Genomic DNA, 1153433 nt, shown 5'->3' on the forward strand with positions numbered 1-1153433 from the left:
TCTATTGATTTATGTATAGTGAGTCTGAAAAAGTAACCTTGAACCCAGTGCATTGAGGAACGGCGCACATGGGCGATATACAATTGTTTTAAATTACACTGAAGAGGAATATGAATGCTTTTCCTATATTGGCAATGGGAATCTTTCCTGATGTTTCAAATGACTCATTTGATGGACTATGATTGGACAAGTAAACCTTCTGATTCATGTGGTGTGATGGATTGACAAATCATCATAGACTTTGGACTTTAATATACCGTCCCCCGGCTGGATTAGCAGCAAACCCCATCTGGACTTTGAGCATTCTTTTTTTGATACCCTTGGACTTTGAGAGGTACAGACCTCTTTGCTTCACCCTGCAACTTATTACTGAGATAAGAAGACTTCCATTTTCCTTTTGATCCATGAGAAGACTCTTGACCGAGCTTCTGACATTCTGACACCTTCCCTCTTTACTTACATTTTGCCAACTCTGGTTAACTTTATCCGGCCCCAGATATTTTTTTCCTAAAGTGTTTTTGTCCTTTCCTTTCTTTTCACTTTTTGTCCCCATGCCTTATAGTCCAGCACTAGGAGAAATTGTACTTTGTACCGTTAAGGTAGCCCCACCCGTTTTGAGACTTCATTGGACAAATTGAGATTTATTGCACATGCTTAGAACAACTTGTTAACGTTTATTCTCCGAACACCAGGTTCTGGTACTTAAGTATTGTATCACTTTGATGGATCTTTTAGTTTGTTGAATGTTCGTTAAGCTTCGGTTGTCTCCTAGACTCGAGTATCCAATGGTAATCCTGTACCTTTATAGCTTTGTTTTTTTGTGTGTTGTAATTCTTTAATTCTTTTATGTCTCAAATCAACATTCAAGAACAAAAGCATTAACATGGTACTTAGATCCCATTCGACATGAAATATGTACGTGTCTCTTATAAAGGCTCAGCATATACATAAATGAAGGAATCTATAGCCATGTAAAGGTAAGATGTGACCTGAGACGAACAAATGTCGGACATGACTTCAAAAACGAATGTCATACTTCCAGAATGCAATGCGACTGACAACACAACACGAGTAGTCTGATAAGAGAATAAGGATGAGTTCATGGCTCCAATCGTATCCCAGCGATAGTGTTCAGAATTGATCAGTATTTCGGGCAGACCCCCTCTACTAGTTTTCCCCTACCCCCCTCACTGCAGCAACCGCCACTGTGAGCGGGGGCAAAGGAAACAGCATGGGGAAGTTACCAACGGGGAGACCCGCAAAAAGAGATGAGTAGGTCTTGTAGGTCGTGGGGGCTAAAAGGCAGGGATAGTGGGCAAGAAGGAGAGATTAGAATAGGAAGAGGGGATATATGGTGTATAGATCAGGGAAATAAGAAAATATAGGTATGCTGGAGGGATGGGGAAGAAGAAGATAGGCGGGGGAATAACATAACTGGTCGCCCTTTTAATAACACGATGGAAAGTGCTAGGATGCCAAGGGCGTCTCAACACACTAAGCAGGTCTCCAAGCCGATATAAACCATGCCGACTAATAGGTGGGAGGGATAGATGCTAGACTTGGAGTACTAGGGATATCTGACAACTGATATGACTTGTTACTTATCAGATATTAGCTATGAGGTGTGAAGGCCGTAAATAGGAAGGGAAGTACAATAATAAAACAACGTTCATGGGAAAAGAGGAAGTAAGGTGGAAAAGAGAAGAGGAACTAAGGAAGGGATAGAAGGAAAAGGACAGGAAGAAAGCGGAAAGTTAGTAATAGAAATAGTGACAGTGACCAAGGGGGGGGATAGGATGGTAAGCGCAGTGGAAGGGTGAGGGGTGTGGTATCTGGGATAAGTAGGTATGGGGAAGTGGATGAGTCAAAGGGAAGGGGAGGCATTGGGGAGGGCGGGGGTAAAAGGGATGATAAGTAGATAAGTATATCTTATCCATAGCCAACTACTGCTTAGCCCAAATGGGAACGCTTGATAGAGCGCTGCCAGGACCAAGTGAGAAGATAGGGCAATACCCTAGTGCATGGCGCCTACATATGTCCGCTAACGCTCTGGCGCAGAGAGAAAGGGGGCCCACGTTTGCAGGAAGACGTCCAACTTGTCCTGGAGGCCATACATGAGCTTCTCATGTGTGGCCGTCTGGTACATAGCAGTAATCCATTCCCCATGAAGAGGGACAACAGCTGTGCGCCAGTGCCTGAGGATACACACCTTAGCCATAGAAAGCACTGTATGTAGCCGGCGTTGCTGTGGTTGTGAGAGGCAGCCTATCTCACTGGTATCATGCATTAACAATAGAGAAGTGGAGAGAGAGGGCGGCAGTGGTATTATCTCCCTGAGGGTGTGCCCCACCTTCCGCCAAAAGGTTTGTATATCTGTGCAGTCATGTAGGATGTGGGGCAGATCACAGCGGTCATGAGGGCATCTCCACCAGGAGGCGTGGGATAATAACCCCGCCAAACGTAAATTCTTGAAGAGACTAAATTTTATGTGAGCCTCTCTAGCTCCTCGATCTCTGCCCGCAATCATTTCTGCCCAATCCTCCAATTCATATTCAGTCTGGAGGTGTGCCAGCCACTTGGCCTTGGTGGAGAGCAAAAGTGGGAGGGAAACGAGGTGACTATTCAGCTGAAAGTGTAGCCCGGAAATTACGCCACAAAGGGATCCCCAGGTTTCCAACTAGTGGAGTATCGGTGATTGAGAGAGGTTTCAGGGGGGCTTTCCCAATCGCCCGTTTAAGCTGAACGAAGTGCCCTATATGGTGCTTCTGAAGATCAAATTCCGCCTTTAGTTCTGTGAAGGATTTCAAGGTGCCCCTATTCAGAAGTTGGTCAAGTCGGTGAAGGCCCTTCGAACGCCACTCCTTCCAGGAGATGTTTCTTTCCCTATGAGTAATTCCCCATTGCCCCACAATGGTGCTCTGTCGTGGATCTGGGGGTCAATTTTGAGCAATTGATGAGCTTGTCGCCATGAGTTGCGCATGTCTCTGATCATGGTGTTGGTGGTGCGCAAGGGAGCAGATCTTGCATTATATTTGTAGCCCCGACAGGGAGTGTGAAAGAGTCCTTTCCACCTCCACCCAAAGAGGTGGGTCCCACACTTTCAGTAGCAGGTATGTTAATTGTGAGAGGTGTAGCCCCAGTGTGTAATGTTCCACAGAGGGAAGGCCCAGTCCTCCGTACTCACGTCTGGCGAGTAATGCTGCCCTGGGTAGCCGCGGATGCATTGATCCCCATACAAAGGCCTGAATGCGATGGCGATGATCTATCTCTCGGAGAGTAGACAGAGGAACCTGTAAAGGTAACATACCCAGGACATATAAGAAGCGCGGTAGGGTTACCATCTGTGCCGCCTGGGCTCTACCCCACATGGAAAGTCCTAGATGTGTCCACTTGTCAAAGTCACGTTTCATACTGGTTAACAACAGGTCCAAATTATCCGTTACCATTTTCTCCAGCCCACTATTGATGTATATGCCAAGATATTGAAGACGCAACTGTTTCCATTTCACTGAGAGATCCAGGACTGATGCGCTCACCGTTACAGGGGACAGCGGTAATGCTTCGCTCTTATCCCAGTTGATTCTATATCCTGAAAGGAGCTCAAATTCAGAGGGTATGGCACGAAGAGCTGGTAAAGAGTTGGATAAATCAGTGAGGGTGAGTAGAATATCATTGGCATACAAATAAACAGTAGAACACCCACCAGGGATGGGTATCCCGGAGATGGTATTAGAGCCACGTATTGTGGCCGCCAAGGGTTCAACAGCTAAGACAAACAACAATGGCGGCAGGGGGCAGCCCTGGTGGGTCTCCCTACGCACCGGAAATGTGTAGGAGAGGAACCCACCACAGTTGACCTGTGCAGTCGGGGAGTCATATAGTAGGCGTACCATATAAATGAAGCTAGTTCCGAGGCCAAATCGTTCTAGTGTTTCAAAGAGGCACCACCACTCTATGCGGTCAAATGCCTTCTCGACATCTAGAGAGAGGACAAAAGCTTTCTCCCGTGAGTCCTGTGTTGCCCATATAGCATGGAGCAGTGTGCGGAGGTGATTCCTGGAAGAGCAGCCGGGCACAAAGCCAACCTGTGTGTGATGGACCTGAGAAGGTATAACCTTCTTAAGACGAGCCGCGAGTACCACTGCCAAGATTTTAACATCGCCGTTGAGGAGGAATATGGGATGGTAGCTACCACACATAAGGGGGTCCTTACCTGGTTTGGGCAGTACTGCTCTAGAGGCTTTGTTGGATAGTGGGTGAAGAGAGCCAGTTTGGGTAGCCCCGCGGAAGGCCTCATATAAAGTTTCCACCATATCCTCTCCTGCCCATTTATAAAATTCTGTTGGGTACCTGTCCTCGCCGGGTGCTTTATGATATGGTAGGTTAGCAATAGCCTGTCGAATCTCTTCTCTGCTGATGTCCCCTTCTAGAACAGCCCTGCCCTCCTCCGATAGGCGAGGCAGATTCACCTTCTCCAGAAAGGTGGACAACCTGACCCGGTCTTCCTCCGTTTACGGAGCATAGAGGGTCTGGTAGAAGTGACCAAACTCATTAGCAATTTCCTGGGGTTGTGTAATAAGTGAACCGTGGGTGTTGTACAGGGCCGGGATGGCCAACGTTGCCTCTCACTGGCAGAGTTGGGCAGCAAGCAGACGGCCTGCTTTCTCTCCATGTTCATAATGACGGTCTTTTAGTCTTTGTAGGGCATATTCTGCTTGTGACATAAAAAGGTTGTTGAGTTCCATTTTAGCGTGTTCTAAACAGTGATGAAGGGATGTGGAGGGGGCCGAGTATATTCATGTGTAGTTTGTGTAATACAGTCTTCCAGAGCTTTCTGCTGTTCACGCCTCTGGGCATTGGTAAGGGCTGCATCTCTCATTAGTTGTCCCCTTATCGCCGCCTTTGCCGTAGCCCACAGTAGCTGAGGTGAGGAGACCGAGCCCTTGTTATTATGAAGTTAATCGTGACATGGGATCCAAGCTGCTTTTTTTCCCTTCGGGGGGCGGTAGCGGGAGGTGTTGAGGCGCCATGGTTTACAACTGGGGGAAACTTGCCCGAGCCCTAGGGACAATAAACTGGAGTGTGATCCGACAAGGCTGGTGGTAGTATCTAAGACTCTCTAATAGCTTGCAAGAGCCGATGAGAAACTAGGAAGTAGTCCAGTCTGGATTGGGCACCATGGACTGGGGAGACGAAAGTGTAGTCACGGTCGGTGGGGTGTGAGAGACGCCAGTGATCTAGCAAACCGTGGTCTGGTAGGACGTACCCCAAAAGAGACCTGTCCGCATTGTTGCCCGTGTCATTACCCCTCGATCTAAGATAGCATCTGGTGCTATGTTCCAGTCCCCTCACAAAAGATATTGAGAAGCTCCGATCTCTGTCAATAGTCTGTTAAGAGAGATAAAAAAGGAACATTTGGAGCCCGTGGGAGCGTACCTAGATCATACGCTTACTGTGGAGTGGCCCAATACAAAATTGGCAAGGACATAGCATCCCTCTGTGTCACACCATGTCCTAAGAAGCCTAAACTGTAAGGATCGGCAGATGAGAATCACAACTCCACATCTCCGTCCTGTGCCCTGCGACCCATCTTGTACTGGCAGTGCCCCACTGTAGAGCACCTTGCCCAACCAATCCCTGGGCAGCTTCTCTGATTCTGATGGGGATAGATGGGTGTCCTGCAAGAGAGCAATGTCTGTGTTTTTGGATCGTAGATAAAATATAACTTTTTGTCGTTTAATGTAGTGAGTCATGCCATGAACGTTCCAGGAAAGGACCTTCAGTGGAGCTGTGGAACCCATTAGGAGATAGCAGTGATTTGGTTGTGAGAGGACTCAAGATCTCCTAAGGAGGAGTATTCTAAGTGGAGGGACAGTATGGGGTGGGGTGAGACTCTGAGTATGGGTACGGTGATAAAGGGCAGTCAAGGAGGGGGGAAAGCTATGAGGGAGCCTCAGACGAAAAATAGGAGAGGGTCAAGCCAGTAGGAATTGAGGGGTAAAGAAAAGAAATGAAAAGGGAGAGCAAATGCTAATCTAGAAATACAGAAAATAGGTCAGTATATAGAAAGGGAAAGGGGACAGAGCAAGGGATATAGCTGATAAAGAAAGGACCTGCACCTTGTGTCCCTGGAAGTAGAGGAAAGAGGAGAAAAAGGAGCACAGATCGGTGTCTGTGACAGGTAAGGAAATTCCTCATCACCGATAGCTCTGGTGAACTGCGGGTCAGGACCGGCATGGTCCGCGCGCCGAGCAAGCACAAAGAGGCAGAGGGGAAGGAGAGGAACGTGGAACATAAGGGCTGTCTACAAACGTCTAGTAAGGAATAGCGGTATAGGTCAGGACTACGGGAGGGGGGGGAACAGGATGGGGCACCTAATGTGACAAAGGACGAGATTCAGAAGATAGAGAGGGGATAGGGCCAAACATATAGCTCCAACAGCGTGTAGGGGGGCCAAAGAACCCGGATGGACCAAGACCAAGAGCACAGGGAGGTGGCAAGAATCCGGTGAATCGAGTGGACTGAGCATGTGAGCATATCTATGTTCAGGAGTCCTTGTCAGATCAAGGTTTCCGCAGGTGATATGTCCCATGGGGTCGGCACTGGGATATACCTGTGCATAGACATAGTGGACCCTTGTAACAACACTGAGACAAAACTATAACACTGTGACACTAGAGTGCCGACAAGTTAATCCCCCCGACCCTGACCCCCACGACAAAAAGGAGAGAGGGAAGGCAAGCAGTCATAGCACTTAGCTGTCCGATGTGGAGGGTCCCTCTGTTATGCTCTGCTTACAAATGGTCCAGGAAGGACGACATATATTAGTATTATGTGTGGTCAGTAGGTGATGGCTTCAGAGGAGAATGAGACTTGTCTCTGCCCTGGTCCTGGGTATGTGCAATCACTGCTTGTAGAGCATGATCGCGTCCATCCTGCGATTTAGGCGGGCAGTCATAGATCCTGCCTCTCTTCTGTGAAGCAGTATGATGTTGGGAGAAGGCAGGAGAGGCAGAGGGAATGTCCCCCTTGGCAGGAGAGTCCGGGCACAGGGACGCAGGGGCACAGTCCATGGGACGCTGAGCAAGGTCATCCAAAAACGAGCTAAGGTCCGTGGGGTCGATGAAGTCCCTCGATTTGCCGTTGTGTGTGATCCACAAATGAGCTGGTTCAAAGAGACCAAATTTGATGTCCAGTTTCCAGAGTTGTGGCCTGAGGGCCAGGAATGCCTTTCCCTTCTCATTCATAATCCTGGAGAAGTCCGCTGCCACTCTGACCTCGTGACCTTCCAACAAGAATGGATCCTGAGTCCGAGCCATCGAGAGAACCTGCCGAGCTTGCTCATGTCGGAGGAAGCACGCAATGACTGGACCGGGCTGCCCAGAGGTTGCTGCATGAAGAGGGCCGATCCTCTGCACTCTCTGGAACTCGAGCGGAGGTGAAAAGCTCAGGCAGGTAAGCTCGGGAGTAAACTCTTAAGGAAAGCTTTGATATCAGTGCCTTCTTTACATTCTGGTATGCCAAAGAAATGAACTTTGTCTCTCCGGCTCCTGTCTTGAAGGTCCATGATCTTTGCTTGCAGGGTCCGCAACTCGGCGTCATGTTCCGGCACCATCCCAAAGTGTTCTTCTACAGTTGTGATGCGTTGATTAAGATCCGCTACCTTCTCACTGAAACAGGCTATGTCCGTCCTAACAGAGGCAGAGGCTGTGGAAAGGTCTGAAATCTTTAAGTCCATTGCCTCCTACTGCTTTAATCTCCTGCAATATGCGGTCAGTGGCATCTACCACTCGGGGTCAGCCGGTATGGTCATAGGGATGGAGAGGGTTGGCTGAGTAGTCATGTTTTTCGGTTGAGCTATGGCCACTGAGAAGAGCAGTTGATGGGAATGTTTGCCAGAGGATTTCCCACTGGGCATCACCTCTGAAGATGGGAGGTGCTGGGAGGGTCAAATCGGGCACCCCTAACGATGAGATTATGTCTCAAATCGGTAAACTGGAGTATCTTCTCAGTAACGATTAGGATCCCCTATGTATAATCCGCTAGTGGGTATCTGGTGGGGCAAAGCTAGTACCTGTTAGAGAAGGTGGTCAGAATGGTGAAGTGGTAATAATCCCCGAATGGTAGGAGGGGGGTGACTTGACTTCTCGTTGAGGATGTGGAATGATTGGGCGCTAAGGGGCTCTCTGCCCTATCCTGCTGTGGCCTGTCGAAGGTGTGTCCTGGCGTTATAGGGATCCGCAGTTCTGGCCATGGGCAAGAGTTGGGAGGCGTACTGGCATTGCCCGCATGCTAAGATGGATTGTCCACAGCTGTCCCCAAAATGCACCTGAGTGGATACCAAAGTGAGGTAGGGACATGGTTGAGCCTGCTGTGTCGTAGCTTCATCCTCAATGCACTGAGGGCAGTGGTCATTGTCCTAGGTTGAGAATAGCCCGCTGCTGTATTGCGCTAAGTTCTGTTCACCTGGGCTAAAAGGGGGTGCGTCACCAACATGGGGCCTGGTTCCGAGCCCCTTTGAGTTTGTAGCGTAGAGGCCAGCCTCACTGGTAGGGGAGAGCCTCTCCCCTCCCTGGGTCTTTCCCCGTGGCGGTGAGGCGTATGGGAGCAGACGTCTCTGCGACACACCTGTGTCGTGGACTGGAGGGCAGTGTTCGCCCCGGTATAGGGTTTGAGCATCAAAGGGGATGTGACTCATCAGCCGTCGGCTCTCCGACCTCTCCAGGCATCTAGAGGTTAGTAGGGTATCATGTTGTAGGGTGTAGCTAAGTCCGACTTCTCAGCAGGCCCCATGGCAATCCTGCGGCCAGGTGCTGCGATGCTTGGCCCTATGGTGTTCTGCAATGATCCCTCAGGCGCTCCAGGCAAGGTCCCGGCACGTTGCGGTCTCGCGTGGCTCCTCCGCCACGCCACAGCACCATAGGTCAGGGAGGTCTGTCTGTCGTGTTTTCTGTGTCCGAGCCGCCAAAGGATCTGCGACTCAGACAGACCAGAATGCAGATTGTCGTTCCTGGGGGCAATCCCCTCAGCTGCTCGCCGCACCACACAGAGCACTGGGTCTTCGGCCGTAATGTAGGCCGCGGCCGTTAGTACTGATACAGACCGCGTCTCCTCTGCGGTCCTGCAGGCGCCAGGCAACAAGTTCCGACCCCGTTGGGTTCTGCCATCCAGTCAGGGCGAAGTAGAAGCCCCGGTGTTAGCCCCTCTGCAGCTGGGGTCCCCCTCCATGACCTCCGTCCCGCTTCGGCGCAGAGCATCCAAATTAGGCAGCCATGCTTCACAGCGGCCAGACCACGCCCCTCTATAGTTTTGTTTTGAAAATTGTCCATCTTAACTTGAGTCTAAGTTTGTAATAAAACCATTTAATTTTATTCCTGACTTTGGTTTTCCTTGTCGGGCCACATTGGCCATACTGTAAATTTAAATGTTTGATTTGATTTTGTATGTTGACTTTTACTACACCCCTTCTCTAGGGTGAAAAGACCAATTGCCTTCATTAAGAGCACACCTGAGATGCTCCATCACTGCTTTGTGTAATAATGCTTATATTGAACAATAAATGTACACTGTCTGAACCTTCATAAATGTTGAAGAAAGTGTTCTTCATACCTGTCAAGACCCAGACATGTGTGATACCTTGTATGTATGTGCCATATGTAGCTCTGAGCTACCTGCAAATAAAGTGGATGGGAGCAGAGGCGGACAACAGTTCCCCGTGAGTGCGCCTGTTGCACTCTTTAATTTCCTATCCACTGCTCCTGATTATTGTGCATTACATAAGGGGTTCTTGCCAGCGCAAAACAAGTTTTGTGCTGTAAAGTAAATCGCAAAAAACTGTGCAAAAGTTTACTACATGTACCTATGGTGTGTAAATTAAATGCTGCTCTAGGTCCTGCAGCACTAATTGTGCAACCCACTTGAGTAACCTTTTAAATTATGTTTCATACCTGCCATTGCAGCCTTTGATTGCTGTTTTAAACTGTCATTTTTTCGACCAGTCAAAATTAACCTCTAGCAGGCAAAACCTTAATTTTTAATACATATATGCCACCCCTAAGGGAGACCCTAAAAAACACCTACAGAGCACGGTGTGGTGTATTTAAAAAGCTGGATATGTGCTTTTAACATTTACCTGTCCTGGTAGTGGAAAACACTTTAAATTATGTTTTCACTCCTGGAAGGCCTATCTCTCCCATTGAATAACATTTGCTTCCCTCATGACATTTAAGTGGTAACTTTCAATTGGAATCAGTTTTGAATGTAGCGCTTGGTGTCTAAAAAAAATTAATTTAACACTCTCTGCAATGAGAAAGTCAGGTTTTATGTCACAATTCCAAGCATGTCACTTTCAGAAAGCTGACATTTTCTTGTCCTAACTATTTGGTTCCTGCAGCCTGCATCCTGGTTGACATCACTAGGTGTAGCTGGCAGTTGGACTTTGTGCATTGCTTCCAGTAAGTGGGACAAAGGAGAATAGTTGTTGCAGGATGGGCCATCTATGTCTTGATGAGGGGGTGGAGTTGTCACCTGACACACTTGCTCATCACAAATGCTCTGCCAGAGCACACTTACAAAGGGTTTGAGGCTACACTTTTGTGACCCCAGACAAGCTGGGGCCAGGGCAGGAAGGCAGGGAATTCAAAGCACCATTGTGGTTGGAATCCTCCAGAACCTTCTCCTATTTCAATGTGGGTACCTGGTATAAATAATGAAATCTCAGACCCAACACTTCCATACACCTCCCGACCTGGGGAAGACTCTGAAGTAGTGCTGTGCTCTTCTGCAAGGAGGACTGCTACTCCTTTGCTGTGCTGCCTCAATATGAAGGACTGGACCTGCATCTTGATACCAGGACCACCAGAGGGACTCCAAGGGCTAGTTGGCCTGCCTCCTGATAAGAGACTCAGAAGGCTCCAATCACCTTGTACCCAGCACCTGGACTCTCTCTGAATAAGTCATGTCCCCAAAGTAGAGCCAGCCAAGTCTCTGCCCTTTTGAAACGGACTTGAAGGTACTCTGCCAGCCAACCTGTAGTTCCATGAGCAGAACTGATGCAATACAATGTCTCACCTTGCAGCCTCGCCACAACTGCTTCTGTGCATTGCATCCCTGATTTAGGACCGCCGAGCTTTCTCTGAACTGACAGTGCCAATGCATCCCCCACGCAGACCTTTGAATCGTAATGTATCATTGACGGCATCCTCATTGAGGATGCTGGACTTTGCATTGCAGCCTGCAGATTCCTTGAAACCACCGCTGCACCACGCATCCTCGACGAGGGATCTCGCAGCGCACTGCAAACCAAGATTTTTTATACTTTTTTCAGTGGGCCTGTATCTGGCCTGTGCTCCTTTACTGTTAACCTGAGCCTGTGACTTTGTCCTGGTCATGTGCAAGCAAATAACCACAGATGGCCCTTTGCGCTTGTAGGTACTATTTTCACTTAAATCTTAAACAATTCTTATCGTAGATTCTACTGATTTGATTTTCATCATTTTGATCTCAAATAATTTATTAAATGTTATTCTATTTTTTTAAATTGGTGTGGGCGTTTTCTTTTGTTGTGTTTGATGTTTTGCATTTATACATTACGCACTGCCTCTAAGTTAAGCCTGACTGCTTGTGTCGAGCTAACAGAGGGTTAAATTAATTTGGGGTTGCTTGCTTCATATATCACATAGAAGAATGAATTATATATTTCAGATCTGAAACAGAGTAGTGTAATATAGTAATTTTACAGTAATTTTACTGTATTTTACATCGTACGTCATTTGACGTTTGAAGATAGTGGTGCCCGTTCACAAATTACAATTTATAGTATGTTTATTAGTATGACTGCAGAGATCTCCACACACATACGCCTAGGTTTAGTTGTAAATGTAGATAGATTGAATGGGGTTGAGTGGCTAGAAAATAGATAATCAATACAAATAAATAGGAGATGTTTATGGAGGAGTTCTGTGGGGGTCAGGGAGGTGTCATGTACCTATCCACAAAGGAATAAGCTCCTTCCCGTTCACAAACTGCTGTTTTAAAGTTAACTACTGCCAAAAAGGATCCAAAAAAGTAATGTTTGCACTCTAGCTCAGACGTGGAGTAAGACCAGCCAAAACCATGGCCACTCACAGGTAGTGCAACACCTTCTCCTTGAAAATAATGGAGGTAGGGGCTTACAATAAATCCTACAGAAAATAATGTTAAAATCAATTCATTCACACATATTTTTGAAAATACATAAAAATTTATTTTAATATTAAAAAATTACATATTTAGATTAATGTCAAAGCAATACAGACATGGACTGGAGTGGCTCTTACTGGGCCTAAACTTATATACAGTAGTAGAGGATGCCATCCATTAACTACCCTGGCACCACCAAGCACTGGCGGATGCACAGAATCTAATTAGCACACGAAAGAAGGAACAGAAGACATTCTACAAGTCTAGCAGCTGTGTGAGTATGGCTACGGTCAGATGCCAAGATGGTGGATGGGGCTGCTGGCAAGGATCAATAGAGAGATTTCCTAACTGGGGGCATCCCTCACAGGATCAATTTCAGCATTGAGCAGGAGGGCAAAGTAAGACTAGGTAAGACTAGGAATAAGGCATAGTAGTTCTCTGTATACCTCGGCACACAGACCTCAACCTCCCAAATATGTCAGCCTGCATATGGTGGCCTCTGAGAAACTGATGTGTAGACCAGCAAGAGAGGAACAACAGTGCACCAGAGGTCTGCTTTCACTGGGCAACAGCCTCCTAAGATAACACATGGAAGATGAGAAAAGATATCTCTGGAGGAAGCATGCACGGTGAGTGATAAGGAGGGGGTCACATGTGAGCTAATAGCTAGAATGAAAGAAACAATTATATAAGTTTTAAACCCAGTTGCAGCAATTGTTACCCACCCGGCAGAAAAGGACATGCAGTTGAACCCCTTGAGCCACTTGAGTAAGAGCTATATTTCTTTTAGGGGCTCTGGATGATGGCCCCTCATGTCGTATGTCCTTTGTTATACATTACGCTGTCACTGGCAGGGGTCCCTCTGGCCTGTGAAGTGGAAAATATTATTTGAGTCTGCACCACTTCCCCAAGCCACCTCAAAACACAACAGAACTGGATATCTAGCTACTTTACAACTGTTCTTGCCCAGGACTTGGAACTATATATATAACCCCACAGAGGGGGACAAACCTCAAACAATGCATGCCTCTCATGTGAGAGGACCACTTGGTAAGTCTTCAACAATTTAAGAAAGAATTGAGGAAAGATCTGAAAGTTGACCAAACACATTCACCAAGCGAAATTGAATCTGAAGCTAGTTTCAAAGTAGATGTGCTCCAGCAAGATGTGGGTTCAGTGGCATCAAGAATCCTTGACACAAAAGTTAAATCGAGTTGATGGAAAACAGAAATGAATATCAAGGAGAAACTAGTTGACAAGTTCAAGATCTTCTGCAAGCCACTCTCAAATGCAAAGATCTTGCAAATAGCGCCAAGCATCATAATATCCACATCCGAGACCTAGAGGAAGGGGTTGAGGGGACTAATTTGGGAGTATTTGTAAAAGACCCATTTTCCTCCATCTTGGGAGATGACCACAGTGAAGTTTAAATTGACCAAATGCACAAGCTCAGCTACCCATCCTTCGCAAAACCGGGGAGACCGAGGGACATCCTTGCTAAACTACATAGCTACAAAGTGAAAGAGGCCATGTTAGCTGTAGTCCAGAAATGGAGTCTATCTCCTTCTAAGAAGCCTTGTGCTCCCTATACCATGACTTAGAGTCAGCAGCTCTTATGTACTGTCATCAGTTTAGACCCATAACTGAGAACCTTTGAGGAGAAAACATTTGACACCTGTTCAGGTTGACTTTTGTCTTCAAACAAAAATTTGACTATTTCATGGAAGCTTAGAAAGCAGCCAAACTAAGAGTGTGGAAAACCACTAAAGTCATAGAGACCAGCCCTGGGATAGGAGATTGGGGAAGAGACATCTGACGAGGCTACCCACTGGAAAAACCCATCAATCGCACAGATGACAGGAGGAAAAAATCTCAAAAGAATATAAGAAAGAACTGCTGAAAGTTCTGCACAACATAGGTCCGGCATACTTCAACCACCACCTGGCCTTCTACGTATCCAACAGGCATCTCTGTTCTTCCCAGCTCACCCTTGCAGCCGACCCCAAGATCTAGAAAAGCACAGCAGGAGGAAGATCCTTCTCCTACCTAACAGCCCGGACATGTAACACACCACCTCTCAAGCTCAGGCAGACCGCATCACTGAAGCACTTCTGGAAGGACCTCAAGACCTGGCTCATCGACTGAGCAGCATGCCCACAAACAGTGCCTTTAGACCCTATGGGTGATTAGCCACACTCTACACATCTCTGATTGATTGATTGATTGAACATCATCACAAACTTTATCTTGTCTGACCGGAGCCCCCAGTCAAGTGGCTGGGCGGCATACATCCTCCCTATCCCTATCAGTTGGAATTCTCAAGGTGGCCCCATATAAGATCAGGAACCTCTATGAAATGTATTTTGCATTTTCTCTAGGGTTGTTTTTATGTAAGCTGGGTTTGCTACAGATAAGTGCATACTTCACCCTGAGGTTCAAACTGCCTCCTGGCTCCTAAGTTATAAGGACACTTTCCCAAGTGTGCTTGAAACCACCACCTTTTTTTAAATGAATGGTATCTCATACGTTCTATATATCTAATCATATTCTTAGTTTTTTAGTATTAATTCATGTTCTTTTTTTACTTTTCACTGGGAACCATTTACAGGTAACTGTTTTAAAGTAATATCCCTGTCCCATAATCCTGTTCCCCACATCTATAGCGGTCTCTGGAATAGCAGACCAAAAATGTTAGCACTACTAGAGATCTGTTTGAGAAAACAAAACAAACACCGTCTGAGACATTGAATGTTCCCACAAACCTTCATCCACACTAAGCTCAGAGGGGTGAAATGTTTTTAATAAATCCCTGGGTTTCAACCTACTGCTTGCAAATCAGAAAGAGAGGTTAGTTATGTTATGGTCACGGGCAACTTGCAGGGGTCACATCTCACAGTAGCTGCCCTATACACCCTGAAAACGGGCCAAGAGCAGTTCCTTTTTACAAATTCTGGGTGATTATGCAGTTGGATATATTATTCCAACAGATAATTTCGACATGGCCTGGGATGGGTTCAAATGATCTCAACCTGTCCAATAAGCAATGAACCTCTTTCCAGTGTCACATAAAAGCAATATCAGTGAACTGGGCCCTAGAGACACTTGGAGGACTTAACATTCCTCCACAATAGACTCCACAATGTTCTCCAACTTCCACCGCAGTCACTTCAGAATAAATTACATCTGTGAGAACAAATTGTTAATGGCTTTAATGAGCAGTGTGAAAATCCTCAGCATAAGCCTATCAGACCATGCTTCAGTCAAAACAGTGCTCTTATGGGGTACTCCTACCAACTTCACTAAAAGATGGTGCTTTCAGGGTTCTCTTTCATTGGGTAGAGTCCAATGTGATGTCATATCCAATTGTTCTCTGAGCTAAATAAGCACCACGAGACTAACCATTTGGTTAATTGGGATACTTATATGGGGTGGATGACTTCTTCGACTAAAAGCAAGAATGGGGAGAATAAACTCTTGGAGACAGAACTGCAAATAGCAGAGTCAACAAGCACGGCTCAACTTACTGGGCTCCTACTAAAAAAATAATATTCAATAGAGGTAAATTCAATGTAATTATGACTAATAAGGCAGAGCTAACCCTTCTACATCTTATACAAACTGCATGTGATCACAGGAATAAGGTGGGGAGATAATTGGCCTGACAAAAAAAGGGAAAGAGAATTTATTGGAGACATAAATGTCTTCCTTGAACACTGAAAAATTAGAAGCATTCCACTCATTCTACCACTCCCTACCACAAAAGATGCCCTAGTCTGTGAAAATCAAAATCAATATCTGAATGAGGTGGTCCCTCCACAACTCTAAAATGATCAACGGGATGTTGTGGAAGAACCCATTACAGATGAAAAAGTGAAATCTGCAATTAGAGAGACTGAAATGCAGAAGGCCCCTGGTACAAATGGCTCTGTGAGTAATTTTTATAAAGCTTATGTGATGGTATTGATTACACATTTCACAGCTTCATTTAACAATATCACACAGGTTAGCAGAGTATCCAAACCATGTCTAAGGCCCTCATTTAATTCAGAAGGCTGAGAAGCATGAAGAAAAATTGGCTGCACATGGATAGGGTGGTGATCGGAAGCTATATCTGGGACCTGATCTGAAATCCGAAATCCTCTTTAACAGTTCTGTTGATTTTTTTTTATACAATTTGACAATGCTACTTCTATCAAGTTGGCATTTTCCTTTCTTTACCCTTTGTGCCTACAGCCTGTCTTCTCCCAGACAGTCACACAATAGTGGGATTAGGTGTGCCTCAATTGCTACCCAACTGTCAAGAGGGGGATAAAGGGGTAGAGCTGAGCACAGTCCCACTTGTACCTGAATAGGCTGCGTCCTGTCTCCTCACAATAGGCCTAACAACCCTGTATTGTCACTGCAGCCAGCTCGGAGCCAGGGCAGGGGAGTCAGAAATTCCAAGAACTTCAAAGAACCTTTCCAGAAACGTCCCCTAGCTTCGAGGAGAAGGGCATCATGGTATAAAAATCAGACATTCAGACCCACACTTCAGTTCACTGCTGGACTTGCGGAGGGAATCCTAGAAGACTATCTGATGCTGTGACCTGCTCTACACTCTGCCAGACTGTTGCTGTACCTGGAAGGACTGCTTTCCTGCCTGGAGCCTGCGTTAAACCCTCAGAGGTCAGCCCTGCTGTTAAGCCCTGCATTCATACCTGCACCCATGAGTACCAGAAGTGACTTCAAGGGTTAGTTTTCCAGCCTCCTGTTCAGAGCCACAGGGACATAACAGGCTCCCACCATCTTGACCACGCACATGGACCCAGCCCGAGTGTGTCCTGAACCTGCAAGAGTCCTCCTTCCACTCCTGGACCCTTGGTTGTGGTGCTAAATGTGCCCAGATGGGCAAAATGGAGGACTTGGACATAATTTAGCCAAAACGTGCTCTAAGAATAAGGAGGAGACCTGGAGCAACCTGATTTCCTGTCTACCCAAGGTACATCACTGGTCAGTTTGAATTCACGGCTGCTCCTGCTATGTTCTTTGCAGCACAAATCTGTTTCACCAGTCCTTCGCCAAAGGGGTATCTGACTTTGTAGAACTGTCTTTGGGTTCATCCAGCTGCTATGTCCCGCTGGAGATTTTCAACTACCATTTTGGCAACTAAGGGGGGGTCATTATGAACACAGCGGAAACAACAGCCGTGTTCATGCTGGTGATCAAAACACTGACCGCCAGCGACCCCTGAAACCTGCCGGCCACATTATAAACTTTTCTGTGAGTCGGCTCACAGAAAGGCTCGGCCGGGACAAATGGAGCCGCCGGCAATGCCTCTGTGCAGCAGGTGCAGTTGCACCTGTCGCACAGATCACTGCCCGACCTGCACGATGGGGCTTTGCATTGGGGCCCCTGCACTGCCCATGCAAAGTGCATGGGCAGTGCAGGGGCCCCCAGGGGTGCCCCGTGGCACCCTCTCCACCAGCCTTTTCCTGGCAGGATATTCTGCCAGGAAAAGGCTGGCGGAAAAGGAAACATTATCTGCAGGGTAGCGCCGCTACCCTGGCGGATGGTGTTTCATCCTGCCGCCAGGTTGCCTGGTGGCGGGTGACGGCTGCCGCTGGCGGGCGTCACCATCTCCATTATATGGCGGTTCGGCCCGCCATGCCGGCTGGCGGCTTCAGCCGCCACTGCTGGCATGGCGGGCCAAACCGCCATGTTCCAAATGACGGCCTAAGTCTAAAGGTTAAAATCTTCATTGCAACCAACACTCCCTCATTGGACATGCCTACTTCCTTGCCCTGCTGAACTTCTACCTCCTTAGACATTTTCTTCAACATTTTTCTAAGTCTGAAGGTAAGCTCTAACCGGGCCCAATCCCTTTCTTGCATTCGAACTGCACTCCATCATGGTTGGCTTTAAGTTTCAACACGGAGCCAGTCTCGAGTGGCCAGTTGTCTGTGCTTTGATCTTTTGGGTGCTGTTTTTAACCTTAACTTTTAAAAATGCATAACTTTAATTCTGATGACTGGAATTTTGTTGTTTCGGTATCAAATAAAGTATTATTATTTACTCTATTACTTTATCATTCTGCATTGGTTTGAGATTTTTCTTGTTTTGAGTTTTCACTTTATTACTGTTTGTGTGCTGCATAAATGCTTTCCATGTTGCCTCTAAGTTGAGCCTGACTGCTTTTTGTGTCAAGCTACCCAGGGTTAAGCACAGCTTAATTTGGTGAGTTTTTGTAGCTAACCCTGGAATGAACTGTGGCAGTTGCACGGCTAGGGCTCACACCTGAGTCAACAAACATCCCAAATTCTCACAGAGATGTTGGGCAGAGGGTGAAAGGGAGAGTTAATCACTATGTATTAGTTCATGTATTAGTTGATGATGACCTTAACTTGAGGAGATTGATGGTATTGCGGTATCTTTAATGAGGATGATAATTTCTCCCCATTGATGTGAGGGTACTCAAAGTACTTTGTTAAAATGGCAATAAAAATGATTCAGTTAAAAAATTAGGTATAAATTAGAAATAAAGATTATTTTGGTATAACATTTTATTAACCTATTTTCAATTTAAACATACATTTAATTATATTTTTATTTAAAAAGATAAATTAGTTACAATTAATTATTTACATACCTTTTAAATATAATAACTACATATAAACATTTCAAATGAGCAGTTTTACAAATCTTTAAAAATGTTTGTATTTAAATTATACTTACATTGATTAAATATTTAAATACTTATTTGAAGCAGTTAATAGTGCTATAACATGTTTTTTTTAAATGATTCTTCATTTAAAGCACATATGTGAAATTCCTTTACATTAATACCTAAAACTAAAATTATTTTACACTTTAATAAACCTTTACAAATGTTCCTATACTTTACCATGGGAAATTCCTGTACCACCCATGTGGAGACATCTATCAATTGTGTGGAACATAACATCTGGTCATGAAGTCACTACTAGTACAAATCTACGATGAAATATGAAGTTTTTGATTGGCCTCCACCCCTGCTCTTCTGGGGGTGGGAGTTTGTAAGTGTCCACTTCGTAGTAACTTTGAATTCGGAAATGATGGTTAGGCTAAAGTAGTAAAGCCACTACAAAGTAGATGAGTAACTTTACATTTCTTTAATCACAAGGAAAGCTACTTTATGAATAGCTTCCAGAGGCTCGGTAAGTATTTAAACTGAATTCACAGTTGTAACGGACAAGATGAATCTTTAAACTTCTAGGGAGAGGGAAGGTCTGGATCGAAAACTGCACTGCAGACACACAGTTGGGTGTCAGCTGATATTCTTGTTAACCTCTTGACTAAGCTCCGAGCACAGAGTGAAAAACAAAGACAGTGCTCAGTAAGTAGATTTTAGGAAAACATCTTATGTTTGTGAGGCATGTGCAGGCCATTTTAACAAACTTCATATACTTTGATGTTTAACTTAGACCTATAAACCTGGGCAGGGATTTTCAGCATAGATTGTGTGAAATACCATTAAATATGTTGCCCTTTTTTTCATTTTTTTCAGTTATTACCGTAGCAATTCCGTTTATTTTGCTAATAACCCGTGCCCCCCTAATCTGCACTAGTTCAGTGCGTTAGTTATTAAAGCCTTGGAAACTGTGCAGTATGGACTCACCTTCAAATAATCCAGTAGTCTCACGTACTAGTCTTTGCCGAACACACATCTCTCCAAGACAGGGCAGAGTGTGGATTTTAGTGCATCAAAATAACTTTCTCATAACTATAATTTTGACAAAGTCTACTTGTTAAAAAGGGCCAGATTATCCATATGTGGGTGGCATTTGCCTTCTAAACTTTAACATAAATGTGTCAGGAGTAAATGCTTGATATTAGCTGATTTTGCAGTGTTCTTTTTCATGAATAATTTAACTTTTTTCACAACAAGGTTCCCTTGCATCCTAAACTAATCCTTAATTCAAACTGCAGTCCATGATCTGTTCAGAGGAGGGGAGCAGCTCTTTCCCAAATTCCTGTGTCATCTATGTTGTAAGTTTATGTTTTTAACGTGTCATTCTTCATATGCTCCTAAGTAAATATTTCTGCATCTTTTGACTAACTTTCTGTCACCTTCTCCTAAATCTACTGCCCACCTATTGTTTATTTTGCATCTTGTATTGATTGCCAGATATCCACTGTAGGAAAGCAGCCTTGGTTACCCCCACTTTTGGCCTATTTGTCAGTGTGTTTGACTGTATCTACTGGGAACCTGCTAATCAGGACCCCAGAAGTTATGCTCTCTCCCTTAAATCTGGTTATTGGCTACTGTTAACACAGTATTTCACCCACAATTGGCATACTGGTGCCCCCTTATAATTCCCTAGTATATTGTACCTAGGTAACCAGGGCACTGGGGTTCCCGGGGATCCCTACGGGCTGCAGCATATATTTTGCCACCCAAAGGGAGCCCATGCAAAGGCTTCTGCAGGAGTGCCATTGCACCCTGCATGAAAAGGTGCAAGTATCCTTTCAGTGCAATTCACACTGCACCAGGTCACTTATAAGTCAACCCTATAGCATGCCCTCCAGCCCCGAGGGCAGGGTGCAATGTACCTGTGTGTGAGGTCACTCCTACACTAGCAGAGGTGCCCCAACAAACTTCAGGACCATTTTCCCAGATTTTGTGAGTGCAGACATGCAATTTTAGGTGTGTACAGGAAATAGATCACTACCTATGTCCAGCTACATAATAGTAACTCTCAACATAGGCATGTTTGGTATCAAACATGTTGGAATCATACCCCAAGGCTTTTGCAAGCATTGGGTGTATGATTCCATGCACTCTGGGGGCTCCTTATATGACCCCCAGTATTGCTATTCCAGCCTTCTAAGGTTTTCCAGGCAGCCCCAGCTGCTGTCACCTCCCAGACATGTTTCTGTCCTCCTGTTGCTTGAGAAGCTCAATCCCAGAAAGGCATAACAAAGGATTTCCTTTGGGCGAGGGGTGTTACAATCCACTGGAAATGCTTTGAAGGGCAAATTTGGTGCCCTCCTTGCATAAACCAGTCTACACCGGTTCAGGGATCTCCAGTCCCTGCTCTGGCGCAAAACTGGACAAAGGAAACTGGAGTGAACGCTTCCCTGTCCATCACCACCCCAGGAGTGGTGCTCAGAGCTCCTCCAGAGGGTCCCTGGGTGTTGCGATCTTGGATTCCAAGTTGGAAGGGGAACTCTGGGAGCATCTGAGTGGCCAGTGCCAGCAGGTGATGTCATATCCCTCCCCTGATAGGTGACCAATCCCCCTTTCAGGGTTTATTAGGGTCTCTCCTTTGGGTGGTTTTCAGATTCGGATTACAAGACTCCAGAAGGAATCCTCTGCATCCTCCACTTCGACTTCTCACTGAATAACCTGCATCTGGTCCCTCCAGGAACTCTACAAGCTGCAAAACAAAGAAGCAAGACACTTTCTGCAACATTATGGTGGTCATTATGACCCTGGCAGTATTATAACCGCAGGACCAAAACAACGGGAGCACCGCTAACAGGCTGGCGGTGCCTCCCGGCGTATTTTGACCGCGGCGGTAGCACCGCGGTCGCACTGCCGGGGCCGGCGGTTTGCGGCCACAATGGCTCCGGCGGATGTAATCCGCCAGGCAGCGCTGCCCTGGGGATTACGACCCCCCTACCGCCAGCCTGTTTCTGGCGGTTTGCACCGCCAGGAAGAGACTGGCGGTAAGGGGTGTCCTGGGGCCCATGGGGGCCCCTGCACTGGGCAGTGCAGGGGCCCCCTAACAGGGCCCCGGACAGCTTTTCACTATCTGCATAGCAGACAGTGAAAAGTGCAACTGCACCCTTCGCACGGCCGCAACACCGCCGGCTCCATTAGGAGCCGGCTAAATATGTTGCGGCCTCATTCCCACTGGGCAGGCGGGCGCAAACCAAGTTTGCGCCCGCCGGCCCAGCGGGAATGTCATAATGGGGGCCGCCTGTAATGACCCCCTATATCTCCGACTCCTGCCTTCAACTGTTTCCTGGCTGTGCATCCTCTGACGACAGCCCCTCTTCAGCCTGCACCAGAAGAGCAAAGGAATCTCCTTTGGGATGAAGTAGTCATTCCCCTGCTTCAGCAGGCACCAACTGCAACAATGACCAGGTGCGTGGATCTCCTCTTCTGAAGAGCTGTGTGGATCCTGCATCACGGGTGGTAGACTGAAGTGGTCCTGACGGTCCTCACGTCCCGCTGTCCAACTTTGGTGGAGGTAAGAGCTTGCCTCCCCATGTGACAGTACCCCCTTGCACTGCATGTTTTGCACCTGCAAGGCTTGTTGGCATCCTTCCTCCATGCCCTTCATACATTTTGAAGCTCTAGACCCCAGCACTCTATCCTGCAACACACAGCTTCCTGAGTGGTTCTCCGGCGGCGTGGGAGCCTTTGACGTCATGCTGTGTGGGCCTATTTTTCACTTTCACTTCCCTTGTCCCCATGCTGTGGGACTCCTGTGCGTGCTGCCTGGTTTTCTGTGGGCTCCCTGAGTTTCTGAACGCCCCCTCTGATTCCCCCTTCTGCGTAGAGTCCACCTGGTCCTTTCTGGTCTTGGGCAAGCCCCATTTTCCGCTTACTGCGAGCTTTGCATGTGCCAAGGTTTGTTGGTGGTCTCCAGCAACGCAAACCAGACTGCCATTCTCCGTCTGGCGTGGGACATCACTTGCATCCTCCTGGAACCCGACTCCATCTTCTGGGGTGTAGTACTGACTGGTCTTCTTCACCGGTGGTTCTTCTTTTGCACCTTCATCGGGTGAGCAAGAGCTCCTGTTCTTCCTGGATTCTTCTGTGCTTCTTGGACTTGGTCCCCTTCTTCCACAGGTCCTCTGATCCAGGAATCTCCTGTTGGTGTTTTGTAGTCTCTTCTGCCTCTTGCATAATTCTTCTTTTCATTTCTGTGTGCGTCCCAGGAAACTTACTGTGATTTACTCCTGCTTTCCTAGTCACTGGGGTGGGTTCTAGTAGTTACCTTTGGGGTTTTCTAGTACTCCCATCTCCCCTCTACACACTACCCTTGCCTAGATGGGAGACCGACTTTCGCCTTCCACTTTCTTAGTATATGGTTTGTGCTCCTCCTAGGCCCATTTCTAACTACTCTGGATTTCACTAATTGCACTGTTTTCCAACAGTTTTTACACCTGTTTCTAGTGTATATAATTTGTGTATTACCTATCTCCTAAGGGAGTCTAGCCTCTATGGTATTTTTGGTATTTGTTTCACCAAAATAAAGTACCTTTATTTTTGTAACACTGAGTGTTCTCTTTCATGTGTGTGAGTAGTGGGTGACTACAGTGGCATTGCATGAGCTTTGCATGTCTCCTAGATAAGCCTTGGCTGCTAATCCACAGCTACCTCGAGAGAGCCTGGCTTCTAGACACTGACTATACTACACTAACAAGGGATAACTGAACCTGGTATAAGGTATAGGTACCATAGGTACCCACCACACACCAGGCCAGCCTCCTACACCCACAGCTTTCAGGGATTTGCTACAAGCCTGGGCACTGGTACCTAAATGACACTGCCGGCCACACTAGCTTGAAAGACTTCACCATAATTCAAAAATATATTATAATTTTCAGAACACTATGACCTATTCTCAGTTATATGAATTTGCAGAACCAAGTAAGATGCTGCATCCAACATCGGAAAACTGTCTGACAATTTCTGCAGAGATTGCTGTTCACCAAACTTATTTCAAGCATACATTGCACTCCTAAAAAAGAACATCACTTTTAGTATAGAAGTTTGATATAAACATGAAACTTTAAAGGTTTATGCTCCAACTCCATGCACCTCTATTAAAACTCTTGGGGGCATATTTACAATCCCGTTGTGTCTCCTTGTGCTACATTAGCATCATTTTTGTATGCAAATGTGGCATTAGGAAGGCATTTTTGCCATGCCGGATTTACAAAGTGGAGCAATGCATACATTGTGCCACTTTGCACCCCCTTTTACCACATTATGCCTGCGCCAGGCATAATGTATGCAAAGGGGGTGTTCTAGCGCAGGGAGGCCCAAAAAAGTGGCCCTGTGAAATCTACGAGCTGGCATTAAAATGACTCACCCTTTGGAATAAATTGGCCTCCCTGCACTTTGCTGCACTAGCTTAAAAAATGTTGACTCTACATCAGCTAAGTGGCACAATAGCATGAAAAATGTTGAGGGTATTGTCCTATCGCCATGCTGCGACATATTGTGTATCCATGGTGTTGTAAGGGGGGGTAGGGGTGGCGCAAGAAAATTAGCACATCAGTTTCTTGAAAATCTCCCCCTGGTGTTTTTTGATTCTCACTCTTCTTTTCTATTCAAGTGCAAAAAGTGGCATCTTACTGCTTTTTTTACATTTGTCTTCCTCTCAATATACTTTATTTGCTCCCTTTGTACTGCCATGAAACTGTAACCCAGGATCTTTTTTTAACCTGGACAACAGCAATTTTCAATATGGGGCACCATCTGATGTGGTGATACAGCTTCAGAAATTGTGTGAAATTACACTGGCTTCCAACTGAAATCTCACAAGTATCCATTTTAAAGTATGTTAGCTTTACTTAGAACCAGCACTCTCTCTTGTGTAATCACTTGCTTTATAAAGCTCCTAAACACTCAATCAGTCAACCAATCATTCATTTTATTGACGTCTTATCCTAATAATAGTAAAACGACCCAGATTTGGTCTGGTTCACTAGATAATTAATTGGTTCAATTGTCACATTATGATTGCTCATTAAAACCAGTGTGCATGAAGAGCAAATTATGTTGAAGTGCCAATGTTATGGTCACAGTTTAGACTGTTTATCTCTGCGGTACCGATATGGAGGAGGTAGAATTTAGGCTGTGTGGAGGTGGCAGTGTGGAGGAAGCAATGTCTCGGTCTTTTAAAAGGGAATCCTTTTGGCTCCACCAATGGTTGCTTAAATTTGGGGACGATTTACCCTGCTCCACAAATTCCATAAATGACCCTTAGGCAACAGTAGAGATTGTTCTGTATTACTTCCCTAGTCTTTCAAAGGAGTAGTAAGTAATTTCCAGTGACATGGAATCAGATGAGACCCACATTAATGGGGACTGTACTGGTCAAGAAAGTCATTCGCCCTTAACACAGCACATTGAGCTACTTCATTGAGAGCATATGTGAACATTTCAGAACTTCAGACCAATTAAACAGTGGTAGCACACAAAAGAAGGTGACTTTACAAACACTAAAATATTGAATGAAGTTTGCTGCTGACCATATTTATACATTATTTTTTTGTAGTTTATTCAGAATGTGCTTGTACTGTTTGAAATGAGATATGTGTAAAATATACCTTAAATGTTTCTACTTATTAAGGGAAACTAAAGCCCTGATTTAAAAGGGCCTAGTGCCACTTTAGTGCCACCGTAGTGTCATTTTTTTTTATGCTAAGGCGGCACTAAGGTGGCCTTTTCCGCATGCCGTATTTACAAAGTGGCACAATGGATGCATTGCATCACTTTGTAACCCTTTGCTCTACATTGTGCCTGTGGAGGCATAATGTATGGAAAGGAGGCATTTCCCCGTTAAGGGGGCCAGAAAAATGGTGCAAAGACATCTAAAAGATTTCTTTGTGTCATTTTGTTCGGCACTTTTAGCACCTGCTCAGAGCAGGCGTTAAAAGGGGGCACACCATTGTTTAGGATGGTCCTCCATGTACTGCTCAGGTTTAGCGGCAACATTTTGGCACTAATCCTGAACAGTAGATAAATGGCGTCAGAAATTCTGACGATATTGCCCCCTACCCGGTGCAACAATGTGCCATATTGTAAATGTGGCGCACACGTGGTGGCGGTAGGGGACAAAAGGGGCCGCAAGAAAAGTGTTGCTACATGCAATGTCCTAAGAATGCTAATGATGATTGTCTGCAAATCTTAGAGTTTGATATTTTCATGATGGAGATGTATCATGATTTTAGCAGGCTTCATAGGTGGAGGGATGAATGGCCTTCACTGACCATTTTGAATAAGCTGCTTAGATTGTTCAGTGAGTCAATGCTTCATCAGACGAGGGCAGTGGGCACAAAGGTGTTCGCAGACTTTATACCTGGATTCGTATCATGATGGGCTTCACTGGCTCAGAACTGCGCTACGCCCCCCTTATATACACCTGCAGTTTGTAAAGTGATTCAATTTAACTTGACATTTCTCCTACTTAGGACCTAATTACGAGCTTAGGTGCTATTTATTGCACCTGTAAACAAGGATACCATGGGGTATGTTATTTATCTGCTGTGATGAGTATCACCTATTATGAGTTACTGAGGAATAAAATACAGACATTGATGTTTAGCGCACTACAATGTGCATGGTGTGGTAAATACCGTATGATTTTACCCCCTTATATTTACCGACAGGTGAAGCAATTAACGCATCCGATAGCTATCAGACTCATAATTCTGACCCGTGTGTAAATTAGACCCACTTATAATCAGGCCCTTAACATTATATTATTTCAGACATCACAGCACAGAATAGGAAACGAGCAACCGTGTCTCAGAGTTTCCGAGCTGTGCTGTCTGGAAACGATGTGTATCAGTTCAATTCACTTTACCTACATAAGCACAGGCTCTTGGCTCTGTGTTGAGACAGCGAATCTCAACATGAGACAGCACCTAGTGGAGTGACTCAGCTTGTCATCCCAGCGAGGTTCTTAAAATCAGTTCCATTAGGTTTGAAAAGATAACACACGTTTTACCTATAGACGCTTGTGGCAAACATTGTGGTAACAAGATAAATCATCATCATCATAAAAAATCTTTATCCGGATATAAAAATATCCACAAAAGAAGCACAAACAAAAACATACACTATAAATACAAAAATGTAATTATGTTAACATATTGTCATTTTTATGAGAGCCTTCTGACATAACTGGACAATTCCTAGGGTGTGTGTTAAAAATTAGTTACCAGATGCCAGATGACAAATTTTGCATTGTATATTGTGGGTTGACATCTCTTTGTAGATCAACACAAATGTTTATATAAAAGCGCACTTAAGATGTAGATTTTTTTTAGATCAAAAAGCATTTCTCGAATTTGTTTGACTTGTGAATGTAAACATGTTTGAATGGCATTGCTGACTGTGAATAATTGCATAAGCAGCATAACTAATAGTACTTTTGTGTCAACATCCAAGGCGATGTTCGCTATCTTTTTCTAGCCTTTATTGTGCTTCGGGCAGCTACTGATAACGACATTCTGTTTTGTTTTTTAGGAATTGTACTCCTTGCCACCATCAGAAATACAAATTTATCTTGACAATCTTATTTCTAATGTAACTGCAGCTGAAGAAAGCATAACTACATTTGCAACTGTGAATGCATTAGTTGGCGTTTTGAAAACTCTTTCAGAAGTTGCCACAAGTGTAGACGTCACCATGATGCAAGTAAGCTACCACCATCTAGGCTTGGCGTGGAAAGACCTCTCCTTGGAAATTACATACCTGCACCCAATTTCCTTCCAGTGCCACTGTTGTTGTCTTTCACATCAAAGGGCCAACTTTCGTGAAAAGGACTATTGACTCCCTCAGCCTCTCATTTGAGATCCCTCGGCCACTGTTTAACTGTGCCTTTCTCTCTTCTCTCCACTGTCTATCGGGAAATATTTGAATGATCTCTTCTGGGCGGTGGGGTGAAGTGGGGGGTGAGGCCCTTCCATCACTCAGGTGGGGAGACCAGATTGAGATGTGGCACCAAGCATGACCAGGCAGGGTGGCAGTGGGTGGTTGGTTCCTTGAAGGTTATGTGTATTATATGCCAACGGAGCTCTGGGGGCAGGTGCTCACATGGCCGCAGCTCAGCTGGTGAACGCAAATAGGAGTGTGTCATGGAAGCCCTGTTCAAAAGGTGGCTTTCTTAACTAAAAACAACTAAAGCTGGGAGAGAAAAAACACAGAAACTTTTGCAGCATTCCTGTTTTCCCATGTAAGAAATTGTGTTACTGCTTGATTGGGGTGTGAGTCCTGGTCAAGCAGCAGCAACAATCCTTGTGAGGTTGAAGTCACAAGCAGATCCCGAATGAATCCCGACTTGACCCTCTGGTAACTTGGTAGAGAGCAGTCAGTCTGCACTTAGAAGCAATGACTAAAGCATTTGTAACACAATTGGGCAAACATACACAGAAAGATCCCAGACCAGGGTAGAAATATAGAGCACAATTTAATAAATAAAACAAGAGCAAATCAATGAAAATCTAATCAGTAAAGAATAGTGTGAAAATAGTGCCAAACAGCACAAATGCCATCTCTATATACATGGTTGCACTGGACCACGTCAAATTCAAGTTTAGCCAGACCGCGATGGAGCGCATGTCTCATACAGTCCCAGTTTAGTCTAACTTAAGGTTTACTTCCTCAAGTTCATGCCAAGAGTACCATTTCCCTCGCAGTGGGGCTGGGAGGAGCAGGAAGAGCTTCATGGGATGCCATTAGCAAAGCACGAGGAGCGGGCCTGACTAATGGGTGGGCTTTAGTGGAGGTTTGCTGTGGCTGTCCCTTCAAGTGGTCTATGCTGCAGAGTGAAGAGTTGGGCTGACAGAGATTTGCATTGATTTACAGTTCAAGAGATGAGGTCTCTGTGCAAATGGTTCTGTTTGCAGGCACTTAGAGCCCAAAGATTGATTTCAGCACCCTTTAGCCACATCAAGAGTCCAGGACCTGAGAGGCACCACTTGTGTCAGTGTTAGAAATGGGGTTTTTGGTTGGTAGTTAGGTTGCCCTCTGTCCAAGCAAGAACCCTCACTCTAGTCAGGGTAAGTCACACACAATCCAAAATCAGCCTGTGCTCACCCTCCGGTAGCTTGGCACGAGCAGTCAGGCTTAACTTAGAAGGCAATGTGTAAAGCATTTGTGCAATAAATCATACAACACCATAGCATAACACCACAAAAATACACCACACAGTATTTAGAAAAATATATAATATTTATCTGGGTATCTTCAGGTCAAAACGATCAAAGTTGCAATATGAATTTGTAAAGATATCACTGAAAAGTGATATTAAGTGTCTTTAAGTCTTTAAAAAGCAATAAAGTGTCTTTCAAGCACAGAGTACCTGGTTTCTGGTGGGAAATCTCCTCAGAGGGCCACAGGAGAAGAGATGCGTGGAAAAAGGGGTGTGTGCGTCGATTTCCTCTCAGCACACACAGACTTGCGTCGTTCTTTTCTACGCGGGGAAGTCGGGCGTCGTTTTCCGGCGCGCAGACAGTCTCTTTTTGTGGATCGCGGGGATTACCAGATGTCCCGGGTCTGTGCGTGGATTCTCCTGCTTATTTTCCGGCTGCGCGTCGTTCTGCGGGGCTGCGCGTCGAAGTTTCGATCTCACGGTAGGCGTCGCGTCGATTTCTCCTTGGAAGTCGGGCGGCGTTGTCCTTGCGAGGCCATGCGTCGAAATTTTGGTCTCACGGCAGGCGTCGCGTCGATTTCTCCTTGGAAGTCGGGCGGCGTTGTCCTTGCGAGGCCGTGCGTCAAAGTTTCGCACTCACGGTAGGCGTCGCGTCGATTTCTCCTGGAAAGTCGGGCGGCTTTGTCCTTGCGAGGTTGTGCGTCGAAGTCTCGATCGTCCCGAGGGCGTCGCGTTGATCAGCGTCGGTGTGCGGCGTTTTTCTCGCCGCGAAACAAGCTGTGCGTTGAAATTTTCGGCGCACGGAGCGTCCAAGTGAAAGGAAGAAGTCTTTTTGGTCCTGAGACTTCAAGGAACAGGAGGCAAGCTCTATCCAAGCCCTTGGAGAGCACTTTCACAGCCAGACAAGAGTTCAGCAAGGCAGCAGGGCAACAGCAAGACAGCAGTCCTTTGTAGAAAGCAGACAGGTGAGTCCTTTGAGCAGCCAGGCAGTTCTTCTTGGCAGGATGTAGTTTCTGGTTCAGGTTTCTTCTCCAGCAAGTGTCTGATGAGGTAGGGCAGAGGCCCTGTTTTATACTAAGTTGTGCCTTTGAAGTGGGGGTGACTTCAAAGAGTCTCTAAGAGATGTACCAAGTTCCCTTTCAGCTCAATCCTGTCTGCCAGAGTCCCAGTAGGGGGTGTGGCAGTCCTTTGTGTGAGGGCAGGCCCTCCACCCTCCCAGCCCAGGAAGACCCATTCAAAATGCAGATGTATGCAAGTGAGGCTGAGTACCCTGTGTTTGGGGTGTGTCTGAGTGAATGCACAAGGAGCTGTCAACTAAACCTAGCCAGACGTGGATTGAAGGGCACAACAAGATTTTAGTGCAAAGAAATGCTCACTTTCTAAAAGTGGCATTTCTAGAATAGTAATATTAAATCCGACTTCACCAGTCAGCAGGATTTTGTATTACCATTCTGGCCATACTAAATATGACCTTCCTGCTCCTTTCAGATCAGCAGCTGCCACTTCAACAGTGTATGAGGGCAGCCCCAATGTTAGCCTATGAAAGGAGCAGGCCTCACAGTAGTGTAAAAACGAATTTAGGAGTTTCACACTACCAGGACATATAACTACACAGGTACATGTCCTGCCTTTTACCTACACCGCACCCTGCTCTAGGGGTTACCTAGGGCACACATTAGGGATGACTTATATGTAGTAAAAGGGGAGTTCTAGGCTTGGCAAGTACTTTTAAATGCCAAGTCGAAGTGGCAGTGAAACTGCACACACAGGCCTTGCAATGGCAGGCCTGAGACAGGGTTAAGGGGCTACTGAGGTGGGTGGCACAACCAGTGCTGCAGGCCCACTAGTAGCATTTAATCTACCTGCCCTAGGCACATGTAGTGCACTCTACCAGGGACTTACAAGTAAATTAAATAGTCAATCATGGATAAACCAATCAGTAGTACAATTTACCCAGAGAGCATATGCACATTAGCACTGGTTAGCAGTGGTAAAGTGCCCAGAGGTCAAAAGCCAACAACAACAGGTCAGAAAAAATAGGAGGAAGGAGGCAAAAAGTTTGGGGATGTCCCTGTCAAAAAGCCAGGTCCAACATGACCCCCTACCAGCCTAAAGCCAGGGGAGAACAATCACTATCCTGATGTACTTCCCTGTTTGAGGCGACAGAACAAGGACCCAGGCCCACAACAGCAGGGGCATGCTCCAGTTCTTCGCCTTCCTGACTCCAATTGGATCACTCTGTCCATACTCTCAGGGCCCACTAAGCCAACCCATGGGGAACCTTTCTCCTTACCTGCGGATCCCATCTGTGCAGCACCTAACCTTACTTTGCTCACAGATGTATCCCAGGAGCAGGATAGTACCACCATGACCAACACAGTGGTGTTGCCCACTCTACCCCTGGGGTGTGACACTTGTCCCCTCCCCAGGGATAACTCTGTCCACCCGGACAGCAAGCCACAGTGATTACTGACAGCTGCCAGGGATGAGAGCCAGGCCCCAGGCCTCTCAAAGCTCTCCAACCACTGTGGCTGTGGAGAGTGGGGGGCGGTAGCCCCAGGTGCTGGGCACCCTTTAACCACTCTCCCTTCCACCAGGTCAGGGATGACAGCCTGAACCTAGTCCTCCCCTCTGGGGCTTTGTACCCTCCCTCCTGGAGCGGTACCCCCAGAGTCCAACATGGTCAGGGTGCTTACAGAAGTCACCCTGTACCATTCCTCCACCAGTGCAGGGCTGTTAACCTGCAACTGGCCCTCCAACCTGGGGCCTGTACCTTCAGGTTGGACTAGGGCCCGGGGTGAGGCTTCCCTCCCCCTGCCGTCCCTTCTGGGGTCCAGCACCCTCCAACTAGGAGTGGCCTCCTCAGAAGACAACAAGGTAGGGGCACTATTATCAGTAGCCCCTCCCTCCAGGTCCGGGGGGACACCCTGAACCTGGTCTTCCAGCCCAGGGTCTGTACCCTCAGACTGGATCACTGCCTGGCAAACCAGGACTTCCTGGGAGGCACACCTACCCCCCACTAGGTCAGAGTTTAACCTCTGCACCTGCCCATTCAACTCCGAGTCACCACCCTGAAGTTGAACAATTGCCTGGCACGCCAGGACTTCCTGGAGGGCACACTGACCCTCCACCAGGTCAGAGTTTAACCTCTGCACCTGACCATTCAACTCAGAGTCACCACCCTGAAGTTGAACAATTGCCTGGCACGCCAGGACTTCCTGGAGGGCACACTGACCCTCCACCAGGTCAGAGTTTAACCTCTGAACTTGGCCATTCAACTCAGAGTCATCACCCTGAAGTTGAACAATTGCCTGCCACACCAGGACTTCCTGGAGGGCACACTGACCCTCCACCAGGTCAGAGTTTAACCTCTGAACTGGGCCATTCAACTCAGAGTCACCACCCTGAAGTTGAACAATTGCCTGGCGCACCAGGACTTTCTGGGAGGCACACCTACCTCCCACCAGGTCAGAGTTTAACCTCTGAGCCTGGTTCCCCAACCCAGGGTCACCACCCTGAGGTTGGGCAATTGCCTGGCACAGCAGGGCTTCTTGGGAGGCACACCTACCTCCCACCAGGTCAGAGTTTAACCTCTGAACCTGGGTATCCAACCCAGAGTCACCACCCTGAGGTTGAACAATTGCCTGGCACGCCAGGACTTTCTGGGGGGCACACCTACCCCCCACCAGGTCAGAGTTTAACCTCTGAACCCGGTTATCCAACCCAGAGTCAGCACTCTGAGGTTGAACAATTGCCTGGCACGCCAGGACTTTCTGGGGGGCACACCTACCCCCCACCAGGTCAGAGTTTAACCTCTGAACCCGGTTATCCAACCCAGAGTCAGCACTCTGAGGTTGGACCACTGCCTGGTACACCAGGACTTTCTGGGGGGCACGCCTACCCCCCAACCGGTCAGAGCTTATCCCCTGAACCTGGTTAGCCAACCCAGAGTCACCACCCTGAGGTTGAACCATTGCCTGGCAGGCCAGGACTTCCAGGGAGGCACACCTACCTCCCACCAGGTCAGAGTTTAACCTCTGAGCCTGGTTCCCCAACCCAGGGTCACCACCCTGAGGTTGGGCAATTGCCTGGCACGCCAGGACTTTCTGGGGGGCACACCTACCCCCCACCAGGTCAGAGTTTAACCTCTGAACCTGGTCATCCAATCCAGAGTCAACACCCTGAGGTTGGACAATTGCCTGGCACAGCAGGACTTCTTGGGAGGCACATCTACCTCCCACCAGGTCAGAGTTTAACCTCTGAACCTGGGTATCCAACCCAGAGTCACCACCCTGAGGTTGAATCTTTGCCTGGCATGCCAGGACTTCCTGGGGGGCACTCTCACCCCCCACAAGGGACACACCGTCCCCAAGGGCCACACAAGAGTCTGGTTGGCGCAGGTCTCCCGACCTCTGCCCATCTGGCAGAGTCTGGGTTTCCCCCAAACCAGAAACGGTTTCACCTGGGTCATTCCTGGGGGGCTCTGCTCTCAGAGCTGTCCCCTGACTCTCAAGGTCCTCCACTGGGGTCTGCAACCCCCTCTCAACCCTATGTCTGGACTTCTGCACCCCCTCACTAGGAGGGGTACTGCCAGACACCAGAACTGTTGGGATGCTGGCTACAGTCACCCCCCCAAGTTCTTCTGACACTGCGGGGCTTCCCTCAAAAGGTGGCCCTACGGTACAGGCTAGGCTTCCCTCCTGGTGTTCCCTCATGGAACCCTCTAGGACCTGGGACCTACCTGGGACACTACAATCCTCTCCCACCACACTCGGTTGGGAACCACCTAGACCACTCCCTTCAGGAACACCCCCAAATGCCTCTTCAGACTCTCTGGTACTCACCCAGAAGTCTGCCTCCATTGTAAGTTCCCTGGGGTCAGAGAACTCACACTCCACCTGGTGTTGGCGTAGCTCTGGAAAATAAGGACCAGACATATGCTCTCCAGCAATTACATCACTCTGCCCTTCACATGTATTAACCACAGTACCCTTCCCCCAACCACCCAGTAACTCAACCTTGGAAAAGCACTCTACTTCACCCTCCTGAGACTGGTGAGACAGTATCTGTCTGTCCCTGACACTCAACCCAAACTCTTCTGGGATGTCTCTACACTCTATATCCAGGACGTCCACCAGGGGGGAACCCTTTTCTCTGTCACTCTCTGCTAGAGTCAGTAAAGTGTCCCTCACCCCAGTAGGAATATGACTCCCTGTGCCAGTTCCCCAATCCTTCTCAGGGACCCTGGGCATAACGGGAACTACCTCATACCCTTGAACTGCCTGGGGTGTGTCAACTCCCTTCTTCAAGTTGGGCACCACATCTCTGGGCTTGTGCCCTTCTTCAGCAGTACTAGATGCAAGATTTTTGCTGCCACCATCTGAACTGGACTCAGCCCTTCCGGCCTCCAGCTTCAGCTCTTTACAGCTCAGCTCTTGAGCTGCAATCTTTTCTTCTTCCAGGGCTAAGAGTCTTTTTGCCTCAACCTCTGCAAGATACTCCTCTAATTGTTGCTCCTGTCGCCTTTGACTTCGGAGCCATTCATCTATTTCTGGGTCACTGTCCAACTCTGAGTAGTCTTCCTCCTCATCTGAGTAGTCTTCATCCTCATGTGCTTAGTCCTCCTCCTCATCTGAGGGGTACTTAGTCATTTGGTTTCTTGCTGCCTCTCTCTCTGCCCATCTTTCCTCCCCCCAGACTATGTAGTGATGGAGCATCTCCGCTTTAGTAGATCTCCTTGCTACAGGAAGGCCCCATTGTCTGCAAAGCTTCCTTAGGTCCGCCTTAGTGAGGTGGTCAGTACGAACAAAGAATGAGTAGGTACACAATCCCATTTTGATAAGATCTTATCAGCAAAAACCAAAATCCAAAGTCCAAAATATCAATAGTATATCCAGGAGGACATCAGAGAACCAAGAGCCAAAAAAGATGAAAAATCAAGTTGACCTTCAACTGTGGGTAGGTAGTGAAATACTTAGCTACTGTATGTCACTGCACAAACACAAGTCCTATCCTCACCGCTGATCACCAATGTTAGAAATGGGGTTTTTGGTTGGTAGTTAGGTTGCCCTCTGTCCAAGCAAGAACCCTCACTCTAGTCAGGGTAAGTCACACACAATCCAAAATCAGCCTGTGCTCACCCTCCGGTAGCTTGGCACGAGCAGTCAGGCTTAACTTAGAAGGCAATGTGTAAAGCATTTGTGCAATAAATCATACAACACCATAGCATAACACCACAAAAATACACCACACAGTATTTAGAAAAATATATAATATTTATCTGGGTATCTTCAGGTCAAAACAATCAAAGTTGCAATATGAATTTGTAAAGATATCACTGAAAAGTGATATTAAGTGTCTTTAAGTCTTTAAAAAGCAATAAAGTGTCTTTCAAGCACAGAGTACCTGGTTTCTGGTGGGAAATCTCCTCAGAGGGCCACAGGAGAAGAGATGCGTGGAAAAAGGGGTGTGTGCGTCGATTTCCTCTCAGCACACACAGACTTGCGTCGTTCTTTTCTACGCGGGGAAGTCGGGCGTCGTTTTCCGGCGCGCAGACAGTCTCTTTTTGTGGATCGCGGGGATTACCAGATGTCCCGGGTCTGTGCGTGGATTCTCCTGCTTATTTTCCGGCTGCGCGTCGTTCTGCGGGGCTGCGCGTCGAAGTTTCGATCTCACGGTAGGCGTCGCGTCGATTTCTCCTTGGAAGTCGGGCGGCGTTGTCCTTGCGAGGCCGTGCGTCGAAATTTTGGTCTCACGGCAGGCGTTGCGTCGATTTCTCCTTGGAAGTCGGGCGGCGTTGTCCTTGCAAGGCCGTGCGTCAAAGTTTCGCACTCACGGTAGGCGTCGCGTCGATTTCTCCTGGAAAGTCGGGCGGCTTTGTCCTTGCGAGGTTGTGCGTCGAAGTCTCGATCGTCCCGAGGGCGTCGCGTCGATCAGCGTCGGTGTGCGGCGTTTTTCTCGCCGCGAAACAAGCTGTGCGTCGAAATTTTCGGCGCACGGAGCGTCCAAGTGAAAGGAAGAAGTCTTTTTGGTCCTGAGACTTCAAGGAACAGGAGGCAAGCTCTATCCAAGCCCTTGGAGAGCACTTTCACAGCCAGACAAGAGTTCAGCAAGGCAGCAGGGCAACAGCAAGACAGCAGTCCTTTGTAGAAAGCAGACAGGTGAGTCCTTTGAGCAGCCAGGCAGTTCTTCTTGGCAGGATGTAGTTTCTGGTTCAGGTTTCTTCTCCAGCAAGTGTCTGATGAGGTAGGGCAGAGGCCCTGTTTTATACTAAGTTGTGCCTTTGAAGTGGGGGTGACTTCAAAGAGTCTCTAAGAAATGCACCAAGTTCCCTTTCAGCTCAATCCTGTCTGCCAGAGTCCCAGTAGGGGGTGTGGCAGTCCTTTGTGTGAGGGCAGGCCCTCCACCCTCCCAGCCCAGGAAGACCCATTCAAAATGCAGATGTATGCAAGTGAGGCTGAGTACCCTGTGTTTGGGGTGTGTCTGAGTGAATGCACAAGGAGCTGTCAACTAAACCTAGCCAGACGTGGATTGAAGGGCACAACAAGATTTTAGTGCAAAGAAATGCTCACTTTCTAAAAGTGGCATTTCTAGAATAGTAATATTAAATCCGACTTCACCAGTCAGCAGGATTTTGTATTACCATTCTGGCCATACTAAATATGACCTTCCTGCTCCTTTCAGATCAGCAGCTGCCACTTCAACAGTGTATGAGGGCAGCCCCAATGTTAGCCTATGAAAGGAGCAGGCCTCACAGTAGTGTAAAAACGAATTTAGGAGTTTCACACTACCAGGACATATAACTACACAGGTACATGTCCTGCCTTTTACCTACACCGCACCCTGCTCTAGGGGTTACCTAGGGCACACATTAGGGATGACTTATATGTAGTAAAAGGGGAGTTCTAGGCTTGGCAAGTACTTTTAAATGCCAAGTCGAAGTGGCAGTGAAACTGCACACACAGGCCTTGCAATGGCAGGCCTGAGACAGGGTTAAGGGGCTACTGAGGTGGGTGGCACAACCAGTGCTGCAGGCCCACTAGTAGCATTTAATCTACCTGCCCTAGGCACATGTAGTGCACTCTACCAGGGACTTACAAGTAAATTAAATAGTCAATCATGGATAAACCAATCAGTAGTACAATTTACCCAGAGAGCATATGCACATTAGCACTGGTTAGCAGTGGTAAAGTGCCCAGAGGTCAAAAGCCAACAACAACAGGTCAGAAAAAATAGGAGGAAGGAGGCAAAAAGTTTGGGGATGTCCCTGTCAAAAAGCCAGGTCCAACAGTCAGGAACCTGCTACATCTAGATCCAGGGACAGGTTCAGGATGCTGGGGAGCCTTTTATGTCCCTGAGGCTCAGATCAGGAGGCCAGCATGCTAGCCCTTTGAGTCACTCTGGGGTCTTGGGTTCAAGATGACATTGGAGGTCCAGTTCTCCTATCCCAGGCAAAGGGCAGCAGGCAACAGGTCATTACAGCAGGGCAGCAGTTCCGTTAGATCAACAGTCCAGCAGAGTGACAGTCCTTGTAACAACACAGCAGTCCTTCTTCCTGGCAGAATATCCACAGGTTCAGAAGTGTACTGCCTTCCATGCCCGACTCCAGACTAACTACGGGGGGGGGTGCAGCTCTTTGTGTGAATGTAGGACACAACCTATTCAAGTATTAGTGAGGCTATGCCCACCTCCCACTTACCATTCTGCCAGCGATGCTAAGCTCCCTATTTTATGTGGCTGTCTAGAGGAAATACACAAAGCTCAACTGTCAGCTACACCAAGTCATGTGACCAGCAGCAGGCTACAGGCTCTAAATGGCAAAGGCAAAAAATTGCAATTTTGATTCCAGAGACACCAAACATAACTGATGACCTTTTCCCATTTGGAAATTACACTTATAAAATGTAATAAGGTAATTCCAATTTTATCATATGGAAAAAGTAGGCCACGCAGTAGTGAAAAAACAATTCTAAGATCGTTTCACTACCAGGACATGTAAAACTTAAAAGTACATCTCTTACTTTTTTAATACGTTCCACCCTTCCCTTGGGCTGTCTAAGGCCTCCCATACGGGTGGCATATGTATTAAAAAGCCAGGTTTGGGCCCGGCAAAAAGTTTATTTTGCCAGATTGAAATGGCAATTGAAACTACACACACAGGCTGCAATGTCAGGCCTGAGTCATGGTTAAGGGGCTATTTATGGGGGTGGCATAATCAGTGCTGCAGGCCACTAGTAGCATTTATTTTACAGGCCCTGGGCACATGTAGTGCACTTTGCTAGGGACTTATAAGTACATTAAATTTGCCAATTGTGTGTGAGCCAATGTTACCATGTTTTCAGGGAGAGCACATACACTTTAGCACTGGTTAGCAGAGGTAAAGCATCCAGAGTCCGAAAGCCAGCAAAAACGAGGTCAGAAAAAGAAGAGGATGAATGCAAAATGTTTGGGGTGACGTTTCAGAGAGACCATTTTACCAACATATCCCCCTTCCAGCCTAAAGCCAGGGAAGAATAATCAGTGCTTTGATGGACTTCCCTGCTTACGGCGATAGAACGTGGACAGTGACCAACTACTGCATGGGCACTTTCCAGTTCTACGCCTTTCTGAACTCAGTTTGGCTCCTCTGTCTATACTCTCTGGGGCCACTGAACTGGCCCATGGATAACATTTTTTCTTATCTATGGACCCCATCTGTGAAGCTCCTAACCTTAATTTGCTCATATATGCATCCCAGTAGGCAGACAGTACAACCATGGCCAACAAAGTGATGTGGCCCATTCCACTCCCTGGGTCTGACTTCTGACCCCAACACAGGGAAAACTCTGTCCACAAGGACAGCAACCAATAGATGCCACTGACAGCTGTCAATGTCAAGAGCCATGCCCCAGGCCATCCACTGTTAAGTGAATACCCTGAGTGGGGCCATTGGGTAAGCTTCTCATCCAGCCTTTGGGCCTGAGGTTTCCCTGACCTCTGAAGCATCTCAGAATGGGGGGCAGTAGCCCCGGGGGTCTTGTACCCTGTCTCCACTCTACCTCCCACCAATTCAGGGGGTATCCTGACACTGGCCCATCAACTCAGGGTCTGTACCCTGAGGCTGAACAGTGGGTAGGGATGAGTCCTCTCTCACCCTGCCCCTCGATCTGGGAACTTCTATCCCCCGCTTGGGAGTGGTACCCCTGGGACTCAGAATTGGAGCGGCATCTGTGTCAGCCGCTCCACCCAGCTCTCTTGACACTGTGGACCTCCCATCAGAGGGTGGTCTCTCAGTGCAGACTAGGTTACCCTGCTTGGGTCCCTTGTGGGAACAGTCCAAGATCTGGGGCTGGATATAGGGCACCCTGGCCCTCTGCCCACCCCACCTCTCCTCCTACCTTCAGAAGGGACATGGGACCCTTTTCACCCCTTACCTTACATTCTGGGACCTGTCTGGGTCACTTTGTACCTCCCGCCCACTCTGTTGAGGGGAACCTCAACCACCCTCCTTATGATCATTCCCTAATGCCTCTCCAGTCACTCTGGTACTTATCCAGAGGCCTGCCTCCTTTGCAAGCTCCCAGGGGTCAGAGAACTTACAATCAACCAGGTGTTGGCATTGCCCTGGAAAACAGTGACTGAACATGTGCTCCATGGCAATCAAATTGTACAGCCCCTCAAAAGTATTAACCTTCCACCCTTCACCCAACCATCCAGTGCCCTGCAAAAGTTTCCCACAAAATCCCCCCGGGGCTGGTGAGGGAGTTTCCTACTGCACTAATCTGGGGTGAAGCCATATCTCTTGACAAGGGTCTCCTTCATGGTGGGATACCTCAACTGGTCTCTCCCATCTAGGGCCAGAAGTGCATCTCTCCTATTTGATAAATCAAATTGCTGTACACACGGTTCCAAAAAAGTAAAGGCGGATTCTTTAGAACAAAGGTTTCCAAAAGAAGCAATATGCTTGAAGCACTGGCCCTCACTCACCTTCCGGTGACTTGCTTCATCATAGGGCCATGCTCCTCGTCAGGCCGGCGCTGCAATGCCTGACGGGCCCCACGAGGGAGCACTTTGCCGGAGATCTTTTGAAAGTGATGTGCAACCGGTCAAAAAATGAAAAAAGGATTGGTATAGGAATAGTTCAAAATGACTAGAGGTAAAATTTCACTGTTTATTCTGATATTAGTACCCCTGACATGATTAAAAACAATATATAGGGATACAGTAGGATAATGTCTACACTCCCCAAGCAAAAATATGTACAGTTCACTAAGTCTCGTGATGAGAAATAGTACAGAAGGAGAGGAAACAGGATCCCTGTGTTACTCAAGCCAATGGGTCAACATGTTTCTCGCTTTTGTTAGTCAGAAATGATCTTACGCGATTCATCAGGACCTTCGTACATACCTAATCCTATGCAAAAAGTTACTATGAAAAGATTTGTCAAATCCCCTACTAGGGAAGTCAGAAACCTAAAGAATAAAAAAGAAACCATCGTCAAACAATTATGCAAACATCAACAGTAGTGTATGCACATATTTATCTTAAATAGCTAACCAATCTATTCGTGGTGAGTCCCAAAAAGGTGCAACGTGCCAAAAGATACTGCGGTGCTCAATAAACCGAGTCAGTTAAATGTAGGTTCTTTAATGCTTACCCTCCAAAATTTTAATGGTAGGGCCCCATTCGGGACATGTCAGGCTTGGAACATCCAATTTGATCTAAATATATACATAAAGAGAAAATACTTTAGATGACATCCAAACTATGAAGGTATGTGTTTATTAAAAACTATAGCAGGCATGATATATTTTGTATTCCTGAACCCCTAAACATTCTTAAAAGAATGAAAAAAGGTCCTGGGGTGCTGCTAGGGAGGCGGTTACGAACAAAAGGCCAGATATTATGGACAGGATATCTAAAAAGGGTAAAGAAGCCAAAATAGTGCAGCATTTTTGTACTATTATCCAAGAAAATATGTTACAGGAGCCGATACTTCATCTCGTGTGCAAAAGTAGAGCCGCGTTTATCACCTCTATCGAGGAAAGTAATACTTGCACAATCGTTAAAACCGAGAAACCCCTTCAGAAAGGTAGACACAAAGAATATGCGTATAGGCTCCCCAGCATGCATCCAACATATTGTGCTGGCAGCCGGAGCTCCATTAGGTCAACGCGCTATCTCCACATCGGAGATAAAAAGGAGGTAAACAAGGGGTAAACAAAGGGGGGGGAGGGGAGTGGGTGGGAAGGAAGAAAAAGGGGGCCTGTCTGGGTATCGGAAGTTTAAACAAGGAGGGTGAACGAAGCAGCGGTGTACGGCAATCGCATAGCGTATCAACCTACTGCTTCAAAGATAAAAACACACCCACCTAATTGGGCCGGCCACGCGAGTGGTTGTGCAGTGAGCCGGTATCCAGTGCGAGCCGTGTCTCAGGGGAAACGGCTCGTCTTCCAAAATTACAGAGAGAGTGAGAGCAAGATTTAAGCATTGCTGGGTTAAAAGTACCTAACTTAGCACTTACTTGTCGTGGTGCTGTGCGTACTGGTCCACCTACAAGCGCTGTATATCCCCGGAACTCTGAGGAAGTTCGAGTGAGGGGCCATTTTAATGAAATTAAAAAGAGAAGAAGGACTCCTGAATTCAAGGGTGCACACAGGGAAAAAAAATAGAAAAAGGACAAAGACTATGTCGGCCATCTCTAAAGAGGTATTCAGAAGGCTATCGAGATTACCCTGTCGTATTCCAGGGGAAACATACCTAGAAGTGCTAAAAGAGGTCTACACTAGGAAGTCCGAAAATCAAGGGACACTGGTCATACATAATGTAAAAACTGATAATATAGTAAAACCGAAAAAGAGAGGGTTGTGAAGGCCTACAGGAACTAATTTATTGGTGGATAAAATTAGTCCACGGAATCTCATCATTTAATCCTGATATATGAGTCTTCAATCTAAAGACCCATCGTTGTCCCTTCTCAAAGAGTCTCTCTGCGCAATCTTTTCTGTCTCTGATAGTTTCCAGAATGATCCATCTAATGTCATCTGGAGTATGATGTGCCTCAATAAAGTGGTTAGTCAGTTTTGTGGTGGTTCTCTTGCATCTAATAGTACTACGGTGTTCGTTGATTCGTACTTTCACCATCCTAGTTGTCATACCTATGTACCTTAAGTTACACGGACAGGTAATCACATAAATACAGTCTTTTGTGCGGCAGTTGGTATGTGTTCTTAGTTGCCATTTCTTGGATTTGCCAAAGTCCACTTCATAAGTACTGCTAGTCATCGGGCAAATGTTACAACCACCACACGGGTGGTGACCTTTGACTTTTAACCACTGATTTCGGCTGAGGTTGTCGGTGGGTTGGTGAATAAAGGGTCTTGTGTGGACTACCATGTCTTTAATGTTGTGGGTTCTTTTAAAGGCGAATAAGGGACATTCTAATGCTTCGCCTGCACTATTAAGAATAGGCCACAGTCTCCGGATAACGCCCTTAATCCGGTTACTCAGAGGGGTAAATGTAGTCACACATGTAAGTCTGGATTGTTGTATACGAGTATTGCTGGTCAATAAACTATCCCTAGGGATGTTGCTGGCTCTCTTCTTTGCTACTCTCACATTCCTTGCTGGGTAGTTACGTTCACCAAGCTTCTGACACAAGGTACTAGCCTGGAGATGGAAGTCATTAGTATCTGAACAGTTGCGTCGTATCCGGAGGAACTGCCCAAAAGGGAGATTGTCTCGTAATGCCTTAGGATGATGGCTACTGTAGAGTAAGAGACTGTTCCTGTCTGTGGGCTTATGGAACACAGAAAAATGGAGGTAGCCGTCTCTAAGTGTGATCCGTAAATCAAGGAAGGACACTTCCTGGTCAGAGATGTTGGAACTGAAACGAAGATGGGTGTCTTACCCACTGGATAAAAGTCATTGCAAGTTCTATGCTGCCCTTCCAGATTACCAGTATGTCGTCAATATATCGACGCCATAGTCTAATGTTGGCAAAAAACGGTTGCCCAGGGGTCAATATGTAGCGCTGTTCAAAAGCAAACATGTATAAGCAAGCCAGGCTAGACGCGAAAGTGCTCCCCATGGAAGCACCCTGTATCTGATGGAATAGGCGTGTTTCAAACTGGAAGAAATTTTCTTTCAGGGCCATACTGGAACATTGCATAATGAAACTCACTGGAGTGTTATAGGTCCAAGTCTCGGCCAGGAGTAGTTCCTCTACTGCAGCAAGAGTTGCTTCTTGTGGAATATTTGTATATAAGGCTTCCACATCTAGACATATCAGTATTTCTGTGGTGTCTGCATCGTTGACATTATTGAGTAAAACCAGGGTGTCTTTAGTATCTTTAAGAAAAGTAGGTGTTTTCTGGACAATAGGTTGCAAAAAGAAGTCGCAGAATTTGGACAGGGGCTCCAAAAGTGAGCCGATCCCAGACACTATCGGGCGACCCGGGGGTGGGGTACCTTTATGGATTTTAGGAAGGCAGTAAAAGTACGGAATCTTGGGGTTCAAGGTGTCCAGAAACTCGGCTTCCTGTTGGGTAATCCACCCTGCTAACTCTGCTTCAATTATCATTCCGCGGATCTTGCGCTGAAGACGGGGAGTTGGATTGGTCGAGATGTGTTGGTAATAAGATTCATCACTAAGTAGTCTCAGTCATTCCTGTCTATAGTAAGTTGTGTCCATAACCACAATCGCACCTCCTTTATCTGCAGGCTTCAGAGTAATATTAGAATTGTGTGATAAAGAACGTATGGCTGCACGTTCCAATTTAGGCACATTTTGGAAAGTTCGAGGAGGTTCTAGAAGTTGAATTTCATGGCGGACCGCCTTCTCAAAAGTAAGTACCTCTATTGGGACCGAAGTCAGTGGGGGTGTGAAAGTGGAGGGATTCCTTAGATTGGTATCACCTCTAGATTCCTGTGGTGGCCGGTCCTTGAAGAAAAAGTGTAGTCTAATTTTGCGAAATAGAGCTGGCATCTCACAGTTCAGTCTAAACTGATCTTCCTTAGGTGTGGGCACAAAGCCCAGACCTTTCTCTAAGACCGCCATCTCCAAGGGAGTAAGGATGGAGCTAAAAAGATTGACAACTACTGTTTCTTTTGTGTTGTCACACTGCGGCTTCTGGTCACCATCTGTGGTTCTTCCTGTGCCCAGTGAACGGTTCTTCCTCTCCTTCTGTTTCTGCCTCTGCCTCTGCCCCGGCCTCTTCCTATTACCATGATTATGCCTCCATAGGACAGCCCCTCAATCCTCCACAGGGATTCTGTGCGCTACTAGAGTGGTCTCATACACCTCAAACCACCTCTCTATGTTATCCCCCTCACTGAAGTCAGGTACCAAATCTCCGGGTGTGTTGAGCTTTCCCTCAGCACTGGACATAGTAGTTTTGCTGCCACCACTGCACTCTACTTGCTGTGCTTTTAAGTCCAGTTCCTTCAGACTCAGTTCATGAGGGAATAAGATGTATCTTTCTGCTAAGGCCATTTCAGCCTTTGCTCTTCTCTCCTCCGCTACGGCTTTGTCAGCCTCAGCTCTTTCTCCTCTGCAGCCAGTTGAGCTAGCTACAGCCTCGGATCCCTCTCAGCATGTCTGTCCCACAGGTTCTCAGGGGACAGGGTGTGGAGGAGACACTGCTTTGTTCATATGATCAAGTAGGGGACCCCTGCTCCGTGGGCTCCCCTCTCTCCTCTGGAGCCACTGCTAAGTCATTTTCCATCTCCTCATTATCCTTCTCAGGGTCATCACCCTTTTCGTCCTCTGCAGCCTCCCTTAGCAAACATGCTTCTTCAAAAGCCAATAGGACATCCTGCAGGTCCTGCTTTGTGGACCTCTTTTTTATAGCCAGCCCTCTATCCTTGCAGAACATCTTCAGCCCAGCCTTGCTGAGGGCTTCAACAGGGACCAGGCCCTTCTTATTGTAGTCTGCTGGGACGTTGGAATCCATTTCCAATCTATTAAGGTATCACAGGCACAACACGAAGTCCTAAGTTTATAAAGGAGAGGTAGGATTCAAATTTGGAAAAATTACCAATGGAGAGAAAAAAGGAGAAACAACTTGTGATAATCTTTAGATGTGGGTGGTAGTGTACACAAGTCACTGTAAGCTTGGGACTGACTGAGCTGTCAGGCTTAATTTAGAAGGCAATGTGTAAAGTATTTGTGCAATAAAGCAAATAGTACCACAATGAAAATACCACGAAAATACATTACACAGGTTTAGAAAAATAGATAGTATTTATCTGAATAAAATAAGGTCAAAATGACAAAGATCCAATAAGCACAAGTTGAAATATCACTTTTCAAATGTTTAAAGTAGCCTTCATCCTTAGAAATAAACAGTTGTCTCTTTGTTATACACAGTACCAGGTATGCATCAAAAATAACAATGCACAGAGACCGCAGAGGAGGAGATGCGTGGAAAAATAAGGTGTTGCATCAAATTTCCTGATGCAGCACAGATGATGTGTCATTTCTTTCCACGCTGCCAGGGGTTCACATGGTTTTTCGGGATGCAATCTTGGTTCCTCACTGCAGTGCAGGGATATTTTGATGCCCAGGGACAATATGGTCGCTGGAAGAAGACACAGGTGCTACGTTGATTCAGAGATAATGCATCAAATTTTCCATTGCAAGGCAGGCGGTGCGTGAAATTTCCAGTCGGGAAGTCACGGCTGCTTCGTTCCGGTCAGCTATGCGGCAATTTCTTGGTCGCAATGCAGGCTTTGCGTCGATTTCATCAGGCTGTGCATCAATTTGTTACGCACAAGGAGTTTCCTGAAGAGATATTGGTCCTGAGACTTCAGAAACAGGAGGCAAGCTCAATTCAAGCCCTTGGAGAGCACTTTTGGGGAAGGCAGGGTCGTTCTCATAAAAGTCAGAGGCTAGCACAGCAGCAGGGAAACATCAGGGCAGCAGTCCTTCTCAGCAAAGCAGTCCAGATTAGTCCTTTGAGCAGCCAGGCAGCTCCTCTGACAGAGTGCAGGTGTAATCCTAGAAGTGTCAGAGTTGGTGGTGTCAGAGACCAGTTCATATACCCCAAAATGCCTTTGAAGTGAGGGAGACTTCAAAGAGTAGTTTTGAGGAGCACAAGATCCTCTTTCAGTCCAGTCTTGTCTGCTAGGGTCCCTGTGAGGGGTTGATCAGTCTGTTGTGTGAGGGCAGGCCACTGGCCTTTGAAATGTAAGTGTCAGTCCCTTCACCCCTCAAGCCCAGGAAGACCCATTCAATATGCAGATGAATACAGATGAGACTGAGTGTCCTGTGTTTGTGGTTGTCTCGGTGAAATGCACAAGGGAGCTGTCAACCAGCACTGACCAGACATTGATTAGAGGCAGGCTGTAAGGCACAGACGGGTTTGAGTGCAGAAAAATGCTCACTTTCTGAAAATAGGATTTCTAAAATAGTAATATGAATCCAACCTCACGAATAAGCAGGATTTTCCATTACCATTCTGGTCGTACTAAATACGACCTGGTTACCCCTTCAGTTTAGAATCTACCACTCAAAAAAGTATTTGAGGGCAATCCTAATGCTAGTCTATGAAAGGAGCAGGCCTCAGTAGTGGAAAACAAATGTAGGTGTTTTTCACTAGCAGGACATATAAAACACATATGGATATGTCCTATCTTTTGCCTACATTGCGTCCTGCCCTATGGGTTACCTAGGGTCTACCTTAGGGGTGACATATGTAGAAAAAGGAGAGCTTAAGGCTTGGCAAGTACTTTTGAATTCCAAGTTGAAGTGGCAGTGAAACTGCACACACAGGCCTTGCAATGACAGGCTTGGGCATGGTTAAGGGGCTACTTATGAGGGTGACACAATTAGTGCTGCAGGCCCACTAGTAGCATTAGTGCACTTTACCAAGGACTTACAAGTAAATTACATATGCATATCGGGTATGAGCTAATATTACCATGTTTTAGGGAGAGCACATGCAATTTAGCACTGGTTAGCAGTGATAAGGTGTCCAGAGTCCTAAAGCCAGCGAAAATGAGGTCAGAAAAAGAAGAGGAGGAAGGCAAAAAGTTTGGGGTGACCCTTCAGAGAGGCCATTTTCCAACACTGTGTATGCCATACAATAGTACAACAAGCCATAGTATTACAGTGTTGTATACTATGTAAATTCCATTTTTTAATTACTTATGCATAACCTGACTAATGAAATTCATTTGAAAATTTGTTGTATGAAGGGATATTTTGTTCAGCAGAATATTGTTTAGTTTATGTGTTTGAAACATTGCTAGTCCAACCCTGTTCTGTCACATCATACCATGAAATGTTTACACCATACCATGAAATGTGTGGCTTCTATACCCTGAAACATCTTTATTATTATGGGACACGTATTGGTCACCGAGGAGGGTATCCTGTCACCGGCAGGTGAGAGTCTAGCCTCTCCATGGGAGGTAGGGCAGGCTATTGGAAGGGCCAAGTCAGCTGAGCTAGTTGTTTTTGGGGTTTCTAACTGAGCAGAACGTGCTAGTCTGTTTATTGATTTATATTGATAGGCTTTTGCACATGCTTAGATAGCAGTCTCTATGTCTGACTTTTTAATGATTTGTCCTTGTCTTTCCTTGGGTTTTCTTTAGAGACACACCTCATGTTGGTTGTCTTGCAGAAATGCAATTTGTTTTCTAATATTTTTTATATTCTAATTTACTAACTACTTTGTTTTTGCTTTCTATAATTACAGCATTTTAGAATAAGCCCATGAGCTTTTAACCTGGAATATATCAACCTGGAGTATATCAAATCTCCTAATTAGTTAATTAGAGAATCAACAAGCTTAAAAGTCCCATAATGAAAGGCTTAGTTAAAACTTGGTACTTCCTGATGGTGCCACACATGTGACATGGGTCCTATTGGTAGATATATTATTCAGCTATGAATAAGAGTCCTTACCTATCTCTCAGTGTTGTGGGGAAGACGTTTCTGAGCTGACTTTGGTTAACCAAGACATCCCAGCTGTGAATGTGATGGTGAGTCCTGTGTTCACTGCTCTGGTTGAGGTCAAGCTATGTTGCAGTTATTTCAAAGTCACATCTACAACCTCGTGTTACACAAAGGGGGTCGCTTTTGAAACGTATCTCAGTACATAATCATAATTGCTTGGATCTGTTCACAAGAAAACGTCACTCAAATTGTCTCAGTTAAGACAATGAAATGTCACACGCATGCACACTGAAAACATAGAAATGCCACATGTAGGCATCCCGAGAACTTCCCAGCTATGTCTACAATGTTTGCATTTGTGCTGTGCGACTTTTCAGTGATTTCATGCCGCATTGCTATTTTTTTGTCTTTTTATTTCAGAATTTTCTTGATACAGCAGATGTGATTGGGAAGAAGCAAGGTACGTGGGGAACTGTGAGCGAAAGACAGAGGATTGAGGCCGGCTCTCGGCTGCTTGAGTCCATGGAGACATTTTCACAAGGGCTTCAGATAAACGAAAATATCACACAAGAGACCGAGACCATCACTTTGAAGGGAATTATTATAAACAACGATTCTAATAGCTACTATGAGGAGTTTGCTTTTGGAAACACATCAGGGAAGGTGCACATTTCTGCTGAGGGGTTGGCCACTAGTCGTAACTCCAGTTTGATCACCATTGCTTACTCCTCACTGAAGAACATTTTAACAGCAAACCAAATTCAGACTGTGAATGGGTTGGTGATGTCAGTGGTGGTCAGCAAACAAAACTCCGCTAATTTAAGTGATAATTTTAAGATATCAATGACGTTTGAGAAAATCAACCGCTCGCTATCAAACGCCTCCTGCGTCTTCTGGATGTTCAATGTTAAGGAATCAGGCGAGTGGGACACAGCAGGCTGCAGGGCCACCGAGGAAGAAGACCAAGTCCTTTGCACATGTGATCATTTGACAACGTTCTCAATGTTGATGTCTTCGTCACCATCCAGGCCTCCTAAACCCAATACAACAGAGAAAGGAAAAGAGAGCCAGACCTTACAGTACATCACTTACGTTGGTGTGGGCATTTCCATGGGAAGTTTAGCTATTTGCCTCATAATTGAGACACTTTCTTGGAAATCTGTTACCAAAAATAAAACCTCCTACATGCGGCATGTGTGCTTCGTGAACATCGCCGTATCGCTTCTGATTTCTCATATTTGGTTCATCGTTGGAGCAAGCCTCACACCTCAGGTGTCCAGTCACACTTACACCAATGCAACATCAAGCACAACACAAGCTTGTGATGCTGCTACATTTTTCACTCACTTTTTCTACCTTGCTCTGTTTTTTTGGATGCTCACTATGGGCCTCATTCTCTTTTATCGCCTGGTTTATGTTTTGCATTATATGACTAAGACGACTATGCTGGCCATAGCATTCTCTTTGGGGTACGGATGCCCCCTCATCATATCAGTTGTTACTATAGCTGTTACAAAACCACAGAGCTACTACAGAGAAAGTGGTAGCTGTTGGCTTAACATGTTGAATTCCAGGACATTCCTTGCATTTGTTGTACCCGCCTTAATCACTGTTGCTGTAAATTTGATCATCCTTATTCTAGTCATCATAACACTACTGAGACCTTCTGTTGGAGATACGCCAAGAAAAGAAGAGAAGAACGCGCTGGTCAAGATTGCTAAAAGCGTCGCCGTCTTGACACCTCTGCTAGGCCTGACCTGGGGATTTGGAATAGGAACATTGATAACAAACAACTTCGCGGTCAACGTAACATTTTGTCTTCTGAATTCGCTACAGGTTAGTATGCGATCTGCTGTCATGTCTTTAATATTTTATGTTATGCATTGGGTGGAAGTTTTGCTTGCTACAACACGCGTTTGCAAATTTGATACATTCTGTGTGAAGTGATGATAATGGTGCTTAAGAGCTACTTTATTCTAAGGGCTTTACAACAGCTCCAAGCATGGTACCAGTGATGTCAACAGGTATCGTCTCAGTCCCCTTTTAAACTGAAGTACAGCATATGAATAATTTATCGTGCCCAGCTTTTTTTCTTTGTATTCTGTAATTCGTAATCCTGTTTTCAGTGACGCTGGCACACATCGCTATGTTAAAGGTACTTTATTCAAAGTAAACTCCTGGTAGGCACCACATGTCACAACTCCAGTAGAATCCTAATGACATAACCACAACTGATATCTGGAACATGCTTTCAGTAATGAGACATCAGGCAGGAATAAGCAGAAACTCTACATCTCCTCACTTCACATTTCAAGAAACAACTGTATTCTACACATAGCAAAACTATGATAGCTGAAGTATTAAGAAAAAATACCAAAATGGAAACAAGCATTTGCTCTGCAATAGGTCTCGCATTTGCTTGAGTTTGAGCTATTGGCGTTGTAAATTGATAACTGGGCTTTTCTTGTCATAAATTGGTCAATCCTGCCTCATTTTTTGTGTTTTGCTGCCACATAATTCCGGTGGCCCTGTGTTACAAATGGGGTCTTTGGTTGGCAGTCAGGTTACCCCCTGTCCAAGCAAGGACCCTCACTCAAGTCAGGGTAAAAGATAATCACCCTCAGCTAACCCCCGCTCACCCCTTGGCACGAGCAGGCAGGCTTAACTTCAGAGTGCTCGTTGTAAAGTATTTGTACCAACACACACAGGGGGTCATTCCAACCCTGGCGGTCGGTGTTAAAGCGGCGGCCAACCCGCCAACAGGCAGGCGGTCAAAAAAATGGAATTCTGACCCTGGCGAGAACCACCAACACAGCCCGCCACTTTAACACTCCGACCGCCATGGCGGGGTAAACAAACAGCGCGGCGGTCACCGCCAACAGACAGGCGGCAGACAATGTACCGCCCACCCTATCACGACCCACCAATCCGCCACCTTTTGCGGGGCGGGAGCCCCGCCGATAAAAACACGGCGGAAACAGATCACGAACGGGAAAACGCTCACCTCTATGCACTCCACGAGGAATCTGGACAGCATGGAACCCGAATTAAACATCCTACCAGCGATTGTCTACCTGCTCCTCTACCAGGAGCACGAAGGCCGCCGCAGGAGACAACGGTGAGTACTGCACCTACGACACAGGGGAGGGGGGAGGAGAAAAGATTACGGGCACACACATACGCAAACCCCCCCCCCCAAATCCCCACACACCAATGCAGAGCAACAAGTCAGATTTACACCCCCCAAACCCCCCAGAATAATTCAAAGACAAAATAAAATGATCATTAAAATAGAAGTATAATAAAGCATATTTGAACTTAAGTGAAATATTAGATTATTAAAAAATAAATCACAACATGAAGAATATGAACATAGTCCAAAAGTCCGGCACATATTGGCTACATGCCATTGTCCGTGGGCCAATGTGCATAAACACATGGGCAAAGCCCACACACGAAACCCGATTCCATTGGAGAGAACACTGCTGGGGCATCAGATAATAAAACCACAGGCACCTCAGGGGGAAGGGAAGGGGGGGGCACCTCAGCCACATGAGTCCACGACGCCAGATCCACGAGGGGCCTCCATGCCCACTGTACCATCCTGGGGAGTGCAAAGCCACAGTCTCACAAGTCTTTTCAGTGGGTGGATTGCCCACTGTACCATCCTGGGGAGTGCAAAGCCACAGTCTCACAAGTCTCTACAGTGGGTGGATTGCCCACTGTACCACCCTGGGGAGTGCAAAGCCACAGTCTCACAAGTCTCTACAGTGGGTGGATTGCCCACTGTACCATTCTGGGGAGTGCAAAGCCACAGTCTCACAAGTCTTTTCAGTGGGTGGATTGCCCACTGAACCATCCTGGGGAGTGCAAAGCCACAGTCCATCTGGTGGATAACAGACTCCACTGGTTATGGAGGAGGCATGGTGCCCAGAGTGCTTCGTGAAGCCCTGCCCGACACAGATCCGGCCCTGCCAATGGGCCAGCGGTGCTTGAGATGAAGGCCCCAGCGGAGTGGTGCTTGAGAGGAAGGGCCCAGCGGAGCGGTGCTTGAGATGAAGGACCCAGCGGAGCGGTGCAGAGACGGCGGGGCCCAGCGGAGCGGTGCTTGAGATGAAGGGCCCAGCGGAGCGGTGCTTGAGATGAAGGGCCCAGCGGAGCGGTGCCTGACAGGAGACGGCGGGGCCCAGAGTAGCGGTGCTTGAGATGAAGGGCCCAGCAGAGCGGTGCAGAGACGGCGGGGCCCAGCGGAGCGGTGCTTGAGATGAAGGGCCCAGCGGAGCGGTGCTTGAGATGAAGGGCCCAGCGGAGCGGTGCAGAGACGGCGGGGCCCAGCGGAGCAGTGCTTGAGATGAAGGGCCCAGCGGAGCGGTGCTTGAGATGAAGGGCCCAGCGGAGCGGTGCCTGACAGGAGACGGCGGGGCCCAGCGGAGCGGTGCTTGAGATGAAGGGCCCAGCGGAGCGGTGCAGAGACGGCGGGGCCCAGCGGAGCGGTGCTTGAGATGAAGGGCCCAGCGGAGCGGTGCTTGAGATGAAGGGCCCAGCGGAGCGGTGCAGAGACGGCGGGGCCCAGCGGAGCGGTGCTTGAGATGAAGGGCCCAGCGGAGCGGTGCTTGACATGAAGGGCCCAGCGGAGCGGTGCTTGAGATGAAGGGCCCAGCGGAGCGGTGCCTGACAGGAGACGGCGGGGCCCAGCGGAGCGGTGCTTGAGATGAAGGGCCCAGCGGAGCGGTGCAGAGACGGCGGGGCCCAGCGGAGCAGTGCTTGAGATGAAGGGCCCAGCGGAGCGGTGCTTGAGATGAAGGGCCCAGCGGAGCGGTGCAGAGACGGCGGAGCCCTGTTCAGCGGTTCTTCTCACTGCGGGGCCCTGTTCAGCGGTTCTTCTCACGGCGGGGCCCAGCGGAGCGGTGCTTCTCACGGCGGGCCCTGTTCAGCGGTTCTTCTCACGGCGGGGCCCAGCGGAGCAGTTCTTCTCATGGCGGGGCCCAGCGGAGCGGTGCTTCTCACGGCGGGGCCCTGTTCAGCGGTTCTTCTCCTGGCGGGGCCCTGTTCAGCGGTTCTTCTCACGGCGGGGCCCTGTTCAGCGGTTCTTCTCACGGCAGGGCCCTGTTCAGCGGTTCTTCTCACGGCGGGGCCCTGTTCAGCGGTTCTTCTAACGGCGGGGCCCAGCGGAGCGGCGCTTCTCATGGCGGTGCCCTGTTCAGCGGTTCTTCTCACGGCAGGGCCCAGCGGAGCGGTGCTTCTCACGGCGGGGCCCTGTTCAGCGGTGCTTGTCTTGTGTTCCTAGGGAACCAGATCTGGGCAATCATTCCCGCTCAGTCGCCATCCGACCTATCGCTTGCGGGGCCCTCCTGTGCTGGACTCCTGGGCCCGTGGGTGTCCTCCGTCACACCCCAAATGGGGCTCGTGGGGCCCTCCTGGGCAGCTCGCCTGCTGCCGGACTTCTTCGCCCTGCTGCCCTTGCCCTCCTTGGACGAATCTCTGGGGCCCTTGCCTCCATTGGAAGTCTCTCTGGGGCCCTTACCCTCCTTGGACGAATCTCTGGGGCCCCTGCCTCTCTTGGAAGTATCTCTGGGGCCCTTGCCCTCCTTGGAAGAATCTCTGGGGCCCTTGCCTCCCTTGGTGGATGGGCCAGGTGACGGTGCAAGGCTGGTGTCCTTGGGGGCAGCCGTCTCAGGCCTGTGGCGCTGGCCCTTCACTTTTTTGCTTCTTTTCCCAGGGGGTGGGCTGGCTGTCCGCTTGCTGCTGGCCGATGTTCCTGCCCTAGGAGCTGGTGGACTCCAATAGCCCTGAACGATGGTCCTAGTAGGTGCAGGGCTTGTGGTGGCTGAGGTGCTGGTTGGACTCTTACGAGATGGAGGGGGTGGGTCAGTTGTTGGAAAGAGGTCAAGGTTGGAAAGGAAAATCAATTTAGAAAGACAGGGACGGGTAGTTGTAGTGGGTATGGGAGTGGAGGAAGAGGATGTGGTTGTAGGAGAGTCAAGTGTGCTGTCTTTGGGTGCAGGTGCTTGTGACGGAGGCTGTCGTGAGGTGGATGGCTTTTGGGTGGGTGGCTGCCTGCGTTTGTGTGGTTTGGAAGAGGGGGTGACAGACACACTGGGAGAGGACACAGGGGACGTGTAAATGGTAGTGGGGGTGGTGACTGCACGTGTGCGGACTGTTCTGGTGGGTGTGGTGGTGATGGACGTACTGGCTGATGGTGGTGTGCATGCAGGTGTGAGTGGAGATGTCACAGGGAGGGAGGAGGGAGACGAGGAGGAGGGAGACACAGTGGAGGCAGTGGGTGTTGCTGTGTCTGCATGTGGATGTTGCTTGGGTGAATGCTTGTGTGATCTGTGGTGCTTATGTCTGGATGAGCTGCCCTTGGGTGTTGATGTGTGTGCAGGCTGGTCTGTAGGTGTGTCTGGGATAGGCAGAGGAACAGGGGAGTGGGACTGGGTTGAGGAAGTTGGAGGGGGAGGCTAGACACAGGGACAATTGCTGCCGTCAGTGGTGAGGCCAGAGCGTTGAATGATCGCTGATGGGCAGCCTGACCCGAATGAATGCCCTCCAGGTATGCATTGCTCCGATGCACCTCCCTTTCCACCCCCTGGATGGCATTCAAAAGGGTAGACTGCCCAACAATGAGCGTCCGGAGGAGGTCAATGACCTCCTCACTGAGGGCAGCAGGGGTAACTGGGGCAGGACCTGAGGTGCCAGGGGCGAAGGAGATGGCCGGCTTCCTGGCCGAGCGGGCACAGGGCGAAAGCTGAGGGGCTGCTGGGAGGGCGGAGCTGGTGCGCTGGGTGGCGGCTGTACCTGTTTTTGTGGTGGGCACGGATGGTGCCGCCACCACAAGGGAGCTCCCTTCCGAGGACGTGTCGGTGTCGCTGACGTCTCCACGGGTCCCCGTTGTGGAGCCCCCCTCGCCCTCCGTCTCACTGGTTAAGTCTGAGTCAGTTGCAGGGCCCTCCGGGCCCATGTGAGATGCAGCTCCCTCGTGCGCTGATGCCACTTCTCCTCCGCCTGATGATGCTAATGCACACATGAGCAGGAAAACCAAAAAAAAGGGGGGGTGAGAAGAAAGAAAGACATGTTGAGTGCATGCATTGGCGGCACCGTTGGCGGAGAGGACAGACACAGAAGCCCCCTGCACTACGCCGCTCACTCGGGGTACACTACTCAATTATTGTGACTTGGCCTACAAGTCTATGGACGACAAATGCACACATAGGTGAGCCCGGGCCATGGATAGCTGTACTTAGCACCCTACAGAGGTGGGGGGCGGGCCCACAGGGCCATGTCTAACGGAGGGGCCTAGCCTACAGAAACCGCCCTGGCCTAGAGATAGCCACAGCCCTCCTCCCCCACCCAGACGCCTCCACTGGGCGCTAATATAGCAGAATGTGCTGATACTCACCCCCTTGTGTCTGCTGTGATGTCCTCACGCGCCCATCCAAATCGGGGTAGGCCACCGCCAGGATCCGGGACATCAGGGGGGTCAATTGACGACTGGCACCCCTCCTACGTTGGGAGGCCATCCCCAGCAGAGCCTCGGCGGTCTTTCTGCTCCCGCGGCGGATGTCCTCCCACCTCTTGCGGCAGTGGGTGCACCGTCTGTTGTGGACCCCCAGGGCCCGGACGTCCTTGGCGATGGCACGCCAAATGTCGATCTTCTGATGGGCGCTGACCTATGTGACATGGACAGGGTGGAAAAAGAAATATAATCACTTTTCTGCATGGTCGATGTGAGTGGCCCCCCCTCCCCAACCTTGCCATGTGGCACATGCTCTCATCTGTCGTGCGTTGCTATCCTCATACGCTCCCCTCCCCACCATCTTACATCCACCCCACTCAACACAGGCATAGCCCATACTACGTGCTCCCAGTGTACTTACCTGTTGGTCTGGAGGACCGTAGAGTAGCGCATACTGGGGGAGGACCCCATCAACGAGTTTATCCAATTCCTCAGATGTGAAGGCAGGGGCCCTTTCCCCAGTCGCAGCAGCCATTGTCTCTTCCAGACCGAGTTCACAGCAGCACTTGCAGTATAGGTCCTCTCCTGTGGATGATCAGGTCTCGAGTGATTAAGCAGTTAGAAAATGGCGGTCACGCCCGCTGCGGTGCGTATCGCGACCGCCGGCGCACATCGTCATTGGCTCCTGAGACCCATAGGGTTCTATGTTAACCAATGCTGCTTTGCGCCGCAGTCTTCGACCGCCTACTGCCACGGTGTGCCACGCCAGCGCATTGACCTCACATCCCATTGTCACACTTCATAGGTCAGGCAGCCGCCATTTCAAGGGCACACATGGCTGAATTTCTACGGCGTCACACAGGCCTAGGCCTTGCATTGCCACTCATACAAGCCATTCAATGCATAGCGAATCGTGTACTGTGCAAGCTGTGGTTACGTACCTGTGGGTTGCTTGACTCTGTGCTCCATGTTGTCCTTCCTAGGCACCGTCCGCTAGGACTTGCGAGGAGATGGAGGAATCCTCCCGTGTACAGACTGCTGGTGGACCTGTCGACAATGGAAGAAAGACATGTCATACTTACATACAGACTTGACCGAGCCACTATACAGGAACTGTGTGCCCAGCTGGAGCCAGACCTGATGTCCCCCATTCGCCAACCCACAGGGATTCCCCCTCTGGTGCAGGTTCTGTCAGTACTCCATTTTTTGGCAAGTGGATCATTCCAAACAACAGTGGCCATATCATCAGGGATGTCTCAGCCTATGTTTTCTAAGGTTTTGTCCAGAGTGTTGTCTGCCCTGCTGAAACACATGCGGAGCTACATTGTTTTCCCTGAGGTGGCCGATTTGGCTACAGTGAAGGGTGATTTCTATGCCCTTGGACATATCCCCAACATCATTGGTGCCATTGATGGGACACATGTGGCCTTGGTTCCCCCCAGTGGCAGTGAGCAGGTGTACAGGAACAGAAAAAGTTATCATTCTATGAATGTCCAGGTGGTCTGTTTGGCTGACCAGTACATCTCCCATGTAAATGCCAAGTTCCCTGGGTCAGTGCATGACGCGTACATCATGCGAAATAGCAGCATCCCTTATGTGATGGAACAGCTACAGAGACCCCGTGTGTGGCTAATAGGTGACTCTGGTTACCCCAACCTGACCTGGCTACTTACCCCAGTGAGGAATCCCAGGACAAGGGCAGAGGAACGCTACAATGAGGCCCATGGGCGAACTAGGAGGATTATAGAAAGAACCTTCGGCCTCCTGAAGGCCAGGTTTAGGTGCCTGCATATGACAGGGGGATCCCTAATGTACTCACCAAAGAAGGTGTGCCATATCATCGTGGCCTGCTGTATTCTTCACAACCTGGCTTTGCGACGCCAGGTGCCTTTCCTGCAGGAGGATGGTCCAGATGGTGGTGTTGTAGCAGCTGTGGAGCCTGTGGAGAGTGAAGAGGAGGAGGACGACGGGGACGACACAGACAACAGGGACACAGTGATACAACAGTATTTTCAGTAGCACACAGGTACGAATCAACCACGCCATTTTACATTTACTTAAAGTCTCCTGCCTCTCTACTGTCTGAGTTCCCCCCCAGTTCCTGTTAACTGAGTTGTGACTTTCCCTTCCGTTTTCATAGCTGTGGGCCACACTGCGTGACCTCTGCTTTGTTTGCCCATGGACTACAGCTGTGTGACAGTGATATGTTGTCATCACAATGTAACTGAACATTTTGGCACCGTTATGTCTAATACATTTGTTCAAATTACAAGCAGACTCCAGATTTTTTTAGTGCAAAAAGTGATTTATTTCAAGTGCAAAATTTATGGAACATGATTGAAAACGGGGATGGGTGATGGTGGAGTAATGTCCATGGCAGAGTCCAGTTCTCAGTCGCACAGGTGCATTGTCCATATGCCTGTGGAAGGATGGAGCAGGGGCAGTTCAAGGTTCGACAGGGTGACAATGTGGGACAGTGGGATGACATCAGGGGGTATCGTTTTCTGGCGGGGGTCTTGCAATCCTACTCTGTCTTCTTCTGAGATCTCAGGTTCCGCTTGCGGGGTGGTTCTTCTTCTGCAGGAGGTGGGGTTCTGGTGGCCTGTCATTGTGTGGGGGCCTCCTGTCCACTAGCGCCGGCGGAGGTGGTAGGCTGTTCCTGATCCAGGCTAGTGACAGGGGCCCTTTGTGGTGCCACATGGTCCCGCAATGTGGTGACTATCTGGGTTAGGGCGACAACGATGGTCCCCATTGCGGAACTAATGTTCCTCAGTTCCTCTCTGAACCCCATGTACTGTTGCTCCTGCATGACCTGGATCTCCTGGAACCTGGCCAGTACCGTAGCCATCGTCTCCTGGGAGTGGTGGTATGCTCCCATGATGGAGGAGAGGGCCTCTTGGAGAGTCGGTTCCCTGGGCCTGTCCCCCCCCTGTCGCACAGCAGCCCTCCCAGTTCCCCTGTTTCCCTGGGCCTCTGTCCCCTGGACGGTGTGCCCACTACCACTGCCCCCAGGTCCCTGTTGTTGTTGGGGTGGTGGGTCAACCTGGGTGCCCTGTAGTGGTGGACACACCGCTGATTGACGTGTCCTGGAGACAGAGGCATGGGCCCGCTGGGTGGGAGCTGTGCTGGTGTTCCCAGAGGGGGTTGGGTCTGATGTAGCCTGTGGCTGTCTGTGGGGAACCGACTGTCCCGAGGTCCCCGATGGGCCGGGCTGGTCATCAGGGTCCAGGGAGACAGAGCTGCTGTCATCACTGGGGGCCTCTTCTGGGGGTGGGATGGACATCTCTGGACCCTCCGTGGCGGTGTGGTGGCGTTCGGGTCCTGCAGGGGTATAAGAGTATGGTTATTGCTTCTGTGTGTGGCATTTCGTGTAATGGGTGGGTGGTCGTGTCCCCCAGTGCTGGCATTCCCTTGTGGGGGCTTTTGTGACGGTGGCTTGTGGGGGTGATGGGTGTGTGCAGTGGGCATGCTTTGGGGATGGGTGTCCATGCTTTGGGGAGGTATGCAGGGCTAGGTTTTAGGATGGGTGGGTTGTGATGGTGAGCCATTAGCAAGGTGTTGGTGTGATGGGGGTGGGGGTGAGGGTGGGGGTATGATTTGGCATGCAGGTGGGGTGGGGGGAATGAAGTAGTGAAGATTTGACTTACCAGAGTCCATTCCTCCGCCTACTCCTGCGAGGCCCTCAGGATGCAGGATGTGCAAGACTTCCTCCTCCCATGCTATGAATTCTGGGGGAGTAGGTGGGGGTCCGCCGCCAGTCTTCTGCACCGCAATGTTGTGCCTTGATACCATGGAACGCACCTTCCCCCGTAGGTCGTTCCACCGCTTCCTGATGTCGTCCCGATTGCGTGGATGCTGTCCCACAGCGTTGACCCTGTCCACTATTCTGCTCCATAGCTCCATCTTCCTGGCAATGGTGGTGTGCTGCACCTGTGCCCCGAAGAGCTGGGGCTCTACACGAACTATTTCCTCCACCATGACCCTGAGTTCTGCGTCAGAGAACCTGGGGTGTCTTTGGGGTGCCATGGGGTGGTGTGGATGAGGTGAGGGGTGGTGTATGTGTTGTAGAGTGTGGTGAGTGTGGTGGTGTATGGTGTTTTGTGCGTGGAAAGTGTGTGGGTGATGTTGTGATTTGCCTCTGTGTGATGGTGTTCTCTATGCTGTGCTCTCTCTCTCTGTCCTTCACTCGCAATTGTGGTCGTAGGGGTTTGTGGGTGATGTGGGTGTGTGTTTTATACTGGATTGGGTGTGTGGGAGTGGTGTGTGTATGTGTCTCAGGTGTGTGTATTTTGAATTATCCAATGTGGATGTGTTTTGTAAAGGTGTGTGTATTTTGACCGCGGTGGTGTGTACCGCCAATGGAATATCGCGGTTGAAAGACCGCTGCGGGGATTTGTGGGTCGGAATGGCATGGGCGTATATCTGTTGGCGTGACGGTGGAGGTTTGGTCATCGCCAGTTTCCCGCTGACCTTTGGTGTGGCGAATTATTGTGGATGTCGGGTTTTTGGCGGTTTGCCAGTTGCGGGTCAGAATGACCGTGGCGGTTTACCGCGGCCGCGGCGGTGTTGTGGCGGCCTTCTGGCCGGCGGTAAGTGACTTTTACCGCTGAGGTCAGAATGACCCCCACAGTAACTTAATGAAAACACTACAAAATGACACAACACAGGTTCAGAAAAATAGAAAATATTTATTTAACCAAAACAAGACCAAAATGACAAAAATTCACATTACACAAGTCAAGTTATCAATAAAAATGCAAAAGGAGTCTTCATGTAATTTGAAACACACACTAACACTGTTAGTGTGAAAATGTACCTTGAGCGTGTCAAAAATAACCCCGTACGGGCGAGTGTGCATTGAAAAGGGCTTGCAATGTGTCGATTTCACTCACGAGCGAGACCTTGAGTCATTTCTCCTTTAGTCAGGTCGGCGTGCGTCGTTTCTTTTGCCTGCTGGAAAGCAATGCGTTGATCCGGGCAGCACTCTCGGGTACAGGCAGGCCTTGCATCGTTTTTACACACCCTTTGGTGTTTGCGTCAGAAATCCAGCCGCACGATGATCCGAAAACCACGCAGCGCGGGTTGCGATCTCACCAGCCTCCGTCAGGAATGCTGTGTGTCATTTCTCCAGCCCCAGGCATCGATCTTCCGGTCGCGTTGCAGGCGAGCATTGATTTTCAGCCGCGAAGCTGGGGGTGCGTCGATTTTTCAGCCGCAGATCAGAGCTGTGTCAATCTTTTCCCCGCACGGCAGTCAGAGCGTGGATTTCTTACTTTTGTCCTGCCAACTTCTCCTTTTAGAATCCCAGGGACTGGATGGGCACCACTTGGCAGAGTAGGAGTCTCAGCAGAGACTCCAGGTGCTGGCAGAGAGAAGTCGTTGCTGTCCCTGAGACTTCAAATAACAGGAGGCAAGCTCTAAATCAAGCCCTTGGAGATCTTCACAAGACGGAAGGCAACACAAAGTCAAGTCTTTGTCCTCTTGCACCGGTCAGAAGCAGCAACTGCAGGATAGCTCCAAAAAGCACAGTCACAGGAAGGACAGCTCTTCTTCCTCAGCTCTTAAGCTCTTCTCCAGGCAGAGGTTCCTCTTGGGGTCCAAAAGTGTACCTAAAGTCTGTGGTTTTGGGTGCCCTTCTTATACCCATTTTGCCCTTTGAAGTAGGCTTACTTCAAAGGAAAGTCTCTTTTGACTGTGAAATCCTGCCTTGCTCAGTCCAGACCCCGGACACACAACAAGGGGTTGGAGACTGCATTGTGTGAGGGCAGGCACAGCCCTTTCAGGTGTGAGTGACCACTCCTCCCCTCCCTCCTAGCACAGATGGCTCATCAGGATAGTAGACTACACCCCAGCTCATCTTGTGTCACTGTCTAGTGAGAGGTGCAACCAGCCCAACTGTCAAACTGACCCAGACAGGGAATCCACAAACAGGCAGAGTCACAGAAATGGTTTAAGCAAGAAAGTGCTCACTTTCAAACACACAATTTTAAAATCAACTTTACTAAAGGATGTATTTTGAAATTGTCAATCAATCAATCAATCAATCACTTGCTAAGCTCGCTACTCACCCGTTGGGGTCTAAAGGCAATAGTGGGGAGGGTTGCTACTGCTCGAATAGCCAAGTCTTGAGTAGTTTCCTGAAGGTCATAAGGTCCTGGGTCAGACGTAGGTCGACGGGGAGGGAGTTCCAGGTTTTGGCGGCGAGGTAAGAAAAGGATCTGCCGCCGGCTGTAGTACTGTGGATGCGGGGAACGGTGGCAAGGGCGAGGTTGGCGGAGCAGAGCTGGCGGGTTGGTGCATGGAAGCTGAGACGCTCGTTGAGATAGGCAGGGCCTGCATTGTGTAGAGCCTTGTGAGCGTGCATGAGGAGTTTGAAGGTGATCCTCTTGTTGACGGGGAGCCAGTGTAGGTCTTTGAGGTGGGCTGAGATGTGTCGTGACGTGGGATGTTGAGGATGAGGCATGCGGAGGCATGCTGAATACGTGGAAGTTTGCTCTGGAGGCCATTTTTCCCCCGTAGAGTGCATTGCCGTGGTCCAGTCTGCTGCTGAAGAGGGTGTGGGTGACCATTCTTCTGGTTTCGATGGGGATCCATCTGAAGGTCTTGCGAAGCATGCGTAGGGTGTTGAAACATGAGGATGAGACGGTGTTGACTTGCTGGGTCATGGTGAGTGACGAGTCTAGGATGAAGCCAAGCTTGCGTGCGTGGGTGATGGGAGTTGGTGCGGTTCCTAGGGTGGCAGGCCACCAGGAGTCGTCCCATGTGGAGCGGTTGGAGCAGAGGATGAGGATCTCAGTCTTGTCCAAGTTCAGTTTGAGGAGGCTCATCTCCATCCAGTTGCCGATGGCATGCAGACCGTTGTGGAGATTGACATTAGCAGTGGCGGGGTCCTTGGTGAGTGAGAGGATCAGTTCGGTGTCGTCTGTGTAGGATACAATGTTGAGGCCGTGAGATCGGACGATGTTGGTGAGCGGCGCCATGTAGATGTTAAAAAGGGTTGGGCTGAGAGAGGAACCTTGGGGGACTCCGCAGATGGTCTTGGTGGCTTTCAAAAGGAACAGAGGGAGGCGGACTCTCTGAGAAGAAGGATGTGATCCAGTCCAGGGCCTTGTGGCAGGGGTCAGAGGGTGATCCGGAGTGTATGGTGCTCATGGTCTTGGTGGTGTCCTTGTTGTTGGTTTAGGTCCAGATGCTTAGGAGTTTAGTGTGGCTGGGTGCGTTGGGGTTTGTGGTGGCCGTGGTGGTCGTGGGGATCGGACAGGCGAAGCTGCTGTGGATGTCCATGATCTTGCGGTGAAAAAAGGTGGCGAGGGAGTCGCAGAGGTCTTGCGAAGGGGAGGTCGATGGAGCAGGGCTTGGGGTTGGCGCGTTCTTTGTTGATGCTGAAGAGTTCTTTGCTGTCCAGCGCGTTGTTGGCAATTCGGTCTTTGTAGAAGGATCTTTTGGTAGTCCGGATGAGCTGGTGATGCTTGCGGATGGCTATCTTGAGGGCAGCAAGGTTGCTCTCTGTTTGTTTGTGGCGCCATGTCTTCTCAATTTTCCGGCACTCCCGCTTGGAGGCCTGAAGGTCAGCGGTGAACCAGGGTGCTTTCGTGCTGGTGCGGTTGTTGGATGGTTTCCTGAGTGGGGCGAGGGTGTTGGTGCAGTTGTCTAACCACTGTTTGAGGTTGAGGGTGGCAGTGTTGGGGTTGCTGGTGCTGGGTGCCGGAGCATGGGTGAGGGTGGAGATCAGCTGGTCTTCAGAGATCTTGTTCCAGCTGCAGCGAGGGATCTGTTGCGGGTGGGGGCGAGCGATGGGTTTCTGGAAGGTGAAGTGGACACAGACGTGGTCGGTCCAATGTAGTTCGATGGTATGGGTGAATGTGATGTGGCTGCTGGTGGAGAAGATGGGGTCAAGCGTGTGGCCGGCTGAGTGGATGGGCGTTGAGACGAGTTGTTTGAGGCTGAGGTTGGTGAGGTTGTCGATCAAGGCAGAGGAGTTGCTGTTGTTGGCGTTCTCTAGGTGAAAATTCAGGTCGCCGAGGAGCATGTAGTCCATAGAGGCGAGGGCATGGGCACTGATTGTGTCGGTGATGGCGTCGTAGAACTGTGGACGGGGTCCTGGGGGTCTGTAGACAAGGGTTCCTCTGAGAGTGCTGTGGGTGTTGACATGAATCTGGAAGTGTAAGTGTTCGGCAGCATCAATTGTGTCATTGGTGTTGGTTGAGATCCTGATGTTGCTCCTGTGGACTATGGCAATTCCTCCTCCTGGTTTGTTGGTGCGGTCTTTGCGGGTAATCTTATAGGCTTCAGGGATGGCTAAGGCGATGTCGGGTTCTGAGGAGGGGTTCATCCAGGTTTCAGAGAGGAAGGCGATATCTGGGGAGGATGAGGTGAGTAGGTCCCAGAGTTAGACGGCGTGCTTGTGGATGGAGCGGGTGTTGAGGATGCAGCTGAAGTGGTTGTGTGTGGGGCTACTGTGGAGCTTGGTGGGTAGGCGCAGGTGAAGCTGCACATCCGACAGGAGAACAGTCCATGGGTGTGCTTCAGGGTGGCTTGGACACAGGCGGTGGAACAACCTGAGTTGAGGGCGTGGAGTTCGTTGGCCCTGTAGGAGTGTCCAGCGATGTGGGGGGTGCGGGGGACAGGGGGACTGGCGCTGGGCACTGTCCAGGTATGGAGGGGCTTGCCTTTTGCGCGCCAATGGAGCGGCCAGGCAGCGGCCACCATTAAGAAGGGGAGGTGGAAGGGAGGAGCAGCTGGGAGGCGGGAGGTGAGGGCGAATGTGGGTGCAAGGGGGGCAGGGCTGCAGGGACGCAGCAGCGGGAGCGAATGGCTCAGAAGAGCCGAAAATGGGCAGGAAGGGGAGCGCAAAACAGGCAAGAAGGCTAAGAAGCACAGAAAAACACAGAAATTGCAATAAAAAAGGATACGAGCAAAAACAAAAACACACTCACAGTACTTACAGACCCCACTAGACATCAGGGATGAGGTGCAGGTGGATGCCTGCGAGTGGTGGAGGGCCTCGAACTTGCGGCTGCAGCGAGGGTGGGGTGGAAGGCACGGGGACAGACTGGAGGAGCTGCGCAGCATTATGGGTGAGCCCAGACCCTAAAAGCAGGTCAGGGGTCACCTGACCTGCTTTTAGGGGAGCTCAGAGACCCCAAAGTCCACAGGTCTATCCGCTCCCAAAGGGAATCTACACTTTAAACATATTTAAAGGTAGCCCCTATGTTAACCTATGAGAGGGACAGGCCTTGCAACAATGAAAAACACATTTAGCAATATTTCTCTGTCAGGACATATAAAACACATTACTATATGTCCAACCTTAACCATACACTGCACCCTGCCCTTGGGGCTACCTAGGGCCTACCTTAGGGGTGTCTTACATGTAAGAAAAGGGAAGGTTTAGGCCTGGCAAGTGGGTACACTTGCCAAGTCGAATTTACAGTTAAAAACTGCACACACAGACACTGCAGAGGCAGGTCTGAGACATGATTACAGAGCTACTTTGGTGGGTGGCACAACCAGTGCTGCAGGCCCACTAGTAGCATTTGATTTACAGGCCCTGGGCACATCTAGTGCACTGTACTAGGGACTTCCTAGTAATTCAAATATGCAAATCATAAACCAATTACATGCAAATTACAAGCACTTTTCGGAAAGGAGCACTTGCACTTTAGCACTGGTTAACAGGGTAAAGTGCCCAGAGTAACAAAAACAGCAAAAACGGAGTCCAGCACACATCAAAAACCTGGGAAACAGAGGCAAAAAGTTAAGGGAGACCACGCCAAGGATGAAAAGTCTATCACCCTGCACATAACTAAAGCACTTCCATTTACCCTCAGAAGTGCTTGCGCGCTGCCATCCTCAACCTAAAAAGGCACCGCAGATGCAATGCAAAATTATTTGATACAAGCCCAGCTTTATAGTGTAATGCTGTAAACGTTGGTGGGCACCCCTTTTCATAATCATACCTTGAAAATTCAAGCACCAGACAAGCAGCATCAAAAAGTGATGCAGTTGCATCTGTTTATACATTAATGACCACAAGGCTGAGCTCAGCTTTCTCTTGTTGATACTACACAAGCATTGATAGTAAGCAAAAAAGCTTAAACGTAACCTAATGCACATAGTAAAGAGTGCCTGGTGCTCAGGTTTTCAAGCTCAAAGCATTTGAAACATATTTGGTGCTGACATCCAACATTATAGAATAATAATGTAGGTAGTACTACTATTATGACAGGTTCGGGGGTGGTCAGTCGTTGTTGTGACACCGTGGGGGTCATTCTGAGTTTGGCGGGCGGCGGTTGCCGCCCGCAAACTTCCCCCGTCGAAAGACCGCTCCGCGGTCAAAAGACCGCGGGGGCCATTTCGACTTTCCCGCTGGGCCGGCGGGCGACCGCCAAAAGAGCGCCCGCCGGCCCAGCGGGAAAGGCCCTGCAACATTGAAGCCGGCTCCGAATGGAGCCGGCGGTGTTGCAGGGGTGCGACGGGTGCAGTTGCACCCGTCGCGATTTTCACTGTCTGCAAAGCAGACAGTGAAAATCCTGCTGGGGCCCTGTTAGGGGGCCCCTGCATTGCCCATGCCAGTGGCATGGGCAGTGCAGGGGCCCCCAGGGGCCCCACGACACCCGTTCCCGCCATCCTGTTTCTGGCGGTGAAAACCGCCAGAAACAGGCTGGCGGGTAGGGGGTTGGAATCCCCATGGCGGCGCTGCAAGCAGCGCCGCCATGGAGGATTCTCCCAGCCGGGGGAAATCCGGCAGGAAACCGCCGGACCTGGCTGGGCGACCGCGGCTTTACAGCCGCGGTCGGAATAGCAAAGGAAGCACCGCCAGCCTGTTGGCGGTGCTTCCGTGGTCGTCGACCCTGGCGGTCGGTGACCGCCAGGGTCAGAATGACCCCTGTGTTTCTTATAGCAGGGAAACTACTTCCCTCAGTATAACCCCATTACACACAACCAAAACCTAGTCCTAACGTTGCTAAAACACAGACACACAACACTTTCTGTCAAACCAAGAGAGTCATTAGTTTACCACCTCAATGATGCTTGCATAAAGGCTGGTATCTTTCAAACACTGTCTCCCGATAAAAATGGTACTAGTACTCAAACGTTTCTCTGCCACTATAACCCCCAACTGAACAGCCTCTGCAATGTAGATATACCAACTTAAAAGCAGATTTTTAAAAACAAATCTTAACCCCTTCACCCTCCTGTACATTCTTGAATCCCAAGGGTTAAACATGGCTCCGCCGGAGCCCAACAAAAGAGCTTACATCGGTCCACTCCTCTTCAGCTCCGGCTGCTCCCATTCCAAAATCATCAGCTCGGAAAGAGAAACCCAAGCGCAAAGGACGCTGAGAGATCAAAGTGACAGCGTTGCAGCTGACTGCGTGTGCATATTTGATGATGTCAATGGCTGGCAGCATGGTTTGTAACGATTCTGCCAATCTTTTGAACGGAGGAGTGTTTATCAGAAATGCAATGGTAATTGTTGTTGGAAACAAGCAGCGGTGCAGGAAGGACTGGAGCAATGATGGGACGGAGGGGATGCAAGTGATGGCTAGAGGTGGTCAAACATATGTGACAAAGCTAAGCTGAGAGCAACACTGCTCCACAAATGAAAAGGGAAGCTTCGCCTAACACGAGCAGGAAGCAAAGAAAAAAAAGTCCTCCAAAGAACAGATGAATACAACAAAGCATAATTATCAATTAGTTGGTCCCTGCTACCAAAGATGAAAAAGAGAGACTAAGAGGCATAACTGACCACTAGCAAGCAAGGATTTGTAAATGACACTGAAACAAGCAAATGAAATAGCTTTAAGCCCACAGAAGAAGTATACTTAAAAATGTACAAGAGGTCGTATGCTTACGCTCAACCTAAAAATGAGAAGGGAAAAGAAATTGAAAAAAAAGAAACAATTACATACTTTGGTCTATGATTCCAGAATTAGACTTAGTGACTCTAATCCATACTACATACTAACAGCCTTTTGAGAGAATCTGCCACATGACCAGATTTAGGTGTGTGTCCTCCCAAAATCTCACACCACACACCCCACGGATTCAGACTAGGACAACCTCAATTCTTAATGATTGGCTTGCATTGCAACTTTGATGGATAGCAATGTTTGTTTCAGGGGTCTCAGTGACTTTCATACAAGGACAAGCTTCATCTTCCAAACACGTCCAATTGGAGCACATTGGCTTCCCCAGAAGGCCCACACTTCGAAACCACTGTTACTTGCACTAGGCAAATCTGCTGAAGTTCCAGACTTTGCCACACTTAGCATGGCTCAATATAAAGTTTTTATATTCTCCAGTGGATCATTCTGGGAACACAGTGTCTCAGCATCATGTTTTATTGCCACTTAGATAGCTCATCCTCAGGGGGTCCTACAAAGGATGTTTCACATGATGTGTCATTAGCATAAAGATTGAACGTGCATTCTATAGCTCAAACATTTCTGAGCTAATGAAGGTAATGAATGCACGTTTTCAGAGGGTATTTGTCTTTTCCTTAAGAACTATTTAAAAAATATATCAGCGGGCTCATAGACATATTATTGCACCCTGAAAATAGTATTCATCTCGGAAGCAATAGATCTTTATATATGTATTTATATGTAAATATGTGTGTGTAATAATATGTATATAGTGATATCGTCATATACAGTTCTCTAGAGATACATATATGTATATGTGTGTGTGTATCCATTGATGTTCTTATTACAAGAGCCTGACATACAACTAAATATCTTAGGCCCTTCTAAGAGAATCTAGGAAGTACTGTATATCAGCTGGTTCACTTTGTTCCCTTTTGTAAGAACATCATAGGGTGCATTATATTTTGTTTGCTAACTAAAACTAGTTTTGAGATTTATATCTTTTTCAGATGGTAATACATCAGAATTGATTTATTGCCAAAGAATATTGTACTGCCAGTGGTACATTCTCATAATGTGCGTGGATAATAAACATAAGTACGTTTGTGGATAATAATCACTTATGTGTCTTTTACTGTGCTACATAAAATTTACTCCTTCTTTCATCTACAATTTGATTCTTGTTCAATCTATTATTACTTACCAGGAAACTGCGTCTTGTTATTATATCCTGAACCACGTTATGTAACCTTAATATATGTTCTATTTTACATTTTAGGGATTTTTCATTCTGGTGTTTGGCTCGCTTGTGGATACCAAAGTAAGAATGTAGATGATTTTGGTAAAATGTGTATGAATTCTCACAGTACTGTAGCCTGTGTTCAGTGTGTGTTCATTTACAATAATGTTTTGTTTTCTTTTATTAAAACAGACACGGGAAGCACTAGTCTCTCTGTCAAGATCAGCTTCCCAAATCTCTAAGGTATGTTTAATGTAGTATCATAGTTATGCATAGATTGTATATTATGTGTCAAAGCATCCAGAATAGATGATGGACTGAATGCTGAACAAATCAAACATTCACCCAAGTCAAAGATCTGGGTTTAATCCATTGTTTTTTCACATGCCACATTATTCAAGTTTGGACCCAGCCATATGCAAATCCATCTTGACCCTGCTCCCAATGGGAACAGTCCTCTTTGGGCCAGAAACAAGCATCTTGGGGCCAGTTTTGGGGTATTACCTCTCATCAGCCAGGCTGACTTGAATACAGTGGTGTCGCAAGCACGGGTCTCAGCATACCTTTCCCACTTAGAGTGGCAAATGCAAAAAGAACAGATGATGGACAGAATGCTGAACAAATCAAACGTATACCCCCCAATCACAGATCTGTGTTTAATCTATCGCTTTTTGCACACAATGCCATTCCAGTTTGGACCCAGCCTATGCAAATCAGTCTTCACCCTGCTCCCCATGGGAACAGTCCAGACCGACCTGCCAAGCCAGGTCCTCTCAGTACCAGAAATAAGCATCCTAGGACTGGCTTTCGAGTATCGCCCCTCATCATCCAGACTAGCTTGACTCCAGTTGGACTGGGGGGGAATATTTGATTTGTTCAGCATTCCGTCCATCATCTGTTCTTTTTGATTTTAATAATAGACTATAAGTAACACAAGGTTACACATGGGTGGATGTAGTTGTACAGAGTCACCCCAAATGTCCGTAACTGTCAAGATCTACAAATTAGATAAAAACGTCTTGCATTCTTGATTCATAAAACTATCTTTAGTGACATTGTTTAGGTGGGGTGCTGATTACACTGTTAGTCTTTAAATTATATCCTTCGCATTGCTGAATCGCCTTTAAACTAAGAAGATTCTATGCAACACATATAGTTTTAGCACAGGTCTATTGACAACAAAGTAGTGAGCACTTATCCGATTACCTAACCAATTATGAAAACTCATGGACACAATGGGACTGATTACAGGTAGCATGACTCTGGTTGTTACAGTGTGGTAAAAGAGAACTTGTACTGTGCAATTATGAATTAAGCCCCATTGAAGGGAAAATTACCAGTGGCAGTTCCTCCTTTAGGGCAGAGGAGGGTCGCCCTGCCTTCTGCAAATGCTGCAGCTGCAGTTTTGATATAATGGTCAATAGACATGGCCATTTTAGTGAAGTGCAGTGTCTTGTGTCGGGACAGGGCTGTTCCTCCTGCTAATAGGAAGCAGGAATGACTTGTCCAAAGCCTAAAGTCGAATTGGCCATCTGTCTTGAGACGGCCAGCCCAACATGCGCACTTCAGCCTGCAGCAGTACTAGCTGGATAACATCCGGACAGACTGCAGGCACAGGCTCCTAGCCTGAAAAGGAGAGCTGTGTCAGCCCCTCCGACAAATCATAGCACTGCTCTCATAATGAAAATGGCATTAGAGCAGCTCCAGGATTGGTTAGGATCTTTGGCTTTTCACTTGAATATTAGTATCCCTCGATGGTCGATGCGCCGTACACATGCAACACTGCAGGTGCTCTATTTATGCATTTTACTGGGTGAACAGGTGACAGTGTAAGCTATCCAGGGAGTGAAATGGGTGAATACCAGTGCTGCCCTGCATTTCCATTTCAAAGCTCTGGGGAGAAAGGGAGCTCTTGGATGACCTGGCTGACAGCCATTCATCATCTTTATGGAATGCTGCTTGAGTGGTCAGTGGTGTGAGGGATCAGGGTCTTCTCTGTAGGGCTGTGCGAGGAGCAGACACCTCCAGCTGCTGCTGCGGATGCACCCTCCTCTCCATCCAACCAGAGAGCAATGCAGAGGCAGGTGAATGGGAGGTGCAGTGGGGCTAGGGATGTTTATCCAACAGCATCACCCATCAGAGAGCAAAAACATTTATCTTTGTGTAATTTTTCAAATGACCACTTCAGAGATCTACTTCTCATGGAACATCAATATTTTATCCATTTAAAGAAGGGACTGTTAAAAAAACAGACAGGCTCTTCACATGTCCAAAAGTTTATATAGTAGAAAGCCCAAATTGCCCCAAACATGAGAAGCCACTGTCCTCTTGTATTTCTTCAATTGTGGAGAGAAAAGCAAAAGGAAGGTATCAGCGAGCTGAGAAAAAACTCAGAACTTAAAACATACCATAAGCCAAATGGAGCTTGTTGCCTTAAATGAAACAGACACATTATATTTTGTATATAACAGGTTTCGCTTCAGAAAGCTTCTAAGAAGTCATAAGCTTGCACTCAGCCCCGTTTGTTGCAGTTGTGTTTTAACTGCACTTCAGCAGTGCTTTCAGCACCTTTATACTCTCATGAGTGATTAGCCTTTATAAATCCTGATTGATTGATTGAGTTCAGGCTTCATGGTTTTCTGGGAACAGTGGAGTTCCTTCCGTCTCTGAAGACACCAACAGGTGTCTCTAGGGTCTACCCTACAGACGTGAAACTGACTTTGGTAAGCACTTTTGTTTTTATTTATTTAAACAAAGTACATGGTTTTTCGAACTGCTAGTTACACTAATTTGATGAGGGTGTGGGGCTATTATTTATTTGCATTAGTTGTCCATGAGTCCCGAAACCTGCTATTTTTGATTTCCCCCACCACTTTCAATTTCACTAGCCGCCACTGAAAATTACCATCTGGGATTGGATTTACAGTAAAACCACAATGAACTTCCAATTCTGTGGGATTTACCAACTACAATTACAACCTGCTCCAAGAAGGTAATACATTTATGCTTTAGCCTCATCGAGGAAGAGGGTGCGTTGGGATTAGTGGATGGTACGGAAAGGTAATTTCCAGGGAGGAATATTGTATTTTTCTCCTTACCAAATAAGGGAGTGAGGCTAGGCTTCTACTTCATGCAAAATCTCATGCTGATGTTTCAGATGAAATTACCATCCAGAAAAATCAGGTCTGTTTGTTAACGCGTCCCTTTATGACTAATTTATACACATTGGGACTCGTTTGAGGCCAATGAATCTTTTGACCCTGATTGAAGACACCTTGGGACAAGATAACTAATCAACATGTCAATCAATACGTCAATAATGTCATCAATATTTACTATAACAATGCAATTCACTTTAGTTAAATACATTAATAAAACTCAGAAACCACCCTGACCTTCCAGTCATGAATAACCACACCAGTTTAGTAAGATTTTATGATATTTATTCCCTATTGGTTACAATTCTAATAGCAAATTTATTAATCTCAATAGCAAAACGCTCATCAACATTGTCATAATTTGGCAACTCGAATGTGACTTCATCAAAGCAAGAATCACAATTACTAGAACATAACACGGCGTCAACATAGGTTAACTTCAGCAGAGTATCATTAATGCGTCAGCTCAACAAAGCATGGATTCAGTCATTTGTCTGTTTGCGTCAGTTTGTGAACCCTCTTAACTAACCTCAAATTAGCATTGGCATGTTGGGCTTAATGCAAAACAATTTAGTAACACCAATTTGGAAAACATCTAGCTATGGTCTCTGTCAAAAGAAGCAGTTGGTACCTAGAAAGGAAAAGCAAACAGACAATCACAATACCATTGTCATATAGTTACCCTCCAAGTTTGGGTCAGCACTCAGGTTTGGTCTTCGTCTTCAGGACATCAGTTGGTTCACCATCAGTCAGGAACTCAGCTCCAGTAAAGGGGCACTTCCCTCTTAAGGAGGTAAAGTGTAAATGGGCAATCTAAGGACAAGGATGGTTCTGATCTAAAATTATCAAGTCAAAGTGACAAAGGGTCATAGCAAATTGCATCAGCATCTCCACTAGTCTCTCTCTCCTATTCCTCCAGTCCTGATTTACTTCCTGGTGTCAAGGGTTTTTATCCCATTTTTGTTGTACATTCCCCTAAAATCTAATTGGACAAGGAGTTGCACCCCTCTATCTTTAACCAATTACCTTTACATTAGGTCATTGAATTTGTCACCCCATAACAGTTCTCACGCATTTTATTGGTCCTTATGATTGACGTCTTTAGAGGTAGAATGTCCAGTATGATTTCATCCTTTTGCGATTCTTTGCGCATCTTCAGTCAGTGGCACCATTGTCTGTACCGGTTTAGGCGACCTTGTACCTAACACTAATCTACACTGTTGCATTTAGCTAAAATGTTTCTACAAGCAGGATGAACTTTATGAGAACGGATCTACTACAGTTACATTCAGCTTCTAGTTTGAAGAAAACAAGAGTTCATGTCCTTTAGCAAAGTCCGCACACTGCACGTTTAGAAAAACACATTTAATATGAGAGTCAGGCAGCTAGGCCTCGACTCATGCTAACTAAGGCCTAAAAGATTTATTAGCAAAACTTTAGTAACATAACCATTAATAATTATTGTCAAAACATCTTTTAATATAATATTTCATCAACATTAGTCATTTTCATTAGTCCCCGTATACATTGGTGGCCACTCCCCATGGGCACATTTCAAGCGCACGTTTTAGCAAAAACATATTAATACTTTTTCTATGCAGCATTATTGCACATTAGTTCATAAACATTTCATGTTAATATTGATTATATAAGCTACTCTCTCTCAGTCCCTCCTCTGATGCCCTTGTCATCACACAAACCTTTCCCTTTTCAACCTCTCACTTTCCTCATCACTCTCATTTCAACGTCTTGCCCTTTGTGTGAGCTTTCCCAAATTTCATTAAACATTTTCTCCCTTTCATTTTCTTCATTTCTTTTGTTTCGTTTTGTCAGATTTCTCTTTGTTCTTTCATTAACTTTGCATGATAACCATAAGCCCAATAAACAAATTAGAACAATCAATAGACCCCCTAATATTTTTGCAAGAACCCCATTTGAAATATTACTAAACCAATGCCCTACTCTTGTAATTCCTTTCCCAACTTTCTCCCAAACTCCAGGTTCTTTCAAGTCTTTCAAATTTGTACTATCTCTTGTTAGGTTAGTAAGCATACTTCTAATCTTTTTACTATTGTGAGGTATGAACGCACAACAATGGCGCTCGTTAAGCATCTTACAGACTCCGCCGCTCTTCGCTAAAAGAATGTCGAAAGCAAGCCGGTTTTGAAGAGTCATAGCTCTTTCCGCAGCAAGTTCAGTATCCATCAGGAGTATAGCCCCTGTGAAATTTGTCAGCATGTTATCCACAATAGGAGACAAACTTCGAATCTTTATGGAGTTTAAGATAACCCCTACTGAAGGAATTATGGCTCCAAATATGTCACCAAAGACAGCAGCCGCTGTCTCTCTCTTTTGTCTAGTATGTTGTAATTCAGACATTTTAGGAATTTGCTTTAAGTCATCAATCTGGTAGATCTTTGGGAAAACTATTCCCAAATAACATGACCCATACCATCCCTTAGGGAGACGGTAATAAGCATTAAGCCCACAAATATAGTAGATCCCAGGGATCGCTGGATCCTGTCCTTTTAACATGAATGTCCATTTACTCTGAAACAAAAACACATGCCTGCATTCACTCGTTCCCACAAATAAAGTGTCATGCTCAGATTTTGGCCTATATATACAAAGCCTACCCACATGTAACGCATCTATAGCTAATTTACCCTGTGTTTTTATTGCGGTGTAAGCATAATCATTTGCAATTGTGCGTTTTTCTAATCCCTTTTCTAGTCTTTCTTTTAATTCTTTGCGTCTATCATCAGTGTGATCTAAGAAGCTCTTCTCTACAGGTGTTAGTAAGCAGGTTAGATTATTGCGGTGCGCATAAGCTGTCCCAAATGTCAGTGTCGGCTCAAAGAAACCTCTAACTAATTTTATACTATGTTCTTTAGCTAGTTTGTTTAGAAACTCAATCACAGGCACAAAAGAAAACACTACATCCAAATTAGAATAAAAATATTGCACATGTTCTTGATTATAGAATCTTGTTAATAGCAGACTACAGCTTATCCCGCATGTTAGAAGAAGACTATGGTAAGTAACCCCTTCTTGCACTGACGAAGGAATCTTTGTGCACACATATCAGTTTCTTGCTTCCATAGTATCAACATACTCATTCAGCAAGCGATAGAAGATATTAGTAGATAGTTCCCCTTTTGAATTAGTTCCTGCATGTAAGTATTTTGCATACTGCTCAAATTTCTCCCATGGTGTTAATGTCGCAGAATTTGAAGCATTGTTAGTCACTTTCTTATCCAACCATGGCATTCCAACAATCACACCTAGAATTATTGTTGCACACACAATACCTAGAATGGCACTCAACCAAACACACATCCTACCCTTTCTACTCTTAGTGTAACCCATGATCTGTAAAGAATCAGATAGTAGAAAATATAAAGCAAACAATCAATTTAAGGACGATATAAAAGCCCTTTTTTTTTTTCACTGGAAAGTCTTTTTCTCTCAGCAAGTATTTACAGAGTTTCACTCACTCCAGGACCCCTTTTGTCAAATCAGGTTTAGCAGTTTGTCATAATCGGTTTTTCAAAGTCAATTCAGGTTTTCAGTGTCACATCCGGTAATTTATCAGTCTCTTTTCTCAGCTTTCAATTTCAATTTAAAATTTTAACACAGACTCTTTCTAAAGTTGAATTCAGGTGCCATAGTATTGACCTGGTACCTCTCGATCAAAACAGAACGCCAAGAACTCCTGTTGCCATTCAGCTGATGTTGCGTACACCCATTCAGGACCTGCGTACCTTCTGTTTGTGACTCTTTTTCTTTTCAGTCTGCGTTCACTCTGCAACTCTCCTTCACTGAGATCCACTTTTCTGGTTGTATCAACTTCTTCCTCTATTGTGCCTCCAGGGACCACTTTCTCTATTGCAGCTTGTGGCTCCGGCCAGTTATCTCCTCTTTGTGTTTTCTTCCTGCTTGGCCTTTCAGAACATTGAACAGCGCCCTCCTCTTGTGCTATAGTGTTTTCTCTTGATGGACCTGCAAGCGGCTTAGAAGGAGTCGGTGCACTTTGGCCTCCTTCAGCTTCTTCCCCCTCGCCTTCAGGGTCTGATACTGGCTCAACTTCAAACCTGTATTCGTCTGCTTCTGGGAGAACCTCTCTTTGCCTCGGATCCCCTGCTGCCACCTCTGAGATAGGCTCACTGTCACCTCTCTCGACCACTGTTCGAGGGACTAAACCGTCCTCAGAGGGCTCTCCTTCAGTCTCAGTTCCCCCTTGAATACTCTCCGGCCCTGAGACTTCCTTTTCTGCAGTTGTTTTGAACACTTCAAGTTCCTCATCAGTTGGACACGTCACCTTCTTTGTGTGGCTGGCATGCATCCAGTTTGGAACGCCTGCACATTTCACAGCAGTGGTTGTTGTCAGCATTACTTGATATGGCCCGTTCCAGCGTGGCTCCAAACACGACTTCCTCACGTGTTTCTTGACAACCACCCAGTTACCGGCTTTCAGGGTGTGACCTGGATCACTGATCGGTGGCAATGTGGTAGCCTCTACCTGGTGAGAAAAAGAGCGGACCACATCAGCCAGACCCTTGCAGTAGTCCAACACCATATCATCCGTGATATTCACAAGAGCATTTGCAGGCACTGCGGGTATTCTCATAGCTCAACCCATCAGTATCTCATGAGGAGACAGTCCTGTTTTCTTGTCAGGTGTATTTCTCATTGACATCAGCACTAAGGGCAATGCATCTGGCCACTTCAAATTGGTAGCTGCGCACATTTTTGCCATTCTCGACTTCAAGGTACCATCCATCTGTTCCACTAGTCCTGATGCTTCAGGGCGATAGCTACAATACAGCTTCTGCTCAATGTCCAATGCAGCACACAAGAGCTTAATCACCTCATTGTCGAAGCGTCTGCCCCTATCTGATTCTAAAGAGATCAGGAATCCAAAACGTGGTATTAACTCCCTAAGTAACAGCTTTGCTACTGTGAGGCTGTCCTTTCTACGTGTAGGGTAAGCTTCAATCCAATGACTGAAAAAACACACAATCACCAACACATACCTCAAGCCTCCACACACAGGCATCTCAATAAAATCAATTTGCATCTTGCTAAACGGACCTCCAGCTCTCCCTATGTGGCTCAAAGTCACCACGGTTCCTTTTCCTGCATTCATCCGTTGACATATGATGCACCTGTGACAGACAACCTCTGCAGCTTGTCTGAATTTCGGATTGAACCAATCGATTTTAAACAACCTGATCATTGCGTCTTTTCCAAGATGTGCTTGACCATGGTAAAACCTTGCAAATTGAGACAAGAGACTGTTTGGCAAAACCATTTTCTCCTCCTCCGAGACCCACAAGTCGTCAGACCTCTGTATACATTGCATTCCCTGACAGGAAAGTTTTTCCTTTCTGCTAGCACGACCCTGCAGTGATCTTAACTCATCTAATGTATCAACCACTCTTAATGCAAAGTTTAGACAGGTTTCATTTTCAGTTTCCGGTAACAATTCCCACTGATCCTTGAACAATATACAGTTCAATGCGCAAAACCTTGCGACTTGATCTGCATAGCCGTTTCCCATTGACACAAAGGGGGTCATTCCGACCCTGGCGGTCCGGGGACGGAGGAAGCACCGCCAACAGGCTGGCAGTGCTTCAGGGGCAATTCTGACCGCCGCGGTCAGAAAAGAGAAACCAGCAGTTTCCCGCCGGTTTTCCCCTGCCCCAGGGAATCCTCCACGCCGCCATGGGGATTCCGACCCCCTTCCCGCCAGCCTGTTCCTGGCGGTTTACACCGCCAGGAAGAGGCCGGTGGGAACGGGTGTCATGGAGCCCCTGGGGGCCCCTGCAGTGCCCATGTCACTGGCATGGGCACTGCAGGGGCCCCCTAACAGGGCCCCATTAAGATTTTCAGTGTCTGCAAAGCAGACACTGAAAATCGCGACGGGTGCCACTGCACTCGTCGCACACCAGCAACTCCGCCGGCTCCATTCGGAGCCGGCTTCATCGTTGCTGGGGCTTTCCCGCTGGGCGGGCGGGCGGCCTTTTGGCGGTTGCCCGCCTGCCCAGCGGGAAAGTAAAAATGACCGCTGCGGTCATTTGACCACGGTACGGTCTTTTGGCGGTCTCCGCCCGGCGGGCGGTGACCGCCGCCCGCCGGGGTCGGAATGACCCCCAAAGTCTTGTGACTTAACATGAGCATTGCATTTCACCACTGCAATTTCAAGAGGCAACTAAAACGCATGCAACAAGTCCTTAATCTTTTCGCCATATTTCACTGGTGAACCAGAAGAGGTCATGAAACCCCTATGTGACCAAAATTGGCCAAAATCATGCACAATTCCAAATCCGTATCTGCTGTCAGTATAGATGGTGACTTTCAGATTTTCAGCTGCGTGGCATGCGTTAGTAAGAGCAATTAATTCAGCCACTTGTGCAGAGTATACTCTTTCGATCCAGGAAGCTTCTAGAATACCGGTGATTGTACACACGGCATAACCAGCTCTCAGTACTCCTAATGAGTCTCTCAAGCATGAACCATCAAAATCATAATGTACTCATTTTCTTCTAATTGGGTATCTTTGATGTCAGGCCTTGGTTTGGTGCATAATTCTGTTACCTCAAGACAATCATGTTCTACTTCCTCAGCATTATTAATCTCAGCTTTTTCGATAGGAAGTAAAGTTGCTGGGTTCAATATAGTACATCTCTTCACACTGTGTGAGGCTTTTACCAACTGCTGCAACTGCACGCAAACAACCCAGTAAGGCTGCTGCGACTGGGTCCAAAGTAGCTGAAAAATATGCTACTGGGCGGTTTGGACCTCCATGGACATGCGTTAGGACAGACAAAGAACAAGAATCACGTTCATGACAAAACAGTAGAAAAGGCTTTGTGTAGTCAGGAATACCTAAAGCTGGTGCCCTGCACATACACTCTCTGAACTCCATGAATGCATCCATCTCTTTCTCGGACATGGTTATGGTACCCGGGTCATTCTGAACCTCTTTACCTGTCAGCTTCACTAATGGTTTAGAGATAATCAAAAAGTTGGGAATCCACTGACGACAGTAGCCTACCATCCCCAGAAACATTCTGACGTCTCTCTTAGTTGTTGGGGTATTCATCTGCAGTATGGCTGTCACCCTTTCTTTGGATATTCTCCTGGAGCCCTTCTCAATCAAGTGACCTAAGTACTTCACCTCTTTCTGACAGTATTGCAGCTTCTTTGGGGACACTTTCTGTCCGTTCTTTCACAAATGATTCAGTAAGGCAATTGTGTCATACCTACAGTCGTCTTTTGTTCTGGACGCAATCAACAAATCATCAATGTACTGCACTAGAGTCCAAGTCCTTCTTCAATATATGATTGAAGATGGAAGGTGACTCAGAAAACCCTTGAGGAATTCTGCACCAACTGTACACCTTATCCAGGAATTTGAAACTGAAAAGAAATTGGCTGTCCTCATGAAGAGGCACAGAAAAGAATGCTTGAGACAGGTCCACAACTGTGAACCACTCTGCATCACACAGAACCTGAAACATGATCACTTGATCACTGCTGGATTTGGCACTATGGGGCAGCATTGTACGACAATCTCATTTATTTTCCTCAAGTCTTGCACAGTTCAAACCTTCCCACAAGGCTTTTTCAAACCCATTATTGGTGAATTACACGGACTGCTCAACACCTCTTTCAGAACCCCTTGCTTCACAAAGTCCGCAATTATCTGTGATACCTGAATGAGGACACCTTGTGCCAGGTGGTACTGCGGTATTTGGGGAAACACTGCATTTGGCTTTACCTGTACTTTAACCGGTTCTACTCCTTTTATCAGTTCCACTTCTTTTCCTGTCAGGTCCCACACCTTCTCTGTCACTGTTCCCTGCAATTCAGATGGCAAGTCAGTCACTGTAAGCATTGGGAATAGGGTTATCAAAGGTTATTCCTCATTTGCAGCTTCCGTCTCTAACTCTAGAAATTGGCCATCGTCCCCTTCATCATCACTGTTTGTCTGCACCTCAATTCCCTCATTGGAACAGGTAATCGAACACCTCGTTTTGCACAGTAAGGGCCAGATGTACGAAGCCTTTTGCATGTCGCAAACTGCGAAAAACGCAGTTTGCGGCATGCAAAAGGCCGAACGCGATGCTCATTCCCAAATTGAGAATTTGGGAATGCGACTCGCAAATAGGAAGGGGTGTTCCCTTCCTATTTGCGACCGCATCGCAATTCAGAGTTGCTTTGTGACCGCAAGTGTCACACTGGTGGTAACTCATTTGGGACCCCTTCCCCTTTGTGAATGCCCCAAAAATATTTTTTCAGAGCAGGCCTATGGACCACTGCCTACTCTGAAAAAAACAAAAACAAATGGTTTCGGTTTAGTTTTCATTTTGCAGCTCATTTTCCTTAAAGGAAAACGGGCTGCAAAATGAAGAAAAAAAAACTGCTTTATTGAAAAAGCTACAGCAGGCCACCATCCCTGTGAGTGCAGGGACTCGCTATGGGGTCGCAAACTGCGACCCACCTCATGAATATTGATGAGGTGGGTCTTTGCGACCCCATAGCGAGTCGCAGAAGGTGTCTGAGACATCTTTCTCCATCCAGTTTTGCGACTTGCAAATTGCGAGTTGGTCAGACTCGCAATTTGCAACTCGCAAAATTGGAGTTTCCTACATCTGGCCCTAAGTCTCTTCCCAGTAGGGATACTTGACTAGAATCACAGACCACGAACTTATGCAGTCCCTGGAAGTTGCCAATCTCAACTTGGACCGGGTCTGTAATCGGATTTGTCAAATACTGATTTGCTACTCCTACCCCCCTTATGGTACGTCCTGAAAGTGGCAATTTTGGAACCTCTGCACTTCTGACTATAGAGCGTGTAGCTCCTGTGTCAACCAGGAATGAAACCTTGTGACCCATTACCTTTCCCTCCACATAGGGACCCCTCTGATCTACTTCTAAGGATGCTGCAAGCCTGCATTCCTCACTGTCTGAACAATCATCCAACCATTCATCGTTTATTCCATCCTCACCACGCAATGGGAACTGCTGTACTGTGTTATTTTGACTCATCATTTGGCCTGTGACCTGTTGAGGAAGCATCACCTGTTGCTGTCCCATTGGAGCCAATGGCATTTGCTGTCTAGGTACCATGGGAACCTGCTGTTGTACTTGCTGCATTTGTGCTGGTTGAACATGCGGCATCTGCATTTGCTGCATGGGCTGTAACCCCTGCATCTGAACCATGTTATTCTGAAAGTTTTGATTTTGGCCCCTCATCTTTGGACCCCTTACATTTTGAAATGTACTGACATCATTTCTTTGTTGAACAACACCATCCTGCACTACCATTGGGCATTCCCGCTTCCAATGCCCCACGCCCCGCACGCGTGACATGGTGACACCTTTTTCATCCCCTGCACATCATTTTTAACCACAACAGTATTTATGTCTGGACCACGGTTCACAAAACCTCGACCTCGGCCTCTCGGCTGTGTCTGAAACATGCCATTCCCTTGCGGTTGCTGCTGTACCATCTGCTGGATTCCGTTTCCCTGCATACCTGCCTGCGCTGCCTTAATCTGCATGACCATCACCTTCTCCTTCAACTTTCTCTGCTTCAACTCAATCTCGTCACTACAGTATTTCGCATACTGCAACACCTCATCAATCGGCTTCGCTTGCCAACAGATCAGATGAGTCTTAATCAGCTGGCTAATCTCCGGTCTCAGCCATTCAACAAATCAGAACACAAGATGATTCATGTCTTTCGGCTCTATGGTCTCAGTGCCACTGTAATGTTTGAACGCTTTCAACAGTCTCTCATAGTAAGCATGAATCGACTCTTTAGCCTCCTGTGAGGTTCGATCAATTTTCTGCCAATCAGTCACTTTCGGCGACACTTTCTGCTTCAAAAACTCAATCACTTTATGATAATACTTCATCACCTCCTCAGATGGTGCTCCAGTCACCTTATCCCTTGCCGGTTCCTGTGTCGGCCAATCCACACCTCTCTTGCACTCAAGCCATAAGTCGGGTGGCACAATAATCTCAAACAGGGTATTCAAATCCTCCCAGAGACATTTCGCAAGTTTCACAAACCTATCCGTCTGCTGGTACCATTCTATCGGCTTCTCCCTCAACCTGGGGTAATCATTTGTGAATGATAGGATGTCACCTCTAGACCACGGTACATGGACCAGCACCCCTCTGGCTGTCTCTCTCATTGGTAACATTTTTACTGTCCCTGTGTCCGGTGCGGCTTTAGCCTGCTTTGGTTCCGGACTGTCACCTTTCTCTTTATCTCTCTTCTTTGCCCATATGCCTTCCCATTTTAATAAGGCTCCCCAGATTTGCGCACTTTGCAGTATTTCTTTAAGATGCGCCTTCATTCCGGTAGACCTCATGTGGTCAAAATCTTTAGAATCAAAGTCTAATCTGTAGCTTCTTTTCAAATGTTTAGTATTCTCAATGTCTATGTCGTATTTGTCTGCCAGGTTTGCCAACCTCTGATGCACCTTGCTCACTTCTTTAATGATTTTGGGGCACAGATACCTCAATTCTGCTTCTGTGTATGACTCTAATCTGTTCACCCCCATTGTTCCTTCCACTATTTCTGCAGCTTCCATACCCAGTCTTACAAAATTTAAGTATTCATCCCTCTCTGACCTTTCTGCGGTCGCTGCAGTAATTTGTGAAGCTTTGGTCTTTTCTAACCACTCATTTAATTGTTGCATGGAAAGTCCTTTCAACAAAATGTTTCCTGACTGCATCAATGGTGACTGTGTCATATCTGTACTCAGTGTCTGTGGGGCTAGCACACTCAGCCGTGCTTGTCTCATTGCCTCTAAAGGAGCCCCAATCGGACTAAGGTCTAACAAAGATCTGAGCCCTTCTACTGCCTGTTCTCTTGGTGTCATTGGTTGGGGAGTTCCTATGAACCCTCCTCTTATTATCTCTTGGGTCCTCACTCCTTGATCGCATGTGCCAGGCATACTTTGCACATACAGCGGTACTGGTGGACCAACATAATTGGTAATGATATTTCTGCTGGTGTCTGACCTGGTCCCAAACCCCGTGGAGCACTAACTCCCAAAGCTTGACTCACCGTGGCTGGTGCAGGTACTGTCTGAGGTCCTGCCACTGGATTGTAACCTGGAATCAGCTGTTGCTGCGGCTGGGGCAGCAACTGCGGAGTTGGCTCAATCTGCACTAACTTTGATCTCATGTATATCGGATCAGGCGGCACCATCAGACTCGTATTTGTCTCAAGTACTGGGACGTCTGGATAGAGACTCTGTTTCGGCGGCGGTTGCAACTGTATCTGCACGTCTGGTGCAGTGGGTACACTCACACCATTTTGTATCAAAACTGTTTCACTTGTCTGCACTGTATTTGTAATTCCCTTACTTGATGCCGGGTTCTCAGGACTCGCAGTAGTGCTTGGAGCAGTGTCACTTATAGCATATGGTGGCGGGTGATCATGTAACAACTGAATAAGAAACTCCTCATCATCAGAATCATCCTCATCTACCCAAGATCTCTGAGTCTCCTTTTGCTTGCTAGAGCCCTTGTCTGTCTTACAGGTAGCTTTCTTTCACTGTGTCTCATCCTCCTGGGTTATTGCCGGAAACAATTTAAGCCCGTCAACTATTCCTTCTCTCCACATTCTGCTCTCATTGTCCCATCTAACCTCTGCTAGCGTCTTTTCTGCCCTTTTCATTCTCCTTTCAAGTCTTTACTGTCTTTGTCGTATGGCCATTAAATCCCAGACTGCTAATGCCTCGTACTTAGCTGATCTTGGAGGCGGCTTTTGCACACTTAACATCCACCTCAAGTTCTCTAAGATTCTTGTATTGAACGTTCCATGCATTGGAAATGCTAAACATCCCTCCTTCTCTGTTAATTTGCGCCACTGCTTCATCCAAAGACATGGTGCGACTCCCTTTTCCTCCATTACAATATAAGCTGCAGTACCCTCAGGTGGTGTGGGCTCCCCTTCACTCGCCCTAATATATGTATCTCCCTTCAGAGCACTCTTTAGTGCCTTGAAAAACTTAATTTTTGTGTCTTTTATTTTGCTTTGAATCTAATCAGGCATTGACTTTAATTCCCAGAACGCTCTTCACCCACCTATCTCAACCTGTTGCCTCTCACGGACGGCTGCCAATCCGTGCGCGACCCCTCTCGGCAACTGACCTATCCCAGCGCAGCACCACTGACCTCACACTCACATACACTGCAGCTGACAAAGTCTTGCGGCTTGTCCTCCTTACACTGGATTGACACCAAACTAATGCAATATATTGCGAGCACCTTTAACAACAACAACAACTCAAATTTGCCGGTTTACTACAGGAAGGGTACACAATTGCTTCAGAACTTTACAGAGATTTCACTTGAAGCCTCAGCGGGTACTCTCTCCTTCTCAGCTCCCGCATACGCAAGCAGAATTTGATCCGCAAATCCTACTCTCAACTTGTCAATGGTTCGTCCCAGTGCACTTTAGAACTTGCCAAATCTCCATCTAAGGTTTCAATCGCACACCTTGACTCAAACTCGACTTGTCAACCACGCCCGATTGACCTACTTAAACCGCACAAATTACAACATAAACCCAAGTGTCTCCTACACTTGTCAATATACTCCGGAGTCTTAGACCACGACGGGTCCGTACATCACCAACCAACCACGTGGATAATTTTTTAGCACTAAGCGCCACACTCACATGAAGTACACCGACTTCCCTACTCTCATACAGCGGAGTACGCCCACTCCTACTAAAACAACATTACCTGGCCTAAACACACAATCCTCACAAATCACCTGCAATATGCATAAGCTGAGCAAGTGCAAAATCTATCCCACACATGCTAAAACGCAGAGAACATTCCCAACTCCCTTAGGCAGGCTCTGAGATTCTGGGAAAGTCATGGGGAATTTAGAAACACATCATACCTCCAATTTGCATTATCTCGAAAAACAGAATTAAACAATGATTCTCCGTCCTAGGGCCCCAAAGGGCCAAACCGTCGCTCTGCTACCAGAACTGTTAATGCGTCCTTTTATGACTAATTTATACACATTGGGCTCATTTTAGGCCAAGGAATCTTTTGACCCTGATTGAAGACACCTTAGGACGAGATAACTAATCAACATGTCAATCAATACGTCAATAATGTCATCAATATTTACTATAACAATGCAATTCACTTTAGTCAAAGACATTAATAAAACTCAGAAACCACCCTGACCTTCCAGTCATGAATAACCACAACAGTTTAGTAAGATTTTATGATATGTATTCCCTATTGGTTACAATTCTAATAGCAAATTTATTAATCTCAATAGCAAAACGCTCATCAACATTGTCATAATTTGGCAGCTCGAATAAGACTTCATCAAAGCAAGAATCACAATTATTAGAACATAACACGGCGTCAACATAGGTTACCTTCAGCAGAGTATCATTAATGCGTCAGCTCAACAAAGCATGGATTCAGTCATTTGTCTGTTTGCGTCAGTTTGTGAACCCTCTTAACAAACCTCAAATTAGCATTGGCATGTTGGGCTTCATACAAAACAATTTAGTAACACCAATTTGGAAAACATCTAGCTATGGTCTCTGTCAAAAGAAGCAGTTGGTACCTAGAAAGGAAAAGAAAACAGAGAATCACAATTTCATGGTCATATAGTTACCCTCCAAGTTTGGGTCAGCACTCAGGTTCGGTCTTTGTCTTCAGGACATCAGTTGGTTCACCATCAATCAGGAACTCAGCTCCGGTAAAGGGGCACTTCCCTCTTAAGGAGGTAAAGTGTAAATGGGCAATATAAGGACAAGGATGGTTCTAATCTAAAATTATCAAGTCACTAGTCAAAGTGACAAAGTGTCTGGGTCATAGCAAATCGCTCCAGTTCTGATTTACTTCCTGGTGTCAAGGGTTTTTATCCCATTTTTGTTGTACATTCCCCTAACATCTAATTGGACAAGGGGTTGCACCCCACTATCTTTAACCAATTAACTTTACATTAGGTCATCAAATTTGTCACCCCATAACAGTTCTCACGCATTTTATTGGTCCTTATGATTGACGTCTTTAGAGGTAGGATGTCCGGTATGATTTCATCCTTTTGCGATTCTTTGCGCATCTTCAGTCAGTGGATCCATTATCTGTACCGGTTTAGGCAACCTTGTACCTAACATTAATCTACACTGTTGCATTTAGCTAAATTGTTTCTACAAGCAGGATGAACTTCATGAGAACGGATCTACTACAGTTACATTCAGCTTCTAGTTTCAAGAAAACAAGAGTTCATGTCCTTTAGCAAGTCCGCACACTGCACGTTTAGAAAAACCCATTTAATATGAGAGTCAGGCAGCTAGGCCTTGACTCATGCTAACTAGGGCCTAAAAGATTTATTAGCAAAACTTTAGTAACATAGCCATTAATAATTAGTGTAAAACCATCTTTTAATATAATATTTCAAAAACATTAGTCATTTTCATTAGTCCCCGTATACATTAGTGGCCAATCCTTTTGGGCACATTTCAAGCGCACGTTTTAGCAAAAACATATTAATACATTTTCTATGCAGCATTATTGCACATTAGTTCATAAACATTTAATGTAATATTGATTATATAAGCTACGCCCTCTCATGTTGTTACAGCACCTGAGAGAAACAGGTAAACAGGTGTGGAAACATGGCCTCCTTGGGTTCAACAATGGCAGAATTCGAAACAGTAATCTGCTCTCTCTAACTTTTAATCCTGAAAACTCTTCCCTCCTATATTTGGGATATTAAAGATATATTACAAAAATTGGACCACATTCCCTGTGAGGATGACTACATTCGGACAACTGTTGATGTTGTTAGCCTCAATGCCTCAAAAAGACATAAAGCTGGAATGCATGCAGTACATAAAGCACTGCCTATCAAATCAGTTCACTTCATGGAATCCAATCAAATGATCTTGGAAATGATTTTCTTTTGCCTAACAAATACGCACCACCACGGAAACTCTGACAGAAATCAGCTCTATAAAAGGAGACACCCACCTTCAGGAACACATACCTGTCTGGAGCCGCCATGGAACCTGAACTGCAGGTCCTCCCACTGCTCCTGCTTCCCAATGACTCGGAACTAGTGACAACAACGACAACCGTGAGTACACACACTTACATGACACTGTAGGGAAAAAGGAAAGTACCCCCACACACACAACATACACATCTGGGACGGGTGGTGAGGGTGACACACACACATTACCTCACACTGATACGCACATTCACACACAGCCACATACATGCACGCACACACATACTACACACACCATGGCCAACACACACTTACAAAACACACACCAACCAGCAGATGCACAGCACTGGCACAGTCGAACACAACAATACACAACACCACAAAATCACACAACCACATCACAACCGCAATATCTCAAATGCATCACCAAGCAACCACAAAGCACATCTTCACCTGACACTACATACATACAACAACACGTAACATCCAATACACATAATCACACAGCCATACAAGGAAGCATACACCATACCACGCAAACACACCATACAACGGATCTGATATATCAATCACCATGCACATGCATGGAGAAGTACAACCACAAAATGGCACACAACAATAGCAATAACACATGTGAACACAAACAATACACACAATAGCAACATACATCCATTCACCATACACAAACAACTCCAACACACAATACACAGCCATTAGAGCGGGACAAATGTTAGGGCCACATCCACACATGCTGTTCAGACACAATTGACAGCACAACCAGCATACACACAGACCAAAGCAGCTAAGACCAAAACAGCCATGTGGAAAGAGAGGCAGGACAAATATGTGACCATGCAACTGGTTGACCCAGATATATAGCAAAAATTAATATGCAAATAAATAAATAACTATGTACAATATAAAAGGCCATAGGCCAGTCCAAGCGACAATGTATACAATGCACCTAAGGCACATATGCACATATGGCACATCTGTGTGACCCTACATGATCCTGACTGCTAAATGACCTCCACAGAGTAGGGGTATCAAGGGGGCAGGCAGGCACCTCAAGCATTAGTGAGGTGGAGGGGGGGGTTGAGCTTTGGTTTGGGAGGAGGTCTTTGGGCTTGGGCTTGGGATTGAGGGCTTAGGGTGAGGTTTAGGGGAGGGCTGGGAGCACTTGGGAGGGGTCAACTTCTTGGCAGAGGGAGGGGCATGGGTACTAGCCAGGGGGGCAGGGGAGGACTTGGAGGTGTAAGGGCTGGACTTGGGGAGGAGCACAGACCACTTGGGGCTATCATGGTGTGGTAGAAGAGTGGGGAAGAGGGAGAACTCAAAGAGGAACACCTTTTTAGACACACGGGGACAGTCATGGCAAAAGGGTTTGGGAGTGAAGGTAGAGGGAGTGGTTGTAGGAGGTGTCACGTGGATGTCTTGGGTGCATGTTTGTGCGAGGTATGCTTGTGGATGCTGGGTGTCTGTTCGGTGGGTGAGTGTGGGCGTTTATGTGTCTTGGGAGGAGGGGGGGAGGTGCTGGGAGATGCCATGGCGGATGGGTGACTGTCTGTTGGGGTGGTGTCTGCAGGTTTGGATGATGTGCTGCATGTGGTTGTGTTGGTGTGTGGTGTCTGCAGATGTAGTGACTGTGGTGGATGGGTCTGCTATTGTGCTGACTGTGGGTAGAATTGGAGTGGTGGCAGTATCAGTGAATGTTGGTGTGGTGTGGTGAATGTAGGTATGTCCGGTGTAGTGTCTGTGAAGGGGGGGTGGTGGGCGAGTCTATGTAGGTAGTGGATGTTGGTGTGTCTGCAGGTGAGTGTTGCTTTTGTGCATGCCGTGGTGGGTCTTGTGGTGCATGTGTCTGTCAGCTGTAGTCTTGGATGTTGAGGTCGGTGCATGCTTGTCTGTCTGTGTGCTTTGGCTGGGAAGGGAAGAGGGGTCTGGGATTGGGAAGAGGTAGGTGGAAGGGGAACAGAAGACAAAGGGTGACTGGCTGCCAGCCAGTGCACTGTGAATGCCCTGCAGGAACACATTGCTCTGTTGGACTTGAGTTGCCAGTACCAGGATGGCATTCACAATGGTCCACTGACCCACAGTGGTCAACCTCAGGTGAATATCAGCCTCACTGAGGGTAGCAGGACTGCATGGGCAGGGGCAGATGTGCCTGCGGCGAATGAGACGCCCTCCCTCTTGGGTGAGTGGGCACGGACAACTGGATGGGGGGATAAAGGGAGGACGGTGGTAGTACGGGGGTGGCGGACTTAGATGGTGCTGGGGTGGACCCAGAGGGGTCCGCCACCGCCAGGGAGTGTCCGCTGGAGGAGGATTCCAAAGATGATGTTGAAGATACAGACTCCCCTGCGGCACTCCCTTCGCCCTCCGTGCCACTGGGTCCCTCGTTGTCGCTGGTAGCAGCAGTCCGGGTCCGTGACCTGCAGCATTCGCCTGTGCCCTGTCTCCTTCCCTTGCCAACGCTGATGTACACAAATAGAGAGAGAGAGAGGGAGGATGGGAGAGAGAGTGAGAGGAAGAGAGAGGGTTAACATATTCCTCACATACACACATGTAAACATGCACATCTGTAGGTAAACATCCCCTGGCTAGGCTATCTCTGGTGGCAATACCCATGTCCTACATCATGTCATAACATGTCACAACTAGCCACCCCCGTATGCTAACCCACACACCCACATCAAAATCAAAGTAAGTTAGCATGACTTATGCATGGCTGAAGCCTGATCATACCTCTCTATACTCCTGTCACCTATTGGAAGAGCAGATGACTGAACAAAACACATCAGGCCTGTACTGTAACTACACCTCATCAGTACATTTGTAATGTCCCTTGATAGTGAAGACTACTCCACTCACAGGCCAAATAGCACCTGCCTGTCACATATCATGGCTGACCTAACACTCTGTACAGAAGCTCCAATATAAATAAAATAACTGAAGTATCCACTACAAGTTGGACTCCCATACACGTGACATCTGATGTGTAAAATACAAGTCTGGTGTACAGCTATGTGATTAGTCTCACCCTTACACAGATTAAGATCTGCAGACACCAAACACATATATACCACAGCTATTCATACATGTAAGTGCATCTACAATGGCCTACATAGCACACATGACACATCCATAGTCAATCACTGAACGCAGTGTCACGTCTAATGAACTTCAGGAAGCCACATATTACACCAAAGGCCACATACCAATCCACCTGACACGCAGTTACAGTAGTTTGACTGCACAACATGATCAAACCACCATAATTCACACCATTCCTGACATTTGATTACCTGTACCTAAGCCCTGACAACACACGTCAGACAGAAGTTACATGTACACATACTGCACACATTGACCTACACAACTGCCATTGTACTGACAACATATCCCATTACTGCATAGGGCTGCTTCAGGAATGATGATACAACTGAAAGTTTACATCACCATCTCATAAGTCATACAAAAACCTATCCTGTCCAAATTACACACATCAGCTAAGCCAAGGGTAGAAGCCATTGCCCCACTTCATCAGAAGTGCCCCTAAGTAACCATTGAGACATGATGTAGGCAGCAACTAAGCTAACTTGCACTGTAATTGGTAGAGCATTGGCACACATGGCATTTACATTGTATAGTGTCAATGGTGAGATCTGCCTAGGCTTATCAGCTCTAGAACAGTCCTATTGGGTTGAAGGTAATGTTCCCACAAGACATGCACTTGAAAATGCATGATGAGTCCAATTTAACCATACCAGGCACCCAAATCATATTGTTCTACTGTTGATACCTTCACATAGCCCATTGATTGAAGATGAACAGACAATGGGGATACAACTGAAGCCAGGGGCCCTTTCACCTGCAGGACATGGCATGATGGCTCCCAGAGGCAGTACACGGCAGCTCACGTTGTGGAGGTCTTTCTAGCAACAGTGTCAGGAGTCAAGTGGGCACGTCCGCATAAAATGGCGGTCACGGCCACCACATACAAGACTGTCACCACCGGTGGTCATCGCCATTGGTCCCAATCTGCCACCGGCAGCAATGTTAACCAATGGCAAGCTGCATAGCAGTTTTGACCGCCAACTGCCATGACGACTTCCGCTATCGGACTTAGGCCACTTCCAACTGTCCACTCCATCAGGACAGGAGCCTGCCATTTTGTGCACGTATAATCGATGGATGTGCCTAAATAAGTGCGCCATACACATGCTCTACCAAATAGCAGTGTAACCCTATGTTGTGCCATCATGGTAGTGCTTCAATTTGTGACATTCTTGTCACAATGACGTGATGTGGCTGTATCATTGTTGATAGCCATGTTAACATACTCTGAGGCACATAGGCGATGGCTATCTATTGGTAGATTCAAATACATATTGTTTGATCAGTGCAGAACAGCTCAGTCAGCCACACATGTTCAATGACATATGTGACATATGCCCTATATGACTTGCATGTAAGCCAATGTGCAGCCATAAGGGTGACCAATGCGCATAAGCATGGTCATTATTGTATATGTCACCTGTGCAACGCATCTGCTACAGTGTTAGGTGTGTGCTAATGTGACATGTGCTGCTTACATGTGCCTACTGCTTTATTAATTGTACATTCTCTCCTCTCAACCTAGATATCTTGCCATGAGGAGATTGAGACAACCATCAGTGTACCGTCTACTAGTTGGCCTTTGAACCACGGAGGACAGGCATGTAATCCAGACATATAGTCTAAATCATCAGATCATCATGGATCTATGTACGCAGTTGGAGCCAGACCTGTTGCCAGCCATACGCAATCCCTATTACATCTCTCCCATAGTACAATTCTTGTCAGTGCTACACTTTTTTGCCACAGGTTCCGTTCAGAATACAGTGGCCTTAACAGTAGGGATGTCTCAGCCCATGTTCAGTCTGGTGTTGAAGGAATTACTGTGTGCTTTGTTAAGGCACCTGGGCACCTACATCAGGTTCCCCCAACGTGCGGACTTGGCCTTTGTGAAGGCAAGCTTTTATGATATGGGACACGTTCCTCATGTGGTAGGTGCCATTGATGACACCCATGTAGCCCTTGACTCTCCAGTGCCAATGAACAGGTGAATAGGAACAGGAAGAACTACCACTCCATAAGTGTTCAGGTGGTGTATCTGGCAGACCAGTACATTTCACAAGTCACGGCCAAGTTTCCTGATCTGTGCATGACTCCTACATTTTGAAGAACAGCAGTGTCACACACATGATGGCACCACTAAACAGAGAGGACCTAACTCCTTGTTATGAATGCATATTAATGTGTTTCACTGTTATGGCACCTGTCATCACCTTCTGCACAGTTGCTGTACCTGTCATTTCACTGGTCCTACATTTGTGCACACAGGTCACTCTGGCTATCCAAACCTTCCATGGCTGTTGACACCAGTTAGGTACCCTGCCACGGAAGGGGAACTCTGTTTCAATGAGGCCCACTGAAGGATGAGGCGTGTAATCGAGCGAACGTTTGGCCTACTGAAGGCCTGGTTCAGGTGCCTGAACCTATCTGGAGATGCCCTTCTCTACTCACTTCTAAAGGTATGCCAAATCATCGTTGCCTGATGCATGCTTCACAATCTAGCCCTGATAATTCAGATACCATTGCTAGCTGATGAGGGTGAGGCTGCTGGACCAGTGGCTGGAAATGCTGAAATGACAAGTGATGAGGAGCCAGAGGAAGAGGGTGCAGGTGACTCTAGGACTGAGTTCATCAAGCAATACTTCCACTGACATTCAGGTATGTTGAGTGGGATTTTTCAAGTCCTATAAGTCCAAATTCATTGGTGACAAAAGTCCTCCTGACGTGATTTATCAGTGGGGGTGTATGTGGTCCTATCCCTATGTATGAGTTGTGGAAGCTGGCTGGTAGAATGTAAGGTACAGAGTGAAAGTGGTTCAGATCAAACATGTGTTCTCAATGCAGTTTCCTACATCCTACATTCACTTCTCAAATGGACAGACCAGTAATGAACTATGGCCCTCATTAAGACCCTGGTGGTCTTTTGACCGCCAGGGTTAAAGTGGCAGTATCACCGCAAACAGGCTGGCAGTGTATATCGCCACACTATGAGTGTGGCGGGTTGGCCACTGTCAATCTGCCACATCTCCACTCATACTGCCATGGCGGTATGAACTGCCGGGACGGAGATGCACATCACTGACCCAGCGGTCCACAGCAGACCACCGGCGGAATTATGAGCCGGCCTACTGCCATGGTTTCTGCACCAGTAGCACTGCCACAAAAACCATGGCAGTAGGGCTACCAGTGACAGGGAACTCCTTCCCAGTCACCGGTAGATGGCTCCCCCCAGCAAGCACCTGACCCCCCACTCCCTACACACATAGCGCCTCTACCCATCTACACACATAGCGCCCCCATTCACATAGCCCATCCCACACCCACTCCCCTCATACATAAACACACACCCATATGCATACACCCACACCTCCACCTTCAGACACGCATCCACTCACACTCATCCATACATGCATTCACTCACATATACTCACACTCATCCATACACACATTCACTCACACATACTCACACGCATTCAGGCATGCATCCACACAAACATACTCACACGCATACATACTGACATGCAGACACGCACTCACTGCAACATTCCTACACGCATTCACTCACATGCATACAATGACTCATACACCACAACACTCACAGACTCATTCACACATTCACACATACATTCATACACACACGCAGACACCACACACTCACACACAACACCCCCACCCCCCCACCCCCTCCCCTGTCGGACACCCAACTTACCTTGTCCAGTGAGGAGGTCCCCCAGCAAGGAAGAGGCTCTGCTACTGCCGGCAGCGCCCCCCCCCCAGCAGAACACCGCCAGGCCGTATTAATGGTCTTAATACGGCTGCCGGCATTCTTCTTGCGGGGCAGTGCAGGTGGTAGCACCGCCCAGGTGCCTTCGACCACCAGCATGGATACTGCTGGATTTCTGCCCACAGTGTGGCGGAAATCCGGCAGTACCCATTATATGGCGGGCGGAAGACTGCCAGCACTGGTGGTCTTCTGGTGCCCGTGGCTTCGGCGGTGTTAAGAAAAGACCGCTGAATTCATAATGAGGGCCTCTGAGTCCTGCATTCTCCTGTTGTCGTCATTCCACCCACTGACTGTGGTATTTAAATCTGTGCCTCTGCTACCTCTGGTTTGAGGCAATCATAGTCATTAGCCATTGGTAAATGATTACAGAAATGAGGGTTGTATATGACAGATGGCTGGTAAGGTGGTTTGTGTGGATTTTCTGTAACTGGTGATGTATAGGTAATATCTGTGGGACCCCGCTTGGGAGGTATACTACAATGGGCATGACATCTATGACTTGCATATGTGCTTTGTGTGGCAGCATGCCTTCCATCCTGATGGTAATTTCTGTCATGCTCTTTTTGCAGGTTGGAATACTGACAATAATCTTGTGTGGGCCTGGATTTCAACCTCTCTGACATCTGTCCTGGGACATATCTGTTGTAATGTGTCTCCTGCTGAGAGTGCCTCCCTCTGCTGTCCATTGCACTGCCTGTTCTATGTAGGGGGGCACTACCAGACCACAGTTGGCAAGCATCACAATTGTTGATGTTTTATTAAAGACACATATACTGTAGCTGTGTTCAGTGGTGTTTATTGTGCATATCATGATTGTGAAAGGCAGTGAGGTCATGGTAGATGGAATCATCAGAGAAGTTGCTACAGCAGTTAGTTGCAAAGGCCCAGTGTCCAGGTGGCATTGGAAAATGGAGTAATGTCTCTAAACAGTCAACAAGGTGTCTCAGTGGCACACAGGAGAGACAATTCAGGTGAGGTTCACTACCTGGCAGTGGGTTTCTTCTTGGCATCTGCTCCAGCTGGATGTCTGGGTGAGATCTACGTTTGCTGGAGGGTTCTTCAGCTACAGAGGGATGGGTGTCTGAGGCCTGTGGTTCCCCTAGCAGGGCCTCCCTTTGACTAGCTGCCGCTGTTGTAGATAGCTCAGATGTTAGGTTGCTAGAGGAAGGGGCCTAATGGTGGGTCGAGGAACGCACACAGGGTGGTGTTGATGTCCCTCAGCATCCCTGCAATGGAGGCCATGATGGCATTGTGTGCCTGCCACTGCTGCATGACCTCCTGGTGGCATTCCCTCTGCAGCCTTTGTTTTTGCCCCAACATGGTGATAATCTGGCCCATACTGTTCTGGGATTCTTGGTATGCTCTCAGGACTTGAAGATGGTTTCCTGGTCAGTGGAGTCCCTTGGAGGCCCCATTCTCTGGCCCACAGCTTCCCTCCCACGTCCTTTGCCCACAGATGCCTATGCCCCTGGCACGGTGTGTCCACTCCCAGTGTCAGCAGGACCTTCATTGTCTGAGGTGTGAGGGGTCGATTCAGGTCTCTGTAGTATGGGACACACAATAGCTTGAACAGTCCTTGGGACACAGTTTTGGGGACGAAGGATTGGCTGGGAAGTTGTAGCCACATGGTTGGTGGGGATTGATGTGGGATGGGTGAGGCAGGGAGTTGTAGACCGACCAGGTGTCCCAGATGGGCCAGTTAGGTCATCAGTGTCCAGAAATCCAGGCATGTTGTCCTCACTGGAGCCTTCATCCTGAGGAGGACTGGCAGTCCCTGGTATCCACTCCATGGTAGCACTGGCAGGGATACCTGTGGATAGAGTGAGACACAAAGTTAAAGTTTGAAAGACTGTACAGTGGCTTGACATGATTCCTAGCTATGACAATGACAGATGCTCCACAGCATACCAATGGTGGTGACATGTTTTCCATACTCCATGTTGGGTCCTGTCATTCAGATCTGGTTCATATAGCACTGCAGATGGGTTCAGGTGCTGTCTGATAGTTCATATGACTGTTCAGCACTGTTACCTGATGAATAATCAGGCTTGCTAGATGTGACACAAAACGGTTGGACATTGCACCATGGTGTCCAAGTGGTAGGACAGTATGTGAGTATGCAAGGTTAAATGTCCTGTCTGTGCATGTTGTGCATGTGCATGGAGTTAGCCACCTTACTTTCCATACCATAGTGAGTCCATTTCAGGGTTGGAGATCTGGATGATTGGCCATTTGTATTTGGATTAATCACAGAGCTGTAGCTGTGTTTAGCCTTGGTTGGGCTCGCGTTGTGCCGTTGCATTGCTGTCATTGCTATGTAGTGGTCCTCAGTCGTACCATGTAATTGGTGTAGGGTGTGCAACAGTCATACATGCAAGAAATGTGAAATGCGCATTCCAGGTTTTAACATAGATGGGCTAGTGCATTGTGGGAGTCGTAGTGATAGTATTAGCCAAATGCTATCCATGTCTTTGCCAAGTTTTGTGTGAGCAGTTGGATTACCAAAGTTGGCAATGGAAAATTGACGTTCGATAGATCCAAGGATGGACTATTATACCCAGACCAGTTAAAGAACAGACAGCACTAGGATGTTGTGCTGTCCTCAAGAACTATTTAAAAAAAAAAAAATCTGATTGTGAAAGACTCTACAAAATCACCATATATAATAGAAGAATATATATATACAAAAAAATCTTCTATGTGGTTTATCTGAGTACATTATTTCATTATATTCAGTTGTTTATGTATATACATGTCATTGTGTCGCAGTAATTATTTGTTTGTTTTTTATATATCACGTTCTATTTGGTCTGGTGTATTGTCGGTGTTAGTCTGTGTTGTGTAGTTATATTATGTGTTATCTTTGTTGTGTGGTATTTGTCAGTCTGCAATTTTATGATTAGGCTGTTTGGCTTTTTTTTAGATCATTATAGGTGGTTGCTTTTTTGCTTGATTTGTATTATGTAATAAATAAACAATATAGGCCCTCATTACAACCCTGGCGGTCGGTGTTAAAGCGGTGGTAATACCTCAAACAGGCCGACTGAAAAATAAATGGAATCATGACCATGGCGGAAACCGCCAACATAGACAGCCACTTTAACACTCCGACCGCCACGGCGGTAGAAACAAACACCGCAGCGGTAACCACCAACAGACAGGTGGACACAATGTACCACCCACCCTATCACAAGAGGGCTATCTGCCACCTTTTCCGGGGCGGAACCAACGCGAACAAAAACACGGCAGAAATAGCACACAGAAGAGAAACTACTCACCTCTCCACACCCCACGAGGAACCAGGACGCCATGGAGCCCGAATTGCAGATACTGCTGATGCTGGCCTTCCTTCTCCTCTATCAGGAGCACCAAAGACGGTGGCGACGACCACAGTGAGTACTGCACCTACAACACAGGGGAGGGGGGAAGGAAAAGAGAGTGACACACACACGCAACAAGCAAAACCCCCACCCTCACCCACAACACCATACACACAAAAGCATTACATATACACTCCCCCCATCCCCCTGGAAGAACGCAAGGACAAAAGGAAATGAGATGAACAAATGGAATCATGTGAAATCTCATTATCATTATAAATTCAAAATCCAGTATATACAATTATGTACACCAACTACACAAGTCGGGAAAGTGCACCAATCATTGTCCGTGGACCACTGGGCCCAAAATGCATGGGTGAAGCCAACACATGATACCTGACTGGAAACGGAGAGAACACTGCAAGGGCATCAGATCGAAATGAAACAGGTACCTCAGTGGGAGGGGGCACCTCAGCCAGATGAACGCACAACGCCACTGCTGCACGAGGGGGCTCATGCCCATTGCAGTATCCTGGGGAGTGCAAAGCCACAGTCTCTCAAATCTCTCCAGTGGGTGGTTTGCCCACTGCATTATACTGGGGAGTGCAAAGCCACAGTCTCTCAAGTCTCTCCAGTGGGTGGTTTGCCCACTGCATTATCCTGGGGAGTGCAAAGCCACAGTCTCTCAAGTCTCTCCAGTGGGTGGTTTGCCCACTGCTTTTTCCTGGGGAGTGCATAGCCACAGTCTTGCAAGTCTCTCCAGTGGGTGGTTTGGCCACTGCTTCATCCTGGGAAGTGCAAAGCCACAGTCTCTCAAGTGGATAACAGTCTCCACTGGTTCTGGAAGGGGCCTGGTGCCCAGAATGCTTCGTCCTACCAAGGACTGAGGTAGTGGATGTGATACTCCCCTGGTTCTGGAGGGGGACTGGTGCCCAGAGTGCTTCATCCTGCCAAGGACTGAGGTAGTGGATGTGATACTCCACTGGTTCTAGAGGGGGCCTGGTGCCCAGTGTGCTCCACGTGCAGTGTGGCCAGTACAATTCACTCACATGGGTGTGCGTGGCACGACATTGGCGATGTACAGGTAGCATGATACGCCATGGAGGCAGTGACATACCCCACACTGCTGCGGCTTCGCCTTCCACCTGCAGGTGCCAACAGTGATGACAGTAATGCTTCATGGAAGCTGCCCAGGGTCCTGGAACACTCCTCCAGCCTCGGACGACTAACCACTGGGGATGGTAGGTATGTCAGCGGTGGTGCCAGTGTCCAAGGACGACGCGGGGCCACTGGCGGGGCTTGTGGCTGTGTCTGTGGTGGCGGTGCTGGCAGCGGGGTCTGTGGAGGTGGTGCTTGCGGCGGTGTCTGTAGTGGCGGTGCTGGCGGCGGGGTCTGTGGCAGCGGGGCTGGCGGCGGTGCATGTGTCAGCACCTGCTGAGGGAGAAAGCAGGATGTCTCCTGCAGCCTCGGACAGCTGCCCACCAGGGAAGAGGCTAGGGACTGTCACAGCAGCTGTAGACGTGCTGGAGGCGGTGCAGGTGGCGGTGCAGATGGGGGTGCAGGTGGCGGTGTTCGCCTCTGTACAGGTTGGCGTGGACGTGGTCAGAAGGTGTGACACTGGTCCCTCAGTCGGTGCCACCATTCCATCTCCTGACCTGACCTTCTGTTTTTGGCCCTTCCCCACCTTTGAAGGTGGCACAGTTGTCTTGCCACTATCCCCTTTCGTTTTCGCTGACCCCTTGGTGGCTGGTGGTTTTGGCTTCTCCCTCCTGGATGTGGGCACCTTTTTCAGCTTGGCAGGTGGCGGAATGTCCTAGCCCTTGCTACGTGGCACACTGGCAGCCCTGATTGTTGGCGCACTCCATGACCCCGCAGTTGCTGGCACCACTGTGCCTGGGGATGTGGTGGCTGAGGTGCTGGGCTGGAACCTGGAAAGCCTGGCCCTAGGGGAAGGTCGGGGGGGAGGTGTAGGGAAGAGGTCAATGTTAGCCAGGAAAAGTTTTTTAGACACACTGGGATGGGTAGATGGAGGGGGTTTGGGAGTGGAAGAAGAGGTAGTGGTTGTAGGAGATGTACGTCATCTGAATTTGGGTGAAGGTGCATGGGCTGGAGGCTGTTGTGAGGTGGATGGCTGTTGGGTGGGTGTGTGCCTGTGTTTGTGTACTTTGGGAGGAAAGCTCACAGACACACTTGTAGAGGACACTGGGCATATGTGAATGGTAGTGGGGGTGGTGATTGACGTGAGCGGTGTGTGGAGATGGGCGTGCTGGTGATGGAGAGGTAGTGGATGAGGATGTAGTGCATGCAGGTGTGAGTGGAGACGAGACTGGGAGGGAGGTGGGAGACGTGGAGGAGGGGGACACAGGGGAGGAAGTGGATGTTGGTATGTGTGCATGGGTATGTTGCTTGTGTGAGTGCCTGTGGGATGTGTGGTGCTTATGTTTGCCAGAGCCACTCTTGTGTGTTGATGTGTGTGCATGCTGGTCTGATGGTGTGCTTTGGATAGGCTGAGGTACAGGGGATTGGGTCTGGGTGGAGGAGGGAGGAGGCTTGACACAAGGACAATGGCTGTGATGGGTGCTGAGGCCAGAGCCTGAAATGCTCTCTGTTGGGCTGCCTGCCCAGAATGAATGCCCTCCAGGTATGCATTTGTTTGTGTCAGAATGGTAAATTCAGAATGGTAGACTGCACAACAGTGAGGGATCTCAGGAGGTCAATAGCCTCCTCACTGAGGGCAGCAGGGCTGACTGGGGCAGGGCCTGAGGTGCCGGGTCGAAGGAGATTCTCACCCTCATGGGTGAGCGGGCACGGGACAGACGCTGAGGGGCTGCTGGGAGGGTGGTGCTGGTAGGGGAGGTGGCGGCTATACCTGTTGATGCGGTGGGCACAGTGGGGCCCGCCACCGCAAGGGAGCTCCCATCAGAGGAGGAGTTGCTGTCGCTGGTCTCTGCTCCTGTCCCCGCCGTGGAGCTCCCCTTGCCCTCCATCCCACTGGTGGCTTCAGACTCCGTAGCTTCACCCACCAGGGCCAAGTGGGATGCAGCTCCCTCCTGCTCCGGTGCCAATGCTCCTCCGCCTGATGATGCTATTGCACACAAGAACAGGGAGACCACAAAAAGGAGGGGAGAGAGAAGAAAGACATGTTCAGTGCATGCAACACCACTACCGTTGGCGGACACAACAGACAGTGAGCAGCCCTCTGCACTATGCCATGCATTTATAGTTCCTAGATTTTTCACATGCCCATGGGGTACGAGGCCTAAGCCAAATTGCTGCACACCTGGAAGTCACAGGAGCCTGACTAGGTGTAGATGGCTCTAACCGCTAGTGGGGTTGGGGTGCCACATAGCCTGCCTCACACGGGACCTTGCCTACCAAGATCGCCCTGGCCTAGGGGAACCCACTGCCCACCTCCCCCGCCCAGACACCTTGTAATGCGCGCAGAGTCAGCTGAATGAGAGTGTACCCCCTTGTGGCTGCTGTGATGCCCTCAAGCGCCCATCGAACTCCGGATAGGCCAGGATCCGGAACATCAAGGGGGTCATGGTGCGACGGGCACCCCTTCCACGTTGGGAGGCCATCCCCAGCTGGGCCTCCGCCATCTTCTTGCTCCAGTGGCGCAGGTCCTCCCATCTTTCACGACAGTGGGTGCTCCGTCTGTGGTAGACCCCCAGGGTCCAGACGTCCTTGGCGATGGCACGCCAAATAGCCTTCTTCTGATGGGCGCTGACCTAGAGGAATGGCACAGGGGGAAAGGACATTACTCACCCGGCCGGACCGTCATACTCATTGCCCACCAGTTCCCACCCATGCCATGACGCACATACACTCACCATCTGCACATGTAGGCCTCTGCACCCCCCCCCGTTTCTTCCAGCCACACCACTGAAAGCAGGCATTGCCCATTCAGCATGCTCACAATGTACTCACCTGTTTGTCTGGAGGAACGTACAGTTGCGTGTACTGGGGGAGGACCCCATCCACTAGTTTCTCCAACTCCTCCGAAGTGAAGGCAGGGCCCCTTTCCCCAGACACTGTAGCCATCGTCGCTTCCAGACACAGGTCACAGCAGCACTTGCAGTGTAGGTCCTCTCCTGTTGAAGGTCAGGTATCAAGTGAGTGAACAGACAGAAAATGGTGGTCCCGTCCGCAGCGTTGCGTACCGTCACCGCCGGCATACATCGTCATTGGCTCCTCTGACTCATAGGGCCCAATGTTAACCAATGCTGAATTGCGCCGCGGACTTCGACCGCCCACTGCGACAGTGTACAACGCCAGCGCAGTTACCTCATATCCTCTTGTCCCACCTTACAGGTCAGGCAGCCGCCATTTCAGGGGGCCACATGGCATTAATATTAACTGTGTCACACCTATCTAGGCCTGGAATACACACAGTTACAGGCACATTGCGGATGAATACATTTTCTGCAAATTACATTTTGTGATACCTCAGTGTTGACTGACTCTCTGCTCACTGTTCTCCTCCATAGGGCATATCCGCTGGGACAGGTGATGATATGGCGGCATCCTCCGGTGTGCAGACCACTGGTGGACCTGTCGACAATGGAAGAGAGACACATCATAGTCAAATACAGACTTGATTGCGCAACTGTCCAGGAACTGTGTGCCCAGTTGGAGCCAGACTTGATGTCAGCTATCCGCCATCCCACAGGGATACCCCCTCTGGTGCAGGTCCTGTCAGTACTCCATTTCCTGGCCATTGCATCAGGGATGTCCCAGCCAATGTTCTCTAACGTGTTATCCAGAGTGTTGTCTGCCCTGCTGAAACACATGCGCAGCTACATCGTGTTCCCTCATGTGGAGGATTTACCCACAGTGAAAGGTGACTTCTATGCCATGGGACATATCCCCAACATCATTGGTGCCATTGATGGGACACATGTGGCATTAGTAACCCCACGCAGGAGTAAACAGGTGTACAGAAACTGGAAGAGCTACCATTCGATGAATGTGCAGATGGTGTGTTTGGCAGACCAGTACATCTCCCATGTGAATGCCAAGTTTCCTGGCTCAGTGCATGATGCTTACATTTTGAGGAATAGCAGCATCCCTTATGTGATGGGGCAACCCCAGAGGAACCGTGTGTGGCTAATAGGTGAGGCCAAGGACCCGATACAGTGTGAATAAGTGTCTGGGTATGGGGTTGTCCCTAAAGGTTAGGGTGTGTCTAACAGTCGTCCCTCGATATTTGCAGGTGACTCTGGTTACCCCAACCTATCATGGCTACTGACCCCAGTGAGAAATCCCAGGACAAGGGCTGAGGAACGCTACAATGAGGCACATGGGCGAACTAGGAGGGTGATCGAACGCACCTTCGGCCTCCTGAAGGCCAGATTCCGGTGCCTCCATATGACAGGTGGTTCCCTATACTACTTATCAAAGAAGGTGTGCCAGATCATAGTGTCCTGCTGTATGCTGCACAACCTGGCTATGCGACGGTAGGTGCCTTTTCTGCAGGAGGATGGGCCAGATGGTGGTCTTGTGGCAGCTGTGGAGCCTGTGGACAGTGAAAAAGAGGAGGCAGAAGAACAGGATATCGACAACCGAAAACAACATAATCATGCAATACTTCCAGTGAGACACAGGTAAGATGTCACTGCCTCCCACATCTCATACTATTGTTGGAGCTAGCATAAGTCTGTCATTTTCACTCAGTATATGGACCCTGACTTGTCACTTTGCCTTTTCATTTCACAGATGCGGGACCCACTTTGTGCCCTCTGCTTTGTTTCCTCCTGGCCTACAGCTGTGTTACATTGGTATGTGTACAAGTAAATTAATATTGCTATATTCAATGGTTATTGCAATTACACATTTGTGAAAGCACAGACTGACTCCAGATTGTTTTGTGATTGAAGTGTGTTTATTTCTGTGCTAATAAGCGGAGGGGGTTGTAAAATGGGCTGGGGTGATGGTGGGGGAATGTCCATGGCAGAGTCCAGTCTATTTGTTTCACAGGTGCATTGTCCAAAGGGGCATAGGAAGTTGAGCAATGGCAGTTTAAGGATGGATAGGGTGACATAGTGGGACAGAAGGGTGACATTCAGGGGGGTCTCATTCCCTGGCGGGGGTCTTGGCAATGTTCTCTGTCTTGTTCCTGGATCTCAGGGACTGTTTGCGGGGTGGTTCTCCATCTGCAGGGGGTGGGGTGCTGGTGTCGTGTTCCTGCGGCGGTGCCTCCTGTCCACTAGCACCGGCGGAGGTGGAGGGCTGTTCATCGTCCAGGCTAGTGTCAGGGGCCCCTTGTTGTGCCACTGTGTCCCTCCTGGTGTTGACAAGTCTGCCAGCATCCCTGCAATGGTGACCAGAGTGTTGTTAATGGGCTTCAAGTCCTTACTGATCCCAAGGTAGTGTTCCTACTGCAGCCGCTGGGTCTCCTGAAACTTGGCCAGTACAGTTGCCATCATCTCCTGGGAATGATGGTAAGCTCCCATGATGTTGAAGAGGGCCTCGTGGAGAGTGGGTTCCCTGGGCCTGTCCTCCCCTTGTCACACAGCAGTCCTCCCAGCTTCCCTGTTATCCTGTGCCTCTGTCCCCTGAACCATGTGCCCACTGACCTCTGGTCCCTGATTGTCTTGGGTTGGTGTGTTTGCCTTGGTTCCCTGTAGTGGTGGACACACTGCTGATTGACATGTCCTGGGGAAAGAGGGATGGGCCCGGTGGGTGGGTGCTGTGCTGGTGTTTCCTGAGGGTGGGTGGCTCTGTGGTGGCTTGTGACAGTGTCAGGGGAACCGACTGTCCCGAGGTCCCTGATGGGCCAGGCTGGTCATCTTGATCCAGTTGTGAAGAGCTGCTGTCATCACTGTGGGTCTCTTCTGTGGGGGGACTGGATAGGTCTGGCACCTCCTGTCTGGTGATGTTGGGTAGGGGTCTTGTAGGGGTGTAAAAGCATAATTATTGCATCTGTGTGTGCCATCGTGTGCAATGGGTGTTTGACCCTCTACTCCAGTGCTTGCATTATTGGCTTGGTCCTTGTGTGATAGTTGGTTTGGGGTCTGTGTGGGTATCTGTAGTGGACATGCTTTGGTGATGGGTGTCCATGCATTGGTGTTACATGCTTGTTTTTGGGATGTGTGGGTTGTGTTGGTGGGGTATCTGTGGGTTGTTGGGGTGATGGGTGTGAGGGTAAGGGTGGGGTATGTGATGGCATGCAGGTAGGGTGGGGGATAAAGTAGTAAAGATTTGCCTTACCAGAGTCCAGTCCTCCTGCTACTCCTGCAAGGCACTCATGATGCAGTATTGCCAAGACTTGCTCCTTCTATGTTGTTAGTTGTAGGGGAGGAGGTGGGGATCCACCGCCAGTCCTCTGTACAGCAATCTGGTGTCTGGAGACCACTGAACGCACCTTCCCCCGTAGGTCGTTCCACCTCTTCCTGATGTCATCCCGTGTTCTTGGATGCTGTCCCACTGCGTTGACCCTGTCGACAATTCTCCACCATAGCTCCATCTTCCTTGCAATGGAGGTGTGCTGCACCGGTGCTCCGAATAGCTGTGGCTCTACCCGGACGATGACCCTGAGCTCCTCCTCAGATAACCTGGGGGTGTCATTGAGGTACCATGATGTGGTGTGGGTGATGTGTGAGGTGTTGTGTGTTGTGATGTGTGAGGGGATGTGTTGGTGTGTGTTGTTTGAAGTGGTGGTGTTGTGTGTCTGTGGATTCTGCTGTTGTTTAAGGTAGTGTATCTCTCTGGCCTTTCAGATTTTTGGTTGTAAGGGTTTGTGGGTAATGTGGGTGTGTGTTTTATATTGGATTGGGTGTGTGGGTGTGGTGTGTGTATGTGTATGAGGTGTGTGTATTTCGAATTGTCCAATGTGGTGGTGTTTTGTATATGTATGTGTATTTTGAATGCGGCGGTGTGTACCGCCAATGGTTTACTGCGGTTGAAAGACCGCTGCATTGATTCATGGGTCGTGATAGTGTGGGTGTATTCTTGTTGGCTTGATGGTGTCGTTTTTGGTATCGCTAGTTTATCACTGACCTTTGGTGTGGCGGACTTGTGTGGGTGTCTGTATTGTGGCGGATTCCGAGCTGTGGGTCGTAATACCTGTAGCGGAATTCCGCAGCCGCAGCGGTATGTTGAGGGTCTTCTGCCACGGCGGTAAGCAGGATTTTCCACCAAGGTTGTAATGAGGGCCATAGTGTTTTTTGCTTATTCGATAGGAGAGTAATTTTCATTACTGTTCTGTATGTGTTGCCTTGGTTTTCTCTCCTCATCGCTTCAGGGATCCCTTTGTGTATTTTCTCCTCATGGCAGGTTCCAGTCAGCAAAGCAGGTCTGGCACAGCAGGTCACAGCAGTAGGCAGTCCTCTGAGAATCCTTCTACAGGTCCAGTAGTGAACTGAACAATAGGTCTGAGAGCACAATTTTTATGCCCTGGTGCCTTGCTCCTAAAAGATGGGAGAAGACTCCAAAAGGGGTATTTCCTGCCTCCTGTGCCCTGACTCCTACACAGGGTTATTATGCCTATTCTGTGGTGTCATATTCAGGTGTAAGTAGGGCTGTGCGCAGCTCTGACCTCCACACCCCATCGTGCCAGTGGAAAGGCCATTCAGGCCCTGGTAATCCCACTATTGTGTGACTCTCAGAGGTAAATTCACTAAGGCTTAACTATCTTTTACACAAAGTCATGTGACCTAAGTCAGGCTGTAGACACATAGGGCTAAAGCCAGAAAAATGCCAACCTTCTAAAAGTGTAATGGTAAATCTGACTTTACGATTAAAAGGGCTTATCATTACAAGTTCATAGATACCAAACACGACATATCTACCATCTCTGTTTTAGAAATTGCAGCTTATTAAATACAATAAGAAATCCCCAATGATATCCTATGGGAGAGGGTAGGTCGCACCATAGTGAAAAACAAATTTGGGGGGGGGTTTCAATGCTAGGGCAGGTAAAACTTAAAAGTACATGTCTTTTAATTACCCAGTCCCCTGTCCTATGGGCTACCTAGGGCCTACTTTAGGGGTGGCATATATAACAAAAGGGGAGTATAGGGCTTGGGAAGGGGTTTTAAATGAGATGTTAATGGGGCACTCTCAACAGGCTGCAGTGGCAAGCCTGGGACAGGTTTTAAAGTGCCACTTAAGTGGGTAGCTCAATAAGCGCTGCAGACCCACTTGCAGCATTTGATTTACAGGCCCTGGGTATATGGTATACCACTCTACAAGGGACTTATATGTAAATTCAATTTGCCAATCAGGTATATGCAAATCAAACAATGTTTAGGGGAGTGAGCACAAGTACTAACACTGGTTAGCAGTAGTAACTTGCACAGAGTCATAAGGCCATAAAGCAAAGATCCCCCCAAAATCATGGGAGGTGACCCTATAGAGAAGTCCATTTCCACCTCACATTTAAGGGCATTTGATAATTTGTTCACTAATACTTTTGGATCTACGATGCTGCCTCGTTTACTCCCTACCGAATTGACATTCCCCCTCCATTTTTGAAGTACATGCCCCTCGTACTTTTCTAACTGATTATTATTACCTTGCACACTGCCCTCTATACAACTCTCCTGTTTGACTGGGGTTCCATTAAATTTGATACTTTAGCCCCACATGCAATGTTTGTTTCGCATTGAGGTTATATTAATCTTTGCCGTTTAGGATGCGTGCCATGGTGGGCGCTTTTTGGATCTTGTGAATACATAACCGTCCCCCATGCAATCTTTGCTTCTCATTGGGATCACACTAATAATCTTTACCGATTAGGATGAGTTCCATGTTGCACAGGTTGTGGACCTGCACAAAAACTGGACTACTCCCTGTGGGCCGGCATTAGTGGGAGTGATTTCCTCATAATCTAAATATTTTTTCCATGTGCCTTTTCTTCTTTTTTCAAATATAGATTGAGTACTTCATCTATCACTGCCAAAGGCTAGGCATTGAGGGGGTCATTCTGACCCTGGCGGCCGGTGGCCGCCAGGGCCACCGACCACGGGAGCACCGCCAACAGGCTGGCGGTGCTCCCACGAGCATTCTGACCAGCCGCGGTCAGAAGCGGCAAGTCGGCGGGCTCCCGCCGACTTACCGCTGCTCGGGGGAATCCTTCATGGCGGCGGAGCGCGCTCCGCCGCCATGAGGATTCTGACAGCCCCTACCGCCATCCTGTTCATGGCGGGAAACCCGCCATGAACAGGATGGCGGTAGGGGGTGCCGCGGGGCCCCTGGGGGCCCCTGCCGTGCCCATGCCAATGGCATGGGCACGGCAGGGGCCCCCGTAAGAGGGCCCCGCAAAGTATTTCAGTGTCTGCCTTGCAGACACTGAAATACGCGACGGGTGCAACTGCACCCGTCGCACCCCTGCAACTACGCCGGCTCAATTCTGAGCCGGCGTCCTCGTTGCAGGGGCATTTCCTCTGGGCCGGCGGGCGCTCTTTTGGAGAGCGCCCGCCGGCCCAGAGGAAATGTCTGAATGGCCGCCGCGGTCTTTTGACCGCGGTGCGGTCATTTGGCGGCGGTACTATGGCGGACGGCCTCCGCCGTCCGCCATAGTCAGAATCACCCCCTGAGTGTCACCTTTCTAATCTGAATCGTTGTAACTTTTTCTCTCTACTATTCACCTTCTACCTTCTGGTCCTTAGGGTCACAATCTATATCTCACAAATGATTTCTTCTTTAGTGCCTACCTACCCACTGTTATCATTTGGCTTATAAAATGTTATTAGGATTTTTCAAGCCCCAATCATTGTATTCAACTGTGAACTGTGGTGAAATGGGTTCTGAAGATCTGTACTTCTAAAGTTAATTTGCCAGAAACTGATATGGTTTATACAGCTGGATTATGTTCTCCAAATATCTAGGTCTCTTGATGTCTCTTTCTTCTGTATGTTGTTTTACCTTATGATCCTGTATGTTATGTTATGCTCCATTTGGACCACCGTCTTTGGCTTCTTGATTATATGAAAATGTGTGTATGTATTTGTATGGTACTGTTATGTTTGTTCTATTTTGAAGATCTTTTTTGGCTCTTTGAACCTTGCATGCAAATATGTTTTTTTATTTCTATGTTTGTAATTTATGGAATATATTAGCCCTGAAAAAGCCGGTGAATGCCTGTCCCAAGGGCGAAATACGTGTTGGTTTTCTTTGTGTCTAACCTAAATTCCACCCTTCTGAATTGTATGTATTTTTGCATGTGGACATATTGGTGGCATCAGGTCTTCAACAGACAGCAACAGCTCCTTGTAGGAAAGACCTAAAAACTGCATTTGTTGTTTTACCCTTTTCTTTGTACAGCAAGAACATCCCCCATTAAGTATCAAACTAAACTGTGGGAGGGAGTAGAGTATAATAAGTAGGGTGTTGTACTGTCACTGAGGCAATGTGGGATGTGATTCCCCCACTCCTCAAATAAACACTGTGGTTGGTGGTATTTAACCCCTTCGCTGCCAGGCCTTTTCCCCCTCCTGTGCTGAGCCTTTTTTTGGCTATTTGGGGCAGTTCGCGCTTAGGCCCTCATAACTTTTTGTCCACATAAGCTAACCAAGCCAAATTTGCGTTCTTTTTTTCCAACATCCTAGGGATTCTAGAGGTACCCAGACTTTGTGGGTTCCCCTGAAGGAGGCCAAGAAATTAGCCAAAATACAGTGAAAAACTCGTTTTTTTAAAAAAAAATGGAAAAAGTGGCTGCAGAAGAAGGCTTGTGTTTTTTCCCCTGAAAAAAATGGCATTACCAAAGGGTTTGCAGTGCTAAACTCAGCAGCTTCCCAGCTTAAAGGAACAGGCAGACTTGAATCAGAAAACCCAATTTTTCTAAACAATTTTGGCATTTTACTGGGACATACCCCATTTTTGCAATTTTTTGTGCTTTCAGCCTCCTTCCAGTCAGTGACTGAAATGGGCATGAAACCAATGCTGGATCCCAGAAACCTAAACATTTCCGAAAAGTAGACAACATTCTGAATTCAGCAAGGGGTCATTTGTGTAGATCCTACAGGGGTTTCCTACAGAAAATAACAACTGAAAAAGAAAAATATTGAAATTGAGGTGAAAAAAACATACATTTTTCTCTACTTTTTACTCTGTAACTTTTCCCTGCAATGTCAGATTATCGAAAGCAATATACCGTTACGTCTGCTGGACTCCTCTGGTTGCGGGGATATATAGGGCTTGTAGGTTCATCAAGAACCCTAGGTACCCAGAGCCAATAAATGAGCTGCACCCTGCAGTGCGTTTTCATTCTATACCGGGTATACAGCAATTCATTTGCTGAAATATAAAGAGTAAAAAATAGCTATCAAGAAAACCTTTGTATTTCCAAAAAGGGCACAAGATAAGGTGTTGAGGAGCAGTGGTTATTTGCACATCTCTGAATTCCGGGGTGACCATACTAGCATGTGAATTACAGGGCATTTCTCAAATAGATGTCTTTTTTACACACTCTCCTATATTTGGAAGGTAAAAATGTAGAGAAAGACAAGGGGCAATAACACTTGTTTTGCTAATATATGTTCCCCCAAGTCTCCCGATAAAAATGATACCTCACTTGTGTGGGTTGGCCTAGCGCCCGCGACAGGAAACGCCTCAAAACGCAACGTGGACACATCCCATTTTTTTGAAAGAAAACAGAGGTGTTTTTTGCAAAGTGCCTACCTGTAGATTTTCACCTCTAGCTCAGCCGGCACCTAGGGAAACCTACCAACCCTGTGCATTTTTTAAAACTAGAGACCTAGGGGAATCCAAGATGCGGTGACTTGTGGGGCTCTGACCAGGTTCTGTTACCCAGAATCCATTGCAAACCTCAAAATTTGGCTAAAAAAACACATGTTCCTCACATTTCTGTGGCAGAAAGTTCTGGAATCTGAGAGGAGCAACAAATTTCCTTCCACCCAGCGTTCCCCCAAGTCTCCTGATAAAAATGATACCTCACTTGTGTGGGTAGCCCTAGCGCCCGCGACAGGAAATACCCCAAAGCGCAACATGGACACATCCAATTTTTTGAAAGAAAACAGAGGTGTTTTTTGCAAAGTGCCTACCTGTAGATTTTGGCCTCTAGCTCAGCCGGCACCTAGGGAAACCTACCAAACCTGTGCATTTCTGAAAACTCGAGACTTAGGGGAATCAAAGATGGGGTGACTTGTGGGGCTCTGACCAGGTTCTGTTACCCAGAATCCTTTGCAAACCTCAAAATTTGGCTAAAAAAACACATGTTCCTCACATTTCTGTGGTAGAAAGTTCTGAAATCTGAGAGGAGCCACAAATTTCCTTCCACCCAGCGTTCCCCCAAGTCTCCCGATAAAAATGATACCTCACTTGTGTGGGTAGGCCTAGCGCCCGCGACAGGAAATGCCCCAAAGCGCAACGTGGACACATCCAATTTTTTGAAAGAAAACCGAGGTGTTTTTTGCAAAGTGACTACCTGTAGATTTTGGCCTCTAGCTCAGCCGGCACCTAGGGAAACCTACCAAACCTGTGCATTTCTGAAAACTAGAGACGTAGGGGAATCCAAGATGGGGTGACTTGTGGGGCTCGCACCAGGTTCTGTTACCCAGAATCCTTTGCAAACCTCAAAATTTCGCTAAAAAAACACATGTTCTTCACATTTCTGTGGCAGAAAGTTCTGGAATCTGAGAGGAGCCACAAATTTCCTTCCACCCAGCGTTCCCCCAAGTCTCCCGATAAAAATGATACCTCACTTGTGTGGGTAGGCCTAGCGCCCGCGACAGGAAATGCCCCAAAGCGCAACGTGGACACATCCCATTTTTTTAAAAGAAAACAAAGGTGTTTTTTGCAAAGTGCCTACCTGTAGATTTTGGCCTCTAGGTCAGCCGGCACCTAGGGAAACCTACCAAAACTGTGCATTTTTGAAAACTTGAGACCTTGGGGAATCCAGGATGGGGTGACTTGTGTGGCTCGGACCAGGTTCTGTTACCCAGAATCCTTTGCAAACCTCAAAATTTGGCTAAAAAAACACATGTTCCTCACATTTCTGTGGCAGAATGTTCTGGAATCTGAGAGGAGCAACAAATTTCCTTCCACCCAGCGTTCCCCCAAGTCTCCAGATAAAAATTATACCTCACTTTTGTGGGTAGGCCTAGCGCCTGCGACAGGAAATACCCCAAAGCGCAACGTGGACACATCCAATTTTATTAAAGAAAACAGAGGTGTTTTTTGCAAAGTGCCTACCTGTAGATTTTGGCCTCTAGCTCAGCCGGCACCTAGGGGAACCTACCAAACCTGTGCATTTCTGAAAACTCGAGACCTAGGGGAATCCAAGATGGGGTGACTTGTGGTTCTCTGACCAGGTTCTGTTACCCAGAATCCTTTGCAAACCTCAAAATTTGGCTAAAAAAACACATGTTCCTCACATTTCTGGGGCAGAAAGTTCTGGAATCTGAGAGGAGCCACAAATTTCCTTCCACCCAGCATTCCCCCAAGTCTCCCGATAAAAATGATACCTCCCTTGTGTGGGTAGGCCTAGCGCCCGCGACAGGAAATGCCCCAAAGCGCAACGTGGACACATCCCATTTTTGGAAAGAAAACAGAGGTGTTTTTTGCAAAGTGCCTACCTGTAGATTTTGGCCTCTAGCTCAGCCGGCACCTAGGGAAACCTACCAAACCTGTGCATTTTTGAAAATTAGAGACCTAGGGGAATCCAGGATGGGGTGACTTGTGGGGCTCTGACCAGGTTCTGTTACCCAGAATCCTTTGCAAACCGCAAAATTTGGCTAAAAAAACACATGTTCCTCACATTTCTGTGGTAGAAAGTTCTGGAATCTGAGAGGAGCCACGAATTTCCTTCCACCCAGCGTTCCCCCAAGTCTCCCGATAAAAATTATACCTCACTTGTGTGGGTAGACCTAGCGCCCGCGACAGGAAATGCCCCAAAGCGCAACGTGGACACATCCAATTTTTTTAAAGAAAACAGAGGTGTTTTTTGCAAAGTGCCTACCTGTAGATTTTGGCCTCTAGCTCAGCCGGCACCTAGGGAAACCTACCAAACCTCTGCATTTCTGAAAAATAGAGACCTAGGGAAATCCAAGATGGGGTGACTTGTGGGGCTCTGACCAGGTTCTGTTACCCAGAATCCTTTGCAAACCTAAAAATTTGGCTGAAAAAACACATGTTCCTCACATTTCTGTGGCAGAAAGTTCTGGAATCTGAGAAGAGCCACAAATTTCCTTCCACTCAGCGTTCCCCCAAGTCTCCCGATAAAAATGATACCTCACTTGTGTGGGTAGGCCTAGCGCCCGCGACAGGAAATGGCCCAAAGCACAACGTGGACACTTCCCATTTTTTTTAAAGAAAACAAAGGTGTTTTTTGCAAAGTGCCTACCTGTAGATTTTGGCCTCTAGGTCAGCCGGCACCTAGGGAAACCTACCAAAACTGTGCATTTTTGAAAACTAGAGACCTTGGGGAATCCAGGATGGGGTGACTTGGGGGGCTCGGACCAGTTTCTGTTACCCAGAGTACTTTGCAAACCTCAAAATTTGGCTAAAAAAACACATGTTCCTCACCTTTCTGTGGTAGAAAGTTCTGGAATCTGAGAGGAGCCACAAATTTCCTTCCACCCAGCGTTCCCCCAAGTCTCCCGATAAAAATGATACCTCACTTGTGTGGGTAGGCCCAGCGCCCGCAACAGGAAATGCCCCAAAGCGCAACGTGGACACATCCAATTTTTTGAAAGAAAACAGAGGTGTTTTTTGCAAAGTGCCTACCTGTAGATTTTGGCCTCTACCTCAGCCGGCACCTAGGGAAACCTACCAAACCTGTGCATTTCTGAAAACTAGAGACCTAGGGGAATCCAAGATGGGGTGACTTGTGTGGCTCGGACCAGGTTCTGTTACCCAGAATCCTTTGCAAACCTCAAAATGTGGCTAAAAAAACACATGTTCCTCACATTTCTGTGGCAGAAAGTTCTGGAATCTGAGAGGAGGAACAAATTTCCTTCCACCCAGCGTTCCCCCAAGTCTCCTGATAAAAATGATACCTCACTTTTGTGGGTAGGCCTAGCGCCCGCGACAGGAAATACCCCAAAGCGCAACGTGGACACATCCAATTTTATTAAAGAAAACAGAGGTGTTTTTTGCAAAGTGCCTCCCTGTAGATTTTGGCCTCTAGCTCAGCCGGCACCTAGGGAAACCTACCAAACCTGTGCATTTCTGAAAACTCGAGACCTAGGGGAATCCAAGATGGGGTGACTTGTGGGGCTCTGACCAGGTTCTGTTACCCAGAATCCTTTGCAAACCTCAAAATTTGGCTAAAAAAACACATGTTCCTCACATTTCTGGGGCAGAAAGTTCTGGAATCTGAGAGGAGCCACAAATTTCCTTCCACCCAGCGTTCCCCCAAGTCTCCCGATAAAAATGATACCTCACTTGTGTGGGTAGGCCTAGCGCCCGCGACAGGAAATGCCCCAAAGCGCAACGTGGACACATCCAATTTTTGGAAAGAAAACAGAGGTGTTTTTTGCAAAGTGCCTACCTGTAGATTTTGGCCTCTAGCTCAGCCGGCACCTAGGGAAATCTACCAAACCTGTGCATTTTTGAAAATTAGAGACCTAGGGGAATCCAGGATGGGGTGACTTGTGGGGCTCTGACCAGGTTCTGTTACCCAGAATCCTTTGCAAATCTCAAAATTTGGCAAAAAAAACACATGTTCCTCACATTTCTGTGGCAGAAAGTTCTGGAATCTGAGAGGAGCAACAAATTTCCTTCCATTCAGCGTTCCCCCAAGTCTCCTGATAAAAATGATACCTCACTTGTGTTGGTAGTCCTAGCGCCCGCGACAGGAAATACCCCAAAGTTCAACGTGGACACATCCAATTTTTTGAAAGAAAACAGAGGTGTTTTTTGCAAAGTGCCTACCTGTAGATTTTGGTCTCTAGCTCAGCCGGCACCTAGGGAAACCTACCAAACCTGTGCATTTCTGAAAAATAGAGACCTAGGGAAATCCAAGATGGGGTGACTGGTGGGGCTCTGACCAGGTTCTGTTACCCAGAATCCTTTGCAAACCTCAAAATTTGGCTGAAAAAACACATGTTCCTCACATTTCTGTGGCAGAAAGTTCTGGAATCTGAGAAGAGCAACAAATTTCCTTCCACCCAGCGTTCCCCCAAGTCTCCCGATAAAAATGATACCTCACTTGTGTGGGTAGGCCTAGCGCCCGCGACAGGAAATGCCCCAAAGCGCAACGTGGACACATCCAATTTTTTGAAAAAAAACAGAGGTGTTTTTAGCAAAGTGCCTACCTGTAGATTTTGGCCTCTAGCTCAGCCGGCACCTAGGGAAACCTACCAAACCTGTGCATTTCTGAAAACTAGAGACCTAGGGGAATCCAAGATGGGGTGACTTGTGGGGCTCGGACAAGGTTCTGTTACCCAGAATCCTTTGCAAACCTCAAAATTTGGCAAAAAAAACACATGTTCCTCACATTTCTGTGGCAGAAAGTTCTGGAATCTGAGAGGAGCAACAAATTTCCTTCCACCCAGCGTTCCCCCAAGTCTCCTGATAAAAATGATACCTCACTTGTGTTGGTAGTCCTAGCGCCCGCGACAGGAAATACCCCAAAGCGCAACGTGGACACATCCAATTTTTTGAAAGAAAACAGAGGTGTTTTTTGCAAAGTGCCTACCTGTAGATTTTGGTCTCTAGCTCAGCCGGCACCTAGGGAAACCTACCAAACCTGTGCATTTCTGAAAAATAGAGACCTAGGGAAATCCAAGATGGGGTGACTTGTGGGGCTCTGACCAGGTTCTGTTACCCAGAATCCTTTGCAAACCTCAAAATTTGGCTGAAAAAACACATGTTCCTCACATTTCTGTGGCAGAAAGTTCTGGAATCTGAGAGGAGCAACAAATTTCCTTCCACCCAGCGTTCCCCCAAGTCTCCCGATAAAAATGATACCTCACTTGTGTGGGTAGGTCTAGCGCCCGCGACAGGAAATGCCCCAAAGCGCAACGTGGACACATCCAATTTTTTGAAAGAAAACAGAGGTGTTTTTAGCAAAGTGCCTACCTGTAGATTTTGGCCTCTAGCTCAGCCGGCACCTAGGGAAACCTACCAAACCTGTGCATTTCTGAAAACTAGAGACCTAGGGGAATCCAAGATGGGGTGACTTGTGGGGCTCTGACCAGGTTCTGTTACCCAGAATCCTTTGCAAATCTCAAAATTTGGCAAAAAAAACACATGTTCCTCACATTTCTGTGGCAGAAAGTTCTGGAATCTGAGAGGAGCAACAAATTTCCTTCCATTCAGCGTTCCCCCAAGTCTCCCGATAAAAATGATACCTCACTTGTGTTGGTAGTCCTAGCGCCCGCGACAGGAAATACCCCAAAGTTCAACGTGGACACATCCAATTTTTTGAAAGAAAACAGAGGTGTTTTTTTCAAAGTGCCTACCTGTAGATTTTGGTCTCTAGCTCAGCCGGCACCTAGGGAAACCTACCAAACCTGTGCATTTCTGAAAAATAGAGACCTAGGGAAATCCAAGATGGGGTGACTGGTGGGGCTCTGACCAGGTTCTGTTACCCAGAATCCTTTGCAAACCTCAAAATTTGGCTGAAAAAACACATGTTCCTCACATTTCTGTGGCAGAAAGTTCTGGAATCTGAGAAGAGCAACAAATTTCCTTCCACCCAGCGTTCCCCCAAGTCTCCCGATAAAAATGATACCTCACTTGTGTGGGTAGGCCTAGCGCCCGCGACAGGAAATGCCCCAAAGCGCAACGTGGACACATCCAATTTTTTGAAAAAAAACAGAGGTGTTTTTAGCAAAGTGCCTACCTGTAGATTTTGGCCTCTAGCTCAGCCGGCACCTAGGGAAACCTACCAAACCTGTGCATTTCTGAAAACTAGAGACCTAGGGGAATCCAAGATGGGGTGACTTGTGGGGCTCGGACAAGGTTCTGTTACCCAGAATCCTTTGCAAACCTCAAAATTTGGCAAAAAAAACACATGTTCCTCACATTTCTGTGGCAGAAAGTTCTGGAATCTGAGAGGAGCAACAAATTTCCTTCCACCCAGCGTTCCCCCAAGTCTCCTGATAAAAATGATACCTCACTTGTGTTGGTAGTCCTAGCGCCCGCGACAGGAAATACCCCAAAGCGCAACGTGGACACATTCAATTTTTTGAAAGAAAACAGAGGTGTTTTTTGCAAAGTGCCTACCTGTAGATTTTGGTCTCTAGCTCAGCCGGCACCTAGGGAAACCTACCAAACCTGTGCATTTCTGAAAAATAGAGACCTAGGGAAATCCAAGATGGGGTGACTTGTGGGGCTCTGACCAGGTTCTGTTACCCAGAATCCTTTGCAAACCTCAAAATTTGGCTGAAAAAACACATGTTCCTCACATTTCTGTGGCAGAAAGTTCTGGAATCTGAGAGGAGCAACAAATTTCCTTCCACCCAGCGTTCCCCCAAGTCTCCCGATAAAAATGATACCTCACTTGTGTGGGTAGGTCTAGCGCCCGCGACAGGAAATGCCCCAAAGCGCAACGTGGACACATCCAATTTTTTGAAAGAAAACAGAGGTGTTTTTAGCAAAGTGCCTACCTGTAGATTTTGGCCTCTAGCTCAGCCGGCACCTAGGGAAACCTACCAAACCTGTGCATTTCTGAAAACTAGAGACCTAGGGGAATCCAAGATTGGGTGACTTGTGGGGCTCTGACCAGGTTCTGTTACCCAGAATCCTTTGCAAACCTCAACATTTGGCTAAAAAAGCACATGTTCCTCACATTTCTATGGTAGAAAGTTCTGGAATCTGAGAGGAGCCACAAATTTCCATCCACCCAGCGTTCCCCCAAGTCTCCCGATAAAAATGATACCTCACTTGTGTGGGTAGGCCTAGCGCCCGCGACAGGAAATGCCCAAAAGCGCAACGTGGACACGTCCAATTTTTTGAAAGAAAACAGAGGTGTTTTTTTCAAAGTGCTTACCTGTAGATTTTGGCCTCTAGCTCAGCCGGCACCTAGGGAAACCAACCAAACCTGTGCATTTCTGAAAACTAGAGACCTAGGGGAATCCAAGATGGGGTGACTTGTGGGGCTCTGACCAGGTTCTGTTACCCAGAATCCTTTGCAAACCTCAAAATTTGGAAAAAAAACACATGTTCCTCACATTTCTGTGGTAGAAAGTTCTGGAATTTAAGAGGAGCCACAAATTTCCTTCCACACAGCGTTCCCCCAAGTCTCCCGATAAAAATGATACCTCACATGTGTGGGTAGGCATAGCGCCCGCGACAGGAAATGCCCCAAAGCGCAACGTGGACACATCCAATTTTTTGAAAGAAAACAGAGGTGTTTTTTGTAAAGTGCCTACCTGTAGATTTTGGCCTCTAGGTCAGCCGGCACCTAGGGAAACCTACCAAAACTGTGCATTTTTGAAAACTAGAGACCTTGGGGAATCCAGGATGGGGTGACTTGGGGGGCTCTGACCAGTTTCTGTTACCCAGAATCCTTTGCAAACCTCAAAATTTGGCAAAAAAAACACATGTTCCTCACATTTCTGTGGCAGAAAGTTCTGGAATCTGAGAGGAGCAACAAATTTCCTTCCACCCAGTGTTCCCCCAAGTCTCCTGATAAAAATGATACCTCACTTGTGTTGGTAGTCCTAGCGCCCGCGACAGGAAATACCCCAAAGCGCAACGTGGACACATCCAATTTTTTGAAAGAAAACAGAGGTGTTTTTTGCAAAGTGCCTACCTGTAGATTTTGGTCTCTAGCTCAGCCGGCACCTAGGGAAACCTACCAAGCCTGTGCATTTCTGAAAAATAGAGACCTAGGGAAATCCAAGATGGGGTGACTTGTGGGGCTCTGACCAGGTTCTGTTACCCAGAATCCTTTGCAAACCTCAAAATTTGGCTGAAAAAACACATGTTCCTCACATTTCTGTGGCAGAAAGTTCTGGAATCTGAGAGGAGCAACAAATTTCCTTCCACCCAGCGTTCCCCCAAGTCTCCCGATAAAAATGATACCTCACTTGTGTGGGTAGGTCTAGCGCCCGCGACAGGAAATGCCCCAAAGCGCAATGTGGACACATCCAATTTTTTGAAAGAAAACAGAGGTGTTTTTAGCAAAGTGCCTACCTGTAGATTTTGGCCTCTAGCTCAGCCGGCACCTAGGGAAACCTACCAAACCTGTGCATTTCTGAAAACTAGAGACCTAGGGGAATCCAAGATGGGGTGACTTGTGGGGCTCTGACCAGGTTCTGTTACCCAGAATCCTTTGCAAACCTCAAAATTTGGCAAAAAAAACACATGTTCCTCACATTTCTGTGGCAGAAAGTTCTGGAATCTGAGAGGAGCAACACATTTCCTTCCACCCAGCGTTCCCCCAAGTCACCTGATAAAAATGATACCTCACTTGTGTTGGTAGTCCTAGCGCCCGCGACAGGAAATACCCCAAAGCGCAACGTGGACACATCCAATTTTTTGAAAGAAAACAGAGGTGTTTTTTGCAAAGTGCCTACCTGTAGATTTTGGTCTCTAGCTCAGCCGGCACCTAGGGAAACCTACCAAACCTGTGCATTTCTGAAAAATAGAGACCTAGGGAAATCCAAGATGGGGTGACTTGTGGGGCTCTGACTAGGTTCTGTTACCCAGAATCCTTTGCAAACCTCAAAATTTGGCTGAAAAAACACATGTTCCTCACATTTCTGTGGCAGAAAGTTCTGGAATCTGAGAGGAGCAACAAATTTCCTTCCACCCAGCGTTCCCCCAAGTCTCCCGATAAAAATGATACCTCACTTGTGTGGGTAGGTCTAGCGCCCGCGACAGGAAATGCCCCAAAGCGCAACGTGGACACATCCAATTTTTTGAAAGAAAACTGAGGTGTTTTTAGCAAAGTGCCTACCTGTAGATTTTGGCCTCTAGCTCAGCCGGCACCTAGGGAAACCTACCAAACCTGTGCATTTCTGAAAACTAGAGACCTAGGGGAATCCAAGATGGGGTGACTTGTGGGGCTCTGACCAGGTTCTGTTACCCAGAATCCTTTGCAAACCTCAAAATTTGGCTAAAAAAGCACATGTTCCTCACATTTCTATGGTAGAAAGTTCTGGAACCTGAGAGGAGCCACAAATTTCCTTCCACCCAGTGTTCCCCCAAGTCTCCCGATAAAAATGATACCTCACTTGTGTGGGTAGGCCTAGCGCCCGCGACAGGAAATGCCCCAAAGCGCAACGTGGACACGTCCAATTTTTTGAAAGAAAACAGAGGTGTTTTTTTCAAAGTGCTTACCTGTAGATTTTGGCCTCTAGCTCAGCCGGCACCTAGGGAAACCTACCAAACCTGTGCATTTCTGAAAACTAGAGACCTAGGGGAATCCAAGATGGGGTGACTTGTGGGGCTCTGACCAGGTTCTGTTACCCAGAATCCTTTGCAAACCTCAAAATTTGGAAAAAAAACACATGTTCCTCACATTTCTGTGGTAGAAAGTTCTGGAATTTGAGAGGAGCCACAAATTTCCTTCCACCCAGCGTTCCCCCAAGTCTCCCGATAAAAATGATACCTCACATGTGTGGGTAGGCATAGCGCCCGCGACAGGAAATGCCCCAAAGCGCAACGTGGACACATCCAATTTTTTGAAAGAAAACAGAGGTGTTTTTTGTAAAGTGCCTACCTGTAGATTTTGACCTCTAGCTCAGCTTGCACCTAGGGAAACCTACCCAAGCTGTGCATTTTTGAACACAAGAGACCTAGGGGAATCCAGGATGGGGTGACTTGTGGGGCTCTGACCAGGTTCTGTTACCCAGAATCCTTTGCAAACCTCAAAATTTGGCTAAAAAAACACATGTTCCTCACATTTCTATGGTAGAAAGTTCTGGAATCTGAGAGGAGCCACAAATTTCCTTCCACCCAGCGTTCCCCCAAGTCTCCCGATAAAAATGATACCTCACTTGTGTGGGTAGGCCTAGCGCCCGCGACAGGAAATGCCCCAAAGCGCAACGTGGACACATCCCATTTATTTGAAAGAAAACAGAGGTGTTTTTTGCAAAGTGCCTACCTGTAGATTTTGGCCTCTAGCTCAGCCAGCACCTAGGGAAACCTATCAAACCTGTGCATTTCTGAAAACTAGAGACCTAGGGGAATCCAAGATGGGGTGACTTGTGGGGCTCGGAACAGGTTCTGTTACCCAGAATCCTTTGCAAACCTCAAAATTTGGCTAAAAAAACACATGTTCCTCACATTTCTATGGTAGAAAGTTCTGGAATCTGAGAGGAGCCACAAATTTCCTTCCACCCAGCGTTCCCCCAAGTCTCCTGATAAAAATGATACCTCACTTGTGTGGGTAGGCCTAGCGCCGTGACAGGAAATGCCCCAAAGCGCAACGTGGACACATCCAATTTTTTGAAAGAAAACAGAGGTGTTTTTTGCAAAGTGCCTACCTGTAGATTTTGGCCTCTTGCTCAGCCGGCACCTAGGGAAATCTACCAAACCTGTGCATTTCTGAAAACTAGAGACCTAGGGGAATCCAAGATGGGGTGACTTGTGGGGCTCGGAACAGGTTCTGTTACCCAGAATCCTTTGCAAACCTCATAATTTGGCTAAAAAAACACATGTTCCTCACATTTCTATGGTAGAAAGTTCTGGAATCTGAGAGGAGCCACAAATTTCCTTCCACCCAGCTTTCCCCTCAAGTCTCCCGATAAAAATGATACCTCACTTGTGTGGGTAGGCCCCAGCGCCCGCGACAGGAAATGCCCCAAAGCGCAACGTGGACACATCCAATTTTTTGAAAGAAAACAGAGGTGTTTTTTGCAAAGTGCCTACCTGTAGATTTTGGCCTCTTGCTCAGCCGGCACCTAGGGAAACCTACTAAACCTGTGCATTTCTGAAAACTAGTGACCTAGGGGAATCCAAGATGGGGTGACTTGTGGGGCTCGGACCAGGTTCTGTTACCCAGAATCCTTTGCAAACCTCAAAATTTGGCTAAAAAAACACATGTTCCTCACATTTCTGTGGTAGAAAGTTCTGGAATCTGAGAGGAGCCACAAATTTCCTTCCACCCAGCGTTCCCCCAAGTCTCCCGATAAAAATGATACCTCACTTGTGTGGGTAGGCCTAGCGCCCGCAACAGGAAATGCCCCAAAGGGCAACGTGGACACCTCCCATTTTTTTTAAAGAAAACAGAGGTGTTTTTTGCAAAGTGCCTACCTGTAGATTTTGGCCTCTAGCTCAGCGGGCACCTAGGGAAACCTACTAAACCTGTGCATTTCTGAAAACTAGAGACCTAGGGGAATCCAAGATGGGGTGACTTGTGGGGCTCAGACTAGGTTCTGTTACCCAGAATCCTTTGCAAACCTCAAAATTTGGCTAAAAAAGCACATGTTCCTCACATTTCTATGGTAGAAAGTTCTGGAATCTGAGAGGAGCCACAAATTCCCTTCCACCCAGCGTTCCCCCAAGTCTCCCGATAAAAATGATACCTCACTTGTGTGGGTAGGCCTAGCGCCCGCGACAGGAAACGCCCCAAAGCGCAACGTGGACACATCAAATTTTTTCATAGAAAACAGTGCCTACCTGTGGATTTTGGCCTGTAGCTCAGCCGGCACCTGGGGAAACCTAGCAAACCAGCGCATTTATGAAAACTAGAAACCCAGGGGAATCCAAGATGGGGTGACTTGCGGGGCTCTGACCAGGTTATGTTACCCAGAATCATTTGCAAACATCAAAATTTGGCCCAAAAACACTTTTTCCTCTCATTTCGGTGACAGAAAGTTCTGGAATCTGAGAGGAGCCACAAATTTCCTTCCACCCAGCGTTCCCCTAAGTCTCTCGATAAAAATGGTACTTCACTTGTGTGGGTAGCCCTAGCGCCCACGAAAGGAAATGGCCCAAAACACAACGTGGACACAACATATTTTTTCACAGAAAACAGAGATGTTTTTTGCAAAGTGCCTACCTGTGGATTTTGGCCTCTAGCTCAGCCGGCCCCAGGGGGGGGCAGAAATGCCCTAAAATCGGCCAATCTGCCCCCAAGGGGGGCAGAAATGGTCTAAATACAATTTGCCCCCCAGGGGAGCGACCCTTGCCTGATGGGTTGCTCCTCATCTCTAAAAAAACAAACAAACAAAAAATAAAACTAAATTTTTTTTTTTGCCCTGGCGCCTAGAGGTTTCTGCCCCCCCTGGGGGCAGATCGGCCTAATAATTGGCCGATCTGCCCCTGGGGGGGCAGAAATGGCCTAAAATAAATTTGCCCCCCCAAGCCCCCCCCACCCCACCCCCGGGAGCGACCCTTGCCTACGGGTTCGCTCCCACTGCGTGACATTGGCGCCAAAAAACAAATCCCCGGTGCCTAGTGGTTTCTGCCCCCTTGGGGGCAGATTGACCTAAAATCGACCAATCTGCCCCCAAGGGGGGCAGAAATGGTCTAAATACAATTTGCCCCCCAGGGGAGCAAACCTTGCCTGATGGGTCGCTCCCCATCTCTAAAAAAACAAACAAACAAAAAAAAAACACAAAAAAAAAAAGTGCCCTGGCGCCTAGAGGTTTCCGCCCCCCCTGGTGGCAGATCGGCCTAATAATAGGCCGATCTGCCCCTGGGGGGGCAGAAATGGCCTAAAATAAATTTGCCCCCCAACCCCCACCCCCGGGAGCGACCCTTGCCTACGGGTTCGCTCCCCCTGCGTGACATTGGCGCCAAAAAACAAATCCCCGGTGCCTAGTGGTTTCTGCCCCCGTGGGGGCAGATTGACATAAAATCGACCAATTTGCCCCCAAGGGGGGCAGAAATGGTCTAAATACAATTTGCCCCCCAGGGGAGCGACCCTTGCCTGATGGGTCACTCCCCATCTCTAAAAAAACAAACAAACCAAAAAAAAACCACACAAAAAAAAATTGCCCTGGTGCCTAGAGGTTTCTGCCCCCCCTGGGGGCAGAAATGGCCTAAAATAAATTTGCCCCCCCAACCCCCACCCCCGGGAGCGACCCTTGCCTACGGGGTCGCTCCCCCTGCGTGACATTGGCACCAAAAAACAAATCCCCGGTGCCTAGTGGTTTCTGCCCCCTTGGGGGCAGATTGACCTAAATGGTCTAAATACAATTTGCCCCCCAGGGGAGCGACCCTTGCCTGATGGGTCGCTCCCCATGTCTAAAAAAACAAACAAACAAAAAAAAAAAAAAACACAAAAAAAAAATTTGCCCTGGCGCCTAGAGCTTTCTGCCCCCCCTGGGGGCAGAAATGGCCTAAAATAAATTTGCCCCCAACCCCCACCCCCCACCCCAGGAGCGACCCTTGCCTACGGGGTCCTTCCCCCTGCGTGACATTGGCGCCAAAAAACAATTTCCCGGTGCCTATGGTTTCTGCCCCCTTGGGGGCAGATTGACCTAAAATCGACCAATCTGCCCCCAAGGGGGGCAGAAATGGTCTAAATACAATTTGCCCCCCAGGGGAGTGACCCTTGCCTGATGGGTCGCTCCCCATCTCTAAAAAAACAAACAAACAAAAAAAAACAGAAGAAAAAAAAATTGCCCTGGCGCCTAGAGGTTTCTCCCCCCCTGGGGGCAGATCGGCCTAATAATAGGTTGATCTGCCCCCAGGGGGGGCAGAGATGTCCTAAAATAAATTTGCCCCCCACACCCTCCCGGGGAGCGACCCTTGCCTACAAGGTCGCTCCCCTTACGTGACGGCGCAAAAAAAAAGATCCCTGGTGCCTAGTGGTTTCTGCCCCCCTTGGGGGCAGATTGACCTAAAATCGGCCGATCTGCCCCCAAAGCGGGCAGAAATGGCCTAAATACAATTTGCCCCTCCAGGGGAGCGACCCTTGTCCAAGGGGTCGCTCCCCATCTGTAAAACAAAAAAAACAAAAAATCCCTGGTGCCTAGTGGAGATCAGCCTAATCAAAATAGGCTGATCTACCCCCCAGGGGGGCAGAAATGGCCTAAAAAAATCCCCCCCCCCCCCACGGAGCGACCCTTGCCTAAGGGGTCGCTCCCCTTGCGTGAAATTCACGCAAAAGAAAAAACTCCCTGGTGTCTAATGGTTTCTGCCACCCTTGGGGGCAGATTGGCCTCATCAAAATAGGCAAATCTGCCCCCCTTGGCCTAAATATAATTTGCCCCCTAGGGGAGCGACCCTTGCCTAAGGGGTCGCTCCCCACCTAAAAAAAAAAAGAAAACATAACAAAAAGAAGAAAAAAAAAAAAAAAAGATCCCTGGAGCCTAGAGGTTTCTGCCCCCCCTGGGGGCAGATCAGCCTAATAATAGGCCGATCTGCCCCCAGTGGGGGCAGAAAAGGCCTTCCCAAAAAATGCCCCCCCTGGGAACGACCCTTGTCCAAGGGGTCGCTCCCTTTTGTCTGTATCAGTAAAAAAAGAAAAAAAAAAAAACCCTGGTGTCTAGTGGGGTTTCAAAAGCCGGATTGCAAGCAATCCGGCTTTTGAAACCCTGTGAGAGACTTCAAAGGGAAGGAAATACATTTCCTTCCCTTTGAAGCCCCTCCGGGCCTCCCCCATGGGATTGAAAGAGAAATGCTTTGCATTTCTCTCTGCTTCCAGCGCGATGGGGGAGACCCTGTGACTAATCAGCGCGCGCTCGCGTGCTGACGTCACAGGGGGGGGGAGGGGGGGGTCGGGGTGGAAGGGGAAGGGCTTCCCCTTCCATCCCTGACTTGGGGGGGTACCCCACAGAGGGAGCGCTAGTGCTCCCTCTGGGCTCTGTGCACAGGACGTAATGGTTACATCCTGGGCACAGCAGCACTGTGCCTCAGGACGTAACCATTACGTCCTGGGCACAGAACCGGTTAAAAGGTAAGGTGTTGTACTTCCAATGAAATAATTTGGGAAGTCATTTGGTGTCATATGTAAATCAGTAATGTAGTAATCCCCCACCTTCCAATTAGCAAGCCTAAGAGAAAGCTGTCACTGTGCCCCAGTGTTTTATGATCTGGATCACACTAAAACAGTGACTGACAAAATTCTCATACATACAATTCTTACTAGATACCAGGACAGAGGGGTGTGGGAGGCATAATGATAAGCACATCAAAAGGAACAGAGAAAGAGAAGTGTTGTAACAATAAAATGATGAAAAATAAAGAAAACAGAGAGAGATGGATGAATTGAAAATGGTCAACATGAGAGAGAAAGGTATGAAGGAAAAAGTAAGGATAACAGGCAAAAGACTGGTTGATATAAAGAGAAAAGAGGAGTAAGAAAGGGTGACAGGAAGAAAATTTGAAAAAAGAAAGAAGAAAAGGTGAAAGGTAGATTTCAAGGATAGAAAAATCAATGGATGGTTGGGAGGCCTGCAGAAACTAGAAAGTCTTTCTGCATATGAGTCTTATCTAGAAACGTCTGATCCCTGTTTTGGAGAGAAAACTCCAGCATCAGTAATTTATACTGAATGTAAGTTATTTATAGCAGTGTATGTCTAACACTGGTTTGAGACAGTACTAAGACTGACTCTTTGGATAGTGGCAGATTGGAAATTGGCCAAAACAGGTTGCCAAAAAATCTAGTGATGAGAGGGCGATTATGCCCTAAGACCACCCACTTATGTTTTTTAACCCTGTCCAGGGAATCCAGTAATAAAAATCAATTGATTGGGTATTCCGTGAAGCAGTGTTATATATTCTCTAAAAAAGACCCATATTTCTGATTAAGAACTAAAAACTATAATCAAGCTCCACCCCTGTATTTGATGGATCATGGTGTGTAGAAACATCCCCAATGATGTCACATGACAAAAAAGTGAAGACATATCTTCCTAGTCTAAAAGTGATTTGCACAGAAGGTAAATTGTTTTTCATCATCAATCGCTGAGTGTAGAACAACCTTAGAAGTGTCCTAGAGGAGTTGCTCCAGAAACCCTGAAAAGTTAGGACTTAGAACATCTTTGAACAGTCAAGACCTCCAGAGCCATCAATCGGACCTCATAGCAAATGTGTCCGATTTTGAATCAACTTCAAAAGGTACTGCTTCAGACTTGCCCTGCTCAATGATTTTTGATTTCCATAAATATAGAAGGCTGGCCTGGTTTGTATTGGGTACCAAAGGTACTTACACCTTACACCAGGTCCATCTATCCCTTATTAGTGAAATGTAGTCAGTGTCTAGAAACCAGACTGTCTAGGGGCAGCTGTAGCTGAGCAACCAAGGCTTATCTAGAAGGCATGCAAAGCTCACGCAATACCACTGTTGTCACACAGTACGTACACCCAAAGAAAATACTCAGTGTTACAAAACTAAAGGTAGTTTATTTTTAGTGACACAATGCCAAAAATACCTTAGAGACTATACTCCCTTAGGAGGTAAGTAATATACACAGTATATACAGTAGAATGCAGAAATACCTCTAAAAACAGTTAGAAAACAGTGTAAATAGTGAAAATCACAATAGGTTGCAATGGGCTTAGGGGAAAACAAACCATATACTAAAAAATTGGAATGCAAAAGTCGGTTTCCCACCTAGGCAAATGTAGTGTGTAGAGGGGTGCTGGGAGTGTAAGAAAACACCAAATGTAAGTAACAGAACCCACCCCAGAGCCCAAGAAAGCAGGAGTAAATCACAATAAGTTTCCTAGAATACACAAGAACATGTGATAGAAGATAATGCAAGAACCAGAAGAGACTGCAAGACACGAATGATGGATTTCTGGACCTGAATGCCCTGTGGAAGAAGGGACCAAGTCCAAGAAGCACTGAAGAGTCCAGGGAGAACAGGAGCCTCTGCTAACCCAGATGAAGGTGCAAAAGAAAAACCACTGGTGAAGAAGAAAAGTCAGTACTGCACCCAATAAGATGGACACAGGTTCCTGGGTGGTGCAGCTGATGTCCAAGGCTGGATGGAAGATTGCAGTCTTGCGTGCATTGCTGGATTCCGCCAACAAGCCTTGGCACATCCAAAACTCCTGGTTAGCCGAAAATGGCATTGCCTGGGACCAGGAGGGACCTGATGGCCTCTACCCAGCAGGGGGAGGTAGAGAGGGCTCTCAACAACTCAGAGAGCCCTCAGAAGACCAGGCAGCAAACACAGGAGTCCCACAGCACAAAGAAGGTGCAAATAGAGGCCCACTCAGCACAACCTAAAGGGATCCCACGCCTCTGCTCAGGAAGCTGTGCATCGCAGAAAGGAGTGCCGGAGGCCAGAGCAGTGCTGTGCATGAAGAACTATGTGGAAGATTGCACACAAGCCTTGCCAACTGCAGATCACGTTGTGCACAGGGGTACTGTCTTGCGTGGGGAGTCAATCTCTTACCTCCACCAAAGTTGGACAGCTTGACCTTACGACCGTCACCACAACTTCAGCCCACCACCTGTGTTGCTGGATCCACGCACTTCATCAAAAGAGGGGACCCACACCACTGGTCATTGCTGTAGAGGGGTGCCTGCTGAAGCAGGGAAGTGACTCCTTCACTTCAAGGGAGATTCATTTGCTTCTTCTGGTGCAGGCTGAAGACAGGCAGACCTGAAGCAGTTGCTGGCAGGAGATGAAGATACAATGTTGCAGAAGTCACCTTTGCTTCTTTCAATCAATCAATCAATCACAAAATTTGTAGAGCGCACTACGTACCCATTAGGGTTTCAAGGCACTGAGGGTGGGGGGGGGTGCTGCTACTGGTCGAAGAGCCAGGTCTTAAGAAGTCTCCTAAAGGCGAGTAGGTCCTGGGTCTGTCGCAGGATGGTCGGGAGGGCGTTCCAGGTCTTGGCGGAGAGGAAGGAGAAGGATCTGCCACCAGAGGTCTTACGCTGGATGTGGGGAACAATGGCGAGGGTGAGGTTGGCGGAGCGGAGTTGACGGGTGGGGGCGTAGAAGTTGAGTCTGTTGTTCAGGTAGGCTGGTCCGGTGTTGTGGAGAGCCTTGTGAGAGTGGGTCAGGAGCTTGAAGGTGGTCCTCTTGTCCACGGGGAGCCAGTGGAGGTCTCTCAGGTGGTGGGAGATGGGGCAGCGGCGGGGTACATCGAGGATCAGCCGGGCGGAGGCGTTTTGGATGCGTTGGAGGCGTCGTATGTCTTTTTCTGGGATGCCTGTGTAGAGTGCGTTGCCGTAGTCTAGCCTACTGCTGACGAGGGCATGGGTCACCGTTCTTCTTGTTTCTGTCGGGATCCATTTGTAGATCCTACGGAGCATGCGGAGGGTGTTGTAGCAGGAGGAAGAAACTGCGTTGACCTGCTTGGACATGGAGAGGGAGGAGTCGAGGATGAAGTCCAGGTTGCGTGCGTGGTCGGTGGGTGTTGGCGGGGCTCCCAGTGAGGTGGGCCACCAGGAGTCGTTCCAGGCGGAGGGGGTGCATCCGAGGACCTCCGTCTTGTCAGAGTTCGACTTCAAGCGGCTGCTTCTCATCCACTTGGCGATGGACTTCATTCCCTCGTGGAGGTTGGCTTTGGTGGTGGGCGGGTCTTTGGTGAGGGAGAGGATGAACTGGGTGTCGTCGGCGTAAGAGAGAATGTTGAGGTTGTGCTGACGGGCCAGTTGTGTGAGGGGGGCCATGTAGATGTTGAACAGCGTCGGGCTCAGCGAGGAGCCTTGGGGGACGCCGCAGATGATGTTGGTGGGTTCAGAGCGGAAGGGTGGGAGGCGGACTCTCTGGGTTCTGCCGGAGAGAAATGAGGAGATCCAGTTGAGGGCTTTTCCTTGTATTCCTACTTAGTGGAGGCGTGTTTTCAGGGTGCAGTGGCAGACCATGTCGAAGGCAGCGGATAGGTCCAGGAGGATGAGGGCTGATGTTTCGCCGTTGTCCATTTGCTGTCTGATGTCTGTGGCGGCGAGAAGGGCAGTCTCGGTGCTGTGGTTGCGTCTGAAACCGGACTGGGAGGGGTCCAGGATGGAGTTGTCCTCGAGGTGGTGGGTTAGCTGAGCGTTTACGATCTTCTCGGTGACCTTCGCCGGGAAGAGGAGCAGGGAGATCGGTCAGAAGTTTTTGAGGTCGTTGGGGTCTGCTTTGGGCTTCTTAAGGAGGGCGTGGATTTCGGCGTGCTTCCAGTTTTCCAGGAATGTCGCAGTTTCGAAGGATATGTTTATGACCTTTCGAAGTTGGGGGGCGATGGTAGAGTCGGCTTTGTTGTAAACGTGGTGGGGGCATGGGTCTGATGGAGATCCTGAGTGGATGGAATTCATGACCTTGCGTGTTTCTGTGTCGTCTACGTAGGTCCAGGCGGTCAAGCGGTTGGTGCAGGTGGAGTTTTCGGGGGTGGGGTCCATCATGGGCGTGGTGTTGAGGCTGTTGTGGATGTCAGCGATCTTCTGATAGAAAAAGGTGCACAAGGCGTTGCAGAGTTCTTGGGATGGTGGGATGTCGTTGACGCTGGGGTTGGAGAGCTCTTTCACGATGCAGAAGAGCTCTTTGCTGTTGTGTGCGTTGTTGTTCAAGCGTTCTGTGAAGTGGGAACACTTGGCTAGTCTGATTAGCTGGTGGTGCTTGCGGGTGGCATCCTTGTGGGCTGGAAGGCTTTCGGGTGTGTGTTCGAGGAGCCATTTCTTCTTTAGGTTCTGGCAGACGCGTTGGAAGGTGAGGAGTTTGTCTGTGAACCAGGCGGCTTTTTTTCTTTCTTGGTTGTTGTCGGTGGATCTCTTGAGTGGTGCGAGGGTGTTGGCGCAGTCGTTGATCCACCGTCGGAGGTTGAGTGCGGCGGTGTCTGGGTTGGTGGAGTCGGTGGGTGGGTTCTGGGCGAGGGTGCTGGCCAGCTGGTCCTCGGTGATTTTGCTCCAGCGACAGCGGGATGTTGTTGGGTGCGGTGGTGGTCGATATGCTTCTTGAATGTGAAGTGGATGCAGTGGTGGTCGGTCCAGTGAAGTTCGGTGGTGTGGTTGAAGGTGACGTGGGTGCTTGCGGAGAAGATCGGGTCAAGCGCGTGGCCGGCGATATGTGTGGGTGTGGTGACGAGTTGTCTGAGGCCGAGGTTGGAGAGGTTGTCGATCAGAGATGCGGTGTTGGCATCGTTGTTGTTCTCCAAGTGGAAGTTAAGGTCTCCAAGGAGGATGTAGTCCGTAGAAGAGAGCACGTGGGTGCTGGTGATGTCGGCGATGGAGTCGCTGAAGGGTGCTCGTGGTCCTGGGGGTCTGTAGATGAGCGTTCCTCTGAGAGTGGTGTTGGGGTCAGTGTGGATTCGGAAGTGCAGGTGTTCGGTGGTCTTGAGGGTGTCGTCCATGTGGGTGTGGATTTTGAGGGTGGATTTGGGGGCGAAGGCTATTCCTCCTCCGATTCCGTTGGCGCGATCCCTTCTGGTGATCTTGTAGCCGTCCGGGACGGCTATGGAAATGTCAGGTGCCGAAGAGTCGTTCCACCAGGTTTCGGTCAGGAAGGCCATGTCTGGGGCGGTGGTGTCGAGCAGGTCCCAGAGCTCAATGGCGTGCTTGCGTGCGGAGCGTGTGTTGAGGAGTATGCAGTGGAGGTGGTTGGCTCCGGATGTTGCCGGTTTCCTCGTTCTGTCGCAGGTAAAGTCGCAGGCGCGGCAGGAGAAGGGTCCTTTGGTGTTCTTCGGTGAGGCCTGGGAGCATGTTGTGAAGCGGCCGGGGTTGAGAGCGATGAGCTGGTTGGCCGTGTAGAGGCGTCTGGCGGTACGGGGGTCATGCGGACCAGCGGGGTTGGCGCTGGGCGCGGTCCATTAAGAAGGGAGGGGGGTGGAAGGGGAGGAGCAGCTGGGAGGTGGGAGGGAGCGGCGAAAGGGGGCGAGAGGGGGGCGGAGCTGCAGGGAGGCAGCGGCGGGGAGCGCGGCTCAGAGAGCCGGCAAGGGGAGCGCACAAGGGGCAAAAGCAGTCACAGAAGTGAAAAAAAGGCACAAATGGAAGCAGATGGAACAAAAGGCACAATACAGCAAGGCACAGAATACAGTCACAAATACGGTATAAATGGCACAATGCACACAAGTCTAGTGACGCTTACCAGAAGCCCACTAGACACCAGGAATGAGGCCCAGGAGGATGCCTGCGGGTGGAGGAGGGCCTCGAACACACGAGCAGCAGCGTGGGAGGGGGTCAAGGGACACGGACACAGCAAGGTGGTGCTGCGGACGTGGGGGAGTGAGCCCCTGACCAAAGGCAGGTCAGAGGTCGCTCACCCTCGACGTGCAGTGCCAGCCATTAAGAAGGGAGGGGGGAGGGAGGAGCAGCTGAGAGGTAGGAGGGAGTGGTGAATGGGGGCGTGAGGGGGGCGGGCCACAGGGAGGCAGCAGCGGGGAGCGCGGCTCAGAGAGCCGGCAAGGGGAGCGCACAAGGGGCAAAAGCAGTCACAGAAGTGAAAAAAGGCACAAATGGAAGCAGATGGAACAAAAGGCACAATAAAGCAAGGCACAGAATACAGTCAAAAATACGGTAAAAACGGCACAATGCACACGAGTCTAGCGACGCTTACCAGAAGCCCACTAGACACCAGGGATGAGGCGCAGGCGGATGCCTGCGGGTGGAGGAGGGCCTCGAACAAGCGAGCAGCAGCGTGGGCAGGGGTCAGGGACAGGGACACAGCAATGTGGTGCTGCAGACGTGGGGGAGCGAGCTCCTGACCTGTTGCAGTTTTTAGAGTTCCTGGATGGTCCAGATGCAGTTTCTTCGGTAGAAGATGAAGTAAAGGATGCAGAGGATTCCTGCTGGAGTCTTTCAATCTGAATCTGAGAAACACCCAGAGGAGAGGCCCTAAATAGCCCTGAAAGGGGGATTGGCTAGCTACACTGGTAGAAAGCTGCTAAAGTATTTAAATTCTGCACGGGCCAATGAACAGTCAATCGGCATGGCCTTGTCCAGGAAGTAATTAAGCCCTAATTGTATCCCTAGCAGGAGAAAATGAGCTAGGTGCACAGGAACAGCTGAAAGCCAACTAAGGGCAATATTTATACTTTTTGACGCAAAACTGCACCAACGCAGTGGACCATATGGAGGAGGTGGTGGTAGCTGTCATCCCAGAGTAGATCATCACAGGAATTCAAGGACAGCACAGACTATCAGGAAACAACACAGATGCAGGGTAAGTTATATGGGGGACAAAAATGCCTAAATTTAAACTGCAAGCAGGGGGAGGTACATACCTACTACATACTGCATGTCAGCCATGGAAATCAGACAGTGGAAAGGGCAAAGGGGCACAGCACGGGTACATGGGCTGTGCAGGGGAAACCAGGGGCACAGCACAACACTACACCAACAACCTTTGCATGGGGGTACTCTGCTATGCCAAGGCTGTTGGAAATGCAAAGCCAGTCCAGAAGGGTAGGGTAGAAATTAAAACTTGCCTGCTGTCACAGGACAGCTGGTATTGTCACAACATGAACTAGGTCTCAATTATCAATCTCAGGCCATATCCGCAAGTGGCTTGTACCATTGACAACAGTTGCCACTACCACCTGTGCTGTGTGTGCTGGTCAAGTAGCAAATGGCAGTTAGGTGCCCATGGATCAAACACACCCAAAATAGAGGGTTCAGGATGACAACGTTATCAATCCCCTGTAATTCCTAACAAAGTGTAAATCCTGTCAAATGCTCATGTCTATAGGCTCAATAAACATCAGGTATTGTTACTTACATTATGAAGTACACAGCAGTAATGTCATACCCATGCTGCACAATCCAGGGTGTACCCCTTGCCTGTGTTATATTAGCGGCAGTGCCACCTTGCAACATCCCAGCTGTCATACTGCTAAGACAACAGCATTGAGAGGGAGGACATATGTGTCTAGCTAGTTGAACACACACGTACAGTCATAAGAGGAAATGGAACACTGCCAGGCCCATCAGTGCAATCCAACGTAGCACACATTTGCCAACATCAACATGACACACTACTAATGCTGACACCTGTATCGTGCCATGCCAATGTTATACATAGTATATGCTTGGTCTCAGCAACATATAGGTGTATGTGAAATATCAGAGACTGGGTTAGTCCCATATTGTTAAGTGTGGTGCAAGTGAAATCTGAAATCAGAACACCCACAGCCATTGCAAGGCCTCACCATGCTAATGTAAGTAGAGGGAGGCTTGAGTAGGACAAGAAGGTGGCAACATACAATTTGGACAGAACCTACACCTAGAGGATGTGACGCAGACAATTCTGCAAATTGCCCACACTACATGTGACATGCAGGTGGGGCATAGGCCTGTGAGAATGCTAATATTAATGACAGGAACAATGAACAGGAACCAAGATTACAATGTCTCACTAATAGGAAGTCAGTGATGTCACATTACAACTGCCACAACACAGACACACTAATTGTACAATACCTCATTGCAGAGGACGATGGCTGTCCTGTGGATATGCCTGTTCTGGACTTCCCTGATGACATGTATGACGAGCTGACAAACATTAGCCAGCAGACCCTCCAAGATGTCCTTGGAACCCTCCAGACCTCACCTTCAGTTGCAAGGAGGAGTACATCTGCAGCAGCCATCTTAGAGGACCCACCCACCACCCCAATAGTATGACCTGCCAGCTCCAACCCAGCTGAGGACTCTGAGAACACTGGTACCCTCTTTGAGAGGACAGTAGTGGGAGTACAGCGGAAGCTGGCCAAGAAGGTGTGGGTGGGGATGCAAAATATGGCAGACAGCCTTGAGGGGATGCGCATGTGCATGATGTCATCTGCAGAACAGTTAGCAGCCATGCAAGCGCTACAATCCCTCCTGCAAGAACTACAACAATGTGTGAGGGATTTCACCACAGCAGTTAGGGAGTGTCCACAACACCTGGCATCCCAAAACTTTCACTGCATGCACAAATGAAACATGAGCCCCTCAGGGCTGACCTGGCTGCCTACCACGGTAATGTAGCTGCTATACTCAAGAACCAGCAGCTCCTCCTTGCTGCAGTAATGCCCTTAATAGCCCCACAGTTGGCAGCTACCCGGAATTCTCACTCCACGTCTTCAAACACTGATGTATAGTTGCCCCCTCAATCCCACCACCACCAAGGGCAGAAGAGAAGACACACACATCAGAAGATGAAGACATGGAACAGATCACCTTCACCCGTAGGAGTACCCGGTAGCACAAGTCCATGCCACATGGGCACTGATTTCCTTGGTCCTGTGCTTGTTAACATGCCAGTCTTGCTACAGTTGGTAACATGCACTGTTCTCCAGTACACTGTTTACCTTACCACTATGTACTGCAATTGTCTCTCACTACCTCATTGGCAATACATGTTCCTCTGCACTGAATGACACTTCACCACAGCATGTCTAATGACATGTCCCTCACCATTGCTCTTGTGTTGCATCACAATAGAAGGCGTCACACTAATGGACTTACAATCCTGGACTATGTAAATATTGCACTACAGCATTTTAAAATAAATAGCACTTACACAGCCACTTTGTCTCTGTGTAATGTGACTCATCAACTGAGTAGGAGATTTGTGATGTATTTAACATGTCAATGGCCATAGAATGTCAATCCAACAGTGTAGAAAGAACTATGCACTGGGGTATGGATTGTATCATCATCTGTGCTTCCTTGGGCTTATTTCTGAAGTTAAAAGATAACAAACAGTATAATGTTGTGTAGAACTGAAAAAGTCAGCTCCAAAGTATGTATAAGATGAAACTCAATGTGGCCAACATTCCCTTCAAGGCAATCTTTATGTACGTGACATCTGACTATAAACTTGAATCACACACCCGCCACACAGCAGGAATGGATGTGTACAAGTGTATGGACAATTATGTAACCTGGGAGTACAATGTAATAAATGATAGGTGTGAGTTGTGTATACAGAACTTTATAAGATTATAATATCACTCAGCTTATGAGGGTTCACATGAACATCAGGCTGCAGGCATACATCCCACAGTGGCCAAGAATCCAATACAGGACTCAAACGATGACAGATTTAAAAACACACCAACCTTTACAACACATGGGGAACCATAGTTACCTTGAGTGGTGGGTGCAATGTAGTGGCAGATGCATAGAGAAGTAGCTTTGTTTTAGCTGCCAATGTGACAGCTCATTTGGAATTGGGAATAACCATGTCAATAATAGGATTCTGATGCAGGATGGAACACAAATGCAAATACTAAATTGACACTGTACACCCATGCAAAGGCCCTGATCCCCAATCATATGACACATACTGTAAAGGAGTATCTAAAACTTTATTTTACAGTAATAAAGGAAACTTAAACTAGGGGAAACACCTTAACTAACCTAACCTATCCTAACTATACATTACCCACAACTGGCCCTAACTACCCTAAGCTAACCTTACTTACCACATTTAACTAAACACTCTAAACATCAACCCCATATCCCCCTAATATGAGGGGACACGTGTAGGACAACATATACTAACCTAAACACATACTAACTTATCCTAAACAAATATATATTTTTTTGTATTTTTTTATTTATTTTTATTTGTTTGTATTTTATTTCTATACACATAAACCCCAACACCATTCCCCACCCACAAACAAATGTAATAATATAACACCCTCCACCCCCAACCCACTTATACTAACTAAACTAACAGCCTATTCTAACCTAACACTAAGCCCCCTAAACCCACTAAAGAAAAGAACGAGGAAAGAGGAGGGAGGGGAGGGAATCATGGGTGAGGATCCAAAAGTCACAAATTTGTCCTCCACAGGATCTTCTTAATACCCCCCAGTCTCCTGCTATTGCGGGACACCTCCTGCTGCAGCCTGTCCATCCTGCGCAACATTCGTTGCATGTCACGTTTTTGTGTCTGTAAATCTTGACTGTCCACTACAGCAGCTGGAGTTGTCTGAGTACCACTTGTAGAAGCTGGTGCTGGTGCTGGTGCCGGTACTGTGGTTGGAGGGGGAGGTGCAGGAGGTGCTGCTTGTGGGCCCTGGGTTGACGAAGCTGAGGGACCTACTACAATGGCTGTCATCCCTGGGGCCACTTTGGTCTGAGCTGTGGTGGTGGTGGCAGTTGTGGGCAATGCTGGCCCCCCCTTGGGCAAATGCCCTCCATCCCCCTGTGGCTCTCTCATGGTGATATCTACATGCCATATTGCAGATCCCAGCCTCCACATCGAGTATGTGGCGGTAACGCACTGCCCGCCTCTGAAATTCCCATATCTCAGCGGGCATTCATGTTGGCAGCTGTAAAAATAGAGAAAGCCAAACATTAGTGACATCATTGTGTGATACATCTACAGATGATATTCTAACACTTCATCAAAAATAGCACATACAGTCCAAATCACAGTACAGATGATAGAATGTCCCTGAGGAATGACATGCCAACGCAGCCTACCCATCAACTATCTAAAAGCACAGCAATGCACAACAAGGTGTGTACTTAATTAAATGATCTGTGCATCTTTGTACTGCTATTAGTCACATAACAAATGCTGCAAGTACTCCACATATGCCAGGCTCACTAATAACTATCTTCAGGATCACAATCAAGGCACACAACCTGTGATTTGTATATGGAACTGCCAGGACGGTATGCAGTTGGTAATCATGAGGGGGCATTGTAGTTTGGAACACATGAATGCTTGAATTACATGTCTGTCATCGACACTGGGATCATCACACCTAGGTACACATATTTTCTAGATCAAACCTGTGCCTCAGGGGGTTGGACATGCAACACATACTTTCAAACATCAAGAACAACCACGAAGCTTTGGACAGCTGCCATGGGTTTAGTCAGTCCACCACAGGTAAGGAGGCCTGCCAACTAGGAATGAGTCAACCATTGGACAATTACATCTACATTTATTTTTTTAATTGCAGACAATTGTCAACATCATTAGATCTCACTGACACATTTCCAAAATCTAGCACATTGATGCAAGCACCCATCTGGCCTTGATCTGCATGCACGCCTATGACATTTCACTCAAGTGCCACATAAATGGAGTACAGCATTTGGAGCTAGATGCTGCCGGAAAGTCACCCATACAGTCCTACATGTTCATTTCTTAACAGGGATGCTCAGGTCTGTGTGTAAAACTTATGCATCACTGGTCTGTGTGACTCAGGGTATAACTTGCTGACTAAATTATGACATTGGCCACCTCCAAATTAATTATTGGCATACATGTAGCAACAAATCACTTAGTTCACCTGCCCATGCCTATAGCGCAGCACTCAACTCCCAATATATGACTCTCTGCCACAGAATGTCGTACTCTAACATGGAACAAAATGTCAACCTCCAGTCAAGTCACATATCAGATCACGTGCCAGCACATCATACCTTGCAATGAGTCCAACACACAGGAGTCAATCACACAATAGCTGCAAACACAAAACAGGGCAAACATATTGACACTTACTGAATACGTCTGGGTCCTCAAATCGAGCCACTTCCCAATTCTATAGAGGGCTGGTCCACCTGTAAAACATGGAAGGGTGATATGTGCTCAATGTCTGCTCACTGTACAAAACTTGGAACAACAAATTACTGTGTGTGACATTTTATATGATAGAGCTTCACATCGGGCATGTAGACATACCAACAGACATACTACTGCACACATGCATTGACACTGTCACTCCAGTGAGTGATAGACACACATATGCACACATGCACTGGTCCTAATAATCATTTGGTACCAAACTTGATTACTCAATTTTGTGCTTAATTAATTCTAGAGAGTACTCTATTTTATCATTTGTAATTATGAGAGACATGCAATGCCACATTCCTGGTGCACTGCAATACCAGTGACTCAGGTATTGTGGCTTGTGCATCAAGGGACAATGAGTTACTGTGTGATGCTCATGTGGGTTGATTTGCGTTCAGGAATTATTGTGCTTTCAATGGTCCATTATATGTGTGCCAGTGTTGTATGTAGGTTACATATGCCACATTGGCAGTGTACCCAGAGCCGTATTTGCCCCCTATGAGAACATGATGGCAGGGATCCTGTGTGTTACTTGATGACAATGTTCGCTAAACATGGATTGGCCATTTATCTGATTCAAAACAACAACAAAAACTGTATGCTGACAGTGTCTAATTTGATCATCTGTGACAGACTGCATGGGCACTGGTGTAGTCATTGCACATGAAGGCCCATATTTATACTTTTTTAGTGCCGCATTTGCATAAATTTTTTTTACGTAAAAGCAGCGCAAACTTACAAAATACAATTGTATTTTGTAAGTTTGCGCCAATTTTCCATCAAAAAGCAACACAAAAGCGGAGCCAAAAAAGTATAATTAGGCCCAAAATGTGTTACTCTGGGCCCTGTGTACCTATATCAGGTATTGTAAATCACACTTTGCTGCATTCATTAACTTAGAATTGCCAAGTTGGGTGATCTGTGGTAATACAACCAAACTGTCCTCTAATTAAAACTTGGGTTAACAAATGTCCTACTTCTGCAATCTTGATGAGGTAGGTCTCTATTTGAAAGCACCTTGGAAATGGCGGCACTCACAGGAATGCTGGCCTGCTGATCTTAGCATACCACCATGTCTGTGATAGCCTTCAGACTGAGAAGTTAATAATTGTACATATGCTGCACTATATCTGGAGGGGTGTACCAAAAGTAAAATAACAACATATTTTGTCACCTAAATGGTATAATGGAAGCAGTCAGTGGTCCCTTGCACAACATCATGTTAATAAATAGTTTGTTACCATGCATTCACAAAGAGCAGGGATCCCATAATGAGCCATTCACTTTACAAAATTGTTTGGCTATAAAGTGACACAGATGGTAACTGCACTGGCTCAGTACCAGCAATTGCGCCCAAGGCAAAAATGTTGTTGGGCCATGCTACTCAATGATAGGATTTCAACGCCTACTCTGAAAAGCCACGAGATTAACCTGTTTTATGCTACTGCAATCTGGTAGCATCCTGGCACAATTGGTTTTGGCCATGTGAAAGATTATCTGTCCAGACGTAAACACACAGAAACAATGAGCTTAGGGCCAGATGTTTTTTCTTTTTTTGTGTTGCATTCGCTTCATTTGTTTAGGCTACAGATATGGAAATTGGCAAAAAAAAATTGATTGTAGCAGGTTTGCTATACTTTTGCATCCAGAAATAATGCAAATGCTGCACTAATGAAGTAGAAATATTGGCCTAAGATATTAGCAGAGATTAGAAAGAGCTTTGTACTATAGCCATGAGTACTGCTCAGACATGGTTAAAAAAAACTGGGGGCTACCTTCGTTCCTTGTATTAGCATTTGAAATACATCCCATTCCTGGTACACTCACAGGCCCTGATTCATAATTTTGTTTGTGCTGTATTACCATCATCTATTGACGCCAAAGTGGCACTAATTTACAAGATTAAATGGTCTTTTGTAAGTTTGTGTGGCTTTTGCATCAACAATTGATGGTTATGCGTTGCAAAAGTTGTATAAATCAGGGCCACAATTTGTTCAACTTGCATTCCACACCTACACAAACATTGCATGTAGCATGTCACAAAAACTGCTATTGTCACTCCAGAGCATTGTACTGTACACAGTAGTCAAATTTGTACTCACCAACAGGGCCACCAATCACCACACCCAGGTGGTCCAGCAGGTCCTGCTCTTGGGCCACCAGGTCAGCCCAGCGATGCTTCAACTGGTGGTTGTTGCGCAGGCTGTTGAAGATTCTTCTTAGGTGGAACAGCACATTTGCCCACCTGAGCCTCCTTGCCTCTGTGTGATACCCCTGTATCACCCGGCCCCCAGCCTCCAACATCAGGAGGAAGTGGTACACCAGCCACACAAAAGCCCCTAACTCCTCACCCATTTGCCCCAGACGTGGCCTTCCCAACATCTAAAAAAAAATAGGATAGGAAAGGGTAAAGAGGGAAAAACAGGGATAGGAGGTATGAAAAGGAAAGTTAACTAACCCACAGACAGCCCAACAATGCCCCAACTAAAAATACACACAAACACACTCCAAACAGTACAAAGACAAATCTAATTACAATAAATGACAAAAAAACACTTACACGGATTAACACAGACACATACAAAACACCAGAATACAATAGCAATAGCACACAGGAGAACAAAGCACAATATTCACAGAGAGAACTCAAGACACAGCCACACAGTCTAGAATAATCACAAACTGCAAAGTAAAAGTGAAAGTACACCCACTGTACCATTTCTGTAAACAGGATATCCTCTTACATCACTTCCTGTCTTAATTGCGGGGCTTTTTTTTATATTGGGTGTAATTTTATGACACTTACGGGGTTTGCGTCAATATTTTTTTATGCATATGCATGAAAATTCCCCCGCATTCAAGGATCAATAAATTTTAAATGGATAACCAATTTCCTGGGGTGCGGTGTTGGAATTAACGCTAGGGACCAATCAATGCATTATGTGTGTGAGCATCATTTTTTAACGCATATGCGTTATATTTTGATGCATATGCGTCTTTTTTTACACATTTCCGTCAAAAAATCTGTCTTATACTCTGTTTGTGTGATTTTTCATTTTTTTACATGCATGCAGCCTATAACTGTACAAAGATAGGATGGTATGACCTGCTGTGTGTGTTCTACTGTTTGGGCACATGTGGCAGACCAAACTAATGCGGCCCATAATACTCATGTTCTTGTGCCGTATTAGCTCTCTTTACTGATGCAACAGCAACACAAACTTTTGAAATAAAATTGGTATTTCCTAGTTTGAGCAGGTGTTGCATCAATAGAGTACTGCAAGGCTATGCAACTAAACAAATAGACTCATGGCCTGTGTGTTTATGTCTGTGAATTGGCTCTTCAAATTGTTGTTGTGCCTCTGTGGGAACGTCCCGAGAACATTTTGGCGTAATGTGCAAGTATGAATGTGTTATAATTGTGTATAACCATCAGATGCCATTCATTGAGGTACATCAGTCATGATATGTGTTTGTTATATCTCTTGTGTCTTATGCTGTGTGTACTTCCTTGAATTTGGGGAAAAAACATTTCCCATGACAAACTATACACAGGATAGATAGAGGACGGTTGATAATGGCTACGTCAGATATGTTACCCATCACATGTAATGAATTGTTGAATACCACTTCATGGTCCCTTGTGTGTATACTACCCATGAGTCCATTATTTGAACATGCTAGGTAGGTATAGTGTTTGTGATGCAGAGTCTCAAATCCAATCCTAAAATTGTTAGGTACACCACAGTTTGAGTCATGTAAATGACCTATGTTTTTCCTGTGGCTGTGGAGGACCAGCAGACCATGCTGCATGTGTTCACATATGTCCAGTGGTTCATTGATCAAAGGTGTCCAGTTCAGGTGTGTGGCCATGTGTACCCTGTGTCAGTATTGGCTTCCGTGTTGTCACACTTACGTGCAGGTCAAGTCATGAGTCTGTGGAGCCAATCCTTGAATTAACAGAGTATCTTTCAAAGCAGAATTGACCAAAAGCCAAAGATCAACTAACGACACACATGGGGATAGTCCAGCTATGGCACTGCAGGACTTTTATAAGGCTGACGACAGAGCAACCTTGGTGTGCTCAAATACGTTATGGATCAGTAATAGGAAACAGGCAGGTTTCATCACAACATTTGTACATAGGGTGGGCTCTAAAATTCCCACTGCAACAGGGAACATCAGTGCCTCTGTGCTGACTAATCTCACAGCTAGTCACCACGCAAGCCCCATCAAAAGGTGGCGGCAGAAGTGAATCTGTGTGCGGACCGTCAGGGGACAAACATGTTTTGTCCTTCCATACACATTAGCAACCCTTGTTTGTTGTGCTGTAGGCACCGTACCAAATCCATGCATACAGCCATAGCACACTGTCACTGTTTGGCACTAATGAATACATGCAAAACCAGACAAGGGATGGGGGCTGGATTAGGCCTTTCAAATACATGTCCCAGAACAAAATACGATAAGTAAACTGATTAAACTATACTATACATTTGAGGATTCATCATAGACCTATGAGACACAATACCCCAGGAGGAAACAGAGGGCATGGAAAGCAGCTTTGAGACAAATGTAGCCACAGGGAACCTCTATGGTTAACGCAAAGACTGGAACCAGTCTGGCTAACCGGATGCAGGCTCTGTCAGGAACAAACATGAACAAGGCAAATACACAGTGAGCAGACTCTGACTGGGACAAGCAGGAACAACACTGTGGGAACTAAAAACAGTTTGTGCTGTGGTCTGCAATGTTACACAATCCCCCAGGGGGTCTGGTACACAAGTGATTTGTATGCCAATGCACAACAAGGAGATTCAGAAAATGGCAGCTTCTAAGCAGTTCTAGGCAGCAGCAAGGGCAGGGCAGGTTCAAATGGCTGGTCTGCATTGAAGTGCTCACAGGTGTGTGCACCTTCAGTCTCTCACAAGTCCTGAAGTTGAGAATCAAGTTCAAAGGGCCAACTGAACCTTTCACATGGGAAGCAATTGACAGCTGATTACAGGTCCTACCGACTACCAGACAGTGCATTATCGGACCTGAAGTCTATGCAGACTGATGAACCATGACTCTGGCATGCCATACTGAAGAGGGAAGCACACAGGAGTCAGAATGGGAGTCTGGGTATGTGTAGATGAATATTCTCAGGGTACAGATAGTCCATTGACAGGGCCCCCTAGAGAAGGGTGGGCAGAGACTTAAAACATGGCAGTGGCAGGACTTATTACTTGGGATGGACTGCGAAGGGCATGTCTTGTGAGCAATGCTTGTCATACCGGGGGCACGCGTGCTATCCATTTTCAGGTTTGATGCACTACTTGCCACACATGCTCCTCATAGAGATAGCTGATGTCACACTTACTGCTGTCAAAGGTCTGGTTATACATTCCTGTTACCAATGCAATAGCACATCCACTGCCTCATGTATGAAGCACCTTTTTCCTTATGATTGATGGTGTCTCAGTTGTGTGTCATATGCTACAATGGACCATGTTGACAACATGGATGTGACTCATAGCTGTGGTCCTCTGATATTGCCCTTCAAATGTGAAATAGACAGGATATATGTCATTAACACTGTGTGATGTTTGCTGTACATTCATACCCATCAAATGTGATGTGGCTTTTTCAGTATGCAAATTTGGATTTCTGCAGTGCTCCGTGAGGCAAAACTCTGATTATGATTCCTAGAGATCATCTGATGCATAAATAATTACACAGAGCATGATTGAGTGATGAAGTGAGGTGTTTAATTACATATGATAGCAAAGTGGTGATGGTGACTATAGTTAGAAGAAGTTGTGTATGATGTGTTGTCTCCGAAGCAATCCTACAGCTGTGTTTGGATGTTCCCCCTCATTTTCACGGACAGCATCCTACGCTTCCTCCTCTTCAGGTATTTGTTGATCCTGTTCATGGAGAGGAATGTTCCTCCTCACACAAATGTTGTGCAGGGTGGCACAGGTCAAAATGATCTTGCAGACCATTTCAGGGGAATATAGGAGGCTGCCTCCGGTGATGTCCAGGCACCTGAATCTGGACTTCAGGATGCCAAAAGTGCTCTCAACTATGGTGTGTGTCCTACGATGGGCCTCATTATAGGCACGTCTGCTGCTGTGCTTGGGTTGGCTATTGGGGTCATGATACATGGCTGGATCCCGTAACCCTGATCAGCTGAAAGAGAAAATGAGGGTAACTATTTGGTTGTTGGTTGTACCGTGATTGTCACTTTGCATGGCAGTTGTTATCTTGTGTCGTCTGTGACTCATCTGTGTTTGTGGTATTGTGTGGGATCCTAGGCTTCTGTGATGTTATTTCGGCATTGGATTGTTTACTATCAAAACTGGTGTTTGGCTGATTGACATGATATTTAGAAACTTGCAGTTCAGTGTGTATCTCCCATGAGTTATGTAATGTGAAAGAAGTGTCCGTGTGCCTTCACTGGAGGTGACATGATACTTTCACACACACAATCGATTCCACTGTGGTGGTAACATGGTTGCACTATATGGCCTGAACATCCCATCCAATTTGATATATATAATTGCAGGTGAAATGCAACAGTGAGGCCCTTTGATTTGGCTAGGTGACAATGCACAACACATCTCCATGAGAGCACTGAAGTGTTCACAATTGACTATGCACAATTATCCCATGTGTGACAAGTTCTCTGCAAACCTATTTTTGTGCCCTCACTGAGTTGGCTCATGTGCAAACGTTTACCTACACTACTGAACTTGCTACAGGTAAGCTGGCTAACTTGGTTGTGGGGGTGAAGGTTTTAGTGTCGGAAGGTCCATCTGCCTGTACATCTGTTATATATATGGGAAATTGTCTCAATCCGTATGTGTAGCAGTGTGCACTTTGCATTAGTGTCTGTGAGAGAACAGGGCTGATTGCAGTGGCCCCCTAACTTTTTCCCCTCATTTTTCACTTTTTTGCTGGCGTTTTCTTGACTCTGATGGTGCCCTGGGTACTGCTAACCAGTCCCAGGGCCTGTGCTCTGTGTAAAATCAGTATGCAAATTAGGCTAATTATAATTGGCTAAGTCAACCTACCTATAAGTCCCTAGTATATGGTAGGGCATGTAGGTTTAGGGACCCTAGCATAGGTAGTGCACCCTTATGTGCACTGCTGAGGTGCCCAGTGTCATTTTAAAGGCAGGACGGTCTTGCTGGCTGCTATTAAATTAAAGTTACATGCAAATTCAACTTTGGAATTAAAAGTAGTTCCAAAGTCTTAAACTACCTTATTGTTACATATAAGTCATGTCTAAGGTGTGCCCTATGTGCCCCTAGGGTTGGGTGCCATGTAACTATAAGCAGGGACCTTATAAAAATAGTTTTATAAGCCCTAGTGAGGTAAAACAGCCAAATTTGTTTTTCCCTCATTGTAGTGAATGACCGCCATAGGCTAGAATGGGGAAACTTTATTTTAATTTTAAAAATCCCCTCAAGTGATAGATACTACAAGTTCCAGTTGTTGTATCTAATATGACTTGTTCAGGTAAAGGGATTTAAATGTTACCTGTAAAGTTGCCAACTTCAGCCCTGCAGTGTTTTTGCTACTTTACCTGGTTGGCCAGCCTCTGGCAGCCTGGCCAGGCTGCCTTGATGAGGCGTGAAGTGGCCTGGCTCAACACAAAGAAATGTGCCCGGGGGAGGAGGTCTTCCCTCAGCAGGTGGGGAAGCAGGAAGGGGGTGGTCTTCAAAGGCAGAGAAGGACATTTGGAGCAACCCAGCAACACCCTCACATCCTGCAAACCCAGACAATTAGGTGCCCCCTTTATTAGATTAGGAGAGGGCAGGAGAGGGGTGTGTTTAGGATTTTTAGCCACACCAGTGGGTGGGCTCAGACAGATGTAACCTTCAAAAATCACTTACAGCCATGATGGATTTTTGAGGAATGTTGCTCCCTGGGATTGATTTTTACCACACTTCCCAGGAACTGGTCATCACAGGGGTAAGGACCCAGCCCCGATTGGAGAACCAGGACCCCCTTGTTTTTCACCAAGGATAAAACTGGCAGACCTGCACCCACACCTCAGATCCCTATCAGATTCCAACAAGGAAAAACTACAGAAGAAGAAGGACTGCCCTGCTGGACCCCTGGCCCGCATCTGGACACTGCACTCTGGAGGACTGCACCAGCTGCACACTTGTGCTTCACCACAAGAAGGACTTTGCCTGGCTTCAACTGGTTCAAGGAGGGACTCCCTGTTTTCAACAGGTGAAAACTTGCTAACCGGAGTCCTCTGCACAAACTCCTGAAGAAACCAACCATCTGACCACTGTCCAGTGGGCAAAAAGAAGTTTGCACCAGGTGCATTCTGGGAGTTGCGGCCCCCAAGGAGCATCTCAGAACTTCTGGAACTTTGGGGTGAACTGTGGACCTCAAAAGAACCTTAAAAGAGCATCTGGAAAAAGATCCAGAAGTTTGGAGAACTCTTTGAAAAAACTCCATAGAGGGACCGACCCGCCGTGGCAACTCTAGCTGGCTTGCCTCAACCGCAACCCGGCCTGACTTGCAGGTTCGTCCCGGTGGAAAAAATCTCCAAAAAAGAGACTAACGGCCTGATTACAACTTTGGAGGATGGTGTTAATCCGTCCCAAATGTGACGGAAATACCACCTACCGTATTACGAGTTCCATAGGATATAATGGACTCGTAATACGGTAGGTGGTATATCCGTCACATTTGGGACGGATTAACACCATCCTCCAAAGTTGTAATCAGGCCCTAAGTCCGAACGTAGGAAGTTGACCGGGACCTCCCAGACAGCGTTTCCAAAGAGGCCTCCAAGGACGTCTGATCAAGAGACAGGTTTGCCCCGGTTGAAGGATTTTTACCTCCAAAAAACAACTAAGTCCTAGGGTAAAAATCTCCACCGAGGGATCCCGTGATGCGTATCCGAGGGAGAGTTCCAGGAAGTCGGATTGGACTGGCAGGTTCGTCCCGCTGAAGAAAATCTCCAGAAAAACGACTAAGTCCCATGGTAATCTTTTGACTGAGGCCTCCCACGGGCTGTAGCCGAGCCGGGCTCCATCGCGGTCAGCCTTAAACTTTGACTTTGCCAAGGTCGCGGTGCGACCAGATGACCAGATTGATATCTCCGGTTCCCACTTATCCGATTTTATTCATTTTGGTGTCATATTAAAGCTAAAAATATTTCCTATATTTATAATTTGATTTTGGATTTTTAAACTGTTTCCTGGGTTTTATTTATTTACTGTTTTGTGATATTTTAATGCTTTACGCTTTGTCTCCTAAGTTAAGCCTTGTTGCTCGTTGCCAAGCTACCAAGGGTTGAGCTAGGTTTAATTTACTGAGACCTAACTGGACCTAAGTGGAGGTTAGTGGCCTATTGCTAAGTGTAGGTACTTACCTGCCCTTACCAATAACCCATTTTCCAACAGTGTCACATCCACATGTTTTAATAGCACATTTCACTTCCTTATTGCTAGCTGGCAATGTCATCCAAGTAGTGATGTGAGATGTTGGTAAAGCCTAATGATTCCATGTCACCTTCATTAGAGTCAGCGTCATCATGCTATCTGTCTCATGGTGTTTGACCTGCAGCAACACACATTACACACCCCTTCCACAGGACGTATTGCTTTGAAGAGTGTGGGATTGAGTGTTATTGATGTGATATTGAAAGGTTCCTCTTCCAAGTTGTACTGCCAGTTAAGGTCATGTCATTGTGTGGTTTTAAATGGGTCCTGTGTGGCTCTAGAGTGGCATCTCTTGTTATTTGCATCTGTCATTTGTCCATAGGTCTGTATCCCATTAGGTCAGGAACTCGAACATGACTGCCAGTGTCACACCTGAGTGTCTTCCTGGCCACGTGTCAATGTAGTGGTGCATGTGTTGGGTGTCCTACAGGGTTGCTATGCTGTATGTAAATAACTAGGTTTCTGTACTTACCAACAAGTAGGCCATTGTCATATCGTCCATCCTGGAAGTGCCGATTGATGGTGCTGTGGCGGAAGATGAATGAATCATGTACACTCCCAGGATACTTTGCCATGATATTGGTGAACAAACCACAGTGATCCACAATCGCCTGCACATTGCTGAAGTGTGTGCTTCCTGTTACAGTATAGGTGCTCAGTTGCAGCAGGTGGCACAATCTGAACATGTGTGCAGTCAATGGCACCAAGCATGTGCGGGAAGCCATGAAGTTGATAGGACCCCTGCTTAGTCTCCTGCTGCTTCTGCTGTGTGTTGGGGAAGCTGATGTGGCGGGGTGTGAGGGAGATGATGGCATCAATTACCTTGGGAAGAAAGGCAGAGGAGGAGGGCTGTGAGATCCCGGCAACCAGGGTACCAGTGGTTTGAAATGAGCCATTTGCCAACATGTGCAGGAAAGCTAGCAGCTTGGTCTCCGGTGGAATGATGTGGGGTGTCTGCAAGCTGCGTGCCAACTGTGGCTCAATGTGGCGCAGCAGCTGCTGTATGGCTTGCCAGTTTAATCTGTACCTCTGGATGATGTCATGTTCCCTGAGGCCCTGAAAGGTTGTCCTGGTCCTGAATATCCTCTCCTGCCTTCTGTGTTGCCTTTGGAGTCCATGCTGGTGTGGTTGTAGCTGCTGCTGTTGCTCCTGTGGTCTGCGTCTTCATGAATGCTGCATGAGTATCACCTCTATGTCTTCCTTTTTGAGCAATGTGAGAAACTGGGGCTGATTGCAAGGGCCCCATAACTTTTTGCCCCCATTTTCCACTTTATGCTGGTGTTTTCCTGACTCTGATGGTGCCCTGGGTACTGCTAACCAGTCCCAGGGCCTGTGCTCTGTGTAAAATGGATATGCAAATTAGGCTAATTATAATTGGCTAAGTTAACCTACCTATAAGTCCCTAGTATATGGTAGGGCATGTAGGTTTAGGGACCACAGCATAGGTGGTGCACACCTAGGTGCATTGCTGAGGTGCCCAGTGTCATTTTAAAAGCAAGCCTGCCTTGCTGGCTGCTTTTAAATTAAAGTTATATGCAAATTCGACTTTGGAATTAAAGGTACTTCCAAAGTCTTAAACTACCTTATTTTTACATATAAGTCACCCCTAAGGTGTGCCCTATGTGCCCCTAGGGCTGGGTGCCATGTAACTATAAGCAGGGACTTTATAAAAATAGATTTATAAGCCCTGGTGAGGTAAAAACAGCCAAATTCGTTTTTCCCTCATTGAAGTAAATGGCCTTCATAGGCTAGAATGGGCAGACTTTATTTTAAATTTTAAAGTCTCCTTAAATGTTACATACCAAGAATTTGGTATCAAATTGATTGTTATAATAAATCCCACAACTTCCAGTTGTTGGATTTAATATAACTAGTGCAGGTAAAAAGTTTAGACTTTACCTAAAAAGTTGCCAATTTCAGCTCTGCATTGTTTTTGCTCCTGTGCTCTGATTGGCCAGCCTGCAGCAGCTTCTGCCAGGCTACTTTAATGAGGTGTGAAGTGGCCTGACTTCACACAAAGGAATGTGCTTGGGGGAGAGAATCTCCCCTCAGCAGATGGGGAAGCAGGAAGGGGGAGGGCTGCCAAACTGGTCTTCAAAGGCAGAGAAGGACATCTGGAGCACCCAGCAACACCCCCACATCCTGCAACCCCAGACAGCTAGGTGCCCCCTTGATTAGATTAGGAGAGGGCAGGAGAGGGGTGTGTTTATGATTTTTAGCCACACCAGTGGGTGGGCTCAGCCAGATCTCTCCTCCAAAAATCAGATTCATCCATTTTGGATTTTTAGAGACTATTGCCTTCTGGGATGGATTTTTGCCACACTTCCCAGGAAGTGGTCATCACAGGGGGACGACCCTGTCCCTGATTGGAGGACCAGGGCCCCCCTGCTTTTCACCCAGGAGCAAGGATAAAACTGGCAGACCTGCACCCACGCCTCAGATCCCCACCAAATTTCAAGAAGAAAGAACTACAAGGAGAAGAAGGACTGCCCTGCTGGACCCCTGGCCTGCACCTGGACCCTGCACTCAGAAAGACTGCACCAGCTGCACACTTGGGCTTCATCACAAGAAGGACTTTGCCTGGCTTCCACTGGTTCAAGGAGGGACTCCCTGTTTGCTACAGGTGAAAAATTGCTAACCAGAGTCCCCTGCACCAACTCCTGAAAAAGTGACCAGCTGACCACTGTCCAGTGGCCAAAAAGGAGTCTGCGCCAGGTGCACTCTGGGAGTTGAAGTCCGCACTTCCCAAGGACCATCACAGAACTTCTGGACCCTTGGGGTGAGCTGTGGACCCCAAAAGAACCTTAAAAGAACATCTGGGTGAAGCCCCAGAAGTTTGGAAAAGATTGGAGAAATTTTAGAAAAAAGCTCCATAAAGTGACCGACTCGACGCGGAAATTCTAGCCGGCTTGCCTCAACCGCGACCCGGCCTGACTTCGTGGTTCGTCCCGGTCAAGAAAAACATCCGAAAAAAAGACTAAGTCCGAACGTAAAAAGTTGACCGGGACCTTCCAGCCATCGTATCCGAGAAGGGCTCCACGGACGTCGGATCAAGATCCAGGTTTACCCCGGTCGAAGGATTTTCGTCTCGAAAAAACGACTAAGTCCAAAGGTAAAAATCACCACCGAGGAAACCGACTTCGCGTATCCGGACAAGGGCTCCAGGAGGTCGGATCCAACTGGCAGGTTCGTCCCGGGGAAGAAAAACATCAAAAAAGAGACTAAGTCAGAAGGTAACTTTTTAACCGAGGCCTCCCGCGACTTGTAGCCGAGCAGGGCTCCATCGCGGTCGGCCTGAAATTTGACTTTGCCCCGGTCCTGGTGCAACCAGATGACCCGATTGGCGCTTTTTGTTTCTAAGCGCTAGAAAATAATAATACTTTAAAAATTCATATCTCCGGTTCCCCTGAACCGATTTTAATCGTTTTTGTGTCATTTTAAAGATAAAAATATAAGCTATTTTTATAAATTGGTTTTGGATTTTTAAACTGTTTCCTGTGTTTTATTTAATTACTGTTTTGTGATATTTGAATGCTTTACACTTTGTCTCCTAAGTTAAGCCTTGACGCTCGATGCTAAGCTACCAAGGGTAGAGCTGGGATTAATTTACTGAGACCTAACTGTACTTTTGTGGAGGTTTGTGGCTTGTTGCTAGGCGTAGGTACCTACCTGCCCTACCAATAACCCATTTTCCAACATAATTGGAAGCAGCGACGGGATCCTGTACTTGTGTTCAATATCACGTTACAGTTTTAGATAAAACAAATTAAAAATCCTTTAAATTGTCCTAGTGCAAAAAATTGTTTTTAATTTTTAATTTTAAATTTTTTTTTTAAATTAATTTGGATTAATTTCAATTATTGAATTTTTGTAATTTTTCAAAATTCTTGTTTCCAATTTTTGCAAAAAGTTTTTGTTGACACAAAACTAGGGAACCATGGAGCTTGATCTGGCTAGCCTACCCACACTGACAGTAGTCCAGCTTAGGGGGTTGTGTATTGAGAGGGGGTTGCCTGCAACCACTAATCTCAGGAAGGAAATCCTGATTAAATCCCTGACAGCATGGGCTGAGGCCCAAGAGGTAGAGACAGAGGAAGCTCCAGAGGAGGAACCAAAAGAGGATGATGCTAACTCTAACCACTCAGGGGAGGAAAGGCATCAGACCCCAAGTGAGGAAGAGGAGGAACGGTCCTCACTGGACACAGTCACTAGGGGCAGACCCAAAGCTAGTGGTAGGAAGAGGGTCCTTTCAGGAGGAGAGAACCCATCCATCAGGGAAAGAGAGCTGGAAGCCCAGCTAGCCTACATAGCTTTGGAAGCAGAGAAGCTGGCCCTAGAGAAGAAAAAGTGGGCATACAAAGAAAAAAGAGATGGAAGCAGCGATAAAGAAGCTGAGGTGTCCATGGGTGGGGGAGTTTGCCCCAGATTACCCAAGGGGGTAGTTCCTGCTTATATAGAGGGGGATGACATAGATAAGTGGCTAGGGGCCTTTGAGAGGGCACTCCAAATGAGAAGGGTTAAGCCTCAATACTGGGGTTCCCTTTTGTGGGAGTTGGTCCCCAACTCAGGGAGGGATAGGCTTCTGACCTTAAGGGGGGAGGAGGCAGATTCATACCCTAGTATGAAGAGGTGCTTAGTCAAGAAGTTTGGTCTGACCCCAGAGCAATATAGAATGAAGTTCAGGGACACCCAGAAGGTCAGTACCCAGTCTTGGGTTGACTTTGTGGACACCTCACTAAAGGCACTAGAGGGCTGGATTATTGGCAACAAAGTAAATACTTATGAGGGGTTATACAATCTGATCATGAGAGAGCACATCTTGACCAATTGTATCCAAGAAAGGTTACGCCAGCATCTAGTGGACTCTAAGCTGACCAACCCTAGAGAGCTAGGGGAGGCAGCTGATGAGTGGTTGAGAACCAGGGTGGTTGTCAAGTCCCAGGGGGGAGACTCCAAGAAGGGGGGGACAGGTCCCCAAAAACCTAAGGAGGGAGGTGGTAAGCCCACCACAGAGACTCCCTCTGTACCCCAGAACCCTAAGAAGGAGGAGAGTAAATCCCACTCCCAATCTGACATGCAGAGACAGGGAGACCCATGGTTAAAAAAGCTCTTGGACAGTAGGGCTTGCTTTGACTGTCAGCAGACAGGTCACTTCAGAGGAGATGCAGCCTGTCCAAAGAAGGTGGTTAGCACTGGGCTGTCCAGTGTAGCCATAGAGGAGGATTCCTCAGATGAGGAAGTCCTCCTAGCATTGTGCTGGGAGACAGGACCAGATGGTAAGCTGGTGATCCCTGAGGGTGGGAGTAGGCACTTCCACCACATTCAAGTGAATGGGATCCCTACCACTGGCCTGAGAGACACCTGTGCCAGTCACACTGTAGTGAGTGACCGGTTAGTGACCCCAGACATGTATGTCCCAGGAAAGACAAAGAAAGTCAGGATAGCCACAGGGGAGGTCACCTCCAAACCTGTAGCCATAGTGCCCCTAGAGAGGGAGGGTATCCTTGACTGGATTAGGGTGGTAGTCAGTGCTGACCTTCCCCTAGATTGTATCCTGGGCAATGACCTCCCAGAGGTGAGTCTGGTCACAGATGGGGTGGTCGCCCAGGGCGCCCCCCCAACCCAAAGTCCTGGGGAGTCAGTCCCTACAGTTAGGAGACAGGGGTCCCCAAGAAAAGGAAAGAAGAAAAGGAAGGGTAGGCCACTCTTAAAGAGAGTTCCAGGGAGCCAAAGGCCTTCTGCCCCAGTAGGGGGGGAGCCCAGAGTTGGCACTGGTGAGGCCTCACCTGACCCCAAGGAAGTCCTGAGTAGTCAGGCAGCTGTCCAGATGCAGGGTGTTGCCCCTGCACTGACAGAAGGGAGAGTGGAAGGAGGGTGTCTGCCACAGGACGTGGTAGCCCCCCACTCAAGACAGCAAGAGGGGTGCCAGGACCCCAAAGATGCCCCTAAAGCAGCTCAGCCACCTGTCAGTGGAGAGCTTAGGGTGTGGTTCTGGGTACTGACAGCTGTCAGTAGCCTCTGCTGGGTGCTAGCCTTCCTGGCAGCACTGTACTTGGCCTGGGAGGCAGACCCCAGGGCCAATAGCAAAGTAGGCCCCCTGACCCTGTTGGTCATGGTGGGGTTGCTCAAGTGTTGGGTGACCTCTTTGGGTAAGCTAGGTGTTGCCCTAGCAAAGTTTGGAGTAGGGGAGGTGGGCACCTCACTACCCAAGTTGGCAGAGAGAGAGGAGGAAGACCCCCCTAGAGGGAAGTTTCAGTTTGACTTGGGTCCTTTTACTGTTGGGATGGCTTCACTACCCAGAGGGAGTGACCCTGACAGGAGGATATAAGGCAGAGTAGGCCCTGCAAAGGGACAGCCAGTTTTCTTCACTGTCTTCCTCGCCTAACAAGCCAGGAAGACTCTCCCAGGGTTGGGCTGAGTCTCCTGGGCGTGTGGGCTGGGGGGGGGTTGTGTGAGAAACTGGGGCTGATTGCAAGGGCCCCATAACTTTTTGCCCCCATTTTCCACTTTATGCTGGTGTTTTCCTGACTCTGATGGTGCCCTGGGTACTGCTAACCAGTCCCAGGGCCTGTGCTCTGTGTAAAATGGATATGCAAATTAGGCTAATTATAATTGGCTAAGTTAACCTACCTATAAGTCCCTAGTATATGGTAGGGCATGTAGGTTTAGGGACCACAGCATAGGTGGTGCACACCTAGGTGCATTGCTGAGGTGCCCAGTGTCATTTTAAAAGCAAGCCTGCCTTGCTGGCTGCTTTTAAATTAAAGTTATATGCAAATTCGACTTTGGAATTAAAGGTACTTCCAAAGTCTTAAACTACCTTATTTTTACATATAAGTCACCCCTAAGGTGTGCCCTATGTGCCCCTAGGGCTGGGTGCCATGTAACTATAAGCAGGGACTTTATAAAAATAGATTTATAAGCCCTGGTGAGGTAAAAACAGCCAAATTCGTTTTTCCCTCATTGAAGTAAATGGCCTTCATAGGCTAGAATGGGCAGACTTTATTTTAAATTTTAAAGTCTCCTTAAATGTTACATACCAAGAATTTGGTATCAAATTGATTGTTATAATAAATCCCACAACTTCCAGTTGTTGGATTTAATATAACTAGTGCAGGTAAAAAGTTTAGACTTTACCTAAAAAGTTGCCAATTTCAGCTCTGCATTGTTTTTGCTCCTGTGCTCTGATTGGCCAGCCTGCAGCAGCTTCTGCCAGGCTACTTTAATGAGGTGTGAAGTGGCCTGACTTCACACAAAGGAATGTGCTTGGGGGAGAGAATCTCCCCTCAGCAGATGGGGAAGCAGGAAGGGGGAGGGCTGCCAAACTGGTCTTCAAAGGCAGAGAAGGACATCTGGAGCACCCAGCAACACCCCCACATCCTGCAACCCCAGACAGCTAGGTGCCCCCTTGATTAGATTAGGAGAGGGCAGGAGAGGGGTGTGTTTATGATTTTTAGCCACACCAGTGGGTGGGCTCAGCCAGATCTCTCCTCCAAAAATCAGATTCATCCATTTTGGATTTTTAGAGACTATTGCCTTCTGGGATGGATTTTTGCCACACTTCCCAGGAAGTGGTCATCACAGGGGGACGACCCTGTCCCTGATTGGAGGACCAGGGCCCCCCTGCTTTTCACCCAGGAGCAAGGATAAAACTGGCAGACCTGCACCCACGCCTCAGATCCCCACCAAATTTCAAGAAGAAAGAACTACAAGGAGAAGAAGGACTGCCCTGCTGGACCCCTGGCCTGCACCTGGACCCTGCACTCAGAAAGACTGCACCAGCTGCACACTTGGGCTTCACCACAAGAAGGACTTTGCCTGGCTTCCACTGGTTCAAGGAGGGACTCCCTGTTTGCTACAGGTGAAAAATTGCTAACCAGAGTCCCCTGCACCAACTCCTGAAAAAGTGACCAGCTGACCACTGTCCAGTGGCCAAAAAGGAGTCTGCGCCAGGTGCACTCTGGGAGTTGAAGTCCGCACTTCCCAAGGACCATCACAGAACTTCTGGACCCTTGGGGTGAGCTGTGGACCCCAAAAGAACCTTAAAAGAACATCTGGGTGAAGCCCCAGAAGTTTGGAAAAGATTGGAGAAATTTTAGAAAAAAGCTCCATAAAGTGACCGACTCGACGCGGAAATTCTAGCCGGCTTGCCTCAACCGCGACCCGGCCTGACTTCGTGGTTCGTCCCGGTTAAGAAAAACATCCGAAAAAAAGACTAAGTCCGAACGTAAAAAGTTGACCGGGACCTTCCAGCCATCGTATCCGAGAAGGGCTCCACGGACGTCGGATCAAGATCCAGGTTTACCCCGGTCGAAGGATTTTCGTCTCGAAAAAACGACTAAGTCCGAAGGTAAAAATCACCACCGAGGAAACCGACTTCGCGTATCCGGACAAGGGCTCCAGGAGGTCGGATCCAACTGGCAGGTTCGTCCCGGGGAAGAAAAACATCAAAAAAGAGACTAAGTCAGAAGGTAACTTTTTAACCGAGGCCTCCCGCGACTTGTAGCCGAGCAGGGCTCCATCGCGGTCGGCCTGAAATTTGACTTTGCCCCGGTCCTGGTGCAACCAGATGACCCGATTGGCGCTTTTTGTTTCTAAGCGCTAGAAAATAATAATACTTTAAAAATTCATATCTCCGGTTCCCCTGAACCGATTTTAATCGTTTTTGTGTCATTTTAAAGATAAAAATATAAGCTATTTTTATAAATTGGTTTTGGATTTTTAAACTGTTTCCTGTGTTTTATTTAATTACTGTTTTGTGATATTTGAAGGCTTTACACTTTGTCTCCTAAGTTAAGCCTTGACGCTCGATGCTAAGCTACCAAGGGTAGAGCTGGGATTAATTTACTGAGACCTAACTGTACTTTTGTGGAGGTTTGTGGCTTGTTGCTAGGCGTTGATGTTGTTTCTGTGAGTTTTCCTTAAGTAGTGGTGTGTTTGCCCCATTTTCATGCCTGCCCTGACCCAGGCGTTAAATTTTGGCACAAATTAGGATTTACGCCATTTTCCGTGTCCGCGTACCAGACATGCGCCATTTTTGTGCGGTTGGATAAATATGGCGCACAGGTGTTTAAGTAATTTTTTAGACGGGAACACCTACCTTGCATCTCATTGACACAAGGCGGTTTCACGCATCCAGAAAATCGTGCACACTGGGATATTTTGACATTAGACAGGTCTAGCGTCAAAGTATAAATATGGTGTTACATTTGCGCCGAATTACCGTAAAAAGAAATTACGCTAATCGGGCGCAAAGGGAGTATAAATATGGGCCTAAATGTCTGTCTTTTCTATCTCTGCCTCTTTCACCACCTCCTCGTCAACTCTTTATAGTTCACTGAACAGTCTTCTTTTTCAATGTTGTCATTCACTGACTCTCCTTCCATGATGTTTGATGTGTCATCTTGTATTCCTCAGCCTCTTCCATTAGTACCGTGCACAATGGAGATGTAATCAATGTTGGCATCATACTGTTCCTAAAATGGCTGCCATTCTACACTCCTGTATCTTCTCCTGTAACTTGGCTTGCACTATCTCCTCCATCCCTTTTACCGATTTCAGGTTGTCAGCCATCCGTCTCTGAATGCCGCTTTCAGATCTGCTGCAGCTTCTCTACTCTACTTTCAGTCATGGAGGAATGGCTCGATTCTAATTGGTATTTTGGCCCTTTTTCACAGACTCTTTTGGTCCTCTTCTATCATTCCCCCTCAGTTTAGTTCCTGCTCTACTGAACGTTGCACCAGACGGTGCCTCCTGCCACGTTTAGAAGATTCAGGTATAAGTCTGCACAGACACCTAAAGCAAGAGTGTTTTTTTCAGTTCGAGCATGCTCTCCCAGCATTGGTCTATGGCCCCACTTCCATGGTGGTCTTGCTTGAAAGAGAACATTGGTAAAGACAGTTCACTGGCCATGCGCAAAGTCAGTATTGGTCTATTTGGTGTTATATGTGTAGCACCAACCAAACCTTTGTGGTGTCCAATCTCTCCTCACTTTAACTACTTATCATTTACAAGGAAGGTTGAAGCGTGTCAAAAGGGATATTCTGACAGGTCGAATTTGTCATTTTAAAACTGTACAACCAACCTACAATGGTAGATCTGCGTTCATATTTGCACTGTGATTATAGTGGCGGCACAATGAGTGGCGCAGTCCACTAGTAACATCTAACGTACAGACTGTGGATAGACTTGGTTCTCTATACCTGGGACATATATGTAAATTAACTATGCCAAATAGGAGTATAGCCAATTATAACATGCTTTAAGGTTAGAACACATGCAGAGGAGCCCTGTTAGCAGAGTCCCATTGTATAAAGTTTAAAAGCCAGCAGCAGCCCGTGTGTAAAGAAATAGGCATGATCATGCATAAAGAGACATTTTGCTACACTACACGAGACAAGTTTGATCTACAGAGATTTGTTCACAAAAACATATTTCACTAAGAATACATGAAGCTAAAGCGCGTTCACTCATGAAAATATTGAATACCCTTTAAGAGTGCATAGTTACAAAATGCACATGTAAAATGAATGATAACTCACTAAGGGGAATATTTTGGGGGAATTGGCATAAGGCAGCACAAGTCCTCTTACTGTGCTGCCCTACCACAATGTGATAGGACAGGAATGCAGTGCATTTATGAAATACTGTTCATTCCTGTCCTTTCCCCCTGCACTGATGCAACATTGGTTTCCTAGCACCAGCGCAGGCACTTTTGCACCATGGTGCTAGTGTGCTTGTGTTGCATGCAGGATTGTTTTTGTGTAGAAAGGGACACCTTCCTCACCTCCTGCACAAAAACAATCCCAAGAGGCATTTCCTCTTTCTATGTCTGCTGGAGAATGCAACAGACATGGAAAGAGGAAATAAGAAGTAGAAATGAATTTATTTATTCTTGTTATGCCTGCTCTTGGGAGGTGTACGTTTTTGGTGCTGCCCCAGGATTAAGTGAGTAAGTAAATCGGAAACATCATCAAAATCCACTGCAATGTCCATGCAATGCCTCCCTGGCGCAGAGCAATGCAACGCAGCAACGTGCGCTGCTGTGCCTTACTCCATCTCTATGAGGCCATGAAAGGCCATGCAAACTGGCATTGTGTGGTCTCCTAGACTCGGTTCAGAGGCTTGCACTGCCAGAGCATCAACAAAAGTGATGCTCCGGCAGCGCAAGCTTCTCGTAAATATGCACCTAAATGTATATGACAGTGAAGAGGAAACTCTGCTGAGTTCTTTGAACTTTAGAAAAAGACAGCCATCAGAAAAATGTGGCATGTGGGGATTGGAATAAACTGTTTAAGTTAACATTTACAAACATAAAACAACCCATGCAGTTTAGCTGTTCTTCCTTTACCCCTACACTCTCACAAACGAAAAAGAAAATGCTGGACAAGCTTGAGAGCACTGTACCAGAATTAACCACTGAGAGAGAGCTCTGGGTGGCAAGATTCCTTCTAAAAATAAGAGAAAAATAAATAAATTAAAGTGATTGGGTGTATGAACTACTTTTAAATATTGACATTCTTGAAATGCTGTGGAATTATACCAATGCTGATGGACCGCCATGTTAGCAAATGACAAAAGGCACCTGAATGACAGTATCACTGGCTGAAACAAGCTGTTCAAAAGTATGACTGTACACAATTATAATTAGTTGTCATTTACTGTGCCTACATGGGAGGAAAGCCACACTTTTGTGGCTGAAAATGCCCCCTGCCTGCCCGCTGGTGCTGGTATGAATGATGGCCGCAGCAGGCTTTGGTCTCTGATCTGGGAAAGAGTGACCTTCTTGTGTCAAAGAAGGTTTAACTCCTTCTGCAGCCCATGGAATCAGTCCAGCTTTCCATGCTTTGGCATTAAACTACAACCTCAGATCAAACATAGAGACCCACTGAATTTAAGTACATTACTAAGCAGAGAAAAAGAAACTAACCAGGATTCCCTCAGTAACAGCCAGTAAAGGAAGAGAAGAGCTCAGCGCTAAATCCCTGCCTACTGCCAGACCCACAGTTGAGAAGAGGTGCGGGGCCCTAGGAGGCTACTTCCACCACTTGCACCACAGCACAAAGGCCTCTGCCTCCCGCCCTTTGCCCTTTGGTGTAGGGGTAAGGGTATGATCCCTTGCAAGCCAACAGGATGACCACATGGCTGCAGCAGACATGAAAGGAGTCACATGGAGGCAAGAAACCAGTGGGTGGCTTTAGTATGAAGACTCCTAAGTGATAGCCTTGTCATCGGCTTCTACCTTGGCACTCTAGTCACTAAGATTGTCCAAGCCATTTGCTCACCAGGCTGACCGACCAGATGACTAGTCATTGGCTGTCCAACCAAATGGTGGTGTTTGGCTGACCAGATGACAGATGGGGTGGCCAGCGCAGCTATCGCTGACTCTTCCACCCCAGGTTCTGTAAGCTTACACTTTGTGGGAGGCTTAATAGTTGAGGAAAAATGGCTTTCCAGTTAGGCCCATGTGGAGAGTGGGATTGGCCTAGGGCTTTACACTTCTTAGCTCCCCAGGCTTGGGCACCAGGAAAGTGGAAGGCACAGACCTAGGGCACCTGTAGCTGCTGGTCAAGGGGTACCGTCACTACCCAGGGCTTTGTGGCTGCAGATTGGGATGTGGAGTGGAAACAGGACCCTTATGAAGGCCCAGCTATAGAGCAGATCCCAGGGCACAGTTGTGCCAGATCGAAGAGGAGTCTGGTGCATATGCCAGCTGTAATCCCCAGTGAGAGGCAGGTAAAGCCATGGCTTTCCTACTTGAGGCAGGGTAGAGTCTGATCGAGGAGGAATCCTGTGCTCCTGCAGACTAAACAGCTCCTGTCACCCCCTGATAAAAGCTGGAGAAGCCATGTCTTATGGCTGGGATGTCCGGTCTTCGGAAGCCAGGGCTCTAGGCACCAGGCCAGGTCACCTTTCCTGCCAGCACAGGGATGCCTCATACGGCTAAGAGGTCTGAACAGCTCCTGTAATCCCTTGTGAGAGGTAAATGAGGCCATGGCTTTCCACAGAAAGCCTGTTCTCCAAAGGCCGATAGTGCCAGCCAGAATGGACTGCCCAAGGCAGGCTAGCTTTCCACCAAAGGGTTTGTCAAGTTTCAAGATATCCACCAGTTTGCTTTGTGACATTTCATTCTAAAGGCCTATGCAACCACTAGACAAGTATGGGTGTGCCAACTCAGTGAATTACGTTCAGGCCTGTTCAAAACCCACTTCTGTATCTGTGTGTACACCTAGGTGTATGTAGTGTGTGGTGGCATGAACTCCCACTGCGCAACTATAGCTAGTCTGTAGGCAACACATAAAATATAATATCAAGAAAATCTAATTTCTTTGAAGAGTTCAAATGGTGAAAAATCATGATATATGTGATTTGTTGGAAGTAAATCAAAACTGGTGGTGTTCGCAAAGTAGCATGTAAACCTACAATTCACAGACACACACCGAAGCTAAGCAGAGATTTCAACACTTTTTCCTATTCTCAAAATATCCAATAGTAGTTCTGGCATATGATTGTTAACCTGTTAATCCTAATGCTAAACAGATGCCTTAATTATGTATAATATATTTCTTGATCTGTTCTGATTCTTAGATGCACTAAATCTAGTATTACAAAAATACCATTTTCATTTTTCAAATGCATTTTCTTTTCATGTCTTTGTTATGAAGAGTTTTAAAGTTTCTTGTTTTTGTTTTGCAGTTGTCCACCCTCAGTAGTGAAACACAGCCAACTTCGACAAAATCAAAAGCACATTTTTGTGGCAGAGGCGGTATGTAAAAATGTTTTTTTCAAGTATTTAAGAGAAATATGTCCCTATTCTCTTAGTTATGCATCATAAAACAACATCTTGCTTGTAAAATGCCCATGTTCAGAAGTGATAGAGAAGGAGAAATAATTTTTTGGCTTTCACAGTCATCTGTGTTATACATGTCACTTTTATTAAATTACATATTGCCTTCATTCCACTGATTCACTCTAGGGCCATAGGTCCTCATCCTCTGGCTTCCACCTTGTATCCAAGTCTATACACCCACTCCTGTATCAATAATACCATGCCCGAGATTCTATTTTAGTCTACTTTTTTAATTGTTGCATTTTCCTGCCTTTGCCTAGTTTCAATACAGTTCTTAGGTGTGGCTTGAAACTAAACCCTAATACTATAGAAATACACGTCCTATTAATGGAATGCTACAGCATTCAACATTAAAATTTGGAGTGAATGAGTATAATTATTAAAGGGTTAAAACAGAGAATAAAGCATATAGTAAAACAGCCTAGCTTTGAAGCTGATAATAAATCACTGTGCTGACTGTTAAAAGTATAGGGAGTTAAGTTCTGATAGACCTGGCATACTTGGTGTGGTTTTCCCTGTCTTTTTGCCTCTGCTTCCTGTGTTTTGACTCTGTGCTGGACTTTGTTTTTGCTGGTTTTTGGTACTCTGGGCACTATACAACTGCTGACCAGTGCTAAAGTGCAAGTGCTCTATGTGTAAACTCCATGTGTAATTAGCTTTTCTATGATTCAATGTACTTGTAAGTCCCTAAAAAAGTGCACTAGAGGTGCCCAGGGTCCGTAAATCAAATGCTGCTAGTGGGCCTGCAACACTGTTTGTGCCATCCACATGACTAGCCCTGTAACCATGGCCAAACTGCCAATTTGACATGGTAAGTGTGACCACTTGCCAGGCCCAAATCATCCTGTTTTGTACATGTAAGTCGCCCCTAAGGTAGGCCCTAGGTAGGCCCATGGGCAGGGTACAGTGTTTGTTAAAGGTAGGACATATATTGATATGTTTTACATGTCCTGATAGGGAAATACTGCCAAATTCGTTTTTCACTATTGCAAGGCCTATCCCTCTCGTAGGTTAACATGGTGACTGCCTTTAAATATCTTTTGAGTCCATCTTCCCATTGGGAGCAGATGGAGAAATGGGGTTTGGTGTCTCTGAACTCACAATTTAAAAATACATCTTTTGGTAAAGTTGGTTTTTACATTGTCAGTTTGAAGATGCCACTTTTAGAAAGTGGGCATTTTCTTGCTTAATCATTCTGTGCCTGCTTGTGGAATCCACGTCCGGGTCACGCTGACAGTTGGGCTGTTTGAGAACTCCCTCTAGACAGTGACACAAAGTGAGCTGGGGTGTAGCCAGCATATCCTGGTGAGTCTCCTGGGCTAGAGTGGGGAGGGAGGAGCTGACACTTACATCTGAAAAGGCTGTGCCTGTCCTCACACAATGCAGTCTCCAACCCTCTGGTGGGTGTCTGGGGCCAGGCCTGGGAAAGGCAGGATCTTGTGATGTGAACAACAAAGATTTTCCTTTGAAGTTTGCCTACTTTAAAAGCGGAAAGGAGTATTATTAGTTGTTAGAAATTGGGTCTTTGTTTGGCAGTCAGGTTACCCCCTGTCCAAGCAAGGACCCTCACTCAGTCAGGGTAAGTCACACACAATCCAAATTATCCTGTGCCCACCCTCTGGTAGCTTGGGACTGAGCAGTCAGGCTTAACCTAGAAGGCAATGTGTAGAGTATTTGTGCAATAAATCATGCAATAACACAGTATAGCACCACAAACATACACCACACAGTGTTTAGAAAAATATATAATATTTATCTGGATAAATGCAGGTCAAAACGATTACGAAGCAATAAGTATAGGTTGAAAATATTACTGTTGAAATGATATAAAGGGCCAGATGTATGAAACATTTTTGCACTCGCAAACGGTGCGAATCGCAAAAATCGGCCGTTTGCAAATGCAAAAACGTGGTCTGCGATGCATGAAAGGCATTCGCAGACCAAAAATAAGAAATCACAAAAACTGCGATTTTTTGCGTTGCGACCTGGTTTTGCGAGTCGCATTTTGTGATTCGGTATTTCCAGTCGGAAATTGCGAGGCGCAAATTGTGAATCGCAAAATCCAAGTCGCAAAGAGATGCATCAAAAAATCGCAAATTGCGATTTTTCGCAGAATGGCATTTTGCACATGCAAAATACCATTAACTGAAACCAGGTGGTAACAAGGTGCAACCTATATAAAGAGGCCCAGAATGCCTCAAACTCTTTTCAACAATGGCTGCACTCTACGTCATGGCGAGGAGGATGAGGATCTTGGCAGGCTTGAGGAGAGGGATGAGGAGACAGGAGCGCATTTTCAGAGTGTGCATTACACTTTTTGACCTGACAGAGGAGGAAATATATGAGAGGTATAGGTTGAACTCAGCAATGATACTTGATCTGATAGCTGAGCTACAACCCATACTGCAGCGCAGAACACTAAGGAGTCACAGCATACCCACCCATGTGCAGGTATTATGCTCCCTCCACCTACTCGCCTCAGAGAGCTATCAAGGGGTCATAGCAGCAGCTGGAGGGGTCACACAGAGTACCCTCTGCAGATTTTTCAATGCATTCATCAACGCCATGCTGAGCAAACTACACCAGTACATCAGATTCCCTCACACCCCACAGGAATTACAGCAGACAAAAATAGAGTTTTACCAGATAGCACAGTTCCCCCACGTCCTAGGTGCCACAGATGGCACACATGTGGCAATCTGTCCACCATCAGCCACAGATTATGTGTATCACAACAGGAAATACCAACATTCCATGAATATACAGGTGATATGCAATGCCTCCTACATCATTACTGATCTTGTTGCCAGGTACCCAGGGAGCACACATGATTCGTACATCTTTCGCCACAGCGGGATTCACACAAGACTGCTAGCTGGGGAGTTTGGTGAAGGATATCTACTAGGTAATGTCCCTCTGTACACTGGTGCATTGATGGCATACCGATGTCATGTAAATGGGCCTCGCAAATCACAAATTGCGATTTTTAAGAAATCTCTATTTCCGAATCGCAATATTGTTACATGGCCAATTGCGACTCGGAAATAGCGATTTCTTAAAAATCGCTATTTGCAATTCGCAAGCTCCAGTTTTCATGCATATGACCCAATGTGTCTTTAGCCATTTAAAAGCTACAAATATCTCTTGCAAGCACAAAGTACCTGGTTTGCGTTCAAAATCTCCATAAGGAACAGCAGAGGAGGAGATGCGTGGAAAACATGGTGGAGTGCATCGATTTCTCAGGCTGCATACGGCGATGCGTCATTTATTTTCCACGCAGGGAAGGCTTTGCGTTGATTTCCGGGGCTTGGTCTTGGATCCTCTTCGGGTTGCAGGGTTTTCGGACGCCCCGGGGACGATGCGTTGAAATCCGGCACTTGCAGGACGAAGTCACAGGCGCTGTGTCGATCTGGTGGGCGTTGCGTGGAAATTTCTACCTCACGCCAGGCGCTGCGTCGATTCTTCTCAGGAAGTTGGGCTGCATCATTCTGGCTCAGCTTTGCGTCGATCCAGTGGGCCATGTGTCAAATTTCCAGTCACTACGCTGGCACTGCGTCAATCTTCTATTGCGAAGTCGGGCTGCGTCATTCTGGTTTGGCGTGCAGTGAATTTTTCACCGCGATGCAGGCTGTGTGTCATTTTCTGCAGGCTGTGCATCGATTTCTGCGGCACAGGGAGTTCTTCTTGCAGGAATGAAGTCTTTTTGTTCCTGAGACTTCAGGAAGCAGGGGGCAAGCTCTAGCCAAGCCCTTGGAGAGCACTTCTTCAGCATAGCCAGACAGCAGCAAGGCAGCAGCCCTTCTCAGAAAGCAATCAGGTGAGTCCTTTGGGCAGCCATGTAGTTCTTCTTGGCAGGTTGCAGGTTCTGGTTCAGGTTCTTCTCCAGGAAGTGTCTGAGTTGGTAGGGGCAGAGGCCCTGTTTAAATACCCAAATGTGCCTTTGAAGTGGGGGAGACTTCAAAGAGTGGCTTAGAAGTGCACAAGGTCCCCTTTCAGTTTAATCCTGTCTGCCAGTGTCCCAGTAGGGGGCGTGGCAGTCCTTTGTGTGAGGGCAGGCTATTGTCCTTTGACATGTAAGTGTCAGGCCCTCCACCCTCCCAGCCCAGTAAGACCCATTCACTATGCAGATGTATGCAAGTGAAGCTGAGCATCCTGTGTTTGGGGTTTGTCTGAGTTTCTCAAAAATATTACAGCTAGAAAAATAAACAGCAACACCACAGATGTCACAATTCCGATGGAGTAATTGCTGTTGCTGGCTACAACAGCATTAAGAGGCCAGTCATACCGAGGGCCTAAGACATTTAGGGCCTGATTTAGGTCTCAGTAGAGGGTAATACTCCATCACAAACATGACCGATATCTCACCTGCTTCATTACATTCCCATGATATCCTATGGAGATCATAATAAGGTGGACGGGATATCCATCACAATTGTGAGAGAGCACTCCCTTCACCAAGATCTAGATCAGGACCTTAGATATTTTGACTATAGTTTCATCACATGGCACAAGAAATACTAAAATACACTAGAGGGACAGGGAGATTTTAAAATGGTCCAGTGCACATCCTCCCAAAGTTAAGTACAAATACATAAGGTGCATTGTTCCAAAAGGGCTAGTCCAGATTATTAATACATCGAAGAAACTAGCAGACTCCATCATGATTGAGATTAACTTGGTAGAAAATACACTTAAGACTACCCTATCTCTGAGAGCATTTAAGGACTGGCTGGTCGAGATTAATTCTGAATTAAATGAGACCAAGAATACCTCACCCAACAAAAGATCACTAAATTGCAAAAGGACATCACTAAATTCAGCAGAGAAAAGGTATATCCCTACATCAAGGATGACTATGAGGTGGTTACACAATCATTGTTCTCAGATGATTCCAGACATTCTTATAGGAAACTGAGAACCTACAGCAGCAGTTCCTCATTGGATGGTTGGAGCACGGATGAGGGTATGCCACAACCGTACTACAATTTACCCCATTTCCAAATGCACAAGCCTCCACCATGGCAACCTCACTACCCTTTCTTCCAACACCCAATGATGCCCTTCCTGCCTTTCTTAGGCCCGAGGCCAGAGCAGAGGAAGAGGCAAATGCAGAGGAAGAAGAGGACATGTCCACTGGACAAAGGAGGAACCACAGATGGAGTTAGGGGTCTCTATTTGGCAGTCAGTTTGCACCCTGTCCAAGTAGGGACCCTCACTCTAGTCAGGATAAGGGAGATACCCACTCAGATAACCCCTGCTCACCCCCATTGTAGCTTGGCATGAGCAGTCAGGCTTATCTCAGAAGCAATGTGTAAAGCATTTGCACATAACACACAGTAACACAGTAAAAACACTATAAAAGGACACCACACCAGTTTTCGAAAAATAGCCAATATTTATCTGTGTAAAACAAGACCAAAACTATAAAAACCCAACATACAGTGTTAAAGATATGAATTTTGCAGGATTTACTCAAAAATATAGTTCCTTGAAATCGATAGCTCCAGCTGAGGCTATCACGGCATCCTGATCAACAGCTCAGGCCAACAGCGGCGTCGCGGGCCAGCTACGGTGTCGGGGAGACCTGCAAACAGTACACTTGGAATTTCAGGGCGTTGTGATCCTCGCAGTGAGCTCCGGAGAGCGGTATCACTGGCGTCGCGGTGTCAGCTCCGGAGTCGGTGGAGTGGTCATTGGGCCCTTGAAGTCACACACGTTGCAGATCGAACTCCGGGCTGAAGTCAGGAGCGCTGGTGTGGATGACATCGATGCTGCGGTGTGAAGGCATGGTGACGGCATCCAGCGGCGTCGGTGAGACCTGGGCTGCAGTGTGAAGCGGGGCGGTGCGACATGTGTTGTCACCAGGTCACAGTGCAGGCAGCAGCATGGTCGTTGCTGAAAGCGCTGTTGTCGGTAGGCACGCTCCGGCGGTGTGGGATGGGGCGGTGCTTCGTGTACCTCACAAGTGGTGTCCACAGGTGTCCACAGGCCACAGTGCAGGCAGTGGTGCCGGTGTCAGCAGGAACATCATCGCTAGGGATGCCCAGGTTGCGGTGTGAGCAGGGGATGCCGGAGTTCGGGCCCACAGGTCACGGTGTGAGCAGGGGCTCAGTAAAGTTGTCCAATGATGGTGTCTGTGAGACCAGGGTCATGGTGCAAAGCGGAACAGTGTGGCTCCATGCGGCGTCAGCAGGTCACAGTGCAGGCCAGCAGCCCAACTGCGAGACTGACCCAGACTGGGAATCCCCAAACAGGCAGAGTCACAGAATGGTTTAGGCCAGAAAAATGCCTACTTTCTAAAAGTGGCATTTTCAAACACACAATCTAAAAGGCAACTTCACCAGAATATGTATTTTAAAATTATGTGTTCCGAGACCCCAAACCCCTTATTTCTATCTGCTCTCAAGGGGAATCTGCGCTTTAAAGTTATTTAAAGGCCGCCCCCTTGTCAACCTATGAGGGAGATAAGCCTTACAACAGTGAAACCCAAATTTGGCAGTATTTCAATGTTGGGACATGTAAAACACACCCGTACATGCCCTACCTTTTAAATACACTGCCCCCTGCCCATGGGCTACCTAGGGCCTGTTTTAGGGTTGCCTTACATGTACCAAAAGGGAAGGTTTGGGCCTGGCTAGTTGGTACACTTGCCAGGTCGAATTGGCAGTTTAAAACTGCACACACAGACACTGCAGTGGCAGGTCTGAACCATGTTTACAGGGCTACTAATGGGGTGGCACAATTAGTGCTGCAGGCCACTAGTAGCATTTGATCCAGGCACTTCTAGTGCACTTTACTAGGGACTTACTAGTAAATCAGATATGCAAATCAGGAATAAACCGATCAACAATACAATTTACACAGAGAGCATATGCACTTTAGCACTGATTAGCAGTGGTAAAGTGCCCAGAGTGCCAAAGCCAACAAAAACTGGTCAGAAAATTAGGGGGAAGGAGGCAAAAATATTGGGGATGACCCTGCAAAAAGAGCAAGTGCAACACATGGTCACCAGGAGCCAGGGAAAGAATCAGAAAAAGACAACTTAGTGGTAAATCTGTCCCAAAGGCCCCTTTCTACTGATAAGTACAGGTCCTGAATAAAGAGCTGGGCTTTGTACCCACTCCAAGGGAAGATTATTCCAGTCTCAAATGTGAACTATCTCAATTTTTCAGGAAAATCCTCCTACATTTTTTCTTTAAGGATAGGCCCACAGAGTCTTTAAGGGAGGATACTTAGTCCTAAACATCCATTTATGAATATCCGATCGAGAGAGAATGATGCATTGAGAACTCTAGTACGAGATCCCAGCATAGTCATTAAGCCAGCAGACAAAGTAGGTGCTATAGTCATTTTAGATACACAGATGTATAGACAAGAGTGTCTATGTCTTCTGAGTGACACATGCTATTATGACCCAATATCACAGCATCCCACAGAGAGACTGCAATGTGCCATACATACTATGATCAATGAATCAGAGACCAACGTGTGGATAACCCACAAAGAGGCCGAATGTTTAGATACTCACCATGCTCGCAGACCATATTTCTACTGCCTCCCCACGATCCACAAGGACATCCAGCCACCCACTGGATGACCACTTGTCTCTGGGATAAGGTCTATTCTTGAACCCCTCTCTACTTTTTGTGATCATTTTCTTCAATGCCTTGTGAGGGAAACTCCTACATTCTGGAAAGACACAAAAGATGTACTCAACCTCATCAATTCTGTCAATGCAACTGAACAAGTGAATGCTTTGATTAGTTCTAATGTTGAAGCCCTTTATACTAATATACCTCAAGAAGCCACACTCAGGTTTGTCGAAATTATGCTAACAGCCAGTAATTGGTCGTCGCCTACGCCTATAAATTTTATCATGCAGTGCGCATCCTTGGCCCTTACAGAGAATTTCTTTCAGTTTGAGGATCAACTCTACCATGAAATACTCAAGACATTATTGGGAGCACCCTTGCTCCCAGCTTAGCTTATCTATACATGTTCCAATTTGGACAACTCTAATCCATTTGCCAACAACTTTAAACTATGGTGTTGCTATCTTAATGACATTTTGATCATATGGCACAGAAATACACAAAGAGTCTAAACGTTCACCAGTTAGATCAACAGTCTAGACCCTTTCCTTAGGTTCACTTCGACCACTTCAGACAACCAAATCTCGTTTCTGAACCTCATGATTTCCATCAACCAGGGTAAACTGGAGACTAGCACCTACCAAAAAACGACAGACCATAACAGCTTATTTCTGTATGAAAACCATCATCCTTGGGAGTTATGGGATAATTTACCTTATGGCCTATTTCTAATACTTCCTTGGAATTGCAGCAACAGTTCCACCTTGGAGGCTCAAGCAGATGGTCTCACACAGAAATTACGTGACTGACATCACCTACGACAGATCATCAAAGCAGCTGACCATTGTATTCCTGCTTTTTGTTGGAACTTATCAACACCCTCTATTTGTCCCGTGAACTCCTTGGCTATCCATGCCCCAACATCGAATCATCCTTTTTCCACGAGCAAATTCTTTGTTGGGACATCACATCATTCCTTTTCCACGAATAAATACTCTGTTGAGACATTTCTTGTTACGAGTCTCCTTTCTATGTCTAATATGGGTGACCTCGATTTGGCCTGTGAACTCCTCGGCCTCCTCCGCCCCGACATCGAATCATCCTTTTTCCACGAGCAAATGCTCTGTTAGGACATCGCATCATTCCTTTTTCACGAGTCAATACTCTGTTGGGACATGTCTTGTTACAAGTCTCCTTTATGTGTCTAATATGGGCGGCTCAACATTTCTCCTATAGATTCCCTGGCTTAGGTGACATTCTAATTGCTTTCTAATTGGTTGCTCTGTCCGTGACTAATATTTATACACAGCGGAGCACACAACCCCTTCACTTCCGGGTTTGCGGCTGCGGGGTATTACAAAAGAGGATTACAAAAGGCAACTGTAGGTATACAGTTTGCTTCTGTATGCTATGTCCTCACTTGCAGCAGAACCTGCTCTCACGGGCTAGTGTGCCCTTTAGTGAGCCTCTTTCTCTCCATTTTCCTTCTATTTTGGGTGTGTCACCGTCTACTGAGCAGGGTTACTTTTCAATTTTTCGGTCTTTTTCATGCACCGCATATTTACTAAAGTTAATCAGACATTTTCCATGCTTTGCTCTAAAACTAGTCCGCTCATGATGCATATTCATTCTCGGCGACGTCCGCAACCCTGGTATTTCCGTGGTTGAGGCCACCAAGTAGGTCTAAGTGCAGTGTTTGGAATATTAGCTGTGGTTATCTCTTGTGCTCTTCTATGCTATTTGTTCCTGTTCATTGGCACCTGCTCTCAGGCTGATGTCCCAAGTAGTGAGCTCCATACCCTGGTATCCCTTAACTCATAGTGGGCCGTCTCTAGTGCACCACCCTTCTTCTTCTAATGTGCCCTCTAGTGAGCTGCATACCCTTGTCTCCCTTTACTTATGGTGGGTCATCTCTACCGTACTACCCGTCTTCTTAACGTGGTTTGTTTTGAATATGGCGGATTTTATGATTTTGACACTCTACTTGTGTTATAATGTTTACAATGCACCCTGTTGCCTCACCCTCCTACCCAGCGGGGTCTAATGTCAGAATAGCAGCTTTTATTTTTTTGACACACTGCATTCGGATATAAGAGATTATGGCCCTCATTATGACATTGGTGGTAAATCCCACTTACCGTCATGCTGACTGCCGCCAACATACCGCCGCCACGTCGTATATCTGTTCACCATATTATGACACACACACCAATCCATCACTATTCAGCCACACACACAATTCCGTCCCACAAAAGGTCAGTGATAAACTGGCGGTATCCAAACCCACACCGTTACGCCAACAGAACAATGCCCATCACAGTATGACCCACGAATCACCACACCGGGCATTCAATGGTGGCAAACCATTGGCAGTACATGCCCCCGCGCTCAAAATGCACACACTCAAACAAAACAACACCACATTGGACAATTCAAACTACACACACCTGATACACAAACACACACCACGCCCACACCACTATAAAACACCCACCCACATTACCTACAAATCTTTACCATTACAAACAATTGCCACAAGATAGACACCACAGACAAGACCAGAGACACACAACACCATCACCCATACACCACCCACGCACCTCACAACACACACCCCAATACATCACCCTACATACCCTAACCCACACTACTCAACCAACACCCAGGGCACCACAACGACACACCAGATTCTCTGAGGAGGAGATAAGGGTCATGGTGGAGGAAATCATCCAGGTAGAACCACAGCTATTTGGAGCACAGGTGCAGCAGATATCCATTGCTGTGAAGATGGAGCTATGACGGAGGATCGTGGACAGGGTCAACGCCATGGGACAGCACCCCAGAACAAGGGATGATACCAGGAAGCGGTGGAACGACCCATGGGGGAAGGTACGTTCCATTGCAGCAAGACACCAGCTCGCTATCCAGAGGACTGGCGGTGGACCCCCACCTCCTCCCCCACAACTAACAACATGGGAGGAGCAAGTCTTGGCAATCATGCATCCTGAGGGCCTGGCTGGAGTAGGAGGAGGACTGGACTCTGGTAAGTCAATTCCCTACTATTATCACCCCACACCTGCATGCCATCACATTTCCCAACCCTCACTCCCACCACTCAATCACTTCCCACACACCCCACCATCACAACTCACTCATCCCAATGCCAAGCCCTGCATGCTCTACCAATGCATAGACACCACTCACAGACCTGCATGGACACCTATCACTAAAGCATGCACACTAGAGAGAATCAGCTAGCCCACCACATAACAGCTCACACAAGTTAAATCTTCCAGGACAAATACAAACAAAAAGGGCTACCCACCCATGCACAATATGTCACACACAGAAACAATAACACTGCATTTACATCCCCACAGGTATCCCAGCCAATGTCACCGGAGAAGAGGTGCCAGCACTATCCAGGCTCCCCACAGAAAAGGCCCAGACTGATGACCGCGACTCTGGTCGCCTAGATCTGGATGACCAACCTGGCCCATCAGGGACCTCCGGACAGTTGGTTACCCAGGCACAATCACACACCACCACAGAGCCTCCCCCCTCAGGAAACACCACCACAGCACCTCCATCCAGCGTACCCATACCTCTGTCCCCAGGACACATCAGTCAGCAGTGTGTCCACCTCTACAGGGAGCCCAGGGCACACCTCGCCTCCAAGACAATCAGGGACCTGGGGTCAGTGGCAGTGGGCACACGGTTCAGGGTCAGAGGCACAGGACAACCGGGAAGCTGGGAGTACTGCTGTGTACCAGGGGGAGGACAGGCCCAGGGAACCGACTCTCCAGGAGGCCCTCACTGAGATCCTGGGAGCATACTAACATTCCCAGGATTCTCTGGCCCAGATCCTGGACAATGTGCAGAAGAACAAGCAGCTGCAGGAGGGACAGTGCCAGGGGATCAGGGAGGACTTGAAGGCCATTAACACCAGCCTGGTCTCCATTGCAGAGGTGCTGGCAGACATGATCAACATTATGAGGGAGGCAGTCTTACAGCAGTGGGCCCCTGCCACTAGCCAGACTACTGAACAGCCTTCCACCTCGGCTGCCGCTAGTGGACAGAAGGCTCTGCCACAGGACCAACAGGCCACCAGCACCCCTCCCCCTGTAGAAGGAGAACCATCCCGCAAACATTCCCTGCAATCCAGGCAGAAGCCAGAGACTATTGCCAAGACCCCCGCCAGGAAATTAGACTTTTCTGATTGTCACCCTTGTGTCCCACTCAGTCACCCTGTCCTCCTTGAATTGTCATTGCTCCCCTTCCTATGCCCCCTTGGACAATGCACCTGTGCTTCAAACAGACTGGAACAATACCCTGGACCAAATCATCATCATCACCCCAGCCAAATCCACTTCCCCTTTTCTTTTTAGCACCGCAATAAACACACTTTGAAAAAATACAAGTATGGAGTATGTAAAATGATTTAAGTATGTATTCGTTTAACAAACATTGCAAATCAACTGTACAGTAATGTGCACATGGGATAGACCTGTAGTTGGCTGCAGCAAACACACCAGGAACAATAGTGGGGCACCAACATCTGCAAAAAGAGTTGCCAAAGGGTACAGTGAGTGGACACAGAAGTGGGAATTCACAGCCTGCCAGTGACAATGTTAAACAAAAAAATGACAATGAAATGTGAAGGTATACTGTCTTACCTGTGTGTCATTGGAAGTATTACTAATCGATGCAGTTCTGTTATCCTCATCCTCTGCCTCCTCATCTTCACTGTCCACAGGGTCCACTTCTGCCACACAGCCATCTCCAGCCTCCTCCTCCTGCAGAAAAGGCACATGGCATCTCAAGGCAAGGTTATGCAACATGCAGCATGCCATGATTATCTGGCAGACCTTCTTGGGTAAGTAGCACAGGGATCCACCTGTTAGATGGAGGCACCGAAACCTTGCCCTCATTGTAACGTTCCTCTGCACTTGTCCTGGGATTCCTCACAGAGGTCAGTAGCCATAATAGGTTGGGGTACCCAGAGTCAACTGCAAATTTGTAGGGACAACATTTAGCCACACACTATCCCTTATGGCCCACGCCATACCCATACACCAACATCCACTGGGTGGGAAACTGGGTTCACCTATTAGCCACACTCTTTTGCCTCTGTAGTTGGGCCATCACATTTGGGATGCTGCTATTCCTCAGGATAAAGACATCATGCACAGATCCAGGATACTTCACATTGATGTGGGAGATGTACTGGTCCACCAGGCACACCATCTGGACCTTCACAGAGTGAAAACTCTTTTGATTTCTGAACACCTGTTAATTTTGCCGCGGGGGTTGACAAATGCAATATGTGTGCCATCAGTCGCCCCAGTGATGTTGGGGATATGTCCCATTGCATAAAAGTCCACCTTCACTGTGGACAAATCCTCCACCTGGGGGAAAACAATGTAGCTGCACATGTGTTTAATCAAGGCAGACAACACTCTTGTTAGCACTATTGAGAACATTGGCTGTGACATTCCTGCTGCCAAGCCCACTGTCACTTGTAAAGAACCGGTTACCAAGAAATGGAGTACTGTAGGAAAGTCCTTTTTTTTGCCTGATCACCCCCACTCTTTCTGGAAAGGTACTGGTGGTTACTGACTCTTGGCTGTGCCCTGGGTACTGCTAACCAGTCCCAGGGCCTGTGCTCTGTGTAAAATGGATATGCAAATTAGGCTAATTATAATTGGCTAAGTTAACCTACCTATAAGTCCCTAGTATATGGTAGGGCATGTAGGTTTAGGGACCACAGCATAGGTGGTGCACACCTAGGTGCATTGCTGAGGTGCCCAGTGTCATTTTAAAAGCAAGCCTGCCTTGCTGGCTGCTTTTAAATTAAAGTTATATGCAAATTCGACTTTGGAATTAAAGGTACTTCCAAAGTCTTAAACTACCTTATTTTTACATATAAGTCACCCCTAAGGTGTGCCCTATGTGCCCCTAGGGCAGGGTGCCATGTAACTATAAGCAGGGATTTTATAAAAATAGATTTATAAGCCCTGGTGAGGTAAAAACAGCCAAATTCGTTTTTCCCTCATTGAAGTAAATGGCCTTCATAGGCTAGAATGGGCAGACTTTATTTTAAATTTTAAAGTCTCCTTAAATGTTACATACCAAGAATTTGGTATCAAATTGATTGTTATAATAAATCCCACAACTTCCAGTTGTTGGATTTAATATAACTAGTGCAGGTAAAAAGTTTAGACTTTACCTAAAAAGTTGCCAATTTCAGCTCTGCATTGTTTTTGCTGCTGTGCTCTGATTGGCCAGCCTGCAGCAGCTTCTGCCAGGCCACTTTAATGAGGTGTGAAGTGGCCTGGCTTTACACAAAGGAATGTGCTTGGGGGAGAGAATCTCCCCTCAGCAGATGGGGAAGCAGGAAGGGGGAGGGCTGCCAAACTGGTCTTCAAAGGCAGAGAAGGACATCTGGAGCACCCAGCAACACCCCCACATCCTGCAACCCCAGACAGCTAGGTGCCCCCTTGATTAGATTAGGAGAGGGCAGGAGAGGGGTGTGTTTATGATTTTTAGCCACACCAGTGGGTGGGCTCAGCCAGATCTCTCCTCCAAAAATCAGATTCATCCATTTTGGATTTTTAGAGACTATTGCCTTCTGGGATGGATTTTTGCCACACTTCCCAGGAAGTGGTCATCACAGGGGGACGACCCTGTCCCTGATTGGAGGACCAGGGCCCCCCTGCTTTTCACCCAGGAGCAAGGATAAAACTGGCAGACCTGCACCCACGCCTCAGATCCCCACCAAATTTCAAGAAGAAAGAACTACAAGGAGAAGAAGGACTGCCCTGCTGGACCCCTGGCCTGCACCTGGACCCTGCACTCAGAAAGACTGCACCAGCTGCACACTTGGGCTTCACCACAAGAAGGACTTTGCCTGGCTTCCACTGGTTCAAGGAGGGACTCCCTGTTTGCTACAGGTGAAAAATTGCTAACCAGAGTCCCCTGCACCAACTCCTGAAAAAGTGACCAGCTGACCACTGCCCAGTGGCCAAAAAGGAGTTTGCGCCAGGTGCACTCTGGGAGTTGAAGTCCGCACTTCCCAAGGACCATCACAGAACTTCTGGACCCTTGGGGTGAGCTGTGGACCCCAAAAGAACCTTAAAAGAACATCTGGGTGAAGCCCCAGAAGTTTGGAAAAGATTGGAGAAATTTTAGAAAAAAGCTCCATAAAGTGACCGACTCGACGCGGAAATTCTAGCCGGCTTGCCTCAACCGCGACCCGGCCTGACTTCGTGGTTCGTCCCGGTCAAGAAAAACATCCGAAAAAAAGACTAAGTCCGAACGTAAAAAGTTGACCGGGACCTTCCAGCCATCGTATCCGAGAAGGGCTCCACGGACGTCGGATCAAGATCCAGGTTTACCCCGGTCGAAGGATTTTCATCTCGAAAAAACGACTAAGTCCGAAGGTAGAAATCACCACCGAGGAAACCGACTTCGCGTATCCGGACAAGGGCTCCAGGAGGTCGGATCCAACTGGCAGGTTCGTCCCGGTGAAGAAAAACTTCAAAATAAAGACTAAGTCAGAAGGTAACTTTTTAACCGAGGCTTCCCGCGACCTGTAGCCGAGCAGGGCTCCATCGCGGTCGGCCTGAAAGTTTGACTTTGTCCCGGTCCTGGTGCAACCAGATGACCCGATTGGCGCTTTTTGTTTCTATGCGCTAGAAAATAATAATACTTTAAAAATTCATATCTCCGGTTCCCCTGAACCGATTTTAATCGTTTTTGTGTCATTTTAAAGATAAAAATATAAGCTATTTTTATAAATTGGTTTTGGATTTTTAAACTGTTTCCTGTGTTTTATTTAATTACTGTTTTGTGATATTTGAATGCTTTACACTTTGTCTCCTAAGTTAAGCCTTGACGCTCGATGCCAAGCTACCAAGGGTAGAGCTGGGATTAATTTACTGAGACCTAACTGTACTTTTGTGGAGGTTTGTGGCTTGTTGCTAGGTGTAGGTACCTACCTGCCCTACCAATAACCCATTTTCCAACATAATTGGAAGCAGCGACGGGATCCTGTACTTGTGTTCAATATCACGTTACAGTTTTAGATAAAACAAATTAAAAATCCTTTAAATTGTCCTAGTGCAAAAATTGTTTTTAATTTTTAATTTTAATTTTTTTTTTAATTAATTTGGATTAATTTCAATTATTGAATTTTTGTAATTTTTCTAAATTCTTGTTTCCAATTTTTGCAAAAAGCTTTTGTTGACACAAAACTAGGGAACCATGGAGCTTGATCTGGCTAGCCTACCCACACTGACAGTAGTCCAGCTTAGGGGGTTGTGTATTGAGAGGGGGTTGCCTGCAACCACTAATCTCAGGAAGGAAATCCTGATTAAATCCCTGACAGCATGGGCTGAGGCCCAAGAGGTAGAGACAGAGGAAGCTCCAGAGGAGGAACCAAAAGAGGATGATGCTAACTCTAACCACTCAGGGGAGGAAAGGCATCAGACCCCAAGTGAAGAAGAGGAGGAACGGTCCTCATTGGACACAGTCACTAGAGGCAGACCCAAAGCTAGTGGTAGGAAGAGGGTCCTTTCAGGAGGAGAAAACCCATCCATTAGGGAAAGAGAGCTGGAAGCCCAGCTAGCCTACATAGCTTTGGAGGCAGAGAAGCTTGCCCTAGAAAAAAAGAAGTGGGCAAGCAAAGAAAAAAAAGATGGAAGCAGCGAGAAAGAAACTGAGGTGTCCCTGGGTGGGGGTTTTGCCCCCAGATTACCCAAAGGGGTGGTTCCTGCCTATGTAGAGGGGGATGACATCGATAAGTGGCTGGGGGCCTTTGAGAGGGCCCTCCAGATGAGGAAAGTCAAGCCTCAGTACTGGGGTTCACTCCTTTGGGAGTTAGTTCCCAACTCTGGGAGGGATAGGCTCCTAACCATGAGTGGGGAGGATGCAGACTCATACCCCAGTATGAAGAGTTGCATGACTAAAAAGTTTGGTCTAACCCCAGAGCAGTATAGGCTTAAGTTTAGGGACACCCAAAAGACAAGCACCCAGTCCTGGGTGGACTTTGTGGACATTTCAGTAAAAGCACTGGAGGGCTGGATACAGGGCAACAGGGTAGGTACCTTTGAGGGGCTGTACAATTTGATTATGAGGGAGCACCTTCTAACTAATTGTGTCCAAGAGAGGCTCCGCCAGTATCTAGTAGACTCTAGGTTGACCAACCCCAGAGAGCTGGGGGAGGCAGCAGATGACTGGTTAAGAACTAGAGTTAACCAGAGACCCCCAGGGGGTGATCAGAAAAAGGGAGGACATGGTTCTTCTCAGGGGAAGAACCAAGGGAAAGATGACAAAAAACCCAAAGAGTCCTCACAAGAGTCCCCAAAAACTTCTCAGGGAGGGGGAGCCCCGAGCCAATTCACTTCTAAAGGGAAAGGGTATCAGGGAAAGAATTTTGATCCTGCTAAAGCAGGAAGGTTTCAGGAGCTTGCTAAGGCCGGCAAGTGTTTTGACTGTTATCAGCCAGGACATAAAAGAGGAGATGCTATCTGCACCAAGAAGCCCCCCACTGGTGGGCAATCCCAGGGGATTGCTAGTGTAGGGTTGGGGGTGGAAGTTGGCCCAGGGGTGGAATCAGGGTACACTGAAGTCACCTTAGTATCCGTGGGTGGGGTGGACATTGCAACTATGGCCACCTTACCTCCCATCATGCAGAGGTATAGGCAGAGGCCTAAAGTCAATGGGACTGAAGTGGAAGCTCTGAGAGATACAGGAGCCAGTGTGACAATGGTCACAGAAAAGCTGGTTTCTCCAGAGCAGGTCTTACCTGGTGTCTTCCTACAGGTGACTTATGCAGATAGCAGAACCAAACTCCATCCCATGGCTATGGTAAGTCTGGAATGGGGAGGTGTGACTGGCCCTAAAAAAGTAGCTGTAGCTCCTGCCCTCCCAGTAGAGTGTCTGCTGGGAAATGATCTTGAAGCATCTGAATGGTCAGAAGTGGAGAGAAGGGTCCATGCAAAGATGCTGGATCTCCCTGAATGGGTGTGTGCTGTGACCAGGTCACAGGCAGCACAACAGGGAAATGCTGGACACTTGGACCCTGGAACAATGGGCCAAGCCTCCAAGAAGAAGAGAAAGGGCACTGGGTCTGGCTTACCAGCCCCAACAAGTACAGAGGGTCAGGAAGAATCCAACCCTGAGGGGGAGGATCTGAACTCTGAGGGAGGGACACCTTCCCTGCAAACTCTGCCTGACTTGGCAGAACTGCAAGGGGCAGGTGGGCCCACCAGAGAAGATTTGTGCCAGGGACAAAGAGAGTGTCCCACTCTTGAGGGCCTGAGGCAGACTGCTGCCAGGCAAGAACAAGGGGATACCAGTGGTACCCACAAGGTTTACTGGGAGGATGGAGTTCTCTACACTGAGGCTAGGACCCTCAAAGAAGGGGCTACTAGGAGAGTAGTGGTCCCCCAAAAGTATAGAGAATTCCTCCTTACCTTAAGCCATGATATCCCCTTAGCTGGTCATTTGGGACAGACCAAGACCTGGAACAGGCTGGTCAACCATTTTCTTTGGCCAGAAATGTCAGAAAAAGTCAGGGAGTTTTGCAGCTCCTGTGTCACCTGTCAAGCCAGTGGCAAGACAGGGGGCAAGCCAAAGGCTCCCTTAATTCCACTGCCAGTGGTTGGGACTCCCTTTGAGAGGGTGGGGATTGACATTGTTGGTCCCCTAGACCCACCAACTGCTTCAGGTAACAGGTACATTGTGGTGGTAGTGGACCATGCCACCAGGTACCCTGAGGCAATACCCCTCCGGACAATCACTGCACCCACAGTGGCTAGGGCCCTACTTGGTGTGTTCACCAGAGTGTGATTCCCAAAGGAGGTGGTCTCAGATAGGGGCACAAACTTTATGTCAGCCTATCTGAAAGCCATGTGGGAGGAGTGTGGTGTTACTTATAAGTTCAGCACACCCTACCATCCACAGACCAATGGTCTGGTGGAAAGATTCAATAAGACCCTGAAGGGCATGATCATGGGTTTGTCTGACAAACTCAGGAGGAGATGGGATGTCCTCCTCCCATGCCTGCTGTTTGCCTACAGGGAGGTGCCACAGAAGGGGGTTGGATTCAGCCCCTTTGAGTTACTGTTTGGGCACCCTGTAAGAGGCCCATTGTGCTTGGTGAGAGAGTCTTGGGAAAAGCCTCTCAAGGAAGCCAAGGAGAATGTGCTGGATTATGTACTAGGCCTGCGGTCTCGCATGGCTGAGTATATGAAGAAGGCAAGCAGGAACCTGGAGGCCAGTCAGGAGCTCATGAAGCTCTGGCATGATCAAAAGGCTACCATGCCTGAGTATCACCCAGGACAGCTGGTGTGGGTTTTGGAGCCCATGGCTCCTAGGGCACTACAGGCCAAATGGACTGGGCCCTATCCAATCCTAGAGAAAAAAGGTGAGGTCACCTACTTGGTGGACCTTGGCACCCCCAGGAATCCTCACAGGATCCTGCATGTTAATAGGATGAAACCCCACCAGGACAGGGCAGACATGACCATGCTGATGGTCACTGATGAAGGGAAGGAGGAGGAGGGTGAACCTCTGCCAGACCTCCTGTCCTCAAAGGAAAAAGATGGGTCAGTGGAGGGAGTGGTACTCTCTCCCAAACTGACAGATCAGCAACAACAAGACTGTAAGCAAGTCTTGGGACAGTTTGCTAGTCTGTTCTCCCTGACCCCTGGACTCACCAATTGGTGTGTCCATGATGTTGACACTGGTGACAGCTTGCCTGTCAAGAACAAGCTGTACAGGCTGTCTGACCAGGTCAAGGCCAACATCAAAGCTGAAGTGGCTAAGATGTTGGATCTGAAGGTAATTGAGCACTCTGATAGTCCTTGGTCCAGTCCAGTGGTACTGGTGCCCAAAGCTAGTCCCCAAGGTGGGAAGAAAGAATTAAGATTCTGTGTGGACTACAGAGGTCTAAATGCAGTCACTAGGACTGATGCTCACCCCATACCTAGAGCTGATGAGCTCATTGACAGGTTGGGGGCTGCCAAATTCCTGAGCACATTTGATCTGACCTCAGGATATTGGCAGATTGCCTTAAGTCCAAGAGCTAAGGAGAGGTCAGCATTTTCCACACCAGAGGGCCACTTTCAGTTCAAGGTGATGCCCTTTGGGATGAAAAATGCTCCTGCCACCTTCCAACGGTTGGTGAATAGAGTCCTATCTGGGTTGGAATCTTTTAGTGCAGCTTATCTGGATGATATAGCTGTATTTAGTTCCACCTGGAGGGACCACCTGGTCCACCTGAAGGAAGTGCTTCAGGCCCTGCTTCAAGCAGGCCTGACTATCAAGGCAAGCAAGTGCCAGATAGGGCAAAGTTCTGTTGTGTACCTGGGCCACCTTGTTGGTGGAGGCCATGTACAACCTCTCCAGCCCAAGATCCAGACTATCCTGGATTGGGAGGCTCCAAAAACCCAGACTCAGGTCAGGGCCTTTCTTGGCCTGACTGGGTATTACAGGAGGTTTGTTCAGAATTTTGGGACCATAGTGGCCCCTCTGACTGAGCTTACCTCCAAGAAACAACCCAAGAAGGTCATTTGGACCCCAGAGTGTCAGAAAGCTTTTGACACCCTAAAACAGGCTATGTGTTCAGCACCAGTGTTACTGGCCCCTGACTATAGCAAGGAGTTTGTAGTGCAAACAGATGCTTCAGAGGAAGGGATTGGGGCAGTGTTAGCACAAGTTAATGAAGAGGGCCATGATCACCCAGTTGCCTTCATCAACAGGCGACTACTCCCCAGAGAGAAAAAATGGAGTGCCATTGAGAGGGAGGCCTTTGCTGTGGTTTGGTCCCTGAAGAAGTTGAGGCCTTACTTGTTTGGCACTCACTTCCGTGTACAAACTGACCACAGACCTCTCAGATGGTTGATGCAGATGAGGGGGGAGAACCCTAAACTGTTAAGGTGGTCCATTTCCCTACAGGGGATGGACTTCACAGTGGAGCACAGACCTGGGACTGCTCATGCCAATGCAGATGGCCTTTCCAGGTTTTTCCACTTAGCTGATGAGGACTACCAGGGTGTAGGTTAGTACCCATCACCTTTCATCTGGGGGGGGCAGTGTAGGAAAGTCCTTTTTTTTTTCTGATCACCCCCACTCTTTCTGGATAGGTACTGGTGGTTACTGACTCTTGGCTGTGCCCTGGGTACTGCTAACCAGTCCCAGGGCCTGTGCTCTGTGTAAAATGGATATGCAAATTAGGCTAATTATAATTGGCTAAGTTAACCTACCTATAAGTCCCTAGTATATGGTAGGGCATGTAGGTTTAGGGACCACAGCATAGGTGGTGCACACCTAGGTGCATTGCTGAGGTGCCCAGTGTCATTTTAAAAGCAAGCCTGCCTTGCTGGCTGCTTTTAAATTAAAGTTATATGCAAATTCGACTTTGGAATTAAAGGTACTTCCAAAGTCTTAAACTACCTTATTTTTACATATAAGTCACCCCTAAGGTGTGCCCTATGTGCCCCTAGGGCAGGGTGCCATGTAACTATAAGCAGGGATTTTATAAAAATAGATTTATAAGCCCTGGTGAGGTAAAAACAGCCAAATTCGTTTTTCCCTCATTGAAGTAAATGGCCTTCATAGGCTAGAATGGGCAGACTTTATTTTAAATTTTAAAGTCTCCTTAAATGTTACATACCAAGAATTTGGTATCAAATTGATTGTTATAATAAATCCCACAACTTCCAGTTGTTGGATTTAATATAACTAGTGCAGGTAAAAAGTTTAGACTTTACCTAAAAAGTTGCCAATTTCAGCTCTGCATTGTTTTTGCTGCTGTGCTCTGATTGGCCAGCCTGCAGCAGCTTCTGCCAGGCCACTTTAATGAGGTGTGAAGTGGCCTGGCTTTACACAAAGGAATGTGCTTGGGGGAGAGAATCTCCCCTCAGCAGATGGGGAAGCAGGAAGGGGGAGGGCTGCCAAACTGGTCTTCAAAGGCAGAGAAGGACATCTGGAGCACCCAGCAACACCCCCACATCCTGCAACCCCAGACAGCTAGGTGCCCCCTTGATTAGATTAGGAGAGGGCAGGAGAGGGGTGTGTTTATGATTTTTAGCCACACCAGTGGGTGGGCTCAGCCAGATCTCTCCTCCAAAAATCAGATTCATCCATTTTGGATTTTTAGAGACTATTGCCTTCTGGGATGGATTTTTGCCACACTTCCCAGGAAGTGGTCATCACAGGGGGACGACCCTGTCCCTGATTGGAGGACCAGGGCCCCCCTGCTTTTCACCCAGGAGCAAGGATAAAACTGGCAGACCTGCACCCACGCCTCAGATCCCCACCAAATTTCAAGAAGAAAGAACTACAAGGAGAAGAAGGACTGCCCTGCTGGACCCCTGGCCTGCACCTGGACCCTGCACTCAGAAAGACTGCACCAGCTGCACACTTGGGCTTCACCACAAGAAGGACTTTGCCTGGCTTCCACTGGTTCAAGGAGGGACTCCCTGTTTGCTACAGGTGAAAAATTGCTAACCAGAGTCCCCTGCACCAACTCCTGAAAAAGTGACCAGCTGACCACTGCCCAGTGGCCAAAAAGGAGTTTGCGCCAGGTGCACTCTGGGAGTTGAAGTCCGCACTTCCCAAGGACCATCACAGAACTTCTGGACCCTTGGGGTGAGCTGTGGACCCCAAAAGAACCTTAAAAGAACATCTGGGTGAAGCCCCAGAAGTTTGGAAAAGATTGGAGAAATTTTAGAAAAAAGCTCCATAAAGTGACCGACTCGACGCGGAAATTCTAGCCGGCTTGCCTCAACCGCGACCCGGCCTGACTTCGTGGTTCGTCCCGGTCAAGAAAAACATCCGAAAAAAAGACTAAGTCCGAACGTAAAAAGTTGACCGGGACCTTCCAGCCATCGTATCCGAGAAGGGCTCCACGGACGTCGGATCAAGATCCAGGTTTACCCCGGTCGAAGGATTTTCATCTCGAAAAAACGACTAAGTCCGAAGGTAGAAATCACCACCGAGGAAACCGACTTCGCGTATCCGGACAAGGGCTCCAGGAGGTCGGATCCAACTGGCAGGTTCGTCCCGGTGAAGAAAAACTTCAAAATAAAGACTAAGTCAGAAGGTAACTTTTTAACCGAGGCTTCCCGCGACCTGTAGCCGAGCAGGGCTCCATCGCGGTCGGCCTGAAAGTTTGACTTTGTCCCGGTCCTGGTGCAACCAGATGACCCGATTGGCGCTTTTTGTTTCTATGCGCTAGAAAATAATAATACTTTAAAAATTCATATCTCCGGTTCCCCTGAACCGATTTTAATCGTTTTTGTGTCATTTTAAAGATAAAAATATAAGCTATTTTTATAAATTGGTTTTGGATTTTTAAACTGTTTCCTGTGTTTTATTTAATTACTGTTTTGTGATATTTGAATGCTTTACACTTTGTCTCCTAAGTTAAGCCTTGACGCTCGATGCCAAGCTACCAAGGGTAGAGCTGGGATTAATTTACTGAGACCTAACTGTACTTTTGTGGAGGTTTGTGGCTTGTTGCTAGGTGTAGGTACCTACCTGCCCTACCAATAACCCATTTTCCAACATAATTGGAAGCAGCGACGGGATCCTGTACTTGTGTTCAATATCACGTTACAGTTTTAGATAAAACAAATTAAAAATCCTTTAAATTGTCCTAGTGCAAAAATTGTTTTTAATTTTTAATTTTAATTTTTTTTTTAATTAATTTGGATTAATTTCAATTATTGAATTTTTGTAATTTTTCTAAATTCTTGTTTCCAATTTTTGCAAAAAGCTTTTGTTGACACAAAACTAGGGAACCATGGAGCTTGATCTGGCTAGCCTACCCACACTGACAGTAGTCCAGCTTAGGGGGTTGTGTATTGAGAGGGGGTTGCCTGCAACCACTAATCTCAGGAAGGAAATCCTGATTAAATCCCTGACAGCATGGGCTGAGGCCCAAGAGGTAGAGACAGAGGAAGCTCCAGAGGAGGAACCAAAAGAGGATGATGCTAACTCTAACCACTCAGGGGAGGAAAGGCATCAGACCCCAAGTGAAGAAGAGGAGGAACGGTCCTCATTGGACACAGTCACTAGAGGCAGACCCAAAGCTAGTGGTAGGAAGAGGGTCCTTTCAGGAGGAGAAAACCCATCCATTAGGGAAAGAGAGCTGGAAGCCCAGCTAGCCTACATAGCTTTGGAGGCAGAGAAGCTTGCCCTAGAAAAAAAGAAGTGGGCAAGCAAAGAAAAAAAAGATGGAAGCAGCGAGAAAGAAACTGAGGTGTCCCTGGGTGGGGGTTTTGCCCCCAGATTACCCAAAGGGGTGGTTCCTGCCTATGTAGAGGGGGATGACATCGATAAGTGGCTGGGGGCCTTTGAGAGGGCCCTCCAGATGAGGAAAGTCAAGCCTCAGTACTGGGGTTCACTCCTTTGGGAGTTAGTTCCCAACTCTGGGAGGGATAGGCTCCTAACCATGAGTGGGGAGGATGCAGACTCATACCCCAGTATGAAGAGTTGCATGACTAAAAAGTTTGGTCTAACCCCAGAGCAGTATAGGCTTAAGTTTAGGGACACCCAAAAGACAAGCACCCAGTCCTGGGTGGACTTTGTGGACATTTCAGTAAAAGCACTGGAGGGCTGGATACAGGGCAACAGGGTAGGTACCTTTGAGGGGCTGTACAATTTGATTATGAGGGAGCACCTTCTAACTAATTGTGTCCAAGAGAGGCTCCGCCAGTATCTAGTAGACTCTAGGTTGACCAACCCCAGAGAGCTGGGGGAGGCAGCAGATGACTGGTTAAGAACTAGAGTTAACCAGAGACCCCCAGGGGGTGATCAGAAAAAGGGAGGACATGGTTCTTCTCAGGGGAAGAACCAAGGGAAAGATGACAAAAAACCCAAAGAGTCCTCACAAGAGTCCCCAAAAACTTCTCAGGGAGGGGGAGCCCCGAGCCAATTCACTTCTAAAGGGAAAGGGTATCAGGGAAAGAATTTTGATCCTGCTAAAGCAGGAAGGTTTCAGGAGCTTGCTAAGGCCGGCAAGTGTTTTGACTGTTATCAGCCAGGACATAAAAGAGGAGATGCTATCTGCACCAAGAAGCCCCCCACTGGTGGGCAATCCCAGGGGATTGCTAGTGTAGGGTTGGGGGTGGAAGTTGGCCCAGGGGTGGAATCAGGGTACACTGAAGTCACCTTAGTATCCGTGGGTGGGGTGGACATTGCAACTATGGCCACCTTACCTCCCATCATGCAGAGGTATAGGCAGAGGCCTAAAGTCAATGGGACTGAAGTGGAAGCTCTGAGAGATACAGGAGCCAGTGTGACAATGGTCACAGAAAAGCTGGTTTCTCCAGAGCAGGTCTTACCTGGTGTCTTCCTACAGGTGACTTATGCAGATAGCAGAACCAAACTCCATCCCATGGCTATGGTAAGTCTGGAATGGGGAGGTGTGACTGGCCCTAAAAAAGTAGCTGTAGCTCCTGCCCTCCCAGTAGAGTGTCTGCTGGGAAATGATCTTGAAGCATCTGAATGGTCAGAAGTGGAGAGAAGGGTCCATGCAAAGATGCTGGATCTCCCTGAATGGGTGTGTGCTGTGACCAGGTCACAGGCAGCACAACAGGGAAATGCTGGACACTTGGACCCTGGAACAATGGGCCAAGCCTCCAAGAAGAAGAGAAAGGGCACTGGGTCTGGCTTACCAGCCCCAACAAGTACAGAGGGTCAGGAAGAATCCAACCCTGAGGGGGAGGATCTGAACTCTGAGGGAGGGACACCTTCCCTGCAAACTCTGCCTGACTTGGCAGAACTGCAAGGGGCAGGTGGGCCCACCAGAGAAGATTTGTGCCAGGGACAAAGAGAGTGTCCCACTCTTGAGGGCCTGAGGCAGACTGCTGCCAGGCAAGAACAAGGGGATACCAGTGGTACCCACAAGGTTTACTGGGAGGATGGAGTTCTCTACACTGAGGCTAGGACCCTCAAAGAAGGGGCTACTAGGAGAGTAGTGGTCCCCCAAAAGTATAGAGAATTCCTCCTTACCTTAAGCCATGATATCCCCTTAGCTGGTCATTTGGGACAGACCAAGACCTGGAACAGGCTGGTCAACCATTTTCTTTGGCCAGAAATGTCAGAAAAAGTCAGGGAGTTTTGCAGCTCCTGTGTCACCTGTCAAGCCAGTGGCAAGACAGGGGGCAAGCCAAAGGCTCCCTTAATTCCACTGCCAGTGGTTGGGACTCCCTTTGAGAGGGTGGGGATTGACATTGTTGGTCCCCTAGACCCACCAACTGCTTCAGGTAACAGGTACATTGTGGTGGTAGTGGACCATGCCACCAGGTACCCTGAGGCAATACCCCTCCGGACAATCACTGCACCCACAGTGGCTAGGGCCCTACTTGGTGTGTTCACCAGAGTGTGATTCCCAAAGGAGGTGGTCTCAGATAGGGGCACAAACTTTATGTCAGCCTATCTGAAAGCCATGTGGGAGGAGTGTGGTGTTACTTATAAGTTCAGCACACCCTACCATCCACAGACCAATGGTCTGGTGGAAAGATTCAATAAGACCCTGAAGGGCATGATCATGGGTTTGTCTGACAAACTCAGGAGGAGATGGGATGTCCTCCTCCCATGCCTGCTGTTTGCCTACAGGGAGGTGCCACAGAAGGGGGTTGGATTCAGCCCCTTTGAGTTACTGTTTGGGCACCCTGTAAGAGGCCCATTGTGCTTGGTGAGAGAGTCTTGGGAAAAGCCTCTCAAGGAAGCCAAGGAGAATGTGCTGGATTATGTACTAGGCCTGCGGTCTCGCATGGCTGAGTATATGAAGAAGGCAAGCAGGAACCTGGAGGCCAGTCAGGAGCTCATGAAGCTCTGGCATGATCAAAAGGCTACCATGCCTGAGTATCACCCAGGACAGCTGGTGTGGGTTTTGGAGCCCATGGCTCCTAGGGCACTACAGGCCAAATGGACTGGGCCCTATCCAATCCTAGAGAAAAAAGGTGAGGTCACCTACTTGGTGGACCTTGGCACCCCCAGGAATCCTCACAGGATCCTGCATGTTAATAGGATGAAACCCCACCAGGACAGGGCAGACATGACCATGCTGATGGTCACTGATGAAGGGAAGGAGGAGGAGGGTGAACCTCTGCCAGACCTCCTGTCCTCAAAGGAAAAAGATGGGTCAGTGGAGGGAGTGGTACTCTCTCCCAAACTGACAGATCAGCAACAACAAGACTGTAAGCAAGTCTTGGGACAGTTTGCTAGTCTGTTCTCCCTGACCCCTGGACTCACCAATTGGTGTGTCCATGATGTTGACACTGGTGACAGCTTGCCTGTCAAGAACAAGCTGTACAGGCTGTCTGACCAGGTCAAGGCCAACATCAAAGCTGAAGTGGCTAAGATGTTGGATCTGAAGGTAATTGAGCACTCTGATAGTCCTTGGTCCAGTCCAGTGGTACTGGTGCCCAAAGCTAGTCCCCAAGGTGGGAAGAAAGAATTAAGATTCTGTGTGGACTACAGAGGTCTAAATGCAGTCACTAGGACTGATGCTCACCCCATACCTAGAGCTGATGAGCTCATTGACAGGTTGGGGGCTGCCAAATTCCTGAGCACATTTGATCTGACCTCAGGATATTGGCAGATTGCCTTAAGTCCAAGAGCTAAGGAGAGGTCAGCATTTTCCACACCAGAGGGCCACTTTCAGTTCAAGGTGATGCCCTTTGGGATGAAAAATGCTCCTGCCACCTTCCAACGGTTGGTGAATAGAGTCCTATCTGGGTTGGAATCTTTTAGTGCAGCTTATCTGGATGATATAGCTGTATTTAGTTCCACCTGGAGGGACCACCTGGTCCACCTGAAGGAAGTGCTTCAGGCCCTGCTTCAAGCAGGCCTGACTATCAAGGCAAGCAAGTGCCAGATAGGGCAAAGTTCTGTTGTGTACCTGGGCCACCTTGTTGGTGGAGGCCATGTACAACCTCTCCAGCCCAAGATCCAGACTATCCTGGATTGGGAGGCTCCAAAAACCCAGACTCAGGTCAGGGCCTTTCTTGGCCTGACTGGGTATTACAGGAGGTTTGTTCAGAATTTTGGGACCATAGTGGCCCCTCTGACTGAGCTTACCTCCAAGAAACAACCCAAGAAGGTCATTTGGACCCCAGAGTGTCAGAAAGCTTTTGACACCCTAAAACAGGCTATGTGTTCAGCACCAGTGTTACTGGCCCCTGACTATAGCAAGGAGTTTGTAGTGCAAACAGATGCTTCAGAGGAAGGGATTGGGGCAGTGTTAGCACAAGTTAATGAAGAGGGCCATGATCACCCAGTTGCCTTCATCAACAGGCGACTACTCCCCAGAGAGAAAAAATGGAGTGCCATTGAGAGGGAGGCCTTTGCTGTGGTTTGGTCCCTGAAGAAGTTGAGGCCTTACTTGTTTGGCACTCACTTCCGTGTACAAACTGACCACAGACCTCTCAGATGGTTGATGCAGATGAGGGGGGAGAACCCTAAACTGTTAAGGTGGTCCATTTCCCTACAGGGGATGGACTTCACAGTGGAGCACAGACCTGGGACTGCTCATGCCAATGCAGATGGCCTTTCCAGGTTTTTCCACTTAGCTGATGAGGACTACCAGGGTGTAGGTTAGTACCCATCACCTTTCATCTGGGGGGGGCAGTGTAGGAAAGTCCTTTTTTTTGCCTGATCACCCCCACTCTTTCTGGATAGGTACTGGTGGTTACTGACTCTTGGCTGTGCCCTGGGTACTGCTAACCAGTCCCAGGGCCTGTGCTCTGTGTAAAATGGATATGCAAATTAGGCTAATTATAATTGGCTAAGTTAACCTACCTATAAGTCCCTAGTATATGGTAGGGCATGTAGGTTTAGGGACCACAGCATAGGTGGTGCACACCTAGGTGCATTGCTGAGGTGCCCAGTGTCATTTTAAAAGCAAGCCTGCCTTGCTGGCTGCTTTTAAATTAAAGTTATATGCAAATTCGACTTTGGAATTAAAGGTACTTCCAAAGTCTTAAACTACCTTATTTTTACATATAAGTCACCCCTAAGGTGTGCCCTATGTGCCCCTAGGGCAGGGTGCCATGTAACTATAAGCAGGGATTTTATAAAAATAGATTTATAAGCCCTGGTGAGGTAAAAACAGCCAAATTCGTTTTTCCCTCATTGAAGTAAATGGCCTTCATAGGCTAGAATGGGCAGACTTTATTTTAAATTTTAAAGTCTCCTTAAATGTTACATACCAAGAATTTGGTATCAAATTGATTGTTATAATAAATCCCACAACTTCCAGTTGTTGGATTTAATATAACTAGTGCAGGTAAAAAGTTTAGACTTTACCTAAAAAGTTGCCAATTTCAGCTCTGCATTGTTTTTGCTGCTGTGCTCTGATTGGCCAGCCTGCAGCAGCTTCTGCCAGGCCACTTTAATGAGGTGTGAAGTGGCCTGGCTTTACACAAAGGAATGTGCTTGGGGGAGAGAATCTCCCCTCAGCAGATGGGGAAGCAGGAAGGGGGAGGGCTGCCAAACTGGTCTTCAAAGGCAGAGAAGGACATCTGGAGCACCCAGCAACACCCCCACATCCTGCAACCCCAGACAGCTAGGTGCCCCCTTGATTAGATTAGGAGAGGGCAGGAGAGGGGTGTGTTTATGATTTTTAGCCACACCAGTGGGTGGGCTCAGCCAGATCTCTCCTCCAAAAATCAGATTCATCCATTTTGGATTTTTAGAGACTATTGCCTTCTGGGATGGATTTTTGCCACACTTCCCAGGAAGTGGTCATCACAGGGGGACGACCCTGTCCCTGATTGGAGGACCAGGGCCCCCCTGCTTTTCACCCAGGAGCAAGGATAAAACTGGCAGACCTGCACCCACGCCTCAGATCCCCACCAAATTTCAAGAAGAAAGAACTACAAGGAGAAGAAGGACTGCCCTGCTGGACCCCTGGCCTGCACCTGGACCCTGCACTCAGAAAGACTGCACCAGCTGCACACTTGGGCTTCACCACAAGAAGGACTTTGCCTGGCTTCCACTGGTTCAAGGAGGGACTCCCTGTTTGCTACAGGTGAAAAATTGCTAACCAGAGTCCCCTGCACCAACTCCTGAAAAAGTGACCAGCTGACCACTGCCCAGTGGCCAAAAAGGAGTTTGCGCCAGGTGCACTCTGGGAGTTGAAGTCCGCACTTCCCAAGGACCATCACAGAACTTCTGGACCCTTGGGGTGAGCTGTGGACCCCAAAAGAACCTTAAAAGAACATCTGGGTGAAGCCCCAGAAGTTTGGAAAAGATTGGAGAAATTTTAGAAAAAAGCTCCATAAAGTGACCGACTCGACGCGGAAATTCTAGCCGGCTTGCCTCAACCGCGACCCGGCCTGACTTCGTGGTTCGTCCCGGTCAAGAAAAACATCCGAAAAAAAGACTAAGTCCGAACGTAAAAAGTTGACCGGGACCTTCCAGCCATCGTATCCGAGAAGGGCTCCACGGACGTCGGATCAAGATCCAGGTTTACCCCGGTCGAAGGATTTTCATCTCGAAAAAACGACTAAGTCCGAAGGTAGAAATCACCACCGAGGAAACCGACTTCGCGTATCCGGACAAGGGCTCCAGGAGGTCGGATCCAACTGGCAGGTTCGTCCCGGTGAAGAAAAACTTCAAAATAAAGACTAAGTCAGAAGGTAACTTTTTAACCGAGGCTTCCCGCGACCTGTAGCCGAGCAGGGCTCCATCGCGGTCGGCCTGAAAGTTTGACTTTGTCCCGGTCCTGGTGCAACCAGATGACCCGATTGGCGCTTTTTGTTTCTATGCGCTAGAAAATAATAATACTTTAAAAATTCATATCTCCGGTTCCCCTGAACCGATTTTAATCGTTTTTGTGTCATTTTAAAGATAAAAATATAAGCTATTTTTATAAATTGGTTTTGGATTTTTAAACTGTTTCCTGTGTTTTATTTAATTACTGTTTTGTGATATTTGAATGCTTTACACTTTGTCTCCTAAGTTAAGCCTTGACGCTCGATGCCAAGCTACCAAGGGTAGAGCTGGGATTAATTTACTGAGACCTAACTGTACTTTTGTGGAGGTTTGTGGCTTGTTGCTAGGTGTAGGTACCTACCTGCCCTACCAATAACCCATTTTCCAACAAGTACAGATAGCACTTGCACAAGATGGGGGATCCCAGTGGGGTGACGGATAGCAGATATCAGGGCAGGTTCCAGTTGGGCACACAGCTCTGTGATTGTGGCCCTGTCAAGTCTGTAGGTGAGGATAATGTGCCTGCCCTCCATTGTTGCCAAGTCTACCAGGTGTCTGTAAACAAGGGTATGTCTCCATCTCCTATTCATCCGCAGTGGTTGCAAACTATGGGGCAAAAGAATGAGGAGCCAGTCATAAACTGTACATTGTAGCCACAACAGTACAATGCATGTTGTTAATATGAAATATATAAGTGGCATTTGTCCTGTATGTACAGTTGTGAACTGTGACACAGTTATAATCCAGGGCCTGTCCCCCCCCTGAAATGGCGTTCACCTGTCCTGTGTGGAGGGATAGGTGGAAGTGAGGTAATTCTGCTGACGTTGTGTGCCGTTGCGGGAGGCGGTCGGGAACCGCCGTGCAACGCCTCATTGGATAATATTGGGGACTATGGGGTACAATGGCCAGTGGTTATTGTACGCCTGCGGTGACGGTATGTACCGCCGCGGATGTCACTGCCATTTTCATTCTATTCACTCACTTGCTACCTGATCTTCAATAGGAGAGGACCTACACTGCATGTGTTGCTGTGACCTGTGCCTGGAACCTACCATGGCGCGTGTGACTGGGGAAAGGGCCCCTGCCTTCCCTTCTGCGGAGTTGGGGAGACTGGTGGATGGGGTCCTACCCCAGTACGGACTGCTGTATGGGCCTCCAGACCAACAGGTGAATACACTGTCAGCACAATGCATGGGGCATGAGTGCATGGAGTGGTGTGAGTGAAGGCCTCGTGTGGGGGAGCTGGGTGGATGTCCCTTGGGCGGCGTGCAGCTTGTGTGCTGGGCCATGTCTGTGCAAATGGCGATGGGAAGGGGTACGGTGGGTCATGAGTGTAACAGGCAGGACGGTCTGACTAATACCTTTCCCTGTGTGTATTTCCTCTGTAGGTCAGCACCCATCAAAAGAAGGGTATATGGTGTGCCATCGCCAAGGACGTGCGGACCCGGGGGTTCTACTGCAGGCAGAGCACCCACTGTCAGGATCGGTGGAAGGACCTGTGACGCTGGGCATGGAAGACTGCGGAGGACCAGCTGGGGATGGCCTCCCAACAAGGAAGGGGTGCCTGTCGAACCCTGACCCCCCTGATGGCCTGCATACTGGCGGTGGCCTATCCGGAGCTGAATTGGCGCTTGAGGGCATCACAGCAGCCACAAGGGGGTGAGTACAGTGCCCATCATTACTACTTACGCGTGGTGGGGTGGTATCTGGGTGGGGGATGTGTGTCTGTGGTTGCCCCTAGGCCAGGCCTGACATTGCAGAGTAGGTCCCATGTTGGGCAGGATTCTGATTTGATTTTACTCCTACCTAGCTAGTAGGCATCCACTACTGGGCAGGGCTATGTGGGTCCCAGGTATGCTGCAGTTGGAGGTATGTGTCCCTCTCCATGCCCTGGTGACTAGCATTGTTACTGGTAGCGCATTGCATAGTGCGTAAGGCTGAACCCTGTGTGTGAGGGTGCTGTGTACGCCAACAGTGGTGTTGGTGCAGCCATTGACCAAGTGTATCCTTTGCCTATTCCCCCCCTTTTTGTTTTGTCACCCTGTCCTTATTAGCATTAGTCCACTGACGGTGAGGCCACCAGTGGGACGGAGGGCGAGGGGAGCACCACGGCGGAGACTGGAGGGGACAGTTCGGACACAAATACCTCCTCCGATGGAAGCTCCCTGGTGGTGGCGGACACCTCTGTGCCCACCCCAGCTACAGGTACAGCCGCCACCCCCGTACCAGCACCGCCCTCCCAGCAGCCCCTCAGTGAGTTGCCCATGCCCGCTCACCCAGGAGGGTGGGCATCTCCTTTGCCCCAGGCACCTCAGGCCCTCCCCCAGTTAGCCCTGCTGCCCTGAGTGAGGAGGCTATTGACCTCCTGAGATCCATCTCTGTTGGGCAGTCAACCATTGTGGATGCCATCCAGGGGCTATGCAACAAACCAATGCATTTCTGGAGGGCATTTACACTGGCTTGGTGGCCCAACAGAGATCAATCCAGGCTCTGGCCTCCTCTCTGATGGCAGCCATTGTCCCTGTTTCTCCTCTCCACCATTGACCTCTTCCCTACCCCCTATCCTTCACGTCTGGCCCGGGCTGGTAAAACCCAGGCAAGCACCTCAGCTTCCCAGTAGAGTCACCAGCAATTTGTGGTGGTAAATGATACAGGGCCCCAGGCAGCCTCACGGAAAGAGTGCCTGCCTCAAGTGGTGGCCGAAAGGGCAAAGAGCCATCCCCAGCTGCTGCCAGGAAGGGCAAGGAGCCATCCCCAGCTGCTGCCCGGAAGGGCAAGGAGCCTGCACCAGCTGCTGCCAGGAAGGGCAAGGAACCTGCACAAGCTGCTGTCAGGAAGGGCAAGGGGCCTGCATCAGTTGCTGCCCTGAAGAGCAAGGACCCATCCCCAGCTGCAGCCAGGACGGGCAAGGGGCTTGCACTAGCAAGCAGGAAGGACAAGGGGCCTGGTGCTGGAACTCAATCAGAGCCCCTACCACCAACCATGGTGGTGCAGCCATCTGAGGCTGCAGGGGATGGGCAGGAGCTTCCCCCCACCACCAGCAGCAGCACCACCACCAGTGGGCAGCCGTCTGAGGATGCAGGGGATGGGCAGGAGCTTCCCCCCACCACCGGCAGCAGCAGCACCAGTGCGCAGCCGTCTGAGGCTGCAGGGGATGGGCTGGAGCTTCCCCCCACCACCACCACCAGCATCAGCAGCACCACCACTGAGCAGCTGTCACCGCCGGTGTACAGTCTGTAGTCCTGCATTCATGGGCTGTTGTGCAGCCTGCCCCTTGCAAATCCTGTGGGTATGACACCCACGTGAGAGACTGTGACCTTGCAGTCACCAAGATCTGCATCACGGGACTCAATGCACCCTCCAGAACCAGTGGGTGTGGCACCCACTCACCCGATCCTCCCCAGGATGAAGATCACAGGGCACAATGTCCCCTCCAGAACCCGTGAGAAAAAACACCTACTCACCCCATCCTCCCCAGGATGAAGATCACAGGGCACGATGCCCCCTCCAGAACCAGTGGGTATGACACTAACTCACCCCATCCTCCCCAGGATGAAGATCACAAGGCACGATGCCCCCACAAGAACCAGAGGGGAAAACACCCACTCACCCCATCCTTCTCAGTATGAAGATCATAGGGCACGGTACCCCCTCCAGAACCAGTGGGGAAAACACCCACTCACCCCTTCCTCCCAGGATGAAGATCACAGGGCACGATGCCCCCGCCAGGACCAGTGGGTATGGCACCCACCCGAGAGACTGTGGCCTTGCACTCCCTGGGACCAAGCAGTGGGCAAATCACCCACTTGAGAGACTATGGCCTTGCACTCCCCAGGACCAAGCAGAGGGCAAATCACCCAATTGAGATACTGTGGCCTTGCACTCCCCAGGACCAAGCAGTGGGCAAATCACCCACCCGAGAGACTGTGGCCTTGCACACCCCAGGCCCAAGCACGGGGCATGTTGCCCCCTCCAGGACCAGTGGTGTTGTTCCATCTGCCGTCTGAGGTGCCCCCGTTCCCCGTCCCCCTGAGGTGCCTGCCTGTTTTCAAACTGATGCCCCTGCAGTGTTCTCTCCATGTTGTTGCAGGAGACAAGTGGGGCCTTGGACTTTGTCATGTGGCCCTGTGGCCCACGCACATTGAGGACTTGGCAGTGTCCCTTGATTTGTACATATGTATATACTAGTAGATTGGATGTACGTATTTTTGATGTATTTATATTATTACATTCACTTTCATCAATGCCTGTGGTCCTTGCATTATTCCTGAGGGGCATGAGGTATGTATGTTTTCTTACTGCATCTGATTGTGTGTATGGTGCTGGGGGTGGGAGGGGTGTGTGTTGCGTGCGTGTGTCACTCTCTTTTTCTCCCCCCCTCCCCTGTGTGCTAGGCGGCTGTACTCACCGTGGTCGTCTTCACCGTCGTTGGTGTTCGTGGTGGAGCAGGACGTAGAAGATCATTGGAAAAATCTGCAGCTCTTGCTCCATGGTGGCGTGGTTCTTCCCTGTGTCTCCAAAGGTGAGTGGTTTCCCTTCTGTGCAGTGTTTTGATGTTGTTGGTACCGCCCCGGAAAAAGTGGCGGTTTCCGGTGTTTTAATACGGTGGGTGGAACATTGGCTTCCACCTGGCTGTAGGCGGCTACCGCCGTGGTGGCTGTTGTTTCCGCCCTGGCGGTCGGTGTGGCAAAGAGGCTGTCTATCTGAGCTCTTTCCGCCATGGTCATAATTTTGCGGTATTTACCGCCAGCCTGTTGGCGGTATTACCGCCACTTTATCACGGACCTCCAGGGTTGTAATGAGGGCCTATGTATCACCTATAGGTTCATGCACTCACAGTAAAACTACGACATAGCATATTAAAACAACAACTTTTATCTTCTCACTGTGATACGTCATGCTGAATGTTTAAGGATGTCGTTAGGTGCCCCCTTACTAGAACTATGTTGTAGCCAGTGAGGTCTGCTGTTTAGTATGGTGGTTTACATACTTTTTTTTAAACATATCGCATATGTAGGGAAGAAACTATACATCTACCACATGGTTTGTCATCTATAGCAATACTGCGGTATATCATAAAAAAAAATCACATTTGAGTTTTTGTCTATTTCAGTGCCATGGTAGTCCCTCGGCTCGCATTGTCCCAAGGGGCCCATTCCATAATATGCGAGGGTAAGATACTGAGCTTATTACATTTAGTTTTTCATGGTGATTTACATATAGATTTGGTGGGTCTTAGGTGAGTCAGAATAGCAGTTTGGCTCACAGCATGTGTGCATGCAATCACTGAGTGTCATTGCACTATTTGGATGTTGAGGTTGTGATACAAGTAACTGTATATTTCTCTCTCCACTTATGATTTCCCAGATCCAAACCTATTTAGGTTTTTGTGCATCTCTTCATGTAAGTTATAAATTCTTTTCAGATACCTTATACTCACTTGAGTTCCTTAGTGAAACGTAGGAGGTTTTGAGTTGTTTTTTGGTCCTGAAGAAACGGCGACTGATCCGCAGAGAAATGTAGGCGTGAAACATGTCAACCGTCAATTAAGGTTGAAGGATTAATTCTCCTTTTCGCCACTACTTTTTTGGTAGAGTGGAGGAACATTATTTCCTCTATCACTCCCATTGTTTTTACCCTTGACCTAGACCCCTCGCATAGAATAAATATACTGATGGTAGGGTCTAGCGCCAATTTTAACACACCCTCTCCAGCTTTTCACTTCTCCTCGTAGGTTTGAATCTACTCCTATGTTTAACCACAGCACACATTCAAAAAGATCTCTGGCAAAGAGCCCCCTCAAGGGGTCCATCGACCGTTGCAGTGCCAGCTGGACTAGGAGCAGGCCCCATGGTGAAGCATGACTTCTACTTTCAATAGTACTTTTTCGACTTGTGGTCATCCCTTTTGCAACAGTGTACCTTATTTATTTGTACAAGAAATACTAATTCAAAGCTTTTTCGATTCTGTAACTGGGAATATTGGCCTCTTAAGCATAATATATGCATTTGATGAGGCTTGATTGCTATTATATTTTTTTACTTAAAAAAATGTCGAGACAAAATAATATACCCTCTATGACCAGAAGAATATATCTATTTTATTGTCGCATCATCTAGCAAAGTAGGTTGTATTGTCACTCAGAGGATGATTAGCCAGCAATCCCTTTTTTGATTCAAAATATTGGATTGTGGGGGCTGCTTCACACTGTTTAATTAAAATTGTCAACTTAAGTATGTGCTGTTTGAATTTTGGCCAAAGGAATAATTGTATTTAGAGGACTAATGCTAACTGAAGACTGGCCCAAAAAATATTTGTAATCGTTGTGCTGGATCTTATTGTTCCCTTGTGGTGAAAACTGTATTTTTTATTTCTGGACTCATGTAGGTCCATATAGGCCCATGGAGTTTGCTTTTTTTGTATATTTTTACACATTCGGTTTTGACCTGATGCTGATTAACTGTATCGTTCTTGTGATGTTTGTACTACAGCATGGTAGTAATCTTTATACCTACATTGGAATATACTTAATTGAACTAAACTATTTGTAACTAGAGAATATTTATTTTACCAGAATGCTTTAACTAGTTTGAAGGTATTCACAAACATTTATACTCTCCTAATTTCCACTTCGGTGTGCACAAAAACTATTTGTGATCATAACTTCTACAACAAGTTCAACTTAAAAGTGTACATGGCATGTCTTATGAATGCAAAATGTTTTACACCTGTGCGCTCCAACACCAATAAGGTTTAATTTTACAAAAGTGTAAATCTTCTACAACAAACTGGGGCACTTTATTCCGTGCTTTAGGTGCTCAATGTGTGTTTTCCTTCCATCCCTGGTGTGAGAAAACAGGGCTGATTGCAGAGGCCCCATAACTTTTTGCCCCCATTTTCCACTTTTTGCTGGTGTTTTCCTGACTTTAAAGGTGCCCTGGGTACTGCTAACTAGTCCCAGGGCCTGTGCTCTGTGTAAAATGGATATGCAAATTAGGCTAATTATAAGTGGCTAAGTTAACCTACCTATAAGTCCCTAGTATATGGTAGGGCATGTAGGTTTAGGGACCACAGCATAGGTGGTGCACACCTAGGTGCATTGCTGAGGTGCCCAGTGTCATTTTAAAAGCAAGCCTGCCTTGCTGGCTGCTTTTAATTAAAGTTATATGCAAATTCGACTTTGGAATTAAAGGTACTTCCAAAGTCTTAAACTACCTTATTTTTACATATAAGTCACCCCTAAGGTGTGCCCTATGTGCCCCTAGGGCTGGGTGCCATGTAACTATAAGCAGGGACTTTATAAAAATAGATTTATAAGCCCTGGTGAGGTAAAAACAGCCAAATTCGTTTTTCCCTCATTGAAGTAAATGGCCTTCATAGGCTAGAATGGGCAGACTTTATTTTAAATTTTAAAGTCTCCTTAAATGTTGCATACCAAGAATTTGGTATCAAATTAATTGTTGTAATAAATCCTACAACTTCCAGTTGTTGGATTTAATATAACTAGTTCAGGTAAAAAGTTTAGACTTTACCTAAAAAGTTGCCAATTTCAGCTCTGCATTGTTTTTGCTGCTGTGCTCTGATTGGCCAGCCTGCAGCAGCTTCTGCCAGGCTGCCTTGATGAGGTGTGAAGTGGCCAGGCTTCACACAAAGGAATGTGCTTGGGGGAGAGAATCTCCCCTCAGCAGATGGTGAGGCAGGAAGGGGGAGGGCTGCCAAACTGGTCTTCAAAGGCAGAGAAGGACATTTGCAGCACCCAGCAACACCCCCACATCCTGCAACCCCAGACAGCTAGGTGCCCCCTTGATTAGATTAGGAGAGGGCAGGAGAGGGGTGTGTTTATGATTTTTAGCCACACCAGTGGGTGGGCTCAGCCAGATGTAACCTCCAAAAATCAGATTCATCCATGTTGGATTTTTAGAGACTGTTGCCTTCTGGGATGGATTTTTGCCACACTTCCCAGGAAGTGGTCATCACAGGGGGACGACCCTGTCCCTGATTGGAGAACCAGGGCCCCCCTGCTTTTCACCCAGGAGCAAGGATAAAACTGGCAGACCTGCACCCACACCTCAGATCCCCTCCAGAATTCAACAAGAAAGGAACTTAAGGAGAAGAAGGACTGCCCTGCTGGACCCCTGGCCTGCACCTGGACCCTGCACTCAGAAGGACTGCACCAGCTGCACACTTGGGCTTCACCACAAGAAGGACTTTGCCTGGCTTCAATTGGTTCAAGGAGGGACTCCCTGTTTGCTACAGGTGAAAAATTGCTAAACCAGAGTCCCCTGCACCAACTCCTGAAGAAAGCGACCAGCTGACCACTGTCCAGTGGCCAAAAAGGAGTTTGCGCCAGGTGCATTCTGGGAGTTGAAGTCCGCACCCCCCAAGGACCATCACAGAACTTCTGGACCCTTGGGGTGAGCTGTGGACCCCAAAAGAACCTTAAAAGAACATCTGGGTGAAGCCCCAGAAGTTTGGAAAAGATTTGAGAATTTTTGGAAAAAAGCTCCAGAGAGGGACCGACCCGCCGCGGAAATTCTAGCCGGCTTGCCTCAACCGCGACCCGGCCTGACTTCGTGGTTCGTCCCGGTAAAGAAAAACATCCAAAAAAGAGACTAAGTCCGAACGTAAAAAGTTGACCGGGACCTCCCAGCCATCGTATCCGAGAAGGGCTCCATGGACGTCGGATCAAGATCCAGGTTTACCCCTGTCGAAGGATTTTCATCTCGAAAAAACGACTAAGTCCGAAGGTAAAAGTCTCCACCGAGGAAACCCACATCGCGTATCCGGACAAGGGCTCCAGGAGGTCGGATTCAACTGGCAGGTTCGTCCCGGTGAAGAAAAACTTCAAAATAAAGACTAAGTCAGAAGGTAACTTTTTAACCGAGGCCTCCCGCGACCTGTAGCCGAGCAGGGCTCCATTGCGGTCGGCCTGAAAGTTTGACTTTGCCCCGGTCGAGGTGCAACCAGATGACCCGATTGGCGCTTTTTGTTTCTAAGCGCTAGAAAAGTAATAATTCTTTAAAAATTCATATCTCCGGTTCCCCTGAACCGATTTTAATTGTTTTTGTGTCATTTTAAAGATAAAAATATAAACTATTTTTATAAATTGGTTTTGGATTTTTAAACTGTTTCCTGTGTTTTATTTAATTACTGTTTTGTGATATTTGAATGCTTTACACTTTGTCTCCTAAGTTAAGCCTTGACGCTCGTTGCCAAGCTACCAAGGGTTGAGCTGGGATTAATTTACTGAGACCTAACTGTACCTATGTGGAGGTTAGTGGCGTGTTGCTAGGTGTAGGTACCTACCTGCACTACCAATAACCCATTTTCCAACATAATTGGAAGCAGCGACGGGATCCTGTACTTGTGTTCAATATCACGTTACAGTTTTAGGTAAAACAAATTAAAAATCCTTTAAATTGTCCTAGTGCAAAAAATGTTTTTAATTTTTAATTTGGATTAATTTAAATTATTGAATTTTTGTAATTTTTCTAAATTCTTGTTTCCAATTTTTGCAAAAAGTTTTTGTTGACACAAAACTAGGGAACCATGGAGCTTGATCTGGCTAGCCTACCCACACTGACAGTAGTCCAGCTTAGGGGGTTGTGTATTGAAAGAGGGTTGCCTGCAACCACTGATCTCAGGAAGCAAATCCTGATCACATCCCTGACAGCATGGGCTGAGGCCCAAGAGGTAGAGTCAGAAGAAGCTCCAGAGGAGGGAGAAAGAAGGGAGGATGCAAGCTCTAACCACTCAGGGGAGGGAAGGCATCTGACCCTAAGTGAGGACGAGGAAGAACGGTCCTCAGTAAATACAGTCACTAGGGGCAGATCCAAAGCTAGTGGTGGGAAGGGGGTCCTTTCAGGAGGAGAGAGCCCATCCATCAGAGAAAGAGAGCTGGAGGCCCAGCTAGCATACATAGCTTTGGAAGCAGAGAAGCTGGCCCTAGAAAAGAAAAAGTGGGCATACAAAGAGAAAGGAGATGGAAGCAGCGACAAAGAAGCTGAGGTTTCCATGGGTGGGGGAGTTTGCCCCAGGTTACCCAAGGGGGTAGTTCCTGCTTATGTAGAGGGGGATGACATAGATAAGTGGCTGGGGGCCTTTGAGAGGGCACTCCAAATGAGAAGGGTTAGGCCTCAATACTGGGGTTCCCTTTTGTGGGAGTTGGTCCCCAACTCAGGGAGGGATAGGCTTCTGACCTTAAGGGGGGAGGAGGCAGATTCATACCCTAGTATGAAGAGGTGCTTAGCCAAGAAGTTTGGTCTGACCCCAGAGCAATATAGAATGAAGTTCAGGGACACCCAGAAGGTCAGTACCCAGTCTTGGGTTGACTTTGTGGACATTTCACTAAAGGCACTAGAGGGCTGGATTATTGGTAACAAAGTAGATACTTATGAGGGGTTATACAATCTGATCATGAGAGAGCACATCTTGACCAATTGTACCCAAGAAAGGTTACGCCAGCATCTAGTGGACTCTAAGCAGACCAACCCTAGAGAGCTAGGGGAGGCAGCTGATGAGTGGTTGAGAACCAGGGTGGTTGTCAAGTCCCAGGGGGGAGACTCCAAGAAGGGGTGGACAAGTCCCCAAAAACCTAAGGAGGGAGGTGGTAAGCCCACCACAGAGACTCCCTCTGTACCCCAGAACCCTAAGAAGGAGGAGAGTAAATCCCACTCCCACTCTGACAAGCAGAGACAGGGAGACCCAGGGTTAAAAAAACTCTTGGACAGTAGGGCTTGCTTTGACTGTCAGCAGACAGGTCACTTCAGAGGAGATGCAGCCTGTCCAAGGAAGGTGTTAGCACTGGGCTGTCCAGTGTAGCCATAGAGGAGGATTCCTCAGATGATGAAGTCCTCCTAGCATTGTGCTGGGAGACAGGACCAGATGGTAAGCTGGTGATCCCTGAGGGTGGGAGTAGGCACTTCCACCACATTCAAGTGAATGGGATCCCTACCACTGGCCTGAGGGACACCTGTGCCAGTCACACTATAGTGAATGACCGGTTAGTGACGCCAGACATGTATGTCCCAGGAAAGACAAAGAAAGTCAGGATAGCCACAGGGGAGGTCACCTCCAAACCTGTAGCCATAGTGCCCCTAGAGAGGGAGGGTATCCTTGACTGGATTAGGGTGGTAGTCAGTGCTGACCTCCCCCTAGATTGTATCCTGGGCAATGACCTCCCAGAGGTGAGTCTGGTCACAGATGGGGTGGTCGCCCAGGGCGCCCCCCCCAACCCAAAGTCCTGGGGAGTCAGTCCCTACAGTTAGGAGACAGGGGTCCCCAAGAAAAGGAAAGAAGAAAAGGAAGGGTAGGCCACTCTTAAAGAGAGTTCCAGGGAGCCAAGGGCCTTCTGCCCCAGTAGGGGGGGAGCCCAGAGTTGGCACTGGTGAGGCCTCACCTGACCCCAAGGAAGTCCTGAGTAGTCAGGCAGCTGTCCAGATGCAAGGTGTTGCCCCTGCACTGACAGAAGGGAGAGTGGAAGGAGGGTGTCTGCCACAGGAGGTGGTAGCCCCCCACTCTAGACAGCAAGAGGGGTGCCAGGACCCCAAAGATGCCCCTAAAGCAGCTCAGCCACCTGTCAGTGGAGAGCTTAGGGTGTGGTTCTGGGTACTGACAGCTGTCAGTAGCCTCTGCTGGGTGCTAGCCTTCCTGGCAGCACTGTACTTGGCCTGGGAGGCAGACCCCAGGGCCAATAGCAAAGTAGGCCCCCTGACCCTATTGGTCATGGTGGGGTTGCTCAAGTGTTGGGTGACCTCTTTGGGTAAGCTAGGTGTTGCCCTAGCAAAGTTTGGAGTAGGGGAGGTGGGCACCTCACTACCCAAGTTGTCAGAGAGAAAGGAGGAAGACCCCCCTAGAGGAAAGTTTCAGTTTGTGTTGGGTCCTTTTACTGTTGGGATGGCTTCACTACCCATAGGGAGTGACCCTGACAGGAGGATATAAGGCAGAGTAGGCCCTGCAAAGGGACAGCCAGTTTTCTTCACTGTCTTCCTCGCCTAACAAGCCAGGAAGACTCTCCCAGGGTTGGGCTGAGTCTTCTGGGCGTGTGGGCTGGGGGGGGTTGTGTGAGAAAACAGGGCTGATTGCAGAGGCCCCATAACTTTTTGCCCCCATTTTCCACTTTTTGCTGGTGTTTTCCTGACTTTAAAGGTGCCCTGGGTACTGCTAACCAGTCCCAGGGCCTGTGCTCTGTGTAAAATGGATATGCAAATTAGGCTAATTATAAGTGACTAAGTTAACCTACCTATAAGGCCCTAGTATATGGTAGGGCATGTAGGTTTAGGGACCACAGCATAGGTGGTGCACACCTAGGTGCATTGCTGAGGTGCCCAGTGTCATTTTAAAAGCAAGCCTGCCTTGCTGGCTGCTTTTAAATTAAAGTTATATGCAAATTCGACTTTGGAATTAAAGGTACTTCCAAAGTCTTAAACTACCTTATTTTTACATATAAGTCACCCCTAAGGTGTGCCCTATGTGCCCCTAGGGCTGGGTGCCATGTAACTATAAGCAGGGACTTTATAAAAATAGATTTATAAGCCCTGGTGAGGTAAAAACAGCCAAATTTGTTTTTCCCTCATTGAAGTAAATGGCCTTCATAGGCTAGAATGGGCAGACTTTATTTTAAATTTTAAAGTCTCCTTAAATGTTGCATACCAAGAATTTGGTATCAAATTAATTGTTGTAATAAATCCTACAACTTCCAGTTGTTGGATTTAATATAACTAGTTCAGGTAAAAAGTTTAGACTTTACCTAAAAAGTTGCCAATTTCAGCTCTGCATTGTTTTTGCTGCTGTGCTCTGATTGGCCAGCCTGCAGCAGCTTCTGCCAGGCTGCCTTGATGAGGTGTGAAGTGGCCAGGCTTCACACAAAGGAATGTGCTTGGGGGAGAGAATCTCCCCTCAGCAGATGGTGAGGCAGGAAGGGGGAGGGCTGCCAAACTGGTCTTCAAAGGCAGAGAAGGACATTTGCAGCACCCAGCAACACCCCCACATCCTGCAACCCCAGACAGCTAGGTGCCCCCTTGATTAGATTAGGAGAGGGCAGGAGAGGGGTGTGTTTATGATTTTTAGCCACACCAGTGGGTGGGCTCAGCCAGATGTAACCTCCAAAAATCAGATTCATCCATGTTGGATTTTTAGAGACTGTTGCCTTCTGGGATGGATTTTTGCCACACTTCCCAGGAAGTGGTCATCACAGGGGGACGACCCTGTCCCTGATTGGAGAACCAGGGCCCCCCTGCTTTTCACCCAGGAGCAAGGATAAAACTGGCAGACCTGCACCCACACCTCAGATCCCCTCCAGAATTCAACAAGAAAGGAACTAAAGAAGAAGAAGGACTGCCCTGCTGGACCCCTGGCCTGCACCTGGACCCTGCACTCAGAAGGACTGCACCAGCTGCACACTTGGGCTTCACCACAAGAAGGACTTTGCCTGGCTTCAATTGGTTCAAGGAGGGACTCCCTGTTTGCTACAGGTGAAAAATTGCTAAACCAGAGTCCCCTGCACCAACTCCTGAAGAAAGCGACCAGCTGACCTCTGCCCAGTGGCCAAAAAGGAGTTTGCGCCAGGTGCATTCTGGGAGTTGAAGTCCGCACCCCCCAAGGACCATCACAGAACTTCTGGACCCTTGGGGTGAGCTGTGGACCCCAAAAGAACCTTAAAAGAACATCTGGGTGAAGCCCCAGAAGTTTGGAAAAGATTTGAGAATTTTTGGAAAAAAGCTCCAGAGAGGGACCGACCCGCCGCGGAAATTCTAGCCGGCTTGCCTCAACCGCGACCCGGCCTGACTTCGTGGTTCGTCCCGGTAAAGAAAAACATCCAAAAAAGAGACTAAGTCCGAACGTAAAAAGTTGACCGGGACCTCCCAGCCATCGTATCCGAGAAGGGCTCCATGGACGTCGGATCAAGATCCAGGTTTACCCCGGTCGAAGGATTTTCATCTCGAAAAAACGACTAAGTCCGAAGGTAAAAGTCTCCACCGAGGAAACCCACATTGCGTATCCGGACAAGGGCTCCAGGAGGTCGGATTCAACTGGCAGGTTCGTCCCGGTGAAGAAAAACTTCAAAATAAAGACTAAGGGCCTGATTCTAACTTTGGAGGACGGTGTTAAACCGTCCCAAAAGTGGCGGATATACCACCTACCGTATTACGAGTCCATTATATCCTATGGAACTCGTAATACGGTAGGTGGTATATCCGCCACTTTTGGGACGGTTTAACACCGTCCTCCAAAGTTAGAATCAGGCCCTAAGTCAGAAGGTAACTTTTTAACCGAGGCCTCCCGCGACCTGTAGCCGAGCAGGGCTCCATTGCGGTCGGCCTGAAAGTTTGACTTTGCCCCGGTCGAGGTGCAACCAGATGACCCGATTGGCGCTTTTTGTTTCTAAGCGCTAGAAAAGTAATAATTCTTTAAAAATTCATATCTCCGGTTCCCCTGAACCGATTTTAATCGTTTTTGTGTCATTTTAAAGATAAAAATATAAACTATTTTTATAAATTGGTTTCGGATTTTTAAACTGTTTCCTGTGTTTTATTTAATTACTGTTTTGTGATATTTGAATGCTTTACACTTTGTCTCCTAAGTTAAGCCTTGACGCTCGTTGCCAAGCTACCAAGGGTTGAGCTGGGATTAATTTACTGAGACCTAACTGTACCTATGTGGAGGTTAGTGGCTTGTTGCTAGGTGTAGGTACCTACCTGCCCTACCAATAACCCATTTTCCAACACCTGGTATGTAATTTAGCCTGTAATCACAAAATGACTGGATTTAGAATTTACAGCCTTTGAAAATTAATTTAGTGGCCCCACCACTTCAAAAATCATTATTTACTGAAATGTATTTCAGAAGAGGTGGGGCTGAATCAAGAGTGTCTTACCTGTTGGTGTGCCCCTCAACCAATAACCCAGTTTCATACTGATCGTCTAATCAATCGACAGAAAAATGTTTCATGCTCCTCATTTACATACCTCAAGCACACAAACGGCTAAAGTTGAGTCGCCCTGTGCACTGCCTTTTGTGTATTGTGTCTTGGTACACTTGTTGGAGTGTAGCTTTTACAATCAAAATTAACATAAAATGTTTGCAAATTAATGTATAATGATGCCGCATAGAAAAGGTATTGCTGTGCTTTTACTAGACGCATGTTTGAAATGTGCCCAGGGGAATGGCCACCAATGTATACGATGATAAATGAAATTGACTAATAATGGATTATTAATGTACTAATGTGTGGTTCTGTATTAGCATTAAGAGTTATATGTTAAGACTTTGCTAAATTAATTACTAGGCCTGAGTCTGGGCCTAGCTGCCGGTCTCATATTAAATGTGTTTTTCTAACGTGCAATGTGCTGCCTTGCTGAAGGACATGTAGCTGTACTTTTCCAGAAGCTAGAAGATGTGTGTAACCGTAGTAAATTCTTTCTCATGAGACTCGACATGCTCAAGGAGACATTCTTGCTGAATTGAACAGTGTAAACTTGCAACAGGTACAAGGTCGCCTGAACTGGTAAAGACAATGGGACTACTGACTGAGCCCGCGAGAATAAAAGTTTGTACCTGACATTCTACCCGTTGGAGATGTCAATTACAGGAGCCAATAAACTACGTGAGAACTGTTCTAAAGTGAAAATCCTAATGAGGTGATGGGCCAATTATTGGTTGGAGATAATGATGCACCAAATTTTGCCCAATTAGAAATTAAGAGACTGTACTGCAAGAGTAATATAACCCCGTGTCACAAGGAGAAATCGGCCATTCTCTGCCATTTTCAAGCCATTACGTGCCATTCTTTGCTGTTACCTAGCCACTTTGTCACTCTGTCTTAAAGACTTTGCTGTTTGACTCTTCAAACCATTTTCATCCTTGCCTTGCCTGATTCATACTTCTTCTCCTTATGAGGGAAGTGTCCCTTATTACCTGTCTTGCTGGCATTTGCTGCGTTTCCTGGCTGATGGCGAATCAACTGATGTCCTGAGGACGAAGACTGACTCTGTATGCTGACCCATTTCGGAGGGTAACTGTATAATGATGAAATTGTAATTGTCTGTTTGCCTTTTCTTTCTAGGTACCAACTGCTTACTTTTGATAGAGACCATAGTTAGATGTTTTCTAAATTTGTGTTTCTAAACTGTTTTGCATGAAGCCCAACATGCCAATCATAATTCGGGGTTAGTTAACGGGTTCACTAAGACGGACGCAAATAGACAAATGACTAAATCGATGCTTTGTTGAATAATGCGCTAATGATACTCTGCTAAAGTTAATCCATGTTGACGTCGTGCTTTGTTCTAACGTTCATGATCTTTGCTTTGATGAAATCTTATTCGAGTTGCCATATCGTGACATTGTTGATGTGTTTCCTGGTATTGAGACCAATAAACTTGCTAGTAGAGTGTAACCAATAGGGAATAATTATCATAAATCTTACTAAATTCTGTGTGGTTATTCATGGCTGAAAGGTCATGGTGTGTTTTGATTTTTATTAATATTATTAACTAATTTGATGATTTGCTATTGTGATTATTGATGAGGTTATTGATCTATTGATTGACATGTTGATTAGTTATCTCGTCTTAAGGAGTCTCCAATCAGGGTAAAAACGAGTCCCAGACTAAGAAATTATCTAGGGCGGGACGCGTTATCACACTCCACAAAGCCTGCTGTGATAATTAGCTGTACTGCATTAGAAGACTGCACTGCCGTTTCTTAATTACTAATTTCACTCAAAGGTAGGGCAGTGCTAACCTGATGGTCCTCATCTACAGCACTGAAGAAAACATGGAGAGAAATCCATAGGAGCACTAAAGTACACTGAAGTACTAAACCCCCTTCTCTGCAGGGGTGTATCTTTAGGGAGTGTGTGTGGGGTGTAACACCACCCAATATATACAGTCTGGTAACATTCCACAGCTGACTGGATTGTCAGGTTGGCTCATATGTTCACTGTTCCCATGGCTACAGACCACAAAGTTGTAGCAGGGCCCATGACAGGATGCACATATGGTTCTGAAATTGATACTGTGTAAGGCTAGTTCTTGTCACAGTAATTCCAGTGACCAAGGACACACTAGACTTCTGTGCATAATGGGTACAAGTATATCTCTTTGCCAGAATACCTTTTATCTATGATGCATGTGGCTAGACCAGCATGAGGCATATGGAGATAGAGGTCAGAAACATAGGGCCATATTTATGACCTAGTTTGCGTCGCTCTTGCACCACGCAATGTGGTGCAAGGGTGACGCAAACCTCAAGTGAAATTTATGAGACCACGCAAGGCCACCTTGCATGGCTTCGTAAATCTTGAGTAATGCAACACAGAGCAAATCACTGCATTACATTAATCTTTGCCAGGTAAGTGTTTCCATGGGTGTTGAGTGACTGTTCACAAGCAACAACAATGTATTTTGACTCATTCCCAGATTTACAAAAGCATCAAAAGGATATTCCTCCTGTGGAGATGTGTAATGAGGAGAAATATGTTTATTTCTTGTTGTTTTTCCTCTTTCTATGTGTGATGCATTCTATAGAACACATTGAAAAAGGAAAAGGCCTCTCAGGATTGTTTTCGTGCAGGAAAATGTCCCTTCCTGCACCAAAACAATCCTGCATGCAATGCAAGCACCCTTGAACCATGGTGCAAGGGTGCCTGTGCTGGCAGTAGGCTGCCAAAACTGTACCAGCGCAGAGGGAAAGTACAGGAGTGTGCAGTATTGGATAAATATGTGCATTCCTGCCCTTTAGCATGTGACGTAGGGCAGTGCAGCAAGGTGACTTGCTGCATAGCCCATAAATATGGGCCATAGATTCTTATTTGAGTCAAATCTAAGGAGTCCTAGATTGAGGCACCCTGCTCCTTTGTTCCTGCAGCCCATTGATCCAGGGTTTAGTCGGGTCTATGCATTTTCAAGTTTCCAGCGGAGTTCAAGCAGTGTGAGCCTTTTTGGTGATGCTTGGGGACACCGAGGGACGCTGTTGCTTTGCTTCTGCAGATGAAGCATAACCGGTAAAGGAAGCAAAAAGAAAAGTTTTGAATGCTGATGGTGTGTGTGTGTGTACTTGAATGTGTGTGCTTGTAGGCATGTGCATATCCATTTGTCTGTATGTGTGAACATACAAGTGTGGTGCACATGCATGTGTCCACAGGTGAGTGAGGATGCACTATTGTGTATGTACGTCAGTGAGTGAACATGTGTGTGTATTAAAGTGAACACCTGCAAATCAGTGTGTGCACAAGTGTGTGTTTTTGCGAGCAAGTGCTCATATAACAGTCAAATCCTGAGGAGTTTTCTCAGCCATTCATCCTTCAGGGATCAATAAAACTAGTACTATTGAGCTTGGTAAAATTAAACATGTTATTCGGCACCAAGATATCTAAAAGTGTGCACATGCGCTTTCATAAATATATATATGTGTCCTTGTAAGTGTGTATTCGCAAGAATGCGTCCATATGAGTGTCTGTGTGTATCACAATGACTAGAGCACCACTGGGCAGTTCAGATTTGAGTGCGTTGGCAAAGGTTTTAATTTTCAGTCACAGATAGCTATCAAAATGGCTTCCCCAGGTAGTGGATTCACCATTATGGTACCTGTCATTACTGCGAGGTCTGATGGAGCCGTTCTTCCATCAGGTGTGGAATATTGGGCTGCTGGTGGTCACGGATGTATTGGAAGAGATGTAATTAGAATTTTATAGAGTGTATTATTCCGAATATATTATTAAGAAGATCCTATTGAAATATAGTGATACAGATGAATCTTTTTGGTCACTTATATCATATTCCATATATAAATCCCTTTCTTATCCTACTATGTGACAATAGATCCAAATACATCATTTGATGAAAGTGAATGTTCCAGCATATAGTCACTACATATAAGTGGTTTGTAGTAAAGCCAACATGGGTTTCACCCCCTGTTTGGCATGCAAGCCTGAGACTTTGTCAATGCTGGACATTTTCAGAAGCCTATTGCAATATCCACCGGTGTGCTCCTTAATAATGATTAACTCCAAAAATCCTTAACTATTAAAGTTAGGTTTGTTCACTAGTATTTATATCTCTCATATGAGCCAGGTGCAGCTTCGATGTAGTTTCTGTGGTCTGTGTGGTTGCGCACCCACATGGATATTGAAATAGGCTACTGGAACATTCAGTTTCATCAAATGATGTATTTGGAACTGTTGGCACATTTTGGGATAAGGACAGGATTTATATATAAAGCATTGATATAAGAGTTACCAGAAAGGAAAAATTGTAAAAGGAAATAAAAATCTTGTTTTTCCACCCAATTCTTCACAAGACTCATCCGCATTACTATAGTTCGAATCAATTGTAACTTATTAATGATTTATTAGGAATAATACACTATATAAAATTATATTCAACTAAAAGTGAGTGGTGTTAGGCCCTACCCACAACAAGTGTGGACATTCCATTGCAAAAGGATACCAAGGTGCCTCCAGGGCATTAATAAGTAGGTCTGGAGTGGATTAGGCCTTTGTTACCTAACAATATGTTGGTGGAGATGTGTGTGCTTGTAAGTGTAAGGCGAGAGAGACCTATCCTGCTGATGCAAGAAAGGGGTGAATGAGAGTGTACCAGCAGAGCAGTGTGTTTTATACCAAGAACAAAAGTGCTGAAGGTTGGATCTTATTTACACTAGTATTAAAAGTTGCATGTTAGCTGTCTGACCGGTGTGGGGTGCTGCAAACCAGGGGGGCCCGCACAGGTTTTTGTATCAATCTCGAGAGTGAGTGTATGCATGTGTGTACGCAAGAGAGTGTGTTTGTGTATTTAAGAGAGCAAAAGCTGGAGCTGCTGTAGGTCCGTAGCAGTACTGAGGTGCATTGGCAGAGTGATATGTTTCGCTCAACAATAGAACGGTATAAAATCCAGCAAGTTGTTGCTGATCGGGACGAAAGCCCATTGCCACAGCTGTGTTGCAGTGAGTGCTTGTAGATCAGGAATTAGTTTCATTGTGTGGGCCATGGGTCACAGTGCTGACAGTCAGAGGTTGCTTAATGTGAGGAAAGAGAGCTTGCAGGGCTGCGTTAGGGCTGAGTCGTATACCTAAATTTGAAGTCATGACAATACCTTGTCAGTTGTACTTTAACATACTTCATGTATGTGTGTGTATGTATGTATGTAGGTGTGTATGCATGTAGTATGTACATACTGCAAACCTAGCCATAATGCAGGAGAGCACTATAGAGGGGCAAAGGTACAGTCAACAAGTGACTGGAAGAATGGCTGGGTTTTCAGAGTAGAAACGGATTGTTACTGCATGTTGATGAGGTTTTCGCTAAAGAGATGCCTCTATAGTTCTGTTCTAAATTTGGGCAGGGTTGGTCTGGTCCTTTGGATACATGATTGACATACCACTTTTTCGCCCTTCTTTACAGTCCTGGCTGTGTGGTTGCCAAGCAACACCATCAATGGTGAGCTTTGTGAGGAATGTTTTTACTTTCTTAAGTAGGGAAAGCAAGTATAACATTTAAATCCTGTAAATACTGGTTTTTAATATGCCAACTTGAGCACGAGATGGTAAAATGGTCTTCCTCCTCAATAATCTAGGTGCCAAGATTTTTTGATGATGATCAGTACAGGATTGAACCTGCAGTATGCCTCAGGATTGACTTGTAGGAGGGACCTTTTCTGTCATCAGGACATACAAACTATATATGGTCCCACAGCTTCCAGTTGAAAAGCAGTTCTGCCTACAATGAATTGCCTGCTAAACTGTTGAATAGGGATCCTGAAATGACAGAAGCACACCCAACTTGAGGTGCAAAGTGTAGAATCCAAAAAAGCATACTCAATGCACCCTGGAGACTGCAGATATTGCAACAGTAAAACAAAGTTGTGGTGGTGGAGATGATCCAGTGGCCCAGGGGAGAAGACAACAATGATGTACACAAGTACAAGGTATGAGCTCTTATGTAGTGCCTCTGTCTGGTAATCTTGCTTCCCTGCATCAAAAGAAACATTGTAATTCACCTGAACAAGATTCCAATCATATGACACATCTTTCTTAGTTATCTTCATCATTCCTACGAGACACAGGGCCATATGTATGAACACATTTCCCCATAGACACAGAATGGGTAAAACGTTTTGATACATCTGGCCCAAAATCTTTCTCAGGGTGGACTTTTAGAAACCTGGTCCAAAGATACCAGGGATTTTGTAAAGACTTTCGAAGTGTAGGAAGTCCACAAGGAATTGCCACTGTGAACCTTGAACAAGAGATGTCAGATTCAATTCTGGTGGGTCCAGGTTCTATTGCTTTTGAGAAGGATGCCATAAACCCCTAAGGATCAACAGCAAGAACATTGTTTGTCTGTCTTTGAAAACTGGTTCCCAATTGTTTCCCTTAAAGATTCAACCTCTGCTGGTCACCTTCAAGATACTCAACTTAAATTTCAACCAGTATAATATACAGGATTAAAATTAATAGTATGTGTATCATGAAAAAGGCCTTCCATAGCAAGGGCTCATGCTACCTGCAGCGGTTGCCCTCCCTTTATGTACCTTCGATATAAGACCTCAACAATATGCCAACCAATGTTCAAATCACAAAAACATGGATATTTGTTAATCAAGTATACAAGGCTGGAGACTGTGGGTGTTCTTTGGACGGCATGCTTGTACCCCTGTAAGGACAATGCAAGCTTGACTGACTTTTCAACTAAAGTTTTTGCTACTCATTAGTACGATAGATTAGTCAGCAGAGACCCCCAGGCTTCCTAATGCTACAGACAAGATGAAAATTATTTCACTGTTGGGCCTCCTGACAAAAGATGAAAAACTGATATGGTGATTTTTTTTTCATGACAAAAGAAGCTATTGTTTAGAGGACTTGAGTTTATTTTGTAAAAATAAAAAGATTGCACTTGGAAGCAAAATATGTGAATTAAACTGAAAGGTTGGTGTTTGGTGGCAACTTTATTGCACTAGTACTGTTTGAAAACCTATTATGCGAACTGTGTGTAATCGGCCAAATGTAGATGCCTTGAAAGGTGTACTTGCAAGACTGTGTATTTTTTCTTTTTTTTCCCATTTCAAGAATATTCTCAGTTACAAACATATGGCTAAAAATCAGCTTGGACGGTGCAGAAAAGCAAACAAATTGTGTACATGTATTTAGATGCTAAGGTAAGTGGTAGACCAATGGACACTTCTTTTATGAACGCTATCACTTGCAGCTTTTACTAAATTGTGCTAAAAAGTGCAACATTTTTAACACACAGTTTTGAAAGCTTTCTTTGGATGAATTAATCTACTACACTTACAGGGAATGTCAGGCTTGCTTGGTAACTCCTTATAATTTTTGGAAAATTGTGCCACTTAAAAGGATATGACTTTTTAGCAAGTTGTGGTAAGTTAAACTTCCAATGTTATCCCTGGGGTTTTTGATGCCTTATCTACTACATGCTAATAGGTATTCAGTAGCATTTCCTGCTAGCTCACAATTTTTCAGCAAGCAGCATTTGTAACTGTTACTCTCCATTTAGCCCCTGAAAGCTCTTCCTGCAGCATAAATGTGCTACTGCTGTTGGGCCTGGTCTCCATGTGCTGCCATTCCCAGGATTGGTCTTTTGCTGGATTTGTCTGCTAGCAAGCATGACCTTTCTGCCCGACTGCTGGGGTTACTCTTTCTAGACTAAGGCTAGTGTTAGGTCTGCTCACCTTGATGTCTCCTTGTCCTACCATGCTGTGCTGCGTCGAGGAATGGGACTGGAATGAACGTCATTCACCCTCATCCACTACTCATTGTGGCTGTTTGCTGACTGGCTGGTCTACCATTAAACTAGGATCTTGGATGTCAGTTACCCATTAGCAGACTGAGTTTAGGGAAGAGACCAGTCCCCTTCACTGGCTGCAGTTACAGCTTATGACTACATCACTGAACGCCTAGGTCAATACACACCTTCTCTGCAGAAAATGATGGACGTATTGTGAGGGCATCAGAGAAAAGGTCCCATTTGTAAGTGCTGTCTTTCTTTAAGTTTGATCCAGTACACATCTGGATCTCCCAAATGCATTGTACAGTTATTTGGCCTGTGACCTTTCATGGCCATTTTTAGGGTCGAGCCTGCATTGCATGCGCTTGCGCATGAGTTTCGCTAGCGAGATGCATTAGGAATTAAAAAGGGCTCGGAGCCCCGTCCACGTCACGTCAATGTCTTTCATTGGTTCGTGGGCTTGCCTGTTAGAATCTGCTTGATTTCATTAGTGGAAGGCACGCATACCTCATGTCTTTTCTGGTGGTTAGCCCTCCTCGAGTGCATCGACCAAGTACAGAAAACATACAAGGCTCGCTGTTTTCCGTCCAGTTCGTGGACTACTTTTTCTTTATTTTCGCAGCGCGATCTCGCTTAACAGAAGTCGAGTGCTTTGCATAATATCGACCCTGTTACACAGTTAATTGCACTTTTTCCGGAGACGTATATAGTTTATGTGGCAAGAAAATTCTGGTTAGGAGTTTACAACGCTATTAGCTCTAACAGGAGCAAACGCAAGACCCGTTGCATTGCAAATGCTTGTTTAAACTAGGACTTGCTTTAAAAAACCCAGTTAAAAAAATACACAATTCAGTGACTTAAGCCAAGCACCTAACATAGTATCGAAAAGGCAAAAAGCCATGCCCTGTGTGAATTTATACTAGTGTATACCATGTCAATGTGGAATTTCATTGTGCTGCTTTGTAAACAAAGTACTGTGTCATTCGCTTAGCTTATTGTATTGTCTAGGATTTGTTTATTATTCAGCCGGGCTAACAGTTGTGTGAAGTTCCTTTGCCAGCAGCCAGTTCTAGCTATATGTTAATGCTACCAAGAATATTCCCTAATTTTCCAAGGGCCAAACTAATTTTCCTAACTCCCGCTATCCCAACCAATTCCACAGTCCATCGCATGTCCTTTTCAGCTGGGGACACTGTATGACTTGTTGGGTTATTTTAGGCTCACACACCTCTAACATTATTGACCAAGCTACGCCCCTACTTCTCAGATGTCAGTCCAGCCTCCCTTAACTCAAGAAAACCATGCAGACAGTCAATTCAAGAAAGTCTTTCTTAAGTTTAACCACTCTAGGGCTGCTCTCTCATATTGAAGAGACCAGACTGTGAAATCACACGAACAATCAGACCAGCCTCACCACCTCTTCTAACTTCAGTAACATGTGAGATGCCCCTAACAAGTTTCTGTATTAGTGCTCCAAAGTGACGTGGAGTTCATGTTTACACGATAGAAACTCCACATAGAAATAAGTATTGTTAATAGTGGCTGTGGTTGGAGGGGTAACAACAGCATTTGCAAGTGAATATTATGCTGAGACCTGTTTAGAAGGTTAAGATTCGGGGGCATGGCCCAGACACCGAACTGTGCAGTGCTGCTGTGAAGCTTCTCGGGAGGCTCCCGGGTGAATGACCGGAATTGGCCACCACAGCATTGATTCCTGACTAGGACGGTGGCAGAGCATCATGGAGGGGCAGAGGTCCCGGGAGGATGGTGGCTGACTGTTTGGTGGGGAGTATGGACACCGCTTCGGTTGCGGCCTGTGCCCATTTGGCTCAAGTGCCTTGTAGGCCGTGAGACGACAGGGGCCTCAGGCGAGCCTGAGGCGTGGTGCCGACTGGGCAGCTAAGTGCTGCCCGGCGGTTGGTCACCCCTCCCTCCTCACACCCAGTCTGACATTGGAGGATTGCCGGTGATCCTCCCCAGGGCCACAGTTGGTTACTTATGTGCGGTCAACACACCCACCCACACAGCCGGTCACACCCTTGACCCCATCTTCTCCACAAGCAACCACATCACCTTCAACCATACCACCGAACACTACTGGACCGACCACCACTGCATCCACTTCACCTTCAAGAAACAGACAGAACACCACCTCACCGAACAACCACCACGCCGTCGATGGGGCAAAGTCACCGAATTTCAACTAACCAACGCACTAGCCCAGAATCCACCCGTCAACCCCACCGACCCCGACATCGCAGCACACAACCTCAAGCTATGGATCAACAACTGCGCCAACCGCCTTGCTCCACTCAGAAAACCCTCCAACAACCACATCAACAAAAAAGCCACCTGGTTCACCGACGACCTCCAAGCCTCCAAACCCCACTGCCGAAAACTCAAGCAAATATGGCTACTCGAAGGCACTCTAGACAATCACACGGCACTCAAGGATGCCACACGCAAACACCACAAACTCACCAGGCTAGCAAAAAGATCCTCCTTCAAAACCCGCCTAGAAAACAATGCCCACGACTGCAAAGAACTTTTCAGTATCGTAAAAGAACTCTCCAACTCAAACACCACCGTCAACAACATCACCCCCTCCCAAGAACTATGCGACACCCTAGCTACCGCCCTCCACCAAAAAATCATGGACATCCACAACAGCTTCAACTCCCCTCACACTCCGGACGCTCACCCCACCCACCACGAACTCCACCCGCTCCAGCCGACTGACCTCCTGGACCAACATCAGCGATGACGATACCCTCAAGACCATGAACTCCATCCACTCTGGATCACCATCAGACCCCTGCCCACACCACATCTTCAACAAAGCAGACACAGCCATCGCACCACACCTACGGAAAGGTTGTTTGTTTAAATTATGGGCCTGCCGTGGAGAGACTCAGTGCCCAGGTGGACAGATGGGTGAAGCTACCACTGTCTATGGTGGGCCCCATTTCACTTATTAAAATGGTGGTTCTCCCACAATTCCTATATCCTTTTTTGAACATTCCTGTACCGCTCCCGAATTCCTTTTTTGTGACACTCTGTGGTTTGCTCATTCGGCTGGTGTGGGCGAACATGAATCCCCGTATTCGCTGGGAAATCCTTACCCTTCAGTACGAGCAGGGTGGTTTCAGGGTTCTCCATCTTCAGCTCTGCTATCTTGTTGAACAATGAAAGTATTCGCACTACTGGTACTACCCTGATGCTCGCCTACCCTATTCAATCCCCAAACGTGATCTGACAGCTTCTGTCCCCCTGGATGCCCTCCTGCCTCGGGGAATCCCCCTGCAAGGCAAAGCTATCCAAACTCTCTCCACAACTAGCTGGGTGTAGCGTAGACTGGTCTGCCTACTTCAATGCAACACACTATGGGGGTCGTTATGAGCCCAGTGGTCGGCGATGATGTGGCGGTAGTACCACCAACAGTCTGGTGGTACTTACCGCTACATTATGACATTGGCGGGTTAGCTTGGGACCACTCCGACCCCCATGGCGATAACAGCCGCTGGGCTGGAGATATCCATCTCCAGCCCAGTAGCAAACATTGTGCCACCTGAAGGATTTTGACCCTGCTTACCGCCATAGTTTTTGTGGCATTCATAACGCCACGAAAATCATGGCGGTAGGCCACATCAGTGACAGGGAATTCCTTCCCTGCTGTTGATAGGGGTCCCCCTACCTTTCCAGATACCCCCTACCTCTCCAAACCCTCCCACCCCCTACATCCACACCCCCTTCACACACACACACACGCAGACACACACTCATTCACACATACATCCAATCACAGACACATCCGCACACACTTCCAAACATACATGCAGACACGCATTCCCAATTCATGACATACACGCACTCACACGTCCGTACATTCACACACGCATTCAACACTCAACACACACCTGCATACACACACACACATACATTCACACACCCCCAATCACACACACAACACCCACCTCCCCTGTCAGAGACCCGACTTAGCTGGATTGAGGGGGTCCTCCGGCAGGAGATGGGATGGGATGGGGTGCTGCTACCACCAGCATCGCCCGCCACCAGAACACCCCCAGGCCGTATTATTTGTCATAATACGCCTGGTGGCGGTCTACTGGCATGGCACTGCTGGTGGGAACAGAGCCACATTACCGCCATCCGCCAGTATGGCCACAGCCAGATTTCCGCCATTCTTGTGGCATAAATCCGGCTGTGGTCATATTATGGCGGATGGCTAGTAGCCGCGGCAACGGTCTTTCGGTGGCCATCGCCGCAACGGTAGCCGTTTTTTACCGCCGATGTTGTAATGAGAGCCTATATTCCTCAGCACTGATATTGTTTAATAACCCATTTTTGCCTATTACACAGGAAGCGCGTGTTCAGCAAACATTACAAATGCTTAAACTTCAGACCCTGGGTAATGTCTTTCCAAATGACCACAAATTCTTCCACACAGCGGATACAAACTTTACAGATGCTACCCACTTACAACACTTCGTACTTGTCACATACAGAGTGCTTTGCATGCACGGTTCCCCATTTATCTACTGGTTCCGGACGATTTTGCACCACTTACCTTGGTCACTATAGCGGACTCAGAAGCAGGACTGGTCTCCAAACTAAATTGCGTCTGTATTGAGGCCTTTCTTGTCTCTGAATCATGACTCAGAGAGTCCTGGGAAAGGGTCTTGGGACGTCCCCTATCCCAAAAAATTTGGGAGGTGTGTGTTGTGCACAGGGCCAGTTTGTCTCCTTTAACCAGTGCCATAAGTTGATCCATTTCAGATTCCTGAGAAGAGCTTATTTTACCCCTAGTGACACGGTCCGCATTGATCAGAACCGCTCCCCCACTTTCCTCAAATGACTTGCACCGACCATTGACTTTCCACACATGACTTGGTCCTGTTCAAATCTCAGGCACTTTTGGTGTGAGGTGTTTGATGGACTATTGAGTATTGTGGGATGGCCTCTCCATCCTGATTTTCTCATGGCTCTTGTGGGTTACACTGAAGATATACCAAAAGATCTGAAGTGCTTCACAGCTATTTCACTTTTATTGGCCAAATGTGAGATAGCGCTTCTATGGGACACCAAACGTATGCCAACCTCCACTTCCTGGTTAACGAGTCTTACATAATCCGACACTAACAGTAAACTTTATGCATCGCTACAGCCTGTGATATCTAGGTCAAGAGATATTTGGTAGCCACTTAGGGACTACTTGTTTACACTGGTCACTACTTCACCATCCTCACAGTCCTCTATAGAACCATGATGCACCTGTGGTCCTGTCTTTCTTTTTTGGTACCCTTGTTCTGAACATGTTGACTCTACCTTTCTCTATGATACTGATTATGCTCCTGTTCTGATTAGTTATTTCAAATGCCATGAACCTGTTCACCCTGATTGTGTCATAAACAGTATGCCTGTGCTCAGGAATAATGACTTGCCATTTGCATGTGGAACAGGTTTCACTGGACCTGCATTGTCATGCGTTTGTTTTTTGCTGCATTTGAAGATGATGAAAAAGTGTTAAAAAAACATAGAAGGTTAAGATTCAAAATATGTAATTTGGTTTCTCACTGGAACTCACAGCAAAACTGTTGAAATATAGATGCCAAAACTGAAATCAATACCAAGGCCCTCAAGATTTTATTAAAAAAAAGAACTGCAGCACTAGTTAATAATTCTGTTCACTGAAAACAAGAATGTTTGCAAATTAGGTGAAACTAATACTCTAACACATGTGCATACTATTTTTATTAGATGGAATCTGTCAATGGAAGACAAAAACGTGATTACTCACAAGGGCTAAATGTAGATCCAGACTGGTCCCAAATAGGGATCACAAATTCCATGCCAACTTTTGGTGACCTACATGCTAATAAGTGATATGACAAGTAGATCTAGTTATAAGGGGGGTTTAGAACAATAGGACTAATAATTATTAGTTAAGCAGGTTGCTATTAATGACTCCCTGTTATTGGTTACAAACACAAGGATTGTGGCCTGCAAGGAGTAGCAGGCCACCATGTTTGCTTTTGCATTCCAAAATGGAAAATACTTTTTAAATTCAGCCTTTGTCCCCAAAAGGAACTGATGTTGATGTTAAAACAAATCTTTGCCATTTGAGAACACATCGGGGTAGCAGGCAGCACAATTACTGCCCGTTTTGTCAGCCTGCATGTATGGCAGTAATTGAGGACCTCCACATCTTGGGCTAGTTTCTGTATGGTGCCCCAGCTGTGGTTTAGAGTCTTCAGTTTTGTTTCCCCAGTTCACTTTCAGATGTACTTTGGCCTAATACTCTTCGATTTGCCTTCTGGGGACTAGTGGAGAGCTGTTCTTGTGGTGGAGTTTTGTCTTCTGATGGTGAGTCCTATACATCTCAATTTTCCATACTGATGGTGTCCATTCTCTTTTGCTTGCATCTGGTGAGCAATTTCTGGCTGAAGATGGTTCGTAGCCACTAAATGCACAGGATTCTGTTCAGATTACTAGTGTGAAAGGCTTAAAGTTTGAGGATATTGCTTTTTATCATCTGCCAGCATTCTGATCCATACTTGAGTAAAGCCTTAGCTTGGTGTTGGTGCTGGCCTGAGATGACCACCACACATTGTTCAGCATCCTGAAGGCATTCCTGGCCTTGTTCAGTCTACCTTGATGTCACTGCCTGCCCCTATACTTTGTCTGATAATACTGCCTAGGTAGGTGAACTCTTCATTCATGGCCATGTCCTGTCTATCCATCCTTGATTGGTGAAGGGTTTGGGATGCTGTGTGTCAGGACTTCTGTTTTGTTTGTGTTGATCTTCAGGCCCACTTGCTGTTCATAGCTGTTGAGGCGAGATGTCTTTTCCTGCTTATGCTGGTGTGTGAGAAAGCAAAGCTAGGTTCTCAATATAGTCAAAGTCCTCCAATGTAGAAAATAAGGCCCATCTGATGCCTCTGGCTAGTTGTCAGTTGTGCTTCACATCACCCAGTTAAGGACTAGTTTGAAAAGCAATGCTGACATTATATCTGTCTCAAACCAGTCATGACTGTGATTCCATTCTCACTGTCTCCTACCTTGCAGGTAAGATTATTTTAGTAACTGGTGATGAGGAGAAAACAAGCTTCTAAGTACATAAAATAGGTTTCAATGTGGATAGTGTCAAAGGCTTTCTCAAAATCAATTAAGTTGATGTATAGTTGACTCATTCACTCCGTGCACTGCTTTGTGGAGAATGGATAGATCTGCTCAACACTCTCTCTACCCATGCGGCACCCAGCCTGTTTGTTTCTCAACTGCTTGTCCAAGCCATTAGAGATGCACTGTGTAATGGTTTTTGTCAGGATTTTACAATATTTTTTGGGGGATCGATGGAAGGGTAATTCACCACTAGTTGTTACAGTTGGTTAAATATCTTTTCTTGGCGATGATGCCTTGGTTTGAGTACTCTAGTACTTTATTTCCTTCCCAATTCAATATAAACAGTGGATGAAGGATCTTGGTGGATGTTTCATGGTCTGCGTTAAACATTTCTGCAGGCTTTGACAGGAGCTTTTCCATTGTTGAGAGATTGGACAGCAGTAATGATTTTGTCTCTCTGCTTCGTTGATGCCCATTTTGCTTGTTGGTAGTGGTCTTTTCAAGGCTTTTTTGAAGTGCTCAGCCCAGCATGCTTCCTGTTCTATCTCTGTTGAGTTGTCTGCCCTGCTTGTCCATAATAGGAGTGTTGAATGCTGCACATGATTTACCACAGACTATCCTCCATATCTTGAAGACCTTCCCTTGTTCTCCTTTACTGGCTGCCTTCTCTGCTTCGCTGGGAAGGTTATCTATGTGTTTGCTCTTGTTATTCTGTTGACTGCTGTGTTTGCTTCCATGCACTGTTGCTTGTACTTCTCTTGCAGCCTTTCAAATTTGTCCTCCATGAGTATTTTTTGCTGCCCTCCTGCATTCAAGAAGTTATAGGTTATAATGTGTTTTGCCATATCCATTATTTCTTCCTCCTTGGCTTGGTTTCTAAGAATGTTTCATTGCTCTTCACATATTTTGAAGAGATCTGTTCCCATTTATTGTTCTGCCTCTGTCTCATACTGATCTTCCTTGCCTGCCATGTGTCTGAACCTGTTTTTAATTTGTTTGAAGATTGACTCCTCTGCATTGGGGCCCCGTAAATTTGCAACATGAAAGTGCTGCCATCATGATCTTTATGTTCTGTTTATCTGAGCTACAGCTTCTCCCAAAAATGATCACTAGATGGTGATCACTGCCCCTCCCCCACTCACTCTGATGTCTTGCAGTGAGCTTTTCCATGTAACTGGAGGCATAGTAGGCAGTGTAACTCAGAAATCAATATTGCTGCATCCTATCCCCAAGGCCACCCAACACATTTTCCAAAAGGGAGGCTGTTCAATAGAGATAGATTCCCCTTTGAGAATGGGTTACCACCTCATTTGAGGAGTCACTAAGGTGTCACTGGTTCCATGACTGAAATTCACATCACAAAACATTAATATATCTCTTTGCAATTTGAATAGTAGGAGAGGACTCCTCTGTTCTTGGTCCATCTTAATTGCGATTTGGAACGAGTCAGTAAATACCCTTTTCCAGTCAATAAGTTTTCTGAATCGCAAAATGAGGTTTAGAACATTGCAAACTCATTTTTTACTGGCAATTTAATTTAGAAGGGGTGGCGCTGAAACAACGCGTCTTAGCTGCTTGTATGGGCTTGTGACAATGGACAGAAAAATGTTTCATACTCATTTTACAGATGCAAACGCTGTGGTGTTGTATAACACACAGTTTGCAATTGCACAATCATTTTGTACTTATATCTCTAGCTACCATGGAAAATACTCAGTAAATAGGAAGATGAAATGTGACTTCCGTTAAGTACTCAGCATTGAACTGGAACAAAAGAGTTGTAAATAATATTCAGGAAGCATACAAAAAACTCCCCAAAACGGCTGCAAGCTGGTGAAGGTAGTCGGACAAACAAACAAAACATTGAGCTAAAAATCTCCGCAGCAACAAAAACAACAAAGAGCACTATCATGATTGATGAAAGTATTCAAATTAAAGGACTTTGAATATGTCTCTTTTGTCTCCTCTTTGCCAAATTTTTCTATGGGATACTATTAAGGATTCCTGAGTTCAAAGACCTAAGAAGTGATTGTTAATTGGAATTATAATTGGATTTTTAAATTTGGGGAATCTTTGCTTAAACATTTTTAAATACCTTTTTGAGGTTACATTTTGTGAAGTCTGTGCAAGAAAGGCCTCATGATTAAAGGTGTGTAACAAATCTACAATAATCTGTTCTTTTTCACAGCTTTTTAGTAATTGTGTAGAGAATATAGAGAGCTCTGTCAAAATGTATCATAACTCCTTGCCCTATCACACTTTTCTTCTGGTGCCTTACCTCTTCAACATTTGCAGGTACATAATTTTCAAACAAAGTCAGTGATGCTCTTCTACATGGCTATTCATAGGTATGGAATAAATGTATGATTTTTTTTTAATTCATGAAGAAATAAATTAGTATTCATGTGACGTACGTGCATATATTTTTACAGATTAGCAAACATAGATGGGATGAATTTCCAAAGTGAAAACCAGGAGTTCTGCATGAGCGACACTGGTTTGTCTATTCCCAAGTGAGCTATAGTCAGGGTACTGGAGAGAGTAACAACAGTATGGCTACAATTCAATAGAGTGACGGGGCACGGGAATAAAAAAATGAAACAGCACAGCCATTTACCTATTTCTAGGAGAAACAGCTTCTTCCTAAGGCTGGGTGTTTTAGACCTGTTCCAGATCTAATTCCTCTTGTTTATCTTCTGGCCAGAACTGCCTCACACTTAGGGAACATAACATGCTCACATTTAACCTCTTAGCTGCTGGGTTTTCCCCCCCACCACCACCGTGCTGAGCCCTTTTTTGTCTATTTGGGTAATTAATGCTTAGGCCTTCATAACTTTTTGTCCATTGAGCTATCCCTGCCACATTTGCGTCCTTTTTGTCCAACATCTTGGGGATTCTAAAGGTACCCAGCGTTTGTGGGTTACCCTGGAGTAGACCAAGAAATTAGCCAAAATACAGCTTACATTTTGTTTTTTTTTCAGAAAAATTGGAAACAATAGCTGCAGAAGAAAGCATGTGTTTTTTCCCTGAAAATAGCATCAACTAAGGGTTTGCGGTGCTAAAATCACCATCTTCCCAGCTTTCAGGAACAGGCAGACTTGAATCAGAAAACTACATTTCTCAACACAATTTTGGCATTTTACTGGGACATATCCCATTTTTACTATTTTTTGTGTGCTTTCAGCCTCCTTACAGTTAGTGACAGAAATGAGTGTGAAACTGATGCAGGATCCCAGACAGCTAAACATTTCTGAAAAGTAGACTACATTCTGAATTCAGCAAGGGATCATTTGTGTAGATCCTTCAAGGTTTTCCTACAGAAAGTAACAGCTAAAATGAAAAAAAAAAAATTGAAATTAAGGTGAAAAAAGAGCCATTCCTGTCCACGTTTTCTCCTATAACGTTTTCCATCTATGACCAATTTTTAAAATCAATATACTGTTACATCTGCTGGACTCTTCTGGTTGTCAGGATATATAGGAATTGTAGGTTCATCAAGAACCTAAGGTACCCTGAGCCAATAAATGAGATGCACCTTGTAATGGGTTTTAATTGCATACCGGGTATATAGCAATTAATTTGGTGAAATATAAAGAGTGAAAAATAGGTATCAAGGAAACCTGTGTATTTCGAAAATAGGTATAAGATGAGAAGCAGTGGTTAGTTGCACATCTCTGAATTCCGGGGTTCCCATACTAGCATGTGAAATACAGGGCATTTCTCATGTAGACTTCTTTTTACACACTGTCTTACATTTGGAAGGAAAAAATGTGGAGAAAGACAAGAGGCAATAACTCTTGTCCTTCTATTCTGTGTTCCCGAAGCCTTCGGATAAAAATGGTACCTCAATTGAGTGGGTAGGCCTAATGCCCCCGACAGGAAATTCAACATGGACACATCACATTTTTACATTGAAATCTGACTTGTTTTTTGGAAAGTGCCAAGCTGTGGATTTTGGCCTCTAGATTAGCCGGCACCTAGGAAAATGTTAAGCTCAGGACACAGGTAAGAGTGAATCAAGAGAGCTTTATTCAGTAACACCACCAACCCACGGCAGGCACCTCTTCTTGCCTCAACCAACTGCCGTGGAACCCCCACACAAACCCCTGACAACATTGCGTGGAACCTCCGTCGCGAGGAGACTCCGACATCATGTAGAAATTCCATAGCGAGGAGGTTCCAATGCATAAACATAACACATCTCCCTCCTTTACAATAAACACACTAAGGAATAGATAATAAAACAGTGGAACAAATAAAGTTGCCTGAATCAAATAAAGTTCCTTGCCATGCAATAAAGTGTATGCTACAAGATGACATAACAGTTAGCAAACATATTGTGTGATGCAAAATATCACAAAGTATTGGGATACATAGTCTCACAAAGTATTAAGGTACATAGTCCTCCAAACACCGCTGTTTGGAGCGTAGCCTGGAGGAACCCTTAGTACGTGACGGCTCCACAGTACTTCCTGGTTCTCCAGGGTGGTGGCATCTTCTGTCACATTGCTCCATTTCACAATCCGGGACATGCTCCACACATCTCCATTATCTAGAACCACCACATTTCTCTTAACCTCTTTGATGCAGAATGGACCCTTGAAGCTTGATCTTCCCTTTGTACTAAAACCAGGGCTTTTCACCAGTACCATTTCGCCTACCCTCCATTTAACATTAAAAACCCCACACTTGGAATCATACTGCAATTTATATCTACGCTGATAATTCTCTCTAAGATTAGGTGCTTCGTTGAACTTCCCATGGTCGAGACCCTTTTTCCCCAGTTTGTTTTTAATCCACGCTGGAAACATTTTGGTACATCCTGACCTTCCCCTCATATAATCAAATGGAGCAAAGTTAGTGATACTATTAGGGGTATTGCGATGTGCCCACCACATGTCTCAAAGAAGCTCAGCTAATGGGACTCTGGTCTCGACTGCCTCCTGAACACAGAATTTTACCATCCTATTCATGCGTTCTGCAAGACCATTGGCCTGAGGTAGATACAACGCTGTTTTCAAATGTTCGACGGCCAAGGATTCTAAAAACAACTTCATTTCCTGAGACGTTAACTGTACACCATTGTCAGTGACCAATTGACTAGGTACACCTTCCCTGGAGAACTCCTCTTTTAGAAACTCAATCATGGTTCTACAGAGCTCACACATTTAGTTACCACCCATTTAGACACATAGTCCACCAATAGCATGACATAGCGCTCATTGGAGGGTAAAAGGTGGAAAGGACCCATGAAATTAAGACCCAATTTCATCCAGGGTTCCTCAGGAATTCCTACGGGAGAAAGTGGAGCCCTCACTATGACTTTACTCTTGTCACTGTGTGCACAGTATACACAGTCCTTCACAACTATTTCAGCATCATGATCCATCCCCGGCCTCCAGTACACCGCTCTCAGTCTAGATTTGGTCAAATTCCTGCCCAAGTGACCTTTATGGGCCAGGTTTATTATTTTACTCCTCACGCCGGCAGGAGGTATGGATTTCGTACCTCTGAATAGTTCACCCTTATTTCTGTAAAGTTCATCCCTCACATTCCAGTACTTCTTCAGAGAGTCAGAAATATCTTTATACTCTGGCCAACCTCTCACCACAAATTCCTCAAGTTGTACCCTGTCATAGTCCTGTTCAGCTGCAGACTTCCACTCATCCTAAGTTATGGTCATTTCTCTCACCCAATTGATCACACAGTCATCATCAGAATCATCACCACTGTCAACTGAGGCTCGGGACAAGAAATCCGCCACTGTATTCTTAGGACCAGGTAAATATTCCACTGAGAAATTATATTCCATCAGTCCCTCTACCCATCTCTATATCCTAGGAGTTAGTTCATAATTTTTTTTAGAAGAAAAAATTTGGAGCAGTGGCCTATGGTCTGTCCTTACAACAAAAGGCAAGCCCCACAAGAAAAATTTGAAATGTTTGACTGCCCACATGCACGCAAGTGCTTCCCTCTCTATAACGGATTAGCGTTACTCGATTTCTTTGAGGGAACGAGAAGCAAGTGCAATCACCTTCTCCTCCTGGTCTGGTCTTTGGATTAAGACTTCTCCCAACCCTTTAACACTTGCATCTGTGTACAAGAAAGTTTTGGCAAATGCATTAAAATGTCCCAGGGTTGGCATCTTGCTAATACAATTATTGACAAAGGTGAAAGCAGCCTTGCAATCATCTGTCCAAATGAACTCACACCCTTTTTTTAGGAGAGCTCTTAAGGGCTGGACTACGCTTGCAAAGTTAGAAATGAATTTGGAATAATACTCTGCTAACCCCAGAAAGGATCTAATTCCATCCTTGTCTTTGGGCTCAAGTGCCTAAACAAGAGAACTAACTAGTTCCAATTTGAGTTTGATTCCTTCACCCGATATGGTGTGACCAAGGTAGGTCACCGAAGTGACCCTGAACTTGCATTTTTTTTTTTACCGTAAGGCTAGACCAGGCCAGCTTATTCAATACTTCCCTCAGGATCCCATCATGTTCATCCATGGTCTTACCATGGACCAGAATATCGTCCTGGAAGAACAAAACTCCAGAAATCCCTTCCAGGACTTTCTTCATTATACGCTGGAAGCAGGCAGCCACAGAGACCAGCCCAAAGGGCATTCTGAGGAATTGGTAAGCCCTCACTGGGGTCACAAACGAGGTGAGGTGCCTAGACTCAGGATGCAAGACAACCTGGTGATAAGCTGAGGACAAATCTAACACACTGAAGACCTTTGAACCACCCAAACACGATAATTCCTCTGAAATGTTGGGCAGAGGTTGGCAATCTACCCATATGTGACTATTAAGATCCCTAAGATCCACACACATGCAAATTTGTTTCCCATTATCTTTAGGTGCTAAGACTATAGGGGCCAACCATTCAGAGGATTCTATTTCCTCAATTACACCAGCATTCAGTAGTTTACTCAATTCTGCCTTGAGGGGTTCCATCATTAATTTTGGTACTCTCCTTACTTTGTGTACAGAAGGAACAGCATTTTTCTTAAGGGTTATTTTGTGCTCAAAGTTGGTAAGGCCTCCTAGTTTATCACTAAATACTTGAGGAAACTCCTCAAAGATTCCAAAGTCAGCATTATCATCATTCACCACCATGACTTGAGATTTGAGTTCGGGTCTAATTTAATCCCCAAATCGCGTTGATGACGCCAACCTAGAATATTGTTCCCACGCTTTGCCACATAAACTTTACCTATTGTAGTCCTGTTTTGAAATTGAATTTACATAACCCTGTATCTGATTACTTCTATCTTAGTACCACCATAACTGACTGGGTTAATATCTGGTTCAATTAAGGGATTATAATCCTCCCCGAAAACGATTTGCCAATTTTTGTCACCTATCATGGTATAAGGAGACCCTGAGTCTGCTAAAACTTTGACAACTCTACCATCAAGTTCTATACTGCATTCAGGCATGACAACTGGTCCCACATCCTCATTGCTTCCTCCTACCTGGTTAATACCAGGTTCCACATAAAAAAATCATTTTGTTGACATTCTCAGTAACTTCATCTACATTATATTGTTTGTCACTATTGCAAACCCTCGCATAGTGGCCTTTCTTTCCATAGTTTCTACATAGCGAGTTGCGTGCATAACAATTTAAACTGTTCGCCGTGTGTCCAGAATTGCCACAACGATAACAACGTGAACCCGAATGTCTAATCTCCTTCTTTTTCTCCTGTGAGGATGGAGTAGTTTTCTTGTCACTGCCAACTATCAGAACTTCTTCTTGAACTCGTGTTGACTGTACCGTACACAAACTGTCCCCTTCATGGTCATTCATTTCCTTGATCCAGTTATTGGTGCTTTCCATCCCCTCAACAATTGCAATAGCTTCTCTTAAATCTGGATTCTTCATTAGTAGTTTTTCCTGAACCCGTTTGCTGTTTCTTTGTGCAAATCTGTGATGTCTCCAAAATCACAAGTGCGTGCCAGGGTGCGTAGGGCAGCAACAAAGTTCCCAATAACCTCAGATTTACCTTGGGATCTTGCAAAAAATATATGCCTTTCTAGGACAACATTTAGTTTAGACTCAAAATGTGCTGCTAACATTGTTACGGACATCTCATAGATATCCCTGGGTTCACCATCCGCCCCCCCAATGGGTAACATTTCAAGACTGTCATAAATATTCCTGCCCTCAATCCCCAAATTATGTAAAAAAGGACCGCTTGTTTCCTTTCTGGAGAGAACTTTTCTCCTCCAATTGCTATCAAATAAGAATCAAAAAGGTTCTTCCAATGTTTCTAAGGCAGGATGGGTTCACCTTTATCAGACAAGAAAGGAGGTGGTTGAGACATTGTGGGACTACCCATCGTAAAATCGTCAGTAAAATACACAATAGTATTGTTGAGAAACAGAACAAAATCGTAATTACGACAGTGGTAATAACAGTTCCTCAGTGGCAGGTAGAGATCTAGTGAGCAATGAGGAATGAGCACAAAATTTAGCTTAGCGGCGTGCGATCCAGCCTTTAATCAGAGCATCTTAAACTAGAAGAATGGTGATCAGTCTAGTGTTTTTTTTAACAAAGGCCACAAGTACTATTGGTCTAGAAGCGGTGATACACTGTGTGCGGTCTAGTCTTTTAATGTGCAGAGGCTAGAATCCACGGGGTGCCAACTGCCGTGCACGAGGAAACAGAGGAACGCCCGTGGCACTCGAGGAGCAGCGTCTTGCGCGAAGATCAGAGGAACGCTCGTGGCACCTGAGGAGCAGCATCTCGAAGGATGAAATGAATGGGGCACAGCGTCTCACGCGTGAAGAAAAAAATGAATACTGCAGGGGAACGAGAAAAACAAAAATGGAATAACAAAAATACTTGAATAAAAGGACAGTTTCTGCTGCAGAATCCTCAACGCGTCCCGGGACGTGCCCTTGACCAGAGATGTTGCTATCAGCAAGTTCGGGTCAGACGCGCAGCATTAACACCACAAAAGAGGCCACAGGCATCTGCCGAAGAAGGCTAAAACAGGGGTCCACTTTGGTTCCAAAAGCAATTCCGACGAAGAAGGCCAAACAGAAAACAAGTGCATCGCGGTGCAAGAAGATCAGTGGGTCCAGGGTTGGTGGCAGCGCCTCGTCGCCAGTGTTAAGCTCAGGACACAGGTAAGAGTGAATCAAGAGAGCTTTATTCAGTAACACCACCAGCCCACGTCAGGCACCTCTTCTCGCCCCGACCAACTGCCGTGGAACCCCCACACAAACCCCTGACAACATTGCGTGGAACCTCCGTTGTGAGGAGACTCTGACATCATGTAGAATCTCCATAGCGAGGAGGTTCCAATGCATAAACATAACAGGAAACCTACCAATCCTGTGCATTGTTCAAAACTAGACACCTAGAGGAATCCAAGATAGGGAGACTTGTGGGGCTCTCACTAGGTTCTGTTACCCAGAATCCTTTGCAAACCTCAACATTTGTCAAAAAACACTTTTCCCTCAGATTTCCGTGCTGCAAAGTTCTGGAATCTGAGAGGAGCCACAAACTTCCTTCTACCCAGCATTCCCACAAGTCTCCCAATAAAAATGGTACCTCACTTGTGTGGGTAGGCCTAGTGCCCTTGACAGGAAACACCCCAAAACACAACATGGACACATCAAATTTTTACATTGACAACTGACGTGTTTTTTGGGAAGTGCCTAGCTGTGGATTTTGGTCTCTACTTCAGCAGGCACCTAGGAAAACCTACCAAATCCGTGCATTTTTTAAAAATAGACACTTAGGGGAATTTAGGATGGGGTAACTTTTGTGTTATATTTATACATATTTATATATATATATATATATATATATATATATATATATATATATATTTATTTATTTTTTTAAATAGTTGTATGGCCCCTAGGTCAAGCATACAACTATTAAAAATAAATTGCCCACAAAGTTGGTCGTCCTACCCATGGGCGACCCCCTGTCAATGTAATTTTTTTTTTAAAGATTTTTTTAAAACTTTTTTAACATCTGGGGGGGTGCAATTGTGAACCTCTAGGGGTAACCCCCCCAGTTTTTGTGTTTTTGAGTGTGAGCCCAGGGAAGGGGGCAGCCGGTTTCCAGAGGAGGCCGCTCCCCCGAGTGAAATCCCTGGTGTCTAATGGGGTTTCAGAAAGATTCTCCCCACTCAAACGAGGCCTTCCCGAACAGTAGGGAGGCCTAATTTGGGCCCGTTATCCCCACCGGAGTAGGAAGTGGACCTACCTGCTGCTTCCTGCTCCGATGGGGAAAAAATACTTGAATAAAAGGACAGTTTCTGCTGCAGAATCCTCAACGCGGCCCGGGACGCGCCCTTGACCAGAGATGTTGCTGTCAGCAAGTTTGGGTCAGACACGCAGCATTAACACCACAAAGGAGGCCACAGGCATCTGCCGAAGAAGGCTAAAACAGGGGTCCACTTTGGTTCCAAAAGCAATTCCGACGAAGAAGGGCAAACAGAAAACAAGTGTGTAGCGGTGCACGAAGATCAGTGGGTCCAGGGTTGGTGGCAGCGCCTCGTCGCAAGTGTTAAGCTCAGGACACAGGTAAGAGTGAATCAAGAGAGCTTTATTCAGTAACACCACCAGCCCACGTCAGGCACCTCTTCTCACCCGACCAACTGCTGTGGAACCCCCACACAAACCCCTGACAACATTGTGTGGAACCTCCGTCGTGAGGAGACTCCGACATCATGTAGAATCTCCATAGCGAGGAGGGTCCAATGCATAAACATAACAGGAAACCTACCAATCCTGTGCATTGTTCAAAACTAGACACCTAGAGGAATCCAAGATAGGGAGACTTGTGGGACTCTCACTAGGTTCTGTTACCCAGCATCCTTTGCAAACCTCAACATTTGTAAAAAAAAAAACTCTTTTCCCTCAGATTTCCGTGCTGCAAAGTTCTGGAATCTGAGAGGAGCCACACACTTCCTTCTACCCAGCATTCCCACAAGTCTCCCAATAAAAATGGTACCTCACTTGTGTGGGTAGGTCTAGTGCCCTTGACAGGAAACACCCCAAAACACAACATGGACACATCAAATTTTTACATTGACAACTGACGTGTTTTTTGGGAAGTGCCTAGCTGTGGATTTTGGTCTCTACTTCAGCAGGCACCTAGGAAAACCTACCAAATCCGTGCATTTTTGAAAAATAGACATTTAGGGGTACTTAGGATGGGGTAACTTTTGTGCTATATTTATACATATTTATATATATATATATATATGTTATCAAAAGGGGCGGGAGTGGGGGGAAGACACAGAAGCTCTTCCGTGTCTCCCGTTTAAAAAACAAAAAAAACAAAAATCCTGTACCAATGTACCAGAGGATTTTTTAATCCCCTCCCTAGTGTTGGCCACTGGTCGTGACCTACACCAGGGAGGTAGTATGAGCGTCAGCGAATAGCCGATGCCCGCACCGAAGTGGTTAATATTCAGTTCTTGTCTTAGCATTCATAATAGCAATGTAAGTGTTTCCTAGTGGCTTAAAACATAGTGATCAACAGATGCTGATCAATAACTTCTGGCTAGTCTGTTTCTTTTTAAACAAAATCGTAGCTTTTGAAAATATGACAAAAGAATAGTCCGCTCTTGTTATCTCATTGTCTACAAATATTCTGTGGTGTTTTTTCAAATATTTATTTTTTCCTCTCTTAACTTCATTCCCAAAGTTCAATAGGTCATCATTCACCACTTCTTTCAAAACAAATTTGTGCACTGATCTGTCTTGAAATGTCACAGGTAGAGTCTTTAATTTAAGGTATTGCATTTCTTTTGCTTGACTGACTGGGTTAATATCTGGTTCAATTAAGGGATTATAATCCTCCTTGAAAACGATTTGCCAATTTTTGTCACCTATCATGGTATAAGGAGACCCTGAGTCTGCTAAAACTTTGACAACTCTACCATCAAGTTCTATAGTGCATTCAGGCTTGACAACTGGTCCCACATCCTCATTGCTTCCTCCTACCTGGTTAATACCAGGTTCCACATAAAAAAATCATTTTGTTGACATTCTCAGTAACTACATCTACATTATATTGTTTGTCAGCATTCATAATAGTAATTTAAGGGTTTCCTAGTGGCTTAAAACATAGTGATCAACAGATTATGATCAATAACTTCTGGCTAGTCTGTTTCTTTTGAAACAAATTCGTAGCTTTTGAAAACATGACAAAAGAATAGTCCGCTCTTGTTATCTCCTTGTCTACAAATATTCTGTGGTGTTTTTTCAAATATTTCTTTCTTCCTCTCTTAACTTCATTCACAAAGTTCAATAGGTCATCATTCACCACTTCTTTCAAAACAAAGTTGTGCACTGATCTGTCTTGAAATGTCACAGGTAGAGTCTTTACTTTAAGGTATTGCATTTCTTTTGCTTCAGGGTTTATTAATGATTGCAGGAGACTCCCTGATGTAATTGTCACCAACCAGGTTCCAACAATCTATTGCAGCGAAAGCTCCATGCCCGGAACAGGTGAGTCTCTCTTCTTCTGTAATCCCATTGGGGGATTGGAAGCCAAGTAACAGTTGCCATGTAGGGTGTAATATTTAAAGTGCCTCACCCAAAATGACAGCTGAAATTTGGAGTGCTGAGATCTTGTGAGAACTTGAGCAAGATGATTCTTCTGAGATCTCACTAGAAGCAGGCCACTGAGGGTAGGAAAGGACCAGCAGCAAGTGTGTCAGACTAACCTTGTGCCAGGTGGTTCCACAGGGGCAGAATCCGAATCTGAATGCCCTCCAGAGATCACATGCACCCACACAATTAAACTCAGTCGCATTGTACTCATGAAGGGGAAAAGGGATTGGGAAGATACAAGAGAGACTGCCTCAGTAGTCTTAGATGCTGTCCTAGTGGAGTTCCATATCCACACCTCATTCCTGATTCAACTTTCTGTAGGGGGTGGGCAACTAGGTATTATTCAGCATCTAAATTCAAGCATAACAACAGAAATAATCATTTTTATTCTTAACAAGATCATTTGATTACTCAGTATTGCCGTATTGAAAATATTAAATTTGGTGTTCTCTTGCCTCTTTAAATGCATTATAGGTTACTCTGCTTAAGCAATTTATTTTTTGTGTTTCTTCTTACGTGGTTCATGGTCTTCTTCAACTTACTTCTCTCTCCAAAATCTTTCTTTCTTTTCCAATATCCAAAATAAACATTAGTGAATATCCTAAGAATTTCTTCACTGAAAAAATTGGGAAAACCATGGTATGCATAGCTGAAAAAAGGAATGGAGATACCTGGAAAATGGGGATTTAGTTGAAATATTTCGGTCAAGGAGCAGGTGGATACTGCTTTAGACAATGCTTGTTCTGTCAGGAAAACAGCTGAAGTATGAAGTTCTATATTTGAAGTATCTCAAGTGTGCGCTTAACTCCAGTAAAGACTGCGGACCTCAGTTTCAAGTTATGACGGCTGTCATATTCGAATTTCTTGCTCTGTATCCTCCACTAGACGTGAAGAATAATTTCTGGAAGGTCTTCAATAAAGGTTGTTTATGATTCCATTGGGGACATTTCTTGACTCTGTCATTTTGACTCTTTCCATTTTGTATATATCGTGCTGATTCTGTCTTTCATGGCAATGCTCTTAAACTGAACCCAATATAAACCACATTTCCTCTTTATCCCTGAAGGGAGGGGCACCATTGAAGTAACAGATTATACAAAAGTCTTATTTAAAGGGAAAAAAGGATTCTTTGTGTGGCTCTGACTTTGGATAAAACGGACCCTGAGTTACCCTAGAGGTTGACAATGGTTACTGCCAAATGGGGGTTCTCTTGGGACAGGCGTGAAGGTAGATGCTCTGCACAGACATGAAGGGTGATGCATTAGGCCTTACAGGAAGGATGGGCTGAAATTAGTTGAAGAGTGATGCAGAGCCTGACCCTTTACCAGGCCTGTCCTGACTCTGGTACAGACTTCTATGTCAACCACAAAACACATGCTGGTTCCTTTTGCACCTCTGCTAATACCGACCCCACCATCACAGGTAGAAGACCTAGTTCTGACACCCATGTCAGTTTCCAAACAGATGTTAGCTCAGGCTTGACTGATGTAATGTTATGAAATCACAAAATTGCAACTAGTTGTTATACTGCCGGACTCTACTTGCTACCTCTGAGACACAGCCATCAGCAGAGGTCCAACTTTCTTTTTGGTTCTTTCTGACCCTATATAAGAATCACACAGGGCACCTCAGGATACTGCTGCTGAAGAGGAAGTGGTTAAATGATTCCACCTCCTCCCCCCTCCACCTCGTATTTATGCTGATGATCCATTTTAATTGAATTTACATAATGCTTAAATCATCACATGGGCCTCCAAAAGAAGGAAGTGCCTCATTTGCAGGGGCGGTCCAGAAGACAGCAGAGGTGTTAGATGTGAAGTTGCCCTTCACTGAGACAAAAATCAGACAATGTCATCTGAGCCCTTACTACCAATCAATTAAGGTTGCTGTCACTGATGGCTTCATGATCCAAGCCTTGTTCTTGCCCACCAGCTAGCCAGTAGTCCATTGACCTACACCTCTATCCATTCATCTGAACTTCCTAACTAAATACCCTATACCTGAAAGCCTCATTGTGCTGAGTTCTACAAGCAAGGTCAATACTAGTCCCTTCCTAGCCAACCCTCCAGATAGGAAATCCAAAAGGCTTGACACACGTGGGAAAAGCATATTTTCTTCTGCAGGATACGTCTTTGGATCCAATAAAGCATTTTTTTATATAGTCACCCACTCCGCGACATGACCAGCAAGATTTTACTAGTGGTCCCAGATGACTGCATAGCTTCTCTGGCTCAAACAATACATGATAATTAAGATGCATTGAAGATTGTAATCTGTGTATCCCTGGATACTACCAATTGCAGTGGAGGGGGATTGGCGCCAGCATGGTGCTCAGATGGCATGCATGAATGAGTTTGACCAGATTTTCAGATGATGTGCCACCATCATTATTGGATTGCTTTGCAGACTCATTGAGGAAAAAGTGGATTTGGTGGTACTAAGATTTAAATGAAGATGAGCTTTTGTATGCTTTTAAGGTTATTGATAAATGGTTGTACATTAGAACAATGCAGGCATTTACCACATCTACCTTAACAACACGTCCTGAACCACAAATGTGTTTCTACAACGCATTCCTTTTCCACGCAAGTCAGTACAAGGACTTGCCTTGTTGACTTTGGAATAGTATAATTTACTATTCCAACTCCAGTCTGCACAACAATAGCTAAAGTGTTGGACCTAAAGTCCAACATCAGTCCAACAACACTTTCACTAAGGCAAGTCGTACTAATGATTTGCATGGTTACGAAAAGCATTGTGAAGATGCATTCATGGTTCAAGCTGCGTTGTAAATTCACAGCATGGTTTCAGCCACTTTGTTCAGGCTGTTTCCCTTAATAAAGGCAAAGTAATTCTCTCATCACTCATGAAAATTCAGAGGATATTCAGGGCCTAAGACCATAGTCATCACTCCTAATGTGTGGTACAACAGACAGTTCGTCCTTTTCAAGATCCTGCATTTGGCACTGGCAGACACCCTAAGGGGCAGTAGGGACATCAGCACTCCAATTCCTCTTGCTGTAAAGGCTACTAAGTAAGCCACTTTAGTTCATCCTCAACAGCTCACGCTAGGCTGGTGGGAGGCAGGATTCTAAAGTTCTTTTCTAGCTGAAAATCCATAACATCAGAAAAATGTGTCTTACATGTTAACCAAAGGGGTTATACCCTACCGTTCATGTCCTACCCACCTTCCGCTCAAGACAGAAATAATTTGAAGGTCTACTTGACAACTCTGATGCGGGAGACAAGAGTTTTACTTTCCAAAGGTACCACGTAACAGGTGCCAGACAGAGAAAGGCAAGGATTGGTAGTCACATTACTTCCTCATCCCAAAAAAGGATGAGGAAGTAACACCTATACTGATCTCTACCCATTGAATGTCTTCCTGTGGAAGCTCAAATTCAAAATATTTATGCTGGGATGGATCCTATGTTCTTTGGAGATTGGAAGGGGGCACTTAGCCAAGCAGGATGCTTATTTTGATATACCTCTCCAGAAGTCTCACAATCAAGGGGCACCTTCCTTCATAAAAACAATCCCTTGGGGTATACTCCTCTATTTATGTATGTTGCAGAATGCAGCAAAATAGAAAGACGAAGTAACAAGGAGAAATACATGTATTTCTCCTCACTACATCTCACCTGGGAAGCCGTAGCATTTTGGAGCACTCCCAGGTTTACCAGTTCTGGTAAATCTGGGAATACCTCAAAATCCATGGGAGTTGTGTAGGACACCCATACAATGCCCATAGAGCTCCTTCCCATGGCAGAGTAAGGCATTACAGTGACTTGTGTTGCCTTGCCCCAGAATTATGGAGTCACTCAGGGCTATGCAAAGTGGCCTTACATTGCTTCATAAATCCCAATTAGGGTTTGCATCGAGCATGTATCGCATTGTGTGGTGCGACCGAGAATCAAGCTTTCTCATAGATATGTCCCTGTGTGTTTTATTTGTTTTCATTATTCAAAGAACAGTAGAGAGTAATAATAATCAGGCCATTTTCTGCCAACTGTTTATCATAAAAGGTTCAACAATGTCTAAAGGGCAGGAGAGGAACCTTCAAGCCAGGAAACAATTAGACTTGCCATGCAGAACTATATAGCCCACTTTAACTAAATGCTTCAGGAGAGGCACTTCGTCTTCACTTGCTTAGCTTATCAGCATTGCAGACTCTACTTTTACATTAAACATAGGCTTTATTGTTTGTGCAGGTCTGCGGGTGGGGATGTCTGAACCTCTAAATAGACATACTTTTCTCTACTAAACTAAATGTATTTAAGTGAATAGAAATTGAATAGTTTGTGTATAATTGCTGTAAAATTATACATTAAAAGTGTTGGAGTTATTCCCTATTGTTTATACTCTTAGCAAAGTTTACTGCTACCATTCTATTTGGTTTTTTTTTAAATGACAATTAATATCATATGCACTAAAATAGGATTTTAGTTTTTAAAATAAATCTTTAAAATGAATCCTTTGTGTCCTGATGTCCTGAGTAAGTTACTTCTTAATGAAAAAAGGGTTTGGGAAGGCATTGGTTTTTCCCTGTAACTTCTGGTGGGATTGATCCTTACCTGTTCAGTAGTTTGGTGGGAAAAAGGGTTGTAGTCGAACTCTGTTTTTTTGTCTTCAGTAGGCACAGTGAGGCCTTGGTGGCAATGGGAAGGAGGGACTAGAAAACCGTAGTATCAAGAGCAGGGTCCTGTATCCAAATCTCCACAACCTACACCTTCATCCATGGAAATTGAATTGTGGTAGCTAGGTATGCGCGATGCAGACCAAGGTGGTGAATGTCATGCTTGCTACAAAATAACCTTCTATGGCTCGGAGCACCCACTGTAGGAGCGAGCAGGTGCAGTGAGCTGTCAATGAAGGTTACCAGCACTCTGTTAAGGACCTCAGAGGTCAAACTCTCACAAAATTCACAGATTACCATCACCCTTCAACTTTTCTCCACTGTCCCATCCCTGCCTTACTATTGTTGCTGCTCCTTCTACAGCAGCACCTAATTTCTGTGGGTGGGGTGGCAGTCACCACAAGCATTGAAGGCAGGGGTAAAGTTGCATGCAGACTTTCTCCTATTTGTAAGAAATGCTTCCTGTGATAACAAGTAATTTCAACTATGGCTGTTAAAAAGCTCAGAAACTAATCCAAGAGGCAACCTGTGGCCCTTCAAATCAAAGGAAGGCATAATAATTCCACACATATTGGCTCTCCAGATGGTTTTTCCACTGTCCATGCTTTTTGCCTTCACTCGGGATCTTTGGGTATAGATGAGTTAGCCCAGTATAAGAAGGATTGCCCCAAAGTTGTCCTCCACTTCAACTCTCCACAAGGAAAGGAGCCACCATTTACTCTTGCTAAACATCTCTACTAAGGTTATAGGTTTTATCACTAGAAGGCACACTCACAATTTGAGACTATTAAGAAAATGGAAGCAGATCTGCCTCTGGATTACACCCCCAGACATAAACTTGAGTTCACTTACTTTGGAAAGATGAGTATGTCTTCAAATAAAGCCAAAAAATAAACCTTGAAAACTGTTTAATAGTGCTCTGAGTGCAGAATAAGTTTGAACAAATGACCCCTCTTGCTCATCTGACCTTTCTTCAAATAATTCCTGTTACCACCCTCCCTGAGCTTACAGGCATTTCAGATGCTCTTCATGCTCTCAGAACAGTCCTGGAGTCAGTGATGCTCTGTTTGGAAAAACTACTCTTAACTCAGGTCATATTCTGGACATTTTAACAACAATTCTAAATGCTGTCACTTCGCATAAAGTGCTATTTTCACTCCCAAAGAACCTTGAGGAAGTTAGGCTTAATGTTCATATGAAGCCTCACAGTGAGGAAAATATTACTCTAAGAATTTAATACAAAGAAGGTCATGGGCTACCCAAGCAGAAAAGGCATGTGTGAGGTTTAAAAACAAAGAGGATGCTAACCTCTCAGGTCTTGCTTCCTCTTTGCTGTTTTCTGAAGAGCCATAGGCCCCACAATTGTCTCCACAACAACCAAGAAACCCAACCGCTTCTTTGTATTTCCCCATATTCAAAAAACAATCATTACTTAAGGATTTAGAAACCCAATCAAATATTGGACCTGAGACAGAGCCAATCCCAGTGAAAATCCCAGTTTAAGAGTAGTCCTCTAATAAATGTTGAAAAAAAGAAAAAAAACAAAGCACAGGGTTATTAGACGATAAGATTCAACTTAAAAAGAAGATAGCAGTGGAAATAGTGACATTCCTCCCCCAACTATTGTAGAAGTAAGCTTAGGTCAAGCTTCAGAATCTGCCCTAATTCCTTCTATCGTAATCAAGAATGGCTCTGGAAGACCTTTACATTCACAGGCTCCACAATGTAGAGTCAGTCTCCATACCTTTGAGGAAGTTGCACTTTCCTTTGAAGCACCCATAGTTGCCTCTAACTCTGAGACAAAAAGCACAGGAGAAGAAAACGCTCTTTCCTTTCAATGCTCCTCAATAATTGGAGTGAGATTTCTTTCTCAATGACAATAGCCCTTTAAATAGACAAAAGCCAGTGGGTCTTTTACACATATTTCCCAAATTCAATCTCTCTTTGCTCACCAAAACTTAAAGTAGTTTACTTCCTAGGGAAACACTATCTTTCCATTGTACGAGTTGAATTCTGGTCAATCCTGATCCCCTTGATAATCTTAAGAGAGTGCAAACCCTTACATAAATAAGTTTTCATGTTCGTAGCATCCCTCATTCAGCCTCAAAGAGTTCTCCTTCTCTCACCCATGACAATAATTCTGCTAAGTGGGCCTTTAAAACAAATTTACCTAGCATCTTAAATACTAAGGTGTACTCCAATTTCTCATACTATACATGTTAGTCCAAATGATGGACAAATCAGAGATTGCAATCACCTATACACAGAATTGAGGAGATCTCTTCATCCTGGATTTATAGTTCAGTTAACAAAAACAAAGTGAACAAAACTTCCAAACTTCAATTTTGGCAACAGCCTCAAAATATTGTACTATAATATAGCTGGTTTCCATCCTCCTTGCCCCTGCACGCCTACCCGCCCCCACCACGCACCTCAAGCTGCTACTGCTGGTTTCTCTGAAAAAAAAAGTGCCTCCCTCATTGAATTGAATCCTTCAATCAATTCTCTTCAGGGAACTTAACATACACAAAATATCACTCTAGATCCATACTTTATAGTAGATGTCACAGCTTAATATGCCCTCAAAGGACATGTGAAAAGAAGCCTTGCTATCCTGTTGTCTAGGAGCGTTCAGTGAGAATATGAGACCTTTACCCTGCCATTCAAAAACATACAAGGTATCCAAATAATTCTTCCTCCAGAGAAGCTATTCAAATCTTTTTTCTTTACAATGTTTCCATTTCTCCCAGTATGCTAAACAATCTACTTTTTAGTCAGCAATTTGAATTGATAGACTCTATTTCAAATGGCAGAAATGATGGAAGAATACTTTTGATGAAGGACTTTGATGCAAAAATCTCAAACACACTATTAATGTTGTTCAGGGATAAAGACCTAGAAGAAGCTTGGAACATTCCCAAAGCCTCCTTTCTCCTGAAAATTAAAGCAGATATGCACAGTAGACTCATCCTAGAATGTCTCCACAGAATTAATGCCGTAGTAACGAATGGGAGGGTAGATCCAAATATCCAGCATCTCCTAAAATACGAGGAAATACAGGTGTTTCCATCATTCATTATATAATCGCTAGTGACCTATATTCCTCATTTCTTGCTGTAGATGTCCTCCCCCATTAGGGCAGCGATCCCTCCATTCTACACATGACCTGGGACTTATGGCTTTGAGAAACAGCAAAGTGGTCCTAGGACTTTGGCAGTGGTAAAACAACCATCGACTTGAGGCATGATAAACTAGTCTGAGATTTCAGGGGATTCATTATCTAAATGGAACAGTTCTTCCTGCTTGTAATTTACACATGCCAAATCCAGTCAATCATTGTGGAACTCTGATAACAGCAGTAGAAAATGAGATACGAAATACTAATACAACGTTAAAAAAGGGAAGTCTCTACAAATGAGTCCACCTGTTAGGAACATTTCAGCAGAAATAAGTTATCTCACTCGCCTCCACTTTGTAAAATATTCTTCCTGCAGAAGTAAAGAAATCCAATTACACCAGAATAAAAGGATCTCCCTACCCTTAAAATGGAAAATAGCCCACAAAAATTAGATTCACCTACAGCAGGTGATCTCAGCCAAGAACTCTAAATTATTGTGGACTCCGATTTTTGTGCAAAGTGGAAGCGAAAAACCATCTACAGTCTCTCTCTCTGGTCGGATCGGGACTCAAAAATGCAGCCACTGAAAACAATCCAGGGACCTCACTTGTTTTCCAAAATGCAACAAACATCACTCTCCTTAGACATGCAGTCAGGTGGTAGCATATATAAAACAAGCATTTGCAATGCAATAGGTCTCACATATTTCGAACAAGTTAATTGTTATCTTTTGACAACAGTGCCACAAGGGAAAGCAAAAAAAAATGAGTAGAAAATGAGAAAAGACGAATTAAAGAAATAGAATAAAGCTAGCCAACTACAAATTTGTTTGTCCTGCTGGGAACTTTTTTGCCAGTCACAAGCCTTCTGTTTGCAGGGCACTGGAAGTTAGAACAAAATAGTACCTTGATCATGTCGGAAGCAGCGGAATGGCACTAGTTAAGTTGAAATCAATTAGTGCTTTACCCCTGCTCCACACAGAGGAACGGAAATTATGCCAGATGTGCCTTGACGAATTACGAGGCTGTAAAGAAGAGTGCCACCAAAACCAACAAATGTTGATCGACAGTCGGACTCCAAGCCCTTTATTGAACACAACAGAGTCTTGCAAACGAGACACATGTGCAAGTGCATGCACTCGCAGGCTCAACCCTAAAAAGCCTTTTCATCAATGGGTCCCTACAAAATTCCTGAAAAAGTTATACAAAAGGACCCTGAGACATGGGGAGAATTTCTATCTCCACTGTTTAAGTACTGTTTTCAGACCGGTCAGGTCTCTAACTCCTGGAAAGGGAGCATCATAACACCTGTGAATAAGCAAGGTTCAAGCTCACTACCTGGCAGTTTCTGTCATATGGCAGTGTTTGACGTTTGCAGCAAGCATCTTAGAGCAATGGGAGGACTGAGTCCTTGTTACAGTGATAATATTGCAAGAACAGTCAGGCTTCCGACCCAAACTTTCAGTCACTGATAGCATTGCTATCGTACAAACTTTAATCAGTATGTAGTTGAAAAGTCATAGACTTTGTACACTCCCTTTATTGACTTCCCCACCGCCTTGTATAAAGTTGATAGGCCTTACCTTTGGAAAAGTGCTGGGGCTGGAGATTCCACAGAATTTATTGAAAGTGATAGCACTTCACTCTTTGACATGGTGGTCATTGCTTATTGGGTTGGAATGAGTTACAAAAATAGAAAAAAATTATAACAAGCAAATGCTTTCTGTGGGGATAGTATTAAAGCAATCAAAATATTAGAATCTATTATATTAAATAATTTAAAAAAATAACAGCATCTGGTAGGTGTTACCTGGGTGGAGTATGGGCATGCCTGTGCACCCACGCATCTATTTTGGCATGGAAACAGACCCCTGAAGATCTTTGAGCCAGTTCAAACAGGGTTATGTTGGCATGAGGGATGCCTGTTCCAGAAGCGACATGGATGTCTGTTCATACATTCCCTGAAGCATTATAGCCTCTACAGATAGATCCTATGAGAAAGCCACTGCAGGACTTATTGATCTGAGTCCACTCTCAGACTCTTTACCTTTGGGAAATACTGCTTTGATGTCTATTCTAAAGAGTCAATGGTTATAAGTATAGAGAAGAGGAACAAGTTACTTATCTTCTGTAATGCTGTTTATTGTGGATATGCAATATACTCACAGATTCCTTAATGACCTCCTTCATCCACCTTCTGTGTGGCACTATTTTAATTTGTGGAAAAAGTCCCAAGTGAGTAATATGCACACAGTCAGGAATAATTGCTCTATGCTCTGTGTCTGAGGGTGTGGATATGGAAAGAGACAGGATACTAACATCAGTGCTCACATGAGATGTTACATATGGCTTGCTCCTACACTTCCAGGGTGGTACGGAGCCAATGCGACACCGCAAGATGCAACCTGCTGGTGCAGGGGCATTGCTATTGAAGTTCACTTGGGGAAATTCCAAAGATAAGGAATCTGTGGTTAGACAGAGTATCAAACAGAAAGGGTGTTATCAAAGGTAAGTAACTTAAGGCTTGCTTTAGAGTTTGGAGGACATAGTAATGTTAGTGAGAGTGAAGGAGTAAATTGTGTTAATCACTCTTTTGGCCTGGAGGACATACTACAACACAAATTATGAGATGCTTGATGGTCCCTCAGACATCAAACTGCCCACTTTGGATTTTGCAGACAGTTGTTTGGCTAACCCTACAGGCCGTGCGCTCCAGGCCATCAAAGGAATATGTTGGCAAAGGAGCAAGAGTAGGCTCCTTTGTCAACATGCTGTCAGTCTGCCTACCTGTAAATTGGGTGGGTGGACCTTGAGTTTGACAGAGAGGTACTCTGTTGGTGTTGCAACAAAGTACTCTCTCTGCTAAACTTTAAATCAGCACCTTGTTCATCGAAATCAAGACTGCAAAATAGAAAAAGTATGGAAGGCTTGTTCCACATTTTCTGCACCTGGTGTAGCTTTCCAGCCATTCTACTTGGAATGTTTCTGATTATGTAGAAAAAATAAATACATTTTAAAACTTTAGACAGACATGTAAATCTCTGCCCATACTATTATGGGTTTTGTTCTGACTAGACCCCTTAGACTTTTGTCATCTGCCACGCAATTTCATCTAAGGAGGGAGACTGAGTAAAAATGCTATAGGCTATACAAATGCCCAACTTATCAAGGCAGAAAGCTTAACTTATAGTGTGTGGATATATCTCTCATTCATTTTCAGCAGGTGAAAGGAACGCTATTTTACATTTGGCAATAACATGGTGGTTCATGTTTCACCTCACAATGCATGCATAAAGCGTGCCTTTAGCATGCGGAGGGGTTGATTTCAGAAAAGTGGCGCTGCACTTTTCTTGCACCCATTAGCGCTCACCTACCACTACCATATGGGTGCCGTATTTAAAATACAGCGCACCATGGTGCAGGGTAGGGGGCAATATCGTCAACATTTTGACTCTACTTATGCACTGTTCAGGGTTAGCACCAAAATGTTGGCGCTAACCCTGAACAGTAAGTAGGGGCCCATTTTAACCAATGTTGTGTTCCCTTTTGGCGCCTGCTATGAGCAGGCATTAAAAGTAGCCGCAAAAATGACGCAGTGGAATCTCTTAGATTCCCCTGCACCATTTTTGCGGTCCCCCTAAAGGGGGAACGTCCCCTTTGCATATATTATGCATGGCGCATGCATAATGTGGCCCAAGGGGTTACAAAGTGTCGCAATGCACGCATTGCGCTACTTTGTAAATATGCCATAGCGGTTTTTGAAGCCTAATGCCACATTAGTGTCAAAAAAGGGATGCTAATGTGTCACTAGTGCTTCCTAAATCTGGGCCTGTATGTTTTGGCAGTTACAAATGCAATGCTAGTTTTGAAGATTCCATTTATTATGGTATTCATCATTTAGGGCCTGATTTAGAACTCGGCGGAGGGGTCATCACAATGGTGGCGGATAATCCGTCCTCAGAAAACTAAATCCAATCATCGTCAATGGGATTTAGATTTCGGCGGATGGAATGTCCGTCACCGTTGTGACAAAGTAACCCATCGGCGTAGTTTTAAATCAGGCCCTTAATCCTTCTGAAATAGGAGTTTTGTAGATTTGTGTCTTATATTTAGCAAATTATTTTTTAGGAAAATCGTCTAAAATAGCCACAAAGCAAATAACTGTATAGTCAGGAAGGTATCTTAAAGCCTCGTGTACTGGGGTACCAAAATAAACTTTTGTTTTTGTTTTCCCTTTGTGCAGGTGCCTTTAACAAAACAGGACATTGGAGTCCTAATTAAGTGAAGACGCACCACATTTGTATTCAACACTGGAGTGACAAACAGAATTATCGATATTTCAATTGAGAGGTGTCGAAGAGACTTCGAATAAAGTCTTTTCTGGACCACACGCTACGTTTTATCATGAATAGCCGGTGTACATATGAATACAGATAGTGCATATATGTGAAAAAGTAATAAACGCGTGTTCCCTAGTACTTCTTTGATGTGTGACGTAGTAAGGCACTGTCAGTGGGGACATCAGTTTCAGGTATTCCAATGAAAGAAGAATTTATTGTGGGCATAATTCGGCCATTTTTTACAAACTGGGCTAGTGAGACGAAAAGGGACTCTCCCAAGTTAATTTTTGTTGAGCTTCTTGAACAGAACGAACTTTGGACGCTAAGGCCCTCACATTATGAGTTCCCCGTTAATTCAGCAAGGAGGTAGGATGGTCTTCAATTTTCGGACGGCATCTCCACCGGAGTTAACACGAATTGTGATTTGTTTCTAACGGAATTGGGAATTACATAGGTACCAGAAAATAATGGGTCCAGTTCTGCATGTTTTCCCCCTTTTGGGAGAATTAAGGAGACATGGTCCACACACTCTGCCATCTGCTTGGAGCCCCATAACATTTAGCACCTGCACCAAGCAGATGGTAAATGTGAGGGATTCTTTCTCCTTTGCCCCCAGGTGAACAGGAAGTGAAATGGAGTTTGGGGCCGTGGTAAAGTATTTTTTTTCTCAGGAGGTGTTCTGCTCCCTCCTTGCTGAAGGATGCGGGCAGGTGGGGGCCTACAGCCTCCACAGCTCCACTGATGAGTCTGTTGTCTTTGGGACTATAATTATCGAATCTGGAGGTTGAGCAATCAATATTTCTGGGCTCGTAGATACCCGCACAATTGTAGTTGCATTGAACGGAATCCTCCCGAAGATACCACTGGCCACCCCTTTATGAGGGCCTGAGTTGATGAGCTACATCTACCATCCTATATAGGCAGTGACACATGGTGTAGATGTTTACCTGGGAATAGGTAAGCAAAGCATAGGGTCAGAAGGTACTATGAGAAGCTATCCATTTCAATTCTAGCCTGGGAAAGAGATTTGGGGGTGAAATCATTCTTGAAAGTAAGAAACATATTTTTTTGAGTTTGTTGGATACTCAAGCTAACAGACCTTCATCTCAGGCTTTTACGCAGATCAGAGCTAGTTAAATCTTACATTCACATGTTGCAGGCAACACATGAATGCAATGTCCAGATTAGATCATTATATTCTCAGAGAGACCCAACTCAGAACCTTCTGTGAAGCTGTGGGGGCTCTAGGCCCCCACCTGCCCACATTCTTCATCACGGAGGGAGAAGAAGAGGCTCCAGGACCACACCCCAGTTTCTGCAACACCCTTCTCAACTTCATCGCCTGCTTGACATTTACTCCAAAAATGTAATCTACCTCGGAGACCTCAATTTCCACCTCAGTGACCCGAATGACACCATTACCACAACCTCCTCAAAAGCATGAGCAACACCGGCCTCACCCAATTAGTCACCAGCCCTTCACACAATGCTGGACACATACTTGACCCCATTTTCACAACCAGCGACAGAGTCAAGTTCAGTCATGTCACCGAGGTCGCCAGGACGGACCATGCCATCGCCCATTTCACTATCACAGGACACCCCCCGCATCACCCTAAGCCACCCAGCACCTCCTACTACACCTGGAAGAAAGTGTCAGAGAGCCCATTGACCAATGCCCTCAACACCTCCCACCCTGACACCACAACCAACCTTAAACAAGCTGTCAAGAAGTTCTCCACATGGATCACCGACTGCGCCAAATAACCCACCAAACAGGCTAGTTGATACACCATGGAACTAAGAACCATGGAACACAACTGGAAGAAACTTGAAAGGAAATAGCGCACCAGCAAGGATCCCACAGACAGAGCCACCTTCAAAACAGCCCTCAGTCAATTCCATCAACTCCTGGAAGAGAAGTAAATGAGTGCACTGGCCGACTGCATCAAAGCTGGTTCTAACCACAGCAAACTCTTCATCATTGTCTGAGAGCTCTCCAACACTCCAACCAAAACCATCATCACCCACTCCCAGGACTTGAGCGGCACCCTGGGGGACTTGTTCCATGGCAAGATCCCCACCATCTACAAGAATTGTGACCTCCTCTGACCTCTACAGCCTCCTCGCTCACACAGATGCATACCCTGACCACCTACTCACCTCCTGTGACCAGCTCACCACATAGAACACAACAGCTATCATGTACTCCATCCACTCAGGAGCACCCACAGACCCCTGTCTGTACTACATCTTCAACCTCAGGAGCAAGAAGATCATTAGCAAGCTCGCCACCATTTTTAACGCATCCATCATCACATCCACTTTACCCAATTAATAGAAAAGCACAGAAGTCAAACCCCTTCTTAAGAAACCATCCACCAAGCCCAGCGAACTCAAGAACTACCGTCCCATCTCTCTGCTCCTCTTTTCTGCCAAAGTCCTTGAAAAGGCCATCAACTGCCAACTCACTCAACAATTGGAGAACAAAAATCTTCTTGACACCTCCCAATCTGGATTCTGCACTAACCGCTGCACCAAAACTTACCTGATTGCTGCCACTGATGACATCAGAACTCTCCTGGATCAGAAGAAATGGCCGCCTTGATCCTCAACCTCTCAGCAGCGTTTGACACCATATCCTAACACACCCTTACCAAGAGGTTTCATCACATCGGAATCCGAAGAGACGCCCTCAAATGGATCGCCTCCTTCCTCACCGGAACCACCCAGAGAATCCACCCACCACTGTTTACCTTTGAACCCAAGAACATCATCTTCTGAGTCCCTCAAGGCTCGTCCCTTAGTCACACTCTTTTCAACACCTACATGACCCACTTGGTCAACATCATAAGAACTCATAGAATAAGCATCATATCCAATGCAGAAAACAACCAGTTTATCCTCACTCTATCAGACGACCTTCTCCATCACAAGGGCTAACTTTCACAGATGCAGGATAAGCATTGCTGACTGGCTGAAAAGCAGATGCCTAAAACTCAACCCAGACAAAACTGAAGTGTTGATCTTCGAAAACAACAGCTCCCCCTGGAAGGGGCCCCTTTGAACTAGGACCCTCACCCACTCTGACAGACCAAGTCCACAACCTCAGCATTATCCTGAACAGCAAGCTCACTATGAGAAGTCAGATCAACGCAGTCTCTTCCACCTGCTTCCTCAGTCTCAGCATGCTCCTGAAAATCTTCAAATGGCTACACGTCAACACCAGATGAGCTGCTACTCAAGCCCTGGTCACCAGCGGTTGGACTACAGCAACACACTCTACGTCAGAATCACCACTCACCTCCTGGAGAGTCTGTAGTCCATAAAGAACTCAGTGGCCAAACTCATCCCTAGATGTTCCCATATGAACCTACATCACCCCTCCCTTGAAGAAACTCCATTGGCTCCCTATTCAGAAGAGGTGCTAAATCAAGATGCTCATCCACACCTACAAAGCCCTATGCAACCAATGACCAGGTTACATTAACCACCGCCTGAACTTCCACTAACCCTCCAGACTTCTGCCCTCCTTTTCCCTCTGCCTCACAGACCTGCCCAACGTCTGCTGCAGCAACAGTGGAGGACGCTTCTTCTACTGCCTCGCTGCAAAATCATGGAACTACCTCCCTCTTCCCCTCCAGAAGTCATCCTCTGTATTAGAATTCCGGAAAGGACTGAAGACCTGGCTGTTCAAATGAACACACTCACAGCAGCAAGGCCCTCAAGCACCTGGATACCATAGCAAGTTATTATTAGCCCCGTTTTATACATTATGTTTGATTGACTGAACTCTGTTTTGACAATCATTGTCTTATGACTCCAGCCCTAAATGCTTTTAGTTACTAATAGATTTTAAAAATATACTCAGGCGTATAGGGGAATATCCCTCTCTGTTTTTTTCCCTTCTCTATTTGGATTTGATCTAGCTCATATTGACATTGCTTTCAAAGAGGCGTCACTTGATCTGTTATTCAAATTACAATGTGCCTGCTGATATTTGAAAACCTAAAATTGATGTTCCAGCTTTTGTCAGAGCTTTTTGCATGTAACCTTTGAGTTACCTCAGGTCATCATTGAGTCACCCTGTGGAGACTAGGAGAGCCTCTTTAGCTATTGAAGAAGGGAGGAAGACTATCATATGAGCATGTGGAGAGGCTCCCAAATATTTCTTAAAAACCTGAGACAGGCTAAGAGGAAATGTGAATTGCCTTTTATTAGGACTTTGAAGTATGTATTTCAAAAGGGTCCTCTCCTTCTGAATGGATATATGCTTAAAAGCATTTATCAGTGTGACAGGGCCCTCTGCTAGCTCTCCCACCACGGTGGCATTAGTAGATAGTACTAGCCCAAATGTTAGTTTGCATTCCTTGGCTAACTCTACTTTCATAAACATAAAAAAACAACCTTAAATGTTATCACTTGTTGATGTGCATCCCCAATGTGTTGATTCTCCAATGTATGCCTTAAATAGCTTTAACGAAAGCAGGAGGAAAAATAAATGCTTAAATGGGGTTGAAAACATCAGTTTTGCATGTGTAGGGGCTATTTAGTTGATCCGTAGGCACATGTATGTGGCATATGCCAGGGAAGGAATATACGTCAGGGGAAGTTTGAAAGGGGGCAAAATTGGCAAGTACAAAGTTGAAGTTTCTGTGAGGTAGGATTGAAAGGCATAAAAGGCGACATATATGTTACTTGGAGGGTTGGTAGGTCAGAATCACTGTGTCACTGGACACAGATAACTAAGTATGTAGGTTTGAAGGTATAACACTGTTATGGTTAGTCAGTGCTCTAAATCATAGGAGGGTGTAGTACAAGTTAGTCATGTGCATAGATGTCTGTGCAATAAAATTCAGACTATTTTGTTCTGGCTTGACAAAATAACTGTCTGCAAGACCTATAGCTACCATTTGTTTGCAAATGCTGTTAGCTGAATCAGTTGACCTCCTCCGGAGTGCTAGTGGTGCATAAGGGGCTATTTTATATCTAAAATGTTCATATAATCAGCACAATTTAAATCCTTTGTCATATTTGCAATGTGTACAGAAAACTATACTTTTTTGTTGGTATTTTTCAGTGTTGTACACCTTTAGAGCATGTTTTAATCAGTTATCGCATTTTGTCTGCTGGAACAACGACAGGCAAAGCCATCAGAGGCTTGCACAAAAGCTTCTTGCACACTTCAGCATTTTAAACCCAGACATATTGCCATTGCCAAAAACTTGTTCTTTAAATGTTGGATATCACTTTCAGTTCTGAATACAAATGCAGCTCACAATTTGGAAGCTTAAGAAGACAAACAGCTTAAAATGTTTGAAAAATAGGTATAGATAATGACAATAAGACTCTATGGAAGTCAGAACTATTTGAGTTAGAATGTACGTTTTTCTTGGAAAACGATGTATTCTTAAAAAACAAAATAGTGTGAAACCTTTATTAGTATTTATTTTACTTCTACTTCCACAGAAACATCTTGCTGTAATGAAATACCTATTTTTGATTTTGGAGTCCTTGACAATGATCCAACTCTGTGTTTAAGGAATTAATAACTTTGCCATGCTACTCCTTCCTTACTCAGGCTCCAGATAAAGCATAGTTTGAGGATAACCATTTGACTCATGCCCATATTTAAGAAAAAGGATGCATCAGTTATGACACACCACTTTTCTTGCTCCCCCCCCTCCACTGGCACCTAACGACACCATGGTTGCGCCGTATTTATAATACGGCGCACCATGGTGGCTGTTAGCACAATAGCATCAACATTTCTGATGCTATTGTGGCGCTTTGCTACACTAGTGTCAAAATTGATGCTAGTTATAGGTTACTATGGGAGCATCATTTTAATGCCTGCTCTGAGCAGGCGTTAAAAATGACGCCAAAAATGACTCTGTGATATATTTTAAATTTCACTGCACCATTTGTTTGCGGGCCTCTAGCGTCTGAACTCCCCCCTTGCATACATTATGCCTGGCGCAGGCATAGTATGGCGCAAGGGGTTACAAAGTGGGGCTATGCATGCATTGCCAAACTTTGTAAATATGGCTTGGCAGAAAAGCCACTTTAACACTGCCTTAGCGTAAAAAAAAAAGACAGTATGGCGGCGCTAAGGTGGCGCAAGCGGCTCTTAAACATGCCCCATACTTTCTTGCACAAACCTTTTGACATGACAGCACAGGTCTATCTTTTTATGTGTGGAGTTCTCTGCCCTGACTGTAGAGCTTCCACAGTTGTAAAATTACTTTTACCTTGCAGTTTCTGAATAGCAAAAGAAATAGTAAACGTACACAAAAGTGTAAGTTTACCTTTGTGAATCAGGCCATTCATATTAAAGTACCTCTGTGTATATTGGCTTAAGATCATTTGGCGTAGCTTGCATCTTTGTTTTATTTTGATCGTGTTGCTTTCACAATTAATTGTATTCACTCTTTCTGCCTAAATGTTTGATTTATGGGTTTGGTTCACCTACAATATAATAAACACTCTTTGGGGAATGTGATAGCATCTCCTGGTTTATAGATAAAGGGGATTCATATTGTATGTTTGCAATTACATTAGATTTTTCCAGTAGATGTGCATTGTTACTAACAGTTTGCAAATGAAAATGAAAGTAGAAATTGTAGCTTTTAATGAAATGAATAAATACAAATTATAGTAAAAATATAGACACATTAGATATGGTGCAAGGATAATGATCACAGTTATCTGTAACACTGCATGATTTATGAAGTTTGATGTCTTGTTTTCTCAGTCTTTGGGCAAAAAGTATTGTATTCAGTATCTAAAAGAGTGCCTGTTTTGCCACAGTAATAATACTTTCCTTAAATCCAAGAATATGAATTGCAATATTGATGGCTGAATATATAAAGACAACAAATAACATACAAATAAAATTGCTTTCCTCAGACCAAACATTTCATTTTTCCTTTTATGTGGATTCACTTTTAGTGTCACTATCAGTCTACTTTGTTTTTTATTTTGCATTTCTTTCTTTCATTTACCGACAAAACTCATTGTGAGACAAAGCATGCACACTCTGAGGCTGAAACTAGATTAACTAGAATAATGTTCACATTATAAACATAGGCGTTTTTATACTTTCACAAAATGGATGATGGAGGGTGCATTCTGAAGATAACTTTCTACACTTAGTCCGCAAATTTCGGATGGAAGACCAGTTCCTCACCATAGGATTTCCTCTGATATTCATAAATAGTAGAATATCTTGTTATATGTCTGAGATTCAAGAAATTCTACCTTTTATGCATAGGGTACCCATGCTGAAGAACTTGCATCAGACGTAAATATCTTTTGTTTCTTCTGTCATTGTCATCAACAAGAAGACATCTTTGGATTTCACTGCACTTAGATCATCAGGAAATTACATCACTGAATACCAGCATCAGGAATGACATCGCTGCATTTGCCGTTGCTCAACCCTCAAAAGCAAACCCCTAGGGTGTACCTCGCCTGGGTTTCTCAACCTAAGTTGACTGAACAATGGCATCACCTAACTGGACATGAACAAGCTAGAGCCAGCATCCCCTTGCAACCAAGGTAACTTACTCATGATCATGTGCCTCTCAAATACACCCCATACCCACTCTCATACAAAGACCACAAAAACACATTCACACATTTGTCACCAGCAACGTCATCAACATATCACAAGCTAGAATACACTCACCTCCCGCATCACACCATCTTTCTCTGTTGCTCATCAATGCACACTCAGCCATAAATCATGCCTCAAAATTGCTGATAGCAACGCATGAACTAGGTACACACCCTCTTCCACACAGATTCTTGACATACTCCTCCCCTCAGGATATAGTTCCCACCACATAAATTACACATGCAAAATTGGAGGGGACTCGCAATCAAATATAAGTCACTGTGGCCCTGCACCATTTTCAACATGGCGACACCAAAGTCTCTTGAGCATCTCTCCGGCAACTTTGCTCTCTCAGCCTACCAAGCAGCCTCTTATCATATCATTTATATACCCACAAGGCCTTCATAGAAGAAGCAGCATACCTCCTCACCGCTGCCACCACATCACATTCCCACCCCATCTCCAGCTGCCTGTTTTCTCCAGCACCAAACCCATGATGGAATCCCTTGATGACCCTATCTTAGAAATAAAAGTGTCTCTCACCAAACCAACTCACTCCCAGACTCTCAGGGCAACACATTGGACCTCATGCTCTCTGTGGAATGCTATGCTCTTCTGAAAACATGAACCTCCAAGCCTATGCGGACAGTACACTAGTACACCCAACATTTTATGAAAACATATATGCCAGGATAAGAAATGGAGAAGAGGGAATTGCCAGTATGACCTTATCCTTCTACAAGCATTTCACTCAAACCGTTGTAGAACACCACCGAAACGGAGCAAAGAACAGAAGAAAGGCCTTGTTTAAGGCTGTCAAACCCTGTATCAGACTCAACCCATAATCCACAATCCTATTATAACCTGAAAGCTGCATCACTATCAACCTCTTTTTCACAGAGAAAATAGTTCTATCACCAATACCAAGCAACCACACCAGTAACTGGTCCCCCTAAATGCTACAAACACCTCTTCAATGTTCTGAATTCATTCAAACCCATCTCCAATAAACAGAACACATTTGCATTCACCATCTATAGTTTTTTTGTAATGAAAAGCTCTTGTAGAAGACTAATAAACATAAACAAATATTTAGTGAGATTTGAAAGAATATTTCAAGTACATTTTATTAGACTCAGGAGTTTTTATAGCCTTTTGATGCATTTCTCGCCATTAGCACACCCAATCAGGGCATTTTACCCTGCATAAGGAGGTGGGGTGTCCAAACATTTATCCAGTTCAAAAACAAAAACAGACGTTAAACCCTCTTAGTACATGATATTATTATGTGTTGGAACTGTAGCAAAGCAACAGTATAACACATACAGCATAATACTCAATAGTTCCATCATTCCCCAGGGCCTAGCTGTTACTGCAAGGTGAGCACATGTCAAAACGTTCTCAGAAATTTTGCAAGCTCCACATTTAGGGGCATATTTAACCCCTTAGCTGCTGGGCCGTTTCCCCCCCCCAGTGCTGAGCCCTTTTTTGGCTATTTGGGGTAGTTCGCGCTTAGGCCTTCATAACTTTTTGTGCACATAAGCTATCCACGCCAAATTTGCGTCCTTTTTTTCCAACATCCTAGGGATTCTAATGGTACCCAGAGTTTGTGGTTTCCCCTGGAGGAGACCAAGAAATTAGCCAAAATACAGTGAAAATTTATTTTTTTCCAAAAAAATGGGAAGAAAGGGCTGCCGAAGAAGGCTTGTGGTTTTTTCCCTGAAAATGCCATCAACAAAGGGTTTCTGGTTCTGAAATCACCATCTTCCCACCTTTCAGGAACGGGCAGACTTGAATCAGAAAACCACATTTTTCAACACAAATTTGGCATTTTACTGGGACATACCCCATTTTTACTATTTTTGGTGCTTTCAGCCTCCTTCCAGTTAGTGACAGGAATGGGTGTGAAACCAATGCTGGATCCCGGAAAGATAAACATTTCTGAAAACTAGACAAAATTCTGAATTCAGCAAGGGGTCATTTGTGTAGATTCTACAAGGTTTTCCTACAGAAAATAACAGCTGAAATAAAAAAATATTGAAATTGAGCTGAAAACAACAGCCATTTTTCTTTATGTTTTACTCTGTAACTTATTCCTGCTATGTCAGATTTCTGAAAGCAATATACCATTTTGTCTGCTGGACTCTTCTGGTTGCGGGGATATAAAGGGCTTGTAGATTCATCAAGAACCCTAGGTACCCAGAGCCAATAAATGAGCTGCACCCTGCAGTTGGTTTTCATTCTATACTGGGTATACAGCAATTCATTTGCTGAAATATGAAGAGTGAAAAATAGGTATCAAGAAAACCTTTGCATTTCCAAAATGGGCTCAAGATAAGATTTTGAGGAGCAGTGGTTATTTGCACATCTCTGAATTCTGGGGTGCCCATACTAGCATGTGAATTGCAGGGCATTTCTCAAATAGACGTCTTTTTTACACACTCTCATATATTTGGAAGGAAAAAATGTAGAGAAAGATAAGGGGCAATAACACTTGTTTTGCTATTCTATGTTCCCCCAAGTCTCCCGATAAAAATGATACCTCACTTGTGTGGGTAGGCCTAGCGCCCGCGACAGGAAATGCACCAAAACACAACATGGACACATCCCATTTTTGGACAGAAAACAGAGCTGTTTTTTGCAAAGTGCCTACCTGTAGATTTTGGCCTCTAGCTCAGCCGGCACATAGGGAAACCTACCAAACCTGTGCATTTTGAAAACTAGAGACATAAGGGAATCCAAGATGGGGTGACTTGTGGGGCTCTGACCAGGTTCTGTTACCTAGAATCCTTTGCAAACCTCAAAACGTGGCTAAAAAAACATGTTTTCCTCACATTTCAGTGACAGAAAGTTCTGGAATCTGAGAGGAGCCACAAATGTCCTTCCACCCAGCGTACCCCCAAGTCTCCCGATAAAATGATTCCTCACTTGTGTGGGTAGGCCTAGCGCCCGCAACAGGAAATGCCCTAAAACACAACGTGGACACATCCCATTTTTTGACAGAAAACAGAGCTGTTTTTTGCAAAGTGCCTACCTGTAGATTTTGGCCTCTAGCTCAGCCGGCACATAGGGAAACCTACCAAACCTGTGCATTTTGAAAACTAGAGACCTAGGGCAATCCAAGATGGGGTGACTTGTGGGGCTCTGACCAGGTTCTGTTACCCAGAATCCTTTGCAAACCTCAAAACGTGGCTAAAAAAACACGTTTTCCTCACATTTCAGTGCCAGAAAGTTCTGGATTCTGAGAGGAGCCACAAATGTCCTTCCACCCAGCGTTCCCCCCAGTCTCCCGATAAAAATGATACCTCACTTGTGTGGGTAGGCCTAGCGCCCGCAACAGAAAATGCCCCAAAACACAACGTGGACACATCACATTTTTTCATAGAAAACAGTGCCTAACTGTGGATTTTGGCCTCTAGCTCAGCCGACACCTGGGGAAACCTAGCAAACCAGCGCATTTTTGAAAACTAGAAACCCACGGGAATCCAAGATGAGGTGACTTGTGGGGCTCTGACCAGGTTCTGTTACCCAGAATCCTTTGCAAACCTCAAAATGTGGCTAAAATAACACGTTTTCCTCACATTTCGGTGACAGAAAGTTCTGGAATCTGAGAGGAGCCACAAATTTCCTTCCACCCAGCGTTCCCCCAAGTCTCCCGATAACAATGATACCTCACTTGTGTGGGTAGGCCTGGTGCCCGCAACAGGAATAGATCACACAACGGTCAATGTTGGTCCTTACATGAGGCAGCTGTTGACCCTGGGGTGATCCATTCCTGACGCAGGTACTAGGTGTAGGCACTCAAGTGGGGTAGTGTTTTTATCAGGACAGGTGAGGAGTCACTGGGTGGTAGGAATTTTGTGGATCCCAGCATATTCCTGTAGTTTGTGTGACAGAAATGCGAGAAAAATAGAGTTTCAGCTTTGCAGGGTATTCTGGGTAAGAAAACTTTGGGGAATCCACACAAGTTACACCTCTGTGGACTCCCCTGAATGTCTAGTTTCCAGAAATGTTTGGGTTTAGTGTGTTTCTCTATATGGCCGCCGAACCAGGACCATAAACACAGGTGCCTGCCTTACAAAACCAGTTTGTTTTGCCATAGATAATTTTGATGTCTCCACAATACGATTTGGGTGGTGGAATTTGGGGCTGAACTAAATTGGGGAGCTCCCAAGAGAGCACTCTCTCTCTCTCTGCTTGCCGCCGCATTCACCTGCTCTCTGGGTTGGGCTAACCCACTATTACCCAGTTGCACAAACAGCTTGCGAAGGGACAGCAGGACTGTCCTCATCACCTCCCTCATAATGTACTGGAAGAGGAGTTATCGAATGGGACTCCTCCGACTGAAAAATCACTCCCAGAGTCTGCGCCATTGTCCTATCCCTCAGATGCTGTCTCAGTATCTGATGTCTCAGTCTCTGATTCTATGTCAGAGCTGTCCTCTATAACCCGAGTGCCGGCAGCAGTCATCCATCAAGATGTCATCTATGCTATTGGCTAAACTGTTGCTCTAAAACACTAGCCTACGTAGACAGGCCACCTTACCTGCGCTTCTTCCCTCAATCAGCACGTTCTTTCAAGACACTCAAAAAACACCTTGTCACATACTATTCGTCACAGTCTTTAGCACCTCCTGCGCCCAGTCCAACAATCATTATTGGTGCTCCCACTCCCTCCTCCTCGGATTCCCTCATTATCACCCAGCAAAAGTGCCCTTCATCTCTCCATAGCCGCCCTCCACCCTGCACATACATTTCATTGGTATTATAGCGCAGGTAATGGCTGACTTTACTAATGTACTCAGCTATTTACATAAAATACAGAATTGCTCTTTGCAGTAGGCATATAAACCTTCTGCGCTTCTTTATGGCACTAAAACTGCCACTAGACAAGTCTGACCCTTTTCCCCCCATGGAAACCACACACATATTGACAAAAGTGATATATATATGACAGTCAACCACCTGAAACTCAACTCAAGCAAAACCGAAATAATCCTCTTTGGCCCACACAAAAACACCTGGGACCCCTCATGGTAGCCCACCACGCTAGGCCCTGCACCCACCCCCGCCAACCATGCACGCAACTTTGGCATCATCCTAGACTCCTCCTCGATGACCCAACAAATCAACGCTCTCACCTCCTCATGCTTCAACACACTCCGTATACTGAAAAAAACATTCAAATGGATCCCCACAGAGACCAGAAAAACTGTCACTCACGCACTCATCAGCAGCAGACTTGATTACGGAAACGCCCTCTACGCCGGCACCACTCTAAAACTCAAGCGCAAACTACACATCCTCGACCTCCCCCGACACGAACACATCTCTCCACACCTCAAATCCCTCCACTGGCTCCTCATTGACAAAAGGATCACCTTCAAGATCCTCATCCTCGCACACAAATCACTCCACAACACAGGCCATGCCTACCTCAATGAGAGTCACCTTCCACACCCCCACACAAAACCTCCGCTCAGCTGACCTCTCTCTCGCCTCTGTCCCCCGCATCAAACACACCACCACCGGGGGCAGATCCTTCTCCTACCTTGCACCCAAACCCTGGAACGCCCTCCCAACCCACCTTCGCAAGACCCAAAACCTACTTCTTTTCAGGAAGGGCCTCAAAACCTGGCTTTTCGAACAGTGATCCTCCCAGCCCCTTCCCCCACCCCCGCCATCCCCCCAGCGCCTAGAGACCCTCACGGGTGAGTAGCGCACTTTATAAATCTCTTTGATTGATTGATTGATATATATATAGATCTATCTCTATATATATATCTATCTACATAGATATATCTATAGATATATCCATGTACATAGATATATCTACATAGATATATCTATCTATATATATAGATCTATATATAGATCTATTTTTTTTAGTTGTTGTATGGTTCCCTTGGGGGCCAAAATGGCCCCCAGGGAAAATGGCCCCCAGGGAAACCCTACAACATCTAAAAAAATATTGCCCCCCCCCCACGGGCGACCCCCTGTCCATTTTTTTTTATTTTTATTTTAAATACAAAACAAAAAAATTCCCCTGGGGGAGGCGCGATCGCACCCCCCCACCCCCCCAGGGGGCACCTACCTTTAAAAAAAAAAAATGTGCCCGGGGGGGGGGGGGGTCGATGGAGACTCTCCCCTTTCTCACGAGGCCTTCCCGAACGTGGGGAATGCCGCTTTCCCTATTGGAGCAGGAAGCGGCCGCAAGGCTGCTTCCTGCTCCGATGGGGGCGCTGACGTCACAAAGGGGCGGGTGGGGGACGGGGGGAGACACGGAAGCTTCCGTGTCTCCCGGGGTTATAAAAAAAATATAAATAAATCCTGATTTATTAACCCCCTCCCTGGTGTCGCCCAATGGTCGTGACCCGCACCAGGGAGGGAGTGTGGGCGTCGGCCAGTGGCCGACGCCCGCAGACAACAGGTTAAGAGCCCCAAGTGCCATTCAATGCCACATTAGCACCATTTCTTTCCGCTAATGTGGTGTTAGAAGGTCAAAAACGGCACACCATATTTACAAAGTGGCACAATACACCCATTGCGCCACTTTGTGCTACATTATGCCTATGCCAGGCATAATGTATGCAATGGGGGAAAAAGATTTCCTTGCATCATTTTTTTCGGCACTTTTACCGCCTGCTCAGAGCAGCATTGGTTACAATGGGACTCTGGGTGCTTTGCAGGATTAGCGTCAGAAGTTTTTATGTGAATCCTGCAAAGCGCTGGACTAGCATAAAAAATTCTGATGCTAGTCCCCTAACTGCTGCCATTTTAAATTTGGTGAACAGATGGTGGCATTAGGGGGGCGCTAAGGGGCACAAGAAAAGTGGCGCTGCACTGTGTGCAGCAACACTTGTCTTAAATATGACCTTAAGTGTCACAAACTCTAATCCAAAATAAATTAATTCAACATCCCATGCTCTGACAATTATTAGTGCCATTTAGTCATTTGTAATTGCCACTATTGCTCTGTCCTCCTGCTCAATAGTAGGTTTTGTCGCTATTTTCTTGGGAACCAGATAAATCAAATTCATTCCTACATATTGTCCTTCCATTTGCTGGGGTCTATGTGTAGTTGGGATGGAGGAGACCCACTGTGGTGCAACTTTCATGTCCTGTTAACGAAAGAAACATAGAAATATCAAAATACAAAGTCCCATCAGGACTGCCAACAGTATCCTTGTTTCCCGTTCACACTATCAGACACAAAAAGAGCTGCATAATCCTCCCCTTCATATATTTTGGACCTACGTGCCTATGAAGTGAAGCTCATTGTTTTGTCTGCCTAATGCTGTTACTGTTGTCTTGTATGTAAGTGCAACATTCTTTGCTCACTGTGACCTCCTTAGCAAGTAAAATATCTAGAGCCATACTACCCTCATTGCTGTTATTCCATCCATGATGTTCCCAAGGACTGCTATTATTTCAACAGACAGATACTCAATTTTGTCAATTCATTTATCCAATGACTGTGACAGGACACCCAGAGTGGCAGTATTATCACTCCTTAAACAATTAGCATATTATTACCCGAATTAGCCATTCTCTTGGGTGTCATCATTACTTTAGTTGCTCCATGCTGTACCTCAGCCAAATATTGGACGGGGAACATCCTCAAGAGATAAGTAACAGCTCCCATACCACCCCAAGGCAGATGAAAGTAAGCCAATTTTCCTCAAACACTCCTTTGTATCCAAGTACTTCTAGAGACAACCCCTTAACTTTCCCTTCATTCCCCTTGGAAATATGTAAAGGTATGTACTGTAGACAGATACTATTTCCCATATAAACATTGCTATTTGGGGGTAGCCTTCCTGTTAAGTGCATCAGGTAATCAACAATATTATATTTCTTCATTTCTTCCTCCAACTATTTTGAGCGCAGTTTGCAAATCAGATGGGTGGTAAATGAGGTGGCTTAGAATCACAGTGGTGCTACTGCTTCCTGTTCTATCATCAAAGTAAAGGTCATTTGTAGTCACACAGGCACTGTGTCTGCAACCTATTCTGATAGTTGGCTGCAAATGAGTAGACTTTCTTGACCTCAAGTTGTCATTTGTTGTTATGGTTAAAGGAACGGGTACCTCTTCTTTGGAGCTAGTGATCTCTTGGTACTGCTGGGTTAATTCTGCTTTGTGGGTGAGGCGGGTATGCAGGAGACCAATCCAGCACACATTTCCCTGTTCCTGTTAAGAGGACCTGAAGTGGCACTTTCCAATGTGGCTGAATGCAGTGGCATTAAGTATGTGCTTTCACAAGCACCCAATCATCAGGTTGCAAACAATGTCTTGGTATTACTAGCAGGTCTGTGAGAACCTGCAACACCTGCTGATGAGGAGAAGGTAATGTTTCTGTTAGTTCTTGAAATACTGTAATATCAAATATTCACTTATTGGCAAGGGAGCAATAGTCGTGTGGCCTGGAATGTGCATTGGCCTTCCAAAGAGTATTTCAGGTGAACTTAATGTGACAAATCAATCATTGTCAATAGGGCAAGTGACAGTGCATCAATCCAGGACATTTCAATGGATGAACATATTTTCCTAATTTTATCCTTCAGTACCCCAATCTGGAATTCTACTGCCCCTGCTGCTGTGTGGGTGGAGGCTCTTCTTCACTCACAACCTCTTGCAGATGCCCTCTATGACCTGGAAAACAAAGGCCGGTCCATTGTCTCAAGAAATAGATTTGGGTATCCCAAACAGTGGAACTCGTTCCTTCAGGAGGCATTTAGCCACAGTCAATGTATCTCTGCAGGATAGGCCTATTTCCATTTGCTAAACATTCATACAATAACAATAACATTCTTGAGTTTGTTGCTCGGTAATAGTTTCATGAAATTCAAGTAAAAACTTTCAAATTGCACCTGTGGAGGTCAAAACGTGGCCCGGAGAAGCGTACCCGTACCCGTATTGTATTTTGCACATGCAGTGCAACGTTTGAACAGTCTCTCAGTTCCCTGATGAAATCTTGGGTGATACCAATACTAAGACAAAAATCTAATTATTCCAATAGGTCCATGAAATAATTGTGCCATGGAAGGACGCAAAGCAATTGTTGAATATATTTTCCCACTTAGGCCAACCCATATCCCCATCTCTGTTTGCACGCATCAACCTTGGGACCAAGACTTTAATTCACATTCTGAAACTTGTTGCTGTACATGTTTTGGTTCAAAATACTTATCAAGTTTGCAATATTCCTCATGTAGTAGTATTTTTTCAAGCATATTCATAACACATCTGCAATTGCTAGCTCTTTTGCACTGCTATCTGTAAAAGGGATTAACTAGTGACATTTCATTATTTGATGCGATAGGAGCCGCACATTCCATAAAAGCAGTTTTGGATGGCAACAAAAGAGCTTACCAAAGGTCACACATCAACTCTGTTTGCTGTGTTTCGTGTTCTGTTGACATAAGAAACCCTCTCATGGGGCATGAGACCCAAGTCATGGGTGATCCCGAATACATATTGGCTGTGGGCATAAATGTTAGTCTTCATATCTTTTGGTATGCACCAGGCTCTATTTAAGGCTATCAGTTCAGCTGCCTGTGTGCTTCTAGTACCCTTCAATTGTGCACCTTCTATGAGCCTGAATGAAGTGTAAAGAACATAAGAAGCTTGCAGTGTCCCTTGCTTATCCCTCAGACAGGAGCCATCCAAAAAACAAATCCCATTCCATATCAGGAAGGGGAGTATAATGTAAGTCAGGTTGCACCTTAGTGTGATGCTCAATAGCCAGTATGCAATCATGAAAGGCATCATCACTCAACAACTGATTTTGCATTGTAGGCAACAGGGTAGCATGATTCAGAGGGGTACATCTTTTTATAACAATATGTGGTGCAAACACAGTAAATTCATGTCCTGTTGATCTGGCATTAGCCAGGTGCTGACTTTATTTTTGTTTTCAACACTATTTCTATAGCATGGTGAAAATGTAAAATCATTTGGTATGCTATGACAATACTTTCGGACTGCCCAGGGGTTATGGCTATGGCTGCTACCAAGCTAAAGTAAAGTGGCAAAGCCCCTGCAATTGGTTCCATTGTGGCAGAATGACAGACAACCAGTTGAATGTAACCACCATGTTTCTGAACTAGCACAGAAAATGAACAGCCTTCTTTTTCATGATAAAAGCAGTGAAACTCCTTAGAATAAGTAGCAAGCTGGTCCACACACAATTTGTTCTTTAAGACCATAATAGTATCTTCACACCACTGAGATTGTGAGACCGGATCTGGCAGGGAATGGGCTATCAATAAACATTGGGCATCCAATGGCGGCAATAGCCAGCAGTGCCATGAAAAGCTCTATCATCTTTCTGGGTGATGGGTCAAGGAATCTTTGTAATGGTAGAGATGGTATCCGGCAATAGTTTTCTAAACCCTTCAGATAATTCATGCCTCAAATGTTTCACAGAACTGGGAAAATACTGAAATGTATTAGGAGATACCCTGTAGCTCTTTATGTTGCTATATGACAGAGAATAGCAATAGTGTCTTGTTACAATCCTCTACTGATGGAGCAGCTAAAAGCACATAATTGATGTACGAAATCATAGTGGAGCATCCATGTAATATATGAATATGTAGGTAACTTTTTAAGGCCTGTGAAAAAATGAAAGGGCTTTCTGGATAGCCTTGCACTAAACATGTCCAACAATATAATTTATTGTTAAATTAGAATGTAAAAAATATTGACTGTCAGAGTGCAATGAGAATGTAAAAAAGTGGAACTATAAACTAGAACAGTGAAATATTTAGCATCAACTGGAATACTGGACAAGACTGTGGAAGAATTAGGCACACCCAAAAAGGAGGGCACCGCTATCATATTAATTTCTTTTGAAAACTGTTCAAAACAAAAGAAGATAGGCTTTCCGTATGGGCCTGGGGATACCTTTTTAACAAGAGGCATTGGAGTGTTATAGGGACTACATCTGATCTCTTTTAATATGCGTTGTTGAAGAAGGCCTCTAAGAACATACTTCATGCCAAATTCACTTACTTTTTGGTGCTGGGCCCACATACATGAAGGAACAGATCATTTTATTACTAATCTCAAAGCATGTCTCTCTCCCACAGGTTAACAGGGCAAGTATGTCTAAAAAGAAACTGTTGTTGTTCTGTTAAGGGACGTATGAATATTTAGAGGGGTGTGTTAGTTGTTCCCTAAACAGTTCTACTTAGAGATCAACTGTCTTTACTGTTGTTACCAAAAAGGCTACATGGGATGCTTCTGATGCATTCAGTGAAGCGTTTGTTGCTCCTATATCTAGTAAAAATGGTATGGTGTTATCCATTGTGATCCTGATAACGCAGGGGCCCTTTTGATATATTTCTATAGCTGGAGGTTGCAGTCAGACCTAAAGGGGTGTAGTACCCATCTATATCATCCAGGTCAGTGACCCACTGATTCCCTTGCTGTGCCAAGGGCTGATGTGCAGAAAGCTTGCTTGGGAAAGTGTCCTCTACCCAAGGGTGCGGTGGTGCAGGTGCATAATCATAACTATCAAGAGTATTGGGAGGATGGGGATTGGCTTCCTGATCAAGTGGAATTGGACCCCCTCCTCTGTGTTTCCTGTAGCATGGGGTACTGACCTCACCATTGTCTGGGCGGTTTGCAGTTGAAACAATTACTTCCTTGTCCTTATCCTCCTAGGGGACCTAAACACCTTCTCTTCCTCTGCCTCCTCTGTGCCCTCTTCCTTCCTCTACCAGGCACACCCATAGCAACATTTCCTGAACTGTGCCCATGGTAATACTGTGTGGGGGTTACCATTAATCTCTCCTTCCCCTTCTTCAACTTCCCTTCTTGCTTTCAGAAAGCCGTTCTTGATAATCTGCACAATATTTGACAGATACTAATATGTTTTCTGTTTGTTCTTGTTGCCAACATACGAATGCTGTTTGTAAATGTGTTCTAATATTGTGACACAATCCATGCACAAAAGTGGCAACAAAAGCAGGTAACCCTTCACCAACAGGATTTTTCATGCCACTGTGCTGTTGAAGTCTGTAGTAATCTCGCATAATATGCATGAACTCTCTGATCTTTTGTTTGAGTAGTGTGTATAATTTTAATTCAATCAACTTTTGTCCTTGGCTGCAACACTAGTATACCGAGCACCAGGACCATGCCCCAATTTCCCTAGTGACATCACAGACTTTGTTGCACGCCTCATCATCAATACCAGCACCATTATCCTCCTCAGAGACCTTAACTTTGACATAGAAGATTGCACTAACCAAACTCTATGGCCCTACGAGAAAACCTGGGAAACCTCAGCATCACCTAGCTCTTTACCGATGCCGCCCACGCAACTGGACTCCTGTTGGATTCGAATTTCTCCTCAAGCAGCAATATCATAGACAACAAGTGAGCAACTATGACCTGGACAGACCACACCCTCAACAGTTTCAGTATAACATCTCACAGCACCACAGAGGTACAATCAATGGGTCCACACGCTGCAGCTGGAAAAGCATCACAGAAGAGGAATGAGCTTCCATCCTCTCTGCACCTCAGCTTGAGCACACAAACAACTTGCTGAAAGCCACCAAGAACCTCAACAGCTGGATCACTGCATGCACCAACAAGCTGGCTCCTCTTGAGCACAATCCAATGGCAAGAAGCCCACCTCAGGTCAGTTGATACACAGAGGAACTCAGGCTGCTGAAATGCCACTCCAAGCAATTGGAGCGCAAATAGAGAACAAGTCAACACACCAGAGATGAAGACATTTTCAGTTCCACCCTACGAGGGTGGAATTTCAGCATCTTCAATACAGAACACCAAGCACACAGCTCTTGCAAACTGCATTGACTCTAGCAGAAACACCAGCAAGTAAGTATTCAATATCATCAAAGATTTCATGGCACCTCCTGCCTCCTCCAGCAACATCGAACCCTCACAAGACCTACGCCACAAGCTCTTGGAATTCTTCTGCAACAAAGCCACCTCCCTGTACAGCAACTGTGACCCTCAACCGGATCCCTTCATGACTCAACATCTCATCACAGCCAAACAATAAACCTTGACTTTGTGGCCCACTGTCACCACCATCACAACCACCACTACCAAACAGAGCATCCATTTGGACCCCTTCTGACCCTTGCACTCGCTACTCCTTCACCAAAGGACTCCTATCGATAAGTGAAGCAATAGCATCCACCCTCAATGCCTCCATCAACTTAGCCATATTGCTGGAGACCTTGAAAAAATGCCATCACACTCCTTGCTCAAGTAACCATAGGCTGACAAAGCCACGATCTCCAACTACAGACTTGTCTCCCTCCAAATATACCCAGCTAAAGATTTGAAGAAACTAATCATATGAAGCCTCACTGACCACCCTAAACACCACAAGCTCCTTGATGCCAAGCAATCCAGATTCTAGCCCAACCACAGTACAGAAACAGCACTCATTGCCGCCACAGATGACATACACATGAACCTTGAGAGAGGAGATAAACCAACCCCTATTATCCTGTACCTCTTAGCATCAAGTCTGACACCTCATCCTCATCAGCTTCCTGCAGAAGATTAGCATCCAAGGACCAGATCTACAGTAGATCTGCTCCTTCTTAACAGAAAAAACACAAGCTATCATCATTTCACATTACTCTTCACAAGCCCGCAAATTAATCTGCGTATTGCCTCGAAGTTCATCGCACAGCCCCACCCTATGCTTGATCCCTCCTGGCCAATGATATCAGTGCATACAATGTCAACCTCATCTTCTACGCCCTTGACACAAAATGAATTCCCTCCCTCTTGGACAAAAAATGGAATACAAGAAACAGGTTCACTGCTTGCATGACTAAAGACACCAACTGGATGAAAGCCAAGTGTCTTAAGCTCAACACTCGCAAGGGAGAAGTAGCGATCTTCGGCAAGAACACCTCACCGTAGGACTTCAACTGGTGGTCGGCCAAATTCAGACCCACACTCACAACCAGCACCCACACCAGGAACTTAAGAATTATCATTGACAGCAAACTGGACATTACCTCACTCGTCAATGCTGTCACTGCATCCTACTTCTTCCAGTGGAGTCTTGAACAACTCCAGAAAAAACATCAGTCAAGTGCTAGCTACCAAGATGTTGGCCTATGAGAACACCCTCTATGCAGGGTCACAAGGAGACTACAAACCATTGAGAACTCAGCAGCGAGACTCATCCTCAATCTCTCAATCAGAGCTCACATCACACCACTACTCAGGGAGTTCCACTGGCTCCCAATACACAAATATGTTAATTCCAAACTCCTCTCACACACAGTCATAGCACTACACAACATAGGCCTCACCTGCCTGAAGATTTGCATCTCACTCTTCCAACCAGCCAGAACCCTCTGCTCCATCCGCATCCAATGCACACATTGAACCAAATCAGGAGTATAGTTATTCTCTGACATTACTCCTAAAAGGACCTCCCTTTCCACATCACAGCCTCCTCCTCTCTTGAATTCTACAAGAATCTGAAGACCTGGCTTATCAAATAACCAACTTTCCCTAGACAGGAGTGGGCAACACATCTGCTCAGCACCAGGATACCCTTATGGGTGATAGTGTGCTTTACAAATACACATAACATAACCCTCTGCTGTGGCACCTTCTTCCTCTTAATATATGTTGGGACCTCCTGTAACTTTCTTGCTGTCCCAAACCCTGGGAGATTATAAGGAGCTCATGCCGGTCTTTGGGCTAATGTACACCATGCTAACCATCCTTTCACAAATCTTTAGGCACAATTATGTGAAAGAATATATATATATATATATATATATATATACACAAGACAAGATTGAGTGATAATTGTTATTGACATGATAGGATTACATCATTTTAAGTTGCGTTACGACTGTAGCCGAAAGAAGGAATGTTTATATTGAATTGCATTTAAATGTATTTGTAAGGTTAAAAAGTTTTATGTATGTCAATTGTTGTGGTATCACAATCTCATTGTCATGTCTTGTGTGGCACTCTCTTCTTGTGAGTAATTGTTGTTGTGTGTTTATGTATTTGTTTATTATTTGTATCTTGTGTATTGAATTGTTTTTTAATATTTATGTATGACTCAGGTTTATATGTGTTAACTTTCCTGTGCAGTATTTGTATATTTATAAAGTGATGATGTTTTGGTTTATTCTTATGTACATACACATTTAATAAATATCATATTTGAATTTATTTAATTGTTTTTTGCTTTGTATATTATTTTGATAGTGCTGAATATTGGTTGTAGCTCATTTTCATTGTTCTTGTACACAATTATGTGAAAGAATATATATAAGTCCTTTCAGAAGTGACCCTCCTTTGTCATTGGCTCAATCAATCAATCAGGGTTTATTGAGCATGGCTACTCACCCGTGAGGGTCTCAAGGCACTGGGGAGGGGGGTCATGTAGCATCCATCACTGAGGTGGTTCTTCAAAGAGCCATGTCTTCAGCTCCTTCATGAAGTTGAGGAGGGGGTGGTCTGTCTGAGGTGGAGCGGGAGGGCGTTCCAGGCTGTGGCTGCGATGTGGGAGAAGGAACGTCCCCCTGTTCTTGTTTTCCTGATGCTCAGCTCAGCTCTGTATAGCAAAAGTGAAGCTCCTCACTGTCACGGTTTCGGGCGGGTCTGATCAGGACTTTGGTTGGGACACCCCTTGAGGTCACTGAATAGTCTAAAGAGGTAGTATACTGGGGCAGAAGAGCAGCTAAAGGCGTACACAAAAAGACAGCTATGGACAGGCACAGGAAACAGGAAAGGAAAAGTAGAACAACCCTTGTGTGAACAAACAGGAAACGGATTACTAATGGACAAACATGCTGGGCTTGTACACAGAGTAAGGCGCAGAACCTCCCACAGTGACAGGGATTGTCAATGCCTCTGTGCAGTTTGCTCTTACAGATAGTCACCCTGCCAGCCCCATAGAAAGGAGGCAGCAGAAGTGATTCTGTCTCTGGACCCTAGAGCACAAACAAGGATAGTACTTACATACACAAGACACGCTCTTGTGGGTCCAGCTGGAAACACAGTGGCGATTCCTGAGAAAACAGCAATAGCACACTGTCACTGTTAGGCACGAAAGACAACGTATAACACTAGACAAGGATGGGGGCTGGAATTGCCTCCTGGAAACCAGGAGCCCACCCCAATACAAAGGAGGACACTTATACACTGGTGAAGACTGATAGAACACTTACCAGACACAAATACCGAGAGGAAACAGAAACAGAAGGGACAAACTAAGAGACAGAGGCAGGAACTGGGACAGGCTCAGGCTGAAGCAAAGGCAGGACTAGGACTGGAAAACAGGGTGCAAACTTCTGGCTGGGACAAACAGAGACAGGACTGGGAAACTGAGAGCAGGCTCTGGCTGGAAAAGGCAAGGACAGGGCTGGAATACAGGGAGGAGGAATAAGCAATAAACAGGACTGGGAAACAGAGAGCAGGTTTAGGCTGAAACAAGGCAGGAGCAGGGCAGAGAAATAGGGAGCAGGCTCTGGAAGAAACAAACAGGTACAAGGCTAAGAGAAAGGGAGCAGACTCTGGCTGGAACAATCAGGAGCAGGACAGAGAAACAGGAAACAGGATCAAGCTGGAACAGAACAGGAACAAGACTGGAACACCATCCAATAAGGGGTCTGTAACACAAAGGAATCGAACTCCAATGCACAACGGGGATCTTGAGGAAATGGCTGCTTATAAGCAGTTCCAAGCTGGGCTGCACAGGAGAGGTCTCAGGTGTGTGTAGTTTCAGACACTCGCAAGTCCTGGAGCAGAGGATCGGTGAAAAGGAGCAACTGGACTTCTCCCATAGAAAACAATGGGAAACAGAATCCAGGCTTTCCTGATGACCAGGCTGTGTATTATGGGATTTGCAGTCCCAGGAAGCAAATGTAGTACTACAAAAGTATACCATGGCCAAAAGAGAAACAAACCGGAGTCAGCAAGGGACTCTGGATAACTGTTCAAGGTGATTCCCAGGCTACCGAGAGTCCCCTTACAGCGCCCCCTAGAAATGGGATGACAGAGTCGTAACACTCACATAGTTTAGAAAAATCCACAGTGAATGAGCCTGTGACATAAGAAGTGGAACAACTGTCCTCTAACACACAGACTTCACTTAAGGTTTGAAGGATGAGGTATTGATGGGGCAGGGAGTACTGACTAAGCTTCAGTCTATTGAGATCTCTGGTAGCTGTATTAGTAAATGTGTGTCATACAGGAGTGTTTCAATAGTTCTGCTAAATCCCCTTTTATATTGCCAATCTTCTTAGAGCCACTTTTCTTGCACCCCTCAGTGCCCCCCTAATGCCACCATGTGTGCACCATATTTAAAATAAGACACACCATGGTGGTAGTCAGGGGTACTAGCACCATATTTTTTTACTCTGGTCCGGCACTTTGCAGGATTAGCGACAAAATGTTGATGCTTACCCTGCAAAGCATCCAGGGGCCCATTGAAAACAATGAGAGCCTCCCTTTAAAGCCTGCTTTTAGCAGGTGTTAAAAATGCTGATAAAAATGACTAAAACAAATCTTTTGTTGCAATATTTTTTCAGCCTCCCCCCAGCACCGGAATGGCCCCTTGCATATATTATACCTAGCACAGGTATAATGTGTCACCAGGGGTTACAAAATGGCGCAATGCAAGCACTGCACCATTTTGTAACTATGGCATGGCGTTTTTGGCCTTCCAACGTCACGTAGCGTTTAAAAAATGACACTAATGTGCCATTGGAATGGAGCTAGGCCCTCTTAAATCTGAGCCTAAGTATGCATGTCAGTTTGGCCGGCTGTCCATAGTGACATCCGCACTTAGGCTCTGATTTATACTTTCTCACGCAAAACTGCACTAAGCAAGCTTAGCGCCATTATTTAAGGCTCCCTTCCGCTGTGCGTGATTTTAGCATGGGGATAGATATGGCGCTAAGGCCATATTGTCATTTTTTGCATGGGAACGCCTACCTTGCATCTCATTGATGCAAGGTAGTTTCTCATTAGAAAAAATTACTTTAACTCCAAAACTTTGTTGCTAGATGAGTCTAGCACCAAAGTATAAATATGGAGTTAGGTTTGTGAAAAAATGTGAGTAAAACAAATGATGCAAAAGAGTATAAAATATGCCCCTTAGAACTCTCTAACCGAGCTGTATTTTACAGCTCAGTGGAGACCAAGCGCAGGCTCCCACCCCCTACCTGAGCTGCATTTCAGCCCGGTCAGGCAAATTCTGGTACTTCTCTCATGCTGTGTCTGGATTGGGTAGGGTGAGGAGCAGAGAAGCCCCAATGCAGCGGGAGCACCAAGGTAGTGTACGGCAGTGAAGGTAAGTGGTTTTTTAAATAATTTATTTTTCCTCCCCCTGCCACCCACCGCTCTGCGCGCTGCCCCTCTGGTCGTCCCTGAGAGCGGCCACCACTGACTGTCTGATTGGCTGTCTGGAGCTGTCTGGATAGGATACAGGGCATGATACATCCATCCTGGAAAAAAAATGGATGCCTTTATGGGAATAAGATGAGAATCCCGTTGCCACTAGACCCAAGTGGGTGCTGTCATAAACAACTCCCAAAAAGTGAAAAAAACTAATTTATATCAGGTTTGTGGGACATAATTGTCTCCTTATTGCCTCATTTCAATTCTTTCAAATATTGGTAAATTACAGGCTCTTTTGCGTTTATCATTAAATATTATAAAACTACTCATAAATGAAGACCTGATCTGCTTTTGCTTATGTGTGCTAATCAGAGACTGGCTAAATTGAGTTGCCTTATGGGTTTTTGGAACTATATGCAGTAGTTCAGTTAGGATGGGTGTGTGTTGTGTCATGCTTTGTTTTTGTGGTTTAGTGGCTCAAATTGTGGGTGCTACTGTATTTTGTGCCAGTTTGGTGTGATGTGAGATTGGTATTAGAAGTTGTGGACCTGTTTGCATTCTGTATTCTGAATGGTTTGAATATTTCTGGGAGTTGCTTGGTTATGCATTTGTAGATGGTGTTCTTTTGGTGCAGTTTGTTCGTGATGAGGTCTTGGGTGATGTTTTTCCTTTTGCAGAGGTAGTTGAACTTTATCCAGGTGGCCACTTCAGTCATGCAAATGTTGAAGTTGGTGAATATTTTGTTGCTGTGTGCATGGATGACATCAGCCAGCTCAGACACTTATGCCCGTATTTATACTTTTTTAGCGCCGCATTTGCGCAGCTTTTTTACGCAAAAACGGCACAGACATACAAAATATAATCGTATTTTGTACGTTTGCGCCGATTGTGCGTCAAAAAGCAACGCAAATGCGGCACTAAAAAAGTATAAATATGGGGCTTAGATTTTGGATGGATTGGTCTGAGATATGAACCCTGTGGAACTCCCATAAATGAGTTCCTGTGCCTATGATAACTATGGCGGCATGTTCTCTGTTTGTTTTCTCAATGTGATAAAGGTAAAAATAAAGATTCATTGGAGTGTGGGTCATTGGATGACAGCCTCATGGAGGCGTCTGACCATAATGCAATGGTAAACTTGTAATAGAGTTTGCAGAAGTCTGCAGAGACTTCAAGTTTGATGAGGGCTGCATTTTCCCCTTTGTTGGGGAGCATCCGGATGTCCTCAGTAGTTGTGATAAAGGTGGTCACTGTACTGTTGCTTGGTATGAAATCTATCCTGTGTTTTTGTTAGAAACAGGGTCTCAGTTAGCAGTGGTTTGCACCCTGTCCAAGTAGAGACACTCACTCTAGTCAGGGTAAGGGAGTCATACAGCTAAGATAACCCCTGATCACTACCTTGGTAGCTTGGCATGAGCAGTCCGGCTTATCTCAGAGGCAATGTGTAAAGTATTTCCAAAAACACACATTGAACACATTACAAAAGGACTCCATTCCAGTTTAGAAAAATAGCCAATATTTGTCTGACTAAAACAAGACCAAAACAACAAAAATCCCACATACACAAGTCAAGATATCATTTTTAAAAGTATAAGCAAGTCTTAATCCTTAGGAATCGATGAATGTATATTTTTAGCACAAAGTATCTGGGATGCGTCAAGTAAATCAAATATGCTAATCTTGCCTAAACCAATCACCAGTACAATTTAGACAGAGGGCATTTGCACGTTAGCACTGGTCAGCAGTGGTAAAGTGCCCAAAGTCGTAAATCCAGCAAAAATGAAATGCAGCACACATTGAGTGAGTTACTTGAAATAACTCTAACTATATCTGCGGAATTTCTATGGTTTTGTGTGAGTAAAATAGTAAACAGCAATATCCCAGGTGTATTCAGAGAAAACAGCTATGTCCAGGAGCTGTCCATGGTGGGGGCAGGACCAATATTGGCCCAACAAAGGGGGTCATGTGGCCCCCTCCAACATTCAATCATTCAATTTAACCCAGGGGAGGTGGTGCTCCCCAATGCCAGGGTCCGCAACGGGAACAGGTCCGCAATGGAAAACCGTTATCATGCTATTTCGACGCCAGGGAGCTGGGGTTGTGGGTGGCCAAATGAGCCCCCATACGTTTCATATTTAGCCCTGGGGAGCTGTGGTCCCTGGGGTACGGGGAACCACCTAGCCCCCTGCATATTTTAACATAATTACCCGGAGATTCTGTGGTCCCAGGGGATAATATGAGCCCTAGCGGGGGGCTCCAAGTGCCCCCTCCATATTTAAGCCCTCAGTGCCGCCAGGACATGGACCACCCAGGAGCAAAATAAATAAACAAAGGCATGAGAACACCTTTTATTTTTTTTAAAACTCTGAAAAAAATGTTTTCTAAAAGATTTTTTTTTTAGCCCTCAGGGTTCCGTGAGGGACCCCTAGACCAAGACCCTAACCTGGCCCTTTTTCTTTTTGTAACTTTGTTTCTTGAAGTGTTGGCAGCCAATCAGATATCAGCATCGGGACAGTAGTATCCGCGCTTCGAGATATATTTTTTGTTTTGCCTAATATCTATAAAACCATTGAACAAATTTACATCATATCACAAAAAGCATGATGTCAGGTCCAAGAGCTAGCTTTTTGCTAAGTTTGGTAATATTCCGTCCTGCGGCTTGGAAACTCCTGACCAATTGCGCCCTCCCCATCCACTGCTAACTACCCCAGACCTCATGACAACTTTTATAACATCAATAAAAATATCAATGAAACATTAGAAGTTGAATTATTAAAGAAAACATTCTGCATGGTGGGAGAGCGATTTATAATTATCTTGGGCCTCAACTTGAAATAACTCTTACTATAACTGCACAACTTCTCTGGTTTTGTGCAAGTAACTTGCACCCCTGCCATGAACACTTTTTCATAAAAAATATTACTGCAAATATGACATTGATAATATCAATGATTTTTTTAAACATGTCATGAGTGCCGCAATTTGAGGGGTAATTAGCAGGGCATGGCGAGGGCACAAGTTATAGTTAATTGAGGTAACTAACGATAACTGGTGAATTTCTATATATAAATGAAGATACATATAAAGAAATGATAGAAAACAAAACAAGCTTATATTGGGAAGTTGTTTGTAAGTGGGGGATTGTCCAGTGGAAGGCGCTCAGTCAAAACTCACTGATGTTCTTTATAGAGAAGCACATTGGCAAAATAAATGAAATGTAGCGATTGTGTGCTGCTTGGCTATCTTTTCAAAAAATATGGTGGCGCTGTAAATCATTGCTGTGGTGTGGCTGTTGGCAGTGGAATGAAGCTCACCGGTACTATGAGATTAATTGCATAGTCCCGGACATAATACAGCTAGCACGCTGAGACTAGTGTGCACATTTCAGATCAGGAGAATTTATAGGTGGCGAATTAACACGCAGCACTTTGCGGAGTCAAAAAAGAGGAACAAATCACCCGGTGAGACACAGCAGATCGGTAAGTGAGAGTTATGTAAACAAAGTGATAAATATATGTGTATCGTGCTCGCCTGGTTAATCTCACCCTAATGAATGGTTAGAAGGAGAGAACCAGCAAGCACCTAGTTTCTACATTCTGAACCTTTGGTAATTTGTGGAATTTGACTCAGCCACAGCAAGTACAGCAAGCAGTAAAAGGATTCAATAGAACTGTGCTTCCTCATAGTATTGTTGTTTCCACAAACATTTCTTGAAGTGTGATGGTGGACATTTAGAAATTAACCATTCACGTTGCTGTTGCCTAAAAGTAAAACATTACATCAAATAGCAAAGTTAAGCAAATTTCATCGGACTGAGATCGCACTAGTGAATGATAATGAATGAGACCCCCCTATATCTCCCGCCTGTAAAGATTTTGAGTAGGGTAATGACTTTGACGTGAATATTAGAATGACAGTATATCTGAAAGACTTTCCTAATAACACAACTTTAAAAAAAATGTTTTTTTTCTCCACCAACAATCTTAGAATCACAATATATCTGAATGACTTTCCTAATTACATAACTTTGAAAAAAATGTTTTATATCTCCACCAACAATATGGCTGATAGTCGAGCCCTATTGGAGAAAGCAGCATAAATATATTTGATAAAATTGACGGACAACAAAACGCAAGACAAATGCAGAGCCTTGGTTTGAGAAAATTAATCAGTATAATCAGAGAACTAGAAAAAGCATGTATCTCTGAATTAAAGAAATGGGTGGAAGTTACATCAATTATGAAGTACATTGAGGGTGGTAGAGTACCACGGGGTCTACGTATTTTAATACTACCAACATTTGGAGATACAGACTCTGACCTATTAGAAGAGTGGAGACATTGTATGGAGCAACAGACCAAAATTATTGGTGAATTGATAAAAGAGCTGGAAATGGGTCTCAATCAGGAGGAAGCAAAAATGATGTTAACCAAAATGGAAGAATGCATCCCGAAACTAGAAGAGGAAAAAGTGGCACATAAGTAACACAAGTTTAATTGTGATAGACTTGATTATGAGTATGGCAGTGTTGGAAAATGGGTTATTGGTATGGCAGGTAGGTACCTACACCTAGCAACAAGCCACAAACCTCCACATAAGTACAGTTAGGTCTCAGTAAATTAATCCCAGCTCTACCCTTGGTAGCTTGGCATCGAGCGTCAAGGCTTAACTTAGGAGACAAAGTGTAAGGCCTTCAAATATCACAAAACAGTAATTAAATAAAACACAGGAAACAGTTTAAAAATCCAAAACCAATTTATAAAAATAGCTTATATTTTTATCTTTAAAATGACACAAAAACGATTAAAATCGGTTCAGGGGAACCGGAGATATGAATTTTTAAAGTATTATTATTTTCTAGCGCTTAGAAACAAAAAGCGCCAATCGGGTCATCTGGTTGCACCAGGACCGGGGCAAAGTCAAACTTTCAGGCCGACCGTGATGGAGCCCTGCTCGGCTACAAGTCGCGGGAGGCCTCGGTTAAAAAGTTACCTTCTGACTTAGTCTCTTTTTTGATGTTTTTCTTCCCCGGGACGAACCTGCCAGTTGGATCCGACCTCCTGGAGCCCTTGTCCGGATACGCGAAGTCGGTTTCCTCGGTGGTGATTTTTACCTTCGGACTTAGTCGTTTTTTCGAGATGGAAATCCTTCGACCGGGGTAAACCTGGATCTTGATCCGACGTCCGTGGAGCCCTTCTCGGATACGATGGCTGGAAGGTCCCGGTCAACTTTTTACGTTCGGACTTAGTCTCTTTTTTGGATGTTTTTCTTTACCGGGACGAACCACGAAGTCAGGCCGGGTCGCGGTTGAGGCAAGCCGGCTAGAATTTCCGCGTCGGGTCGGTCACTTTATGGAGTTTTTTTTCAAAAATTCTCCAATCTTTTCCAAACTTCTCGGGCTTCACCCAGATGTTCTTTTAAGGTACTTTTGGGGTCCACAGCTCACCCCAAGGGTCCAGAAGTTCTGTGATGGTCCTTGGGAAGTGCGGACTTCAACTCCCAGAATGCACCTGGCGCAAACTCCTTTTTGGCCACTGGACAGTGGTCAGCTGGTCACTTTTTCAGGAGTTGGTGCAGGGGACTCTGGATAGCAATTTTTCACCTGTAGCAAACAGGGAGTCCCTCCTTGAACCAGTGGAAGCCAGGCAAAGTCCTTCTTGTGGTGAAGCCCAAGTGTGCAGCTGGTGCAGTCTTTCTGAGTGCAGGGTCCAGGTGCAGGCCAGGGGTCCAGCAGGGCAGTCCTTCTTCTTCTTTAGTTCCTTTCTTGTTGAATTCTGGAGGGGATCTGAGGCGTGGGTGCAGGTCTGCCAGTTTTATCCTTGCTCCTGGGTGAAAAGCAGGGGGGCCCTGGTTCTCCAATCAGGGACAGGGTCGTCCCCCTGTGATGACCACTTCCTGGGAAGTGTGGCAAAAATCCATCCCAGAAGGCAACAGTCTCTAAAAATCCAAAATGGATGAATCTGATTTTTGGAGGAGAGATCTGGCTGAGCCCACCCACTGGTGTGGCTAAAAATCATAAACACACCCCTCTCCTGCCCTCTCCTAATCTAATCAAGGGGGCACCTAGCTGTCTGGGGTTGCAGGATGTGGGGGTGTTGCTGGGTGCTCCAGATGTCCTTCTCTGCCTTTGAAGACCAGTTTGGCAGCCCTCCCCCTTCCTCACCATCTGCTGAGGGGAGATTCTCTCCCCCAAGCACATTCCTTTGTGTGAAGCCAGGCCACTTCACACCTCATTAAAGTAGCCTGGCAGAAGCTGCTGCAGGCTGACCAATCAGAGCACAGCAGCAAAAACAATGCAGAGCTGAAATTGGCAACTTTTTAGGTAAAGTCTAAACTTTTTACCTGTACTAGTTATATTAAATCCAACAACTGGAAGTTGTGGGATTTATTATAACAATTAATTTGATACCAAATTCTTGGTATGTAACATTTAAGGAGACTTTAAAATTTAAAATAAAGTCTGCCCATTCTAGCCTATGAAGGCCATTTACTTCAATGAGGGAAAAACGAATTTGGCTGTTTTTACCTCACCAGGGCTTATAAATCTATTTTTATAAAGTCCCTGCTTATAGTTACATGGCACCCAGCCCTAGGGGCACATAGGGCACACCTTAGGGGTGACTTATATGTACAAATAAGGTAGTTTAAGACTTTGGAAGTACCTTTAATTCCAAAGTCGAATTTGCATATAACTTTAATTTAAAAGCAGCCAGCAAGGCAGGCTTGCTTTTAAAATGACACTGGGCACCTCAGCAATGCACCTAGGTGTGCACCACCTATGCTGTGGTCCCTAAACCTACATGCCCTACCATATACTAGGGACTTATAGGTAGGTTAACTTAGCCAATTATAATTAGCCTAATTTGCATATCCATTTTACACAGAGCACAGGCCCTGGGACTGGTTAGCAGTACCCAGGGCACCATTAGAGTCAGGAAAACACCAGCATAAAGTGGAAAATGGGGGCAAAAAGTTATGGAGCCTCTGCAATCAGCCCTAGTTTCTCACAGGCAGGATCTACATTTTGCTCACAAATATGATACCCTGAGAGCTAAAGAAAAATTTAACACTGCAGGCAGATTAGATGCCGCCTTAAGCAAAGCAGATGTAAGATCGGATCCCAGATACTCAGCTGATGAAGTGCAACAACAAAAGTTTGATTTTCATGGAAAGATGAGACTGATGCAATTGGCCATGCCACAATCAACCAGAGGCAGAGGGCGATGCCATGGTGGTACAACATGAGGAGGGAAAAGAGGAAAAGGTTTCAAAGATTAGATGAATATTCTATCCTGCAGACAGAGTCTCTGGTCAATGCAAGAGTAGTACATATTTCTTAAGACAACATTAACTCACAATGACTGTGATAAATAAGACTGGGATCTATGGGTTTTGTCACTGATCTTTCTACTCTAAGTCACCTGAAACCATCTAGCAAATGTAATCCTCAAATACCAAGTGGCAATCTAGTTGACATTTTCCATGAAGTAGTGGTCAGAGGCATTGTCAAATAACGAACAAAGATATAAATTAAAGGACGTCGTCATTTCACTCAAGATGACTGGAATAAAATCAATGCTTCTATCATTCTAACACCATCAGATAATGGCGGCAACATCATGATTATGAATACTGTGGATTATATCAAGGAAGCTCAGAAAGAACTACAAAATTGTGATCATTATGAGAGGCTTAAAGGGGATGCCACCAATGTCCATCAGAAAAGTGATCATGATTTGTTGAAAGATTGGCCAAGTTGCAGGCTCATTGAGTTTGAGGAATACACCTATTTGAAGGTGAATCTACCAAGAATTCCCTGTATCTATTTTTTGCCAAAGGTTCATAAAAGCAAATGTCATCCTCCTGGCAGACCCATTGTCAGAATGGTTGGTCCCTTTTAGAAAACACATGCAGATATTTAGATCTTTTCCTATGTCCCTATGTCTCAGAGCTTCCGTCCTATCTACGTGACACAACAGACTTTCTATCTAACATTGATAACTTCCCTGTGCAAGACACATACCTCTTCATGACTATGAATGTAACAACTTTACATACATCAATCAAACATCAATTTGGTATGGAAGCATGCCGATATTTTCTAAAGACACGCTCCATAGAATTTGCACAACATACTGAAATGCTGCTGACCATGCTATCATTTTATTTGACACACAGTGTTTTTTTATTTAGTAATGAATAATACCTTCAAAAACAAGGAATGGTGATGGGAACCTAAGCCAACCTTTACATGGGACTGTGGGAGAAGGAGGTAGCATGGTCAGTTGAACTAAATGCATACATGGAAAGAGTGGTGCTATAAGTGCGCTTTATTGATTACTTGTTTCTCATATGAGATGGGCAAGAAAATACACTATAAGAATATATCGATAAATTGAACAAAAATAATTTCAATATACAACTTGTGGCAACTTGGAGTGACACCAAAATATGTTCTTCTTGGAAATCCAGCTAGAAGTGAGAAATGGACCATTTAAAACATGTATTTATTGGAAACCAACAGTGTGCAATTCGATTCTGCATGGCACCGCATGGCACAGCGGACATCCGAGGGCTTTAAAATGGAGCATTCAGTATATTCAAATTCTGTGAGCCCGTAGAATATGTTCATATGATGCAACATTTGAGAAAGAAATATCTGTGATGATAGAAAGATTTCATGAGAGAGGGGATCTGCACAAAGTTCTCTTGGATGCTTATGAAAGGGTAAAACGCAAGAAAAGAGAGAACTTGCTCTTTAAATCTCAACACTCAGCACAGGAAAATGTTGAGTCTTCCCAACTTAGATTCTTTCTGGAGTTTGAGAAAGAACACAAGGCACTAAAAACCATCCTGACACGTAATTTACATGTTTTACAACAAGACAAACACATAAGGACAAAGATTGGCACACACCGTTAGATCACATATTGAAAAGTGCAATTGTTGAGGGATATATTAACCAAACGTTTGCTTATGAAAAAGGATAACACAGCGTGGTTGGCAAAAAAGAGTCTGAGGTTTTGGAGCTGTGGCCATTACAAAGCATGCAAATATGCTGTAAACACACAGTTTTTTGTGACATTTGAGGGGAGAGTGTGCCACATTACAGAGAGGATCACATGTGATACTAAATTTGTAGTGTATGTCATACAATGTGAATGTTTAAAAAAGTAGGCTGGGATTACTATGCATAAGCTTAAGATATGATTCTTGCAACATCTTAGAGCCATTAAGAATCAAGATAGATCATATCGTACGGTAAAACATTTTTGGGATCTGTATGAAGGAGACTGCAAGAGTTTGACCTTTTATGGCATTGAGCATGTTAAGATAGATCCTAGAAAAGGAGACAGGGCACTGGAATTAAGATGAATGGAATCTAGGAAGATCTTATTGTTGGGGACAGAGAAACTATGGGGGCACAATTTAGATGCAAAATTACATGTGCACATTTAGTGACAGGATGGGAATCTGTTAGAATTGGATTAGGTTGGTAATGAGACAGTGATTTTTCCCTTTTGGTGGTTCCCCTACTTGGTTTTAGTTAATTTAACAACTTTTTCTATGGGTGTGTCCAACCAGAAATTAGTATTTCTGACAATATGAAATGAATTATATATATGGAGTAATACCAGCAAATAGTGTTATAATGAGGTATTTGTTTATGTGTGTATTAATGGGTTGTAAGTTTTGCACTTTGTTGGTTCCATATTGTAAGCAGTTGTCCTGGAATGTTACCCCCATCTCCTGTTTTATGACAGCACTTGGCATTTAATTTAATTAGCAATAGGTTATGGTTATGTGCAATTTAGCAACATTGACAACTGCTTTGATTGTCCTGAGCACAGCACATGTCACTTTAATATCTGGTAACATCGAGTTAGCACATAGAGATTCACAATTTGCATTTAATTTGTTACATTGTAGAACATGGCACTTGATAAAACAGGCAATGAGGTATGGTTATGTTATGTACAATCTCTGAACACTGACAACTGCCAAGATTTTGCAGTGCATAGCACAGGTCACTTTAATAGGTGGCAGCACTGAGGAGTTATGCATATATTAACTTGCTTTTTGCACTTCATTTGATATATGCTTTTCATTCTATGGTAGCACTTGACAGATTATACAACAGTTAATGAGGGATGGTTATGTGCAGTCTAAGAACATAAACAACAGCCAAGATTTTGCAGTGCGTAGCACATGTCACTTTGATATTGTGCAATTTCGAGGTGCCATATAGAGTCCTGTCTGTCATTTGGTATTTGATGGGACATTTGTGCTGGCGGATGTACACACAGTATTTATAAAGAAATTGGGTTTTGTTTACTGTAAACTATGGAGAAATTTGTGAACTTAGTAATGCAAGACTCTACCCTATACTTATCAGACTTTATGCATTTTAATTTGCAATAGTGCAGTTTGCATGGCACTAGTCACTTTATATATCTTTCCCCAGTAAGGGGTCATCCAAAGAGATGGATGCATTGCACAGCCATTGCATGGGCAGTATAGGTGTGATTTGATTTTGAAACCTTAACTTGTGTTTTGTAGTTTGTTCAGCATATGTCATGTTTGTAAACGGAGACATATGGTTGTTGTTTTGAGATGTCACAGAGCAATATAACATCAATCTGGATATTTGTTCTGGATATAGCAGATGAATAAATTCTATAGAATTGAAATTATATATATTTTACATTTTTTGCCCGATATTTTGGGAATTCGCTGCGACGTTACACAATGGGGCTGCCCTATATTTATGAATACCGTGTGGTGTTAAAAAATATTTTTAAGGCCGTAATTTGACCCTCATAAACTACATCACAGCCCTGGGGTCAGGCTATCTCCAACCTGACTCCTTATTCCACTTTTCATTTTATTTTTCAGCCCTGGGGACCATGTCCCATTACCTAAAATGGTGACCTCAACTCTCTTGTCAGGCAAGGCATTGCATGCATAGCTTTTTTGTCAAAAATTGTGCTTCAAATCCTACATTGATATTATCAATTACGTTATCAAAGGTGTCATGAGTGCAATAATTTGTGGGCTAATTAGCAGTGCATGGTGTGGGTGTGAGTTATAGTTACTGTAGGGCACGAGTTATAGTTTCTTTATATAATGTCCTTGTAACATTTTTTTTTAAAATTAATATCTATGTTTTTTTAATTTAAAGTAATTTTCATTACTATGGGCCTGATTACAACTTTGGAGGAAGGTGTTAATCCGTCCCAAAAGTGACGGATATACCACCAGCCGTATTACGAGTCCATTATATCCTATGGAACTCGTAATACGGCTGGTGGTATATCCGTCACATTTGGGACGGATTAACACTTCCTCCAAAGTTGTAATCAGGCCCTATATGTTAATCCAACCACTGCTAAGCATGGCTGGAGGTCGTGCTCAGTGGTGGTTGGCTGCATGGCCTGGCCTACGAGCAGGCCCCGTGGCTAGCCCCACGCTGTGCACGGCCCCAGCAGGCCAACCCCTATAACCACCCAACACTGTGCTGCACACAGCCTTTGTCCATGCACCATTTGGGTTGGCCACAGGGCATGCCCTGCGGCCAAGCCCTGTGGCTAACCTCTGATAACCACTGAAACCCACGCCACAATCAGCATTTGGCCATGTGCAGCGGGGATTGGCCAGAGGGCCTCCCAACTCCACACCATGCACAGCCGAACAGTCTGTCTCTCTTCATGTGAGAATAGGTGTGAGAGGGTGTCTCTAGGTGTGAGAGTGGGTGTGTGAGAGTCTGAGTGGTTCTGTGTGTGGGTGCATGAGAGTCTGAGTGGGTCTGCTACTGGGTGCGTCAGTGTCTGAGTGGGTGCATGAAGTCTGAGTGAGTCGGTGAGCACTGTAACTGAAATCGAAAGTGAGCTGACATGCCAACGTGCTGACGAGTTGCCGAGTTGCCGTACGTGCTTGCCTGATATGGAGTGGAGCGGCTCCCAGGCGTCCCGTCAGCTGCCAAATTTACCGGCTTTTCCACGAGTTTTGCTGTGCTGTGAGGTCAGGCCCTGCCAGTCTGGCTGTTCGAGTGCCAGAGTGCCAGTAGACCCGGTAGACCACCAGACAGGCAGGGCAGCATTGTGTAGTCCCGCAGAGTGGCGGATTGGAGGGTGGCCGTCGAGCGAAGGTGCTGCAAGGAGGAGCAGGGTGAGCAACAGTAAGTGACTGCAACAGGGCCCAACGGGGCCCACAACCGTCAAACTGATATAACTGTGTTGAGGGCTATGTACAGGGGCCACAACTGGGCAGACAAATTGACTGAGGAGGCCAGCCGCCGCCTGTCTCTGCCCGATGGTGCCCAACAGCAAATTGGCCCCAAAGCTTGGCCCCTGAGTGAGTGGAGTGGAGCACCCAAGGCTGTGGCTTGCCCTTGCTCCCTCGTGTCTGTCTGTGTTGGAAACTGCTGGAGAGACTGGTGGAGACTGTAGCTACGGCAGTGGAGTGGGTACACTGACCTGCTGAGTGAGGGGGTGTTAACTATTTACAACTTGAACTAAATTCCAGTGCCTGCTGCTTGGTGGTACCCAGAAGATCAAAAACCAGAAGACCAGAAGAAGTGGCACTTCCACTTTCCTATCTCTACTGATGCGGGCTCGTGCCCCTCAATTAACTGAGGCGTGGTGGCACATTTTAAACTCGGAAATTAGGGAAACGCTGAGGTCACTTAAGAGGCGTTCTGGGAAAGAAAGGGCTTTTGATCCGCTAATCAAGAGAAATAAGACAAAAAGTAAATCTTCCTCCTCGCCCCCAGCACTAAAGTGGAAAGCAAAAATGATTCGGGAACAACAGTCCATATTTTTCCCAAATTCCCCCATTTTTCAAATGTTTGAGAAATCGGTAAAAATACCCCACGAATTCGACTTCTTGAAGGACCAAGTGGAAGCTATTTTCTCAATACCTAAAGGCTCGGTGGCTCTCCCTCATCCTATCTCCCCTATAAAAAGTGAAAGTAGCTTGTTATTCAAGAAGGGGGGAACAAGTGGGCCCAAGGGGAAGGGGGTGATCGAAAAATCTGTCTCTTCCAATAATTTAAGATTAACGGATGATAAACATAAAGAAAATGCCTGGGGTCCTATCAGTGACTTAGAATTACTGATCCTAACGTCATCATCGCCATCCTCAGTCGCTTCCACGTGTCCACCCTTGAAGACTCAAACTGACCATCCAACAAAAAAAGGTATCCAACTCCTCTTGAGGTAAATGTAATTGTCAAAAGGGGTATGGATTCCATGATACGATCACCCGCTCGGGGACCTCAGGAGGTTGGTCCGATGTGGGATGAAAATAAAACTTTAAAAAACATTCATAACTCAGATAATATTAATAACATAGTTCTACTTAACCTTAATTCCAGTCTGTTTTCCCAAACCCACTCGGATATGAGCCCCATTATCCACATTTCTAAAAGTCCTGGCATAAAAGATATTGGGGGCAACTTACAGGAAGCACAAGCCTTCGCTTCAGACATCCATCTGGATACCTCTGTTCTTGACCATAGATCCCAAAGTGTTTCGGACTCGTCAATTGCAAGGAGGTTACTAACGAGAATCCACTGCTCCCCCGAAATGCTTCTAATGAACTAGATCAAAATGCTGTTTGGGATATTTTCTTCAAGACCTCACAATTATCTCTCAACGTCTTGTCCTATCAGGCCACAAAAATGGATGTTCAGGTGGATCTACTGAATGTTATGGCAAAATCAGTATCTGGGACATGAAGCTGGCCGATTTAAAGGCCTTGACTAAGCGAGCTCAGAACACTGCAGAGAAGTCACAATTGTGAACCCAAAATTAATAAGCTGGCCACACTCCCAGAGGCTTTAAATACATTGATGGTAGATCTTAAGGAGAGCCTTAACAGGGTAAAAGTCGGAGAAACTGTAGCCCCAGTAAATGCCCTGAAATGGTAGGGTGTGAGCCTAAATGGTAGTATGGGTAGTATAGCTAGTGATTACTCTGAAAGGAGGACCGATAAGCAAATACGATGTTTTGAAGAGACGGGGTGGGGCAAGGCGGGAGGACCCAGGGAAACTGCCTGCTCACTGAAATCTCCTGAGAGGGGGATAAGTTTATATTCTGGTATTTCAAATGAAGAATTCTCTCCCTCCTCTCTGAACTTGGCGGTTCACCCAATACTTTCAAAGAAGCTGGTTACGAAATGACAAAAGAAAAAAAAATGGAAGGCTAGAAATAAAATAAGGGGCGTCTTGATGGCCCCCCACCAAATAAAGACATGCACACTTCTTTTTCTCCCAATACAGGAAAAGGGAATAGAAAGAACTATGACTCAAGTATTATTAAAAAGTATTCCAATGGCGAATAAGCTGTTCCCAGTATTCAACACGCATAAACCGGGGCATACTCACCACGATTACAGGGATCAGAATGAATCTAACTTGGAGAAAATAAAAAGTAAGGAACGACAAGATCCTCTGAACTTAAACGGTAAGAGAACAGCAAAACAGGAACCACCAAATAACAAACCATGCCAAAGGGAGTTGAATCCCAAAATGAATGTTAATCAAAAGGTACATAGAAAGACAATTGAAGAAGAGGGTCCAGACATTATACTAACTAAAACTGAAAACGTTGAAGGCCAAGGGGATTATATGTTTGAGCCCGGGTAGAAAAGAGTAGTTGTTATGCAATCGATCAGTTGGAAACTGAGAGATCAGGGGTCAAGAAAACAGATGAATTCTCCAGGTCACTCTTGGAGGCAGAGCTTCTAAATAGATCAGAGAAGAGGATTAATGTATTAACTCAGGGACAGCTTGATGGGGAATTTACTCCCCAGTCCCCAGGTGGGGAACAGGATAATTCTATGGGAGGCTACAACCATAGTTCCCCAGTGGGCTGTAAACAGTTAATTCTTGAACCACAATATAAGACCAGGAGCCCACACAATATACTCAACAAGGTAATATTCTAAAACTTTTACAAGTTATTCCTGCTCTCAAGGGTACCCAGTCCACTTATATTGTTTCCATAACATTTTTACCAGGGGTCAAGACTGATGAAGTCAGTTCTAAAGAATCTACCCTGGTAATCTGGATGACATCCCAGTTCGTTAAAAGGGTTCTAAAAGAAAAAAAGTACCTTTCTAAACTGGGAAATTAGAGTTATAATACTTCAACAAACAGGTAACCCTGACTCTTTAGTAGCTCAAAATGTAATAATACAATAGTTTTGACACAACCTTTCTCTGTTCTTAGATTGGAAATGGGGAACCAAAGCACTGCTGATCACCATCACACAGGGTACAAAGTAACTAAGAGATACCATTCTCAACAGTTAGACCTAGGGTGACTGTCGGCAGCACTTCATTAAAAAATCATCAATAACTTTTGCGCAGACCGGCATGACCCAGTTTGGCAACTCCTTATGATAAACCTCTTCAAGTTTGCTCCTGGAACATAAACAGGATTAGTTCAGACTATCAACAAAAAGACTTGACAAGTCTTTTAAATAAATTCCAAATTATTTTTTTACAGGAGACCTGGGCTATAAAGCCCTTTACAATTGATGGATTTACGGGCTTTTTTCCCCAGCGCAAAGGGAAAAAAGGTTTGGACACTCAAGGGGGAGGGCTTGGGGGGTTCTTGGTAATCTTTATTTTAGCAGGATTGAACATATCATGACAAAGAGGAATTTCTGACAGTAAAGCTAGAAGATTGGAATAAAGCGTATACTAGTCCACTCTTACTAATAGATGTGTATATTCATCTAGACACACATTATAGGAAACATGCATCTTCCAAATTGGTAGATATAATATTATCTAGTTATCAAGATCTGGGATCTCCGGAGTTTTTAGTAATTGGGGACTTTAATATGAAACTATTATATCCTTGTGAAAGGGAGGCCCAGATTATCTTGCAAGATCATTTATGGGTGGTCCCGCAGCAATTCCCGGGGTCCTTAGGGTTAGGCAAACTCGACACCAAGGCAATCTCCTTTGTAAAATACTTGGCCCTTGTGCTCAGGTTTTTAAATGGGAGGTTTCCCCAAGATATGCGACCGGCAGCTACTTGTTATGTTACTGGAACCCAAGCAACAATTGACTATACTGTGGTCTCCCTGTCCTTACTTACCCTAATAACTAAGTATTATATTATTAAAATAGATAAGAGTGACAACGGACAACAATGCATGGAGGTTGGTTATGGCTTCCCCACGTTTAATCCTGCTTCTACTTTACCAGGGGGTGTTATTACTATGAAATATAAGAAACTTTGATGGAGTGACAATTCAATGGAATCCATTGGTGAACTTACAATTGCGTTATTCAACCAATGCTGGAATGACATGCCTAGCTACCCAGTAACGTTATGGTCAACATTCTTGGAAAGGTGTGCAACTAGACTCCTTACAGACAGCCGCAAAGGACTTATCAGAGCCAGGGGTGGGTTAAAACGAAAAAGAAAAGAAAATGTTCAGCTTCCATTATCAACTTAAGAGGGCAATGGAATAGACTTTTAAGGTTATCTAGGAAAAACTCAACTGACTGTCAAATTAAAGCTGATTTAAATAACTTTAACAATATTTATCGGAAACAAATATGGAATCATAAATTACAGTAAAGTCATGATTTTTGGGCTAAGGTAATATTCTTAAGTAAAAAAAACAAATTCACAGAGATTCTGGAAAATGGTTAATAAATTAAATAGAGCTCCAATAACTAACTAGTTCAAATGTTTCCGAATCTTCATGGATTGATTACTTAGTTCATCACTTCAACTGATGTAGTGAAATTAAAAGAGACATTAATATCTTGGAAGTGGTAATGAATGAGTTAATCTTATGAGGGGTTACGATTATGCCCCCCATTGTCCAAAAGGATGTTGTCAAATTAACCTTTTTGGTGGCGGAGGTCACTAATCGAATAAAAATAGCAGGAGCACAGGTGTCCAAATGGGATCCCAAACACCCTATTTAAATTGAATCAGGCATTCTGGGCAGGGTCTTGATTTTTAACTATTCTATGGAACTGAAAAATATTCCAAGCTCTTGGAGAGGTGCAATAATCCACCCAATTTTAAAAGGAGATAACCAATTTCACTGAGAGAATTATCGTCTGATCACTTTAATGGATTCAGAGGCCAAATATTATGCTGGTTTACTACTGGAGCATCTTCAGACCTGGTGACTGAGAACAATATTATTCCTCCCAATCAGTCAGGTTTTTGTAAAGGGCCCTGGAACGGCTATTAACATTTTAACTCTTTCCACTATTATTGATAAATGAAAACAAAAAAAATCAACCCTTGTATTTGTGCTTTGTAGATTTCAAATCAGCCTTTGACTTGGTACAGTGAAGTCACCTGTGGGAAAAGCTAGCCACTTGGGGCATACCCGAGCAATTATTAAAAGTTGTTATACACAGACAAATGGGTTAGAGTAAAGATAGGGGATGGATCCTTTCTATCAAGGAAAATTGAGCCAAAGCAAGGATTGAATCAAGCCTGCGCATTAGCACCGTATCTTTATAATCTTTTTCTATCAGATTTGACAGTTAAACTAAACAAGGTGAATCCCCATCCCCCAAAGGTTGGGGATATGCCCATTTCTAACCTGCTTATGCTGCTGACATAGTCCTTCGAAGTCAAACTAAAGTTGGATTACATTGGCTCATTGTTAATTTAATTGAATTTGCCAAGCAGAACGGAATGAAAATAAACCAGAAAAAAGCAAAGTGGTAGAAGTTAGTATAAAAATGTGCAAAGAGAATAAGTGGTATATACAAGGGAAAGAATTAGAGCTAGTCAAATATTATAGATACTTGGGCGTATTATTTGATAAGTGGGGCTCTTTTCTTCCTCAGAAACGGGACTTACTGAGAAAAGGAAATGCCTTATTGCTTGCTTTTCATACTCTGAAAAGGTCCCATGATGGCCCAAGCTACCGTCCCTTGCTACAAGTTATCGCTGCCAGAGTAACGTCAACCATAGGATACAGCAGTGAAGCTCTTCTAGGAAGAGATGCCTACATTTTGAATAGAATAATTGAGAAAGTGTTTAGGTCCTTATTCCAACTACCAGGTTACTCTTCCCAAGCCCCAATTAAGCTAGAGTTTGGGTATTTAAATCAAAGTATAGCCGGAAAGTGCAGCTATATTAAAATCTCGAAACACATACATTCAATTAGAGGGAACCAGCTTTGTCAGGCGCTCTGGAAGGAGATCCGTTCAAACCCCACATGTGATTATAGACAGCATTTAGACCAGGCTATGGAAGATCTTGAGGTACGAGAATTGTGGGATGAAAATATCTCCTACCCTGCTTTAAAAAAAATCTTAAATCGCATAGCGAAGAAGAAATCAGTGGTTATGGATAAGTCCTTGTTAGCAGTCAGATCACATTCATGGATGGTTTTGAATGAGTATAAAACCCTAAAATATCAGCCATACTTGGAGGCCGGGAGGTCAAAAGTTGATAAAGACTTATTTATCAAATAGAATGTCGGTCTTATTCCAGGAAGTGCCCACTCAGCCCCATGGGAATGTACTGCATCAATTCCCCAGTGTAGGTTGTGTGGTATTGGGGAGAAGATATCACCGATCTGTTCTGTATCTGTAGTGGATTACTGAATGAGTGCAGAACCTTATTAAATTCAGCCTTCAAGCAGAGGGGCATACGGTCATGTAGAGACGCAGTGGTTGCTTGTTTTAAACCATCTCATTATATTTTGAATGCTAGATTTACAAAGTTGTTATGTTTGACATCAAGAAAACTATTGCATACTTAGTAATTAGCACAAAAAAACATGTGGCTGCTCAAGAATTGACTTAAGTTGACAGAAGCTGACCTATGATTCCTATTTATTGAGGTTGGTTATAGTGACAAATATGCAAAAAATAGCTAGGCTATAGGCCAAAATATTGTAATTCTTCCTTTTTTTTTGTTACTGGGATGGGTACATGCTGTTAGCTATTAAGGGGAACCCTTCTAGCTAACCTAAGTAAATTATTTCAATCTGGTAAACATGTAAAGTCTTCTTATATTAACAGGTCCTGTCGGTCATAAGTTGGGAAATTCTGAAGATCATCGCCGATTAAGGTTTCCCGTATAGTATCCTTCGAAGTACTCCAGTAACTCTAAGCTCTAACTTAACTGTTAACGACCCTGGAGTATATAAAATAGTATTCATAAACATGACAGGAAGATGATGATAAAACTTCTGCACTTAATGATATTTCGAAAAGAAATCTGGATAAGCATAGAACAAGAGGAGCTGGAAATTGGTTGCATTTTAATGCTTACATTTATGAGAGTCTCGATTATAATGTGAAATAAGGAAATAGTTAGTAACGACAAATAATAGTGGGTCATATTTCTATTATGTATAATATGTAGATAACCTTGGTAATTTGTACTGTACATTTATGTAATAATTTATCATGAAGGATTTTAGCTGCTTACACATAGTACTTCTTTGTATGGAGTTGAATTCATTTTATTATACAATGAATTGGTTTTATTTAACTATGCATTTAATAATAATAAACTTGAGTGAGTCTGCGAGTGGATGCATGAGTGTCTGAGTAGGTCTGTAAGTCGGTACAGCAGTGTCTGAGAGGGTCTGTGAGTGGTTGCATTAGTGTTTAGGTGGGTCTGTGTGTGGCTGCATGAAGGTCTGAGTGGACTGTGAGTGTGTGCCTGAGTGTCTAAATGGGTCTGTGACAGGGCGTGTGAGGGTCTGCGAGTAGGTGCATCAGTGTCTGAGTGGGTCTTTGAGTGGGTGCGCCACAGTCTGCGTGGGTCTGTGAGAGGGAGAGAGAGAGAGATAGTGGTGAACAAAATTTATTTTTGACATACATTTTTATTCACACAGAAATAAATAAAACATGCAATACTACCTAAAATAATCTACCATCTAAATACTTTCAATAAATGTACACCTACTTCTTTTCTACTAAATCTAATAACCCAATACAACAACCCTCTCCACCTCACAGTTGAAAAACATTTATTTATCCTACAGATATTAAGTTCTGCATGTAATTTATCTACTAAAACTTATTAAAACCGTTACACTGTATAGTAAAACATGAACCTCCTCCCACTAGTGCACACATATAAAATCTAGTAAATACAAATAAAATATATCTTTTACAACCCATTACTAATCCTACTCTAAGGCCTGATTAACGATACTGGTGCGATAAATAACACACCAAAATTTGTGTGACTCTGCAAATAACCATTTCCCCGTTAAATTTTGGGTTATTTAAAGTTAATCATATCAGTTGATAATTGTAGACTATTATTGCTGGAGATATGAATTTTTTTTTATATTTTTCAGATTTGTTTATCTTTTTTGTTGGAAAGCGGTTTATTAGTACTCGCAGGTAGATAAATATATTTAGTAATAACGTCACAATTAAAATTAAGGTCCAGTTAAGGTCTCAATAAGTTAACCCTTGCTCAACCCTGGGTAGCATGGCCCACTAGCAGTCAGGCTTAACTTAGGAGACAGATGTGTAAAGCATTTAATATAACATAAGTAAAACACAACACATAATGAAAATCCAACACCAATTCAAAAAAAGTAAATATTTGTATCTTTAAAATTACACCAAAATGACAAAAATTAAATGTAGGGAATTGGAGATATGGTTTTTTAAAGAATACAGTTTAAAAAGTACTTTCTGGTCCCTAAAAAATAAAAACTGGCAGTCACATCCATCTGGTCACACTCCAGTGGGTCAAAATTTAAGGCTGACTGCGATGGAGCCCACTTTTGATACTTTGGGTGGTAGGCATCTGTCAAAATTTTACCTTCGCACTTAGTCATTTTTTTGTTCCTTTTTCCTCAGTGTTGCGCGGGTCTCCTAGGCTTGCCAGCTTTTAAGCTGAAGATGGTGGCTTGCTTCAGAGCGAGGCCTCAGTGAAGTCCTGGAGGTCCTGGAGCTCCGGAATCTTCAGTGGGACAAACCTGAAATCCAGGCTGCGTCATGGTTCGATGTTGGCAGCTTGACTCTCAATGACAGGTCCGTCACCTTATATAGCTTTTTTCCAAAAATGCTCCAAATGTCACCAAACGTCTGTAGATTCTTCCAGAAAGTCTTTTTGTGGTCTTGAAGGGTCCACAATACCAGCCAAGGTTCCAGAAGCTCTGAGTTCCTCCTTGGAGAGTTGGGACAACAATTTCCACAATGCACCTAGTCAAATCCTTAAAAGTCCAATGGATGTCGGTCTTGCAGCAGTTCATGCAGGAACTCCTGGTAGCGCCTATGTATGTGTTTACAGAGAGTCTACTCTTGGATCTTGGTAGCAAGGCAAAGTCCTCTTTGTGGTGAAGCCCAAAGTGTGCAGCAGGTGCAGTTCTTCAGAATGCAGTCTTTCTTGCAGCCCCCACGTGTCCGGGGCAAATTTATGAAAAGTGGCGCTGCACCTAGTGTAGCGCCAGTTTTCTTGCGTCCCTTAGCACCCCCTATAGCCTCCCTGTGTGTGCCTTATTTAAAATATGGTGCACCATGGCAGTAGTCAAAGGTACCAGTGTCATAATTTTTTACACTAGTCCGGCGCTTTGCAGGATTACCGTCAAAAATGTTGACGCTAATCCTGCAAAGCACCCAGAGGCCCATTGAAATCAACAGGAGCCTCCCTTTAATACCTGCTCTTAGCAGGTGTTAAAAATGCTGATACAAATGATGCAAAGAAATCTCTTCGATTTCTTTGCACCCGTATTGCAGTCCCCCTAACACGGAATGCCCCTTTACACATATTATGCTGGCGCAGGCATAATGTGGCGTATGGGGCTACAAAGTGGCACAATGCAAGCATTGTGACACTTTGTATATATGGTGCAGCATTTTTGGCATTCTAACGCCACATTAGCATCTAAAAATGACGCTAATGTGGCATCCGAAAGGAGCTAGCCCCACTTAAATCTGGGCCTAAGCTTGCATGTCAGTTTGGCCAGCTGTCCAAGGTCGGCCATACTGCCATGCTCACTTAGAACTCTCCACTCCAGCTATATTTTACAGCTGGGTATAGGAAGCTCAGGCTCCCACTACCTCCCTGAGCTGCATTTCAGGCCACTCAGGCCACTGCCAGCACTCCTCTCATGCTGAGCAACAGCATGAGAGAAGCATCTGGATTGGGTAGGGAGAGGAGCAGAGAAGCACCAAGGCAGCAGGAACACCAAGGCAGCATCCGTCAGCGAAGGTAAGTGTTTTTTTTTAATGTATTTTTCTTCTCCCCGCCACCCAACACTCTGCATGCTGCCCCTCTGGTCATCCCTGGGAGCGGCCAACACTGATTATCTGATTTGCTGGCTAGCGCTGTTTCAATAGGATACAGGGCGCGATCCATGCATCCTGAAGACCAAAATGGATGCCTTTGCGGGACAAAGATGAGAATCCTGTGGCCACTAGATCCAAGTGGGCGCTGTCATAAACAACTCCTAAAAAGTGAAAAAAACTAATTTACATCAGGTTCAGCCTCGAAATGTCACCAAACGTCTGTAGATTCTTCCAGAAAGTCTTTTTGTGGTCTTGAAGGGTCCACAATACCAGCCAAGGTTCCAGAAGCTCTGAGTTCCTCCTTGGAGAGTTGGGACAACAATTTCCACAATGCACCTAGTCAAATCCTTAAAAGTCCAATGGATGTCGGTCTTGCAGCAGTTCATGCAGGAACTCCTGGTAGCGCCTATGTATGTGTTTACAGAGAGTCTACTCTTGGATCTTGGAAGCAAGGCAAAGTCCTCTTTGTGGTGAAGCCCAAAGTGTGCAGCAGGTGCAGTTCTTCAGAATGCAGTCTTTCTTGCAGCCCCCACGTGTCCGGGGCAAATTTATGAAAAGTGGCGCTGCACCTAGTGTAGCGCCAGTTTTCTTGCGTCCCTTAGCACCCCCTATAGCCTCCCTGTGTGTGCCTTATTTAAAATATGGTGCACCATGACAGTAGTCAAAGGTACCAGTGTCATAATTTTTTACACTGGTCCGGCGCTTTGCAGGATTACCGTCAAAAATGTTGACGCTAATCCTGCAAAGCACCCAGAGGCCCATTGAAATCAACAGGAGCCTCCCTTTAATACCTGCTCTTAGCAGGTGTTAAAAATGCTGATACAAATGATGCAAAGAAATCTCTTCGATTTCTTTGCACCCGTATTGCAGTCCCCCTAACACGGAATGCCCCTTTACACATATTATGCTGGCGCAGGCATAATGTGGCGTATGGGGCTACAAAGTGGCACAATGCAAGCATTGTGACACTTTGTATATATGGTGCAGCATTTTTGGCATTCTAACGCCACATTAGCATCTAAAAATGACGCTAATGTGGCATCCGAAAGGAGCTAGCCCCACTTAAATCTGGGCCTAAGCTTGCATGTCAGTTTGGCCAGCTGTCCAAGGTCGGCCATACTGCCATGCTCACTTAGAACTCTCCACTCCAGCTATATTTTACAGCTGGGTATAGGAAGCTCAGGCTCCCACTACCTCCCTGAGCTGCATTTCAGGCCACTCAGGTCACTGCCAGCACTCCTCTCATGCTGAGCAACAGCATGAGAGAAGCATCTGGATTGGGTAGGGAGAGGAGCAGAGAAGCACCAAGGCAGCAGGAACACCAAGGCAGCATCCGTCAGCGAAGGTAAGTGTTTTTTTTAAATGTATTTTTCTTCTCCCCGCCACCCAACACTCTGCATGCTGCCCCTCTGGTCATCCCTGGGAGCGGCCAACACTGATTATCTGATTTGCTGGCTAGCGCTGTTTCAATAGGATACAGGGCGCGATCCATGCATCCTGAAGACCAAAATGGATGCCTTTGCGGGACAAAGATGAGAATCCTGTGGCCACTAGATCCAAGTGGGCGCTGTTATAAACAACTCCTAAAAAGTGAAAAAAACAAATTTACATCAGGTTCGTGAGACATAATTGTCTCATTATTGCCTCATTTCAATTCTTTCAAATATTGTCATTCATTAAATATTATACAACTACTCATAAATGAAGTCCTGATCTGCTTTTCCTGATGTGTGGGATGTGTTTAATCAAAGTCTGGCTAAATGGAGTTGACTTATGGCTTTTTGGAACTATATACAGCAGTTCAGTTAGGCTGGGTCTGTGTTGTGTCATGCTTTGTTTTTGTGGGTTAGTGGCTCAAATTGTGGGTGCTAATGTATTTTTTGACAGTTTCCTTAGGTGTGGTGTGATGTGAGATTGGTGTTGGAAGTTGTGGACCCGTTTACATTCTGTATTCTGGACAGTCTGAATGTTTTTGGGAGTTGCCTGGTTATTCATTTGTAGAAGGTGTTCTTTCGGTGCAGTTTGTTGGTGATGATGTCTTGGGTGATGTTTTTCCTGGTGCAGAAGTAGTTGAACATTATCCAGGTGCCCACTTCAGTCATGCACATGTTGAAGTTTGTGAATGTTTTGTTGTTGTGTGCATGGATGACATCAGCCAGCAGAGTCACTTAGATTTTGAAGAGGATTGGTCTGAGGTATGAACCCTGTGGAACTCCCATGAATGAGCTCCTGTGCTTATGATGACTATGGTGGCCTGTTCACTGTTTTTTTCTCCCAGTGATAAAGTTCAAAATACAGATTCATTGGAGTGTGACAGCCTCATGGAGTTTTATGACCATGATGAAATGGTAAACTGGTAGAGGACTTTGCAAAAGTCTGCAGAGACTTTGCGTTTGATGACAGCTGCATTTTCCCCTCTGTTGGGGAGCATCCGGGTGTCATCGGTAATTGTGATAAAGGTGGTTACTGTACTGTTGATTGGTCTGAAACCTATTCTGTTTTGTTGTAAGAAATGGGGTCTCAGTTAGCAGTAGTTTGCACCCTGTCCAAATAGGGACCCTCACTCTCGTCAGTGTAAGGGAGTCACAGTTAAGATAACTCCTGTTCACTCCCTTGGTAGTGTGGCATGAGCAGTATGGCTTATCTCAGACGCTATGTGTGCAGTATTTGCAAACACACAGTAACACAGTAAAAACAAACAAAAGGACTCCACCCCAGTTTAGGATAACAGCTAATATTTGTCTGAGTAAAACAAAGACCAAGACAACAAAAATCCCACAAACACATGTCAAGATATCTTTTTTAAAAGGTTAAGCAAGTGTTAATCTGTAGGAATCAATGGACAAATCTTTTTAGCACAAAGTACCTGGGATGTGTCAAAAACAAAGACAATTTATGCCCAGCTGAGATGAAGTGCTGGAAAAGCAAAGCAACACGTTGGTTCCTTTCTGCGCAAGGGAGTTGATACATCAATTCTTTCCTCGCAGGAAAGGTGATGCGTCAATTTCCAGATATGCAGCCTCAGTTCCTTATTGTTGTGCGAGGTCAATGAAAAACTGGCACTCAGGGACAAGGCTTGGGAAATCCAGCATTTGATTTACAGGCCCTGGGCACACGTAGTGCACTTTAGTTGGGATCAAATATGCCACTCTTAAATAAACCAATCACTGATACAATTTAGATAGGGCACTGGTTAGTAAAGTGCCCAGAGTCTTAAAGCCAGCAAAAATAAATTGCAGCACACATTGAGTGAGTTACCTGAAATAACTGATGAATTTCTAAGCTTTCGTGTGAGTAAATTGAAGACCTCACTATAACGTCACTGTCACCTTTGTTTTTTTTCGGTGAATTTCTGTGTTTTTTAAAATTATATTTCCTAACTATAATGTTCCTGTAACCTTCGCTTTTTCAGTGAGTTTCTATGTTTCTTTTAACGTGAAGTACTTTTAATTACTATTCGTTAATACAACCACCGCTGCACATGGTCTTTGGCCATGTGCGGTAAGGGTTGGCCGCAGGGACTGTCTCTCTGGGTGTGAGAGTAGGTGTGAGAGGGTGTCTCTGGGTGTGAAAGTGGGTGTGGCAGTGTCTGCCTGGGTGTGAGAGTGGATGTGAGAGGGTCTATGTGGATGTGAGAGTGGGTGAGAGAGAGTCTATCTGGGTGTGAAACTAGGTGTGAGAGGGAGTCTCTGGATGTGAGAGTGCATGTAAGGTGTCTCTGCAACTGTGTGTGTGAGTGTCTGTGTGGGTATGTGAGTGGATGGGTGAGTGTCTGAGTGGGTCTGTGAGTGGGTGCATGAATGTCTTAGTGGGTCTGCAAGAGGACACACAAGTGTCTAAGTGGGTCTGTGAGTCAGTGAGTGTCTGAGTGGGTCTGTGAGTTGGTGCGTGAGTGGGTGTGAGTGGATGCGTGAGTCTCTGAGTGGGTCTGTGAGTGAATGTTCGAGTCTCTGAATGAACCTGTCAGTGGGTGATTGAGTATTTGCGAGAGTATCTGAGTGGGTGCATGAGTGTCTGAGTGGGTCTGTGAGTGGGTGTGTAAATGTCTAAGTGGGTCTGTGAGTAGGTGCATAAGTGACTGAGTAGGTCTGAGAGTGGGTACATGAGTCTCTGAGAGCGTCTGTGAGTGGGTGCATGAGCCTGAGTGGGTCTATGAGTGTCTGTGTGGGTGTGTCAGTAGCTGCATGAGTGATTCAGCCATAAAGGAAAGGCACCTGCCTGTTTATCCAACAAGAGTCCACAGTTTTGCACAAAATGTATCTACTGGTTAGTTAGTAAGTGCTACCTCTTTGGGTAAATGTCCAAAGTGTATTCAACACTAGAGCTGCATAATGGACCACAATGAAATGTCTCCAGGCGACCTTGTGTGAATTTAGCAATGTTTAGTAACGTGATTGACCACTCCGGGTCTTTCTCCAGAATTATGTGATGATATGAATCCTGCTATAGAGAGGCCAACGAGGCTACAAAGATGTAAATCTCCACCAAACTAGGCCTCTTATCTATTTGATTGAAGTGCTTCTTTGTTTTTTAGAGAAGTCCTCATATTCCTCGGCATCAAGAAAGCACCACCACAATCAGTGGTAAACCCACTAGGGGGCCTCTTGGTAAGCTGTACATCATCCTGGCAAAAGACATGAAAACCTTTGCATACTACTAAGGTGTACAGTGCAGGGCCAAGTGGGCGGAGCTTTCAGGTGATTTGCACATTTGCATACTTCTAGCAATTTAAAGGGAGACCAATGAACTCTAGGGTAGAGGGGCACACGCACCCACCTTGGCAGATTTTGGCCCCATGGGTCCCCATCCCCCAGGGCCTGAACTCCATTTGATAAGCAAGGGGGCTGTGCAAGGACCTCACACAGCCAAATTTGGCTCCAGTGATCCCATCCCACCTGCCCTGGCATTCATATAAAGGGAAGGGGGGGCCACGCAGTCCCCTCTAATGGCTGATGTTGGCTCCATGGACCCCATCCCCTGGGTCCCAGTCCTAAATAATGGATGACCGTGGCATCATAGCCCCCCTCCCTGGGCTGATTTTGGCCCCATGGACCACATCCTCTAGGACCCAGCTATGTCTCCCTGGGGGGCACCAGTCTGCAATGGAACACTGGGGAGAGTGTTGAGGCCCTGCGGTCCCAGCTGGATCCCCACCTCCTGCAAGAGCTGGCATTGCTGTTGCACAAAGGTAGCTGCTGCTGCTAAACATGCAGCTCCCTGTGTGCAAGAGCAATTGTTTCATCTCTTTCCCTGCCCACATCTGTGTGGGCAGAGAAAGAGATAAAACTTCCGCTTTCAGCGGGTGAGAGCACTTTGACATATCTCGCCCGCTGGAAGCTGAGTGTTTGCTCTGACTTGGCGGGAGCTGTGAAAGCTCCTGCCAAGTCAGAGTAAACATCTATGTTCTGGGTGTGTTCAGAGAAAACAGCTATGTCCAGGAGCTGGCCCTCGGGGGGCCCAGGGCCAATATTGGCTCCAACCTTTAATTTAACCCATGGGAGGTGGTGCTCCACAGGGCTGGGACAGGCCGCAATGGAAACCCTTCATCATGATATTTCTACCCTGGGGAGCTGACAGTCCCCGGGGCTGTGGGCAGCTGCACTGGCCCCCCACATACATTCATATTTTGCCCCAGGATCTGTGGTCCCCGGGGTGTGGGCGGCCACATAGCCCCCCTTCATATTTTAACATAATTTCACGGGAGGTTGTGGTCCCTGGGGCTAACATAAGCCCAAGTAGGGGAGCTCTAAGTGCCCCCTCCATTTTTAAGCCCCCAGTGCCCCTAGGACATGGCCCACCCAGGGGAAAAAAAGTGCAGGTGAACACCCTTTATTTTTAAAAAATCTCTGAAATATCCACAGATCAATGAATTTTTCTAAGGTTTATTAAAAAAAAAGGTTGTTTTAGCCCTGGCAGGGTCCATGGGGGACCCTACCCTGGCCCCTTTTCTTTTTTTAACTCATTTTTTTGAAGCGTTGGCAGCCAATCAGATATCAGCATGGGGACAGTAGGAGCAGCATTCTGAGATATCTATAATTTTTGCACTTTAGTATCTCTAAAACCACTGAACGGATTTACACCATATCACAAAAAGAATGCTTTCTGGTCCAAGAGCTAGCTTTTGGCAAAATTTGGCATTATTTCATCCTGCGGCTTGGACACTCTTGGCCCAAGGTGAATATAAATTGCACCCTCCCCATGGGCTGCTAATTACCCCAGACCTCATAACAACTTTTATAACATCAATAAAAATATCAGTGAAAAATTTGAAGTTAAAATTATTCAAGAAAACATTCTGTATGGTGGTGGCGTGAGTTATCGTTATCTTGGGCTGCAAGTTATAGTTACTTGTATTAACTCTAACTATAACTGATGAACTTCTCTGGTTTTACACAAGTAATCTGCGCCCCGCCATGAACATTTTCATCAAAAAGTTTACTGCAAATATTACATTGATATTATCAATGATGTTTTCAAAGATGTCATGAATGCCGTAATTTGTGGGGTAATTAGCAAGTTATAGTTACCTTAGTGCACAAGTTATAGTTAATTGAGGTAACTCTAACTATAAGAGGTGAATTTCTATGGTATTATACATTTAAAATGGGAGCCTAACTATAACGTCCCTGTAACCTTTGTTTTTTTTAAGTGAATTTCTATGTGTTTTTTCATTCTATTTCTTAAATATAACGTCCCGCTAGCCTTTGGTTTTTTCACTGACTCTATATATATCTATATATATATATACATATATATATAGATATATATAGCTATATATAAAGAAACAATAGAAAAAGAAAGATCTACAACAAGCTGATATTGGGAAGTTTTTTACATGTGGGGGATTGTCCAGTGGAAGGCGCTCAGCCGAAACGCGTTGATGTTCTGTATGGGGAAGCACTTTGACAAAATAAATTAAATGGATTGATCATGTGCTGCTTGGCGATCCTTTTAACAACTATGGTGGTGTGGTGCGACTGTCCTCAGTGGGAGGAAGCTCACCGGTTCTATGATATGTGTGTGTTAAAAATGGGGTCTCTGGTTGTCAGTCAGTCTGCACTCTGTCCAAGAAGGGACCCTCAATCTAGACAGTGCAATGGATAAACACACTTAGATAACCTCTGCTTATCCCCTTGGTAGCTTGACACAAGCAGTCAAGCTACTGTCAGAAGCAATGTGTAAAGTATTTGTACCAACACACACAGTAATACAGTGCAGACACTACAAAATGGACACCACACCAGTTTAGAAGAATAGGCAATATTTATCTAAATCAAACAAGACCAAAATGACAAAATGCCAACATACACAAAACTTTCCCTGCACTACTTTCTGTGCGTGGATTTCAGCTCTTGTACTGCCAACTTCACCTTTTAAGGGCCCCTGAACTGTATAGGGCACCACTTGGCAGGGCAGGAGTCTCAGCAGAGAGTCCAGATGCTGACAGACGAAGTCTTTGATGGCCTTGAGACTTCAAAGCAGGAGGCAAGCTCAGTCCAAGCCCTTGGAGATCCTTCTTAAGCAGGAACACACAACAACGTCCAGTCTTTGTCCCCTTTCACAGGCAGAAACAGCAACTCCAGGATAGCCCAACAAAGTATAGTCACAGGCAGGGGCAGCACTTCTCTTCAGCTCTTCAGTTCTTCTCCTTGGCAGAGGTACTTCTTGGTTCCAGAAGTGATCTAAAGTCAGGGGTTTTGGGTCCAATATATAAACCCCATTCTTCCTTTGAATTAGGCAAACTTCAAAGGGGAGTCTCTGTTGTTTACAGGATCCTGCCTTGCCCATGCCATGCCCCAGACACGCTCCAGGTGATTGTAGACTGCATTGTGTGAGGGCAGGCACAGCCCTTTCAGGTGTAAATGACCACTCCTCCCTCCACTCCAACTCAGATGGCTCATCAGGATATGCAGGCTCCACCCCAGCTCCCTTTCCGGAACTGTCTAGAGGAGATTCACAAACAGCCCAACTGTCAGACTGGCTCAGACAGGAAATCCACAAAGAGGCAGAGTCACAGAATGGTTAAAGCAAGAAAATGCCCAAATTCTAAAACTGGCATTTTCCAAACTAAGGGGCATATTTATTCCCCATTTGTGCCGAATTTACATCATTTTTTTTACACAAATTTGGTGCAAAATTAAATCCATATTTATATTTTGACATTAGACCAGTCTAACATCAAAATGATTGCACCATTTTTTAGATGCGTGAACCTATCTTGCATCAATGAGATGCAAGGTAGGTGTTCCCATCTAACAAATTGTGCTAACCCTATAGCCCCATATTTATCCATCCGTGCTAAAATGATGCATGGATGGGAGGAGGGGCTAAATAATTGTGCAAAGCTTGCACATGAGTCAGATCAGGTGTTAAGGGACCTGTGGACCAATTTCTATGGTTAAAATGCCTCCTCAAGCCCCAGGAACACCCCCACCCACACCAGAGGGACACTGGAGGATGGGGGACCCCATCCCAGGTAAGTAGGATAAGTTTAGGTAAGTACATATTTTTTTTAATTAAAGTGTCATTGGGGGCCCAACTTGGGGACCACTGTATGGCACAGGGTGCAATGGCCACGCCGAGGGGACACTGGTCCCCTGTGCTGGCCGTTGGGGTGGTTGTCATGGCTCCTGTCTTTTCTGGATGGTTTTGCATCAGAAATTGATGTTAGGCTGGTTAGAGTCATCTTTTGTTACTCTAACCAGCCTAAAGTCATTTTTTGGTGCAAAACCCCCTTCTCCCATACCGCCAGCCCCACCTAGCTAACGTCTTTTTTTTTTAATGCTAGCCCACCCATTGCACCAGCTTGCACCATTCCATAAATATGGTGCCCATCTGTTGCTTAGTAATGGCGCAAGCCAGTGCTAAACTTTTTGCCCCAAAAGTGCGTTAGTGCAGTTTTGCATCAAAAAGTATAAATATGCCCCTAATTATCTAAAAACCAACTTCAATAACAGATGTATTTTTAATTGTGAGTTGAGACACCCCAAACTCCACATTTCTATCTGCTCTTAAAGGGAAACTGTACTTTAAAGATATTTAAAGGCAGCCCCCATGTTAACCTATGAGAGAGATAGGCCTTGCAACAGTGAAAACTGAATTTAGCAGTATTTCACTGTTAGGACATGTAACACACATCAGTACATGTCCCACCTTTAACATACACTGCACCCTGCCCATGGTGATACCCAGGGACTATCTTAGGGGTGCCTTACATGTATAAAAAGATAAGGTTTAGACCTGGCAAGTGGGTACACCTGCCAGGTCAAATTTGCAGTTTAAAACTGCACACACAGACTCTGCAGTGGCAGGTCTGAGCCATGCTTATAGGGCTACTAATGTGGGTGGCACAACCAGTGCTGCAGGCCCACTAATAGCATTTGATTTACAGCCCCTGGGCACCTCTAGTGCACTTTACTAGGGACTTACCAGTAAATCAAATATGCAATCATGGAAAAGCCAAGTACACCTACCCTTCACCGAGGAGCACTTGCACTTTAGCACTGATCAGCAGTAGTAAATTGCCCAGAGTACCAAAAACAGCAAAAACAAAGTCCAGCACACAGTCAAAACATGAAAAGCAGAGGCAAAACAGACAGGGATGACCACACCAAGGATGCCTGGTCTAACAAAATATATATATATATATATATATATATATATATATATATATATATATATATATATATATATATATATATATATAAATAAATGTTATAGTTAGGTTCTGAATTTACTTGTACAAAACCCTAGAAATTCATCAGTTAGAGTTAATTCAAGTAACTATAACTAGCACCCTAAGGTAACTATAATTCGTGCCCCCTAGCATGCACAGTTTTTTCTTCATTATTATCTCTCTAATGCTTCATTTATACTTTTAATAATGTTATAGAAGTTGTCATGAGTGTTGTAATATCTGGGGTAATTAGCATTGCAAGGTGAGGGTGTGAGTTCTAGTTACCTTAGAGCTGCGAAAGTTATAGTTACTTAAAATAACTCTCACTATAACTGCTTAATTTTTTAGGTTTTATATGAGTAAACTCAGAACTGAATTATAACGTCCCTGGAACATTTGTTTTTTCAGTGAATTTCTATGTTTTGTCTGAGGGTCTAACTGGGTCAGTGAGTGAGTGTGTCAGGGTCTGATTGGGTCTGTCAGTGGGTGCATGAGTGTCTTAGTGGGTCTGTGAGTGGGTGCGTGAGGGTCTGAGTGGGTGCATGAGGTCTGAGTGGGTCTGTGAGGGAATGCATGAGTGTCTAAGTGGGTCTGTGACTGGGTGTGTGAGGGTCTAAGTGGGTCTGTGAGTGGGTGCATCAGTGTCTGAGTGGGTCTGTGAGTGAGTGCACAAGGTCTGAGTGGGTGTGATATATATATATATATATATATATATATAGAGAGAGAGAGAGAGTGAGAGAGAGAGAGAGAGAGAGAGAACGAGAGAGATATTGGTGAACAAAATTTATTTTTTACCTACATTTTTATTCACACAGAAAGAAAGAAATCATGCAATACTACCTAAACTAATCTACCATCTAAATACTTTCTATAAATGTAGCTTTATTTAATGCATGGGTCAGATCAGGGGTTAGGGTGCAAGTAGGCCCATTTCCATGGTGGAACACCATGGAATGGGCACAGAGATGCCCACCCCCAAGTCCCAGGAACACCACCACTCACACTACAGGGACACTACAGGAGGGGTACCCCATCCCAGGTAAGTTGAGGTAAGTAAAGGTTATTTTTTTTTTTTTTAGCTACCATTGGGGACCCCTTACATGGGACCCCCTGTCTGGCATAGGGTATGTTGGGATTGCCCAGGGACACTAGTCCCCCTGTGGTGGGCATTGTGGTAGTGGTAATGACTCCTGTCTTCACTTTGACAGGAGACATTTTTTGCCTGCTTGGGCATCAGAAAACGAGACTAGGCTGGTTACTGGCATATTTTTTGCCACTAACTAGCCCAATGTAATTTCCGACCCACTAGCACCATTTTCCCTAACACCATCCCTGACCGGCTCGCGTCTTTTTCAGATGCTAGCCATTCCTTAGCACCATCTTGCATCATTTAATAAATATGGTGCTAAGATGGCTCTAAGGAATGGCATTAGATGGCATTTGGACAAATGATACAAAACTACATTTTGCATCATTCCTATTTTAAATATACCCCTTAATATCAGCAAAACAGTAAATAAGTTTAAAAAAACACACAATAAAAATCCAACACCAATTTTAAGAAAAGGAAATATTTTTATCTTTAAAATTACCCCAAAGGGACCAAAATCTAATGTAGGGAATTGGAGATATGATTTTTAATAGAATACATTTAAAAAAGTATTTTCTTGTTCCTAAACACAAAAAGTGCCAATTGTGTTCATCTGGTCGCACCTGAGTGGGTCAAAGTTTAAGGCTGACTGTGATGGAGAACACGTCTGATACTTTGAGTGGTGGGCATTGGTCAAAACGTTACCTTTGCACTTAGTCATTTTTTTGGTTCCTTTTTCCTCAATGTTGAGTGGGTCTCCTAGGCTTGCCAGCTTTTGAGTTGAAGATGGTGGTTTGCTTCAGAGCGAGGCCTCAGTGAAGTCCTAGAGGTCCTGGAGCTCCAGAACCTTCAGGGGGACAAACCTGAAATCCAGACAGCATCACGGTTCGATGTCGGCAGTTTGACTCTCAATGACAGGTCAGTCACCATATGCAGCTTTTTTACAAAAATGCTCCAAATGTCACCAAACGTCTGTAGCTTCTTCCAGAAAGTTGTTTTGTGGTCTTGAAGGGTCCACAATACCAGCCAAGGTTTCATAAGCTCTGAGTTCCTCCTTGGAGAGTTGGGACTACAATTTCCACAATGCACCTTGTCAAATCCTTAAAAGTCCAATGGATGTCGGTCTTGCAGAAGTTGATGCAGGGACTTTTGGTAGCACCTATGTATGTGTTTATAGGGAGTCAACTCCTGGATCTTGAAAGCAAGGCAAAGTCCTCTTTGCAGCAGGTGTAGTCCTTCGGAATGCAGTCTTTCTTGGTGTAGACCAGGTCAGTCCTTCTTCTTCTGATTTCTTCCAGCAGGGATCTCAGATGCCTGGCAGGTCTCCCACTTTTATCCAGGTTTCTGGTATGGCAAGTAAGCATTGGAGTACAAGGTGCCACCCTCTCTTATGATCATTTAAATGTGTGGCACATTTATGTCCCAGAAAGCACTGTTTCTAAAAAATTCAAGAAGGAGAAAATCTGTCCTGGAGGCTCAGGTCTGGCTAACTTTTCCCTCCCATCTCTTTCCAGTCCTTCTCCTAATCTAATTAGAGAGGCTCCCACCTGGCTATGGGTGCGTGAAGTGGGGCAGGTCTGGTTTCTGTCTCAAATAACTTTCCCCCATTTGAAGGTGAGCTTGCCTACCCTGCCCCCTTCCTGCTCCTCCATTTGCTGCTGAAATTCTCCTCCCACCAGATGGTTTCTTTGTCTCAGCCCAGGCAACTTCAACCTCCATCAGAGCAGCCTAGCCAGCCTGTCAAAGGCTGACCAATCAAGAGAAGCTGCTACGGGGCTAACTTTAGATATCTTTAGGAAAGAGTTATAACACTCTTTACCTGTAATAGTTATGATAAGTCCAACATTGACACCTTGTTCAATTAATTTCAACTATTATTTTGACACTTTGAATGAGATTTTTAGTTCACTCCTATCAAAAGACGGACTTTATTAGTTTTAAATAAATCCTTCACATGTTAGCCTATGGAGCTAATGTACCACAATAGGGAAAAACAAAATTGGCAGTTGTACCTTTACCAGGGCATATAAAACATCTTTTATAATGGCTCAGCTGATAATTACAAGGCACCCTATCCTTGGGGCACTTAGGGAAGACCTTAGATTTGATTTATATGTAAAAATAAGGTAGTTTGAGATATGGGAAGTACGTTTAATTCCAAAGTCGAATTTGGTCTTCATTTTATTTAAAAAGTAGACTGCAAGGCAGGGCTGCCTTTAAAATTACGCAGTGACCAGAGCAGTGCACCCATATGTGCCTTTATTTCACTGGGGTCCCTAAAACTACATGTCCTAACATATACTAGTGACTTACAGGAAGGTTGCCAGAGCCAATTATAATTATGCAATTGAAAAATGGGTGTGATCAGGGCAAAAGGAATGCCTTTCTCCGAGTGCCCTCCCCCCAGACAAAAGGTAATGGGTAACTAACCTACACCCTGGTTGTCCTCATCAGCCAAGTTGAAAAACATGGAAAGTCCATCTGCATTGGCCTAGGTACTCCCAGGTTTGTGTTCCACTGTGAAGTCTATCCCTTGTAGGAAAATAGACCACCTCAGCAGTTTTGGATCCCCCCCTCATCTGCATGAGCCATCTGAGAGGTCTGTGGTCAATTTGAACATGGAAGTAAGCCCTAAACAGGTAGGGCCTCAATGGACCATACCACAGCAAAGACTTCCCTCTCTAGGGCACTCCATCTTTGCTTTCTGGAGAGCAGTCCCCTGCTAATGAAGGCAACAGGCTGATCCTGGCCCTGATTATTATTGTTATTTACCTGTGCTAACACTGCTTCAGTCTCTTGCTCAGAAGCTTTTGTTTGTACAATAAACTCCTTATTGTATTCAAAGGCCAGAGATCTGTCTGAGGCTCACTTTCCTACTCTCTCCTTTAATCTGTTACCATCAGCATGGTCAGGTATGTCCTGTGTGGTTTCAGTTTATTGACATGAAGAATCCGGTGGGAATACCTGGGGGTTCTGAAACCCATCAAGTAAGTTATCACAGCTTTTTTATCCAAAATGGGTAGGACCCAGTCCATTTCTTCTTCAGGGCCCTGGGAGCCACAGGATTCAACATACACACCAACTGACCTGGCTGGTAGTCAGGGATAGTAGCCTTCTGGATATGGCAGAGATTCATGAGCTCTTGGCTCACCTCAAGGTTGCTGCTTGCCTTCCTCATGTACTCTTCCATACAAGACAGCAGGCCTAGCACATAGTCAAGCATGTTCTGCTTAGATTCATTGAGAGGCTTCTTCCAGGACTCTCTCACCAAACACCATGGCCCTCTTACAGGTTTCCCAAATACTAACTCGAGGGGGCTGAAGTAAACCCCTTTCAGTGGCACCTCCCTGTATTCAAACAACAGGCACAAGAGTAGAATATCCCATGCCCTTTAGGGTCTTGTTAAATCTATCCACCGGACCATTGGTCTGTGGATGATATGGGGTGGTGAACTTGAAGGTAACACCATAGTTAATCCCACATTACCTTCAGATAGGCAGGGGCACAAATCTTATGTCTGCCTGAGACCACCTCCTTTGGGAACCCACGCCGGTGAACTCACCAAGTAGGGCCCTGGCCTCTGTGAGAGCACTAAGGCCCATATTTATACTTTTTGATGCAAACCAGCGCCAGCAATGCAGCAGTAGGGAAGACTGGGGGTTGTGCGTCAAAAAATGGTGCAAGTCAGGTTAGAGTAAAAAATCATGGCTCTAACCGGACTTGCGCCATTTTTTGATGCACAAACCCCATTGAAATGACTCCTGTCTTACTAGAGACAGGAGTCATGCCCCCTACCCCCTGCCCAATGTCCCCTGGGCCTGGTCATTGGGCACAGTGGCATATGGGGGGCCAAGTTAGGCCCCCCATGACACTTAAAAAAAAAGTAAAAAATTCTTACCTCTACTTACCTGTACTTACCTGGGATGGGTCTCCCCATCCAAGGGTGTCCTCCAGGGGTGGACGAGGCTGGCAGGGGGTGTCCCTGGGGACAGGGAAGGGCACCTGTGGACTGCTTCCATGGTCAGAGACCATGGAAATGATCCCACAGGTCCCTTAATGCCTGCCCTCAACCAGGCGGTAAAAAACGGCGCAAATTAGGCTGGGTGCCATTTTTTAAGGTCCGCCCCCTCCAGTGCGTCAAAATGACACAGGAGTATAAATAAGGGGCACATGCCTTAAAGTCATTTTTTGGACGGGAACGCCTACCTTGCATGTCATTAACGCAAGGCGGTTTCACACATCCAGAAAATGACACACACTGCTGAATTTTGATGCTCGCGGGGTCGGGTGTCAAAGTATAAATATGGTGTTAGGTTTGCACCGAATCTGCATCAAAAATGTTGACGCAAATTTGGCACAGAGTATAAATATGCCCCTAAAAGACTCTGGATATCTGGTGGCATGATCCGCCACCACCAAGCTCTACCTATTAACTGAGGCAGTTGGTGAGTCTAGGGGACCAACAATATCGATCCCCACCCTCTCAAAGTGACTCCCAATCACTGGCAGTGGAATTAAGGGAGCCTTTGACTTGCCCCCTGTCTTGCCACAGGCCTAGCAAGCGACATAGGTGCTACAGGACTTCTTTGCTTTGGCAGACATGTTGGGCCAAAAGAAATGGTTGATCACCCAACTCCTTGTCTTGGTCTGACCCAAATGTCCTGCCCAGAGGGTGTTGTGGCTCAAAGTGAGGAGGAATTCTCAATACTTCTGGGGGATAGGACTCTCCTGCTTGCCCCAGGTTTTTGACTCCTGAGCTCAGTATAGAGGACTCATCATCCCACTAGACCCTGAGGATTCCATCACCCCTCTAACTCTGTGGAATCCATTGACATCACCCTGCTGTTGTTTGGAGGCAGTCTGCCTCAGGCCTTCAAGTACTGGACACTCCCTTTTCCCATGACACAACTCCTCCCTGTTGTGTCAGGTGCAAAGGCTACCCAGCCCACTTCCTGCTCTTGCATCTGCTGCGTCAGTTCTCCTCCCACCAGATGTTTCATTTGTCTCAGCCCAGGCCACTTCACACTTCAGTAGAGCAGTCTGGCCAGCCTGTCAAAGGCTGGCAAATCAGGAGAGGCTTCTAAAGGGTTAACTTTAGGTAACTTTATGAAAGAGTTCTAAAATTCTTTCCATCTTTTAGTTATGATAAATTCAACATTGGCATGTTGTTAGATTTAGCTTAAGTATTTGAATGAGATTTGTAGCTCACTCCTATCAAACAATAAACTGTATTAGTCTTTAATATGGGAAGCTTATGGAGATAAAGTACTACAATAGGTCAATACAACATTTGCAGTTTTTCCCTCACCAGGGCATATAAACCATCTTTTATAATGTCCCTGTTTTTAGCTACAAGACACCCTATCCTTGGGGCACCTAGAGCAGACATTACGGGTGACATACGTCAAAATAATGTAGTTTGAGATTTGGAAGTAGTTTTAACTCCAAAGTCGAATTTGGGCTTACTTTTATTTGAAAAAACAGTCTCCAGGGGTGCCTTAAAAATGAATGACAGAAGACACAATGGCAGTGCACCCATAAGTGCCTTAACTCCCCTGAGCTTCCTAAACCTACATGCTCTAGCATATACTAGGGGCATACAAGTAGGTTTTCGGAGCCAATTATAATTATGCCTAATTACTATATACGTTTTAAACAGAGCACTGGCCCTGGGCTAGGGCACAGTCTGTCAATAATTACTAGTATCAGTCAAAACAATTGGGGTGATCAGGGCAAAAGGGATGACTTTCTCACATGTTTGATTTAGGAAAGCAACAAGTTACAGTAGCTGATGTAATTTGTCTATTTAGAAAATTGACATTACTTTTAGCCAAAAGTCAGGAATCACTGAATAATAATTTGCCATACACAACAGACAAAAATGAGAGGCACATATAACAACAAATCATCCAGCTCAACACAGTAAAGCAAATGGCTGCACTGCATAGCGTGAAATGGAAACAACAGAAATGGGCCATATCTACAAAGCTATGATCTATTTCTGCTGACTCCCAGCGCTTGTGGACTTGTGACTGCCTAGTGTCAACACAGGCGCTCTTCTGCCATCATACAAGGGTGTCTCTGTTATAAGCAGGATAGGCTTTATGCTGGACAATATTCCTTCCGGCAAAACAATAAGGCATATTCTGCTTATATGTGTGCTGCAGAATGTAGCATGCATGAATAGGACTTTTCAAGGAGATACACTTATAGTCGCCTTTGTTACACCTCTGCACAAAATTTTTGCACAAACCCAGGTTTACAAATCTTTGAAACTCTGGGTTCATGTCAAAATGCATGGTTGGATGCACAGAAACAACCTTGTTCCACCCATGTAGTGCCTACACAATGCAAAGTAATGCAAGCAGCACATTGTTGTATGAAATTAGCAAATCAGTTATTTATAGATGTTCATTTTACAAAAATAAATTATTATGTTCAAATAACGGTAACCTTGTTTTCCCCTAACATTTCATCTCTGTTGGAAAGTGGATTATTGGTAAGGGCAGATAAGTACCTACACTTAGCAACAGGCCACTAACCTCCACATAGGTCCAGTTAGGTCTCAATAAATTAAACCCAGCTCAACCCTTGGTAGCTTGGCAATGAGCCACAAGGCTTAACTTAGGAGACAAGTGTGTAAAGCATTTAAAAATAACAAAACAGTAAATAAGTAAAACACAATAAAAATTCAACAGCATTTATAAAAATAGATTATATCTTTACCTTTAAAATGACACCAAAATGATTAAAATCGCATAAGAGGAGCCGGAGATATGAATTTTTGAAGAATTAATGTTTTCTAGCGCATAGAAGCAACTAGCGCTATAAGGGTTAAAAAGGTCACACTGGAAAAGGACAACGTCCAGAGTTCAGGCCACCCATGAGGTACACTGTTACATTAACTTTCAGAAGTGTTTCTTGATTCAGGAAAGTAGTTCACAGGATCAGCCAAGGGTTCAGAGGCTCTGGTTTGCCTCTTAGGGTCAAGGACTACAACTCCCACAATGCAACTCTTCAACTTATGGAGTCTCTCCAAACATCTCCAAACTTCTGGTTCTTCTTCCAAAGGTCATTTTGTGGTCCTTGAAGGGTCCACAACTTGATCCAAGGTTCCAGAAGCTCTGAGTTGCTCCTTGGGAGTTGGGACTACAATTCCCACAATGCACGTTGTCAGAATCCTCAAATGGCCACTGGACGCTGGTCAGCTGGGCTCTGCTTGCATGAGTTGATGCAGGAGACACTGGGCAGCTCCTTTGTACCTGTAGCAAACAGGGAGTCCCTTCTTGAAGCAGTAGAAGACAGGCAAAGTCCTTTTAGTGGTGAAGCCCAAGAGTGCAGCTGCCAAAGACCCAAAGTGCATGGGCCAGGTGCAGGTCAGGGGTCCAGCAGGGCAGTCCTTCTTCTTTGTCTTGTTTCTTGTAGGAATCTGAGTTGTGGGTGCAGCTCTGCCATATTTATCCTTCCTCATGGGTGAACAACAGGGGGGTCCTGGGTATCCAATCACAGGTATGCTCCTTTCCCCTTTGATGACCACCTCCTGGGAAGTGTGCCAAACATCAATCCCAGGGAGCAACATTCCTCAAAAGTCCAACATGTTTGAAAGTGATTTTTGGAAGTTAGATCCGGCTGAGCCCACCCACTAGTGTGGCTAAAAATCCTAAACACCCTCCACTCCTGCCCCCTCCTAATCTAATCAAGAGGGCACCTAATTATCTGGTGTTGCGGGATGTGTGGGAGGTGCTGGGCTGCTCCAAATGTCCTTCCCTGCCTTTGAAGACCAGTTTGGCCATCCTCCCCCGTCCTGCTTCCCCATCTGCTGAGGCAGATCTCCTCCCCCAGGCACACCCTTAGTGTTTAGCCTAGACCACTTCACACCTCATCAAGGCAGCTTGGCCAGGCTGCCAGAGGCTGGCCAATCAGAGAAGGGCACTACAGAGCTGAAGTTGGCATCTTTAAGGTAGAGTTTTAAAACTCTTTACCTGAACTAGGTATATTAAATCCAAGAATTGTAAGTTATGGGATTTATTATAACAAAAAATGTGATACCTAACTCAAGGTATCTGACACTTAATGGGACTTTATTAATTAAAATAAAGGCTCCCCATTTTAGCCTATGGAAGCCATTCACTACAGTGAGGGACAAAACTAATTTGGCTATTTTACCTCATCAGGGCTTACAAAACAATTTGTATGAGGTCCCTGCTTACAGTTACATGGCACCCAACCCTAGGGGCACATAGGGCACACCTTAGGGGTGGTTTATATGTAAAAATAAGGTCTGCCTTTAAAATTACACTGGGCACCTCAGCAGTGCCCCTATGGGTGCACCACCAATGCTGGGGTCCCTAAACCTACATGTCCTACCATATACTAGGGACTTATAGGTAGGTTGATACTGCTAATTATAATTGGCCTAATTGGCACACTCATTTTACCCAGAGCACAGGCTTTGGGACTGATTAGTAGTAAACAGGGCACCATCAGAGTCAGGAAAAAAACAGCAAAAAGTGAAAAATTGAGGCACAAAGTTAGGGGGCCTTAGCAATCAGCCTTGTTTTCTCACAATTTCGGAATGCTATCTGTTATATACTGATAGTGTTTAGCAAAACTATTATATATAATAATCATATATGTGATTCAACAGTACACAAACTTATCTTGTGTTGCATATATGCTTATATATTTACACTTACTACCAGCTGCAGGATACTGAAGGTTATTTCAGCATTATCAAGAGGCCAGTGTCTATTCACGAAACATAAAGTATATATACATTAAAGTTTTACTCTGAACTAAAAAGTGTATTGAGTGTTGATTTTCATAATAATTAAACATTGCAAATGCCAATAATTTCATTTTAAAAAATAATTACATTTTTAATTTAATATTTTAGAACATTCAGAAATAAAACAAAAAAATAATAATTTTGCAAACTGGCTTGACCAGGCCCAATGTCAATGTTACAGGTGTCTATTCAAGCTGCCCGCCTGTATTGCACAAGCACAAATCCGGTTGGTTTTTAACCTGGCGTGTCAAAACTTTGTTTTATCTGCCAGCTTTTTATCCATGTGCTTCAAGTTGGCAACAGCTGAGCTGGGATATCACGCAGGATCCGAATCAGATCTACACAAGCTTGGCTAGGCAGCCACTGACCAACTTGCTGCCAGAGATCTTTTTTAGACTGCACTGATCCAGAAAAACCTTTCTAAGCATCTGATGAAACAAGCAAGGCTATAGTCAGATAAATAGGACTTAGATATCATTAATACTAAGAAGCACGCAGATATGAAAACTGTTTTATATCACCCAGTGTCTCTTCCAGTGTACTTATCACTTCATATAAATTTTAAAGTAAAGTCACAAGTACTGCACTTGAGACTTGTCTTAATACCTCTCAAAGCATACAAGTATGGCCGCATGACTGGCGCCTTGAAAGCATCTTGTAGGGGCTATCATCTTAAACAAGATTCACTTATACAAGTTTTTTGTTTCTGCCCCTTTTTATCTATTTTCAGACATTATTATCTCTTTCCAATGGCAATCGAGCATCAGAGCCTATAAGAAAGTTGTACTTGAATGTCTGAAAGGTGACTCGAGCCAATTAATTGCAATATTTGTTAAGGTCATGGAGATTGTCTTGTCTATGCTTAAAAAATGTGGCACCTTTAAAGTAAAGTTTAACATCCAATGTTTACTTCACAAGGCACTAGGACCCTTGCCCAATCCGGCAAGCTCTTGATAGCCTGCATGGTCCTCCTGAGTTGGTACTGCATAGCCATGATACCCACTCGCACCTTTTATACCCCATCTGCGACTTCTGAAGTGCTGCTATTATGAATGCGTGTTGTCTACTGCTATTTTACATACTTTTAACGTACAATAACATTAATTTTTTCGTACTTTGTGCTATTTCATATAAGTGGTAGGGTACAGGTTTTTAGAATTCTTGTGCATTTCTATGTTGTAATGCCTGCTATGATTTTAATTAATTGTGCAATTAAAATAAAATGTGAACTATTCTGCAAAATGATTTAAAAGTATACACACTGTAGGTCTCATTAGGAGTTCGTCTGCCAAACATTTGACAGGTAGGTTGCCATCACAATGGCTACCTCCCCCCCCGGACCCATTAAGACTTTCCCAATAGGCTGACTGGGGGAAATCGAGGTTTCCGACAGTCAGCCTAGTGGGAAGGTGACATCAGCATTGTCTCTGGCTTGTAATCGAGCCAGTGGCAATGCTTTTGCCTGCAGGGTGCACCAGCACCCACGCAATGTTCACTGTCTGCACAGCATACAGTGAACACTTCAAAGATGTTGGGCAGGAGGACCCCTGCACTGCCCATACCATGGGGCCCCCTGCACTTGTTCTCCACCAGAATCTCATAGCGGTGATATTGGCATGAAAAGACTGGCAGAGAACTATGTCGTAATAAGCAGGGCAGCGCTGCATGCAGCCGACCCTGGCTGATTCAGACCTGCACCCACCCTCAACCTGCAGTATCACCGCAGAATCGGCGGAACCCTGGTCTGACTGCCATGGGCTTAATGTTGCGGTCCGACCACTACAGCAGGAGCGTTCCTGACCGCCACCACGATGCTGGCAGTATCAAGACCACCAGCCTCAAATGAGGCCATATGTCACCGATTATTTGCCTAAAATAAGGATATATACTGACCACAGTATAGTTACTGACCAAAATATATTTTTGGTATTATTTCAACAATATATTTATAATATTTGCAATTGTTTGTAATATTATTCTAGGGCCATAAAAAAAAAACATTAAATACCATACTATTAAAATGTATTTCCTTACCAACTAGGTCAGTAACCTCAAGTTCAAGATGGTCCAGCAAGGGAGCTTCCCAGAAAACTATATCCACCACCCGGTGTTACAGTTGCTAGATTATGCGTTCTACCAAAGTGACAGGGAATAAGCATGTGATGATTCTCTGCCAACACACTTGACTTTCCCATAGTAGGTAGCCCTTGCTGACTCTCCCGCCAGCACCCTACATATGGGGAAAGCAGTGCATAATTAACCAAATTAAGGCACTTACCTCCCTTTCATCAAAATTTCAACCCTCCCCATGACATAGTCCTAAAAATATAATAAAACCTACAAAACTCTAACACCCCAGGAAACCCCAAAAGACCTAAACAGTTAAACCCAATTAGACACCAAACAGATACACAATCTAGATCACAGCACACAAACTGTCACAATTCACAACAAAACTAACAAAACAATGTACAAAGATTACACAATAGCAAACTACTACAAGAACAGTCACAAAAGTACACAGCAATTATTTCATAATTCACCAAACACTCTCCAAAATCTCCAACATCAGCAACTCGCAAGCACACCAGGGAGAACCTGAAATAAGCATACAAAAATGTATTCTAATGCAGTCACGCCCTTTCCGTCATTTCTAGGATATGGCATAATGAGTTGTGTCGTACTGTACTCATTTTTCTACGCAATGCCATGCAATACATAGTTGCATGATGCTGTATTGTCAAAAACATATTTCGTCGTGCAAACTACAAGAAATGTTGCGCAAATGCACTAATATGATTACAGTCAAATGTGAAAACACTCATTTTAAAACATGTGAATTGTACGTCTCTGCTTATTTGTTTATTAAAAACAATTACTGTACCATTTGCAAGTTCAAATATTTGTTCGTATATGTAAATATGGGAATATTTGCATTTTCTTTTTCATAAAAGAATAAAACCTTAAATACTTTTATAACAAAATGTACACGTTTTGCAAATGTATTGATTATATAGCTGTTAATTGAATTAGGTTCTTTCTAGTAGTATTAATGAGCTTTATTTTGGATAATAAAATCATAAAAGCACAAATACAATTGTAAAATAAATATGAGGTTAAAACAACACATAGAATCAAATAAAAAGCCAATGTATAGGAACATATTCATTCACCCAAAGAAAATCAACTGCTTAAATAGACAATACATGAGACCCTCGAAAAGATTAAAATAACAGTAATCTTGGGGCAAACCTTTGGGGTGGCACAACCCTTACCCATCTGAGCTTAAGCAACTTAGCAATGCAGCCAGAATAAAAACAGCTAAGATTCAGTACTGACTCCTTGCTTCCTGTGGATAATCAAACATTTAGCAAGCCCAAGAATGACCACCTCATACGTATTAGCTTATAGCAGCCTAAGGGCTGGGCCAAAGGATCTTACACCCAGGAGCTTACACATTGTAACAGCCCTTTTCCTCCTTGGGGCCCTGTATGCCTCACAGAAAAAAAGGTGCAGAAGAGTCTCAGGGGCACTGCCACAAATTGGGCAGATGTTACTCACGGTGTTAGTACCCCTCCATCTAGCAACAAAGTTTTTGGAGCTAACCCACAGATCTTCTAATGCAAGTAATGTCAGCATTTTCCCGATGCATGAAAGCCATGAAATCCTTGAATGATCAGCAATACTCAGAACCTCTCTAAGAGGAGATCTACAAGCTTCAAGCTCTGGAGTAGTCCATGATCTATGGCAGAAAAGCAGTGGTCTCATCTGTACTGTGATCAGACAGCAAAAGGAAGGTTGGGGTACTAAATGGAAGGTTAGTCAAATACTTGACAAACTTACTGTCAATTACGCTAAGTTCATCAGTGGCAAGTGCCCCCAAAGCTCAGCCCCATACATGGTTGAACATTCTGCCTTAACCCTGCACATCTCTAACGCAGGCAATAACGTAGCCAACCTCATTTTCTTCACCATCTTTATTATTGCTCCTGTCTCCTGTTGAAATTTCAACACACTTCTCACTATTTCAGCCTTCCAGATGAAGTTTGTAGAGAGAGTTACCCCCAAGTACACAAATAGGAGAATTGCTCTAGGGCAGTGGTCTCCAAATTGTGTAATGCGCACCCCCCAGTTGGAAAATAAAAATCCTTGCCCCCCCACAGAATTTTTCACAATTATTTTATAAGTATGGCAATGGTTAAATATGTCTAGGCCTATTTAAACATTGCAGTTAAGTACTGTTACCTTTTTTTAAATGCAATAACATGCATCGGCTTAAAACAAAGGCCTGTTATCTGTGTAATGCTTCTTTTGGCCAGAGTCTGCCACCCCCCCTAGGATCACTTGGGGCCCTCCTAGAGGGGCCCGCTCCCCAGATTGAAGACCTCTGCTCTAGAGGCATGTGATAATCACAAATCCTAGGCTGTAGCGATTAAACACCATATATTTGGTCTTGCTTGCATTCAACTCTAGACTGCAATCATCACAAAAGGATAGAAAGCGGTCCAAAATTGCCTGCAAGCCTCTCAGGGATTTTGATATAAGGAGAGTATTGTCCGCAAATAGCAATGTTGGAACTTTCAACCCACCTATCATGGGAGTGTCATTGTTTGGAAAGTTAGGAATTCCACCAAGATCATTAATAAAGAGGGAGAAAAGGGTCAGGCCACAACACAGTCCTGTCGTACTCCCCCCTCAATACCAGAATTCTCTGTTTACTCCCCATTCATCACAAAACTCACTCTGGCTTGGCTGTTCTCATGCAGTCTTATCAAAACATCCAAGATGGATGGTGGTACTCCCATAGTCTCCAAAACCGAAAAAAAACATACATGCAAATTAAACTAAATGTTGCCCAAATGCACTAATATGATTATAGTCAAATGTGAAACCACTCATTTTGAAACATGTGGAACTGTAAGCTCTGCTTCTTTGTTTACTACTATTTGTTAACATATGTAAGGAGGGATTTGATAAAAAAATACAACTTTAATTACTTTTAGAACAAAATAATTTTTTTTGCAAATGTATTGATTATATATTTATTAATTGAATTAAATACTTTCTGAATATCAAACAAAATCATACTTAGATTTGTAAATATACAATAAACGTTTTAAAATATAATAACATTATACCAATGCAATAATCCTAAAATATTTCAATTTAAAAATGTCCTAGTGAAGCTATTGTGTGTTAAGTTTGACGTTATTGTACTTGTAACTAAAAGAATGTCAAGTAAAATGATACACATGGTGATTTTGTTTTCTTTATAAACATTGCATTGTACCTAAATAGAATATATTTTCTTCATTTAAAATAATTTAAATAACATTTGATATATTGAGAAGGTTATTCATTTTCAATTGTTTGTTATCATCAAGAAATACTTGAGTGATTTGAAGTAGTATAAGAAATACGTTTTGTGGTTCTCGTTGTGTAATTATCATCTTTGACTAAATAATCAATATTGGCATCCATATTATAATAATGTCTATAAATAAATTGACCAAACGGTATCAAATATTTGAAACATATTGACTCAATGACATAACCTATTTTTATGAATGAGTCAAATTGACAACTAAACATTGTTGACATTAATGTTGCAGCAAAACCAACTTGTAATCATGTTATAAGGAGCATATAAGTATTCAAAGAAAAATATTACGAGCTAATGACAAACATCAAGCCAATCTTGGCACAGCTTTTGAATATTAGAATCAAAACAACAAACATAAGTATTTTGCAACCTGTGAAAAACGTAGCAGGTAGGGTAACAAGGTCCTTGCATGTTGAGCTGCTCAACTACAGGTATATTGTTTTAAACCTATATAACCTGTAGTGCAGAATGTAAAAACTAATTGCTAAGGCTACAAGTTATATAATTCTCATTTAAAACCTGCATTGAATCTAAAAGTCATGCATGGACATGTATAAATTGCCAAGCTTGGCACACTACGCCTGCATTCATTTAAGACCTAAATTCAGACAACAGCCATTTTGTATTTATCATGGATTCCGTGACTGTGAAAAGAACTGTGGCTAGACCAGTATCTCACAGAATAATCCCTTGCACTTACTTCTGTAAACAACTGTACTGTGTATAGCAAAAATACCCTGCAAAATACACTTGCATTGAATTAGACAAGAGCCATGCCCTGAGTGTGGAGGTTTTGGGAGTATTTGTTTTGTGCAAAAATGTTGGTGCAAATAACCAACCACGGTTCATAGCTGTGTCAAAGATTGATTATTAGTTAGGTCGGAAGTGAGACAACATGTGCTATCTGCATGGTAGTAGAGCTCTACTCCCCTTACCTGAAGTGGAGTAGGTCTAGTGCATTTTGAGTAAAATATCACTTTTGCAGTAAAGGCACTAAAAGGATCGTGAGTCCTCCTTGCCCGTGACATGTGAGTTTGCAGGCTCATCACAAGCTATGTTAGTATTTCTTAATCTAAATATTTGACTACATCCGGACATTTTTTATATGGGGTGAAATGTATATATGCCAGGGTTAACCTTTTTATGTTCATCAGTAAGGATGCATGTTTGTCTGTAAATGTAAACACGCATAGAGTCATTTTGTCACATATTACAAGTCGCTGACGTTGCATGAGGAACATATGGAGGATGATGAGCACCTCTTACAGATTTGTAGATAAATAAATTCCAGAGAGATGTGTAGGAAGCGGACGGTTGGTAGCAATAGGATGGATCTTTAAACTGTGTTTTGAAATATGAAATATTTTTCTGGTTAAAGATAGCTCTAAACATTTCAGGAAGGAGACGTGGCTGATAAATGAATCATATAAACTAGAAATGAAGACAACATTGAAATGAGATATACAACTGAGTGAGGCTGACATCCTGGTGTATGCCTCTCATCACTCACATGACCTTTGCTGTGCCCTATAAAACTTGGAGGCACTGCTGTGATACACATGATTTTTTAAAGTGAGATAGAGTACACACATGCCCGGAGGGCATATGGGTTCTCTACATGTTCACCACTATTTTTGGGGTGCATCATGGGTGCCCTTATGCCTAAAGCCATCCTTGGTTTAGCATTTCCAAAATAGAGATGAGTATGTGATAAGACAGAGATTTCATTAATGTTGCAAGGTCCAAAGTGTATTATGACAAGTAGAATTTGGGAGCAAATTGTTATATTAAGTACCATCAGGAATGCCAGAGCAATTGTTCGGTCTGTGCAATCAAAAACACCACTTTGAGGTGTGGACCAAGTTGAACAGATATGTCAAGCAAAATAGTGCTGTCCCAGATGAAGAAGATTAAACATAATCCATGCAAAGCACAACCCTGAATGTGTATTTGCTAGTATTGTGCTGGTACAAGACCATGTATTTCTGGAAGGGTGTGTGGACTACAAAAAGTGGTGTTGCTTAGCGCCAGTGCAGATGTCACAAAGAAATGTTGCCTGACCCATGAAGGATGAGAAATTATTCAGCAATTTGAGTCTTGGAGCTATCAAGAGCTGCTTACAGACTCAACATGAGACTTACCTCATGAGTGGAGGAGCACCCTGGAGGCCTGCTGTCTGAACTTCTGAATCCATACATCTATTCAGTGGCAGTCAGCAGATAAACAGCTTGAACATTTTAGAGCCAATTATATTATGAGTGGGTAAGACTGTACATCATACCATTGTGCCTCGTGGTGGAATGGCTCTGAGTAAGACAGTATGGCTCATAAACACTTCGGCTTTATTTAGAAGAGGACTGCACAGCTGGAACATCACTTTTTTGGACGCTCTGGTGGCACAGGCCTCTCAATCATATCTATGAGGCAACGCAAACTACCCTGCGTGACTTTGCATGGCCTCAAAGATATGGAGTAAGGCAAGGCTGAGCAAAGCATCAAGGAGGTGTTCCATGGGAGTTGTGGTGGGTGTTCCCACGCAACACCTATGGATTTTGACGCTGACCCAGAAGTTGAGGCAGTGCCAAAACCTCATGCCTCCCCAGATCAAGCGTAATGAGGAGAAATGTTTTTATTTCTCCTCATTTTTTCATCTTTCCATGTGTGCTGCAGAATGCAGCACACATAGAACGAGGAGAACTCCTCCATGGGTTGTTTTTGTGCAGGAAGGTCCCACTTCCTGCACAAAAACCATCCTCACAGCAACGCGCAAGGCACCAAATTGTGTGCCAGCCCTGGCTTAAAGGACAGTAAGTCGTAAATAAGGTACAACCTGGTCCTTTGGATTTGGCGTGGGACAGCACAGCAGAAAGTCTTGCAGCACTGCCCTATGGCAAATCTTTGTAAATGAGGTCCTCTGTATGTCACAGGCCCATGGTTACAATTGTAAGACTTGACAACAATTGGTGTTTGTAGCTTGGATGTTCACACACATACAAGTGGACTAACCACAGTCCATAGAGGGGGAGTTGATAGTCAAGAATTACCCAGGAAAGTTAGTGTACCTGCCTTATGAATAAATTGTATGTCATTTGTGTTATTAAATATTGACATTAGTGTAGCTATTTATATCATGTATGTGAAACAGTAGGCTAATATTTGTGGCAGAGGTGAGTCCTCACCAGTTATTAATCTCACTATTTTGTAGTTTTATTCACTAATTTTACAGCATAAACTCAACCCTTAGTAGCTCTACCACAGAGGTTGAGCTAATTTAGGAGATATGTTTAAAGCATCTATGAGTCAGAAAATAATTACAGTTTACAAAACACTACACAACATAAAGTATACTCTAAACATTTACCGTTAAGGAACAAATAAACGAAAATAAATGAACAAATACTGTTATACAGAGATATATTTTTTACAATTACTCATTTTAGCACCAAATACCACAAAAAACTAATTGGGATTATGAGGTTGTGCCAGACCTGATCAAAGTAAATACTTTATGCTGACCAATCAGCAGTTGTGTACAAGGATCAGGTTTCTACTGGTTTTAAGTTTACCTTTGACTAAGTGAAGATATGTAGTGTAGAAATGTTTCTTCCAACAAGGCCATTGGACGGTCAGCGTGCAGGCTGCTTCTGAAGAGGAGGCCATCCTTTGCTGGCAGCTGAAGTGCATAATTTTGAATGGAGGACCTTGGATTGCTATGGAGGAAGTTTGAGGCTCTTCACCTACAGCAGTGGAAATCCTCCTAGAGGTCAATATACAAAGTTACAGCCCTTCGAAGGCATTCATCATTGTCAGGGTACTGCTAGGCATCAGTTCTGGTGAAGCCCAGTGCATTTAAACTTAACAACTTTTCAGGAAGTCAGGATACTTACAGCGGCATGAACCTGCAAGCTGAGTCCGGCAGTTGGTGGCTACGGCTCAGTGACAGTCCAGTGCTAGCCTCTGCTTCTTTGCGAGAAGTTATGAGAATGCTTTTAAGTGTCCAGTATCGCAATTCTGTAGGTGGAAGAATACACTATAACAGCCAAGTATCCACAAACATTTTGTCACCACTTAGAACCCTATATCTTAGAACAAACCAGCAGGTTAATTGGCAAATCCATTTTAAACTGATCAGATGTACTCAGAAGAATATTGTGCTTCCAACACTCTATGGCCCAGGTTTAAGAAGCACTAGCACCACATTAGCGTCATTTTTTAAATACTAATATGGCACTAGGCTTCAAAAATCGCTGCACCGTATTTACAAAGTGGCACAATTCATGCATTGCACCACTTTGTAACCCTTTGCCCAGATTATGCATGCTCCATGCATAATGTATGCAAAGGGGGCAGTCCCCAATTAGAGGGACCACAAAAAGGGATCAGAGCAAGCATTAAAAGGAGGCACACCATTTGTTACAATGGGCCCCTATTTACTATTAAGGGTTAGCGCCAAACTTTTGGCGCTAACCCTGAACAGTACACCAATAGCATAAAAAATGTTGATGCTATTACAACCGACCCTGCGGCACGGTGCATTGTATTTTGAATATGGCTCACACATGGTGGTGGTAGGGGGTGCAAAGGGAGGCAGGAAAAGTGGTGCTGCACTGGGTTCAGCGCCACTTATCTTACATCTGCCCCTATGCGTTCCTGCAGTTCAACAGAGGGATAGCCAACTCAGAGTGGACAGAAGAGTCTACTCTTCTGGCTTAGTTACAAGCAGGAGTATCTCCACCCTTTCATGATTATATTCATAGAGTTAACAGCAGGTGCAGTCACTGTTCTGTCTTACACAAGTCCTGTAGTGTTCTAATAAAGGTACCTAAGGCTTCCAAATGTCTTTAGCCTGTGAGTGTGGTAGATTTCCTGAACAATATAGGGAGACATCCCAGACATTAATATCACTTTCTTGGAGTCTGACTAAAAACAATGACACACTACAATACTCTGCCCAAATTTAAGATGGCATAACACTTCCCCCTCTGTGCAGGGCACCTGTTTCCACCCTAAAGGCATGGCTAGTAAAACGGCCATTCCCTCCACCATGATCAGTGTAATTCAGTTTTGGGCCAACTTCCCTCTATTGGAGGGAGGAGTGGGGGGGGGGGTTGTCCAAATGACTACTACAACAAAGGGAAGCAGCAGGACCGTTGTCAGCTAACACAGAATTGTGACTGGGTAGGAGTCTTGAATTTTATTTATGTTCCTGGCCCTGGTCCAGGAATCATATTTCGAGTTAGTCAAAGATATACACACACTCAAAGGACTTTTTTATTGCCCTGGGCGAATCAATTTACACCTCCTTTAGAAGTATAATGAGCCTGCTAAAAGACAGTTGAAATTTCAAGTAAATGGTCTTCTGTTAGCTTTATCATTTCCTTATTATTTACATAACATTTAATTTCACCATTAACTGTGATTAGAAATAACTAGTGAATGTGTTATTGTTTAATTTCCTTACCTAATCTCAAACTGAAATAGTAGCTATTTATTGTAGCAGTCCATGCCAGTGTTAGGCTATGAGACTTGCAGCCACAGTAAAAACAAATCAGGGTTGCTCAGTGATAGGTCATGTTTAAAAGTCCTTTTACAAGGGCAACTTTTAAATACCATGCACCTTGCCTTAAGGCTAGTAAGGGCTACATTTGGTTTACTTTATAATTAAAAAATATAAGGCTCATGCCTTTGCAAGCTTTCACTTTTACAGGTTGAAATTGCATTTTAATACTGCATCAGGCAGTCTATAATGCTAGTCCTGCAGTCAAGTTTGGACTGTCACTGTAGAGGGTAAATGCTGGAGACCACTAGTCACACTGAACCCATATGCCATTAGTTAGCATATACTATAGTGGGTAAAGGCTGGAGACCACTAGTCACACTGAACCTATATGCCATTAGTTAACAGATATTAGGGGATTACAGGTAAAAAATATGGCAGTTATTATCAATAGAATATTAAACATTGTTTGATAACTCAGAACACACAAGCTTGTATCTGCATGTCAGCAGGCCAGTGTGCAGACTTTCTTTGTCACAACAACCAAATAATGCAGCGAGAAGTGGGTGCCGATCATGCAAAAAGAGTATCTCCACACAAGGCAATAATAATTCACAAGAAAATTATAAATTATAAATCATTTATAATAGTTGTTGGTTATGTGTTATAGTAGTGTTATTTTCCTTACAACTACCTACGCCCTTGGATTGCTAGACACACACTACAAATTTTATTCCACTGCTGAAGTTGTACTGGGTCAAGTTACGCAGAGTCCACAGTAGGCAGCTCATACTGTTATCAGGTGTGAAAGAACTGACCCACCATTCACATTTCATATGAGGTTAATGAATAAGAGTAGAAATCTATGTTTCTGGACAAATATGAATTTACATATTTGTGATACATAATGTTTCATATATATATGGTAATAGCTATACAAATATGAGAGAGATGCTGTTCTATTAATGGTATTATTAACAGTTGTCAATTAAACTTAATTCAGGATTTGCTCATTCTGACTCTTTTAACAATAACATTTCACACACACATTATAAAAATTATTATCAAAATAAAGTAGATGAAGCTTTGTGTTGAGGCCTACCGCAAGAAAACTCCAGCCAATGTATGAAAAATCACTCTTGTTTTGAGTATGAATAAAAACACTGACGAAATATTTGATAGTAAGGAAGAGTTTTGTACAATGTTGATTTATGTAATTTGTCATTGTTTACACACAAATAGTCAATTTTACAGAAGTGGAAAACCATTGCATAATACAAAATGTTTAAAAATACAAAACATTTGTTTTAATCAATAAAAAAAGATGGGCCGATTTATACATTGGCAGTAAGGATACTACATCACTACAGCAACAGAGTACCCTGACCGCCAAGATAGGGGTCTGCACACCCAAAGTGTATGCATGGAGACCATAGGGGTAACCATGGTGGAGACTATTCTGTCTCTTCTATAGTTAGATCCCCTTTGACAATTTGTCCGAGTCTGACCTTTAGGTCAACTCCCCTAATTTAGATGGGGGGACATAGAGTACAGTTTACACTGTGCGTCACCACCAGGAAAATCCTGGTGTAAAAGAGCAGTGAAAACTGCTAAATGCGCTCCTCGCCAAGTGATAACTCCGATAGCGAGGGGAGCATTTGTTATTTGAAAATAACATTTAAAAAGTGATCAGCAGCTCCATCATGTTGACAGAGCTGTCCATCAAACTTTCAATAGAATTGGTAAAAGTTCTGTGTTAGCAGTTATATTTATCGGGCCCTAAGATTTTTTACAAATTAGTCTTATCTAATAAGGATGCTTTCAGACAAAAACATATGACCAAAATAAACACCATAGCACCAACACTGTACTGCAGAAAAAATTTAAAAGGATGGTATGATGTCAAACTCAGGACTAAGGACCTAACTGGTCAAGAGAGAGTGAACCATTGTTCATCCACCAGACTTATGTCTCAAAGTGGTGAAAGCTTCATCTTCATCCAATGACTATTTAACAGGCTCCTCATGTTACAATGGTGGAAGAGAATGAAGAGCAAGCATGATAGGGCATGGGCCCACTGCTAAATCAACAGAGAAAGAAGCTGTAGAGTGCAAGGTAAACCTAACATTAGTAAGCACAATGCACGATGCATGAAATTCACTAGCAAGGGTCTGCTGACTTTGTATCTCATCAACTACATTGCTTTTGGGGACATTTAAGGTGGCAATGAAGTAGTCCATCTTGGATTACATTTCCTGATAGAGTGGATGAAGGAATTGATGTGACCTAACTGCATGACAACATCACTTGTGCATGAAGAAAAAGGCTGTTGTTTTTCAGTCTTATCCCTCATGACACCGACAATGCCAGCTAAAGATTCATCAATTTTACTGAGTGAAGAATGGGTGTCTCGAATAGTCTATTTCAAGCCCCTGTAGCGGCTTAGTCACCTCTGGACTGCTTCTTGAATTTCAACCAATGTCTCCATTGCCAAATTGACTTATTTCATTAGCCAGTGTTGTAATGCCAAACACTTTTCGCTCATGCCTGATTACAGCATCAGCCTCAGAGTCTGTTGAGTTAGTTAGCAACAATGATTGATATGTACCATAGCTGAAGCATGCACATTCTCATGTATTCATTGCTTTGAGCAAAAAGTAATAACTATAAATCGATGCAAGCAGAAATAATTGACAAAAACCAGGATCTCTTAAAGTCATATATAAATTGGAGCCATTTTAACATTATTCCAAACGTAAGGCCAAAAGCAGAAAACAAGGGTAGTAAGGGTGAAAGATGCTGCACGTCTGTGGAGTAACAACCAGTGTAGTTAATGAATGTCAATGAAGTTAGAGACTGGTGCCAGGTGGTCAGGTGCCTTACTACCCAGTAGGCACAAACTTGTGTACCAAAGTTCACAGTAACATCAAAAACAATGTGACCACAGCACACAGAAATGTACAGTCCAATCACGTAATGAGGATATGTATCCCTGGTAGTATAGTCGAGGATGGAAAGAACAAAACGGGAAGATCCCAAATTGGTAATGAACAGTGTCTTTAATCGTAGGCACAGTTTGCCTCAGGATTATGCAGTCTTCAAGATACAGCCAACACGTGTTTCGTCACTCAGGTGACTTCATCAAGGCTGCAAAACAGTAATAAATGCAAACTTGTATGTAATAGTACCCATAATTGAGTGAGGCCTAATGTGTGTCTATGTTAGATTAATATCCGTGTTTACTAAAGAAAAGTGATGGGAAACGTGCAAGACCATGTGAGTTGAAAGAAGATGGGCATGGCAATAAGAAATGGTAAAAGGGAACACTAGTTGATCGTGCAAAAGAAAGAGAAAATGAGAGAGAAAAAGAAGAAAAGAAAAGGAAAAAGACACCTCGCCGTGGACGCGTGAAAAAGTGTACAAGTGGAAAATCCATACTCTAAGTGTCACACACGTGAAAAAAGTGTTCCATAGAGTCAAAGTCGGGCCTACATATAAGGTAAGGCACAAAGTATTAAAGAGTGAGCATAGGAGAAGAAAAGATTGAACATAGAGAGAGTAACCAAATACGACTCATGGTAAAGAGAAAGTAGAGCATATAGAGAGAGCAACAGAAAAAGAGAAAAAGAAAAAGGAGGGGGTTTTATTTGAGTCATACCTGGGCCGTCGGGCCAAGGAAACGAAACTTGAAAGAAACCTATGATAAGGCAAGTGGGCCTTATGCAGTAGGTGGAAATCTGAAAAAATTGGACCAAAGGGAAATAAGTGGTCAGTCGTGACAAGTAAAAGTAATCATGTAAAGAGAAAAATCGTTAAACTGCAGAATAAGACATGCAAGTTAAGTTTGACATTACCTTGTAGTATAGAATGTATATATGCAAAACCCTGCGTAAGTTAAAAGCTTGAATTGGGAAAGCGTACCATAAAAGTTGAGGCGGTAAGCGTTGGGGTTAAGAAAAATTAGCCATGGACAGTGAGTGGAAGGAAACCCAAAAATTACGAGGGCAACCTGTTTGTGTTAAGGCGGTACACGTAAAGACGGGGAATAGTTAATAAAAATAAGGACTGAAGAGAGGAAGGCAGTCCCAAACTGAAATAGCTGGTACAAGTCAGTAAACTAGTGTAAAACGTGTCTGAACTCCACTTAAAAGAATACATACATGGGAAATCTCGACATGTTTAGAAGTCTCGTAAGTAAGTAACAGCGTGCAAGAAAAAAGTGAATCCAAAACGTACATAGGCATAAAAGATAAGGCGGTAAGCGTTGGGGTTAAGAAAAATTAGCTATGAAAAGTGAGTGGAAGAAAACCCAGAATTTACGAGGGCAACCTGTTTATGTAAAGGCGGTATGCGTAAAGACGGGGAATAGTTGATGGGAATAAAGACTGAAGAGAGGGAGGCAGTCCCAATCTGAAATGGCTGGCACAAGTCAATAAACTGATGTAAAAAGTGTCTAAACTCCACATCAAAGAATATATAAATGCGAAAACCCCGGCATGTTAAAAGTCTCGTGAGTAAGTAACAGCGTACAAGAAAAAAGCGAGTCCAAAACGTACCTCCGTACGAGGCCGGAATGTGTGCAAGATCGAAGAGGGGACTGCTAAGGGTTGGGAGAGAGACACAATAACACAAGAAAGGGGAGTAAGAACGGAATAGGAATAAGTGAGAAAAGCAGAGACTATGATAGGGGAAAATAGATAGTAATAGGGACAGGTTATGAACAAAGTTGTGCAGAGAAAACATGAACAATCAGAAGCCCATCAGGGAAAATATCCTGTTTGGTAGAAGCGTGATAACAGCCATCATGGAAATATGTAGTGAGTAAAGTAAAGATGTTACAGTGAGATGGACATGCTAGTGAATCAGAAAAATACCAACAACAATAATATATTACATATCTCAATAGTATGAAAGGGGCAGTAATATGGTCCAAGAAAGTAGAAGGGTAAATTGAGCAACCCCTTGGAGGCATGATACAATGGGAACTGATGATGGACAAAAACATACAGTAAGATGTTGAACGTACAGGAATGGTTCATAGTCATAAAAAAACAGTAGATTAGTGACTAGATAGTTTTGATCGAGGAATGAACAGTAGGGATCCTGTCCAGACTAACAACTGGTAGTTATTGATTTTAGGCACATACATGAACAAACTAATGGGTGATGCAATGAAAGAATATTGTAATAATCAAAGACCTCGTAGTAATAGTATTGTTACATTTATGTGAGGAAAAAATGTAATTTGCGATCGGTATTCAGTCCTTGTTCTACTGCGCGAAGTTTTAGAATCCATTTAGCCTCACATTTGCGAAGGTCTTTAGTTCTATCACCCCATCTGGGTGAGCTAGATATCTGAGCAATGCCATGAAACCTAATGTTCAGAAGATCTTTCTCCCCATGTAGAGTGTTGAAATGCACAGCAAGGGGATAGGTTGTATTGAAATTCCTGATGGCTCTCACGTGTTCCTGGATACGTTCTTTAAGTGGACGTATTGTACTTCCAACATAAATCAAGCCACATACACAAATAACACAATAAACTGTGTATCTGGTGTTGCAGTTCATGAAATCTTTGATGTGGTAAATAACTTTGGTGTTGTAGGATACAGTTTTATTGAGGGCTAGTTGTCTGGATATACAGCAGCCACATTTGAAAAAGCCTTTAGGTTTTTCTGGAATCCAAGATGGTGGATGTGTCTGTGGGTGAGGGGCAAGAAAGCTAGGGCACAGAATGTTTCTAAGAGTGCACCCCCTACTGTGTGTGATGGTTGGTGACATGTTTATATAGTCTTTTCAGACACGAGTCCAACAGCAACAAGTGCCAGTGTCTTTTGAGAATGCGAAGCACCGTCTTACTGCCAGGACTGTATTGGGTGATGAAGGAGACAGGCTGCTTTTTGGACCCATTGGTGCGAGGTTTTTTGGGGCCTCTAATGAGTAAAGAATGTTGGTCTTTGGAGGATATGCGCCTACTGGCCGCCAAGATGAGTTTGCCCGTGTACCCCTGTACTCGGAAGCGGTGTGTCAGATTTTTGTTTGAAGATGCCAGTGTCAGTGCAGTTGCATCATACCCTAACCATTTCCCTGTAGGGAATGGCCCTAATTTGTGTGAGGGGATGAGCACTCTGCGCATGGAGAATAGAGTTACAGGCCGTCAGTTTTCTGTGCAGTCTGGAAGTGATCTTGTTGCCAGTAATGTACAGAAGTAAGTCCAAGAACTCAATTTGGGCACAGTCCACCTTGTGGGTGAATACTAGATTGAATTCATTCTTGTTTAAGTGGTGTATGAGTGTGTTGAGTTCGGAAATGTTGCCAGTCCAGATCGCTAGAATATTATCAATATACCTCCCCAGTACAGAATGTGTTGGGTGATGTGTGTTGGGCAGTTGGACCATAGGTGTATCTTCTCAAATTGCCCCTTGTAAAGATTTGCAAAAGAGGGAGAGAATTTGGCTCCCATTGCTACCCCCTGGCATTGCCGATACCAGTTCCCATTGTGTAGGAATACGTTGTTTTCAAGTACTAGACGTGTAAAATCAAGAAGCATAAGAGTTTATTCGTAAAGAGTGCCATCACGAACACTGAGAGTCGCCGAGAGCATCTCTAGACCCATCTCAAGAGGAATAGAAGTGTAAAGAGAGCTGACATCAAGACTGACAAACATGCATTCATCCGTCCACTCAATTTCTTCTAGTTGACATAACTAGTCCCTGGTGTCCTGAATGTATGATGGTAGGTTATGTACCATGGGTTGAAGGAAAGAATCAATGTATTCAGAGATATGTTCTGTTGGTGAGCCAATACCCGAAATGATGGGTCACCCTGGTGGAAAACTCCCTGCTTTGTGAACCTTAGGTAAAATGTAAATGCAAGGTGCCCGGGGAGCCACAACATATAGATATCTGTATTCCAAATCGGGCAAAAGACAAAGATTTTTCCAATATGTCAATTTGTTTTTGATCAAGATGGTGATGGCAGGGAGGGGGTTGGTCTGAATCAATGTGTAAGCCTGTGTGTCGTCAAGTTGCCTATTGATTTCCAGTAAGTAGTCAGATCTGTTCATAACAACGACGTTGCCCCCTTTGTCAGCCTCTCTGATGACTATGTCTGTGCACTTTGAAAGTCTCTGCAAGGCCAGAAGTTTATTCTGGTTGAGAATATTGTTAAGTCTGTGTGTATGGGTCCTAGATTTGTCCTCAAGATGATATAATTCAGCACTGACCGCTTTGTAAAAGACATCAATGTAGTTGTCAGGAGGTAATGTTGGGCCAAAAGTAGATTTAGGTTTGAGCCCGCTGTCAACTTTACCTCGTCACCACTGGGACCCTCTACACTTATTGCCGTGAGGTTATCACCTCATATATACATTCTATACTACAAGGTAATGTCAAACTTGACTTGCATGTCTTATCCTGCAGTTTAAATATTTTTCTCTTTACATGATTACTTTTACTTGTCACGGCTGGCCACTTATCTCCCTCTGGTCCAATTTTGTCAGATTTCCACCTACTGCATAAGGCCCACTTGCCTTATCATAGGTTTCTTTCAAGTTTCGTTTCCTTGGCCCGACGGCCCAGGTATGACTCAAATAAAACACCCTCCTTTTTCTTTTTCTCTTTTTCTGTTGCTCTTTCTATATGCTCTACTTTGTCTTTACCATGAGTCGTATTTGGTTACTCTCTCTATGTTCAATCTTTTCTTCTCCTATGCTCACTCTTTAATACTTTGTGCCTTACCTTATACTAAGGCCCGACTTTGACTCTATGGAACACTTTTTTCACGTGGGTGACACTTAGAGTATGGATTTTCCACTTGTACACTTTTTCACGCGTCCACGGCGAGGTGTCTTTTTCCTTTTCTTTTCTTCTTTTTCTCTCTCATTTTCTCTTTCTTTTGCACGATTAACTAGGGTTTCCTTTTACCATTTATTATTGCCATGCCCATCTTCTTTCAACTCACATGGTCTTGCACGTTTCCCATCACTTTTCTTTAGTGAACACGGATATTAATCCAACATAGACACACATAAGGCCTCACTCAATTATGGGGACTATTACGTACAAGTTAGCATTTATTACTGTTTTGCAGCCTTGATGAAGTCACCTGAGTGACAAAACACGTGTTGGCTGTATCTTGAAGACTGCATAATCCTGAGGCAAACTGTGCCTATGATTAAAGACACTGTTCATTACCAACTTGGGATCTTCACGTTTTGTTCTCTCCATCCTCGACAATACTACCAGGGATACATATCCTCATTACGTGATTGGACTGTACATTTCTGTGTGCTGTGGTCACATTGTTTTTATTATTCCAAACGCATAATTCATTTCATGTTAGCCGCATTGGACTCCACACATACAAAGAGGAAAACACCATTATTAATATGTTTAAGACAGAAAGGTGCATCTTTATGTATCCAAAGTATGTTCAACACACAGCAAACAGTCTTGCATTATAATGGTAGGTTGTGTGCATAGTCACATGGCAACATAAAATTCTACAACACAAGGACACAGGACTACAACACTATCTGTTAACACCTATGTTAAAACTCTGTACACTCATGTTCAGATATCACACCACGCAGCACGCAGTTTGCTGAACCATGTTGCATTATTTGATCATGCACATTTGTTTCCCATATTTGGAAATAATAAAGAAACCACAATTAATAGGATCAAAAAATGACTTTGCTTTAGAGTTTATATTCAATCACATTCAAAAAAGTATCATTCAAACATATATATTTTTTGAAGAGAAATACAGAACATTTGATGTATGTAGTCTTTTTGTGTCTGCATATTTACATTCAGTAATATCTACACAAATCCACATCAACTTACACTTGTCAACAGGAACCAGATGTTAACTGGTGATCTAGGGGTAATGCATAATAAGTATAGATTTAATTTTTAATGTTCAATTTATGCTGCATCAGGAATAATACAAGATATGCAACCTTGGTCCATGGCACAAGGGTCACTGCTTTGTAACTAGTCAAGTACAAATGCATCACTGTAGTACATGATAAGAAAACACATATTCTGCTTTGAACGTCCAGCCCAGCTTTCTCACTTTCACACAGTACCGCTACAAATATACACTTGTCTATGTGTTGTATTTTAATAATTTTAAAAAACTAATGCTTCACAGTGTACTAAAAACAGCAATCATTTAGGACCACTTTCAAACTGAATATCCATATGTAGGCTGATTTTGCTTGAGGGTTCCATATTTTTTGTGGTACAGACCCAACACTCATTCCAAGTAACCATTTACTAAACCATTCAAAGTAGATTTGCGTGGCTTTGTGTAGTTTTCTAAATGCTAATTAATGGGAACCAGCACATAGAGCTGATTTGGATTAACTTGCATCATGGAGGTGTCCTGTAGCTGGAGAATTACATTTCTCATGCATCCAACCATTGATTTTTTCATAATCCCAGATTTACGAAGTCCAGATAATTTGGGATTGTGTCAAAATGATGGGTTGCCCCAACCCAAGCAGAACAAGGAGAATTATCTTTATTTCACCTTCTTACTTTCTCTTTCTATGTGTGATGTATTCAGCAAGACACACAGAATGAGGAAAATGCATTCAAAATCTGATTTTTGCAGGAAGATATCTCTTGAGGTAGTAAAGCAATGCTGCGTGTAACGCTAGTAAGCTTGCTACAAGGTGTAAGAGTACCTGTGCAGTTGCTAGGCTACACACAGTGCACCAGCACATGTAGTGAGCAAAAGTTCACCACATCTTAGTAGATATGGCACACTTCTACTCTCTGTTTTATCCAATGCAATTCAGCACAGCAAAATCACTTGCTGCTTGCCGTTGCACGACCCTTAGTGAATCTGCCCCTTTATATATTTAAATCCAAAAAGTTTGAAATGTCTCAAGCTCCACGGTGTCAGGATCCCCAACTCTGGGGACCAAGCCTGATGATATTAGTGATGCGACCTACTCCTTCCTGGGATCCAACTCCTCCTGAACTTTGTGTCTTCCTCCTGTGGTCAATGAAGCCTTCAGGTTCCTGATCAGCTTTTATTTTGTCCTGTATTTGTAATCATGCCTCCTTTTCTTACATTCAATTATGTGTCTTCTTGTTTGTGCTGCAGCATTTACTTTTGTGCACACTGTTTATTGCCGCTAAGCTTCCTTATTGGATGAGCATAATGTGGAGGTAATAACCTCAGTAATCAATATCTACTTTTCCTCCTCTGTAAAGTAGACTTTTCCTTTTGTATTTTCTCCCCAAACCAGCATCTCAATCCCTGCTTGAGGGTTCCTGGCTGGTATCATTGGTAGCCATTTTTTTTTAGGTTGGAAAAATGATGCAATAGTCAGCATCACAACGCATTCATCTCGTGAGTGATGCAAAGCCAATGTGGGTCACACATATATGCCTCATGTGATGCAATTCATCTTTGCGACACAGAAGACAGAGATGAATCATGGCTCTTTACAGCAGAACTGCAATTTTGTGTCATGCTGTGTTGTGCTTGTGTTGCACTTGTGTTGTGGTGCACCATTTAGTAAATACACCACATCTATGAGGAAAAAACACAGCACAATGCAGCTCACCCATTTTTCACACATTGTTACTCAAGGGAGCACTGAGTGATTTTTAGTAAATTTGCCTTTCAATATTTGAGATTGCTACACAGTTTTTCTTTAGAGGTCAGCCAACCTTCCTCCAGTGAAAACAGCTTTCATATGATAGTTATTGCAAAGAAATATTAACAAATGTTGACATGTCCTGCTTTCAAACACCTTGCACCTTGAATTGTGGTCTTCTATGCCTACATAATATTTCAAAGGAAAGTGTTCTTATTTCTAAAATGGTTATTTTGACAGGTCACACTGGATTTATACTGCAACAGCTTGTCTGCACTGCCACAGTAAAGGAAGGCATATTGGGTACTGAGACACAAATGACATTTTTAACATCCAGTACTGGGTGCACTTTCTATATCAGATAATAGGGAGCTAAAGGGCAAGTTAGTTGCACCAATCAGAAAAAAGCCAATATCAGCTAAGCATATAGGGCAAAAAACTGAGGAACATCCAGCAAAAGATGGTATTTTCCTGTAGTAAGTATGTGTTAATTCATATTTAGGTAATTTTATTGCACACAATGCACAATTGTAAAACCTCACATTCCCCAAGGACCTGTGAAATATGGAAAATATTTCATGGATTTTTGTTAGATGTTGGTTGCATCATTAAAATGATAGCTCACAACCAACTCTTAGAGCTTTACCATTGTCAGGTCCACGAGGATTATGTGTCAATGGAGAGAAAAATATGTAGAATGTGTACCTAAATTAAGCTGTCATATTACTAACATGTAACCCACTTGGACTGGAGTAAGCATAAATATATGTAAACAAAAGTCCAGTGGCAAAGTTACTGATCACACAGTACAATGAACTATCACATGTGTGATAGTCAATTCATGAGTGCACACAGAAAACCAAGTATGCCTGTCTCTTTCCTTACATGTTACATTGATTTCTAATACACAATACAAAAGGTGCTGTACAAATGATTGAGAGAAGTCCAGACAATGCAATGCTTAATAACATGTGAATTTGGTAGATCTTATAAATCAAACAGCCTGTCCCATCTAGCAAAAGGATGTGGATAAACAATATATTCTGCTTAACAGTGAAAAGTAGGCTTCCCAGTCATGCAAAGGGAATCTATCCAAACTAGAGTCTCAAAGATCAATATTTTGCCTGTAATAAATGCAGAACACTGTAAAGAAAAGAAATGGTCTGCCATTAGGTTTGTCCATCCTGTCATGGTCCCTCCTAATAAAACCTCCATATACTTCTACTGAACCAATGTCTAAGCAAGGAGTGACAATAGAGAGGCGAAACCAATCCTGGATGCTTGTGCTCCCATTCAGGAAGGGCCTGGCTAGGCATTTTGGGCTGGACTGATCCCATTGGAGCAGGATCAAGACTGATTGCATACTGCTGGGTTCAAACTGAGATTGTATGGAATATAAAGATGGATTGGAATGTGGCCGGAAGTAATTACCAGTGGCTTAATTAATTCAAGCATCCATCGCTTTTTGTATACTTTTCAAAGTTGAATATACTGCATGTGTAGCTGTTAATAGAAATCAACCACATGGGAGCATGCACAGTTTTAATGGAATATTCACATCATGCAAGTATATAAGAAAAAGTGCAATTTGTTTAAACATGTCATTAGAAATGTATTGGTGTGTCAACAACCAGCATACATTTAATAACTCCTAACTACTTTGTGGGAGCCTGAAAATCATACAAGTGTGAAGGCTCAATATTCATAGTGATCATATCAACAAGCACCATAAATATACTAGTTACAAACCCGAAACAGCAAGCTGAGACAACAACTAATGCATTAATGGTTGTCGTACCAATAACAATATTTACTAAAAACCCACTTCAATAGTAATGTTGGATTTTTATGAAATATTAAGGAAAGGGTTCTTTAAGAAAGTTACCACTTCCCTGACTGAGTTGCATTAGCCCTCTAACAGTCACCCAACTGATGAACAGCTGCAATGAGATGTGAAAACTGTTCCCATAGCAAAGACAATGTGAGGAGGTATTTTTGTTTAACTGACAAGAAGACTAGTTAGGCGATGTCCACAAAGGTAATGTATTCATAGGGGCCTCCCTGTCAGATGGCACTTGAATAGCTTTTGCCCTCACAATTATGGAGGTAACAAATCCCGTGGGATGAAAGCTGCCCTCAACACTGGTTTGGAGTGACCACAGAGAAGGAGGTTATTCATTACCATGGCCACAACTCTGTGTGAGCACACATGCTCTGTACAAAGGAAAAAGGGATTCTCCATCTTAGATTTAGAGAGTGAGAGGCTCCGTGGGATTATTTGCAATAGGACACACAGGAAATGCTGCAAAAGTGGGCAGGAATGCCCCTGTGACTCCCTGTCCCATAGAACTTAGTTAGGAAGAGGCCCGGATTCACCCACATCTACTAGCTGGTGCCAGGCATAAATGTGTAATCCCCAGTTCTGGACATGACAAAGAACAGAAGAGGAATGAATTGACCTGCTGACTGTCACCTCAGAGGAGCTGGGCCTACTCCCTCTTATACCCAGGACAAAGAAGCGGACCATTTTTCAAGCTACAGGGACAATACAAAGAACAAGAAGCCTGTTCCTCTCTCTTTCAACTGATCAGTTTTACCTAGACCTGACCCGGAACCTGCTGGTGGCCTTTGATGCATTGAGTCTTGACCCACAAGTGACGTTCCCGAGGTCTTGGAGCTCATGGCTGTGTCTGGCTGGACTTTTCATGCCACCACTGAGAACCAGGACTTAGAAACTTTTTGGACTTGAAGACTTCCAGAGGATCAGGACAAACTTCCAAAGCCAGTCAATCAAAGGTGGCTTTCTGCTAGCCTGAAGAAGCAGATTTCTCCCACACAGAGCTTCTTTGCAGCAGAAAATGTGATTCAGCTTGATCTCGCGAAGATGGTATTCGGCTTAACGGAGCCCTCGTCGGATTTGCAGACTTTCCTCAGTGTAAGATTCTGAGGTCTGAAAAAATGTGTGTAAAGATGTCAAAAGTATCTGAGGACTCCTGTGCACAAAATTTCAGCTCTAAGAAATAGGCCACTAACCCCCACCAGGTCCAGTCAGATCTCAATAAATTAATCCCAGCTCAACCCTTGGTAGCTTGGCAATGAGCAACAAGGCTTAACTAAGGAGACAAGTGTGTAATGCATTTCAAAGTCACAAAACAGTAAACAAGTAAAACAAAAAAACAAAATAAAAATTGAACACAAAATCATTGCAATAGATTTTATTTTTATCTTTAAAATGAAACCAAAACAATTAAAATTGGATGAGGGGAACTGGATATGTGATTTTTTAAAGGATTAATGTTTTCTAGCACATAGAAACTAAAAGTGCCAATCTGGTCATCTGGTTGCACTGGACTGGGGCAAAATCAAACTTTGAGGCCGATCGCGATGGAGCCCTGCTTGGTAACAGCAAGTGGGAGACCTTGGTCAAACGTTTACCTTTGGAATTGGGGCAGATTTAAAAGCCCCATGTGCCTTCTTGTGCCACATTAGCGTATTTTCTTTTATGCTACTGTGACCCAATGTGGCCAAAATCACTATGCTAAATTTATAAAGTGGGACAATGCATGTATTGCACCACTTTGCAACCCTTTGCACTACATTATGTCTGTGCCAGGTATAATGTATGCAAAGGGGGCATTTTCCCTTTGGGGGTACGAAAAAATGGTGCAAAGAAATCTAAAAGATTGATTTCAATGAGCCTCCGGGTGCTTTGCAGGATTAGCGTCAGAAGCCGGCTTGACTCACCATAGCGGGTTAGTCCCTTTATGGAGCTTTTTACCAAAAGTTCTCCAGACATCTGGATCTTCTTTCAGAAGGTTATTTAGGAGTCCACAGCTCACCCTAACGTTCCAGAAGGTCTGAGTTGCTCCTAGGGGGTTAGGACTCAAACTCCAAGAATGCACTGTCTCATACTCCAAAATGACCAGTGGACAGTGGTCAGCTGGTCAGTTCCTTCAGAATTTGATGCACGGGACACTGGCAAGGTATTTTCTACCTGTAGCAAGCAGGTAGTCCCTTCATGAACCAGCTGAAACCAGGCAAAATCATCTTTGTGGTGAAGCTAAAGTGTGCAGCTGATGCAGTCCTTCAGAGTGTAGTGTCTAGTTGCAGGTTAGAGGTCCAGCAGGGCAATCCTACTTCTTCTTGTTCCTGTTAAGGTTCTGAGGTGTGGGTACAGCTCTGCCAGATTTATCCTTGCTGCTAGTTTGGAAAGCAGAGAGGGCAACTATCTAATCATGGACAGGCCACCACCCTCTTGGATGACCACTTGCTTGGAATTGTGGCAAAAATCAATCCCAGGGAGCAACATTCCTTAAAGATTCAAAATCGCAGAATCTGAATTTTGGAGGTTAGGTCTGGCTGAGTCCACCCACTGGTGTGGCTAAAATTCCTTAACACACCCCTTTCCCGCCCTCTACTAATTTAATGAAGGGGGTACCTGGTTGTCTGAAGTTTTCAGGAAATGGGGGAGGTCCTGAGCTGCTCCAAATGTCTTTTCCTCCTTTTGGCTGCTCTCCCCCATCCTGTTTCACCATCTGCTGAGGCAGATATCCTCCCCCAGGCACTTCCTTTGTCTTCAGCCCAGGCCACTTCAGACCTCATCAATGCAGCCTGGCCAGGCTGCCAGAGGCTGGCCAATCAGAGATGGGCACAACAGAGCTGAAGTTGTCAACTTACAGGTAGAGTTCTAAAACTCTTTCCCTGAACTAGTGATAATAAATTCAACAATGTCAAGTTGTTGGATTTATTATAACAATAAGGTTGATAGAAAACTTGATATATCTATTGCCTTTTTGAGACTTTATTAGTTAAAATGAAGTCTCCCCATTTTTGCCTAAGGAGCCTATTCACTACAATGAAGGAAAAATGTATTTGGCTATTTTTCCTCACAAGGGCTTATAAAACATATTTTATAAGGTTCCTGTTCATGGTTATACTGCACCCAACACAGGGGGCACCTAGGGCACACCTTAGGGGTGACTTATATGTAAATATAAGGTAGTTTAAGACTTTGGCATTACTTTTGATTCCAAAGTAAAATTTGCATGTACCTTTTATTTAAAAGCAGCCAGCACGGCAGGCCTGCTTTTAAAATGACACTGGGCACCTCAGCAGTGCACCTATGGGTGCACTACCTATGCTGGGCTCCCTAAACCGACAGGCCCTACCATATACTAGGGAGTTATAGGTACGTTGGCATAGCCAATTATAATTAGTCTAATTTGCATAATCATTTTAATCAGAACACAGGCCCTGGGACTGTTCAGCAGTGCCCAGGGCACCCTCAGAGTCAGGTAAGCACCAGCAAAAAGTGAAAAATGGGGACAAAATATTGGGGGCTTCTGCAATCAGCCCAGTTTTTTCACAGCAGTGAAACCACCATGAAAATGCTGGCAGAGAACTAGTTTGTAATCAGCTCTGCTCTTGCTCATTCCAACCTGGACTGCCGTCAGCCCATCGGCAACATTGTCCCCTGTGGAAACAGCAGTCATTTGGTGGTCCAACTGCCAAACTCTTAATGTAGCAGTCAGACCGTCAAACTGGCAGCGGTCAGGAACGCCACCACGAGGCTGGCAGTCTCAAGACCGTCAGCCTCATAATGAGATCCTAAGTCTGGAAACCTTCACCTGGTAAAATGTGCTCAAGTGGTGTTTTCAGTGTTGCCACCACAACATACTTGATAGGGAAACCCCTCAACTGTTTCATGAAGCCTGTGCATTAAATTCAAATACAAGCATAACCCATTCTCTAACCCAGGCTCAGTCCCAATGCAGAAAATTATGAAAGGTTGATGCTGGCATTATTAAAGAAGGACCAGCATGGCTGTTTTACATAAGTTACAGCAGAGCCACTTGTAAAGCACGCCCCGCAAATTAGTAATGTTCATATGGTAAAAGAGAACTGCTCATTGACGCTATGGCCCTCATTATGAGATTGGCGGTAAAGCCTGCCCACCGCCATGGTGACAGCCGCCAACATATCGCTGAGGAGGCGAACATTTGTTCGCTATATTATGATACACACACACTAAACCAACAGAATACTGTCACAAACACAAATCCGCCAGATCAAAGGTAAGTGGTAAAGTGTCGGTATGAACACACACACTGTCACGCCAACAAAACAACGCCCTCCACATTATGACCCACGAATCACCATGGCAGACATTCAACGGCGTTAAACCATTGGCAGTACACACCAGCGTGGTCAGAATGGCCTCCCAAAAACAAAAAAACACAACATTGGCTAATACCAAAAACACACACCTGACACAAATACACACACCACACCCACCCACCCCCCCACAGCACTATAAAACCCACACCCATATTACCCACAACCCATTATGAATGTGAAAAATAGCCAAGAGATGGACATGCCAATCACAGGCACAAGTACACATACCACTAACACACAGCCATCCATCATGCACCCCACACCCCACCACATCTTTCAACACCCACTGCACAACACACACCACACAACATCCACGTCCCCACAAAGGCACCCTCCTTTCACAGATGCGGGGTTGTGGGTCATGGTAGAGGAAGTAGTCAGGGTAGAGGCACTGCTGTTTGGAGCACAGGTACAGCAAATATCTATAGCAATGAAAATTGAGCAATGGCAGAGATTTATGGACTGGGTGAACACTGTGGGACAGCATCCAAGAACAAGGGATGACATCAAGAAGTGGTGGAATGACCTATGGGGGAAGGTACATTCCATGGCAGCAAGGCACCATCTCGGCATCCAAAGAACTGGCGGTGGATCCCTGCCTCCTCCCCCACAGCTGACAGCATGGGAGGAGCAAGTCTTGGTAATACTGCATCCTGAGGGACTCACTGCAGTAGCTGGAGTACTGGACACTGGTGAGTCAAAATCTATGACCTATCACCCCCTCATCCCTGCATGCCATCTCACCCCCTCACCCTGACTCCCAGCACTCTACTACATCCCATACAGTGCACCTACACATATGACTAACCCCAATGCCAAGCCCTGAATGCCATATCCACTGCATGTACAGCCCTCCCAGCCATGCAAGTACACCCAGCACCTATGCATGCACAGCATGGAGAACTAACAATCCCACAGTCCATCACCATACACAAACAAAGGTGGCAATGCAACAGCAATGATGTAGGGGAAGCTAGGGATGTAGAATATGTCACAGATATGATGCATAATACATCATTTACATCCCCGCAGGTGCCCCAGCCAATCCCAGCGGCGAGGAGGTGCCACGGCTACCCAGTCCCCCACCAGAAGATTTCCCCAGTGATGACAGTAACTCTGGACATCTGGATCTGGATGAACTTCTTGGCCCATCAGGGACCACTGGTCAGTCGGCCACTCCAGCCCACTCCCAGTCCACCACAGAGCCTCCCCCCTCAGTATCCAACACCACAGCATCCACCCAACATCCCCACACCTCTGTCCCCAGGACACATCAGTCAGCTGTGTCCCCACCTGTACAGGGACTCCAGTGCACACCTCACAGCCAAGACAATCAGGGTCCTGGGGTCAGTGGCAATGGGCACACCGTTCAGGGGACACAGGCACAGTGGGACAGGGACACTCAGAGGACAGCTGTGTGCCTGTATGAGGACAGGCTCAGGGAACCGACTGTCCTGGAGGCACTCACTAATGTCCTGGGGGCTTACCAACAATCCCAGGACAAGATGGGCCAGATTCTTGACATCATGCAGGAGAACCAGCGGCTGCAGGAGGTACACCATCAAGAGATCAGGAAAGACTTGCAGGCCCTCAACACCACCATGGTCTCCATAACAGGGGTGCTGGCTGATATTGCCAACATAATGAGGGAATATACAGCAAACCAGCGGCCCATTCCACTAACCAGTCAACTGAACAGCCCACCACATCTACTGCAGCTAGTGGACAGGGGGCCCTGCCACAGATCCCACAGGCCAGCAGCACCACTCCCCCTGCAGAAGGTGAACCACCCAGCAAACGTTCCCTGAGACCCAGACAGATGCCAGAGACACTTGCCAAGACCAAGACCACCGCCAGGAAATGAGACCCTCCTTAATGTCCCTCTTGTGTTCGACTTTGTCACCTTGTCCACTTTGAACTGCCTTCACACCTCTTCCTATGGCCCCTTGGTCACTGGACCTGTGCTACAAACAGACTGGACCAAAACCCTGGACTTACCTCTACCAGCACCCCATTCTCTTGCACTATTCTGTCGAGAAATTGCTCTACAATAAACACCCTTGAACACAACTTGAGTGATAGTGCTTTATGTGATGTAAATGTGCAATTATGGTAACAGTTAAATCTTGTGCAAATTACCTGAACTCTGTGATAGCATACGAATAATGACCTGCAGCTGTCTGTAGTCATCACATCAGTACACAGTAGTCATAACACCAACATCTGCACAATTAGAAGGCATAGGTGACAGTCAGTTGAGATGCAAAGGAAGTGAATGACATCCTGCTACAGCCACACTGAAAACTAAAATAATCAGAGGTATGGTCAGTTCCACTGTCCCAGCTGAGTGTCATTGGAAGTAGAGCAGTATAACTGATGTTCTGTTGTCCACATGCTCATCCTCTGTCTCCTCATCCTCACTGTCCACAGGGTCCACTGCTGACACAGGGGCATTTTCAATCTCCTCCTCCTGTAGGTAAGGCACATGTCATCTGAGGGCCTGATTGTGCAACATGCAGCATGCTACAACTATCTGGCAAACCTTCTCAGAGGAGTACCAGAGGGATCCACCTGTCAGATGGAGGCATCTGAACCTGGCCTTCAGGAGGTCGAAGGTACGTTATATGATCTGCCTGGTTCACCCATGTACATCATTATACCGAATCTCAGCCCCTGCCCTGGCATTCCTCACAGGGGTCAGGAGCCATGATAGGTTTGGGTAGCCAGAGTTACCCTCAAGTATTGAGGGACAAACATTAGCCTTACACAATGCTATGGGGGATGACTCCTAAATGCATACACTGGGTGTGGACTCTGGATCACCTATTAGCCACACCCTGTGCCTCTGTAGTTGTGCCATCACATTTGGGATGCTGCTATTCCTCAGGATGAAGGCGTCATGCACCGACCCAGGATACTTGGCAGTGACGTGGGAGATGTTCTGGTCAGCCAGGCACATCCTTTGCACATTGAGTGAGTGGAAACTCTTCCTATTCCTGAATTCCTGTTCATTGTGCTGGGGGTGGGAGGAACAAACGCGATATGTGTTCCGTCAATCGCCCCAATAATTTTCGGTATATGTCCCATTGCATAGAATCCAGCCTTCCCAGTGGCCAAATCTTCAACTTGGGGGAATGCAATGAAGCTGCACTTGTGTTTGAACAAGGCAGACAAAACCCTTGCCAGCACAATTGAGAACATTGGCTGTGACATTCCTCCTGCCAAGCCCACTGTCACTTAGAAAGAACCAGTTGCCAGGAAATGCAGCACTGATAGAACTTGCACAAGAGGGGGGATCCCAGTGGGATGACGGATAGCTGATACCAGATCAGGCTCCAATTGTGCACACAGCTCTGTGATTGTGGCCCTGTCCAGTCTACAGGTTAGGATAATGTGCCTGTCCTCCAGTGTAGCCAAGTCGACAAGGAGTCTGTGCCCAGGGTCTTGCCTCCTCCTCCTATTCCTCCGCAGTGGTAGGTATCTAAGGAACACAAGAGTTAGTAGGGTGTCACAAATTGAACAAAGGAACCACCACCTCAGTGTATATAGAGCATAAATGTAATCAGACAATGTGAATGGCAATGTATGTACAATTGACAGCAATGAAGCAGTTTCCAACTTCTGAATATTGTCCACTACCATAAATTTGCGACTGCCTGTCCTGTAAGTATGGGCAGGTGGAAGTGAGCTAACTCCACCGGCATTGTGTGACATGGCGGAAGACGGTCTTGCACCGCTATGCTATTCCTAATAGGCTAAAATGGGGCTCTATGGAGTACAGTGTCCGATGTGGATCACCGGCGGTGGTGACGACGTGACCACCATTTTCTGTCTAGAACCTCACTTGATTCCTGACTTTCCACTGGACAACACCTCCACTGCGTGTGCGGCACCTGCTGTAATACAGCTGACACAGTTCTTCTCGTCTCCTCTTTAGGATGACCCATATTCTGTGTAGACGAGAAGAGTGCGTGAGAGAAATTTGGGTGTTGGTTGAGGGGGCTGTGAACTGTCTTCTATCAACAGCCACAATCTCCATCAGGGTGAACCACTAAAGTCACTAAATTAACTGGTGCTTACCCCTCTGGTAGCTTGGCACAAAAGCAGTCACGCTTAACCTAGAGGCAATGTACTAAGTATTTATGCAGGTCAAAAACAGTGATAAAGTGGAGATGCATCAACGTCGACGATGAGATGCATCGAGCTGACCAGTGGCGAGCTATGTTGAACTGCTCTGAGATGCAAAGAGTTGAATCAACGTCAAAAAAGCCTGTTATGTTGCTGTGGCTTGAACAGAGGCCAGCCATCTGACCCATGGAGATTTCCTGGAATCTTGGGTCCACACAGGTAGGCTGGTCTCAGCAGGGCAGGTCACAGAAGCAGAAGAGTCATAGTGCAGCAACAGCAGGCCTTGGGTAGCAAAGCAGCCTTGGACAACAAAGCAGGGCTTGAGTAGCAGGGCAGACTTCCCAGCTAGGCAGTCCATCTTCCTGGCAGAGTGAACAGGTCTAGAAGTGATCCGAAGAGAGAATCTGAGGGTCCAGTATTTATACCTGGTACCCTCTTCCAAGCGGATGAAATTTCTGGAGTTTCCCCTTACAGAGATGTCTTGAATTTCCTGCCTCCCTGCCCTGGTCGCAGTCTGTCTGGGGGGCAAAATAGGCCAAGGTGAACTCCCATGTGTGTGACCTGACCCTTTAAAGTGCAAGTGTGGTAGGTGACAGCTTAGCTCCCCTATCAAGTCAGAGATGTGCCATTCTGCCAACACCCAGACCCTCTACTGTGTGCCCATCTACGAGAAATATACAAAGACTAACAACCACTCACACCTAGTCACATGACCCATGAAACAGTCACCAAATGGTTTGGGACGAGAAAATGTCAACTTTCTAAAAGTGGAATTGTCAGAATAGTAACAAAGTCTGACTTTACCATTAAAGGGGATTTTAACTTACAATTCCTCAGATATCAAACAAAACTTTCCTACCTCTTCTCAATCAAAAACTAGCACTCATTTAATATAACAAGATAATGTAATGGAACAGAGGGGAAGAGGTAGGCTTCATACTAGGGAGAAGCAAATTTGTGGGTTTTTCTCTATCAGGAGATGTAAAATTTGAAAAGTACACGTCTAGCTTTCTAATCACAATGCACCTTGCCCTATAGGCTGTCTAGGGCCTACCTTAGGGGTGACTTATCTGTGATAAAAAGGGAGTTTTAGGCCTGGTCAGTATATTGCCAAGTTGTGCAGACAGTTTAAGACTGCATACAGGTTGCAATGGCAAACCTGGGGCATGTATTAAGGGGTTCCTTGAGTGGTTAGCACAATAAGGGTTGCTGGACCACCAGTATCATTTAATTTACAAGCCCTGGGTACATGGTATAACACTTTACTAGGAACTTATAAGTAAATTAAATATGTCCATCAGGTGTGAGCCAATTTTACCATGTTTTAGGGAGTGAGCACAATCACCTTTGACTTGTAGGCAGAGGTATATTACACAGAGTCCTAAGGCCAACAAAAACAAATTCTGAAAAATACGAGGGTGAAGACAAAAGGTTTGGGGGAAGACCACCCTAAGGCTGACAGGTTTAACAGTGCACAAAAGCGGGCCAGTTTACCCCTTGTAGTTCGATTTTGGCATGGCAGCACAAACTAAGAAATGGCCTGATCAGTCTCAAATAAGCCAAAGGCGGGTCCAATGAATTTCCGGTCACCCAGGAGAGGGAGAACCTAACTCATATTCAACAATGTTTTTTTCTTTAAATTTTAACATTGTTGCATTAAGGTCATGATCATATCATTATCAAGTATCTGTATGCACCTTGTCTCTTGTAGGAAAACGGAAACTGTGCACAGCAAACAGTAATACATTTAAATAGAAACGAAGAGGTTAAGTCGCAGAGTTCTGCAACGAGTCCCTCAATTGCTCAGACCGTGTTGGATCCCGTTACTGGAAAATTCAATTACCTAAAATTGGTACTGGTTTAAATATTGGCAGAAACAAAATAACTAAAATGGAATGTGGATGGAGATTGGTTATCGTTAGTGTGACAATTACTGCTTGACTTCTGTGGTGACAGTAATTCCATCCCTGCAAACATAGTTTACAAAAAAAAATAGAAAGAACATAACGCCAGCCAGACATCCAGTAATGTATAGTGAAGGGATTGGGAATGCTTCTCTTCAGTTGGCAAGATGACTTGGGGTCTCTCTGAAAGTGCTGCCACATTTGAAGAGTGAAATGTTGTAGAACAATATGCCATTGACCTATGCTAACTCGAGCACTATAATAATTAATGTTGTTATTTATTTAGAAATTTAAAAAGTATTAATGACAATCTAGACTACTTTATAAGTACACTTTTGTTAATGTGTCCCTGCAGAAGTCTTTTCAAATATTATTATTTTTATATATTCTAATACTGATTTACGCCCACGCAAGGGGGTGCAAAGGTAACACCAAACATAAGTCACATTTATCAAGCCACGCAAGGCCACATTGCGAGGCGCTGAGTGGCTTGATAGATCTGGGGTAACACAAGGCAGTGCAAATCTCTGCCTCGTTTTCACCTGCCCGAGGAAGATGTTCCATGGGTGGAGTGTGAGTGTTCACACCAGTAAACCTGGGAATGCGTCAAAATATTAAACTTTCCCAAGGGAGGTGCAACCTTTAATTCTCCCCATTGTTTCCTCTTTATGAGTGTTCTGCATTGTGCACTTAGAAAGAGGAAAATGCCTCTGAGAATTGTTTTTGTGCAGCAAGGTGCCCCTTCCTGCACAAAATAATCCTACCTGCAAACACAGGTACTCTTGCATCATGGTGCAAGGATGCCTGCATTGGCGCAAGGCAGCACATTGTGCACCATCACAATGAAAGGACAGGAATGTGCAGTCTCATGTTAAATATGGCATATTCCTGCCCTTTCCTGGGGCAGCTAGGTGGCTTGTTGTGCTGATGCATGAATTAATGATAAATCTGCTCCTTATTTTGAAATGGTAGTGTAAAACTTTTAATTTTTATTCCATACATTTTGCAGATAACAAAAGACACCAGGGGTTTATCTCAGTTGTCAAGGGTTTTCCTGGAAGAGAATCTTCTAGGCAATGTTTGTCAACAAAAGGGGATTTCCTGGGTGTGTACCACTTCATCATCGAAATGAAGCTGAGGGGTTTAAGCAAGGGCGGACCAAGAACAAAACGTTTTGTGTTATCGTGTGTTGCTATATTGAATGTGAAGAAAAAAAAATGCCAAGCACAGATACAAAAAATATGAATTAAAGGTATAATATGGCACTAATGAAGAATCTGTGACTTTTATGAAAACAAAAGAAAGCCAAGAACGTAAAGTAACTCAAATCACAACTGGTATCGGAGTTTTGTTCACCATGTACTTCTCGCCTAGGATTGCCACCTGACCAGTTTCCTACCACACTGTCCCGGCCAGTACAAAAATAAGCAAAATCTTCTAGCATTTCCAGCCCTTATCTGTACACACATGAACCCCTTGGGCGCCAAGGATGTAATGGTTACATTCGGTGGCGCATCGCTTAGGAACCACGGACGTAACCATTACGTCCTTGTACTGGCCCTCGGGGAAGCGCAAGGCAGGGATGGAAGGGGAATTGCTTTCCCTTCAACTCCTGCCCCCCCAAGTGATGTCAGATGACATCAGTGCGCGATCCCACGCTGACCTCTTTAAGAGGCTACCTCCCATCGCAGTTCCGATCGGGGGTGGGGGAGGTCAGAGAGGCATGAAAAGGGAAGGAAAGGCATTTCCTTCCCTTTTCATGTCTCTCTGAGCACTCCAGCAGCACGATCGCATATCGATCGTGCTGCGGGAATGTCACTAGACACCAGGGATGTTTTTTTTTTTTTTTTTTTTTTTAAAAGGGGAGTGACTCCTTAGCAAGGCAAGGCTTTTCTGTCCCCCCCAGAGGCTAATTGGCCTATATTGATTAAGCCGATCTGCTCCCGGGGGGGCAGAACCCCCTAGACACCAGGGATTTTTTTATTTTTATGAAACTGGCATAAGGAGAGCAACCCCTTTGGCAAGGGTCGCTCCCCAAGGGCAATTTTTTTATTAGGTCTTTTCTGCCCTTAAGAGGGGCAGAAACCACTAGGCACCAGGGATTATTATTTTTTTTTGTTAGTTTTTTAGAGATGGGGAGCGACCCTTAGGCAAGGGTTGTTCCCATGGGGGCAAATTTATTTTAGGTCATTTCTGCCCACTTTGGAAGCAGATCGGCCTATTTTTCTTAAGCCAATCTGCCCCCGGGGGCCGGAAACCACTAGACACCAGGGATTTTGTTTTTGCGCCAATTGTACGCAAGGGAGAAACCCCTTAGGCAAGGGTCGCTCCCCTGGGGGGCAAACATATTTTAGGCCATTTCTGCCCCCCAGCAGATCAGCCTATTTTTGTAAGGCTCATCTGCCCCCCAGGGTGGAAGAAACCCCACCAGACACCAAGGAAGAATTTGTTTAAAAAAAAGAGGGCGTGGGTATGGCCATACCCCCACCCCAAATAAATGGGGACAGAATTGTTTTGCCCACCAGTGGGCAGATGGGGTAATTACCCTGATCCACTCCTGGAGGGGGGGAGAAAGCCTACTAGATGCCAGGGATTTAAAAAAAAATAATAATACAGGGGTGGTAGCTACTAACCAGTATGGGCATGGTTATGCCCCCTACCCCAACTGAAGGGGGTAACAGTCTCTCAGCTCTCCCCCAGCACGCTAAAACATCTTACCCCACAGCAAGCAAGAAGACATTTGATTATTTTGGGTTTTGGTTTTACATTTGCCATGAGAGCTTGTCTGACTCTCAAAATCAACCCAATTGGAATGGTGATGGCTGCACTTTTTGGATGCTGCCATGTAGGAAAATCTACAAGACCTAGACACATCTGAAAACTAAACAGCTGAGTGAGTCCAGGGCAGTGTGCTTCACATGCACCCCGAACCATTTTCTTACCCACAATGGCCTGCAAACCTCTAACTTTGCTGGAAATCACACATTTTTCTCACATTTTTGTAATGAAACCTTCCGGAATCTGCAGGAATCCTCAAACCTCCTACCACCCAGCATTGTCGCATCTATACTGATAAAAATTCTGCCCAACTTGTCAACCTAAAAACTTTTTGTTTTTCAAACTGCCCTTTTGGACCCGCTTTGGTTCCCCCTGATTTTCAAGATGTTTTTGGCTCTTCCCTGTCACAGGCACTTGGCCCACGTACACAAGTGAGGTATCAGTTTTACTGGGAGACTGAGGGGAATGTTGGGTGGTAGGAAATTTGTGCTGGTGCCATGATCCCACACAGAAATGTGGGAAAAATGTGATTTTTTAGCTAAATTTGAGGTTTGCTGAGGATTGTGGGTAAGAAAATACTGGGGGATCCATGCAAGTCACCCTCCCTGGACTCCCTTGGGTGTCTAGTTTTCAGAAATGTTTGGGTTTGGTAGGTTTCACTATATGGGTGCTGAGCCCAGGACCAAAAACGCAGGTCCCCCCCGCAAAAACAGGAAGTTTTGTATTTGATCATTTTGATGTATCCACATAGTGTTTTGGGGCATTTCCTTTCGCGGGTACTAGGCCTACCCACACAAGTGAGGTACCATTTTTATCGGGTGAACCACAAGTCACCCCATCTTAGATTCCCCTAGGTGTCTAGTTTTAAAAAATGCACAGGTTTGGTAGATTTCCCTATGTGCCGGCTGAGTTAGAGACCAAGATACACAGCTAGGCACTTTGCCAAACAGCTCTGTTTTCTTTGGGAAAATGTGATGTGTCCATGTTGTGTTTTGGGGCATATCCTGTCGCGGGCACTAGGCCTATCCATACAAGTGAGGTACTAATTTTATCAGGAGACTTGAGGGAATGCTGGGTGCCTTTCTCTACATTTGTTCCTTCCAAATGTAAGACAGTGTGTAAAAAAGACGTCTATTTGAGAAATGCACTGTAATTTTCATGCTAATATGGGGATCCTGGAATTCAGAGATGTTCAAATAACCACTGCTTCTCAACACCTTGGTGGTCATTCTGACCCTGGCGGTCTTTGACCGCCAGGGCGGAGGACCGCGGGAGCACCGCCGACAGACCGGCGGTGCTCCAATGGGGATTCCGACCGCGGCGGTAAAGCCGCGGTCGGACCGGCACCACTGGCGGGGTCCCGCCAGTGTACCGCGGCCCCATTGAATCCTCCGCGGCGGCGCAGCTTGCTGCACCGCCGCGGGGATTCCGACCCCCCCTACCGCCATCCAGATCCCGGCGGTCGGACCGCCGAGATCCGGATGGCGGTAGGGGGGGTCGCGGGGCCCCTGGGGGCCCCTGCAGTGCCCATGCCACTGGCATGGGCATTGCAGGGGCCCCCGTAAGAGGGCCCCTACATGTATTTCACTGTCTGCTGCGCAGACAGTGAAATACGCGACGGGTGCAACTGCACCCGTCGCACAGCTTCCTCTCCGCCGGCTCGATTCCGAGCCGGCTTCATCGTGGAAGCCTCTTTCCCGCTGGGCTGGCTGGCGGTCTGAAGGCGACCGCCCGCCAGCCCAGCGGGAAAGTCAGAATTACCGCCGCGGTCTTTCGACCGCGGAACGGTAACCTCACGGCGGGACTTTGGCGGGCGGCCTCCGCCGCCCGCCAAGGTCAGAATGAGGGCCCTTATCTTGTGCCTATTTTGGAAATACAAAGGTTTCCTTGATACCTATTTTTTACTCTTCATATTTCTGCAAATTAATTGCTGAATACCCGGTATACAATGAAAACTCATTGCAAGGTGGAACTCATTTACTGGATCTGGGTACCTAGTGTTCTTGATGAACCTACAAGCCCCATATATCCCCGCAACTAGATGAGTCCAGCAGACGTAACGGTACATTGTTTTAAAAAATCTGACATCGCAGGAAAAAGTTACAGAGTTTTCTCCTCAATTTCAATATTATTTTATTTCAGCTGTTATTTTCTGTACGAAAACCTTGTAGGATCTACACAAATGACCCCTTGCTGAATTCAGAATTTTGTCTACTTTTTGGAACTTTTTAGCTTTCCAGGATCCAGCATTGGTTTCACACCCAGTTTTGTCACTAACTGGAAGGAGGCTAAAAGCACAAAATATAGTCAAAATGGGGTATGTCCCAGTAAAATGTGAAAATTGTGTTGAAAAATGTGATTTTCTGATTTAAATCTGTTTGTTCCTGAAAGCTGGGAAGATTGTGATTTTAGCACAGCAAACCCTTTGTTGATGCTATTTCCAGGGTAAAAAACACAATCCTTCTTCTGCAGCCCTTTTTTCCCATTTTTTTGCTGTATTTTGGCAAATTTCTTGGTCTCCTCCAGGGGAACCCACAAAGTCAGGGTACCTCTAGAATCCCTAGGATGTTGGGGAAAAAAACGCAAATTTGGCGTGTGTAGCTTATGTGGACAAAAAGTTATGAGGGCCTAAACGCAAACTGCTCCAAATAGGCAAAAAAGGCCTGCCACCTGAGGGGGAAAAGGCCTGGCAGCGAAGGGGTTAAACAGCAAATATAAACAGAACGCCCTTTTCAAAGTTCTAGATTTGCGTTAACAATCTCTGACAAGGGGGGCATCAGTCACATGCCAGAGGGGGAAGCATCAAAGTGATGGCAAGGGAGTGCACCCCGGGAAGGTGTCTCCAAATACGAACAGCACGGCCCTTGTGTATGACTAGTGGCTAGGTCGTTGCTGCTCTGTGACAGTATGGTCAAAAAGGGGCAAGTGGACCACGGAGAGCTCAACGAAGAAATGAGTCCCATGCAGCATCAAATACATCATGTTCCTGATCATTCAGCCTATGTATCAGACACTTATGTGTGCCCATCACAGCACCACTCTCAAGCCAGTCATCCCGGGTGGGGCTGTGAGTGTAGACAATCTGCAGAATATGCACAGCTAAGCCTCAGTCAGTGCCGAGGCTAGCCAGCGATTCTCATGGTTTTTGAGCTCCAGCTTTCCCTGGGTGTCATGGCAGACTGTCAACAGGTTGTCGACCAGAGAGAACTAGCACAGGGCAGGCCCAAAAGATGCGTAATATGTTGCAGTCGGCTTGGGGACACCATCAGGAGGTGAATGTGGGTTCTAGCTTGGCTCTATACAACTTAGCCGGCGATCAGTGCCAGTGCCAGTCTTGTAGAACCTTGAAATAGCAGAACTTCATTCAGGCCTCCTCTAGCCTCCTTGTTGAGTTGAGACCAGGCCTTTGGGGTGAATTCAATCTGTAGACAGTCCTGCCATGGAGTCCTGAGAAGATGTTCCAGGGGTTCTGACAACAGGTTTGCCATCAGAAGACTGTAGAGGCCAGAAATCAATTTTTTATGTTGACCTGATTGCACTAGGTAGGATTGGAGTGATGAGAGGGGTGAGGATGAGTCTCCTGCATGCTTCTGGATTTGGAGACAGTGTCTAAGCAGGAGGTATCACCAGAAATGTAATTGCAGGAGACAAGACTCCATAGCTAGGTCTTCGAAGGAATGAATGTCTCCAGGATCTTAGCCCAAATCTAGTCTGGCCAAGACTGTTTTGAGGGGGCAATGATGATGGACCCACTATGCCACAGGGGTCCTTTAGGATGTGGGCAGCCATTTTCTTGCAAAAGGGTATGGGTTGATTTCCAGATCACATCCATTTCAATCAGCATCGGGTTGTATGGATCGGCCAATGCTCAAGGGCCCACACAGAGGACTGAGAGGCCCTGGGTTCCATTATGGAGCTGGCATTCTATTTTGACCCACAGAGGCATTCACTGTATGAGCTCAGATGGTAGGCCATCGGTGACAGGTGATGGGCCCTGCAGTAGGGCCAGAAATGAGGGAGGCAAAGGCTACTGGAGGTCGTGGCAGCATAAAGTTTATCAGATGCCAATCTCGGAGGTGTTGAGCTTCATACATCTTTGCAGACAGCCACACCAATCTGTGGGAGGATTTTGACAGGAATATTGAAAGGGAGCATACTGTATAAATAGTTGAATCTGGAGGCGGTCACCATCTTAAGGTCTGGACACTACCCCATTAAACGGAGAGCTGACCCTTTAGCAAAGTCCACTTTTGTGGTCTCTAGTATGGGTAAGATGGTGTCCCTAATCATATACTGCGATGCCCCAATTCACTAAGCTACTTCAGGCAAATCCCTATCCATCATACTGGGAAGTGCGACAGGGAGCTTTCCAAAGTCTGAGTTGTCCATGGCATAGTCTCCATCTTACTCCAGTTGTCTGATAGCCAGAGAAGTGAGTAAAGGAATCAACCAAATCCGAAAGTGCTGGAATCGACACTCAGAGGATCCTGCACATACCTTAAACACTGGGAATCGAGTAACTTATCAAGGAGGTCACGGTTGCTACTTTAGCTAGAGGTTTTGGGAGATTATGGAGCGGGCGTTTCTTCAAAGGGACCATCGGTTATCTGTATTCATACGGGGCGACCGCCTTGATTAGTTAGGTGGTTCCCAGTGTTTGCAGTACGTGTAGGAACGAGTCTACACTACTTTTTATGTATTTTATACATACAGTACAATGGATATCAGCCATATGATGTGCCCTGTTCTGCACAATAAGTATGAGATGGATTGATATTAGTAGAGATTGACTTAATGGACCGAACCTCTCTTTCTTTACATTTTGACAAGCCTTCGACAATATATTTGTGCTCTGAAGAAGGTGTGTGACCTGCTGGCCACATTACACCGAAACGTACGTCGGCACATTATTTCACTAGGAGGTGTTTGGAAGTTCCGGGACTGTGAATTTGATGTAGAAGACGTCTACAATTTATACAGCAAAGGACTCTACAAAGAGGAAACAATGAAAGAAATCTTCAAGGATTAGTTGGAATTGGAGATGTATTCCGGTCATTGGATGACATTTATTTATATTCAATTTATCTTATACACAAATTATATGATGGACAACAGTGCCCTCTCTAGTGGAACATCTTAATGATATATGTATTGACTAAGCAATGTTTCTATTTTATTTCTTTTTTATTGATGTATGTGTGTGGTATACTTGGGTATCAATGATGGTAGAGAGAGAGTTTTCGATTTTGTCCCTAGAGCACTTTTGCAAATATATATTAGTGATTAATAATAAAATCATTCTATACATCATTTGAAATAGTTTAGTTTTTACGTATGTGTTTCATGCTCAACGTTGATTATCTTTTCCATGATTCTGTTTGGAACTTTGTACCTAAATCAAGGTAGGTATCCTAATGTAATTTTAGGTAAAGGGGATAACACAAATCCAGCAGTAGAAGATTTAGTAAAAAGATTTCAGACTACCTTAGTGAGAGCCAAGAAAAACATAACCCAGGCAAAAATTTCATATAAAACTCAGGCAGATAAAAAAAGAAGGGAGAGTCCTATTTTTACAAAAGGTGACAAGGTTTGGTTATCTACACATCATTTACACCTCAAAGGAAATCGCAAGTTCCAGCCTCGAATCATTGGTCCATTCAAAGTGGACAAAATGATCAATCCAGTGGCAGTTAAATTGCAGTAACCCTCACAGTTGAAAATACATCCAGTTTTTCATGTTTCATTGTTGAAGAACAGTCCTCCAGGTTTATGAGTAAATACTCCTCCAACTCCAATTCAGATTAACTCTACAGACGAGTATGAGGTACATCAGATCATGGATTCCAAAATAAGAAAGGGCAAATTGTACTATTTAATTGACTGGAAAGGATATGGGCCTGAAAGATCTTGGGAACCTCATAACAATGTGCATGCCTCAAGATTAATCAATAATTTTCACAAGATGCATCCAGACAAACCCAAACTGTTGGACCGTTCTTTGAGGGGGAGTACTGTCAAGAACCCTCAAAGTTGCTATGCCCTGACTCCTGTAGGGTATGATAGAAAAACGAAAAGCCTACCAGTCAAGAAATATCTGCAGTGGAAAAGACAATGGGCCTGATTCTAACTTCGGAGGACGGTGTTAAACCGTCCCAAAAGTGGCGGATATACCACCTACCGTATTACGAGTTCCATAGGATATAATGGACTCGTAATACGGTAGGTGGTATATCCGCCACTTTTGGGACGGTTTAACACCGTCCTCCAAAGTTAGAATCAGGCCCAATGTCCTTTTGGCAGATTGTTCTTCGAGTTGTTTTGCAGACATTACAAGGGAAGAACTGGGAGAGAAATCCAAGATGGCTGCCAGGTAATCAAACTACTAGTTTGCAGGTCTAGTGTTTTCATTAATTGAGATTGAGTTGATAATACACTCGCGCGGCTCAGGCACCGCACACTTCAACTGTGTTTTGACAGGGATATGGAGGTGTCTGAGGAGAGTGCATTTCATGAGGTAGAGTTTCCAGTGCTGTTCTGTATCACAGAAACAGAATAATTTGTCAGGTAAGCCATTAATATTACAGTATACAGGTTAAAGGTTCACAGTTTGTTCACAACGATATACAGTAGAGACAGATTCTGCAAGGTCCCTGTAATGCAGAAAATATAAGAAAATCCAAGTTTAACACAGTAAATAAATATTACGACCGCTCAAAGACTATAACTGTATTATTCTCGATATAGAGAAGTTTCTGCCATGATTTCAGTAATGCGAAAACTGCAAGGACCATTCTTATAATCTACAAACTATATTTCTGTGACAGTTGAAGATGACAAAGTTTTGGAGTTCATTCGGCGATACTTAATACAACACTAGTGTTTGAGACCTAAGGATATAACAACTAAAAAAGGATTTCTGACAAAAGACACTCAATTAAATTGCATTCTCACAAGTCTTAAGGCCTTATTTAACTCTTATATATATATATATATGCATATGTATACAGTGTTAATTCGATCAAAAGGAAGTAAAGCAAAACCAATTGATGAAACATACTTGAAAAGAGACAGAGGCCCTCATTATGACATTGGCAGTAAATCCCACTTATCGCCATGCTGACTGCCGCCAACACACCGCCGCCGCAGCGGATATCCACTAGCTATATTATGACACACACACACCAATCCGTCAATATTCGAACACACACACAAATCCCCCAGCCCAAAGGTCAGTGATAAACTGGCGGTTGCAAAACCTACACCGTTACGCTAACAGAACAACGCCCACAACATTATTACCCACGAATCACCACAGTGGACATTCAATGACGGTAAACCACTGGCGGTACAGACCACCGCGCTCAAAATACACACACACAAACAAAACAACACCACATTGGACAGTTCAAACTACACACACCTGACACACATAAACACACCACACCTACACCACAATAAAACACACACCCACATTACCCACAAGCCTTTACGAATAGAAACAATTGCCAGCAGACAGAGACAGCAAGAACACTCACCACAACCAGAGCCACATACCACCATCACCTATACATCACATACGCACCCCACACACATCACCCTACACATCCTCACCCACACCACTCACACTACACCCATGGCACCACAACGACACCCCAGATTCTCTGAGGAGGAACTAAGGGTTATGATGGAAGAAATCATCCTGGTAGAGCCACAGCTATTTGGACCACAGGTGCAGCAGACATTCATTGCTAGGAAGATGGATCTATGGCGAAGAATCGTGGACAGGGTCCATTCAAAACTCTAACATGGACTTTCCTCCATCATCACCCCAGCCCATTGCACTTCCCCCTTTTCTTCAGAGCACTGCAATAAACACACTTTGAAAAAATACAAGTATGGAGTATGTCAAAGGATTTAAGTATTCATTTAACAAGGTTTAAACATTACAATTCAACTGTACAGTAATGTTTACCTAGGAAAGGCCTGTAGCTGGCTGCAGTGAACACACCAGAAGCAATAGTGGGGCACCAAAATCTGCAAAAAGAGATGCAAATGGGTACAGTGAGTGGGCACAGACGTAGGAATTCATAGCCTGCCAGTGACAATGTCACACATCAAACTGTCAATGAAATGTGAAATAACACTGTCTTACCTGTGTGTCATTGGAAGTATTGACAAAGGACTGCACTTCTGTTTTCCTCATCCTCATCCTCTTCCTCCTCATCTTCACTGTCCACAGGGTCCACTGCTTCCACACGGTCATCTTGAGCCTCCTCCTCTTGCAGAAAAGGCACATGGCGTCTCAAGATAAGGTTATGCAACATGCAGCATGCCACGATTATCTGGCAGACCTTCTTGGGTGAGTAGCACAGGGATCCACCTGTTAGATGAAGGCACCGAAACCTGGCCTTCAGGAGGCTGAAGGTACATTCAATAATCCTTCTTGTTCGCCCATGTGCCTCATTGTAACGTTCCTCAGCCCTTGTCCTGGGATTCCTCACAGGGGTCAGTAGCCATGATAGGTTGTGGTAACCAGAGTCATTGAGTGATAACTTTTTCGATTTCTGAAGACCTGTTCATTTTTCTGTGGGAGAACACATGCAATATGTGTCCCATCAATTGCCCCAATGATGTTGGGGATATGTCCCATTGCGTAGAATTCAGCCTTCACTGTGGCCAAATCCTCCACCTAGGGGGAAACGATGTAGTTGCACATGTGTTTAATCAGGGCAGACAATAATCTGGTCAGCACTATTGAGAACATTGGCTGTGACATTCCTGCTGCCAAGCCCACTGTCACTTGGAAAGAACCTGTTGCCAAAAAATGGAGCACTCATAGCACTTCCACAAGAGGGGGGATCCCAGTGAGGTGACGGATAGCAGATATCCGGTCAGGCTCCAATTGGGCACACAGCTCTGTGATTGTGGCCCTGTCAAGTCAGTAGGTGAGGATAATGTGCCGGTCCTCCATTGTTGCCAAGTCCATAAGGGGTCTGTACATGGGGGGATGTCTCCATCTCCTATTCATCCGCAGCGGTTGCAATCTATGGGGCAAAAGAGTGAGCAGCTGGTCATTATCTGTACATTGTCATCACTACAGTTCAATGCATTTTGTGATTGTTACAATATTTAGGTGGCATATGTCCAGACTGTGAAATTGTGACCTGCGACACAGTTAGGATCCATGGCCTGCCCCCTGAAATGGCATCCCACTGTCCAGTATGGAGGGACAGGTGGAAATGAGGTCATTCCGCTGACGTTGTGCGCTGTTGCGGGAGGCAGTCGGGAACCGCCATGCAACTCCTCATTGGTTATCATTGGGCCCTATGGGGTACTGTGGCCAATGTTGATGTATGCCGGTGGTGACGGTATGCACCGCCGCGGACGTCACCGCCATTTTCTATCTGTTCACTCACTTGCAACCTGAACAGGACCTACGCTGCATGTGCTGCTGTGACCTGTGTCTGGAACCTACCATGGCGCGTGTGACTGGGGAAAGGGCCCCTGCCTTCACCTCGGGGGAGTCGGTGCAACTATGGATGGGGTCCTACGCCAGTACCGAGTGCTGTATGGGCCTCCAGACCAACAGGTGAGTACACTGTGAGTACGATGCATGGGGCATGAATGCATGGAGTGCTGTGTGTGGAGGCCTCGTGTAGGGGGGGTTTGTGGATGGGCCCTGGGCAGCGTGCAGCATGTATGCTGGGCCATGTCTGTGCTAATGGGGATGGGAAGGGGCATGGTGGGCCATGAGTGTAACAGGCAGGACAGTCGGACTAATACCTTTCCCTTTGTCTATTTCCTCTGCAGGTCAGCATCCATCAACAGAAGGGTTTATGGCGTGCCATAGCCAAGGATGTGCAGACCCTAGGGGTCTATGGCAGGCGGAGCACCCACTGTCGCAAACCGTGGAAGGACCTGAGGCGCTGGGCACGGAAGACGGCCTAGCTGGGGATGGCCTCCCAATGAGGAAGGTGTGCTCGTCAAACCCTGACCCCCCTGATGGCCCGCATACTGGCGGTGGCCTATCCGGAGATGGATGGGCGCTTGGGGGCATCACAGCAGCAACAAGGGGGTGAGTACCATGCCCTTCATTATTATTTACGCCTGGTGGGGTGGTATCTGGGTAGGAGATGTGGGCCTGTGGGTTCCCCTAGGCCAGGCCTGACATTGCAGAGTAGGTCCCATGTTGGGCAGGGTTCTGATGTGAAATTCCTCCAACCTAGCTAGTAGGCATCCACTACTGGGCAGGGGTGTGTGGGCTCAGGTATGCTGCAGTTGGCGGTATGTATCCCTACCCACGGCCTGGTGACTAGCATTGTAACTGGTAGTGCATTGCCCTGTGCGTAGGGCTGTTCCCTGTGTGTGAGTGTGTTGTGTATGAAACAGTGGTGTTGGTGCCGCCATTGACCAAGTTTATCCTTTGTCTCTCCCCCCCTTTTTGTTTTGTCACCCTGTCCTTCTGTGCATTAGCATTATCTGGCGGAGGAGCAGAGGCACCAATGAAGTAGGGAGCTGCATCCCACAGGACCCAGGAGTTAGAGTCCACTGACGGTGAGGGCACCAGTGGGATGGAGGGCGAGGGGAGCATCACGGCAGAGACTGGAGGGGACAGTTCGGACATGGATACCTCCTCCCATGGAAGCTCCCTGGCGGTGGCGGACACCTCTGTGCCCACCCCAGCTACAGGTACAGCTGCCACCCCGTACCAGCACCACCCTCCAAGCAGCCCCTCATCGAGTTTCCCATGCCTGCTCACCCAGGAGGGTGGGTATCTACTTCACCCCAGGCACCTCAGGCCCTGCCCTAGTTAGCCCTGCTGCCATGAGTGATGAGGCCATTGACCTCCTGAGATCCATCTCTGTAGGGCAGTCAACCGTTGTGAATTCCATCCAGGGGTTGGCAGCCCAAATGCAAGAGTCCAATGCATTTCTGGAGGGCATTCACACTGGCTTGGCAGCCCAACAGAGATCAATCCAGGCTCTGGCCTCCTCTCTGATGGCAGCCATTGTCCCTGTTTCCACCGTCCCCCCTCCAACTTCCCCTACCCAATCCCATTCCCCTCAAGCCCAACCTATCCCAAGCACACAGGCAGACGAGCATGCACACAGGACAACACACAGGAGTGGACATGGCAAACACAAGCACCACACTTCATCCCACAGGCACTCACACAAACACCATCCAGATGCAGACATACCAACATCCACTGCCTCCACTGTGGCCCCCTCCTCCTCGCAGTCCACCTCCCTCCCAGTTGCTTCTCCACTCACACCTGCATGCACTACATCTTCATCCACCATCACCAGCACAACTATCAGAACACACACCTCACTGGCAGTCACCACCCCCACATCCATGTACACATCCCCTGTGTCCTCTCCCACTGTGTCTGTGCCCCCTCCTCCCAAAGTACACAAACGCAAGCACTCAGACACCCAACAGCCATCCACCTTACAACAGCATCCAGCCCATGCACCTGCACCCAAACACAGCAGACTGACACCTCCTACAACAACTCCCTCTTTCTCCACACCTAAACTGTTTCCCTCTTCCCACCCCAATGTCTCTAAGAAGCTTTTCCTCTCTACCATTAATCTCTTCCCTACCCTTCCCCCGTCCTTCACGTCAGGCTAGAGTGGTCAAAACCCAGGCAAGCACCTCAGCCACCCAGTCCACGGGCACAGCAGCGTCCCCAGCAACTCCAGGTGGGAAAGGATCCCGGCCACCAGCCAACCACACGGAAAGGGTGCCTGCTCCAAGTGCTTCTAGGAAGGGCAAGGAGCCAGCCTCAGCTGCAGGAAGGAAGGGCAAGGAGCCAGCCCCAACTGCAGGAAGGAAGGGCAAGGAGCCAGCCCTAACTGCAGGAAGGAAGGGCAAGGAGCCAGCCCCAGCTGCAGCAAGGAAGGGCAAGGAGCCACACACAGCTGCTGCCAAAAGGAGCAAGGAGCCACCCCCAGCTGCTGGCAAGAAGGGCAAGGGGCCTGCACCAGCAGACAGTAAAGACAAGGGGCCTGGTGCTGGGACTCATTTGGAGCCCCAACCATCATCGATGGTGGTGCAGCCACCCGAGGCTGCAAGGGATGAGCTGGAGCATCCCCCCACCACCACCACCAGCTCCGCCAGAAGCACGGCCACCAGCACCACCACCAGCAGCAGCAGCACCAGTGGGCAGTCGTCTGAGGTGGCAGCGGATGGACTGGAGCCTCCCCCCACAACTAGCACCAGCAGCAGCAGCACCAGTGGGCAGCCGTCCAAGCCTGCAGGGGATGGGCTGGAGCCTCCCCGCACCACTACCAGCAGCAGCAGCACCACTGCCACTACTGAGCAGCCGTCACCGCCGGCGGACATTCTGTAGACCTGCCTCCATTGGCTGTTGTGCGGCCTGCCCCTGCAAATCCTTTGGGTATGACACCCACTTGAGAGACTGTGACCTTGAACTCCCCAAGATCTGCATCACAGGGCACGATGCCCCGTCCAGAACCAGTGGAGATGCCATCCACTCACCCCGTCCGCCCCAGGAGGGAGCTCACTGGGCACGATGCCCCCTTCAGAACCAGTGGGCAAGTCACCCACTTGAGAGACTGTGGCCTTGCACTCCCCAGGACAAAGCACAAGGCATGTTGCCCCCTCCAGAGCCAGTGGGCAAGTCACCCACTTGAGAGACTGTGGCCTTGCACTCCCCAAGACAGAGTAATGGGCATGTTGCCCCCTCCAGGACCAGTGGCGTTGTACCATCTCCTGGCTGAGGTGACCCCCGTTCCCAGTCCCCCTGAGGTGCCTGCCTATTTTCTACTTGATGCCCCTGCAGTATTCTATCCATGTTGTTGCAGGAGTAAAGTGGGGCCTTGGATTTTGTAATGTGGCCCTGTGGCCCACGATCATTGAGGACTGGGCAGTGTCCCTTCATCTGTACATATGTATATACTTTTTGATTTGGATGCATGTATTGTTACTATTTTAGCTTATTACACTCACTTTTATCTATTGGAGTTGTCCTTGAATTAACCTGAGGGGCACAGGGTAAATATGTTTTGTTGCTGCATCTGCTTGTGTGTATGGTGTTGGGAGTGGGGGTGCTGTGTGTTGTGTGTGTGTGTCACTCTCTTTTTCCTCCCCCCCTCCCCTGTGTGCTAGGCGGCTGTACTCACTATGGTCGTCTTCGCGGTCGTTGGTATTCGCAGTGGAGCAGGACGTAAATCAACATTGGGAATATGTGCAGCTCGGGCTCCATGGCAGTGTGGTTCTTCCCTGAGTCTCCACCGGTGAGTCCTTTGACTTCTGAGATCTGTTTCCACCAGGCTTTTGATGTTGTTGATATTTTATCTTATTACGCTAACTTTTATCTATTGGAGTTGTCCTTGCATTATTCCTGAGGGTCACTGGGTAAATATGTTTTGTTGCTGCATCTGCTTGTGTGTATGGTGTTGGGAGTGGGGGTGCTGTGTGTTGCGTGTGTGTGTCACTCTCTTTTTCCTCCTCCCCTCCCCTGTGTGCTAGGCGGCTGTACTCACCGTGGTCGTCTTCACCGTCATTGGTGTTCACAGTGGAGTAGGACATAAATCAACATTGGGAATATGTGCAGCTCAGGCTCCATGGAGGTTTAGTTCTTCCCTGAGTCTCCACAGGTGAGTCCTTTGACTTCTGAGATCTGTTTCCACCAGGCTTTTGATGTTGTTGGCACCGCCCCAGAAAAGGTAGCGTTTTCCTGTGTCTTAATACAGTTTGTGGAACATAGTCTTCCGCCTGGCTGTAGGCGGTTACTGTCGTGGTGCCTGTTGATTCCGCCCTGGTGGTTGGTGTGTTAAAGTGGCTGTCTGTCTGAGCCCTTTCCGCCATGGTCATAATTTGGCTGTATTTACCGCCAGTCTGTTGGCGGCTATACCGCCACTTTAACACCAACCCCCGGGTTGTAATGACGGCCAGGATTATTCCTAAAGAAAATATCTAATTAACTTAACTTCAATTCCAAGAACAACCTAGGCTTAAGTGTATATAAAATTAACACCTATCAAATAATAGAGAGAAGCAAATTCCTCAGAAGATTCAGGAAAAGGGCTCAGCAGTAAATATTATTATTTACTAGTCAAATGCTGTCGATTGTATATAGAAGAGTGTCCCTAGTAATTGTGGTTGTATGCTTTCAGGTGTCGCTTCAAGAGTTTGACTGACTGAATTGAAGAAAAAGCAGACCTCTGAGGCAGTCTCTCTTTGTCCCATTCCCCTTCCCCCCTCTAGAGTGCCCGACATGGAGAACTTCATTCATCGCGAGTAGCCTGGCTTGGGATTGAAGATCTTTCTTCTGCTCCTGAGGGAGTCAAATCAAAGAACCGTGACAGGAATCCTCTGCATCCTTTACTTCACCTTCTCACCAAAGAAACTGCATCTGAACCCTCCAGGAACTCTACAAACTGCAACAAAGAAACAAAGATGACTTCTGCAACATTGTGTTATCAGCTCCTGCCAGCAACTACAACTGTTTCCTGGTCGTGCATCCTCAGAGGACATCCTGTCTTCAGCCTGCACCAGAAGAACGAAGTAATCTCCCTTGCAGTGAAGGAGTCACTCCCCTGTTTCAGCAGGCACCTCTCTGCAATGATGACTGGCTGCGTGGGTCCCCTCTCCTGATGTGTTGTGTTGATCCTGCATCACGGGTGGTGGACTGAAGTGGTCCTGATGGTCCTGACGTCCTACTGTCCAACTTTGGTGGAGGTAAGAGCTTGCCTCCCCACATAAAACAGAAACCCTGTGCTCCACATGTTTTGCAGTTGCCACGACTTGTTGGCATCCTTCCATGAAGTTCTTCATGCACCGTGCAGCTCCGGCCCCCAGCACTCCTTCCTCCAATGCACAGCTTCCTGAGTGGATCTCCGGCGGAATGGGATCCTTTGTTGTCGTGCTGTATGGGCCTCATTTTGCACCTTCTTTGTCCCCATGCTGCGGGACTCCTGGGCATGCTGCCTGGTCTTCTGTGGGCTCTCTAAGTTGCTGAGAGCCCCTTCTGCCTCTCCCTCCTGGGTAGACTCCACCAGGTCCCTCCTGGTCCCAGGCAGCGCCATTTTCTGCTAACCGCGTGTTTTGGGTGTGCCAAGGATACATCATCTGCTCCAACCAGGAACCTGCTCCCATCTTCTTGGGTGCAGTACTGGCTGTTGTTCTTCACTGGTGGGTCTTCTTTTGTACCTTCATCCGGGTTAGCAGGGACTCCTGTTCCCCCTGGACTCTTCTGTGCATCTTGGACTTGGTCCCCTTATTCCACAGGTATTCAGGTCCAGGAATCCACTGTTGGTGTCTCGCAGTCTCTTCTGGGTCTTGCATTATCTTCTTTCTCGTGTTCTTGTGTGTTCTAGGAAAGTTACTGTGATTTACTCCTGCTTTCCTGGGCTCTGGGCTGGGTTCTATTACTTAACTTTGGTGTTTTCTAATACTTCCAGCGCTGCTCTACACACTGCACTTGCCTGCGTGGGAAACCGACATTCGCATTACACTTTCTTAGTATATGGTTTGTGTACCCCCTAGGTCCATTTATAACTATTGTGATTTTGACTAATTGCACTTTTTTTTAACTGTTTTTATTGCTATTTTTGTGCCCTAGTGTATATAACTTGTGTATTACTTACCTCCTAAGGGTCTCTATGGCATTTTTGGCATTTGTGTCACAAAATAAAGTATCTTTATTTTTGTAACACTGAGTATTTTCTTTCATGTGTCTGAGTACTGTATGACTACAGTGGTATTGCATGAGCGTTGCATGTCTCCTAGATTAGCCTTGGCTGCTCAGCTACATCTACCGCTAGAGAGCCTGGCTTCTAGACACTGCCTACATTTCACTAATAAGGGATAACTGGACCTGGTATAAGGTGTAAGTACACCACAAACCAGGCCACCCTCCTACACCTAGTGGTTGCTACTCTTGATGCTCAAAAAGCTGGAATGAATTGGGAATTTATGTTTCATACCCTTAAATGGTTTTGTTTTGACCCCAAAATTACTCACTTATAATCTCTTTAATACTCAGCACCAAAAGCTGTCATTTTGGTTAATGGTAAGTGTTAGAACAGTCAGCCCTATGGGGGGTCCTCCCCCAAACTTGCCTACTTACCTCCAATTTTTTCTGAAATGTGTTTAGGACTTTGTGCACTTTACATCTGCTAACTAGTGCTAAAGTGCTTGTGCTCACTCTCTAAAACATGGTCAAATTGGCATGTACCTAATTGGCATATTCAATTTACCCACACATCCCTTGTAGAATGGTATACCATATACCAAGGGTCTGCAAATTAAATGCTACTAGTGGGCTTGCATCACTCATTGTGCCAACCAATTAAATAGTATCTTAAAACATGTCCCAGGTCTGTCATGGCAACCTGAATGCTGTTTTAAATTGCAATGTCAACATAGCATTTAAACTGCTTTGCCCTGCCTTAAACTCTCCTTTTATTGCATATGTCACTCCTAAGGTAGGCTCTAGGTATCCGATAGGGCAGGCGGTTGTGTAATTAAAGGTTAGATATGTAGGTTTTACATGTCCTGGTAATGAAAAACTCCCAAATTTGTTTTTCACTACTGTGAGATATACCTCTCTATTGGGATATCATTGGGGATTCCATAAAATATTTAATATGTTGTAAATTTCAACTGGGAGCTGGTAGATATTGTATGTTTGGTATCTATGACATTGTAATGATAAACCCTTTTCAATGTTAAATTCAGATTTTTTATTACAATTTTGAAAAAGTTGCTTTTAGAAAGTATGCATTTTCCTGCTACAAGCCCTTTGTGCCTGCCACCTGCCCTGGGTCACATGACTGGGTGCAACTGACAGTTAGACTTTGTGAATTTCTCCAAGACAGTCTCATAGCAGAGGAATTAGACAGAGGAATTAGGTTTTCCTCAATGGGCCATCTGCTGGCAAGATGGGGGCTGCGGGTGGAGCTGAACACAGCCCCACTTACATCTGAACAGCCTTTGTTTTGCTTTCACATAAAAGACCTAACGACCCTGCATTGTCACTGCAGCCAGCTTGGAGCCAGGGCAGCGAAGTCAGGAAATGACATGCACATCAAAGAATCCTTCCCATAAGCTCCTTCCACTTTCTAGAGCAAGGGCACTGGGATATAAAAAGTAAGACCTTCAGACCTATTCTTCAGTTCACTACTACACCTTCGGAAGTACCCTCTGAGGTCTGCCTGCTGCTGTGACCTGCTGTGCACTGAGACAGACTGGTGCTATACCTGGAAGGAAATCTTTGCAGCCTGAAGCCTGCATAGAACCCCCAGAGGCCAGCTCTTCTGTTGAGCTCTACAACTTCATCTGCACCCAGAAATACCAGAAGTGACTTCAAGGGCTAGTTTTCTGGCCTCCTGGTCAGAGCCACAGGAACATATGGGCTCCCACCATCTTGAACCTGCACCTCTATGCAGCCTTATTGAGCCCTGAACCCCCAAGAGGTGTCGCACAAATCCCTGAACCCTTGGTTGTGGTGCTAAGGGTGCCCAGATGGCCAATTTCCAAAACTGAAGACTTTAAAAAATCTTGGCCAAAAACTGCTCTGAGAACCAGAAGGAGACCAGGCTCAACCTGCTAGCCTATCTGCTTAGGGTGCCTATCTGCTTAAGGTGCATCACCCCTTGGATTGAATTTGTGGCTTCTCCCTCTATGTTCTTCTCTGCAGCAGCAAATCCTTTTTAGTGGTCCACCAAAGAGGTATTCAACCTTGTGGAATTGTCTTCAGCTACAGCTCTCTGCCTCATCCCGCTGGAGATTTTTGACTTTCACTTCAGCTACTCGGTCCAAACAAAGACATCTTCACTGCAGCTTTGACCCAAGGCCATCTGGAGATGACACTCCCTCCTTGGGCACCTCCTGCAGCGTCCCTGCCTCCACACCCTTCACATGTACTGCAAGATCTTCAGGTGGCACCAGAAGGACCATCATGCAGGACCTTATCATCATCAGCAGACTGGACAACAGAAACACGCTCTAAGTAGGAATCACATCACGCCTCCTGAAGAGTCTTCAGACAACACAGAACTCAGCAGCAAGACTCATACTCCACCTCCCCAGAAGCACCCATATCACAACCCATCTCAAGAAACTACACTGGCTCCTGATTCAGAAGACATCCCTTTTCAAGATGCTGACCCACGCCTACAAGGCCTTGCATAATGAAGTACCAGCATATATCAATGAACACCTGACCTTCCACCAACCGACAAGAAACCTCTGATCAGCTTCCCTTTCCTTTGAAGACACACCATGGATCCACTGAGCCAACATTGGAAGACGCTCCTTCTCGCACCTGGCAGCCAAGGCCTGGAACAACCTCCCCCTGTACCTCAGGACCCCACCATCACTCCAGTGATTCAGAAGAGAACTAAAGACCAGGATGTTTGAAAGATTATACCACAACACAGCTGCATACAGCTCCAGTGCCTCATGACCCTCACGCGTAATTTGCTGCACTGCACACTACAAATGTTTGATAGAAATGTTTTATTGATTTCCCTGCTGAACTGTACCTTTTCAGACATTTTTTCTTAGAATTTCATCTAAGTTCAGAAATAAGCACTGACCTGGCCCTATCTACTTCTTGTATCGGACCTACACTCCATGGCGGTCAGCCTTAACTTTTGACTTTGACCCGATCTCACACGACTAGATGTCTGCGGTTTAATCAATCACAGGGATTTGTGGAGTGTGAACTTGTCACTCCGGGGGGGTCTCCAGATGCAGGGGGAATCTGCGAGAAGATGAAGGTAGATGAGCCATGTCTTGAGCTGTCTTTTAAAGTCTTCCAGGGAAGGGGCTCAGGTGGAGAAGATGGTAGTTCCAGGACTTGGTGGTGAGGTGGGAAAAGGAGCAGCCTTCGAGGCATTCCTGATGAATGCGGTGGATGTAGGCCAGGCTGAGGTTGGTTGAGCAGAGCTCTCTTGTAGGTCAATGTAATGTGATGCATCTGTTGATATAAGCAGGTCTGGCATTGTGGAGGGTCTTGTAAGGGTGTGTGAGGAGCTTGAAGTGGCACCTCTGCTGGACAGGAAGCCAGTGGAGGGCCCTGACATGGGGAGAGCTGCTGGTTCTTCTGGGGAGGTCGAGGATGAGTCTTGCTGTCGTGCTCTGGATGGTCTGGAGATGGTTGAAGAGCTTCTTCATGGTTTAAGTGTAGAGTGCATTATCATAGTCAAGAAGGCTGGAGACGAGGGCCTGGGTGACTTGACTGTCTTCCTGGTCACCATGGGGATCCATTGGAATATCTTGCGGAGCATGCGGATGGTGTGGAAGCAGGCAGAGAAGACGTGTTGATCTGTTGTTTCATGGTGAGTTGGGTGTCCAGGATAATGCTGTAATTGTGTGCATGGTTGGTAGGGGTGGGAAGGGGGCCTACGGCTGCGGGCCACCAAGTTTCATCCCATGGGGAGGGCTTGTTCCCAAAGATGAGGATCTCTGTCTTGTCCGAATTTAGCTTAAGGCAGTTGGTCCTAATCCAGGTGGTGACTTCGGTCATGGTGTGTTGGAAGTTCATTCATGTGGTGTTTCAATCATCAGTGAGGGATAGGATGAGCTGGGTATCATCAGCGTAGGAGATGATGTTAAGGCTCTGGGTGCGTGCGATGTCAGCCAGTGAAGTCATGTAGGTTTTGAAGAGGGTGGGGCTGAGGGAGGACCTCTAGGGAACATTGCAGATTATGTCTTTGGGTGCAGAGATAAAGGGTGGAAGGAGGATACTCTGTGTTCGGCCAGAGAGGAAGGAGGCGATCAGGTTGAGTGTGTTGTCTTGGATGCCATTGCTGTGGAGTCTGGTGATGAGGGTGTGGCGGGAGACAGTGTTGAAAGCCACCGACAGGTTGAGGAGGATGAGTGCCGCTGCTCCTCCTAGATCTAGAAGGTATCTGATGTCGTCAGTTGGTGCGATCAGGGCGGTCTTGGTACTGTGGTTGGGCCAGAAGCCAGATTGGGATGGTCGAGCAAGCTGTTGTCTTCAAGGAAGTCAGTGAGCTGGTGGTTGATGGCCGTTTCCAAGACTTTGGTGAGGACAGGGAGGGGCGAGATAGGGCAGTAGCTCTTGAGCTTGTTAGGGTCAGCTGAGGGTTTCTTCAGGAGGGGCTTGATCTTGGCATGCTCCAGGCAGGGCAGGCTTTAGAGCTGGTGGCACCTAGTGCAACAGTCTTTATTGGCACCCCCACCCCATGACCACCTCCTTGGATTCCCTTACTAACACCAGGTAAATGTGATCCTCATCTCTCCATAGCCCCCCTTTCACATACATTCATTTGTTTTAAAGGGCTTGTAAAAGCTGGCTTTCCTAATCCACTCAGCTATCCACATAAAATATAGTTCTGCTCTTTACAGCAGGCATATTAACCCTATGTTCTACCTTATGGCGAGTCAAAGCTGCTGATACACAAAACTCCCATCTCTCTCCCTAGCAGTAACATTAATCACAAGAAGTATCTTGACATTTTCATTGTTTCCTGAAAGCTGGACGCACAAGAACCTTTTCAGGAGGTGCTTTTAAATCGCTGGTTTTCTAAGTTATTGCTAAACACAGCGCCCCCTGAGGTCACCGCCCCCCAATTCAGGTCAGCACCATTTGCATGCCCTAAAGGCGGCCCTGCTTTCAAGCATCAGGGATGGTGGCTGTGGAGATGGAGGAGTTGAGGATTTCTGTTAGGGAGGCTCCGATTATTTCTCGCGTTTGGTGGTTCGATCTTTTAGCTCCTAGTTTTCACTAAAAACTTTAAAAAATTCTGGTCTTTCTAATTAGATTTTTGTTGTTATGGTATCAACTATTGTATTAAAATGTACTCTGTTTTTCTAAATTGGATTGGGATTTTTCTTGCATTCTGTATTCACTTTATTGCTGTTTGTGTGCTGTATAAATACTTTACACAAAGTTAAGCCTGACTGCTTTTTGTGCCAAGTTACCAGGGTGAAGCACAGGTTAATTTAGTGACTTTTTGTGGTTCAACCTGCAAGGAATTGTGGCTGTTGCTTGACTAGGGCTCACACACCAGTCAACCAACAACCCCGTTTCTCACACTGGTGTTCAGTGGTGTGGATCAGGACTTATGTTTGTGCAATACCATACAGTAACTTCCTTTTAAATCCCACACACTAGACACAACAACAAACTTCATGGCAAGGTCTTGCCACACACCAAGGAAAACCATCTTTGTCACATACCACATCTGACATATGCTTCCCTCCTCACGAACAGTCTATTGCATTTCCTCTTTCCAGTAGGTAAGGGCTAATAACTTATTTACTCCCCAAAAATATAAAAAAGAAATTCAACAATGTTATTTAACAAAGCAAAAAAGTACATGATCAGTGGGATTTGTACTGACCACATAACAGGTCTGAAACAACAAATCATGTTGTGCAATACTTTGGCGTGCTTTTCAGATCACCACTATTACCACACATAGCGACTTCACTGGTGACTACGTTATAATGCCTTTCGAGCTCTCTCGAAATCCCATAGCGCCTTCAGTTCAAAAAAGACTCTGTAAAAAATTAACGCTGTGAAACAGCGCGTGTGAAACTCCAAAACCCGATTTTCTTGTTGTCTTTTGTGAATTGCTTTGCCCTTTCTTCAGAAAAGAGCAGGGACACACTCACCAAACGGGTTAGACTACCCGGCATGGTACTTGAAAACACGCAGTGCGACACAAAGCTCAGGCTTGCAACGGCAGAGCCAGCAAGTGATCTTTTTCCCGGTATGAGGAAATACCACCTCGAAAAAAATGATCACGAGACAGTGGTTTTTAAAAACATGTCAAGGCTTGGAGGGCAAAAAGAAGTCAGAGCCTGTACCACGCACCCAGAAGTCAGGTGTGCAGGTGAGGAGAGGGTTCCATCCGAGGGAGCTGAACAGGTGTAGAAAGGAGGGTACCTTAAAACGACAATGCTCTAAAGGACCCACGCCCCTGTATCCTTAGGATTCTCCACAGGTGAGTGTGTGTTGCTTTAGATGATTTCATGCATGGGGTCTGTATGGTGTCCCCTAAAACATACTAATGAATTTACAAAGCCATTTACGTTTCCGGTTGCAAATGGCCCCATTTAGGACTTTCTAGTATCCACAAAAAGATACCTGACAGGCGTACGTAGTTACTACTACAGAATAGTACACCACCGTGCGTACGTGTGTGCAGTAAGTAGTAAACCACACACAAGCAGTAAGAAATGGGAGGTGTGCTTCACCTTATAACTTGTGTGAACACCCACACATTTTCGAGCTTCTGAACACCCATAAACGTCTCCCAACCCTTTCTTACCTTAGAAATGGGCTATCCCCGCGCAGAGCTGCTGTGTGCGTACAACACTGTATTGGGGAAGTAGCAAATGTCACCTGGCATTCCCAGAAGTGCAGCTGGAAAGTTGTGGCGCAGCGTGCAAGGTTCCCACTAGGAATATTTGCTAATATGGAAAAAGCATAAATCTGCACCCATGCGCAGGAATTAATTTACGGGTGTTTGATTGTCGATTCCTTATGTCATGTGGCCCCGCCACCTCTACGGATCGCACACATTTGCGTTATGTAACAGTGATTTTTTAAGTTTACTGCTGCATTAGTATGGCTTCTTAGTGCTGGTGGAATATGGGTATATTCACTCACTGATCTTGAAGAGCACCGACTAGAATCTTTTTGCGAGTGGTCAAGCTGGCTCATGAGCAATATGATGGTTTGTGTGTATGATTTTGTGTATGTGCTTTGTAATATTTGTGTTGTTTAATGGGTGCAGCTAGGCGTCTTGTGATGCAGGTATGTTCCAGATCTGTGAGTTCATAGCCCGGCCTTAAGTAATGGATTTTGACGTCATATTCTAAGAAAATTGTTTAGGTAACTTTCTTCGAGCATTATAACATTGTGATAAATATATACGATTTTGAATCCGGCCATAAATTGCGGTTTCATTAATAGGACTGTGCTTGACTGGGGGTAAGGAGGCTGGTTCCATAGAAACTGGACAGATGCTATGGAATCAGCCGCCCCTTGCATTCATGCAGCTACGATTTTTGAGAGTCTTTAATGAGAGCAAATTCACCTCTTTTGCACCAAAGCCCACTTAGCTACCAGTACAAAACCTGCTTCCTGGGTGTTTTAGTGGAGCAGACTGTGCTACCTGTATTGGTTATTGTGTACCGATGGTAAATATCGGTGGCATGCACTGCACATTTCATGTGCCTTATTATCATCATTTGTAAATAAGGATAACTATTTTCTGTTTTAAATTGTTGTTTTCAAATTTCAGAGTCCATTGAGTAAGATATCATGGGGGCTGTTCATACTGTGCATTTTATAGCTGCCCTTATAATGTTCAATATATATGTACTTCATCTGTTTTTCTTGTTATCAGTAATGCTTCTTGATATTTGATTTATTATGTGTCATCACATTATTCAAATAAGCGAAGACTCGTGTGATTTAGATAAATGATTAATAGTTTGCACTTTACTTTAGCTTCCATGGAATGTGTTTAATGTTTAATTGTGCTCTAAAGGGTATTCATAGACACAATTCTAGCTTTCCAGATGTAGATGGTTTTTACTGAATTCATTTGTTGGTTGGTTGGATTTATGGCATGTTCCATACATTTCAATGTGGAACATACCACAGCTGCAGATTTACATTGTATTTTTTAACTAGTTTTACGCCCAAGGCAGGTGTTAAAGTGACGCTCCTATTGTTGCCAATGGGCCTTCCCACTCATTGCTGGACGAGCGCCATAATTTGTGGCACTAGTCAACCAATGAGCCACAGTAGCATCAAAAATGTTGACACTATTATGTTAATGAGTGCCATTGTTCACCGTATTCTAAATACTGCCAAGGTGCCATTAGGAGGGCGCAGGGGCGTGCAAGAAAAGTGACACATCATAGCTGATGCGTCACTTTCTTGTAAATATGCACCTAAGTTTCTATTTTCATTCAAGCAGTACAAACCATTTTCACCTGGTCAGTGAAAATTGTCATCAGGATCACATTGGCTTGAGCAACAAGGGGGGCAGTCCAGGTAGAACTTTTCCACCTAAGGTGGCAATTTTATTTGTAATCTGTTTGTAATCATGCTTGTTTTTCAACAAATTGATTTGGGCATTTACTTTGGGGGCACAAAAGCGCAAATTGGTTATTGTGCTTGGCCGTCACATTTTTTTTTAATCCATGTTATTTACTGTATTGCTATTTAAAGCATCTCCCTGCTTGCTGGGGCCTTAAGTTATCTGCTGTTCCACCTTGTGAAGTTATCTTATGAAGATGCCTGACAAACAATCACACTGGCAAAGTTACAGACACATAGGTCACTGAAGACATTTTCACAGCGTTCTTTACCCAGCTGTAGTTTAGGAGATGCACTATTGCTGTCTTACTATCACTTTTCATATGCTATTGTATGACCATGGAAGGGGCAGTCCCTAGGGCTAGGGGGGTCTCCAGGACCTCTCTAATGTTTTAATTTTCTAGCCCCAGGGAGGTGTCAGTCTCCAGGGCCTGGAGGATTGCCCAGCTCCCTGCATTGCTGTATTTTCGTGCTTGAGGGGGGCATGTGGCACCACCACATTTCTGTTCATTCTTGCCCTGGGGAGTTGGTGGTCCCCAGGGCTAGGGGCCCATGTGGCAAAATTCATGATTATTCAAAAATATTGCTTTGAATTGAAAAAAATAGCTCTTTCTGCCAGGGGATACCTCTACACCAAGGCTGAGGGGCTAGGGTAAGCGTCCCTTTTTCAAGCTGAGTCTTAAAATGACTGCCAACACTTCCTGATTGAAGTGTTGGAGCCAATCAGATCTTTGCACAAGATCAGGGGTATTTGTGAAGCCTTTGCACCTCTAGATATGCAAACCTTTTTTTTTTAATAGTTCAAAAACTACAGAACGGATTTACACCAAATAACAAAAAGCACTCTTTCTGGACCAAGAACTACCTTCCTGCCAAATTTGATGCAATTCTGTCCAGCAATTTGGGCTGTAATTGTGTCTAAAATCTCTACTTGAATTAAAATGGGAAATGCACTTTTTTTAACTCCTCCTTTGTCTCTGCCCCCCTCTTGATGGATCACCCAAAAATTCCCATGCTCAACAAGATTCTTGGGCACATTAATTTGGAAAGATTTTGTGAAGATTCGTCAAACAGTACAAAAGGTATGGCCTAGTGAAAAGTGGTGTGTTCACAAAATTTCTCAGACATGAGGCAGTAGTTATAACTATTGAAGCAGTGGCATTGGGGAGCAGGGATGTGAGGGACCTAATGAACCCTGATATAGTTCTCTTTTTATACCTAATGTAACATCATGAGGACTGACACTGTGTTTATGGAGTGCATAACTTCTATCTGGTCTCATGTCATGAGGGTGACTTTCATCCACAATCAGGAAGCATACGGATACTCTAGTTTATTCTTCCTCTTGATAAGTATAATCGTCCAGATCCTAGCATGCTTTGTACTTATCACTCAAAATAAAGGAGTGTTGGGAGTTCACCACATGACACTGGGTCAACTAGCAACTCTACCTGTGTGAGATAATTAAACATATGGCCCACGCTAATGACTTTTGGCTCGGAGTGTGTCCTTGGCGCTCCTATTTGGAAGATCACCCATTAAAGTTTGTAGCTTCTTTCTTCAGGTCATCATTCACTGCTGAGCATGTTTGTCAAGGGACCTGTGTAAATTGCCAATTTTTCCCGTGTACACAGGACACCATGTTTCCAGGGCTAAGCTTCACTTTTAGAGGATACTGATATTGGGTCAATTGAAGTAAACCAAGACTACAGCTCTCATAATGCTTTGATGTGTTAAATGTTTCCTCAGATGCCAAATTCCACAAAATAGCGCAGTGCATGGAAAAGTTACCTTGGTGTTTGTGATGAGTAACGAAAGCAAAAATAACAATTGCATTTGCAAAATAGTGTAAAAACAGCTAATACACTGCTCAGCTGAAGTAGATGTAATTTTGCAGTGGATTCAGTCCACTTGTCATTTTGCACTATTCAGTCATTGCAAATGGTGGTTTAAATGTGCTTTGCACCAGTGCAAATGTACATAATCTTGCTCCCGGGTTAATATTGTAGTGTGTTGATGAAGTGTAGTTATGTGGCAACCGTACAGGCACAAACTGTGAATTTCAACAGAGTAGTCGTTCAGCTTTCCTGCATGAGTTAGGCACTGAGGGAAGGGTAGATCATTTCTTTGATGCCTTATTGAATGGACGTCCACATGAACACTCACATTGAGCAGAACTTTAGTACTTTAGGTACTAGAAACAACTGGTACTCGCAGTGCTATGAAACAGTATTGTAGCAATAACCTCTGAAGGAAAACACAAGTGTTTGAAAACGTGGAGGCCATGTGGCAGGTGCTCTTTACCTGAGTGAAACCGGATCTTGCTAGCTTAAGATGTTTGTTATATACAAGCAACAAAGCATGAATGTGTGGTCCCTGCTTGTGGGGCTGCTGTGTTTTGACAGATGGTGTGTGGCTTGTAGTTGCAAAAGTAGCTCAGTGGGCTAAACACTTGCAGAGAGACGTGCGTGACTTCCACTCGGCAAACAGCATTTCATCTTTTCAAGCATGGCAGAAGTGTCCTGGTAGATCTGGGTGGTAATAATACTGGTAATTAGAATCCTCGTTAATAGTTCTGTTTTGGAGTTGGTCTATAACTTGCCCATTCCTAAAACCTAGGTTCTTGGGGGTAGGCTCAAAGAGTAGGGCTTTGAACTAAATGCATGAACAGCAAACCACACCAGTGTTCTCTACCTTCTATTTTTCAGTTTGGGCTTTCTGTATTCCACAGAGTAGAATTGCAAATCTTCTGATGTCCAGTGGAGGGAGTATCCAGTATGGGCTGGGGAATGAGAAGTGTAATTGCTGGTTTTTCGCCCGGGTAGAACTGCCAGTATCATACTGAAGAATTAGATGTTTGCTTCTTCTCTTCATCTTCTCACCAGTTTGTCGCTGATGGGAAAGAAATAAGGCTTCACGGAAATCATTTGAGTGAGGCAGCGTATTGCCTGCAGGTAACAAGGTTCATCCACCCAGCCTCCGATATCTTTCAGATCGCCAAATATAATTAATTACTTTCTGGGGCCCTTAACACCAGGAGCAAACCTGGTTGTACGGCATTCCACGGACCATCCCTTCATCATCACGGTAACCTTTTAGTGTAATTTACCACTACCTCAACTCCACTACTTCCGCCTTGCCCCATACATATTTTCTAACCGACTTTGATTGCTAGTAATCATAATAATAACTTTTCTTTTTTTTTAAATAATTTTTTTTATGGTTCATACTCTACACTTTACGATTTCCGATTTCTCGAACAAGGACTCATGACTTCACTCCTCTGGAAAGAAATGGGCGAAACGTCTTGTTTCAATCGAGGGAAAGTGTGTTATCTGAGTTTTTTCTTTACTTGCGTGGTTCACTTTTATAGCCTCGGAGACCTGGGAGCAAGTCACCGAGTGAGGCCACTGCACAGGGCACACAACAGAAATACGTCGCCTCTAGGCGCTGAACCTAACTAGACTTGTCGGATAATTACTGACAGAAATAAAAGTTGGAAGGAATGAGAAAACACTGAGGTATTCAAAGACATCTGAAGGTTCGATTTCTTAAGCCTGGAGGAACAATAAAAGGACAAATATTACAATGCTTGAGAGTCAAACAGGCGAAAAGATACTCTCGGAAACTCTGGCTCACATGTTAAATGCCAGGGGGAAGACAGAGTATGTAATCGTGCACAGTGAAACTGAAGTGCTGCACTAAGTCATCGCTATTGCTCTGTCACAACTACATTTGAGGTGTATCAATTAAATTGCAACATATATACAGCACTCGGAGCCTCTACATGGTGTACTGAAGCGCTAGCCTACATGGACAGCATGCAACTCCGCGTAGGATCTGTGGTTGGAAGGATGTGGCCCATTTTTTGTTCCTGTGTGGGAAGTGTTTCCAAGCTGTGTATGATGACCGTAGAGACTAGGTTATCGTTGTAGTGTCGTCACCGGTGCTGGACTGCACCACTACATGGACCCGGAAGTGGTGAGTGTGATATTACCCCTACCATCAGGGCGGGATGGACTGCACCGTGACGAGGAGTGGGAGGGGATAAATAGACCAGGGAAAGGGCACGAAGGGCAGTGCGAATGTAGGAGTTAAATAAACAAGCTGTAGACCAAACCTTAGTGCTTCCGCGTCGTTACTTGGGGCCCACGCAGAACCCGACAATTGGCGACGAAGGTGGGCCTACCACCATTGGTAGTGCCAACACCCGCGACCGCGGTGCACCAGACTAGGGGCCTCGACATCAGGCAGACTGAAAAGCCGGCGCGCCCTGCGGAGCTTCGCTTACCTGCAAGGGAAGCTGACTGTCTGTCCCGGAAAGCGGCGGATTCCCCACGGCAGACGCCGCTGGAAGTGTTGTGCCGAGTCGACGCGGCACCGAGTGGCTGCAAACCCCCAAAAGACACACCCTCTCCAGCGACGCAACTCAAGAGGAAAGGCAGCCGCTGTGCTGCCGCGAAAAAGGTACCCGCCCCCCTCCCTGCAGGAACACGCGATTCTCAGCGCGAGTGCGGCAGGCACTCCAACAACACGTGCTGATCAGCGCAAGCGCAGCAGGCACCAGGGAAGTGCCCCACCCCTCCCGGGAGGCTACCAGTTCTGAGGTGCCCACCCGCTGGGCTGCCCTAGGCGCCGCACAACAAGTCGGGAAAAAAAAAAAGAAGGGGGAATAAAAAAAATATATATATAAAAAGAAAAGACTGTGACACACACATAGGCCAGCTCCAGCATCGTGCACCTGGAGGAAAAGAAAAATAAGGGGAGACACCTGGCAGAAAACTTTCCTTTGTCTGTCCCTCACTAAAAAAAAAAAAAAAAGAACAGTGAAGTAAAACAATTAACCCGGCTCATCAGGAAGGCACAGAAATAAGCCCTATCCTTGCAGGAGTCCCTTTTGCCTCACAGTCCAAGACACAAGTGCCCAAACCAAACGTATCCTGCATTCTCCCCCCTCAACCAGACACTGTTCACGATGGCTGGTGTACCACCATTGGAGCCCTTCACCATCACAGGTGCCCCCCCACCCAAGCGGCAAGGTGGAAAGTCTGGGTGGAATGCCTGGAGACATATTTTGAAGCCCTAGACATCCAACCAGAATGGCGCAGACCTCTCCTTCTCCACATTGGTGAAGCAGATAGCCACAAAGTATTCAAGTCGGTCACGGAAGCGCGACCACGCACGTATGAAACACTAAAAGGTGCGATTACCGCACATTTTGAGCCATACGCCAACCCTGACTATGAAAGGTTCCTATTATGCCAAGCCCGCCAAATCACAGATGAGTCCGTCTATGTCTTTTATGCCAGGCTGAAGGAACTAGCCAGCACCTGCACTCTGCCCGACGAAGAGGACGAAATCCGAGCACAATTTATACAGGGATGCTCCTCGTCAAAACTCAGAAAACACATTCTCCAGCAACCCAACATGCTGATGAAGGATATCCTCACACTAGGACGCTCCCAAGAATTGTCACGGGTTCGAGCAGCCCACATGGAACAGGCACCGGCAACCCAGGTAAAGGCAGAGGCAGCCAACGCAGTGACAACAAACACACCACAACAAAAAGGGGAACCATATAAAGGAAGGCCACCGGCAGACCATGCAAGTGGTGCGTTGGCCCAGCACCACATCCGACCACCTGCCCAGCGTGGGGCAAAATATGCAGCGCATGTGGTAAACTCAATCTTTTTGCCAAAGTCTGCAAATCAGCACCGAAGCAAGCAACCAACGCCACAAGGAAGACCGTCAAAATGGTGGAAACCATGTTGTGCCAAGACTCAGACAGCAACATGGACAATGACCAACACACAATCCATGTAATTCACGCCGTCGGAGGCCGACGCTTACCCACATGCACCGTCATAGTCAAAGGCTCTCCAACACCGGCACTGGTGGACACAGGTGCGTCCATAAACTTAATGGCAATGGACATATATAAACCTACTACAACCGCTACCAGCGCTCCGACCCACGAACATACAGATATTCACGTTTGGAAACAGCCGATCCCTAGACATAGCAGGGGTTTTCACAACCGACATCACCCATGACAGCACAGAAACAGCCACAAAAGTCTATGGGGGTGATTCTGACCCCGGCGGTCCAGGGTCGGCGGGAGCACCGCCAACAGGCTGGCGGTGCCCCGCAGGGCATTCTGACCGCGACAGTTTGGCCGCGGTCAGAACAGGAAAACCGGCGGTCTCCCGCCGGTTTTCCGCTGCCCTCATGAATCCTCCATGGCGGCGCAGCTTGCTGCGCCGCCATGGGGATTCCAACACCCCATACCGCCATCCTGTTCCTGGCGGTTCGCCCGCCAGGAACAGGATGGCGGTATGGGGTGTCGTGGGGCCCCTGGGGGCCCCACAAATAATTTCAGTGTCTGCTTAGCAGACACTGAAATTCGCGACGGGTGCAACTGCACCCGTCGCACCTTCCCACTCCGACGGCTCCATTCGGAGCCGGCTTCCTCGTGGGAAGGGGGTTTCCCGCTGAGCTGGTGGGCGGCCTTCTGGCGGTCGCCCGCCAGCCCAGCGGGAAAGCCAGAATGGCCTCCGCGGTCTTTCGACCGCGGAGCGGCCATATGGCGGCTCCCGCCAGGCGGGCGGCAGCCTCAGAATGAGGCCCTATGTTTCCAAAGATGGCACAGGATTCCTCCTCGGCTGCCGAACTGCTCAAGATCTAAACCTAGTACATTTCGCTTTCGCCATCCATGTAAATACACTCCAAGACTTAACGCAAGAGTTTAAGACGCTATTTGAGGGCATCGGATGCCTCAAAGGACCGCCGCTACGACTACATATTGACAAATAGGTCACCCCCACAGCGCTCAGACATCGTCGAGTGGCATTTCATCTGCACCCCACAGTTGAGCAAGAACTGCGAATTTTGGAACAGGCGGGAGTCATTGAAAAGGTATCCGGCCCAACACCGTGGGTCTCCCCCATTGTAGTCGCTTGGAAGCCCAAACAACTGGATGCCGTCAGAATCTGCGTCGACATGCGCATACCCAACCTGGCAATTAAAAGGGAGCGACACTTAACTCCAACGATAGACGACATCCTCAGTGAACTGTCAGGGTCTTACTGGTTCTCCAAAATGGACCTCCGGTCAGGATACCATCAAATCATGCTGCATCCAGAGTTACGGCCCATTACCACCTTTTCCACCCACAATGGTCTCTGGAGATACAAGAGGCTAAACTTCGGCATCTCTAGTGCAGTGGAAGTCTTCCAGCATGTCATTAAAGAGGTCTTGCAAGGACTCCCGGGAGTCCTCAACATGAGTGATGATATCCTGGTCCACGCACCCACCGTTGAAACACACTTGAAGAGGTTGCGAGCAGTGTTTGCCAGACTACAAAGCAGAGGACTGACACTACACAAGGACAAGTGTGAGTTCCTGAAACAAGAAATTTGTTTCTTCGGCTATCGCTTCTCAAAAAACGGAGTCGGGCCAGATCCCCTGAAAGTCAGAGACATCCAAGAGGCACCAGCCCCCACCTCGGTTTCAGGGGTAAGGAGTTTCCTGGGTATGGTCACATACTGCAGTCGATTCATGCAAAACCTGGCAGATATAACGGGACCTCTGCGGCAGCTCACACAAGCAAATCACCAATGGCAATGGGGCGAGAAACAATAGAATGCACTCTAAGCCACAAAAGGAGCACTCTCTGCAGAGACCGCACTGGTGTTTTTTGACCCGCAACGCCACTCACAGTTAGTCGTCTATGCCAGCCCCACAGGAGCGGTGCTGGCACAGAAACAAGATTGCGGAGAGTGGGCCCCCATCGCTTTTGCCAGCCGCACACTGATGCCAACGGAGCAGGGGTACTCGCCTACAGAACGAGAAGCCATCGCCATACATTGGGGGTGCCGTCACTATCACCTTTACCTATACGGAAAACCGTTCTCGGTGGTGACAGACCACAAACCCCTATTACCACTGTTCAAAGGCTCATCCTCAAAACCACCACCGAGGATAGAGAAATGGATCCTGCAGCTCCAAGGGTACGACTTCACACTGGAGTACCAACTGGGCACAAAGAACCCGGCTGACTTCCTGTCCCGACATGCCCGCACAGCCACGCCCCAGGAAGTGGAAGAAGCAAGGGAAACAGAAGAATACATCAGGATGGTAGTAAAGCACGCCAGACCCCTACCCATACCACTCATCGAAGTTATCACGGCAACTGCTCAGGACGAGTGTCTGCAGATAACCATAGCAGCCACCAGGACAGGAAACTGGCGGTCCCTCCAACGCCGGACACCTTCCGAACACAAGAAGCTCAAGCCCGGTTGCACGCGCTATTTAATGTACGGCAGGAACTCTCAGTGAGCGAAGACGGCTGCCTGTTGAGAGGTCTCCGTTTAGTTATTCCATCTAACCTGGTGGCTACAACAGTATCCCTAGCGCATGGAGCACACCAAGGCATCGTGAAGTCAAAAGCCCGCCTCAGGGACAAAGTGTGGTTCCCTGGTTTGGACAAGCTGGTGGAAGATACAGTCATGCGGTGCCTAGTATGCCAGCCAGCGGTAACCCTGACCCTCCAGCGCCAATTCTTACAGAGGAAGGGCCCACAGCACCGTGGCAACGAGTCAGTGCAGACTTCGGGAGCCTCCCCGATGGCTCACATATGGTCATAGGGATGGACAACTACTCGCGCTATCCAGAAGTCGAAGTAGCACACTCCACATCTGCCCACACAGTCATCCCCAAGTTCGAAAAACTGATGGCCACCCACGGACTCTTCGGAGAGGTGCGCACAGATAATGGGCCCCCTTTCAACAGCCACGAATGGGCGGAGTTCCTAGCGTCAACGAAAACCAAACATCGGCGCATCACACCGCGATGGCCACAAGCAGATGGAGAGGTGGAGAGGTTCGTAAAAACACTAAACAAAGTAATTTGCATAGCGGTGGCAGAAGGCGAGAACCCGGAGAGAGCGATATATACCTTTTTGAGAGAATACAGAGTCACCCCACACGCCACCACAGGAGCCAGTCCCAGGCAACTCTGTTTCGGGAGAGCAGTGACTGATGCCATCCCCCATCATCCATCGTGGGCAGTGAGGTCACTGCCGCCAGACAAGTCAACAGCAAGAAGAGCCAGCACCAACACGCAGGCTTCCAAAAATCGGAGAACCCGCGAAGTGACGATACAAATAGGTGATACCGTCCTGGTAAAGGACCGCCACCCAGGAAGTAAATTCTGTCTCCCGTTCAAGGCACGACCGTGGACTGTGACTGCAGTGAAAGGCACCATGATAACAGCCCGACGAGGACCGGAGACAGTAACGCGCAACGCAGCATTCTTCAAACGTTTACCCCAAGCAATATCCGTTGAGGGAGACATGGATAGCTCTGACGAGTGGGCAGATTTAGATGTGGACACTGAAAGCCCAGAGTCCACAAGAAGAGAAGCGGAAGGTGACCCCGAACATGGTATAGCCCACCCAGCGGTGGAGCAAAGGCGGAGGCAACCTACTGGAGCGACAACACCCAACGAGAGGACATAAGAGATCCATGTGTCGGACTGGTCAGGGAGTGGTAGATACATGTTAAGACACAACCCAGGCCCCTCCCGACGATACGAGGACTATGCCTGTGATTGACTAACCTAAGGGCACCCTCCAGAAGAGGAGAGAACCGTTCTACTGAAAAGAGCCACAAAGGCCAAGTAAACGCTTTACCCCGTTGTTTCTGTTTATTCATGTTAAATCGTTCCCTTCCCCGTTGGGGAGGGATGTAGTGTCGTCACTGGTGCTGGACTGCACCACTACGCGGATGAGGAAGTGGTGAGTGTGATATTACCCCTACCATCAGGGCGGGATGGACTGCACCGTGACGAGGAGTGGGAGGGGATAAATAGACCAGGGAAAGGGCGCGAAGAGCAGTGCGAATGTAGGAGTTAAATAAACAAGCTGTAGACCAAACCTTAGTGCTTCTGCGTCGTTACTTGGGGCCCACGCCGAACCCGACAATCGTATATAATACAGCGCTTAGCAATGTGGTGGATGAAGAAGTGTGAGAGACAGGTGTGCACTTTATGGTTTTCAGTAAATAACTCTGAAGGTCCCTTTCTGGTATTTATTATGCTCAAAGCCTACTTTGCTAGTTAGTGCACTGGCTTGTTCAACCTGATATTTTGTTTAAAGTCTATTTTGCTGAATTGACATTAGCAACAGTTTAGCTTTAACAAAAATGGATTGTGTTTATGGGGCTCCATATTAGAGAAACCAGAAAGACAGCTAATGCTGTGATACTAAGGGTGCCTCACAGTACTCATACACAGACCTTCATATATATGTGTTTTTAAACTAAAGGCATTGTATTTTTCAATAAAATCAGTGAAATATGTTTTAGGTCTGGACAGGGATAGCTTTTGCTATCTTGCCAACCACATGTAATTAAAAATGTATTCCTATATACCTACAAAGGGGGGATTTGGGTGAGCTCTCTTCATCCACTGGTCTGTTCAACTGCAGGTCACATATTGCTTTTGCGCAATACAACTTATAGTGTGAAGCAATGGCTCACCCACTTCACCCATTCGTTCTCATGCACTGTGGTGACAGCATTTTTCCTGGAAATGTGCATACCTGCTGTTAGAAATGGGGTCTTTGGTTGACAGTCAGGTTACCCCCTGTTCAAGCAAAGACCCTCACTCTAGTCAGGGTAAAAGAGAATCACCCTCAGCTAACCCCTGCTTACCCCCTTGGTAGCTTGGCAGAGCAGTAGGCTTAACCTCAGAGTGCTAGGTGTAAAGTATTTGTACCAACACACACAGTAACTTAATGAAAACACTACAAAATGACACAACACCAGTTTAGAAAAATAGGAAATATTTATCTAAACAAAACAAGACCAAAACGACAAAAATCCGACATACACAAGTCAAGTTATGAATTTTTAAAGATTAAACTCAAAAATAGCGCTTAGAAACAAAAATGCTTCAATGAGATGTTAACACGGCGTCGTGACAGAGTCGTTCCCAACAAGCCGACACCAGCGGCGCCGGACACAGAGTCGTGTAGACCCCCAAGTACAGTACCTTTGGTGAAGAGTGAAAACAAGCCGAGGCGCGAAGTCGGGAATCGTGGCGTCTGTGCGAAACGTTGAATCCGTGCACTTCAAGCGGCGTCGGTCAAGACGTGGTGCGGCGACTTCCACGGAGTCGCGAACTTCAGCGGGGCTGCTGCGGCGTCGGGCCTGCGAAGAGCGTTGCGGTCCAGCGAAGGTCACGGCGTCAGGTGCAGGCGGTGTTACCGGTTTCAGCAGCGGCGTCGGTCTGAAGTCGTCCGAAGTCGATTTCCTTGGATTCCACCAGCTTTCCTTTCAAGGGCCCAGGGACTGGATAGGGCACCACTTGTCAGAGCAGGAGTCTCTCCAGAGACTCCAGGTGCTGGCAGAGAGAAGTCTTTGCTGTCCCTGAGACTTCAAACAACAGGAGGCATGCTCTAAATCAAGCCCTTGGAGATTTCTTCACAAGATGGAAGGCACACAAAGTCCAGTCTTTGCCCTCTTACTCTGGCAGAAGCAGCACTGCAGGAAAGCTCCACAAAGCACAGTCACAGGCAGGGCAGCACTTCTTCCTCAGCTATCAGCTCTTCTCCAGGCAGAGGTTCCTCTTGGTTCCAGAAGTGTTTCTAAAGTCTGTAGATTTGGGTGCCCTTCTTATATCCATTTTAGTCTTTGAAGTCACCTTTCTTCAAAGGGGACTCACACCTACTTGTGAAATCCTGCCTTGCCCAGGCAAGTCATCAGACACACAGCAGGGGGTTGGAGCCGGCATTGTCAGAGGCAGGCACAGTCCTTTCAGATGAGAGTGACCACTCCACCCCTCCCTCCTAGCAGAGATGGCTAATCAGGAAATGCAGGTTACACCCCAGCCCCCTTTGTGTCACTGTCTGGTGTGAGGTGAAAAACAACCCAACTGTCAAACTGACCCAGACAGGGAATCCACAAACACGGCAGAGTCACAGAATGGTTTAAGCAAGAAAATGCTCACTTTCTAAAAGTGTCATTTTCAAACGCACAATCTTAAAATCAACTTTACTAAAAGATGTATTTTTAAATTGTGAGTTCAGGGACCCCAAACTCCACATGTCCATCTACTCTCTAGGGGAATCTACACTTTAATCATATTTAAAGGTAGCCCCCATGTTATCCTATGAGAGAGACAGGCCTTGCAACAGTGAAAAACGAAGTTGGCAGTATTTCACTGTCAGGACATATAAACCACATTACTATATGTCCTACCTTATCCATACACTGCACCCTGCCTTCGGGGCTACCTAGGGCCTACCTTAGGGGTGCCTTATATGTAAGAAAAGGGAAGGTTTAGGCCTGGCAAGTGGGTACACTTGCCAAGTCGAATTTACATAGTAAAAATACACACACAGACACTGCAGTGGCAGGTGTGAGACATGATTACAGGGTTACTTGTGTGGGTGGCACAACCAGTGCTGCAGGCCCACTAGTAACATTTGATTTACAGGCCCTGGGCACCTCTAGTGCACTTTACTAGGGACTTAACAGTAAAACAAATATGCCAATCATGGAGAATCAATTACGTACACATTTTAAACAGGAGCACTTGCACTTTAGCACTGGTTAGCAGTGGTAAAGTGCCCAGAGTAACAAAAACAATAAAATCAGAGTCCAGCACCCATCAACAACCTGGGGAACAGAGGCAAAAAGTTAAGGGAGACCACGCCAAGGATGAAAAGTCTAACACATGTCCCCCCCAGCTAAAAGTGGGGAGCAACTACCCAACCTCATGGGAGTTCTCATCACTAAGGCGGAAGAACCTGGACAGACCATCAGCATTGTCGTGCTCTGTACCAGGACGATGTTCCACCGTAAAGTCCATCCCCTGTAGGGAAATGGACCACCTCAACAGTTTTGGATTCTCACCCCTCATCTGCATTAACCATCTGAGGGGCCTGTGGTCGGTCTGAACTCGGAAGTGAGCCCCAAACAAGTAGGGTCTTAGCTTCTTCAGTGCCCAGACCACAGCAAACGCTTCGCGTTCTATGGCACTCCACCTACGTTCCCTGGGGGGTAACCTCCTGCTAATGAAGGCTACGGGTTGATCTAGGCCCTCTTCATTAAGCTGTGAGAGTACTGCTCCAATACCATGCTCTGAGGCGTCTGTTTGCACAACAAACTCCTTGGAGTAGTCAGGTGCCTGCAGCACAGGTGCTGTGCACATGGCAGCCTTCAGGGCATCAAAAGCGTTCTGGCAAGTCTCTGTCCAGATCACTTTCTTGGGTTGCTTCTTAGAAGTCAACTCCGTTAAGGGGGTAACAATGGTACCATATCCCTTAACAAACCTCCTGTAATATCCTGTGAGACCTAAAAAGGCTCTCACTTCAGTCTGGGTCTTGGGAGGCTCCCAAGCCAGAATCGTGTCAATCTTAGGCTGTAGGGGTGCCACCTGGCCACTCCCAACCTGGTGTCCTAAGTACACCACAGAACCCTGCCCTATTTGGCACTTGCTCGCCTTAATAGTGAGGCCTGCCTTCTGCAGGGCCTCTAACACTCTCCAGAGGTGTTGCAGGTGTTCCTCCCATGTGGAACTAAACACAGCAATGTCATCCAGGTAGGCGGCACTGAACTCATCCAGTCCTGCCAACACCTGGTTGACCAACCTCTGAAAGGTGGCAGGGGCATTCTTCATCCCAAAGGGCATCACATTGAAGTGGAAGTGCCCATCTGGGGTAGAGAATGCTGACCTCTCCTTTGCCCCCTCAGTTAAGGCAATCTGCCAGTACCCAGATGTTAAATCAAACGTACTGAGGTACTTGGCAGCTCCTAACCGATCAATGAGCTCATCAGCTCGGGGGATGGGGTGTGCGTCAGTCTTGCTGACCGCATTGAGACCCCGGTAGTCCACACAGAACCTAAGTTCTGGAGTGGCACCAAGAGCAGCAGCCTTTGGGACCAAGACCACTGGGCTGGCCCAAGGACTGCTGGAGTGCTCAATAACCCCTAGGGTTAACATTTTGGAGACTTCCTCCTTAATGCAAGCCCTGACCCTGTCAGTCACCCTGTAAACCTTATGTTTAACAGGTGTACTGTCCCCAGTGTCCACATCATGTGTGCACAGGTGTGTGACTCCTGGGATCAGGGAAAACAGCGAGGCGAACTGTCCCAGCACGTGGCGACAGTCCCTCTGCTGTTCCTCAGTCAGGGAGGAGGAGAGGATCACTCCCTCCACAGACCCATCTTTCTCTCCTGCAGACAGGAGGTCAGGAAGAGGCTCACTCTCTTCCTCCACCCCGTCATCTGTCGCTAGGAGCATGGATAGCTCAGTTCGCTCAAAGTGTGGTTTGAGGCAGTTGACATGTAGGACCCTCAAAGGGTTTCTGGGGGATTGCAAGTCTACCAGATAGGTGACCTCGCTCTTTCTTTCCACCACCTCAAAAGGCCCAATCCACTTATCTTGGAGAGCCCTAGGCTCCACTGGTGCCATGACCCACACTTTTTGTCCAGGCTGAAACTCAACCAGAGTGGCATTCTGGTCGTACCATCGTTTCATATCCTCCTGGCTTGCTTCCAGGTTCTCCTGAGCGAGACTCCTGAAGCGGGCAGTCTGGTTTCTTGCCAGCATGTAGCTAAATACATCCAGGGGTGGTTTACTAGGAGCTTTCTCCAAAGCCTCCTTCACCAGACTGAGCGGTCCCCTCACAGGGTGGCCATAGATGAGCTCAAAGGGGCTAAAGCCAAGTCCCTTTTGAGGCACCTCCCTGTAAGCGAACAGAAGGCATGGCAAGAGAACGTCCCACGTACGCCTCAAGGGCTCTGACAGGCCCTGAATCATGCCTTTCAAGGTGCGGTTGAATCTCTCAACCAGACCATTACTTTGGGGGTGGTAAGGGGTGGTGAACTTGTAGGTTACCCCACACACCTTCCACAGAGACTTCATATAAGTGGATATGAAGTTTGTACCTCTATCAGATACCACCTCCTTGGGGAACCCCATGCGGGTAAAAACCCCCATCAAGGCACGTCCCACCACGGGGCAGTGACCGTCCTTAGAGGAATGGCTTCTGGGTACCGTGTGGCATGGTCCGCCAAGACCAGGATGAACCTGTTGCCCATGGCTGTCTTGGGATCCAGAGGCCCCACAATGTCAATTCCTACCCTTTCAAAGGGAGTACTGACTACAGGTAAAGGTTGGAGGGGAGCTTTGCATTTCCCCCCACTCTTGCCACTTGACTGACAAGTCTGACAAGACCTACAATAAGCAGCTGACTGCTTGTGCATCAAGGGCCAGTAAAAGTGGGAGACAAGCCTCTTATAGGTCTTGTCCTGCCCTAGATGTCCTGCCAAAGGCACATCATGAGCCAAACCCAGTAGGAAGGCCCTGAAGCACTGGGGTACCACCAGCATACGAGCTGACCCAGGCTCAGGAACCTTAGGCTCACTGTACAGGAGGCCATCCTCCCAATAAATCAGGTGAGTACCTGGCGCCTCGCCAGCCGCCTGGGCTGCAGCCTGCTGCCGCAGCCCCTCAAGAGTAGGGCACTCCTTCTGCGCTGTGCAGAATGCTTCCCTGGTGGGTCCCCCTTCCTGCTGCCACTGCGACAGCTCAGGGACCTCCCCCAGTTCAGCCACCTGTTCCCCTGTAGGCTCCGGGGCATCACCCTCAGGCTCTGCCTCCTCCCGGACCGTGGGAACTTCTGGGGCCGGTTTCCCGTGCCCCCTGCCTTTCCTCTTCTTGGCGGTCCCCTGGGCCACTGTTTCAGGCTCCAGGGGCTCTTGACTACCCTGATTGGCTGCCATAGACCGGGTGGATACGCATACCCACCCAGGCAGACCCAACATCTCCAAATGAGACCTGTGTTCCACCTCCTTCCAAGGGGAATCCTCCAGGTCGTTACCTAGCAAACAATCAACAGGCATGGTTGGACTCACAGCTACTTTCCAGGAACCTGAGACCCCCCCCCATTCAAAGGAAACCTGCGCCACTCTGCAGAGGCGCTCAGAGTTGTCTATCGCAACTACTTGGTGAAGTATCCGGGGATCAATCTGCTCTTCAGACACCAGGTGACTCCTCACTGTAGTCACACTGGCTCCTGTGTCTCTCAGAGCCTCTACCCTCTGTCCATTGATGGTCACCCATTGCCTGTACGTCTTAGTGTTATCAGGCACTAGGTTTCTCTGGACCATCTCACTGTCCCCTAATGAGACAAGGGTCATTTCTGCTGGTTCCCACCCACCTGAAACCAACTCCTCCCCAAGCGCTACACTGGCCAAACCCTGGCACGGTGCACCAGTGGGTGCCGGTGTACTTTTGGGGCCCCCCTCACATGACCCACCTGGTCACATGCATAGCACTTACGTGGGGGACCACCTGCCACTGGCTTCCCTTTAGACAACCATAGCTTCTTTTCACTGGGGGGTTGGGAATCCTTACCCTGGGAATCAGTTTGGGGCCCTTTAGAGAACTCCCCCTGTTTGCCCTTACCCCCTCTTTCTTCTGAGAGGGACCCTGCCCACCCTTGGCGTGGTCTCCCCCATACCTCTTTTGGACCCTGGTGCTCTCCCAGCGGTCCGCTTCCTGCGCAAGCTTCCTGGGGTCAGTCAGCTTGCTGTCAATGAGGTGCTGGCGCAGCTCTGGAAAACATAAACTGTACAAGTGCTCCCAAGCAATTAAATTGTAAAGCCCCTCATACGTGTTTACCTTACTGCCCTTCACCCAACCATCCAGTGACCTGCAAAAAGAATCAACACATTCCAACCATGTTTGGGATTCCTTTCTCTTGTAGGATCTAAACTTCTCCTTGTACTGCTCAGGGGTGAGACCATACCTGGTGAGTAAGGCCTCCTTCATGACAGGGTAGGTGAGATCCTGAGCATCCCCTAAGGCTGTCAGTGTGCCCCTCCCCTCTGCCTCAAAATGCTTCCATAGGGCTGCCCCCCAATGAGCTTCAGGGACCAGGTTCATGTGGAGAGCTGACTCATAACCCTTGAACCACAAGTAGATATCATCCTCCCTCTTATAATCCCTCACAAGGTCTTTTGGGATGTGTATCCTTCTCTCAGGCTGCACTGTAGGATTGCTGCCACCATCCCTACTGGGCTGACTCCTCTGATCTATCTCTTTTAAACTGAGCTCATGAGCCATTGCTAACTTCCTTTCCTCAATGGCCAGCCTTCTCTGTTCCATCTCTAGACTGAGCTTTTTCAGCTCCAATTGGTACTCCCTCTCTGCCTGTCTGTCCTGTAACTCTCCAGGTGTCAGACCCTTGGAGGATACACTTCTACTTGCCCTAGAGACTCTTTCCCTGGGAATAACAGGTCCCCCCAATATACCATTATGTACTGATTGCTCTCCCTCCTGATCCTCATCCTCCTCCTCATCCTCAGTGTGCCCTCCAGTGCTTCTGGTTGTCACCCAGGCCCTCAGCACCTTTTTCAGCTCATCCTTCTTGGAAGAGCTCTTAATGGGACAACCAAATTTTTTACAAAACTGCTTTAGCTGAGCCTTGTTATAACTATCCAATTGCTTCAGGTCAAAAACAGCTTCAACTGATGCATCTCCAAGTAGAGACATGATAAAAGGTTAAAAGAGTGCAAAGTTCCAAATGCAGAAAAGCAAGTTCTCAAATGAAGTTCCAGAAAAGTCAATCACCGGATCAGCGAAAAAAGAAACTGAATGCAGAGCAAAAACAGTCCAAATAGAAAAAAACAAAAATCACAAGACTAGTAGTATGTGGTCACGTAGTGGTCTGAACTCAAACAGTAGTGTACACTTAATTACTGTATGTCAAGCACAAATACAAGTCCAAATCCCAACCGCTGATCACCAATGTTAGAAATGGGGTCTTTGGTTGACAGTCAGGTTACCCCCTGTTCAAGCAAAGACCCTCACTCTAGTCAGGGTAAAAGAGAATCACCCTCAGCTAACCCCTGCTTACCCCCTTGGTAGCTTGGCAGAGCAGTAGGCTTAACCTCAGAGTGCTAGGTGTAAAGTATTTGTACCAACACACACAGTAACTTAATGAAAACACTACAAAATGACACAACACCGGTTTAGAATAATAGGGAATATTTATCTAAACAAAACAAGACCAAAACGACAAAAATCCGACATACACAAGTCAAGTTATGAATTTTTAAAGATTAAACTCAAAAATAGCGCTTAGAAACAAAAATGCTTCAATGAGATGTTAACACGGCGTCGTGACAGAGTCGTTCCGAACAAGCCGACACCAGCGGTGCCAGACACGGAGTCGTGTAGACCCCCAAGTACAGTACCTTTGGTGAAGAGTGAAAACAAGCCGAGGCGCGAAGTCGGGAATCGTGGCGTCTGTGCGAAACGTTGAATCCGTGCACTTCAAGCGGCGTCGGTCAAGACGTGGTGCGGCGACTTCCACGGAGTCGCGAACTTCAGCGGGGCTGCTGCAGCGTCGGGCCTGCGAAGAGCGTTGCGGTCCAGCGAAGGTCACGACGTCAGGTGCAGGCGGCGTTACCGGTTTCAGCAGCGGCGTCGGTCCGAAGTCGTCCGAAGTCGATTTCCTTGGATTCCACCAGCTTTCCTTTCAAGGGCCCAGAGACGGGATAGGGCACCACTTGTCAGAGCAGGAGTCTCTCCAGAGACTCCAGGTAATGGCAGAGAGAAGTCTTTGCTGTCCCTGAGACTTCAAACAACAGGAGGCAAGCTCTAAATCAAGCCCTTGGAGATTTCTTCACAAGATGGAAGGCACACAAAGTCCAGTCTTTGCCCTCTTACTCGGGCAGAAGCAGCACTGCAGGAAAGCTCCACAAAGCACAGTCACAGGCAGGGCAGCACTTCTTCCTCAGCTATCAGCTCTTCTCCAGGCAGAGGTTCCTCTTGGTTCCAGAAGTGTTTCTAAAGTCTGTAGATTTGGGTGCCCTTCTTATACCCATTTTAGTCTTTGAAGTCACCTTTCTTCAAAGGGGACTCACACCTACTTGTGAAATCCTGCCTTGCCCAGGCAAGTCATCAGACACACAGCAGGGGGTTGCATTGTCAGAGGCAGGCACAGTCCTTTCAGATGAGAGTGACCACTCTACCCCTCCCTCCTAGCAGAGATGGCTAATCAGGAAATGCAGGTTACACCCCAGCCCCCTTTGTGTCACTGTCTGGTGTGAGGTGAAAAACAACCCAACTGTCAAACTGACCCAGACAGGGAATCCACAAACACGACAGAGTCACAGAATGGTTTAAGCAAGAAAATGCTCACTTTCTAAAAGTGGCATTTTCAAACGCACAATCTTAAAATCAACTTTACTAAAAGATGTATTTTTAAATTGTGAGTTCAGGGACCCCAAACTCCACATGTCCATCTACTCTCTAGGGGAATCTACACTTTAATCATATTTAAAGGTAGCCCCCATGTTATCCTATGAGAGAGACAGGCCTTGCAACAGTGAAAAACGAAGTTGGCAGTATTTCACTGTCAGGACATATAAACCACATTACTATATGTCCTACCTTATCCATACACTGCACCCTGCCCTTGGGGCTACCTAGGGCCTACCTTAGGGGTGCCTTATATGTAAGAAAAGGGAAGGTTTAGGCCTGGCAAGTGGGTACACTTGCCAAGTCGAATTTACAGAGTAAAAATACACACACAGACACTGCAGTGGCAGGTGTGAGACATGATTACAGGGTTACTTGTGTGGGTGGCACAACCAGTGCTGCAGGCCCACTAGTAACATTTGATTTACAGGCCCTGGGCACCTCTAGTGCACTTTACTAGGGGCTTAACAGTAAAACAAATATGCCAATCATGGAGAATCAATTACGTACACATTTTAAACAGGAGCACTTGCACTTTAGCACTGGTTAGCAGTGGTAAAGTGCCCAGAGTAACAAAAACAATAAAATCAGAGTCCAGCACCCATCAACAACCTGGGGAACAGAGGCAAAAAGTTAAGGGAGACCACGCCAAGGATGAAAAGTCTAACACCTTCATACAAATAAGTACACTTCAATGGGTAAGCTGTTGAGCTACTACTTAAATTTGGTAATGTATTTTCCATTTCTGTTTTGTCATCCTTATCTGTTTAAACTGTTTGTTCATGTTACTTCAATTCATTGCCGAGAGCACCTTTTCTCTGCACCAAAGGAAATCATATTTTTGTGTGATGTGTATTAAAACTAAAACGTTTTTTTTTCCTGTTTTAAGTACACCTACCTAGTACGCACCCATAAACTCCTTTTACGATTATAATCATTGTGTTGTATATGTTCAAATTTGAAAAAATGTATTGCAAGCATATGGCCACCATGTTTATGCAGCAACATAATTTTCGTCTATTTCATGTGCCATAAGTTTGCTATAAAAATGTAAATAGAAAACTAACCTACACATCATATTGCAAAGGCCAGGCCTATTGCCTTTCCCAAAACCTGATATACTAGTAGAGCGTTCACAATACACCTCTATCATGATATCCTTTATGCACTGCTTTGTCAGTCTTGAGATATGTGCAGAGCCCCCAAAATGCACCTCTTTCCTTATCTATGTCACGTTGTACTGTCTCATTGTAGAGACACCCCCAGGGTTCTCACAAGGCACCTTTGTCCAGACTTGAATTTTGCACCGCGGTCCTGGTCTGACCCATTCCCGGTTCAAAGACACAGATTGTATTTGCAGTCTAGACTTGCATTAGTCACAACTAATGCACGCTGAGGCACACTTCCACTGAGATTTAAAAGTCTGGTGGATGAAATTAACATTCAGTTAGAGTTACTTGATGCTCTGAGATAAGATGAGCACTTTGTGACAAGTCTTAGGTTTTCAGCGACTAGCGCGGTGCATTCTGGGAGTTGTAGCTTTGATTCATTTCAACTGAATCAATTCAGCAAACACACCATAAAAATTATGTGTAAAAGGACAGTACTAGAATTGATGGTTGTGTCTTGGGTATGTGGAGTGAATCTGGTAACCCCATACTCAGTCTACACTGCATTTAATGCTTTGGGAGTTCAGTCTATGAAGAAAGTCAGTTACCAAACGTTCTCAAATTGACAACTCAGCAATCCTACAGCCTTCATGTACAGTCCCAATTGAATGCTGGCAGCCCTTCGTGTATACTGCAAGCAATCTTAGAAGTTTTGTTTAGGGTGGATGCATATTCATTATGCAATGGGATAGATGCAAGAATTGTCCATCATCTGAGTCACGTGTCTGTTTACATCAAAAATTTGGCTTTATTACTGTATACTAGTGTTTGATGGCCGTGTTTTGGATTTCAGACTCTCAATTATGGCCCTCATTCTGACCCTGGCGGTCAAAGACCGCCAGGGCGGAGGACCGCGGGAGCACCGCCGACAGGCCGGCGGTGCTCCAATGGGGATTCCGACCGCGGCGGTAAAGCCGCGGTCGGACCGGCACCACTGGCAGGCTCCCGCCAGTGTACCGCCGCCCCATTGAATCCTCCACGGCGGCGCAGCTTGCTGCACCGCCGCGGGGATTCCGACCCCCCCTACCGCCATCCAGATCCCGGCGGTCCGACCGCCGGGATCCGGATGGCGGAAGGGGGGGTCGCGGGGCCCCTGGGGGCCCCTGCAGTGCCCATGCCACTGGCATGGGCATTGCAGGGGCCCCCGTAAGAGGGCCCCTACATGTATTTCACTGTCTGCTGCGCAGACAGTGAAATACGCGACAGGTGCAACTGCACCCGTCGCACAGCTTCCACTCCGCCGGCTCGATTCCGAGCCGGCTTCATCGTGGAAGCCTCTTTCCCGCTGGGCTGGCGGGCGGTCTGAAGGCGACCGCCCGCCAGCCCAGCGGGAAAGTCAGAATTACCGCCGCGGTCTTTCGACCGCGGAACGGTAACCTGACGGCGGGACTTTGGCGGGCGGCCTCCGCCGCCCGCCAAGGTCAGAATGAGGGCCTATGTATTTTGAATGGCCTGGTGGTGCCTGCCTTCTGCCATAGACGATATACATTGACATTTTTAGTTCTGGGTAAAGGTTGTGGAATTGTTGAGTAGGCCTGAAACATCTTGAACAATTGTAGTTCAGAAGTAAGGCTGAAATAATCAGATGACCAATTTGCTCTAAGGGTCACAAAGCCCATAAGCAGGCATTTCTTTCAAGAGTTAGTGCCTTCTGAGAGTTACGCTTTTGGTTCATAACAACGGAACCAATTAGACTGAAGAACCAGGTAACAATGATTTTACCTATTTCCTCACTGCCTAATTTGAGCCGCTGGTTTGTGTTGGGTGCACCAACACTTATTTTTGAGGGCAGGCACTTAGTTTTCTGCATCAGGTATTTATTGCGAGCAAAAGACACATATGGGAAAGACGGAGGAAGAGAAAAACAAAAAAGTGTCACAAAGGGAAAAGGAGAAAGCTTCAAGAATGAGCTGAAGGGGCAGGGGGTGACTGTAGATGAATTAAAGAGGCCCGAGACGGCCTCAGGATTACGCTTCCTCAGTATTTAGTGCTCACACATTAAAGTGTTTCAATGGAGATTTGGGCACCAGTACATTTTTATTTACAAATTAAGCACTGTATTTCCCTCCCACCCCCCAGAAAAAAAGAGAGTAATTTGCATGTCCAAGCTGCAAAAAAATCTCCACCAACTCCGACGACTTCAAGTCTGTCGAGTACCTCCACTTCACAATCTACGTAAACGCCAACAACACACTCAGAGGAACACTGGTCTACAGACTCCTTGGTCCGAGACCACAGTTCTGTGACGATATCGCCAACACCAACAGCTCCCAAGCCCTCGCCTCAACGGACTACATCCTCCTAGGTGACCTGAACTTCCACCTGGAAAATAACAACAATACCAACACCACCACCCTAATCGACAACCTCGCCAACCTCGGCCTCAAGCAACTTGTCACCTCACCAAACCACTCCGCAGGCCACACACTCGATCCCATCTTCACAACCAGAAACCACGTCGCCTTCAGCCACACCACCAAATTCTACTGGACAGATCACCGCTGCATCCATTTTTCCTACCAGAAACCAGTCACTCACTACCACCGCACACAGCCACGCCGATGTAACTGGAGCAAAATATCCCCGGACAAACTGATCTCGACCCTCACCCAGAACCCCCCCACCCCCGGGCCTTTGACCCCAACACAGCTGCCACCAACCTGCACCACTGGTTAGAAGACTGCGCCAACACCCTCTCACCGCTCAAAAAACACCCACACACCCCACGCAGAATCAAGGCCAGCTGGTTCACCCCAGATTTATAGGAATCCAAACGATGCTGCCGCAGAATGGAAAAAAAACTGGCGCCGTGACCCCACCACCTCCAATCGGTTCGCCTTATGCACTGCCAAAAGGACCCACTTCAAAAACCGCATAGACACCAACGCTCACAACATCAAAGAACTCTTCGGCATCATCCAAGAGCTACCCACCCCGAAGGCATGCTCCAATGAACCCCCGACATCACAAGAGCTCTGCAACTCATCCGCATCCCACTTCCGTTGAAAGATAGAAGAAATCCACAACAGCTTCAACTCCAAATTCCACCAGCTAACTGCAAACACCCTCGAACCCTACGCTCCAAGAAACACCCACCTCCTCCACACCTGGATCCCTGTCAACACAGAAGACACTGCGAACACCATGGTCACCATCCACTCCGGATCTCCATCGGACCCCTGTCCATACCACGTCTTCAACAAAGCCAACACCATCATCGCCCCCCATCTCTGCCACACCATCAACAGTTCTTTCGAATCAGCCACGTTCCCAGAGAGATGGAAGCATGCAGGAATCAACGCCTTGCTAAAGAAACCTAAGGCAGACCCTGACGACCCCAAGAACTACCGACCGATCTCCCTCCTCCCCTTCACAGCCAAGGGCATCGAAAAAATCATGAACAATCAACTATCCCGGTTCCTGGAAGACAACAAGGCACTTGACACCTCCCAATCCGAATTCCGCAAAAACCACAGTATCGAGACCGCACTCATTGATGCAACAGACGACATCAGGACCATGCTAGACAAAGGAGAAACAGCAGCACTCATCCACTTGGATCTATCCGAAGCTTTCGACACGGTATGCCATCACACTCTCCGCACATGCCTCCACAACGCTGGGATCCACGTCAAGGCCCTGGACTGGATCTCGTCATTTCTCACGGACAGAACCCAAAGAGTTCGCCTCCCACCTTTCCTATCAGAAGCCTCCAATATCACCTGTGGCGTCCCTCAAGGATCTTCACTCAGCCCCACACTTTTCAACTTATATATGGCCCCCCTCAGCAATATCGCACGAACACACCACGTCAACATAATCTCCTACGCCGACGACACTCAGCTCATCATCTCCCTCACGAAAGATCCCACCACTGCAAAGGACAACCTCCACAACAGACTCCACGCCATAGCCAGCTGGATGGAATCAAGCCACCTCAGGCTAAACACAGACAAGACATAACTACTCATCTTTGGCACCAACCCCTCAGCCTGGAACGACTCCTGGTGGCCCACCTCCCTAGGATCTGCACCCTCACCCACCACCCACGCACGCAACTTGGGCTTCATCTTGGATTCCACACTCAGCATGGCCCAGCAGGTAAATATCATCTCCTCTTCTTGCTACAACAACCTCTGCCTGCTCCGCAGAATCTTCAAATGGATTCCCATTGAAACCAGGAAAACTGTCACCCACGCTTTGGTCAGTAGCCGATTGGATTACAGAAACACCCTATATGCAGGAATAACCAACAAACTCCAAACAAAGCTGCAAAGAATCCAGAACGCATTCGCCCGCATCATTCTGGACATCCCACGTTGCGACCACATCTCACCCCACCTCAGAGACCTATACTGGCTACCAGTATCAAAGAGGATCACCTTCAAAATCCTCATCCACGCACACAAGGCCCTCCACAACACAGGTCCCACATACCTCAACGACAGACTCACCTTTCACACTCCCACCCGCAACCTTGGCTCCGCCAGCCACGCCCTCGCCTACGGTCCTCGCATCCGCTGTACGACTGCTGGAGGAAGATCATCCTCCCACCTTGCCGCAAAGACCTGGAACTCCCTACCACTCCACCTCCGCCTGACCAATGACCTTCCATCTTTCAGGAAACACCGCAAGACTTGGCTTTTCGACCAGTAGCTCCAGCTCCCCCTAGCGCCTTGAATCCCACTGGGTGAGTAGTGCGCTTTACAAATCCCTGATTGATTGATTGATTGATTGAATGTCACAATATTTGCAGTCTTCTGCAGTTAACAAAGTCATACTACTTAGCTGCTTGTGTTATAGAACCACTGGCTTTGCTTGGATTTCTCGATATGATTAGAATGCATATTTCAACTGAAGCACCAGCACGTGGTATCAAGTTGACCTATTCTTGGGCATGCAGAGTGCTCAAGTATTCCGGTTCCATGCCTTAAAAACTCATCCAGTCCAATATTTTATTTGAATTCTGAAACTTGCACTCCTGGTTTAATAATGCATAAATGGGAATACGAATACCAGCATGCAATGAAAATATTGGACTGGATGAGCTCTTCACGCATGGAACTGGATAACCTGAGATCTCAAGGCATGCTCCCCCAGCAATATGGCAGAGTGTCTAGACCCTATGATTCTTACTTTTGCTCTTTTCCATCTACCCTCAGCTGCTCCCGACACCTACATTTTTTTTAACCCGATAGTTAAGTATAGGTTAATTGCTAGATACGAACTAGTGGATGTCCAATTTGCTAGCTCTCTAGAAAATCTGTTGCAGCCCTACCAAATTTCCCAGGTCCATGCCTGATGTATTTCTCCAGTCCAGTTTTTTTTTTACATCCGGTACTTGTTTATTTCATTTTGAAACAAGGCTCTAAGTCCCAGAATTCAAGGTAAACCTTGACTGGGCAGCAACCATGCATAGACCCGGAGAATTTGGCAGCTATGCCGTTGTCACATTGGCAGCCTTCACAAGGCAGCACCTGTGGCAAATGCTACACCATTGCAAGACAGGGTGCATGCATGTGCATGCATACATGTGCCATTTGTAGGAGCACCAGTTAAATCACACCAACTTCTAGAGGTTAGGTATGAGCTCAGGAAGAGGGGTGCCAGCACATTTATTTTTAGGTCACAGCCTACAGACAGCAGAGGTTTCTCGTTTGCTAAAGACATCCTGGGGACATTATGAAAGTTAACCAAAGAATGCATTCTGTCCATTGCCTGCCATTGGCTTTATAACTCACATTTTCCTGCTTTCCATTTGATTGCTAAATTTGTTTTAGGAAGTCAAGCTTGAGTTTGGTCCTTCTCTTGCCAAAACCTTATTTACAGAATCATTCTGAGTGCTCTCTTTGTGTAATCAGGCCTGTAAATCATGTTCTTATGTTCTTATCTTGTCACATTTGCTGTGCAATCAAAACAATTGAGGTCAAATGATAGGCCTTCTGAGGGTGCATGTTTACTTTTCTTTGTCTAACTTCAAAGAGAGATGTTTTATGTGATACCTTTGCTAGATACTGAGGGAAGAAAAACGTTTTTTCTAGCACATGACAGCTAAATGAACTGTGGAAGTATTTCAGAATATATCCGAATTATAAATACACAAATGAAGCACATTTTTGTTATTTCTTAAGCATGTTGGAAGCAAATACTTTAATATAATCAACACCAATTACTAAACTAGGTGATGCAATTTCAACACATTTTTTTGTCTGTGCACTGTATAGGTTTATTAGTAAAACTGTGTGCCTATGCAAATGTAATGGTCATTTAAATTGAAAATGTGTTGCTTGTAATTGGAGTGTGTAACCACACCATGAATACTCCATTCTACACCTCTCCACTCTACTCTGTACCACTCCGTGCCACTACACTTTGCAACACTCCACTATACGTCATTGCACTATATGCCACTTCATGCTATGCCTCTCTACTCTACCCTGTACAACTCTACTTTATGCCAATGCACTTTTCACCACTCTACACCACTGCACCTTTTGCCATTGCACTGTACATCAGTCAAGGCTAGGCCAAACCAATCTACCCTGCAGAACTCCACTCTGTGCCACCATTTTCATTCTACTCTATGACACTTTAGTGCATGCCACTCTACGAGACTCCAGACTCTGCCAATCCAATACATGACACTCACTGCTACTTTACTCTATGACACTCTAATCCACTCTTCGCCATCCTACTCTATGACACTCCATGCCACTCTCATTTATGTTACTAACGTTTAGCCGTGCTAAACAGCAGCCACGCTGGTGTACAACATGGCTAAAACACACTAGCAAAGCCAATAGGTCTTGTGTAGGCATGACCTATTGGTGATGCCAATGCTTGTCTAGCCTCGTGTCTCTCTAGGCTGATTCGGTTTGCATGTTTCTGGTAAAAAATGGCTTTTGTGCATGCAGGTTTCTTTTTTCAAGGGATAGTATTGCTAGCCTGTTAGCAGTGAGATGCTCACATCTGCATTTGAAAGGAGATCCCTGCCCTTTCACATACTGCACTGTTTAGCCCTTGACTGCCTGCAATAAACAGGGCAGTCGTTCAGGGTCTACATTTTATATTGCATTCTATACGTTTGCCAAATAGCACTATGGCATTTGATACAGTAACCATTCCTGGCTTGTCAGCCACCAGCATGTAGGAAGGTGAAACTTGTAGTTCTGCTTTTACCCCTATAATTTTCAGCTCGAAACCCCAGGATGCAGGTGCTGTCGGCTAAATTGCTAGAACTAGACAAAGGTGCAGTGGTATCATAAGTCACAAGGAGTCACTTTTCAGCTGATTTTTTTCAGATTTACAATATCTAGTCCACTGCAAAAAAAATCTTGTTCGTCATGCCAAACCAAAAGTAAACTCTGCTCACATATATTGTGAGGTTTGTGTCTTTCATTTGCATCATGCATTTAAAAAACATTGGCCATGTTGCCTGGCTGCACTGCATTACTTGAAAGATTAGTAAATCTGACCCTTAGTGTGGTACTTTCCATCAGTCGGTTCCACATGTCGCACTGGAAAACATCTGTGAGTACAGTTGGTCACTTGTTGCAAAGTGTTCTAGCTAGGGGTTCCCTAGTTTTGTTGAGGTTATGCCCCTTATATCGCAAATTATGTTCTCCTTATGTTAAACTACCAGATCTATAATAAAAGTGTGTGTGGGTGAACTAGAAATGTTTTACTGGTTTTTCCCTATCACAACATTAAAGCAGGAGGGCCTGGCAATGGACACTCCTTTTCTTTTTCTTTGACATGTTTTGGTGCTCAAATATTGCACCTCACGGTCAGGTGTCTTCTTCAGGACTATAGATCTCAGTATTACGCATTAAATGCTGTAAAAAAATGATAGGTTATGCAAGCACATTCAGTATATCATTCATTTAATTTGATAAAAGATGGGACAATGGCAATGAAAACACCACGTTTTCATAGATACACATTTAAACAAGCATTTGCAATACAATGGGTCTTGCGTATGCTTGAGTTAAAGCTATTAGTGATGTAAATTCCTAACTGGCTCTTTCTTGCAAATACATTGAAAATGAAAAGCAAAACAGTTGACAAAATCAAGCAGATTCAAAGCGCCAACGCCACCATGAGCGTGACCGTGAGAGTTATTGGCTCCCTGAGAAAGGATTGCGGGTGGGACGAAAGGCAAACCGAAACCGGAGGAGGGGCAATCGCACACTGTAACAGGAGGAAGCCTGACGTAGTGCGGTGGCCAACAGAAATGTTCACTTAGTTAAATCGACTGAAGAGGGAACTCAGCACACTAAGGAGGGACATTTCACAAAATGCACGAATAAAAATTAAGCATTTAAGACAAGAACAATAAAGAATGAATTGCAATAGTAGGCGTGGTTGAAAGCCCACAGAGATATTACAGCAGGGTAGAGTGCTTTCGCACTCAACCATAAAAACAGTACAATATTTCCTCCTTCAGAGGACAGGTACAGCGAAGGCAGCACCTGCACAAACTTTTCCCAACACAGTAGACATACAGATCAGGCAGCAGCAGCGCAAGCTTTGGTTCTTCACAGGACAGGTACAGCATGGAAGGGGCAAAGCAAGCTCCCTCTCTCACTCAAGGCGCATGTGCAATCTTGCATTCTCTGCTGAACATATTCAGCAGTGCAGACTAGCACAAGTATCATTGTTCAAATACCATTAACAGTACAGGCATGAGTAACATATCAGTTACTGTAGGAAGTTAGCCTCTTTCTAGTCTTGTTACCCCCACTTTTGGCCTGTTTGTGAGTATATGTCAGTGTGTTTGATATGTGTCACTGGGATCCTGCTAGCCAGGACCCCAGTGCTCATATGTTTGTGGCCTATATGTGTTCTCTGTGTGGTTCCTAACTGTATCACTGAGGCACTGTTTACAAGAACCTCAGTGTTTATGCTCTCTCTGCTTTCTAAAATTGTCACTGCAGGCTAGTGACTAATTTTACCAATTCTCATTGGCACATTGGTACACCCATATAAATCCCCTGTATATGGTACCTAGGTACCCAGGGTATTGGGGTTCCAGGAGATCCCTATGGGCTGCAGCATTTCTTTTGCCACCCATAGGGAGCTCAGACAATTCTTACACAGGACTGCCACTACAGCCTGAGTGAAATAACGTCCACGTTATTTCACAGCCATTTTCACTGCACATAAGTAACTTATAAGTCACCTATATGTCTAACCCTCACTTGGTGAAGGTTAGGTGGCAAGTTACTTAGTGTGTGGGCACCCTGGCACTAGCCAGGGTGCCCCCACATTGTTCAGGGCAAATTCCCCGAACTTTGTGAGTGCGGGGACACCATTACACGCGTGCACTACACATAGGTCACTACCTATGTGTAACGTCACAAAGGTAACTCCGAACATGGCCATGTAACATGTCTAAGATCATGGAATTTTCCCCCCAATACCCATTCTGGTATTGGGGGGACAATTCCATGATCCCCCGGGTCTCTAGCACAGAACCCGGGTACTGCCAAACTGCCTTTTCGGGGCTCCACAGCAGCTGCTGCCAACCCCTCAGACAGGATTCTGCTCTCCTGGGGTCTGGGCAGCCCCGGCCCAGGAATGCAGAACAAAGGATTTCCTCTGAGAGAGGGTGTTACACCCTCTCCCTTTGGAAATAGGTGTGAAGGGCTGGGGAGGATTAGCTTCCCCCAGCCTCTGGAAATACTTTGATGGGCACAGAGGTTGCCCATCTATGCATAAGCCAGTCTACACCGGTTCAGGGATCTCCCAGCCCTGCTCTGACACAAAACTGGACAAAGGAAAGGGGAGTGACCACTCCCCTGACAAGAACCTCCCAGGGGAGGTGGCCAGAGCTCCTCTAGTGTGTCCCACACCTCTGCTATCTTGGATTCAGAGGTGTTGGGGGTACACTGGACTGCTCTGAGTGGCCAGTGCCAGAAGGTGACGTCAGAGACCCCTTCTGATAGGTTCTTACCTCTCTTGGTAGACAAACCTCCTTTCTTGGTAGCCAAACCTCCTTTTCCGGCTATTTAGGGTCTCTCCTCTGGGGTATTCTTCAGATAACGAATGCAAGAGCTCACCAGAGTTCCTCTTCACTTCCCTCTTCAACTTCTGCCAAGGATCCACCGCTGATTGCTCCAGGACGCCTGCAAAACCGCAACAAAGTAGCAAGATGACTACCAGCAACATTGTAGCACCTCATCCTGCCAGCTTTCTCAACTGTTTCCTGGTGGTGCATGCTCTGAGGGCTGTCTGCCTTCACCCTGCACTGGAAGCCAAGAAGAAATCTCCCGTGGGTCAGCGGAATCTTCCCCCTGCTAACGCAGGCATCAAAAGACTGCATCACCGGTCCTCTGGGTCCCCTCTCATCCTGATGAGCGTGGTCGCTGGAACACAGGAGCTGGATCCAAGTGTCTCCCACAGTCCTGTGGCCCTTCTGTCCAAATTTGGTGGAGGTAAGTCCTTGCCTCCCCACACCAGACAGCAAACCTGTGTACTGCGTGATTTGCAGCTGCTCCGGCTTATGTGCACTTCTCCAAGGATTCCTTTGTGCACAGCCTAGCCTGGGTCCCCAGCACTCCGTCCTGGAGCGCTCAACACGCTGAGCTGGACTCCGACGTCGTGGGATCCTCCGTTTGTGACTCTGAGTTCACAGAATTTCCAAGTGCCTGCTCTGGTACTTCTGCGGGTGCTGCCTGCTTCTGCGGGGGCTCTCTGAGTTGCTGAGCACCCCCCCTGTCTCCTCTTCCAAGGGGTGAAATCCTGGTCCTTCCTGGTCCCCAGCAGCACCCAAAAATCTCTACCGCGACCCTTGCAGCTAGCAAGGCTTGTTTGCAGTATTTCTGTGTGAAAACATTTCTGCAACATCCAGCATGCCGTGGGACATCTTCCATCCAAAGGAGAAGTTCCTAGCCCTTTTCGTTGTTGCAGAATCTTCTGCTTCTTCCACCCGGAGGCAGCCCTTTTTCACCTCCATTTTCTGGGCTCCTGCCGCCCCTGGACACTATCGCAACTCTTGGACTTGGTCCCCTTGCCTTGCAGGTCCTCACGTCCAGGAATCTGTCTTCAGTGTTTTGCTGGTGGTTGTGGTTCTTGCAGAATCCCCTATCTCGACTATACTGTCTTTCTGGGGCAGTAGGGTAACTTTACTCCTACTTTCTAGGGTCTTGGGGTGGGGTATCGTGGACACCCTGACTGTTTTCTTACAGTCTCAGTGACCCTCTACAAGCTTGCATAAGTCTGGGGTCCATTCGTGATACGCATTCCACTTTTGGAGTATATGGTTCGTGTTGCCCCTAGACCAATGTTCAATTATTGCACCCTATTGTGATTCTACATTGTTTGCACTACTTTTCTTACTGTTACTTACCTGTTTTGGGTTTGTGTACATATAACTTGTGTATATTACTTACCTCCTAGTATGGGTATTCTCTGAGATACTTTTGGCATATTGTCACTAAAATAAAGTACCTTTATTTTTAGTAACTCTGAGTATTGTGGTTTCTTATGATATTGTGCTATATGATATAAGTGGTATAGTAGGAGCTTTGCATGTCTCCTAGTTCAGCCTAAGCTGCTAGAAACACCTCTATTCTACTAATAAGGGATAACTCTACCTGCCATAGGATGTAAGTACCACAAGATACCCACTATAAGCCAGGCCAGCCTCCTACAGTTACAGACAGATTTCTGGAACTAATGATTAAATCACTAACAGTAATACAAGGGTGAGTAGTGAGTAAATGTATGCGTTCTAACACCAATCTCACATATCTGACAATCTACGTCGGCATCCTGAAAGTATTTGTATTTTATTCAAACACATGTTCGGTCAATGAAGACCATTACACGAAAAGTGAGAAAAAGAGAAAAAAAAAAAGAAAACAAGGAATCATAAATACAGTGATAAAATTGATTTGAGTTAAAATGTTTCAGCTAAGTTACGGAGTGTGCACGTTTGTCTTGCTTGTTCAGTCTCTTGAAGAAGGTGCCATAAATTTGTCCAAGAATTTGGCCAGTCTGCAGCTGTGCTGTACGTCGTCCCCTTCAAAGCCTGCCAATATTGCCGGTCTGCATCTATGCAGCCCCCTTTGAAGCCAAACTGGTCATAGGAGCCTGTTGCGGTCTGTTGTGATGCTTTTGCATATGCATATCTGATGGATCAGCATTTCCGAAGCCAGCAAACATAATCGACAGGTGTCAGTCATGTTGACTCTTGTCCACCTGGGCAGGTGGACATATGTTGGAAGGCAGCCCATTCAATACTTCATAAAGGCTGCTTTAATCTGTGGATTAATTGCTGCTCCCAGATATAGTTGTGGAATTAGAGAGCCGTATGATGATGAAACCAGCCAGGCATGGTTTTGTATTGATAAAGCCTCTTTGTCCTGAAGATGGGAGAGAGAACTGACGCTTACTTTCGTTGCATGTTTGACAAGCTGATGTGAGCTGAGTTGGAGTAGTTGATCTTCAAGGCCCAGTGTTGTCAAGGCAGACTCAAGGTAGAGGTGGAAGGCGGAAGTTGGGTTCGAAATCATTTCCACCCTCTTAGTGAGCCTTCTTTTGCTACCTTGAGCTTGTGGCTTAGGTTGATAAATCAATTAATCAATCAGGTAATTTATAAAGCGCGCTACTCACCCGTCAGGATCTCAAGGCGCTGGTAGGGGGAGCGACTGGTCGAATAGCCATGTCTTGAGGCGTTTCCTGAAAGAAAGGAGGTCCTGGGTCTGGTGTAGATGGAGTGATAGGGAGTTCAAGATCTTGGCGGCAAGGTGAGAGAAGGATCGTCTTCCGGCGGTGGTGCGGCGAATGCGGGGGACGGAGCCGATGGCGAGGCTGGTGGAGCGGAGCTGGCGGACCGGGGTGTGGAAGGTGAGTCTGTCGTTAAGGTAGGCCGGACCTGTGTTGTGGAGGGCTTTGTGTGCGTGGGTGAGTAGTTTGAAGGTAATCCTCTTCGATATGGGCAGCCAGTGTAGGTCTCTGAGGTGGGCAGAGATGTGGTTGCAGCGTGGGATGTTAAGGATGAGTCGGGTGGAGGAGTTTTGGATATGTTGTGTTTTCTTTTGTAGTCTGGCTGTGCTTCCTGCATAGAGTGCGTTGCTGAAGTCCAGTCGGCTGCTGACTAGGGCGTGGGCGACTGTCTTTCTGGTTTTGACGGGAATCCACTTGAAGAACTTGCGGAGCATGCGGAGGGTGTTGTAGCAGGAAGAGGAGACTGCGTTGGCCTGCTGCGTCATGCTGAGTGCAGAGTCCAGGATGATTCCCAGGTTTTGTACTTGGGTGGTGGGGGTGGGCGCGGCTCCAAGGGAGGTACTCCACCAGGAGTCGTTCCAGGCGGACGGGTTGCTGCTGAGGATGAGGATCTCTGTTTTGTCTGTGTTTAGCTTGAGGCGGCTTGATTCCATCCAGTTTGCAATGGCGTGAAGTCCATTGTGGAGGTTATTTCTTGCAGTTGTGGGGTCTTTCGTGAGGGAGATGATCAGCTGGGTGTCGTCTGCGTAGGATACTATGTTGATGTGGTGGGCTTGTGCGATATTGGCGATAGGAGCCATGTAAATGTTGAAGAGTGTTGGGCTAAGGGAGGAACCCGGGGGGACGCCACAGATGGTTTTGGAGGATTCGGACAGGTAGGGTGGAAGGCGAACTCTCTGGGTTCTGCCGGAGAGAAAAGAAGAGATCCCGTCGAGGGCCTTACCGCGGATCCCGGCGTTGTGGAGGCGTGTTCGAAGGGTGTGGTGACAGACGGTGTTGAAGGCTGCGTAGAGGTCCAGAAGGATGAGCGCTGCGGTTTCTCCTTCGTCGAGCATGCTCCTTTCCTTGCTAGAGACTGCCTTACCAAGCCAAGTTCTAGGCGAAATTGGGCTGGTGAAACATAATTTTTACTTTGCTGCCATATGTTATTGTTGATATTAATTTGGCTTGTATAACCTTTAATAACTGAAAATAGGTTGAAGAACCAGTTGCTTTTTTAATGCTGTTAAACATGAATGCAAGCGAGGTGGATTTCCGACTGAGGGACTCCAGATGGGGTTTTGAAGGAGCCGTTGTAATCAATAAGAACCCCTAGATATTTATATTCACGCACTGTTTCAACCTTATTGTTACCTAAGTACCACTGATGCTGCAGACGCCCAGTTGTCCTAAAGGGCATGATTTTTTATTTGTCCAAGTTAGTAAGGAAAGCATTTTTTCCAGAGAATTTAGCTGTTGCGTTAAGTAGCCTCTGCAGGCCTATTCTAGCGTGGCTGAAAAGGATAAGATCATCGGCGTACATCAAGCTTGTCATGGTAGTTTGCCCCAGTCTTGGTGAATGTGAGTTCACCTTGTCCAGTTCTGCCGGTAGGTCAGACAAAAATAAATTGAAAAGAAGGGGTGCAAGTACACATCCCTGACGCAGACCCTGAAAAGCGGGAATTTTTCTGGAAATGTGCGTCCCACCACCCACTTTGACCTACACCCAAATATCTGTGTGGAGAAGGACTGTTGTTTTCAGCAACTGGTAGGGAATGCCCCAACGTGCGAGTTTAAACCAGAGTTTCCCTCTTTCTACTCAATCAAATGCAGCTTGATAGTCTAAATGAAAGAAAGAGGGACTTCTTGGCACGTTGGCATTGGTCAAATAATAGCGCGACGGCCATGAGGTTGGCAGACGTGCCCACCCCTTTTGAGAATCCAGTTTAATTGAACGGGATCAGGTTATTAACGTTAGCCCAGGTTTCGAGCTCTTCTAGGAGAATTCCTGCAAAGATATTTGATTCGACATCTAGGAGTGCTATTAATTTGTAATTTTCTGGGTCATTAGTTGCTCCCCCTTTATAGATGGGGGTGATAGTTAAGCCTCCCCATGCTTGTGGGATGATGTTGGTAGCAAGAATGCCATTGTAGAGTGTGGAAAGATGGCTTGCCCAGAAATCTGGGTCCTCTTTGTACAGGGCGGCAGGGATACCATTGGGTCCCGATGCTCACTCATTCCGGCACTTAATAATTCTCATCCTCGCTGTTTCTGAGGGAACAAAAAAACAGCTGCATTGTTGTTTTGGAGAGCCGGTGGAGGTGCAGGTTGATGCTTTTGCCTCGCTTACTGAGCACTTAGTCGAAAGGCCAAAATGGTATGAGAGATACTGATACCAGGTGGAGTCAGAGATATTAATTGTGGTGGAGGAATGTGTTGCAGAGTTTAAGCAGTTTATAAGCTTCCAAAACTGTGCATGATGATTTGTCTTTGATGCATGCAAGAGTTTTGCTGCTAGCACAGCTGCCTTGTCTCTTCGATGTGTCCATAGGTGGCCTCTGTAGGCCTGTGTAGAGGTAGATACCAGCGCTCTCAAGGCTTAATTCCTAGGTTCTTCCAGTAGGCGGTGGAGGGCAGAATTTAAGTTCTGTTTAAGTGTCTTTGTGTACCTTCTTGATGAGGGCCTTTGTAAGCTGTAGAGTTTTGTTCCTTGAAGCTGCTGATGGTAGGATGCCAAAAGCTCTACTACAAACTCATCCCAGGTTGTTTGTGATGCTTGCTCAGGGTCTGCGAGGTTCAATTTAAGGGACCATAGTCGCTTGGCTGTCTCTGCCAGTGCAGGAGTGGTCTTAGAGGACCACTTAATTCTCCTCCCATTAGATATATGTGTGGCTCGCTGCGGCACATCCAAAGGTTTGTGATGTTTAATTCGGTGAGTAAAATGCAGCTCTTGTGGTAAGTGGTTACTCTCCCCTCTGCTTGTTACCTGAAATTTCAAAATTTGGCCAAACAAGGGTAGGGATAAAATTGTATAGTCTATTAATGATCATGCTTTTTGGTTAAACAATTTAAATGAGGGGGGTTGATCCGTGCAGTAGCGGCTGTTGGTCGATCGAAGTCCCATTGCTTCAAGATCTTTTATTAGTTGTTTCCCTAGCTTGTCCCCCTTTCAAGTCCCAGGTAGAGCTTGGTCCGGTATCTGCCAAAGAACGTTCTGCGCCATAGTGGCTTTGTCAGAAGAATCAGATCCCAGCAGGTTCATGTTGAAATCGCCGCTTAGGATCAATTGGGGGCATGGAACGTTATTGACTAGTTCTTTACTATTCTCTTTCAGCTGACATACAGCTTTTAGTTTGTAAGTTTTCCCCGGTGGGATATAGACATTCATTAGGGCTAAGTGAAGGGTAGAGGGGCCTTGAGTCACTGTAAGAAGAACTGTCAGCAAATTGCTGCACGTTACTGGAGACATATAATGGCGCCCCTTCATTGTTGAACTGAGATACGTGATGAGTCTCCCACTCAAGAGCCGAAAGCGAGCCCTCCTTCTTGCCGGGACATGATAGCTCACAAATCCTGTAGTTGAGTAGGCACTTGTCCTTCAGTTTGTCCAGCAGCCCATTGATATTCCAGGAACATATTGCAAAATTTGACTTGTCCTCTTCGTTGCTGATGTTTAGCATGTCCTATCATGATTGCCTTGATCCTGTGATCAGTACGCTGAGTAACCATCTCCAATCGTTAGAGAAGGATGGTGTCCCAGAGCAGGGCAGGGATGCTGAACTGGGCCATGCAATGCCGTGGGAGTTCCTTGAATTCCATGAGGCCTTGTTTGAAGCACCGGGTGATGGTTGAGACCCTCACCACCCTGCCACTTTAATAGAGGTTTTGGATAAGCAGGGTGTGTTGCTGGGGTTATATGTATCCCCCAGATCCTGAGTGTTGTGCCTACTCCAAGCACTTGTTCTGCTACTTCTGCCATAGTCCAGTTAACTTTGGTTACTTCATTCGTCAGGGGTGCCAAGGGAGGAATAAATGCCACTGAGACCATGTCCGGCGAGGTGAGATTTGCGGTTTCGGGGAACTGTCCTAACAACCATAGGATATTCCCATGGTTCAGCAGGTCAAATGCGCCTCTTGATCTATATTCCGTATACAGCAAGGTTATTGTGGAGCTTGGGTCATTGTTTAGCGGGATCCTCAGAGAGCTCGTAGGGGATATTTGCAGTGGGAGCATCATGTGGCTGGACCTACTTTGAGGTCAGGTAGCCTCAAAAGTTGTTGGCACTGACGATGTAGAGTCGCTCTCCTGCGCCCTCTCTGTGAGCTTTTCTTGACTCACTAAGTTCTGGGGCAGTTGGACCTGGCGAGATCTTTTATCAAAATTTGCTGTAACAATAAGAGACACATTTGATGAAGTACATTTGTCAGGGCATTTGAGGTTCCCGGGGAAGGTGTCCGGGATATACCTCCTTTGGTAATGATGTTACTACTGGAGTTACCAACGGAGGTGCCTTCTCGCAATTGGCTTGGTAGGGAGGTGGAAATGGAGCGGGGCGTCGGTTTGAGAGTGCTAGATGACCCACTCTTAGTTTCTGATGGGGATGTAGGTGCTTGAGTCTGAAGCCCTGAAGGAGAGCAGGATGATTTTTGGGACCCCCCCTACCTGGCTACTGAAGAAGGAAATTATGTTATTGTTATTGGATGGTCTTTGCGTGTGTTTCCTCCCTTCCTTTTGGCATTCCTTCCAGAGTGGGGTGGTGAGAATTATTTAGCTGGGTGTCAATTGTGGCATGAGAAAAGTGGGCCTCAATGCTGGGAGGGGGCCCTGAGCTGCTCTGTGAATCTGAGTTCTGCAAGAAGGTTCCAGGGAGCTGTGCAGCTTGGTTGTTCACTAGCGGTCGTTGGCCATCTGTAAGGTGCTGTAAATAGGGCTTGGAAGGTTCAGAGGATGTGTCCTGCAGACACATTGTTGAGGGCTGCAGAGGGTTGTTGCTCATGGGGTTGGAGGCAAGTCTGAGAGCAACCGCCTCGTTTTGAGCCAGTGTTCTTTTCAAGTCCTCAAAGATGTTGCTTAAAGCTCCTGGTAGAGAGCTTAGTTTATCCAAGATTGAAGAGCAGGTACAGGGACAGGCAGGTAACCATAAATCTGCAGAGTTCTGAGCTCTGACTATCAAGTTATTGAGGTCTGCATTTTTTAGTCAATTCCTGAAGTAAAAACTGCTAGTGTGTTTAGCAATTTAATTTGAGTTTCCATTTTGGTGGACTGGAGGTTCAAGGCTTCAATAGTACGCTGTAGGGTGCTCTGTATGATATTCAAAATTGTTGGTATATCTGTAGCAATGGCAAGCTCAGAAGGTATGTCTACCCCCAATTGGGGCCTAGCCTTAAGGCATGTTGCTACAGTTGAGCACGGAGTAGAACAAGACTGACTCTGTCCTAAGGCACCAACCCCATCATTGTCACCGTATACTGCCACCATTGCTTCCCATTCCAAGGAGGTAAGTGATGACGGATTCTGCTGCAAGAATCTTGCTGGTTTATCACAGGGAGCAGAGCAGCTGAAGGGTGCAGAGCTACCAAGGGGTAGATCGAGGCAGGGTCCATCCACTGGGTGCTTTGGGCGCTTTAACGTGTCCTGGCCCAGTTTTGGGTCTGCTTGTACTGCGCTAGGGAGACTATTGCAAGGGCAGACTTTCGGTAGATGGTGCGGGCTTAAGCCTGATAAGTCTAAGGGGCATGACTGAATTAAGCTGGGATACTGGAATAACTGCCTTGGTGGTGATGCCAGCGGAGAGGTGGGGGAAAGATGGTTGAAGCCCGCTGAATTCAGTTTGTCTATGTAGCCGTTACAGTTGACAGTTTCGTCTGCGGATGGAGACTCCAGTCCGGTGCAATGCAAATGGACCTGAGCCTCTGTAAAGGGTTTAGCCCTTGTTTGCAGAGAGGATGACCCCGGAGGCAGGGAGACTAGTGGAAGAGATGGAATAGATGGAAGCTCCACAGTTTTAAAAAAATTTGGGGGTGCACTCTGAGTTTGGAGCTAAACCAAGAGCTGCTACTTGGCTGATAATAATCGGTTCCAAAGCGAATGGTAGGCCAGGAGTACTTGAATTTGCTGCGTAAATAGCTGAAGCCGGGTCCTTAAGAAGAAGAAATGTTGCGTTGATTTTGGGCTGGCACTTTGCAGCTGTAAGAATGTCTTGCACAGTCCACAAGCCCCTTGAGCAAATCATGCCATGGGGCTTTGTCTGGTTGACTGAATTGATCATGTTAGAGCTGTTGTTCCGTTGAGGTGGTAACTGATCAGTTATGTCATTAGTGTCAGTGACACTGACCAGGATTCCAGATGAATCAGCCTTCCCTTTTCGGTTTGACTTCTTTCTTCAGCTGGAAGTAGGGAGATGTCTGGTTCTCCCAGAGCGCATTTTTAGGGCTGCAACTCTCTCACTCGCTCTCTTGTTCCCCTTTCTACACTCCTGCTGCACTCTTGTTGCACTTTCAGTGCGCTAACACAGGATGATCACAGTGGCAGCTTGGTTCCCGGCAGTCTCTTTTCTCTAAATATGTGCCCTGTAAAGGGGCTCGGTGATGATACAGGGTACTGTCAGCAGGCCGTCAGCAGGGAGAGGGTGATTGAAGAGGATGGGCTGCAAGCGTATCTCACCGGGGTCTCGCAGGCCGCACCGAGCCTAGCTGGCCCGGTTCCACGAGAACCCCATGGCGTGCACTCAGCAGTGGCTAGCCACAGCGCTCGTAGACCTCCTTGCGATGCAGCAGCTGTCCTAGGGATCTTCCGGAGGAGAACCAGGAAAGCAGGGGGAAGCGTGATAGAGGGAGGGAGGGGCTAGGACCTGCAGGGACTAAGGGGGGCTGGGTAAAGCCTGCGAAGATCCGAAGGAGTGGGAAGAGCAGGAGGGAAGGGATAGGGTGAAACGAGGGGCAGACGAAGCCAATAGGTGGCAACCAGGAACGGCAGCAGCAGCAGCGAGAGGACAACCAGATGGAGGAGGGCGGGGGAAGGAGTGGGAGTGGAGGGGCAAAGAACCAAGAACTAAGACCGGGAAGAGCGGAGCTGGAGCAGAGATAGGGCAAGGAGGCAGGGAAGGAAAGCATCACAATGGCCTTCGCTCGCGCTCACACTCTCCCCGCCGTAGCTCCTCCAAAATTCCTCTATCCCCGCCTCCCTGTCTTCGACCCTCAGCCCCTAGCCCTCAGCCCTCAGCTCAAGCTTAGCCCAAGCCCAAAACCCAACCAGGCCTCACCCGACCATGCCCAGTAGTCTTGCAGAAGCAGCCTGTGATTGCTCCTTGGTGCCAATCCTGCATCACCCAGGCGCCCCTCTACTCCAACCCAGCCCAGCACTCACTGGGGGATCTCTGCGGCTGCTTCCGCCACCAACCACTGGCCACCCGAGCTCCCAACTCCGAACGCGAGACACGCAGATCCGGTATGAGCCAGTTACTCACATCTGCCGCCGTCTACTTGCGTCACTCTGTATTTGCAGTATAGGGCCTCTTCATTGAAAGGAGCAGCAGCAATGAACGCCAGCACGAGGAAAAGGTGAATATCCTGAAAATATTGTCGTTGTCACTCGGAGACCTTCTATTTGTGGTGATTCTCTGATCTTCCATATATTGAAAAGGTGGTGTTACCCAATAAGTAATTATTATTTGGAGCACGCTAGACACAGGATAAGTAACTATGCTCTAAACAAAAAGATTTTGAGTGCCTGTGCACGTGACAATGTTAAACCTAACTTATGTGCTGCACCTGTTTAAAATGTTGACGGACACCACTGTAGTGTCACACAAAGGAACCCCATGTTTACTTCTGTGCTCACCCTTATTAGGGACGAGGGCAAAGCGCTTTGTCCCCTGATGTAATCTCTCTTTGGGCTTCTAACCATGCCCTTGTCACGTCAGTCCCTTACATTGGTTCATGGGCTTGCCTTTTAAAATCCGCTTGTTTTCATTTGTGAAAGGCATGCATATGTCATGCCTGTTCCGGTGTTTAGCCCTCGAACGCATAGACCAACTACTGGAAACATACTATGCTCCATGTTTTCCGTATGGTTTCTGGACTACTTTTTCTCTTTATTTAGCAGCTCGATCGCGCTCATTTTTTTTCCATTTAATCAGGGGCAGCTGGTGTTCAAGGGCTAAGGGGCTGCGCCCCTAGCCTTTTCTAGCCTCTCTGAAGCACATATTTAAATACATGATGAAAGTAAAACATTTTCTGCACAACATTTTCTGAGTGAAATTTGTGCACTTTCAAAAGTACCACTGCGCCTGCGTGAGTATGTGGCTGAACGCTGCACAGTAGGGCTGACAGGGCTTGCCGAAGCAAAGCCCTTACATTTTCGCAGAACGCAGTGACGTCCCTGGCTTATCTCCTTCTCAACCAAGAGCCCTGATAGTAAACAGCCTGGAGCGTTTTTCTGTTCAGCCCGATATTATTACTCCACCCTTTCCTATATACTCAAATGGTGGGGTGTGATCAGAAGGCCTTTCTGACCATGCCCCTCTCTATGACACAATGGTTAAGGGTGGGTTGAGAAGCATGTTACCAGAGGTCACATTTTATTAAGAGAAAGTGGCATTGCGCAAAAGAAATCCCCTTAAATGGCATAAATACAATAAATTACTTCATCCAGGGCTCTATGAGAGACAGGAGTGTGACCTGAAGATCTCAAGTCATAAAGATGCCAAAGATAACCCTGCACACAAGTAAGTTGGAGCTCTATCTGTTTTACAGACAATAAGAAAAAAATCTGTTCTCTCACCTTTCCTCTCCGTTTCCTCCTCCGTAGGTGATTTCGTCTCTCAAAGGCCGTAATGGTTCCAGTTATTTAGCATGGCTAGTTATGCTTGTTTTATTTCTTCTACAGACTTTTGACGTGATATGTCAATTTAAACATGTAATCTGCAGCTCAAATAAAAGTGTATCTTTAATCACTGAAACTGCTGGATACTGGATGTGTGTGGCGATTTGTGTTTGTTTGAATAAGTGTTTGCAGGGCTTGACTGATGGTTGAGAAAATGTGTGTGTCTGTATATAAGAGTTGTGTGAATGGCAGTGGATGACAATGTGGATGAGTGAATGGGTAGGCGACCAAAGGCAGTGGGTGAGTAGGTGAATGGAAATAAGTGGGTAGTGAGGCTCACTCACAAGGTGCAATTCCGTCTTGTATTTGTGCCCCACCACTGATTTCAGTCACCAGCCACCACTGAATTTAATGTGGCGAAGAAAGTCCGGTTAGGAGTTTATAACGCTAATAGCTCTAACTCAGCGAAATGCGAGACCCGTTTCATGTGATCATGTGATCATGTGATTTCATGTGATCACTCCATGGATTACCTTCCTCCCTTTAGGCAAAGGACACACGACGACGGAGTAAAAAACACAAACGCACAAATACATCCCACATTTGTATGTATGGCAACCAGGTGGTTCTATCTGATAAAGTAAAAACTTTTATAATTGTGCACTCTGACTGGAGTAGCTAGTCAAACATGAATCTGGGAAATATGACAGGACTGTTCAAAACCCCACGGCATGCTTGCTCGCTAGCCTTTAAAAATGACTCATTTTACGTGTCTTTGTTCTTTTATATGGTCAAGCGATACTTCTAGGTAGCTGGATCACAAATTACCAGTCATGATATTTCTGAAATGCTTGTTTTCAGATTTGTCAGCCCAATTCATTTCATCCAGTCAAACCTACAGTTCAACATATCTAATCCAGGTTCTGCAGCCCTATCGGAGCCTTTCTACAATCAGGACTACGAGTACCAGAATGCAAATGGGTAAATATATAGCATTGCCCAAATAAGTTATTCACACTTGGGCTTATGGCACGTGAGAGATCTACATACGTCACCTTGCAGCCACGCCCATATCACTGGGCGTTACTCCTGCCCAGGGATATTGAACATCCCTTTTGGTTAGTCCGAATTTTGCCCTACACACTCTGCCTGTGCAATAGTCGAACGCTATTTGTTGTAGACATCTGTATTTAGATTTCCAGCCCTAGTCGCTTTTAAAAGGACACAAGTTATGGGTGGGGTTGCATAATGTTCCCTTAGAGTCCGACATAAGCTCCTTTGGTGGTGTGGTTTGTGTTTGCTGAGTGTTTTCGTTACATGGGTTGCGGTTGTGTTAGCAGACATTCCTTTTATCTTGTAGAAGCTCAGTGCCTTCTAATCTTCGCTATCTTTAGGGCAAGGCGTTTTCATGGTAAAGAGAATTAACATAAGCACATTTGTTTACATCTGACAAGGCAAGCCACTGTTATGGTAGCAAGGCGACGCTGGTCTTTTATTCCATGGGCATTTCCCCGGTGTCCTGGCAGTGCTTAATTTGTGCTTTTTGTTTCCGGTGCTGAGCACCGGCACTTATTTTTGAGGGCCTGGGCTTATTCTTCTGCCTCAAGCATTTGCTGCGAGCAAAAGACACATATGGGAAAGATGGAGGAAGGGAAAAACGAAAAAGCGTCACAAAGAGATAAAGTAGAAAGCTGCAAGAGTGGCTTCAGGATTATGCTGCCTCAGTATTCCGTGTTAATGCATTTAATTGCAGTAGCTGCGTGTTTAAAAGGAGGACTTTGGGCACCGGCACCTTTTTATTGACAAATTAAGCACTGTGGCCTGGAGCCGTTACCGGCTGTTTTTAAAGCCCAAAGCCGCTGCCGGCATCTCTTTCCCTTTCCGCAGTTCCCCAAGTTGATTTGCAACAGACACAGGGGTCTGAGAGAGCGAGGGGTTGGAGACAAATTTGGGACAGAGAAAGAATCAATGGAAAGAAACTGAGCAAGGAGAGGAAATGAGCTGGGCTGGTTAGAACTCTTTTATCCAGGGCTCCTTTTGGTTCCCAAGCGCGACGCTGTTTGTTAGGGACTGTAGCCTTTCTATAAGGTCACCAGCCGACCCCATGCCACAAAGGACACCGTCGTCCAGTCGTAGGCACAATGAGACTCCTGTAATGTAAGATACATTTAACCTCGTGGAATATGTCTAGATAAATGTACTGCTAGCAATCACACCCCGAGGTCCTGAACCAACTTGTACCTAGTTTTTTTGGGGAACATCGCTGTCTTAATAAAACCTGGCGAGCAAATTTCAGCTTCCTGCATCATTTTATCAATGAAAAAGAGATCAACCGTCCTTCTTCCGCTCAATGTTCATTCCAAAGTACCTAAAAACGCCGCCTCGTAATACGTCTCAACACGGAGAAGGACCTACCCTCTCCGCGCAATATCTAATAGAAGCACTGAGTATTTTACAATGGGTGGCTTCCTGTTCCAGATAAAGTGTCTAAATTGTTGATCTAAGTCCCTAAAATAGCCCTTACTATGATAGGGATATTAGCCAAAAGAAATAGAAGCACTGGTACAATGGACATTTTAATAAAAGCTACCCTGCCAACCCATGTCAGGGGAAGAAGTGCTCATCTATCATGTACCCCCATGATTTTTTTCAACTTTGCTACATAATTCAGTTGAAAGAGCTGGGGGTATTTATTTGTGACGACCCCAAATAATGCATTGGGAGCGAACTTGCTGCTGCAGAGAAACAGGAATAATACTAGCTGAATTATTGAAAAGGAGCAGCTCAGTTTTATTTTGATTAATTTCATAGACCCCGATCCTTTTAAGCTGATAACACTCATCCAGTACTCTCTGGACATTCTCCTTATCAGGCTTCAAATAGAAGATAATGTCATCAGTGAACATCTTTAATTGGGCCATCCCAGACACGGGAGATTACTCGGAATCCTAGCAGCCAGGAGCTCTATAAAGAAAGTAAATAGAACTGAGGACAGAGGACACCCCAGAAGAATTCCCCTCTTGATAGCCACTGTTCCCATGAGGTTGGAATTCACCAAAATCTTTGCTTGTGCCCCTTGATAAAGTTTCCCCAGCATTAAGATGATTTGAGCATGAAAACCAAACATCTTGACACCGTAAAAGAACGTGTCCCAGTTAACCAGATTAAATGCTTTCTCCGCATTGGCCATTATTACTGCTGCTCTAATCTTGTTAACTGACAAATAGTCCAGCATGTGTATTAGAAAACCCGTATTCATGACCATCAAATGACTAGCCACAAAGCCCGTCTGATCTATATGAAGAAGAGCCTGGGCAACCATGGTAATGTGACCAGCCCATATTATCATTAAGAACTTGTAGTCAGCACTCTGTAAACTGATGGATCTATGTGAATTGACAAAACTAGGATTTTTATCTTTCTTCAGAAAACTGAAAATTGTGGATTCATCTTAGGACGATGAAACATCCCCACCCTCCTTAACAAAGTTAAACAAATCAGTGAAGAAATGTACAACTTTGGTAGGAAATGTTTTTATATATTTTGACTGGGAGGCCGTCATTGCCACCTGCCTTTCCATTAGGTATGGTGGCAAGAGCTTCCTGTACTTCTGCCGCTGATATTGTAAAAATAACCTTTTCAACCTGAGAGTGTGCCAGGTGGGGTAGCCTAATAGATAATAGGATATGCTTGACTGCCGGATCATATAACATGTTTCATAAGAGTTCTATAATGCAGCAGAAAAGCCTGGGAAATTTCAGCCTTCTCTGAAAACTAATTCTCCCCTAACTTGTTTCTGTAACTTCCTTACAAACACAGCATCCCGCTTAACCCCTGTTGACCAAGCCAGGAGTTTCCCAATTTGTTGGCTCTCTTCTTATAGTTTTTGCTGAAATGCTCTAGAGTTATTCATTTATTCTGTAATAAAGAAGTCCATCAAATTTTGCTTACCCTTTCCCAGATGGTTGAACCTGGTAATCTTGAGGCTGTTCTTGAACTAAAGGCTTGAAATACTGCCAGTTCCAACTGTGCTATTGGATCTGCACAGACTTTTCATTGCTGAGCCTTAAAAGCAATAATCTGCCCGAGCTGAAGCTTTAAAGGCACCCCATACTGAAAACAAAAATGCTGCATCCCTAGTTAACCGGAAAAAATACTGAATACATTCTAGCAGTTCTATAAACCAATCTGGATTAGCGAGAGGCTTCTGGTCCAGCTGCCCTCCAGGCTTATCCACTCTAGTTGTATTGAGTTCTATAACAACAGAGGTCAAAGAATGGTTGGAAAAGGAGTTGGCCTAAATATCCAAACATGCACTTTTAATAGAATGAGAAATTACGAAAAATCAATACAGGAGGCAGGGTGAAATCGGTGTGAGAAGCAAATATATTTAAAATCCCTGGATGGTCGCCATACAAAAGATCAATTAATTGGAAATCCTGCTTCAACGTGTTGATCACTCTTCTAGTTTGGGGCTTTAATTGTTTTTTGACTTTATTCAATGAAACAAAGGCTAAGACCTGGATATAATTAAAATCACCCCCTAAAACAATTGGTCCCACTGCACCCATAGCAATATTATAGATCTGTAATAGTGAAACTACCTCATCCAAAACTAGGGTGTAATAGTTGACCAAATATAGAGTGGTCCCATTAATGAAAACTTTAAGCAATAGCCATCTTCCATGAGGATCTCTAATTACATCACTTACCAGCCTGTCAAGCCCACTGCCTAAACAAGATCACAACAACCCTTACTACCACCCTGGCTGATGCAAAATAAGCATGTGGGTTCTGCTTCGGTATGAACACATCTGAACAGTTATTCTTGAGATGGGTATCCTGTAAAAATAACACTTGTGGGGCAAAAGAAACCAACCATCGAATCTACCGTTAACATTACACAGAATAAATCTAACTTTTAGACCCACTGCGTAGGAACCACTTCCTCACTAATAATGCTCCTATGTCACTAATCTTGAAAAAATAACGTCCGCTAGCTACCACAGCTTTTGTGTACATGACCACCAGTTCTTCAAACTCTACTACAATTCTGCTCTTTTTTGCTTTAAGTTACCCCCCTACGCTGACTCCCACCCTCAAGACCCCAGTGACCCTCAAGACCACTCCAGAGTGTGGGGATATTGCCCACAGTGCCCCCTCCCACACTCACCCAAAAAAAGTGCCTTGGAGTTGCACCCAAGTGCACATGTGACCCTCAGAAACACCCCCACCCCTGAAAGTAACTAGTGTAATAATATGCAAACACATCATTATTAAATCAAAATCTTCTGAAGAAACTCTTGAGCCTCGCCAAAGCTAAGGAAACCAATGAAATTGCCATGTTACCAGCATCTTCAACTTGGACTGTTGCACTATAGATGCCTGGGCACCCTGAGCTCTAAATGAGTCCAGCATCCTTGCAAAGTCTCTTCGACAGTGAGCCACGGATGCCAACATATCTGAAAAAATTTGACAATGAGGTATCTCAGAGTAGAAAAATATTTCTTCTCAATTGCTCTGGCCAAGATGCGCTTCTTTATTCGATAGTAAAAGAATTCGACCACAATAGCGCATAGAAATTTGGAGCTAGGAAGACAATGGCCCCAGAACTCTGTGGGACCTTTTTATGGTTAAATCTCCTGAGTACTCAGGCAGTACATTGGTCTTGATGGACAAGTCCGCCCATTGGGGAACCTGCCGACCTTCGCACCCCTCTGGTACTCCCACTATGTGCAGGTTTGTACATTGTGAGTGGTTTTCAACCGCCTCAATCTTTTATTCCAAAAGACACCTTTACTTTTCAAATTGGCTGACTTCCTTCTGCATAGTAACAACTGTCTTCGAGTTCAGATATTCTAGACTTCAGTCTTTCTGGAAGTTGTGCTACACTTTCTTCAATCTTAGACAATCTCTCATGTAAAACAGCTATCTCAAGAGCCTGCAATACCTTGAACTCCCTTATCTCAGCCAAAACAATGTTAAGCATGCTTTTAACATCCCGTTCCATGTTATCTCTATTTCATCCAAATTTCTTTTCTTGGTCCTGAGGCTGGCCCTGCTGCTCCAGTGCCTGAAGTCCCACAATTGTCTCGGATTGCAGCTGATCTTGTACACCGCTAAAACTCTCTGCACTCAAGGGCACTGGTACACACAGGGCAGAAAGTTGTAGAGCCTGGGGTTGCTGTAAGTTAAGGAGTCTGTGCCTTCGTCAGAAATGGGGTTCCTGGCTGGCTAAGGTAGCCACGTCGGACAGGCAGGGACCACCACTCTAGTCAGGGCAAGGGAGCTACACACCCAAGATAACCCCACCTCACCCCCTTGTTAATTTGGCACAAGCATTCAGGCTTATCCCAGATGCAATGTGTAAAGCATTTGGACAACACACCCAACACCCTTAACACAATAAATACACCACAAGGAAAACACAACAGCAAGTTCTATAAAAATAAACTGTATTGCATAAAACATAATTAGACCAAAACAACATGAATCAGTAGTAATCTGCTACGCAGGCAGTTATCAGAGCAACACATAAATCTCTAGTATTCGGCAAAACAAGTAGGTGTGAGATCATCACATAAATCACAAGTAGTCTGTTAAACAAGCATTTGTGAGATAATCATTATCACCCAAAATAGGCATGTAGCATCAAACATTACTAAAAGGCAGATCAGCATTGTCACCAAGATAAATGCACATATCATGAAAACATTTCCTTAGGACATATGTTGTACACAAACATTACCCTCCAATGCCTGCAATACCAAAACCTGGAATCTGTATGTCCCCCCAACATAGCAAGAATGACATATCTCATAAAATCAGATGATGAGCTGCAGGAAAAAGTCTGAGGGCAAAACGTGTCGCTGGGATAGGAAAACAACCCTAGGAGTATTTGCACTTCTATTTCCAAGAATGGAGAATTAAAGACGGCTCAAGAGCAATGGCCTCCACTGAGGGTTCCCTTCCCATCCTGTTAGCCGAGTCACTAATGCACCCAAAAGTATGCCACAAAAAGAAGGGGCACAACCCTGTTGTTAAATTCAGCTGGGAAACTTTGTGGGATCCACCAGTATGTGGGAAAACAATAGCCAGCCGAGGTGCGACTGCCACTTTCTGCAGCCTCCTCTCCAGCCGCCCTGACCCTGACTTTCCACCAAGTATGGAGGGAAAGGAACTCTCAACTCCCACTTTGGCGAGGAGGCCTTTCCAGATCTTACATGCATGGAAGGAAACCTTTTAGCAACCCCCTGCATACCTGCACGGCAGCCCCTCACATCCGTGGCATTTCTTCTGTGTCCCATGCCCTCCATCGCCTGGGGAGTAGCCTAGGTCCTCAGCTGCAGTATGGCTCCTCTATTCCATGAGGCTGCAGCTTTCAGGGAACTCCTGGGCCCGGTGGTGAAGTGGCTCCAATGTGGATATATCTGCTTGTGCCCGGGGAGCACCACAGAAAGATTGCAGAGTCATTGCTTCGCATGAGGCTGGCAATAGCCTCCTCATCACCTGAAAAGGGGGGGGGCACCTCAGCCCTAGGCATGTTGAGCAGGCTCCACTCGCACCAAAGCTAGCACAAACAATGCTTTTCACACGCTGTTTTAGAATAACACAAATAAAGTGCCCTTTGTACGCTTGGACAGACCAACAATCCAACGCTCTTCACGCGCATGTGTGAACTAAATAAATGAAGTGCCTTTCATGTGCTGGAGAGACACAAATGCAGAGGGAAGGGGGTACAACACCCAGTACCTGAAGACAACTATAGAGGCACCGGACTGCAGGACTCAGGGAAGCAGGCCAGCACAGGGGCCCAGAGAAAAAGCAGGGGCAGTCCTTCTAGTGACCTAGCAGACCAGAGGTCAGCCAATCAGCAGAGCAGTCCCAACGGGGTTCCTGGCGAGTCACTTCAGTAGCATCTAGTGTCCAGTCCACACAGTGTTCATCAATGTCTAAAACCCACTGGGAACCACCCTTATACTTATACTCCTTTTGCCCAACTTCTAGAAGTGGGGAGAAGGTTCCAACCAGCTCTAACAAGTTCCAGGATTGCCACTTCTCTTCCACACTGGCTCCAGTCATCAGTAGGGCATAAACAATCCTTTTGTGTCAGGGCAGGGCACAGCCTATACAAATGTAAGTGTGGCACACCTCTCCCTCTCTCAGCCCAGTGTAGGTGGCTGGCCTGGTTTTTAGTGGGTACCTTGGGTACGTACAACTTATACCAGGTCCAGTTATCCCTTATTAGTAAAGTAGTAATGTTCTAGCAGCTTAGGCTGATAGAGGTAGCTATAGCAGAGCAGCTTAGGCTCAACTAGGAGACATGCAAAGCTCATGCAATACCACTTATAGTTACACACTACTTATACACAAGACAATACTCAGTGTTACCAAAATAAAGGTATTTATTTGGGTGACACAGTACCAAAAATATCTTAGAGACAATACTCCTTCTAGAGGTAAGTATTATACACAATATATACACTAGAGAACCCAATTAGACAAGTAAATAGTCATAGAACAATGCAAACAGTAGGGAATCCTATAGAATGCAATGGGAGACAATAGGTCTAGGGGCAACAAAAACCATATACTAAAAAAGTGGAATATGAATCACAAATTCCCACCAGACAAGTGTAGTGTGTGCAGAATCGCTGGGAGAGTAAAAATACAGGAAGGGTAAGTAAATTACCCCGCCCCAGAGCCCAGAAAAGCAGGAGTAAAGTACTGCAAGTTTCCTTAGGACACACTACACCTCGTTTTTGGGATGTTGCAGCAGCCAACTAAGTCTGAAAAGACCAACTGCTGGATTGTTGGACCTGAAGACCTGAAAAGGAAGGGGACCAAGTCCAGAAGTAGAAAGAAGTTCCAGGAGGGACAGGAGGCCCTACCAACCCAGAAAAGGGTGCAAAGGAAGAGTCCCTGGTTAGTAGAAGACTTCAGAAATGCACCCTAAGAAGATGCCAGCGGGCTTCTGCATAATGCAAAAGATGTCCCACGGAGTGAAGATCGTTGCAGATGAGATTTTATGTTGAAAGGCACCAGCAAGCCTTGGCTACGACAAAGTGTGTTTTTCATCAAAATGGCACTGGATGGATCCAGGAGGGACCTGGGGGCCTCAACTCTGCATGAGGGGGAAAAGGGGGCTATCAGCACTTTAGAGAGCCCTCAGGATGCCAGACAGCACCCCCAGAAGCCACAAGATCTGGGTTCAAAGGAGGTGCAAAACACGGTTTATGCAGCACAACAAAAGAAGGTCCCACGCCGCCGGAGAACAACTCAGCGAGTTGGGCATTGCAGGGTGGAGTGCCAGGGACCTGGGCCAGGCTGTGCACAAAGGAATTTTGCAAATAGTGCACAGAGGCCTCAGGAGGCGAAGAAGGCACAATACTCAGGGGTACCATTGTTTTTGGGGAAGGCTAGGTCTTACCTCCTCCAAATTGCATCAGCAGGACCTCAGGACAGTCTATGTCGATGACGTCCACCCTCTGTATCCCTAGAAGCACGCTTGTCACCGTAAGAGGAGTCCCAGGGTACCGGTTGTCCCCTTCGAAGGTGCCTACTTGGAGCAGGGGAGTGACTCTGTCACACCACAGGAGATTTCTTCGGTCCAGCTAGTGCAGAATGAAGACAGGGAATCCCCAGAGCATGCACACCGTGGAAACTGTTGCAATTGCTGACTTGGAGCTGATGTTGCTGAAGAAAAGTGTCTCATATAGACTCTTTGTTGCAGTTACAGCGTTTCTTGGAGCAGGCTGTGGTTGATCCAAGGTCAGAAGAGTCTCAAGTTGTTGCAGAGGATTCCTGAGGGAAACTTGCAAGCGGAATCTAAAGAGAACCAACGGGAGAGACCCTAAATAGCCTTGAGAGGGGGATTGGCTACCTTATCAGGTATGGACCTATCAGGAGGGGTCTCTTACGTCACCTGCTGGCACTGGCCACTCAGAGCCCTCCAGAGTGCCCCACACCTTATAAAGCAAGATGGCTAAAGTCTAGGACACACTGGAGGAGCTCTGGGCACCACCCCTGGGGTGGTGATGGACAGGGGAGTGGTCGCTCCCCTTTCCTTTGTCCAGTTTCCCACCAGAGCAGGGGAGAAGGGGACCCTGAACCAGTGTAGACTGGTTTATGCAAGGAGGGTACCAGCTGTGCCCTTCAAAGCATTTCCAGAGGCTGGGGGAGGCTACCCCTCCCCTGGCCTGTAACACCTATTTCCAAAGGTAGAGGGTGTAACACCCTGCTCTCAGAGGAAATGCTTTGTTCTGCCTTCCTGGGACCGGTCTGCCCACACCCCAGGAGGGCAGGTTGCAGGAATATGATTGCCTGGGTTCAGGCTCACCCCTAAATACTAAATGTAGGGGTGTGTTTAGGTCAGGGGGGAAGTAGCCAATGGCTACTTTCCTGGAGGGTGGCTACACCCTCTTTGTGCCTCCTCCCTGAGGGGAGGGGGCACATCCCTATTCCTATTGGGGGAATCCACCAAACTCAAGATGGAGGATTTTTAAAGGTAGGGGTCACCTCAGCTCAGGGCAACTTAGGGGCTGTACTGACTGGTGGGTGATTCCTCCTTGTTTTCCTCATTATCTCCTCCAGCCTTGCTGCCAAAAGTGTGGGCAGTGGCCGGAGTAGCGGGCATCTCCACTAGCTGGGACGCACAGGGGTGCTGTAACAAAAGGCATGAGCCTTTGAGGCTCATCGCCAGGTGCTACAGTTCCTGCAGGGGGAGGTGAGAAGCATCTCCACCCAGTACAGGCTTTGTTCCTGGCCACAGAGTGACAAAGGCACTCTCCCCATGTGGCCAGAAACTCGTATGGTTGTGGCAAGCTGGCAGAAACTGGTCAGCCTAGCACTAGGAGTCAGACTGGTATTCCGGGGGGGGGGCATCTCTAAGATGCCCTCTGGGTGTATTTTACAATAAGTCCCACACTGGCATCAGTGTGCATTTATTGTGCTGAGAAGTTTGATACCAAACTTACCAGATTTCAGTGTAGCCATTATGGAACTGTGGAGTTCATAGACCATATACTCTTTATGGCTACTGTGCACTTACAATGTCTAAGGTTTTTCTTAGACACTGTAGGGGCATAGTGCTCATGCAACTGTGCCCTCACCCGTGGTATAGTGCACCCTGCCTTAGGGCTGTAAGGCCTGCTAGAGGGGTGCCTTACCTATGCCACAGGCAGTGAGATCAGAGTGCCATGTCGACTTAGTCATTTTCTCCCCACCTGCACACACAAGCTGTGAGGCAGTGTGCATGTGCTGAGTGAGGGGTCCCCAGGGTGGCATACGACATGCTACAGCCCTTAGAGACCTTCACTGGCCACAGGGCCCTTGGTACCAGGGGTACCATTTACAAGGGACTTATCTGTGTGCCAGGGCTGTGCCAATTGTGGGAACAAAGGTACAGTTTAGGGAAAGAACACTGGTGCTGTGGACTGGTGGTTAGCAGGGTCCCAGCACACTTTCAATCATAACTGGCACCAACAAAAGGCAAAAAGTTAGGGGGTAACCATGCCAAGGAAGGCATTTCCTTATACAACCCCCCCCCTCAAACGAAAGAGGAGTAGACTAACCTTTCCCAAGAGAGTCTTCGTTTTCTAATTGGAAGAACCTGGAAAGGCCATATGCACAGGCATGGGCAGTCCCAGGTCTGTGTTCCACTACAAAGTCCATTCCCTGTAGGGATATTGACCACCTCAACAGTTTAGTGTTTTCTCCTTTCCTTTGCATCAGCCATCTGAGAGGTATGTGGTCAGTTTGAACTGTGAAGTGAGTACCAAAAAGGCATGGTCTCAACTTCTTCAGGGACCAAACCACAGCAAAGGCCTCCCTCTCAATGGCACTCCATCGGTACTCCATGGGGAGTAACTTCCTGCTAATAAAAGCAACAGGCTGGTCAAGGCCGTCATCATTTGTTTGGGACAGGACTGCTCCTATACCATGCTCAGAGGCATAAGTCTGCACTATGAACTGCTTAGAATAATCTGGAGCTTTCAAAACTGGTGCTGTACACATAGCTTGCTTCACGGTGTCAAAGGCCTTTTGACAGTCCACGGTAGCGCGTTGCTGCCAGGAGACCAGGAACTTGGTTGGAGGGCAGGAGCCCTTTAAATCACTATCGCGCTCCCGCCGTCGTGGGAAGCGCGTTGCTGCCAGGAGACCGGGAACTTGGTTGGAGGGCAGGAGCCCTTTAAATCACTATTGCGCTCCCGCCGTCGCGGGAAGCGCGTTGCTGCCAGGAGACCGGGAACTTGGTTGGAGGGCAGGAGCCCTTTAAATCACTATCGCGCTCCCGCAGCGCGGGACCCGCGCGGGCGGCGCCCGGGCCAAGGGCGGGCCCGTCCTTGCCCGTCATTGCCAGGAAGAGCCAGGGCAGGGCCACCCCCCTTACATTTTGAACTAGGCAGCTTCAAGTGCAAGGCTCCCTGAAGGTACTGTGTCGGGGTTTAAACAAGCAAAAATAACTTTACCCTTATTGCGCTACCTTTTAACCAGGGCTTACCGGCTTCTGGAACATATTAGTCACGGTACTTATAATTACCCCTTCTTTCTTCTGTCATAACGTGCCCGAGGATAATATCTTACCAAGATGGGGAAAAGGAAAGCTACTAGCAACCCTACCGAGCAGGGAAGGGCAAAAAGAGCACCTCGACATGCGGCCGAAAATTGCACGCTTACCCAAATTGATGATCTTATAGAGGAAGTGGAGAGTTTGTTAGCCACTAAGCCCTCAAAATCTCGTAGGAAAGATGCTTTTGCCACCTCTAATGATATAAAATCTTTTTTTGCTCCTGCGAATAGAGACTCGCAGATATCTATACCCCAGGGCACCAGCGTAGAACTTAATAAGTTAGAAATTCTTAAGAATCCAACAGAGAGCCCTAAATTAAACCCGCATAGTCAGCAAGATGGTGCATCCCCTCTGCCAAATTGCAATAACCGCTTCTTACCCCTTGCTCTACTATCGCCACCTGAACTAGAGAGAACTACGCCAAGGGGAACTGAGGAGCCAGCATCAGTTATAATCACTCAGAAGGAACATCTAGCTGGCTTACAGTTAGCACAGATAAGAATTGAAATTTTAAGTCTTAGAGAGCATCTTACATCTTTTACCCACATGATATATGAGAAGCTGGACGGTATATCTGCGATAATTGGGGACATAAGGAAGTCATCACAAAAATCTGACCCTAACTCCTTGGCAAAGCCAGTTGTAATACTGGAGACATTCATGTCACAGAGGTGTAGGGGCCAAAAGGCTGAAATGGTAACACAGACCACCCAGGGGGGCAATAGTGTACTTCCTGTAGCGTGTGCCCACAATAAATGCGATACACTCTTGGACATAGGGTCTAACTGGAAGACGCACAGAGAAGGACACCTAGATAAAAGCTCCAAACGCTTCTCGGGAAATATCCCTCTAAGTCAGATTAGACATGGTGGCTATGATATTTACATGACAAATGTTCCTAAGCTAAGTAATGGCCAATTAGAGCAAGGGGAATCTCTCAAAAACAAAGTCATACATTGGATAAGAGGGACAAAGAAGTGTAGGTCCATCATAAGGGACGACATAGTTATCGCTCAGAGACTCACAAGAATAGGTTTAACATCAGATCTCATAGGGATAAAATTGACCAGTCAGAATCTAGCTAAGGGCCTTTTGGCACTCGAGGAAAGAGTAAGACCGGGTGCCTCATCCCAAGTGACACTTGTCCATAAATTTCCCCAATCATTGATAAACCTGCTTCCACAAGAGAGAAATAATACTACAATGGCCCAGCATCTTTGTCCCCAGAGAAGGGTTCAAAACCATAGCCCAACTTCGGCCATAAACTGACGCGAAGCCCCCGTGACTGAAGTTGGGAGTGACGGCATACCCAGCCTCGACTCTCATATGCCAAAAAACAACTTATTTGATACCCTGGGAGCGGAGCCAAAAACACATTGCAGTGGCTTGCTAAAGGAGAAGCCCCAGCGAGCAATAGCTTGCTTAAATGAGACTAGGGAGAAACTGCCAGAAAATGGGGATGACCATGACTTACCGATTAAGATCTTATCTCGGAATGTGGCAGGGCTGACCCAGAAGACAGATAACCCTGACTGGTGCAGATTTATAGATCAACACCATATTATTTTATTACAGGAGACATGGGCTCCATCTGTAGTAAATAGAGAAGGTTATTGGACCTTCCAGAAGACTGCACTCCCATCATCATCAGGCAGGGCTTCAGGCGGCCTGATAATTTGGCTAAAACACGATCTGTTCCCAAAGGTAAAAGAGATAGTAACCCCTACGAGGGATTCATTAGCGGTTGCGGTTGAAATCAGTACTGCTAGATGTCTTGTTAGCATAATAATTGTAAACATATACATTAGACCTGGCACCCAAAGGACCCAGATTGTTCAGATGAGTACATTAACAGATTTTTTTAACTGCCTTCCTGACGGGCGGGGCTTAATTGTTGCGGGCGATTTCAATATGCAATTGAACTGCAGAGATGGCAATCAGCAAGAAGGATCTCAGCTTGCAGACTCATGGGATAGATCGGGGCCGGTGCAAGCCACACCCAAGAAAGAAGGAGGAGCTTTAGAACTACTCGAAGACTTAATAAAAATAAAGGGATTAAGAATAATAAATGGGAATACCAGATCAGATAACCCGGCGTCACCTACATATAGGAGAGGCTTATATTCTAGCCACCTGTATTATGTTTTAGTAGATGACGCCCTCTGGAAATCCCTAATTGACATGATAGTTCTCCCTCGTACTGACAGTGATCACCTAGCTTTAAGTACCTCCTTCTCTACTATCTTATTCAGTTCTAAGACACTGACAACATGGACCCTAAATAGTGCCCTGATTGTAAAAATGTGAAATGGGAACGGGTTGAAGGTGATGTACATTTTCAGCTATTGATCTATAGAATAGTCGCAACAACACTTTCCCCACTGAAACATACAAATATCAAATTGGTAGATTTGGTCCATCTCCATAGTACCCTGACCACCCGATTAAAACCACACTTCCAGACGGTAAGGAGGCGGACAGAGATTGGGATTAGAACATCAAGGTGGTTTTCCAACTCCTGCCGTCAAGCTAAAATACAGCTATTGGGAGCACTTAAGGAAGGGAACTGTCGAGAGATAAGGAAAAACAGGATTGTATATAAAGATGTACTTAAAAAAGCAAAAAAAGAGTGGGCGACTAGGCATTGGAATAGGATGGTTGAGGCGCTCCAGGAGAAGGATCTCAATTTATTCTGGAAACTAGTGGCAGATAAAAGTAGCTCTCAAGGAATGGAAAATTACCCTGTAATCCAGCCAGAAACTTGGATGACGCATTTCTCAAATGTATACAGAAAACCACATATCAGTAGTACTATTACACCTCTCCGAAAACCTAATGACTTTTTTGTCAATACCTTAACGTGGGGGAGTACAACACCGCCCAAATTTGATCTGGACCTTTTTTCCCTAAAAGAAACAACAGAGGCTCTCCAATCAATACGTAAAGGGAAGGCCCCTGGTCTTGACGGTATTCCAGGGGATTTATATCTCTCCCGACCGATAACATGGTCATTGTATCTAAATGCGCTTAGTAATGAGATACTGAGGGGGGGAGGACTTCCTACTACGTGGCAAGGAGCAATTATAGTCCCTATTTGCAAGAAAGGGCCAAGGGAACAACCTATCAACTATAGGCCTATCAGTCTTATTGATGTTAGCCAAAAGATATTCACTAAGCAGGTACTGAATAGATTACAGACATGGATAGAGGATTCCCAAATTCTCTCCGATTCTCAGGCAGGCTTCAGAAGAGGGCTGAGCACAATAGACCAGGCATTCAGGTTTAACCTTCTTTTTGGAAATACCTGTCACTTAATAAAAGCCATTTGTATGTAGCTTTTATCGATTTAAAAGCTGCCTTCGACATGGTACCTCTGGATACATTATGGAAAGTCATGGAGAGTTATCAACCCAATAGTGAACTACTAAGACTGATTAGGTATTTACATGAAGGGACTTATGCTCACGTGCGCTGGTCAGATAGTGGCGATCTAACGGAAGCTATACCTGTCGATAGAGGGGTTAGGCAGGGGTGCATTTTGGCACCAACTCTGTTCAATCTTTACATTAACAGTGCTGCGGACCAATTGCTACATTGTAACCATGATGCCCCAAAGTTAGCTGGAACCCCTGTTCCTATTTTAATGTTCGCCGATGACACTTTATTAATTTCAAGAACACCCATGGGCTTACAAAATGAATTGGACACTTTTTATAATTTTTGCTCTAACAGAGGACTTGAAATTAACCCAACAAAATCTAAGTTCATGGTTTTTAACCAGCATAAACTATTTAGGGGAAAAATGATGATAGCAGGTCAACCAGTGGAGAGAGTCAGTCAATTAGATTATTTGGGGATTAGGTTAAGTGACGACCAACGTTGGTCGGCACAGAGCAGGAAGAGTCTGACAGCACTTAGGCAAAGGTCAACAGTGATAGCGAGGAAAATAACCAATACTTGTGAAGGGGAGATAACACCTGCCATCACCGTTTAAAAAGCAGTGGCAGTAGCAGCCTCAATTTATGGTGCTGAGCTTTGGGGACATACTAATTCTAGGTGTCTGACCACGGTAGAAAACCGCTTTATACGAAAGTTTCTGAAGTTGCCGATGAGCACCCCTCTTACCCCGCTCAGATTTGACTTAGCCCTAAATGAAATACATAATGAAATTGCATTAAGACCACTAATGTATTGGATTCGTCTTTGGACCTCAGAATATCGGTCCACCCTCCATATAGCATTAGATGAATTTCTGTGACAGCGTATTAAAGATTCCTTGGTTCAGACACATTAGAGATACGTGTAAATTCCTTAAGATGGAGGAGGTGTGGAGTGCTCCTCATAATTTGACCAAGGAAATAAAGGAGCGTGTAAAAAGGTGCTATTGGGAGAACATTTTGGCCCAAATTTGGTTAAAAAATCATGTTAGTCTGACTCTACAGTTCTTAGACCATAAATACATCCACAAATTTGAGGCCTATATGGATAACGTAATTCCTCCCTATACTAAAACATTATTAATCAAGTTTAGACTAGGGACCCTCCCGCTTAAGTCATTTACAGCGCAATGGAGAGCGGAGGACTGTAATTCAATATACTGCCATCATTGTCAAAAGACAAAAGAGTCACTCGCGCACTTTATGTTTTTCTGCCCTAGATATCTGGTACCTAGGAAAAAGTGGATTGTTCCATTATGTAGGGCAGCTGGGATAAGAGAATGGAATACAGCATTACGATTTTTAACAACTGACACAAATGATAAAATATTTTTTTCTGTTGCGGGATACTTGCGAAGTGCATGGGCCATAAGAACAAGAGAATTATTATAAACATGTATTTCTAACACATTGGTTTTAGATTATATTTATTTTACATAAGAGGTCTTAACTGGCTGAAGCTAAAGACACAATGGTCTGGATCTTCAGATTTAAAGAATAATGATGATTTGCTTGTTGAACATAGGGGAGATATGAACTAGAGAATTGTTATAATTACGTGTTTTTAATAATTCGGTTTTAGATTATATTTATTTAGTTTTGTAAGTTTTAATTGATTGGAGTCAAATTATAATGACCTAATATTTTTATATCTTTTGGGATATCGTAAAAATTTCAAAAATAATGCTATCCATATATCCTAATAATTGTTAACTGATATGTTCCCTAAGCATGTTATGTTTTGTATTGTCTACTTTTATGGCTTCTAGCCGAAATAAAGTTATTAAAGTAGACAGTCCACGGTCCAGTTAACTTTCTTGGGCATTTTCATAGAGGTCAGTTCTGTGATGTGAGGGGTGTCACTATTGATTCATATCCCTTCACAAACCTCCTATAATACCCAGTCAAGCCAAGGAATGCCCTGACTTAAGTCTGGGTTTTTGGAGCTACCCAGTCCAGAATAGTCTGGATCTTGGGTTGGAGCGGCTGAACTTGGTCTCCACCTACAAGGTGCCCCAAGTAAAGTACAGTTCCCTGCCCTATCTGACATTTAGATGCCTTGCTAGAGAGTCCTGCTGCTTGCAGGGCCTGCAAAACCTTTTTCAAGTAGACCAGGTGATCCTGCCAGTTGGAGCTAAAGACAGCAATATCATCAAGATAAGCTGCAATAAAGGACTCCAAGCCAGCAAGGACTTGATTCACCAACCTTTTGAAGGTGGCAGGGGCATTCTTTAAGTCAAAGGGCATCACAGTAAACTGGTAGTTCCCCTCAGGTGTAGGGAATGCTGTTTTCTCTTTTGCTCCTGGTGCCATTTTATTTTGCCAGTACCCTGCTGTCAAGTCAAAGGTACTTAAGTATTTGGCTGCACCTAATTTGTCTATGAGCTCCTCTGCCCTTGGGATGGAGTGAGCATCTGTCTTAGTGACAGAGTTGAGCCCTCTGTAGTTCATACAAAACCTCATCTCTTTCTTGCCATCTTTGGTGTGAGGTTTGGGGACCAAGACCACTGGGCTAGCCCAGGGACTATCAGAGTGCTCAATCACACCCAACTCCAGCATCTTGTGGACTTCCACCTTGATGCTTTCATTGACTTGGTCAGACTGTCTGAATATTTCATTCTTGACAGGCATACTGACCTCTGTGTCCACATCATGGGTACACAGGTGTGTCTGACCAGGGATCAAGGAAAAGAGCTCAGCAAACTGCCGGAGGACTGGCCTGCAGTCAGCTTGCTGTTGGCCAGAGAGGGTGTCTGAATAGATCACTCCATCTACTGTGACATCTTTAGGGTCAGTGGAGAGATCAGGGAGAGGTTCACTCTCTGCTTCCTGGTCCTCATCTGTAACCATTAACATGTGTACATCTGCCCTGTCATGGAAGAGTTTAAGGCGGTTAACATGGATCACCCTCTTGGGGGTCCTGCTAGGGCATAGGTCCACGTGGTAGGTGACCTGACTCTTTTTCTTTAGTACTGGGTAAGGGCCACTCCATTTGTCCTGAAGTGCCCTGGGAGCCACAGGCTCCAGAACCCAGACTTTCTGCCCTGGCTGAAACTCAACCATGGCAGCCTTTTGGTCATACCATAACATCTGGAGTTGATGGCTGGTCTCAAGGTTTTTGCTTGCATTTTCCATGTTCTCTGTCATCCTTGAATGCAGGCCTAGTACATAGTCCACCACAACTTGTTTAGGCTCATGGAGAGGTCTCTCCGAAACCTTATTTTACAAGTGCCAGTGGTCCCCTAACAGGATGGCCAAACAGAAGCTCAAAGGGGGAAAACCCTACTCCCTTCTGTGGCACCTCTCTGTAGGCGAAAAGCAGGCATGGCAAGAGTGCCTTTTGCACTCTGGTCGAGGATAGGAGAAGACTTCAGAATACAAGCGAAAATTGCTGTTTTCTAATATTTTACAGCTGCTTGCGAGTAAATTCACAAAGTTCCTTTGCTGCAGTCGTGCCTTCAGTACCCAAGGCTCCCCCAACTCCATCAATGTCTATCACTGTCCATCGCTACTTGCTATTTTTGCTCGCCCTCACCCACGAGGTAAGCAGCATTCAGGGGAAGAGATAAGCGTTATAATGCTTTTTCTCCATATCTGGCACTAAGGGGCATATTTATAGTTTTTTGACCCAGGTCGGTCAGCACCACATGCCCTCTTGGCACGCTGCGTTGCATCAAAAGAAAAGGGCAGGAATGCGCCGCATCTACAAGATACGGCACAGTCCTGTTCTTTTTCATCTGTGCTGGCACACAATGGGCTGCCATGCGCCAATGCAGGCACCCTTGCACCACGGTGCAAGCGTATTTGCCTTGCTGGGATGATTGTTTTTGAACAGGAGGGGACAACTTCCGGCAGTAAAGCATTCAAAAGAGGCATTTTCCTCTTTCTATGTGTGTTGAAAAATGCAGCATACATAGAAAAATGAATAAACAAGGATACATAAAGATATTTTTCTTCATTGCGCCTACCTTACACCTCCCGTGGAGAGGCATTGGCTTTTGATGCATCCCCAGGTTTACAAATCCTTGTAAATCTGAGAATGCATCAAAATCCATGGGTGTTGTGCTGGGTGTTTCCTCTTTGATGCAGAATAAGGGAATGCAGCGACTTGTGCTGCATTGCCTTACTCTATATCTACAAGGCCATGTAAAGCAGCACAAAGTGGCTTTGGAAGGCCATGTTAATATAGGCCTGCAGACTGAGCCGCTGGGGCATCAAAAAAGTGATTCACCGGCAGCGCAAGCTCTTGTAAATATGGCACTAAGACTGTAGAGGATCCACAACGAAGCTTTGTGCCAAATCTTCAACAGGCCTTTGCCACCTCCCCTCCACACTTCCTTCCTCAGAACTTGCACACCTGCTGCTATCCAACACACAACACCAGAGGCGCCAGGCTAGCCCGCCAGACTACTCGCGGATGGCAGCCCCCACCTCTGTCCGCGATAGCCATGCTGTTCGTGCAGATTCATTGAGGGGAGTGAGCGAGTGAGAATTTCAACATCTCTATCTCGTCACGTTGCATGCACCCCAGTTCTCATTCTCCTGCAGATGTACGGGCAAGTTTCCGCAGGTTCTGGCACTTTTTTGCCTCAGTGCAGGGGCTTTAGCAGTAAACCCCTGTTGCAGCCATGTTGCAGCACGATCTGCAGTGAAGCCGGTGGATGGTTGAGTCACGTATGGGAGCGGCAGAGCATGTGGGCTACACCTGTCACCTCCATAAGGACATTTGAAGATGTCAGTTACCACACTTTTTTAGTTCTATTGGCTCATTTATGTGGAGTTACTGGAACACTAGCGGAAAGATGTACAACCGGAATATGGAACTATTACCTGTGAACTTAACAGCACCGTGTCTAGAACATTGACCATTCTATATGTTGCTCTGTCAAGATTCCTACCACTAATGCCTATTGGAGTGGCTACCTTTCAAGGAGGAGAACAAGTGATGCTCGCACTACCACTTTCATCATTCCTCAGCCTCCAAACTGAGAAATAAGTGAATTATTTCAAAAATCAAACCAGAATCTTTGCTAATTTGCAGCTGTTGGTTTGTAACGTTGCATCACTGCAGATGTTTGACCTTAACTTTGTTTAAAATCGTAGCACAAAAAGGAAATACATTGATTTCTGATCTGTTTAATATATGAAGCACAATAGATCTCCCTTTCTAAGCATTAAAATTTCCCAATAACATTATTTTGCTTTCTTTGGCTGTTATGTCACATCCGTGTCAATGACTATTTCCAATACCAGAACACAATTCAGCAGCGCCTTCACATTGTCAGCATTCCATTTGGAGCAGCAACTTACAGGCAGCGAGAGGGCTTTTGTCCTTTAATATCACCTGGGCCCAAAACAAAGGCTTGATTTAAAAGGCCATCAGCCCTTCTTTTATTCAAGTATCATCCTGAATGGAAGGCATTTGGATCCTAACACCTAGATGCCAATGCAATGTAAGAAAACAAAGGTGCACAGCTTGTTATCACTTTACAAGTTCTTGAAGAGGTAATATTGGAAATTAGCTTTTAATTTTGTTAATCTTCTGATGTAAGCGATGTGCATGGAATGTAAGAATGCAAAATATATCTGTATTAGTACCAACCTGAATATTTATTTAAATGGCTGTTAGACCTGGCATCCTTGATGTGGTCTCCCCTGTATATTTTGCCTCTGCTTCCTAGGTTTTGACTGTGTGCTGGACTCTACTTTTGCTGTTATTGATACCATGGGCACTATACCACTGGTGACCAGTGCTAAAGTGCAAGTGCTCCCTATGTAAATTATATGTGTAATTGGCTTTTCCTTGATTGGCATATTTAATTTACAAGTAAGTCCCTAGTAAGGTGCACTAGAGGTGCCCAGGGCTTCTAAATCAAATGCTAGTAGTGGGTCTGCAGTACTGGTTATGCCACCCACATGAGTAGCCCTGTAAACATGGCTCAGACCTGCCCTGAAGTGTGTCTTTGTGTGCAGTTTAAACTGCCAACTCGACCTGACAAATGTACCCACTTGCCAGGCCTAAACCTTCCCTTTTTTATACATGTGAGGCAACCATAAGGTAGGCCCTAGGTAGCCCATGGGCAGGGTGCAGTGTATGTTAAAGGTGGGGCATGTACTGATGTGTTTTACAAGTCCCAACACTGAAATACTGCCAAATTCAGTTTTCACTGTTGCAAGGCCTCTCTCATAGGTTAACATGGGGGCTGCCTTTAAATATCTTTAAATATCTTTTAAGTGCAGTTTACCCTTGAGAGAGATAGAAAATTGGAGTTTGGTGTCTCTGAACTCACAATTTAAAAATACATCTTTTGGTAAGGTTGGTTTTTGAATTGTTAGTTTGAAAATGCCACTTTTGGAAAGTGGGCATTTTCTTGCTTAAAACATTCTGTGACACTATCTTGTTTGTGTATTCCCTGCCTGAGTCATACTGACAGTTTGGCTGTTTGTGAATCCCCTCTAGACAGTGACACAAAGGGAGCTGGGTTGTAGCCTGCATATCCTGAGAGGCCATCTGAGCTAGAGTGGAGGGAGAAGTGGTCACTTACACCTGAATGGGCTGTGCCAGCCCTCACGTAATGCAACCCACGAGTGAGTGTCTGGGGCCAGGCCTGGGCAAGGCAGGATCTTATGAACAACAGAAACGTTCCTTTTAAGTTTTCCTACTTCAAAGGCAGAAAGAGGTATAAATAGTGGACCCAAAAGCCCAGATTTTTAGATTACTTCTGGAACCAAGAGGAACCTCTGCCAAGGAGAAGAGCTGGAGGAGGAGTACTGCCCCTTTGCTTGTGACTGGGCTTTGCTGGGTTGGCCTGTTGTTGCTGCTTCTGCCTGAAAGAGAACAACGACTGGACTTTGTGGTATATTCCTGCTTTTGAAGAATCTCCAAGGGCTTGGACTGAGCTTGCCCCCTGTTTTGAAATCTCAGGGCCATCAAAGACTTCCTCTGCCAGCACCTGGACTCTCTGCTGAGACTCCATCCCTGCCAAGTGGTGCCCTATCTAGTCCCTGGGCCCTTGAGAGGTAAAGTTGGCAGAACAAGGACTAACATCCACGCACAGACCACCGTGCGGGGAAAATTTTGACGCACCACCTGCAACGTGGCTGAAAAACGATGCACCACCAACTTCGCGGCTACAATCAACGCTCTACCTGCATCGCGGCTGGGAGATCGATGCACTGTGGTTGGAGAAACAATGCAACACCCACTTGGAGCTGCTGATAACGACACAAACCCCATGCAAAACGGCTTTCCAACACCGTGTGGCTGGATTTCTCACGCATCATCGCTGGGTGTCAAAAATCAACACAAGCCTGTGCAGATCCGAGGTGCCCCATCTGGAAATTGACCCATCGCCCTCTTGCAGGAGAGAAAAATTATGCATCCCCTACCAGACCGAAGAACAATTACACACAGCCTCACTTGCGAGTAAGGAATTAACGTATTGCTGACTCTTTTTATTTTAACAAATTCATATCTTGACTTGTGTAATTTGGATTTTTGTCATTTTGGTCTTGTTTGATTTAGATAAATATTACCTATTTTTCTAAACTGGTGTGGTGTTAATTTTGTAATGTTTTCACTGTACTACTGTGTGTGTACAAATACTTTACACACTGCCTTTGAGATAAGCCTGACTGCTTTGCCAAGCTGCCAAGGGGGTGAGCAGGGGTTATCTAAGTGTGTGTCTACTTTGCCCTGATTAGAGTCAGGGTCCCTGCTTGGACAGGGTGCAAACTGACTGTCAACCAGAGACCCCATTTCTAACAATGACATGAACATTTTATTTTATTTAATTTGTTTATAGCGCTGCTCATCCCAGTGTATGGTGTAAGAGCACCTGACATCACACACAGGCACAATATACGTGTATAAATCAATAAATAGGAAATGTTACATCAGATAATGAGGGTTATGAGGTGTAGGAATCACATATCATCCATACTTATAGAGATTAAGGCCCTCATTATGACTTCAGCGGTCTTTTTAGAAGGCCGCCGAAGCCACAGGTGCCAGAAGACCGCCAGTGCTGGTGGTCTCCTGACCACCATAATATGAGTACTGCTGGATTTCTGTCACATTTTGGGTGAAAATCCAGCAGTAGTCATGCGGGCGGTCGGAGGCACAGGGGCGGTTCCACTACCAGCCCCGCCCCACCAGTAGGACACCGCCTGCCGTATTATGTGCAGTGATATGGCCAGGCAGTGTCCTGATAGTGGGGTGCTTCCATTCCCTGCCGGACTACCTAGTCCTGGACCAGGTAAGTTGATAGTCCAACAGGGGAGGGGAGTAGGAGGATGGTGGGTGTTGTGTTGTGTGTGCATGTGTGAGTGGGTGTTGCCTGCGTGTGTGAATGTAAGTGTGTATGCATGTGTGAATGGGTGTTTGAATGGGTGTTTTAATGCGTATGTACGTGTTGAAGTGAGTGCTTGTTGGAATGTTTGTGTGAATGCGTGTATGAATGCGGGTTGGTGAATGTGTGTATGCGGAGTGCGTGTGGGTGTGTGTGTGTTTGTGCATGCATGTGGTTGTGAATGAGAGTATGAGTGCCGAAGTGAATGCGTGTATGGATGCATGTGAGTGAATGCGTGTATGTCAGTGTTGGTGAATGTGTATGTGCAGTGAGTGTGGGTGTCTGTGTGCGTGTGCATGTATTAGGTGAGGGGATGCTGTATTTGGTAGGGGGCGCTGTACTTGGTGGGGGTGGGGGGAATTTCGCCTGCTATGGGGCCTTGGGGAGTCATCTACCGGTGACAGGGAAGGAATTCCCTATCACTGGTAGCCTTTCTGCTGCAAAAACCCTGGTGGAAAGGCAGCTCCTAATACCACCGGCGGTCTCCTATGGACCGCCGGGTTGGAGATGTTAGTCTCCAGCCCAGCTGTCCAACCGCCCTGGTGGTACAGGTGGGGATGTGGCAGATTGGCAGAGGCCAATCTGCCACAGTCATGATGTGGCGGTCTTCAGCGCTAGTCTGTCAGCAGTGAAACCGCCACGTTTGCCTTGGCGGTTAGGAGACCACCAGGGTCATAATGTCTGTAGGAAAGTAACATCTTGCCTGGCATGTTACCCCCATTTTTCACTGTATATATGTTGTTTTAGTTGTATGTGTCACTGGGACCCTGTTCACCAGGGCCCCAGTGCTCATAAGTATGCCTGAATGTGTTACCTGTGTAGTGACTAACTGTCTCACTGAGGCTCTGCTAATCAGAACCTCAGTGGTTATGCTCTCTCATTTCTTTCCAAATTGTCACTAACAGGCTAGTGACCAATTTTACCAATTTACATTGGCTTACTGGAACACCCTTATAATTCCCTAGTTTATGGTACTGAGGTACCCAGGGTATTGGGGTTCCAGGAGATCCATATGGGCTGCAGCATTTCTTTTGCCACCCATAGGGAGCTCTGACAATTCTTACACAGGACTGCCACTGCAGCCTGAGTGAAATAACGTCCACGTTATCTCACAGCCATTGTACACTGCACTTAAGTAACTTATAAGTCACCTATATGTCTAACCTTTACCTGGTAAAGGTTAGGTGCAAAGTTACTTAGTGGGATGGCACCCTGGCACTAGCCAAGGTGCCCCCACATTGTTCAGAGCCAATTCCCTGAACTTTGTGAGTGCAGGGACACCATTACACGCGTGCACTACATATAGGTCACTACCTATATGCAGCTTCACAATGGTAACTCCGAATATGGCCATGTAACATGTCTAAGATCATGGAATTGCCCCCTCTATGCCATCCTGGCATTGTTGGCACAATTCGATGATCCCAGTGGTCTGTAGCACAGACCCTGGTACTGCCAAACTGCCCTTCCTGGGGTTTCACTGCAGCTGCTGCTGCTGCCAACCCCTCAGACAGGCATCTGCCCTCCTGGGGTCAAGCCAGGCTTGTCCCAGGATGGCAGAACAAAGGACTTCCTCTGAGAGAGGGTGTTACACCCTCTCCCTTTGGAAAATGGTGTGAAGGCAGGGGAGGGGTAGCCTCCCCCAGCCTCTGGAAATGCTTTCTTGGGCACAGATGTGCCCAATTCTGCATAAGCCAGTCTACACCGGTTCAGGGACCCCTTAGCCCCTGCTCTGGCGCGAAACTGGACAAAGGAAAGGGGAGTGACCACTCCCCTAACCTGCACCTACCCTGGGAGGTTTCCAGAGCTCCTCCAGTGTGCTCCAGACCTCTGCCATCTTGGAAACAGAGGTGCTGCTGGCACACTGGACTGCTCTGAGTGGCCAGTGCCACCAGGTGACGTCAGAGACTCCTGCTGATAGGCTCCTTCAGGTGTTAGTAGCCTATCCTCTCTCCTAAGTAGCCAAACCCTCTTTTCTGGCTATTTAGGGTCTCTGTCTCTGGGGAAACTTTAGATAACGAATGCAAGAGCTCAGCCGAGTTCCTCTGCATCTCTCTCTTCACCTTCTGATAAGGAATCGACTGCTGACCGCGCTAGAAGCCTGCAAACCTGCAACAAAGTAGCTAAGACGACTACTGCAACTCTGTAACGCTGATCCTGCCGCCTTCTCGACTGTTTTCCTGTCTGTGCATGCTGTGGGGGTAGTCTGCCTCCTCTCTGCACCAGAAGCTCTGAAGAAATCTCCCGTGGGTCAACGGAATCTTCCCCCTGCAACCGCAGGCACCAAAAAGCTGCATTACCGGTCCCTTGGGTCTCCTTCCAGCACGACGAGCGAGGTCCCTCGAATCCAGCAACTCTGTCCAAGTGGCCCCCACGGTCCAGTGACTCTTCAGTCCAAGTTTGGTGGAGGTAAGTCCTTGCCTCACCTCGCTGGGCTGCATTGCTGGGAACCACGACTTTTGCAGCTACTCCGGCCCCTGTGCACTTCCGGCGGAAATCCTTCGTGCACAGCCAAGCCTGGGTCCACGGCACTCTAACCTGCATTGCACGACTTTCCAAGTTGGTCTCCGGCGACGTGGGACTCCTTTGTGTAACTTCGGGTGAGCACCGTTTCACGCATCCTCGTAGTGCCTGTTTCTGGCACTTCTCCGGGTGCTACCTGCTGCTGAGAGGGCTCCTTGTCTTGCTCGATGTCCCCTCTCACTCCCGGTCCAATTTGCGACCTCCTGGTCCCTCCAGGGCCACAGCAGCATCCAAAAACGCTAACCACATGATTTGCAGCTAGCAAGGCTTGTTGGCATTCTTTCGGCGGGAAAACACTTCTGCACGACTCTCCACGGCGAGAGGGATCAGTCCACCAAAGGGGAAGTCTCTAGCCCTTTTCGTTCCTGCAGAAACCACAGCTTCTTCTGTCCAGTAGAAGCTTCTTTGCACCCGCAGCTGGCATTTCCTGGGCATCTGCCCATCTCCGACTTGCTTGTGACTTTTGGACTTGGTCTCCTTGTTCCACAGGTACCCTAGATTGGAAATCCACAGTTGTTGCATTGTTGGTTTGTGTCTTTCCTGCATTATTCCTCTAACACGACTTCTTTGTCCTTAGGGGAACTTTAGTGCACTTTGCACTCACTTTTCAGGGTCTTGGGGAGGGTTATTTTTCTAATTCTCACTATTTTCTAATAGTCCCAGCGACCCTCTACAAGGTCACGTAGGTTTGGGGTCCATTCGTGGTTCGCATTCCACTTTTGGAGTATATGGTTTGTGTTGCCCCTATCCCTATGTTTCCCCATTGCATCCTATTGTAACTATACATTGTTTGCACTGTTTTCTAAGACTATACTGCATATTTTTGCTATTGTGTATATATATCTTGTGTATATTTCCTATCCTCTCACTGAGGGTACACTCTAAGATACTTTGGCATATTGTCATAAAAATAAAGTACCTTTATTTTTAGTATAACTGTGTATTGTGTTTTCTTATGATATTGTGCAAGTGACACTTGTGGTACTGTAGTAGCTTCACACGTCTCCTAGTTCAGCCTAAGCTGCTCTGCTAAGCTACCATTATCTATCAGCCTAAGCTGCTAGACACCCTATACACTAATAAGGGATAACTGGGCCTGGTGCAAGGTGCAAGTACCCCTTGGTACTCACTACAAGCCAGTCCAGCCTCCTACAATGTCCCCCTATATGTTTAAAATTATTGGCCTGGAGAAACACAAAGTCAGGTCATTACAGCTCTAAGCCCATGAGTTACAGATTGCATGGAGCTCTTGATGCTGGTAAATGGATCACTGTGCTATATTACAAGGCTTGCAACTTATGAACTGGAACAAAAGAATTTCCATCTGAAAGACATTAGCCCACTTCCCTATCTAAAAATACAAATCTGTTTTCTGCATGCTACATCTGTACTTTGCAGCATGCATATTACCCATCTGTGCTAATTAATAGTCAAAACTGTGATTGGACAAAGCATAGAACTCTGCCAGAAGTGTGTTAAACATTAGAGTTATCTTACTACTAATATATTGCCCTCAAATTGTTTGGAATAACTCTGTAAGATATTTTCAAATGCAGCCTACTTTGTGACTCTGTAATCTGCAATAGATTTACTGTCACCTATGCCCTGCTTGCCAATTTCTTTGCAGCAGATTATTTTAAATAAATGCATAGGTTGAGGGGCATTTTAAGCCCCTCTTGTGACTCTACCCCCTGCATTTTAAGCCCCCTTGTAACTCCACCCCCTTTTTTCTGCCACTCATTGACCCCCAATGTATGGGTTCCTGGAGTACATGGTTTCCACTTCTAGCACTGCTTGCAAGGGGTTCATACAATCTTAACTCACACATTTGTATGCTTCCATTGTAGGTTGAGATTGGGGTCATCTGAAAAGAGTATGGAAGGCTCAGAGATTCTGATCTTAACTACTTTTCAAATAATCCCACAATTCAGCTTCACGCTGCCTTGCTTAATATTACAACTGTTCTAGTTTGCTTTTCCATCCTGAAAAAAGTCTGGGATCAACTAGTAAAGGCATGTAAGCGTATATAAAAGAAAGTATTCATGTAGTACTACTTACGATACTCATAACTGCCTTTGCTTAGTAGCCGTGTGTAATTAACTTTCTATGTTGGGTCACTGGGGGGATTAGAGGCCAACCTTTTATAATATAACATAACAATGATGGCAGACTCTGAAGCTGCACTCCACCTTGTGTTCACCGCACATTGCAAAGTAGGCTAGAGGAGGTAGAGGACAAGCTGTAGATGAAATAAATCGTTAGGAGAGAATGAAGAAGAGTTTATGACAAAAACTGTGAGACTGGTTTTTAAACAGCCCAACAAATGGTATCCAAACTACTTCACTAAATTGCAATTTAGCAGCAGTTTTCCTTTGTTAAACTAAAAATGATTTTTCTTTATCATTCTAAGCAATGAACAGCCATTGTGTGCTCCACAAAGCCATCTCACATCTCCCTAGATGTATACGAGTAATGATTACTTGGCTGTTCCTCAGAATGATTCTTTACACAAATAATGATGATCTGCCTCCAATCTAGTTTTGCCACCTGGAAAAACATAGGTTTGTGCTCACCTCAACCCTATGCCCCACTGCAGCCTCCTTTCTGTATGCAAATTATGGTAATATATCTCCAATATCCAACTCTGGCCCACCTTGTCTACACTTACGTAGTTCTGAATTTATGCCAGTGTTTAAAGTGCTTGCAGGTGATGGGCACCATCACTCATTTTTAGGGACCAGGTTTTGTTTTCAGCCCTTGACCAAAAAAAACGGACAGAAATGCAGAAAAGGAGGAAAATGAGATGAAGAAAAAGATATGAAAACCATTACAAAGGGAGAAAGCATGGATGACAAGTACCTGCAAGACTGAGATAAAGAGGAAGGAAGTGTAGGGTGGTGAGAAAAAGAGGCATGAGTTCGAATCAGGACTAGTCTGCTTTGGTAATCATAAAACCCAGCTTTGATGTATTCAGTTTCCATTGTTGGCAAAGCTGCTAGTAGGCAACAATGGAAACTTTAACATAGTCGTGGGTGGTGCAGGGGCCACCCTGTGGCCTCAACTTTGCCTTTATGCCAGCCTTTTCATGAAAGGGACTCCGCCATGAAAAGGCTGGTGGAAAGGAAAGTTGTGATCAGCACAGCAGTGCTGAACTCCTCACCTCCATTGCTGACCACGACTTTCACCATCACCAACCCGTTGGGATCTCTGATCCTGGTGGTCTGACTGCCAGCATCAAAATGTGGAGGTCGGCCCTTTAAAGTTGTGGCAGTCTGACCGCCACCATGAGTACAGTGGTCCATTGTTCGCTGTACTCCTAATAGGCTCTGAGTAATTGCATAAAAACACATGGAGTAATGTGCATTATACAAGATTGGTTAATAACATTTAGGTTTAAGTTCACACATTTCTTGTTTTCATAAGTTCAGAAGAAGGATAATGTACAATACTGCTGAACAAATAACATTAAAAAGTCAAGACCCAGCAAGGAAACTAAAGACCATCAACAGACGAAATCCCAAAAGAAACAGTACCACTTCACTCCAGTCACCCTTACAAATTTCTTCAGAATACATAAAGGCAATAACTTGCAACTTCACTTCAGAGCATCCAAGATTCCTTTTACAGGTCCTGGCATTATAAACACAAACAACAAATCAAAGGAGGGCAAAATACTCTCAAGTAATGTATAGAAAGTAGAGAGATCATATGTATCTGTGTTTCTTTAATAAAATCAGGACTTCGCTAACCAGCTAGGAAAATATGTTTTTTTTCTCTCAAGGCCAGATGCATTATTATAGTAGTTTAAAGAACATTTAAGGCTACCAAAAAAAGGCTGAGCTAGTGGCTTGCAATTCTGATGAAGGGAGATCCTCTGGACTAATCATCCAATCTATGGATGTCCTCTAACTGCTGTCTTGGTGAAATAAATTGGGTTATTTGTTTGGGGGCATGGGAGGTAAACCCTTCTCAAGCCACAGCTACAATCATTGTCAGGTTGAACCACAAAAGTCACTAAATAAACCTGTCCTTAACAATTATAATTCACTGCATGTTCCAAATACTTGTGGGTTTGCAGTCATGATATTACGAAAATGTGCATACTTACAACTCTAGCACAAATACTACTACCTTGATTTTGTAACTGTGTCATAGTCAGTGACTAGTACTTAAAGTCACACAATAGGCGGTTGATGATATCCTACCACAACCCAACAACTAGCGCAGAGCAAGAAAAGGCATTTTGAACCATGCTGAGGATGGTGCCTTCATATGATGTGGACTGGAAAGGTGTCGGGAGGCCAAACATGTTAGAAGGAGAAATGATAAACCTATGAACAGAGTAGTTTCCCTATTTTTCATGTTTAGTAAGGGCACCTCTTTTGTATGGTTGGATTATTATTATTATTATAGCTGTTACCATCCCCACTCACCATCTACACCGCCACTGCATTTGATATGGTCATTAATTGGAGATGTAGCAAACATGGGAGTGGGTCAAGGGTACACCCTGACTCCTGTCTTATTTAGTTACATTTGTTTCTGGAAAACTATCTTAGCACCTAAGAGTTGATACCATGAAAGTGGGGAGCAATGGGGAAAGATTATTACTGTATCCTGCTGATGATGTCCTTATGATTGTCAGTAACTGGCAATGCACTGAGTGATCCAGAAGACTGTCATACATTGCAACAAGACTGTTTGATTTTCTTAGACTTTAATGTTTAAAGAGAAAGTAAGACATCCTCAATCCTACACAATTATGATATGTGTACCAATATGAAGCATTGAGTGAGACTGTGAAACTGTCTGCAAAGCTCTTTTTTTGTGCCACAGAGATGAAGGCCATGCCATTGCACTTCTCTGCAAACAAAAGAGACCTTTCATTTTTCTGTATTTACACCACTTCCTGGAGTGAAGCTTACCATGCACTGCAGCTGTCAGATTGCAAAGACATATTGAGGACAGGCTGAAAGCTTCTCTAAGAATGCATTGCTCATACTTTTTATCATTGGCTTTGTGATTTGTAACTCAAATTAGCTTATTTTTAATTTGCTGGCTTTATTTGTTTTAAGCTGTCCAGCATGTCTTTGCCTTCCGTGGAGAATAGCTTCTTTACCACCTCCCTGACTGGCTCCTTGTATTTTTCCATGGGTTCACCTGAACCCTCTGTTGAGACCCTGCCCTGTCAAGTGGTGCCGCATACAGTTCCTGACCCTTTGAAAGGTGAAACTTATAGGCAAAGCCTGAAAATCTAAGCACAGACTGCTGTGCAGGGAAATTGTCGACACACCTTCCGTGACACGGCTGATAACCGTCGCACTGGCGGATTAGCATCTGAAATCAACACTCCACCTGCATTGTGGCTGGAAGATCGACGCAACGTGGCTGGAGAAACGATGCACAATGCCCGCTAACGGAGGCTGATAACGAGGCAAACCCCACGCAGGATGGTTTTGGGATACTGTGTGACCGGATTTTTAATGCAGCCTCGCTGGGCACGGAAAATCAATGCAAAGCGTTCCAGGACCAGAGGTGCCTGTCCGGATCAATACATTGCTCTCTTGAGGGAGAGAAGAAACGATGCACGTCGACCCGAACAATAGCTCAGCGGGAAGCTTACAGACCTTCACACTGAGCACTGAGGGTTCAATTCAAGTTGGACTTGTTTTCCTCTCTTTTGTTTTAAACTACAGATGTTTAAGGGTAAAATAAAAGGTGATTAGTATATTATACATTGAAGCCTAAAAAAGTCTCTATCTCCCTCCCTCTCACTCTCTTTAGCTCTCTCTTTCAGTCTTTTTCTCCCACTCACACACCCATTGAGACACTTGCACACCCACTCAGACATTTACGCACACACTCACAGACCCACTGAGATCCTTGTGCACCTACTCACAGCCCCAGTCAGATCCTCACACACCCACTCACAGACCCACTCAGATAGTTACACATCTACCCACAAACCCACTCCAACTCTCACACACACACTCACAGACCCACTGACACCCTCATGCACCCACTCACAGACACGCTCACACACTGACGCACCCACTAAAACACTGATGTATGCACTCTCACACCCAGACAGACACTCTCACAGCCACTCTCATCCCCAAATACACCCTCTCACACCTATTCTGACACCCAGAGAGGCAACTGCCAACATCTGCCACACTCCACCAAAGGGCCGTACACAGCATGGGGTCGGGTTTGTGGGGGGGGTTGGCCGCTTGGACTGGCTGTAGGCCAGCCCCTGTGGGCAACCCCTACTGTGCACAGGCAAAGGCTGTGCACAGTGAAAGGTTGGATGCTTATTGAGAGTTGGCGCAGGGCCTTGCCGCTGTGCACTGGGGTGGTTGGATTAGCATATAGTAATGAAAATAACTATCCATTAAAATACATAGAAATTCACGGAAGAAAACAAAGATTACAGGGACGTTAGAGTTACAAAATAGCCTCAAGTAACTTTAACTTGTGCCTTAAGGTAGCTATAACTCGTGCCCCCGCCATGCACAATTTTTCGTCAAAAATGGTAAAGCAAATATCACATTGATAGTATCAATGATGTTTTCAAAGATGTTATGAGTGCCATAATTTGTGGGCTAATTAGCAGTGCATGGCGAGGACAGGAGTTATAGTCACCTTAGGGCACGAATTACAGCTACTTGAGGTAACTCTAACTATAACTGGTGAATTTCTAGGGTTTTGTATGTTTAAAATGTGACCCTAACTATAACGTCTCTGTAACCATTGTTTTTAAAGTGAATTTCAATGTTTTTTTAAAAATTATATTGCCTAACTATAACGGCACTGTAACCTTTGGCTTTTTCACTGAATATTTATATATATATATATATATATATATATATATATATATATATATATATATATATCAACCTGAACACATCAAAACAACCAGGCGAACCATCCTCACTCGCCTCGGACGTAAAGAATGAGTCTCCATCACAAAGGATAGCTGAAGTAGGTGAACAAGGAAACTTAGTTTCTGAAACACGTTGGGCTCTACTACGCCAATAGAATCCCGACTTCAGTTATCCTTTGTGACGGAGACTCATTCTTTATGCCCGAGGTGAGTGAGGATGGTTCGTCTTGTTGTTTTGATGTGTTCAGTTTGATTTATTGGGGGGTCGCAACCCCGTCTATGTCTGCCGCGTTGTTGGTGAGAGACACAGCAACTTTTTTCCTTCTTTATATATCTATAAATATATATACACCCATAGATACAAAAAGTATATACACATATATGTGTTGTGAGAAACCAGAACTTTTTGCAATTCCCCCAAATTTTTGCCTCCATTTTGAATACTAGATACTTCTTTTATGACTCTGATTGTGCCCTGGCCTCTTCTAACCAGACCCAGCACATGTGCTCTAATTAAAAGTACATGGTAATTAAGTGTAGTTAGTTGGCACTAACAAACTACCTGTAACTCCCTAGTATATGGTAGTGCCTGTAGGTTTAGAGGCCCACTAGATTTAATGCACTAAAGTGTGCTCTGCTGTGGTGCCTGCTGTCATTTTAAAGGTAACCCTGCTTTGCAGGCTTCTATTAAAAGTAAATAATATGCAAATTCTACTTTGGAATTAAAGGTACTCACAAAGTCTTAAACTACCTTATTTTTACATAGAAGTCATCCCTATGGTCTCCCCTAGGTTCCCAAGGGTAGAGTGCCTTGTAGGTATACGCGGGGACATGATAACATATGTTTTATATGCCCTTGTGAACAGTTTAGGGAAAGAGCTCTGACCAAGGGAACCTGGTTAGCACGGGCCCTGGGGGACTAACAACTTCCAGGCTACATCACATACCAGGCAAAAAATGTGGGCTAATCATGTCAGAAAGAGCGCCCTTTTCTCACACGCAGCAGGTATAGTCATTCAGAGTGCAGTCCTTTGGGGTGCAGACCAGGGTTCCAGCAGGGCAGTCCTTCTTGTCTTTGTATTTTCAGGCATGGATCTGAGTTGCTGGTCAACTCTCCCATAATTATACATTATTTCTGGGTGACAAGCAAGGGGGCACCATTGACCAAAGGGGTGCAGGGTGACACCCAGAAGTATCACAACTTCCTCCAACGTGTGGCATATTTTTGTCCCAGAAAACACTATTCTTCCAAAATCCACAATGGAGAAACTCTTTCTGGGAGATTAAGATCTGGCTTTTCTTTAGTAACCCCATTACTAGCCCCTCTGCAAAATTAATTACTCAGGCTTATATCTGGCTGGGAATGAAGGAAATAGGGTGTCAGCCTGTGTCCTGTCACTACCTCTTTGAAGACCAGTTTGGCTACACAGCCCCCCTTATGCCTTTTGCTCTGCAGTTTGCAGATCTCCAACCACCGGATGCCCTTTGTCTTATTGCAGGCCAATACACACCGCATTAAGACAGCTTGGCTCAGCCTGGCAGAGGCTGGCCAATATGAGAAGGACTGCTGGAAGGCTGGATTTTGTCTCATCAGAGAAGCAAGTCCTATAACATCTTTTCTGTGATTGGTATAATAAACCTAACCGTGGCAGGTTGTTGGATTTATTGTAACTATCATTTTAAGCCTTTGAGTGATATACTTAGATCATCCCTATCAATAGTTAAACTTTAATATAGTATTCCCATTTTAGCCTGTGGTGCTAATGCACTACTATGGTGAAAAAGGAAATGGGCAGGTTTTCCTGTGATGCATTGGCATAATTGGCAACACATTTAGCTGTCACTATAAGTCTCTAGTACATGGTACCTACGTACCCAGGGCATCAGGTACTAAGGGTAGGCCCGTGAGGGCAACAGCACTGATTGTGCTGCCCTTTAGGGCCATGCATCCAGATGCACCCAGTCCTACCATAGTAGCTTGAGTGCTCTGGTGCAAACATAAAACACAAACTCGGCATAGCACACTGCCTGTGTGCCCTGTCTACTGTACACTGCATGAAGTATGGGTAAAACAGCCCTCTGGCAGGCCTTTCAGCCCTAAGGCAGGGTGCACTATCATGTATGTGAGGGCATGGGTGCATGAGCAATATGACCCCACTGTGTCTTTGCCAAACCTGAGAAATAGTAAGTAAACAGAGCAGCCATTTTAAATACATGTCCTGGACACTTGTCAATGCGAGTTTCAGCGGTACATGATGTCCACTGTGAACCCTGGGTTGTTTGGTGTCCAATAGCTCAGAATGATGAATCCAAACTGGTACCAGTATTGCCTTTATAACCAAATGTACCCAAGGGTCAACTTAGAAGTGCCCCCTGCAAAAGCTAGCTACCCTGGCATGATTACTGACTGGTCCTGACCAGCCTGCCAACGCCAGAAGCAAATCTGCACCCCTGAGGTGAGAGAGCTTCCTCTCTGTGATACAGAACAAAGCGCTCCCCTCCTACCTTAAGAATGTGCACTGCCCTGTTGGCAAGCTTTAGCATTATTGCACAAACAGAAGCAGACCTGGACATTGCCAGGCTGACCAAAAGACTGGCCTTTGAGAGTCAGCTTTTGGAAATTGAGAAACAGAGAAAAGAGGTGGGCCTAGAACTAATCTCTGGTGGCAGAATGCAAGTATTGAGGGAGAAATCCTTCAACATCAAACTCCCAAAATGAGTTTTCCCTCTCTTCACTGAAGGTGGTTGTTAGAAATGGGGTTTTTGGTTGGCAGTCAGGTTGCCCTCTGTCCAAGCAAGAACCCTCGCTCTAGTCAGGGTAAGTCACACACAATCCAAAATCAGCCTGTGCTCACCCTCCGGTAGCTTGGCACGAGCAGTCAGGCTTAACTTAGAAGGCAATGTGTAAAGCATTTGTGCAATAAATCACACCATAGCATAACACCACAAAAATACACCACACAGTGTTTAGAAAAATATATAATATTTATCTGGGTATCTTCAGGTCAAAACGATCAAAGTTTCAAACACAAAGTACCTGGTTTCTGGTGGAAAATCTCCTCAGAGGGCCACAAAGGAAGAGGTGCGTGGAAAAGGGGTGTGTGCGTCGATTTCTCCCCAGCACACACGGACTTGCGTCGTTATTTTCCACGCGGGGAAGTCGGCGTTGTTTTCCGGCGCGTGGACAGTCTCTTTCTGTGGATCGCGGGGATTACCAGATGTCCCGGGTCTGTGCGTGGATTTTCCTGCTTGTTCTCCGTCTGCGCGTCGGTCTGCGGGGCTGCGCGTCGAAATTACGATCTCACGGCAGGCGTCGCGTCGATTTCTCCTCTAGACTTCAATCTGCGGGGCTGCGCGTTGAAATGACGATCTCACGGCAGGCGTCGCGTCGATTTCTCCTCTAGAGGTTGGGCGGCGTTGTCCTTGCGAGGCCGTGCGTCGGATCTTCGATCGTCCCCAGAGCGTTGCGTCGATCAGCGTCGGAGTGCGGCGTTTTTCTCGCCGCGAAACAAGCTGTGCGTCGAAATTTTCGGCACACGGAGCGTCCAAGTAAAAGAGAGAAGTCTTTTTGGCCCTGAGACTTCAAGGAACAGGAGGCAAGCTCTATCCAAGCCCTTGGAGAGCACTTTCACAGCCAGACAAGAGTTCAGCAAGGCAGCAGGGCAACAGCAAGGCAGCAGTCCTTTGTAGAAAGCAGACAGGTGAGTCCTTTGAGCAGCCAGGCAGTTCTTCTTGGCAGGATGTAGTTTCTGGTTCAGGTTTCTTCTCCAGCAAGTGTCTGATGAGGTAGGGCAGAGGCCCTGTTTTATACTAAGTTGTGCCTTTGAAGTGGGGGTGACTTCAAAGAGTCTCTAAGAAATGCACCAAGCCCCCTTTCAGCTCAATCCTGTCTGCCAGAGTCCCAGTAGGGGGTGTGGCAGTCCTTTGTGTGAGGGCAGGCTCTCCACCCTCCCAGCCCAGGAAGACCCATTCAAAATGCAGATGTATGCAAGTGAGGCTGAGTACCCTGTGTTTGGGGTGTGTCTGAGTGAATGCACAAGGAGCTGTCAACTAAACCTAGCCAGACGTGGATTGAAGGGCACAAGAAGTGCAAAGAAATGCAAACTTTCTAAAAGTGGCATTTCTAGAATAGTAATATTAAATCCGACTTCACCAGTCAGCAGGATTTTATATTACCATTCTGGCCATACTAAATATGACCTTCCTGCTCCTTTCAGATCAGCAGCTGCAACTTTAACAATGTATGAGAGCAGCCCCAATGTTAGCCTATGAAGGGAGCAGGCCTCACAGTAGTGCAACAACGAATTTAGGAGTTTTACACTACCAGGACATATAACCACACAAGTACATGTCCTGCCTTTTACCCACACAGCACCCTGCTCTAGGGGTTACCTAGGGCACACATTAGGGGTGACTTATGTATAGAAAAAGGGGAGTTCTAGGCTTGGCAAATACCTTTAAATGCCAAGTCGAAGTGGCAGTGAAGCTGCCCACACAGGCCTTGCAATGGCAGGCCTGAGACAAGGTTAAGGGGCTACTGAGGTGGGTGGCACAACCAGTGCTGCAGGCCCACTAGTAGCATTTAATCTACCTGCCCTAGGCACATGTAGTGCACTCTACTGGGGACTTACAAGTAAATTAAATAGTCAATCATGGAAAAACCAATCAGTAGTACAATTTACACAGAGAGCATATGCACTTCAGCACTGGTTAGCAGTGGTAAAGTGCCCAGAGGTCAAAAGCCAACAACAACAGGTCAGAAAAAATAGGAGGAGGGAGGCAAAACGTTTGGGGATGTCCCTGTCAAAAAGCCAGGTCCAACATGACCCCCTACCAGCCTAAAGCCAGGGGAGAACAATCACTATCCTGATGTACTTCCCTGTTTGAGGCGACAGAAGAAGGACCCAGGCCCACAACAGTAGGGGCATGCTCCAGTTCTTCGCCTTCCTGACTCCAATTGGATCACTCTGTCCATACTCTCCGGGCCCACTAAGCCAACCCATGGGGAACCTTTCTCCTTACCTGCGGATCCCATCTGTGCAGCACCTAACCTTACTTTGCTCACAGATGTATCCCAGGAGCAGGATAGTACCACCATGCCCAACACAGTGGTGTTGCCCACTCTACCCCCGGGGTGTGACACTTGTCCCCTCCCCAGGGATAACTCTGTCCACCCGGACAGCAAGCCACAGTGATTACTGACAGCTGCCAGGGATGAGAGCCAGGCCCCAGGCCTCTCAAAGCTCTCCAACCACTGTGGCTGTGGAGAGTGGGGGGCGGTAGCCCCAGGTGCTGGGCACCCTTTAACCACTCTCCCCTTTACCAGGTCAGCGATGACAGCCTGAACCTGGTCCTCCCCTCTGGGGCTCTGTACCCTCCCTCCTGGAGCGGTACCCCCAGAGTCCAACATGGTCAGGGTGCTTACAGAAGTCGCCCTGTACCATTCCTCTACCAGTGCAGGGCTGTTAACCTGCAACTGGCCCTCCAACCTGGGGTCTGTACCTTCAGGTTGGACTAGGGCCCGGGGTGAGGCTTCCCTCCCCCTGCCCTCCCTTCTGGGGTCCAGCACCCTCCAACTAGGAGTGGCCTCCTCAGAAGACAACATGGTAGGGGCACTGTTATCAGTAGCCCCTCCCTCCAGGTCCGGGGGGACACCCTGAACCTGGTCTTCCAGCCCAGGATCTGTACTCTCAGACTGGATCACTGCCTGGCAAACCAGGACTTCCTGGGAGGCACACCTACCCCCCACCAGGTCAGAGTTTAACCTCCGCACCTGACCGTTCAACTCAGAGTCACCACCCTGAAGTTGAACAATTGCCTGGCACGCCAGGACTTCCTGGAGGGCACACTGACCCTCCACCAGGTCAGAGTTTAACCTCTGAACTGGGCCATTCAACTCAGAGTCACCACCCTGAAGTTGAACAATTGCCTGGCGCACCAGGACTTTCTGGGAGGCACACCTACCTCCCACCAGGTCAGAGTTTAACCTCTGAGCCTGGTTCCCCAACCCAGGGTCACCACCCTGAGGTTGGGCAATTGCCTGGCACGCCAGGACTTTCTGGGGGGCCCACCTACCCCCCACCAGGTCAGAGTTTAACCTCTGGACCTGGTCATCCAACCCAGAGTCAACACCCTGAGGTTGGACAATTGCCTGGCACAGCAGGACTTCTTGGGAGGCACACCTACCTCCCACCAGGTCAGAGTTTAACCTCTGAACCTGGGTATCCAACCCAGAGTCAACGCTCTGAGGTTGGCCAACTGCCTGGCACACCAGGACTTTCTGGGAGGCACGCCTACCTCCCACCAGGTCAGAGGTTAACCTCTGAACCTGGTTCTCCAACCCAGGGTCACCACCCTGAGGTTGAACAATTGCCTGGCACGCCAGGACTTTCTGGGGGGCACACCTACCCCCCCCACCAGGTCAGAGTTTAGCCTCTGAACCCGGTTGTCCAACCCAGAGTCAGCACTCTGAGGTTGGACCACTGCCTGGTACACCAGGACTTTCTGGGGGGCACACCTACCCCCCAACAGGTCAGAGTTTATCCCCTGAACCTGGTTAGCCAACCCAGAGTCACCACCCTGAAGTTGAACCATTGCCTGGCAGGCCAGGACTTCCAGGGAGGCACACCTACCTCCCACCAGGTCAGAGTTTACCCTCTGAGCCTGGTTCCCCAACCCAGGGTCACCACCCTGAGGTTGGGCAATTGCCTGGCACGCCAGGACTTTCTGGGGGGCACACCTACCCCCCACCAGGTCAGAGTTTAACCTCTGAAACTGGTCATCCAACCTAGAGTCAACACCCTGAGGTTGGACAATTGCCTGACACAGCAGGACTTCTTGGGTGGCACATCTACCTCCCACCAGGTCAGAGTTTAACCTCTGAACCTGGGTATCCAACCCAGAGTCACCACCCTGAGGTTGAATCTTTGCCTGGCATGCCAGGACTTCCTGGGGGGCACTCTCACCCCCCACCAGGGACACACCGTCCCCAAGGGCCACACAAGAGTCTGGTTGGCGCAGGTCTCCCGACCTCTGCCAATCCGGCAGAGTCTGGGTTTCCCTCAAACCAGAAACGGTTTCACCTGGGTCATTCCTGGGGGGCTCTGCTCTCAGAGCTGTCCCCTGACTCTCAAGGTCCTCCACTGGGGTCTGCAACCCCCTCTCAACCCTATGTCTGGACTTCTGCACCCCCTCACTAGGAGGAGTACTGCCAGACACCAGAACTGTTGGGATGCTCCTACAGTCACCCCCCCAAGTTCTTCTGACACTGCGGGGCTTCCCTCAAAAGGTGGCCCTACGGTACAGGCTAGGCTTCCCTCAAGGTGTTCCCTCATGGAACCCTCTAGGACCTGGGACCTACCTGGGACACTACAATCCTTTCCCACCACACTCGGTTGGGAACCACCTAGACCACTCCCTTCAGGAGCACCCCCAAATGCCTCTTCAGACTCTCTGGTACTCACCCAGAAGTCTGCCTCCATTGTAAGTTCCCTGGGGTCAGAGAACTCACACTCCACCTGGTGTTGGCGTAGCTCTGGAAAATAAGGACCAGACATATGCTCTCCAGCAATTACATCACTCTGCCCTTCACATGTATTAACCACAGTACCCTTCACCCAACCACCCAGTAACTCAACCTTGGAAAAGCACTCTACTTCACCCTCCTGAGACGGGTGAGACAGTATCTGTCTGTCCCTGACACTCAACCCATACTCTTCTGGGATGTCTCTACACTCTATATCCAGGACGTCCACCAGGGGGGAACCCTTTTCTCTGTCACTGTCTGCTAGAGTCAGTAAAGTGTCCCTCCCCCCAGTAGGAATATGACTCCCTGTGCCAGTTCCCCAATCCTTCTCAGGGACCCTGTGCATAACGGGAACTACCTCATACCCTTGAACCGCCTGGGGTGTGTCAACTCCCTTCTTTAAATTGGGCACCACATCTCTGGGCTTGTGCCCTTCTTCAGCAGTACCAGATGCAAGATTTTTGCTGCCACCATCTGAACTGGACTCAGCCCTTCCGGCCTCCAGTTTCAGCTCTTTACAGCTCAGCTCTTGAGCTGCAATCTTTTCTTCTTCCAGGGCTAAGAGTCTTTTTGCCTCAACCTCTGCAAGATACTCCTCTAATTGTTGCTCCTGTCGCCTTTGACCTCTGAGCCATTCATCTATTTCTGGGTCACTGTCCAACTCTGAGTAGTCTTCCTCCTCATCTGAGTAGTCTTCCTCCTCATGTGTGTAGTCCTCCTCCTCATATGAGGGGTACTTAGTCATTTGGTTTCTTGCTGCCTCTCTCTCTGCCCATCTTTCCTCCCCCCAGACTATGTAGGCATGTAGCATCTCCGCTTTAGTAGATCTCCTTGCTGCAGGAAGGCCCCATTGTCTGCAAAGCTTCCTTAGGTCCGCCTTAGTGAGGTGGTCAGTACGAACAAAGAATGAGTAGGTAAGCAATCCCATTCTGATAAGATCTAACTAGCAAAAACCAAAATCCAAAGTCCAAAATATCAATAGTATATCCAGGAGGACATCAGAGAACCAAAAGCCAAAAAAAGATGAAAAATCAAGTTGACCTTCAACTGTGGGTAGGTAGTAAAATACTTAGCTACTGTATGTCACTGCACAAACACAAGTCCTATCCTCACTGCTGATCACCAATGTTAGAAATGGGGTTTTTGGTTGGCAGTCAGGTTGCCCTCTGTCCAAGCAAGAACCCTCACTCTAGTCAGGGTAAGTCACACACAATCCAAAATCAGCCTGTGCTCACCCTCCGGTAGCTTGGCACAAGCAGTCAGGCTTAACTTAGAAGGCAATGTGTAAAGCATTTGTGCAATAAATCATACAACACCATAGCATAACACCACAAAAATACACCACACAGTGTTTAGAAAAACATATAATATTTATCTGGGTATCTTCAGGTCAAAACGATCAAAGTTGCAATATGAATTTGTAAAGATATCACTGAAAAGTGATATAAAGTGTCTTAAGTCTTTAGAAAGTAAACAGAGTCTCTTTCAAACACAAAGTACCTGGTTTCTGGTGGAAAATCTCCTCAGAGGGCCACAAAGGAAGAGGTGCGTGGAAAAGGGGTGTGTGCGTCGATTTCTCCCCAGCACACACGGACTTGCGTCGTTATTTTCCACGCGGGGAAGTCGGCGTCGTTTTCCGGCGCGTGGACAGTCTCTTTCTGTGGATCGCGGGGATTACCAGATGTCCCGGGTCTGTGCGTGGATTTTCCTGCTTGTTCTCCGGCTGCGCGTCGGTCTGCGGGGCTGCGTGTCGAAATTACGATCTCACGGCAGGCGTCGCGTCGATTTCTCCTCTAGACTTCGATCTGCGGGGCTGCGCGTTGAAATGACGATCTCACGGCAGGCGTCGCGTCGATTTCTCCTCTAGAGGTCGGGCGGCGTTGTCCTTGCGAGGCCGTGCATCGGATCTTCGATCGTCCCCAGAGCGTTGCATCGATCAGCGTCGGAGTGCGGCGTTTTTCTCGCCGCGAAACAAGCTGTGCGTCAAAATTGTCGGCGCACGGAGCGTCAAAGTAAAAGAGAGAAGTCTTTTTGGCCCTGAGACTTCAAGGAACAGGAGGCAAGCTCTATCCAAGCCCTTGGAGAGCACTTTCACAGCCAGACAAGAGTTCAGCAAGGCAGCAGGGCAACAGCAAGGCAGCAGTCCTTTGTAGAAAGCAGACAGGTGAGTCCTTTGAGCAGCCAGGCAGTTCTTCTTGGCAGGATGTAGTTTCTGGTTCAGGTTTCTTCTCCAGCAAGTGTCTGATGAGGTAGGGCAGAGGCCCTGTTTTATACTAAGTTGTGCCTTTGAAGTGGGGGTGACTTCAAAGAGTCACTAAGAAATGCACCAAGCCCCCTTTCAGCTCAATCCTGTCTGCCAGAGTCCCAGTAGGCGGTGTTGCAGTCCTTTGTGTGAGGGCAGGCCCTCCACCCTCCCAGCCCAGGAAGACCCATTCAAAATGCAGATGTATGCAAGTGAGGCTGAGTACCCTGTGTTTGGGGTGTGTCTGAGTGAATGCACAAGGAGCTGTCAACTAAACCTAGCCAGACGTGGATTGAAGGGCACAACAAGATTTTAGTGCAAAGAAATGCTCACTTTCTAAAAGTGGCATTTCTAGAATAGTAATATTAAATCCGACTTCACCAGTCAGCAGGATTTTATATTACCATTCTGGCCATACTAAATATGACCTTCCTGCTCCTTTCAGATCAGCAGCTGCCACTTCAACAATGTATGAGAGCAGCCCCAATGTTAGCCTATGAAGGGAGCAGGCCTCACAGTAGTGCAACAACGAATTTAGGAGTTTTACACTACCAGGACATATAACCACACAAGTACATGTCCTGCCTTTTACCCACACAGCACCCTGCTCTAGGGGTTACCTAGGGCACACATTAGGGGTGACTTATGTATAGAAAAAGGGGAGTTCTAGGCTTGGCAAATACCTTTAAATGCCAAGTCGAAGTGGCAGTGAAGCTGCCCACACAGGCCTTGCAATGGCAGGCCTGAGACAAGGTTAAGGGGCTACTGAGGTGGGTGGCACAACCAGTGCTGCAGGCCCACTAGTAGCATTTAATCTACCTGCCCTAGGCACATGTAGTGCACTCTACTGGGGACTTACAAGTAAATTAAATAGTCAATCATGGAAAAACCAATCAGTAGTACAATTTACACAGAGAGCATATGCACTTCAGCACTGGTTAGCAGTGGTAAAGTGCCCAGAGGTCAAAAGCCAACAACAACAGGTCAGAAAAAATAGTAGGAGGGAGGCAAAAAGTTTGGGGATGTCCCTGTCAAAAAGCCAGGTCCAACAGTGGTGATATAGTCAGATGCCTTTGAAGCAGCCTGTGTTGGGTGGGAAATTGAGAAAAAGCATTGGGACACACTGTTGTGGGAAGTATTGTCAGGAAAGTGCAGAGATAGGCTCTTGACACTGAATGAGACATATTCTAAATCTTACAACCTCATGAAGGGTACACTGTTTGAGAGCTTTGGATGTACAACTGAGGAGTACAGTATAAAGTTCAGAGAGGCTTGAAAAACCCAGACCCAAACTTGGGTAGACTTTGTGGGCTATTTAGTAAAAACGCTGGGTGGTTGGTTACCTGGGAACACGGTACAAGAATATGATGGGCTGTACAGCTTATTCATGAAAGAGCACCTGCTAAGTAATTGTTTCAATGATAGGCTACATCATCACCTGGTAGACTTGTGTCCACTTTCCCCTCAAGAACTGGGGAGGAAGGCAGACCATTGGGTCAAAACCAGGGTAACCAAAACTACCACTGGTGGGGGAGAAGCCATCCCCCCCAAGGGAATGATGGGAGCCAAAGCAAAAATAACAAAGAGTCTTCTAAAGGCCCCCCTAAATCTGCACAGCAGGGTGGGCTCAGAGACTCCTGTCTAGGGGTGGGTACAAAGGAAAGTACTGTGATCCCAACAAGGCTTGGTGCCATGACTTCAAAACTAAAGGGCACCAAACTAGAGACTCTAGCTGTAAAAACAAAACAAATGCCTCTAACCAACCTGCAGCAAATGCAGTTGCTAATCTCCAGATGGGATCAGAGGGGTGGCCTGACCATGTCAATGATCCCACAGAGACAAGATTAGTCACTGAGGGTGGGGTAGAATTATCCTATGTTGCCTGGACATGCAAAAATACAGGCAACACGCTTTGATTAATAGGGAGAAAGAGAAAGAACTGAGGGACACAGGGGGTAGTGTTACAATGGTAACTCAGCACTTGGTCCACTCAAATCAGTTCCTGGTAGGTAAGTCTTATTCTGTCACCAATACTGACAATGAGACAAAGTTCCATCCCATGATTAGGCTAACCTTTGATAGAGTGGTGGGGTAGTAGGGCACAAAGATGTGGTTGTGTCCTCATCCATCCCAGTAGATTTCCTGCTTGGAAATGACCTGGAGCATTCCCCTGGGCTAAAGTAGAACTGAAGACCCATGCAGCAATGCTTGGGATCCCAGAATGGGCATGTGTCAAGACTAGGGCACATTTCAAACTTCAGAAGGAAAAAGGAGAGCTGTATCCTGAAACTGTGGACCAGCCTCCCAAGAGAAAAGGCAAGAAGACTGGGGAACCAGCTTAAAAACAGATCCCAGATCAGGGCCCCTCTTCTCAGGAGGGAACTGAGCCTGCAGATCTTGGGCCTTACCATCCAGAGCTCTTGGGCCCAGGGGGACCCTCCAGGGAAAATCTATGTCACGGCAGATGACCAGTCCCACTCTGGAAGGCTGAGGCTGCAAGCTGCACAGGAAAAGCTAGGAAATGTCAGTGGTACCCACAGGAAAACTGGCTGCTTTACACTGAGAGCAGATATCTAAAACCTGGTGTGACCAGGAGGGTAGTAGTACCCCAGCAGTTCAGAGAACGTCTCCCCACTCTAACCCATGACATTCCCCTAGCTGGGCATCCGGGCCAAAATAGAAATTGGAGTAGGTTAGTTATCCACTTTTATTGGTCAGGAATGTCACAAAAACTGAAGGACTTTTGTCAGTCCTGCACTACCTGCTAAGCCAGTTGCAATACAGGTGGACACTTGAAGGCCCCCTTATTGCCATTATCTGTGGTTTGGGCACCCTTTGAAAGGATAGGGGTCGACATTGTTGGCCCCCTTTACCCTCAAACAGCTTCAGGACACAGATACATACTAGTTATAGTGGAGTATGCCACTAGATATCCTGAGGCTATACCCCTTAGTCCCATTACTGCTCCTACAGTTGCAAAAGCCCTCCTGGGTATTTTTACCAGGGTACGGTTCCCTAAGACGGTAGTATCAGACAGGTGTTCAAACATCATGTCTGCATACTTGAAACACATGTGGAAGGAATGTGGTGTGGCCTATACGTTCACAACCCCATACCATTCTCAAACAAATGCGTTGGTTGAAAGATTTAACCAAACTCTAAATGTCATGATTGGAGGACTCCCTGAAAAGCTCAGAAGGAGATGAGATGTCCTGCTTCCTTGCCTGCTGTTTGCCTACAGGGAAGTGCCACAAAAGAGAGTAGGTTTCTCTCCATTTGAGCTTTTGTTTGTGTACCCTGTTAGGGGACCACTGAGTCTTGTTAGGGAAGGCTGGGAGAAGCCTCTCAAAGAGCCCAAGCAAGATATTATGGACTATGTGCTTGGGGTGCCCATGATGTGGACACTGGAAACAACTTGCCTGTCAAAAACAAAATTTATAGACAGTCAGACAATGTCTGGGAGTGTGTCTAAGCAGTAGTCAAAGGGTTGCTGGATTTGGGTGTCAGTTAACCATCCGAGAGTCCCTGGGATAGCCCAGTAGTTTTAGTCCCTAAAACTCACTCCAAAACAGAGAAAAAGGAAATTAGGTTTTGTGTGGACTAAAGGGGGCTCAACTCTGTTACAACAACTGATGCACACCTAATCCCAAAAACCCGATGAGCTAATGGACAGACTAGGGGCAGCCAAATATCTGAGTACCTTTGATTTGATATCTGGGTACTGGCAAATTAGTCTGACCCCAGGAGAAAAAGAGAGGTATGCTCTACTCCTAGTGGGCATTATCAGTTCACTGTTATGCCCTATGGGCTAAAGAATGCACCTGCCACCTTCCAAAAGTTGGTGAACCAAGTCCGTGCTGGACTGGAATCCTTTAGTGCAGCTTATCTGAATGACATAGCTATCCATAGTTCCACCTGGCAGTATCACCTGACCCAGTTTGGGAAGGCCCTTGAGGCTCTGCCGAAGGCAGACCGCACTATCAAGGCCAGTAAGCGCCAGATGGGCAGGGGAAAGTTTATTACTTGGGCCACCTAGTTGGTGGAGGCCAAGTGCAACCCCTCCAACCCAAGATCCAGACCATTATGGCTTGGGAAGCTCCTACAACCCAGACACAGATCAGGCATTCCTTGAATTAACTGGATACTACAGAAGATCTATGAAGGATTATGGCACCATAGTTCCCCCCCCTCACACAACTTACCTCAAAGAAAAATGCCCAAAAGGTTACCTGGACAGTGAGTTGTCAAAGGATCTTTGACACTCTGAAGAATGCCATATGCTCTGCTCCAGTCCTACAAGCACCAAGATACTCCAGGCAATTCATAGTCAAAACAGATGCTTCTGAAATGGGGATAGGAGCAGTCCTTTCCCAGAAAAATGATGCTGGACTTGACCAGCCAGTTGCTTTTACAAGCAAGAAACTACTCACTAGGGAACAAAACTGGAGTACCATAGAGAGGGACACGTTTCAAGTGGTTTGGGCCCTGAAGAAGCTGAGGCCATTTCTAGTTGGCTCTCACTTCATAGTTCAGACTAACCACAGGCCTCTCAGATGGCTACAACAGATGAAGGGTGAAATCCCAAACTGTTTAGGTGGGCTGTTACCCTACACTGAATGGACTTCCAAGTGGAACACAGACCTACGGACTGCCTATACCAATGCAGATGGGCTTTCCATGTTCTTCCACTTAGATGATGAAGACTCTCTAGGGAAAGGGAAGTCTCATTCTCTTTCATTTGAGGGGAGGGATCTGTGTGAGAAAAGACCTCTTTTGACATGGTTAGCCCCAACTTCTTGCCTGGCATATGATGCAACCTAGAACTTGTTAGTGTCAAAGGTCCTTGCTAACCAGGTTCCCTGGGTCAGAGATCTTTCCCTAAACTGTTATGATGCATTGCCACAATAGGCAACACCATTAGCTGGCACTATAAGTCCCTAGTAAATGGTACCTAGGGCATGGGGTATTAAAGGTAGGCCCCTGAGGGAAGCCACACTGATTGTGCCACCCTTAAGGGCCATGCATCCAGTTGCACCCAGTCTTACCATTGTAGGTTGAGTGCTCTGGTGCAAACCTAAATCACAAGCTCGACATGGCACACTGTCTGTGTGCCCTGTCCACTATAAATTGCATGCACTATGGGATGCCTTCCAGCCCTAAGGCAGGGTGCACTATACTGTATGTGAGAGCATAGCTGCATAAGCAATATGCCCCCAGTGTGTCCTTCCCAACTCTGGGACATAGAGAGTAAACAGAGCAGCCATTTTAATTACATGTGCTGGGCACTGGTCAATGCGAGTTTCACAGCTACATGATAGCAACTCTGAACCCTCTGTTGTTTGGTATCAAACAACTCACAATGATCATTCCAAACTGGTATCAGTATTGGATTTATTACCAAATGTACCCTGGGGTCAACTTAGAGGTGCCCACTGCAAAAGCTAACTGTCCTGGCAAGGTTGCTGACCGGTCCTGACCAGCCTGCCACCCCCAGACACAAACCTGCACCCCCGGGTGAGAGATCCTTCTCTCTGGGATGCAGAACAAAGCGCTTCCTGGGTGGAGGTGCTAACCCCCCTCCCTCAGGAATGTGCACTTCTATGTTGGCGAGCTTCAAATGGCTTACCGCCTTTGAAACTTAACCTCCAGGCCTGCTCCTAGCAGCATATGGCCGCCCCCTTTGCAAATCCCCACTTTTGGTGGGAGCAATGGCAGGAAATTCAAACAAAGGTCAGCAGGAGTGGTCCACCTAGCATGCACCACCCTAAGGTGTTGCATATGAAGTGGACTCTCCATTTCATTTTCCTCCATCTTGGATGAAAGGAAAATAGCCAATCAGGTTTAGGGACATGGCCTCTGCCCACAGGAAGTGGTCACTTAGTGGGTGTAGCCACCCTACGGTTGATGACCCATTGGTCACCACCAGGTTCCCCCTAAAATGGCCATCAAATACAGTATTTAGTGGGCATCCCTAGACTAAGAAATCAGATTTGATAGACAGAAGAAGACCAGCCTCAAGAAGATCCAAGGCACTGTGGACCTGCTGCACCAAGAAAAGGAGCCAAAGCCTGCCTGCTGCACCCAGGACCCAACAATTGCCACTGAGGAGCTGCTGAACAACTGGAAAAACTCTAAAGAATTCCAGAGGACCTCCAGGCTTTGCAAATTGCCAGAGAACTCCCTCCAGAGTGGAGGTACCACTTCAAATCCACAAGCCAGTGAGGTCCACTTCACTGTCAAGACACTAACTCCGGACGCTGCGGCCAGACCAAACGAAACACCAAAAATTGCAAGGGCAAACCCTGCCAGTGTGCCAAGTGTGGTGGCACTGTGCCCTCCAGCAGCTGAATAATACCAATACCCTGGGTATTTGTCACCTGACTTCGGACATTAAGAAAAACAGTCCACTCAGACTGTAAAAGGACCAGGAGGAAGCTCCACTAAAGGGACTTCAGAAACAACCCAGACCTCCTGCCAGAGTGCCCCCATTGTCCTAGAAATGACCTTTGAACCAACCTACCTCCTGCTTCTAAGGTCCTCTTTGCGCACAGCTCCTGGAACCGATTTGCACTGCACCCAGATATCTTGTGCTCTTCACCGAAGATCCAGCTGTGATTTAAGGGTCTCCCATCCCTTGTTACCTTGACATTCGAAGGGGACCACCAGGATTCATATTTAAACTTACCTGTGTAGTGCTTTTTTCAAGTGGTTCCCTGCAGTGGTCCTGCACCACCTCCAGAGACCTTTTCCCACTGCTCCCACCAGAACCGGGAGCCACCCGAACTTCTCCAGCTGGCACAAGAAGAACTTGTTAAACCTACTGTCTGATTTGATATGCATTTTTAAAGGTTATCCTCCAATGATTTTTATGGTGCGCAGTTACGCATAAAAAGACTATTTTTATTAAACTTCAAAAAGTCATATCATGAAAAGTACTTAACCAATTTTGATGATCTTCGTCTTAATATTTGCATAAAAATAATCTGAAGTATTAATATAAATTGGTCTCAAGTTATTTCTTTGAGTGTGTGAGTTGCTAGATTGATATTGTGATTACAACAAATGCTTTGCACTTCTCCAAGATTGGGCTAACTGCTCGAACAAGCTGCCATAAAAATTAGAGCATTAGGTGGTCTAGTTTTTACCCCTTTATACCAATGTGTGGTTACCTGACCCTCTGCAGAGTATGGCTAGCTTTGCACACCACATAGTTAGCCAGCCTCCTCCACTGTATACACTGGGTTTCATAAAAGAGGACTTCGTCTGGCTTCTAAAGGACTCAGGAGTGGTCACTGAAAGCGACAGGCATAACGTAGCTACCTGTATCAAATTCTGCCAGAAGAGCCCAGCTGGACAGCGTTCAATAGACTTTTAATGATTTGGCTAGGTGCATTGTGGAAATTGTAGTTCCAATGTTCTAAGGAGCAACTCAGAAATTCTGGAACCTTGTATCGTTGTTTGTGGACCCCAACGACCCAAAAGAAACACCTGGAGAAGGAGGAAGGTCCTGTTTGAGCCTTGGACTGCACTCATAAGGACGGCACCTGCTGCACTCACAAGGCTTCCCAACAAAAGGACATTGCCTTGTGTTAAAGGATAAGGAGTAGACTCCCTGATCAGCAACAGGTGGAAAGGTTCTGGAAGGGCTACCTGCAACATCAACAACAAGGACAACTCCAGCTGACAAGCTTCACCAGGGTTTTACTTGGATTAACCAGGTGCATTGTGGGGGTTGTATTCACAGACCCTAAGAGGCACACCAGATCATCTGAACCCTAAGTTTGTGCTGGGGACCACTTTTCTGCATCAAGAAACACTTCGGGAAGGAAGTGTAAATGTGTTACATTAAGGGTGCCTGGAATTCTTGACTTTGTCATGGTCCAGCGCAACCTTTTTTAACCCTTTGACTGCTTTTTGCTTCTAAGGGCTATTTTTACTATTAAGCTTTGAAAATGTAGATCTCTGGTTCCCTTTTTGTCATTTTGGTGTAATTTTACACTTAGAAATATATCCTATTTTTATAAATTGCTGGATTTTTATTTTGTGCTGTGTGTTACCTATTTAACGTATTGGTGTTTTCAAATGCTTCACACACCTGTCTCCAAGTTAAGCCTGCCTGTCTGTTCCTTGCCAGCTACCTGGACCTTATATTGTCATTGTGGTGATATTACTAGTGTTGGGTACCTACCAACCCCTATCAAAAAACGGTATATATAGATATATATATATATATATATATATATATATATATATATATATATATATATATATATATATGTGTGTGTGTGTGTATATATATATATATATATATAACTGTATTACACACAGCCCATAACCTAAACCCATACCCACCCTAAACCATAATAATACATTTGCCACCTAAAACACATACCAAACCCTTGACTCTAAAAATGCACTTACCACCCAAAAACTCATACCTAACCTAAACCCTAATAAGACCTTCGGCATCCACAAACCCATACATATAATAAACGCCGCAAATACTCGTGCCACCTGAAATACATACCATCTCCAAACCCTAAAAATACCCTTGCCACCAAAAGAAGCATAAACCATACCCACCCTAAACCCTACAAATGCCCTCGACATCCCTAAACCCTAAAAATATATTTTATAGCCAAAAATCCACACCCACCCTAAACCCTAAAAATGCTCTCACCACCCTTAAATGCATACCTACCCTTTCCCCAACATACATATATCTATATAAAACTCTCTCTCTCTCTCTCTCTCTCTCTCTCTATATATATATATATATATATATATATCACACACTAAATACATTTACCTGCAAAGAAAGAAATTGTTACATTTTTGTTGTCAAGGCGTATGTTGTAAATGCAAATTCGCAGAAAAAATATGTGTGGTAAACCCATGCGTGGTAAACACACATGCATTGTAATGGAGGCATGGTAATGGTATTGAGTGGTTTGGGCCGCTTTGTACATACTGTTTCCCTTCTAGTTCACATAGATTACAACCAGGAGATCAAAGAGCTGACAAATGTAACACTTGGATGTATCTCTCATAAAAAATTTGAAATTACTAGACAATCCTCATAAAAATTTGACAGCAACATAAAGTTGGAGAATAACATATTTGACAAACATTTTGGGCCAAATTTATCAAGGTTTTGTGTCACCCCTGAACGCCACGCAAGGGAGTGCAAGGGCAATGCAAAACCTAAGTGAGATTTATCAAGCCCTGATTGGTTTGATAAATCTAGAGTAACATAAGGCAGCACAAATCACTGCCTTGCATTACTCTTCCCCAGGAAGGCATTCCATGGGTGAAATGTGGGTGTTCCCATGCATCCATCCATCCATGGATTTTGCCTCCCCGATTTACCACTAGGTGTAGACCTGGGAATAAGTCAAAATGCTATGCCTCGCCAGGTGAGGTGTAACAAGGAGAATTATCTTTATTTTTCCTCATTTGTTTTCTCTTCCTACATGTGCTGCATTCTACAGCACACATACAAAGAGAAAAATGCCTCTCAGGATTGTTTTTGTGCAGGAAGTGTCCCTTCCTCCACAAAAAATCATACCTGCATCACAGATACCCTTGTAACATGACACAAGGGTGCATGCAATGGCACTAGACAGGCAAAAGTGCACAGCTGCTAGGAAAGGACAGGAACGCACACCAACACCACATATGTTGCACAGTGCAGCTTTGTTATTTGCTGGGAAAGGACAGGAATGTGCCATTTAATGTTAAATAGGGCGCCTTCCTCCCCTCTTTTTGCAATGCAACAAGGTGAATTGCTGTGTTGCACGGTATGGAAGATGGAAAAAATATGCCCCATAGTGTTCCACTTGCAAGACAATCACAAACTCAGCAGCTTGAAGTGTGCACAAGGGGGTTGGGAACTCTGCCTAAAAGAGTATACCGATTGCAAATGTTTAAAAAAAAGTTACGAAAAACAGTTTAGTTGTAGCTGTGTGCTACGGGCCACAATAAGTGATCAGCGGATCACTTGGTTACGACTGACAGCATTAAAGCTGCAATGATGCCCCTCTGCCTCCTCATTGGAACAATATCTATGTCTTCAATTGCACTTTGGATTAAGATTATCTTGATTCCATATGTATGTGTTGCATTTTGTTTTAGACGGTTTTCTAACAGTTACCACTACCTTGCATTCAGAGCACATATGACTGCCAAAGGTGCACGAAGCAGTCTAAAAGCGAGATATTCAATTTTTTTGATTGTGAAGTGAGAGCAATACAAATTTATGTAGGAGCCTTTATGATAACATTCAGTCATATTGCCTAACATGGGTCTGTCTAGCAAAATGTTAATTGCACACCAACACCACATATGTTGCACAGTGCAGCTTTGGTATTTGAGTAATCAATGTGCACGCCCTATGGGTAATTACTTGACTATGGTATTAAATATTGTGCTTCTGTTGCCGAGAAAACCTCTTAAGACAAGATTGCAGTAACTTGAGTGACTTGGAATTTCTAAATATTCCATAAAATGACACATCAATGTATTGCAAAATGTGCTTCTTCGGTCTCTGGCCTGACCCCCATACTAGACACTTTTCACCAGCAATCTCCCCATTTCACTCATGGTGTCCTGAGCGAAGTCTCCGGGACTAGTGGTGGTTGTCTTGTGCTGCTGCCCAAGGCTATAGGTCTCTGGCTTCTAACAATGAAGTCTTTTCTCTTGGAGGCCAATCCTGGTGCTAGAGAATGCAGACATTTTGGCAGCAGAGGAAGCTGGTCATGTCTCAGTCTTGCAGTAAAAAGCAGCTCATGTATTGACCCAAGAGAACGCATGCAGCTCCCGCCTTACAATGCCGACACCATCTGGCTAGTTGAGCCCTTTGCTGTTTCCAAAAGTGATCAAAGTACGCAGATTCTACCAGGCATGGCTGGCACTTGGCAAAGGGGTTGGCACTTAGTATTAGTGTGTCCTGCCCCCTAATGCTGACACTGGGTGAGTGTCAAATGGAAAAACTGATGTGCAGAGGTATGTCCAGTGGACGTCATAGTCTAACTTCATCTTAGCTTAGTCCATCAAGGCACCCCAGTGTTGAAGAGCCAATGCTACTCCTCCTACTTTGCACAATGCTGGGACCATTGCTTGGAGTCACTGACAAAAAATAGCAACCTGCAGGCTATCGTGTTCTCCTCCAAGCCTGTTTTGATATGCGTGGCAGTATCACTGACCCCAACCAAAGATAGGCACTTGTAAACTACGAACATAACATGGAAGTGGTTGTTCCTGCGTTTGGGTACAGATTTAGGGCTCGAGTGTTCTGCTGAATGCACTGTCCTTCTGACTGGATACTTGTTCCACTTGTTCTGGAATAGAGCAATTGAACTTTGGATTTATTGCTATTCCGATCTGGCCTGCCACATTGCCATGTATTTGAGATGTCATGGGGAAGGCTTCAGGGAAGCTTCTGTCAGCATCAGGATAGAGTATACATTTTCTTTATTACCTGACAGGACAGCGTCTGGCCCATCATTCGTACTCCATATTAATCTAGAAAGGCATTCACCTACACAGTATATTCATCAACCTGCCATGTTATCATAAGGTGGCTTTGTGGGTTGTTTTGGTGACATCGTACCATCAGTTCCCCCAAGTCCTTGTTGCATCTGAAGGTGATTTTCCTAGTGGGGCACCAGCGATCTATTTACAACTGGCTATTTCTTCTGCTCACGTCAGAGAACTTCTCTTGTGGGATTACACGGTATAGAAGGTCCTGTGGACAGAGGAAACTACTGCAGAGAAATCCTGGGGTCGGTGTCATCTGGATATTATGCAGTAGGCCTGCATTGGGGTTGTTGGGAAGTCATCTGCAACTGGAAACTAATCCTGGAGTCAGAATAAATAGCCAGGAAGAGAAAAAGCTTTTTCACAATGGCAGCAGTGCTACACAAGTTTTGCAAAGCTGGAGTCCTAGAAAAATGTCACCTTTAGAGCAGCAGTTGAAGAGTCCAAGCTTTCTCAAATATGTGTCTTCCACAGATTAAGTTTAGCGCTTTTTTTTCACTTCTAACTTTTTGGCTGGAAATAAAAGATTTTAAAGAGACCAAAATAATAGAGTTGTCTGACCTCCTGGAGCCCTTCTCAGTTGCAACTTCAAACCATGTCCCATTAAAGACATTTGGCATCTGGAAAGCTTTCTAAATAATAGAGGAATACTACTGACTGAGAAAACCACCCGTGTTTTAACACAGTCCGTTGTGAGTCGGCTGTGTAGGCTGCCTAACACTGGTCTCTTTGGATGACATTGGGTGTTTGGAATCCTATTGTTGTTTTTGTATTAACTTTTGATATCAAAGATGATTTTCTTTTCATGTTTGCGGTATTTCACACATTACATTTTTCTCTTTGTATTTAAAGGAGTTACACAAATTGCACGATTTCATTTGGCTGCTTTACTTTCACCTCTATAAGGCCACATAGTAGCTCTATCCAATATAATTCTAAACGATCTGCAGACGAAATAAAAAAAACACACTTTGTAGATCCGTGAGTGTTGTGTAATTATGTGATGATGATGTACACCAGTGAGTAATCTGTGTGGCAGCTAAGCAGTCTTTTGTTCTCATTGAGGCATTGAGCGCCAGAGAAAACACAAGGCGAATTAGCGTTGACATGACCCATCCTATTTAAATATTGTGATTGGTTGGGTTTTCTTTCATTGTGTAATATTGTTAAAGGTGAGATCCTCCCAGTAATGTCTGAAGTAATCATATGTGACATGTCCTGAAAGGCATACCTTATCATGTTCTGACGTGGGTATTATCTTACACGAGTCACACCTGCTTGTGTGCTTGTTCTGGGACTGTGGACAGGTTGGATATACTGATGCTGGAAGACTGAGGTCTCATTCCACCACTACACCAAATCTTTATTGGTCGGCCCACTAACACTTGCACCCAAGTCTGCATTTTAACCGCTGCAGTAATAGTGTTCCCTGCGAGTCCTTTTTCACCAGCATCCTGCAGTTTGTGTCAACAAACACTACAGATTCAGTGTTTGTGCTTCTCGGAGTGGGAATACGTGCAGTTAGTGCTTCACTCGCTGTTTGGTGTTTAAATCGTGCAATGGTGCAGTAAGTGTACCAGAGATGCTTTAAGACATGGGCGAAGTGGGCTGGGGCCAGGGCCCTATTTCTTTCATACTCTGTGGTGGGGCCTGTGAAGTTGGCCCGCGGAATGGCAGGCACTGTACTAGAGACGCTGCTGTATAGGCAAAGACCCCGAACGGATTTCAGCCCTTTTGTTTAACACCTCCGTATAGGTGCCAAGATTTCAAATTGCTTATCTGTGACATTTTAATAATTTCTGTGTAATTATGAGTGACATTCAACGACTATGAGTGACACTTTCTGGCGAGCAAAGTCAAGCAATGAAGACGAGGGAAACATATAAATATCAGAAATTACCAGCATCTGAGCAACTAGAAACTCTAAGAAGATCTTAAAATTGCTGCAAAGCACCGGAAATGGATGGACACTAACCTAGTACAAAGCAGTAACTCACAGCTATTCTCATGAAGTACAGTTTTGTGAATGTGCATGGTTCATGCTCGTTTCTGAAAACTGCCACTAGATAAAACGCTGATTTTGATCCAGCACTCCATTGTTCACCTGAGTCATCTTGTCATTTTTAGTGATGCATGAAAACTCCTGGGCACACAAAGAATTCAGCCCCACTGCCAGTTGGTTGTATACCCATGTTAATTAAAAAAGCACCCAGCACCCCTCAGGTGAGCCACAGGTGCAGTGTGTGACAGAAGTTCTACAAGTAAACTAATGGATCTCATCTGTGTGAGAAAAGCAGTAACTCCCAGCTAACCTCATGAAATACACAATTCTGTGAATGTGTGGTTTATGTTCTTTGCAGCAAGGATATTAACCCTCTGCGCTGTGCGCTGAAAACTACCACTAGACAAAACACTGATCTCACAAGGAACATTTATATTCACTGACTTATCTTGACATTTTAATTTTTATGTGAACCAAGTTAGTTGGGCAACTAAACAAAAGCAGGATTTGTGAGAATTTGTAAGTGGTAATTGACAACTAGTCTCCTCATAAATAGTTTTCGGAATATTCACTGATATAGTGATATCCTTTCAACAGTGATATTAACCATTCTCTGTGCTAGAACATACTGCCAGAACATTCACATTTAAAACATTGTGCTATCGTTAGTTTAATGAATTATCTTGACTCTAACTCAGAGTCGCAGTAGTGTTACTAGTGCTGTCAAAAGAAAATTAAAAATTATGAAGAATAATCAATATATACCAGCGAATCAGTCAGTGACACTTATTCTGTGTCTTCTAGTGAGCACGATGGGCCAGCCTTGACGACTCCCTGAGTGCACCGGCAGCGTCCGCACTGGTCCAGGACTCAACTCGAGCCACACAGCATTCATGGCTGCCCTGGAGTCTGCAGTGCACAATGCAGGCTCGCAGCTGCTGACTCAGTAATCACCGCTCCGGCCGCGGTCTGAGTCAGTCGTGGGCCTGAATCATCCCGCCGTGCCAGAACACAATTCAGTGCGAGAAGTGGCAGGCAGCTCTGCGCTGCGAAACTTAAACTGCGCTGCAGTGACGCGCCAACCCTCTCACACCACAAGCAGCTCACCTTTGTGTGTGTGTGTGTGTGTGTGTGTGCGTGTGTGTAAGACACATGAGTGTTTCTGTCCTGACTGTCCCGGCGGGACTGACTCGTGACATCAATGGACCTATGCCACAGTATCACATGAATGTTAATGTTACATTGTAGCCACAGAGCCAGCCTCCCCCCCCCCCCCCCCCCAAACCCTGCCGCAAGCAGAGCAGACGGGATTGCGCACAGCCAGTTTAGTTTGCTCAGTCGCAGTGGTGCTAGACAGCTGAGGAGGTGCTATAAATGCATGAACTTCCATTTCAGTAAAGTGATGCGACCACCACACTGAAATGTGTTAGTCTAACACCAGATGTTTGGCACTTGGCAGAGCTGCCTCTGCCGTGCCGGGCCTGGAAGGTATGATGTGGTGCATGCGGGATTAGAGGTCGAGGGGAATAGTGATTTGGTTGCTCACTACATCCGTCACAAAAGTACATCCAAGCACCAGTCTAAAATAGCTTTTGAGCGCCTAAGAATTGCAGGTAACACAAAAAATTTAGAGTACTCTACAGAGAATATTGATGTTCACCTTTGCACCCCAATTAATAATGTGAGAATGGGGACTTCCCAGCTTTCGGTGCAGGGCTCATCAGTATTTCTCGAACCGGTGTTTTTGTTCAGGAGTTTGTGCAAATTACTACCTTTCCTATTTTCACTAATTTAGTGGCATCAGGCTTTTTCAAGTATTGAATAAGTCACAGAATCTATGAAGTTGATTTTTCTTAAACAACAATAAAGATTGTACTTGCTACATACTGCCATTCATTTGATCTAGGGAGTGTTTGAAATGCAGGAAATTCAACATCTGTTCTGTACTAATCGATATAAAGAACCCAGAATGTTAAAAGATAATTTTTTTTTACTTTTTTGACATTTACTTGTTGCTTAATCCCTAGGGTGCCCTCCTAGAGAGGAAATGAAAGGTTTCAGAGTACCTCCACAGGACTCTGCACCCCCAACCCCAATGAGAGGTTCGAGCTGTCAGTAATGAAGGATAGAATAGTGGTCTGATCCATTACTCCATGTTCTACTGCTACGCACCATGCTCTAAAGAGAGCACATTTTCCCTGTGGTCAGGTGTATGGTCCCTGCTGAGAATACTAGTGCCATACGAATAGTTTATGATATGGAACCCCTTTTCTTCAGAGCTGAAAGCACGCCTGAGAGATTAGGGCCCATATTTATACTTTTTTAGTGCTGCATTTGCATCATTTTATGACGCAAAAGCGGCGCAAACTTGCAATATATAATTATATTTTGTGAGTTTGTGCCGTTTTTGCGTCAAAAAGCGGCGTGAATGCGGCGCTGAAAAATTTATAAATATGGGCCTAGTTATCTCTCTCAGTCACAAATGTATAGAGGAGTTACAAGATGCAATTGGTGCATTCCGTATCAATCTAAAGCAGTTATTTTAAATGTAAATATGTGTGTGTGGGTAAAGTATTTGAGGCAGAAAAGTGCTTCACATGGTCAAACAAAAACATAGCTGGGTTGTGTACAGTTAATGCATTGGGATATAGTGTTCTTTAAAGATGTGAGTCTAACTATTTTCTATATTGGAGCAGCCTTGGGGCAGTCCTGGTGGATATGAGGATGTTGTTCCAGATCCTGGGTGCGCTGATGCAAAATGACTGCTGCTGTGCATTTTTGTTTTCTTTTTCACACTTCTTTGTCAGCAGTTTGATGGTGTCCTATGGGCTGGTGTGCTCAGAGACAACATACAGTAAGGTTGTCTGCATGATCCGCAGGTGTTCTGGAAAATGGCATTATCTCCATCCATATGCAAAGGTATGAGGACTTGAACAGCAGTTCTGACATCACTGTCTGGAAGGAATGGTTTCTGTTGGAAAAGGGGTTATTGGTAGGGCAGGTAGGTACCTACACCTAGCAACAAGCCACTAACCTCCACATAGGTACAGTTAGGTCTCAGTAAATTAATCCCAGCTCAATCCTTGGTAGCTTGGCAACGAGCGTCAAGGCTTAATTTAGGAGACAAAGTGTAAAGCATTCAAATATCACAAAACAGTAATTAAATAAAACACAGGAAACAGTTTAAAAATCCAAAACTAATTTATAAAAATAGTTTATATTTTTATCTTTAAAATGACACAAAAACGATTAAAATCGGTTCAGGGGAACCGGAGATATGAATTTTTAAAGAATTATTACTTTTCTAGCGCTTAGAAACAAAAAGCGCCAATCGGGTCATCTGGTTGCACCTCGACCGGGGCAAAGTCAAACTTTCAGGCCGACCGCGATGGAGCCCTGCTCGGCTACAGGTCGCGGGAGGCCTCGGTTAAAAAGTTACCTTCTGACTTAGTCTTTATTTTGAAGTTTTTCTTCACCGGGACGAACCTGCCAGTTGAATCCGACCTCCTGGAGCCCTTGTCCGGATACGCGATGTGGGTTTCCTCGGTGGAGACTTTTACCTTCGGACTTAGTCGTTTTTTCGAGATGAAAATCCTTCGACCGGGGTAAACCTGGATCTTGATCCGACGTCCATGGAGCCCTTCTCGCATACGATGGCTGGGAGGTCCCGGTCAACTTTTTACCTTCGGACTTAGTCTCTTTTTTGGATGTTTTTCTTTACCGGGACGAACCACGAAGTCAGGCCGGGTCGCGGTTGAGGCAAGCCGGCTAGAATTTCCGCGGCGGGTCGGTCCCTCTCTGGAGCTTTTTTCCAAAAATTCTCAAATCTTTTCCAAACTTCTGGGGCTTCACCCAGATGTTCTTTTAAGGTTCTTTTGGGGTCCACAGCTCACCCCAAGGGTCCAGAAGTTCTGTGATGGTCCTTGGGGTGTGCGGACTTCAACTCCCAGAATGCACCTGGCGCAAACTCCTTTTTGGCCACTGGACAGTGGTCAGCTGGTCGCTTTCTTCAGGAGTTGGTGCAGGGGACTCTGGTTTAGCAATTTTTCACCTGTAGCAAACAGGGAGTCCCTCCTTGAACCAGTTGAAGCCAGGCAAAGTCCTTCTTGTGGTGAAGCCCAAGTGTGCAGCTGGTGCAGTCCTTCTGAGTGCAGGTTCCAGGTGCAGGCCAGGGGTCCAGCAGGGCAGTCCTTCTTCTCCTTAAGTTCCTTTCTTGTTGAATTCTGGAGGGGATCTGAGGTGTGGGTGCAGGTCTGCCAGTTTTATCCTTGCTCCTGGGTGAAAAGCAGGGGGGCCCTGGTTCTCCAATCAGGGACAGGGTCGTCCCCCTGTGATGACCACTTCCTGGGAAGTGTGGCAAAAATCCATCCCAGAAGGCAACAGTCTCTAAAAATCCAACATGGATGAATCTGATTTTTGGAGGTTACATCTGGCTGAGCCCACCCACTGGTGTGGCTAAAAATCATAAACACACCCCTCTCCTGCCCTCTCCTAATCTAATCAAGGGGGCACCTAGCTGTCTGGGGTTGCAGGATGTGGGGGTGTTGCTGGGTGCTGCAAATGTCCTTCTCTGCCTTTGAAGACCAGTTTGGCAGCCCTCCCCCTTCCTGCCTCACCATCTGCTGAGGGGAGATTCTCTCCCCCAAGCACATTCCTTTGTGTGAAGCCTGGCCACTTCACACCTCATCAAGGCAGCCTGGCAGAAGCTGCTGCAGGCTGGCCAATCAGAGCACAGCAGCAAAAACAATGCAGAGCTGAAATTGGCAACTTTTTAGGTAAAGTCTAAACTTTTTACCTGAACTAGTTATATTAAATCCAACAACTGGAAGTTGTAGGATTTATTACAACAATTAATTTGATACCAAATTCTTGGTATGCAACATTTAAGGAGACTTTAAAATTTAAAATAAAGTCTGCCCATTCTAGCCTATGAAGGCCATTTACTTCAATGAGGGAAAAACGAATTTGGCTGTTTTTACCTCACCAGGGCTTATAAATCTATTTTTATAAAGTCCCTGCTTATAGTTACATGGCACCCAGCCCTAGGGGCACATAGGGCACACCTTAGGGGTGACTTATATGTAAAAATAGGGTAGTTTAAGACTTTGGAAGTACCTTTAATTCCAAAGTCGAATTTGCATATAACTTTAATTTAAAAGCAGCCAGCAAGGCAGGCTTGCTTTTAAAATGACACTGGGCACCTCAGCAATGCACCTAGGTGTGCACCACCTATGCTGTGGTCCCTAAACCTACATGCCCTACCATATACTAGGGACTTATAGATAGGTTAACTTAGCCACTTATAATTAGCCTAATTTGCATATCCATTTTACGCAGAGCACAGGCCCTGGGACTGGTTAGCAGTACCCAGGGCACCTTTAAAGCCAGGAAAACACCAGCAAAAAGTGGAAAATGGGGGCAAAAAGTTATGGGGCCTCTGCAATCAGCCCTGGTTTCTCACACAACCCCCCCCCAGCCCACACGCCCAGGAGACTCAGCCCAACCCTGGGAGAGTCTTCCTGGCTTGTTTGGCGAGGAAGACAGTGAAGAAAACTGGCTGTCCCTTTGCAGGGCCTACTCTGCCTTATATCCTCCTGTCAGGGTCACTCCCTATGGGTAGTGAAGCCATCCCAACAGTAAAAGGACCCAACACAAACTGAAACTTTCCTCTAGGGGGGTCTTCCTCCTTTCTCTCTGCCAACTTGGGTAGTGAGGTGCCCACCTCCCCTACTCCAAACTTTGCTAGGGCAACACCTAGCTTACCCAAAGAGGTCACCCAACACTTGAGCAACCCCACCATGACCAATAGGGTCAGGGGGCCTACTTTGCTATTGGCCCTGGGGTCTGCCTCCCAGGCCAAGTACAGTGCTGCCAGGAAGGCTAGCACCCAGCAGAGGCTTCTGACAGCTGTCAGTACCCAGAACCACACCCTAAGCTCTCCACTGACAGGTGGCTGAGCTGCTTTAGGGGCATCTTTGGGGTCCTGGCACCCCTCTTGCTGTCTAGAGTGGGGGGCTACCACCTCCTGTGGCAGACATCCTCCTTCCACTCTCCCTTCTGTCAGTGCAGGGGCAACACCTTGCATCTGGACAGCTGCCTGACTACTCAGGACTTCCTTGGGGTCAGGTGAGGCCTCACCAGTGCCAACTCTGGGCTCCCCCCTTACTGGGGCAGAAGGCCCTTGGCTCCCTGGATCTCTCTTTAAGAGTGGCCTACCCTTCCTTTTCTTCTTTCCTTTTCTTGGGGACCCCTGTCTCCTAACTGTAGGGACTGACTCCCCAGGACTTTGGGTTGGGGGGGCGCCCTGGGCGACCACCCCATCTGTGACCAGACTCACCTCTGGGAGGTCATTGCCCAGGATACAATCTAGGGGGAGGTCAGCACTGACTACCACCCTAATCCAGTCAAGGATACCCTCCCTCTCTAGGGGCACTATGGCTACAGGTTTGGAGGCGACCTCCCCTGTGGCTATCCTGACTTTCTTTGTCTTTCCTGGGACATACATGTCTGGCGTCACTAACCGGTCACTCACTATAGTGTGACTGGCACAGGTGTCCCTCAGGCCAGTCGTAGGGATCCCATTCACTTGAATGTGGTGGAAGTGCCTACTCCCACCCTCAGGGATCACCAGCTTACCATCTGGTCCTGTCTCCCAGCACAATGCTAGGAGGACTTCATCGTCTGAGGAATCCTCCTCTATGGCTACACTGGACAGCCCAGTGCTAACCACCTTCCTTGGACAGGCTGCATCTCCTCTGAAGTGACCTGTCTGCTGACAGTCAAAGCAAGCCCTACTGTCCAAGAGTTTTTTTAACCCTGGGTCTCCCTGTCTCTGCTTGTCAGAGTGGGAGTGGGATTTACTCTCCTCCTTCTTAGGGTTCTGGGGTCCAGAGGGAGTCTCTGTGGTGGGCTTACCACCTCCCTCCTTAGGTTTTTGGGGACCTGTCCCCCCCTTCTTGGAGTCTCCCCCCTGGGACTTGACAACCACCCTGGTTCTCAACCACTCATCAGCTGCCTCCCCTAGCTCTCTAGGGTTGGTCTGCTTAGAGTCCACTAGATGCTGGCGTAACCTTTCTTGGATACAATTGGTCAAGATGTGCTCTCTCATGATCAGATTGTATAACCCCTCATAAGTATCTACTTCGTTACCAATAATCCAGCCCTCTAGTGCCTTTAGTGAAATGTCCACAAAGTCAACCCAAGACTGGGTACTGACCTTCTGGGTGTCCCTGAACTTCATTCTATATTGCTCTGGGGTCAGACCAAACTTCTTGGCTAAGCACCTCTTCATACTAGGGTATGAATCTGCCTCCTCCCCCTTAAGGTCAGAAGCCTATCCCTCCCTGAGTTGGGGACCAACTCCCACAAAAGGGAACCCCAGTATTGAGGCCTAACCCTTCTCATTTGGAGTGCCCTCTCAAAGGCCCCTAGCCACTTATCTATGTCACCCCCCTCTACATAAGCAGGAACTACCCCCTTGGGTAATCTGGGGCAAACTCCCCCACCCATGGACACCTCAGCTTCTTTATCGCTGCTTCCATCTCTTTTCTCTTTGTATGCCCACTTTTTCTTTTCTAGGGCCAGCTTCTCTGCTTCCAAAGCTATGTATGCTAGCTGGGCCTCCAGCTCTCTTTCTCTGATGGATGGGTTCTCTCCTCCTGAAAGGACCCCCTTCCCACCACTAGCTTTGGTTCTGCCCCTAGTGACTGTATTTACTGAGGACCTTTCTTCCTCATCCTCACTTAGGCTCAGATGCCTTCCCTCCCCTGAGTGGTTAGAGCTTGCATCCTCCCTTCTTTCTCCCTCCTCTGGAGCTTCTTCTGACTCTACCTCTTGGGCCTCAGCCCATGCTGTCAGGGATGTGATCAGGATTTGCTTCCTGAGATCAGTGGTTGCAGGCAACCCTCTTTCAATACACAACCCCCTAAGCTGGACTACTGTCAGTGTGGGTAGGCTAGCCAGATCAAGCTCCATGGTTCCCTAGTTTTGTGTCAACAAAAACTTTTTGCAAAAATTGGAAACAAGAATTTAGAAAAATTACAAAAATTCAATAATTGAAATTAATCCAAATTAGAAATTAAAAACAATTTTTGCACTAGGACAATTTAAAGGATTTTTAATTTGTTTTACCCAAAACTGTAACGTGATATTGAACACAAGTACAGGATCCCGTCGCTGCTTCCAATTATGTTGGAAAAGGGGTTATTGGTAGGGCAGGTAGGTACCTACACCTAGCAACAAGCCACTAACCTCCAAATAGGTACAGTTAGGTCTCAGTAAATTAATCCCAGCTCAACCCTTGGTAGCTTGGCAACGAGCGTCAAGGCTTAATTTAGGAGACAAAGTGTAAAGCATTCAAATATCACAAAACAGTAATTAAATAAAACACAGGAAACAGTTTAAAAATCCAAAACCAATTTATAAAAATAGTTTATATTTTTATCTTTAAAATGACACAAAAACGATTAAAATCGGTTCGGGGAACCGGAGATATGAATTTTTAAAGAATTATTACTTTTCTAGCGCTTAGAAACAAAAAGCGCCAATCGGGTCATCTGGTTGCACCTCGACAGGGGCAAAGTCAAACTTTCAGGCCGACCGCGATGGAGCCCTGCTCGGCTACAGGTCGCGGGAGGCCTCGGTTAAAAAGTTACCTTCCGACTTAGTCTTTATTTTGAAGTTTTTCTTCACCGGGACGAACCTGCCAGTTGAATTCGACCTCCTGGAGCCCTTGTCCGGATACGCGATGTGGGTTTCCTCGGTGGAGACTTTTACCTTCGGACTTAGTCGTTTTTTCGAGATAAAAATCCTTCGACCGGGGTAAACCTGGATCTTGATCTGACGTCCATGGAGCCCTTCTCGGATACGATGGCTGGGAGGTCCCGGTCAACTTTTTACCTTCGGACTTAGTCTCTTTTTTGGATGTTTTTCTTTACCGGGACGAACCACGAAGTCAGGCCGGGTCGCGGTTGAGGCAAGCCGGCTAGAATTTCCGCGGCGGGTCGGTCCCTCTCTGGAGCTTTTTTCCAAAAATTCTCAAATCTTTTCCAAACTTCTGGGGCTTCACCCAGATGTTCTTTTAAGGTTCTTTTGGGGTCCACAGCTCACCCCAAGGGTCCAGAAGTTCTGTGATGGTCCTTGGGGTGTGCGGACTTCAACTCCCAGAATGCACCTGGCGCAAACTCCTTTTTGGCCACTGGACAGTGGTCAGCTGGTCGCTTTCTTCAGGAGTTGGTGCAGGGGACTCTGGTTTAGCAATTTTTCACCTGTAGCAAACAGGGAGTCCCTCCTTGAACCAGTTGAAGCCAGGCAAAGTCCTTCTTGTGGTGAAGCCCAAGTGTGCAGCTGGTGCAGTCCTTCTGAGTGCAGGTTCCAGGTGCAGGCCAGGGGTCCAGCAGGGCAGTCCTTCTTCTCCTTAAGTTCCTTTCTTGTTGAATTCTGGAGGGGATCTGAGGTGTGGGTGCAGGTCTGCCAGTTTTATCCTTGCTCCTGGGTGAAAAGCAGGGGGGCCCTGGTTCTCCAATCAGGGACAGGGTCGTCCCCCTGTGATGACCACTTCCTGGGAAGTGTGGCAAAAATCCATCCCAGAAGGCAACAGTCTCTAAAAATCCAACATGGATGAATCTGATTTTTGGAGGTTACATCTGGCTGAGCCCACCCACTGGTGTGGCTAAAAATCATAAACACACCCCTCTCCTGCCCTCTCCTAATCTAATCAAGGGGGCACCTAGCTGTCTGGGGTTGCAGGATGTGGGGGTGTTGCTGGGTGCTGCAAATGTCCTTCTCTGCCTTTGAAGACCAGTTTGGCAGCCCTCCCCCTTCCTGCCTCACCATCTGCTGAGGGGAGATTCTCTCCCCCAAGCACATTCCTTTGTGTGAAGCCTGGCCACTTCACACCTCATCAAGGCAGCCTGGCAGAAGCTGCTGCAGGCTGGCCAATCAGAGCACAGCAGCAAAAACAATGCAGAGCTGAAATTGGCAACTTTTTAGGTAAAGTCTAAACTTTTTACCTGAACTAGTTATATTAAATCCAACAACTGGAAGTTGTAGGATTTATTACAACAATGAATTTGATACCAAATTCTTGGTATGCAACATTTAAGGAGACTTTAAAATGTAAAATAAAGTCTGCCCATTCTAGCCTATGAAGGCCATTTACTTCAATGAGGGAAAAACGAATTTGGCTGTTTTTACCTCACCAGGGCTTATAAATCTATTTTTATAAAGTCCCTGCTTATAGTTACATGGCACCCAGCCCTAGGGGCACATAGGGCACACCTTATGGGTGACTTATATGTAAAAATAAGGTAGTTTAAGACTTTGGAAGTACCTTTAATTCCAAAGTCGAAGTTGCATATAACTTTAATTTAAAAGCAGCCAGCAAGGCAGGCTTGCTTTTAAAATGACACTGGACACCTCAGCAATGCACCTAGGTGTGCACCACCTATGCTGTGGTCCCTAAACCTACATGCCCTACCATATACTAGGGACTTATAGGTAGGTTAACTTAGCCACTTATAATTAGCCTAATTTGCATATCCATTTTACACAGAGCACAGGCCCTGGGACTGGTTAGCAGTACCCAGGGCACCTTTAAAGCCAGGAAAACACCAGCAAAAAGTGGAAAATGGGGGCAAAAAGTTATGGGGCCTCTGCAATCAGCCCTGGTTTCTCACAGTTTCCCTTAGTTTAGAATAGAGATCTGGTACCAGGTCATCTATTTTTTGGCAATGTGTTCCTTGTGGGTGAGGTTAGTGTCCAGGTTGAATCCAATTGACTTAGGATTCAATGAAAGTTGGGGCTCAAAGCTCACAACGTTTCTGTCTTTGAGTTGGATTTGTACTGATTCTTGTCTATTGTCTTTGACAAATAACAGGAATTTCGTCTTAGTTGGGTTGACGTTGGGCATTCAAGGCTGGATGATGTGCAGAGTTTGAGGCATTAGACGTCTGAAGCAGAGGAGACTTTCATGTAGAGTGTTGTATCATCAACATATTGGTGAATCGTGATGCTGTTGTCTGCAAACAGACCACTAATTGGCTCCATGTAGAGTTTAAAGCTGACAGGATAGGTAATAGAACTCTGGGGGACTTTGCTGGTTATAGGGATATTTTGAGACTTGTAGGTGCCCATTTGAACACAATCTTTTTCATTTTAAAGAGGCTATAACCTTCATAGCTAATGCACCCGCAGCAGGCAATCCCCAGAGTGCACATTAAGTTCAAGCAATATGGACAATCTTAAAGTAAAGAGCACAGCATAATAAAATTGCCAAAACTATTTAGAAAAATGTAACGAGCAAAGTGACACCAAGCTCATCAAATCAGATTAAGGTGAATCAGCGATACATATTTCAAAACATTTTTGAGCAAAAAGCACTTAGAAAAAGTAGAGCATCAGTCCAAAGACTGTTTTAACTGACTGGGACCAAAGTGGGATTTCAGGCTGACTTTGATACAGCAAAGGTCAGATACGTCAAGTAGGTCCGCCCAGTCAAAGTTTTTATCTTCTGTCTTAGGGTATTTTTAGGGCTCGACAGATGGGATTTTCCATCAAGACATGATATCTTGTCCACCATGACAAGTGTCGTGGGCTATAATGAACGTGTAATACAGAGGATGGGACATCCACCATGTTTGTGGTGGAGTATTCCATCCACCAAACTCCAAAAAAAGGTCTTAAGTCTTTCATATTGGAAGTCAAAAGCTTCCAGCAATAAAAGAACTAAGCCTTTGACCAGTGACTGTCCTGAAAAGTAAATACATCTTTGTCAAGTTCTCGCTATAGCTGTAGTTTTGGTGCAAAAGCTCAGACTAGGACAAACCTGGATTTCATAACCTGCAAGTTTGCTTTTCCGGTCGGATAGATTTGCCACTTTGCAACAGAAATGTCTAAGCTGAACGAACCTGGATTTGTGGCCCACCTTGGGTGTGACCTCCTTGTTGCACACTTCAGCACATAGTTACCATGCTCCAGAGGTAAGCTGAATGATGAAACCCCAACTTCTTCAGAGGTCTGGGAAAAGGTCCTCCTGGTCATTTCTGCAGCCGCCAGCTCTTCATGTCCACCTTCTAGACAGCAGATCTCCAGCAGGGTCCAGTACTGAGTTGTCAGCAGGACAGTCTTGGATCAGGAATGCTTTTTGTATCCCTGAAGTAGCAAAACAGGATGCCAGCCACTTGAGCCTTGGAGAGTAGCTCCAGTCCCTGCATGCCAGCAGGATTTAGGAGTCCTTAAGTCCTTGTGTAAGCCCACCTTTTCTTGCAGGTTTCAGTAGGGTTTCTTCTTCAGATGGTGCCTTCTCACATCCAGGAATGTTCTGAGGTGTGGTGGTAGAGGTGCCAAATATACCCTGTGCACTAGGAAGTGATTGGAGAAATCCTACCACCCAATCATAGCTATTTTCTCACAGTCTTGCCACCTCCTTTTACAGCACGTCCTCTTTCCTCACTGTGAAATTACTCAGGAGCTCCTATTTCAAGATGATGAAATCCAGCTGCCATCAGGCAGGCCTGCCATCAACTTCTAATCTACTACATTGTTTAGATCCCAACTGTCAGGGGCAAATCTGATCTCCCCCTCAGCTGTAACTGGAGCCTACTTTTTTGGGATGGGTCTGAGAATGAATAGGAGAAGCCATCATTTGTGTCTCCAAGTCAAACGAGGTTTGAAAGCTACCCTTTGCTCTGCAAACTGTCCCTTCCACTCCCAGATAATCCCTCCCAAGTGGTCAGCACCCATTGGCCCTACCTGGACTCAGAGACAGGCCATTGTCCTCTGAGATTTTAATCCCATCTAAGCTTACTTAGAGAAAAGTCAACAAGATCTGTACAGTGAATAGTGTTTGGCTTTTTTTCACTGTGATGGCATCATATCTTCAATTTGTAGTGTGCCCTATTTTGAATTAGTATCTCCATGTCCGGTGGTCTTACAAGGCATGCTTAAGGGGTGAACTGAATATAGAAAAACATACCGTTTTCGTATCGCAAAAAAGGTTTTGCTGACATGCACCACTACATTGCATTTGACTGCAGCCCAGTTACAGCAGAATGGTTTTCCTGGCAAGCATATATTTTTGTCACATATCCGAGTGGTGTAAAATGCACATGGTAGCCTACATATGACATTTAACTATCCATGTCATGGGTTCACTTTAGGAACCTTTTACGTTGAATTTACTGGGAAGATGAATAAGACTAAAATTCCAATAGAAAGCATATGTTTTATAAGAGATGCACTGCCACTTTTTTACTATTCCTACAGATTCCTAAAGCCAGCAAACATAGGGACCAGAAAACAATAAAAAATCTGTAGTGCTCATGTAGAAAAGGCTACACATATGAGCCACAGGATTTGTTAAGTCTTTGTACATTGGCATGAAAGAATAATCTCCAAGAAAGGTAGACAAAACCTGATGGGCACTGGTGAATTCTACGTTTTTCAGAATAAGCATATTAAATGTTAAATATTGTGAGAGAATCAACCTTGTTGGAGGGCCCCAGAGATTTATGGAAAAATTATAATTGGCTGTGGTTATACCATTAAGAATGATTGCTGTGAACATGCTCAATCTTTCAGCGGGATTTTGTGAAGAGAGTGACTCAGTGCATTATGCAGGAAATCGGTTTCTGTTCCACTTTATTTTCAAAATAAAATGTTAAGCATTGCAACAATGATCACCTATGATTTTTTTTAAAAGTTGATTTTGAGAAAACAATTTCTGGTTTTATTAATCAATTATGAAGTTGGCAGCTCCAGGCATAACTTGTTGATGCCTATCAAAGAAGCACGTATCCGATTGGGCCAATCAGCTATACACCTCTGGTCTTTTTCATGGGATGCTGGCAGACAGTTAATGGAAGCTTAAAGATCTACTTTGGTGCTGTTTAGGTGGCATTCTACTCAATTGATGACTTTTCATTTTAGCCCAGACTGAAGAGTTGGACTATCGACCCTGGTCTTTTAACTTTTCAATTACTGCACTCGGACAACTGGACTAAGGTAGACGTTTGCCTGAATGGCAACCTAACAAGCATCTGACCTCTGCTCCATGCAGTCAGCCTGAATTCGTACCACTGTCTCAGTCAGTCATAAACCGTAACTTTGGATTGGTGCTTTACTTTTTCTTAGTGCTTTTGCCTTAAAAGTTGAAAAATATAGATCTCTGATTCTCCTTATCCCATTTCAATGATCTTAGTGTCCTTATGCTTATTATATCTTTCTGTAGTTTTCTGAATTGATTTGATGATTTCATTGTTTTGTGCTCTTTAATTTAAAATTGTCTGTACTGCTTGAACTTAAAGCACTCTCTGAGGATTGCCTGCATGTGCATTAGCTGTGAGAAATGGACTAAGGCAGGGTGATTTTTAGCCCTAATGTTATTCTGTTTTATCTTAGCAAAAAAGCAGGCATAATTGCCCAATCAAATTCTTTTTCTCCCAAATGAGGAGTTATCCATCTAGTCACCCTTGTTTCCCAGATAACCTGACCATTCCCGACCACACAATAGCTGGCCTTCAAAGGAAAATCCATGCCTTGAATTTACACTGAGTGACTAACAAACTAACTATCAATACAGATAAAACTAAATCAGGAGTTTTGAGAAAAGAATATTCTCTTGGTGGTTACATGGTATGGAACTAGAAGTTGTACATGGATATCAATATTTGGGAATGACTTACTGATATCATGACCGTACATTGTTCAAAGACGAATAATACCCTCACAGCATTGCTTCATTTTAATAAAATGATTTGTGAATTCACCTTAAACCTTCTTTTTCAAACAATCATTGGAAATATCATTCCCAGTGTCTTATATGGTTGTGAAATTCTGATATCTGATGGGGGAGTTATATGGTTCCTATGCATTAAGTAGGACAGTGTATCAGGTCAACACAAACTTCAGGATATATGGACTTAGTCCATCTATACCATCAGGAAATATTGACACAGTTGATAACGAGCTCAATGTGCCCCATCTGAACTCCTAAACTTACCAGAATTCCAGATGGTTTTGACAAACTCAAACATGACTCTTCTGATTCCTAAGGAAATCGTGCAAACAAATCTACCCTTTTATTCTTACGTTGCACACCCACAGTAAAACACAAGAAAAATACCAAACTGTCTTTTCAAACATTTACTGAAACAATTGTATTTGTGGTATAGAAAGCATGAGCTGCGATTATTAGGCAGATGAAAGAAAGCATGGTAACCAGCATTATAAGAATGGTAAAAAGATAAACAATTCAACAATGATAATGTTACTGAATTGCTAACACTCCTATCTGTCACTACCTACACTATTGAGAGAATAGTGAGAATACCCTCTGCCAGATCAATTAGGATAGCCTGCCCCCCCCATACCTGGGTAAGATGTACCGGGAAGTGAGGAAGCTTGTCTGATGTAGTGCAGGCTATCATCCTGTGCTGGATGGTGGACATAGTCAGCAGGGGTGCATCTCAGTCACAGTGCACCACGTTACAGGATAATCCCAACAGATGTGCTCCTCTGCCAAATGTAGGCCAAATTACACATATATAATGAAAGCACTATTCATATCTCACCATGTCAGGGGTGCAGACTCAGAGCTGATGCAATGATGCGTCTGGAGCTTCGGGGCTTTCTCCAATGGACAATGATGATACGAGGGCATTGAGTTCTGTGTACCTAGCCTTGGACGAGGAGTACAGACTTCATGGCAGCAACGCCTACAAGGAGTAGGCTGCATGTACAGTGTCTTCTCAGTACAATATCACATTAGTATACAACAATGTAAAAGTCACCATCAGAAAAAGATGCTGAGCTGAAATGTGCAATCTAAAATATAGACTCAACCAGACCCTAATGTGCTTTACAACAGGGATCCTGCTCCAAAGGCACCACTTGCATTCAACTATTTCTGGTCCAAGGAATTTAGGGCATGGTGACAGAGAGAGAGAACATGTCTAGAGAGCTGAACTGTAATACGATTAAGGAAGCTATGTTAGTGGTTTATTGATGTACTATAAAGGAAATTAAAAATAATGTTGTTGTAAAGATTTCAGACTCCATTTTGAGCATGTTAATTTAGGCTGTCTAGCTTTGGCCATGTACCGCATGTAATTGTCTGTTGCTGAACTTATGAAAGTGTCAAATCATACAAACAATGACTTTTCTAACACCTGAGGTGATACAAGTTTGTTCCACATTACCTTACATCTACATCTCAAGGTCTGAGAGTGAAGTGCAAAATATATGTGTCGTCAGGGTTGACATAGTTTCATCATGCTTGCTCATGCCGGTTATGTCTTGGACTATATGGAAAGTCCTCCATTCTAGGGTAAAAGGTTAAAAGTCAGAGGTGAACCCTACAGAAACTCTATGACTTGACCACTGACAGAGAGAGGTCTTAGCCTCAGGTTATCGCAAGAGTCGTACCAGATTGCTGTACTGTGGCAGTATCCATTTCTGTGCTAAGAGCTAATACAGAGAGGAGAGAAGCTGAGCCAGGCTGATGTGTGTTTTCCTTTTGACCGAGCTCCCTCTCCTGGCCAAAGTCTGCTCACCACAGCTTCTACACTATGAACAGGTAGTCAGTGAGCTGAATAACAAGAAAACCTAGACGCAAGTTAAATACTCCGCGCTCTCATAGTGTAGAGTATAAAAGTAGTGTTTTGAATGTTAAGTTGCTAGGAACATTCTAGTCATTGTAGAAATGTTCATATTATTCTTGCAGTTAATGACATGCATTAGTGCTGTTCTAATTATATTCTGTGTGGTAATTATTCATGTACTAAACAACAAGATGAAACTGTTGAAGTAAACACTTTTAAAACATATATAGCCTATTTTCTTAGTGCAGTAACTGTGTATGCTTTCTAAAGAAGAAAATTGGGTTTGAATTACAATGCATTCCTGACCCTTTTATGGGATGGTTAGTCACCACAAAGCATGGAAACTACACCAACAAGTATGTCAGATGGGGTTGTACAGGGCTACAATAACCTGGACTTTAACTTTCAAGCACTGGTGCACTAACTTACATTTAGGCACCTATAGGTGGCAAAGCCAACAGTATATTCCCTTTTCCTTCTTATCAAAAAGTGTCTAATTTACAAAACCAAGTTCAAAAGTTTGAACCGTACATCTCTAGGTTTCTTACTATGTTTACAGAAGGTTTCAGAATTTTTTTGTAATTCAAACACATTACAAATACTCCAAGAAATTGTATTTGGGTAGCATATATTGATAGAGATTCTTCACAGGGAAAAAAAATCCACATTATTTATTTTGGCAAATGAATGAATTTGCACTGTCCACAAGGCCAATGTGTTTCCCAGTGAATAACATGTTATCATTCCCTTCTTACAAAGGACCTCATTACAAGTGTTCCAAAAGTGGTGTATGTAATGAGTGTGATCCTCCGGGCTCCCTTAGAACAGGGAAATACAGAGGATTTAGGGATACTGCATTTGATCACTTCCTTTTTGCCTAGGTTTTCACCCAGACATTTTTGTTTCTTTAAGCAGCAGAAGCAGTGCTTAATTTGACCTGGTGGTTTCCCCTGGGGGCCATCAGCACTTATTTGTGAGGACCAGCACTTATTTTGCAGCATTAGATAATTACCTAAAGCAAGGGAGAGCAAAGCACACAAATCAGAAAGACGAAGGAATAGAAAGATGGCAAAATCGTCAAAAAGGAACCTGCAAGAGCAAGATAAATGGGCATGAAAGGTCTGGTAGTGGATTGAGGAGGCATGAGGTGGCTATAAGACTACCTGTGTTAGTGTTAGGAGCACCACCTTTTAATTTCACATCTCACAGCTTCTGGGCAAAGCTTTGGGCACCAGCACTAATTTTTTCTAAGAGTGGAACATGAGGGATCTGCAGCAAATCCCTGGATCTTGTAAGTGCAAAAGAACAAGTAATTCCTGTTACTGACCCTTGAGAACTTAAAGGTTATTCATAATGTGGCCCAAATAACCTTTTGGAAAGATTTAAATCCCAATGTTGGGCAACGTGAGGCTGTTTTAACAGCTTTTTACTGCCACGTTATTTTAGCCATAGCCCTGCAGCTTATGCCCTTTAGCCTATTAATAATTCAATGTTTATTCAATTTATTTTATGAGTAGAGGGTTCATTCTGCAGTGATATTTTATTTCTTTTATCTATTATACTTTTAAATCAGAAACTTTTTTAATTCTTTTAGTCTGACATTTCGTTCTGTGCTTATCTTAACACTGTACACAACATTGTTGTCACTACAAAGAAGAACACCACTTCACGGAAACATACATGTTATTACGTTAGGGCAGTCTTATTAGAACACAAGCTGTTTTATTATAAAACAGCTCTATGCCCCCCTATACGTTAGAGGGAAAAATTCCAGCCAGAAATTGCTACCACATGCTGTTGCATACTGCAGCTCTCTGCTGAGACCTGACTTCTTTTCCGCCTACATGGGAGAGTCCAACAGTCCTCTTTGCTACTACCATAATTCAGTTTTGGGGGATGGTGCCTTCCCAGGGGTCCTGAAGGGTGGATTAGGGCTAACACTGCTGTGCTCTAATATAGTATTTTAGGTAGGAATTCCAACACTTAGTATTGGAACACTATGGTGGGACTTTTCTTATGTTTCACTTTCCTTGTCACCACTCTGCTTTTATTATGTTACATTAACCTAATCATTTCAGTACATGCCATTTTATCTAGAACACAGTTGATCAATAAAATACATTGAACCAATTCCTGCTTCTGCATGTGTGAGATGGATGGAACTGAGAGAAAAGGATGAAATCTGTTCTGCCACAATTTCCCTGAAAAATCAGAATATCATGTTCACAGCTGCCACAAATCAACACCACTTTCGGGTGCTGGTGAGTTACTGCTAGTTGGTCGGAAGGTTTAGTCCGACAGTTGTCACACGGTGTGGGATTGGACTCAGTTCCCCACAATCCAGTGGTGCTGCTGCCTGAATCCAGCAGTCTCATTGGTACAATGAGAGCCAACAGAACAAGGCACTTGTAAAATGGACAATAAGTAATAAGTAATAAGTTTAGGAATAGAAATTAGCTTGAAATCTTTACTGGGTACGATGAGGACTTTGTGAGCATTTACAACATTTTTAATGACCACCGATAATCCACTGTCCTATTCTAAATAAATGATGATGTAAAAATCAGCCACACTGCAGATTTTCCACTGCTTTTTATGATTGAAAATTATGCTTATCCTGATTCTTTGACCAAACAATGGTGCAGATTTATTAATAATTGTACCGGGTTTGCAGCACAAACGTGACACAAATTGGTATAAACTATTAATTTGATATTTACTTTACAACACAAAACTTTATTAGTGCATCAATGTTGTCCTATCACAAAGTATTGCTAGCATTTCTTTGCATTAATGGAGTGTACTATGGGCGGTAGATGAACATTGTCATGCACCAACCCTTGTTTTTTGATGCAAGCCCTAACTACTAACATTTCTACACAGGGGTTTGTGCCAAAAGATAATACCTCTTTAAGACTGGTGTAATGTTTTCATTTCTTCAAACCTCTCCAGTATTGCAGGTGTGCAGTGTTGACCTTCACACATACAAAGTGGGAAAACTACTAGACTGTAGGATATTATTTTGTACTGGAAGGGTACACTTCATGGGCGACATCCCACAACATTTAACCTTTACTTTGACAAACACATGCTTACACACACAGACACATTCACACACTCTCTCTCACATAAACAGACTCTCACCTGCAAGCATGCATACAAAATACACTTGCTAGCATTTTTACTTAGCTTAGCTGCCAAATAATGTCATATTCCAGCTAATTGTACTCTATTTTGTATTACGCTAATAGTGAATAATAATATTCACTATTTTGCCACCTCTGAGGCTCGTAAGGGCAGTGCCAGGGGCTGCAAGGGGCTGGCCAGGGGTCACAAATGCAACCCCTGGGGACACCTTAATGACGCCCATGATGCACTTCCAGTAGGAAAACTATGGGGGTCATTCTGACCCCGGCGGTCATGGACCGCCGGGGCCAGGGTTGGCGGGAGCACCGCCAACAGGCTGGCGGTGCCCCGCAGGGCATTCTGACCGCGGCGGTTCTGCCACGGTCAGAAGTGGAAAACCGGCGGTCTCCCGCCGGTTTTCTGCTGCCCTTAAGAATCCTCCATGGCGGCGCAGCTTGCTGCGCCGCAATGGGGATTCTGACAGCCCATACCGCCATCCTGTTCCTGGCGGTTCGCCCGCCAGGAACAGGATGGCGGTATGGGTTGTCGTGGGGCCCCTGGGGGCCCCTGCAGTGCCCATGCCAGTGGCATGGGCACTGCAGGGGCCCCTGTAAGAGGGCCCCACTTTGTATTTCAGTGTCTGCTTTGCAGACACTGAAATACGCGACGGGTGCCACTACACCCGTCGCACCTTCCCACTCCGCCGGCTCAATTCTGAGCCGGCGTCCTCGTGGGAAGGGTGTTTTGCACTGGGCTGGCGGGCGGCCTTTTGGCGGTCGCCCGCCAGCCCAGTGCAAAACCCAAAATACCCTCAGCGGTCTTTCGACCGCGGAGCGGTATTTTGGAGGGGGGAACTCTGGCGGGCGGCCTCCGCCGCCCACCAGGGTGAGAATCACCCCCTATATCTGATATAACAATAACACACACATCCTTGGGCGGGTTTTGGCTCATAGCAGCCTAAAGTGCCGCAGCTCAGAGAGAAAGGAAAACAGTGCTATTTCTTATTAAATAGTGCACTGTTCTGGTCTCTCTCTTTTACGGAACACAGCACACCGATGTTAGTTGCTGTGCTGTTTTGTGTAAAAAGGAAGTAGATCTGCACCTTAGAATCAAACATAGAACAAACAAGTTACATTTAGATATATGCAAAGATGTATGTGAATTGGGTTTTAATGTTGTCTTTTCCCCTTCCTAATTGTACATTTTGGGGCAATTTGTTGCTTCTTTCTTTGTCTCTCACGTGAATGTTGTCTGTCCTTCCGCTAATAAAGAGTTTATATTACTCACTCACCCACAATACTGTCTGTGTTCTCTTTATAAGTGTATACTTTCATACTGTGCTTGTACTACTCTTTCCCCTTTAGTATGTGGTATGATGCTCACCAAACTACCCCTTATTGGATGTACCTCTAGCCCTTCAATAATGAGTACTCATTTACTGCTATGTTGTTTCGTTTTTTTGTGCAGGAATCCACATTGCTTTAAAGAGCCATTATAATATATCTACTTAGCTTGTACTAAACTATGTCTCTTGAGGTTTGGAGGGTATCCTCCTAATTCCTTATTTGTAGCTAGGGTACCTTTTGCCTACTGTTGTGCTCTGCTTTAATACCATGAAGCTTGGGCATGAATGCACTGCACAAAAAAATTAATAAATTAATATAGCTCAAGACTGTGTTGAAACTGAACAGTTAAACTCTTGGTAAAAACGTTTTCTATTATTTTCCAGTCAATAAACAAAAATACATATTTCTCTCAGATTGTTGACCTGAATGAAGACAACTGGTTCTTGCTCAAAAGGTTGCCCTGGTTAACGCTAAGTGAAACTGCAGTGTGTCTTCACTCAGACACTCTGGGGTCATTACGACTCTGCCAGGATCGCTGTGGCAGTCTGACCGCCATCAAAGCGGTGGTCCGACCGCTTTGGTGGCACTCTGACCACCAAATTATTACTGTTGTGGTTGCGCCATGGTCGGACCGCCAGCACCACCACCAGTTTCCCTCACACGAGGGACTGGTGGTGCTGGCAGTCTGAATCCTTCAGGGCAGCGCTGCATGTAGCGCCGTCCTGGGGATTACGACCCCGCCTCTCCGCCAGCTTTTACATAGTGGTAGCACAGCCATGTAAAGGCTGTCAGGGACGGCATGGGCAGTGCACGGGCCCCATGGCCAGCCTAAGATTATATCAAAGGCTTCTTAGCCTTCAGTGTAGTCCTGGTTTCATTTATTTGTGAAAAGAAGTTTGGAGGGCACAGGAGTCATCTTTTTAGACCTGTGTTTTTGCAGAACCATAACAAATGCAAGTCAGCCTTTAGTACATTTCTGTTTTCTTTCTGTGTGAAGCGAAGATCAGATAACAAGAGAGCCTGTATTATAGTTCTGAAATTACTAATAAGGAATCAAAACTGATGGTTGAATACATTTAAGGTGCTGATGCTGGACCCCAGCATGAGTGATTAAATTTGCCGTGAGCTTAAGTTAAAGGAAAAAAAGAATCGGCAAAAGGCAATATTAAGGAAAAGCCACCAGGAGCTGAAAGTTAAAAGATACTCAGCCTCACCTGCGATGAAGGTTCAGGGAGCTGATATTTAAAAAAATGATCTACCCTCGCAACAATGACGAGAAGCTGCTGAGACTTCACAATTTAAATAAACACATTAATGCAAACTCAGCCCATTGGCAACCATCTGGGAAAAATAGAATTTTCAGCTTTTTTATTATCATCTCTAGCTACGCCAAAGATTGCTGGAATGAGCTGAATAATAAAAAATACTGAAGACGGCCATGTTGAGATCAGGCTTATGTGTGACAGCAATAATAATGAGAGTAAAAAATAATGATTTAGTGAAAAATAACAAAATAGATTGCTTTAAGGATATGATGCAATGTGATGTAATTGGACACAACAGGGTCAGCCCAAACAGTACTCGGAACCAGAGGCAGTACTATACAGATATACAATAGTGGTTCCATGTAGTGAAATGTAGGAATGTTACAAGTCACAGTTTCGATCAATGATAAAAAACCAAATGGCTTAGACAAATAAAATCTGGAAAAAAACAGGACAGTTATATTTTTTAAATGGAGCATGTTATATTTACATTACTCATCAGCAAAATAGAAGTAATATAAAATTGCAGTGAAAAAGTCCTCAGTGCCCAAGGTATCATACAGTGAATATAGGTTATACATTACACAGTGTGTAAAACAAGAAAGCAACAATGGAGTATGTGATTAGACTTTTCAAGACATGCACTAATTTGATTTCCAAAGTTGTATCATCAGGACATGCATAGGTAAATGAGGGTTAGAAATGGGGTCTTTAGTTGGTAGTGGTATGCACCCAGTCCAACAAGGGACCACCAATCTAGTCAGGATAAGTCAGATACCCACTGAAAGATAACCTGTGCTCGTCTTCTGGTAGCTTGACACAGAGCACTCTGGCTTATCTAAAGAGGTAATGTGTAAAGAATTTGTGGAACAAACACACAGTAACACAATTAAATCTTTACTAAAGAACTCCACACAGGTTTGGTAAAATAGATTATGATTCCATAAATAATTTAAGACCAGAGCAACAAGAATCCAATGAGTAGAAGTCAAAATATGAACTTTAGAAGAATAAAAAAAGTTCTAGCACTTAAAAAGCAAATAATGCTTTTGTGGTTACTTGAAGTCACGCTGGACCGTGGCAAAGTGAACAGTTCAAATCAATCACGATGGATCCCGGGCTGGGTACAAGAGCCACGCAGGGCTGGGGAACATAGTATCCTGATCCCAAGCACGAGATGCAGGGACAATGAGTCAATAGATATGTCGATATTACTACCACAGTTGAGAGGATGCATTGAGTTTTTCCATGTGTTGATGGTGATGAACTTGTTTCTGAAGACAAGTGTCAAAGCTGTGATGCATTGATCTGGAAACTGATGTGCCAGATTTCTCCACGCTGTTGAAGGGATGCGTTGATTGTCCTTCAGCAATGGTGGCAATGCCGATCCAGCAGACAGGGGAGGCATCAGTTGATGTGGCAGTTCTAGGGGTGCTGCATTGTCCCCAACTGTGATGCACTGATTTTACTCATGCAACAGGGTCGATGTGTCTGTTGCCGCTTCCAGCAAGCAAGAGATATGTTGATTTCACTAGGGCAATTATCTGGGCTGATTTCCAATAAACCAGCCTCAGGAGCAGGCATAAGACGTTGATATCCATGAGACTCTAGCAACAGCAGACAAGTCAACAAGCCCTTGGGGATCACTTTGAGGTGCAAGGCAGAGTCTAGCTCTCCCTCAGCAAGGTAATTGAGCAGCAGGCAGCAGGGCAGCACAGCAGAAAAGCAGCCTTTCCAGGTCAGCAGTTTAGCAGAGTGACAGTCCTTATTGCAGCACAGCAGTCCTTCTGAAAAGTCCAGTAGTAGGTCCAGAAGTGCCTGATTTGGTGGGGTCAGAGACCCAGTACTTATACTTAAATGTGCCTTGAAGTGAGGGTGAATTCAAAGACGGGTCTTTGAAGTGTACAAGTGACCTTTCTTCCTCAGCCCTGGCTCCATAGTATTAGCTTTGGGTAATCAGCTTTTTGTGTGGCATCATCTCCTGCCCCTCCTGCCCTTCCTGCCCGGGAAGAGTCATCAAAATGCAGATGAATGCAGATGTGCACTGTTAGAAATTGAGTTTCTGGTTGGCTAGCGTATTCACCTCAACCAGGCAGAACACACCACTCTAGTCAGGGCAAGTAAGTTACACACAAATATAACCTGTGCTCACCCCCTAATACCTTGGCACAGAGCAGTCAGACATATCCCCAGAGGCTGTGTGTAAAATGTTTGTGCAACACATTAACACCAGTAACACAATAAATACACCAAAAAAGAGACTCTACGCAATATTATACATATAAATATGTTTGCATGACATGCACCAGGTCATGGAAAAGGAAGACACATAAATCACCACATTAGTGTGAGTAATGCAATTTGGTTTAAAGACTGGACACGCACAGCATTATTTTACACTCATCTTGCAGTGGCAATCGGGGCCTCTGTAGAGGATCCGCATGTTTGGTGAACTCACAAAACAAGTGCTCCCAAGCACAGCATCCAAAATCCCGGTGGAAAAGCACCAATCAACGCTATCTGTGAGAGACCTCAATGGGTCTCCAACGCTCTGGGTGTCCCAACGCAGCTGCGCGTGATCACGCGGTGCAGCTGCCAAAAATACAGTGACTCAGCCACACACTCTGGCAAGTCTTAAGCCCTACGAGTCCCCTCAGACTCCAGCTTGGTCAACATAGGAACATGGGACAGCTTTACCGCTCCAGCAGTAGATCCAGCAGTTTCTGGTTACAAGTTACACACAGTCTCTAAAAATCAAGGGGTCAAGGCCCCTGTACCTATACAGAAAATGTCTTTGATCTAAGGGTGACTTCAAAGGAACCCTTTCAAGTTTACAGCACACCCTTTCTAAGCCAGCCCTGGCTTCAGACATCAGTAGGGGGCAGATCAGCCTTTGTGTGAGGGCATAACACAACCTATTGTCATGTAAGATGTGAACAACCTCTCCCAGCCCCCTCTCCCTCTCGCTGCCCAGGAAGGCCATCAGTATTCAGATGAATGCAGATGTATCTCATGCCACACTCAGCCCTTCCTGTATTGTGGCTATCTGGAAAGTATGTACAAAGTGTAACTGTCAATCAGCCCTAGTCATGGATTGGAGTCAGATTGCACAGCACATAAAGATATAGCACAGAGAAATGCCCACTTTCTAAAAGTGGCATTTCTAAAATGTAATACAAAATCCAACTACATCTGTAAGCAGGATTTTTCACTACCATTCCAAACATAGCAAACATGCCAAATCGGCTCCTTTGAGTTCAGAAATCATCGCTTAAAACTATATAAGGGAATTCCCAATGCTAACCTGTGTGAGGAGCAGCCCTCACAGTAGTGAAAAACGAAATAGGCTGCTTGTCACTACTAGGACTTGCAAAACATAACAGTAGATGTCTTACCTTTTACAGACACAGAAGCAAGCTGATAGGGGTGACTTAGGTGTAGGAAAAGGGGAGTTTAGGCCTTAGCAAGTAGTTTGAAATGCCAAGGTGGTAGTAACCAGTCCATGCATGGACTACAGTGGCAGGCTTGAGACAGGGTTGAAAGCCTACTTCTGTGGGTAGCACAAGCAGTGCCGCAGCCCCACTACTAGCATTTAATTTACAGGCCCTGGGTATATGGTATACCACTTTATAAGGGACGTACAGGTAAATTAGGTATGCCAATCCAGTGGAATCAAAATCATACAATGTTTTAAGGGAGAGAGCACATGCACTCTAGCACTGATTAGCAGTGGTAAATTACCCAGATTCATAAGCCAACAAAAGAAGGTGAGAAAAAGAGGAAGAAGAGGAAGGAAAAACATTTGGAGATAACTCTGCAGAAAGGGCCATTTCCAATAAGCCGTCAGGCACACCTAACCCTCCTGTGTTTGCACCTGTCTAGAGAGAATGCACTAAGGGCCTGATTACGACTTCGGCAGAGGGGATTACTCCGTCCCAAATATGACGGATATCCCGCCTGCCGAATTACAAGACCATTATATCCTTTGGAACTCATAATATGGCTGGTGGGATATGACGGAGTAATCACCTCAGCCGAAGTCATAATCAGGCCCTAAGTCTAGCTGTCACCCTAGCACAGATGTGTACTGGAGACAAGCTGCAGGCACACAGACCTGTAAGACCAAAGGAATGCCCACTTTCTAAAAGTGGCATTTCCAAAATAGTAATGTTAAATCCGACTTTGCCAGTGAAGATGATTTATCATTCCAATGATGTGAAACGTGAAATAACTGTTCTTTCTCAATCAGGAATTACAGCTTAAAAGTGTATTAAAGAATTCCCTTTGTTAACTTATGAGAGGGGTAGGCCTCACAGTAGTAAAAAATGACTTTGTGAGATTTTCTTTACCATGACTTGTAAAACTTAAAAGCACATTCCTAACTTTTACTTACATAGCACCCTGCCCTATGGGATATCTAAGGTCTACTTTAGGGGTGCATATGTAATAAAAGGGAAGTTTAAGGCTTGGCAAGGTGTTTTAAATGGCAAGACGAAGAGGCAGTGAAACTGCACACACAGGCTCTGCAGTGGCAGGCCTGAGAAATGTTTTAAAGGGCTACTTGTGTGGGTGGCACAATCAGTACTGAGCACTCACTAGTAGCATTTAATTTACAGGCCCTTGGCACATGTACTGCACTGTGAATGGTCTTACAGGTAATTTAAATAGGTCAATTGGATATGAGCGAATATTACCTTGTTGAAAGTGGAGAGCACATTCACTTTAGCATTGGTTAGCAGTGGTAAAGTGCTCATAGTCCTAAAGCCAAAAAAAATAGGTGAGAAAAAGAGGAGGAGGAAGGCAAAATGTTTGGGGTGACCTTCAGGGAAGGCCATTTTCCAACACTGAGCAGATGCATGGCTCAGCACTTAGGAAGATCATTTGCTTCTCCCAGTGTACAGCAGTCCTCCGACTGATACAGACACTCCAAAATAGCTGATTTTACAGACATCAAGGGTTATCTTTGGAACCGGTCTGTTACAGGCCCAAATTATACAGGCCTTCACTCTAGGTTTTCAGTTTGATTGATCTTTTGAAGTGCTAAGCTAACCCTTTGTTCATCTAATTATCCCTGTCCTGTTGATGACCTGTTCATTCCCCTAGGTGGAAACACCGTCTAGGCTTCTGACAATTGGAAGGGAGTTATACCTTTGGAAATCAAATTATTACATTTGTTGAAAACCTTAACAATATATTCAATTTTCACTGTCTTGTTTCACGCACAAGAGGTAGGTCTGTTTATTAAATGTTTATTTATAGCGTGCATACTTACACTCACATGTAGTTCTTCTGTGACGTTTGTTTGATCTTTGTTAATTTCTATCCAGCACACAAACCGAGGTCAGCACCATCCAAACTTAAAAACATACACTCTCATACCCCAATTGACATCATACACAAACACACATTCCCAATCATGCAAAAACCTAAAAAAACATACACTCTCATACCCCAATTGACATCATACACAAACACACATTCCCAATCATGCAAAAACCTAAAAAAACATCAATCACTCATGTCCATTTCTCTGCAAATAGTGATAACTATATGTGCATGGCACTAGCACATATACAAGATCAACCACTGAACACACAGACATGTGCACAAAGATTCCATCTTTCAACAGCAAAGTGATGAGACACACCATGGCAGATAGAGCTCATAACATTTGATGAGTTCCCACATTGAATATGAATTCAATTTAGTAGATCAAAGTCACTATCAAACCTACTTAAAAAAATGAGTGCAATCTCCAGGGTCCAATACTCTTTTTCTCTTTTAGGGACTGTCGCCGCACGCTGGTCACAAGTTTTTCCGAGTCCTCTCAAAGCATTCTGTTGTCAATGTCTGCACAGCTCTGGCTGTGTTTCAACACTGAAACAACAACAAACTACCTTGAACTGCATTTACCAGAATACACTGGGGAGGACTGGGACCAAGTGTGGGTTTTCACCCCCTAATAATGATGAGCAGGCTTCCAGAGCCATACGTCTCCTCTGGATGAGTGCTGCTTGGCACTGATCCACTGAGCAGCAGGTCATGGACCCCTAAGAGAATATGTGCCCTTCTTTTTTTGTGTAGAAGAACTTTATTAGGTTGGAGCAAGTACGGATAGAACAATGCATTCAAATAAATACAGAGGTTTAAAAAATGAAGGGGATGAGAGTGAGGGTAAAAGGAATAAAGTACAATAGTGTGACAATGTGAGAAAAATATTACAATGGCAAAATACATGCTCATGAATAATTGAAACAATGTAAGGTTACAAAAAATAATACATTAACTGTGAAACCAAAAGGAGAATATCAAGGGGATTTAGAAACCTCATCTCTAATAGGATGACTGTCAATAAAGTTTGTAATGAGACTCCATAAAATAGAATGTTTACCACCATGCTTGGAAAGACAGTTTGGAAAAATCCTTCCAATTTTTGGTGAGTTGTTGAGATGTGACTGCTAAAAGAAAGTCAATGATGAGTCATATGATTTACCTGATTAGAGGAGAGTTGTGATAAGAAGAGAGAGTTGAGGAAGGAGTAATTTGGGGAAAAGCAAGAAAAATTAGCAGTGAATCCGTCTCCTCCAGGCACCTTACTCACCCTTAAGGGAAGATAAGGCAGTGTGAAGTTCAGACAGGGTGATAGCCTTTGCTATTTCAGGCAATTCTAGAGTTTTGTCAAAATCGTTGTGTGAGTTAGAGAGGTAAGTATTAATGTCAGCATCAGTGGGAGTTTGATCAGGAGCATATAGTCATTTGTAAAATTGTACAAACTGTTCTAAGCTTTCTTAATTTTTGTGTAATAGATTAGAGTGGTTATCAATGATAGAATTAATTTAGCTCCTATTCTTTTTAATTTTGAGATAGTTGGCTAATTATGTCCTAGATTTGTTTTGGCTGCTGTGATACTTGGCATAGGACTTAAAAGGAAGGAGCATGCAACATCAGAGGAGAATATATTACGCTGACGTTTGGCATTAATGAGATCTTGAAGGCAATATTTGGACTTAGAGGTATTACATGAATGTTCTAATTGTTTGATGTGATGAAGTAGTTCAGTGTTTTTTTAAGAGAAAGTCTTTTCTTTTTGGGAACATGTCTGATAATAAAATCACAGACAGCAGTTTAGAAAGTGCCCCAAATGCAGTGAAAATCAATTTTGTCTGTGTGATTTAGTGGAGAAAGCAGAAATGAAAGAAGTGTGTAGAAATAGGGCATTATTACATTTCCATCTGTTAAATTTGTCCATGTTGGGTAAAATGTCTAAATGAATATAAACAGGGGCATGGTCTGAAATTAGAATAGAGCCTATGTCAGCAGAATGTACGTTTTGTGATTGGGAGTGTGAAATAAATCTATAATCGATTTATGGTTGCTACTGGTGTGTGGGAGAATAGTAAGTGTGTTCACTCAAGGTGGGGTTGGAAAGTCCTCAAGCATCTATAAATGAGCGCTGTGAAATCGTTTGGGTAAATAGTTTCTGAGATTTGTTTGGTACAAAGGAAGAGATAGGGAATCTGTTGATAAAATGGTCAACAATCTGATTACAATCTCCTGCAAAAATACAATGCTCATCAGGGCATTGTAAAAGTTTTTTGAGTGATATCCGACCAAAATCTACTATCAGGACTAGTAGGGTCATATAGATAAAAAATAGAAACTGGGCCACTATCAATCAAAAAACAAGTGAGTAACAATCTCTGCTCTGAGTCAAATTTCAGTGAAAATTAAACGAACATTAAGTGATTCGTGACATACCATTACACCATTTTTCTTACCATTACCTGGTGAAAGGAAAACATTATCCATCCACCCTCTTTTGAATATTATAGATTCAACTTTGGTGAAGTGCATTTCTTGGATAAGAGCTATGTCAGATAAATGGGGCAACACCCTCTAATGTTTAATTGGTGAACCAAAGCCCTTGACATTCTAAGATACAGTTTTAATGCCATAAAAAAAAAAGTTGAATATGATTTATTGAACATGGAGGAAGATCAGATATGATGGACCAAGTAGGAAGCAAAAGGAAACAACAAGGGACGTAAAGGAGGATGAGGGAAAGGCAAAAATATCTCATAAAAAAGAAGGAAAGTATGCACAGAGAGAATGAGGTGGTAGAGAAGCTTAGGCTCACAGAAAGGCAAAAGAGAGTAAAAATAGAATGAAGAACACAAGTGAGAGAGAACGTACCTAAAGATATTTTCAAAGAAGACTGGGGGTGTTGAGACCACAGCAAAGGATGACACATCCAAGCTCCAGGGAGACAACCAGAAGGGAGAAGGTTAATGATGAAGGAGACGTACTAGGGTGTTCATAAGATAATATTGGAAATACAAACCTGCAAAGAGAAAAGTAATGTAAGTATAATATAAAAGTAAATATACAGATAAGAAAAGAGAAGTAAAAAGACTAATGTAACTTCATGCATATAACGAGCAAAAAATATGCCTCAAGAAAGGAATTACAGGCTGCAACTGCAAAAACAGAATACATCTGAAGTCTTAGTAGATTTCGAAGTATCCATGAAGTCAACTGTGAATTCCTGAAGAAAAGCTCTCAGATGGGCAGGGTCCTCATAGGTGTAAGTTTTAATATTATAGGTAGCCTTGAACAAGCATGGATGAAATAGACTGAAACGAGCTCCCAGAGAATAGAGTACAGGCTTCAAGGAAAGAAATTATTTATGTCTGTCTGACAATTTTTTTGCATAATCATGGCCGAAGTACAGATTATTGCCAGTACATAAAATCTGTTTCTTAGACCTGGCAGCTGACAAAACATTTAGCAGATCTGTTTTTTCAAGAAAATAAAGTGTGACACCATGAGGCCTTTTGGAAGTGGATGCTATCACCAACTTCACTCGGTCAGCTTCACTGAAAGTCCTCTCCCTGATAAAGTAACCTAGATCTGCCCCACAAAAAACACTGCTATCTGACCACAACTTTGGGAAGGGAGAATCTTGTTGATGTTAGCAGTTCTGTGGGCTGCAGTAGAAAGAATGGGATAGGTGATCCTGGCCCATCTTGAAGTCAGTAGATGCTGCTAGCAGGGTAAAGTGATGGGGCAGTGCAGGAGACAATAAATAAAAAACAAAAAGAAAACTTACCTGTCTACTGCCACCTCACTACCTCAATGCTGTTCTGGTCCTGATGCACAGGCTCCCGGACTCCCCTGCGCCAATCCAGACCCTGCTGACATGCTGATTATACTATTACCCAGAATGAGAGAAGCACCGGGATTGGGCGGACCGGACTGGTTTTACGCTCCCACAGGGACTGGGTGCCTGTGGCTCCTGTTCTCTATGCAACAGCCTGGAGATATCTAAGTGTGCATGTTGTTTTGGCCATCCTAAGACAGCTGGCCCAACCAAAATGCTCACTTGCATTGCCCACCACTCCTCCTCCTCTATGCTTGCTGCTGTCAGAGGATGGCACCACCCTCAAGTCTTGGCTCCATCATGACAAATAAAATGATAATAAATTTGCTCTATCATCGTTTTATTTAGCATGTTTTCATCTGCTGGCTCCAGCAGTGGGGCGACGCTCCTGTGCTATAATGGAGTCACTGCCTCTGCTTGAAGTCATTATGGCTCAGGATACAATTTGACTGGAGTCATATTCTCAAGTGGGGTACCAGTCTGCCTAATCACTAGTTTCCTGTTGTCCTGTACCCAGATTTCATGAGTGCGGGAACATCATACCTGATTTTTCAGACTACAGTATCGCTTTAGGGTGGATCTGCAAGTAGAGCCCAGCCTGGTCCCCACCCCTTTCAACTCCCTTCTAAGTCACCATAAGAGCATATAATGCTCAACCCACCAAGCCACATCCCTTCTTCCCACAGCATGCACCTTGCTTCTAACTGGCTCCTACTCTCATTTAGCATCAGAGTTACCCCCACATAAAATGGAATACCATGTGGATTTTTGCCTGAAAAATCAGAGCCCAAACAGTAATTCCCCATTATGCATAGATTAACTTGTAATAGATGGATTTAGGTGCTGCAATTTCAGCCTGATTTTGTAGAATCTGGCCACCATGTATCTCTGCATCTAAACCTACCCTACCCACAACTGGCACCTAGGAAATAACTATTTTTTGCAAACATAATGCATTTGCCTTTACATTGCTTTCTTGCGATGGCTACACTTTGGCAGCAAATACTAAAGATGGATATAAAAATCCAAACAGGAACTTTCATTTAATATTATTTTGCTTTCTTGTGTTTCAGTGTCATCAATATTAATACTTTGTGGGATAAAAATAAGTAAAGAAATGTGGATCCTTTGGATTGTGGTGCCCTGCCCTGTATTTCTTCTCATGATGACATCATCTGCAAGTGCTTTAGAATGGAGTCTAGAATCCCTTTTCTATCCTATGGTGAGTGAAATAAATTATTAATGATATCAGCAATACTGCAAACTATATTTGTTGCTTGTGCCATTTTATCAATGTTCTTTCACATTACCTAACAAATCATTCACCAACACAAATAGGATCAGTGAGCAGTGGGTTTTTACATAAGGATTTTCATAGTATTTCTTGTAAACAATCTGGTGTTATAAACAAAATGACTCATGTCTGAATGCTTAGGAAGAGAAAATAAATTAAACAGCAATATCCCAGTGTACCTCAGTGTGCAGTAGATGAAGCCACCATACAGGGTCCTTACCAAGTCTAGTCAGCACTTTCACTGTCACTTAACAACCTGTTGTGTATGCTTTGTGGGGTTCAAGCCCACCATTGCTTGTCATTTGTCTATGTCAGTGTCCTTTAAAAATCCTTCCTCTTTGTCCCTCCTTTTTTACTTTTGCTTACACCTAAGGAGCAGGCACCAACTTCTGTATCTTTGCGCTTTGAAGCTTTATCTGTTTCTTGGATTAACTATTTTATTATTTATATCTTGCTTGTGTTACACCGTAGGGGCGTGTTCCAGAGCAGCTACGCTCCCTCCGGGACTGGTCGAGCAAGTCCTCGAACAGATCTCCCTTCCCCCACCACACCCTTTCATGCACCTTTGGCTCCACTCTGTTTCCATAAACAAGGCTATACATCTTGTTCTTTTTCTGCCACATTTGCTGAACATTTAGCCCTGCTCACCCAAGTGGGGCTTCACGGCCTGTCAAAAAATGTTATTTCCAAAGTTTACATTTCTCTCGGTCGCCCGCTCTGTTTTTACTCTCACTAACTCCTGCCCCCCACCAAAAACATATTTTACTGAATTAAATTTGATGACATATAACAGAGACATTTTGTTAATATCTCCTTGTACATACATTTTTTTAACTTTCTGAAGGATAATAAATACGTGGTTTCCAAGATGGTGGCTTCTTTTGTTACACCCCGGTGCCGTTTTAAGGCAGAATTTTGTCTTCGATTCTCATCTTTGAACGCTGGCTCGTAATACAAAGGAAATGAAGGGGCTGCCTTCTTTGCCCGGCAAAACAACTCTCACCAATCCGTGCCATTCAAGGTGACTTCAGCGTTGCCAGGTGATGAGGGTAATTTTAATGCTGTATAACATTATTCAGCTGCTAGATTTCACATCACTGCTTCTTGCAGGCAGAACAGCTTGTGAGCTGACTTTTTTCCACAAGCCATTAATATCTTCCAGTGTAGAAGAGTCTCTTTCCTCACAGTGGCTGCAGCAATGAGACCTGCAGTCAGCAGGGTATTGTGTGAAATAATGCTTTGAAAATACACATGCTGAGAAATATGTCTGCAATATATTTATTTTCTTTTAAAGAGTTCACACTATGGTCCTTCATCGAGCCTTAAAGCTGTGGGGCTAAGGGTGCAGAAAATATGAATTTTCTCCTTCCTTGATTAAATGTGCATTTTTTAAAATCAAATGAATCGATCATTTGTGTGGATTTGTGCCACTATACTCTGCACCACGTTACTCTACACCATTACACTCTACTACACTTTACTCTGCACCAATGTATGTCACTGCAATCTACACCAATGCATTCAAGGCCTTTATACTCTATACCACTGCACTCTCTGCCACTGAACTCTATGCCACTCTACTCTGCACCACTGCACTTTACTCTGTACCACTCTATGCCACTCCACTGCACTCTACATCAGTGCATTCTATACCAATCTAATCTATTGTGCACCACTGGACACTTGGACTGCACTCAATGCCTCTTCACTCTACTATGCTAGTGCACTCTGCCCCTCTCTACTATCCACCACTGCTCTCTGCGCCACTGTACTCCACACTACTCCAGTCTAGGCCACTCTACTCTGCACCACTCCACTTTAGCCACTTCACTCTACTCTGAAACAATCTACTCTATGCCACTGCACTATAGGCCATTGCACTTTACATCACACTACTCCACCCTTGCACCACTCTACACCACTGCAATAAATTCTATGCAACTCTACTCTGTGCCACTACAATCAACGTTGCACATCTCCATGCCACTACACTCTGTGTTACTGCTTTATACTACTTTACTTTACCCTGCACCACTCCACTCCACTCTGAACCAATCTGCTCTCTGCCACTGCACTCTATGCTGCATTTCCAGCAGGCAGAGATTTTACAGTATGTGATTGGGGGTAGTAGTAGACACTCATTTTCACTGGTCATGTTTGAAATGCATAGTTAGCAAGTGTTATGTGTGCAGTATGTGTGACATTTCCAGTAATTTAATGTGTTTATGTATACTATTTCAGTGCTTTACATGTGATGTTTTAAAAAACAATTCACTCCGAAATAGCGGTACCTAGTAAGAGCCATTTACTGTTGGTTCTTCATCTCTACTGTCTGTCTTCTTTGTCTAGTCCAATTCAAATCATCTTTCTTCCTCACTGATGGCATGAGAGGGAGCTGGAAAGACACAAAACAACCATGGCTTCTGTGGTGCCTGGTGGACCACAAAAGGGAAACCAGCATGCTTTAATGTTTGCCATGTCGTCTAATGTGTGATATAGTTAACCTTTCCTTACAGTTTTTACCTTTATTGTTTTGGCCACAGCAGCTTCAGTGCCCATTTCGATTTATACTTAGAAATATGGTCTGCTGTCAAATTATATTTTCCCTTCCTTGTACGACGTTAAACTGAATATTTTGTTCTCTGCAGTTGTCCTTCTTTTGAGCCTTTGTGTAAGTGTTGTGGCCTCTGGCTTCCAAATTTACTCACCCACAATTGTGTGTCGGTCAGTCCTTTGGAGCTAAATGGAGTGGCAAAAGAGGGTAGAATTAGAACAAATGCAAGTCATATTTGCATCTTTTTAGTCTTAAAGCGTACCTTTTGGCCCCCTCTTTATTCCCTTTCCCTCACTCAGCGATGGTGTCCATAGTGTGCAACTCTTTTGTAATACAGTTTCTAGTACTTTGGTGCGGTGGCTCACATCACATCTGTTTCCTGATCCAGAGGTTGACTGCAGTCAAAGTACCTTGATGTTAACAAACTATTCACAAATGTTTTGCACAGTTCAGACTCTCCTATAATCGTGGCACATGGCTTAAGCCTGGTTTACTATAATGGCATGGGTTGGTCACTCTAATGGGATAGATCTATTAACATCCTTAAGGGCAAATGGTCTCCCCACACTTTTATAACAGCTTTCAAGGGGGTTTCAGATTGAGTAATGCATCAGACACTACATGAGCCGTCCCAGTGTTTATCATAATGCCTAACAATTCCAATCCGACCCACATAATTCCACTCCACACCACATACCTCCACAGCACTCCAAGCAAAAACACATGGGTAAAAGACATTGTCATTTACAATGCCAATAGCTCTAACTCTTACAAATGCAAGACCTATTGCACTTCTAATGCTTGTAAATCCAATTTCACCCACTGCCCCCCTGATATCCTGTTAAGATTCCACATGTGCAAAAAATATTCTATGGCTTGCAAACTTCCCCAAGTACAAAAACCATAAAATAAAAAATTTCAGCATACTAGTGACAACAATGTAATTTACAGATTTGCTGCTATGGAAAACATCTTGCTTTATCCTTCTACTTAACTGATCACGTCAAAAAATCTACCACTGCTAAAACCTCATATCCTATTCCACTTAATTAAACTTCATCCCAAAATATAACAGTATACCGTATAAATGAAATAAAACACAGCATACCATGTTACACCATGCCACACCACTACTATTTCACACTATATAACAGGATCCCACACCGTAGAACACACAACAAACCATGCAAAAAATACATTACACCCTTTGATATCACAGTGTACTATGATCGAGGACACATGCGTCAATCCCCACCACATCACACTATATGACATTACACACCCCATCAATCCAAAGCATCCCATATCACAGAATACCACATCGCGCCATGCCACACTGTAACAAACACACCAGCACTCTAAATTGCAAAACAATCATAAAATACCACATTCCTCCGCAACAGAAAAGATCACCTACACACTATAACATGCATTTCTTAAGTGCAGCTTCTCTGTCTGGGGTATCACAATGCTGACTAACTACTATCCAACTAAATGGTACTCATTTGTAACATGAGATCAAACACACATTCCTGGAATGGATGCATCAGTCCAGTGAGACACCAACATGCATCTCACTCTTTCATAATTTCTCACCAATTCACAACACCCTTCACTGCACGCCACCATATCTTACCATTTGAGAAGTCATGAAATCACACTATACCTATCAATATCATACCACTGCACACCCTGCCCAAAATACTACACCATATCATAGCAAATAGGCAACCTGCACTTGTTATGTTACTACACTACACACCTACATCATCATGCCTTCCTTCACAAGACACTGCACCAGCACTCCACAACATAACACACCCAACTAGACCTTACCACAAGATACAACACCAGATGTCACGAAACCATAAGTGTGACACAGCATGTAACCATTAAGCAACACTACACAATAGCAATTTGTCACATGCACTTTGAATTTTAGCATGGTTCTTCTCCAAGGCTGCAAACTTGCTTGTAACCTCCTCTGTCAGTGCCAATAAGAGAGAAGTTATATTTGCCTGATCAAGTGTCTTTCCCTCCTCACATAGTGTTCCTTGTGAAACCTCATTACTTTTCGGGGGGTCCCAATTAAGGGGCTGATACTTGTTAAGGAGCGATAAGTGTGTATCCTCTGTCGGGTTGGTTGCGTCATTTCTAAATCAGATGCTATTATAGTTGCTTCTGGTTGATTAGGGCTCAAGTGCACCCCCCTTCCCTCCCTTTACTCTTTAGCGCTTTTGTCTGGGGTTTTAAAAAAAAGATCTTAGTGAGGGGGCAGTTCTGGTTCTGCCGCTTAATTTAGCTGTGTCTCTTTGACACTGTGAGGAGTCAACACTCGCTCTCTCCCCTGTTAGTTTGTCAGATAAATCAGAGAAAGATGTATGTTTCAGTCCAGTATATTGACTATTCCCTTATTCTGTGACAACCCCAACCTGGTCTGTTTCCTGCTCCCTGAGTACCTGATTTCCCCAGCTTGAGGAGCTATGGAGTGAGCTGAAAGCACATCACATTTTACATTGCCAGGCTCACCTCTAGACGCGGGTCTACTCCTGCTGGTAGCTCTCATTGAGAGTGTCTTTAGGGGATAAGAGGGCACCTCGTTTTTAGAGCCTGGCACTGTCTTTTTAAGTGTCTTCATAGAATTCCCTCCCCTCCAGGCGTCCATGATCGTGGCATGTGCCAGAAATGTCTGCGGCTGCCAGCGGCTTCTGGCTTTGCCACCGATGCCCCAGAAGCAGACCCATGCAGCCACTTGACGCCCTCTGCACAGTTCCTGGGCCGTCCGTGGTGTGGGCCTTCTGCTACCACCCGCTCTCACCCTGTTACTTGGCTTGGCATTACCAATCTCTTGCATTTTCCTGCGGTTGACTCAGTGGTCAGAACGAGACCCTAAGCTCACAAAGAACAAATTCACAAGATCCCCGAAAGGTAAGCAGTGCTAGTTCACAACTCTCTATTACATATTAGGTATCTGGCACCGGAAGAGCTCGGAGCTCATTGCCAGCTGGCTGCCATGTTCCTCACTACCGCAACCATCTTCCAATCCAGCACCTTCTCACACCATACAAAATCACACCTACCTAACTCTGCAGCCTTGTACTACACCACACAAAGCCACTCCCAGTCAGTCCATGTCATACCATACCAAGCAACAAGATACAAAAATACCCACACCATTTCTAACTATACTACTTTGCTGCTCACTTCCTCACACGACACAAACTACATTACACTACCCCATACAGTAAGCCCAGATAGCATTATATCAAACTACACAACACAGAATCAGAAACCATAACACCTCAACATTCCATCCAACACTTAATCGCTGCGCATTTCACAAAATCCAACAATATCATTTTGCACCCTTACCAGCATGCAGAATAGGGCTGATAGCACTCTCAGTCATGCTTCCTTAGAAGGAGGCTCCAAGCCAGTTTATGGATTTTAAACTTATATTCCAATTCAACCAAAAGAGATGGATTTTCTGCTTATGTTAGTGCAATTGTATTCCAACAGGCTTGCTGCTAGAATGATTCTCAGCAAGAATTCTCTTATATGTAAACTTAGGAGGGAGCCCTTTTAGCCAAGTTAATACATATTGTTTGTTACTACTGGTTAGGAGGGTTGATCCCGTTATGCAACTTTATAAAGAATATGAGCTAATGTTAACCTTTGGCATTTCCAGCCTGAATTCCAGCGGCAGGCTCTTTCTTGTACATGCCCTTACCATTATGCCTTATGCCCATTATGCCTTCAACCCGCCACGTATTGGCCCCTTGTTGTGACAGGGCATACTGTCTTTTACATGTCCTTACCATTATGCCATTGACCACCACATATTGGTCTCTTGTTTGGACAGGTCATACTGGTGCTGTGTCAAAGGTGCTCTTTTGTCTAGGAGAAGGTACCTCAGGAAAGTTCCTCTATATAAATGGCAAAACACCTAGAGAGATTTAGGGTGAGAGGCAAGAGCTAGCAATAGCATTATGTATAGGGAGGAAGGTATGGGGAAGGGAGTTTTGAGAGATAAGTTGAATGTCAGAATATTGTTTTAGCAATATGGTTGAAATAAATATTATGTCCTTAATATTGTTTACAAAAATATTGTTACATACAGTTCTCAAGCAGCTACAAGTCAATCAGTGAATTTGACTACTGTAGAATTCTACCACTTTTAATCCTCCCTTTTTGCTCCTCCAATGTCATTGACTACAGCCCCACTATAAACCTAAATTTGCTGAAAAAATACCACCCCTCCTAATTACATTTATCTATATCCTACTGGGCACACACCTATTTGGGCTTCCAACCATGAAGCAGAATTGGAACAGGCAAGTTGGATGTCAGTGATGACACATGCTCCAGTGCTTGTCTTCCAGTGCTGCATGACGTCTCAGCAACACTAGACATAAAGAAAGGTTGATTCTTCTTCTTCAACACATCAAGGGGCTTATTTTGAGCGTGTTAGAGTCCTACGGGGGACTCAATTAACACCCACATTTGCCTTACTCCTAATACACTGGTTTTCACTGCAGGTGACTCTGGCCTTTGAATGAACATAGTCTTCACTTAAGGGCCTGCAGTTGATGTCTGCAAACTGCTGCAGATGGGTCGAGAAGTGCTTGGGCTCCATGTATCCCACTTAGCAAAGTGATTACCCAACCAAAGGCTTTTAAAAAAAAATATTAATGAATGTTAAGTATTAACACACTTCAATAATTGTAAGAGAAAGTTGTGCAATGATTGGGAGTCTTACTGACAGTCCATAACTTTGCTACTCAGACTTGTACCCTACAGTACCAAAAGTAGTTAGTATGGGGCATGAAAGGGACATCCCTTCCAGATTGAGAGTCAGGATGCCGTGTATTAGTGGCTTGTGGTTGCAATTGCGAGTCATTGGTCAGTTCCTGACAACTGAAAGGAGAGGGTAACATATTGACAAATGGGATGGTGAATCATGTTGAGTGGCATCCAGGGTGGAACGGTGGTTCAGCCGTCCACTAACTTCTTCCTCTAATGTGGCCCCAAGCATAAAGGAATTGTTTCAAAAGCAACCCCAATTCATTTAAGGAGCAGTAAAGCTTTTTAAAAAGTTTCCTATTTTAGAGTTCAAACATAGGGTATGTGGACTGTTCTTTGCAGGCCTGTAACCAAACACAGGGAGTCACAAATAAATACCGGCCAATGTAATTTTCATTGGACACGTCTTTCTGCGACTCCCCTGTGACAGGAGAATTTGCAGAGCAACCTATTTAGTACAGAGGTTACATAACAGGTCGCAAAATGTGCGCAATCTGCCACCCTTTTTTGAGGCTTGACTTTTGGTGCATAAGTGCTATTGTTCCTAAAAATTATAAACATAGCTATTTGCTCCAGTTAGTATTATGTAATCACAGCAATTTGAGCCAATTCCCTCTAGTTAATAGGTAATCGATATATGATTAGAAACAACGTTATCTTACTTGTTATATAAGCAAAAGCAGACCATGATTCAAAATGCATTTTCTCCAAAATAAGTGCCAATGAATAATATAAGTAATATGACGGTCTGAACCAATTTATCTAAGGTTTCCTTAAAAATCTTTACTGTCCTCAACGTTTATCAGGCTTTGTGTGGAACCCAGGCAGAGAATCAAAAAACGCAGGTGAATTCCCTGGCACTGATAGTGCCTACTGCCATGGTTTCTGTGGCAGTACAGAAACCACGGAAACCATGGCAGTAGGCACTATCAGTGCCAGGGAATTCCTACCCTAGCACTGATAGTGGTCCCCCTGCCCCTCTCTCCCTCCCAACCCCTTTGTCCACATATACACACATACACGCACATACATACACACCCATACATACACGCATACACATATTCACCCACTCATGCATACATACACTCAATGACACAACACAACATGCACATACACACAACACACTCATGCACACACGCATTACACACACATGCACGCATTCAAACACAGTCACACACACCCCCGCACACGCACACAACACCCCTCACCCCCCTCTCCTGTCGGAGAACCTGACTTACCTGCTTGCAGGGGGTCCTCCGGCAGGAGACAGGACGCAGCACTGCTGCCAGCAGCAGCGTGCGCCAGCAAAACACCGCCAGGCCGTATCATGAAACATGATAGGATAGGCAGTGTTTTGCTGGCGTGGCGGAATTCCATCTTCAGTCATAATGGTATGGACGGTCGGTAGCCATGGCAACGGTATGTTGGCAGCAGTCGCCGTGGCAGTAGGCCGCATTTGCCGCCAATCTCATAATGAGGGCCTAAGTCTCTTGTTCTCTGTATCAAAGCAGCTCTTTACTCCTGCAACTCAAGCCACTGGTATTCAGGAAATACAGTTTGCATGTGTCAAGAAATTAGTTATACAATATTCTCGTCTCTCGACATTATCTGTTTTATTAGTGTCATTTCCTCTAAACGTTGCTTATGGATCAAAGCACGCTGATCTGCGATGTGTTTTGTTTAATTTTTTAGACATACATTGGAAACAACATCGAAAATACTTTCTCAAAAAGCCTATCACGACACAAGCGTGCAGGTAAAACGTTTCTGATTGTTCATGAACATTTCAATTTTCTATTGTTTTTTTCCAGCTACAGAAATTTAAAACTCAACATCAGACTAAACAATCCCAATGTAGAATCAGACATGTCACTAAATTCTTAGTATGGTAGGATTATCATTATTGTTTTATGGCGGAAATTACATTCAGTGGTCAAAGTTCAGAAGCTAAAGCCGGTTTGGCACATTGAAACCGTAATTGAATGTATTCATAAAGATATTTTAGACATGATTCATTAGTGTTGTCTAATGTTAGCCTCAGTGGATGGATCTATGCTAGGTTTTTAGGAAATCTTTATAGGATACATTTGAATATAATGAATCTTAAGATGACACATTTCCATTGTAAATATGCTGAAGCTCTGTCAGGACTCCAACTCTCACAGATCAAGTTTGTCCTACATAATTTTGGGATGAGTAATGTATTTCGCAAATAAATATTGCTCTTATATTAATTGAATTGAACAGGTATTTACATTTGAGTTTACAGCATAAAGTCACATCATGAACTTACATGATCTAAATACAGAAGACAGCCATCCTACTCTCCCTTATGTTTGTTCCAGAAATGTCATGTAAAACACCATAGGAGGTGTCAGTGCTTGAAGCTCCTGGAATTTTTCCCCTGAACATCAGGAACATTGAATCTTTTTCCTATTTGCGACCAGCACATTGGCCAGGGGAATGAAGCACCTGAAGTTCCAAGGCGGACCTTTGACAATGTAACCCTGTAGGCCTTGCGGGCTTCTGCTAATGAACTTCCAATGGCAAAGACAACTGAGGCTCTGCCATCAGAAATCCAGATTTTCTTTGAACTCTAAATAAGGCAATGAAACAGAGAGGTGGGCAGAACAGGACATCCACAATTTGTATGACAGATTTACCACTTCTGCCCACCAATAAAGAGGCCCTTAATAAGGTATTTAGTGTTGGGTCCATCAGTAACTACATTGTGGGATGTAAACTTGCATTTAGTTTGAATTTGTTCTCCAATGATGCAGACACCAATGAAAGATTCTCTTACGTCTAGTGCCGTTGCAAGGCATGTCTCATTTAGAGAAATCCATAAAAATATTGGCAGCCAACCTTATAAATCTTGTCATCCTTCTTACTGGTAAGCACCTTATCCAATTTGATAATTCCTATTCGGTCAGACTGTTTGAATGCTATTGATTGATTAACGAATGTCAAAAGATGTCCCACCCAATTTTTTCATCCCACATCACTTTCAGCTTCCCTCCAGAACCCTTTCCCATGCTAGTGTTAACTTTTCAATTTTCAAAAAATTATTCTTCCACTTAGTGCATGTAAAAATATAGTGTACTTTTATTTTCAGGGGCTTTATCAATTCCTTAGAGTCCCTTAACCAATCTGCATACTGCTAAAAGCAAGGTGCGTGGAATGCTGATTCGTAGACAAATATGTATAGTTGTGTTCCAGTCTCGTTTATGTTATGCACCCCCTGCTGCAAACACAAAAGGAGCTATTGGATATCAGTGTTGCTTTCTTTAGCACATTTTATTTAACAGGGCCCTATTTAGTTGTTCATTGTTTGTCATGCTATGCCACTTTTATGTACTTTAGAGTTTGGCAATATTTCATTGTAGCACTTCAAGTAGCGGCTTAATGTCTGTAAAATGCTGGTTTAGATACGCCAACACTTAGGGCCTTATTACGACCTTGGCAGTCCAAAGACCGTCAGGTTCGCGGTGGCGGTCAGACCTCCACCAATGTGGCAGTCTGACCACCACATTATGACTGTGGCGGTAGCGCCGCAGTCGGACTGCCAGCACTGCCACTTTTCATCACAATGCACAGGCACAATGGTGTGGCGGTACTGGTGGTCATAATCTGCCAGGGCAGCGCTGCAAGCAGTGCTGCCTTGGGGATTACGACTCCCTTCTCCGCCAGTGGTTTCATGACGGTAGCACTGCCATGAAATGGCTGGCAGAGATGGAGTGCAGAGGGCCTGAGGGGGGCCCTTGCACTGCCCATGCACTTGGCACAGGCAGTGCAGGGGCCCCCCTGGACAGCCCCATCGCAATGTTCACTGTCTGCTTTGCAGATACTGAACATTGCGATGGATCCTGTGCACCCTACGTACTACAGCGTTGCTGTCTACTCTATTCCGAGCTGAAGACAATGCTGTAGGCTGTTTCCCGCTGGGCCAGAGAGCAAAAACTCTGTTTCTGCCTGCTGACCCAGCGGGTAACGCGTAATGGGGCCGGCGGGGAGGCGTCCATAGTGGTGGAAATCACCTGTCGGGACTTCGGCAGATGGACACTGTTCTCTTTTAAGGCCCTAGTTAGTGTAGTATGGGCTGACCTTGGATCTACCCTAAGTGAGTATGACTTACATTGTAGGTTGTGTCTGCAGGTTTGTGTCACAGTGCAGCCTTCTATGTAACACTTGTTTGCTAGGGCAGGGTTACCCTTTAATTAATGGATACTGTTTGTCCAATGTAAGAATGCCAGGAAAGATGTATTTCAATATGACCTAGTTGAGTGCATATTAGAGGACTAGTGTGGTCTTTGAAACTCCACAGTTTCCTTGTCCGGGACAATTCCTTCTGTTGCACTATATAGCACTCAACAATAAGTAATACGGGATGCATCTTCATCTCAGAGGCAAGTTACAACAGATACCAAACCAACAGAGTTACAGCATTGTAATCAAAAGCCACCCTGGTGAAGTGTTGTGGTAGATCAAGTCTTGAGCTCCCCTGTCCTGCTGTGTGGTCAATCACTCAGTACTCCTATAAATGACCCATCCTCCCCAGATTTTCTCCCACTTCTTTGGGCATCCCCTGCTCTGTTAAATTACTCTTTCCGAACCCCAGCACTATTCCAAGTCTGACTGTCATTCCTGTACATTGGGTGGTGACTCAGCACCCCAAGCATGCGCTATGTTACGTTTGGCCACTACAGCTGCCAATGCCAACCATAACCCCTAATTCCTTGGCCAGGTTTCCTCCCGATATATGGTGGAGGAACAGCTTGGGGTCAAAGGGGGGCTTCTTTCCAAGTCACGGATTGCCACCTCCGAAATTCTCTGCCAGAAACCCTGCACCACGAGGCAGGTCCATAAGATATGGTAGAAGGTGCCTTCCTGCCCACACCATCTCAAACACTGCGAGGTCTTGGTCCTACCCACTTTGCACAGTATCCCCTGTGCAGAATTCGCAACTGGACTAGTCTGAACTGGGCCTGAATGGCGACCACCCTCCGACCCTGCTTCGCCTCTGCCCAGTCTTCATCTTGCAGCGTTTGCAAGTCTACCTCCCATGTAGTGTGGATGGGAGTCACTAGGTCAGGGGAATTATTAATCAGTTTCCTATAGATCACACAAATGGCCTTTGCCTCCAGCGGTTCAGAAAGGAGATGGTCCTCGGGGGGCTGGTTCCGGCAATTGCTCACCCTCCAGCACATGCCCGCTCAGAGCATGCCTTCATTGCAGGTATCTGAAATGTTCAGCGTCCTCCATATAGTTTCTTGTCGAAGGACATCGAATGTTGGCGGGCACCTAACCCCTCCACATATCGTCAAGGTGGTCTATTCCCGATAGAGACCATCTCCAAAACTCACCAAGTGCCCCGAGTTCCCCCAGTAGGTCGCTGCACCATAATTGGGTTTGGGCAGTCAAAGTAGACACCCATTCCAAAAAATGTGTGTCAACGTTCCATGCCCTCAGTACTTTTCCTGTGTGCACTGGCAACGTTCTCACACTTGAGCGGGTGTACAAGCAGACCCAGAGCCCTTCCTTCCCATCATGTCTCGGTCCACTGGGAATGCTGGTTCCCCCTGATCTGCGAAGGCCCAGTCATTAATGGTCACCAATTGCATTGCCCAATAATAACGTAGGGAATCCAGGACAGCCAAGCCTCCCTCGTATACCCCTTGCTTCAACTTTTGTAATGCTATGCAGAGGTGGCCTCCATCCCAGAGCAGCAAACTTCCTGATCCAGCTGTTGAAACACTGCCACCGGTATCCTTTAAAGAGTATTTTGAAAATCATATAGGAGCCACAGTAATATCATCATTTTGTAGCGCACAGCCATTCCCATCAAGGAGAGCGATAAGGGCCTCCAGTGCCCCACAACTCTATGGAATGTATTTAACTGTGATTGCAGGTTCCTCTGGAGGAAGCTTTCCTGACTCCTGGTGACATACATCCCCAGGTGCATAAAGTCCTTGTGGCTGAGCAGTGCAGTACAATCCAGGGGCACACAGGGGAGTCCCCACCAGGGGAAAGACCAGTGACTTGTCCCAATTAATGGTAACCAGAATGCTCCCCAAAGCTGCCAAAATCTGTACTATTCTTTCAATGGACCATCGGGCTGCTGGGAATCCATTTGGCACCCCTGCCTTTCCTGACTGTAGACCATGCAGCACCAAGGCGACCTCCTCCGCAGTCAGCTCCCCATCAAGAGTTTCTCTGTCCTCCTCTGAAAGCGCTGGAGTTTGAATGTCTTGCAGGAGGTCCACACAATCATCTTTGGTCACTAGGGTCACTGATGTGTATACCTCCTCGTAATGTGTCGGGAAGGCCACCGCAATGGTGTCATTTGACGCACATAGAATTCCCTCCCTATTCTGTACCTCCCTGACCCAGGACCCTTCCCATTCCCTCTTCTTCAGCCATGCAAGCATTTTATTGGCTTTGTCATTCACATCATACAGACGTCATTGGGAAGCCAATGATTAAGCACGGGCGTGTTGTCCTTCCTGCTCACACAGCTCCTGTCTCTTGAGCTGCAGCTGGTGTAGGAGACCACTATTCTCCCCCATCTTGCTGACAGACGGCCTCAAGCGTTTCAATTTCCTGTCCAATCGCCACACCCTGCAGTCTGTGCTCCTTTTTCTTGGCCCCTATCAGGTCCTGACTCCTGAGCGTGACTCCTAACAACTATTTACAGGCTGAGTCTACTGAACCTTATTTTTCCTTAAAATATAGTTCAGTCCTCTCACTGATTTATTCCTTAAACGCCTTGTCTTTCAGGATCAAGGGGTCTAGTCTAACCGACAGGGAATGTGATTGTGTGGGGCTCAGCAGTGTAACACCCATGGGGGAGTGATCTGAGATCCCTCTTAGGTAGTGCTTGCCCTCCTGGACCTCCCAACATGTGCCCATGTGGTGAACAGATAATCCAGCCACGAAGAGTTGCCTTGAGGTAGAGAGTAGTGAGTGAAGCGCCTCTTCCAAGGACTGTGTTCCCTCCACAGGTCTGCTAAGCAGAATGAGCCTTGAAAAGAATGCAGCTTCTCCAAGGTATCGGGTGCCCTGGCTCATGAAACTCTGTTCAACCCTGGTTCAACTACAAGGTTCAGGTCACCCCCCCAAAATGAGGAGCCCCAGCGGCAGGTCCAAAAGAAAGACACTGGGGTCTGTGAGAACAAGCCCTTGGGTCCTCGGTAAGGCATAGACTGAGCATATGTTGAGCATGTGACCCTCCCATAATCCAGAGATTGCCAAATATCATCCCGATGTGTACCACCACGTGAGATTCAGAATGAATAATATTGATTTTTTAAGGAGAATACCCACTCCCCTAGAATCTATGGTGTAGCCTGATTGTACCACAAGCTGATACCCAAACCTGTCCAAACCTTTGTAGTTGTTCCGCTTTAGGTGCATTTCCTGTAACAGAATTATGTCTGGGCCATGTCGGAGCAAATACTGGAGTAGTATGGTGCACTAAATTCTGCAACCCAGCCTATTCACATTCCATGTCATCACCCTAAGGGTACATGCTAGTGTGGTTGCCATTGGGGAATATTTCTATAATTGAGGGGATGCTACGTCTACCCTCCCTCACTCTCCTCCCTTCCAGTGTACCTCCTCCCCCCAAGCCCTATAGCAGGTTGGTGTATGCCTGTGCAATAGCAAAAGAACAGGTTAAAACAAAAAATTGCAGTTTAACAATCCCAAACTATGAACTTCCCCAACAGCGCTACCCCGCAAAGCAGGCTTTGAATTGTCACCCATAGCAATGCAAACTCATGCATGGGTGGGCTTGCACCATCATTTTCAATCTGCATAAAACAATGAACTCAAACGCCCAAGACTATCAGTGTCCTGCATCACCTGTTAGATCTAGCCGGTCTATGGTCTTTGAACTAGTCACCTTTCCAAATGTCCGAGGGGCTGCCATCTGCTCCCAACAGTCAGCACTAACATGAGGTTCATCTGGTCGTGAAGTCCGGAGGTCCTGGCGGCTGGACATTTTCCATGCAGGGCAGAGAATACATTTGTCACCCAGACTCTACAATAACCGTGGCAGCAGTATAGCGAATTACACCATCTATGGTGTTGTTGACTGTGCTGCAGCTGGTCCAGGATCCTGCTTATGCGTAAGGCGGTTTGCCCTCACTCCACCGCCAGATCCATCCGTCTCTTTGCTGACTCACATGGCCTGGGTCTCGTGACCCCTCAAGCCACTCCCAGGCCTCCTCCAGTGTGGCAAAGTGCTATGACTTACCCTCTGAGATCACACAAAGGCGTGCTGGAAAGAGCATCATATATTTAAGCTTGCGCTTAAGGAGGGCTTTTTGACATCTTGGAAGCTTTGTCCTTGTCGTTGGACTTTGAGTGTGAAATCCGTGAAGAACCGGAGTGTGGTGTTCTTGTACTGGCGGTCACCTCGGGATCTAGCAGCCTGCAGGATTGCGTCTCTGTCCTGGAAGTTAAATACTCTTATGTTGATTGTCCTCGGGGGAGGGGAGCTCCCAGTCACGAAGGAAGCACTGGCTCCCTGTGTGCCCTTTCAATGGTAAAAAACGTGAATAGTCTCTTAGGGCGAAGGGTCTCAGTAATTAGAGTCTCAAAAAAAAAAAAAGAACACACTGGGGCCATCGGCAACTCTCCTGTACTCCGACCACTCTAATATTATTCCCTCATGACTGCCTCTTGTGATCTTCCAAGCTCACCATGATTCTTTTGTGCTCTGTGGTAAGGTATCAAACCTGGCTCATGAGTCTCTTGAATGTGGACTGTAGATGATCAATATCCATTTCAGCGTTTGTGACCTTTTCTGTAACTTTCTTAAGGTCTGCACGAAGAAGAGAAATGTCCATCATTACTGTGTCCAGTTTAGGCTGCAGCAAACCCTTAACATCTTGAATGGCTGCCATTATTATGCCCAGTGAGGGCTCCTCTGGGAGCTCACGGTCTGCGCTGGCCTCCCCTTGGCATCCTTCCCCGCTTGGGACTCCTCTGTCTACTTCGGGACTGCATATTTGTCCATTTTATTATTCCTCGGGGGGAGCTGCCCCCTTTTCCTGACCATGCTGAAGGAGTGCCCCCTCAACAGACCTCAGAGGGCCCATCTATAGGTCTCCATCAATTACCACACTAATTGCGAGCCACACAATTCCCAGTGGTCATCACCTCTCACCACCTCTCCTCGATCGGCCCTGGTGCAGTTGCCAGCAGTCCCCCCCATGGTGTGCAATAGTCTCTTACAACTGGAGAGTGGACCTCTGACCCGTCAACTCCCTCCATTCTCACTCTGGGGATGCGCTTCACCTCCAGCGCCGCAGACAGACGAGTGTCAGCCGTCCCAGTCACTAGGTCCCCGCACCGCAGTCCCCGGGGCCACTCATCCAACCCGACAGTCCCAATGGGACTGATCTCCAAATTGCTGTGCCAATGAGTAATCCACGGTCCTTGTCACCACCGGGCCTGCCCAGCAGCTGTGTCCCATGTCCAGGGGACCCAGCCACCCTCCTCTGGGCCAGGTGTCAAGTTTGACTGTGGCTCACGGGCCTCTCATTGATCGCCTGCCCCTCCACTGGTCCCATGTCAAAGCCTTCCTCTCCAGGGCTGTAAGGCAAGCAGGCCGCTATTCGCAGTGCACCTTCACTGGCAATCATATCCCCAAGGCCCTGGCCCCCCTGGATTCATCCAGCAGTCATGACTTAGCCTCAGGGGACTGCTCAGTCTCCACTGGGCTGGGGGGGCAGGGCCACTGCTCCGCTTCCAGGCTCGGGTCTAACCGCGGCCTGTGACTCCTCCTTCTCCGGGGCTCTGCCTGCCTCCAGCCTGCTCTCCGCTCACCGCCAGAGCACCAGCAGCCATGGGGCCAGTCTGCCTCCACCAGGTACGAGACGAAGGCAGGCAGCACCTCTTCACATGTCAGCACCAAGTCTCCGTACCAGGCAGCTTGTCCGATCATGGGACTCCCCACATCTCCTAACGCACGCTGTGTGTCCCGGGGCGGCGAGGCCACCCACCGCAGGCCGCACATGACAATCAGTGGAATCTGAGGGGACTAAGCTCCTAGGAATCTCTTGATCGGGCCCCTCGCTGCTCTGGCAATCCACACAGCACTAGTTTTGGAGTGCAGAATGGATGGATGAATGGATATTGGTGGGAATGGATAATCAGTTACGGAGCTACTCTAAAAGGTGGGCATCTTAGCTGGTGCTTATCCACGCCTCCAGGGCAACTCATTCTTGAGCTGCCCTACAAGAGATTTACCTGAAAATGTGATTTCTCCTACTTTCACTTGTACAATACACTTGTACAATGATCTTTCGATATATTATTTACTTTAACTCTCTTCTCAAGTTGAAAGGCAACTAATGACAGTGTGTTACAAAATGTTTTTCAGTTAGGTATGGCATGAGGAAGTGAAACCTTTTCACACGCTTTATCAGATGGGTTTTTCCATGGTGACAGATTCGTATACACAAACACAAGGCAGATACAATCATTTGCCTGGGCATATACGTCAGGATTCCCGCTTGGCCACCCCTGTTTAGATTCAGGTTTTTAGTTTGCTAATAACTTTGGCCTTGTTTGAAAAGTCTTCATGAAACTTTCCCAAAAAAATGTAATCATCCTCACATCCTTCATGAAAATTTGTGGGGGGATTGGTCCAGTGAGGGCCAAGAGTAAAGGGTGGTCCCAAAACATAAAATCCCCATGCATTTGTTCACATACTTCTTTAAGACTAGTTACAGCAAAAACTGCTGAACAGAATTGCACCGAATTTAGCAGAAAGTTAGATTTCGGTCCACAGATTGTGATGTTTGTGGTGTGGTGTAAATCCATTCAGTATTTTTTGAGAAATTAAGGGTAAAAAAATATATATTTTGGCAGATGCACTAGTAAAACCCTCACAGCCCCCCCAATAGAGAGCACATATTAATACATGGAAGCCTGTGATTGGTCAAGAGGCCTATTTTACCCGCGAGCCTTCACACTCTCGGGGAGGCACAGATCTCTGGTTGGCCGACTGACCCTCTGATAGATTGGCACAAAGCAGGCAGGCTTAACTTAAGGGGCAATGTATAAGGGATTTGTGAACAAAACGAGACCAAAATGAAAAAATCCAATAAGTAGGAGTGGAGATATGACTTTTTATAGAATAAACTTCGTTGTAGTGCTTAGAAACATAAAACAGTAGCCAGGGCATCTGGATGCGCTAGAATGGGTCAAATCTGAAATGTTAAGCCGACTGTGATGGAGCATGGGTCGGATACAGGGACCATCCTTTGACAACAGTCCCTTGGTTTGGAGATGTGTTAATGTAGAGAACAAGATGCAAGGATGGTGATGCACTGACACAATTCCCGAAGATGTAGGCGATGCATCGACGCTGAGCCACACAAAGTCAGAGATGCATAAGGAATGAAGGTGATGCATTATGCAGTCAGCAATGCAATGCTCCTGATACTGCCGCCAGGGGTGATGCAGTGTCCTTGATCCTCACAGCAGCGATGGATCAGTGTCAATGGAGATGGAGATACTCCGGTTTCAATCGTTGCACTTTATGCCTATTTCCAAGGACAGAGGGTTGGATAGGCACCGTTTGGTAGGGCAATACTTGCATCAAGCAATGGCCAGATGCTGTTGATGATGAAGTGGAATAATTTTGTGTCCCGGTGACTAAAGAATAAAAGAAGGCAAGCCAGCAAGCCCTTGGAGTCACTCGGGTTCAATTGAGATGGCTCCAGTCTTTCCTCAGCAGGGCAGAGGGCAGCAGGTAGCAGGACAGCACAGCAGAAAAGCAGTTCTTCCTGAGCAGCAGTGCAGAGTGGCAGTCCTTTTAGCAGCACAGCAGTCCTTCTTCCTGGCAGATTTCTTCACAGGTCCAGTAGTGTACTGATTTGGTAAGATCAGGGTTCCAGTACTTGTACCCAATTGTGCTTTTGAAGTGGGGGTGATTTAAAAGAAGGTTCTTTAAAGTGCACAAAGGTATTTTCTTCCTGCCATCACACTAGACTCACTACAAGAGCATATGCTGCCATTTCAGGTATAAGTGTCAGTTCCTCGCTACCATCCTACCCAGGATGGACCATCAGTATCTTGATGAACCATCAGTCACATCTAAGCTCACTTTGTGTGTGGCCATCCTTGGGGAATGCACAAAGTCCAGCTGTCACCCAGCCCAAACTTGGATTGGAAACATGCTGCAGACACACAAGGCTAAGAGCAGGAAAATGCCAACTTTCTAAAAGTGGCATTTTCAAAATTGTAACAATAAATCTGACTTTGCCATTAAAGATAATTTAGTATTACAATTCCCTTGGTACTAAATGTGCCATGTTTTCTCCTTCTCAGTTAGGAATTGCAGCTTACTAAAGGTAATAAGGAATCCCCAATGTTAACCTATGAGAGGGGTAGGCCTCACAGTAGTGAAAAACAATTCTTTTTTTTTCTTTTTTTTTTTACTACCAGGACATGTAAAACGTAATAGTATATGGGGTAACTTCAGATCACCTTGCCCTATGGGTTACCTAGGGCCTACATTATGGGTGACTTATGTGTCAGAAAAGGGGAGTTTAAGGCTTGGCAAAAGGATTTAAATGCCACGTTGCATGGGAGTGTAACTGCACATATAGGCCCTGCAATGGCAGTCCAGAGGCATGTTTAAGGGCTACTTGAATGGGTGGCACAGGCAGTGCTGCAGTCCCACTAGTAGCACTTAATTTACAGTCCCTAAGCACATGTAGTCTACTTTACCAGGGTCTCAAAAGTAAATTAAACAGGCCAATTGTGGAGTAAGCCATTAAACCATGTTTAGGGGAGAAAGCACATGCACTTTACCCCTGATCAGTAGGGGTAAAGTGCTCTGAGTCCTATGGTCAAAAAAGTAAATCAGCAAAAATGTGACGCAAATGGGCTAAAGGTTTGAGGGGAAACCATCCTAAAGCTGCCAGGTCAAACAATACACCCTACTAAGTACACTCATCATTTGAGAAAGAGGTTTTAAGGAGAGGCCAGTCCATCCGTGTTCCCTACTATGCATACCCGTCTTCTGAGAGAAAGGTCTGAAAGGAGAGGCCAGTCTGTCCACACAGCCTACTATGCACACCAGTCATCTGAGAGAGAAGTCTGACAGGAGAGGGCAGTCCCTCCCCACACACTGTAGGAAAGTACCATCTTGCCTAGCATGTTACCCCCATTTTTCACTGTATATATGTTGTTTTAGTTGTATGTGTCACTGGGACCCTGCCAGCCAGGGCCCCAGTGCTCATAAGTGTGCCTGACTGTGTTACCTGTGTTATGACTAACTGTCTCACTGAGGCTCTGCTATCCAGAACCTCAGTGGTTATGCTCCCTCATTTCTTTCCAAATTGTCACTAACAGGCTAGTGACCAATTTCACCAATTCACATTGGCATACTGGAACACCCTTATAATTCCCTAGTATATGGTACTGAGGTACCCAGGGTATTGGGGTTCCAGGAGATCCCTATGGGCTGCAGCATTTCTTTTGCCACCCATAGGGAGCTCAGACAATTCTTACACAGGCCTGCCACTGCAGCCTGAGTGAAATAACATCCACGTTATTTCACAGCCATTTACCACTGCACTTAAGTAACTTATAAGTCACCTATATGTCTAACCTTTACCTGGTAAAGGTTAGGTGCAAAGTTACTTAGTGTGAGGGCACCCTGGCACTAGCCAAGGTGCCCCCACATTGTTCAGGGCAAATTCCCCGGACTTTGTGAGTGCGGGGACACCATTACACGCGTGCACTACACATAGGTCACTACCTATGTGTAGCTTCACAATGGTAACTCAGAATATTGTATTGTATTGTATTGTAATCGTATTTATATAGCGCTTACTACCCCTGACGAGGCGTCGGAGCGCTTTTCGATGAGTAGCACGCTACTCCGGTACCCAACAAGAATTAGTGATGGATTAGTATAATTTAATAAGGAGTACAGTTTTAGTATTATTATGAGTTAATTTGAGTTGCGGATATGAGAGTTTGTTAGTTAGATTGACTGGAGTAATGGAGGGGTGGAGGAGGAAAGAAATCCAGAAGTGTTAATTGGGAGTTTATCCTTCATTTGCTCAATCCAAAGGCTTGAGATGAATAAAAGGGGGGCGGAGGGGAAAGAGGATGTGGAAGGGTTAGGGAGAGCATAGTAGCAGGGTGAGATGAATGCAGGAGAATTTAGTAGGGTTGTGTGGGAGGTCACAGAGGTAGAGTGAGGTTTGGTGAGTTAGATGTGGGGGTGGAGGGATGAGCTTAGGCAGAGATATTTAGGAGATGGAAGTGGTCGAAGGGATTTGGGATGAGTCCGAGTGAGAATGGAGGATAGTTTGATAGAGACATGACATAAGAGCGATGAGTAGATAAGTGTGATAAAAAGAGAGCAGAAATTCATAGAAACATGCCAGGCACAGAAACAACATATACACAAATATATATATATTTATACACACACACACACACATGACTATACACACACATCTGCACATACAATACATAATTAGAAACATGGGTAAAAATACTTAGTCCCCATCCATCATCCTGGTAAAAAGGCGGGAACTCCCCCACCTACCTCGAGGGTGGACGGGGCGCGGCCCAGCGGGCGGAGCCCACAGGTGCTCCACAAAGGGAGAAACCCTCCACTCTGTGTCTATGGCCATGACAATATGGCCATGTAACATGTCTATGATCATGGAATTGCCCCCTCTATGCCATCCTCGCATAGTTGGCACAATCCCATGATCCCAGTGGTCTGTAGCACAGACCCTGGTACTGCCAAACTGCCTTTTCAGGGGTTTCACTGCAGCTGCTGCTGCTGCCAACCCCTCAGACAGGTTTCTGCCCTCCTGGGGTCCAGCCAGGCCTGGCCCAGGATGGCAGAACAAAGGACTTCCTCAGAGAGAGGGTGTTACACCCTCTCCCTTTGGAAAATGGTGTGAAGGCAGGGGAGGAGTAGCCTCCCCCAGCCTCTGGAAATGCTTTCATGGGCACAGATGGTGCCCATTTCTGCATAAGCCAGTCTGCACCGGTTCAGGGACCCCTCAGCCCTGCTCTGGCGCAAAACTGGACAAAGGAAAGGGGAGTGACCACTCCCCTGACCTGCACCTCCCCTGGGAGGTGCCCAGAGCTCCTCCAGTGTGCTCCAGACCTCTGCCATCTTGGAAACAGAGGTGCTGCTGGCACACTGGACTGCTCTGAGTGGCCAGGGCCAGCAGGTGACGTCAGAGACTCCTTCTGATAGGCTCCTTCAGGTGTTGCTAGCCTATCCTCTCTCCTAAGTAGCCAAACCCTCTTTTCTGGCTATTTAGGGTCTCTGCTTTGGGGAGTTCCTCAGATAACGAATGCAAGAGCTCATCAGAGTTCCTCTGCATCTCTCTCTTCACCTTCTGCCAAGGAATCGACTGCTGACCGCGCTGGAAGCCTGCAAAACTGCAACAAAGTAGCAAAGATGACTACTGCAACTCTGTAACGCTGATCCTGCCACCTTCTCGACTGTTTTCCTGGTGGTGCATGCTGTGGGGGTAGTCTGCCTCCTCTCTGCACTAGAAGCTCTGAAGAAATCTCCCGTGGGTCGACGGAATCTTCCCCCTGCTACCGCAGGCACCAAAGAACTGCATCACCGGTCCCCTGGGTCTCCTCTCAGCACGACGAGCGAGGTCCCTTGAATCCAGCAACTGTGTCCAAGTGACTCCCACAGTCCAGTGACTCTTCAGTCCAAGTTTGGTGGACGTAAGTCCTTGCCTCCCCACGCCAGACTGCATTGCTGGGAACCGCAACTTTTGCAGTTACTCCGGCCTCTGTGCACTTCCGGCGGAAATCCTTTGTGCACAGCCAAGCCTGGGTCCACGGCACTCTAACCTGCATTGCATGACTTTCTAAGTTGTTCCACCGGCGGCGTGGGACTCCTTTGTGCAACTTCGGGTGAGCACCGTTTCACTCCTCTTTGTAGTGCCTGTTCCGGCACTTCTGTGGATGCTGCCTACTTCTGAGAGGGCTCCTTGTCTTGGACGATGCCCCCTCTGTCCCCAGACGCAATTGGCAACATCCTGGTCCCTCCTGAGCCACAGCAGCATCCAAAAACCCTAACTGCACGATTTGCAGCTAGCAAGGCTTGTTGGCGGTCTTTTGGCGGGAAAAGACTTCTGCACGACTCTCCACGGCGTGGGGGATTCATCCTCTAAAGGGAAAGTCTCTAGCCCTTGTCGTTCCTGCAGAATCCTCAGCTTCTACTGTCCAGTAGTAGCTTCTTTGCACCCACAGCTGGCATTTCCTGGGCATCTGCCCATCTCCGACTTGCTTGTGACTTTTGGACTTGGTCCCCTTGTTCCACAGGTACCCTCGACTGGAAATCCATTGTTGTTGCATTGCTGGTTTGTGTCTTTCCTGCAGAATTCCCCTATCACGACTTCTATGCCCTTTGGGGAACTTTAGGGCACTTTGCACTCACTTTTCAGGGTCTTGGGGTGGGCTATTTTTCTAACCCTTACTATTTTCTAATAGTCCCAGCGACCCTCTACAAGGTCACATAGGTTTGGGGTCCATTCGTGGTTCGCATTCCACTTTTGGAGTATATGGTTTGTGTTGCCCCTATCCCTATGTGTCCCCATTACATCCTATTGTAACTATACATTGTTTGCACTGTTTTCTAAGACTATACTGCATATTTTTGGTATTGTGTACATATATCTTGTGTATATTTGCTATCCTCATACTGAGGGTACACTCTGAGATACTTTGGCATATTGTCATAAAAATAAAGTACCTTTATTTTTAGTATATCTGTGTATTGTGTTTTCTTATGATATTGTGCAAGTGACACTAGTGGTACTGTAGGAGCTTCACTCGTCTCCTAGTTCAGCCTAAGCTGCTCTGCTAAGCTACCATTATCTATCAGCCTATGCTGCTAGACACCCTATACACTAATAAGGGATAACTGGGCCTGGTGCAAGGTGCAAGTACCCCTTGGTACTCACTACAAGCCAGTCCAGCCTCCTACATTGGTTGTGCAGCGGTGGGATAAGTGCTTTGAGACTACTTACCACTCTTGTCATTGTACTTTTCATAAGAGAAAAATATACAAAACAAGTTCAGTGTGTGTACACATAACTAAAAAGTTTTGCATTTCCTCTTTTCACTCTTTTCTAAGTGCTGAAAAGTACTTCCAAACTTTCTAAAAGTTCTTAAAAAGTTTAAAAAGTTTTTTTCTGTCTTTCTAAAAGTTCTGAAAAACCTTTTTTCTCTTTTTCTGTCACTTAAACTCTTTCTAAAATGTCTGGCACAGGCCAAAATGTTGATCTGTCCAAACTTGCATATGATCACCTTAGCTGGAAAGGAGCAAGGAGTCTCTGCATAGAAAGAGGTTTGAATGTAGAGAAGAATCCTTCCTTGGAATTGTTACTTAACATGCTTAGAGAACAAGATAAGGCCAAAAGGGCCCCATCTGTTGAAAAAGTAGCTAATGGTTCCCAATCTGATCCAGGGACACCCCTAGGAAAAGATTCAGGAAAGAAACTTCAGAGCCTGCCCATTACTAGACAGTCTGGCATAGTTGGTACTGATGTTGAGTCACACCATACAGATAGTGTTGTCTCACATCATAGCAAGAGCATTCATTCTCACCACAGTAGAAGTGATGTTTCTGTTAACCAAGCTGTTAGGGTGCCTTCTGTAAGGGATAGGTCTCCTTCTGTCCATTCTCACCATACTTCTGTTTCAAGGCATGTCCCTCCCACCCACCCTGATGACAGATTGTTAGAAAGGGAGCTCAATAGATTGAGAGTGGAACAAACCAGACTGAAGCTCAAGAAGCAACAGCTGGATTTGGATAGACAGACCTTAGAAGTAGATAAGGAGAGACAGAAACTGGGTTTAGAAACCAATGGTGGCAGCAGCAGTATTCCCCATAGTCATCCTGCAAAAGAGCATGATTCCAGGAATCTGCACAAGATAGTTCCCCCTTATAAGGAGGGGGATGACATTAACAAGTGGTTTGCTGCACTTGAGAGGGCCTGTGCTGTACAGGATGTCCCTCAAAGGCAGTGGGCTGCTATCCTATGGCTATCATTTAGTGGAAAAGGTAGGGATAGGCTCCTTACTGTGAAAGAAAGTGAAGCCAATGATTACAAAGTTCTTAAGAATGCACTCCTGGATGGTTATGGCTTAACCACTGAACAATACAGGATAAAGTTCAGAGAGACCAAAAAGGAGTCTTCACAAGACTGGGTTGATTTCATTGACCATTCAGTGAAGGCCTTGGAGGGGTGGTTACATGGCAGTAAAGTTACTGATTATGACAGCCTGTATAACTTGATCCTGAGAGAGCATATTCTTAATAATTGTGTGTCTGATTTGTTGCACCAGTACTTGGTGGACTCTGATCTGACGTCTCCCCAAGAATTGGGAAAGAAGGCAGACAAATGGGTCAGAACAAGGGTGAACAGAAAAGTTCATACAGGGGGTGACAAAGATGGCAACAAGAAGAAGGATGGTAAGTCTTCTGACAAGGGTGGGGACAAATCTAAAAATGAGTCTTCATCAGGCCCACAAAAAAACTCTGGTGGGGGTGGTGGGCCCAAATCCTCTTCTAATCAAAACAAAGAAAAGAAACCATGGTGCTATTTATGTAAAATAAAAGGCCATTGGACAACAGATCCCAGTTGTCCAAAGAAAAGCACCAAGCCTCCTACCACTACAACCCCTACTGCTACACCTAGTGTCCCTATTAATAGCAGTGGTGGTGGGAGCAAACCTACTAATAGCCAAGCCAAGGGAGTAGCTGGGCTCACTTTTGGTAACTTAGTTGGGGTTGGTCTGATTAGGGAGACCACAGAGGCTGTGTTAGTCTCTGAGGGGGCTATTGATTTAGCCACCTTGGTTGCTTGTCCCCTTAACATGGATAAGTACAAGCAACTACCCCTAATAAATGGTGTTGAGGTTCAGGCCTACAGGGACACAGGTGCCAGTGTCACAATGGTGATAGAGAAACTGGTCCACCCTGAACAACACCTACTTGGTCACCAGTATCAAGTAACCGATGCTCACAACAACACACTTAGCCACCCCATGGCTGTTGTAAATCTCAACTGGGGGGGGGGTTACTGGTCCAAAGAAAGTTGTGGTAGCCACAGATTTACCTGTAGACTGTCTACTAGGAAATGATTTGGAGACATCAGCTTGGTCAGATGTGGAGTTAGAGGCCCATGCAGCAATGCTGGGCATTCCAGGGCATATTTTTGCTTTAACCAGGGCTCAGGCCAAAAAGCAAAAAGGACAGGGAAACTTGGATCCTGGAACAATGGACCAAGTGCTCCCTAAAGCTAGGGCTAGTAGAAGTAAACCACTTCCTACTATCCCTCCCTCTACAGAGGATTCTACTTCTGAGGAAGAAGAATTTCCACCCTGTGCAGAACCTACACTAGAGGAGCTGGAAGCAGACACTGCTGAACTTTTGGGTGAAGGGGGCCTGCCAGGGAGGAGCTGAGTGTGGCACAGCAAACCTGTCCCACACTAGAGGGTCTAAGACAGCAAGCTGTCAAACAGGCTAATGGGGATGTCAGTGACACTCACAGAGTTTACTGGGAGGATAACCTCTTGTACACTGAAGCAAGGGATCCTAAACCTGGAACTGCCAGGAGGTTAGTGATTCCTCAGGAGTACAGAAAGTTCCTCCTAACTCTAGCCCACGACATTCCCCTAGCTGGACATCTGGGACAAATGAAAACTTGGGACAGGCTTGTTCCCTTGTTTCATTGGCCTAGAATGTCTGAGGACACAAAAGAGTTTTGTAAGTCCTGTGAAACCTGTCAAGCCAGTGGCAAGACAGGTGGCACACCAAAGGCACCCCTTATTCCACTGCCTGTGGTTGGGGTTCCCTTTAAAAGGGTAGGGGTTGACATAGTTGGCCCCCTTGACCCTCCTACTGCTTCAGGCAATAGGTTTATCTTGGTGGTAGTGGACCATGCCACAAGATATCCTGAAGCAATTCCTTTAAGGACCACTACAGCACCTGCAGTGGCAAAGGCCCTCCTGGGAATATTTTCCAGGGTGGGCTTCCCAAAGGAAGTAGTATCAGACAGGGGAAGCAATTTCATGTCTGCATACTTAAAGGCCATGTGGAAGGAGTGTGGTGTGACTTACAAGTTCACTACACCCTATCATCCACAAACAAATGGACTGGTGGAGAGATTTAACAAAACTCTCAAAGGCATGATTATGGGTCTCCCTGAAAAACTCCGCAGGAGATGGGATATCCTGTTACCATGCCTCCTTTTTGCCTACAGGGAGGTACCCCAGAAAGGAGTGGGCTTCAGCCCCTTCGAACTCCTCTTTTGACACCCTGTTAGGGGTCCACTAACACTTGTCAAGGAGGGTTGGGAACAACCTTTAAAAGCTCCAAAACAAGATATTGTGGATTTAGTACTTGGCCTCAGATCAAGGATGGCTGAGTATATGAAAAAGGCCAGTAAAAACCTTCAGGCCAGCCAAGAGCTCCAGAAGCAATGGCATGACCAGAAGACTGTTTTGGTTCAGTACCAACCAGGGCAGAAAGTGTGGGTCTTGGAGCCTGTGGCCCCAAGAGCACTCCAAGATAAATGGAGTGGACCCCACACAATTGTTGAGAAAAAGGGTGAAGTCACCTATTTAGTTGACTTAGGCACTGCCAGGAGTTCCCTTAGGGTGCTCCATGTCAATCGCCTGAAACCCTACTATGACAGGGCTGATCTCACCCTGCTCATGGCAACTGATGAGGGACAGGAAGAAGACAGTGATCCTCTACCTGATCTCTTCTCTTCCACAGAACAAGATGCTCTATTGGAAGGTGTAGTTTTGGCTGATTGTCTTACTGCTGAGCAGAAAGACCATTGCATAAATCTCCTGGGTCAGTTTTCTGAACTCTTCTCTACTGTGCCAGGTACCACTTCTTGGTGTGAGCACACTATAGATACTGGAGACAGCTTGCCTGTCAAAAGTAAGATCTATAGGCAACCTGACCATGTCAGGGACTGCATAAAGCAAGAAGTGCAGAAAATGTTAGAACTGGGAGTAGTTGAGCACTCTGAAAGTCCATGGGCTTCTCCTGTGGTACTTGTACCAAAACCTCATTCCAAGGATGGAAAGAAAGAAATGCGGTTTTGTGTAGACTACAGAAGTCTCAACCAGGTAACCAAAACTGATGCTCACCCTATACCCAGGGCAGATGAGCTCATAGATACACTGGCATCTGCCAAGTATCTAAGCACTTTTGATTTGACTGCAGGGTATTGGCAGATCAAATTATCAGAAGATGCTAAACCTAAAACTGCATTTTCAACCATTGGAGGCCATTACCAATTTACAGTAATGCCTTTTGGATTGCAAAATGCACCTGCCACTTTTCAGAGGTTGGTGAACACAGTCCTGCAAGGGCTGGAAGCTTTTAGTGCAGCATATTTGGATGATATAGCTGTCTTTAGCTCCAGCTGGGATGATCACCTGGTCCACCTATGGAAAGTTTTAGAGGCCCTGCAAAAGGCAGGCCTCACTATCAAGGCTTCAAAGTGCCAGATAGGGCAGGGAAAGGTGGTTTATCTGGGACACCTTGTTGGTGGGGAACAGATTGCACCACTTCAGAGGAAAATCCAAACTATTATAGATTGGGTTCCCCCTACTACTCAGACACAGGTGAGAGCCTTCCTAGGCCTCACTGGGTATTACAGGAGGTTCATTAAGAACTATGGCTCCATTGCAGGCCCTCTTAATGACCTCACATCCAAGAAAATGCCTAAAAAGGTATTATGGACAGCAAACTGTCAGAAAGCTTTTGAGGAGCTGAAGCAGGCCATGTGCTCTGCACCTGTCCTGAAAAGCCCTTGTTACTCTAAAAAATTCTATGTCCAAACTGATGCATCTGAATTAGGAGTAGGGGCAGTCCTATCACAACTTAATTCTGAGGGCCAGGATCAACCTGTTGCTTTTATTAGTAGAAGGTTGACCCCTAGAGAAAAGCGTTGGTCTGCCATTGAGAGGGAGGCCTTTGCTGTGGTCTGGGCACTGAAGAAGTTGAGGCCATACCTGTTTGGCACTCACTTCATTGTTCAGACAGACCACAAACCTCTACTTTGGCTAAAACAAATGAAAGGTGAAAATCCTAAATTGTTGAGGTGGTCCATATCCCTACAGGGAATGGACTATACAGTGGAACATAGACCTGGGAGTAGCCACTCCAATGCAGATGGACTCTCCAGATATTTCCACTTAGACAATGAAGACTCATCAGGTCATGGCTAGTCTTATTGTCCTTCGTTTGGGGGGGGGGGTTGTGTAGGAAAGTACCATCTTGCCTGGCATGTTACCCCCATTTTTCACTGTATATATGTTGTTTTAGTTGTATGTGTCACTGGGACCCTGCCAGCCAGGGCCCCAGTGCTCAAAAGTGTGCCTGACTGTGTTATCTGTTTTATGACTAACTGTCTCACTGAGGCTCTGCTATCCAGAACCTCAGTGGTTATGCTCTCTCATTTCTTTCCAAATTGTCACTAACAGGCTACTGACCAATTTCACCAATTCACATTGGCATACTGGAACACCCTTATAATTCCCTAGTATATGGTACTGAGGTACCCAGGGTATTGGTGTTCTAGGAGATCCCTATGGGCTGCAGCATTTCTTTTGCCACCCATAGGGAGCTCAGACAATTCTTACACAGGCCTGCCACTGCAGCCTGAGTGAAATAACGTCCACGTTATTTCACAGCCATTTACCACTGCACTTAAGTAACTTATAAGTCACCTATATGTCTAACCTTTACCTGGTAAAGGTTAGGTGCAAAGTTACTTAGTGTGAGGGCACCCTGGCACTAGCCAAGGTGCCCCCACATTGTTCAGGGCAAATTCCCAGGACTTTGTGAGTGCGGGGACACCATTACACGCGTGCACTACATATAGGTCACTACCTATGTGTAGCTTCACAATAGTAACTCCGAATATGGCCATGTAACATGTCTATGATCATGGAATTGCCCCCTCTATGCCATCCTGGCATAGTTGGCACAATCCCATGATCCCAGTGGTCTGTAGCACAGACCCTGGTACTGCCAAACTGCCTTTTCAGGGGTTTCACTGCAGCTGCTGCTGCTGCCAACCCCTCAGACAGGTTTCTGCCCTCCTGGGGTCCAGCCAGGCCTGGCCCAGGATGGCAGAACAAAGGACTTCCTCAGAGAAAGGGTGTTACACCCTCTCCCTTTGGAAAATGGTGTGAAGGCAGAGGAGGAGTAGCCTCCCCCAGCCTCTGGAAATGCTTTCATGGGCACAGATGGTGCCCATTTCTGCATAAGCCAGTCTACACTGGTTCAGGGACCCCTCAGCCCTGCTCTGGCGCGAAACTGGACAAAGGAAAGGGGAGTGACCACTCCCCTGACCTGCACCTCCCCTGGGAAGTGCCCAGAGCTCCTCCAGTGTGCTCCAGACCTCTGCCATCTTGGAAACAGAGGTGCTGCTGGCACACTGGACTGCTCTGAGTGGCCAGGGCCAGCAGGTGACGTCAGAGACTCCTTCTGATAGGCTCCTTCAGGTGTTGCTAGCCTATCCTCTCTCCTAAGTAGCCAAACCCTCTTTTCTGGCTATTTAGGGTCTCTGCTTTGGGGAATTCCTCAGATAACGAATGCAAGAGCTCATCAGAGTTCCTCTGCATCTCTCTCTTCACCTTCTGCCAAGGAATCGACTCCTGACTGCGCTGGAAGCCTGCAAAACTGCAACAAAGTAGCAAAGACGACTACTACAACTCTGTAACGCTGATCCTGCCGCCTTCTCGACTGTTTTCCTGGTGGTGCATGCTGTGGGGGTAGTCTGCCTCCTCTCTGCACTAGAAGCTCCGAAGAAATCTCCAGTGGGTCGACGGAATCTTCCCCCTGCTACCGCAGGCACCAAAGAACTGCATCACCGGTCCCCTGGGTCTCCTCTCAGCACGACGAGCGAGGTCCCTTGAATCCAGCAACTTTGTCCAAGTGACTCACACAGTCCAGTGACTCTTCAGTCCAAGTTTGGTGGAGGTAAGTCCTTGCCTCCCCACGCCAGACTGCATTGCTGGGAACTGCAACTTTTGCAGTTACTCGGGCCTCTGTGCACTTCCGGCGGAAATCCTTTGTGCACAGCCAAGCCTGGGTCCACGGCACTCTAACCTGCATTGCACGACTTTCTAAGTTGTCCTCCGGCGGCGTGGGTCTCCTTTGTGCAACTTCGAGTGAGCACCATTTTACTCCTCTTTGTAGTGACTGTTCGGGCACTTGTGTGGGTGCTGTCTGCTTCTGAGAGGGCTCCTTGTCTTGCTCGATGCCCCCTCTGTCCCCAGACACAATTGGCAACATCCTGGTCTCTCCTGGGCCACAGCAGCATCCAAAAACCCTAACCGCATGATTTGCAGCTAGCAAGGCTTGTTGGCGGTCTTTCGGCGGGAAAATACTTCTGCACAACTCTCCACGGTGTGGGGGAACCATCCTCTAAAGGGGAAGTCTCTAGCCCTTGTCGTCCCTGCAGAATCCTCAGCTTCTACTGTCCAGTAATGCTTCTTTGCACCCACAGCTGGCATTTCCTGGGCATCTGCCCATCTCCGACTTGCTTGTGACTTTTGGACTTGGTCCCCTTGTTCCACAGGTACCCTCGACTGGAAATCCATCGTTGTTGCATTGCTGGTTTGTGTCTTTCCTGCAGAATTCCCCTATCACGACTTCTATGCCCTTTGGGGAACTTTAGGGCACTTTGCACTCACTTTTCAGGGTCTTGGGGTGGGCTATTTTTCTAACCCTTACTATTTTCTAATAGTCCCAGCGACCCTCTACAAGGTCACATAGGTTTGGGGTCCATTCGTGGTTCGCATTCCACTTTTGGAGTATATGGTTTGTGTTGCCCCTATCCCTATGTGTCCCCATTGCATCCTATTGTAACTATACATTGTTTGCACTGTTTTCTAAGACTATACTGCATATTTTTGGTATTGTGTACATATATCTTGTGTATATTTGCTATCCTCATACTGAGGGTACACTCTGAGATACTTTGGCATATTGTCATAAAAATAAAGTACCTTTATTTTTAGTATATCTGTGTATTGTGTTTTCTTATGATATTGTGCAAGTGACACTAGTGGTACTGTAGGAGCTTCACTCGTCTCCTAGTTCAGCCTAAGCTGCTCTGCTAAGCTACCATTATCTATGAGCCTATGCTGCTGAACAACCTATACACTAATAAGGGATAACTGGGCCTGGTGCAAGGTGCAAGTACCCCTTGGTACTCACTACAAGCCAGTCCAGCCTCCTACATTGGTTGTGCAGCGGTGGGATAAGTGCTTTGAGACTACTTACCACTCTTGTCATTGTACTTTTCATAAGAGAAAAATATACAAAACAAGTTCAGTGTGTGTACACATAACTAAAAAGTTTTGCATTTCCTCTTTTCACTCTTTTCTAAGTGCTGAAAAGTACTTCCAAACTTTCTAAAAGTTCTTAAAAAGTTTAAAAAGTTTTTTTCTGTCTTTCTAAAAGTTCTGAAAAACCTTTTCTCTCTTTTTCTGTCACTTAAACTCTTTCTAAAATGTCTGGCACAGGCCAAAATGTTGATCTGTCCAAACTTGCATATGATCACCTTAGCTGGAAAGGAGCAAGGAGTCTCTGCATAGAAAGAGGTTTGAGTGTAGGGAAGAATCCTTCCTTGGAATTGTTACTTAACATGCTTAGAGAACAAGATAAGGCCAAAAGGGCCCCATCTGTTGAAAAAGTAGCTAATGGTTCCCAATCTGATCCAGGGACACCCCTAGGAAAAGATTCAGGAAAGAAACTTCAGAGCCTGCCCATTACTAGACAGTCTAGCATAGTTGGTACTGATGTTGAGTCACACCATACAGATAGTGTTGTCTCACATCATAGCAAGAGCATTCATTCTCACCACAGTAGAAGTGATGTTTCTGTTAACCAAGCTGTTAGGGTGCCTTCTGTAAGGGATAGGTCTCCTTCTGTCCATTCTCACCATACTTCTGTTTCAAGGCATGTCCCTCCCACCCACCCTGATGACAGATTGTTAGAAAGGGAGCTCAATAGATTGAGAGTGGAACAAACCAGACTGAAGCTCAAGAAGCAACAGCTGGATTTGGATAGACAGACCTTAGAAGTAGAGAAGGAGAGACAGAAACTGGGTTTAGAAACCCATGGTGGCAGCAGCAGTATTCCCCATAGTCATCCTGCAAAAGAGCATGATTCCAGGAATCTGCACAAGATAGTTCCCCCTTATAAGGAGGGGGGTGACATTAACAAGTGGTTTGCTGCACTTGAGAGGGCCTGTGCTGTACAGGATGTCCCTCAAAGGCAGTGGGCTGCTATCCTATGGCTATCATTTAGTGGAAAAGGTAGGGATAGGCTCCTTACTGTGAAAGAAAGTGAAGCCAATGATTACAAAGTTCTTAAGAATGCACTCCTGGATGGTTATGGCTTAACCACTGAACAATACAGGATAAAGTTCAGAGAGACCAAAAAGGAGTCTTCACAAGACTGGGTTGATTTCATTGACCATTCAGTGAAGGCCTTGGAGGGGTGGTTACATGGCAGTAAAGTTACTGATTATGACAGCCTGTATAACTTGATCCTGAGAGAGCATATTCTTAATAATTGTGTGTCTGATTTGTTGCACCAGTACTTGGTGGACTCTGATCTGACCTCTCCCCAAGAATTGGGAAAGAAGGCAGACAAATGGGTCAGAACAAGGGTGAACAGAAAAGTTCATACAGGGGGTGACAAAGATGGCAACAAGAAGAAGGATGGTAAGTCTTCTGACAAGGGTGGGGACAAATCTAAAAATGAGTCTTCATCAGGCCCACAAAAAAACTCTGGTGGGGGTGGTGGGCCCAAATCCTCTTCTAATCAAAACAAAGAAAAGAAACCATGGTGCTATTTATGTAAAATAAAAGGCCATTGGACAACAGATCCCAGTTGTCCAAAGAAAAGTACCAAGCCTCCTAACACAACCCCTACTGCTACACCTAGTGTCCCTATTAATAGCAGTGGTGGTGGGAGCAAACCTACTAATAGCCAAGCCAAGGGAGTAGCTGGGCTCACTTTTGGTAACTTAGTTGGGGTTGGTCTGATTAGGGAGACCACAGAGGCTGTGTTAGTCTCTGAGGGGGCTATTGATTTAGCCACCTTGGTTGCTTGTCCCCTTAACATGGATAAGTACAAGCAACTACCCCTAATAAATTGTGTTGAGGTTCAGGCCTACAGGGACACAGGTGCCAGTGTCACAATGGTGATAGAGAAACTGGTCCACCCTGAACAACACCTACTTGGTCACCAGTATCAAGTAACCGATGCTCACAACAACACACTTAGCCACCCCATGGCTGTTGTAAATCTCAACTGGGGGGAGGGGGGTTTACTGGTCCAAAGAAAGTTGTGGTAGCCACAGATTTACCTGTAGACTGTCTACTAGGAAATGATTTGGAGACATCAGCTTGGTCAGATGTGGAGTTAGAGGCCCATGCAGCAATGCTGGGCATCCCAGGGCATATTTATGCTTTAACGAGGGCTCAGGCCAAAAAGCAAAAAGGACAGGGAAACTTGGATCCTGGAACAATGGACCAAGTGCTCCCTAACGCTAGGGCTAGTAGAAGTAAACCATTTCCTACTATCCCTCCCTCTACAGTGGATTCTACTTCTGAGGAAGAAGAATTTCCACCCTGTGCAGAACCTACACCAGAGGAGCTGGAAGCAGACACTGCTGAGCTTTTGGGTGAAGGGGGGCCTGCCAGGGAGGAGCTGAGTGTGGCACAGCAAACCTGTCCCACACTAGAGGGTCTAAGACAGCAAGCTGTCAAACAGGCTAATGGGGATGTCAGTGACACTCACAGAGTTTACTGGGAGGACAACCTCTTGTACACTGAAGCAAGGGATCCTAAACCTGGAACTGCCAGGAGGTTAGTGATTCCTCAGGAGTACAGAAAGTTCCTCCTAACTCTAGCCCACGACATTCCCCTAGCTGGACATCTGGGACAAATGACAACTTGGGACAGGCTTGTTCCCTTGTTTCATTGGCCTAGAATGTCTGAGGACACAAAAGAGTTTTGTAAGTCCTCTGAAACCTGTCAAGCCAGTGGCAAGACAGGTGGCACACCAAAGGCACCCCTTATTCCACTGCCTGTGGTTGGGGTTCCCTTTAAAGGGGTAGGGGTTGACATAGTTGGCCCCCTTGACCCTCCTACTGCTTCAGGCAATAGGTTTATCTTGGTGGTAGTGGACCATGCCACAAGATATCCTGAAGCAATTCCTTTAAGGACCACTACAGCACCTGCAGTGGCAAAGGCCCTCCTGGGAATATTTTCCAGGGTGGGCTTCCCAAAGGAAGTAGTATCAGACAGGGGAAGCAATTTCATGTCTGCATACTTAAAGGCCATGTGGAAAGAGTGTGGTGTGACTTACAAGTTCACTACACCCTATCATCCACAAACAAATGGACTGGTGGAGAGATTTAACAAAACTCTCAAAGGAATGATTATGGGTCTCCCTGAAAAACTCCGCAGAAGATGGGATATCCTGTTACCATGCCTCCTTTTTGCCTACAGGGAGGTACCCCAGAAAGGAGTGGGCTTCAGCCCCTTCGAACTCCTCTTTGGACACCCTGTTAGGGGTCCACTAACACTTGTCAAGGAGGGTTGGGAACAACCTTTAAAAGCTCCAAAACAAGATATTGTGGATTATGTACTTGGCCTCAGATCAAGGATGGCTGAGTATATGAAAAAGGCCAGTAAAAACCTTCAGGCCAGCCAAGAGCTCCAGAAGCAATGGCATGACCAGAAGGCTGTTTTGGTTCAGTACCAAGCAGGGCAGAAAGTGTGGGTCTTGGAGCCTGTGGCCCCAAGAGCACTCCAAGATAAATGGAGTGGACCCCACACAATTGTTGAGAAAAAGGGTGAAGTCACCTATTTAGTTGACTTAGGCACTGCCAGGAGTCCCCTTAGGGTGCTCCATGTCAATCGCCTGAAACCCTACTATGACAGGGCTGATCTCACCCTGCTCATGGCAACTGATGAGGGACAGGAAGAAGACAGTGATCCTCTACCTGATCACTTCTCTTCCACAGAACAAGATGCTCTAGTGGAAGGTGTAGTTTTGGCTAATTGTCTTACTGCTGAGCAGAAAGACCATTGCATAAATCTCCTGGGTCAGTTTTCTGAACTCTTCTCTACTGTGCCAGGTACCACTTCTTGGTGTGAGCACACTATAGATACTGGAGACAGCTTGCCTGTCAAAAGTAAGATCTATAGGCAACCTGACCATGTCAGGGACTGCATAAAGCAAGAAGTGCAGAAAATGTTAGAACTGGGAGTGGTTGAGCACTCTGAAAGTCCATGGGCTTCTCCTGTGGTACTTGTACCAAAACCTCATTCCAAGGATGGAAAGAAAGAAATGCGGTTTTGTGTAGACTACAGAGGTCTCAACCAGGTAACCAAAACTGATGCTCACCCTATACCCAGGGCAGATGAGCTCATAGATACACTGGCATCTGCCAAGTATCTAAGCACTTTTGATTTGACTGCAGGGTATTGGCAGATCAACTTATCAGAAGATGCTAAACCTAAAACTGCATTTTCAACCATTGGAGGCCATTACCAATTTACAGTAATGCCTTTTGGATTGAAAAATGCACCTGCCACTTTTCAGAGGTTGGTGAACACAGTCCTGCAAGGGCTGGAAGCTTTTAGTGCAGCATATTTGAACGATATAGCTGTCTTTAGCTCCAGCTGGGATGATCACCTGGTCCACCTATGGAAAGTTTTGGAGGCCCTGCAAAAGGCAGGCCTCACTATCAAGGCTTCAAAGTGCCAGATAGGGCAGGGAAAGGTGGTTTATCTGGGACACCTTGTTGGTGGGGAACAGATTGCACCACTTCAGGGGAAAATCCAAACTATTATAGATTGGGTTCCCCCTACTACTCAGACTCAGGTGAGAGCCTTCCTAGGCCTCACTGGGTATTACAGGAGGTTCATTAAGAACTATGGCTCCATTGCAGCCCCTCTTAATGACCTCACATCCAAGAAAATGCCTAAAAAGGTATTATGGACAGCAAACTGTCAGAAAGCTTTTGAGGAGCTGAAGCAGGCCATGTGCTCTGCACCTGTCCTGAAAAGCCCTTGTTACTCTAAAAAATTCTATGTCCTAACTGATGCATCTGAATTAGGAGTAGGGGCAGTCCTATCACAACTTAATTCTGAGGGCCAGGATCAACCTGTTGCTTTTATTAGTAGAAGGTTGACCCCTAGAGAAAAGCGTTGGTCTGCCATTGAGAGGGAGGCCTTTGCTGTGGTCTGGGCACTGAAGAAGTTGAGGCCATACCTGTTTGGCACTCACTTCATTGTTCAGACAGACCACAAACCTCTACTTTGGCTAAAACAAATGAAAGGTGAAAATCCTAAATTATTGAGGTGGTCCATATCCCTACAGGGAATGGACTATACAGTGGAACATAGACCTGGGAGTAGCCACTCCAATGCAGATGGACTCTCCAGATATTTCCACTTAGACAATTAAGACTCATCAGGTCATGGCTAGTCTTATTGTCCTTCGTTTGGGCGGGGGTTGTGTAGGAAAGTACCATCTTGCCTGGCATGTTACCCCCATTTTTCACTGTATATATGTTGTTTGAGTTGTATGTGTCACTGGGACCCTGCCAGCCAGGGCCCCAGTGCTCATAAGTGTGCCTGACTGTGTTACCTGTGTTATGACTAACTGTCTCACTGAGGCTCTGCTATCCAGAACCTCAGTGGTTATGCTCTCTCATTTCTTTCCAAATTGTCACTAACAGGCTAGTGACCAATTTCACCAATTTACATTGGCATACTGGAACACCCTTATAATTCCCTAGTATATGGTACTGAGGTACCCAGGGTATTGGGGTTCTAGGAGATCCCTATGGGCTGCAGCATTTCTTTTGCCACCCATAGGGAGCTCAGACAATTCTTACACAGGCCTGCCACTGCAGCCTGAGTGAAATAACGTCCACGTTATTTCACAGCCATTTACCACTGCACTTAAGTAACTTATAAGTCACCTATATGTCTAACCTTTACCTGGTAAAGGTTAGGTGCAAAGTTACTTACTGTGAGGGCACCCTGGCACTAGCCAAGGTGCCCCCACATTGTTCAGGGCAAATTCCCCGGACTTTGTGAGTGCTGGGACACCATTACATACGTGCACTACACATAGGTCACTACCTATGTGTAGCTTCACAATGGTAACTCCGAATATGGCCATGTAACATGTCTATGATCATGGAATTGCCCCCTCTATGCCATCCTGGCATAGTTGGCACAATCCCATGATCCCAGTGGTCTGTAGCACAGACCCTGGTACTGCCAAACTGCCTTTTCAGGGGTTTCACTGCAGCTGCTTCTGCTGCCAACCCCTCAGACAGGTTTCTGCCCTCCTGGGGTCCAGCCAGGCCTGGCCCAGGATGGCAGAACAAAGGACTTCCTCAGAGAGAGGGTGTTACACCCTCTCCCTTTGGAAAATGGTGTGAAGGCAGGGGAGGAGTAGCCTCCCCAGCCTCTGGAAATGCTTTCATGGGCACAGATGGTGCCCATTTCCGCATAAGCCAGTCTACACCGGTTCAGGGACCCCTCAGCCCTGCTCTGGCGTGAAACTGGACAAAGGAAAGGGGAGTGACCACTCCCCTGACCTGCACCTCCCCTGGGAGGTGCCCAGAGCTCCTCCAGTGTGCTCCAGACCTCTGCCATCTTGGAAACAGAGGTGCTGCTGGCACACTGGACTGCTCTGAGTGGCCAGGGCCAGCAGGTGACGTCAGAGACTCCTTCTGATAGGCTCCTTCAGGTGTTGCTAGCCTATCCTCTCTCCTAAGTAGCCAAACCCTCTTTTCTGGCTATTTAGGGTCTCTGCTTTGGGGAATTCCTCAGATAACGAATGCAAGAGCTCATCAGAGTTCCTCTGCATCTCTTGCTTCACCTTCTGCCAAGGAATCGACTGCTGACCGCGCTGGAAGCCTGCAAAACTGCAACAAAGTAGCAAAGACGACTACTGCAACTCTGTAACGCTGATCCTGCCGCCTTCTCGACTGTTTTCCTGGTGGTGCATGCTGTGGGGGTAGTCTGCCTCCTCTCTGCACTAGAAGCTCCGAAGAAATCTCCCGTGGGTCGACGGAATCTTCCCCCTGCTACCGCAGGCACCAAAGAACTGCATCACCGGTCCCCTGGGTCTCCTCTCAGCACGACGAGCGAGGTCCCTTGAATCCAGCAACTGTGTCCAAGTGACTCCCATAGTCCAGTGACTCTTCAGTCCAAGTTTGGTGGAGGTAAGTCTTTGCCTCCCCACACCAGACTGCATTGCTGGGAACCACAACTTTTGCAGTTACTCCGGCCTCTGTGCACTTCCGGTGGAAATCCTTTGTGCACACCCAAGCCTGGGTCCACGGCACTCTAACCTGCATTGCACGACTTTCTAAGTTGTCCTCCGGCGGCGTGGGACTCCTTTGTGCAACTTCGGGTGAGCACCATTTCACTCCTCTTTGTAGTGCCTGTTCCAGCACTTCTGCGGGTGCTGCCTGCTTCTGAGAGGGCTCCTTTTCTTGCTCGACGCCCCTTCTGTCCCCAGACGCAATTGGCAACATCCTGGTCCCTCCTGGGCCACAGCAGCATCCAAAAACCCTAACCGCACGATTTGCAGCTAGCAAGACTTGTTGGCAGTCTTTCGGCGGGAAAGTACTTCTGCACGACTCTCCACGGCGTGGGGGATCCATCCTCTAAAGGGGAAGTCTCTAGCACTTGTCGTTCCTGCAGAATCCTCAGCTTCTACTGTCCAGTAGTAGCTTCTTTGCACCCACAGCTGGCATTTCCTGGGCATCTGCCCATCTCCGACTTGCTTGTAACTTTTGGACTTGGTCCCCTTGTTCCACAGGTACCCTCGACTGGAAATCCATCATTGTTGCATTGCTGGTTTGTGTCTTTCCTGCAGAATTCCCCTATCACGACTTCTATGCCCTTTGGGGAACTTTAGGGCACTTTGCACTCACTTTTCAGGGTCTTGGGGTGGGCTATTTTTCTAACCCTTACTATTTTCTAATAGTCCCAGCGACCCTCTACAAGGTCACATAGGTTTGGGGTCCATTCGTGGTTCGCATTCCACTTTTGGAGTATATGGTTTGTGTTGCCCCTATCCCTATGTGTCCCCATTGCATCCTATTGTAACTATACATTGTTTGCACTGTTTTCTAAGACTATACTGCATATTTTTGGTATTGTGTACATATATCTTGTGTATATTTGCTATCCTCATACTGAGGGTACACTCTGAGATACTTTGGCATATTGTCATAAAAATAAAGTACCTTTATTTTTAGTATATCTGTGTATTGTGTTTTCTTATGATATTGTGCAAGTGACACTAGTGGTACTGTAGGAGCTTCACTCGTCTCCTAGTTCAGCCTAAGCTGCTCTGCTAAGCTACCATTATCTATCAGCCTATGCTGCTAGACACCCTATACACTAATAAGGGATAACTGGGCCTGGTGCAAGGTGCAAGTACCCCTTGGTACTCACTACAAGCCAGTCCAGCCTCCTACACACACTACTATGAATATTCATTATCTGAGAGAAACATCAGACAGGGGAGGGCAGTCCCTCTCCACACACTGCTACGCACACTAGTCTTTGAGAGTGAGCAGTCTCAAAGGAGAGGCAAGTCCATATATGTACCCTACTACACACACTCGTCATCTGAGAGAGAGCTCTCAAAGGAGAAGACAGTTACTCCTTACACCCTGCTATTCACACCTGTCATGTAAGATATAGGTTTCAAGGGAGAGTCCAGTCCCTCCACACATCCTACTCTGCATACCCGTTATCCAAGAGAGAGGTTTGAAAGAAGAGTGCAGTCCATCCACAAACCCTACTATGCCCAACTGTCATATTTTACTCTACAAAACCCTACAAATTCACTGAAAAAAACAAAGTATAAAGTATTGTTATAGATAGATGTTATAAAAATGTTTATTGTTTAAAAAATACTTAGAAATTAACAGAAAAAAACAAAGGTTAAAGTAACGGTATAGGAAGGTGATATAAAAAGATCTAGTTTTGATTAAAAGGCACCTTAGAAATTCACTGATAAAACCAAAGGACAAAGTAATGTTAGGTCAATTTGTCAGTGACAACAATAATGTTTTCAACTTAAAAATCATAAACATTCACCAGCTGTAGCTAGCATTGATAAGTATAACTTGGCTTCTCCTTCCAGGCACTGCATATGACCTCACATATGACATCACTCATGACACATTCTATGAGTTCAATTGTGACATCAATGGACATCTGAAATTGCATCATTGATGAAATCACTGATGACATTACTGATGACATCATCAAAGCTTCTTTGGTACATTTTGATCTATAAATGGATATGCCATTAAAGCTATGAAAGTGCAAAATAGCTCAGAATATGAAGAGTTGTTACTGCTATCATGCATACGGCCACCACAGGTAAAGCAAGCTTGTGTTATTTACAACATTAACCCTATACTATACACTTAATGGGGAGTTGAGTTCATGTTGACTATTAACCACAGATGAAATGGTAACCTATTGTGCATACAGTATTCAGTCTGTATTCAACTGCTGAGGTAAAACCACGTTCCTCCAGATACTAATGCCCAATTACGGACACTCGTTACCACTATCAAACCGTTGACAGTCACTGAACCTCCAATGAGAACGGAAGTGGATATGAATAGAAAAGTAGGTACTGTTAACACCATTTACTCTCTGGAGAGCATTTACTCTGCACCACACTGTTTTCAGACAGTGAAACTATCATGAGAAATACACCACATAATATTAAAAAACATCTACTGTGCACAGTGTACATTCTATGCAGAATTTGATTTGATCAAAGAGACACTATTCACTTAAAGTAAGCAAGGTCTGAAGGTGCTAAAGATCATACTGCTTTCACTCTTCATACAGTGGTGAAAGCTTTACAGATACCCATCTTCTGAGGCAATATAAAGATATGCACATATGCTTGATACTTGGCATACACTTCTTCTATGTTATATATAAATTGTCGTGCTGACACTATTCTGTCTACTAACTCTATGGTTCTTACAATGGGTAGTATGCTATATGTAGAATCTTTTCCCTGTTGCGAACGTTTTCTGCAGAGCCTGAAAACATTTGTGGAAAATAATGAGCACAAGTTGTTCACTGTCACTGCCATGCAGGGTTACTCTTCAATGCAAACATATCCCTCAATACGCCTATGATGCATTAGCAGCACATGCATTTTGTAAACAATTACACCCATTAGCTGGACCCTGGCTGTATAAAAATCGGTAGAAAAGTTATTTGGAAGTTACTTACCACTATGTAAACTATAAAACAAACTAACACAATCAGTGGATGATTTCATCAGTGATGCATCAATTATGTCATTTGAGATATCATCAGTGATGCCATCAATAATGTCATAGAACATCATAAGTAATATAATATGTGAGGTCATAACGAGTGCATGGTTGGTGCGCAAGTCATAGTTAGTGCTGCTAAGTATATCTGGCGAATTTGTATGTTTTATTAGTTCAATATATATATATATATATATATATATATATATATATATATATATATATATATATATGCAAAAAAAAAAAGAGAGAACTCTGGGTAGTTCCCAAGTTTAGGTGGAGAGCAGCTCTAGTAAGGAGCACCCTGCAACACCAGCGACACTCTAGATTTGCACAGCTCAAATGTCTGTTTATCTAGCAAAGTTTTTAACCATTGGATCAGCACAGTGCTATCCACGCTGAGCTAGATAGTGACAAAGTCTTAGCTACTGACACAGTGCCAACCTTGCAGAGCTGTAAAATGACAAAAGCCATTTACCACTCCAGGCACAATATTACAGCTTTGGACTGGTAAAGTATCGTCCAAGCCAACCCTTCATTGCATGGAGTTGGCCCACAGGGCTTGCAGCTAGGTCCTCCTGTGGCCAACTCACTGCAAGCAACAACCCAGATGCAGCCAACCCCACACCGTCCACAGCCTTTGGTCGTGCATAGCTCCAGGGCATATCTTGCAGCCAGGCCCTGCTTCCAATTCCCTGCAATGGAGCCAACCCCATGCTGCACATAGTTTTTGGCTGCATATAGCAGGGGTATGTCCACAGGACTTGGCCTGCCTCCATGCCCTGATGCCAAACCCCCAGCAGACTGCCAACCCTACACTGTGCATAGCATTTGGCATGTGCAGCTTAGGGTTTGCCTTCGGGCCCCATCCCCTGAGGCAAAAACATGTATATTAAGGGGAGGGGGTGCCCATCCCCTGAGGCCAAAACAAATATGTTAAGGGTGAGGGGGGACGTTTTCATTGGAACTGGCCTTTGTCTCCCAGATCCAGTCTCAAAGAAAATGAGAGAAGGGCCGTGTGGCCTCCCACTCCAAGCCTTAAATGGATGGATCCCCAGGGCCAAATACAATGTAACAGGGTAGAAGGACATGCAGCCCCCCTCCTTGAGCCTTAATAGGCCCCAGGGACAACATCCATTTTATGCTCCTAATGGTCACATTAGGAGTTTAAATAGTTACAGTGCTGGAGTAAGGCCTTTCCATCAAGAGAATCCCACTGGTGGGCTGGGCAGTTTGCCAGATGTTTTCTCCATATGCAGAATTTCTACAGATCTTTATTTTTGTACACAGATTCATGAACGTTATTGATGTGCAGTTACAGGCTGATAGGTGCCACAGCAATAGAGAAAGCCACACAAAGCTATTAATTAATTTTGCCAAACCCACTGTTCTACTCACAGCCTTCTGTAGATTGGGAAGCCTGCAGTCATAACCTGCACCCATTGTGACAGGTAAGGAAATAAAATATAAATTTAGACTGAAAGTAACAATCTTTACAATTTATCAGAGAACAGATATGTATTAAACAACTTTGAAATTCATACAAATTAAACATTTTTATGGTTCTTTGCTTACTCCACAATTTAGGAAGCCAACTCCCGACAAGTCTTATTAATTTCACAAATGGTCAACAAACAAAAAGCCTCATGCCACACATATGTAGTTCATTAACTGTGTGTTAAAATAGCAGGTATTTTAGCATTTGTCATTTTTCTGTTTATTTTCTGTCAAACCTTTTTTTGGGAAAATCGAGGCAGTAGCATCATTAGTCAAAAGTACTGGTCCCAGCTAGCAGAAGCACCCTTAAGCATGTGTCCAGGCCTGCAGCACCTGATAAAATAAAATAAAAGCAAACTTTTAAATCTTCATTATGGATTGTGGACACATGAAGAGTCTAAGGGCCGTATTTATACTTTTTGACGCTAAACTGCGCTAACGCAGTTTAGCGTCAAAAAGTTTAGCGCCGGCTAACGCCATTCTGAAGCGCCATGCGGGCGCCGTATTTATTGAATGGCGTTAGCTGGCGCTAGCAGACCGGCGCTGCCTGGTGTGCGTGGAAAAAAACCACGTACACCAGGCAGCGCCGGCGTTGGGGAAAATGGCGTTAGGGCGTCTTAAAAATGGTGCAAGTCAGGTTGACGCTAAAAAATCGCCTCCACCCGATTTGCGCCATTTTTAACGACGCCCAGACGCCATTTACATGACTCCTGTCTTAGTAAAGACAGGAGTCATGCCCCCTTTCCCAATGGCCATGCCCAGGGGACTTATGTCCCCTGGGCATGGTCATTGAGCATTGTGGCATGTAGGGGGGCGTGATTTTTGCCCGGGAGTATAAATACGACGCATTTGCGTCGCAGTCATTTTTTGGGACGGGAACGCCTACCTTGCATCTCATTAACGCAAGGAAGGCGTTCACGCAAAAAAATTACGCTCTTTACTCATACTTTGGCACTAGACGCGTCTAACGTCAAAGTATAAATATGGCGTTAGTTTTGCGCCGAATTTGCGTCGAAAAAAACGACGCAAATTTGGCGCAAACGGAGTATAAATATGCCCCTAAATGCCTTCAGTTGACCCAAAATATGAATACAAATCTCAATGCAGTCAATCTCTCATTGTCATTACCCTCTTCAAGCATGTTGCCCTGTGGGTTGAACAGATATGTGACTGACATTTAAACTAGCAATGGCTGAAGGAGGTTGACCCAAAGCCCTATCAGTGCTTATAACACAATGTATAATGTATTTATTTTTTATTGATAATGTAAGCCTGCAGAAACAGCAAAAGCTGTCTCTAGCCCAGACCTAATGACCCACTGTCAGAATTTGTTTTGAAACCTTGTCTTTGAGTTTGTCAGATCCATTTTGACATACTGTGAACTGAATTAAACTCAGATACAAAGCTCTATATCAGCAGATCTTAATTCTTTGACTTCTGCGGACCCCCAACAAATGACTACTGGACACAGGGGACCCCCAACATAAGCAACTGATATGATTTCAACCTCAAAACACAGAACTACAAAAGCAAGTATACACTAAACAAATGCATACATTATTTTTAAAAAATGATTTCATTCACAGACAAAAGATATGTAAAAACCCACACTTTTGTTTTCATGAGACGGTTGGAGCGTTTCAATATTTGGATTTGTCTTTGAAAGACAAATCGATACGACAGACTCTAGAATATTGCTTTACATTTTTTCTCCTAAAATATACTCTTCTTTTGTCTGTGCACACTAGTGCTGATGTCACCAGTTATCCATACTACTGTTTTATGTACTTGAGTTGCTCCCAGGAATCAAGCTAAGGATACCAACCTAATTTGTAACTTTCCTTCACATTGACAGAATGTTTTAGCATGTCTAACTTTACATTTATCTTCTTATGTATGCATCCTTTATTCATCTGCTAATATTATTATTATTTTTTTTAAGCAGCTGTGGACTCCCTTAGTAGGTATCACAAACTCCCAGTGGTCTATGGACCCCAGGTTAAGAAACACTGCCCTATACTTATGTTGTACTAAACAATGTTTTGTTGTTTTCTTTGTCACATTAGATCATTCAACTCCAAAGAATGAAGCATACACAAAAACAATTGACAGAAGCAAAGTCACAATATGGTTGCTGGACAATTAACTAAAAACTACTTTTATGTACTTCCAAATATGCATTTAAAAAAACTGTGTCATACTAATAGTGTTCACAAGCTGTTGTTAGGTTAACTAATGAAAAAAGCACAAATGATGAACCAAATGCTGAACAATGTCAAACATTCACCCCCAGTTGAATATCTGGGCCTAAATCAATGTTTTTTTTGCTCACCACACCATTTAAGTTTGGACCCAGCTAGATGAGCATCCTGTGACCAGTTTCAGGGTATCACCTCTCATCAGCCCGGCTAGTTTGAATCCAGTGGCATGGCGAGCAGAGGCCTCATGTCTGAGCATACCCGTCCAACTTAGGATGGAGAATGCAAAAAGAAGAGATGATGGACAGAATGCTGAACAATTCAAACATTTACCCCCCCCCCCAGTCAGAGAAGAGATCTGGGCCTAAATACATACATTTCTGGCTCACCACACCATTCCAGTTTGAACCCAGCCATATGCAAATTAGTCTTGACCATGCAGAACAGTCCAGCCCTAACTGTCAGACATGAGTCCCGGGCTCACTGTGTGTAGGAAGTTGGCTCTGTATATACTATTTCATAGTAAGAAATAGTGTGCACAGAGTCCAAGGGTTCCCCTTAGAGGTAAGGTATTGGCAAAAGTAGATAATTCTAATGTTCTATTTTGTGGTAGTGTGTTCGAGCATTAGGCTTATCAGAGGGTAGTGTTAAGCATTTGTTGTACACACACAGGCAATAAATGAGGAACACACACTCAAAGACTTACTCCAGGCCAATAGGTTTTTATATTGAAAAATATATTTTCTTCGTTTATTTTAAGAACCACAGGTTCAAGATTTGCAATTAATACTTTAAATGTAAGGTACTTCACTTAGATACTTTAGGAACTTTGAATGAAAGCAATATCACATACAGTCTTTGTAAAAATGGCAATAAGCTATTTTCAAAGAGGACACAGTGCAAAAATCAACAGTTCCTGGGGGAGGTAAGTAAAGGTTAGTTTTGAAGGTAAGTAAAACATTTACAAGTCTCAAGTTTGGGGCATATTCAGACCACCATTGGGGGTTCAAGGCAACCCCAAAGTTACCACACCAGCAGCTTTGGGCCGGTCAGGTGCAGAGGTCAAAGAGGTGCCCAAAACACATAGGCGCCTATGGAGAATAGGGGTGCTTCGGTTCCAGTCTGCCAGCAGGTAAGTACTTGCGTCCTCGGGGGGCAGACCAGGGGGGTTTGGTAGAGCACCGGGGGGGACACAAGAAGGCACAGAAAGTACACCCTCAGCTGCACAGGGGTGGCAGGGTGCAGTGTGCAAACAGGTGTGGGGTTTTAGATTGAAAACAATGGAGAGACCCGGGGGTCACTTCAACGATGCAGGCAGGCACGGGGGGATCCTTGGGGCAACCACCACCTGGGCTAGGCAGAGGGTCGCCTGGGGGCCGCTCTTGCACTGGAGTTCGGTTCCTTCAGGTCCTGGGGGCTGCGGGTGCAGTGTTGGTTCCAGGCATCGGGTGCCTTGTTACAGGCAGTCGCGATCAGGGGAGCCTCTGGATTCTCTCTGCAGGCGTCGCTGTGGAGGCTCAGGGGGGTGTCGTCTCTGGTTTCTCACGGGCTCCCAGTCGCCGGGGAGTCCTCCCTGAGGTGTTGGTTTTCTGCAGGTCGAGCTGGGGGCGTCGGGTGCAGAGTGTGAAGTCTCACGCTTCCGGCGGGAAACGCGAAGTCTTTAAAGTTGTTGAAAAGTTGCACGTTTTTTGCAGATTGTTGAGCAGAGCCGCTGCTCACCAGAGTTTCTTGGTCCTGGGGGTCAGGGCAGTCCTCTGAGGCTTCAGAGGTCGCAGGTCCCTGTCGGATGGGTCGCTGGTCCCTGTCGGATTTGTCGCTGGAGCAGGTTTTCGAAGTTGGAGACAGGCTGGTAGGGCTGGGGCCAAATCAGTTGTCTTCTTCCTCCTTCTCTGCAGGCTTGTAGGTCAGCAGTCCTTCTTCTTTCTTCAGGTTGCAGAAATCTGATTTCCTGGGATCTGGAGAGACCCTAAATACTGAATTTAGGGGTGTGTTTAGGTCTGGGAGGGCAGTAGCCAATGGCTACTGTCCTTGAGGGTGGCTACACCCTCTTTGTGCCTCCTCCCTGTGGGGAGGGGGGCACATCCCTAATCCTATTGGGGGAATCCTGCAAACTCAAGATGGAGGATTTCTTAAGGCAGGGGTCACCTCAGCTCAGGACACCTTAGGGCTGTCGACTGGTGGGTGACTCCTCCTTCTTTTTCTCATTATCTCCTCCAGCCTTGCCGCCAAAAGTGGGGGCAGTGGCCTAAGGGGCGGGCATCTCCACTAGCTGGGATGCCCTGGGGCGCTGTAACAAAAGGGATGAGCCTTTGAGGCTCACTGCTAGGTGTTACAGTTCCTGCAGGGGGAGGTGAGAAGCACCTCCACACAGTACAGGCTTTGTTCCTGGCCACTGAGTGACAAAGGCACTCTCCCCATGTGGCCAGCAACATGTCTGGTATGTGGCAGGCTGGCAGGGACTGGTCAGCCTACACTAGAAGTCGGGTATGGTTTCAGGGGGCATCTCTAAGATGCCCTCTGGGAGTATTTTACAATAAATTGCACACTGGCATCAGCATGCATTTATTGTGCTGAGAAGTTTGATACCAAACTTCCCAGTTTTCAGTGTAGCCATTATGGAACTGTGGAGTTCGTGTTTGACAAACTCCCTGACCATATACTCTTATGGCTACCCTGCACTTACAATGTCTAAGGTTTTGCTTAGACTCTGTAGAAGCATAGTGCTCATGCACATATGCCCTCACCTGTGGTATAGTGCACCCTGCCTTAGGGCTGTAAGGCCTGCTAGAGGGGTGACTTACCTATGCCTCAGGCAGTGTGAGGTTGGCATGGCACTCTGAGGGGAGTGCCATGTCGACTTAGTCATTTTCTCCCCACCAGCACACACAAGCCGTGAAGCAGTGTGCATGTCCTGAATGAGTGGTACCTAGGGTGGCATAAAACATGCTGCAGCCCTTAGAGACCTTCCCTGGCATCAGGGCCCTCAGTACCAGGGGTACTATTTACAAGGGACTTACCTGAGTGCCAGGGTTGTGCCAATTGTGGAGACAAAAGTACTGTTTAGGGAAAGAACACTGTTGCTGGGGCCTGGTTAGCAGGGTCCCAGCACACTTTCAAATCATAACTTAACATCAGCAAAGGCAAAATGTTAGGGGGTAACCATGCCAAAGAGGCATTTCCTCACACTGTGCCACTGAAAAGAAGCTGTGCATTTCCTGAAGTTGCTCGTGTTCTGGTTCAGAGAGGAGCTGGTCTGGCAGTTCGGGCTAGAGTGTTGCCTAGAGTGATTTGTATACAGCTGGGTCCAAACTGAGGTGTCATGGTGGGCAAAAATGATGGATTGGGATGCCGCCCAAGCGATCGCCAGTGGGTGAGATTAATTCAAGCATCCCATCCATCACCTTGTTGTTTTTGCTTTTGCTCAGGGAGACAGGGGTGCTGGGTAGTCACCATGTGTCCTTTCGTAGACACTATTTGGAAAGATTCAGCATCGTAAGGAGCATCAGATTTTCTTTTGCTTAACTGTTGACCTATCACGGAATCTCCTTTTCTGAATGAGAGGTCTTTTGAATGTCACTCTTGTCTGCATGAACTTTCATTTTCTGTTTGTGAACCAAGTCCCTTGCATGAATCATGCTTTCACATCTGCCTCTTTCTGTGGTCCATTGACATAACTTGGTTGCCATCGCTCTTCGAACTTCAAAGTTGTGATTGAGTTGGGGGTCAAACAATAAGCTTGCAAAGTAGAATTTTATACTTTCTTGAAGCTGAGCTTCACAAGAGTTGCATGCTGTACTGTTTTCTTTAGAGTCCTCATAAAACACTCAACGAGTCCATTGGCCCTATGGATATAAGGGTGTGATCGTTTGATGCTTTATGTTCAGATGCTCCAGAAATTCTTTCAATTATTTACTGTTGAACAGTGAACAATTGTCAGACTTTACAACAGCTGGTAGGCCCATGTTGCAAAATGCCATCAAGTTTATGATTACTCACTCGTGTCCTGGATTAAAGCTCTTCGACCAAAGGAAAATGTGAATATTTATCTACACCATTAAATTATGTTCATTTTTAAGGGACCAAAGATCTCCCCCAGGCCTGGTTTTTCTCTCCCAGGCTTGTTTAGGGAGTTCAGTCATGTTCAGAGTATGATGAGTAACTGGTTGACAGGCAAGTGCATATTTGGCAGGCTTTGAGTTCCTTTTCAACTCTTTCATCTAAGTATGGAAAGCAAATGTTGTCTTAGAGAGCTCTCTTTGAGCAACAATACTACGATGTCCTTCATGAGCCACCTTGATCACCTTTAGTCATAGACTCTCTGGAATCAGGATCCTTAACATTTTTGTATTTTTGATATCCACCATCATTACTAAGAGGTCGAAAGTGTTAATTTCACAACTGATGTGTAATTATGCCTTTTAACTTCAGCAGGTCACTATCATCAATAAATCAATCAATCAGTTTTTGTAGAGTGCAACTACTCACCAGTGAGGGTCTTAAGGTGCTGGGTTGTGAGGGGAAGGGGAGGGGGAGGGTGGACAGATCCTCATCCGAAGAACCATGACTGAGGCTGATTCCTGAAGATAGTGAGCGATGGGCTATGTCTGAGGTGCATGGGAAGGTGGTTCCAGCTCTTTGCTGCGAGGCGGGTGAAGGACCTTCCTCCACAGGGTTTTCCATAAGAGTGGGAAGTGGCCAGTGCTTCTGGGTGGGAATAGAGGATGGCCTGGGGACCAGGCTTTGCTGCGGCCACCATTAAGAATGAGAGGGAGAGGAGGGAGCAAAAAGGAGTACAGAGGCGTAAAAGAAGAGTAAAAATGAGTTAAAAAAGGAATAAAGAAGGAGTAAAAAGAGGAGAGAAAGAGTGAGAGCGGAGATAATTACTGTAGACGGCCAGTGGGCCACAAGGGATGAGGCGCAGGCAGGAGCCTACGGGTGGCGGATGACCTCGAACTTAGAGTTAGCAGGCTCTCAGTCCGATCTTTGGAGGCAGAGGAGGAGCAGCAACGACAGCAGCAAGAGGAGCTGGGGAGGGCAACAGACTGACCAAAGGTCAGCGGAGTCACCCTTTCTCAGCACTGCTGCTGCCATTAAGAAGGGGAGGGAGGCAAGGGGTTTGGTCAGTTTGGAGGCGGGAGGGTGGGAAAGGCACTTCACCAGGGGGAGAGCCCAGGGGCAGCAGTGGCACAGGAGGGTGAGGGCTGAGTAGGAGGCGAAAGGGTAGGAGAAAAGGAGAAAGGAGTACAAAGGAGAAAAGGAGTACAGAGGAGTACAAAGGAGAAAAGGGGTAAAAAGGAATACAAAGGGGTAAACTGAGGAAAAAAAAGTAAAAAGGAGTACAAAGGAGTGAAAGGAGAAAGGGAGTAAAAAGGAGTTTGAAAAGTAGTAAAGAAGGAGTAAAAAGAGGAGAGAAAGAGTGAAAGGGCGGAGATTCTTACTGTAGATGGCCACTGGGCCACCAGGTATGAGGTGTAGGCAGGACCCTGTGCGTGGAGGAGGGCCTCGAAATGAGAGTCAGCAGGCCCTCAGTCTGAACCTTGAAGGCAGAGGAGCAGCAGCACTCGCAGCAGCAGAAGGAGCTGGGGAGGGCAACAGACTCTGACCAGAGGTCAGAGTTCTGGCAGTGACAATCTGGGCCAAGGACACAGCAACTGGTGTACTGCACTTGACAAGTAAAGTGATGTAGCCTCAGCCGTCTTGGATGGAGTACCTTGACGTTGGATAGGCACTCTCGAAAAGTAGTTAGCAGGATGTTGATCCTTTCCTGGTCAGTGCACAATAATATAATCCTACTCTTGCAATCGTAATCCCCTTTGTTCAGTTCAAAAAGGCATCTTGGCTTTTAGATTACCAAAGATGGTCAGCATCAATGGCTTTCTGTTTAGAAATAAATAGAAATGTTCCCAAGCCCATACTACAGTCAAACTTTCCTTCTCAGGCTATGAATAAGGATGTTCTGTTTGAGACAAACGTCTACTAGCACAGGCCACAATAGGTCATCTAGCATTTGGGCTTCCACTCTGGTATGCAATTATAGCACACAACTAGGCCGCACAGTAGTGAAAATCAAATTTCGGGAGTTTTTTCACTACTAGGACATCTAAAACTAAAAAGTACATATCCTACCTTTTAATTAAAAGCACCCTGCCCTACGACTACCTAGGGCTTTCCTTAGTGGTGGGATATATAATAAAAGGGGAGTTTAAGGCTTGGTAAAGGGTTTTAAATGCCAAGGCCACAGGGCAGTGGGGCACTGCCTTCAGGCTGCAATGGCAGACCTCGGTCAGGTTTTAAGGTGCTACTTAAGTGGGTGGCACCATTTTTGCTCCCCCTCAGTATATGGTATACCACTCTACAAGAGACTTACGGGTAAATTAAATATGCCAATTGGGTATATGCCAGTCAAACCATGTTTTAGGGGGATACAACAAACACTTTAGCACTGTGTAGCAGTGGTAAAGTGCACAGAGTCCTAAGGCCAAGAAGCTAAAATCCAGCAAAAAGTAGGAGGAGAAAGGCAAAAAGTTTGGTGGTGACCCTATAGAGAGGAAGGGGTGGGCAGTAACCTCTGCTTTGGTGGTGGAGTTGCCAGAGTTTTGCCCACTCAGCGCTCCATTTAGAGTGCAGAGCGTGGCAAAAACTCCACAACTGCTGTGTGGCAGAATTTTCGTCCATGTCTATTTTAATGCTGTGTTAAACTGTTGAAGGAGCGCCAACCACTGCAGATAAATATCTGCGTATGGTCTGTCAGAATGACCGTCGACAGCTGAGCTGACTGAGAACTGGAAAAAATTAACGTGCAACTCGTTCAGGCACCGGACGATTCACTGCACTGAAGCGCATATGGAGCTGCTGTTGCTGATGTCAGATGGCTGAGAAAAAATGCAGGAAAGGCTGAGAACTGAAATTAGCACCTTTCCATAGATGAATGAGCAGGAAGCTTAACTTTAAGTCTGCTAGAGCGGTAACTATAATGTTCCATTGTATTTGAGAATGATGAGCGAAGATCTCAACACAACAGGAATGCTTCCTGCCTCTGCCCGTTTGTCTAAGTGAGCTGGTGCTCAGTACCGAGGCAACCGGAAGAGTCCAGTGGCCTGTGTCAATGAAATCGGTACTCATGACTAAACCCCGTCCATCCCCCACCCATAAAAAAAAGTACACTGACTCCTCCACCCCTAAAACAAACATACCCCGACCCCCACTCCCAAAAACAAAAGTACCCTGACCCCCCACCCCTGCCCCTAAAAACAAAACTAACCTGACCTCCCACCCCTAAAAACAAAACTACCCTGACCCCAAGACCTAAACACAAAACGACCCCGACCTCCCACACCTCCCTAAAAAACAAACGACCCCAATCCCAATACCCCCACCTTTAAAAACAAAACTAACCTGACCCCACCCCACCCCTAAAATCAAAACTACCTCAGCCCCCTCTCCCCCAAAAAACTACCCGATCACCCACCCAAAACTAAAAGTACTACGACTCCCCACCCCGCCCCTAAAAACAAAACTACCCTGACCCCCACCCCTAAAAACAAAACTACCCTGACCCCAAGACCTAAACACAAAACGACCCCGATCTCCCACCCTTAAAAACAAAACTACTTTACCCCCAAAAACAAAACTACCCCGCCCCTCAAAACAAAACGTCCCTGACTCCCCACCCTGCCTCTAAAAACAAAATTGCCCCACCCTCCACACCACCCCTAAAACAGAACTACCTCACCCCAACAACAAAACTACCCTAACCCCCCACCCCGCCCATAAAAAGAGAACTCCCCCGACCCCCCACCCCACCCCTAAAAACTAAACTACCCCTCCCTCCCCACCCCCAAAAACAAAACGACCCAACCCCTGCCCCTAAAAACAGAACTACCCCGTTCCTCCCACCTCGCTCCTAAAAACCAAACTACCCTAATCCCCCAACCCACTCCTAAAAGCCAAACTACCCCCACCCGGGCCCTAAAAAACAAACTTCCCCAACTCCCCCACCCCTAAAAACAAAACTACCCCAACTCACGCACCGTGCCCCTAAAAACCAAACTACCCTGATACTCCCACCCCTAAAACCAAAACTACCTTAATCCCCCACCTGTAATAAACTAAACTACATTGAACCCCCACTACACCCCTAAAATCCAAACCACCCTGATTCCCCACCCCGCAAACTAAAAACTAAACTACCCCATCTCCCAGAAACCCGCCCCTAAAAACAAAACTACCCTGACCCCCACCCCAAAAACAAAAGTATCTGGACCCCCCACCCACCCCAAAAACAAAACTACCCTGCCCTAAAAACAGAACAACCCCGAACCCCCCACCCCACCCCTAAAAACAAAACTACCCCGACCCCCGCACCCTGCCCCTAAAAACCAGACTACCCCGATCAGCCCACCCCTAAAAACATATCTACCTCAATCCCCCACCTGTAAAAAATGAAACTACCCCGCCCCTAAAAAATGAACTCCCCCTGACCCTACCACCCCAAAAACAAAGGTATCCTGACCCCCACCCCACCCCTAAAAACAGAACTACCCCAACCCCTGCCCCCAAAAACAAAACTAACCCAAACCTCCATCCCCACTCCAAAAAATAAAACTATCCTGATTCCCCCACCCCACCCCTAAAAACAAAATTACCCTGAACCCTGCCCCTAAAACCGAAACCACCCCGACCCACCACCCCTGCTCCAAGCCCGTAATCCACCCCACCCCTAAAAACTACCCCGCAACCCCACTTACCTCACTGGGTCATCTCCCAATCCACTCTGCCTTAACTACGCATATGCATTGTTCAGCACATTCATGGTTAAGACAGAGATAAAGGCAGTTGTTGTTCTGGCAAACGTGGTTACGCTTGCATTGTTCATGGGATCGTTCTTCCGGATTCGTCGTTGAGGACATTTCCCCTCCATAGTAGCCTGCCTGGGTCTCACCCCGTGCCAGTACAGCGGATTAGCCCTTGCGCAATTACAGCTTTATCTGTGTCTCACATTTGAAGTGTCCCGCTCTTGTTGTAACACCCACCTGAAGTCCTCTTCCTGCCGTTAGTCGCGCTGTGTGTACTGAAAGTGTGACTTTAGATAGGGCAGATCCATCTCCTTGGAAGAATGGGCTGCACCCAGGTCTCCACATCAGTGCCGAAAGACTGGACTGCTCACCTCCTGAACTGTGCACTCACCACAGATGGAGAGATGTGATTTTTTAAAACTTAATTCTATCCAGTGTTTCGGCAAATGCATTGTGGTGTGAACTGTCTGCATTACAAAACAATAGTTTTACTTATATCCTTGCTTTGGGTACTAGATAATTACATATGTAGAAGTGGCCTTTCATGTGATATCTTCATCCAATGTAAGAGTTGGGGATTGGATTCTGCATAGTTTTTAAAAGCTGCTTATTTATTAATTTTGTATTGCCATAGTACACATTTTGATTTCTGTACATATTTAGCACTACATTCAAACTGCAATCCCTACGCTGTATTTGGCATTACGTGTACTCTCAAAATCAATGTGATGATTTCTCACTTGATGCCAGGCTGGGTGCTTGTGGTATCTTGGTTGTGGCACTGTTGTTTACTTTTTACCTCTTTGCTATCCAGGGATTTGAGGAGAGTTTATTTGTTGTGTGTGAAATGTAATGTTGATTCTTTACCCTGTGTTGAACGTTATCCTTTTGCAGGGTATGCTTGTCATTAACTATATTCAAAGTTATTTTCACATTTGTTATTTCAGTGTTTACAGATTTCAAGGACTGTTAGCTTGTTAACACATCCCTTTATGATAATTTATTACACATCAGGACTCGTTTTAGGCCAATGAATCTTTTGACCCAGTTTAGAGACACCTTAGGACGAGATAGCTAATCAATATGTCAATCAATACGTCAATAATGTCGTCAATATTTATTAAAACAATGCATTTCACTTTAGTCAAATACATTAATCAATTCAAGACACCACCATGACAGGGCAGTCATGAATAACCACTCCAGTTTAGTCGAATTTTATGAGTTTTATTCCCTATTAGTTACAATTCTAAAAGCAAATATGTTAAACTCAAAACCAATACACTCAGTAACATTGTCATAATTTGGCAACTCGAATAAGACTTAAACAACGCAAGGAACGCAATTATTAGAACATAACACAGCGTCAACATAAGTCAATTTTAGCAGAGTGTCATTTATGCGTCGGTTCAACATAGCATAGATTCAGTCGTTTGTCTATTTGCGTCAGTTTAGTGAACACCTGTCCTAACCACTGATTAGAATTGGCATGTTGGGCTTCATGCAAAACGATTTAGAAACACCAATTTGGAAAACATCTAGCTTTGGTCTCTGTCAAAAGTAAGCAGTTGGTACCTAGAAAGACAGACAAATTACAATTTCATTGTCATAGTTACCCTCCAAGGTTTAGGTCAGTGCACAGGTTCAGTCTTCGTCTTCAGGACATCAGTCAAATCGCCATCAGTCAGAATTCAGCTCCGGGGCAAAAAGGGGCACTTCCCTCATAAGGAGGTAAAGTGTAATTGGGCAATCTAAGAAAAGGATGGTTCAAATAAAACCAAAGTAAGTCACCAAACAGAGTGACAGAGTTTCTGGATAAAAACAATAGCATTCCCTAACCCACTTCTCTTGGTTCTCTGTATCATGGGTTTTTTATCCCTTTTTCGTTGTACATTCCCCTAAAATGTCATTGGTCTGTAGTTATGCCCCACTGTCTTTACCCAGTCAGAAAACAGATTGTCATTAATCTTTCACCCCATATTAGTTTACAGACTTTTTATTGGTCCATATGATTGACGTCTTCAGAGGTAGCACGTCCGGTATGATTTCATCCTTCTGTAATTGCACATTTTTTGGTCAGTAGCTCCATTGTCTTCACTGGTTTGAACAACCTTGTACATTACATTAATCTAATTTTCATGAGAACTATCTACTATGGTTACATTCAGCTTCTAGTTTGAAGGAAAAAAAAACAAGAGGTCATGTCCTTTTGTGAGTCAGCACACTGCACGTTAGGAAAAATACATTTAGTATGAGAGCCAGGCAGCTAAGCTTCGGCTCATGCTAACTTAAGGCCTACAATGATTTTAGCACAATTTCAGTGATACAATCATTAATAATTAGTATGAAACTTATTCTATTTATAATAATTCATAACATTAGTCATTTTTATTAGTCCACGTATACATTAGCAGCCACTCCCCGTGGTCACATTTCAGGTGCACGTTTAAGCAAAAATTAATTACTACAGTTAATATGCGGTATCATCACACATTAATTCATAAGCATTTTATGTTAATATAGATTATACGGTATAAGCTACGCTCTCTCAAGCTAAATTAATTGCTAAAATCCTGCACGTGCATAAAGCAGCATTGATGTACCACTCAATAATAGGGATTACCCTTTCAGCCTCTCTTAATGACTCCTGAGAGGGGCTCATTTTACCAGTCTTTAATAGATGAGTGGCCGAGCCAGCAAGGATCCCCACTTCGGTTCAGAGTACTGCAGTTTGCACACAGACTCCGCCAGCAGCAGGTGCTCAGATGGCTGAGTTATCTTATCATCTCGAGGTGTGGCCATAGACAGATTCTTCAGCTTGCACCCTCTGCCTCAGGGAGAACGCCTGAGCTCCTCCCGGCATTACCTTGAGCTCCATGACTGCTGATAAGGTTTAATGTGAAAACCTGCAGTGCAGCTACATTCTTTCGAGATAAAGAAAGATCCATCTAAAGGAGGTAAATAACAGCCCAAAGTCAGTGAGTATACATTTCAACCAGTGGCGCGAGCAGAAGTAGACTAATAGATGCATTTCCGCTTTAATATACAGCCCAGGCAGGCAACTTACATGTGCCTTTAGATCACAATGCATTTATTTTATTTTATGATTTATTTTGTTACAGTTTTTGTAAAGCGCCGCATATCCCTTAAGACAGTCTCAGTGCGCTGTGACAGTGAATATTCAAATATTCATATTCATCTTTGAATATGCAGTATGCACTGGAGTCAGAGCTCGCAGCTCTGACTCACAGAATACAAACACCTCAGCGCTGGCTTTGGTGCATGGTGCATGCGTTGGGGGTGCACAGAGGACTGTCTTTCTATCTGGCAGAAGGATGAGCAGATATTAGATGTAGAACCCCCCGGTGCGTTTCTGCTTATAAATTGTCAATGTTATTTGTAGGCGTACATTATCCATATTAGGTGTTTTATTTGGAGGAGACGTATCTCCATTTAACGAGTAATTGTCACCGTCTCTCTCTCTTGAAAACCGTGTTTTAAAACCACGGATCCTTACAGTTATCCGTTTACCCGCTTGTTGTTTATGGCGCTGTCTGTAAATTTTGAATATTTGAACAAATACGCAACAAATATGCAACAGATCTTTGCATTGTTGCCTCTTTTTTAGGTCGAGTATTCGAGAGACCTCTTGTATATACTTTAGTATATACTTCTATGTGGGCTCTCTGCTTTTTCACTGGTTTGTTTCAGTGTCCTTAAAAAATCCTTGCTTGCTAGTGGTCAATCCTTGCTCTTTGTCCCACCTTTTCCACAGTTATACACTCCCCTAGAGCATGGCCTCAGTACTTGTAGCTTTCCACCTGTGCCTATGTTGCATGTGCATAGGGATTACTTTTTTCTTAGGCTAATAGCATTTGACCAGAGCGCTGGATGTTTCAGTGCCTCCAGTCTGTTTCTTTTAACATGACTCTAGTCTATCACTTATTTTCATCTGCAGTCATGTGTGACTTTGTTTATTCCAGTCCTTACTCTCCCTCGCGCATTTTCTGTGCTTGGTTGTCACTTAATCTGCCGAGCCGTCCCTGCCCCCAGCCGTTGCTGCTTGTTAGTTTCAGAGTCTGGCTGTTGTCACCATTTGCAGACTTCTGTCACTGGCCTCTGACATACAGCACATGGCTAACACAGTGTTACAATGGAGGATATCGGAGGCGGGGGCTTTCCTTCTATACGCCTCTTGAAGCTCTCATGTCCGACGTTCATGCTTGCGTATCACTCGATCACAAGGTTTGAATGATTTGAAATTGGAATGCTCTCTAGGCCCATACAGGAGAGCAGTGTCCTGCAGCATGGGTGCCTCCTACAAGCACTCTGCGCATACTCAGCAGACAGGTTCCTCCTTCCAGGGGGGCAGGAGTACCAAGCCCCTGATACCCAAGGCACACGTATGAAAACCTGTAAATGGAGGTTCATAAACCTTCTCAGGGATTCGCTCAGAGGGGAAGGATGTGACATCGATGTACCCTGCAGTGGGCTTCTCTGGGGCAAGGGGAGCACTGCCTTTTTAATAACATTTACCAGCCAGCGCCTCCGATGTGTGGCAGCCATTCTCCCTTCTTAGGCAATGCTCCCCGGTGTTCCCATCCCTTATACGCTTCCATTTAATTTAGAAATCACTCGCTCTGCCACCCTTGCGCAATACTCCACAGTAGTTACGTGCAAACTCGTTTCAAGAGCACGTGTGTGACTGGGAATAAAGCTGGAGTGTCAACAACAACTGCCCACTGTTGCTAGTCTTGTAAGAACAGGCTAGCCAAGGGCAGTGGCGACGTCAACGAGGAGGCAGCAGTGCAAAGGAACAAGGAGAATAGTTAGAGTGTTGTATGCACCGGGGTACTGCTCCGACTGAGAGCTCACCCTAGTGATTTTTCTCTCTTTTTTGTAATATCCGAAATCTTTTGATGGCTTTTCTCCCAGACATTGCAGCCTCTGTACGAAGAGGAGTGGAGCAAACTGCTGCACTCTCTTTGGGGTAGATCACGTCTTCACTCCAGCAGGCTGCCCCTTCCCCACCCCTCGCCCCATGGCAACAGTTTCTAAGAAAGCAGCATGGAGGGCAGAGGGTGATTTTGCACAAATGCAATGATAAACTCGCCCACCACTCTTCAGCTCCACATCGCTTCTCATCAAAGTATGTTCCCGGTTACCACAGATTGCACGAATAACAGCTCGGGTCATTCATGCAACAGCGGTCATTCAGTAGCCGGAAGAGAGGGTGCGGCATAACGATCCGCGCTGCCGCCTTTCGCAACGTGGCCAACAGTTCGTATTTGCCCGGAAAGCCCTAGTTTTTTCATCAGTTGTCCGGCAGATTTCTGGAAATTTAACTCATGTCCCAAATTTTAGAGAGGGTCGAATGAAAACGGTGGGAGGTGCCTTTTTATGTTATCCAAATCAGAGATAGTTAGCAGCTGCTACAAAACAATGTAATTTGACTAACAGGCTTGATAGTGGCTTTAAAAATTGCATTGTAGTTTGGTTTTTAGTACCTCTACTGTGAATGTATGCTGCTGAGCACTGTCATTCTACGTGCTCGGTTGAAGTACAATTATAGCTCTTTTTTCTATTTTTATGAAATGTACCTGTTTTTTACTTTACAGTTCTGGTCACCCTAGGCTTTGGGACTGGAAAACTAGGTTCCAGGCGCAGCGCGTCAGCTGAACATCCTGTGAGTCTGGTCATATCACTTAAACTCACGGTGCATACAAAATGCAAAGCGACAATGAAGATGTCCTGTTGTCAAATAATTTGTGTTCATGTAAAGCGCCAAGTGCTACAATTAGGACTGAGGTGGCACTATATAAAACTACTGGACAAAATAAAGACAGTTTACTATCTGTGTGAGTGAGCAAGGCTGTGTCTGAGAACATGATACTCCACGCTCACCCTGCTGCAGGAGGCCACATGCAGAACGGTCTCATTAATCAAATACAAAAAATAATACACACCGCTCCTCACAGGAAAATTCAACCCAATCTCCCAATCATTACATTCGTATTTTATCATTTCAGGTGGGTAGGACCGGCTCCTGCATCCAGGTTCCTCAGTCCAAGACTTGCATAGCGTCAAGCACTCTGCTGAGTTTACTGTTTAAAACCCTTCTCTTTTCCCGGCACCCTGGCATTCTTCTCTGGCCCCACTAGGTTTGGTACCACAGACGAGATTTAAGAAAGAGGTCATGCATTAGGACCATGAAAGCCGACTTTAGAACTGGAGTTCAAGTCCCGGCAATGGCTCGGCATCCTGTGATTTTGAGCACATCGCTTGCTCTCCCCATGACATGTATAAACATTATTGCCGGCTTGTGTAATGTAACCGGCGTGTGTAATGTAACTGGTGGTCATGTACAGTGCCTACGTAAAAGGCGCCGCTGCCGGAAGATGGCTTCTGTTTCCGACTCCCTTCTATTCCAGCTACAAAGTAATCATGTTTTGTAGCCACTCCAGACTCTGGCGGTATTTTTTGGTGGGGGGGGGGGGGCTGCTTCAAAGGTGAAAAGAGTATTTTTATCAAGTCTTTGGCATGCTTTGTTGCAAGCTGATTGTCAGGCGCTCACGCCTTCCTTGTTCTGAAAGTGAGAAGGGCGCGATAATTAGTTTGGAGTGGCCTGAGAAGAAGGTACTTGTTTTTAGAAAGGTGATCCCAACCGTACATGAAAGAGAAAATTAGCATAGCTGTAAAGATCTATATGGCTGGTCCGACTTCCAAATATGTTTTGGTTTTCAACATTGCATGGATTGCCTTAAATTACCAGATGTGAAGCTTGTCACAAAAAAGTTGTTAATCTTTTAAAAATTTCTGGGCTATCTCAAACCCCAAGTGTGTAGGGCAGAGATAGTTCTTCAAAATGAATTTTGACCACAGTAAATTATCCATTTAAGTGTTATATTTCCTTCAACAACTAGAACTACTTTAAAAAACACAGATTGAGACATTAAAGATGGTATGCAAAGTTGCAAAAAGTTTTGCGGTAAAATAAAGAAAGTATATTGGGGTATTGTGCAGAGTTGCACTAAAGTGTAGTTTCTTAATGTTACATCAAACTGAGAGAAGCCATGTTTACAGATTGCGTGTGCACCACTGCCTTTTACAGGCGCCACCTTTGGAAGCTACTGATGCCCTTGTGGACACAAATGACGATAGACTTAGAACACGCTGAATATTTCAGAATTATCGTTAGATCACAAAGCTTCAAGCACACACACTTAAAAACATTGTCCAGCACAACTACCACTGTCACAAAAAATGTGACCGGTTGCCCTATTTTCTAATGTTTGTAAACTCGTAGCGATGTGCTGCACGGCTAAACACTTATAAGGTTCCAAAGGCAAGACCTGTTGGCTATGCCAATGCTTGTTTCATTTACGAGCCAAATAAACGTCCAAGAGTCCAGAGGCAACTCTGTTGTTGGAGATTCTCACTGGGTGCACTTCGTTTTCTCCTTTTCTAGTTTCTGTGCAGACACTTGCCCTTTCAAGGTCCTGATTATCAAGTGACAGATGCAATTACCTCACTTTAATACCCCTGCAATGACATCCTATAACGAAAAAGTTCAAGAGTGTGGATGGTGAAACAGAATTCCACCACTTATGGAATTTCACAGAAACTCACAGCTTTCAGGTAACTCAGCGGAATTTCACAGAGTACAATTCCAGGAGTTCCGCCAGCCCCTATAGAGAGGGTCAATTCCAACACAACACCCCCCCCCCCAGACTAATAACAGGATAGACTAATCAATACTTTGATGTACTTCCCTGCTTAGGCAATAGAATGTGGGCAATGGCCCTCTACTGCAGGGACACTTGTCCATTCTACACCTCTCTGAATTAATTTGGACCCCTCTGTCTAGACTTTCCTGAATCACAGAACCCATAGAGAACCCACCTGAGCAGAACATAACCTTTACTTGCTCACAGATGTATCCCAGTAGGCAGACAGTACCACTATGATCAACAAAGTGATTTGGCCCATTCCACTCTTTGGATCAGACTTCTATCCCCCCCAAAGGAAAACTCTGTCCATAAGAGCGTCAACCAACAGAGGCAACTGACAGCTGTCAGTATCCAGGGTCAGGCCCCAGTCCTCCTTGGGGTCTCCAACCTCTGTGGTTTCTCAGAGTGGGGGGAAGTAGCCCCAGGTGTTAGGTACCCTTTCTCTACTCTCTCTCTCACCAGTTCAGGAGTGGCAACCTGAGATTTGACACTCAGCCCAGGAGCTTTACCCTGAGGCTGAACAGGAGTCAGTGGTGAGTCCTTCCTCCCCCTGCTCCTCTGTCTGGGGTTTTGCACTCTCTGCTGTGGAGTGGTATCCCCAGAAAACTGAACTGGTATGGCACTTTTGGCAGCCGCCCCATCCAGTTCTCCTGACACCGGGGGCAACTCATTGCCCAGAATGCAGTCTGTTGGTATCTGGGGACTAACTGTGACCCTTCTCTGGGTCACTTCCCCACCCCACTCCTCTTTCTTTTCCCAATATCCTGAGACTGTATGGGTCTCCCTTGATCTCCCTGTCCTTCAGCTGGAGGGAACCTGAACCACCCTTCTTGGAATCCCTCACAGTTACCTTTTTGGACACTCTGGTGCTGACATAGAGGTCCCCCCCTAAGCAGGCTGCCTAGAGTCAGCAAGCTTGCTATCTACCAGGTGTTGGCACAGCTCTGTGAAGCAGGTACTGAATATGTGCTCCCTCATAATCAGGCTGTACAACTCATTGAAATCATCTACCTTTCTGCCCTTTACCCCACCCTTCAGTGCCATGCTGCCATAATCTATGAAGTCCACCCAAGACTTGTTTGGAAGTTTGTGGCTGGCACTGAACCTTTGCCTATATTCCTCAGAGGGCAACACAAACTTGGAAAGAAGAATGGGGCATTCTTGGTTTTGTCCTCTACCTCAAGTGTTAGGAGTGTGTCCCTCACAACAGTGGTCATGTACCTTCTCAAGCCATCTCCCCATACACCTCTGGAACCCTGTGAACCCCTAGGGCTACCTCATAGGCTGAAAATCATTTATCTATACTATGTATCTATATTTTTGGATATGCAGACTCTCACCTCTCCAGTAGACTCTGCTGATTCGCTGCAAACATTGCTGCTAGACTCCAATTGCTTGGCTTTAATGTCCAGCTCCTTAAGTTTGAGTTCATGTTCCATCCTCGTCTCCTCCAAGGCTCTTTCACTCTTAGCTTTCTCCCTCTCCAACTTTAGTTTGGCCAACTCCAGCCTGAACTTCCTTTCCTCCCTCCTGTCCTCCAACTCCAATTGTGACAGGACTCTGGGAGACACACTGCTCCCTGCTCCCATCCTCGGTATCCTGATTATCTTCTTGGGTGCCGGAGGGTTCTCCCTGCTTCTCTGGGTCCATAGTCTCATCCTTTATTGGTCCAAGGGCCTCCTCTGGATCATCCCCTCTGCTAGTGCTTGCAGCCTCTTGACCTCCTGATAGGGTCGAAATTTTTCTTGCTCACATTCAGCATCCTCTCTGTTCAGAGCTTTTGCACCTCAGCTTTAGTGAGCTTGTCAATAATAACCAGTTTAATCTCCATGGTAGTAGAGTAATGTTAGGGTACTTAAATTTAGAAAACAAAAACAGATACTATGGACAACATACACTCTAAAAAGGAAAGGGAATTTTTTAAGGAAGGAGTGGAGCATGTACCAGAGAGTGCCTGTAGTCTAGGGGCGAGGACTGATCTGTAGCTGAACCTGAAAAAGCTGTGAAAGACGTACAAGCTGGAACTTGCTGGGATGTGCGGGTGGGACTAGAACACGGTAGGATCCAAGGGTGGGATTGAACTGGAATGTAAAACCTGAAGAGAGAATAAGTCATACGTGGAGTGGGAAAAACAAGAGAGTATACACATATACACAACAAAAACCTAGTTATGTAATGGATTGGTGATGTAAAGAGTAGGGCAGTAGCAGAAGCATTAGGAAAGTAGTAATAATGATAAAGGTATGTAATGTGAAAAATAATTTATCTTTTCGAAAATCTATCATGATAAATCATGTAGCAGTTATTCACCGATTCTTAGTAGACACTCAGTTGTTCTTCTAGAAGAAGATATAGAAAGTGCAAAACATTTACACAATTACAATAGAAGAGAAAGGGACCAAAGCAGGAGGAACATGTACATGGAGCTCTGCCGCAAGAGTGAAGGTTGCCCTTAGAAACAAGGAAACAAGGAAGGGATGAGAAAGGTGACAGAGAAACTAAAATAAAGAATACATAAGAACAAAGTTGGATGAACATCTAGAGTGTGTATGTTTTATTATCTGTACTGTTCAGAAAAAATGATAGCAGTGGTAGGGCTATACCCCTTCAAGGGTTGAAGAAAGTGGGCAAAACATGCACCAGAATGCATCATTGTGGTACTGTGAAAACCAGAACTTCTGCGAACAATGGACCAAAGTTGTAAGTGTGCCTGGGAGTCTTCTGTAGTAAAAGGAACGGAGTCAGGACCCCACGGGACCTTCAGGAGCACCACTTGATGGCAGAAGGTCAAAACTTTGGCTTAGTGTAAGATGAAAAATTGCTAACAAAAGAAACCATTTACTAATCATCTGGAGGTTACTTTGGGGAGGACTCACAGTACCCTTTCTGATGTTGCCATAATAACTATTCCACCATGGAACATTCTTCATGCATCACATGCCTAATACCTGTTGTTGGAAAATGGCCCTCTCTGAAGGGTCACCCCAAACTTTTTGCCTTCCGCCTTCTCTTTTTCTGACCTTGTTTTTGTTGGCTTTTGGACACTGAGCACTTTTCCACTGCTAACTAGTGCTGCAGTGCATGTTCTCTCGTATTTAAACATGGTAAAATTGGCTCATACTCAACTGATCTACTGTAAATCCCCTGGACTGTGCACTGCGTGTGTCTGGGGCCTGTAAATTCCTTCAACAGCATGGGGAACCCCGATGCACTGGCTTTGTAATCAACGCATCACGCTTCCGCGCTCGTCTTTGGAAACCAATGCATCACAATTAACGCAGGGAAAAATCAACGCATCTCTTGACTGTGGGGGTGACAATGATGCATCAACCACACGTTTCATGTTGCAACCATGACCAAGGTACTCTGTTCCCTGGTCCTGCATGGCTCCTGTACCCAGCCCATGCTCCATCGTGGTCAGCTTGAACTATTGACTTTTACCTGGTCCAGCGTGACCTGAAGTAATCACTAAAGGGATATTTCCTTCTAAGCGCTAGAATTCCTTATTGTTCTTAGATTCATATCTCAACTTCTCCTAATTGGATTTCTTTCATTGTGGTCTTAAATTATTTAGAAAATCATAATCTATTTTTCTATCCTGGTATGGAGTCTTTTGTGGTGTTTTCATTGTATTACTATGGGGGTCATTACGACCTCGGAGGTACTGCAGTGCTGAAGACCACCAGTGGTGGTGGTCTTCCGCTCGGCGTATTATGACCTTTGGCAGCCCGCCGTCCTTGTTCCGACAGTGAGCTGCCAACAGCCATCCTGGCGGGAGGCGGGGAAGTGGAGGTTGCTCCACCTCCACTGCCACGCCATCAGAACACCGCCCAGCGAATCACGTCCTGTGCTTCACCGTGGTGGTGTTCTGTTGGCGGTGTGGTGTCGGCGGAGCTGCCCCCATGGGTCCCGTCCCCTCCCGGAGGATCGTCAGACCAGGTAAGTTGATCGTCCGTGAGGGAAGGGGGGTGGGGGGGCATTGTGTGCCTTGCATGGGGGTGTGCGTGTGTGTATGTAGAGGGGGTGTGTGAGTGCGTGTATGTCTGTGGGTATGTCTGTATGGATGTGTGCATGTATGTTTGAATGTGGGTGTGCGTATATGACTGTGTGTGTGGATGTAGGCATGTATGTTGGCGTGTGTGCGTGCAAGTATGTAAGTATGTAGGTGGTGCCTGCGTGCGTGCGTGTCGCGTGTGAGTGAGTGATGTGATGTTTCGGGTCGGGGTGGGGAGGGGGGCCCTGCCACCTTTGGGGGGTGGCAGGGGTGGTGGGGGGTCTAGGGGAGGGAGTCAAGGTGGGGGTGGGGGGTGGGGGAGACCCCTATCAGCGCCAGGGAAGGAATTCCCTGGCACTGATAGTGCTTACCGCCATGGTTTTCATGGCGGTTCAGACCGCTGGAAAACCGCGGCGGTAAGCCGGGTCGAAATACCGCTGGCGGTATAGTGACGGACGCTGGGCTGGAGACCAAGATCTCCAGCCCAGCGGTCGTCTCCGCCCTGGCTGGCGGAACGGAGAACCGGCGGATGCGCCATGGTCATAGTACGCTGGGGTAAGACCGCCAGCCTGTTGGCGGTCTTACCGCTGGTTCTCCGCCTTCCGCCAGGGTTGTAATGACCCCCTATGTGTGTTACACAAGTACTTGACACACTTCCTTTTGAGATAGACCTGACTGCTCTGTGTCAAGCTCCTGAGAGTGATCACAGGTTATCTTTTAGTGTGTATCTGACTTACACTGACTAGAGGGGTGGTCCCTACTTGGACTGGGTGCATACCCCTGTCAACTAGAGACTCCATTTCTAACACTTGTCTCAAAGATGTCTAACAAGAAAGTATTCTTGATTTTGCTGTAAGTAGATTTAAGAAGAGTGAACACAGTAATTGTTTTTGCTTCAGTGGTTGTTTATCCTATTTACTAACAGCGATATACACAGAAAACCTGACTGTATACATTTTGTTCAACGTATAAAATTTATTTTTTTCACAGATACCGCATCTCAATATATTATTGATATTGAGGTAACTGTTCTTAATTCAAGCTTCATAAATGCTCTTCGAACGCTTGCAAATGAACTGGAACTACCAATTGAGGTAATGCTCAATGGAACACATTTAAATATCACAAGCCTAGAGGTGACTGCTGGTAAGTGTCCAAATAATGTCTTTCCATTTCATGTTAATATTCAATGTGGAATAAATTGTGTTTTTTCCATACCTGTGCCTGAGTGGCGGGCAGAGTCACATATTGAGGAAATTATTTTTTCAGTTTATTAGGCTAAGTGAAGTCAAATTAAAACCTAGATCTGAGTTTATCCACTATTTAAAGACGCATTGTTCTCCAGTCCTAACTCTAGCTCCACACTCTGGAGAAGATCTCATACACCCCCATCTAAGCCAGTCAGTGGGCTTTGTCAAATGAAGTGTGTGGGTGGTGGCTTGGTAGGCCAGCCAATAGAGAAGGCAGTTGTGATGTTTCAGAGAGCTAGACCCTGAAGTAGCTAAACCCCTGATGAAGGACGGAAGTACTGACATTAACTAAAAGCAGCATGACTGGGAAATGATGGTTTAAATCTTCACCTTTAACTCTCCCTGACGACTCCTGCTTTTGCTCTTATCCTCACCTTTATGAACAGTAGGCAATACATTTCCTGACAATGCCTGTAATGCAAGACTCATAACTATGATGAATTTGTCTATGACAGCCAGTTCTTGGGCTCAGTACTTTAAATATTCTGTCCAAATAACTGCTAATTCAGAAGGAAAAGGAGGGTTAAAATGTCTTAAGCAGAATGGGTATGGATTGTGCTCTTTATTTGAAAGATTACGTTCTGGACAGCGGGGGCTCTTTCCTCACCCGATTAACCCAAAAGAGCAAATATAGCTATAGAAGCATCCTGATTGAATTTATTGCTCTGGAGACATGTTGAAGGAACCATTTATCTTGAAACAAATAAGGATGATTCTTCAGGTGGTCTGACCAGAAATTGATAGGGCTATTTGTGCTATGAAAGTTATATTTGCAGGCATGGTGTCCTCAGCTTATGAAACTCACTCAATGATTATGGCAGAGAATTTGAGAATATTATCACTCTCTAGCCCTGTCAAAAAACTGAGGGAACTCACAAGGACTGCATCTTGGGATCTTTCAGCACAAAGGCCTGAACCAGAGTTTATATGTACGAAGACAGTTTTTGACACAATAATATTTAGTTTAATAGTTGTAGTTGTGCTACTGAAGAGAGTAATGATGACTTGATGAGCTTTATGGTTATGTTTTAGAGAAAGTGCTGAAATCATGGACCTAATGGAATAAAAATCAAGCACTTTATAAGCAATCAAGCTTTGGCCATCACCAGATAAGAGAGGTCAATCAGTAAACACAAGTGAACTTTTCCATTGTTGTACTATTGAGAAGCTCGGTAGCACAAAAAATAATTTTGATAGAACAATGTCTATCAAAGTGGACAGATAAGTGAAACCGGAAGCTGAAGGTCCATATAGACAATTTTAAATTCATTTTTTTCTCAGGGAAAAAGAGGAAATACTCATCTCTTCCTCTTTAGTTTTGTTTTACCAGAGTGGAGTAGGGAGGGAAAATGAATAATAAGCAGCTGAGTAAAAGCTAGATATAAGAACGCTCATGCCCATTAGCCTCACACAAGTAGAACACATGACATTGCCCAAAAAGTATCTAGATGACGTGTATACTTTTTGTGGCATTTAAGTTGATTTTCAGGAGTTTAGTCAGGTTGATATGTACTCAGGGCATAGTGGTGTCACCTGGAGAGAAGGGAGTTGGAACTGAGGAATATAGAGTGAAGAGAGCAAGCTACACAAAGAAGAACATGGTAAAATGTGTCCTTTTCAAAAACAATTGACAAGAAAAATGTTTACTGTCACTCTCAAGACAATAAGAAGAGGACAGAGAAATTAACAATTAAACAATAGGCTCTGCCCATTTAATCCACCTGGATGTTTTGCTTTTTGATCAACTGGTTTTTGACCTTTTTTGTGGGGGAGCCTTGAATCTGTGACTCACCCACGGTCAACTCATGGTAAATATATTGTGCTTATTTGCCACCAGTGTCCGTCTTTTAAAACAAGGCTGCTGTGACTCAGCAAGGATAAGGAGCACTGGGCTGTATACTCTGGAACACAGTTGTGCACACATGTGAGGGCTGCACATAGAAGTCTCCTGTCATGCGCAGCCCAGTAATTGTGCACATGTAGCCTGGTGCAGAGGGGACTTTGCAGGATGCGATATAGACCTGGAGTAGTGCTCATAATGTTAGTGTATACTCACAGGGAAAATCAGTGTGCTTTACTACCTTGTCTGCAGTGACACTCCATTATACACCTAAGGAAAGGGCTGCCTTAGTGTGCAACTCTGCTTCCCTTTGGCAGACCGAGATCAGAGTCATATTGAATTGGGGCGTAACCTGTTTGGAAACATCTATTCTGCAGGCTCCAAAGAGATATCTGTGTAGTCTACAAACAATTAACAGTGCTTATCCCAGCTCCTGAGGAGGAAAGGGGTGGCCCGGAATGCTTTACATCAATCAACCAGATATCATACTGTGCCAGGGATGTGCCTACCAAAACTCATTAAGCAAAGGAGGGAGACCAGAACTCTGGAGCCAACATAGGAGGGGGCTCCTTTTGACGATTTTCCAGGATTGGCCCTGGCAGTGATGTCAGCATGGGGTGGAGCTGAGACTCCCAGAGCAGATGGGGCAAGTGACTCCTATGTGTCATCCTTTTAAAATGTTCCAGCAAGCTTGCAGGCAGTTTAGAATGGGGGAGAGGTGATGTGGCACCCTAGGATAGGCAAGAGGTGCATCCCGCCCCACTTAAAAGGTTGTGCACAGGGGGGAAGAGCTCTCTCTTGGTTGTGACTTTCTGCTGGAGGCAGCCATCATGAATAGTTGGAAAGACCACCTGATGGTCATATGGACTAAGCACTCTGACTTCAGTTGACCCCAGGGCCAGTGGCTCTCTCCCCAGGACCAGTGAAACTGATGCCCTTACATCCCCCTGTGGACTAGTTGGGGGAAAGACTGGGCTTCTGGGCCAAGGAGGAGAGAGGCCCAGAGGAGCACAAGGAGAAGACTGGCACAGGAAGGCAGTGAAAGCAGCTCCCTGCAAAGTTTGTGACCTTTGAGGCCAGGAGCTTACCACCAGGAGCAAAACTAAGTAATATGGCCCAACGGGCCCAAGATATAAACTTGGAAAAGATTTTACCTTTGACCCCTAGCAAGGCCCGGAGAACTTAGAGGGCTGCTACTGGAGCCTTTCTCACCCCCGTGGAGGCAAGGGCCCATGGGTTGCTGAAAGGAGGATTCCAAATTTTCCTTATCGCTATGGAGTGTGCGTGGGGCACCCTCCCTAGCGTTCCAAGCGCCCCTGGACCCCGTTCCTTAGGCCAGGTTCACCATCGAGGGCCTTGGACCCCAACTCTGAGTCACAGGCAGCAAAGATAGGAGGGCACCATTGTGCTTCCCACTCATGGGAAGAGGGCAAGGGAGGGATCCAGGACCCCATCCCTGGGCTACAGAAAGGAGAACGTCAGAAGTGATTGCGGCATGTCATCAATAGGTACTTCTAACAGCCTTCTGTATATTTGTAAATTACTGAATATTATTGAGTAGTGGGTGTGTGATAAATTTATTTTTCCTTTTGCAAAAGGAAAATCCCAGACTAGACAATCATTTACAGAGTGTTATTCTTGTGTGCCAGCGAATGGTGGTTACTAGCCCATACCACCTCTCTAGAGTAGGCCTCACACTGCTCTGCTTTAATGCTCTGAAAGAGTCAAGCGCTACAGTGAGGTGTTGGGTTCCCAGTGGAAGACAAATGTGGATCCATTACTTGTACAGTCCACACAATTAATGGCCCATTTTCTTACATGAATGATCTACTGAACAATAGAAAAGGGAAAATACATTAGGTGATCCGGAGGATAAAAGTTAGACATCAGTCTGCATCAGAAGATGCATATTCTCTCTGGATTGGGTTAGCTGTAGAAACCACCCTTGCTGAGAATATCACTACATCGAAGGGTGAGATCCTGATTACAAATGGTATAGATTGGGTCATTAGGAAACATAGATGGGATTCATGGCAATATTTGATATATCCCTAGGTTAGAGAATGGATGATGATGTTCTCTGGTTGTGTTCCATTTTAATCAATCAATCATTCGGTATTTGTAGAGTACGCGCTGTCACCTCTAGTGATCTCTGGGCTCTTAGATGCTGTGTCTCTGTCGAAACACCAGGTCTTGAGCATTTTCCTGAACGCTTTTAGGGAGGGCGCTGTTTGGAGGTAGAGGGGTAGGGGATTCCAGGTTTTGGCGGTGATGTAGAAGAACAAGCGGCCTCAGGTGCGGCTGTGATGGTTGTGGGAGGTGTGTGCGAGGGCGAGTTAAGCAGAGTGCAGGTGTCATCCGGGCAGGTGGAAGTTCAGTCAGTGGTTAATGTAAGATGGTTCTTGGTTGTGCAGTGCTTTCTAGGTGTGTGTGATGACCTTGAGCTGCCACCTCTTCTGGATTGAACCCAGTGGAGCTCTCTGAGGTGGGGGATAATGTGAGTCTGTTTGGGGAGTTCCAGGATGAGTCTGGCTGCAGTGTTCTGTATGGATTGGAGTCTTTTGAAAAGTTGGGTGGGAGTCCAGTGTAGAGAGTATTGCAGTAGTCTAGGCGACTAGAGAAGAGGTCCTAGGTGATGATTTTTCTGGGGTTGCGGAAGATCCATCTGAAGATTCTGCAGAGCATGCAGAGGGTGTGGAAGCAAGAGGAGGTAACTCCATAGATTTTTTATTTGTCAGTTGGCTGTTGAGGATGATTCTGAAGTTGCACACATGGTCTGCTGGTGTGGGTGTAGTTCTGACTTCTGCTGGCCACCAGCTGTGGTCCCATATGGAGGAGTTCTTACTGAAGTTCAGTACTTCTGTTTTGTCAGAGTTAATCTTGAGGCAACTGTCTCCCATCCATTTTGTAATGTCTGTCGTGGCACTGCAGAAGTTCGTTTTGGCATTGGTTGGGTCCTCAGTGAGTGAGAGGATGGGTTGAGTGTTGTCAGCATAGGAGATTATGCTGAGGTTGTAGGCTCTGACGATGTTTGGTAGAAGGGTCATGTAAATGTTGAAGCGGGTGGGTCTGAGGGAGGATCCTTGGTGAGCACTGCAGGTGTTGTCATTGGGTGCGTAGGAGAAGGTAGGCAGTTGAATGCTCTGTGTGTGTCCTGAGAAAAAAGAGGTGATCCGTTTGAGGGTGTTTTGTTGTATGCTGACGGTGTTGACAGGTCAAGGAGGATCAGGTCCACAGTTTCTCCGTGGTCAAAGAGAGCTCTGATGTCGTCGGAGGTGACAGTTAGCACTGTACCGGTGCTGTGATTAGCACAGAATCCAGATTGTGATGTGTCAAGAAGTTGGTTGAGTTCCAGATATTCAGTGAGTTGTTTGTTGATGGCTTGATTGAGAACTCTGGCTGAGAAATGGAGTAGGGAGATTGGTTGGTAGCTTTTGAGGTCGCTGGGGTCGGCCAAGGGCTTTTTTAGGAAGGGTCTGATTTCTGTGTGTTTCCATTTATCTGGGAAGGCTGACATGGAGATGGATGTGTGCAGGATGTTGGTGAGTTCCTTGCTGCTAGTGTTGGTGCTGAGGTTGAAGAGGTAGTAGGGGCAAGGGACAGTAGCTGCCCCAGGGTGGATGGATGGCATGATGGTCAAGGTGGACTGCGCATTGAGTGGGGACCATGTGGTGAGCATTCAGTCATTGCTTCCTAGTTACTTGGGTTTGTCGAAACAGGGTGGACAGTTGAATGACGAAGATTTTGTAGATAGTGGTTATCTTGTTATGGAAGTAGTCCAAGAGGGAGTCACAGAGTTCATGGGAGGGGTGAATGGAATTCTCTGTGGCAAGAGGGTTGCCCAAATCCTTGACAATCTTGAATAGTTTCTTTGTGTGGTTGCCCGCGGTGTTGATGCAGTTGGTGATGGCTCTCTTAGCTTCCTTGATGTGCCGGTGGCAGTCAGTGAGCACTGCTTTGAAGGCGGCTCTTTCAGAGGGGTCCTTGGAGGCTCACCATTACCTCTCAAGTTGGTAGCAGCTGTGTTTGGTGGTTCTTAGCTCTGTGTTATGCCAGTTGGCTAATTTCGAGGTTTTGTTGGTTTTGGTTAGTTTCAGTGGGGCAACTTTGTCGGCGCAGTTGGTGATCCAAGTGGCAAAGTTCCGGATGACCTGGTTAAGGTCTGCTGAGGTTTCGGGTTGTGAAGTACTGAGGGATTGGGCCCATTGTGTCTTGGTAATTTTTCCCCAGCTGCAGTGGGTGACCCTGTGGGGCATGGTGGATGCGTGTTGGTCTCTGCCTAAGATAGTAAAGTGGACAATGGCGTGGTCGGTCAAGGTGAGCTCTGTGGTGCGGGTAAATTTGAGTCTGTTGCTGGAGGTTAAGATGGCGTCAAGTGTGGTTCCGACTTTGTGCATGGGTGCAGTGACTAGTAGGGTGAGGCTGATGTTGTTGAGGTTCTCTAGGTGGGGAGGCAGTGTTGGTGTTGTTGGGGTCGTCGATGTGGAAGTTGAGATTGCCGGGCAATAGTTGTAATACAGATTGAAAATAGACTTAATAATGGTGGCTATAGAACAATTTAGTTCAACTTATGGTGGGCATTTAATAAACATCATGAGGAACCTGGTTATAGATTTGATTCATCTGCTATCATTCACGCTCTTGTCTTGATTATTTTAAATGTTCCTAGTATGTACATGGTCCAAATAGCTCATTGAGGTTTCTGTCAATGTTGCTGATTAAAATTAAAACCAACTCTAAAGAGGGGATGCAATTACTCCAGGGACATTCAAAAATAAATCACTGCATTTTAGTCTCTTCAGTAATTGTATTGTACCTAATATTTCTCTGTATTTCTTCTGCTCTGGGCTCAGCTGATTCTTGCCCAGTGAGGGACACTTTTAAGGTATATCTTCATGGTACAAAACCCAGAACATGCTCTGTAAGTACTGTTGTATAGCTTTTAGTCATGTTTTTTAGACACGTTATTTTAGCAACAAGGCCTGCCGCTCGTGCACTTTAGCCCGGTTGCATTTTATTCAGCTTCTTTTTATTATTCTAGCATAGGCCACATTTGCGGTGCTGTTTTATTTTCGTTATCTAGCTGTTCTTTCGCCTAGGAAAGCATTGAGTTTCTAGCGAGACATATTTTTCACTTTGTGCTTTCCTCAAGACTGCAGCAAGATAGCGTTCCCAGCAAAGTGCTAAGCTGTGTCTCCAACATTCACAGAAACATACACATCCTTACGTTGAGACATTTTCTCAGAACATCACCTACTTTATTATAAAAACACTTCTCTGCCCAATACACATTGGAGGGAGATTCCAGCCAGATGACCACGATTGCATGCTGATTGTTGATTGCCTTTGCTACAGCTGCTTGCTTAGAGTACTGGATTCCTGGCTTAGATGGGGATGGTGTCTTGCTAGACAACAGGCTTCCTTGCTCTGGTATGGGGGATGATGCCTTCCCAGGGGGGAGACTTGAAGGGTGGACTAGAGCTTATCATACTGTGCTATAACATAGCTTGGGTAGGAACCACACATATTACTCCTAGTGACAGTATGGTGGGACTTTTTCTGTGTTTCACTCTTCTTATTACCATTTTGCTTCTAGCATGTTTTATCATCCACATTATTGCAATTTATGCCATTTTATCTAAGATGGAGCTAATTCAATAAACCCTATTGAACTATTCTCTGCATCTGTTTGTCTTTGCAAATGTGAGACTAATGTAACTGAGAGAAAAGGATGAGATCTGATCAACCACGATATCCCTGAGGAGTCATTTCTGTCAAGCGCCCGGTTGCCTCAACCATCTCTGCTCTTGGGCTGAGGTGAGGCGCTGCTAGTTAGCTGGCAACCCGGAATAGGCCAACATTTGTCACATGGCGTGGGATTGGACTCAATTCCCCACAATTCAGGTGATTCTGTTGCTCAAAGCTAGCAGCCTCATTAGGATCGTGAGAGCCTATGTGACATGGCTATTTTTATATACACAGACATTCGTGGTATTGAGGATTTCCTCCTCAGCTGGATAGGTAGTACCTATCCAACACTGTAGGTTGTTCAAGCTTGAACCTTAAAAGGTTCAATCCCCACTTAGTGTCCTTATGTCTGAACAGGTATATCCACCATGGCGAACCCAAAATGGGTGGCAATTGCAGTAAAAATGTGACAACCCCTCACTGCTCATGTGCTAGCAAATGGCCTCACAGCCCGGTGGGGTCCTGTAACATTTGAAGTCGAGGCTCGTCCAGCCTACAGAACAGAAATATTTTATTCTTGGGTCATCTTTCCAGCAGTTGATGAGAACACTAATACATTTCATCACTACATATGTGCTAACATACCTGCACAACACAGGGCTTATGCATACTTAGAAATACCTCTATCTTATCAAGACCATAATAGCTGGCTTAATGGTGCCCTACCACATACAGAATTACACCTTAGGTTAGGTCCTATGAGCAATGATGGTCCTACCTGGCCTTTATTGGCCGCATATATACTGCATCCTGATGCAGCAACCTTGGCTGTACCTGAGGTTTGCTGCTTATTTACTGAACTTACCGCAATATACAGAATGATAGTCCAGTTTATAATGTAGACATTAAATACTAAACCCAGCACATGCTGCCCCAGCACAACCACTTGCAGTCACGCCAGTTATTAATCCTCAGACTGTACATCCTATCATGGGTAAGGTACCTGCCAAACAGGAGGAGATTCCGTTTTGGTTAGCTCAAAAAATAAATGCGCTGGAAGCAGTTTTTCCTTATGCAGGACCTCAGGATAAAGATAGAATCCTCACTATGTGCTTGCCATTTGGGATGGTTCCCACAGCAGATAACTGCAATATTAAGACACCGTATTTGCCACTCTCTACACTACCGCACACGGTACACCGACACTTGTCAATCTTCCAAAAGTCTTAAAACAGATTCAAGATGAATACAGGCCTGCCCCTGCTCTGTATTTGGGGATGCAATTAATGGGCAATTTTGCCTCTGTATCTTCAATGATATTAAGTGATCTTAAAGGGGAAGCAGTTGCACTAGCAGTGCATATACAGCTCTGGAGCATTCCTGCACAGGATCAAGAACAAAGATTATTGCTAAAACCTACTCCAGTATTGGTCGAGATAGTCTGGGGGCTCGACCCATTAAACTACAATTACAGGGTAAATCTAATAAAGATTCTACCAAGCACGTACCTAAGGGTTCTAAGACATGCTGGGTTAAACAAAAACAAACACACAAAAAAGAAAGGGGAGACTCCCCGCATTTGGAGAGCCCTCAAAATCTCTATAATCTTAGAAATAGATATAATATAAAAAACCCTGACAGATATCAATATACTAATACAAGTCAATCTCATTCCTTTCAGGATTCACCAGAAAAAAACACAGCTGAGGAGTACAGAATATGCCTAAAGGATAAGAATTACAGACTGACAATTGGAGCCTATCAATGTGTTTTAAATTATAGTTGGGCTGCCTTTTTGGGACACAAGCTGAAACTAGTATCACCTGCCAGAATTCAGTGGATACGTGGTTATTACACAAACCAATAGGTATGATAAAAAATGGAGAATAAGGTGAAAGGCAAGTTGGTTATATCATATAAGGGTTCTATAAGCCTTTCATTGATTCCTTATACAAGCTATATAAATCTATTCATATTTTGCAGCCAAACTTTCTGGATATTTATTCTAGCTATTTTAAACTATGCAAATTAACTTAGAAGCACAATACCAGAAAAGTCAAGACCATGAAAGGAATTCCATTAGTTTTATAAGGAGTTGTTGAGTGAAATAAATTCACTGAAGCTAGTCTAAAATCATTGTCTGAATAAAAACAATCCTCGTAAAGAAGTACATAAACATGTATGGCTTATAAACTTATATGGCATATTTCAAAATTATGTCACAGTAGATTCATTCACCTCACATGCACTCATTATGAGCTGCCCATTAATTGATGTGAGATTTATCGCACCAGGTGAAATCTGACTTTGCAGAGTCTGACTTTATGGAGTGTGATAAATACCATCCAATTACACGTTTTTGGAAAATAATGTGCATATTTTGGTGCTTATTGCACCAAAATCAACATGTTCTGTTAATCCATTATCCCCTTCGGTGCCAGGCCTTTTCCCACTCAGGTGCCAGGCCTGCTCTTGGCTATGTGGGGCAGTTTTTGCTTAGGCTCTCATAACGTTTTGTCCATATAAGCTACACACGCTAAATTTGCGTCTTTTTTTCCAACATCCTAGGGATTCTAGAGATACCTAGAGTTTGGAGACCAAGACATTAGGCAAAATATAGAAAAAAAATCATTAAAAAAAAAATGGGAAAAAAGAGCTGCAGAAGAAAGCTTGTGGTTGTTTCCCTGAAAATGTCAATAACAAAGGTTTTATGGTGCTAAAATCACCATCTTCCCAGCTTTCAGGAACAGGCAGACTTGAATCAGAAAATACATTTTTCAACACAATTTTGGCATTTTAATGGGACATAGCCCATTTTTACTATTTTTTGTGCTTCCTTCCTGTTAGTGACAGAAATGGGTGTGAAACCAATACTGGGTCCCAGACAGCTCAACATTTCTGAAAAGTAGACAAAATTTTGAATTCACCAGGGGGTAATTTGTGTAGATTCTTCAAGGTTTTCCTACATAAAGTAACAGCTAAAATAAAAAAAATATTGAAATTGAGGTAAAAGAATAGAGCCATTTCTGTCCAAGTTTTCTTCTATAACTTTTTCCAGCTATGGCAACAAAATATACTGTTACATTTGCTGAACTCTTCTGATTGCGGGGATATATAGGGTTTGTAGGTTCATCAAGGACCCTAGGTACCCAGAGCCAATAAAGGAGCTGCACCCTGCAATGAGTTTTCATTGTGTACTGGGTATAAAGCAATTCATATGGTGAAATATAAAGAGTGAAAAATAGGTATCAAGGATGCCTTTTTACTTCCAAAATGTATTTTTTACACACTGTCTTACATTTGGAAGGGAAAATGTAGAGAAAGACAAGGGGCAATAATACTTGTTCTTCTATTCCCTGTTCCCCCACGTCTCCCAATAAAAACTTCACTTGTGTGGGAAGGCCTAATGCCCGCGACAGGAAATGCAACATGGACACATCACATTTTTACATTGAAATCTGACATGTTTTTTGGACAGTGCCCAGCTGTGGATTTTGGCCTCTAGCTCAGCTGGCACCTAGGGAAACCTACCAAACCTGTTCATTTTTAAAAACTAGACACCAAGGAGAATGCAGGATGGGGTGACTTGTGAGGCTCTCACCAGGTTCTGTTACCCAGAATCCTTTACAAACATCAAAACTTGGCAAAAAAACACGTTTTCCTCACATTTCGGTGCTGCAAAGTTCTGGAGTCTAAGTGAAGCGACAAACTGCCTTCCACCCAGCATTCTCCCACATCTTCTGATAAAAATGGTACCTCACTTGTGTGGGTAGGCCTAGTGCCCATGACAGGAAATGCCCCAAAACCCTATGTTGACACATCAAAATTATCAAATACAAACATACCTGTTTTTGTGGGGGAGGGGCAATTTGATTTTTTTTAAAAACAGCTTTCCCTCACATTTCAGTGATAGAAAGTTTTGTTATCTGAGAGGCGCCACAAATTTCCTTCCACCCAGATTTGCCCTAAGTCTCCCGATAAAAATGATACCTCACTTGGGTGGGTAGGCCTAGAGTTCGCAACAGAAAATGTCCCAAAACCCTACGTGGACACATCAAAATTATCAAATAAAAAACTACTGGTTTTTGCGGGGGGAGGGGCACCTGCATTTTTGGTCCTGGACTCAGCAGCCATCTAGGGAAACCTACCAAACCCAGACATTTCCGAAAACTAGGCACCCGAGGGAGTCCAGGGAGGTGTGACATGCGTGGATCCCCCAGTGTTTTATTACCCAGAATCCTCAGCAAACCTCAAATTTAGATTTTAAAAAATCTCATTTTGTTCCCACATTTGTGTGTGGGATCACCGCATCGGCACAAATTTCCCACCACCCAACGTTCCCCTCAGTCTTCCGATAAACATGAAACCTCACTTGTGTAGATGGGCCAAGTGCCTGTGACAGGGAAGAGCCAAAAGCATGTTGAAATTGAGGGGGAACCAAAGCGGGTCCAAAAGGGAAGTTTCGAAAAAAACATTTTTAGGCTGACAAGCGGCGCAGAATATTGATATAGATTTGACAAATATCAACTCATACCTACTCACCTTGTGTCCAATTGACAAATGTTTTAGGATTACATCCTATAACATGGCATGAATGATTATTGTGATACGTTATCTGATAGAGACTTCTAGCTGCAAATTCCTTACCTTTGAATTTCTCCCAGGCGTCAGGCTGGATCTGGAAGATTTCTCTTTAGCAGTACCCCTGTGTGCCGGTAGGTTGCATCGATTGGCTCAGCATGCATCATCAGCAGTATCCATGCCAGAAGTGATGTCAATGTACATATATAGGTGCCACCTAGGCGCACCAATGTCAGTTCTGTTCTTCTCTTCTTTTCCACGCTAGCCAACGCTAATAGGAAGAAGAGCTATCCCTCAGTTAATCAATCAAGCAGTCATTTGTAGAGCATGCCACTGTCACCCCTGCCGGGCGGGGGGGTCTGGGTGCAATGTCTCTGTCGAAGATCTACAAATAGGTTACTATGTAGCTGGTGAGGGGCATAATAAATTAATATTGTGTTTTAATTTTCATTAATATGATGAATCGCTATCCAGTGTAATAAACGTAACTCACTGGTTAAAACCGTGTTGCTTAAATAGGAAAATGAATGTATTCAAGAGCAGTGGAGACAATTTATTTTGAATTTTGAATATTAAGTACCAGTGTTTCTGTTTGAGATGGGTAATCTTTTTGTTCTATAACAGACCTATGCCTTGCCATGTACTGCACATGAATTGCTCGATTTTCTTGCAAAATGTATGCATCCAGTAAAACAGATTAATCATGAGGCAAAATGAAAACTAAAGAAAGCAAACAAATACAAGAACTGTGTTGTACTTAGATAGCATGTCAACAAAACACTGCAGCCTTAGGCAGAAATGATCATAGCTCACAATTTCCCATTGCAAGGTGCATCCCACTTAAAGGTATGTTTGATGATCCTTTGACACGTTTGAACTACCAGGGAACAGCAAACATTTGAGATATGTGATCACGAACTAGCCAGAGATTCATGTGTTTCCATCAAGGGATATTTAGGATAAGGTCTCAAACTGAAGCAATAATAACCTCTCTATCTGTGACATCACAGGTGATCTATACCTAGACCTACCCTATGTTCCACTCTTGCACGCCTGCCTGTACTCACTGTATACCATTATTCATATCCTTCTCTACTGGGGTCTCCACATTTGCACCATTTCCCCTAAACACACTACCTATGCCAAGGATAATTCTGTCCTACAAATTAACAACCTAACCCTGACATTCCGTGACCAGTCAGTTTGAATCAGAGACAAGATGACTAATGGTTGACTTCAGCAATGGCTGCTGTTGATAAAGGGTCTTTCCTGCTAACCTAGCTATCTAAAGTCCTCCTTCAGGGCACAATCATTAAATATTGCACTGAAAACATACTAATGACTGCCGCAAGTCTAATACTTTAATGGGTTGCATGGAAAATCCCTTGCCATCCCTGGCCACAAGATGTCCTCATTTTATAAAACATTGGGAATTGAGTGGTGGAAATATCAGTGAATTATGTGTTCATGGCCCTCTTTCAGCCTCTTCACCCCCCAAAAAAAGTGTGGCATTTTTGCAAAACTGTTGATTTTGCAAATTGTTTTCAAATTGTGGAATTCTGGAGGGCCTCTCTATATCCTCCTACCTTTCACTACCTTTACTCTTAGAGCATAGCTGGGGTGCCCGCTGCCTTTACCCGATCTAGAATGATAGGATCCATGCCTGAAGAGCTCAGCCAATGGATTGGAGTTGGCAATCCTTCTCTGAAAGATGGAAGATCAGTCTTAGCAGAGCTGCATGTTGAACACCGGATTTGACCGGGACAGTAGTGGCTGGAGTGCTCCTCTGACCCCTGTAGGTCAGTGCATCATTTATATAATCAAAACCCACGTTGTTTTAGAAGCACAGCTTTGATGCAATGATATGTCTAGATGTTAGAATCTGTCTCTGAACGGGCAACGCAAGCACTATAATATCATGTTCTGTGTTCCTAGCCTTGAACAGAGTATACAGATTATCTAGCTAGAAAAGGCTTTCTAAAACAAGTAACATGTACAATGTCTTCGAAGAATAATATTGTGCAAGCTTAAAAAGCATTAAAATGTCATTGATAAAAAGCAATGGCAGCCTAATTTGTGTAAAATGTAAAATATAAAGCTAAGGTAAGACTGAGAACCAGAATGGGCCCAAGAAGGCCCCATGAGAAGATTACCAGATTAACAATGAATGTCCTATCTATTGCTGGTTATATGAATAGATATAAGTAGTAAAATAAAGCAGACACAATGAAAGTGATTAATAAATCATATATTAAAAGAATTGCAACATTGTGATGGTATTCAATACATTATTGCATCAAATGATGATATCAATCTTTGGTGACAACCCTTAGCTACTGTCCCCTCCCTAAACCCTCTAAGCACCAGAGTGCCATCTGAGGTTTTAGTTGGCCTCTTACCAGCATAACTTAGCTGAATAACACATTTACCTTAGTCCAGTTTCTAGTTTGCTGCCTACCTGGTCCTGCTATATTAGCTTCTAGTTGCCTTGTGTCGTTTGGTACTCGCTTTATGCCAAGTGTGCCCTTTGTTTTCCCTTCTTTCCTCTCAAGCACTTCTTGCTAGCTTCTTGTCTAACACGGCTGTGTACTTAGTTCTATATCCCTGTTGTTACCGCCCTGCGTGTTCCTGTTTGATTGCCATGATCAGTAGGCACAGCTGACAGCCTAGGTGCTGTTCCTTGTCCACTGTGACTTATGTTTTTGAGTTACTCTTATAACATTACCATAGGCACCATCTTCACAGACCCTGCGTTTGCATCTGTATCCCACATGTGGGTATTTGCAGTCAGTATGTATAACAGCAACTGTGGGTGAGGAAATTACTGAGCTTCAGTCTTACTGCATTTTGCTCCTGAGTGATTAACACTATTTTCCTTGTAATGTTAATGTTGTTAAATATATGTCTTGCACATGAGGGTGTTAGTCTGAATGCCAAATTGCCTCGAGTATTTTTTCTTTCTGAGACTTAACGTTCTTGTTCCAATGTGCAGAACTTCATCGTTGTATCCTCTTTCGCCTCTGACTCTCTGTGTGATCTTGGGCAGTTCTGTACCCAATATTCTGCTTAATTCTTTTACCCTGCCTCCAGTCCTTGTCTGAGTCCCTGACAGGATCTGTACAAAAAAAACGTACATAGAGGAAAGCACTTTCAGCAAAATAATCTGATGATTGACTATCCTTTTCTTACAACGGATGTCCTGTGTCAAAAACAAAAGTTTATCCTCGCTGGAAACTTTGGCTCCCGACCTCGATTTCATTGCTATTTCTGATGAGAGTAGACCCATTACACCCATTTTAGTATCAGTTATCAGTATAGTATATTAATGATTAATAAAATCCTAAGCATTCTCCTAGTTGTTTATTTAATGGTGCATTGAACCACTGCACCAGCTGGTGATGCATAAGAGAGACACATCAGATATATACAAGACAAGACATGTGTGGGTTTTCAGTTAAACTCATTTCAAACATTTTCAATGAGAACAAAATGAGGGAAAGATTTAAACGGACCTTCCAGGGTAGAAAAAAATGGTTTCTTTAACCAGGCCTTTATCTCTAAAAGTCTACAAAAATGGGCATTCAAAGTGTCCTTTTGTTTGATGTTTCTGCATGCATTTTGAGGACTATTGTGTCATCAAGTGATGTCACAATGACCCACTTGGCAGTTGTACTAGTAAGTGATCAAAAGCAAGTGTTTATTTCTGGTTATATTTTGCTACTTGTATTAAAAAGTTGGCTAAATATCTCTGATTTCCAAGCTTGTGTTGAAGCTTGGGAGAGCACCATGAAGAACATAATCGTAAAGTAGCTTTAGGGGATTTTTAGCAGCCTCATGAATGGACTTACTGTGGCTCAATTTACCTTTGAAGATGTCTGAATTGTAGTTTCTCCTGCTGTTCCTGATAATAGTAAGATTGAAGGTGAGGGTGCTTGTTTCAAAATTGATTGAGATTTCGCAGATGACTTCTGAGTACATTGAAAACTTGCTTCTAAAACATGCAATATTCTGAAAATCACGAGTCTGAATCCCAGCAAGTATGGCCCACCCTTCCATTGTCAGAAAATTGGGAGCTATTAAAGTGGGTGCTTCGAACCTCTTACTTACAGCTCAAGGATGCTATGAAGTTCTGATCTATATGAAAAACAAGTTAATGTTACTTCCAAATGTGTGCACAGCACTCTTTTTTGGATCACTCATATCTCAAATAAGACTGCAACACACAGCAATCGCGTTTCACAGTTTATTCTTGGACTTGTAGACTGGCTTTTAGAATATATGCCACTACATGGCTAGGATCCAAAGTAACAAGAGGTCTGGATAAACTCACACCTTACTTAGGAAATTAATGAGGATGAGGGCGAGGGCGAGGGCGTAGATTAAAGAACTACTAATTACACAGAAAAATGTGCCCCACAATCAATCATGAAAATGAATATCGTTTTCCATGGCTTTATAAAGACATCCTGCCAGCAACCTCATGTCTCTATATGATTAGGAAACTCTTCTATTGGCTATTGTAATGCATCATATTTGGAAATTCAGAAGCATTAACAACTCAAGCTCCTATCACTGCAAAATGTGGAGGCTTGCACACTTCTAAAAATACCCAAATTTAGTTCTGTATCAAAGAGCATTTCTAGCCTTCATCGGCTACCACTTTGCGAGAGGGTCACATTTAAGGCCTTGTGCATGGTCTATAGGCCCTGTACAATACTGCCCCCTCTATTTTCATAGGCTTTTTCTTGGCATACCCCCATTGTAATCTTAGATCAGGAATAGCCAAATTAGTGTCCATCCCAAGGATAAAGAAAGCATTGTGAGGGTGGTAGAAGATTCTCTTACTCAGCAAGTAAACTTTGGAATTCTCTGCCTTTCACTCTGAGATACCAACCAAGTATGGTTCTATTCAGGAAATCTTTACAAATGTGACTTCTTACCTCATGTAAGAAATATTTTCCTGGTATGTTCTTGCTATGGGACGCTAGTGCCAGGACGCCTCAGTCTTGGCACTAGCGTCCAAAGCAAACGTCTTTAAGCATCTTAAAAGATGTTTACTTACTTTTCTGTGACTTGCAATATCCTTATAATAAATAGTTGGAGTACATTGTCCAATATATCTGAAGTATTGTAAATTATAGTATTTCAATTAATCAGCATTAAATTAACTATTTTGCAAAGGAATTACGTAAACTTAAAACATCAACCTATGCCAAAAGAATTTGGGTGACGACAGTCCACCTTTTCAGGAACTACTGATAGTAACATGTTAACTTTAATGCAGAGTGAAATAAAACAATTCTCAGCTGCTGCTGAAGGTTGCCACTAATCCTCGGGTAACAGACAGAGACAAGGTAAGGGTGCTAGGGCCTAAAACTCGGAAGCCTAGAGAGCATTGGTGACAGGGGCATCTCAAGGATTTTGGGGGCCCTCGGCCAAACGTATTTTGGGGGCCCCTGTTGGGAACATCCTTGAATTTATGATGACATTTTAACTCTTTCATGCTCTCTTTGGCCATGTAACTGACAGTGCACAGGTGCACTCGTCCAAATTCTAAATATGTTTACACCTAATATTGAGGGATAGTTATGTGTGTTTTCAATATTGTAACAGCAGCAGCTCACTAATATTACTAAAATAAATGATCTGTATGACACCCTCCCATTTCTCATATATGAGGGCCTGTTTTGATCTAAAAAGAAACTTTTTTATGGAATTTGCATGCAACAAACAGTATTTCACTGCAACATGTCTGTAATAGATTCTCACATATCACTCATATTAGAAATAAATTAAAGGAAAACGGTATATAAAACAATTTGACCTTGAATTATTGAGTGAATTATTCAAGGTCATTAGGGCAAGACTCCCTGCACAACAGAACTGACTCTATCAGGGGACCCCTGAAAGGCTGGGGCTTGGGCCAGAGCCCACTTTGCTCATGCATTAAAACAGCTCTGGATGGTGCTAGTATAGACGCTGGTGATATTGTAATGAATGTAGAAGGCAGTGAAAAAGTGGAAGGATACAATTCACCCAATCAAAGCATTGATAGATCGAAATACTCCTGGGTCCAGCTCAAACACAAGATTAGGGTGGAAAACCATCCAAAGCAGGAGCTGAAACGGACAGAAAATCCATTGAGCGATGAGCATGATGGAGACCTAAATGCAACTCTGTGTATATCTTAAGGTATTGTTAATGATAAGTATGCCAGGCAATAAGGCTGTCAGCAGAAAGAATTTTAAAAAATCGAGGCTTTGTAAAAGGTTTCAAGTAACCTGACATTTCAAGATGATACATTAAAAAGTGTTTATTAATGAATGAATAGGTTTTATTAACACTTGGTGAGGAGAGATAGCGTGGATTGGTCAAAGGTGAAGTCCATAGACAGAACTGCAGCAAAATCTTGCCACCAGTCCCCACTGGAGATAAAAACCGAGGTACAGACTAAACTAAATGTTTGGTTATTCTTATTACAACACATGGATTCCATACAGACATTGTATTTGGGTAAACTGCTAGACAAGGAAGGTAAAGACGTACAAACAAGAACATTTCTGGCCATGGGCTTCCGAGACTAGGAGGGCAAGTCAGTCTTCTCTGGGGGATCTACTGTCACAATTTTTTATATTCAAACCATATTCTGGTTTATGCAGCTCTTAAAAGCTGTATAAAGATAGGTCTGGGTGGCAATGTTCTTGGGTATATTTGACTATGCAGGAGAAATTATGTTGCACGTAAAGAAGTGTGCAAATTGACAATTTATGATATACTTTCACCTAGGACTCAACCTCTGTTTGGTCAAAGTGCACCTGACACTAGGTATTATAGTTTTTACCCCATTACTTCTCTATTACATTTTAATATGTGACTATTAGTTTTCAGAAATGTATATATTTTGGCATATTTGTTTGAAATGCATTGAAGTGCACACTAAATAAAGACACCGTGAAACTTGAAAGAGAATTAACAACTAGTTGCTGGAGGCATCAATGTTATCGAATCATTTTGCAGACTTTTAATCTAAATAAACTTATTTTGTGTGTTTTGTTGTTAGTCTGCACCGCGAAGGAAAGAGCAGTAAGTTGTTCCTGTGAAAGTGGTTACGTCTGGCCAAGTAACGTTTGTCCTGCATCTCCTACATGTGTCAGCTCCTCAACAACATGTGATTGCCTTACCACATATCCCTCCCAAGGATGTGAGCGCTATCAGCCTCCAGGTATGGAACTATTTTGCTATAAATAAAGTTTGTGGCCCTTCATTTTCAGGTTTACAATTACTGTTGGAAGTCTGGCGGAAGAGTGGCTACTCTTTAACCTGATAGGTAGTGATAGCCACCTATTAGCATTGATATAAACTACATAAATATTAGGATTGGTCAAAAGGCCAAGACAGGGTGGGGAGCCAATAGCAGCCCTGGAAATAAATCTCACTCTAGTCCCATGTTTTGCTCAGCCTGCATAGTGAGGGGGTCACTGAGTTTTGATGCAGCAGGAAAATATTTCTTTGCCACAAGAGCATTCAGTACTTGATATCAAATGCTGGGTGCACCGCAGCAGAATGTGTGCCACAGCAGAAGCACTGCATATGATACAGTGTGCCCCAATGGAAACGTGTTCATTGACAAACCTCTGATACAAGAAAAAAGTATCATTTGAAAATACTGATGCTGTGCCAAAACATAATGCCTTTCATGATTCTTGTGCCAAAAAATGAACCATCAGAACTGATGCTGATATTTGTTGATAAATGCAGGTTATTCATTCAATCGTTCCATCAGTTTCCATAGCAGACCAGTCTCAGGTCCCTGTTGTGTTATAACAGAACCATGGAGACATAAAAGGCCTCATTACAAGGCCGACGGCCCGTGGTGATGGTCGGAGCGCCGCACTCCAGGGGGTCTGACTGCCATCTTACAACCCTGGCAGTCGGATCACCATGGGACCTCCACCACCACCAGGAACAAGGTTCCCAACGGGCTGATAGCGTGTGACCTCATGGTTAGCCACAGTGGCACTGCTGATCTCGATTCCTGTTTTCATCAGCCTTTTCATGGCGGGGACCCTTCCAAGTGCCCACGTGGCATGAACAGTGCAGCCCCCCCCGACCAGCACCCTTGGAATACACACTATGGCATATTTAAACACACATGTTCATTACTGAAACTATATTTTCAGCCTCATATTCTTTCTAGAGATTCCTTTTTACAATCTCCTCTTTGATTCAGTCATCTTATCACTATAAATAATAGACCTGGGTGTTGGTAGACCTGGAGACAAAGAGGTATAATATGGGTATATGATTTTTCTCACCTGAGGTCTCTTAAGCTAAATCAAAGACAGAACTTAATCGAGAATCGGATTTGCGTTGTGTTTGGCCGATCTCTTTCAGGAATAGAATCTGGTCTAGAATATTAAACATCTCTAGAACAGCTGCTACCACTCAATCCCTTTTCTTTGTACACCATAGATTGTACTACACATCTGTTTCTCTAGCCACTTTCTCCAACAGAAACAACAGAGCCTGTTGGTCATGCAGTCATCCTTACAGTGCCTTGTTGTATCTTCTTTTTTTATTCCCATTTACTGTTTCATTCTGGCAAATGTCTGGTCCGAACATACCAGAATGTTTAAGTTACAATGCTCCATGTCAGGAAGTTTATCAGATGTTGTCAAGTTAAATTCACATAATAAAGCCTTAGCTTTTCAGCAAATTACTATTAACTGACTATTTTTCTCTAATATTTTATTTAAAGCTTGGTGGTTTAATGTTTGTCATTATCATACACTGGATGTAACCTTTACTTCTTCTTTTAAACCTCATTTTAATAGAGATTTATTCTGGTTGTCTAACACATTTTTAGACAAAGCTGCTAAGCATCAATTAATTCTATAACATCAGAAAATGTAAAATCCCTGTAAAGTGTACACGTCTCTGCTTATTACAGTGATACTTTATTTATCATTCACATATTATTATGGTTTATATTTCTTAACAATTGTTATATTGGATTACTCAGCCTTCAGTTGTTGGTTCATACTTCCCCCCTTCCTTAGACTCTATTGTTTTGCAAATTATTAATATTGTTATTGATTATGTACTCATGTTATATTGATGTTTTATCTTTGTGTAATTTTATTTTCAATAAAGCTGATTAAACATGTACTAACTTCATGAATTTGGCCCATTTTACAAGGCGAGCCGAGGCCAATGCTGTAGCACAGCGCCCCTCGGAATACACACTGTCTGCCATAGCGTGGTGAAGAAGTAGTAATGGTTTTGGAAGAGAAAGAAAGGACTTCTTTAGGAGAGAATGGTGCTATTGAAGTGTGTTCATTATCCAGACATGAGGGCGTAAATAGAGAACATAATATGAGAAGCCATTTGGAGGTTTGTCGCAAACAGAATGCTTCATTATAAGTTTGAAAATCCAAATTTTTACAATTGTTGAGCAACAATAGGGAAATTTGTGCTCTTTTATTGTTCCAAAAGAATTTGGATGGATGGGAATCTATTCTTTAAAAATATGTGAGCAGTTTATGAAATTGAATCATGGACAACATTTATAGCAATATAGGTGTAAGCATCATTATGGTAGAATCCAGATGACCCAAACAGGACAAAAATAGTCAATTTCATAAAGAAATAAGGTTCTCAATTCTTTTTAATCCTTCTTTCATATTTATTGTAACAGACTGTGTAATAGAATTGGTGAACTAGATACCTAAATATTTAATTTTAGGATAATTCCAATGAAAACCAGTAGGCTTGAATGGTTGTTTAGTACAGAATTTAGTAATGGGCAAAACCTCTACTTTTTCAGAATGTATTTTATAACCTGAAACTAAAGAAAACTTGAAAGGCCAGGATTAGAATGAAAAAGAAGTATATCATCTACATATGCAAAGAGTTTCAAGTGTTTATCTTCGCAATGGAAACCTGGAATATGATCACTTTTGCGGAAACAAGAGAAAAAAACATTCATGTGCACGGACAAACAATAGGGGAGATAAATCACCCTTGACAGACTCCATGTTGTAGAGGAAAATATTGGGAAACTTGTCCATTAACCAAAACAGAGGACATCGGGGCTTTATAAAGTGAAGATATCAGCAAAATAATATTAGGAGCAAATTTATGCAACAGATTTAAGTAAGAAGGTCCAGTCAATTCTGTCAAATGCCTTTTCTGCATCTATAGAAATAGAAGCTGAGGAATAAGAGAGGTATGAAGCCTTATTTAATACAGTGAAAACTAATTTAGAGTTGTCTGAGGCAAGTCAACCTTTAACAAACCCAGATTATTCCTTACCTATCAATTTAGGGAGAAATGAATCAAGCTGTAAAGCTAATAATTTAGCAAAAATGTTATAATCAACATTAACAAGAGAGATAGGATGATCGTTTTTTACATTGTCGCAGATCACAACCCTCTTTTTGGATGAGGTAAATTGTTGCTTCTTGAAAAGTACCTCCCACAGCACCGGTACTAAAAAAACTATTGAAAAAGTTGCAAAAGTTTAGGGAGTAATACATTTTAGAAGTGTAAGTACAATTCCACAGTAAAACCATCTGGACCTGGAGTTTTGGTTTTTTATGAGAATTGAGAGCATTTAGTATTTCTTGTAATTAAATTTCAATTTCAATGGACATGAAATTAAGAGAATCATGAGCAGGTGGAGAGCTTCCTTTTAGAATATGCATTGGTTAGGGAAGACTATGAGGAAGATTCAGGAGTGTACAAATTTTGATAAAAAAATATTGAATTCTAATAAAATATCTTGATGTTTAAATAATTATTTCCCGCCAAGTGTATGAATAGATTCAATAGTAGTGTGTTGTATTCAAATTTTGAGTAAATTAGCTAGGAGTGTCTCATCTTTATTATGTCCTCCATAACAGCAAGCACTGCAATGTAATAATATAAATGAACGCATTGCCTGTAGTTAATTTATTAAAGTGTAATTTTGTTCATGCAAAGTAGAGTCAGAAGCGGAAGAATACAATTGGTGTTCTAGGATTAGATAGTAACGACACATGCTGTTTGGCAAAATGTTTCTTCTTTTTTTAAACAAAGTCAATAATAAATCCTTGAGTCATAGCTTTAAAGATATCCCACAGTAATTAGGGTGGTGTATTGGAGTCTTGATCAAGCATATAGGGATCTTCAGCAAAGGAAGCAAATGAGGTTGAAAAACTGGGTCCACTAACAGGGAATTATGAAATCTCCATCTATTAGACATGGGATTTGTTGGCTTTAGATGTAGATCAGCAATAACTGGGGCATGGTCAGATATAACAATGGGTTCTATAGTAGAATTAAGGAGATTCTGCACTAGAGGTTTACTAAGAAAGATATAATCCAAGCGTGTGAGAGAACCATGGGAAGGGGAATAATAAGAAAACTCTTTTTAAGTTGCATTACACGATCTCCCTGCATCTACTAGGATGTTTTGAGAAATAGTGGAATTCATTGTTTATGGGCTGTATGTTAACATGTGATTGACGATCTATGAATGGATCCATAATTTGATTGCAGTCACCACCTAGGATAAAAAATATATCAATATGTTGTAGTGAGTTTTTAGTTATATGGGGCCAAAATAAATAAACTGGTTGGGTTGGACCATAAACATTGAAAACAGTTAGATTTCTTTGCCAAGCAATCTAACCAACAGCTATCTACCTCCCGAGTCAATATCTTGAGTAACAATAGAACATGTTAACATTTTGAGATATAAAATACTTACCCCATTTCCTTGCTAAATGTAGGAGATGGAAATACTGAGCCCACCCAATTATGATTAAGCTTAAAAGCTTCTGCTACTGTAAGGTGAGTTTCTTGCAATAGAACTAGGGCTTGATTACAACATTGGCAGTCCAAGGATCGCCAATTCTGCGGTGGCAGTCGGACTGCCACATTACGAGGTTGGTGGACAGACCAACCAACATACTGCCGCCCGGCCATGATCTTTGATCCCAATGAGCTGATGGTGGGCGCAGGTTGGAATCAGCCATGGCGGTGCTGAAAGCAGATTACAACCTCGATCTCTGCCAGCCTTTTCATGGCGGTATCACCACCATGAAAAGGCTGGTGGACAACAGGTGCAGGGAGTCACGGGGGCCTTGCACTGCCCATGCCAGTGGCAGGTGTCACCCTGCCCAGCACCCTCAAAATAATGCACATTTTGAGGGTGCTGGTGCCTCCTGCTTATAGCGGCATTGCCGCTGGCTCAATTATGAGTTGGCGACAATGCTACCTCCACTTTCCCACTGGTGAGCACAGTGGGAAAGTCTTAATGGGGCCAGCGGGGAGATCACAAGCATGGCGGCGACCACCCCATCAGAAGTTTGGCAGACGGATGTTCCCATAATAGGGACCTAGGTCGGGGTTGTAGGTAGCTAGGTGAGTTTGAATTCTTCGTCTTTTTAAAGGGTTAATAAAACCTTTCACATTCCAAGAAACAACTCTGAATGAGAAAAACTGTTAATAAATATAAACCTAAACAGTCAACAATGTCTATGATCTATAACGTGATTATAAAGTGAAGAAAAAAGAAAATCCAAGAAGAGAATGAGATATATCAAAGGGGGAGGAAAGAGGAAGATCAGGAAAATAGAGAAAAAGAGAAAAGAGAACATATATAGCAAAAGAGGACAGTACATGTCAGGAACTGACGACTGAAGAAACATACCTTATGAGTGAATAAGAGGAGTATTGTGGTGGAGACACACAAGTATAGACGGCACAACTAACATAGGACAATGCACCACATCAGAATGACTTAATTAGAATGAGTAGCAAACTGACAGGAAGAGATCCTAGCTACCTGTAAAAGGAGCAAAGGAGAGGATGACTAACAAAAAGAAATACCTGACATTATTCATTAACACTAGTTAAATTAATAACCTGCAGAAAAATCAAGAAAAAAACTATGAGATTATAAAACATTGTAATTATGTCAAGGAAGAAGGACCATCAATGTCTATTGAAAAGTTAGAGTTTGTAGAAGTTCAGTTGGATCTTCATATGAAGTGGTGTTATTATGAAACGTAACATCCAGAGAAATGAATATTTTTGCTCTAGACCAAGTAATTTGATTCTTAACTTTAGCTGCATCGATGACCTTCAAGAGGTCTATGAATTCCAGGAACAGGATGATTATTCCACACTGCTTGGATGGATTGTTTGTAGATGACAATCGAGGACCTTCTTTGGTGGTTGAAGCTAAATCAAGTAACTTCGGTAGAAATGTGGTGAAGAAAGATAGAGTCCTCCCCCTTAGTGCATTCAGGAAGACCATATAAATGTAGATTATTATGTCTATTTTTTTTTTTTTAGGTCTCCTGCAAGTTTCTTCAACATCAAAACATCCTTTTCCTGTACTACGGTTTTAGCAGATTCCTCTTGAATGTCACTAACATGTTGTTCCACCATGCAATTCTAGATTCCATATTAAACTATTTATCATCGAGACTGTGGATGAGACTATTAGTTTATTCAAAAAACTGTCTTAGTGCATAGATTTCCTTTAAAACAGTTTCTAAGGAAATAGGTGACATTTAATTTTCTGAAGAAGGAGGGTCCTGCTTGAATTTTTTATTAGTGGAGGAAGGGGAGGAGTTTGACTTTAAGGATGAGGTAGCTAAACCTACGGAGCGGGGTGAACCAGACTGAGCCATGTCAAGATTTGTATTCAGATCATCCATTAAGGGTGATGAAGAGGAGAGGGCAGAATCAAAAATAGTAATAGAATGCTGTTTATTTGAAGATAATGTTTTCTTTATTCTGCCCACATATGGATGATATAGATGAAAATGAGTAACTATTCTGAGGAGAATAGTCAGAAAGTAAGCCCAACGTCTTCTTCTGTTCACAAAGAAAAAGTATAGCTAATGACCAGCAATATGCACTTTTGGGATTTTAGGTGCTGCTGTTATCTCTGCATCATGACTGAGTCATTTCCAACACTTCAGCACCACTCGCAAAGGAGTGCAGCATTGGGCAAGGAGTCACACGGACCTCAGGAACAATATCTTAGAAGCGAGGCAGAGTTAATAATGTAGCTCAGAGTTAGGGAGAGCTGGTGGTGTCGCTTCCGTGCAGCTGAATAGGAGGTGAAGTGTTGGTTCCTTGTGGAGGTGAGGCATCAGTTCCTTGCAGAGGTAGTAGAGGTGAGGAGGCATCAGTGGTGAGGTGGTGGTGGCGGTTCCTTATGATTTGGTGGGGTTGATGAGTCCAATGGTTCAAGATGCGATGAGGCGACTTTGCAGGAGTCAAGGTCACACCACAGGGCCATAGGTACCACGGCTGAGTGCAGTGTCACGGACGTCGGTGACACTGCACTTTGGACTCCTGCTGTTGCGGGACTTCAGCGGTGCTGCAGTGGCATTGGGCCTGCTGTATTGAGTGGGGTCATTGCATTTCAGTGGGGACCATGGCTTCGGGTTGCAGGCAGAGGTGCAGAGTAGTGCAGGGGTGCCTATTCTGCAGTCGTCCAGAGTCGGTATGCCTGTTTTTCTTGTTTTTCGGCCAGCTTTCAGTCTTAAGGGCCCAGGAACTGGATTGGGCACCTCTTGGCAAGTCAGGGTCCACAGCAAGAACACCTAGGTGCCAGCAGGTGAAGTCTTTGATTTCTCTGAGTCTTCTTCACAGGCTCAGTCCAAGCCCTTGGAGAAACTTCACAGGCAGGATACACAGCAAAGTCCAGTCTTTTTTCTCTCCAAAGCAGAAGCAGCAACTGCAGTTCAGCTCAGCAAAGCACACACAGCAAATGGACAGTACTCCTCCTCACATCTCATTAGCTCTTCTCTTTGGCAAAGGTTGATCTTGAATCAGAAGTGTTCTAAAATTGTGGGGTCAGCCGTCCAATACTAAGACTCATTTCTGCCTTTGAATTAGGCAAACTTCAAAGGAAAGTCCTTGTAGTGCACAAGACCCTGCCTCTTCCTTGCTCTGCCCTAGACACACAGCAGGGGTTTAGAGACTGCATTGTGTGACAACAGGCACAGCCCTTTGAGGTGCAGGTGTCAGCTCCTTCCTCCCACTCTGGCCCAGGTAAACCCATCAGGATATGCAGGACACGTCTAAGATCTTTTTCTTTCACTGTCTAGAGTGAATTCACAAACAACTCAACTGTCAGTCTGACCCAGACATGGATTCAGCAGTCAAGCAAAGGCACAGAATGGTTAAGCAAGGAAATGCCCACTTTCTAAAAGTGTCATTCTCAAACTGACAATCTAACAACAACCGTAAAATAAAATATGTATTTTTAAATTGTGAGTTCGGAGACCCCAACCTCCATCCCTCTATCTACTCCCAATGGGAAACTGGACTTAAAAGATGTTTCGAGGCAATCCCCATACTAACGTACGGGAGAGATATTCTTTGCAATAGTGAAAAACAACTTTGGCAGTATTTCACTAATAGGACATGTAAAACATACTGATGCCTGTCCTGCCTTTTAAACACACTGCACCCTGCCCATGGGGCTTCCCTGGGCCTACCATAGGGGTGACTTACATGCAGTAAAAGGGAAGGTTTGGGCCTGCCAAGTGGGTTCACTTGCCAGGTCGACGTGACAGTAAAAACTGGACAAACAGACACTGCAATGGCAGGTCTGAGACATGTTTACAGGGCTACTTAATTGGGTGGCACAATCAGTGCTGCAGGCCCACTAGTAACATTTGATTTACATGCCCTGGGCATAGATGGTGCACTATACAAGGAACTTACTAGTAAATCTAATATGCCAATCAGGAATAACCAATCATCATCACAAGTTACACAGAGAGCATATGCATTTTAGCACCGGTTAGCAGTAGCAGTGGTAGAGTGTCCAGAGTTCTAAAGCCAACAACAACAGGTCAGAAAAATAGGAGGAAGGAGGCAAAAAGTCTGCGGAGGACCCTGCAAAAAGGACTAAGTCCATCAGCTGCTATTACATTAATATGTCTGCATGCCGTGTGACCGCATGGAGCTACCCATGAGACTGCGCTACCCACAACAAATAGCAATGGAGTGTACATCCAGCATTATTTTTAATATTAACCCATCCAATTGATTCATTTCTTTGAAGATGGTCTTGTCAAATATTATTTGCCATATAGCACATCTCCTCTTTCATATTCCCTCACTAATCAATAGATCAGGCTGTTTGCCATTTTACACCAAACCAACAAAATCAATATTGCTCAAAGCATTTCATGTAGACGGTACTCTTTGCCAGAAAGCTGATTTATGTAAGCAATGTGGTATATCCCTGGGAAAATGGAGATGGGAGAAATTCAATAATTCCTATTCTATTATCATGACAATAAATGGTAATTATTGGTTCTGTGGTTATTTCCAAATACCTGTACATTCAGCAGTGAGTATCACCCTGGGTTATTGGCAATACTGGCAGTGATGCGGGCATAAAGTCTTCCTGCATAGCCTTGCTCAACCGCCCTTGAGTGAGGAGCATCAAATAAAAATACTAAGGGGCGCTCATACCCTGCCCTCATGGTTTGATGTGACTTGCCTTATGTGGAATGCCTCTCCTACAGATCTGTCATCGTGCCTTATTGAGCCTACCACCTTTAATGATGACTGTGACAGCATAGTTGGAGGGTGTAGTTGAGGTGTCATATGTCACATATAGCTAGTCCATGATTATTTAGTATACAAAGGGCCTGATTCTAACTTTGGAGGACGGTGTTAAACCGTCCCAAAAGTGGCGGATATACCACCTACCGTATTACGAGTTCCATAGGATATAATGGACTCGTAATACGGTCGGTGGTATATCCGCCACTTTTGGGACGGTTTAACACCGTCCTCAAAAGTTAGAATCAGGCCCAAAGTGTTGCTACACAGCTAATGCTGTAGTAACTACATTCCTTCCAGCATTTTTCATTTTTACCTGTCCTGTATCCCTCCTAAAATGTGCTTTCTTATTCTGTGTGTTTGTCACCTAAGCAAATCCATGTGATCAGTTTTGGAAAGCATTGCAGGGGCACCCTTGCTTTTTATGGAACAGTCTCAAGTGGCATTTGTGTGCTTGATAGCAATGGAATGTGACATCCGAAACTAAATATTCATTTCCTGAAACGTGTTTTAATTTCTGTTTATGGGAAATGGTGCAAATCACTAGGAGGGGAGTGAATGCAGCTGGGCAGAGCTGTCCTCTTGAGTTTTTCTGCTGCTTCTACCATATTTTAGGTTGGGCTTGACAGTGCAGATGTCTGCTTGACTTATTATTAGCAATTCTTTAAAATGTTCATAGAGTGGAGCAAGAGGTGTGCTATTCTCCTACCGCATGGTATTGGCTTTATGGTGTTTCCTTTCCGCAGTGCTGTAATAAAGCTTGAGGGCCTCCCCCTCTAAAGTCAATGAAGTGGGCCCTTCCTCGCTGTCCCACCACATACCAGTTTTGCTGATAGGTATGAGCGTGTCAGACCTTACTAATTAAACTTACAAAGCAGACACGTATAGGCCGATTGACCTTTTGAATGCGATTCAAGTAGTTCCCACCATATAACCCCATACCAATACAGATCAATCAAGACAACAGTCAGTAATTTCCAAACACCATGACCTCTCAGCCATGAATAACCACACCTTTATGTAAAATTTAGAATGTTTACTTCCCTCTATTAACAGTGCTAATGTCACATAACTTAGTCTCAAAATCAAATGATAAACATACAAAAGCAATACTGGCTGACCAAAGCGGTGAAAGAATCGCAATCTAATCAAAGTTACCACACATTCTAGAGTTACAGTACAAATTAACAGCATGAATAACTGTGCAAACAATATAACATACTTTAGGTTCAGCAAAGAAAAGACATCAACTGTTACTACATGGAGCAAACTTCATCAGTGAGAACCCTAACTAACATAATATTAGATTAGCATGTTTGGACTTCATCCAAAACAATTTAGTCACACAAGTTTGGAAAACATCTAACTATGGCTCTATCAAAATTAGCGGTTGGTACCGAGAAATAAAAGCAAATAGATATAACAATCAGTAACATCGTCTCATACCTGCCTCAGTGTGGTTCAGCAAGCTGCAACATCTTCGTCAATAGGATACCAGTTCGGTCAGCAAGACATCAGGATTCAGCATCAAAGTTCAGAAAAGCAAAATCTCTTTATGCAGTTCAGAAGAGAATAGAGCTAAACTCTCAAGAAGAAAGGGGAGAATGGCGTAAATGGCTTCTCTCCTCTCGGTGCAGTCCGGCTAAGTCAGATTTCCCAAAACTTGTTGCAGCTTATACTCCAGTCAGTGCATCCATTGTCTTCTCCTTGGAAGGTCAGTCTTACACATACTACAATATACAATGTGTCTCTAGCTAGCACAGCATCTTCTAGCAAGCAGTTGGTTTCTCATGAGAACGAACTTCAGCTATGAGCACAGGGTCAGTAAAGCGAAAAATCACAATTTAATTCTCTAAGCAGCCAAATTTTAAAACACCTTAGAAAATGTAGCTTGACATGAGGCCGTACGACTAGGCCAAGACCTGGCTAAGTTTAGGCCTATGATTAATAAAGATATTACATAATGCATAACCCTTAATCAAACATAATCTCAACATTTTACATTCATAAACCATTAATAAGTAAACTTCGTAAACGTTGATGGCCACTCAAGTGGGTGCAACTTCAAATGTGTGCATTATTTCTCTAAGTTAATACATTTTCTATGCAAATTCAACGCTCAAAATACACGAATGTTCATTAGTAAAATTCAGCGTTAACAGAGGCACCCTACATTTTATACCGCTCCCCGCACTGCAGGTATTATTGGTGCTTTTGTTACACCACTGCATTCCCATGCTTCCACTGGAATGTATGAGGGCTATTTTACATCTCGAAAGTACATCCAATCATCACCCTGTTCGTTACGCTCAGCTCTTTCTCCTTTGTGTGCATTCTGTACAAAAGAAATCCTTTTTGCTGGATTTTTCTACTGTTGACAAAACTATTAGGAAAGCATTTAATGTGATAAAATGCAATGCATGTAAACCGTTTTGGTGAATGCCTGTGTTTACACACATTGGTACATGACAACTCGTTTTAATGACTGCCAATTCTTGTTTACCTTCTTTTAGACACAGGCTTGAGTCCAACAACTGAGTGCAGGTGCGTGCCCTGATAGGTCACTGCTACTAACACCTCATCGATGTCCTCCTTTGATAGGCTTTAATTCTGATATGATCACAAGGTACTAACTGGGTGAACTTGTTTGAGCCGTAGAAGGACCTTTTTAAGTACTGGTCTTAATCTTACAGAATTTTGAGTAAAGAGCAAATCCCAATTCTCCATTTACCAATAGGAGGGTGGGATTAGAAAAAAATAAACGAAGATATTTGGAGATTTCTATCTGTAATCCACATCTGGGAACTTCATTTGTGGGATCAAAAGACTTTGGCATTTCGGATTATGTAAAACAATACAGATACACTTTTACGTACCACTATGATTTGCCCCAGGAACGTCTAAAATGAGATTAAAATGTGAATATTCAGCGAATATTCATATAAAGTTAGTACAAATAGAAGCGGCTATGCCCCGTTTGCACTTTTGCTAACTGGGAGGTGGATGTTAATGGACTGATCCGCAAAGGCACTAAAGAGTAAAGGACTCCTGCAAAACTACTTTCCGTAATCCTAAAACATCCTGTTTGCTTGATGAGACGTCAGTATCCTATACAAGGTTGAAACGTCGCAGACAACTTCCAACCTCGGAATCTAAGGCCAGATGTACGAAGCATTTTTCAAGTCGCAAACGGCAAATCTGGCCGTTTGCGACTTGAAAATGCTATATGGGATGTACAATGCCCAAACAGCGATTCGGTAACTTGTTTCCAAATCGCAGTTTGGGTTTTGTGATTCGGTATTAGGAAGGGGCGTGACAAGGGCGTCCCTTCCTAATACCGAATCGATATGGTATGTATGATTGTTTTGTGACCGCGAATGCGGTTGCAAAACAATCACAGTTAGCACCAGTTTCAAACTGGTGCTAACCTATTCGCAAATGGGAAGGGGTCCCCATGCATTCACTTTGTGAATGGCAGCGAAAATAATTTTTTCAGTGGAGGCAGTGGTCCGACGGACCACTGCCTGCTCTGAAAAAATGAAAAGAAAACTTTTCATTTTTGATTTTGAAATGCATCTTTTTTTCCTTTAAGGAAAATAGGCTGCATTTAAAAAAAAAAACTGCTTTATTCAAAAGCATTCACAGACATAGTGGTCTGCTGTCTCCAGCAGGTCACCATCACTGTGAGGGTGGCCATTCCCAATGGGGTCGCAAGTTGCGACCTACCTCATGAATATTGACACTGTTGTACATCAGGTTTTGCGACTCACAAATTGCGAGTCGCTATGATTCATAATTTGCCAATCACAAAACCTGAATTTCGTACATGTGGCCCTTAATGTCTCCAAATAAACACCAAGCAAAAAAAGTCCCTGGCACACTAATGAGTATGACCTGGCTGTGTTCTGAATATAGGGTTAGCCAGGGTCAGCACCGCTAGCTGCCACACCTAGCTTGCTATTTACCACTCCTTGCGCTGCCCATACTTCCCCTGTGTTAAAGTTCTTGAAGGCAGCAGTAGGTGCAGAGAGTATTCAGCAGTCCGAGAATCCTGCACAAGGTGTGATATTTATTTTTACAGGGACGGTTCCTTCGCAATGGTGAAGTAGCATTGACCCCCTAGCTAAGAGCCTGGAGCTATAAAATAAAATATTTAATTATCGTTTTATTTTACAGTTGCTGGCTCAGCCAGCAGCAAGTGCAGGAGGGGTGGAGCTGTGCCACAGGAGGGGAGGAAGGGAGGTTGAGTGGAGTCTGTGCACTATGTGCGCATGTGTGTTTGGTCGGCCATCTCAGGCAGGCCAAACGCACATGCACACTTAGGTTTCTCCAAACCAATTGTGCTACACAGCTGGGCTGGAGAAACTACACAGATCCCAGAGCACTGTCTGAGCCACAGAACAAGCTGCTCAGACCAATCCTAGTGCTGCTCTCATGCTAGGCTTAGCATGAGAGCAGCACCGGGATTTCTGGGGAGTTGGTGCTGGTGTCCCAATAAATGCTAGGACACCAGAACAGCAGGGGAGTGAGGCAGCAGGCAGTGATGAGAACAGGTAAGTTCTTTATTTATTTTTTATCACCCCTCGTCCCTATCCCTCCACCCGTCCACCCTCCCGTGAGATTTGCAGCGGCCGTCGCAGATTTATAACCCTGTGAGGTCACTCGCTCAGGAACCTAGTGATTCAAATTGTCACTTTTGCTAACCCCTGCCATTTAGGTTTCTCAACATTCATGCACTGCTTTACAAGAATAATAACGTTTTAAAATGTGCCAGCTTTACCTGTACTGCAGATTATTGTATATTATGGTATAATTGAAATACTTATAAATAATTGCAATGCCTTTTTACAGGTCCAACGGTGACCAGAAAAATGACAATGAGAATTCAAAAAGAATACGACCTAAATATGGCTAACCCATCATCCAAAGAATACCAAGAGCTTAAAAAACTGCTGAATGACTCAGTATGTATCGTGTTTGTTTCACTTCTACTTTGCAGGGAGCATATAGTACTTTAGCATCAAGGATTAACACTAGGATTTGATCTAACATACATGTTTTTTCTTGCCCAATCCAGGGACAATTCACTAGTTTTATGACATTAAATTAATTTTCTTGCACAAGTGACACCTGGGTGTCTTTCAAAGTTCAATCTTCCAAATTATATCAACACTGGGTACTCGTAATTGACAACTAATTATGGTGAATTAAAGGGCAGCATAGCAATACAAGAATTGTCTGCCAGGTCTGCCACAAGGGAGGATTTATTTTGGTAAAATATAAAAGCAGTGTTCCTCTGGGTATTTGGGAGACACCAGTTAATTTTCCACCTGCAGCCCACCATCCTGTGCATGGCTGTCCTGGGTTGGAAACAGTAAGGTTGTATGGCATGCATTTATATTTGTGAAGCTTGTGCTTTTATTCTGCTTTCATGATTTTCTATTAATGACATTGCATTTCAAATTGTGTTTTTTTCTTTTCAGTACCTTGTAGCCTACAGATCCCTATCAGACTTTCAATATGCAAATGTTACTGGCTTTAGGTAAGAATAGAACTAATGTGATAATATGCAAAGTAGGCTAAAGAGCAAGCACAACATGTAAGTAAACGCATTCTGAATCTCTGCACGTGACCCATCAGTTACGAGCACAGATTACATTTTGTCTTTTAAAATGGTATTTGATCTATAGAAATTATGGACATACTAACCAGTTGTGGCAATATGGGTTACCCAATAAATAACGTTCTCCTCGCGGGTACATTCTTTTTTAGGTGTAATAAGTATGGCCTATTCCAATTTTTGAAGAATAACGTGAATTTGCACCAAAATCCACATGGTATGATAAGTACTGAAATCTTTTGCCGTGTTAAATTTCAGCAGACTTGACCTTCCAAAATTTAATGAAGGCTGACGTATTATTTCGGGTGTAGCCAGTAAGATTGGAGGGGTGTGAGCTTCAGATTTCCCAACAATCACACTGGCACATTAAGTTAAAATACATTATACTTTTAGCAGGGTTCACGAGATGCGCTTAAGGGGCAGTAAAAAGGGAGAGGAATGCAGATTGGTGGGTGTGCTAAGTGACAGAAAGCACATTATTTTGTGAAACAACCAACAATATTGAACTCTTTCCAAATGGAGTGTGTACATTTTTGTCTGCGTGTGTAAAAAAAAAAAAAAAAAAAGATTACATCCGAAAGACACCTCACTACTACCCGACTGAAAGCACTTGTTACCAAATGTTCCTCACAAAATGCATTTGTTATAGGGGTGTAAGACCCCAAACACTGTTTCCCCCCCAAAGCTACACCCCTGGTTACATGCCACCCAACGCAGAGTTCTGAGCGCTGCACAAAGAAGAGTTGGAAAACACTGACCCACACATAATGCGGACATATGTGTTTCTTAATTTACGTGTGAGTTTTTATAATAGAAAACCTATGCTCCTGGGGGTGCATAAATGTATTCTAAAAGTCGATAAAGCATTACTTACCCATGTAGCTTTTCTGCACCTTTTCCAACACCCACCGAGTCAACAAATGCAATATTTACTGAAACGCGATTTCCATACAGTTTCCTTTGTGTGCTGTGTAGTTTCATCAGTAAAACTGTCTGTGCTTCTGTAGCATCCATTCATCTGCAAACTGCTGTCAGTAATTAACAATGCACTACCATACAATGCTTTAGTTATATTAAAAAATGACCCCATATCATGCACATTTAAGGTAGACCAGCTGTGAAAGACTGTTGTTAAAATTGGGTTGTGGTTCTAAAAAGTTTGGGAAGCACTGATCTAATGTGTATATGCACCTTCAATTATATGCTCAGGGCAACTAAACTACTTTTAATTTGAGAATAGATCTAAAAAACAAACAGCACCGCCTGTTTGAACCATATCTTCTTCTGGTTGAAAGTTTACTATGTTTGAATGAGGCATGATGTGTCATCCGGGTGCTTGACTTAATAAAATTAAGAATATATTTTACCACCCTTCAAATGCCTGCCAGCTGTAGCATGCAACTGTGCACCTTCACTCCGGTGTCCATGCAGAGGTCCAAGTCATCAATTTACAACCTTCTTTCCCAGGAGAGTTATTCCATTTCCTCATAATGCTATTAGATGGAACTTTCAAGAGCCTTTCTAATAGCATACTTGGAATACTGTAACATTGTTTACCCTGGACTCCCAAAGAAAATGTTATTAGGCTGCGAAGATTGCAAAATCAGGCAGCCAGAATGCAGTTGGACCTGTGGTCCCACAAGACCATAAAAGTGGTACACTGGCCCACAGTGGACGTGAGGACCTCGCACAGATTCCTCTGCATACTCCGCTATGCCTGCCTGAGAAAGAGCCTTCGTACCTATAAAATCTTGCAATTCAGCTTTTTCTTAATAGAACATGTTGGTTGCCAATGACCTATCTCATTATTTAACAGGGCTTCAAACAACAGGGACGTCGAGTAGCAGCAGAGAGGAGTTATGTGCAATTTAGAAAAGTGAACTACTCTGAAACGCTCACAACTGAAGTCTATGTAGTTAAGCATAATGATCAAAGAAAATTATATGTACTATTGCCACCACCTTTACACCCTCGGCCAAGTTTGCCATTGTGCATGATACAATAGACCTATGTACCACCACACATATATATCTAAACCTTGTAGTTCACTTACTTTGCTGTGCATTAACCTGTTATACATAGAATAAATGCCTAATCTGCACTCTTAGAGTGTCTCTGGAACCCATGTCCAGAATACCTTTCACAACCAACTCACACCTAGGTATTTAACATGCATGGGTATCCCTGTCTGTATTCGGGCCAGTTATGCTTAGCAGGGAATACTTTTGTGCAGAACCCACATGAATGACATCGGGCATCTACCATCCCTCAGATCTTGTATTCTTCCATGACCCCTACTTTCTCATGGGAACAGAGGTCAAATATAAGGGTTAGGAGGTACATTTCCTCGAGGGGAGGAGAAATAAACTGAAAGCCCTGGCAGAGCATACCACTGTAAGGTCCAATGACGTATGTATATATTACCTGTCCTCTACCTGATGACATCTCCAAGAATTTACTGTACACCCTCAACATCCTCCAGCCCAATCACTTCTTAACTTCCTTCCTCATCTCAGACAATACACTTAAACATAACAGGGGACATCTTCAAGAAGAACACTTCCCAGTGGGACTCCACCTGGTGAGCAGCCGAACTAGGACCTACAGGCAGCACACATAGAAAGCGGAAAGTAATAAAGAGAAATAAAGATATTTATCCTTGTTACACCTCACCTCGGGAGGTTTAGGATTTTGATGCATTCCCACATCTACTAGTATTGGTAAATCGCAGAACGCACCAAATTCATGGGTATTGTATGGGGACATTGATATTCCACTCATTGAACGCCTTCCAGGGCAGAATAACGCGATGCTTCGATATGTGATGTGCTGCATTACTCTAGATTTACCAAGCCAGGCAAAGCCACCTTGCATGGCCTTGCTTAGCTTGATAAATCTAACTTAAGAGTTGCTTTGCTCTTGCACCCTGTTGCATGGCACAAAAGCGATGCAACTCTTTGATAAATATGCCCCTAAGTGAAAACTCTCAGGAAATGAAAGGGGGATTTAGCCTCCTCAGAAGTCTAAGACAGGAGTGTAACGCAAGCCCTTGGAGCCCCAGGAGTGCAGAGTAGTCCATAAGCATCCAAGGGCCCCTAAATCCTTCATAGGGGCCCCTTTCCACTCCAAGGCCAATGAGTATCTGTGAGATACAGGGGACTCAGGAGCCCCCTCTTCATATTCTATAGGGGACCTCGTCATTTGTGCTATGCCATTGATCCAAGACATGGAGGACACATTACAACAGGTTTCAACAATGAGCTTCTTCCAGTTCAAGCCATTTTGCTGGTTTACTGATGTCACATACGAGTGCTACTTCAAGCCTGATCTGCATGTTTGGACTGAGTGGCAATCTAAATATTTGAAGAGCTCAAGCAGTATTTTCCCACCTTACATAGTGGTAACTAGTTGTTTATCGCTAGGAAATTTAAATAAATGTGCTGATTTTGGTTCGAAATGTAGCAGTATTTATTGACATCTTTAAGATAGCTATAGAGCATAACAAAATGTAACACAATAACATATATTGTAAAGTGAAAATGCAAAAGAAACAACCAAGCACAAGACAGCAAAACAGTCAGAAGACAAAGCAACACAGCAATAGCACAATGCAATAATGCAACACAAAAACAACAGCACAAAAAACAATACATCATATACTCAACACAACAAAATGCATCACAACAAATAGACAAAATCATTTTTGGCATTTACTAAGCGATGCAAAGTGATTATGTAGTTTAGTAAATACAGAGTAATTCAAGGGAGCACAATGTGCTGCCTTGCCCTATGTTGCTTGGGGAAGACATTCCAGCTGGTGCTCCAAAGGCGTTCCCATGCATCCACCAATGGATTTTGTGCATTACCAGATTTACTAAGACTTGTGATTCTGGGAATCAGTCATTAAGCTATGACTCCCTGAAGCAGATGTAACAAGGCGAAACATCTTTATTTCTTCTTGTTACTTCTGCTTTCCATGCGTGCTGCATTCTTTAGCACACATAGAAAGAGGAATATGACTCTTTGCATTATTTTTCTGCAAAGGGTGTCCCTTCCTGCAGAAAAACAATCCTGCTTGTAATGCAGGCACCTTTGCACCCTCTGTTAGTGCTAGGCAGAACACAATGTGACAGTGTTAGGTGACAGCAAAAATGTGTAATATCTTCGTTGATATGCACAATTCTGCTGTCTTCCTTTCCCCATTGCGGAACAACAACCTTGCTTATTGTCCTGCATTGCATGAAACGTAAATAGATTTGCCCTGTAATGTTTTGTGACATGGCTCTATATTTCAGCAGCAAGGTGAGACACTCACTCATCTACCTCATAAATTAATGTGAATGGCAAATGAGGAATATTAGAGTTCATCAGCATAAATGGAAAAAAATAAAAAGACAAACATGAGAAAGAAGGAGGGAGACATAAGTAATAAAGAGTAGGATGGCACTGAAAAAAGGAGGACTCTTAAAAATACTTTTATTAGCATTTTATATTCTGAAAAACATTGTAGCTCATAGAAGTGTAGTCATAATGAACAGATTCAATGTACACATTTTGTGATTAAGCCATACATAAAAGAAAATAAAGGCAACTTGTCAGCGGTTATGACATTTTTATGGTTTTCCGTCTTAGGGTGCACATTGTGTATTTGCTTAGTCTGCTATCCACTTTGAACATATAACAGGTCACTATCTGAAACCCTTTAAAGTCATAAGGGTAGTGCCTTCATTCTAGATTAGAGGGAGTTCATTGATATTGGATTTAGGACTGTATCATTTTAGGTCAGTCAATAGAGTGGACTTTGATCCTCTCCTTCCAACCACTGGCTTTTTCTATGAGCTGTGTTCAGCAAATGTCTTGGGATTTTGTCAGTCACATCTTGGTTCAGGCGAGTGTAGTATTCAGCTATCACCTAATACTATTGGCTGGTTTGGGTGTATGCTTCTACTTCCACTCTTACTTTGAACAACATGAAAGAGTACTTGCATTGAACCACATGAAGGACTACTTTACAACATTAGCCCTCTTTTTCTACTCTTGCTGGGTCCCTTCTCTATGCTTTGCATTGGCACATTGTAGCCATACCACTTTGCTTCACCAATGCTGGTTTATGAGTATGAGCTGTGTCAAATCTTTCATTATAGTGTACATTTCCCAATAGCAGTATTGCAGTTTAGAGTGTACCATGTTTGGGGTCCATTCCTGTCCAGTTTCTCTCTGAATCCTGGTATTCAAGGAGCTCTGTTGTTGTCTTTCACTGCCGGATAAATTTAGCTATATTGTGACAAAGCAATCTTTTTTTAGTTCTTTTACAGCGTGACCTTGGCCCAAAGGACATTAGAGCACTTCCTATCAGCACTAGATTATTTTACACAAGGTCAAACTTCTTCTTTTTTTTTAAGACACAGCACACTAGAGTAATTAGCCCAGATGCACACACTATTGAGCCAATACCAAGATCAACTGCTCTGGCCATTATTTTTTTTAGCACAAACTGTATTGCTTTTATTGATGATCATTACAATTTTCTGCATATGTTTTATGCGATACATTTCACATCATTACAGATAAACAGTAATACCTCATCTTGTAGTCTCGCAGGTTGTCAGTTCGAAGATATTTTCTCACAGAACAAGTTTTACATTCTATAAACTAACCCCCCCTTCTGCCCCTTTTAACTTATAGAACATGTCACCTAGCATCAAACACAAAAAAGAAGGTGGTGTATGTTTTCTGGAGGTGTGCAAAAGGTAAGTCACAAAGCAGGTGGATTGTTTGTGGGGGGTCTGTACTGTGTACCCATGGGGCTAAGGGGTGGCAAGGGCTCCATTGTGTTAGTGGGGTCTGTAGGCATATTTGTCTAGTCCACTCCAGCAGGGACCTCAATATGAGCTTTAAGACTCCCCATTATGGCATCCCATTCTAGTGAATTTTTTTTTTTTTTTGCAAAGGCCTCTATTTTCCTCCCTTCACATGGCTGTGCTCTCAGCCAGTCCTCAGCGCCCCTTCCCCCAGTGGTCCGTTCGAGGAGCCAATGGGGATTTCCAGTTCCTCCTTAACTGTCTTTTTGCTTAGGGTAGGGCCAAGTTAGTAAATCTGGCAATCACTCTGTGATGTCTACCAGGGCCTCAGCAATGCCTGCCCAGTAAGGGGTTAGAACACGGCAGGCCCATAACATGTGGATCAGATCAACATCCAGTCTTTTACAGCAGGGACAGGCAGAGGTGTTGATGAAAAACATGGTATTGATCCTGTGTGGTGTCATACATGCTCTGTGTAAAATACAGAGTTGAATAAACTTGAATCTGTCATTATGTGTTACAATTTTGGGGTATTCAAGAGTTCTGGTACAGACCTGAAAATTCAAGATTCAGGTCAGCCTCCCAATAGAGCTTTAATGAGTGAAGTGAAGTGAGGTCCCAGAATGGGCCTGGATACAGGCAACAGATGAAGTGTCTGACATTGCCCATGCTGTGTAATGCTTGGGGAAGTTCATGCATAGGCGTTTCAGACCAGTTGGATGTCAGGAGCCTTCGTACCTAACATAGTATGATCACATGTGTGAGGAAGAGAGTTGCAGGGAGTCCATGCTCTTGTACAGAGTCAAAAGGCAACATTAGTATGCCTTCATGGAACGAAGAACCCAACGTCAGTTCTTCTCCCTGCTCCTCAGGAGCCAGCCATTGTGTCATCAATATGCCAGTGGCTGCGGGGAGGCCATGCAATGAGACAATTGCTGCATAAGGTTGGGTGGTGGTGGTATATTTCTACACCATCCTCCAATAGGTGAGGGCCACCTGCAGTAAAAGAGGGGGATTGTGGGGCCAGGCCTTGCCCGGACATAACAGACTCTGTAGTTGGCCTCTGATCAAGTGTTCTGGCTAGTATCCAATCTCTGAAAATTTGCCCCCATCCAACCAATACCCCCAGCCACTGTAATTGTCCTGCGATACAATAAGCCCTGAAGTCTGGAGCCCCTATACCACCGCCGTCTGAGGGTAACTGTAGGTTAGGGAGGGGAGGCCCACCCTAAGGCATCCGGACTCCCTGGCCAGTTCCTCTAGCATGGTGTTCAGCACTCTAAACACCCATGCCAGTATCAACACAGGAAGATTCATAAAATAATATAATAGTCTTGGCAGCATGACCATTATGGTGATGAAGAGGCGACCCGTCATGGATAGAGGCAAGGTGATCCAGATTACAGAGTTTTTCAATCTTATGAGGTTGCCCTCAGGATATATCGTGTGTTTCACAGTACACCTGGATCCCCAAATATCGTAATGTATGGGAGACACCTGGAGGTCTGTACAACAGAAGAACAGTTTAGGACCTATAGGAGCAGATGGGAAGGAAAATGCACAGGATTATCCATATTAATGTGGAATCCAACAGGCTTCCAAAATTATTCAATAATTGTTCAATTCCATCCAACCCACTCAGTGATCTGTAAGATACAAGATCATATCATCTGTGTACAATGATATGGAAGGGATTATTTGATCTCTGGGTATTTCCCACCATGCGGAATCCTGACGGATTTTCTGCGCTACGGTTTCAGTCGCCAGCACGAATTGGAGCAGCGATAGAGGCCAACCTTGTCATGAGACCCTTAATATGGTTCTGAGATAAGACGGCCAGTTCTCGCTCTTGCCATAGGCTGCATATATAAAGGGCAACCCCAAAACATATAAATCTGGGGTATACCATATTGGGCTAGCATTTCCATCATAAAGTCCCAACCCAGGGTATCAAATGCTTGATGCACATCTAATAATATACAGCCTGCATATGAGTATAGTACCCGTGTCACGTCCATTGTGGCCAAAAGTCAGCGTATGTTAGTGAGGTGTTGAGATTGGGGACAAAGCCATTTTGATCTGTGTGTAACAGACTTGGGAGCAGAGGGTGGAGTCTCTGAGCAAGAGTTCTATTTAAAATTTTGATAAACAATGGTCTATATGAGATAAGCTCGGAGAGGGGCTTTCCTGGCTCCAGCAGGGACGTTACTAGTGCCTCCCTAGTGGTAGGGAATATTAAGCCTTCCTCCATGAAAGCAATGTAGAGCATTCCCAATTTTGGGACTATTTGTGATGAGTATGTAGAGTAAAACTCGAATGAGATGCTATCTGAAACCAGTGTCTTATTTCTAGCTACTTCCCTGATGGCCCCACATATCTTGCCAGCTGAGATAAGAGCCCATAGGGCCTACCTGTCCCCCATTGGTACTCTGGGGAGTGTTATCTGATCTGAAAACATGGTGATGTCTGCAGGGTCCAGAGGGTCCGTGGCAGTGTAAAGAGTAGAGTAGAACTCCTTAAATGCCCCATTGATTCCGTTTTGTGTATCAGTCATTCCCTGGGGTTGATTGCTAATGGATAGGATTGCAGTAGGGGAGACGTCCGGACAAATGAAATGTAGTACCAGTGCCCCTCTTTTGTCCACTTCAATGCATGTTCTCTGCACATAAGTTCAAAAGTCGTTCACACTGAGGCGCTCTAGGATCTCAATATGTGTAATCCATGCTTCCTGTACATCGTGTGCTGCCTCTTCACAGCTGCCTTTTCAAGTTAATTCAATGAGTCTTCTATACATGTATGCTCCCATTCAACTTCATGCCTGGCTCACACCACTGCAGCTATAGAAGTGCCCCTAATTACCACCTTATAGGCATCCGACTCCACTAGTGGAGAGGAGGCGGTTCCTGCATCTTTGGTGAAATATGTATCTATTGTGTTAGCAAGTGTCTCTCTAAACACAGAATCTTCCAAGAGGACCATCTGTAATCTACAGGTGTATATCGGCGTCAGTATATGACTCCATGTGAGTGTTATTTCCAGAGGGTTATGGTCTGAAATTCTCTTATCCAGGTATGTTGTACTTGTAATGCTGGGTAGTAGGTGTGTAGGGCATAAAATTCTGCCAAGGTGTGAATGCAGAGAATGTGGGAGAGAGTAAAAGGAATATTCTCTCTCCCTTATACGTTGTTCACGCCAAACATCTGATAGACCCCAGCCCTCCATCCATTGCCTCAATTGTGAGAAAGTAGCCTCTTTATAGCCTTGTTACCCCCACTTTTGGCCTGTTTGTGAGTATATGTCAGGGTATTTTCACTGTCTCACTGGGATCCTGCTAGCCAGGGCCCAGTGCTCATAGTGAAAACCCTATGTTGTCAGTATGTTTGTTATGTGTCACTGGGACCCTGCTAGCCAGGACCCCAGTGCTCATAAGTTTATGGCCTATATATGTTCCCTGTGTGATGCCTAACTGTCTCACTGAGGCTCAGCTAACTAGAATCTCAGTGGTTATGCTCTCTCTGCTTTCCAAATTTGTCACTAACAGGCTATTGACTAAATTTACCAATTCACATTGGCATACTGGTACACCCATATAATTTCCTAGTATATGGTTCTGAGGTACCCAGGGTATTGGGGTTCAGGAAGATCCCTATGGGCTGCAGCTTTTCTTTTGCCACCCATAGGGAGCTCTGACAATTCTTACACAGGCCTGCCAGTGCAGCCTGCGTGAAATAACATCCACGTTATTTCACAGCCATTTACCACTGCACCTAAGTAACTTATAAGTCACCTATATGTCTAACCTTCACCTGGTGAAGGTTGGGTGCAAAGTTACTTAGTGTGTGGGCACCCTGGCACTAGCCAAGGTGCCCCCACATCGTTCAGGGCAAATTCCCCGGACTTTGTGAGTGCGGGGACACCATTACACGCGTGCACTGTACATAGGTCACAATGGTAACTCCGAACATGGCCATGTAACATGTCTAAGATCATGGAATTGTCACCCCAATGCCATTCTGGCATTGGGGTGACAATTCCATGATCCCCCGGGTCTCTAGCATAGTACCCGGGTACTGCCAAACTGCCTTCCCGGGGTCTCCACTGCAGCTGCTGCTGCTGCCAACCCCTCAGACAGGTTTCTGCCCTCATGGGGTCCAGGCAGCCCTGGCCCAGGAAGGCAGAACAAAGGACTTCCTCTTAGAGAGGGTGTAACAGCCTCTCCCTTTGGAAATAGGTGTGAGGGCTGGGGAGGAGTAGCCTCCCCCAGCCTCTGGAAATGCTTTGATGGGCACAGATGGTGCCCATCTCTGTATAAGCCAGTCTACACCGGTTCAGGGATCCCCCATCCCTGCTCTGGCGTGAAACTGGACAAAGGAAAGGGGAGTGACCACTCCCCTGACCTGCACCTCCTAGGAGAGGTGCCCAGAGCTCCTCCAGTGTGTCCCAGACCTCTGCCATCTTGGAAACAGAGGTGTTGGGGGCACACTGGACTGCTCTGAGTGGCCAGTGCCAGCAGGTGACGTCAGAGGCTCCTTCTGATAGGCTCTTACCTCTTTTGGTAGCCAATCCTCCTTCCTAGGTAGCCAAACCTACTTTTCTGGCTATTTAGGGTCTCTGTTTTGTTGAATTCTTTAGATAACGAATGCAAGAGCTCATCAGAGTTCCTCTGCATCTCCCTCTTCACCTTCTACCAAAGGATTGACCGCTGACTGCTCAGGACGCCTGCAAAACTGCAACAAAGTACCAAGACGACTACTAGCAACCTTGTATCGCTTCATCCTGCCCGCTTTCTCGACTGTTTCCGGATGGTGCATGCCCTGGGGGTAGCATGCCTCCTCTCTGCACTAGGAGCTCTGAAGAAATCTCCCGTGGGTCGACAGAATCTTCCCCTTGCAACCGCAGGCACCAAAAGACTGCAACACTGGTCCTCTGGGTCCCCTCTCAGGATGACGAGTGTGGTCCCTGGAACTCAGCAACTCTGTCCAAGTGACTCCCACAGTCCAGTGACTCTTCAGTCCAAGTTTGGTGGAGGTAAGTCCTTGCCTCCCCACGCTAGACTGCATTGCTGGGTACCGCGTGATTTGCAGCTGCTTCGGCTCCTGTGCACTCTTCCAGGATTTCCTTCGTGCACAGCCAAGCCTGGGTCCCCGACATTCTAACCTGCAGTGCACAACCTTCTGAGTTGTACTCCGGCGTCGTGGGACTCCCTTTTGTGACTTCGCATAGACTCTGATTCACTCTTCTTCCAAGTGCCTGTTCAGGTACTTCTGCGGGTGCTGCCTGCTTCTGTGAGGGCTCCCTGAGTTGCTGGGTGCCCCCTCTGTCTCCTCCTCCAAGTGGCAACATCCTGGTCCCTCCTGGGCCACAGCACCACCCAAAATCCTCTACTGCAACCCTTGCAAGGCTTGTTTGCGGTCTTTCTGCATGGGAACACCTCTGCACGTTTCATCGCGACGTGGGACATCCATCCTCCAAAGGGGAAGTTCCTAGTCCTCTTCTTTCTTGCAGAACTCCAAGCTTCTTCCAACCAGTGGCAGCTTCCTTGCACCCTCAGCTGGCATTTCCTGGGCTCCTGCCCACTCTCGACACTGTCGTGACTATTGGACTTGGTCCCCTTGTCTTACAGGTACTCAGGTCTGGAAATCCACTGTTCTTCCTGCAGAATCCCCCTATCACAACTTCTGTGCTCTCTGGGGGTAGTAGGTGCACTTTACACCTACCTTTCAGGGTCTTGGGGTGGGCTATTTTTCTAACCCACACTGTTTTCTTACAGCCCCAGCGACCCTCTACAAGCTCACATAGGTTTGGGGTCCATTCGTGGTTCGCATTCCACTTTTGGAGTATATGGTTTGTGTTGCCCCTATACCTATGTGCTCCTATTGCAATCTATTGTAACTTTACACTGCTTGCATTACTTTTCTTGCTATTACCTGCATAATTTTGGTTTGTGTACATATATCTTGTGTATATATCTTATCCTTATACTGAGGGTACTCACTGAGATACTTTTGGCATATTGTCATAAAAAAAAAGTACCTTTATTTTTAGTACTTCTGTGTATTGTGTTTTCTTATTATATTGTGCCTATGACACCAGTAGTATAGTAGGAGCTTTACATGTCTCCTAGTTCAGCCTAAGCTGCTTTTCCATAGCTACCTTCTATCAGCCTAAGCTGCTAGAAACACCTCTTCTACACTAATAAGGGATAACTGGACCTGGCACAAGGTGTAAGTACCTCTGGTACCCACTACAAGCCAGGCCAGCCTCCTACATCAATGTATTGGCTTGTAAGAACGAGGCTGTACCTGGTATGTCAATGACATCATTGAAATAACCTCCTTGCACCCAGAGATACATCATCCATTCTGATAGCATGGAGGACAACCAAGGTAGGTACACTTCTTGTTCTGAATTGGGTGCATATATGCAGCCCAGCACAATGGGTTCACTATCTGGGTTACCTCGCAGTAGGACATATCATCCCTTCCCTATGTTTCTATTCTTCATTCCAGCATAGTGAACGTAACACCGGCACGTAGCCAGAGTAGGGCATGTTAAACAGCTGTCCTCGCCATTTTCTGCAAACTTCAAGGCCTTGTGTGTGGTAAAATGCATCTCCTGTATGAAGGCTATTTGCACTTGCCATCTATTTAGTTGTGCCAGGACCCTGTAGATTCTAAGTCACAATTCTGTAAATCCCACTTTCAGAAAATTAGCATTTTCTTGTCCTATGCATTTGATGCCTGCTAAGTGTCTTTGGTCACATGAGCCTCCTGTTAAACTTTGTCTATTCCTCTCAGACAGTGAGACAAAGGGGTTTAGGTGTGGGCATGACAGGCCACCCTGACAGGATAGGTGGTGGGGAGCTGTTCCCTGCCTCACTTTTACTTTAAAGTAGCTTGTCTCCAGCCCACATAAAGAAGTATAACACTAGTCCTTTGTGACCCAAGTCTTCCTGTGGCCTATGTTTCTATTCTTCATTCCAGCATAGTGAATGTAACACCGGCACGTAGCCAGAGTAGGGCATGTTAAACAGCTGTCCTCGCCATTTTCTGCAAACTTCAAGGCCTTGTGTGTGGTAAAATGCATCTCCTGTATGAAGGCTATTTGCACTTGCCATCTATTTAGTTGTGCCAGGACCCTGTAGATTCTAAGTCACAATTCTGTAAATCCCACTTTCAGAAAATTAGCATTTTCTTGTCCTATGCATTTGATGCCTGCTAAGTGTCTTTGGTCACATGAGCCTCCTGTTAAACTTTGTCTATTCCTCTCAGACAGTGAGACAAAGGGGTTTAGGTGTGGGCATGACAGGCCACCCTGACAGGATAGGTGGTGGGGAGCTGTTCCCTGCCTCACTTTTACTTTAAAGTAGCTTGTCTCCAGCCCACATAAAGAAGTATAACACTAGTCCTTTGTGACCCAAGTCTTCCTGTGGCCTATGTTTCTATTCTTCATTCCAGCATAGTGAACGTAACACCGGCACGTAGCCAGAGTAGGGCATGTTAAACAGCTGTCCTCGCCATTTTCTGCAAACTTCAAGGCCTTGTGTGTGGTAAAATGCATCTCCTGTATGAAGGCTATTTGCACTTGCCATCTATTTAGTTGTGCCACGACCCTGTAGATTCTAAGTCACAATTCTGTAAATCCCACTTTCAGAAAATTAGCATTTTCTTGTCCTATGCATTTGATGCCTGCTAAGTGTCTTTGGTCACATGAGCCTCCTGTTAAACTTTGTCTATTCCTCTCAGACAGTGAGACAAAGGGGTTTAGGTGTGGGCATGACAGGCCACCCTGACAGGATAGGTGGTGGGGAGCTGTTCCCTGCCTCACTTTTACTTCAAAGTAGCTTGTCTCCAGCCCACATAAAGAAGTATAACACTAGTCCTTTGTGACCCAAGTCTTCCTGTGGCCTTTGCAGGGGAAGGAAGGAACGTCCCAGACTCAGATGTGGGGGGTAGCGTAGATGATTCTCCCAATTCAAAGGCTGAAACCAGGTATAAATATTGGACCGTTAGAGTCACTGCTCAGCACACTCCTGGACCTGTGAAAGACTTCAGAAGGAATGCTTTGGTCCCAAGAGGACTGCCCTACTATTTGAAGCCTGCCTTGATCCCAGAATGACTGCATGAAGCCAGGATTACCAGAGTGATTCCAAGAGCTATTTGGCTGGTCTGTGTCAGCTTCACGGACATAACAAGCTCCAGAGAACTTGAGCCCTGCACCTGGCCTTTCCTAGAGGGAGGCCGGACCACCCCAGCCAGAACCCTTCCAGTCCTGGACCCTTGAAAGTGGTGATAAATATAGTGCTCCTGTCTAACCCTAAAACCTGGAACTTGAAATCTTTTTCACCAAAATGTGCTCTGAGAACAGACAGGAGACAGGGTCCTGACTGCCAGCTGGTTTGGTGCAATGCTGGTTGGCTTAACTCCCTGGTAGCTTCCTCTATGTTATTCTCCACAGCAGCACATCCTTCTCAGTGGAACCTCTCAGCCTTATGGAGCACTAATCGGCTATGGCTTACCGCTTCAGGCCACAGGAGATCTTCAACTTCCCAAAAAGTGACAAAGGGCCATATTTAGAACTTGAAAGACAGGTTCCTCTGTCAGCACTGCTTCATATGAACTTTTCTCCTCAATTTAAATATGCCACTTCTTATGGCAAGGCCTGTTTTGTCTTGAAAATTCAATCCAGTATTGCCTCTTTGTCTGTTAAAATACAATCACCAGCACCTACTAGAAAAAAAAAAGTGTTTCTTCAGAGTCATTTCTTGTTTTCGCAACAAGATACATTTCCCTTGTTTCTTATGTTTTCACCTCCACTCAAAATGTAAACGTTAGAGCCTGATTCACAATGATGTTGCTTTTCTGGTAGACCTGTAATTCACAAGTTATACAGGTGTAGTCACCTCCTCATACAGAATTCTTTGTGACTTGAGAGCATGATATATCTGAAATCTTATATAATAAGCATTTGCTCAATTTTTCTACCAATGTGCTAAGAAAATCTGACATTCACTGCCTCACTCTTACTGCATTATTCCCAGGGCCACTGGAATTACATTACAGAGGATGACCAAATTATGTGGCAGGATTAACTAATGTATGCAGCAAAAAAAGACAAATTGTGCAACATAATGGTGCACATTTTGTGACAGTATCACTGCATTTTTTGTCTTTTTTGAACACGTTAATACAGTCTCAGGAACAGTTCCACCTCTTTAGTAAAGTTTAACACTCAGATGCAGAAATAGGCAATTGAAAGGTGGCCAGAAGACTTTTGTGAATGGCCTTCCACTCCACAGCAACAAGTGCTGCAACGATTTTAGTAACATTTGATCCATTTGACCTAGAAACCAAACTTTTATTCGTAAATTTAGCAAAATGTGTAGCCAATGAACCCCACTATTCCACTGCAGGTTAACAGTGGCAAGAGGCTCCCCTCCCTCTCTCATAACAATATTAATATTGGCTTAATCAACATAAGACTTCTCTCAAAACATAAAACCTACATTTGGGACTTACTAAATGACAACAACTGGGATATCCTCTTCCTAACTGAAACCTGGCTCATCTTCCACTCACCCCCTGGTATTGTCCTTACCATCGCAGAAGGCTATTTGATGACCCACATTGATCTAGCCCCCGGTATTGGGGGGTGGGATTACTATTTACTGCTCCTAATTTAGCTGCACTTCTACAAAGCTTGATGACATAGACCTTATTGAGGGACTGTTTTTGTTTCCCTCTAGATAATGCCTAATTTCTCCCTTTCAGTAACTTTAGTTTAGCACCCTCCAACAACCTCTGCCTCAGCTCTTGACACACTTATCACTGCACTTACTCTTTTTTACCTACAATATTCTAACGTTGAAGTACTTGGTGATGTCAATGTCCACATGGACGATCCTTACTGTAGATCAGTAGAGCAATTCAGAGAAGCCATGGGTGGCCTTAACCTTCCCCAGTTGGTAACCGGGGCTACCCACAGTGCTGGGCACTCTCTGGATCCGATATTCTATAACTACCCCTCCCTGACAGTCGATTCCCCTTTACCACTAGTTTGGACAGACCATTTTCTAGGGTAAATTCATGTTTCATTCTCTGCTGCTTTGTCAAGCCATACTAGACGCACACAAGAGCATCTTCAGACCCTGGCGAAACATTCCTGAGTCCAGCCTATCACATATGTTCTCTCACATCGAGGTGACCACCTTGGAAGGATTAGAGAATGCAATTAATTCCTTCAGTGACTCCCTGGTACACAGATCTGGCATTCTGGCTCCCTCCAAAACCTTTTCTAGTTAGCAGGTAGAAAAACTCAAATACAAACAACTGAAATGAAAGTAGAGTAGGAACTATGAGATCGAGGGCAAGTGGGCTTATTACACTGCCCTCAAACAGATCTGGAGAACTATTTTAAAACATAAAATTATTTTCTTCACAAATTGCAGCAGTGGAGAGCGCCACCAGAACAGTTAGCCTGCAAACAAATTGTACCTGCATTACAATTCCTGGCAGAAGGCCTCTCCCTCTTCTTCCACTCAAAAGTGGAAAAAATCTACTCCAAGTTCAGCAACTTGCCTTACATCTCCACCCACAAATTAAACTCAGAGACAAGCTGAGGGCATGACTTCTTTCATTTGAGTCAAACACACTAGTGGATTCAGAGCAAATAATCCATAAAATCAAATTGGGCTTGCCCTTATACCCCTGCCCACCCTTCATGATCGCCAAGGGTGCCTCAGTCATTAATCCGCAAATCAATGAAACCTGTCGCTTAAATGCGGAATGGTACTGCAAGGTTGGAAAAATACACTAGTGATTTCTTTGTTAAAGATAGCAAACGATGACCTGCACACCCTACGTAACTATAGACTAGTCTCATTCCTCCCACACCTTGGCAAGATGGTAGAATCCCTGGTGAATTGACAGATCACTACTTATGTGGAACAGAATAATATTCTTCATCCTACTCAGTCGGGGTTCTGCACGGGCCTTTGTATAGAACTAGCCCTTCCTGGAGTCACTGAATATATCAGAGGCAACCTTGACTCTGGTCAGAAGGTGGCAGTCATTGTAGAAGACTTTTCTGCTGCCTTCGATATGGTGTCTCACTTGATCCTGCTTCAAAGGCTGGAGTAGGCGGATATTACGGACCATGCAGTGGAATGGTTCCAGTCCTTTCTAGCTGATAGACAACATGCAGTCTTTTTCTCACCCTTTCCCTCCCAGTTGACAGCCGTAATCTGTGGTGTCTCTCAGGCGTCATCACTAAGCCCAATGCTCTTCAAAATGTATCTGGCCCCACTAGCGTTAGTTGTGCAAAGGTTGGGTAGGAACATTGTCTCCTACTTGACGACATAGTAATTGGAGACTTTCAGGGCTGTCTTAAGTCCTTTGCTCAATAGATGGATATCAACTGTCCTCCCCAGGATGCTTTGCACCTTTGGCCTTCTGACATTGGACCGGCCACCGCTCCCTCCACAGTTGTCAGGGAGGTCATGATGCACACAGCACTCTCCTTCAAACGCCACGTCAAGGCCACAGCAGCTACCTGTTTCTGTCTGTTAAAATCCCTGAGAAAGCTTTTAAAATACAAACACACATGACCTCCATGGCTTACTTCAACATAATAAGCTGTCTCAACTGCAGCGTGTTCAGAATGTGGCAGCCAGACTTATTCTGTGTATCCCCAAACCCAGTTGATCAAACAGGGGCTCAAAGATCTGCAGTGGCTAGCAATCAATTACAGGATAAAATTGAAGACATCATGATATCTCACAGAGCATGCCACCAAAGGGGTGCCAGCTACATACAAGACAGGCTTAAACACAACTCTTTGTTCTTCCAACCACATCCTCGTGTGCATCCCCAGATTTCACAGAGCGAGATCTGCAGGCAGGTCCTTCATTGATCTGGCTCCAGGTCTTTGGAACACTGTTCCTCTCTCCCTCAGTTGCATGTCCTCCAAAAGCCTGCTCAAAAGCACAGCAGAAAAAAGTGCCGTTCATAAATTTTAACCTCCCTGATCCTACCGGCCATATGGAAGCACCAGGGTGCTTCTTCTGAAGCTTTACAAATATTACTTCATTCATTCATTCATTTTGTAGATGGATTGTGTGGCTAATGTTGTAAATTATGCAGAAAATACAGTGGCCGCAGAATCGCATAATTCCAATGTCTCTGATACCCATAGATAAATATACACAATGGCAATGTAAATAGGATTTGTATACATACTTAGGCCCGTATTTATACTTTTTGACGCTAAACTGCGCTAACCCAGTTTAGCGTCAAAAATATTAGCGCCGGATTACGCCATTCTGAAGCGCCATGCGGGCGCCGGATTTATTGAATGGCGTTAGCCGGCGCTAGCAGACCGGCGCTACCTGGTGTGCGTGGAAAAAAACCACGTACACCAGGCAGCGCCGGCGTAGGGGAAAATGGCGTTAGGGCGTCTTAAAATGGGGCAAGTCAGGTTGAGGCAAAAAAATCGCCTCAACCCGATTTGCGCCATTTTTTAACGACGCCCAGACGCCATTTACATGACTCCTGTCTTAGTAAAGACAGGAGTCATGCCCCCTTGCCCAATGGCCATGCCCAGGGGACTTATGTCCCCTGGGCATGGTCATTGGGCATTGTGGCATGTAGGGGGGCACAAATAAGGCCCCCCTATGCCACAAAAAAAAAATATATATATATATATATATATATACTTACCTGAACTTACCTGAATGTCCCTGGGGTGGGTCCCTCCATCCTTGGGGGTCCTCCTGGGGTGGGCAAGGGTGGCAGGGGGGGTCCCTGGGGGCAGGGGAGGGCAGCTGTGGGCTCATTCTGAGCCCACAGGTCCCTTAACGCCTACCCTGACCCAGACGTTAAAAAGAGGCGCAAATGCGGGTTTTTTTGACCCGCCCACTCCCGGGTGTGATTTTTGCCCGGGAGTATAAATACGACGCATATGCGTCGGAGTAATTTTTTAAGACGGGAACGCCTACCTTGCATCTCATTAACGCAAGGAAGGCGTTCACGCCAAAAAATGACGCTAACTCCGTGCACTTTGGCGCTACACGCGTCTAATGCCAAAGTATAAATATGGCGTTAGTTTTGCATCGAATTTGCGTCAAAAAAACCGACGCAAATTCGGCGCAAACGGAGTATAAATATGCCCCTTAGTACTTATCTTTTAAATATGTCATATAACAGCCCCTCATGGATCAACATGCAACCACCATGTAAAAATCAGTGGCAAAATTGAGGGATGAACCTTTGTCACATAGATCATTGTTTGACAATCAAGTTATCCTACCAGAAAATACAGATGTATCTTTTGTGGCAATTAGATTATATGGAAAGGTCATAGAGCTAACCTTGAATATGTAGCATTTAGGGGTTTGCCAAATCGTCCTTCCACCCACGGAATTGTCAGAGTTTGGCAACTCTGCGTTACTCTTATAGCATGGACTTCTGGCCAAAATCCGCTAATCGCCATGTGTGGAATGTAATTTCCTGCAAGGCTCCAGAGATGCGAGCTGGAGAAAGGGTGCAGGATTGGACCTCTATCACGATTTTGTAATGCAGGTGGTTATGATCAGTCAAAGTAAGAGGGTTGATTCGCCAGTAGATTTGCTGCCTCCTGAGTAGATTGTTTACTTGGGTGGGAGCAAAATCACCTCGAATGGCTGTGCACTCTTCGGCAGCGCATGGCACAGTTTGCGCTGATGTTTCAGCACTGCTGTCTCCATCGGTGTCAATTTGCAGCTCAGTAGCACAACATGCATATTTCCCCCCCATTGGAAGAACTCTGCAGAATCACACAGAGCTTTTTATGTAGCTCTAAGGAATACCTAGGAGGGAAACTCTGCGAGGTGTACCCACCCCGGTAGCTTTTGGAGATTTGTTAATAGCAGCTCCTTTGAGAAGTCTTTCAGATATGTTGCTGTTCGTATGATCTGATTCACCTTTTTCTGGTTATTTGTTGTAATGTAGAGCCCTCGTGTGGCCATTTGTGATAGTGTTGTAAGAAAGTTGCATACAATTCTAGCACACAAAATGAAAGGGCTTGAAATGAAAGTACCAGGGGTGGCCCCTGTGATGCAGAGGAGGAGTGTCACCCCATTGCTGAAATGCAGCAGAAAGCAGAAAAATAAATGATAATTAAAGCATTCCACTTAGCCAGTCCGCTGAGTCTAGGGCAGGAGGGGGCCATACTCTGCATCAGCAGCAGGAGGGGGAGTAGTCAGTGCACTGTAAGTGGGCATGTCAGTTTGGTAGGCCATCTTAGGCTGGCCAAACCGAAATGCGCACTTAAAAATCTCCACCCAAGCTGTGTTGCACAGCAGGGTGGAGTACTCCCAGTCCCTAACTGAGTGGCATTTCAGCCCAGTAAGGCCAATCCTTGCACTTCTCTCATACTGGGTAATAGCATGAGAGAAGTGTCTGGATTGAGTGGGGAGTGAAGCAAGCAAAGAAGCACCAAGGCAGCGGGAGAAGAGGAACAGGGAGGGCCGTCAGCAGCAGGTAAGTTTCTTTTATTTCTTTTATTCCCCCCCCGCTCTGAATGCTGCTCTACCAAACCTGTTAGCAACTGCCACTGGAAAACACCTTTTTCCCACACATATACAGTTCAGTCTTTTTGGGTCTGTCTGTGCCTGATTTTCAAAGTTAGGGGCAGATTTATGGAAAGTAGCTCTGCACCGAGTGCAGCACCACTTTCCCTGCGCCCCTTAGCACCCCCTACTACCATCATGTGTGAGCTATGTTTAAAATATGGTGCATCATGACGTAGGGTGGGAGCAATAGCGTAATTTCTCATGATGCTATTGATGTACTCTGCAGGGATAGCACCACAATATTGATGCTACTCTTGCAGAGTACATATGGCCCCATTCTAAAGAATGAAAGCCCCCTTTTAATGCCCCTTGAGAAGGCATTAAAAGTGCCATAAAAAATGGTGCAAGGAAATCTCATACATTTCCTTACCCCATTTTTCCACCCCCTTTGGATAGATTATGCCTCGCTTAGACATACTGTAGCTCAAATGGTTATAGAGTGGCGCAATGCATGCGTGGCGCCACTCTGTAAATACGGCGCAGGGATTTTGGCCTTGTTGGGCCACATTAACTTAAAAAATAATGGGTTGATGTTGCGCAAGGTGACGCTAGGGCATTATAAATATGCCCCTTAATGTGCAAGGGACTATTTAACAAAAAACACACTGTAATTTTGGTTATTTCTTCTCTTTAGAAATGGAAGCATCATTGTCGATTACATAATTGTGGCCGGGCAGGTCTCAGACAGCAACATTACATCAGCAAACAGTGAAGTGGTTAGTTACTTAAGAGCACAAAATGTGACAGTGGATACAAGTGGATTCAAAACTATTGTAGATGGTAAGCTGTTGATCGTACCTAAAGTTTTTACCTCTCTCAATACTTGCTGTAATACAACACACATATTCAGTGCATTTTACTATGGTAATACTACATGTTTTCCACACCTCCAATCTGCATAAAAGTCGAATGGCATGGTGTTTTCTTGAAGATTCCATCAGCATTTATTTTGATAGATTTCTGCTGGAGAAAGAATGTAGTATTTTCACTTTATTTGTAATCCCACATCAAGTGCCTCGGTTGGTGCCTGAAATTGGATTGTCAGGCCCAACAAATATTGGCCAAGTTGATTACAGTGAGCATCACCGTATATGTGATTCACTTTCTCTGACCACCATCTACATTAACACGTTGTACTGATGAAAAGCTCATTAATGTACTTTTGTGGAGAAAGAAGTGGTGTAGGACTAGGAATGAGGAGCATTAAGGCAAGAGATTATAAGTAAAAACACCCCTTACATTTCTTGTGAAGTCTCTCTACTTAGCCTTGTGAGACCTAAGACTTGGAAAGAGGTAGGATCTGGGGTCTATTTGGGGGGTTTCCTTATACAAAAGGAAGCACTTGCTCTTTTTTAAAGGGATCTGAGACACGTTTGTGAATGTATATCTTAAGATTCAGGTGGCAGCTAACTCTTGAAGGAGCCACACTGGAGGGCAAATGTAGAATCAGTAGACTTCAGTGATGACAGCATTGTGTAGGTTGGCTATAAAACAAGCATTGGAAAAGCCAAAAGGGCTCGGAATTCAAGAGTTATTGGTGTTGTCAATGTATTTTAGCCATGTTGAATAGCGTCACAGTTGTTGTTCAGCATGGCTGAAAGTCATTTTAAAATGTGCTATGACCTAGCCTGTACTATATATACAACTAGGATGTGATGAGATATTATGTGAGATATTCTGTTACAGGTGCCAGAGGGACCCATTACACTATAATGCCTCTCTAAAAACGGAGGCACAAAGACCACAAGAAGCAACAAACAAGAATAAATAATTGAAGGAGAGTGAGGAGATGTCACCAATGTGAGAGGCAATGGAGGTAGTATTGCGGCCCAACTGTGATCGATGAAGAGATCGCAAGAGAATAAAGGAATTAAATGCAAAATGAAAACCAGCTGCAGTTTCATTATTTGGCAAAGTGGATTGTCCGTGTGAGCAGCGGTCAGGCTGCAAAAGAGGCACAAGGGGAGGAAGATGAGGGTCATGTTTATTGCTTTAAGATTGATTCATTGCACTATAAACCCAAATGAAACAGCATTCAGATACAAGGGCGATCTGGCTGGGGTTAGGATGAGGAGGGAGGGAGGGGGACAAAGGCAACAGGATACAGAGCACAGAGAAAGTGAAAACCCAAGCACTTGTGTGGAGTGCTCAAACACAAATAAAAAAGTAGCTCCTAAAATGGGAGCAGTGAATGGACACTGTACAAGTACTTGGTCCATGATCTGGGGGGATGACTGAACAGAAGAAGAGGCATGGCACATGAATGCCATGGACAAATGGGAGCAAAGGATATGAAAGTGATGATGGAAAGAGTAAATGGTAATCCTATGGGTGGGTTGAAGCCCACAGATTGAACACAACACGTCTCTTCAAGACAGCATATGTGCTGCCTAGCTGAGACCTAAAATGCAAACAGGTGTGCTAAAATAGAGAGATAAACTTTGCCAGTCTTGGCCATCACTTGTTATGTTTTGTATATTTTGTCCTTGCTTACTTGTGTCAAGGGCTGCACTCCTGCTATGCAACAGAAAATAGACATTCACTCAGAAACCAACACACAGAGCTGTCTGGGGCACCATTTGACTTCAACAGTACCTTTGAGCCAAAGTCCTGTTTTGCCTTCACAGTGGTTATTTGGATTCACTGAGATTGTTACTACACAGCCCTTTTATCAGTTGGTTGGTGATGTTTCCTCTAGAGTAACTCTAAACTGTGATTGGCCTGTTTAATTTTTGTTAATTGGATATCATACCATGAACCACATAGGATTGTACCCTGGATATGTAATTGATGATCTAGATGCTAAGTAATTAGTATATGTGCTAGTAACAGGTCAAATACTTAGTTAGATACTCCAACAAAGTTAGTTATGGCATCTATCTACTAGATGGTGTAGCTGCTGATTCAATCAGATAGCAGAAATATTATTTGAACACCTCATTGGCAGAGAATTAAAGAGTGTAGGTGGTCTAGATAGAGCAAGCAGCCATTAGCCCATCTAGAAATGGCCTGCCTAAATGCATTGAGTAGATAATCTAGAATGGTGATGTGCAATTCTGTTTTTTTTTTTTAAATATAGCACCCACCATGCACCCTTTGCAGTGAGTGGGACAATTTTTTTTTGATTAAGTAATATTTCTTTCAAGCTAATTGGGAAACAAGGCTCATTTGTTTCTGTGGGTGTTTATTCAAAGTAAGAAACCTCCAAGGAGGAAAAGAGTGGGTGGAGTGCTAGTTCTGCAATGTATGTACGAGTGTATGTGATATATAAATAACAAGACCCTCTTCAATAGGAATTGGAGCGATATACAGGGTCAAAGGCAAGGATACAGTCAGTGAGTGATTAGTTAGGTACCTGTGTTCTGGGAGCAGAAGTTGACTTTTATTGCATTGTGATGTCATGTTCTTTAAAGAGGTGCATCTTCAGCTCTCTTCCTAAACTGGAGCAGGATTGGGTGTATGTTTGTAAATTGGAAAATAAGTTGGAACATCAGCAGGTTGGTTGAGGAGCTGGTGTTGCTCAGTACATTAGAACCCAAGTGCTGTAGCTTATACCTGGGTCTGACAATGTCCAGCAGTAAATGGAATCTAGCTGCTTGTTCTTTCCCATGGTCCTTCATTGGACAGCCTCTGTTGCATGCCTAGTGGGGCTCTTAACAGCCTTGTAGAAAAGAAGGCTTACCCATATGCTGGTTAAAGATGTCAGCATGCTAGAGGGTGATGAACATTCGGGTAACCTGGCTGGGTAGTTTCACTGTGGAATGCTCTGCAATGAGTAGGGTCAGGTACTGAAAGGGCTAGTGAAACAGACCCTGAGACAGGAGGTTCTCTGATTATCTAAAGGACTGTTGGTCGGTCTGCAACTGGCACATTAATCTTTGTGGATGGCAGCACAACTGGAGTTAATGCCCTCTGTTGTCTTGAGATAAGATTGTCATGCCAGTTATGACAGGTGACTGGTTGAGGATCCTACCACAGTCTGAGGATCTTACTATTGCTTCCTGTCTCACCCTGGTATCATAAAGATGAAAGATTTATGTGTAGATCCTGTTATACTTGTGGCTTGGTTCTATCACCCCCTTTCTGGGCTTACAGGTACATCTCAGGTTATACAACTGGTAGCCTTTTTAGTTGTGTGATGGTGATGGCAGTTGTCTACGTGGGATCAGAGTTGAAGGTGTACCTCAATTTCATCCTCTCCTGACCTCAGGAGCAGTCTGTGGTGCCTCCAAAAACCTGCTGCTCATTCAATACGGCAACGGGGAACCCACTAGGAAGTGTCAAAGGACAGTAGTGATCCTTTATCCATGAATGTAGGAGCAATGGGTAATACAGAGGATTATAGTTCCTTTGTGAACAGGACAAGCTCACTGTCCTTCGGAAAACCCTGGATCTATTACATTCAGGCACAGCACTCCCAAGAAAATCTCACCATTTCCCACATTGCTAATGTGTGAAATAGGCATAGAGATTTTCAGGAAATCTCCCCATAAGTACATTGCAGGAATGGATCATTAATGTACCAAGGACCTCAGGATTCACTGTGAAACTGAAATGGTGTTTGTTTAGGACTGCCTGATGGAAAGGAATACAAGCCTAGTGGTCACTCCATGTCCATGCGGAGGTCCACAACACCCTACCATCACCAATTTATAAACTTACCCGGAGTGGCGCATCTGCTCAAATCTAAATATGAGCATGAACAGGAAAACAACAGGGGTGTTCCTGCTCTGCATTAATTGAAAGGTGCAAAAGGCAGTGACAGCCCTTCACCAAAAAACAGATATAGGGGCTGAACTACTAGGAATGACAACCGTCTGTTTTGTCTGCAATGGATGAAACTCCTACAGACGAAGGAGGGTTTACTTCAAGGTTCCCACCTCTAGTGGCCCTGCTAAATTGCACAATTAAACCTCAATTATTTACACTGAATACTACGAGTCCAAGAGGACTACATAGTACCAAGAGAATTTAGTCTTCATTCTGTTGGCCTTTTAAGTATGATATGAACATTCTTCAACACTTGTGAGGCTCTTAAGGTCTCCTTACAGTTATCATGCATTCAAATGGAACAGGAATGGAGCTTTATCTTACACCAGCACTATCTATGGTGGTGGGACTTTATGTTATGTGTTAACGTGGTGGAGTTATCATAGTATTGCTTGGCAGGGGAAAGAGTATCGAACTTTAGAAGCATCTCGGGTAACCTCTTGTAGCATGTTTGAGAGTACACTTTGTCTTACAGTTGGGTAGCTATATTATCCCCTAGATTTTTACAGAAGGGTTGTATTTTGCATTAGAACCCAACCTACCATGGAGCTTAAACCTCACCACCCTAGAGTCCATATTCTCAGTGCCAAGCCACATGATCAAGACTTGGGTGGCACTATTTAAGATGATCATGCTCACACTTCCTTCCTGTGGGTGGATAAACCGACTTGAGTGGTGTAAGGTAACTGTATTCACTCTACATACAATGGTGGACTTGGCATGGTGGGAGTGCATCTGTACTACTTGCTGCACAACTTCTAGTTGTGAACGACTGGTAAGACCAGGTGTTCTTTTTCGATGTGGCACAAATCAGACAGGGATAAATACTCAACATACTAAATGAAGGCCTGATACCCCAGTCCTTACTTTACATTAAAAGAGCGATCTTTGGTGATCAACCCTGAAGTGGATGGACTGGCACTTGAAACTAACACTTAAAAGCTGATGGACAGGTAATTGGCTACAGCATACTGGTCAACTACAGGGCTTTAGAAGGTAGGATCTCATTGGGATCATCAATCTGGGCGATACGTGTAAGAGGATTCTCTTAAAGTCCTTTTGTGAACTCCAAGACAAATACTTCTTACATAAATCTCAATTTTATGGATATCTGGCAAATGGGAAGAGTGGGTGGGCCCCCTTGACTACCCAGACTGGAGGGATGAGTGTATGTCCCCTAGGGTGTTGATGATTCCTTCCATACTCCAGCTCATTCGATTCAGTTATTTGCACAGGACCTATATCACAACTCCGTTCCCATGGTGGTCTAACAAACTGTCTGCAGCACAGGATCACTGCCAAGGTGCATTTCTATCACAGCATAGGAATGTCCGCTAATCAATGGATACTAGAGGAGGGTATTTACAGAGATTTCTGAGGTACTGAGAGTAGCCGTCAGACCCTCCCCAAGGATAACACTGCTTAATACTATATTAGCAGGGATTTTGCTGGTTTGAGGGGGATAAGACCCTCCTTGGTATTGGAACAGTACTGGCCACATGTGACATTGATAAACACTGGCCCTCCCCGATCTCCCCATCACTGATGAGCTGGAGAGTGGCAAAAGACTGGTGTCCTGGACTCGAAAAATTGGTTTATAAGTCAGAAGGTTAACCAAAGAAATACGAGACGGTGTGGGGGAAATATTTGGCCCATCATGGCTAGGCTGAAAAGCTGTAGAAAATGCTCTATCTATAGGTGTGATGTAAAATCTGATGCTGTTCCGTCGTCTGTTATGTTATGGTATAAAATGGCAAAACTGAATAAAATGTTCAGTATAAAGAAGACAGTATAACTGGGCATGTTTTCAGTGTCTGTTTATATATGAAGGATTCTATTTATTCACTTCTCTGTTATTCTGATGCTTCTTTCAGATAAAACAAGCTTTACAGCTCTGCCAGTGACGGTCTTTCAAGGAGATGCAGTTAACCTCACGTGTACAACGACATCAAGTTCTACCGCAATCACTTGGTCACACAATGGAACAAAAGTTACTGCGAATGGATATAAATATGTTTCTTCCAACATTTACAGTGATGGAACTTCGATATCAACTCTGACAATATCTCAGCTTGGCTTGTCTGATGGTGGTATGTTTACTTTATCTGACTCCCTTTTCCTAAGGATACCTGTGCTTTAAAGGGGGTTTACATATGTGTGCTTGCAGCAACTACAATTCATCCAACTGAGCTACTGTGCGAGGAACCCTTTGATTATGAGCTGTCAAATAACATGAGCCTCTTAAAAGGGTCTATACCTCTCACCCCTACACAAAGACAGCAGAGTGCACCCATGGATATACAATAGATGGGCCTGCCATGTGTTGCCCATGACATCACTCATGACATCACATAAGAGACTGGTGATTGCATTGCTGATGGCATCTCAAATTCCTTTATTGTTGACATCACTGATGATATCACAGTTGAATGCTGTTTTATTGATCAATCTGTTTTATTGATCATGCCAAAGTGTACCAATGGCTAGGACTCGGAGAGGTGTAGTCCCGAAATGGACCATGGTGCTCCATGATTGGACCTGTCAGTAATTGATTTAAGGTCAAGTGCAATAATCAGTATTGAAACATTCTCAATTATATAAGTAATAATTTATAGGTAAGATAAATAGAATATACCATTAAAATGTTAAACAGTACATTTGAGGGTTGTCTCATTTTAGCACTGCATTGCTTTTAGTCATTCTCCCTTGTTTATTCAAGCAAGCTAGTTGATACATTGTATAAACAGTTCCTGGAACAGTTGGGATGGCCTTGGTCAGGGACAGTGTAGTGGAAAGTTTCTGTGAACTCTCTCTGTTTAATAGTGAAAAGCTTGCAATTCGTTTTGATGACGTCGTTGTTTTGCTAAGTTAATGTGCGATGCAAGGTGAGTACAAAAGAAGAGGGCACTAAAATGGCTTGAAGCCTCAGACTGTCTCTCAATGACACAAAATATGGGGCCAGATGAAGCAAGCCGTTTGCATATCGCAGTTTGCGCCATGCAAACGGCCTCACGTGATGCTTATTCCCAAATTGCGAGTCGGTACCGACTTGCAATTTGGGAATGCGACTCGCAAATAGGAAGGGGTGTTCCCTTTCTATTTGAGACTCGCATCGCAATTCAGAGTTGCTTTGTGACCGCGAATGCGGTCGCAAAGCAACTCACAGTTACCACCAGTGTCACACTGGTGGTAACTCATTCGCAAAAGGGAAGGGGCCCCCATGGGACCCCTTCCCCTTTGTGAATGTCGACAAAAATATTTTTTCAGAGCAGGCAGTGGTCCTATGGACCACTGCCTACTCTGAAAAAAACTAAACCAAATGGTTTCGGTATTTTTTTCATTTTGCAACTCGTTTTCCTTTAAGAAAAACAGGCTGCAAAATGAAAAAAAAAAAACTGCTTTATTCAAAAAGCAGTCACAGACATGGAGGTCTACTGACTACAGCAGGCCACCATCAATATTGATGAGGTGGGTCTTTGCGACCCCATAGCGAGTCGCAGAAGGTGTCTGAGACACCATTCTGCATCCGTTTTTGCGACTTGCAAATTGCGAGTCGCTCAGACTCGCAATTTGCAAGTCGCAAAAATGGGATTTTGCTACATCTGGCCCATAGTCCTACAGAGTATGCATGGTTGATTCTGGGTGGATGGTTTCAGATCATAGATTGAACGATATACTTCTTGCATAGCATTCACCAGGCACAAATAGAGCCCATGTGCTTATGATGCATGGATAAGCTCAACGTGATTGGGCAGTGCTTACATTTGACACGTGCTACCGACCAGGCACTGACACAATGGACTGTCTTTTCTAACGTATTACAGGTACTGTACTGTGTTTCCTGTTGCATGATTCAAGCAAGTTGAAGTTGAGCTTAAGACAGGTTGTCTTAATGTTAAAAACATAATTACCCATCCACTATCTGAAGTTGAAATCCTTTAACACAACCTTCTAGAATTCCTTAAGAATATCCCTGTGCGAAATACCAACCACATGTTCTATGGGCCATGATATATACCACCTAAGAAGCGCTCTGTTAGCTCTCCTTTGTTGTGCTAATACTACATTTTATGGTGTTGATAAAGTATATAAGAACGGAAATAATAATTAAATGCTTGTCAATGTTAGTCAGTGTTTGTCATAACCACGTTAATTGGGCCTACACTTTCTGATATAATTGTGTGTGCAAAGCTGAAGGGGTTTTCTTCCACATACCTTGTAAAAGACTTTTTATAAAGTGGGTAGATTTCTGTAACTGTCCTTTACATTTTTTAAAAGGGATCAAAAGTAAGAAAAAAGAGGATTTGGGGCTAAAACAAATCTGTGGATTGATTTCTCTTGATATTTGTGTTTTTCAAAATAAGCGAAAACAGCCTTCAGAATGTTTCACCTATTTTGCTCCGTTTCCAGGAAATTGGCATGTTGTAGAAGGCATATGAATCATCCTCAAGAGTTTACTCTCCCATTTTACCGAAAACAAGCAAATTGTGCTAAATAGTTGTTAATTGTGTGCCCTCAGAATAGGGAAAATACTTTCAATTATTTAAGTGATGATAATACTTTATTTAAATACATCTAATTCACTGAAAACATGCTGCACATTGGCTTTTTTTGGAAGAATTTTCTCTACAAAATTTAGAGAATGTTGCCAGCAATATAACTGAAATTGCAAAGTTATACTTGGGTAAGCTGGTGGAATTGTAAACTTGAAGACACATTTTCCTAAGTACTATCTCAAAAGCAACCTGTAGCCTTATATGGTTGAGCCATCTGAAATCCATTTGTATGTTGAAGTTTATTGTTAAATGTTACTGGAAATACTGCCCACAAACAAAGATGTTTCAAAATGCTTTGAAATCTTAGGGGCATATTTAAAAGCCCCTAGCGTCACAAGAGAGTCACTTTTTGTGATGCTCCGTGGCACTGTGCACTAGACCGTATTAACAAGGTGGCGTTAAGCCACTTTTTGTGGCTTAATGCCATCTTGTAAATATAGCCCCTTCCCATGCAGCACTTTTTGTGGAAGAGGTGTGAAATTGGTGTTGCTGTGGGCGTTCCACAACAACACCAATTGCATTTTGATGCTGCCCCAGATTTAGAAGAATTCATCAATCTGTGGCAGTGCCGAAATCTAAAGCCACCCTAGGGGTGGCATAAGTATGGCACAATGAGGAGAAATGCTTTTATTTCTCCTCAATTTTTGCCGTCTGCAGCTCACATAGAAAGAGCAAATCTGCAATGAAGATTGTTTTTTGTACACAAAGGTGTCCCTTCCCCTGCAACACAGTCATCCTTGCACCATGGTGCATTGGTTGGCAAATTCCAGCACCATAGTTGAGAACTGAAAAATATTTCCTCTTTTAAACTTCCAAGAGGGGGGCAATGAATGTTGAATTGAATGCGTGTATGTGTGTTGAAGTGAATGCGTGTATGGATGCATGTGAGTGAATGCGTGTATGTAGGTGCTGGTGAATAAGTGTATGCGTGGTGTTTGTGGGTGTCTGTGTGCATGTGCATGTAGGCAGGGAGGGGGTGGGGCAGGTGGGTGCTGTACCTGAAGGGAGGTAGGGGTGGGGGAGAGGGAGGGGGAGGTGGGCGCTGCACCTGAAATGGGGGTGGGAAAGGTGGGCACTGTACCTGAAGGGGGGTTGCGGGGAGGGGGAGGTGGGCGCTGTACCTGAAGGGGGTGGGGGTAGGGGGAAGTGGGTGCTGTACCTGAAGGGGGTGGCAAAGGTGGGCACTGTACCTGAAGGGGGGTGGGGGTTTCTGGTATGGAGCGGGTCTGAGGTGGGTATTGTGCTTGCTGGGTGGGATGTGGGAGTCATCTACCAGTGACAGTGCCGCAAAAAACCCTAGTGGAACGCCGGCTCATAATGCCGCTGGCAGTCTTCATTGGACCGCCGGGTCGGAGATGCTCATCTCCGGCCTGGCGTGTCCAAGTGGCCTGGCGTCTGAGTGGGGATGTAGTGGGTTGACAGATGCCAACCCGCCACATTCATAATGTGGCAGTCTTCACCACCAGTCCGTCGGCGGTGAGACCATCAATGTGGCCCTAATGGGGCCTATGTATGTTAGTTGGCTGAGACAATCACATACCAGAGGTAAATGTAATGAGCAAAGTCTGGACAGAACAGTATTCATATTCGTATTTTTCCAGGCCAAGTGTAAACTGGTAGCTGTTGAGAGGGTAACTTGCTGACAAACCTCAATGATGTTCACCATCCCCAGTGACATGATTAGCAGCAACAAGGCATGACCCCTCCAGTCTCTATGCAAGTGGCCAGGCTTTGCCCCATAGTCAATGCTAATGCCAAAGTCCTCTTCCAACTGTGTCAGTCCAAATTTAGCATTAAATCATATCCTAGAATAACATCATACCCTTTATGCAAATAGGCAAGTTTAAACTCCAGACCCTCAATAAAATCACTGCCCAGATTAAAATTTGCAAAACAGTCAGACTCAAAAAACCATTATAGAAATTAATATAAACAATATTAATATTATCTGGCCGCATAAAGAGGAATGCTTGAAATAGAGAGTAATTAGTAGGGATCTCATTAACTCTCCAGTCCAAGGTATTAATCCAGGTCATGAGCCCCACCCTGGCTTAGCCGGACTATGAAGGGACTGCAGGGACAGAGTAGGGGCAATACCCATCAAGGCCCAGATTATCAGTGGCCCACGTCTCCTGGGAGAATATTATATGTCACAGACATAGTTGACCCAGTCCCCCAAAGCCATCTTGGTGGCAAGCCCCACAATATTCCAAAAGAGGGCCTTGACAACATGGGCACATTTGACAGGATTTCCAGGGTTTGCCTTATAACTTAACATAGAAGATTTTGGGGGATTTAACTCAAACTGGCCCACTTTTACATGCAGATCATGAGAAATTATAAGACCATGAACATACACTCACTACACCCGATCTCCTCTAGGGGCCGGTGCTTAGCCTCCTCACAGGAAACCAGTTATTCATTATTCAACAGAACCCCAGGGTGAGAAATTATTTTGCACTGGCAAATTAAGAGGATGGCTACACTATTTTGGGGAAGGGGACTTCTGCCCGCACTCCTGGCCATGACTGTATAAAAATAACCTAACGGAAATAATTGTATCCTACTTTGATTAATGTACCCTTCTCTAGAAGCCTGAATTAGCTCCCCAGCTCCCCTGCAATCCTGGAATGTCCGAAGTTGAAAATAATGCTGTCTCCATCGAGTTCTTTAGGCATCTTCTCCACCCACCCCCCTCCCCTGGCCATAATAATCTCTTGAAAAAGATTACCTCTACATCTGACATTCCCATGAAACCAATGAGAGGCCTTATTCATTACATTTGCCAGACTCCCTGGCTTTAGGGGATAACCTCGGGACATCAGCAAGAATGATCACATGTGGGCAGAAAGCAGATGGTAGGTCACAACAGGAAGAATTTTTATAGACAGGAGCCTCCTTGTTAGGGATTAACAAAGAGAGGCATGGGGTGTTTGGGCCACCTGTATGTGAGCCCCCAAACTCAGACTGGGGTGCAGGTAAAGGGGCAGTGGGAGCTAAAGTTAGAGCTGGGGCAGAAGAACAATAAATAACCCCAACAGTTAGTATGGCGGTTACAGAAGTGACATCGCTTGATACAGCACCCACCCCTGCTTCTTTGCCCACCTCTGAAGAGATATTCCTTTTGGGTTGATGGCACTCGTCTGGGGGGGTAGACAGTTTAACTTGGTTTCAATAGCCCCTTGGCGAGCAAAGATAGAACCAAATTTACAAGAGAAAGAGACTTTGAGGTCATTAAGCAGCATTGTAATGTTCCCCATGAGTAAATCTTTATTGTGAGGCCCATTAAGCAGTCTAGGGATGAGGCTAGACATACAAGGCCTCCTAGTTTACAACCAGTAAGAGCTTTCTTGTGGTTTCCTGCCAGGGCCCAGAGGCAACCCCAATCTGTTTGGTATTAAGCAAATCTCCCTGCCCCTGACCAGGTGAAATTGCCTCCTCTAACACTGCTTTATCTGCCGCTGGACTAGAAACCACTGCTTGTGCACTCACCTCCCTACATGCTTCCCACAATCGAGTGCCTGCGGAGACAGATACAGAGCTAGGAGATGTACCAGGAGAAGAAGAAGAGACAAGCGTCGTTCTGCCAGTTCAACCTCTTTCGAAATTACCCCAACTGCCCGTAATAAAAAACATCAACAGTAGAACCAGAAAGAAGCAGCTGAGGTGGCCGTTGCAGTTTTTTGCTTTCACATACTGCCCAAGTGATCAGTCCGGCCAAACAGATCAGGCAAAGGGAAGGACAGTACCTTTGAGGGAGCAGAAGAAAGAGGGGGTGCTCACCCCAGCCTCATCTGGCCTCGGAAGGGTGCAGACAGGCCCACTTTTTGCCTGGTCATCACCCAGGCATACGCCGGTCATGTCCTGCGCTGCAGGAACCAAGAGTGCAATTCAAAGCTCCTCTAGGCGCAAAGGTGAGTGACGTTAGCGACCCTACTAGCCGAAATACAAATTGGGGCATGTAGTCTCAAGGTCCCTGCTTCAACATCACTAGCAGTGCGTCCCACGCTGCAGGAACCAAGAGTGCAATTTAAAGCACCTGCGGGAGCGAGGGTGAGTCATTTTAGCGGCCCTCATGGCCACAATATAATTTGGGCATGTAGTCTGAAGGCCCCCGCTCTAGCACCACTAGCAGCACATCCCAGGCCAGTCTGTGCAACAGTAAGGAACGTGTTGGACTCGGGAGGGGTAAAATGTACTATTCCCACTCCAGTCCGTCCAACAGTAGGTAAAATATTGGAGTCAGGAGGGGTAAAATGTACTAATCCCACTCCAGTCTGTATAGAGTAAAAGTGTTGGACTCTGGAGAGGTTAAATTAACTATTCCCACTCCAGTCTGGACAACAGTAGGGAAAGTACTTCATTTCAAAGACATATCTTATTTTAATACAAGTATTAGTTTCATAAAATGTTATAACTACTAACATGCATTAAATATATACATTAAATAAACAAACAAATAAAATAATTATAAATTGTTTAAATAACTTATCTAAGACAAAATTGTGACTCAATAATTATTTCATTAAATTCCCACACTATGGTCGCACATTAAACATATATCTAAATTAAAAAAATACAACATTTGCACACTTTACATAATTAAATAACAATTAATAAGAAAGAAATAATAATGAATACATTCAACTTCCCACCCTATACCCCTACAATCCAACAACCCACACCTATAATGTAGACTATAAAAAGATAATAATTACGAAATGTACATATTTTATTAACAATTAAGTAATTAATCATAGATGAAAAATAAATAATGATAATATATTATACAAATATCTTCCCACCCTATACCCCTACTATCCCAACAACCCACACCTAAAATATAAATTACAACATTATAATAATTACACAGTTTACAAGCTTAATTAACAAATAATTAATAAATAATTTACCAATAATGAATAATTTATTATTTAATTAACTTCCTACCCTATCCCCTACAAAACCAACAAACCACAGCTAAAATGCCACCTAAAAAATGTTATTTACCCAATTTACATACTTAATAATAAAATAAATAATATACATTTAAATATATATATATATATATAAATTAACTATACATAATTAACTTCCCATCGTGTATCCCTACAAACCTCACAAACTCCTACAACTCTCTATATATATAGATATATATATATTACAATTACATTAAAAATATAAATAACTTAAAATGTCAAACTATATTTAAAAAATAGCAGCAATTACACAAACAATATGAAATGTAGACAATAAAAAAATTATTTATGCACATAAAGAAACTCAAAAAACTATGGCGGTCATTCTGACCCTGGCGGTCAAAGACCGCCAGGGCGGAGGACCGCGGGAGCACCGCCGACAGGCCGGCGGTGCTCCAATGGGGATTCCGACCGCGGCGGTAAAGCCGCGGTCGGACCGGCACCACTGGCGGGCTCCCGCCAGTGTACCGCCGCCCCATTGAATCCTCCACGGTGGCGCAGCTTGCTGCGCCGCCGAGGGGATTCCGACCCCCCCTACCGCCATCCAGATCCCGGCGGTCCGACCGCCGGGATCCGGATGGCGGTAGGGGGGGTCGTGGGGCCCCAGTAAGAGGGCCCCTAAATGTATTTCACTGTCTGCTGCGCAGACGGTGAAATACGCGACGGGTGCAACTGCACCCGTCGCACAGCTTCCACTCCGCCGGCTCGATTCCGAGCCGGCTTCATCGTGGAAGCCTCTTTCCCGCTGGGCTGGCGGGCGGCCTGAAGGCGACCGCCCGCCAGCCCAGCGGGAAAGTCAGAATTACCGCCGCGGTCTTTCGACCGCGGAACGGTAAGCTGACGGCGGGACTTTGGCGGGCGGCCTCCGCCGCCCGCCAAGGTCAGAATGAGGGCCTATATTTCTTACAATAGAACATCAATTTTTCTGTCAACGATATTTTTGCACATTATATTTCTGTGTCATGATATTAAAAAACTCGATATTTCTTTAACTTAATATTTTCGATTTGATATTTTTTCCAAAAACCTTTTTATTTATTATGGAAGGTTTGGGGTTTTCTAACTTGCTGTGGGATCCTATTGTGTGGTGTTTTACTTTAATATTGTTTGAAGTGCTGCACAAATATTTTACACATTGCTTCTAGTTAAGCCTTACTGCTCTGTGCTAAGCTACCAAAGGTTGGAGCACAGGTTAATTTGTGATTGGCTTGTGCCTTGTGCCTCACCCTGACAAGAATTATAGTTGCTGCTCAACCAGGGCTCAGACCATGGTCAACCAACAACTCACAAAGGGTAAGCCCGGTGAAAGGAAAAAGATGGAGAAGATGATAAAACTGTGTACATGCAAACCATGCTCCATTGTCAGCATATGTTAAATCAATAATACCTAATTGTCAGCCAAGAGAGATTCACACATAGCCCTGCAAGAAAACTGGCATTGATTTGCCAACAGGAAATACATCTATGTCTATGTACAGGCAAAAACTGTCATCACTATTGAACAATGTTCAGCATAAGCTATTGATCACTGCCTTCCCTTTACCATTGATCTCACTATCTTCACTATTCATATGGCTTGATTGGTTGCTAATATTTTATATTCACAATGGGTGCGATCCAAGAAGGGAACAGCACTCAGTACAATTCTTCACGGGTGGGTAGTTGCAATATTTTCTCTAATTCTCAAATATGGCAATAGCACATCTGAACATTTGTTCATTGTTTTCTTTTTTTCCATAGAACACATATTTTTCATATGTGAAGAAATACAATCCCTTATACCTCCACCCATTTGGAGATAACCCATTCTGCTTTCCCCATGGAAGGTAAATTACTCCATCTCTTTGCTGAAGTGAAACTCTGACCCAGGGGCAGTAGTATGTGTATGTTTTTTGGGTATCTGTGTTTATTTGTGTGTTTTGTTCATGGACGAAGGTTGGCTTGAGATTAGAGGACGTTGACACTGTGTGCAGAGATTTTGGGGTGTGGAGTGAGGAGTGAGGCAGCAGGGACTCTAGGTCGGTGGCCGCTGAGCCGTTGAGCTGCTGCGAAGCCAGGAACAGCAGCGGCCTGGTGAGTGCCTGGAGTGAGGTGCTGGGTCCTGGCTGGGTCGCGTCAGAAGAGCCGAGGGGCCACAGCCAAGGAGGAGCAGAAGAGAGGAGCTGAGGGGTCAAGAGCCCACTGGGAGCCCGCCATGTGGAGACACTCCCGAGATCCAGGATCCAGAAACCCGGGAGGGAACGCAGAGGTTCATGGAGGTACACTGAGGAGGAGAATGGTAGAGGAAGAAAGTGAGCAGCTTCGTCCGATTCGTCTCTGCAAAGTCACAGGAGTCTTGATTGCGCTGCCCAAGTTGGGCCACATGTACTTCATTCTACCTCTCCCTCTGTTTGCCTACTAACCTGCCTGTCTACCACCGGCTACTCGACCAACCGGTCTGCCTTCTTGCCTGCTTGCCTGCTATTCCACCCAGCGTGGCCTGTTGTTCCATTTTCCATTCTGCTCTGCCCTGCTGCTGGAAGTTGAGTTAGGTGCGGAAACCGTCGCCCTACCCAGGCCTCGCCTTCCATTGTGCCACCTAAAGTAGGGAGTAAAATAAGTGAGTTCCATCTGCCCCACGGCTCCTCGGAGCATTGCTCCTGGACTCTTTACATCTTTGCTGTCCTTTTAGATTAAAGCCCTTCAGATTAAAGCCAGCTCTATATTGTGTTGCCACCGGCACCCTGCATCAAGCCTGCATTACTGGATCAAGGAGGAGGGGGTTGAAGAACCAAAGGTTTGTGGAGAACCAACGGCGAAACATGCAATGGCCCTCATGGTAAGCCCTAAGTGAGTGGCAGAGCACCCTGTGCCTCTAGAGCTTGGAGCTTGGCGTTTAGCGTGTTTGTAGCAAGCAGGATGTACTAGGCAGCGGGCAGCTTGTTAAGAGCAGAAGTGGCTGGCATTAGGCCAGAATGACCTGCCACACTTTGCTGTCCTGCTCCGCTCAACCCAGGACTTTGATGAACATAATGGACAGACGCAATGCAGTGGAGCTCTTTGGAAGTGCTCTGGGAGTGCATTGTCTGCGGTTTACCCTGTTTTTAGAGAACAGCAATTTGGGACCTCTTCGGAGAGGAGAAAAGCTCAGGTGGACGGGCCCCGTAAGTCCCTACTGGAACTATTACCCTTCAATAAAGTGGGAACCCACGTCTTCTTCCCTCTGCTTTGATTTGGTCCCAGTGGTTCGCCGAAGAAGCAAAATTATGACCTTTAAGAAATTACTTTCAGGGCGTTTACTCCCAGGAAGGTCATGTGTAAAAACTAAATCTAACCCCCTTCGAAATAAGGTCAATCTGTGCTTTCAGTTGAAGGGCCAGAATCAAATATTCACTCTGTGGGAAAAAGAAAAAAATTGCTCACGAGGAGTCAAAGCAAGTCACCCCCCTCTGGCATGACAGATGTTATGGAGCTAAGTGGAACCTTGCCCAAGGGGGTCTCAAAGGAGGACTACTCCGCTGATAAAAGACTGGAGGAAGGAGTCGAAGAATTAGCTCTCCTGGAGTTTCCCCTATAGAGCATTCAGAACACTCAGAACATTCAGAGTCTGTCCAGGACACAGCCTCATTCCCCTTCTCCCTCCTCTCCCCTTCTGCTAGTCAGCCTTTCTCTGCCAGTAGAGTCCATCGGAAGACTTCTTAAGTTCTCCAAGAATCCTGCATCCGCATAAGGGCTACAGAGACTCTGGTTACCAGTCCCCAAGACTTTACCTTGCCTGATTTGGATTTAGATCTCTGTTGGATAGATCAGTATCAGGCTAAAGATCAATCTCCGTCTCCTGGGGATTCCATGCCTATGCTTCCATCCACAGGTCTCATCTGTTTAATAGTACTCCCTCCTCACAGGACTCTGTGCACTCTCACCTATCTGTGACTCCAGCTCAAGAAGTAACGGGTATCCTGTCTAGTCAACCTCCAGCCCAGGAGGTCAGGCTTGCTTCCTCCTTGAACAGCTTGGAAAATCTACTCTCATCAATTTTAAAACTTCTCGAGAAATTCATAGGAGGATGTGACTGTATCCCTTACTCAGTGATAGCCATTTTAAAGGAATTGACTAAAGATAACAAAAATAGGAGTCTGGTCCTAGGCCCCTCGGGGACACGGGCTGCCCCCCCATTGTTATTAAATGATCGGGTGACCCCCACGGTGTGCTCTAGATTGGAGGTGAGCACACAAGCTGGTAAACCCCAGTGTAATAAGACATGTGATAAAAGTGCACCGTTTGATTGCAAAGTGGACTTTATTCGATTTATTTTTGACATCCCTCCAGTCATATGTAAACGATGTGCAAAAACTAAGCCTGCACAAAATTTCGTCTAATCAAAAGAATTGTCCCACGGAGTCACCTGCTCCCTCGCTAAGAGTAGGAGAGAAAAATAAGAAAAATAAGAGGAAAAAATCTAAAGGTGTGAAAAGACTGAAGAGACCAACTCGAAGGATCAACAAGAAAGGCAGAGGAAAGTACATTTCCCTAAGATGACAGATTCCTCACAAATATGTCCGGAGTCACCGAACTTGACCTCTCATCCTACCCTGGTGCCACGACCTACACCTGGGTCAATTGGTGCATCATCCAGGAAGTTTGGAAGGGAGCACAAGAATGAGCTTCTCCCCATGCATTCCCTCTGGGTTGTCTTCAGCCCTGAACCCAACAGATCTGATATTTCTGCCTCCCAGGCCATTAGGAGACTCTAATGACCTCATTTCTTTGGAGGGTGTCTCTGAAATAGAACACAATGTGGACAATCATACAGTACACTTTATTCCAAACTTTGATGCAGATTTAATTGTGACAGATCTACTTTGCTAAACCTCTTTTCAGAATCCAGTCTGTTGAAGTCAATTAAAAGCCATGACATTGTCCTTGTTTCTCTATTGGACTCTAATGCAGGCCTCAAGTCAAGGATCACATTTCGCTTTAAGCATTTGGTGAATTTGGTACTTCAAAATGCTGATTTTCTGCAATGTTGGGGGATTGATGTGGTTCCTTTCTTGGGTTCAAATCAGGCTGGTGCTGGTGGGGAGAGGGTAGTGGAAAAGTTTATAGATTGTTACTCATATCCTGAGTCTTCCAATTATACTGACCAGTATGAGTTTAGGCCCGGGATAGATTTGCAGGCCATCAAAGTTTCCCTAGTAGGGAATGGTAGGCAGGTGCTACTGCGGGAAATACGATCCATCCCTGAGCAAAAAAATATTAATGATCTGGATGGGTGGAGTTGGCTCCCGAGTGTCCTAAATCAGGTGGGCGGTCTTATGGAAAAGGGGTAAAACATAGTAGGGAAAAATTATCCTGTCTTAGTCCTTCAAATCCCCATTTGATCTGTCTTCAGGTCTGATGAGGATTTATTGTGGGATGACAATGATGTTATTGACTGTAAGGCCACCCCCTCCAGGGAAAATGCTAAAGGGGGACTTGCTTGTTTGTTGTCAACTAAACTTAAGTGGAATTATGATTGCTTTAAAAGATCCCAGCAACCTCTTTAATGCCTTAACCCTTCAGATGCATAATATTGCTCGGGGCTCCACCCCTCTGTTACTGGTCAATGCTTATATTCTTCCTGAAGCGGCTTATGATGCCTTGTTATAGAAGTCTTCACTGATATAAAAAACACTCTAGATAGTGAGTTCCCTCCCTTTATAGTATTAGTAGGACATCTAAATTGTAAGATGTCGAACCATGCTCTGCGCCAAGTTCACAAGGCTGAGGGAGAGGCAGCCTTGCAAATTCCAGCCTGTGTCTTCCCCCCCTCGATAAGAACAAAAAAAAGAGGGAAACTCCTGCTTAATCTTCTTAGGAAAAACAATTGTATTATTGCAAACAGAAAGCCTCCCTCTGATTCTCCCGGCTCCTTTATGCATTTTATTTGGTGGGAAAGGCAGTATTAGATTATTTGGTGTTAGGTTACTCCGCTTATTTTCTGCTAGATGATTTAAAGATCATAAATACTTCTTTCAGTGACCATAACCTGCTTTTCTTCACATTAGAAAATAATTTGTCAATGACGGGGTCTCGGGAGTTGGCTGGGTTAATCCTGATCTTCGATAAAAAGACAGGGAGGTCCCAGTGGGATCTCAGAAGGATTTCAGGTGTATTGGAGACTTTCGAGCTTGCAGTCCCAGACCTGGATAACTTGGAGGGGAATGAATTGCAAAACTATACAAAATTTATGAAGCAGCTGTTAATTAATTCTTCTTCCAGAGTTCCTAAAAGCAGCCAGAGGGTGATTCCTCGCCCATTACTTAACTTGAATAGGGAAATAAATAATTTGGTTAGGATCCATTATTTAGACTATTCAACTGAAAGGAATTCCAGGGTGGCTTTCTTAAAAAAGGAGAAGGAGGCCTTTGATGGCCCGCCTTGCAAGAGACTCTTGGGGTAGGCTTTTGGATCCACCTCAGGGAAGTAGCGGTAAAGGGTCAGTCCAGACGTTATTGGGCATTGATGGGTGAAGGCTGCAGTCCTAGAGTTCGATCATCCCCCGTTGCCATAGCTGAAGCTCGTTGTTCTGAATTTTTCACCTCCCTGTATGCTTCAAATGGGGTAGAATTGTTTCAGCTCCACAAAAGTAATGGGATACATTCCATCACCTACTGCTCAGTAAAGGAGATAGAACTCTCCATTCACTCTATGCTCTGCCGCAAAGGGTCCTGAGGAACTTCCCATTTCTGTAATAAAACAAGATATCAGTTCCTGGAGTAAGATCTTGTTTGTGGTCGTTAGAAGGGGCTTCCTCTCCAGAAGCATCCCCCCCTCTTGGGTTGCCAGTATTATTGTGCCTTTATATAAGAACACTCCACTCCTCTAGAATTCTTCAGAGATATCCACTCTGAATGGATTAAAGCAAGGATGTCTCCTGGCGCCTTTGCTTTTCTCCCTATACATCTCAGATTTTCCCTCTTTCTTTTCTCAGAGCAAGAACTTTTCCCCGCAAATAGGCAGGCAGTCTGTTTGTTCTTTACTATATGCCAATGACATTATAAACTTTGACTTAACCCCTAAAGGCTTACAGAACCATCTCCAGTCTTTGTCAAAGTACCATGTTTTAAAGGTTAATGTCTTGAAAAGCAAGGTTATGTGCTTCCATGGAAATAAAACAATGAATTTCACTAATTTCCATTGGTCATTAGGTAATCAAAAGTTGGAAATCGTGAACTTGTATACTTCCTTAGGGAAAATAGTCTGCAGGAATCTTAGTCACACAGCTCACATAACATCCAACAAATCTAAAGCTGGTTGTCAAGCATGAGGATTAGGGGCCCTGTACATGGTCATGGGAAGAAGACATTTGGCACACCTCTTAGCAGTCTACCGAGCTAAAATTCCTGTTTCCCTTCTTTACGGTTTAGAATTAATTGACACCTCTAAATGGGGGTTTCTGAATCTGTTGGAAGGAAAAATCCTTAGAAAGTTTTTTTTCTGTTAATACAGCTGTTCTGGTGTCAGCCTTAAGGCTGGAAATTGGCCAAGAAGTGTGTTCGTCCAGGGATTAGCTGGGGTTATACGTTGGCCCGTTTCCCTCACAAGCAGTGAGGATAATACTCCAAGGGCCTTGCTAAGGAAAAATATATTCTCAAACAATAATAACGCCAGGTATTCCTTTTGCAAGAACTTTTCTTATGCCCTACAAAGGCTGGATTTAGACTGTAATCAGGTCTTGGCTATATCCCCCTCGAAATTGAAAATTGGCCTGAAACAGGCAACGTGGTCCTTAAGCCATCAACTGGACTTAGAGAGTTGTGTAAAAAGAGATCCTTTTCAATTTTAGCAAATTCCTTAACAGTAAAAAAGACACAGCCTTACATTACATGCAATATACCACATAGGGTTAGGCGTTTTTGGTTGTAGCTTCGCCAGGGATTGTAACCCTTGAATCGTTATTCTGGCGAAATGGCATGGTTGGGGTAAAGAGTGTAACTTCTGCCTTGCCGAAACCTAAGACTTAAACCATGTTTTATTTGTTTGTCCATCCCTTGCCCCACTTCGGCGTAAGCGGCTAAAACCCATTTGTCTCCAGCTTTCTTTGCTGTCCGCACCCAAGTTTCTTCGATCCTTGTATGACCCTCCCAATGTATTGTTTTTAGAATTTTTTATATTTTTAATGTTTCTTATATTTATTCTAAGAATATGCATTGTAAAGATGGTGCGTTGTTTTCTAAAGGAAGTTGGGTAAGTGGTGTTGTACGAACTCTTTCAATGCAAGTGGGTGGATCTCTTACTATGATGCACTTTATTATAATTGCACTTTATGGGCAGACGGGCAAGGTATGTGAGTGCTTTTCTATATATTTAATTCTATGTTTTTATGGGCATATTGGTAAAGTATTTATGTTTATATTTAATCTTTTTTGTCTTTTATACGTGGACCTCGCTTTGATGCACTTTATTATAATGCACTTTATGGGAGGATGGGCTAGGTATGGGAGTGCTTTTCTATATATTTAATTCTATGTTTTTATGGGTGGATGGGTAAAGTATTTGATTGCACATGTACTTATGTTATGTTTTTTGTCTTTTATGTGTAGACCTCGTTTTGAGCTCCTAATCATAAAATAAACTTAAAGTTGAAACTTGGAAATAGTATAATAAATGTTTGTATGTAGTAATAAACATAAATGGCTGTGGGTTTTCTCAAATGTGCAACGGAAAATAAGCAAAGTTCTGTCCATTCCCTTCCTTTGGGTTGGGTTTAATGCTGCATAATTTCATGTGATTATCACACAGAATTACAAAGTAGTAAAATCAGACAGATAGATAGCTAGCGGGCATAACGAGTCATTCAGGGCTTTAAACGTTAGCATAAAACTGTAAATGTTTTTTTTTTTTTTAATTGCGCCCAAAGTCTCTTGCATGTTCAATATGCTTTCTATCTCCTGGACTTATAACCAACCAATTTACACAATTTCATCTGAGCCCACAGATTATTTTCCTGTCCACCATTTTACCCTCAAAACTCTCCGATTGGCAAAATGGGCAGGCTATCATCTATAACTTAAATAATTTCAGTAAAGTATCTGATGTCAAATGTGTTATGGTAGCATATTTAAAACCTTTCAAGATCACCTGGTAGCAGATGTCCACTTGCATTGAGCTCCTGCCACATTTGCCAAAATGTGACATTTAAAAAAGAACATTCTAACGAAACCATCAGTAAACCAATCATGCTGGTCTAGGAGAACTGCAGAGCATCATGATAAGGCATGCGTTATGGAGACTAGCTTTAAAACAGGTTTATCTAAACAATGACAAGTTAGCATTTGGCCTCAAGCCCCTACCCAAAGTAGGTTGATAAAATATTTAGGGCCCTATTATGAGTTTGGCAGAGAGGAAGGCCCATCCACCAAACTTCAGACAGAGTGGCCGCCGCCAAAGCACTGAGCTCACGCCCGTGGTATTAAGAGTTTTCTGCTATGTCTGCAGGCGGAAACCTGAGTTTCCACCTGCTGGCTTAGCAGGAAACAGGCTACAGCATTGTCTTTGGCTCGTAATCGATCCAGTGGCAATGCTGAAGCCTGCAAGGTGCACCAGCACCCTCACAATGTTCACTGTCTGCTAATCAGACAGTGAACATTACAAGGGTGCTGGCTGGGGTGGGGGCCTCCTACACCTGTTCTCCGCCAGCCTGTTTATGGCTGTGCTGCCACCATGAAACCGCTGGTAGAGAAGGGAGTCTCAGCACTGCCCTGGTGGAATAGGACTGCCACCAAACTCCAGACCACCGGGATTGCAATGTGGCAGTCAGACCACCGCATTGGGGGCGGTTCAGACCACCACCGCGAGTGTGGTGGTCTAGAAACTGCCACACTCGTAATCAGGCCTTTAGTCACTACGTAAGTGGATTCGAGAGCAATATTGTGAACCTTCTCTAGCTGCACAAATCATCAGCCGGCTGTTTGCAGTCTGTTCTTAAAAGCCGTTATTTGACAGCTTGCTTATCCAGAAATGGTAGAAACTACTCAGTCTCTACTTCAACAAAAGTGGAGAACAAAATGCAAGTAGAGGAATGCTATTTAGCACTGCTGGTATTATTGTTGTTTTTGGTATTTTTAATGCAAACGTGTACCTTGATGTTCACTATTAGAGGTTGATCTCAGGTATATTAATACCAAAGCCATCCTATTGATGTAAATATGATTAACATTGTTAGCATCTGGAACATGCGTGGTAAGATACAGCTCTAGGGGCAAATTTATAAAAGGGTTGAACTGCTTTTGCACCAAGCAACAGGATGCAAAAGTGATGCAACCCTTAAACAATGAGATCTATCAAGGCACAAAAGGCCATCTTGTGTGGCTCTGAGTGGCTTGATAAATCTGGAGTAACGCACACAATGCAAATCTCTGAATTGCATTACCCTGCCCAAGGGAGGCATCTCATGGGTGCTGCATGGGGTTCCCCTTGCAACACTATGTATTTTGCCACGCTGCGGCTGGGAAATGGCAGAGGAGCATCACACCACTGGCTAAGAGCCAGCAGCTGAAAAAATAAAACAATATTTTATTATGTTTTATTTTTCAGCTGCTGGCTAAACCAGCGTGTGCAGGGAGGGGCAGGGCCAGGCCATGGGAGGGGGGAGGAGGGATAGAATGCACTTAAAAGTGTGCATGTCAGTTTCACCGGCTGTCTTAGGCCAGCTAAACTGAAACACGCACTTAGGTTTCTCCAACCTAGCTGTGTTGCTTAGCCGGGTTGGAGAAACAACACAGACTCCCATGTACTGTTTGAGCGGCAAACCAAGCCGCTCAGCCGAATCCTGGTGCTGCTCTCACACTAGGTATAAGCATGAGAGAAACTCTAGGATTACATGGGGAGCTTGTGATGGTGTCCCGGGGACTGCTGGGACACCATCAGGAGCCGGAGAGAAGTGGAGCGAGGTGGGCAGCAGCTTTGGCAGCAGGACATGTACCTTTTTTCCCACTGATTTTGACAAATTCCCAGAATTACCACAAGTGGTAGACCTGGGAATGTGGCAACACTGCAACAGCCCCCCAAGAGAGGCATAAGGGTGAAAATATGTTTATTTCTGCTCATTTATTCCTCTTACTATGTCTGCTGCAGATTGAAAGAAGAAAATGCCTTGGGGAATTGTTAAAAACAATCATGCTTACAACACAGGCACCCTTTCACGATGGTGCCTGCATTGGCCCAGGGCAGCACTTTGTGCACCAGCGCGGGGAAAAAACAGGAATGCGTCTTATGTCGTTAGATACAGTGCATTTCTGCCCTTTCCCTGTCAAGTCCTGCACCTGTTCTCTGCCAGATTTTTGATAAATATGCCCCTAATTTATATAGCCATGGCTAAGAGTGCAGCTAAAAATCGACCTCAATTTACAAACATCATCTAGTCTGAGACCACCCTAACTATGAAAAAATATTTTCATATTTATGATGAGCTTGCAATTTAAAGTGCATTTATAAATTATATGTACCAAATCTGTATTTACATAAGCATGTAGCAATATTGTTTACTAAAGATATTATTAGATGTACGGAAAACGTATAGAGTACTAATATTTTACTATACAGAAAAATAATACTTGCATTGTATTTGCTGCACAAGATATGTGGTGAATGTTTAACTATTTGGACACCAAAACTTAATTTGGCCATTTGTGTTGTAGATGACCATTACTTCTCAATTTACTTCTTCCTTCAATCATTGTCCAAACATACTAATACATTATAAATCTTAGAAGCCTTTGTAGGTTGTAAACATTTCCCAAAGAAAATATATTAATTATGTTCACGATCATAGAGGGTTTGTAGAAAATCTCTTGGTTTTATATTACACTTGTGATTCATTTAGAATATTTTCCTAATGTAAGCAGCGCTGCCCTGGAGGATGTGAAACCACTGGGACTGCCAGGCTGCCAGCTTGCGGCAGCCTGACATTCTCTGTGGTCTGACCATGGCGGCTTCGCTACGGTCATAATGTGGCAGTCCCACCACCAGTCTGTTGGCGATGGGACCGCCACCGCGTGTCTGGCGGTCAGGCGACCGCCAGACTGATAATTACCACCTTAGGCTCCAAAAGCAATAATTTTGATCTTTCTGGTTGCAAACAAACTTTGATAGGGAACAATTAACCGTTTTAAAAAAGGACCTTAGTATATTAATTGGCAACATGGATAATGACTAAATAACAATAGAAACTAGAATCACCATAACTGTTTCCAAAGTGCCCCATTAAGATACATATAAAGAAGAAGGTTTCTCTGTCAAACCTATGATTTTTTTGTAACATATTCTTCATTTAATTTAATTTGTAAATGAGTTAGAAAACCAAAATACCCAAATATTTGATGTTAAAAATATTCCAAATCCAAATATAATATCCATCCATAGAACACAGTTAATGTATTAATGGTAGGTAGAATTTATGATTCTATTTATACTTAATTTAAATGTGACTTTGGCCTTTTGAACTTAGTGGCTGACAAAATAATGCACCTAATAGATCATGTGAAACAAGATATTCAGCGCTGGCTGTCGCTACAACTTTCTTTTTTGGGGTAGAACACACATTGCAAAGATGAATTTTGCACCCTGATTTATTTAAATACCTTTTTGAGATGCTGCCACTAACAATACCACAAACACTTTTGTGTAGTATAGATGCTGCTATAAAACAATTTGTGTGGGATAATCAATGTACCCCGTCTTACAGAGTCAAAATTACATGCTGACATAAAAAGGTATCTTACTTGGAGTTATCACCTGGCACACTAGTTGGCCTTTGCAACCCATTTCTGCCTACCCATAAGGAAATTCTGAGGTGGGCCAGGATTGAAACTCACTTAACATTGGCTCATAATTGTCTGGGACTACAGTAATCCCAATGCCCCAAGGGCGAGATGGTAAAAATATCCTATACTGAGAACATTGCAATATGTGTGGCAAGTGTAACTCTGCTTAGTTAAGGTTTTAGCATGCTTTTGCTTAACCGCACCCTTATGGTATAAAAAAGGTGGTGCAAATAGAGCAGGGTATTGGCCAGCATGAGACAGTAAATGGATAACTCACATGGACCATTTGAGAGAGGGCGATAACGTAAAATCCTTTAAATCATTACACACTGACTTTGTACCCATGAGATCCGAAAACTGTCATTATTTGCAGTTGGCATAGTGCTTGTGGAAAGCCTTAAAGACGCTTGGCATGCCTACCCAGAAATCACCAGTTGTACACTACTTGAATACATAGAAAGAGTCACAGTGACTGGATTATATTAATTGGCTATGGACCACCTCTTTTCTTCTTCAACATCACCAGCCCTTAAACCTTTGTGGGGAACAGACTGGAGCCACGGTTGCCTGACAATGAATGAGTGGAGCTATGGACAATCATGACAAACTCCTGAGGGAGGCCTTCCTAAAATACTAAATCTTGCACTGAGGTGGTGTTGGACCTTGCAAAAATTATATAAAGTGGTAGTGATTCCCAAATCAGAGTGCTAAAGATATGGAGGTGACAACTGAGACATGGAGCTACATGTACGAAACTTTGAAATAGTGAGTTCCTAATTGCATTTTCTGCAAATCACAGTTAATAAATCATTTGCAAATCCCAGTTGGTCGCTAATAGACATACCTCATGAATATTAATGAATTAGGTCTAGGAGGGCGACCCATTGTGAATCGCTAAAATAACAGGGATGGTGGCCTGCTGGGGTCAGCAGAACACAGTGAGGGTCATTCTGACCCTGGCGGCCGGTGGCCGCCAGGGCCACCGACCACGGGAGCACCGCCAACAGGCTGGCGGTGCTCCAATGAGCATTCTGACCGCGGCGGTTCAGCCGCGGTCAGAAGCGGAAAGTCAGCGGTCTCCCGCTGACTTTCCGCTGCTCTTTGGAATCCGCTCCGCAGCCATGAGGATTCTGACCCCCCCTACCGCCATCCAGTTCATGGCGGGAAAGCCGCCATGAACAGGATGGCGGTAGGGGGGGTCGCGGGGCCCCTGGGGGCCCCTGCCGTGCCCATGCCAATGGCATGGGCACGGCAGGGGCCCCCGTAAGAGGGCCCCGAAAAGTATTTCAGTGTCTGCCTTGCAGACACTGAAATACGCGACGGGTGCCACTGCACCCGTCGCACCTTCCCACTCCGCCGGCTCGATTACGAGCCAGCATCCTCGTGGGAAGGTCGTTTTCCCCTGGGCTGGCGGGCGGTTTTACTGGAACCGCCCGCCAGCCCAGGGGAAAACTCGTAATACCCGCCGCGGTCTTTTGACCGCGGCGCGGTAATTTGGAGGGCGGGATCCTGGCGGGCGGCCTCCGCCGCCCGCCAGGGTCATAATGAGGCCCAGTGACTGTGACTGCTTTTAAATACAGCAATTTTTTTTAATGCAGCCCTTTTTCCTTAAAGGAAAACGGGATGCATCTAAGAGAAAAAATTGAAAGTTGTCTTATAATTTTTAAAGAGTAGGCAGGGCCCCATTGGACCACTGCCTGCCTTACAAAGATAATTTAACAAACATTCACAAAGGTGAAGGGGTCCCCTGGAAACCCTTTTCTATTGATGAATGGGTTACCACCAATTTTTAATTGGCAGTATATTCTGAATGTTTTATGACCGCATTTCGGTCACAAAATATTCACACCTAACCTCTGCAATTCTGTATTAGAAAGGGACTCCCAAAACTAATATCAAATCGCAAATCCAATTTTCGATTCAGTAATAGGTTACCAAATCACAAATAAGGGTCCTACATTCCAAAGAGCCTTTTCACATTAGCAAATGGGCTGATTCTGTGAATCGTCCCATTTGCAACCACTAAAAAGGTACATGTGACCCATAGTTCACATACTAGAAATGCCTGTGGCGCCATAATTGTAATGCGGCATGAGTAGAAATCAGGTTTCTTCTAAATATTCAGTTACAATAATCTATTCAACTGGCTGTCCTACATGAAATGTGCAGAACATGCTTATATACCACTGTTGACAGTTGGCAATAGTGCTGGCAACTGTTAAAATGGCCATTCTACTGTTATGGAAATCAAAAACTATTCCATCAAGGGTCACATGTTGTGATGACATGCACATGCTGGCATCCTTTGAAATTGTGGTATATAAAATGGATGATAAGATGGCCCAGTTTGATGAGCTTTGGTGGACAATTTGTGAGAATCACCAACTCTTAGTAGAAGTGGGGTTTGATCTTGTGAATACTGATGGCTAATATGTAAATGGAGATTGTACATTTAACTAGAGATCAGAGATTGCTGTCAGAGTTGCTGGAGGGGAGGGAAACATGGACATTTCTGCACAAAGTATTTCTTGAACTGTCAAGAATTCACATGTATAGCTGGACACTACACCTTGGAGGTTAACTGCCTTGAGATTGCTTATGTGTTTATTGATTGCTTATGTGTTTATTGCTTTAATTTTTAGTTTTTCTATGTGGCTAATGGGTGGCGGGGGGCTTCTGGTTATGGAAGATATGTCTGGAAACTATTGATATGACCACGAGGATGATTTTGAGAGATCACTTTCATATATAGACCACATTTGTACGTTCACTAAGAAGTGCTATTGATATTTGGGGCTTCTCTGTATTCTAGTCCATTCAATAAAGACTTTTCCCCCAAAAAAAGAAACTTGGTGACAATAAGACAGAAGCACTGGCAGGTATCTATAAAAGTGACCACTGGCTGTACAGTTTTGGGTCCTCTCAGATGGGCCTGCCACCTTCTCCAGCCAAATTGGTTGACATTTTTAAAAGATGTGAAAGTGAACATTCCCTGGCGGTCCATATGCCTTCCGCGGTCTCCACCAGTTTATTTACCATAGAATTTTGAGAAACATTCAGCCTTTCTTGTCCTTTGATGGACAGCGCTTGATTATTTTGGCAATTATTGACTCTCACATGGATTATGCCAATCCACAGGATCTAATTCAGATCCTACATGTCGGTCAGTACACAGGAGCAGGTTTATTAATAGGTGCACACCATTCTGGGCATGTTAGCATTTCTCCTTTTCATCTACACTGACTTCCTGTTCAATACAGAATCCTTTTACAATCTCTTGCATTGTCTACAATGCTTTCTATTACAATTATCCAGTGTAGGAAGTTGGCTCTGTATGTACTATTTCAAAGTAAGAAATATCATGCACAGGGTCCAAGGGTTCCCCTTAGAGGTAAGATAGTGGCAAAAATAAATAATTCTAATGCTCTATTTTCTGGTAGTGTGGTCGAGCAGTAGGATTATTAGAGGGTACTGTTAAGCATTTGTTGTACACACACAGGCAATAAATGAGGAACACACACTCAAAAGACAATTCCAGGCCAATAGGTTTTTATGTAGAAAAATATATTTTCTTAGTTTATTTTAAGAAGAAGTTGGGTCCAAGACAGCCCACAGTTGGGGGTTCAGGGGAACCCCAAAGTTACCACACCAGCAGCTCAGGGCCGGTCAGGTGCAGAGGTCAAAGTGGTGCCCAAAACGCATAGGCTTCAATGGGGATAGGGGTGCCTCGGTTCTAGTCTGCCAGCAGGTAAGTACCTGCGACTTCGGAGGGCGGACCAGGGGGGTTTTGTAGGGCACCGGGGGGGACACAAGTCAGCACAGAAAGTACACCCTCAGCATCACAGGGGCGGCCGGGTGCAGAGTGCAAACAGGCGTCGGGTTCGCAATAGATTTCAATGGGAGACCCAGGGGTCTCTTCAGCGATGCAGGCAGGCAAGAGGGGGGCTCCTCGGGGTAGCCACCCCCTGGGCTAGGAAGAGGGCCGCCTGGGGGTCACTCCTGCACTGGAGGTCAGATCCTTCAGGTCCTGGGGGCTGCGGGTGCAGTCTGTTTACCAGGCGTCGGTTTCTTTGAAGCATGCAGTCGCGGTCAGGGGGAGCCTCTAGATTCCCTCTGCAGGCGTTGCTGTGGGGGGTCAGGGGGGTCAACTCTGGCTACTCATGGGCTCGCAGTCACCGGGAGTCCTCCCTGTAGTGTTGGTTTTCCGCAGGTCGAGCCGGGGGCGTCGGGTGCAGAGTGGAAAGTCTCACGCTTCCGGCGGGAAACGTGTGGTCTTTAAAAGTTGCTTCTTTGTTGCAAAGTCGCAGTTTCTTTGGAACAAGGCCGCTGTCCTCAGGAGTTCTTGGTCCTTTTAGATGCAGGGTAGTTTCCTGAGGCTTCAGAGGTTGCTGGACCCTGGAGGACGCGTCGCTGTTGCAGTTTTTCTCGAAGTGGGGAGACAGGCTGGTAGGGCTGGGGCCAAAGCAGTTGGTGTCTCCGTCTTCTCTGCAGGGCTTCAGGTCAGCAGTCCTTCTTCATCTTCAGGTTGCAGGAATCTATCTTCCTAGGTTCTGGGGGGGCCTAAATACTCAATTAGGGTGTTTAGGTATGGAAGGTTAGTAGCCAATGGCTACTAGCCCTGAGGGTGGCTACACCCTCTTTGTGCCTCCTCCCGGTGGGGAGGGGGTCACATCCCTAATCCTATTGGGGGAATCCTCCATCTGCAAGATGGAGGATTTCTAAAAGTCAGAGTCGCCTCAGCTCAGGACACCTTAGGAGTTGTCCTGACTGGCCAGTGACTCCTCCTTGTATCTCCTCCGGCCTTGCCGCCAAAAGTGGGGGCTGTGGCCGGAGGGGCGGGCATCTCCACTAGCTGGGATGCCCTGTGGCGCTGTAACAAAGGGGGTGAGCCTTTGAGGCTCACCGCCAGGTGTTACAGTTCCTGCAGGGGGAGGTGAGAAGCTCCTCCACACAGTACAGGCTTTGTTCCTGGCCACAGAGTGTCAAAGGCACTCTCCCCATGTGGCCAGCAACATGTCTGGTGTGTGGCAGGCTGGTAGAACTAGTCAGCCCACACTGGAAGTCGGGTATGTTTTCAGGGGGCATCTCTCAGTGTGCATTTATTGTGCTGAGAAGTTTGATACCAAACTTCCCAGTTTTCAGTGTAGTCATTATGGTGCTGTGGAGTTCGTGTTTGACAGACTCCCAGACCATATATTCTTACGGCTACCCTGCACTTACAATGTCTAAGGTTTTGCTTAGACACTGTAGGGGCATAGTGCTCATGCACCTATGCCCTCACCTGTGGTATAGTGCACCCTGCCTTAGGGCTGTAAGGCCTGCTAGAGGGGTGACTTATCTATGCCATAGGCAGTGTGAGGTTGGCATGGCACCCTGAGGGGAGTGCCATGTCGACTTAGTCATGTTCTCCCCACCAGCACACACAAGCTGGCAAGCAGTGTGTCTGTGCTGAGTGAGGGGTCCCCAGGGTGGCATAAGACATGCTGTAGCCCTTAGAGACCTTCACTGGCATCAGGGCCCTTGGTACCAGGGGTACCAGTTACAAGGGACTTACCTGGATGCCAGGGTGTGCCAATTGTGGAGACAAAGGTACAGGTTAGGGAAAGAACACTGGTCTGGTTAGCAGGCCTCAGCACACTTTCAAATCATAACTTGGCATCATCAAAGGCAAAAAGTCAGGGGGTAACCATGCCAAGGAGGCATTTCCTTACATCCAGCTTTTATGAAGTCTAATTTTGCAGTAACATCCGAGGAGCACTCTGAATAGGCCTTTGATTCAGTGGAGTGGGATTCTCTGTTCACACTCTGGAAGATAATTAATTTTGGGCCTAAATCTTTCAGTATTTGCAACTCTTGTAAAACAAAATCTATCATCAAGAGTGCAAGTGAGTTGGATGGTATCTGATGTCTTTCCAGTTTGCAAAGCTACCAGGCATTTATTGCTGGCCTCTTTTCTTTCTCATATTCACCATTGTATTTGATTCTCTGGTAGAGTGGGCCTGCAGGGATGTCCTCTTCTGGGTATTTGAGTGGGCATCAGATGTTGCTCAAGAGCACTACAGATACTTTGCATCTTTGGGTATCATAGTGACCTGGTGATTAACCAGGAAATGTCAGTGGTCTTCCCTGTGGGCACAGTACATCTGGATCTATGATGGGCCATGAGACTTACAATCGCAAGAGTCAGACTCAATGCTCTGAGGTTTACATCACTAAAAACAGAGCATGGCATGATGGTGTTTTGGACCCAGGTTTCTCGGTTCTTAATTCATCATATGCCTGACTCCTTTGCTACTTTGCCTGGCAGTGGGATGTCGGGCTTCGGTAGATGAAGACTGGGCAGAAGCTAGCGCATCCCCGAGGGTCTCAGCTGTTGCATCCCAGGTACACCTCAGACAGCTAAAATACCTCCATCACACATACTTTATAAATTATGGACCTCTGGTGATGGGAAGGGCTGCCTACCATTCTTGTCTTCACTGTTCAGAATTGGAAGGTACCTATTGCACATTTTGTAGTAATACAGGCCTACTAGACTCAAATCCTAAATTGTCTGGGTCGTGTGTTGGGATGGCTCGTTCTTCAAGATCCAAAGTTGATCCTTCTCCCCATATCAGCTAACTTTAAGGATGACAGATACATGATCATCTTTCTCCGGCCCAGCCTTACCATGGCTAAAAGGGTATAGCTTGCCACTGTGAGAAAGCTGCAACACCCCCGATCGCAAAATGGAGGCAAGGTTTAGACTGGTGGTTAAACAGAGAATAGCCAGTGTATAAGGCTGAGGGGATGTCCCCAAAATACATTAAAAATTGGCAGCAATGAGCTGATTATAGAGGTGGGGGTCTTCATTGCACAGCCACCAGACTGCAGACCCAGCCTGGTTGTGGAATTTGAAACATATGGTGGCTTGACCTACCTACGCAGCTTCAGGCATGACTCTGAGTCTTACCTTCTTCTTCATTTGGGGGACCCTTGACCCATTGGTGGGTGGGTGGGTATTATGCGATAAGCATTGCGCCTTGTTCATAACCATTCACCACATTGTGGAGTGTTGTAACGTTACTTGGTTATTGCCCTCATATCAGAAAGATAATAAAATATGTTTTAGAAAAAGATGCTATTTTGGGCCTCCTTCCTCTTTCCCAGCTGGGCAGCACTGCCATTTTTAACATGGTGACCTTGACCCCATTGCTATATTATGTGTAGAACCTTCTATTGGAATTACCCCACAGCTTTTCCAGTCATCTTAACTCCCTGGTTAGGGGATTTGTGAGGAGCTCTCCCTAGAATAGCCCTGACAACATTTTTAAATCCTCATATGACGGGGGATGAAGTTGTCTGATATTACTTCAAACTGTAGGTCAGCCCACCTGATGATTGTACATGAATAGATGCACGACAAACAACCAGACCCAGAATATGCAACAGAGAAATGTGCTATGGGGGACCCATGTACTACATCTACTATATGGCACAAGACCTGACCTGCCCCTTCCTTTGGCCACACAGATTATCTTCAGGACTTTACGAGGGACCTGGGGTTTGGGAGGCAAACTTACAAAAGAAATTCTACTGTAGTGGGGTGAATTGTGGGAACAGATGTCCAAATTACAGAGTTTTAGAGGATAGGTGTTGCATCAAAGTATTAAACTGCAGCCGAATATTTACATCCATGGAAAGGGCAGCTACTCCACTAAGTGCTGCAATCTCTTCTTCTGTCACCAGCTAACCATCCTCCTCACACCACCAACATTTGCATTCTCAAATGCTGCGAGAAGTCATGTTACATCATGAAACAAGGTAAAAGAACAAAACACACTTTCACTTCACATTTACACACAATAAAATTAAACACATTAACACACAAAACAAATCGGAAAAATGTTGCAGACAAAGTAATAACAATTCTAAAGTCCTACTAGCTATGAGAATATGGTGCAACTAGATTTAAAAGAAATAGCTAACTTTTTTTTTGCAGTCAACACTATACTGCTGTCCAGACTAATTATGACGGCCATTCAAATTGGGCGAACATTAAGACCCTCATTATGAGTTTGGCGGTCACTGGACCGCCACATTGGCGGCACCTGTTGTTCCGCTCATTGCCCGGTGGTGAGGACCACCAAATTATGACCATGGCAGTCTTCCCAACAGAACACAGCCAAACTACTGCCAGTGCGGTCAGACCGCCACGAATGGGGGTTGGTACCTTCAGACCGGCAGCGACCATGTTTCACTGGACACATTACGAGGCTGCACACCGTCAGTGTTTCTGCCGTGGGCGCACCACCACCAAAATACTGGCGGAAACCAACTCTGTAAAAGTAAACACCTACCTTCAGGAATACAGACGTAGCCGATACTGCCATGGAGCCAGAACTCGAAGTCCTCCCACTGCTGCTGCTTGCACAACAACTCCGGAACCAGCAATGGTGATGAAGACCATAAGTACACACACCTAGCACAAACTGAAGGGAAAGGCATTAGTGCACACCCACACACATCTGTGACGGCTTGAGATGGACACACACACACGTAACCACACACCCATATGAACACACACACACAATTACATACAGACATGCACACACATACCACACACACATACACCCAAACAACACATACCACGGCCAACACACATGTGCCGTTTTCACACCAACCTGCACACACAGCACTGCCACTGTCCAAAACAATCATGCACAACTCCACCGACTCACACAACCACATTACAACCGCAACTACACAAAAGCTTTGCAAAGCACTCTCACTGCACACCTCCACATGACAACACATACATACAACAACATGTAACACCACCACAATACCAATCAACACAATCACACTGCCATTCAACGAACAATTCGGCACACCACGCCCACACCACACACAACGCATGGGACAGAGCCAGCACCACACACAACAACCACACATGGACACACAACACCACCATCACATATACCAACAATTACTATACACAATTTGGCTACACACATGCATGGAACAAACACAACCATATTCAACACACAAAACACAGCAATGACAGTGGGCCCAATGGCTGGGTGACACACACACACATGCATCCCAGGCACAACAGCAAGCACAACAAACACACACACACACATAAACCAAAGCCCACATACACTAAACAGCCATGTAGAAAGAAAGACAGGACAAGCATGTTACCATCAAATTCAACAACAGGTTGGCCCAGATGTATTCAGAAGGTTAAATGGATTAAAAATGATCAACTATTTACAATCATAAAGCTACTGGTCAGTCCAATGTCCATGCTTCCAGAGGCACAAATTACACTGCACTGTGCCCCTACTTGACACTTGACTGCAAAATGACCTCCTCAGGGTAGGGATGTCAAGGGGGCAGGCAGGCACTTCAGAGATTGGGGGGACTGGTGGAGGGTCTGGGCTTGGGAGGGGGTCCTTGGGCTTGGGTCTGGACTTAAGAGGGGGGTCCTTGGGCTTGGGTCTAGGCTTGGGAGGGGGGGTCCTTGGCCTTGGGAGGGGCAGACTTCTTGGCAGGAGGAGAGGCATGGGCACTAGCGGGGGAGCAGGAGAGATCTTGGAGGTGGAAGGACTGGACTTGATGAGGGACACAGAGTGCTTGGGGGTTTCACAGGGTGGGAGAGGGGTAGGGAACAGGGCAAACTATCAGAATAAATGTTTCTTAGATACACAGGGTGGTCATGGTAAAAGGGTTTGGGAGTGGAGGGAGTGGGAGTGATTGTCAGATGTGTCTTGGTTACAGGTGTGTGTGTGGAATGCTTGTGGGTGCAGGTGTCTGTTGGGTGGGTGAGTGCAGGCGTTTAGGTGTTTTGGGAGGAGGTGGGAGGAGATGGTGTGAGATTCTGTGGTGGATGGGTGACTGTCTGTTGGGGTGGTGTCTGCAGTTATGGAACATGTGCTGCATGTGGGGGTGCCAGTGGTTGTGGTGGATGCAGATGTGGTGACTGGAGTGGATGTCTGTAGGTCTGTTATTGTGCAGACTGTGATAAAGATGGGACTGGTGTCTGGATCTATAAATGATGGTGTGGTGGCTGCAGGTGTGTCTGATGTAGTGTCTGTGAGGGAGTGGGGGACAGGGGACTCAGTACAGGGAGCGGATGTTGTGTCTGCAGGTGCCTGTTGCTTGTGTGCATGTGAGTGGTAGGTCTTGTGGTGCTTATGTTTTCTTGTGAATCCCTTGTATGTTGAGGTGGATGCATGCCTCTGAGAACGTGTGCTTTGGATGGGTATTGGGAGAGGGGTTTGTGTTTGGGAAGAGGTAGTTGGAGGGGTGACAGTAGGCAAAGAGACACTAGCTGCCATCAGAGTGGAGGCCAGAGCCTGAAAGAATCTCTGTAGGCAAGCCATGGCACTGTGAATGCCCTCCTGGTACACATTGCTCTGTTGGACTTGAGCTGTCAGTAGCTGGATGGTGTAAAGAAATGGCTCCCTGTTGCAGTTACCCCCCACTTTTTGCCTGATACTGATGCTGACTTGACTGAGAAGAGTGCTGGGACCCTGCTAACCAGGCCCCAGCACCAGTGTTCCTTCACCTAAAATGTACTTTTGTATCCACAACTGGCAGACCCTGGCATCCAGATAAGTCCCTTGTAACTGGTACTTCTAGTACCAAGGGCCCTGATGCCAAGGAAGGTCTCTAAGGGCTGCAGCATGTCTATGCCACCCTGGAGACCTCTCACTCAGCACAGACACCCTGCTTGCCAGCTTGTGTGTGCTAGTGAGGACAAAAACGAGTAAGTCGACATGGCACTCCCCTCAGGGTGCCATGCCAGCCTCTCACTGCCTATGCAGTATAGGTAAGACACCCCTCTAGCAGGCCTTACAGCCCTAAGGCAGGGTGCACTATACCATAGGTGAGGGTACCAGTGCATGAGCATGGTACCCCTACAGTGTCTAAACAAAACCTTAGACATTGTAAGTGCAGGGTAGCCATAAGAGTATATGGTCTGGGAGTTTGTCAAACACGAACTCCACAGCACCATAATGGCTACACTGAAAACTGGGAAGTTTGGTATCAAACTTCTCAGCACAATAAATGCACACTGATGCCAGTGTACATTTTATTGTAAAATACACCCCAGAGGGCACCTTAGAGGTGCCCCCTGAAACTTAACCGACTATCTGTGTAGGCTGACTAGTTTTAGCAGCCTGCCACAAACCGAGACATGTTGCTGGCCCCATGGGGAGAGTGCCTTTGTCACTCTGAGGCCAGTAACAAAGCCTGCACTGGGTGGAGATGCTAACACCTCCCCCAGGCAGGAATTGTCACACCTGGCGGTGAGCCTCAAAGGCTCACCTCCTTTGTGCCAACCCAGCAGGACACTCCAGCTAGTGGAGTTGCCCGCCCCCTCCGGCCAGGCCCCACTTTTGGCGGCAAGGCCGGAGAAAATAATGAGAAAAACAAGGAGGAGTCACTGGCCAGTCAGGACAGCCCCTAAGGTGTCCTGAGCTGAAGTGACTCTAACTTTTAGAAATCCTCCATCTTGCAGATGGAGGATTCCCCCAATAGGGTTAGGATTGTGACCCCCTCCCCTTGGGAGGAGGCACAAAGAGGGTGTACCCACCCTCAGGGCTAGTAGCCATTGGCTACTAACCCCCCAGACCTAAACACGCCCTTAAATTTAGTATTTAAGGGCTACCCTGAACCCTAGAAAATTAGATTCCTGCAACTACAAGAAGAAGGACTGCCCAGCTGAAAACCCCTGCAGCGGAAGACCAGAAGACGACAACTGCCTTGGCTCCAGAAACTCACCGGCCTGTCTCCTGCCTTCCAAAGATCCTGCTCCAGCGACGCCTTCCAAAGGGACCAGCGACCTCGACATCCTCTGAGGACTGCCCCTGCTTCGAAAAGACAAGAAACTCCCGAGGACAGCGGACCTGCTCCAAGAAAAGCTGCAACTTTGTTTCCAGCAGCTTTAAAGAACCCTGCAAGCTCCCCGCAAGAAGCGTGAGACTTGCAACACTGCACCCGGCGACCCCGACTCGGCTGGTGGAGATCCGACACCTCAGGAGGGACCCCAGGACTACTCTGATACTGTGAGTACCAAAACCTGTCCCCCCTGAGCCCCCACAGCGCCGCCTGCAGAGGGAATCCCGAGGCTTCCCCTGACCGCGACTCTTTGAACCTAAAGTCCCGACGCCTGGGAGAGACCCTGCACCCGCAGCCCCCAGGACCTGAAGGACCGGACTTTCACTGGAGAAGTAACCCCCAGGAGTCCCTCTCCCTTGCCCAAGTGGAGGTTTCCCCGAGGAACCCCCCCCTTGCCTGCCTGCAGCGCTGAAGAGATCCCGAGATCTCTCATAGACTAACATTGAAAACCCGACGCTTGTTTCTACACTGCACCCGGCCGCCCCCGCGCTGCTGAGGGTGAAATTTCTGTGTGGGTTTGTGTCCCCCCCGGTGCCCTACAAAACCCCCCTGGTCTGCCCTCCGAAGACGCGGGTACTTACCTGCAAGCAGACCGGAACCGGGGCACCCCCTTCTCTCCATTCTAGCCTATGTGTTTTGGGCACCACTTTGAACTCTGCACCTGACCGGCCCTGAGCTGCTGGTGTGGTGACTTTGGGGTTGCTCTGAACCCCCAACGGTGGGCTACCTTGGACCAAGAACTAAGCCCTGTAAGTGTCTTACTTACCTGGTTAACCTAACAAATACTTACCTCCCCTAGGAACTGTGAAAATTGCACTGTGTCCACTTTTAAAACAGCTATTTGTGAATAACTTGAAAAGTATACATGCAATTTTGATGATTTGAAGTTCCTAAAGTACTTACCTGCAATACCTTTCGAATGAGATATTACATGTAGAATTTGAACCTGTGGTTCTTAAAATAAACTAAGAAAAGATATTTTTCTATATAAAAACCTATTGGCTGGATTTGTCTCTGAGTGTGTGTACCTCATTTATTGTCTATGTGTATGTACAACAAATGCTTAACACTACTCCTTGGATAAGCCTACTGCTCGACCACACTACCACAAAATAGAGCATTAGTATTATCTCTTTTTGCCACTATCTTACCTCTAAGGGGAACCCTTGGACTCTGTGCATGCTATTCCTTACTTTGAAATAGCACATACAGAGCCAACTTCCTACAGATGGCATTCATGATGGTCGACCGACCCACAGAGATGGACCTCAGGAGGTCAATAGCCTGCTAACTGAGGGCAGCAGGGCTGGGGCTGGGGCTGGGACTGGGGGAGAGAGAGGGGGAGAGAGGGGGAGAGAGGGGGAGAGAGAGAGAGAGAGAGAGAGAGAGAGAGAGAGAGAGAGAGAAAAAAAAAAAAAAAAAAAAATGGTTAACATATACCTTCCATGGACACAGGTAAACTTGTAAATCTGTCACAATACATATCATGGCTAGGCAATCGCATTTGCCAATACACATTACTTACATCATGTCATGACACGTCACCACTTCCCGCACCTGTCTGCCAACCCTCACACACACAGCAATACCTATGTAGGACAGCACTACTACACCAATCCCCATGATACCAACCAATGCCCTTTGAAGCTGGCACAGCATGCCCTGGATGCAGTATCAATGCTATGCCTGAAGACACATCTTACCTCTCCATACCCCATCACACATTGGATGTGCAGCTGACACAACAAAACACAGCAGGCCTCTACAGTGACAACACCTGATTAGTCCATGTCCTCTGTAACATCTTCATTACAGTGAAGACAACTCCACTCACATACCTCACACCACCTACTTGTCCTTAGACATGACTGCCCCTAGGTATATTGATGCCATTATGATGGACAACTCATGTTTAGCCAGTACGAGTAAGACACCCAGACACTTCACAACAGATGTGCACTATGTGAACCTTTGGTATAACCATGTGAGTAGTCAGACCCTATCACAGAGCCAGAGCTGCTGACACAAAACATGTCAAGTACATCTACAATGGGCCATGTACCACATGTTTACCATCCTAACACATCCACTGAGTGCAGTGTCGCAACAGATGATACCCTGGAACTCACATACCACATCATGAACCACTTCTCATGCAACCGCACATGCTGGTACACCAGTTGGAATAGGCATCAGGACAACTCCACCATCAAACACACCATTCTACAAATGGCAAAACCTGTCACTGAACCCAGACAACACACATCACATGGGGTAAATACTTGCATGCACTAGGCACACATTGACAAACAACAGTACACCTAATACACATCCACTAATACATAAGCAGCCTGAGGAGATAGAATACAAATACAAAATTACCTTCACCTCAACATTCCATGTGTCATGCAATACCCAAACCAACCCTAATCTGCCACTACCTTATAGCCAAGACAAGCTGTAAGAGTCACAGGCCATCATAACTGTCCCCAGATATCCATGTCAATATTATGTAGGCAGTCAGCCAGTAAAGCAGCATAGGACTAGCCAGGGCCTTGCCAGACTTCCCATATCTGCAGCATGGTGACAGATGAGGGTCCTCCCAGGGCACTTACCACCTCCAATACTAAAACATAGTTTGCAAGGCCACATCCCCACAAGTATTGCTCCTAGTAATGCATTTTCTGAGCAATCAGACTTCATCATTTCAATATGTTTCAGTATCTCACGTTGCCTACCTATTTATTCCTTACAACCAGCAGATCACCTATATATGCCCAGTCAGCCATCAGGCCAATACTCCTGTCCCATGAATGCCAGTTTTTTGGTAGAACTGTGACGCCAGGCCCACACTCTGTCAATACCAGTACCAGCACATGGTTTCTTTAGTCCCAGTGATAAAGGAGTGTCACACAGTTGAAGATGCAGGTAGGCTACACAGATGGCAGTGGACTGACACCTCAGTGCCACTGATGCAGACGGCAGGAGCTGGTCATACACAAAGCTCAGGGCGAGACTGATACTCACATCCATTATATGGCGAGGAAGTAGTCACACATGTGCCTATGTCATTAGTGCATCACCACAATACTGACATGAAAAGGTGTGGAACAGGGAGATTTACATCCAATGACTGTCATGCATGGAGACACATCTACACAATATACTGTGCCAGGGTGCCAATTCACCATTTCCTAATGTTGATACACATGTAGCATGAGCCACAATGCCAGGCAAGTCCCAGGGTACAGTGATTACTCATCCCCTTCTGGCTGCTGTGCTATCCTCAAACGCCCATCCACCTCAGGGTAGGTAGAAGACATGTGTATTCTTTTGTTGTCCTGTGACAAAATTGCCAATACAAGCAATGAAGACACATGCACCATGACTTGTGATAGGTGGTGTTTAATAAGTGTTGACAATCACAGTCCTGAGGAGTGGTGTAATGCTCTAGGTGATGATCAAAGTGAGTGGTACAGCTGTTTGGTTCACAGTTCCTTTATCCATTTGCCTCAGAAAGATGTGACCTTGGTATTGGCCAGCCAACAGGGTTTAACAGTGGCACACAGGGGTGATAGTTCAGAAGGGGGATCACTTCCTCGTAGAGGGGCTTGGTATTGGGCTGAGGTCCTGCAGGATGTCTCTATGGGTGACCTCTTTTGCGGGGTGTTCCTCAGCTGCAGGGGTAGGGGTGCTAGTGGCCTGTGGGTCCTCCTGCTGGGCCTTCATTCCAGAAGCAGGTGCTGATGTTGAGGGCAGTGGTGTTGACTGACTACTGGATGGGGCCTACTGTTGGGTGGAGAATGTCCGCAGGATGTTATTGAGTTCCCTGAACTCCCCCAATTTGGAGACCATGGTGGCATTGAGTGCCTGCCACTGCTGGCTTGCCTCCTGGTGGTATTTCCCCTGCAGACTCAGGGTGTCCTGCAAGGTGGTCACTATCTGGCCCATCTTGTCATTTTTTGCTGGTAGGCTCCCAGTACTCTGGTGATGGCCTTCTAGCCAGTCGTGTCCTCTACTTGCCTCGTCCCTTGGCCCACAATTGCCCTCCCACTAGCCCTTGCCCCCTGTGCCCCTGGTGCAGTGTGCCCCCTCCGACTGACACCAGGACCGTCATTGTCTTGTGTTATCCCCGTTGACTCCTGCCCCTGTGGGGTACACTGATGATTGATGTGACCTTGGGACACAGGTATGGGAAGGTGGGCTCTGCTGTGCACTGACTGCCACAGGGGAGGTGGTTTGAGTAATGGGGAGGGTAAGTCTGGTGGTGGTGGACTGACCACTCATGCTTGATTGGCCAGGTTTGTCGTCCGAATCCAGATTTCCCTGGGACCTGTAGGACCTGCTTCCTGGCCTGGGCTCTCTGTCACTGGCCTCCTCTGCTGTGTATCAGTACGTGGGAGACCTGTGTAATGAGAGGTATTATGTCAGATGATGGTTTGGTTGCAGTGACACACATGGCTGTATGCCGTCATTAACTGTTTTTGCAGATCATTAATGGCATTGACAGTTACCAGTCCACTGCTTGTGTTACTATCAGTGGAAAGTTGCAATGGGCCTATTTTGGGGTACATTCATTATTTGTCGTGCTGTCATTGCCATTAACTGATGTGCATTCCTACTACTTATTGGTGATGGGGATGGTATGACGTGCAATTGCAGAGCAGTGATCTGGATGTAGCAGTAATGCAAGGGTAGGGAGTGTTGCATTGTGGTAGTTGTGGTACTTGCTGCTGTGTGAGGCATACATGCACTAGGTGGGGCTGTGAGGGAATGGTGTCAGTGGGGGGGCTGTGGCATGCATGTTTGGGTATAGGGTCCATGGTGGGTTTATGCACGTTAGGGTGGTGTGAGGGGGTGAGAGGGTGGTGGGGGTACATGCTGTGCACATGGACATGTTAGCCGGTGGATACAGAGGACCTACCAGTGTCCAGTCCAGTAGGTATTCCTGTCAGCCCTTCCAGGTGTAGAATGGCCAGGACCATCTCCTCCCACTGTGCCATTTCTGGGGGAGGTGGTAGGGGTCCTCCACCAGTCCTCATGATGGCTACTTGATGCCTGGAAGCCATGGCCCGTACCTTCCCCCTAAGGTTGTTCCACCTCTTCCTTATGACCTCCCTTGTGCGTGGATGGTTCCCCACTGCATTCACCCTGTTGACTATCCTCTGCCATAAGTCGTTCTTCCGGGCTATCAATCAATCAATCAAACAGGGGATTTGTAAAGCGCACTACTCACCCGTGAGGGTCTCAAGGCACTAAGGAGGGGAGGGGAAGAAGGAGGGGGGAGGTGCTGCTAATGCTCGAACAGCCAGGTCTTGAAAAGTTTCCTGAAGGTAAGGAGGTCTTTGGTCTGGCGCAGGTGGGTGGGATCTACCACCGGTTGTGGTTCTGCGTGGGACGGTTGTGAGGGAGTGGTCAGCTGAGCGGAGATGCCGGGTTGGGGTGTAGAAGGAGAGTTGTTTGTTGAGGTATTTTGGTCCGGTATTGTGCAGTGCTTTGTGAGAGTGGGAGAGGAGTTTGAAGGTGATTCTCTTGTTAACTGGGAGCCAGTGCAGGCCTTTCAGGTGGTCTGTAATGTGGCAGTGGCGGGGGATGTCCAGGATGAGGCGTGCAGAGGGGTTCTGGATGCGTTGCAGCCTCTTCTGGAGTTTGGATGTGGTTCCTGCGTAGAGGGCATTGCCGTAGTCCAGTTTGCTGCCTACGAGGGCTTGGGTGACTGTTCTTCTGTTTTCAGTGGGTATGCATTTGTAGATCTTTCGGAGCATGTGGAGGGTGTTGAAGCAGGAGGAGGAGGTGGCATTGACTTGCTGGGTCATGAATAGTGAGGGGTCCAAGATGAATCCTAGGTTGAGTGCTTGGTCGGTGGGAGTCGGAGCGGTTCCGAGAGTGGCAGGCCACCAGGAGTCATCCCACGCAGAGGGGGTGGAGCCGAAGTCTTCCGTCTTGTCCGAAGTGAGTTTGAGGCAGCTGCTCTTCATCCATTCGGCCATGGCCTTCATTCCTTTGTGGAGGTAGGTCTTGGCAGAGTCTTTGGTGAAGGAGAGGATCAGCTGAGTGTCGTCGGCATATGAGATGACGTTGAGGTTGTGGGATCGGGCGATGTTAGCGAGCAGGGCCATGTAGACGTTGAAGAGGGTCGGGCTGAGGGAGTACGCCGCAGATGATTTTTGGTGGCCTTCGAGTGGAATGGGGGGAGGCCGACTCTCTGTGTTCTGCCGGTGAGAAAGGAGGTGACCCAGTCCAGTGCTCTGTTGTGGATTCCAGCATTGCTGAGGCGTGAGCGTAGGGTGTGGTGGCAGAAGGTGTTGAACACGGCCGAGAGGTCCAGAAGGATGAGAGCTGTGGTTTTGCCGCTGTTCAGTCTGGTTCTGATGTCGGTAGCGGCGAAGAGGGCAGTTTTGGTGCTGTGGTTGCTGCGGAATCTGGATTGGGAAGGGTCCAGAGTGCAGTTCTCCTCTAGGAAGCGGGTTAGTTGTCTGTTGACGGCCTTCTTGATGACTTTTGCCGGGAAGGGGAGCAGGGAGATAGGCCAGAAGTTCTTGGGGTCCTTTGGGTCCGCCTTGGTTTTTTTAAGGAGGGTGTTGATCTTGGTGTGTTTACAGCTCTCCAAGCAGGTGGCAGACTCGAAGGAGCTGTTAATGATCTTCCGTAGTTGGGGTGCAATGACGGAGCTTGCTTTGTTGAGGATGTGGTGAGGGCAGGGGTTAGATGGAGAGCCGGAGTGGATGGTGTTCATGATTTCGATGGTGTCGTTGTCGTTGACGGGGGTCCAGGAGAGCAGGAGGTTGGTAAGAGGTGGATCTGTGGTGTTGGTGGTTGCCGGTGGAGTCTGGGTGCTGAAGCTGTCTTGGATGTCTGCAATCTTGCAGTGGAAGTAGGAGGCTAGGGAGTCGCAGAAGTCTTGGGATGGCGGGATGTAGTTGACGTTGGAGCTGGGGTTGAAGAGTTCCTTCACGACATTGAAGAGCTCCTTGTGGCTGTGTGTGTTGTTGTGGATTTGGTCTTTGAAGGTAGTTCTTTGGGCGGCTCGGATGAGTTGGTGGTGTCTGTGGATGGCGTTTTTGAAGGCTGTGTGGTTGTCCAGAGTCTGATCTTGGTGCCACTTTCTTTCAAGTCTGCGGCAGCTTTGCTTAGATTCGTGGAAGTCGGCAGTAAACCAGAAGGCCTTTCTGGCAGTGCGTCTATTGAAGGGATTCTTGATAGGGGCAAGATTATTTGTACAGGTGTTGATCCATTGCCTGAAGTTACGGGCAGCTGCATCAGTGTCGGTGGTGTCAATGGGTGGGTTCTGGGAGAGGGTCGCGATAAGTTGGTCTTCGGTGACCTTGTTCGGTGGGGGATCCGTTGTGGGTGGTGGTGTGTTGTGGGTTTCTTGAAGGAGAAGTGGATGCAGCGGTGGTCTGTCCAGTGGAGTTCAGTGGTGTGGCTAAAAGAGACGTGATTGCTGGCGAAGAAAATAGGGTCGAGTGTGTGTCCTGCGGAGTGGGTTGGTGTTGTGACGAGCTGTTTGAGGCCCAGGTTGGAGAGGTTGTCGAGCAGGTTGGCGGCGTTGTTTGTCATTGGTGTTCTTGAGGTGGAAGTTTAAGTCTCCATGGAGTATGTAATTAGTGGATACGAGAGCGTGCGTGCTGATGATGTCGGTAATGGAGTCACTGAACTGCTGACGCGGGCCGGGGGGCCTGTAGAAGATGGTCCCTTGAAGGGTGGTGTTTGGGTCAGTGTGGATTTGGAAGTGCAGGAGTTCGGCAGTGCTGAGGGTGTCTTCGGTGTTGGTCGTGATCCTAAGGGTGTTCTTGTGGATGATGGTGATGCCTCCTCCTGGTTTGTTGGAGCGGCCCCTGCGGGTGATCTTGTAGCCGTCTGGGATGGCTATGACGATGTCAGGCGCGGAGGAGGAGTTCATCCGGGTCTCGGTCAGGAAGGCAGAGTCTAGTGGATGTCTGCTGGACCTGTGCTCCAAACAGTCACGGCTCCATTTTAACTATTACTTCGACCATTATCCTGAGCTCCTCTTCTGTGAATTTGTTTTTTTTTATGGTGCCAAGGTGGTTGTGTTATGGGTGGGGATGTATGTTGGGTAGGGATTATGGGTGTGCTTTTTGTGTTTGTGAATTTGTGTGGTGGTTTGTGCGTGTGTTCTGTGGTGTTTGTGTGCAGGGGTGTGTTGTGCGATGCGTGCGCAGTATGTAGTTGCCTGTGGTATCTAGGTGCAGTGTCCCCTTTCAGTGTGCTCTTCTCTTGCTCTGTCACAGTTTCTAGTTGCAAAGGGTTCTGGGTATGCGTGGGGGTGTGTTTTGTAGTGCTGTCACTAGGTGTATGTATATGTCTCAGGTGTTGGGTATTGGTGTTGTCCACTCTGGTGCAGTGTTAATGCAGTGGTGCATTTCTTTTCACGTGGCGGTTTGGGCCGCCAATGGATTGCCACCGTGTTGGGATCCGCGATGCTGATTTATGACTCATAATTTGGCGGCCGGTATGATCTCGGCCTGGCGGTGGTAGTGGTACAACCACCTCCTTCCCACCGTCATCTGGGCGGACGGTGTTGTATTTTTGACGGTGTTGTATGGGTTACTTGTAATGAGGCAGTCTTCGCTCCGCCATTGCTGGCGGTGTTTTGCGGCCATTTGCACGGCGGTCTTCGGTAGTGACCGCCAAACTCGGAATGACCACCTGAGTATTCAATGACTATGTTCATTACCAGGTCCTTCACAATAACTTTCCTCCACCACTCCTCACTAACACTTTTACCATCACCATTGCTCCAAAGCACACTGGCCACCAAACAATCCACAGCTTGTGACTCTGTTTCGCCATTACCATCTGTTTCTTCACAAGAACATGGAGGGTGTGAGAGAAAGTCCGCTCTTTTGTTTCTCCACCCAGGAATATATTCAACATCAAAATGAGCTCTAGTACTTTTGCACTTAGGGGCATATTTATAATGCCCTAGTGCCAACTTGCGCCACATTAATGTCATTATTTTTTATGTTAATGTGGTCCAACGAGGCCCTTAAATTCCAGCGCCTGCGCTAGCCATAATGTATGTAATGGGGGCATTCCCCCATTAGGGGAGCCGGAAAAATGGTGCAAGGAAATCTATGAGATTTCCTTGCGCCATTTTCCATGGCACTTTTAATGCCTGCTCAAGAGCAGGCATTAAAAAGGGGATTCCATTTTTAGAATGGGCCCCTATGTACTCTGCAGGAGTAGCGCCAACATTTTGGCGCTACTCCTGCAGAGTACATCAATAGCGTCCTGAAAAATGGTGCTATTGCCCACTACCCTGGGCCATGGTGCGCTGTATTTTAAATACGGCACACACATGGTGGCAGTAGGGGGGTGCTAAGCGGCTCAAGGAAAGTGGTGCTGCACTCGGGGTAGCACCACTTTCCATAAATCTACCCCTAAGTCTGACTAACCTGGCTGTTGCTTTGGTGGAATGCATGTATGCCCATTAAGAATTAGAACTAACAATGCCCCTCACAAAGGTTTTGAACTGCTCTACAGCCCAGGTACCTGCAAGCATTTTCTATTCAGTGATAGAATATGTTAATTATTAACTACAGTGCTTCTTACCAGGTGAAAAGAGGCGTAATAATGGCACTACACTAAATTCTGTCTTCATGTTGTTGAATGCTAAGGCCTGCTTCTCCTTCTACACAAAAGTTGCATTCTTCCTAAGTAATAGGTGCAGAGGTTTATGGTCAAAATAGAAATTTCTCCTGGAGAAATAATGACTGGAACAGTCAAACGCTCATTTGGAGACATACAGGAAGAATATGAGTTACATAAAGGCCAATTTTTCCAGTACCTCCAAATGTGGCATGAGTTGACCCCATTTATTGCAAAATTGTTCAAGCTCCCTGATTACTATCCACCGGAAGGCATAGTAAGGTCTGCAAAGTGTCACGAATATACCATTCACTAGTGTTCAACACCTGAAACTCCTTTGGGAAATTGCGGATGGCATGGAAGGGAGATGTTTGGAAGCTGGAGTGCTGGAAGACTGTGAATGGTGAGAGGCCAGAATTGCCCCATGTGCGTCTGTTCTCGCCTTTCAATTTCACAGGATTCAGTAAAAGTACTTGCACCACACGTATCTCACACTCTTTAAGCTTTGGCAGTATAGATATATATATTGTTTTTCCTGTGAGCCTTAAATGCAAGTTCCACACAGGCAGTTTGTTGCACAGAATATGGCCATGTAGCATCATTCAGCCATTCTAGGAGGGTTTTATGACAGACGATCCAAGGTTGGTGCTACTAAAAATAACAACTGACATTGACTTAAACCGTTACAAAACGTGTTTGCTGTAAGTGGAATTGCTTGCTTGCTAATGGGAGAAGCAGGGAAAAGCCATGATTAGTATGCAAATTGTAACTTTTAACTAGGACACAACTACCAGAGCTGCCCTCACTGGAACTGGGTTTGAGTCTCGGGATTGGCTCAAATCTTTGGGCTGATCACTTAGGGCCTGTTTCAGATTTCTGCAAATGGGCTTCTCTGTCACAACAGTGACGGATAGCCTGTCCACCGGGATATAAATTCATAGGATATAATGGGATTTTTATTTTGGCGGATGGGCTGTTTGTCACCCTTGTGACAGAGTAACCCGTTCCCTGAAATCTAAATCAGCCCATAATCACTCTGTGCTTAAAAATGAATTGTTCCTTGTGTAATGTATGTAGTGCTCAGACGTTTCTGTAATACAAAACTTCAAAGAAAAAACTTCTGAATTTTGTATTGGGGGTCAGGCTGCGTGACAGGGTAGGAAGGGAGTCACTGTGTACCCAGTTTCTTTTTCCTTTGTTGGATTGCATGGGGAAAGATACAAATCCAATAAAATGTTTCATTAAAAAGTGGTATGTGAATGTCAACGTTCTACTGCTGTAAAGGCTCCACTGAAGAGAAGTGGGGAGACTTTGGTGGTGTTTTTCCAGAATTGCTAGTTCTATATGAGTGTAAAAATGTCACTGTGATAATTGCAGCATAGCAAATATTTGGCAGTCTCCATATGACAAAATGCTCATTATTTCCACATTCAGACCCACCCAGTGTATTTTCCAATGGAGGATGCTCGTGTCACATGTCCTCTGACAAGTGCTCCACATTATGTTGTCTGTTGCTCACCAACAAAAGGGTGATAAAGGTTCATCAATGTGGTGATTGTTCTAACATGGGTGGTCAGCCATGCAGCAGCTTATGCTTTTTGAAGGAAGTTGACAACAGAAAAATCAAAAGATTACTGCACATTGCTATAGTACAGAGTATTGTTAAGGTGCTCATACATTCAAAACATGCCTGTTGTCAAGCATGTGTGTCGGAACAAGATACCTTGTACCAGCAAGTTAATTCTATAGAAAAAAGAGAATGGAGCACACAAATAATAATATCATCCTATGAGTAGTGTTCAGATAGTCATGACTCATTGAATGTATGAGAGAAACATAGTATAAAGATCCCCACGAAAATGGTATCAGTGCACTGTGAATTAATTTAAGAAGTTACAGAAAAAAGAGAATTATATGGGGTTAGATAAATCATATATATTGATTTTAATAATGTGTAAACAGAAGAATTTACATGATTCCAAAAAAAAAAGGTAATAAACAATATAATTACAGTGTCATAACAAAAAGCCTATCCATATAAAAATAGAATCACTAACAAATATATGTATTACATCAACCAACGGGTGGTTCATCCCCTGAAAGTGATCATATACAGTCCCATGAATTGATGAGAGGGATGAAATTATCCACTCGGAAGATTAAGAAGCGGAAGGATTTCTCTTCATCCAATCGAAAGAAGGATAGTTCAGTTCATCCAAATTCAGCCGACACGTGTTTCGTCCTCTAAGGGACTTTCTCAAGGCTGACAAAAACAAAATTCAAATGGTTTGTTTATACCTCTAGCATCGTTAATGTCCAAGCTGATATAAACATGAATATTGGAAGTGTCCTGCAATATATCGGCATAATAGTGACGATATGTGTGTCATAAGATTCCAAAATCCCCAGTGTGAAAACCACCATGATACCACAGATAGATGTTAACAGTTCCTAAGTGTGAAAAACAAACAGAAACCATGCTTCCAGAAAGTATTGCTTAGTATAAAAAAATGTATTAAAATCAAAAGAAGTGATAAAAGGAAATGAGGAAGGTGAAAAACCAAAATTAAATAAGAGGAGCATCAATAGGCAGCAAGAGCCTCATGCATATTTATTTTACTCTATTCCAGCGATCCAAAACGTTGTGATAATTGCCCCAGAAGGTTGAAAGTTGTGCATAATTATTTATTAGTTTCAAGACTATGTACCCAAACGGGTGTATTGACAACTGAAAAGATATATTAGATTTTATACCTTAGGGTTTTTATAACTTTTCAAAGCAATTAGAGTCTTCATAATTTAGAGTAGAAAATGTTGGTCCAAAGTGTTTCAATGGTCACGGAGAGTCTGTAAAAGAGGGAATCATGACTATCCCTTGGTTCAAACAATAGAAATTCCTATGGGAACAGATTTATAAAATGTGTTTGGTCCAATTGTTCCACTGACCTGTGATAAAAATCTCCTATATTAGAATTGAGTAAATATCAGTCCAACGTGGTCCTGGCATCCCAAAATAAGGCGCCCGAAGCAAACAAAAACGAAAGAAGGTTTATTATATTAATCCAAAAGGGAGAGATGAATTGACGGAAATTCCACAAAAATTTGTCTATAGAATCCCGAGGATCAGAAACAGACATTAATCATAAGTATCTTCTGAAGTGTGAGTAACTATCGGGGAATGCTCCTGTATAGCCTATCCCCCCTCGTTACATAGTTCAAACAATAGAAATTACTATGTGAACAGATTTGTATAATGTGTTTGGTCCAATCGTTACCACTGACCTGTGATAAAAATCTCCTATATTAGAATTGAGTAAATATCAGTCCAACGTGGTCCTGGCATCCCAAAATAAGGCGCCCGAAGCAAACAAAAAAGGAAGATGGTTTATTTTATTAATCCAAAAGGGAGAGATGAATAGACGGAAACTCCCCAAAACTTGTCTATAGAGTCCTGAGGATCAGAAACAGACATTAATCATAAGTATCTTCTGAAGTGTGAATAACTGTCGGGGAATGCTCACATATAGCCTATCCCCCCTCGTTACTTTTGAAAGTGATACGTTGTCCTAGGTCAGTCCTTCGGTGGCGGTTTCCAAAAATCGGCTGCCTGTGAGACTCGTTTTAAACGTGAGAGAATGCAATAGAAAGAGGACTCTTCCTTTTGAAAAAGCACCTCCATGTTGGGATAGTCATCATAAGTGACCGCCATCTTGGGATAACCAACCGGCAATTGAGTATAATGCCAGGTTGGTAGGGTATCGATATAAAGTGAATATAATAGTACTCCTAAAAAAGAGAATTGTAACAAGGGGCAATTGTCCCCAGCAAATCTCCGAAAGTAGCGACCGCCGATAAAGACCGCGGCGCAAACGCCAGTTCGCATTCTGAGTGTAAAGCTAAAAGCAAATAATATTAAAAAACATGGCGATTCATCAAAACTGAACCACCCTAATCAATGTTATAATTGTTGGTAAACATACAACCAGTCCCCCTAAAAGAGGGTGATGTATGTCTAAGATCAGTTTACCTGAGAGAGTACAGAAAAATGACTAGTCCGCAGTCAAAATATCATGAAATTAATGGACGCCATCTTGAACAGTCTATGGAACGATAGATCACAGTGGTATTCGTCAAAGATGCTGTGGTTAGAACGCGTGTGTAGTAATATATGATTAAACGGTCGCCATCCTACAGTGTAGGTGACTGGATTAGTATTAGTAACATATCGGTCAAAAAACAGGTCAGCTCAAATATGAACCTGATGTTCCTAGTGAGTACGGGCAAAAAAGAAAAAGTAGAAAGTTGCCTTAATGGCACCCCTGAGGTCATGTTGGAATGGTAATGAGAGTATTAAGGTCATGATGAGAAATAGGTGACTATAACTATCATAGTATCTACTGACTGGGATGGTTGAGTCATGTGAAATAGTGACGAAAAATACTTGTCGATGTCAACCACATATCCAATATATCTGTTCATAGTTGTCAATAAGAAAGGATGATATAGTGTGCATATAGAAGACTCAGATATTCATGCAATATATTGCTATTCATCGGTGGACTGTAGGGCGAATAGAAATTCCCTGTGCGGTAAGAAGATATCGTATGTGGGGAAATCATGGGATCCAAGAGGTGATACATTGTACAGGTTATGTAACATATATTCGTACGTATAAATATCTGATCAGTAGATTGTTGACAGGTACATCCATTATTCATATAACACTTCACAAAACAGTTCTGACAGATTTCTAGACAACATATGGAATCATAGAAAATAGTGCAGTTCATGATCAATATTCATTCCCATTCTTATGCTCTTAAGCCTGAGTATCCATTTCGCCTCGTTTCTTCTAAGTTCCAACTCACGATTTCCTCCTCTAGGATGTATCTGTGTCTGACTAATGCCCATGTATTTCAGCATCGGGACCTCTATTCCAGAATGTTCCCTATTGATATGGCGTACTATGGGTGACAGAGGGTCGTTATTCCTTAAAGCACATATATGTTCTTGAATCCTTTCCTTTAAGGATCTGATCGTACTTCCCACATAGATTTTTCCACATTCGCATATTAGTATATAGACTACATATTTAGTATTGCAATTGATAAACTCTTGAATTTTGTATGTTTTGCTACCATTAAAGTTAAAACTGAAAGTCTTGTGCAGCGCAAGATTACATACATTGCATCTACTACAGTTAAAAAAAACCTTAGGTTTGTTAGGTAACCAGGTAGTTGATTTATTCTTGGACAATGGTATATAACTTTTACATACAAGATCTCGAACTGTAGTCCCTCTCTTGTGAATCATTGTGGGTTTGGTCAGCAATAGATGTTTGAGAGTATTATCAGTGTGTAAGATGCCCCAGTTTTTACAGAGGATTTTTGTAGATGTCCTGACTGTTCTGACTAAACGGGGTACAGAATGTCACCAGTCCTTTTGATGATCGACTCTTATTAATACTCTTTTTTAGGAGGGAAGACCTTTGAATTTTGTTTATTTTCTTTCTAGCCTTGCTTATGGTTTGTGCAGAGTATCCTCTCTGGAGAAATCTGTTCTCTAGTTTGTTTAATTCATGATCACATAATTTGCTATTGCTGCAGTTTCTTTTTACCCGAATCATTTCCCCAAATGGGATGGCATTCTTTTGAGCGGTGGGGTGAGTACTTCCAGCATGTAGTAATGCATTACAAGCAGTGGATTTTCGGTATAGGTTAGAATGTACACAGTTGTTCTTAACATATATTTCCAGATCTAAAAATTGGATACGATCCTTATTATGTTCATAGGTCATCTTGATGTTAAAGTCATTTGCATTGACGTGATCTATGAATTCCAACAACTGTGGCTCATCACTAGTCCAAATCATGAGTACATCATCGATGTACCTTCCCCAAAAAAATATATGTTCTGTCAGATGGGGGGGGACCATTCAAACACATGTGTTTTTTCAAAGAGGCCCATGTATAGATTAGCATATGAAGGCGAAAAATGTGAGCCCATCGCAACTCCCTGTGCCTGTCTATACCATTTGCCTTCATGGGTAAATACATTATTGTCCAGTATGAATTTGATCATATTCACTAGCATGTTAGTATGTTTGCAAGAAAGTGTCGAATTGCTTCTAGACCTTTGTTTTTAGGTATGCAAGCATATATATGCAGCAGCTTATGGTTGGTGAGATATGATTGCACAGTAGGAGCCAACACCTTTAGTATGGAGCCCTCAGGAGCCACAGTGATATCACTGCACATAACTTTCACCACTAGGAGGCCCCTGATCCCACTCCTTTGCCTCCTCTAAGCACAAAGATGGAGTTGATGGTGATTGGCAAATGCAAGACAGAAACACAAGAACACAAATAGTAAAGTCATCCTAGTAATCAAGTATACAACATGAACAATGAATGGTGAAGTGTCTTGTCTGAGGTAATGGTTATGTCAAGTATTAAGTCACACAAATAATGATCTTTGGTAGTTTTGTTTTTTAATTACGCTTATTTCACCCACAGGAAGCTACACTTGCTCATTGGACGATGGTCTTAATTTATATGTACAGAGTACACATCTTGTGGTTCAGCTGCTGACAGTTCACAGTAATGCCAACATTGTGTGTGGTAATGACAAGGTAGACGTATTCAAATGCTGCACTGATGGCAACATTGGAAGCCTTAAAGCAACATGCAGTGTTGGAGCGGGAGGCATTTCTGGTAAGTAGTGTCAGCATTTCCTTATGTATGCCTGAATCACAATGACAGGATGTCTAATATTTTTTTTTTTTACTTGGGGACTGACACAACTATTTTTTAAAGACAGAAATCTTATATTGTAGGTTTTCACCTATAACCAGTTTAGGTTTCTAACTAAGGACATTCAAAAACCTCCAATGGAAATTAACACTAAACCAACAACATCTCCTTGTTCAGTTCTGACAGGTACTCACTCCTTCGTATTGTCCAGATTGCAAATAATCTGCGGTTGTAAATATTTTTTGTCTTATCTTTCTCCTCCTGGAAACTAGTCTTCAGCATTGAGAATCCCCTTCTCCTGCACTACATATAGATATTGGAAATGTACACATCCACACCATTTATGAAAATACTATTACTGATAGATGTAATGGTGTGGCCAGAGTGGCCACTGAGACAAGGATGAGAAATGTTTGAGGACAACCACAAATTCTTTCTGTGTCGGAATTCTAAGCCCAGACACTCACCAGAATTCCCCATCGACCACCCCATTCTATACTTACTGAAAATCTGCTGTGGATTTTTCCCAAATATGAATCTGCTTGGCCATCTGAGTGACAACTTTTGTCGGATAGTCAACTTTTTATGCAATTAATAACACTTACAGGAGAAAAATGTATACTGAATTGGACTATTAAAAGAGGTAATGTGGCAGCTGTAAAAACATACCTGACAATGTAGAACGTCCTTTAAGTTGTACTGAAGTGTAAGCTTTTTGGGCTGTGAATTCTTCTATGTTTCCAATAACCAAGCAACGGCTGATCTTTACCCAGTTGTAAATTCTCTTTCTTCTTCAGACATTTATTATATTCTGTGCATATAATATTGTCATGACCGATCTCTCACTAGTTTTAGACACCAGAATGCAATGTGCCAAAACTTACATTTTAACCATATTCATTGCAATACAAACATTGTCATATGTGCCAAATGCAAGGATAATTAAAATTAAACTAAAGGTTCAGGATCAGGAAATCTTGGACAACAAAAATGGATTACCTCATTCTACCCAATTCTTATATTACCTTAAGTAAATAGGACGTTAAGAAAGTTTTACAGGGCCATTTGCGGACATGTGCGAGTTCACAGCCATTGTCGTGTACCCCAAAATACATACACATTAAACTTTACCAAACTAGCTACATTAGACAGAAAACAGACAAAAAACGATTCTATAATCCACTAACAACAAAGCACTCTGGCCCATAGTTATGGGTTTTGTAGCGCGGGGCAGTGCAGCAAGTCACCTTGCTGTGCTGCCTTGTGTAACAGGGAAATCACGCATGGCACATCCCTGTCCTTTCCCCCTGCAGTGGCACCTTTTTGGCAGCCTAGCATCTATGCAGGCACCCTTGCACCATGGTGCAAAGGTGCCCGTGTTGCATGCATGATTGCTTTAGTGCAGGAAGAGGCAACTCCCTGCACAAAAACAACCCTGTGAGGCTGTTTTCCAGAATGCAGCACACATAGCAAGAGGGAAAAAAAACAAAGAGAAATAAAGATATTTCTACTCATTACGCCTGTCAAGGGGAGCGTATCTTTATGACGCATTCCCAGGTTTACCATGTTTGGTAAATCTGGAAATGCATAAAAACCCAGGGGGAGTTGTGTTGAAACACCAACACAACACCCATGGAATGCCTTCCTTGCGCATAGCGCAGCAATGCAGAGATTTGCACTGCCTTCCCTTACTCCATATTTTGAAGCTATTCAAAGCCACACAAAATGGGCTGCAGAAATCCAAAGAAGTTGAGTTTTTCTCTATGAATTCAACGTTTTCCTCAAAAATCAAGGCTTCCTGTAAACTCTTTAACATCAAGGCTTCTGTAAACTGAAATTAAAGAGAAATCTCTAAGTTATATTTCCTTCTTATTTCTTCAATTTAACTATTGAAGGGACAACAGCATTCTCATATCATTCAAGTATTACACCATCAATACTGGGACCTACCTACTTTCTTAGATTGGGCTCTTGCTTGATTGAAGAATGGCTTTCTATCTCTCTATCTAACACTTATAGAACGCATAGCTGCCCGTAGGCGTCCCAGCACTAATTAGTGTGATGCCAGCTGGGCAAGGGAGAACTAGGGGGTGCAGTTGAAAAGCCAACATTTCAGAGATTTGTGGAATGGGAGTTCCAATTTGACTGTCTACAGGGAAGGGTGAGGGGAGTTCCAGAGTTTTGCGGCATTTTATCTCAGAGTCAGGCCCCCGATTCTGGCTTTTCTGATTGCCTGAATGACAGCCCAACAGGTTGCAATGGATAACTGGTATACAAGGTGCAATCAAATATGAGGAGATCTCAAGACCTTTATTGAGGGAAGACATTTGGGCTATACAGATGGCTTTAAATTTAATCCTCTGAGCCACTGGTAAAATTAGTTTCCATAGTCCAGGAGAGAGAGAATAAGTGCCTGGACCACAATTTTTTTAGAAGGAGGAGGAAACAAGTGCAAACCTTCCTGAGCTTGCTTTATTGCCTGCATTTCCATAGTCAAGGATTTTTCTAGCCAAACCCCCATTAGGCTATATTCCCAGATGGCTTGACCATCCCAGGTTCATGTGTGGATTCGGGAGATTGCAGAGAATCATGAGTTCAGTTTTGTCCCCATTTCATTTCAAGTGTCGCATAGGCTCTCATTATTCTAATGAGACTACTGGATTTGAGCTGCAGAATTGCCTAAGGTGTGGGAGACTGAGTCTTTACCCACTACAGGTGACACCTGTTGCCTTAATCCTGGTTTTGCTCTGGCTAACTATTAGTGCCTCACCTCTACCCGAGAGCAGGGATGATTGGGCAGCCGAGCGCATGACACAATTGACTTTTCAAGGAAATCGTGGTTACTCAGGTCTCATCCGTTTCTCTCAGTTACATTAGTCTCACATACACAATGACAAACAGAGGCAGTATATTTTTCAATAAGGTTTTAATGAAGCGACTGCACCTTAGATAACAAAGCATGTACTGCAATAACCAGGATGATACAGCATGACAGAATTAGAATTGTGACGAGGAGAGTGAAGCATAGAAATAATGCTACCATATTGTCACTAGAGTAAAATAGACTAATTCCTACTTAGGCTATGATAGAGCACAGCATGTTAAGCACTAATTCTGCCCTTCAGGTTCATGAGTCAACTGGGATGTCCTTAAGCAGACAATAAACATCCTTTTCTCCAGGACACTTCAACAACACACACCTTCAGAGGTTGCAGACTTACGACAGCAGACTAAGGGTCCAGTAATCCCAGTAGCCTTTCCAGAAAATTGTTTTCCACAGTTGTGGATCATGTGCCAGTAAGGACTGATTCCTCTAATTTGTTAAGAGAACTCTTCTGGTAATTCCTCTAATGTAAAGCAGTGAATCTTACATCTTAGCACCTTTTGTGCCCTGTTAAAGCATATTTATTTCAATAAAGGCATTGTGAAAAAGCCATTATGCCATAGGCATATGTAATAGCCATGAGTCACAAAATTGCCCGCGCGATATTACTACCAGGTCTGTGCAAATAGTGTAGAATGCATCAATTACAAATAGGTGGATTAACTATAAAATATGAAAGCAACAGAAATGTGATTTTAACTTTGAGAGTATTGACCAAAATAGCATAAATCTTTCCAAAATTATCAGCATGGCTGCTCTCAAGGATAAGACATTAATTCAGGAAAATAATACAATTTTAATGCAGGTAAGAGTAAAGTAGCATATAAACACCTCATGACGCATTTTGGTGCAGCTGAAAATGTTAATGCACCACAATAATATAACTTCACATGCCAAATGGTATAATATGGATAGTCCTGTACCCAGACAGTCAAACTATAGTTAAAATACTTGAGCACTTCCAGTCTCAGCTTGTAAATTGGGCTTGGAGTAAAGGGAACTATTTGAAAAACAACATTTAGCACCAGATTTTTTTTTTTTCATGCACTGCCTTATACCAAGCAAATGTTCTATGCTGCATTGTGCAAGGACAAAAACATTACTAAGAATGGCCTGCTGCTACTGACATCCTATGCACTCTAAGAAGCCTCCTACCAATGAGCAGATGTGAGTGTGCTCTGTCATAGGACCTGTATTGAAAGCATATCTTTCTAGTATAAGTTTCTATGCCTCGGAAATTTCACAAAAAATCCCAAGCATTAAATGTGTGCTGTGCACTTAAGCACTCATTCAATCTTGTGAATTTCTGGAGAAATTAACACATTTTCCCTTGTTAACACTTGTTTCAAGGAGGCATACATTTGGTTGATGCAAAACCTTGTCTGACTATGTGAGTAGAGTGGGGTTTTCGTCAAAACGTATGCTCCCTTGATGAAAAACAGTGATAAGAGCTTTTTACACGCAGGAAAGAGCACATTTTGAGACTAAAATACCTGTGCCAAAAAGTAAAAACCAATGCATTACTTTACGTCACTTTGTGACAGAGTAAAGCCATAATAAACCTGGGCCATATTGTGGGAATGGCAGTCTTCAAACATCTAGAACTCCTAAAGACCATCTTAACAACTTGGGAACATATAATTCAATAGGTAGAGAAATAGTGGTTGGAAGAAGAGAAAACAATTGAAAGGGAAAGAGCAACGTTTGGGTTAAGATGAGTGTGATGTTGGGTTTGCCACCAAAGTAAAACTTCGTCAGAAAGCAGGGTAAGTAGATATTTGTCATTGAACCTCACTCACCAACTTAACTCCTTTCACCCAACTGTCTCTTCCGGAAATCCCAGAGTGAGCGTTCCAAATATTACCTGGGAATATCAAATCACCATCTTAGCTATCAGAATTACCACACATCTTCTCCCAAAACAATGAACGAAAATTAAAGACTACCTTGAGACAACATTGCAATAATGTTATAATCTTGCTGAAGGAAGGAAAACATACAATAAAACTAAAACTTGAAGGTACATCAACAGATTAAATGAAAAGGTCTCTTCACTACTCCTTTGCTTCTTCTATCCCAAAACATATTTCATCTTCATTTGCATATTTCATGTGGTTTCAAATTCCGCCGTCTGTGGTCTTAATGAGATTTTTGAAAAGTTTAATAACTTTTCTGGATTCTGTACGCTTTGAATTTTCACAGTTCCGAACAGGTTCCTGTATTTTGACTAAATGGGCATTATGAAATTGGCTGGTTTGGGGTGGTTTCCACATATTTTTCCCCTCTTTGTTACAGACTCCTTCTCTTTCAATCTCCAATTATCTTTTGTGGAGACTGCCCCCCTAACCTTTCCTCCAACCCATCTACCCTGGAACCAATTTATTATGAGGTCATCTACCTCTAAAAAGCTCAAAAGGAGTTTTGCTGGTTGTCAATCGATAAGCAAGTAGTTTTTCCTGTAATTCTTTTTTCCAGTCCAACTGATTTACTTTGGCAAATAACAGTGCGTTATTGAAACACTCAACCATGCTGTTGGTCTCTGAGGGATACAAAGCACAATTTTTATGAAGGATACCGCACTTTATTTAACAAAAATCTGTTTTTTGGAACAAAACTTCTTTCCAGTTGCAACTGTCTGGGAGACCCTTTCTGTGAAAGAGCTCTTCTGAGAATCAGATCACCATAGGCAATGTAATGCTTTTGACACAGATGACCTCAGGCAACATATCCACCACCACAATTAAGAAAGTTAAACTGTTTTCACCTCTCAACAATCCTACAATATCTATAGATCAATTTCCCCATGGCCTACTTGGTAGTCTCCTGCACACCATGGGAGGAACATATGTTTTCAGAGATTTATCACTGGCCAAAAACTCAGAACAAACTCTAGCAAACCAGTCAACCGCCAAATCTCCTCCCAGCTACCAAACATCTGCACAGGAGCATTTGCTAGTTTTGTAAATACTAAAATACCCCTCATGAGCAATGTCCGCTACTTCTCCACTCAATTTGGAAGGAACGAACAATGTGGTACCAAGGAACATTACATTTCCACTGCAAGATAATAAGTGTCTAAATTCATAAAACTGCTGTAGGTTTTCCTCTAAGAATTTTTTTTCAGGCCAACCTTCATTTATAAACACTTTGGCCCTCATTACGAGTGTGGCTGTCTCAGGACCGCCACACTTGCGATGGCGGTCTGACCGCTGCAGACAGGGTGATCCCACTGCCCTATTATGAGGTGGCAGATGGGCCACAGTCTGACCGATGGCACCACCAGGTTGCCACCTGTTGACAGCCTGGTGGTCTCGGTGGTCGCAATCCACCAGGGCAGCGCTGCAAGCAGCGCTGCCCTGGGGATTACGAGTCCCCTTTCCGCCAGCCTTTGCATGGCGGTCCCGCGGACATTCAAAGGCTGGCGGTAAATGGGCATTGGTGGCCCAATGGGGGCCGCTGCACTGCCCAGGGGCTTAGCATGGGCAGTGCAGGGGCCCCCATGGACAGCCCCTTCACACATTTCACTACCCGAATTACGGGCAGTGAAATGTGCGAAGGGTGTTGTTGCAGGGTGTGGAGAAGTGTGGCTCAATGGTTAGAGCGGCAGATCCTGAAGCAGAGATCTGGCTCAAGACCAGGGTTCAAGTCCCGCTTCGGCAGGTCTTGGGCTCAATTCCCCTTGACCAGATCATTCTCGCCTCGGTGCCTAATCTAATGCATGGGTCCTACTCTGCAACTCTGGGCAATAGCTTGCTTAATCTCCACAACGGCCCCAACAGTGCTTGGATGCCTGGCTTCACCCTGGGGGTGCTCAGGAGTGGGCACCTCACCGGGAAAAGCCAGGAGGGGTTCCATAGCGGTATGAATACAGCGCCTTGAGACCCTAACGGGTGAGTAGTGCGCTATACAAGTGCTAATTTACATTTGCACCCGACACACCACAACATTGCCGCTGGCTCGATTACAAGCCGGCGGCAATGTGGTGAGTTTTCCACTGGGCCAGCTGGCGGAAATGCTGTTTTCGTCAGCTGGCCCATCGGAAAACTCCTAATATGGCAGGCAAAAGACCTCCATTACTGGTGGCCTTTTGCCTGATGCAGCTTCGGCGGTCCTATGAAAGGACCTCTGAAGTCGTAATGAGGCCCTTTGTATTTACTCAGAAGGGACTCCTGTGAAATGTCACTTTCTTCTTCAGGTTTATTTCCATCACTGACCACACACACATTCTCTTCCAACCACATATCATCATCTAGAACTTCCTCTTTGACCTCACATCCTTTTTGCACAAGTCTTGAAAAATAAACTGAACACAATTAACCTTTCCAGAGATATACTCCATTTCAAAAGTGTGTCATGTAACTCCACAACCCACTTTCTAATACTTGTTGATATTGAACCCAAACCCTTTTTCATAAAAAATTCCTTCGGTGGCTTATGGTTTGACCTTACTAAAAGGTACTGCCCACAGGAAATCTGAATATCTTAACCGCTCTACAGACAGCCAATACTTTCTTTTCTATAACTGAATAAATAAGTCCAGCTCCTTTCAACATATGTGAGGCAAAATAAATTACGCTTTCTGCCTCAACGTTCTCCTGCAAAATAACTGCTCCAATCCCTGTCATGCTGGCATCAGTGATGTGAGAGAACAGGGCTGATTGCAGACGCCTCCTAACTTTTTGCCCCCATTTTCCACTTTTTGCTGGTGTTTTTCTGACTCTGATGGTGCCCGTGCTCTGTGTAAAATCAGTATGCAAATTAGGCTAATTATAATTGGCTAAATCAACCTTATATGGTAGGGCATGTAGGTTTAGGGACCCTAGCATAGGTAGTGCACCCATAAGTCCACTGTTGCGGTGCCCAGTGTCATTTTAAAGGCAGGCCTGCCTTGCTGGCTGCTTTTAAATTAAAGTTACATGAAAATTCGACTTTGGAATTAAAAGTAGTTCCAAAGTCTTAAACTAACTTACTTTTACATATTTGTCACCCCTAAGGTGTCCCCTATGTGCCCCTAGGGCTGGGTGCAATGTAACTATAAGCAGGGACCTTATAAAAATAATTTTATAAGCCCTGGTGCGGTAAAACAGCCAAATTCATTTTTCCCTCATTGTAGTGAATGGCCTCCATGGGCTAGAATGGGGAGACTTTATTTTAATTTTAAAAATCCCCTTAAGTAACAGATACCAGAAGATTGGTATCAAATTAATTGTTATATTAATTCCCACAACTTCCAATTGTTGGATTTAATATAACTTGCTCAGGTAAAGAATTTTAAACTTTACCTGAAAAGTTGCGAACTTCAGCCCTGCAGTGTTTTTTCTGCTGTGCTCTGATTGGCCAGCTTCTGGCAGCCTGGCCAGGCTGCATTGATGAGATGTGAAGTGACCTGGCTCAGCACAAAGAGATGTGCCTGGGGGAGGAGATCTCCCCTCAGAGGATGGGGAAGCAGGAAGGGGGAGGGCTGCCAAACTGGTCTTTAAAGGCAGAGAAGGACATTTGGAGCAACCCAGAAACACCCTCACATCCTGCAAACCTAGACAATTAGGTGCCCCCTTGACTAGATTAGGAGAGGGCAGGAGAGGGGTGTGTTTAGGATTGTTAGCCACACCAGTGGGTGAGCTCGGCCAGACGTAACCTCCAAAAATCACTTTCAGCCATGATGGATTTTTGAGGAATGTTGCTCCCTGGGACTGATTTTTGCCACACTTCCCAGGAAGTGGTCATCACAGGGGGAAGGACCCTGACCCTGATTGGAGAATCAGGAACCCCCTGTTTTTCACCCAGGTGAAAGGATAAAACTGGCAGACCTGCACCCACACCTGAGATCCCTATCAGAATTCAACAAGGAAGAACTACAGAAGAAGAAGGACTGCCCTGCTGGACCCCTGGCCTGCACCTGGACACTGCACTCTAGAGGACTGCACCAGCTGCACACTTGGGCTTCACCACAAGAAGGACTTTGCCTGGCTTCAAGTGGTTCAAGGAGGGACTCCCTGTTTGCTACAGGTGAAAACGTGCTAACCAGAGTCCCCTACACCAACTCCTGAAGAAACCAACCAGCTGACCACTGTCCAGTGGCCAAAAAGGAGTTTGTGCCAGGTGCATTCTGGGAGTTGTAGTCCACACCCCCAAGGAGCATCTCAGAGCTTCTGGAACCTTGGGGGGAACTGTGGACCTCAAAAGAACCTTAAAAGAACATCTGGAAGACGATCCAGAAGTTTGGAGAAAATTTCCAAAAAAGAGACTAAGTCCGAACGTAGGAAGTTGACCGGGACCTCCCAGCCAGCGTATCCAAGGAGGGCTCCAAGGACATCGCACCAAGATTCAGGTTTGCCCCGGTCAAAGGATTTTCACCCCAAAAAAACGACTAAGCCTGAAGGTAAAAATCTCCACCAAGGGCTCCCGCGACGCGTATCTGAGGAAGAGTTGCAGGAGGTCGGATTGGACTGGCAGGTTCTTCCCGCTGAAGAAAATCTTCAGAAAAACGACTAAGTCCTCGGGTAAACTTTTGACCGTGGCCTCCTGCGGGCTGTAGCCGAGCCGGGCTCCATCACGGTCGGCCTTAAACTTTGACTTTGCCCCGGTGGAGGTGCGATCAGTTGACCAGATTGGTGCTTTTTGTTTCTACAGTATGTGCTAGAAAGCAATAATTCTTTAAAAATTCATATCTCATATTCATTTCATTCATTTTGGTGTAATTCTAAAGCTAAAAATAGTTCCTATGTTTATAAATTGATTTTGGATTTTTCAACTGTTTCCTGTGTTTTATTTAATTACTGTTTTGTGATATTTGAATGCTTTACGCTTTGTCTCCTAAGTTAAGCCTTGTCTCTCATTGCCAAGCTACTAAGAGTTGAGCTAGGTTTAATTTACTGAGACTTGACTGGACCTGAGTGGAGGTTAGTGGCCTATTGCTAAGTGTAGGTACTTACCTGCCCTTACCAATAACCTATTTTCCAATAAGTGACTACTGTAGTCTTTTCCCCAGTACAAAAACCTAAACCTAAATCATTTTAATAGGGCCACCCAAAAATGTTATCATCCTATGCAATAGCAGAAACCTGCAACTGTGCCAGTTTTATCTACCAGCTACACATCCTCTCCCGTCATGTTGAGGTTTAGTCCCGTGATGTTAAGATTGCAACCAAAGAAGAACTTATTGACACAGCAGGGTAAGTAGGTATCCTTAATTGAACCTCATCTACCAACTGAACTCCTTTCTCCCAACTGTCTCTCATAGAAATCTCTGAGTGAGCATTCCGGCTTTCACCTAACAATATCAAATCACCGTCCATAGCAAACCAGAATTCTCACAGTGAGCCTGACAAAAAGGGGTGAAGAAATAAAATAAAAGAATTCACACAGCGAGGCTGGCAAAAAAAGGGTGAAGAAATAAAGTAAAAGAGAAGGAGGGTAATTGGGAAGAGGGTAAGATAAATGGGATTTTTTTTTTTTGCCAAAACACAGATTACAAAAATGTAATTAAAGAGAGATAACAGGAAAGAGAAACGTGAGGAAAGGGGCAAAAACAAGAACAACTGAAATGCAATTAATGTGGATGAAAAGAGAAAAGAAAAACACCAGTAGTACACAAAAGTGAAAAGGACAAGAAGGGAAAAAACAGGAAGAGGGAATTAGGTAGAGCCATGAAGGATAAGAACTCAGGAGTCAGAGGGAAGAGGAGAAAAGGAGAATGAGCGATGATTCTAGAGACAAAATGCAAAATAGATTGAGAACAGTATGTGCACTATTATATTCTCTCAGTAGCTGTCATCATTCTACAACTTCGCTATTGCAGTGCATGGTATCATTCTTACACTATGGCCCTCTTTACAACTTCAGTAGATTTTGTAATAGGGATGACAGACGGACAGGGTTTCTGCATCCAAATCTGCCAATTACGCACTGTATTCCGGAAATGGGAAATAAGTAAAGGGACCTAAAAATACCAGGTGCTTTTCAATTCAGTTTTTTCTCTAATTCCAGGGAGAAAATAGCTGATATTTTAGGAAGAAAGTGTCAATGGGGGCACTGATGGAGATGAAGCGGTATTGTGGTGATCAGTAGGTCAGGACAGGCTTCACTGTGTTGCGTGGAAGCATTTTTCTGCTTCCCTCTCCTGCTTCAGGTGTTGGACGAGGAAGGTCTATGTTGCTACTCACAGCCATCAACCTGCAGCCTTAAAAATGATCCGGTGTCTCTGGGCCCTGAATTATCAGATTAGGAGTTTATAGACCCAATACATTTCTAGACACTTGGAATTGGGGTGGTGGAACTTCACCCTGAGTTATCGCTCTGGGTGAAATTCTCCTTCTTGTAATGAAAGTCTCCATTGCATGCCCCTCGGCACAGATATTTCTCCTTTATGTGGCTAAGAACAAAATTTGATTGCTTGCTATCTAATGTTCAACCTGTATGAGCCAAAATGCATACCTACTTACATACACAAATGTCTACTGTCTTCCATGAGTTACATGTAATTCAGCACCCCTTTAATCAGTTTTATTTGAGTAATGGTGTCATTCATAGACCTTCTCTTTAATTCTAGTCTTTCATTTTAAAAGAAATATATAGCTCTGCAAATAACAGGGATTATAATAAGCCTTCTCTGTGGAATTTGCTCATTTGATCTCTGTATAATGAGAATTCAAACTCTCTGACAATTTAGTGTGTAACCCTCCTCCTTGCACCAGCTACATATTTTAAAAGGATTATCCTACTAAAGTGAGCTAAGCGTTAAGGTGTCTATTTTTGCACATCCTGTACCACTCCTACTGGCCATCACCCTGACCCTGCTTCCCAACATCAGCAGCTTTCAAAGTAGAAGATTTGAAGTGAAAAGTAGAAAAAGCCTTTACTCCTCCGTAAGATTTCATTTAAATCTCCATATTTTCAGGGTGAAGTATAACCACAAAAATCACTAAATGTCAGCATCCTTCTATGGTCCGTCTGCATTTGCAGCTAGCTAGTTACAGAAGAGCAGCTACCCAACACATACACACTGAATCTATAGAGATTTTAAAAATTGGAGGTAGATCTCCTCATGTACAGGGTTCTTCTCTCTGAAACACCTGCCAGGTTCATCAAAAACTAGAAGGAGGCTCATCAAGTCCTACAAGGGTCTATAGGCCCACTAACCTAGTTAAGTCATACTTTTTTTTGCAACTGACAAATAACTTTTAAATATTATGTATTACTGTCCCAAGTTATCTGTCAACCCACTGACCTGTACACTGAAATTGATGGCTCTCTTCACCAAAGCTTCACTACCTTGCAGCCCTTTGCCAGGTCATATCATGGAGCTACGAGTAAGGCCAACATTAGATTCCAAATGAACCATAAGAACACTTGGGAAATTTGCACACTTGCTCCTTTAACAATCTAATTTAGAGCCACAACAACTGGCTTCGAATGGTAGACTTAGAATCACAGTATCTTCTGATGACTTTGCTCTGACAATTCTACCTTTATGTGATACCCTACCATTGACACAAGCTGTGTGTAGCATTATAAAATAGAGGAAAAGAGTGATCATTTTAAAACATACATTTTACACATTTTTTATAGGTTTACAAGCTATATCATGGTATGTTTTTGTGTGCATGTGGCTCTTACATAAAAGTGATTTCTCATCCGTGGGTGTTCATCAGGGTTGGGCTTCTTACATGGCACATGGGGAAATTCCTTGTTAGTTTGGTGAACAGGGATCTGCACTTTGTATTGTCATCTATTTATTCACTGCTGCAGAAAAATGATGTTCCTGGGTACTATTCTGAACTCTGAAGTATTGGACTATTTAATGGGTTTCTCTTCAGAAATGTCTCACAAATCTGTGTATTCTAGCCGATATATTTAGAAATCTTTAAACATATTTCTCGAAGTGAGAAATTCCTTCCGAATGCTCCTAGAAATGGCGAGGTTTGTCTGCTAGCACAATCCAGTGTGAGCTGAAATGAAAACATGCTCCTTATCTATGTAGGGTACCATTTCACCAGCCTTTGTGAGCAGTGTAGTGTCCTTATTATCATGTATTTCATACATCACTCCATTTCTTTATTTTTCAGGTGACACAACACCCTATACATCATGTGTTGCTTACTCTATCCAGCCAGACGTTTCCAAATGTCCATTTGGTAGTACAGTAGCAAACTACAACTGTGAGTGTCATACAGGATCTGGTGCCAAGGAGGAAAGGACTATTCCAGTAACATTCACAAGGGCTGGTAAGAAGTGCAGCATAAATTGTACTTTTACAATTACTAGTGAATGCATGACAGAGGGTAATGCCCAGGGATCGACTGGGAATCGAAAGCAGACCTGGCAATTTTGTCAGACCAGCCCACGGGTCGGAGTGGTGCTCTGTGGGGGATGGGGCCATGTGCAAAGTACTGCTGCTTTTGTTACTGGGGGCCAAGTGCACAGCACTGCTGCAAAACCGGCCCCCAGTAACAAAATCAGCCACACTGCTGCAAGACCGGCCCCCACTCTTCCAGCCTCCCGGGGAAATGCCAGATGTCTGCTATGTCCAGTATGGCCCTGGTAATTCAGGCGCCGAAGATCACAGAGTGAGGCCCTTCTCTTTTCATACATGTTTCTAATGTCAACAGTTGGGACATGCACTACAGTAATGGAACATTCAAACCTGCTATCTGTTTTTCTCTTCCACCCAGAGACCTCTAGCAAACTACCTTTTGCCTTAAACATTTAGGTTCACATGTGGGAGACTTACTAAATAAACATTGGGGTGCTGTCAATTCCTCCAATTCCAAGTTTCCCACGACTAGGTGATACATTTTATGCAATTGGGACAACTAATAAAAGTGAAATTCACATTTTTGAATTTTTTTTTTTCACAGGGGTTTTACCTAGTCAAATATGTCAAGGGAAAACAATGGGGATGTGAAAGTTATTGCAAAACATAGGGGCCTATTCCCAGACTACATAAGGTAGAAGGTTTTTTAACTACTACTATAGTACCACAAACATACTAGAAACTGTAATTCTCAAATTTACATGCAGAGTTTCCAATTCCTCTCTTATCTTTTTCTCTGTGGAGACTTCACCTTGAAGGCAGAGCCTCTGTCACGCATACGTTTTAGTTGTAAATGTGGGAGGGAAGGGGAGAGTGGCTGGAGAACGGGGAAAACTTGCAGCTAAATGGGATGGGGGAAGAGAGGAGTAAGGAGGTGTTTAGGGGGGATCAGGCAGGGGTTTACAAAGGGACGTGTACCCACCCACAGATGAGTAAGAATATTTCTATGCACAAACTGCAATTGAAACTAATTAAACAACAACCAATTACCACCAGGTTGACCACATAAAAAGGTGCCCACACACCAAACCTGAGCCACTATGTTGGTAAACATCTTTGTAGGATTGCACCTTTGACGAAGGAGGAATTATTTGAGGAGAAGATTGAGGGTTTAGAAGCAAACATTTTTGACGTCCAGTGAAGCTGGCATTGACAGATACTTCATCTCACCTGGGGTGAGCATGGACATGGCTGGTGACTGGGAGCAGGAGCTTGATTACGTACAGTCTGCTTCTAGAATATCCCAACCTATGTCATAATACTGGCTGCACTCTACATTGGTGTGGCACTGTGGAACATCACCAGCAGGGTACCACAGTATGTGGTATGTCATGGTGTGATTATAAAATACAAGGACCTTTCTAAATGATGATAAAACCTAGGTGAATTAAAGACGCACAAAACTACTAGGCGAAGAAACGTAAAGCCGACACAGTACAGTAAACAAAATGTGACTACATTGGGAACAGGCCAGAGGCTACAGGACGGACTGCTTTGGTATGACAACCACAATTGTGAGTGAAATAAATCATGACTGTGCATAAGTTTTGAGAAATGTATGTTACTGGGTGAACAATGGTGTACTGCAATGTAGAAAAGTAGTGCTGCAAAGTGAACAACAACATGGGAAACATACTATAAAGTACATCAGTCATTTTGAAAATAGCCACAATGACTGCTGCTATAGAATTACACCACAAGTATAGAAGGCCATAGCCTCGTTGCATGACACGAGGGAATTAGTGATTACATGACTAAGCTACAAAGGATATGGAGAGTTGGCAATGGACCTATACCACATACTACATTTAGGGCCAGATGTAGGAAAGCATTTGCGAGTCGCAAACGGCAAAAATTGCCGTATGCGACTCGCAAATTGCATTTTCCTATTCAGAAATGCATATTGCGAGTCGGGACCGACTCGCAATATGCATTTCAGAATCGCAAATAGGAAGGGGTGTTCACTTCCTATTTGCGATTCGGTGTGGTATGCAATACCATTTGCGACCGCATATGCGGTCGCAAATGGTGTCGCAGTTACCATCCACTTCAAGTGGATGGTAACCCACTCGCAAATTGGAAGGGGTCCCCATGGGACCCCTTCCACTTTGTGAATGGACCCAAAACTATTTGTTCAGGGCAGGTAGTGGTCCAAGGGACCACTACCTGCCCTGAAAAAATACCGAAACTAAAGGTTTCGTTTTTTTTTTTTAAGTGCAGCTCGTTTTCCTTTAAGGAAAACGGGCTACACTTAAAAAAAAAAAAAACTGCTTTATTGATAAAGCAGTCACGAAAATGGAGGTCTGCTGACTACAGCAGGCCTCCATGTTTGCGAGTGCCTAGACTCGCTATGGGGCCGCAATTTGCGACCCACCTCATTAATATTCATGAGGTGGGTCATTGCGACCCCATAGGGAGTCGCAGACGGTGTCTGAGACACCGTTCTGCATTGGAAATTGCAAGTCGCAATTTCCAAGTTTGCTACATCTGGCCCCTAGAGAGTAGACTGTGGTCTTAGTTCATGGCGCCATTGGCAGTATGGCACCACCAGTTTAGAATGGAAAGAAAAGAAATCAAACATTGAAGGTCACAAACGTACACGTCATAAACCGAACAAGATGTGAAGAAACACTGCCCGTGTTCTGCAGCCGAAAGAACCAAACATGATTCTGCACCTTGTAAAAACCACTTGCGAGTCAGTGGATATTTTCCATCTTCTCACAGAAGGTGGAAAAGTCAGCAGGAATCTGCATGTAGTAAAACCATTCGGTAATCCCGAGTCCACATGTTATGGACAAATCACAATATCTGGAGTCAGGGATAGACGTAGCAGGACAGCAATAACGATCCTCAACCAGGTGTCTCACCAGACCCAAATTCTTCTTTTCACATTTTTTTTCCTGTCCTTGATTGATTCTTTTTATCATAGGTAAAAACTATATTATACTCATTCATTGTGAATTGTACTTTCATTGTATGTTTCCATTTTTTTTTCTTTTGTAAATTTTGTGTGTCTGTCTTCCTGTTTTCCAGTATCTATAGAAATCATACCGCCCACCGTACAGATTTCTACCTCCCTTACGTTTAATCTAACATGCTCTACCAATGCTACTGGTGATGGAACCATCAGCTGGTGGATAGGCAGGGAGGTAGATGGCAAATTTTACACAGTAACAGGGACTTCATCTGTCCTCCGTGCAACCGCAACTATGGACTGGGAAGGTAAGTTTTGTACTACGACATAATTATGCTAAGCATATTCAGTATATAGTTTTGCAAAATGAAATCTCAATAATACTAATACAGCTTAGTGTACAGTTAGTGTATTTTTCCACTAACACATTGCTCACACAATTATACATTCTTCTAGAAGTGAACTTTGAACACAGATACAAGACAAGCTTTGTGAACACTTTTTTCATTCTAGCTCTGCATTCAATAAAGTAGGGATGAAAAAGTAAAATATGATTTCACAATTAGATTACTCCTACATTTGGATTAAATTCAGACTTTTTCAATATTTAAAGGATCCTATAAGTAGTTGAAGAGGATTGAGGAAACTCCACTTTGGAAAATGTCAAACTAATGTGCAATTAATTCATCTTTTAAATTGTTTTCGGTTTTCCACAGCAAATGCCCCTTTCCTTACATTCTCATTACACATAGAGGTGTTTCACTACCCCATCAAAACTCACTGCTGGCCTTGAGAGGCGAATAACTCTGTGTGTTTCCTCAGAGTGGGAAATTACTTGCACAAGAACTGTGTATTCCTACAGTATTGCACCTAACCTTAAATTGTTGATTTTCGAAATTAGACTATTCATACCAATGTCTGCATTTTGGAAAAGCTATTTTGCCAACATTAGGACTGGAAATCAGGACTGGAAAAGTGCCCTGGCAAAAGGGAGTGCCACACTTAAGTTAAAATAAGGTGTACAGAAAGCTTTTAAGATGTGGCCGTAAATAAATAGCAGTTTACATTTCTGTAAAGAGCTCCAAGAGAGCTCCAATATATAATTGTCTGTACCCTCGATTCTGACCTCCTTTGAAGACTGAGGTGGTCATTCCGACCCTGGCCACAGTGGCGGTCTTCGCCACCAACGGGCCAGCGGTGAAGACCACCAGATTATAAGTGTGGCGGTCTGGCCTGTGCCAAACCTCCACTCACCCATTCCTACCGCCAGGGTGGTTGGACCCGGTGGTCCATCCAATACCGCCGGCAGTATCACAAGTCCCCTTTCTGCCAGGGATTTCATGGCAGTAGCACTGCCACGAAATCCCTGGTGGAAAGGCTATCGGTGACAGGAAGTTGCATTCCTGTCACCAGCAGATGACTCCACCACCTTCCTATCTACCCATGAGCCCCGCTACCCCCGCTACCCCCGCTTCCATTACAACATTCCCACCTCTCACCTCCCTGAACCACCCAGTAACCCCCCACCCCTCTGCTCCCAGTAGTGACCCCCCCACCCCTCCCGATTCCCGTACTTAGCCCCCACCCCTCCTGATCCCCGTACTTACCAAGCCGCATCCACGCATGCACCCACACCCAACACCCCTCAAATCCATACACACTTACACGCACAACACCCCAACTCACACATGCACTCACTACAGTCACCCCCATTTATACGCATACTCACTCAATCCTCCCACCCCTCCATTCCTCAATTCACGTTTGCTACATGATTTTCTAATGCATATTATCACTCCAGGAGATCAGGAGTCAATCCCAAATTTCTGGACACTTTAATATGTCAGGCCTGTTCTTAGAAAACTGTAGGTTTTTATTGTATAAACATCACGTAGACCTAAAGGGGGCAGAGGGCATTCCAGTCATGGCTGTCCTGGGGCACACATCATTCCAATGACTGCTTTGCTGATCCTGGCGCTGACTGTTCGAGATGATTGCCATCCAGACAACAGGCAGACCCTTGCCAACCATTTCAGATATGTTGTCAGGGTCACTCCCTTAGACAGGGACAAGCAGAAGGGTTATCACTGCTTTCCTTTCAGATTTTAGACATAGAGTGTAGACAGGAATATCTAGGCTTTTAGGATCATGCAAAGATGGTGGGGTTGTTTCTCTCCTTCATACTGACTTTAATGATGATCACTGTATTATGTTTCATCTGACTAATTATCTCAGCTCATGCTTTTTATAATAGGATGCAATCGCTGCAATAAATGCATTGAAATCCATTTTGCATCTCGTGTTCTGCCTTGGCATGGGAAAGTCTCTGAGAAACTGAGCGAAAGGGGTATGATCTCTTTCACCACAACTTTCCTGAGGTCAGGTTTATGTCGCCACAAATTACCCTTCCTTTCCAGGGTTGGGTAAGGCACTGCATGCCAACCAGGAGTTAGGTTGACAGGTCGCAGACGGTGTGGGACTGACTCAGTCAACCACACTTGGTGGGGCTGCAGCAGCTCTAAAACATGCAGTCTTATTATTGTAATAGGAACCACATGATATGTTGCTACCAACATTGGACAGGCACAAATTTAATGGATCTCCTGAGTAAAACTCTTTCGCATCTCAAAGGTACTCTAATCACTTTTATACTGCTACGTCCATGGTATTAGGGAAAAATCCTTGACAGCTAAATAGGTAGTACCTATCTTAGCCTGTAGGTTGTTCAAGCTTGAACCTTAAAAGGATACCCCATTTGGTGTTTCTATTTCTAAATTTACAGTTTAAAATATGGCACAACCAGTAGTGATTCCAGTAAAAATGAGACAACCTCTCAAACAACATTTACTTGCTGATTGGTTTGCTAATAGGGGTGGTGATGTTAAGTTTGTGGTAGAGGCACACAATGCATATAAAGCAGAAATGTTCTATTCATGATTCACCTTTCCTCCAGCCGATGTAAATGCAAACACTTTTCATACACATACTCTAGCAAACCCACCTGCACAATACAAAGCATATTCATGTCTAGAAATACCACTTACATATCAAAAACACCATGATTGGCTTAAAGGCACCCTTCCACACATTTGTTATAATGTTAAAGTAAGCCCCTGATGTAATGATGGACCTACATCACTAGAATTGGCTACACATACAGCATTCCCCTACATACAAAATTTATAGGCAGCAGATATGCATACAATATATAATATTTTAGTTAGGATATACAGACGCTTTTAAAAATTCATAATGTGGACTCTAAATACTGCCCCAGCAAGGGCTGCTCCACAATTGGCTACACCTGGGATACACCTGGCAACTGTTCATTCAATAATAAGTTAGGTTCCCGCCAAACGTAAAGATATTCTTTTTTTGATAGCACAAAAAACGAATCAGCTGGAAACAGTGTTTCCCCATACAGGACCCCAAGATAAACATAGAACTCTCACAATCTTCTTAGCATTTGTTTCCCTATCTAGATTACTGTGACACTTGGGGCATAGTATTTGCTGCAGTTTATACTATCATGCATGGTACACCAACACTTGCGTCTCTTCTGGAAGTGTTAAAACAAATACCCTATTAATATACAGCAGCTGGATTTGGGGATGAAATCAATGGGCAATTTTGCAGCCGTATCCTCAATTATTCTAAGTAATATGAAAGGGGAGGCAGCAGCATTGGCAGTACGCCCGCACCTCAGAGATGTTCCTAAACAAGATCAGGAAAGCAAGCTGCCAAAGATTATTCCCGAAATGTATACTAGTATAGGTCAGGATAGTCTGGGGGCCAGACCGAATAAGCCACAGCTTCAAGGTCATTCCAGTAAGTATAATACCAAGCAAGTGCAGGAGGGTTCTAAAAAATACTGGGATAAACCACAATCTAAAAAAGATAAATAAAACTAATTTCCACATTCGGAGACCTCAGAGAAACAATATAATCTTAGAAATCGTAACAATTTGAAACTTCCTGACATATACCTACATACTGATACATATACCTTTTGACACTCATCCAACAAAAGGACTAGAAGAGTTGGGTTGTTAGAGCACAGAAATAAGTATGTGAAATTGAAGAATGAGTCACAGAGCTCCTCAGACATCACAATAAAAAAAGAAGAAAAACTTCCACAATTCAAACCTCAATTTAAAAAGAAGATGTTTTCAGCACTTTAGGGCTACATATGACACTCATATTAAGAACATTACTGAAGAACAGGCTGTGTGCAGTGAGCCTGCTAGACAGTGTGGCAGAAGTCACAATAGTTTACCAGAATCTTCAAAAGTTTCTGGAGGTGACAGCAACTAACAACTACCTTGAAGTCAAAACACCAGCTAAGCACATCGGCCCACCCGACAGGGTACATAAATGTAAAATTCAAATTGAGGGGGACATTAAGCGCACAATTAAAATAAGTTTTGGGGAAAGATCAATGCTAAGCTATAAAATCCTACTGGCAAAGAAAGATTGGCCGGCAGAGTTTGTAAGAACGCTCTCACAAGGGGAAGATGTCATTTTGCCTTCTTTCTCAGTCCTTGTTCCTGATTCAGCAAAAGAAGCCCATGCTGCAGATTGGGCTCTGGGGCAGGCCCCAGCTCTGTACCACAACCATGTGGGTTGGGATAGGGACTCTCCCTATCATGTCATGCCAATATGGTCCAATCTACAAATGCATCCTCAGTATCCAATAAAACATGACGTTAAAACCCCAGTGAGGGAAATTTTCTCACAGCGTAAGTACCAGGGAATAACTGGAATCTGTGTATCACCTATGAATAACTACTGGTTTCCAGTTGCTAAGCCGGATCATTCAAATAGAATAGTCTTAGATTACTGACATTTAAACAGTCACACAAACACATCACTTATGAACAATATAGGCAGAACAAATACAAAACAACTCTGGATATTTCCAGCTGCTTTTTCTGCCAAAATCTAGCAACTAAAAGCCGGGATTTAAGCGCATTAGCTGCATTAGGCTCTCAGTGCTGTTTTTGCTGACTTCCCCAGAGGTATAAGAACAATGCAGGATTGTTCTCAGACAGTGTGACATCAGGATTGCATGATATTGAACCTGAGGCATTGTCCGATGTAGATAATATTTATCTGACAGATGATGACCTCCACACACACAGCCAGGGTCGATCGCATTGTTTTGTGATGTGCCGAATCATGACTATAAATTTAATTTTAAGTAAACTAAAATTGTCTTTCTCAGTGACCTGTTTCTGGATTACAAGCTCTCAAGTGAGGGGAAAAGTCTGGCACCACGGGTCCTAGAGAAGTCTGCTCAACTACAACCACTGTATATCATCAAGAAACTGCACTCTTTGTTAGGTTTCTTTAATGTTGGCAGAACTTACGTTCCAAATTAGGCACAACACGTTAAACCACTTTATCATTTAATCCATCCTGACTTCTCAAGCAAACACTGGACATCACAACATACACAAATTCTCAGATCACCACAGACTGACATGCTTGAAGCAAATTATCTGCACACACTTGTAAACAAAACAAACGTAGTCATTCGGGTCATTTCAGGTGCCATCGGATTCACATATGTCACATCCAATTAAGGTGTTTCAGTGACCTTAGCGTATAAATAACACTTTTACTCCAATGCAGAAATGTGTCTTGAACCCACAGAAAAAATACTGAGTTCAGATGGTGGTCATCAAGGAGTGAACACTAGCCTAGGGTAAACGCATCATTGTTGTATTACCAAAGCCAGTGTTCCTAATACAAAAGCATTACTTCCATGTTGAATACAATGGGATACAGATTACAGACCCAAGAATTTCTTCCATATGAAATTGAGTACCCCACGCCGACTGATGTCATGCATCTTGTCCTTCATAGATTCTTCATTTACACTGATGGTTCATCCCAGCCAGCTGTAGGTACTAAGGGGCATAGTTAAGAGCCCCTAGTGCCACTGGAGCGTCACTTTTCATGCCCTGCACTGTATTTACAAGGTGGTGTTAAGCTACTTTTTGTAGCTTTTTGTAGCTTAATGGCACCTTGTAAATACGGCCCCTTCACACGCAGCACTTTGTGTAGAAGTGGCGTGCAATGGGTGTTGCTGTGGGCGTGCCGCAGCAACATCCATTGCATTTTGACGCTGGCTCAGATTTATGAGTTTTCATAAACCTGAGGCAGTGCCAAAATGCAACACCACCCTATGGGTGGTGTTAGAGTGGCACAACGAGGGGAAATGCTTTCATTTCTCCTTGCTTTTTGTTCTTTCTATGTGGGCTTCATTTTGCAGCACACATAGAAAGAGCAAATCACCATTTAAGATTGTTTTTGTGTAGGAAGGTGTTCCTTTCTGCAGAAAAACAATCTCCCCCTCAATACAGCCATCCTTGCAGTACGGTGCAAGGGTGGCTGATTTGATGCACAGCAGCAAATTTAGCGCTGGCGTGGGGGAAAACACAGGGGTGCACAGTATTCTATTAAATACAGCACATACCTGCATTTTGAAAATTACAGTGCATGACGCAGCCAAATTTGGCGCATCGCCGTACACCATCATTTTCCAGTACATATGGTCCTAAATACCAATACTCCACAGCTTGCACAGCCAGTTGTGAAGTACAAACCTACCTACATGAAATCCCTAGGGGATTGCACAGCACAACTTGCAGAGCTTAAAGCATTGCTCTTGGCACTGGAACATACAGATCCTGAGCTTCCCACATTTATTGTGTGTAATTCGTATTGTTGTGTCCAGTCTTTTAATGAAAACTTGCACTACTGGTGCCTTAATAGGTTCGGCGATTCAAAAGGAGACACCATAAAACACACATTTTTGTGGGGAAAGGTCACGTTTCTTAAAGACACACTGCCATGGGCTCATGTAGTACACACACTGGGCCACCAAAGAGTTGAAATACATGTTGTATGAAACTCATTGACGGATGGAGCTGCCAAATCTGCAGTTGCTACAGCATCTGTAACTGTAAGAACTCATTCTCATAAGAGGGTGGATGATGACATTTTGGCTGCTATGAATGCGTTGGCTAATGGCAAGCCTCTAACAAAAGCACATCCTACCAAATATTACTGCCACTTAAGTGCCGAAAATATTCCCCTATGTTACAATACCAGGAGTGGGTAATCGTGTGATACCCAACCAAGATCATAGGCTAGATCTGATTAATGTAGTGCATGACGGTGTTGCTTCTGCCATGCTGATGTTGTGGCTATCATCTCCCTACTACAAAAACGATATTGATGGCACAGTCTATACTAACAGGCCAAGCAGTATGTCCTTAGTTGTGATATTTGTCAGCAAATTAAAAGTTCCAACATAAAATGCCCACTGCAGACACCCCTCCTAATAGCAAAGAAGCATATACCGTGTGTTTACCTGGACCATTGTTGCCCCTTAAATTTAAATGGTGTATACAAATACATTCTACTTGCTGTGGATTCTTGCTCAGGATTCCTAAGGGTGTGGCCACAACGATCAGCTGACACTCAAACTGCTATTAAAGAGTTGCAAGTCTTCATTGGGATATATTCAGTTGCAGCATTCCACTCAGACCAAGGTCCTGCTTTTGCCTCTAGGGCATACAGGGTTGGCACGGGAACAATAGGTGTTATAGTGCACACCTTGATAACCTGCAGTCCTTGGTGTACCATTGGGCCACTTTGATCCGTTTGGGGTAGGACTCTTTCATGAAAAATGTTTAAGGGAGCAAAACAAGGAATTGTATATGGCTGAGTAATCCTCCCAAGAGGCTACTATGAGAAGACTCCCTCCTTGGGCCAATACTGTCTCAGGGAAATAGAAATCACCGCATATCTGAAGCTGAATGACCGGGGAGGCTGCTATTGCCCCCCCATTTTCACCTGCAACAATTGTTAGAAGACACTAGCCTCCTATCAAATGGTTCATGTTCCAGGGAGGAGATTGGAGGGTGAGGTTCAGGGCATTATGGTCACTGTCCTGCAGAGGAACCACCACCCTGTCCACTATTTGCAGCCTCATCCTGATGTCTAACAATATATAATCTATGTGGCTGGTCGATTAAAGGTGTGCTTCCCTTATTTTTCAGATGGGGTTCTCCCATCACACTCTGTCAACCCATTGTTGAGTGTAAACACATTTAGTTGCAAGGCGGCAGCCGGCCATTTTTTTACCAGTTTGAGAGACAACTCAGGAATACCTCATTCGTCATTTTCCTCCCTAGTAAGAGGGTCAGTGGCAAGGCCAAGAGGTTCAATATTGCAATTAAAATTCCCTGCCACAATCCTTAATGCACCATCTGGAAGATTAGACAAGTGAGCATCTCAATGGTAGCTAGATTTGACTTGCTCTCTTCATGCCTGCAATATACATTAGACATAGCAGTAGCCCATCATAGAATTGCAAAGTAACACACAGCATGTCAGAAGACCATAAGTCAATAAATTTAGAAGTGCAGGTCAGAGTAGTTTTTAGCCAGATTGCAAGGCCCCCCGATAGTTGAACTTTAACTGAAGAACGGGCAGGTTGGTCAAAATAAACAAACCCAGGCTGAAACTGGAGGCTACAGACCAAGGTGGTCATTCTGACCCTGGCGGTCTTTGACCGCCAGGGCGGAGGACCGCGGGAGCACCGCCGACAGGCCGGCGGTGCTCCAATGGGGATTCCGACCGCGGCGGTAAAGCCGCGGTCGGACCGGCACCACTGGCGGGGTCCCGCCAGTGTACCGCGCCCCATTGAATCCTCCGCGGCGGCGCAGCTTGCTGCACCGCCGCGGGGATTCCGACCCCCCCTACCGCCATCCAGATCCCGGCGGTCGGACCGCCGAGATCCGGATGGCGGTAGGGGGGGTCGCGGGGCCCCTGGGGGCCCCTGCAGTGCCCATGCCACTGGCATGGGCATTGCAGGGGCCCCCGTAAGAGGGCCCCTACATGTATTTCACTGTCTGCTGCGCAGACAGTGAAATACGCGACGGGTGCAACTGCACCCGTCGCACAGCTTCCACTCCGCCGGCTCGATTCCGAGCCGGCTTCATCGTGGAAGCCTCTTTCCCGCTGGGCTGGCTGGCGGTCTGAAGGCGACCGCCCGCCAGCCCAGCGGGAAAGTCAGAATTACCGCCGTGGTCTTTCGACCGCGGAACGGTAACCTGACGGCGGGACTTTGGCGGGCGGCCTCCGCCGCCCGCCAAGGTCAGAATGAGGGCCCAAGTCTCCAGTAGCATACATATGTTGAAGCCATCCACAAAATTGCACCTATCCAGGTGGGCCAGCTTGTTTTAGATACCGGTCAGGTTCCAGGAGACAAACTTAGTGAAGGAATCGACCTTTGTCGGGGCAACACAGTTAATATTCAAACAGATATCAACAAGTCCTGAGGGACTGTTTACCAAACAATATGCCAAGTCTGGATACCTACAATTTATGACCACCAAATCACACTATTGGTTTTGATGTTGGACCAATCCACCCAGTTGTCCTCACCATTAATATATCATCATACTCATGAATGGCGAAGGCACTGTTCAGTGTCAGCCAGTGGTGATTTTTTTTTCAGTTCCAAATAGGATTCCTCCATGTGGGATGGAAGAGGTAGCACTCCATACCAGAACCACCACGTAGGGACAACATTCGGATTGCAAATTCAATCCTATATAGTCATAGCCAGCGACTTTGATAGTTGACGTCGGCCTTTCCTCTAGTTCTGAAGTGGCTGTGTTACAGTTAAAGCAAGTGTTACCACTGGGAGTGTAGGCCTCAGGGCCGGATTACCAATGGCACTACTTGCACTTGGACCCTTATTAGGAGAGGTTTGCTCACACGATTGCTTGGGAGCTACAGGTGGCAACAAAGTGTCCGATATGAACGATTACTTCCGGATAGTCCCTTCCAATGAGCCTGTCCTATCCACCAGGTGAGTGACTGCAGATGCCACAAGGGTGTTACCACATTCCAGGATGCTTTCCCAGGATAAGTTAGTCTTCCCTTCATCCTCTTCGGTATTGGAGATATGGTCTAGATCCACCTGCAGGGTTCTCGGGCCTGCAGGATTTCTCCCGCTAGTAATTAAGCCCAGTGACTTGGAGTTGCCTGGTGTGGACTCTGTTTTCATTTTCCTCCTCTTCTTTGCTGTCATCTCCTAGCTGGTGGCTCACAACAGCTGCTAGCCACTGGCTATACAATCAGATCCAAAGCTGACTCTCTGACTGACTCCATAACTGGCTGTCTTTCGAGGGACATCGGGGAAGCATGCAGTGGGGCCTCAGGGTGTGTGGAGCCCGAGCAACTCACTGGGGCTATCTCAGGGATTCCAGACTGCAATGAGTCCATACTTGAAGAAACAATGCAAGGCCTTTCCCCCACTTCGAGGGGCAAGCATGTCTCTAACAGCACTCGCCCTTTGGAAACTACACTTACCGTTCTGCCCAGGAAAGAATCCAATGAAGTGCCAGGTTGTGAGTTGTTAGTGGCACTATCCTTTGCTGCAACCAATTTATGCTTGCCTATAGTTGACAATGATTCACAGTTCATAGATTACAAATGAAAACTCACTAACAATATAAAATGAAGCATAAAGCAAGTTGTAGAACCAAATGGGGTGGCCCATCACAGCCTCTTTCATGCAGTGACGAGCGAAGCCAGGCCCGCCCTGCAGGTTTGGAGCAGCACTTATAGCACATCATAGTGTCTTTGGCCCTGACCCTCTGGGGAGATGGTGACACTGGCTGTCTTTCCAGGGACATCGGGGAAGCATGTCTTGGGCCTCACGAAGTGTGGAGTCTGAGCAACTCACTGGGGCTATCTCAGGGATGCCAGACTGCAATGAGTCCAAACTTGAAGAAACAATGCAAGGCCTTTCCCCCACTTTGAGTGGCAAGCATGTCTCTAACAGCACTAGCCCTTTGGAAACTACACTTACCGTTCTGCCCAGGAAATAATCCAATGAAGTGCCACGTTGTGAGTTGTTAGTGGCACTATCCTTTGCTGCAACCAATTTATGCTTGCCCATAGTTGACAATGGTTCACAGTTGATAGATTACAAATGAAAACTCATTAACGATTCAAAATGAAGCATAAAGCAAGTTGTAGAACCAACAGGGTGGCCCAGCACATGCTGCAGGTTTGGAGCAACACTTATAGCACGTCATGGTATCTTTGGCCCTGACCCTCTCGGTAGATGGTGACACTGGTGGACGTGGTCCCACTCCAGCAGTTGTGGCAGCAAAGCAAAGAGTGCAGGCAGGGAACCATGGAATCAAAGCACCCATGCTGTGGCTTCGGAGCACCGCTTATGGTGGTTTTGGTGTCTTTGCCCCTCCCTTCTCAGGTGATGGTGTCGCTGAGGGATGTGGTCCAACCCCATCAGTCATGGCAGCAAAGCAAACAGTGTATACAGCGAACTACTGAATCAAAACACCCCAGAGTTATGGTTCATTATTTTTCTCCATACCTTCCAGAATGAAATTGGGTGGGGAGAGAAAATATTAAGGCTTAAGGCAATCCTTAACAGCTAGCCCTGTAGGTTCAGGTGGTAGTTAGACCCATCACTTGTGTGGAGTCCAGAGATCATTAAATAATCTCCCTAGATGAACCTTGGAAAGCAATACCCCCTATGAAGTCCTGTTCAGCAACCCTAAGTACTACCCACACCTTGATGGCCCTGATGCGTTGGCAGCAGAAGCATCTTTTGACATAAATAAACAAATCACTGTCTTGCCAAAATTACAGCAGTTCCAAGATGAACATTCCAAACACATGCCACCACTTTGGTAATGAGGGACTCAACAACATCCACAGGCTGCATTCCAAAAATCTGGTTCACAAAAAGATACAAGCACTCTGTACTTTTGTCCAAGGTTGTCATGTACAGTACATGATATGCTAACTTGTATTGCAAGCCCAGGAGACAGTTTCTATCCTAAAGACACATTATTACGTCAGGCCCATTCTCCAAACACTGTATGAGCTATTTTATAAACAACATATAGGCCTAAGGATGTCATTCCGGTCATGACCGCCCAGGGACACGTACTACACATCAGACAGCTTTGCTGATCCTGACTCTTTTCAGCTTCCCAAGAGGTCTGCCATCTAGACAACAGTCAGACCCATGCCATTATATTCACATATGGAGCTGGGGCTACTCCCTTAGGTCGGCCCAGACAGAAGGGTTATAACCACTAAGCTCTCAGATCTAGACATAGGGTTTAGTAGGAATCTCTAGATCCTCTATGCTAGTGGGGTTGTTCATCCTCTTCACTTTGGTTGTAATGATGATTACCGTGTTATGTTTCATCCACCTTATTATCGGAGCACATGCCTTTTACACTAGGATCAAATTGCTTCAATAAATGCAATGAAATCCAGTTTTGCATCTCGTGTCTTGCTTAGACATGCATGAGTAACTGAGTAACCAAATTAAAGGCGTTTGAGCCGTTTGCATGACTTCCCTGAGGAGTCAAAGTGTCAGGCTCAAGTTGCTACAAACTATGTCTTAACCTGAGAGGGTTAAGTGATGCACTGCCAGCTAGCCAGGAGTTATGCCAACAGCTACAAAGTGGTTTGGGGTTGGCTCAGTCTTCCACGCTCGGTGGTACTCCCATCCTAAACATGCAGTCTTATTACCAAAATAGGAACTGCATACCACTGGATCCATTACCCATACTCTCTAGGCAGGTTGAAAGCATCAGATTATCCATCTGGTCATACCAGAGATTCATGGCTTCTTGGCTTGCCTCAGGATTGCTTTTTGCCTTATTCCAGAAGTGGTGCATCTGGTTTTCGGAGGGCCAGCATGTACCTGACCACATCCTGGGGTAGTTTTCTTACTCCCACCCTGCCCTGACCAGGCTCAGAGGTCCCCTGAGATGGTGGTCATAGAGGAGTTCAATGGGGCTAATCCTTACTCCTTTCTGTGGCACCTCCCTGTAGGTGGAGATAAGGCATGAGGACATCCTACTTATGCCATATGAGCTGAGGCAGGCCCATAATAATAACCTTCAGGTCTTGTTGAATCACTACTCAAGCCCATTGGTTTGGGGATGATAGGGTTTTGTGAACTTGTAGATTACCACACACTCATCCCACATGGACTTCATGTATGCAGATAGTAAGTTAGTGCCTCTGTCAGACACCACCTCCATGGGGAACCCCTTAAGGGTAAAGATCCCCATCAGAGCTCTGGCCACCACAGGCGCAGTCACTGACCTCAGAGGGATGGCCTCTGGATAGCCGGTGGCATGATCTACTAAGACCAGGACAAACATGTTGCCTAAGGCTGTTTTGGACTCCAAGGGCCCATAATGTTGATGCTCACCCTTTCAAAGAAAGTGTCAATCACTGGTAATTAGGTCAAGGGAGCTTTGTGCTTCTTCTCTGACTTCCCACTGGCGTGGCATGTGGGACAGGACCTGCAGAACACATCTGAGGTTGTCTTCATCCAGGTCCACTTAAAGTGGGAAACACGCCTGGCAAGGGTCATATCTTGCACTAGATTTCCTGCCAGGGGCATATCATGAGCCAACCTAGTAGGAAGGCCCTGTCACTGGGGGGCCACCTAAGGCTCACTATGTAGGAGACTGTTCTCCCAATAGATTAAGTGATTCCCAGAGAATGTCCCTGCTGCCTGGGCCTCAGCTTGCTGCCTCAAGTCCTCTTGAGTGAGACATTCCTTCTGCACTCAGCAGAATGCTTTCCATGTGGCCCTCCTTCTACGTGCCATCTGGCAATTTAAGGCAGGTCAACCAGGGTAGCAATGTCCTCTCCAGTTGGGTCAGGGGACTCCTCCTCAGGGGCCACAGCAACCTCAACCGTAGGAACTTCAGGGGCTGGTTTCCCACGCCCTGTGCCCCTCTCTTTGGCATTTGTGTGGGCAATGGCTCCAGGCTCTAAATGCCCTTGACTGCCTTCACAGGCAGCCATGGACCGTGTGGTCACACAGACCCACTCAGGCAATCCCCACATCTCCAAGTGTGACCTTAGCTCTATCTCCTTCCAGACAGCATGTTCTAAGTCATTATCTAGCAAACGACAGGCAAGGCAGGACACATAGCTACTTTCAGAGAACCTGAGACCCCGTTCCACTCAATGGGAACCAGAACTTCCTGTAGATGACTCTCACAATTGTCAGCGACTATAACTTGATGGAATGTGCTCTGCAGACACCAGCTGATACCTCACAGTGGTCATTCTGGCTCCTGTGTCTTGTAGACCCTCCACCCATTGCACATTCATTGTGACCCAAAGCCTATATTTGGAAGTATTAGCAGAACTATCACCTTTTGGCACCATTTCCATTCCCCAAAGCTAACTGGCTCTGTTCCTCCCCAACCTCTATTCTTGCCAAGCCAGATGTCCTCTTGGGACATTTGAAGTCACCCTAGGAGTGGGCATACATGCACTGATGTACAAATCTCCTTGTTTGCTTATCAAACAACCCCTTATTTTTAGAGTCAGACTGGAAATGGTTACCACTACTCCCTTGAGAATTAATTTGGGGTCCTTTTGAGAGCTCCTTCTTTCAAGTTTTTGTCTCCGTTCTTTCTTCTGGGTGGAACCCTTGCCACCTTTGTGGGAGTCCCCCCAGACACCTTTTTGGACACCCTGGTACTGGCCCAGAGATCTAGCTCCTCAGCAAGCTTCCTGGGGTCAGTCAGCTTTCTGTCAACTAGGTGCTGGCCCAACTCTGTAAAACAGATATTGCATGTCCTCTCTCTCATGAGCAAATTGTACAACCCAACATAATCATTAACCTTGCTGCCTCACACCCACCCGTTTAATGCCTTGCTGGAGTAGTCCACAAAATCTACCCAATACTGGTTGAGGAGCTTCTTGTTGTTCCTGAATCTTAGCTAGAAATCTTTGGGATATACTTGGTTTGGTTCCCAATCTTTAATGTGAGAAAGGTGTTCCGCCACACAGTAGACATGTGTTTCTACAGACCACCCCCCAATGCTCTTCAGAAACCTTATGCACTCTCAGTGCTACCTCATAGGCAGAATACCACTTGTCTATGTAATCTGCCACCACATAACTGGGCACCAGATCCTTGGGTATGCAAACCCTTTTTTCCCCCTTCAGGTACTGCAGGTATGCTGCCACCATCACTGCTGGAGTCTGCCTGCTTGGCCTTGATGTCCAGGTCTTTCAAACTCAGTTCATGAGCCAACACAACTTTCTTTTTTTCCGAGACCCTTTCAGCCTGTTTCTCTTCTAAGGCCCTTGCCACCTTTTACTCCTCTGACTCTATTGCTATTATGGCCATCTATACCTCGAATTCCCTCTCCTCCCTCCTCTCATCCAATTTTTCTGGGGATAGACTTCAGGAGAGACACTGCTCCCTGCCCTGGCAGGAAGCTCCAATGTATTACTCCTCTGCTACAGGTGATTCCTATGAAGGAACCCCTTCAGGGTACTCCATCTCCTCATCCTCTTCCGTGTTTACACCCAGTGCAGAGCGAGCATCTTTCCAAGCCCTCAGTGCCTTTGGCATCTCCACCTTCCTGGTGGTGGTTTTGGCAGGAAGTCCAAATCCTTTGCAGACATCTTTGAGCTGGGCCACAGTGTAAACCTCAAGGTTCACCTGCTCAAAATTAATTTTTGCAGGTGCGGATGTAAATCTACCAGAGACACGATGTAGGGAAAAATAAAAATGCTAATTAAGGAGAATTGAAAATAATTCAAATTGGTCTTAGGAGGAGCAGGGAAAGCATTGCAGATGGTCACCAATGTAACTCAAAAGCAGTCCAGGCATTACAGACGGTCGTCACTGCAGCCTAAAGATCCTGTCTGGCGTCACAGACGGTTGTTGCTGGAGCTTCGCATTGGCAGTCCCTGTCAACTGTCAATGTTATAGCGAGAAGTGCAGATCTCATGTTGACGGGCATAACTGACAGTCACTGTGGCGCGAAAAGTCAGGCTCACTGGAGCTGCGTGTTGACAAGTGGCGCTGGTGGCAAGATCTAGACGTGAAAAGCCCAAAACCTCAGGAGTCCTCCTTTTCTTGAGGAGATCAGGGTCTCACTCCAGCATAGACCAGCAGGGCACAGGCATGGCTAATTGTAGGTCTGGGCAGTAGGTCAGCTGTGCAGTTGCAGTGATCCTCTGGAGCTTGTTTTATCCCTGTAGCTCAGAACAGGAGGTCAGCTGGCTGACCCTTGGAGTCGCTACAGCCTGGGATGAAAGTTGAAAGTCCAGTCTTCTGTCTAAGCCAGGAGTGCAGCAGGCACCATATCAGCAGAGTAGCAGTGCAGCAAAGGAGCACAGCAGTTCTTCTATAGTATACAAAGCTCCAGGAGTGGAGTGAAGAATAGGTCTGAGTGTCCTATTTTTATACATGTGCCTTCTTTAAAATAGTAGAAGGTTCTAGAGAATTTCTTTTGAAGTCCTTGACATTTTCTGACTCCCCTGCTCTGGTTCAAACCTGGCTGCATGAACAATGCATGTCCTGTGTGACAGGGTATGGCACAGCCTATTCTGTTTCAAGTAAGACTGTGCCCATTTCCGCCCCCTCATCTTGCCAGTTGATGAGCCAATCAGGCACACCTTATCCCTCTACTGTGTGGCTGTCTGGGCATAATTAACAAAGTCCAGCTGCAAACTACACCCAGTCATGTGACCTAGGAAAGTTTGCAGGCACCAAATGGTGAAGGCAACAAAATGCCAACTTTATAAAAGTGGCATTTTCACAATTGTATCTTAAAATCCGGCTGTACCATTAAAGACGATTTTATTTACAATTTATCAAACACCAAACATGATTGTCCTACTTGCTTCCAATCTAAAGTTAGCACCTATTAAATGTAATAACACAACCCTATGTTACCCTATGTGAGAGATAGGCCTCACAGTTGTGAAAAACAAATGTAGGAGTTATTCACTATCAGGACATGTAAACGTTAAAAGTGCATGGGCCTAGCCTAAGGGTGACATATGTATTCAAAAGGAGAGTTTAGGTCTAGCAAAAGGTTTATTTTGCCAAGTCAAAATGGCAGTTTAGAAACTGCACACACTCTTCTGCTCCACTGGTCCACTGGAGTTTCCTTAGAGAGGGAAAGTCTTATGAACTGTTGAACCTTGGGCTCCATACAGGAAGTCCAATAGAAACAAATGCAAGAAATATCTAGTTCCATCTAATACCATTAAAAGTCTTCGAGGAAGACTGCCACTTTCTTGTTTTACTACCTTCTGAGCACACCAAGAAACTATTTTTAAAAAGACACACAGGCTTCTCGTTTAGGACATTACCTGACCCACTACTGTCCTGTGGATCAGCAGGAGACAGGTGGCACCAGTCCAGGAGCTAAGTTCTTCTGGGGCAGATGTTTACAAAAAAACTAAGGACACTCTTTCCAATTCTAAGAAAATAGACAAAACTGTATCATTCTGTAAGCAGGTATTTTCTCCTTTACAATAGATTCTCTCCTCAAATTGGTGGAGTGGAGTATTTTAAAAGTTAAGCCAGTCTGTCATGTGTAAGGCTCAGGCAAATCATAATAAACATCCCAGACCTCCAACTTGTGTGGCCCCTGAACTTCAAATGAAGTCTCCCTTCCTTGGTGCAGCCCTTCTCTGAGGCCTGGCTCCACTGAGTCCAGTGGTATCTCTGGCTTCTCTGATTGGATATTGTGTGGTCAATTTGTTGTAATGGCAGTTGGCAAGCAGAGCAATAGTTCACGTTCCTTATCTGCTGTAAGCGTATTTATGGGCTTTAACTTATTTGACTAATTCTACATGTACCTTTCCCCCCAGAATTGGGGAAACCCACATGGAAAATAAAGTGATATCCCTGGGGCTGTGGTTATTCCCTATTCAGGAATAAAATGTGTGATTGACAGAGCTTGCTATGGGGGATACTGGTCAGAATTGGAAATTCCAACCCTCCTCCCCCAGGGTTAATACAGCAATTTCCGTCAATCTCAAAATGAGAACCTTAGCATGAGTGCTGGAACTAGAGATATGAGGGGTGCTACAGCACCCCCAAATAATCATACTGAAATTCAGAAGGTGAATGAGCAATACAGATGCCTTTACATTGTGTTTTTCTCTTCTCACACCTTCTGTGGTTTCAAATACACAGGACAAATGTCAAGTTATGGCTTCTGTCAAATTGATGCTTATTTGTTAGGTCTGGCAATAGCCAAGACCTTTAGTTGTTCCCCAAATATGTCATTGAGAATGCATAGATAGAGGCGGCCTTCAGTCAGTTCTCTCTATCCATTTGTCTATTGTAGTGCCAATTACATTAAATTCCAGCCGCAAAAGCAGACAAAGTGGGCGTGGGGGTCAGCCTAATTCATACTTCATCCATTAGATATAACAGTGTGAGTGACAGCATTTTGTCACTTCACCCTGCATCCAACTTAAGACTGACAAACAACAGCCAGACATGCATGAGTCCCTTTCTATAAATCCTGAAGTAACTTCCCTGTCCAATAGAGTTGCTTTTGGCGCTGCTCCTAGGGGTGTTGTATGTGATATAATTGCTGATCAAGTTGCAAGTCTGCAGACTGTAGCAGTAGGTAGCTTTGCCAAGCGCCTTAGAGCATTTATTTACTTTTGAGCTTTGGGGAACTATGTGATGCCTTGTGCCATCCAGCCCACACATACATCATGAGCTGTTCATTTCCACACGAGTTCTGAAAGTCTAAGACATACTGATAGACTGGGAGAATATTAATGACAGGGTATTAAAATATACTCACTGAAAACATAAGTTGTTAAATGTTTTAAAAGTAAAAAAACCCTATTCTCTTGGTTATTGCATCTAAAGATTCCTTAATGAAGAGACACAGGCAGGCAGACATGGCGTGGTATGCTAGCAGGCCTAAATTATGCAGGCACGGCCATTGCAGAGGCAGGACATGCTCTTCCCCTCTCCTCGCTTGTCAGTGCAGGAAGGGATAGCCCCTTTTTATTCCCTCACTTTTGACCTCCAATGTGGGATGAAGATGTGCATGCGTGTCTGCATCACAGCAGCAAGTATAACCTTGCGCTGCATTACATTCCTTCAAAACCTTCAACTAAAAAAAAAAAAAAGGGAAACATTTATATCAGTGTTATTCTGGCAGGTACTGTTGTTGAAGGTACATTCATATCAGTCACATTCATAGTCCTTAAACCTCTTGGGTATCGTAATGATGTGACTCAGAGGGTATAGGAGACCCTGAGTTGTTAGGGGCCTGTTGTGATGTTCGAGTGGGGTTGCATGTTTGACCCATCTTTAATTCGGCTGATGCCACTTGGTAAAAGTGGATAGATTTCTCATGACATAGTCTGAATTGTTTTTGGCTGTCACCATTGTGCCTGTTCTGGCAACAATTTGGAAGGCTCTTGTTTCGAAGGGGAGCCAGAACTTTCCACTGGGTCATCGATCTCATACAAGAAGCCAATTACCTACACAAATGTTTGTCTCCTTTTCTACCCTGGAAGAGGTTCTTCCACATTCTGTTTTGCTTTGTGGCTACTACATCTCAGGGTTCAGGAGTCCAGACACAAAAATATTGCAAAGACCATGGTCGTGTGTAAATGGTGGGGAATTTAAAAAATCCACCAGAGACAGCCAGCCTGTGGCATATACTAGGTAGAGCACCAAAATCCACAATGTTGTCACACCAGAGGCCATCACTCGGAACTGGCAGGGGCTGTTGTTGCAATTAGCTGACTTGACACTAGTGGCACTTAGCAACCATGTTATAGACATCAGCATCTCAAGCAGGGAACCAGACATTCTTCCTCAGACGTGTGTAGGAAATTAGGTTATTAGTTGTGTGGCCTGCACAAGTAATAGGCCCACAATTTCCTTTTTCTGAGAAGCAAGCACCCCATTGTAGCACTTGACCCTCACAGGGTAGGGAACCAGAGCAGTCCAAGGCCTACTCAGGGAAGGTGGTGTGGCCAGTAATCTCCGTTGTCTGGCACACAATAATAGCACTCAATAAATTATTGTCTAGTCAGTGATTTTTCTTTAGAAAAAGGAAAAGTACATTTATTACACACACACTACTAAATACTGCATTTTAATTTACAAATATGTACATTAGACAGAAAAATCATACCATAGATGGCATTGCATAATCACCCTTGAGCCCCTGAAGGGTCATACAAGCATATAAGGTAGGTCTATTCCCTTCAAGATCATCAAATCACATGTTAAACCATCATCCTTTTACATGTAAATGCAATCATTAATAGTAATTGTGGAAATGGACTTATTAATGTCAATTATGCATATGCAATTTGATCAGTAAACACTGTCAGTATTACTATATCAATAAAGCATTAATCAAATAACCTTATATGTGTCTGTGTGCTTTTTATGTACTTTCAAACCTTGAAAATGCAACCCTAAAAACAGCCCCTAGAAGGCATCACTATCTGATCACATAATATGCAATCATAGACTTAACCCCTAGAGGGTGCTGTACCACATGCACCTTCTTTAAACATCTTCAGGCCACAATAAAAGCAGCCATAGAATCAGCCCCTAGAGAGCGCTGCATTCCCAGGTGTAGAACAGAAGCTCCAGCCCTGTGAGTGTGTTGAAATATTAAGAACATCCCTGAAATGTCCAGAAATCTATGTCCCTGGAACCATACGATCAGTACTTTTAAAAACCTCTTTAGGGGGAAGCTGCTGTACTCCTACAGCCCCCCATGCCTCCTTTATAACATTGGTGGTGCCCCTGCTGTCCTAGGGCCACCACAAGAGGAAAAGGACGTGCAAATTAGGACGCCCGCAGGGCAGAATGGGATGCTCCAGGTGGGAGCAGTGAATATGTGATGAACGGCTCTCCCACTGCATTGGAGAGAACGGCTATCTTTTTCCTTGCCCCACAGCCTCGCACCAGCAGCTTCTTTGTTATTTTGTCCATCACCCTATGCTGCCCAAACACCTCCCCCGTGACCCAGACCTCCGCGTGTGACCGCCAGAGCTGGCAGCTTTTCCTTCCCTGTCTGCTCTTGATGGCAAGGATCTTTGCAGATGTGGTGGCTGTCTGCTCCACCAAGACAGGGGCACAGGAAGTGGGGCAGGCCCACTATTACTCGAAGTTGTGCGACAGCACTCCCCCCTTCCTCCTGCTCTTTGAGGGTCAGGGATGGGGTCCCATCTCCCTCCTTTGCAGATACAGCCAGGGAATGGGACGCCCGGGCCAATGGAGAGTTGGGGAAGGGGTCCCATGCATGCCCCCTACCTGGAAAAATTAAATACAGCATCATGCACCGGCCCCTGGGTTGATTTTGGAAAAGGGCAGTCAAGGCCCACAAGCTCCATAGTTAAAAAGGTTGCCAAGTTTCAAAATGCCATAACTCGGGCCCCGTTGGGCCTGACTGGATGATCTTGTGCTCATTTTGTGCCGTGTGGCCTGCTCTAGCCACCAGGGCCAGTTTTAGCAGACTTCCTCACCTCCAAAGCTGTGTAATATACCGGGAGCTGGTTTTCCTGGCTCCCTGTGCCAGCCTTCCTTAAGGTCTTTGTTTCTGGGCATCAGGGGGGTTCCTCTTCCAGTTTCCCATGACAGTCCCAGGGTCCAGCAGCATTGAGCGAAAAAACACCAACCAAGAAAGAGACTCCCTTTTATGCAAGAGTTTTTAAGGGGAGTGGAAGGTTCCAGAAGCCAGGCATCCCTGGCTAATCCTAGGGTGTCATTTCACCTCTCCACCCCTATCCCAACCCTCCTGCACAGCATGCTGGGACAGTTCAAGGTGGTATCATCCAGAAGTCTCTAGTCACAACTCCTCTGGGGGCTTTAGCTCCTCCTTCACTGACATCATTGCCAGGGCCTTACTCACAAACTCTTCAAAGGGGTGCCCCCTTGTGTTTTGGCTCAAGAGGTCTGGGCTACCTCCTTTGTTTAGTTGGCTTGGGCTGGCCCATCCCTGGTAGAGTGTGATAGCGGCATGATTGATGCAGAGCCTTCATCCCCACTCCATTTCACCTCAGGAGCTCCCTTTGTGTGGGAAGGCCTTTCTTCCTGCTGCTGGAGAGAAATTTAATTAACCTGACACAGGAGGGTGACAAAAGGCCTGGACTCTGATCCTGAGCTGAGCCAGATAAATATGACAATTCTGGATGACCCATAAGTTGTAAATATATATCTTTTAGAAACTTGCAGATTTCGTTTTTTCACATCTTACATCCCATTTTGATATATCACTGTATTGTGTAGGCCAAAGGGAAAAGAAACTGCACTCTAAGGCAGTTATCCCCCATATGTATAATGAAGTGTCGCTACAGATAAAACAGTACATCACACTGACTTTCCCTATAAGTGTTTGTTGACATTATAAGGCCTACTACCCCAGGTCAATTTCTAATCCTGTAGAGATCCTCTGCCTTAGGCTACCTCTATGCAGTTTCCAGGCTGCACACAACAGTAGTCTCCAATGCACAGCCTGTAGACTTCTTCACACATGCGAACACGTGTGAACACGTTTTCACATGTAACCAGCCGAGGGTCCCTTACACTAGCTGCACTGCAGTGGCCTTATTTTAAAAGGTTGACACTGCCAGTAAACATGTGCAGTCCAGTTGCCATGTGATTACCATGCGTCAGGCACATGTAGTGAGACTCACCACAGTAACTGTCCAAAACCCGGTGATCCAAACAGCATAAAATCCAGATGTACTGAATTGGCAAAACCAAATTGCAACACAGTGCCTCTGTTTTGGTTGACCCTTGATGGCCTGTGCATGCTAAGGCTATCATGATTGCTCGTAGCAAGCAATGAATGACAATTCAATGGTCCTGCAGGAAGAGGCTTGATATGTTGGTGGTACTGGGTTCATGACAAACATTCTACAGGGCAGAGAGGGCTCAGTGAATGATACTGTCATATTTTCCTATGTCTCATAGGAAGTCCTTCCACTTTCAAAATGTAGTTGCTGCCCAAGCTTTTGAGATGCACGGATCTGAGGTGGTGGATTTAGCAATGTCATGAAGGGTAATGGTCTTGGGTCAGCCAAGTTCAGCAACTCATCAGCGTCGGAGAAGGGGCCTGAGGGGCCATCTGCCAGCAGGTGTGGGTGTTTTGGAAAGTTAATGGGCAGGTTTAATGCACCCTGGTTTGTACCCCACTGCCCGCTGATATTTCTGGAACTTCACTGCCCCCTTCTCAGTTTGGGGTGGTGGATGTGCCATGGTGATGGCAAAGAGTGGGTTCAATGATTTATGGTTTGTGATGACTCTGAAGGGATGACCATAGAGATAAAGAAAAAAATGGTGGCAGCCCCACTTGATGGCAAGAGGTCCTTTCTTGATGTTGGCATATCACTTTTCTGTATCTGTGAGGGCCTTGCTGCCAAATGTGGCAGGTGCCTACTGGTTGTTTCCTGCATGCTGCATCAGAACAGATCCAATTCCACTGGGGCTGGCATTGACCACTAGCTTGTAGTTCTTTGCAGGGTCGAAGTAGGCCATTACTGTGTCTTTGAGGAGTACCTTTTTGATGGCTTTGAATGCATAGTCCTTGAGTGCCTCTTACACCCATGGTGTCAATGCTTTAGTAAGGCATTTCAGCGGGCCTGTCAGCTTCACCATGTTGGGTATGAATCTCTCACAGTATGTTGCTAGGCCAAGGAAACTCCTAACTTCAGCTGCGGAGTAGGGCATAGTTGTTTCCTTGATGTTGATGCATTTGGATAGGTCAACTTAGATGCCTTTGTGGGAAAAATACATCCAAAAAACTCTAGTCCTCATCGAAGAATTGGCACTTTTATCAGATCTATTATTAATATTCTAAACATAGGTTTTTTTCTGTTGTAGCTGGGAGTTAGTATTTTTATTCAAAAATACATAATTTTTTCAGTTGCAGATTTGCTTATCGCAATTTTTGCAGACAGTTTTGTACAAGGGGACTAGCACTTTGACTCTAGAAAGGGTATGATCTTTTGTTTCATGCTGCTGCTCCAAAGGTCTGGGGCTCCTATTTCAAGCCTTAGCATATCTTGCTTTCACCCTTCTTATTGATGTAATAAAAATAGCAATATGAGTACTTAGCGCTGCTCCAACAGTGGCAGTTAGTTATAAGTCCCCCTTGTAGTGCAGTGTGCTTGATGTCACCTCAGTGGGCATGCAGTGACCTCATTGCTATCTGGGGATGAAGATGGAAAATGAAAACTTACCTTCTGAGAAAATTGCAAACTGCTTTGTGTGAGCTATGTACAAATTATGACAAATACTTTAGATTTTGAAGATGTATAATGTGTGTGCCTTCTAAATAGGCCTGCCTTACTGATAAGGAGTTTGGATCTTAATTGTGCATGCATGTGAACAAGTATCTATCTATATTTGCAAGCCAATCTATTTATCTATCCTTCGAACCATCTTTATCTATTTTATCTATGTGTAATGAAGATTTACAAAAAGATCACAAACAAAGCATTAGCAAAGACAAGAGGCTGGCAGCCAATGCCAGGCCAATTGCCTTTTTAGGTCTGTTGTTAGCTAAGATCTTTTGATTTTACTAAAATTATGTGTATAACAGAATTAGTTATAGGGGTTTTACCAGACTTAAACCATTAGTCTGTTGTATCATTCACATTGTTCTTCTACGACCTCCAACATGCATCATGTGGCAATGGGTCCATCCCATCAGAAACTGGCTATCTTCACTGAGAGTTACTGCATGCTACCCTTTTGCAAGGAGCACATCCACACACATAGTAGTTCCCTTCAGTGTTAGGGACAACTATGGTAATGAGTGTTGTGTGGGGACCACAATAATATTGTTGCAGTTGTCAGTGTTGTTTAAGATAAATGAGATCCCAGCAGCTTCCACAACAATAAAGGTATGCAAAAATCAAAACAGAACTAAACAAGAATTGCCAAAGACAAAAGGCTGACTGTCAGCATCAAACCTACTGGCTTTGCCAAAGATTGTTTATGAATGAGATTGGTGTATTTTTCTCTGACTGCAAAGTGTGAGCATTTTTGTAACTTGAACTATGTGACAATCTTGCTAGGGTACAGGGAATGTGAAAGGAAAGGCTATAGTATGTCAATTATCTTCCACACAACATAATTTAGATATCTGCAAATGTACAAATAATTCCAAATATATCAGCAGTTAAGAAAGCACAAATTAAGCACTTTTTGTTAAAATTCTGATGTTTGATGGAAACGTAGATTTTAATATGCAAAAAAGAAATTTACTTTATTTGGTAATGATTAACATTTGTGAAATCTCATTTCCGTACTTCATCATCATTTGTATGTAATATATTTGTATTGATAAAACTGCATATCTATGCAAATTTAGTGACATTTCAATGGAAAATGTGTTGATTGTGAATGATTGTGTGCTACCACACCATGATTTAGTAATATATGTGTGGCTGTGTGCTCCAAAATGCACCACCAGCTATATACCACCCCGCACTCTCCTGCAAACGGGTGTGGTTCATATGCTGAATTTGTTAATGTTTTGACACTTGAATTTCCCACAAAGCCTATGACTTCAGTGATGTGAAATTGATGACAGCACACCTACTGTTGAAATTATTCCAGCACAACTTGGCCTTAGTCTGTCTTAACTATCACCGGTCAATCAGAGATACTACAGGACCAGGTGGGCAGAGAAACAATAAAGGTGTCACTAACAGAATACATGGAACAGAACTCGATGACCACACAGAGTTTTGCAACGGAATGGGAGGCCCTGAAAGCAGTAGTTCCGGGTAGATGTGTGGGTCTCACATGTGGAGTGCAACATACACTGCAGGCCGAACTACGCCACAAGGAAGAAGCTTTGGCACCCTTTCAGAAGGGGCCAGTGGGTGGGGAATGTAGACAGAGAGGCAAAACAGAGTTGTTGAGATAGTTGACGAATGCCAGAGACAGACTAGAACATTACACCTTGAAATCTTTTCAACAATTGCTCCACAGTGAGGGAGATAGATCGGGAAGGCTCCTGGCATGGTTCCTTCACCGAGAACTGGCCGGCATGTCAGTACTCCACCTAACAAACCCCCAAGCAGGGGAGACGAGAACACAGAGAGACATACTGGGGGTGTTTCAAAACCACCTGGAGCAGGTTTACACCAGCCTGGGTGACCCAGAACATGAACAACTGATGGAATATTTGACCAGGTTACAAATCATGCAGATCGGTAAGGTCACAGAACAGGCACTGGACTCTTAAATTACCTTAGAGGAAGTTAAAGCTGCCATTAAATCTCTTCCAACAGGGAAGAACCCTGATAATGATGGCTTCACTGCTGAATTTTGGTGCAGTGGTAACCCCTGTATTACTCAAGGTATATACAGAAGCCCTAGCTAAGAAAATACTTCCATTATCAATGCATGAAGGTATCATAGCAATGATCCTGAAACATGGTGCCGCAGCATCTGACCCAGCCTCCTATTACTATGATAAATCTGGACACAAAGATCCTGTGCAATATTCTTGGAATATGGTTAGGTTCAGAAATAGTATGATTGGTCTATCTGGACCAATGTGGGTTTATTCCCAGACGGAATATGACCACAAACATTCACAGGTTAATGCATGTGCTCCATGTAGTTGAAGACAGGGAGGAAGAATTAGCCTTGGTTTCATAGACATTGCCAAGGCGTTTGATACTGTGAACTGGAGGTACCTCCTTTCGTTAATGGAGGCAATGGGGCTTGGTCTACAATTCCGAAATTGGGTGCAATCACTTTACACAGAACCCACGGCCAGGGTCAGGCTGGATAGTCCGTGCTCAGATCTGTTCAAGATTGGGAGGGGAACACGCCAGGGGTGTCCATTGTTGCCCCTGTTATCTGTGATGGCTTTGGAGCCACTTGCTCTGAGGCTTTGCCAGGATATGGAGAGGTTGGGCATCTGACTGGGTGTGGCAAACTATCTGATCCCACTCTATGTGGATGACACTCTGTTTTACCTGACATCTCCGAGTGACGAGCTTTGGGGGACCTCTCAGGTTTAGGTATCAACATGAACACATCGCTGATTTTCCCACTGGACCGTCTAGCTGCACACCCCCCCAATGCTTTACTGGATTTGAAGTTAAAATGGGAAACTGACCATGTTAGAAATGGGGTATTGGGTTGGCAGTCAGGTTACCCCCTGTCCAAACAAGGACCCTCACTCTAGTCAGGGTAAAAGAGAATTAACCTCAGCTAACCCCTGCTTACCCTCTTGGTGACTTGGCACAAGCAGTAGGCTTAACTTCAGAGTGCTCGGTGTAAAGTATTTGTACCCACACAAACAGTAACTCAATGAAAATACTACAAAATGACACAACACAGGTTTAGAAAAATAGAAAATATTTATCTAAACAAGACCAAAATGACAAAAATCCACAATACACAAGTCAAGATATCAATAAAAATGCAAAAAGAGTCTTCATGTAATTTTAAACACACACTAACGCTGTTAGCGTGAAAAAGTACCTTGGGCGTGTCAAAAATAACCCCGCACGGGCAAGTGTGCGTCGAAAAGGGCTTGCGATGCATCGATTTCACTCATGAGCGAGACCTTGCATCATTTCTCCTTTAGTCAGGTCGGCGTGTGTCGTTTCTTCTCTCCGCAGGAGAGCGATGTGTCGATCCCGTCAGCACTCTCAGGTCCAGGCAGGCATTGCATTGTTTTTACATTCCCGTTGGTGTTTCCATCAGGAATCCAGCCACACGATGATCTGAAAACAAAGCTGCACGGGTTGCGATCTCACCAGCTTCTGTCAGCGATGCTGTGCGTCGTTTCTCCAGCCCCGGGCGTTGATTTTCCGTTCGCGTTGCAGGTGAGCGTCGATTTTCAGCCACAAAGCCGGCGGCGCGTCCATTTTTCAGCCGCAGATCTGAGTCACATCGATCTTTTCCCCACACGGCGGTCGGTGCGTGGATTTCTCACTCTTGGGCTGCCAGCTTCTCCTTTCAGGGTCCCAGAAACTGGATGCGCACCACTTGGCAGAGTAGGAGTCTCTCCAGAGACTCCAGGAGCTGGCAGAGAGAAGTCTTTGCTGTCCCTGAGACTTCAAACAACAGTAGGCAAGCTCTAAATCAAGCCCTTGGAGAGTTCTTTACATGGGAGAAGGCAACACAAAGTCCAGTCATTGTCCTCTTACTCTGGCAGAAGCAGCAACTGCAGGATAGCTACGCAAAGCACAGTCACAGGCAGGGCAGCTCTTCTCCAGGCAGAGGTTCCTCTTGGTTTCCAGAGGTGTTCTAAAGTCTGTGGTTTTGGGTGCCCTTCTTATTTACATTTTCCCCTTTGAAGTAGGCCTACTTCCAAGCAAAATCTCTCTTGATTGTGAAATCCTGCCTTGCCCAGCCCAGGCCCCAGACACACATCAGGAGGTTGGAGGCTGCATTGCAGTCACAGCCCTTTCAGGTGTGAGTGACCACTCCGTCCCTCCCTCCTAGTACAAATGGCTCATCAGGAAATGCAGACTACACCCCAGCTCCCCTTGTGTCACTGTCTAGAGAGGTGCAACCAGCCCAACTGTCAAACTGACCCAGACAGGGAATCCACAAACAGGCAGAGTCACTGAAATGGTATAAGCAAGAAAATGCTCACTTTCTAAAAGTGGCATTTTCAAACACACAATCTTAAAATAAACTTTACTAAAAGATGTATTTTTAAATTGTGAGCTCAGAGACCCCAAACTCCACATGTCTATCCGCTCCCAAGGGAATCTACACGTATTTTAAAAGGTAGCCCCCATGTCAACCTATGAGAGGGACAAGCCTTGCAACAGTGAAAAACACATTTAGCAATATTTCACTGTCAGGACATATAAAACACATTACTATATGTCCTACCTTAAACATACACTGCACCCTACCCTTGAGGCTCCCTAGGGCCTACCTTAGGGATGTCTTACATGTAAGAAAAGGGAAGGTTTGGGCCTGGCAGGTGGGTACACTTGCCAAGTTAAATTTACAGTTAAAACTGCACACAAAGACACTGCAGTGGCAGGTCTGAGACATGATTACATAGCTACTAATGTGGGTGGCACAACCAGTACTGCAGACCCACTAGTCACATTTGATTTACAGGCCCTTGGCACCTCTAGGGCACTTTACTAGGGACTTACTTAGTAAATCAAATATGCCAATCATGGATTAGCCAATTACATACACATTTTGTAAAGGAGCACTTGCAGTTTAGCACTTGTTAGCAGTGGCAAAGTGCCCAGAGTTACAAAAAATAACAAAAACACTGATTCCAGCAAACCTCAACAACCTGGGAAACAGAGGCAAAAGTTAAGGGAGACCACGCCAAGGATGAAAAGTCTAACAAGTGTCCCACTCAGCTGAAAGTGGGGAGCAACTACCCAACCTCATAGGAGTTCTCATCACTAGGGCGGAAGAACCTGGACAGACCATCAGTATTGCTGTGTTCTGTACCAGGACAGTGTTCCACTGTAAAGTCCATCCCCTGTAGGGAAATGCACCACCTCAACAGTTTTGGAGTCTCACCCCTGATCTGCATTAACCATCTGAGGGGCCTGTGGTCAGTCTGAACCTGGAAATGAGTCACAAACAAGTAGGGTCTTAGCTTCTTCAGCGCCCAGACCACAGCAAACACTTCACGTTCTCTGGCACTCCACATACGTTCCCTGGGAAGTAACCTCCTGCTAATGAGGGCTACGGGTTGATCTAGGCCCTCTTCATTAAGCTGTGAGAGTACTGCTTCAGTACCATTCTCTGAGGTGTCTGTTTGCATAACAAACTCCTTGGAGTAGTCAGGTGCCTTCAGCACAGGTGCCGTGCCCATGGCAGCCTTCAGGGCATCAAAAGCATTCTGGCAAGCCTCTGTCCAGATCACTTTCCTGGGTTGCTGCTTAGAAGTCAAGTCAGTCAAGGGGGTAACAATGGTACCATACCCCTTGACAAACCTCCTGTTGTATCCCGGGAGACCTAAGAAGGTTCTCACTTCAGTCTGGGTCTTGGGATCTCCCAAGCCAGAATGGTATCAATCTTTGGCTGTTGGGGTGCCACGTGGCCACTCCCCACCTGGTATCCCAAGTACACCACAGAACCCTGCCCTATTTGGCACGTGCTCGACTTAATAGTGAGGCCTGCCTTCTGCATGGCCTCTAACACTCTTCAGAGATGTTGCAGGTATTCTTTCCATGTGGAACTAAACACAGCAGTATCATCCAGGTAGGCGGCACTGAACTTACCCAGCCCAGCCAACACCTGGTTGACCAACCTCTGAAAGGTGGCAGGGGCATTCTTTATCTCAAATGGCATGACTTTACATTGAAAGTTTCCATCTGGGGTAGAAAATGCTGACCTCTCCTTGGCCCCCTCAGTTAAGGCAATCTGCCAGTACCCAGATGTTAAGTCAAATGTACTGAGGTACTTAGCAGCTCCCAACCGGTCAATGAGCTCATCAGCTCGGGGCATGGGGTGTGCATCAGTCTTGCTGACTGAATTGAGTTCCCAGTAGTCTACACAGAGCCTGAGTCCTGGAGTGGCACCAGGTGCAGCAGCCTTTGGGACCAATACCACTGGGCTGGCCCTAAGGACTGCTAGAGTGCTCAATAACCCCTAGGGTTAACATTTTGGATACTTCATCCTTAATGCAAGCCCGGACCCTGTTAGTCATCCTGTAAACCTTCTGTTTAATGGGTGGACTTTCCCCAGTGTCCACATCATGTATGCACAAGTGTGTGACACCTGGGATCAGGAAAAACAGTGAGGCGAACTGTCCCAACACTTGGCGACAGTCACTCTGCTGCTCTTCAGTCAGGGAGGGGGAGAGGATCACTCCCTCCACAGACCCATCTTTCTCTCCTGCTGATAGGAGGTCAGGAAGAGGCTCACTCTCCTCCTCCACACCATCATCTGTTGCAAGGAGCATGGACAGTTCAGTCCACTCAAAGTGCGGCTTGAGGCGGTTGACATGCAGGACCCTTAAAGGGTTCCTTGGAGACTGCAAGTCCACCAGGTAGGTGACTTCACTCTTGAGCTCCACCACCTCAATTGGCCCAGTCCACTTGTCCTGGAGTGCCCTAGGCTCCACTGGTGCCATCACCCACACTTTTTGTCCAGGTTAAAACTCGACCAGAGTGGCAATGTGGTCATACCAGCATTTCATGTCCTCCTGGCCTGCTTCCAGGTTCTCCTGTGCGAGACTCCTGAAGCGGGCAGTCTGGTTTCTCAGAGCCAGCATGTATCTAAATACATCCTGGGGGGTTTACTAGGAGCTTTTTCCAAAGCCTCCTTGACCAGACCTAAAGGTCCCCTCAGAGGGTGGCCATAGATGAGCTCAAAGGGACTAAACCCAAGTCTCTTTTGAGGCACCTCCCTGTAGGCGAAGAGAAGGCATGGCAAGAGGACGTCCCACTCCTGCCTCAAGGACTCAGACAGGCCCATGATCATGCCTTTCAAGGTGCGGTTGAATCTCTCAACCAGACCATTACTTTGGGGGTGGTAAGGGATGGTGAATTTGTAGATTACCCCACACTCCTTCCACAGAGACTTCATATACGTGGATTTGAAGTTGGTACCCCTAACAGATACCACTTCCTTTGGGAATCCCATGTGGGTAAAACCCCCCATTAAAGCACGACCCACCACAGGGGAAGTGATTGATCTCAAAGGAATGGCTTCTGGGTACCGGGTGGCATGGTCCACCAAGACCAGGATAAACCTGTTGCCCATGGCTGTCTTGGGATCCAGAGGCCCCACAATGTCAATACCTACCCTCTCAAAGGGAGTACTGACAACAGGTAAAGGTTGGAGGGAAGCCTTACATTTTCCCCCACTCTTGCCACTTGACTGACAAGTCTGGCAAGACCTTCAATGTGCATCTGAGTGGCTGCGCATTAGGGGCCAGTAAAAGTGGGTGACAAGCCTCTCAAAGGTCTTTTCCTGCACCAAATGTCCAGCTTAAGGCACATCATGAGCCAACCCCAGTAGGAAGGCCCTGAAACACTGGGCTACCACCAGCACATGGGCTGACCCAGGCTCAGAAACCTTAGGCTCACTATACAGGTGGTCATCCTCCCAATAGATCAAGTGTGTTACTGGCTCCTTGTCAGCCGCCAGGTCTGCAGCCTGCTGCCGCAAACCCTCCAGAGTAGGGCATGTCTTCTGTGCTGCAAAGAATGCTTCCCTGGGGGCCCCCATTCCTGCTGTCACTGCGACAGCTCAGGGACCACACCCAGTTCAGCCACCTGTTCCTCTGTAGGCTCCGGGGTGTCACCCTCAGGATCTGCCTCCTCCTGGACCATGGGAACTTCTGGGGCCGGTGTCCCGCGCCCCCTGCCCTTCCTCTTCGTGGTGGTCCCCTGGGACACTGTTTCAGGCTCCAGGGGCTCTTGACCACCCTGACAGGCTGCCATTGACCGGGTGGATATGCATACCCACCCAGGCAGACCCATCATCTCCAAGTGAGACCTGTGTTCTACCTCCTTCCAAGGGGAATCCTCCAGGTCATTGCCTAGCAAACAATCAACAGGCATGGTTGGACTCACAGCTACTTTCAAGGAACCGGAGATCTGCCCCCTATTCAAAAGGAACCTGTGCCACTCTGCACAGGCGCTCTCAGTTGTCCACTGCAACTACTTGGTGAAGTACCCGGGGATCATTCTGCTCTTCAGACAGCAGCTGACTCCTCACTTTAGCCACACTGGCTCCTGTGTCTCTCAGAGCCTCCACCTTCTGTCCATTGATGGTCACCCACTGCCTATACTTTTTAGCGTTCTCATGCACAAGGGTTCTTTGGACCATCTCACTGTCCACTGGTGAGACAAGGGTCATCTCAGCTGGCTCCCACCCACCTGGACCAACTCCTCTCCAAGCGCTACACTGGCTAAAACCTGGGACGGCACACCAGTGGGTGCCGGTGTACTTTTGGGGTATTTGGGGTTCTTCCTCACATGACCCACCTGGTCACATGCATAACACTTATGTGGGGGTCCCCCTGCCACTGGCTTCCCTTTGGAGAACCATGGCTTCTTCTCACTGTGGGGTTGGGAATCCTTACCTTGGGAATCAGTCTGGGGCCCATTAGAGAACTCCTCCTTTTTACCCTTACCCCCCTTTCTTCTGAGAGGGACCCTGCCCACCGTTGGCATGGTCTCCCCCACACCCCTTTGGGACCCTGGTGCTCTCCCATCGGTCGGCTTCCTGTGCAAGCTTCCTGGGATCAGTCAGCTTGCTGTCAATCAGGTGCTGGCACAGCTCTGGAAAACATTAACTGTACAACTGCTCCCAAGCAATCAGATTGCAAAGCCCCTCATACGTAGTTACCTTACTGCCGTCACCCAACCATCCAGGGACCTGCAGTAAGAATGAACACATTCTAACCATGTTTGGGATTCCTTCTTCTTGTAGGACCTAAACTTGTCTTTATACTGCTCAGGGGTGAGACCACACCTTGTAAGTCGGGTATCCTTCATAATAGTGTAGGTGAGATTCTGTGCATCCCCTAAGGCTTTCAGTGTATCCCTCCCCTCTACCTCAAAGTACTTCCACAGACCCGCCCCCCAGTGAGCCTCAGGGACCAGATTCATATGGAGAGCAGACTCATACCCCTTAAACCACAAGTATATATTGTCCTCCCTTTTGTAATCCTTCACAAGATCTTTAGGAATTTATACCCTCCTCTCAGGTTGCACTGTGATGTGGCTGCCACCACCCCTACTAGACTGGCTCCTCTGATGCAGCTACCTCAAGCTGAGCTCATGAGCCAATAACAACTTTTTCTTCTTTATGGCCATCCTCAATTTCTCCAACTCCATCTAGTGTTCCCTCTCTGCCTGTCTGTCCTGCAATTCTTCAGGGGTCAGAAGCTTAGATAAAACACTGCTACCTGCCCTGGAGACCCTCTCCTTGGACATAACAGGCCCACCCACAATCCCATTGTGTATGGAATGCTCTTCCTCCTCCTCATCTTCTGTGTGCCCTTCAGTGCTCTTGGGTGTCACCCAAGCCCTAAGTGCCTTTTGCAGCTCCTCTTTTGGATGAGCTCTTAATGGGACAGTCAAAACTTATACAGAACTGCTTCAACTGAACCTTTGTATATCTCTCTAATTTCTCTAGATCAAAAGCAGCTCCAACTGATGCATCTCCAGATTGGGACATGATGTTAAGTCAAAAAAAGTGCAAAGTTCCAAAAGGCAGAAAACAAGTTCCCAATGAAGTTCAGAAGCCAATTAAAGATTACCACAAAAATGGATGTAGGGAAAAATCCAAGCAAAAGAGAAAAAGCAAAAATCACGAGACAAGTAGTATGTGGTCATGTAGTGGTCTCCACTCAAAACAGTAGTGTACACTTAATCACTGAATGTCAAGTACAATTACAAGTCCAATCCCATCTGCTGATCACCAGTGTTAGAAATGGGGTATTGGGTTGGCAGTCAGTTTACCCACTTTCCAAGCACGGACCCTCACTCTAGTCAGGGTAAAAGAGAATCACCCTCTGTTAACCCCTGCTCACCCCCTTGGTAGCTTGCCTGGAGCAGTACGCTTAACTTCAGAGTGCTAGGTGTAAAGTATTTGTACCCACACACACACAGTACCTTAATGGAAACACTACAAAATGACACAACACAGGTTTGGAAAAATAGAAAATATTTATCTTAACAAAACAAGACCAAAACGACAAAAATCCAGAATACACAAGTCAAGATATCAATAAAAATGCAAAAAGAATCTTCATGTAATTTTAAACACACACTAACGCTGTTAGCCTGAAAATGTACCTTGGGCGCGTCAAAAATAACCCCGCATGAGTTAGTGTGCATCGAAAAGGGCTTGCGATGCGTCGATTTCACTCACGAGCGAGACCTTGTGTCGTTTCTCCTTCAGTCGGGTCGGTGTGCGTCGTTTCTTCTCTCCACAGGAGAGCGATGCGTCGATCCCGTCAGCACTCTCGGGTCCGGGCAGGCCTTGTATCGTTCTTACATGCCCAGCGGTGTTTGCGTCAGAAATCCAGCTGCATGATGATCCGAAAACCACGCAGCACGAGCTGCGATCTCACCAGCCTCCATCAACGATGCTGTGCATAGTTTCTCCAGCCCGGGGCGTCGACCTTCCAGTCGCGTTGAAGGCAAGCATCGATTTTCAGCCGCGAAGCCGGCGGCGCGTTGATTTTTCATCCGCAGATCGGAGTTGCGTCAATCTTTTCCCACACGGAGATCGGTGCGTGGATTTCCCACTCTTGGGCTGCTAGCTTCTCCTTTCGGGGTCCCAGGAACTGGTTGTGCACCACTTGGCAGAGTAGGTGTCTCTCCAGAGAGAAGTCTTTGCTGTCCCTAAGACTTCAAACAACAGGAGGCAAGCTCTAAATCAAGCCCTTGGAGAGTTCTTCACAAGGAGGAAGGCAACACAAAGTCCAGTCTTTGTCCTCTTACTCCGGCAGAAGCACCAACTGCAGGATAGCTCCACAAAGCACAGTCACAGGCAGGGCAGCTCTTCTTCCTCAGCTCTTCAGCTCTTCACCAGGCAGAGGTTCCTCTTGGTTCTAAAGTCTGTGGTTTTGGGTGCACTTCTTATATCCATTTTCCCCTTTAAGTAGGCCTACTTCAAAGCAAAGTCTCTCTTGATTGTGAAACCTGCCTTGCCCAGCTCAGGCCCCAGACACACACCAGGGGGTTGCAGACTGCATTGTGTGAGGGCAGGCACAGCCCTTTCAGGTGTGAGTGACCACTCCACCCCTCCCTCCTAGCCCAGATGGCTCATCAGGAAATGCAGACTACACCCCAGCTCCCTTTGTGTCACTGTCTAGTGAGAGATGCAACCAGCCCAACTGTCAAACTGACCCAGACAGGGAATCACAAACAGGCAGAGTCACAGAAATGGTATAAGCAAGGAAATGCTCACTTTCTAAAAGTGACATTTTCAAACACACAATCTTAAAATCAACTTTACTAAAAGATGTATTTTGAAATTGTGATCTCAGAGACCCTAAACTCCATGTCTATCCATTCCAAAAGGGAATCTACACTTTAATGAGATTTAAAGGTAGCCCCTACATTAACCTATGAGAGGGATAGACCTTGCAACAGTGAAAAACAAATGTATCAATATTTCACTGTCAGGACATATAAAACACATTACTAAATGTCCTACCTTAACCATACGCTGCACCCTGCCCTTGGGGCTCCCTAGGGCCTACCTTAGGGGTGTCTTACATGTACGAATAGGGAAGGTTTAGGCCTGGCAAGTGGGTACACTTGCCAAGTACAATTCACAGTTAAAACTGCACACACAGACACTGCAGTGGCAGGTCTGGGACATGATTACAGAGCTAGTAATGTGGGTGGCACAACCACTGCTGCAGGCCCACTAGTAGCATTTGTTTTACAGGCCCTAGGCACCTCTAGGGCACTGTACTAGGGACTTATTGGTAAATCAAATATGCCATTCATTGATAAGCCAATTAGATACACATTTTGTAAGGCAGCACTTGCACTTTAGTACTGGTTAGCAATGGTAAAGTGCCCAGAGTAACAAAAACAGCAAAAACAGAGTCCAGCATACATCATCAACCTGGGAAACAGAGGCAAAAAGTTAAGGGAGACCACACCAAGGATGAAAAGTCTAACAGACCACCTCCGATATTTTTGAGTAATGGTGGCCCATATGGTCCAGCAGAGAAACCAGCATAACATTGAGCTTGTAATACTGGGTCTATCTAAGTCAAAGCAATTTAGGAACACCCTCCCACTGTTTCTTACGGGGCATGTGGTGAGGTGGCAAAGATGGTATTCTTACCAAGATGCACCCTGCAGCATTCTCTCAACACACTTCCTAGGTCAGTCTTTAAGCACTTACACTCCTTATTAATAACATTAGTTTGGGTGGGAGGAAGTAGTAGAGTGGCCGGTGAAACCTTGTACCTACCTTTACAAGAAGGGGACTGGTATTACATAATCTGGAGTTCTATTATCTAGCATCACAGTTGCAACATGCAGCACAGTGGCTGGCAGAGGGGGACAACTGGGAGAAGTCCCTGATTAGGGCCGATTCTTGTGAGGATATGCTGCTTCATGCAGGTGGAAGAGGTGATTCCACAGTACACGATAAAACAAATAGCATCACAATACAAAAGAGCGGTGAAGGTGATGTTAAGGCGTGCCACTTTCGCACAAGTGTAAGGGATCTGGGACCTTCCAGCGTTTTGCTGGTTGACCACTGTGGTGGACGTCAGTGCTTGGAGGGATGGGCAATGGGAGATCTTTATCCCAATGAGATGTTCATAACGTTTGAAGTGGCACAGGAGACCTTTGGGGTGGGCCAGGGCCACTTCATAATATATGCAACTATTGTTAATATAGTACGTGAAATCTGGCTCACATACCCAGAAATCCCAGCCTCATTGGCACTGTTTAGGATACTCTTGGAATATGGGGGAGGTAGACACTAAGGCCCTGATTTATACTTTTTTTGCACCACATTAGCGTCATTTTTTGACACAAAAGCTGCGCAAATACAATTGTATTTTGTAAGTTTGCGCCGCTTTTGCATCAAAAAATGATGCTAATGCAGTGCAAAAAAAAGTATATAAGTCACGGCCTAAGTTTCCCACATATATAGAGCCATGCATGCAGATACTCCTAGGGGTGCATTTAGGGCCTGGGCCGCTTGGAAAGAAGAACTGGGTACACCTCTATAGGATGCACAATTGAAGGGGATCTGTGCTTTGGTTAAGCAGGGGTCGTGCAATGCTCGGTTTAAACTGATACATTTTAATTATATACACCGCATATCTGTGACCCTGGTGCTACTACATAGAACAGACCCCATCAAAACAGATAAATGCCACCAGTGTCAAAGTAGACCTGCAACCTTCCTTCACTTAGCCTGGTACTGTCCCTCTGTGCACATTTATTGGGACTTTGTGGTCTGGAGTTTCGAGTGTATTGAGGGGGTGACGGTGGATGTGAATACTATTGGGTACATCAAGAAAACATTTTCCAGGAGTAGAGTGGTCAATCAAGGCTGCCTTTGGCTCCACTCCTGATTTCTCTCTTTATAAATGACCTGTATCAAGAAGTCCCTTCTTTGTGCCGATGATTCTATCCTGATAGAAAAAAAAACCAAAGGTCTGCAAGCACTACTTCTAGCCATAGAGAAATATTACAAAGCAAAAAATCTAGCAATCAAGTCGGAAACCCAAGATAATAACTTTCAGGAGCAAGTATATTCATTCTTCGAGTAAGACTGGAAGAAGTTGCTACTTTTAAATATATAGGTGTAACAATTGATAGGTCAGTAAAATAAAAAACCCATATACAAACATCTATGGGAAAATCCGAGGCTGCCACAAAAGCCATCCTGAGGATGGTGAGCAAACACAGTCATGAATTTTCCAATTTTATTCAGAGTCTTCCAGGCAAAAGTTGGAAGTCAGCTTTCATATGGAGGAGAGTTTTGGGAGTTGATTAAGTCTACACACAAGAGAAATGTCTGGAAATTACTTCTCAAACTGCCATCAAGCTTTCCTACTTCTCGACTGTGGCACTGGAATTGGAAGTTGGCTAGTTCTCCATTGAGGCCAGATGGCCCCTCTTAAGCCCAGGCTAACAAGACTGAGAGGTGCAGTTTAGTCAATCAAGCTTGGAAAGAACACGCTACAAAATCACCATATGAAATTCCGTGGGAAAAGGAAGCCAAGAGAGTGGCCTTGTCTATGTCTTTGAATGTGAATCTGCTAACAGAAGAGCACAAATGTCATTGTTACTAAAAGAGAATTCTCAGCCTAAGTCTAAATTAAAAAAACGGCTTTGGTCATTTACACCACAGGGGCCACGCTAGCTTGTTCAATCCATCGCAGAATGCCCAACAATATCTTGTCCTGCTAGTGAACCAGAGAGAAACAGAAGTCTTTGCAATGGCAAGGGGTGGTTGCTTGTTATTAAATGCAACTTCAAATAGAAGAAACCCTGTGATTTCAGACAAATGCTTGTGTGGTGAAAGGGAGGACATGGAGCACTTATGCTGTTTTGAAAGTTGTACAACAAGGTCAGACCTAATTCAATAGCCAGGATCCTTCCAATGTGCAGCTTGAAAACCCAGAGGAGCAAATATTTTATCTGTTGCGTGTCCTCGTAGTTCACACAACAAAGCATTTTTTTAAAAAAAGCTGGGACATTCACACAACATTTCAAGGCACACAGCAGTCGAGCAGGTTACAGGAACATTTATATATTTTTATTAAGACATTCTATGAGATTCAAGGGTGTTAAATACAGGGAGTGCAGAATTATTAGGCAAGTTGTATTTTTGAGGATTAATTTTATTATTGAACAACAACCATGTTCTCAATGAACCCAAAAAACTCATTAATATCAAAACTGAATATTTTTGGAAGTAGTTTTTAGTTTGTTTTTAGTTTTAGCTATGTTAGGGGGATATCTGTGTGTGCAGGTGACTATCACTGTGCATAATTATTAGGCAACTTAACAAAAAAAAATATATACCCATTTCAATTATTTATCATTACCAGTGAAACCAATATAACATCTCAACATTCACAAATATACATTTCTGACATTGAAAAACAAAACAAAAACAAATCAGTGACCAATATAGCCACCTTTCTTTGCAAGGACACTCAAAAGCCTGCCATCCATGGATTCTGTCAGTGTTTTGATATGTTCACCATCAACATTGCGTGCAGCAGCAACCACAGCCTCCCAGACACTGTTCAGAGAGGTGTACTGTTTTCCCTCCTTGTAAATCTCACATTTGATGATGGACCACAGGTTCTCAATGGGGTTCAGATCAGGTGAACAAGGAGGCCATGTCATTAGATTTCCTTCTTTTATACCCTTTCTTGCCAGCCACGCTGTGGAGTACTTGGACGCGTGTGATGGAGCATTGTCCTGCATGAAAATCATGTTTTTCTTGAAGGATGCAGACTTCTTCCTGTACCACTGCTTGAAGAAGGTGTCTTCCAGGAACTGGCAGTAGGACTGGGAGTTGAGCTTGACTCCATCCTCAACCCGAAAAGGCCCCACAAGCTCATCTTTGATGATACCAGCCCAAACCAGTACTCCACCTCCACCTTGCTGGCGTCTGAGTCGGACTGGAGCTCTCTGCCCTTTACCAATCCAGCCACGGGCCCATCCATCTGGCCCATCAAGACTCACTCTCATTTCATCAGTCCATAAAACCTTAGAAAAATCAGTCTTGAGATATTTCTTGGCCCAGTCTTGACGTTTCAGCTTGTGTGTCTTGTTCAGTGGTGGTCGTCTTTCAGCCTTTCTTACCTTGGCCATGTCTCTGAGTATTGCACACCTTGTGCTTTTGGGCACTCCAGTGATGTTGCAGCTCTGAAATATGGCCAAACTGGTGGCAAGTGGCATCGTGGCAGCTGCACGCTTGACTTTTCTCAGTTCATGGGCAGTTATTTTGCGCCTTGGTTTTTCCACACGCTTCTTGCGACCCTGTTGACTATTTTGAATGAAACGCTTGATTGTTCGATGATCACGCTTCAGAAGCTTTGCAATTTTAAGAGTGCTGCATCCCTCTGCAAGATATCTCACTATTTTTGACTTTTCTGAGCCTGTCAAGTCCTTCTTTTGACCCATTTTGCCAAAGGAAAGGAAGTTGCCTAATAATTATGCACACCTGATATAGGGTGTTGATGTCATTAGACCACACCCCTTCTCATTACAGAGATGCACATCACCTAATATGCTTAATTGGTAGTAGGCTTTCGAGCCTATACAGCTTGGAGTAAGACAACATGCATAAAGAGGATGATGTGGTCAAAATACTCATTTGCCTAATAATTCTGCACTCCCTGTATTAAAGCATTTTAATGTATAATATGTCACAATCTGTGTTTTAATGTACTTTGCAAAACACTGTGGACTGAAAGCACTTCAATAAAATGGAAAAAGAAAATCTCACTGCCCTTATAACATGGTCCATTCTATATTCAATACTTAAACAAAATGTCTCAAGACAATTTGCTCATGTTTTTTTCTGTTCAAAATATAGTCTATTTCCAAAAGTGAAACTGAAAGGCCGGAACTAGAAAAGTTTGGAGAAGCAGTTATTATTTTGAAATGAAGGCTAGCCCACTTGCATAGGAAACCTGAAAGGATTTCGGGAACAGTAATATTTTCTGAATGAGGTGGTGCGTTAAGTGGTTTAGGATGATATGGATAGACGCTGCACTAGAAATAGATAATTGTGAGAAAACTGGGCTGATTGCAGAAGGCCCCTAACTTTTTGCACCCCTTTTTACACTTTTTGCTGGTGCATTCCTGACTCTGATGGTGCCCTTGGTACTGCTAACCTATGCAAATTAGGCTAATTATAAGTGGCAGTATCAACCTACCAATAAGTCCCTAGTATATGGTAGGGCATGTAGGTTTAGGGACCCCAGCATAGGTAGTGCCCCTATAGGTGCACCGCTGAGGTGTCCAGGGTCATTAAAGGCAGGCCTGACTTGCGGGCTGCTTTTAAATTAAAGTTACATGCAAATTCGACTTTGGAATTAAAAGTACTTTCAAAGTCTTAAGCTACCTAATTTTTACATATAAGTCACCTTTAAGGTGTGCCCTAGGTGCCCCCAGGGTTGGGTGCAGTGTAACTATAATCAGGGATCTTATACAATTTGTTTTATAAGCCCTGGTGAGGAAAAATAGCCAAATTCGTTTTTCCCCTCATTGTAGTGAATAGGCTCCATAGGCTAAAACGGTGAGACTTTATTTTAATTAATAACATTTTCAAAGGAGCTAGATATGGCAAGCTTGGTCTCAAACTGATTGTTATAATAAATGCAACAACTTGTCATTGTTGGATTTAATATAACTAGTTCGGGGAAAGAGCTTTAGAACTCTTCCTAAACGTTGCCAGTTTTAGCTCTGTAGTGCCTTTCTCTGATTGGCAAGCATCTGGCAGCCTCGCCAGGCTGTCGTGGTGAGGTGTGAAGTGTCCTGGGTTAAACACAAAGGAAGTGCCTGGAGGAGGAGATCTGCCTCAGCACATGGTGAAACAGAATGGGGGGTGGGCAGGCAAACTGGTCTTCGAAGTAGGGAAGCAAATTTGAGCAGCTCAGGACCTACCCCATTTCCTGCAAACCCAGACAACCAGGTGCCCTTTTGATTAGATTAGGAGAGGGCAGAAGAAGGGTGTGTTAAGATTTTTTAGCCACACCAGTGGGTGGGCTCAACCAGACCTAACCTCCAAAATTCAGTTTCTGCCATTTTGGATTTTTAAGGAACGTTGCACCTTGGGATTGATTTTTGCCACACTTCCCAGGAAATGGTCATCCAAGAGGCTGGTGTCCTGTCTGTGACTGGACAGAGGGCCCCTTGCTTTTCATCCCACGAGCAAGGATACATTTGGCAGATCTGCGCTCACACCTCAGATCCCTGCTGGAAGAAGATACCGGAGAAGAAGGACTGCCATGTTGGACCCCTGGCCTGTACCTGGACACTGTACTCACAAGGACTGCACCAGCTGCACACTTTGGGCTTCAACAAGAAATGCACTTTGCCTTGCTTCTGCAAATCCAGGAGTGGACTCCCTGTAAGCTACAGGTACAAAGGAGCTACCCACAGTCCCCTGCATCAAGTCCTGCAAGAGGAGGTCAGCTGACCAGTGCCCAGTGGCCACTTGAGGATTCTAGATGCATTCTGGGAATTGTAGTCCCAACACCCAAGGAGCAACTCAGAGCTTTTGAAACCTTGGAACAAGTTATGGACACTTCAAGGACCCAGAAATAACCTCTGAAACAATATTCAGAAGTTGGGAAACATTTGGAACAACTGTTGTAAACCGCTCCATAAGTTGAAGAGGTGCATTGTGGGAGTCCCAGACACAAGAGGCAAACCAGACCCTCTGAACCCTTTGCTGGTGCTGTGGACCACTTTCCTGTGTCAAGAAACACTTCTGAAAATAGGTGTAACAATGTTACTCCATGGATAGCCTGAACTCTGGACTTTGTCCCTGTCCAATTTGACCTTTTTTTTAACCCTTTTAGTGCTATTTGCTTCTAAGCGCTAGAATTACTTTTAATCTTTACAAAATCATATCTTTGGTTCGCTACATTGGAATTTTGTTTTTTTAGTGTCATTTTAAAGGTACAAATATACTCCATTCTTATACATTGGTGTTGGATTTTTATTGTGCTTTGTGTTTTTCTTATTTACTGTTTTGTGATTTTTAAATGGTAACGCGCCTGTCTCCTAAATTAAGCCTAACTGCTCGTTGACAAGCTACCAAAGATTGAGCTTGGATTAATTTATTGAGACCTAACTGGACATGGTGGGGGTTAGTGGTCTATTGCTAAGTGTAGGTACTTTCCTGCCCTCACCAATAATCCACTTTCCAACAATAATCTACTCAGTCTTGCTTCTAGGATATGGGTTTACTAACCTGCTAACCTGTCCTAAATCTAAAGTCTTATAGTAAGTGTGGAGATTCTGTATTTGTAAAAGTGTTAAGAGAAGAAAACCTAATATAGTTAAAACAAAAGGCTGCGTTTTGAGGTGTTACAGTGAGTTGAGATATTGACAGTGACAATTGTCTTGAGCCCTCGTCCGATCTCAGAAAAGAGGGATAATGGAAATGCAGCAAATATTTATACCACCATGAATCATATGCTAAAGGTTTAGTCAAACCACAGCAGAAATAACACTAGCATGCACATCATGCAAACCAAACATAAAACAACTCTGGTAAAAACAAAAAGAGAAATGATGGGTTTACATTATGTCAGTAGCTGACTTGCATGGCCTAGAGACCACTTTAACTGCCTCAGCCTCCTGTCTTCAAACAAATCCCAAATAAAAATACATATTGTTGGAAAATGGGTTATTGGTAAGGGCAGGTAGGTACCTACACCTAGCAACAAGCCACTAACCTCCACTTAGGTACAGTTAGGTCTCAGTAAATTAATCCCAGCTCAACCCTTGGTAGCTTGGCAACAAGCGTCAAGGCTTAACTTAGGAGACAGTGTGTAAAGCATTCAAATATCACAAAACGGTAATTAAATAAAAAACAGGAAACAGTTTAAAAATCCAAAACCAATTTATAAAAATAGTTTATATTTTTATCTTTAAAATGACACAAAAACGAATAAAATTGGTTAAGGGGAACCGGAGATATGAATTTTTAAAGAACTATTATTTTTCTAGCGCTTAGAAACAAAAAGCGCCAATCGGGTCATCTGGTTGCACCTCGACCGGGGCAAAGTCAAAGTTTCAGGCCGACCGCGATGGAGCCCTGCTCGGCTACAAGTCGCGGGAGGCCTCGGTTAAAAAGTTACCTTCTGACTTAGTCTTTATTTTGAAGATTTTCTTCAGCGGGACGAACCTGCCAGTTGAATCCGACCTCCTGGAGCCCTTGTCCGGATACGCGATGTGAGTTTCCTCGGTGGAGATTTTTACCTTCGGACTTAGTCGTTTTTTCGAGGTGAAAATCCTTCGACCGGGGTAAACCTGGATCTTGATCCGACGTCCATGGAGCCCTTCTCGGATACAATGGCTGGGAGGTCCCGGTCAACTTTTTACCTTCGGACTTAGTCTCTTTTTCAGAGGTTTTTCTTTACCGGGACGAACCATGAAGTCAGGCCGGGTTGCGGTTGAGGCAAGCCAGCTAGAATTTCCGCGGCGAGTCGGTCCCTCTCTGGAGCTTTTTTACAAAAATTCTAAAATCTTCTCCAAACTTCTGGGGCTTCACCCAGATGTTCTATTAAGGTTCTTTTGGGGTCCACAGCTCACCCCAAGGGTCCAGAAGTTCTGAGATGGTCCTTGGGGGGGTGCGGACTTCAACTCCCAGAATGCACCTGGCGCAAACTCCTTTTTGGCCACTGGACAGTGGTCAGCTGGTCACTTTCCTCAGGAGTTGGTGCAGGGGACTCTGGATAGCAATTTTTCACCTGTAGCAAACAGGGAGTTCCTCCTTGAACCAGTTGAAGCCAGGCAAAGTCCTTCTTGTGGTGAAGCCCAAGTGTGCAGCTGGTGCAGTCCTTCTGAGTGCAGGTTCCAGGTGCAGGCCAGGGGTCCAGCAGGGCAGTCCTTCTTCTCCTTTAGTTCTTTTCTTCTTGAAATCTGGTGGGGATCTGAGGTGTGGGTGCAGGTCTGCCAGTTTTATCCTTGCTCCTGGGTGAAAAGCAGGGGGGTCCTGGTTCTCCAATCAGGTACAGGGTCGTCCCCCTGTGATGACCACTTCCTGGGAAGTGTGGCAAAAATCCATCCCAGAAGGCAACATTCTCTAAAAATCCAACATGGTGGAATCTGATTTTTGGAGGTTACATCTGGCTCAGCCCACCCACTGGTGTGGCTAAAAATCATAAACACACCCCTCTCCTGCCCTCTCCTAATCTAATCAAGGGGGCACCTAGTTGTCTGGGGTTGCAGGATGTGGGGGTGTTACTGGGTGCTCCAAATGTCCTTCTCTGCATTTGAAGACCAGTTTGGCAGCCCTCCCCCTTCCTGCCTCACCATCTGCTGAGGGGAGATTCTCTCCCACAAGCACATTCCTTTGTGTGAAGCCAGGCCACTTCACACCTCATCAAGGCAGCTTGGCTAAGCTGCTGCAGGCTGGCGAATCAGAGCACAGCAGCAAAAACAATGCAGGGCTGAAATTGGCAACTTTTTAGATAAAGTCTAAAACTTTTTACCTGAACAAGTTATATTAAATCCAATAACTGGAAGTTGTGGGATTTATTACAACAATTAATTTGATACCAAATTCTTGGTATGCAACATTTAAGGAGACTTTAAAATTTAAAATAAAGTCTCCCCATTCTAGCCTATGAAGGCCATTTACTTCAATGAGGGAAAAACTAATTTGGCTGTTTTTACCTCACCAGGGTTTATAAACCTATTTTTATAAAGTCCCTGCTTATAGTTACATGGCACCCAGCCCTAGGGGCACATAGGGCACACCTTAGGGGTGACTTATATGTAAAAATAAGGTAGTTTAAGACTTTGGAACTACTTTTAATTCCAAAGTCGAATTTGCATATAACTTTAATTTAAAAGCAGCCAGCAAGGCAGGCCTGCCTTTAAAATGACACTGGGCACCTCAGCAGTGCACCTAGGTGTGCACCACCTATGCTGTGGTCCCTAAACCTACATGCCCTACCATATACTAGGGACTTATAGGTAGGTTAACTTAGCCAATTATAATTAGCCTAATTTGCATATCCATTTTACACAGAGCACTGGCCCTGGGACTGGTAAGCAGTACCCAGAGCACAGCCAAGAGTCAGTAACCACCAGTACCTGTCCAAAAAGTGTGGGGGTGACCAGGGCAAAAAGGAGGACTTTCCTACACATATATATATATATATATATATATATATATATATATATATATATTAAAAGAAAGGAAAACGTCGCACTCCCAAAGGCTGTCGAAATAATGTCCATTTATTACCAGATAAAAGCATCAGAACCCCACTGACACGTTTCGACGTATAGTCTTTCTCAAAGTGGTTTGGTTCATGAAAGCAATTTTCTCCTTACATCAACGTTTAAATAGGGCATTTTTAAGTGATTATTCCATGAGTCTCCACACCTGTTTGGAACTTTCCATCTCTCCTCCTATAATGCACGTGATATTACTCTTGTATCTGCTCATGATAGGCCGTGCCAAAAACATGGTCAATAATTTCAAAAGTGAATCTTGTTGTCAGCACTGCGCAGTATTCACAAATGTACTAACAATTAACACAACGTGTCAGGAAATGTCTGCTCATATCGGCAACTTTTAAAGAGATCAAGAGATTTGATTCATGTCATGATAGATCCATATGCGGCATTATGGGATTTATAGTTCATTGCCAATTACGACCTCTCTCGACACCTCAGATGTTAATTTCGCCTCCAATATAGTAAGAAATATCCGTCCTGAAAATATTTCTTGAAACACTTAAACCAACATTTTCATGCTTCGCAGTGCTATTTACATATAGAAATCGATGTTCACTGAATCCGTTTCAGGCACTCAAAACTGTGCCCAATTGTCACACACGATATATGTAAATGGGCCGTGCCACTCCCAGTCCAGCTCCAACGTGTTTAAAAACTCAACATTTCTTCCTCGGATGCTTTCCCCAATATAAATATCAATTAAAAAGACAGTCTTCGGACCCCATTCATGAAGCATGAGAAGCATGAAAATGTTGGTTTAAGTGTTTCAAGAAATATTTTCAGGACGGATATTTCTTAAAATATTGGAGGCGAAATTAACATCTGAGGTGTCGAGAGAGGTCGTAATTGGCAATGAACTATAAATCCCATAATGCCGCATATGGATCTATCATGACATGAATCAAATCTCTTGATCTCTTTAAAAGTTGCCGATATGAGCAGACATTTCCTGACACGTTGTGTTAATTGTTAGTACATTTGTGAATACTGCGCAGTGCTGACAACAAGATTCACTTTTGAAATGATTGACCATGTTTTTGGCACGGCCTATCATGAGCAGATACAAGAGTAATATCACGTGCATTATAGGAGGAGAGATGGAAAGTTCCAAACAGGTGTGGAGACTCATGGAATAATCACTTAACAATGCCCTATTTAAACGTTGATGTAAGGAGAAAATTGCTTTCATGAACCAAACCACTTTGAGAAAGACTATACGTCGAAACGCGTCAGTGGGGTTCTGATGCTTTTATCTGGTAATAAATGGACATTATTTCGACAGCCTTTGGGAGTGCGACGTTTTCCTTTCTTTTAATATATGAGGGTTGCTGGTCTTTACCCTGACGTCTGCACCGGCAGAAAGGCGCGTTGCTTTTCAAGACCAGAGTTCCATGGATATATATATATATATATATATATGTACACACACATACATAGAGGAACTTGGTTCAGCCAGGTTTTATGTCAGAATGTCACCTGATTTAAATATTCAAAACATTTGTTGTATTGGGTATAAATTAACTTCAATGGGGAGATAGTTTTGTCAGATGATATTCTGGTTCCATACCAGGTTAGTTCTATTCATCTGCACAGCCACCATTCATGTTTTGTCAATGCCCACATTGCACTGTGAACAATTGCATTTTGCCTGAAAGGTATTTGCCTAAAAAGGCTAGTGAACTACCATGTTTTCATTACTTTGCCAATGCTTTTTTATTTCCATTATTTATCCTTCATTTTGTTTCCTCACCCCTCTCTATGTAAACTATGTTTTCAGGTTACACTATTAAAAAGCAATTGCATTTTTAACTGCAAAAAGAATCATATTTTCCTGTGATGTGCATTATATCTTAAAAGGGGTTGCGCTACAACTTCTTGATAGACCTTCATGCTGGGAAATACTTGTACTTTTATAATCTGATTATATACAATAGTTACTTTGAATTTAATGTTTTTTGTTTATTACAAGCATATTACCACAACATTTAGGAGCATCATGTTTTCTTTCCTGTGCTGGAAGCAATGAATGTAGATCAGAACACCATAGACAGACTCATCCTTCTTGAGATTCAGGCAAGTTTTAGCATCCTGACTCTGGAATCCTTGTAGCTATTTCACTTGAGATTTGTATAGGCCGGTAAAGGAGCGGAGATCTCAGTTAAGTTATCGGTTCACAAGAAAATATTATTCATGTATGGACATCTCCACTGTGTTTAGCCGACTGGATCTTTGACATTGGCTGAGACTAATCAGGAACTGTACATCGCATTAAAATTACACCAGAATATCTAAAATCTATTTTGAGCCAATGAAGAGAGTAGTTGTGAGTTTAAAAGGTTTTATTAATAAATCCTTCTAGTAATTGACATTCATTAGAGTAATCATATATCAATCATTAGTATGCTAACCATCAAATAAGCAATTAATAATCAAAAATAAAAATGGATTAATGCATTCCATAAAGGAAAGAATCCTTTTTCTCAGAAGTGGGAAAGTAATGGTATCAATCAGACCCTGCAAAGGGTTCTGAACTGGAGAGATGTAAGCATAAAGCTTCAGCAGTAATATAAATGCAAACTGAAAATAACTGAAGTACAACTTCTCATAAAGAGACAGTCAAGAAACCCTGTAGAGTCTCAGTTCAAGCAAAGGCAAGGGAAATGGCATGAATGGTAACCTACTCTAGGAACACACACTATTATAGACTAGACATCTCAATTGTTGCCTGTCAATGTTTTTTCTTTCTCCAGTCAGCCAGTCATCTTTCGATGTTGTCCTAGTAACGGAATGGCTCCTTGTCTTCTCACCGAGAATACAATGGACTCCAACAGTAGTGTTCATGAAAAGAAATTCTTACCATGCACAGAGTTAGTTTAGAATGGGTTCTAACGTTTGAGAAAGCTGTACAGTTGTATATGAAATTCCACATTACTTTACTAAATATACATTTTATTCATTAGTGATACAATGGACTATATATAATTAGAAACAATTTGCAGAGTTAACCTAATACATTTTCCAGTGAGCATTTATTTCTTTAGTAAAAGTCAGAAATTAGCATATTAAGATGGCTCTGCAATTCTAATTCTTGTCAACATGTTAAGCAATGCAACTTCATTTATTCGGTCCTGGCAGGGTTAAATCCGTTAGCCTGGTATGGAAAAACAATCTATGCATTTAAAAAGCATTTTGAGTCATTAAAATTCATGTTAAGTTTGCACTTTATTGCATTAATTTAAAATTATTTAAAATGTGTTATCAACAGCATAGTCAGTGTTGCAGTGTTAATCCAAACTTAAACGTTCTAAGGGCCTGATTACGACCTTGGCGGAGGGAATTACTCCAGCACAAACGTGACTGATATCCCATACACCGTATTACAAGTTCCATAAGATATAATCAAACTTGTAATATGGCGGGCGGGATATCCACCATGTTTGTGATGGAGTAATCCCATCGGCCGAGGTCGTAATCAGGCCCTAAGTGCCTGAGTTAGAGTTCGGCTGACGTGTTACTCCTTCACAAATGAGGTGGATATCCCATCCGCTGATTTACAAGTGCCCTAGGGTATAATACACAAGTAATTCAGTGGGTAGGATATTGGTGACATTTCTGATAGAGTAACCCATCTGCCATACTTTAAATCAGGCCGTAAGTCACTTGTTAAGTAGACAAGATTGATGGTCGATAGAAGAAGCTGAATTTTTCCAAGAATGGCATTAATGTAAACATAAGAAGACATGTTACTATTGAAGAGGACTCCACATGTTTTGCTTTGTTTGTCAGAATTAGGGCTTTCCCCAACATGGAAGAGCTGTTGACTTCCTCAAAAGTTGCTATGGATATCCTTTAAAAAACCTCGTCCCCTCTCTATCTACACAACCAAGGGAAAGGCAAAATACCAATACACAAATCAACAACACCATTGAGCAGCCTTCTGAAGCCTCGAAGTCCGATGCAGCAGTTAGCATGATTCAAATCATCTTCTCCCATGGTTGCAGCCTCGGGCTGAGCTTTTCCCATATCAGTGGTGTCTGATATTCCTTCTGGTGGTCTTCTCTGAGTGCCCTGACAAGTTTTTTTAAGTAACTGAATCTTTTCCTGCAGACCTTTGTGTCCCTTGGTGCTGGAATAACAACATTGATTTTGTGCAAGGTGCTGTCCCGTGTTTGTGCTGATAGTCGTGCTGGCCACCATGTATCCCAAAGGATGGTTACACTCATTCTTAACCTCTTTGGCCAAGATAGCAATGTGGGCCTAATTAGTCTGAGTTTGCTCTGCTTTGTTGATACTATGCAGTCAGCAAAGGGTTGGGGGGGCAGGTCATCATATTGTCCCTAGCCCTTCACATGGTATTAGGTTAGATCCTGTGCACATTGTCTAAAATTATTCTCTCCTTTTCCTCTTTGGGTGTTCCATGCCTGGTATGTTTGCTTATGTCAGAGATTATAGCATGAATGTGCTGCTGTTAGGCATACGTGGAAGTCTATTTCTTCATGCTTCACTCTGCTCAAGGCCTTAAGGAAATTACTGGACATTCTTCCAGGCGATTGTACGAAATGCTGCCAGACTTACCTTGACCACACCCAAACATTCTATTGCCTCTCAGCTCAGAGCCCTTTGCTGGCTGCCCAACCACAAAAGAATGAATCTCAAATCAATAGTACTTACTTTTTGTTCCTTTTCCAACAAGGGCCAAAAATATCTCTAAAGCTTAATTTACCAATATGCCCCCATAAAACCTCTTACATCCTTCAGGGCATGACTTGTGGTTATCCTTCGGTTTACGAGCTAGTGTCACCTTCTCACTTGTAGCGGCAAAAGCTTTGGAACACTCTCCCTCAAGAACTTTGTTAGGCAGCCTTGGAAGCTTCCTTTAGAAAACAGTTGAAAACAGGGCTCTTTCATTCCAACAAACTCTGCAACCTGTGCATTTGCCAGAATCTCTTAAAGCGAGAACACATTGGTTTTGGGTAGCTGCCACACTATACAAATCTGCATTAATTCATTAATTCCTCAAAGCACCTATGCAGAATCCTCGCACATAGCAGTTTTAATGCTGCTACCTCTGCCTGCACCTAAAAAACGAAATTGAATGGGGCAATCAAAGACATCACGCTGAAGCAAAATTAATTCCGCTTTAAAGTACTGGTAAATACTTGACTTAATTTCCATATGTTCGGGCCTAGGAAATATATTGGTATGCACTCAATGTATGTTCTCATTTACTTTCTTTTCCTTAATGAAATAAGCAGGAACATGTGAATAAATCTATGATTTCAGGATGTCTGTTGATTCCCATTATGTTCTTCCTTTTTTAAAAACATGTTTACATTTTTACTTTGTTGAGTTACTATGAATGTGTGACATTTGCTCCATCTTTTAATTGTTTATCAAATTATTGTGTTAGTTATTTGTAATTGTATCTTCTTTAATGCAACAATTTTCCTAATAGTTTTGAGATCCGATAAATAAATTTGATGCAACTATGCATTCCTAACATTCTTAAATACCATACTTTAATACGTATATAAGAGATTTGAAACTTCCTTTGTTCAACTGATGTGTTTGTATTTTTTTCAGGATCAATCTATTGTGTTTTCACTCAAAATAATAATGTTTATAATCAGATCAATGCAAGCGCTACAATTGAGGTCGTCGATCTACCCACCAAAGATAGCATCATTATAGACCCCATTCAGAAAAGTGTTCACTGTAACAGCACATCCATTCCAGCAGTACCAATAAAATGCTGCTATGAGGGAGCTGGGAAGTATGACGTTGCATTCAGAACACCAGACACAGGTAAAATGTCTTTCAATACGTTCTCTGGTCAAGACTGAGATGCTGTTTTATAGTAATGTAAATTATTATAACACAATGAAATGCAGGCATTTATGAAATGCATATATAAACCAACATATATGGTTCACTTGGGAGAGCATCTACTTAAAGTGATGCTAAAGAGGAAAAAGGAAGCAATACATGATGTCAGGTAAGCCTACCACAAAACAAAAATATCTACTGAAGCACTGATAGAGATCTCTTATACTATAAATAAACACACGAAAATATTGTAAAATATTAATTGAATTTAATAAAAGAAATAAAGCATGAAAAACAAATCAACAAAATACACCAAATAATCAACTTTGCATTCAAATTGAGAAGAAAATATATCTTTATGTTGGACTTACCCATCCTTGGTAACTATAGAAAATATGCTTGCAAAATGGATGGTCACCTTGTTTAACACATCTTTATCATACATTATTGCCATAAAACTGTGGTGCCTAACATAGGCCCGAGGTGAACAACTAAAGATTATCATGATATCCACAAAAGATACATTTACAATCAGTGGACACTATAGACAAAAATCATACATTTTGGCCCACAGATTTCAACCTATTCCTTGGTGTAGATTTACACATTTTCGGATTCTTAAAGAATGCCAAGAGTACTCCGGGAAGCTGTGTTACTCACAGCTTTCAAGGAGTACTCTCAAGCATAAGCAGTTACACATTTTTAATTATACACAATTATGTGCGTGTAAAGTCTTATCAGAAGTGCAATTACATTTGCTAACTTTCTTTTTTTCTCTTCATCAAACATGTTTCTCTGCATAAAACCACTTTCTTTACACCCCATCAATGTTAGAGGTGTTCCTTCCTGCACATTCCCACAACAGAAAGTGGCTTACTCCTGTTCTTTACAGGAATAGCTCTATAATAATTTCGAGGGGTTGAAGGAATCAAGAATACATTTGCAAATACCCTCATAATTGTGTTTGCACTTGTGCACACATTTTTCAAAGCATCCCTATCCAGTAATGCCTCCTTATGACCATATGGAGGCATGTTTAACCTACCTACTAAAACTCAGTAGTATGACTACATAGGTTGCTGATTGTTAATGAAATGAATTGAATATTTCTTGGTAAATTTACAAATTTGATGTGCATGCGTAATGTGCATATGCAAATGACGGTGGATTGGGCGTATTGAAATGTAATTGTACTTATACAGAGGCTCTAATTGTCTCTGTAATTTATCACCAGGAGGGTCACATCTATATTAGATTTTCAGGATATTCGCATACAAACAATTTACTTTAAATTACTTTAATTTATAAAATATTTACATAACCAGTGACATATGGAGTACCTCATTTTATTTTTATTATGAATAAATGGCTAATTGCCGCTCAAATATCTTCAAAAAAGTTTGTTTTATTGTATTTGAATATAGGAAGTATTAATTGTAATTTCATGTGCAAAACTGAAACTTCGCTTTGCCACCTACTGCATGATGTATAGTTTACATTTTTGCATTTCTAGCATTTGCTATGACGACCTTTGCATATAATAACTATCCCATTAAAAAGGAGATGGAGAGGGAATACTTAATGAGAGAATCACACTTATTGTGCATGAGATGGGAGTTAAGGTAGAGGTGAGGGAGGCTCTAGGAATGATTTGATGCAAATATACAGAATGCTCCTTCACACAAAGAAAATCCTATTAATTAAGTGGCTAAAGTTACCTAGCAAAAGGGCAAACTAAGCAGTATCTGAAAAAAGCCAGGGGTCCGATTCACAAAGAGCATCTGTATTTGTGGCGGAGGCTCCACTTTCGAGGTGGGATCTCTGCACTCATGGGGGATCTCTGCACTACAGTCTCTCATTGCGGAGATCCTGCTACGAGTGCAGAGATGCCTCCAAGACTGCAGAGCCTTCGCTATGACTGCAGAGAATCTTTGTGAATCAGGCCCCAGGTCTTCCAAAGCTGCCAGTATCCTAGGGGATTATCCTGAAGGTGCAGGGTAGGAGTTCGTTGATTTCAATGTTTACCTATAAAAAAATGAAAATACCAACCACACATGCTGACCCTAAGGATTTGAGGGACTACAACGGGTGAAATTTAGAAGACCGGCGAGATCAGATTGGACTATGGCGACAAATTTTGGATGGAAAATAGAGAAGGCCTTTGTGAACCTGGGGTACATAATAAAGGCTATTAAAAACCATCTTATTCACTGGTGAGGATCAGAGTAAACATTGAAGATGCAGAGAAGCATGTGTCCAACTTTGCAAATTAAAAAATAGGTATGCATTCACATTCCTTATTAACAGTAACCTTGATAGCAAATAACACAGGGCCCCAAATTACAGCAAAAGATGGCAGTAACGGTAGGTTTTATGAATGATTTTCATGAAGAAGAAACAGAAGGATATTACTTTATTCACCCGAGTGGAAAGCACCAGATCCTGATATCTCCAGAAATGCAAATTTCTTACTGTAGGCAATGTTGCAGAAGGAACTCCTAATTACTAAGGGGATCATTTGAGAAACCCATGTGAAGAATCTCCACGAGCAACCAGCACTATGGTTTTATTTGCATTTTGTAACGTTAGGACATTGTTATTCATCAAGTTATCCACAGTTTGAAAACATTTTTAAAGAAGGACATGGGTATCTTCAGCATTTGTCAGAAGTGTAAGGCCAAATGAGCAAATCAATTGAGCCATGCTCATTGACCATTATTCCCAGATTATCAATATTGCTGAAAAGTTGATTATTTCTAAACAGAGTCCGGAGCAAATTGCAATGTATCAGGGGTTTCCAGAAATAAAGACAGTTGTCTTCCATTATGTTTTTTAATTGGAAATGGGTGTTTTGAAAGGTGCCTAACATTGGCTAATATTTCTGGATCTGCAGGTGGCCTGTTCCTTGGCCACACCACTGATCACAATAAAATAGATTGATTACAAAGATTAATAAATTCAGAAACTGATTCAACAGCTAAATGGAAAATTGACACTATACATGGGTCATCAGGAAATCCTAATTCAACTAAGTGATATTAGTCTCCTCATTTTCACAGACTGTTAGAGCACACATTTGGATAACCATGGTCCTACCTTCACACCACCTGGCTGCTGAGAGAAAACAAATTAATTGGTAGATCAAGGTGAAATACATTTGTTGTTTTTTCCATAAAAGAAATGAGGCAAGGAACTGCATAATTCTTGATAAAGAAATAGACTAAGGTTTGAGCAATTGGGAGTTAAAAGAATCTGAATGATATTAAAAATCCCTTGAGATGATTTATTAGCCTATTCGGTCCATGATCCATAGAAAGATGTCCAGCAGAACTTACAGGTTGATCTAATATATTCATATTTCTGAGGTGGCAGAAAAACAGCCTTTTTCTTCCTTTCAGGCCTCTAACTTGCAGAGTGCCTCAGGGCTCTTGCTCAGTCTTTACAGGGCTCCTATAGCTAGGCTGATCAGATCTTTCAGCTTCCCATTGATACACAGATCATTTTTCGATTGAAAGGCTATCTTGATTGAGCCATGACTTGCTTTAGCAACTGTTTATCTGCTGTAAAAAACTGGATGAAAGACTAATCAACTTTAAGAAGACCAATCTACTTATAGAAGATTTCAGTCCATTTGGTCCTTTCCATGGTGGCTGTCGAATCTGGGCCAATGCCGGTGCCCACTATGTGCATTCTTGGGTTCACTTTAAAAAAAGATCTTTCTCTCAAACATCAAGTATCAAACACTTCAGCCAAATGCTTTCACCTTTAGAAAGGCCTGGAAATGACTCTCACAATTCTTCCTCTGGAGGCCCAATTCATGTCATCTTGGGAGGGTGCAGCTCATGTCTCAACTGATCAACTTTTTATGTCTCTAAGTCATATCTGACAGGCAATACTTTCATGACAAATAGAAAAAGTGTGTTAACATCGCAATTTTGAGAGTTGATTTTGTATTCATATCTGAAGCTAGTACACAATGTTGTCCCTCTTTTACTGCAACTTCCTTGCTAAAATGTATTCCTCACAATTTGAAGAAGCTACACTGACTATCAATTACTCAGGAATCCTTCTTTAAGAACCTTTCATTTGTAAAATGACACTACTTACTCTAAAGCTCAAAAACATCTGAAAGTCATTTCCTTTTAAATGCCTAGCCATGCACTGTGTTCCTCCTCTGCCCATTTTTAGAATCTCCCTAAAATCAGGAAAAACTTCAAGGGGATTTATCCTTTTCCTTTCAAAGGACAAAATATTGAAACTCATAATCTATGCGCTTACAAGATTTACGTTGCTTTTGGAACGCTGTTAAAAACCTAGACATTCTGCCTGTAATTACATACCTAATGTTTTCTTCAGTGACTTCTAGCACCTAGATGTCCTATATGTCCTATATGTTATTGCATGAGTCAGAAAAATTCCAAATGAAAAATAAATAAGAAATGTCTAGATTATTGGTTCAATCTAGCTCAGAGTGAGTACTCATAAAGTTTGCTTGAAAAATCATAGCAAGCCCACCTCTCATTTTCTGTGGTGACCTGCGTGTAAGTTTTTGATGCCAGGTCATTCTGGTAATGGTATATCGTGACATTTGATCCATCTCACAGCCTCCCAAATGCGCACAATTCAATTCAGTGTGACATTCCATGTATGGTACTTAAGGTAAATCTTCCTTTAGGTTACCAACTATTTGAACCAAGGAGTCTCTTCTTCAGGATGCACTGACCCTCACCCCATTATTTGGCATGCTTCATGATAGAGTCGTGCTCCACATTGGGTGGGATGTCTTTTCGAAGATCTCTTAGGGCTTATGTAAGTGTTTTAAAATAACTTGTGGTTAATTTTGAGGGGTTTATTAGTTTTTAATTTCCAGTATCCATTGTAAGGTTAAAAACAAAGGATGGACTTGTGGGGAATTATGACCCCAAATGTCCACATGTAGGAGTTTGTTAACATGTTTCAGCCTTCCTGCACTAATGGGTCATTGGCAGTCCTCAGGACTTCTGTTTCTTGAGTATTTAGACAAGTGTATATAATGGGGCTCAACGGTTCATGGACAAATATCCTTATAAAATCAATAGCACATCTACACATGTAAATGTATGTTGCACTGAACCTGATACTTACAAATCTCTTTTGGTCCTGTAAAAAACGTCATGCAATCATATTAGAAATGTCTCATGCAACAACCACAATTGGACTGCTTTAGTAGTCATGAAAAATCACTTGCCATACTTGGCTTCATACACTTGTGAGGACCCATCAAGGACTTAGTGAACAGACAAACAGACATTTACCTTTGGCATTATTCAGGCTTCTAATGAGCGTGTAGGGTTGGTTTACCCTTACCCTGAGATTTTGGGACCTATGGTGAACAAATTGTCTTATTAGTCACACTCTGTAGAAAGGCAGTGAAACATACAGGCATCAATGATTGAAAATGATATGGCCAAGTATAATCATTAGCTTGCTCGATAGGTCTGCCAGGAGTAATCACTGCCTCACAAGCGTTCCAAAGGTTTCGTTTTGCTTCTGTCCCCAGCAGGCATAGTCCTGTTGGAGTTTCCTCCCATTGAGAAGGGAAAGAGTGCTGCTGACAGGAGCCTTCATGGAGCCCAGGTGTGTGCATGTGATATCACTGCATGATGTATCATGTCCCAGTGTATGACTTCACCACATAGCAAGGCTGTATGCAGCACCTCTATGCTTCATATCCTGAAGCTCATAGCTCTGGATATCATCCTTAATGTATTTCATTAGCCAATGCAAGACTCTGTGTTTTTTTTAAAAACTATATTTAGATTAATTTCTTCCCTACGAAAATTGCTCATTCGTATCTTTTTAGAGCAGGAATATCTTCTATGTCTTGGAAATATATTTTTTAACATGACACATCTCGTGTATAATATTAATTTGTTAAGTGACAAATTTCATTGTGTTTGTACAGCTGAGTTTATGCCAGGGGCAATTGTTTCTTTCTGTATTTATAATGGGATCCAATACATGAAGATAGAAATCCCTATACATGATCAAATAGGATGTTCATTGGTGGATTCTAAGTGGGTGTTAAAAAACAAAGTGAACAAGGAGATGTCAGAGATGTCACTTAATCTTGCATCCCACTGGTCAACATGTTTAAGACATATTATTTGCTCCAAAAAGGGTCTCCGACTTTCTTCAGGACCAGGATCCCAATATGGAATATAGACTGATGAGGCTGTATGCTCTGTAGTAGTCAGGGTTGATGCCTACACATGCACACAACGGATGCACACATTCATGCACAATATAGAATTATGTTTGTGTGAAAAGGTGATATTTTCTTTATTACAGAAACTGTAGGGACATACTTGACAACTTATGGGACACACATGGAAATATATAGTTCCTGTACATGAGAAGTAGGAGTGCTCCGTGTAGATGCTATTGAGTTGAACATGTTCGTGCTCCATAGACAAATACGATCTATCACTGCAAGCAAATATATTAAAGATAATAACATATAAACACCCCGCTCAGTGTTCATCATGTGAGACAGAATCACACTCATTGTAGCACGAGGTCTATTCATGATACATGTATGCCCCCATGGAGGGAGTATTTTGGGAGCTTGCTGTATCCACACACTAAAAAAACTTAGACAGGTGTATGGGTTTGCTATACAGATGAAACTGTGGCTTAGCCAGAGTAGCGAAATGGGTCAGGGCTAACACTGCCAAGAGAGCTTTCCAGCAAAGTACCTATTAACCGTACCACATCTGAAGGCTATTTTCATGAGATTACAGGTCTGCTTTTACTGAGCAAGGTGGCTCCAGTTCGTGCCATCCTGTGAGCGTGACGTCAGATGACAAGCAGGATGATGTCATACTCCGGGAAAGCATCAGTAACCATGGGGAACAGATGCAGCAGGTCCTCTTCCGGGCCTGGAGTACAGGAGAGTGACAGGACGTCCATGCATGGGGTTTGTACTGTCTCTTGGAATAGTTGATATAAAGTAAAAGACCAATGCTCGCAGTAACCCAATTGGTAATTAAAAAGTTAATTACTTCCCAGGAGTGGATCGTGGGGCTTTGTTGGGGAGGGGCAGCATGGGGGATGGGGGTGAAATGATTTAAAAAAAAAAAAAATGTTTTAATCACTTACCTGTTTCTCCGCTGCCACTGCAGCTGCCGCGCCGCTCCTCTCCTGCACGGCAGGCACAGGCTCAAAGCAGTGTTCGGATTGGCTAGGAGCCTGTGCCTTCTTTTAGCTTTAAAAAATAAAACTTTACAAATTTGTTTGTCCTGCTGTGCACGTTTTTGCAAGCCACAAGCATGGAAGTTAGAACAAATTAGTACCTGATCCCATTGAGAGCAGCGGACGGGCACTAATTAAGTTGAAATTAATTAGTGCTTGATCCTTGCTCCTCACAGAGGAATGGAAATGATGCCAGACATGCCTTGACGAATTACGAAGAAGAGTGCCAGCAAACCAACAAATGGTGAGCGACAGGCGGACCTAAGCCCTTTGACTGAACACAACATCTTGCATACGAGATCGCATGCACAAGCACATGTACTCGCAGGCTCGACCCTAAAAAGTGGGCAGTAATTCTCTTGATGGTGGCATCTAATAATACTTTGATGTTCCGCTGTTCATAAGCAGATTTTGCTGGATGGTATACCTATATAGCGAAGACCGCATGGGCATGTGACCATATAAATCACATTGTCAGTGTTGCAATTTGTATTTGCTCTAATGTGCCATCTTCTGTTTGTCCCCATGGCACATTAGAAAATTTGAACTTCAAAAATAGCAAACGGGCCCCTGGAATAATAAGGAGACAACACCCAGGAAAACACAAACCATATGTAAGTAATTAGTCTCCCCCAAATTAATTAATGTGGGTGCACGTACCTTGTATCATAGTTTATATAGAATGTTCTGGAAACCCTAAATGAAACAAAAATACATATTAGATATAAATCAAAGGAATATAAATTTATTATAAACATGTCAAAAATATCTCCAATTTATAAATAATTAGAAAAAGTAAAGAATTAAATCAATAGTATTGTTATAACAAACTGCTGAAGGTCCAAAATAAAAAACACTGCTCTCACTCTATCACTTATACAGGGCAGCAACCAACGTCAACACTATCCATAAAAGCTTCTAAAATAGAACGATAAACGTGAATGATAATAATTAAAGACATAAACATCAAAACATATAAACAATCTGAACATAAAAATCTAGATCCTGAGATTTTTAAGATCATTGAAGTGCAGGCTTGGTTTCTGAAGGAGTGGAGTGAACAGTCCTGTTTTCTGAGCAGATAAAAAACACTCTTGTCAAGCGATATGTTGTCTGAATAGGAGATATCTTGTTTTGTTTCTTTTTAGCAAATCTGCAGATATTGGGTCATATTTGAGGTACTTCCGTAAGGCAGTTAGGCAGAGAGTGGAGATAATCGTAAACATGTCTTGGATTTTGAACTTTTTTAATGCAGAACACATATGAGAGCGCTCATCTTGAGTGAAACATTTTTTTTAGGTTTTAGAAATGTCCTTGTTAATTTTCATTATTTTTGGGTAAAAAAGTTGGTGATGTTATTAACTAGGATTGCAAATTGGTGGGGGGGGGGATTTATCAAGGTTTTTCACCAGTCTGAATTCATGCAAAAGGATGCAAGCAGGTCAAAGTATTTGTTAAGTGTTTCATTTTCCAGAGTAAAACTTTCTTTTTTGCACTGTAAAGCCGTAAGTAAACAAATAGCGTTTTGCTCTCATGGTCATTATCACGCTTCTACCAGATGTTTTTGAAGCAAAACCCCCTCTACTAAAATTGGAAGACAGAACTTTGTGTCACAATAATAGTATCTCGAGGAAGTGTTTTTTTTTCGCCTAACTTTTCGTAAATTGCATGTATACTGCAGTGTACAGCACACATTCAATGTGTGAAAAGTTTTATTGTTAGTCTAAACCAATATGATGCAAAGGTGTGTGCATGGTGCTAGGCATCCTTAAAGGACATCAGCACTGAAGAGGACAGCAGGACAGCCATATCTTTGTAGGTGTGAGTCTGTGCTGCTCTCTCCCTCTAGCACAATTCAGCGCAATGCAGCAATTTTACTTGCTGCACTGCTCTATTGTGTAATAAACTTGCCCTGAGTATTTTTGTTGCAGCAATGGAGTTAGGATAGTGTTTTATAACGTTGAACAGAGAGTTGTGATGGTGTAGCGCAGTTAATCTTTGACTTTTTAAATATATAATTGTTATTGTTTTATGAGGTTTTTATGGGTGTTTTCCTGTAGTTTGAGTGCTAACAAAGAATATGCTGAATTGTCTCTCTTCCAGAACATTTCAGTTAGAAATGGGGTCTCTGGTTGGCAGTCAGTTTGCACTCTGTTCAAGCAGGGACCTTCACTCTAGTCAGGGTAAGGGAGTTACACTCCTAAGACAATCCCTGCTGACCCCCTTGGCAGCTTGGAACAAGCAGTCAGGCTTATCTCAAAGGCAAGGTGTAAAGTATTTGTACAAACACACACAGTAATACAGTGAAAACACTACAAAATGGACACCATACCAGGTTAGAAAAACAGGCAGTATTTATCTAAATCAAACAAGACCAAAAGGACAAAAATCCAACATACACAAGTCAAGATATGAATTTTCAAAAGAATAAGAGTCTTCCTCCATAGAAATGTTGTTGTTACACAAAGTACCTGGTCTGAGCATGGCAGGCATGCATTGGAAAAGTCAGCGATGCGTCGATTCCTTAGACGCAAGTGAGGCCTTGCGTTGTTTCTTCACTGGTCGGGTAGGCGATGCATCGCTTTTCTCTCCCACAAGAGAACGATGTGTCGCTCTTCAGAAGGGGCACCTTGGATCTGCACAGGTTCATGATGATTTTGACGCTCAGCAATGATGCGTTCGAGATCCAGCCGCACAGTGATGGAAACCTACGCTGCATGGGGTTTACGTTGTTTTCAGCAGCCGAAGCGGGTGTTGCATCGTTTCTCCAGTCGCGATGAAGGTGATGCTTTGATTTCCCAGCTGTTATGCAGGTGGTGTGTCGGTTTCAGCCGTGTGGCGTGTTGTTTTTACAACTGTGTGCAAATTGTGTGTCAAAATCTTCCCCGCACGGCTCCCTGTGTGAGGATTTCAGTCCTTGTTCTACCAGCTTCACCTTTCAAGGGCCCAGGGACTGGAGGGGCACCACATGGCAGGGCAGACGTCTCAGCAGAGAGTCCAGGTGCAGGAAGACGGCCCTGAGACTTCAAAACAGTCCACGCCCTTCTTCACAAGCAAGAATATACCACAAAGTCCAATTTGTCCTCTTCAGGCAGAAGCAGCAACTGCAGGCCAACCCAGCAAAGCACAGTCACAGGCAAAGGGGAAGTACTCCTCCTCCAGCTCTTCAGCTCTTCTCCTTGGCAGAGGCTCCTCTTGGTTCCAGAAGTAATCCAAAAATCTGTTGTTTTGGATCCACTGCGTATACCCCTTTCTGCCTTTCAAACAAGCAAACGTCAAAGGAAAGTCTCTGTTGTTCACAAGATCCTGCTTTGCCCAGGCCTGACCCCAACCACAAATCAGGGGTTGGAGACTGCAGTGTGTGAGGGCAAGCACATCCCATTCAGGTATAAGTGACCACTCCTCCCTCCACTCTAGCCCAGATGGCGCATCAGGATATGCAGGCTACACCCCAGCACCATTTGTGTCACTGTCTAGTGGAGATTCACAAACAGTCCAACTGTCAGGAAATGCACAAGCAAGCAGAGTAACAGAATGGTTTAAGCAAGAAAATTCCCACTTTCTAAAAATGGCATTTTCAAACTATCAATCTAAAAACCAACTTCTTTAAAAGATTTATTTTCAAATTGTGAATTCAGAGACACCATAATCTGAATCTCCATCTACTCCCAAAGGGAAACTGCATGTAAAAGTTATTTAAAGGTAAACCCCATGTTAACCTATGAGAGAGATAGGTCCCACCTTTAATATACACTGTATCTTGCCCATGGGACTACCTAGGGCCTTCCTTAGAGGTGCCTTACATGTGTAAAAAGAGAAGGTTTGGGCATGGCAAGTGGGTACACTTGCCAGGTCGAATTGGCAGGGGAGAGTACACATACAGACACTGCAGTGGCAGGTCTGGGACATGTATACAGGACTACTCATGTGGGTGGCACAATAAGTGCCGCAGGCCCACTAGTATCATTTGTTTTATATGCCCTTGGCACTTCTAGTGCACATTACTAGAGACTTACTGTTAGATCAGATATGCCAATCAGGGATAAACCAATCACCAATACAATTTACACAGAGAGCATATGCACTTCAGCACTGGTTAGCAGTGGTAAAGTGCCCAGAGTCCTAAAGCCAACAAAAACTAGAAATAAATGGGAGGAAGGAGGCAAAAGGTTTGGGGATGACCCTGCAAAAAGGGCCAGGTCTAACAGTTTCCATTTTTAAACCTTTTCATTTGCTGTTATTAGGCTCAGTTGAGTTCTATGGTGCACAGGTCTTTGTTTGTTGTCTTTTAGTGTTAGTGGTGTATGGATACTTACAATGGCTATATGATTTAGTGTAATATTTTGTTAGGGAGTAAGCAGTAGTGGACCAATTCAGAGAGGAGTTGATGTTTGTTTGTTTCTCCGAAACTTGTTGGGCAGGTATTGCAGCAACTGTTCTTTTCTAGAATTGGAAGTATTTTGGTTGCCTATAAAGACTCTTTGCTTCTATTTTTAAGTGGAAGTGGTTAGCAAAATGGTCAGACCCATCTAAGTTGAATGGGTTGTTTGGTGAGGCAAGGTTTGGTAGAGAAACGTTAAAGGGTCTGATTTAAAGTTTGGCGGCTCAGTAGTCCGCCACAAATCGGACAAATATCTTCGGCACCTTATTAAAAGTTCCATAGAAAATAAGGCACCTTTGATAAAGCAGTTGAGATATCTGTCAAATTTGTGACAGAGTAGCACTTCCTTTAAACCCAAAATCAGGCATTTGTCAATTGTGTTATGCTTCTTGAGCTTGTGTGTCACATAGTGGAGGGTGGACCTCTACATAGGTTTTTTTGTTTTTTTATTATCTGAATTTTTTTTATTCTATGTGTGGGATTCCAGGAAAAAAGTTGTTGGTTTGGACCCATTATTTTGATGAATTCTTCAAATTGTTCAGAGAAAGCTTGATTGTGGCAAGCGGGCAGAAATAGTATGAAAACAGAATGATTCATTGAGATTGAAAAGAGTGCAAAAAAGGAAAGCATGGGGAATTCTAACATTGAAAGTTTCAAATGGTTCTTGGACATAACTTTTGTGGCACTTCTTTTTTTTGTAGATCTTATAGGGTGATTGAGTAGTCTGACGCTAGTTGAATGTCAAAGAAGGTTGGCGATTGAGCTAGTTTTCGGGCATGAAATGTAGGTCTAAGTCTCATGAGCTTAGTAGATCACAGATTTCATATGCATGAGCATGTGCAGAATTTTCATTTGATACCTGAAGTGACACATTGAGGCCCATTATTTATCGGGTGCAATAAATAACACTAATTTTGAGTTTCTGGAGAATAACATTTGGATGTTGGCGTTTAACGCACCAAATTCCACATGATAGAGTAAATACCATATGCTTAACCCCTGTTCAGCAGGTTTGACCTGCCCAAATGTAACAAAGGGTAGCTATTTAACACTTCCAATAATTATTGGATGCATTAAATAACACTCAACTTGTAATTCCAACTCGTGCACAAACAGAGTATTTAGGGGTCTGAAAATAGCGACCCACTCATAATTAGGCAATGAGTGTCCCGTCAATCAGTGGTAGTTGTTTGAGATTTGCATTCATTGCCATGTTTTCCTGTATGGTCAGTAGCTTGTATTAGAATGTCTGAGGATTGGGATGGTTAACATTGAATTGAGAAGCAAATTTGTTGTTGTACGTATTAATGCAGAAAAGGTTATTTAGAAGGATAAACAGGAGTTTCATTCCATACCTAGGAAAAAGGAAGGGGAGAAGGGGAGAAGGGGATTTGTGTGTGTTTTACTGTGCTTGTGCGACTGTGAACGCGGGAAAAACACAGTGTTTGTACTTCAAGAGATGGGCAATTTGTGTATTAGTACTGTACTCGATTTTGTCCCACAAGTGGCAGAAGCCCACAATGCAAGAATGGGGAAAATATATAATTTCCTTAATTTGATGCCAGATTGCATTGGCAGATTCTTATGATATTCAGTGACAGGTGTGGCCGGTCATATCTTCCAAATTGTGTTTATGTACATGCATGCAGGGAGGTCGGTTTGTTTCAGTGTCTGTGCTCTCAATGATTAGAGTTTACTGTGACAAAGAAGGGTCTATTGAACTCATTTGAAAACAAGAGGGTGGTGATCAAAGCTATTAGTGGGCACCTTTGATGATGTCAATCACATAGCTGCCCAGTTTTCAGTTGGCTTACGTGAAACATTTTTATAGTTTAGTGTGCTTTTTTGTGACATTCCAATGCCTTATGTGTGATGATTGTAGTGACAGTTTACTGCTAGCAGAACAAAGCAGATATCTTCACATAATGAGATACATTTCAGAAATGTCCAAATTAATGTTGCAGAGGTCAGAATGCTTAGGCTAGGTGTTAGACCAGACACCCTTTTAGTGGTTCTCCCCCCACCAATTTGCCTTCCTTCTCCCCTGTTTCTGACCTCGTGTTTGCTGATATTAAGACTTTGCACACTTTACCACTCCTAAACTGTGCTATAGTGCTTGTGCTCTCTCCTCTACACATGGTAAAATTGGCTCATCCCCAATTGGCATATTTAATTTACTTATAGGTCCCTTGTAAAGTGGTACTACCTGTACCCAGGGCCAGTAAATTAAATGGTACTAATGGGCCTGTAGCGCTGATGTGCCACCCTGTTAAGTAGTCTTTTAAGCATGCCTCAGGTCTGCCATTGCAGAGTCTGTGTCTGCAGCTTTAAACTGCAATTTCAACCTTTGCAAAATAAACCTTTTGCCAGGCCCTAACATTCCCTTTCTATACATATAAGCTACCCCAGGGCAGGTCCTGGACAGCCCCGAGTGCGTGGTGCAATGCATGTAAAAAGCAGGACATGTCAGTTTAAGTTTTGCATGTCCTGGTAGTGAAAAACTTCTACATTCCTTTTTCACTACTCCAAGACATATTTTTCCAATAAGATACTTCTGGAATTAACTTATTACATTTTATTTATAAGTGTAATGTCCAATTTGTCTTGTTGGGTAGGTTCTTATTATATGAATGAGGCTACTGGATTTGGGCGGTAGGATCGCTTGGTCTGTGTGTACTAAGTATAATTCCACACCAGGTGACACCTGTCTGCCTAATCCGGGGTTTCTGGCTAACTAACAGCGCCTTCATCTCTGACCGAGATGATTGTGGCAACCGACACATTGTAAGATAGACTCCTCAGGGAATTGTGGTACATCAGATCGCATCCCTCCTTTCTCTCAGTTACCAAAATCTTACTCAGGCAAAGACAACAGAGGCAGAATATAGTTCAATAAGCATTTATTGAAGTAACTGCATCTTAGATAAAAGCGTGTATATAGCAATAACTAGGATGATAAAACACAATAAAATCAAGTATGTGACGGGAAGTGTAAAACACAAAAACAGTCCTACCATACTGTCAGAAAAGGGGGGATGGATCTATAATCCTCCTGCCTATGCTAAGTGTGAGCACAGCATACTAAACCCAATCTGCCCTCCTGGTTCCCCCCTGGGAGAACCTCATCCCTCATACCTGGAGAAGAGGCCTGAAGTTTAGAAAGACACGGTCCCGTATGGATCAGGGGTTCGGCCGTCTAAGCAGGTAGCTGTAGCGAAGCATTCAGCAATCAGCATACAGTCATGGTTATCTGGCTGGAATCTCCCTCTAACGTGTCTCGGACAAAGGGGTGTTTTAAAATAAAACAGCTGGCATTCTAAGAAATAGTCCCCGGGTATGAATGTGTGTTTTTCTGTGAATGTTGGAGACACAGCATACCGCGTTTGTCGGCAATCCTATCTGACCGTAGCCTTGTAGAGAGAACAAAATGTCTACTAAGAGCGCATGGTTTTCCTAGGCTAAAGGACAGTGTGATAGTACTAATATCACAGCACCAGGAAAATGGCTCACTGCTGGAAAAATAAAACCATACTGAGGAAAATGGTTCTAGGTGAAAAGGCGCGCCTGCAGGCTGCATGGCTAAAATAGCTATACAACAGTCTCTGGGATCCTAATTTAAAATCTGAAGTTATGGTGAAGTCAGATTTTAAATTACATTTCTAAAAATGCCACTTTTAGAAAGTTGCCATTTTCTTGCCTTAGCCATTTAGTGCTAGTAGCCTGTCTCTGGTCACATGACTGGGTGTAGTTCTTAGTTGGGTTCTGTGTATTCCTCGTAGATAGCCACACACAATGGGAAATTACTTGATGGGCCATTAGGGGTACGATGGGAGGGTGGAGCTGGGCACACCCCCTTTAATTATTCTGGAACCAAAGCAGGAAAGGCAGGGCATCTGCACACTTCAAAGGCCTGTCTTGAGAAGTCCCTCCTACTTCAAAAGCACAAATGGGTATAAATACAGGACCTGATACACCACCACTTCAGTACATTTCTGGGCCTACAGATACTCTACCAGGAAGGACTGCTGTGCCACTGAAGGACTGTCACTCTGCTGGACTGCTGCTTTGTTATGTTGAACTGCTGCCCCCTTGGTGGGGGAGAAGGACTCGATCTTCCTCTCTCTTGAACCCACAACCCTGAGTGACTCCAAGGGTTAGTTGGCTGGCCTCCTGATCTGAAGTCTTAGGGACATAAACGACTTTAAATAACCCTGCTTCTGCGCCTGGACTCTGCCTTCTGTGAGTCCTCCTTGCCAAGTGCTACCACTCCAGCCCTGGACCCTTAAAAGTGGGTCTAAGGTGTCCTGACTGCTGGTAGTCTCAACAGAACTGACGCGTTCTCTCTGCTTTGTAGTGCAGCCCCCAGCAGAATAAATGCATTCTTGTCACTGTGTGTATTGGACCCATTGCAAAGACTTGCATCGCCTTCAGAACTGCCACTACCCAATGATTTACCAGAGACGATCCTCGCATCACTTTTCAACTGCAGCCTCAAGTACACAGAAATCCACATCGTAGGTTCACAGCTCTGCGGTAAGTGATGCATCGCCATGAATACGCCTCACATCCGCAACATCGGACTTTGCATTGGCGGCTCCTTCGACGTGACCCCCAAGGTCAAAGCAACAGAACCTCACATCGCATCCTCGCTGTATCTCTGAACTGACGCATCGTCTTGGCTGCATGATGCATCTTCAATGCAGATCCAGACAACACTCTACAATCCAAGATTAAAGGCACTTTTGTTCAGCGGGCCTAACTGGGTCTCTGTTGCCGGCCCGTGCTCCATTGCGGTCTGCCTGAGTGTATGACTTTGTCTCGGACCAGCATGAGCAGATATCCACAGCTGGCGCTTTATGCTTTTTTGATGCAAATTTACCTAAAAACCTTGAAATTCAATATCTCCGGTTCTACCAATTGGATGTTGGTCATTTTAGTCTTCTTTTATTTATTAAATTAAGAGCTATTTTTTCTAATCTGGTGTGGGAATCTATTTTGTGGTGTTTTTACTGTTGCACTGTTTGAGGTGTTGCTCAAATACTTTACACATTGCCTATAAGTTAAGCCTGACTGCTCTGTGCCAAGCTATCAGAGGGTTGAACACAGGATAATTTGGGGGTTACATGTGCTGTACCCTGATGAGTATTATGGTTGCTGCTTGACCAGGGCTTATATCCAAGTCAACCAGTAACCCAGTTTCTAACTCTAGATCTCTCACCTATTTCGATTTTCCAACAGAATAGTCCTAGAAACATATGTGGGGGGGGTCATAATAAACAACAGTCAAGCAATTTGGTTACTTTTTTAAATGCATGTAGACTCCGTTGTTTTCTTTTTATGGTGGCACCTTGCGTCGAATAGCGACAATGATATAGAAGGTAGGCGTTCCCTTCCTAAAAATGATGCTAGCCCCCAGTGCCATATTTACCTCCGGACGCTAAAACGACACGCACCTAGGAGGCGGACCTAAAGAATGGCGCTACAGTGGATTAGTGTCAAAAATTAACGCTTGGTCAGACCAGGCATTAAAGTGCTAGTAGGCTCATTTCCGTGGGGAAACACAATGGAATGGGCACATAGATGCCCACCCCAACCCCCAGCATCACCACCACCCACACCACAGGGACACTACTGGAGGAGGGAGCCCTTCCCAGGTAAGTTGACGTGTGTAACTATTGTGGGCCACTGGGAGCCCCTTACTTGGGGCCCACTGGCTGGCACTGGGTCTGTTGGTGTTGTCCCAGGGACACTGGTCCCCTGTAGTGGGCATTGGGGTTGTGGTAATGACTACTGTCTATACTTAGACAGTAGTCATTTTTTGGCTACTTGTGCAGCAGATTTTTTGCCGCTAATCAGTCTAGCGACATTTTTGTCCCACTAGCACAATTGTCACTAATGCCATTCCGCACCGGCTAGCGTCGTTTGTTCAGACGCTAGCCAGACATTAGTGTCATTGTGCATCTTTTTTAAAGCCATAGCGGAGGAGCTGCCACTGGTCGTAGGACCTGATTTAGATTTTGGTGGGCAGGGTACTCTGTCACAATATTGTCATAGGATATTATGGGATTTCTATTTGGGCAGACGGGCTATCCGTTACTGTTGTGATGGTATAACCCATCCACTGAAATCTAAATCAGGCCAAGAATTATTATTAAGCCACTCTGTGTCATGGATGCAACCGAAAAGGTCATATAAAAAAAAGGAGCTGAAGGATACTTGGACTGTTAACCATAGTGTCACTCTTGACAACAATACATTCAAAATGAAAAATAACAGAAAAATAGCAAAAACTGCTACTGAACAAGGTCTTGGGGCCATATTTATACTTTTTTTAGCGCCGCATTTGCGCCGCTTTTTGACGCAAAACGGCGCAAACCTACAAAATACAATGGCATTTTGCAAGTTTGCGCCGTTTTTGCGTCAAAAAACGACGCAAATGCGGTGCAAAAAAAGTGTAAATACGGGCCTTGGTATTTTTGAGACAGCAAAGCATTCTGTCTGAAATTGTACCTTGAATTTGTCACTTTTCCGCACAGCAGTGGACCTAAACTGAGAGATATCTGAGATCTCTGGCTTGATTTGGTGATGACTCATTCACCTGTGGGGCTTAATTTACACTCTGCTAGTTCTTGGAATCCTTGTTAAAGTAACTAGAGCTCTTACTGACAACCCACATCACATCACTCGCTTGATGACACATTGGGGGAGATTTACAAACATTGTGCACTGGTCAGAGTCACAAAAGTGATGCTAACCAGCACAAAATGTTTTTTTCCTAATTTGCTTTCCAGCGCAAAACTTGTTTACTGTACTGTACTGGAAAATATTCTAAAAGAAACACAAAGCAGCGCAAAGCACTGCTTTGCATTACTTAGCGCTGAGGGGGCGTTAAATGGGTGGTACATGGACGTTCCCTGCAACAACTCATGCCTTTTGACACAAAACCGTATCTACAAACAGTTGTAGACAGAGTTTTGTGCCAAAAGTTAACACCATTTCAAAGCAGGTGTTAAAAGGAGACTTTTTTTTATTTCTTCTTTCTTTTCTGGCTTTGCAAGTGTGCTGCACTGTGCAGCACGCATACAAAATAGGAAAAGTTTTAAAGTGTGTCTAAGCATAGTATTTTGTACAAGCACAAAACCTATGCTAGACTCATGCACACACCCTTGCACTATGGCCCAAAGGTGTGTGTGTGGCGCACAGCAGCTGATATCAGTGTCGGCCCTACAGAGAAGGGGGGGAATGCCATATCTTTGTAGATATGGCGCTCTCCTGCTCACTCCCTGTCATGCATCACAGAATTGTTCATTGCTGTTCTGTGCTGGATGACAGTTTTGTAAATCTGCCCCATTGTCTTCATCAGCTATGGCCTCTCCATTAGGCTTTTGGGAAAAGGTCAGTCACCCCTAAGGCAGGCCTCCTAAAGCCCAGGAGGCAGGTGCAGGCAGAGTTCCTTTACTATCCGTAGTGCAGGTCAGTCACCCCTAAGGAAGGACTCCTTTAGCCCAGAGGCAAGGTGCACTGTACTATGAGTGAGGACATATATGCAGTGAGTGAGGCCTCCACTCACGATCTCTCCTTCCTTAGCTCTACTCTCGACTCCATTCAAAACTGGATGGTAACTCATCAACTGATCCTGAATCCCTCCAAAACAGAATTCCTCCTCCTCTCCTCCTCACTTTCTCATCTCCCAGTGCAAACATGGATGGATCAGATCAATCTAATGAACAATAAGCCCATCATTGTCGAGAGCGCAAAATCCCTTGGTGTCACTCTCGACAAAAAACTCAATCTACTCTCCCACATCGACTCTATTGCAAAGTCTGCTCGACACCAACTGCGCCTTCTTTGGGGGATTCGTCGCTTCTTCCCGGAGCACGACCTTAAAACCCTGGTCCAATCGCTGGTTCTCTCCAGATTGGACTACTGCAACTCTCTTCTTACTGGCCTTCCCAAATCCCACCTTTCCCCCCTGAAGTCTATTCTCCATTCAGCAGCTCGTTTCATATATGGGGCCAAAAGAAGCGACCACATCACACCCATTTTATCCACCCTCCGTTGGCTTCCCATAGAGGCAAGATCTATCTACAAAACTGCATGTATCACCCACAAAGCCTTGCACTCCTCCTCCCCTCGCTACCTGGTGAATAAACTGAAACTCTCTGGGGGCTCCAGACCATCACGTAATGCAGAAAAGTTACTGCTTGAACCTCCCATTTTCAAGAAGGAAAGATCGATGGCCCAATCCTTTTCAGGCAACGCGGTGAGAATCTGGAACTCACTTCCGCCTCAGCTTCGGACCACCACCTCTTCCCAGGCCTTCAAAACTGACCTCAAAGCTCTCCTCCTTCAAAGACACTTCCAAATTTAATTCTAGTTCTCTGTTTCCTGAAGGAAGTCCTTCCATTATAGGAAATTCTGTTCTCCACGCCTATAGAAGTGCCTTCCCAGGGTGTTTTTGTGTTTTGAGTGGCTGCCATTTAGTGCAGTTTTATACCTCTACCTGTATTTTGTACTCTTTTGTATCTTGCACACGGCACCCTTCCTTTTACAACGTATCATTTGCTACCTCTTATATCCTGTTTACTTTTGATACATGCACAACGGCCACCACTGCCTCATGTAACGGAACTATTGTTTGAGTGTTTTGAGTGTCTACCATTTATTGCAATTTTTTACCTTTACTCGTACTTTATGTGCTCTTGTAACCTGCACACGTCACTTTTTCCTTTTGTAACGTATCGTTTGCTACCTCGTGGACTTTTTTGCTCTTGATACTTGCACAATTTTCACTATTGCCTCATGTAATGTAACGTTTGTTTTTGTAACAGGCTCGTAACGTTTGTTTTTGTAACAGGCTCACTTGTAATTCTTCTCCTCTTGTATCTCTACTTTGCCTATTGTGAAGCGCTCTGACACCCTCGGGTATAGTCCGCGCTATATAAAAACACATTAAATAAATAAAATAAATAAAAATGCATGAGCTTATATGACCCCATGATGGCATTTAAAACATAATGATACCACAAGTAACCAGCAGTCCATAGAATACCATGGATTTGTCAAACAGTGCCAAAGATATAAAATGCTTTTCCTATGAAAACATGGTCCAAACTATAACTGTAATAAATAAATATATATATATATATATATATATATATATATATATATATATATATATATATATATATCACTGCATGGTGAGGGCGCAAGTTATAGCTACCTTAGGGTGTGAGTTATAATTACTTGAAAGAACTCTAACTATAACTGCTGAATTTCTGTGGATTTGTGTGAGTAAATGCAGAACCCATATAGCGTTCCTGCAACCTTTGTTTTTTCTCAGTGAATTTCTAAGGTGTTTTTAATTCTGTTTCCTAATTATAATGCCATAATTAAATCTGCTGAGCAGCCAGGCAGTTGGCCTTTGAAAAAGCAAGGAAATGTTTGTTCTCTGCTGATGGAGGGATGAAGCCAGAAACATGTGTCCATAGATGTTTGAAAATATAAGGCCTGAAATACTGAAAATGCCAAAGAATTCTCTGTAAGTTGCTGACTTTGCTACATTCCATAATGACCTGTTGTGAGTGCGCTTTCGTTCAGGACAACTCTTTATTTGTATATATATATATATATAACACATACCTTCTCCCACCAGTGTGAACTATAATTGTCCTGATGTTAGGATGCATGCAAGGGCAGAAAATGTGCGGATAGGTAAAATAGATGGGTACTTTGGCATCCTATACCTATGGAACAAAAGCAATCTCTTTTCAGGCTTTAAAATGTTGTGTTTCTGTCTGACCACAACCCAAAAAAGTAGTGGAAGACTCAGCCTCTGGGGGCACAATAGGCATGTGTGCCCTCTTTGTGCGCACTCAGGGCAATTTAGTAATACAAAAGGGGCTGCAGATGCTTCTGCTGCCCCTTCTGTAACACCCATAGTGCTGATGCACATTTAGCACCAGCACTATCATTAGAGGGCATTTCTTCATTTGCATAGGGGCATGGCCAGATGCAAATGAGAGAATCACTTTGCCTCTGTGCCCGTGCTGTATTATGGACATGGACCCAGAGACAAAAATGACTGAAAGTGCACCACAAAACGATTGTTTCAGTGTGCCTCCTAAAGGCAGCCTTCTAGAGGGGAGAAAGGGGGCCACATGGACCCTCCAAATCCACTTGAAGGCAGGTGCAGTCACTCACTGCACCCGCCTGCAAGGGGATCTCTCTTCCCACTTTAAAGAGCAAGGGGGTTGCTGCCTGCAAAGGGAAACAGAGAGTGGCTTTGAAGCAGCCGCTCCGTATTTCACTTGAATGTGCTGTGCCAAGGGCAGCGCAAGTTTGTGGCTGCCCTGGGAGCAGCACATTCATAGTAATACAATGCACTTTCCAGGGTAACTGCGCTCAGTGCTTAATTTGTAAATAAAAACGTGCCAGTGCCAAAAGCCTTCCTCTTAAACACGTGCCTGCTGCAATTAAATGTATGAGCACGGAATACTGAGGCGGTGTAATCCTGAAGCCATCTCGGGCCTCTTCAATCCCTTCAAAGTCACTCCCTGTCCCTTCAGCTCACTCTAGCAGCTTTCTGCTTTCTCCCTTTGTGACGCTTTTTAATTTTTCCCTTCCTCAGTCTTTCCCATATGTGTCTTTTGCTCGCAGCAAATGCTTCAGGCAGAAGAATAAGCCCGGCCCTCAAAAATAAGTGCTGATGCTCAGCACCGGAAACAACAAGCACAAATTAAGCACTGACTGCGCTGTGTATGTAAACAGCCCTTGATCTTCCTAACACAGGGTGCGGTATTAGCAACCTCTAACTCTGGGTCACTCATAATGAGGGCCTCCCAACCCATCTTTCATGTACACATTGAAAAGATAAATTTCATGAGGTGAGGAGGCAGGGGTGGTCCCTCCATAAGAGCGGAGGAGAGCCACCTGATAAAAAAAATGCCCCAGGACGGAAAAATGAAATGGTAATACATTTTGAGTATTACCATTTTATTTTTCAACACCCTGTCCTGAACCAAGTGTCAAAACGCGGCGGGGCAATTGCTGCCGAGTGGCAGCAGGGAGCTGTGCACTTGTTTAAAATGCGCATGTTCTCTTGGCCGGCCGTCTTGCGATGGCCAGTCTGACATGTGCACATTAAACATATCTAACCCAGCTGTTTTACGGCGACTGGAGTAGAGAAAGCACAGGTCTCAAGCACGCTTATGAGCTCTGAGAGAGGCCGCTCTCACTAACCCTGATGCTTCCTTCATGCTGGTTACTAGCATGAAACAGCATAAGGATTAGCTTGTGCAGTTTCCTGGCTCCTGACACGCGTCGGAGCCAGGAGAGACGACGAGAAGAGAGAAGATCGTCCTCAGGTAAGTGCCTTTTTTTAAAAATATTATCAATATTGTACCCCATCTCTAACTCCCCATTGTAAATACGAGCAAGCAGCCACTGTGAGAAGGGCAAGTCGACCTGTAACAATGGAAATCTGGAAAATGCAGAAACTGGTGTGTGCACGGGGATCCCCCACCCAGAGTGACAGCCCCACGCAGGGACCAATGAAGTTCAGCCAAAGTGCTTCTTAGTCCGATTGCATTCATGAATTACTGATACCCAGGCAGCCCGGGGCAGAGCCTCTTGTTTCTCCATTTTTTTCATTAAGCACGTCAATGTGCACAATGGTGCGCGTGCTCTTCGGATGTACTTTCACAAGTGCCTTTAATGATTTCACATCCTGCTCAGTTCCTAAACATGTTTGCTTAATTCAAAGTGCAATTTACGCCAGGGGAAATGAAAGTAAATGCGTCTTAACATGATTGTAAGTAATTTTGGCTTTGTTTGTGCACGTTCTTCCTATAATAATTCATCATATCACTATTATTCTGTGTTCATTCAGTTTGATGTTTCCTGAGATGTGTATAATTGTTCGCATTTTAAAAGATCAGTGTGTTTTTTTTGCATTCGGAATCCCAGTAACTGCTTTGGCGTGGTATGTATTTTAAACACAACTGATCAAATGAGACAAGTACATATTTATGATAATTCTAAACGAGAATACGAAATTTCCTAGCTATCGTGAAGGAAAGTTTCAATTCTATTAAGGACACGGAGGCGAGGATTATGCAAATCTTTCTTCACTCTTTATTCAACAGCAAGTTCAAAGTTAAACAAAACATGAACAGAAAAACTACAAGTTCCATGAGCCCGCCGCCATGGTAACGAGTATCCAATGAGGTGCCCTCCTTCACGTCAGTATAAATGGCCCGAGACACGTCACACTTCCTCGACTTCACTGCGGAAGGAATCCTGGTAGAGTCAATTGGTCGTAGTTTCGGAACCTAAAAAATAGGTGTAATTAGATGCAAGTCCGATAAAACACAGGAAACCTACCAAAGGCAACAAAGTTATGAACTCTAAAACACATATAAATGAAAATATATCTGAATCAAGTGTTTACCTGAAAAATTAAAATATGAGCAGAATAACCAATAAACAAAGGCATAAACGCAAGTATACCACCTTGCTACGCAGATAGATGTAATCGGGAGGGAACATATCCGCGAAATGTATGTGGGTGGGATAATCCTCGCCTCCGTGTCCTTAATAGAATTGAAACTTTCCTTCACGATAGCTAGGAAATTTCGTATTCTATCACAGGACCGGAGGCGAGGATTATGCAAGTTCAAAGCTTACTTACCACCAGTGCGGCTGCGTCGTGAATTGGTTTAAAGTAAAACTTTTTAAAAGTAGATTCAGAAGACCAATCCGCAGCATGCATGATGTCCTCCAATCTACCCCCCCACTTGTATGGCCTTAGAGGCCATGGCTCCCTGTGTACAATGGGCGCCAAAAACCTGAATATCGATACCTGCCTCAGACAGAATGCATCGGATCCATCTGGCAATGGAAGGAGAAGAAACCGCCTTAAACGGTCTTTTTATGGAAATCAATAATTGATCTTCACCTGGAGGTCTATGATCCACGGTTATTTCCTCATAGACCTTGAGACATCTAACCACGCATAATTTTGGGGAATCAGGAAAAGCTGGATAGGATACTGACCTGGTAATATTCTTTGTTCTCCTAGAAATAGTAAACGTGACTCCTTCTGGAGTAAAGACACGAGCTGATACATCCAGAGCTCTGATATCTGACACACGTTTACATGAAATGAGGCATAAAAGCATGGCTAATTTGGCAGACAACTCCTTCCGTGACAAATACTGATTACCCTGTCATGAGGCTAAAAGATTAAGGACTATGTTTACATCCCAGAGATTCGCATAACTGGGTTGTGGAGGTCTGGAGAGTCTAATACCCTTGAGAAGTTTACACATCCAGGGATGTTCGCCGACCGGGAGGTTGTTCAGAGGGGGGTGACCCGCAGATATAGCTGAACGAAAAGAGTTAATCGTACAATAAGCGAGACCAGATTCCGCTAATTCTGCAAGGAAATTTATGATGTCTGTAATACTGGCCCCCATGGGATCACGGTGTTTGCCCACACACCAACGAGACCATCTGTTCCATGCTGAACTGTATCGTTTGCATGTCCCAGGGGCCCAGGCCTGCGCAATTGAGTTTTTAGCTTCCTGTGAAAGTCGGTCGTCTTGCCAACGATGCCTGAAATCATCCAAGCTATGAGAGAGATGACCCTGAAGGACCAGGGGGTGAAAAAATCCCGACGGGTCCCGGAGGAGCGAGGAAAAAACTGGGAGACGAAGGGGGCACTCGCAGGAGAGTTCCAGCAGAGTCGGGAACCAAGCCTGAGACCTCCACCAGGGGGTGATAAGAACTATTGTCGCCTCGTGACGGCGAACCTGAGCTGCGACCCACGGGATAAGAAGAAACGGTGGGAAAGCATAACCTTGAAGTGTCCCCCAATGTTGGAGAAACGCATCTACTGCCGCCACTCCCGGATCCGGGCGCCAGCTGAAGTATAGGGGAAGATGAGCATTCCACCTGGACGCAAAGAGGTCTACGGTGCAGGGACCCCAATGGGTCATGATCGCCTGAAAAATCGGTCGATGTAACTGCCAATCGCTGGAATCCATGAGAAAACGGGATTTCCAATCTGCCCAAGTATTCTATATTGGATAAAAGTTGAGACCTGGATTGATCCAATAAAAGGATGTCGTCCAGGTAAATGATGAGCCGTATGCCCTGCAACCTCAGTGTTTCCACCACTGGTTTGAGGAGTTTGGTAAAGCACCACGGTGCCGACGAGAGACCGAACAGGAGAGTGGTAAATTCGAATACCTGATCGTTCCAGATGAATTGAAGGAATCCGCGATGAGGGGGAAAAATAGGGGCGGTGAGGTATGCGTCCTTGAGATCTAGGCGCACCATCCAGTCCCCCTGAAGAAGGAGGTCGCGGAGCAAATGAATACCTTCCATTTTGAAATGCCTGTAAACAACCCATTCGTTGAATGCACGAAGAATGATAACAGGCCGAAAACCCTTGTCCTTTTTTTTTTTTTTTTTTACTAAGAAGATGTTGCTTACAAAACCCCTGGGGTGCCGGGAAGTTAAGGCTATGGCGCCCTTGTCCAGAAGATCCTGAACTTCAAAATCCATGAGTTCGCAGTCTGCTGCAGAAAACACTATCGGTGGTGGCAGTTTCCCTTGAATTGGGGTACCCCAGAATTCTATTTGAAACCCCGACACTGTCTGTAGCACCCAAGCGTCTGATGTAATACGTCTACAGTTGGCCTTGAAATACCGCAATCTCCCTCCGAAATTTCGAGGGGAAAAAGGGATAAGCCTTACCAGAGGGACCTCCTGGGGCATTGGCTGCCCTACGTGCGGTTCTGGAAGCTCTGCCTTTTCCCCTTCCTCTGTTGGGGAAGAACATTCCCTGTCGGCCATCATGCCAACCGTTGTTTCGGAAGGAACCGGGGCCTTGTTGGTAAGGACGGCCGGAAGAGCGACCCCTGCCTCGTCCGGCCCTGCCCAAAAACCTTACTGGGAAAAATCTTTTTAATGGATGACTGAGCCTTATCCAGAGCCGAAAAAGTAGCAACGAATTTACCCGAGTCTTTTACAAAAGGGTCTATATCCGAAGTAAAAGCGACCTTATCTGATAAAGATGGGCGTGGGCATTCGGCCCGTAAACGAGCACGCACTTCCTTGTCCAAGGGTTGCCTAATTTTACTGGCGACATACTCCGCAACCTTGAGGTCCGGCCGCCACTCAGAGGAACGTGGATGGTAGATACCCTCCGGTTCAAACATATCTGAGTCAGAATCCCCAGGGTCAGAAGGATCCGGTAGGGTAGCATTAGGACGCCAAGGGCGACCTGAGTCACCGTCCAAAGATGAGGAATCCTCGTCTGAACCACCCATGATGCCTTTAGGTGAACCCGAATCAGGGTTCCATAGATGGTGAAGCATGTCACCCATTATTCCGGGCAATCGACCCTCCCGGGAGGGTAAACGCGTATGCGCGCGCGCACTCTTGGAGTGTGATAAAAAATCGCCATCCTCCAGGTGCCCCGCGTCGCGCTTGCGCCTATTCTTGGGAGCTGGAAGGGTAGATGTATCACCCTCCGCTCCCGTCACGCCAAACATGCCCGTATCCTTGGACACCTGTTCTGTGACTTCAGCTACGGTCTCCCTAAGAGGGGCCAAAGCGTGCGAAAACGCTTGCGAGAACAAAGCGTCCACCCCAGGGGGAATGGTACGGTGAGAGGGACCCTCACCTGGGGACATGTTGGCAAAAGACCCATGTTCCTGAGAGGATTGCATGCTGAGGTTCAGACGAAGCACAATAATGTGACAGAGAATTACACCCTATAAAAAATATATAAAGGGTAATTCCCTACCCCCTCTGTCAAGAAAATCACAATTATAAACAAAAAATGTCTTCCCCTCGGGGGTATTACCGACCAACAGGTGTCACGGGGTAGGGAACAGCAAAAAACACAGAGGTGTTGAAATATATGGAAGAAATAAATCCACAAACCGAGCGCCCAGTGTTCAGAACACCCGAGCGCTAAAACACGCTTTAAACAACCACTGCGCGCCCTCAGTCGAGTGCGACGCGTGCGTAGAAGACTGAAAGTAATGAAAAATAAAGGCGCTCGAGCGGAACGCGTGTTCCGAGCACCTTCGTAGCAACGCTCGTTGCCACAACAGCTGAAACGGAAAAAGTGTAAAAGTCAAAGCGCTCGAGCGGAACGCGTGTTCCGAGTCGAGCACACTCCCGTAGCAACACTCGTTGCTACCACAGTCGAAACAAAAGGCAATAACGCGCCAAGCAAAGCAAACACAAAGCCAAGAGCAAATTTAAACGGAGGCAGTAAAGGCACTTATCTGACGGAGCAGTGAAGAAAGAGGAAGTGTGACGTGTCTCGGGCCATTTATACTGACGTGAAGGAGGGCACCTCATTGGATACTCGTTACCATGGCGGCGGGCTCATGGAACTTGTAGTTTTTCTGTTCATGTTTTGTTTAACTTTGAACTTGCTGTTGAATAAAGAGTGAAGAAAGATTTGCATAATCCTCGCCTCCGGTCCTGTGATAGAATTTCATATACAAATGTAGCAATTCAAAGCTTTCTCTTTACGGCTTGCTTTTCAGTTCCCGCAAAACAAGAAGGCACCTGCTACAGATTAGACTACAGACACAGCACCTGTCCCGCAGAGCGTGACACTGTGGGGATATATTGCAAATTCACAAACACACTGAAAAGTGAAGTCTCAAGTAAAGAAATCCAATTGGTATACTTCACAGGTAGCTATGTCGTTCACATTTTTCAAGCTGAATACTTGTACATGAAACTGTTGTCAGGGAAGTGTTCTCCTTTTGGCTCTAAAATGGGGGGGGGGGGGGGGGGGGCTCACGTTTTGCAGGTATGCAGGGGGTTAACTAAGAAAGAGGGGAGGGGCTAGAGGAAATATTCACAAGTGCCGTCTTACTGAACTGTATTACAATATTAATGCATAGTAAAACATGAAAATAACTATTTGTTATGTATAAACCACAGTTTTATTGTTACTAATTAAACATGGGAAGAAGTGTGCTCTAATGTGTACCACAACTTTTGTCAGTTTCTGTTTCATATTACCAGTTTCAGCCTGCAATTTGAGATGAACAAAAAAGGCTGTTGGTGTTTTTTAAAAGTGGTTGGGTCAGTATATCGCCCCAAATTGTACAGCGCGGCCAAGCAAAGTAATGAACTGGAGTTCCCTCCAGGGTGGTTTGTCCCATCAAGAAATGTTTATAAAATCGAGCTCAGTTTAATGAAGACATGGATAGCCTATCTCCTAAATATCTGTGTGTGTGTGTTGTTAAATCAACGCTTAATTATCAAAACGATATCTTCTAAGGAACATTCACCGTAGTCACAAAATATTCAGAACCTGGTTCACCCCGTGGCGGAAACCCCGCAGTTGTGGCGGGACCTGCGCACTGCAGTTTCTCACTGGGGCATTTCTCAGCTACGAGTGTGGGGCCCCGTTACAATTGCAGAGGCCCTTTGTGAAACAGGCCCTTAGTGATTATATGTGGAACACAAGAAACCTGTGTTTTTCACTAAAGTAAGGAAGGTTTTCAATGTACTTAATATAAAGAATTACTGATTTTTTTAGCGTCTTATCAAACCTCTGTTCTTCCGAGTGTTTGAGAGGAATACGCATTGGTTAACACAATGGATCAGGCTTTAACCCCTTAACTGCTAAGGTTCTTCCACCTCCAGTCCCGAGCTTTGTTTTTATCTCATCTGATCTCGCTTGCATCGTGTTTTACTGGGCTTGGAGACTACCCACTGCTTGCCATTCACTGGCTTCACTGTCATTCTCATTTGTTGCCTTCTAATTTGGCAGTGCAGACCTCTTACTTCCTCATCTTTCTGCAGAAGCACGGACCAAGTACTGATTACTTCATCTGAATTGCTCTTTCCACTGTAATTAAGGTACTTTTTTTCTTGTTGCTTATTCCACTTCCTCCCTCTTGTTCCTGTTGCCTCTTCCCACCAGTCACCCACTGTTGTCTTTGTTGCCTCACCTATTACACCCCCCCATGCTTCCGTTGTCTGTGTAGCCCCCCGCCCCATCCCATAAGAAAACAAAAGTGCTATGACATGGCATCATAGCACTTATTTCTTTGTTTCCTGATGGTGTTGCCTCTTCCGTTGCACCCACCACCATCCACTTGTCTGGGTTGCCCCCCATCCCAACCCACACCCACCATAAGAAAAAGAAAAGCGGCATGACACGGGCACACTTGCCGCATCATATCACTTTTTTTTTTACCTTTTCCTTGTTCCCACTTTGCTTCGACCTTTGAGAAGGTGTGATCGGAAAGCAAGTTTTGCATTTTGTTACATATTTATTGTCAGGTTTGTCATATCTCACTGCCAAATCCACCATAATGGCTAAAACCCTATTCCCAAAAGAGCTGACTTTCAGATTTAAGCCGTTTAATGGGATGGACCTCATGGTAGTCTATTTCTTACCTCACAAAGGTATTTCACCTGTCTCTTCTATGCAGAGCACACTTTTAATTTTTATTCCAGCCTGCAGGCCTCTTTAATTGCCGCCTTCACTTAGACAGTTTCAGAGAATTCCTACGACTTTCATTTACTTTGAGAGGTGTGCAGCATTTTAAATGATGAACACCGAAGGAAAGAATAACAAGCAACATTGGTGTGTTGTTTAAACAAAGCACAATATTGTAGCTCTTTTGTCCAGGCCCAGAATCCATCTGGAGTTGACTTTACAGCAATGAATAAATATGCATTGGCAAAGCCAATATGCCTAGAATATGAAAACGATTGGCTTTGGCAATGATTTGTAGCCATGCTTTACAGCAGCATGGATGCTTTCCAGTGAGGCTAAAGCTTAATTTAAAAAGCAAGATTAAGCAGCAAGGGCAAATGTGTTTTTTTTCAAGTGCATTAGTGTTGGATGCATCATAGATCTTTTTTAGGTTTCATCATAGGCAGGGCATGAATTGTCTCTGCAAGAATTTAGTTTACATTTGTGGGCTTACAGCCCACCCAGAGCGTACCATTTGTTAGCTTTAGCATTACTCATTTGTTTTGCTCCCATTTTTCACTGCATGCATGGGTCCTGTCATCTTCTTCTGTTTGGACCTCCCCTGGAGCATGGACCAAGTACTTGTGTCCATCTACTGCTCCTGTTTTAGGAGCTGCTTGTTTTTTTGTGTTCAAGTGCTCCATATGAGTGCTTGTGTTTTCAGTCTGTCTCCTATATCCCCATCCACATGGCTTCTGTTCTCAATCACCCACCCCCTTCCATGTTGCTTCTTTCCTCTCCCACCCCTCTACTCTACACCACTGCACTCTACATCAGTACACTCTGTACCATAGCACTCTTCCGTACACCACTGCACTCTAGGGCACTTCACTCAATGCCACTGCACTCTATGCCACTCTACTGTACACCACTCTATGTGACACTACTGCATTCTATGTCACATCACTCTATGCCATATGCTCTGCACCACTCTACTCTATGCCACTCTACTCTACTATGCACCACTCTTCTGTATGCCCCTACGCCAGTGTACTGTATGCCTCGCACTCAATGCCACTCCACTCTACTCCACTGAATGCTACTCAGTACCACGCTACTCTACATCCATGCACTCTATGTCACTGCACTTCACACTACTCTACTTTTTACTACTTACTACTCAACTCTAGGCCACTGCACTCTATGCCACTCCACACAACTCTGCTGTATGTCGCTCCATGCCACTCCATGCCACTCTACTCTATGCCACTCCACACAGTGCTACTGTACACCTTTCTACCCCACTCTGCTCCATACATACATCTCTACTCTTTGCCACCCTACTCTATGCCACTTCACTCTCCTCCACTTCATTCTATGTCATTTAACTCAACACCACTCTACGCCCCTCCAAACCCCTCTATGCCACTTTACTCTGTTCGAGTCTATTGCACACCATGCCCCTCCACATTATGCCACTCCACTCTAGGCAACTCCTCTCTATGCCACTCTGTTAAACCATGCTCTGCACTACTTCAATCAACTCTGTGCAACTTCACTCTACACAAATGCATTCTACACTCTCCTCTCTTGTCTTGTCCTCTCCTCTCTTCACTTCTCCTCTCCCCTCCTTTATGCCAGTCCACTCCACTTTACACAAATCCACTTTATGCCACCTCACTCTACGCTACTCCACTCTATGTGACTTCACTCCACCCCTCTTAACTCTACGTCACTCCAGGTGAATCTTCTATACTCCACTCCATGCAGCCTCACTCTACAGCACTCCACTTCACACCACTATATACAGTGCCACTCCACTCTGCTCTCCTTTGCTCCACTTCATGCCGCTGTACAACATGGCTAAAATACAATGTTGAAGCCAATATCTCTCACGTAGGGAAACCTATTGGCTTTGCCAATGCTTGTTTATTAATATTTTTAGCTATGCTGCACAACAGCCACACTGCAAAACAGCATGGCTACAAATCATTGGCAAAGTGGGCAATACCCATGCTGTACACCAAGAACAAAAGACAATGGCAAAGCCAATAGTCTCAAAGTCAAAAACTATCCACTTTGCCAATGCTTGCTAGGTCTGGCTTGACAGTGCACCTGTTGTCAGACAATTATGCGAGAATCACTAGAAAGGTGCTTTGGCTCTAGTCACATGTTGCAATCTAGGAGTACATGTTTTGATTGGGCAGACGTTGTGTGCTTTCACAGAATGGTGCCTGCCATTCAAACAGCTGTGATCACTTTGTTTTTTAATCCAGCTGCATGAGCTTGAACTTTCAGGGGCACACACATGGCACTGTAATGCTATAAAAGTGTCTTAGATGATTATATCATATTTGGTGTTTTTCTCTGGAACAGCACAGATGGGAGGACTACAGTCATTAACCCACAGGGATTTTTAGGTCTAGATTGACAATGCAACTGTCATCTGACCTTTTACCCTACACCAATATTCTTCAGCAGTTCTTTGCTTCCACACAAATACATATCCATGCTCTTGTTATTTGCTTGTAATGCTTCACAATACCATACAACATTCCTTGAAAGCCAGACCTATTTTTACCTCCTGTAGGGGTTTCTAAGGGTAAAATGGGTCAAGATGGCCACAGCACACAGAATAAATAGTCCAACAGTGTGGCAAGGATAGAAGATCCCTGATAGTGTGTTGTCGGTTGAAGGAAGTAAGAGGTTGAAAAAAGTCTTAAGGCTTGGTTGTAGATGGTGTCTTTATTTGTAGGTGCTAGAAATCATAGTGCCATCATCAAGATACAGCCAACACGTGTTTCGTCACACAGGTGACTTCATCAAGGCTGGGCCGTCCGGCCAGAAATGGTAAGTAAAGTGGGTGCCCGGTGATCAGCTAAGTGGGCTATAGGAAATGAAATGGATCTATTCAAATACGTAGATCTGTAAGTAATATGGCTGCCCATGCAGCAACAGGTGAGTAAGGTAATGGGCACGTATGGTGTGAAAGGTATAGGAGACCCTGATAAGCCTGGAATCAAAACCTGTGAGAACCGGGTAGAGAAGTGTAGCAAGCGGTGTCCGGAGCGTGTTATGGAGACGTATTACTTACAGATCTACGTATTTGAATAGATCCATTTCATTTCCTATAGCCCACTTAGCTGATCACCGGGCACCCACTTTACTTACCATTTCTGGCCGGACGGCCCAGCCTTGATGAAGTCACCTGTGTGACGAAACACGTGTTGGCTGTATCTTGATGATGGCACTATGATTTCTAGCACCTACAAATAAAGACACCATCTACAACCAAGCCTTAAGACTTTTTTCAACCTCTTACTTCCTTCAACTGACAACACACTATCAGGGATCTTCTATCCTTGCCACACTGTTGGACTATTTATTCTGTGTGCTGTGGCCATCTTGACCCATTTTGTCCTTGGGTACTTCGGTACCCGTTGTGGTGCCTACTGGGTAGTAAGGCACTCGGCCAGGTTGCACCAGACGTTGCTTCAATTTATATACCTACTCAAGAAAAAATATTGTTTTACTACCTAGAGGTGCAGCACCTCTCACCCTTACTACCCTTGTGTTTTCTTTTTTCCGGGTTTCTAAGGGTACTCTGAGTGTATGGTTTTCCCAACCAAACTAATAATTGAAATAAAAAATAAGTAAACAAAATCAAAATAGGTAACATTTTCATCTGTAATGTTTTACCTCAATGGGCAATTTACAATGGTAAGATACTGTGACATCCGACAGATCCTTCTGGTTGCAACAGTATAAAGTGTTGGTTGATTGCCCAAACAGACAAATCTAAAAGCTAGCAACTGACCTGCAGCACGTAATGACTTTTCATATGTTGTCACTTTGCTTCAAATAATATAGTAAAATGAAAAATGGGTATGAGCCCAATATGCGGAGTTTAGAAATAGTATTTATGTGTACAGCTTTGAATTTAGGGCAATGCAATGTGATTTGTAGGGCATTTAGCAAGAAGTGTTATTGCTTACTGGCTTACATTTGGAAGCCACAAATGGAGAGAAATTCAATTGATAATAACAAATGTTCCGCTATTCTGCATTTCTCCCGATGAAAATGGCACCTCACTTGTGTGTGTTGTCCTATTGCATGCAAAAGGAAAGGTCCCAAACGCTACAGAAAGATATAAAAAATCATCCTTAAAAATGTACTGTTCCCTGCAATGTGAATAGCTCCCATATTTTGGTCCGCCACCCAGGGAAACATACCACACCTTGGCAGTTCTGAAAAGCAGACACCAAGGGGAGTCCAGGGCAGTGTGACTTGTGTGGATACCAGTACGTTTTCTTACTCAGATATTTATTTATTTACTTATTCATTTGCATGTATGAGAGTGATTTTCAGACTACCAGTTCACATGAGTATGCCAAAGATCACCGAAAATGAACGAGGGGAAGAGAGGCGGGGAGGTCAACCTCAGTAAAACAGCTGAATATAGTTCATGCGGTCTCTTCCAATATGACAGTAGGAAAACAACTGAGGGTGGTGTTGAAGGTGGTGTTTTGCTTGGGTCACTGAGAAGCTTGCACAATGCCCTGCAAACAACAAAGATTGTGGGAAAATTCTAAAAACGGTGGGAATCCACAACAGTCCTACCACTCAGCTTTCCCTTATTTCTCATGATTAAAATGCTACTCCGCTTGTGCACTGGGCCTATTGCCTGCAAAAGGAACAGATGAAAGCTCTCACTGTATGAAGCCAAGGGTCTATCATTGTGGTCTTTACATGGTCCATTGGTCTTTGAGCTGGCAATGTTCCTTCCTTGCCGGCTGACCCAGAGCCCAAATAGTGTGGCCAGTCTCAATGACCATTGGGAGGACATTTATATTTATCATCACTCTGCCAGCCTATGTATCATAACTATGCCCATAAAAATCCAAATTTCATTTTGCGTGCCATGTCTGTGGAAATGCTGTAGGCCTTGGAGGGGTGGGGGTTGAAAAACAGTTTGGGCTTTGGGGGTGGGGGTGTGGCCTTTTGTTATGATAGGCCTGCGCCACTAAATTATTTTTTCTTTTTTAAAATTATCTGGAATCCTGGTAAACCATCCAGTGTTCCCCCTCCACCTGCCCCTCGGCCGGTGAGAGGGGCAGAAACCTTAAGAGCTATAGGGTTGGGAAATATGGCTCTACCTAGTCATGCTCCCACACCATTCTTAAAGAAAAAAAAATAATTTCTGGGTCAAGTGGGCTTTCTGCCCCCCCCGCAGTGGCGGAGCAGAGGTAAACTCCCCCAGTCTGCCTTCAGAAAATGTTGTGGGGCCTTAAGGGTGATAATCAGACCTGATGCTTGGGAAGTCTGCCCCTAGACAGGTTTTATAATAGAAACATAACTAACTAAATGCTCTGCCCTGGATGTGCTGGAAGCTATTCCAGAAAGATACAGTATGATTTATAGGGATTGAGAAGAAAGTAAACCTAGAAGAGTATGGGGCTGTGGGCACACTGGTGCTATCACTTAGATAGTTTGCATGATAGTGGGGCCCAGATTGTGGCATCAGGGACAGAGTTGACCTCAAATAGAGGAGGCAATGTGTTCCTGAAGACCAGATTTAAAAGGCATTGCAAAAATACAGTCAGTAAAAGAAAGGACTGACTCAAAAAGGGAGTTTGAGATCAGTAATTTAATGAAAATCATGAAGGTTTTTTAAGTAATAAAACACAATACTGAGGACAAAATATAGCTCAGTTTAATGAATCAGTTGCAGAACATAAATTTATCAGTTTCCCTAAAGGGTCTAAACAGAAAATGAGCATAATCAGAAAAACAGCCTAAGGGCCTGTTTGAATTCTTGGTGAACGAGTTACTTTGTCACAACGGTGAAGGATATCCTATGGGATTTATATTTCTGCAGACCTGATATCCATCACCGTTGTGATGGAATAACTCATCCACCAAGATCTCAATCAGACCTTAAGTCCTAAATGTGCAGCATATCGACAGAGATTTGGGCAGCATCCCTAGTAAAGACCAAATAAGATCTTGCTCACCCCCAAGTCCAGGGATCTTTTATAATGAATGTTACCATAGAAAGCAATGAAGAACTGCACAGTCGACATTGGATGAGCAAATGTATCATTTAAATGACAAATCTCAGTTCAGAATTATTAAACACCATGTAAACCCACTATAACAGCACTAGCCCCTTACATGAGTATTGAGTCACCCCTTTTGACCTAATGTCATTGGAGTTAACTGAACAAATGTGTTTCAGTATACAATAGAAAGACTCATAGGTGTTCTGTCCACAGCTTGCAAGCAGGAAGAGCCTTGAGTGCAGAGAAGGCTTCTCCAGAGTTCTTCGAGAACAGCATTCCATTACAAAAGAAATAGTACACATTTTGCTGTGTGTGGTTTCAAAATGAGGAAAACAAACATCAAATTATTATTACGAGACAGCAGCCATCTTTTCAAAGATGGAGTTGAGGCCTAGTTAAGCATAGCCCAGAAAGTGTGTTTCTAAACTTCTCAGTGGTTTTGTTTCAATTGCATTAGATTCATGTTATTTTGCCCATTTGATTCTAATCAGAAAATATCTCTGACAGGTCATAGGAGAAATCATAAGCATCTCACCTCTGCCTGTGGACCCCATGAAAGATATGGAACGTTATTCTTTAGAGTGGAATTAAGCAACAGCTTTCAAAAAATCTGTTGTTTTACCAACCTCAAAACATGCCAGGATTTGCCAGATAGTTCTTATGAACTAGCCTGTTTATTGGCTAGTGGCTATTCTTGCCCAATTATCAATAATTCAAGGACCCACGCATGAAATGGGCCTCAAGTTAGATCCAATATGGTCTCAGAACCTAGAAACAACTGATTTCCCAATCCTGTGCATGCTCAGACCATTTTCCGATTCAATTTACTTTGCCTATCTTCAAACATATACCAAATCAATGAGAGTGAGATTACATTAGTGTATCATGGGTGCAAAATAAACAAAGGAAAGACCATTACTTCTCTTCAGTAGGCCACCGCAGTGTTGCTGGAGTAAGCCGAAACCCTCAATTCAATATACACCAATTAGGTAATGGTGCTTTACCTGAGCATGGTCCTGTCCATGGCAAAAAAGAGTAACCCTGGTACCTCTGTTTCCAGTTGATCTAGTTGATGCTAAAACCAGACTATGCCACAGTGAGCACAGACACTGTTGGGGCAAAGGAACATTTACACTAGGGATGGCTAGTTACATACATGAGCTATTTAACACTAAGCAGGACTTTTTCATTAACAGGGTGAAGAATGCCTCTAACACATAGGCAAGCCTCTAATCAATCATTTTGAGATTGGGTTAATAAAATGAAGTTAAAATATTTTTTATAGAGCATGCATATATCAGAGGGTGTGACAAACAGAAACAAGAAGGAAGGAAGAAACCCTGCTATCAACCATTAAAAAGCCACATTTTGAGCTTTTCCCTAACGCTGGAAATTGATGAGCAGTTCTTCAGATCGCCGGAAGAGAGTTCCACAGTCAGGAAGTCCCGCAGATAAAACTATCTCCACGTCAACGAGCTTCCTTGAACTGTGAGACCAACAAACTATGAACCAATGATGATCTCTGAGGTCTTGATGGAACATACCAAATGAATTTATCTGTTAGATATTGTGGTCCTAGTGAATGCAGTGCTTTAAACGCTATACACAGCACTTTAAAATAGATGCACTTGTGCAAAGGATGCCAATGCAATTGGACCAGGGTGCTAACCGTTGACTGGTATTTTTAGATTCCTAAAAAGGAGTCGAGTCGGGGCCTTTTGCATAATCTGCAATTTGATCAATAGCCGCTTCTGAAGATTTATGTAGGGCATTGCAGTAGCCCAATTTCAAAAGAATTAGTCCAGTGGTTACTAATTTTCTCAACTCTAAAGGAATGGAAGGAAGAACCTTTCTAAGGGTTTTCAAAGCGAGAAAGTGGGCAGAAGTGACTGAATTAATTTATTTATCAAAAGAAAGCTGCTCATTAAAGAGAACACCTAGATTTTTAACTTTGAAGACTGCCCAGATCAGGAGGCCACCAATCTGTAGACCAGAAAAATAATTGTTCCCCAAAAACAGCACTTCAGTTTTGCTAGAGTTTCAAACAGTTATTGGCCATCAAAAGAGTGATCTCGGGCATACAGCTGAAAAACTTGGGTGAGGCTTCTTGCTGATGGACTGAATGCTCGTTTCCTGAGCCTGAGACCACATTCTACATGTCGTCCACACAGCTGACTACAAAATATCCAAAGAATTTGATCAAAGATGCCAGCGGGGTCACATTCAAATTATAATGACTAGGGCTTAAGCAAGAGCCCTGGGGGACCCCTTAGGGAAAAGAAAAACGAACTAGAAGTGAAATTACCTAAGCCTACAAATTGCTGTCTCTCTCCAAAAGAAAAGACTTAAGGAGGTCTAAGGCAGAACCTTTGTGTAAGAAACTGGCACTTGTTGCAGTTATCCCCTCCCACACAAACTTTTTGCCTGATATTGTTGCTGACGTGACTGAGAATTTGCTGGGATTGTGCTAACCAGGCCCCAGGACCAGTGTTTTTTCCCTAAAAATGTACCATTGTTTCCACAACTGTCACACCTCGGGCACATAGATAAGTCCCTTGTAAAAGGTACCAGTGGTACCAAGGGCCCTGTGACCAGGGAAGGTCTCTAAGGGCTGCAGCATGTGTTTTGCCACCCTAAGGGACCCCTCACCTAACAGATGCACACTGCCATTGCAGATTGTGTGTGTTGGTGGGGAGAAAGAGGCAATGTCGACATGGTATCTACCTCAGGGTGCCATACCCACAAAACACTGCCTGAGGCATAGGTAAGTTGCCCCTCTAGCAGGCCTTACAGCCCTAAGGCTGGGTGCACTATACCACAGCTGAGGGCATAGCTGCAGGAGCAATATGCCCCTACAGTGTATAAGTCCATTCTTAGACATTGTAAGTAAAGTGTGGCCATGTTAAGTATATGGTCTGGGAGTTTGTCATTACGAACTCCACAGTTCCATAATGGCTTCACTGAATACTGGGAAGTTTGGCATCAGGCTGCTCAGTACAATAAATGCCCACTGGTGCCAGTGTGGGATTTATTAAACAAATGCACACAGAGGTCATCTTAGAGATAACCCCTGTATTTTACCTAATCCTCTAGTGTAGGACTGACTGGTCTGTGCCAGCCTGCCACTAGCAGATGAGGTTCTGACCCCATGGGGTGGGGGCCTTTGTGCTATCTGAGGCCAGAAACAAAGCTTGCTATGGGTGGAGGTACTTCACACCTCCCGCCCTGCAGGAACTGTAACACCTGGCGGTGGGTCTGAAATGGTCAGGCTTCGCGTTACAGTGCCCCAGGGCACTCCACTTTGGGCGGCCAGTTCGGTGGGAAACTTAGAGAAAAACAAGGAGGAGTGACCACCCCAGCCAGGACCCCCCCCCCTAAGGTGTCCAGAGCTAAGGTGATCCCCTCCCTGCAGAATCCTCCATCTTGGTTTGGAGGACAGGGACCAATTGGGATAGGAATGTGCCCCCTTACCCAAAGGGAGTGGGCACAAGGAGGGTGTAGCCACCCTCACGGACAGTAGGCACTGGCTACTGCCCTCTAACCCCCTACCACGCCCCTAAATCAAGGTGAACCCAGCTCACCAGATTCATGATGACCTCACAAAAAGAAGGACTGCTTAGCTGAAACCCCAGTAGAGAAGGATAGGAGACATCAACTGACTTGGCCCCAGCCCTACCTGCTTCAAAGAACCTGCAGAAGAAAGGCAACACCTCCTGCAGGTCCAGCGACCTCTGAAAAACCTCTAGAGGACTGCCTGCATCACAGAGGATCAAGAACTCCCATGGACAGCGGCCCTGTCCAAAGAAGAAAAGAAGAAGAAACCTCTTCCAAAGGACTCCCACCTCACTTCAGAAGCGTGAGTCCTAACCACTCTGCACCTGAAGCCCATGGCCCATTTCCAGGTGGTTCACCCTGCCAGAGAGGGTCCCCAGGCGATTCTGAGCAAGTGCTCACCCTGGGTTGACCCTTCCATCCCTACAAGACGATGCCTGCAGGGGGAATCCCGAGGACCCCCTGACTGCAAAAGCTCCAGACAAAGATATCCGACGCCAAAGGACCCACTGCACCTGCAGCCCCCAGGCCTTGGAGAAACTGACACACGGTGCAGCAGCAATCATCAGATGGTGCTGTTCCCTATCTGACTGGTGCTGTGCCGAGACACCCCCTTGGACCTTGCCTGCAGCCTCTGAGTGACCGCCCGGGATCCCTCATAGACCAGCATTGGAAGCCCGACGTCCTGTTTGCACCCTGCACCTGGCTGCCCCTGTGCCGCTGAGGGTGAGTGTTTGGTACCTACATGTGGCCCCTCCAGTGCTCTTCTAATCCCCCCTGGTCTGTCCTCCGAGCCGTGGGTACTTACCTGCTGGTAGACCTGATTCCGAGTACCCCGTCTCCATAGGAGCCCACGTTGAAAGTGCTCAACTTTGACCTCTGCTCCCAGCAGGCCCGTGTTGCTGGTGGTGGTTGTTTGGGGTTGACTTGAACCCCCAATGGTGGACTACCTATAACCCAGAGACTGGAACTGTAAGTCATGTACTTACCTCGAAAACTGTACTTTATTTTCTTCACCCAGGAACTGTTCAGAAAATGCAGTGTCCACTTTTAAAATAGATATTCTCTGTTTTCTTAAAAACTGTTTACTTGACTAAAGTGAAACCAAGTTACATTGATGTCTATGTTAAGTACTTACCTGCAACAATATTTACTTCTGAACTGAATCTTGTGGTTCTAGTAATAAAGTAACAAAAATATATTTGTCCTATTGGTCTGGAGTTAAGTGATTGAGTGTGTGCTTCTTCTGTTGCTTGTGTGTGTACAACAAATGCTTAACACTACCCTCCGATAAGCCTAACTGCTCGACCACACTACCACAAATAGAGCATTAGTATTATCTATTTTAGCCTTTGTCAAGCCTCTGGGGGACCCCTGGACTCTGTGCACACTATATCTCATTTTGATATAGTATATACAGAGCCAACTTCCTACACTTCGATACCAACGGGCTGGACACAGTCAATCACAATCTTGTGATTGACTGTGTCAAATGCAGCCGATAGATCAAGCATATTCAGTGCTGCAACACAACCCCTATCTAAGCTAGCCCTCTGTTCTTTAGCAGCTGTTAATAGACCAGTCTTGGTGCTGTGCTGGCTTCTGAAGCAAAATTGGGTGTGATCCAGTAAGCAATTAGATTTGATGAAGGACATCAGTTCTTCATTAATTGCCTTCTCCACAAGTTTGGAGGGGTAAGGAAGATGAGAAATGGGGAGATAATTATTACAGTCCAGAGGGAGGAGATGAGATTTTTTTAAAGCAGAGGCAGAATGGATACAACTTTTCAAACTTTGGAAAGTAGCCGTGATGGAACATTTAGTTAAAGATAGGGATCAGATGAGTGGCAATGGTTCTGGGAACTGACTGCAAGACCTTCGGGGGACAAGGGTCCAGCGGTGAACCCGATCGAATAGTTAGAATCATCTTGTGGACTTGATCTGTATTTAGTATGGAGGAATTGGAAAACCATATGGGTGCTGCATCAGGGGCATTGCCCTCACCCAGGTAGTATGAAGGCAGTACCTGGTTGTTGTTGAATGTGTTAAAAATATCCAGCACTTTCGATTGAAAAGCGGATGCGATATTGTCACAAAGAGATTGAGAGCTTGCGATCCTTCCCTCATCCTTGAAGTTGGCTAACTTCTTTAAGGTAGAAAATAGTTATTTAGGGGAGTTTATGGCTGCCATTATTTTGTGCATGAAGTAGGCAGATTTCTGGGCTAGTATTACGGTTCTATACACAGAGAGATTTTGTTTATACATCGATTTATCATTTGGGTTATAATGAAGCCTCCAGTGACGTTCCTGGCACCTGCAAACCTGTTTTCGAAACCTAAGGCCCTGATTTATACTTTTTGACGCAAACCTGCGGTAGCGCAGGTTTGCTTCAAAAAATATACCACTGCTAGCACCATTCCTGGACACCAGCTGGGCGTCATATTTAAGGAATGACGTTAGCCAGCAGTAGGGCCCGATTAGCATCAAAATAAATGATGCTAACTGGGTGGGGGAGGCGTAGGGGAAACAGGAGGTTGTGCGTGAAAGAATGACACCAGTGAGGTTAGAGTCAAAAAATGACTCTAACCTGACTTGTGTCATTTTTTTGACGCACAATCCCCATAGACATGACTCCTGTCTTAGTGAAGACAGGAGTCATGTCGCCAAGCACAATGGCCATGCCCAGGGAACTTGTGTCCCCTGGGCATGGCCATTGGGCACAGTGCCATGTAGGGAGGCCCAAGATAGGCCCCCCTATAAAACTCCAAAAAATAAAAAATAAATACTTACCTCGGAAGGGATCCCCCATCCTCCACTGTCCATCTGGTGTGGGTGGGGGTGTCCCTGGGGCCTGGGAAGGGCACCTGTGGACTCAATCCATGGAGTTCCACCATGGAAGTGAGCCCACAGGTCCCCTAACGCCTGCCCTGAACCAGGTGTTAAATAATGGTGCTAAGCAGACTCAGCGCCATTATTTAGGCCCGCGTACCTCCCGTGCGCCATTTTTGCATGGGATGATAAATAAGGCGCTAAGGTCTTAGAGTCATTCTTTGTCCGGGAACGCCTACCTTGCACCTCATTGATGCAGGTAGGTTTTAACTGTAAAAGAATGATGCTAACTCCATAACTTTGGTGCTAAACAGGTCTAGCGCCAAAGTATAAAGATGGAGTTAGGTTTGCGCCGGATTTGCGTGAAAAAAAAGATGCAAATCCAGCACAAACAGAGTATAAATATGCCCCTAAGTTCCTCCAAAAAACAGGGTTGGGAGGGAGATTGACTTTCGTAAGGGCCAAATGATTAATGGCTGAAGCGAACCAGCCATTAGTGAATAACTATTTTATTGATAAAATTGGCATACGTAAATAGACATTTTTGAAGCGACTTCCAGTCTGTTCATACTGAGGACATGTATAATGAAAGATATCTAAGTGATTTTCCTCAGCTGGATTCGGCATCTTTAGTTAAATTTGTCTGTATCATCAAATCTGGTAGTCCTTTAGATCCCTGCACCCCTGTTCTCAACCGGAACTATCGCAGCCCATGGGCAAGCACCTGAAAGCCATGCTTAATACTCCTTTTACTGAAGGGCTAATACGGCTGTCTTTTTTAGAAGAAACTTAGTGATGGCTCTGCTTTTATATCCTGAAAAGATGGTATTTTTGCAGGAAGGCACCCCTTTTCCACAAAACTATCCCGAGCTTCATGCAGACACCATTGCAGTATGGTGCTAGGATGCATGCATCGGTGTTAGGGAGCCACAAGTGTGCCAGTGTATGAAGAGAGCAAAACTGAGCAATTTCTTTGAAAGTACTGTACAGTTCTTCTCACTCCGGTTCACATAGCACAGTGCAGCAGCTTCACTTGCTTTGGAGTGGGGCAGATTGGAGTGGGGCCAATTGTTTTGGACTAGGTCTGGGGTAGATTGGAGTGGGGCAAATGTGAGCGGTGCTAATTGTTTTAGATTGGAGTGGGGCAGATTGTTTTGGATTGGAGTGGGTCAGATTGGAGTGTGGCAGATTGTTTTGGATTGGAGATGGGCAGATTTTTTTGGAATGGAGTGGGGCAGACTGGAGTGGGACAAATGTTTTAGATAGGAGTGGAGCAGATTGTTTTGGATTGGAGTGGAGCAGATAGTTTTGGATTGAATTGGAGCGGAGCAGATTTTTTGGATTGGAGTGGGGCATTGTTTCGGATTGGAGTGGGGCAGGTTGTTTTGGATTTGAGTGGGGCAGATTGTTTTGGATTGGAGAGGTGCAGATTGTTTTGTTTTGAAGTGGGGCTAATTGTTTTTGGTTTGAGTGGGCAGAAGAGTTTTGGATTGGAGCAGGGCAGATTGGAGTATGGCCAGTTATCTTGGATTTGGAGCCAGGCAGATAGGAGAGGGGCAGATTGTTTTGTGTTGGAGTGGAGCCGATTGTTTTGGATTGGAGTGGGGCAGATGATTGGAATGGGGCAGGTTGGAGTGGGGAAGATTGTTTTGAATTGTAGTGGGACAGTATTTGGATTGGGTGGGGCGGATTAGAGTGCGGCAGATTGCAATGGGGCAAATTGTTTTGGATTATATACAGGCAGATTGTTTTAGAGTGGGGCAGATTGTTTTGACTGGAGCGCAGCAAATTATTTTGGACTGGAGTGGCCAGGTTGTTTTGGATTGGAGTGTGGCAGAATATAGTGGGGCCAATAGTTTTTGATTGGAATTGGGGAAGACTAAAGTGGGACAAACTGGAGTGGGGAAGATTGTTTTGGAATGGAGTGGGGCAGATTGGAGTGGGACAGATTGGTTTGGATTGGACTGGGGGAGAATGGAGGGGGAAATTGTTTTAAATTGGGAGTTGGGCAGATTGGAGTGGACAAACTGGATTGGGACTGATTGTTTTAGATTGGGGCAGATTGTTTAGGATTGGAGTGAAGTAGATTGGAGTGGGACAGATTGTTTTACATTGGAATGAGGCAGGTTATTTTGGGTTGGAGTTGGGTGGATTTGAGTGTGATGGAATGGACTGGTTTGGGGTGGATTTAGTGGGGTGGATTGACGTGAGGTGAAGTGGGGGTAAATTGGCATTGATTGTCGAGTGGATTGGGTATAGTGCACGAGTATGTGTCAAAGCATAGTTTTGGAAATTACACATAACAAAGAAATGGTGTTGCTTTGAGGATCATCATCATTTGAGAATAGTGTCCACAAGCAAGAACAAAACAAAACATAACAAAACATGACTGCAAACTAACAATAGAAGACTTGGCAAAATAAACGAAAAACAACTATAGAAAATACAACTTAACAATTATGTTTGTCCTGTTGGGCATGTTTTTGCCAGTCACACGCCTTCTGTTTGCAGGGCACTAGAATTTAATAAGAACAAAATAGTACCTCGGTCACGTCAGTAGCAGCAGACGAGCACTGCTTAAGTTGAATCAATCAGTGCTTGGTCTCTGCTCCACAAAACGGAATGAAAATGATGGTAGGACTGCAGTGACCAATAACAAGCCTGTAAAGAAGAGTGTCACGCAAGTAAACAAATGGTAAGCAACGGGCCGGCTCCAAGCCCTTTTTTTTGTTAACATAAGTATTTTGCAATCAAAAGACATGCGCTAATGATGCTCATTGATTTTGGACCCTAAAAATTGGAATAGTGGTAAGAATATATTCTATTTTAGTGGAAAGGATATCTCCCCTCTTAGAACATTTTGTTACAGTATAAATTTCGTTTTTTTATTGCTCTAGATATTTTGCACTGAGTATGCAATTTACTGGTAAACGTTTTGGTTGGGGACAGATTATAATTAGGGCTCCTGAATTTATTTTAATATTTTTTTAACATTTCGTCTGCATTTATCCACATTTATTTTTCAGCCATCTTTTTGTAATTTATCCATTTTTATTATGTATTTTGAGAATAAATGGAGTCAGAAAATGTTGTATTTCCACATTTACTCCACTGATGAAAATGCTCTAATACTTTGATGCCTGTTGCGTTTTAGCAAACTGAGCAGCCACATACAATAAAACAAGACATCCATAGGTAAATATTATTACATATAAATATAGGGTAACATAAACCTGCATTTGAGAAACTCTCGTCCTATTTTGTAACTCTCCATATTGTCTAGCCGTTCAGCTGTTAGCCTGGATTTGTAATTCATGAATAGTCGCTCACAAAAAGCTTTTTCGGCCTTTAAATAATAAATACAGGCAGGAAACTCACTGTTTCTGTCTGTATTTGTCCGTAAAAATTCGTAAGAACGAAAAACTGTGAGACTTAATTATTAAAATGAAAAATAGATCTGTAGAAAGGATGTTCGAGGTGGGATCAGCCTCCGCAGACGTACATCAAATTATAGTATCACTGGAATTTATTGAGTGTAGTAAATAAGGATTTTTATATGTGAAAGCTTTAAAACTTTATAACCACATTTCATTTATTTGCCGTCTCATAAACACGTACCACACCAATAAACTCAATAAGTATTCGTTCCCCTCTCTCTGTGTTTGGGCAACATAATTTAAAATAAAGTGTTATTTTTCTAACGCGAGACTGTAATTATAATACTTTCATTTTTTATTCTAAATTCAATGCTGGTCTTTTCCTTGTGTTGGTTATCTGTATAAAAGGTAAGAAGTTCATTTCGTTTATAAATATAAGTATTGTAACAAGAGTGGGACCAAAATATGACATGAATAATAAATGTGCAACATTCAGGTGGATGAAGGGGCGAAGGTATGGAGGAGAATATGTTTTATTACGTAACAAGTGCAAGTTGTGAGGTGGGTCTTGGGGGGGGGGCACAGCGGCTAGAACAGAGTAAATCATGCATGCTCGTGCCATGCTTACCTACCTGTGTATATTTTCTATTTATTTTTGCATATAGCTAAAGAAACCGAAGTAACATGCAGACACAAGGATCTTGGAGAGGGGACAGAAGGAGCAACTGCAGTAATACAGTGCAACCGCGTGATCCCTTCAACGGTTGGATCCATAAACTACACCTGCAAGAAGGATGGATGGAGCAAGACGGAGAGCAACTGCGTCTCTTCAGTAATTAATGATCGTGTACTTCAGCTTGAGGTAAAAAAATTATGACAGGGTAGGGAGAGGACCATACTAGATACTAGATTTCAAAAGGCATTCATTGGCATGTGCACAATAGATAAGAATTTTTTTTTTAAAAAATAGCAAAAAATCACTATACGCAAACTCCCATCTCATTTTAACCCTACCTAGAATCAAGCCATCATATTTTTTATGTTGGTTTGTCTCCCACCCGGGTTAAGGTTAGGCGTCCGGTTAGACTGTGGTAGCTAATCCTAAACACTTGTTTCCAAAAATATCCAATCTCACAAGGGTGATATAAACCACTAGGGCGCAGATTTACTAGAAAATGAGGAGCGAATGCTCCGTATTTAATAGAATATGGGGCACCCCTGTGTTTTCCCCTGCGCCGGTGCTAAGTTTTGCTGCTGAGTGTCAACGCAGCCACCCTTGCGCCATGGTGCAAGGATGGTTGCGTTGAGGGGGAGATTGTTTTTGTACAGGAAGAGATACCTTCCTGCACAAAAACAATCTTAGATGGCAGAAGTCAGCACACATAGAAAGAGCAAAAAAACGAGGAGAAATGAAAGCAATTTTCCTCATTATGCCACTCTAGCGTCACCCCTGGGGTGGAGTTAGATTTTGGCGCTGCCTCAGGTTTATGAAATATTGTAAATCTGAGGCAGCGTCAAAATGCAATGGGTGTTGCTTTGGCACACCCACAGCAACACCCATTGCACACCTCTTCCATGCAAAGTGCTGTGTGTGAAGGGGCCATACTTGCAAGGTGACGTTAAGCCAGAAAAAGTGGCTTAAATCCGCCTTGTAAATAAGGCACAGGGCATTTCGCCACTGGAGCATCACAAAAAGTGATGTTCCGGTGGTGATAGGGCCTTGTAAATCATATTTACAAGGTGGTGTTAAGCCACTTTCTGTGGCTTAACGCCACCTTGTAAGTACGGCCCAGGGCATTTCGCCACTGGAGCGTCACAAAAAGTGATGCTCCGGTGGTGATAGGGCCTTGTAAATCTGGCCCTAGGTACCTTATTTCCATGTGTTCCCCCATGTAAGTTAGTGAGACAGTTTTCCAACCTTGGTTTGCGTTAAGGTCTAGCTTGTAAATTTATTTTAAACCAGAAAATTCCTGATAAGCAGGTAGCGCTTTCATTAGATCACTGCTAAGAAATGGATCATGCTTTGAGGACACCATTCACAAGCATGGTGATTTTAAAGTTGCCTGACCAATTTGGCCCATTACATTTTTAATGACCCCTCAATGCTGAGCTAAAGGTTCCACAGAGACTGAGAATAAGAGGAGTGAGAGAAGACAAGGTGTCGCTGCATAATCGGTGAAAGGGTACCAACTATTGTTAGACTTTTCATCCTTGGTGTGGTCTCCCTTAACTTTTTGCCTCTGTTCCCCAGGTTGTTGATGTGTGCTGTACTCTGTTTTTGCTGTTTTTGTTACTCTGGGCACTTTACCACTGCTAACCAGTGCTAAGGTGCAAGTGCTCCTATACAAAATGTGCATGCAATTGGTTGATCCATGATTGTCATATATGATTTATTAGTAAGTCCCTAGTAAAGTGCACTAGAGGTACCCAGGGCCTGTAAATCAAATGCTACTAAAGGGCCTGCAGTACTGGTTGTGCCACCCACATAAGTATCTCTGTAATCATGTCTCAGACCTGCCACTGCAGTGTCTGTGTGTGCAGTTTTATCTGTAAAATTCGACTTGGCAAGTGTGAATCTTCCCTTTTCTTATATCTAAGACACCCCTAAGGTAGGCCCTAGGTAGCCCCAAGGGCAGGGTGCAGTGTATGTTTAAGGTAGGACGTATAGTAATGTGTTGTATATGTTCTGACAGTGAAATACTGCTAAATTCGTTTTTCACTGTTGCAAGGCCTGTCTCTCTCATAGGTTAACATGGGGGCTACCTTTAAATAGGATTATAGTGTAGATTCCCTCTGGGAGCGGATGGACATGTGGAGTTTGGGGTCTCTGAACTCGCAATTTAAAAATGCATTTTTTAGTAAAGTTGATTTTAAGATTGTGTATTTGAAAACACCACTTTTAGAAAGTGAGCATTTTCTTGATTAAACCATTTCTTTGAACTCTGCCTGTTTGTGGATTCCCTGTCTGGGTCAGTTTGACAGTTGGGCTGGTTGCACCTCTCACTAGACAGTGACACAAAGGGAGCTGGGGTGGAGTCTGCATTCCCTGATGAGCCATCTGTGCTAGGAGGGAGGAGGGGAGTGGTCACTCACACCACAAAGGGCTGTGCCTGCCCTCACACAATGCAGTTTCCAACCCCCTGGTGTGTGTGGGGCCTGGCATGGGCAAGGCAGTATTTCACAAACTAGAGAGACTTTGCTTTTGAAGTAGGCCTACTTCAAACGGCAAAATGGGTATTCGAAGGGCACCGAAAACCATAGATTTTAGAACACTTCTGGAAACCAAGAGGAACCTCTGCCTGGAGAAGAGCTGAAGAGCTTAGGATGAAGAGCTGCCCTGCCTGTGACTGTGCTTTGTGGAGCTATCCTGCAGTTGCTGTTTCTGCCTGTGCTAGAGGACAAAGACTAGACTTTGTGTGCCTTCTTGTGAAGAACTCTCCAAGGGATTGATTTAGAGCTTGCCTCCTGTTGCTTGAAGTCTCAGGGACAGCAAAGACTTCTCTCTGCCAGCACCTGGAGCCTCTGCTGAGACTCCTACTCTGCCAAGTGGTGCCCATCCAGTTTCTGGGGCCCTGAAAGGAGAAGCTGACAGGGCAAGAGTGAGAAATCCATGCACATACCGCTGTGCGGGGAAAAGATCGACGCAACTCCGAGACGCGGCTGAAAAATTGACACGCCACCGGCTTTGCGGCTGAAATCAACGCTTGCTTGTTGTGTGGCTGGAAGATCGACGCACGCGGCTATAGAAACGACGCACAGCATCGCTGACGGTGGCTGGTGAGATCGTAACCCGCACTGCGTGCTTTTCAGATCATCGTCAGGCAGGATTTCTGACAGAAACACCGCTGGGCGTGTAAAAATGATGCAAGGCCTGCCCGGACCCAAGAGTGCTGTTCGGATCTACGCATCGCTCTCCTGCGGAGAGAAGAAACAGCACACGCTGACCTGATGGAAGGAGAAATGACGCAAGGTCTCGCTCAGGAGTGAGATCGATGCATCGCAAGCCCTTTTTGACGCACACTCGCCCCTGTGGAGTTATTTTTGACACGCCCAGGTACATTTTCATGCTAACGGTGTTAGCGTTGTGTTTAAAACTACTTGAAGACTCTTTTTAGTTTTTAAGTGATAACTCGACTTGTGTATTGTGGATTTTTTTCGTTTTGGTCTTGTTTTGTTTAGATAAATATTTTCTATTTTTCTAAACCTGTGTTGTGTCATTTTGTAGTGTTTTCATTAAGTTACTGTGTGTGTTGGTGCAAATACTTTACACCTAGCACTCTGAAGTTAAGCCTGCCTGCTCGTGCCAATCTACCAAGGGGTGAGCGGGGGGTAGCTGAAGGTGATTAATTTTTACCCTGACTAGAGTGAGGGTCCTTGCTTGGACAGGGGGTAACCTGACTGCCAACCAAAGACCCCATTTCTAACAACTATCTTAAGCAAGGCAATTATAGATCCTATGTCTTCCATTTGTTACAGCAATTAAGCCCTTAAGACGAGTACCCCAGTAGTTGGTTTGATTATTATGCACTGGGTGAAGTCAGTCTCCACTATCGGAATTTGTTGGGTGCAATGGATACCACACAATTATAACATTTTTGGGGAATAACAGGGGTTTTTTTGTGCTTACCACAACAAAATCCATGTTCTAATAAATGCCAGGCATTTTCCCACCATAATTATCAGCATGCCTGACCTACAAATGTACAAATATAGTAAATAACCATACCACTTTTAATGAGGGCTTAAATGTAGTCCCTTTTTTATTGTCACATGGGTATCCACTTATAATCCCTGCCTGACAAGAGACCTGGAATTATAGGGCCCTCCCCAGACACAAGAAGATGGTAAGTTCTAGATGTCAGGTTTGAGCAGTAAAGTTGATCAATGAGCTATAATTTGCTCTCTTTTTCTTAGCTTTAGGAATGATGGTGATAGTGTTACACACTTTAAATCTTTAAATTGGTTACTACCTTCAGCAGGGGTGGTAAAAAACTCCTAAAGAAGTGTATCACAATCCCGTCATCAGGTTTTGATTTTCCATAAAAAAGTTGCTTTTATTGATTTTCTTTATTTGAATGTTGAAAGGTGAGAAAATACATTTACAACCAGAGATTGTGAATGATTCTGTCTTTATAATATTGTAGTGTCTAAAGGTAATGCTTGCATCATACGGATATCACCATCTCGATCCCTACTCCCACCCTTCTGCCCACTTTACTAACTACTATGTCACTCAGGCATGCTGTAGCATTTTCGTACCCTGGGTACATTTGCTATGCGTGTGCAGAGTTATATGCTAAATGGGGAGCATTCATTCCTTTGTAGCAAAGATGAGGAGGAGCAACAACAAACTGCATCTCTAAAAGTGAACAGATTCAGGGATCCAAGTCTCATCAGGCATGAAAGAGCTGGGAGTCTCATCGACAGGTAGGTTAATAGAAGAATCCTTATTGTCTCAAAGTCTTAATGTTGGTCAGTCATGACTCTGGTGAGGCTTTCCATTGCCATTATGGTCCAAAGTCAATATGCCAATGTGTGATAGTTAGAGGATTCTTCCTCTTTTAGTGTGCCATGAGGATAATTTTCATAGACTTTGACAGTTCCACACGAGGATGTGGTTTTCCTAGTTATTTTGCATGTGGGTGCTGCAAATGGGGGCAATGAAATCTTTCTCTCTCATCTATGCCAAAGAGGCTCTTGCAGTGCTTGAACAATACGATCCTGCCTTCACAGAACAAGTCAGATATTGTGGTGCCATTTCACCGTCTCTGTGCATAAAAGGGTGACTTGTATGCAATACAAGGGTAGTTTAAGGTTAAGCCAGGGGGTTATTTTGCCAAGTCGAATTGGCGGCTTAAAACTGCCAACAGGCTGCAATGGAAGGGTGAGGCATGTTTTCAGGGGCTATTTAAGTAGGTGACACAACAAGAGCTGCAGGCCCTTTAGTAGCAATTAATTTACAATTTAACATGGTTTATCAATTTATTAGGGACTTATAAGTAAATTAAACGTGTCAGTCAGTTGTAAGCCAGTTTGACCATGTTTTAAGGAGTGAACACAAACTTTGTAGCACTGGTAGCAGTGGTAAACTGCACAGAGTCCTAAAAGCCAACCAAAATGAATTCAGCAGAAATAGGAAGGGTGAAGGCAAAAAGTTTGGGGATGCTCACCCTCAGACTAACAGGTATAACTTGTGTCTCAGAAAGTATGAAAAACTACTCAACTCCTGGGAGTTCTAATCATTAAGGAGCAAGTACCTGGACAGACCATCAGCATTGGAGTGGCCTGACCATGAAGTCCATTCCCTGTAGGGAGATCAACCACCTCAACAATTTGCAATTATCACCCCTCATCTGCATGAGCCATCTGAGGGGCCTGTGGTCTGTCTGAACCCAGAAGTGAGTCCCAAACAGGTATAGTCTCAACTTCTTTACTGCCAGCAACGGCTTCCCTTTCAATGGCACTCCTCCTCTGCTGCCTAGCAAACTACTTGCTACTGATGAAGGCTACAAGTTGGTCTAGGCCCTTATCATTTAACTGAGCTAAAACAGCCCCTATGCCATGCTCTAAGGTGTCAGTTTGAACAATAAACTCTTTAAGGAAGCTGAAGGCTTTGAGTACAGGTGCTGTACCTGTACACATGGCCTGTTAGAGAGATTCAAATGCTTTCTTGCCGGCCCCTATCCTGATCACCTTCTTGGGTTGCTTCTTGGAAGTCAGCTCAGTTAAGGAAGCAACAATGGTGCCATATACCTTAACAAACCACCTGTAGTACCTAGTGGGGCACAGAAAGGTCTTTCATTCTGTTTGGGTTTTGGGGTGGCTCACAGGCAAGGAGTGTCTCTATTTTGGCCTAGAGGGGCTAAACCTTGCTCCCCCACCCCCATGAGGTGTCCAAAGAACACCACAGAAACCTGGCCAAAGTAGCACTTGCTGATCTTGATAGTCAAGTCTGTCTGTTGCAATGCCTGAAGCAGTTCCTGGAGATGAAGTAAGTGGCCCTCCCTATTGCTTCTGTGGACAGCTATATCATCTAAGTAAGCAGCACTGAAGGCCTCCACCCTGGCTAAGACCTCATTCAGCAACCTCTGGAAGGTGGCAAGGGCATTTATTAATGCAAATGGCATTACCCTATAATGAAAGTGGCCCTCTGGGACAGACAATGCTGACCTTTCTATTGCCCTCTTACGGCGATCTGCCAGTACCCTGGAGTAAGGTCACACAGGTACTTAGGAACTTGGCAGGGATCAACCTATCTATGAGCACATCAACACTGGGGATGGTATGTGCATCAATCTGTGTGCCTGACTTGAGACCCCTGTAGTCCACACAGAACCTGAGTTCTGGCATCATGCCGAGCGAGGCAGCTTTGGATCCCAGTACCTCTATGCTGGAATATGAACTACTAGAGTGCCCAATCACCCCTAATTACGACATTTTGGAGACTTTCTCCTTCATGCTGGTCCTCACTTTGACAGCCTGCAGATTTTTCTTTGGACAGACAGGCAGTCTCCAGTATCTTTATTACGGGTATACAAGTGTGTAACTCCAGGAGTGAGGGAGAACAGTGAGGGAAGCTGTCCCAATAATTGGTGACAGTCTCACTGCTGTGCTGGGATCAGGGTAGGAGAGAGGTTAACACCTTCCACTGACCCATCTTTCTCTTTGTATGATAGGAGGTGAGGGAGAGGATCACTCTCCACTTCCACCTCAGTGTCTGTCACCAGCAGCCTGGTGACTTCAACCCTCTCATAGTGGGGTCTGAGGCAATTCACATGGAGTACCCTTAAGCGGTTTCTGGGGGTCTTGGGGCCCACCAACTTGATGACCTCCCCCTTTCTCTCCTTCACCTCATAGAGCCCTGTTCAAGAGGTCTCAGCTCCACTGGCTCCATTAGTTTCATGTCAGGCTGAAACACTAGCAGAGTGGCCTTCTGTTCATACCAGAGTTTCATTACTTCCTGCCTGGCATTTAAATTCTTAGAAGGCTTTTTCTGCAATTTCAGCATCCGGTTCCAGAAAGCCAGCATGTATCAGGAGATTACCCATTAAATCAAACTTCCACAGGAGCAGATGCCTTTTACCCAACTCCCTCCAACAGATACGTGCTCAGACTTTACTGATTATCTGAACCCTGCATCCGCTAGGGGAAAAGGGGAATGGGAATAGAAAAAGAGAGACCGCCTCCAGACCCAGTTCCAGCCTGCGTTTCCCACTTGAAGATAGGGTATTCAGTGTGTGCTTCTGTAACCTGCACCTTTCTTCTTTTTGGGATTTCTTTAAAGGAAGGACCTACAGTGGGGTGATAAGAGCATAGATAAGTACATTCCTACTGCACATTCAACTGTTCAGCCATTCACATTCACCCAATTCTACCGTTCTTCTAACCTGGATCTTTTGATAGACTAGCCTCTCTCTCTAAAAGAACAATGTTAACTTAATATCTTCTTTTCTCCAGGAGTCAGACCAATGCACCTTCGGGGGCTCGACAAGCAGCTTGGTCCCAGTCTCCTCTTAGTTCTCAGAGCACTTTTTGACCGCTATTTTTCTAAGTCCCAAGTTTTGGATTTGGGCTTTCTGGGCACCTTCAACACCACTTTCAAGGGTCCAAGACTGGATGGGCAGCACTTGGAGGGTCACTCAGGTTGGGTCCAGAAGAAGTTTCAAGATAGTGGAACCTTTTCTGTCCCTAAGGCGCTGATCAGGATGCCAGCCAATGAAATCACAAGCCATCAAACAGGCCCCCCGCACCTACTACAGTATCAGAGGTCTGCAGCTTCCTTGGAACTGCCACGTACTGTGGGCGATTCATCCCCAACCTAGCAATAATTGCTGGAACACTGCAAGCCTTCACGAAGGTGGATGTTGGCTGGAAATCAGAACAAATTAACGAACACTCCTACCAGAGTATCAAGGATGCCCTGTTCCCCAAAGCAACAATGGTGTACTTTGACCACACCTGGCAAACCAAACTACACGTTGACCCCAGCCCAATGAGCTTCGCGCAGTACTGACACAAGAAGTAGAACCCGGCAAATGGGTACCACTGGTATTCGCAAGCCAAGCATTCACGCTGACAGAGACTAGATATGTCCAATAGGGAGAGAAGCTTTGGCTATTAAGTTGTCTTGTACTCACTTCCACCTGTACCACTGCAGGAGCCCATTCACAGTTGTTACAGATCATCAGCCACTTGTACTGCTATTCAGAGACACAGCTCCTCACACACCTCCCCGGATAAAACGCTGGGCCATCCAACTTCAGTACTACAACTTTAACATCAAATACAGACAGGGAGCTAAAAACAATGTAGCTTTTCTATCATGTCAGCCTGCCACAGGAGCTAAAGACACTGACAATGATGCCAAATCACCATAATAATACGTTCACCTAGTGACGCAAAGTGCGTGCCTGAGAGCGATGAACCTGAGAGGTCAGAGAGACCACGAAGAGTGATGCTCTTCTGACCATAGTAGTTGACACCCTACAGCAGGAATTGTGATGAAACTTCCTCCAAGATGCCCTCCACTGGCAAGGGGTGGAATGAGAGAACCTCACATAAGCATGGAGGAACCGTGACAAACTCAGAGTCACTCCTGATGGCCTACTACTGCATGGCCACTCATTGGTGATTCCTGTGAACCTACAACAATGCATGGCGTTGCTGCCACATGGAGTGCACCAAGGTACGGCCAAAGTAAAATAATTCCTGTGAGCAAAGGTATGAAACCTTGAGGTGATCATCGGTGAACGAGTATGACGATGCCCTGCCTGTCAACTTACAAGCACTCAAGAGGCCCATGCCCATCATCATAGAAGGACCATGCACTGCCCCATGGTCCAAAGTGAGCCCAGACTTTTGGAGCTTCCCCAATTAGACAATAACACTGGTCCTGGTGGATGAATACTCCAAATATCCCATAGTCGATGTCCTGGATCTGACAGCATTCATCAATGTGGCCCCAGTGTTGGAGAAGGTATTCACGCTCTTTGGGCTGCCTGAGGAAATAAAAACAGACAAAAGGCCTCCTTTCCATAATACAGAATTCAAGGAGTTCCTTGAGCACCTCAGAATCTGACATCATTGCATCACTCCCCAATGGCCACCAGCAAATGGCAAGGCAAAACACTTCCTGTGTATTGTAAATAAGGCCATAAGGACTGCAGTCCTAGAAAAGACAGTCCCCACAGATTCCTGAAGGAATACAGAGGGACAACACACTGTACCACACAACAAGCTCCATGGACTATGATGCTGCAAGGGAGCCTGAGGGACATGATCCCAACTCACCCCAGATGGAACCCACCAAAGTATGACTAGCAGGAGGTACAAAACAGGAACACAAGAAATAACACATGCACAAGTAGGAAAGGACATGCTGTTACCCGAGACGTTGTGTGTGGTGACAAGGTAATACTCAGAGACCAAAAAACAGGATGGAAATTCTGGACATCATTTAAACCTGGGATCTGGAGAGTGGTCAAAGTTGATGGGACAATGGTGACTGCTTGCAAAGAACATGAAACTGTCACAAGAAATGTGTCCTAGTTCTGCAAGTTGATGACTTCCAACACCCCAGCACCAGAGGAGACAGAACAAGATGCAATGATGGGAAGTTTCTCCACAGAATGAGAAAACCACTGATCGACATCAGGAGAAAGCGCACCAAGGAAAGGACAAGAGGGTGAGCTCAGGAACAGAGATGTTCAGGAGAAAGCATACAGAGAGAGAGAAACTGGCCGGGCAGCTCACTCTTGATACCACCCTCGATACCACTTGTGACCTAATCGATACCACTTGTGACCTAATCAAGCCAGCGACTCAGAGACTATGGGCCTAATTATGATTGTGACAGTCCTCGGACCACCACACTTGTGGTGGCTGTTGGACCCGATACATTAAGAGGTTGGCAGGCAGCCCCGCCAACCTACTCCCATCTCCGCTGGTATCGGTGATCCCGACAGGGTGACAGCAGTGCAAGTTGGAATCAGCCAGGGTGGCGGTGAAGTCAGCTGCTGATTACAACCTGGTTCTCCGCCGCTGTGGGCCACAGGGGTCCCCCTGCCCAGCACCATTGTAATGTGAACATTCTGCTGTGCAGATAGTGGGCATTACAAGGGTATTAGTGCACCCTGCTGGTGGCAGCATTGCCACCGGCTCGATTACGAGCTGGTGACAGCCTTGCCACTGGCTCGATTACGAGCTTGTGACAATGCTGCTGCCACTTTCCAGTTGGGCTGACTAGCGGAAACCTTAATTTCCGTCGGTCAACCTAGCTGGAAAGTCTTAATGGGGCCGACGGGGAGGTAGCCAGCACTGTGGCAACCACTTCATCAGGGGTTTGGCAGACAGGTGTTCCCGTCTGCCAAACTCATAATCGGGCCCTCTGTGAGTAAGATTCAAGTTTGAGTGTTTACTACCACTTTGTGAAGTGATGTAGTGAGCAACTGAGACTGTGCAAACACTCTAGTGACCCTGATACGGCTTACACTTACCCTCTGGCCAGGCCTGGCATGAGGTTATAAATAAAAGGGTCGTAGACCGCTCGTGGTCTTACGCCCCTACCATATTGGTGTGTCCTGAATTTTTTTAATGCAGCGCATAGCAGAATATAAAGGCCCCACCGCAATTATGTCCCAGGGTACAGAAGGAATGTTTACAATAATAATATAAAAAATATCAACACTAGTAGTATTGGTAGTATTAGTCGTAATAATAATTGAAACTAATCATATATCTCATTTCTAATTTAGGTTTTGCTAAAAGGTCCTAATTTCCAGCAACAAATACCCAATTATCTTGCCAATTTGAGTTCTACAGTGATCGGAATAAAAGAAAACGTGTCCTCTTCACATGCTGACATTGTGGCCATTCTTGATATTTTACAAACCGTCTCTGACACCGTAAACACTGTTGCAGAGGACTCAATGAAGGTGAGTCATGAATTCTTCCTGGCGAAAAATAATATGCTCTAAATGCAGTGCACGAAGTACAGCTATATTTGGATCTATGTTATTTTTAAATATGTTATGTTTTGTTGTCTTATTTTATGTCCTGTTAATGATCATTTGTATAATACAGATGTGTGAGTTTCTTGGCATCTTGGTGTAGACTCGGGTCCAAGGGTGGCAGTAGGTAATTCCTTCCCACAGCACAGGCTAATGGGTGGCTTGGAGGATGTGAGCTGTCTTTCTGCAAGTGTCCCACAAGTATTACATCCTGCAAATCCAAGCTTCTCTCACAATAATTAGGTCAGATTCATACTCATCATTTATTAAATGATGTGACGTTTAAAAAATCTTTACCACTTTTCCTCCTTAACGGTTGTGTTGAACTTCCTGAAGCAAAATGATCATACAGTTTCTTTCATGGGGAAGGTCAGATTCTGTTCTCATCAGTGGAGCGGTGAGGGCATTTTCTGGAATTGTGAGGAAAGTGGGTTTTGGCACAAAGACCAAACCATGAAACTGGTCCCAAAACATAAGAGTAAGAGTGATGATAAGATTTAAATGTCACATATCTTTTATCTAATTGATAATAATGCTTATATCTACCCGGGGGAAGCATGAGGGGCTGTAAAATATGGTTCCCTTAAGTCAAAATAAAATTCCATTTCTTTCTGCAAGAAACCAACAATGTAGCTAAATTGTGAGAGATGTATTTATCAATTTATTAAAGGTACCTCTTTAGTTATAGTTACAGTGATCTATGTTGAGGCAATCCCACTTTTCCTCCTATAGTTTTGAAATTAGAACCCATTCACTCCCGAGAATAACTACTCAGAGCCACAAACCTTAACACATTTGAACAGCACAAACCACATTGATAGTTCTAAGCATTCAGAGGCCATCTCAAAATTGCAAAAAACTTTCAGAAAGGCCAGTTCTCTAATTTAGTCAGCAGATCAAACAGGAACCAAACAATATTGGTATAAGGACAAGTGTATTATGCCATTCAGTAGCATATCCCTTTCTTTAAAATGTTGATATTTTTATTATGTGTTGTACAGGGATCACCAACATATTATCAAAACTAACAATGTTGTAATCAAATATATGGATTACAAAAATATTGTTTTCTTATACCTATAATGGTAAGTACAAAATTACCAAAAAAAATATAGTTTAACTCTAATATTGGTAAAAAAACACAAAAAATATAGTTTTGCTATATATAGTTTACAATAGTAAATCTTACATATTTTAGGATACATTATTTTAATATACATTAGATACATTAAGTAAAATTAAATACTATATGAAAATATATACTTATATAAACACACGTGTGTGTAAATTTATATATAATATGTATAAAGTAACACTATCATTACAAACACATTTTACAATATATTTATTTTTCAATTATGTTTTAAATGTACTGTTATAAAAATATACATGTGTAAAATAGAACGAGCCAACAAATCAACAGCAAAAAACAATTACCAAATTAATAAGATGTAAAAAAGTTAAAATCCAAAAACAAACACTTACTGATAAAATAATAGAATGTATATATATATATATATATATATATATATATATACATATATATGTATATATATATATATATATATATTCACACACACATATATATATATAGAATTTAAAAGTGAAAAATGAAGCAATATTAGTAAAAAGTCTAACAATTATACATATACTATGCCAACTCCAGCCAGTGCAACATTAGGGAAATCGTTGGACTTCGGAGGTGTAAGATTCACTATTCCCACTCCAGTCTGAAAAATGGGAAAGCATTGGATTTCAAAGGTATTAAATTTACTATTCCCACTCCAGTCTATGCAACAGTAGGGAAAGCGTTGGGCTATGGACTGGTAAAATGTACTATTTCTTCTCCAGTCTGTGCAACTGCCAGGAAAGCATTAGACTTCCGAGGGAGTAAAATTTACTACTCCCACTCCAGTCTGTGAAGCAGTAGGAAAAGTGTTGGACTTCAGAGGTGTTAAATTTACTATTCCTATTCGAGTCTGTACAACACAAGGGAAAGTGTTGGACTTCCGAGTGTCAAATGAATTATTTCCACTCCAGTCTGTGCAACAGTAGGATAAGTGTGGGACTACGAAGGAGTTAAATGGACTATTCCCAATACAGTTTGTTTAACAGTAAGGAAAGCGTTGGACTTCAGAGGGATAAAATATGCTATTCGCTCTCCAGTCCATGCAACAGTAGGGAAAGCTTTGGATTCCAGAGCAGTAAAATTTACTATTCCCACTCTGGTCTATGCAACAGTAGGAAACATATGTCGTTTTAAACACAAAACATATCTAAATAAACCAAATAATTTGCCCAAAATAAAAAACTCTTAGTAGTAAAGCTATTAAATACCCCCCCAAAAAATTACATACATACAAAAAAATAAAATAACAATTAAAATGTTTAGCCCCTTCTGTGCCCAGGACGTAATGGTAATGTCCTGAGGCACAGTGCTGCTGTGCCCAGGACGTAACCATTACGTCCTGGGCACAGAGCCCAGAGGGAGTGCTAGCGCTCCCTCTGTGGGGTTACCCCCCACACCCACAAGACAGGGATGGAAGGGGAAGCCCTTCCCCTTCCACCCCGACACCCCCCACCGCCGTGACGTCAGCTCGTGATCGCACGCTGATTATCAGAGGGCCTCCTCCCATCGCACTGGAAGCTCAGCTTCCAACGCGATCGGAGGAGAAATGCTATGCATTTCTCTTCCGATCACGTGGGGGAGGCCCAGAGAGGCTTCAAAGGGAAGGGAAGAAAAGGAATTTCCTTCCCTTTGAAGTCTCTCTGAGCGTTTCAAAAGCCGGATTGCAAAGCAATCCGGCTTTTGAAACGCCCACTAGACAGCAGGGATTTATTTTAAAAAAGGAAACTGGCATGAGGGAGCGACCCCTTGGGCAAGGGTCGCTCCCAGGGGGGGCATTTTTTTTTAAAGGCCTTTTCTGCCCCCAGGAGGGGCAGAAACCTCTAGGCACCAGGGATATATATATTTGTTTTGTTTTGTTTTTGTTTTCTTTTTTATTTTAGAGGTGGGGAGCGACCCCTTAGGCAAGGGTCGCTTCCAGAGGGGGCAAATTATATTTAGGCCATTTCTGCACCCCAGGGGGGCAGATCAGCCTATTTTAATTAGGCCGATCTGCCTCCAAGGGGGGCAGAAACCACCAGGCACCGGGGATTTTTGTTGTTGTTTTACAGATGGGGAGCGATGCCTTAGGCAAGGGTCTCTCCCCTGGGCCAATTTTGGGTCAATCTGCCCCCAGGTGGGGCAGAAACCACTAGGCACCAGGGATCTTTTTTTTTGCGCTGTCATGCAAGGGGAGCGACCCTGTAGGCAAGGGTCGCTCCCTGGGCGGGGTGGGGGGTCAAATGTATTTGTTATTAGGGGGGGCAGAAACCTCTAGGCGCCAGGACTAATTCTTTTTTTTTGTGTTTTTGTTTTTTGTTTGTTTGTTTTTTTTAGAGATGGGGAGCGACCCATTAGGCAAGGGTCGCTCCCCTGGGGGGCAAATTGTATTTAGACCATTTCTGCCCCCCTTGGGGGCAGATCAGCGGATTTTAGGTCAATCTGCCCCCAATGGGGGCAGAAACAACTAGGCACCGGGGATTTAGTTTTTGCGCCAATGTCACGCAAGGGGTGCCACCCCGTAGGCATGGGTCGCTCCCCGGGAAGGGTTAGGGGCCAGGGGGGCAAATTTATTTTAGGCCATTTCTGCCCCCCCTGGGGGCAGATCGGCCTATTGTTATTATGCCGATCTGCCCCCTGGGGGGGACAGAAACCTCTAGGCGCCAGGGCTAATTTTGTTTTGTGTTTTTTTTAAATTTGTTTGTTTGTTTAGAGATGGCGAGTGACCCATTAGGCAAGTGTCGCTCCCCTTGGGGGCAAATTGTAATTAGACCATTTCTGCCCCCCTTGGGGGCAAATCGGCCGATTTTAGGTCAATCTGCCCCCAAGGGGGGCAGAAACAACTAGGCACCGGGGATCTTTTTTTTTGCGCCAATGTCACGCAGGTGCGACCCCGTAAACAAGGGTCGCTCCCCGGGGGGGTTGGGAGGGCACATTTATTTTAGGCCATTTCTGCCCCCCCCGGGGCCGGCTGAGCTAGAGGCCAAAATCCACAGGTAGGCACTTTGCAAAAAACACCTCTGTTTTCTGTGAAAAAATTTGATGTGTCCACGTTGTGTTTTGGGCCATTTCCTTTCGTGGGCGCTAGGCCTACCCACACAAGTGAGTTACCATTTTTATTGGGAGACTTGGGGGAACACTGGGTGGAAGGACATTTGTGGCTCCTCTCAGATTCCAGAACTTTCTGTCTCTGAAATGAGAGGAAAAAGTGTTTTTTGGGCCAAATTTTGAGGATCCAACATTTAGAGGGAAAATACTAATTGACGGCTCCACAATTGAACAGGTCAAACATTTTGATTACCTAGGAGTCCGATTGTCAGACTCAATGTCTTGGGTCCATCAGACAGAGAAGAGCAAAAATCTTCTTAACAAGAAGGCATACCTGATCAGTGGGAAACAGAAGAAAACTGGGGGGAGGGCAGTGTCCCCGTTCTTCAGATTTACAAAGCGACTGCCCTATCAGCAGCCACTTATGGGGCAGAGATATGGGGCTTTGTGGATGCTACCACCCTCTTAATGGCTGAGAATAACTTTGTCTGGGGCCTGTTTAAGTTACCTAAGAGCACGCTGCTGGTACCACTGAGGATGGACTTAGCACTCAACCCTACAAATTTGGTGGTGGTGTTAAAACCCCTGCTGTACTGGGTGAGGCTGTGGACAACTGAGGTACTGACACCGTATAGGGATTACCTGACTGATCTAATTTCCAGTGACTCACGGGTAATCACCCCTTGGGTGAACTATATTAAGACCCAGTGTGAGAAACTGAAAATGATAGATCTCTTTAACTCGCCTGCAGTGGTGCCCAAGGGTGTCAGCCGGACATTGAAAAGAGCTTACTTGAACAGACATGGTTGAATAATGGATATGAGAACCTGGCTGGGCAATTTCTAAATATAAAATGTTCCCTTTTGATAAAATCTTTCTGGATGAAATCCACCAGCCCATTGCTAAGCGCCTGTATCTCCACTTTAGGTACGGGTCCTTTTCAATAAAACATCTAATGGCTAAATGGGACAAGTGTGGCTCCTCTATGTTTTGCCGTTCTTGCCCTCAGAAAAAAGAAACTGAAGAGCATTTTCTCTTTTCTGTCCCCAATACGCACAACCATGCGGAAAATGGTTAATCCCTGTTTGTAAGCTCTTGGACATCAGACATTACTGGGAGGCTTTGAGAATTCTCAAATACGACTCAAAGACGGCGATAGTCTATGTATCTATGCTGTAGTCAAATACTTGGAGCAAGCATGCCACATTAGTTGGAGGGCTACTTTTTAAGGGAAATTCTTGGGTTGCCGATGTGGCTAGGGCGGCTACATTATGGTCTTGAATTGAACATTTTTTTTATTTATTTTTAATTATAAATTAACTTTTTATTCACATGTGGTACATGTTTTTAAGTGTCTAACATGTGTAAATAATGCATTTTTATAATCTGATCGCACTGGGAGATTTGTATTTTATGCTATTAATTTATGGATTTTTTATGGTTATACCGAAATAAAGGAATTACTACTACTACAATTATAATGGTATTTATATAGTGCTTACTACTCCTGACCAAGCGTTGAAGCGAGTAGCATCCAGGTTTAGTGGTGGATTAGTATAAGGAAATATAGGTTGTTCATTTGAGCGCTGGTCATGATAGTCTATTAGATCAACAGATTATGATAATGGAGGGATAGAGGAGGGAAGAGACTAGAAAGTGTCGTTTGGGAGATCATAGTAGTATGGTAATGTTTGGAATGAGTCAAAGAAAATATAGAGGAGAAAAGAGTCTAGAAATGGATTAGGGAGATCATAGTAGTAAAATGAAGTTTAGGATGAGTCAAACGAAGAATACATAAGAGATGAATCTAGAAAGTGTTATTTGGGAGATCACAGTAGTAGAATGAGGTTTGGAATGAGAGAGAACTTAGCAGTAGAGAACAGATTTAAAGTGATATAGGATGAGACATGAGTAGTACATTGGGGAGAGTAGAATTTATTTTCTTCAACAGAGTAAAGTAATGATTATATAGATGCATAACTACATAGAAAGGGTATACATGTGTATAAGGAAGATATAAAGTTGCATTGTGTAAAGTTCCATATGTGCATTTATGGAGAGATTGTTAGAAGCTCAAACTTTCAAGTGTTGCTGCAGTTGAAGCTAATTCATTTGTGTATGTTTGTAAAACACAGGCAAAATGTGAATAAGGCTTGACGAGCCAACCAATGAATAAAGAGGGGGTGACCAAAAGCCCCTGTATGTATTTTTATTATGATTTTCTTTAAAAAAACTAATGCTCTGCGCTCCTCATGTACTTATCAAGGACGTGTCACAAGTTGTTTCTTAAGATGTCCCCAAGATCCCAAATAACGTGGAGCCCCAGATATCGAAGCCCACAGGACACCGCTGCAGAAGGTACGGCCAATCAGCGGGAGGCCTCCATCAGGTCATTGGACACACCACTGGCTCTCACCATTGTATACGAACCCCAAGTATATGATGTATTTGTCCAGGATCTCAAGGGCCCTGAGAATGGAGGTAGTGGGTCAACCAAATGCAGCAACACGTTGTCCAGAAATAATGTACTCCCAATCCAAATCCTATCATAGTTCCCGAATCTGCACACACTCAGCAGGCAAGGGTTCCAAGGCCAGGATGAACAACAAGCCTTGGATCCTCAAACAGGGGACCAAGTGACCAACACCAAGAGAAAGGACCAGAAGTCCACTAAGGCAGCTTTTAAGAGGTCACAGGACCAGAGGGAGAGTTCTCCTGAGGGCGATGACCTGGGACCGGATGAGGGAATTGCAGCTGATAAAGTCTTGCCTGATCTGGTAGAACTCCTTAGTGCAGGGAGACCGTCTAGAAAGGGCATATGCCAAGGGCAAAAACAGTGCCCTACTCTTGAAGGCCTTAGGCAACAAGCTGCAAGGCAAGAAGAGGGAGATGTCAGTGGCACCCACAGGGTCTAATGGGAGGATGGACTTCTATATACTGCGGCCAGAGACCACAAATCAGGGACAGCTAGGAGAGAAGAGTGCCCCTAAAAGTACAGAGAAGTCTTCCTTCATTTGCCCATGACATCCCTCTAGCTGGATGTCAGTAACAAATCAAAACCTTGGACAGATTGGCTGCTTATGTTTATTGACCCTAGATGTCTGAAAAAGTGAAGGAGTTTTGTCAGTCCTTTGTGACTTCTCAAAACAGTGGCAAGACAGGCACACAATCAAAGGCTCCTTTAATCCCACTACAAATTGTTGGGACTCCCTTTGAGAGGGAAGGGATTGACATTGCTGGTACCCTTGACCTTCAAACTGCATCCGGGAATAGATTTATCCTAGATACCCCGAGGCAATTACCCTCAAGACTGCAACTGCTACCGCAGTAGCAAAGTCCCTCCTTGGAACCTTCACAAGGGTTGGGGTTCCTAAAGAGATAGTCACAGTGATAGATGGGCTAACTTCATGTGTGCATACCTAAAAGCTATGTGGGATGAATGTGGTTTGAGCTACCAGATCACTATCCCTAGACCAATGGGTTAGTTCAGGGTTCTGCAAAGTCGGTCCTCGAGAGCCGGGTCCATGCCAGATTTTTAGCATATCCACATTTAGAAACAAGATGTTTCAGAAATCTAAATTTTTCTAAATGTGGATATGCTAAAAATCTGCCATGGACCCGGTTACCCAGGACCGACTTTGCAGAACCCTGGTTTAGTTGAAAGGCATGATAATGTGCCTCCCTGAAAAACTCAGAAGGAGAGGGAATGTCCTGTATTGTTGCCTACTGTTAGCATATAGAAAGGTACCACAAAAAGGGGTTGGTTCAGCCTGTTTGTTGGCTGTCCAGTAAGGGAAGGACGAGAGAGACCTCTCAAAGAACCCAAGCAGCACACAGTGGGCTATGAACTAGGTCTATGTTCTCATATGGCAGAGTACATGAAGAAGGCAGTCAGGAACCTAGAGGCCAGCCAGAAGCTTATCAAGCACTTGCATGACCAGAGGACAGCACTGGTGGAGCACAAACCAGGTCAGATGGTATGAGTGTTAGAGCCTGTGGCCTCTGGGGCCCTCTGGGGCAAGTGGACTGGGCCCTATCCAATCTTGGAAAAGAAGGTTATGTCACCTACCTGGTTAACTGATGCATCCCAAAGAGTCATCATAGAATTCTCTGTGTAACTCTCTTAAAACCCCACCAGGACAGAGCTGACAGGACCATGCCCAAGATCACTGATGGACAGCAGGAGGAGGTAAGTGAACCGCTCCCTGACCTACTGTCAAACAACCCACGTGATTGGTCAGTAGAAGGTGTTGTCGTGTCTGATACCCCCATTGCAAAACAGCAATCTGACTGCAGACAAATTCTAGGTCGGGTTCCTGAAAATTGAAATAAAATGAAATTACATTTATAAAGCCCTTGAATGACCGGGGGCTTGTCACTGCCGTTACCTGATTCAGGCCCATATATATACTTTTTGACGCAAAACTGCGCTAACGCAGTTTTGGGTCAAAGAAATTAGCGCCGGCTAACGCCATTCTGAAGCGCCATGCGGGCGCCGTATTTATTGAATGACGTTAGCCGGCGTTAGCCGCCGCGCCGTCTGGTGTGCGTTAAAAAAAACGATGTACACCAGGCAGCGCCGGCGTAGGGGGATATGGGGCTTGGGCATCAAGAAATGGGGCAAGTCAGGTTGAGGCAATTTTTTCGCCTCAACCCGATTTGCACCATTTTTTTTCACTCCCAACCCCCATAGAAATGACTCCTGTCTTAGCAAAGACAGGAGTCATGCCCCCTTGCCCAATGGCCATGCCCAGGGGACTTCTGTCCCCTGGGCATGGTCATTGGGCATAGTGGCATGTAGGGGGGCACAAATCAGGCCCCCCTATGCCACAATTTTTTTTTTTTTTTTAAACACTTACCTGAACTTACCTGAATGTCCCTGGGATGGGTCCCTCCAGCCTTGGGTGTCCTCCTGGGGTGGGCAAGGGTGACAGGGGGTGTCCCTGGGGGCATGGGAGGGCACCTCTGGGCTCCTTCAGAGCCCACAGGTCCCTTAACGCCTGCCTTTTGCAGGCGCTAAAAAACGGCGCAAAAGCGGCCGTACGTCATTTTTTTTTACCCGCCCACTCCCGGGCGTGAATTTTGCCCGGGAGTATAAATCCGACGCACATGCCTCGGAGTCGATTTTTTAGACGGGAACGCCTACCTTGCATATAATTAACGCAAAGTAGGTGTCCACGCAAAAAAATGACGCTAACTCCATGGACTTTGGCGCTAGACGCGTCTAACGCCAAAGTATAAATATGGAGTTAGTTTTGCGTCGGAATTGCAATTCCGGCGCAAACGGAGTATAAATATGCCCCTCAGTGTGAGGAGAATAAATACATTTTATGAGGGGGACTGTCAAGACTATGACCAAACACTATTGGTTAAATAGCAAAGTTTTTAAGGCTTTCCTGAAGAGTGGAAGGTTTGTTATTTCCTTTAGTTTAAGAGGGAGGGTGTTCCATAGTCTGGCCGTACATGTGACAAAGTTTCTGCCTCTCCAGAAAGACTTCCTGAATTTAGGAATCATTGTTTTTTTAGCAGCAGAAGAGTGCAATGGCCTGGATAGATGTACCAAGAGAAACTATGTTTCAGATAATCAGGGCCTGAGTTGTGTAGTGCTTTAAATGCAATACATAGAGCCTTAAAAGAAATGTGCTTCTTTGTAGGTAGCCAATTTAACTTCTTAAGCACCAGAGATGCTGTCTGATGCTTGGGGATTGTAGATAGAAGCAAAGCTGCAGCTGCAGATTTCCTGAGCTCTTTTCTGTGACCCTTGGTCAGACAGCATTGTGTACCCATTATGTAGACACTGGTGACAGCCACCCTGTCAAAAGTAAAACTTACAGATTGTCAGACCAATTTAAGGTTTGCATTAAGACTGAGGTCAGCAATATGTTAGAGCTTTGGGTTATTGGACTTCCTGACAGTCTCTGGGCTAGCCCAGTGGTGCTGGTCCTCAAACATCATTCCAAAAGTAGGAAGCCTGAGATGAGGTTGCGTGTGGATTACAGGAGTCTCAATGCAGTTACCAAAACACATGCTCACCCCATTCCAAGAGCAAATTAATTGATTGATAAGCCAGCTGGGTCCAGCAAAATTCCTGAGTACCTTTGATTCAACATCAGGGTATTGGCAGATTGGAGACTTCCAGGGAGCAAAAGACAGGAAAGCATTTTCAACCCCAGAAGGCCATTACCAATTCAAAGCGCTGCCTTTTGGATTATAAAATGCACCTGCCACCTTCCAGAGTTTGGTGAATAGAGTTCTTTGAGGATTGGAAGACTTTAGTGCAGCATATCGAGATGATATAGCTCCACCTGGGAGGATCACCTGGTCTACCTCAAGGATGTGTTACTGACCCTGCATTAGGCAGCCCTAACTATCAAGGCCATCAAGTGCCAGATTTCTGTTGTGTACTTAGGCACCTTGTAGGGTGGAGACTAAGTCCAACCTCTCCAAAACAAGATGCAGACATTTCTGGGTTGGGAAGCTCTCAAACCCCAGACTCAAGTCAGACCCTTCCTTGGCTGGGAACTAAAGGAGGTTTGTGAAGGGTTATGAAACCATTGTGGCCCCACTTACTGAACTTACCTCCAGGAAACAACCTAAGAAGGTTGTCTGGATCACAGGATGAAAAAGGGCTTTGACACCCTAAAGGAGGCTGTTTGCTCAGCATCTGTACTAAAGGGACGTGAATTTGAAATGGAGTTCATTGTCCACACAGACACTAGTGAACATGAGATTGGAGAGTGTTGGCACAAACAAATAATGAGGGCCAGGATCAACCAGTTGCCTATATCATCAGTCAACTCATCCCTAGAGAGCAGCGTTGGAGTGCTATTGAGAGAAAAGCCTTTGCTGTGGTTCGGTCCCAGAAGAAGCTGAGACCCTACTTGTTTGGGACTCACTTCAAGGTTTAAACCCACCATAGGGATCACAGATGGCTGATGCATATGAGACGAGAAAACCTCAAATTGTCGAGGTGGTTGATTTCCCTACAGGGTATTGACTTTGCAGTGGAACACAGACCAGGGACTAACCATGCAGTTGCAGATGGCTTTCCAGGTTTTTCCACTTAAGACATGAGGATTACTAGGGGATAGGTTAGTTGCTTAGTTATCATCTTATGTCTGGGGGCATGTAGAAAAGTGACCCTTTGTATATGGTCACCCCCTACATTTTGCCCCAAATGCTTATGGTTTTGACTCTGACAGTACACTGCTAATAGATGCCAGTGTTTGTGCTCTCTTCTAAAAATGTTATGTTCAACTTGGTAAGTCCAAATAGGCAGAGACTTTACCCACTTATAAGCCCCCAGTGTATGGTACCAGGAGTACCCAGGGAGTAGGTGACAAAGGCGTCCCCAGGGCTGCAGCACGGTTTTATGCCACCCTGGGTGACTCAAGTAAACTACTGATTGCAGGCCTGCTATTACAGACTAAAGGTATGAACTGCTCGAAATTGACTGTGCGATCACCATGTATAGCACAGTCAAATGCACAGCATATATTATATCTCAGGAATCCCTGAGGTAGGGCTCGCCAGCCCAGGGGGAAGGGTGCATTATATTAAAGGTGTGGACATAGAAGTGCACACCCTGTACTGGTGTTGCCCATTGGAAATCACTGTAAGTGTTAGCAGCCCATAAGATCATGGGCTGCCAACCAGATACCCTTGAGATTGGCAGCTTGTGATGCTATTAATTGTGTTTGACCAATGACTTTGTGTTTCACCACTGCGCATATTAGTTGCTCAATGTTCACCAGTAACACATTACATGCTGTATTCATTTTAGCTGCCTATTGGCTTTAACATGGCATTAGACATTACATTTGGTATGTAGGTCAGCTGCCTATTGGCCTTAACATGGCATTAGACATTACATTTGGTATGTAGGTCAGCTGCCTATTGGCTTTAACATGGCATTAGACATTACATTTGGTATTTAGGTTAGCGGCATTTTGGCTTTAACGTGGAGTTAGACATTGCAGTTGAGACATTGCAGATGAGCTGTGTTTTTCCAAGCTGTGTTTTTCCACATGGTTGACCAAGCTGTGTTTTTCACGCCAAACCCTAGCTAATAAGAGCGCGTAGATTTTGTTTACCTCTCAATCCAGTCTGAGAACGAGTGAAGTTTGGAGAATTGGCCACTCTCCAGGTTTATTTGGTTCTCACACTGAGTTTACTTTTAACAATGGCCCTGGGCAACAGCGAGAGAGAAATATCTTGACTTCAGACAGGAACGGACGTCAGTTGCCTGTCTCCCGTTTGGGTAGAAAATCTCTTTCCCGCAGTTGAACCAGAGTCATCAACTTGCAGCCCCAGAAAGATGAAGCGGAATGATAGGCCCTACGGTGATGCAATTTTGACTTTTATGCTTTGCTTTGAAGTTATTCTATGATATAATCACATGTATTTGCTGTGTACATTGCAACTGAGAAGTACTTTGATATATTTTGCTTTCATTGCTGCGACTACTTTTGAACGCGTGCTTCCAACCTACTAATTTTGTCTTTCAGGAACCTCATGGTGAAGTGATAATAACAATAAATGTATTCTTTAAACTAAGAAGTGCATTCCAGAGAGGTTTTGTAAGCTCGGTCATAAGATAAGAGAAGGAAGACAGGACACATCTCCATTATGGTGCCGCTAAACTTTGTCATGCCTGGTATCTCATAACATGCCTTTTCACCCCCAACATGAATCTCGTTCCTTCGGTGACGTAGCATGCACCCAGGTGGCAACCTTAGAGGCAGCCCACCTGGTTGACTCAGGTTAATGGTGCTCAGGCTGAACAGCCTGCATTTTACCACCTAGACACGATTCTGACCTCCTCCCAGGCAGTGTGATCAGTCCCAAGAGTCAGGAACAAAGGCTTAGGCAGGAAGGAGGTTACATCTTCCTCCTCCCATGCAGGCTAATTGATGGGCACATCAAGGCTGTGAGCTTCAAAGGTAGCACTGGGTTTGATATGCATCACGACTGACTCCCAGTGGAGGAAACAGCCCCACCCCCTGCTTCAGGCACATCTGCTCTCAGCAAGGTGGGAAATTAGCTTTCCAAGGTGGTGTACAAACCCAGACGGTTGTCCACTCTTTAGGGTGAGCAGACCGGTTTGTACACTAAACATTGTTCTCTGCCATCTCTTGGAGGTTTCTGGGTAGAAAAAGTGGCCCACCCCACCAGATGGTTCTCCGCAGTGGAAGATTAGCTGCCAGAGCTAGCTGCCTGTTGGCTACTAGCCTCCACACCCCTAAATCTAGCATTTAATGGACACACCTGACCCAAGAACCTCAGATCAGAACAACTTACTTCAAGAAAGGATGAAGTCCCATGTTGCAGACAACAGGACATTGCCTGCAGCACCAAAGCAAAAGAAGGGATACTCTGTACCTGTGGCAACAACTTGGAACTGCGAAAACCATCCTTGTCCTTGGCACAAACCCTGTGGAACCGACAAGCACTCAGTTTCCCCTGGACTAGTGGCACTACTCCCCTGAAAATTTCAAGTAGAAATATCAACTGGTTCCAAAGAATTTCTGGGCATTGGGACATTTGTGGGATTGCTCAATCCAGGTGATCCAGTGCATTGTGGTAGTTGTAGTCTGACCTACCCTGAGGTCAGAGCTTTATGTCACTCTCCCAAACCCAGTGAAGTTCTAGAAGATTTTTGGGCTCCGCAGACAAGGATTGTTGGTCACCATCGGTAACTGACCCCCACATTTGATACTGCAACTACAGGGAACACCGTACAACCGGCATCTGACGTCAACAGCCAGGTCTCCTCTTAGTTTTTGCATCCTATTTCTTTCAGCACTTTGTAAACAGTAAAATCAGCACCACCCACAGTTTCAGTTCAGCACCAGAGGCAGCCAGGGCAACTCTGCACTCAGACTCCATATGCTAGGTAAAAGATAACTGACTGTCAAGGCCAGGGCCTAGAGCCCACTCAAACTTACCCCTGCAAGAGTTCCAATTTACTCAACCTCAAAATGATCGATTGTCACTAGTGTTTTTTGCCATTGACCGCAATGTTATATTTTTCATGTATTATTTTGCACTGATTTAATGCCGTTTCTAAAATCGAGAACTCTGGTTACATGTATGCTATTCGTTCATTTTAGTGTCTACATTAAGATAAAAATAAATTTTATTTTTATAAATTGGTGTCAGATTTCCATCAAGTCCTGTCAATTCCATATCATCCATGCTGGTGCTCTGAAATGCTTAACAGATGGTCCTCTGGTAAAGCCTGACCGCTCTTTGACATTCTACCAGGACTGAGCTAAGGATTTATTAGTTTGTATCCAAGGATCAACTTTGGGGTATTGTGATAATATTACATTGTGAGGCTACCCAGTCATACCACATAGTATTCCACTTTCTTACCGAATTAAGTAGGGTGTTAAGCCTGTAGGAGGCTGTTTTCTGGATTCTTACTATTCTTATGAATCAGGATGGTAGTGGTGGCCCATAAGGTCCCCAGCTGGACTGCCCGAACCCTTGGATGCATTCAACGTCTTTCATATAAGCTCAGCCACCAGTCTTCCCACAAATCAGCAGAACCAGGGGGAGGCCACCTGTCCCAGGATGTTCCCGCTGTGGAGTTGATGGATGGCCTCCCAGATCTCCTCAGTCCTAGTATGTCTGTCTATGGGCCAACAAGTCATCCCGCTTGAGCACTGGGGAGGGTAGGTCTCTCATAAAACCTCTAGAGGTTCACTCTGGACAGGTCAGCCCCAGGGTCATAGAGTTCTGCAAGGTGGACTGGGAAAGTGTTAGCAATTTCTTCCACTGTGTGTATTCTCATCCTGTTTCAGGCTAGAGGTTTCCCACTTCTTATAGCCTGTGTGGTTTCTTCCTCTACCAAGCATCAATACTTCTCTCTTATTAGAGTGATGTGGTGCAGAGTAGCAGGGGACAGTTGAAGGGCATATTCCCCCCTCCCACTCGACTGTGTGTCAGCCTACTCCTTCATTAGCCCAGACCTGTCAGTAGCTCCTAAAGGCTAGTTACCTCCCTTTATTTCTCTCTTCATTTTCTGTTTGTGTTGGATATCAGACTCCCCTTATAAATGCTGTCTAGGACTCAAAGGTCAAAGCCCCTAAGGGCACTAGTCCTACATTTTCCCCTAAAGTACACCTCTGTGGTAGAGGACAGGGGCTTCCTAGTATTCAAGTCTCCTAGCACCCTGGAGTCTGGATCCTTGCCCCCTTTGAGCCACCTTCCCATCCTGGTATAAACCAGAGAGTGATCTGAGGCTCCCCTTGCCACGTTGCAGGTATCTCAGTAGTGCCTCCCTTGTGTCCTGGGAATGAGGAAGTTGTCTAATCTAGACATAGAATGGGCAACGTAATAGGAATACTGCCGCTCCGTGATATGAGTGTCCCAACAAATAACCATCAGCACCATGGCCTCAGTGAATGCATGCAGAGTTGTGTCCCTCCCTAGTAGCGGCAGTCCCCACGTAAGCCTGTTCAACTCCAAGTTCAAGGTGAGATTAAGCTCCTCCCTATGATCATGGTTGTCTGAAGAGTCTGTATGAGGCAGTGCTCCAGCTTCTAGAGCATGTCAGGCTGCAGACCAGGCATGAATTACCAAGACGCAATCAACATCCACTGTCCAAACCAATTGACCAGGATCGCTGACAACCCCCCCTGGATCACTCTTTGTCTTGGAAGCCATCAGTGTTAGAAACTTTCTGACCAGTATGCCCACACAAACCTGAGGAAAACTCGAAGTGTGCCATGACCGTGTAAAGGCCCTTGCCCTGGAATGCATAGTTGTTACCCACAAGGTGGGTCTTCTTCAGCTAGATCAAGTTAAGGTTGTGCTGAAACAGAAAACGGGACAGCACCCTTCTCTTAAATCTTTTTCCCAGGCCGTTCAAGTTCCACGATGCATTCTACTCGCAAATTTGAACTCCTGAGGATGCAGAAGTTCAGCTTTAACTTACTGTCAGCAGGCTAACATCCACCAGACGTCAGTGAGGTTTCCCTTACCCCAACCAGAACCCTAACCCTAGTCTCTCTGAAAAGATACATAACAACACTTAGGGGCATATTTATGATGCCCCCAGCGGCACATTTCCATCATTTCTTTTGGTGCAAATGTGGAATTAGGTAGCATTCCCAATGCGCCATATTTACAAATTGGCGCAATGCAAGCATCACACCACTTTGTAAGCACTTGCGCTACATTATGCCTGTACCAGGGATAATGTATGCAAGGGGGTGTTCCAACATAGGGAGGCCCAGAAAAGTGGCGCAGTGAAATTTGTCTAGATTTCACTGCACCATTTTCACCATCATTATTAATGCCTGACTATGGCAGCCGTTAAGATGACGCTTCCATTGAAAACAATGATCCTCTGTGCTTTGCTGCATTTGCACCATAAATTATGACACTAATTCAGCAAAGCACTAAATTAGTGTCATAAATTATGATTCTAATGTGGACACGACCACCATGGTGCGCTGTACTGTAAATACGGCACACACATGGTGTCGTTAGGGGGATGTAATGGGGGGCTAGAAAAGTGGCACATCATGAATGATGCACTTAGACATGTTATTGACAAATTGGTTGCCTCCACTGATGTCAATGTGACCTCTATGATAAATCTATCTACTTCCATTTGGATGGTAAATTTTATTCTGACCCAGTCTGTTCTCTTTTACACTTCTTATAAATAATAATTTTCAGTCATTTATTTTTTCTTTTATTGTATTGCGCTTTGTGTGGACAACAGCTTTCCTTTTATTATAATTATTTCACATTTGCTCACCACTTTCTAGTTGTCTTTTTTGCAGGGATAAGCCCTGCGTCCCCAATATCAATAGAATGGTTAGCTCCGGTGTAATACAGTGCACTCTTTAACCTATCAATTCTTTATAATTGTTAATTTTATTCTAATAAATCTTTAAAACATGCTAGCAAGCAGTGTGCATGCCTCAAGTTAAATCTTCATTAATATTCATTATGCCTTAATATATGCTAGACAAATAATTATTTTAGTCCATAGTATATGTATAGAGATTTCTCGCTGCCACAGATTCATTAAAAATGCACTGGCTTGTCTAGCACACTAATATTTTCCATGAAGGAAAAACAACAGTATACCTCTACATAGTGAAAGAGGAAATTTAATGCCATTTCTTTAGTAGTTGCACATAAGCCACAAGTTTCTTCAGTCCTCAATTTACAGAAATGTCTAACCAAACCAAGCTGTTATCAATTTGTTGCAGTTGTCCAGGGATTAGTGGCTGGATAGATATGAATTTGACCAGATATTTCACACTTAAAATAAAATTGCCATGATATGTTAGGGTTTGCATATGTTTCATCTTGATTGAAATCCTCTGGTCTGCTTGTGTTTCCACAGAAACCTTGACAGTTCAGTATCCCGTTAGTAGTGTCATTACCATAGGCATAAATGGAATGTTAGTTATCTTGTCCTTATCCAATAAAATGCCTGAACATTTTTAGCTCAGCTTGTACAGTAGCAACAATTTGTATAAGTGATGAACTGGTTTATGCAGAATACTGTTTTTCTATAATTTGTCTTATAAAAAAACATATTCCCACAACTGTACAAAACACCATAAAGGCACAACATAGTCAATCGGTAGGTGTATAATGTATTCATACTGCAATGCAATGGAATATGGCCTCTAAAGGTAGATAAAACTGTGTGTTTTGCTACTTAAAACGCATAGTGTAGCTATTCGGTTTTCCTAAATTGCTCATGGTTAAATCTAGTTAATAATATTCATGCATTTGAAAAACTGACTGTAATAGTAAAATAGATAAAATGCAGAGATCACATTTCAGATTGAGGAAGTCACTGTCAAAAGACAAATATGTGTAGATCTTCACAAAAGGAGGACTTTATATGGAATACATCTCTCTTGTATTAATATCTTCACCAAGCTTCCTGCTTAACCCTTCGAGAAGTGCTGGGGGATTGTGAAAACAGACACACAATGCAAAACAGCTGAGATAAAAAAAATGGAGGTCTGAACAAGAGACTCTGTAAATAGCTTTGTAGTTAAGGGCTTATAATTAAGGCTTATACCAGAACTTTATGAAGTCTACGGCAAATAAAAACAGCTTGATGCAGTGGTCCTGGAACAATTTTCAGAGTAGGGGGTGTTGACATCAGTGTTGGATCACAATACTGGTAGGGATTTTAAAAATCCAAGAATCACAAAAAATAACAAGTGTTTCAAATGAGCCACACCCATTCAGAAAGAGAGTGGTAAGGGTTTAAACATGTAGCTGATGTTGCATTTTTAGGCACACCATCATAAAAGTATTACTAAAGCAGGGTGTGGTTATACACTATATAGACAGCACCTTTAATGGAAATTTCCACTAAATTTGCACAGACATGCAGTTTTATTGATAATCAATACAGCACATAAACATTAATATGTAGAAATCGGTTTTCAGTGAATATCATTTGTGCATCACCAAATAAACAGGCAGATGTAGGAGCCCCTACACCTCCTTCAGTCACAATAGCATATTTTTTTTATGCTAATGTGGCCCAACAAGGCCAAAATTGCCACACCAAATTTACAAAGTGTTGCAATGCATGCACTGTGCCACTTTTAACCCTTTGCACTACATTATCCCTGGGCCAGGCGTAATGAAAGCAAATGGGGCATTACCCCGTTGGGGTGCTGGGGGGAGCAAAAAAATGGAACAAAGAAATATTAGAGATTTATTTGCATCATTTGTTTTCGCATTTTTAATGCCTGATCAGAGCAGGTGCTAAAAAGAGACACATCAGTGTTTACAATGGGCCTAAATTGGCTTTGCTGGATTAGAGTCAACATTTTTAACACTAATCCTGCAAAGCTGCAAATTTCGACGCTAGCTCCCTAACTACCGCCATGGTGCACCGTATCTTAGATACGGCGCAGACATAGTGGCATTAGGGGTGCAGTAACTGGCGCAAGAAAAGTGGCGTTGCACTGGGTGCAGTGCTCTTTTCTTAAATCTTGCCCAAAGTGTCTTCATTTGTTATGATCCTATTCAAATCTTTGTTTCATCACTCTTCAGAACTACAAAAAAGAATTCTTCATGTGCTTTCCTAACTGCTTATTTTAAAATATGTGTATAATTCACTTATAGGAATTTAAATGTTGATGTGTGTTAGAGAAAACAACATCCTAAAGCCTTTCCTTTCACACCAGCAAGATTGTCACATAGTTCACTTTATAAAATCCTCTTACTTTGCACTCAGATTAAAGAATAAGTAGTAGTTTAATGCTAGTTCTCAAGGTATTAGCTCACTGTGCAGTCTCCTCCTACCCAGGACAACTGAGTAGTTGTACTTTCTGACCAAAATAAATCTAGGCACACATAAAGATTCAAGCATATATTCGTCAATCCAATATTGCAGGAACATTTCCTACTTTATAAGGTCTCCCCCATTTTTTTGCTTTTATTGCTGTTTATTAAGACCCTGCACACTGGTGCACTGTCATCCAATGCCCACTGTATGCGCTCTGACCCCTAAAACATGATGATATTGTCCAGTTCCTGATTGGTATATTTAACTTTCCCGTAAGGCGATATTATAGGTTGTAGTAATACACCCAGGCATGAATCATTAAAGTCACCTGTGGACTGCATCTCTTATTGTGCAATGTTTAGGCCTACCATTGTAGCCTTATGGCTGCAGTGTAAACCCTTCAGTGCAGCCTGCTAAAATACCCCCATTTGACCTGTTAAAAACTACACTTTCAAATATTATCAAGTTGCCCGTTAATAGGCCTTGTAGCCCAGAAGGTAGGGTGCATGGTATTTAAAGATGGGGCATTAGAATATTAAAGATATTTTTGCAATGTAGCAGGCCTAGCTGACCTATGTAGAAAATCAGAGTACAGATTAAAATACTAATACTATATACAAGGAATGGGACAAACTAGAAAAATAATTAGACCACTACTTTTAACAGTTATTAAACATCTAATCCAATGGTGAAGCTGGATTTTTATAATAGAATAAGGAGAAGTGCCATTTACAAATTAATCTTTTCATTGCTTAAAGTTCCTGAGGCTAATTTGAACTAACTGTCTAGCTTCCCACAGCCTGCGATTTTTAATATTCATTATGCCTTATACAGACAAACAATTCTTTACAAAGGTGTAAAAATTCCTGCCATGAGCTACACAATAGATCACTGTGACTGAGAGGTCGCCTGTATGGCCGCGTATACCTTTGAGCTCAGAAGGGTGGGGACTGAGCCACTACTGTTGGCACTGCAGTATCAAATCCTGAATGGCAGGTCTGTCATAGGCACGTGTAAAACCTTAAGCTTTTCAAAGACAGTAAACAGGATGTCAAGACAATTCCACTGTCTAGTAGCTAGAGGAAAACATGGCTTCAGGCCACCATTGTAGCATTACTGCTGCCTAACTGTTCTCTGTAGAAAATAAGAGTACAATTTAAAATACTGTTTGGGAATGGGAATGGGAAAAACTACAAAAATAATTAAATACTATTTTAAATAGTTATTAATAATTACATTAGTGCTAAAGTTGGATTTTAAATAAGTACGAAAAGAAAGTACCTTTCAAAACCTTGCTACCCAGTTTGAAGTTCCTCAATGATAATTTGCATTAAATCTCCAGCTTCTCCCAGCCTGAACATGGCCTAAATAAGGTGTGGATGAGGTGTGAAACTCTGCCTGGGAACTACACAATACGTAATGTGGATTGACAGCTCCACCTCAATGGACAGAGATAACTGCTTTGAGCTGAGCAGAAGGATGGGTACTGAGGCCGTCTTGTTGACACCACAGTGTCAAATCCTGCCTGACAGGTCTTTCTGAAATAATGTGGAACATTTATGTCCTCCCGTGGGAGCAAACAGGATGCTAGGACACTCCAGGTGTATCCAATGTCTTGGTGCTTAAGGACCCTCGTTTTGTCCTACTAGATTTCTGTCTCCTGTTTTCTTGTGGCTACATAGCCTACTTCATATTGGATTTTAGTGTTAGCTGTGGATGGACACTGGTGATTACCACAGTGCACTCCCTTATACACTCCCAGTCCTCAGAAATCAGGTTAATTGTGGCCCAAGCATGTTGCCATCTTGGACATATCCTGCCACATGGCATTATGGGGCATTTTGAAGTAAAGCAAACAGTAGCTATTGAAAAAGTAGGTAGGCTAGCATGAAGAATATTTTCTTCATTGGTCAGAGAGGAACTAGGAGTGTCTTAGGGGTCCCCCACACACAGGCTGGTGATACCTACAAAGCTAGACCCTCACTCTGCATTGACAGAATACTTTCTGGACCTGTAGAAGAACAGAAAAAGGACTGGAACTGCTCTTTGAGACCTATGTGGGGTCCTAAAGAACTGGAATTCCTCCCACTTCTATAGGATATAAAGAAGTGGACTCCAAGAGTCATCTGGCTGGCTTCCTATGTGGCTACAGAGGCATATCAAGCTGCAAGAAGCCTTTTTCCTAAAGTGCCTACCTTACCAGTAGCACCTGGACTGGACCTAGCTGCAGCCCTCTGCCAGATACACACAGCCATTAACTGTCATTGGTGCTTTAGTTTTTCTTGCAGCTTTTCCAACTTAAGTCCTTAAAAATGTGTACCCCGAGTTCCCCTTATTGGATTGTTGTTGTTTTTTCTCTATTGTTATAAATTAGAGTGGTATTTTACTGTGTTGTTTCTTTGACCTTTTAAATATTTTGGTACTTCTAAAAGCTTTCCACATGTTCTCTGTGTGTTAAGCCTGTCTGCTCTGTACCACTCCTACCAGGGGTTGAGCTGAGGTGTACAATAATGAAACCTTTGACTGGACCTGACAGATTACTGACTCTATTACTGGTGATGGACTACCATTCACCTATATTAATAATTCACTTTCCTGAAGCTATGTTGCAGCTTATCATTATTCTTCTGATTTGTTGAGGTTTAAAATACCATAACTGTTTCTCCTTTCATGCGTTATCAAATCTAATTCATTTACACAAAGTTGGCAATAGGCAATGCATTTTAAAACCGATATTTTGACAGCCTTTCTGCTGCCCCTTGAGGAAGCCCCATGTAACAGCATGATAGATATGACTCGGACACGGAAAGCTAAAAAATGTACAGGGGTTTTAATAGAAGTAAGCTTAGTCAGTATATGGTATGGTCCAAAGGTTATTCTGGAGTCTCTGGTATCTGTTCCGGCCCTTCTTTGGTTGCCCTGTCGATTTTTCATGGCAGACAGTATAATTGTACCCTCGGGCATAAACAAACATAAAGGCCTTTACTTATCAGGTCTTACTGAGCTATAAGGTTCCACCACCATACCGCAGGGTGAATACCAAGAATCAGTTTCCCATAGTTAATGGGTTTGAGTGAGAACAGTGCGACCCCATGTGATAAATACAACAGTCAATGTTCAACAGCTTCTTTGTGTGCCTTATACAAATACACCTGTGCACTTTCTATCTCACTCCACCCCTCAAGAGGGCTTTACAGTTCTAAGTGCAACCAAGGCAGACCCCATAAGCCCACCAGATACCCTGGTGCCACACCCACTGCATTTGTGCTCCTCCCAGCCACTCAATCAATCAGTAATTCAATCAATCAGTAATTTGTTAAGCGAGCTACTCACCCAGTAGGGTCTCAAGGCACTGGGGGAGGGTGCTACTGCTCGAAGAGCCAGGTCAGACGTAGGTTGACGGGGAGGGAGTTCCAGGTCTTGGTGGCAAGGTGGGAGAAGAATCTGCCACTGGCTGTGGTACGGTGGACGCGGGGAACGGTGGTGAGGGCGAGGTTGGTGGAGCGGAGCTGGCGTGTCGGGGTGTAGAGCTTTGTGGGTATGGATCAGGAGTTTGAAGGTGATCCTTTTGTTGACGGGGAGCCAGTAGAGATCTCTGAGGTGGGCTGAGATGTATTTGTGGTGATGGAGGTTGAGGATGAGTCGTGCTGAGGTGTTCTGGATACGGTGAAGTCTTCTCTGGAGCTTGGTAGTTGTTCCCGCGTAGAGTGCGTTACCGTAGTCCAGTCTTATGCTGACGAGGGCGTGGGTGACCGTTCTTCTGATTTCAATGGGGATCCCTCTGAAGGTCTTGCAAAGCAGGCGAAGGATGAGATGTTGTTGACTTGTTGGGTCATAGTGAGCGATGAGTCCAGTATGAAGCCGAGGTTGCGTGCGTGGGTGGTGGCCGTTGGAGCGGTTTCCAACGTGGCAGGCCACCAGGATTCATTCCATGCTGCTTTGTTGGAGCCGAAGATGATGGTCTCAGTCTTCTCCGAGTTTAGTTTGAGGCGTCTTGCCTCCATCCAGTTGGCGATGACGTGAAGTCCGGTGTGAAGGTTGGTCTTGGCTGTTGCGGTGTCCTTTATGAGAGAGTGGGTCAGCTGAGTGTCGTCTGCATAGGAGACGATGTTGAGGCTGTGGGATCGGACGATGTTGGCGAGCGGAGACATGTAGACATTGAAGAGGGTGGGGCTGAGTGAGGATCCCTGGGGGACTCCCCAGATGGTCTTGGTGGCTTTTGACAGGAACAGTGGGAGGCGGACTCTTTGGGTTCTGCCCGAGAGGAAGGATGTGAGCCAGTTTAGGGCTCTGTGGTGGATTCCAGCATCGTGGAGGCGTGTGCAAAGTGTGTGGTGACAGACGGTGTTGAAGGCTGTGGAAAGGTCAAGGAGGATGAGGGCAATGGTTTCATCTTTGTCGAGCCTGCTCCTGATGTCGTCGGTGGCAGGGATAAGGGCGGTCTTAGTGCTGTGGTTCTTGCGGAAGCCAGACTGGGAGATGTTGAGTAGGTTGTTGTCCTCCAGGAAACAAGATAGCTGGCTGTTGACTATCTTCTCATTGACCTTCGAAAGGGAAGGGGAGTAGGGAGATGGGCTGACAGTTTTTGAGGTCTTCGGGGTCAGCTTTGGGCTTTTTGAGCAGGGCGTTGACTTCGGCGTGTTTCCAGCTCTCTGGGAAAATGGCGGTTTCGAAGGAGCTGTTGATGATGGTCCGGAACTGGGCGGCGATGATTTGGCTGGCTTTATTGAAGATGTGGTGAGGGCATGGGTCGGCCGGTGATCCGGAGTGGATGGTGCTCATGGTTTTGGTAGTTTCTTCGGCGTTGGTGTGGGTCCAGTTATTCAGGGTTTTGGTGTGGATGGGTGAGTTGGGGTCGGCGTTGGCAGTGGTGGTGGTGGGAAGAGGCGTTGTGAAGCTTTCATGGATGTCTTTGATCTTGCGGTGAAAAAAGGTGTCGAGGGAGTTGCAGAGGTCTTGCGAGTGAGGGGGGTGGGCAGAGCAGGATTTGGGGTTGGTGAGTTCCTTGATGATGTTGAAGAGCTCCTTGCTGTTGTGTCAGTTGTTGCCAATTTGTTCTTTGTAGAAAGCTCTTTTGGTGGTCCGGAGGAGCTGGTGGTGTTTGCCTATGGCTGATTTGAGAGCGGCATGGTTTCCTTCTGTTTGCTCTTGCCTGAGGCCACGACTCTGAAGCAGACACGCAACACCCTCATCCGAAGAACCTCTCCTCAGGGACAACCGCTGCATGTCCCTCATGTCTACGTTAGCAGTCACTCTTACTCTTGCCTCAGAGACACTGGCTGCGGTGCCTTGCTTCTGTCCTGTGACTCCTCGCAGCTTACCTTAGCTTTCAGATTACTTCTTGCTGTTTGAACTTCCTCTTGCAGTTGACTGGTCTTATAGTGGTCCTTCAGGGTGTCCTGCCCCCTTTTGCTGTCTTCTGTGGTCTCCACAACTCGCCCCTTTTCATGCCATGCTTCCTCTGCATCCAGTGCTCCTTCATCTCCTCCATTCACGCCGTACGCCACTTCCTGGCCTCCCTTAAGCGGATTGGCCGAAGAGCTGAGTGTGCCCTAGAACATTAGCCAGAGTTTCTCAGGTACTCCTGGGGTTCTCGCTGGAGCATCTCGCCTGTTTCCCCAGCCTTTCCGCCACACCTCAGCAAAAGGTTTCCAAAATAATCAGGATTTTCTTGACAAACTAGGTCAGAACCTGCACTTGCATATTTTCAACTTCGTAATGGGTCAGATTGCTGACTTTTTAGAATTCACAAACGTTTCCAGGCTGTGCCATGAAATCTTCAGTAATTTAGGGCCTGATTTATGAGGATTTCACTGTGATGGCTTCTGTCTTAATCCTGAATTCAAACAGGAAGGTAGAGGTAGTATGCCACTGAAAAACCTAACCTTTATGTTTTGGGACTGTGGTTTCCAGGCATATATTTTTGCATGTAAACATGAGCAAAGTGTGTGCAAGTGTACTTCATTTTACTTATATTCCTATTTACTTATGTTTCCCACGCTTTATAATGCAAAGATCTCAGTCAAAACTGAAGTCTCCATATGTGAAAATATAGGGAAAAATACAAATGTTGACTAAACTCAGAAAAATATTCAACATTTTTCATAATAAATATTAATGTGAACTATCTGTATGTGTTTATTTTAAATATAGACCTACATAAAAAATGCTACAGCACTATTAACTTCATTTTGAAATACATCTTTAATTATTGCAAATATAATAAACTAAATTAAAAAAGCTTTTTAGAACTTTAAATAAAAAAAATCCTAAATGAACTAAAACAAGTTATTATTCATTAATAATTATTGAAAATGATGCATAGAATGTATTAATAGCATTTTATTTACATCTTAATTAAATGTATTCCTAAAATAATTTTTTCATGTGAAAAAGTTATTCCGCTTTTTTTTATTGAATTTAAAATATGTACTATACTTGCAAATTATATTAAACATTAAATTATTGTTATTTATGTTTTAAATATTTACAATAATTTACTTAAATGTTTTTGGGGATGGAAATGTCCCCTGCATGATTAGACACATGTACCCCTACCTTGAGTGCTGGTTGTTTTTATCCTGTGTCACAGAAGTTCTACCTACAGGCGCACTCACCGTTTTAAAGTCCTACTGCTTTATGCTTAAGTCACCCTTGGCCCACATTAGGTAGATGTGGAGTGCTGCGCAGAGGAGGACTAGGGACTCTACGCTGGATGTGCATGTGCCTTGGAAGGATCCAGTACAGGGACAGCATATGTGTTTGCACTGTCTGTGTTTGAAAATATCACACCCTGATAACAAATACTGAACATCTAAAGTGCTAAATAGTGTATGCAGAATGAATGTGTGTGCTGAATGTATGTGTGTCTGTGATGGAACAATGCATGTAAGTAACAGTGCTGGTCATAAGTGTGCTGTGAATGTACACCAAATACAACTGTGCCTGCAAGGGTACATTCCATGGAGGACCCTGGGTTCCATTTTAGGAAGCCCAAAACATAAAGAGTAGAGGAATCCCCCCAGACAGAAGCAAGGGGAAAAGAGACCCCCCCCATAACACTTCAAAAGGTTGCTCTTTGATTCAGTGATAGATCACTAGGAAAGGGTCTGGACACATAACAGGAAGGATGTGGGACTGATTAGGTGTAGGAAAGTACCCTCTTTCTTGGCATGGTTACTCCTATTTTCTGCCTGATGTCAGTGTGCTTGACTTTGTCTACTGGGATCATGCTAATCAGGACCCCAGTAGTTATGTTCTCTCCCTTCAAATTGATTGTTGGATACTGTTAACAAAGTATTTCATCCACAATTGGCATACTGGCACCCCTTTATAAGCCCCTAGTATGTGGTACCTAGGTACCCAGGGCATTGGGGTTCAAGGGGATCCCTATGGACTGCAGCATATATTTTGCCACCCATAGGGAGCCCATGCAAAGACTTCTGCAGGACTGCCATTGCAGCCTGTGTGAAAAGGTGCAAGCACCCTTTCACTGCCATTTACACTGCACCAGGTAATTTATAAGTCACCCCTATAGCAGGCCCTCCAGCCCTGAGGGCAAGGTGCAGAGTACCTGTGTGTGAGGGCACCCCTGCATTAGCAGAGGTGCCCCCACGACCTCCAGGAACATTTTCCCAGACTTTGTGAGTGCGGGGACGCAATTTTCTCATGTACTGGACATAGGTCACTACCTAAGTCCAGCTACAAAACGGTAACTCTGAACATATGCATGTTTGGTATCAAACATGTTGTAATCATACCCCCAGGCTTTTGCAAGCATTGGTTGTATGATCCCGCGCACTCTGGGGGCTCCTTAGAGGACCCGCAGTACTGCCATTACAGTCTTCTGTGGTTTTCCAGGCAGCCCCAGCTGCTGCGACCTCACAGACAGGTTTCAGCCCTCCTGTTTCTTGAAAAACTCGAGCCCAGGAAGGCAGAACAAAGGATTTCCTTTGGGAGAGGGGTGTTAGACCTTGGATAAAGGAAAGGGGAGTGACCACTCCCCTGTCCATCATCACCCCATGGGTGGTGCTCAGAGCTCCTACAGAGGGTCCCAGGGGTTTTCCAAGGTTGTCAGGGAACTCTAGGAGCATCTAAGTGGCCAGTGCCAGCAGGTGACGTCAGAGGCCTCCCCTGATAGGTGCATACCTGGTTAGCTGACCAATTCCCCTTTTAGGGCTATTTAGGGTCTCTCTTTTGGGTGGCTCCTCAGATTCAGATTGCAAGACTACAGCAGGAATCCTCTGCATCCTTCACTTCGACTTCTCATTGAAGAAACTGCATCTGGACTCTCCAGGAACTCTACAACCTGCAACAAAGAAGCAAGACGCCTTCTACAACATTGTAACTTCAGCTCCTGCCACCAACTGCAATTGCTTTCCGTGGTGCATCCTCTGAGGACAGACTGTCTTCAGCCTGCACCAGAAGAGCGAAGGAATCTCCCTTGGGGTGAAGGAGTCACTCCTCTGCTTCTGCAGGCACCTCCTGCAATGACGACCAGCTGTGTGGATCCCCTTTCTTGCTGAGCTGCGAGGATCCTGCATTCAGGGTGGTGGACTGAAGTCGTCCCGATGGTCCTCACGACCAACTGTCCAACTTTGGTGGAGGTAAGAGCTTCTTTCCCCACGCATGACAGTACCCTCGTGCACCACGTGTTTTACAGCTGCCAAGGTCTGTTGTCACCCTTTCACAAAGTTATTTGTGCATCTTGTAGCTCCGGCCCCCAGCACTCTACCCTGCGACGCACATCTTCCTGAGTGGTTCTCCGGCGACATGGCAGCCTTTGTCGTAGTGCTGCGTGGGCCTCTTTTCCACCTTCCTTGTCGCCATGCTGTGGGACTGCTGTGCGCACTACCTGGTCTTCTGAGGGCTCTCTGAGTTGCTGAGAACCCCCTTTGACTCCCCCTCCTGGGTAGAGTTCACCTGGTCCTTCCTAGTCCCGGGCAGCATCTTTTTCTGCTAACCACGTGCTTTGCATGTGCCAAGGCAGGTGGACTCCAGCGACGGAAACCAGACTGCAACCCGCCATCCGGTGTGGGACATCACTTGCACCAACCAGGAACCAGACTCCTTCTTGGGTGCAGTACTGACTGTTCTTCTTCACCGGTGTTTCTTCTTTTGCACCTTCATCCGGGTTAGCAGGGCCTCCTGTTCTGCCTGGAGTCATCTGTGCTTCTTGGACTTGGTCCCCTTCTTCCACAGGTCCTCAGGTCCAGGAATCCACTGTTGGTGTCTTGCAGTCTCTACTGGTTTTTGCATAATTCTTCTTTTCATTTCTGTGTGTGTTCTGGGAAAGTTACTGTGATTTACTCCTACTTTCCTGGGCACTGGGATGGGTTCTAGTACTTACCCATGGGCTTTTCTAGTGCTCACAGCTCACCTCTACACACTACATTTGCCTAGGTGGGAGACCGACTTTCGCATTCCACTTTCTTAGTATATGGTTTGTGCTCCTCCCAGGTCCATTTCTAACTATTGTGATTGTCACTAATTTCACTGTTTTCTAACTGTTTTTATGCCTATTTCTGCATACTAGTATATATAATTTGTATATTACTTACCTCCTAAGGGAGTATAGTCTCCATGGTATTTTTGGTATTTGTGTCACCTAAATAAAGTACCTTTATTTCTGTAACATTGAGTATTTTCTTTCATGCGTGTGAGTACTGTGTGACTACAGTGGTATTGCATGAGCGTTGCATGTCTCCTAGATAAGCCTTGGCTGCTCATCCACAGCTACCTCTAGAGAGCCTGGCTTCTAGACACTGCCTACATTTAACTAATAAGGGATAGCTAGACCTGGTATAAGGTGTAAGTACCCACCACAAACCAGGCCAGCCTCCCACATAAGGGACTCATGATCAGTAGGGCTGGCAGCGCGTAGTTAACCTTTTAATGCACATGTCAATGTGGCTGTCATCCAGGTGTGAACTATGGTCACTCTGGACTTTTCTTGCCACACAAATTAAAATATGTAAAACGCAGTGCAATCGCGCTGTAATTGAAAATGTAAAAAAACGAGTGCTATCGCACTATGTAAAAACCAGCACGATTGCGCTACGTGGAAAATAAAAAGATAAAGTTGTCCACTAACCATGCTGAAAACATGGAGCCTCGTATGTTTTCAGTAGCTGGCCGGTATGCTCGTGGAGGGCTAAACACCAGAAAAAGCATGGCTTATGCATGCCTTTCACTAATGAAATCAAGCAGATTTTAAAAGGCAAGTCCATGAACCAATTAAAGTAACAGGCGTGATATGGGCGTGGTTAAAAGCCCAAAGAGAGATTACAGCAGGGACAGAGCGCTTGTGCGCTCGACCCTAAAAAGGTAACAAACCCAGGCCTGTGGATGAGGTTGATGCTCCTGGTTTCCTGCCGGAGGCCTATATCAAAGAGACGAATAAATGACCCCTACTTGGGGTCGTCCAGCTTCGACCTGATCCCAGCAACTTTCCAGGATAACAAATGAATTGGTGCCCACACTTTAACATAGATGGCTGATTGAGAGAGAGAGACAGAAACCTCTGGCCTGGCACTGACATTAAAATCAGCAACCCCTGGGGCATGGGAGCTAAGGCCAGTAACCTCCCCACCCCACACCAGGGATTAGAAGGCCCTCAGCCTCTGAGAGGAGAAATACGGGGGTCACGACCCAGTCAGTCTCCCAGAGAGGTATGTGGAATAGTGTTTGGAAGGACGGACCAGCCTTATATGGATTTGATTTAAATTGAATAGTTGTACCAGCGGGGGTGATTTTGTGGGACCCTAGGCCAAGTAACCCCTCCGCAAGACTTCTTGTCTTCAGAGTTCGCTGAATCTGGTCAGACTGCCCTCGTGGCTATGAGATATTTCCAATGATCCTTGCAAACAAAATGTCAGAGCGTATAATCGAAGAACAACTATTAACATTAATTCCTACACAGTTTTATTTTAAGTCATTAACTCCATTACGCCATTATTTTCTATTTTCTGTATTACACGTGTATAACTTACCTTTATTACTATCGCTGATAATGTTTAGTGTCTTTTCAAAAACTGAAGATTTACCCTCTGTTTCTTATTTTATTTTAGAATGTTATCGACATTGTAAGCGTTATTGTGGAAAGCCGCACTGCATGGGAAGATCTAAGACCAGCTGAGAAAATCACAAAAAGCTCTCGATTGTTGAGAGCAACAGAGACATTTGCAAAAAAACTCGAAATCGTCAATAATTCCATAGATATCGAAGCTGAATCTCGGAATATAAGCGTAAAAGGAGCAAACATCACTGCAGATAATGGCATTTACAATACGAAATTCAACTTTAGTGATGCAGCCGGAGACGTGCTAATACCGTCGGGGTTTTTGTCTATTGATACAACTGTTGTCACCATAGCCTACAACTCCTTGGTGGATATTTTGCCCGGGGATAATAATAATACCGAAGTAAATAGCTTGGTTATGTCAACTGTTCTAAATAAGAACATTTCAAAAAATGATTTTAAAATTGTGATGACATTTCCAGTATTCAACAGGTCATTGGTGGAAGCCAGGTGCGTCTACTGGAACTTCAGTCAAGCCAATGGGACTGGCGGATGGGATACCAGAGGGTGTCAGGCAAATGGTACAGGAAATGCTGTTACGTGCACTTGTGATCACCTGACATCATTCTCAATTTTGATGTCATCGAGCAATAAGTTTACAAAGAGTGACAGGGACATGCTAAACTACATCACTTACATCGGCGTGGGCATATCCTTGGCAAGTCTGTTTCTTTGTATAGTAATTGAGGCTCTAGTTTGGAAATCTGTCACCAAAAATAAAACCTCCTACATGCGCCATGTCTGCTTAGTGAACATCGCTGTTTCGCTTCTGATCGCAGATATTTGGTTCCTCGTTGGTGCAAGGATGTCAGATATCCTTGAGGAAGCAGCTAAAAATAACACGTTTACTAACGCGGGTGACGCCTGCGTCGCTGCTACATTTTTTACACAGTTTTTCTACCTCTCGTTATTCTTTTGGATGCTCACTATGGGACTCATTCTCTTTTATCGCATGGTCTACGTTTTCCATGATATGAGCAAGTCGACCATGATGGCGATTTCTTTCTGTCTGGGCTACGGATGCCCCCTCATCATATCAGTTATTACCGTAGCTGTGACTCAGCCCCGGAACCTGTATCGAGAAGAGCTGACCTGTTGGCTCAACTTTACATCCACTAAGGCGTTCCTTGCATTTGTTGTGCCGGCCTTAATCATTGTTGGTGCAAACTTCATCATACTCATCGTGGTCATGGTGAAGCTCCTGCGTCCTTCCGTTGGGGATAAGCCAAAAAAGGAAGAAAAGAGCACGCTAATAAAAATTGCTAAAAGTGTCGCCGTCCTGACTCCGCTCTTAGGCCTGACCTGGGGATTTGGAATTGGAACAATGAGCTCAGGAGATAAAGTGATCCATGGAATATTCGCTGCCCTCAATTCTCTTCAGGTCAGTACATAAGAATTTGCACAACAGGAAATAGTTTAAGTGATGCTATCAGAAAAATAATTGCCTGTTTAGCCAATGCTTGGTGGTGGTTATTGAAGCATGTGCTGTGGTCAATGTACACTGATCTAAACACATGCTCTGGTAGACACAAAATCCTTTATTTCAGTAGTACTTTAGGTTACATGTTGATGCACTGTCTACACATTACCAGAAAAAGGATGGTCTTTCTAATTTACGTTTTAATTGCATGTTTGAGGAGAAAGATCCACAGAATTACAGAGAGCACTGTAGCCTTCACAGGGCAGGTAACACTACAGGGCACAACATATCTCCCATCTTCCACGCAGGTACAATGTAACACTCAATAAAACACACATAGGATCAAGGAATAGAGGGCATACCATGCCGAACATACATAGCAGCAGAAAGAACACAAATACATGCAAATACTGCTCAAAGATTCATAGCTGCAACAGAGATACCAGGAAGAAGATGCTTTCTGGCATACAGAAAACAAACTAAAAGACAACCATTAACAGATACGCTGATTATGGACATCCTACACACGCCTACCATAGTCTGGCATACTGGAAGCAAAGTAAGTATACGGACACACAACAGAAACAACACAAAGCTTTCTAGAATTAACTGCATTTCTTGAGCCCCACACAGTGCATTCTATACTCTGGGGCACAAAACTCAAAGAGGTTCACAGGCTGCCTCCAATTTCCTGAACACACAACATACAGCAACTGGTGATGATAAGCTGTACCTTATGCAGCATACATTGCATATATTGCAACGATTTACGTTTTAAAGAGCATGTAACTGCGAATTTGAAGTATATCAATTAATTACCTAAATCTGGCTCACAATACTACCCACGTTACATACAGATGTATTGAAATCAACTGCATTTTTTAATTTTTAATTGATCCACCATTAGAGTCTGCTGATACGCAACAGTAATTAGCAGACTAAGTGGTCCATAAAATGCATCACATTGAGCGAAAAAACAACCCAACGCCATAATGATCACATTTGATATTATCAGATCTAAGGTAACAGAGACCCAAAAATCTTGGGTAGAAAGAATGAGGTATACAAAAGCACTGGAGTGAGAATTCTCACACTGGTACCCGAAAAGGTATGAGTATTAGGATTAGGGTTATGTTGGTGTAATCTATGGGGTGGGTAGGATGCTAGAATTTAAGTGGGATGAGAAGTTTAGTATTAGGTCGTAGGGAAACCAGGGGAAATCAATACTCAGTGAGGCCATTTCAGATACATGCACACAGACAAACAGAAATGCCATCATACACAGCTTACACAGAGGTATACATATACGCACACACACATATGGTTAGAAAACACTCAAGTGGCTAGGCTGATGCCTGCAGTGAATATATGAATCAATGGATGCATAGCTGTGATTGTAAACAAGTATAAAGAGATGGATGCATTGTTTGTGTGTGCAATACCCACTACAGAAGCAGGCTGCATTGTTATCTTACTAACCCCTTTATGTCCTGTTTGCATCATAACATAGGTATACGGCTTGTGTGAGAAAAAGGGTGAGATCTATTGTTTGGGGGGGCTAGGGTTAGGGGTATTGACAGGCATAAACTACATGTCAGATTTTACAAAATATTACAGTTTATAAAACCAAGATTGTTTAGGGTTAATTTTAAGGTCTGATAAACCTAAAAGGTTGAAGGTTGAGAGTGCGGGGTTGGTAGAAATGGGGTCTTTGATTGACAGTCAGGTTACTCCCTGTTCAAGCAAGGACCCTCACTCTAGTCAGGGTAAAAGAGAATCACCCTTGGCTAACCCCTGCTTACCCCCTTGGTAGCTTGGCAGAGCAGTAGGCTTAACTTCAGAGTGCTAGGTGTAAAGTATTTGTACCAACACACACAGTAACTTAATGAAAACACTACAAAATGACACAACACAGGTTTAGAAAAATAGGAAATATTTATCTAAACAAAACAAGACCAAAATGACAAAAACCCACAATACACAAGTCCAGTTATCAATTAAAAAGCAAAAATAGTCTTTATGTAGTTAAAACACACACTAACACTGTTAGAGTGAAAATGTACCTTAGGTGCATGGGCGAGTGTGTGTCAGAAAGGGCTTACGATGTATCGATTCCACTCACTAGTGGGACCTTGCGTCGTTTCTCCTTTTGTCGGGTCGGGTGCGTCGTTTCTTCTCTCCGCAGGAGAGCGATGCATCGATCCGGTCAGCACTCTCGGGTCCGGGCTGGCCTTGCGTTGTTTTTACACGCCCAGCGGTACTTGCGCCAGAAATCCAGCTGCACGATGATCCGAAAACCACACAGTGCAGGTTGCGATCTCCCAGCCTCCGTTAGCAATGCTGCACGCCATTGCTCCAACATCGATTCTTCGGTCGCGTTTCCAGAGAGCGTCGATTTTCCGCCACAAAGTCGGTGGCGTGTCGTTTCTTCAGCAGCAGATTGGAGTCGCGTCAATCTTTTCCTCGCGTGGATTTCCTCCTCTTAGGCTGCCAGCTTCTCCTTTCAGGGTACCAGGAACTGGATGGGCACCACAGGGCAGAGTAGGAGTCTCACCAGAGACTCCAGGTGCTGGCAGAGAGAAGTCTTTGCTGTCCCTGAGACTTCAAACAACAGGAGGCAAGCTCTAAATCAAGCCCTTGGAGAGTTCTTCTCAAGTTGGAAGGCGCACAAAGTCCAGTCTTTGCCCTCTTACTCTGTCAGAATCAGCAACTGCAGGATAGCTCCACAAAGCACAGTCACAGGCAGGGCAGCTTTTCTTCCTCAGCTCTACTCCAGGCAGAGGTTCTTTTTAGTTTCCAGAAGTGTTCCAAAGTCTGTGGTTTCGTATTCCCTTCTTATACCCAATTTCTCCTTTGAAGTAGGTCCACTTCAAAGTAACGTCTCTTTTGAATGTGAAATCCTGCCTTGCCCAGGCCAGGCCCCAGACACTCACCAGGGGGTTGGAGACGGCATTGTGTGAGGGCAGGCACAGCCCTTTCAGGTGTGAATGACCACTCCTTCCCTCCCTCCTAGCACAGATGGCTCATCAGGATATGCAGGCTACACCCCAGCTCCCTTTGTGTCACTGTCTAGTGTGAGGTGCAACCAGCCCAACTGTCAAACTGACCCAGACAGGGAATCCACAAACAGGCAGAGTCACAGAAATGGTATAAGCAAGAAAATGCTCACTTTCTAAAAGTGGCATTTTCAAACACACAATCTTAAAATCAACTTTACTAAAAGATGTATTCTTACATTGTGAGCTCAGAGACCCCAAACTCCACATGTCCATCCGCTCCCAAATGGAATCTACACTTTAATCAGATTTAAAGGTAGCCCCCATGTTAACTTATGAGAGGGACAAGCCTTGCAACAGTGAAAAACGAATTTAGCAGTATTTCACTGTCAGGACATATAAAACACATTACTACATGTCCTACCTTAACCATACACTGCACCCTTCCCTTGGGGCTACCTATGGCCTAACCTAGGGGTGTCTTACATGTAGGAAAAGGGAAGGTTTAGGCCTGGCAAGTGGTACACCTGCCAAGTCGAATTTACAATTAAAACTGCACACACAGACACTGCAGTGGCAGGTCTGAGACATGATTATAGAGCTACTTATGTGGGTGGCACAACCAGTGCTGCAGGCCCACTAGTAGCATTTGATTTACAGGCCCTGGCACCTCTAGTGCACCTTACTAGGGACTTACCAGTAAATCAAATATGCCAATCATGGATAAACGAGTCACCAATACAATTTACACAGAGAGCATATTCACTTTAGCACTGGTTAGCAGTTGTAAAGAGCTCAGAGTTCAAAAGACAACAGCAACAGGTCAGAAAAAATAGGAGGCAGGAGGCAAAAAGATTGGGGATAACCCTGCATAAACTAAAAAGTTCAACAGGGTTTTAAACTAAAAAGATAAAACATGTAGTTCAGACATTGTGAATAGTGGGTCCAATATAGTGAACCTGAGTCTTTTCTTCCCAAGATTAATTATCCACTCTAATGGCCTGATTTAGGGACTGATATAGATCTTGGTGGTATTACCACCAAGCCTCTTTGGTGGCAGGGCCGAAAAGACCGTCACATCAGCGGTCTTCCGTCTGCTGTATTTAGATGTATTGCGGTTGAGCCGAACACTGCCACAACGGAGTGCTCATCCTAGACACCAGGCAGGTGGGTTCCAGCCGGCCATATTTAGATGTTACGGTTGTACAGGAGGTGTACTGACGACAGTTTGCTGATGGAGGGAAGACATCGCTGAACCCAATGGACATCAGATAATGCCAGTGGATGTGGAATAAAGGTAAGTCACGCACACACACTCTACCCTTTGCACATGCATGCCCGTACATCACACACAACACAACATTATCCATTGCCAGGACACCACAATACAACACCTAAATGCCGCAAACTCACATACATGTACATCCATCACACAACATACACACAATATTGACACTGCACCCACACACAGCACAATCAACACTCTCATCTACACAAACACAAGCACACACAAGCACAATTATACACACCACAACAGTGACCACCACCCAACAACATTCACCTGAATGTGGCACATAGCAACACAACAAACAATGCAACATACACAACAACATCCATGCCATATGCAAGTGTCACACATACTCACACAACCACATTACCCACTACATCTCCCGCTACCTCACCCAGCCAAGTGCATCACACTCACATATACATGTTCTGACTCACAAACACAACTCAAGCACAACATGACAGGTACATGTCCCCTTGCAATGTGCACACATTGACCATCATCCCGCCATCAGCCACTCTTTCCTATGGTGCCGTGGTGACAGATGGGATTCCTTGGTAGAGCTGACGGGACTTAGGCAGGTTAAAGTCTGTGGGACCGCCAACATCTAAATGCAGAGGGCGGACCGCCAAGGCAGCGGGCAACAGCTGACTGTTACTGCCAACATCTAAATCAGGCCCTTGGAGTTTGGCAGACAGATTAATCCGTAACAAACGTTACAGATATCCAATCTGCCGTATTACAATTCCCATAGGATATAATAAGATCGTAACAGGGCGGATGATATATACGTCATGTTTGTGGTGGAGAAACCCAATTCACCAAACTCTAAATCAGACCCTAATTTTTTAAGTCAAGATATAACACAATCACATTCAATGGACACAAAACGTCTTGAAATATACAACAAAGACATGCTTAAGAATTATGAGTTGATATGTCTGAGCATGCTTCTACTACCGGATGTCTAATTATAAACCTCTGTGGCCTTTTGGAGAGCAAATAAAAAAAGTGTCTTATTGGTCAGCCAGCAGGAGAGCATCATGCTGCTGGTAAGACTGTTCCAGACATGCAATTTGAAATTAATCCGCTCAGACATCTACAGGTTTGTACTCTTTTAATGGCCAGATTAAAGTGTCCCAAACTCTACACATCTATGTTACACTTTTGGCTACATTCTTATGGCAATGGGGAAAATAACTCAAACTATACATAAGCCACCCAACAGTTTCTCAGATATATGGCGCCTCCCAATAGACTATTTAACAAGTACCCTTATGACATGGTTGTGCCCACATGAGATGGGATGCCTATAGCTAATTTACTAGGAGTTTATAAGCCAGAGTAGCTTGGATGTAACATTGTATGATTCTGGGCTAATAAAAAAAAAACCAATTTGTGGGGGGCCAGGCCAGCATGCAAGTGGGGTAAGCCACACTTTAGGGGGGCTCTGGTCGCAGAGGACTCTATCCAGGCGCCATCCACCGCACCCGGACCGGGGTACACAAACTGATGACAGAGCGGTGCAGGAAAGAGGGCAAAAGTTGGGTGTCAGCCGGGAACCTGCCCACGTGCCTAGCAAAACAGAGGGGTGACTCGCTGTGGCCTTGCCAAGCCTAGCTGGAGGTGCCATCTTGCTTGCATTCACTGCGCTCGTGGATGACAGGCTGTGAGGCCTTTGCCTAGGTGGGGGAGCCCTGCATGCCACCGTGCACAGACCTGGTTGAAGGCCGTGACTCTTCCAGCCTCTGACTGGCGCTCCTGCCTGGGACACTGCAACAAGCGCACCTGGACCCTGTGCGGCCTGGATGGTAGCATGGACGGTGCGGACCCTGTCAATGACGCGGGTAGCAGAGGAAGAGGTAAGCTGGGGGAGTGCGATGAGGGCCCCATAAAACACACCACTGGAGCTGCAGTGCCTGCACTGCTGGCCATCCAAGCCTCCAGATGACATCTATTGTGGAACAGGCCTTTCGACAGACTGGTGCTGGTGGGCATTGCAGTGTCTGAATAAGGGGCGCCGCTGACTGAGTGGAGCTGGAGCAACATCCGTGGTGACAGTTGGTGCAAGGACAGGCTGCCCAGTCCCACGGCTGCTGGGGAGGATGGTAGGCCCCGGCTGGGCCCTACAAGGCTCCTCTCCACTGCAACTCTCTCTCATTGGGTAATTCCATGAGGCAGTAGGAACAGCACGCCTGACTTGGGCCCTCGCTGACCATTGAAAACCAGTTAGGGGAGCAATACAGCTGGACAGTGGTACCGCGCATCCTTCCCTTTGTCGAAAATCCCGGCCTTGTGGCCCCCGTGATTGAGTGGGGGGTGGTGAGGGGCGTCCTGTTGCTGCTGGGACTCCATGGGCATCTTGTGTGTATGGGCCCCCTGCTGACTCAGCCCATGAACTAACAAAATATACTGGCATCTAGGCTATCTGCCCAGCCTTAACAAACTGGACCAGGTGGGCTTTATCCGTAATCGGCAGGGAGTTGATAACATCCGTAGGGTAGCCCACCTGATTGAGAAAGCCCACTAGCACACAATCCATGCATGCCTTCAGTCATTGATACGGAGAAGGCAATCAACAGAGTTGACTGGACATTTCTCCACTCTGTCTTAGTAAAGGTGGGGCTGGGCCACAGCATGATATCCAAAATAATGGCATCATATGTGGCCCAAATGGCTACTATGTGGGTAAATGGAAGGCTCACAGACCCCATCGCCATAGGCCACAGCACTCACCAGGGATGTCCCTTATTGCCACTTCAGTTTGCCTTAGCAGTAGAACCATTGGCCATCGTGGTGAGTAGTGACAGGTGGATCGAAGGGACTCCTTTTTGGGGGCATAAGCATAAACTTAGTTTACTTCCAGATGATCTCCTCTTAATCTTAACCCAGCCTACCACCTCAATCCCAGCCGTGGTCTCCTGTTTGGAAGCCTTTGCTGCCATCTCAGGGTTCAAAATGAATCTTTGCAAATCGAGGGCACTGAATATTACCCTCCCATAGTCTGACGTTCTTGTGCTACAAGAGCTTGCCCCTTTTAGCTGGGCCTCGGGAAAGATTAGATACCTGGGGCTCTATCTCACACCCACGTTAGAAATTAGGATGAACGCAAACTGGCCGGTACTCAGGTGGGCGCTCCTTGAAGACATCAGAAGATGGCGGCCTCTCCACATATCTTGGCTGGGGTGCATTAACGTGGTTAAAATGAATATCCTCCTGTGGATGCTCTATCTGTTCTAATCCTTTTATTCTCTGATCCTGTGAGAGGACATAATGAAGCTGCAACTAGACTTGCAAACCTTCATTTGGAATTCAAAAGCTCCAAGCCTTTCCAACACTCTTTTGATGCAATCCCAGGAAAGGGGAGACTTGGGATGCCCTAATCTCTTGGATTACTACAGTTCAGCGCACCGCCGATATATGTCGACCTTGACAGCAAGAGAAAGTGTGAGAAAACAGGGCTGATTACAGAGGCCCCCTAACTTTTTTCCCCCATTATTCACTTTTTGCTGGTGTTTTGCTGACTATGATGGTGCCCTGGGTACTGCTAACCAGTCCCAGGGCCTGTGCTCTGCACAAAGTGGATATGCAAATTAGGGTAATTATAATTGGCTATGTCAACCTACCTATAAGTCCCTAGTATTTGGTAGAGCATATAGGTCGAGGGACCCCAGCATAGTTAGTGCACCCATAGGTGCACTGCTGAGGTGCCCAGCGTCATTCTAAAAGCAGGCCTGCCTTGCTGGCTGCTTTTAAATTAAAGTTAAATGCAAATTCGACTTTGGAATTAAAAGTACTTCCAAAGTCTTAAACTACCTTATTTTTACATATAAGTCACCCCTAAAGTGTGCCCTATGTTCCCCTAGGGTTGGGTGCAATGTAATTATAAGCAGGGACCTTACAAAAGTAGTTTTATAAGCCCTGGTGAGGTAAACAGCCAAATTTGTTTTTCCCTCAATGTAGTGAATGGCCTCCATAGGCTAAAATGGGGAGACTTTTTGTTAATTAACAAAGTGTCAGATACCTGGAGTTTGGTATCAAATTAATTGTAATAATAAATCCCTCAACTTTCAATTGTTGGATTTAATATAACTTAGATAAGAATTTTAAACTCTACCTAAAAGTTGCAAACGTCAGCTCTGTGGTGCCCTTCTTTGATTGGCCAGCCTCTGGCAGCCTGGCCAGGCTGCATGATGAGGTGTGAAGCAGCCTGGGCTGAACACAAAGGACGTGCCTGGGGGAGGAGAGCTGCCTCAGCAGATAGGGAAGCAGGAAGGGGGAGGGCTGCCAAACTGGTCTTCAAAGGAATGGAAGGACATTTGGAGCAACCCAACACATCCCTCGCATCCTGCAACCCCATACAATTAGGTGCCCCCTTGATTAGATTAAGTGAGGGCAGGAGAGGGGTGTGTTTAGGATTTTTAGCCACACCAGTGGCTGGGCTCAGCCAGAGGGTACTTCCAAAAATCAGTTACAGACATGATGGATTTTTGAAGAATGTAGCTACCTGGGATTGATTTTTGCCACACTTCCCAGGAAGTGGTCATCAAAGGGGGAAGGAGCCTGCCTGGTATTGGATACCCAGGACCCCCCTGTTTTTCACCCAGGAGCAAGTACAAATATGTCAGAGCTGCACCCACACCTCAAATCCCTACCAGATTCGTACAAGTAAGAACATCAGGAGAAGAAGGACTGCCCTGCTGGACCCCTGACCTGCACCTGGACACAGCACTCTGAAGGACTGCAGCAGCTGCACACTCGGGCTCCAGCACAATAAGGACTTTGCCTGGCTTCAACTGGTTGAAAGAGGGATTCCCTGTTTGCTACAGGTGAAAAATTGCTAACCAGTGTCCCCTGTCTCATATCCTGAAGAAACTGACCAGCTGACCACTGTCCAGTAGCCAATTTGGAGTTTAAGCCAGGTACATTCTGGGAGTTGTAGTCCGCACCCTTAAGGAGCAACTCGGAGCTTCTGGAACCTGGGGGTGAGCTGTAGATTCCAAAAGATCTTTAAAAAACCTTCTGGAAGAAGATCCAGAAGTTTAGAGAAGATTGGAGAACTGTTAGAAATGGGGTCTTTGGTTGGCAGTCAGATTACCCGTGGTCCAAGCAAGGACCCTCACTCTAGTCAGGGTAAAGGAGTATCACACTCAGTTAACACCCGCTCACCCCCTTGGTAGCTTGGCACGAGCAGGCAGGCTTAACTTCAGAAGCAATGTGTAAAGTATTTGTACCAACACACACAATAACATAGTGAAAACTCTGCAAATTACACAATTCAGGTTTAGAAAAATAGGTAATATTTATCTAAACAAAATGACAAATATCCAACATACACAAGTCAAGATATGAATTTTCAAAAGAATAAGAGTCTTAATCCTTAGTAAACAGTGGGAATGCTGTTGTTACACAAAGTACCTGGTTAGCGTAAAAAATAAAGCCACACAGACGAGCGTGCACCAAAAAAAGTCGGCGAGGCCGTGCGTTGTTTCCTTCTCCGGTTGGGTCGGTGATGCGTCGTTTTTCTCCTGCAAGATAGTGATGTATCGATTTCTGGACTGGGCACCTCGGATCCGTGCAGAGTTGGGTAGACTTGGACGCCCAGGGACGATTTGTGGAAAATCCAGTTGCACGGTATCAGAAAACCACGCTGCATGAGGTTTGCTTTGTTACCAGCCTCTGTTAGCAGGTGTTACGCGTCATTTCTCCAGCTGTGTTGCATCAATCTTCCAGCCGCCATGCAGGTGGAGTGTTGATTTCAGCCGCGAATCCGGCGGAGCATCGTATATCAGCTGCGTCATGGAAGGTGCGTCAAACATTTCTCCGCACAGCGGTATGTGCGTGGATTTTCAGTCCATACTTGCCAACTTCACTTTACAAGGGCCCAGGAACTGGATAGGGCATCACTTGGCAGTGTGACGCTGCGCTCTACCATGGAGTCCCTTTTTGGGCTGCGGTCGGGCTGCCGCTCCGACTATAGGAGCACCGGCATCGCCGCGGCTTGCATTTTTGTGTTCCTATTTTTGCGGCGTGGCCCAGAAAGCACATTTTGTGCTCTAGGTCGCACCGCTGCCCCAGCCTGCCTCCCTGATATTTACCATTACTTACCTCTGGGGAATATCCTCTTCTTTCCTCCTTTTTTCTTCTTCTTTTCTTCCAATTTCATTTCTTTCCTTGTTCTGGTGTCCATGTTGTCTTTTTTCTTGGTGTTCTTTTTCCCAGCATACCTTTTTCTTTTTCCTTTTCTACTGGTACTTTTTTCCTTTTCTTTTCTCTTCGGCCTTTCCCAATCCAAGATGGTGTTGCTCTTTCTTCCTGTTTGTCACTTCCTGTTTCTTGGTATATAAGTCCTTCAGTTCTTGTCTTGCTTCCGTTGCAAATACTTCCGCTTGGTGGTGATCATCGCTCCTGTTTCTCCGTGTTTTTTCCAGTTCCTGTTGCTCTTTGCAAGAGATTATTCAATTTTTTCCTTTTTTCATTATTTATTTTTCCTCTTTTTCAGGAGTTCCTGTGTAGAGGTTTTTCCCCACATTTTGGGGTTTTTCCTCTGGGACTCCTTTTGGAGGGTATGGTCTGCTTTGACGTTTCCAGTCAAGCAGCATCGTGGCTACTAGAAAGGGTCGCCTCTATCTTGGTCAGTCCAGAACTAGTAGAAGACCGGGGCTCCTTCAAGTGCTTCAGCCAACGGTGGCAAGCAACGTGCAGACCGTGACAGTCATGGCAGGAGTCTCAGCAGAAAGTCCAGGTGCTCGCAGGGTAAGCCTTTGATGGCCCAGAGACTTCAACAACAGGAGGCAAGCTCAGTTCAAGCCCTTGGAGATTCTTCTCAAGCAGGAATGCACAACAAAGCCCAGTCTTTGTCCCCTTTTACAGGCAGAAGCAACAACTGCAGGATAGCCCAACAAAGCACAGTCACTGTCAGGGGCAGCACTTCTCCTCAGCTCTTCAGCTTCTCTCCTTGGCAGAGGTTCCTCTTGATTCCAGAAGTGATCTGATTTTTAGGGGTTTTGGGTGCTCTTCTTATACCCCTTTCTGCCTTTGAAGTAGGCCTACTTCAATGAGAAGTCTCTGTTGCTTTCAAGATCCTTCCTTGGCCAGGCCCCAGAAACACACCAAGGGGCTGGAGACTGCATTGTGTGAGGGCAGGCACAGCCCTTTCAGGTGTAAGTGACCACTCCTCCCCTGAGCCCAGGTGGCCCATAAGGATATGCAGGCTACACCCCAGCTCCCTTTTTGTCTCTGTCTAGAAAGAGGTGCAAACAGCCCAACTGTCAAACTAACCCAGACAGGGAATCCACAAACAGACATAGTCACAGATTGTTTAAGCAAGAAAATGCCCACTTTCTAAAAGTGGCATTTTCAAACACACAATCTAAAAACAAACTTTACTAAAAGATGTATTCAGGGACCCTAAACTCCATATTTCTTTCTTCTCCCGAAGGGAATCTAAACTTTAATAATATTTAAAGGCAGCTCCCATGTTAACCTATGAGAGAGATAGGCCTTGAAACAGTGAAAACCGCATTTGGCAGTATTTCACTGGTAGGACATGCACAACACATAAGTATATGTCCCACTTTTTACATACACTGCACCCTGCCCATTTGGCTACCCTGGGCCTACCTTAGGGGTGCCTTACATATATTAAAAGGGAAGGTTTAGGCCTGCCTGGCAAGTGGGTACAGTTACCAAGTCAAATTGGCCGTTTGAAACTGAACACACAGACACTGCAGTGGCAGGTTTGAGCCATGTTTACCGGGCTACTAATGTGGGTGGCACAACCAGTGCTGGATGCCCACTAGTAGCATTTGAATTACAGGACCTGGATACCTCTAGTGCACTGTACTAGGGACTTATTAGTAAATCAAATATGCCAATCATGGAAAGTCAATTACACATACATTTTACATAGGAGCACTTGCACTTTAGCACTGGATAGCAGTGGTAAAGTGCCCAGAGTAACAAAAACAGAGTCCAGCACACATAAACAACCTGGGAAACAGCAGCAGAAAGTTAGGGGAGACCACACCAAGGATGCCAAATCTAACACGTGTACCCCCCAGCTGAAAGTAGGGAGCAACTACCCAACCTCATGGGAGATCTCATCACTAAGTCGTAAGAATCTGGACAGACCATCAGCATTGGCTTGTTCTGTACCAGGGCGGTGGTCAACAGTAAAGTCCATCCCCTGTAGGGAAATGAACCACCTCAACCATTTTGGATTCTCACTCCTCATCTGCATTAACCATCTGAGGGGCCTGTGGTTGGTCTGAACCCGGATGTAAGTCCCAAACAAGAAGGGTCTTAGCTTCTTCAGCACCCAGACCACAGCAAAAGCTTCACGCTCTATTGCACTCCACCTACGTTCCCTGGGAAGTAACCTCCTGCTATTGAAGGCTACAGGTTGATCCAGGCCTTCCTCACTATGCTATGAAAGCACTGCTCCTATACCATGCGCTGAGGCGTCTGTTTGCACAACAAACTCATTGGAGTAGTCAGGTGTCTCAGCACAGGGACCACCAGCTGCCAAGGGCAAGGAGGCACCACCAGCTGCCAAGGGCAAGGAACAACCACCAGCTGCCAAGGGCAAGAATGCACCACCAGTGGCGTGGCCGGACCGAGATCGAAGATGGCCGCTTAACCCCGGAGCTCCGTGTCGGGTCGGACACGAGGGGGTGGCGGGGGCCGAACAGTGGCAGCTGAGAACATGCATCGCCCTCCGGGGGCTTCCTGAGACACCAGTGCCTCAAATGTCTCCGCGACCAGAATCGGAGGAGATAAGGCAGAGCCAGAGGGGGAGATCCGAGGCCGTAACGCGACCGGGACTACGAGGCCTGCGCCAGGGGCGGAGTCGCATCTTGGCATCCGGCAAGGCCCAGCGAGAGTCGGCCTAGCAAGGAGACCCGCCTCACCGCTCCGCCGAGACCGCAACAGGACCGGACCAAGAGGTACGGAGCGGAGGGGCGGCGGGAGGACCCGCTGCGTGTTTCTGCAGACGGGGTCTGCTCTGCCCCGAAGACGGAGGAGCGTCTCCCAGGGCCAGAGGAGCGCGGCCCGGCGGGGTGAGGGCGGCGCCCCCCCTGCCCGTTTACGAGGGCCTTCACGAAGCTTTGTGAAGCCACACAGCACGATCCCCCTGGACACAGAATTTCCCTCCCCCCCTTTCCTCTCTTGTCGGCGGCTCGCTCTCTCCTTCTGGTGCTGCTCCCCCGCCGGGAGCTTGCCAATCAACGCCAGTTGGAGAGCAGAGGAAGATGGACTTACAGCAGACAGTAAAAACAATAGGACATCACCCCTGGTGCTCCCCCCCATACGCATAAGGCAATAGCTGGAAAATCTTACAGGAAAGGGGGAAAACTAAACAAAACAAAACAAACAAGGATAACTAAAACAACTAAGAACAACTAACAATGCTCACGGGGAGAGAGGAGGGAAGAAAGGCCCCTTCTATTTACATCCCATGAGGCTCTGTCCTCAAGAGAAGAGACAGACCCTGACCAGAAAGAGCCCTTGAGAGGAGAGGCTGGGAGTAAGGAAACTGCCACAATCCCAGAGACTGGAACAAATTTGCCCTCCAAGAATGGGGATCATTGCCCTCGCTCAGCATCAGTAAACTGCCCAGCAGCGTTGCATATCCCAGCACAACCATCAGATACTCCCCCCCCTCATCAGTGACTTGTAAAAGGCGCCCAGAGAGGGAAAAGATGTCCACCCTCACAGAGACCCAAAGGGGTGTCGGAGCCGCCAAGTTGAACATTGACCTCTCCTCACGGCGCTTCAGCCTTCCACGCAACTATAAGGGCACGAACATCACCCTGCGACCTGAGCCCTCGCACCTTGCCCTTGTTGTTATCGTCATGGCTTTTAAGCGGCGAGCAAAGCACTGTCCTTAAGGTTAACAAAAAGCGAGGCAAGAAGAGGACCTTCTGAATACCCCTGGGTTGCTGCACTCAGTAAAACATAAAAAACAAAAAAAACACTATTCAACACAGCCCCAATAAGGAGAATATAATTCTGCAACGCACACAGGGGGACTGAACACGGGTCAGGTCATGCTTCCTCACTCCCATCAATCGCCCAAAGAGACAGAACAGAAGGGACAAGGACCCCTGAATCTACAAGGCCTGCCCTACAGACTAACACTGAGATGCCCGGAGGTAAATCTGGTCAAAAACCCGTAGGTAAACCGGCACGTCAACTATTATTCTCAGAGGCGCTCCAACACAAATATACCGCGTCCCCAACAACAGAACCGGCCGCGGCCCCAAAGCTAAACCCACCTTCAGTGATGGCAGGCGGGGACCAGCCTGCGACTATGGAACGGATACTGCAGGAAATTACTGCTGTCAGCCGCAGGATAGAGGGAATGGATGCTTTCATCTCCTCTCGGACACTGGAAACTAAATCCATACGGACCGACATCGCAGGCTTTCATTCACGGGTGATGGGGCTGGAGAGCAGTGTGGAGACTCTGGAGACCCACATGTCCACAACACAGGATAGAGACCAAGACCTTTCTTATCTACGAAGTAAAGTGACTGACCTGGAAGACAGAAGCAGGAGGGACAATATCCGCCTCCTCAGAATCCCAGAGAATGAAGAAGGCACAGATGTACAGACCTTTCTCAGCTCAACTATACCCAAGCTAACATCACTAGAATTTGAACCACAGCTGGAATTTCAACGAGCACACAGAGTGGGCCCGAAGCGCCAGGAGGGGGCCCTGAGACCCCGACCGATCATCGCCTGTTTGTTGCGTCACTCCCAGACCCGTCAGATCCTTCAAGCTTCACGAACCCACAGGCCCTTTCGGATGGACAACCTTGAGGTCCGTATAACAGCCGACTTCTCTAAAGACACCACCAAGCGCAGGAAGGCCTTCTTATCCTTAAGGCCTCGACTTCGCCAACTGGAGGTCAAATACGATCTGTTCAACCCCGCGAAACAGAGGCCAAAAGTTAGGGGAGACCATGCCAAGGATACCAAGTCTAACAAGAACTTTTTGCAAAAAGCTTTATAGAGGGACAGACCTGCTGTGGCAACTCTAGCTGGCTTGCCTCAACTGGGACCCTGCAGGTTCGTCCCGCTGAAGAAAATCTCTGAAAAGGTGACCAGTCTAAACGTAAAAAGTTGACCAGGACCTCCAGAGCAGTGTATCCAAAGAGGGCTCCAGCGGCGTCGGATCAAGATTCAGGTTCGGCCCGGTCAAAAGTTTTTCATCTGGAAAAATCATCTAAGTTTGAAGATAGAAATCTTCAATGAGGGCTCCGGCGACGCGAATCCAAGGAAGGGCTCCAGGGTGGTTGGATCGGACTGGCTACTTCGTCCCGCTGAAGAAAATCTTCAAGCAAACGACTAAGTCCGAAGGTGAACTTTTGTCTGAGGCCTCCCGCTTGCTGTAGCCGATCAGGGCTCCATCGCTATCAACCTTAAACTTTGACTTTGCCCTGGTCGTGGTGCGACCAGATGACCTAATTGGTGCTATCCGTTACTATGCGCTAAAAAACAATAATTCTTTAAAAATTAATATCTCTGGTTCTCCTTATCCGGTTTTATTTGTTTTGGTGTCATTTTAAAAATAAAAAGATAATATATTATTGTAAATTGGTGTTGTGTTTTTATTGTGTTTTGTCTTTTACTTATTTACTGTTTTGTGATTTTTAAATGCTTTACATACTTGTCTCCTAAATTAAGCCTTGTCGCTCGTTGCCAAGCTACCAAGGGTTGAGCTTGGTTTAATTTATTGAGACCTAACTGGACCTAAGTGGAGGTTAAGGGCCTATTGATAAGTGCAGGTACTTATCTGCCCTTTCCAATAATCCACTTTCCAACAGAAAGCAAGTCATTGGCTTCATTTGGATAGGGTGGTGGCATGCTACCCCCTGTGGCACCTGGCTTGGCTCCCCCGCCACACTAAATCACGCAGCACCTACCTTGCCATGCCGACTAGGACAGTTCTGAATGTATGGGACAGACTGGTAACATCGAAGGGACTGACCATCTTCCCCTCGCCAAACAACCCATTAGCATGCAACCCTGCCTTCCCCCCGACACTTGCACCTCACACTTTTGGCACTTGGATAGACGCTGACTGTAGAACATTTCAAGACCTTTTCCAGGGTGATAACATGAAGATGTTTGAGCAATGTAAACACTGGGCCCTACATTCCTCCGTATACCCCAGAAGAGTCTGCCCATATACCCCCCTTTGAATCACTCATCAGGGCCTATGACAGCTCCTGGGGACCAATACATATCATACTCTACAACACTACACATCTCCCCAAACATACCCTTATCAGTGACAGTGGGTGACAGTGCCTGATAAAGACATCTCCCCTAAGTAATGGGACAGACTGTGGTGGTACATTCCTAAAACTTACTGCAGTCTTTTCCTTAGAGAAACCACATATAAGCTCCTGTATCAATGGTATTACACCCCTTCACAACTGTCTACTATCTATCCTGTCACTTTGGACTCTTGTTGGAGAAGCGACACGGAGCGTGGTGGCTTCCCCCACATTTAGTTCACCTGCTCTTTGATCTCTATACTCTGGAAAGAGGTCCTTAGTCATATCAAAGACACTGTAGGGTTCTTCCTACCAGTTACAGCAGTTCTTGGGCGATGGCCCACTCATTTGACAGCCATGACTAACACAGACTGGACTCTTTTTAGTTATATGTTGCATGCTTGCAGTCAACTAATTGTCCTACTTTGGAAGCAGAAAGCACCACCCTCTCTGACTCAGTGGTTTATCCGCCTTTGGCACCTGATGTCAATGGAGATGATCTCCTATAGCTTGTCCCTTACTGATGATATTTTTTAGGCAACCTGGCTGCCATTGATAAGTTAACTCTCCCGTGTAAAGTTTACCTGCTTCAACCCACCCCGACTGCAAGTGCTACAACTCTTCTTTTGACACCTCACCACCCGAACGTATGTCAGGAACCTGGATCGCCCCACCCTCGCAGCACATAGCTACACATCTATGTTAGTACATGATGATCTGCTAATGTTTATTGTTGACGATTACCTGCAATCCTTGGTGTACCCTTCCTGTGACTCTATGCAAGCACAGGAGGATATAATAAATGTTCAGCATTATATGGAATGGTTTTATCTATTAATGAGAATACACTAACCGAAGTTCATTGTACCCATGTACTACACGTCGTAAGGAGTGCTAGCGCGCCTTGTCCTTAGTAAGTAAAGTTACAAAGGGACGCGTATAGGTCGATGAATCTTTTGGATCACATAGGGTATCCTAGTTAAGTGTAGTGAGTAAGAAACATCCACAATAATAATTTTTATCAACACGTAATACCAAAGACTAATCTAATAAGAAAATACCATCACTCATAGGAAGGCTAGTTTGTTTCATTCCCTATTAATTACAATTCTAATCAAAAACCTTTATTCAACGAAACCATGATTACCAAACCTTATTAGCAACATGAGCAATGAATTATCAAGATTTTTATTAATATGCAACCAACATTAATCAAAGCATAGCAATTCATGAGCATTGAATAATTCAGCAATATGTCAGTCAGTTCAAGTCAAAGTCACCATTAGTCACCCTTGTCAGCCTACCTATCTCCAATTAGCATCAGCATGTGGGTCTTCATGCGAAAACAATTTAGTCAAAAATCATTATTTTGGAAAAGTCTAACTCAAAGAGAAAAACATTTTAAAACAGCGCAGTTGGTACCTTGAAAGAAAAATAATTAATTAGTCAGTCAAGTTATAGCTACCTATCCAAGATAGATCAGCAACGAGTCAGTCTTCGTCTCCAGGTCATCAGTCATCAGCAAGGCTCGGGCTCACAGGAAGCAAACCCAAGTTTTTCTTCGTTCTGATTTTTCCTTTCATGTCATGACTTTTTATTAGGGTCTCTCAGTCCGTCCCACAATTTGTCAATTGGTCAGCCTTATCAGGGGTTATGACTCTAACCTATAATTGTTGTTTACCACTTGTCTATGTTATTTTGAGAGTCAAGTTCCATTAACATGATTGGTTCTTCTGTTGATGAAAACATCATCCGGCTCTTCAGGTAACAAAATTGTTGCCCCCAGCTTTTAGTCAGTAGCTCCGTTGTTCAAGTCCTGGGAAAGTACATTTAGCCTACTCTACACATAATTGTATCAATTTGTTCTGATCGTCTCCTGTCTGCTGGTGAGTTTGCAGTTTTCTCTAGCAGAGCTCGTCAATGAACTCTGTACAGTTCAAGGTTCTTTTCTCCAGTTCCAGTCCTCGGCGGCTCATCGCGTCTCCACGTTTAAGCAAGCAAGGCCCAGCGCCGGCCAGGCCTCTGGTTTGGCTAAATTTAAGAACATGAAGCATCACAAACATAGATTATATCATCAGTTATAGTATATTAATATAAAGATTTTATGTTTTCGCATTATTTAGTACTGTTAACACAAATGATGACCACTCCCCGTGGGCACATTTTGCACATTACACGTTATTTTCATTTATTAGTTTTCAAATGTCATTTTTCTCATTAGTATTTATACGCAAATCATTAGAATATTTTCATATTAGCATATCTGCTGCAACAGGGGGAGCTGAGTGTCCTCAGCGCACAGCATTGTTTGTAATGATAACAATTAATAAAGAGATTCTAAATTGTGATTCTGATTGTTTTATGGTGGGGATGCCTTGAAAGTTTGTGCATGCTCATAAACTCGTGAGTTGGTGGGAAAACACAAATGGATTCTTGATTCATTCTTACCCTTGGGTGTAATGGGAAGGGATTAACCTATAAAATTCATGGGACCTTCAGGGTAGGAGTACGTGATCAGGGAATTTTGCACAAGCACATGTACATGGCAAATTGCTTGTGTAAAATGGGATTATTATCCTGCTGTAACAGTCCCAGCTTTACAAGCAAGTTGACAGAAACCTTTCTGAATGAGAAAAAAATAATGCATGTACTCCTAATGTAGGAGGACATCGTCTATTTGTAGTGAAATATAAATCTTATACAGTATAAGTATACAGCTACAGGGGCCCATAAAGCTATTAGAACTTTCCGCCCCATCAGGACAGAATGTTCTAATCAGTAAAATAAAGACCTAGCCCGAGGGGGTTGAAATCCCCTTGGGCTCTGTGAGAGCTTTCTTCACAGCAACAGCTGTGAAAAGACAAACATTGGAATGTTGGCGCTCTGGGCTTTTACCAGCCATTAGAAGCCCGTAGCTACTCCATTGTCTTCAATGTAGCTTCAGCATTCCAGTGTTCTAATCACCATTAGTAAATTGAGCTCTTGATACCAGTTGTTAGAGCTAAAATAATATAAAAAGGGGCGATAGTGGACCCAATGTATGATTTGTAAATTGATGGTTATCATATTAATTTGTAACGTTTAAGCTTGAAAAACCAAATAAATATTGCAGACTCTATTCAAAACTTAATACAGTATGCCTTTAAAAGATCATTAGTAATAGGCGAAAAATAGAAACGTGCAATGAAGACAAATCCATGTCAAAATTTTGAGTTAACCACTTGTCATGTCACTGAATTCCATTGAGGATAATTGCATGCAACTTTATCTTATGTGCGTAGACTGAAAAGCTGGCTTCAATCTGCACTCTTGAACTACTTTTGAAATCCTTATTTAAAATATGTTCAGATCTGTCCTCACTAACATTGGGGCAACAACTGGATCTTACTTAATTGGCGTCACTTTTAAAATGCAAGATGTTCACATTGTTTAACAGAAAACCTTAATGCCATGGCCTTGGTTCATTGTGATTTATATTCCATCTTTCACTTACCTCTGCTGTTGACACTGATTTGCGTAAGAACTAAACCTCTTTGATTTGGTTAGATTATGGCTGTATAGTAATTTAAAATACAAATATAGACATAGCGGAATTACTGAATTACATAAAAAGTAGGCCTCACATAGGGCCAGATTTACGAGCCCTAATGCCACCAGAGTATCTCTTTTTGTGACGCTCCGGTGGCGCTGTGCCATATTTACAAGGTGGCATTAAGCCACTTTTTGTGGCTTAACATCACCTTTTAAATATGGCCCCTTCACACGCAGCACTTTGCATGGAAGGGGATTACAATGGGTGTTGCTGTGGGCGTTCCACCGCAACACCCATTGCATTTTGATGCTATCCCAGATTTACGAGATTTCGTAAAATCTGATGCAGCGCCAAAATTTAACGCCACCCTAGGGGTGGCATTAGAGTGGCGCAATGAGGAGAAATGCTTTATCATCATTATTAGCTTTATTTCGGTAAATATAAATACCATAAAAGCACATCACACAAAAAAGGAACGGCAAGCTACATGATAAACAATTTAAGTCATAAAAGATTGAAAAGGAGAGAAAAAAGAAAAAATAAATATTTACACATAAGCAGTTCCCTCATGGAAAATCGCACCTTATAGTTATGTAAAAACACATTATAGGTAAAAGAATAAAATACAAGCCTGGCAAACCATATCAGATAAAAAGGACATTTCTATTTAAAAAATTACTAAGAAAAATAAAAACAGCAGGTAGGGAATGCATCTGAACCAATAAAAGTGATATGTGCATACAATGATAAATCCATCAATTGTTGTTTACCACATTCATTGTTAAATTTCCCTCTGCTTTTTTAAGCGTGTTCAGTCTGATACGCCAGATTGAGTCTAAATATTTTGACAAACAACAAACCACTAAAACCGATGAATCAGATTTAAAAATTCTCAAAGCTAGCAAGCAGTTTTTAAAACCCTTACTTCTGCACAGAGGAATAATCCAACGGGCTCTTTGTTTGGAGTATGCGGGGCATTGGAAGAGAATATGAGTTACTGATTCTTCTCTGGCACAGCCCATCGGACACATCTTAGAAGAACAACTAAAATTAGACCATTTATAAGTGAGGGAACGCAAAGGAAGAGAGCCCACCCTGAATCTAATGTATAATGAACGAGCAAACGGAGAAGATACTATATCCATATATTGTGCAAATTCATAATGGCATTTAAAATATAAAAAGTTTCCCGTCATGGATGATGACGAGACAGCGGACAATTGGGAAAGTTGAACGTGGAGCCAGAAAGCATCCTTTAGTGTCTGGGTTGCGTTCTTAGGGATAGATAATGGTTCCTTCCAATAGGACCCCAAACCAAGAAGCGAGAGGGTCCTTTCTACATATGCACACCACTTGATTTTGGAGCTAGTGTTGTTGGCCATCAAGTTAGCTAGCGCACATCTATAATGGACAAGAGAATCTGATGACCATAAGCGAATCCAGTACAACAGGGGCTTGAGTGCAACGATCTGGCTAATAGAAGGGAGATTTAGGTCCATGCGTATTGGGAGCAGTGGGGTACTGGAAGGAACTCTTAGCAATGACCTTAAGAAAGAGTTCTCCACTTTTATCAAATCATCCAGGCAACAGTGGCCCCACAGTTCAGCTCCATAGATTGCTCCCCCTCTTGCTTGTAGTTTATAAATTTCTACTGCGGGCGTCATGGCAAAGCTAGGAGATCTAGCTGCAAATCTTGCAATGCCACTCGCTCGCTGTTGCAATCGTAAAGTTGCCTTCTGGATGTGGCGCTGCCACTTGTGCGAGTCTTCTAGTTTCAGGCCTAAATAATCAAAATCGCTGACTCTTTCCAGCGCGGCACCCTCTAAATAGATAGGTCGTCTCATTCTGCCTTTCCTATCGCCAAACACCATGCACTTGGTTTTTAATCGGTTGATTTCGAGCCCATAATCATTGCAATAGTCAATGAATCTTGAAAGCAGGGTTGAAAGGCCTGTGGCTGTTTGAGAAACCAGCAGGGTGTCATCGGCAAAAAGAAGGCAGGGGATCTTCTGCCCTCCTATTTTAGGCGAGTCGTTAGAGCACTCCATAAGATAAGGGATGCATGCGTTTATGAAGAGAAGGAATAAGGTAGGGGCAAGAACACAACCTTGTCTTACACCTCGGGCAGTAAGGAATTTTTCTGTTAATTCACCTTGTGGGCCCCATCTAATTCTACCATAGTTGCCAGTGTAAAGATCCCTGATAATATTTAAAATAGAGCACGGGACTCCTATTTTAGACAGAACTTCCCACAGTTTGTGGCGGGGTACTAGATCAAAGGCCGATTTTAGATCTACAAATGCTACATATAGGTGGCCTAAGTCAACATCGACAACTTTCCATTTAATAGAAGTAAAACGAAATATCTGATCTAATGTGCTAATTTTTTCTCTGAAGCCCGCTTGTAGATGATTTAAGATTTGATTTTCAACTAGCCACTTGTTCAGCCTGCTCAACAACTGATAACAGAAATTTTTTTGAAGGTTGTCGAGGAGGCTGATGGGTCTATAATTACCCGGGTTGTTCCTCTCTCCTTTCTTATGGATGGGCACTATAATCGCCTCTTTCCATGAGTCAGGATAAATTCTGCTAGTCAAGATGGCATTAGAAAGTCTGTTAATATAATTGAATTACTGAATTACATAAAAAGTAGGCCTCACATAGGGCCAGATTTACGAGCCCTAATGCCACCAGAGTATCTCTTTTTGTGACGCTCCGGTGGCGCTGTGCCATATTTACAAGGTGGCATTAAGCCACTTTTTGTGGCTTAACATCACCTTTTAAATATGGCCCCTTCACACGCAGCACTTTGCATGGAAGGGGATTACAATGGGTGTTGCTGTGGGCGTTCCACCGCAACACCCATTGCATTTTGATGCTATCCCAGATTTACGAGATTTCGTAAAATCTGATGCAGCGCCAAAATTTAACGCCACCCTAGGGGTGGCATTAGAGTGGCGCAATGAGGAGAAATGCTTTAATTTATCTTAATTTTTTAGTTCTTTCTATGTGTGCTGCATTCTGTAGCACACATAGAAAGAGCACATCACCATAAAAGATTGTTTTTGTGCAGGAAGGTGTCTCTTCCTGCACAAATACAATCTCCGCCACAACGCAGCCATCCTTGCACCATGGAGCAAGGCTGGCTACGCTGGTGCTCGGCAGCAACTTTAGTGCCGGCGCAGTGGAAAACAGGTGTGTGCTATATTATTGTAATATGGTGCATCCCTGAGTTTTAGAAGTGACGCAGCGCGGCGCTGCAAATTTTGGTGCAGCAGCCGCACTGTGCCACTTCTTGTAAATCTGCCCCATAGTGTTTATCTGAACTTCCACAGTCAGCTGTTGAAACATATTTTTCAGGTATTCATTTTTTCTTCCCTCTCTAAGGATTGATCCTGAAATACTTATAAAAGGACAGACTAATTTCAATACTTTTTTGTTTTCAGTTAGTTAAAACCACTGCAATATTCTCATCTTCAATACAAAAACATCATTGAAATATTAGTAAATACGATAGCATAAAGATGTGGTTAAATTTTGCTGAGCACTTAAATACCTACGTTGTTACCTAATTTAAAACTGAAGGGACAACGCAGACCGCTCACAGTACTTGTTTATGGATTGAGAATGAAATATCACATGCCATTTTGTAATCTATTTCATTTCTGTGTGTTTGCAGGGTTTATTCATTTTGGTGTTTGCAACTCTTTGGGATTCAAAGGTAAGACTTTTGACGTTTTCTGTCATAGAAATTTCTTACATGGTCACTTTATAATAAGTTTATTTTTCTCGCTTGCTTTTAAAATGCAGGTCAGAGAAGCATTGCTCCATCGATTCTCGCTATCAAGTTGGGCTTCCCAGCAGACGAAGGTATGTCAGTCTGCACTACGTCATTTCTTTTGTCACATTGAGGTTTTCTAAAAAGTTCAGGAAATGAAGCAGGTTGCATGCCACCAATCCAGGATAGCTCTGGGTCATAACTGATGAGCTAATGTATCAATATTTGATGATGGAGCTAAGAGGTATTTTATATCTGCTTTCATGAGTGGGAGTATTTGTAAAAGCAAACTCTTATGCCCACCTAGGACCTGGGTAGCCTATGAGAAGTTATGTGACAAAGGTCTCCTGGGACTCACTTGTATCCTGCTGGCATCATGCAAAATGTTATACTGTTTAGGGTTTCTTATACCTTCGTTAGGAGTGGCCTGAAAAATATGCCAGTATTCTCCTCCCACCCGGAGTGACTGCTACACGTGGTACCTGTTGGGGAAAAGTACTCACAGTACAAGTCGTGTCCTGAGGGTTTGCTACGAAATGAGGAATTACCGAGCAGATCTTTAAATCCTTGTCTTCTTCCACCAGTAATGAAAATGTTTGCCCTGTGCTGTCACACAAGGCAGCTGAAATCTCAGTGCGAAAGGAAAGAGATCTGCAGGGCTCCAGGGCATCTCATAATTCTCATGAGGGCGGACAATGCATTTACCTGACCCATTGACATTAGCAGCCACTCGTAATTTATTTTCTCAGTCAAAGTTATCTTAAAGGCTCCAATTGTTTTCTCAGGCCAATTTGGGTCATACCACTGATATAGATCACCACTGTTCCTGAATAGACTGATATATAGCCAAATCACAAGGAACGCCTACCAGTTTAGGCAGAAATACTGAAATAAACATACAATGAATGGGCTCACATGAATGTGAAATGAATGCATATTTCTTTTAGTTTTTGTAGGTGTTACATGGGGATGTAGACATTTTATCTGGTGCAGCAGTTTTCGATAGAGCCAAAGCACTATATTCATTGCCATGATGGAAATAGGACATTGGGGGGGGGGGGTTAGAAAGGCAACAATGCAGCTTGCATTCTGTAGTGGGTATTGCACACACAAACAATGCACCCATCTCTTCATCCCTGTATACAATCATAGTTATACATTCACAGATCCATATATTCACTGCAGGCATCAGTCTAGCCACATACTTGTTTTCTGGCCATATGTATTTGCAGATAGGTGTATCTCTGTATATGCTGTATATGTGCATACTGGCATTTGGTCTTTGTGCGTGTATTTGTGATATCCTGGCTGTGTATTCATTTCCCTTCATTTGTTGAGCTATGTCATGTAAATGTGCTGTGTACATGAATGTGTAAATTTACTTACAGAGAAGGCTGTTGTTAGAGATAGGGTCTTTGGTTGGCAGTCAAGTTACCCCCTGTCCAAACAAGGATTCTCACTCTAGTCAGGGTAAAGGAGAATCACTCTCAGTTAACCCCCGCTCACCCTCTTGGTAGCTTGGCCCGAGCAGGCAGGCTTAATTTCAGAAGCAATGTGTAAAGTATTTGTACCAACACACACAGTAACCCAGTGAAAACAATACAAAATGCCACAACACAGGTTTACAAACATAGGTCATATTTATCTAAACAGAACAAGACCAAAACGACAAAAATCCAACATATACAAGTCAAGCTGTGAATTTTAAAAAGAATAAGAGTCTTAGGGCCAGATGTAGCAACTGACGAATTTGCGAGTTGCAAAGTGCGAGTCCATGCGACTCGCAATTTGCAACTCGCAAATTCGTATGCAGTACGGTGTCTCAGACACCGACTGCAACTCGCTATGGGGTCGCAATGACCCACCTCATGAATATTCATGAGGTGGGTCGCAAATTGCGGCCCCATAGCGAGTATAGGCACTCGCTAACATGGAGGCCTGCTGACGTCAGCAGACCTCCATGTTCGTGACCTGCTTTTAAATTAAGCAGTTTTTTTTTTTTAAGTGTAGCCCGTTTTCCTTACAGGAAAACGAGCTGCACTTAAAAAAAAAACGAAACCTTTAGTTTCGGTATTTTTTCAGGGCAGGGAGTGGTCCCTTGGACCACTCCCTGCCCTGAAAAAATATTTTTGGGTCCAGTCACAAACTGGAAGGGGTCCCATGGGGACCTCTTCCAATTTGCGAGTGGGTTACCATCCACTTGAAGTGGATGGTAACTGCGATGCCATTTGCGACCGCGTACGCGGTCGCAAATGGTATTGCATCCCACTGCGACTCGCAAATAGGAAGGGAACACCCCTTCCTATTTGCGAGTCGGAAATGCATATTGCGAGTCGGTAACGACTCGCAATATGCATTTCTGCATAGCAAACCCGCGTTTGCGACTCGCAAAGGGAGATTTTCGCCGTTTGCGAGTCGCAAATGGTTTGCTACATCTGGCCCTTAATCCTTAGAAAACAGTGAGAACACTGTTATTGCAAAAAAGTACCTGGGTAGTGTCAATGTAAAGCCGTATGGGGGAGTGTGTGTCGTAAAAGGCCAGCAATGTGTCGATTTCTTACTCACAAGTGAGACCGTGCGTTGTTCCTCCTCCGGTTGGGTTGGCGTGCGTCATTTTTTCTATCCTGCAAGAGAGCGATGCGTTGATTCCAGACGGGCACCTCAGGTCCGGACAGGCTTTGCGTTGATTTTCCACTTCCAGCGATGCTGCATTGAAATCTGGTCACACTGTGAAACCGCGCTATGTGGGGCTTGCGTCGTTAACAGCAGCCTCTGCTGGTGTTGTGCATCATTTCCCCAGCCGCGTTGCATCAATCTCCCAGCCGCCATGTAGGTGGAGCATGGATTTTAGCCGCATAGCCGGCAGCACATCGTTTAGCAGCTGCGAGGTGGGTGGTACGTCAAACGTTTCCCCGCACGGCGGTCTTTGCGTGGGATTTCTGTCCTTTTCTACCAGCTGCACCTTTCAAGGGCCTAGAGACAGGTTAGGGCACCACTTGGCAGGCAGGACACCAGAAAGCCCAAGTGCTGGCAGAGAGAAGTCTTTGTTCCTGAGATTTTAACAACAGAAGGCAAGCTCTGTTCAAGCCCTTGGATATTCTTCACCAGTGGGAAGTCACACAAAAGTCAGTCTTGGCCTCTCTCAGGTAGAAGCAGCTACTGCAGGCCAACCCAGCAAAGCACAGTCACAGGCAAAGGGGCAGTACTCCTCCTCCTTCAGTTTCTCCAGCTCTTCTCCCGGGCAGAGGTTCCTCTTGGTTCCAGGAGTAATCTGATTTTCAGGGGGTTTGGGTGCTCTTCTTATACCCCTTTCTGCCTTTGAAGTAGGCCTACTTCAAAGAGAAGTCTCTGTTGTTGTCAAGATCCTTCCTTGCCCAGGCCAGGCCCCAGACACACACCAAGGGGTTGGAGACTGTGTCCTGTGAGGCCAGCACAGTCCTTTCAGGTATAAGTGACCACTCCTCCCCTCAGCCCTGATGGCCCATCAGGATATGCAGTCTACTCCCCACCTCCCTCTGTGTCTAGAGGAGAGGTGCAAACAGCCCAACTGTAAAACTGACCCAGACAGCAAATCCACAAACAGGCAGAGTCACAGAATGGTTTAAGCAAGAAAAATGTCTACTTTCTAAAAGTGGCATTTTCAAACACACCATCTAAAAATAACCTTTACCAAAAGATGTATTTTTAAATTGTGAGTTCAGAGACCCTGAACTCTAAATTTCTATCTGCTCCCAAAGCGAATCTGCACTTTAATGATATTTAAAGGCAGCCCCCATGTTAACCTATGAGAGAGATAGGCCTTGCAACAGTGAAAAACGAATTTGGCAGTATTTCACTGTTAGGACATGTAAAACACATCAGTACATGTCCCACCTTTAACATACACTGCACCCTGCCCATGTGGCTACCTAGGGCCTACCTTAGCGGTGCCTTACATGTATAAGAAGGGAAGGTTTAGGCTTTGCAAATGGGTACATTTTTAAAGTTTAAAACTGCACACAGAGACACTGCACTGACAGTGCTGAGTCATGTTTACAGTGCTACTAATGTGGGTGGCACAAACAGTGCTGCAGGCTCACTAGCAGCATTTGATATACAGGCCCTGTGCATTTCTAGTGCACTTTACTGGGACTTACTAGTAAATCAAATATGCCAATCATGGATAAGTGTGAGAAAGTAGTCTCTTTCTAGCATGGTTACCCCTATTTTTGGCCTTTTTGTCAGTGTGTTTGATTGTGCCACTGGGATCCTGCTGTCCAGGAGCCCAGTGCTTATGCTCTCTCCCCTTTACGTTTGATTGTTGGATACTGCTATAACAGTATTCCACTCATAATTGGCATACTGGTCACCCCTTATCAGTCCCTAGTATATAGTACCTAGGTACCCAGGGCAGTGGGGCTCCAGGGAATCCCTGTGGGCTGCAGCATTGTTTTTGCCACCCATAGGGAGCCCATGCAAAGGCTTCTACAGGACTGTGTGAAATAGTGCATGCACCCTTTCACTGCCATTTACACTGCACCAGATCACTTATAAGTCACCTATATGGCAGGCCTTCCAACCCTGAAGGTTGGGTTCAAAGTACCTGTGTGTGAGGGCACCCCTGCACTAGCAGATGTGCTCCCATGACATCCAGGACCATTTTGCCGGACTTCGTGAGTGCAGGGAAGCCATTTTACGTGTGCACTGAACATAGGTCAATACCTATGTCCAGCTGCACAATGGTAACTCTGAATATGGCCATGTAAGGTGTCTAACTTCTTGGAATTATATCCCAATACTGATTACAGCATTGGTTGTATAATTCTATGCACTCTAGGGTATCCACAGTGGACCCTCAGTACTGCCATACCAGCCTTCTGAAGTTTTCCAGGTAGCCCCAGCTGCTGCCACCTCACAGACAGGTTTCTGCCCTCCTGTTGCTCAAGCAGCTCGAGCCCAGGAAAGCAGAGCAAAGCATTTTCTTTGGGAGAGGGGTGTTACACCCTTTCCCTTTGGAATTAGGTGTTACAGTTATGGGAGGGATAGCCTCCCAGAGCCTCTGGAAATGCTTCCAGGGCACAGATTGTGGCCTCCTTCCATAATCCAGTCTACACCGGTTCAGGAACCCCCAGTCCCTGCTCTGGTGCAAAACTGGACAAAGGAAAGGGGAGTGACCACTCCCCTGTCCGTCACCACCCTAGGGGTGGATCCCAGAGCTCATCCAGAGTGTCCCTGGGTTTTGCCATCTTGGAGTCCAAGGTGGTGGGGCACTCTGGGAGCATCTCAGTGACCAGTGCCTGCAGGCGATGTCAGAGCCCTCCCCTGATAAGTGCCTACCTGTGTAGATGACCAATCCCCCTTTGAGGGCTATTTAGGGTCTCTCTCTTGGGTGTTTCCTCAAATTCAGATTGCAAGACTCCAGCAGGGATCCTCTGCATCCTTTACCTTCAACCAGCGAAATTGCATCCAGCCCCTCCAGGAAATCTACAAACTGCAACAAAGAAGCAATGATTACTACTGCAACATTGTTTCTTCAGCTCCTGCCAGCAACTACAACCGTTTGCAGGTCATGCATCCTCTGAGGACTGCCTGTCTTCAGCCTGCACCAGAAAAATGAAGGAATCTCCCTTGAAGTGAAGGAGTGACTTCCCTCCTTCAGCAGACAGCCATCTGCAGCAATGACCAGTGGCGTGGGTCCCCTCTCCCAAAGAAGTGCATGGATCCAGCAACACAGGTGGTAGACTGAAGTGTTCCTGATGGTCCTCTCTTCCAGCTCTCCAACTTTGGTGGAAGAAAGAGCTTGCCCCCCCCACGCATGACAGTACCACTGTGCACCCCATTTTTTGCAGTTGCCAAGGCTTGTTGGCATCCTTCCAGGAAGTTCTTCATGCACTGTGCAGCTCACACCCCCAGCAATCTAACCTGCAATGCACAGCTTCCTGAGTGGTTCTCCGGTGGTGTGGGATCCCTCAGTATAGTGCTGCATGGGCCTTCTTTTGCACCTTCTTTGTCCCCATGCTGTGGGACTCCTGTGGGCGCTGCCTGGTCTTCTAAGGGCTCTCTGAGATGCTGAGAGCTCCCTCTGTCTCCCCCTCCTGGATCCCCGGCAGCGCCAATTTCCGCTAACTGTGTGCTTTGCCAGTTCCAAGGCTTGTTGGCGAAATCCAGCGATGCAAACCAGACTGCAATCATCCATCTGGCATGGGACATTAGCTGCACCAACCAGGAACCCGCATCCGTCTTCTTGAGTGTAGTACTGACTGTTCTTCTTCACCGGTGGTTCTTCTTTTGCACCTTTATCCGGGTTAGAAGGGGCTCCTGTTCCCCCTGGACTCTTCAGTGTTTCTTGGACTTGGTCCCCTTCTTCCGCAGTTCCTCAGGTCCAAGTATCCATTGTTGGTGTCTTGCAGTCTCTTCTGGTTCTTGCATAATCTTCTATCATGTGTTCTTGTGTAGTGTAGGAAGCTTAATGTGATTTACTCCTGCTTTCCTGGCCTCTGGGATGGGTTCTATTACTTACCTTTTGTGTTTTCTTACACTCCCAGCGCCCCTCTACACACTACAGTTGCCTAGGTGGGAAACCGACTTTCGCATTCCACTATTTTAGTATATGGTTGGTGTTTCCCCTAGGCCTCTTTTTAACTATTGTAATTTTCACTATTTGCACTGTTTCCTAAATATTTTTACAGCAATTTTGGCATTCTAGTGTATATTCTGTGTTTATTACTTACCTCTTAAGGGAGTATGGACCAGATGTAGCAAAGGGTTTTTTCCATTCTGTGTCAATGGGAAAATGTGTTCATACATATGGCCCTATATTCTCTAAGGTGTTTTTGGCATTTGTGTCACCAAAATAAAGTTCCTTTATTTTTGTAACACTGAGTATTTTCTTTCATGTGTGTAAGTACTGTGTGACTACAGTGGTATTGCATGAGCTTTGTATGACTCCTAGTTAGGCCGTGGCTGCTCACCCACACTATCCCTAGAGAGCCTGGCTTCTAGACACTGACTACATTTCACTAATAAGGGATAACTGGACCTGGTGTAAGGTGTAAGTACCATAGGTACCCACTACAAACCAAGCCAACCTCCTACAATAAGCCTATGGACACATATCATTTATACAGGGAACACTTACACTTTAGCATTGGTCAGTAGTGGTGAAGTGTCCAGAGCAAACAAAACAGCAAAAACAAAGTCTAGTACACAGAAGCAACCTGAGAAGTAGAGGCAAAAGGTTGGGGGAGACCAGGCTAATGATTCCAAGTCTAACACGTGTTCCCCCCAGCTAAAGTGGGGAGCAACTACCCAACCTCATGGGAGTTCTCATCACTAAGGCAGAAGAATCTGGACAGACCGTCAGCATTGGCGTGGTCGGTGCCAGGGTGGTGTTCCACCATAAAGTCCATTCCCTTTTGGGATTCTCACCCCTCATCTGCATTAACCATCTTGAGGGGCCTGTGGTCTGTCTGATCCCGCAAGTGAGTCCCAAATAAGTAGGGTCGCAGCTTCTTCAGTACCCAGACCACAGCAAAAGCTTGACACTCAATTGCACTCCACCTACGTTCCCTAATGAAGGCTACAGGTTGATCTAGGCCCTCGTCATTAAGCCGTGAGAGTACTGCTCTAATACCATGCTCTGAGACATCTGTTTGCACAACAAATTCCTTGGAATAGTCAGGTGCCACTAGCACAGGTGCTGTGCACATGGCAGCCTTCAGGGCATCAAAAGCGTTCTGGCAAGACACTGTCCAGATCGTATTTCTGGGCTGCTTTTTGGAAGTTAACTCAGTCAAGGGAGCAACAATTGTGCCATACCCCTTGACAAACCTCCTATAGTATTTAGTGAGACCTAAGAAGTCTCTCACCTCAGTCTGGGTCTTGGGGGGCTCCCAAGCCAGAATGGTTTCAATTTTTGGCTGTAGGGGTGTCACCTGGCCACTCCCCACCTTGTGTACCAAGTACACCTCAGAAACCTGCCCTATTTGGCACTTGCTTTCCTAAATAGTGAGCCCTGCCTTCTGCAGGGCCTCCAGCACTTTGCAGAGGTGTTGCAAGTGTTCCTCCCATGTGGAACTGAATACAGCAAGGTTGTCCCGGTAGGTGGCACTGAAATCATCCAGTCCAGCCAACTCCTGGTTGACTAACCTCTGAAAGGTGTCAGGGGCATTCTTTATCCCAAAGGGCATCACCCAAAACTGGTAGTGCCCATTTGCAGACCTCTCCTTAGCCCCCTCAGTCAGGACAATCTGCTAATCCCCAGAGGTAAGATCAAATGTTCTTAGGTATTTGGCAGCTCCCAACCGGTCAATGAGCTCATCAGCTCGGGATAGGGGGCGCGTCAGTCTTGGTGACTGCAATGAATCCCTGGTAATCCACAGAGAACCTGAGTTTCTAGAGTGGCACCAGGAGCATCAGCTTTGGGACCACAGGACTGGCCCAAGGGCTGCTAGAGAACTCAATAAACCCGAACGCTACCATTTTAGAAACTTCATCCTTAATGTTAGCCCGAACCCTGTCAGTTATTTTGTAAACTTTATGTTTAACAGGAGGACTGTCCCCCGTGTCCACAATGTGTGTACACAAGTGTGTGACCCTTGGGATCAGGGAGAACAGGGAGGCAAACTGACCCAACACCTGGTGACAGTCCCTCTGCTGCTCTGGGGTCAGGGAGGGAGAGAGGTTCACTCCCCCAACAGACCCAATCTTCTCTCCCGCAGACAGGATGTCAGGAAGAGGCTCACTCTCTTCCTCCACCCCATCATCTGTTGCTAGGAGCATGGACAATTCAGTCTTCTCAAAGTGTGGCTTGGGCTGGTTCACATGCAGGATCCTCAAGGGGTTCCTGGGAGTCCGTAAGTCCACCAGGTAGGTGACTTCACTCTTGCGCTCCACCACCTCAAATGGTCCAGTCGATTTGTCCTGGAGCGCCCTAGGCTTCACTGGTGCCATCACCCACACTTTCTGAGCAGGTTGAAACTCGACCAGAGTGCATTCTGGTCATATGAGCATTCCATGTCGTCCTGGCTTGCTTCCAGGTTCTCTTGTGCTAGACCCCTGAAGCGGGCACTCTGGTTTCTCAGAGCAAGCATGTAACTGAATACATCCTGGGGGGGTTTAGTGGGGCTTTCTCCAAAGCCTCCTTTACCAGACTCAAATGTCCCCTAACAGGGTGGCCATACAGCAGCTCAAAAGGACTAAATCCAAGCCCTTTTTGAGGCACCTCCCTGTAGGCGAACAGAAGGCAAGGCAAGAGGACGTCCCACTTACGCCTCAAGGGCTTTGACAGGCCCTTAATCATCCCCTTCAAGGTGCGGTTGAACCTCTCAAGAAGACCATTGCTTTGGTGGTGGTAAGGAGTGGTGAACTTGTACGTTACCCCACACTCCCTCCACAGAGATTTCATATAAGTTGATATGAAGTTGGTATCCCTATCGGACACCACTTCCTTCGGGAGCCCCATGCGGGTAAATACCCCCATCAATGCACGGCCCAGCACAGGGGCGGTAATCGATCTCAAAGGAATGACTTCTGGGTACTGGGTGCATTGGTCCATCACGACCAGGATAAAGCTGTTGCCCATGGCTGTCTTGGGATCCAGAGGCTCCACAATGTCAATACCAACCCTTTCAAAGTGAGTACTAACCAAAGGGAAAGGTTGGAGGGGAGCATTGTATTTCCTCCCACTCTTGTCACTTGCCTGACAAGTTGGGCAAGACTTACAATGAGCATACGAGTGCATGAGCATTAGGGGCCAGTTAACGTGGATGACAAGTCGTTCAAAGGTCTTGTCCTGCTCCAAATGACCAGCTAAAGACACATCATGAGCCAGACCCAGTAGGAAGGCTCTGAAGCGCTGGTGTACCACCAGCACACGGGATGACCCAGGCTCAGGACCTTGCTATATAGGAGGCCACACTCCCAGTAAACCAAATGTGATCCATGCTCCTTTCCAGATGCCTGGTCTGCAGACTGTCACCACAAACCCTCCAGAGTAGGGCATACTTTCAGTTCCTCACAGAATGCTTCCTTGGTGGGCCCCCCTTCCTGCTGCTACTGTAACAGCTCAGGGACCTCGCCCAGTTCAGCCACCTGTTCTTGTAGGGTCCAGGGCCTCCTGCTCAGGTTCAGCCTCCTCCTGGACCGTGGGAACTTCTGGGACCAGTTTCCCACGCCCCTTGCCCTTTCTCCTTCTGGCACACACCTGGGCCACTCTTTCAGGCTCTAGGGTCTCCTGATCACCGTGACAGGCTGCCCTAGACTGGGTAGAAACACACAGCCACCAAAGCAGACCCAACATTTTCAAGTGTGACCTGCGTTCCACCTTCTGCCAAGGGGAATCCTCCACATCATTGGCAAGCAAGCAATCTACGGGCATGGTGTGACTCACAGATACCTTCAAGGAACCTGAGACCCCCTTCCCATTCAAAGGGAGCCTGCGTCACTCTGCACAGGCGCTCTGAGTTGTCCACTGCAACTATTTGTTGAAGTATGCGGGATCTATCTGCTCTTCAGACACCAGGTGACTCCTCACTGTAGTCATACTGGCTCCTGTGTCTCTCAGAGGCTCCACCCTCTGTCCATTGATGGTCACCCACCGCCAGTACTACTTAGGATTTATTATCAGGCACAAGGGTCCTCTGGACCATCTCACTGTTCCCAAGTGGGAGAAGGGTCAGCTCAGCTGGCTTCCACCCACCCTGAACCAACTCCTCCCCAAGAGCTTCACTGGCTAAATGCTGTGACTGAGCACCAATGGGTGTCAGTGTCCACTTGGGACATTTAGGGTTCCCCCCTCATGTGACCCTCCTGATCACATGCAAAGCACTTGCAGGAACCCTCCACTGCAGGTTTCTCTGTAGAGACCCATGGTTTCTTTTCTACTGGAGGATGGGATTCTTTACCCTGGGAACTACGTTGGGGCCCTTTAGAGAACTCTCCCTGTTTACCCTTACCCCCCCACTTCTTCTGAAGGGGACCCTGCCCACCCTTGGCACGGTCTCCCCCATACCTCTTTTAGACCCTGGTGCTCTCCCAACGGTCCGCTTTCTGCGCAAGCTTCATAGGATCAGTCAGCTTGCTGTCAATTAGGTTCTGGCGCAGCTCTGGAAAACATAAACTGTCCAAGTGCTCCCAAGCAATTAAATTGGAAAGTCCCTCATACGTTGTTACCTTACTGCCCTTCACCCAACCATCCAGTGGCCTGCACAAAGAATCAACACACTAACCATGTTTGAGATTCCTTCTTCTTTTAGGACCTAATCTTGTCCTAATACTGATCGGGGTGATACCATTCCTTGTGAGTAGGGCGTCCTTTATGATAGAGTAAGTGAGCCCCTGAGGATCCCCTAAGGATGTCAGTGTATCCCTCCCCTCTACCTCAAAGTGCTTCCACAGACTTGCCCCCAATGAGCTTCAGGGACCAGATTCATATGGAGAGCAGACTCATACCCCTTGAAGCACAAGAATATGTTGTCCTCCCTTTTGTAATCCTTCACAAGGTATTTAGGAATGAGTACCCTCCTCTCAGGCTCCTCTTAGCCATCTTTGGACAGTAACGTATGTGGGCTGGGTGAGATCCAGGCCCTTCTAAATGAACTGTATCTATTAGAACATAATTTGCTTTATTATGTGCATAACTATAATTTACATAAATTATATGCCAAGGGTCAGCAATAGCTGCTGAAGAATCTAACCCATTGCTTAATTTGAGCTGGTGGTTGCCAACACTCATTTTAGGTACTGGTAGTAATTTTTCCTCATTGGCCGTTTCCAGAGAGTAAAAGAGGGAAAAGACACAAAGTAAAGAGGAGACAGAGAAAGACAGAAAACCCATCACCAAGGAAGAGAGTAGAAACCTCCAGGAGTGAGATAAAGGGGTTATGCAGTCATCATCATCGTCATCATAAATACATTATTCACTATACTAGAAGCTTAAAAGGTGGCATCATTCATAAACATCATAGCATACAATCAATCATAAAAACATTAAAATATTCTAAAATGGCAACTGTACATACATAAAAATAAGATAACATCATTGTTCATGGTTGTTTTGAATTTGGAGGGTGCTCAAGATAAAATTTAAGACAGCATGAATAATGGCTATGGCTCCCAGTTTTCTGTCTTTACTGATCATTACAGATAAATACAGAGAGAAAACAATGTGTTTCCTGTCTGTATTTATTTTTAAAAATGGAAAAATACTGAAAATTGTGATTCTTTTGAGTGACTCTCAATGCTGTCTTTCATGAATTCTAGGCCAATAGTAGATACGCATCAGGCACAGTTTTAAAAAACAGCATCAAATTTCGTTAAATGAAGGCATACGTTAACAAATATTTGTATTTAATGTTCATGCTTACCTGTGGTGGGTAGTATTTTGTTATATTTGGCTGCTTAATTTGCTAAAACCTGGCAGCTAAGAAAGTTAGTGTGCATGTTTAGCACTTGAATAAATGTAGAAAAATAAACATTTTTAGTCTCGATTTACTCTCAAAGCACAAAATAAAATATGGAAAAATACCAGTAAGATAGCTAAAAAACAAATATGGATAAATATATACGGAAATGTTAAAAACATAAGGGGCAGATATATGAAAAGTGGTGCTGCACCTTGCACACCTTAGCAATATAAAATACAGCACACCATGGCGGTAGTCAGGGGTTCTAGTGTCATAATTGTTGACGCTCATCCTGCAAAGCACCCAGAGGCACATTGAAAACAATGGGAGCCTCCCTTTAACATTGACATTTTTCATTGCCATTAGCTTGCCATTTTTTCAACCCCCCCTATTGCCAGAACATCCCCCATGCATACATTATGCCTGGTGCAGGCATAATGTGGTGCAAGGGGTTACAAAGTGGTGCAATGCAAGCATTGCACCACTTTGTAAATATGGTGCAGCATTTTTGACCTTTCAATGCCACATTAGCATTAAAAAATGACGCTAATGTGGCGTTTAAATGGCACCAGGCCCTCTTAAATCTGGATCTAAATACCATAAAACCAGAAGCCCTAATAATGACTTCACTGCCCAGATCATGCAGATAAGTGAGGGCCAAAGAACTAGATCTAAAACCTGAAACTAGGGAAACTGGGCATAGGAACTGCCTCCTCGGCACAACATACAAACTACAGAATAAAAAAAGGTGCATTACTCCATCACAAGGGCAAGGGGGGAGCGTTCAAACCCATGTAACCTGAACAGGAAATGCTACCAAACAATGTACAGTTTCCAAACAGACACTGGTCAATAAAAACGTATGCCTCTCACCTGAAATGATTTGCAGATACACAGCAGGATGTAGAAAAAGCTTCTGTAAATTTGTAGCCACCCGTAAGTCTCCACACTTAATACACACATCCTGGACATATTGAAAAAATAACTCCTTTATTTTTACTACAGCTGAAGCAGGTACGGAATCAGAGACAAGGAAGCACTTCTCAACACCCAGGCTGACAAAAATGTTTCTAACATAATTTAGCCAAGGTATGTCCAGATCTTGATCCAATGCCAGACAGTCTGTAAGCACTGCTCTACAGAAGTGGGCTTTGGGATTCCCCCAAATTTTAAGCCATAGAGGCAGGAGCTGCAATCTAATGTAGTCATCAATGGGCCTCAAACAACTTCTGTGTGTCAAACAGATGATGGAGTTTAGAGCGAGACAGCAAGCAGTCTTTTAAAAAAAATGTTTTCCACTATCTGAAGGCTTTTATTATTTGTGTACCCTCACACACCTGCCCCAAACGAAGCAATAGATAAACATTTACTTTTAAAAACACTAAGCAGTTCTTTCACCGGCTTATGGCCCAATCTTTTTGAAAACCTAAGGACAGCATATATGGATCTTTGAAATCGTAAAGTGCAGATGCTCATTAGAATCTTCCAATTAAGTTCCACACCTAAAGGCACACCCAGATATGTGAAATGGGGGACTTTTAAAATCTCCCGACCATGAAGCACAATTGTTTTTGTTTTGGTTTCCTTTGGGCCACATTTCATAATGAAACACTGAGACCTACCTGTCCTAAGGCCTAAATTCTCCATAAAATATGTTGAAGGCGTCCAGTAAAGATTAAAAGCCATTAGCTTTTCTTGTTATGGGGTTGGCATCATCTGCATAAAGTAACACTTGGATTTGGCCGTAAATTAATAATTGGTAGATGTTAGAAATGGGGTCTCTAGTTGGCAGAGGTAGACACCCTTGTTCAAATAGGGATGACAATCTGAGTCAGGGTAAGTCAAAACACGATCTTAATTATCTTGTGCCCACCCTTTGGTAGCTTGGTACTGAGCCATCAGGCTTAACTTAGAAGGCAATGTGTAAAGTATTTGTGCAATAAACCATACAGTAACACAGTGAAAACACCTCAAAAAACCAACACACAGGTTTAGAAAAATAGATGATATTTATCTGAATAAAATTGGATCAAAATGACAAAGATCCAAATAGCACAAGATGAAATATCACTTTTCAAAGGTTTAAAGAGTGTCAATCCTTAGAAATTAACAAGTGTTTCTTTGTTACACACAGTACCTGGGATGAGTCAAAAATGATGCATGGAAACCGCATAGGAGGACATGTGTGAAAAGCCTAAGGTGTTGCGTTAGGTTTTCCGGCGTGACACAGATGATGCATAGTAGTTTGAGTAGTTTTTTGCTTCATAGTCTTGGTTTTTCACTGCGATGTGGGTATATTTTGATGGACAGGCACGATGCGTTGAAAATCCTTGATGCGTTGGAAGAAGGAGCAGGCGCTGCATCAACTCGGTAGGCAATGCTTCGAATTTTCCGTCACAAGGCAGGTGCTGCATTGAATTTCCAGTCGCGAATCTGGTGCTGCATCGTTCCGGTCGCCTGTGCAGCGATTTCTCAGTCGTGATGCAGGCTTTGCATCGATTTCTGTAGATGCTGCGTTGATTTTCGACGCGCAAGAAGTTTTTTGAAGAGTTTAAGTCTTTGTTGGCCCTGATACTTCAGAAACAGCAGGCATGCTCAAACCAAGCCCTTGGAGAGCACTTTTGGGGAAGACAGAGTCCTTCCAGCAAAGTCAGAGCCCAGCAGGGCAGCAGCACAGCGATCCTTCTCAGCAAAGCAGACCAGATGAGTCCTTTTGGCAGCCAGGCAGCTCATCTAACAAAGTTCAGGTGTAAATGCAGAAGTCTCTGAGTTGCTGGGTTCAGATACCCAGTTTATATACCCAAAATGCCTTTGAAGTGGGGGAGACTTCAAAGAGTAGCTTTGAAGTGCAGAAGATCCCCTTTCAGCCCAGTCCTGTCTGCCAGGGTCTTTGTATTGGGTTATCAGTCCTTTGTGTGAGAGCAGACCACTGGCCTATGAAATTTAAGTGTCCCACCCTTCCAGCCCAGGGAGAACCATTCAGTATGCAGATGGATGCAGATGTGACTGAATGTTCTGTGTTTGTGGTTGTCTGGGTGAAATGCACAATGAAGCTCCCAACCAGCACAGACCAGATGTTGATTGGAGACAGGCTGTAAGGCACAGATGGTTTTAAGTGCAGAGAAATACTCACTTTCTAAAAGTTGCATTTCTAAAATAGTAATATAAAATCCAACCTCCTATTAAGCAGGATTTTCTATTACCATTCTGATTGTACTAAATATGACCTGGCTACCCTTTCAGCTCAGAATCTACAACTCAAAAAGTATATGAGGACAGTTGTAATGCTAGTCTATGAAAGGAGCAGGCCTCACGGTAATGGAAAAACAAATTTAGGAGTTTTTCACTACTAGGACATATAAAACACATGTGTACATGTCCTGCCTTTTACCTACATAGCACCCTGCCCTATGGGTTACTTAGGGTATTCATTAGGGGTGACTTATATGTAGAAAAGGGGAGTTAAAGCCTAGGCAAGTATTTTTAAATGCCAAGTCGAAGTGGCAGTGAAACTGCACACACAGGCCTTACAATGGCAAGCCTTAGACATGGTTAAGGGGCTTCTTATGTGGGTGGCACAATCAGGGCTGCAGGCCCACTAGTAGCATTTAATTTACAGGCCCGGGGCACATGTAGTGCACTTTACTAAGGACTTATAAGTAAACCTAATTGGCCAATTTGGGGTAAACCGATGTTGCCATGTTTAAGTGAGAGAGCATATGCACTTTAGCACTAGTTAGCAGTGGTAAAGTGCACAGAGTCCTAAAACCAGCAAAACAGTGTCAGAAAAGTGGACGGAGACAGGCACCATTTTGGAGGATGACCACCCAAAGGCTGTCAGGTTTAACAGTAGATCATTCCCTGGGCTACGCAGATGAACCTCCAGGCCTATTAGTATAAAAGGGAAACAGGAAGGGGGCTAGCACCCACCCTTGCCGCTCCCCCTTAACAGATGAAAACTCCTCCGTCAAGTCTCCCTCTTGACTAAGTCTGACTTTAGCAGAGGTGTGTGCATGGAGTCTGCTAGGAAGAGTTATAATACCACTGTCAACCCCCAGTTTATCCATAATGGCCCACAGCTTTGATCTATTCACTGTATCAAAGGTACATATTAAGAGGGCTATTAATTAAATGTTCCACTCATATATCAGCATTAGTTATGCTCAACCCATCATGATATGTACATGTTATATTGAGGATTACCTGTCTAGGGTGTCTCTCCCTACTCTTTCCCTAGAAGCCAGAAAGGGTATGGATCAGCCTATCTCCCGCAAAAAGATTTTCACAGCAGTCCTCACTTTAAAAACGTACAGGAACTACATGAGTATGTTTGTGGACAAATTGCTAGAGGTGTACAGCGAGTCCCTACAAAAAGGGGGTTTACCACCCATATGCAGGAAGCAATTATTATAATGGTTCCCAAACCAGGTCGTGACTCCACAGTACCCTCGCCGTATAGGCCCATCTCTCTTTTAAATATTGATGTTAAGATATTGAGCAGTATACTGGCTTCTCGCCTGTTTCCCTACCTTCCCTCTCTAGTGCATCCGGATCAGTCCGGGTATGTTCTTAAATGTAGTACCCTAAACAATCTAAGACAGCTCGCTCATGTCTATCACTCCTCACAACACCTTAATGATAACTTGGCTCTGGCATTTTTGGATATCAAACAGGCTTTTGATTCCTTAAAATGGTCTTAACTCTGGCAAGTTCTAGGGAGGTTTGGTATCGGACCCAAGTTTATTCAGTGGGTTCAGCCATTATACACAGCACCGTGTGCCCGAGTGAGAACTGGCAGGGAGATTTGTTCACCCTCAGTAGAGGCACACCTTCGGGGATGCCCCCTTTCCCCAGTCTTATTTGCATTGGTGATGGAACCTGTGGGAGCAAGACTTAATCGGACGCTGAACCCTTGGGGAATCACTATTGGAGAGACCACTCATGTGGTATCCCTATACGCGGATGATGCGTTATCTTACCTGAGCCAGTTACGTTATGTAGTACTTTTCCTCATGAATGTAATGTTGGAATTCAAAGAGGTGTCCGGTTGGAAGATGAATCCTGCTAAATCCAAACTATACCCTTTAGGGTCTCTGAGTGGACTACCGTGGGAGGCTCTCCCACCACTGGAAATCCCTTAGGTGATGAGAGATGTGTGATACCTAGGGATTCACTTAGCATCCATGGAAAAAAAAATTTGGGACCTTAATATTGGCAGGGTGGTACAGGGGCTTCAAACCTCTGTGAAGTTCTGGAGGGACTTACCCTTCCCTTTTATAAGGAGGGGTGCAGTTGTGAAGATGATATTGCTCTCACACTGCCTGTATGTACTCCAAGGATTGTTTTATAGCATACCCAGAGCATATTTCAAAATGATTGATAGTATCTTTATTGATCTACTATGGGTGGATGAACATAGATGGGTTGGTAGGTCTATGTTGAAGCGGACGTGGGAGAGGGATGGCATGGAAATACCAGCATAGAATTATAGTATATGGCAGCTCACATGTAGCCTGCCATGCACTGGCTGGACCCAGGAGATTCCTGGAAAAAAAAACATTGAACTGGTCTCATGGGGAGGGAGTGCTTCCGGTATTTTCAATGTGGGGCTCGGGATTTGCCAACAATACTCTTTACTTGATACAGGAGGTGGCAGAGGTCTAGGACGGGAGGTTAAGAAAGTGATACTCCAAGCACCATTCGTCCTGAACCTATCCCTATGAATCTTGCCACCATTTCATAAAATAGCGAAATCCATGGCGATTTGAAGGTGAAAAGACAGAGGATGCACCACTCTAGGGGACTTATACCCAGTGGGGTGCTTTATAACATTAGCTGCTGAAAATTACACATTCCAGCTTGGGTCTGGCTAATTCTTGCAATATAACAAAATCTCTGCAACAGCACAGGAGTTGTTAGAAATGGGGTCTCTAGTTGGCAGAGGTAGACACTTTTGTCCAAGTAGGGACCACAATCCTAGGCAGGGTAAGTCACAATACAATGTTAATTATCCTGTGCCCACCCTCTGGTGGCTTGATACTAAGCCATCAGGCTTAACTTAGAAGGCAATGTGTAAAGTATTTGTGCAATAAATCATACAGTAACAGAATGAAAACATCTCAAAAAGCACTACACAGGTTTAGAAAAATAGATTATATTTATCTGAATAAAATAAGACCAAAATGACAAATATCCAATAAGCACAAGTTGAAGTATCACTCTTAAAATATTTTAAGAGTCTTAATCCTTAGAAATTAACAGTTGTTTCTTGTTTCACACAGTACCTGGGATGCGTTAAAAATAAATAGGCATGGAGACCACAGAGGGGGAGTTTGTGAAAAAACAAGGTGTTGCGTCGGATTTTCCACTGTGACACAGATGATGCATCATTTCTTTCCATGCTGCAAGGGTTTGTGTAGTTTTTCGGTGCATAGTCTTGGTTTCTCACTGCGATGCAGGTATATTTTGATGCCCAGAGGGACAATGCGTTGAAAATCCTTGACACGCTGGAAGAACGAGCATGTGCTGGGTCAATCCAGTAGGTGATGTGTCAAATTTTCCATTGCAAGGCAGACGCTGCGTTAAATTTCCAGTTGACAAGCCGGTGCTGCATCATTCCGGTCGGCTGTGCGGTGATTTCTCAGCTGCAATGTAGGCTTTGCGTAAATTTCTGTAGACGTTGCATCGATTTTCGACGCGCAAGAAGTTTTTTGAAGAGGTGAAGTCCTTGTTGGCCCTGAGACTTCAGAAACAGGAGGCATGCTCAATCCAAGCCCTTAGAGAGCACTTTTGGGGGAAGGCAGAGTCGTTCCAGCAAAGGCAAAGGCCATCAGGGCAGTGATCCTTCTCAGAAAAGCAGACCAAATGAGTCTTTTCGGGCAGCCAGGCAGCTCCTCTGACAAAGTTCAGGTGTAAATCCAGAAGTCTATGAGTTGGTGGGGTCAGAGACCCAGTTTATATACCGAAAAATGCCTTTGAAGTGGGGGAGACTTCAAAGAGTGGCTTTGAAGTGCTGTAAGGGGTTATCAGTCATTTGTCTGCGGGCAGACCACTGACTTACGAAATGTAAGTGTCCGGCCCTCCACCCTTCCAGACCAAGAAGACTCATTAAATATGCAGATAAATGCAGATGTGACTGAATGTCCTGTGTTTGTGGTTGTTTGGGTGAAATGCACAAAGAAGCTAACAACCAGCACAGACCAGATGTTGATTGGAGACAGGCTGTAACGCACAGATGGTTTTAAGTGCAGAGAAATGCTCACTTTCTAAAAGTGGCATTTCTAAAATATTAATATAAAATCCTACCTCACCAATAAGCAGGGTTTTCTATTACCATTCTGTTCATACTAAATATGACCTGGTTACCCCTTTCAGATCAGAATCTACCACTCAGAAAGTATATGAGGGCAGTCCTAATGCTAGTCTATGAAAGGAGCAGGCCTCACAGTAGTGGAAAAATGAATTTAGAAGTTTTTCACTACCAGGACATATAAAACACATATGTACATGTCCTGCTTTTTACCAACATAGCACCCTGCCCTATACGGTACCTAGGGACTTCCTTAGGGGTGATTTATATGTAGAAAAGGGGGGTTTAAGGCTAGGCAAGTACTTTTAAATGCCAAGTCGAAGTGGCAGTGAAAGTGCACACACAGGCCTTGCACTGGCTGGAGGGAGACATGGTTAAGGGGCTTTTATGTGGGTGGCACAATCAGTGTTGCAGGCCCTCTATTAGCATTTAATTTCCAGGGGCACATGTAGTATACCTAAGTACGGACTTATAAGTAAATCAAATAGGACAACTTGGTATGAAACAATGTTACCATGTTTAAAGGGAGAGAGCATATGCACTTTAGCACTGGTTAGCAGTGGTAAAGTGTACAGAGTCCTAAAACAAGCAGAAACTGTGTCAAAAAGTGGAGGGAGACAGGCAACGTGTTGGGGGATGACCATCCTAAGGCTGTCAGGTCTAACAGTAGATCGTTCCCTGGGCTACGCAGATTAACCTCCAGGCCTATTAATATAAAGGAGAAATAGGAAGGGGGCTAGCACCCACCCTTGCCTCACCCCCTTAACAGATGAAAATTCCTCCGTCAAGTCGTCCTCTTGACTAAATCTGACTTTTGCAGAGGTGTGTGTATGGAGCCTGCTAAGGAGAGTTATAATGCCACTGTCAACCCCCAGTTGTTCCATAATGGCCCACAGCTTTGATCTATTCACTGTATCAAAGGCACATGTTAAGAGGGCTATTAATGAAATGCTCCACTCATACCTCAGCGTTAGTTATGCTCAACCCATCATGATATGTACAAGCAATATTGAGGATTACCTGTCTAGGGTGTCTCTCCCTACTCTTACCCCAGAAGCCAGAGAGCGTATGGATCAGCCTATCTCCCGCGAAGAGATTTTGACAGCAGTCTGCACTTTAAAAACGTATACGAACTACATGAGTAGCTTGGTAGACACATTTCTAGAGGTGTACAGTGAGTCCCTACAAAAGGGGTGTTTACCACCCACTTGCGGGAAGCCATTATTATAATGGTTCTGAAACCCGATCATTGCCCCACAGTGCCCTCACCGTAAAGGTCATCTCCCTTTTAAATATTGATGTTAAGATATTGAGCAGTATACTGACTTCTCGCCTGTTTCCTACCTTCCCTCTTTGGCGCATCCTGACCAGTCCGGGTTTGTTCTTAAACGTAGCTCCCTAAGTAATCTATGACAGCTCAATTATGTCTATCCCTCCTCACAACATCTTAATGATAAATTGCCTCTAGTGTTTTTGGATATCCAACAGGCTTTCAATTCCTTAAACTGGTCTTACCTCTGGCAAGTATCGTACCCATTATACACAGCACCCTGTGCCCGAGTGAGAACTGGCAGGGAGATTTGTTCACCCTCAGGTGAGGCACACAACAGGGATATCTCCTCTCCCCACTCTTATTTGCATTGGTGATGGAACCTGTGGGAGCGAGGCTTCATCGGACGCTGAACCCTTGGGGAATCACTATTGGGGAGACCACTCATGTGGTATCCCTATACGCGGATGATGCATTAATTTACCTGAGCCAGTCACGTTATGCAGTACTTTTCCTCATGAATGTAATGTTGGAATTCAAAGAGGTGTCCGATTTGAAGATTAATCCTGCTAAATCCAAACTATACCCTTTAGGGTCTCTGAGTGGACTACTGCGGGAGGACAACTAGATTTATGACAGATATTATTAAGCCTTATCCACTCCCCATCACGAAAAAGTTGAGCAGAAGGTTTGCCTTCTTTGGCCTTACTTTAGCGAAACAACAGATAGCCATATGTTGGTTAGACCCAGAGCCCCCCGAAGATAAAAGTGTGGCTACGGGATATTAGTGAATATCCTGTAGCTGAAGAGGTTTGAATGCACCATGTACGTGCAGACAACAAACTGGTGGATGAGCTGCAAGCCTGGGCAGCTATGTTGGGAGATCTTACAAATTCTTCCACTGAGAAGAGTGACAATGAAGGTAATGACAGACCATGCCTTAGTATGGACAATGTTCTGCACCCACTGTAGCATACATAATCATTCTCCCAATCTCATTTTCCTGATTTCTGACAGGAGGGCAGATAAATTAGGGTTTGTTTTGCATATGGTTTGTACTGCAAGACAAAGATGCTATGGATGTATGACACTGAAAAATAAATAAAGATTATTACAAAAAAGGCACATGTTAAATCAGTGAAGGCAAAGTGGACACAGCCTTTTCTTTGTCTTTGTGTACTTTTGCATCATGATGGTAAAATTCAAAGCCTGTTCTAATCTGTCTAAGCCCGGACAAAATCCAAATTGGACATCAGACAGACCTCTGGTTCTGCCACTCAGTCCTTTAGTTTGTCTAATATAACACAACCCACGATCTTAACAGAACTGTCCAGAAGAGAGACTGGATGATGGCAATAAGGTTGGCCCTTATCTCCCTTTTTAAAAATGGGGACATTAATCACCTCCTTCCAGGTCTTAACCTGGGGTCCAGTCACTTCAGATCTTATTACATTAATAATTCGTCCCCATAATTCTGGGAAGGCTTTGTTTACACCTGTGGGAATTCTATCTGGACCATGTTTCTTGCCCGGGGGCTACACTGGAAGGCCCAAATGACATCTGAGGCTTAATTTGCCCTACTAAAGGCTAAGGCCACAGCCAGGTTGTGACCTGGCAAGATTACCTCACCCTCTGGCTCGCGGTATACCTGATTATCAACACCAAAGATTTTAGATAAATATTCCACCCAGACCTGAGATGATATAACAGAGTCTATTTTGGGGACATCATTGCCTGGTGAGTTAGCGGAATTAACCACCTGTCAAAAAGCTTCTGTGTCTTTCATACAACTCCCTTCTGTGAGCTCCTCCCATGCCTTATCCCTCAGTTCCTTCCTTCTTGAAGCTATTGCTTATTTTTAGATCTTCCTCGCCAACCTAACACCAGCTTGAACCCAGGGGTGAGTTTGAAGGCCTTTTTTGGTGATTGGTGGGCAGGCGAACAAAGATGATTAAATCAGTGAGAGTTTTTATTTGGCCTTTTCATACCCATCCTTACTTTATTTACCATATAGCCTCTTATAGTGATGAAGGTTATGCAGTCTTGGTATTGGGTCCACCATAGTGTATTAGCACTGGCAACAGGCTTCTGAACGAAGCTTTGGGCTCCAATACTAATTCATTTACGCATTAAGCACTGGGCTAAACCTAGATGTTGTACTGGGTATGAGATAAGTAAGAGCACAGGTAATATCACAGGTAACTTGGGTCTCCCTGGAGATGGGATTCTATACCCCAAATGTGAAGGGAATCCGGCCATGCCAACACCCCCAACACTTACTCTAGTCAGGTTCACAAATCAGTATGGACAAAAGTGTAATCAGGCCACCTACTGGTCAAGCAAGGAAAATACTTTGGGTATCCAGTACCTCTATGAGTTCTGAAAGCAGACATGCAATTCATGAGGGTGTATGAGTTTCTAGAAAGGCTTGTAACTGACCTCAACCATTTCTTTTCAATAGTATGATTTCTAGCAGAGTGCTTATTTAAAAAAGTCGGGATAGATTCTGAGACGGGAGAGATTTCACAGACGGGATGGAAGCTGTGGCCACTTTGATAAGGGGAAGCTGCCTCAGACTGAACACCGATAAAACCAAGATCCTCGTCATGGGACCCTCACCGTCAGCCTGGGGCGACTCCTGGTGGCCCTCCACACTCGGCAAACCCCTCTCCCCAACAGACCACGCATGTAACCTCTGCGTCATCCGCGACTCAGCGCTCACCATGACCAGGCAGATCAACTCCGTTGCTTCCTCCTGCTTCCACATCCTTCGATAGATCATCAAATGGATTCTAACTGACTGCCGGAAAACCGTGACTCGACTATGCCAACGCCCTCTAAGATGGAACCTCGAAGAAGAACCGGAACAAACGGCAACTGATCCAGAACACCGCCACCAGACTCATCCTAGACACCCCCACTGAGAACACATTACAGAACACTTGAGAAACCTCCACTGGGTCACCATCGAGAAGACCCTCATACACGCCTACAGAGCCCTCCATGACAACGGACCCAATTACCTTAACAACCAAAACTGGTACGTCCCTTTCAGATCGCTCCACTCGTCCCAACAGCAGATGGAAAATTGTTTTCATACCTGGCAGCAAAAGGATGGAACTCCTTACCACAGCACCTCAGACAGTCGCCATTGCTTCCTCAGTTCAGGAATGACCTCAAGACCTGGCTCTTTGACTGATTCTTGAGGTACACCCTCAGTGCCTTGAAACTCTATGGGTGAGTAGTGCACTTTACAAGCTCATGATTGATTGATTGAAAAAGGATGACATGTTTCTGTAGTTGCACAGAGAGTATTACGTTGCTGGACAAATAAGCTATAAGTCTTCATCAGATCCAGCTTCTAATTTACGGTCACATTTAGACTGTGATGGTCTTTACTCTGTCATGGTAGCATAAAACATTGTCAACCATCCTGATGGAAAGAAGACTGCCATATTTAGAGATTACCACAAGCCCAGCAGTGATACCTGTACCATCAGAGGAAATACTGTCTTAGTGGTTCCTTAGAAGGTATTAACATTTTGGTGGACTCCAGCCATCTGTTTTGATGGCCATTCACCAAATATCCTGTTTTTCAAAAACAAACATCCATGATAGTTTTTTTTTGTTGAACAATTCTTTATTGAGAACATCAACAAAATACAGCATACGGCATAGAAGGGAAAAGAGCAGTCCTGGTTAAATGGGAGCAATCCACATTACATGTTCATCGCTCTGACATGGTCATGAGACATTATCAACTTTGTTCATTGGGGGATATGTATCCACTGTATGAATAAGATAGTGGTTGTTACTTTCCCTGCCAGGAATTTGATATCTCTGTTCTGGAGAGACATGGGTCTCATGCTCCTGCAGAACAGGGGATTCTTTCCCTGTTTGGGGAGGACTGCTATGGTCCCCTTGTTGGAGATGGAGCCTAAGGAATAATTGATTGCTGTTTCCCGAAAGGCCTCATACAGGGTATCAACCATGTCCTCGCCTGTCTATTTATAGAATTCCACAGGGAATCCATCCTCCCCTTGTGCTTTGTGATATGGAAGTTTAGAATTGGCCTGGGTGATTTAATATGATTTTGCCCTCCAGCAATGTCCTGCCTTCATCATTGAGCATGGGTATGTTGTCAAGGAAGGTGGTGAGTCGGGCAGGGTTTTCTGTAGTCTCCGGGGTGTAAAGGGTCCGGTAGAAGTCTGTGTATTCACAGACTATAACCTGGGGGCAGGTAAGGATGGCACTGCTCGAGGATTGGATGACTGGGATAATGAGTGCCTCTTCTTGTTGTCGCAGTTGTGCTGCCAAGAGGTGGTCTGCCTTCTCTCCATGTTCATAATGGCGTCCCTTAAGCCTTTGGAGGGTGTGTTTCGCCTTAGAGGTGCATAGGGCATTGAGATCCATTTTAACCTGTTCCAGGTGATGACAGGTGGAAGGATGGGGGTCCGTGGTGTAAAGCCAGGTAAGGTTCAAGATCACACCCTCCACGTCCTTCTGCTGAGAGCAGAGCTGAGTGTTGGCGAGAGCTGCATCCTTCATTAGCTGGCTTTATATAGTCACCTTTGCGACGGCCCTTGAGACTCTGTGGAAAGAGACAGGGCCTTTATTGTATTCTAAATAGGTGGAGATGTGGAGGACACATTTGGGCTTTGCTTTGGGGTGTGCAATATCGTGAGACGTTCAGGGGAAGTGAGTCCTAGGTCTAAAGCAAAGAGGATGGGGGAATGCTCTGACAGCACCACCTCTATGATTCAGGATTCCCTTATCAGGGCTACAGTCCTTTGGGAGATCAAAAATGTATCTAATCTGGATTGAGTGCCGTGGACCGGTGATAGGAAGGTGTATTCTCTGTCGGTTGGGTGGGAGAGACAGCAATGGTCCACTAAGCCATGATCTGCCATGACATCACCCAGGAGGGCCTTGTCGGCATTTTTACAGTGATCAAGGGGCCCAGTGCTGTCAAGCACACTGTTGCAGGCCAGGTTCCAATCTCCTCTAAGGAGGAAGTGTGTGGTTCCAATCCCAGTCAGGAAACGATTGAGCTAGAGAAGGAAAGAGTGTTTAGCACCCCTATCGGCATACACAACTCGATACACTCAGTGTGGTCACCGAATATGACTTTGGTCAGGTCCGTCCAGCATTGAGGGCGGTGAAGGACAATGAAGTTTGTATGAGGATCGCAGCGCTGCATTTTCTGGATGGACAAGATTCTGATGCTGAGTTTGCTGGGCAGCTATTGTGTATAGAGTCACTACGCAGTTTCTCAGATTCAGGATGGGAAAGGTGGGTTTCTTGCAGTAGGGCAATGTCTACATGAGGACAGTATTTTTTCTGTTTGATGTAATGTATAAGGCCATTGACATTCCGGGAGATAGCATGCAGTGGGGAGACTGTCTTGGGTCCTGTATGGGACCTCTAAGAAGTAGGTGGGACAATTCTTTAGGGTTGATTAGTCTCAGACTATGAGGCGGGAGCAGGGGTGAGGGATAAAGCAGGGGAAAGGAGGTGTAATGGGGGGTCCCTCCGTCACAGTGGGGATGGTGGTGTCCGCTACTGTGAGTGACATGGTCAAGAGTAAGGAGGGTGGTGAGGAGGGAACAGAGTACAGGGGAAGAAGGAAGGAGGGAAGGAGAGGGGGAAAAGGAGAGAACAACGAGATGGCCCTGAGGCAAGGGGAAACCATGGCAAGGGCTGGAAACAATGCACTTCAGGTCTAAACTTGCGCTGATCAAGTGCAGGAGGCCCCTAGGAGGTGGGTGAAGACAGTCAGAGAAAGATGGACGATGAAGAACTATAGCAGCAGTGGAGCTAAAGGGAGAGCTGGGGAGAGGTGAAGAGAGGAAAGACTGAGGATAGTTCAAGTCCTGTCTGGGTGGGGCTCAAAGAACCATGGGTGGTCCAATGAGGGCGGATTGAGTATAATCAGGTGGGTATGGCATGAGCAAGTGCCCCCCAGTGATCTGGCAATGTGACCGAGTGTGTCAGGACATTCAGGTGGTGCAAGGTAGTGGGCCAGTGGGGGCAGATATGGGGTACAGGGTATCTGGTGGGTGGGTTTGGCTCTCCCCATAGGGAGGGGGAGGCAGAGAGGGGGGTGGTGAAGTAGGTTAGACTGGATAGTGGCTGGGGTCAGCTAGACCAGAATATACAGCAGAGGACACAAGGCGATGCCACAGAAGGAAAACATCACTTTCAAGACCAGTTTACATATGTGCATAGGGTACCTAGTCACTTGGGGGCATTTGGCTCCATAGTAGTCCAAGGAGATTGTTATGCAGGGCTGCCTGTATCAGATATGAATGAACATTTGAGACAGGGTAATATATGCTGCAGGCTGGGGTGAAGTGCATTGGACAGGTGGTGGGTGAGCAATGACGGGCTAGTCCCCACATATGCCAGAGGTGCAGTGAGATGCCCAGTCTAGTAGGGGCAGCAGGCCCATAACAGCGTCAAGACAGTGTAGTGCAAAGCCGCATATGGTGGCGTGACTGGGAAGTATAGGGGTAGGACGAGTAGTGCGTGATTCAAACAATCAGATTCAAGTGAAGCAGTAGATGGTGCACATTGCAAGGGGTTAGTATTATATGGGGGACCAAGGTGGAGGGTCTAGCACTCGGACTGATCCCAAGATGCACACGGTTGCTTGTCCACTTTGTGGTATCAAGTTCCTCATCTATACTAGGGTTTTGTGTCAGAGGGTTGCATGTGGTAGCCTGATCTGTAGTTATACAGATAGGTTCTGTAATGCAGTGTCGGGAAAAGTCTTCCACAGACATGGTTACAGAAACTACAAGCTGCAATGAGGTAACACTGTGTAATGGGCTTGGGGTGACTCACGTGTGTGTACTGGCGTATATGTGGGACATCTGATCATTCAGCGAATAAGTAAGCCCCACCGCAGTGCAAGGCTATTGTGGTATAGGGCTGTATGTGGCTATACCCCTAAGAACCAGGTGAGCAGAGTCTGCAACATGATAATATGAACTTAATTCTTAAAAATTAATTTCAAACATGGTAGTGGGAGCTATTGACTGTGGTGGGGTAACAAGGCATAGGAGGTTAGGGTTAAGTTCAATGCATGTACGAAGGTCATTAGAGACATGGTCCAGCTATGTAGTAGGGTTGGTAGTAACTGCCATAGGTCCCCCTAAGCAGGGGATGACGGGGGGGCTGCACACAGGAATGGAACAGACAACATTTGTGTGGGTGCAGTGAGTATACTTACCTGTTCTTCGGGTGATCATCGAGGGGGCCTTGCCGTGGCAGCATGGCCCAGTGCAAGATGACTCTCAATGCTCTGTGGAAGAGGATTTTAGTGGGGATCTGGACTTGTCTCTGCTCTGGTCCTGAGTGGGGGCCACCACCGCCTGTGAAGCTGTGTCCCTGCCATCTTGTGACCTAGAGTGTCTCTCCTTGACTGCGCTTCGCTTCTGATTCCCGCTGGCGCCCCAGCGGCCAGTGGGGGAAGAGGGAGGAGAGGCTACATTCTGCAAGAGAGAGGCAGTCAGGGTGTCCAAGTGTATATGTTCCATTGTCCAAAGAAAGGGGCCATCCAGAAAGTGGTGAAATGCCGCTGGGTCATAAAAGTCTCTGGATCTTTCGTCCTTTGTTACCCACATGCGAACAGGCTAGAACAGGCTGAATTTAATGTCCAGTTGTCGTAGCTGCGGGTGAAGGGCCAGAAACTCCTTCCATTTGTTGTTAGTGTTGTGGGAAACATTGGGAGGAATACGAACGTCATGACCCTCATAGTCATTTGGACTATTGGAGAAGGGAGCAAACAGTAGTTGTTGTACTTCTTCATGCCGTAGGAAGCAGGCTATTGCAGGGCACGTTCTCTAGGCTTGGTCCCGATGTAAGGGTCCCATCATGTGTGCCTTCTGGAACTCCAAGAGAGGGGGAAAATTGAGCCCGGTGAGGGTAGGAAGGATGTCACTAGGGAAGGCTTTGATGTCTGCGCCCTCCGTCCATTCCAGAAATCCAAAGAAGTGGACATTGTCTCTGCGGCTTCTATCCTCAAGGTCTGTTTGTTCCGAAGATATTGTAGCTCCTACTCTCTGTCTGGTTTGGTGTTGTTTGTCCTCTATGATCATGAGGCGATGTTTCATCCCCGTCACCCTATTCTGGAATCCAGCAGTGTTCATGCGGATGGAGCAGGATTCCGCAGCAAGGTCTGAGATCTTGGTGTCCATGCCCTCTAACTGCCTGATGACTGGTGTGATTTCCTGGAGAATGTGTTCCATCGTGATGTCTGGTCTTGGCCCTGCAATTGTGTCTGGTGGGCCTGAGGCGGTTAGTGTCTGTTGAGAGGACAAAGAACATTGTTGTGAGAGGACCTTGAAATAAAGTAATTGGTGTGCAGGCTACGGTTGAATTTTCTGCAGGCATCGTCAGCTCAAGTTCTTGCGTTGGCTGAAAATGTGACCCTTATGGGGTGTGGGGGGCTGGCCTGGTGTGTGGTGGGTTCCTATGGTACTTACACCTTATACCAGGTGTCTCTTATTAATGTAGTGTAGTCAGTGTCTAGAAGCAGTACACAAAGGCGGTAACCATTTCAAGAAAGAGGGTACTTTCCTATAGAGGGGTGGGGGAGTCAAGAGCTGCATGTCACGTAGTAGCAGATATCGAAAAGTTGAGTCCGACCAGGTGTAGGAGCATGCCCCAATGATGTTAGGTGGTGGTGCAGAGCCTTGGTATCAGAGGCAGACTCATTAAGGGACGTGTGGGCCTAGTGCATTTCTGCATGAAGGATTATCCATGCCTTTTTGTTGTGGGTTGGTGCAGGGGGTGCCGTTAGATAGTAATCGTCTCGCATAGGTCCTAGCATGGAAGGGTGGTATTGGGTCTTGTGCCAGGCAGGCATCTGGCGCATTGGGGCCATACATAGGATTGGGCCCAGACAGACTGAGGCCGGTAGTCCGTTGATAGGGTGGAGTCCCCGGTACTCAGTGTGAAGCTGCAAGGCCTTCCTCTGTGCTCTGCGCTAGGCTGTTATGCTATCCGTAGCGTAGGTAGGTCTGGTTGTGCAAAGCAAGGGGGAGGACCTCCCCCCTTGTGGTACAATGTCTAGTGTTGTGGACAGGTGAGACAGGGCGAGATAGGACAGGTTCCAGTGCCCCCCTCTGGTACACCTTGTGGAGGAGGGGGTTTGAGGACAGGATACATGGTGGCCCCTGTTATTAGGTGGAGGCTCGTACGGGAGCGGGCCCTGACATGGATGCATCCCACAGTTAAGAGGCTGGGGTCTTCTGGCCTCGTCTGAGGTCTAGACCCCGGCTCTCTGCACCACCGTGTACTCAGGTTTGAGATGGCAGCCATTGGAACCATAGCTGGGTTTGCAGTGCTGCAGCTGTCCATATCTACTGGTTGGGATTCTGCCTTTGTCTCAGAGGGCGTGTGGTGAAGAGTCAGGACGTCCCCACTGCTGCTCGGGTTCCATCGTAGCAGGCGACCATCATCATTCACGGCCACACCCCCTGATACCTTGTTTTTAAAATAAAAGATAAATAACTAATGACCCCCACACCCACAGTATTTCCCTGGGTGGGGAGAATCATTATTTAAAGTGTTCTGTTTGTCACCATCAAGTTTTCCCTGGCTGTGACAAACTATAAAGGGCAGGCAATGTTTGTGATAAAAAAAATGAAGAAAATCAGTAGTGAAAACGGGCACACCACACCATAAAACAGGCCCACAAACAGCCAATAAAATGTCCTACTCATTAACCTATCAGACCAGCCCTTAAGGCACTGCCTGATTGCCCCATAGGCCAGTAAGTCCCTAAATCGAGCGAATAAGGACACTGTTGACAGAAATCTGATGGCCTGCTCTTAATAAGGCAGGTACACATAGCTATTAGAGGACAGAGCACTCAGTCACATATGTGTCGGAATACTCTGTTCACTAATCTCTAGATCAGGTCCTTAGTTTGTCGAAAAAGCAATATTGTAGCTCATTGCACTATTCTGGAGACCCTTTACAAGCAGTGAAAGACAGGCAGGAATATTTGAGGTTTTTAATAAATTTAAAATGTCTTGGATGAATCTTTTGTGGCTTCAGTGCTTTGTTGAATACCAACAAGAACACTTGTTAAATGCTCTTGCTCACCACCCCCCACCCCTGCACAGGGATTAGAACCTCTCTATTGCAAACATTCCTGTGGAGATTGCTACATATCTCTACACATTTGGGTCACTAGGGATAGACAAGCCAGTTAAATCATATAAAAATAGGAAAAGAGTGCTGCCCTTAGTCTGACTGCTCCAAGTTGGGAAGCCGGTCAAAGTATGGTTAAAATAAACATTGGTGTGGTGTCTATACTTGAAGAGTTCTAGGACCTTTTTAATCATAGTGACACCCACACCCCCATCTCCTATACGGCCGACTCATAGGATTTAAAGTTTGCAACCAAGGCTAAACTAAATTGTAAGACCAGAAGCTTGGTCCAGCTAGTTTTCAATGATAGCTACTACATCCAAAAGGCTATGCTCTGTAAAGTTGCAAAGATGAATGTTGTGAGCAGAAAGTGTGTGTGTATTGACCAAGCATGTTTCAGTAACTAAGGAATAAGGACTTTAACAGTAAAGCCTACTGAGACAGTAACAGCAGCATCAGGATTTTAGCATGGGCAATAGGTAGAATCAAGTTTAATGTACCTTCCCTTGGGTTCATGTCGATGGACACTACTAATACACTAAAATTATTTGAAATCATCATCCAGAATTTTAGATTATGGCACTTCAAGTACTGCAGATCTTGATATACTTAACAAGACTAGGACTGATAGATGTTGAGAGAAGATTTGACCCGAGGAAAGCATAGGGCTTCTTAGTTCAATTTTTAAAAAAGACTTGAGCATTTTTGACAAAAAATAGCTCAATGGAATTAATGGCATATAACAATGTCAGAGTTGCAGCAACACCGAAAGAAGTCTGGGAGATGTAGTCCACTATGCAATTAATCGCAAACCGAAGCAAAGTCCTAGCAACTAACCAAACAAAAAATAATCAGTTTGTAAACCAGCATCTTCCTATCTGGGCTCATTTGAACAATGAAGTAACTGCTTTACAACACAGTGGGACTGCTAAGGATTTGTATAATTTAAAACACTATTCTATGGCTGAATATACTTTTTAACAAAGCCATAAAAAAAACACAGGAACAGGCTGCAGAAACCAAATGGTTAGGACAAGGACATGCCAACTTTCAAGTCAATAGTGGAAAAGGGTACTCATTTAAGCAGTTGTGGGCTGAAATCTTAATAGTGTAGCGGTTAAAGGTGCCTACAAGGAATGTTATTGGAAAGAAAACATTTACATGAATTCAACTGAGTATTATGATGTAATCTAATGGCATCCTGCTTGCTTTATATATAGTTTAACATAAACCAAGTTATTTGAGAAGTGACAAAGTTGATTCACAAGGAAATAATAAGAAAAATCAGTAACAGCTTAGGTGTATCTTGTGAAATTATTATATTAGGAGTAGATTCTGGGAGTAACCATAAAATACAAATTAATGATTACAGAGGTTCAATCAATATAGTTTATAGTACATTGACATTGTCTATTATGATACAGAGATATGATTACAGCACAGTTCCAAGACAAATAGCAGTGTACTAAGAGCCCACTTTCTGAATATCGCAATGGTGACTGTTTTGGTAACAAAACATCAACAGAGCATAAAGGAAAAGTGGGTGAGGCGTCGACATTTCCGTCTCATATTGAGCTGATCCACGAGACCACCTTCAAGATGAAGCTGATTGTATGACAACATGAAAACCCCATCGCATTGGTAGAGGTCTTGTCAGGACGGAGAAATATTCAAATTGAAAGCATTTTTTAATGTGAGGTCCATGCAGTTGCTGTAATGATTCTATGACTTACCATTCGACCTGGATAAAATATAATTTAGGAGTATTGGCGTATTTCAAATCAAGGCTTCTGTGTTAGTCAGGCTCATGCCAAGGTACTAAGCGTGACTATCGTGGAAGCCTCATAAAATCATTACAGCAACTGGATGGACTTTACATTTAAAAATGTCTACAATTTGAATATTTCTCTGTTTTGACACGATCTCAACAAGTCCTATGGGGTCTTCATATTTTCATACAATCAGCTTCGTCCTGAAGGTGATCTCATGGATCAGCTCAATTTGAGACTGAAATGTGGACACATATTGGGGCATATTTATTTAAAAAATCATGCAGCTCTGCATATCACCTTGCTGCTCTATGTGATAGGGAATGGGCAGGAAAGCGCTGTACTGAATGTTGTACCGCGTATTCCTGCCATATCCCTGTGCTGGTGCACATTGTGCTGCCCAGAACCATTGCAGGCACCCTTGCACCATGGTGCAAGCGTGCTATGTTGTAAGCAAGATTGTTTTTGTGTATGAAGGGACACCTTTCTGAATAAAAACAATCCTAAGGGGAATTTCCTCTTTCTACGTGTGCTGCAGGATGCAGCACACGTAGAAAGAGAAAGTAACGAGGAGAACTAAATATATTTTTCCTTGTTACACCTCACCTGGGGAGGTGTATGATTTTGACACATTCCCAGGCCTGATAGTAATGATAAATCTAGGAATGTGCCAAAATCCATGGACGGACGTGTGAGAACGCCCATGGGACGCCTTCCCAGGGCACAGTAAAGCAATGCTGTGATTTGCGCTGTGTTGCTTTACTCTGGATGTATCAAGCCAGGTGGCCTTGCCTGACTTGATAAATCTAACTTATGAGTTGCATCGCCCTTGGCACCCCATTGTGAGGATGCAAGAGCGATGCAACTCTTTGATACATATGCCCATTGTTTGGTAAAACCAACCTATGGCACAGTGCCCTCACCAACAGCCTTGCTTTGAACAAACCATCAACCCACAACACCTGCACAATGTTTAGTGAATTATGCGCGAATTTTCTAAAACAACCAAAGAGCTACCCTAACTATATTAACTTTCATGACTGGACATAGCTGCTTCGTATTCAACACAATTATATCGTCCAGAATTGCTTGGTCTCAAAAGTAGCCAAAGACGGTATGATGGCGCTATACGAACATAAATAAATAGATCAATACATGGTCCAATTATTAGACGTAGTGAGTCAGCAGGGCTCATTTTATGGGGTACCACTCTGAAATTGAGAACTGCACCTCCTTTATTTGCCTGCAATGACAATGTGTAATGTGCTTGTACAGTACTGACAATTACAAAATGCCAACATTCATCCCTGCAATCTGTGTTGCCTTTTGTCTGGAGTTGTGCCACAGGACATGTAAATTACATATATATATATATATATATATATATATATATATATATATATATATATATATATATATATATAATTCACATAATGCGTCCAGTGATCTTAACATTGTTCCCTTCTTAAATCAAGCATATACGCCTCTTAATGTTTATTCATGCTTTGCAGTCAACAAAGACCACAACACTCAGTTCTTCAAGAACTAGAAGCTCGAAACCGAACATGAAACCGAAGATAAAGATGCCAAGTCTGCCAAAACCAGGTTACAATATCTTTGGAAACAGAGGTACAAACGTTTTTGCTGGATTGCTGTTTAAATAGTGTATGCGACTTCCTCTGCCACTTCATTGAAAAATATTTTAGACCTCAGTTTTTCAGCCCCAGTGCTTAATTTGGGCCTACGTTTGCTGATACTTGGCAGTGGAGCTTGTTTCTTGACTATGTTCATGTTTATGACAATCGACCACATGGTGGCACAGTTTATTTTTAAACATCGGCAGACAATTTAACACTATAAAATACATACAACAATAATACCATCATCTCCAAGCTATTCTTACAGATGTGAATAGCCAGGAATAGTCGATATTTCCACATTTGCAGGAGGGCGATCATAAATTGGTAGCACTGATACTGAAAGCTTCTGTAGCCTCCTGAGAAATATTTTTCTGCAAAGTGAGTACTGTAGTGCCCAGAGTGTTCCTGTTGTAAGCAGGATGAATCTGCGTGTGGAATCTCATTTGACATTGGTAAAAAATCTATAGCAATGGGCCCCGTAAGTACAAGTTCCGTATGATATTCCCAATTCAAGCCAATGCGGTGTTTGGGAAGAATTAACAACTGGAAATAGTGATTCCGATAAATCCTCCCTCCCATCACTGCTCCAAGCATAATCCACCCCTAACTGTTAGCTGTTTTACGCAAGGAGTACATATAATTTAACTAGTCCGGCAAATGTGTCCCTCCCATAGTGCATGGATTGACACAATTGCCTGCCATTTAGGTTATCAGATATTGTGCAATGATAAAACACTGAAAGTCTGTCTCAGAAAGTTAGAAATATACTCCTGTGACTACATTTCTCATTCTTTTTGTGGAAGAATTCCAGGAGTATTTCTGGGAACCTTTGACTGTTGCAGATTCGCAGGAGTGCACATGCATAAATATTTCCTTAAATATAATTGTACATGTGTAAATCGTGGCTTAGACAGTTGTCACAGTGCATTTTACAAACTTTTTTGTTTGTTTTTTTCCACTGGGTAGAAATTCCTTCCTCTTTCACCCTCATCATTTTGAGTTTTTCACTCCCCATTTCACGCTAAAAACGAATCTACAACTTCATTTGAATCTTTTATCTGGTTTAGTTTTAATTGTGAGTAAATTCATGTTTTGTCAATAACAAACATGAGCACACTTGCACCAAAATTGTTTCTTTATGCCTTTAAGGATCAGCTCAGCCAAAGCATTTCGTCCCCTAGATGGGACTTCATCAGGGTTCTTCATTCACTTTTTTACTGTTTCTCTGATGATTCTTCTTCTATAGCACGTGTCAAACAATGCTCATTTTCGTTTTCCGCAGTATGACCTGTGTGTGTTGCAAAGAAGGATGCGCTATCTCCTCTCTGCATGGGGAGGCTTCGAATCATCAGATAAACAGTAAAAAGATGAATAAAGAATCCTAGGGGACGAAATCCGTTGTCTGAGCTAATGCTGAATGATCATTTAAGGAGTAAAGAAAACATTTCGAATTGAAACACAATATCATGGCTCCCACTTCATTGGATTTTGAAGAAAGACTGTATTTTTATACAATAAGATTTATAAGAAATGTTCTAGTATTACTGGATTTTTTTAACACTCAAGGACATTCCTTTGGACTACCTTGGTTCTCCCTTTTATCTATGGATTTTGGTATAGGGGTTGTGGTCTCTGAGCAATAGGACCATTGAAAGGAATAGTGCTATACAGAGTGCTTACACTCTAAGCATTAATATCTGTGCAGCTGGTTGTTTGCGAATATTGCTCTTCCAGTGGTTTTGGAGTACACTTGTAAATGAACGAATTTCCACACTTGAATTTACTGCTGTAAAGTTTCAGCTTCCATAGAAATACTCACATGCATTAATATATATGCATATGGAAATGTGTGAAAATGAAGTGAGTGTACATGTACATATGTATTAATGCGAAAAATTACTTATTTTGTGTTTTTTGTTTCTGTATTGGAATAATGTTTTCCTCAGCAGATGTACCCTTTTCTTCCTTGGCTTTCTGTTGTCCAGCTAAAAGCTGATTTATTCCTGCCCACCACAGGAGTAAATCTCTGATTATTTGCAAGGGGGAAGGCTGTCTAAAAATACCTGCAAAATGTTTATAAATACCCAAAAACCTGAAATTTAGTGGGTGCTTGACAAGTTTTCCAGGCGTCCCCAACTCTGGATCACCCATAATTCTACCTGGGAAAAGTTACTGGTCCAGTTACATGTCAGCTATGTTTAATTTCTGTGAATTGCAAATTGTGAATGTGAGCTTGTGAGTGTTGCAAGAAAGTTAGTCTGAGGTTTGCACATAGATTTGTGAATTGGATCCTAACATTTTCACCATCTCGAAATTGTATCATGTCCCTTTTATGGTGCACTTTCTATGACTTGCTACATTTATATGGTGCAGTTTCTCTGACTTAAAAAATAGTTGTAGAAGGTTCTTGCGATTCCAAAGCCACACCGAAGCAAACTATCTACAGGATGGCTTTCTTTCAGGGAGTTCTGAGTGGGGAGCTCTCCACTGTCACTTTAGGATCTTTAAGTGGCTGGGGTAGAGAAGGATTAAAAGCTCCTACCAGCCTGCCTGGTTTCTTCTAGGGTTGTGAGCCCCTTCTGCCTCCTTAGTCTGAGTTAAGGCCCCCAGGTCCCTCCTGAGTCCAGGCAGCGCCATTTTGATGCAAACCGCAACATTGCTTGAACCAAGGCTTTTTGTATGAATCCAGTGCTGCAACTCACCTGCATCCAACATCTCAATGTGTGAAATCCTTTGCATCATGCAGGAACCCGCAGCTATCTTCCTTGGTGCTCTTCTGTAGACTTCTTCCAACCGGAGAATCCTCTTTTGCACCATCTTCTAAGTTGCCAGCGGCTCCTGTCCTTCCTGGAGTCTTCTGCGACTTCTGGACTTGGTCTCCTCTCTTTACATGTCTTCAGGTCCAGTAATCCATCATTTATTGCTTGCAATCTTGTTTGGTTCTTGCAATAACTCTAATCATGACTTGTAATGTGTCCTGAGGAAACTTGCAGTACTTTACTCATACTTTCCTGGGCTCTGCGGTGGGGTATTTTACTCACCTTCATGGTTTTCTTACACTCCCTGCAACCCTCTTCACACTACACTTGTCTAGGGGGGAATTTGTGATTCACATTCCACTTTCTTAGTATATGGTTTGTGTTGCCCCTAGACCTATTTCTTCCTATTGCATTCTATGGTATTTTGTATTGTTTGCACTATCCTATGACTATTTACTTACCTTATTTTGGTGTCTAGTGTATATATTGTGTATAATACTTACCTCCAGAAGGAGTATTGCCTCTCACTCAATCAATCAATCAAACATATCTACTTACCCGCTAGGGTTTCAAGACGCTGAAAGGGGGGAGGGAAGGACTGCTACTGCTACTGCTTGAATAACCAGGTCTTGAGTTGTTTCCTGAAGGTCAGGAGGTCCTGGTCTGTCGTAGGTGGGCAGGGAGGATGTTCCAGATCTTGGGAGCGAGGTGTGAGAAGGATCTGCCACTGGTTGTAGTTCGATGGATGCGAGGGATGGTGGCGAGGGCAAGGTTGGCGGAGCGGTGTTGGCGGGTGGGAGTGTGGAAGGTGAGTCGCTCGTTGAGGTAGGCCGGGCCCGTGTTATGAAGAGCTTTGTAGGCGTGGATGAGGAGTTTGAAGGTGATCCTCTTGGTTACGGGAAGCCATTGAAGGTCTTGGAGGTGGGCTGAGATGTGGTCGCGCATGGGATGTTATGGATGAGGCGTGCGGAGGCATTCTGTATACGTTGTAGTTTCTTCTGGAGCTTGGCTGTGGTTCCTGCGTAGAGCGCGTTGCTGTAGTCCAGTATGCTGCTGACGATGGCGTGCATGACCGTCCTTCTTGTTTCATTGGGGATCCATCTGAAGATCTTGCGAAGCATGTGGAGGGTGTTGAAGCAGGAAGATGAGATGGTGTTGACTTTCTGGGTCATGGTGAGTGATGAGTCTAGGATAAAACCTAGGTTGCGTGCATGGGTGCTGGGTGTTGGTGTCGTTCCTAGGGTGGCTGGCCACCAGGAGTTGTCCCACGCAGAGCGGTTGGAGCCGAGGATGAGGATCTCTGTCTTATCTGAGTTAAGTTTGAGGTGGCTCTTCTCCATCCAGTTGGCGATGGCATGCAGTCCGTCGTGGAGGTTGGTTTTGGTGGTGGCGGGGTCCTTGGTGAGTGAGAGGATCAGCTAAGTGTCATCGGTGTTGGAGACGATGTTGAGGCTGTGGGATCGGACAATGTTGGCGAGCGGTGCCATGTAGATGTTGAAAAGAGTTGGGCTGAGAGAAGACCCTTGGGGAATGCCTCAGATGGTTTTGGTAGCTCCCGACAGGAAGGGAGGGTGGCGAACTCTCTGCGTTCTGCCAGAGAGGAAGGATGTAATCAAGTCCAGAGCCTTGTGGCGGATCCCGGTGTCATAGAGGCGAGTGCAGAGGGTGTTGCGACAGACGGTGTCAAAAGCAGCCGAGAGGTCCAGGAGGATGAGGGCCGCGGTTTTGCCTTTGTCGAGCATGGTCCTGATGTTGTCGGTTGCGGTGATGAGGGCGGTCTCGGTGCTGTGGTTCCTACGGAATCCGGATTGGGAGATGTTCAGCGTGTTGTTGTCCTCCAGGAAGCGGGTCAGTTGGCTGTTGACGATCTTCTCGATGACCTTCGCCGGGAAGGGGAGGAGGGAGATGGGTTAGTCATTCTTGAGGTCTTCGGGGGTCCGCTTTTGGTTTCTTCAGCAGGGCATTGACTTCGGTGTGCTTCCAGCTCTCCGGGAAGGTGGTGGTCTCGAAGGAGCTATTGATGATCATACGGAGTTGGGGGGCAATGATGGGGCTCGCTTTGTTGGAGACATGGTGGGGGCAGGGGTCGGAGGGAGATCCGCAGTGGATGGTGCTTATGGTTTTGATGGTGTCCTTGTCATTGATGTGGGTCCAGGAGAGCAAGAGGTTGGTGTGGCTGGGTGCGTCGGGGTTGGTGGTGGCCGTGGTGGTAGTGGGGGGCGAGAAGTTGAAGCTGTCATGGATTTCCATGATCTTGCAATGGAAAAACGTGGAGAGGGAGTCGCAGAGGTCTTGCGATGGAGTGTGGTCAATGGAGCATTACCTGGGGTTGGTGAGTTCTTTGACAATGCTGAAGAACTCTTTGCTGTCGTGGGCGTTGTTGTCGATGCTATCTTTGTGGAAAGATCTTTTGGTGGTCCCGATGAGCTGGTGGTGCTTGCGGATGGCTGCCTTGAGGGCGGTGTGGTTGCTCTCTGTTGGTTCGTGGTGCCACTTCTTTTTGATTTTCCGGCACTCCCGCTTGGAGGCCTGAAGAACCAGATGGCCTTGGTCCTGGTGCGGTTGTTGGAGGATTTCCTGAGCAGAGCAAGGGTGTTGGCGCAGTCGTCTAGCCAATGTCTAAGGTTGAGGGTAGCTGTGCTGGGGTCGGTGGTGCTGGGTGGCGGGGCCCGGGCGAGGGTGGAGATCAGCTGGTCTTCCGAGATCTTGTTCCAGCTGTGGCGAGGGATCTGTTGTGGGCGGTGGTGAGTGGTGGGTTTCTGGAAGGTGAAATGGACACAGTGATGGTCGGTCCAGTGGAGTTCGGTGATATGGCTGAAGGTGATGTGGCTGCTGGCGGAGAAGACTGGGTTGAGCGTGTGGCCGGCGGAGTGGGTGGGCATCTTGACCAGTTATTTAAGACCGAGATTGGCGAGGTTGGCGATCAGAGCGGTGAAGTTGCTGTCGTTGGTGTTCTTGAGGTGAAAATTCAAGTCGCCGAGGAGAATGTAGTCTGTAGAGGCAAGGGCCTGGGTGCTAATTATGTCTGCGATGGAGTCACTGAACTGTGGTCAGGTGCTTGGGGGGCTGTAGACAAGGGTTCCTCTGAGGGTGGTGTTGGCGTTGATGTGAATCTGGAAGTGTAGGTGTTCGGCAGCGTTGAGGGTGTCATTGGTGTTAGTTGAGATTCTGAGGGTGTTCTTGTGGACTATGGCAATGTCTGGTTCCGAGAAGGGATTCATCTAGGTTTCAGTGAGGAAGGCGACATCTTGGGACGATGAGGTGAGTAGGTCCCAGAGTTCAACGGTGTGCTTGTGGACGGAGCGGATGTTGAGGAGGATGCAGCTGAGGTGGTTGTGTGTGGTTCTGGTGCGGTGCTTGGCGGCTTGGTGGCAGGTGAAGCTGCAGGTCCGACAGGAGAAAGGTCCATGGGTGTGCCCCAGGGTGGCTTGGACGCAGGCGGTGGAGCAGCCTGAGTTGAGGGCATGGAGTTTGTTGGCACTGTAGCGGCATCTGGTGGCGTGGGGAGTGTGCAGGCCAGGGGTTCTAGCGCTGGGCACGAACCAGGCGCGGACGGGCGCAGACAGGATTGCCTCTGGTGTGGCTCAGCCGCACAGTGGCCACCATTAAGAAGGAGAGGTGGGAGGGAGGAGCAGCTGGGAGGGGGGAGCAGGGGGCGAATGGGGGTGTGACGGGGGCAGGGACGCAGGGACGCAGCGGCGGGAAGGAACGGCTTAGAAAAGCTGGAAACAGGCAGGAGCGCAAAAAAAGAAACCAGTGAGTAAAAGGCACAGAAATTTGCACAGAACCACAGAAATGGCACATAACAAGAGCAACTGGTACAAAACAAGAGCAAATGGCACAAAACAAAGAGCAAATGGCACAAAACAAAGACAGATCCCAAAACAAACACACAATACTTACGGAAACCCACTAGACACCAGGGATGAGGCGCAGGTGGGTGCCTGGGGGTTGTGGAGGGCCTCAAACTTGCAGCAGCAGCGAGGGAGGGGGTAAAGGGCACGGCACAGTCTGGTGGAGCTGCGCGGCATGTGGAGTGAGCTCTGACCTTAATAGCAGGTCAGGGGTCACTCTGAGCACAGCGCAGCGGCTGCCATTAAGAAGGGGAGGTGGGAGGGAGGAGCAGCTGGGTTGCGGGAGCGGGGGGCGAATGGGGCCACGAGGAGGGTGGGGCCGCAGGGAAGCAGCGGTGGGAAGGTACAGCTAGGAAAAGCCGAAAACGGGCAGGAGCGTGAAAAAGAAAGCGCCGAGTAAAAGGCACAGAAGTTTGCACAGAAGCACAGAAATGGCACAAAACAAGAGCAAATGGCACAAAACAAAGAGCAAATGGCAGAAAACAAAGACAGATCCAAAAACAAACACACAATACTTACGGAAACCCACTAGACACCAGGGATGAGGCACAGGCGGGTGCCTGCGGGTGGTTGAGGGCCTCAAACTTGTGGCAGCAGCGAGGGAGGGGTGAAGGGCACGGGCACAGTCTGGTGGAGCTGCGCGGCGTGTGGATCGAGCTCTGACCTTAATAGCAGGTCAGGGGTCACTAAGATATTTTTGGCCTTGTGTCACTAAAATAAAGTACCTTTATTTTTGGTAACACTAAGTATTGCCTTTTATTGTGTAAGTACTATGTAACTGTAGTGATATTGCTGTAGCTTTGCATGTCTCCTGGTTCAGCCTAAGCTGCTCTGCTACAGCTATCTCTATCAGCCTAAGCTGCAAGAACACTATTAAATTTTACTACTAGGGGATAACTGGACCTGGTATGAGGTGGAAGTACTCAAGGTACAAACGGGCCAGCCTCCTACTGGGCCAACATAGCCTTTCATTCTTCTGATGTCCACACAATGGGTGTTATTAAATTGAAAGATAAATGTGACTCAAAATGAAGATGTGTGTGCTTTAAAATTGGCCAGCGTTACCATGCGAATGAGTTTGAGCCATTCTGTTTAGCTGATAGTTTTAAATGAAAGAACAAACAAATTATGCTTACCAATATTGTTTACTTTTACCTCCAATAGTTAACCTATAGAGCCATATTACAAGGGCCACTATGTAAATGGCAAAAGGCTTAGACAAAAGATCCTTATATTCAACTTTATTTATTTAATAATAAAGCCTCTAATCAAACAGCTATCTTTTGTACATTTTAAACCGGGGCTTAGATTCCAGTTTAGCTAAAAGTCATTCCATTCTGAGATAATCTGTTTTTCAGTGCCTAAATCTGTAAATATGTATAATATAAAAATGAACTGCACAGTGTGATGTTGACTAGTGATACAAATAGATCTTCCCACTCCTTCCTCACCTTCATGTGCTGGTTTTTCTGATTAGGTCACCACAAATGGCACTGTTCTTTACAAGCATTGACACTGCCAAAATATTTTACTCTTTCACAAGTAGAAAAGCTTCTTAATTGGTTGTTATGTTTGTGGATGTGTGAGTAGATAAATGTGAGAACATGGAGAAATAATTAGGTGGTCTTGATGTGCCTCCTTCTTGCTGTTGCATAGAGTGTCTACTCAGGTGACATACATTCACAGCCCACACCCAATGTTCTGGCATATGGTAACTGAGCTCTCAGACAACCTCAGCTTATCAAGGACAAAAGCTTGATCTAAGAATATGAAAGTTGAGGGGATAATGGCTATGCCTTTTTAGTTTTGGGAGACTCCTCCATTGCGTATGTGCCCCATTCATTAATCCTCACATGGAGAGAATAAAATGCTTCTTTGAATGTCATCAATGTGCACACCCACAGTGATCGCTACTCTAAGTATGACAACCTCCACCTGATGCAGGAAACCCTGCCTTAAACCTGTGACAGAGAGACTGATATGCTGCCTGTATTAGAAACCTATCACCATCATTGGGGTGCCTTCTGATAGCTCAGAAGCTGTTGGAGAGGTTATTGCTGTGCCCCATGCTTTACACCCAACACAAGTCTGACACCATGATAGTGCTTTTCCCCACAAGTTACTAGACATGTTCAGGGGCCCTCATTGTGACACCAGCTAATGCCTGACCTGTTCACAAGGCACTGTCACTGCTACTTTCTTGCAGTGCCACAATGTTCAGGCTTCTGGTATGCCCTACACTCTTACCCTTAGGATGGTAGCAAACATCCATATCTGACCTGGCTCATGTATTTTCCTTTTTCTGGCTGCTCATGCAGCAGGCAGTGAGATTAGAGGGTGTGATTCTAAAATTTCCCAACTACAAAAGCATAGGGCAGCTGGGTGAAACAGTGAGATGACCAAAGTCCGGGAGGAACTGTTCCCATGAGGAGCAGTGTTAGAAATGGGGGTCTCTAGTAGGCAGTGGTTTGTACCTTGTCCAAGTGGGGACTCTCACTCTAGTCAGGGTAAGGGAGTCACACACCTAAGATAACCCCTGCTCAACCCCTTGGTTGCTTGGCTCAAGCAGTCGGGTTTATCTCAAATGCAATGTGTTAAGTATTACGCACACACAGTAACACAGTAAAAACACCAGAAAAGTACTCCACACTGGTTTTAGAAAAATAGGCAATAATTATCTGAGTTAAAGAAAAATCCAACTTACACAAGCAAAGATACAATTTTTCAAAGATGAAATATCAGTAACAAGCTTAGAAAAACAATAGCTCCAACTAGGTGCTATCAAGGCGTCTTGACGGGGTCATTCCCAACAATTCGACGCTAGTCGCTAGGGAGTGTGGGCCAGTCATGAAGTCACATGGACCCCATGTACAGTACCTTTAAAAAATGAAGAAACACAGCCATTGCACAAAGTCGGGGAGGTGAGGTGTTGCTGGAGCAGGTGCAGCGTCAGTTACTTACTGCTACCGGAGAGGTGAGGCGTTGGTTCCTTGCTGCTAGGCAGGGGAGGTGAGGCATCAGTTCCTTATAGTTGCAGGGAAGGGGATGCAGTGTCAGTGGCGAAGCGCCGGTTCCTTAAGATCTAGTGGGGGGTCAATGAATTCAGCTTTGCAGCCAGTTCACTACTATGTTCAGAATATGGCGGTCTGGGCCCCCATACCATTGGCGGTAATGACCGCCACCGCCGATGTAGTGGACCAGACCACCATGTTAAAAATTACCACCCAAGTGTGTGACCGTCACCATCTCTGCATTTCCAAACTGCACCTCACAACTACCATCAGGTCCCTGTCACTCCACTGTATATAGCAGCCCATTTTCTGCTTATCATAGTGTGACCCAAAAGATGTCTGCCAAGGACACCACTGATACCCAGTACCTGCATTAATTGAAGGACCCCAGATAGCAGCTCCCATTTATCTATTCTGTTGGAGCTCTTCCTGGATCCACTGGGTTTCACTTGGCTGCCCAAGTTTTACAGAGACCTGTGTTGTGGTGAGGATATAGAGACCTGAGTTTATTAAATGATGCATGATGGCGCTAAGGAATGGCTAGCGTCACAAAAAAGACGCTAGCTGGTGGGGGATGGTATTAGGGGAAATAGCACTAGTGGTTCAGAAATTATGTTAGGCTGGTTAGTGGAAACACTTCTGCCACTAATAAGCCTAGCATCATTTTTTGATGCACAAGCAGCCAAAAATGACTCCTGTCTAAGCATTACCATCAACTGAATACCCACCACAGGGGACTAGTGTCCCCTGGGCAAGCCCTACCTACCCAGTGCCAGGGAGGGTTCCCCATGTAAGGTGCCCCCACTGGCACACCACATACATACACAAACACTTTCCTGCAACTTACCTGGGATGGGCTCCCTCTTCCTGTAGTGTCCCTGTGGTGAGGGTGGTGTTGTTGCTGGGGCTTGGGGTGGGCATATTTGTGCCCATTCCATGTTGTTTTCCCATGGAAATGGGCCTACCTGCACTTTAACGTCTGGTCTGACCAGGCGTTAAATAATGGCGCTAAGAAGGCTTAGCACCATTATTTAAGCCTGCCTCCCACCCGTGTGTTGTTTCTGTGCCAGGTGTTAAATACGGCACTGGGGGGCTAGCATCATTTTTAGGACAGGAACGTCGAACTTGCATCTCATTGACGCAAGGTGGGTTTGTGCATCCTAAAAATTGCACACATATTTTGAGGCTATACGGGTCTAGTGTCAAAATATAAATATGGAGTAAAGTTAGCGCTGCTTTAGCACCAAAATAAATGGCGCTAAGGCGACGCTAAGCTTCCATAAATATGGTTCTTAGTGACTAAACATGTGTTGTCTTATCAATTTCAGTGCATATATGGAATGGTAAATATTGTTCAATACCTAGAGGTCCAATTTGTAATAGTCAGAAAAAGTCATTATTAACATGTCAATGGTCCCAAGATTTGAGATGAGCAATAGACAGCAATGATTATTCTTTAAGTATGACTCACGTATGCCCTTGAAACAGATCATTTTAACTACAAGTGTAGGCAAGCACACAGGGTTGAAGTTGTTGCTCTCCTGCACCTAGTCTTTAGATTTTGATGACGGGGTCCATCTTAACCACAAATATCATAGGCCTTTTGAATATCCCCTAAATACTACACCTGTTACACAGCAGCTGTGTCTGGCTCTAGATCTCCGTGCCATTCAGAAAGGTCTATAAGCCAACCTAACGGTGAAGTCACCCACCTCACAAGGAGTGAGAAGACAAAGGTGATTTGTGGAATGCTTGCAAAAATCTCTGCCACTGGCAATCACTCAGGCTTCATTCCCTAAATACTTAAACCGTAGGATTACCACTCCTCTCTCCAAAAAGGCAATCCTGTGATATTGATTCCAGGCATTTACAATTCCAACATTTTATGAATTCTAACCCATGAAAAGTTTTTCATCACAGGTGACTGTAATATTTATGAATAACAGCTCATTTTAAACCCAAGAGAGAAATGTACAAATTACATAACTCCCACAATCTCCACACACCCTCCACTGTATCTGTGCATGGAAACGTTCACAAATGTATCATAGACCTCTCACCAAGTATATTTGCCACACTCCTAGATTCCCATCCTTCAGCTTTCCCTGATGATTTGTCCTTAACTTTCTCCATCAACCAAACCCTCCACCAACTCATCCTCTCCTAAACATCCCTACTTAGGATTTTCTGAATCCATGTCAAGCAACACTATTCTCCCCGCACCAGTGTCACTACACACAGAATATATTAAGGTAGTGCCCCATATTAAAGTTCACTGCTAATAGAGGGGGCTCCTATAGTCATTCACTGGGAGACCTCATAATCATTCATTTGCTTCACCCTCACATCACTGACCAAAAACATTGCTTAGAAGTGGCTTCACACAAATCCAGGAAGCCAATTGATAAAAATGCCCTTACTGGGGTTTGAACAACTAACTAAAAGCTATCTTGTCCATCAGAATAGATTTATTAGCTTACAAAATCACCTATGCCCTGTATAAATTCCATGAATTATATCAACCCTTTAAGAGCTAAACCTGACTGCATTTTATTACCATTCCATTCCTCCAAAGATGTGTGAGACAACCAGTCTGAAAACCTACCAAAGAACTGTACATCCTAGTTGGAATATAAGAAATACCCACAGATGCTGCATACTCTTTCACCAACAGCACACGTACTACCCAATTCTCCTTACTACCTCTGTTACAAGAGAATAAGAACCCATGTGGCTCCAGCTCCTGCCTCCCTTGGCAGTCCTTGCAAAGGTCTAGATTATCCTTGGGAGTGAAAACATAATAATTCATTTAAAATAGCCAACTGCTGTCAGACCTCACACAACAATTCCTGGAAACTTCCTGGACGTCACAACGATTACTTTTCATTTCAAGATTCTGGAACAAATCAGAATTCCACTAATTGCAGCACCTTCTCAATGCCCTCAATATTCTTAAACCATGCCAATCTGTCTTCAGTCCCAGACTGTAAGAAATTGGGTTATTAGTTTTGCAGGATGAGAGACTTTGGCAAGTAATAGGTACACAATTTTCCCTAACTGCAGATCTCTTCAAATGTTTGTGGTCTGAGTCCCCCAAAGAAATATATTTTGGAGTCAGGACTCTCATCCAAAGCTTTATGACAAGGATAAGACAAATAAGAGGGGCAGGGCTGAGCACAGGGGACAGGGCATATGAGATACTTTCGGCACAACTCTCTTTGTAGCTTATGATGGAAATACATGTGAGACATATAACAGAGCAGACCCATCAAACAAAAACCGAAATAGACCAAAAAAACTCTGCTCCCCCTAATTGGGGCTTGTGAACCTCTCACATTCCCTGGATGCAATTTAACTCCACTTGCTGCACTAATGATAGTGTCAGCCCTAAGCTGCAATCTACCTACTCTGCCTCTTTCACCCTTTCCCTACTATGCTTGCATATTGCTCCAGGCTTGAAACAGGCTCTTGCTCACTTTTTTAGTTTTATATTGTGCAAACTCTTACCAAGGGCATAGGAGTGCTTTACTTGAAGACCAGTTAAATTACACCAAGTCAGATTCATTGTTTTTTGTATTTTATAAACAATGATATTAATTGATTTGCCCAGAATCACAGGATGTTGAGCCAATGCTGAAACATGAACTTGGTCCCCAGCCCAAAGTTGGCAGGTCTCACTATTAGGCCACATCTCCTCCCTATCAGGAAAAAACACGAGCTTCCAGATTTCTCCTGCTTTTGCAGCAAAGGTGCCCCCAGCCCTAATGCTAGAAAGGAAAATTAGCCCCAATACCCTTTTTAAAAAAAAGAAAAACATTGAAAGTCATAGTTGTGATGCAGTCTTCCCCTTTGACCTTTGGACCTCAGTGCCACTGTTCCTGCTTCACTAATGGTAGTGGCTGCTTTGCAAATTTGGCTGTTTCCTCTGCCCTTTGTTAAAAACATGGGCTCCCATCTTACCTCTTTTCCCCATCCCTTTCATCTTGCTGACACCCAAACTGATGCTCTGCTTCAGTTTCCCCTCCCATGGGCCATTGCCACACATCTCAAAGCAGCACTTACATTGCAAGTGTGCACTGAGCCCAATAGAAGCAAGGAAAGATAGTACAACAGCCATAACTGGGGTTTTGTTGTCTCTTATGCTGCTGGTCCTAGAGCACCTGCAGCACTAATGATACCTACAGCTCTGAGATATGGACTGTCTGCTCTGCTCACTCCACTGGGTCATTAAAAAAATAAGGTCTCTGGTCCTTTGTGTAAAAATAAAAAAGTAAAAATCCTCACCTTTCAAGATCCATGTAGTTTGGGACTTGTTCCATGCACAGCAAGCATGACCTGGGTCCTAATTCTAGCAAATTGGCCTCTATTCCCCTTTCTTGTAGCAGGATAGCCATAAGTGGGGTGCAGTGGCCAAGAATACTTCTTACCCCAGTGCCACAGCACCTCTTGCACTAATAGTAGTGATAGCCCTTACAATAAAAAGACCATGGGGCATATTTATACTCCGTTTGCGCCGAATGTGCGTCGTTTTTTTCGACGCAAATTCGGCGCAAAACTAACGCCATATTTATACTTTGGCGTTAGACGCGTCTAGTGCCAAAGTATGGGCAAATAGCGTAATTTTTTTGCGTGAACGCCTTCCTTGCGTTAATGAGATGCAAGGAAGGCGTTCCCGTCTAAAAAAATGACGGCGACGCAAATGCGTCGTATTTATACTCCCGGGCAAAAATCACGCCCGGGAGTGGTCGGGTCAAAAAACCCCGCATTTGCCCCACTTTTTAACGCCTGGGTCAGGGTAGGCGTTAAGGGGCCTGTGGGCTCAAAATGAGCCCACAGGTGCCCTCCCCTGCCCCCAGGGACCCCCCCTGCCACCCTTGCCCACCCCAGGAGGACACCCAAGGATGGAGGGACCCATCCCAGGGACATTCAGGTAAGTTCAGGTAAGTATACATTTTTTTTTTTTTTTTTTTTGGGTGGCATGGGGGGCCTTATTTGTGCCCCCCTACATGCCACTATGCCCAATGACCATGCCCAGGGGACATAAGTCCCCTGGGCATGGCCATTGGGCAAGTGGGCATGACTCCTGTCTTTACTAAGACAGGAGTCATGTAAATGGCGTCTGGGCGTCGTTAAAAATGGCGCAAATCGGGTGGAGGCGATTTTTTGCGTCAACCTGACTTGCACCATTTTTAAGACGCCCTAGCGCCTCTTTTCCCAACGCCGGCGCTGCCTGGTGTACGTGGTTTTTTTCCACGCACACCAGGCAGCGCCGGTCTGCTTGCGCCGGCTAACGCCATTCAATAAATACGGCGCCCGCATGGCGCTTCAGAATGACGTTAGCCGGCGCAAATTTTTTTGACGATAAACTGCGTTAGCGCAGTTTAGCGTCAAAAAGTATAAATACGGGCCCATGTATTTTCCCCCCTTCCCTGGAGCATCTCCCAGACCAAGCTGTCACTGTCCATTTGTAAACAAAACATTAACCCCACATCTCTTTGACGCAATCCATGGAACTGCCTCCTTTCTCCTTTACCATAACTCTTAGACCTCATGGGTTCAGGGGATCAGGACTCTGCATCTGAATACAATTCTGCTGACCTGCTCCCTGCCACCCCCTGGACTCAACTTTTTTGAAAAACAACCATACCTTAAATGTTAAGTGTGTGGGACTCCTTTGCTGCAAAGCTGAGGGAAGACAGAAAGCTAAATAAGAAACAAGCCTTCCCCCAGGATTTAGTTTTGTGACTCTCTGGTCACAGATACCTTCAGTGATCACATTAGTCAACAGAGGTTTTGCACTGTAAAATAGTTCATTTTCTACTGATTAGTTCAACACACATTTAATTTTCATTTAACATGCACAAGTTGTTTTATATGTTGTTACCTGATAGGGCAAAGAAATAAAATAGTTACAGAATATTTTACTCTTTTTAGCCACATCTTTGTCCACTCTACCCCACTCACTGACCCCAACTCTGTTGCTCCCAGCGTCACAGTTCACATACTTTTTCAGTGTTTCAACTGCTGCATGTAAGTGAAGACAGCCTGGATATGCGCAAAATAAACAAAAGTCGAACCTCCAGGCCATCTTCTATTACAAGCAGGTACAGAGTCACATGAGCACACCTGGGAATGCAGCCACAGGCCCTCAGGAGGGCTTGCCCCACAGTTTGAAGATCTCTGCCTTACTGAGATTGCATCTCCATTGCAGCACATGACTTTATCAGGGGAGTGAAGCTGTGTAGTCAAAGGTCTACTCAGAGGTGGTGGTGTTGCTTAGTTATCACCATTCGCTGATGCGCAGGAATAACACTCAATAAATGAATGGCAAGTGCATTAATTTACAAATATATACATAAGGCAGATTGAAATACCTTGGTGACACTCTGTAATCAAATTTGACTCCCAAATCAAGTAACGCATCACAAAATAGGAGGAAAGCACTTCATCAAAAGGTCACCACATTAAATGAAAAATAATCCATATAATTCAACTGCAGTCAATAACTATGTGTAAATGAAATAAATAATATAAATAAAGAATTTCAACATTGACAAAAAAATCATTATCAGCATTAACTTAGCAATAAAGCATCTGACATACACATGCATGTGTCTTTTTTTCACACACCAACTAGCCACAGATAATGCAACCAACAAAAAAAAACAGCCCTAAAGAGCGACATGGAAAATCCTGGGAGTCATGCTTTTTATAACTCCAGAAGCTTAGGGTCAGTTTAGCAAAATATTTGGTGGGTGAGGGGGGACCCTGCAGCACTCCCTGAGCTCCCCCCTAAGTACTCATAATTAAGGTTGGTGGCGCCTCTGTCCTTCTGGGGCCACCACAAGAAGGAAATAAATTATGTAAATAAGTCCTGCATGGCGTTATGGGGCACAGTCAATAGCAACACTCCCGCTGTGCTGGGGAGCACTACATATCTTTTATCTATGGCTTTTCCTCCCTTTTATTGTTTTGGCCCATTGATTGGTCCCACCTAAGCACCCCAGACCCACCTCTACGTCGGGGTGGCTTGGGAAGTCAACCTCCAGCTGCCAGTCGCTGTTCCTCATCCGGCCAGCATCCTTCTCTGGCAGCACAGGAGATGGCAGCTTGCCTTTCCCCTGCCCATTTCATGTGGACAAGGTGTTTCTGTTGCTGTGTCCTGCTCTCTTCCTCACAGGCACTGGCACGTGGTGCAAGAGCAAGCTCACTGCCATGGGGGGAGGATACAATGGCACTCCACCAATATTCTTCTTTATTCGGGGCCCAGAGGTGAGGTCCCTGGCCCTTTTCTTCTTCTGTTGGGGGGCACAACAGTGCTCCTCCATTTTATTTCCTCCATGGAGGGCCATAGATGAGTTCTTTGCCTCTCTTGGAAGAAACCAGTCCAGGGGGTGGGACCCCAGGTCATGAAGAACTTGGGAAGGGGGCCCCATGCACGCCACTCGTGACCTCATCAAATATTTATGAGCTTGCACCGATGCCCGGGCCCTGGTTAACCCCTGAATGTTTTAAGAAAATACAGCAGAGCTTCGCGCACTCTGTTTCTCAGCGGGGGTTCAAAGGTCATATGTTTGAAGGCTTTTCCTCTTGCCTCATTCTTCTCCTGGTAGCGAGTTCCAGCTCCAGCCTCCTGGCCTGGAAAGAGCACACTTGCAGATATCTATTTCCACTGGCTCCTTGCACCAGCCTTGCTCCTTTTCCTTGTTCTCTGGTGCCTCTCGTGCTTGAGAACAGAATTCCAGATATTCTTCCTACTCCATTGTCCTCGGGAGCAGAGTGAATAACTGCTAATTGGTATACTTTTGTGTGGGGAGGCCTTTGTTCCTTCTGCTGCGGTACAGAATAAACTTGGTGCAGCATGATGACAAAAGGTCAAGGGTCAGATCATGAGCTGAGCCAGAGAAATATGAAAAATCTGGACGACCCATGAGATGTGCATATATCTGCTTGGGAGGTGCATGTTTCAACTGGGCACGCACTTTTCACCCCAGTTTGATACCTTGCTGGTTTTTGTTGGCCAAATTTAAAAGGCAAAACTGCACTCTAAGGCAGATTTCACCCTATGTGTATAATAAAGTGTCACTTCAGACAACACTCCACATATTCTCCTTCATTAGGGTCCAACAGTCCCCCCACTTTTCCTTTCTCGGAGGGGGCCGGAGATGGGATGCCTGGCCCCTCTTGGCAGGAACCATCCCAGGAAATGGGGTCCCTGGATCATGAGGAGCTTAGGGGAGGGCGCACTATTCACTCACTTCTTGAGCTCATTAAACATTTATACCCTTGCACCAACTCCCAGGCACTGGCCCATCACGGGGTGTTTAAAGAAAATGCAGCGGAGCCCCATGCTCTCCATTTCTTAGTTTCATGTAAGAGTGCCCACCAATATTATAAGGCCTATCTCAGGTCAACTTGGTGAGTCCTCTCTGTGCCAGGCGACCTGTGTGCAGTTACAGCCTGCGCACCATGCTAGTCTCCCATGTGCAACCTGCACTTGTATTCACGTGTAACTAGCCAAGTTCCCCTTTTCGTAGCTGTGTCACAGCAGCCTTACCTTAAAAGGCAGACCAGAAAATATATGTAGTCCATTTACCATGTGATTACCATGGGTGAGACAGAAGTAGTGAAACTCACCCTCAGTACAATATTGGATGATGAAAAAAAAGCAAAATATTGGGGCTTACTAAATGGGCGAATCCCAGTTGCAAAACAGAGATATCATTAAGTTATGAAGCATCCTCCCCTCAGCTTTAGAGAGTTTTATATTCTTGCTTATCCTCCAGGCAATTCAAGCAGCATTCCGTATTGCCATCATCATTGGTGAAAATGCTGTCCTTAGCCAGTGCTGCAGTTGTCAGTTTGTCTTATTGTTTCTCACCCAGTAAGTACAGATAGTTGCATTGGAACCTCTTTAATGCTCTCAAACACCTTTCTAATTGTGGGGTGCCCCATGCCTCATGCTTTCTCCTCCATCTTTTAATTCTTCATGTCCTCCTCATGATACTCATTAGCAAGCTAGACCTCACATTCTACTTTTTAATTGATGGCAATTGAATATTCTCCATAGTGACAGGCCTCAGAACTGCCTCCTTGCCAATTACCCTCAGCATAGGGGCATAGAAAACATAGCAAAACATAACACTACACACCAGAATGTGGCCCAGTTATAGTCTTCTTCTGTTGCTACAAGTTGCAACCAATTTGTTAATCTTCCACACCCACTAGGGGTGCTAAGTCCTGCGCAACTACGATCCAGGACTATGAGTGTAGCACCCAGCAGTCTATGGGGATGTGTGGCTGTGAGAGCACTCAGACAAGAATCTTCTCAGAGCAAGTACACTGTTTGGTAAGGTGGTTGATTGCAGAGTGCTGGGTACCTGTAGTTTAGTTCAAACAATCATGGTAGCACTCATGCAGGCTTTCGATATGCAGTTTCAGGACAAGACATTGAGCCAGATTTAAACTTTGATGGATGGGATACTCAATTACAAACATGACGGATATCCCATTTGCTGTATTAAAAATGCCATAGAATATATTATAATTATAATATGGAGGATGGGACATCCATCACATTTCTGAAGGGGTGTCCCAGCCACCAAAGTATAAATCAGGACCACAGTCTCTCAGACACTTTCTGCAGAGTGCCCCAAGGATCCTCAATAAACATGACGCTTTTCAACGTTCACTAAGATCACCAGACAACAGGAACTAAACATAGTCTCCCACGCTGACAACACTCAACTGATCCTCTCCCTGTCTGAGGACTCTGCGCAAGCCAAGATGAATTTCCATCACAGGATGAGAGCAATCACAGCTGGATGAAGGCCAGGTGCCTCAAGCTCAACTCGGACACAACAGAAATCCTCGTGTTCGGCTCCACCCCTTCTGCCTGGAACGACGTCTGGTGGCCCATTGCTCTGGGTAACACCCCCACCCCCATGGACCATGCGCGCACAACCTGGGCATTATCCTGGACCCCACTCTATCAATGACCTGCCAAGTTAACGCCATCTCTTCATCAAGCTTCCACACCCTCCGTCTCCTGCAGAAGATTTTTAAATGGATTCCCACCGACACCAGGAAGACAGTCACCCACGCACTCATCACCAGCAAACAGACAGACTCATCCTGGACATATCTCGACACAGCCAAATCTCCTCCCACCTCAGAGACCTATACTGGCTCCCAGTCAACAAGCGCACCACATACAGACATCTGATCCACACCTTCAAGGCACTGCACAACATAGGACCAGCATACCTCAACTACCGCCTCACCTTCTACATACCCAACAGACGTCTCTGTTCCTCCCAGCTCGCCCTTGCAGCCGTCCCCAAAGATCCGGAAGAGTACAGCAGGAGGAAGATCCTTCTCCTACCTAGCTGCCTAGACATGGAACACACTTCCCATCAAGCTCAGGCAGACCGCATCACTGAAGAAGTTCAGGAAGGACCTCTAAACCTGGCTCCTCGACTGAGCAGCACACCAACAAACAGAGCCTTGAGATCCTATGGGTGATTAGCCACGTTTTACAAATCCTTGATTGATTGATTAATCAGTCTCTCAAACATTACTTTGTGTTACCTATAGTGCGGAGTGCTGTTTGGTTTTGCTGTGGTCATGCTGTACTTTTCCCGATCACATAGCAGAGCCCTCCAGCAAGGGGAACATGGTCACTGCATCACTCCTGCCTCTCAGGTTGAGTTAGTCAGAATTTCAGTACAGAATGGCAGGAGTAAGCTGTTGTCTCTTCTTCGGCAGATGACCCCTCTCAGTTTGGTTGGGCAAATGGCATATTAAAAAATACAAGTCAGCTTCAGCTGTATGTTCCACACACCAAGACAACAGCTGTGCTTCTCTTTCTGGGCACAGTTCTCCTTCTACAGAGAAAGGCAATCCCATTCCCTTTCAGATCAGGCAGGCTTCTAGGCCCCAGGTAGTCCTCCAGCTTCTCCAGCAAGTTGTGTAGACCTCCGTGACTCCCATCACCTTTGCCAAACTGGCTGTCTTGAGGATACCAGCCCTGGTCTCACAGCATCTGAGTACTCTGTGGAATACTCTCTTTCTTGGTCACACTCTGTCATTTTCCAAACAGAGAATGTAGATCCACTGTCTAAGAACCTAGAACTGGTTTGTGATGTGTCCCCTTTAAATCTAAGTTTATGGCTGAAACACAGACACAGCCTTTCTGCAAGGTAATGGCTCTCACAGCTAAAAATCCTCACCAGGCGAAGGTGGCAAAAGTATCCAGCATACGAGCAACCTTCATTGGGCTCATTTAAAATTTCTCTGACTCCACGTTTTCCTAGCAAATGTCAACTGATTCATCTGGCCGTTGTCCAACAGTTATCTGGCCTTGATTTGCCCCTCTGAGAAGTTTAAGTGAGGATGTTGGTTCCAAGCAGGACTATGCAGGACATAGGCACAGTGAAGTGTGACTGACATTATCCTTCCTGGAGTAGCAACTAATGACAGACAAAATTGTAGGCCCTGCCTAGAAGCGTCCTCATCTTTAGCAGTGCAGCTTGCTGACTCAGCCTCTCTCCCATACCATTCTCCAAAACCAAAAAGCAGTGCTCAGGATAGGCTATACAGCAATGCGTTGCCAAAACATTTCCATTACTTTTCGAAAGGCAACCCTGTCTCACTTCTTCCACACTTCATTGGGTGATTCGTTCTTTCCAGTCAAACCACAGAAATGCTCCCCTCGGGAAGCTGTATACAAACTATATATCTTGCTGTGCTAAACAGGGCCAGGCAAAATGGATCCAACTAGGCCCAGCAGTTATACTCACAGTAGGAAAATTCCTGTTTTTTCATGATCACCTCCATTTTTGCGGACTGATGCTGCTGTTTTTTTACTCTTTGCACTAGGACTCTGCTAACCAGGCCCTAGTGCATGGGGTCTGATCCCTAAAACATGTCAAAATTGGCTTTACTGTTAATTGACATATTTAACTTACCTGTAAGTCCCTAATATATGGTGCAGAGTATACCCAGGGCTTGTAAGTTAAATGTCTTTCGTGGACTGCAGGACACATTGCAGTACCACTAGATAGATAGTGCAAAATATTGCTGCAAAACATTACTGCAGGCCTACCAATGTAGCCTGTCTGTGCGGTTTTAATACTGCAATTTTGACCTGCCAATATAACCCCTTTTGCCAGGCCTTAACCCTCCTTTTCAATATTAATAAGTCACCGCTAAGTAGGCTTGAAATGCCCATTCAGCAGATTGCACAGTATTTAAAAGTAGGACAATTAAAAGTCTAACATTAAATTGACATTACAATGACAAGTCTTCAAAAGCTATTTTCACTGTTGCAGGGTTAGCTGTTCTAAAAGTAAGCACTGGGAGATGATATTCAAATCATTTATGAAATAGCTACAAAGATCATTCTTAAGCTTTTATTAATTACAAACATAATTCACTGGTTAAGTCAGATGTGTACAAAAATATTTTCAAAGAGTTACTTTTAGGAAGTTACCTATTAACTGCCTCTAGAAACCAATGTGCAGGAGCTTCCAACTATCACCCAGAAGCTGAATAGCCTGTTGATGAGATTTGAGTGTGCTCCCAGACCTGAGACAAATGACGTGGGTGTGGGAATGTGTTCAGTTTCTCTGACAGGCTAAGCATCTGGGCTGTGCCCTAGAACTTGACCTGTCCCAGGCAGAAACTGCAGACACCAGGGCCTGCCTAATATATTTCCTTGCAGTCAGCTGGGCACTAATCACAATGGGAGAGGAGCTGCCCCGAGAACTGGTTTTGATTGACCACAGAGAAAGTGTTGCTCATTTCCCTAGCCACACCACTAGTATGTGCCCAGGTGCTCAGTGCAGGGAAAGAATGGTTCTGCCTTGTTGAGTTTAGGTAGAAAGGGTCATAGTGTGACAGTTTACTGTAAGGCACAGAGGAGCTACTCCAGAAGTGGGTAGGTTTACCCCAGGGAACTTTATTCCAATTGGTTAGAGAGGTGCCAGGAGTTATCCTCACCAACAGGCTAGTGCCAGTCACCACTTCAGAACACTGCTGGACCTGTGGAAAGCCAACGAAGACTGCATCTGCTGTTGAGACCTGTGGGGAGACCTGAAAGACTGGATCTGATCTCATTTGTACTCGGGGTATAGAAGTCGATTCCAAGGGTCAGTTGGTGACCTCCTGTTAAGCTACAGGGACACACTATGCTGATAGAATCCATTTTGCCAGAAGAGCCCGCCTGATCAGTTGCAAAGTAACCTAAACTTGACCCTGTAGGAGTCTTATGCCAGAGTGCATCTTGACCCCCAAGTGTCATTCTTGAGGTCCTGGATCTCTTGGCTGTGTAGTTCCTAACATCTAAAAAACTGGGATTTAGAATATTTTGGCTCCAAAGGTAACTGGAGGACCAGGACAAATGTGTGCCAGGTTAATCCAATGAAGGTGTGTTGCCATTGGGCCAAAGATTCAGGTGGCTCCTTGTTAGACTTGGCATCCTTGGCATTGTCTCCCCTAACTTTTTGCCTCTGTTTCCCAGGTTGTTGATGTGTGCTGGACTCTGGTTTTGCTGTTGTTGATACACTGGGCACTTTACCACTGCTATCCATTGCTAAAGTGCAAGTGCTCCTATGACAAATGTATGTGTAATTGGCTTTTCATGATTGGCATATTTGATTTACCAGTAGGTTCCTGGTACAGTGCAGTAGAGGTGCTCAGGGCCTGTAAATCAAATGTTACTGGTGGACCTATAGCACTGGTTGTGCCACCCACATTAGTAGCCCTGTAAACATGGCTCAGACCTGCCACTGCAGTGTCTGTATGTGCAGTTTTAAACTGCCAATTCGACTTGGCAAGTATACCCACTCACCAGGCCTAAACCTTCCCTTTTCTTACATGTAAGACACCCCTAAGGTAGGCCCTAGGGAGCCCCAGTGTATGTTTAAAATATGACATATAGGGGGTCATTCCAACCCTGGCGGTCAATGACCGCCGGGTTGGAGGACCGCGGGAGCACCGCCGACAGGCCGGCGGTGCTCCCAAGGGCATTCCGACCGCGGCGGTAAAGCCGCGGTCGGACCGGCAACACTGGCGGTCTCCCGCCACTGTACCGCCGCCCTTTGGAATCCTCCAAGGCGGCGCAGCTAGCTGCGCCGCCGAGGGGATTCCGACCCCCCCTACCGCCATCCAGTTCCCGGCGGTCCGCCCGCCGGGAACCGGATGGCGGTAGGGGGGGTCGCGGGGCCCCTGGGGGCCCCTGCAGTGCCCATGCCACTGGCATGGGCACTGCAGGGGCCCCCGTAAGAGGGCCCCTACAAGTATTTCACTGTCTGCTTGGCAGACAGTGAAATACGCGACGGGTGCAACAGCACCCGTCGCACCTTCCCACTCCGCCGGCTCGATTACGAGCCGGCATCCTCGTGGGAAGGGAGTTTTTCCCTGGGCTGGCGGGCGGTCTTTTGGCGACCGCCCGCCAGCCCAGGGAAAAACTTAGAATACCCTCCGCGGTCTTTTGACCGCGGAGCGGTAATTCGAAGGGGGGAAGTCTGGCCCATACTAATGTGTTTTATATGTCCTGACAGTGAAATACTGCCAAATTCGGTTTCACTGTGCAAGGCCTATCTCTCTCATAGGTTAACATGGGGGCTGCCTCTTAATATTATTAAAGTGCAGATTGCCTTTGGGAGCAGATTGAAATTGGGAGTTTAGGATCTCTGAACTCAGAATTTAAAATACATCTTTTAGTAAAATTTGTTTTTAGACTGTGGCCCTCATTACAACTTTGACGGGCGGCGGAGGCCGCCCGCCAAAGTTGCGCCGCAGGAATACCGCACCGCGGTCTGAAGACCGCGGCCGGCATTCTGAGTTTCCCGCTGGGCGGGCGGGCGGCCGCCTTAAGGCCGCCCGCCAGCCCAGCGGGAAACAACCTTCCCACGAGGACGCCGGCTCGGAATCGGAATCTATGCAGACAGTGAAATACAAGCGGGGCCCCCAGGGGCCCCGCGACACCCCCTACCGCCATCCTGTTCCTGGCGGGCGAACCGCCAGGAACAGGATGGCGGTAGGGGGTGTCAGAATCCCCAAGGCGGCGCAGCAAGCTGCGCCGCGTTGGAGGATTCCAACGGGCAGCAGAAAACCGGCGGGAGACCGCCGGTTTTCCTGCACTGACCGCGGCCAAAGCGCCGCGGTCAGAATGCCCTGCGGGGCACCGCCGGGCTGTCGGCGGTGCTCCCGCCAACCGCGAGCCTGGCGGTCACAGACCGCCAGGCTCGTAATGAGGGCCTGTGTGTTTGAAAATGTCACTTTTAGAAAGAAGGTATTTTCTTGCTTAAACCATTCTGTGACGCTGCCTGTTTCTGGATTTCCTGTCTGGGTCAGTTTGACAGTTGGGCTGTTTGCACCTCTCCTCTAGACAGTGACACAAAGGGAGCTGGGGTGTAGCCTGCATACCCTGATGAGCCATCTGTGCTGGGAGGGAGGGGAGGAGTGGTCATTCACACCTGAAAGGGCTGTGCCTGCCCTCACACAATGCAGTCTCCAACTCCCTGGTGTGTGTCTGGGGCCTGTCCTGGGCTAGGCAGAATCCTACAAACAAGAGAGACTTTCCTTTGAAGTAGGCCTACTTCAAAAGCAGAAAGGGTTATAAGTAGTTGTTAGACTTTTCATCCTTGGCGTGGTCTCCTTTAACTTTTTGCCTCTGTTTCCCTGGTTGTTGATGTGTGCTGGACTCTGTTTTTGCTCTTTTTGTTACTCTGGGCACTGTTACCACTGCTATACAGTGCTAAAGTGCTAGTGCTCCTCTGTAAAATGTATGTGTAATTGGATTTCCATGATTGGCATATTTGATTTACTGGTAAGTCCCTAGTACAGTGCCCTTGAGATGCCCAGGGCCTGTCAATCAAATGCTACTAGTGGTTGTGCCACCCGCATTTGTAGCCCTGTAAACATGGCTCAGACCTGCCACTTCATGTCTGTGTGTGTAGATTTTAACTCCCAATTGGATTTCCATGATTGGCATATTTGATTTACTTGTAAGTCCCTAGTACAGTGCACTGGAGGTGCCCAGGGTCTGTAAATCAAATGCAACTAGTGGGCCTGGAGCACTGGTTGTGCCACCGACATTAGTGGCCCTGTGAACATGGCTCAGACCTGCCACTGCAGTGTCTGTGTGTGCAGATTCTAACTCCAAATTCGACTTGGCAAGGGTACCCACTTGCCAGGCCTAAACCTGCCCTTTTCTTACATGTAAGACACCCCTAAGGTAGGCCCTAGGTAGCCCCATGGGCAGGGTGCAGTGCATGCTTAAGGTAGGACATATACCAATGTGTTTTATATGTCCTGACAGTGAAATACTGCTAAATTTGTTTTTTACTGTTGCAAGGCATATCGCTCTCTTAGGTTAACATGGGGGCTACCTTTGAAAATGATTAAAGCGTGGATTCCCTTTGGGAGCAGATAGACACGAGGGGTTCGGGGTCTCTGAGCACACAATTTAAAAACACATCTTTTTGTAAAGTAGGCATTAAGATTATGGTGCTCATTACAACCCTGGTGGACGGTGTTAAAGCGGCGGTAAGACCGCCAACAGGCCGGCAGAAATCTTTTTTGAATTACGACCGTGGCGGAAACCGCCAACAAAGACAGCCACTTTAACACTCAGACCGCCACGGCGGTACAAACAAACAGCTCGGCGATCACCGCCAACAGACAGGCGGAGGACAATGTACCGCCCACACTATTATGACAGGCCAATCCGCCACCTTTTCCGGGGTGGATTCACTGCGGATAAAAACACTGCGGAAACAGGAATTTCAAAGGGAAAACGCTCACCTCTACACACTCCACGAGGAGGGAGGACACCATGGACCCGGAACTCCATATTCTCCCTGCGATAGTCTTCCTGCTCCTGTACCAGGAGTACCAACGCTGGCGGCGAAGACAACGGTGAGTACTGCACCTACGACGCAGGGGAGGGGGAGGCAAAAAACAGGGACACACACACGCAACACCCCCACCCACTACAACACACACACTAATGCATATCTATACATTACAGTTACACCCCAACCCCCCCGGAAGAATGCAATGACAAAAGGAAATGAGTGTAATCATTGTAATATAATAAAATCCAGTACGCAAAAATATATATACACTATTCACAAATATATACACCAAGAATAGTAATCCAGGTATTGCTCCATTAAAGTCCGTGGAACACTGGGCCCACACGGCATGGGCGAGGCCCACACTCAATACCCAAACATGACGGAGAGAACACTGCAGGGGCATCAGACAGAAATACAACAGGCACCTCAGGGGGAAGGGAAGGTGGGGCACCTCAGCCGGATGAGTGCACAACGCCAGATCCACGAGGGGCCTCCATTCCCACTGTTCAATCCTGGGGAGTGCAAAGCCACAGTCTCACAAGTCTCTACAGTGGGTGGTTTGCCCACTGTTCAATCCTGGGGAGTGCAAAGCCACAGTCTCACAAGTCTCTACAGTGGGTGGTTTGCCCACTGTTCAATCCTGGGGAGTGCAAAGCCACAGTCTCTCAAGTGGATGACAGTCTCCACTGGTTCTGGAGGGGGCTTGGTGCCCAGAGTGCTTGATCCTGCCAAGGACAGACGTAGTGGATGCATGTCTCCACTGGTTCGGGAAGGGGCTTGGTGCCCAGAGTGCTTCATCCTGCCAAGGACAGACGTAGTGGATGCATGTCTCCACTGGTTCTGGAGGGGGACTGGTGCCCAGAGTGCATCACTCACCCCGTGACGGTCCCTGTTGCGTCAGTACCCCTGCCGCTCATGGGCTAGCGGTGCTTGACTTGGCGGTCCTTGCCCTGCTCAGCGATGCTTGACTTGGCGGTCCTTGCCCTGTTCAGCGGTGCTTGCCCTGTTCAGCGGTGCTTGACTTGGCGGTCCTTGCCCTGTTCAGAGGTGCTTGCCCTGTTCAGCGGTGCTTGACTTGGCGGTCCTTGCCCTGTTCAGTGGTGCTTGCCCTGTTCAGCGGTGCTTGACTTGGCGGTCCTTGCCCTGTTCGGCGGTGCTTGCCCTGTTCAGCGGTGCTTTACTTGGCGGTCCTTGCCCTGTTCAGCGGTGCTTGACTTGGCGGTCCTTGCCCTGTTCAGTGGTGCTTGACTTGGTGGTCCCTGCCCTGTTCAGCGGTGCTTGCCCTGTTCAGCGGTGCTTGACTTGGCGGTCCTTGCCCTGTTCAGCGGTGCTTGCCCTGTTCAGCGGTGCTTGACTTGGCGGTCCTTGCCCTGTTCAGCGGTGCTTGACTTGGTGGTCCTTGCCCTGTTCTGCGGTGCTTGCCCTGTTCACCGGTGCTTGACTTGGAGGTCCTTGCCCTGTTCAGCGGTGCTTGCCCTGTTCAGCGGTGCTTGACTTGGCGGTCCTTGCCCTGTTCAGCGGTGCTTGCCCTATTCAGTGGTGCTTGACTTGGCGGTCCTTGCCCTATTCAGCGGTGCTTGACTTGGCGGTCCTTGCCCTGTTCAGCGGTGCTTGCCCTGCTCAGCGGTGCTTGACTTGGCGGTCCTTGCCCTGTTCAGCGGTGCTTGACTTGGCGGTCCTTGCCCTGTTCAGCGGTGCTTGACCTGTTCAGCGGTGCTTGACTTGGCGGTCCTTCACTGCCCAGCTGGGCTGGGGCTGGAGGTCCTTCATTGGTCAGCTGGGCTGTGGCTGGCGGGGCCCTCCTGGGCAGCTGGGCTGTGGCTGGCGGGGCCCTCCTGGGCAGCGATGATGGGGCTGGCGGTGGCCTCCTGGGCAGCGACGATGGGGCTGGCGGTGGCCTCCTGGGCAGCAACGATGGGGCTGGCGGTGGCCTCCTGGGCAGCGACGATGGGGCTGGCGGGGCCCTCCTGGCCTGCGGGGATGGGGCTGGCGGTGGCCTCCTGGGCAGCGACGATGGGGCTGGCGCGGCCCTCCTGGCCAGCGGGGATGATGGCGGTCTTCTCCGCCATGCTGCTCCTCCCAGACTTGGCAGCTTTCTTCTGGGCCTTCCCCACCTTGGGAGGAGTCACAGCTGAGTCCACACTCCCACCGGGACCCCTGGGAGCGGCTTGGTGGCTGGAGTCTTCCCCCTCTCCCGCCGGGCACTGGCCAACTTCTGGTGCTTCACAGGGGGGGACTGGCTGTGCTGTGGCTCCGTGACACACTGGCTGTCCTGGTGGCCGGTGCACTCCACATACCTGTGACAACAGGCACCACTGGTCCCGGAGATTTTGTGGCTGAGGTGCTAGTTCGGGACCTATGAGTTGGACAGTGGGGGTGGTGGGAAATAGGTTAAGGGTGGACAGGAAAAGTTGTTTGGAGACAATGGGACGGGTAGCTGGAGGGGATTTGGGAGTGGAGGAAAAGGTGGTGGTTGTAGGAGATGTAAGTTTTGTGGCTTTGGGTGCAGGTGCATGCGCTGGGGGCTGTTGTGAGGTGGATGTATGTTGGGTGGGTGTGTGCCTGCGTTTGTGTATCTTCGGAGGGGGCGTCACAGACACACTGGGATAGGACACAGGGGGCGTGTGAATGGTAGTGGGGGTGGTGACTGCACGTGAGCGGGGTGTGCTGGTGGGTGTGCTGGTGCGGGACGTAGTGGCTATAGAGGTAGTGCATGCAGGTGTGAGTGTAGACGAGACTGGGAGGGAGGAGGTAGACAACGAGGAGGGGGACACAGTGGAGGCAGTGGATGTTGGTGTGTCTGTATGTGTGTGATGCTTGCGTGAGTGCCTGTGGGATGTCTGGTGCTTATGTTTTCCTGAGCTTCCCTTGTGTGGTGAGGTGTGTGCAGGCTGGTCTGATGGTGTGCTTAGGATAGGCAGAGGTACAGGGGATTGGGTCTGAGTGGAGGAAGTTGGAGGGAGGAGGCTAGACACAGGGACAATGGCTGCCATCAGTGCTGAGGCCAGAGTTTGAAAGGTTAGGTGAAGGGCAGCCTGACCAGAATGAATGCCCTCCAGGAATGCATTGGTTTGTTGCAACTGCCTTTCTACACCCTGGATGGCATTCAAAATGGTAGACTGCCCAACAGTGAGGGACCTGAGGAGGTCAATGGCCTCCTCACTGAGGGCAGCAGAGGTGACAGGGGCAGGGCCTGAGGTGCCTGGGGCGAAGGTGATGCCCACCCTCCTGGGTGAGCGGGCACGGGGCGAAGGCTGAGGGGCTGCTGGGAGGGCGGTGCTGGTAGGGGGGTTGGCGGCAGTACCTGTAGAAGTGGGGGGCACAGATGTTGCCGCCACCACAAGGGAGCTCCCATCGGAGGACGAGTCCGTGCTGCTGGTTTCAGCTCCTGTCACGCCTTGGTGCTCCCCTCACCCTCCGTCCCACTGGTGTATTCAGAGTCCGTAGTGTGGCCCTCCATGGCCATGTGGGATGCAGCTCCCTCGTGCTCCGGTGCCACTGCTCCTCCGCCTGATGATGCTAATGCACACAACAACAGGGAGACCGCAAAAAAGGGGGGGGGGGAACAGAAGAAAGACATGTTGAGTGCATGGCTTACCGCTACCGTTGGCGGACAAGACAGACACAGAAGCCCCCTGCACTACATCGCACTGTTGGGCTCTACAGTGCAATTCCTGGGAAATGGCCTCCAAGGCTATGGACGACATATGCACACATAGATGACACAGGGGCATGAATAGCTGTACTTGGCACTCTACAGAGGTGGTGTGGGGGGGCCACAGGGCCATGCCTTACGAAGGGGCCTAGCCTACGGAACTCGCCCTGGTTTAGGGAAACCCACAGCCCTCCTCCCCCACCCAGACCCCTCCACTGCGCGCTAAGTCAGCTGAATGAGAGTGTACTCACCCCCTTGTGTCTGCTGTGATGCCCTCAAGCGCCCATCCAAATCCGGGTAGGCCACTGCCAGGATCCTGAACATCAGGGGGGTCATGGTTTGACGGGCACCCCTCCCACGTTGGGAGGCCATCCCCAGCTGAGCCTCCACTGTCTTTTTGCTCCAGCGGCGAATGTCCTCCCATCTTTTATGGCAGTGGGTGCTCCGTCTGTGGTGGACCCCCAGGGCTAGGATGTCCTTGGCGATGGTACGCCAAATATCCTTCTTCTGGTGGGCGCTGACCTACATGAAATGTACAGGGGAAGAAGAGAAGTCATTACCAACTGTGCCGTCAAAGTGAGTGGCCCCCATCCCTACCATTGCCATGTGGCACATGCACCCACCGTCTTTCATGCACGCAGAACTATGCCCCCTTCCTTCTTACAACCAGCCCTCTCCACACAGGCATAGCCCATTCAACATGCTCCCTGTGTACTTACCTGTTGGTCTGGAGTACCGTAGAGTAGCGTGTACTGGGGGAGGACCCCATCGACGAGCTTCTCCAACTCCTCCGATGTGAAGGCAGGGGCCCTTTCCCCAGACGCACGAGCCATTGTCTCTTCCAGACCGAGGTCACAGCAGCACTTGCAGTGTAGGTCCTCTCCTGTCGAAGATCAGGTATCAAGTGATTCAACAGATAGAAAATGGCGGTCACGTCCGCGGCGGTCACGACCGCGGCGGTGCGTACCATCACCGCTGGCGTACATCGTCATTGGCTCCTGGGACCCATAGGGTCCAATGTTAACCAATGCAGCATTGCGCCACGGTCTTCGACTGCCTACCGCGACGGTGTACAACGCCAGCGCCCTTACCTCACATCCCATTGCCCCACTTTAGAGGTCAGGCAGCCGCCATTTCAGGGGCCCACATGGCCTAATTACCAACTGCGTCACACATACCTAGGCCTACTCTCAACACACATACAGGCCACATTTTGTGTATGAATGGTGTTCTGTGTAGACTGTGGGTACATACCTCTGAGTTGTTTGACTCTCTGCTCGCTGTTGTCCTTCATAGGCACCGTCCGCTGGGACATGTGAGGAGATGGCGGAATCCTCAGGTGTACCGACCGCTGGTGGACCTGTCGACAATGGAGGAAAGAAATTTGATTAGCACCTACAGGTTTGACCGTGCCACAATCCAGGAACTGTGTACACTGTTGGAGCCTGACCTGATGTCAGCAATCCGCCATCCCACAGGAATCCCCACTCAAGTGCAGGTGCTATCAGTGCTCCATTTCCTTGCAAGTGGGTCTTTTCAAACAACTGTGGCCATGGCATCAGGGATGTCCCAGCCTATGTTTTCCAACATATTGTCCAGAGTGTTGTCTGCCCTGCTGAAACACATGCGGAGCTACATCGTTTTCCCTCAGGTGGAGGATTTGCCTACAGTGAAAGGTGACTTCTATGCTCTTGGGCATATCCCCAACATCATAGGTGCCATTGATGGGACCCATGTGGCTTGGGTCCCCCCCACAGGAGTGAACAGATGTACAGGAACCGGAAGAGTTATCATTCCATGAATGTACAGATGGTATGTTTGGCAGACCAATACATCTCCCATGTGATTGCCATGTTCCCTGGATCAGTGCATGACGCCTACATCCTGTGGAATAGCAGCATCCCTTATGTGATGGGTCAACTCCAGAGGCACCGTGTGTGGCTATTAGGTGACTCTGGTTACCCCAACCTGTCATGGCTACTGACCCCAGTGAGGAATCCCAGGACAAGGGCAGAGGAACGCTACAATGAGGCACATGGGCGAACTAGGAGGGTGATCGAGCGGACCTTCGGCCTCCTGAAGGCCAGGTTCAGGTGCCTCCATATGACTGGTGGATCCCTATTCTACTCACCAAAGAAGGTGTGCCAGATCATCGTGGCCTGCTGTATGCTTCACAACTTGGCTTTGCGACGACAGGTGCCTTTTCTGCAGGAGGATGGCCCAGATGGCGGTGTTGTGGCAGCTGTGGAGCCTGTGGACAGTGATGAGGAGGAAGCAGAGGAAGAAGACATGCAGAACAGGGACTCAGTCATCCAGCAGTATTTCCAGTGAAGCACAGGTGAGAATACATTCCTGCCTACTACATGTACTTTTACACTTCTACCTCTCTCCTGTCAGTCGATTTCACCCAGTGTATGGTCACTGAGTTGTCACTTTCCCTTACGGTTTCACAGGTGTGGGTCCCAACGTGTGTCATCTGCTTAGATTCCTCATGGACTAGAGCTGTGTGACATAGGTATGTTGACATTACTATTTCATGTACATTTTGTCACTGTAATTGCAAATACACTATTTCGAAATCACAGACAGACTCCAGATTGTTTTGTGCTTTAAGTGTGTTTATTTAGGTGCTCAATATTGGAGGGGGTAGTAAAATGGTGAGGGGTGATGGCAGAGGAATGTCCATGGCAGAGTCCAGTCTATTAGTCTCACAGGTGCATTGCCCATATGGGCATAGGAAGTGGAGCTGGGGCAGTTTCAATATGGACAGGGTGACAAAGTGGGACAATGGGATGACAATCAGGCTGGTCTCATTTCTTGGCGGGGGTCTTGGCTTCGTGCTCTGTCTTGTTCCTGGCTCCAGGGACCGTTTGCGGGGTGGTTCTCCCTCTGCAGGGGGTGGGGTGCTGGTGTGGTGGTCCTGTGGCGGTGCCTCCTGTCCACTAGCGCCAGCGGAGGTGGTGGGCAGTTCATCGTCCATGCTAGTGTCAGGGGCCCCTTGCAGTGCCACAGTGTCCCTCCTGGTGTTGAGTACTTCCTTCAGCACCCCTACGATTGTGCCCAGGGCGGAGCTGAAGGTTCTGAGTTCCTCCCTGAACCCCAAATACTGTTCCTCCTGAATGCGCTGGGTCTCCTGAAACTTGGCCAGTACCGTTGCCATCGTCTCCTGGGAGTGGTGATAGGCTCCCATGATGGAGGAGAGGGCCTCGTGGAGAGTGGGTTCCCTTGGCCTGTCCGCCCCCTGTCGCACAGCAGCCCTCCCAGTTCCCCTGTGTTCCTGGGCCTCCGTCCCCTGGACGGTGTGCCCACTGCCAGTGCCCCCAGGTCCCTGTTGTTGTTGGGGTGGTGGGTTATCCTGGGTTCCCTGTGGTGGTGGACACACAGCTGATTGACGTGTCCTGGGGACGGAGGTATGGGCCCGCTGGGTGGGTGCTGTGCTGTTGTTTCCAGAGGGGGGAAGGTCTGTGGTGGCCTGTGCCTGTGTGAGGGGAACCGACTGTCCTGAGGCCCCCGATGGTCCGGGCTGGTCATCACTGTGGGCCTCTTATGTGGGTGGAGTGGAGATGTCTGAACCCTCCTGTCTGGTGACGTTGGGTAGTGGTCCTGCAGGGGTGGAAAGGCATGATTATTGCATCTGTGTGTGTCATGGTGTGCAATGAGTGGGTGACTGTGTACCCCAGTGCTGGCATTCCTGTGTGGGGGCTTGTGTGATGATGGTTTAGGGGGTTGTTTGAGTATGTGCAGTGGGCATGCTTTAGTGATGGGTGTCCATGCGTTGATGTTGCATGCAGGGCTTTGTGTTGGGATGAGTGGTTTGTGATATTGGTACATTTGTGAGGAGTTGGAGTGATAAGGGTGGGGGCGAGAGTGGGGGTATGTGATAGGATGCAGGTAGGGTGGGGGATATGGTAGTTAAAGGTTTAACTTACCAGAGTTCATTCCTCCACCGACTCCTGCGAGGCCCTCAGGATGCAGAATCGCCAAGACCTGCTCCTCCCATGTTGTTAGTTGTGGGGGAGGAGGTGGGAGTCCGCCGCCAGTCCGCTGAACCCCCTGGTGGTGTCTTGAGACCACGGAACGCACCTTCCCCCGTAGGTCATTCCACCTCTTCCTGATGTCCTCCCGATTTCTTGGGTGTTGTCCCACTGCGTTGACCCTGTCGACTATTCTTCGCCATAGCTCCATCTTCCTTGTAATTGAGGTGTGCTGCACCTGTGCTCCAAATAGCTGTGGCTCTACCCGGACGATTTCCTCCACCATGACCCTGAGCTCCTCCTCCGAGAACCTGGGGAGTCTTTGCCGTGCCATGGGGTGGTGTAGGTGATGTGTGGGGTGGTGTGTGTGATGATAAGTGTGGTGATATGTAGTGGTGTGTGGTGTTTTGTGCGTGGAAGTTGTGTGGGTGATGGTGTTGTGTGCCTGTGGATGCTAGTTTGTGGATGGTGGTGTCTCTCTCTGGCCTTCTCTCTGTAATAGTGGTCGTAGGGGTTTGTGGGTGATGTGGGTGTGTGTTTTATAGTGTATTGGGTGTGTGGGAGTGGTGTGTGTATGTGTATCAGGTGTGTGTATTTTGAATTGTCCAATGTGGTAGTGTTTTGTAAGAGTGTGTGTATTTTGAGTGCAGCGATGTGTACCGCCAAAGGAATACCACAGTTGAAAGACCACCGCGTGGATTCATGTGTCGTGATAGTGTTGGCGTATTTCAGTTGGCGTGACGGTGTCGGTTTTGTTTTCGCCAGTTTATCACAGACCTTTGGTGTGGCGGACTTGTGTGGGTGTCTGGATTTTGTCGGATTCCGAAATGTGGGTCATAATAGCTGTGGTGGAATTCCGCGGCCGCGGCGGTGTGTTGGCGGTCTTCTGCACGGCGGTAAGCGGCTTTTACCGCCAATGTTGTAATGACCCCCTATGTGTTTCAAAACGCCACTTTTAGAAAGTGGGCATTTTCTTGCTCAAACCATTCTGTGACTCTTCCTGTTTGTGGATTCCCTGTCTTGGCCAGTTTGACAGTCAGGCTGTTTGCACCTCTCTCTAGACAGTGAGGCAAAGAGAGCTGGGGTGTAGCCTGCATATCCTGATGAGCCATCTGTGCTAGGAGGGAGGGGAGGAGTGGTCATTCACACCTGAAAGGGCTGTGCCTGCCCTCACACAATGCAATCTCCAACCCCCTGGTGTGTGTCTGGGGCCTGGCGTGGGCAAGGCAGAACTTCACAAACAAGAGAGACTTCCCTTTGAAGTAAGCCTACTTCAAAGGCCAAAATGGGTATGAGAAGAGCACCCAAAACCACAGACTTTAGATCACTGCTGGACATCAAGAGGAACCTCTGCCTGGAGAAGAGCTGAAGAGCTGAGGAGAAGTGTTGCCCTGCCTGAGACTGTGCTTTGTGGAGCTATCCTGCAGTTGCTGCTTCTGCCTGTGCAAGGAGACAAAGACTGCACTTTGTGTGCCTTCCTGCTTGTGAAGAAATCTCCAAGGGGTTCTCCTGAGCTTGCCTCCTTTTGTTGAAGTCTCAGGGCCATCAAAGACTTCTCCTGCCAGCACCTGGACTCTCTGCTGAGACTCCTGCCCTGCCATGTGATGCACTATCCAGTTCCTGAGGCCTTGGAAGGTGAAGCTAGCAGACCAAGACTGAAAATCCATGCACAGACCTCCGTGCGGTGAAAATATCGACACACCTTCCGAGATGCGGCTGAAAAATGACTTGCTGCTGGCGTCACAGCAGAAATCAATGCTCCACCTGCATTGCGGCTGGGAGATCGATGCATTGCAGCTGGAGAAACGATGTGCAGCGCCTGCTTATGAAGGCTGATAACGAAGCAAAACCCACGCACCGTGGTTTTCTAACACCGTTAGACCGGATTTTCCACTCATCGTCCCTGGGCGTCCAAGTCAACCCGACCCTTGGGTGGATCCGAGGTACCCCCCCCCAGAAATCGATGCATCACTCTCTTGCGAGGGAGAAAAACGATTCATCGCCAACCTAATCAGAAAAGGAAGCGAAGCTCGGCCTCACTTGCGAGAAAGGATCCGACGCACAGCTTCCCTTTTCCAACTCACTCTCGCCCATGCAGCTTTATTTCTGACGCTAACCAGGTATTTTGCGTAACAACAGTGTTCTCACTGTCTTCTAAGGATTAAGACCCTTCTTTTTAAAATTTATTTCTTGATTATTGTGTGTGTTGGTACAAATACTTTACACATTGCTTCTGAAGTTAAGCCTGCTGAGCTGAGTTAACTGAGTGTGATTCTCCTTTACCCTAACTTGAGTGAGCGCCCTTGCTTGGACAGGGGGTAACCTGACTGCCAACCAAAGACCCAATTTCTAACACACCCGCTCTAAGGGGCATATTTATTCTCTGTTTGCGCCGGAATCGCGCCATTTTTTTTTTTACGCAGACCTGGCGCAAACTTAACTCCATATATTTATATTTTGATGCTAGACATGTCTAGCGCCAAAATATTGGAGTTAAAGTAATTTTTTGTCTGCGGAAAACTACCTTGCATCAATGAGATGCAAGGTAGGCATTCCTGGGCAAAAAAGGACTCAAAGGCCATAGAACCTTATTTATCCTCCCATGCAAAAACCACGCACGGGAAGAGGAGGGCCTTAAATATTGGCGCTAAGCCTGCATAGCATAATTATTTAACAACTGGGTATGGGCAGGCGTTAGGGTACCTGTGGGCCTTTTTTTCATGGTTATAGACCATGGAAACAGCCCACAGGTGCCCTTCCCTGCCCCCAGGGACACACCCACCCACCCGCTCCCACACCTGGAGGACACCTAAGGATGGGGGGACCCATCCCAGGTAAGTCCAGGTAAGTATATATTTTTTTTTTTGCAAAGTGACATAGGGGGGCCTAACTTGGGCCCCCCTACATGGCACTGTGCACAATGGCAATGCCCAGGGGACTTAGACAGGAGTCATGTCCATGGGGGTTGTGCGTGGAAATAATGATGCTAATCAGGTTAGAGTCATTTTTTTTACTCTAACCTGACTAGCACCGTTCTTTCACTACAAACTCTAGTTTCCCATACGCCCCCCCCACCCAGTTAGCGTCAATAATTTTGACGCCAACTGGGCTTTACCACCGGCTAGCATCATAGCTTAAATATGACGCTCAGCTGGCATCCAGGAATGGCGCTAGCCGGCCGTGTACTTTTTGATGCAAACCTGCGTTAACGCAGGTTTGCATCAAAAAGTATAAATCAGAGCCCAAGTATTTCCACAACAGCAAATCTGTTTCAGCGGAACAGGCAGGCTAGATGCAATGCCAACCCATGGAGTCATGTTTAGCTACAGCTTTCAGCCTTGCTCTGCTGGAGGAATATGAACTCCAAAAAAAGTGATTAAGTCTGAAGGCAGTAATCGTCTTACGGGTGAAGGCACCAAAGGTTTATTGCTAACGAAGGACCCTCCTTGGGCAGATTTTATGTTTCTCTCACTCTGAGCTTTCCTGGCAAAAATCAATAGCTTAATTAGGAACTTGGCGCAAGGCTGTATGGTCTCGAGGAGTTTTTGGCATCAGCCTGCTGCCTTGCGAAGCTGCGGATTTTCGAGTATAGAGACTAAGGCCCTCATTACAACATTGGCGGTATTGACCGCCTACCGCCACGGTGACGGCCGCCAACATACCGCTGGCGTGGCTACCAGCCGGCAATGCCTATCATGACCGCCGACGGTATTCCGCCAGAAATCTGTCGGAACACCGCTGATGGTCATGGCGGCGGACCAGCAGCACCGCCAGGCCAGCAAAACACCACTGACCGTATCATGAGCAATGATACGGCCTGGTGGTGTTTGCTGGTGGACGCTGCTGCTGACAGCAGTGCCGCGGGCGGTCTCCAGCCGGAGGACCCCCTGCAAGCAGGTAAGTCGGGTTCTCCGACCGGAGCGGGGGGTGGAGGGGTGTTGTGTGTATGTGGGGGCGGGGGTGTGTATGTTTTGGGATGTGTGCATGCGGGTGTGAGTCATGTTGGATGCATGCATGAATGAGTGATTGTGAGTGTTGTGTGCTGTGGATGCATGTTTGTGACAAGGTATGTTGGTGTGTGTTGTGGTGTGTGGGTATGCATGTGTGCATGCGTGGGTGGAGGTGGGTATGCATGTGTTCATGTGTGTATATGGGTGCGCGTGTGGGTGTGTATATGTGCGGGGGCTGGAGCAGGTGGGGGAGGACTCTGTGGAGAGGGAGGGGAGCGGGGGAGACCCCTATCACTGCCAGGGAAGGGATTCCCTTTGCACTGATAGTGCCTACCGCTATGGTTTTCGTGGCGGTACAAAAACCAGGAAAACCATGGCGGTAGGCCGGGTCATAATCCCGAGGGTGGGAATGTGACGGCCGCCGGGCTGGAGGCTGCAGTCTCCAGCCCAGCGGCTGTTACCACCCTGGCGGTCAGTCTGTTAAAGTGGCGGTGTTGGATAGCATTAACCGCCAGGGTCCAAATCCCATTTTTTTCCCGCCGGCCTGTTGGCGGTATTACCGCCGCTTTAACACCAACCGCCAGGGTTGTAATGAGGGCCTAAGTCAAAAGGTAAAACTTTCAACAGGGAAAAACTTGGTTTCTTTATCTGACCCCTGCTCCATCGCAGTTGGCCTTAAGTCGCACCCAGGTTCCAGTCAAGTGCATCCAGATGACCTTATTTGCGGCTATTGTTTTTTGGTGCTGTTTTCATTTAAAACTTTAAGAGTATGTATATCTGGTTCCCCTTATTGTCACTATGTTCATTAAATTATTCTCTGTTTTTATAAATTAGAGCAAGATATGTATTGTGTTGTAACTTGACTTTTTAACTGTTAGAGGCGGCACCTTGTGGTTGGCTGAGGTGAGGCCCTAGCCAGGCAGAAACTACCACTCCTGTTAGGGGTGGGTGATTACACTTACTGTATAACCTGCGCTCACCCTTGGGTAGCTTGGCACAGAGCAATATGTAAGCATTAACACAGCACGTCCACACAGAAAGTACACTGAACGTCACAAACAAGACTTCGCATGAGGTGTATGTAAATAAAATGTGTATTCAACACACACAAGAAGTAACACCACATGAATGTCATGTAAATCTGGGCATAAATCACATTCAGAAAGATCACTAGTAGTACGAAGCCCATCAGTGTTAATACGCCATGAGCAGTGAGAAAAAACAATACTTACCCTCCCTGCACCCACATGCTGTATCACCTTATTGGCAGCCCGAGAACCACCCCAGTGATCACGACAATTCGATATAAAATAGTTGTAGGATGCATTCCAGTTTCCAACAATAACAGCAATGTATACATACATGGAACTATAGCACTTTTGAAATATCTCAGCATCCTAGGCCACACCAGTAAATGTCAATGGCAACCGCTCTAGTAAACAACATGCACAGGATCAATGCTGCACAGTGAAATCAAGTCCTGCCACCCGCCACCACACTCTCACTATGCTATGTGGTGCCATGGGAATCAGTCATGCTAGCATACACTTGCTTTTAGCACACTAATGCAGTGCTCTGACAACTGACGAGTGGGGTATAAATGATTTTGCAGACCCCTCTTGGACCCAAACCTTCCTCTACCGTACAACCAGCTCTCGCCCCCATCAGAGTTAGAAATGAAGCAAACTTTTCCGGTATACTAGGCTGCTCTCAGCCAGTAGTTACACTTAGGATCTTGGGGGTAAAGGTATAGTGGAAGAAAGAGATAATGGCTGATCAGCCAACAGTCGGCAAATGGAGGTTTGGCCCCCCACTTGAGAAATTCACTCATATGTCTCCATATCTGCCTTCCAGTGCGGGCCCCAGTCTGCAAAGCACAGAGGGAGGCTTGCCTTGGAGCACACTGTTCACAGTGGCACCTAGCCAAGCCAGACACTCCACTTCACAGATAGTTACCAATCAGGCACCTCTCAGGAGAGGAGGCACCACATCTGGGGTGCAATGATTTAGACCTCCCCAGGTGTCCTGTTTGCACATGAAGAGTTCACCAAATTCTGTGCCCTCGGGTATGGGCACAAGGTCTGGTGTGCAATGACCTGAGTCGCACCAGACATTTCTGAATGCACAACCAAAATGCTGAATGCAGGGCCAACCTGGGATGAGGCCCAATGTCTGATGCGCCATGACTTGAGTTGCACCAGACAATTATGCTCATACACAAAAGGTCAGTGATACTGTGCCTCCCTGGAATGAGGCCCAGCATCTGGTGCGCAATGGCTTGAGTTGCACCAGACAATTCCGCTTGTACAGGAAAAGTTACCATTGCAGTGACTCCTGGGAATGAGACACCACTCCTGGTGCGCGATGATTTCTGTTGCATCTGGCGCATCTGAACATACAATCAGTTCTTGTTCTGTAGCTCCCCGAATTGAGGCACAATGGCCCTGATTCTGACCTTGGCGGACGGCGAAGGCCGTCCGCCAAGGTACCGCCGACAAATGACCGCACCGCGGTCAAAAGACCACGGCGGCCATTCTTACATTTCCGCTGGGCCGGCGGGCGCTCTCCAAAAGAGCGCCCGCCGGCCCAGCGGAAATGCCCCTGCAACGAGGACGCCGGCTCAGAATTGAGCCGGCGTAGTTGCAGGGGTGCGACGGGTGCAGTTGCACCCGTCGCGTATTTCAGTGTCTGCAAAGCAGACACTGAAATACTTTGTGGGGCCCTCTTACGGGGGCCCCGCGGCACCCCCTACCGCCATCCTGTTCATGGCGGGTTTCCCGCCATGAACAGAATGGCGGTAGGGGGTGTCTGAATCCCCATGGCGGCGGAGCGCGCTCCGCCGCCATGGAGGATTCAATGGGGCAGCAGTAAACCGGCGGGAGACCGCCGGTTTACCCTTTCTGACCGCGGCTGAACCGCCGCGGTCAGAATGCCCTTGGGAGCACCGCCAGCCTGTTGGCGGTGCTCCCGTGGTCGGTGACCCTGGCGGTCACCGGCCGCCAGGGTCAGAATGACCCCCAATGTCTGGTGCACAATGACTTGAGCCACATCAGACCAATCCGGTCACACACACACAGGTCTGTTCAGCAGTACTGCACAAGATAGAATGAGGCACTGTTCCAGGTACGCCCCCACCTCCAAGGGTCGCAACCAGTTACACAGACACAGCACACAATGAGCATGCAGTAGGGTGTTGCACAAGAGAATTGGGGCACACTCAACAACAGCGGGACTCACAGGGTCCCACACCCAGTAATCTGTTCACTGCCAACCAAAAGCTTATGCATGATGTGACCCCAGGATGAAGGGCCACACTCCTTGAAAAGAGGCAGTACTTCACAGGCTCCGTACAAGGAAAATTCAATCTCTAGGCACAATTTTTAGTTCTCCGCTCAAACTGCTGCTATCCTGCGGAATCCAGCAGATAACATAGATGCGAAGGAGGGCACCACTCTTCAGATGACACAGTAGAAGGTGTAGGTACCTCAAATGAGGTGTTTGATGTCCCTGAGACCTCCACACAAAACAGGAGCAAGCAAACAAGCCCTTGGGGAGCATACTTCAGAGTGTGACACTGCAGCAAGCGAAGAAGGGCACCACTCTCCAGATGTCACAGTAGAAAGTGTAGGTCCCTCAAATGAGGTTTTTGATGTCCCTGGCCCGCACATGGCAGAGGTCTGTCATTCCAGTTGCCTACATTCTTTAGCTGTCACTGGAGAATGCATAGATGTGTTTTACCCCCCTCGAAGTGTAATGAAGCTTGAATTAAAAAGGCACACAAAAGGGATTTTAGAACATGGAAATGACCACTTTCTAAGAGGCATTTCCAAGGTATTACTGACAAAACCACCCTTACCATTGGAAATGTTTTGTCTTTAGGAATCTAATGATAGTAAACATTATGAGACTGCTTCACTTCAATCCACTATTGCAGCTAGGATTAATTATAAAGTTTCCCCCATATTAATCTTTGGGCAGAGCAGCTCTCAATGGTAGTGAAACCACACATGGGCTCCGTGGGCACAGGTCCCCTGGGGTACACACAAGTCTGCTGGGGCAGGCTGGACACACACTTGAAAAAACCCACAAAGGTGCAAGTGTGGCCATAAAGGCCTGCTGTGTCAGACTCAGAATATATATCAAAGCATCCATGTGCAAGTGTGAACATACTGGCAGGCATGCCAAGTGTATACCCACTAAAACCCACTTGCAAGTGTGCACCTTTGGGCAAGCCATGCCAGGCTCAATATATACATGAAAATACCAATGTGCAAGTGCACAAATATAGGTATGCCATGCCAAGCTCAGTATATACTTGAAAACACCTATGTGCAAGTGTGCACATATCAGCCATGCCATGCTCAGTACATACATGGAAAACACCCATGTGCAAGTGTGCACATATAGGTATGCCATGTCAGGCTCAGTATATACATGAAAACACCCACGTGCAAGTGTGCACATAATGGTAGGTGCCATTTCCTAAGATTTGTAGGGTGTGCATGCATGCACTTTCACAATGTACCTAGGGTGGAAAAGTGTCAAGGCCCCTAAGGCCTATCAAACAGGATCAGAAAAGCCTCACGGAAGAGCCAATCTCCTCAGTAGGGAAACCCACGGGGGTTCTCCCCTACCAGAACAGGGGACACCCTTGCATACCACCCTTCTATACCTGTCCTTCCTTTTGCCTACCACCTGCTCTGCCCTCCGGGGGTGCTCCAGGTGTAGCAGAAGGCCTACTCAGGGCTGTCTCTAGTAGTGTAGATGCCACCCTGAGCATCGGTGCACCTGTGCGTCCTCAGGTCTACGCTACCAGGTCTATTACATGGTGATCAGTCTAATTTGGTGGATGGCACACTCAGTGCAATGTTTCACTAAAGGCCAGGGCCATACCCACCCTAGGTATGTAGTGCACCTTCTTATAGGGCACTGCTGTGTACAGCACCTCAAACTGTCACATAAGCACCTCTTCCTGGCATGAGTAGGAATGGTGCGTGCACTTTCCCTGCAGTACAGAAGGAAAGTGCCCAGAGTTCTGTAGCCACACCGAGAGTCAGCAAAAAGCAAAATGTTTCAGGGAAATCCCCTAAAAAGGGCCATGTCCAACATCAACTATTTTGGCATCACTAAATTATTTACACATTGTCTTCAGTTAAGCCTGTCTGCTCTGTGTCATAGATATCAGGGGTTGAGGTCAGATTTAAATGACTAAATACTTTACTCGATCTAACAAGAAAAGCAACATTGTTACTTGTGGTTGACTACCATCCACACCAACTAATAATCCACTTTCTATCACTCATACCACATACAGTCTCTTGCTGCCACACATGTGGCAAACATCAATCAGGTGTACACAGACTCCACACATCTCAGTAGAACTATATATGAATGGAGCCTGTAGGCCGACACCCCTTCAAAGAGAAACAACGCCTGCTGAGCTCTGTGAATCTCTAAAAATTGGCCCACTCCTCAGCGCACACACAGGTTTATCATGCTAGCTGGGCCAAAAGTAAGTCAAGGTATGCAGTCAGATCACTCAGGGCAGGGTACATGCCCTTTTAGCAGGCAAGCACCACTCCCATCCCAACACACAGTGAACAAGGAGCATAATAATGGATGCTGCAAAATGATGCTTCCCACCCAAACCATGAATTCATTTTGGGCACTTTGATCAGTTCCAAACTATGCTACATCAACATTCTGTAGTTAAACATTCCAAAATGATAGCTTTGCAGAAGCCAAAATGTTCAAACTGTGAACTTGAGAAAAGCCAAAGATCTAAATTTGGTAATCAAATCTCTCTTTCTCTGGCTAAGCTCTAGCTGCTCCCTTTTGTGAAGAAATGCACTTCAAAATCCTCTGTCCGATCTAAAAGTCCTATCAGGAACTTCAAGCTGTTGAAAAATCATCTGCTTTATATTAGTGCCTTGCCTCTTCTTCACTTCTGAAAAGTGATAACATCCTTGATTTATTCATGGCTTGAATAATCTGTATGAGACATGCTATCTTGTGAAATATCTGACATTAGAACATGCCATCACGAGCCCTAACTCTCCTCAAATGTTATCCATTGCCAAGATGTGACTTGAAATCAAACAACAAGCTACGTCCTAAATTTATAGTATGCAAATTACAAATGTAATAAATAAATGATAAAATAAAAACAATTGAGCAGATGCTGTGTGCATATTTTTTATTCTACTCATTCATGGTCAGTGGAAGGCATATTTTAATGAGGGGAAAACATATTTTCTTTCTTCTCTATTCTGAAACTTCATTTTCCCTAGGGTTTACCTTAAATATCTTATGTTTGTCTTACAGGACGATACAGTCTTTCATCCGCATTTAAAAGTACGTCACTTGAAGAAGGTTCTTATTATTCCACACTGGATTGATTGCGCATTCTTCATCAGTGAACTATTGGCTTCAGTGATGTGAAAGGAACCAGAAACACTTCTACCCGCTGTGTTAATACTCGGTAAATAAATGAGATGTTACAGTCCAAAGAGTTAATACCTCAGAATGTGCAAAGAGGCCAACCAGTCATGTTTCTTTGAGACAATTATGAATGGACATTATTCTATGATGAGTCAAACTGATCTTATTGAAGGTGGCTTGACAACTGGACTTTGCCACCAAAGTGGGTGGGTGAAGTGGACCCTCCTAACACACCCGACCCCAGCAGGATCCGGATTCAGTATTGAAAACTTCACACTTCGCTGTTTCTCATTTGAAGTACTTGTTGTTGTTCTTTTGTTTTCCATGTGCATGGTCACTGCTTGCTCTAAATGAACCATGTGCACTGGAGTGAAAAGATGCACAGAGCGATAGAGTGACCGATGTGGCATAGTTTTAAGATTTAAGGGCACCAAACCTCTAATTCAGTGATTCCCAATCTTTTGACTTTTGTGGGCCCCCACTTTATCATTACTGGAACTGCGGAATTCCACTGAATCATTTTTGGAATCCAGGGACCCCCAAGGACTCATTACTGTAAGCCAGGGACCCAAGCCTAAACATTTTCAATGACTTGAACCACAAAACAATACACATTTCATCAAACACATACACAAATGAGAACACATTTTATTTAATTTGCAAACAAATTACATAAAAAAATAATAAAAATGTAATTTTATTAGGAAGATTGGAGCTTTTCTAAATTCAATTTGATGCACCTGCACTTCTCCCACAAATCAGTATGAGGATACTAAGGAACCTAATTTAATTTTTAGCCTTCAATTTCATTGTCCCTAACATTTACAGTATATTTTAAAATGTTCAATTGTACATTTAGCAAATTTATTTATATACACTTTATTAATATGTTGATATAAATTTTCTAATCAGTCACTGACCCCCTGACGAGGCTTCGCCGACCCCCAGGGGTCCCCAGACTAAAGGCTGGGAACCAATGCTCTAATTGATTCACTCGCTTTACCCTGTGTGCGAAAGCGCTAGGTGAGAGAGAGCATCATACACAGCGACGCAAAAAATTTGATATAATTTCGAGATTTATTGTGGGAAAGGCCAGGCTTTGAATATTTCCCTGAACTTTGATTCCTCATTTAAAAGCTGCAACTCCTGAGGCAAGTTCCAAAGTTAGGAACTAGATACACAAATGATCTTCCTCCCCATCTAGTTCTATGAATCTTTGGAATATTTTGAAGATGAATCATAGTGGAGTGAAGAGATTTAGTTGGAAAATATGGGGAAATAAGATATAAGATCTCTTTTTCTCAGAGGGCCCTTCTTATTCAATGCTATATGTGCCAGGCATGGATATAAGTTTAATTCTGGCTTCTGTAGGTAGCCAGTGTAACATTGTAATCGCTTCTTTCACATCTAAGGATATTAAGAAGAGTTCTGGCAGATGTATTTTGAACTACCTGTAGTTTTTTTGTCACATATTTCAGTGAATGGAGGTAGAGAGAGTTCACGTAATCCAGGTGGGACAGCACCAGGGATTGGTTCACAATTCTTCTGGATTCCTTAGGAATCAAATCTAAAATCTTACACATGGTCTTTAGTCCAAAATGGGTAGCTGCAAGCTTTTTTGCTTGTGCATCCACAATCAGGGCTTTATCCAGCCACATTTCCAAATGCTTAACAGAAGAGTTTGGGTTTGGAGGAGCCCTCAGACAGTCAGGCCAGCCAGTCCTTGGGAACGGATCTGTTAGGTTCCCTAAAATCGTTAGTTCTGTTTTGTAACTATTTAATTTAAGGCACCACTTTGCCATCCAGCTGGCCACTTTTTTTCCAGATGTGGGGCGCGTTGGTGCAGATCTCCTTTCAGGCTGTCAGTGCGGGAAAGAACAAGTTGCATATCATCCACGTAGGATATTATGGATTACCCAAAGTCCTGAACGATGTCTGCCAGGGAACATAGATAAATATTAAAAAGTGTGGGACTGATATCTGCGCCCTGTGGTACCCCCCATCTAAGCAAGAATCTTCCATAATTTGTAAGGCTCTATCCTCTATAAAGGATGTCAACCAATTCAATGTCTTACCCTTCACTCCTGCCTCCTTCAGCCTCTCAATTATTATTGAGTGGTCAACACTGTCAAAGGCGGCACTTAAATCTAGTAATATAAGTGTGGCAGCACCTCCCTTGTCAAGTCGGTGTTTGAGTTCCTCCGTCATTGCTAGCCTTTTATATTGTGTTGCTTTTAAAATGTTGCTAATTGTGGAACCATTTGGCAGACATATTACATGTGCATGCACCGATCTGGACTGATTATCAGTGGAGTGAGGTAGCGTAGACATTGACTGTAATGCAAGCAAGGACAATTGGCCCTCCTGACCCAATTCAATAGTGAAAGACATTATTGGGGTGCACTGCCCAGCTGCCCATAGACAGTGCCACTACACCAGCTGCACCAATCATAGCTTGAGCCTTGGTGCTTGTCAAGATTCATGTCTTGTAGTTTTTTAATTTTAAAACACAACTAACACAGAGACACTTTATATGTGGTCAGCTGTGTCATAAGCAACGTCGAACTGAATAGGTGATGGCCTATAACACCAAAACAAAAAAAACTGCAATCATTCTTGTTTACAACAGAGGTTTTACTAACTTTGAAAAAATTGTGACCTGATCAGCACCAGTCCGTCTAGCATTGTTTCAGAGATTAAAAAAAAACAGAAAATGTATAACAAGTGTAATATGTATAATAAAATAAATACAATTGATCAGATGCAGTGTGCATAAGACAGGTTTGCTACTGTGACCCTGTTTTTGCATTGGTAGATCTAGACAATAAATGAGAGCTTGGTTATCTAAATAGGCCCTCTCCTCCATTGCTCATATCATAGTTTTAATTGCTAGTGTTACTATAAAAGGTTTTGTTTCTGTAAGATACAGACATCGACTCCTCAATAAGTAAAATCAGTTTGGGTATTATACATACCGATAACTATGCAAATTACTCAACTGAAAATCATTGTGTGCAAATTTGCCTGGTGCATATTCATTGTTGCAGCTGTTAAAAACTGTCAGTGTCGTAGCTTTAAGGGGGGCACTAATTACATTACTTCTACTTTTTTTTCTCAAAAGAGAGACGTTTTTACACGTTTATACTCTCTTTTCACAAGAGAGTATCTCTTCACAAGAGAGAATATTTTACATGTACTTACATACATGTAACAGCAAAACAGGCATCAGCGCTTGTACTAGTGATTCAAAGCATAAAAACTATGGTTTTAACAGTTATTGGTGTTTTTATTTTGAATTTTCGTTGGTAACGCACGTAAGCAAGGTATTTCTTTCAGGATTTTTTTTAGAAAACAAATATGTCTATGTACAAACTTGTTGGTAAAAGGGAATCACTTTCTAATACACACGACCCGGGAAAAGTGAAGGAGCTAGTTTGAAACCATCCGGGATTATTTATAAAAATATTTATGCCCCATGTGTAGCTAAGTGGCCCACTAGTGCCTTCAAAAAATGTGTACAAAGCTGTGAACGAAAACTGGCATAATGTCAGGGGTCTCCTAAAAGGTACTGCATTGAAGACTTGCTGATGTCCTATATGGCCATCATTTATGGACCTCCATCAACAGCTGTAATTACACGAGTGAAATGTGAACTCCTCTGTCAGTGTCACCCCTTCCCACATCAGGCCCATGTGTTATCTCACAGTAAAAGCATTCCCTCAATAGGTGGAGATGAAAAGATGAAAATGTTGTAGAGCTGTGCTTCTTTCCTTTGTACCTCAAGGGTCCGTTAGTTAGTTGTTCAGGCATTTAAGAAGAATGCAGATGGCAATGTATCGCTTACAATGACATTGGCGAATATATAAGCATGCCATTGTCAATGTAAAGTATAGACACATTGGACTACCAGAAAAGTATTTTCAATGTAAAATTATGGTTCAAGCTATCAATGATACCTGAGATTAGGAGCAGGATTCGCTTCACACCTAGCAGTGGAAAATCCTACCTGTAACCCCTGCCAGCAATGTACATGTTTAAACATTTAGTTAACCTAATGTTTTAGTTGCAAAAAAACATAAGTTCAAGCACTCACTCTTTACAAATGCTTTATCATTTTGATTTTTTCTTACTAACATTTTCTTATGTAACACACATTCATGCTTTCTCATTTATTTATTTATAAACTCAAGTCAAGTTTTAGAATTTCATCTTGTGAATTCCTGTATTAACAGAAGTTAATGTTAAGGTCAAATCTCAGGAAAGACACAAACCATACCTTAACTAGCCCCTAAATGAAGAATAAAAGCTATATGAGTTCCACTCGGTGCATCATTTTTTGTTGAGCATTTTCAGAGGGGTGTCTTTCTTTTGTATAAAAATATGTTGCACATTACAGTATTTTAGGGTTTTGTTCTTTTTTCTCATATTTTGTTTATTTGGTACTTTGGATTCTGTTGGTGGTTATTTTGAATATAATGTTTCAATATTTATTTTGTGATTTTGTCTTTCAATGATCCCTAACACTCTACAAAGCAAAGTATTTTTTTAATGTATTTTTGTATTTTTCTTTTAAGACTCACCTTTGAAAATTATATTTCTTAAAATAAATATCATTTATCAAAGTCTGTGAAATTATAAAGTTATTTTTAACACTTGTCCCTCTGAACAAGTACAGGCAACACAGCAACTCTGCAGGCCGGTGCAGTGAAGACAAACGGCCTGATTCACAAATGTAAACTTACAGCTTAGTCTAAGTTTATAATGTTTTGCTGTTAACAAACTAATTTTATTAGTAGTATCTTTACCACCGTGGAGGACAGGATAGGCCTGTCCTATTATTGTATGTGAAAATGCAGTCATGAAAATACTACTTGTAAAATTAGTTTGTGAGTTTAAATAAAATCAGAAATTTACATTAAAGTACCAGCATACCTTTGTGAATCAGGCCCATAGATCGTAAGATCTAGGGATTCAAGTGTGGGTCTCTGAAAGTGTATACTAGCTTCTTTGTGCAATTAGTGATGCTTGGAACAATTTTCAGAGTGGAAGTGCTGCCCAGTGACATCCTCTCACTAAAGTCCTGGGGTTGTTAAAAAAATTCAAGTTCTACTTCCAGTTCTACTTGAAGATCAAAGAAAAAAGTAAAACAAATTAGTGAACCCCGTTTACTGGAAGACTGGGGGAAATAGCAAGGATTCTGTATTTTGAGAATAGTTTCCAAAAATCTAAAGCTAAAACGTGGTAGGGTTTTGACATTTATAGAGATCACAATTTTCATAATAATGGCTGGTTTGCACAAATAAACCACTGGAAGCAGCCACTGTAGAACAAACTCTGACCAAGATTTGTGAAGTTCTCACACAACGCAGTGCAGCACCCATAGTTGCTGCACTGCTTTGCATGTGGGAAAGAGAGCAAGAAAGCACCAAGCCTACTGAGGTATGGATCCTCCCCTGCTCTCTCCTTAGCACTGATGCACAGTCAGGCCTCCTGAGCACCCGCATGAGTCTAGCACCGATTTCTATATTGGAAGGGTGCCTTTCCAATGCAAAATTCTATGCCTAGGCAAGTTTTAAAACGTTTCACTCTTGCGATTGTGTGCTGTACAGTGAAACACACATGCAAAGTGGGAAATGTTAGGAGAAAAAATAATGTCTTTTTTTAATACCTGCTTTAAAGTGCCATTGTTTTTGGGGGGTGAACCCCCATCTTCCATTTTTAGTAGGTAGGGTTTTGCATCTGAAACCATGGAGAGTTGCATGGGAACACCTAAGTACCATTCATGGAATGCCCCTTGACGCAGAGTAACACAAAGCAGCGCTTTCCTTGAGGCAGCCTTACAACGCAGTATAAGTTTGCACTGGAATTAAATCAAGCAAAAATTGTGTGCAGGTCTGTCTCACTTTTGTCATGTAACCCCTATACAACATGTTTGTAAATTTGGGCTTCTGTTTTGAGAGGGGAAGAGCGAGGGCAATGCACAATTGTGAAATAAATAAGGTGGTCTCTTTGAGTAATAATGTGCCCCATCACAGTTTTTGGTGTGGGAGAAAAGAGGCTAAGACATCTACCGGCCGTCTTTAGTAAGACTTCAATGCAAAACAAGGAAAGGACAACAAATCGTGGGGGATTCACTTGCCCTTCCTGTGGAGAGAGTGGAAATAGATTTACATGATTCTGTTGGTGGAATAGAAGTAACTCTCAAACTCTGATTTCCTCTCCCAGATAACCATTTAAATTTTGCACCATTCCTCAGCAGTTTCAAGCATCTTGTATTCAGTAGAAACTTTTTGCCCAGCTTGTCCAATTTCGAAAATTGACGAGCAATATTAATCTTTACTACAGAATGATAAATAATGGCTATCACGAATACTAAACCTGAAAAATACAGATCGAGCAAGTGCGGTGTGCTAATAGACGTACTTTCCACTGTTACTGCTCATCAGAATGATGTCTCTCAATACTGTCCCATACACTGTGAAACTGTGCTTCGTGCTACATTACATACAAAATGTTACGGACACCAGTTCTGCTCAAGCAGAGTTTTTTGCCAGTACTATTTGAGCTCTATAACTAGAAAGCATAAAAGTAACAAAATGCGTTTCAGGTGTTTTCGTTTGGTAAATAAATGTTTCCTGGTGTGTATATCCAACCGGTTTCATTAAAGGCAAATGAAGGTATCCTTAGAGCATTCACTGGTTTTCTAAATAAATATTAAAGATAGGAAACGTGCTGTACTGCTGACCTGGAGGGAGCTAGCAGCTGTACCCCAACCACTGAAAACTGCAGGGAGAGCTCTTTCAGCGGGTGCCCAGCCCTGTCCTCTCGGTACCTCCATTACGCTCGAGCCACGGTTGGTATCTACAAAAGTTATGTTGGATGTATTGGTGCAGAACACAGCAGTGAGAAGGTGAGGTGACCCCATCCTGCAAATTACAAAACAACTGAGCTTTCTCATTTTTTCAAATAAATAGTTATAAATATATATTAAAATGGTAACACAACTTTGTGTGATATTAATAGTACTCGAGGTTGTGTCATTAGTTTTATTATTTTATGCATAACAAACTTGGTAACGTTTGTCACCTAATATGTATGGTGTGATTGCGCTGTATGTTAAGGGTATAATTTTAAAAATATGTTTCTGTAAATTACTATAACCTAATCTCCCAAACAGAAGCACTAAAATGTTTAATTTTTGGGGACCCAATATTGTGTAGACGTTGGTCAACCTGCTTATGACAAAAAATCTAAAGTCATTTAAACATAGGATTGAAGGGCCTCGAGCCGGCTCTCAACCAGCGGTTGGGGATTAAGGAATGGCGCAGTCGTTCAGTGGGTTAAGGTGCCGGATGCGCAAATTGCACAATAGCTCATAAAAAAGAAAAATCCAGTACAATCGGCCAAGTGATAACATGTGATACTCTGAAATAATGTGGCCATACAAGTTCACAAAGCTAGAAGAAATACGAAGGTGCTCATTTCAACTACAGATTACACGGGCAGGTAAAGCCCAAAGTGAAAATAATGTTTTTATATGCTTTCCCTACTTTATGTATGATCATTGTGGGAAAAGTGATATGTAGTAACACCACTACTGAGTGCTTTGCTCAGTTTTACCTGCTTATTTTTACCTCATGTGTACGCTACTGGTGATAGGGCACGGTCTTTGCACACTGTGATACTGCTTTACTTTACTGATGTGGTAAAACTGCACCACACAAGTCATTTTATGTCAAAACCTATGACGTGCTGCTCTGCGAATAGTTTAAAAATATATTTTTTTCCCTACAACTGTGACACTACGAAGGCAGAAACGTATGAAGAGAAAATAAATCGAATTGTATGGCAATTATACTTTGGAGTTACCTTGTCGTGCAGTGTTTGTGGTTGCAATTGTCTCAAACTAGGGCATATTTCAAACAAAGAATTACTAAATTAGAGTAGATTAACCTTCTAATCATCACCCAAATTAAAATAATGTTTTTCCTTGCTTCTATACCTGATAACTTTGTGCTGAAATGAAGAGAAAGGGTGATTTCATTTTTACTGCTACACACATATCACTAAAGAGTTGTAACTTTTAGGCATGTATTTACTATCTGTCCACACAATGCAGCACAGCAACCAAAGATGCTGCGTTGCACAGAAGTGAGAGTGATGAAGAGTGTCCTATATGCTAAGATATGGCAGCATTTTCCACTGGCACACTTTAGGCTATCTTGCTCCAAAACGCACACCTTTGAATCAGTTATGTATTATTTGTATTATCTATCTGTTATCTAGGTTAGGGGCATTACAAGAAATACTGAGCGCAACAGTACAGTCAATGAGAAGTGAGCAAAAAAGCAGGATTGCTACATTTAAAAACATTGGTTATCTATGGATTATCATGAATAATGCCGAGATACACAATTTGTCTTAAATAAACTAATCAAATGAAATGAGCAGTTAAACTTTCAAAGAGATGTATTCATGGCAAAACTACACACAACTCTTCTTATAACATGGTAAAACTGATCTACAACGGATTGTCACATTTAACTTACTTGTAAGTCGTTAGTATATAGTACTACATGGTACTCAGGGCATGTAAATTAATGCTAAAAGTGAGCCTGTGGGACTCATTGTGCCACCCCCTAAAGTAATACCTTAAAACATGCCTCAGGCCTGCTATTGCAGCCTGTAATGTAGTTTTAAACTATAAAACTACATGATGAAATAAACCTTTTGCCAAGCCCAAACCTTCCTTTTAGTACATATAAATCACCTCTAAGGGAGCCCCTAAAGGGCAGGATGCATTCCATTTAAAACGTAGGACATTTGTTTCCACGTTTTACATGTCCTGATAGAGGGAACCTCCTAACTTTGTTTATCTGTATGATAAGGCCCCTTCCATAGGGTAAAATTAGGTTACCTTATTACATTTAATAAGTGCTAACGTTTGATTGGAAGTAGATAGAGATGTCAGTTTTAGACTCAAATGACTTGTAATTTTAAGTCGTCTTTAATGGTAAAGTCAGATTTTAAGTCACAGAAAATTCTACTTTTAGAAATTTGGCATTATCCTGCCCTAATTATTTTTGTGCCTGGTCACATGACTGTAAATAGCTGAGCTGTTGGGGCTTGTGTAGCCTCCCTGACAGAGAGACAAAGGGAACTGGATGGAGACAGGATGGGCCATCCTGCTTATATTACTGGGGGCAGGGCTATTCCCTGTGCCACTTACATTTCAAAAGGCTTCCTCCAGCACACCATAAAGGAACCTGACGCTAGTCTTTTGTCATCCCAGACATTTTGGAGCCTTGGCAAGGGAATGGATAAAGCTTTCCATAGTCACTAAATAATAATCACCGGACGACCCGGGTCGTCCGTCTCCGAGGTTAGGTCCAACAAGCTGGACCGGTGATTATTATTTAGTGTCACGTTGAGTCCTAGAGACGTACCACCCAAGGAACCTGGTCTCGATTAGGGGTCGAGTACCTGTGTTAACCAGTTAACTTAAGTAAGTGACCGGTTTCTATGTATCTTAATCTATGATACTTACTCCGAAGAGGTCTGATTATTTAGTTATGTAGGTCCTGATGAAGCGTCAATGGATCCGGATGGACCAATAGACGCGAAACATGTCGACCAAAATATAGAGGTTCTTTAAATGTTTAGGACTCTCTACAATATCTATCATTTTTTAAAGGTTTTTGAGCATAATCCTCAATTCTTCTTTCAAGTTTTTGATTTTAACCTTGGTCTTCATCCTTGTTATATCAGATTGATTAAATGATGGTGTCCAGTGGATGAATAACCAATTTTAACCTCTCTTTTTGTTTTTTGGTGGTGACTTGTATCATTACATTCTGTATAGCTGAACTTATCAGTCACTATCATAAGAGTCCGGCTGAGAGCCCCCACATCGGGGTGCCCACTAGGCATTGCAGAGCCGGCCTAGTGAGGAGCTTTTCCCGATGATGATGCTAGTCATCCAAAGTGATGCTTGAGGGTTCTAGCTCCTGAGATCACAGGTCTCCTGGTTTGACTTTTCTATTTGGAACAGTGTACCTATATTTAATTATCATTGATGGGAGACTGCACACTGGACCATTAACACTCCCGGTCCCTCCTTTCTTTGTTAAAGCTTTCCATAACCAGACACGGAAATAGCATAGAAGAAATCTGAAGCAAAGCTGAGATATGCTCCAATCCACTCCAAGGGTTTGCGCCAGTCTGTCTAGTGAAACAAAGGGCTAAAGGGTCCTGTGTAACCTACATTTGCCAATAACAGGGTAGGAATCTTCTGTGGTCAGGAGGGGCCTAGGGACAGCCCCTCAGGCTACCCTTTAAAGCTCAAGAAGGGGTTAAGTAAACCCCCTAGGCCACCCTGCTCAGGGGAGGGACACTCACTCCTCACCTAGATCCTTTGTGAATTGTCTTCGAGGAGTACACATCACACCACAGGAGAGCCTTTAAAAGTCATGTGACCCTGGACTGTAGCTGAAAGGGGCATTTGGTTTAGTCAGGAAAAAGTAAACTTTCTAAATTTAGCATTTTCAAGACAGTAAGCCAAAAGCCAACTTTACTGTTAAAAAGGAGTTTAAATTACAATTCAAATGAGTAAGAAGTATTTCTCTAGCTGCTCACAGACTGCCATTAGCACTTAATAAATGTAATAAGGTCATTCATTGTGAGTCTATGGGGGCTAGTTGTCATGACCACACAAACTTGTCAAGTCAAATCAAAGAAGTGCATGAGAAAAGCAAAGAGATATCCTCAGTGGAGACAGCAAAGCCCAAACTGGAAGAAGGTTTGCCGAGTAATCTTGCGCTTATTTCAAAGGAAGAATCAAGAAGAGAAGATCCAAGATGGCCGCTGTGAGTCCTGAAGGTTAGTTACAGTTCTAGTCTTGCAATCGGTTGGTTGCTAGGTTACGAGCTCTCCAGCTGGAAGCCTTGCACTTCAACTGAGGTCTGACAGGAATCAGCTGTGTGGAGAGAGAGCGCGCTTCAGAACAGAAACTCCTGTGAGGTAAAATTACATTTGAAGATTTATATTATAGAAAACGGATAAATATTGTCAAGGTTTATTCGAAGAGTTTGATAGTAGACCGTTCCCGTGGAAGTCGGCAAGGCTACAGAGTTAATGTATGAATTAACCTTATGTTTACAAGGTTCTTGTTTAAGATATTAAAGTCAAAGAAAAAACGAACTTTAAAAGAGCAAGTATCTACAAATGTCAAGGTTATAAACGAAGACCAAGTTTAAAGGAGAAACGAACTGTTAACAAATAAGCATTTACAAATTCAATGGTAATAAAACAAAATAGAGTTTAAAAGAGAAACAAACTTAAATAAACAAGCATTTACAACTGCAAGTTATCGACAGATGTCGAAGTAAGGAAGGAGAAACTAACTGTAATAAACAAGCATTTACAAATACAAGTTATCAACAAATGTCGAAGTAAGAAAGGAGAAACTAACTTTAATAAACAAGAATTTACAAATACAAGTATTGACAGAAGTCACAATAAGACAGGAGAAATTAAATAACATCAGCTGATTTGAAGAACACATTATCACCAACTATATATATATATATAGCAACATAAAACCAATCTCTAACAAAGGTTGAGAAGTTCTTCCAGAATCAGTAATAAGCATTTTTTTTAAGAAGAGCTATCATTTATAGAGAGAAGCAAGGCTACAGAGAACTCAGGGTGAGTGAAGAAATAATAGAATTAAAGAGAATTAAGTGTTGAGAGTAGAAAGTCAAAAACTGATGTTGTATGTCCCTAGTAATTGCGACTGTGACTCTTGCAGGTGCTGTATCCAATCTTAGATGTGAAGAGGCAGACCGAGTACTGGCGTTCATCATCTCTGTGGCAGTCTCTCTACCATCCCATTACCCTTTCCCCCTCCGGGGTACTCAGCACGAAGGATTAATATTCGTTGTGAGTAGCTCGGGTCGGGACTGAGGAGTTATCTTCTGCTTCTGAGGAAATCGAATTGAAGTATCCTGACAGATTGAAGTGCCTTCACCCTTTTTTAGGGAAAAAACAGATTTCCTCCTGAGCAGAATGGCAGAAGGAATTGATATAAAAGCATTAGCCACCGTTTTGGAAGGGTTACAGAAACAATTAAATAACACCATAGAAGAAACAGTCCAAATAAAACAGCGAATAAATGAGTTAGGGAACACCACTAAATCAAATGAATCTGTGTTTTCACAAATCCCTAGCCCTTCACAGTCTGCAGGTATATCCACTCAAGTAATTCATGCAGTTTCCCCTATTATTCCTTTGGCTCAACCCGAGCGCTTCGGTGGGGATCCAAATAAGGCGCAGATTTTTCTGACACAATGCTCATTGCATTTTTTATGTAGACCAGTCATTTTTTCCGAAGACCAGTCCAAAGTGGCATTTATATTGTCTTATCTGACAGGAGATGCGGCCGCATGATCCATGCCAATCATTTCCAGAAATTATCATGTTTTATATAATTTCCAAAATTTCAAGGAAGAGTTCTTAAGAATATTTGATCGGCGAACTGCAGCTCAAGCCACTGACAATGAACTACTGGAAATCAGGCAAGGTAATAAAGATCTAGTAGCCTATCTGGCTCATTTCAATAAACTCATTGTAGAGACTGCCTGGCCGGAGTCAAAAAGAGCCGCCATATTTTATCGTGGACTGAGAGATGAATTGAAAGATGCCTTAGCACAAGTTCCAAATAGTCCCACCGAAATTTCGGAGTTAATTGATCTTGTGTTACAGATTGACCACCGGTTAACTGAACGAAGAGCAGAAAAGAGAAGAGAGTATCGACCATTTCCCCTGAGAATTGATCGTGTAAGAAATGATCATACGAGACGCGGAGAAGGGATAACGATAGAAGAACCAATGCAAATTGGTTCCCTCCGAGGTCCTTTATCTAAGGAAGAAAAAGAGAAAAGAAGAGTGAATCAACTATGTTCATATTGCGGTGCATCTGGGCATTTTGTTAAAAAGTGTCCCAAGAAACCCAAAGCTCTTCAGTCGGGAAAAGGCCAGCTTCATCAGTAGAGGGAGTTGCCCTGATGAAAGCAGAACCCAAGACAACTCCTTTAGATCAACGAGTGGCGAATACCTTACAAACCGCAGCGCCACATTTGGTACAAACAGTATCAGTTAAGACCCTTGAGAAGGAAATTCAAGGGATCTCAGTTATGATAGACTCTGGAGCTACGGACAACTTCTGTGATATCAAATACGCTCGTAAAATGAGTATTCGATTTATCAAGAAATCTACTTTGGAAGCTGTGGATGGAACCAATCTTTCTTCAGGACCCATTTCCCATGAGACCGAACCAATTCAGATGCAAGGTTTTGGTGGACATCAGGAGCAGATAATCTTTAATTTTATAGATGCTCCACAATTTCAACTCATTTTGGGTCTGCCCTGGCTTACAGAACATAATCCACAAATTGATTGGAGCAAATGAACGATCAAGATGAATTCCTCTTACTGCAAAGAGAATTGCTTTCATGATGGAGTGGAAGTGTCCACCAAGTCCCAAGCGGCCTGTTTATCATCACACTCTTCAGTGATCTGTGCACTAAAGACAGCAGAAATCCCAAAAGAATATGAGGATTTAGTCGCCGTTTTTGAAGAAAAGGAGGCTGAGAAATTGCCACCACATCGACCCTACGACTGCAAAATTGAACTGGAGCCAGGTGCGATATTGCCATGTAGCAGAATATACGCATTGACCGAAGCAGAGAATCAACATTTAAAGGAGTATTTGGATCAATATCTTGCTAATGGTTTTATTCGTCCTTCTGAATCTCCAGTGTCATCCCCACTATTTTTCGTACCAAAGAAGGATGGGAGTCTTCGAACTTGCATTGATTATCGAGCCCTCAATCAGGTTACCATCAAGAATCGATACCCACTGCCTTTAGTGTCAGTTTTATTAGATCAAGTAAAGAATGCTAGAATCTACACCAAATTGGACCTGCGAGGAGCATAACATTTGATTCGAGTGGCTTCAGGGGATGAATGGAAAACCGCTTTTCGGACTCGATACGGATTATTTGAATATCAAGTGATGCCTTATGGGTTATGCAATGCTCCCGCTGCCTTCCAGCATTTCGTTAATGATATATTACGAGAATTCCTCGACCCGTTTGCTGTGGTTTATATAGATGACATTTTAATCTTTTCCGACAATCTACAGGAGCACATTTCCCATGTTCGATCCATCCTCACAAGGTTGCAAGAAAACCATCTCTATGTAAAACTGGAGAAGTGTGCATTTCATGTGGAACGAGTTGAGTTCTTAGGATTCATTTTGTCACCAGAAGGTGTTAGTATGGGTCCTGCCAAGATAAAGACAGTGCAACATTGGCCTTCTCCTTGCAATGTCAAAGAGATCCAGAGTTTCTTGGGTTTCGCTAATTTTTATCGAAGATTCATATCCAATTTTTCTCAAACAGTTACACCCATTACTCGATTGTTGAAGAAAGGAGTGAAGTTTGAGTGGACAAAAGAAGCTGAAAATGCTTTTAATTTTTTGAAGAATTCCTTCGTCTCAGCTCCAATCTTGCTCCACCCCAATCCAGATGAGCCATATTATGTGGAGGCAGATGCTTCAGATGTTGCCATAGGAGGTATCCTTTCCCAGCGTCATAAAGATACAGGTCAATTACATCCAGTGGCCTATTTCTCTCGAAAATTAACACCACCAGAGATAAATTATTCAATTGCGGATAAGGAGCTATTGGCAGTCAAAGAAACTTTTCGTGAGTGGAGGCATTACATTTTGGGAGCTAAGCATAAAGTGACCGTTTACACGGACCACCGAAATTTACAGTTTTTAAAACCAGCTCGAACTCTAACAGCTAGACAACTGCGTTGGTCCCTATATTTTGCAGACTTTGATTTTGTTATCACTTTCAGACCAGGAAAAGTAAATGGGAAGGCAGATGCTCTATCTCAAATTGATACCGGTGCAGTTAAAGAGGCTCCAGAAAAAGAATTGATTATTCCACAAGAGAAGTTCATATCTGCCATATTGTATGAAAATTTAACCAAAGAAATTCAAGAAAACTTAACATTCGAAAGAATGCTGAAGTGGTCCAAAGAAGGCCAAGGAAGAGAAATCAAAAAAGGTTTGCCATACTTTAAAGGTGCACTGTATGTTCCGACTGTGGAACTGCAAGAAAAAATTCTTCAGGCTTATCATGACGATCAATTGGCTGGACACAAAGGAATTCAAAAGACTCAAAATCTAATACAACAAGAATTTTGGTGGCCAAAAATGAAAACTCAGATAAGACAATATGTGTCAACTTGTGACAAATGTCAAAGAGGGAAATCAAATAGAACAGCTTCACAAGGTCTGTTAAGACCTTTGCCCACTGCACCCCATGCCTGGCATACTGTTACTATGGATCTTATAGTGGACCTCCCTAGTAGCCAAGGTTTTAACACTATCCTAGTTTTTGTAGACACTTTCACTAAAATGGCGCATTTCATTCCTTTGAAAGAAATCCCTCGAGCCCCACAGGTTGCACAGTTGTTTACACAACACATAGTACGCGCCCATGGTATCCCAAAAATTCTAGTTTCAGACAGGGGGTCCCAATTTGTTTCCCGCTTTTGGAAGGCCTTTAATAAAAGATTAGGAATTGGTTCTCGTTACTCTACCAGTTACCATCCTGAAACCGATGGGCAACCAGAGAGAGTGAATCAAGAGTTAGAACAGTATTGAAGACTCAATTTATTCGATAAAGAGAAGGAATGGCCCGAGTTGATGTGGGCAGCTGAATTTGCTTACAGTAATGCTGTTCATTCCACCACTGGGTTCACCCCCTTTTATCTGAACCATGGTAGACATCCTAATGTAATGTTGGGTAAAGAAGATGATTCAGTGCCTGCAGTAGAAGAGATGGTGAGGGATTTGCAGACCACGTTAGTTAGGGCTAGAAAAAACATCATTCAAGCAAAAGACTCATATAAGACTCGGGCTGATAGAAAAAGAAGAGAGAGCCCCATTTATTTGAAAGGAGACAAAGTTTGGTTATCCACTCGTCATTTACGTCTCAAAGGAAATCGCAAATTTCAGCCACGATTTATAGGCCCATTCAAAGTTGACAAGATGATCAATCCAGTGACAGTTAAATTGCAGTTGCCAGCTCATCTAAAGATACATCCTGTTTTCCATGTCTCCTTGTTAAAGAACAGTCCTCCAAATTTACGTCAAAACTCCCCTCTAATTCCTATCCAGATTAGCTCTGCAGAAGAGCATGAGGTCAATCAAATCTTAGATTCCAAAATCCGTAATGGCCAGCTTTATTATCTAATTGATTGGAAAGGTTATGGTCCAGAGGAACGATCCTGGGAGCCGCACGAGTATGTACATGCTTCAAGATTAGTGAGAAACTTTCATAGAACCTACCCAAGCAAACCTAAATTGGAGAACTGTTCCTTGAGGGGGAATACTTTCATGACCACACAAACTTGCCAAGTCAAATCAAAGAAGTGCATGAGAAAAGCAAAGCGATATCCTCAGTGGAGACAGCAAAGCCCAAACTGGAAGAAGGTTTGCAGAGTAATCTTGCGCTTATTTCAAAGGAAGAATCAAGAAGAGAAGATCCAAGATAGCCGCTGTGAGTCCTGAAGGTTAGTTACAGTTCTAGTCTTGCAATCGGTTGGTTACTAGGTTACGAGCTCTCCAGCTGGAAGCCTTGCACTTCAACTGAGGTCTGACAGGAATCAGCTGTGTGGAGAGAGAGCGCGCTTCAGAACAGAAACTCCTGTGAGGTAAAATTACATTTAAAGATTTATATTATAGAAAACGGATAAATATTGTCAAGGTTTATTCGAAGAGTTTGATAGTAGACCGTTCCCGTGGAAGTCGGCAAGGCTACAGAGTTAATGTATGAATTAACCTTATGTTTACAAGGTTCTTGTTTAAGATATTAAAGGCAAAGAAAAAACGAACTTTAAAAGAGCAAGTATCTACAAATATCAAGGTTATAAACGAAGGCCAAGTTTAAAGGAGAAACGAACTGTTAACAAATAAGCATTTACAAATTCAATGGTAATAAAACAAAATAGAGTTTAAAAGAGAAACAAACTTAAATAAACAAGCATTTACAACTGCAAGTTATCGACAGATGTCGAAGTAAGGAAGGAGAAACTAACTGTAATAAACAAGCATTTACAAATACAAGTTATCAACAAATGTCGAAGTAAGAAAGGAGAAACGAACTTTAATAAACAAGCATTTACAAATACAAGTATTGACAGAAGTCACAATAAGACAGGAGAAATTAAATAACATCAGCTGATTTGAAGAACACATTATCACCAACTATATATATATATATAGCAACATAAAACCAATCTCTAACAAAGGTTGAGAAGTTCTTCCAGAATCAGTAATAAGCATTTTGTGTAAGAAGAGCTATCATTTATAGAGAGAAGCAAGGCTACAGAGAACTCAGGGTGAGTGAAGAAATAATAGAATTAAAGAGAATTAAGTGTTGAGAGTAGAAAGTCAAAAACTGATGTTGTATGTCCCTAGTAATTGCGACTGTGACTCTTGCAGGTGCTGTATCCAATCTTAGATGTGAAGAGGCAGACCGAGTACTGGCGTTCATCATCTCTGTGGCAGTCTCTCTACCATCCCATTCCCCTTTCCCCCTCCGGGGTACTCAGCACAAAGGATTAATATTCATTGTGAGTAGCTCGGGTCGGGACTGAGGAGTTATCTTCTGCTTCTGAGGAAATCGAATTGAAGTATCCTGACACTAGTCTTACCACAGTGAAAAACAATTTGGGGCATTTTTCACTGGCAGAACATGTAAAATGTAAGGACATATGTTCTACTTTGTAAATACCATGCACCTATCCCTGTGAGCCATTAGGGCCCTACCTTAGGGGTGACATAACTATTTAAAAAAAAGGTTTATTTTGCCAATTCGGAATGGCAGTTCTAAACAAACACAGTTTTAAAACTCAGGCTACAGTGGCAGACCTGAACCATTGGAAATGGGGATAACAGTGCTCTACCAGCCCAGCTATTGTCCCCATCAGAACTGATGCAGTGCAACACAACCCAACACAGCCTTTGCAGGTCCTCATCAGAACTGACACAATGCAACTTGGCTCAGGATTTTGTATCACAGCTCTCCCAGCTCTTCATCGGAAACAACGCAGCATGAGGCAGCTTGAAATATGCCTCGCAGCCCACGTCATGCCACGTCCTCATTGGAACCGACACAGCATGATGTAACTCAACACAGGACTCTGCATCGCTCCTTGGAAACACCGCTGCGTTGTGCTGCTATGCACTATTCGTATTGTAAGCCTTTAAAATTGCATTTCTCTGGTTTTACTAATTGTATTTTTATCATTTTGGTGCCAATCTATTACTTTACTCTATGTTTCTAAACTGGTGTGGGATCTTTCTGTGCTGCGTTTTTAACTTTTAAAAGCCTGCGACCGTAAGGCATGGTAAATGTAAAAATAAAAGATGAAAAGAAGCAGAAGGAAGTAATATCACAAGTCATGCCTCTGCTATTTTGTTAGTGGAGAGGTGTTTTTAATGGTTGTGTTCTAAAGAATAGTCAGTAAAGTTTGGACTTTGGCTCCTGTTTCACAAAAGCCGTGTGAGCTCTGTTTTTACTGGTGTTTTGTAAGGCAGAATCCTTTTAATTTAGGTAGACATCTAAATCTGAATTACATTGGGTCAAAATCACAATACTTCAGAAAAAAGACACAGATTTACTCACATGGATGGTTTACTCCTGCATTTGGAGTACAATTACAAAACATCACCTTATGCACCACCAGGAAATATATACATTCTGCTGCACTTTGCAGCAATAAAGTAGAGCATCTCCAGAACATGTAGGTGCCATTCCAGGCTAAGTCAGTCTCCATCCTTCTAACGGACAGTGTGTTATGTATCAAAGGAAGTACATAGAACATTGGCCATGGCCGCTACTTTGGGTGTTTGCACCAGAACACTCACTGCTGGCCTGATAATGGATGTAGCCCTCTAGAGCCCTATCTTCTCAGTGGTCCCAGAGATTGCTAGAGAGGGAAACATGTGACCCTCTCACCCTCCTAGAAATCTGTGACTGGTGCAAAACCCAGCAAAAAATATTGGTACCCGTTTTTCACAAGTTTTGCCCTCCTAAATCTAGATGTAGTATGCTCTGTATTCTGTAAGCAGAGCATAGGAGCAATCTAGGTTTGTGTTCACTGCATAGTACAAACTAGACTTGGCTTCAGGCTATGCCCTATATTAAATGCGAACACCACCTGGCTGCACATGCTCGCAGCATATCTAAGAGATGATAAGCAACATTTCAAAGCTTCTAATTGCCACCAGCATCTGCATGAGAGTGCACATTTTTGCGTTCATACCAATTTCTGGCATAAGCATAGAGAAAACACAGTGGGGCTCATTTACGAGAAAGTGATTCAGTGGCCTACTGCACTGCACTGCATAACAGAAAAGGGCAGAAATGTACTATATTTAATGGAATACGTTGCATTCTTCTCCATTCCCATGTACTGGTGCACAATGGGCTGCCTAGTGCTAACACAGGCACCCTTACAACATATTGCAAGGGTGCCTGTGTTGCAATCAGGATTTGTTACTGTGCAAACAAACCTTCCTGCACAAAAACAACCCTGGGAGGCATATTCCCCTATCTGTGTGACACATTTCAGAAAGCAGCAGACACAGAAACAGGAAGAAACAAGGAGAAATAGAGATATTTCTCCTTGTTACGCCTCCCCCGGGATGGTGTAGGATTTTTATAAATTCTTGTAAATCTGGGGATGCATCAAACTCCACAGGAGTTTCCTGTGAACATCCACGCAATGCCAATGGAATACCTTTCCAGGGCAGGGTGGCGCAGTGCAGCGATTTGTGCTGCGTTATTCCAGATTTCTGGAGGCATTCTGAGCCACACAAATTGGCTGTGCATTGCTTCGAAAATCTGTCTTAAAGTTTGGATCACTCTTGAACCACATTGCCTGGTGCAAGAGCAACCCAAACTGCCTCATAAATTGGCTGCAGTGTTTTTACGCTGTTGTGGTATAGCACAACCCTTCCTATAAAAGAGCAAGACAGCTCAAAAATGTAATTGACTATTGTTATGAAAAATATTATGATTTTTGCTCTGTTAAACCTTTGTTTATTTAATTCTTTTGTAAAGCGATATAGCCATCAATGTCTGCTTCAAAGGTCTGTTTAAGTAGGGGAAAGAAGAGAAGAAACAACAGAAAGTAAAGAAGAAAAGAATGAAGTAAAGGATGAAAGAAGGAAAGTTCAAGAAAGAAGCAAGAAAAGAAAGGATAATGAAAGGAAATTAAGGGGAAAAGTAAGAAGGAAAGGTTGGAAGAAGGAATGAAAGATTAAAGGAAAGAAAGAAAGCAGGAAGGAAGAGATTGAAAGAAGGACAGCAATGAGAAAAAGAAAGAAAGAAAGAAAGAACGAAGAAAGAAGTAAGGAAAGATAGATAGAAAGAAAAAAGAATGCAGAAAAGGAAAGAAAGAAGGTATGGAAAGAAAAATAGAAAGAAGGAAGAAAATGAAAAATTAAGATAAAAAATAAAGAATGAAAGACGGTTAAGGTTGCAAAGGTAGAGCACAATGGTTATATTTTATTTGGAGTTTGTCTGAGCCTTGCAGCAGTCAGATAAACAAAGGCCATTCCAACAAGAGTTTACAACAGCATTATCAGGCGATGGGATCTGATAAAGCTGGAGACGCTCTGGGTTCTCAGCAGAAGTGCACTGCTATCACATCAGGCTCTACTACTCTAACACTAAAGTAAATATAAAGTAAAAACAAAAACATTGACCCTGAAGGGAACTGTCTAATGTGCACATGCGACTCAAAGTGAAGGTAACCAGTGGCTTAAGTAAACTGACCCATTGTCCCAGGCTCTATGCTGTAGTGGGCAGAAGCAAGATGTGAATCGCATAACAACAGTCCAAAAGAGAGGTGGCTTAAAATGCCTTTATGTAAGTATATTATGCATATAATTGTAGTAAAATCAAAAGGTCTTGGCCAACCCCAGATCTAACAAGCATTTACAATGCATCGGGTCTCGCGTTTGCTCATGTTAGAGCTGATCGCATTGTAAACTCCAAACCCGACTTTTCACCTATCGGGCAAAAGTGCATTTATGCACATAACCCGAAAAAGTGAAATCAAGTACGTAAAGCACTCGATTTCTGCCAAGCGAGATCGGGCTCGTAAATTAGAGAAAAAAAAGTCCACGAGCCCGATGGAAAACAGCGAGCCTCGCATGTTTTCTGTACTTGGTCGCTGCGCTGGAGGAGGGCTAGCCACCGGAAAAGGCATGCCATATGCGTGCCTTCAACTAATGAAAGCAAGCAGATTTTATTAGGGAAGCCCACCAACCAATAAAAAACACTGATGTGAAGTTGACAGGGCTCCGAGCCCTTTTATAAATACAAAAGAGTCTCCCTGCAAAACGCATGCGCGAGCGCATGCAACGCAGGCTCGACCCTAAAAAGGCCCACAATGTGAAGAGGCTTGGTGAGCAATTTGTAAACAGAGGACCCTTCATATTACAGCGACCTATCCCCAAATCATTTGTTTTTTAACGGGAGTAGTGTGAGATAGTGATGGGAGGCTGCCATTTTATGTAGAGTTGAGACAGATGGAGTAGATTATTTGGAAAATTGCCCCAAAGCGTTACTAATGCGAGTTTTTGACAAGAAAAGGTGTTTCACCCTATACCATATAGAATGCTGATAGCGAGTAGAGAGAGGCCAGAGCTGGCATGATGTGAACAGTTGTTCTCAAATAAGGAATTAGTTAGGCAGTGCAAGTTCTAGCTCTTTGAAGTTTACTCGTTGCAGCAGTTGATGCATGAGAGACCCAATGATAAGTTGTATTCCGTTCTGGGTCCACGGCAGATAGGGAAAGGCTCACTAGAATGTGACAAATATTAAAGGATATACTCCTGGATAACTTCTATACTTGTGTTCTTTAACAATAATTCTATGTTGAAAGTAATCCCAAGTTTTCTGATGAATTTTGTCAGAAGAGGGGACCACCGAGAGAGAGGGGCCATTTGTATCCCATGCTGTCTCTCCCTCAAAAGTGTTGTGCATACTGAAACATCTCATCTACAATAGCTATACAAACAGTCACACCGGAGAGCACCAGAGATGAGGAATTAAGCAAGCACTGGCAAAGCCAATAAACCTCTGTTCATTTTGCTAACAAAAAAACAGGTTGAGATGTATTGAAGTCCCCCTTGCCTTCAAAAAACCCCTCTTTATGTTTCTATTTCAAATAAAGATCTATTTCAAATAAAGTTTCACTTGAGCCTATCTTTATGTGACATAGAAAGAATGGAAGACTAAACTGAGTGCTCCTTTGCCACATGGCCTTCTTTAGACCTAGAAACAAAAACAGGATCGTAGTGAAGGTAAGATAGCCTTTATCGTAGTGCAATCCAGTGGGCGAGAAGGACCGTTGGGATGAACAACGAGCACAGGGGGAATAGAGGCAGGAGGAGACATGAGAGGCTGACGGGAAGGGGCGACGAACAACACACAGGGTAAGGAGGAAAGGTTAGGAGGAAGATAAGAAAGGGTGAAAGGCAAATGAAAAAGGAGATAATGTAAATGTACATTCCCTTGCGCCATTATGCTTGCTCATTTACTGGATACATAGCAAGTTTGCTGACACCACATACTTAACATTATCAGTGGTACTTACACCAACATTCTCAATGTTACATGCAAGCAGCATGCAAGAGGAAGGCTGAAAAACCATAGCTGACAGTGAAGTAAAGCACCAAAACATCACAAAACATTTAGGAATACATATGCAATTGTGGACAGAAGATTTATAAACTATTTTCAGCAGAGAGGAAGAACAGAGCAGAAAACACCAAAGGGAGCCAGAAAGACCAGAGTACAATAGCTGTAAAGTCGTCCGCTATGCAGCCCAATGCAAGTACATGCATGGAGGTGACATGATTCACTCAATGAGACAATGGATGAATACTCGATTGAGCTGAGCCAAGGCATGATTTACAAAGTCTAAAGCCAATAGCTGAAAGGGCTGGTCAAAGAAAGCCACTGATTGAAAGAGGAGGACCCAAACGTACAGTATTTTCTGATTTAGAAGTCTGTTTGATAGCTGCTCTGTCAAACCCCAGAGCTAAACAGGGATTTCACCAGCCAAGTTAAAGGTGGAGGACGGCACCCTGCTAAAAAAAAGAAACCAGATTTAGACCCATGAGATTTTAACAACTTTGGTAGCTCTTTTTCTACTAATTCCCTTTCTTCCCTAATTCCTCAAACGTTCAGCCTTAGGTCTACCACCGGATTTCGTAGAAAGTAGAATTCTTCTGTATCTTTCCCATGCCATTTTAAGACCTGCAGCAGTAATGAGTTATTGTTCCATCTCTGACGTGGATGGTCTGCCAAGGGAGGTTGATAGTACAAATATTGGGTGCTGAATCACTAACATTTGAAACAACTGCTAACCAGTTTTTGTTAGAGAAGCTCCATGACCTTGGGTCCCAGGAGTACAATTCAGATTGATTCAGATCTCTTCTTGTACTCAGAATCCAGTCAGGTTTACTTTCTTCTTAGATCTCCTCAACAAAGCAGTTCTTGTGGTATACGATAACTCCACTCCCTGCTTTTTAAAATCCATTTGCAGATTTTGAAAACCTGTCTGATTAAATGGAAGTAATGCTGTTTTTGTATGGAGATGACACCCAAGTACTGTTTGACCTCTCTAATGAGGGAACACCCTGGGGGAGTGGGGAATAATCTGCTCTTCTTTCCTCCTCTGGCCAGTCTTCTTTAGTGTATGTCCACAAAGTTCCTGAAATTAAATCAAAACATGGCTTCTGTTGAGGTTTTTTTCTGCGATCTGTGTTGTCTGCCTTGGACTGGTCTGGGCACCTGAGTGTTAAGCTCACTCCGTCTTTTTCATGTGCTATTTAGGTTTGATGAATTTAACTAAGCATTTCTGAAAGCTTAGGCCTGTGCAGTGGCTAGTATATGTTTTTTCTCACCTTAGGGTGCTTTGAAGAATCCTGCCTCCAATGAATCCCCATCTTCAGTATTGGCTTGAGTTTGGTAACAGTACCTGGCTGGACAGCACAGAGGCAATTCTAAAAATGATTACACTTGCTTCAAAATGTAGCTGGTTGTTTGCTATTTAGCGGCCAAGATTCGAACCACATGTCTTCAACCCAGATATTTCTTGAAAGCTGCCTTTTTGTAAAGGGGTGGAGTTCAGAGTTCTAAATATTGTACCACCAGTTTTTACCAGTGGAATGTTCAAGAACTAATCTTAGCTCGCACACTCCTAAAAGAGCTTTGTTAAGTGGCAACCTAGCTTTAGCAAAGATATTGGCCAGTAACTTAGAATGAATTACCAGGCTTTTATTGTCGCTGAAGCCAGGCTTCAAACTATTATTCCTGCTTCTTTGAGTAGGAAGCTTTCTTTTTCAAAGTTGGGAAATGTTCTCAAAATGTTTTTGTTTCCCAAGAATTAATATGGTTCCGTGTAGTGTGCTGTTATTCACTCTCAGGGCCAGATTCAAAAGGATTCCATGCAACTCAGCGCAGCACTCAAAAATGCTGCGCTGCACTGCGTGACATGGCGAGAGCAGGAGAGCACCGGATCTACAGAGATATGGCACTCCCTCCCCTCTCCCTAGCGCCGGTGCAGAATTGTGCTGCTGAACGTCGTACACACACCTTTAGGTCATAGTGCAAGGGTGTGTGCATCAGTTTAGGATACGTTTTACACCAGAGGGTAGCCCTCCAGTGCAAAATACTATAACTAAACAAGGTAAAAAATCTTTAGGTTTGTGTTAAAAAAGTAAAGCAAACTCAATGCAAAACCTTTGTGAATCTTGACCTGAGAGTTAGGATACCTCAGAGACAGTGCGCTTTATGCATTTTATATAATATAGTACAGCATAAGCAACAGATCTTTGTATGTCTTGTTCAGATGTGGGTCCTAAACTTACCAAAGTAGAGCTCCAACTTACATCCTATTGTAGTGGAAGGGCAAGCAGCCCATTCTGAACCAAATAGCAAAAGTGGTTTATACATTCAGTGCCAGCCAATGAGACTGAGGAAGACAATGACCACAATGTCATGAGGATTTGCTGGAAGAAGATTTATTCATGTCTAATCCAAAAAGCACCAGGAATCAACTGTCACTTTGATCAAGCAGAACATTCCATGACAGAACACACAGAATCCTTCTATCATGGACACTCCTAGATTTAACATCACCACAATATCTTCCCCCTTTTACATAAAATGTAAAATTTACAAAGTTGTACACAGTAATAAATACACAGAATTAAGTTCACATTAAATAACACGACATAAACTGTAATGAACATGCAGACACCTCGTTAGGAATTGGGTTTCTAGTTGGCAGAGGTATGTGCCCTGTCCAAGTAGGGACCACAATCCTTATCGGGGTAAATCAGTTACACACCATATATTAACCTATGCTCACCCTCTGGTATCTTGGCACAGAGCAGGCAGGCTTAAATTGCGAGACAATGTGTAAAGTATTTAAATCATCAAAATAGTGAAAAGACCACACAAAAATATACCACATACCTTGGTGGAAAACTAGAGCTTAGTTTAGTGACAAAACAAAAGATGAAAACAAAAAAATATCTAATAAGTCGAAGTCGAGATATGATTTTCAAAGAATACCTGCAGATGTAGTGCTTAGAAACCTAAAATGCCAACCGGACCTATCTGGTTGTGCTTGACCGGGTAAAATCTGAAAGTTCAGGCCAACTACCTGCGGGTAGGATACAGGGACCAACCTTGTCCTGCTGAGAAAGTACCTTAAGGTGGAGGATACATTGATGTCGGAAACCCGAGGAGCAGACGAGGCAATGCAATGGTGTTGAGCCCTTTGGATGCATGTGAAATGTCGGTTTTGATCTTCACAGTCAAAGATGCATCATCGATGAACCCTTTGTGATGAAGGCGATGTGTTGTCATTGATTTGCACAGCCAGCAATGTGAAGTCGTCGAGCAGCAATGCATTTCCAACCAGATCAAAGGCGGCAATGCATCAATTTTAGCAGTTGTAACACTTTATACCTACCTCTAAGGGCACTGTAGTGGATTGACACGATTTGGCAGGTTAAGACCTGCAGCAAGCAAAGCCCAGGTTGAAGTCTTTTGTGTACCTGGGACTTCAGAAGAACAGGAGGCAATCCAGCAGGCCCCTGGACTCACTTTGGGTTCAAGTGAGATGGGTGCAGACCTTCCTCAACAGGGCAGAGGGTAACAATCAGCAGGTCAGCACAAAAGAACAGCAGTTCCTTCAGAGTAGCAGTCCAGTGTGGCAGTCGTTGTAGCAGCACAGCAGTTCTTCACAGGTCTGGAAGTGTACTGAGTTGGAAGGGCCAGATGCCCAGTTCTTATACCGAGTGGTGCCTTTGAAGAGGTGTGACTTCAAAGAGGGCTTTGAAGTGCCCAGAGGTCCTTACTTTCTTCCTGGCTCCAGACTCACTACAAGGGGTTAGGCAGTCCTTTTGTGTGAGAGCTTGACACTGCCTATTCAGGTATACATGTTAGCTCATCCCTCCCACAGACACACTGGGTTCAGAGCAGGAAAATACCAACTTTCTATAGTTGTATTTTCAATTTGTAATAGTAAATCTAACTTTACCAATGAAGAGAATTTATAGTTACACTTCAATAGGCACTAAACATGACAGGTCTACTCTTTCTCAATCAGGAATTACACTTCATTAACTCTAATGAGGAATCCCCAATGTTATCCTACGAGAAGGGTAAGCCTCCCAGTAGTGAAAAACAAATTTGTTAGTTTTTTACTAACAGGACATGTGAAACTTAAACGTATATGTCCTGCCTTTTAATTTCATGGCACCCTGCCCTATGGCAAGGCCAAGGGCCTCCTTAAGGGGCGACTTAAGTTATATGTAATAAAAAGGGGGTCTAAGGCTTGCCATGATTTGAAAATGCTTCCCCAAGGTCGATGGGACCCTTTGACCCAGTAAAGAGTGTGGTGACCATACTCAACCCATTCAAACCCTAACAACAAATTTAAACACCATGACCCATGTGGCCATGCTTGAAAACTCGTGACGATGTAAAGTTTCAAAGCTTTATTTTATAACCGCAAAGTCAACGTCACGTAAAAGTGCACAAAATCAAATTGTAAAGGTAAATAAACACCATAGATTGACCAAGTCTGCAAAACAGGTTCAATCTATTGAACATCAGCACCATTCCACATACAAGAAGAGTAGTGCATTTTATTAATACAATCACTTGTGAGACAGAAACATGTTTCAAATCAGCCTGTGAATACATTAATCAAATCAGATTATAAAGCTTTAGAATTCAGGATTATGAACATAGGTTCTCCCTACGACTAGCCAAATCAGGAGACGCATGTGTTGGAGCAGGCTGAAATATGTGGGCAAAAGTCAAAAATAAAGACAAAAATAATTTGGAAAAACATTTAGCTCAGCCTGAGTTAACCTAATTTGAAAAATAAGATAGGCAGGTATCAGCATGCTAACTTCTACTTAAAAAAGTAGATCAAGAAAAATAACATTTGCATCAGAATATAGCTCTCCTAGGGTCAGCATTCAATTCAATTTTGTCAACAAAGCATGTAGATTATCAGCAAAGTCCATTAGGAGCACGATCAGGGGAAAGTATAGAACACAAACTAGACATGGAAATATCCAAGGGGCAAGTTAACAGAGCAATATTCTGAAAGGGACTGCTTGAAGTTTAGTAAGTACTTCCCTACAATTCTATTGGTCAATTTGATGAGTCCACATTACGCAAAAGGGGCAACATCCAATGGGAATTAAAGCACAAATCAAGATTGCAACATCATAGAATACTCACAGGCTTGGTATATCAAATTAATTTCTAATACTAGCAGTTACTCCAATGCATAAAATATACTTCAACATTATTTTAAACTTGTTAGCACATCGTCAGTTCTGGTAGGCACAACGTCCACCATAAATATAAAACGTGAACACTCTTAAAATACGTGTCAGTGCAGTTTTTCTCTGTTTAAGATTTAAACATTAATATAAATGTCACCTAATGCTGACATCTTGGTTACTAAAGCATTGCTAAACTTTTACGCTCCAACAGTCCCTCCTCCGACGGCATTCTATGCTGTCACAAAAAGGACACTCTCATTTCAATGAGACAACTCAAAAATGTGTGGTCTGATAACGTATAGGCCATGGTCTCCCGAAACTTTCAATTCTCTTCAGGTTCTTGTAATAAGCACTTCTTATTTTCTCCATTTCAATCTCTTCCCTCCTCTGTTTACTCTTAGCTCTTTGTACTTTCCAAAAATTGTAAAGTTTGTAAAATCCAAGTGCAACTATAGCACACAATGTCATAACCAACAAAGGTCTCAGGATCATCCTCACTATTCCCTTTCCCAAATCTCAAAACCAGGATCCAATGTCTGCAAATCAATTACCTATTGCCTTCCAGACACTTGCCTCCTTTTAGTCTTTCAGGTCGTTTTTCAGATTAATCATGTTAGAGATAAACATCCTTATGTCCTTACTGTTGTCCGGTAGAAATGTGCAACAATGTTGCACCTCTAAAACTTTACAGACTCCACCTCCCTCCGCCAATAAGATGTCTAACGCAAGACGATTCTAAAGACTTTGATCTCCTAGCAACCATTTTGTATCCACGAGCAACATTGCTCTATAATCAGTAGATATCTTGTCCACAGTTGTTGACAGCTTTATAGTTTTGATATCATTCAAGATCACACCAGTATATGGATAATGGCACCAAATATGTCACCTATAATCTCTGCTGCACTAGCTTGTCTCTTTGTTCTGGAATTCGGTTTCTTCTTTCAGACTCGATTGTCAAAATTGTCCACATGGTAGATTTTCAGACAACCTACCCCCTATGTAACATGTACCATACCATTTTTTTGGCAGGAGCTTGTATTAGACATTTTTCCCACAAATGAAATAAACACTTGGTTTAGCAGGGTTTCTATCCATTTAACATAAAATCCCAAACACTCCTGAACAAAAACACGTCTACATTCACTAGGCCTTACAAATGTTGTATCAGTCTTTTATTGCAGCCTATATATACATAGCTTCCTTACATGTTGCCATTCTAAAACTAAGCATCCTTGTGTATCACTACCTGCAAGACAGGTAGCATCCTTTTACCATTTCTGTAAAAGTACTCCTTTTTCTACTTTGGTTTTCATTTCCTTTCTCCTGTCATCCACTGGATTGATGAACTCTTTCTCAACTTGTGCGAAAATACAGGTTAAAATATTTTTCTGTGCATATGCAGTTCTAAACATCAGGGTCGGTTCGAAGAAAGCTCGAACAATGTCAATGTTTTTCACTCTAGCAATACTACGCAGTTGCTGGTTAATAGGCACAACAGAAAATGCTAAACCTGCTTTAGAATAGAAATATTGTATATACCCTTGGTTTTACAATTGGGTTAGTAAAAGACTGCAAGTTATGCCGTGCGTTATAGGTAAGCTGTGATATGTGATTGCTTCCTGCACTGATGAATGGATCTGTGTGCAAAGATAACAATCATGCACATCCATAGTTACAATGTATTTATACAGTAACCTGTAGTATATATTTAAAGACACATCTCCTTTTGAATAGTCAAGATGACGCAATCCCTCATCATCATATAGGGGATCTTGCTTTGTATGAAACTCTTCTAACACTGGTGTAATTGTGCTCTCAAATTTGTCTTTCACAGACAAACTCAAACCAGCACTAATTAAAATGCTCACAATCACACATTTTAGCTAATCTTACACACACATACTTACATTTACTCTGTTTACCTTGATCCAGACTCATGGCTTATCTAATGTCAGACCAAGATATCAAATCAAAAACTCAAAAATGAAATCAAAATGTAAAATCAAAAAATGTTGAGCGTTTTAAAAAAAAATCTTTAAGGGAGCAAATCAAAAAACAAATCAAAAATCTCTTCTTAAAGTCTTTTTGCACTTATTCACATAGTTTTTGATCTTCTAGAAAGTTCATCAAGTTTTCTCTACGTGCAAATGTTCAAAATGACTACTAAAAGTTCAAATGTCTCCATTAATAAAACATCTGGTAATCACGTATTAGCACTTCCAGCATATAATGGCCCTGCTCATCAGGCTGCAATGAAATTTAAAACTTCGGTTCTGAAGCAATTTCAAGTTCCAGAATATTCAGTTGAATCCGAATTGTCAGCACAAAAGGCAATTAATTCCTTCTCTCATTCATTAGCAGTCAAGTAAGTCCATTCAGGTGCTAGGTACCTGCAACTTGGCACTCCTTTTCTTTTTGATCTCTTTGCTGCACAATTTTCACTGTCACTTTGATCAGATTCTTCAGTTACTTTGGCAATAGTTGGAAACACATCTGATATAACTGTCTCTCACAGTTCTCATTTCAGGCACAACTTGGTTTTGAACATTCACTGAGCTAGCAGAAGTTGACTGATTCTGACTTGACCCTCCTACACCTTTGACATGCTCAGATTGTCACCAGTCTGTGCAGGTTCTGTGACAGCCTCTTGTCCAGTCCTCACAGTTTGGCTAACCTGGATCCCTTCACTCACTGATTCTGTATCTAGAGCAACAGGCACTGAACCTTCAGGAGAACTTAGAACTTTGAGTGTATGGCTAGCATGAACCCAGTTCGGAAGACCAGCACACTTCACAGTCCATAGTGTTTTTCTCCCTGTTGCAACAGTTAGTAAATATTGTCTTTGGCTTGCCAAGCAAAGGCTGTGTGGTTATTTGAGTTAGGAGCATTTTGCTATCCTGTAGCAGTTAGCAAGCCAGATTCCAGAAGATTCCTTTTCCCCCCCCACCTGACAGCTGGCACCGGAAGACCACGTAACCCCCCACCCCACTGCAGAAAGACCAATGCGCACTCTTTGATGAAGTAAGCAGAAGCCAAGTTTAAGCTGAAGTTCTACCTGTGCACTGGGAGGAGGGGAGTGGAAAGGATCTGGCGACTGCAGACTTTTTAAGGTGAGGACAAAGTGGATCACAACCCTTGTTTATGAATTAGCGTGTTCTTCTTGGCAATGTTAAACACAGATGTAGAATAGAATTTTTGTTGTGCCTGTCTTAACAAAGTCAAATATGTAAATGTCATGTGAATATAGGATTCATGGAAGTAAGAGACAGAAGGCTACCGCATTCATTTTTTTTTATACATTGGAGGATTGTATACATGTGTTACACAATCAACAAGGCGCCTACATAACTAGTAACCTGTGATTTTCAACAACGGGTTGGAAGTGGTCTACGTGGGAACTTTGAACTCAGGAGTGGTTGAGATGTGTTCCATTTGACACTGAAGGACAGCTGAAAAGCTGGTGTTGCTAAACTTTACCTCCAGTTAAACTCTTTACACTCAAATGTCCAATCCTGGACCTAATGTCCAGCAGTCTTTCCATGGTTTCTAAAACACACACTCTGAAAGGTTTCTCCTCTGGTGTATTGAGGAAGGCGGCTAGGGATTGCTAGTTGCATTTACAGAAAGTAGATTAGAGGTGTGATTATCACAATAGAATACAGTTTTGTGTTGTAGTTTTTTTTTCTTTACTATGACTGGAGGTGAGTGCATGCATATTTTAATGAAATGTGGCTACAGTGTGATGTTATTGTGTAGTATTGTATGAATGCGTACACAGTTGTTTTTCTATATATCTTCCATAAAACGAAACGTTTATAGTGTAATGTGCCCCTTACAATTGGTGAAGCAAGATTGCAAGTTGAAAAGTAGAAAAGATTTGATAAAGAGCAAAAAGATTTGTGCAAAGATCATTTGATCTGAGAGGAGAATAGAAACAAAAAACACACTTAATTATGGAGACCGCATCAGAGCATATGCAGAAGGTATTTCCCAGTGAAGAAATTACAAAAGTATAGCCTGGAGTACTTTAAAGCAACCCAAAAGCATACGTGTCCTTGGACATATGGACAAAAGAAGGCACATTCAACAAGAAGATATTTGAGCATGTTGTCATGTACCTTAAAAGTGCAGGAACCAAATTAAATAAAAGTGAAGCAACCATATCCTTATGGAGAATATTTTGTGAGAAGTCACAAGACTCCTCACAAGGAAATAGCCATAATACCTTGTCTGTTCCCCCACCCCCTATGACCCTCTGGGCACCCACAGTATCTAGCATCTACCCATTAGTGCAGCTGCAGGAAGCCACAGGAGGGTTTGAGAACCCTGAAATCAATACCTCCATACTCCCTGACAGCAACACCAAGGTAGCCCCACCAATACCAAAGCCAAAGAGTGCAAGCACCTCCTAGGCAGAAAACTAGGGTAGAGGACCCCCAATTTTCAATACAATTAGAGGTGCTGTTCATACAACATCTGGGGCCAGATGTATTAATCTGGCCCATTGCGATTCGGTAATTGCGATTTTTAAGAAATCGCAATTACCGACTCGCAAAGGGCCATGTATCACATTTGCGAGTCGGTAATTGCGATTTCTTAAAAATCGCAAATGCAGTTACCGAATCGCAAATTGCAATACTGGCCCCATTCGCAGCTATGGGCCTGCGAACTTTTTGCATTTCCTAAATTGCGATTTCTGAAACAGAAATCGCAATTTGGGAAAAGCAAAGGGCCAGGGTGCTGGGGGCCTAAGGCCCCCTCTCCTGCACCCCATTTTTTTTTTTTTGCACATGTAAATTACACACATGCCAAAAGGGCATGTGTGCTTTACATATCTAATTTAAAATGCAGAATTGCTTTGCGACCTGGATTGTGCGAATCGGTCGCAACGAAGAAAATCGCAATTTTTGCGATTTTCATTTTTTGGTCTGCGAATGCATTTGATGCATTGCAGACCCCGATTTTGCACTCGCAAACGGCCGATTTCGCAGTTTGCGAGTGCAAAATCAGTTGATACATCTGGCCCCTAGATCCAACCTTTCCCCAACAAGATAAGAACAAAGAACAGAGTTCAGGGGATAGTGGTGACTAATCACAGTTTTCATCAACCAGGTTGCGTTTACTTCCGAAAGAGATACTACAGGTAGACTAATTGAAGAACAGGTGTCTACCCAACAGCAAAGGGACATAGGGGATGCAGGGTGGAGTGACTATGGACAAAGGACTGTAGCTACAACACAACAGCCAATATCTCTAGGAAGGGAGCAGGAGCACAGAAGGACTGAAGGTAGTCTGCCTCTTGGCAGAAGGAGAAGGGGGTCATGGTAGTCTCACCAAAGTGTGTACGGGACTGGCTAGCATGCAGTGACAGTAGGAGAGAGATAAGTGATGTAAGGAGTTAAGGGTTTGACAATGACTTTGCAGGACAATCTCACAGAAGTTTTGGGAAATTAGCAGTCTGGATAGAATCCATACACCAGCATGTGGAGAGCATGGGTAAACTCCGTCAAAACCAAGAAGTGAGTCACCCTACTCCTAGTCTAGTCATTGACTTAGACTACACAAAAGGCGTGGGGAGACTGCCTAAACTAACTGATGCAAGAGAAAAAGAGTGAGATGTTCTCTCTATAAGTGGAAAACCCTGGGCTATAGTGCTTGAGCGGTTACAGTTTCAAAGCACTTATGGCCAGTGAGACCCCAGAAGTGATCCAGTGAGGGTAGGGGACAGGTGACACTCTGCAACAGACCAGCACAGGAGATGAGTGCCCAAACTAATTTGCACAGCACAGACATTACTCTCAGTGAGACCGTTGCTGAAGGGGAAAATAGCTGGCAGCCTGTTATACAATTTCTTGATAATTTAGCAGAGTGGACTGAGCGATTAGCTCCACAAATGAGTCCATGGCCACAAGATGGGTCCTTTGACCCACATGACATGATGAATGCTGAAGATTGCATTCTGCATGGTGAGGGTAATTTAGATGGGACTATCCTTATATGAGGAAATGTCTGCATATATGGCAGAAGTATGCCAGACAACACCATCCCCAGGGGGCCACCAACACTTTGCATGACATGCACCTGATACGTAAGGGACCTGCGGCATTCCATTATGTTCCATGGCCACAAATGGACAAGAAAAACCTCAGAAAACAGTTGCCGGTGCTCACAGAGTGAGCAGGGAAATAGATCAGGGCATCTGAAAAACAGACTGCAGCCACCACCCTGGCACTAAGGGATGTAAAAAGCCTGCTTAGTTCCCTCATAGGAGATGAAACAGACACAGTATTTCAAAAGGCTGGAGTTGAAAATATCACCCTAACTGATATCAGGGGTGATGGGGCTCCATTTACTCTGGTCAGATCTGTAGTGTGGGTTCAGCTGAGAAAAATGTACTCTAATAGAACAGACAACGGAAACCACATGAGTCAAGACAACAGAATGAGGATCCCGCACAATACATCAACAAGATGAAAGAACAATGGACCCAGGAAGGAGGCCAGGACTGGGAAGTGACAGTAAATAATGCAGTACTATTTTATATTGTCGTCAAGAAAGGGTTGCCCACTGACCTGCAGGACTGCCTAGATCACATAGTGGCACTGGAGGCCAAGCCCTGGACTGAAACTCTAGCACACATAATCCATTTTTGCAAGAAAAAGCAAGAAAAAGAAAAAGGCAAACAGGAAGTAGCAGAGAAAGCAGCAGCCAAGTTGGTACAGCTAAAATAAGCAAAGAAAGGAGCAGAGGAAGGTACTGTCGTGGCATCAGCCACTCAGATGACTGTAGTGTCTGCAGAAACAGTCCAAGAGACCCCCCAACGACAGTGCCCGCAACAGCATAATGATGTAAGGACACAGGAAAGTAAGAGAGAGGGAAGAGGAGGAGTAGGAATAAGTCAGCTGGGTCTTCTAAGAAGGGATCAGGCATTTGATTATTGTCAGAGATTTGGACAATCTCAATTGCAATATGAAGAGATGGAATGAACAAAATGGAAGATTGTGAAATTATGGTCAATCAGGGAATATGACAATACAGCCACAGCAAAGTCCACAAATATTATATGTGTCCCAGACGCCCTCACAAACTCTGCAGCTGCCAGCAGTGCTCGAAGCACAGCAGTGACTGCCTCAGCAGAATAACCAGGCACCCCACAGATATTCCACTCCAAAGTGCACAAGGAGGTGTAGTTATGGGGGGAGGAAATCCTTTACAGATCAACCCTGTCAGAGAATACAGACAATGGGGGGTGCCAACATAACATTTGTATATATGTCTCTCTTTTTTATAACCAAGGATGACACAGTCACCCATGGCCACCACATTGGGGAGGTAGTGACAAACAAGCCAAACAAAACCTCCCCGCTCATCTGCGATCATACGCCTTGCCCTTCCCTTCCCCGACATGTCCCACCCAAACTCGACTCACACCAACACCACACAACCTCTAAAAAGCACAGACTAAAAGGCTGTAAAGGGAAAATGAATGTAACTCCACTTTACCATGTTTGCAGCAAGAAAGTTCAATTTCTTCACTTCCTGAGCATATGCGTCACCTTTTTATGTGATGCACCATTTTTTTCACGCATGACAGCCATGCGCGTATTTTTGATGGAGGGCTGACAGGGCACTATGTATTATTTTTGACGCACAGATGCGTGCTTCATTATTTGAATACGCGATGGCAGAACTGCACACATAAGTCATTTTTGTTATGCAAACGCTGAAATGTGTTTCATTATGTATGTTGGTGTGTGGAATGCATAGGAGGAGTGACATGGACTGTAAGTGTGCAAGTGTATGATGCTATTTTCAACATTCATGTCTTCACATGTGTACAGTGTGTGTACTGTGAGTGTATATATGTGTGGAAACTTGCATTGTTGGTCTTACACTATGCATTTTTTACATTTTCTTTGTTTGTTAAGCCATACAGCTTAGGTTAGCTGGCCCATGTGCGGAACACATTCATGCATACCTTTGACAACTGTGTACCTGGGGATGCTGGTGACTTGGCCTGGTATGAGGTCAGCTAACCCAGACCTATGTAAGTGAATGTGTGTGTGACAATCTATGGTGTGTCCCATGTAAATGACAGCTTCTCATGCATGCAAGTTGTTGGGTATGGTGGACTGACATGTGTCATGGTTGGTTTGTGAGTTGTATCTGTCCTTCATGTTTGATCAGAAATGCCTACTTCAGTGGTGTGTTTAGGGGTGTAACTCCTGCAAATGTTTGAATACTTCATAAGTAATTGTGCACCATCAGAGCAAACGGTTTTGTTCATATCAGTGTCAAACATATTACCCTATGTAGATACATGTGTACTGTATCTAAATGTTTTATTTTCTTTCACATATACCATGCCAAATGTTGCAAGTTTTCATCTGTCCATGCACAAAGTTATAGGCCACACAAATCCTGGGGATCCTAAGGGGTACAAGTAGGATGAGTTTTGTATCAATTTTGTTTACACTTTGACTCACCATGTTGTTTTGAAATGACATCCCTTTTAGCACACAATCTGCATGGCAGGGCTGCTGTCAGATCAGACAGGGATAGCAGGCTATTCATCAGTGCACCAGTGTCATTTGAAACGCCCCTACATCCCGTTTGGTGCTGGTGTTGCCCTGAGCTCAAGGTGGCCCCCTCAGCACAGTTCACTGTGCACGGGCAGCAGGCCCCTGACTGTGTACAGAGTGGATGGAGCCCCCTCAGGGGAGTTTGTAAGGCACTGCAGTGAAAGGTCAACTGCTGAAATCCAACTGCACAAATAAAGTACCATGCCCTATTACGTACTGGGGGCTTACAAGTTGTTGATGCCAGCCTTGCCCTATTATGTACTAGGGACTTACAGGCTGTTGATATTAGCCTTGCCCTTTTATGTACTAGGGACTTACAGGCTGTAGATGTCAGCCTTGCCCTATTATGCACTAGGGACTTACAGGTTGTGTGTGTTGAACCTGTCTTATCATATACTAGGGATTGACATGACTATATTATATTATTTGGTATTTGTTCCTCTAATACATTGTTAGGTCATTGGTAGATGGTGGAACAGGGTCATGTCTTCAGACCCAGGGTAAAGATAGTGTCAGTTTCCACTTGCATCATACAAACTGGTTTGTGCTGGCCAAGCACACAGGTGGATTTGCTAGCAATGTGACTGGGATATTTACTGTCCTACACAATGTCTGTGATTATGTGCATGGACTTACATGGCATCAATGTTGATTTGTTAAGTGAGTATTTGACAATGAGTGATCATTCCCACACATGGAGGCCAGGTTGTTTACTGTAGGCTTCTAGGTCTATGTTGCTGGCAAAGTTTGTGCAGATATTCCTTGTTACACATCTTCCTTATCCTCACTGCCCAGTCCTTCATGCACATCATAGTAAATCACACATGTGAACTTTATCAATGGACATTGCTTTTTAAACAGGCTAAGCAATATTTGCCAAACCATTTCCATTGTTTACAAGATGAGATGACTGACCCACACATTTCTCAACATAAGCCAGAGCATGTGTGTAGTGTCTGAGACACCTCTACATATTGGAAGGCAAATGGAAGTAGAAGAGTAGCTCAGCTGTATTTCCACATTTGTTTGTTTGACATGAGCAGTCACACACAGCTGCATTCATAATCCTTGGTCACATGCACTATAAATGTGTTTGGATTGTGTGAACACTCCTGACAGCTATGAGTAGGGCATGCATGTTTCAACATGCTCGTGTCCTTATTCACACGTACAGTTTGCCAAGGGTTTGTGACTTTGCTTGACATGCATGCAAGATACCAACAGTTTAGAGTCTGACGGACCTAGACATTCAGGTGCATTGTCCTCTGTATTTAACTCTCCATTGGTCATGCATGTGAGGGCCACTGAGGGATATGTTGAAAGTTTTCACCTGTGACTGTGGCATTCAGACATTGAGTTCAACATAGCAGACACTGACGTACTGTTGTACGGTACTGACTACTATTGTCCTACCTACCTCAGACATCTGAACACCAGTCATTGCATATTTTTTCAATGTGGCTGCTGTCAAATGTCAACTAGACACACTTGTGTGGTATATGTGTTGCTATGTAAAATAATGTGTTCAACGAGCTGTGCATACATTTCACCCGCACATTCATTTATTAGTGCATTGTGTGTATTTGTTTGGAGTTCCTGATTTTGTTCCTAATTGATTTCCAACTGGTGGCCTGGTCATGTTTTCCAAGATGTGGGTGAGTTGACATTGCATGTAAAGGTTAAAAACATACTCTAAGACAAATCTGTGTTCAAGTGATTTATTTGAAAATGTGTGCTCAGTGATGATTAAAGTACAGTTTCTAAGTGAAGAAATGGTGCACAATATTGTCTCTTCTGCGTGCTCCAGCAGCAGAGTTGTATTCTTTCCCATCCTCCTGTCGTGTTTCATTGTCCTCATCCTCCTCCCTGGGGACCTCGATCTATTTCTCCCACGGGACATTGGTGTGAACACAGTTGTTGTGCAAAATTGAACGAACTAGGATTATTTTGCACACAATGGGTGGTACATATAATAGTCTTCCTCCAGATACATCTAGACACCTGAACCTGGATTTCAGGATGCCAATTGTCCTCTCCACCACATTTCTGGTCCTTTTGTGTACGTCATTGTAAGCCTTCTCGGCCTCTGTATGTGGGTTTTTATACGGGGTCATAAACCATGGCTGGATGCAGTAACCTTGGTCCGCTGCAATGGAAGGTGAGAATCAGTGTCTGACTTGCATTTGTGTTCTTTCTAACTGGCCTGGCGCAGCGTTTGTCATTCGAGTGGAGAATCTGACTAGCATCGGGCATTGTGTGAGTTCCTGTTTGCATGCATGTTTGTATTGTTGTGTGGCGGTCCACTTTTCAGTCAAGGGTTGAGCCTCAGGGGCAAGGTAATTGTAGAATTTGTGTGGCATGACAGTTCACCCATGCGGGATATGCGTAATGTTCTAAATCTTTGTATATTTGTCCTATAACTTTTGACCTGAAAAACAGCCATGTTGTGTGATTTTGGACCTATTGTGTGTGGTGTGTGCCATGAAACAGGTTTTCTGCCCTGTGTGCGTCATGATACATTTGTGTGCTCTATGTGCCCCCTTGGACATGGTACACCTCCCTTGCACACAGAGCATGTGTGTATATAGATGTCAGGCAAAGTGTGCCATCGTAGTTTGAGATGTATTGCTATGTATATGACTAGTTTACAAACACCTGTGGAAAAGGACAGAGCAAGAGAAGTTTTTTTGCAATGTCCTGAATTACCAGTAAAGGCCAGCAGTCTGCCATATCTCCGAGATATGCTGCATTTCTGACCTCTACCAGTAGTTCAGCTTCCAAGCTCCATTGTAGGCACCCTTGTAGCATGGTAGTAATATGGCGGCTTTGAGGGTTTTATTGTTTCTGTACAATAAGGTGTCCCTTCCTGCACATGATCAATCAATGATGGGAATTTCCAATCTCCATGTGTGCTGTACTATGCACCACAGATGTGAGAAATATACACACTGCTAGTATCAAGTATTTGTCTTCATAGGGCAATGGTGATGCTAATCCTGGGTGGCATCATTTGATGGTGCTGCCTCGGGTTTCCAGATTGTCGTAAGTGTGGGGCAGTGTCAATATGCAAGTTGTTTGACGGTGGCATGCCGACTGTAATACCCATTTCTGACAACTTCCAGATTAAGTGATGTGTGTGAAGGGGCCGTATTTTCAAGGCAGTGTTAGGACACATGTAGTGGCTTGACACCACCTTTTACATGCAGAGAGGGCATTGCTCCACCAGAGCTTCATTGAAAGTGACAGTCTGGTGTTGCAGGCGGCTTGTACATGTGGCTGTAAGTGAGGGTGATGTACATTGGATGTGTGGAGTGATGCATGTTGCATATGTGTTGCTTACCTTTCATCTATGTTTCCCTGTCCATGTGTGTGGAGTGTGGTGTTTTTATTGTTTGGCCCACATGTTTAGTATGTTCCATGTGTTATGTAGTGTGTGCTTGCTTGCCTACGAGTAGATCGTTGCTATATTGTCCAACCTGGAAATGTTTGTTTATTATTGAGTGCTGGAAGTTGTAGGCATCATGCACGCCGCCTGGATATTTAGCAGGGATGGTGTTGAATATCCCATGAAGGCCCACAATGGCCTGCACGTTTATAAAGTGTGTGTGTGTTTCCTATTTGTAAAAAGGTGTTCTGTTGCAGCAGGAGGGACAAGCTGGACATGCGTGCAGTCCATTGCAACCAGCACATTTGGGAACCCAGTGATCTGGTAGAATCCTTGTTTCGTCTCCTGCAGTAGTTGCTGGGTGTTGCGGGACAGAATGTGGGGGTAGTGAGGCAGATGATGGTGTGTAGTACCATGGGGAGGAAGACGGAAATGGATGGTTGTGAGATACCATCAACTTGTGCTGCAGTGGGTTGAAATGAGCCAGAGGCCAGCATGTGGAGCACAGCTAAGAGCTTGGTCATGGGTGGTATGGTTATTGGAATTTCCATTCTTGCAGTGATGTCGGGAGCAATGTGGTGGAGCAGACGTGCTATGGACTGCTGCTTCAGACAGTAGTGTCTGATGACTTCTTGTTTCTTGAGGCCAAGGATGGATGTTTGTTGGCAAAATGTTCAATCTCTCCTTCTGTGCTGCTTTTGTGACTGCTGTTGTGGTGGTTGAGGGTGCTGTGGTGGTTCTGGTGGCACTTGGCATCATCACTGTTGTCATCTCCAGCTGCTGAGCTGTAGCAATAACAGGTCCATGTTATCCTGCTGTGTGCCAGAGTTTTTTCTGTGAGTTTTCCTCATATAATTATGGCTGTGAGTCAATTCAATGCCTGATCTGACCAGGTGCTAAACTTTTGCCGCAAATCAGTGTTAGCGTCATTTTTCTTAGATGATTTTAGGCTGCGTAATTTTTCTGATGGCTTGTACATATGGTGCTAGTGGGCGAGCATAATTTTTTATGAGGGAACGCCTACATTGCATACAGCAGCACAAACTTTTCTTAAATATGGGCTTACATCTCTTCTGACCACTCATGCCCAGAGAGGATACAAAGTGGAGAGAAAGAAAATTCAGTACTGCCAGGATGAAGTTCAAAATTTAGAACAAATACTGTTGGCATCAAGGAGGTGTGTAACACCTGAAAGTGCAGCCTCCATCCAGCAAATGACAGAGCCTGAAACTGTCAAAGGAATGCAAGCTTCTGGATATCTCCACAACTATGTGAGAGAGTGGGTATTTGACTATAGAATGCTAACTGCCCCCTTGTTAGCTGCAATCAAACAGGCAAAAGACAGAGAGGACAGGATAATATGGATACCAGAAATGAAGGAAACTTTTCAGAAGCTAAAAAATGAGATAAGAAATGCTCTAGTCTTGGGGGCTCCATATTATACCAAGAAATTCTGTTTATTCGGCCACTGCAATGTCCGGTGAGACAGCTATCCTCACACAGAAGTATCTGCTAGGGTACAAACCAATTGCATACTTCAGCGGGCTGCTGGACTCAGTCATGAAAGGCATTATTATACCTGTGAGCAGGCTCTTGCCACTGCAGCCTTTGCAGTACAGAAGAGCACCCCCAAAGTTATGGGGGCACCCATGAGATTCTATGCAGAACAAGCTGTTTTTGCTATTATCCAGAAGGCCAAGCTCAGGACATAAAGTGATACTGCCACTACCATCTTTAAAGGTTATTAAGTGGCATACAGTGTATCCTGCAGCATTCTTTGTCCACCCAATGTTAGACCCTAAGGACGAAACGCACAGCTGTGCAGCACAATAAATGCAGTCAAGCTACAGAGGACCCTATACCAGGTAGGATTATCTGCTTTGTTGGTGGTTCCTCCACAATTGACCAAGAGCCAGGGATAAGATATACAGGGGCAGCAGTATTCAAAGTCCATCAGCATAGTTCCTTTGAACAATTAACATTACCAGCACAATATTCGACGTGGGCAGCAAAACTAACAGCATTAATAGCGGCCCTTAAATCAGGTGCAAGAGAAGTAATCGCCATATACTCAGGTTCAGCATATGTAACAACTACTGTACACTCAAGCATCATGAGATGTAGTAGGAGAGGGTTGATTTCTTAAGTCAGATGGTAATCCTGTGATGCATAAAAACCTCATGGAAACCCTAATCAAGGCACTTGCATTACCAGAGGCTTTGGTAGCGCACACAAATGGACAGGATTTTGTGCCACGGGGTGATACACTAGTAGACCAGGGAGCTAAGGATGCAGCTAGGCACCCCCCAAAGATATTATCAGACACACAACCTGCCCCTGGTGGCTCAGGCTGCCTCACTAACGGAGCCTGGACCCAGAATATCGCAGACAAGGACACACCTCATTACACTGAGACAGCAATATTTCACCTGACAGAACTGCAGGAAGCAGCTTCTTCACACAAAAAATAGTTATGGGAAGATAGATTGTACATCAGGTCAGGAGATGGCCTAGTGTACAGACAGCAGTCATTGGGAAAACCAGTAATGCCACAAACTTTGTTTTCAATCACACTGGATCAGATCCATTTGCTAGCCCACACCTCCAGGGACTATTTGGCAGCACAAATTCAACAGGACTGGTTCGCCCCCAATTCAAATCACATAAGTTTTCATTATGACATTGGCAGTGACTGTTAAAGTGGTGGAAATACCGCCAACCGGCTGCTGGTAAATGCCGCCAAATTGTGACGATGGCGGTGATACTTCCCATAGATAGCCAATGTAACACACCAACCGCCAGGGCGTTAAAATCATTGACCATGGCGGTAGCAATCAACAGCCAGGCAGAAACCAAGGCACCAACACCATCGAAAACCTGGCAAAAACACATTACAAAAAACAAAAGACTCACCTTCAGGGACACAGAGGACTCCGCCGCTGCCATGGGACCGGAACTTCAACTGTTCCCAATGCTCTACCATGCCATGGCCCTCCTGGAACACCAACTCCGCCGCCACTGACGACGATGAGTACCACCACCTAGTGCATAAAGGAGGGAGAGAGGAAAAGGAGAGTGACACACACATGCACAACACACACCATGCACACACACACACACACCATACACAGAACCAGCTGCAGAGTAAAACGAATGTCACAGGACCCACGTTAAATTAAAACAAGGATCACAATGAGAATGAACATACACTGTAATTTGATGCCAACAGCTACCATAATGTCAAATCGAAAGAAAATGCAGGCATCAATGTCCAGAATGGGCCAATGGCCAGTCCAAACTGTAAAAAAGGGCCACATGGCCACCGGACACAGTCCAAGGCCCAACCTGACTCCTGACACAATCCGGAACCACTGTTCAAGGGCCTCATGTTGGAAAAGGGCAGGCACCTCAGGGGGAATGGGGTTTGGGAGGAGCATCTCAGCTGAAGTGGGGGAACATGCCAACTGGTTCTGGAGGGGGCTCCTTGCCCAATTGTCTCTGGTGGGGAGTGAAAGACCACAGTCTCTGAAGTGGGGAACATGCCCACTGGTTCTAAAGGGGGCTCCTTGCCCAATTGTCTCTGGTGGGGAGTGAAAGGCCACAGTCTCTGAAGTGGTGAACATGCCCACTGGTTCTGGAGGGGGCTCCTTGCCCAATTATCTCTGGTGGGGAGTGAAATGCCACAGTCTCTGAAGTGGGGAACATGCCCACTGGTTCTAGAGGGGTCTCCTTGCCCAATTGTCTCTGGTGGGGAGTGAAAGGCCACAGTCTCTGAAGTGGGGAACATAATCACTGGTTCTGGAGAGGGCTCCTTGCTCAATTGTCTCTGGTGGGGAGCCTAAGGCCACAGTCTCTGAAGTGGGGAACATGCCCACTGGTTCTGGAGGGGACTCCTTTCCCAACAGTTTCTGGAGGGAGAGCTACATGCCCTCTGTTGGAGGTGAGGGCTCCTTGCCCTCTGCTGGTGGAGGTGATACCTTGGCTGCCCCTGCTGGAGGTGAGGGCTCTTGACCTCTGCGGGTGGAGGTGTGATCCTGGCTGCCTCTACTGGAGGTGAGGGCTCCTTGCCCTCAGCTGGTGGAGATGCAACCCCAGATGCTTCTGATGGAGGTGAGGGCTCGTTGACCTCTGCTGGTGGAGGTGTAACCCTGGCTGCCTCTGTTGGAGGTGAAGGCTCCTTCCCTCTGCTGATGGATGTGTAACTGTAGCTGCCTCTGTGGGAGGTGGGGGCTCCTTGGCCTCTGTTGGTGCAGGTGATACCTTGGCTGCCCCTGCTAGAGGTGAGGGCTCCTTGGACTTGGCTAGTGGTGGTGATACCTTGGCTGCCTCTGCTGGAGGTGAGAGTTCCTTGCCCTTTGCTGGTGGAGGGGCCCCCCTTGCCTTTCATTGGGGGTGGAGTGGGAACCTTGCCTCTCTTTGGTGGTGGAGTGGCAACCTTCCCTTTCTTTGGTGGTGGAGTGGGAACCTTGGCTCTCTTTGGTGTTGGAGGGGGATCCTTGGCACTCTTTGGGGGTGGAGGGGGATCCATGTCTCCCCTCTTGTGACTGGCCCCCTTGGCCTTTGACATGTGACTTGTGTCCTTGCCTCCAGGACTAGACTAGAAGGTACCTCCACTGTCCCCGTTTCTTGTCCCTTGGTTTTCACCACCCTAGTCCTCCCTTTCTGAGGCAGAGGTATGCTCTTCCTAAGAGTGGCAGCTGTCACATTCAGGGGGCCCTTTGTGCCAGCAGCTGATGATATGATGGGAGCAGTGGCAGACTGTTTGGCTGAGGTGCTGTGCTGGGTCGCTGGGACCCTGCTTTTACGGGCAGGACAGGGGAGTGGAGGGGGAGGGAAGAGGTCAAGATGTGCAAGGAAAAGCTTCTTAGGGACGTTGGGGCGGGATGTGGGAGGAGGGATGGGAGTGGAGGTTGAGGGAGTGGTTGTCGGAGGTGTTCAACTGCTGGATTTGGGTGCTGTGCATGGACAGTATGCGTGTGTGAGGTAGATGGCTTTTGGGAGTCTGAGTGCATGTTTTTGTGTCTCCTGGGAGGGGTCAGACAGGGTGGGAGAGGGCAAAGGTGATGCATGGATGATGTTGTGGAGTTGTTTGGAAGTGAGTTGTGTGTGCTGCATGATGTGGTGATGGTGGTGGTGGCTGTTGATGCAGTGCATGCAGGTGTGAGTGCAGATGTGACTGTGAGGGAGCATGAGGAGGGGGAGTCAGTGGAGGCAGTGGATGTTGTTGTGTGTGCAACTGTCTGTTGTTTGTGTGAGTGTTTGTGGCCTGAAGTGTGCTGCCTGTGTTTGTCTGTGCTACTCTTGTGTGCATGCTTGTCTGTATGTGTGCATGGGATGGGTTGGAGTTGAGGAGGCTGGGAATGAGAAGTGGTAGATGGAGGGGGGACGGTAGGAACAGGGACACTGGGTGCCATCAGAGAGGAGGCCAGAGCCTGAAACGATCTCTGTAGGGCCGCCAACCCACAGTGGATGCCCTCGTGGTAGGCATTGCATTGCTGCATCTGGAATGCCAGCCCCTGGATGGCATTCACTATGGTTGACTGCCCTAGAGAGATGGATCTCAGGATGTCAATAGCCTCCTCAATGAGGGCAGCAGGGCTCACTGGGGCAGGGCCGGGGTTGCCTGGGGCAAAGGAGATGCCCACCCTCCTGGGTGAGCGGGCACAGGCAACTCATTGGGGGGCTACTGGGGGGGGGGGGTGCTTGTACGGAGGATGGTGCCTGTACCTGTAGCTGGGTTGGTTCCAGAGGTGTCTGCCAACACCAGGGAGCTTCCATCGGAGGCAGAATCAGAGTCAGTGTTGTTACCTCCTGTCTCCGCCGTGATGCTTCCCTTGCCCTCCGTCACACTGGTCCCCTCCACGTTGGTGGACTCTGCCTCCTGGGTCCTGTGGGATGCAGCTCCCTCAGTCACTGGTGCCCCTGTTCCTTCGCCAGATGATGCTAATGCACACATGAACAGGATGACAAACAAAATAGGGTGGGGGAGAGAGAAAGGGAGCACTGGGTCAATTACAGCACCAACACCACAGATGGCATACACATTACCATCACACACAGGGATCAAGATTGAGCACTATGCATCGCACTGGCATTCCATTGGCTAAGTACCACAGCAAGATTATATCCAACCACCGCCAAATGCACCCCTCCTGGGACCCACTAAGCCCTGTTTGACATGGAATGTCACCTAGTTAGTATAAAAGGTTTTGCTATACACCCATTTACCTTGAACAGGACCATGCAGCAATGTCTGAGCTGCCCATTAACTGAAATTCACCACCAGGATCCCATGCCAGCAAACAAAGATGGTTGTTACGCTCACTGTACTCACCCCCTTGTGGCTGCTGTGCTGCCCTCAAACGCCCATCCAGCTCTGGATAGGCCACCACTAGTATGCAGGCCATCAAGGGGGTCAGTTTACGACGGACACCCCACCCTCATTGGGAGGCCATCCCCAGCTGGGCCTCTGCAGTCTTCCATGCCCAGCATCTCAGGTCCTCCCACCTTTTCCTGCAGTGGGTGCTCCGCCTGCTATAGACCCCCAGGGTCCACACCTCCTTCGCGATGGCACACCACAGTCCCTTCTTCTGATGGGTGCTGACCTGCAGAGGTAATACAGACAGATGGACACCATTAACCATACAATCCAGCGTGTCACACATATGGGCCAAAGATACCCTTCCTATCTCCACTGGCACACACATCACCTGGAGGCCTGCACGTACACGACCACCAGACATACCCCCCACCCAAATGACACACTGCCAGCACACACATCACCATGCAACCTTGTCGCATACATCATCCCCATGGTATACTCACCTGTTAGTCTGGAGGCCCATACAGCTGTCCATACAGGGGTAGCACCCCATCAAACAAGTTCTCTAACTCCTCCGAAGTGAAAGCAGGGGCCCTTTCCCCTGTCACACAGGCCATGGCAGGTTCCAGACATAGGTCACAGCAGCACATGCAGTGGAGGTGTTGTCCTGTGAAAAATCAGGAATCAAGGGACACTGTACTCCATAGAGACCCATTTAAGCCAATGAGGAATAGCATGGCAGTGCAAGGCCACCTTGCGCCATGACGCCCAACACCAGCGGAGTTACATCATTTCCACCTGCCCAGACATACAGGAAAGGCGGTCGCCATTTTATGGTGATGGACAACAATCTGAAATCAGAAACTGCGTCATTGCTGTAAATTGTACATACATTGCCATTTACATTGTCTGATTGCATATATGCTCAGTTACACTGAGGTGGTGGTTCCATCGTTCAGTTTGTGACACCCTTCTCACTCTTGTGCCTCTTAGATACCTACCACTGCAGAGGAATAGGAGGAGGAGACATGACCTCATGGACAGACCCCTTGTGGACTTTGCTACACTGGAGGACAGGCACATAATACTTACCTATAGACTGGACATGGCCACAGTCACAGAGCTGTGTACTCAATTGGAGCCTGATCTGATGTCAGCTATCCGTCATCCCACTGGGATCCCCCCTCTTGTGCAAGTTCTATCTGTGCTCCATTTCCTGGCAACTGGTTCTTTCCAAGTGAAAGTGGGCTTTGCAGCAGGAATGTAACAGCCAATTTTCTCAATAGTGCAGGCAAGGGTTTTGTCTGCCTTGCTCAAACGCATGTGCAGCTACATAGCTGTCTCTCAAGAGGAAGATTTGGCCACTGTGAAGGCTGGATTCTATGCAATGGGACATATTCCAAATATTATTGTGGTCATTGATGGAACACATATTGCATTTGTACCCCACAACACAATGAACAGGTGTACAGAAATCCACTCACTCAATGTGCAAGTGGTATGCCTGGCTGACCAGTACATCTCCAACGTCACTGCCAAGTATCCTGGGTCACTGCATGACACCTTCTTTATGAGGGATAGCAGCATCCCAAATGTGATGGCACAACTACAGAGGCGCAGGGTGTGGCTAATAGGTAAGCCTGAGTCCCCACCCAATGCATGTCAGTGTATGCTGTCAGGAGTCATCCCCTATACCATTGTTTAAGGCTAATGTTTGTACCTCAGTTCTATCAGGTGACTCTGGCAATCCACACCTGTCGTGGCTCCTGACCCCTGTAAATAAAGCCAGGACAGGGGCTGAGAATCGGTATAATGATGCACATGGGCGAACCAGACGGATAATTGAACGAACCTTCGGCCTCCTGAAGGCCAGGTTCAAATGTCTCCAACTGACAGGTGGAACCCTGTGCTACTCCCCTGAGAAGGTCTGTAAGATAGTTGTATTATGCTGCATGTTGCACAACCTGGCCCTCAGACGACATGTGCCCTATCTGCAGGAGGAGGAGGTTGGAAATGCTCCTGTGGCAGCAGTGGACCCTGAGGACAGTGAGAATGAGGATGTGGACAACAGAACATCAGTAATATGGCAGTACTTCCAATGACACAGGTAAGAGAGTAGAACTGACCATTCCTCTGATTATTTATCTTCTCAGTGTGGCTGTAGCAGGATGGCAGTCACTTCCTTTACATCTCAACTGACTGTCGCCTATGCCTTCACATTTTGCAGATGTTAGTGTTATTACAACTGTGTACTGATGTGATGACTAGAGACAGCCACAGCCCATTATTTGTATGCATTAACAAAGTTCAGGTCAATTGCACAAGATATACCTGTTAACATAATTGCACATTTTCATCACATAAAGCACTATCACTCAAGTTGTGGTCAAATGTGTTTATTGTTGTGAAATATATAGAAGGAATAGTGCAATGGAATGGGGTAATGGTAAAGTCCAAGGGTACTGGTCCAGTCTGTTTGTAGGACAGTTTCTGTGTCCAATGGGCCATAGGAAGGGGAGCAATGGCAGTTCAAAGTGGACAAGGTGACAGAGTGGAACACAAAGGAGACATTCAGGATGGTATCATTTCCTGGCGCTGGTCTTGGTCTTAGCAAGTGTCTCTGGCATCCGTCTGGGTCGCAGGAAACGTTTGCGGGGTGGTTCACCTTCTGCAGGGGGAGGAGTGCTGGTGGCCTGTGGGCCCTGTGGCAGGGCCTCCTGTCCACCACTGCAGCAGATGTGGAGGGGTGTTCAGTTGATTGGCTAGTGGAAGGGGCCCACTGGTGTGCTGTATATTCCCTCATGATATTGGCCATATCAGCCAGCACCCATGCTATGGAGACCATGGTGGTGTTGAGGGCCTGCAAATCTTTCCTGATCTCCTGATGGTGTACCTCCTGCAGCCGCTGGTTCTCCTGCATGATGTTTAGAATCTTGCCCATCTTGTTCTGTGATTGTTGGTAAGTCCCCAGGACATTAGTGAGTGTCTCGTGGACAGTTGGTCCCCTGGGCCAGTCTTCCAATTGTCCCCTGAACGTTGTTCCCACTGCCACTGACCCCAGAACCCTGATTGTCTTGGCTGTGAGGTGTGGACTGGGGTCCCTGTACAGGTGAGTCCACTGCTGATTGATGTGTCCTAGGGACAGAGGTGTGGGGACGTTGGGTGGGTGCTATGGTTTTGGAAACTGAGGGGCAAGGTCTGTGGTGGACTGGGAGTGGGCTGGGGTGGCCGGCTGACTAGTGGTCTCTGATGGGCCAGGAAGTTTATCCAGATGTCCAGAGTTACTGTCATCACTGGGTGCATCTTCTGTTGGGGGACTGGATAGCCGTGGCACCTCCTCGCCGCTGAGATTGGCTGGGGCACCTGTGGGGATGTAAGTGATGTATTATGCTACATGTATGTGACATATTCTACATCCTTGGCTTCCCCTCTACTATTGTTGTTGCCCTGCCACCTTTCTTTATGTGCGGTGATGTCTTGTGGGATTGTTAGTTCTCCATGCTGTGCATGCATTGGTGGTGGGTGTACATGCAGGGCTGGGAGGGATGTACATGCAGTGTGTATGTATGACATGCAGGGCTTGGGATTGGGGTTAGTCAATTGTGTTGGTGCACTGTGTGGGATGGAGTGGAGTGATGGGTGTCAGGATGAGGGGTGGTGGTGGCATGCGGGTATAGGGGGGTGATAGGTAGTAATCCCTGTAGGTCATTCCACCCCGTCCTGATGTCATCCCTTTTTCTTGGATGCTGTGTCACGGTGTGCACCCTGTCCACAATTCACCACCATAGCTCCATCTTCCTGGCAATGGAGATTTGCTGTACCTGTGCTACAAGCAGCTGTGGCTCTACCCTGACTATTTACTCCACCATGACCCGCATCTCCTCATCATTGAAACTGGGGTGCCTTTGTGGGGACATGGGTGTTGTGTAGTGTGTGTTGTGCAGTGGGTGTTGTATTGTGTGATGGGGTGTGGGGTGCGTGATGGATGGCTCGGTGTTAGTGGTGTGTGTAGTTGTTGCTTTGATTTGTGTGGCTGTCTCTTGTCTATATTTTGTGTTCGTAAAGGGTTGTGGGTAATGTGGTGTGTGTTTTATAGTGCTGTGAGTGGGAGGGTGTGGTGTGTGTATCAGTGTCAGGTGTGTGTTTTTAGTTTTGTCCAATGTTGTGCTGTTATATATTTCGGAGGCCATTCTGACCACGGCAGAGTGTACTGCCAATGGTTTACCGGAATTGAATTTCTGCCATGTTGTGTTGTTGGTCTGGCGGTATGGGTGTTCGTATCGACACTTTACCACTTACCTTTGGTCTGGCAGATATGTGTTTGTGGCAGTAGTCTGTTGGTTTTGTGTGTGTGTGTCATAATATGGCGAACAAATGTTCACCTCCGCAACGGTATGTTGGTGGCTATCACCACAGCGGTAAGCGGGATTTACCGCCAATGTCACAATGAGGGCCATAGTTACTATGTATCTACACAACTGTATGACCTGTCAGCAGTAGTCCCCTAAAAGTGATAAGTTTCACCATTCTACAACCACAGAGTCCCTTTAAAGACCTTCACTTGGACTTTGTGGATATGATCAATAGATGCAGTAACTACAGGTACCTCATCTTAATGGTCTGCCCCTTCTCTCGATGGATTGAAGCAGGACCATGTGTCCATTGCAATGCCAAGTCAGCTGCCACAGTCCTAGTTTGGGAAGTGATTCCATCATGGAGATCCCAGAAGAGATAAGACCTGACAATGGTACTCATTTTTCCAGTGCAATATTTGAACATTTCACAACACTGTTTGGGATAAAGCACAAGTTGTCCTCTGCGTACCACTACCAAATGAAGGAGTTGTGGATTGCCTGCATGCCTCTCAAAGAGCAAAATCAAGCTTTGCACCGCTTTAAACCAAAATTGGCTATACTGTTTGCCAATAGCACTGCTTTCCATGATGAATACACCAAGTTCAGACCATCACTTGACTCCCCATCAAATAGTGTCAAGAAGGTCCATCAGTATCCAAGTCCGTGCTACTAAAAGCAAACTTCAGGGAGAAAGTTTATCACAGGAAGTGAATAATGGATTGCATATGTACTTGTGTGAACTGATGAAGTGTGCAAAGTTCATCTCCAAACGGGTAACCAAGGGAAAAGAAAAGTGTTCCAAAGCTGAGGTGAACCTCACAGCTTCGAAAGTAGAAGATCAAGTGTTTATATGCAATTGGGTCCAGAAATGGAAGGAAACAAGTTTTGAGGGCCTCTACGGTCACCATGGTCACACCAACCGCCCTCAAGGTGAACAGTAAACAATGCAAATGGCCCAAGAGGGAGGACGAAGATTGTGACCTCAAAAGCAACCCCCTACCGCCCACCATATTAAGACCCTTTAATCTGCCACCTTTTCCGGGCAGAAACCAACACCATCAAAAGCCTGGCGGAAACACATCACAAAAGTGAAAGGACTCACCATTGGAGACAGATGAAAGAACCACACCGCCATTGAACCCAAACTGCATGTTTTCCCGATGATCTTCTATGTCATGCTCCACCATGAACACCAAAGCCGGCGAAGATGACGATGGTGAGTACAGCCACCTAGCACACAAGGGTGGGAGGAAAATGAGAGTGACACACACGTACAACACACACCCCCACACACACACAACATACACACAACCAGCTGCACAAGATAATCAATTTGTCCACGATAATCGGCAAAATAATGCAAGGACAACAGGAATTGACTACAGTGATTGTAATAAGATCAACATCAAAAATCATAAGTCGATGTGGCAATGATACACATATGTACAAATGTACAAAAAAGGGACACTGCCCAGCCCATAGTTCACAGGGGCCACATGGCCACAGGGCAAAGTCCAAGGCCCCACTCGATTCCTGCACCAATACAGAGAGAACACTGCAGGGGCATCAGTTGGCAAAAAAGCAGGCACCTCGGGGGGCACCTCAGCCGGATGCGGAAACAAGACCACTGGTTCTGGAGGGGGCAACATTCCCTGTGCTTTGTCCTGGGGATTGCAAGGCCACAGTCTCTCAGGTGGGTGACTTGTCCACTGGTTCTGGAGGGGGCAACCTGCCCTGTGCTTTGTCCTGGGGAGTGCAAGGCCACAGTGTCTCAAGTGGGTGTTTTCCCTGCTGGTTCTGGAGGGGGCAACATGCCCTGTGCCTTGTCCTGTGGGGTGCAAGGCCACAGTCTCTACGGTGGTTGACTTGCCCAATGGTTCTGGAGGGGACAACATGCCCTGTGCCTTGTCCTGGAGAGTGCAAGGCCGCAGTCTCTCAGGTGGGTGAATACCCACTGGTTCTGGTGGGGGCAGGCCACACAGCAGCCCATGGAGGCTGGACTATATGGCGTCTACCGGTGGTGACTGCTGCACTGTGATGGTGGTTGTGGGAGGCTCCTGCTCAGCCCCGATACCCTCCAATGGCTGCACTGTGGTGGTGGTGGTTGTGGGAGGCTACTGCTCAGCCCCTGCACCCTCAGATGGCTGCACTGTGGTGGTGATTGTGGGAGGCACCTGCTCAGCCCATGCATTCTCTGATGGCTGCATAACCACAGCTCGCGGTGGGGGCTCTGTGACAGCTGCTGGTGCAAGCTCCTTCCCCTCCTTGGTGGCTGGTGCAGGCTCCCTCCCCTTCTTGGTGGCTGGTGCAGGCTCCTTCCCCTTCAGTATTTGTGGCCTGGAATCCTTTCCACCACGAGTAGGTGCTGCTGATAATGGGCCAGTGGACTGTTTGGCTGAGGTGCTTAGCTGGGTCCTTGATACCTTGGTAGGGAAGAGGTCAATCTGGGAAAGGAAAAGCTTCTTAGGGACATTGGGGTGGGAAGAGGGAGAAGTAATGGGAGTAGAGGATGAGGGATTGTTTGTTGGAGATGTTTGTCTGCTGGATTTGGGTGCATGTGTTGTATGCTGTTGTGAGATGGATGGGTGTTGGGTGTCTGAGTGCTTTAGTTTGTGTACTTTAAGGGGGCGGACAGACGTGGTAGAGAGGACACAGGGAACGTGTGCATGGATGTTGTGGAGGTGTCTGCCAGTGAGGTGTGTGCTCTGCTTGCTGTGGTGATGATGCCGGTAGTGAATGATGATGTAGTGCATGCAGGTGTGAACATAACTGGGTGGGAGGTGAAGAATGAGGAGCAGGGAGAGACAGTGGAAATAGTGGATGTTGTTGTGTCTGCAACTGGATGGTGTTTGTGTGAGTAACTGTGGGATGAAGTGTGGTGCTTGTGTTTGCCTGTGACATTTTTGGGTGTTGTCTTATGTGCATGCTTGTCTGGCTGTGTGCTTGGGATGGGTTGGCATTGAGGAGAATGGGACTGGGAAGTGGTAGTTGGAGGGGGGGTGGTAGAAACAGGTACCATGGCTGCCATCAGAGAGGAGGCCAGAGCCTTGATCGATCTCTATTGGGCTGCTAATCCAGTGTGAATGCCCTCCAGGAAAGCATTAGATTGCTGCATCTGGGCTGCCAGCCCCTGAATGGCATTCACAGTGGTTGTTTGCCCTATAGAGATGGATCTCAGGAGGTCAATAGCCTCCTCACTCAGGGCAGCAGGGCTCACTGGGGCAGGGACTGAGTTGCCAGGGGCAAAGGAGATGCCCATCTTCCTGGGTGAGCGGGCATGGGCAACTCGTTGAGGGGCTGCTAGGAGGTCAGTGCTGGTATGGGGGTGGTGGCTGTAGCTGGGGTGGTCACAGCAGTGTCCACCACCACCAGGGATCTCCCATCAGAGGAGGTATCAGAGTCTGTGGTGTCCCCTCCAGTCTCTGCCGTGGTGCTCCCCTCGCCCTCCATCCCACTGGTGCCCTAAGCTTCAGTGGACTCTACCTCCAGGGTCGTGTGGGATGCAGCTCCTTCTGTCGCTGGTGCCTCTGTTCCTCCGCCAAATGATCCTAATGCACATAAGGACAGGATGGTAAAACAAGAAAGGTATGGAGAGAGACAAAGGACACACTGGGTCAATGACTGCACCAACACCACCGTTGGCGTACACAACACCCTCACACACAGGGTACAGGCCTACACACTATGCATTGTACTACCAGTGATATTGCTAGCCACCAAGCCATGAGGAGGAGCACACACCGCCAACTGCAGCACACCTGGGACCCACGCAGCCCTGTGGATGTTAACAAGCTAGATAGGCAGTATATGTCCTTCAGACCCTTAGCCAACAGAGGACCTACGCTGCTATGTCTGGCCTGGCCTAGGGGCACCCACTGACACTCAACCTCCCGGATACCACCCCTCCAGCCGTGAGCTACAATGATGGCCACTTACTCACCCCCTTGTGGTTGCTGTGATGCCCTCAAGCGCCCATCCAGCTCTGGATAGGCCACCACCAATATGTAGGCCATCAGGGGGATCAGGGTCTGACGGGCACACCTTCCTCGTTGGGAGGCCATCCCCAGTTGGGCCTCTGTGGTCTTCCGTGCCCGGCGTCCCAGGTCCTCCCACCATTTCCGATAGTGGGTGCTCCGCCTGCCATAGACCCCCAGGGTCCACACCTCCTTGGCGATGGCACGCCATATACCCTTTTTTTGATGGGTGCTGACCTGCAGAGGCAATACAGACAGGAGAACACCATTAGACGAATAGTCTAGCCAGTAACACGAATGGCCCACCATACCCGTTTCCATTACCATTGGCACACACATAGCCCAGCACAAAACGTGTACCCAGCCAAGAGGACATCCTCCCCCCTTACACAATGCCTTCCCACTCAACTTCATGCATTCATGCCACATGCATTGTGCCCACAGTGTACTCACCTGTTGGTCTGGAGGCTCATACAGCAGTGTATACTGGGTAGGACCCCATCCAACAGTTTCTCCAACTCCTCTGAGGTGAAGACTGGGACCCTTTCCCCGGTCACACGGGCCATGGTAGGTTCCCGACACAGGTCACAGCAGCACATGCAGTGTAGGTCCCCTCCTATGGAAGGTCAGGAAACAAGTGAGGAATATGATAGAAAATGGCAGTCACGTCCGCGGCGGTGCATACCGTCACCTCCGGCGTAGATCACCATTGGCCACTATACCCCATGGGGCACAATAATAACCAATGAGGAGTTGCACGGTGGTACCCGACCACCTACCGCCACAGCGCACAACGTCAGTGACATTACCTCACTTCCATCTGTCCCTCCACACAGGACAGGCGGACGCCATTTCGGAGGGGGGGGGGACAGGCCTACGGAATAATGCTGTGTCACAGGATAAATAGGCACATACTTGATAAATTGCACTGTCCCATTACATGTTTACAGACTGAGGACTACTGTTGTGGCTCCATTGTTCAGTTTGTGACAGCCTCCTTACTCTTTTGTCCCTTAGATACCTACCACTGTGGATGAATAGGGGATGGAGACATACCCCTGTGTACAGACCCCTGGTGGACTTAGCTACACTAGAGGACAGGCACACTATCCTCACCTATAGACTGGACAGGGCCACAGTCACAGAGCTGTGTACCCAATTGGAGCCTGACCTGTTATGTGCTATCCGTCACCCTACTTGGATACCCCCTCTTGTGCAAGTGCTATCAGTTCTCCATTTCCTGACAACTGGTTCATTCCAAGTGACAGTGGGGTTGGCAGCAGGAATGTCACAGCCAATGTTCTCAATAGTGCTGACAAGAGTGTTGTCAGCCCTGATAAAACACGTGCAGCTACATTGCATTACCCCAACTTGATGATTTGGCCACTGTGAAGGCCAGTTTCTATGCAATGGGACATATCCCCAATATAACTGGGGTGATTGATGGAGCACATATTGCATCATTGCATTTGTCCCCCCCCCACCCCCCGAATGAACAGGTTTTCAGGAATCATAAGAGTTTCCACTCCATGAATGTGCAGATGGTGTGCTCGGAGAACCAGTACATCTCCGATGTCAATGCTAAGTATCCTGGGTCGGTGCATGATGCCTTTATCTTGAGGAATAGCAGCATCCCAAATGTGATGGCTCAAGCAAAGAGGCACAGGGTGTGGCTAATAGGTAAGACCTGGTTCCCACATGTATATGTTGGTGTATGCCTATGGTGTGGGACATATAGGATAGTGTGTGGCTAAATGTTGTGACTCAATATTTACAGGTGACTTTGGTTACCCAAACCTATCATGGTTGCTGACCCCTGTGAGGAATGCCAGGACAAGGGCAGAGGAATGTTATAATGAGGCACATGGGTGAACCAGAAGGATCTTTGAAAGGATCTTTGGCCTCCTGAATTCCAGGTTCCGATGCCTCTATCTGAAAGACCCAAGAAGGTCTGCCAGATAGTCATGGCATCCCTTATGTTGCACAACCTGGCCCTCAGGTGCCATGTACCTTTTCTGCAGGAGGAGGAAACTGTAGATGCCCCGGTGGCAGCAGTGGATCCTGTGGACAGTGAAGGTGAGGAGGCAGAGGATGAGTATGTGAACAACAGAACATCTGTGGTCTGTCAGTACTTCCAATGATACACAGGTGAGACAGAGCAACTTTATATTTCTATGACTTTGGTTGTATTCTGTGTGGCATTGGCATGCTGCTATTTCCCACTTCTATGCCCACTTACCGTTACCTCTGGCTATTCATTTTGCAGATGTTGGTGATTTTACAAATACTCCTGGTGTGATCACAACAGCCAGCTACAGGTCATTGATTCTATGCTCATTCTATGTACAGTTCATTTGCAATGGTTGTACCTGTTTCAATCAATACATATTTGAAATGCATGACATACTCAAAATCGCTTTATATCAAAGGATGTTTATTGTAGTTCAAATGTATAGACGGGGAAGTACAATGGGATGGGGTGATGATGGAGGAAAGTCCAGGGTATTGTTCCAGTCTGTACGTAGCACAGGTGCATTGTCCAAGGGAACATAGGAAGGGGAGCAATGGCAGTTCAAGGTGGACAGGGTGACAGAGTGGGATACAAGGGGGACAATCAGGAAAGTCTAATTTCCTGGCGGGGTCTTGGCAAGTGTCTCTGGCTTCTGTCTGGATCGCAGTGAACATTTACAGCGTGGTTTACCTTCTGCAGGGAAAGGGGTGCTGGTGGCCTGTGCGTCCTTTAGTGGGGCCTCCTGACCACTAGCGGCAGCAGAAGTAGAAGGCTGTTCAGATGACTGGCTAGTGGCAAGGGCCCGCTGCTGTGACACTTCCTCCCTCATAATGTTGGCCATGTCTGCCAGCATCCCTGCTATGGAGATCAGGGTGTTGTTGATGGCCTGCAAATCCTCCCTCATCCCCTGATACTGTCCCTCCTGCAGCTGCCTGTATCCCTGCACCTTGTCTAGGATTTGGCCCATCGTGTCCTGAGAATGTTGATAGGCTCCCAGGATCTCAGAGAGCGCCTCCTGGAGAGTCGGTTCCCCGCTCCTGTCCGCCCCCTGGCTCACAGCACTCCTACCCGTGTCCCTGTTGGCCTGTGCCTCTGTCCTCTGAACCATGTGCCCACTGTCACTGACCCCAGGTCCCTGGTTGTCTTGGGGGGGTGTAGCCTGGGGTCCATGTACAGGTGGGCACACTGCTGATTGACGTGTCCTGGGGACAGAGGTTTTGGGTACGCTGGGTGGGTGCAGTGGTGTTGTTTCCTGATGGGGGAGGCTCTGTGGTGGTCTTTGACTGGGCTTGGGTAACCGGCTATATAGTGGTCCCTGATGGGCCATGTAGATCATCCAGATCCTGAAGACCAGAGTTACTCACCGTGGGCCTCTTCTGTTGGGGGACTGGATAGTGCTGGCACCTCCTCTCCAGTGACATTGGCAGGGGTACCTGTGGGGGTGTAAATTATGTGTTATGGTTATTGTGTATGACATATTGTACATCCCTGGCTTCCCCTCTATGGTGGGTGTTGCCCTGCCAGCTTTTACTGTATGGTGGGATTGTTAGTTTCCCTATGCTGTGCATGCTTTAGTGATGAGTGTCCACGCAGGGCTGTGAGGGTTGTCCATGCATTGGTACAGCATGCAGGGCTTGGCATTGGGATTAGTGGGATGTGACGGTGGAGTGTGTGGGATGGAGTGGAGTGATGGGAGTGAGGGTGAGGGTATGTGATGGCATGCAGGTATGGGGGTGATAATTGATGGAATTTGACTTACCAGAGTCCAGTCCTCCTCCAACTCCTGCCAGGCCTTCAGGATGCAGTATTGCCAAGTCTTGCTCCTCCCGTGCTGTGAGTTGTGGGGGAGGAGGTGGGGGTCCACCGCCAGTCCTCTGGATAGCGAGCTGGTGTCTTGCTGCTATGGAACGTACCTTCCCCCCGCAGACTGTTCCAACTCTTCCTGATGTCATCCAATGTTCTTGGGTGCTGTACCACGGCATTGACCCTGTCCACGATTCTCCATCATAACTCCATCTTCCTGGCTATTGATATTTGCTGCACCTGTGCTCCAAACAGCTGTGGTTCTACCCTGACTATTTCCTCCACCATGACCCTTAACTCCTACTCAGTGAAACAACGGTGCCTTTGTGGTGCCATGGGTGTTCTGTGATGTGTGTTGGTGAAGGTGTGTTTGTATTTGTTGGAATGTGTGAAGTGGGTGCGTGAGGGATGTATGGGTGTATGTGGTGTGTGTGTCTAGTTGTCGCAGTGGTCTTGGTGTCAGTCTTGTGCCAATGATTTATATTCATAAATGGTTGTGGGTAATGTGGGTGGGTGTTTTATAGTGGTGTGGCTGTGTAGGTGTGGTATGTGTGTGGGTGTGTGTTGTTTAAATTACCCAATGTAGAGTTGTTTTGTTTGTTGGTGTCCATTGTGAGCGCGGCAATATGTACCACCAATGGTTTACTGCCGTTGAGTGTCCGCCGTTGTGATTTGTGGGTCATAATTTGATGGGCGTTGTTCTGTTGGTTTAACAGTGTGGGTTTTGATACAGCCACTTTTGCGCTGACCTTCAGACTGTCAGATTTGTGTATGTGGCTGTATTATGTCGAATTGGTGTGTATGTGTCATAACATGGTGAACGGATATCCGCCGCCGCCGCGGTAAGTTGGCAGCTGCCGGTGTGGCGGTAAGCAGGATTTACCGCCAGGGTCATAATGAGGGCCTATATTTTGAAAAGACAATAAAAAGATACATACTTTTTTTGATGCTTCTATTTTGTCTTTTAATTCTATCCTTTTTTCTCTTTGCTAGCAAAGTACCCTCTAATTCTAATGTGTTTCACGTCTTGAGAGAGATCTCTAATAGCAATGTGACCTGTAATGCTCACGCTAAATTGTCAGATAACATGTGGTATCAACACAGACACCACTAATAAGTCAATCTTTGTGTGCCCCTAATTCCTCATGCTATTGGGTCAGGTAGACTACACTCCACAAAAGAAGTAGCCCTAAATATAGCTCACTGTTTATTGCATCTGAACTTGTGTAGAATTAAGGCAGAAATGCAGTTAACACATGTTAAACTAATAGGTTTCGTAGTTAATGCTACAAGATATGAAGCTTTACCAGAAGTGCTATACATTCTCACAGATAGGCAGGGCATCAGGGAAGAAATATCATGTATGAGAAAGACAGGTCACCAGACCACTGTAGATTGGACCCAGAGAATCCTAGATATAGGATTTCTAGGAATAACACACCCACCAACTGAATGTAAAAACTATTATTTGAACCCTTTACCCCGGATTGTGCCCGAAGGCCAGGGTTTAGAGTAGCAAGATTAGTCTTTGCCCATGATCAATGGTATTCCAACATTGAATTTTCCTGTAAAGCTATGTCATTATGGAATGGCACTGATGTTAGCCAGAATGCAATATAGAAATGTACACCCACCTGGGACAAGAATATACAACACTATACTTGAGTAGATTGTGCTGTAAGTTCCCAGACTGTCATAAAACTAACTTCTGTTTCCTCATGTTTCCGGGGAAATAGCACCATTTATGTAGGTCAAATTATTGGTTGGAAGGTCATGTCTGCCATGCTGACATGCAGGGGGCACCTCCGGCCTTATGGATTTATTGTGGCAGTGTGGAGAGCTGTTGAATGCACAGTTACCATCCAACTGGTGAGGGATCTGTTCCATAGTGACTTTGCACGGTTCAGTTTTGGTGATACCTGTAATAAACATATCTGCTTTGCACAAACAGTCCATGAGCCAGCCAACAACCTTTCTGCATCACAGCCGAAGGAAGAGAACTACAGAGTATTGTGGCACAAGCACCAGGAATGAGGCTCCCCATGAGTATCGCCTGTTAACAATGCTGAGCTTTTCTTTGGGACCACCTTACCATTTGTCGAAGGTAGAGCAACAGCTTCTTGGCTTCAAATCACAACGAGGGAACTCCTCAAGGTCATCAACACCACCAGTGATAGCTTCAATGCCCTCAAAGATGAACTGTGTGCTCTAAGAATGATAGTGCTGAAACATTGTTATGCACTGGACCTTAAGACAGCCATGCAAGGGGTGGTGTGCAGGAAGATAGATTCTGCATGCTACATGTTCATCCCAGAAAATGATGCAGAAAATAGAACTTTGTCAGACGCAATACAGACATTGCATAAATTACAAACTAAAATGATAGATGAAGGAGGTGTCCCAGATAGTTGGTTCATTGGTTGGTTTGCATCACTACCATCCTGGATGTCAGGACAGTTAGGGGCTTTGTTACCAACAACTGTGATCTTGTTACTGATATACTGTATGATACAAGTAATTTTAGCATCCATTAGAAGAATAGGTGTTAAGGCCGGAAGGATGTTTTCATTTCGAACAACAACACAGGAAGTAGATTCCCACTGCACTATGTATCACCAGGGGCCAAGGATAGACCAAGGACTCAACAAAATAGTTCAAATATCACCTGGAAGGGGGAATGCTGTGGGGAATGTAAAAAACAAACGCAATGTAGAAAATGTGAAACACGAAAATATCATGCAACATTAGTCCCAAGCAGAAACCACACAGCTGTTCATAGTTAAAAAATTGTTTAGTAGAACTCCCACACTGGCACGAACAAGGTGAAAAGTTCACTTAAGAATGTAGTAGGAAACTTGAAAGGTTTTTTAGTTAAAGGCCAACTCATGTCTAACTGACCCAAACGCATTTACAACATCGGCACACAAGTCCCCCGGCACACACTCCATGCCCTCAAACAGATTGTGGCCTGATTAGACAATAGGTTCATAATTGAATTAGCTCAGAGCACACACCTGTATGATTAAACAATGGGTGCAGGGAAAAAACTAAATTCTGATCACACTGAGGCCTTAGGCACACAATGCAGCCAGCACATACTCTAAAGAGCTTATATCTACTATAAAGCACTCCAGCATTCTTAGACCAAAGAATGCCCTGTCATAAAGCATTATCAAAAGTATAATGAAGAATGTGGTTCAGGAATTCAGGATTATGGGTTCACATGGTCTTAAGTGTTTTTCCCTCTTGAACTTCTAACTTGCAAATTACTTGTTCTTTACTATGTGTATTAAAGCATTGTATTGTATTGTATAAAAAGGCCTGCCTGGGAACAGGCATTTGCAAAAAAAAAACAGAGGTAGCTGAGGTGCAGTCCAGAGTGTTTTTCTCCCTGTCGCAACAGTTAGTCAATGCTGTCTATGGATTGCCAAGAAGAGCCCTGTGGTTATTTCATTTGGGAGCATTTTGCTCACCCCATCTCAGCTTCTGCTCAATCCTGCCTCTTGTGCTGGTTTGTTGTCTCTTGAGCTTCTCTCATTTTCTCTCTGTTCCTGTGTTAACTCTTGACTCTTGTGTTTCTCTTTTTTTCACCTTGTTTCGTTGTGATCTTTGTTCCTATGCTTATCCTTTGACTCTTGCGCTTCTCTCTGTTTTTATCAAATCTTAATTGCTGTGCTTGTTTCATAAAGTTTTGTGCCTTCTTGTTTTCTGCTTGTGCTACTGCCCATTTTTATCACCAAACTTCTCACCAGGGGCCAGATGTATCATCAAGGCCATTTGCGATTCGGAAATAGCGATTTTTAAGAAATTGTTATTTCCGACTCGCAAAGTGCCATATATCACATTTGCGAATCGGTAATAGCGATTTCTTAAAAATCGCAAATGCTATTACCGATTCGCAAATTGCGATACCGGCCCCATTTGCACCTATGGGCCTGTTGGCCCATATCTGCAAATTATTTGCATTTCCAAAATAGCGATTTCTGAACCAGAAATCGCAATTTTGGAAATGCAAAACCCCAGGGTGCTGAGGGCCTAAGGCCGCCTCTGCTGCACCCCAAAAAAATCTGTGGGGACATGTAAGATGCACACATGCCAAAAGGGCATGTGTGCTTTACATGTACAATTTAAAAATGCATTTCTGCAGCAATCACAGTACAGAGACTGCTCTGATCGCATCCACTGACAACATCCGAAACTCTCCTCGACCATGTAAAAACAGCAGATCTGATCCTCTTCGGCCTTCGGGCGGCCTTCAACACTGTATCCTACCCACTGCTGACCGAAAGACTTACAACGGCATTCAATGACACGTGCTCAGACGGATGACCTTCTTCCGCACCGGTACAACACAGAGGGTCTGCCTACCACTTTTCACCTCTGAATCCAAAGATATTGTCTGTGGTGTCCCCCAGGGCTGATCTTTCAGCCCCCTACTCTTCAACTCTCCACTGGCCAACATCGTCCAATCTCACAATCTCAACATAATATCCTATGCAGATGACCCCAACTCATTCTCTCACTCACCGATGACCCCCACACTTCTAGGTCTATCTTAGACAGATGAATGACAAGCATCGCCGACTGGATGAAAAACAACTGCGTGCAGCAGAACACAGACAGGTAGGAAGTTCTGATCTTCAGCAACCACAGCCCTTCATGGAAATACTCCTGGTAGCCAACAGACCTTAACCCACACTCACATTGACCGACCACACCAGAAACCTCGTAAACATCATTGAAAACAAGCTCACCATGAAATCACAATCAACACCGTCTCTTCATCCTGCTTTCTCACCCTGCGCAAGCTATGTAAGATCTTCGAATGGCTACCCCTGCACATAAGACACACTGTGACACAAGCCCTTCATCACAAGCCGACTAGACTGTGGCAACACTCTTTATGTAGGAATCACCACACACCTCCTACAGAGACTTCATACCATTCAGAATGCCACTGCCAGACTCGTCCGCAACCTCCCCCAACAAACCCACATAACACCCACCTCAGGCAACTACGATGGCTACCCATACAGAAGAGATGCCAATTCAAGCTGTTGACCCACACACACAAGGCTGTATACAACCAAGGACCTGAAAGTGCATTACTGCAAGCTCTGCACCTTTGTTGTATCATCTGAGTAGAAAAGCATATAAAGAAATTATCCTAAAATTATTCTGCTAGATCAAGCGTCTCCAACGAGTAGCTCGTGAGCTACCAGTAGCTATCCAGCTACCTGTGAGTAGCTCGCCTGTGTGCAGCTCAGCCTACTAACATGAAAGTCTTTGCTTGGATGAATTATTATCTGTATCCCAAAATTAAAAAAAACATGTATTTGAGACAGAAATGTGTGCATTTTCAGAACACATAAGCTAATGTTTGCAGAAACATGGTTCAGTTTCAGAACAAATTTAAAGCTATTGTTCGAGTTGGAGAGATTTTTTTTACTCACATTATTACCTTGGTGCTGGGGTATTGCAGCTATGGCTGTTATGTATTACCCATATAGATGCATTCCAAATTGGTAGTATTTTTTGTTTTTTTTCTTCACTGCCGGAAACCCTGCCTAATGCACTGATGTGATCATTGCTGTCAGTCTTGGGTGGACTATCACATCACTTATAGTAGCTCAGGATAATTTTCATTGAACATAATTATCTCTTATTACAGAAATGACTAGAGACCCCTGTGCTAGACAATAATAATGGAGAGCATCAGATAGGATATTTTATATTATGGATAGATCATCCCAATTTATTAATAGGAAAAAACTATTGGGGAATCACCTTAAGGACAGGCCTGTTCTCAATTCCTGACAAAAGCATTAAAAGTAAGCCTATTTACTTAAAAAAAACAAAAAAACTATTGCTTTATGATTACCATCCCTGCATGACATGAAGAATTCCAAGTGTGATGAGTGACACCTTTTTTAGATTTATATTGTAAGAAATTGACCCTTTTTGTAAGAAATATGGCTACCGATACGGGTGGGTGATATATTCTGATCCACCGGTGGGGTTGGCGGAGTTTTGGCCACTCTGCATCACGCTTGTAGAATGGAGGTCCATCCAAATTTAATCTACCCTAATGTAGGGGAGTTTTTTTCTCATGTGCAGCTCACAAACAGTGAGTTGGTTATCACAAGTGAGATTTAGCCTCCCTTAGAGAAATTTTCAGTCACTAAGATGGCACCCAGCAAGATTTCTCCAAAGTTGGAGGTTGCAGGAGTTTGTGACCATTCACAGTCAGAACACAGTTGCTCAAGTGGAAAATCTACTTGAGCGGCAGCAAAATCAACTTGAGAAGCTGCACTTTCTGGCCCACCGGTGGGGCCGTTTGCTCTGATTTTTCAGAACGGAATGAGCTCCCGGTGCTCAATTACCGCATAAGCAGCGCAACCTAGCTATTTCCTCCTGTTTATGGATTTTCATAGAATCTCGCAGAATTTTTCATAACTCCACAGAATTCCATAGAGTTAAATTCCAAAAGTTACACCCATACCTAGTATCTGGTTGAAGGGGATGAAATACCTACTCAAGCAGGAACCACAATTGTTGTCAGGGTGAAGTCACAAGCAAACCCTAAATTAACCTTTGCTTAACCCTTGGGTAGGTTGCACAGAAAATTCAGGCTTAACTCAGTCAATGTGTAAAATATTTGTGCTTCAAACAGTAACAAAGTGAAAACACACCACAAAAGAATCCCCCACACATTTAGAAAAAAAGAGTAATTTTAATGAATAAAACAAGACCAAAATAATACAAATCCAATCAGTAGAACAGGAGATTGCAGATATAAAGAATTCATGGAAAGTTGCGCCAAAAAGCACAAAGAACAAACTGTGGATGTATGGTGGTGACAGACCAGGAAAAAAGCACAAGTTCAGGACAATGACGATAAAGTGTGGGCTGGCTACAAGGATCCAGTTAGGCCCACTTACCTTAAATCCTGGCTCTCAAGCGTTGGAAGGTCTAGGGTCGAGGATACATCATGCAGCCGAGCTGATGCGTCCGTTTCAAGGAGCTGTGGAGCTGCAGTACAAGGCCCTGCATGGTCATTAAGGATCCCATTGATGAGGGCTTGCTGTTTGTAGTTCGGCCTTGAGGATGTATCTCGCAATCAAGGTGATGCCTAGGTTTAGAAGAGCTGTGAGGATGCAATGCAAGAACCTGCATCATTGTTAAGGCTACTATGGATGAGAGATTTGCAATATGAGGGCCTGCATCAGTGAAGCTTCACACAGCAATGGTCCCAAGGCAGGCTGCAATGTCAAAGCTGAGTCTTTGTGCTGGGAGAACCTCACAGCAGAGACAATGCATCAGTTCTGGATTGCACCTCAAATGGAGGAGATTGGTCAGTTCTGCTGGGTCCGCAAATGGGCTGGCAGATCACCCTCAGGACTACTTCCAAGGGTCCAGGCCAGGGGTGGCACCATTTGACAGGGTAGGATACAACGGATGGCAGAGTCCTGGTGCTGGGGTCAAGGGTGTTGGAGCCTTCTGTCCTGGAGGCTCAAGCCAGGAGGCCAGCCAACTAGCCCATGTAGTCAATTTGGGGTTCTGCGTTCAACAGATGCAGGTCCAATCCTTCTTACGCATGCACAAGGGCAGCAGGTAGCCAGTCAGAACAGCCTTTGGTGACACTGTTCAGCAGACTGGCAGTCCTATAAGCAGTACAGCAGTTCTTACTGGCAGAGTGTCCACAACTCCAGAAGTTTCCTGAAGGGGAGGCCTGGATGGCCTCTGAGTGAGAGCCCCTCACAGCAGAGGAGCTCCGCTGCCCAATTCATAATTCTCCAAATATCCAACCACTAATTTAGCATAGCTCACACTTAATTCGGGTGTTGGTGGCACTACCTATGCAGAACCTTTGGGTGGGAGCAAGAGGAGGAGCGAAGGAACCCACATTACTGCCGGAGTCGCTACTTGCTGGCCTGATCTATGTAGTCCGACACCAACTATTGGAGACCCGCTGCTCTGAGAGACGGCCCAAACTTAGGACTGGGCCCCAAGGGCTGCGTGAGCAGTAGACCTGTGGCCGATCAGGCATCCGAAAATAGTAGGCTGTGGGGAGAGAGGGTGAGGCAGTAGCCATTGTCTTGAACGGAGGGCATCGATTGGGGTGGCGGTGCAGTCCACTCAACTGCAAGATCCATGGTGAGTCACGGTGTGGGATAAAGCCACAGATGCGGCTGTCACTCTTTGTCTTTCCATGACCTCCCCTCTCCTGGTAATGCGAGGAGGGCACTGAAGGAGACCCCTCGTGCCACTGGTATTATCACACAGACTGAGAGGAACAGGCTAGACATCCGGGTAGGAGCCTGGCCAAAATGTGGAGTTGCCTCCAGGGACCTGACCCAGGCTTGGAGATCAAGGAGCCCATGCCTGAGAGAGGGGACAGGGTGAACAGATGAGAGCCCAATGAGAGGAAAAACTGACAGATTTTTAAACACAGTTGACCGGCCTGTAGACTAGAGGTTCATGAGGCCTATTATCCTAGTGAATAATAGCCAGTGAGGCATGGGTAGATGGTAAAGCTGACAGGCCACAGAGATGGCACATCAGGTGCTGATGCTCTTAACATGATTGTCTCCTGCCAGGTGGGGGTGATTGCTGCCCTGTGTAACCACATAGGCACTGTCGACCAGAAAACCCCACTGAACTCCCCTTTTGGAGGATGAAGATATTGGCTCAGGATGGTTTGCAACAAGGGGGGGTGGCCGGGCCACAAAGTCCAATGTAGAAGTTCACAGTTCCCAGGTCTTCCCTTTAGCTGCCAGTCACTGTGGAGGAAGAGGGGTGGTCCCCCAACAGGAGGCAACCAATGAAGTCCCCACCCTGAAAGACATAATGGAGGCAATATCAACATCAAATTGATTCCTTGACCATAGAAATTATTCTCCTTACAGTGGACCTGTGCAAAACCAGTGAGTAGTCACAGCAAATGGACAATTAACTTGCATCCTTGAAAGAGCGGTTTCAGAAACTAAAAGGGCAGGTGGGTGGCCTGTTAAAAGACAGTGAGGGCATGCAAACAAAACTGGAGGTCTATGAGGGATGCTCAAGAGGGAACAATATTCTGGTGGTGGGGATGCACGAGAGACTGGAGGGCCCCAGCAGGGAACTAGTTTTGGAGGACTTCATCCTTAATGGTCTAAAGCCCACAGGTCTCTCGAAGTAACTTTCCGTTGAACGTGTGCATAGGACACCCACCACACCTTAATGCACATCCGCACACAATCATTGTGCGCATCTTCAACCACAGGATCTGGATGTGATCCTCCAAGCTACAAGACAGAGAGATGGCCTCCCATGGGAGAATGCAACCATCCGGATTTTCCCAGACTTTACACTGAGGATGCAAAGATAACAACCCAGTTTTGATGAAGTGAAGCAATGCCTCAGGGATAGGGAATTGAAATATACAATGCTCTTTCTGGCATATTTGAAAGTGATAGCGTAAGTCAAAACATGCCACTTCATTGCGTCATCTGAGGTGTGAGAATGACTAGAAGGCTGTAGACCGGTGGGGGCAACACAACGAGATGCACGGCCGACTAAAGTGGAGGACTGAGAGCCTCGGAGACTTGCACACTGGCAAGAGTGTCAGCCCTCGCTTGATTTGCCACTTGGAGCCCACACCTCATGGGAGACCTCCTTGCATGCAGGGGGGACGAGGAGAGACCCAGGATGCTGGATGGAGGTCTGGCATGTCTGTTGAAGGGAGAGGAGTATGCAGCTTGGTGGAGTCCTGAAGAGATGACCCAAGATGACCCACTAATGGTTTAAGGGGTCCTGGCCTGAGTCAATTTATCTAACACAGAAGTGGCTGAGGGCCTCCTACAAGGTACTATGAGACTGCGATTCTGATTCTTCAATGAGAGAGACAGAGATGTCCAGTAAGACACTGGGGAGGATTGGGCAACGGAAGGAAAGCTGTATGCTGGGACCACTGACCCCTTTGTTTTTCACTACTTTTGGGGCTACAGATGCTCTGCAATGTAGGGAGGATGAGCAGTTCTAAGTCTGTCCTGGGGGGGTGGAAAAGGGAACTGTTCTTGTTGAGTTGGTTGTTGTTTTTTGTTTGTTTTCATGCACTGTCAATTCACACTGGGGAGAGTTCTGGAATGTTAGCGGGAAAAAATAAGAGGGGAGTGGTACTGCAGTGTCTTAAGCGACAATCTCCAGACATAGTTTTGTTATTAGGAGACGCACATGATGAGGAACATCTACCGAGCCCTTTGTAGGTGTACAAGACGGTGACTCATGCAGGATATACATTTGGCTCAAGAGGCGTAGGGGCTTTTTTGAAGTAGACAATCCATTTTATGGCATATGGGCAGACTCACACTGGAAGTGAGAAGCAATATCAGGATATGTGAGGGACAGACAATCAATGTATATGTTAATGATAATGTTTATAAAGTGTACAATTTCCCAGAGGCGTCTTGGTGGTGGTATCGGCTACATGTAGAATGTGTGAAAACTAAATGAGAAACATAGAAGGAAAAATCCAGGTTTTAAGTTGCTTTCTGAAACAGGTGTAGTTGGCCTGAGGTTTGAGATGCAGAGGCATTTTGTTCCAAAGTTTGCAAGTGCAGGAAATAGAGCGTTTGCTACCCATGCCGATTTATTTATTTTAGGTATTTCTACTGTCCCTGAGGTGACTGATCGAAGGGATCTTCTGGGTAGGTCTCTTTTAAATTTCTTCTTAGACTACTTAGGACCTATATTGTAAAGAGCTTTGTGAGCTGTGCATAAAGCCTTAAAATCTACTCTCTTTCAAATAGGAAGCCAGTGTAGTTCCAACAGTACTTGTGAGACATGTTTGAAATTTGAAATGTTCATTGAAAGACAGGCTGCTGTATTTTGTAAAATTTTAAGTATATTCAGAGATTGCTCATTGGTGCCAAAATACAGGGCATTGCAATAATCTAATCTGGAGAGCACCAGGACAATGATTACTGTTTTCTGCAGATCGAACGGAATGCATGGGAGAATCTTACTCAGAGATCTTGATCGAAAGAAACAGGACAAGCTTATTTATGTGATCTGAGAAGGTAAGTTTTGCATCAAAGACAACTCCCAGATTCCTAACTTTGTAAGGTGTTGTGAGGAGGTTACCCAGTTGTTAGGGCCACCAGAACAAATTTCAAAAGATAACTTCTTATACCAACAGCAGGACCTCAGTTGTCTCTGAATTTAATTTGAGGGAGTATTCTCTTATCCATCTAACTACTTTAGTCATGCAGTTATTAAAGCATTTGGCAGTGTCATCAACATCAGTTAAGATAGACACCATGATTTGTATATCATCTACATACAAGATTGTAGAGAAACCGAAGGAGCAAATCAACCTGGCCAGAGGGACACTGTAAATATTAAAGAGGGTGGGGCGCAAAGATGACGCCTGAGGTACACAGCAAGGAAGTGAAAAGGATTCTGAAATTAAATTCACCAAGGGAGACAGATTGTTCTCTATCTGAGAGAAAAGAGTGCAACAGCTTGAGAGCCAACCCTCCAATGCCCGTGCCATCAAGAAGGTCTACTAGGACCGTGTGGCTTAATTTGTCAGAGGCTGTGGATCGATCCAACAGGATAACCTTAGAATTCTCTTCATTATCCACAATTGATCTGACCTCTTCTGTAGCTACTATCAGAGCTTACTCCGTACTATGGATTCTCCTGAAGACATAATGTGCTCCGTCCAATACTTTGTTTTTATCTTTATCTAAAAGGATTGACTATTCAGAATTGAGGTGCCTTTACACGATTTTAACTGGCATTGGAAGACGTGAGATATGGTGGTAGTTTAGCCTTGTTGGGGTCAAGAGAGGGGTTTTTAAATCAAGAATAAATGCCCTTTTTCAAGCCTTGGGAAAGTGTTCTGTTAGAATGATAGAGTTAAATAACTTGGTAAGGGGGACTGCAACCATAGCTGCTATCTCAGAAGAATTTTAGGGAGGCAGGGATGAGAAGGAGCACAGAACTTGGTGATTTTGGTTTCTTTGATAACTTTCTCTACCTCCATAGGGCAAAACTTACTAAGTTAATTCTTCCTAGATCCAAGGGGATCAATTTTCAGCAGGAAGCTATTGTGATGTGATTCAAATTTGCAATAAACCTCCTCTACTTTAGCTTGTAGGAATTTGATAAGTTTATTGCATATAAATTGTCTGAGGGTCTTGGACTTAGTGATGTTGGACTGGAAAGGCTTTTTACTATTTTAAATAATTCTTTAGTACAATGTTTTGCTAATGTGATTTTCTCAGTAAAATAGTTTGTAGATTATCATATTTGTATATTCATGGATAAGTTGCTTATATATGTTTCTGTCATCAAGTCAGTAGTTTTTCATTCATTCTCTCTCCTGCCTTCTGCATTTTGTCTTAATGATCTTAACTTAGATGAAAACCAGGGAGCAGTGGGTTGATTTCTGTGATTTTTAAAAGTTTTAAGAGGGGCTAACTCCTTACCTGCTGAATTGATCCAATCAAAATAAATAACTGTAGCTAGGTCAGGGTTGTCAGCAAGGAAGGATTTTGCTGATTCCAGGATAGCAATGAGTTCTGTTTTATTAATTCAATTCCAGGCTCTGGTTTTAGTGACCAATGCAGTTGTTCTTTCTAGGTCAATTGAAGTGGGGAGATTTAGGGAGAACCTGATGGCATTATGGTCTGGCCATGTTGGCAGAAGCACAGCGATCAATATATGTGCCACCACATCTGCATACCTCCACATTCCCTGACTTGGGTATCCTGCTACTGAAACTGCCAAATGAATGGTGCTCAAGGAGGGCAACTTTAACTTAATGGTCAACAAAGAGGAGGATCACTGGCCCCCACAACACACGGGAACGGCCTGAAAACCACTGTCATAATTTTCTCACTGCCCCGGGGATGGTGGATTTTTGGCGAGCGCACAACCCGAGGGGGCTAAGCCATACGTTTCAGTCAAGTGCACATGGGAGCCTCTCCCATATCAAATACCCTCTCACATATCACCAACAGTTAAATCATTACTCACATGTATAACAATTAGCGAGAGGGATCTCAGATCACTCCCTATTATGGGCAATATGCGCCTCAATGATGACATTGGGGTACCCGAAGCAACGTGCTACACGAGCAGGTTTGATTGACAGCACAGACCGCTACTTTCAAGAGAAACTACGCTTGGCGCAAACCCTTTCACAGGCATATAAAACCATGGTCAGGAGATATCCCTTATTTCAGGTTTCAAAAGTGGCCAAGGTAGGTGAACTAGAAGAGGGTATACTGTCACAGGAGCAACTCCTCACAACATGAATAGACCAGAAGTATGACACACTTTAGCCCTAAAACAATGAGAATATAGGGCCTGATTACAACTTTGGCGGAGGGGATTAATCCGTCCCAAATATGATGGATATCCCACCCACCGTAGTACGAGTTCCATAGAATATAATAAAATAATGTAATACGGTGGACGGGATATCCGTCACATTTGGGACCGATTAACCCCCTCCACAAAAGTTGGAATCAGGCCCATAGTGACTTAGCCATGGAGGCCACCCGGTCATGAGCCATTGCCTCTGTAACGTAATGGATAAAACAGGCAAGCTTTTTACGTGGCTTGATAAGAGAGATCAGTCCAAAACCGATTGCTGGAGGTCAAGATGGGATGGGGGAGCTGGTTAGGGAAAGGAGCCATATAGCGGAAGGCTTCACAGATTACTATGCTCAACTATACTCCCCGGCTGTAACTACAACGGCTGATGATGTCAGAGCTTTCCTAGAGGATATACATCTGCCAAGGTTGGCAGAGGCGGATCAATAATTCTGGGTGGGGGAGATGTTACAGAAGAGGAACTGGTGGCAGTGATGAGGGAGATTAGCTCTGGCAAAGACTTGGGTCCCAACTGAGATGTACAAAATGCTGGCAACAAAGCTATCCCCCCCTCTGCTAATGATGTATAAGAAGGGTATAAACAGGGGCTCACTGATGCAAGATCAGAGGCTTTTCACCATAGTGACCATAAATAAAAAGGGGAAGCCGCCTAAAGACTGTGTCTCCTATAGGCCAAACTCCTTCTTAAATATGGAGGTTAAAATACAGGCCAAAGTGTTAGCTACAAGTCTATATACAGTGATCCAATCCCTGATCTACCCAGACCAGTCAGGATTTTCACCCCTCTGGAGCATCACACTTAGGCCCATATTTATACTTGGTTTGCGCTGAATTAGCATTTTTTTTTGTTTTCTAGCTAATTCAGCACAAACCAAACTTATGCCTTGGCGCTACACACGTCTATTGTTAAAGTTATGGAGTTTACATTGTTTTCTGGAGGGGAAAACCCACCTTGCGTCAATGAGATACAAGGTAGGCGTTCCCATCCAGAAAAGGACGATATGGCGTTTGCGCCATATTTATCCCTGTGCTAAAATCCAGCACAGGGGGAGGGGACCTGTATGCAGATTTTTATGGTCGGAGATCATGGAAATTGCCCACAGGTGCCCTTCCCTGTCCCCAGGGACCCCCCCTACCTACTGCTACCCATACCAGGAGGTCACCTACAGATGGGGGACCCATCCAAGGTAAGCACAGGTGAGTATATATATTTTTTTTCATCCAACGCGGCTTGGGGGCCTTGACTTGGAGCCCCCTGCACAGCACTGGCCCCAGCAGCCATGCCCAGGGGACATTTGTCCCCTGGGCATGGCCATTGGGGTGGTGGGCATGGCTCCTGTCTTTAGTAAGACAGGAGCCATGTCCATGGGGCATGTGTGCCAGAAAATGGTGCTACACTGCCTAGAGGCAATTTGTTTGCCTCTAAACAGTGCAGCAACATCATTTGGTGCACAAGCCCCGGCTCCCCCTACGCCTCCTTTGCCCTGTTAGAGTCCTTTCCAAGGACGCTAACAGTGCCTTAATTCTGGCTGGCTAGCACCATTACATAAATATGGCGCCCTGGCCGGCGTCTAGGAATGGCGCTAACCGGCGCTATACTTTTTGGCGCTAACCTGCATTAGCGTAGGTTTGCACCAAAAATTATAAATATGAGCCTTAATCTCTGGCGCCTTTACAGGGTAGTGGTACAGAGGGCCTGTTTACGAGCGCAACACCTGGTGCTGTGATTAGATGCCAAAATGGCATTTGATACAGTGGAATGGAACTATATATTTGAGGTGCTGGCAAAGGTGGGATTCGACACTCACTTTGTGCAACAGGTCCACCTCCTCTACTCTGAATCATTGGCAAAGGTTAGGGTTAATGGTGGGAACTCCTGAGCGTCAGGTAGAGTTTCCCTCTGTATCCACTGATTTTTGTTCCGGCCCTGAAACCCTTACCAGCATGGATCCATCAGGATCCACTGGTCAGAGGACTGCAATGGGGGGACAATGGGATGACAAAGTAGCATTGTATGTGAGACACAAGCTGCTTCACATGGGTGACCCAGAGTTAATGTTGGCTCAATTAATGCAAATACTACAAATTTTGGCAAATACTTGGGCTACACGATCAACTGGTACAAATGGTGTAGCCACTTAAGAGTGAGGTCCTGTGGCTGCTGCAGGACTCTGCTGTGGCAGTGGCATGGACGGGCTTCCGTTACTTATATTACACCAGATGCTGAAATCTTTTTTAAGAGCAACCTGATCCCATTACTAGATAGACTATGACAGGATGGACGACATTGGTGATCTTCGCAGCTCTTGTTACTAGGGAGAGAGGCAATATATAAAATGCTACTGTTGCTATGCTTTTTATATGCACTGCAGAGCACCCCATACAAGGTCCCCAGATCATACTTCAAAGAGATTGAGGCAAAAGTCCGATCACTGTTGGCAGGGAGGTGGTCCAAAGCGATTAGCACCATCTAAGGTCACAAGAGGTAAGTACAATGGGGTCATTGCTTTGCTGGATGTTCAGAAATCGTTTTGGGTAACACAGGTGAGTACAATTAATAACTGAGCTTTTCTGCCACAGACTGAACCTGCATTCTGTAGAGATATGTGATCACACCACAGGAATACCTGAATGCCCTCTACGATGGTGGGAGGTTGACGGACTAGCATTAACCCACCAGGGTGGTAGTGCACCTCTAGAAAATAGCCATGACATACCTGGGGTGGAAGGAAACGGTTACACAGGCGACCCTGCTCTGAGATGCTGGGATTCTAGGTACAATGAGGAAGCAACCCAGGTGTGAAAAATGGGACATCACTGAAATCTCCACAGTGGAAGATGCATGGATCCAGGAAGATATCTTTCCACTGCCTGACCTAAGAAAAGAATACCAACTTGTGCCTTCAGAAATCTGCAGATATATAAAACTCTGGAAAACACTCAGAGGGGACTGACACTACAGAATACCAAGGAGCAAGACGTAGGCTAGTGCATGTCAGCCGGAAAGATGGTTATGAGGGTAGAGGATGTCCATAAAAGTGGGGGAACATTTTGGAAAGGCTGAAATTCATATATGAGACTGCTTCAAGGAGACTTGGCTGAAGCTGGCGAAGATGCAGGAAATATGAGAGGGAATCAGTGGGAAACATACCACAAGCAAAGAAACTAAGGTGGGATTGAGGAACCTTAGACAAGGCTTGATAGTATTCACAGATGTATGACAGTGCTAATATTAAAGTTTGTTGATGTATGGCAAATTTCAATAAAAAGATCTGTAAAATACTGAAGAGTAGTCCAGGGTGGAACTTGCTAAATTTAACACTGGAGAATTCTATTGCACTACAAACAAAATCAGCGAGATTCTGTGGAATTCTACAACAGGGCAGAAAAATGCTTGTCCAGGTGCTCACACTGCTTTTTCAGGCCAGTAGTGTGTTCATGCTAAATAATCTGTGTGAATGGCACCACATGGTGTGCAAGGGTGCTGCCATTTTGTTTTGCCTACTTCTGATCCTCTCTCCTCCCTGGCTGCCATTTTCCTCTATCCATCCAAATCCAACCCCTTCTGCTCTACCCTAATCCCAATCCCAACTTTTTTGTACATTTGTCTCATTTTCCTTGTTTCTATTTTGAGTTTATTGACTTTTTGTACTTTGTTTTTTGTTTTCCTTTCCTGTCCTTTCCTCTGTCTATCGTCCTCCTGTGTCTCTTACTTTCCCTTCCAATTCCAATCCTATTACTCATGATGGCAAATATAGGCATAAGTCCCACCCACAACCCATGCATGAGATGCAGACAGAGTTGTATATTTCCCAATCTCCAGCAAGGCACTTGAGAGGTAGTGAGTTCCATGTACGGGTTGCTAGGTAGGAGAAGGATTTTCCTCCTGCTGTACTTTTCTGGATCTTGGGGACGGCTGCAAGGGGGAGCTGGACACAATGCAGATGTCTGTTGGGTATGTTGAAGGTGAGGTATTCTGTTCCTATGTTGTGAAGTGCCTTGTAGGTGTGGATCAAGAGTTTGTATGTGATGCGCTTGTTGACTGGGAGCCAGTGCAGATCTCTGAGGAGATGCAGCTGTATCAGGGGATGTCCAGGGTGAATCTGGATGCAACATTCTGGACTCTTTGTAGTCTTGATTGAAGTTTCTTGGTGATGCCCGCATAGAGTGCGTTGCCATAGACCAGTTTCCTGGTGATGAGTGCATGGGTGACTGTCTTCCTCATGTTGGGGAGAATCCATTTGAAAATCTTCCACAGGAGTCGGAGGGTGTAGAAGCATGACAAAGAGACAGTATTGACTTGGCGGGTCATCAATAGAGAGGAATCCAGGATGATGCGAGGTTGCGCACATGGTCAGTGGGGGTGGGGGCGTTACCCAGAGCGGTGGGCCACCAAGAGTTGTTTGAGGCAGAAGGGGTGGAGCCAATCACAAGGATCTATGTCTTGTCTGAGTTGAGCTTGAGGCAGCTGGCCTCCATCCAGGTGCAACTGCTCTCATCTCATTGTGGAAATTCCTTGTGGCTTGAGCAGAGTCCTTGGACAGGGAGAGGACAAAACTTGAGGGCCCCCCCTTGAACAGTACATAAGAAGCCCCCCCTCCAGACTCTTGCAGGAGCTCTCAGGCCTGAAAACTGTGCTGAGGAGGTCCCTGTAGCTTGGCCCCCCGCACCGCAGCAGCTGCAGGGGCCTTTGTTACGCCACTGAGCACTTTGTCATTTCTGGTAGGCACAATGTCCATCATAAATGTAAAACGTGTACACTTTTAAAATACTTGTCAGAGCAACTTTTTCTCTGTTAGGCTTTTTCAACGTGAATATAAATGTCACCAAATGCTGAAATCTGGTGCTGGCATCTGGTGCACTAAAAGCATTACTTAAAATGTATGCTTCAACACATGCCGAGCATTGTTAGAGCAGCTTCTAATTACAGATACAGCCAATAGACTGTGTTCATTATCATTTTATCATTGAACAAACTATTAATGGTCAAACGAAATTACTCATAGTTGAATATCTATGTTAGAATTCTTTGTAATTCATCCTAGCACATTTTGTTACACTCGTTATTGAATTCACATTGTCCATTAACTTATATAGAGAACCTCCTAATATGTACACATGAATATTTCATATATTTTATATTTCAATATTAACATCTAATTTGTTTTGCATTATACAGTGTGTCAATAATTGTATAAGATAATGTGCTTATATCGTTTGTACTCATTCAGACATCCTTATCTGCAAAGGTTCCTATGTCTCTACCAAAGAGTATTCAACAACTAACATATTTGCTCCCCTAAGAGAAAATATGCTAAAGAAGGAAAAGAAAAAGGAAAATATATCTCAGCTCTTTTGCATTTCATGTATCAATGTGACTGCCAATTTTTCTGATGCATGAGGAATGTTCCATCCCTTTTTCTATTTTTATGACCTTTGGGTCATATTTATACTCCGTTTGTGCTGCATTTGCATCATTTAGTTTTACGCAAATGCGGCGCAAACTTAACTCCATATTTATATTTTGATGCAAGACCTCTCTAGCGTCAAAATATTGGAGTTTGCATCATTTGTTGGATGTGTGAACCCACCTTGCGTCAATGAGGTCCATCCCAAAAATTGCGCTATCCCCATAGCACCATATTTATCCCCTGTGCTAAAATGACATACACATGCGAGGCGGACCCAAATAATGTCGTTAAGCCAATATTTAACGCCTAGCCAGACCAGGCATTATAGGACCTGCGGATCCATTTCTATGGTCAAACACCATGGAAAGGGTCCACAGGTGCCCACCCCAAGCCCCAGGAACACTCCCACCCACACCAGAGGGATACCAGAGAATGGGGGACCCCATCCTAGGTAAGTAGGGTAAGTATGGGTAAGTATTACAGTATTTTCTTAAAAAGTGCCATTGGGGTCCCTAACATGGGGCCCCCGGCGTGGCACTGGGTGCTAGGGCCAAGCCCAAGGACACTGGTCCCCTGTGCTGGCCATTGGGGTGGTGGGCATGACTCCTGTCTTTGCTAAAACAGGAGTCATGTTTTTGGATGGTTATGCATCTGGAAATGATCCAAGGCTGGTTAGTTGCATTTTTTGCCTCTAACCAGCCTAGCGTCATTTTTAGATGCAAAACCTCATTCACCCCAACCGCCACCCTCACCCTGCTAGCGTCTTTTTTTAGATGTTAGCTCAAGCTTAGAGCCGGCTTGCACCATTCTATTAATATGGCGCCAGCTGTCGTTGTAAAATGACGCAAGCTGGAGCTAAACTTTCTGTCGCAAAACTGCATTAGTACAGTTTTGCGGCAAAAAGTATAAATCTGGGCCTTTGTATTTTAATTGACACTGGTAACAGAACTGACTCACCCGTAATTTTAGTTTTCCTTCTTTACCATAATTTTCCTGGGGGAGCAAATGTGATAGATATTGAATACTCTTGTTTAGAGAAATAGGAATCTTTGTAGGTAAGGATGTTTGGATCAATAAAGACGACATAAGCAATTTGCTTACACAATTACTTACAAACTGTATAATGCAAAAATGTGAGATGCATTTTCTTTTTCTTTTTGTTCTTTTTCCTTTTCCTTGATTATGCCAGTTTGCTTGCACACTGGGGCACAGTTCTAGTACAAATATTCATGTGGACCTATTAGGGGTTTTTCTATATAAATCGATGAGCAATGAGGATTCTATAACAAGCACAATAAGATGTGCTAGGATGTACTGGACACATGAATTGAAAATAATTCCAACATGTAGATATTCAACTATGTGTAATTTCGTTTGACCATTAGTTGTTTATAGAATGGAAGAAAATAATCACAAACTGAGCCTAGTGGCCATATCTGTAATCAGAAGCTGCTCAGCATGTTATGTGAGAAGTCAATGTACATACATTTGGATTGGCACCCTTTAATTGGATTGAGCTGGCATTTTAGGCATCTATGACTCCTTGACACTATATGTGATTCTGATATTATTATGCGCAAGATCTTAATCTGGCCATCAAGCTCAGTTAGATTATGAGAAGGTATATTACCAAGAAGATTTTCATATTCTAACATTTTGATTGTGATTACGGACAGATTTATATATAAGAGAAGCCACTTCATATAAATGCACTGCAATTTTATGAGTTGTTTAAAATAGGGGTTAATTTTCATTACTGTGCATCTCGAAACTATGACATGTTATTGAATATACAGGCATAGAAGTGTTAATATGTGATTGTGGTGTTGGACCTGGCCCTTCCTGCAGGGTCACCCTAGACCTTATGCTTTCCTCCTCATTCTTTTTGCTGAATTCATTTTTGTTGGCTTTAAGACTCTGGGCACTTCACCACTGCTGGCCAGTCCTAAAGTGCAGGTGCTCAGTACTTTTATCAGGGTAACATTGACTTATCGCCAAATGGCATATTTAATTTACTTGTAAGTCTCTATTAAAATGCACAATATGTGCCCACGGCCTGTAAATTAACTGCTATTAGTGTGCCTGCAGCACTGATTGTGCCACCTACTACAGTAGCCCTGTAAACATCTCAGGCATGCCACTGTAGAGCCTGTGTGTGCAGTTTTAAACTGCCATTTTGGCCTGGCAAGTGTACCCACTTGCCAGGCCCAAACCTTCCTTTTTATTACATGTAAGTCACCCCTATGGTAAGCCCTAGTTAACCCCAAGGGCAAAGTGCATTTGTATTTAAAGAGTTGAACGTGTACTTTTAGGTTTAACATGTCCTGGTAGGAAAAAGTATCAAATTCATTTTTCACTACTGCAAGGCCTATCTCTCCTACAGGTTAACATTGGGATTGCCGTAAAACATATTTTAAGCGTAATTTCTAATTGGGCAAGATAGAAATGTGGAGTTTGGTGTCTATGGACTCACAATTTGAAATCACAACTTATGGTGAAGTCGGATTTTAAATTGTAAGTCTGAAAATGCCACTTTTAGAAAATTTGTATTTTCTTACTTTAACCATTCTGTGTTTCTGTCTGTCTCTGAATGCATGTCTGGGGTGGATGACAAATGGGCCTTTTGCATTTGCTCTACAGAGGCACACACAAAGGGAGCTGGGGTGTGACATTTGCATCCTGATGGCCAATCACCAGGTTGATGTGTCTCCCTGAGATAGATGAGAAGGACGATCTGACACTGACTACTGAATAGGGATGTATCTCCCCTAACGCAAAGGGCTGTATATCCCCTGTAGAGTGGCTGGAGCCAGGGTAAGAAGGGCAGGGACCTTGTGCAGTTCAAAGGCTTCTCATGAAATCCACCAGAACCAAGGATATTCTGCCAGGAAGAAGGACTACTGTGCGCCCAGGAGGGACTGCCACTGCTAACAACATAGCTGTGCTGGCCTACTGTTTGCTGTGCTGTAGAGGGACTGCCACTTTGCTACTTGCTTGCTGTGTTGGACTGCTGCCTGCTGCTTCTTGCCTGGAGTGAGAAGGTAAAACATCAGCTGGACTTGCCTGAAACTGTATCCAACCCACTCTCCATTGCCGTTATCCTGAAATGTTTAACTTACCCCAGTCTAGCGCAACCAATTGTGTATTTGAAAGTGAAGTCCACTAAATTGACTTTAACATCCAAAAATTATTTTTTCTGAATTTTTTTATTTTTCTAGTTGGGTTTTAAGGGTTCTGTGTAGACCCCCATTGCACTATACATTTAAAAAGACTCAGGGCCTGATTTTAGATGTTGATGTTAGACTTTTCGACTGGAAACCCGCCCGCCGCCTTTATGGTCCACCCAGCCTATTTAGATGTCAGCGGAAGCATAGGTTAAAGACGCTGATGGTCCATGGTCACCACCAAGAAACTTCACCCGTGGACACGACGCCATGGACAAAGTGGCTGGCAGTGGGACTAAAGCCCCTTTTACCACCGAGCCTATCACGATGTGCATTTCTGCCAATGCAACTGTGGCAGCTAAACCTCCACACTTGAGTTGGTATATTGGTAGCTATTTAAGGATGAAACTCACCTTCATAAGGCCTTCTCTGTATCCTGCCACAATGAATGCGCTGCTACCAGTTCTGCTGTTGCTCATGGGATAGATCCAAGAAGGAAATCCACTCCGTTGTCGCTGGAACAGTATGTAAGTCACAGGCATTCCTGTTATCCTCTGAGTTGTAGCCTAACATTGACACTGGACTTGTACATGGCTCAATATTTTGTGCACACACCACCAAAATGGCACACAATGCTGAAGTGTGTAATCTTGTAGTCAGAAAATGTATGGAAACAGACCTCCAGATATAGGTAGCACACACAAACTGGTATGGACTGCCTTCATGGCAATGAACACCTTCACAAAAAGTCTCAACAACTACAAATAGCAACGTGTTCACAAAGGTGTGTGCAATAATGCCCCCAAAATAGCGAAAGCATCATCTGAAAGAGAATACCCAATCTTAACCAAACAGCCAAACAATTTCATGATAACGTAGCAATTACATTACAACATGATACAGGTGGGTGTACACAAAATGTACTACAATTTCTACTGGTATAATGCAAACATGGCTGAGATGTATGAGGTCACATGTCCCCTTGATGTGTGCAATAAATCACAAATAAAAGATCCCTTGTAACCGTAAAGTGCCATGTTCCTTGTGTAATGCATATGTGCATGTTATTCAGAAATCGTGGCAAAATAAGCACACATGCATTCTCCATCACAAAAACAGAAACATATATATTTTTTGTGTAAGTGTCCAGTAACAACAGGAATGCTTGCACCAAAATTAATATGTCCTCCCAAATGAACAACATTAATGTATGTTTAGAAAAAAAAATCTAAAATATGTAAACTGTGCTTGTCATTGTCACAAATGAGAGCAAGTGCATGGCACACACATTAGCAGAAAGAACATCATCAGCAAACATTCAGTAGGAATCACACAATGAAGCCAGGACAAAGTCTCAAAATAAAAATGTTTCATGGAAATGAGATAGCTCTCTTTAGAGTCACTTAAATCAAACTGTACAGAAAAAAAAAAGGCACAAGGCCAGTACTCCATTGTGTGGGTAAATGCCCACAGCTTGCTTCCTAATGCACTGCCAATGTATATCTCCTCTGGAAGGGGCATCTAAGGGGTAGAGAGCAGGCACTCCAATTATCTCACTGTGGGCGAGGGGGTCCTTGGGTATGGGAGGGGTGGGTTAGGGTTTGGGAGGTGGAAGGGCTAGAAAAATGTTTGGGAGGGGTGGTTTTGGGTTTGACAGGCATTAGGGCTAGGACAAAAGGTAGAACCTCCTTATGAAAATGGGTACAGTGGTTTTCAGGGAGTTTAGGTTGGGAAATAGCGGGAGTGGTTTTGTCTGTGGTCTGGTGTGTGTTGAAGGTGTGGGTGCTTAAGGGACTGTTGTATCTGCTGTATCTTTTGATTTGTTGCTCTTACTGATTGTCTGTTGGGTGGGTGCATGTGGGATTTTGGATCCAATATGTATGTGTGTGTAGTGGATATGGTATGTGGCAGTCTGGTGTCTGTGGGTGTTCCGGTGCATGTGTGTGGTAGTGGGTGCACTGACTGGGGGGTGCCTGTGGTCTGTGTGGGCATTGGGGTAGTGGTGGGTATTGTGTCTGTGGCTGTGCTGGTGGTGGGGGATGTGTGTATCATGGTGAGTGCACTGAGTGGAGGTGTGCTTGTGGTGTATATGATTGTTGGCAATATGGTGTGTGTTGTGTCTGATGGTGTACTGGTTGTTGTGGTGTGTTTGTGCTGTGGTGGGTGTGATACCTGTGGGTATGCTTGTGGTGGTGGTTTGTGTGGTGCCTGCATGCGTGTGCTGTGCCTGTGTTTTTTGCTGTGATGGTTTTGGGATGTGCCTCTTGTGGTTGGTGTGAGTGCATGCATATGTTTGCTTGGTGAAGGGCTGGGTTGAGGGATTTAGGATGGGGAAGGGGTGGGAGTGTAGGCATGAGGTTGAAGTGGGTGGAATGCTGCTGCAACTAATGAGGAAGCCAGACCCTGGAATGACCGCTGTAGGCCAGACAAGGCACAGTGAATGCCTTCCAGGTAAGCCAGCATTCAGGTCTTCTGACCAGCCTACCTATGGATGACATTCAGAAATGTGGCCTGACGTACAGCGACCATTTGAAAAAGGTCTACAGCCTCCTGACTGAGCTCAGCCTGGGACATGGGGGCAAGGACAGAGGTGCCTGCAGCAAAAGAGACACTGCCCTTTTTTGGGGAGTGGCTATGGCCAACTGGGAGGGTACAAGAGGGAGGGTGGAAATTGGAATGAGGGTGTGGACGAAGATGCAGAAGTTACAGTCACTCCTGGATCCACCCCCTACTAGGGACTGGTCTTTATTGGAGGCCTCCGAGGAAGATGTTGAATCACTCGTGGCCTCCTGGCCAGTCCCCTCAACATTTGTGCCACTGGGTTCCTCAGTGTCTGTGGTGTCCACATCCAATCCCCAGTGGCTAGCTTCATCCCGCCGATGTGGCCACTGTGCAGTTGATGCTGAAAACACAGATACAACAGTTTTAGAGTATCTGTGAAAATACAATTGGACATCAATGTACATCGCACAACATTTGTAACAAGTTCAGTAATCCTCCATCTCAACTCCCATATCATTTATGCCTTTGTCAATTATATACTTGTAGTTCACTCCGTGACAAATGGTTCCAGCAGCATGAGTAAACACATAGGCCTGGAGACACCTCAGAACCACAACAGTACAGAGCTAAATTGATTCACTTCTTCCAAAAGCTAAGTTTTTGTAATAAAAAATGACTGCTCAAGATGGGACATCACAACATCTATGTGATCTAATCTTCCATATGCAAATGTCTCTTTCAGTATCACATTGCTCTCCATCATCAATTTCTCCTCTGGGCAGGACTAAGGACACAAACATGTTATCTGTGGGATGTACAACTCTCTCACCAATGTGGACACATTCCTGTCTGTTGCAATCAATGCAGTTTGGCAGACAAATTTGTGTTTGTAAGCACAGATTGACCTACATGCACATTTGTGAAGAACTAAGGTCCACCCTTACTGTCCACATTAACTTGTTATAGGTTTGCTGGACAAACTGATTTCAAAATATGTGTCAGATAAGGAATGATGCTACAGTACACAGAATACCAATACTTTTGGTGCAAATGCACATTCTCATAAAGTCATAGCACCAACTTAATGTCAACTCTGATATATCAGCTGCATTATAATTGTGCAGTTTGACACAGTTACAAGTAATGGAGCCTACATTCACTACACACATTTTTTAAGTACCATCCCACCTTACCCAATCTTGACATGGGGCATGTTTTGTGAAACTGTCCCTCATGCCATTGTGAAAATGTTGGCAATCCCTATGTTTACATACAACATTGTGTCTGCCCACAACAGTATTTGCCCTGTGAGGAAGAATAAAGGCCCTCATTACAACCCTGGCGGTCGGTGTTAAAGCGGCGCTGAGACCGCCAATAGGCCGGCGGAAAAAAAAGGAATCACGACCATGGCGGAAACCGCCAACATAGACAGACACTTTAACACTCCGACCGCCACGGCGGAAGAAACAAACACTGCGGCGGTCACCGCCAACAGACAAGTGGAAGACAATGTACCGCCCACACTATTATGAGAGGCCAATCCGCCACCTTTTCCGGATTGGAACCAACCCATACAAAAACACGGCGGAAACAGGACTTGGAAGGGAAAACACTCCCCTCTTCACATTCCACAAGGAACCAGGATGCCATAGAGCCAGAAGTCCAAATACTCCCTGCAATGGTGTTCCTGCTCCTCTACCAGGAGCACGAAAGACGGCAGCGACGACCACGGTGAGTACTGCACCAACAACACAGGGGGAAGAGAGTGACACACACATAAGCAAAACACAACACCCCCACCCTCACCCACAACACCATACACACAAATACATGCTGCAACATTACATTTACACCCCCCTTTCAAGAACACAAGGACAAAAGGAAATTAGTTGAACGATTGTAATAAATAAAAACCCACTAGTCAAAACTTGAAATACAGTATAAACAATTATGTACACCAACTACACAAGTCCGGATAGTGCACCATTCATAGTCCGTGGACCACTGGGCCCAAAATGCATGGGCGAGGCCCACACTCGATACCAGACATCAAACCGAGAGAACACTGCAGGGGCATCAGATCGAAATGAAACAGGCACCTCAGGAGGAAGGGAAGGGGGGCACCTCAGCCGGATGAGTGCACGACGCCAGCTCCACGAGGGGAACCCATGCCCAATGTTGTATCCTGGGGAGTGCAAAGCCATAGTCTCTCCAGTGGGTGGTTTGCCCACTGCATTATCCTGGGGAGTGCAAAGCCAAAGTCTCTCCAGTGGGTGGGTTGCCCACTGCATTATCCTGGGGAGTGCAAAGCCACAGTCTCTCAAATCTCTCCAGTGGGTGGTTTGCCCACTGCTTTATCCTGGGGAGTGCAAAGTCTCTCAAGTCTCTCCAGTGGGTGGGTTGCCCACTGCATTATCCTGGGGAGTGCAAAGCCACAGTATCTCAAGTCTCTCCAGTGGGTGGGTTGCCCACTGCATCATCCTGGGGAGTGCAATGCCACAGTCTCTCAAGTGGATAACAGTCTCCACTGGTTCTGGAGGGGGCTTGGTGCCCAGAGTGCTTCATCCTGACAAGGACTGAGGTAGTGGATGCCTTTCTCCACTGGTTCTGGAGGGGGCTTGGTGCCCAGAGTGCTTCATCCTGCCAAGGACTGAGGTAGTGGATGTGATACTCCACTGACGGTGGTGCAACATGCAAGCTGCCCAGGCTCCTGGAATGACCACCAGCCTCGTACAACTGACCACTGGGGATGGCAGCCATGTCTACGGTGGTGCCACTGGCTCAGGATGTTGCAGGGCCGCTGGCGTGCAGGTGGTGGTGTCAGTGGCATCGGTGCTTGCGGCCGACTCTGTGGCATCGGTGCTGGCGGCGGCCTCTGTGGCATTAGTGCTGGCAGCGGCCTCTGTGGCATCGGTGCTAGCGGCAGGCTCTGTGGCGGCGGTGCTGGTGGCGGTCTTTGTGGCGGTGGTGCTGGTGGCGGGCTCAGTGACTGCGGTGCTGGTGGCGGGATCAGTGGCGGCGGTGCTGGCGGCGGGCTCAGTGGCAGCGGTGCTGGCGGCGGGCTCAGTGACTGCGGTGCTGGCGGCGGGCTCAGTGAATGCGATGCTGGTGGCTGGTTCAGTGACTGCGGTGGCGGTCTTGTCCGCCGTGCAGGTTGCCGTCGACGTGGACCTGCCCTTGATTTTCTGGCCCTTCCCCACCTTGGAAGGTGGCACAGCTATCTTGTCACTATCCACTTTTGTTTTGCCTGAGCCCTTGGTGGCAGGTGTTTTCGCCTTCTCCCTCCGGGATGTGGGCAACTTTTTTACTTTTGGAGGTGGCAGAATGTCCTTGCCCTCGCTCAGTGGAACACTGGCAACCCTGTTGCTTGGCGCACTCCAAAAGCCCGCAGTTGCTGGCACCACTGTGCCCGGTGATGTGGTGGCTGAGGTGCTGGGTTGGGACCTGGAAAGGCGGGCCCAAGGGGACGGACGGGGGAGGTGTAGGGAAGAGGTCAATATTAGGCAGGAAAAGCTTTTTAGACACACTGGGACGTGTAGATGGAGAGGATTTGGGAGTGGAGGAAGAGGTAGTGGTTGTAGGAGGTGTACGTTTGCTGACTTTGGGTGAAGGTGCATGGGCTGGAGGATGTTGTGAGGTGGATGGCTGTTGGGTGGGTGTGTGGCTGCGTTTGTGTAGTTTGGGAGGAGGGCTCACAGACATACTGGGAGAGGACACATTGGATGTGTGAATGGAAGTGGGGGTGGTGAGTGCACGTGAGTGGTGTGTGGTGATGGGCATGCTGGTGATGGAGGTAGTGGCTGAAGATGTAGTACATGCAGGTGTGAGTGGAGACGAGACAGGGAGGGAGGAGGGCGACGTGGAGGATGGGGACACAGTGGAGGTAGTGGATGTTGGTATGTGTGCATGGGTATGATGCTTGTGTGAGTGCCTGTGGGATGTGTGATGCTTATGTTTGTCAAAGCCACCCTTGTGTGTTGAGGTGTGTGCATGCTGGTATGATGGTGTGCTTGGGATAGGCTGAGGTACAGGGGATTGGGTCTGGGTGGAGTAGGTTGGAGGGGGGAGGCTGGACACAGGGACAATGGCTGCCATCAGTGCTGAGGACAGAGCCTGAAATGCTCTCTGTTGGGCTGCCTGGCCAGAATGAATGCCCTCCAGGAATACATTTGTTTATTGCAAATGCCTCTCTACACCCTGGATTACATTCAGAATGGTAGACTGCCCAACAGTGAGGGATCTCAGGAGGTCAATAGCTTCCTCACTGAGGGCAGCAGGACTGACTGGGGCAGGGCCTGAGGTGCCTGGGGCGAAGGAGATCCCCACCCTCCTGGGTCGCTGAGTTGCTGTCGCCGAAGTCAACTCCTGTCCCCGCCGTGGAGCTCCCTTCGCCCTCCTTCCCACTGGTGGCTTCAGACTCCGTTGTCTCACCTTCCAGGGCCATGTGGGATGCAGCTCCCTCCTGCTCCGGTGCCACTGCTTCTCCGCCTGATGATGCTAATGCACAAAAGAACAGGGAGGCCACAAAAAGGGGGGGGAGAAAGATATGTTCAGTGCATGCAATACCACTACCGTTGGCGGACACTATAGACACAGCAGCCCTCTGCACTACGCCATGCACTTAGAGTTCCCTAATTAATCACAGGGACATGGGGTACAAGGCCTATGCCCACACATGGAAGTCACAGGAGCCTGACTAGGTGTAGTTGGCTCTTACCACTGGTGGGGTTGGGGTGCCACATAGCCTGCCTCATGAAGGGACCTTGCCTACAAAACTCACCCTGGCCTAGGGGAACCCACAGCCCACCTCCCCCACCCAGACACCTCGAAATGCACGCAGAGTCAGCTGAATGAGAGTGCACTCACCCCCTTGTGGCTGCTGTGATGCCCTCAAGCGCCAATCTAACTCCTGATAGGCCACCGCCAGGATCCGGAACATCAGGGGGGTCATGGTGTGACGGGCATCCCTCCCACGTTGGGAGGCCATCCCCAGCTGGGCCTCCGCCATCTTCTTGCTCCAGCGGCGAATGTCCTCCCATCTTTTCTGGCAGTGAGTGCTCCTTCTGTGGTGGACCCCCAGGGTCCAGACGTCCTTGGCGATGGCACGCCAAATATCCTTCTTCTGGTGGCCGCTGACCTAGAGGAATAGTACAGGGGAAAAGGAACATCTTTAAGTGTCCGGACCGTCACAGTCATTGACCCACGTTCCCACCCTTGCCCTGACGCACATACACTCACCGTCCGCTCATGCAGGCCTCAGTCCCCCCCGTATCTTCCATCCACACCACTCCAAACAGGCATTGCCCATACAGCATGCTCACAGTGTACTCACCTGTTTGTCTGGAGGACCGTAGAGTAGCGTGTACTGGGGGAGGACCCCATCCACTAACTTCTCCAACTCCTCCGAAGTGAAGGCAGGGGCCCTTTCCCCAGACACATGAGCCATTGTCGCTTCCAGACTGAGATCACAGCAGCACTTGCCGTTTAGGTCCTCTCCTGTCGAAGGTCAGGTATCAAGTGAGTGAACAGGCAGAAAATGGTGGTCACGTCCGCGGCAGTGCGTACCGTCACCACCGGCGTACATCGTCATTGGCTCCTGGGACCCATAGGTCTACCGCGACGGTGTACAACACCAGCGCAGTTACCTCATATCCCCTTGTCCCACCTTACAGGTCAGGCAGCTGCCATTTCAGGGGGCCACATGGCATTATTTTTAAATGCGTCACATCTATCTAGGCCTTGCATACACACAGTGACAGGCACATTGCGGATTGACAAATGTGTGCAATAATTTTTTTTTTAATACCTCAGTGTTGGCTGACTCTCTGCTCGCTATTCTCATCCATAGGGCACGTCCGCTGGGGCAGGTGAGGAGATGGCGCCATCCTCTGGTGTACAGACCGCTGGTGGACCTGTCGACAATGGAAGAGAGACACGTAATAGTCACCTACAGACTTGATCATCCAGCAATCCATGAACTGTGTGCCCAGTTGGAGCCAGACCTGATGTTAGCTATCTGCCATCCCACAGGAATCCCCCCTCCAGTGCAGGTCCTGTCAGTACTCCCTTTCCTGGCAAGTGGGTCTTTTCAAACTACAGTGGCCATTGCATCAGGGATGTCCCAGCCTATGTTCTCAAACGTGTTGTCCAGAGTGTTGTCTGCCCTGCTGAAACACATGCGCAGCTACATCGTTTTTCCTCAGGTGGAGGATTTGCCCACAGTGAAAGGTGACTTCTATGCCCTGGGACATATCCCCAACATCATAGGTGCCATTGATGGGACACATGTGGCATTGGTACCCCCCGCAGGATTGAACAGGTGTACAGAAACCGGAAGAGCTACCATTCAATGAATGTGCAGATGGTGTGTTTAGAAGACCAGTACATCTCCCATGTGAATGCCAAGTTTCCAGGCTCAGTGCATGACGCTTACATTTTGAGGAATAGCAGCATCCCTTATGTGATGTAGCAACTCCAGAGGCACTGTGTGTGGCTAACAGGTGAGGACAAGGACCCTATACTGTGTGAATAGTTGTCCGGGTCTGGGGTTGTCCCTAAGGGTTAGTGTGTGTCTAACAGTTGTCCCTCGACATTTGCAGGTGACTCTGGGTACCCCAACCTGTCATGGCTACTGACTCCATTGAGAAATCCCAGGACAAGGGCAGAGGAATGCTACAATGAGGCACATGGGTGAACTAGGAGAGTGATCAAAAGGACCTTCGGCCTCCTGAAGGCCAGGTTCTGGTGCCTCCATATGACAGGTGGTTCTCTCTACTACTCACCAAAGAAGGTGTGCCAGATCATCATGGCCTGCTGTATGCTGCATAACATGGCTTTGGGATGACAGGTGCCATTTCTGCAGGAGGATGGTCCAGAAGGAGGTCTTGTGGCAGCTGTGGAGCCCGTGAACAGTGAAGAAGAGGAGGTAGAAGAAGAGGATATCGACAACAGAAACAACGTTATCCAGCAATACTTCCAGTGAGACACAGGTAAGAAGATGTCACTGGCTCACACATCTCATACAATTGTTAGACCTATCATATGTCTGTCACTTTCACCCAGTGTATGGAGCTTGACTTGTCACTTTGCCTTTCCATTTAACAGATGTGGGTCCCACTGCATGACCTCTGCTATATTACCTCATGGACTAGAGCTATGTGATATAGGTATGTTGACAATACAATCGACATTGCTATTTTCCTTAGTTGTTGCAAATACACATTTGTGAAATCACAGACTGACTCCAGATTGTTCTGTGATTCAAGGGTGTTTATTTCAGTGCAAAATAGTGGATGGGGTTATAAAATGGGCAGGGGTGATGGTGGAGGAATGTCCATGGCAGAGTCCAGTCTATTTGTTTCACAGGTGCATTGTCCAAAGGGGCATAGGAAGTGGAGCTAGGGCAGTTGATGGATGGACAGGGTGACGAAGTGGGATAGAAGGATGACATTCAGGGCGGTCTCATTTCCTGGCGGTGGTCTTGACATTGTTCTCTGTCTTTGTCCTGGATCTCAGGGACTGTTTCTAGGGTGGTTCTCCATCTGCAGGGGGTGGGGTGCTGGTGTCGTGGTCCTGTGGCGGTGCCTCCTGTTCACTAGCGCCGGCGTAGGTGGTGGGCTGTTCATCATCCAGGCTAGTGTCAGGGGCCCCTTGTTGTGCCACAGAGTCCCTCCTGGTGTTCACAAGGTCCTTCAGCACCCCTACAATGGTGACCAGGGTGGTGTTGATGGACTTGAGTTCCTCCCTGATCCCCAAATACTGTTCCTCCTGCAGCCCCTGGGACTCCTGAAATTTGGCCAGTACCGTTGCCATCGTCTCCTGGGAATGATGGTACGCTTCCATGATGTTGGAGAGGGCCTCATGGAGAGTGGGTTCCCTAGGCCTGTCCTCCCCCTGTCGCACAGCAGTCCTCCCAGTTCCCCTGTTTTCCTGTTCCTCTGTCCCCTGAACCGTGTGCCCACTGCCACTGCCCCCAGGTCCCTGATTTTCTTGGGGTGGTGGGTTTGCCTGGGTTCCCTGTAGTGGTGGACACACTGCTGCTTGACGTGTCCTGGTGACAGAGCGATGGGCCCGCTGGGTGGGTGCTGTGCTGGTGTTTCCTGAGGGGGGAGGCTCTGAGGTGGCATGTGCCAGTGTCAGGGGAATGACTGTCCCGAGGTCCCAGATGGGCCGGGCTGGTCATCTTGATTCAGTTGGACAGAGCTGCCGTCATCACTGTGGACCTCTTCTGTGGGGGGAGTGGACATGTCTGGATCCTCCTGTCCGGTGACATTGGGTAGGGGTCCTGCAGGGGTGTAAAGGTATGATTATTGCATCTGTGTGTGCCATTGTGCGGAATGGGTGGGTGACCCTGTACTCCAGTGCTTGCATTCTTGTGTAGGACCTTGTTTGATAATTGGTTTGGGGTCTGTGTGGGTATCTGCAGTGGACATGTTTTGTTGATGGATGTCCATGCTTTGTTGTTGCATGCAGGGCATGGTATTGGGATGTGTGGGTTGTGATAGTGGGGCATATGTGAGGTGTTGGAGTGATGGGGTGAGGGTGAGGGTGGGGTATGTGATAGCATGATGGTAGGGTGGGGGATGTAATAGTCCAGCTCTTCCTGATGTCATCCCGTGTTCTTGGATGCTGTCCCCCTGCGTTGACCCTGTCGACGATTCTGCGCCATAGCTCCATCTTCCTAGCTATTGAGGTGTGCTTCATCTGTGATCCGAATAGCTGTGGCTCTACCCGGATGATTTCCTCCACCATGACCCTGAGCTCCTCCTCAGAGAACCTGGGGTGTCTTTGCGGGGCCATGGTGTGGTGTGGGTGATGTGTGGGGTGGTGTGTGTTGTGATGTGTGAGGGGATGTGTTTGTGTGTGTTGTCTGAGGTGCGTGGATGTTGTGTGAGTGACGGTGTTGTGTGCCTGTGGATGCTTGTATTGTTGATGGTGGTGTCTCTCTGTGTGCTTCTTTCTAAATTTTTTGTCATAGGGGTTTGTGGGTGGTGTGGGTGTGTGTTTTATATTGTATTGAGTGTGTGGGTGTGGTGTGTGTATGTGTATCAGGTGTGTGTATTTCGAATTGTCCAATGTGGTTGTGTTTTGTATATGTGTGTGTATTTTGAGTGTGGCGGTGTGTACCGCCAATGGAATATCGCGGTTGAAAGACCACTGCGTGGATTCGTGGGTCGTGATAGTGTGGGTGTATTCCTGTTGGCGTGACGGTGTCGGTTTTGTTATCAGCAGTTTATCACTGACCTTTGGTGGGACTTGTGTGGGTGTCTGGATTTTGGCAGATTCCGGCCTGTGGGTCATAATAGCTGTAGCGGAATTCCGACGCCCCAGCGGTGTGTTGGCGGTCTTCTGCACGGCGGTAAGCGGGATTTACCACCAATGTTGTAATGAGGGCCATAGTGTCATCTTTTAGCACAGAGCCATACACCACACATATCATCAGACACTGTATGATCAACTAACATCTCTAGAAATCCTGACGGGCATTGGATGTGTGCCAACCTTAATGTTAATGGAAGACAACATAGCTGGAAAGTAAAGAGGTCAGAACACCAAGACAATGACTTACCCCCTTGTTGGTGCTGTTGGGCCCTCACCTCCCCATCAAGTTGTGGGTGAGGCACTACAGGGATGTGGGCTATTAGGGGGTCAGGGTGTGGGGCACCCACCTTGATCACTGGGAGGATTACCTGACTTAGCTCTCATCAGACTTTCGTGTCACCCGATGAAGGTCCTCCTACAACTTCCTACAGTGCAGGCTGTGCCACTGGTGGACTCCCAGGGTCCGCACCTCCTTTGCAATCGCCTTCCAAATCTCCTGCTTCTAATGGGGATTGACCTATATGGATGACAGAAAGGAACAAGAAAAGAGAATTGAGTGTTTCTTTTTAGCAGTACTGCTTTGACATTACATTTTAGATATTGGCACATGCATTCACCAAACAGTGACTAGATTATTTTTCCCAGCAAAATGCTACAGGTAGCTTGGAAATACAGATATACAGTGATCTTATGCGCACCATCAATCCTTGCTAGCTCTTCATGTTACTTAATCAGGCCTCCAACAACATCTTGGGCAGAGCTTTGCAAGCTATCATATTGTGTGAGCCACCCTGATTACTCACAATCATTGTGAGCTACTAAAGGCCAAACCACCTGTGCAATCCTTGCACATAATTACACTCACAGATACATTGGCTTCCTGATTAAACTCCCAAGAGTCAGCACCCATGGTCTGCATCACATACATTGACTAAGGGCAAGATAGAAGAACTGCCATGTGTCAGTGAGAACGGGGATTTGTGGGTTGTATGAACAAGTGTGTGTTGGAATGGGACAGACTGGGATGGATGACTGCGAGCCAGTATCATCTGAACTTGTTGCACATATAGTAACTTAACCTATATGTGGCTCCATGACAGTTTTAAACCATACAGATCGATGTATTACACATTATGTGCTGTAATCACACATGAAAGTACAGCATCAGACAACTCCAGGCCCTCTACATTTTTCCCTCAAGGTCAGCATCATTCCAACATTGACTGTATGATACACACACACTGTCTACTGGCCACTGGTAGCCAGTGGCCTGCAGTTTGTATGATGAAATAGGATGGACACACGTTACAGCTTCTACTTTCAGGTGACTTAACATTGCCATGCACAGGCATTTCTGACAGTGGCAAAAAACAATCTGCCCCAGCTACATTATTCTGTTGACTCCAATCTCAACTTTACCTCTTTACCAAAAAGGAACAAAATAGCTTTTGTATCAGAAAGGAAGAGGTTAGTCACCCAGGCATTCCCCAATCAGACATGTACCTGTTCCTCTGGGGTCTAATAGAGCTGGCTGTACAGGGACAGAACATCCCTGGAAAGGAGCTCCATCTCCTCTGTGCTGAAAGCAGGGGTCCTGTCATCTGTTTTGCCCGGCATCCTAGCTAACAGGTAACAGCAGCAAAAAATTGAGGAGATGTTTTTTCCGAAAGCACCATACAAGTACACAGTGGGCGTGATCCGTGACGGAGGCGGACACAGCCATTGGCTTTTGTGCGTGGCTATCACACACATTAGCCTATGGCAGGGCCCGCCATGGAGGCTACCACCTATTATGCGGTCAACTTCTGCCGGCTGGTAGCCAATGTCCTGAGAGCAAAGTCTGGTAGCCACCACTTTTGGGTGTAAAGCTGCACATTTTTTGATTATTAGTGCATCACAAGCACTCAAAATGGAGGCTAGTGTATTTCTAAATGTCAGATATGACACAAAAAAATTTGAACCATGACTGTGTTTGACACTGATAGTGCTGCAGGGAAAGTATTACCTCTGTAGCTAGTATTTTTAAACTAAACTTTTAAAAACAAAATGTGCAAATAATACATTATTTATATATTATTTGCACATAAAGAAAAAATATCAAACTCAAGTGTAAATATTTTTTTAAGTCCAGAAATTTGATGTTAATGTGAGTACATGTATTATCCAATGACAATTCTACTGTTACTAAGAAGTCAGATGTGTATTAACATTAAAAGTATGGTGTGCCCATTTGAGTGGACATTTTCTTTACCATACATACAGATATCTAAACCCAGCCATGGATAGGAGGACATGGTCTTAGGTGTTCTGGCTCTATCCAGACCTTGCCACTATTGATGAAAAGGACATCATCAAAAAATTCCAACTAAATAGGCAAGATTTCCTTGGTTTGTGTCATCAGTTAGAGCCTGATCTCCTGCCCTACAATAGGAATCTAACAGTCATGACACCAATAGTGAAACTTGTGGCAGTACTGCATTTTATTGCCACTGGCCCTTTTCAATACAGTTTAGCTGCATCAAGGGTCATGTCCCAGCCAACTGTTGGTGGTGTGCTACAGGAAGTTCTTGCTTCCTTGATAAAACACATCAACAGCTACATCCATTGAACACCGTGGTCATTGACAGAGATTACCTGTGCTTGGGCTAAGGATGCATGCCCTCATGACTTGTCAATTGAGTTTGATTTAATGTGTGGTAACATTAACTTTCCCTTGTTATTTTGTTGGCAGGTCTTTCACCATGTCATCTTTAATCGGACATTTAAAAGATGTGACATTTTCAGTGCACAGGAAGTAGCAATTTCCCCATGCTGAGATGTTGTTGCAGCTATGGTGGGAGGTATAGGTGTGGGCTGAGTTTGATTCACTGGAGCTGTCTGGCCAGACAGTCCAGATGAACCACCTGGCTCCTGGTCATCTGGATTTGCATTAGTGGAGTCCTCACTGAAGGCTTGCTCCTGGTCTTGAGTGGAGGCGTTTTGCCTGGCAGACATGGTCCACTGGGCTGGGTGGTTGGACCTGTGAAGCTTCCAGAGAATGTGCAATTACTACATATTTTATGCATTTAGGGGGTCATTAAGACCCCAGCGGTTAGCGCTAATGTGTTGGTAGTACCTCCAACAGGTTGGCGGTACTTACTGCCACATTATGACATTGACGGGTTGGCTGGAGCCAATCTGCCAATGTACCACTCCAACCACCAGGGCGATAGCAGCCACCGGGCTGGAGATAACCATCTCCAGCCCAGGGGCCACCATTGTGCGGCCCGCGGGATTATGTCCCTACCTACCACCATGGTTTTTGTAGAATTCCTTCCCTGTCACTGATAGGAGCCCCCCCATTCCTCTTCCAATATCCCCCAAATCCTACTACATCCACGCCCCCAATCACACACACATGCAGACACACACTCATTCACACATACATGCACGCATGCATTCATCCATTCAAGCACTCATCCGCACACACATCAAAACATATACGCAGACACGCATTCCAATTTTCATACATACACGCACTTACACTTCCATACATACATGCACTCACATTTCCATACATACACTCACTCACACACATTCATACACGCACAAACACAACACGAAACACACACTTGCATTCACGCACACACTCACACATACATGCACATACTCCCACACACACCCACAACACCCCCCTCCCCTGTCTGAGACCCGACTTACCTGGATCCAGGGTGTCTTCCGGTAGGAGATGGGACGGGGCGCTGCTACCGCCAGCAGCGCCCGCCAGCAGAAAACTGGCAGGCCGTATTATTTGACATAATACAGCTAGCGGTGATCTACTGGCATGGCGCTGCTGGTGGTAGCAGCACCACCTTACCGCCATCTGCCAGTATGGCCACAGCCGGATTTCTGCCCTTCTTGTGGCTGAAATCCGGCTGTGTTCATAATATGGCGGATGGATGGTTGCCGCAGAAATGGTCTTTCGCCGCCCGTCGCCACGGCGGTAGGTGACATTTACCGCTAATCTTAAAATGAGGGCCTTAGTGTGTCTTATGCTACAAATGGGGCAACCCAAAAAAAGTAAAATCAAACTGATAGAAAGATTAGGCCTTTGTGTGATTTTCATTGTTTTACACATGCAGACTGATTGACACAGATGCTAACTCCAGTGCTGATGTTGTAGTGATGTCCTGAAATGCAAACATGTTATTTCAGAGTAGTATGTTGCATGTGACAGACATTCAACCCAACACAGTGGTGAGTAGATTGGAGGACTGGACCTTTCCAAGGCCTAGCAGGCAACAAAACATTGGACTCTAAGTGGTTCAACTTACAAATACAACTGTATTTGGTCATCGTATGGACAGTGCAAATGAACTTGTGTGTGGCTACTACTTCTATTCAGCATGCGAAAACACATTTTTTGAAAACTTGGATTCAAAAGACAATGTATTATATAAGCATTTTCATCAATTCAATGTCGCTATGAGCAGGTATCATCATGATTGTGATACACAAGTATTGACATTTTAATCCTTAGCATGACATGGTGACTGTCAAATGCACTAGAGTTTAAAGTGTGTGGGTACATACGGAAGTAAAGGACAGTGGAACAACATTACAATGCGGTACAATGCAGACCATCATTGTAGTTATAGTCATTCGCTGATCCAAAAAACAATACTTGCTTGAAAAATAAGTTACACAAATCACTTTCAATGACTATATTGGAGATGAACACATATTTGCAACATATACACACATATGGGTATGATATGACTAGAAGAAAATACCACTTGGAAACACTATACTTTCCAGTGAAAATGAATGTAGGTTTAGACCTGCTTTGGGAAGGAAGCACAACAACATACATTGATAGAAAGCAATAGGCAGAGCCAAGCCAAGGGATGATCCATGGTGAACAACACTCAATCCGACTTAACATGTTGCACATTGTTACAAAAGAGAGATACAACAATGATGCTAGTAATTTGTATGACACAATATATTTTAGGGAGTCAGGTTTACTTTAAACTGTTTTGATAAGAGTGTTGGAACATTCTAAACATCTAACGTAGGAACAGAACTCCATTTGTGATTGTGGTTGCATTGCTAAGTGCAACTTACTAGTCTCCCTTTCACCAGGGATTCCAGTCAACCTTTCAGGATGTAGGATCTGCAAGACCTTTTCCTCCCAGGAAAATAGTTGTAAAGGGGGGCTGGGAGAATCACCACCAGTCCTCTTGGCCTCCAGTTGATGCTTGGAGGCCAGGTAACAGATTTCCCCCAACAGGTCATTCCACCTCTTCCTACTCCCCTCCTGTGTGCACCAATTGTTGGCTACAACATTCACTCTGTCAACTATTCTGGTCCACAATTCTGGCAAATAGTAGCATTTTGGACTATGCTCCAAACAATTGTGGCTCTACTCTTATTATTTAATCCACCATGACAGACAACTCCACCTGTGAAAAACAGGGATTTCTCCTTCCTGCAATAGTTAATTATTTAAAAAAAAAACTAAACTGTGTCCATAAAGATGAGGGACAATCAATTAAATATAGTTTGAACAAAAAGAGAGAAAGTAACACAGAAAAAACCTGTCTCCTGTGAAGTAATTACGGGCATCCAAATAGACTGCTGCAGTGAGATGGCAAAGTATCATGGCCCGAAAAGGAAAGTGGTTCACAGTGTGTTTTGCAGGTGGTCACCATTATCCAATTTGCAACATGTGTGGGCTGCTAGCATCCAATCAATGGACACAGCCATAGTACTATGCCAGACGGATTCCGTGACGGACTCACGCCATTGTGGGCCCGCCGCTGACACATCCCCAGCACAACTGTGTGATCTAAAAAGGATCGGCCAGATCCTACTGTCAAGATGGTGATGGAGGGCCTACTCATCAGCATTGGAGTCTGCCCCTTTACTTCGGGATGCAGCTGGTGCAAGGGAGTACACTCTATCCTGGCGGTTTTTGACTTAGCCACAATACATCTAAATATGGCGGACGGATAGAAGCCACAGGCTCCAATGCCCACACCAGCTGTCTTGTTTGATACTCCATCAGTGCAAACCTCTGGACATACCAGTTTTTAATAGGCTCTTGGATGACCTTTAGGTTCTTGTCTGCTTTCTTCATGTCCTCTGCCATGTGTGAAAGTAGGCCTAGTACATGGTCCACTATGGCCTATTTGGGTTCAACCTCCCCTATCCTTCCCTCGCAAGAATTAATGGACCCCATGCAGGATGGCCATACAAAAGTTCAAAGGTTCTGAACCCAACCTCCTTTTGTGACACCTCTCTGTATGGAATCAGTAGGCAAGGTAACAGGAAATCCCATCTACTTCAGAGCTTGTTAGGGAGGCTCATAATCTGCCCTTCATGGTTTTGTTGAATCTCTCAACTAAACCATGTTTGTGCTGGTGATAGGGGTGGTGAACCTGCAGTTCACTTAACATTCATTCTACATAGCTTTTAGGTATGCAGACATGAAGTTTATTCCTCTATCAGAGACCAGCTGTATAGGAAACCCAATCCTGATGAAGATGCCAAGGAGGGCCTTTGCTATTGCAGAATCAGTTGCAGTCATGAGTGGAATTGCCTCTGGGTAACTTGTGGCATGGTCCACTACCACTACGATACAACTATTCCAAATTGCAGTTTGAGGGTGTAGTGGATCAACAATGTCAATCCCTACTCCCTGGAAGGGGTCCCAACCATTGGTAGAGGAATTAAGGGAGTCTTTGGGCGTGTGTCTGTCTTGGGCCCTATCCAATCTTGGAAAAGAAGGGGGATGTTAGGTACTTGGTTGACTTAGGCAGCCAAAGGAGTCCTCATAGATTTCTCTATATAAATTAGCTAAAACCCCACCGGGACAGACTTGACATGACCATGCTCATAGTCACTGATGAAGACCAGGAGGAGGAAAGTTAACCCCTCCCCGACCTCATGTCAAACAACCCTCAGGATGGGTCAGTAGAGAGTATGGTCTTATCTGATACCCTCACTGCCAAACAGCAAACTGACTGCAGGCATGTCATAGGACAGTTTTCTGAGGTCTTTTCCTTGACCCCTGGTCAGACAACATGTTATACCCATGATGTGGACACTGTGAAAGCCTCTCTGTCAAAAACAAGATTTACAGATTGTCAAACCAAGTTAAAGCTTGCATTAAGAGGGGTCAGCAAGATGTTAAATCGTAGAGTTACTAAGCCTTCTGACAGCCCCTTGGCTAGCCCAGTGGTGCTGGTCCCCAAATCTCACTCAGAAGGTGGAGAACCTGAGATACGGTTCTTTGTGGATTACAGGGGCCTCAATACAATTACTAAAACTGATGCTCATCCTATCCCCAGAGCAGAAGAGTTAATCAACAGACTGGGTGCAGCCAAATTCCTGAGTACCTTTAACTTAATATCAGGGTTTTGGCAGATTGGACTTATCCAGGGACCAAGGTCAGCATTTTTGACCCCTGAGGGCCTCTACCAGTTCACAGAGATGCCCTTTTGATTGAAAAATACACCTGTCACCTTGGTTGGTGATTCAAGTTATTTCAGGCGTAGAAGACTTTACTGAAGCATATCTAGGGGACATTACTGTCCTTAGCTCCACCTGGAAGCATCACCTGGTCCACCTGAAGGAAGTGTTAATGGCCCTGCAGCAGAAAGGCCTAACTATCAAGACCATTAAGTGTTAGATAAGATAGAGTTCTGTTGTGTAACTGGGCCACCTTGTAGGTGGAGGCCAGGTCCAACCTCTCTAACCCAAGATTCAGACTATTCTAGACTGGGAAGCTTGAAAAACCCAGATTCAAGTCAGAACCTTCCTTGGCTTGACTGGGTACAACAGGGGATTTGTAAAGAATTATGGGACCATTGTGCCCCCACTTGCTAAACTGGCCTCCAAATAGCAGCCTAAAATGGTCAAGTGGACCACAGAATGTCAAGAGGCTATGTGCTCATCACCTGAACTCAAAGCACCTGACTATGGAAAGGAGTTCATTGTTCACACAAACACTTCTGAACATGTGATTGGGGCAGTGTTGGCACAAACAATAAAGGCCAGGGTCAACAAGTTGCCTATATCAGCAGGTGACTACTCCCTAGTGAGCAGTGTTGGAGTGCCATTGAGAGGGAAGCCTTTGCTGGGGTTTGGTCCTTGACGAAGGTGAGATCAAACCTGTGTGGGACTCACTTCAAGGTTGAAACCAACCACAGGCCTCTCAGATGGCTGATGAAGATGAGAAAAGAAAACCCCAAACTGCTGAGGTGGTCCATTGCCTTATAGAGTATGGTCTTTGTAGTGGAACACAGACCAGAGACTGACCATGGCAGGTTTTATCACTTAGATGATAACTACAAGGGAGTATCTTTGTTGCTCATCGCCTTTTGTCTGGGGGTGGGCTGAGGGGTCATATAGGACAGTGCCCCTTTGTGAGTGGTCACCCCCCAGTTTTTGCCCCAATGCTGATGGTTATCAATCAATCAATCAATCAGGAATTTGTAAAGCACACTACTTACCTGTGAGGGTCTCAAGGTGCTGAGGAGGGGACAGGGGATAAGAAGTGGGGGAGGTGCTACTACTGCTCGAACAGCCAGGTCTTGAGAAGTATCCTGAAGGTAAAGAGGTCTTTGGTCTGTCGCAGGTGGGTGGGAAGAGTGTTCCACGTTTTGGCAGCGAGGTGCCAGAATGATCAACCGCCAGTTATAGTTCTGCGGACGCGTGGGACGGTTGCCAGGGCGAGGTCGGCAGAGTGGAGATGCTGGGTCGGGGTGCAGAAGGAGAGTCGTCTGTTGAGGTATTCTGGTCCGGTGTTGTGCAGTGCTTTGTGAGCCTGGGTGAGGAGTTTCAAGGTGATTCTCTTGTTGACTGGGAGCCAGTGCAGGTTTTTCAGGTGGTCTGTGATGCGGCAGTGGCAGAGAATGTCCAGGATGAGGCATGCTGAGGCATTCTGGATGCGTTGCAGCCTCTTCTGGAGTTTGGCCGTGATTCCTGTGTAGAGGGCATTGCCGTAGTCCAGACTGCTGCTTACGAGGGCTTGGGTGACGGTTCTTCTGCTTTCGGTGGGTATCCATTTGTAGATATTTAGGTGCATGCGGAGGGTGTTGAAGCAGGAGGAGGAGATGGAGGTGACTTGCTGGGTCATGGATAGTGTGGGGTCCAAGATGAATCCTAGGTTGCGTGCGTGGTCGGAGGGAGTCGAAGCGGTTCTGAGAGTGGCAGTCCACCATGAGTCATCCCATGCGGAGGGGGTGGAGCCGAAGATGAGGACTTCCGTCTTGTCAGAATTGAGTTTGTGGTAGCTGCTCTTCATCTGTTCGGCGATGGCCTTCATCCTTCATGGAGGTAGGTCTTGGTGGAGTCCTTGGTGAGGAAGAGGATCAGCTGGGTGTCGTCGGCATATGAGATGATGCTGAGGTTTTGGAATCAGGCGATGTTAGCGAGCGGGGCCATGTAGACATTGAAGAGGGCCGGGCTGAGGAACGAACCCTGGGGTACACCGCAGATGATTTTGGTGGCCTTCGAGTGGAATGGGGGGAGACGGACTCTGTGGGTTCTGCTGGTGAGAAAGGAGGTGACCTAGTCCATTGCTCTGTCGCAGATTCCAGCATTGCTGAGGTGTGAGCGTAGGGTGTGGTGGCAGACGGTGTTGAACGCGGCCGAGAGGTCAAGGAGGATGAGGTCCACGGTTTTGCCGCTGTCCAGTATGGTTCTGATGTTGTCGGTGATGGCGATGAGGGCGGTTTCGGTGTTGTGGTTGCTGGGGAATCCGGTTTGGGAAGTGTCCAGGGTATGGTTCTCCTCAAGGAAGCAGGTTAGTTGTCTGTTGACAGCCTTCTCGATGACTTTTGCCAGGAAGTGGCACAGGGAGATAGGCCGGAAGTGCTTGAGGTCCTTCGGGTCCACTTTGGGTTTTGAGGAGGGCGTTGATTTCGCCATTTCCAGCTCTTCAGGAAGGTGGCGGCTTGAAGGAGCTGTTGATGATCTTCTGTAGTTGGGGTCCGATGACGGAGCTTGCTTTATTGAGGATGTGGTGAGGTGAGGGGTCAGATTGAGAGCCAGAGTGGATGGTGTTCTTGATTGTCGTTGATGGGGGTCCAGGAGAGCAGGAGGTTAGTCGGAGGTGAATCTGTGGTGTTGGTGGTTGCCGGGGGGGGTCTGGGTGCTGAAGCTGTTGTGGATGTCTGCAATCTTGTGGTGGAAGCAGGAGGCTAGGGAGTCGCAGAGGTCTTGGGATGGCAGGATGTCGTTGGCTTTGGAGCTGGGGTTGCAGAGTTCCTTCACGATGTTGAAGAGCTCCTTATGGCTGTGTGCGTTGTTGTTGATTTGGTCTTTGAAGGCAGTTCTCTTGGTGGCCCGTATGAGTTGGTGGTGTCTGCAGATGGCATTTTTGAAGGCTGTGAGGTTGTCAAGAGTCTGATCTTGGCGTCACTTTCTTTCAAGTCTTCGGCAGCTTTGCTTAGATCGGCGGTAAACCAGAAGGCCTTTCTGTCGGTGCATTTGTTGAAGGGAATATTGATTGGGGCGAGAGTATTGGCACAGGTGTTGACCTATTGCCTGAAGTTGCGGGCAGCTGTATCAGTGTTGGTAGGTCGATGGGTGGGTTCTGGGAGAGGGTCGCGATACATTGGTCTTCAGTGACCTTGTTCCATCTGTGGTGGGGGATCCGTTGTGGGTGGTGGTGTGTTGTGGGTTTCTTGAAGGAGAAGGGGATGCAGCGGTGGTCTGTCCAGTGGAGCTCAGTGGTGTGGCTGAAAGAGACGTGATTGCTGGCGGAGAAAATAGGGTCAAGTATGTGTCCTGCAGAGTGGGTTGGTGTCATGACGAGCAGTTTGAGGCCGAGGTTGGTGAGGTTGTCGAGCAGGGTGGCGGTCTTGTTGTTGTTCTTGAGGTGGAAGTTAAGTCTCTGAGGAGTATGTAGTCAGTGGATGCGAGAGCGTGTGTGCTGATGATGTCAGTAATGGAGTTGCTGAACTGCTGTCATGGGCCGGGGGGCCTGTAGACGAGGGTCCCTCAGAGGGTGATGCTTGGGTCAGTGTGGATTTGGAAGTGCAGGTGTTCAGCTGTGCTGAGGGTGTCTTCGGTGTTGGTCGTGATCCTGAGGGTGTTCTTGTGGATGATGGCGATGCCTCCTCCTGGCTTCTTGAGCGGTCCCTATGGGTGATCTTGTAGCCGTCCGGGATGGCTATGGAGATGTCAGGTGCTGAGGAGGGGTTTATCCAGCTCTCGGTCAGGATGGCGACGTCTGGGGAGTCGAGTAGATTCCATAGCACTACTGCGTGCTTGTGGACGGAGCGGGTGTTAAGGAGGATACATCTGAGATGATTGTGTCCTGCATTGGTGGGTGGGTCGTTGGCATGGAGGCTGGTGAAGGTGCACTTCCAGGAGGAGAAGGGTCCGCGGGCGGTCTGCGGGAAGGCTTGAAGGTGGGAGAACGGCCGGTGTTGAGGGAGCGGAGGGTGGTGGCATCGTAGTGAAGATGTGCGTGGCAGTTGTGGGGGGGGGGAGGGAGCCAGGGGTTCTGCTGCTGGGCGCGGTCCAGGGGCGGACGGGTGCAGACGGGCTTGCCTTTGGTGTGCCAGCATCGCACCAGCGGCACGCGTCAGCTGAGCGGCCGCACAGCGGCCGCCATTAAGTGAGGAGGTGGAGAGGACAGCTGGGAGGCGGGAGGTGGGCAAAAAATGGCATAAAAAAGGGGCAGAGCTGAAAAAGGGTGCAGGCCGCCGGGGCAGCAGCAATGGGAGAGAGAGAGAGGAGGAGAGCGAAAGTTAGAGAGGGAGAGCGGAGTGAGAGAGAAACGTGGGAAAACGAGCACTAAGGGACAGTAGTGAAGTAGAGCAGAGAGCAAAGCAAAGCAAAAGAAGGAGAGAGGCAGAAGGTAGCCTAGTAGGAAAGCAGAGCTCTCCCACTGGACACCAGGGATGAGGCATAGGCAGAAGCCTGCGGGTGGAGGAGGACCTTGAACTCCTGACCGGGGTCAGGAGTTCAGAGGAGCCAGGGAAAGGGCTCTACTTACAGGGTGGAGCCACGGGAGGCAGAGCAATGCACTGACCAGGCCAGTGATATTGCTCAGCCTACCATGCAGCGGCTGCCATCATGTAGGGAGGTGGGGGGAGAAAAGGACACCTGGGAGGCGGGTGGGGGCCCAAAAACAGTGTAAAAAAGGGGGTGGAGCCAAAAAAGGGTCAGGGCAGCGGCGGGGGAGAGAGGCAGAGGGAGAATGGGGAGAATGAAAGTGAGAGAGAGAGCGAATTATGACTTTGTTAGTGCACTTTCGGCTGCTAGACAGGTCCCAAAACTGATTTGTTCCTCTTGGTAATTCTCAAATTGGCAAAGAGTTTACCCCTTTATAAGTCCCTAGCATATGGTACCTGGGGTACCCAGGGCATGGGTGGTAAAGGGATCCACAGGGCTCACAGTGTGTTGCACAGTCCAATGCTCTGTCTTTCATATATATCAGACACCCCTAAGGAAGGCCTCTTCAGCCTAGGAGGCAGGGTGTATTATATTTAAGGTATGCCCATGTAAGCACATGCTTATATGTCTCCATAATTTTTACCATAAAATTACACTATAAGTTTGTGGAGCTTTCGCATCCTTATATATACAAATTAGTTTTTTCTTTTTTCTCAAAAACTACTGAAAAGATTTATACCAAATAACAAAAGGGCACTTTATGGACCAAGTGCTACCTTTCTGCCTAGTATGGTGTAAATTTGTTCAGTGGTTCCACTACTATTTCTTTTCAAAATCTGCATGGAAAAATGCATGAGGAAAAAGTGTTTTGGGCTCCCTTGTTTTTCTCTGCCCCTGCTTGACCCTGAAATCACCCCGAAATTTTCCAGACAGCAGCTGAAGTGAGCGGCATATTCTTTTGGAAAATTTTGTGAAAATTCATCAAGCGGCGCCAATGTTATATTTTTCTATAGAAACTAGGTCTCAACTATACCTAGTGGTGATATATATATATATATATATATATACACATATATATATATATATATATATATATACATATATATATAAATTCAACTTGCACCCTAAGGTAACTATAACTCGCGCCCTTGCACAGTTTTCTTATCAATAATGTCATTGCAAACGTTGGAGTGATATCAAAGATGCCATACAAGATCTCATCAATGACATAATATGTGAAGTAATTAGCTGTGCCTGCCAAAGGCGCTAGTTATAGTTACCTTAGGGTGCGAGTTATAGTTACTTGAAAGAACTATAACTATAACTGCTGAATTTCTGGAGCAAAAAAGGGTGTTGGATTGAAGTAATGACAATAATAATAAGAAGAAGAAGAATAATAAGAATACGAATAATACACCAAGTATAGCAATACGGTGCTTAGTGCACCAGTGGCTGGGGACAAAAGTTATCAATATAACTTGCTGCACTGCCTCAAAGTGAGAGGGCAGGAATGTGACATTTATTTATTAAGATGTTTCTTTCCTGCTTTCTCTGTGCTGCCAAGCCGAGTGCTGCCTAGTTCACTAATGCAGGTACATATACGTCATGAGGATAAAAGGGTGCCATGTTACATTGTATAGCACCACTGATTGTTTTCTACAGGAAGGGACACTACCCTGCACAAAACTAATCCTTAGAGGTAAGGGCAACACAAACCTTGACAGAGCAGTGGTGTATGGTGCCAGCCTGATGGAGAGGATGTAGGAATTTAGGAACATGGGAGAGGAGTCGCTCACACTTACAATGGTAGTATCCTGGTCAGCATCTGCTTGCTCCCCTCTGCACAGCTCCAACTGTTGTTGCTGTCTCTGCTGCGATAAAACTGAGAGCCTGCCTGACTCTCAGTTCGAGGCCCACCTCCACCCGCAGGAACCCTCCTGCACCTCAACTCTGGTGTATTTTGCTATCCGTCATCTATAGTTCTTCCAGTCTCTTTTTCTTTTTCTTATTCGGCCTTGTTTTTTCCATTTTTCCCCTTTTTGCCTGATGTGTCTTTTCCCTCTCCCTGCGCTCCGTCCCTGCTGCTGCCTCTACAGCCCCTCACCCCTACTTGCAAAGTACTTTCCAGCCCTCCCACCTCTCTGCTGACCGGACCCTCCTGCCTCCCTCCCCTTCTTAATGGTGGCTGCTGCGCGGTTATGCAGCTGGCCTGCCGAAGGCAATCCCGCGTGCGCCCGTCCATGCCTAGTCCGTGCCCAGTGCCAGAAACCCTGGTCCTCTGACCATCCATCAATACGACGCGGAGACCCTCCATGCTTTGAACACAGGACACTCAACCTTGCATCAACCAGAGACACCCATGGTCCCTTCCCCTGCTTTAACTGCCACCACACCCTTACTCGATACCAAACGCCGGACCCTCCCACCATGGGACCAGCAAACACATTCTCCTCAATGTACGCTCCCTCCACAAACATGCAGTAGAACTCTGGGACCTACTAAAGTCCACCCGGCGAGACATTACCTTCCTCATCAAAACATGGACAAACCCAACTTCAGGACCGTACATCGTCATCCCCAGCGACTATACAACGCTCTGCAAAGACGGGCCCTTGCAGCCAGACGGTGGCCTGGCCATCATACACAAATCTACCCTCCGCCTGACAACCAATGCGGAAGAACATTCCCCACTCATGGAGCACCTCTACTTCAAGATCCACTTTACCCCCAAGTCCACCTTCCGCTGCATCCTGATCTACAGGTCACCAAGCCCCCGCTCAGCCTTCAGCAACTCGATCGTCGACATCATATCTCCCCATGAACTCGCCTCCACAAACTACCTTCTCCTTGGCGACCTCTACTACCACATCGACAATGTCAACAATCACAACACCGCTTCCCTGCTCGAGAACCTCTCCACTATCGGTCTCAAGCAACTGGTCACCTCGCCAACACACATCTACCCCATTTTCTACACAAGCAACATCATCACCGTTGACAACACCTCCATGCTACACTGGACCGATCACCACACCTACCATCCACCACTGCACCCTTCACTCCCTATGTAGGAAATAGAACCAGATTACTGAGGAACAGCTCACCAAGACCCTCAGCAGGTCACCTCCTCCCCTTGCCACTGATGCAAACATTTCAGCACAGAACTTCCACTAATGGCTCTCTGAATGTGCCAACACCCTAGCGCTGCTTCGAATTACCTCAGCTAAAGACAACCTCAAGAAGGCCAGCTGGTTCTACCCTGCACTCTAAGACTCCAGGTGCACCTGCAGGTGGCAAGAAAAAAAATGGAGAAACAGCAAGGTCCAAGAGGACCTCACAGCCTTCAAGTCCACCATCAAATCCCACCATTACCTCATCAGATCTGCTAGGAAGGCCGCCCTGCAGGACCGTATCAGCGCCACCACACACTATACCAAAGAGCTCTTCAACATGGTAAAAGAATTCACCAAACCCCAATGGGTAGCTACAAATAACCTTCCATCACAGGACCTCTGCAACAGACTAGCCAGCTTCTTCCATCACAAAATCAAGGACATCTATGATATCTTCGGCCCTCAAGACTCTCCAAGCCCACCAACAACCCCCCAGCTCGGATTCTCTGAACCTTCGTAGATCCTGCACTGCTGGACCACCCCGCTCCTGAAGAAACCCACGGCAGACCCCCTGGACCTCAAGTACTACCGCTCCAACTCTCTGCTGCTTTTCCCAGCCAAAGTGACTGAAAAGGCCATCAACACACAGCTCCAAAAATACATTGAGGATAACAACATCCAGGACATCTCCGAATCAGGTTTCAGGAGCAACCATAGCATGGATACCGCCCTCCTCTGCTCCGGGGATGCCATCCACTCCCTCCTCGACCGTGACCAAACAGCAGCCCTCATCATACTGGACACAGACTCCCATCACACCCTTTGTGTCAGACTCCACGAAGCTGGCATCCACGACAAGGCCCTACAGTGGATATGCTACTTCCTGACCGGCAAAGCACAGAGAGACAGACTCCCGCCATTCATGTCAGAACCTATGGAGATCACTGCGGAGTACAGCCAGGGCTCCGCCCTGAGGCCCACACTCTTCAACGGCTACATGGCCCCCCTTGCGTCCATCCTCAGAAGCCATGGACTGAACATTGTCTCCTATGCTGATGACACATAGCTGATCATCTCATTGACTAAAAACCCTACAACTGCCAAGAAGAACTTCCACAACGGGATGGAAGCCATCGCCACTTGGATGAAGGAGAGCTGCATCAAGCTCAACTCATGCAAGACCACGATCCTTATCTTGGGAGTCTCCACATCAGTCTGGGATCACTCCTGGGGCCTGCTTCACTTGGTGCCCCCCTCCCACCCCAATGAACCATGCACGCAACCTCAGCATCATCCTGGATTCATCGCTCACCATGACCTGACATTTCAACTCTGTAGCATCCTCCAGCTTCCATACACTCCGACTTCACCGTAAGATCTTCAAATGGATTTTCAACAACTGCTGCAAGACCGTAACCCTTACCCTGGTCACCAGCAAACTCAACTATGGAAACGCACTATATGCCAGCACCACCCGGAAAAATCAGAAGAAATTACAGCACAACCAAAATGCCTCCTCCAGACTCATCCAGGACGTCCCCTGTGCAAACACATCACCAGACACCTAAGAGACCTCCACTGGCTCCCCGTTGAGAAGTGGATCAACTTTAAACTCCTCGTCCATGCATGTAAGGTTCTCCATGACCTAGGACCCACCTACCTCAACCACTGCATCTCCTTCTACTCCCCCACCAGACCTCTCCGCTCCACTCAACAGTCACTTGCCACCTTACCCCACATATGGAAGACCTCGGCTGGAGGAAGATCCTTCACCTGGCTTGTGGCAAAGAGTTGGAACACCTTGACTCTTACCTCAGGCAGTAACCATCACTTCTTCAATTCAGGAAGGACCTTATGATCTGGATCTTCAACTGAAGCATGGAGGACCGACCACCACGGCGCCTTGAGACCGTTACGGTGAGTAGTATCAAATTCCTGATTGATTGATTGCATAACTTGCCTTCCTCTCTGTGGCTTTACACAGCTCACAGTCCCAATCACCTGAATGTGCAGTATAGAAAGAGGAACTAACATGACTCATCAAAAGGGGGCAGAGGAGCAGAGATCATTCTTTGGAATGCATGAGTAGTCAAAAATGTTATTGTTTGAGGTGTAGGATTATGAAAAAAGGAACAGGTTGTCTGATTTAAATAGGACAATGCTGTCCCTGTAAACATGTTTTTGTACAGAATACCACCAGTCATTGTTTTTTATCTTCTTTCTTAAGCACCCAAGGGCAAGAGGGCATCTCGGCCCATTGCCACCAGTGCAGCAGCGGGTGTAACTGATGCAATCACCACCAGTGCCAGGGCTGATGGTTCTGCTGCCCAATGTAAGTCATTTTTATTTCCCATTACTAAACGTATGACCTTGTACATCTTTACTAGTTTGTTCATGTTGGATACTGTTTTACTCCTTCTCCTGCTGATTTGCTCCTGTCGGTATCTTTCGTCTGCTCCCAGTTTTTGTAAGGCTTCACTTGCCCCTCTTTTACATGTCTTTTTGTGTTGTACTAAGAGGGGAAAAGATTTTTAGTAATGTAAAGAGGATTGCACAGCCAGGCCTCAGTATTACTCTAGTCAACAAACTTGTTGGTGGTTTTCGTGATCTAACATTCAGTAATTACAGGGGCAGAGTGGTCATCATGGCCATGCCTACCAATGTTATCTTATACTAGCAGTTTCCATAACAGTACAGCATGGCAGGTGTGAGATACCACAGCGAGTACCATATGTATTTTGCATACCTTCTATCCTTCATCGATTTGTAACCTAACCTTATGCCCTTCTCTTATTCCTGAATCCTAATCCTGATTCCTTTGCCTCCATTGGGAGGAAAGGTTTTCATTGTCTCAATGGCTACCTAGTTTTTATAATTGTATTGAGAAATAGCACAAAACTCCCAAAGTTATTGCTATCAATAGGAGTGTATACTGATAGATAGGAAACCTAATTGTAGTGTAGTATTACCGTTGTACTTTGTGAACAATAAATACTTAGGTGGCTATCTGGTATCTGAAATGGGTGCATTATGATTTTCACCAGGTGCACAGACCACCAGAAGTTCCACTGCAGCAGAGAAGTTGGTGCACCCATTCCAGGCAGAGGGAGAAATCCCATTGGTGGCCAAGACAAGTGGTTGGTCATCTTGCTTTCTAACTGACAATACTGTAGTGGTTCAGCAAGGCAGATATCCCTCCCATCACCTCCAGAGTCCATTCTCCGACCTCAGCATCTCATCATCTAAAACTGCAGTACATTGTAATCTGGTGCTGCTGCACTGAGTGCAGGTAGTAAAATCATATGCATCTGCTGTGGCACAGCAGCACCACATAACTAAGGGACAGATTTAAGAGCCCCCAGCGCCTCCTTGTACCACATTAGCATCATTTTTTTATGCCTATGTGGCCTAATAAGGCCAAAATTGCCACCCCAAATTTACAAAGTAATGCAATGCATGCATTGTGCCACTTTGTAACCCCTTGCGCTACATTATGCCTGAGCCAGGCATAATGTATGCAAAGGGGGTGTTCCCATGTGGGGGGGGGAACAAAAAAATGGTGCAAAGAAATCTAAGAGATTTCTTTGTGTCATTTTTTGGCACTTTTAAAACCTGCTTAGAGCAGGCTTTAAAAGGAGGCACGCCATTGCTTACAATGGGCCTCAATGGGCTTTGCAGGAATAGCGTCAACATTTTTTATGCTAATCCAGGAAAGCTTCGAACTGGGTTCAGTGCCACTTTTCTTAATTCAGTTTAATTCAGGCCCTAAGTGTGCAATGTACAAACCACAAACCTAAGACGAGGTGTGTTTCTCAGTGCCCACTCAGTTGCCTACTGGTGCTTCACTTCATCATTCTGTCTTTCTGTCTCAGCCTACCTAAAAAAGTAAATTCAATCTCATCATATGATGTAAATGCCACATTTCTCTGCCTAAGTGAACTTACATTTCCTGAAGGTATTTCTTGAGAATAATCTGTGCTAGAGGCCTGGAAGTAATGTGGGACTAAGGGTCTGATTTAGAGTTTGGCGATGGGATACCTTGTGACAAACAAAACATCCTGTCTGCTGTACTACAGTTCATAATATTCTTCTATGTACTATCTACTGTAATACTGCTGTTAGAATATGAGTTATCCACCAAATGTGTCCCATCTGTCAAAATCTTTCAGCCTAAGCCTATAATTACCTAGATTTGAACTTAGTGTAGTAATATTGAGGAAGAAGTTAGAGAAGAGCAGGGCCAGTGGCAATAAAAGTTCACAACATACTGCAACAGGGTTGCCCCACAAATCTGGGGCATAAGCAGGCCCGTAAGCATGGCTCTGTTAACGTTGCATACTCAAGTATTAATTGTGCAGAATATATGATATTTACATATCTAGGTATGATTTGCTCACTAAGCGCAGGTAGTTCATTCTTAACACACATGAAATACTTTAAAGAAAAATCATGTTTGATATTGATTATGTTGGTCTTTTGGCTTAATTATTCCTTGCAATCAGTGCTAAGATGAATTACCTAGCTATGATGTGATGCATGGGTGTGTCTTAACCAGCTCCCCACTGCTGCTGCACTTTCCAGGCTCCTCGTCCATGCTCCCGCGACACACCCCTGACACACCTAGGCATTTAGGAGCTAGACCCAAGGTCTCGAGGTGCCAGGGGCATCCCTTGACTACTGCCCATTCTCCTCCTGCATTCCTCTTTTTTCCTTCTTTCTGCTCTGTCCAATGCTTCCCGCCTCCCTACACGCCGCCCTCCAGCCCGCCAACCTATTTATAAAGGCTGCAGCATGGCCCAAGTGAACACGTCTTCGCCATCTCCATATTGCTGGTGCACTTGTCAGGCTCCTTGCCCAGACCCCTCCAACACATCTAGGCATCCAGGGGCCAGAACCAAGGCCTTCAGGGGCCAGGGTTACCCCTTGACCACAGTGCCGTTCTCCCCCTCCATTCCTGTTTTACCCACCCTTTGCTCCTGTGTTGTATTCTTCCCGCTCCCGTCCCGCACTTCCCGCCTACCTAGTACTCCACTCCAGCCCACCAACCTATTTACGAAGGCCTCAGAGTGGCAGCACTGAAGGCAAGTCTGTGGCTCTGCACACTCCTGCAGACACTCCGCTGCAGACGTCATCACTCTGAACCCAGGACAAAACAACAATTGCTACATCGCTTTGCCTCGCTGTAGGAAAGTATTCTCTTTTTGCCATGGTTACCCCCATTTCCTGCCTGATGTCAGTGTGCTTGACTGTGTTTACTGGGATCCTGTTAAATTGTCACACATTATACATCGACTTTTCCCCCTAGACATTTCCTACCTGAAGTCCCATGCTATGCATTCTTCAGTAGGTTACTTTCCTCTTCCTGCAGTCACCAATTAACCATGCCGCACTACCAGAGTTTCACTGTTGGGGCACAGAAAAGTGGTTCATTTAATTCTATTTTACTTGATGAGGTTTCATAACACCCATCCATCAATCAATTTGTAGTATCTGCCCTTGTTCTACCCTCTTGAACTATCTGCCCAGTAAAGGAGTCTGTCAACATACCCAAAAATGTAGTATTATTATCTCTCCCTCCCAAGGACAACATCACTGCTAAATGGCCAACTAGTTATTCAAGTCCTTACCTGAATTTAGTAACCAAAGGTTTCCGAAAAGAACCTTCCTATTAATGGTGTTGGTATTAGTGTTCTTGTCCTAACAGGGACGACAGCACAAACCGAGGCCCCACTCCACCAAGGTGAACTCCAACTATCAGATTATTCAGAAAGCTTCATCACAGGTAACTAGAGGGAAAGAAAACACATAGTTTGTGGGTTATCAAAGATTGAGACTAGATCACCAAGTCAAAAAGCGATTTGTTTTAAAAACTAGTAGGAGTAACTTCTAAGCAATCTGGTTGTGTAATGTATAAAAAAAAGAGTACAACGAAACTTACAAAATCTTAGAGTCAGGAGTCAAGACCTTGGAGGAGAAGGTTTTGTTACTTCATATTGCATACATTTTGTAAGGATCACATTGAAAGGGCCTGTTTCACAGAGGTAAATATACACGTTTGGTGTCAGTTTACTGATTCTTGCAGTATACGTTTATGACTGGTAATTTTTCCTTCAGTAATTTTTTTTTTCAAGTTTGTTGATTAGTTTTCAATATGTATGGAATACAGAACAATATGAAATTCCTTTTTTCAAATTGACATTTTTCCAGAGGATAACAAAGTACATATATTAATAGATGGTTTTGCCAGAAGTTCTTCAGGAAATGTCCTTGCAAAGTTATTTACAAACATTTGTTTTATGTATCAACAAAACTTTAAACTGGAAAAAACATAGGGGGTCATTCCAAGTAACCCCGTCGAAAGACCGCACCGCGGTCAAAAGACCGCCGGGGTCATTTCGACTTTCCCGCTGGGCTGGCGGGCGACCGCCAAAAGGGCGCCCGCCGGCCCAGCGGGAAAGACCCTGCAACAATGAAGCCGGCTCCGAATGGAGCCGGCGGAGTTGCAGGGGTGCGACGGGTGCAGTAGCACCCGTCGCAATTTTCACTGTCTGCGAAGCAGACAGTGAAAATCTTAATGGGGCCCTTTTAGGGGGCCCCTGCACAGCCCATGCCAGTGGCATGGGCAGTGCAGGGGCCCCCAGGGGCCCCACGACACCCGTTCCCGCCAGCCTGGTTCTGGCGGTGTAAACCGCCAGAAACAGGCTGGCGGGAAGGGGGTCGGAATCCCCATGGAGGGGCCAGGGGCCAGGGGAAAACCGGCGGGAAACCGCCAGTTCCCCTTTTCTGACCGCGGCTTTACCGCCGCGGTCAGAATGGCCCTGGAAGCACCGCCAGCCTGTTGGCGGTGCTTCCGTGGTCCCCGGCCCGGAATGACCCCCATAGTCTTGCTTACATGTGCTTCTATATGATATGATGGTATGAAATGAGTGTTGTGTGCAGTGCATTGTTGAGTGTCCGAAAAGAAAAGGGGTTTGCACTGTAGCTATCCACTGTAGGCATCTTGATGGGTGTACATATGGAACACAGTAATGCACATATCAGTGAGGACCTCGTATCTCAGAGAATTGTTTTTGGCTTCCACATTCAGAACCAGGGGGTCCCAGCATTCTACTCCTGCGTGGGTGATACAACAAGCTCGAAGCCAGCGGAGATAGTGGGCTTCTGCTTTGCCCCAAATTAGCAAATGTTTTAGCCATTGTGTTATGAGCAGAGGAGTCGAGGATTTCCATGACATAGCAATCCTGCGTTTAAATAATACAAATGCTAAATCAATGAACCTGTGGAGGTATTTAACTCCTTTTTTTTTTGCGAATGCCTAGTAAGCAAGAGGTCGGTGTTACGGGTAGGTGGTGGTTAGTCAGCTCCGATATCATCACAGTAATCTTATGCCAAGTGTTTTGTAACATTGGGCATTCCCACACCATATGATAGAAACCTACTAAGGGTGAGACGCAGCGTGGGCAAACCGGATTATGTGTGGGATACATGCGGTGGATGCGTAGGGGATCTAGATATGCGTGGTGTATGTAATTAAATTGTGTGAATCTGAACCTGGCGTTTCAGGATATTTCCTTTACCGACTACAGCGTCTTGCACCTGTTCCGCTTCAGTCAGCGGCTGTGGCAGCAATGCGTTCTACTTTTCGTGTGCAGTCTGTAGGAGGTTGCCTGCAGGTACGTGTAGTGCAGCATACAGGGAGGTAATAGTGCATTTAGTGCTTCTGGCTAATAAAATGGAGTGTAATGCTTGAGATGTAGTTGGGTCTGTATATATTGCACCCCAGAGACTGCACATGACCTGCAGTATAATATACTAAGTAATAAATTGCCCAGTTGCAATGTCGTGTTCTATAACCATTTCTTGAAAGGATCTAAGTTTACCATCCGAAAATAAATGTCCCAGGGGTGTAACCCCTTTTTCCATCCAGTGAGCGCGATCCTGAACTTGTGTTTTCTGTGTTATCCCAGGCATCTCCCAGATTGAGATCTCCGGTGAGTAGGGAATATAAGGGCCCTTTAAGTGTAGATAACGGTGCCAGCAAATATGTGCCACCTTCATTAGTTTGATCAGAGTGGTGCGAGGTCCTCTATTGTCTTTTAGCCAAGTGTATACTGCAACGCTCCGCAGATGGGTTTGTATAGCACGTGTTTCCGGGTATAGTGGTGAAAGTAATCAGGTGGTCGGCCATTGTAAATATGCCGCTGCGTAATACAACTCAAAATTTGGAGCTCCTAATCTGCCCTTCGTCAATGGCCTTTGGAGTTTAGAAAGGGCTATTCTACAGCGTCCGTCCTCCCAAATTAAGTCTAAAAGCAAGCTATCCAGTGTTTTAAAGATGGTGTGTGATGTCGTTATGGGTAATGCTGAGAAAAAATATCAAATTGCCACTGCAAACAGGATTCAGCCATGGTAATTCTGTCCGCGGAGGAGCACAGGGTTAGGGGAAACACACAGGACTTAGGCCAATTAACCTCGAGACCTGCGATCTCCCTAATGGTTGCCAGTAGTTGTCGAGCTCAGGAAGTGCGGTACGCACATCTCTAAGATAGATGAGAGCATCATCAGCATGGGGAAATACCACGTGGAACCGCTGTGAGTCCCATATCCCCCAAATCTCATCCCACTACCTCAAATAATGTGCCAGGGGTTCCATGGCCAAGGCACAGAGGAGCGGTGAAAGTGGGCAGCCCTAACGCATCCCTCGTTGTATGCTAGAGTGTGAGAAAACAGGGCTGATTGCAGAGGCCCCATAACTTTTTGCCCCCATTTTCCTCTTTTTGCTGGTGTTTTCCTGACTTTGATGGTGCCCTGGGTACTGCTAACCAGTCCCAGGGCCTGTGCTCTGTGTAAAATGGATATGCAAATTAGGCTAATTATAATTGGCTAAGTTAACCTACCTATAAGTCCCTAGTATATGGTAGGGCATGTAGGTTTAGGGACCACAGCATAGGTGGTGCACACCTAGGTGCACTGCTGAGGTGCCCAGTGTCATTTTAAAAGCAAGCCTGCCTTGCTGGCTGCTTTTAAATTAAAGTTATATGCAAATTCGACTTTGGAATTAAAGGTACTTCCAAAGTCTTAAACTACCTTATTTTTACATATAAGTCACCCCTAAGGTGTGCCCTATGTGCCCCTAGGGCTGGGTGCCATGTAACTATAAGCAGGGACTTTATAAAAATAGATTTATAAGCCCTGGTGAGGTAAAAACAGCCAAATTCGTTTTTCCCTCATTGAAGTAAATGGCCTTCATAGGCTAGAATGGGCAGACTTTATTTTAAATTTTAAAGTCTCCTTAAATGTTACATACCAAGAATTTGGTATCAAATTAATTGTTGTAATAAATCCCACAACTTCCAGTTATTGGATTTAATATAACTTGTTCAGGTAAAAAGTTTAGACTTTACCTAAAAAGTTGCCAATTTCAGCTCTGCATTGTTTTTGCTGCTGTGCTCTGATTAGCCAGCCTGCAGCAGCTTCTGCCAGGCTGCCTTGATGAGGTGTGAAGTGGCCAGGCTTCACACAAAGGAATGTGCTTGGGGGAGAGAATCTCCCCTCAGCAGATGGTGAGGCAGGAAGGGGGAGGGCTGCCAAACTGGTCTTCAAAGGCAGAGAAGGACATTTGCAGCACCCAGCAACACCCCCACATCCTGCAACCCCAGACAATTAGGTGCCCCCTTGATTAGATTAGGAGAGGGCAGGAGAGGGGTGTGTTTATGATTTTTAGCCACACCAGTGGGTGGGCTCAGCCAGATGTAACCTCCAAAAATCAGATTCATCCATGTTGGATTTTTAGAGACTGTTGCCTTCTGGGATGGATTTTTGCCACACTTCCCAGGAAGTGGTCATCACAGGGGGACGACCCTGTCCCTGATTGGAGAACCAGGGCCCCCCTGCTTTTCACCCAGGAGCAAGGATAAAACTGGCAGACCTGCACCCACGCCTCAGATCCCCTCCAGAATTCAACAAGAAAGGAACTAAAGAAGAAGAAGGACTGCCCTGCTGGACCCCTGGCCTGCACCTGGACCCTGCACTCAGAAGGACTGCACCAGCTGCACACTTGGGCTTCACCACAAGAAGGACTTTGCCTGGCTTCAACTGGTTCAAGGAGGGACTCCCTGTTTGCTACAGGTGAAAAATTGCTAACCAGAGTCCCCTGCACCAACTCCTGAAGAAAGCGACCAGCTGACCACTGTCCAGTGGCCAAAAAGGAGTTTGCGCCAGGTGCATTCTGGGAGTTGAAGTCCGCACCCCCCAAGGACCATCAGAGAACTTCTGGACCCTTGGGGTGAGCTGTGGACCCCAAAAGAACCTTAAAAGAACATCTGGGTGAAGCCCCAGAAGTTTGGAAAAGATTTGAGAATTTTTGGAAAAAAGCTCCAGAGAGGGACCGACCCGCCGCGGAAATTCTAGCCGGCTTGCCTCAACCGCGACCCGGCCTGACTTCGTGGTTCGTCCCGGTAAAGAAAAACATCCAAAAAAGAGACTAAGTCCGAACGTAAAAAGTTGACCGGGACCTCCCAGCCATCGTATCCGAGAAGGGCTCCATGGACGTCGGATCAAGATCCAGGTTTACCCCGGTCGAAGGATTTTCATCTCGAAAAAACGACTAAGTCCGAAGGTAAAAGTCTCCACCGAGGAAACCCACATCGCGTATCTGGACAAGGGCTCCAGGAGGTCGGATTCAACTGGCAGGTTCGTCCCGGTGAAGAAAAACTTCAAAATAAAGACTAAGTCAGAAGGTAACTTTTTAACCGAGGCCTCCCGCGACCTGTAGCCGAGCAGGGCTCCATCGCGGTCGGCCTGAAAGTTTGACTTTGCCCCGGTCGAGGTGCAACCAGATGACCCGATTGGCGCTTTTTGTTTCTAAGCGCTAGAAAAGAAATAATTCTTTAAAAATTCATATCTCCGGTTCCCCTGAACCGATTTTAATCGTTTTTGTGTCATTTTAAAGATAAAAATATAAACTATTTTTATAAATTGGTTTTGGATTTTTAAACAGTTTCCTGTGTTTTATTTAATTACTGTTTTGTGATATTTGAATGCTTTACACTTTGTCTCCTAAATTAAGCCTTGACGCTCGTTGCCAAGCTACCAAGGGTTGAGCTGGGATTAATTTACTGAGACCTAACTGTACCTATGTGGAGGTTAGTGGCTTGTTGCTAGGTGTAGGTACCTACCTGCCCTACCAATAACCCATTTTCCAACATAATTGGAAGCAGCAACGGGATCCTGTACTTGTGTTCAATATCACGTTACAGTTTTAGGTAAAACAAATTAAAAATCCTTTAAATTGTCCTAGTGCAAAAATTGTTTTTAATTTTTAATTTGGATTAATTTCAATTATTGAATTTTTGTAATTTTTCTAAATTCTTGTTTCCAATTTTTGCAAAAAGTTTTTGTTGACACAAAACTAGGGAACCATGGAGCTTGATCTGGCTAGCCTACCCACACTGACAGTAGTCCAGCTTAGGGGGTTGTGTATTGAAAGAGGGTTGCCTGCAACCACTGATCTCAGGAAGCAAATCCTGATCACATCCCTGACAGCATGGGCTGAGGCCCAAGAGGTAGAGTCAGAAGAAGCTCCAGAGGAGGGAGAAAGAAGGGAGGATGCAAGCTCTAACCACTCAGGGGAGGGAAGGCATCTGAGCCCAAGTGAGGATGAGGAAGAACGGTCCTCAGTAAACACAGTCACTAGGGGCAGATCCAAAGCTAGTGGTGGGAAGGGGGTCCTTTCAGGAGGAGAGAACCCATCCATCAGAGAAAGAGAGCTGGAGGCCCAGCTAGCATACATAGCTTTGGAAGCAGAGAAGCTGGCCCTAGAAAAGAAAAAGTGGGCATACAAAGAAAAAAGAGATGGAAGCAGCGATAAAGAAGCTGAGGTGTCCATGGGTGAGGGAGTTTGCCCCAGATTACCCAAGGGGGTAGTTCCTGCTTATGTAGAGGGGGATGACATAGATAAGTGGCTAGGGGCCTTTGAGAGGGCACTCCAAATGAGAAGGGTTAGGCCTCAATACTGGGGTTCCCTTTTGTGGGAGTTGGTCCCCAACTCAGGGAGGGATAGGCTTCTGACCTTAAGGGGGGAGGAGGCAGATTCATACCCTAGTATGAAGAGGTGCTTAGCCAAGAAGTTTGGTCTGACCCCAGAGCAATATAGAATGAAGTTCAGGGACACCCAGAAGGTCAGTACCCAGTCTTGGGTTGACTTTGTGGACATTTCATTAAAGGCACTAGAGGGCTGGATTATTGGTAACGAAGTAGATACTTATGAGGGGTTATACAATCTGATCATTAGAGAGCACATCTTGACCAATTGTATCCAAGAAAGGTTACGCCAGCATCTAGTGGACTCTAAGCAGACCAACCCTAGAGAGCTAGGGGAGGCAGCTGATGAGTGGTTGAGAACCAGGGTGGTTGTCAAGTCCCAGGGGGGAGACTCCAAGAAGGGGGGGGACAGGTCCCCAAAAACCTAAGGAGGGAGGTGGTAAGCCCACCACAGAGACTCCCTCTGTACCCCAGAACCCTAAGAAGGAGGAGAGTAAATCCCACTCCCACTCTGACAAGCAGAGACAGGGAGACCCAGGGTTAAAAAAAACTCTTGGACAGTAGGGCTTGCTTTGACTGTCAGCAGACAGGTCACTTCAGAGGAGATGCAGTCTGTCCAAGGAAGGTGGTTAGCACTGGGCTGTCCAGTGTAGCCATAGAGGAGGATTCCTCAGATGATGAAGTCCTCCTAGCATTGTGCTGAGAGACAGGACCAGATGGTAAGCTGGTGATCCCTGAGGGTGGGAGTAGGCACTTCCACCACATTCAAGTGAATGGGATCCCTCCCACTGGCCTGAGAGACACCTGTGCCAGTCACACCATAGTGAGTGACCGGTTAGTGACCCCAGACATGTATGTCCCAGGAAAGACAAAGAAAGTCAGGATAGCCACAGGGGAGGTCACCTCCAAACCTGTAGCCATAGTGCCCCTAGAGAGGGAGGGTATCCTTGACTGGATTAGGGTGGTAGTCAGTGCTGACCTTCCCCTAGATTGTATCCTGGGCAATGACCTCCCAGAGGTGAGTCTGGTCACAGATGGGGTGGTCGCCCAGGGCGCCCGCCCAACCCAAAGTCCTGGGGAGTCAGTCCCTACAGTTAGGAGACAGGGGTCCCCAAGAAAAGGAAAGAAGAAAAGGAAGGGTAGGCCACTCTTAAAGAGAGTTCCAGGGAGCCAAAGGCCTTCTGCCCCAGTAGGGGGGGAGCCCAGAGTTGGCACTGGTGAGGCCTCACCTGACCCCAAGGAAGTCCTGAGTAGTCAGGCAGCTGTCCAGATGCAAGGTGTTGCCCCTGCACTGACAGAAGGGAGAGTGGAAGGAGGGTGTCTGCCACAGGAGGTGGTAGCCCCCCACTCTAGACAGCAAGAGGGGTGCCAGGACCGCAAAGTTGCCCTTAAAGCAGCTCAGCCACCTGTCAGTGGAGAGCTTAGGGTGTGGTTCCTGGTACTGACAGCTGTCAGTAGCCTCTGCTGGGTGCTAGCCTTCCTGGCAGCACTGTACTTGGCCTGGGAGGCAGACCCCAGGGCCAATAGTAAAGTAGGCCCTCTGACCCTATTGGTCATGGTGGGGTTGCTCAAGTGTTGGGTGACCTCTTTGGGTAAGCTAGGTGTTGCCCTAGCAAAGTTGGGAGTAGGGGAGGTGGGCACCTCACTACCCATAGGGAGTGACCCTGACAGGAGGATATAAGGCAGAGTAGGCCCTGCAAAGGGACAGCCAGTTTTCTTCACTGTCTTCCTCGCCTAACAAGCCAGGAAGACTCTCCCAGGGTTGGGCTGAGTCTCCTGGGCGTGTGGGCTGGGGGGGGATTGTGTGAGAAAACAGGGCTGATTGCAGAGGCCCCATAACTTTTTGCCCCCATTTTCCTATTTTTGCTGGTGTTTTCCTGACTTTGATGGTGCCCTGGGTACTGCTAACCAGTCCCAGGGCCTGTGCTCTGTGTAAAATGGATATGCAAATTATAATTGGCTAAGTTAACCTACCTATAAGTCCCTAGTATATGGTAGGGCATGTAGGTTTAGGGACCACAGCATAGGTGGTGCACACCTAGGTGCACTGCTGAGGTGCCCAGTGTCATTTTAAAAGCAAGCCTGCCTTGCTGGCTGCTTTTAAATTAAAGTTATATGCAAATTCGACTTTGGAATTAAAGGTACTTCCAAAGTCTTAAACTACCTTATTTTTACATATAAGTCACCCCTAAGGTGTGCCCTATGTGCCCCTAGGGCTGGGTGCCATGTAACTATAAGCAGGGACTTTATAAAAATAGATTTATAAGCCCTGGTGAGGTAAAAACAGCCAAATTCGTTTTTCCCTCATTGAAGTAAATGGCCTTCATAGGCTAGAATGGGCAGACTTTATTTTAAATTTTAAAGTCTCCTTAAATGTTACATACCAAGAATTTGGTATCAAATTAATTGTTGTAATAAATCCCACAACTTCCAGTTATTGGATTTAATATAACTTGTTCAGGTAAAAAGTTTAGACTTTACCTAAAAAGTTGCCAATTTCAGCTCTGCATTGTTTTTGCTGCTGTGCTCTGATTGGCCAGCCTGCAGCAGCTTCTGCCAGGCTGCCTTGATGAGGTGTGAAGTGGCCAGGCTTCACACAAAGGAATGTGCTTGGGGGAGAGAATCTCCCCTCAGCAGATGGTGAGGCAGGAAGGGGGAGGGCTGCCAAACTGGTCTTCAAAGGCAGAGAAGGACATTTGCAGCACCCAGCAACACCCCCACATCCTGCAACCCCAGACAATTAGGTGCCCCCTTGATTAGATTAGGAGAGGGCAGGAGAGGGGTGTGTTTATGATTTTTAGCCACACCAGTGGGTGGGCTCAGCCAGATGTAACCTCCAAAAATCAGATTCATCCATGTTGGATTTTTAGAGACTGTTGCCTTCTGGGATGGATTTTTGCCACACTTCCCAGGAAGTGGTCATCACAGGGGGACGACCCTGTCCCTGATTGGAGAACCAGGGCCCCCCTGCTTTTCACCCAGGAGCAAGGATAAAACTGGCAGACCTGCACCCACGCCTCAGATCCCCTCCAGAATTCAACAAGAAAGGAACTAAAGAAGAAGAAGGACTGCCCTGCTGGACCCCTGGCTAGCACCTGGACCCTGCACTCAGAAGGACTGCACCAGCTGCACACTTGGGCTTCACCACAAGAAGGACTTTGCCTGGCTTCAACTGGTTCAAGGAGGGACTCCCTGTTTGCTACAGGTGAAAAATTGCTAACCAGAGTCCCCTGCACCAACTCCTGAAGAAAGCGACCAGCTGACCACTGTCCAGTGGCCAAAAAGGAGTTTGCGCCAGGTGCATTCTGGGAGTTGAAGTCCGCACCCCCCAAGGACCATCAGAGAACTTCTGGACCCTTGGGGTGAGCTGTGGACCCCAAAAGAACCTTAAAAGAACATCTGGGTGAAGCCCCAGAAGTTTGGAAAAGATTTGAGAATTTTTGGAAAAAAGCTCCAGAGAGGGACCGACCCGCCGCGGAAATTCTAGCCGGCTTGCCTCAACCGCGACCCGGCCTGACTTCGTGGTTCGTCCCGGTAAAGAAAAACATCCAAAAAAGAGACTAAGTCCGAAGGTAAAAAGTTGACCGGGACCTCCCAGCCATCGTATCCGAGAAGGGCTCCATGGACGTCGGATCAAGATCCAGGTTTACCCCGGTCGAAGGATTTTCATCTCGAAAAAACGACTAAGTCCGAAGGTAAAAGTCTCCACCGAGGAAACCCACATCGCGTATCTGGACAAGGGCTCCAGGAGGTCGGATTCAACTGGCAGGTTCGTCCCGGTGAAGAAAAACTTCAAAATAAAGACTAAGTCAGAAGGTAACTTTTTAACCGAGGCCTCCCGCGACCTGTAGCCGAGCAGGGCTCCATCGCGGTCGGCCTGAAAGTTTGACTTTGCCCCGGTCGAGGTGCAACCAGATGACCCGATTGGCGCTTTTTGTTTCTAAGCGCTAGAAAAGTAATAATTCTTTAAAAATTCATATCTCCGGTTCCCCTGAACCGATTTTAATCGTTTTTGTGTCATTTTAAAGATAAAAATATAAACTATTTTTATAAATTGGTTTTGGATTTTTAAACTGTTTCCTGTGTTTTATTTAATTACTGTTTTGTGATATTTGAATGCTTTACACTTTGTCTCCTAAGTTAAGCCTTGACGCTCGTTGCCAAGCTACCAAGGGTTGAGCTGGGATTAATTTACTGAGACCTAACTGTACCTATGTGGAGGTTAGTGGCTTGTTGCTAGGTGTAGGTACCTACCTGCCCTACCAATAACCCATTTTCCAACATAGAGCAATTAGATATAACCTGGCCCATCTTCACTCTTGCCAGTGGTTCCCCATACAACGTTTAACCCATCTGAGAAGATGAGGTCTGAATCCCATTGTTTCAAGACACACAAAGAGGAAATCCCATCTCAAAGTATCAAAGGCTTTTTCTATATCTAAGGAGACTGCCACTTGATGTGGATCTCCGGTTGATGCATTATGAATGATATGTAAAAGTCACCTTATACTGAGAAATGTGGTGCGGTCCGGTATGAAGCCAGATTGGTCATGGTGCACTAATGTTTGCATTACAGGGAGTAATCAGTTAGCTAGTACCTTACCTAGTATCTTGCAATCCAAGTTTAGCAAGGACAGGGGTATGACCGTAAATCCAGTGCATCACGCCCCGGTTTGGGTAGCATCACTTTCAGGGCCTCGGGTACGGATTGTGGTAATGAGCCCTGTTCAAAAGCCTCATGATAAACCTCCAACAAGCGTGAAGTGATGGCAATGGAGTAAGTGGCATAATATTCAATGGGCAAGCCATCTGCAGCTGGCGTTTTATTACGAACAATTTGCGATATGGCTTCTTTGATCTCCTCTATCTGAATAGGTTCTTCTATGGCATTGCGTTGTGTGGCAGTGAGACTAGGGAGGGATACGCCTTTTAGAAAATCCTGCATATGGCTCATGTATGAGGTGGTCGGGTTCTCATAGAGCTGATGGTAGTAAGCACAAAAGGTATCATTGATAGCTAGTTGTGATGTAGCTATTGCATTATCATTTATTCTAAGCAACATAGCCAGTGTAATATGGTGTACCTCGCGGAGAAGCCAGGCAAGCAACTTGCCTGAGCGATCTCCTTGGGCATGCTGTAGAGCCATCCGTGTACGATAGTCGTGATGACTAAAGGCAGATTCCACTTCGCTGCGACGGATACGGTACTGAAGGAGCTATGAGGGTGACACAGTCCGCCCCGTAGTATGTACTTCCACTTGACGTAAGTCTCTTTCCACCTTAGAGATATCCCGTAGCAACTGCCGTCAAACCCCTCAGGTAGTAGCCATACAGTGTCCTCAGATCTCTACCTTATCAGTTTCCCATTCTATCGCTAGAGAAGAGGCTAAGCCAGTATTCGTCACAAAGTATTGACGGATGACCTGCGACAGTGCCTCACAGAACAGATGGTCTGATAGAGCCTCTGCCTGTAGGTGCTAATTAGGTGTGGAGGGCCGTGGCAAACCCCAGGTCAGTACCGCTGTCAGTGGGTTATGGTCCGAGTGTGTCTTTGCTAGGTATTCTGAGTGGTCTAGGAAGGGCCTGTTGTCACTGGTGTTAAAAAGGATATCTATCCTGGTGTGTAGGTCATGTACGGGGGAAGAAAACGAATACTCGTGGTCTTGCGGTTGGCCCATGTGCCATATATCAGCAAGCCCCATATGAGTGCTCCAACTCTCGAAGTGGTGAGTAATGCGTTTGCTTGCTGCGGTAGGTAGTGGGGCATGAGAACGGTCTAATTGTGAATCCAAGATGCAGTTAAAATCTCCACCCCATATTGCCGGAGTTAGCGGGTCTTGGAAAAGCGGCAGTGTTAGAAAATCTAGGAATTGTGTTTGTTTCACATTAGGGGCATATATGGCCACTTAATTAATGGGTGTGCCATCTAGCCTGCCTTCAAGAATGACATAATGACCGTCTGGATCTATGTTTTGTGTCGTAAGGGCAAAGGGGACTCCAGGAGCCACCCAAATGAGAACTCCCCTGGCCTAAGCAGATGTAATAGTACCATATGTTTGTCCTCGTCACTGAGATCTTACTCGAACTAGTTCTGAGGCTGTAAGGTGTGTCTCCTGAAGCATTGCAATATGCACCTGACAGCGTTTGAGATATGAGCATACCCTATGGCGCTTGATGAACGATGCCATGCACCATACATTCCAGTTCAAGAATCTATATTGTGGATTCTGGGTCAGTGAGGGCGTGTTATACATCATTCCTCATGCTATGAGCGAGAGAGAATACCTTCCTAGTTACTAGTTGTATCTTGACACTCGATATCTCAGTATCCTCCCTGTAGTCACCACTCACGCTTATCCCTAGTGTTATTGTCCCATGCAAATAATAGCAATGCTGCATACAATAATACAATGTTAAGCACAGTAAAGCAAGCAGGTGATTCTAAGAACTGCCCAACTTTAGTAACAATCCTCCCAGGGCTGAAACTGGGTAGTGTACTGCCCAATGCACATATTAATTCGCAAAATAACATTCGCCATGATGACTTAGTGAACAACATGTCCAAAGATACATCGTATGGGGGCATGATCAGCATGTGTATTGTGGTGCCCTGCGTTAAGGCCCGTGTTGTATTGTAAGAGAGGACCCTGAATGAGTCAGTGTCTGCACAAAAGTTCTGCCGGCTGGCGAGAGATACAGTGAAAAAAAGGCAGCTGATGGACAGCAATGCAAAACGTATTGGTTGCATACCCTTAAATAATATCGTCTACTGAGCCGGGTGTAATGTGAGGGTCTCTATTACTGTCAATCGAGGAGATCTCTGATTCATCAGTTTCGGATCCCGATGTTTTTGTATGATCTGAACGGCAAAGGTGTTAGTTCGGTATTGTGTCGCTGCTACTACTGCTCGACCTGCTACGCTGCTGCTTGGTCTCAATCTGGGCAGGAGCCCGGTGGTTTCCTGCAATGTCGTTGGTGTTTAGGTGTCACCCATGTGTCTGTTTCTTTCTCCTCTCCAAGTGTCACTGCTAGGCCTTTGGCGTGAAGCCAAGTCCACACATCCTCTGGTGTCTGAAAGATGTGTGTTTTTTCATGGTCCATTACTTTAAGTTTCGCTGGGAAGAGGAGGGCGTACTTGATTTGTAGCTCGCGTAACTGCTGTTTAACCTTCATGTAGGACCAGCGTTTACGTTGTACCTCTATAGTATAGTCTGGGTAGGCTGAAATCGTGGTGTTGTCGAAGTGCCACGGGCCTTTGGTGCGAAATAATTGAAGGATGAGGTCACAGTCACGAAAGTTCAGTAGGTGGGCTATAAGAGGACGCGGTGGTGCTCCCGCTTTGGGTGTGCGTCCTGGTATGTGGTGAGCCCTCTATATGTAGAACAAAGGGGGTGTTTTATCCTTTAGCACTGTTGACAGAAGCCACTCCTCCAAGAACAGTTCGGCACAGGGAAGTTCTGAGCATTCAGGGAAGCTGATAAAGTGAATGTTGTTGCGCCGTGATTGTCCTTCTGCGTCTTCAGCTCTGTGTTGTAAAGCAGATATCTCTTCCTGCATGTTCGTTATTTGTGTTTGCATGGACTGGAGGGTCGGCGATATAGTTTGTGTGACCAATTTGGCTTGAGTAACCCGATCTGCTAGCTGAATCTGCTCTCAATAGGTTCACCTCAAGAGATACCAAGTCAATTTTAGCCTCCAGCGAGGTTTTAGTGTCCAGGATTACAGGTAAAATGTTCTCAAATCTCTCATAGGGGCTGTTAAGCGTGGATTCAAGATGTCAAAACTGATCGACGGCTGGTCTGATGAGAGAGTGTCAACTGTTTGCCTGGTGTCTCCTGTTGTCTTGGTGGGTCGTGGTTTCCCCATGACCTCACGCAGAAAAGATATGTGGTAACGAATGTGCTCTTGTGTTGCTGGTTCACCAATAGGATGGTCCTACGCTCCGTTTTGATTGCACCACTCGGTCAACACTGCCACGAGTAGGCCGTGCAATGCCAGGGCCCTGCGGAGCAGTGTGCCACGCAAATATTGGCACAATATAACTCAAAGACTGTAATGCAATGTGGTCAACAAGTGGATATTACGGTGTGGGCCTTTACACCATATGTGTTATCTCAGCATCTCACATGGCTAACAGTGGAGGGCAGTCAAACAACCAATTTACAGTGGTAGGCCCAATACCTCTCAACCTCATGCTTCACATAGCCACTTGCGGGATACCTCTGTGCAATCGTATCGACCCCTTGCAGGTTAGATTGTGACTGTGTAGTCAGCAGTTGCTCCCCAGCAGCCACCGCAGATAGCGCTGGCCTTCAAGTCAGCAGCAAGATGCAATTTTCGCCTCTTCCGCGGTCCTCATAGTGTCGGGTCATCCAAGCTCCACAACACTATGTGCGGTGCTGCTGCAGCCATCCGGGCCCCCACACACACGGACCAGGCTCAGGAGGTCCGCACATTATTTATGGGACCCCTCTGTTGACGAAATGCAGGATAGTGGCCAGGCCCTGCACGGAGCTCACTGATGTGGTCGCCATCTTGGACACTCCCCCCTCCATCAGTAACTTTACATGTAGTAATTTGGGAATAGTAAGAAGATCTCACAGTGATTTGGTGTTGCTTTCACCACATCTACCCCACCAAGTCTGTGATTAATTTATGGTGTAAATTTGTAAGTCCCTCCTCAATGTATCAACAGCCTGGAGGAAGAGGGTTAGGGGTTTGATGAATAGTTGGGAATGGGATTTGGGGAAAGGTGTGACAATGACAAACACTGCACAACAACAATATTCATCAGGTTGATGGGCACCACATCACCATCATGAAATCTATTGTGGAAGGAAATGAAGAAATTACACCTTTCAGTAAAATGCATTGCAAACAGTCCTTCAGCAACAAAGACCCAAGTTAGGATCTAATTGTTCTGTCATCTTGATTTGAAAAATACATATTAGGCTGGAGTGAACCCACACAGTTCTAAAGATTATGATTGTTGAAAGAAAAATAATATTGTATATAAATGCCAATTTGGGCAGTGCATCTGCATTCTTCTTGCAGTGTACGTTTTAGGTTCATGGCTGAACTTGCCTGGTAAGGTTAGCAGGAGTGTTATGGAGCTCTTCGTGCAGAGGAAGAGGAGGCCTGTGGATTGTAAAACAGTAAATGTCTCTATTATAGAGTCAAGAAGAAGGAATACAAGCTTAATGAGGAGGGGAGGACCATGAGGCAGATCAAGAGCATAGGCTGTTGCAACCATGACATGACTCATGTGTGATAAACTGAGAGGTGAGAACAATTTTACAACCAATCCCACACAAGTAGCTGCATGTACACTTGTCACTAATTGAGAGTGAGAGAATATCACTTAGTCACGTTCTCCTGAACAACACACTATACCACACAATAGTAACTAGGTTGTGGAAGTTTACTTGACTATCAGGACCATTTATCCAAATGGTTTTTTGAGCCTACCTCTCATTCGGTTAACCAGTTGGATTCTTCAAAGAATTGGAGAATTTGAGCATTTTGTGTAGTTTGTATTTGTTAACTGAACTGACTGGTCTGGTCTCTGAAGAACCCTTTAAAAATGGATTGGGCCATGCAAGTCAATCTAGCTAAGCGTGAAAGGGCTAATCACTTTCAGGCAGAATCACCTGTCAGCCCCCAAAAATTGCAAATCATCAAATTCAAGTTTACAAATATTAATTGAACAACACCCTCGCTTTCTGCCACCACATCAATCATCATCACTTACACTCACTTAATATACATTACTCATTGGTGCAGTAGTTACCAGTTCAAATCCAAGCATGGTGGTACACATTCATCTATTGTATCTCTTCTTTCCCTATGTAAGCAACACAATGACTGTCTTGTAAATTGGGGCACAACAGTTAGGGAATCAAAAAAGAAGGATAGGAATGGGATGGAGCCAGGCATTGTATTTAAGTTCTTTAAGTGAATGGGGAGGCTTTTTCTGTGCACAGTGGTCCAACTCCAATCCAGCCATACATGTGAATAAATGATGGGACTACATTTCAGTCAGACACCAAATATATAAATGTTCCTCTAGCTATATGCATTTTTTTGCAAAACAGTTCAATAATGATGTGAAAGTTCTATTGTAGCCTACTCAGTCAGGGAAGTAGAGTTCATCCTCAAACTCAGGGGGTTCACTCAAACATTGCTCAGCTAATGTGCTAGAGCCAGACCATGTGTCATCATCCTCCTCCTGTGCTATTTCAGGAACAGTGTAATCTTGTGGTATGAAGTATTGGTTCATTTTGAGCATGGTCAATCTCTACACGTTTTGAGGCAATAGACTGGTCTTTCTGACTATGACAACTATGGCAGCAGCACAAATCACATGCTAAACAGACACACTGGCTACCAGACAAGCCAGATATTTTGTGGCCAGCCTTCTGAGCTCTGGCCAGTGGTACATCTTTCCATACAAACAGACCAATGGGTTTGAATCCAGGTAGACCTCTTCTGGGCCATTCAGATACTCTTGGATCATCCTCTGAATTGTCATTGCTGCTGCCACTTGCTCGGTGTCTGTTGCCTTTGCCTCTGCACTTGACTGCCACTTCAAATCAAGCCATTGCAGAGGTTGGGTCTGATTTTTCTAGTACTATTGTTGTTGCTGATGTTGTTTCTGGTCTGCTGATGTTTGCTGCTATGAGACAACAGCACTGCCTTCTCTTGAGGTCGAAGCCAGCATGCCAGAAATTCTGGCTGGTATTCTAACTTCCAGCCATTCTTCTTCCAAGTCTCTCTCTTGCTCAACAATCCATGTCTTATATAGTGAAACATCCCCTTCTGGAAAAGAAATGAAAGTGGCTAGTACTTTTTTGTACCGTGAATCAAGTATTGTGGCAAAGATATACTCTTTGGAGGACACCATTTCTCTTTGTGGCCTTGGATTAATAGCCAAGTGAACGATTAAATTCTTAACCAACTGATTCACTTCTTTGTTCACCCTGGTGAACCTAGGCAACACCTTTTTTAACTGGTCCTGTAGCAGATGCAACAACGAGATTGCTTGCTCATCGTACTGTCCTCCTTGCTGTTGCTGATTTCCTATGTGAAAACCACAAAAGGAAGCAACATTTGTTTCTGGCTTTCAACTAGGCCCCATTTGTCTTTCTCCATGGCCTTGAATATATTACTTCCGTAGTCCGTGGAAACAAATCCAATTATTGAGACCTCGGGGTCTCAGCCATTCAAGTGCCTTGCTGTTAAATTCTTCCAAGATGTTTGCAGACATATGGAATTTCTACATGGTAAAAATTGCTATTGTTGCATGCTGCTGAACACCCTAAAATTGTGTTCAACACTGAGACCCACAGAAAGATGTTGCCTAACCCCCGTGAAAGAGAAACAATGTGCAGTAATACACATGTAACTAGTTGCTTTGCAACTGGTCCACATGTCTACCGTCAGGTGGACAGTGTGAACATCACTTTGCTGCAAAGCTTGTCCATCCAATTGCAGCACACTGTGATGGAGGCTTCCATTTCGGGCACATGGCTGCCACAAATTCTAAAAAATCCACTCCTTCCACAAAATAAAAAGGAAGGCGATTCATCGCTAACATTTTAGCCAGGTTCCCGTTGTACAAACGAGCCATTTGGAGGTTGCGTTCATAGGGCCTCTTGCCTAAACATGCCCATAATAGTAGCTTGGTTTTCTTTTGTGTTGCCACTGATGCTGGTGACTTCTGGAAAGAACCAGGAGGTGGTAGACTCAATGTGCGTCTTGGCAGAATCATCACTGTATGTGGTGGTCTCTGCATCTGATTCTTGGGCTTTTTGAAGGATGCTAATGCTTGTGATGTTGGCACACTCCTTGGGGTAGGGCTGCTTTGTGTAAACCTGTCTTCTTCCTCATCATCACCTATCATGGTGATCAAAGCTGATTCCCCTCTCTTATAACCACCACCACTAGCAGCTTTTTTGTAAGGTGCTCCTCCCACCGAATTGTGTGATGTATTTCATGTGGGTCATTTGCCCTCCAGTACCATAATGTGAACCACAGCATATTGCAATGTTATCCTCCTGCATGCTATTCATTAAGCCCCAAACCAGGGAGGAAAACTTTTTTAATGTTCCCCTGCCAATGCCTGCAGAACTGAAGGTAGGTGGGTATGTTGATTGCCTCTCTGCAGTACATACTTCAACTGGGGTAGTGGTGGATGCAGTCTCAGTAGGGGTCTTACAAATATGGAAGCTGACGGTGGTGGAACCAGTGCCACATCCATCTATGCAGGTGGAATTTTGGGGGGGTACTCTTGGTGTCCTCTGAGCTGACTTGTATACTAACATTCTCTAGTTCGTCTTTATCTCTGTCCCTTTCCATGATTCCAAGGCTTTCAGGAACTTTCCTTTTCCATGCTCTCTTGTGGCAGGACTCAGACTTGGCTGGAGTCCAGTCAGTGTCCATATCAACAGAAGAGGGGTTTGGAGAAGATGGTGGAGAATATATGTCCATATCAACAGAAGGGGGGTTTGGAGAAGATGGTGGAGTACCCTTTCTTTTTTGCTGGAAATCAGGAAGCCAATAGTTGGAGAGCTACATCTTCTTGCTCAGCAGTAAGCTCAACCTCCTGTTCTGCTCCTAATTCAGGAAGAACTGTAGCTGGCTGCGGCTCTTGTTGTCCACTTTGCTCGTTTCCTATGACGACCTGAAACATGACTAGAATGGTTTATTTCTTTTATTTTCCTTCACTGATTACTTCCTTAGTCAGTAACTTATTTTTCTCACTGACTGGGGTCATGATGCACTGACAGACATAAAATAATGATTATATACAAGTCCATCATTTATGTCATTCTAGAGGGACCAACACGAATATGGTGTGGAAAAGGGCAATCCAGTCCTTGTTGCATGCTTTATATTTGTTGTAAATTATGTGTGTCCTGGATGAACTAGCAGTTAGACTTGCATAGAATTAAAATTTACATTACACTGGGGCACACATTTTTTTATTGAAAAACAACCTAGGCCATTCTTTTGAGTAGAATAACAACTTGAAAAGGTAGTTTCTAGTTGCTTCAGCTGCTCATCGAATAGAAACTCCACTTGAGACACAGCTGCAGCCACTCACAAGTGACACAGTCACAAAATATTATCAAAAAGGGCTGCAGCAACCGAAAATCAAGAGCTAGCGGCTGGCAAATCTCACTTGCAAGCCTGTGTTACAAAGTTTCAAGTTGCTGCTGTAAACATCACTAGGCTTGAACAGCAGAATAACTCTGCAGCATGCGATTTGAGGAATTTGGCAGGAACTTCTCATTGCAAGTGTAACGAGGAGTGACCAAATTCTGCTGACCCAACAAGCGGAATTATATTTCCACTTAGGCCTATTTTTATCCTTAATACATAGGGGCAGTCATATGCACTGGGAACGTGTATGCATGTCACAGTTTTCGATACCCTTCCTCAGGTGTTGTGTAAGTTTGTATTCAAAGGGGAAAACCTCACACTGTTTCCACTGTATGATGTGAGCACAGCTCTAACTAAAAATTGCAGTGTTTCCCTCTTTATTGTGGCATCCTTTATGAAAATAAATATTTCCCTTGAGCATTAACACAGTTTTTTAGAGGCCTCTCCTGCAGCATGTAAACAGTCTGCCTCATGACCAAAGATCGAGAAGAAGCTGTGGTGGCTAAACTATTTTCCTTCAAACATCCAATGAAAAATTCAGACTAATGCATTTTCATATCAATGCTGAATATGGTTCTATCATCAAAAACAGGTCTGGCATCTTTCAAGGATATGCAATAATATGTATGTATTCACTTTACATAGACAACAGAAAATGTTCTGACGCAATAAATAACAAATGATCATGCTACATGTTGGATCAGACACTTTTTTGTAGGGTCACCCCCAAATTTTTGCCCTCTTTTGCTTAACATGTTTATGTTGGCATTAGGATTCTATGGGGCATATTTATACTCTGTTTGCGCCGGAATTGCGTCGTTTTTTTTTACGCAATTCTGACGCAAAACTAACTCCATATTTATACTTTGGCGTTAGACGCGTCTAGCGCCAAAGTCCATGGAGTTTGCGTCATTTTTTAGCGTGGACACCTACTTTGCGTTAATGATATGCAAGGTAGGCGTTCCCGTCTAAAAAATTGACTCCGAGGCATGTGCGCCGTATTTACACTCCCGGGCAAAATTCACGCCCGGGAGTGGGCGGGTCACAAAAAATGACGTACGGCCGCTTTTGCGCCGTTTTTTAGCGCCTGGACAAGGCAGGCGTTAAGGGACCTGTGGGCTCGGAAGGAGCCCAGAGGTGCCCTCCCATGCCCCCAGGGACACCCCCTGTCACCCTTGCCCACCCCAGGAGGACACCCAAGGCTGGAGGGACCCATCCCAGGGACATTAAGGTAAGTTCCGGTAAGTATTTTATTTTATTTTTTTGTGGCATAGGGGGGCCTAATTTATGCCCCCCTACATGCCACTATGCCCAATGACCATGCCCAGGGGACAGAAGTGCCCTGGGCATGGCCATTGGGAAAGGGGGCATGACTCCTGTCTTTGCTAAGACAGGAGTCATTTCTATGGGGGTTGGGAGTCGAAAAAAATGGCGCAAATCGGGTTGAGGCGAAACATTTGCCTCAGCCTGACTTGCCCCATTTTTTGGCGCCCAAGCTCCATATCCCCCTACGCCGGCGCTGCCTGGTGTACGTTGTTTTTTTCCACGCACACCAGGCAGCGCCGGCGGCTAACTCCGGCTAACGTCATTGATTAAATACGGCGCCCGCATGGTGCTTCAGAATGGCGTTAGCCGGCGCTAATTTTTTTGACGCAAAACTGCGTTAGTGCAGTTTTGCGTCAAAAAGTATAAATATGGCCCTACGTACCTTTTTCCTGCTAACCAGTCATGTAGTGCTCTTTCAAACATGGTAAAATTGGCTGACGCCTAATAGACAAATTTAACTTACTTTTAAGTCCCTAGTAGATAGTGCTACATGCACCCAGGGCCTGTAAACGAAATGCTACTAGTGGGCCTGAAGAACTCATTATGCCACCCACTAAAGTTGAATTTTAATAGGTGTATCAGGCCTGCCACTTCAGCCTGTATTGCATTTCGACCTGGCAAAATAATCTGCAAAGAAGAAAGAAATCTCCCCAGCAAGAGTGTTCAATCCTTTTATTGCAAAAACTAGGAGCATTCTGTAAAGGAACGCTCGCCCAAGCCCAAAACCAAAGTAGCTATGACACCAACTCAGGTGAAAGCAACAAATACCATACCGAATAATATGCAAAACTAGAGTGCTCAAAAGGAAAAGAAGGGAACCTTTTTGAGTACATGGAGAATCCCTTCCCTAAATACTCAGAACACTGACAATGCTGCTCACTTCAAGATGAGCATGAGGTTCATTCTAGATAACAAAGCCTCCCACTCCATTGTTGTATTACTTGACTTGGGAGCCCAATATTTTCTAGATACGAATTAGAAAATAAGTTATTGTTGCCTTGTACAACCAAAGAGAAGTCTGAAGTAGTACAAACTGTAAATGGGTGCCTTCTAAACTCTAGGCCGATTACATTGCAATATCGCAAAATAAAATGATGGACGTAGTTTTGAAACTTTTCTCACAGATCTGGGTTGAATCCATCGTTATTTCACTTGCCACGTCACCCCAGTTTAAACCCAGCCATATGCAAATCAGTCTTGACCCTGCTCCCAATGGGTGCAGTCCAGCCCGAACTGGCAAGCCAGGTCCTCCCTGGACAGGATTCAAGCATCCTAGGACCGGTTTCAGGGTATCATCCTTCATCAGCCAGGCTAGCTTGAATCCAGTGGCTCAGCAAGCAAGGGACCCACGTCTGGGCATACCCTAGCCACGTAGGGTGCACAGGGAATATCACAAAATAAAATGATGGAAGGAGTGTCGAAACTTTTCAAACACTCGTCCCCAGTCACAGACCTTGGTTTACTCCATTGTTATTTTGCTTGCCACGTCACCCCAGTTCGGACCCAGCCATATGCAAATCAGTCTTGACCCTGCTCCCAATGGGATCAGTCCAGCCCGAACTGCCAAGCCAGGTCCTCCCTGGACAGGATTCAAGCATCCTAAGTGCAGTTTCAGGATATCACCCTTCATCAGCCAGGCTAGCTTGAATCCAGTGATGCAGCAAGCAAGGGAACCACGTCTGGGCGTATCCTAGCCACTTAGGGCGCACAAGGCAATCTCACAAAATAAAATGATGGATGGAGTGTTGAAACTTTAAAAACACTCACCCCCGTCACAGATATGAGTTTACTCCATAGTTATTTTGCCTGCCATGTCACCCCAGTTCGGATCCAGCCATATGCAAATCAGTCTTGATTCTGGGAGCAGTCCAGCCCGAACTGCCAAGCCAGGTCCTCCATGGACAGGATTCAAGCATCCTAAGTCCAGTTTCAGGATATCACCCTTCATCAGCCAGGCTATCTTGAATCCAGTGATGCAGCAAGCAAGGGACCCACGTCTGGGTGTATCCTAGCCACTTAGGGCGCACAAGGCAATATCACAAAATAAAATGATGGATGGAGTGTTGAAACTTTTCAAACACTCGTCCCCAGTCACAGATCTGTGTTTACTCCATTGTTATTTTGCTTGCCACGTCACCCCAGTTCAGGCCCAGCCATATGCACATCAGTCTTGACCCTGCTCCCAATGGGAGCAGTCCAGCCCGAACTGCCAAGCCAGGTCCTCCCTGGACAGGATTCAAGCATCCTAAGTCCAGTTTCAGGATATCACCCTTCATCAGCCAGGCTAGCTTGAATCCAGTGATGCAGCAAGCAAGGGCCCCACGTCTGGGCGTATCCTAGCCACTTAGGGCGCACAAGGCAATATCACAAAATAAAATGATGGATAGAGTGTTGAAACTTTTCAAACACTCACCCCCAGTCACAGATCTGAGTTTAATCCATAGTTATTTTGCCTGCCATGTCACCCCAGTTCGGATCCAGCCATATGCAAATCAGTCTTGATCCTGGGAGCAGTCCAGCCCGAACTGCCAAGCCAGGTCCTCCATGGACAGGATTCAAGCATCCTAGGACTGGTTTCAGGGTATCACCCTTCATCAGCCAGGCTAGCTTGAATCCAGTGGTGCCGCAAGCAAGGGACCCACGTCTGGGCATACCAATTACATTGCAGACTGCTAACATGACTCTAGAGTTTCAAGTAGCAAGCCAAACGCATGTGCAAAAAATACATTTAAATCCAATCAGCTGTCTTCGATATGGATTTATTTTGAGGATGCCCTGGCTAGTTCTGCATAACAAAACATTGATTGATTGTTATAGATGGGAAGGACGGGAACATTGCTCCATTGAAGCAATTTCTTGAGACCCAGAACCAAATTGACGGCACAGTACTCATTTTTAAAACTCCTATGGATTTGAGGATATGACGGAACAAATGAAGAGACCTGATTTTGGACACTAGAGAAGTAAGAAGCACTCTCTGGATGTGGATGCAACTTGATGATTAGATCTAGATGCTTGTATGATGACTCTTTATGGATGCATTACAGTATACACAGGGTAACCCAATAGTAACCCGAAGGATCTGGGTAAATCATAATACAAAACTACATTGGCCCATCCGGAGACAGTTTCTCATTGAGAATGTTCAGTTAATGATCCATACAGAGTTAAGAATATATTCTAACCATGCAGCTTAACATTACAAATAATCAGACAACCAAAAAAACGTGAATTACTCCATATAAGAAAATATAATTTTTAATTATTCCTTGCACATTTATAAACCAACCTAAATTTCCTAACACAATAGAACAAAAAGAGTTAAAAAAAAGGTGCAAAAGTAAAGTGCTCATGATTAGAAACATGGAAATCAGCAATAAATCTACAACATATCTACAAATAATTTAGTTTAAAAAGCCTGTTGGTTGACCATTACACAATTAAGAATATATTCTTAACTCTGTATGGATCTTTATGGATGCAGACATGAAATAATGTGTTGGGAGGAAAGTGGTGAAAGAACTGTGAGAGACCACCGAAACGCGTTGAGGCAAGATGGATAGCTGGACCCACTGGAACTGTCCAAGAACAGATGAGAAAATCGGTATACTAATCAATTGGCCATTGAATACCTAATTTGGGACAGCAAGTGATGATAGACCGGGGGTGTCTTGTGTATTGTCTCCCATGTTTTGTTAGTTTGGAATTTGTACAGAGGCTCTTTCTGGGGCCAGCTGGATCTTTTTTTACTGTGGTTTTTATATATTAGCTTTGTATGGGATTATTTATTAAATACTATTTTTGATATTCTTTTATTAAGATTGATCATTGGAGTGGGTGTGTGTTCGGCCGACCCATCAGAACTAAAGAATTTCCACCCCATCTCACTGCCACCCTACCCCACCAAAGTAGTAGAGAAGGCAATCAACGCACAACTACGGAATTTCGTTGAGGCCAACAACTCTCTGGACAGCTCCCAGTCCGGCTTCTGCAGTAATCACAGCACAAAGACAGCACTCTTGGCAGCCACCGACAACATCTGAACACTCCTAGACTGCGGGCACACCGAAGCACTCATACTCCTTGACCTCTCAGCAGCTTTCAACACGGTCCCCCACAGCACTCTGTGCACCAAACTCCACGACATAGGAATCCGCGGAAGAGCCCTGGAATGGATCCACTCCTTCCTCTCTGGGAGGACCCAGAGGGTCAGACTCCCACCCTACACCTCCAGACCCACAGGAGTCAACTGCGGAGTCCCCCAAGGATCCTCACTGAGTCCCACACTGTTAAACGTATATATGGCCCCTCTTGCTGCTACCGTCAGGAGCCACTGTATGAATATCATGTCATATGCCCGTGATACACAACTCATCATTTCCCACACCGAAGACCCGGACATGGCCAAAAGGAACTTGCACGCAGGAATGGAAGCCATCACCACCTAGATGAGAGAAACCTGCCTCAAGCTCAAGTCTGACAAGACGCAGCTCATCATCTTTGGAAACGCCATCTCAGCTTGGGATGACTCCTGGTGGTCCACATCCCTCAGCACCCCCCCTGCACCGAACGAGCACTCCCGCAACTGAGGAATCATCCACGACTCCTCCCCATCCATGACCTGCCAGGGAAACTCTGTCACCTCCTCCTGCTGGCACATATTCTGCACCGGAAGATCTTCAGATGGATCTCAGCAGACTGTCGCAGGACAGTCACCCACACCTTAGTCATGAGCCAACTTATCTACGGCAATGCCCTCTAAGCCGGCATCTCAACTAGGAACATCAAAAAACTTCAACTCATCCAGAATGCCGCCGCCAGACTCATTCTGGACCTCCCTTGCCTAAAACACATCTCTCAACACCTGAGGAACCTCCACTGGCTACCGGTGGAGAAGTGAATCACCTACAAGCTTCTCACCCACACGTACAAGGCCATATACAATGGAGGACCAACCTACCTGAACCACTGTCTCTCCTTCCACACCCCCGCCAGATCCCTCTGCTCCATCCAAATGGCTCTGGCCACCGTCCCTCGCATCCGCAAAACCACCGCCAGGGGACGATCTTTCACCTACACTGCAGCAAAGAGTTAGAACAACCTCCCCCTGCACCTCAGACAAAGCTCGTCGCTCACCATCTTCAGACAGAACCTCAAGACCTGGCTCTTCTGATGAGGCCCCTCTCCTCCCACCCAGCGCCTTGAGACCCTCACGAGTCAGTAGCCGCACTTTACAAATACTGATTGATTGATTGAGTATGACGTTTCTCCGGGGGTTATACTTTTAAATCATAGTTCTGCATAACCCCAGTATTGACTGGAGCACCAGATCCATAAAAGCTTTTACCACTCATTGTTTACACATAAACATATAGTCACCTTCACCAATGGTGCAAAATCACTCCATTACAGCAGCACCTCCATGGCACGAGCAGTCAGGCTTATCCCAGAGGCAATGTGTAAAGCGTTTGCACAACACACACAACACACTTGACGCACTATCCCCATCACAAAGGAAACACTACACTAAGTTGTATGAAAATATACTGTATTGTACACAACACAATTATTAGACTAAACATCACATATCAGTAATATCCTGCTGCCTTAGCAGCTGTCAGAACGTTACACATTGGTTACTCTGCAGAACTAGCAGTAGTCACATATAACACACAGGTTACTCATTATTCTGCAACATAAGCAGTAGTCAGGAAACACCTTATTACACCAAAGCACTTGTCTGAAGAATATCATAAACGCCAATATTAGGAACATTATAAAACGTATGGCAAGTAAAAGAAACATATTAGCATGTTATGCCCATAAAAGGAACATGTGCATACACATATGAAACATCATAAGCCAGGTAGGCAACATATAACTCAATAAAGTCTTTAAAAATAACTTATGTTATATATATTGTCTTTAGAAAGTACCTGTTTTCAATGAGGGCATCTCCAGTGCCAGTAGAACGAAACATGGGCCCCCGGCGCTCCTCTGCACCAAACGGGGGCCTCCCAGGAGTTCTGATGTTGAGGGGGCGGCACGCACCCCCTCTGTATTAATGGGGCCCATGATCACTGGGGACTCCCTTCGGGCCTCAACCGGCCCTCACGAGGGGGGCCAAAGTCAGCACAACAATTAGGGAGGAAGGGGGTGCCACGCACTTCCTCCAATTTCTAACTGGCTCCTCCTGGGGCCTGCGATCTTTAGGGGCCCCCCGGGCCTTCACTAGCACAAAGCCAACAAGGGGCCACAAAAGGAGACCAGAGCGTGAGAGGCCTCCGGCGAGGCTTCCGCCCTGCCCGCGGTCTCTAATGACAGATGGGGCCTCAGTTGGGGCAGGGGGACCCTCAGATGAGGCCTCCGTCCCCTCTGCCCATTGTCAGGACTCCAATGATGGACTCTGGTGGGGCGGGAGCCTCCGATGAGACTTGCTCCCCCGCCCGTCTCCCTTGGCACACACCGGCTCCAGAAACGATCAGGCACCAAAGTGGGTGCCTGCTTGTGCCCTGGGGGCGCTCCTTAGGATGCAACTCGCACCGAATGCACAGTAGGAGCGCGCTCGCTCCTTTCTTTTTCTTCTGTGGTGCCCCGGGGGGACAGAGAGCAGCGCAACTCTGAGGCTGCACTAAATACAGCCCAGGTCGCGGTGGTGATTTGCCTACGACATGCGCGCTCCCCAAAGCGTGCCCCCAGAATGACCAGAAGCGCTTCTAAAGGCGCTTCAAAGTAGGTAAAGCAGAGCGGTCCTCTTGATGCACAGCACAATTTTAGCGTAGCGCCTTCCAGGTGCTATAAAGTACAAATTAAGCACTCCTCGTTCTGCAGATGGATGCAGGGGTCAGAGGCCACAGCACCCTGCACCTGGGGGACAATGTCCAGGGAAAAGGCCCACAGCTGAAAGAGCCCAGCAACAGGCCAGCACAAAGAGGATGCAAGCAAGTGGCAATTCCTTACAGTGACCAAGCAGGTCACAGGTCACAGGTCAGCACAACAGCAGCAGCCCATGGCGGTCCCTGGTGAATCCTTCCAGCATTCTGTGTCCAGTTCCAAGATGTCTCCAAATTGTGGTGATAACTCCCCTGTACTTATACTCAGTTTTTATAGTGTTTTACAATGGAAGGGGAGAGAAGATTCCAACCAGTTACAACTGGTTCTGGGAGTGCCCCCTCTCTCCTCCAGCACAGGCTCCAAACATCAGTTGGGGGTAAACTACCCTATTGTGTGAGGCCAGGGCACAGCCTTTACAAATGTAGATGTGCCCCGCTTCTCCTTTCTTTCAGCCCAGGAAGACTATTCAGTATTCAGATGCACCTCTGTGACACCTCCACCTTCCCTGTGTACAGGCTGTCTGAAAAGTATGCACAAAGCCCAACTGCCACTCTGCCCAGACGTGGATTAGAGTCAAGCTGCAGAACACCAGAGTCAAAAGCACAGAGAAATGTGCACTTTGTAGAAGTGGCATTTCTGTAAAAATAATAAAAAATACACCTACACCAGTAAGCAGCATTTCTTATCACCACGACAACCATACCAAACATGCCTACGCTACCCCTCATAAATCAGACAATATCCCTTACACATAAGGCGGGGCATTTCTAATGCAATCCTATGAGAAGGCAGCACTCACAGCAGTGAGACACCAAGTTAGGCTGTTTGTCACTATCAGGACAGGCCACGCAACCTGGCACATGTCCTACCTTGTACATACATAGCACCCTGCCCATAGGGATAGCTAGGGCCTACCTTAGGGGTGACTTACATGTAGTAAAAGGGGAGTTCTGGGCCTGGCAAGTAAATTTAGATGCCAGGTCCCTGTGGCAGAAAACTGTGCACACAGGTCCTGCGCTAGCAGGCCTGAAACAGGTTTGAAAGTCTACTTCAGTGGGTGGCGCAAGCAGGGCTGCAGGCCCACTAGTAGCATTTAAGTTACAGGCCCTGGGTTTAGAGATACCACTGTACAAGGGACTTACAGGTAAAATAAATATGCCAATTAGGTATAAGCCACTCATACCAACTTTAGATGGGAGAGCACCTACACTTTAGCACTGATCAGCAGTGATAAAGTGCTCAGAGTCCTAGAGCCAACAGCGAGAGGTCAGAAAAAATAGGAGGCATTAGGCAAAAAGTCAGCGGGTGAACCTGCCACAAGGGCCAGGTCCAACACAGCCCAACTATCAGTCTGACCCAGACAGGGAATACACAAGCAGGCAGAGTCACAGAACGGTTTAAGCAAAAAAATGCTCACTTTCTAAATGTGACAATTTACTAGAAGATGTTTTTTAAATTGTGAGTTCAGAGACACCCAACTAAATATTTCCATCTGCTCTCAAAGGGACACTAACTTAAAAGATATTTAAAGGCAGCCCCATGTTAACCTAGGAGAGAGATAGACCTTGCAACAGTGAAAAACACATTTGGCAGCATTTCACTGCTAGGACATGTAAAACACATCAGTACATGTCCCACCTTTTACATACACTCCACCCTGCCCATGGGGCTACCTAGGGCCTACCTTAAGGGTGCCTTACACATATAAAGAGGGAAGATTTGGGCCTGGCAAGTCGGTACACTTGAGGACTTTCCAGGTCGAATTGGCAGGTCAAAACTGTACACACAGACATTGCAGTTGCAGATCTGAGACATTTTTTACGTTTGAAATGTTTTATTAAAGATATAGGGTGATGCAAAATATATAGAAATATACTTTTCAAAGCTTTTTCCTTTTTACAATAGATGTTTCTGTAATAGATATACAAACTTATACAATCTGACAGGTATTCCTGGCTGGATAATTGAAAGATTATAAACACACTCTTGGGGAGGAGCAGGTGTGGGAGGAAAAAAAGACAATATGAGATGTTGATCTTATAGTAAGGGAGAGATAGATAGGGGTGTCTTGTGGATTGAGGGAGATGGGGAGGAAAAGGGGGGGGAGTTGTGGGGGAAGGGTTGATGGATGTGGAGACTAGTGGATAAAAAAGGGAGACCATAGACCCCAAATCAAGACTGGCAAGACCTGAATGTAAGTTGTTCCATGGTTCCCTGTCTGGCGTAGGGTATCGTTAGAAGGCGGGCAATATGGGATTTGGGCCTATTTTGTTGCGGTGTAGAATAAGGTGAGGGTAGGGGTTCCAACCTCTGTAGGGGGATAATGTTGAGGGGAGAGAGCATAGAAAAGGAAATAAAGAGGTCGTCCATATTGACTTGTTCATTATTATGAGGTCCTTTAAAGAATGCGTTCTTCTTGTGTATGTTAATTTCTCAGACATAGGCTATGTGGAAGGACAGGGGGAGATGTCTGCTTATTCAGTCCAAAGTCTGATGCATTTGTCTGGGTGGGGCAACTAGAAAGTGAAAGAGGGAGAGAGAGGGTAAGGTGAATAGCTAGAGAAGAAAGGGAAAGAACAGGGGGGAGAAGAATAAGAAAGTAAAATGTTTTGAGAGGGCAATTGTTTCTCGCAGACCGTTGGTCATTGGCCATCCGCCAGCTGCTTTATGACTTTGTCATAAATGGACACCAGACTTCCTCGAATTGTGCCGCTTGGTCCTGTAAGTTATAGATCACTCGTTCATGGGTGGCTGTTTGATACATGGCAGTCACCCATTCTGTCGGCGTGGGGGCAGTACTAGCCCTCCAATGCCGGAGTACGCATATTTTGGCCGTGGCAAGTGCAGTGTGTAATAACCTTTTTTGGACTTGTGTTAGGGAGGGGTATGGGCGTATATCATGTAAGAGAATTAGTGGTGGCGGGGTCGGATTTGGAATCTGGATAAAGTCCAACAGGGCGTTGCGTACCGCATCCCATAGGGGCTGTATCGTCGGGCAATGACATAGGATGTGAAGTAGGTCGCAGTGGGGTTCTATGCATCTCCAACATTTCGCATGCGGCAGCAGTCCTGCCCTGAGAAGTTTAACGGGGGTCCTGTACCAGTCTTGCAGAACCTTGTATAGGCAGAATTTCAGGCAGGCTTCGCGTACTCCCCTGTCAAGGGCTTCTAGTATGTCTGACCACTCTTCTTCCGTATAGGTAGCCTCAAGTCTATCCTGCCATTTTAAACGTAGACGTTCAAGAAGGGGTTGTGAATAGAGATGATTTGTTAACTCGGCTTAAAGGCCAGCCATAACGCCTTTATGTTGGCCCCATTTCTGGAGGTAAGTAACAATGGGTGAAGTTTTTAACGTCCATGGGGGAGCTTCTAGTGTTCTACGCATACAGTGTTTAAGCTGTATGTATCACCATTCTTGATTACTATGGATGCTGAACTCCTCCTGAAGAGAGGCGAAGGTTCGTAAATTATTTACATCTATTATATGGGATATATTCTGGATTCCTGCCTCGAACCATTGAGGCCACATGAGGAGGTTCCCTCCTATTTTTATGTTTTTGTTCCCTGCTATAGGGGCCTGGGCATGTAGGGAAGGCTGTATACCTAGCAAGTGGTGGGCTCTACGCCACGCTGTGTCGGTGGCTTTGAGAATGGGGTTAGGCAGGGAGGGGTGGTCAGCATATATCCCTCCCATCTCTGTGTGCTGTCCTCTTAGGAGTATCTCTGTGGCTACCCATTGCGGTGGATCAGGTGTGTCTGGAAGTGTGTGTACTAACTGTGATAATTGTAAGGCTGGTGAGTATTGTTCTACCGAGGGTAAGCCTAAGCCTCCATAGGGATGTCACGCCAGGATAGTTGCAGGTTTCAGTCTTGGGCGTAGGGAGCCCCACACGAAGGTCCTCATGGATGCATCGATCGAACGGAGTAAAGGGAGGGGTACCTGTAGGGGAGGCATGCCCAGCACCTATGTAAAACGTGGTAGTGTAGTCATTCTGACCGCCTGTGTCTTACCCCACATAGACAGGCCCAATAGTGACCATTTGGCAAAATCCTGTTTCATTTTAGATATAAGGGGATCTAGGTTGTCCCTAACCATATGTTCCAAACCTCGGTTAATAAACGTTCCTAGGTATTTGAGGCGGTTCGGTGTCCATTGGAATGGCGGGCCATGTACTGCTGCTCTCGTCGTTATGCAGGATAAAGGTAGTGCTTCGCTTTTTCCCAATTTACCCGGTATCCGAATAGAGGTGCGAATTCCTGTATGGTGGAGAGCAGTGCGGGTAGGGAAGTTTCTAGATCGACAGGGTTAATAAGATGTCGTCTGCATAGAGATAGATTTTGGATAAACCCCCGGTTATTTGAATACCTTTTATCTGTTGGGAGTTCCATATAATAGCTGCCAGGGGTTCCATGGCCAATAGGAATAGAACCGGCAACAGGGGACAGCCCTGGCGTGTGCCTCTTCCAATAGGGAAGGGGTCTGATAAGAAGCCCCCGCAGTTAACCTGTGCTGTGGAATGGTCATATAAACATACTTTAGAGATGAATTGTTCCCCCAGGCCAAAGTGCTTCATGGTGGTGAATAAATAGGGCCATTCGATGCGGTCAAATGCTTTCTCTGCATCTAGGGATAAAGCAAGGGCCTCTTCAGGCATATGTAGAGCTTCCAGCAGTGTATGATAGAGAGTGCGCATGTGGTTTCTGGAAGTGCGGCCCGGTACGAATCCCACTTGGGTATTATGGATCAGAGATGGTATCACTTTGCATAGGCGTGCTGCTAAAACGCTGGCTAGGAGTTTGACGTCTCCGTTCAGGAGGGAGAAAGGGCGATAGCTGCCGCAGAGGAGGGGATCTTTCCCTGGCTTAGGCAGAACGACAATTGTAGCCCTGTTGGATAAAGCTCCCAGAGAGCCTTCCTGACATGCCTCCGTTAGTGCTCCATGTACTACAGTGATTGCCTCTTCCCTGGCCCATTTATAAAATTCCGCAGGGAATCCGTCCTCTCCTGGAGATTTATGGTAAGGGAGGTTTATTATAACTTGTGTTATCTCTTCCCCGCTTATATCACCGTCTAGGAGGGCTGTGCCAGCCTCCGACAGACGAGGCAGATTGGCCGTGTTAAGAAATGTCTCTATCTGTGCCTGATCAGTCGTCGTTTCTGAGGTATATAGATGTCGGTAGTACTTGGCAAACTTGTTCACGATATCTTGCGGACGAGTTAACACCACTCCAGAAGAGGATGTTATGGCCGAAATGGCAGAAGCAGGCTCTCTTTGTCGGAGCTGGGCCGCTAGGAGGCGTCCTGCTTTCTCTCCTTGTTCGCAGTGACGGTCTCACAATTTTTGCAGTGCGAATTCCGCCTGGGACGTGTAGAATTCATTGTTTGCCATACAGGCTTGTTCTAAGCAGTGGCATAACCTAGGGGACGGTTGGGCGGTGTACTGTTTAGTGAGGTTAGGAATTGTGGTCTCTAGGTTGGTTAGACGGGCTATTCTGTCTTTGTTGGCCAATGCTGCATCTTGCATCATATTCCCTCTAAGTGTCGCCTTTGCTGCTGCCCATAGGACCCTTTTGGAGGTCACAGTGCCTGTGTTCTCTGTCATGTATGTAGATACGTGTGCTCTTAAATGCTCCTTCCCTTGGGGGAAGCAGTATCTACGTAACGCGAGGCGCCGCGGTTTTCGGCCCGGGGGGATAGGCCTACCTGAATCAAAATTAGCGTTGGAAAGTGGTCTGAAAGGCCACTATCTAGGATGCAGGTGTCCAGCATGTGGGGAATTACAGTGTGTGATACCAGAAAGTAGTCCAGGCGCGATTGGGTGCCATGGACAGCCGATATAAAAGTATATTCCTTATCTTTCGGGTGTTCTATACTACAACAACGGCCGACGTCCGCAGTTAGGTCTGTCAAGAGTGCCCTGTCGTGATTGTTGCCTATATCGATGGGGCCTGTCCTATCCAGTATGGCGTCTTAGGTGAGATTCCAATCTCCCCCAATTATATATCGGGCAGTCCGGGTTTCTGTCAGGAGACGATTTAGTTGTAAGAGGAATGGGCGTTTTGAGCCGGTTTGTGCATAGACGGAGCCCACGCATAAAAAGGTATTCCCTATTTTTAGTTTGGCGAATATGTACCTTCCTTCTGCATCGCTCCACGTTTTAATGATTGTGATCGGAAGGGATTTTCGCATTAATATCGCCACCCCGCACTTGCTTGGTGTGCTGCTTCCAGGTTCTTGGTTCCCTGGGCAGCAACTGAAAGCAACCCTCCCTACCCAATCCTGTTTAAGTTTACCGGATTCCAAAGTGTCAAGGTGGGTCTCCTGTACCAAGGCGATATCTGCTTTTTTGGATTGAAGATAGGACAATATTTATTTCCGCTTAACATAGCTTGTCATGCCATGTACATTCCAGGAGAGGATACGCAATGGTCGTTTCACTTGGGGGGCTCTTCTCGGTATCCTGGACGAGTGTGTAGAGTCGCGCTTATTCCGGTGTCAGCCCTAACAGGGGGGCGGGAAGGAAGTGGCTGCTATCTTTTTTGTTCAAGTGGGAGTTGTATTTGTTATGATGTAGTGGGTTATGGGAGGAGGGGGTGCAGCTGGGGGCGGTCAGGAGTGCTCTCTAGAAAAGAGAAGAAAGAGAAAAAGTAGAGGTGGAAGAGGGAGGGAGAAAGTGTAATAGATAGAGGAAGAGCCGGAGGGAGCTATAGAGAGAAGGGAAGAAAAAAAAGAAAAAAAAAAAAAAGGAAAAGGGAGGCTGGAGGTCCTGCCTCCATAGCTAGTTCTGTAGACGGCGGGTCTGGTTCCTCTCGGGGCTCACGTGTCGTCGGGGTGGTCCCTGTCGGGAGGGCGGAGGGGGCGGGGGGAAGGCAGTTGACAGCCAGCTATCTATATGTTAATGGCAGTGAGAGGTGTAGGGAATCATGGTTATGTATCAAGAGTCAGGGGACAGGTCTAATTGCCGGTGGGTGGTGATAGTTGCAGTGTTTAGCCATTTATGTAACTGGAACATGTACTTTTAGGAGTAGGAAGGGTAATTGGTTATCATCATGCCTGGGTGGTACTGTAGGAAGTTATTATTGACCGTTTATGAGAGTTGACAATAAGGTGGGGGAGAAATAGGAAAATTATTACAGGATGGGGCTTAGCGCGTGTTGCATAGTATCTGATGTTTCAGGGGTTGGGGGGAGCGAAGGCGCATATGTATGGTGGGGAAATCCTGCGGTGATATTGTCGGACAAGGACAGAGTTTATGGAGAGAAGAGGATATTCAAATAGTGGGAGATTGGGGCGGAAGAGGAGAGAGGGCAGACGGAACAATATAGTGCTAGTGCATATGCAGATAGAAATACATAGAGATGTAGATACACAGTACATCCTGAGTTTCACTTTTCCGCTGTAACATCACATTTTCGCCTACTTCAACATTCCTATAACCTATTAATTCTTATTAACATAATATGTCCTATTACCATTATCACCTTGTTATATTATGAAGTGTTAATCTGGGTGTCGGGTTATGTATCATTTAGTAAGCAGTGAGTATTGCGAAGTCCCGTAGTGTGAGAGGACACTGTGTGGTCCACCCCCTTACTGGTGCCCTGTCGCGTATTATTACATCATAATACTATTATAAGGTGGATTGTATTCGGATATTCTCAGTTTATTAGCTTGGTACATACTACCCTCATGATCGTCCTTCCTGGAGGAAGTTCACGGGTATCAGTGATAGGTGATCTGCGGGTGGGTGGGTGTATTCAAGAGGGGTATTTAACTATTTATATTACAATGCCTTAGTATGGAACACCATGTTGTTATACTATGATATGGTATGTTGTGTCTTCTTGTGTAATTTTAGTTTATGATGTTGGCAGGGGTATTGATATACAATGGGTCACATTGTATTGCGTGCGTCTCAGGGTATAGATTAGTTTATCCTGGTTTGTCCCGCTCGTGGCCCCTGTGATATCTATGAGGATTAGTTAATTCCGACATCAGTATTAGTCTTATGTGTTGTGTGCTGGGATAGGGTTGGCTTGTGTTGTGGTACTTGCTGCTATAGGGTATTCTGTAGTACAATGAGAATGTGTCAGTTTCTACAATGGTTGTTCTATATTTGATACCCTATGTGCTTTGTTGTAAAACCTAGTCTGGGCTCTTATGCAGCCTGCAAGAAGGTGGAGTGTCTAGTCCTTACGTTGGTGTGTATGCTCTGTCATACCCTTGGGACAAATTTCTATTTATTGAATATTTACCCATTGTGAGGCCTTATATTGGGTTACAGTGAACATGTACTTTTGAAATGTCTAGTTTTGGCAACAGCATTAACAATCTTAGACAGTTATAATGAAAGCACTCATATATGATCTGAATAGGTGCTCATCCATCCACAGGGTTGACAGCTGTTGCAATAGTCTTGGTTTCAGGCAAATGTCTTTCTTGTGTGCAGTATTGCGTCTTCCTCTCAAGGGGGTACAGTCGCTGGTTTTAATGGGGAACGAAATTTGTCCCTTTCCGAAATTTGGGTGTGAGTTACTACTGCGTGCAGGGCCTGTCCCCTATCATTGTGTGATCTAGCCAATCTCTCCATGTCTCTGCCTCTTTGTCCGGCTTCAGTGTCACACAGGGCCATGTTAATTTTTTCCTGTCCTGGGGGGAAGTTTCCAGTACCTTCGTTGTCTCCTACATTGTCATACGAACAGTTTGTGCTGGTAGAGTCCATAGGTTGAGGTTGGAAAGAATCTAGAAAAAGCTTCAGTTCTTCGGGTTGTAAAAGTCAGTTTTTAGTGACCCACATTCTTGCAGGATCGAAGAGGCCGTATTTTATCTCTAGTTGGCGAAGCCAGGGTCGCAGAGCTAGGAAGACCTTTCTGCGGTTGTTGGTTTCCTTGGAGTAATCAGCAGTTATTCGGATGTCGTGCTGATCCATTCGGAAAGGTCCATGGTTGCGTGCCGCTTGAAGTATTTGACGGGTCTGGTTATGCCGTAGCAAGCATGCGATGATTGATCGGGGTCTTGAAGGATTGCCGGAGCGTTTTGGTCCTATTCTGTGTGCCCGTTGGAATTCTATCGGGTGGGTCGAAGTCCAGTGAGGTCAGTTTTGGGAGAGTGGAACTCAGGAAAGCCTGCATGTCCACACCTTCTTCATTTTCCAGGATCCCGTGTAGGCGGATGTTATCTCTCCGGCTCCTATCCTCCGTGTCCGTTAGCTTGCTCCTGAGACCGAGGAGATCTTGGTCTCGGTCTCGGGACACAGTGGCCTGCGTCTCTACTAATCCCATGTGTTGCTCCAGTCCTGCACTCTAGATTGAAAGCTTGCGATTTCAGATCGCATGGATTTGGTCTCTAGTGTTAGCGAAGTTATAGAGGCATCCATCCCCTCTATGTGGCGGCTGACAGTGGTAATTTCCTGTAATATCCGGTCCATAGTTGTGGGGAGGTTCTTATCAGGCATTGTGGTGGACTCAGTTGGAGGTGGCGATGTTTGAGGGCTGATTGTGGTGGAGGTTAAGCGTTTGTGTTGAAGCGCTTCCGAAAATAATATGCTGTCGTGCAGGGTTACTGGCGGATTTATGATTCAGTGTATTACCGGGCATCGCCTCAATGGTCCACCCGGATCGTCCACTTAGTACACGGTTTTCCTTCCTCTAGATCCAGTAGAGGTGTGGGCTTTCTGTGTCTGTCGGTTCTTGTTTCTATTCTGTCCTTCCTCTTTGTTTTGTTTTTTCTTGCCCTCAAATGTACGTTTTCACTTATTCATTGTTCATCACTTTCTTTCTTTTTCTTTTTCCCCCTTGGCTGCTATTACAAGTTGCAACGACCTGTCTTTGTCTTCAGATCGGGGAGGAAGCTAAGTCAATGATGATTCTGCTGTGGTGGAGCTGGTGTAGGAATTGCCATAGCACAGAGTATTGAGAAGGCTCTCTTGTGATTGGTGCTGGATGCAGGGAGCGTTGAGGGAGGGAAAGGGCGGGTATGGCTACCTCCAGGTCCTTCACCAGTCGTCTAGTCTGGTTGGGATTGTATGTGACTGTTTTCTCAGTCTATTGTCATCGGCATTTCCTTGGAATGTATGGATTGGGGTAGGGTGTTCAATCCTGCCCTTGAGCCTAAATGATCTGAGTGGAGGGGGTGGATAAGCGATGTTGAGGCCCTCCTGGGTTTTCTGACTTAGATCCTTTGTCCCCTGCCCCCTGTTCTTTTCTGTGTATCTTTTCGTATCGTTTTCACTTTTTTTCCCACTTTGTCTTACTTTTGATGGTGTTCCTTCTTGGCTCTGAGGATTTTTTTTTAAGGTATTCTCCAGTTGTCCTCTGATCCTTTCTTTTTTATCTCTTTTCCCCCTTTTCAATCTTTTCTCTATGCACCCCCCTCTTTTCTGGTTCAGGTTTGTGTTGTCGTCGTCGTGCCCCCTCTTTCCTTGTCTCTCTCTAGCATATGTTGTGGGGAGAGGCGTATACAATGTTTGGGTGCGGTTTGTTTTCCCTGTTGTCTTCTTGACCTTTCTGCTCTCCTGTCTGTCTCTCTGCCCCTCCATTTTTTTCCGTTCTCCTCTCGCTCTCTCCGCTCCCTCCGGTCCCCCTCTCTCCGTCTCTCCATTTCCGCCTCTCCGCCTCCATACCCCCCACTGTTCCCCTCCTCCTCTCTTGTGTCTCCCCCTTCTTCTTCTATTCGACCAATATTATTTGCAGTTTGTGGGGAGGAGGAGGAGTAATTGGGCTCAGTGTCTCAATGGGGGGTGTTCTGTGGGGTAATCCGGTAGTCTGATGATTTTCAGCTTTGGGGAGGATGGGGGGAGATCGTACCTCCACTTCCGATAATCTGTGCTTTTCGGGTGCGTCTCTCTGCCTACGTTAGAGAGGCACGGTCCTGTCTTTCCTGCAAGGCCTCCACCCTCTATATAGCTTACGGAGGATCGACAGGTCCTTGGCGTCTCAGCGATCTCCCCGTTGAAGTCCGGGCGATCTAGGCACCGCGTGTAAGCAGCTGTTCGCAGCTCCCCCGGCTCATCAGTCCGTTCCGCAGTCGCTGCAACCGCACCATCCGTGGCTCTCCTATGACGCGACTCCGCCCCTCCAGCCAGGCCCTCTCTGTCGAGAGCGAGTCACGGGCGAGTCGCGAGCTCTCGGTCTCCTGGCTCGCCTTCATGGTGTCTCCGGGCGCCGGTCCGAGGCACAGCAGTTGTTAAAGCAGATAGCGCCGGGCGTAGCATGTTCTCCTGCCGCCTCTGCGCCTCCGCCGCCCCCCAGATTCGCCGGGACACGGAGTTCACGCTCTAGGCGGCCATCTTTCTTTTTCATCATCATCCAAAAACAGCATCATCATCCAAAAACAGCAAAAACAGAGTCCAGCACACAGTCAAACATAGGAAGCAGAGGCAAAAAAGACAGGGGAGACCACGTCATGGATGCCAGGTCTAACAATTGGTGTAAGAGATCATATTGAGTCCATGGGTCTGAATGATGTTTGCTAGAGGAGTCATAACTAAGTTAAAGAGAGTGGGGCTGAGTGACGAGCCTTGTGGGACTCTGCAGATGAGGTCCTTGGGTTGTAAAGTCAATGGGGGGAGCTTGACCCATTGCATTCTTCCAATCATGAACAAGGATATCCACTTAAGAGATGGCCGCTGGATTCTGGTCATGTGGGTGTGGGGATGTCTGTGTGTGTGCTAAGAAACTACAGGATTAACCTGTAAAACTTGAAATATTTATTTGTTTATTTAGAAAGTTCTATATAGCGTGAACATGACCCTAAAACGGTATCAGGGCACTTTATAAATGGTAGGGGAAGAAGAAATGGTAGGGGATCAGACAGCAAACATATTTGCAAACACTACATGGTGCAGCAGCTTCAAGGTGGGGGCTGGGACTACCACAAGTTAAAGGTCAATAGGTCAATTAACAAGGTCAAAGTGAGAGAGTAAAACCCATATAGACACTACGTTTTATTGGTACTCGTAGAGAAGAGAGAGTGGTTCTAAGGCAGAAATTTATCATCAGAAACATTTTGACTTCTTTTCTAAATTATGCAGTTGAGAGATTCAGTCTGGTTTCAGGGGGCAGGGGTTTCCAGATTCTCAGGGAATTCTTGAAAAAGCTTGGTTGTAGGTTTTCTTTTTTGTGGAATTTCAGAGGTTTCAATAAGAAGGAGCTGATACTTCTTGAGGATTAGCAGCCACTAGAAATCTCCAGTTTTTCTACCACATAACTTGGTGTCTTGAAGTGTAGGGCTTTGTAGATCATGCAAGCAATTTTCAGCTGTATCTTCACCTCATATGGGAGCCGGTTTATATATTTTAGATCAGGAGTGACATGGTTGTTTCTTTTTAATCCTGTGATGAGTCTTGCAGCAGAGTTCACAGAATCTCCTAGTGGAGCCAACTTAGATTTAGGAAGGCCACAGATAGTGGTGTTTTCATAGTCCAATCTTGAGATCACTGGAGCTTACTCCTTTGGTGGCTGTACTGATGTTTATGTTCTTGTCAAAGATTATTTCCAGTGACCTTGTGGAGTCTATAATGTGTGGAAGGGAGTTAAGAGCTGTTAGTTGCTTCAAACATTCTTCAATACCAAGTGACCCATTGGGCCAATCACAATTCCCCAGCCGCTAGCCTCAACCAACTAGACACCAAACCCATGCACAAAGCTGAACACACACTGCATGTCATATTCACTCCTAGCGACAAATTCAATGTCACCCATGTGACTGAACTTACCTAGACTGACCACGTCATTGTCTACTTTACCATGTCCAATTCCCAGCACACCACCTCCAAGCACCTCAGCACCTCCCACCAAAGCTGGGGCAAGATAACCAAGACCCTATGGGCAAAGGACCTAGGCATAACACAACCAGACTTCAACCAGGCCAGCCAAAACTTCACCACCTAGATCACCAAATCCACCAACAGAGCCGCTCTGCTGAAACCAGCTAAAACCAACAACACCTCCAAGCCAGCGAGATGGTACACTCCAGAGCTTAGAAACTCCAAACGCAACTGCCACTGACTTGAGAAACAATGACGCGTGACCAAGGACCTCTCAGACACAGTTGCCTACAAGGCAGCCCCCAAGAACTAACACCACCACATCAAGGTAGTAAAAAAAGCAGCAAGCACTGCCCGCATTGCCACTGCAGCCAACCATAAGAAATAACTCTTCAGAATCATCAAGAAATTTTCTAACCAATAGCCACAGAGATTACTACCCACCCATCCCAGGAATTCTGCAACACCCTCTCAGACTACTTCCACAGCAAGACCACCTCCATATACAACAATTTTGACTTCCAACCCTCCACCTCCAGTCCAGACAACATCTCTCAAGCAGTAAACACCCGCCACACGATAAGCTCCTGGTCCCCGATTACCACACATACCATACCAACGCAATCATCATGTCATCCATCCACCCACCCCAGCCCTCTCCGGCAACCTCAGAGCCAACACTATTAGCACGGGACTAACCTGCATCCTCAACACCTTGATCTCCATGGCAACCTTCCCGAATGGAAGAATGCAAAGGTAAGACCCCCTCCTAAAGAAACCCTTTACCAACCCCAGTGACCTAAAAAACTACAGACCGATCTCCCTGCATCCCTTCCCGGCCAAAGTGCTTGAGAAAGCCATCAATCAATAGCTTACTTATTACCATAAACAAAACCACCTCCTCGACACCCCACAATCAGGATTCCGGGCCAAACACAGCACAGAGACTGTACTGATTGCCGTCACAGGCGACATCAGGACTCTCCTTGACCGAGGAGAGTCAGCAGCTCTGATCTCTCTGGACCTTTCTGCAGCGTTCGATACAATTTCCCACCACACTCTCCTCAACAGACTCTATAACACATGCCTTCAACAAAATACATTAAGTCGGTCACCTCTTTCCTCTTAGGCCACAAAGCAGAGCATCCGCCTTCCTCCTTTCATTTCTACACCCAAGTACATCACCTTCAGCATAACCTAAGGATCATCCCTCAGCCCAACCCTGTTCAACATCTATATGACCTTCCTCACAGACATCGTCAGATCCTACGGACTCCAAATAATCCCTATGCCTATGACACTCTTCTAATCCTCTCACTCACCGAAGACCCTCACAACTCCAAAGACAATTTCTGCAGTGCCATAACCAACTTAGCAAAATCATTGAAAAACAGCTGCCTCAAGCTAAACACCGACAAAACAGAAGACGTGATCTTTGGGAAGAACACCTCCATATGGGACCGCAGCTGATGGCCAGCAGAACTCAGACCAACACCCTGTCCATCAGACCACGGATGAAACCTCACTATCAACCTCGATTGCCAACTATCGATGAATTGATAAGTAAACTCAGACACCTCTTTCTGCTTCTACGTCCTCCGTATGCACCAAAGAATCTTCAAATGAATGCCTACTGACACAAGAAAGACAGTCACGCAGACCCTGGTAACCTGCCGCTTTGACTATGTAACACTCTCTACGCCACTTAAAAGACTCCAGACTCTACAGAACACCACAGCCAGACTCACCCTCAACATCTCAGGTGCTCAGCATCACCCCACACCTCAGGATCTTCCACTGGCTCTCTATCCAGAAGAGATGCCAATTCAAAATCCTCACACTTACATACAAGACTCTCCACAACCTAGGGCCGTCCTACATCACCATCAACTGAGCTTCTATGTCCTTGCATAACACCTATGCTCCAACTCACCAAACCTCATATACACACCCTGAATACATCACAGCTGCAGAGAAGGCTGTCCTGGAACAGCCTGCCCCTCCTCCTCTGAACAGCTCCCTACCTCACAGACTTCAGAAGGAGACTCAAGATGTGGCTTTTCTGGACCTCACAGAACCCTCAGTGCCCACATATCCTTAGGAGTGATAGTGCTGTGCTTTACAAATGCTATAATTGATTGATTGCTTGGGTGGGTGGGGAAATTAAGAGGAATTCAATTTTTAGAGCTTTTAGTTTGAGGTGGTTGAGTCTTAGTCAGTTTTGGGGTTTTTGCAGAGTTATGCAGAGTTATGTTGAGGGATCGGGTATCTGTAAGGGAAAAGATTTTCAGGTACAAATGAATGTCACCTGCGTACATGTGGTATTGGATGTTAGAAAATTTTAGAATTTCAGTAGAGGCTCCATGAATAGGTTAAAGAGTGTGGGTGAGAGTGTGGACTCCTGTATGACCCCTAATGTGACTGTAATGGAATTGGATAGGGACAAGTTGACCTTAATTTTTGGAGTTCTGCTGTGGAGAAATAAGGTGAACCAGTTTAGAACAGATCCAGATAGCCCCATCCTTCGTTCCAATAGGTCTAGTAGATTTCGGCCCAGATTTAAGAGGGCCTAGCACCTTATTTATTTAAAGAGGCGCTAAGGTGGCTTTTTCACACACCATATTTACAACCCTTTGTGCTACATTATGTCTGTGTCAGGCATGATGTATGCAAGGGGGGCGTTCCCCCGTTAGGAGGACCGAAAAAATGGCGCAAAGAAATCTAAGAGATTTCTTTGCATCATTGTTTCAGCACTTTTAATACCTGATCACAGCAGGGGTTAAAAGGGGTCACACCATTGTTTACAATGGGGCCCTATGTACTGGTCAGGATTAGCGCCAAAATGTTGGCACTAACCCTGAATAGTACATCAATAGTGTCAGCATCTTTTATGCTATTGCTCCCTACCCTGCGCTATGGTGCACCGTATCCTAGATATGGTACACACATGGTGGCTGTAGGGGAGGTGCTAAGGGACGCAAGTAAAGTGGCACTGCACCTGGTTCAGCGCTATGTCCTTAAGTATGAAGGGTGGAGATTGGACAAAAGTTATTAGTGTCAGCATGATCAGCCGTGTGTTTTTTTGGAATTGGGGTTACCTGCCCAGATTTTGGGCAGCATGGTATAGTGCCTTGAAGTACTGAAGCATTTACAGTCTTGGTCCAGAAGGGGAGTACAGACATTTTGATCTCTCTTAAGAAGTTAGGTGGTAGAAGATCGCAGAAGTCATTTAAAGGTTTCAGTGCTGTTAGAATTTTAAGAATGGAGCTTTCCTCAAACGTTTTGAATGTGTTCCATGAAGTGTTGTTTTAGAGTAAGTGCCCTTGGAGATATGGGTTATGACGGGAAGGTGCTCCATTGCTGTTAGTAGATCACTTTGAATCTATTTTGTCTTTTCCAGGAAGAAGGAGGCACATTTTTTGCAGTTTGGCTACAGGTGTGATCCAATTCTTCAAGGAGTTGTAGTGGTCTGTAAGGTCAAGTACATCTGACATGTCAAAAGGAGGAGGCAGGATGTTATTGCTGCAGAAGGTCAGTTCATTACAGTTGATCTTTCGCATACTCCTGTTCCAGTGTCGGGTTTGCTTTAGTTGAGCCTTGTGAGTTCTCACTGATTCAGTGATGAGGAAGGTGATGCGGTGTGGTCTGTCCAGTCGCAGGGGATGATAGATTCAAGTTGAATGAAGTTTGCCTTAGCAATTATTAGATCTAAGTTTGTGCTGAGGTTGTGTGTAGGCCTGTCAGGTTGAGGTCTGTTAAGAAGGTTTAAGGCTGTTAATTGCTGGATCATCCGGGTCATTCCAGTGGAGGTTAAAATCACCAAGGAAGATCTAGGTGCAGTGTTGTTTCATGTTGATTGAGATGATTTCCATAATTTGTTCAATAAAAAGGAAGTTGTCACCTGGAGGGTGGTAGATGGCATGCAGTTTGCAATTTAGCCTGTTGTTACCAAAAAGTGGATATACATAAGTATTTACATTAGGTTAGAACAACAGTTTGTGACTTTTTAACTGAGAGGCTATTGCTGTGTAGGCAGGCGATCCTTCCACCTGGTCGGGTAGGTCTGTCTAGTTTTATGATTTAATGGCTAGACGGGACTAATATCTTGAGAATTGGTGCAGATGAGTCATTTAGCTGTGTTTCATTCAAGATTAGAAGGTCCAGCTCGTGTGTGTGGATTACGCTACCTCATTTGACGGGCGCAGGGATTGTTGTGAAAACATTGGCAGTGGTGTATAAAGGCAGCATTGTGTAGTAGATGGAAGATTTGAAGTGGTTGTGTCTATTATTTCTGGGATTCTTGTTTGACCCCCAATTGTATGCCATCACTGAGGAGATATTTATTAGTCTCTTTTTAAGTCTGTTGTTGAAGTCCTAGTGTAATCTCGCCAAATCTGGATTCTAGTGCTGTGTGGAGGCAAGCGATCGTGGGTTAGGAGAATGAGCCGGGTGGTGATGGGGTTTCTCTGCATTGTGGTATTAGAGTAAGGCTTGCTCAAGGAAACCAGCGGGGGGGATGTTGGTTTGGAGATGGATTTAAGCTTGGGGTATGGAGGAGAGTGCTTGAAAGCTTGTTGGGAAGATGCTCTGGGGTCATGCAGATCAGGTTTGATAGTTCTGAGTTTGAGAAAGTCATCATTGTGGTAATGGGGAGCGTCATAGGTAGGCTAAGGCTAATGGTATACAAGATGGTATAATCAGGGGTTGAAGGTTGATTTAGGTTGATGGAGTTACTTTCTTAATTTAGGCATAAGCACGCCCTTCCCATTTCATGCAGTGCAGCAGGTGGCTAGCTGTGTAGTGTTGTTGTATGTTTGTAAAATAGGACCCCAGTGTGCTTAAATGCACAAATGGCATGCAAGACAGTACAGCAAGGCAGCTTTGAGTGTTGTGCTGCATGAAAGTTAGAGTGATGGAATGTGTGAGAAATAACAATAAATGTTGCATTAGATTCCTCGGCTAGTGCTGGGGCACACACTAATGCCTAGAGCAAAATCAGGCACCCTTCCTACAAGGTGCAAGAGTTCCTGCAGTAATAGTAGGCAGCACATTTTGCATTAGTGCCAGCAGACACCAGAAACGCACCTTATAATGGTAAATGTGGCCCATTCCTGCCCTCTTCTTGCAGGCATGGCAACGCCTCAAACTACCTAGCTGCATTGCAGTGTGTGAAAATTACAGAACTAGGCCCCCTAGTGAATAATGAGGTTAAGTGATCAATGTACTTGTACTGCCATGTGGAAAGTAGCAATAGTGTAACATTGGCATATTCACTTGTATAAACATATATTCTACTTATCCTTATATACTTGAAAGTGAAAGAAAATACTGTCTGAATGTAACAGAAATCACTTATGTCATATCCAATCATATCCCTATTTGTTTCCAGAGGGACAAACAACATCTCCTGGAGATCAGCCTGTCTGTGATGTTCAACCTTTTCATGACACCATCCTGCCCCCAATGGATGAAGACACCTTCCAACCGCTCCAGGACTCTTTTGAAGCATCTCCTCTAGTTTTGGCAAGGAAATACAACATTGTTGGATCTCCAGATGAACCAACCCAGACTGGACATGGTACATCAACCTATCATATAAAAATTGATGACTCTGAAATTACATTTCAATGGCGAGTGGTCAGAGTCCAGCAGCGATTGACTGATGAAGTCAGGCTGGGGATGGGGACTACAGCAGGCACTCTCGAAGGAGTCCATAGGTATCTTAGCCCCAATAACAGGTTGACAAAGGCAATTCTAGACACCTACACTTTGCTTCATGGGATAGATGACTCCCTAGCTGATATCGATGATGTCATGGTGCAGAAGGAAAAACAACACTAGCCTTCAACATCAGACACCAGTCATGTTGTCAGGCAGCTGGGAGCCATCCATTCATTTGTCCAGTTCTTGGAAAGAGGACAGGAGGCCTTAGGTCATTTTTTGGAGGCCAAGATGGATTCTTCATGGCATCAACAAGTGCCTTCAATAGCAACGTCATTGCTGTGTTGTCCTACCAGCAAGCGCTTGCCAGGGACTACCGTGCTGCCTTCCTGGCATTCACATCTGTAATTAGGTATATAGAAATTAGATTGTCTGCCTCTGATGTTTGTATTTCAGAGGCAAATAACATCCTTCGTCTGCTGCCTATTCCAATACCACATCTTCTAGTGGAAACAGGGCACTCCTCAGTTTCTGAACCAAATCTTCCTGATAAGCATTTGTGAATGCCCCCTGGTGAGTTTTACAATCTGTCCTGCGTAGGACTTCATGCCACCTTCTTTGGAAACAAGTACAGTACCCTGTTTGTGCAGTATTGACCTTTTCCCCCTGTTCTCATCAAATATCTTACACATTTGCTAATAGCAGTTTGCGCCTCACCACTTTTCTTATGTAACATATGTAAATGAAGTCACATTTCTAGCTAAATGTATTTACAAGCATCTAACATTGAAATTTAGCATTAGTCCCTCATTATGACATTGGCGGTAAATCCCACTTTCCGCCACGCTGACAGCCACCAACTTACTGCGGCGGAAATCCATTCACCATATTATGACACACACACACCAATCCAACAGAATTCAGCCACAGACACAAATCCGCCAGCCCAAAGGTCTGTGATAAAGTGGCGGCATCAAAACCCACACCGTTATGCCAACATAATAACGCTCACCACATTATGACCCACGAATCACCACAGCGGACATTCAACAGCGGTAAACCATTGATGGTACATACCACCGCGCTCACAATGGACACCCACACACAAAACAACACTACATTGGACAATTGAAATAACACACACCTGACACCCATACACACATCACACCTACACCTCTACAAAACACACACCCACAGTATCCACAACCCTTTACGAATATGAACCATTGCCACCAGAGAGACACCAAGACCACTGACACAACTAGAGCCACACACTACTCACACCTATACACCACTCACACACTCCACATCACACACCCCAACACATTACCCAACACACCCTCACCAACACACCTCACAGAACACCCATGGCACCGCAAAGACACCCCCGTTTCACAGAGGAGGAGCTAAGGGTCATGGAGGAGGAAATCATCAGGGTAGAGCCACAGCTATTTGGAGCACAGGTGAAGCAGATATCAATAGCCAGGAAGATGGAGCTATGGCAGAGAGTCGTGGACGGGGTCAACGCTGTGGGACAGCACTCCAGAACTAGGGATGACATCAGGAAGAGGTGGAACGACCTACTGGGGAAGCTACGTTCCATTGCAGCAAGACACCAGCTCACTATACAGAGGACTGGCAGTGGACCCTCACCTTCTCCCCCACAACTCACAGCATGGGAGGAACAAGTCTTGGCAATACTGCATCCTGAGGGCCTGGCTGGAGTTGGAGGAGAACTAGACTCTGGTGGGTCAACTCTCTACTATTATCACCCCCCTACCTGCATGCCATCACATACCCTCATCCTCAGCCCCATCACTCCACTGCATCCCACACACCCCACCATCACATCTCACTCATCCTAATGACAAGCCCTGCATGCTTTACCAATGCATGGACACCCCTCAAAAGCCCTGCATGGATACTCATCACTAAAGCATGCACACCATATAGAACTAGCAGTCCCACCATACACTAACATACACACGTGAAAGCTGGCAGGGCAAATCCAACCATAGAGGGGAAGCCACGGATGTACAATATGTCAGACACATAAACCATAACACATCATTTACATCCCCACAGGTACCCTAGCCAATGTCAGCGGAGAGGAGGTGCCAGCACTATCCAGTCCCCCAACTGAAGAGGCCCACAGTGATGACAGCAACTCTGGTCTTCAGGATCTGGATGACCTACCTGGCCCATCAGGGACCACTGGACAGCCAGTTACCCAGACCCAGTCAAACACCACTTCCCACATCAGAAAACACCACCACAGCACCCACCCAGCGCACCCAAACCTCTGTCCCCAGGACACGTCAATCAGCAGTGTGTCAACCTCTACAGGGACCCCAGGCCACACCTTGCCCCCAAGACAATCAGGGACCTGGGGTCAGTGACAGTGGGCACACAGTTCAGGGGACGGAGGCACAGGCCACCAGGGACACTGGGAGGACTGCTGTGCACCAGGGGGAGGACAGGCCCAGGAAACTGACTTCCCAGGAGATACTGTCCGAGATCCTGGGAGCCTACCAACATTCCCAGGACAGGATGGGACAGATCCTGGACAACGTGCAGGAGAACAGGCAGCTGCAGGAGGGACAGTACCAGGGGATCAGGGAGGACTTTCAGGCCAACAACAACACCCTGAGTCCATATCAGGGGTGCTGGCAAACATGGCCAACATTATGAGGGAGGCAGTCTCACACCAGCGGGCCCCTGCCACTAGCCAGACATCTGAACAGCCTTCCACCTCTGCTGCCACTAGTGGCTAGGAGGCCCCGCCACAGGACTTACAGGCCATCAGCACCCCTCCCCCTGCAGAAGGTGAACCATCCCGCAAACGTTCCCTGCGATCCAGACAGAAGCCAGAGTCACTTGCCAAGACCCCCACCAGGAAATGAGACTCTCCTGATTGTCACCCTTGTGTCCCACTCAGTCACCCTGTCCTCCTTGAACTACCATTGCTCCCCTTCCTATGTCCCCATGAACACTGCACCTGTGCTACAAACAGACTGAAACAATACCCTGGAATTTCCTTCATCATCACCCTATCCCATTGCACTCTCCCCATATATGTTAGCACTCCAATAAACACCCTTGGATCAAAATCAATTTTTAGTACATCATGTATTTCAAATATGTATTGATTGAAACAGAGACAACCATTGCAAATTAACTGTACATAGAATGAGCATAGATTAATGACCTGTAGCTGGCTGTAGTGATCACACCAGGAGTATATGTCAGGTCATCATCATCTGCAAAATGAATTGCCAGAGGGAACAGTAAGTGGGCATAGAAGTGGGGAATATCAGCATGCCATTGCCACACAGATTACAACTAAAGTCATTGAAATGTAAAGTTACACTGTCCTACCTGTGTGTCATTGGAAGTGTTGACGGATCACAGATATTCTGTTGTCCTCATCCTCATCCTCTGCCTCCTCATCCTCACTGTCCACAGGGTCTACTGCTGGCACATGGGCATCTCCAGTCTCCTCCTCCTGCAGAAAAGGGACATGGCGTCTGAGGTCCAGGTTATGCAACATGCAGCATGCCACTACTATCTGGCAGACCTTCTTGGGTGAGTAGCACAGGGATCCACCTGTTAGATGGAGGCACCGGAACCTGGCCTTCAGGAGGCCAAAGGTCCTTTCAATTATCCTTTTAGTTCGCCCTTGTGCCTCATTATAACGTTCTTATGCCCTTGTCCTGGCATTCCTCACAGGGGTCAGCAGCCATGATAGGTTTGGGTAACTAGAATCACCTGCAAATATTGAGGGACAACATTTAGCCACCACTAACCTATATGGCCCACACCATACCCATACACCAACATATACTGGGTGGGAACCAGGGCTCACCTATTAGCCACACTCTGTCCCTCTTTAGTTGGCCCATCACATTTGGGATGCCGCTATTCCTCAGGACAAAGGCATCATGCACCGACCCAGGATGCTTAGCATTGACGTGGGAGATGTACTGGTCCTTCAAGCACATGATCTGAACATTCTTGGAGTGGAAACTCTTACGATTCCTGAACAACTGTTCATTCTGGCGGGGGACAAATGCAAAATGTGTTCCATCACTCGCCCCAAATATATTGGGGATATGTCCCATTGCATAAAACTCGGCCTTCACTGTGGCCAAATGCTCAACCTGGGGGAAAACAATGTAGCTGCACATGTGTTTTATCTGGGCAAACAACACTCTTGTCAGCACGTTTGAGAACATTGGCTGTGACATTCCTGCTGCCAAGCCCACTGTCACATGGAAAGAACCAGTTACAAGGAAATGGAGTAGAGATAGCACTTGCACAAGAGGGGGGATCCCAGTGGGGTGACTGATAGCAGATATCAGGTCAGGCTCCAATTGGGCACACAGCTCGGTGATTGTGGCCCTGTCAAGTCTATAGGTGAGGATAATGTGCCTGTCCTCCAGTGTAGCCAAGTCCACCAGGGGTATGTACACGGGGGTATGTCTCCATCTCCTATTCATCCACAGCAGCAGGAATCCAAGGGACACAAGAATGAGGAACCGGTCACAACCTGAACAATGGAGCTACAACAGTAGTTTGCATTCTTTAAACATGTAATTGGTCTGTGTGATTTGTCCAGTATGTGCCAATACCTCTTGTGACTCAGCATTGTTCCAGAGGTCTGCCCCCCCATGGGTCAGTGTGATTTGTCCAGTATGTGCCAATACCTCTTGTGACGCAGCATTATTCCAGAGGCCTGCCCTCCCTCCCCCGAAATGGCATCCGCCTGTCCTGTGTGGAGCGACATGTGGAAGTGAGGTAATTCCACTGACGTTGTGCACCGTTGTGGGAGGCGGTCAGGAACCAACTCTTCATTGGTTAACATTTGGGCCATATGGGGTACCGTGGCCAATGTGATCTCCGCCGGCGGTGACGGCATGCACTGCCGTGGACGTGACCGCCATTTTCTATCATATTCCTCACTTGCTACCTGACCTTCCATAGGAGAGGACCTACACTGCATGTGCTGCTGTGACCTGTGTTTGGAACCTACCATGGCCTGTGTGACTGGGGAAAGGGCCCCAGCCTTCACTTTGGAGGAGTTGGAGAGACTAGTGGGTCGGGTCCTACCCCAGTACGGACTGCTGTATGGGCCTCCAGACCAACAGGTGAGTCCACTGTGGGCACGATGCAAGTGGGAAGGATGCATGGAGTGGTGTGTATGAAGGCCTCGTGTAAGGGAGGTGGGTGGATGTCCTCTTGGCGGCGTACAGGTTGTATGCTGGGCTTTGTGTGTGCCAATGGTGATGGAAACAGGTATATGTGTAACAGGCTGGACTCGTTGTCTAATGGTATTCCCTGTGTGTATTGCCTCTGCAGGTCAGCGCCCATCAAAAGAAGTGTATATGGCGTGCCATCGCCAAGGAGGTGCGGACCCTGGTGGTCTATGGCAGGCAGAGCACCCACTGTCCCAAACGGTGGGAGGACCTGAGTCGCTGGGCATGGAAGTTGAGGGAGGCCCAGCTGGGGATGGTCTCCCAACGAGGAAGGGGTGCCTGTCGAACCCTGACCCCCTGACGGCCTGCATATTGGAGGTGGCCTATCCAGAGCTGGATGGATGCTTGAGGGCATCACAGCAGCCACAGGGGGGTGAGTACAGTTCCCATCATTACAACTTACGCATGGTAGGGTGGTATCCAGGCGGTTGGTGTGTGCCAGGCCTGACATTGCAGCATGGGTCCCCTGGTGGCTAGGGTTCCGAAGGGTTAATCCTGCTACCTAGCTCGTAGGCATCTACTACTGGTCAGGGCTGCGTGGGTCCCAGGTGTGCTGCATTTGCTGGTGTGTGCCCTTCCCCATGCCTTGGTAACTAGCAAGATCACTGGTAGTGCAATGCATAGTGCGTAAGCCTGTTCCCTGTGTGTGAGGGTGCTGTGTATGCAAATGGTGGTGTTGGTGCAGCCATTGACCCAGTGTATCCTTTGTCTCTCTCCCCCCTTTCTTGTTTTGTCATGCTGTCATTATGTGCATTAGCATCATCTGACGGAGGGAACTGCATCCCAAAGGACCCAGGAGGCAGAGTCCACCGATGCTGAGGGCACCAGTGAGATAGAGGGTGAGGGGAGCACCTCGGCGGAAACTGGAGGGGACACTTCAGACACAGATACCTCCTCCTGAAGGAAGCTCCCTGGTGGTGGCGGGCACTTCTGTGACCACCCCAGCTAAAGGTACAGCCACCAATCCCCATACCAGCACAGCCCTCCCAGCAGCCCCTCATCGAGTTGCCCGTGCCTGCTCACCTAGGAGGGGGGGCACCTGCTTTGCCCCAGGCACCTCAGACCCTGCCCCAGTAAGCCCTGCTGCCCTGAGTGAGGAGGCTATTGACCTCCTGAGATCCATCTCTGTAGGGCAGTCAACCACTGTGAATGCCATCCAGGGGCTGGCAGCCCAGATGCAACAATCTAATGCATTCCTGGAGGGCATTCACACTGGATTGGCGGCCCAACAGAGATCGATTCAGGCTCTAGCCTCCTCCCTGCTGGTAGCCATTGTCCCTGTTTCTACCGTCCCCCCTCCAACTTCCACTCTCCAGTCCCATTCTCCTCAACCCCAACCCATCCCAAGCACACATACAGATGAGCATGTACACAACACAACACCCAAGAGTGTCACAGGCAAACACAAGCACCACACTTCATCCCACAGGCACTCACACAAACACCATCCAGTTGCAGACACAACAACATCCACTATTTCCACTGTCTCCTCCTCTTCCTCCTCCTCCACCTTCCACCTATTTACTTCAAAACTCACACCTGCATGCACTACATCATCATCCACTATCAGCATCATCACCACACCAATCAGAACACACACCTCACTGGCAGACACCTCCACAACATCCATGCACACGTCCCCTGTGCCCTCTCCCATTGTGTCTGTCCCCCTCCTAAAGTACACAAACACATGCATTCAGACATCCAACTGCCATCCACCTCATAACAGCATACAGCCCATGCACCTGCACCCACATCCAGCAGACAGACACCTCCAACAACCACTCCCTCATCCTTCACTCCCATTCCTTCTCCCTCTTCCCGCCCCAATGTCCCTAAAAATCTGTTCCTATCCAGCATTTACCTCTTTCCTCCCCCTCTCCCTCCACGTATGGCCAGGGAATCACAAACCCAGCCAAGCACCTCAGCCACACAGTCCACGGGCCCTGTTCCATCTGCAACCACTTGTGGTAGAAAGGATCCCGGCCACATTTACTGAAGGGGAAGGAGCCTGCACCCGCCAGCCTAGAGGGGAAGGAGCCTGCACCAGTAGGCAAGAAGGGCAGGGAGCGTGCACCTGCCACCCGAAGGGCAAGGAGCCTGCACCAGCAGGCAGGAAGAAAAAGGAGCCTGAACCTGCCACCCAAAAGGCCAAGGAGCCTGCACCAGCAGGCAAGAAGGTCAAGGAGCCTGCACCAGCAGGCAGGAAGGGCAAGGAGCCTACACCAGCAGGCAAGAAGGTCAAGGAGCCTGCACCAGAATGGTTGTGCATCCATCTGAGGGTGCAGGGAATGTGCAGGAGCCTCCCCTCACCAGCAGCACCACCACAGTGCATCCCTCTGAGAGTGCAGGGGATGTGCAGGAGCCTCCCTCCACCAGCAGCACCACCACAGTGCATCTATCCGAGGGTGCAGGGGTTGTGCCAGAGCCTTCCACCACCACTAACACAGTGCAGCCGTTAGCACCAGCGGACAAAATGTAAACCTGCGTCCATGGGCTGCTGTGCGGCCTATCCACTCCAGAACCAGTGGGTAAGACACCCACTCCAGAGACTGTGGCCTATCACTCCCCAGGACCAAGCAATGGGCATGTTGCCCCCTCCAGAACCAGTGGGCAAGACACCCACTCCAGAGACTGTGGGCTTGTACTCCCCAGGACCAAGCATGGGCATGTTGCCCCCTCCAGAACCAGTGAGCAAGACACCCACTCCAGAGACTGTGGCCTTGTATTCCCCAGGACCAAGCACGGGCATGTTGCCCCCTTCAGAACCAGTGGGCAAGACACCCACCTGAGAACTGTGGCCTTGCACTCCCCAGAACCAAGCACGGGCATGTTGCCCCCTCCAGAATCAGTGGTCCTGTTTCAGCTCCCGGATGAGGTGCCCCTTCCCCCACCCCCCTGAGGTGCCTGCCTATTTACCAACTGATGTCCCTGCAGTGTTCGCGCCGTGTTGATGCAGGTGACAAGTGGGGCATTGGACTTTGGCCTGTGGCCATGTGGCCCACGCAAAATGAGGACTGGGCTGTGTCCCTTGTTCTGTACATTTGTTTATATCTGTTACGTTGCCTAAATTATTAGTCATACTGTGTTGATCTTATTACATTCACTTTGGTAATTTATTTTTGTCCTCGCATTATTCAGCCAATTTAAGGGGATTAACTTGTTTTCTTGTGCAGCTGGTTGTATGGTGGGTGTATGTGGGGTATGTATGGTGTGTGTGTGTGTGTCACCCTCGTTACCCTCCCCCCCCTTGTGTGCTAGGCGGCTGTACTCACTGTTGTCTTCTTCACTGGCGTTGGTGGTCGTGGTGGAGCATAACGTAGAATATCATCGGAAAACCATGCAGTTCGGGTTCCATGGCTGCGTGGTTCTTCCCTGTGTCTCCAAAGGTCAGTCCTTTAACTTCTGAGGTCTGTTTCCATCAGGCTTTTGATGTCGTTGGTATCACCCCGGAAAAGGTGGCGGATTGTGTTGTTGTAATATGGTGAGCAGAACTTTGACTTCTGCCTGGCTGTAGGCAGCTACTGCCGTGGTGCCTGCTGTTTCCGCCCTGGCAGTCGGTGTGGTACTTTGGCTGTCTTTTGGAGATCTTTCTGCCATGGTCATAGTTTGGCAGTAGTTAATGCCAGCCTGTTGGCGGTATTACCACCACTTTATCACCAACGGCCAGGGTCGTGATGAGGGCCTATGTGTTTTATTTTGAAAAAGAATATTTCCCACATGATATAATGTAAAAATCCAAATCTGTTTAATAACAAAAAACGGAAAAACCCATTAACATATTTGTACAATAAAATCTCAAAATTCATCATCAGGGGTGGGCGGTGAGCTCCACCCCACTGGCAGAGCCAACAGAGTTTTTGGCACTCCGCTTGGAGTTATGGGCCACACAGCGCAAGTGCAGACAGTCTGCGCTCGCACTGTGTAGCCCATACCTGGGCTGCAGTGCGCACTCACCCAACATCAGTGGCGTGGAGCTGCTTTCCGGCGGCCCACCAACTCCGGATGATCCAGGGAGGCAAAGAGCCAGCCAGGCTGTGGGCAACGAGGACCCCCTGGGAACGAGGACCCAGGTAAGTCCTTCTTTTTCTATGCACATACTGGTGCACAAAAGACCTGGAACGGCCCTTGCCTGAATTCAGACCAGGCCCGTAGGCAGCAAAAGCTGCCGTTTCAGGTCTCTTGTGCACCGGACTGCCCCATGTGCACTTACTGCACACCGTGCAGGCCAGTGCACAAGAGGCCTGAAATGACAGCTTTTGCTGTCTATGGCCCTGTCCTGAATGCTCCTGACCTCAGAAGTGCTAAGTTGGGGTCATGCCTGATCAGGGCAGACCCTGCTTAACGCTTCCCAGATCAGGCACATTCAGGGCTACTCTGCAGCTCACTGAACTCTGGATCCACAGAATTACATGGAGTTATTAACCAACTCCACGGAGTTCCACTGATTGGAACTCCACCAGCTCCGCCCACCCCTAGTCATCATACATCATACATAATGTGGAGAAAAAAAATCTTTCTTCATCCTGAGGAAGAGGGTCCTAAAGTAATTAGCTCATTCTCTCTTTGAATGTGCAACTGCAAAAATGACATTCACTGCAATGGTATATTAAGCAATATGTAGTATCTCTATGGAACACCAAAGGGAATTAACAAGTAACATCTTCTTGATGCAAACAGTGAAATTATTGCAAATTACACAAATTCTTAACAGCTATAAAAGTGACGTGTGAGGTATGTGAAAACCTCACTGCTCACATAAACATTTATTATCAACATATTACTCTGATGGTTGTACCACTATTAATCAAACATTCATGATCATACCCATCATGGATTTTCATTGTTCTTGTGCCACATAACGATGCACAATACCTTGAATGACAGTTACAAAGACATGCAAGGCCACCTTATGTGGCCCAGTGTGTAATGATTTTGGCACTGGTGCATTACACATTTTTTATATACACTACTTAATGTACATCCATAAAGTAGTACATACTCCTGTGTATATAAATGTGGTGCATAAGTAGATAATATTCAACATATAGGGGCAGATTAATCAATATTTCACACAGTGTAGCCCCACAAGCCACTTTGCTGTGTTGTGTGGCCCGAAAGGGAAAGGTCAGTAATGTGTTGTGTTTAACACTGTACAGCACATACCTGTCCTTTCCTTACACAGGGGGCCTTTTGGCTGGCTGCCTAGCACCAATGCAGGCATCCTTGCGCCATAGTGCAAGGGTGTCTCCATTGTAGGCAGGAATGTTTTTATGCAGGGCATGGCAACTTGTTGCACAAAAACAGTCCTCAGAGTTATTTCCTTTTTACTAAGGGTGCCGCATAATGCAACACACTTAGAAAGAGGAAACAACAAGGAGAAATAAAGATATTTGTCTTTGTTGTGCTCCCGTGGGAAGGTGTAGCATTGTGACGCATGCCCATGTTTACCACTGCTGTTAAATCTGGAAACCTGTCAAAATCCATGGGTCGTTGCATGGGAGTACCCACATTCCACCCATGGAATGCCATCTTGAGGCAGAGTAACGCAAGGCAGTGATTTGCAATGACTTACTTTACTCAGAATTTTTCAAGCAATGCAGGGTGCATGGCTTGATAAATCCCACTAAGTTTTTGTGCCACCTTTGCGTCCTCTTGCATGGCACAAGGGTGCATCAAAGCCCTTGATAAATATGGCCCCTGGAGGTAGTCTGTCTTGCCTTTCATGTCACATGGCATCCACACATTTCAACTATATGTCAGAAATTATATATATCTTAACTAAGTTATTTACATGACCACAAGCCAATGGTAAATGGATACATACTTACAGGACCTCCAATCGCAAAATCCAGTAGGTCCAGCTCATCTGACTTGCATGAGATAATATTCGGTCACCGATGCTTCAGCTATGACACCAACCAGCGTTCACCTTCAACATATTCCTCCACACATGCTCACATTTGTCTTTCCATTCCCTAGTTCAATAGCCTTGGCTGACCCTCCCTCCCGTAGCAAGCATCTTTGGCAAGTAGTGCACTAATCAACGCACAAACGTCCTCTTCTGTGAAGTTTCTTCCTCTTTCTCCTTCCCAGAAATGGCCACAATGGTGCAAGCCCTCTACACCCCTAACTATAAATAACAAATATCTACCCCAAAATAGACAAACATTCAACATTAAGAAGCTCAAAACATAACATTTAGGCATATAAACAGCACAAAACACTTTACAGGGACAGACTGCACGGAGACTCCAGAAGAAACAGAGCAAAATCCACCAAACACTCACCAAACTCCTCACACCACCAGCACCAACCAACAGACACTAACAGAAAGTGAAAGTAACATTTACACTTCCTGGTATGCAGCCACACCCATTGCATAATTTCCTGTGTGTTACAGGCAGATTGTTGTATTTTGCATCGATATTTCGGATGCATTTCTATGTCCCTATGCAGTGGCCTATATCGCACAGTGCAAATAGCCACACAACTCATACACTTCCTATGCAGTGGACTATATAGCGCACTTTAAATAACCACGCAGTAGCACTTCTACAGCAACGCAAAGGGCCATGCAGTGGCCCAGCTACATCAATACAAAGAGCCAGGCAACTCACACATTTCCTATGTAGCGTCCTATATGGTGCAATGCAAATAGCCATGCAGAAGCACTTATGCAGCAATACAAAGGGCCACACAGGGGCCCAACTACAGAAATAGAAAGGGCCACACAGTGGCCCAACTACAGTCTGATGGACTTTGAGATGCAATTGCTGACTATTTAGAAACAACATGTGTCTTGAACTATGATCCTAACAGATTAGTAGTGATAAAGATAGATGTGGATTGATTTATGTGTCTCTCCTGTTGCATGTTTCTAATTTATTGTGTTTTAATAACTTTCATTATTTCTGCCATATATTGTTAATGTTTTTAACTAATGCCAGAATAGATTGGCAAATCGACCAACTGATATTTGGATGACCAAAGCTTTGTTATTGTTCATCCTCGGAATTTGGCTTATGTGATATTAAAGATCCTCATAATCTGATATGTTTGTGGTACTAAATTTGGCTCCACTGGGTGGAAAACAAGATGCTGAAACAGTATGTTAGGTTTTAGTGAATGCCTGCAGCTATGTGAGCATCAAAAAGTGAATTTTCAAAGGGAAGTTTTGGCTTAATAGCACAGTACAGAAACGCAAAGGGCCACACAGTGGCCCGACTACAGAAATGTAAAGGGCCACACAATGCCCAAACAGAGAAATGCACAAGGCCATACAGTGACCTGACTACAGAAATGCAAAGGGTCACGTAGTGGGCCAAATACAGAAATATGCAAGGCCACACGATGGCCTGACTACAAAAATGCAAAGTGCCATACAATGGCCCGACTACAGCTATGTAAAGGGTCACACTGTAGCCTGACTACAACAATGCAAATGGGAACACAGTGGCCCTAGTAATGCAAGGCAAAGGGCCACAGAGCATCCCAAATACAGTAAAGAAAAGGGCCACGCAAATCATATGTTAGTGTTATCCAAGAATCCATCACATGAAAGAACCCAATAATATGCTTTGGTGTTCTCCAGCGACATAGTTTAGCTGCAATGTAAATAATTGCTACATATATGGATATGGATACATATACCAGATGTACATGGGAACCAGCACAGTAATGAACACAAAGAGTTATGTATTTGATACATTCATGCAACACAAGGCAGCAAAGCACCTTGAAAGGGAAAGGGAAAGGGTTGGAATGCTCCATAATCATCTTCATATGTAACATTCCTGTCCTTTCCTGATGCTGGAATACTTTTGCCTACCTTGCACCAACACAGCCACCCTTCCACCATGTAGCAAAGGTGCCTGCAAAGGAAGGCAGGTCTTATTTGGTGCAGCAAGGTATACCTTTCAGCACATATACAATCCTCTGAGACATTGTCCTGTTTGTAAGTCTTCGGTTTGAATGCAGCACACTTAAAAAGTGTAAATAAGGTGGAGACAACACTACGTATTACCGGCATGCACCTCCAGTGAGGAGTTGTTTGACTAGTAAGCATTCCATAGTCTAGCAATATATGTCAATATGGTGATGAGTGAGAATCCATGGATGGATGCATGGTAACTGCCACCCTCAGCCTTGGCGCACCTCATGCTGCTAACAAAAGTCTGCGGTTTGTGCAGAATTGGGTTACTCTAGATGCATCAGTACGCTCAGGCCCACAAAAAGTGCCTTGGCATGGCTTGCCAAATCTCACTCAGTTTTGTGATTGCCCTTGTGTCCATTTGTGTAGCAAGTACGACACAGCACTTCATGAATATGTCCCAAAGAGTTGCCATCCTTTGTGCACAAGTGCATCTATCAGTCAAGTGAATTCATGTAGCTGAGTATTACATGTTTTAAAGGTGTTTCTGGAGTTACAAATGCTATTCAGAAAACGTATGCATATGTGTAGTACCTCTCAATCTCCACAGAGTTACCACTTTGGAAGGACTTTGTGACACATGTGCTAAAGATATTACCAAATGTGTATGCTCACCTTATACTACCCTTGTACACTCACACATGTTTGAATTTGGTGTATGGTTTTTGATCACTATAAGGATGCCATGAGCCTCCATCACCTCCAGTAGCGCAAGTGGACCTCACAACATCCACAAAGACCAGTCTTTCTATTTGGAGGACTCACAGATATGTCTCTTGATTTACACATATTGTCCAGCTGTTACATGTAAATGAACCTATCAAATTGTGTGACAGTGACATGTCTCAGTGAATACTTCAACCGAGGTCTATGGCATGACACAATAGGGATCAATGTGAACTTTTATGAGTCATTTAATAAGATTAGGATGTGTGCAAATTCTCACAATGGACTTAGATAGCTTCATGCATTAGATATCAGACTCCCATTGCACTCACACATAATTCTGGACTGTTTTGTGATTGTGGTCACACTGCTGATGATATTCCTGTATGGTGGTACAAACATGAATGGTTGACAGACCAGATACTAAAGTGTTTTTGGTTTGACCTTCTGAGTCCCTGAGCTTTCTCATAAATCAGATTCTATGTCATGGCAGTACTTGTGTCTCAACATTTTAATTTCAATATGATTAGCAGTATACAAGAGGCATTGAGTCAGTGTGTATGCACAACATGATGAATATATTTATTTGTACATGTACATGTATGACTTTTTTTATTTCACTGATTATCACTAAATTTGTATGTTTCAGTTGTAGTAGTGCTTTTGGCTTTTTAAGCAAATGTGAGGAGTACTCCAACATTAGTGTAGCATTTGTACAATACATTGCTCTCATACCTTGGTGTAGCGTGCAGCACACGATTGTCTTCAACATGGATATGTACAGATGGATCCTGTTAGACCTGACAGCCTTAGGGTAGTCACCCCTAACTTTTTGCCTGCCTCCCTCCACTTGTTGGACACTGTTTTTGCTGGTTTATAGACTCTGCGCACTTTACCACTGCTAACCAGTGCTAAAGTGCATATGCTCTCTCCCTTAAAACATGGTAACCTTGAATCATACCTGATTGGACTATTAATTTACTTATAAGTCCCTAGTAAGGTGCACTTTATGTGCATAGGGCTGGTAAATTAAATGCTACTAGTGGGCCTGCAGCACTGGTTGTGCCACCCACTTAAGTAGACCCTTTTCCTTGTCTCAGGCCTGCCATTGCAAGGCCTGTGTGTGCAGTTTCACTGCCACCTCGACTTGGCATTTAAAAGTACTTGCCAAGCCTAGAACTCCCCCTTTTCTACATATAAGTCACCCTTAATGTGTGCTCTAGGTAACCCCTAGGGCAGGGTGCTGTGTAGGTAAAAGGCAGGACATGTACCTGTCTAGTTATATGTCCTGGTAGTGTAAAACTCCTAAATTCGTTTTCACACTACTGTGAGGCCTGCTCCCTTCATAGGCTAACATTGGGGCTGCCCTCATACACTGTTGAAGTGGCAGCTGCTGATCTGAAAGGAGCAGGAAGGTCATATTTATTATGGCCAGAATGGTAATACAGAGTCCTACTGACTGGTGAAGTCGGATTTAATATTACTATTCTAGAAATGCCACTTTTAGAAAGTGAGCATTTCTTTGCACTTAAATCCTTCTGTGCCTTACAATCCACGTCTGGCTGGGCTTGGTTGACAGCTCCTTGTGCATTCACTCAGACACACCCCAAACACAGGGTACTCAGCCTCACTTGCATACATCTGCATTTTGAATGGGTCTTCCTGGGCTGGGAGGGTGGAGGGCCTGCTCTCACACAAAGGACTGCCACACCCCCTACTGGGACCCTGGCAGACAGGATTGAACTGAAAGGGGACCTGGTGCACTTCTTAGCCACTCTTTGAAGTCTCCCCCACTTCAAAGGCACATTTGGGTATAAAACAGGGCCTCTGCCCTACCTCATCAGACACTTGCTGGAGAAGAAACCTGAACCAGAAACTACATCCTGCCAAGAAGAACTGCCTGGCTGCTCAAAGGACTCACCTGTCTGCTTTCTACAAAGGACTGCTGCCTTGCTGTTGCCCTACTGCCTTGCTGAACTCTTGTCTGGCTGTGAAAGTGCTCTCCAAGGGCTTGGATAGAGCTTGCCTCCTGTTCCCTGAAGTCTCAGGACCAAAAAGACTTCTCTCTTTTACTTGGACGCTCCGTGCGCCGAAAATGTCGACGCACAGCTTGTTTCGCGGCGAGAAAAACGCCGCACACCGACGCTGATCGGCGCGACGCTCTTGGGACGATCGAAGATCCAACGCACGGCCTTGCAAGGACAACGCCGCCCGACCTCTAGAGGAGAAATCGCCGCGACGCCTGCCGTGAGATCGTAATTTCAACGCGCAGCCCCGCAGATCGAAGTCTAGAGGAGAAATCGACGCGACGCCTGCCGTGAGATCGTAAATTCGACGCGCAGCCCCGCAGATCGACGCGCAGCCGGAGAACAAGCAGGAAAATCCACGCACAGACCCGGGACATCTGGTAATCCCCGCGATCCACAGAAAGAGACTGTCTACGCGCCGGAAAACGACGCCCGACTTCCCCGCGTGGAAAATAACGACGCAAGTCCGTGTGTGCTGGGGAGAAATCGACGCACACATCCTTTTTCCACGCAACTCTTCTCTTGTGGCCCTCTAAGGAGATTTTTCCACTCCCAACCAGGTACTTGTGCTTGAAAGAGACTTTGTTTATATTCTAAAGACTTAAGACACTTTATATCACTTTTCAGTGATATCTCTACAATTTCCCATTGCAACTTTATTCTTTTTGACCTACAATTATCCTGATAAATATTATATATTTTTCTAAACACTGTGTGGTGTATTTTTGTGGTGCTATATGGTGGTATTGTATGATTTATTGCACAAATACTTTACACATTGCCTTCTAAGTTAAGCCTGACTGCTCGTGCCAAGCTACCAGAGGGAGGGCACAGGATAATCTTGGATAGTGTGTGACTTACCCTGACTAGAGTGAGGGCTTTTGCTTGGACAGGGGGTAACCTGACTGCCAACCAAAAACCCAATTTCTAACATTGGTGATCAGCGGTGAGGATAGGACTTGTATTTGTGCAGTGACATACAGTAGCTAAGTATTTCACTACCTACCCACAGTTGAAGGTCAACTTGGTTTTTATCTCTTTTTGAAAATCCGTTTTTTTTTCCTGACAATTTTCAAAAACTAAATCCTCACTCAACATGTCTCTGACTGGGTCTCAGACAGGGGACTTTGACCTAGTCCAGTTGGATACATACACGGTCAAACAACTAAGAGGATTCTGCAGGGCATTGAGGGTACCCACCCAAGGGGCCTCCAGAAAGGAGGACTTTCAAGTGCGCTGAGGGCCTGGGCAGAAGCCCATTTAGAGGATGATGAGGAAGAGGAGCCAGAAAATGGCTCCTCAGAGGGATTTTCACTATCTGTGGATGGTGTTACCACTGCAATTGTGCACCCTTCCAGACCAGGGAGCAGTGTCTCCATGCAAAGCCTGACCGCAGAGGAAAGGAGAGAGGAAAGGGAGTTCCAATTGCAAATGGCAAAACTGAAAATTGAGGCTCAACAGGAGGAGAGGAGGGCAGAGAGAGAAGCCAAACAAGCTGAGGCTGAAAGAGCAGCCAAACAGATTGAAGCTGAAAGAACAGCCAAACAAGCGGAAGCTGAAAGAGCAGCCAAACAAGTGGAAGCTGAAAGAGCTTTGGCTGAAAAGAAACTATTGTTGGCTCATGAACTGAGTCTCAAGGAGCTGGAGATCAAGGCAAGACAGTCTGAATCCAGCAATAATGGTGGCAGCATACAGACAGGACCTGCTGGAGAAAAGAAGGTTCGTATACCCAAAAATGTGGTGCCCAGTTTTGTGGTGGGAGATGACATAGATAAATGGTTAGCTGCTTATGAAGTTGCACTAAGGGCTCATGAGGTTCCTGAAGGGCAATGGGGGGTAGCTATGTGGGGTTATGTGCCGCCATTGGGGAGGGACACACTTCTCACATTGGATCCACCGGATCAAAACACATACCCACTTCAGAAAGCCACTTTACTTGCCAAGTTTGGGCTGACCCCTGAGGGATACCGTCAGAGGTTCAGGGACAGCACCAAACAAACCACACAAACATGGGTAGATTTCTTTGATTTCTCTAGTAAGGCACTGAATGGATGGGTGCGGGGCAACAAAGTAGCAGATTATAAAGGTTTATATGACTTGATCCTGAGAGAGCATATGCTTAATGTTACTTATACAGATTTGCGCCGGCACCTAGTGGATAGTAAGCTGACTGATCCCAGGAAGCTTGCTGAGGAGGCGGACCTCTGGGTTAGCACCAGAGTGTCCAAAAAGGTACCTGGGGGGGACTCCCACAAAGGTGGTCAGGGTTCCCAACAGAAGAAAGAGGGGGGAGATAAACTTACAGATAAGGAACTCTCTAAAGGCCCCCAAAAGAATTCCCAGGGAGGGGGTGGCAACCCTTCCTTTACCAAATTTGGGAAAAAGCCAGGGACATTTGACAAGTCAGGGAAATCTAGCCCCAAATGCATGGAGTGTTACCAGTATGGTCACTACAAAGGCGATCCACAGTGCCCCAAGAGGGCACCGTCCACTACCGGACAGGCACCTGGGTTGACTAGTGTAGCACTCGGGGGGAGATGGACCCAACTAGCTTTGGGGAGCAGGTAGAGATTTCCCTAGTGTCCCTGGGAGAAGGAGAAATGGCGCCCAAGGCCCACATGCCCAGAAATACTTCTAAGTACCGGCAGTGGGTCACCATTGATGGGCAGAAGGTGGAGGCTCTGCGTGACACAGGAGCCAGTATGACTACTATCAAGAGTCAGCTGGTGTCAACAGAGCAGATAGTACCTAATACATTCCACCAGGTCAGAGTCGCTGACAATCGCGAGAGTCACCTACCGGTGGCTCTGGTTCCCTTTGAGTGGGGGGGGTCTCTGGTACTCTGAAAGTAGCTGTGAGTCCTGCCATGCCTGTAGATTGTCTGTTAGGCAATGACCTTGAGCACACTGCTTGGAAAGAAGTGGAGCTCAGGTCTCACCTGGAGATGTTAGGGTTACCTGAGTGGGTCTGCATGACCACACGGTCCATGGCTGACCGAGAGGGAAGTCAAGGGCATCTGGAGCCTGGAACGATGGCCCAGAGAGCTGCCAGGAGGAGGGACCAGGAGTGTGGGAAACCGGCCCCAGCAGTTCCCACAGTGGCTGACGGGGCTCCTGAGGAGGAGGCTCCCGAGCCAACTGGGGAAGACATTGCCACCCTAGGTGACTTACCTGAGCTTGCTGGCTGGCAAGTTGAGGGTGGACCCACCAGGGAGGAATTCTGAAAGGTGCAGAAAGAATGTCCCACTCTAGAAGGTTTGAGGAAACAAGCCTCAAACCAGGCAGCAGGCAACGCCTCTGGCGATCACCACCTATATTGGGAGAATGATCTCCTCTACAGTGAGCCTAAGGTTCCGGGCTTTGGGGCAGCACGTATGCTGGTGGTCCCCCAATGTTACCGAACCTTCCTACTGGGTCTGGCTCACGACATTCCCCTGGCAGGACAGTTGGGGCAAGGCAAGACCTTTAACAGGCTTGTCACCCACTTTTTTTGGCCCAAAATGAGGACACACTCAGACAAGTTCTGCAGATCCTGTCCTACCTGCCAGGCCAGTGGTAAAGCAGGAAAAAGGGTTAAAACCCCCCTGATTCCACTTCCTGTCGTTGGCACCCCCTTTGAAAGGGTGGGCATCGACATTGTTGGTCCCTTGGACCCCAAAACTGCCTTAGGCAACAGGTTCATCCTGGTTTTGGTGGACCATGCCACCCGTTACCCAGAGGCAATCCCTCTGAGGACAGTAACTGCACAGGTGGTGGCCAGAACCCTGATGGGGATATTTACCCATGTGGGATTCCACAAGGAAATAGTGTCTGACAGAGGCACTAACTTCATGTCTGCATACATGAAGTCTCTGTGGGATGCGTGTGGTGTAACTTACAAGTTCACCACACCCTATCACCCCCAGTCGAATGGTCTTGTGGAGAGATTCAACAAGACCCTGAAAGGCATGATTGGTGGCCTCCCTGAGGCCATGAGGCGTAAGTGGGACGTCCTCTTACCATGCCTTCTCTTTGCTTACAGAGAGGTCCCCCAGAGAGGGGTAGGGTTCAGTCCCTTTGAACTTCTCTACGGGTACCCTGTCAGGGGACCCTTAAGCATTGTCCAGGAGGGATTGGAGAAAGCTCCAAAGACACCCCCTCAGGATGTGGTCAGCTACATGTTGGCCCTCCGCAACCAGATGGTCCGCTTCTGGAAAGAAGCCCAAGATAACCTTGAGGCCAGTCAAGAGGTGATGAAACAATGGTATGACCAGAAGGCCACCCTGGTAGAGTTTCAACCTGGAGACAAAGTGTGGGTAATGGAGCCAGTAGAGCCCAGAGCTCTCCAGGACCGCTGGTCTGGCCCATTTGAAATAAAGGAGCGGAAAGGGGAGGCCACTTACCTAGTGGACCTCAAAACCCCTAGGAATCCCCTAAGGGTGCTCCATGTGAACCGACTGAAAGCTCATTTTGAGAGGTCGGAGATCAACATGCTTCTGGCCACAGATGAAGGAACGGAAGAGGACAGTGAACCTCTCCCCGACCTCCTCTCTGCCCAAGAAGGTGATGGGTCAATAAGCGGGGTCATTCTGTCTGACTCCCTGACTCTAAATCAGAAAGGAGACTGCTATGAGCTGTTGGAGCAGTTCTCCCCCCTGTTCTCCCTTACTCCTGGACTGACCCACCTCTGTGTTCATGATATTGACACTGGTGACAGTCTCCCTGTGAAAAACAAAATTTACAGGTTGTCGGATAAGGTGAAGGCCAGCATCAAGGAGGAGGTCTCCAAGATGTTGACTCTAGGGGTTATTGAGAAATCCAGTAGTCCCTGGGCCAGCCCAGTGGTATTGGTCCCTAAGGCTACTGCCCCAGGTGCGAAGCCAGAACTCCGGTTCTGTGTGGACTACCGGGGTCTCAACTCAGTCACACGGACTGATGCTCACCCCATCCCCCGAGCTGATGAGCTCGTGGACAGGCTAGGCGCTGCCAAGTTCCTGAGTACGTTTGATCTTACTTCAGGGTACTGGCAGATCGCCCTAACTGAGGGGGCCAAGGAAAGATCCGCATTTTCAACCCCGGATGGCCATTACCAGTTCCGGGTGATGCCGTTTGGGTTGAAAAATGCCCCCCCTACCTTCCAACGGTTGGTTAACGGGGTCCTAGCTGGCAAGGATGCCTTCTGTGCAGCCTACCTGGATGACATAGCTGTCTACAGTTCCAGCTGGGAGGAAGACCTGCTTCACCTCAAGGAGGTGCTTCAGGCCCTGCAACAGGCAGGCCTGACCATCAAGGCCAGTAAGTGCCAGATTGGGCAGGGTTCCGTGGTGTACTTGGGACACCTAGTGGGTGGTGGCAAGGTGCAGCCACTCCAGGCCAAGATTGAAACTATCAAGGCCTAGCAACCACCCCGAACGCAGACTGAGGTGAGAGCCTTTCTAGGCCTCACAGGATACTACCGCCGATTTGTCAAGGGCTATGGTACCATTGTCACACCCTTGACAGAACTCACTTCCAAGAAACAACCTAGGTTGGTGAATTGGACAGAGGCTTGTCAGAAAGCCTTTGACGCCCTGAAGGAAGCCATGTGCACGGCCCCCGTACTCATGGCCCCTGACTACTCCCAGGAATTTATCGTGCAGACAGACGCTTCAGAGCATGGCATAGGGGCAGTCCTAGCACAGCTAAATGAGGAGGGCAGAGATCAACCGGTAGTCTTTATTAGCAGAAGGCTATTACCACGGGAACAGAGGTGGAGTGCTATTGAGAGAGAAGCTTTCGCTGTGGTCTGGGCACTGAAGAAGCTAAGACCCTACCTGTTTGGGACTCACTTCTGGGTTCAGACAGACCACAGGCCCCTCAGATGGCTCATGCAGATGAGGGGTGAGAATCCAAAACTCTTGAGGTGGTCCATTTCCCTACAGGGGATGGACTTTACGGTGGAACATCGCCCAGGGGTTGACCACGCCAATGCTGATGGTCTCTCCAGGTACTTCCGCCTTAGCGATGAGAGCTCCCAGGAGGTCGGGTAGCTCTCCCCACTTTCAGCTGGGGGGGACACATGTTAGACCTGACAGCCTTAGGGTAGTCACCCCTAACTTTTTGCCTGCCTCCCTCCACTTTTTGGACACTGTTTTTGCTGGTTTATAGACTCTGCGCACTTTACCACTGCTAACCAGTGCTAAAGTGCATATGCTCTCCCCCTTAAAACATGGTAACCTTGAATCATACCTGATTGGACTATTAATTTACTTATAAGTCCCTAGTAAGGTGCACTTTATGTGCATAGGGCTGGTAAATTAAATGCTACTAGTGGGCCTGCAGCACTGGTTGTGCCACCCACTTAAGTAGACCCTTTTCCTTGTCTCAGGCCTGCCATTGCAAGGCCTGTGTGTGCAGTTTCACTGCCACCTCGACTTGGCATTTAAAAGTACTTGCCAAGCCTAGAACTCCCCCTTTTCTACATATAAGTCACCCTTAATGTGTGCTCTAGGTAACCCCTAGGGCAGGGTGCTGTGTAGGTAAAAGGCAGGACATGTACCTGTCTAGTTATATGTCCTGGTAGTGTAAAACTCCTAAATTCGTTTTCACACTACTGTGAGGCCTGCTCCCTTCATAGGCTAACATTGGGGCTTCCCTCATACACTGTTGAAGTGGCAGCTGCTGATCTGAAAGGAGCAGTAAGGTCATATTTAGTATGGCCAGAATGGTAATACAGAGTCCTACTGACTGGTGAAGTCGGATTTAATATTACTATTCTAGAAATGCCACTTTTAGAAAGTGAGCATTTCTTTGCACTTAAATCCTTCTGTGCCTTACAATCCACGTCTGGCTGGGCTTGGTTGACAGCTCCTTGTGCATTCACTCAGACACACCCCAAACACAGGGTACTCAGCCTCACTTGCATACATCTGCATTTTGAATGGGTCTTCCTGGGCTGGGAGGGGTGAGGGCCTGCTCTCACACAAAGGACTGCCACACCCCCTACTGGGACCCTGGCAGACAGGATTGAACTGAAAGGGGACCTGGTGCACTTCTTAGCCACTCTTTGAAGTCTCCCCCACTTCAAAGGCACATTTGGGTATAAAACAGGGCCTCTGCCCTACCTCATCAGACACTTGCTGGAGAAGAAACCTGAACCAGAAACTACATCCTGCCAAGAAGAACTGCCTGGCTGCTCAAAGGACTCACCTGTCTGCTTTCTACAAAGGACTGCTGCCTTGCTGTTGCCCTGCTGCCTTGCTGAACTCTTGTCTGGCTGTGAAAGTGCTCTCCAAGGGCTTGGATAGAGCTTGCCTCCTGTTCCCTGAAGTCTCAGAACCAAAAAGACTTCTCTCTTTTACTTGGACGCTCCGTGCGCCGAAAATTTCGACGCACAGCTTGTTTCGCGGCGAGAAAAACGCCGCACACCGACGCTGATCGACGCGATGCTCTTGGGACGATTGAAGATCCGACGCACGGCCTCGCAAGGACAACGCCGCCCGACCTCTAGAGGAGAAATCGACGCGATGCCTGCCGGGAGATCGTAATTTCAACGCGCAGCCCCGCAGATCGAAGTCTAGAGGAGAAATCGACGCAACGCCTGCCGTGAGATCGTAAATTCGACGCGCAGCCCCGCAGATCGACGCGCAGCGAGAGAACAAGCAGGAAAATCCACGCACAGACCCGGGACATCTGGTAATCCCCGCGATCCACAGAAAGAGACTGTCTACGCGCCGGAAAACGACGCCCGACTTCCCCGCGTGGAAAATAACGACGCAAGTCCGTGTGTGCTGGGGAGAAATCGACGCACACATCCTTTTTCCACGCAACTCTTCTCTTGTGGCCCTCTAAGGAGATTTTTCCACTCCCAACCAGGTACTTGTGCTTGAAAGAGACTTTGTTTATATTCTAAAGACTTAAGACACTTTGGGGGTCATTCTGACCTCGGTGGTAAAAGGCGCATACCGCCGGTCAGAAGACCGCCATAACACGGCCGCAGCCGCGGTAAGCCGCCACGGCCATTCTGACCCACAACGGCCAAACCTCCAAAAATCCGACCTCCACTGCAGCCCGCCACATCAGCGGGCAGCGATAAACTGGAGATGACCAAACCTCCACCGTCACGCCAACAGAAATACGCCCATGCCATTACGACCCACGAATCCACGCGGTGGTCATTCAAACGCGTTATTCCATTGGCGGTACACACCACCGCGGTCAAAATACACACCCAGCACCAAAACACAGCCACATTGGACATCGAAATACACACACCTGATACACATACACACACCACTCCCACACAATCAATACGATATAAAACACACACCCACATCACCCACAAACCCCTACAACCAAAATTTTGACGAAGGAGAGAGAGACACAGCAAACAATATATAGCAATACACACTGAGGCACACTACACCATCACACACACCACATAGAAGCACAAAGCACCACACACCAACATACTCATCATCACATACACCACCCCACACCTCACCCACACCACCCCATGGCACCCCAAAGGCACCCACGGTTTTCGGACCAAGAACTCCAGGTCATGGTGGAGGAAATCCTAAGAGTGGAACCCCAGCTCTTCGGCTCACAGGTGCAGCACACCAGTATAGCCAGGAAGGCGGAGCTATGGCAGCGGATCGTGGACAGGGTCAACGCGGTGGGACAGCATCCCAGAAATCGGGAGGACATCCGCAAACGATGGAACGACCTACGGGGGAAGGTGCGCTCGATGGTCTCCAGGCACAACATCGCGGTCCAGAAGACTGGCGGCGGACCCCCACCCACCCCTCCCGAATTTACATCATGGGAGCAAGAGGTCTTGAACATCCTGCATCCTCAGGGCCTCGCTGGAGTAGCCGGAGGAATGGACTCTGGTAAGTCCAATCTCAACTACTATATCCCCCCCACCCCACCAGCATGCCAACCCACACCCCCACCCTCACCCCCAACCCCCCAGCACACATCCTCCCTGACAATGTCTCACCAGCACAACCCACCCATCCCAACACCAACCCCTGCATGCCAACACAAACCATGGACACCCATCACCTAAGCATGACCACTGCACTTACCCACCCCCCCCCCTAACTACCCTCACAACACCTCCCTCAAGGGAATGCCTGCACTGGGTGACAAGGGCACCCATAACTCGCACGCTATTGCACACACAGAAACAATAACCAAACTCTCTTACCCCATGCAGGACCCGAACGCCAACACACCGCTCAGGAGGGTCCAGAAATGTCCATCCCACTCCCGGAACAGGCCCACAGTGAGGACAGCAGCTCTGTCGACACTGAACCTGATGACCAGCCCAGACCATCGGGGACCTCTGGGCAGTCGGTTCCCCTCAGTCAGCCACAGGCCACACCAGACCCGACCCCCTCTGGCAACACCAGCACAGCTCCCACCCAGCGGGCCCATGCCTCTAGGACAGGTCAATCAGCGGTGTGTCTGCCACTACAGGGCACCCAGGCTAACCCACCACCCCAACAACAACAGGGACCTGGGGGCAGTGGTAGCTGGCACACCGTCCAGGGGACAGAGGCCAGGGGAAACCGGGCAGCTCGGAGGGCTGCTGTGCGACAGGGGGGGGAGGAGAGGCCCAGGGAACCCACTCTCCAAGAGGCCCTCACCACCATCATGGGAGCCTACCACCACTCCCAAGAGACGATGGTGACGGTACTGGCCAGGTTCACGGAGATCCAGGCACAGCAGGAGGAACGCTACATGGGGTTCAGGGACGAGCTGAGAAACATCGGGACCGCAATGGGGACCATCGTCCTGGCCCTCAACAGGATCGAAGACACGTTGCGGGACCATGTGGCACCACACAGGGCCCCTGTCACTAGCCCGGACCAGGAACAGCCTACCACCTCCGCCGGCGCTAGTGGACAGGAGGCCCCAACACCACGACAGGCCACCAGAACCCCACCTCCTGCTGAAGAACAACCACCCCGTAAGAGGAGCCTGAGATCAAAAAAAACGACAGAGTAGGATGTCAAGACCCCCGCCAGCAGGACATCCCCCCTGAAGTCATCCCACTGTCCCACATTGCCACCCTGTCCAACCATGAACTGCCTCTGCTCCATCCTTCCACAGGCAAAAGGACAATGCACCTGTGAGACTGAGAACTGGACTCTGCCATGGACATTACTCCACCCCCACCCATCACCCTTATAATCACATGTACCAATATCTAGCACTGTAAATAAATCACATATTGCACACAAATCAGTTTGGAGTCATGCTGTATTCTTCAGAAATGTATTACACATTACTGTTCAATATCTGTTCTGTCAATTAATGATGACAACATACCAATGTCAATACGATGTAGTTCATGGGCAAACCAAGCAGAAGTTACGCACTGAGTCATACAGCACTGAGAAGGGAAGGCAAAACCAAAAATTAGTTAAAAAGAACTGGGGGGAAATACATAAAGTACAGATGCAGGAGGCTCTAAGCAAATGTGAAATGGCGTGGGTGATTCTTACCTGTGGGCTACTGGAAATACTGTTGTATCACTCTGTCCCTATTGTCTGTGTCGTCCTCTTCGTCTTCCTCCTCTTCACTCTCCACAGGCTCCACGGCTTGTACAACACCACCATCTGGACCATCCTCCTGCAGGAAAGGCACCTGGCGTCGCAAAGCCAGGTTGTGAAGCATACAGCACGCCACGATGATATGACACACCTTCTTTGGTGAGTACATTAGGGATCCACCAGTCATATGCAGGCACCTAAACCTGGCCTTCAGGAGGCCAAAGGTTCGCTCAATCACCCTCCTAGTACGCCCATGGGCCTCATTGTACCGTTCCTCTGCCCTGGTCCTGGGATTTCTCACTGGGGTCAGTAGCCACGGCAGGTTGGGGTAACCAGAGTCACCTATTAGCCACACACGCTGTCTCTGTAGCTGTTCCATCACATAGGGAATGCTGCTATTTCGCATTACATACGCGTCATGCACTGACCCAGGGAACTTGGCATTTACATGGGAGATGTACTGGTCAGCCAAACAGACCACCTGCACATTCATAGAATGATAATTTTTCCTGTTCCTGTACACCTGTTCATCGTCATTTGGGGGGACTAAAGCCACATGGGTCCCATCAATTGCACCAATGATGTTGGGGATGTGTCCAAGGGCATAGAAATCAGCTTTCACTGTAGGCAAATCACCCTCCTCTGGGAAAATGATGTAGCTCTGCATGAGTTTCATCAGGGCAGACAACACTCTGGACAATATCTTGGAAAACATAGGTTGAACATTCCAGATGACATGGCCACTGTTGTCTGGAATGAGCCACTTGCAAAAAAATGGAGGACAGACAGAACCTGCACTAGAGGGGGAATTCCTGTGGGTTGGCGGATGGGTGACATCAGGGCTGGCTCCAGCTGGGCACACAGTTCATGGATGGTGGCTCGGTCAAGTCGGTATCGGAGTATTATATTGCGTTCTTCCATTGTCGACAGGTCCACCAGCGGCCGGTACACGCGAGGATTCCTCCTTCTCATCGCAAGTCCCAGCGGACGGTGCCTAGGAAGGACAAATGGAGTACAGAGTCAATCAACTCACAGGTACGTACAACACACCTTGCACAGTACAGGTAAATGTATGGGTTGCTATGTTTATATGTGTGCCAAAGCAAGGCCTAGCCCTGTGTGACGCATTAGAAATTAAGCCATGTGGGCCCTTGAAATGGCGGCTGCCTGACCTGTGAAGTGGGACAATGGGATGTGAGGTCACTGCGCTGGCGGGGCACACCGTGGCGGTAGGCGGTCGAAGACCGCTGTGCGAAGACGCATTGGTTAACATTGAACCCTATGGGATTCAGGAGCCAATGACGATGTGCGCCGGCGGTCGTGGTACGCACCGCCGCAGTACGCACCGCCGCGTGCGTGACCGCCATTTCCTATCTGCTTAATCACTCGAGACCTGATCATCCACAGGAGAGGACCTATACTGCAAGTGCTGCTGTGAACTCGGTCTGGAAGTGACAATGGCTGCTGCGACTGGGGAAAGGGCCCCTGCCTTCACGTCTGAAGAGTTGGAGAAACTTGTGGATGGGGTCCTCCCCCAGTATGCGCTACTCTACGGTCCTCCAGACCAACAGGTGAGTACACTGAGTGCACATTGAATGGGTTATGCCTGTGTGGAGTGGGGGGGATGTAAGTTGGTGGGGTGGGGAGGAAATGAGGAGTGCAACGCACGACAGATGAGAGAATGGGCCACATGGCAAGGTTGTACTCCAAACATGCAGAAATGTGACCTTTTCTCTTTCCCACCCTGTACATGTCAAACAGGTGAGCGCCCATCAGAAAATCGATATTTGGCGTGCCATCGCCAAGGAAGTCCGGGCCCTGGGGGTCTACACCAGACGGGGCACCCACTGCCGCAAGAGGTGGGAGGACATCCGCCGTGGAACCCGAAAGACCGCCGAGTCACTGCTGGGGATGGCCTCCCGACCTAGGATGGGTGCCAGTCGTACCCTGACCCCCCTGATGTCCCGGATCCTGGCGGTGGCCTACCCTGATTTGGATGGGCGCTTGAGGACAGCACAGCAGACACAAGGGGGTGAGTATCAGCACATTCTGCTATCTGTACGCGCAGTCGAGGCGTCTGGGTGGGGGAGGAGGGCTGTGGGTGACAGTAGGCCAGGGCGCTTTCTGTAGTGTAGTCCCCTCCCTTAGACATGGCCCTGTGCACCCGCCCCCCACCTCTGTAGGGTGCCAAGTGCAGCTACCCATGGACCAGCATCACCCATGTGCGCGTCTGTTGTCCCTAGACCTGTTGGCCTAGTCAGAAGTACTGAGTAGTGTACCCCAAGTTCGCGACTTAGTGCATGAGGCACCTGTGTCTGTCCTCTCCGCAAAGGGTATTGATAAGGCATGCACTCAACTTAGTTTTATTTCTCCCCCCACCCTTATTCTTTGTTTTCTTGTGCTTTAGCATCATCAGGCGGAGGAGATTTGGCGTCGGAGCACGAGGGAGCTGCAAGTCACCAGGCCCCGGTGGGCACTGAAACAGACACGAGGGCACCAGTGATCCGGAGGGCGAGGGGAGCACCACAACGGGGGCCGGTGGAGACACCAGCGACACGGACACGTCCTCGTTTGGGAGCTCCCTAGCGGTGGCGGCAACATCTGTGCCCCCCGCAACAACAGGTACAGCCGCCACCCAGCGCACCAGCACCGCCCTCCCAGCAGCCCCTCAGTCTTCGCTCCGTGCCCGCTCGGCCAGGAAGGCACGCGTCTCCTTCGCCCCAGGCACCTCAGCCCCTGCCTCTGTTACCCCTGCTGCCCTCAGTGCGGAGCTCATTGACCTCGTGAGGACGCTCATTGTTGGGCAGACTACCCTTCTGAATGCCATCCAGGGGGTGGAAAGGGAGGTGCATCGGAGCAATGCCTACCTGGAGGGCATTCATTCGGGTCAGGCTGCCCATCAACGAGCGTTCACTGCTCTGGCCTCAGCACTGACGGCAGCCATTGTCCCTGTCTCCAGTCTCCCTCTTCTATCTGCCTCCACCCTTTCTCTGTCTCCTGTACCTCAGCCTATCCCATCCACACCATCAGACCAGCCTGCACACACCTCAACACCCAAGGCCAGCTCATCCAAACATAAGCACCACAGAAGACACAAGCATTCACCCAAGCAACACCCAGATGCAGACATACCAACAGTCACTACCACCTCTGTGTCCCCGTCCTCCTCGTCTCCCTCCTCCCTCCCTGTGACGTCTAAACTCACACTTGCATGCACACCAACATCAGCCAGTTCTTCCATCACCAGCACACCCTCCACTACAGTCCGCACACCTGCAGTCACCACCCCCACTGGCATTTACACGTCCCCTGTGTCCTCTCCCACTGTGTCTGTCACACCCTCTTCCAAGACACATAAACGCAGGCAGACACCCAAACAACAGCCAACCACCTCACGACAGCCTACGTCCCAGTCACCTGCACCCAAGGACAGCACACCTGACTCTCATACAACCACATCCTCTTCCTCCACTTCTATCACCACTACTCCTACCCCTTACCTTGGTCCCAAGAAATATTACCTCTCCAATCTTGACCCTCCCCTGACCCACCCCCTCCATCTGGGAAAAGTCCCAAGGGCACCTCAGCCACCACCAGCCCAGCTTCTAAGGTGCAAGTGGTGCATGGCTTGTGGAGTCCACCCTTTGGCGGCAGTGACACTTCGGTCAGCAGCAAGGGGACAGCCAGCCCCCCCCCCAGGCAAGAGGACCCGGAAAGTGAAGGGCCGCCGTGAGCGGACAGAGGCGGCTGCCCCCAAGGAGGTAACTCCGGCCACTTCACCTGCCACAACAGGCAGGGGAGGCAAGGGCCCGAGAGCCCCATCTAAGGAGCGGAAGGACAGCAGGGCGGAGAGGACAACCACCAGGAGCGCGGAGCAGGAGGGCCCCACAAGCCCCATCCCGGCTGCATGGGACGACACCAAAGGGCCCAGGACTCCGTCCCCGAAGGGGCCTGACACAGCACGGTCGGAGTGCGAGTGAGCAGGGTGTCCAGGCCAGGTCTGACTCCCTTGACATACTGCAAGAGCACCGCTGACCAGGGCCCGCCGTGCAGAAGAGCACCGCTGAACAGGGCCCCGCCGTGAAGACAAGCACCGCTGACCAGTGCCTGCCGTGCAGAAGAGCACCGCTGAACAGGGCACCGCCGTGAAGACAAGCACCGCTGACCAGGGCCCCGCCATGCAGAAGAGCACCGCTGACCAGGGCCCCGCCGTGAAGAAGAGCACCGCTGAACAGGGCCCCGCCGTGCAGAAGAGCACCGCTGAACAGGGCCCCGCCGTGAAGACAAGCACCGCTGAACAGGGCCCCGCCGTGAAGACAAGCACCGCTGACCAGGGCCCCGCCGTGCAGAAGAGCACCGCTGAACAGGGCCCCACCGTGAAGACAAGCACCGCTGACCAGGGCCCCGGCGTGCAGAAGAGCACCGCTGAACAGGGCCCCGCCGTGAAGAAGAGCACCGCTGAACAGGGCCCCGCCGTGCAGAATAGCACCGCTGAACAGGGACCCGCCGTGCAGAAGAGCACCGCTGAACAGGGCCCCGCCGTGAAGACAAGCACCGCTGAACAGGGCCCCGCCGTGAAGAGAGGTACCGCTGAACAGGGCCCCGCCGTGCAGAAGAGCACCGCTGAACAGGGCCCGCCGTGAAGACAAGCATCGCTGACCAGGGCCCCGCCGTGCAGAAGAGCACCGCTGACCAGGGCCCCGCCGTGCAGAAGAGCACCGCTGAACAGGGCCCCGCCGTGAAGAAAAGCACCGCTGACCAGGGCCCCGCCGTGCAGAAGAGCACCGCTGAACAGGGCACCGCCGTGAAGAAGAGCACCACTGAACAGGGCCCCGCCGTGAAGAGAGGTACCGCTGAACAGGGCCCCGCCGTGCAGAAGAGCACCGCTGAACAGGGCCCCGCCGTGAAGACAAGCACCGCTGACCAGGGCCCCGCCGTGCAGAAGAGCACCGCTGAACAGGGCCCCGCCGTGCAGAAGAGCACCGCTGAACAGGGCCCCGCCGTGTCAAGCACCGCTCCGCTGGGCCCTTCATCTCAAGCACCGCTCCGCTGGGCCCTTCCTCTCAAGCACCGCTCCGCTGGGCCCTTCCTCTCAAGCACCGCTCCGCTGGGCCCTTCCTCTCAAGCACCGCTCCGCTGGGCCCTTCCTCTCAAGCACCTCTCCGCTGGGCCCCGCCATGTCAAGCACCGCTCCGCTGGGCCCTTCATCTCAAGCACCGCTCCGCTGGGCCCTTCCTCTCAAGCACCGCTCCGCTGGGCCCCGCCGTGTCAAGCACCGCTCCGCTGGGCCCTTCATCTCAAGCACCGCTCCGCTGGGCCCTTCCTCTCAAGCACCGCTCCGCTGGGCCCTTCCTCTCAAGCACCGCTCCGCTGGGCCCTTCATCTCAAGCACCGCTCCGCTGGGCCCTTCATCTCAAGCACCGCTCTGCTGGGCCCTTCATCTCAAGCACCGCTCCGCTGGGCCCTTCATCTCAAGCACCGCTCCGCTGGGCCCTTCCTCTCAAGCACCGCTCCGCTGGGCCCTTCCTCTCAAGCACCGCTCCGCTGGGCACCGCCGTCTCAAGCACTGTTCACGGATCACTGTGCCCAGCATGCATCCTCATTGTCCAGTGGAGACATTTATCCACCTGATGGACTGTGGCTTTGCACTCCCCAGGATGGCACAGTGGGCAAGCCACCCACTGTAGAGACATTGAGAGACTGTGGCTTTGCACTCCCCAGGATATGGCAGTGGGCAATCCACCCACTGTAGAGACATTGAGAGACTGTGGCTTTGCACTCCCCAGGATATGGCAGTGGGCAAGCCACCCACTGTAGAGACATTGAGAGACTGTGGCTTTGCACTCCCCAGGATATGGCAGTGGGCAATCCACCCACTGTAGAGACATTGAGAGACTGTGGCTTTGCACTCCCCAGGATATGGAAGTGGGCAACCCACCCACTGTAGAGACATTGAGAGACTGTGGCTTTGCACTCCCCAGGATTGTACAGTGGGCATGGTGGGCCCTTCGTGGATCTGGCGTCGTGGACTCATGTGGCTATGGTGCTCCCCCCTTCCCTTCCCCCTGAGGTGCCTGTAGTTTTGTCACCAGATGCCCCTGCAGTGTTCTCTCCAAAGGACTCAGGTCTCCTGTGTGGGCTTTGCCCTTGTTTCGCTACACTTTGGTCCACGGACATATTTAATTCGTCAGATGTGCAGGACTACTTGTTTCAGTTATCCACTGCTGTGAACCTTTTATTTTTAAATGTAAATATTTTTTATGGTTGAACTATACTTTTCTGAAGCTACTTTGTACATAAATATTTATTCCCAATTTGATTTTGTCATAGAATTTTTTACGGGTGTTTGGGTGGTGTCACTGTGACTTGTTGCTCTGCATTGGTATGTACATATTGGGGGGGTGGGGGCGGTCGCATATGTGTGTGCCCGTAACCTTTCGCCCTCCCGTATGTCGTAGGTGCAGTACTCACCGTTGACGTCTGCGCCGGAGTTCGTACTCGTGGTAGATGAGCAGGTAGACGAGAGCAGGTATGATGTTCAATTCGGGTTCCATGCTGTCCTCCTTCCTCGTGGAGTGCGTAGAGGTGAGCGTTTTCCCGTTCGTAGTCTGTTTCCGCCGTGTTTTTATCGGCGGTGCTCCCGCCCCGGAAAAGGTGGCGGATTGGTGGGTCGTGATAGGGTGGGCGGTACATTGTCTGCCGCCTGGCTGTTGGCGGTGACCGCCGCGCTGTTTGTTTGTTCCGCCGTGGCGGTCGGAGTGTTAAAGCGGCGGCCTGTGTTGGCGGTTCCCGCCAGGGTCAGAATTGCATTTTTTTTACCGCCGGCCTGTTGGCGGGTTGGCCGCCGCTTTATCACCGACCGCCAGGGTTAGAATGACCCCCTTTATTTCACTTTTCAGTGATATCTCTACAATTTCCCATAGCAACTTTATTCTTTTTGACTTACAATTATCCTGATAAATATTATATATTTTTCTAAACACTGTGTGGTGTATTTTTGTGGTGCTATATGGTGGTATTGTATGATTTATTGCACAAATACTTTACACATTGCCTTCTAAGTTAAGCCTGACTGCTCGTGCCAAGCTACCAGAGGGTGGGCACAGGATAATCTTGGATAGTGTGTGACTTACCCTGACTAGAGTGAGGGCTTTTGCTTGGACAGGGGGTAACCTGACTGCCAACCAAAAACCCCATTTCTAACAGATCCACACACATCTACATCATTCATTGGGTGATAATCCTTCTCATCTGTCATCACACAGTACACAGCTGATTGCTGCATGTCACAATTTAAGTGAGACATGATTTTTTATCAGTGTCATATATTTGATAGTCCACATAACATAATATAGACATGTCACCCTTTGACAAAGTTCAAGTTATTATACAGCCATTTTGCATTATGAAGTTAAATGCTGCAAATGGTACTTGTATGTTAAAGTGTTAACAGCTGAACAGTCATAGTGATGAGGTGGGGTTATATTTTAAAATATTTACGCATTGCAGGTCATGTATTTATGTTGAATCATATATGTGGTAATTTCAAACAGTATTTACTGATAGTGGCTCTGATGTGACACATAATTAATTCAGTACTTAAAAATATTGGCCATCATCATGACATTGGTAGTGAATCCCGCTTACCGCCACGCTGATGCCCGCCAAAATACTGCTGCGTTGGTGGATAACCGTTCAGCATATTACGACACACACACCAAACCGACAGAATGCAGCCTCATACACAAATCCGCCAGCCCAAAGGTCAGTGCTAAAGTGGCGGTCCCAACACCAATACCGTTTCGCCAACAGAACAATGCCCATCACATTGTGACACATGAATCACCATGGCGGACATTCAACGGCGGAAAACCATTGGCAGTACACACTGCCACACTCTGAATGGACACCCGAAACCTAATCTACACAACATTGGCCAATTAAAACAACACACACCTGACACCCATACACAAACCACACCCACCCCCTCACACCACTATAAAACACACACCCGCATTACCCACAACCCTTTGCGAATACAAATCCTTGCCACCAGACAGACATCAAGACCACTGCGACAAATACATACACATCCAAACATCCCTCATGCACTCTACTACGCACACCCAATCACACCACCCAACAACCACACACTCACACACATTACACAACACCCATGTCCCAACAAAGGTAGCCCCGTTTCACAGATGAGAAGTTGAGGGTCATGGTGGAGGAAATTATCAGGTTAGAGGCACAGCTGTTTGGAGCACAGGACCAGCCGATATCCATTGGAAGGAAGATGGAGCTATGGCAGAGAATCGTGGACAGGGTGAACGCCATGGGACAGCATCCAAGGACAAGAGAGACGACATCAGGAAGAGGTGGAACAACCTACGGGGGAAGGTACATTCCGTGGCAGCAAGGCACCAGCTTGGGAGGAGCAAGTCTTGGCATTACTGCATCCTGAGGGACTCGCTGGAGTAGCCGGAGGACTGGACACTTTTCACCCCCCCATACCTGCCTGCCATCTCACACCCTCACCCTTAGTCCCATCACTTTACTCCATCCCACGCACTGCACCAATGCAGATGACTAACCCCCATTGCCAAGCCCTGCATGCCATACCAATGCATGGACAGCCTCCCAGCCCCGCATGGACACCCATCACCAAAGCATGCACAGCATAGGGGATCTAACAATCCCACAATACAGCACCATACACAATCAAAGGTGGCAGGGCAAAAGCAACCATGTAGGGGAAGATAGGGATGTACAATATGTCACTGGCATGAAGCATAATACATCTCTTACATACCCACAAGTGCCCCAGCCAATCTCAAAGGAGGTGCCACAACTATCCAGTCCCACAACAGAAGATGCCCCCAGTGATGACAGTAACTCTGGACTCCAGGATCTGGATTAACAACCTGGCCCATCAGGGACCACTGGACGGTCGGTCAACCCAGCCCACTCACAGTCCACCACAGAGCCACCCCCATCAGATACCAACACACAAGACACATCAATCATCAGTGTGCCCACCTGTACAGGGACTCTAGTCCACACCTCAGACCAAGACCTGGGGTTAGTGCAGTGGGCACACTGTTCAGGGGACAAGGGCACAGGGCAACAGGGACACTGGGAGGACCTCTGGGCCCGGGGGAGGACAGGCCCAGGGAACCGACTCTCCATGAGGCACTCACCAATGTCCTGGGTGCCTACCAATAATCCCAGGACACGATGGGCCAGATCCTGAACAACATGTAGGAGAACAAGTGGATGCAGGAGGAACACCATCAGGAGGTCAGGGAGGACTTGCAGGCACCCAATACCACCATGATCTCCATAGCAGGGGTGCTGGCAGACATGGCCAACATCATCTATCACATCTATCTCCTTAAATCCTCAATATAGGTTCTCTGGGGCCCTAGTATATTGTCCCCCGGCAAAGTACAACACTTTCTTCAAGCTTTCCTGGAGCAAGTGGCTGAATGAATATGCAATAAAAGACATTTTACAATTCACAGTGATTTTAATATCCACACAGAGAATCAAGACAGTGCTGCTGCCAAAAGACTTTTGTCTGATATGAAGGCCTTGGACCTAACACAATTGATTAGGGGCCCCACACACAATAAAGGTCACACCATTTACCTAGTTTTTAGCAACATAGCTGATCTAACTGCTTTGCCTCCTTACCCTCTGGCTTGGTCGGACCATTTCTTAATCTCCCTTTCCCTTCCGACCTCAGCAACGGACAAATCTTGCCAAATCATAATCCAGCCCTATAGGTGTTGGTACATGCTTAAGGTTAGTAAGTGTATTGGTATTTTAGAGAGTTTAAAACCCACCCTGAAGGGGAATATGGCCTCTTCCTTAGAAATATTTAATAATTTGATTACTAAAAGCCTAGATATTATACTCCTAATATGTTAAGGCTGGAAGGTCATAGAAAAAAAAGTGTCCCTTGGTTCTCTACCCATCTTAGTCTACTAAAGAGGGACTGAAGGCGGCTGGAGAGAAAAGGTAGAAAATCCTATGACGTTTAATTTAAAGAAGACTATAGGAAGGCTATCAGACAGTTTAATGTGGAAATTAAGCACAAAGCACTTACTATGCGGACAAAATTGAACAGAGCTCTAACTCCCCGAAAGAAATGTTTCTTTTATTAAGAGAAATTACCATCCCCCAGGCACAAATAGATGCCGTAGAAGCCTCCTATAAACACAGTAATGACCTAGCCTTATTCTTTCGGAAACATTTTTGAGACATTTATTCAGTCTTCCCAACAGGTCTCCAAGCTGTGGGTGAGCAATGCTCTAATGGCTCAGTGAGGTTCGCACAGATTCTGCCCCCTCTCTGGAAACAGACATTACTGACTACCATTAAATCAGGGTCTCCCTTGGATCCGGCACCCCATCAATTTTAGGACAAGGGGCATCAGTAATAGTCCCCGTTTTGACCGACTTGCTGAATCTGTCATTGTCAGGTATCACTATCCCTCCTCAATGGAAACACGCAATTGTGAAACTTCTGCTTAAGAAAGCTAGATCCATCCATACCTAACAATTACAGTCCTGTGTCTATGCTGCCAGATCACACCAAGATACTTGAAAAACATGTGAACACTCATCTTTCTATCTTCCTGGAAGACAATAACATTCTTCATCCTTCTCAGATGGGCGTCAGACCTTTACACAGCACAGAATCAGCTTTAATTTGAGTTATGGAGGAAGTCAGGAAGCGCTTGGATCAGGGACTGGTATCGGCATTTATGCTTCTTGACCTCAGTTCTGCCTTCCATACTGTTGATCACAACATTTTACTTCAGACAATGAGGGAAAGTGGAGTCACAGGGAATGTTTTGAGTAGGTTTATCTCGTTTTTAGAAGCAAAATCATTTCAAGTACTGGTACGTTCCTTCTATTCTAGCTGTTTCAAGAGCTCCTGGTGAGTGCCACAGGGTTTCTCTCTCAGCCCTATATTATTTAATATCTACATGTCGCACTGGCAAATGTAGTGGAACCATACAGCCTCTCCCTAGTTTCATACGCAGATGACACCCAGCTGGCGGTATCCTTCTCCACCGATCAGAACTAAGTTGATTCATTTCTTACCCCTTGTTTACAGGCAGTAGCCAAATGGATGTCTGACTGTAAACTCAAGCTGAACGGAGACAACACAGAGGTTATGATCTTGGGTCATCATGCTAAACCAAACCTAATCTCCCCAATTCTACATTCACTAGATCTTCCCTTGCCCAGGGAACACCTTAAGAGTCTTGGAGTGTGGTTTGATCCATGGTTGACCATGGATCATCAGGCAAAGAAAATGCCCTCCTCCTGTTTTGGTATATTCAGACTTCTCAGAAAGGTGTTCAAAATACTTCCGCCTACCGCAAAGAGACTTATCATACGGGCACGAGTTATCTCACGCCTGGACTATGGGAATGCCCTGTTTCTCTGTGCGCCAAAATATGTCAAAAAGAAATTGCAGGTGGTGCAGAATACTGTTGCCCGCCTTCTCTTCAAAATACCTAGGCATGAATCGGCCAAATCAGCTCTCTCAACTCTGCATTGGCTCCCTTTGGAGCAACGGATAAAATTCAACACATTGTGCTACATTCATAGAACTCTTCATAACTTTTGCGAACCCTGGTCTCTTTTCATAAGCCTGTCAGACATCTCAGGTTATCATCGGCAGCCTTAGTTGTTATTCCCCCCAAAAAAAATGCCAAATGGGGCGGAAGATCCAAGTCCTATCTTGGAGCCAAATTGTGGAACTCTCTACCATTGGCCCTACCACAAACTAGCCACGAACCTTCCTTTCGGCGGCTACTAAAAAAGCTCTGTCCCTAAAGCAGTGTTTCTGAAGATTTCTGCATAGCGCTGGGAGGCCTCTGGGTAGCCATGCACTATCTAAATTTTCATAACAGAACATAACATGAGGGAATGGACAGCACACCAGGGGGCCCCAACCACTAGCCAGTCTATTGACCAGCCCTCCACTTCCGCTGTAACTAGTGAACAGTAGGCCCCGCCACAGGACCCACAGGCCACCAGCACCCCTCCCCCTGCAGAAGGTGAACCACCTCGCAAACGTTCTATGCGAACCAGACAGAAGCCAGAGACACTTGCCAAGACCAAGACCACCTCAAGGAAATATGAATCTCCTGACTGTCCTCCTTGTGTCCCACCCTGTCACCTTGTCCACTTTGAACTGGCATTGCTCCCCTTCTTATGGCCCCTTGGACACTGGACCTGTGCTACAAACTGACTGGAACAATACCCTGGACTTTTCTACACCATCACCACAGTCCATTGCACTTTACCCTCAATTATATAGCACTACAATAAACACCCTTGAACACAATTTGAGTAACACTGTTTTATGTGTCTTAAATGTGCATTTGTGGGAACAGTCACATCGAGTGCAAATGAACTGAACACTGTGATAGCTAACAAATAATGACCTGGAACAGTCTGCAGTGATCACATCAGGACAATGTTGTCATATCACCAACCTTTGGAAAATGAGAAGCCATAGGTGACAGTAAGTTGAGATGTAAAGGAAGTGAATGCCATCATACCACAGGCACACAAATAAATCAATAGTCAGAGTAATGGTCAGTTCCAATGTCTCATCTATTTGTCATTGGAAGTATTGTTGTATAACTGATGTTCTGTTGTCCTCATCCTCATCCTCTGCCTACTCATCCTCACTGTCCTCAGGGTCCACTTCTGCCACAGGGGCATCTCCAGTCCCCTCCTCCTGCAGAAAAGGCACATGTCGTCTGAGGGCCAAGTTGTGCAACATGCAGCTTGCCACTACTATCTGGCAGACCTTTCCGGGTGAGTAGCACAGGGATCCACCTGTCAGATGGAGGCACCTGAACCTGGCCTTCAGGAGGCCAAAGGACCGCTCGATTATTCTTCTGGTTCACCCATGTGCCTCATTATAACGTTCCTCAGACCCTGTCCTGACATTCTTCGCAGGGTCAGCTGCCACGATAGGTTTGGGTAGTCATAGTCACCTGCAAGTATTTAGGGACAACATTAAGCCTTACACAATCCTATGGGGAGAACACCTAAAGACATACACTGACATACAGTGGATGGGGGATCTGGCTCACCTATTAGCCACACCCGGTGCCTCTGTGGTTGGGCCATCACATTTAGGATGCTGCTATTCCTCAGAACGAAGGCGTCATGCACTGACCCAAGATACTTGGCAGTGACGTGGGAGATGTACTGGTCCCCAGGCGAACCATTTGCACCTTCAGTGAGTGGAAACTCTTCTGATTCCTGAACACTTGATCATTCTGGTGGGGGGACTAACACAGTATGTCTACAATCAATTGCACCAATTATATTGGGGATATTGCCCATTGCATAGAATCCTGCCCTTACAGTGGCCAAATCTTCCACCTGGGGGAAAGCAATGTAGCTGCACATGTGTTTCACCAGGGCAGACAGGACCCTTGCCAGCACAATAGAAAACATTGGCTGTGACATTCTAGCTGCCAAGCCCACTTTCACTTTGAAAGAACATAACCAGTTGCCAGGAAATCGAGCACTGATAGCACTTGCACAAGAGGGGGGATCCCAGTGGGATGACAGACAGCTGATATCAGGTCTGGCTCCAATTGGCCACACAGTTCTGTGATTGTGGCCCTGTCCAGTCTATAGGTGAGCCTAATGTTCCTGTCCTCTAGTGTAGCTGTCAACATCAGGGCAATACGCGCTCCACGGGCGACTAGAATGCAAAAACCTAACAATTTCAAGCTAACATAATTTATGCATTGTGCTGATATGATGTTGCTTAACCTTTTGCATTACAGAGTTTAATCTTGAAGACTTATGTTCAGCATGCATATAAATACTGTTCACATGTGATGTACTGCTGCAGGCTTTCAGACTGTTTCAGAGTGTGGTCCCCTTCCAGGGCCTTCTAGAAGCCTTCCCTGCTGCATGCCTGGGTGTGGTTTGTGGGCTGGGCCAAGACTCTATATAAGGATCCAGCTCAGCTCCACGTGCTCACTATTCAGGGGTCCCGGTGCAGAGCAGCAGCAACTTCCTGAGCTAATGTTCCGGTGGCCTACTTTGATCCTCCAGGCCTTGCCCTTTTCACTTAGTGGGTGATTCTTGATCAGGGTGGTAAGACAGAGGTTGGGCTGGGACCCCGATCCCGTTATCGAAGACTTTCGAGTTCTTGGGCCTAATTTTGCATGATAAACAATTTTACCCTTGTGCGTGTAAATGTACGCTTGGTCGTTTCATGGCATTTACATGCTGATACTCGAATCGGCAAGACTCACGATTCTTTGCTTGTTTGTTAACTCTTGATATTCATTGTGCGCTACCATTTTATGGCATTTGCAAGGTAGCATTTCGAATCGGCAAGACGGGCAATTCTTTTCTTGTGCTTAATTCATGTTATTCATTGTGCGCTACCATTCCTTGGCATTTACATGGTAGCATTCGAATCGGCAAGACACGCGATTCGTTTTTCTCGTGCTGTAACCCTTGATATTCATTGTGCGCTACCATTCCTTGGCAGTTACATGGTGGCATTCGAATCGGCAAGAAGCGCAATTAAATTTAAAAAATGATAATAAATACATTAATTTTAAAAACTGTAAAATAAAAAAATTGTATATATAAATACAATAATAAATAAATAAAAAATAATATAAATGTACTCTCTTATAAGCTTTACTCTGTCTCCCCATCGCCCTATGTCTCTATCAATCTATCCTCCATCCCCACTCTGACTCATACCAAAGCCATTCTACTACTTTAATCTCCAAAATAACCCTGCTTAAGCTCTTCCCTCGTCTACCGCATCTAGCTCACCCCAAACCTCAGTTTACTGCCATCATCTCCCAAACAACCCTACTAAATTCTCCCTCATTTATCTCACCTTTGACTCATCCAAAACCCCTCCTCAATTATGATCTACCTAACCCTTTCCACAGACTCTTCCCTCCTCCATCTCTCCTTTACTCATCCCAAGCCTCATCCTAATACCATGAACTCCCAATTAACACTTCTGGATGCTTCCCTACTCTATCCTGCCATTGCTTTAGTCAATCTAACTAACAAACTTGCATATCATCTGCTCAAATTAACTCATAATAATACTAATACCATACTCATATTTCCCTATACTAATCCACCACTAATTCCTCTTGGGTTCTGGACTAGCGTGCTACTCAGCGAAAAGCGTTTTGATGCCTCGTCACGGATAGTAAGCGCTACATAAATACAATTATAATTACAATTAAGTGCAATTTTCAAATGGGAACCTGTACCCAGTTCATGGTTAGTGTCTTTGGAATTATAGAACTATTGGTGAAGTTGGATTTCAAATTAGAATTTTGAAAATGCCACTTTTAGAAAGTTGGTATTTTCCTTCCTTCACTATTTGCTGCATGCTGTCTGTCTCTGGGTGACATGAATGAGTGTAGTTGACAATTGGGTTTTGTGTATGCCTCCTACACAGCCACACACAATAGGAAGTTTAGGCATGCCTGGATGGGCCATCACTGCAGGATGGGAGGGAGGATCTAGACTCAGCCCCACTTTTAATTGAATAGGTTGTGGCCTGCCCCCATGCAAAGGGCTGCATACCCTTTGCACTTAGTCTGGAGCCATGGCCAGGAAGGCAGGACACCGCTGCACTTCAAAGGCCTACCTCTCAAAGTTCTCCCCACTGAAAGAGCACAACCGAAGTACTTGAGACACAGATTTTTCAGTGCAATTCTGGACCTGTGAATACCCTGCCAGGAAGAAAGACTGCTGTGCTGCTGAATGGACTGCTACTCTGCTTGACTGCTGTTTCCCAAGGACTGATGCCCTGCTGTACTTACTAGCTGCCTGCTGCACTCTTGGATGAGTGAGAATGACTGGACCTGCACCTCTTAAACACATAACCCCAGAGTGACTCATAACCTGCGCCTGGACTCCGTCATTTGTGAGTCTACCCTGCCAAGTGGTGCCACCCCAATCCCGGACCCTTGAAAGTGGACTTAAAGTGCTTTACCAGTCTCTGTGGTTCCAGCAGGAATGACACATCTCTGCTTTGCAGTGCAACCCCAAACGGAGCTGATGCATCGCTGCTGTTGTGTGGATTGGACCTGTGGAAGGACCCACATCACAGCACATTGGAAGTACCACTATGGATGCACCCTCAGCACAGGCCCTTGCATCCCTCATCAACACCCGCTTTGATGTCAACTGACTCCACATCACAGCCTCGCATCTCCTCAGAACCAGCACATCGCCTTGACTGCAAACTCCTTATAGATGACTTTCCATCACAAGCCCTCATCGATGGGATCCTCTGCATCAATCTTGGACCTTACACCGCAGCCTCGCTGCACCTTGGAACCAGCGCATCACTTCAGCTGCGTGGCTCACATTCAACATGGATCCTTGAAGTGCTCCACAAGCCAGCATCGAAAGTACGTTGTTCAGAGGGCCTATCTGGATCCCTGTAGCCGGGCCCACACTCCATTGGCCTGAACTTGTGACTTTGTCTCAGTCTGGCACAACCAGATATCCATAGTTGGCACTCTGTGCTTCTTTACACTATTTTCATCATCATTTTTTAAATTGCATAAATTTGGCCCTACTAATTAGATTTTTGTCACTTTAGTCTTCTATTATTTAGTAAAGGAAGCTCTATTTTTCTAACTAGGTGTGTAATCCTTTTGTGTAGTGTTTTCTTTGTATTACTGTTTGAAGTGGTTCACAAATATTTTACACATTCCTCCTAAGTTAAGCCTGACTGTCCTGTGCTAAGCTATCAGAGGTTAGAGCACAGGTTAATTTAGGATAGGCTTCCGCCTCCCCCTGATCAGGATTGTGGTTGCTGTTTTGACCAGCGTTAAAAAAACTGCCAAGCAATAACCCATACCCAACATCACCATCAAAAACAATTTTTCAAAGCCATTAAACAACGATCCTCGAGCCCATGAGGCCTTTACAATCCTGATCCACAGAAATACACTTTTTACTCAGCAGTCAATAGTTCCCAAACTAGAATAGACTATTTCTTAATAACGCCTTAACTCAAAAATAATACATGCTGAAATTGGTCCTATTCTGATCACGAATCACACATCAGTAATAACTGAAACAGATTTTGTTTTATCGCTTACAAGCCTCACGCAGATGGTGATTTAATAATACACTATTATCTTAACTTATATCTACACCATTCCTTTGCAGAATAATTTTCTAACCTCAACAATACTCCAGACGTGCATTTCACATACATTGTGACTCTTTTAAAGCAGCAGCTAGAGGTCTGTTGTTAAGAAAAATAGAGCAAACTGAACAAAACTGAATTAGATAATACCTTCTATTAAAATACTAAACACATCTCATACTTCTACATCTTCTCAACATTTACATATGATAGTAAATGCTAAGTTCCAATTCAACAGATGTCCCTCTCAACATTGATCAGATTTTTTACTCAAATCTATTTGATTTTAAGGAGGTCAAAACAGAACCGGGAAACTCCTAACCAATTGTTTACAAATCAACAAATCATAAAAGAACATACAATGAGACAAACATGTTTCACAGTCATTTGTAGACTATTATCAAGCACTTTAGACTTCTGTGCACCCAACCCCAACTGATAAAATAGCTGACTTTCTTTTCACCATTATTGAAATATATCCCTCTGACATTGATCTTTCATCAATTGAACACAATATCTCACTGGATGAAGTTACCTCAGTAATACATTTATTAAAAAAGAATAATGTATCTGACCTGACAGCTTTTCAATTGAATTATATGTCCTTTTTCACATTCTTTAAATTCTCAAACGTCTTGCTCTCTTTATTCACTTCACAAATTCTGCAACAATGGAGGGCACTTTTCAAGACATCCTAGTTTGTCTGATTTCCAAAGAGGACCAAAACCTTAAATCCCTAGTTCCCTTGTTAACACAGATTATACTAAAATCATAGCTCTTTGATTAGAATCCTTCCCTCCTAAATTAATTGGCTAAGAACAATCTGGGTTTGTTAAATGTTGTTTTTTCCTCTGACAATGCTAGATTATTCTTTAATGTGTTGAGTAAATGTTTTCCGATAAATACCCCTAGTTGATGTCACTCGATGCACAGAAAGCTTTTCATAGAATGAATTAGGAATTCATGTTTCATTCCCGTCTATAATTTGTTTTCTGCCCCTAAATTAGTCACTTAACAGCCCTTTTATAGTCGCCACCAAAAGCTGTCATTTTTGTTAACAATAAGTGTTAAACATGTCAGCCTTAGGGGGGATTTCTCCAAAAACAATTGCCTACTTACCTCCATTTTTTGCTGAAATTAGTTTTTGTTGGCCTTAGGACTCGGTGCACTTTACCACTGCTAACCGGTGCTAAAGTGCTTGTGCCCACTCCCTAAAGCATGATCAAATTGGCTTATACCCAATTGCCATATTCAAATTACCTTTACATCACTTGTAGATTTGTATACCATACACCTAAGGACATATAAATTAAATTTTATTTGTGGACCTGCAGCACTCATTGTGCCACCCACTTAAGTAGTACCTTAAAATATGTTCCAGGTCTGCCACTGAAGCCTGAATGCAGTTTTAAACTCCCATATCGATTTAGCATGTAATCCCACTTGCCAAGCTTTAAACTCCCCTTTAATTGCATAAAATGTATCCCTAATGTAGATAATAGGTAGCCCATAGGGCATGGATATCTACCTTTAGGTTTCACATTGCCTGGTGGGGGAAAAGTCCGAAATGTGTTTTTCACTACTGTGAGCCCACCCCCCATGGGATAACATTGGGGGCTCCTTATTCTATTTAATAAGCTGTCATTTCCATTTAGGAGCTGGTAGATATGTCATGTTTGGTATCTATGAAATGGTAATGATAAACCTTCTTTAATAGCAAAGTCAGATTTTTGATTATAATTTTGAAAAAGCCATTTTTAGAAAGTAGGCATTTCCTGCCATTAGCCTTTTGTGCCTGCAGCTTGTCTTGGGTCATATGACTGGGTGTAGCTGACAGACTTTGTGGATTTCTCCCAGACAGTCACACAATAGAGGATTATGTGTGCCTCAACGGGCCATCTGCTGACTGTAGGGGTGAAGAAAAGCACAGCTCCACCGACTACTGAATAGCCTGTTCTCTGCCTTCACACAAAGGGAATAATGACTCTGCGTTGTCACCGCAGCAAGCCTGGTGCCAGGGAAGAGGAGTCAGGAAGTTTCATGCACATCAAAGAGCATTTCCAAAAGCCTATCCCAGGGTCCACATCAATGTCACCAGGGTGTAAAAATAGGACCTTCAGACCCATTGCTCAGTTCTCTTGTGGATTTGTGGAAGGAATCCCAGAGAACTGCCTTCTGTTGTAACCTTCTGTGCACTCTTCCAGACTGCTGCTATACCTGAAAGGATGACTTTCCTGTCTAAAGCCTGCCTTGAACCTTCAGAAGCCAGCCCTGCTGTTGAGTCCTACATATTAATCTGCACCCAGGACTATCAGAAGTGACTCCCAGGTCTATTTTGCTCTCCTCCTGTTAAGAGCCACCGGGACATAAAAGGCTCCCACCATTCTGAACCTGGACATGGACCCAGCCTGAGGGAGTCCAGAAACCACGAGAGATTTCCCACCAGCCCTAAGCCATTGGTTGTAGTACTAAATGTGCCTAGATGGGCAATTTTCAAAACTAAGGACTTTGAAAAACTTTGGTAAAAAAACTGCTCTGAGAACCAGGGCGAGAACAGGACCAACCAGCTTGCCTAGCCACCCTAGATGCATTGCTGCTTGGATTGACATCGCAACTTATGCTGCTGCGTTCTTCCCCGCAGAAGCAAATACTTTTCAACGTTCCTTCATCAAATGGGGTACCCAATCTTGTGGAACTGTCTTCAGCTACAGACCTCTGCCTCGTCCCACAGGACATGTTTGATTTCCACCTCAGTGACTAAGACTGAACGTAGAAATCTCCACTATAGCTTCGACCCAAGTCCATCTGATGACAAAGCTACCTCCTCTGATTTTCTTTTAAGTTTGAAGGTAAGAGCTGACCAGGCCCAATCGACTTCTTGTATCGATCCATGCTTCATCATGGTCTGTCTTTACTTTCAACTTTTACCTTTGATTTATTAGAGGCTAGTTTTCACTAGAAACCTAGAAAATTAATAACTTGGGTTCTACTAATTGGATTTTTGTTGTTTTGGCAGCATTTCTTTTTTTTTTACTTTACTCTATTTTTCTAAATTGGCTTGGGATTTTTCTTGCAATGTGTTTTCACTTTATCGCTGTTTGTGTGCTGCATAAATACCTTACGCATTGCCTCTAAGTTGAGCCTGATGGTTTATTGTGCCAAGCTACCCAGGGTTAAGCACTGGTTTTGTTGTTCATCCTGAAAGGGACTGTGCATTTTGCTTGGCCAGGGCTCACACCCTACTCAACCAACAAACTAATTTCTCACACTGGTGGTCAGAGCTGTGAATCAGCACTTGTGTTTGTGCAGTACCATATTGTGATTTCCTTTTACATCCCACACACCAGACACATGAACAAATTTCACAGAAAGGTCTTGTCACACACCAAGGACAATCACCTTTTCTCACATACTGTTGGACCTGACAGCCTTAGGGTGGTTACCCCTAACTTTTTGCCTGGCTCCCTCCACTTTTGATATACTGTTTTTGCTTGTTTTTAGACTCTGTGCACTTTACCACGGCTAACCAGTGCTAAAGTGCATATGCTCTCTCCCTTTACACATAGTAACATTGGATCACACCCAATTGGGTTATTTAATTTACTCATAAGTCCCTAGTAGAGTGCACTATATGTGCCCAGGGCCTGTAGATTCAAAGCTACTAGTGGGCCTGCAGCACTGATTGTGCCACCCACTTTAGTAGCCCCTCAACCTTGTCTCAGGCCTGCCATTGCAAGGCCTGTGTGTGCAGTTTTACTGCCAATTCAACTTGGCATTTAAAAGTACTTGCCAAGCCTAAAACTCCCCTTTTTCTACATATAAGTCAGCGCTAAGGTGTGACCTAGGTAACCCCTAGGGCAGGGTGCTGTGTAAGTAAAAGGCAGGACCTGTACCTGTGTAGTTTACATGTCCTGGTAGTGTAAAACTACTAAATTCGTTTTTACACTACTGTGAGGCCTGCTCCCTTCATAGGCTAACATTGGGGCTGCCCTCATACATTGTTTGAGTGGTAGCTCCTGATCTGAAAGGAGCAGGAAGGTCATATTTAGTATGTCCAGAATGGTAATACAAAATCCTGCTGCCTGGTGAAGTTGGATTTAATATTACTATTTTAGAAATACCACTTTTAGAAAGTGAGCATTTATTTGCACTTAAATCTTTCTGTGCCTCACAATCCACGTCTGGCTGGGTTTAGCTGACAGCTCCCTGTGCATTCACTCAGACACACCCCAAACACAGGATACTCAGCCTCACTTGCATACATCTGCATTTTGAATGGGTCTTCCTGGGCTGGGAGGGTGGAGGGCCTGTCTCACACAAAGGACTGCCACAACCCCTACTGGGACCCTGACAGACAGGATTGAACTGAAAGGGGACCTGGTGCACTTCTAAGCCACTCTTTGAAGTCTCCCCCACTTCAAAGGCACATTTGGGTATAAAAACAGGACCTCTGCCCTACCACCTCAGACACTTCCTGGAGAAGATACCTGAACCAGAACCTGCACCCTGACAAGAATAACTGCCTGGCTGCCCAAAGGACTCACCTGACTGCTTTATGAAGAGGACTGCTGCCTTGCTGTTGCCCTGCTGTTTAGCTGCTCTCTTGTTGTGCTGCAGAAGTGCTCTCCAAGGGCTTAGATAGAGCTTGCCTCCTGTTCCCTGAAGTCTCAGGACCAAAAAGACTTCTCTCCTGCAGCTGAAATCCCCGTGCGGCAAAAATTCGATTCACCGCCTGCCATGAATGACGCACAGCCTGCTTGTGGTGAAAAATTCACCACATGCCAAGACCGGAACGGCGCAGCCCTGACTTCGCGTCAGAAGATCGTTGCAGCGCCAGTGATGTGACCAGAACTTCACCGCACGGCTCTACTGGATCGACGCAAGCTGACTCAGAACTACGCTGCCTGACTTACTGAGGAATCGACGCAGCACCTGCCGTGCAGAGGAAAATTCCACGCATCGCCTACCATAATCGGCGCAGCCCCTGTGACTTCACTCCACAAGCCCAGGATTCCACGCATCACCCCCGGGGCGTCTGAAAACCCCGCAACCTGAAGAGGATCCAAGTCCACGCACCAGAAATCAACGCAACGTCTTTCCCGCATGGAAAATAACGATGCAAGTCCATGTGCGAAGGGGCGAAACCAACGCACACTCACTGTTTTCCACGAACCTCCTACTCTGCGGTCCCTTGTGAGGATTTTTCAACGCAAACCAGGTACTTTGCCCTGCAAGAGACACTTGTTATTTCTAGGAGAACTTAAGACACTTTTTATTACTTTTACAAGTAATATTTTAACTCTAAGACACTTGATATCACTTTCAGTGATATCTCTACATTTGCTTATTTCATCTTTAGTTGTTTTGACCTGCATTTACTCAGATAAATATTATGTATTTTTCTAAACACTGTGTGGTGTATTTTCGTGGTGTTATATTGTGGTATTGTATGGTTTATTGCACAAATACTTTACACATTGCCTTCTAAGTTAAGCCTGACTGCTCCATGCCAAGCTACCAGATGTGACTTACCATGACTAGAGTGAGGGTCCTTGCTTGGACAGGGGGTAACCTGACTGCCAACCAAAGACCCAATTTCTAACACATACACATCCGACATTTTGTTCCTCCTCAAGCTTAGCCTATTGCATGTCCTCTTCCCAATAGGTAATGGCTAATAGCTGGTTCACTCCCTCAAAATAAAAAATAAGAAATTCAACAATGGGATAGTAAAGAAAAAAGACTGTGATGAGGTCGACGTGTGTTAAACTCATAACAGGTCTGTAAAACAACTCATGTTATACAATATTCTGTCATGGGTTTTCAGATCATCACTGTTAACACACATAGCGCCCTCACCTGTGACCAGGTTCTAATACCTCTCGAACTCTGGATATTTAGGAGCACCTTCAGTTTAAAGCGGACTCTGTTAAAAATTAACTTTGTGAA

The 1153433-nt window shown here is 45.6% G+C and overlaps 2 protein-coding genes across 2 annotated transcripts; both read left to right on the top strand.

The window, feature by feature from the left end:
* Positions 1-45060: 45060 nt before the first annotated feature.
* Positions 45061-54732, top strand: LOC138297148 (adhesion G protein-coupled receptor F5-like; the record flags this gene model as incomplete). The annotated part of the gene is made up of 4 exons (XM_069236639.1): positions 45061-45087; positions 47943-48008; positions 48343-49759; positions 54713-54732. Coding segments are annotated over exons 1-4 (1530 nt in total), but the record flags the coding sequence as incomplete, so codon positions are not given.
* A 316670-nt stretch (positions 54733-371402) lies between these two features.
* On the top strand, positions 371403-949964 carry LOC138296695 (adhesion G protein-coupled receptor F5-like). Its single transcript, XM_069236067.1, has 21 exons — positions 371403-371570; positions 505308-505456; positions 514578-514641; positions 573525-573680; positions 592954-593115; positions 607335-607447; positions 607967-608025; positions 629147-629292; positions 635157-635372; positions 683621-683818; positions 696806-696964; positions 700087-700275; positions 751832-752053; positions 780263-780415; positions 798646-798842; positions 809734-809913; positions 840503-841894; positions 865719-865760; positions 865850-865909; positions 900224-900341; positions 944748-949964. Exons 2-21 carry the CDS (start codon positions 505352-505354, stop codon positions 944819-944821), a joined length of 4005 nt encoding a protein of 1334 aa, XP_069092168.1. The 5' UTR covers positions 371403-371570; positions 505308-505351; the 3' UTR covers positions 944822-949964.
* The last annotated feature ends 203469 nt before the right edge of the window (positions 949965-1153433 follow it).

Source organism: Pleurodeles waltl, chromosome 5 (assembly GCF_031143425.1).
Source record: "Pleurodeles waltl isolate 20211129_DDA chromosome 5, aPleWal1.hap1.20221129, whole genome shotgun sequence".
NCBI classification, from domain to species: domain Eukaryota; kingdom Metazoa; phylum Chordata; class Amphibia; order Caudata; family Salamandridae; genus Pleurodeles; species Pleurodeles waltl.

Bases quoted from the DNA above. Each gene is read 5' to 3' on its own strand.
- LOC138296695 (XM_069236067.1), top strand. From the start codon at position 505,352: ATGTGGATCCTTTGGATTGTGGTGCCCTGCCCTGTATTTCTTCTCATG. The intron at 514,642-573,524 runs GTAAAACGTTTC...TTTTTTTCACAG, and splicing joins ATCACGACACAAGCGTGCAG to ATACCGCATCTCAATATATT. The intron at 629,293-635,156 runs GTAAGCTGTTGA...TGCTTCTTTCAG, and splicing joins ATTCAAAACTATTGTAGATG to ATAAAACAAGCTTTACAGCT.